The sequence below is a fragment of the Tamandua tetradactyla genome, chromosome 9 (genome assembly GCF_023851605.1).
Source record: "Tamandua tetradactyla isolate mTamTet1 chromosome 9, mTamTet1.pri, whole genome shotgun sequence".
In the NCBI taxonomy this organism is placed as follows: domain Eukaryota; kingdom Metazoa; phylum Chordata; class Mammalia; order Pilosa; family Myrmecophagidae; genus Tamandua; species Tamandua tetradactyla.
Genome location: NC_135335.1, coordinates 86,869,768 through 87,924,575, shown reverse-complemented (window position 1 = coordinate 87,924,575; position 1,054,808 = coordinate 86,869,768). Strand labels below are relative to the sequence as shown.

The following is a 1,054,808-nucleotide window of genomic DNA, read 5'->3' as shown; positions in this document are numbered from 1 at the left end:
CAATGTGACTGTGTGATTGTGAAAACCTTGCTCTGATGTTCCTTTTATCTATGGTGTGGACAGATGAATAAAAAATATGGATAATAAATAAATAAATAATAGGGGGAACAAAGGTTAAAATAAATTGAGTAGATTGAAATACTAGTGGTCAATGAAAGGGAGTGGTAAGGGGTATGGGCATGTATAGGTTTTTTCTTTCTTCTTTTTTTTACTGGGGAGATGCCAATGTTTAAAAAAAATGATAATGGTGATGAATCACAACTATGTGATGATATTGTGACCCACTGATTGTAACCATGCAAGAATGTTTCTATGTCAAAAATATTTGCATGTCAAGAATGTTGCTACATCTGTTCGTTGTTTATAATTAAAACATTCTTTAAAATATGGATTAAAAAATTAAAAAATTAAAAAATAAATGGTTGCCCCCCTGGACTAGGAATGGACATAGGGTAGGACTAACTGGTGTAGAAGAAAGCATATCTCATTTTGTCTTTCAGAAATATCTTTTTTTAAGTAGAACATTTTAAAATTTTATATTTTTAAGAAACAGTGAAATCTAAACATAACTCAAATTATGCAGGGAAAAGATTGAGAAGAGAAGAGTCTTAAGAACTCTGAAGAGCATCAACATTTAAAAGGAAAAAGAAGAGGAAGAGGAGCCTGCAAAGAATACTGAGGGAGCAAGGCCAGAGTAGAGGAGGAGAACCAGAAGAAAGTATTCTACAGAAACCAAGGAAGGAAGGATGAACTAAGTTCTTGTGTGCTGTTAAGTCAAATGGAACATTTTTTGCAGTAATATATATGCTTGTACTCACTTTTAATTATTCTTTACACAGGCAGGGCAAGACCTAAAGGTCATTTTGGAATTATTAAATATTGAGCAGCAGCTTTTTGTCACACCGTCAGAGTGGAAAGTACTATAGCTGGCCCTTGGAAAGCAGATAGAGTCAACAAAGTCTATCAGAAATTGCTCAACTGCCCCTTCCCTTTCCTGACTGCATGTCTCCCATCTGCCTTGCCTCCCCTGCCCTGTAGGCCCATGACCTTGGGTACTAGCTTCAAGGGTGGGATTCTGGGACTCTCCTTACCTGGCTCTCCATAGCTGCCATTCAGACATCCTGATGCCCTTCTTCCTGTGACTCTCTCCTTTGCCTCTCGAACTGGATCTGACGTTCTCTGGTGCCTAAGTGTCCTCCACCTTCTCCTGGATTTGGAAAGGCTCATTGCTCCCACCTTCTGCTGATACATGCCAGGAATAGCAGATGTGGCTTCCCTTTCCCTGAGATCATGCTAGGCCAATGCTTAGAAGGCTAGTCAATGAGCATTCCCCAGTTAAACTGCTTTTTAGCTAAATGATATGGCCATGGGTGTTTTTTTATAAATACATCAATGTCTAACCAGAAATAGAAAACATTAATTATTTAAGGAAAGAAGGAACACAGTGGGACAGGCAGACGATGACAGTACTTTCAGACTGAAGACTGAGTGAGTCAGAAAGAACGAAAGAACATTCAAGGAAATGCCGTCACGCAAGCACTTATGAAATGGACATACCAAAGACACATGTGAGTGATTCAGCCTGATACATGGAGAAGCAGACAGAACAGGGATACTCATTGATGATCAAAGGAAGTTGCTTAAATGTAGGCAAGTAGAGATATTATTAGTCATAGTGATATCTATTGAGTGCTTGCTATGCATTGGGCTGTAAACATTTTACCTATATCCGCTCACTCAATCCCCACAAAAACCCTGTGACGTCAGTAGTATTGCTGTTATTATTCTCATTTTACAGATGAGAAAACTGAGGTAAGGAGAGGATACATGCCTTGTACCAAAGTCCTATGTCTGGCAGAGCTGGGGTTTGGACCCAGGCATCTAGCCTCTGGAGACTGCATTCACAAGCTTAACCATAGTGTGAGGAACAGAGATCACTCGCTGGGGCAGTTTTCCAGGCTGGGAAGCAGTCCAGCCTTTATAAGGAATATATTATTAAAGCCCATTCAGAGGGAGGGGGTGGGAGTTGACCAAGTATGTGAACCCATACACAAATTCCAGCTCCTAGTGAAGGCGAAATCCTGACAGGAAATTCTGTAACCAGGCATACAGGTATAGACACGGCTACTGAGTAGACTTAATTCTTACCACAGCTTGTGAACACAGGATGAGTTCAGCAAACTTTTCTATACTTCTGCAGACATAATCTAGGCTTTCAGTACAGATAACCTGAAAGGTTACTTATCCTGACATTAGCTTTAAATTGGAAAAAAGTCCAGGGGTACAACAGAGAAAATTTGTGAAATACATTTCAACAAAATTGAGTCTTTCATTTAGGGGGTCTTGTTTCCATTTTTAAGGAAAATTCTTTACACAACAACTTAAATCTGGATATACACATCTATAGTTAAATTTTACTCCAAGGGCAAAGAACTTTTTAGAAGAAGCCAAATGTACCTTTAGATAATTCAAGAAGCATATGAAAAGAACTACGAGTTTTGATGAAAACGACTTCCGCCATTTTTTTTTTTAGTATCAACATGAGCAGTCTTATCTTGAATTGTTCCTAAAAACCTGATTTGTTTGAAAATCAACCCACATATCTCTGCACCAGTCCCTCTCCCTTCTAGTAAACTGTATAAAGCAATAAATTCACATCAGACATTATTCATTGAGAAACTTCAGAAGAAACCTGTGAAATTCACTAAACAATGACCATCCCAATGGAATCAACATTCCTGAAATATATTTTGATTGGGAGGGCCATTGAGATCTTTTTCCCCCTGGACATGACTCTCCCAGGAAGGGAACTAGGCATAGCTATGGAGTGAAATGCTTGTAGAGCTGAGACCTCTGCATTAAAAAGCCATGTGGCTTCAACCAGTTTCTAAATGTTCTTAGCTCAAGACCTGTAGTTAAGTCCAGATTTCCACACAACTGACTCCTGAAGGCACCAAGCTAGCTGCAAGCTTTTTATATTTAATTTATTTTTATTTTATTACATTTTTTATTTTATTTTTGCAAAAACTATATCATTATACAATCATCTTCAAGAAACATAGCTACCGGAACACAGCTCTACAGTTTCAGGCATTTCCCTCTAACCTCTCTAATACACCTTAAACTAAAAATGGGATATCTATATAATGCATAAGAATAACCTCCAGGATTACCTCTTGACTCTGTTTGACATCTCTCAGCCACTGACACTTTATTTTGTCTCATTTCTCTCTTTCCCCTTTCGATTGAGAAGGTTTTCTCAATCCTTGATGCTAAGTCCCAGCTCATTCTAGGATTTCTGTCACACATTGCCAGGGGAGTCATGTCCCACATAGAGAGGGGGAGGGCAGTGAGTTCACTTGCCATGTTGGCTGAGAGAGAGAGGCCACATCCGAGCCACAAAAGAGGTGACTCTTAGGCCTAATTTTAAGCAGGCTTAGCCTATCCTTTGAGGGGATAAGTTTCATATGACCAAACCCCAAGATTGAGGGCTTGGCCTATTGATTTGGTTGTCCCCACTGCTTGCTGCAAGCTTTTTTACAAGAGGCCCAAAGCAGTAAGCTGAAGGCTCTTTCTGTCCCAGCATCAGCCATTTGGGAACGCTGTTGACAGTGGTGCAGGAGCAGCTAAGGAGGCTTCTATGAGCATTCTGGAAAACATTATCCTACCCAAAGGGGATGAAAGTCTCTTTGAAAGCATTTCTCCTAACCTGATCAGAGATGAGGACAAAAACCATAACACATGGGAAGGACCAATATCCCACACACTGCTGATTGATAGTATCTGGTGCTCTGTTTTCAAAAACATTTTTTCATATAAAAGGAAAATATGTTCCCATTACCAGTTGTTCCTAAAGAGAGTCATCTGTCCTTTCTGGATTCAAGGTCCTCATCTGTAAAATGAGACATTGAGGTCCCATACCATCCAGTAGCAACCACCACCAAAAGTAGTTGAATATTAGAAATTGGCAATTTCACATGCTTTGATATATATAGACACACACACACACATACATACACACACTCTTTTTTAAAACACTTAGGCCCTCACTGTACATACACCCTCACAAACTTTCGTTCATTCATTCGGTCAGTCAGTAAATATTTGTTGTATGCTTTCTGTCTTCTAAGCCCTGAGGATATAGCATCAAACAAACCACCTGCAGTCCTGCACCAGAAGGAAAAAGAGGGGGATCAGGAACAATTTTAGAAGGGGAGGGGATGACTTTAGGTTGTTACCCCTTAAACACCTTTGCGGGGATTTTGAGGAAACAGGTTGTGAGAAGGCACGAGGCATTTCTATTATAAACAGCTGCCTCATTGTAACAAAAAGATCCAAGATCTGACATTAATTATTTCTAATATAAAGCAAATTTACTCTCAAATTCTAATGAGGAGGAGGGGAGCAGGACAGGGGAGGATGGAATTTCCAGTCCCACTCATTGCCTTCCAAGTCATTTTTTAAAGGAAGGAAAAATCCATTCTATTTTTTGCTGGTTTCAGAGCCCAATCTCCCTTTCTGAATTTGTCAGAGAATCCCTAAATAACTTGCAAATTTGGAGTGAGAAAAAAGTTTGCTCTAGACTTTTACCTGCTCCAGGAGAGAAATGTTTTCTCAGGTCAATGAATGAAGTTATGTTTGCATTAGTGAACTCTGTTGCCCAGTAAACAAAGTAAAGATTTTTAGGAAAAGCTTTATTTCCTCCTCCACACTAGAACAGGGTTTTGTTTTGTTTTTTTTTTAAATCTTTTCTGCATTTTAGAATCAGCTGGGGAACTTTCACGCTCAAGTCTGCTCTCTAAGATTCAGGTTCAGTTGGTCTGAGGTTAGATCTGGGTGCAGGCATTTTAAAAAAACTCCCCAGTTGACACTAATGTGCAATCAGGGTTTAGAACCACTTCACTAGAAATTTGAGTCATGAGCAGCTAATTATGATTAACCTGATTCCTTCGTGGTTATTGGAAGAGCACTCGTGTATATAGTGCAGCAACTCAGTGGACTGGGAAAAAGTCCAGTGCTAGGAATTGCTAAGTCCAGTGTCTACTTGCCATTTAATATGTCCTTGGATAAAAATCCTGAGGGGGTGGGTGGTGTGATGGTGGCTCAGTGGCAAAATTCTTGCCTGCCATGCTGGAGACCCAGGTTCGATATCCGGTGCCTGCCCATGCAAAAAAAAAACTTGAGAGGGTTATGACAGATGGTCTCGAGGCTCACTTATCCTCCTGATATTCCATGTCTGCTGATTTAGGGGACTTTTATCAGAGGAGTCTCACTTTGGCATCTGCTGCTAAAGCCACCTGTACAGCCCAAGGTGGTGTTTTCATAAGGTAGCAGACACAGCTGTTGTTACTTGCAATTCATCAAATGGCTCCTAAAACATCTTGATAAGGAAAACCAAGCCTGGGCCAAGTGAGGTACCCAAGTGAAGCATCTTGTCTAGGATATAGGGTCAAGTTGATACACGAGTCTAGCCTTTCTCAGTGCCCACACCTGAGTTTAGTTTCCTGGTTTTATTGCCTCAACATGATCCAAAAGAACTCATGGGAAGCACTCTTCAAAATCCTGGAATTTCACATGGCTCCAAACCAAACAATAATGCAATCAAAGGTTGATGAAAAATGCATTCTAAAATAAAATCAAATTAATATTTAAGTGATTTTTTGAATTATTAACAATAGGGGTCTTCTCCATGAATACTGACGATTAATGGTCAGTGCCCCCCCCCCACTCTCACAGTGTAAGTCTACATATTTTCCTTCCCTGCCCCAACCCCCATTCAGAACCATCTCTCCCACTTCCCTTCCATACACACATATGCACCCCAAATCCAGGTATCCAAAGAAGTAGAGAGAACATGACAGCAAACAAAACACCCATGATGTGCTTCTCAGGGAGAATGAATGGCAAGGGCTAGGAGCTCAATTCCAGGACAAAAATTCAGAAAATGACTGCCTCCAAGGAGTGTGAGGAGTCAAGTTTTTAGATAAAGTTTCACTAAAAAGCAGCACCCCAGTGAAGGGGGGCAGGGGTCGCCTACAGGATGTTCTGTCTGATGTACCTCAAGAGACATAGCCAGTAACGGAGCTAGAACTGACCCAGAGAAGCCAAGCTCAGCCTCCACTTATCACACTATAGACACTTCCGGCCCATCTCCCATTTCCAAGTGTCTCTCTGGGGGAAGCACGAAAGGAAGAAACACTGAACTGCCAGTGGCGACAGAGGCTTTTGATTAAGGAAAGTAGAATGGAAGCTTTGTCTTTTAAATCCCAAATACAGTTTTCCAAAATAAAAATGTAGATTGAAAAAAAGAAGAAGAGGAGAAGAAACATGTAGGGCTTCAGGCTGGGAGGCCATATGGGGAAAGCAAATGAATTCAATGCTTTCAACTAGAGAGCAGGCCAGTACTGCCAAACTAGGGAGGAGAGGGGATTCTCTGCCTCTCTTACCTCTCTTCTCACCCAAGAACACACGTTATGAATTTCATGGAAATATATGAGGAATGAATCAGTCGCATTCACCAGGTTATCCTTCTGCAAATATAATAGTTGGTTTAGCAAATCTGGGCTATTGCCTGTGCTGGTCCCTCTGATTTGTAAGCACCTTCTCATCGCTTAGAACACAATTGAAACATCACCTCCTCTGTGATATGTCTCCTTCTCCTGTGTTCCCAAGACCTTCATTCATACTCTCTGAGAACTGACAGTCATATTGTCATTTAGTTATGTGTCTGTTTTCCAAGTAAACTGGGAGCTCCTGGAGGGAAAGAACTAAATCTCATTGATTTTTTTCATCCCTAGTACCAAATACTCACTAAGAGAACAGATGAATGGGACAGACACAAGGACACCAGGAAAACTCAAAGGGACCACTGCTCTGAAAAGGTATCTTCGTCTACAGGAGATAGGAAAGCTGCCAGGCCATGAGACAGAATTTCCTATAGGCAAAGAGTCATCTTTTCTTTAAGTCTGAAGGGCTGTCAGTAAGGTCTCTGCCAGTCTCTTCTGTATCTCTCTCTATTTATATCCTGGGCCCAGTAGGAGACTGTCTGAATTCAAGGACAATGGTCGTCAATACCTTCTCTGCATTTATTCTTGGCAAGGATCAGCAGAGGTTAGGTTTCCTCTAGAAAGCAGCCACCAAAGAGAGAGGGAAATTCCAGATTTTTTTAAAATTCCCCTGCTATTTCCAGAGACAGAAAATTTAAATATTTGCTTGGTAGTCCTTAAGTCACCAAAATTCACTCTTAAGCAAAAAGACATATAGGCATTGCAAAAGCTGCTGACTCAAAAAAATTCAGGAGGTCACTGGAAATAGAGTGGGGAAAAAAATGAGTCAAACAGAAGTAGTAAGAGAGCAAGTATTCTCTGGCCCTTCCCTTGACTTGTTTTCTTGGGTAGAGGGGTGTAAAATCCTTGTAGGTGTTTTGCCTATCCGGTTATTTTAACCGTGCAATAGAGCAAGTTAAAAAGTTCAGTAAAATACTAGGGGGTCGAAATACAAAATATCCATAGCCATATCTCCAGTAAAGTATCTACCAACTTCATTTTGCCAAAACCTCTATCTGCTCCCTTTTGGGAAAAGCAAAGCCGCAGTGTTGAAGAGCACACGTTTAGATGTCAGACCTAAATGGCATCCCACGCCACAGCCTACAGCTGTGAGGCTTTGAGCAAGTAGCTCAACCTCCCTGAGCTTCAGTTTCTTTAGCTGTCAAATGGGATTCTTGTGAGACAAAAATGAGGTGCGGTGGGTCAAAGATCTCGGCTCAGTCCCAGGCACAGAGAGTGTTCAGAAAGTGACAAGTGGCAGTGACAGGACCAGACCTCTTCATAGTCATTATCCTCATCGCTATCCTCATCCCCCCAACAAACAAATGGATATCTGGAATTTAGGGAGAAATCCCAGTTGCCAGAAGAATCTACTGAACTTTCTTCTATAGCTTCATCACCTATCACATGCATAGATTTTTCCCTCTATAGAATCCTCAGTAATAAAAGAAAGATTCAGTTAAGGTCATGGAATTACCAAGAAGGGCATTAGCACATTTGATTAAGCTATTCAAATGCAATGGTTGAATCAAAAAGGGGTTCTCTTTTACCTATAGTAAACCAGAATGTTACCAGTAAAAACCTACACCCTGGGGTTCATCGGGGTTACATTGTTCATTGACTTCAGGACTCTCATATTCAGGGAACCCAGATTTCATTTTAAAAGTAACACCAGAGAGTTTCTACTTGTTATGTCCCCAACAGTCTAGAGGGATCAAACACTCATCCCAAGAGGAACCCATTTTTGACATAAAAAATGAAGCACTAGTGCCAATCACCAATCCAAAGTTCAGGGACTTTTAATAGAGTCCATCACCAAGGACAACGCTGTGTCATCAGAGGCTTGACAAGCAAGATCCTCCTCAATTCCATTATAGTTGTCCAAGGATTAATTATAGACATTTAAACACAAGTGCATGATGTGTGTTTGTGTGTTGCATATACATGTGCACATAACAAAAGGAGGTATAAGGACTACATGCCATGCCCCCATTTGGCTAGCTCTGTCATGTCAAGGATACTCCCAACTTGTGCAAGTCAGTTTATCCATGCTAGGAAGAAAAAAAAGGACTTGAAACCCAGCTGTGCCAGTTTGAGACTGCTGTGTACCCCAGAAAAATCATGTTCTTTAGTCCTCATTTAATATTGTTGGGTGGGACTTTTTGATCAAGCTGTTTCCATGGAGATGTGAACCACCTTTTGATTAGGTGATTTCCTTGGAAATATGTCTCCACCCATTCAAGGTAGATTGCTTACTGGAGCCCATTAGGAGGGAACCATTTTGGAAAAAGCTTCCAAGCCATCAGAGCTGAATCAGACATGAGACCTTTGGAGTTGCAGAAGGAAAACACTACCAGGGAAGGCTTTCGAAATGAGTAGCCAGGAGAGAAAGCTAGCAGATATGGCCATGTGCCTTCCCAACTAACAGAGAAATCCCTGAACATCATCATCCTTTTCTTGAGTCAGTGTATTTTTCCCTGAATACCTTAGTTTGGACAATTTTTTAAGGTCTTAGTACTGTAAGTTGCAATTTTTAAAATTGCATCTTATAAGCATGGGTACCAATAATCAAGAATATGCAAATAAACTCATATAGCATATTTCTCCAAACTGCATTTCTATGTGACCTTATAATAAATAATATGGGTTGGCCTTTGGGTTGGGATTTTCTTTGTTCCTTTCTCTTGAAGTTCTAGAATCCTTATCTTTTTTAAAAAATGGCAATTATAATAAAATTGCATACTGAATAAAAAGTGGGTAATGTACAAGAGGAGAATTGGGAATTGGATTATTGTATGCATGTCTACATATTACATGTGTATATGTGTGGACATATATATTGCAAATGAACTCCAATAATATAAATATGTAAGTATATACATACATATATATGTGAGTACACATTCACACATTTATGCAAATGTGGGGTTAATGTGTACATAGTTCTATGTACAAGGGTGTATAGTTATGCACATGTACATATGTAGACCTTGAACAACACGTGTGTGTGCAATATATGTGTTTGTTCTTGTGAAGCTTCATTCTCACAAAAGATTTAGTCTCATGAGCCCTGTCTTTAGTTGGCATAAAGCCTTGTTTTAGAAAACGTGTTTTCCATTTATATGGTTTATTATCTCCTGCTTGTTTCCTTCCTCTAGTAAAGAAATACTGAACTTATAGCTCCTTCCCTTCTCTTCGCCAGATCACCTGCCATTAACGGGAACACCAAGTCCTTCACACTCGTGCAGTACCGTGACTCATACCCTCCTAATCTGTGCCATCTATGGCACCCAAATCCCAGCCCTAGGTGATTGTCTCTGTCGATCCCAACTTCTTCCTCCAGGGGCCTTTCTCTGATAGAGGAGAGTGGAGATTTGGGTGGGAAGGCTCATGCATGTGGAACAAATGACATCTGGATTCAGTAATGTCCTGTAATAAAGTAACTCCTGAAACCAGGGATCGAGTCACATCACCTTTGATCTTAGTGAAAGTCATTTGTCTCTGCGTTTCAGAGCCTTCTAAGAGTGTACTGGATTCACACTCTGACTTTTATGTAAATATAAAAGTCCTTGGGGAAAATGTGGAAAATTCTTTATCTGGTGAAGGGGTTAAGTCCTCTCTCCTACTGGCTCTGGAGACCAGGTGCACATTTTGTCTTGCCTTGATTCTCCATCCCTTTTTAACCTGGAGGGTATATCCTGAGCACAGAGGGTGAAGTGTCTTCTCCTCACTTCAGATTCAAATTACCCCATTTCATCAGCTTCTTGAGAGACAAGGAAAGAATGAATTTTCTACTATGTGCTATGAAGAGACATCAGCTGGATAACCAGAAGTCACTTTCGTCATGCTCTAGGCAGTCCATTCTTAAAATGCCTCCAACATTCCATTCTGTACTCTCACATTTCTTCTAGGACCCTCCATCATACCCTTAATTATTCAGCCTCAGCACAGAGGCACTCCCTATTCCCAATGGAGCCCTACAATTCTGAATTCTCCTTAAACCTTCTCCTTTCCCATCAAAATCGTATCAGTTTCCTGAGCCTTATTTTCCTAAGGAGATTGGAGATGGCATGTTATTCAGTTAATTTAGTCATCACCTGATACATTAGCTAGCTATGGGGTTATCCCTTATCAAGAAGAAACTCTTTTAAAAATAAAGGTAGAAGTTGGGTTGGAAGGCTCCAATTTAGGCTGAAGAGGAGTCATTTGAGGGTGGGTGATATTTTGTCTCTCTTATACCATCCCATGTAAGAGGTCACCAACTCCCTTCCCAGGAAAGCTAGGATGAAGGAGAGATGGCCACAGGAAAGCATTTCTCCACAAGGACTAGGTTAAGTGTTCCCGATCCTTGCCCCAACCCCTGACCTCTCTCAGAGCCACACATGGAGACTCTCCTTGCTCCCACGTGGAGGGTGGGCTTCTTCACCCTGCGGTAGGGGAGTCCAGTAGACAAACAGCACTCTAGGGGCCAGGAAGCCTCAGTGTGCTTCCCCAAGGGCATCATTGAGCAGCAGAGTAGATGGAACTCAGAGGCCAAGCAATCAGAAACATTTTTGGCAGGAATACAAGGGCCATCAAGAAGCTAATTTAGATCCTGCATGGCTGACTCGGGTCTGGAAAGAACAAGAAAATTATGTAGTGAATTGTCAGAAGGCAGGAAAGACCCAAGGCCTTGGTCTTAATCACGTTCCATGTGAAGAAGTTCTGGCATGGTGCATACATGAAACCTGCCAAACCTTGAGTAATGGGAACAACAAGGGAGGAAAGAAGGAGGGCTGAGAGCGACTGGTGGGGAGAGGGAAATAAGGTCGTGTCTAGGTGGTGCCAAACATCTGGGTAAACCATGCAATGTTTAAACCAACAGCTGGCCATTTGTCTATAGAATAGCAAACATTTAATTTGAAAATGTCTAGGTCATATCATTGGGAATTTGCTTTGCTTTTCAGTCTTTGTGCAGATGTCTGCACAAAGTTCCTTAAGGGCATAAACAAGGTTTATTTATTTTCAGGTGTCTCTATCTTCTAGAAATTAGGCACATGTCTGGCACCTGTTAGCTACTCCACATATGTTAGGAAGGGAGGGAAGAAACCATGTAAATATTACTCTCAACATCTTAATGACAGGATAACAATAAAAATTTTTGTATGAACTGGAATAACTTTAAGAGCAAAAGGGGTTGCTAATACTAGCCCAGGCAAACCAGGCCATATGGTTGCCCTACTTGATGGCCAGTTATAGGCAAAAGGATGAGACATTAAAAAGGAACTGCCTTTGATATTATTTTCCAGGTACTATAAGTTAAACAAGCTTGGAGTGCGTAAGGAACCTTAGGAAGGTCATGATGGTGGCAACAGAAAGGCGGAGACACAGTGGGAAAACATAAGGCTGGAAGCGGGCAGGAATTGAACTTCCTTTCAGGTGGAGGAGGAGCCATTTGGAGGATTACCTGGGTAAGTGACAAGATCTGATTCATGTTTTTAAAGATCTGTTCAGCTGAAGTGTGGAAAAGGAAATGTAGGGTGCAAGGGCAGCAGCAGGCAATCATGGTTGTCCAAATGAGAGATGATGGTGGTTTGGGCTGGGGTGGTGGATGCAGAGGAGATGGGAATAAGGGGATAGTCTCAGGATAATTGCTTTAAGGAGAGTTGTCAGGCTTTGATGCAATGGACAAAGAAAGAAACAGGGAGGCTGATTCCTAGGTTTAGAGCATGAGCCACCACCTGGGTAGATGATCGTATCCTCTACTGTCCTGGGAAGCCAAAAAAAGGAGGTTGTTTGGAGAAGCCTATACTGAATTTCCTCTATAAAAGAGTCGCCCCACAACTTTCAGTCAATCCCTAGCTCTTCTCTGTTTACCTTTCTCACAGCTGTGGTCACCATCTGAAATTGCTCTATTTAAAGCTTTATTTAATAATGTCTGTCTCTCCCAGAAGATTTCTAGCCCCTTGAGGGGAGGAACTTTGGCTTATTCACTGTCATATGTAGCACAGCACCCAGCACCTAATACGTGTTTGATGAATATTTGCTAAAAGGAAAACAAGAATAAGTTACACTTACACACACAAGCATACACATGCATGCAGAACACTAAATGAGCTCTAGTATGTTCTGGGACCAGCAAGCCATGGTACTTTGAACAAGCCATTGGGGCTCTTTAGTTCTCAACTCTCTAGAGCACCATCACTGCAACAGATATTTGGATGAAATGCTGTCTACGTTCCTTCCAGCTCAAACATTCTGTGACAGAGATTATGTTCCTTGATGCTCTCAGGTGAGCAACAAAACCAGAAGAAAGTGGTGTACAAAGCCCTCTGAGCTCAAGAAACATTTTTGACCTAGTCTTTGAAAGGGAGGTTCTCCCTGGTGCCCAAGACTCATACCAGTTCATGAAGATGTATTGACATCATCAGGTAGAGCATGTGGAGCTTACTTCCACAGCTACCACATCATATCCACTTTAGCACCACGCATGTACCAGATGTCTATATTTTTCCAGGGCTATATGTTGGGATCCTACTAACTGATGAGTCATCTTCAATCCTCCTCTTTCTTTTTCTTCATGTCTATTCCCATTACTCAAGGTTGGCATGTGACTGACTTATCTGCAATAAGCCAGATCATCTTTACACTTGAACTGATTAATTCTGCTATCCTCTGACAATATAGTACACGATTTAAATTTTCTTTTCCTCTTTGCTTCTTCCAAACCCACGTACAAGAAGGAACTTTGGAGTGAGTTCTATGATGGCTGTTGCTCTGCCAACAGCTCTGTGATCTCTATGTCTCCTGATTCCACATTCAGCATTCTTGAGGCCAACAGCTACCCTGAACTTTCCTCTCTCCATGCTGACAGGAAAGAGAGAGTACAGAAAAAAGAAACCGACAGATAACCCAAAACCCCATGTTAGTCATTAGTTAAAACCTTGTGAGCTGCTAACAAGAACCAGATCTCCATTCTAGGAATGTTTCAAAACCTCTGAATTTAGGCTGGGTTGGGCTATAGTTGTAGTACTATTTACTACAACTCTGTAGAATCCTGCCTCCTGCTGTAAGTTAGCCCATGCCCAAAGGAAAGTTCCTAAGAACCAGAATGGTGACCAGAGCCTTAAGCTGAACTATCATAGCTCATATATACTGCTAGCGGCTCCACTCTGCCCATTTCTCCAAACCTTGAATCCTTAGTACCATACCAAGTCCAAATACCAGGTCTCCTTTTCTGTTCCATCTTCCTGACCGAATTTGACCTTGACCACTGGTCTTGACCACACTCTGTCTCTGCCTCTTGCCTGATAGGAACCTTCATCTACTGTGAGTACAGTAACATTAGTCTCTGATGGAATCAAAGAAACCAGATTCTCAGCCAAAATCAGTCTCCGTGAGTTTACTAGCTCTCCCATTTCTGCATTTTTCTCCACATTCCAAATTTACAGCTCATAACCTGCTTCAGGACCTCTCTTGACCTTTTGTGGATTGGTCCCAGTCTAGATTCTCCTCTCATGGAACTCTTGTTCAAGTTTCCCTTGGAGGCTTGATGTGCAGCAACACTGGTGACTTCTTTCTCTGACAGCCGTGTTCTCTTGTTCCTCTAGCTGTGTCTAAATTTGTTATTATACAGAGACATTGCTGAGACCTCCAAATTCTCTTTACTCTTCTCCAAATTTGAAGGAAAATAACACACTTGGTTGCAACTTCTAATGCAACTGCAGGATACATAGATGTGCCTTCCAGCCTGCTCTGAGCCAACATCACCTGTCACCTAGATACTTGTAAGAAGGCTTCGCTTTGTCTACCATAGCAGATAACTACCCTTACCTCCCTACAGTTATTATCCATAACTGTGATCCCGTACAGGTAGAAGTCTGATCATGTCATGCCTGTGCTCAAAATCATCCAAATTCCTTCTCATTCATCTCAGGGCAAAAACCAATGTCCTCACAATGGCCTAAAAGATCTTGCACAATCTGAGCCACACCCCCAGTTACCTCTTTGGCCTCATTTCCTACTGTTCTCCCCATTGCTTCCTTCTCTTCAGCCATAGTGGTTTCCTTGTGTTTCTCAAACACAACAGGCATGCTCCTACTTCCGGGCCTCAGCACTGTCTATTCCTCTGCCTGAGTAGTCTTCTCCCAGGTGACATATGGCTCATTCCCTCTAATACTCCTTCAAGTCTTTGCTCAGATGTCGAAATCACATTCTAAAATATGTGACTTACTTATCTAGCGTGTTATTCTTTATTTCTATCTCTACCATTGGATATTAAGTTTCACAAGAGAAAGAATTTTTTTTTCTATCTCATTCAATGATTAGAAGAGAACCTGGCATGTAATAGTAAATGGATCAACTAATTGATTAATAAGAACTTCATCAGTAGTTGAGAATCCAGTCTTCCTGCTGGGTTTGATTGTCAGCTTCATCTTTTACTAGTTGTGTGACGTCAAGCAAGTTTCCGAACCATAAAAATGGAAATAATAAATGTAACTACTTCACAGGATTGTGGAGGAGAAAACGCATGTAGTGCACTCAGCACAGTGACTGGAATACGGAATGTACTCTGTGGATGGTATCTATTATCTTCAACCTTGGTGGGTGAACTCAACTTTTGGAAATAATAAAAAAGCCACCTGGACCAAAGCCTAGTAAATAAAATGGATAATAGTGACTCTGCTCCAAAGCAAGATGGGAAGATAATGCAATATGAATGGTTCTCTTTTGTTCTTTTGTGATTCATAAACCAGCTCTACAAAACAATTCTGGGACACAAAAAAAGCAAAGAAGAAAGAAAAGAGTGAGTGGTAGCCATGTTTTAAGGAGCAGTTCTCCCAATGTGGCCTCTTTGAAGAGCAACACCCATTTGGCTGCAAAAGTCCTGACACATTTGTTAGTGCCACCGAGTCCCAGCAGCAGAACTAAAAGGCCCTCTGAGGGCTTCTGCTTTACCAAATCACTTTATGTTGCCTTTTGCCAAGGAGAGCTGGGTGTTCTCTGAGTATCTGTGTAAGAACCTCTGGGGAGAGGGTGCCGAAGAGGCTTTATGGAGAGGATGTCACAGAAAGTGATACCCTGAACCTGACTGAGCAGGAACCTGAGTGTCGTGAAAGTTTAGAAACCGAATCTGGGGAGTAGTAACCAGAGACAGGACAGCTCATTTGCAGAATAGACTTTCTGGGGCCCAGAGGAAAGGCAGGAGGGGGAAACTCACTCCCCAAATGATCTGGCCATCAGCAATCCCATAAGAGCTCTGCGGCCTTCCTCCTCTCTCCTCTCCTTTAGCAGCTTAGCGAGGATGAGGAGAAGATATAGGGGAGCCCCTGAGTGATCCACTCAACCCTGCCATCTGAGAAGATGCAAAGCACATGGCTCTTCCATTCCAGCTGTGCCCTCTGCCCTTCTCCAAGGCCAAGCACATTCTTCAAAATGTATCAGAGGCCCAAGGAGGGGCCACAGAAACTGTCCCACCTTGTTCCACAGAGGAAGGAGGCCCAGCAAGAAGAATATGGGCATGGGTGTGGCAGATGCAATTGGTGGCCACCCCATCCCCTCAGTCTACGCCAGAGACTCCCGCTGGCAGTTCTCCTAGCCACCAAGGACTTCCTGCATCTCTCTACCTGAGATTGTCCTCAGGAGCATGCTCTGCCCTCAGGCAGAAGAAGCCAGCTGTGCCAGAGTATTACCATGCCCAAAGTGACACTTAACAACCATGGGGGGATAATCTAAGGTGTCTTTCACCCAGCAGGATTGAGTTCCAGTTATCCATGTAGGTAAACCTGCTCTTCAGCATACCCTTCCTTAGACTCCTCCCATCCCTTTCCTACTGCCCTCCTCCATCAGGTGTATAGGTTGTCTGCTGCCTTGGTATGCTGTGTAATTCTGGGGTTCACTGGAGTCAGCTCATAAAAGCTCACAGAAGCCAAATGTTTCATTTTCAGGAATTTTGTGAGCTAGTTGTTAAACACAGGCATTATTAAAAATTAAATTACATACTTACAAATAAATTATGTTTAAAGCCAGGGTAATATGCAGAATTCATAATTTCCTATTTATTTTACAACATTTTACTGTTGCCTATGCTCTTGAAGCTATTTTATATTTATCGTGATGCATGTTGGAGATTCTGTATAATGAGTATTTATTCCCAGTTCCATGTTTAGCAACTTCACGTTTGGACGCTTGAAATCAGTCACAGTGGGAATATATACACCCTAAAAATCAGCAAATGCTACAAGTCAGAGCTTGATTTGTGGTACTTTTAGACTTATGAAAGTGGTAGAGAAAACGTTAAAATGGTCGGTTAGACTTTAAAGTGTTTTCAGCCATTACATCATGAATAACACAATGTAATAAATATTCTTCCAGTTTTTGAAAACTATTATCCAATTCTTCAAAGAAGCCATTTCATTGAAAAGTGAGTGAAGTTCTGATATACATCTTAATCATCTCACTCTCATCACACTTATTAACATAAATAAAAATGCTGAACATTCATGTCCAAACTGCACTTGTTCATCAATTGCTATGCATGCAGAGTTCAGCAAAAACCAACAAAAACGCTCTGTGAGACCCTTGGTTAGATGGAATTTAAAATAAAGAGTATTTTTCATTTTAATATTATGTGTAAATTGTGTGCTACACATCCTTTGTATCAATAAAATTCGTGGAACACTTATATACAAACTTTTATTCCTCTAAAGTGCCAGTTATTAAACATTTACCAGCACACCGTGAAACTAATGAATCACTATAAACTGTGGTGGCTTAAAGCAGCAATGATTTAGTATTTCTCACATCTCCATGGGTCAGCTAGGAGGTTCTGCTGATCTGGGCCTGGCTTAGCTGATCTCTGCTGGGCTTCACAGACCTGTATTAAGTGGATCATCTGGGAGCAAAAGGGTCCAGAACATTCTCAGCTGGGATGACTTGGCTTTCCTCCATGGACCTCTCACATCTACTAGGCTCTCCTATTCCTCCAACGGAAAGCCTAGATAAGTTCCAGGCTAGTCCAGACATATTCTCAGAGCAATTTTCAAGTAGCAGGAGAGGAATCAGAAACATACAAGTACTTTATCAAGCCTCTACTTGACTGCCATTTGTGAACATCTCATTGGCCAAAATAAGTCATGAGGCCAAGTCCAAAGTCAGAATGGGAGGGCATTACCAGAAGGCATAGATATAAGGATGCAGGAAAACCTGGGGTCATTAATGTTATCCACCCACCATCATATTTGCTGACACATTCTCCCCTGCAGGAATGCCTTCAACACCCAGCTTGAACTCTGTTACCCCACTCTGCGCTACCTCAGCTCCTCCTTCTCTGCTGCAGAACTGCCTTGCTCTCTTCTAATTTATGGCTTTAGGAGGGGAAGCGGATGTGGCAGCAGATATGGAAGATTGGTTATATACAGGGGCATTTATCAAGTCAATAAATATATTAAGGATAATGGAATCAAGTTTTCTCATTGTTATTTTCCAGCAATAACAGAAAGGAAATATAGTTATAATTACAGAAAGGAAAAAGTAGAATGAGCTTTGGTGTTGGATTAGAATTGGAAATGTGTGCATGAACTCAGGTTCCATAAATAAGATAAGATAAGACAGATACAGATTCTTAAAGTGTGTATGTCCATTGAGAGAGCTCAGCAACAGCAACACCTCAATAGCAGTGAGCACACCTAGTGATCAGATCATGGCTTCTAAATACCAATATCTCCTTAAAGAAAGGAGGGCTCCATAAGGAAATGGTTGATTCTAGGGCTGGAATACAGAAAGTATAGAAGAACCTAGAAAATCTTGTCCACTGGCCATACCATGGACAATTTCAGCATCAGAATAAATAATGATAATTAGAATTAAAATCCATTCAGTATAATAAGAAAGCATAAGATTATATAAATAAACAGATGAATAAATTGAATGTTTAATAAGGAATAAGATATTTAAAATACTTCCCCATGAAATAAATATGAATTACACAGGAAAAAAGGTTAATGTTACAGTGGGAAAGCCTAAAAGAAACCAATTTAATGAAGTGATCAAATTAATATCACTGATGATGTTATAAATATACATCATGTACCGCTTGGTAGGATGCAATGAAAAGAACATAACCTCACTTCTGTGATATTCTTGCCAAAAAGGCATTACCTGAATTTAATCATGAAAAAATATCAGGAAAATCTAAATTGAGATATTTACTATAAAATAATTGGCCTACAATCTTCATATTGTCAAGAGAATAAAAATCAAGAAATAGTCCAGACTGAAGGAGGCCTAAGAGACATGACAACTAAACACAGTACATGACTCTGAATTGAATCCTTCTGCTATAAAAGACATTATTGGGTCAAGTGGAAAAACTTTAATGGGATGTGAGGATTAGATAATAGCAAGGCACCAATGTTAATTTCCTGATTTTGGTGGCTGAATTATGGTTATGTAGGAAAATGACATTTTTGTAGGAAATACTCCCTAAAATATTCCAGGGTGATAGGATACAGATTGGCAATTTACTCACAAAACGTTCATGGAGGGAAAATTATTTGTACTATTCCTGCAATATTTTTTAAAGTTTGGGAGTCTTTCAAAATTGAAATGGGTAAATGCCTGGTTTTGTGACCTCTAGTCCATATATCATATTTAACCAATACATAAGGAGAAGCAAAACTGATTGAGGGAAGATTGAGGAGTAAGGATTTTTGTGAAGAAAGTTGTGTTGTGGCCTGGTATTTAGAGAATCCTATTCATCTGTTTTGGGAGACGGGGGAGACAGTCTCTATCCCCCCAAACCATGGGTTAAGGGGACTTCAAAAGAACCACTGATGGAATGGTTATACCCATCTGAAGGAGAGACCCACATTTTACTCTGCATCTTGATGCTTGCTAAGCTGCAATAACTCATACAGCCACCCAGCATTGCAAAGAGAGCATGAAAAGATTTCAGTACAGTCTACCCTCCCAGAGTTGGGTGTTCAGAAAATACCAAATATTTCCCATAGAGTAATGGGAAATTACCCATGGAGGGTAATTATATTTGATTACCTTGAAAGGACTCAATCCCAAAGGAATTTCTGGTGGGGCAAGGTGATCCCAGCAGCATGAGACTGGGAGTGAGGGTGGGATTGGGGAAATGTGTTATAAGCAAGGAATGGGGAATAGTAAGTTGTCAATGGGAAAGTGAAAATCCTGTCAGAGAATGGGGCACATTGCAGTACTTGACATCCCTTTAGGGGTAGGAACCTACAGAACCTTTCAAGAAACCTACAGAAGCAGGGTGCATGGGTGGTTCAGTGGTAGAATGCTCACCTTCCATGCAGGAGACCCAGGTTCAATTCTAGGACCACCCTCCATCCCCCCAAAAAAGAACCTGCAGAAGCAGCCCAAGAGAGAGAAAGTCAACATTTGAGTATGTCATGTCCACAGGGATGGACCCCCAAATAGCACTGCAATAACATCAGACTAGAACCACAAAGAGACAACAGCTATACAATGAGAGGCAGAAGTGGCACAAAAAAACAAAGAAGAGAAAGAGTTGAAGAACGAAGCACATTTGACCCTTCTCCACTGCAAGTTTCCAAGCCCAGATTCAGACCTGGAAGTTCTGAATTGGAAAAAAAAAAAAAAAAAGAAAGAAAGAAAGAAACATTGATTCAGGTTATAATTTTTTAAATGTTGGAAAGCAAAGCTAAAATACCTGTAAGTTATCAAAATTCTATGGAATATGCCAAGGACAGGAAAGGAAAAGCCAAAGGAATTTGTTTGAAAAGCAATGGTGAACAAGAATAACGTGGCTTTCTGCTTAGGTCGACGAAGTCTGGTACATCTGATTCCCTGGTTACACACGCGCTATCCTGTTTATTCCTCACAACACCCTAGAAGGTTGGACTTCCCTGTCAACCTGACTGAAAGAGATCTGAGCACACGCTCAACAGTCCCAGGTCATGGCACCCCATCTGGTGGCCTTCCGAAAGATCAGGACATTGCTCTCTGTCACAGCCACACACGAGGGTCATGAGTAAGCCAAGGTCCCCAGGAAAGCCATCAGGGGGGCAGCAGAAACTAAAAAAAGGGGAACAAAGCCCAGTTGCAGGGAGTTTGCTTTGCCTTTGGTGGCTTCCTGGGAAAACCTCAGCTATGGAGCGGATTAGCAGTCAGGGATGGTGTGGGTCTTCAGCGCAGAAACCTCAGCAGAGAACACACCATTCAAGCTAAAACCACAACCAAGAAAATACCCACAACAGGGATGGTCACAGACTGAGATTCTGTCTGTGCGTCCATTGCACTGGTTTCTCACTTCCGCTGCCCATGGCAGTCACCTGGGGAGTTTTTCAAAATCCTGACACCTGGATCCCAACACCAGAGGTTCTAAGCACGGGTTTGTTTGTTTTTTTAAATGACTTTGTTTATTAAACCCTTTTCGTCATGGGGTCTTATATATTTTTTAAGCTCCCCCAGGTCATTCTTATGCACACCCATGGTTAAAAAGCACAGTTCCATTGTGATGGATTTTACTGCTTGCCGATTTGAAAAGAAAAAAATGTTTTGTCTCAATTATAAATATCAACTCCAGAAAGACTTTGCCGAACCCTAGGCTCAACCCTTAAAAGTAAGTAGATTATCACCATGCATCCTACCCATGCTTAATCACCTGGTCCTCCTTGCAAAGAAAAGCACACATCTTCAGGGTAACTGTATGCTATAAGTATACAAATGGTTCCAGAAAAGAGAGAAGCCATTGGATGCACAGGGACTGAACTGGAGGCTTTTCTTCATGTAAACTGCTCTTGAGCCAGCTGAACCCCAGGTCATAGCATTTCCATTCACTTATTGACACCAGTGTTTCACCAGAAAACAGACAGGCAATTAGGCAAATATTCTTACTTTACAGGGAATTCTGCAGTATTTAAATACAATTCACTTTTAACTTTCATCCCCTTCTCAGATTATTATAATGTTTCCCTATTGCTTACATTTTTTTAAGTCCAGATTCCTCTGCTTGGAAGTCAAAGCCATTCAGAATCTGTTTCCAACCTAACTTTCTAAACTTATCCCTCTCTCCCTACCCCATTCAGGAACAAATTATTTTTTCATGGCTAGCAAGTACACTTACTGTCCCAAAACTTTCTAAAGCTACACCTACCTCCATGTACTTACTTTTTTTCTTTATTAAAAGGTATTCACTAAATAATCATGGCTAATTATTTTTTCCTACTGAGAACAATAATTAGTGCTTCATCTTAAGCTAAAGCAAGAACATATTTAAATAAATGTAGATACAAATAACTTTCTTTTCTACTAATAAAAAGACAATGCTAATCATAATGTCAACAAGCACTGTGACACACTATTGATCCACTAGTATGTAATCACTAACATGTTATTGCTAAGGTGGTTTCATTAATGACTCCGATTCTTCATCCTTCTTTAGATCTGTGGCCTTTGCAATGTGACTTGACAGCTCTACTTATCAAGAGGTGGAATATATTTTCCCACTCCTTCTTGTCAGTTTAGGACTGCTTTGACGGATGGGTAGACTTGACGCAAGCTGAGGCCTAGAAAAACACTCATGAGTTTCCACTTTTGCTATTGTTCTTCTGCAATTATTTCAAGAACATGCCCCAGCTAGCCTGCTGGAGGATGAGAAACACATACCCAGCTTACAGCCCATCAGCTGCCAGACTGATGATTGAGCCCAGTTGACACCAGAAGAACCTCCCAGCTGAGTGCATCCCTGATCAGTCAAAACTTGGCAACTATCAGACATGTCAGTGAGCCCAACCAAGAGTGGAAGGACTGCCCAAATAAGACCAGCCTAAACTGCCAACTTGCAGACACACAGGCTTGATAAACACTAACTGTTTACCAGCACTGCATTTTGGGTATTTTGTTACTCAGCATTACTGTGGCAATAGATAAATGGCATAAGTGCCAAAACTAACAATTGTACTGGATAGCAACAATTTGAGGTGAGAATGACAGGGAAAACACTAGACTGCAAGGTCCATGATGGCAGGGGCTTGGTTAGTGACCCACCACTGTATCCTCTCGGCACAGCATAGGGGCAATCACAGGTGCTCAGTGGTATGGGCTAGATGAAGGAAACATCAGGATGTAACAGTCCCTTAGCTGTAACAGTTTTCAGATTGGATCCTTAGCCAGTGGACATAAACTATGCAATAGAAAGAATTTCTGTAAAAGGATTTCCCAAACACTCACATGACTTTTTACCCCATCACTTAAAGCCATTTCTCTTCAGGTGCCAGGCTGCTTCTGCAAAAGCTAGAGTGTAGCCAGTTGCAGTGGCTGGCACAAAAGCTAATCTTAGAAAACATACTTCTCTGATCCCATAATTAAGACCAGAAATCTGCAACTGAGACACAGTCACAAAACTGGGGTTCCCAAGTACCATCTTTGCCTTTGAGTTCTTCAGAATGGGCAAGACTGAGGGAGGCCTGCCCGGAATAATCTGATGGGGAGAGGATAGGCTTCTGGATGGGCGAAGCCCAATGGGACCAGACCCAATTCAGTACTTTCCAAACTCTCCTCTCCTCCTAGGCTCAGGAGCCAGTCCAGCTTCCATTGCTCAAGTCTTCTCTGTTCCCTCTTTTATATTATTCAAGTGCCCAGGCTAACAGGCCTTAAGCAAATCCATAATGGAAGAGCAAACTTATATGGGCAAGGTCAGCAATTTGTCAGTTTTTTAGAGTTCTGTCTTTGTTAATGTCTCCAGCGCCTAGTTGCAATCTAGAAGGCTGTTAACTTCCCTTCGGTGTATTTTTATTTTACAAATTTTCTCTCTTACAGAAGCAGCTGGTTTCAACCATTTCCAGTCCTTTACCTTGGATTCAAGGCAGAGAGGATGATTAAACTTATTTCAACATTTCTTATTACCGAGCTCTGAATTATTAACAGGTCTATTGTTGCCCCCTCTTTGGACATAGCCAAAACAAGGCTAGGGAAGATGTAGCCTCTCTCCTTCCCAAAATGCAAACTTTACCCCAACTCTAGGCTGCTTTGCCATTTGTCTGGATAAAGAGCTGATTTTGGGAGATCATTCTTATATACACTTTAGGAGTCTGTCTCTTTGATAGAGCCAGGAGGGTAAAATTGCCATATCCACATCTGTCTTCAATTGCTAAGATATTCTTTTCCCACCACTTCTCACTGTGGAGACTTTTCTAATCCGTTTAATACTGGGGAGGAGTCAGCTTTCTATTTTGGGTTTAACTATGAAATATTTATCGAGCTCTCATTTACCAAGAGCCATTCGAAACCCTGCAGCCTTAAGAATTGGATCATTTTTATAAAAATGGACCCAGAGGGCGGACAATGTTGAGGCAGTGGCAGAGTTCTCACCTGCCATGCCGGAGACCCGGGTTCAGTTCCCAGCGCCTGCCCATGTGAAAAAAAAAAGAACCCAGAAATTGATTAGATAAGGGGAGAGGGGAGAGGAAAGGCTACACTGAATCGAAGGATTGTCAGACCAGGAGGGTTGGACTATAAGCACGAAGAAGACAAAAGGGCAACTTTTGTGTGTTTCATCACTTTTATAGCCATAGACTATGAGCACTGGAAGGTACCTTAGAGATGGTGTATTGCAAACTTAGCATTTTATATAGGAAACCAAACTCCAGAGAGTTTAAGTGGCCTATCCAAGGTTGCACAGCTACTCAGTAGAAGAATCAGGATCAATTTTTTTTAGTCTCTTTAAGATGCCAGCAAATGATCATGAGTAAATTCTCTAAAGACAGGACAATATCAGAGTTTGGTGGTGGTGTTACAAGTTAGATGAAAGAGAGTCTCAAATCTTCCTGCCTCCACTCTGGTCCCAAGCTCAGTTCACTCACATCAGAAACATTTCTCATTGTCCAATAGCTCTTGAATACTGAGAATCCATGATTTAGAGCAGGATTTCTCAATCTCAGCACTACTGATAATTCTTTGTGGGAGGGGAGAGTGTTGAGGTTGTCCTGTATATTGCAAAATGTTTTTGCAGCATCGCCTCTGCCCACTAGATGCAAGTAGCACTTCATTCAGTTATACAGACAGTCAAATGTACTCTGGGGAGTAAAATCGCCCCCAGTTTAGGACCACTGATTTAGAGCACAGTTAATATGACACAGGTTCAAGGCGCTACGTAATTGTTATTGAGCTGCATGACATATTTGTGCTAATGCTGAGGAAAGTGGAAAGACCTAGATATTTAAAAGACCTGACATCTGTAATACTTGCCATTGTATTCTCCAGTACCCCACACAATACCTGGTACCAAATATATATATATATATATATATATATATATATATATTTCATCTTCTAAGAATTAACATTGTTATTATTTATTATTAATAATAAATATTAATTTAAAAATCTTCTGAATACTTCAGGTTAACATTCAAATAAATTTTTATTTCCTTACTTCTAGTAAGGAATATTCTTTTCCTAGCGGTCATTGTAGTTCTTCTCTTAAAAAATCATCTCTTATAGAGTATACAAATTACACAAATGTAGAATAAAAGAAAAATCCTCCCCAATGAAAAAGGCCTCATTCACATTTGATACTTTACCAAATTAAAATTCATTCTGATCAATGATCGAACACCCTGAGGTGGCTTAGTTTGGATTAACACAATCAGATCACTTTCAAGCAACTTGCAGTAGGTAACGGGAGGAAGTGGTTAAATGGGGTAGAGAGGAGAAATAGACCCTCGGTATTTAACATTCCTGGTTTCAACTCATTTCAAACTCCTAGTTAGGGGTAACTCCCAAAGTGTAAGGAATGCAGCAATATATGATTTTGCTAAGGTACCAATTGAAGGTGGTGTGTCAGAAATTGGTGAAAAGAGCCAAGAGTCAATTTACCAGCATCCACTTCTGGACTCAGTTCCATTGTGCTCTACCCACTCTAGACACATAGTTATTCTGGCAAATGATTTTTTTAAAGCAAAAAATAGCCATCAAGTGAGTGATAAAACTTCAGGGAAAGTTGGAAAGGCACCATGCACCACGCCACCCGCGCCACCCCTGCCACCCCCCAAAAAAAAGAAAAAAAAAGAGAAAACCAAGAACTGTTACAAACATTCTCTTAGTTCTACTTTATTCTCAGATTTGGGGACTCAGAAGGGTCTGGACTGTAGCACTCTGGAATAGTCAGGGGTCTATTGTAAATTTTTGTTGCCCAGGAGCACTTCCAGGAGGGTCCATAGTGAGGGTCTTTGAGCAGCCTGAGGCCAGAGGTTCAGGGTGGAGCTAGTGCAGGAGGAAGTAGGTGGAAGCCAAAAAAAGGAAAGCTCATCTGGCAATCCTACTTTTCCAGAGCTGGTTTCCGGAGGAGTAGCTCTCATAGTAGTCCAGTGCGGGGAAGAGGAGCTCCTGCCACCCCAGGGTAAACAGCCTAGACTCAAGGTTGGACCTCAGCTTTTCTGCCTCCCAGACCCTCCAGGAGTGCAGGTTCTGGAAGGATGGCCACATCAGGAAAAGAGATCAAGCATGGAGAGCTCTAGGCAGTACCAGTCAAGGGGGGCTCGCGCAAAGGCTAAAAATGGCCTACTCTCCTGTCAACTCAGTAGCCAGGGGAATGGATGTGTTTTCCAGGCCTCACCAGGTTGTTCTGATCTTCTTCCCTGCTGGAGCCACCACTCAGGCCTGAAGGAGCCAGACCCAGCAATGACCTGGACTATGCGACTTCCTGCCATATACCCCTTCCCTCAAACCTAGACCAGAGGCACATCTTATCTCAAAGGGCTGGGGAGTAGATTGCCTCCTGGCTGCATTCCCAGCAGCTCTGTATCTCTGACTAACCATGGCTCCCACATGAGCCAGCAGGATGTTAATTACACCTGGCTCTACAATAGCTCACCAAGCTGGAGCGAACCCCAAAACTGCCCTTCTTCTGGGAGGAGCAAGGTAGAAAGATTCGCTATCTAATTAGGGGCCAGGTGCTTTACATGTTTTCATATTAATTCTTTCTAGCAGCCCTCCTTGTAACAATGTGGGAAAGTACAACATTTATAAATGAGGAAACTGGGCTAGAAGTTCAGTAATTTGCCCAAAGCCAGACAAAATGTAAGTGCTTTCCTGAGACAGAATCAAGTCTAAACTCGGTGCTCTTTCCCCATGCCAGTGAGTGATGTTCAAGACCCAAGAAAGATGCAATAGCTAGAATAAGTCCAAAGAAGAGGCTAAACCTTTCCTGCCTCAGTTGTCACTGGGTCAGACCTGTGAGGTTCCACCACGGCCACATCTCTCCATGCCATCCACTGTTGATGCCCAGGCTTTCTGTGGGCATATTGAGGATATCCTCACAAATGGCTACGGCATCTCTGCCCCCTGAATCTGGACTTCCCACGACACCTAACCCAGCCCTTCAGAGATTTCTTTTAACTCAGCCAGTCTCTCAAAGAAAGCCAACTCCACATTCCAACCCAAAACCTCAGGGACAGAGACTGAACTTCAACTTCTTGAATTTGGGAACAAATGGATATTCTGAGACTACAGATCTAATACCTGATGCATGAGTTTCCTAATGCTATTGTAACAAATGACCACAAATTTAGTGGCTTAAAACAACACAAATTTATTATCTTACAGTTCTAGATGTCAGAAATACAAAATGTGCCTCACTGGGCTAAAATCAAGGTATCAGTAGGGTTGTGTTCATCTCTGGAGGCTATGGCAGAAAATCTGTTTCTTTGCCTTTTTCTCGTTTCTAGAGGCTACCTAGAATCCTTGACTCTAGACTCCCTTCCTTCAACTCTAAAACCAAGAATAGCAGTGAGTCCTTCTCACATCACATCACTGACCTCTTCCAGAGTCACCTTGCCCTCTGACTCTCTCTCTTCTGTCTTGTCTTCCCCTATATGGACTCTTGTGATTACATTGGGCCCACCCAGATAATCTAGGATAATCTCCTGTCTCAAGGTCCTTAACAGATATGAAATCTCATCTGCGAAGTCCCTTTTGCTAATAAAGGTAACATATTCACAGGTTCCAGAGATTAGGATGTGGATGCCTTTGGGTGGGGAGCATGACTCCCTCACCTTAACACCCACCCTTAGCTGAGTGTGGGCTGCACTCACCTATCACAGTGTTCCTCAGCCTGCCAGTAGGTTCAATGCCACTTGTGGTGCCAAGTTAACAAACACCAAGATATTGTCATAGAAGAGCCTGCCTCTGCTTTCCCAACCTTGCCTCTCATGAGTTTAAATCAATGGATGAATTATCTGTGGACCACTGGGGTAAAACTCAGATGGCTCAAAGTACAAAATAACTCTGGAAAATGGTTTTGGTAAAGGGAGGTATACAAGTCCCTCAGCATCTGGTCCCTGCTACCCCTCCAGGATCCCCCTGCCCCTGCCCTAGCACTTCCCCAGCTTTCAGCCACCAGGACCAACCGTGCCACACACACCCCTACCAGATCTGACATAATGCCTTGGTGAGTTAGCCCCAGGCTTTGGATGAGTAAACCGAGACAGAGTAGTTAAGCACTTGCTCAAGGTCATATAGGTAGTATATGACCCAGTCTGTCTCAAACTGACATACTTTCTGCCTCATTATGCAGCCTCCCAGCATAGTGTAATGACAAGGGCCACTGTGCAGGCCTCAGGTAACCAGGAGAGACTGTTATACATAAGGCTGCCTGGGCCCAGAAATGGGACAGGGTCTCCAGCAGCCATTGATTTCATCCTTATCGTGAACTTTGTGACCAGCAACCCTGTGAGGGAAGCTGTCCTTTCTTTGTCTGCATTCCCTCAAGATTCGCATGCGCAATAGAAGGGATGTGAGTAGGACTATTGGAAATACTTGTCCAAACATTTAGGATTAGATTTAACCACTGGATTAGATTTCCCAAGAATAAAAAAATGAGGCACTGGAATAGGGTTATTGAGCTGTCTTTCCTTGGAATCTTTCACAATATAGTCCACAGATCCTGGGATTAATGCTGTGCATACATTTCTCCAGAAATTTAAAAAAAAAAAAAAAGATCTGTATTTTACGTATTATCTCTGTCATATAACTTGCTATTACAGTTTTCCAGGGCTGCAATAAGAAATATTGCACAATGGGTTGGCTTAAACAATGGGAAGTTATTGTTTCACACTTTTGGAAACTAGAAGACTTGCTTTCTCTCGGTCTGCTAGCATTCTAGTGCTGGCTTGCCAGCAATCCTTGGGGTTCCCTCACCTTTCCTGTCACATGGAGATGTCCTCTCCTTTCTCCCTGCTCTCTCTGGTTCCCATCAACCTCTGGCTACTCCCTGTGGCCTTCTCCTTATAAGGCCTCCAGTAATCTGGACTAAGACCCACCTGCTTCAGTTGGGCCACATCTTAAGGAAAAATAACATCTTCAAGAGGTCCTATTTACAACAGGTTCACACATTCTGGGATGCAGATTAAGATTAAGAGTGCATCTAAATTGGGATACGTGATTCAACCTACCACCCTCATCCTCTCAGGCCCATTCTCTCAGGTACCGGAATAGGTGGCTAGCCGCCACCATCTCTCAGAGAGAGCCAAATTCCAGAGTCTTCTCTGAACCAGTGGTTCTCAAACTTCAGTATGTATCAGAAAACACAGATCTGATCATCAGGCCCAGAGTTTCTGATTTAAGAATCTGAATTTCTAACAAAGTCCCAGGTGATGCTGGTGGGGCTAGTGAAGGGGCCATACTTTGGGAACCATTGGCCTAAGCCTCGTTGGCCTGGGGCCCCCTATCTGCTAGGATTTAGAATGGATCTGGGCTTCTCCCACCTGATGGCCTGTGGACTGCCCTGGGCTTTGCAGGACCACCAAGCACACCTTTTCCAACTTTCCTTAAAACACTCCCTCAAGATCTTCTTTATCAACCTTTCAGATAAGAGACGTTAAGTCTCTCTCCCCTGGCCACAGCCAAAAGAAAAAATATTTCTTTTCTCTGAAGAGACACTAATCTCGAGAGCTTGCCGAGGATGTGAATTGCCTGGTTACCGAGCTGACACTGGCATGGCACTGATGTTTGCTTAACCTTTGCTCAGCTGTAGACTCGTGAGGATTTTTTTGTCCTACCCTTGGCCAGGCTCATGTTTTTCAAGTTCAGTCCTGAGAAGCTTTCTTTCTACCCATTTGAGGAATTTTTATTTCCTTTCTACGTGTGTTCCTTCTGGATTCCCCACTGTGGGCTCTCTACCTCCATCCCACAGCAGCAGTGGACCGAGGGAGGGGGCGATCAGATCCCAGTAGGGAGGGGTATTTTATCAATGACATTGCGTACAATTGTTGGCACTTGATAATAATAAAAAGTGGTTTGCTTTAGTCTATTTTATTACTGTTTTTAAAATTTTCTACTGCAGACAGCTCTCACTCACTCCTTACCTTGGTACATCACAGCCACATGGAGTAGCTTCTCAAGGAGTTGCTATTCTAGGACCCTTAAGTTGAGCACCATTCCTAAAAGGGCCATTGCCACATGGTCCCCCGGGAGCAGAAGTGAGGGTCTAGAGACCTTTCTCCAGTCGTCTAAAGAGACTTCATCGCACAACCACCTCAACCCCAGACCACCAAGCCTCAGTGCCCTGGTATCACTCTAACTGGGTCTACTTATTTCCTTCTTTCTCCACCACATTACTCATCGAAATTTGCCCAGCCTCCTGCCTAAGGCGTGTGGCTAAATGATCTGTCAAACTCATGCTCCCTATGGTCTTCATGGAAAGGCACAACTTCTCCCAGGCCTGACCACACCTGAATAAGCAAGACTCCTGGAAAGAGTGGTATCTGTTTGCAAAAGATTGTATTGCTGATGGTGGCAATGAAGTGATTTGAGGCTTCAAGAAGGGCCAACAGGGAAAAGCTTGCCTCAGGCCAGGAGCCCTCAGATCTCCCTGTGTAGGTGAACCCTAAATGTCCTACAGTGCCGGGTTTCTTGGCTCTCCCTTTCTTTGAATATCAAAAACAAAATGGCCTGAGATCCCACCCCATGGGCATGCAATGCTCTCTTCAAGATTCCTAAGAGATGGCTGGGGTAGGGGGCTATGCCAGTTTGAAAATATTATGTACCCAAAAAAAGCCATGTTTTAATCCTGATTCAATCTTGTGGAGTCAACCGTTTCTTTTAATCCTGATTCAATACCGTAGGCTAGAAATTTTGATTAGCTTATCTCCATGGAGATGTGACACACCCAATTGTAGGTGTTAACTTTTGATTAGAGGGAGATATGACTCCACCCATTCCAGGTGGGTCTTGATGAGTTTTCTGGAATCCTTTAAAAGAGGAAACATTTTGGAGAGAGTCAGAAATGACAGAAGCCTCAGAGCCTACAGAGAGAACAGATGTAGACACTTGGAGAACACGTTCCAGAGAACAGAGACACGACTGCTTGAAGATGCTTGGAGCCCAGCAGATGTCACCATGAGAAGTTAAGCAAGCCAGAACCTGGAGTTTCTGGGAAGCCAAGAGATGAAAGCCAGCCCTCGAGAAGCAAAGTGAGGAATCCCCACAGGAACAGAGGCTGAAAGTAATGAAGCCCAGGAGCAAGAGACCAGTAGGTACCAGCCACGTGACTGCCCAGCTGATAGAGGTGCTCCTGACACATCATCCTTTCTTGAGTGAAGGTAACCTCTTGTTGGTGCCTTAATTTGGACACTTTCACTCTCTTAGAACTGTAAACTTGTAACTTCTTAAATTCCCCTTTTTAAAAGCCATTCCAGTTCTGGTAAATTACATTCTGGCAGCTTACAAACTAAATCAGGGACCTAATGTCTCCCAGTCCCCTCGCACTTAAATTTCCCCTTGATCTGTGCTCACCATCTTTTCTCCCCAGCTCTGGTCCTCTCTGGGCACCAGTTTGCACCCCATGAATGCTAACCACCCCCAACACACACATACAACATTCTCCAAGTGAATGGAGAATCACTTGAGCTAAGCCAAAAATTTTACTGAATTTTTGGAAATTAGTCTAACATTGGGTATTAGTCATCAGTGTTCTTATAGTTGTGGTCCCATCTCTACCACTCTCACCCTCTATATTTGTGTCTCTCCCTCTTTTCTCATCCCCTAGTTCTCTGGCCTCCAAATCCCTAATTCTTCCCTCCACCCTCAAGCTTCCAAGGGAAAATGGAAAATTTCCACTATTGTGTGGAAATATTTAAGTCTGAACTGTCTCCTTTCCAGAAGTTTTGGGGCCTTTTTTACTATCTGCTTAATAAGGTTTTCTTAACAAAGAACTACCTTCTCCTGGCATGAATTCCTCTGCTTCCCATGCATAGGGAAGCTACGACCATCATTTCTGTTTTTGAAATAACAATTTTTTATTCCCTGTTACATAGGCAATTTCCTCTCTCGCCCTCAGGCCTTGCTTTGATTCCTAAAACATAAGAAACTTCCCTTTTTGCCAATACATTTTTCTCAATTACTTGTGCACATATATATTTTTTTCATTATCGCAAAACCATTATACAAATTGTTGAAAAACAAAACACATAATCTCACCACTCTAATAAACATTTTCATTGTCAAATGTTCCACTCTAGCCTGTCTACCCACACATATATTTTAAGATATATTTGTTTTTCTCTTCTTCTTTTTTGAGTTTACATGATGTGACAATTTTCCATGTTTTCCTTATCATTGTTTTAAGAATAACATTCCATTGACTTTTTGCTCCATCTTTTAGATAGACATTTCTCCTCACAAAGGCAGGGATATTTCTCTGCTTTTTCATTGAAATCTTCCAAATACCTAGAATAGTGCCTGGCACATAGTAGGAGCTCAATACATATTTGTTGAATGAATGCATAAATGAGAATTTAAATTGTTTTAAATTGTTTCTAATTTCTTATTGCTAAAGAAAGCATGCAATAAACATCTTGATGTATATAATGTTTTTCTTTGGTTTAATTATCCCCTGATAAAGAGTCCCAGCTCTTATATTTTAAGGTATGTAAGGTATATGCATCATAAGATGCATATTCTTGGGTTTTGCTTTTGAGCTTTTATTCAGTCTGACAGCCTCTACCTTCCAATTGTAATATCCATTTCATTAACTTTCAATGTAATAATTGACTCATTTGAAACTAAGTATATTACCTTACTATTGCTTTTTCTCTTTTTTCCTTGTCCTCAAAAGACTGATTTTGTCTTTTTTTTAAATTCAATTTCCTCCTCTGATACCTTCATAGGTACATTCTTTTAGTCTTTCTCAGTGGTTCCAAGAAAAATATTTCTATTATAAAATTTCCTGATGCTCAATAAATACAACTATTGGCCGATATCTGCTGGACACTCATTAGCCAACCTAAACTAAACCATCTTCTAGAACCCTTTTATCCCAACATGGACTGTGGATCATAGACTCAGGCCCCCTGCAGGACAGCAGAATGTTCTATGCATAGTCAGTGCCAAGTTCTGGCTCTAAAATATTAAGCAGCTCCTGTTGTCCTCAAAGGAGCTCAATTCAGTACAAAGAAGCAGGTGAATCACTTGATACCCGTATTCAGATGGTCATCAGGGTAGGACACAACCCGAGCACAGGTTGATGGCAGAGATAACCTCAAACCCAGCCACCACTATCCCCTAAGCCCCTCTTGCCCTGTGCTGGCCTCACAAACCCTACAAAGACTCGTTCTGAGAAACAGAACCAACTCTTCCACCACCTGATCAAAAATGTAGTTCATACCATCAAACATGATATGGTAACCTTTTAAATATTCATTGGGATAGAGAGCACCCAAATAGCACTTATTCTTGGCTTTGGAAAATTATTTTATATTTACACTTGAGATGTTTTGAAAATTTTAAAAATAAAATGAAACCATGTTGGAAAACACTGGAGCAGAAAGGGCTTGAAAATGGCCTAAGATCTTCTTTGCCTTTCCTCGCTGTCTCCATCCTGCAATTAATATATCCAGAGTGTGGGGTGGGGCACCAACTGTTTAAAGCCTCAGGGTACCCCTGCATGTATTTCAACAGTAATGTACTCCAGGAACTGCTAAAAATCACCTCCCTAATGCCTCATTTGTGACCAAAGATACAAATAACGAGAATGGAAAACATCCTTGATTGGGGAAGTAAACAGTTCCTGTTTCTTAAGAGTATGACTTTAAATCCATTAGTAAAGCTTTGCTGTCTTGTCTGGAATCAAAGAGGTCAGTTTGAGGTTAAGCCTAAGTGAAAAGCCCACCATGGAATAAACACAGTACAACCCAAGGCTACAGGCAATACTGTTCTTTCACCTTCTTACTGGAAGTGCAGTGGTGGTACAAATGGAAAAAAGGGGGGGAGGGGGCAAAAACAATGTAACAGTGCAAAATAATGCCAATGGGGAAATCTATTTATTCGATGATTTAAGAGGAAAGCATACTTCATGCGTATGCCCATCTCTCCTCCCAACCACCTCACAGCCCCCGCCCCCCTTCCCTCAAAAAGAAAAATCTATGGTTTCCGTTTTATTGTCTTTCTTTCTGCAAGATTTTCTTATTTCCCAACCCCTTTCTATCTCCCTTTTTCTTTTATATGAACTCAGAAAGAAAGAACCACAGTATATTAGCGCTGAGTGGGAGAGTTGGAAAATCAGCAAACCAAGTGCTATTCCATTTTTTTAATTAAAAAATATTCTATCCTTGAACAAAACTTATTTGTAAGCTGTATTAGACAACTATGACTGCAAACAATGCTGCATAACAAACCACCCTAAAGTAGTTATCATAAGCATTTAGTCTCATGCTCACAGATCTGCAGGTTGGCTAGAAGCTGATCTAGGCTAGGCTCAGCTGGGGCATCTCTGTTTCACACTACAGGTTGAGTTTACATCTGTTCTATATCTCTCATCCTCTTTGGACCAGTGGCTACCAGGGACACATTCTCACAGCAAATGGAAGAGGACAAGAGGTAAGTTAAATCACACAAACACATTTAAAGCCTCCACTCATATCAGATCATCTCACATTCCATTGGCCAAAAGTCTCATGGCCAAGCCCAAAGTAGTGGGACAGGAAAGTGTGGTTCGCTCTAAGGAAGAGAGGAAAGGGAGTGATGTTTGCTGACCGAGAATCCAATCTATCAAAAAACCAAATGAAAGTTGAACAAGGAATAGGAGGAACTTAGACACCATTCTTTTCCCACCCTCAAATTCCCAGCGGGTTCCCTGGCAACCCCTAAGTCTTCAAAGAGCACAGCAGGAAATCCAAAGCAACCTTCGCATTTTATAGATAACCAAGATACAAATAATCATAATAAACTTACCTACAATCTAAGAAGTATCAGGCCACTAGTGAGAAAGAAAGCTTTCTACAAGTTTTCAAACCTGATGAGAACTGGTCATTTTCCAGATTCAAGCCACAGTTAAAGATTTGTGTAAATTGCTTGCAGCTGGAAAATGTTCACACACCCGGTAGCACAGTAAAATAAAGAGAAAAAAGAGAGAGAGAGTAAAGATTACAATTCTGACAACTAAATCTACTCATTTCACAGTACAAAATTCAGAAACAACTACTTCCATTCCTATCACCCAACCATGATTTGATGTTGGTTAGAGCAGGGACAAACACTATGGTAGAGAACATAGAGGAGCTAAATTCTAAATGAATCTAAAGGAATAAAAATAAGATCATGATTCTATTTGTTGGTAATGAAATAATTCAAAGCCAAAGTTTTAGAAAGAGCTCTCACAAGGGTGTAACTCACAAGCACTAGAGGCACAAGAAGGAATGTCCAAGTCTGAGGATGTTGACCACCAGAGATCCCAGCTAGGGGATTTAGTAGGACTAGATGTCAGAAAGAGAGAGGAGGGTCAGCACCAAAAAACATAACCATTTAAAGAGACACCGCAGTGAAGTTATAAGTACACCTGGATCCAAAAGTAGGTCAGGTGTTTCCAGTCTTACCCAGCCCACCATTCCAAAGTCAAGGCTTGGTATAAGAGACAGGCCCCTTCAGTGCTTGGGGTAGGGTACCAAGTCACTCCAACTTCTGGGGGTGAGATGAAACTGCTTGATCTGTGTGTGGAAAGGGCTCCCTTAACTAGTACTTTGGCATGCCCTCAGCTCAGCTATAGTTACCCTTGTCTCTAGCTGTAGTTACCCTTGTCTCTCAAAGCTTGAAATGTTAGAACTGAGTATAGGGCACAGTCCTCTCAAGGTACTGAAGCTTCTAATCACTTGACTTTACCTGAGACCTAGTGGTGTTCATGTTGTGTTACAAGAGCAGGAACTGCCTTTCCAAGAGTCCCCTCTGTGTAAGGTTCTGGATTAGGTTTGGGCACAGGAAACATTTGCACAAGATTTAGAAGGCAGAAGTAAAGTATCAGCCATTACATTCTAAAGGTTGCATTAGGGTGCGAGGTGCAGCTGCAGCTCACACCTATTGTCTCCCATCTGTTGACTCACCTTATTGATGTGGGTAGCTGGGCCTGCAAGATTTCCAGCTCCCACTGGATCTCCTAAAGCTACTCTGAGTCCTGGTCCAGATGCATGTGCATCTTCATGGTGATGGGCACCAGTTTCTCCCTCAGGTCATCCATGTTACCACTGTAGGAGGTCATGAGAATCAGATGCAGCCTCCAGTCTGACCTGGTGGGTTCCAGTTCTTCCTTTCCCCTGCTTCACATCCAGATTTTTGTCACATCTGCAGGCCCTGCTGGCCTGTAGAAAATTCAAGCCCAACACCAGATGCAGAGGCATAGACTTCTCCACTAGTTTTCATAATTGTATGAGGTCTAATCCTTATAATAGATCTCTTATTCCACGTCACTTGGACTAGCTCTGCTTTCCTGATGAAATGCTAACTGTTAAAACCAGCTATTCCCATTTGCCTTAGCAAATGAAAGAGACCCTTCTGTCTTTGCTTTCCTTTTGTTCCTCTGATCAGAGAATTGCTGACCTCCAAGCTTCTGCTTCCTTGACTGAACAGTTATCACCTCCATCACTATCCTTTCCATCACAGCTACCACCACCATCACCACCACTTCCATTACTATGCCACCAACTCCAGTAGCATCACCACTGCCATCACCCCTACTTTAGCTCTTCTAATTCTCACAGCAGTATTATCAGCCATGTAGTATTATTCCTATTTTGTAAATGAGAAACTAAGGCCCAGAGAGATTAAATAATGTATCAGCAGCCAAGGATAGATTTAAACCCAGGTCCAACTCCAAAACCCCTATTCTTTCACTACACCACACAGCCTCTGAAACTATATTGAACACAGGGAAAAAAGGGCAGTGGTCAACCATCAAAAAGGACAGAGAGAAACTAAACTGTGCTAATCAGAGAGGAGATGAATAAAAATGGCAGATGGAAGGTGTTAGGAAGGCAGAAAAGGGATGGACTTGGAAAAGATCCTTCAGAGCAATGCTGACCCAAAGCCTGCCTGAGGCTCATAGAGGAAGTGCCCTTGATCCTGCGGAGCCCCAAAGAAAACTGCTGAAGAATAGAAATCGGGGTTTTGATGAGTCTCAGAAGGGAGGGTGAGTGAGTTAAAAGAGACAAGGGCCAGAAATGACCATGAGAACTTTCGTGCCTACTGAGGACCTTAGCCCGAGTGGCTCTCTACCCTAGCTGCACATTAGAATCACCAGAGGAGCTTTAAAACTGACCAATGCTCAGGACCCACCCTCAAAACTTCTATGGTATTTTAATGCTTCCAGTTCATATGCAAGAAGGATTGAGAAACAATATCTTAAACCAATGTATCTCTGAGCTGATGATTTTCTTCCATTTGAGCATCTAAAATTCTCTTCCTCTAGGATGATACAGTAGGTCTCTCGAACTAAGTGACTCTGTGTACTAGATGGTGGTAGAGTGGATAAGTGAAAATACTTTCCAGGATGGAGAAAAAAATGAGGCTAATTTTAGATTCAGGAATCTATCTACTTTCTATTTGGGAGTAGAAAATTAACTTACAGGCTGGAGCAGTTAAGAAAAAGAATGCAAGCTGAAGGAGACCTCACAAACCGGATAAGAGGGCTGCTCTTTTCCAAGCCTGGAGGTGAAGTTGCCTTATTTTCTACAAAGATTTAATGGAATAAAAGATATTATATGCAACATGATTATTGTTAGCATTTGCTGAATACTTACTATGTGCCAGGTTCTATGCTGAGTTCTTTATATGAATTAACTCCTGTAATTCTCAACATCAACCTCCCTTGGAATTTCCAGACTGCCACCCTGCCCCTAAGATCTTAGATTTGTCTGCCCCACAATTATGTGAGCCAATTCCATAAAATAAATCTCTTTACACATATCCATGTCCTGCTAGTTCTGTTTCTCTGGAGAATTCTGACTGATACAGCTTTTAGTATGATACAGATGTGGTATGTGCTAACATTTTACCCATGATACAGATAAAGAAACTGAAACTCAGAAGGAATAAGGGACTTGCCTGAGTTCACACATGTATGTGGGTTGGGCTATTTATCCCAGGACGATGGCTCCAGAGTTCCACTTCTAACTCCACACCAGGTACCATCCCAACCCCCATGGGTACTGGATAGGTCTTACTGTCTCCATTTTACCCGTGGGGAGACTGATGCTAAGCAACTTTCTCAAGCAGATGCATCTTCTCAGCAGAGCAGCCTGGATTTGGAACCTCACAGTAGAATAGACCTCAGGGGCTTAGGAATCACTTGGACTATAGACAGAGAGATTTTTAAATGCCCAGCTCTTCTCCAACACCACCCCTTCCTTCACTCTCAGAGACTACACAGAAGTCACATGCAATGATTCTTTAGTATAAATGTATTTTAAAAATCTACTCAAGATCCAAACCAGCATTCACATGTGCACCGAGTCTGAACATGATACAAAAATAGAAGGAAAGGGTGAATCCCGCCATGCTCCAGGTTGAGCAAACAGCTCAAAGTATTTGTTTCAAACAATTTGCAATTGGCAAGACCCAAGCCACATTTTTCCAAGCATTCCCTTTCCCCACCCACCCCCTCGAACTGCCCCACTTTACACTGTAAGCCCATGTGTATTTCCCCCAAAATGTAATCCATATGTCTCTGATCCGTTTACACTTAACTCATCAAATTGTTGTGTGCTAAGAATTGTCTGCTGCCCATGAAGCCTTCCGAGACTGTCTGGGCTTTCTAAAGTCTCTTTTCTTAGAAACAGGAAGCCACGTTTAGCCAAGGGCAAATGAAATTGAAAATGTTGGCAGCGACAGGGAAGAGACTCCGAGGTCAGAAAGTTTATTCTTGTTGTCAACATGGCAGAAAAGCAAAGAGGGTCCCCCCAGAGGTGATAGTTCAAGGTCCTAGAGACTCTTTTTGACGGTACACCAAGCCCAGGATTGGGTTCGATTTTTTTTTTCAGCCACATTTGCCATCCAACTGTCTGCCACAGCCCCTGTGGTGGCTCAGGAATGTAATGGAGAGCAAGCAGTAATTCCCTGGCCTGGGACATTGGTGAGCCTGATGGTATCAACTGCCATGGTGGAACTAAATCCAGCATACTAGGTTTCTACCTCAGATCTTGCAAGTTCTGCTTTTTTATCTTCCTTAAAAAAAAAAAAGCACACATACAGACAACCAAGCAAACACTTCTCAAAGCTATTACATCTGAGATGGTTTAAGTCATCATGTTTCCTGGCTTTAGTAAAAGTTCTTACGTTTGTGTTTTTTTTAATTGCTTAAGGTCAGCTAACTTTAGGTCCCCTGGGAAAACGGATCTATGTAAATGGGATTTAACTAAATGGGTTTTAGCCATTCACATGTGTTTTACATTTTCTAATCATCCTAAATTCTGTACATGGTGAGCAGACTGAAAAATGATGGTGGTCTCATTTCAACATCAATTTTTATCCATTTTATCTTCCCAGAATGCAGAATGATGGCTGGAGAAAATCTCACTTCCTATTTCCAGACAATCAGAAGCTGGTATTTACGGAAACCCTGGAAGAGTGTAAAGTTGATTGCAGGGCTACATGACCCAAAGGAGCATAGCAACTCTGTAAGATGTCTACATTCTTAACATTGGCCAAAACCTTAGTAAAGTTACATTTAAAATATTCTATTTCCCGGATTAGATTAAATTCAATAGACAGTTAAGATGTGTCTACTGTTTTAGTTTTCTATTGTCGCATAACAAATTACAAATACCGCAAACGTGGTGGCTTAAAACAACACACATTAATTATGTCAGTTTCCATAGGTCGGGAGTCTCCATGGCTGAGCTGGTCCCTCTACTTGGGATTTCAAAGGGTTGCAATTAAGATATTCGTGGGGCCGCAAACCCCTGTAAGGATGTGACTGGGGAAGAATCCACTTCCAAGTTCATTCAGGTTGTTGGAAGAATTCCTTTCTTTGGGCTGTGTGACTGAGCTCCCCATTCTTTTTTTTTTTTTAATTTATTTATTAATTTAAAAAAATTTAACAAACATAATAAAACATTGACATAGATAATCAGTAATTCACAATATCATCACTTAGTTGCATATTCATCATTTCTTAGAACATTTGCATCCATTCAGAAAAAAGAAATAAAAAGACAATAGAAAAAGAAATAAAATGAAAACAGAAAAAAAAAAAAGATTATACCTACCATACCCCTTACCCCTCGCTTTCACTGATCACTAGCATTTCAAACTAAGTTTATTTTAACATTTGTTGCTCCCCATTCTTTTCTAGCTATTGGCTGGGAACAACTCTCAACTACTAGAGGCCACCCTCAGGTCCTTGCCAGGTGGCCCCTCCACAGGCCTTCTTACAGGATGGCACCTTAGTACTCCCAAGCCAGCAGGGGAGTCTCTTCCTTCAGGAAGGTTCTAGTCACTTTTTTAAGGACTGTCATCTAATTAAGACAGGCCCATTCAGTAAAAGCCCCTTCTGATTAACTCATAATTAATGAATTTTGGATCTTAATTGCATCTACAGAATCCTTTTAGCTTCGCAATACAGCATAACCTAATCAGGAGAACAACACACATCATATTCACAGGTCCTGTCTATACTCAAGGAGAGGGGTTTATAGAGTGTGTACACTGCAGGGGACAGGAATCTTGGGGTCATTTTAGAATTCTGCCTACCACACCTGCTATATGCAAGGGTCTGCTGATATATGTTATAAGCCTGCCTTTAAGAAATTTACAGCCAAATGGGGGCAGTGGACATGTAACTGTCTAAAGACAGAATTTCCGAATAAGATACCATAACTATGATTTGTAAGTTTTTAAAATGGGATTAGGGTCACCCCATATCCCTACAGCCACATAGTTAAAAGTAAATGAACCTGGCAGATCAAGACTACAATGAGATACCACCTCATGCCTATAAGTACGGTTCCTATTAAACAAACAGGAAACTACAAATGTTGGAGAGGATGTGGAGAAACTGGGACACTGATGCACTGCTGGTGGGAATGTATAATGGTGCAGCTGCTATGGAAGCCAGTCTGGTGACAAATATACTTCTATTTGGTACATACCCAGAAGAGCTAAAAGCAGTGACACAAACAGACATTTGCACACTGATGTTCATAGCAGCATCAGTCACAGTTGCCAAAAGATGGAAATAATTCAAGTGCACATCTGCAGACAAGTGGATAAACACAGTGTGGCATATATATACGATGGACTATTATGCAGCAGTAAAATGAAATGACATCCTGAAGCACATGACAAGATGGATGAACCTTGAGGACATAATGCTGAGTGAAATAAGGCAGACCCAAAAAGATAGATACTGTATGATTTCACTATTATGACCTTGGTAAAGGTAAACTCAGAGGCTTATAATATAGAATAGAGGGGACCTAGAGATACACGGAAGCTAGAGATGGGTGAACAGTTAGCTAATGAGGTTGAACTTTAAATATAAGGGGATGGATAGAAGTAAAGGCAGTTCATTAGTGGATTTATAAGTAATATTGCATACTGAAGGTGAACATGATGGAAAGGGGTTGTATAGAGCCATGTATCCCACCGATTAACACTACAAATATAAATAAGTTCTTGAATGAACTACTTTCATAGGTATGAATCTTGTACAAAATGTCAATAATACAGGGGTATCATGGGAAACTACTATTACATTCTTATGGTCTATATTTAACAGGAAGATATCAACAGTATCACAGCAATACCAGGGGTAAATCACTGGGGGAAGGGGGAATAACAAGAGTTAAGGGGAAGTTTGGATTTTCTGTCTGGTGAAAGTGTGTTTATCAGTTGTTTTTCTCTTTGGAGCAATGAAACTTGTCTAAAATTGAGTGTTGATGATTGTACAACGAAACGAAGATAATGGGAGGCATAGACTGTTGACTTAGGACATTGTACATGATGCCTGATAGATGGAGGTGGTTGAAAGATACATTGACTGAGAAGTAGAATGGTGAACTGTGGTGTATACATGTGTTAGTTAGATTCAGTTGTCAACTTGGCCAGGTGAGCATACCTAGTCTTGTTGCTGCGGACATAAGCCGACGGTATGTGAACTTCATCTGTTGCCAATTACATCTGCAGTCAGGTAGGAGGCATGTCTGCTGCAATGAGTGACGTTTGACTTAATTGGCTGGTGCTTAAATGAGAGAGTGCAATGTAGCACAGCCTAAGCAGCTCGGCATTCCTCATCTCAGCACTTGCAGCTCAGCCCAGGCCTTTGGGGATGCAGAAAGAAGTCACTCCGGGGAAAGTTGTTGGAACCCAGGGGCCTGGAGAGAAGACCAGCAGAGACCATCCTGTGCCTTCCACATAAGAAAGAACCTCAGTGGAAAGTTAGCTGCCCTTCCTCTGAAGAACTAACAAAATAAACCCCCTTTTATTAAAAGCAAATCCATCTCTGGTGTGTTGCATTCCAGCAGCTAGCAAACTAGAACAATACATATAACGGAATATTGGGAGGCTACTCTTACATAAGCTTCAGCTAGATATTGCTAATTATCATAGTTTGCCAAACTCCAACCCAAACCATTCCTGTTAGCTCTAAAGAACACCTAGGGCTCTATCTGAGATTCTACGAAAGTTTCTGCACTAAGATTACTTTGCAGTAACTGATAACCCCCAGACAGGTTTCAGGATTTATCTGATCAGACAAGTCCTGAAACCCAGAGAGGCCAGCCCTCCAGAACATCAAGTTGTCCCATCCCCCTACCCCACACTGTCAACACCCCTTCCAAGATGAAAAAGTTAGAACAGACATAGCCCAAATTATGGGAGAAGGATCCAAAGAGAAGGAGGAGTTATAACAGAGAAGATAGGGTTTAACAAATGAATATGACTACTGAATTATTAGAATATGTCTTTTAGTCTCCAGTGTCTTGGAGCAGCCAGAAGGAAAAAACTAAAATTGTGAAACTGTAACCCATACCAAACTCTGAAATCTGTTCTATAACTATTTGTTACAATGTACTTTGAGATTTATTGCTGTTTTCTATGTATATTTCATGATAAAAATGTAAACAAACAAACAAAATTAAATGAATGTTAAATTATAATTTTTAGAAGTCTAAATGTTAAAGATGCATAAAAATAGAAGGGAGTGGATTGCATCGTTGGGAAAAGGGGAATTAAGAATGATCTGTCAGTGTTTTTCCAGAACTCACCAAAAGAAATCTTAATGGCTGATGTCAGTTCTCAAGTGAGAAATGTCCCTAGAGTGAAGACTGACACATTAACAACTTCAATCTCTCCCTTGTTCTAACTCTATCCTAACTATGTCAGTTAGGATTGCTTTGGCTGCAAGTATCAGAAAAACCCAAAAGAGCAGTGGTTTAAACAAGATGAAAATTGATTTCTCAATGGCATGCTCTCCTCACTTTTCACATCTGCCTTGCAGAACCAGGAGGGATAATACAACAAAGACAAGCAGTTTTTGTTTTCTGAAGCAACAGTTAAGTGAGACTGTTCTTGAGACTCTGCTGTTTTCAGTGGTCAACACCATTCATCTCTTGGCACTTTGTATTGCTCTCTTAATATGTGCAACCTTGCAAGAGTGAGATGCTAAACTCTGCAAATCTCAGATTTTGGCCCAAGAGCGAGTACTATAGAACAAATTCTTTACTCTATTTTCTCCCTATTTTTTCCCCTAGTTCCTAGGGCTTATGAAGGTTAGTAGTACTGTTCCTTAGGACTCAAAGCTGTTGCTCCAGCCTTTTGCAGATTGAGAAAAAAAAAATCATTAGTCGCTGCACAGACAATTTCATCATTAAAATAATAATAATAAGTTTAGATAAATTAAAAACCCACCTCAAGAGTCACATCCTCCCTGACAGGTGCCCATGCATCTGTGGCCCAACCTCTTGACCCCTGCACCCAACTTCCTGCACTGCACACGTGCACAACCTTGCCCCACACCTGGCAGATACTCACGTGCGCATCTGTGCCACATAGCCCCTGCCCTCCACACACTTGTAGCTCTGCCAAAACCCCCACCCCGGCACCTGCACACCCATGCCAGGGCCCCTTCTCTAACCCATGAACTGCAATTCCCAGGACCTATGACCCACCCCTACACACTCGCACATCTTTATCCCGGACCCCCTGGACTGCCCCCTGCCCCCTGCCCCCACCCCACACAAGGACATACCTGCCCTGTGACCTCCAGGTGTCCAGACCTCTGTGCCACCTACCCCACACCCTGATACACATGACCTCCATGCTCCAGGCACCCACCCACATCTGCCTATACACCAGCCCGCAGGCATCCATACAGCCCCCCTCATCCGCCTCCCACTGCACCCTACCTCTGTGTCCTCCACACCACATCCTGCTCCTTTGCTCCAAGGCCTGCCAGAGGGGCTCCCATCCCCACAGCCACCAGATTGCACTGCATGCTCACAAGCGTTCGTATAGCCTCCCCAAACCATGCCTATACCTGCACTGCAACCCATCAGGGCATTGTTGTGCCCCACCCCATGGCCCGCATTCTGCTCCACATCCATCCTGCAAATACAAAGCTTTAGACTATTGAAGGGAATCAATTTCCAAAGTAACCCTATCAAGATATTTACTTGCCTCCAAGGCAACAGAAGATCACCAAGCATATCAAGATGAAGAGAGATATAGACCAGCCTAATAACCAAATTAAAACACCAGAGGAGACACAGACTTTGGAACTCTCTACTAAACAAAATCAATGTGATAGCTAACGACATAAAGGTGATCTAGAAAACAGCAGAAGAGCATGAAGAGGAATTTGAAAGAATAAATGGAAAAATAGCAGATATCACAGAGATTAAAGATGCTGTAGATCCAATAAAAAATAAATAGAGACATACACCAGCAGATTTGAAGAGGTAGAAGAAAGAATAAGTGAATTCGAGGACAGGACAACTGATCTCGAACACACAAAAGAACAATGGCAAAAAAGATGGAAAATCTTGAATTGGATCTCAGGGAAATGATGGACAAAACAAAGACGGAAATTTTTTAATTGGGTCTCAGGGAAATGATAGACAAAACAAAGCACACAGATATAAGAGTCATGAGTGTGCCAGAAAGCAAAGAGAAGAGTAAAGAGCTAGGAAGATTAATCGAGGATATAATGGGGGGAAACTTTCCAAGCCTTGTAAAGGACATAAATTTGCAAATCAAAGAAGCCCAATGAACTCCAAATAGAATAAATCCAAATAGGCCTTCCACAAGACACATACTAAGCAGTCTGTCAAATGTTGAAGAGAAGCAGAAAATCCTAAAAGTGGTAGGAGAAAAGCAATCTACTATATACAAAAGAAACCACAAAAGACTGAGTTCACACTACTCAACTGGCACTACGAAAGTGAGAAGGCAATAATATGATATATTTAAGATACTCAAAGAGAAGGACTTCCAGCCAAGAATTTTCCCTCAGCCAAACTGTCCTTCAAAACTGAGGGAAAAGTCAATTGTGATGTTAAAAAAAATACTTAAGCTCTCTAGCCTCCTATATTCTGGAGCAGCTAGAAGGAAAATATGAGAGGATCATATGGTAGCCCATGACAAACTCTGGGATCTGTCCTGTAACTACTTGTTGAAGAGTGCTTTGAAAACTGTTGCTTTTTTATTTCTTGGCTTTTATATATGTTATACTATACAATTAAAAAAGTTAAAGGAAAAAAGAAAACTGAGGGAGAGATTAAAATTTTCACAGACAAACAAATTCTGAAAGAATTTGCCAACAAGAGACTGACTCTACAAGAAATGCTAAAAGGAGTTCTGCTGGCTGAAAGAAAGAAAAAAAAAGATAGGAGAGGGAGGTCTGGAGGAGGGCACAGAATTGAAAAGTACCAGTAAGGGTATCTTAAAGGATAAAAAGAGAAAGAGGGGAAAGAATATACAGATGTGACAAATAAAATTCAAAGGAAAAGGTGGTGGATTCAAGAAACAGCTTTACAGTAATAATGTTGAATGCTAATGGGCTAAATTTATGAATTAACAGATACAACTTGGCAGAATGGGTTAAGAAATATAATCCAGCTATATGCTGCTTGCAAGAGATTCATCTTAAACACAAGGATACAAATAGATTGAAAGTGAAAAGATGGAAAAAGATGCTCCATGCAAGCTGAAATCAAAGGAAAGCAGGAATAGCTATACTAATGTCAGACAAAATAGATCTTAAATGTAAAGACATCATAAGAGACAATGAAAGACACTATATATTAATAAAAGGGGCAATTAACCAAGAAGAAATAACAATCATAAATGTTATGCTTCCAATCAAGGAGCTCCATATATATGAAACAGACATTGGCAAAACTGTAGGAAGCGATAGATGTTTCAACAATAATAGTAGGAGACTTCAATATACCACTCTCCTCTATAGACAGAACAACCAGACAGAGGATCAATAAAGAAGTAGAGAAGTTAAACAACTTGATCAATGAATTAGACCTAATAAACATATACAGGTCATTGTATCCCAAAACACCAAGAAATACATTCTTCTCTAGTGCTCAAGGAACATTCTCCAGGATAGACCATATGCTGGGGCACAAAATGGGTCTTTATAAATTTTTAAAATATTGAAATTATTCAGAGCACTTTCTCTGATCACGATGGAATGAAGCCAGATATCAATAACCACCAAAGAACAAAACTTCCACAACTATATGGAGATTAAATAACACACTCTTAAATAACCAGTGGGTCAATGAAGAAATTGCTAGAGAAATCAGTAGGTATCTGGAGACTGATGAAAATGAGATTACAACATATCAGAACTTATGGGATGTGGCAAAGGCTGTTCTGAGAGGTAAATTTATTGCCCTGAATACCTATATTAAAAAAGAAGAAAGAGCAAAAATTGAGGACATAATGGTTCACCTGGAAGAACCAGAGAAAGAACAGCAAACTAACCCCAAAAATAGAAGAGAAATAACAAAGATTAAAGTAGAGTTAAATGAATGGGAGAACAAAAGAACAATAGAAAGAATCAATAAAACCAAAAGTTGGTTCTTTGAGAAAATCAATAAAATCGATGGACCACTAGCAAGGCTGACAAAGAGAAAAAGAGACAGGATGGAAAATAAAACAAAATAAAAAATGAGAGGAGGGTGTTACCACAGACCTGCAGAAATGAAAAAAAAATCATAAGAGGATACTATGAACAACTATATGCCAACAAACTAGACAACCTAGATGAAATGGAGAAATTCCTGGAAACATATGAACAACCTACACTTATTCAAGAAGAAATGGAAGATCTCAACAAACTAATGACAAGTAGAGATTCAATCAGTCATCAAAAATCTTCCTACAAAGATAAGCCCAGAGTCAAATGCCTTCACAGGGGAATTTTATCAAACATTCCAAAAAGAACTTGCACCAATCCTGTTCAAATTTTTCCAAAAAAAACTGAGGGAAAAGGAACACTACCTAACTCATTTTATGACACTAACATCACCTTAATACCAAAACTGGTAAAAGATGCTATAAGAAAGGAAACTACAGGCCAATCTTCCTAATGAACATAGATGTAAATAGTCTCAACAAAATACCAGCAAATCAAATCCAAAACACATTAAGAGAATTATATACCACAACCAAGTGGGATTTATACCAAGAATGTAAGGATGGTTCAATACATGAAAATCAGTAAATATAATACAGCACATTAAGAAATCGAAAGGGGAAAACCACATGACCATCTCGATTGATGCTGAAAAAGCATTCAACAAAATTCAACATCCTTTTCTGATAACAACACTTCAAAAGGTAGGAATCAAAGGTAAAGGGCATACATAATAAACTGACAGCCAGCATCATACTCAATGTGGAAAAACTAAAAGCCTTCCCCTATAAGACTGGGAATGGGACAAGGATGCCCTCTATCACCACAATTATTCAACATTGTCCTAGAAGTTCTAGCTAGAGCGATCAGACAGGAAAAAGAAATAAAAGCATCCAAATTGGAAAGGAAGAAGTAAAACTTTCACTATTTACAGATGACATGATACTACACTTGGAAAATTCTGAGAAATCTACAACAAAGTTACCTGAGCTAATAAATTCAGCAAGGTGGTGGGATATAAAATTAATGTGCAAAACTCAGTAATGTGTCTATACACAAGCAATGACCTAATTGAGGGGTCAATTAAGGAAAAACTTCCATTCAAAATAGCAACTAAAAGAATAAAGTACTTAAGAATGAACTTAACTAGGGACATAAACGACTTGTACACGGAAAAATGCGTAACTGCTAAAAGAAATCAAAGATCTAAATAGGTGGAAAGACACTCCCTGCTGAAGGATAGGAAAGTTAAATATAGTTAAGATGTCACTTCTACCCAATTGATCTACAGATTTAACACAGTACCAATCAAAATTACAACAACCTATTTGGAAGACATGGAAAAGGTACTTACCAAATTCATCTGCAAGGGAAAGAGACCCCAAATAGCTAAAAGCACCCTTAAAAAGAAGAATGAAGTGGGAGGATTAATACTTCCTGACTTTAAAATTTATTGTAAACCCACAGTGGTCAAAATATCATAGTACTGGCACAAAGACAGACATACTGACCAATGGAATCTAATTGAGAGTGCAGAAATAGACCACCAATCTATGGTCAACTGATCTTCAACAAGGCCCCCAAATCCATTGAACTGGGACAAAATAGTCTTTTCAATAAATGGGCATGGGAGAACTGGATATCAATAGCCAAAAGAATGAAATAGGACCCTTATCTTACACCCCATACAAAAATTAACTCACAGTGGGTCAAAAATCTAAATATAAGAACTTGTACCATAAAGCCTCTAGAAGAAAATATAGGGAAACAGCTTCAAGACCTAGTAATAGGAGGTAGCTCCCTAAACTTTATATCCAAAGCAAAAGCAACAAAAGGAAAAATAGATGAATGGGAACTCCTTAAAATCAAATGCTTTTGTGTGTCAAAAGACTTTATTAAAAAGATGAAGAGGCAGCCAACTCAATGGGAGAAAATATTTGGAAATCATACATTGGATGAAGTTTGATATCCTGTATACATAAAGAAACCCTACAATGCACAACAAAAGAACAAACAACCCAATTATAAAATGGGCTAAAGATATGAATAGGCATTTTTCTGAAGAGCAAATACAAATGGCTCAAAAGCACATGAAGAGATGTTCATTTTCACTGGCTATAAGGGAAATGCAGATCAAGACTACAATGAGATGCCACCTCACGTCTATTAGAATGGCTGCTATTAAACAAACATGAAACTACAAATGTTGGACAGGATGTGGAGAAATTGGGACATTTATGCACTGCTGGTGGGAATGTATAATGGTGCAGCCGCTATGCAATATGGTTTGGTGATTCCTTAGGAAACTAAATATCAAGTTGTCCTATGACCTGGCAATACCACTACTTGGTATATACCCAGAAGAGCTGAAAGCAGTGACACAGACATTTGCACAACGGTGTTCATAGCAGCATTATTCACAATTGCTAAAAGATGGAAACAATCCAAGTGCCATCAACAGACAAGTGGATTAATAAAATGTGGTATATACATACGATGGAATATTATGCAGCAGTAAGACAAAATGATGTCCTGAAGCACATGACAAGATGGATGAGCCTTGAGGACATATGCTGAGCGAAATAAGCCAAACACAAAAGGATAGATACTGTATGATTCCACTTTTATGACCATAATAAAGGTAAAACCAGAGGCTTTTTAATACAGAATTTAGGGATCTAGAGATATATGGAAGCTAGAGATGGGTGATAAAGTTGAACTTAAATGTAAGGGAATAGGTAGAAGTGAAGGTGGTTCACTAGGGGGCCTATAAGTGATATTATCATATTGAAGGTGAACATGATTGAAAGAGATTGTATAGACCCATGTGTCCCATCGATTAACACTACAAATGTAAATATGTTCTTGCTTGAACTACTGCAATGGTATGAATCTGATACAAAGAGTACATAAGTTTGAAGTATAAGGGAAAAACTGCCATCGCATGCTATGGGCTGTATCAAACAGGAAAACATCAACAGTACCACAGCAACACCATGGGTAAATAATAGGTGGAGGGACAAGTTTCTATTTTGTGAGGTTATGTTTATTGGTTATCATTGTCTTGAGAGTAATTAAATTATTTAAAATTGAGAGTGTTGACAACTATTGACTTTTGGACATTATACACGATGCTTAATGAATGGAAGTGGCTGAAGGATGCACTGACTGAGAAGTAGATTGGCAAATGATGTGTACTATGATCGAATATTGTGTTGCTACAAAAAGGAACAAAGTTGTGAGGCATGCAACATTGTGAATGAACCTGAGGGACATTTGGTGAGGCAAAATAAGTCAGAAACAAAAGAGCAATTATTGTACGGTCTCATTTAGAAAATAGTTATAAAAAAACAGGGGCCTAGATTGTAAGCTCCTATAGCAGTCACATTTAGTGTGGAGAGGTAATTACTATTTCTGGATTTTGAGAGGATGTTTTGTATATGTATAACCTGGTATTTAGAAATAAGAATGAAGCCAAATAGGTTGGGTTTAAGGTAATTCAGAATGCAGGTATAGGGAAGACATTGTCTATATTTTAGAACCTCATCTACTCTTTGAGACCAAAGGAAGAAAGTTTTATTTTGTCCAGAAGCTAAATTTTCTGTAGCACATAATCTAACTTACCCTGTCTGGATAGATCATTTAAACAGTCCAAACACAGGAAGCCCAGAATAACAATGAGAGCCTTTAATCCTGTATAACTTAATGTAATGCCTGGATACATCCCCGAGTATATTAAGCAGATAATCAAAAAACACTGGCAAAGTCTTGAGGGATGAGAGAAAACATATGAAACTATTAAACTTTACCACTGGGGAAACACTTGATACTGTATCAAACATTAGGGGCACCCAAATAAAAAGGCCAATCCCTCAATCTTGAGGCTTGCTCTTGTGAAGCTTTTTTATGTAGCAGAGAAGCTTAGCTATAGCTATGCCTAAGAGTTACTTCCAGAGGACCTCTTTTGTGTCTCAGATGTGGCCTCAGTCTCTCTAAGCCCAACTCTGCAAATGAAATCATTGCCCTCATCCCTATGTTGGGCAAGTCTAATTGGCAGCGTGAGAGATGACTCCCAGGGATAAGTCTGGCCCTAGTACTGTGAGGTCAACAATGCTATCCTGACCAAAAAGGGGAAAAAAAGTGTAACAAATAAGGTATCAGTGGCTCAGAACATTCAAATAGTGCCAAAAGGCTACTCTGGAAGTCACTCTTATGCAAGCTTCAGTTAGACATTGCTACCTAACATAACTTACCAAACCCCAGCTAAAACCATTCCAGCCAATCCTAAAGAAACCTAAGGCTTTATAAAAGATTCTACAAAGGTTCCGTGCACTAGAGTAACTTTCCAGAAACCTACAACCTCCAGATGTAGGTTTCTGGAAACCAGGACCAGCTAAGTCCTGAAATGCAGGGGGCCAGCTTCTCCAGAACATCAACTAGTTCCATCCCCCTATCCCATATTATTGACAGGCCCTTCCAACATGAAAAAGTTAGAATGGGCATAGCCCAAATACCCCTAAAGAATTGGAGAAAGATCAAAGGTGATGGTGGAGTTATACAGAGAAGGTAGGGTCTAACAAAAGAGATTGATTGGTGATATTTCTTCTAGTCTCCAGTATCGTAGAGCAGCTAGAATTAAATACCTAAAATTGTGGAACTGTAACCTATACCAAACTCTGAAATCTGTTCTACGACTAATTGCTGCGATGTGCTTTGAAATTTATTGCTTTTTTGTATATATGTTATCTTTTACAAACACGAAAAAATATTTCTTTTAGCCTCCAGTGTTTTGGAGCATCTAGAAGGAAAAATCTGAAACAGTGGAATGATAACCTATAACAAACTCTGAAATATGTTCTGTAATTACTTGTTGAAGTGTACTTTGAAAATAATTGCTTTTTCTTTCTTCTCTTTTATGTATGTTATATTCATTAATAAAAAAAAAAACATTAAAAGGGTGGGCCAGGATGGCTCAGCAGGGAGAGTTCTCGCCTGCCATGCTGGAGACCCAGGTTTGATTCCCGGTGCCTGCCCACGCAAAAAAAAAAAAAAAAAAACATTTCAAGGAAAGGGAATTTTTCCATCTCCTTTGAGGCTTTTCTTTCTTTGGCTGTGTACCCTGCACATCACTGAGTATGAAGTATTGTGCAGGGTCACATCAAATGCTCCCCACAACTCAAAATATCTCCCTCTCCTTCCAGGCACTAGAGTAACTTTCCAGAAACCTACAACCTCCAGATGGGTCCCATGGTCCAGATAAGTCCTGACACCTAGCCCAGCCTCTCCAGAACATCAGATAGTTCCATATCTCTACCCTATATCAGTGACAGACCCTTCCAATATCAAAAATTTAGAATTGCCATAGCCCAAACAACCCCAATGAGAGATATGGAAAGATCAAAGGTGATAGTGGAATTATACATAGAAGATTGGACTTAACAATTGAATATGAATGCTGATTCATTAAACTGATATCTCTTTTAGTCTCCAGTATTTTAGAGCAGCTAGAAGCAAAAACCTAAAATTGTGAAATTGTAACCCATGTCAAAGTCTGAATATGTTCTACAACTAATTGTGGTGCTGTGCTTGGAAATTTATAGCTTTTTTTGTATGAATGTTACTGTTCACAAACAAAGAAGGGGAAAAATGCTGACTGTGATGATAAAAAAGTATTCAAGCCCTCTAGCCTCCTATATTCTGGAGCAGCTAGAAGGAAAAGTATGAGAGGATCATATGATAGCCCATGACAACCTCTGGGATCTATCCTGTAACCACTTTTTGACGAATGCTTTGAAAACTATTGCTTTTTCATTTCTTTGCTTTGTATATATGTTATACTATACAATAAAAAAAAGTTAAAAAAAAATACCTCCCTCTCTTACCCCATATTAATGCCTGACACCCTTGCATTATTGACATCTTGAGGCTCTAATGAAAATGAATTGTCATCTGGGAAAACAAAAGATAACTTTGATTGCCCCACATTGCCAAAAGGGCCTTGAAGGATGGATACATGGCGTATTTCTACGGAAGAAAATGGAGAGGGGCATGATGACTGTGGACCTGCCAGGGGTGTGGCAAAGGTCAATGTGAGAAGGAAGAGACACTGACAGTAAATTTGACCTTCAAAATTTTTCCAGAGCCAGTTCTTGCTATCTTAAGAAAATAATCTGGAGTAAAGTGAGGAATCATCTCATACAAAAATCATCAAATCTTAACTCTTTCTAAAAGTTAAAGCTCTTTCTAAAAGTAAAAAGTTTTAAAGCCCATGATTCAAAGCACTTTCATTTTTATTTAATCACCTAATGAAAGTGGGCTTCAGACATACTTTCTTCATTAAAGCCAATTTATTGGTGTTTGAAATGTATCAACTTACTGATATATGCTTGCCCTAATTATGTTGGAACCTCCAATGCCAAGGAATTCTCCTGATGAATATAATCCCTCAATATTTCCTTTTAGATTGGTTACTTCTGTGCAACAAAAACACATTTTAATATAAAGTAGGAAGGGCTTTCTTAGCTACTCTCACATCAATCTTGCCTTTTTAACTTTTCTCATGGAAAGTCCATTTCTTGTATAAATCCCTTCTTTAGGTCATTTTTTGAATGGTTTATGATATCTTACCAAAGAGAAGGCCCAGAGAAGATTCCGGAGAAAGGAGAGGGGAATCATTGACAATCATCAACATCTATTATTTAATGACAAGGGTCTGACCCTCCTCAACAGAACATTTGAATACATGACTCGCTCAAAGTTGATGGGAATAATTCTGTCTCTCATTACAGTGTGGTTTCAATAAGCAGCTATTTCCAAGGTGAGGAAGCTGGACAAGGAGATGTCAAAATATGTACATCAAAACCCAACACTGTAACGCCTACAAAACACTTATAGCTACAAGTTGGGCTCAGTCCCAATACCCAGGTATTTCACAGCATTTGCCATGTGATTTCTGGTCCTCTCCCAAGCACTGTCAACTACAGCTTGCTCTGTACCCTTAGCAAGTCACTTCTTGCCTCTGAGGCTCAGTCCTCTCCTGTTCATAATGATCTATCCAGTTCTTAAATCTAATGCATGGAATTGCCTTGATTCTCCCATGGTGCCATGCTTTGGTGCCCTCTTTCTTTATGACAGCACTTCCCTCCAAAACTCCTCAGAGAACTATTTTCTGATTGTTTAAAATATAGTCTTCAAAATGCCAAGAGAGAAGACCTCCAAGTACGTGTTTGGGGTGACTCATGGGAAGTGGTTGAAGGCCTACTATCTGTTAAACAGACCTTCTCAATGCAGTCATGTAGAATGACCCAGAGCAGGGGGTGGTTTTGGTCCTCAGGGAAATCTGCCAACGTTTGGAGACACTTTCAGTTGTGCCAGCTGGGAGGAGAGGTGGGGGTGCTATTGGCACCTCATTAGTAAAGGCCAGAGAGATTACTAAAAACCCTACAATGCACAGGATAGCTTTCCATATCCAGGAATTATCTGGCCCAAGATGTCAATCCTTCTGAGGTTGAGAAATCCTGTTCTGGACCCACAGAACCAGTGGTGTGGGGCTCCCATCGGCTCCCACCGACTCACTCGGGACAGTCATGTGCATCTCCTTCCAGTTCCACAGTGCTGAGGTCATTTTGGTAGCTTAAAAACAGTCACGGTGGGAGCATTTATACCGTGAAAATCAGCACATTTTACAAATATAGACCAGTTTATTTCTGAGGGGCGGTTGTTAAACATTTACCAGCACACCACTGCTCAGAATCAACACCTGAAACAACTGGTTCAAAATCCCAAAATGCTTTCAGCAAGAAGGCTGTACTGCAGGGAGACCAACGATGCTTTTACCCATGGCCAAGGAGTCTGATCTCATAGCATCAATCACCGTGACAACAATGACAAAGAGGAAGAGACCAACACAAAGGATAGCGTGGGTAGGTATTTGAAGACTCTCGTGCCCTGTTGGCTTGTTTACTCATAGATACCCTGCCTCCTTCCAAAGAGCATTCGAGGTGACAATTTAGGAAATAAACAACAGGCTTGTTTATTAAATGCCTCAAAGGAAAGGCATGATGGATTTAATGCATTTAATTTTGAAAACTTGACAGGCAAAAATAAATATCAACACACAACATGTGCAGAGTCTGGGGAGGAGGAAAGTCAGTGCTTCTGCAGCCAGCAGGACCAACAAGGAGAGGCATTTCCCAAAGGGTCCCAGAAGTCAGCAAAGTCCAATTGCACTAGACCCCCCACGAGGAACCATGTAGTCTCATCTTGCCTTCCAGAGCTTCATACAGAAGATGGATGCCCAATAGAAACTCAAGCCACATTGGAGAGAAATCCTTTCCAGCATTTGCTCTTTATTGCTGTCTTGATATTTGGCTCTGGTTGCTATGGCAAAATCTGTCATTGGAATTTTTCTGGGAACAAATAGGAAATAGTTGTGGGGGAAAGTTCAAGACCCTACACACATTTAAGTTTGGTTATAAACACTCAGAGTAAAATAAAGCATTGACTCATTAAACCCAAAACAACTCCCCCCCCCCAATTTTAATCCCCATTCAAACACTCTTTGTTCCCTAGGTGACCAGCTAGAAAGCTATTTGTTCTCGTAGACAGGGTCACCAGTGGAAAAAACTAGCTAGGTGGACTACTGACCAATTGGGGTACTGGTCATCCTGTGCTGAGACACACTCTGCTTTTAGCATATTCGATTTCTGGAGCTGGAAGCACTAGCCCCACACAGCCCAAATTTTCCATTTACAGGAGTTGATTATTTTGTCCAGCCTCACTGAAGAGAGCGCCAGGGCTGTAGCCATTCAAACTATGGCACCAATGACCGGAAAATCTTACAAAGGCATGCAAGCCTGTGACAAATTCGAACCCAGATGTTCTGGGTGTCTCTTTGTTTTTATCTATACCTTTAAGGCCCTTTTATCTGAAATTTTGTTCCTTAGTCCATTTTCACACGAGCTTAAATTAATCCCATAGTTCACATTTCACTGGCTTGTCTCCTAGAGTCAGTCTTATATGTAGGAAGACACAGTCACCACCCTTGTAGAGTGATTTGAAGAAATTGGGAAAGTTCTCTCCACCCTTTATGGGCTGGCCAGTCTGACTGGGTGTCCACAGCACAGAAGCTGCTGTCAAAATAAAAAGGCTTCCTGGAGATGTTTTGGAGAAGTACAATTTTAATCCCTTAAACAGCCACTGGCTCCAACATGTTTTTCCCATCTTACCCTCTAATGGTCCCCTCAAAACCTCCTCTGCTCCATTAGACTCGTACTTTCCTTGCACCCACCACAGCTGCCCAAAAAAATAATGGTAAAGATGTTTTACCAGATACAGTAATTTTTACTCATAAGAATTGCTTTCTGAGACAACATGAAATTTGTTTGGAAGAAGTTCTTTGATAAGCCACTTGGGAAGGAAAGGTAAGATCTCAAGGGTATGTTCAAATAGTAAGCAGGGGTCATTGGGCTACTACTATTCCTAAGGGAAGAAAGAAGGAAAATGGAACGATCTGGGTCTATGCGTAGGGAGTTAAAGAGGCAATTACAATAAGACTAAGTACCTACCTAGTGGTTAGTATCTGATACTGATGTTCTAAGCTCTTTATACATGCCACCTCATTTTTACTCTTCAACAACCTTTGGAAGCAAAGGCCCAGAGAGGTTCAGTAACTTGGCCAGGGTTGTTTGGCCCTTGAAATATTGGAGTAGTGATGGTCTGACTCTAGAATCTCTGCATTGAACCACTCTACTCAATAGCCTTAATGGGTAAGCCTTCAGTCACAACTGAGGAAGGACAATGAAGTAGAAGGCCCCCAGGAAGTCATCAAATCTAAGAAGTCCATCTATAATAATGGTTGAGATGCACCATTATTACATGTATCACTACAAAAGGAAAAACAGTGTCAATTATAACTGACACACAAACCCAGTAAGACACATCCTGATTTCAAAGATCTCAAAACTTTAAATACGAAAAGTGCACATCTCAGAAATGAAATAAGGTATTGAAGGGAGATTATGAACCTGTTTGTTATGGGGTATGCAATGACGCTTTCCTTACATCTCCCGTTTGAAATCTTCACCAAAGTCTACATTTCTCACTAATGATTTTGCACATGTAGATTCTTGGGGGAGATGGTGGCAAGGAAACATCCATAGAAATGCCAAATATGCATGAGTATCTATGTGTGTGTGCATGTTGAGAAACATACACACACACACAGGGCAAAAACAATTAAAACAAACTCAAAATTTACTTACCCTACACTTTGTACACAAAGAAGATGTATTTTTTTATTTTCTGTAACTGATCGAATCTTTCTCCTGAGGCGCTCAGCTTTCTAAGTAAAGAAGGAAAGTTAAATTTCTTACGATCCAATAATTTAAACAATCTCCTAGGTGTTTCAATCTTTCACCCCTTTCTCTGTTTGTCTCCAAGATGGCATCTGGGGAAATTACTTTACCTCATTATGGTAAGAAAGAGGAGGGGTATCCTTGATCCATATGATTCACATGAGCAAGCCCTGTACCATTCTCCAATTCCTCCAGTTTCCACTTTAGAGGGCCTTGAATGTGAAGCCTATAACTGATCAGTATTTGCCATATGCTTTCTTGGTTTGGCCAGGGCTTAATCATTCCCCCTGCAGACTCAGTTCCACTTAGGTCCTCATAGGAGCTATATATCCCTCCCTGAAGTCTGGCTGTATTCCTCACTTGATCTCCATCTGAGAGAGTTCCCATAGTGGAAACCCCTGGTAAGTTTATCAGCAAGTATACTCATAGCATTCTTGCCCAGTGAGCTGGGGTGTGCATCCCAACGTCCATCCCATCATAGGGCCTCCTCTAGTTAGTACACTTCAATGAAATTGGCATAGAAAATAAGCCACTCTCTATCCTGGATCTAAATACTGATTCCTGAGAGGCACCACCCATTGGCAGTTATTGCCTATTGGCAGATTATTGGTAACTGTCAATAATCACCTAAAGGGCAATACAAACAGACCTGCAATTAGTACTAACTGAATTAACAAAGGTGATAATGAATTATCATCTACTTAACAAACACATTAGCATGTGTTCTAGTCCTAGAGAATGCTCAATAAATTTCCAGATTAGTCCCTAATTTTAGACTGGTGCTCCATGATGAGAGGGACAGGTCTATTGTATTTAACATTATATCTGCATGCATAGGAGGCAATAAATAGTTCTTAGGTGTAAATTAAAGTTTAACAGGGGGGAAGAGTAAGCCATTTAAATTGAAGGATGATTTGGCTAAGGCAGTGGTTCTCAATCAGGGGCAATTTTGCCCCTCAAGGGACATATGGCAATATCTGGAAACATGTTTTGGCTGTAATAATTGGGGAAGGGTGCTCCTAGCATCTAGGAGGTAGAGACCAGAGATGCTGCCAAATATTCTATAATGCACAGGACAGCCACCACAATGAAGAATTGCCCTGCCTGAGATGCTGATAGCACTGAAGTTGAAACTTGATCCAGCCTATGGAAAATGAGAGCTAGGGACTGCTGTGTTGGTAAATGTTTAACACCTGGGTCTCCAGGGGAGGCAACCATCTATTTCAAATGGAGTAAAGGGGACATTTGAATTCCTGTAAACTAGGACAAAAGCTAAAAGTACAAACCCAGGATAAGAAGTAGGCTCTGCACAGGGTCAGATAAGATGAGCAGACCCTATATTTCACATTCACCTCAGGCTAATCTTCTTGATAGGAGGGCTAAACTCTAAAGGAGACAATCAGCCAAAGCAGAGCCAATCTGAAAAGACTATGAAAGGCACTTTTTGCTTTGGTTTGTTTGTTTTGTTAGCTACTGGCATGCAAGTAAGTCTCTTTCATAAAACCAGCTGGATACAAAATTAAGGAAAAGACAACTCAGGGACTAAATCCCAGAGTTAATATGTGATGTTTCAGTCCTGGTGTCAACTTGGCCAAATAACTATGCCCAGTTGTCTGGTCAGGCAAGCACTGGCCTGACTGTTGATAATCCAATCAGTTAAAGGCTTTTAATGGAAAAGAGAGACTCTTTCACTGTTTCTTTAGCCAGCAAGCCTCTCCTGTGGAGTTCATCCAGACCCTTCATTGGAGCCACCAGCTTCACAGCCTGCCCTACAAATTTTGGGCTCTTCCATTCCCACAGTTGCATGAAACACTTCCACACATTTCATATTTACAGATCTCTCCTATCGGTTCTGTTCTTCTAGAGAACCCTGACTAAAACATAATACTTTCAAATATTAAAATGTACAGTGTGCAACAAAAAATTATAAGACAAAGAAATAGAAAATGGTGGCAAACTCAAAGGAACAAGATAAAATTCCAGCAATCACTAATGAAGAGGACCAAACTTTGGACATAATGGACAAAGACTTTTTTTAAAAATGATCCTCAATATACTCAAGGAGATAAAGGAAAACATGGAGGAAGAACCAAAGGATATCAGGAAACAATGAAGAAACACTATGGGAATCTCAGTATAGAGATAGAAATTTTGAAAAGGAATAAAACAGAACTACTGTTGAAGACCAGAATAACTGAAATGAAATCCTTCTTAGAGAGATTCAACAATGATTGGAGTTAGCAGAAGAATCAATGATCTAAAACACAAGACCATTGAAATGATTAAAGCTGAGGAGCAGAAGAAAAGAATAAGAATAATGAACAGAGCCTAAGAGATCTGTGAGATACCATCAAAAATACCACTATACACATTAAGGGAGTCCCAGAAGGAGAAGAAACAGAGAAAGGGGCAGAAAAATATTCAAAGAAATAATGGCATAGACTATCCCAAATGTAATGAAGAAAATGAATGGATACATTCAAGAAGCCTAATGAACTCCAAAGAGAATAAACTCAACGAGAACCATGCCCAGACAACTAGTAATCAAACCATCCATTGTCAAAGACAAGAAGAGAGTTCTGAAGATTGCAAGAGAAATTAGGAAGTATCTTGAGGGGAATGAACAAAAACACAACATGCCAAAACGTATGGCATGCAGTAAAGCAGTGCTAAGAGGGAAATTTGTAGTTCTGATAAAAGAAGCAAGATCTCAGATCAGAGACCTGACCTCACACCAAGAGGAGTAAGAGAAAGAGAAGCAAACTCAACCCAAAGTGAGCAAAGGAAGGAAATAACAATGATTGGAGCAGAGATAGATGAAATGGAGAATTAAAAAAAAACTAAAGTAAACAAAAGAAAAAGATCAATAAAATGGCAAACTTTTAACTAGAAAGATAGAGGGGAAAAAAGGGAGGACACAAATAACTAAAATTAGATGTGTAAGGTGGAAGAAGTTACTACCAATTCCACAGAAATAAAAAAAGATTATAGGAGGATACTAAGAACAACTGTATGCCAATAAATCAGATATCCTAGATGAAATGGGCAAATTCCTAGAAACACATGAACTACTTATACTGACATAAGGAGAAATAAAAGATCTCAACAAGCCAATAACTAATAAAGAGATTGAATAAGTAATCAAAATCATCCCAAAAAAGAAAAGCCCAAAACTAGATGACTTCACAGGTCAATTTTACCAACCATTCCAAGGAGAATTAACATCAATATTTCTCATACTCTTCAAGGAAAATCTGAAGTGGAAGAAACGCTTCCTAACTCATAAGATGAGGCCAACATCATCCTAATTCCAAAGCCAGATAGAGATACATTAAGAAAAGAAAATAACAGGCCAATGCTATATAGATGCAAAAATATAGATGAATGAAAATGCAAAAATCCTGAACAAAATAACAGCAAACAGAGTAAAACAGCATATTGAAAAAATATATACCCCACGATTGGGAGCCATCTCAGGTATGCAAGGGTGGTTCAACATCAGAAAATCAATTAATGTAACGCACCACATTATAGGACAATGGAAGAAAAAAAACATGATCAAATCAATTGATGCTGAAAAGGTATTTGACAAAATCCAGCACTCCTTCTTGATAAAAACACTTAGAAAATTAGGAATAGAAGGAAACTTCCGCAATATGATAAAGTACATACATGAAAAATCCACTGCTAACATACTCAATGGTGAAACCCAGAAAGCTTTCCCCTCTAAGTTCAGGAACAAAACAAGAATGCCCACTGTTACCATTGTTATTCAACTCTCTACTAAAAGTTCTTACCAGAACAATTAGGCAAGAGAGAGAAATAAAAAGCATCCAAATAGGAAAAGAAGAAGTAAAACTTTCTCTATTTGCAGGTTACATGATTCTACATACAGAAAATTGTGAAAAATTCATAATAAAGCTACTATAGCTAGTAAACAAATTCAGCAAAATGGTGGGATACAAGATCAACATGCAAAAATCAGTAGTGTTTCTATACGCCACTGAACAACTCAAGAAAAATTCCATTTACAATGGCAACTACAAGAATCTAATATCTAAGGATAAATCTAATCAAGTATGTAAAGGGCTTATACACAGAAAACTACAAAACATTGCTAAAAGAAATAAAGACCTAAGTAAATGGAAGGGCATTCTGTGTATATGAATTGGAAGTCTAAACATTGTTAAGATATCAATTCTACCCAAAACAATCTAAAAATTCATCACCATCCCAATCAAAATTCCAAAATTCTTCTTTTTAGAAATGAAAACACCCATCATCAAATGTATATGGAAGTGTGAAAGTCCCCAAATAGCTAAAGCCATCTGGAAAAAGAATAATGAAGTTGGAGTACTAATATTTCCCAATCTTAAAATTTATTACAAAGATGCACATAATGAAAACAGCATGTTATTGGCACAAGGAAAGACCAACAAACAAATGGAATCCAATCAAGAGTTCAGAAATCAATCCTCACATTTATGGCCAACTGATTTTTGGCAGAGGTTCCAAGTGCACTCAATTGGGAAAGAACAGTTTCATCAACAAATGGTGTTGGGAAAAGTGGTTGTCCATATGGAAAAGAATGAAGGTATACCCCTACCTCATACAACATACAAAAATCAATTCAAAATGGATCAAAGACCTAAATATAAGAACCAGGACTATAAAACTCCTAGAAAAAAATACAGGGAAGCATCGTCAGGGCCTTATGTTAGACAATGGTTTCTTAGAGTTTATACTTAAAGCATAAGCAAAAAAGAAAAGTAGATAAATGGGACCTCATCAAAATGTTAAACTTTTGTGCATTAAAGGACCTTACCATGAAAGTATAAAAAGGCAATCTATACAACAGAAGAAAGCATTTGGAAACTAAGTATCCAATAAGGATTTAATATCCAGAATATATAAAGAAATCCTACAACTTGACAATGAAAAGACAAGCAACCCAATCAAAAAATGGGCAAAGAGACTTGGACATTTTCCAGATATATAAATGGTCAAAAAGCACCAGAACGTATGATCAACATTATTAGCCATTAAAGGAATGCAAATAAAAATCATAATGACATACCATTTCACAACCACTAGAGTAACTACTATTTATTTAACTTTTTTTTTTACTGTATAGTGTAACAAATATACAAAGCAAAGAAATAAAAAAGCAATAGTTGACCTTAGGGGACAAGATGGCGGCTTAGCAATGTGCGAGTTTTAGTTCGTCCTCCAGAACAACTACTAAATAACCAGAAACAGTACAGAACAGCTCCCAGAGCCATGATAGTGACCAGACACACAGTGTGCCCCAGTCTGGACCAGCTGGACCGGCTGCGAGTCTCCGGAACAGTGAGTTCCCCTAGCCGCCGCAGCCGGCGCCCAGCGCCCCTCCCCCACAGGCGGCTTCCCGGAGGGAAAGGAAAGAGACTCTAACAGTAGCAGGGACTGAGTCCAACCAAACACCAATTGTGGCATTAATAAACAAATTCTGACTACTAAAAATAGGCCCCCAGCTCAGGCGAAACTGGTCAAGGCGGAGGTCACATATTGGGCTAACCAAAAAAGAGGAAAGGGGACGAAATGGAGGCTTTTGTGGCTATTTCTATGGAGGTTTGGCTGCCTCTGGATTCAGCAGCAGGACTACACAGGCTGCAACTGCCCCAGGCATACGCAGAAATGGGCTGCTTTCAGGGCTGTCTCCTGCCTGAGCCTTCCCCAGGGGAGGGGTGAAACGCAACTCAGGTGGAATCCCTCTCTCAAGGAATTCAGACCCCAGGGCTTGGCAATTTGAAGCCATTAAAACCAGCTTACAACCTCTCCTCTGTCTCCACCATGCCCCCAGCAGGGAGAGTCTTCCAGAGTTAAAGGAGCCACAACATCTTTTGCTGGTGGGACCCACAGACAGACAAGCACCACATACTGGGCAGGATAAGAAAAACAGAGCCCAGAGACTTCACAGAAAAGTCTTTCAACCTGCTGGGTCTCACCCTCAGGGAAAACTGACGCAGGTGACTGCTTACCCCCAATAGGAAGCCAGTTTAGTCTGGGAATACCCAGCTGGAGTCTGTAATACCTATGTAGACTCTCCTAAGCATGGGGAGGGAAAAGGCACCTTACAAGCAGGAGAAGAAACAAGAAAACAAGAACTGAAAAATTACCCTCTGTTAAACAAAACTTAAGCTAGAGGCCCAGAAAAAGCTGAACTGAAGGTCAAAGAACAGATAGACAACAAACTCATCTAGCAAGAAAACCCTAGGTAAGAGAAGTGAAAGCAATTTCCAGAATAAACTAATTAAGGTAATTAAATGTCTAGACGCCAGCAAAAAATAACAAATCACACCAGGAAAATTGAAGATATGGCACAGTCAAAGGAACAAACCAATAGTTCAAATGAGTTACAGGAGCTGAAACAAATAATTCAGAATATATGAACAGAAATGGAAAACCTCATCAAAAACCAAATCAATGAATTTAGGGAGGACATGAAGAAGGCAAGGAATGAACAAAAAGAAGAAATGGGAAGTCTGAAAAAACAAATCACAGAACTTATGGGAATGAAAGATACAGTAGAAGAGATGAAAAAAACAATGGAAACCTACAATGATAGATTTCAAGAGACAAAGGTTAGAATTAGTGAACTGGAGGATGGAACATCTGAAATCCAAAAAGAAACAGAAACTATAGGGAAAAGAATGGGAAAATATGAGCAGGGCCTCAGGGAATTGAATGATAATATGAAGCGCACAAATATATGTGTTGTGGGTGTCCCAGAAGGAGAAGAGAAGGGAAAAGGAGGAGAAAAACTAATGGAAGAAATTATCACTGAAAATTTCCCAACTCTTATGAAAGACCTAAAATTACAGATCCAAGAAGTGCAGAGCACCCCAAAGAGAATAGATCCAAACAGACGTTCTCCAAGACACTTACTAGTCAGAATGTCAGAGGTCAAAGAGAAAGAGAGGATCTTGAAAGCAGCAAGAGAAAAGCAATCCATCACATACAAGGGAAACCCAATAAGACTATGTGTAGATTTCTCAGCAGAAACCATGGAGACAAGAAGACAGTGGGATGATATATTTAAAGTACTAAAAGAGAAAAACTGCCAACCAAGAATTCTATATCCAGCAAAATTGTCCTTCAGAAATGAGGGAGAAATTAAAACATTTTCAGACAAAAAGTCACTGAGAGAATTTGTGACCAAGAGACCAGCTCTGCAAGAAATACTAAAGGGAGCACTAGAGACAGATACGAAAAGACAGAAGAGAGCGGTGTGGAGAAGAGTGTAGAAAGAAGGAAAATTAGGTATGATATACAAAATACAAAAGGCAAAATGGTAGAGGAAAGTACTACCCAAACAGTAATAACACTAAATGTTAATGGACTGAACTCCCCCAATCAAAAGACATAGACTGGCAGAATGGATTAAAAAACAGGATCCTTCTATATGCTTTCTACAGGAAACACATCTTAGACCCAAGGATAAACATAGGTTGAAAGTGAAAGGTTGGGAAAAGATATTTCATGCAAATAACAATCAGAAAAGAGCGGGAGTAGCTATACTCATATCCAACAAATTAGACTTCAAATGTAAAACAGTTAAAAGAGACAAAGAAGGATACTATGTACTAATAAAAGGAAAAATTCAACAAGAAGACATAACAATCATAAATATTTATGCATCAAACCAGAATGCCCCAAAATACATGAGGCAAACACTGAAAATACTGAAAAAGGAAATAGACACATCTACCATAATAGTTGGAGACTTCAATTCACCACTCTCATCAATGGACAGAACATCTAGACAGAGGATCAATAAAGAAACAGAGAATTTGAATATTACAATAAATGAGCTAGACTTGACAGAATTTATAGGACATTACACCCCACAACAGAAGGATACACCTTTTTTTCAAGTGTTCATGGATCATTCTCAAAGATAGACCATATGCTGGGTCACAAAGCAAGTCTCAACAAATTTAAAAAGATTGAAATCATACACAACACTTTCTCAGATCATAAAGGAATGAAGTTGGAAATCAATAATAGGCAGAGTGCCAGAAAATTCACAAATATGTGGAGGCTCAACAACACACTCTTAAACAACCAGTGGGTCAAGGAAGAAATTACAAGAGAAATTAGTAAATATCTCGAGGTGAATGAAAATGAAAACACAACATATCAAAACTTATGGGACACAGCAAAGGCAGTGCTAAGAGGGAAATTTATTGCCCTAAATGCCTATATCAAAAAAGAAGAAAGGGCAAAAATACAGGAATTAACTGTCCACTTGGAAGAACTGGAGAAAGAACAGCAAACTAACCCCAAAGCAAGCAAAAGGAAAGAAATAACAAAGATTAGAGCAGAAATAAATGAAATTGAGAACATGAAAACAACAGAGAACATCAATAAGACCAGAAGTTGGTTCTATGAGAAAATCAATAAGATTGATGGGCCCTTACCAAGATTGACAAAAAGAAGAAGAGAGAGGATGCAAATAAATAAGATCAGAAATGGAAGAGGAGACATAACCACTGACCTCACAGAAATAAAGGAGGTAACAGGATACTATAAACAACTTTATGCTAATAAATACAACAATGTAGATGAAATAGACAAGTTCCTAGAAAGGCATGAACAACCAACTTTGACTCAAGAAGAAATAGATGACCTCAACAAACCAATCACGAGTAAAGAAATTGAATCAGTCATTAAAAAGCTTCCCAAAAAGAAAAGTCCAGGATCAGACGGCTTCACATGTGAATTCTACCAAATGTTCCAGAAAGAATTAGTACCAACCCTGCTCAAACTCTTCAAAAAAATTGAATGGAGAGAAAGCTACCTAATTCATTCTATGAAGCCAACATCACCCTCATACCAAAACCAGGCAAAGATATTACAAAAAAAGAAAACTACAGACCAATCTCTCTAATGAATATAGATGCAAAAATCCTCAACAAAATTTTAGCAAATCGAATCCAGCAACACATTAAAAGAATTATATGTCATGATCAAGGAGGATTCATCCCAGGTGTGCAAGGATGGTTCAACATAAGAAAATCAATTAATGTAATACACCATATCAACAAACCAAAGCAGAAAAATCACATGGTCCTCTCAATTGATGCAGAGAAGGCATTTGACAAGATTCAACATCCTTTCCTGTTGAAAACACTCCAAAGGATAGGAACACAAGGGAACTTCCTTAAAATTATAAAGGGAATATATGAAAAACTCACAGCTAATATCATCCTCAATGGGGAAAAATTGAAAACTTTCCCCCTAAGATCAGGAACAAGACAATGATGCCCACTATCACCACTGTTATTCAACATCGTGTTGGAAGTTCTAGCCAGAGCAATTCGGCAAGAAAAAGAAATACAAGGCATCAAAATTGGAAAGGAAGAAGTAAAATTATCACTGTTTGCAGATGATATGATACTATACATTGAAAACCCTGAAAAATCCACAGCAAAACTACCAGAGCTAATAAATGAGTACAGCAAAGTGGCAGGGTACAAGATCAACATTCAAAAATCTGTAGTGTTTCTATACACTAGCAATGAACAAGCTGAGGGGAAAATCAAGAAACGAATTCCATTTACAATTGCAAGTAAAAGAATAAAATACTTAGGAATAAATTTAACTAAAGAGACAAAAGACCTACTATACAAAGAAAACTACAAGAAACTGTTAAAAGAAATCACAGAAGACCTAAATAGATGGAAGGGTGTACCGCATTCATGGATTGGAAGACTAAATATAGTTAAGATGTCAATTCTACCTAAATTGATTTACAGATTCAACACAATACTAATCAAAATCCCAACAACTTACTTTTCAGAAATAGAAAAAACCAATAAGCAAATTTATCTGGAAGGGCAGGGTGCCCCGAATGGCTAAAAGTATCTTGACGAAAAAAAACGAAGCTGGAGGTCTCACGCTGCCTGACTTTAAGGCATATTATGAAGCCACAGTGGTCAAAACAGCATGGTACTGGCATAAAGATAGATATATCGACCAATGGAATCGAATAGAGTGCTCAGATATAGACCCTCTCATCTATGGATATTTGATCTTTGATAAGGCAGTCAAGCCAACTCACCTGGGACAGAACAGTCTCTTCAATAAATGGTGCCTAGAGAACTGGATATCCATATGCAAAAGAATGAAAGAAGACCTGTATCTCACACCCTATACAAAAGTTAACTCAAAATGGATCAAAGATCTAAACATTAGGTCTAAGACCATAAAACAGTTAGAGGAAAATGTAGGGAGATATCTTATGAATCTTATAATTGGTGGCGGTTTTATGGACCTTACACCTAAAGCAAGAGCACTGAAGAAAGAAAGAAAGAAATGGGAGCTCCTCAAAATTAAACACTTTTGCACATCAAAGAACTTCATCAATAAAGTAAAAAGACAGCCTACACAATAGGAGACAATATTTGGAAACGACATATCAGATAAAAGTCTAGTATCCAGAATTTATAAAGAGATTGTTCAACTCAACAACAAAAAGACAGCCAACCCAATTACAAAATGGGAAAAAGACTTGAACAGACACTTCTCAGAAGAGGAAATACAAATGGCCAAAAAGCACATGAAGAGATGCTCAATGTCCCTGGCCATTAGAGAAATGCAAATCAAAACCACAATGAGATATCACCTCACACCCACCAGAATGGCCATTATCAACAAAACAGAAAATGACAAGTGCTGGAGAGGATGCGGAGAAAGAGGCACACTTATCCACTGTTGGTGGGAATGTCAAAGGGTGCAACCACTGTGGAAGGCAGTTTGGCGGTTCCTTAAAAAGCTGAATATAGAATTGCCATATGACCCAGCAATACCATTGCTAGGTATCTACTCAGAGGACTTAAGGGCAAAGACACAAACAGACATTTGCACACCAATGTTTATAGCAGCATTATTTACAATTGCAAGGAGATGGAAACAGCCAAAATGTCCATCAACAGACGAGTGGCTAAACAAACTGTGGTATATACATAAGATGGAATATTATGCTGCTCTAAGACAGAATAAACTTATGAAGTATGTAACAACATGGATGGACCTAGAGAGCATTATGCTGAGTGAGACTAGCCAAAAATTAAAGGACAAATACTGTATGGTCTCACTGATATGAACCAACATTAGTGAATAAACTTGGAATATGTCGTTGGTAACAGAGACCATGAGGAGATAGAAATAGGGTAAGATAGTGGGTAATTGGAGCTGAAGGGATACAGACTGTGCAACAGGACTGGATACAAAAACTCAGAAATGAACAGCACAATACTACCTAACTGTAATGTAATTATGTTAAAACACTGAATGAAGCTGCATGTGAGAATGATAGAGGGAGGAGGGCTGGGGACACATTGAAATCAGAAAGAAAGATAGATGTTAAAGATTGAGATGGTATAATATAGGAATACCTAGAGGGTATAATAATAGTGAAATGTACAATGTGCAAATTTTAAAAATGTTTTGGCATGAGGAAGAACAAAGGAATGTCATTATTGCAGGATGCTGAAAATAGATGGTAATTAATACTTTAAAATGTCACCTTATGTGTGAGACTAAAGCAAAAAATGTTTATTTGTTACAAAATTTATATTTTGACTAGAGCATTTCCTAATATAACTCATGTAGATAGTTTGATTGAATGTCATAAGTACTTGGAATCTCAGGTAGCACATGAGATTTTGTTGGTTTGTCCAGAGTGATCCCCCGATGAATCCCAGAATGAATTGATCAGTGACTGGAAAAGTATTTGCAAGCCCCCTTTGGGGAATGGTGAGAGTGGGGAGAAATTCAACTTCCCCAAGTTGAATTCTTGATATTCTCACAAGCAGTGTGGACAACCAAAGCTATAGGCTGAGCCCCCAGTCTTGGGGTTTGTTCACATGAAACGTAACCCCACAAAGGATAGGTCAAGTCTACTTAAAATTTAGGCCTAAGAGTCACCCCCAAGAGATCCTCTTTTGTTGCTCAGATGTGGCCTCTCTCTCCAGCCAACATGACGAGCAGTCTCACCACCCTTCCCCTCTCTGCGTAGGACATGACTCCCAGGGGTGTGGACCTTCCTGGCAATGTGGGATAGAAATCCTGGAATGAGCTGAGACTCAGCATCAAGGGACTGAGAAAAACCCTAGAATGAGCTGAGAATAAACATCAAGGGATTGAGAGAACCTTCTTGACCAAAAGGGGGAAGAGTGAAATGAGACTGTGTCAATGGCTGAGAGATTCCAAACAGAGTCGAGAAGTTATCCTGGAGGTTATTCTTACGCATTAAGTAGATACCACCTTGTTAACCAAGATGTAATGGAGAGGCTGGAGGGAACTGCCTGAAAATGTAGAGCTGTGTTCCAGTAGCCATGTTTCTTGATGATGATTGAACAATGATATAGCTTTCACAATGAGACTCTGTGAATGTGAAAACCTTGTGTCTGATGCTCCTTTTAGCTACTATATCAACAGAAGAGTAGAACAGATGGAATAAAAATAAATAATAGGGGGAACAAATGTTAAAATAAATTTAGTTTGAAATGCTAGTGGTAAATGAAAGCGAGGGGTAAGGGGTATGGTATGTAGAATCTTTTTTTTCTCTATTATCATTTTAATTCTTTTTCTGTTGTCTTTTTATTTCTTTTTCTAAATTGATGCAAATATTCTAAGAAATGATGAATATGCAACTATGTGATGATATTAAGAATTACTGATTGTATATGTAAAATGGAATGATATCTAAATGTTTTGTTTGTTAATTTTTTTTAATTAATAAAAAAAGTTAAAAAAAAAAAAAAGCAATAGTTTTCAAAGCACTCTTCAATAAGTGGTTACAGGATAGATCCCAGAGTTTGTCATGGGCTACCATACGATCCTCTCATATTTTTCCTTCTAGCTGTTCCAGAATATAGGAGGCTAGAGGGCTTAAATACTTTTTTATCATCACAATCGACTTTTTTCCTTCTTTGTGAACAATAACATATATAAAAAAAAAACTATAAATTTCCAAGCACAACACCACAATTAGTTGTAGAACATACTTCAGACTTTGACATGGGTTACAGCTTCACAATTTTAGGTTTTTACTTCTAGCTGCTCTAAAATACTGGAGACTAAAAGAGATATCAATTTAATGATACAGCATTCATATTCATTTGTTAAGTCCTATCTTCTATGTATAATTCCACCATCATCTTTGATCTTTCCATACCTCTCTTTGTGGTTGTTTGGGCTATGGCCATTCTAAATTTTTGATATTGGAAGGGTGTGTCACTGATGTGCGGTAGGGAGATGGAACTATCTGATGTCCTGGAGAGGCTGGGCTAGGTTTTAGGGCTTCTTTGGACAATGGACCCATCTGGAGGTTGTAGGTTTCTGGAAAGTTACTCTAGTGCCTGGAACCCTTGTGGAATTTTATATATTGCCCAAGACTACAATTTTTTTTTTTAAAGGAAAGTAACAAGTGTTGGAGAAGATGTGGAGAAATAGGAAGACCATTCATCGTTGGGTGGGAATGTAAAATGGTGTGGCCACTTGGAAGACCATTTGGTGGTTTCTCAAAATGTTTAATATAAACTTTCCATATGATCTAGCAATCCCACTTCTATGTATATATCTGAGAAGGTGAAAGCAGGGACACAGATATTTTCACAGCAGTGTTCATAACGGCATTATTCACAATTGCCAACAAATGGAAGCAACTCAAGTGTCCATCAGCTAAAAAATGGACAAACAAAATTATATATATATATATATATGTATATGTATGTATATGTATATGTACACACACAATGCAATATTTTTCAACTATGAAAAGGAATGTCATTTGGATACATACGACAACATGAATGACAACACGGGCAAAGATAGAGAAGGGGGAGTTGATGCTTAAATCATACAGAGTTTCTATTTCAGAGTGATGGAAACATTTTATGGATGGTGATACTGGAAGCCTAACAGTTGTGAACATAATTAGCAGCACTGAATTATATATTTAAATGTGGCTATAAGAAGAAATTATAGGTTGAATACATGTTATAGGTTAAAATTTTTAAATCATATGACTGTACAGATTGAGGATAACGTGAGCCATGGACTATAGTTAACAGTACAATTATAATACTCTTTCATCAATTGTAGCAAATGTCTATACTAATGCAAGGTGTTAGTAATGCAGGGGGTGGTACATGGGAACTCCGTATTTACTGCATGATTTTTCTGCAATCCTACAACTTCTCTAACAAAAATGTAGTAATTCGAAGCCTGATTTTTTAAGCCTAATTTTGAAAAAATGTTTAGGCATATTAGCCTTCATCTTTACAATTGCCAGGGCCCCCCCAAATTAGGGGAGATCATGGGGAAGGGAAACTTTTTTAAAGGGGGGTGTGGGAGGACCAAAATTTTTCCTTTGCTATGAGGTGCTCAAAACACTGTCTGGTACATAGAACTATCCAATAGACATCTGTTGAAAGAAGAAGAAAGGAAGGAGGAAGAGTAGGAGGAATTTGGGTTAAACCTTTCACACTTTCAGGAGTTGTGTCATTGAGTCAAGAGAGGCCAGAATTCAAATCCTGACTCTACCACTCTGCCCGGGAGCCCTTGGGTAAGTGATTTGGCCTCTCGAATCCTCAGTTTCCTCATCTGGAAAATGGGGAAGCTATGCCTATCACACGGTGAGAACATATAATTATTAAATATATTATCATTACTATCTTCATTTTCATTATCTACTCCACCTCCTTAATCCTATTTAATTTATATGGCATATTATGAATGCCAACTAGTTTCAAAAAACATCTGGAAGGTTATTGCTAGTCATGTGCCAAATACAGAGAGAGAAATATTCCATGATGCTCATTTTAGCCCAACCAACATCATCAAATGCCCTTCATCCCCACAGCAGGTGCTGCAGCTTCCCTATCCATACCACCTGGTACCTACCACTTCAAAACTCAGCAACCTAAGGGACGGGCCAAGCCTACTTAAAATTAGGCTTAAGAATGACTCCCAGAGAACTACTTTTGTTACTCAGACGTGCCCTCTCTCTCTAAGCTGATATGGCAGGTGAGCTCCCTGCCCTCTCCACCCCTTACATGGGACATGACTCTCAGAAGTGTAAATCTCCTTTGCAATGTGGGACCTGACTTCTGGGGATGAGCCAGGGCCTGGCATCATGGGATTGAGAAAGCCTTCTTGACCAAAAGGGAACAGAGAAAAATGAAACAAAATAAAGGTTCAGTGGCTGAGAGATTTCAAACAGAGTCAAGAGGTTATCCTGGAGGTTATTCTTATGCATTATACAGATATCCATTTTTTGTTTATGGTGTATTAGAGTGGTTGGAGGGAAGTACCTGAAACTGTTGAGCTATGTTTCAGTAGCCCTGATTCTTGAAGACAATGGCATAATGATATAGCTTTTACAGCGTGACTGTGTGATTGTGAAAACCTTGTGTCTGATGCTTCTTATATCCAAGGTATGGATAGATGAGTAAAAAATATGGATAAAAAATAGAAAAATAATAGGGGGGACAAAGGTTAAAATAAATTGAATAGCTGGAAATACTGGTAGTCAATGACAGGGGCGTGTGGGAGGTATGTTATATATGAGTTTTTTTCTTTTTGTTTCTCTTTCTTTTTTTGGAGTAATGCAAGTGTTCTAAGAAATGATCATGGTGATGAATACACAACTATGTGATGATATTGTGAGTCACTGATTATACACTATGTATGTACTGTATGTGTGATAAGATTTATGAATAAAAATACTTTTTAAAAGAACAACTTGGTAGCCTGATATCCCACAGCCAGCACCACATTCCTTTGCATAAAGGCATTCCCAGACCTCTAGAGCCCACTTTGCTGCTGCGTGGTAGGAATTACCACCCAAAGGGCAGCCTTTGACCAATGAAGGCTGGGAAAGGGTCCTAGCGCACTCTTATCCCCAGGCGCATGTTATACTGAATCCCAGTGGGGTCACATCCCAGTGACCCTCAGTGACAATCGGCTTGGCGATGAACCCCCTGGCTGCTGCCTTTCTTTCCTTTTCCTTACACGTTCCTACAAGCCTACCCATGTTTCATGGGATCACCTCACAAATAAGCAACTTGCATTCATCACAGGCAGGGTCTGCTTCTGGAGAAGCATTAGACCAACTCTAGAATCTAAATCTAGGCTGAATATGTTCTAGAGATTTGCCCAGCCATGCTTACAGTTAGTATGGTTACCCCAGTTACCATAGCCAGTGTCCTTTCTAATTGCCCCGTGCACATGTCTTACTACTTGTTAAATATCTTGAAAATCGCCTCTTTGCATTTAACTATTATGTTAGTGCCACAATTGCTGCTGAGATGCATGGATATTCTAGAAACTAGATCCAACAGTAATTTCAACTAATAAACTAATAAATATCACATTTATTTTCCTTCTTCCTAAAATGTATGCATTAAAATTCAATGGTTAACGAGGGGGCGGGTGGAGAATAGACAATAAAAGATGATTCAATGACTCTGCCTACAGGCAAAAGCCAACAGACACCACAAATTTTTGTATTGGAAAATTTCCCATATGTTTAAGTGTGGTACCATAACCTCAAAGATTGCATCAAATAAAGCATATGCTCCTAAGTATTTTTGTGCTTGGCAGTGACCTCAAGACTTGACAAATACATTGTCTCCATGTTTTTATTTATTATTTCATAATTCCCTTGGATGGTGACACATTCTGAGATTCTAACAAATACAGTAAGATCCCAATCTGAATATAATACATAATGTAGCCAAAAATGATGACCCACCTCTAGGGTAGTTGAATGCCAACCCAAACAGTAGCTAAACAGGGCAGCTGTTCGCAATTAGGTCCAATTAACAAGTTTTAAACACAGCCTTAATGGGAACCCCTTTGGAGTATGTTGTTCCATGAAGGTTTTGCCTGAAAAGGAGTTCCCTCAGGGAACCCAGTCAAAATGCACAACCGAACATTTAATTTTCTATTTCAGTTTAAGTGCCATGTAGAGTTCACAATTTTAATTCATTTTCCCCAGCTATGTGTATAAATATTTGAAACGTAGTAAAATGTCTGGGAAGGCACCTTTGCTGAAAAGAACATTTGTAAAGCCAGGCATAAGGAAAGAAATTCCCTCTAGTAGGAGAATAAATTGTAAAATATAATTTACGTATTCAATAGAGCATTCCCTACTCTGAAATTAAAGCTCCATGAGGGCAAGAACTTTTCCTTCTCCATTGCCGTATCCCTAGTACCTGGGACAGTGAGCAGCACACAGTAGGCCCATTATTAAATGAATGAATAAATGCATGAATGAATTACTTATGTATACTTGCAAAGCACATGCTAAAGTCCCTGATCCACATGCGTGTGCACGCACGAAGACCCACTCAGAGAAAGGAAGACAACTGTTTTCATTCTTCTAATTATTTTTCTGTGGCTGCCTGCTCAGGGATAATTTGGAACTTAAATCTCAGTTTCATTTTTCACATCTGACAAAAAGATGGAGGATGCAAAGTTTGATAGAATGCACCCAGAATTGTACCTGGCACATGGTAAACCCTTAATGAATATTTGTGGACTATTGAATGAAAAAACTAAATAATGCTTATAATCCTTGATTACAAGAAGCCCTTGCTTCTTAGCTTTTCATTCTTTGTGCAAATATTTCCTAAGTCTTGCTTACTGACTTTCCTGCATGACCCTTTCATTAACAGATAATAGGAGCAAGCCACACAAGAGAGTTCTGAAAAAAGAGACAGGGATACAACTTCCTTCCCTCACCAGTCCTTGGTTCCAAGGCAGCAGTATCAGTGGCTGTGTTGCAGGTGGAGGTAAGAAAGTGATTTAGGAGCTGCAGCGAGAAGACCTGCTAGGAGGCAGGGGTTCTAAAACTAGGTTGCCTATTAAAGATGTAGACCTGGGCCGTGGTCCCAAAAGGCTTAGACTCAGTAAATCTGGGGCAGGGCCCAGGAATCTGTGTATTAATAACCACCTTGGTGATTCAGGTGCAGATGAAAACTACTAGACACATTAGACTAGAAGAAAACGTTCTGGAAGATGTTTCATCTCAGAGTGCTTCTAGCAAAGTGATGCGCGCTCCTGGTTAGTTGATGCCATCTGGGACATCTCTTCAGGGAAGTTCTCAAACATTCTCTAAACAAGACTTTAATCTGCTTTAATTTAAACAAGAAAAATATAACACATATTACATATTTTTTTGTGATGGAAGATGTCACACACACACACACACCAGCAGCCAAAATGTGCTAGCACCCAAAAGTCCAAAAACTCACTAGAAATAAGGGTCCTTTTTCCTAGAGGGAAAAATCCAAGATTTGAAAGCATCACAGAAACAAAGAGGAAGATAACCAGAATAGAGTAGTTGGAAATGCTGGTGCTAAAGAAAATCAAGAAGATGAGCAGAGGCTCTGACATCTGGAAGCAAAAGAGATTAAAATTGTCTATGTTACATTCTCAGGACAGAAAGGAGGCTGAAAGAGAGCTAGATTCCAGTAAAGTACCGGAATGACAAATTCCTGCAAACTGATAATTTAGGGCCACATAATGTTCACACAACAGCTAATTTCAGAATCAATGGTGTGCTTCTTGAAGACAACCTGGAAAGTCTAAGACAAATGGTCTGTTAGCATAAAGGATCTGAACAGTTTAAATCCTCGATATATCACACCTGCATGAAAAGCTGTAAACAGAGCAGCAGAACCACGCTGCCTTATATCAAAACCTTTCAGCTTGTTTAAAGGGGGCTCTATTTTCCACGGGGATGTGGTTTTTTCAGAACTTCACACTCATGCACACACACCTTGCCTGTCTTTGCACATGGCAGAAAACTCTTTTTGGCAGGTTCCTAAATAATAAAGGCCTAAGTCTTTTTATACCTCCACAGGAAGTTTAAAGTTACTGACTACACTTAAGCGTCTACAGTACTGACTGGTTAGACTTTCATACACTGGAATATTCTGTGGCCTTTAGACAAAATGGCTCAGGAGCCTGGCATGTTAATTCACTGGAATTATATTGCAATTAGGAATCACAATTATGAGGGTTTTTCCAGAAATATGTAAAAGACTATGTGAAATGATAGTAGGACAAAGTAAAACTCTAATTATATTCACATAAAAATTATATATGACATATATCAGATGTATTTTTAATTCAGAAGGAGTTAGGGCACATACATGATATTTCAGGGTTTGAGTTTTTCTGATGATTTCAAATTTGTGTTCAGATATTCTGTTTAACACCTGTTCAGTTGATGAGAGAAGATAAAATAAGGAGGAGGAGTAGAAAAGGGAGAGGAAGAACTAAAAAGGAGGGAGAGAAGAAGGATGAAGGGGACAGGGAAGAAGTAGAAAGGAGGCAGAGGGAGAGGAAGATTTAGAAAACTTACTGAATTTACTATGGGAATATCCCTGTGCTCCACCTCTGACAAAATCCTGAGCAGGCTCCCCTCTGGGAGACACAAGAGAACAATGTGAATTTAGTTCCTCAAAAAGGACAACCTTTTGCTGTTCGTTCAATACAAGGAAGGTGTAGAAAAGACTGTCAATATATCTATATTATAGACAGACACGTGTGCCACTTAGGAGAAGACAGCTTTGGCAACTAAGCAGTGGGACTGCCTGGGAAGCTCAAAAACTGCACAGGGAAGTGGCTGGTTGCTTCTGGGGTGGGTGGAAGTTTGGCCTATTCCCAGCTGGTAGTGCAAACAGGCAAGGCTGAGGCAAGTGTGGGTCTGGGCATAGCAAAGCATTGTGTGCTGTCATCCTAGAGCATGAAACAAAGGCCTGAGGAGCTAGAATAAGAAGTCTCCAAATAAGCAAGAAATGTTCTTCAACTCAATAAGCTGCCAACAATGAGATACCACCACGCACACACCCTCCAGGATGGCTAAAATGAAAACAACCATCAATATCCATATGGAGTGTTGGTGAGGCTGTGGAGGGAACAAATGGACGCTCTATTATTGTTAATGAGGGTATAAAATGGTCCAGCAGTTTTTAATGGAATTATACTACCGGGTATATACTTAGAAATAAAGGCATATGACCACAAAAAACTTGTACAGCTATGTTCATGATTGGCATTTGTCAGAACAGCTCAGGCCCGTTCCACATGTCACCTTTTACTCGGGCCAGCGGACTACCCAGGCAGGGATTTTCCCATGATGAAGTCCAGGAGCACAAGAGGGCAGAGGAAAGCTGCCAGCCCCATGGGAGCCTCTCACTTGAACTGGCACAGTCCCTCCTGTCCCCTCTCTACTGGCCAAAGCTAGACGTGTTTGTTAAGCATTTACTGGCATTTATTCTAGGCCTTACTCATAACACTGAAGTGAGTTGTGTACAATTATTACCCCTTTCATAGGGGAGGAAACTGAGGCTTAGAAGACGTAAGCAATTTTTCCAAGGTCCCCCAAGTACAGTAAATGGGGATTTGAGTGCAGGGTCTGATTCCAAAGCCGCTCGCGCTGAAGGAGTTAGAAGAGCCTAGCTCCTACTTTTATTCTACTTGTACAACCACTTGCAAAAATCCGTGGGGTGAGGTGGTACATATATTTCTTTTGTTCTTGTTTTTGTATTTTGAGTGCATGGGCCGGGAATAGAACCCAGGACTCCCGCATGGCAACCGAGATTCTACCACTGAATTACCCGGGCTCCCTGAGGCCTCAAATTCAGTGCATACATTTTTAAGTGGTTTGAACAAGTCACTTAACCTATCTGGCTTTCAATTTCTTCCTGTGGTAAATGAGAGTTATACTGGATCTGTAAGTTCATTTCCAGGTATAAATTGATGCCAAGATTCTGGGAACTCAGCGGAATGTTAACTATTAACCTGAAAACAGCTGCAAATGGAAAAGTTGCTCATCAGTAAAAAAAAGAGCCCCCAAATTACACCTGGATTTCCAAATGAGCAGCCGTGTGCCCGGAGGTCACAATGACATGATGAAATGTAATTACGCTGACCAGATATCAGTGAAATTCCCATCTTTTCATGTTGAATTTTTCTTTTTTGGTTGATCCTAAAAGCACTAGGAAAAAGTAATTCATCGTGAAATTAGAGAAATTCCTCTGTTAATGCAGGATTCTGCTTCAAGTGTTAACTGCAATTGGAGTTCCCATGGCAGCAGTGTTATGGGGCTGGCATGCGAGTCCTTTCTCTGTGCACGCTGCACCTTCCCCACGGGGCAAAAAAGCAGAGTGAGGTCGATACCCAGGAGAGCTGCCTTTGGATGCTCGCATAGACAAATCACAGTCCGATAACAGCAAGCACTGAAATTGCCTTGTATTTACTGCTACTTAAAATAACCTTAACATTTTCTGGAATTTTAAAAAATGCACTCCACTCACCTCCCCGAGTGGACTTGCAGACTTTTAGAAAACATAGACAATTTCTACTTTTTTGTATCTCCATGATCACTTGGTACGGTACTATTTTGTAAGATGGTATGAATGGATGGATGGAGGGAGGCAGGGATGGACAAAGGGGCAGAAAGACAGGCAAACCATCATGCTGTTCCTCTCTTAGCAATGCTCTTCCTATCCCGTGCTACCTCTTTCACCTAATTAATCCCTATGTACCCTTTAGTTCTTAGCTCAATCGAACATTTCTTCCTCAGAGAAGATTTCCCTGATCCCCAGTAAAGTCAGTTTCTTCACTATATCTTGTCATGTGCCAGATTCCTTTCTTGTGAACACTAATCTGTGTCTGCATGCATTCATCAGTCTGAAGCCTACTGTTCATTTCCCCATCTTGGCCATAATTTCCATGAGAGCAGGGACCATGTACGAGCTAAAAAAATGAACGAATAAATGAATGGGTAGGTGAACGTGTGAACAACTGGCTATAAGCTTGGAGCTTGGGTATGAAAGTGTTTCCCTATATATCTAAAATAATCAAAGACCTCCAATATTTAAGAAAAGAAAAGACCTTCCAAAGGATGGTGGTGATGGTAACATATTATTGAGTGCAATTAATAGCACAGAATTGTATCGGTAAATGTGGTTAAAAGAGGAAATTTTGGTTGTATATGTCACTAGAATAAAAATTAAAAGATGAAACATGGGACTGCATAATACAGGATAACCTATCATAGATGAAGGATTATGGTTAATACTACAAGTATAAGAATGTTCTTTCACGAATTATAACAAATGTATGGCACTAAAATAAGGTGTTAATAATAGGGTGGTAGATGGAAAAAGTATATACCTAATGTAAACTATAGATGAGAGTTAATAGTACTATTTTTAATAATTTTGCATCAATTGTAATAAAGGCTACTACTGTTTAAAAAATTAGTATAATTACAAAAAAGTCCTATCATCAACTGTAACAAATATTGAACACCAGTCAATGCAAGGTGTTGGTGGTGGGGTAGTGTTTGGGAGTCCTGCATTTTACACCTGATTGGTCTATAAACCTGCAACTTCTCTAACTGAAAAAAATCAAAAAAGAAGAAGAAGAAGAAGAAGAAAGCAAAGGACCTTCAAGGTCAAATGGTATTCATAGAATCAATTATCTTGTAGTTTTGAAGGACCTTTGGTTCAACCTACCACATAACCAAGGATTCTCTGCATTGACCTATATGAACAAAAAGCATACAATTTGTGTAAGACTTTCTGCTTGGCATAGGTGTTAAATTCCTTGGCAAATGCCATTTGTTGTGGTACTCTGAAACCCCGAGGTGCTTAATTTAGTTCACATTAGTGCACATTTTATTCTAAAAAATTATTTTACTCATGTCTTTTCAATTAAACAATTTATAGGCCTACCTAGCTAAATGCAATAAATAAATGTATGTATGTATATATATAAACTAATTATGTGAAAATATTTTCATCAATGAACTCTTTTAAAGTTCACTGAAGTAATTCACTATTTAAAGCAATTTCAAGGTAAACTCTTCTATGAAACGAAGAATCTTATAAACTTTAGAATATTTGACCCCTAATTGGAGTTTTGAGTCTAGATTGTTAAGCTGAGATTTCTTACAGAGAAACACACCTGGAAAGTTACATCCAGTCTTAGATTTCACAATGTAGAAGATTCTTCAGAAAAATGACTGTAGGGCATTTTATCTTCATATATAATAATATCTGGGGATTAAACTGACTCTCTCTAGCGTGCTTACAAAGCCATATAGAGACATCCTTCAGATTCCTTTCTTCTTCTGCTTCCTTCTCAAATTAGTGCAGCTTGATGTGGAGATTCCGTCCCGATGCTCTCTAAACTCAGAGCCTGACCTTGTGAGCTAGCTACAGGGGTCTGCATCTGTATGAGCCTATGAGGACAGCTTGTATGGCACCTGGAGAATTCATCCCTGAGCATTCTTGGACAATTAGTTCATCAGCTATTCTCCCTGCCTGACGCCAGCCACACAACTTGGAACAGGGAAGGAAAATAATACAGTGGACACTATGAGTTGCTCCTGGCTCTTCCTTGCTAGCAGAACCCTGACTGTCCAGCTAGCACTGTGCCCAGTTCCAGAAGCTGGCTCCTGGTTGGTCTACAACAGTCACAACAATTCTGTTCCCTTTCCCAATGATTGGCCTCAGAGGCACGGTGATAGGAAGTCTGTTGGAGGGCTGCTGAGAAAGATTTATCTCCCTGACAAAAAGAGAAATGGCTGAGAGGGGACTCCTTTTCTCTCCATCTCTCCCCTCTTTCTCTTTGGGTAAGGACATGATTCTTGGAGTGGTACTGTACATATTGCATCATGAAAGGCTGTATCACCCCCACTTGGAGACGAGCAGAATGGAAAGAGCAAACATGGCGTGTTGAGCCACTGCAGCATCTGGAGCCTTGTAGATCCAAGTAAGTGAATAATAATTGTCTCTATGGTTAAACCCCTGTTAATCCAGTTCTCAGCTACTTGTAACCAAACATATTTCCGATACAAATAATAACATAACTGATATATCAGCATGGCACTTTGCATTCTGCAAAAACCCTTCCTCACCCATTGTCTCGTTTAATCCTCCCAACAATCCTGGGAGGAAAGAGTATAAATACTTCTACCCCTCACTTTACAAAAATAAACACCAAGATTTAGAAAAACATTAGCCTTGCATAAAAAATAAAAAAGAACCAGGACTAGAACTGATTTAAGATTCTTTGCTTTGGTCTGGGGTTGGCAAACTACATTCCACAGGCCAAATGAATGGCTGGCAAGCTGGGAATATTTTTTTACATTATTAAACGGCTGAAAAAAAATCTAAAGAATAATAATACTTCATGACATGTGAAAAGTATGTGACAGTCAATTTTAGTGTCCATAAATAAAGTTTTACTGGAAAACAGTCACGCTCATTCATTTACAGCATTCTCTCTGGTTGCTTTAGGGCTACAGAGGCAGGTGAAGACCAACCATAGGGACCACGAAGTCGAAGATATTTATTCTCTGGCCCTTTACAGAAAACTGCTGTTCCAATTAAAACCAGGGACATAACGCCCATTCAAAGAAAAAAAAACTGCATGCTTCAGTAAAAACCATGTAGTGTGGTTCGGGCCCTTTATTTTACACCCTAGTAGAGTGATCTGAGCTTTGATTTGCTGTTTGTCATTTTTGTCACCATCTGAATATGACCTTCTGACAGTTTAATAATCCCCAGACTACCCAGATAAGGGCAGGGAAATGTCTTGACTGTCTGGTTTGAATCCTCCCCTCAGTAAACACCGGCATACATCTGTTTGAAACAATGTTTTGATGAAACAGTCTCTCAGTCAAAAAGAAAAAACTAACATCCCGTGCATGCCATGCTACAGTAGTATTTCTATTCCGAGCTTTACTACCTTATGAATGTAAATGAATCCTGCTAAGTAGGATGTAAACCCTACAAAAGACTTCTTCTATAGGGGGATTATGGACAACCATATTAGGCAAAGCCATGAGCATGCAAACCATAAAAAGTAGATATAAAACATATACGTCACTTTAGTTCTTAAATAAGTTTCCTTGTTTTGATCTTTGTAACATAACATTTAATGAACAATATATTTCACTGGGTGAGAAAATACACATAAAAATAAGTAATGCAATACCTAGTACATATTCTGTGCTCATTAAAAATTGCTTGAGGGCGGGCCACGGTGGCTCAGCAGGCAGAGTTGTTGCCTGCCATGCCAGAGACCCCGGTTAGTTTCCCGGTGCCTGCCCGTGCGAAAAAAAAAAAAAAATTACTTGAACCTGAAATTCCATGTATCATTAGGAAGACTATTTTTTAAACCACTTTAATTAATAAAGCAGGGGGAAAACATATGCATCTTTAGGATACAAATGCTAGGAGAAGGATTCATCCGAAAATACATTTTTTTCTCATTTTTTGTGGCTTTGGTTTATAAACAACATCCTAGAACCCCAAAAAACATGCCTTGAAATATACAATGCCGGCTCTATTCCAGAAAAAGCCAACATAGTTTTGCCACAGTTTATAAATCTTTTTTGCCAGTGTTGTAAAAACAGAAACATGCTGATCTGTAATGATCTCTTTAAGCGTATTACATTAAAATCGTACTCACTCCACTATCACCCTCAAATAGAGGCATGGGATCGCCATTATAAAGTTCTATTAGGGCTTCAGGATTCTTGGGTCCTTGTCACCCAGAGAACTCAGTGTTTTGAGTGTATCAGCTCCCTCTTCTGCCTGGCTCCGTGGTAATTACGGTTCCTGGAGCTGGGCTGACATTTCATGTGATAGAAGTACACAAGCAAAGAAATAAACACAAACAGCTGTGTTAATTCCAGCAGCATTCAAACCTTAAACAAGCTGGGGAAAAGTTGCTGAATCAAAAGGGAACAAGCTCGGGGGGGAGCAGCTCTCACAACATTCTAGCAAGCTCAGAGCCTCGAGGGTTGCATTCAATAGGTCCACCATGCAAATGAAAAAGAACTGTAAAACATGTTGACTTTTAAAAAATAGTAGTGAAAATGTCCTTTCTTTCCTAGACAAAAACTTTATTTTAATGATCGCACAGTCTCTGGAGGAATTGATGAGAAACTGGTCATTGCACTACATGGGAAGTGGGTGGCTAGAAAATGGCACGAGAGAGAGCTGCTTATCACTGAAAATACATGCACACCTTTTGAAAGGTGTAACACATCTATTCCTTGACATATCTATTGCCTGACTGCATAATCTGGTCAAGTAATTGCATTACTTAACAAAAGTTTTAAGATTATATCTTCCACACCAAACATATGCTGTGAGTAGAGTGTAATTACTAAAAACCACAATGCAAAGAAGAACTTCTCATGAGAGTCTTCATCATTTTGCACATTTAACAAATACTATTTATGTGTTATATATTAAGGATGCAAAGATAAAAGATGCCATTCCTGCCCTTACAGAATATTTGGTCTAATGGAGTCATGTATATGCACACAAGCAATTGCATACAGTGTATACAAAGTGCGGTCAGAACAGAGGAAGGACGCCCAATAAAAATATTGGGACACATATTTCCAAATGTATGTTATAGCCTCTTAATAGTCACCTGAAGACACAATTTACTTATTCCAAGAAAGTTATTACTATTCAACATTTGGAGTTCCTTTTTTGAAATCAGTTTGCAGGCTGTAACAGTTATCTATTGCCATAATAATGCTACGTAACCACCACCAAATCTCAGCAGCATGTGATAATAAGTGTTTATTGTTCCTGTATCTGAAGTGGTCAGTGAGGCAGTTCTTTACTGGGTTTGCTTACATCTCTGGGGGGTGGGGGAAGGGGTGAGCTGGCTCTCAGTTCATCTGGGCCAACCTTGGCTGCAGTGAATGGAGCAAAGTGACACTGCTCCATGTGTCTCCCATTCTCCAGCAGGCTAGCCCTGGCATGTTCTCATGGTAATAGCAGGGGTTTGAGAGAGCAAATGGAAACATGTAAGCCTCTTGCATCCTATGCTCAAAACTACCACACTCAAAAGTAGCACTGGCCACAGCAAGTCACAATGCCAGTTCAGATTCAAGGGAGAGGGAAATAGATGCTACCTCTTTAGCAAGAGGAACTGCAATGTCACATGGCAGAGGGCACGCATGCATAGATGGAAGGGTGAAGAATTGAGGCCATGTCACAATTTACCACCAACCCATACTAAAAGAGCAGTCCCTAAATCACTTTCTCTTGATTACCTACAACCTTCACAAGAATTGATTTCAGGTGGTTTGTTCTTTGCCTAAAATTAAACCAATCCTCAAAATCCAAGTAATTGCTACTACTGACTGACTACAGGGATGGCTATCATGCTTTTTTATGTCTCTTGATAACTCCTAACACAGGACTTCATGCAGGCAGATGCCTAAAGAATATCTGTTCGATGAATGAAAAACATGTTATAAAAGTGTTTTGAGTGACAGCAGCACGTTAGGATATGCTCAGGTGACCATTTTGAAAAGGATGCCACATTCTAATATGTCAGTGCTCTTCTGTTTAGTATAAGAAATCGGGCCCATTACATTTAGGTCATGCCTCCTACAATCTGACATTGTAAAGCAGATACTATATTACATTTACCCTACTTGTAGCTTTTGCTTTTTACCTAGATTTCTACAGTGAACTTCCTTATCATTCACCCACTATTTTTCAAATCACGAAGTCTTCCTAAAAATATGCTCTTCCCACACCTCCCATTGGGTATATCTTGGACTGAACTTCATTGGCTAAAGAATGACTCTAGAAAGGGTTAACAATGGCCTACCTTACAGGGTTGTTCTGGGGAAAGCTCATGATGATTCTTTGAAGAATGGTCTGCAAAAGCACTTTGTGTAATATTAATTTTTGACATTTCTAGAGCCCACTTTCTCAAAGAACTCCAACTTCACATATGGTAGGCCAGATCCTCCTGGAGTGTAAATTATGCCCCAGGAGTAAGTTAATTGCTTGGAGGGAGACATTAACTCTTTCAGGTCACTAGGGTTCCACTTAGTGCACTGCAGGAGTGCAGTAATTTACCAAATAGCACCCCAGTGGGCTCAAAGTATATATGCAATATAAATTATTCCCAGGGAGTTATTTATGAACTCAGAAAATCTGGTTTATTGTCTCATCTATTCACAAAATATCCCAGTGAGGGAAAGGAGCAAGAAAAGAAAAATAGGTTATATACATATAAAAAACTTTAAAAAAAGATGGGGGAAGCTAGAGGCTGGGGATGCTAGAAGTTTCCCAAACACCCAGAGCTTATCAGGAGCAGAGTTCCAACTCAAACTGCCTGGTCATCAGTGTGACGTCTTCCCAATTAGTGGCTTCAGGATTTGGAGCTCTGAACTTGAACTTCCAGCTAATAAGTGTAGGCAAAACTAGGCACCTCACCCACCTTCCCCTAGTCCTGGTCCTGAGGGATGTTTGAGCAAATTGTGTGAAACTACCACAAAGCCCATGCTTATATTTACTACTTACTTCTATTAAGCTCCCAATAAATATGAAGAGATGCTAAGTTTGATAAGGAAGTGATTAGTTGATTAATTAGATTCCCTCCATTGAGGAAAAACAGAAAAGGCAATGGCAGGGTGTTGGGCTGGGTATGGAGCTAAGAGTTGAGAAGAATATCACATTGTTCTGTTGCCATAGTTGAAAATGGTCAACTAGCTCATCCAGTTGGAGGTGGGAGAAAAGTCCACATTGAAGTCTGTTTATTAGGAATTAATCCATGGCAAAGAAGTCCTTTGGAACGTTTTGGCTTGAAGGTCCAAATATTAGGTCCCTGGCCCAGAGTTAACTCTCCATTGTCGCAGTACTCTTTTAACTATTGACCTATGTATTTCAGTTCTTTAGGAAGCCTCCAAAAACTCTGCTACAAGCAGAGGTGGTCTGCAAACATTCGTGATACAGGCATCCTGGTTTCCCACTCAAAACATATCTCTCTGTGTCTTTGCAATGAGATCCTGGGTATCTTTATCTAAAAGGCAATCATAGAACTACAACGTCTCCTTTTGCCTTGTGAGGAAAAAACCAAAAAGTCTATTTAGTGCTCTGCTCTGCAAGGGACCACTGCCATGTTCTAAAACACAGCAATCGACTTCCTTTCAAAGTTGTGCTCACATTCAGTCTGATATCAATCTCTGCCATCAACAAGGATTTCAACTGATTTCTCTGTATGTAGACCATCATTTCTTCCTTCACCACTGAAAAAATGACACAATGTATTTCCCACACACACACTTACCCCAGTGAAGAAATCTGTTTTCACGCTTACTTGGGTAGTGGGGGAGTGTCATTTACTCAGAGTGACCTTAGGCAAGTCACTTAACCACTCTGCATCAGTTTTTCTTTCACTAAATGAGGAGATTGGACTGAGGCCTGAGGTCCTTTCCAGTTCTAGAATTTCATAATTCTAGAGCTGACACATCTCTTCAAAGTTACAACACTAACTTAAGCTGTGGTCAGCAAACTACCCCCCAAGGGCCAAATCCTGCTCACTGGCTTTTGTATGACCCACGAGCTAGGAAGGGCATTCACAGTTTTAAATCGTTGGGAAAAAAACCAAAGGAATATTTCATGACATGAAAATTATATGAAATTCAAATTTCGATCTCCATAAATAAAGTTTTGTTGGAATGCAGCCAGCTCACTCACTTATATATTGAATGTGGCTGCTTTTGCTATACAAGAGTAGAGTTGAGTCATTGCAATAAAAATCGTATGGCCTGCCTGCAAAATCTAAAATATTTTTTTCTGGCCCTTTATGAAAAAGTTTGCTAACCCCAAATCTACACCACTGGACCATCTGCACAGTAACAAAGTAAGCTATGACCCTCTTATCTGACTGAAGTATAATTTTATCCCTGGAATATGAGTCTCAAAGTAATCTCAGGGACCAAAAACAAAACTAATGGATAATTAGACAGACTAGTCCTGCTGGAAATCAGTGATAAATCTACCTTGCCAACACCAGGATTGATTTCTCATGGAAAGCCATTTGCTCCGAAGAATTTGTCTCTTCCTACTACTTTGCATAGAAGCCATTTCAGTCTGGTTTTTCCATTCTTTTCTTTGTTTTCTTTTTCTTTTTTTTTTAAGTGGCCCGAAGGATCACAAATTTATCTTTTCTTTATGAGGAATAGTATCACTGGTGAAAACGACCCTTAAAGAGTGAGCAAGCGTGGAACAAATCCCTGCCCAATAAAGTGGTGACTTTGAAAAGGAAATTGCCCTGCCCAAGTGATGGATTCTGTTTCAGCCGTCATGACCCAAGTTATGAGGGAGTCCAGAGACCGGGGTCCTGGCCCTTCGAGGCAAAGCAGCTGCAAAGACCCACTGGGAGCCCGCCAAGGATTCTTTGTGAATGGCCAAAGGCTGACCCACCTGCCCCACAGCCGCTACAGGCTGCAGCCTGTGCAAGCCCACAGAGGCTGAGCATAAAAGCATCAGCGATTAGCATCGAGTCTCCAGAGACCCCTTTCACCTTGCCTGGAATGCCCTCCTCACCTACCCCGGAATGCCCTCCTCACCTACCCCCTCCTCTCTACTCTTCGACCTCAACCAAGCCCTAGTTTGAGTTCCAAATGTGCTAATACTTGAGGCCCATGGCCTCTGTATTATGTTTTTTTGGATCGCTTTATGTGTGTGTTTTCTTTTCCCAAGGACCGTGAGATCCTCAAGGGTAGAGAGCACGGATCATTTATACACCTTTCAGTTAAGATATCCACAATGAATTCTTATGAAGACGGTGACAAGAGGGAAAATGGGAAATCGGGAGCACTTTGGACCTTTTTTCTCTAAGAGGAGATGAGATGCTTGAACAATACTTGCTTCTCTCTTTCTGATCTCCAGCAGCGTTTTCCAGATAACAGGCTGCTAATATCTAAGGATGATGTGAGAATTCTTAGCAGTTTGTTGTTGCTACTTTACCAGGAGCTGTCTGTGGATGGAGAGCAAAAGTGGTGTCACAAATTGTTCTCTTCTGCCCCTTGCTGAGGAACAGCTTCAAGTCAAACATTTCTTTGTTTCCTGGAGAATGGAGATGATGGTGCCTCTGAACTCTGAGGTTCTCCACTTCCAGCTTTTTGGGGCTTTGAGACTGTAACATCAGGCCAAATGCTTGCTTCCTGGCTTACCTATTTGAGACATGAAAGGGACTGGTCGTTTTTCATTGTAAATCTGAGTGCATGGAATTTTGTCAATGTCAATTACAGTACATTTAAATGTTGGGTTTTGTAGTAGGGAATGTTGTAATTGTGCAAATAGATGCTCTTTCAAAATTAGAAATAGGCACTTTAATTTTAAGTTAAATTTTACATTTTCCTCTTTATCAATGTTTGAAGATAATTAGTAATGCTCAAGGCAAATTTCTCATAAAGAGTCTTAGTCCTAGAACTTATCAAACTATGCCTACTCTCATAGTTTTGTTTTTAAAAAGAATCATAAAATGATCACAACCATTTGCCGGGTGGGGGTGTGGGGAAGCTAACTGATAAGTCTAGCTGCATTTAGAAGGACCTGGAGGGAACATTATTAAAAACATCAATTCCTGGGCTACAACCCCCAGAGATTCTCATTTAATTGAGCTGGGCCAGAACCCGGGCATATGGATCTTTTCTGTAATCTCCCCAGGTGATTCTAATGTGCAGCCAGGGTTTCACTGGCTATGTGAAGGTCAAGCTCAAGAACAAGGCACCTCGATACATGTCTCTGTGTGAGCATTTATCACTCTGTGCCACTCTTACTGCTGTGCCCATCTCCCTCTGTCATAGGCGGTAGGTTACAGAGTACAGGGAGTTGTATCTTTTTCACGAGTGAGTCTTTTATCAGACAGAGATTCATTAAACTCCAAGTGCCCGCCGCTCCCATCCCCACTTCCGGAGGAACACCTTCTGTGGTGGGAAAGAGGAGAGGACCCCTAGAAAGCTTCTTAGGCAAAACTGACCAGGCTGTGTACCACGTAGCCCAGAACAACCTGGACACTGGTGACTGGCCCAGAGAGAGTCACCTGGCTCAACGGCCACTTACCTACAGGCGTCCAGCCGTCCCCAGGGAGGCCTGATACAAAAGCTCCATCCAGCTCCAGCCCCTGGTTACTGCCAGAGGGGCCAACCAGATTCTTTCACTGTAGGACTTAAAATGTGAGAGCAACAGAGAGCTGAAGAGTTGGTAATAAGAGCAGAAGCCAAAGGACACCTAGAGAAAAACAGCGAGAGGCAGGTGCCGAATCACCTTGGTGGTTAAGCCTGTGGGGAGACATCGGCAGGTGCCTGCTGCTTAGGGGGCAGCGAGATAACCCAGTCACGGAGCTGTATCCTGAATGACCTTCCAGTTCCTGAACGTCAATCCAGTGTTCGTGAGGCCTGGCTGGGTGGCCTTTCCGGAACGCTTTTCTGAGACACGTGGCGGAGCGGGAGAGATTCCGGTCTGCCTTCCTTCCCCAGTGAAATCTCATTACTTAGGGGAAGCTCAGGGGTATCTATTCTTGCAACCCCCCAGAAGCCCAATCAGCACAACTCCCAGGTTCCAGCACTTTGTCTGGCACATAACAAGTGCCAAATAATTGCAGATGTTTGAACGGCATGCCCATGCCCGTGAAAACCCTCCTGGGAATGAAGAAGTCGTTCTGAGGCAGAACACCGACAGACCAGGGTCATCTTCAAATTCCAAAAATGGTGCTAAACCAAGAGAAATATCCTAAGCACATTTTTCCCGCCTGTTTCCAAATTCATATATATTTCTATCATAAACCTATCAAAGAAGCCAACATAACGTTCTGCAGGACTGCAGAGAGCACCTCTGTTTTCACTTCCCTTAACCCCAACTCTCAGTAATGTTAGTAAGAATGATCTTCCTCCCACGCTAGCTTCACCGACAAACCTCCAAAGTAGCTGATCTTTGACTTTTCTAAGAAGTTGAATAATAGGTGATCTACCCTCCACACTGCCACACATATTCCCCTGTCTATTGTCTGTATCAGCTACTTGAAGAACACATTCTCCCCAACAACCGGATGAGTCATATAATAAGAGGTACATGGATGTCAACTGAGCCTGTTTACACTTTCTCTGGCCCCTGCTAATAAAAATAAAAGAGGCCCCACTGAATTCAGGTCCAGTGGCTTCCGGAAAGTAGGTTTCTGCTTAGCAAAGACATACCTTATTTAGTACATTATTTTAAAGTACAGCCATTTCCTGACCCATGTGAACAAAACCAATTTATGGTTATAGTTATGTCCAGGGAGTAGAAGCCCTTCCCTCCTCCTGTCCTCTACAAAAGAAGGCTCTGGCTTCTTCTGGCGGTGAGCTGCCCAACAAAAGGACTGCCTAAAAGGCCTCATCTCTCCTCTTCACAGAGCTTCGTGAGGAGGACTGAGTTCCTGCTAGCTGGAAACTCAGCACCCACACGGGTGCTTGCTTGGGTTTCCCATCTGCATTTTCAAAAATGTGGATAAAGGCAGGTTTAACTTTAACCTCCCCTGATCTGTCCCTGATAAAGTGATCTTTCACTTCTGGAATTGGGGTTTTGAATGTGTGTGCCTACCCCACGTCTGGCATTATATTACAACCGCATGAAATGGAGCCTAGGACTGAGCAGCCGGCCAGCCTCAGAAGCCTTCTTCATTGCCTGCCTTGTAATACATGATATGCAAAGCCTCTGACTTAAGCCAGCAGATATTTGGAGACCGTGTTGGCCCTAGCATGGGGACTAAACTAATGTGTGTTTAGGTCAGAAAGCGAATCAGAAAAGCCACTGGAGGGCACGTCACGGAGTAAGAGTCCTATAAATTCAGCCCCACTCGCAGCGTCCCCTGGCAAACACTTGGCTTCCCTCACTGAGCCGCTCCACAGTTCTCCTTCGTGGTGCTAGGAGACCTCCCCTCCTCGCCCTGTCTTTCCTTCTGCCCTACAGAAAAGCGAGAGGGCGAGACCGAGGAGGAAGGGAAGCTTCGACAGGCGCGAGGGAAGACCAGAAAGCCCTCCACCCCGCAGAGCGCCTCCCTCCGAGCTCGGGGCGCGGGAACTAAACCCCGCGCGGGCGCCTCGGTCAAGTTCAGATTGTCCACTTCAGTTGGCCTGCACTGAGCTCGGCACATTCCTCCGGATCTACCCCCACGAGGAGGTGGCGCGAACCCCGCGGCGTCTCCACGCGCTGAGCGCTCTCCCCGCACCCCGGGGAGGAGCACCTCGCGTCACCCACTCACATCCCGCGCCCCCGCCTCGGGAGCCCGGACGCCTCCTCGCCGTTCTCCTTTCTTTCCTCCACCGCCCGGCCCCCTGTCGCCTCCGGACCCCTCCCCTCGCGGGGCCCCGCATCTCCCCTCCCCCATCCCGGCCCCCCGGCCCGGGCTCTCCAGGACCAGCCTGCGCTCCTGGCGCCCTCATGTCTTCACGGGACTCCCCGCGCCGGTTGACGTGGTGTCTCGTTCGGATTTCCAGGCAAGACCTCAGCTCCGGCGGCAGCATCAGCCCGGCCCGTCTCCTGCTCCCAGGCGCTGCGCCCGGAGGAGGCGCAGAGCGCGACCGCCGCCGCTGAGCCGCCTGCTGCGCCCCGGGCCCGCGCAAGCCCCAGCCAAGAGCGCGGTGCGCGCAGCCGTGTCGCCCCCGACCCAAGGCAGCGGCGGCTGCTCGGACCTCTGCTTCAGGGGGTACCGGGGGCCGGCGGGAGAGCTGTCGGCAGCCCTCGCCCTCCTCGCAGCGGCAGGAGCATTGGCCGCCGCCTCCTGCGCGCCCTCGCTGCACCGCGCAGCCCCAGGATTGGGAACTCTTGCCCCCGACCTGTTGGGCGGGGCTCCGCGCTCTTGCCCTTGGCCCTCATGCGTCTTCTGGCTGGGACTCGGGGTTCCTGGAGTTAATGTCCAACTGGGGGTCTGCAGAGACCGGATCCGAGGTAAGCGGGCAACGGGCCGGGTGGAGGGGTCGGCTGGGGGCTCGGTCGCCAGCGGGCGCGGCGGGCTCCGGAGTGCCCAGGACTGAAGGGGCGCGCACTGCCAGGGCCTCTGAGGCAGGCGATGAAATTGGAAAGAGGAAAGACCAGAGGGAACCGAGATGCCAGGACAGAAGACAGAAACAGAGAGAGAGAGAGAGAGAGAAGTTGAACCTGAGAGAGGTTGGCCTTGCAGAGGGGCAGGTTGCTTTTCCGTGTGAACAAAGATCTGTGGACACCCCCCACCCCGATGTCTGCGCCCCCCGGAATGCCCGGGAGAGGCTGTTTCCCTCTCCTACTTCTGTCATATCCCCGCATGGTACAGGGCTGGGGTCATCTTCAAGCCCGCGGCGGCCTGTGGGGTCTCTCTGGACGTGCAGCTACAGAAATAGGATAATTTCTGAGAGTGTAACTTACTATGGAGTTTGCTTTGGTCTGTTCCAAGGGAAAATGCAAACCCCAGGAGGGACTGCTGTAAAGGTGCTGAAACCTAAAAATGCAGGGCTCACCTCCTCCGGCCGCGGTCTGGCAAAGCTACTTTCCTTGCCCTTATTGGAACCGGGTCGCTTGCGCTACCCTCCTGCCCTCAACCCCAAACCCCGTCGAGGTTAGGTGAGGGGCTCCCTTGGCAGTTCCGGACTCGGATCTTCGCCTCGAACAGACTCTTGGGACTCTTAGTGGAAGTCTCCGCTAGGCCATCCAGGTGATTATTTTAAAGACCTCTCTTCCCCTCTCCTCTGTGCGTCGTACCCACCGCTACCTTGTAACCACCTCGGGTCCTGATTCCGGGGGGCTTGATTTCCAGCCCCACTCGGTGAAAACGAACCCTCATCGTGGCAGGGAATGGACTTTCTCCGGCTCCTCAGGCTCTAAGCGCCTCCCTAATTTCGACTTTAGCAGATCCCGCCCGCGGAGCCCAGGCGTGCGCCCACGGCGGGCTGCCCAGCCCCCGACTCCGAAACGGTTTTGCTCATTGGTGGGGACAGGCACAACTCTTCCGGCCCCTGCCGCAAATGTTTCAGAGCGCACTCCACTCCTCCCCGGTGTTCTGAATGCATATATAAGTATTCCAAGGAAGAGATGCACGCAGCTCCCTTCCGCAAAACCCTCAAAGTGGGAGCCGCTTCAGCCAGGGCCTGTACCTGGTCTCCCCCTCACTGTTTCGCGGCGCCTGGGCTTTGGGTGGGTAGACGGCGGCGCCGCCTTTTGAACAAGTGTCAGGTGTCCGGTAGCACGTCCGCGGCCCACTCCCGCAAGGGGTTCGGGCGCCCCAGACCTGGGACCCCACCTCGAGCCCTGTAACAGACACCCGCTCTCCCCGCCCCCCGTCTCAGCCGGTCTGCGGGAAGCCTCCCGCATTCTTTTTCCTCTCTCTCTCTTGGGTTCAACAGTTACGGGAAGTGGAGGGAAAATAAGGCCTCCCAAAGGCAAGGACACGAGGCACAGTTAAGAAAAGCAAGCTCTTCCAGCAACCTCTCTTCCTATCCCAAAAGAAATCCCTCCGGAGTTTATAACCAACCTCCCTCCCCCGCCCCACCGCCTCCTTCTTCTCTCCCTGAGAGCTGGATCTTGAAGGCAAAGCCCAAACAAACCTCCCAACCTGCCAGGCACAAAAGGTGCGGGGGCACTAGCGGCGGGAACGCTCATCCGCGTTGAAGATGTCACGAAGACACCGGGAATGGGGACGGTGGGGGTGGGGGGGCAGGGAGAGGGAGACAGAGACAGAGGTTTCTAAAGGCAGGTTGCCAAGAAACCAGCTCAGGTGAGGTGGGGTAGAGGAGAAAAAGTGAGAAAGGATGGAAGGCTAGAACCCTGAAAAGCAGCGACGCTGATAAGGACATTCAGAAGTTCCAGGGCTATTTGGAGAGGATTGTAGGGGGGCTGTTTTTCTCCTCCCGTTTTATACTTCAAATGAAGACGCAGCCTCCCGGCCGCGTGGGCACCGCAAAACTCCGGCGGCTTCTGGTGCCCCCTGGTGCCCGGAACCCAAAAGCGCTCGGTAGCCAGCGGCGGCTTCTGCAAACACTCCTTCCCACTCTCCTGGGCGTCCTTTCCGTCCTGGACCTGGGGCTCAGGTGCCGGCCCTAGTGGGGCGCCCGTTTTGCTGCGCCGGAGCTCAATGGTCCCCCTTCGCGTCCGGAAGACAAGAATGGGTGTGGAGACAGCTGGCGGAGCCGCTTAAGGGAAGAAAGCTTGGTTCCCGCACGTAGCAGAGTGTTAAGCAGTTTGCGCGGGCAGAAAAAGCGGTTGCCTGCCGAGGTTGACACGTTGGGCAGATGTGCTTTGGAAAAGCGATGGAGACCAAAAGGGAGCCCGCGGTGGAGTGGGGAAGCGGGTTGGGAGGAGTGGATTAAGGTGGACTTTGAGAAACGCGTCCGGGTAGACGGCTGTGTGCCTAGTTCTCACCCCCATCCCCACCCCGCCCAGCAAATGCCGGGAACTAAAGAGCCGCTCCAACTGGAGTGGGCCCCCGCAGCGCTTGGGAGAGGAATGCGCCCACCCTGTCCGGGAGAGGTTCTTTTGGGGCCTGGGCCGTGTCCGGCGGAGGGCGGGAACGCGAACCGGGAGCCTCCTCTGGCGAGGCGGGGAGTTTTCCACTGTTTCCTTTTTTTTTTTTTTGACCAGTTTCGCCACACTTTTAATTGAGGATCTCCACGTCCAATTTAAAAAGCCTCCGTCGGCCAGGCAGGGAAAAACCCTCTTAATGTGGAAGGGAAATCTGGTGCCCGTGTCGCTTCCTGCTGGCGGGCACCGCGATTTGGAATGGCGCATTAACCCCGCGCCTCCCTGCTCCCCGGCACCGCCAGCCATTTCGCACGCACCCGGGAACTGGCACTAAAAGGACGGGAGGCCTTATGTTCACCCAATCCCTACTGCCAAAATGCCTCGCTGCGCTCATTTTGCACGGCCTGGGTGCAGTTGTGCCAAGACTGGTGCGCCGGGACCCAGAGCCGCTTTTTTTTTTACCCCCGGGATTTGCAAACCAGCCTGCACAGCAGGAGGAGGCCGGAGCTTCAGGTCGCTCCAAGTTGCTTGTCCCTGCAAACGCCCCAAGGCCAACAGCTGCGTAGCAAGCAAACAAACGCCCAAAGAATGGAAAATGCATTCTTCTCTGGAGCGGTGGGAGGTGGCAGCCGAATTAAACGCTTCCCCGGGTGGCCTGGACCGAGGCCGGAGCTCTGGAGGAGATGTGGACGGGGAGAGGCTGGAAGGGAGAGGTGGGCGCACCGGGGAACTAATGGTGAGGAGAGGTGCTGACGTTTGGGCTTGTACCAGGAAACTGCCTTCCCCCGCTCCCCGGAAAAAGTTCAAGGTGTTTTTCCTAAGAATTCGTTTTATTTGGAAAAGGGGACGGTGATCAACCTCATTAATCTCGAGTAGTTTCCGCTTGAGATTTCTCTCCTACATTCTTGGAGGAGACTGGAACATGCTGCCCGACCCACCCCCACCCCCGGCTGCATGACCCTCCTTTTTAGGGGTGTGAGAAGTGAGAAGCCGAACGGAGTCTACCTCCTCCCCCATCCTTCTAAGAGTAGCTGAGCCCACACCCCGCACCATTTCGCGGTCTAGGCCTTCCGGTCCCCGCGCACCTCGCAGGGTCCGGGACCCGGCGCATTGGCTAGTTCAGGCGTGACTACCACCGGGTCTGGGAACTTGCGACTCTCCTCGGAAGGAAGAGACTTCGAATCGGACAAAGTTGCAAAAATAAAGGTTTTTTTTTTCTGGTATACCACGGAGGAATAAAATTTCCAAGACAAATGCGATCCCTGCCTAACAACAACGGTAAAGCATTTATTGACAGCTTATTGTATGCCCCGCTAGTGCCTTTTCATGTATTATTTAACGTTCATAATCTTAAGCATTTGAAGGCCAGTCTATACTTGGGGAAGTTAAGTTAAACAATTATTTCCTTGTAGGCTTAAGATTTCCAAGTCCCTACTAATTTCTCGTTCCAGTGACAAAATGCTTATCCGGGTGGGGAGAACCAAGTGTGGCCAAGCCTGCCCTCGCCTCACCCAGCACGTGGAGCAGAGTCAGGACCCGCCGGCAGGGGGGTGCGCAGGATTTAATTTCTAAAATAAAAGGCCGGCCTCCTGCTTGGCTCCCAGGGCCCTTGGGGAGCTGTCGGGCGTGAAGGGGAGGTCTCTGGCTGGGGCGCGGGATGCAGAGTGAGGGCCGTCGCGTCACCCCCAGGGAAGGAGGGGGTGGGGTTCACACTGGTAGAGGGGACCAGCTTGGGATCTGGTGTCGGTTGTGTTGGGGATTTACCTGCCAGGACGCGGCCCTCCTTTAAAATGCGACCCCCGGCGGGGTGGAGGGCGGGGTGGTTGGAGAGGAGGGGAGCTGCGGCCGCGACTGAGAGGCCGAGCCACGCCCAGGGAGGGCGGGGGAGGGAGGGCGAGCCGAGGACGTGGGGTGGGGTAGGGTGGGGGATGCCGGGGTAACGGCTGGGCAGCAGACTGGACCGAGGGAGCGCGCTGACGAGGCTGGAGGGGAGCGCGCAGGGATGTCGCGCCCCGGCCTAAAGTGCAACTTTCGGGTTCTCTCTCCTGCGGCCCGCCGGCCCGCGCAGGTGCCGCCGCCGGACGGGACTCTAAGATGAAGTTATGGGATGTCGTGGCTGTCTGCCTGGTGCTGCTCCACACCGTGTCCGCCTTCCCGCTGCCCGCCGGTAAGATGCCTCCCGAGGCTCCCGCCGAAGACCGCTCCCTCGGCCGCCGCCGCGCGCCCTTCGCGCTGAGCAGTGACTGTAAGAACCGTTCCCTCCCCGCGGGCGGGCGGCCGGCTGGGCCCCTCGCACTCCCGCTCCCCCCCCCACCCGCTGCCGGCGCGCACCCCAAGCCAGTCCGGGCGGCAGTGTGGCCTCCCCGAATCAGTGGGCAAAGCGGCGTGGCGCGGAGGCCCAAAGGCTCCGGAACGCCCGGCTGTAAAATGACACATCGCAGGTTTGCCCAGCGCTGAGGGTATCGAAATTTTTTGTTACCGTAGGTAAACAGATAGGATTTCCACCACCACAGAGAAACACACAGTTGTCCCCTTTTCTCCACATCCCCATCATGTACACGCATGCTCGTTTTTCTTCCAAAGCCCGGTCATCTGTTTTGCTGTGCCTAATTGCTTAATTCTGAAAGCTATTGAACTTCCATCCTAAACTGTTCCTGCAAAGGGAGAGGCCAGAGATCTCACAAAAAAGAAAAAGAAAAGAAAAACCAAGACAGAGCAGAGGAAACACAGAAGGGATTCAATTTTCAAAACAAGCATCTGGGCAGCGTCAAATCTGTTCAGAAAAGTTCCTGTTCTAGAAAGACTTTACAGTAAATAGTGCTGGCTGGGCCTGTGAAGAGAAGGCTGTACTTAATTCCACACATGACAATGCTAACTCTGAAGAAGCAGCCTGATTATTCATATTAGAGAATAAATCTGTGAATTATCCCTCAAAAACTGACATGTTTTAAATAGCAAGTTCTTTTAGGATGTGAAAGCTATGATTTGATTTGATGTAATTTACCCCCCCCCCCCCATTCTTCAGAAGTTTAACTGTTGCATAAAGTGAGTTATAAGGCATTACAAGGTGGAGGGACTATTGATGAGGTGCATAGGTTAAAAATTTTAAAAAGGTAACAAAAGAAAATTTTACACACAACCCCCAAATAAAACAGTAGTGAGCTGTAGCCAGGGTCTAGCCCTCGCTAATCTTTTCTTTCTTTTTTAAACCCAGAACTGCCCCTCTAGCTAACTTGCACATGAAACATCCTGTGATCATAACCACAGGAGAAGCAGCCCAACATAATGCAGCCATGTGCTATGACACAGCCTATGAAATGTGATATGCTTACTATATGCCTAATTACAGAAACAAAAAGATCTTTTTCCAGAAGCCCTGAGAAAGAGAAAAGGTGCATTTTCTAAGGCAAGTTAAGACTTCAAGATTGACTTAGGATTAGAAAGAAAAAGTGATTGATCTCTTGAAATGAAAGTACCTGTTGTCAGAGTTTCTGCTAAAAATTTATTGTATAAAATTATTTTTAAAGGCTTGGGTTTCAGCCATGAATTTCCATCTTAGTGTATGCAAATGTTCCTTCAATAGAAACATAGATTTATTGCCCCTCAATGCTCATATCTTTAGGGCAGTACACAGGAGAGCTGAGTCACTGACTCTCTGTCCATTTGAACGAACAGCCTGGGCTGGAAGAGATGGGAACACAGTAGCAGATGACAGTACTCTGACCAGGATGTTCAGGAGAGAAAAATGACTGTATCTGATTATGAAGCTGATTAATTCATAAAGATTTAATTGGCATGTCAGCATCCCATCTACCTATACTTATTCAGTACTGGCTCCCAGTTCTGGTTCTATCTTCAACTAACTTTGTGGAAAAATTATTTACTTATTTTAGAACTCAATGGACAGTTTACACTGGTACAATAGAGGGAGGACTTTCCACTCAAAAATGCCGGTGGCTGCGAGATTTGCCCCATGGCCTTCCCGCTCCTGTCCTAATCTCCTTTGGGAAGAGACTCATAACACTGGAATCACTTGGGGAACTTTAAAAAAATACTTTTGCTGGGCCACACCCCTGAGGATTCTGATTTAATTGTTTTGGACTATGGCCTGGGCATCTGGGTTTTTAGATGTTCCTCTGCCGTGTCTAATGTGCAGCAAGAATTAAATCACTGTGACTTGATGATACCCTTGAAAAGTCACAAATCAGAATTCTATTAAATATTGAAAGTAGATCACAGGTTACTCGGGGCCAGGGTGGGGGAAGAGGTTATTGCTTAATGGATGCAGAGTTTCTGTTTCGGATGATGAAAAAGTTTGGTAATGAATGACGGTGATGGTAACACAACACTGTGAATGTAATTAATAACACTAAATTGTACACTCGAAAGTGGTTAAAATGGGAAACTTTGAGTAGATATGCTACTACAATAAAAAAATTAAAAAAAAATTGCTGGAGGTGGTGCAACGGTGGCTAAGTGGCAGAATTCTTGCCTCCCATTCCGGAGATCTGTGTTCGATTCCCGGAGCCTGCCCATGCCAAAAAAAGAAAAAAAATTGCTAGAGGTTTAAGTGGTCATATAAGGTACAGCCAGTCACAAAAGCAAGCCAGTCAGCATTAATGCTGGAGGTGGAGGTTTACTGCTCTTTTCCAAAACTGAACTAAATCAGCAGTGATCAATGGAAAGGATTCTGACTCTATTTGAACCAGCAGAACACACCCATTTCTGTTTTATCAATGGGAAGTCCCAATGGATCCTAGAGGAAACATGAATGAGAATCGTTTCCAGAGAGAAACTGGGCCGCTTTCTAAGCCAAATTGACTTCTTTCCAGGTATGTTCAACTCAGTAGCATGCTGTCAGTGTAGGCAAGGCAGAATAATGACAGAGTGCAGACTTTGAACCCTCAACCAGTGTCAGCATGCCCTGTCACAGTGCTGACATTTAGATCCTGCATTGCACACAGTACAACTGGTTAAGGCTTATGTAGGAAATCTAAGTCACTGGGTTGCATTTGAAAATGGAAAAGTACTATCAATTCTGGTCCCTCTAGCTCCCTTCATGTGGTTGTAACTTAATGATTGACAAAAGAATGGCTCTGTGCTATTCACAGGGGGACCGTACCCTGTCCACATGCTCACCCTTGAGGGTGGATGTGTTCTGCGATTACAATATTAATGAACCTGTCAGAATTCTATTCCTAGCAGTATCACTGGTTGAACTAATCAAATACAATTACAGATTGGCTAACTTGCTTGCCCAGAGGTTGACTGTCAAGTAAATGGGCCATGACTATTTACTGTAGCACCTTCTAACTTATCTAAGCTCAAGAGACTTACAGTTTTCCTTTGGGGACACCCAAGACATTTCCCTGTAATTATCTTTGTTCATTTATTTCACTTTTTACCAATATCTTCTCCAAGGGGTGATTGGAACAGGAGTGAGGTATCTAGAAGTTGAAACTCAGAAATGTCATAGCATTTTAGAGTTAAAAAGAAGTTCCTTCTAGTCCTAAGACCTAAAGAAGAAAAGCAACTTGTCCTAAGTGCCAGATTCTTGATGGTAGGAGACAGGTCTGCTGAAGCCAGGACCAGAAGTTCCCCAAACCTAACTGCAATGGAGTGTGTTCAGTTTTGCTCCCTGGGGGAAAAGATGATATATGGGAATAAAGTCTTCAACAAATACTAAAACATTGTTGCAGGATCATCTGAATTTATTGAAGTTTAGTAAAGTAGAGTCATCAATAGTATGTGACAGCTCTAAATGTGTTTCAAAAGTAAAAGCATAATGTGTATTTGGCTTAAAAATTTTGCAATCTAAAAGCATATATCCATTCAGCGAATATTTAATGAGCACCTCTATGTACTGGGCACTGTTCTAGGTGCTTAGTTCACATATTAAACAAATATCCCTGCTCTGATGGAATATCCTAGCAAATGTACACATGCATACACCTAAAAAACTAAATATGAAAGGCTGAAAAGGTAGGCTTAATTTTGAGTGTGACTAGAAGCCAAACGGAAGACACTGAAAATTGTTAAATTATAATTACAAGTAGTCACAAATTTATTGTAGTATAATGGGACTATATCCCACCAGTTTGGTAGCAGGCCACAAAACTTTCCATTGAAACAATCTTATAAGTCAAGCTATCAAGTTGCCAGGCTAGTCCACAAAATTATGTCTAAACCATGATATAATTCACAACATTATTGGTCAGAATTTGTGTCCAGGGTGCCAGGACCCATAATGTGCAGAAAGAAGGCACAGAATAAGAAATCAGGGTGATTTGCCAAGCAGGAACTTATGTGAATACATTCAGATCAGATTGTGGTTTGGAGCCCACTCTAACAACTTAACCAGCCAGTACTTAATATCTGTTTTGTTTTTGTTTTTGTTTTCTTTTTTTACATGGGCAGGCACTGGGAATCAAACCTGGGTCCCTCGCATGGCAGGTGAGAATTCTACCTGCTGAGCCACCATCACACCGCCCCTTAAAATCTCTTAAACCTCAATTTCCTTAGCTGTGAAATAGGGACAGTACAGCAGAAGTACCTACCTTGGGCTGATGTCAGGATTTAATGAGATAATGCTTTGCAAAGCCCAGGCCCCATAAATAGGTTGCTATTTGCCACCCTAATCCCAACAGCCCTTCTCTAGGGATCCAGTGCCCTTCTCCTGTCACAGCCTTTCACTTTAGCATCTCTGCTAGGACTGCTACTCCCAAATGGTGGCATTTCAGGCTGACCACCATAGCACCCAGGCCTTGTGGGGAAGCTATTTTGGGCCCCACCATTAGTTGGTTAGCACGTAGGCAGGACAGCTTTGCCTGGGACTCTGCCCTCAGATTAGCTACCCCGGGTTCTTCCCAAGTCTCACAGCTCCTTCCCTCCCCAACTTTATTCCATATTTCCTGTGGAATTTTTCCCACCAGGTTTCCATAGTCATGTCTAAGAGAGACCTTCTTCCCCCAAGGGGATAAGGAGGTCAGAGTAGAGTAAACTCCTTTTGGAAGTGATGCTGGTTGTTGGAGGATACCTATAGTGTGTTTCTGTTTTAAATGATCCCCGGTAAATATTTAATTTAAGATGTTTCATAAGCCTAGGAAAAAACGCTTAGGAATGAAAGGACCCTAGTTTTCAGCCCACCATTATAAAGATATGGAAACTTCTAGTTCAACAAGTTGGTTAAATGTTATGTGATATAAAATTCAGAATAAATAAGTATACATCGTTCATTAATTCCCATCACTTTAGGGAATTTATGAATGAGCAATACTGTAATAAAACAACTACACAACTACTTAGGCTAGGAAGAGGCTCACCCACTTGGGAAGGGACTCTTGGAATCCAGAAATCACTTAATTTGAACTGGCCAGTCATATGGCCTTAGGTTGATCTAAAACAGCTATCTGGCATTTTCGCCTGCTAACTTTCCTTTCATCTATAGTCTACAACACCTATATTTGATTACAATACTTATTCTTTAACTAATCACTTACGTTCAATCAAGAAGCAAATATTAAGAATCTTTTAGGTGCTAGGTCTTGTGTGCCATGAAAAAGGCAAAGTTGTGATCTTAAATAGCTTGTAGTCTAATTATAAACTATAGATGTACAAATGGGTAGATGGGTGGGTAGGTTGTCAGACAGACAGATAGATATGACTATCAAGTGGTGCACATTAGCCGTAGTCACAGAAGAAATTCCTAGCCAGAATTTGGGGATCATATCAGGAAAGGATTCAAGGTAGAGGGAAGATTTGAACTGGTACTTGAAAGATGGATATTAGGAAGAGAAGGGGAAGGGAAAAGGGAGTCATTCCAGATTAGAGAGCAGCATGGCCAAATTCATAACCGTGATATGGCAAAGGGCAGGTGGTGGGTGCAAGTAGGAAGCCAGACAGGTGTGCAAGTACTGGGAAGAGGTGCAGGAAGCGGTCTGAAAAAGGATTTCTTGGTGAGTGATACCCAGTTTATGAGGTGCTGTAAAAGCCAGGCAAAGAAGGTGTTTCCTTTCTTTCAGTGCCAGTGAGATGCCACTGGAACATCTGGAGCAGACAAGTAGCAGCAGGTAGAGCTGCCCTCTTGTAGCAGATGTTACTCAGACACCCAGGCTGCTCATGAGTGAGGTCTATATAGTAGGTGTATTTTTTATTTTGAAAGTATTCTTCCCTTATTTATTTTTTTTCTTGCCTGTATTTATTTATTTATTTATTTATTTATTTTTGGCATGGGCAGACACTGGGAATTGAACCCCGCTCTCCAGCATGGCAGGCAAGAAATCTACCACTGAGCTACCACAGCACCACCCTGCCCTTATTTTTTAAAAAAAAAGCTTTTAGGCATAGGCTCAGTGGATCAGCCTATTAATCCTCAAGTAAGTGTGAACAGCTACAGATAAAAACTTAATATTGAAGTTAGTATCATAGAACGTCTTAACTAGCCACATGGTTAACCCAGTTTGTAACAAAGGGGTTTTATATCTTTTCCTAAAATTAATTAAATTTGAGCTCTTGGGGACTTTTATCTCCATTTTACAGTTGTGGAAATGAATCCTGGATTGTCATTCAAGGTCACGAATATAGTAAGTGGCGAAGCCAGAATTTTAGTCCCAAAGCCAATTTTTTTTTGGCTTAACACAGACAGTGCTCCCATATTAGTAGATAAAGAAAACACAAACATTGGCTTGCTGAAAACACATTTACTAACACTGAAACATAGATTTCCGGGAAACTAAGCTACCCAGCTAATAAAAAAGAGAAGCAGGAACTATTACATTTCCTTTAGGTCCTTTTTTTAAATTTTCCATTTGGGCCACAGTGGGCCGAGGTCAGTATTATTAATGGCTACTTCAAAGCCCAGATGGTGGTATTTTGAAGAGATAAATGTGAATTCTCTAAGTATTCCTGTAATGCTGTAGCTTTCCCAAGGAGGGACGCCTCTTTGGGACTCTGCTGGAGTGCCTGATTTACAGAGGGCATCTGGGAGATGCCCTCCTGTGAGAAACCTGTTCTCAGGTCGCTTCCATTCCTCCTAGGAAATGAGGGTTATATGTGGGAACAAAGCAAGACTCCAGAGGGATTGCTACAGTGGCCATAGGAGTTGGTCTTGAGCTGCTCTGAGGCACGGTTTGGGTTTGCATAGGCAAAGTTTGGGTCACTGTTGGTAAACTGCTGTTTAGCTCAATAGAAACCCCCCCCCTTGTATGACTATTAAGATAAACGATGGTTTTAGAAGGGGTGGTTTTAGAAGCCTATAGTCTTGAAACATTTTTTGCTTGTGGACCTGCAAAAAGAAGGTTGACAAACAATTGCCTATTTTTAAGTTAACATCTTACATTTTTCGTCATAAGTTTACATAGTTGTGCCAGATGTCATTTCCAGCCCCATTCTGAAAGTGTTCATGTGCTTAAGCTATATTTTTGGCAAAACCTTAGGGCTGGAAATTTAGCTTATTCAATTCATGGAAAACTACCAAACAAATCAACCCAAATATAAGGAATTTTTAGTCAGAAGAGATCTGACTTCATTTTTCAATTTAAGTGCTCACTCATGATAACCACTGCATTTCTGTATTCTAATTATAAGATGGGTAATGAAAAGACAAGCAGATAAAGCTTCTGGCGTCCACGAGTAGCTAGCTGGCTAGAATGAAGTAAGAAATACTCCCCTATTTTTTAGTTGGTTCATGTGGAACTCTTCCTCATATCAGTGTCCTTAGCATAATGCACACCTGTACACCCTTCATCACGATTTACCTCAGTAGCATTTCGCCTGTTTTTTTTTCTGGAACCATCTGAGAGTTAGCTGTAAACGTCATTACACTAAGTACTTTAGCATGTTTCAAGAACAAGGACATTTGCTTATATTCAGTGACACTCTCAGGAAATTACCATTATGCAATGCTGTTATTCAATCTATAGTCCATATTCAATTTCCCCAGTTTCACAATAATGTCCTTCATAGTTTTTTTTTCTTCTTCAGTTTAGGAGCCAGTCAAGGTAATCTAGAATATTTCCCAAAACCTTTTTTTTAATTTAAGACTGGTATTTTGGAAGAGTCCAAGGCTATCTTACCTGCTTTGTGCAGACTGTCTTTCAATTTGGATCTGTCTGATTGTTTCCACATGGTTAGGTAGAGGTAAACATCCTCAGAATACTCAATGGGGATGACGTGTCCTCACGGTGGGACACCCATGATATCTGGTTGTCCCGAGGAGTAATGCATGTCCCGATGTGGCACTGGAAGATTTTCATACCATGTCCCCCAGTAAAATGAGTAAGATGGGTGAGAAGTACTGCGTCTCTCAGTCCACGGAGGGTGATTGTAAAAGAGAGTGTGAGCAAGGAGGCCTGGCAGCAGGCGTGTTCTGACGCAGGCCAGATTTAAGATGTAGCCCACGTTTAAGTGCAAGGTGAGAATATGGAAACTGATTCCCTTCAAACTCTCCACAGGGCCTGTGGAAAGTCCTCACATACCTTCAGAGGGACACATGCCCCCGTCTGAAGACACTGGTCTCAGCCATAGTGGGCACGTTCATTTCCCTCATGAGCTGCAGAATCACTGGATAGTTGTGTGGTTGATTATTAGTCATTTCAAGGCTCACAGAAGAGGCAGTACAGATTCCCAAGACAGACCTGCTCCTCCTGCCCACCAGAGCACAGGCTGCCACACCGTGAGCCCTCCACTGTATAGAGGTCCCTCCACTGTAGAAGATTCTGGACTAACAAAGGACCAATGTCCAGATTCCCTTGGGGTAATCTGGCTTTGTCTGGAGGCGTTAGAATTGCTCTTCCTGCTGCTGCCCCCTCTGAAAGCATGGCTGAAGAATTAACGCTGATATGAAAACCATATTCACTTCCTTTAGGTGCCGACTGTTAAATGCTTGCTATGGGCCAGGCACTGTGTGTGTGAACACGTCCATGCATTTATTTAATCCTTACCTGAAGGGTAGGTGTGACTGCATTTTAAAGAGGGGAAATTGGGGATCCCCAGGATTTAAGCAGTTTAGCCCAGATCTGAACCCAGGGTAGCCTGAGTCTCTCCTATCACCGTAAGACACTTGCATGCAACTCTGGCTGCATCAAAATGTCAGAAAAGAGAGAATCAATGAATCTAAATAAAGGGAACTTGGTGTTCTTTGTTCTGTTTTTAGTTTTGCTACTTCTTATAAATTTGAAATTATTTCCAAATAAAAGTGTCCCAAAAAAGTCAGTGAAGAGAAAAATAAGGCTTTGGGGTTCTGTAAATACAGCAGTTTTAGCATGATATCTATACCTGAAAAGTCTCTGAAATTCTAGTAAACTTATTCACTAGGGGCTAGAAACTCTAGCCTCCCGTATGATCACAGGAATCTATCAAAACAGGCCCAAATGACAAAAAAAAAAAAAGTAACACTTTTCTTTTGCCCCTTTCTTTTCCTGTCATCTACTTTTAGTCCCTCCTCATCCAAGTCCCTAGGGCCTTAACCTTCCTTTTAACTAGGGCTCCGCTGGTCTCCTGGAAGGGCTGAGGGAAGATTAGTGCAGAATCCCAGTGGAGATCTATGGCCCCTTAGGCTGCAGAAAGGGCTTTGTGGGGAAGGAAGAGACAAGCCTTTGCACCAGTTTCTTTGGGGTTTTCCCTGCAGCCACCTGCCTCTGATAATACCGCAAGGGATTATTTTTCCCAGTGGCTTTTTGTGCACTTAATTTTATGGGGTAACTTTCTCGCCCTTCCCCATTAAGATTTTTTATAAGGGCAGTTGCAGAGCTCATGGCGTGTGCTGATTGGCATGGGGTGTTTATTAATGACTGTGGAGTGCTTTTAGCTCACAGCAGGTGCTCGTGTATTAGCCAACAAGTGGGCACCCTGTTGGGTGTTTTCCTGACTTGGAAACAGGAGAATGGACACTTTTCCCCCCAGGGGAGTGATACTGTATTACTGTAAGAAAATTAGCATAGCTGTAATAAAAGTATTGACCACATACCACTTAGAAATCAGAGCAGAGATCTAAGAATCTGAGTAAAGAAACGAATATATGTCTCTTCCTGGTTGGGATGTTTTGGCTATTTGTATTCTCGGAGTAGTTTCCAGTACATTTATTGCAGGTTTTCTTCGTTGAGCTCTAGGATAACAGTTCAAGATATAGTATAACTAGTAGGTGCTCGCAGTGCTGGTCAAAGTAGGTGGAGATGGTGAATAAAATGGCATTTGGAGGTTTTTAAAAGTATTCCAGGGCTCCTTTTTCTGTATTCTTGAAGTAGCTGGCTTTATGGTTGGTCTTTTTCTCCTGCCTTGACAGAATCCAGAAATGCTTTTTTAAAACAACAAAACACTAGTGTTTTTATAGGGCAAATACTTTTCAAACAAACCCATGTCATGCCTTACTGTCAACAAACCAGTGGTCACGGAGAGAAGGCACTGGTAGTTCTGGAAAAGGTCCCAAAGTCTTAGTAAATTGCTTCAGATGGTAATTGTTCTTGGGAAAATAGATGCTATGGCCTCCTCTTGAAGTTAATCCGAGAATAGTCTATGACCAGGACAGGCTGTCTGATGCTGGATGAGTACTCTGTCCAAAACAGGGAAACAGATATGGTCATTTACATAATATGAAATGCATTTGCGTTCTGGTGCTTAGCGACCTTTTTTTCTTTTAATGAGTTCAAATAAGTGGCCAAATCAACTTTAAATAGTAGTCAATGACAAAACTTTACAGAATATTTCATAGAACTGGAACATTTTCATGGACTAACATTACACATTTCCAAGTCGCTGAAAGTCAAATAAGAGAAAGGGTTGACAGCTCAGAGATCAGCTTCAAAGACAAGTTGTGTGGCCCTCAGAATCCACTTTGTTCCAATTGCAGAGGGTGATTCTGGCCTTGGAACCTGAAGCTGGGTATGACTAACCATGCTTGAACCAGCAAAAGCAGAAATGGATAAACCATTAGATATTTTAAGAAAATGGCACATGCGTTCCTTGACTCTGTATGATGTAGACCAAAGGAATTACAGCCTGTTGTCCTAGTCTGTCCTCTCGGGTCATTGGGTTCATCTCTGCCTTTACACAGGAGGAAACCGAGGTTTAAGGATGCCTCACATTACAACCCACGTGCTTGAAAACTCCATCCAGATCCTCTCTATACCTCTTTTCACCTCTCTTAAAAGTAAGGCACAAGGAAGATGACTTGGTGATTTGAGAGAGGATTGATGGTGATTATTTCAAAATTAGCTGAGCTGCTGAGCCAAGAGGAGGTCTGAGGAGAACTGCTAGATCCTTACACACATCCTGTGGGGCTTCATGGGGCCCCCGATGGTAGGGGCTGAGCCAAGTGCTCTGGGAGAAGCAGCCAGAGGTGCTTTCTTCCTGATTGAGTGACCGAAAACTAATGGCTGGCAGCATTCTCTAACCAAGACTTAGAATATCCACACATCAGGGCTCTGGAGCTGGGGAGGGCTCCAGAGAGCACTAAGTTCACCTCAGAAGGGTTAAATGACTAGTTCAAGGTCACGCAACTGGTCAGGGGCTGACCTGGGACTGGAATCCAGGGCTCTGTCCTCTCCAACTCTGCAGTGAGAGCCTGTCATTTGGTGCCAGAGTGAGTTTGAGGAGCTTCCGGAGACAGGGCCTCTCTGTCTGAATCTGCCGCCGTTGGCTGCCGGTTTTCCGGCTTTTGCTGGGAAATTGCCAGATCTGTCTTAGAGTGATATGCAAGAACCGGGACATGGGAGAGGTGCCCCTGGAGGCATGGCTTTCCTCTTTTGCGAGACAATTTACTGTGTTCTCTGGCCCACAGCGGCCTGATTTTAGAATCTAAAAAGGTATCTAAAGTTTATACTGAATTTTCCAACAGAAAATATATTTCTCACTTTCAGGTTCGGAATTTGGTCAAAGCGTGCAGGTAAAACCTTGTGTCAAAGTAAATGACCTTGTGCAGTGAGTCTTGAAAAGCTGCATGGATTTTTTTTTTTTTCGCTTACAAATAGAAGGCAGCCTGGCATCCTAGAACAAATGTGAGCTTGGAAATCTCATGAATGGGTTCACGTTTATTAGCTCAGTGGTCGTGGGCATGTATTTGTTTTCCTGAGCCTCTATTTCTCATCTGTAAAGCAGAGATAATATGTGATCCCAACATTTGCCTTGCAGAGATATTGTCAGATTTAAAGTTAATTTTGTGTGAAAGAGCCTGACACCAGTAGGCATCTGTCCCACTTTCATCTTTGCTAATATTTTTAAGTGCATCAAGGAAGCTGTTATTTAAGGTATAGAATGATGAAATTTTGTAAACTGAGAAGTTTTTCCTTAAGTTGTTGGTTTCTTTTTTTAATTTGATAGATAATTTTCCTTAAAATAAGTAAGACTCAGCCATGTGGTTCTTATAGTAACATTTCAGTATTAGTGAAAGAAAATTATGTCTGCATCTTTTTGTTGTTGTTGGCATGGGCAGGCTCCAGGAATCGAAGCTGGGTCTCCGGCATCGCAGGCAAGAGCTCTGCCACTGAGCCACCATTGCCCACCCATGTCTGCATCTTTTTGAAATGTAAAAACTACTTATTCCCCCAAAATGACATTAGTTGTGATTTTTCCTGAAAGATTTTTTCAGTCTTAGGAGATATTTTCTATTCACACATATACATGTATATAGTGAATATAAATATACATATGTGTATATATATATGGTGGGGGGAGAGAGAGAAAGAGCAACCTCTTTTTTTCATATACCTTGAGAGCAATTTGTACTCCACCTGGGGTACAGGCAGGCAAAGAACACTGGCTTGCATGCCTCCCATCCGCATGGCCCTTCTGTCCCCCCCTCTATGTCTGGACAGCCTTCGCAGGGGCTCCACCTGTCAGGTCTGGCTGGCCAGCATGGCGGGCACCCGCATTCCAGGGCCTCACACCCCACATCTAGCCCCACTCCAGAACTGAGCACGACCTAGGAGGGAGGGCAACCTGCGAGTGCTGGTTTCAGACCTAAGCACGGTGACCCTTACTCCCAATGAACACAAAAGCTGGACCCTCTCCAGTGAAGTACTGAGTCTGGCCATCCCCAGAGCAAGGAACACCTGGGCCTTCTCTCTTGGGCCCCTGTATCCCCTGAAGGAGGCTCAGGCAGGACTCCAGATGGGCCTGGAAGGGGCCTCCTCCCGGAGAGGGGCACTGTGGGTGCCAGGCTCAGGCCTCCTCTTTCCTAGAATGCTCTGAGCCTCAGAGCATCTCCCTTCCATCCTTCAGAGCCCACTCCCACTCTGGCTAATGAATGATCTCCTCTTTAGTTTGTACATAACATTTTGCTGCCCCTCTCTGGAACCCACTGTTTGAAGACTTAGACGAAAGGCCAGCTTGGCTGGGGTAAGGTGGGATATAGCTCAGTACGGGCATAAAAATTACCGCTTTGATTAAAATACGCTTAACCTATATGATAAATGCTAGAAATATGTTGATGTAGATTGAGGGCATATGATAATTCCACAGTTAGTTGTAATTTAATGAGTCAAAATATTTTTAAGAGAACTCTAACATTTCAAGTACAATACTTTGTCTACCTTATAGGGTTTAGCCAAGATAACATTTTGGGTTATGCAATTTTTAGTTCAGCTGTTACAAAGAGTACTGGAGCCTTCACCATTGTTTCTGTAACTTTACAAAACAGTCGATATTCCAGCCTATGTTCCCAAGGTGACTTTACTATTTTTTCTCCTAATTGAGGGAGGCAAAGTCTCTGCAATGAATGATTTGTTCCCAGAGTCATGCCCCAGTACAAAGGTTTCATTTGTTTAAATAATACTGTTTATAAAAAGGATGCATCAAAGTTAAAATATTTTAAATAGAATAATGCCAAAATATTTGGTTACATGCTGAATGATGACTTAAACGCATTTGAGCATTTTGAGATTTCAAAAACGTTAGCTTTTAGGTTGGACATGTTTTCCAAGAAATATCTTCCAAGTGGTCTAGGAAATGAGCAAGTGTTTGACCTTGTTTTTTTTAAAAAAAAAAAGCAAACGAGGCTGCTCTTCTGTGGTTTGCAAGCATTTTGCTATCAGAGTTAGGCTGAAGAAGGACCCATGTGTGTAGCTGACGTTCTGCCAAGCTCTTGATGGGATGAAGAAGAAAGTGATACTCAATTTAGCATTTAATTTAGGGAACGAATCCAAACCCAAGCCCCCTTTTTACCCCTCAACTCAGTGAATTTCTGGACATTTGGTGCGGTTGTGGCTTCTCAGTCGATCTGTCATGGGGAGTTTCTTGCTAGGATTGGGCTCGAGGCCTCTGCAGAATTTTAAGCACAGGCCTGGTGAGGTTTCCCAGCACAGCGCTGCCCGGTATGTGGTTGCAGATGCCCCCCAAGACCGAACATTGATAAATGGAGGCTCTCTCTAGGAATTAACACAACTGCCATCGAAGGGTCTGGAATTTGGAACCTACTTGGAAAAGACAGGCCTGTTTACTCTGTGGTTTGAAAAATACGTTACCCTTTTCTGGTCTCTAAAATTCATGTCCACGTAAAATTTTCAGCATAAATATTTGTTTGTTCTATTTTTCAAGAGCGAGGGAGGGGAAAAAAAACTTTCAGCTCAATGAGTCACCTAGCCTGTATATGGTGCTTAAATAAACATTTTAACATTCGCAAGGTAGAAGGGAGATTTTCCTTTTAAAGGGAGAGGTTCTCATTAACTGCCCCTTCCAGTTTAACACATTGGACATTTATCAAGTGTTTCCCAGGTGCCAGCAGCCTTTTAATTCAGGGTTAATAATCTAGCCACCACATCAGCCAAAAATACAAATGGTTTGGGTATTCACATCGCTATACGTGTCTGCCTGAAAAGACCAAATAGAATTTAAAATAAGGACAGACAAATCTCATAAATGAAGTATACTCATAAATATGGCAATATTTTGGACATATACTAAAAAAGATATTTGCTATTTAACTGAAATTTAAATTTAACTGAGCATCCTGTATTTTATCTGTCAATCCTGTCCCTCCTATATTTCCAAACAAATTTTACAACAAAGCCATATATTCACAATGGCTTAGAAATGGGAAAAAAATGTTTTACGAGAATCTTGAAAGTATCAGGCATTAAATAAGAAGCCTCTAAGTGCTGATTCAAATCACCATTGTAACTCTAGAATTAAAATGTATGTGGTTTATCATAATACATAAATTAATGAGTCTCTAAAGCAGTGTGACCTGAACTTCAGTAACTTAATGTTTTCCCATTAGTTTATGTTAACATTTTAGTAATGTTTTATCTCATTTCTGAATAATCTTCACTTGAAAGTTATTCTTAATTGATTTTCACTTTCTATGTTCCCAGGTTCTTAAGTTAATGGTCTATTCAGAAATTCTTATAATAGAACCCAGGACCCCATAGTGTGAGTCCTTTTGTAAAAAAAAGGCTTTTTTTTTAATTAGAAGACTCTCTTGTGTTTTGATTAATCATCCCTAATATCAGTTTTAGAGGTTCAGATTTCTGTATGAGCATGGTTTTTTGAAACTGGGCACACTTGTATTTATTTCCTCTTTTATAGCTTGATTATTGAACAATCACAAGTAGCCAAAAATAGCTACTCATTTTTTAAAAAATAAGTCATTCATTTCTCTAAGTCAGTGATTTAAAGGCTTTAAAGAAAAAGAAAAAAAAAAACCTTCCGAAAAGTCCAATTAGAAAGTGGAAATGATGAACAAACTAAGAATGCTTTTACACCAGTCCAGTCTCTTGTTAGAAATTATTCCTGGGCAGTTGGAAGCCTTTTGGAAGACACCGGGTGAGGTGGGCTGGAGATCTAAGGTTTTGAAGGCTGCAGGAAGCTGACAGAGGGAAAGTCAGTTTGGAGATGGTTAGTTACCCCTCAGTAACCTCAGGTGGACCATGACTCTGCCTTTCAAGCCCTCACAGCTTTCTGTGTGCTTTAGGCTATTTATTTTGGAGCCTTTCATTTCTTAATAATGCAGTTCTCAGCTGGAGTCCAGGTCTCCCCTTGAAAACTAAGGATTCTTACTTTCATCCTCTTCAAGTGACCTAATTCATTCAACAAATATTTGTTGATGGGCTCCAGGGGCCCAAACCCTCTTCTAAGCTCTTGAGATCCATCAATGAACAAGCCAGCATTCTATCAGAAAAGACAGATCAATAGCAAATATAATAAATCGGTAAGTTATGTCATGTGTTAGAAGATAGTTACTAGGGGAAAAAGAGCAGGATGGGGGCTGTGGAATCGGGGTTGGGAAGGGATTGCATTTAAACAGGGAGGTCAGGGTGGCCTTGTTGTTGATGGTGACATTTGAGCAAAGATGCAAAGAAAATGTGGGAGGGAGCCATGGGTATTCTGGAGTTACAGTGTTCCAGGCAGAGGGAACAGCCAGTGCAAAGGCCCTGAGTCCCTGGCCGTGTCTGAGCTGTGGTTCTCAACCAGACACAATTATAGTCTGCCTCCCTTCCCCAACACGAGACATTTAGCAATGTCTGGATACTTTTTAAATTTTATGTTTGGAGAGAGATGTGTTGCTTCCAGCATTTAGTGGGTAGAGGCCAGGAGTGTTGCTAAACATCCTATAATATACAGGTAACCTCCCACAACAAAGAATGATTTGGCCCTAAATGTCACTAGTACCAAGGTTGAGCAACCCCATGTTTGAGGAACAGAAAGGAGGGCCGTGTAGGTAGAGTAAGGAGGGAGGAAGTAGGAGATAAAGTCAGAGGTAACAAAAATGGGAGGTGGGGTGGAGGTAGCCAGGTGAGGTAGGGTCTTTAGACCAAAATGGACTTGGGGAACCATTGAAGAATTTTGAGCAGTGCAGGAATATGATCAGACTTAACATTTTAAGATGAAATATTTCTCTGGCTGCTGGGTGGAAAACAGACTGAAAGGGGTAAGGGCGCAAGGCAGGAGACCCATTTGGGGGCTGTTGCAGTAAACCAAGCAAGAGTTGATGGGGGCTTAGACGAGAACAGAAGCAGCTTTGCGATTTCTGTGCAGACAAACCATCCAGTGCTAAATTAAAGATAGCAAGCAATTCAGATGTTCCAGGGATTCCATGCAATCCCCGCTCTTTGTATTATTATATATCATACTACTAGTTAGGTCCCCTTAACTGGAACACCTGATACCTGTTTTAACAATTAAGTAGGATAGGCTTATGACAAAACAAATTGATATGAGTCAGGCTTAGTGTAGTCCTTTTAAGTTTTAACACAGTTTTGTCCCCCCCCCCCCAAAAAAAAATTACTCTTGCTAAGAACTCTTTTAGAATAAAATTAGTTAAGGTATATATTTTTAAGCCACATATAATTGTAAACATGCCAAAAAATGGGTAAGGGAAACATAAAAAGGTTTACTTCCTATGATAGGAATTCAAACTGCTTCCTTCTTTTATAAATTTATTAAGTTGTTCAGATAGTTACTTTTCTCTCACTTGATCAGCCAAATACTGAAACCCTGCCCAAAACACTGAGGGATTGCTCATTCATACTTTTTATCCCAAAGTCTCTTAAAAGTTTCACCTCATCTTTCCTGGGTGTGATCTTGCTACAGACCACGTGTATCTCTTGTTCTGTTTGCCACCAAGAACGCTGAGATAGGATCCACCTGCATGAGAATTACTCAGGGACTGGTTAAAAATGCAGCCTCCCATCCCTCCCCCAGTGCCATTGCCCCGCGCTAGGAGTCCACTATTCTTTTGGCTTCCCAGGTTCCCAGGGTGTTCTCCTGCACACTGCACACTCGTGTTTGAGAGCCACTAGGTCACAGTACCGGCAAGAAAAAAATAAGAGCACTCACAACTCTGTAGGTTTCTTAAAAACCAGCAGATGCCATTCAAATGAAAAATGTGCTTCTAAGGGTTTGTTTTCTACCAGGAAGTGTGACTCCCACCATACTAGTCTCCTCTTTGAATGAAATAACCTTGCTTCTGCAAAGTTTTGGAGGGTGCATTTAACCTTTGTTCTTGGGGGAAGACAGAAGGTCCTTGGCTGAATCAACTGAGGGTATCACCGTGGGTCCAGTTTTGGCTGATTCCTAAGGTCGCTCATGTTGTCTCACGTGACGTTTTCTCTTTTCTTGTTGAACAGCCAATATGCCAGAGGATTATCCTGATCAGTTTGATGATGTCATGGATTTTATTCAAGCCACCATTAAAAGACTGAAACGGTCACCAGACAAACAAATGGTGGTGCTTCCTCGAAGAGAGCGGCATCGGCAGTCTGCAGCTGCCAACCCGGAAAGTTCCAGAGGGAAAGGCCGGAGAGGCCAGAGGGGCAAAAATCGGGGTTGTGTCTTAACTGCAATACATTTAAATGTCACCGACTTGGATTTGGGCTATGAAACCAAGGAGGAACTGATTTTTAGGTACTGCAGTGGCTCTTGTGATGCAGCCGAGACAATGTATGACAAAATATTAAAAAACTTATCCAAAAATAGAAGGCTGGTGAATGACAAAGTAGGGCAGGCATGTTGCAGACCCATCGCCTTCGACGACGACCTGTCCTTCTTAGATGATAACCTGGTTTACCATATTCTAAAGAAGCATTCCGCTAAAAGGTGTGGATGTATCTGACGCCAGCTCCAGAGACTGCTGTGTATTGCATTCCTGCTACAGTGCAAAGAAAGGGACCAAGGTTCCCAGGAAATGTTTGCCCAGAATGGAAGATGAGGACCAAGGAGGTGGAGGTGGAGGAGGAAGAGAAGGAAGAAGAGAAAGGCAGCCGTCATGGGAGCCTGGTAGAGGGAGATCCAGCTACAGAAAACTGGACAGGAGAGAGGAAGCAGCCATCTGGTCTCTCCAGGGTGGCAGCCGAATCATCAGAAGCTCAGGGCTGGTGTCCCTTTGGGTTCTGCCATCCTTTCATCTGATACAGTCCACTGTCAACCGGTCACAGGTGCGGTTGCGGATGCACTCAAAGAACCAAAGCAGCATGTCTCCTGAGGTTTGTTTCCATGTCTTTGAAGACCCCGGAGAAGCAGCAAGGTGGCACGAGGCCACTTGTCAGTACGTTTTACTGCTGAAAGCAAGAAAGATTTATTTTTCTGTCCTTCAGTTGAGACAGACCCCGAAAAGATGAAACCATTTTTTTTTAATTAAGAAAAATAAAGGAAAGACATGAGAGCTAATAACCTTTGAATTTGAAAGCTGAGGCCTGAGGTGCCTTAGAACCAGCAGTTTTGTGAACGGTTGGTGATTGATTTTGAACATGGTGTGTGGGGTGGGGAGAATTCGGATAGAACCATAAAGGCTGTCCTCATGACTAAAAACAAACCCGGAGGTATTTCCTTTAGACCCTTGGAAACAGGAAGCAAGTTGCGGTTTTCAGAAGCATTCTTTAGGAGAGCGAGTGGGGAAGGACCCCAGCTGCACCGGGGCAGGGAGACTTGCCAGGTGCCAGTCGGTTTACAGAGAGACAAATGTTACATACTCCCCAGCTCCGTTTATGCGTGGTCACCAGTGACCAGGAAGCTACTCGATGCAATGCATCTGTTTCAGATACAGAAATATAGAGAAGATATTTATTGAGATTTAAGTTATTGTTATTTATTACCGTTCACTAATGAATTTCTCTTTTCTCCCTTATTTATTAAAATTTCTTTTCAAAGGTGCCAAAGTATATGTGCTCGCAAAATGCAAAGAAAGGTGACAAAGAAAATTTTAATTGGGAACAAGAGTCCATGCTTTTCAAAGTATTAAAGTTTTGTTTTGTTTCGTTTGATAGCCAAAAATCACTTACTTTACCTTTTTAAGAAAAACCCTGGTCAGTTTCCCCCGATTTCAGCATCTTCCACATTTTTATTTAAAAAATATATATATGAACATGTCGGAAGGGGCATCTCTGCCTGGCCACCGTTTCGGGAGCAGTGTGCAGAGCCCTTGGCACTTGGCTTTAATTCTTCACTGCTCCGTCACTGAACAAATATGCTATAAACTCCATTTTCTGTGTATTGAAGCCTTTATTTCCCCCCAACATATTTCTGTCTATAATATATGCTTAACCATTTACGTAAAAGGCTAAATTCCTTTTCATAGGTAATCCTGGATTTCCTGTTCACCTAAAAAGAAGTAAAAGAAAACTCTCCCTCAGGTCGCCATCGTTTTGCCCTGACTGGTTGAGACCCTTCTCCACCCTTGCCCACCCTCCACCTTCCTGAGGAGTTCGACTGCTGGCCAGTGCAGGCCAAGGTGCTCACTGATGGCCTTCCACAAGCCGGGGCTGCCCGGTTCCCACAAAAGCTGCTTGGCTGTATCCCCACTTCCTGTGCAAGAAGGTGGCTGAGGAGGGTGGAAGGGAAGATGTGTCTGGCCCGGCCACAGTTTACACACACGCTTGTAGAGTGCGCATATGTGTGTGACCTTTACCATGAGAGGGTCCCCAGGGGAGGAAGCACAGGCTCGAGCAGCTACATCCTAAGTGCCCAAATTATGGCTTTTGTCTGGCAGCTGACACATACATGATGCATCGGGCCCTCTATCAGAGCTTATTAGAGATCTTATAAAAGGGATTTTTATCAAGGAGGTGATCTGTCACTACTTTGGTGGCTATTTAACCACACAAGTGTGACAGATTTAGCAATTAATTGACCCACCGGTCTCTGGCAAATAATCATGTTAATTTTACAAAGTAACCAAGAAGAAACACCAGAATCCCGCCCCCCTGATCCCCAAAGACCTAATTCTCTGCACCTCTGTGTCCCCAATTGCTCCCTTTGTATGATTCACAAATTTAGGAAGAGGGTCTCCCTCTCACCCTCTCCTGGGGCCAAAACAGCCTGCTACAAAGAGGGACGAAGTCAGCCATCTGGTCATTTGTGAAGCATGAAGCCCCAGGATCATCTGTCCGATTCAGATGACAGTGGCAGATTTGGTGGCGGATATTCCCAGGTTTCAGCCTCAGTCACCCAAGGAGAGTCCCTGCCCCCAGGGCTATAGGATCCCAGTGGGTGTTGGCAGCTTGTTCCCAGCATCACCAACACACCATGGGCAGATTTTAACATAAGCAAATTTATTGCTCCACCAAATCCACAAAAGGGTAAAGTTTGTGATTTTTCCTTATCATTGCCCTTACCATCTGATGTAGTAAGGAGTGCACTTCTTTGGAAGTTCTGACTTTTCTCTGATCTGTCTCGGTCGTTTGTGTTATACAACCAAAGTTCTCTACAGACTTTATTTTTGTACAATATCATTTTGTAACTTTTTACAAATAAAAACTCATTTCTATTGCTCCCTGTACTTCCGTGCTTCCTTGTGGGCCACGACTGAGCCAGGCGCCCATCCATAAACATTTCTTTTGAGGTGGCCCTGGGTTAAAAGGCTGCCCTCTTAACCACCACATAGCCAACTGGTTGGTCAGTTGCCTTGCCCATCACCTCCTCATAACCAATCACCACCACGGTGGGAAAAGGAAAACTTGTAAAGTTGTTCATTTATTCAACAAATGTTTTATGGTGTGCCTGCTTTGTGCCAGGCACTGTTTGAAGCACTTGGGCCCTAACAGTGGCCAGAACAAAAATCTCTGCCCTCATGGAGTTAATACTTTATTTGGGGAGGCAGAAGGTATTCAAAAAAGTAAAATATACAGTATACTAGGTGGTGATAAATGCTATAAAGAATACAAATAGTATACCATAACAGAAGATAACCCAGAGACCTGATTTAATGAGAAGTTGACATTTTATCTGAATTTAAGGAATAGTGGCAGCTGAAAAAGCAGCATCCCCAGTAGAGGACACAGCTTCTGCAAAGTCCCGAGGCAGCCAGAGCCAGCACAACCTTGGTGACACCCTATATGTTGCTTCTATGGACTAATGTGGAAGAATCTGGGACTCATGCAAGTGGTGCCAGAAAAATATGCTAAAGAGCAGAAATGTGCTTGCACTGGTGTGGAGGAGGATAGCCTGCTTCGTCCTCGGATGACACACACCCAGGGTTGTCACAGGCAGCCTCATGACTAACTCCCCAGTGTGTATTAAAGCCCAGAATGAAACTCTGGAGCTCCGATTACTCTGCATAGCCACCATCCTGGCTCTCTCGTGGGCAGTGAGTGCAGTGCTGAGTTTTGCCTGAAATGTCCTTCCCTCCCTGGCACATGCTATCCCTCATGTCGATACCCTACAAAACCACTGTCCCAACTTGTGGGCTCCTGGTAGTTCTGGTGCCAGGTCTGGCTGGAAGCAGCTCTGGGCAGATGTGAATCCAGCTACATTTTCTCTAAGCCAAAAAGTTGGTACCAGAAGTGACTCAGAGAAGGGATGCAAAGATTGTACAACAGTTAACATCAATCCCTCTTTGCAAGCCATTTTCCCAAGTGTGTTCCCAGGGTTACTAACCCAGTGAGATGCTCCTCAAAAAGAGAGAGAGAGAGAGAGAGAGAAAACTAAAGAAATAAAAGGAAAAAAAGAGAGAATGGTTTCTCTGATCAAATAAGTTTGAAAATCACTGAGTTAAATATCAGTTTTTTGTGTGTTTGTTTTTATTTAAAACTCTAGCTCTAGAATGTGTCAAAGCCTTATTAGACTAATGAACTTGGGGACCATACAAAAGGGACAAAGCATTCAGAATTCCCCGAATGGATTTGGCCATGAATCCTTTTATTGTTTCATTCTCATAATACCTGTTGACCTTCCCATGAAACTACTTTGGGAAATGCTGCCTGCTCCTGAAAGGAGGTTGCTGAGAGCTGCGTCAATAAAGGGGCAGCAACTCCTGGGCTTCTCCCCATGGGAAGGACACCTCACCGGCCGTTTGGACACTGTGGTTTCTTGCTCAGGATGAATGACAACATGATTAGCGTTCAACTTTGGAAATGCCATTCAAACAAGAAAGAGAAAGTGTTGAAAGTCGGGCAATTCTTGGCAGTAATAAAAAAGGGAACTTCTGCCTTGCTTACCGAAAATCCTTACCAGTCTCAAGTATTTAGAAAGGCTGGTATGTTACCTCATCCCAGGCTTGAGGCTTTTTTCTACTTCACAGAGACCCTCAGACGCCTCTGTGCCTGAATTCCTTGCTACGAAGAATGGTGTAGGAGCACTGAATTAGGGAGTCTGGACACTAGGCCCTGACGGTCTGATGTGGCCTCGTGCCCTGGTGTTGGCCTCAGGCTGGGTATCTACTTTGTTAAGGGAGGTGCCCTGGGCTGTGGTGAAGTGAAGTGTAAGTGAAGTAAAAGGAAAATGAGAATTTCCTGACCTATGTGTCAAAACAGAAAGGACCTCCCTCTTCCCACACGGTGTCCACAGGTGCAGCTTTGGCCATGGCTGATTTACTTTCCGACACCAGAATCATGGAGAGGAGGGAAACTGAATGCTCACACCGTCCACACCTGTTTCCAAGCACACAGGTCTCAAACATAAGCCTCTGGTACTTTTTCTCTCAGATAATGAAATGTTTGAGCCAAAGTATCTTCTTATGACACATCTTTGTTAACAGAAGTTTTACCATAATCCCATGCAATAGTTAAATCTTTAGTCTTGTCCACAAAACATCTTGAATGAAATTAAAACCAAATGCTGCTAAGTCATCCCTGAGAATTGACAGTTGGGGAAATAAGGAGAAAGCATGCATTTACTTATCTATGCCTTGCTCTCAGCCCTGTGGCAGGTGAGTGTAATGATGATTGGAATGCAGACAAGAAGTCAGCGATACCCTGTAAGGTGAGATGTGCTATGACAGAGATGTGCAGAGAGCTCTAGAACTTCTCAGAGGAGCAGCAGGTGGGAAGACAGGTTGAGAGGAAGGTGGGTCAGAGACAGCTACAGAGTAGGCTTGTCAGGTAAACTACAAGATGCACGGTTTAATTTGAATTTCAAGTAGGCAAAAATAATTTTTAGTACAAGTGTGACCTACGTGATATTCAAGATACACTAAAAAATCATGGTTTATCTGAAATTCAAATAAGCTAGGTGTCCTGAATTTTAATATGCTAAATCTGACAAGCCTATAAAAGTGATGTTTGTGCTGGACAGGAATCTGTTGGTGGATAGAGGTAGAGTGGAATAAGGGACAGACATTTCAGGTAGAAGGAACAGTGTGACTCAGGCAGTGGGGAGGGTGGTGGGCTCAGGGCCAACAGGAACAGGAAACAGCATCCATGGCCCAGGATACTTTTAAGGGCCCACAGAAATGTTTTAATTTTGATTTATTTTAAAGTCAGAAGAAAAATGAATATAATAATAATGAATCCAGCCTGAATTTCATTGGTCTTTACACCAACACAACCATACAATATAATTTTTCAAATGCTTTTTTATGGAGGAAGGGGCCCCCAAAGGCAAAAGTGTCAAGGACCATGGAAGTCGTGATTGTGTCTTTGGGTGGACCCTGACACAACGACAACAAAATCTTTTGTATTCTCTGCTTCCATTTTCTATTTCTCAATCCATCATTATAAAGCCAACCTGGTCCTAAAAATGATCTTCTTCCCACTTCAAGTTCGATTGTCTTCTCAAGCAGGGAGATGAACTGACTACCAACTTCAGGAAACATAAACCTAAGGGCAGGCCATTAATATTCCAAGACACTTTCACAATTTTTAATAAAGGGCAACATGAATCAGGTGTCCTGGAGCCAACCTGGCACTTGGGTCTATAATGAATAGAGTCGTCAAATGAATGGCAACCTGGAAAAGGCTCGGAGGACCAAACAGGTCAGACAGAAGGGGGACTGGAAGGATGTTGAAAGAGATACCAGCTCCAGGAATCAACGAGCTAGTGAAGCAAGGACGAGGTTTTTAACCATATGGAAGAGATTATTTTAATTTTGAAAAGTCTTTGAAGTGGTATATATAGGGGATTTTGACCCGCTTCCTACTCTGCCTGTGTCTCTTGGTTCCACTGATTATTTGACATCTGTCTCCTGCAGGTGAGGCTATAAAGATAAATTTGATAGTATGTGCCCTCAGTGGGCTCTAGAGTAGAGAGACAGAATATTCAAATGCAATGTATGGGGGCCTTGATAAAGATGCTGAGACTTGGGAGTGGCAGAAAGATACCAGCGACCACTTTGTGGAAGTGGCAGCATACATGGACTTCTAACGGAAGAGTAGGAGTTTCCCAGCCAGAAGTGGGGGGAGGAGAGAGCATTACGTAGAAGGGATTGCAAGAGCTAAGGCATGAAGACTAGAAGCAGCCTAGTATACCTCTGGTTTGGGAAGGTAGAGTTGGGAGGTGTAGCAGAGGCAATGAGGAAGCAGGGCCAGAACTCTGGGGTGCAGAACTAATGAGGAGAGGGATAAAGTTCTCCTCCTGGAGGGAAAAACAGCAGCAAGGCTGGGGGTGGTGAGGGGCTCTTGCTCTACCAGGTCAGGGTTGATCCCTGGAAATAGAATCACTTTTGATCTTCACACCTGCTCTCTCCCTTTCAGACTCTGCCTTCCCCAAAGCCAGAGGTATAATTGAGTCCCATTCTCACAAGGGCTTGTCCGTGCTGTTTCATTCCCCCACGAAGTGCCCCTCTTAGGGACATTTCCACAGAGGATTTAAAATGACTCAAAAGGCTTCTAGACCAGCATTCCCAAACTATCCAGTTGAATGTTCAGGAGGCATTAATGGAGGCACAAGTTCCTTAGCTTTAAAAATTTGGGAAGTGCTGCACACTTCAGTTCCTTGCAGAGACTGACAATACACATTAGCAGTTCTGTGAAGAAAAACCCTATTTAATTTTGTTTAACCCAGCATCTTACAATTTTATTTGGCCATGGAGCATATATGGACATCTAATAAGAGTGCTATGCAGATAACTTGTGAAATGCTATTCTAGAATCAAAGGAATGGATTTCTAATGGAAGAATTATAGACAGCAGGAGGTAAGTTATCTGGGCTAGGCTATTTCCCCAGACCCCTGAATGTACAATTCAGAGGTCACCACCTATTGTGAAGGCACCCTTGGCCTGAAGAACCTGACAAATAGCTAGCAAATTTTCTCATATGCATCATTTGGACTTGGCCAATGAACAGCCAAACTTGAGTCATGTTCTTATTTTTCCCTGAGCTTGAGCTGAGGTACCCAATCCTCTTCCCCTCTCCTCACTCTCCATCCACTCTTTACCCTGATGCCACCCTGGTTAATCCTTCCAGAATTCAGTTGCTGGGCTGGGAGAACCTCCAAGGGGTCTAATCCCAATAGAGAAGGAAACTGTTATCCTCTGTCCATGCTCACACAAAAATATCATCCATTGTGATAATCATTAGTGCTATATATACTAAATAATAACACATCCCAGGCACATGGTAGGACTGAACTTTGGGGTTTCCTTGTAATAGGTTGAGGCCAATGATTGGCTAAAGAACTATGAGCAGAAGAGATGCCTGTCACTTCTGAGTCTCATATTTAATTGCCATTTTGAGACACCCTAAGTCTTCTTTTCCTCTAGATTGGCAATCAGCAACATTTAAGATGATGGTGGCTGGTCAGTTAAGTTTGAGTGACTAAAGGAACAGAGCCACTCTGCCAAGTCATGGCATATATGGCATGATGGATGAGAAATAAACCTTGATGATTTTGAGCCCACTGAGATTTGGAGGCTGTTTGTCACTGAAGCATATCTTAGCTTATCCTGGCAGATACAAGCTTTTATTATGATGAGGCATATTATGACCCCAGTCAAGCAGATGTAGGTAGAATAACAAGTGTAAAGGCTCAAAGGGATGGGGAGTGGTGGTTAAGAAATAAAGCTTGAGATAACCAAGAGTCAGATCATGTAGAGTCTTTTAGGCCATGGTAGGGATTAGGGATTTCACTCAGAATCAGACAGGAAGCCATGAGAAGATTTTAAGAAGAGGGGTAACAGGATCTGAATTGTGTCTTTTGTGTGTGTGGTTTTTTTTTGGGGGGGTGCATGGTCAGGGAATAGAACCCAGGTCTCCCACGTGGAAGGTGGGCATTCTAACCACTGAACTACATGTGCACCCCTGAACTGTGTTTTTAAAGGATCATTTAGCCACTTTGTTGAGTATAGACTGTAGAAAGGCAAGCATAGAAGCAGGGAGACTAGCTAGGAGGCCATTGCAATAACTGTCCTGAGAGACGATGGTGGTTAGGGCTGAAGAGTAGCAACAGTGGCACTGACAAAAGGCCCTGTTCAAAGATTGGTTGTGAGGAGGGTGAGAGAGTTGGAGGAGTTAAGGTGTGACTGGAACAGCACCAAGTCCAAAGTCAAAGCAGTAGTGCCTTTAAGAAGTTGGGGCTGTACCCATCTCATGAGCGAGAAGACTGGAGTCTCATCTTCTGGACCTTCTGGTATGAGGATAGAAGCTCCCTCTCAACATCTTAACTCCGGACAAGGCAGGAGCCAGTCCAGGGGCAGGAATCTGGTGGAGTTTGCCAGGCCCCAAGGTCTGGAATGCCATTAAAAGAGAACATGCCAGGCGGGTTGGCTCATGCTCCTGGATGAATCTGCCACTGCTCCCTCTGACAATGTTTAGCATGAAATAACTCTATGGCTTTAAAATGATACCACAAGGAAGATTCTTGAGCAAATATGGCCAAAGCCTCTTTGCAGAATGTTCTCAGAGGCTGGATTCCATCTGCCTCTAGCCTCCTTTTTCCATCTGGTCCTTCCCAGAGCTGCACAAAGTTTCAACAGGACAATTACATTAGACTTCTAACTTACTTCCTGTCTCCTATCTCTTTTCCTCCACCTCTATTCACTTCTGCCAAATGAATTTGCCTCAATTCTTTCCTGCTCAAAAACCCTCCATACCTTCCTGTTGCCAATCAAATAACTCAAACTGCAGTTGAAGCTTCCACAAGTTATTCCAAACAAAGCATTCCTCTAGCTTATTTTTGCCCCTGGAGTCTTCCTTTCAATTTAAACCCTACCCTTCAGTCACTATGATGACCAAAAGAGCCTTAAAATATACCATGAACTTTTTCCACCATTGTATCCTTGCCCAAGCCATTCCCTCCTTGCCCAAGCCATCCCTCTGCAAGGAATTCTGCCCCTCACATCTTCAGTTCTCTAAATTCTCCTCAGCTACAAATTACCATTCACTTTTCTGCAATCCTACAGTCAAAGATCTTAGCATGTGGATCAGGCTGATGACATGGACATCTTTGATTATGATAGCTGCATAAATAAAAAATATTCAACATAGATGTTTAGCTGAAAATGCTTGTGCCAGTTTGAAAGTATTACATACCCTCGAAAAGCCATGATTTAATCCAATCTTGTGGGAGCAGTTGTTGCTTTTAATCCTGATTCAATATTATAATGTGAAACTTTTGATTAAATTATATCCATGGAGATGCAACACGCCCAATTGTGTATGTGACCTTTTGATTAGGTGGAGATGTGACTCCATCCATTCCAGGTGGGTCTTGATTAAGTTACTGGAATCCTTTAAAAGAGGAAACATTTTGGAGAGAGTCAGAAATGACAGAAGCCTCAGAACCAACAGAGAGAGCAGATATTATGCACACTTGCAGAATAGCTGCTTCAGAGAACAGAGACATAGATATTTGGAGATGCCTGGAGCCCAGCAGACATCACCATGAGATGTTAAGCAAGCCAAAACCTGGAGAGGAGGTAAAAGGAAGCCAAGAGTTAAAAGCCAGCCCTGGAGAAGCAAAGTAAGGAACAGGAACAGAGGCTGAAAGCAACAGAGCCCAGGAGAAAGGGACCAACAGATGCCAGGCATGTGACTACCCAGCTGACAGAGGTGTTCCTGAACCATCAGCCTTTTTTTAGTGAAGGTAACCTCTTGTTGGTGCCTTAGTCTGGACAATTTTATAAGTTTAGAACTATAAACTTGTAACTTATTAAATTCCTCTTTTAAAAAGCTGTTCTAGTTCTGGTATATTGGATTCTGGCAGCTTGCAGACTAACACAATGCTTAATATAGTTTTCAATAACAAAAAAATGGTTTAGTATAATTACTTTATTTAAGCAGCCTTGAATTATTTTAAACATAAAAAACCTTTGTTACAATAATTTGCTGTTTAATCTCAACAACAACAAACCTTATTCTTTGTTTCTAGAAAATTTCCCTTGCTCTGCTTGCAGGAATGAAACATTATATGAATTAGTATCAGCACCATTCTCTTTATAAAGAACAAGATTAAAGGCTTGAATGGTCAAGAAAAAAGAAATGGCTTATCAGATAACAGGATATGCTGACCAAACAAAATAAAGCAAGCTGCCATTATACACTTTTGAATTCTGTGACTTTTACTTATTTTTTTTTTTTTTCTGCTTTCTTCCGGACCTTTGCCATTTCTTTATCTGTTTGGGTTATAAATGCCCAAACCACACTTTTCACTCTGAATGTGTCTTGGAAAGTTTTTTCCTCCAGTTCCTTGATGATGCATCTTCCATAAACTCACCTTCTCACCAAGATAAAGAGACTTGTTTCTCTGATGCAGGTTCAGGTGGGCCTGACTATTTAGGACATGTTTTCTGATGGTATCAATTATAGATATTTGCACAATTGCCTTATGTTCTTTTCTAAGTTGGTGGCTGCTTGAAAATAGGATGCTGTCTGGCTCATCTTTGAATCCTAGAGTCCTGAGCATGTGCCTCACATAGAGAAAATGCTCCAAAAACATCTGTATTTGTCAGGACTTAAGTTGTAATAACAGAAACAACTACCTGAAACAACTGAAGTCAATTTTTTGATTTATGCAACTGAAAAGTGCTGGGGGTAGAAATAGATTCGGATAAAATTAGCTAATATGAGGTCACACTGAGTTTGGGTGGGCCTTAATCCAGTGATTGGTGTCTTTATCAGAACAGAAGCTAAGATGACGCACATAGCAAAGAAGGCCATGTGAAGATGAAGGCACAGATCGCCAAGGATTGCCAGGAGCTACCAGAAGCTTGGAAGAGGCATGGAAGGATCTTATCCTTGAGACTTCAGAGAGAACAAGGCTTTGCCTATGCCTTAATTTTGGACTTCTAGCCTCCAGAACTCTAAGAAAATACATTTTTGCTGTTTTAAGTCACTAGTATATTGTAATTTGTTTGGACAGTCCCAGGGCCAGAGGGGCTGACTATAGTGGGTGTCTCTCTTTGGTGATGTGTTCTCCTTGTTGGATGTGTTACATTTAAGAAGTCTATGGGACATGAAGGCAAAGACATAAATAGATGGTTGAGTCCCAAGCCCAGGAGAGAAGGATGATTAAACGTCACCAGCACCATATGATCACTGATCCAGGAGAGTAGATAAGAGCCCAGGTATGTGGGTAGAAAAAAAGGAGAGAAGAGGCTTGCAGACAGCCCTGAGACACATGGTGGCCCAGGGCACAGGTACCCTCCTAAACAGCCTATAACAAACCTGCTTTAGCCAAGGACAAAAGTCAAAGAAGTAAACAATCTCCTTGGAGTGGGGGGAAGAATGTAACCACAGATTTAAAGATGGCATTGATTCTATCTTAGTCTTAAACACTCATTTTAGTAAAACATCAGGTCTTGGGCCCGTTTAATGATTATATTAGATACCTGATCTCCTCATACTATATGGAATGTCTTTGTTCTAAAATCACATATTAGGCCCTCTGCACTCCTTTTCCTCGTGGAGCACTAAACCTCCAGAATGGTCACCACTGGAGAACCTGTCCTGTTCATAAGTCCCAATAAATCTATGTTTAATTCTGTGCCTGGCAGGTTTTTTGGTCTCAGTGTTGCACCAGCCCATGCTCTGCATGAACTTGGTCTGGGCCCAAATGGACACCCACATTCAATCATCCTGACTCGCCACTGTGCCTTCCACCATCCCTTAGATACTTACTCCTTGGATCTTCTTCCTCAATGACTTAGCTGACCAAAGTGAGTCAGAATTCAATTTTCTAGGTTAGAGACTATCTTCCTTTTCACCCCTCTCCCCCTGCCATGTAGTTGTACTATCACTTGTTTTCTTTTCCTTTATACATAGAAGATATTTCAGGGAATATGTAATTCACCAATCTCTTTGCCACACCAGAACATCTCACTCATTAACTTGAATTCATCATTTCAATCTTTGGGAATACATGAGGGGCATAACTTTGTGGAGCAAAAGCTTTGCCTTCTCCTTACAGGCTGGCTCTTTAAAAGCCTAAAGGCAAATACTATAGTGAGTATAGTGTGGGCCACATTTCAGTTTCCACTCACCCCCTCAACTGTTCATCCCTGGGGTATTCCCATGGAATACTAATGGAGAGTGGGTGGGGGAATATAAACAAAACAGTTCTTAAGGAACTGCAGGGCAAAATAGTGAAATTAAGAACCAATACTTGAGAAAATAGGATGGTGCAAGGGTAGCTCAGTGGCAGAATTCTCGTCTGCCATGCGGGAACCCAGGTTCGATTTCCAGACCATGCACCTCCCAAAAAAACAAAAACTAAAAAAGAAAGAACCAATACTACCTCTTCTCTTCTGCTACCATTTTAAACCCAGCTCTATACAATGCCCTGCTTTTGCTGCTACCAGGACTTGGTCTGTGCATGAGCACCCTCCTGCCAACAATTCCATCACCTTGGAGGACATGGACATGATACAGCAACATAGAAGAATTCGCAGTAGGATCCAACGTCAAGGCTAGCAAGAATCAGCAGGATGATGGTAAAATGTTTATTGGAGGCTTGAGTGGGATAGAAATAAGAAAAATCTGACCATTTGTCTTGATTTGGAGCGGTTGTAGACTACACAATTAAAACAGATCCAGTCACTGGCAGATCAAGAGGACTTGGATGTGCTTTTAAAAGATGCTGCTAGTGTTGATAAAGTTTTAGAACTGAAAGAACCCAAATGAATGGCAAATGATAGACCCCAAAGGGGCAAAGTCCTTAAAAGTTAAAGAAACCCCCCTCCCAAAGTTTTTGTGGGTGGATTGAGCCCAGATATATCTGAAGAGCAAATAAAACTATATTTTAGAGCATTTGGAGAGATCCAAAATATTGAACTTCTGATGGATACAAAAACAAATGAGGTGGTGCGATGGTGGCTCAGTGGCAGAATTCTGGCCTGCCATACAGTAGACCCAGATTTGATTCCCAGTGTCTGTCCATGTAAAAGGAAAAAGGAAAAAAACAAAACAAAACAAATGGAAGCGAATTTTGTTTTATCACATATATGGATGAAGAACCTGTAAAGAAATTATTAGAAAGCAGATATTATCAAATTGGTTCTGGGAAGTGTGAAATCCCAAAGGTTCACAACCCAAGAGGTACACAGGCAGCATCAGCAACAGAAAGGAGGAAGAGAGGCTGCAGCTGCTGGACCAGGTGGTACTAGGGGTCATGGACAAGGTCAGGGCCAAAACTGGAACCAAATATTTAATAACTGTTATGATCAAGGATATGGAAATTACATAGTGCCTATGATGGTGATCAAAACTACAGCAGCTATGGTGAATATAATTACACTGGGCATAACTAAGAGAACTATGGCTATGGACAGACATGCAGACTACTATGGCCAACAGAGCACATATGGCAAGGCATCTCAAGGGGGTGGCAATCACCAAAACAATTACAAGCTACACTAAAGGAGGACACTGGAGAAAAGAGATGATAAATAACCCATCTTGCAGGATGATGTTGAAAATTGGTCTTCTGATCTCAGATGATTATTTTGTTAAAGACTTTCAAGTGTACACCACACAACTGTCCAACTCTAAATAGCTGCCAATTAGTTTTCCTTGTTTTTACTTTGTCCTTTGCTGTCTGTGTTATGCCTTGTATGGATTTGTGTTTATACAAATTTGATTTGTTTGATTTCATGTTAATCTTCAACAACTTTTTTTTTCTTATGTGGAAAAAAAAAAAAGAGAACCAATACTAGGGCACAGCGGTCAGTGAGCTTTAAACTGAGGGGTCCTTAGAATTTGGACACTGGAAAAGTAAGCTCATCCTCAGAGAGTTGAACTTCAAAAATTACCAACCAAAGATTCCCAAGCAGACATTTGCTGGGTCAAGTTCATTCCAGGTCTGGCAAGTAAGTCCTGGCTGAAAGCATTTTTTATCCAATATATAATATATTGATTAGAAATAGGACTGTGTCTCCCAGAAAGGAGTTTGTTAGCAATGGGAATGGGGAAAGAGCTCTCAGAACATGGGTGTGGGCAATGTCCTTCAAGGGGAAAAACAGCCTGGGCTGGGGACTTCATGCCCTTGCACTCTGCTCCTCCCCCCCAACCCCCAGGACATTTGACTCCTCTGACTCTTCTCTGACTCCGACTTGCTTCCCAGTGTCTGCCTGCTGTGAAGAAAGAAAGAGCTTGCAGTGCCAATGTGGGATTCCGGACTTTGCCACGGTGATTTCTCACTGGAAATTAACTAATCCAGTTTCTGCTTTCATCTTAGTCTGGGGAGTTTGGGGAGGATGGGTCTGTCTCTGGATTTGCCCTTGATCTCTGGACAAAATGCAGTGAGAAAGCCTGTGGGCTGAGTTACAGCCTTTGGACCTCGTGAATTCCCCAGGGGCATGACTCTGCCTACCTGAGAGGCTGCTGGGAGGCAGAAAGTCTTTGGCGTTCATTTGCATTTCCCCTGGGGATGACCTAGGCACTTGTTTTTTTTTTAATGTGGGTCTCTCCATTTTGATCACCAGCTACCTCTTTCCATAATCCCTCCTCCTTGCCTTGAGTCTGCAATGAAATTTCCATTTAAATGTTTATCAGGAAAAGCCATTCTAAGTTGACATTTCCTAGTTTAAAATTTAGGGATGATGTTTATAGATGTTGACTTACAGACTGGGGTAAAAAAAAAAAAGGTATTCTTTTATAAAATTGCAGTGTTCACAGCTCAGTTGTGTCAGGTTCTTGAAGTACCATTTCTGGATATATTTTATAGAGTCACAGCTTAGAAAAACAAAAGCCCCAGAAGGCTTTAAGAATGAAACCATTTTCAAACTGGCAACCAGATTAATTTACAAACATTTGCTCATTTCTTTTCTTTTCAATTTTCCCCATCCAAATGCAGAGATGGAGAACATGATTTATTTGTGCAGAAATATGGAGAACATGATTTATTTGTGCAGAAATGTGTCGATGCTGCTGGGAGTGAGATGGAGCTACTGGAACATTGCCTGCCCCTGCTCCCACCCACTCCGTCAGCACACTCTGGGCATGACTCATCCATGAATTTAGAAAGTAGTCACTGAGACCTGCAGCCAAAGAACAATCCACATCAGACTGCAAACCTGCTCCCTTTTAGCCACACATCCAGGCTTCATTTTGTCCCAAAGACTCCCTGTACTTCTTCCACCCAACGAATGGCCTTTTCTGATATTTATCTTCTCAACTCCGTTGCTCAGACTGCCTTGGATCAGCAGGATAACTAGTTTATGGAATGCCTTCTGTTTTCTCCATATCTTATATGCACTGCTTCATTTACAGATGTGGCTCAGAGAGGTTCTGATTAATCTGGTGAGGACCACATAGTAGGCAAGTGGCAGAGTTGGCATTTAAAACCAGGTCTTTCCCTCCCCACCATCCCTCTCTGCCTTTATGCAGTGTTTTCACTTGGTCGGTTTTTTCATCCCATTTAACTGATGGAAAGGTGGGTTATAGAAATCACAGTTACGAAGTGAAAAGGGAGAGAACAGAGCAGAACTTTTCTTTACTCACAGCTGTGGCTCCCCACATAATGTATTTCTTACTACAAGTGTAGTTGCCCAAGAATTTATTTGTAAGAGGTCCTGAGATATAGAGTGGGAAGAATATTCAACCAAGAACCAGAAGCTCAGGGACTCAGGCAGGCTTTATTGCTTCTGGTTGTGTTGACTTTAATAAGTCACCTATATGTTGTGCTCTTGTTTCCTCCTCTGCAAAATAAGGCATAAACAATGCTTGCCCTACCTTCTTCTCAAGGCTGGACTGGGGATCAATGAAGCAAGAGAAGTGAAAAAAATTACAAAGTATTCTACAAAACATGTATGCCTGTGAAAAGACCACTTTAGAGACACTGAATCCATTCTTTGGCTACGCTCTCAGACCTAACATTCATCTCCTTTCAGCTTCCATCTTCACATCAGTAAAATGTGCCCATAGGGTTTGTTGACTCCTAAGCTTCTTTCTAGCTGTGACATTGATGTTCCTTTCTGACTCCTACCACCCTTTCCAACCAGGCCTGCGTGGATAAGAAAACTCAGAAATGGTGTCCCCTCCTAGAGATGGTGTCCCCTCCCAGAGAGCTCTCTCTCCTCTCAATCAAGAGGAAGCTAGAGATAAAATAGCAAAGGTGCCCCTTGAACATATTCAACTACAAAACAAACAAAGAAAAACAGCAGAATTAAATTCAGAGAGGAATAATAAACTTCATTCCCTCCATAATATTTACTTTATACTGATGAACTTTATGTCCCACACAGAATGTACAGGGAATAAGACTGGGTTCAAGAAACAGTCCAGAAGGGGAGACACTTAAACATTTACCTATCCAGGTAATTTTTTTATTGGCATTGTGACAAGTACTATGAAGGAGTAAGACTGTATCAGGAGATGATATAATGGGAGATCACAAGAGAATTCCCGAAGGAAGTGGCATTTCCAACTAGCTCTTGTAAGATGATCTGAAGTTAACAGAACAGATTGAGGAGGGAGTGGAGAGTGTCCCAGGTAGAAGGAAATTCCAGTGCAAAAGTCTTTTAAAGAGGAAAGTTCTTGATGGATTTGAACTACTGAAAAAAGGTGATTTGGCTGGAGTGCTGTAAGTGAAGGAGAGGGTGGCATGACATGTGCTTCAAGGTGTAGACAGGGCCAGACCATGTAAGGTCTTGCAGGCCAAGTTTAGGAATGTGGGCTTTATCTTGTGAGTTCAAAGATGCCACTGGATGGTTGGAAACTGGAGAACATATTTCAAATGATCATCCAAAAAGATTACTGTGAATTTAAGAGTGAGGACATGGAAACCAGTCAAGGCTAATGCAATGGTCTAAGGCAAGAGTGGACAGTCGTTGGGAGCAGGGTGTTGGCCATGGAAGGAGAGATAAATGGAAGGAGCTGAGAGATGCTTAAGAGGTGGAATACTCAGGATGTGGTCACTAATTCTGTGTGTGTGTGTGTGGGGGGTAATTTATGCATTCTATATTGTAATCCACTGCAGTTGCTTTTACCATGAGCCCCGATTTCCAAATGAGCAAATAAAGTCTCTGAAAGGCTGAATGACTTGTCTAGGTTGCACAGCTAGAAAGTGGAATTCCACAGAACTCCCAGCTCTTACACCATAATAATTTAAGATACATAAAGGATCTGGCCTCAAGTAATTCATCCTAGGTGCTATTATTACTTCACAGAAAACTCAACGAAGGTCTGATTTCACATGTATTGAATTCCAACCATTCTTCAGCTAAGTCCATATGATGAGAAGGGACTAGAGTGAGCAAGTGATATCATTAGCCAAACTGAGTCACCATTCAAATGTTCACTGTGGACTTCTTACACAATCACCTAATTATAGTTCCTGAGGAAGCACCATATAATAATATGGTGTACAGATACCAATGAATAACGGTCAATGTGCCAGATGGGCTTTTTAAATCTGAGTTGCTATTTGGAGGATGAGGCTTTCATGGTGGGGCTTTTTGTTTGAACAGGCCATAAATCTTTCACATCCAAAAAAAAGGCCTGTCCAGCTTATTAATTGAACAGGATCTTTCAAACTCTGGAACTAGCATAATGAAAATTATGCCTGACATTAGTGCTTTCTTCTTCCCACATTGCAAAGAAAGGACACAAAGAGGTCACAAAATTCACATAAATATGTGTGTATATGACATGCAACAAGACATTCATGTTCCACGGCTCCCATATCTAAACTAACCCAAAATGATTTGGCTGAATGTTGATTTTTTTCTCAATATCCTGGTTTCGACGACTGGAATTGAACAACTTGTCCAAAGTCCCATAATTAGAAGTGGCAGAGTTTGAAAACTGAGTTCTCTGAACATAGTGCTACACTGCCTCATAACCAGTCTAAGCCTCAAGTTCCTCCACTTGAAAAATGAAGATGGTCTCTGACTCACAGAGCTGCTATGAGGGTTAAAACATGTAAAGAATTCTGAATAGAGCTTGGCTTATGGTGAGAGCTCACCAAATGGTAGCTACTGATTACACAGAAGAGCAATAGAGTACATGAAAATTTCAAAATTAAATTTAAATGAATATCTGATTATATAAATAGTATACTACGATTTATTCAGAATGACTGAGTCTGAGATAACAAGAGTTACATGTATATTTCTAATATTGTTTAACATAAAGAAATAACCAATTTCCAAATTTTTAAACAGTTCATAGACTAAAATTTTACTGGTCATATTTGCTTCACTCTAGTCTCCCTTATTGACTCATTCTTTGACCATGCTTCTCCAAGTACTTCAAGGTGTTACTATTCTTTGAATCCGTGAAAGCAGTGTAGTTGTGAGAAATACAAGCAATGATGTCAGTGCTATCTCTAACCTATTTGAATTTTGTGTTCTTTGCTTGACAAACATTTATTGAACATGTTTCTGTTCCAGATATGGTACTAGATGCTGGTTTTACAAAAAGTGCAAGGTATGGTCATTCCCATCACATTGCTCACATTCTACTCAGGGAGACAGGCACGTAAACTCCAATTAGGATGTAATAAGAGCTATAAAGCAGTAAATGCCAAACCTGATGGGGGTGGGGGATGGCAGAGGGAGCTATTCTCTTTGCTTCAGAGGGAGGGGTTCTTGGAAAAGCACCAGGAGGGAGGTGACATTCAATTTGGCCTTTGAGAAGTGGGATAGTTTGCATGGTAGAAAAGGAAGGAAAAGAAGTTGCAGACAGAAGGCCTAGCATGCACAAAGGCAAAGAACCATGAGAATGTGCAGTGGTTTTGGGAAATGATGAAAAACCTGTGTGGAGATAGATGTAGGGCATTTTGGAAGAGAGGGGCTATTGGGAGATGCAACTGCAAAAGATGACTCTAAGGGCCTGGAATGTCATTTTAAAGAATTTAGATTTTATTCTTTGGGACTGGGGAGGCATCAATGGCTTTTAAGCCAGGGAGTGAGCAACCTGTTTGATTACTATTTATGAAGAAATCCCTGCTATCCATTGTTGTATTTATTTACCCATTGTGCATGAAATCAGTGTTTTCTGAATTAGGAACAGAAGACGGGAGTGCAAGGGTAGTTCAGTGGTAGAATTCTCGCCTGCCATGCAGGAGACCCAGGTTCATTTCCTGGCCCACACACTTCCCAAAAACAAACACACAAACAAAAGAAGGGAAAAAAAACAAAACAAAGAACAGAAGACAGCAACTTAATGACCCCACGAAGGACTACGTTCTGTACCTAATTCCTCTTTTCTATGTTCAGCACACTGGGTTTTATCTTTAGGCTGCCCCTCATGGTGTCACAAGATGGCTGCAGCCAATCCAAGAATCGTATCCTGACAAACAATACAAAGGCTAGAAGAGAGGAAGAAGGTGCATATTTTCCTCAAGCCTCTTTTTAAAAAGTAGGGAAAATTCCCCAGAAGCTGGCACTCCCACCTCACCCTCAGCAGAATTCCCCTCACAACGAACTGGCCAGAATTATATCATATGTTCATTCCTAAACCAATCACAATTCATCTTCTGACTTGCAGAGAAGCTCAGCTTCCTCTGAATCACACCATTGCTCAAGGGCCGAACAAAAATGGGTTTCTGTTAGCAGTAAAGGAGGGTGACAAAGGTTGATAGGTTAGCACCCAATGCATGGAAAGAAGGGAAAATCTAGGTTTAGATATCTTTTCTTCTTTGGATTCTGGAGAAAGAGTATCTTATTTCCACCATGGATCTCATATCTTCCTAACCTGGAGTAAAGGTATGATAGTATCAGTCTAGTGCTATACCTCCTTGCATGGTCTGGAAGTCTCATTTCAAATCCTGTGAGTTTCAAGTTCATGTTTAAAATAAACCAAGGTATTAAACACAGGCATGTATTACACACACACATAGAAAGAAAAAATTGGAAGAATATTCACAAAAATGTTATTACTGGTCATCTCCACGTTGTGAGAGTCCAAGTGTGATTTTTTTCTTTTTGTTTACTTATAATTTCTGAATTTGTTTACAATAGACATACATTACCGTGTGAGAGGGAAAACAACAAAAGTCATTATAAATAAAAATAATCACAGATTCATTCAGTGCTAGGATGTAGACTCAGAGTAGAAAGAGCAGGGAGTTTTAGGATTCATGTAGATTTGGGTCCAAACATTTTTCTGCTTCCTATTATCTCTGTCATCGGATAAACATCTTCTCTGAGCTTCAGTTCATCTGCAAAATAAATTTATTAAGACTTTTCCTATACAGTTCTTATGAAGAAGTTATGAAGAGCCAATACTTGGAAAGCCCTGCACAGCACGTAGCAAGGGTTTGATAATTCAAGAGTTCCATTCCTTCCTCACCCACTCAAACTCATCTCTTCCCCTCACCTTGGCACACTGCTATCTTTCTGGTCAATTTGCCTCCAACTGTTCAACTCTCAGAGATGAACATTTAGGAAGAGGCTGCCTCTCCCTCAATACCATTGTCTGAGGAAGATCCAAAGGGAAAGATCTTCCCTCAGTTGCAATAAGTTGGCCCGTTAACCTGTGTAGGCTCATACACATAAGCATGAGGAAAGAGTTACAGCCAATGAAAAAGAGCTCCAACTGAAACCCCAAAATAATTTAGCCTCATTTAGTTTCACCTCAGATAAATCCCAGGGAAAGGCCAAGCCAGCCTCCTCACCCCCCTCAACTCAGTGTACCACTTTCTTTACCCTATCCTTAGCTCCTGACACTCAGAAATTCTTCTCCAACTGAAGGACTGATCAGCTAATCAGCTCCCCTACAATGCATAACCAAATCTCTCACCCTGAAGATAATATAATGCACATCCTCCCTGGCCTCCACTCAGCTGCCCTGGTTTACAGTGCACTGCCAGCCAGTCAGTCAGCCCAGCACCCCACCGTTTTCTAATTAAAATGAAGAAAGTATTTCTTTAGACACGGAATGATTTTTTGAAGGAAAATCAACAGGTTCTTCTAAGGCTGGCCTTCAGGTTTCACATAGATGAGCTATTCTGTTTGTGAAGGAAAGACAAACAGGCCGGTTTTAGAAAGTACAAACAGATGCTGCTGCTGCTGCTGCTGCTGCTGCTGCTGAGTATGATGACAATTTTAGCTGTACTGCTACTTGATGCTGATGACAAAAAACACTTAAATATGCTTTCTGGAATGGTATTCAATAGATGAAAAAATACTATTTTAATGTATTAGAACTACAAAAAAAAAAAAAAATTCCCTGTCGCCCTTAGGTTATAAAAATTTGCCTAATCCTCTCCAGATTGATCACCATGCTATGGAAATAAAAACACTTCTGAAAATAAAACAGCTTTTATAATTAAGAGTTAAAAACAAAATGAAACAGAAAAATCCAAAGTCATCTGTGATTAAACACATTCCCTGACCCATGTCTTGTACTTCCCTGCTCCAGGAGACAGGAATGGTCCAGCCCAGAGGTCACATAACTTCTTTGCCTAAAGACAGGGATGATACTCAAAATATTTAACAACCATTTTGGCTCAGGGCCCAGACCAACTGGAAAATGAATGCCTGACTTAGCTCTGGAGAGGGGAGCTGGAGGCCCTGCCTTGCCAGACAGAACCTCTTTATAACCAGATTATAGGGATATGGGGGAGAAAAGTGGTGCTGGGGATAGCCTGGAGCACTGAGGGCACACAGGGGACTCAGGGAAGCTGTTTACCAATCAGAATAGCAATATTTCACTAATTGAAGAATTGGTACAACTTTACCAGTACATGACTACTAAATATTGGCTCTGCCCCCAAAAGGTCAGGCAGGAATGTAACCGAGGGAAACAAGTTGGCAGAGTGATCAATGCCCTAATTGGGCAGCCATGACATGGTTCCAGCCAATTGCTACCATATCTTAAGATTTTTTTATGTGAAACTAAAAGTCTGGGTTTCATTTTTGGCAAGTAATTCACATAAAAAAAAATAACACCACGTGAGCCAAATTAAACAGGTCTGCAGGTAACCATTTTATAACCTCTAATGGACAGTGCAAGACCAGCGATCAAGGGGGTCAGAGCTACCTGGATTCATGGCCTCCATATAAATATGAACCCATCGAGATTTTCCAAAAGCCAAAATATTTCGCCCTTTCCATAGTCCTTGCCCTCATTCAGGCCACCTAATGCCTTACCTGAATTACCAGTTTTGCCTCCACACTGGTGGTCCCACAGCATCATGGACATATTCCTCTTCTAAACTTACCACCCCCTATTGTAAAGACTTCTCTGTCTCTCCCAGAGGCCTTCCCTTGTTCTTTGCTACATTTGCAGGGCTTAGCATAGAGCTTGGCACCCAGTAGGCAACAAATACAAAGAAAGAAGTTTTGTTGAATTATTTTCATGCTAACAGCAGCACCTGACGGTGATATGTGGTACTGCAACCCAGCTTTATTTGCTGCAAATAATGCTCACTTGATTAATGAGGAAATAAAAAGGATGTATTATCTAAAGATTTCATATGAGAAGATAGAGCCTAAAAGTGAAAGATATAGCAAAAGCATTAGTAGTAACCATGGCCACCATGTTAATCCTTTCTTCAACACTTTTCAACTCAAACTCTTGAAGGATTTTTTTCTCATAAGAAAATAGCTCCAATTCTTTCATAATGTTTAGGAAATAGAATTTTAAAATTCAGAAAGCAGGTCTATAGGGTTTTTTTCTTAGAACACTTGATTACAGAAAATTCGTGTATTTTGGAGGTCTCAGGAGTTACTCAAAAAACATGGTCCTCAGCCACCCTCCTTCTCAGAGAGCCCTGTAGTGGGGAAATCTGACACTAATATAAGATAAAGAAGGTCAGAGAGGGAAATTGAGATGGGACCCACACCTCTGATCCTGAAATTCTATGGTCCAGTCTTGGGAAGAGCTGTGTTCAGGAGTACGTAGCTCCTTTCTTTCTAGTTTCTGCTAGGGATGTTTACTATGTAGTAGACATTGTTGTGTGCCTACTACTGAGGTGCAGAGGATTTCATTAAAGCACAATTTCTGCCCTTGAATTACTCTAAGTTCAGATTCCAGTGGAATGTACTTCCAATGTACTTGGGGTTAGAAGTGGAGTAGATGCCTGCTAAGGCCCACCCTTTCAGGATTACAGTCAGTAGAATGATGTTGGATGTCATATTGGTTCTAGAAAACATTTCATGTATCAGTTTATTCATGAGTGATTTGTTATATAATTTCTCCTGAGGTTATTGTGAAAATCAAAACAAGTAAGTAGATGTTATTAAATTATATATATATATATTTAAGGTAGCACATTTTTTATCATTACCTCCATTATCATACAGCCTTTCCTCTTAATAGCTCAGGATATGAGTTAATCCATTTTACAGGAGAAAAATAAAGGATTAAGAGGTTACACTGGGGTCAGTCAAGGTTGAAACACTCAGATCTTCAGATCGGGCAATCACTTTTCCAGCCCAGCCATATTACTATCAACGTCTTCAGCATACCTGAAATACCAAGCTTGCCAGTTTTATTGAAGTTCAGAAGCAAAAGGAACATGAATATTCTATATTTTCTTGAACAGTGCTTCTTTAACAATGGTCCATAATCTCTGGTTTCAGAGTCACCTGGGACACTTTCTGTTTCAGTTACCCAAGACACCTGTTACAAATTCAGATTCTTGAGCCTTGCCCCAGGAACTTACTGACTCTGAATGACTGGGGATGGGCCCAAGATCAGTGTTTCTAGTAATCGTCCTCAGATGATTATGATGCAGCCTAAAGTTTTAGAATCAGTTTCTTCTGGTATTGGATCACCCTTTTATGTTCAGACCATTTATCGGAGGTTTGAATCCACAGCATGATTTACCCAGAGAACCTCCCTCCAGGCAACATTCTTTCAGCAACTTGTAAGACACCACAAGCCATCAGAATGGGTTTGTATGGAAAAGGATATCACTGATGGCATTTTGTATTTCGGCAGGCAGCAGGGTCCAACTCCCATTTCCCAAAGAACGACTGCTGCAACAAAAGGCTGAGTGAGAGGTTAGTAATGTAGCAGTGACCACAATTATGTACTATCCAGACAGATGCTGTCCATGTGCATGACTTCCACCCCAGTCATGGATTTGACTTTTACAGGGTCTCTGGTCTGACATTCTTGTAAAGCCAATAACTTTCCCTGTATTTGAGGGATTATAAGATGTTCATGAACAATGTCCATAAAATGCCACATTGTGGAAAGAGAAAACTCTCGATCTCAGTGACAGCGCAGCCACATCTGGTAAGTCCAATTTACATCTCTGTGCCTCAATTTCTCTAAAAATGAAATGGAAACTCTTTTGCTTCCCTGCTTTAAGGGAAATGGCCAGGATAAAGAGGCAGGATTTGCAGAGACTGGAATGGCACAGAGGAGAAACCACAGCCCATTCAGAGTTGCCCCTGTGATGATTATACACTCTGGGATTTAAGTCTACCTGGTCTGAAAGCCAAAATAAATTTTTGTCTGTCACAAGGAATACTCCTGGGCCCTGCAAGGCAGCACTACCAGGGATTCAAAGGGAAGCCAGCTGCCCCTCCTAACCATACACAAGGACTTTCAGCACTCCAGCACTTGGCTTTTCACTGTTCCACTCATTCAGCACATTTGAATTTAACAGCCCCACTTTCCCATTCCATGTCTTTAGCCCTTGATGACCCACTGTTGATAGGGAGCGGCTGTGCAGCAAGGAATAAGGATGCAACTTCAACAATCTCTGTGGGAATGTAGCCATGTCTGTACGGAGCCACCAAGGCAACCAGCAGAAATGCACCTTCTTCCAGCCTTCTGCAATTCCCTCTCAGGTGGCCCTGGGATGTTTCCTCATTTCACCTTTCCTCCTTTCAAAGCAGCCAAGAAATTGTTGGTGGTTTGAAAACAGAACAAAGAGAAAGATCTGGAAGACCAGATTCAAGATGACCCATGCTCAAAGCACTCAAAATCTAAAGTATTCAGGAAGGCCTCTAAATGTTTGGATTCTCTGATGTCTATTCTTAAAAGAACCATATGAACTTTTAAGTAGAGGTTCAAGATTAATGAAAGGACTCCACTGAGAAGGGAATCAAGATAAAATATAGAAACTGATTTAAGTTGAATCTGAATGAGATTTGAAAGATGTGTGGGTAGACAATCTGGATCTACTTCCAAAAGCTATTCAAAGACCACAGAAGATAAACTGAACTGCGAGAAGATTGGGGGATTAGTCTAGAATTGCTAGCAAGTTCATTCTCATTAGGCCAAATTTATGGCATGCTAGAGAGATTTATGTGTACTTTGTGGTAAACTGGCCCTTTGAATAAACATAACTGTTGCTTACTGAGCATTTATTATGTGCTGATCATTGATGAAGCCTTTTACTTAGAGGAGTTATCTGATGATTTAATCTTGGTGACAACCCCATGAGTTAAGCAATAGTATCTCAGTTTTATAGATAAGAACATTAAGGCTCAGAGAAGTATCTTGCTCAAATTCACAAAAATATATGCAGAGCATGGTTTCCAGCCTACATCTGCCTTATTCCAATCAGTGATTATAGAACACTGACCTTCAAATATGGTAGGTCTGAAAGAACACTGGGCTAAGGTCAGAGATCCTTGTTGTGATCCCAGCTCTACCATTAACTATCTGTGTGCTTATGGCCTCTCAGGGCCCCAGTCTGCTCATCTGTAAAATAGGGGCTCCGAGGAGATGATCTCTTACCCTTTCCAGATCGAACAGTCTCTAAGTATAGCTTTGCTCTTTCACATTATTCTAGAGGCCTTCTGTTGCTTTCTTTGGGATTTTAGGACCTGTGGTGGGTCATAACTATGACTTCTGGGATTGTTGAGTCCTTGATCTCCTCAGCATCCCAATTATAACATTATCCTTACGGGTAAAATACCATGTGCAAAACAAATGTCTGCTTTGCCACAGCACATTATGATGCAGTTCTCAAGGGCACATTCAGGCAAAGTTGAGAGATTGCTTGTCAGACATCTCCAAAGATAAAAGCAACAGCATTTGCATTTTGTATGAGTCTCTTCATTATTTACAGTTCTGTTATGCGAAGTAATGGGGAAAAATTGACACCTGACTTCACACGAATTAAAAGAATAAATGTTGATTATTGTTGACTGTTTCTAATGACTAAGATCTTGGTAAGATGCAAGTGAGTCCAGCCTCAGCTAGCTTAGGACTCACATCTAGCCCTGAAGCCCAAACAAGTCTCACCTCCAAGCCATACTCACAGTCAGGCAAAATAGAGGGTCATCATCATGCATGACCCTCTTTTGGAGTTCAGCCAGCCTTGGACTGGATAAAATTTAAAAAATATGCCTACTGGGGCAGATCAAAAAAAGAAAGGCTCCGTGCTTGGGTCAAGTATAACCTCCACTGCCAGACAGGAGCCATAACAGTGTGGGTAGGTCCCAAGCAGACAGGGGTTGAATTTCAAAAGTAGGTTTGTAAATTTTTTAGATGAAATAGAACTGCAGCATGCTCTTTAGGACTTTCTTGTTTCAGACCAAATGCACATATACCATGATACATCATTTCCAAGAAATATGCTGATTCAGAATCTCTGAAAAGCCTGCCTACTGTGCCAGGGTACTTCTAAAAAGAGAAGCAGTAATAAGAACATTTGTATAGCACTGTATTGTTTGCAAAGTGTTTTCACACTTTGATTCTCATTGCAACTCTAAGAGTCACTAACTTGCCTAAACTGGGTTTTGAATCCAGGTCTCCTAACTCCAAAGTTTTTTCTCTACACTATGTATCTTACTGAATAATAAGATTTTTCTCCAAGGGAAAAATACTACCTACTTCTAAGAAAATAAGGGGAAGAAAAAAATCCTCTTACACTTTGGAGGCAAGATTGCTGCTGGCCATCTGTCATGATTAATTTGCTATTCTTCATAAACAAGAGGCGAAAGAGTCAAAAGGAAAGACCACATAGCACCCAAAGATTAGCACAATACTTTTTAATACTGGGGAGAACCCAAGGGCAAAAAAGAAAAAAAAAAAGCAGTATCAAAATAGCCTATGAAAATGCAAAAGATCACTTTTCCATTATTCTAAATTTGGAAAGACTTCAGATAATGTCACAGCCAGCACTATGAAAGCCATTGTGTTGGATATGACCAACAGTGAGGCCAACAGGATCCCAATTGGTCAGGGTCCCAACTGGCTCCAGAGAAGCTGAATCAACCAGGACCAGAGCCCACAGAAAGACAACCTTAGACAAATCTTGGATAATCCCCACACTGTATGGCAACCACTCAAATTTGCAGAATCAAATTTGCCCTGTCATTAGAGCTTCCAACCTGCCATGACATTGTTTCTTAATTATGCAGCTGATACAGACCTGGGCTTATTTTCTAAGAAATGCCCTTGGTGTATATTCACTGAGATGCTGATGATTAATAATCTTAAGAGCCAACTACTGTATACAGAATTTCATTGTTTGCAAAGCTCTTTCACACACAATCTCTCTCATTTGAACCATAAAATAAGTGGTTAATATTTTCCCCATTCTACAGATGAGGAAACTGAGGGTCACAGTTTATGTGACTTTCCTAAACTCACAAAATTACTTACTAAACAACAAAGGGGGAACATGAACCCCAAATTTCTGACTTTATGTTTATGCTACTTCTGAGATACAAGCTGTACCAGTAATTAAGACTCATTGATTAATGTAGTAAATATTATTCCATCATATGTTTATCCTTTGTCATGGCTGATGAACTTCAGATATCCGAGGAGCTGCACTAGACAGCTGGTCACATTAGCTTTGTTAGGTACATATGAGAAGAGAGTCTGGTTGTTCTCAACCACCCACACTCTCAAGTGACTTATAAACAGCAAAACCATTATTGGTTATTCAGCCTCAGATGTCCCAAAATAAAGAGGCGGTGAGTGCAACTGTTAAAAAAGCTGAAAAAGTGATCAGATTTTATCTAGATATATGAATGAAGCTGATCTGGATAGGACTAAAGTAAATCAGAATACAGAGTAAAGATGATATGGCCCATATTCTCAAACTTCAACCTCTGTGTGAGACCAAAGGGAGAGACATTTATGTGGTGCAAAGTTTATCTTTTGGGCAGCACATTATATAATCTAACTTGTACGATCAGTTTACTTGAACACCATAATTACATGGAATCTTGAATAGGATATGCGATCTTGTTAGTTTGTACAGGTTAGTGTGATGTCTTGATATATCCCCAGAGTAATTTAAGAGAGAATAAAAAAATATTTGCAAGTCCCCTTTGGGTATGGGGAGAAAGGAAGAAATATTAAACTTCCCCCATCTGGGAAATTCCTGATATTCTCACAAGGAATGGAGACAAGCAATTCAAGAGGCTGAGGCTTCAATCTTGGGGCTTGCCCCTATGAAACTTATTCCTACAAAGGAGAAGCTAAGCCTACTGATAATTATGCCTAAAAGTCACCCCCAGAATCTCTTTTGTTGCTCAGATGTGGCCTCTCTAAGCCAACTTAGTAGAAGAACTCACTGCCCTCTCAGCTATGTGGGACATGACTCCCCAGGGGTGTAAATCTCCCTGGTAACATGGGACCTGATTCCAGTGGATTAGCCGGGACCTGGCATCATGGGATTGAGAAGGCCTCCTTGACCAAAAGGGGTAAGAAAGAAATGAGATAAAATAAATCTCTCATCTAGGAATGCCTAGAGTGTATAATAATAGTGAAATGTACAATGTACAAATTTTAAAAATGTTTTTGCATGAGGAAGAACAAAGGAATGTCATTATTGCAGGGTGCTGAAAATAGATGATAATTAATACTTTAAAATGTCACCTTATGTGTGAGACTAAAGCAAAAAATGTTTATTTATTACAAAATTTAGATTTTGACTAGAGCATTTCCTAGTATAACTCATGTAGATAGTTTGATTGAATGTCATAAGTGCTTGGAATCTCAGGTAGCACATGAGATTTTGTTGGTTTGTCCAGAGTGATCCCCCGATGAATCCCAGAATGATTTGATCAGTGACTGGAAAAGTATTTGAAAGCCCCCTTCGGAGAATGGTGAGAACAGGGAGAAATTCAACTTCCCCAAGTTGAATTCTTGATATTCTCACAAGCAGTGTGGACAACCAAAGCTATAGGCTGAGCCCCCAGTCTTGGGGTTTGTTCACATGAAACTTAACCCCACAAAGGATAGGTCAAGTCTACTTAAAATTTAGCCCTAAGAGTCACCCCCAAGAGAGCCTCTCTTGTTGCTCAGATGTGGCCCCTCACTCCAGCCAACACGACGAGCAGTCTCACCACCCTCCCCCTCTCTACGTGGGACATGACTCCCAGGGGTGTGGACCTTCCTGGCAATGTGGGACAGAGATGAGCTGAGACTCAGCATCAAGGGACTGAGAAAAACCCTAGAATGAGCTGAGAATTAACATCAAGGGATTGAGAGAACCTTCTCGACCAAAAGGGGGAAAAGTAAAATGAGACAAAGTGTCAATGGCTGAGAGATTCCAAACAGAGTCGAGAGGTTATCCTGGAGGTTATTCTTACGCATTAAGTAGATATCATCTTGTTGTTCAAGATGTAGTGGAGAGGCTGGAGGGAATTGCCTGAAAATGTAGTGCTGTGTTCCAGTAGCCATGTTTCTTGATGACGACTGAACAATGATATAGCTTTCACAATGAGACTCTGTGAATGTGAAAACCTTATGTCTGATGCTCCTTTTAGCTACTATATCAACAGAAGAGTAGAACACATAGAATAAAAATAAATAATGGGGGGAACAAATGTTAAAATAAATTCAGTTTGAAATGCTAGTGGTAAATGAAAGCGAGGGGTAAGGGGTATGGTATGTATAGTCTTTTTTTTCTCTATTATCATTTTATTTCTTTTTCTGTTGTCTTTTTTTTTTTTTTTTTTTTTTTTTTTATAGAGAGAGAGAGGAAAGGAAGGAAAGACAGAGAGAAGGAAGGAAGGATGGAAGGGAAACATTTTTAAACATTTTCTTGTTTTATTATATTTTGTTTGTTTGTTTGTTTTTTTACATGGGCTAGGGCCGGGAATCGAACCAGGGTCCTCCGGCACGGCAGGCAAGCACTCTTGCCCGCTGAGCCACCGCGGCCCGCCTTCTGTTGTCTTTTTATTTCTTTTTCTAAATCGATGCAAATGTACTAAGAAATGATGAATATGCAACTATGTGATGATATTAAGAATTACTGATTGTATATGTAGAATGGAATGATATCTAAATGTTTTGTTAATTTTTTTAATTAATAAAAAAAGTTAAAAAAATATGTAACAAAACCTTTGAACAATATAAAAGCACTAAACTATTTGCCTTCCCTCATCCCTATTTATTTCGGTACATATCATATTTTATGTAAAATATCGTCAGAATATTTTTGTAAATATTTGCTCAGAAGTCACCAAAACATGCTTGCTTGCTTATTTATTTATATATATTTATGTATTTATTAATTTGTTTTTATTAGAAAAGTTGAAGTTTTAGAGAAAAATCATACACAAACTGCAGCTCTCCAATAAATTCCCAGTGTTAGTGTGGTAACAAAATTGTTCTATTAATTATATATCATGGTTTGCATTAGGATTCAATGCTTGTATTGTACAATAATTGTTTTTTGTTCTAATAATATGTATACAACCTAAAATTTCCCCTTTTACTTCATCTGAAATCCTTCTGTTCTGATGCCATGTCACATTTATATGCTGTAATTTCTTCATCAATTAATCATGAAGAAAATAGGACTGGAATATTGTAGGATAAATGGTGAACAATAGTTTTATTTGTAATGGTTGATTTTATATGATAATAATAAAAGGTAAATTTATTTAACTGAGAAAAAAAAATCTCTCATAGCTAAGAGATTTCAAACAGTCGAGAGATTATATGGAGGTTATTCTTATGCACTATACAGATATCCCTTTTTAGTTTATGGTGTATTGGAGTGGCTAGAGGGAAGTACCTGAAACTGTTAAAATATGTTCTCATAGCCTTGATTCTTGAAGAAGACTGTATAACTATATAATTTTTACAATGTGGCTGTGTGATTGTGAAAACCTTGCGTCTGATGCTCTTTTTATCCAGGGTATAGACAGACGAGCAGAAAAATAAGGATAAAAAATAAATAACTAATAGGGGGTGATAAAGGGTAACTATTGGGTAGATTGAAATACTGTGGATCAATGAGAAGGAGGGGTAAGGGGTATGGGATGTATGAGTTCTTTTTTCTTTTCTTTTTATTTCCTTTTCTGGAGTGATGCAAATGTTCTAAAAATGATCTTGGTGAAGAATACACAACTGTGTGATAATACTGTGAGTCATTGATTGTATAACGTAGTAGGACTGTGTATATTTCTCAATAAAAATGTTTTTTAAAAACTAAGGTAAATTAATAACAAGGTAAAGAATAATACCGTTTATAATTTAAAACTTTAATTTCTTGTACAAAATAAAAAGAAAAATGTTTATTTTGTCCAAAATTTAAGTTTTCTATAGCACACGATCTAATTTAATCTGTCTATTCAGTTAAATTAAAAAACTTAATTCAATTTTATTTGATACCTAACCTGGAATAAGGAATACAATTTTAATATTCTGTACAAGTTAATGTTATGCCATGATGCATTTCAGAGGATTTTAGGCAGGAAATGGGAAAAAAAAAGAGGCTGTGAGCAAGACTTACCCATAGGTTTACAACTGCATGGGTACTTTGGATTAGGAGGCTATAAGGCTGGATGTCTGTCCATCCTGAGGCTAGTGTGGAAGCCATAGCAACTCAAGAAACACTGCTAGTCAAGTCACTTGAAGGAAAACAGAGAAGTACCTTGTTGACTCAAAGGAACTGAGGGGAAAATACTGCAATTATTTTCTTTAGCTATAATCTCTGGGCTTGTCTCAAGTGGTTTAGTGCAATCTTCCAATCCTATAGAATAAAATCTGTCCCCTCATGTCCATCCCATCAAGAAAAGTAAAGTGACCTCACTGAAGTTTCCTAAAACAAAAATTATTAATGAGTCTACCCTCGGAAAATCAAATGGGAAGTCACTCTGGAAACTGAGGGCTAGAAACTCAAATTGTAGAATGAATTAGCCACATTAGAAATTGTACTAGTTACCTATTGCTCACCAACAAATTACCCCAAAACTTAGTGGCTTAAAACTTTTCTTTTTTCACAGTTTCTGTGGATCAGGAATTCAGATACAGCTTATCTGGATCTCTGGATCAGGGTCTCTCACATGTCTGCAACCAAGGTGTCTCTAGGACTATAGTCATCTCCAGGCTAGTGTGGGGAAGGATCTGCTTCCATGGACTTTCACATGTTTTTTGGCAGAATTTGTTCCTGGAAGGCTGCTAGAGTGAGGGCATTACTTCCTCACTGGCTGGTGAATGTCTGACATAAAGTAGCCTCACAAGATGGCAGCTTGTTTCATCACAGCAGCAAATGAAAAGAGCAAGCTAGCGATTCAGAGTAAGATTAATCATTTTTTATAACCAAATCTCAGAAGTGATATCCCATTACTTTCATCATATTTTATTCTTTAGAAGCAAGTCATTGAGTCCAGCCCATATACAAAGAGAGGATATTACACAAGGACCTCAATAGGAGGCAAGATCATTGGGAGTCATTTTAGAAGCTGCCTCCTACAGAGGGCAACTGCATAAAAGAGTGAGGAGGAGTGAGAAAGGATATGGAAAATAGAAGGGCTCAAAAGACATCCCACTTCAAACTTTGCTTAAAATTATAAGACATCATGACACAGTCAAAATTGCATCAGAGGGCAAAGATTGAAAGGCTCACACTAAAGTATTCCCTGCCCTAAGTAAAAAAATCTCTCTATAGTCATCCAATGTGAGAATCCCATTAAAGATTCTTTTAAAAGAAAATATTTCTGAAAGGGATAACTTATTTAATTAATTCACAGTGGGATGATATTGATATTTTTATGTCTACTTTTCTTTTAGAGGGAGAAAAACAGTCTAGCAAAGTTCTATGAAGGCACTAGGCTCCCAGCCTATGAGAAAAGGAGGGACCAGACAGGACTTGGGAAAGGCAAGAAACCTTAGACACTCATTGTACTTAACCTCCCCAGAGTGCCAGTGTAATGTAGTGGGGGGGGGGAGGGGGGAGTGCTAGCTTAATTTTTGGAATTTCAGTTTTTATTTAACTCGTGGCACATTTTGGTATCTTGGAAATAGGCAGTTCAATATTATAAACCTATTAAAAGAAATAATTTTTTTACCAGTCATATAATGCTCAACCTCTGTACAAAGGAAAATCATTCATAATCCAACTCTTACTCATCACCATAAAAGAATTCTAAACTTTGATGCTGGACTTTGATCTTGGGGACTTTTTTTGTGATTTTCTTTTCTCTACCTGAGCCCTTAGTGGGCTGTCATATAAAAGGTAAGTAGCCTTTTTGAAACCCCCACCTGGATCCAAGCACTCCTCATATCTTATTGCCAGGAATATTGTCCCAAGCCATCTTTGTCCTCTTCAATTGGGCAAAATAGGACAATATTACAATGATTTTATCTAGCAAATATGAGTCATTCTTTTTTGACCCCCATAATTACATTTTTTGCAATGAATTCTAAGAAAAGAATCCTACATATATAAAGAAATTTTAGGGATAGAGCTAATCAAAGAAGTACTATTTATAATAGCAAATTCTGAAAGTATAATCTATATTTCTAATAAGAGGAGAATAGTTATATATAGAAGATGGGTCCTTCTAACAGACTAATAAACAGCCACAAAAATTATACATGAAGATTGTCATCATGTACAAAATTTTACATCTTTATTTAACAGAAAAAGGACACTATATTGTTCATAAATATGAATATAATTAGGTTTTTTAAAAATGGGAAAATATATCCCTAAATGTATATAAAATTTAAACACTGGGAGGTAATTCGTCAAAATATTAGCACTGTTTGTATCTGAGTGGTTGTTTTTTTTTATTTTCTAAGTTGTTCTAGTTAAATATTTCTGCATAGTAAATAATCCCACAGCTTAGTGGCATAAAACAGCAATAATCATTTAATTTGCTCATTAATATGCAATTTGGGCAGGGTTTGGTAGAGCTGACTCATCTCTGCCTCACATGGCAATAGCTGATGTGACTCAACTAGGGTTAAAGGATCTGTTTTCCAAGATGACTCAATAACATTTTGGTGGTGGCTCTATTTCTATCTGAGCTCAGCTGGGGTTGTTGGACATATCCTTAATTCCTCTATAAGTGGTTGTTCTCCACTTGAGCTTCCTCATAAAATGGCAGCTGAGTTTCAAGAATAAATGTCCCAAGAGACAGGAAGTAGAAACCACAAATCTCTTAAGGTCAGGACCTGGTAAGTGGTACAGCATCACTTCTGCCATATTCTGCCAATATTCTGCCATATTCTGCCAATATTCTATTGGTCAAGCTATTATAGAGCCTGCTTAGATTTAAGGGCTAGGGATATAGACCCAATTCTTGATGGTAAGGGTGTCAAAGAATTTGTGGCCATTTTTAATCTACTGTTAGAAGTCAACCTATCCAAGTTTTTCTTAAAAGTATTTATTACAAATTGGAGCATGTTAGGTACCTTTAAAATGACTTCACACCCTATGCACAAGCAACAAAAGAAAAAATAGATAAATGGGACATCATCAAAATAAAAAAACTTTTGTGCCTCAAAGGACTTTATCATGAAAGTAAAAAGACAACCTACAAAAAGTTACAAAAAAAAAAAAAAAAGACAACCTAAAGAATGGGAGAAAATATTTACAAACCGCATACCTGATAAAGAACTAATAGCAAGAATATATAAAGAAATCCTTCAACTTGACAATAAAAAGACAAACAACCCAATTTAAAAAGGACAAAAGACGTGAATAGATATGTCTCCAAAGAAGATATACAAATGGCCAAAAAGCCAAAGGAAAGGTGCTTAACATCTTTCGCCATCAGGGAAATGCAAAGCAAAACCACGAGAAACCATCTCATACCCATTAGAATGGCTGCTATTTTAAAAAGTGGAAAATAACAAGTGTTGGAGAGGATACAGAGAAATAAGAATGCTCGTTCATTGCTGGTGGCAATGCAAAATGGTCCAGCTGCTGTGGAAGACAGTTTGGTGGTTTAAGTATAGATACGCCACATGACCTGGCAATTCCACTACTAGGTATATACCCCAAAGAATTGAAAGCATGGACTTGAACAGATATTTGCACAATAATGTTCATAGCAGCATTATTCACAACTGCCAAAAGATGGAAGCAACCCAACTGTCCATCAACCAATGAATGAATAAATAAAATGTACCATAATCATACAATAAAATATTATTCAACCACAAAAAAGGAATGAAGTCTTGACACATGGAATAACATGGAAGAACCTTGAAGACATCATGTTGAGTGAAATAAGCCAGACACAAAAGGACAAACATTGTAAGATCTCACTGATGTGAAACAATTATAATAAGCAAACTCTGAAAGAGTCAGAATCTAGAATAGGTCAGCAGGGGACAGGATGAGGATAAGGAATGGGAAGTTAAGGCTTAATATGTACAGTGTTCCTATTTACAATGATGGAAATGTTTTGATAATGGCTGGTGGTGATGGTTGCACAACATTGTGACTACAATTAACAGCACTGAAATATATACATCTGAATGTGATTAAAAGGAAAAATGTTAGATTGTATATATGGTAATAGAACAAAAATTTTGAAAAAAATCCATGGAACTACACTACACAAACAGTGAACCCTAAGTTAAATTATGGACATTAATTAATAGTACAATTATAAAAATGTACTATTGTCAATTGTTAGAAATGTTCCATACCAATATAAGGTGTTGGTGGAGGGGTGGTATGTGGGAATTCTGTATTTTATGCATGACTGTCCTGTAAATCCACAATTTCTCTAATAAAAAAAATGCTTTTATGTAAAATAATTTAAAATTTGAAGGCCCATATTATAAACTCTTTGATATTCAGGAAATTACCCAGAACAGCAAATATTCTCTACTCCTTGCCCTCAAAGCCCCATTTGCACCTACATTTCTATACATACACGCACATGCACACACACATACACACACATACACAAAATCTCCAGCCTGGTATTCCTCTTCTCCCCTGGCTTGGTCTTCCTCTCAGTTCCTTGGTGAGGGTGTTGACTAAAAATGAAATTATTGAACAAGGTAGTTTGTGGTATGTCCCTTCTAGACAAATACTTTTCAAAAGGCATCTGTTAACAACCTTCCTCTTTCTCCTGTCCTCACACACAAGAAGATTGAAAAAAGATTGAAGTATGTGAACTCTAATAGATAACTGACCCAGAGTATATGAATATATCTATGCAGGAATCTGATTTCCCTCACTTTCACCTACCACAACTGAATCTAGTGCATAGACAGTGAAGGGCTCACCGTTGACCTTGAGATAGTTATCATGATTCTTAAAAGCCTTTTTTTCAAATTGGCTCAAGTCACATAATATTTGCTTTTAGATCACATAAAGAAGTACTCATGCTTGAATACTGCCTTGACGTAATCATGAAACCAATCTCTTGTTTTTAATGAGATGGAAGGCTAGGAGTCCTTCAAAATATATAAAGGTTTGTCTACAAAGCAGTAAGATTTAATTATCTGAGATTAAATGGGGCAAGTGTGGCAGAGACTTTATTGTTTTGTTTGGTATTGCACGTGTGTTTGGGTGGGTGGGTGGGTGTGAATAAGTATGAAAGTCATGTCTTGGTTTTCAAGTCTGATTAGCCCAATTTTGTACTATCCTTGGGAGATGAAGGGCTGCTTTCATCACCTAAAACTTTAGAATTGGATCCTCTCTATAGAAAATGTACATGAGGGCGGGCCATGGTGGCTCAGCAGGCAAGAATGCTTGCCTGCCATGCCAGAGGACCCGGGTTCAATTCCCGGTGCCTGCCCATGTCAAAAAAAAAAAAGAAAATGTACATGACCAGAAGTAAAAGCAGGCTGCATTAAACTTGAGGGAGCTCACAAACAATCTGCCTAGGTTAGGAAACCTGATGCTAGAGATATCTCAGGATCTTTGGTGACACAAGGATCACATGGCCTTGATAGTAACCAATCTGACAAGACAGGCGGTGAGTGCCTGAAAATGTGGTGATAACTTAGCATTTGATGGGCCCCATAACGGACAGCATAGATACATATTCTTAACCCTGCTTCCTCAAGTCATTGCAAGGAATGGGACCTATAAATAAATCCCAACAGAGAAAAACGCAAGGATATAGACTAAGCTTCAATAATAACGATCCTCTTCTTTCATTTCTAAGGCAGAATTTCTCATGTTTCACTCTCTTCCTTGTATTCTCCTTCCCTTACTCCACCAAAGATTTAAGGAACACCTTTTTTACTTTCTCAGAGCTAGGGTTTAGGAATATAAATGTAATTAAAACATGGCTCCTTTTATTCATTCAACAAATTCACTGAATATTTCCTGAACCCAATGTTCTTTAGTTTTTACATTCCACGTTCTAATGGGGGACATACACACAGAGACACACAAGTCATATACATGCATAATCTCAGAATGCAGCATAGAGGAAGGCTACAATGGTGATGCATATAAACAGCTATGGGAACAGAAAGGGAGCAACAAATCAATTGTCTGCTTTGTGTGGGTCATGGAAGGCTGCTCAGGAAAGGTAAAATTGATCTCCATCTCAAAAAGAATAGGGGGGCGGGCCGCGGTGGCTCAGCGGGCAAAGTGCTTGCCTGCTATGCCGGAGGACCTCGGTTCGATTCCCGGCCCCAGCCCATGTAACAAAAAACGGAAAAACAAAATACAATAAAACAAGAAAATGTTTAAAGATGTTTCCCTTTCTTCCTTCCTTCCTTCCTTCTATCCTTCCTTCCTTCTCTCTGTCTTTCCTTTAAAAAAAAAAAAAAAAAGAATAGGACTATTCCAGGCAGAGAAAGGAGGGAGAAAGGCAAAGGTGTTAAGGGACAGCATGTGCAAAGGCCATCAGATGCCAAAGAACATGATACCCTTTGGGTTCAGTGTGCCTGGACCTCAGTAGCATGTGCAAGATCAGCAAGAGTAAAAGCAAGAAAAACAGGAGGAGGTAGAATCCTAGATATCCTTAAGAGTCACAAGATAAATGAGAAGTACTGCCATGGGCTTCTGAAAGGCTCTCCACAGAGGGATGGAATGATAGACTTTGGTTTTAGAATGCTAATTCTAGTGGCAGGATGAAGGTAGATTAGATGAAGATCAAATGAAAAATAGATTAGTTGGAAGGGAAGCTCATGTGGTGGTCCAAGTGAGGGATAAAAGAAGGTCTAAATTTTATCAGGATGTAGTGACAGAGAAGGGCAAATATGAGAAATTCAGAGTATAGCATGGGCAGAAATTGGTAACTGATTAAATGGGATAGGAGTGGGAATGAGAGTGGAGTCATGATTATTACAACTTCCAGGTTCCTTGTTTGAGGAACTAGAAATACAGTAGGCTAAGACAGGAACTACAAGATTGTATGGGGAAAGATAATGAGGCCTGAGGGGCATGGGGAGTTTGATGGCCTTTGGGATGGCCAACTGGAGATGTCCACCCTGGTGTTGGGACTATGGGTCAAAGGAGCACCTACTATTTGTCCAGTCCTTGCTTTCAGGTCCTCCCTCACCAAAACTGAGATAGAAATTCCTATGTATAACTATTTTACCAATTTTCTGTGGAAGAAAATTTCTTATAAAACTCTAGAGTCTGATCAATCATCTCAAATATGAAAAGGTCCACTTGTTTTGTGGGTAATAATAAGGAAATCATCTCCATGCTAAATTTGCCTTTCTCTCCCCTTACATCATAGTAGACTGTGCCAAGACCACTATAATCAAGTTGTTATACCCCCATTCCACCCTGCTCTCTCGTCACTGTAACTTTTAGCTGCAGAAGACAAATAATCATCATATGGTGCAATGTTTATGTTGAGATGGGGAAAACTGTGAGATATTTTAAGTAAATTTTGTCTAAGAAGCAATACATTTACAAATCCTAAGCAGATGGAACAAAATGCTGGTCTGTGATAAATTTTGGATAAAGTGTATCTCAATAGGAATAGGAAACCTGGGCAATTGATTTACTATTGATGTTTGAGAGATCTTGAGCATCTGTGGACAGCACTTCCTAGCTGTTACTTCAGATTACCTGACTTCTGAACCTCTTTTGCCTCAACTGTAAAATGGGTTTAGCAATTGTAGCAACTCAGAGATGCTTTTGTGAGGATTAAATAAGCTAATACAAAGGGTTAGAATAGTACCTGTCTTACGGTAGTCGAAAACGACGCCATGTCTATGTGAAATCAATCCACAGAATTTTATTCTATTGACTCATTATTACTCTAGACAAACTGCCAACTTTTGCTTTAGCTTTTTAGTCAGAAAACACCAGGACCTTTTAGGATGGTTTTTAAATGTCTTCTACTTACACAGCTCTGTATATTTAAAAGCATTTCTATACGTTTCTACTTTAATCTTGATAAAACAGTAGACACTATAGATATCATTAGATTTATTTAAATAAAAGTATTTAGTGTGTATTTCCTATGTGCCAGGGACTGTGCTAAATGTTCTACAAGGAGTTTCTCATTTAACCCTCTCAACAAACCTGCAAGGCATGTACTATTATCATCTGAAACTTGAAGAAAAGTTAAATAACTCACCCAAGGTGACTCAAACAGTAAAGCGCACAGCTGGGATTTGAACTCACATTGGTCTAAATTCAAAGCCTGCTTTTCCTAACCATTCTGTTCTGCTATTGAAAGATAATCAGATTCATGTTCTTTCTTTCCTAGTATGCCAATCTTTTAGTTTGAATTCAGTCTATTTTCAGTCATGTAAATAACTGTTGTGAAATTATACACAGATATTAAACTTTTTGATGTCTACTTCTATATTATACTCCCTAGAATTGCACAAACAGATGTACGTTTCAATGTGTGTCTTCCCACTCCCACCTAAAATTATGAGAATATGCCCAAGACCAACAATGCTTAAAGTTGCTGAAAACCTAAAATACTTGATCATAGGCTAAGTATCCATTTCTTGTATACTTGTACTATAGTTTAATAGTTGTCAGTAAGCAAATGTAAGCCCAACTGAATGGTTCAATAATACAAAGGACAAAATCTGTTGAAAAGTGTATTTTTAAATTTCATAAGCATTTCAAAAAAAAAAAAAAACCGTACCATTCCCTCCTCCTCATGCAAACAGCTCTCAAATGAGATTCTTCAAATTTTACGTTTTTTCCATTCTGGCTCGTTCTTTGCTTCCTCATCATCAGATTCAACTTGGGCAAACATGGTTTTGGGCTGAGTCCTAAACAAAAGTTTTAAAAAGAGAGGAAAATTTTAGTCAGCAAGTGACTCTGCTTCTTTCATCACAAAGAAACAAATTTGGGGACTCAATTATTGTATCTCAATTATTAAATATCAACGGTTAAGCTTTTGGCAAATAAAATAATAATGGAAATGTATGTACACAAAAGAGTCAAAGATTCTGTTAAAGGTTCTCCCCCTCTGACAGACTATGTATGTGTCCTTTCCTTTAATAAAATGAGAATGCATCAAATTCATTGGAACCTTACAGATCCATAACCTTTTCCCACCTTAAACTCAGGCTAACTGGGATTATTTGGAAGGCCAAATTATATTCATCAAGCAAGAATCCACATGATCTTAATCTATATCTACCTGGGTTGTTTTTTAGGCTTAAGTAATCCAGATATATGTGATTATACCGTAGACAAATAGGAGAATTTTAGTTCACAGTTTTCTTATCTGTGAGTTTTTTATATAATAGATAATTTATATATAGTAATTTGAGCAGTGCCAGGAAAAACAAAATAGACACACACAAAAAAACAACCAACCCTCTTTCCTCCAATACCTGGAAATACAACACATTTTAGGATACATTACTGAGTATCATTGCTGTAATACTGCCACACAGTACATCAAGCAATCTTTGTATGAGGACTTTTTGTGCTTTGTAAACATATCTAGCCCAATTCTTTTTCACACCATTCACTCAGAAAGTACTTCCAAGAAAATGTCAAATGGTTATAATTTATGTCCTTTTTTGTCATGCTACTGCTAATTTCCTCAGAAACAGCTCCACTGGATTATGAAGAAATATTAGAACATAGTCTTTGAAGATTAATTATTTTAGCTTATATCTTCATTTAGAATTCATTATATCATAATACTTCCAGAATGGTAAAATAATGACAACAACAATAATTCTGTTTATTTGATATGGAAAAAGAGGGCTAAAACTTTATAATATTTTTGTTGTTTCTTTATTATTCTGGGGAAGAAGAATAAACCATCCGTAATTCATGCTGATGTTGTTCCGACATGAATTATGTACCAGAATTCTTCCTGTGCAAATTAATTACAATTCCAGTCTCTCCAATTACCTTACACATCTACTTAGTGCCCAAGCTGTTTCCACACACAATCCAGTGGGTTAAACTTCTCATTGTCACTTTAAGACACTGTTATGACATCTACAAAAGGATCATAGTTCTAAAATTTCAAAAAAGCAGCTGCAGATTGTCATACGCCATGAGAGTTACTGAATTACTAGAAAGCGGGACCACTGGCTTTTTAATGTGCTACAACATGGCAATTGGTGCTTGTTATATACTTAACACACTGGCAAGGATGTTGAGTGACCACTCTGGTATGGACAAATGTGTACAGGGACAAACCTGTCTGGTTTAAAAATATCTTTGAATTAGGTATTAATTTCTAAGGGGGAAAAAAACCCTGGTCTTCCAAAGACAGCTGGCAATATTTCATAAAACTTCTGTTCATCAATGTTGGTTGCAATGAGATTTAAATACCAGGAAGTTGTGGGGTGTGAGCATAGTTCTGCCATTCAGGAGACCAGGGTTTGATCCCCGACCTATGCACTTCCCAAACAAACAAGCAGAACAAACGAAAAGCCAAAACAAAAATTCAACAAATGGTGCTGCAATAAGGGGAGACTCACATGGAAAAAGAATGAAATATGACCCCCACCATACAGAATACAAAGAAAAAAAATACTAGGAAGTTGCAATGCTGCTTTTTTGGATTAAAAAAAAACTGAATGAAAGATCACAGGAAGAAAATCTGGAGCTCAAAAAACTTTTTAAGTAGTTACCTTTTTATATATTCCACCTACTTCTAAAAGTATTCGTAGAAGGTGATGGCTATATTAAAGGGCACAAATCAACAGAACTATTTTTAAATGGGTAAAAAGGGAGTAATGATTGAAAAGGTTTATATCTGTCAAAATGCAAACTAGAAACACTTAAAATGGGTGCATTTTTGTTTTTATTGTATGTAAATTCATACCTCAATAAAGTTGCCTTATAAAGAAAATCAAAACAAAACAAACAGTAGAATGTCAAGAACTAGGGAATGAGGGGTTTATAAATAAGCATAAAAATTAGTAATGAATTTCCTAGCAGCCAAAACAAAAGATAAATATTAATTTTTCAAAAGTGATACTTTTTTTCCCCTAGCACTGAACTTGGCAAAATACACTGAGTAGATTTCTATAACAAGGTCATTTAGACTGTCACTTCTAATTACTTAGGCCATAACAGTTTCCTTTGTTCTTACCAGGTATTCAAATTTAGTGGATCTCAGTTTCTTAGGAGGTAGAACATCTGAACACCATGGTTCTCTTTGCAAACTTCCATTAAATTTATTTTAAATACTACTTTTTAAAATAACAATGTTGCCAGTAAAATGGCCAGATTATGTGAAAGCAATATTAAATTATTAGCTTTAGCTTTCAAGTAGCCATGCCCCTTTCCCCAAATTACCAAAATCAAGGCAGAAGTCAGTGTCCATTTGTTCTTTCATTTTGTTGCCTGTTATCATACGTAGTAGACAAGCAGTTATGAGGTAAATATTTTATGTTTTAAAAACATTTTGAGGTAGTAACATTTAAAATTGAGATAATTCTATCCATAAACTTAAGTTTTCTAATGATTGAAGAAGGACAGCCATATGCTTGGCCAGGTAGGGAATAATTGGCCATTAACCACTAGGCTTTCAGGCTTGGGAATATGGAAGAACACACTCCCTGCCTGGGAAAAAAAGAGAAGTAGCTTGGGAGAGAGTCTTAACCTAGGGCTGTGCAGAGCAGTATTTCTCAAACCATCTGGGACACAAGGCCTGTCTTCCATTTCTAACTTTCAATGCTACATGGACAGTTACATTACTAGAAAAATAAAATTAAAAAGACTACAGTGGGAGAGCGGAGTCAAGATGGCAGCTTAGCAATGTGCACGTTTTAGTTCGTCCTCCAGAACAACTACTAAATAACCAGAAACAGTACAGAACAGCTCCCGGAGCCACATCAGTGACCGAACACACAGCGTACCCCAGTCTGGACCTGCTGAACTGGCAGCAAGCCTCTCCAAAACCGTGAATTCCCCAAGCCATGGCACCTGGCGCCCATCCCCCACAGGCGACTTCCCAGAGGGAAAGGAAAGAGATTTTAAACCTGGTCAAGCGGAGTTCGCTCACTGGGCTCACAGAGAAAGAGGAAAGGGGGAGGAAACAGAGGTTTTAGTGGCTGTGTTTCTACAGAGACTTGGCAGCCTCTGGATTCAGCTGCGGGACTTCTCAGGCTGCAGCTGCCCCAGGCATAGGCAAAAACGGGTTGCTTTCAGGGCTGTCTCCCATCTATGCCTTCCCCAGGGGAGGGTAAAGCCCAACTCAGGTGGAATCCCTCTCTCGAGGAATTCAGACCCCAGGGCCTGGCAATTTGAAGCCATTAAAACCAGCCTACAACCTCTCCTCTGTCTCCACCATGCCCCCAGCAGGGAGAGTCTTCCAAAGTTAAAAGGGCCGCAACATCTTTGGCTGGTGCGACCCACAGGCAGATGCGCCACATACTGGGCAGGGTAAGAAAAACAGAGCCCAGAGACTTCACAGGAAAGTCTTTTAACCTGATGGGTCTCACCCTCAGGGAAAACTGATGCAGGTGACTCCTTGCCCTGATAGGAGCCAGTTTAGTCCGAAAAAACCCGGCTGGAGTCTATAATACCTACGTAGACCCTCCTAAGAGTGGGGAGGGAAAAGGTATCATACAAACAGGGCAAGAAACAAGAAAACAAGAACTAAAAAATTATCCTCTGTTAAACAAAACGGAAGCTAGAGGTCTGGAAAAAGCTGAACTGAAGGTCAAAGAACAGATAGACAACAAACTCATCTAGCAAGAAAACCCTAGGTAAGAGAAATGAAAGCAATCTCCAGAATAAACTAATTAAGGTAATTAAATGTTTAGACGCCAGCAAAAAATAACAAATCACACCAGGAAAATTGAAGATATGGCCCAGTCAAAGGAACAAACCAACACATTCAAATGAGATACAAGAGCTGAAACAACAAATTCAGAATGTACGAACAGACATGGAAAACCTCATCAAAAGCCAAATCAATGAATTGAGGGAGGATATGAAGAAGGCAAGAAAGGAACAAAAAGAAGAAATGGAAACTCTGAAAAAACAAATCACAGAACTTATGGGGATGAAATGTACAGTAGAAGAGATGAAAAAACGATGGAAACCTACAAGGGTAGATATCAAGAGACAGAGGTTAGGATTAGTGAACAGGAGGACGGAACATCTGAAATCCGACAAGATACAGAAAATATAGGGAAAAAAATGGAAAAATATGAGCAGGGACTCAGGGAACTGAATGATAATATGGAGTGCACAAATATATGTGTTGTGGGGGTCTGGGAAGGAGAGAAGAGAAGGGAAAAGGAGGAGAAAAACTAATAGAAGAAATTATCACTGAAAATTTCCCAACTTTTATGAAAGACCTAAAATTACAGATCCAAGAAGTGCAGCGTACCCCAAAGAGTATAGATCCAAATAGATATTCTCCAACACTTGCTAGTCAGAATGTCAGAGGTCAAAGAGAAAGAGACCTCTTGAAAGCAGCAAGAGAAAAGCAATCCATCACATACAAGGGAAACCCAATAAGAATATGTGTAGATTTCTCAGCAGAAATCATGGAGGCAAGAAGACAGTGGGATGATATATTTAAAGTACTAAAAGAGAAAAACTGCCAACCAAGAATTCTATACCCAGCAAAATTGTCGTTCAAAAATGAGGGAGAAATTAAAACATTTTCAGACAAAAAGTCACTGAGAGAATTTGTGATTAAGAGACCAGCTCTGCAAGAAATACTAAAGGGAGCACTAGAGACAGATATGAAAAGACAGAAGAGAGAGGTGTGGAGAAGAGTGTAGAAAGAAGGAAAATTAGATATGACATACAAAATACAAAAGGCAAAATGGTAGAGGAAAGTACTAGAAGGGTGTACCGTGTTCATGGATTGGAAGACTAAATATAATTAAGATGTCAATTCTACCTAAATTGATTTACAGATTCAACACAATACCAATCAAAATCCCAACAACTTACTTTTCAGAAATAGAAAAACCAATAAGCAAATTTATCTGGAAGGGCAGGGTGTCCCAAATTGCTAAAAACATCTTGAGGAAAAAAAACGAAGCTGGAGGTCTTGCACTGCCTGACTTTAAGGCATATCATGAAGCCACAGTGGTCAAAACAGCATGGTACTGGCATAAAGATAGATATATTGACCAATGGAATCAAATAGAGTGTTCAGATATAGACCCTCTCATCTATGGACATTTGATCTTTGATAAGGCAGTCAAGCCAACTCACCTGGGACAGAACAGTCTCTTCAATAAATGGTGCCTAGAGAACTGGATATCCATATGCAAAAGAATGAAAGAAGACCCGTATCTCACACCCTATACAAAAGTTAACTAAAAATGGATCAAAGATCTAAACATTAGGTCTAACACCATAAAACAGTTAGAGGAAAATGTAAGGAGATATCTTATGAATCTTACAATTGGAGGCGGTTTTATGGACCTTAAACCTAAAGCAAGAGCACTGAAGAAAGAAATAAATGAATGAGAGTTCCTCAAAATTAAACACTTTTGTGCATCAAAGAACTTCATCAAGAAAGTAGAAAGACAGCCTACACAATGGGAGACAATATTTGGAAATGACATATCAGATAAAGGTCTAGTATCCAGAATTTATAAAGAGATTGTTCAACTCAACAACGAAAAGACAGCCAATCCAATTACAAAATGGGAAAAAGACTTGAACAGACAACTCTCAGAAGAGGAAATACAAATGGCCAAAAGGCACACGAAGAGATGTTCAATGTCCCTGGTCATTAGAGAAATGCAAATCAAAACCACAATCAGGTATCATCTCACACCCACCAGAATGGCCATTATCAACAAAACAGAAAATGACAAGTGCTGGAGAGGATGTGGAGAAAGAGGCACACTTATTTACTGTTGGTGGGAATGTCAAATGGTGCAACCACTGTGGAAGGCAGTTTGGCGGTTCCTCAAAAAGCTGAATATAGAATTGCCATATGATCCAGCAATACCATTGCTAGGTATCTACTCAGAGGACATAAGGGCAAAGACACAGACAGACATTTGCACACCAATGTTTATAGCAGCATTATTTACAATTGCAAGGAGATGGAAACAGCCAAAATGTCCAGCAACAGACGAATGGCTAAACAGTGTGGTATATACATATGATGGAATATTATGCAGCTTTAAGACAGAATAAACTTATGAAGTATGTAACAACAGGGATGGACCTTGAGAACATTATGCTGAGTAAGACTAGCCAAAAACTAAAGGACAAATACTGTATGGTCTCATTGATATGAACTGACATTAGTGAATAAAATTGGAATATTTTGTTTGTAACAGAGACCATCAGGAGATAGAAATAGGGTAAGATATTGGGTAATTGGAGCTGAAGGGATACAGACTGTACAACAAGACTGGATACAAAAGCTCAGAAATGGAGAGCACAATACTACCTAACTGTAATATAATTATGTTAAAACAATGAATGAAGCTGCATGTGAGAATGATAGAGGGAGGAGGGCTGAGGACATAAATGAAATCAGAAAGAAAGATAGATGTTAAAGATTGAGATGGTATAATCTAGGAATGCCTACAACAAGACTAATTACAAAAACTCAGAAATGGACAGCACAATACTATGTAACTGTAATATAATTATGTTAAAACACTGAATGAAGCTGCATGTGAGAATGATAGAGGGAGGAAGGCTGAGGACATAAATGAAATCAGAAAGAAATATAGATGTTAAAGGTTGAGATGGTATAATCTAGGAATGCCTAGAGTGTATAATAATAGTGAAATGTATAAGGTACAATTTTAAAAATGTTTTTGCATGAGGAAGAACAAAGGAATATCATTATTGCAGGGTACTGAAAATAGATGGTAATTAATATTTTAAAATGTCACCTTCTGTGTGAGACTTAAGCAAAAAATGTTTATTTGTTTCAAAATTTATATTTTGACTAGTGCATTTCCTAATATAACTTATGTAGATAGTTTGACTGAATGCTATAAGTACTTGGAATCTCAGGTAGGAAATGAGATTTTGCTGGTTTGTCCAGCGTGACGCCCCAATGAATCCCAGAGTGGTCGATCAGTGAGTGGAAAAGTATCTGCAAAGCCCCATTCGGGGAGTGGTGAGAACGGGGAGAAATTCAACTTCCCCAAGTTGAATTCTTGATATTCTCACAAGCAGTGTGGACAACCAAAGCTATAGGCAGAGCCCTCAGTCTTGGGGTTTGTTCATACGAAACGCAACCCCACAAAGGATAGGTCAAGTCTACTTAAAATTTAGGCCTAAGAGTCACCCCCAAGAGAGCCTCTTTTGTTGCTCAGATGTGGCCCCTCACTCCAGCCAACACAATGAGCAGTCTCACTACCCTACCCCTCTCTACGTGGGACATGACTCCCAGGGGTGTGGACCTTCCTGGCAATGTGGGACAGAGATCTTGGAATGAACGGAGACTTAGCATCAAGGGATTGAGAAAAACCCTAGAATGAGCTGAGACTTAGCATCAAGGGATTGAGAAAACCTTCTCGACCAAAAGGGGGAAGAGGGAAATGAGACAAAGTGTCAATGGCCGAGAGATTCCAAGCAGAGTCAAGAGTTTATCCTGGAGGTTACTCTTGTGCATCAAGTAGATATCATCTTGTTATTCAAGATGTTATGGAGAGTGGGCGGGCCGCGGTGGCTCAGCGGGCAAAGTGCTTGCCTGCTATGCCGGAGGACCTCGGTTTGATTCCCGGCCCCAGCCCATGTAACAAAAAACGGAAAAACAAAATACAATAAAACAAGAAAATGTTTAAAGATGTTTCCCTTTCTTCCTTCCTTCCTTCCTTCTATCCTTCCTTCCTTCTCTCTGTCTTTCCTTAAAAAAAAAAAAAAAAAAAAAAAAAAAAAAAAAAAAGATGTTATGGAGAGGCTGGAGGGAACTGCCTGAGAATGTAGAGCTGTGTTCCAGTAGCCATGTTTCTTGAGGATGGTTGAATAATGATAAAACTTTCACAATGTGACTGTGTGATTGTGAAAACCTTGTGTCTGATGCTCCTTTTATCTACCTTGTCAACAAACGAGTAGAACATATGGAATAAAAATAAATAATAGGGGGAACAACTGCTAAAATAAATTTAGTTTAAATGCTAGTGATCAATGACAGCGAGGGGTAAGGGGTATGGTATGTATAACTTTTTTTTCTCTGCTATTGTTTTATTTCTTTTTCTATATCGATGCAAATGTTCTAAGAAATGATGAATATGCAACTAAGTGATGATATTGTGAATTACTGATTATGTATGTTGTTTTATTTTGTTTCTTTATTTTTTTAATTAATAAATAAATTTAAAAAAATAAAAGACTACAGTGGCAGAATTCTCACCTGCCATGCTGGAGACCCAGGTTCAATTCCCGGTGCCTGCCCATGCAAAAACAAACAAACAAACAAACAAAAACCCTACAAAGTAGAAACACAATTTTTAATTATTTGATTCAACAGATATATCAAGTTTTTATAAAATTTTTCAAGTGCTTATTCTCAATTTCTATCCTTATCTCGTCAGGTGGCTGGCCCCCACTATGAGTAGCACCTGTAGAGCGCACCATCCCTACCCTAGCTTGAATGAGAGAAAAAAAGCAGGGCTCTGAAACCAGGCTGTGTAGTAAGAACTTGTCTTAACATAAATTTTTCCAAGATGAAGTTCCTCCAATTACAGGAAAATATTTTTCCCTTTGTGGAGAAGTCAGCCCTGTAATATGCTAGTGAAGATGTGGTTAAGGAATGACATTTGGGGCACAGTCTCAAAGATCCACTCTTTAAAGAGCAGTCCTTAATCCTTGGGCGTTAGGGATAGGGACGTGAAGGGGAGGATAGCCAAAGAAGGAAATTTCCCTCATTCCAATCCATCCTGCCCCCAAAACTAAGATTCTTGAAGCATAGGTCAGAACCTTCAGTGAGAAATGTATGTTATTTGCTGAATTAAGGCCAAAAAGATTATTCAACTTCAGGACACCGAACATCTCAGTCTAGCCTAGGGAATGCCAATGTTTTGTAGGAGCACAGTGAGAGAACTACAGCTTTAAACCTGGCAGCTTTTCTTTTTTTTTTTTCTAGCAAGTTTTATCTTTGGATTTATTTCAAATAGGCATTCTTTTGAAAAATATGGAAATCCACATAAGAGAATGATTTATAAAAATCATTTAAAATGGATTTCTTTAGTCACCATTTTATCAAGACTATAAGAAAAGAGGTAATTTGGTGACCTCTTACAGAGGTAAGAATAGAACCAGGAGATTTCTTCCCTGAGGGTTGACCTAATTTGCCTTTGGCATAAAAAAATACTATAAAAATAAATCAACAATGCCAAGCAGGAGCAAAATGGCACATACAAAAGATAAAATGCAAAAGGAATTTGAAATCTTGTTATAAAGCCAATAGAAACTTTTCTAAGTCCTTATTAATATTGTCATTGGCCACAAAATGGATTCATTTCTGGGTTCCTTTTAAGAAATGGAATTTGCACACTAATTTTAACAGAGTCGGTTAGGTGCTTCCATAAGAAGGACTCAAATAAAGTCAAATAGACACTGAAGAGATGGCAGCAACTCAGAAAACCCATTAATAAATAAATAATATGCAAGAAATATCTTCCACTGCTTTAAGGAAGCATTTCCATTATTCACCCATTCCTAGTCTTCTATTTAATCAATTCCTCCAGAACTCTTTACCTCATTTCTCAAGAAACAGGAAGTTATCAACTCAAACTTACAACCTCATGGCAAATCTATCTTCCTTGTTCCCGCCACCCACCCTCCACTAACACAAAGCCTATAAAGGAAACTTCTTCAAGAAAAAAGAGGTCACAAGAACATTCCATTCAGTCAAATGTATAATCAACTGTGGGTGTTTGGCAGGTTAATGAGGATAAAAGTAAATATCACTGGAGAACCAGTAGAATTTATTGACATTAGTTTTAACCAGATTATTTCTTCCAATTACTCGTTTATGGCCCATGCATACCTAATTTTCTCAGTGTTAATTTAAAACCCAAACTTAAAGGGGGCTGATATGAAACTTGGGTTTTCTCTTTTGAATAACTGATTTGAGGAATAGTAAATGTTTTTTCACTTGTCAGCTTGCTTACCAGAGTTAGCAAGAAAAGGAGAATAGATTATACATCAACATAGTTATTGCTGCTAAGCATTGAATAAAGTAATCAGAGGAGGGCTGAGGGGTTTTTTGCTTTATTTAGTTCTAGCTTCAGTAAACTCTTCATTTGCTAATAGTTAATAGGATTTAATTCAGCAAACATAAAAGTTTAAACAAATGTCCATCTTAAATTTATAAATTCTGATTATCTAATACTTTATGATGATTAATTTTTTTCGTCAACATGTTTTAACTTGAGTTCTCAGGTTATTTGTACAAAACGAAACTTTTCCAGACTTTTGTGTGCACAAAAATGAAAGCAGCCCACCAGAAACTAAGTCCCACCTTCATTTTAATGTTTCCATCCATAAGAATTCTGTGTAGAAATCCAGTAATGAATAAAGTTTCCTCCAACAATCTTTTAAAAGAGAATTTTTGGGTACCCAGTGTGTGGAAGGGATTGATTGAAAGCAGTAGCTAGGACTGTTCTTTCTCTTCTGAAAGTTTTAACCTGTACCTTCTATACTCTTTTTCCTTTAGCACTCAGGCTAGAGTAAGGTCATCAAAATGTTTTCAGCTGCAATGACGAAATACACAGGTCAAATTCTTTTAAATTACAGATATTTTTATGATATGTTTCATCCAAAAAGCAAAAAGTCAGCTCCTGTGTCACGGAATGAATATGAGGGGAAATCACTTGCATTATTTTGTCATCAGTACGTGAGTATAAATCCTGCAAGCTTTTTTGGCTCAGGGCCCATTGTTTATCATGAAGGAAAACCTCAAAGCCAAAATCAATTATAGCCATGGCATGATAATCTGACACACTTGTTAACCCTGTTAGAATGAATAAGGCCCAGATGAACTCTGACACAGTCATCACAATTGCAGAATTATTAGGATTAAATAAAGGGCATGACCAAAAGATTCTGCTTGAAAATGGTCCGTTCTTTTTGGTGACAAGGTAATCAAAGGTAACTTTCTTTTAAGACAAGGGACACATAAGATGAGAAAAGATAACATGATGTTTCTAGATAAAGAATTTTCTATTTTATTCAGAAAATTAATTTATAATATTTTAGAAAATAGATAAACACATATCAGACTCATAAATCGGGTATACTAACTCATAATGCTATGTATGTGAGTTCAAACACTGGGTGAAGTTGGAAGAGAAGCTACATATGAGATATGAGTAACCTGTGAAAAAAAGAGGGGGGGGGGGAGGAGAAAAGGGAAAAAGAAAGCTGACAAAACTGTGATTAGTGACCTTATCACCAACTGGGTAAACAAGTTAGAATGGTAAAACTTTTGAAGAACACACAAGCCTATGATACAGCTCAGGTATCATCAATGTCCTTTCTAAGCTTACATATATAAAATACATAGCTACATGCCACAATTTCTGTTCAAAACATTTATAAAAGCTGGGAGTTAATATAGCTCTACGCCTTTACTTCATGGATGGGGAGACAGTCTTAGTGAACCTAAGTGATTCACTGGTCTACGGTAGAGCTAGACCTCAGGACAGAACTAGATTCTTAGTCTAGTGTTCCTTCTGCTATGTCATTCTGGCTCACAAAATAATCTTTCCGATCCACTATTACTGAACTTTTCTAATATAAGTATCAGTTGCTTTGTGATACTCTGTGAGAAGCAGTACACTGTTGTAGTTTGACTTTGTGGTTTGAGCACTGGTTTGACTCTGAAGCCAGACCACCGGCATTCAAATTCCAGCTCTGCCACTTGCTACTTGTGTGGCTTTGGTTTCATTATAAGCCTTGGTTTCCTCCTATGTAAAATGGGGACAATAATACTACTTACCTCATAGGATGTTGTGAGGGTTAAATAGATAATGTAAATAAACCTTTTAAATAAATCTGGCATAAAATATAATAAAAATATTATTATTTTTATATACCTTGCTTTGGATATCAGAAGTTACTTACTTCATATGTTAGCATATTTTCAAAAAGTATGTAGAATACAGTTGGCAAAATTTATATATTTGTATATTAAATACAACATAGGAGCTTGCTATTTAAAAAAAAAAATCCGGGGAGAAATGATTTTTCTTCAGTATGAATCTCTATAATCTAAATAACCTATTCTGCAAATCTGAATTTACTTAAGGGGGGAAATTAGTAGTGGTTTATTTTAAATAACTTCTTTTGTACTTATTACCAAACTACAAGTGAGCAAAATAACCACTTGGCACACATTTAAAATGTAGATTCCCAGCCTCAGTTCCACAGAGTCTGAGTTAGTCTGCAGTACAGTCTGGAAACCTGCATTTTTAAAATCAATCTCTCCTCATTCTGACACAGGGTGTTGATAAAACCACTCTGAGAAACATTGGTCTCTACATAGGAATATGGTGAACAGCGGTAATCAGTCACCTACATCTTACCTAGGAAAAAATTACAGTCTCTTTCTGACACAAAAAGTACATAAGCCTTCACTCACTCATAAGGTAACCTTTCAAAATTTGCCTATTAACCCAATGATATTTTACATCCACATATCTTATATTAGACAAGACAGAACACTGAAAATTAAATTGACTGAACTAGCAAAAATGGCAGTTTATCTGGCAAGAAAAGTGACCATGGTTGACACAGTTATCAGGCTGTTGGCCAAGGTCCAGGCTCCCACACACATCTATCCTTGGCTGATGTGTAAACTAACAGCATTCTGGATCTACATTCTGCCCACTTCCCAGCCAGCTCTTTTCCCTTCTTTTTTACAAGAAATTATAACTGAATCTGCCCATTTGTGGCTGAATGAGAATCATCTGTGATATTGTTCGGTTTTAAAACTTTCATCATTATAACATTGCTAGTTCCAGGGATAAAACTTAATTATCCACTCAATGAATGGAAAGGGCTCAAAGACTCTGTTATCATTGGAAAATGAAAGTTGAGTTTGTGTCAAGTGCAGGCGAGGAGATGTATGTAATGTCCAATTGTGCTTTTATATGATAAAGTGAAATACAGTAAATCTTCATTTCATCTCTGACAGAAGTTAACTGCAGTGAAGAAAAACAACCAGACACACATTCTCAATTACAGTGACCTTTATGAAAAGATCCTTTAAACACTAGCTTCCCTTCAAATACTTTCCCACTTGGCAGTAAACAGTATACTCCAGCAGGTGAACACAGGAGAAACAGCACTGCAATACTGGCTATCAAATTACATGCCACAGACAGTGCCATGAACTTGGTTAGTATGCAATAAACGTAAGGTAACTAAATTGGGTAGAAGGAAAGAGGTAGATGCAAAAGGCAACAACAGAACAGTGTATGATAAAAGACAGCACATTCCTCCCAAAAGCTCCTTAGATTAGGAATCAGGAAAACTGAAACCTAGTTCTAGTTTTAGTCACTGTTAGTTGCTGGTCTCTAAACTTTAGCGCCATCAAATATAAGGTGAGGATATGACAATACCTTTTCTACCTACCTGGAAAGACTGCTATTACACAAGCACAATATTTTGTTTCGAGTATAACTAAATCACCTACAATGCAGAAAAATATCTTCAGGTAATGGTAAACAAATGAACAAAAACACCTTCAGCTTCAACTAATTCTAGATAAAGAAAGTTGAATATCTGAATGAACAGTTTTTCAAGAAAATATTAGTTACTGAGTAGCTTCAGAAGAGTCGAAAATCAAAATAGACTATTATAAAGACATGGGAAAGAGAGAAAGCTATTAATGATTTATTATTCACCTCCATCCCACAAAAGCACAAGGCTTTGGCAGTTTCACAGGTGAACTGTATCAAATCTTTACAAAGTAGATAAATTTAATAGTACTCAAACAATTTGAGAGAATATAAAAGAGAAGAAAAGCATATGACATATTTTATGAAGCAAGTCCAACACCTGACAAAGTATACCACAGCCACTGAGTGTCATACCAAAAATGCAAGGATGGTTCAAGCATCAGGAAATCCAGTAATATAATTCATCATATTCATATATTAAAGTATAAAAATCATATGATTACTTCCATAGGGCTATGATAAAGGAATTCAACAATATTCAACATCAATTCCTGTTGAACATGCCTCTGGCCTTTGTATGGTGCTTTCTCTGCAACGAACACTCTTCCCCTGAATATCTACATGGCTTACACCCTTGTTTTCATTTGGGTCAAAGATCACTTTAGAAGAATGGATAAACAAAACATGGTATAAACATAGAATGGAGTATTATTCAACCACAAAAAGGAATGAAGTTCTGATACATGCTGTTCTAGTTTGCTAGCTGCCAGAATGCGATACCAGAAATGAATGGCTTTTAAAAAGGGGAATTTAATATGTTGCTAGTTTATAGTTCTAAGGATGAGAAAATATCCCAATTAAAGCAAATCTCTAGAAATGTCCAATTTAAGGCATCCAGGGAAAGATACCTTGGTTCAAGAGGCCAATGAAGTTCAGGGTTTCTCTCTCAAGTGAGAAGGCACATGGTGAACACAGTCAGGGTTTCTTTTTTATCTGGAAAGGCACATGGTGAACACGACATTATCTGCTAGCTTTCTCTTCTGGCTTCCTGTTTCAGGAAGTTCCCTGCAAGACATTTTCCTTCTTCTTCTCCAATGGCCGCTGGCTGGTGGACTCTGCTTCTCATGGCTACATCATTCTGCTCTCTCAGAATCTCCTCATTCTCTAAAATGTTTTCTCTTTTATAGGATTCCAGCAAACTAATAACAACCCACCTAAATGGGTGGAGACACATCTCCACCTAATCCAGCTTAACAGCCACTCTTGATTGAGCCACATCTCCATGAAGATTCCAACCTATAGTACTGAACAGGGATTAAGAAAAATGGTTGCTCCTACAAGATTGTTTAGGATTAAATCATTGCTTTTCTAGGGCACATAATTCTTTCAAACCAGCACACATGCTATAACATGGATAAACACTGAAGACATAATTTTCAGTGAAATGAGCCAGAAAGAAAAGACAAATATTATATGATCTCACTTACATGAAAACCTATAATAAGCAAATTTCATAGAATAAAAATATGGATTACCATGGGAGAAGGGTGGGGTAGGGTGGGGGAATAATTGCTTAATGGGTAGAGTTTCTGTGTGAGGTGATGTAAAAGTTGGGGTAAATGGATTTTAGTGATGGTACCACAATGTTGTGATTATAATTACCACCACTGAATTGTACACTTGAAAGTGGCTATAATGGGAAATGTTGAACTGTATATATGTTATTACAATAAAAAGTTTTAAAAAATGTATTAGTTTATCAGAGGGGTCTACCCCGACCACCATATCTAAAATAGTATCCTTTTCTTCCCCTGGAAACTCTATGTTTCCTTACCCATATTTTAGTTGCCATCTGGCATTTATGGATTTATTTATTGTCTGTACCTGCCAGTAGAATATATGATTCATATACCCACATCCTAGAATAATACTGACACACTGTAGATGTTCAGTAAATCTTTGTTGTATGAATAAATAAAAGAGAGCTGGAACTCTTCCTTAATATATTGTGTGCATGTTTTTGAAAGACAGCATGCTTAATAAAGGAAATACCAAAAGACTGAAGAATAAGAAATTGTTCATACTTGATTATTTTTGATCTACAAAAAGGGAAATTTCATATGGTTCAACCTAACAGACCTGTTACGATTCAAAAATAGAAAAGGATGTGCATGAATCACTGATATTGTTTTATGCTATTCTGGTGGTTCTAGTCAATGCATTTATATAAGAAAAAGAAATAAGTATAGAAATTGGAAAGGAGGAAGTAAATATCATTATTTGCAGAAGATATTTTATATCTGGAAAACCCAAGCAAATTGATTAAAAATAATTATAAATAATAGGTACAATAAATAGATGGATACAAAACATATAAATAAATGTAGCCTTATAGCATTCCTAATATATAAAGAGTTTTATTATATTCAGTATATAATATACAGTATAATATACAGCATTATATACAAAAGAGTTTAAAATTCAGTGAAGCTGGCAACTACCAGAAATCAGAATAAGCATGGAATGAGTTCTCCCCTAGAGGCCTCTAGGAAGTGTGACCTGGCTGACACCTTGATTTTGAACTTCTGGTTTCTAAAACTGTGAGAGAATAAATTTCCGTTGTTTTAGGCCACCACTTTTGTGGTCATTTGTACAGAAGCCCTAAGAGACTAATACATGTACCCTACTCCTTTCACTAAAATGGTTCCAGGTGAATCAAAGATTTAACTCTAAAAAATAAAACCCATGTAAGTATTAAATTGAAATATGGGAGAAGTTAACATAAAAAGGCAGGAAATAAAAAAAAATTCTAAACCCATTTTTTTTTTTTTTGGCATGGGGAAAATGACAAAGTAAAATGAAAAATGACTGGCTGGAAAAAATGTCTGCAATACGTGACACACAAAGGGTTAATCTTAATTGAAAGAACTTACAAATTATAAGAAAAGACCAATCTTTTGACCAAGACAAATGGGCAAAAGACTCAATAAAAAGAGGGTTTTAACATATGAAAAGATGCTCAATTTAAAAATGTGAAAACTACAATGAGTTACAAGTTTTCAACTATCAAAGATAAAAGAGTTACATATTCACTTAGCAAGGATGAAGGGAAAGAGATACTCAGACACAGGGTAAGTTGCGTAAAAAGTTTCTTCAGAGCAATTTGGTACTATCTATATAATGGGGTTTGTGTGTGTGTGTGTGTGTGTGGCACTAGGTTTTATTGAACTGTGCCTTAGTACAGGTACCCGGGCTTGCCCTTGGTGCTCTTGATATATAAAGTCTAAAGCCCAGACATGCTACCAATTCTTTTTTAGCAGTGAGACCAGGAAGTTGACAGCCAGGTGGATGCTGTACATAAGTTCATTGCCTGTCATTTTCACATGGCCAACAGCCACAGCTAGACACAACACCGTCTTCACCTGGAACTTGATTGTGGACTTCACCTCATCAACTTTCACCACTACATTCTCATTGCAGGTCAAAGGGAAGATAGAACTTGCCAGACTTATTCAAGCCTGGGCCCAGGATTTGTGGAATCTGCTTGATCAGGAACTCAGAGGCCAAAAAGGCATCATACTTCTTGGCCAATTTCTTCACCCGCTTCTTATTCTTGTTGAGTTTCTTCAGACCTTCGATGTCTATATGGAACTATCCACAGCCTTGGTCTCTCACAGTGCTGCTGGTCTCCCAGGAAAGACACAGAGAACTCGGGGCAGGGAAGAGACTTAAGCCTGATGGTGCCTGAGAAATGTGTGCCTGCCTGAGGGTCCAGTTCTTCAAGCTAATTACAGCTCCACCGTTTCCAAAAACTTCCAGCGCTTGTGCTGCTTCCCATGCAGGACTTCCTGCACCACCCTGTAGAGGATCTCACGAGACACTTTGCTGCTCATGGTCCTTAGCGCTGTGGTAACTAGAAAACAGCACTATCTATATAGTTTTTTTTTTTTTAACCTATATAGTTTTATAATGCAATTTTAAAACTCTATTGATAATTCTATTTCTAGTTTTGTACCAGTAGTTACGTAGGTCCAAATATATTTATTTCTGTGAAAGCAAAAGACTGGAAACAATGTAAATATCCTTTGATAGGATATTGTTTTAGAGAAGTATTTATATATCCATACAATGGAGTATATAAAGTATAAAGGATAAGACAGGTATATATGTATGGATAGATGTGGACTAATTCCCAACACGTATACTAAATTAAATTAAAAAATAACAACAACAACAAAATAAAAACCAAACAAACACCACCACACATATACATACATACACACACACAAACACACAGAGTCATGGCTTGTAAGCATGCTATATGCCTATATTTTTAAATAATCAGCTACAAACATATCTGCTCACTTCTATGTGACTCTCTTAGAGGAGACCCTGTCAATGGTGGATATTTCTGAGCTGTTGAACAAAGTAACTGGGGGTTAACTGAAAGGGAAGCTTCCTTATCATTGTTTACCTATTAATACAGCTGGACTGTTCTGTTTTGTTTGGTTGGGTTTGGTACTGTGTGTATGTATTACTTAAAAATTCATACAGGAAAATTACATATTAAATTGAAGTTCATCCCTAATCAAATTAATTGCAATTATTAGGTATCAGAACAATAACTAGGAAATTCTAAGGACAGGTTCCTAGCTAGAGTTTCAGCAATGACGTTGTTATCCAGGAGGTTCTAAGGTTATCTTCTCAATGTCTCATTTTCTTCACTGCTAAGTTAGGTCAATGACACATTTTAATATAAAGAAATTCTGTCAATTTCCTATGACATTTATTGTTAATATCAATTAATATTCAGCAAACAGTATTACTTCAATTTCTGTGGAGAAACAACAATGATTAACTTTGTGCATTTAGCAAACCTTAAACTGTAGTTGTGTTGACTCTTCTTTATCAGATAATTTTTAGTATGTTTCTAAACAAGTTTTTTGAAGTATAAAAAACAACCATAATAATAAAAAATAACATCATTATAAACAGAAGTGTCGGCATAGGCATAATCTATAAACTTATCTACTGTCCATTGTGTGTTGACATACATTAGCTTAAACACACACAAATTCTATACAAAGGCTAAATACACACTATTTAGCTGGTCAGTCTTGATATGACACTCTTAGCTTTGTAATATTGTCCAACTAATTATTCAGAGTTGTTCCATCTGTACTGTTTGGTTCTTAACACACATTGTGAATGATAATCATTGACATTACTTAGTAAAGTCTGTTCTGCTACAAAAAGTATAAGCAGAGGATGAAGTCCTCCCCCCATATCCCCTCAGACCTTTTTTTGTGTGTGGTATGCTTCTACTCAAAACAGCCATCACCTTTTGCTTTTTTTGTCAGAGGGCAGTGGGAAGGTTGCTGAAGCCCTGGAAAGCTGGAAGTGCCTGGGAATGTCACCTCCAATTCCATCTCCTGCCATTAACCAATCCTACAGAGATGGGCCTGACCCTGATCAGGACGACTCTGACCAGAGTCTCCAGGTTACCCTACAAGATGGAGCCAAAGTTATCCTTCCTGGGACATGACTGTTTGCTTGGCCTTCTTATACTTTGTTTCCCTTCTGGTTTCCTCTAAGAGTGCTTCCTAATAAATCACCTACACATGAATCTTTTTTTCAGGATCTGCTTCTAAGGAACCCAATCTAAGACAATATATTTTTCTTTAATGCATGGTAGCTTATAAAGATTAGTGGATATCAGGACTGGTATCAGGAGTACAGGTAAATTGAGTTGGTTCATAATGTTTTCCTTTTTTCCTGGCCTATTAATTAATGTTTTGAAAACTAATAAGGGACCAGCTTTCTTACAATTAAGAGAAAGCTTTAGCATTATATAAAGACATTAAGAAAACACAACACATATATACCATTCATGTTATTTATTCAATGAATCCACATGTTTATTCACTGCAGCAGTGTCTATATCTGCAAAATACTGGAAACAATCTAAATACCCATACATAGGAAAGTGCTTGAATAAACTATTGTACATCCATACAATGGAGGACTATGCTGCTATAAAAAAGAATAAGAACAATCTCTATGAACAGATTTAGAATGATCTCTTAGCATACTGTCAAGTGAAAAAAGCAAAGCCCAAAAGAATATTTATACTTTGCATGTAATAAAGAAAGTGACACAGGAAAATACTCAAGAAGGAGACTTCTAGGGAAGGCAGCAGCAGCCATTATTTCAACCCTACCCCAACAAAAGTGGCTGCAACCATTGTTTCAACCCACACTGGACAGGAGCAGAGGTGGTGGAGATGTAAAGAGGCAGCATGCCACAGGGCATGTTGGAGCTGGTCTACATCCCCTTTGTGGGTCCCTGGCCATGTTTTGCTTGGGAAAGACTAATTTGGGAAAGTGCTACCGGGGATGACCCTCCTATCAGAATTTGCCCTCCAGGCAAAAGTGGCATAAGACAATGAAAAGAGTATAAAAAACTGTAAAAGCTGATGGTCAGGGATAAAGGTCTTCCTGCCTCAGATACCCAGGAGATAGAGGTTTGGCCCCAGGGAAAAGGGACATCCAAACTCCTATAAACACAGTGTTATGGTCAGGCTCATGTGTCAACTTGGCCAAGTTGTGGTACCTGTTTCTCTGGTTGGGCAAGTGCTGGCCTGTCTGTTGTGATGAGGACTATTTCATAGAATTAGATCATGATCACGTCAGCTGCATCCACAGCTGATTCTATTTGTAATCAGCCAAAGGGGCATGTCTTCTGCAATGAGTGAAGCTTAATCTAATCATAGGAAGCCTTTTAAGGAGGATTCACAAGAGACAGGCTCTATTCCTGCTTTGGCTGGTGAATCTCTCCTGTGGAGTTCATCCAGACCCTCCACCGGAGTCATCGACTTCACAGCCTGCCCTGTGGATTGTGGACTCTGCATTCCCGCAGTCACGTGAGACACTTTTATAAATTTTATATTTGCAAGTGTTCCCTGTTGATTCTGTTTCTCTAGAGAACCCTAACTAATACACAGAAGAACTCCAAAAAAGTAAAAAGCAAAAGCCCAGGACAAGACAGAGGCCCAGTAAGACAAGGAAAATTCTGTATAGCTTCCTGACAGGAGGGCTAAAGCTCAAGAAAATCTGCCTTATCACTAGCTAGTTATAAAACCAGGAAACAGATATCCTAAGGAATAAATACCAAACTTAACATTTAAAAATATTAAAAAGTACAGTATGCAACAAAAGAATTCAAGCAAACAAACAAACAAAAAAAGGAAAACACCAACGAAGAAGATGAGAATGTGGACATACCAAAAATACCTTTAAAAAAGATCATTTTTTTAAGGAGATGAAGAAAAGTACAGAGAAAAAACTAAAGGATATAAGGAAAACAATGAATAAGCAATATGAGAGTCTAAGTAAAGAGACATAAATTTTAAAAAGGAACCAAACAGAACTATTGGAGTTAAAGACCACAACACTCAAATGAAAACTGCCCAGGAAGGTTTCAAGAGCACAATGGAGCTGGCAGAAAGAATCAATGAACTTGAAGACAAGACCCTGGAAATGAGTTAGGCTGAGGAGCAGGAAGAAAAAAAAATATTGAAAGCAAAAACAGTTTAAGCCAGCTATGGGACTCCATAAAATGCACAAATATGAGCATTATGGGAGACCCAGAAAGAGAGAAGGACCAAAAGCAATAGTCAATGAAATAATGATAAAGAACTTCCCAAACTTAGCAAAAGAAATGAATATGAATATCAAAGAAGCTCACAGAACATAAAACAGGAAAAACATGAAGAAAAATGCACCCTGTCATATATTATACATATTTACTTACCAGTGTTCATAGAACCATTTTTCAAAATTGCCAAAAGATGGAAGCAACCCAAGTATCCATCAACTGATGAATAAAATGTGCTATATATATATGTATGTATGTATAAAGAAATATTACTCAGCTGTAAAAAAGGAATGAAGTTCTGATACATGTGACAACATGGATGAACCTTCAAGACATCACATTGAGTGAAATGAGCCAGACACAAAAGGACAAATATTATATGATTATTATATGAGTTTTGAAACTCAAAGAGTCAAAAACTAGAATATAGGTTAAAAAAGGAAAAGGGTGGGGATAGGGAATGGGAAATTAAGGCTTAAGATGTACATGGTACATGGTTTCTGTATGGTTCAGTGGTTTTATGAACCACTACACATTCATCCATGCTAAGCTATCTGAAGGAATCTGAGCAGGTAGATCTACTCTGTACAGTAACTTACATATATAGCTCTATAAATAAAAATTAGTGCTTAGGAACATATCTATAAATTACTCCTCTTCATTTCCTTTTAATTTTCCTCAACTAAGATAATATATATAGTCAGTGACTTTTTATTATGATAGGTAGGATGGGCTTCACATAGTGGTTTACATTACACTGATGTAACAGGCCTGGTTTAAAAATTCACCATTTTAGAGTCACCATTTTAGAGTCTAAGATACAAGTAAAAGCCTAAGCTTCCAGTCTATGAGTACGTGAACTATTTTTCAAGCTCAAGAATGAAATAAGAAAGGAGAAAGTTAGAATTCCAAAACAGGCATTGTTATATTCTTCCCAACTCACTAAATACAATAATTTTCCTATATTAAAAGGTATCTACTTACTTGGAATATGCTGGAGAAACCCAATATGGGTTGTCTTCAGCTGCTTTGGCATGCCGCAAAATGGCTTCCCGGGGATTGCTGTCATCAGTCTTGTCCAAAGCAATGTTCTTCACAATGTACGAGGACAGAGTGCCCCCGTGGGTTCCAACCCGGCCGCCACGACCTGTTCCAAAGGAACAATCAGCCCAGATGCTGAATGAATTTAACAATATATAAGTATACCTTGCATACACTGTATTTATCTGTCAAAGTTGACAATCCCTCAGAGTTGGCTTGAAAAGTGGACTTTTAAATGGACATCTGAACTTACAGACTAGAGCTTGAAGTTTTCTTAATTTTTAATATTTCCTATGCAATATGTTTTACACATTCTGGAGCTTCTCCAAACATTAATTTGAAGCACACCAATCTCAGGAGTACTTGAGTATGGTCCTTTCGGCTTTCATTTATGATAATCACAACGAAAGTAAGAAATCAACAAACCGCAACTTCCCCATAACATTCCTAAATAGAAAGAAGCAGTTTTTAATTTATGTTTTAGTTGCTTAATTTATATAACAGTGGCAATGTAGGAGGAATTACAAATAGTTTTCATGTATATCCCTTAAAAAAAATTCCTTAGGCATGAACATTTTAAATTCAATTAATAAAGATAACAAACACTTGTTAAATGCTATTTTTTTTTTCTGGTATGGGCAGGCTCTGGAAATTGAACCTGGGTCTCTGGCTCGGCAGGCAAGAATTCTTGCCACTGAGCCACCGCTGCACCACCCGATGCTATTTTAATTTTAAACAAACATATTTTAGGACTTGTCATCTTTCAAGTACCTTTAGATAACTTCCTGAGTATTACGAACAAACAAGTAAGCTGAAAATACTGATTCACATTATTTTACTGTAATTGCCCTAGTAGACAGGAAATTCCTTAGGGACAAGGATTCGTGCCATCTACCTCCCCACCTCCCCCACTGCTGAATCCCTAGCAGCTATAGGAAATTCCTTAGGGATAGGGATTTTCCCCCCCATTGGCTCCCCAGCAGCTGGCACAATGGCCTGGTACTCAAAAATGTATAATGTTTTTAGGAAGATAAACACATGAAAGCCAAATAGCACTAAAAGATCAATTTTATAATCCAAGATAAGGAAAGATTAAATAAGGCAGAAGATAATTAATGACCAAATAATTTGTGCGGCCAGTACTTAAAGTACTTAGAGGAAGGAGAGAACATCTTAGGCTGAGGTGGTTGAGGCGATCTGTGGTGGTTTGAAGTTATGTATACTCCAGAAAAGGTCTTGTTATTTTAATCCATCACTGTGGGTGTAGATCTGTTGTGGGTAGGAATTTTTGATTAGGTTATTTCAATTGAGATATGACCTGCCTCATTCAAGGTGGATCTTAATACTCTTACTGGAGTCCTTTATAAGAGGATAAAACACAAGGAGATGAAACCAGGAGACGCACACAGAAAAAGTATCACGGAAAAGCTAAGAGAAGACCCACAGAAAACAGAGAGGAAGCCACTGAAGCCAGAAGCTGGAAGCCATGAAACCCAGGAGAAAAGGGCCAACAGATGTTGCCATGTGCCTTGCAATCTGCTACAGGAGCCCAAGCTTGCTAGTAGCCATCTTCAGGAAGGTATCATCCTACTGATGTCTTAATTTGGACATTTTCACAGCCTAAGAACTGTAAATTGTTAGTTAATAAATCCTCATTGTAAAAGCCAACCCATTTCTAGTATAGTGAATTCTGGCAGCTTTAGCAAAGCAAAAAAGGTCTTTATGGGAGAGATGGGTTTTGAACTGGATACAGTTCTGAAAAGTTCCACAGATAGAGAAGATTATTTTCAATGAGCAGAACCACTTAAGTATAAGCGTAGATTGGGGACAGGAGTGAACCAACAGTCACATCAGAAAATCAGAGTAAGAGAGAAGTGAAGTGTAAAGCTACAAGGGTGGGCTAGAGTCAGGCCATAGAGAACCTTGAATTTCTGCAAGGAGACAATAGGGAGCTTCCAAAGGTTTGGGGACAGAAGTGACATGAAAGGCAGAGGAGTAGGAGATAAAAGCTATGTGTAAGATGAATGGAATCAGTGGGGAAGAGAGGGAGGGACTTAAGGATGGGTGTCTAGTTAGAAAAGTTTTGCAAAAATCCAGGCAAGAATTATGTAGGAACTTTGATTAGTATGGTGATGGAGAAAATGAAAAAAAAAAATTGAGATAGATATGCAAGATATTTTCATAACTGATGAGGTAGGCCAAACAGATGCAAGTACAAAATTCAGGCTAAGGTGAATTAAAAGTCAAAAGTTGTAGACTTGGGAGCCTGGGACAAATGGAATCTAGACAGGTGAAAACAGAAAATGGAATCTAGTGAAGGTATGTGCTATATATAGCCAATGCTTCCTTGCTTTCTTTTAAAACCCTTTTTCTTAAAAGACTCTAAAGATTTTTATTTTCTACTGAAATGAGCAGCTGCATTTTATCAACACAGAACTAAATAATGGCCATTTCCTGCCTTATGTGAAATCTAATGTAGCCTGAATTCTGGTCAAAGTGCCCAACATTGCATATTAAGCCAACATTGAGAGCAGTGGCTTTAAAATTGGGTTCCAAGGAACCCTGGAGTTCCACTGGAGTCATTGAAAGGGCTCAAGTTGGAGGCTGAGCAAACAGGATTCCAGGTTTCCTCTCCACGTCAGCTTTGAAACCCCAGTTTTATCAGTTTTATACACTGAGATTCTGCATCAGATTTTTGTTTAAGCAAAAAGTTCTGCTGATAAAAAGAAAATGTTTGAAAACCACTTTCTAGAAAAATCTCTCTGAAGACAGCATCCAGGCTTGAAATATCTTCCCAATTCTATTGCAATTTCCCACCCTAACCTTCATGACCCTTTGTAGTTTACTAGGTAGACTGCAGTCACCTGGGCCTGCTACAGGAGGTTCGGGTTTGTGAGACTTCAGAGGATCCAGTCTATCCTTCTCCAGCTGTTTCCTTGTACTCCGCTGGCGGGGCTCACGGAACATAGGCAAGGCATGAGCTACAAAAAAGTCACAATTGAAATTTTTCATTATTATAATAGCCCTCTTGAAATTGTTCATTATTATAATAACCCTCCCATTTAAAAACATAGCTAAAGTATGACTAACTGAAAGATGAAATGAAACTCATAATGACAGTCTTCATCTAATAATAAAAGACAATCTTACTGTAACAAATAAAGTTTTTTGAGACCAGACTTATCGTTCACCTCTCCTGGTAGCTAAAAGCACTAAGGAAATATTGTCAAATACTGTCATAGAAACATTGATGAGGTTCCCTATTTCTCAAGCCCATGAGTAACAGTTAAAACTTAATTTCTACAGTTTTGAAAAGAAACACTTAATGGGATTGCCTCGTACTTTTTCTTACAGGACCCATATTTGAATAATGACAATAGTTATATGGCCAACACCTTGCCTGTCAGCCTGGAAGTTTCCTCAGATGGCTCATAAACACTGGAATCACTTCACGGTTTCTGAAATGTGACCATCTATCAGGAGGAGTATGACAACACTGAGAAACTGGAAGGGAGGAGCACTTATCCCACTGAAACTGGGACAAAGGTTACTTTGAATGCATGTGGGGGGTGGGGGGTGGGGTGCCTGAATCTCTTGGCACCATGACTTGATGAGGACCTACCCCTACTTCCATATGGTGGACAAAATAGGAGAATAAAAATCAAAGTAATATTTGTCTAATCACTGTTAGCTGTTTGTTCAGTGTTGTTCAGAATATAAAAGGGAAACAGAATGATATTCGGAGAAGGGAGTATTGGGGAAATATTCAATAACCATATTTTTTTGACTGAAGAAAGTACCAGAGTAATTTATTTCAATCATTACAGGCAGATAAAAACTTCCTTTAAAAAAGAAAACTTATTCCAGGACACTGGGAGAGGGAGGGTCAAGGGATAACAGGTTTTTTTTTTTTTTTTTTTTTTTTTTTTTTTTTTTCTCACATACTTTTTTTTTTTTTTTTATTAAAAAAAGAATTAACAAAACAATTAGAAATCATTCCAATCTACATGTACAATCAGTAATTCTTAATAACATCACATAGTTGCATATTCATCATTTCTTAGTACATTTGCATCGATTTAGAAAAAGAAATAAAGACAACAGAATAAGAATTAAAACAATAATAGAAAGAAAAAAAACAAAAAAAACAAAAACAAAAAACCTATACCTCACATGCAGCTTCATTCAGTGTTTTAACATAATTGCATTACAATTGGGTAGTACTGTGCTGTCCATTTCTGAGTTTTTATATCCAGTCCCGTTGTACAGTCTGTATCCCTTCATCTCCAATTATCCCTTCTCTTTTTTTTTTTTTTTAATTAACGGAAAAAAAGAAATTAACCCAACATTTAGAGATCATACCATTCTACACATGCAATCATTAATTCTTAACATCATCACATAGATGCATGATCATCATTTCTTAGTACATTTGCATTGGTTTAGAAGAACTAGCAACATAACCGAAAAAGATATAGAATGTTAATATAGAGAAAAAAATAAAAGTAATAATAGTAAAATCAAAACAAAACAAAACAAAACAAAACAAAAACCTATAGCTCAGATGCAGCTTCATTCAGTGTTTTAACATGATTACTTTACAATTAGGTATTATTGTGCTGTCCATTTTTGAGTTTTTGTATCTAGTCCTGTTGCACAGTCTGTATCCCTTCAGCTTCAATTACCCATTGTCTTACCCTGTTTCTAACTCCTGCTGAACTCTGTTACCAATGACATATTTCAAGTTTATTCTCGAATGTCCGTTCACATCAGTGGGACCATACCGTATTTGTCCTTTAGTTTTTGGCTGGATTCACTCAGCATAATATTCTCTAGGTCCATCCATGTTATTACATGGTTCATAAGTTTATCTTGTCTTAAAGCTGCATAATATTCCATCGTATGTATATACCACAGTTTGTTTAGCCACTCTTCTGTTGATGGAGATTTTGGCTGTTTCCATCTCTTTGCAATTGTAAATAATGCTGCTATAAACATTGGTGTGCAAATGTCCGTTTGTGTCTTTGCCCTTAAGTCCTTTGAGTAGATACCTAGCAATGGTATTGCTGGGTCGTATGGCAATTCTATATTCAGCTTTTTGAGGAACCGCCAAACTGCCTTCCACAGTGGTTGCACCCTTTGACATTCCCACCAACAGTGGATAAGTGTGCCTCTTTCTCCGCATCCTCTCCAGCACTTGTCATTTTCTGTTTTGTTGATAATGGCCATTCTGGTGGGTGTGAGATGATATCTCATTGTGGTTTTGATTTGCATTTCTCTAATGGCCAGGGACATTGAGCATCTCTTCATGTGCCTCTTGGCCATCCGTATTTCCTCTTCTGATAGGTGTCTGTTCAAGTCTTTTTCCCATTTTGTAATTGGGTTGGCTGTCTTTTTGTTGTTGAGATGAACAATCTCTTTATAAATTCTGGATACTAGACCTTTATCTGATATGTCATTTCCAAATATTGTCTCCCATTGTGAAGGCTGTCTTTCTACTTTCTTGATGAAGTTCTTTGATGCACAAAAGTGTTTAATTTTGAGGAGTTCCCATTTATTTATTTCCTTCTTCAGTGCTCTTGCTTTAGGTTTAAGGTCCATAAAACCGCCTCCAGTTGTAAGATCCATAAGATATCTCCCAACATTTTCCTCTAACTGTTTTATGGTCTTAGACCTAATGTTTAGATCTTTGATCCATTTTGAGTTAACTTTTGTATAGGGTGTGAGAGATGGGTCTTCTTTCATTCTTTTGCATATGGATATCCAGTTCTCTAGGCACCATTTATTGAAGAGACTGCTCTGTCCCAGGTGAGTTGGCTTGACTGCCTTATCAAAGATCAAATGTCCATAGATGAGAGGGTCTATATCTGAGCACTCTATTCGATTCCGTTGTTCGATATATCTATCTTTATGCCAATACCATGCTGTTTTGACCACTGTGGCTTCATAATATGCCTTAAAGTCAGGCAGCGCGAGACCTCCAGCTTCGTTTTTTTTCCTCAAGATGTTTTTAGCAATTCGGGGCACCCTGCCCTTCCAGATAAATTTGCTTATTGGTTTTTCTATTTCTGAAAAATAAGTTGTTGGGATTTTGATTGGTATTGCATTGAATCTGTAAATCAATTTAGGTAGGATTGACATCTTAACTATATTTAGTCTTCCAATCCATGAACACGGTATGCCCTTTCATCTATTTAGGTCTTCTGTGATTTCTTTTAGCAGTTTTTTGTAGTTTTCTTTATATAGGTTTTTTGTCTCTTTAGTTAAATTTATTCCTAGGTATTTTATTGTTTTAGTTGCAATTGTAAATGGGATTCGTTTCTTGATTTCCCCCTCAGCTTGTTCCTTACTAGTGTATAGAAATGCTACAGATTTTTGAATGTTGATCTTGTAACCTGCTACTTTGCTGTACTCATTTATTAGCTCTAGTAGTTTTGTTGTGGATTTTTCCGGGTTTTCGACGTATAGTATCGTATCGTCTGCAAACAGTGATAGTTTTACTTCTTCCTTTCCAATTTTGATGCCTTGTATTTCTTTTTCTTGTCTAATTGCTCTGGCTAGAACCTCCAACACAATGTTGAATAATAGTGGTGATAGTGGACATCCTTGTCTTGTTCCTGATCTTAGGGGGAAAGTTTTCAATTTTTCCCCATTGAGGATGATATTAGCTGTGGGTTTTTCATATATTCCCTCTATCATTTTAAGGAAGTTCCCTTGTATTCCTATCTTTTGAAGTGTTTTCAACAGGAAAGGATGTTGAATCTTGTCGAATGCCTTCTCTGCATCAATTGAGATGATCATGTGATTTTTCTGCTTTGATTTGTTGATCTGGTGTATTACATTAATTGATTTTCTTATGTTGAACCATCCTTGCATACCTGGGATGAATCCTACTTGGTCATGATGTATAATTCTTTTAATGTGTTGTTGGATACGATTTGCTAGAATTTTATTGAGAATTTTTGCATCTGTATTCATTAGAGAGATTGGTCTGTAGTTTTCTTTTTTTGTAATATCTTTGCCTGGTTTTGGTATGAGGGTGATGTTGGCTTCATAGAATGAATTAGGTAGTTTTCCCTCCACTTCGATTTTTTGGAAGAGTTTGAAGAGAATTGGTATTAATTCTTTCTGGAACGTTTGGTAGAATTCACATGTGAAGCCATCTGGTCCTGGACTTTTCTTTTTAGGAAGCTTTTGAATGACTAATTCAATTTCTTTACTTGTGATTGGTTTGTTGAGGTCATCTATGTCTTCTTGAGTCAAAGTTGGTTGTTCATGTCTTTCCAGGAACCCGTCCATTTCCTCTAAATTGTTGTATTTATTAGCGTAAAGTTGTTCATAGTATCCTGTTATTACCTCCTTTATTTCTGTGAGGTCAGTAGTTATGTCTCCTCTTCCATTTCTGATCTTATTTATTTGCATCCTCTCTCTTCTTCTTTTTGTCAATCTTGCTAAGGGCCCATCAATCTTATTGATTTTCTCATAGAACCAACTTCTGGCCTTATTGATTTTCTCTATTGTTTTCATGTTTTCAATTTCATTTATTTGTGCTCTAATCTTTGTTATTTCTTTCCTTTTGCTTGCTTTGGGGTTAGCTTGCTGTTCTTTCTCCAGTTCTTCCAAATGGATAGTTAATTCCTGAATTTTTGCCTTTTCTTCTTTTCTGATATAGGCATTTAGAGCAATAAATTTCCCTCTTAGCACTGCCTTTGCTGCGTCCCATAAGTTTTGATATGTTGTGTTTTCATTTTCATTCGCCTCGAGGTATTTGCTAATTTCTCTTGCAATTTCTTCTTTGACCCAGTCGTTGTTTAGGAGTGTGTTGTTGAGCCTCCACGTATTTGTGAATTTTCTGGCACTCTGCCTATTATTGATTTCCAACATCATTCCTTTATGATCCGAGAAAGTGTTGTGTAAGATTTCAATCTTTTTAAATTTGTTAAGACTTGCTTTGTGACCCAGCATATGGTCTATCTTTGAGAATGATCCATGAGCACTTGAGAAAAAGGTGTATCCTGCTGTTGTGGGATGTAATGTCCTATAAATGTCTATTAAGTCCAGTTCATTTATAGTAATATTCAGATTCTCTATTTCTTTGTTGATCCTCTGTCTAGATGTTCTGTCCCTTGATGAGAGTGGTGAGTTGAAGTCTCCAACTATTATGGTATATGAGTCTATTTCCCTTTTCAGTGTTTGCAGTATATTCCTCACGTATTTTGGGGCATTCTGATTCGGTGCGTAAATATTTATGATTGTTATGTCTTCTTGTTTAATTGTTCCTTTTATTAGTATATAGTGTCCTTCTTTGTCTCTTTTAACTGTTTTACATTTGAAGTCTAATTTGTTGGATATTAGTATAGCCACTCCTGCTCTTTTCTGGTTGTTATTTGCATGAAATATCTTTTCCCAACCTTTCACTTTCAACCTATGTTTATCTTTGGGTCTAAGATGTGTTTCCTGTAGACAGCATATAGAAGGATCCTGTTTTTTAATCCATTCTGCCAATCTATGTCTTTTGATTGGGGAATTCAGTCCATTGACATTTAGTGTTATTACTGTTTGGATAATATTTTCCTCTGCCATTTTGCCTTTTGTATTATATATATCATATCTGATTTTCCTTCTTTCTACACTCTTTTCCATATCTCTCTCTTCTGTCTTTTCGGTTCTGACTCTAGTGCTCCCTTTAGTATTTCTTGCAGAGCTGGTCTCTTGGTCACAAATTCTCTCAGTGACTTTTTGTCTGAGAATGTTTTAATTTCTCCCTCATTTTTGAAGGACAATTTTGCTGGATATAGGAGTCTTGGTTGGCAGTTTTTCTCTTTTAGTATTTTAAATATATCATCCCACTGTCTTCTAGCCTCCATGGTTTCTGCTGAGAAATCTACACATAGTCTTATTGTGTTTCCCTTGTATGTAATGGATTGTTTTTCTCTTGCTGCTTTCAAGATCTTCTCTTTCTCTTTGACCTCTGGCATTCTAACTAGTAAGTGTCTTGGAGAACGCCTATTTGGGTCTAATCTCTTTGGGGTGCGCTGCACTTCTTGGATCTGTAATTTTAGGTCTTTCGTAAGAGTTGGGAAATTTTCAGTGATAATTTCTTCCATTAGTTTTTCTCCTCCTTTTCCCTTCTCTTCTCCTTCTGGGACACCCACAACACGTATATTTGTGCGGTTCATATTGTCCTTGAGTTCCCTGATACCCTGTTCAAATTTTTCCATTCTTTTCCCTATAGTTTCTGTTTCTTTTTGGAATTCAGATGTTCCATCCTCCAAATCACTAATTCTATCTTCTGTCTCTTTAAATCTATCATTGTAGCTATCCATTATTTTTTCTATGTTTGCTACTTTATCCTTCACTTCCATAAGTTCTGTGATTTGTTTTTTCAGTTTTTCTATTTCTTCTTTATGTTCAGCCCATGTCCTCTTCATGTCCTCCCTCAATTTATCGATTTCATTTTTGAAGAGGTTTTCCATTTCTGTTCGTATATTCAGCATTAGTTGTCTCAGCTCTTGTGTCTCATTTGAGCTATTGGTTTGTTCCTTTGACTGAGCCATATTCTCAATCTTTTGAGTGTGGACAGTTATCTTCTGCTGCTGGCGTCTGGGCATTTATTCAGATTTCTCTTGGTGTTGGACCCAGCAAGGTTGTAATATTTTTTTGTGAAATCTCTGGGTTCTGTTTTTGTTATCCTGCCCAGTAGGTGGCGCTCGTGGCACACGTTTGTCTGCGGGTCCCACCAGTAAAAGGTGCTGTGGGACCTTAAACTTTGGAAAACTCTCGCCGTCCTGGGGGTTCACTAGCCGAAGCGGCTTGAGCTGGCCCGGGGTCCGAACGCAGGGAGGGTTGCTGGTCGCCGCAGCCAGGGAAAGAGCCCGTCCGAATTTCCTAGTCGGCCCTGGGCAACAAGCGTGGCGGGAGGGCACCAGCGGCAGCGGCCCGCCCGAGAGAGTGCACGTTCCCCGGGAGTCACGGGTTTGGAAGGGGCCTCCCCCGCCCGTCACTGTTCTCCGCGGCCTGGGGGTTTCCGATCCAGTTCTCTCAGTTGGTCCGGGGGCTGCGCGTGGTGTGGGCGCCAGTCACCTTGGTTTCAGGGGACCACCTCTCCAATTCTCCCAGCCGGCCCGGGAAGGGGGAGGGGAGTAACTCCGGCCGCTTGCCACCCCGCCCGGTAAGGCCCGCGCGCCTCGGCGATCTCACCCGAGCTGCTTCTCTCAGCCAGCCAGCCGTTCCAGGATGGGGTACGCTGTCTTTTTTATCTCTGTTGTGGCTTTGGGCGCTTTCTGTATCGTTTCTACTCCCCTAGTAGGTGTCCTGGAGAAGAAACTAAGATCCGCGCGTCTTACTAAGCTGCCATCTTCCAGGAAGTCCCTGGGGATAACAGGTTTTAAGGGAGTTTATGTAATATGAATGACAGAACCGTCTGTAACATGTCAAAAACTCTGCCAGTATCTCCCCCACACTGACCCCACCCTCTACCTCTTCTGTCAGTTGGGGCCAAGAGCACATCACTCACCAGTAAAACATGCCTGTCTTGAATCAGGGGAGCTGAGAAACACAGCTACCCATCACTTTGTTAGGCCATACAACCAAGTATTTTTAGGAGGGAGAAAAATAGCTTTTCACTTCAAACGACTGGAGGAATTTAAGTAGGCCGCATGTAATTACATGAGCTGGACTAGTTATGACACTTGACTTTAACACTTCTACTCTTGCAAAAAGTGTCATAGGATCTCCTTCTGATCATAAGCTCCTAGGGACTTGATCTTACATGAGACCCACCACCAGGGAGAAAACCAAGCAGTACAGCACTCTTTGGACTTTAGACTCAGACTGATAAAAGTCTGCAAGGGCATTTACTAGTGACAATGGCTATGGTATCCAAGATTTCCTCTTAGTTACTATCTGTTACAGGTCTGACACAGTGTGGCCTGGAGAAATCCAAGTCTGCCAGATTAATAAGGTTGTGTGACAAATCTGAGAGAAGCTGCTCTCATCTATTGTTTCATCTATCTTTCAATTGTTCAATGTCACACTGTCAGCCAGTGGTAGAATTGGACAAACCCAGGTCTCGTGATTACAAAACCAGCACTCTTTCTAGTTTATTCTTAGAATAGATTGTTATTCTTTAAAAGGCTGCTAGGGAGTAATGTGTTAGGCTCAAATAGTCTTTTCCCTCTTGGGTTGAAAGTTACATGAAATAACCCTGCCTCTATAATAAGTGACAGAAGCCAAAAGTGTTTGCTGTTACATGACTGGTAGTTCTGCCTGCATGAATGGGATATTTTGTAATATTTGTCTGAACTCCAGTGTTTTTTACTGTCTCTAAATCCATGCAATCAATACCATATGAGAGTAGAAGAGAAACACATGATTGAGAGGCCATGCTAACCACTTACGGGTGATGATATAGTCCTGGGTTAGAGTTTCGGCTTGTTTCGCCTTCCGCTGGGTTTTAACCACGCATAATTTTGCTCCCCTGTGGAGGGTAAAGCAAATTATTTTCTCTATTTGTTCTTAGTAACAGAAAGTCTATGCTAAAAGTATTATATATTGTTTGGAATATACTCCAAGCAAACCATCTTGCCAGGTTCTTGACTTTCTAAGAGATGGCAACAGATGGGGTCTCAGTGTTAAGGGATTAAATGTAAGGAAAAGCAAACCTGCCATTCAGTAGTTATTACCAAGTGGAAGGATTGGGGAGATAACACAGCAACAGAACTCAAGTCAAAAAAAAATGTCTATCTATATACTTAAAAAATTTAAGGTCTTAAAGAGACATTAATAAAATTAACCCACATTTTCAAAATTCTAGCTTATGTCCCAGATGAAAGCAAACTGGATGGGCTATATGCCAAGTGGCATTTGTCTACATCTCAAATATAAGAATACGAGTATCTGGACCTAGGTCTGTTTGGCAGTGTTTCCAAGGGGCTATAGTCCAAGAATGTATGGGACTGAGCAAAAGTGTGCCCAGAACATTTCTTCTCCTTTGCCATCTTGAGCTACCCCTTTCAGAAGCATATCTAAATAAGCAAATGTCTGAAAGATTCTAAAGACAGTACCTTCCTACTGGTTGCTCGGGTTTCATAATTTTCTCCAGTGAAACAGATTCCTTTTCATCCTAATTACATTAACTTTATTCAAAAAAAAAAACTATTTATTTCTATATACCATAATATATAACTTTACTTCATAGGCAAGGGCTTTAACCCTAGTCCAGAAAACGCTGGAGGAAGACAGGGCTCTCTGCTTCTATTCAGTCAAAATAAGGTCAAATATTCATTAGTAGAGGATGGCTTTCCTCTCTTTAGAAAGGCTGTGGGAGTTCAAGGTTTATGCAGGATCCCAGTGAATTTAGCATGCAAATCCTAATACTAACTAAGGTGTACTCTGTCCAAGTCATTGTACCAGAACAGAGAGAAAGGGAAAAAAATTTGGGAGGTGGTAGTGACACATTTTCACCACTGAGATATTGACTAGTGAAGTTTCTGGAGCTCTGAAACACAACTGTACGCTTAAGTTTGACATCTGGGATGGGCTTGGAGGGGTGGTGGTAGTGAGGGGGAAAGTATTTGTGTTGTTCCTTTCTGCTGGCAGAGAACAATCTTGCCAAACATCTAATAACTGATAAAAGCCAAAGAGAAAGGGAGTAAAATGGACAAGTTGTTTCCACTTTCTGTAAGTGGTTAGTTCCCTGCTTTGTTAATCCCATATATGCATCATAGCTAATGCCACTGTCCAGGGTGGTATGCAAAGAGGGCAAGAGTTTTTTTCCCTCTTGCACTCAACTTTCCACTAAAGAACTGCAAATCCCCAGGAAACTTTCACTCTTAATTCTGTATGGATCAAGGACGATATCCAAATCCTCTCTGAAGCACAATGCTGGGGGTTTGAGGATTTACTCTGTACCAGCTGTGTTTCCTAAAAGGGTAGATCCCCATCAAAGGGGGAAACAAAAGCAGAGGTGAATAAAAGCCACCCTCCCCCCTCCCCCCCAGCTGTTGCCATCCATCTATAACAGGCTATACTTATGAAATACCTCTGGCTCTTGTTGGGGTCGTAATATACTTTAGCCAATCCATTCCCTGTTCCAACCATGATCTGGTTTAGCTTTGGATGCCACAGGCAGCGGACAACACTCTGAAAAGGAAAGGCATAATAGTGGTTAATTAATACTTAAGAGGCCAAATAAAAGTGGAAAAAAATCCAGCTTGTACTCTGATGGTGAGGTCAACAAATCAATCATCATCATGATGGTAATCTGTAATTAAGGACATTTTCTTCTGAACCATAACTCTGTGTTCCTGAGGTTAAGTTCTATTTCATCACCTATACTCTGTGAGACATCCTATAGAAATAAAGATGTTCCCTTTGTGACATCAATACCCACTCTCTCCACCCTGCTTTTCCTGACAACCTTGAAACCACAAAATCAGGCTTTCCAGCTCCATTACCATGTGAGGCTGGCATTTTGGAATGTGGAACCCACACAGCTCAGTTATGCTACCACTGAAGCAGATTTAGATCTCAGTGTTTCATGCTTTTACACACACAATATGTCCCTCTGGACAGAAGATTAATGCCAGGTGGTTACGGTTTTTAGTTCACAGAAATCCAAATTTCATTAAGGCTTTTTCAGGAACAACACATATTTGCTAGCATATGATGACACCTCCCTACTACGAGATGAAACAGCAAGACAATAGCAGAAGTAAAACAGAGATACAGAATACCAAGACTTAACATTAACCTAAATGAAAAGTTGTTTAAGAGAAGTTTCCCTAGAAGTTATGTTCCTCTGAATTCATTACTAGTAAGGAAAATCAGTGATGTGAGAACTATAACTGTTTCTAACTTTTTGTCTGTAACAAGAGACTAGATGTGGGAAGGAGAGTAGGGATAGAATTAAGGAAAAAGAGATGAAGCTAAGGTTGGTGGGCAGAAATACCATATCCTAGGTTCTGCAGAACTCACTCTGATAGAATGAGAAATGAGTGGAAACATCAATTCAGTGTTTTTTGGGAATCTATCATGTGCCAAGCAATATGCTGGGCACGAAGACAAAAAATGGTACAATATGATATTGTCATTTCACAGTTCTAACAGTAAAATGCAAATAGAGGAACTTCTGTCTCCAAACTCCACCCTGGACTTAATTTCTTTGTTACTTCTTCCTAATCCCACTTTTTAAATTAAAACAGAATATCTAGAAATCTCTGAGATCCTTTTTGAAAAAAATTTTTATTTCCACCTGACAGGCAAGATGTATGCATATGCTAAATGGCTACAAATCCATCTCTGAGATTCCTAAGGATCTAGTGGGGAGGAAACTTAGTTGAGTCTGCAGGATTTCTCTAATTCATATCTGACAAATCTCTAGAACAGTAGTTCCTAAGCTACACACTGCTGAAGAGAACTAAGCTGTTCCATTGCTAAAATCAAGTGACAGTGATTATATTTTCCTAGACTGTAGGAGGAAAATGTAATTAAAGGGTAGGTTTTCACAATCTTAGGTTTTCTTTCCACTCTCCTTCTTAAATCTATGGTCCCTGCCACCCAATGTCTGGCCAGCAAGCTAAAAGTAGGCAATGCATTTATAATAGTAAGTGAATATTACTAGGAAAACTGGAATATAGTAAATCATATTTAGATTGACGGGATTTTCTGTGGTTGTTTGGCTTATGTTAATGGAAATTACTTTATAATGCATGTATATAAGAGCCACATTTTCTCCAAAGAAAACTGCTCCTGATTGGTATGATGGAGTCAAGCATGGCAATAATTTTCAACATGACCTGCAGGTGCCCCACCACTGAGATGAATTTAAGAACTGTGCCTAGACCACACTGGAAATTTCCAGATGGTCAGTCAGGTATATGGAAACATGAGAAGAATTGCAAACATAATGTGCTGGTTTGAAAGGAAGTATGCCCCCTAGAAAAGCCATGTTTTAATCAAAATATCATTCCATAAAGGTAGAATAATCTCTATTCAATACTGTATGTTTGAAACTGTAATCAGATCATCTCCCTGGATGACGTGATTTAGTCAAGAATGGTTGTTAAACTGGATTAGGGGACGACATGTCTCCACCCATTTGGGTGGGTCTAGATTGGTTTATTGGAGTCCTACAAAAGAGGAAATATTTTGGAGAACGAGAGATTCAGAGAGAGCAGAACAACATGGCCACGAGAAGCAGAGTCTACCAGCCAGCGACCTTTGGAGATGAAGAAGGAAAATGTCTCCCGGGGAGCTTCACGAAACAGGAAGCCAGGAGGGAAGACACTAGCAGATGATGCCATGTTCGCCATGTGCCCTTCCAGATGGGAAAGGAACCCTGATTGTGTTCACCATGTGCCTTTCCAGATGAGAGAGAAACCTTGAACTTCATTGGCCTTCTTGAACCAAGGTATCTTTCCCTGGATGCCTTAGATTGGACATTTCTATAGATTTGTTGTAATTGGGACATTTTCTCGACCTTAGAACTGTAAACTAGCAACTCATTAAATTCCCCCTTTTAAAAGCCATTCCATTTCTGGTATATTGCATTTCAGCAGCTAGCAAACTAGAACACACAATTTCATGAGATCTACCTAAAATAAATTAATCTGAGCCAAGACTCATCTCCTTCAAATCTTTGCTTAAATGTTATGTTCTCTATGAACTTTCCAGACCACCCTGCTTAGAAATACATTCCTTAACTTCCCTTACTCTGCTTTTTGCTTTTATTTTTTTCATGGCATGTATTACTTTTTTAACATAACATACAATTTATTTACTAATTATATTCATTGTCTGTTTCCCCCTTTCAAAGTATGGTCTAGATGGGCAGAGATCTTGATCTGCTTTGTTTGCTGATATATCCCAAGTACCTAGATTAGTGTCTGATATTCAGTAAATGCTTGCTGCAGGAGTGAATTAAAAATTACAGATCATAAGTGCCTAAATGGATTGCTTTTCCAGGTAGAATTGGAGATAATTTCCAGTTTAATATCATTACTATGCATAAAGAATACTTTGATTTCTCCATGTCATTATTATACTCAGGTATCCTACAAATGCGGAAGAATTAGTTCCCTCTAAATGTCCTCGAAAGTGATATGTATGAACCAGAAAACAAGAGATGACAGAAATATGAGGAATAGTGAGAGGGGTTTGCAAGAACCTTCAGAAATCTCAGCAACCCACAAATGGCCCCAGAACAATCTTCAGGACTTAGTATTAGAGTTATTTCTCTTCCTTAGTTCTCCAGAGGTCTGGCTAAGCTGTTTGAATTTACTAGTTCTCAAATATGTTTTCAAGTAAGCATAGTGCAGAATTGGAGAAGATCCACAATCTAGGCCTGATAAATTCCAAGACACCCAGCCAAAGAGGCAGTTTCCAGGAGTAGCAGGTTACTGTTTCTCTCTCTCTCCACTGAGGGTGTAAATGTTAGAGAGAAGCAACTACCCAGGCCAACAGACCAATGTCTGATTGCTTTCCAGGGCACTGGACCTCAATTCACACCCTTTCCTCTGCTGAGCTTTTAGACAATCATATAGCTGGTCAGCTTAAACTCTTATGGAAGCGCATTTAGCTTCCTTTACACACTGAATCAGGGAGAAGACAAATAAGATTCCTTGAAATAAAATAGTCATTCTGGACTGTGATGAGTCACCAAAGCAGCCAATGAGGAACCTGTGAACAGACAAATTTAGGTAAAGGAAACTTAAGGCTCAATTACCTTAAGACTGATTATTAATCAAATACCACAAGGATTCCAAAACATATGATTAAAAAACAACAATACAGAAGTCCAGGTCAAAGATGGGTGGGCCTTTTTTGTTTATTAATATTTATTGTGTGTGTTTAGGTAACCTTTGTAAACTTTGCAGCTAATGCAGTTCCACACTTTGTCCTGTCAAAGAAATGCATTTTATGGCAGAGAGCTGGCCACCTGCCAAGCCAAACAACCCCTGATACCGGCGGCAGAGCTGGGGAGCAAGCAGCGCTGCTATGCTGCTAACTTGTCAAACATACAAAGCGGGCTTTACTTAACAACAATAAGACACGTGCCTGCGAGAAGCCCACAGAACCATCAGAAGACAAATGAGCTATGAATTCTTAGAAAGTATGTATTCACTCAATCAGTCATCCACCTAAGACTTCCTCCATTCTCTGTTCTTGAGGACTGGCTTCTTTGGCTGGGGGCTTGATATGTTCAGACTGGCAGATTTACTTGAGCAATGCAGTAAACAAAAGGTAGCCAGCCTATCTGAATAAGAGGACATGTAATAAGAGAAAAAAGTCAAGACATGAGATTTGCAAGGACCAAAGAGAAAGCCCTCACATTATATCATGCGATTCAAATATCGGAAGACCACAGCAGTATAAAAAATTAGGTTCTGGGCGGGCCGCGGTGGCTCAGCGGGCAAAGTGCTTGCCTGCTATGCCGGAGGACCTCGGTTCGATTCCCGGCCCCAGCCCATGTAACAAAAACGGAAAAACAAAATACAATAAAGCAAGGAGATGTTTCCCTTTCTTCCTTCCTTCCTTCCTTCTATCCTTCCTTCCTTCTCTCTGTCTTTCCTTTAAAAAAAAAAAAAAATTAGGTTCTGAAATTACTCTGCATATTCTAAAATATTGATTTGCTTAATTAAATTGTTAAAGTATTTTATTCCTACACTAATCTATGTCATCTTAAAACATGTGGGTCCACTAATGGCTTCTTCTAGCCATCTAAATTGAACTCTATTTAGCATAAAATTAGATTTTAGTCTTTTTAATCAAAGCCTACTTCCATTTTAGGATTGTAATTTGGCAGTGCAGTGTAGCCACAAACTAGCCAAACTGTGCTTAGTTCTCACATCACTAAGAAATCATAACTAGGGTTCAAGATCATAGCAAGATGCTAGAAGGAGTTACAAGATCTTAATGTGATAAATGAATAAATAAATAAACAAATAAATAAATAAGAGGGGCTAGGCTGTGAGAGAATACAGCACTGTGTGCAACTTGCAGTGTAGTGTGTACAACCTGCAGTGTCAGGATTTAAAATAGGAATTATGGAATTACCCCTTAGAAAAAGGAAATACGTTACAAAAAATTCCAAATAATTTACCTTTGTGGTTCTGGTTTACTTCAAGTGAAACTATGGGAGCAAAGAAGGAGAGGAGGAAGAGTAGGCTAAAGAGAGAAATGAATTTATATTTTAAGGACCGTAGGAAGGGAAATTTAGGTATTTGAAATTCTATATTATTTAATGTAATCAAATTGTCACAACAATACTACAAAATTAGTAATCTCATCCACATTTCACAGATGAACAAAGTGAGGGTGAAGAAGGTTGGGCAACTTTCCCAAGGTCACTAAACTTGCACCTAGAAGGGCAGGTTTTTCAAACTCCAATGCTTGTGTCCTTATACCATTTAAACACGCAAAGCCCTATTTTGGAAGATGGAGGAGAAACAGAGGTGGGAGATTTTTAATCATTTCCAAACCCACCTAATTCAGAAGTAGAAATCTTAGCAAGGTTATATGAAAAAGCAGATGGCTTTACTAAAACCACAAAGGAAAAAGGCCATTAGCATCAAATCACAATACTATAGAAGAACTCTATTTCTGTGCAACATCTTGGGCGTCTATAACTCACATATTCTAACACCACCCTTATTTCACTTTACATATTAAAGGAAAAAAAGCCCAAATCCTTCATAATTTCATACCTTAAACATGATTTTGTTGAAACTCCATTTCCTGATTCTTCCCAGCTGCTGATCCACACTGTAAACCAAACTCCATCTGGTTTTTCATGTTTGGTTTTTGTCAGACAGTACAAGAATGAGTAAGCTAACCCCGATTCCTTGGGAGAATGAGCATTTTTTTCAGATTTTGCAAATAAAGAGCTTTACACCTGTTTGTGAAGGAGGCTGTCACACAATTTTGCAGAGTAGTATGGAGGCAGCCTTAGAGAATGGACATCCTCAGGACTACCCAATACATGTGAATGATACTGTGCATGCTGAACTCCATAGTTAGGGATACAGATCAAGATGTGAATCCAAAATAAATAAAAAGAAGGCAAACGAAAATGAGAAGCTACTGGGGAAAGAACTTTCCTCTGATTTTCACAAGTCAGAGTTTTATTTCACAGAGACAGAAAAATTGCTTTCCACGTTAAAATATTAGGCCACGGAGGTAGAGAAGATAATTATTTTTAACGTTTTCAGTCTATTTGTCCTATCCTTATTCTCTTCGCTGTCTCCTAAAGTCTTTTGTAGTATGCAAAGGGCCATGGAGCTTGGCCTCATTCTGCTAAAAGTTCAGGAGCCAGACCTGGGGAGTTAGTACCAGTTTCCAATAATTAAGACTCCTCTATATCCATCTGAACTCCGTGGGACAGCCCTTGAATGGAAAAGATGAAAGACAGACATTCTTTATGGTCTTTTCTCTAAGTGACCACATGCCTTTCCTTTTTTCCCTCCTCTACACTCTCCAATTCCATGGAAGTTCTAACCTGGAGCCAGATATATAGCAACTATTATTCTTTCTGGGGAATCTTCTTTATCTTCCCTCTTCATTTCCCCAGTGAATTCTCTTTCTGATAAACCAGACAGAAGCCCAATGAAGAAAAGAAAAACAACAATAATAAAGAATACCATGAGCACTTTCATAAGTGGAGGGGTTGCTGCAGAAAAACTAAACAAGAGAAAATGTTGCTCTGCACATGCCATAAATGTTTGGTACAGATGCAAGGATTAGGCTTTTTAAAAATTGGCATTTAATTATCAAATTAATTCCCATCAAACCTGTGGAAAATGCATTTATTAAAACAAATTCATTTACAGTCTATGCTGAGCAATTAAGGTGACCACTAAAGCAGCAAAAATCTGGAACCTTGTAGCTGTCCTTGGCATAAATGAATCACATCTGTATGTGATAATAAATTTGCCTAAAGAATTTCATCACAATAAAAAGTTCTCAGAGAAAATGGAAGGTCTCTAGGGTAAAAAAAATTACATGCAATTTTATTCATCTAATTCAAAACACTAAGTTTTGCTCCAATCCTGCTATTTGAAAGGAATTTACAAAGGCAAAAAAAAGCACAAATAATGACTGAAGAAAGTCTGGTAATTATTCTTACTAACTAAAGTCTGGAAGCAGGAAACAAAAGGAGGCTGAAAGCTGGAGTCGACAGGGTGAGTGACATTGGTGGTTGGTCCTGAAAGGCAAATATCCCAGAGGCCCCAAATGGTATGCCACTTAGAAGCAGCACTTAATGGAGACACACTCCCAAAATTCTAGTAAAGGCTCCCACTGATAGGCACAGAATGGGTGATAAATGTACCAATATATGGAGCACCCAGCCGTGTGGCCTGAGTGGGTCTCAGGACACTGGTGTATCACCAGGCTAGTTACTTCCAACAGAGGGTAGCAGTTTTATCTGTTTATGTCATGGTGCAATAAACACATTATCATTTATTATGTGAACAACATTGTGAAAAAGCTTAGGAGTACTACCTATGGCCATTTCTCTCAATCTAATTCTACATTCTTCTCCATTTATCATCAATCAGAAATGGATATAAAGATAATAACCATCAATCCTATGTTTATATGGACAAACAAATCATGAATGGAGAAAACTATTAAATCTCTAAATGCTATACAAGAAATTACCTGAATGAGCTGACCTTGGAAAACATCCAAGTATATAAAACCAAAGAATAGAGGGAAGCTAAATCTTTAAAGACAAGCTGTAAAGGACAGATAAAACATTCTTTATCTTAATATATTCCAGGTAAGGGTGTTTTAGAGATTAAGCTCTTTTCATTTAGTCCTTTGGGAGTCTCATAATTTCTCCTACAAGAAGGAGTATTACAGATCATTCTAAGAAAAGGAAAAAAAAAAAAAACCCTGTGATATGTGTGAACTACAGATCTATTTCTTCCCCACACTACATATAATTGTGAAAGTTTGCCAGAAGTTGTAATAGAGCAGCTGGAAAATGTGTTATCAAAGATCATTCACAGATTCAGGTTGCAAAAGGAAAAATGTCAGAGGAAATCCTGTTAGACATAAAATACTTCACTTGGCCTGTCAGTGGGATGCAATATTGTGTTGGGTTAGACAATAGAGCATTGGTCATTACTGTATTATATATTTACAGATTATATAAAGAATACCGTGTTGTTCTGAACGCTTTAAAAATTTACAAAATCAGGTAGGTTACCCCTTTTTTTGTATTTTATATAAGCATTAAGCATATTTCTCCTTTAGTATTACCTAGTGACTGATGGTTCATCCTATTTTGCCATTCATGGCAATCATGTCTATTAAAGGAAATATAGATAAGTTTAAATACCAATTAAATAAAACATAAAACTGTTGCATAGAGAGGTAAATAATTTCTATTTAATGAAAAGGGAAACACAGACGTTTTTACTGTTTCAAAGGCCTAGAAATGGAAGTAAAGGTAAACAGAAAACATCTTGAAATGGTTGATATGAGTAAGCAGTGGAGCTTTTTAATATACCTTGTTACATGGTCAAACAAGACTAGAAAATGAAGAAAACTACTAAACTGAAAAAGGCCTCCTTTTGGTCCTCATTTTTTGCCTTGGATGATTCATGGAGCCCTAGGAAGTATGCAGTTGTCCTTCATCATATCTCCTAATGGGATCACAGTCAAAAAGATAATCAGAAAAGACAATTCATTATAGGGTTTGAATCAGGAAGATCTGGCTGGATCCTTACAGAACCATTATTTCAAAGAAGAGAATGTTGACTACAGAATCTAAATAACTGAATCTGAATTAAGAATCTACTAGTTAAATTAAAAAAGATAAAGTTGTTCTTTAAAGAGAAAATGGAAATAAGAAAAGAAATGAAGTGGTAAGTATATCAGAATTTGTCTTCTACTCGAAGGAAGAATAATGATTAGACCTTCAATAAAATACAGTGTCAAATTACAACAAATAATTTTTACTTCAAAGCTGATAGTGTTTTGCAAAACATATCTAGGGAAGATATATTAATGAATTAGTATAATAACCTAAACAAATTAGGTTCATTAGTTTTAAATTACCAGTATTTTAAGTATCTACAGTAAATTTGTATTTCCCCCACTAAACTTTAAAACACAGCTATTTTTAGTAAGTCTGAAGTTTTAAAGAAGCAGATAATTAAAATGAAACATGCACTTCTTTCATCTATTCCAAAAGAAAACATACTTATGCTCGAAAATTTCAAAGTAATTAGAAAAAAAATTTACCAAACCAAAAAATAACAAAAAAAGATCTCTTTTCTTTCTGGGGCCAAGATGGCAGCTTAGTGAGGTGTGGGATTTAGTTTGTCCTCCAGAGTAGCTATAAAATAGCCAGGAATAGTACAGAACAACTGCTGGGGCCACGTGAGTGACCAGACACACAGCGTACCCCAGTCTGGACCAGCTGCAAGCCAATCCAGAATTATGAGTTCCTTAAGCCATGGGGGCCAGCACCCCTCCCCCCCAGGCTGCTTCCCAGAGGGGAAAGGAAAGAGACTTTAGTAGCGCTGGGGCTGAGCGCAACCAAGCTCCAACTGTGGAATTAATTAACAAAATCTGACTACTAAAAATAGGCCTCCAGCACAGCTGAACCTCAAGCAAAAGCTGAGGTTGCTGGGTTCTGCCCTGGTGCAGAGGAGGCAGGGCTGACAGGAAAAAAAAAGGAAAAGGAAAAAAAAAAACAATAGAGGTTTTTTTGATCAGTCAGCACATAATACTTGAAAGGTCTGGGCCCTGAAGGAAAGGAGGGGGCACATAGGGCCTGGAGATACAGAAAGCAACATAACAACTTAAGCTTTTGATTGGCAAACCGAGGAACCAGGATCCTGGTCTGAAAAGGATTTTTCTTTCTCTTTTTTGTGGTTCTGTTTCTACAGCTTGACTACTCTTTGGATACAGCTGCAAGATTTCTCAGGCTTCAACTGCCCCAGGCATAGGTGTAATTAAGCTTGGTTGAGTGTTTGTCTGGAGCCTGTGCCTTCCCCAGGAGAGGGTGCGGCCCAGCTCAGGTGGATTCCCTCCCTCAAAGAATTCAGACCCCAGGGTCTGGAAAACTGAAGTAATTAAAGCCAGCCTACAACCTCTCTGTTTAAACCATGCCCCTGGCAGGGAGAGTTGGCTGAACTCATGGGAACCGAGGTAGAAAAGCACCACATACTGGGCAGGATAGGAAAAAGAGAGTCCAGAGGCTTCATAGGAAAGCCTTTCAACCTGCTGGGTGGCACCCTCAGGGAAAACTGATGCAAGTGACTCTTTCCTCCTGAGATGGAGGCCAGTTTGGTCTGGGAAAATCTGGCTGAGGTCTATAACAACTAAGTAGACTCTTCTAAGAGGTGAAAAAAACGCATCATACAGGCAGGGCAGGAAACAGAAAAACAAGAATGGAAAGATTCTGATCTGTTAAACAAAACCTAAGCTAGAGGTCCAGAATAAGCTAAACTGAATGTCAAAGAACAGATAGACAACAAAGTCATCCAGCAAGAAAATCCTAGGTAAAAGAAGCAAAAACAATCTCCAAAATAAACTTATTAAGTTAATTAATGCCTAGACGCCAGCAGAAAATAATGAATCACACTAGGAAAATGGAAGATATGGCCCAGTCAAAGGAACAAACCAATAATTCAAATGAGATACAGGAAGTGAAACAATTAATTCAGAATGTTTGAACAGGCATGGAAAACCTCATAAAAAATCAAATCAATGAACTGAGGGAGGATACAAAGAAGGCAAGGAATGAACAAAAAGAAGAAATCGTAAGTCTGAAAAGACAAATCACAGAACTTATGGGAATGAAAAGCACAGTAGAAGAGATAAAAAAACAATAGAAACTTACAATGTTAGATTTGAAGAGGAAGAAGATAGGATTAGTGAATTGGAGGACAAGACTTCTGAAATCTGACAAGCAAAAGAAAATATAGGGAAAAGAATGGGAAAATATGAGCAGGGACTCAGGGAACTGAATGACAACATGAAGCGCACAAATATGTATGCTGTGAGTGTCCCACAAGGAGAAGAAAAGGGAAAAGGAGGAGAAAAACTAATGGAGGAAATCATCACTGAAAATTTCCCAACTCTTTTCAAAGACTTAAAATTACAGATCCAAGAAGTACAGTGTACCCCAAACAGAATAGATTCAGATAGACATACTCCAAGACACTTACTAATCAGAAACTCAGATGTTGAAGAGAAAGAGAGAATCTTGAAAACAGCAAGAAAAAAGCAATCCATCATATACCAGGGATGCCCAATAAGACTATGCATAGATTTCTTGGCAGAAACCATGGAGGCAAGAAGATAGTGGGATGATATATTTAAGGTACTAAAAGAGAAAAACTGCCAACCAAGAATTCTATATCCAGCAAAACTGTCCTTCAAAAATGAAGGGGAAATTAAAATATTTTCAGGCAAAAAATCACTGAGAGAATTTGTGACCAAGAGATCAGCTCTGCAAAGCATGCTAAAGCAAACACTAGAGACAGATAGGAAAAGACAGGAGACAGAGGTGTGGAGAAGAATGCAGAAATGAAGACTATCAGTAAAGGTAAAAAGAAGAAAACTTACATATGACATATAAAATCCAAAGGGCGAAATGGTAGAAGAAAGTACTGCCCGTACAGTAATAACACTAAATGTTAATGGATTAAACTCCCCAGTCAAGAGACAAAGACTGGAAGAATGGATTGAAAAAAGGGACCCATCAATATGCTGTCTACACGAAACACATCTTAGACCAAAGGATAAACATAGGTTGAAAGTGAAAGGTTGGGAAAAGATGTTTCATGCAAATAACAATCAGAAAAAAGCAGGAGTAGCTTTACTATTATCCAACAAATTAGACTTCAAATGTAAAACAGTTAAAAGAGACAAAGAAGGACACTATGTATTAATAACAGTAAGAATTCAACAAGAAGACATAACAATCATATATATTTATGCACCAAGTCAGAATGCTCCAAAATACATGTGGCAAACACTGAAAAGAGAAATAAACACATCTACCATAATAGTTGGAGACTTCAATTCCCCACTCTCATCAATGGACAGAATATATAGACAGAGGATCAATAAAGAAACAGAAAATTTGAATAATACAATAAATGAGCTAGACTTAACAGATATTTATGGAACACTACACCCCACAACAGCAGGATACACCTTTGTCTCAAGTGCTCATGGATCATTCTCAAGGACAGACCATATGCTGGGTCACAAAGCAAGTCTCAATAAATTTTAAAAGAATGAAATCATATAAAACACTTTCTCAGATCATCCAGGAATGAAATTGGAAATCAATAATAGGCAGAGTTCCAGAAATATCACAGATATATGGAGGCTCAATACACTCTTAAACAACCAGTGGGTCAAGGAAGAAATTACAAGAAAAATCAGTAAATATCTCGAGGCAAATGAAAATGAAAACACAACATATTAAAATCTATGGGTGCTAAGAGGGAAATGCATTGCTCTAAATGCCTATATCAAAAAAGAAGAAAGAGCAAAAATCGAGGAATTAACTGTTCACTTGGAAGAACTAGAGAAAGAACAACAAACTAACCCCAAAGCAAGCAAAAGGAAAGGAATAATGAAGATTAGAGCAGAAATAAATGAAATTGAGAACATGAAAACAAATGAGAAAATCAACAAAACCAGATATTGGTTCTATGAGAAAATCAGTAATATTGATGGACCCTTAGAGGGTGACAAAAAGAAGAAGAGAGAGGATGGAAATAAATACAATCAGAAATGGAAGAGGAGACACTGACCCTGCAGAAATAAAGAAGGTAATGAGAGGATACTATGAACAACTTAATGCTAATAAACTAGACAATGTAGATGAAATGGACAACTTCCTAGAAAGGCATGAACAACATAGACCTGAGAAGAAATACACGACCTCAACAAACCAATCACAAGTACAGAAAATGAATTTTGAAATTTGAAATTTCATTAAGAAGCTCCCAAAAAGAAAAGTCCAGGACCAGATGGCTTCACATGTGAATTCAACCAAATATTCAACAAAGAGTTAGTACCAATCCTGCACAAAGAATTTGAGAATTACAACATCACCCTCATACCAAAGCCAGACAAAGACACTACAAGAAAAGAAAATTATAGACCAAGCTCTCTAATGACTATAGATGCAAAAATCCTAAACAAAATTCTTGCAAATTGAATCCAGCACCACATTAAAAGAATTATACACCATGACCAAGTAGGATTCAGCTCAGATATGCAAGGATGGTTCAACATAAGAAAATCAATTAATGTAATACACCATATCAACAAATCAAAGCAAAAAACCACATGATCATCTCGATTGATGCAGAAAAGGCATTTGACAAAGGTCAACATCCTTTCTTGTTGAAAATAATTCAAAGGATAGGAAAAAAGAAGGGAACCTCCTCAACATGATAAAGGGATATATGAAAAACCCACAGCTAACATCATCCTCAATGGGGAAAAACTGAAAACTTTCCCCCTAAGATCAGGAACAAGACAAGGATGTCCACTATCACCATTGTTATTCCATATTGTGTTGGAAGTTCTAGCCAAAGCAATTAGACAAGAAAAAGAAATACAAGGCATCAAAATTGGAAAGGAAGAAGCAAAACTCTCACTATTTGCAGATGATATGATACTATATGTCAAAAACCCTGAGAAATCCACAGCAAAACTACTAGAGCTTATAAATGAGTACAGCAAAGTGGCAGGTTACAAGATCACTCTAAAATCTGTAGTGTTTCTATACACTAGTAATGGACAATCTGAGGGGGAAATCAAGAAAACAATTCCACTTACAACTGCAATCAAAAGAATAAAATACATAGGAATAAATTTAACTAAAGATAAAAAAGACCTCTACAAAGAAAACTATAATAAATTGCTAAAAGAAATCACAGAAGACCTAAATAAATGGAAGGGAATATTGTGTTCATGGATTGAAGACTAAATATAGTTAAGAGGTCAATTCTAGCTAAACTGATTTACAGACTCAATGCAATACCAATTAATATCCCAAAAACTTAGTTTTCAGAAATAGAAAAACCAATAATCAAATTTATCTGGAAGGATAAGGTGTCCCGAATAACTAAAAATATCCTGAGAAAGAAAATGAAGTTGGAGGTCTCATGCTACCTGACTTTAAGGCATATTATGAAGTTACAGAGGTCAAAAAAGCATGCTACTGGCATAAAGATAAATATACTGACTAAATTAATTGAACAGAGTGTTCAGATACAGACCCTCTCATCTATGGACAGTTGATCTTTGATAAGGCAGTCAAGCCAACTCACCTGGGACAGAACAGTCTCTTCAATACATGGTGCCTAGAGAACTGGATATCCACATGCAAAAGAAGGAAAGAGAATACACATCTCACACCCCATACAAAAATTAACTCAAAATGGATCAAAGACCTAAATATTAGATCTAAGGCCATAAACTTTTAGAAGAAAATATACAGAAATATCTTATAAATCTTATAATAATGGGACATGGTTTCCTAGACTTTACACCCAAAGCACAAGCATTGAAGGAAGAAAGAAATAAATGGGAACTCCTCAAAATTAAACACTTTTGTGCATCCTTTGTCAAGAAAGTAAAAAGACAGCCTACACAATGGGAGACAATATTTGGAAACAATATATCAGATAAACATCTAGTGACCAGAATATATAGATTGTTCAACTCAACAACAAAAAGACAGACAACCTAATTATAAAATGGGCAAAAGACATGAACAGACACTTCTCAGAAGAGGAAATACAAATGGCCAAAAGGTACAAGAAAAGATGCTCAACTTCCCTTGCTATTAGGGAAATGCAAATCAAAACCACAATGAGATATCATCTCACACCCACCAGAATGGCCATTATCAATAAAGCAGAAAACGACAAGTGCTGAAGAGGATGTGGAGAAACAGGAACACTTATCTACTGTTGGTGGGAATGTCAAATGGTAAAACTGTTGTGAAGGCAGTTTGGTGGTTCCTCAGGAAGCTAAGTATTGAATTGCCATATGACCCTGCAATACTATTGCTAGGTATCTACTCAGAGGACATGAGGGCAAGGACATAAATGGACATTTGCACACCAATATTTATAGCAGCATTATTTACAATTGTGAAGAGATGGAAACAGCTAAAATGTCCATCAACAGGAGTGACTAAACAAACTGTGGTAAATACATATGATGGAATATTATGCAGCTGTAAGACAGAATAAAGTTATGAAGTATGTAACAACATGCATGGACCTTGAGGACATTAGGTTGAGTAAGATTAGCCAGAAACAAAATGACAAATACTGTATGGTCTCACTGATATGAACCAACATTAGTGAATAAACTTGGAGAATTTCATTGGTAACAGAGACCATCAGGAGATAGAAATAGGGTAAGATATTGGGTAACTGGAGCTGAAGGGATACAAATTGTGCAACAGGACTGATTGTAAAAACTCAAAAATGGATAGCACAATACTACCTAACTGTAAGACAATTATGTTAAAACACTGAATGAAGCTGAATGTTAGAATGATAGGTGGAGGAGGACTGGGGGCACAAATGAAATCAGAAGGAAAGATAGATGATAAAGACTGAGATGGTATAATATAGGAATGCCTAGAGTGTATAATGATAGTAACTAAATATGCAAATTAAAAAATGTTTTTGCATGAGGAAGAATAAAGGAATGTCATTACTGCAGGGTGCTGGAAATAGATGGTAATTCATATTTTAAAACTTTAATTTATGTGCAAGACTAAAGGAAAAAAAATTTTTTGGTACAAAATCTGTATTTTGACTAGTGCATTTCCTAATATAACTTATGTGGACAGTTTAACTGAATACCATAAGTACATGGAACCTCGAGTAGGGCATGAGATTTTGTAGGTTTGTCCAGAATGATGCCCTTATAAATCCCAGAGTGATCTGAACAGTGAATAAAAAGTATTTACAAAGTTCCCTTGGGGGTATGTGAGAAAGTGGGTAATTGAATTTTCCCAAGTGGAGAATTCCTGACATCCTCACAAGCAGTGGGGACAACCAAGGCAATAGGCTGAGCCCACAATGTTGGAGTTTGCTCATATGAAACTTAACCCTGTAAAGGATAGGCTATGTCTACTTAAAATTAGGCCTAAGAGTCACCCCCAGAGAGCCTCTTTCGTTGCTCAGATGTGGCCTCTGTCTCAGCCAACAAGACAAGCAGAATCACTACCCTCCCCCTCTCTACATGGGACATAACTGCCAGGGGTGTGGACCCTCCTAGCAACGTGGGACAGAAATCCTAGAATGAGCTGGGATTCAGCATCAAGGGATTAAGAAAACCTTCTTAACCAAAAGGGCAAAGAGCAAAATGTGACAAAATAAAGTGTCAATGGCTGAGAGATTCCTAACAGAGTCGAGAGGTTATCCTGGAGGTTATTCTTACGCATTATATAGATATCATCTTTTTAGTTAATGTATAATGGAGAGACTGGAGGGAAGTGTCTGAAAATGTAAAACTGCTCCAGTAGCCATGTTTCTTGAAGATGATTGTATAATGATATAGCTTTCACAGTGTGACTGTGTGATTGTGAAAACCTTGTGCCTGATGCTTCTTTTATCAAACTTTATCAACAGACCAGTAAAACATATGGATTAAAAATAAATAAATAATAGGGGGAACAAATGTTAAAATAAATTTAGTAGATTGAAATGCTGGTGATCAGTGAGGAGGGGTAGGGGTATAGTATATACAAATTTTTTTCTTTTTTCTCTTTATTTCTTCTTCTGGATTGATGCAAATGTTCTGAGAGGTGATTGTGGTAATGAACATACAACTATGTGATGATAGTGTGATTTATTGTTTATATACCAAGAATGGAATGATCATATGGTAAGAATGTTAGTGTTTGTATGTTGTTATGTTTTAAAAAAATTTAAAAATAAAAAAAAAGAATAAAGGATAGTGGAGAATAGGCTATTTCAGTATGTCCCAATAAGATCATAAAATTAATAAAAGGTAAAGCAAAATTAATAAATATATGTTTAACAATACCAACTGTGTGCCATGCATTATGCTAAGTGTTAGGAATGTAATGGTAAACAAAGCTGTCATATAATGCCCTTACCACCTACTTAGCACCTTCAGCCTCAAGGAGATACTGATTCCAACTTGTTCACCAGAGAATTTAGAAATGGCTTCCAGTATCAAAGACAGTAGAAATGTTCAGAGAATATAAGCCACAAAGAAACATCAAAAACAAATAAAAGACTAAGTTTGGTTTACTTAGACAGGAGAAGACTGCACAGTAACTTTATAATCTTCAAGGAAATAGAAGAAGTTGACCAGCTGTTTCTCAACTCTATGAGGACTAGAGTAAAGGATGAGGGCTCAAAGATGAGAATGTGAGGTTAGGAGTAAGTATAAAAATGATCTGATGGTAAAGCATTCACACACAGGAATGAATTCTTTAGGGATGTTGTAAAATCTTCTGTTAAAGGATCTACTTCTGGAGGTTTTGTTCCATTCCACTGACATACACTGTCTTTGTTAACCGACCTCTATTGTAAAAATGGGTAGAGTGCAATATTAGAGATCAATAAGAGGAAGGGTGTGCCAGTTTGAAAAGATTTATGTACCCTACCTAGGAAAACCATGTTTTAATCCTAATCCTATTTTGTAAAGACAGCCGTTTCTTCTAATCCCTATTTAGTATTGTTTATCTGAAACTTTAATTATATCATCTCCCTGGAGAGGTGGCTCGATCAAGAGTGGTTGTTAAACTGGATTAGGTAGAGACTGAAATCCTACAAAAGAGGAAACATTTTGAAGAAAGCAGGAGATTCTGGGAGCAGAGAAGGATGACAGAATGCCACAGAACCATGAAGCAGAGAGTCTACCAGCCAGCGATCTTTGGAGATGGAGAAGGAAAGTGCCTCCTGGGGAGCTTCATGAAACAGGAAGCCAGGAGACAAAGCTAGCAGATAACGCTATTGTACTACCTTATTCAAAAACAAAATTGAGTTCGTAAACTCAAAATTCAAGTTATATTCTAGAATTCATCTTGGAAATGCAGCCAAGCACAAAACTCAAATCAAAGAATTAGATGATAAATGAGTAATGTGTGTATGTTTTTTTTTTAACTTCAGAAATATCTAAAAATCATTTTAGCAGAATTAAAAATGTCTGCAAACATCATACAGTAAAAATAGTAAATGCTAAAGAAACATTTGTCAGCTCCTAGTAAAAAGTTTACAGTCCTTACTGTACATACTCAACAGAGAAAGAAAAATTTTCAGAGCACATGACAATTTGGAGTATGGATTAAAACAAGTTTTGTTTTTTTTTTAAATTGTTTAAAAAATAAATATGGAAAATTCACTTATATTTTAAAGCTTTTTTTTACATGAAGAATGTAGGGCAGTTGTTAATTATTAGGAAATTAATTGCATAGTTTAACATCACCTTACTGAAAACAAATGTTTGACTCGATATACACTCTGCACTTGTCATCCCGGATTTTAACTATTCAGGGGGTTATTTTGTTTTAAAGAGGATGTGGAAAGGAAACAATCAGTCATAGCTTTTTGAAGTAAATGGACATATTTAGGAGGGCCCTAAAGTCACCATTGTTTGCATCTAGTCAAACAAATACATTACCAACTATTGATATGAAGAATATGAGATGCGGGCAGGCCACAGTGGCTCAACAGGCAAGAAAGCCTGCCTGCTATGCCAGAGGACCCAGGTTCGATTCCTGGTACCTGCCCGTGTAAAAAGAAAAAAAGAAGAATATGAGATGTTGCCTCTTATGTGAATTAAAATTCAACAGAGTAGTACCTTACTAAAGTACGTGTGGTATTTCCAAAATGATGACTATTCATTTGAAGAGAGGAATACAGTAAAATAAGAGAGATGGGTTTTTTTGGCCTTTCTAACAAATATCCACCCTTTATTCACCCCAAGGAATGCATTTGTTTACTTTCTTATATTCCAAGAGGACTTAAAACTTGAGACAATAGGCTAAAAGGACAATTAAGGTACCTTTAAGGTACCCTTTAAGGTACCATTCTACTATCTAAACAGAAAACAAAGCAGTTTGATGTGAAAAGAGAGGAAACCACTAAATCAATGATTTTAAAGGCTGCTTTAAAGTATTTTGTCCCTTTCAATGTTCTCTCTTTTAATTTATTCACCTATTAAAACAGATCTCAACGCCTGTTTTCTGACTTTTCAAAGATGACCAACACATGGTATACCCTATTTACTTAATGATCCTTCTCCTTAGTGTCTCTTTATTTGCGCATCCTTTAAATGCTGGTGCTTCTTAGGACTCATCTTTCTATCATTTATGTTCCTTTCCTTATTCAAACTCATTGGCAGTCAACATTTCTACTATGAATTATACTTATTTTTCCTAAAATTGTGTCTACCTTCTCCTAGGCACCAATCTCATTTACCCAATTGCCTACTGAGCATCTCTACCCAGAGGTCCTGAAATCACCTCAAGTTCACCAAATCAACAACAGAACTACCTTTCTTCCCTAGTATAGTCAGGGTTCTCTAGAGAAACAGAATGAACAAGATATAATGTGAGATATTATAAGAATTGTCTCATATGACTATAGGCATAGACAAGTTTAAATTCCACAGGGTAGGCCAAAAAATGGAACTCTGATGAAAGTTTTTGATGAATTCCCCAGCAGAAGCTGGCTGGCTGAAGCAGAGATGGAAATTCTCTCTTCTGTCTGCTGAAATCAAAATTTCTTTTCAAAACTTCAACTAATTGAACGAAACTGCTCTCATTATTGATGACTGATGCTAGATGTGATCAGCCATAGAAGTAATCAATTTAATGATGATTTAAGTCGATGAAATGTCCTCATAGTAGCAATCAGGCCAATGCTTGCCTGACCAAACAACTGAACCCATAACCTGGCCAACTGGACACATGAACTTAACTATCACACACACACCATACTTGCTTTATTTCCTGTATTTTTAATCTTGGGAAATATTCACCAGTCTCCCAAGACCTTCATATTCAAATGTTCACCAAATCTTGTAAATCTAGCCTTCATATTCGTAATAAAAAAGAACTGTTCTAAAACCTAAACATGTAAATATAATTCATTGCTTTAAAAAAAATGACCAAAAGATAAAGTTACCTTTTTATTACTCTATACAAGATCAGTTTACTTTCCACCTCTAGATATCTCTCTTCAGGCCTCCCACTCTAAGATACACCTATGTTCTACAATAGGTATTAGTTGGACTGCTCATGTATACTACTCACTCATTCAACAAATAATGATTAAGCACCATCTATGTACCATGTACTGTTGTAAGCACTGAGGATATCACAATGAACAAAACAGACAAAGTTTTTCACCTATTGAGGCTTACGTCCTAGTGGAAAAAGAAAGACAACAAACAAACAAATATATAACATATGAGGTAACAGTAAGTGCTATGGGGAAAATAAAGCAGAGAAGGTGAGGGATGGTAGGGGTAGGGAGTTTCTATTACAGAATATGGTCAAAAAAGATCACATAAGATGACATTTGTACAAACGATCGAAAGAAATGTGGGAGCAAACCATGTGGATATTTGAGTGAACAGTGTTCCTGGAAGAGGAAAAGTGCAAAAGCCCAAAAGTAGAAATACCTTGGATTTTTTTCCAATTATTTGGAAATAATCCAAAGAAACTTGGATTATTGGGTGAACACAAAAAGACAAGTGTGCTTCAAGTACAGTAAACAAGCAGGGAGAGTGGCAGGTAATGACATGTAGCAGGGAGCCACGTCATATAAGGCCTTTTAGGCCATGATAGGTAAGGAATTTGGCTTTATCTTGCATGAGATGGGAAATCAAGGGATGGTTCTGAGCAGAGAAGTGCCATGATTCTACATTTTTTAAAAAATGCTCACAGCTGCTGTTACAGAGAATAGAGTCTAAGAGGGCTAAAGATAGAAAGACATCTAGTTATTAGGCCATATAAGAGATGATGGTAGCTTGCACTTGATGGTGGTGGAAGTGGTGAGAAACATTTGAAGGGTAAAGTCAGAGGATTTGCTTATGGACTGAAGGTAGAATACGAAATAATCAGACACTAAAATTTCCGTGTCTTTCTTCATTACACCTGCAGGTTGGGTGTCTTGGGCAAGTGAACCCTGTCGCCCTCCCATGTCCCATTTTTGGAGCCTTGGCAAGGACTTCATTGTCCCTACCCTCAACAGCTTCCTAACTGATCTCCCTGCCTTTAGACAGGCTTCCCTCTAAAACTTTCTCCTAACTGCTATCAGGAGTATGCTTCCTAAATGAAAAGAAGATCTTGTCTATCCTGCCTTAACATCCTTCAGTGTTTCACCAGAGCCTTTGGGGAAAATCCAGACTCACTGTCACAGCACATAAGAACCTTCGGATTTGGTCGTGGTTTCTATCATCATCCTCCACTTCCACTTCTTTAATCTCTCATGAGCTAGCCCCTGCACATAACACCACACCCTGCATAAATGTCCACTTTCTCTTCTTAAAGACAAAGACAAAACAAGTTTCTCTCAAATCATGCAAAGGGGCAGAAAGATTCCATAATTGCTGAAATTACAGAAAGGAATCTTTTAATAATCTGATCAAACATCCCATTTGAATGTTTGGCTCTTTCTTGCAAGCTTCATTTTCAGGTCAGAATTATTTCTCTCTCTCTCTCTCTTTCTTCTTCTTCTTCCTTTTTTTTTTTTTTTTGTAGAAAATGATCTCAAATACAGTCATTATATTGGTAATTTATCAAAAGGAGAAAGAACATGGGCATTGCCTAGGTACTCTATATAATCTGACTCTGTAACTGCTACAGGTCCAATGTCTAACGATAATGAAGAGCTAAACAGAAACAAATATATATAACACTGTACTGAGATTTTTAAATTGTTTTATTTTTTACTTACTGTTCATTATATAGTTTTTTAGTTTCTTAAATACTAGACCATAAAATGGGTTGGCTTAACAAAAGGAATTTATTGGGGGCGGGCCGCGGTGGCTCAGCGGGCAAAGTGCTTGCCTGCTATGCCGGAGGACCTCGGTTCGGTTCCCGGCCCCAGCCCATGTAACAAAAACGGAGAAACAGAATACAATAAAACAAGAAAATGTTTAAAAATGTTTCCCTTTCTTCCTTCCTTCCTTCCTTCTATCCTTCCTTCCTTCTCTCTGTCTTTCCTTTAAAAAAAAAAGAAAAAAAAAAAAAAAAAAAAGGAATTTATTGGTTCATGGTTTTAGAGGCTAGAAGGTTTCATCTTGGGGTCAATATCTTCTGGCTAGCAGGCACTCTCTGGGGTTTCTTGGTGTAACAGTAGGTTCATGAATCAATTTGGCTAGGTAATGTTGCCTAGCTCTTTGGTCAAGCCAGCACTGACCTACCTGTTACTGTGAGGACATCGCATGGACTTAAATCATCATTAAGTTGACTGTATCTCTGGTTGATTACATCTACAATCAACTGAAGTAATTGGATGAAACATCTCTCATTGCTGAAGGTAATCAGTTGAAGGCTTTGAAAGGAAAAGGGATGATTTCAGCAGTCAGAAGAGAGAATGTTCATCTATACTTAAGCTGACCAGCTTCTAGGGAATTTGTTGAAAACCTTCAGCATTCCCAGCATCAGCATGCCCTACAGAATTTGGACTCATGCATTTCCACATTTGTGTGAGACACGTTTTATAAAATCTCATAATGTTTATAGATATCTCCCGTCAGTTCTGTTTCCACAGAGAACCCTGACTAATAAACTTGGCTTTTCTGTCACATGGCAGTGCACATGGCAACATCTTCTTCCATCTATTCTGGTTTCCTTGGACTTCTGGTTCTGGTTATTCCCCATGGTTTCTCTTTCCACATCCAGTTTCCTTTGTTTATAAGGACTTTAGCTATATTGGAAGTAGGCCCAACCACACGCAGTTTGGGCACACCTTAACAAATAACATCTTCAAACCAGAGGTTGGGACCTGAACATGTCATATGGGGGACATGATTCAATTCTTGACACACAGGGTATTAATATACCTGGTTTGTTAACTGTCCCTTTGTTTACAATCAGTACTCCCATGGTTTAAAAAAAAATGAAATCAGTTACACAGATATGCTTCAACAACATGTAAATTCTAAGTCTATCACCAGGATACATATTCATTTTCTACAAAAACATCTGGCATGCTACATATCACAAATATGATCAATATATGTACAGATGGTCACAGTGCAGATAACACAATGGATACATACTACTGAACATCCTCACCAATCCCCTTTGAATTCTGAAAAAGACTACTATACATCCCTGTGAAATAATTCTTAAATTTTGGTAGAAGCAGAGCCACAAAAAGCTTGGAGTGCATACAGAGAAACTGTGTCCCACTACCTTACAATAGTTTTAATCTTCACTGAATCTTCCTACCACTGGACAATGGACTAAAGGCACTTTAGTCCCTTATTAGCTTGGGTTAATAGACCTACTTCCCTTCTGCTGTGATCATCCTAAGACCAATACCAGTTTCTCGTTGACTAAGAATAAACAAATCATTTTCTGGTAAGGAAGCTACTTTGCTTGTATTGATTGCGAGCAGGTATAAGAGGGAACTAATTTTGAAAGGTGGAGTTAATTATTTAGCATTCTGGGTTTATCAACAGCACAAATAGTATAATTCTAGCAATATTATTACAAATACATATTTTAGCACAGCCTTCCCATGAAGAGAAAAATTCCAAAATGGAGGTACAAAGCAGAAGTGAAGGAAGGAGCACCAAGAGAAATGTGCATGAGGTACTCAGAAGAATCAGCAGCACTAAGTCACAGGTGAAGATTAGAGGCAAATGATGATTCTGGAATTCAGACATTAAGTTTTCTCAGTTACTTTATATTTAATGCTGAGCTCTGTTAGAATTTTCCAGTAAGTAGAAAGCATTAATTCTAAACACCCAAACCTGTTAGAAAAGATCTAGATAGAAAAGCAACACAGAGAACATAAGTTTATTACATTGTAAAACATGGATTTTTTCAGCAAACAGCATTTCTTCCTGTAAAAAAACAGAACCCCAGCATGTCTTCAAAGCACAATCATATTTCAATATCTTTTATTTACATTTCAACTTAAGTTACAATTTAAAAAATGTGACACCAAGAATAATACTGAAATGCACAGTCACTGAGAGGCATAGCAGAACACAGCTTACTTCTTCTGGAACAACCAATTATAGTCATTTCACTTTTTCACATTAAAGCTGATATAGTCAAGAATCAAACACTTTGATTCTAGTGTTTGAGCTGGCTGCTGGATGTACCAAAAAAGTATTATTAGAGTTGGCACATTTCAAATTATGTCATGAAATTAGCATGTATAAAACTTAACTATGCATCTAGAATTAGTGTCTTTGTTATTTCATTGTCTTTACAATACTCAAACTATACCATGGTTTCAAATTTAGTCTACAAATTAAGACTCCATAGTAATACTAGAGCTTTAAAAACAGGAGCTCTTTTTTACTGGTGATTTAAAAACAGCTGTTCAATTGTCTGAGTCACTTAAGTACATTTATAAAGAGCTGAAACAACTGGAGAAATCTACATAAAAGCACTGTATAAGCTACAGAATACTACTAAAGTGTTTGACAGTGAGCCAAAGGAAATTTATGCTGACATGAATTGGTCTGTTTCAGAAAATTACAATGATTTGCCTCATAGTCTAAATAATAATATATACATTAAAAGAATTCAAATTTTCCTCTGGGAATTTTCACTATTTCTAGATTACATGTGGCTCCAGTCTCAGGACATAAATGGACAAAAGAATGATAGAATGAACTAATGAATGAATGAATGAACGAACAACTGCTGGTGTTCTAGTGCTCGTATAAATCTGTAAAGAAAACTAAGATTTTTTTGTTTTTAAGATGTAAAAGTTAAATCTGAAATGTTTTAAATCTCCAAATAACTACCTAAAAATTAAACTTGGTGGAAGCTGAGTCTTACCTTAATTACTATAACTCAGACAAGCAGAATCATGTCAAAATATGCAGAGTTTAGGAAACAATGATAAATGCCATCATTTTCTGAGGGCATAATCTCTCACCTCTTTCCCAAAACCCCCAATCATCATAAACATGCATACTGTGGAAAGCTCCATTCTGTAATTCTGTATGATGACCAGCTCTGTCCTCTTCAAACTGGTAGGCAAAGAATGAAATTTTCACTACAGAGAGAGTTATAGCAAATATTAAGTCACGGAAAAGGGAGGGGTAGATCAACCAGTCTGAAACATACTGGTAATTCCTGTGTTGGACAAAAAAGTAACTACCATTGTGATGTGATGGCCAGGACTTAGGTTCTATTAAAACACAAAAAGAATACATAGCTAATACACCAAATTCACTTTATTCCCAAAGAGGGGAAGGAAAGAATATACATACTGCATCTGTGATGTCTATTTCATATACTCTTTGGAAAGTCTTGCGCTCAAAGAAAACAAGTTTGCCGCTGCCACATCCCCTTTGAACAGATGTACCGGTGACTAGGAGTTTGTCATCTGGACTAAAACAGCAATCAGTCCTAAGGACGAAATGAGTTTATAAGGTTATAACACTACAACAGTGCAGTAACAATATATGAGTTAAATAAAATACAAGCAACATCATCACAGTAAGAGCTAAGTGTTCTATAGGGCTTACAAATCAAGCACTTATATTAATGCCTTTAATCTGCACAATAATCTTATGAGTTAGATATTATTATCCCCATTTTATAGATGAGGAAACTGAGGCAGAGAGAAGTTAAATCTTGTCCAGATCACACAAATAAGTAGTTTAGCAGAGATTCAAATTTAGGCAATCTGATTCCAGAATCTATGCTTTTAAATTCTACATTATAATATTTTTAATATAAAGGGAGTGTGGCAAAAACTCAACCTCTTTGTAAAACTAATTTCCAACTAGTGATTATTTGGGTCATTTTTTGAAATTTTATTTTACTATCTCCTCCACTACCAGCGTCTACCCCTAGCTAATTTGAATTAGGTTCAGTCAAGTGCCATGAAGTTTGCGCCACCGGAACCTCTCATTATTAGAGTTTCAAATATCTTCATCATTTATAACACACGGTGAATAATCTAAGACATGACCCAAAGAAGTTATGTAACTTAGTATCACCTGTAGCAGGCATCACACCTTAAAAAATTCCCATGAGCTACAAATTCAAGTTTGTTTGCTTATACAGATAGATGCCATGGGTAGTGGATTGTGTTAGAGTTAGAGCATGATTAGTATATAACTTTATCCATTTGATGCTACCATTCCCTTCATCTTTCCTTGCTGGTCATTATTTACAAAGATGTGAAATTTTATTAGTACTAAAAGTCAAATTTGTCTATAGCACCAATGCAAGGCTCAGAGATCAATTTCCACCTCAGGTGCCTTCTTGTGAACAATCTCAGAAAAATTTTTTTAAGTTTCAGTTGTCAACTTGATAGAATGAAGATAACAGAGTTTAGCTACCCAGGGTAAATAGTCTGAATGACTGAAAGACCCTGAATTAGTGACTGGATTGATAATATAAAATTAAGAAAATTAGTTGTATTATAAATATAAATGTTCACTAGCAATTAACAATCACCTTGATGGCATGAGTGTTCAAATTTTAGAAGACTACAAATATGGAGGCCTATTCTGTAACTCATACATTATTAAAAGAATAACTAAATCTCAAAATAATTTTTGCTATCTCAAGACTTGTGTATGCATACAGTACATGCACACACATAAACACACACATCAGTTTTTTAACTTTTTTTTTTTAACACGGGCAGGCACCGGAAATCGAACCCGGGTCTCTGGCATGGCAGGCAAGAACTCTGCCAGGAGCCACCGTGGCCCGCCCCACATACATTTCAATTTCAAAAGAACTTTGTATAGTCTGAAGATTGAGCAAAATAAAAAGGAAAAATTAAAAGCATCTTTCAAAAAGCAGACTTTAATCATTCTTTCAAGTTCCTTTCATAGAAGATCTAAAAGATAAATGATATAAATTAACAGTAAGGTGAAGAAATTTCTTTCCATTCTCCTATGCTGATCACATATTAACATATGCTACTTACATTGGGAACATGGTGGGAAGACCAGAGGCTGAAAAAAGTGGCTTATTAAATTGTCGGATATCCCATAATTTTAAAGTATCATCACCTGATTAGTAACGAGAAAAAGAAAAAAAAGAAAAGTGAATTGTGCAAAAAGATCTCTTCCAATTTAGAGTTTGCTAAATTTAGTGTATAACTATTTAAAAAAAAGAAAATAAAAGAAAATGCACATAAATATGTTTTACCTTTTTAACTGTTCAGGGAACTTGAAATCAGTAGTTGCAAGAACAGTAGAAAGCTATCTGATAACGAATTGACCTTCTAGAAATTACTTTGCAGATTGCTAGAGCAATCTGTAGACTAAAAGAAACCCTGGAGAATCTACTCTAAAGTTGATTTTAGAGCAGATGGTAGTTCCCCAGTGGTATATTTGAGCATAAACTGACTCTCAAGAAGATCTTAATTTAATAACCATCACAACTGAAAACAGTTCAATTCACAAAAGAATTATTTTCATTCTAGTGTATGGGTAAAGCTGTCCATTAATATTAATGGATGTGAGTAACTCAGCCTGTGGCTATCATTCTTTACTTTGCCAGGGTACAGCTTTTCCCACCATTTAAAGATTAATAACTATTCTTTTAAGAATTACTTTTTAAATATTTCTATTAGGGCTACTAACTAATTCCGGAGTAGAACAATAGGCAAAACTCATATAAGTAATGTTTTTTTCTGTCTTTGCTCCCCAGTGTCCACAGCTCAGATCTGTCTCAACCCCTCGGCTCCAACAAGGAATCGGTATCAGGTGCAAGTGATGTGAGTGGAGAGACTTTAATAAAAATCCCCATTTTCTCCCCAATGACCCATCCTCTGAAACCCAATTTTTGGCAGACATGCTAATTTACAACTAGTTGGATTTACACATGCTTATACTGGGGACCTAAGATTCACCTCTGGAATGTTACCTATTGCCTTTTGCTTTTAGAAAGGTTACAAATTAGGCCATAATCCTCAAACAGTATGAAAATATTAATCTGCATTAAAAAGTTCAGCTAACCTGACAGGTTTTGGAGCAAACAGGAGTACCTTACTATAAAATATGGACTATTTGTTGAATAGACTTCTATCTGCCATGTTCTATACATCCAAGAAGGAAAATGATAGAATGCAGTATACATGTTGTACTGACCAATCAAACAACACAATAGCTATTATAGGATGGAAGGGGAGGTAAGAATTATCATCAAAATGGTTCTGATTCTGGATATGGAATTGGTACTGTAGTTCCATGGTAGTAGTTGCAACCAGGGGTAGGCTGGACTATTTTAGAATCCTTGGGAAAAATATTCAAATACACACCCCTCAACTCCATCTTCTCTCCCACTCCATCTCAAATCACCCAGATGCAAGGGTAAATGTGAGAATTTCTAAGTGGAGCATCTGTTATTTGAAAAACTTCCTGGAGTATTCAGATACACTCTTGGGTGAAAACCAATGATATTAAGTAAAGAATACATGTAGTTGTAATTAGAAGTCATTCCCAGGCTCAAGCAGCAGGTTATAATTAGTGAACCAAAATATTTTATAGATATCCACATTTGCTATGCATACCACAAATAGAAAATATATGTAATGTGCTTTGATTATTTTATTATGGAAGTGAGCATAGTTTAGATGCAGTAAGGAAGTCTTCTTTGGAGGAAAGAGAAGAGGAATGGAATTCACAAGGATAAAAAAACATAGACTACTAAACTGAGGTGAAAGCTGTGTCAAGTCTCTTCCTCTCTCCTCACTTCGACTACTTGATACACTATATTGTAAATTTTCAGGAAAAGGACCCCGTCTGTGAGGTTCATAATTTATACCTAGCACCTGGCATAATGCCTAACTCAGAGGAGGCACTCAATATACATAGCTGAGTGAGTGAATAAATGACTAAATACCATGTTGCTAGATTTATCTGCCTAAAGTATAGCTCTTTTTTGGCCTAAGGAATAATAAATAGATCTTTTATGTAATTATTTAAGGCTCTCTGTAACATGGCTCCAACTTACTTATCTTGCTATTTCTTTGGTATCCCCAGAAATGGGCCTACTGCAAGATCCTCAGGCATGTCTCATGCCCTCCCATAATGCTGTGCTCATAAGCTACCCTCACTTTTCTCCATCTCCTTCTGCAATATACAGCCCACCCATATGAGAAAGATTTAGCAAAAAAGTTAACCTGTATCTAACTACATGAATAAACTTACGAATCAAAAATAGGACAATATAACTATTAAAAAAATAACATCCAGTATATAACTTTTTTGAATTGAGTTTGCATTTGAACTGAAAAAAAAAAAATCAGTGGTCAACAACTAAAATACCAGACCCCAAATTATAAGACAGTATAGAAAGAATGTAGATAATAATCTACAAAATTCCTGAGACAAAAGGAAAGCTCATCCTTGGAGGATTCAAACTCCTATGGAATTTTAAACTGAAATAAAAACTTGGGCAAAAGGTACAAACTTCCTAAATTTTTTCTTGATAACTTCTAATAATATATGTTACCAAGTTGGAAATGCATTTAAATGAAAAAACTGAAATTGGTAAAGGCATATTAACAACAAATACACCTAGCTTTACTAAAGTGCTAGGAAGTTAGTGTTACCATTGCTAAATATGATCATTTATATACAGTAATATATCAAAGACAAAAATTTTAACATACCTCCACGAGAAGCAAGGACATTACCATCATAGGAAAAGGCCACACAAGAAGTGTCTGTGCCCGGTTCATGAGCCTGTTTGTAGTGGAATTTAGGATGAACCTGTTTGCAACAAGCAAACTGTTAACATCTCATCTGAATTCAGATAAGAACATTTTTGTGGCAAGAACACTTCACCTTATCATCCAGAAAATGATACACACATACAGTTAAAATACTAATTTAATCTGAATATAGTTTAATTTTCCTTCTGAAAAAAAATCAAACTGCTTTTAAAACTATCCAATGGGTTTCATAAGAGGAAAGAAGAATTAAAGTTAAGTTCTAGCAGGAGATAATTTTTCAGGCTGTGCTAGCAAGCTCTGAGCTGTATATTTAGTTCTTATTAAACAGTTACTGGAACTATTACCTGTATTTATCTGAAGAACAAATATAAATAAAAATTACAAATGAACACACTAGTAACTAAAAAAATTTTTTGTGTTCCTAGCACATGCAGTGCACATGGCTGTAAATTTGAAGTATCTTCAATCTGTAAGTCTTGAACTGTCTTTAATCTGCCTAAAGTTTATAATAATAACAACAACAACAATAGCAGCTAACCCTTACATAGTGCTTACTATATTCTAGGCACTATATCCCATATCCTTTGCTATCTTGCCTATTTAATCATCACAATTATCCTACAAATTAGTTGCACTATTATTCCCAGTTTAAAGGTGAAGAAACTGAAGCACAGAGATTTAACTACTTTATCCAAGATCATACAGCTAGTAAGTAGTAGAGCTGGGAATTTGGCCCCCAAAACCCATGCTTAACCACTGCACTATATCCCCTCTCTCGATAATGTAGGTTAATACTTTTTTAAACTTCTGTCGCTTCTGTATTTATGAAAGGGACTCTTGCAATGACTTGTAAAAGGAACTCTATTACATTGATCTTGTGACTCAGTTCTGATTCTGTGAACCAGCAGAGACCAAAGTGTTGGGAAATCAATTATCCCAAAAAGCATGGGCCTAGATGAATGAGATGATCTAATCCATTAAGAACCTTGTCCACTAAGTTGCTAAACAAACTGTGGTATATATATGATGGAATATTATGCACATGTAACTCAGAATAAAGTCATGAAGCATGTAACAACATGGATGAACCTTGAGGACATTATGTTGAGTGAAATTAAGCCAGAAAAAAAAGGGACAAACACTCTACGGTCTCACTAATATGAACTAACATTAATGAATGAACTTTGAGAGTTAAAGTTCAGAACACAGCCTTCAGGAGAGAGAAAGAGGGTAGAAACTGGGCATTTGGTGTGAAGGAATACAGATGGTGCAACAGGACGAATAGCAAGGATTCAGAAATCAATATCACAATACTATCTGATGGTAGCACAATAATATTAGTATATCAAATGAAGCTGAATGTGAGTATGGCTGAGGGAGAAGGACTGGGGACATGTATGAAAACAGAAGGAAAGAAAGAGGATAAAGACAGAGATGGTATAACTTAGGAAGGCCTAGAGTGGACAATGATGATGATTAAATGTACAAATATAAAAAGCTTTTGTCTAAGGGAGAACAAATGAATGTCTACATGGCAAGATGTTGAAAATGGATGGGATACAGGAAAAAGTACAATCAGTGTAAGCTAGGGTCTATAGTCAACAGTACACTGTAACACGCATCCACTGAATGTAACAAAGCTATATAGTTATACAATTGTCTTCAAAAATCAAGGTTACTGGAACCCAATTCAGCAGTTTCAGGTACTTCCCTCCAGCCACTTCAATATACCGTAAATTAAAAAGGGATATGTATATAATGTATAAGAATAACCTCCAAGATAACTCTGAAATCACTCAGCCACTGAGATTTATTTTGTCTCATTTTTCTCTTTCCCCTTTTGGTGAAGAAGTCTTTCTCAATCCCATGATGTCAGGTCCTGGATCATTCCAGGAGTCCTGTCCCACATTGCCAGGGAGATTTACACCCTTGGGAGTCATGTTCCATGTACCGGGGAGAGGGCAGTGAGTTCACCTGCTGTCATGGTCAGGTTCACGTGTCAACTTGGCCAAGTTCTGGCACCTGTTTGTCTGGTTGGGTAAGTGCTGGCCTGTCTGTTGCAATAAGGACATTTCATAGAATTAGATCATGATCACATCAGCTGCATCCATAGCTGATTCCATTTGTAATCAGCCAAAGGGGAGTGTCTTCTGCAATGAGTGATGCTTAATCCAATCACAGGAAGCCTTTTAAGGAGGATTCAGAAGAGACAGGTTCTCTTCCTGTCTCGGCTGGTGAGCCTCTCCTGTGGAGTTTGTCCAGACCCTCCATCGGAATCGTCGGCTTCAGAGCCTGATAACCTGCGGATTTTGGACTCTGCGTTTCCATGGTCACATGAGATACTTTTATAAATTTTATATTTGCAAGTGTTCCCTGTTGATTCTAAAGAACCCTAACTAATACATCTTGGTACCAGGAATGGTTCTTAAGAAACAGAATCTTAAAAATGGGTTTTTATGAATGGTTTTCTATTCTGACAGGACTCAAAGACACTAAGGACTCTGATTCCCATAATCAGAATGACACTCCCAATCCATGGAGTGAATTGGCAAAAGAGATAGTCAAAATACATAGTTTTGGAGAAACAAGAGGTATAGAGATGTTGGTTGGTTGTTGTTAGATACACTGGCTACATTAAGGAGTGAAAGGGGTGGGCTTAGGGCTTCAAACGAGAAGCTTAAGTGCCGTCTGACAGATGTAGATGTTTCTATGAGTATCCTGAAGGAAAATCTTATTTCCTGTAGTTGTAGACTTGAGATCTCTGAAAATCAGACTCAGAACCTTATTGTCAGAGTAGCAACTTTACAACGTAAACTGAAATCTCAATCTTGCATGGTGTCTGCTGTTAAAGTGAGGGCATTGATTAGAAAGGAGTGGGACCCTGAAAAATGGGATGGTGACATATGGATTGATAATGATGTCGGGGGTGAGGGTGAAACCTTAGGTCATGTTGAGTCTTCTCTAGACAACCCTGTAATAGTTCTCCCTGAGGACATAACTGCCCCACCTCCAGCCTACCTTGAGGAGTTGGCCACCCAACCTCCTTCTGAGGGGATTAGACCTAGAGTGATTAATCCTGTTTTACCAGATGAAACTGCAAATGAAGGCCCTGAAGCAAATGGCTTGGAAGATACTTCTAATTCTTTTCATGACCCACCACCACCACCCCTCATTTCTTCCAGAACTATAACTAAAGTCCCAACACGCCCCTAAAGGTGAGACACAAAGTATCACACATGAGGAGGTACATTATACTCCAAAAGAACTGTGTGAGTTTTCCAATTTATATAGACAGAAATCAGGGGAATACGTGTGGCAATGGATTTTAAGGGTGTGGGATAATGGTGGGAGGAATATAAGGCTGGATCAGGCTGAATTTATTGATATGGGCCCACTAAGCAGAGATTCTGCATTCAATGTTATAGCTCGAAGGGTTAGAAAAGGTATTAACAGTTTGTCTGGATGGTTAGTTGAAACATGGATCACAAGGTGGCCAACATTACGGGAGGATGAAATGCCAGAACTGCCCTGGAATAATGTAGATGAGGGGATCCAGAGGCTTAGAGAGATTGGAATGTTAGAGTGGATTTATCATGCAAAGCCTGCTCTTACACCTCAGGAATGTCCAGAGGATGCACCTTTCACCAGAATAATGAGAAATAAATTTGTGAGACTAGCACCAATATCCCTGAAGAGCTCTGTGGTTACACTTCTCTGTAGGTCAGATATTACTGTAGGAACTGCTGTCACTGAGCTGGAATCCTTAAACACAATGGGGATGACGGGATCCCGAGTTGGCAGAAGCCAGGTGGCAGCACTTAATCGCCAAAGACAGGGTGTACATGGCTATTATAATAGGTAGCAAACTCAAAGCAGGCGTCAAAATTATGACTCACAGAGATTTGTGGCATTGGCTAGTAAATCATGGGATACCTAGAAATACAATAGAAGGGCAGTCTACTAAATTCTTGTTTGAGTTGTATAAGCAAAAGAGTTCTAGGTGAAGTGAACAGAAGTCTAACCTGAATTACAAATACACAGAGTCACAGCCCCTTAATCAATTTCCAGATTTGAAACAGTTTACAGATCCAGAGCCCCTTGAATGAAGGGGAGGCCAGGTCCCTTTGGGGGAGAAACCTGTTACACTGCCACAAATTTATACTGTTAATCTTCCTCCAAGCCTTCCCCAAGGAGACTGACGGCCTTTTACCAGGGTAACTGCATCGGGGAAAAGGAAATGATCAAATATTTCGGGGATTATTAGACACTGGTTCAGAAGTGACATTAATTCCAGGGGACCCAAAACATCACTCTGGTCCACGAGTCAGAGTGGGGGCTTATGGAGGCCAGGTGATCAATGGAGTTTTAGCTCAGGTCCGTCTCACAGTGCGCCCAGTGGGCCCCCGGACCGAATCTGTAGTTATTTCCCCAGTTCCAGAATGTATAATTGGTATAGACATACTGAGCAACTGGCAGAATCCCCATACTGGTTCTCTAACTTGTGCAGTGAGGGCTATTATGGTGGGAAAGGCCAAGTGGAAGCCACTAGAACTGCCCCTACCAAGCAAAATAGTAAATCAGAAGCAATACTGGATTCCTGGAGGGATTGCAGAGATTATTGCCACTCTTAAGGACTTGAAGGATGCAGGGGTGGTGATTCCCACCACATCCCCATTCAACTCTCTACCTGGCCTGTGCAGAAAACAGATGGGTCTTGGAGGATGACAGTGGATTATCGTAAGCTCAACCAGGTGGTAACTTCAATTGCAGCAGCTGTTTCAGATGTGGTATCATTGCTTGAGCAAATCAATACATCTCCTGGTACCTGGTATGCAGCTATTGATCTGACAAATGCTTTTTTTCTCAACAGCTATTAGTAAGGACCATCAGAAACAGTTTGCTTTCAGCTGGCATGGTCAGCAACATACTTTCACTGTCCTACCTCAGGGGTATATCAACTCTCCAGCCCTATGTCATAATCTTCTCCGCAGAGAACTTGATCATTTCTCCCTCCCACAAGACGTCACACTAGTCCATTACACTGAAGATATCATGTTGATTGGACCTAGTGAGTAAGAAGTAGCAGACACTCTAGATTTTCTGGTAAGGCATTTGCGTGCTAAAGGATGGGAGATAAATCCAACAAAAATACAGGGGCCTTCCACCTCAGTGAAATTTCTAGGTGTCCAGTGGTATGGGGCATGTCGAGATATCCCTTTTACGGTAAAGGATAAGTTGCTGCATCTGGCCCCTCTTATGACCACAAAAGAGGCACAACGCCTAGTTGGTCTTTTTGGATTTTGGCGACAACGTATTCCTTATTTGGGTGTGCTACTCGGGCCCATTTATTGAGTGACCACAAAAGCTGCTAGTTTTGAGTGGGGGCCTAAACAAGAGGAGGCTCTGTGATAGGTCCAAGCTGCTGTACATGCTGCTCTGCCACTTGGGCTGTATGATCTAGCAGATCCAATGGTGCTGGAAGTGTCAGTGACAAATAGAAATGCTGTCTGGAGCCTTTGGCAGGACAAAGGATAGGAGAATCACCATGCAGACCCTTAGGATTTTGGAGCAAAGCCTTACCATCTGCTGCAGATAACTACTCTCCTTTTGAGAAACAGCTTTTGGCCTGCTACTGGGCCTTAGTAGAGACTGAACGCTTAACCATGGGCCACCAAGTTACCATGAGACCTGAGTTGCCTATCATGAGCTGGGTATTGCCTGACCCACTGAGCCATAGGGTTGGGCATGTGCAGCAACACTCTATTGTAAAATGGAAATGATATATACGAGATAGAGCCAGAGTATGTCCTGAAGGCACAAGTAAGTTACATGAAGAAGTGGCCCAAATGCCCATGGTCTCCACTCCTGCCACATTACCTACTCTTTCCCAGATCAGAGCTATGGCCTCTTGGGGAGTTCCTTACAGTGAATTGACTGAGGAAGAGAAAACTTGGGCCTAGTTTACAGATGGTTCAGCACAATATGCAGGTACCACGTGAAAGTGGACAGCTGCAGCACTACAACCCCTTTCTGGGGTGTCTTTGAAGGACAGTGGTGAGGGGAAATCCTCCCAGTGGGCAGAACTTCGAGCAGTGCACCTGGTTGTTCATTTTGCTTGGAAGGAAAACTGGCCAGAGGCGCATTTGTATACTGACTCATGGGCTGTTGTTAATGGTTTGGCTGGATGGTCAGGGACTTGGAAAGAGCATAATTGGAAAATTGGTGACAAAGAGGTCTGGGGAAGAAGTATGTGGATAGACCTATCTGAGGGGGCTGAAAACATGAACATATTTGTGTCCCATGTGAATGCACACCAGCAGGTGACTTCAGCAGAGGAAGGTTTTAATAATCAAGGGGATAAGATGACCCATTCTGTGGATACCAGTTAGCCTCTTTCCTCAGCAACTCCTGTCATTGCCCAAGGGGCTTATGAACAAAGTGGTCATGGTGGTAGGGATGGAGGTTATGCATGGACTCAGCAACATAGACTTCCACTCACCAAGGCTGACTTGGCTACAGCCACTGCTGACTGCCCAATCTGCCAGCAGCAGAGACCCACACTCAGCCCCCAATATGGCACCACTCCCTGAGGTGACCAGCCAACTACATGGTGGCAGGTTGATTACACTGGACCACTCCCTTCGTGGAAGGGACAGTGATTTGTTCTAACTGGAAGAGACACATACTCTGGATATGGGTACATGCATGCAATGCTTCTGCCAAAACTACCATCCGTGTGCTTACAGAATGCCTTATCCATCGTCATGATATTCCACATAGCATTGCTTCTGATCAAAGAACACACGTCACAGCAAATGAAGTGCAGGAATGGGCACATGCTCATGGAATTCTCTGGTCTTACCATGTTCCCTATCATCCAGATGCAGAGCTGGATTGATAGAATGGTGGAATGGCCTTTTGAAAACTCAATTATGGTGCCAACTAGGTGGCAATACCTTGAAAGGCTGGAGTAATGTTCTCCAGGAAGCTGTATATGCTCTGAATCAGTGTCCACTGTATGGTGCTGTTTTTCCCATAGCCAGGATGCATGGATCCAGAAACCAAGGGGTGGAAATGGGTGTGGTACCACTCACTATTACCCCTAGTGATTCGCTGGGAAAATTTCTGCTTCCTGTCCCTGCGACCCTGAGCTCTGCTGGTCTACAGGTTTTAGTTCCAAAATGGGGAGTGCTTCTTCCAGGAGAAACAACAATGATTCCACTGAACTGGAAATTAAGACTGCCCCCTGGTCACTTTGGGCTACTTATGCCACTGGATTAACAAGCCAAGAAGAGGATTACATTATTGTCTGGGGTGATTGACCCTGACTATCAGGAGGAAGTAGGACTGCAACTATATAATGGAGGTAAAAAAAGAGTTTTCTTGGAATATAGGAGATCCCCTAGGGTGTCTTTTAGTACTACCATGCCCTGTAATTAAAATCAATGGAAAACTGCAACAACCCAATCCACGCAGGACAACCAATGGCTCTGAAACTTCAGGAATGAAGGTTTGGGTCACCCCACCAGACAAAGAACCACAGCCAGCTGAAGTCTTTCTGAGGGTAAAGGGAACATGGAATGGGTAGTGGAAGCAGGTAGTGATAAATATGAACTTCAACCACGTGATCAGTTACAGAAACAAGGACTGTAATGCTGTTTTGTTCATGTTATACTATTTAAGTTGTAAGATATCAAGTTTAAGAATGAATGTTGCCCAAGGATTTGCGCTCTATTCTGGAGAGATTTAATGTGTTTCCAGTTATATGCAGGACAGTTGAGTATCATTAGGTAAAAAAGAAAAATGTGTGTTTTATTGTTTTTACTTGGAAATTGGGTATGGTTTAAGGTGATATATATAGCTGCCAAGTTGACAAGGGATGAACTGTCATGGTCAGGTTCATGTGTCAACTTGGCCAAGTGGTGGTACCTGTTTGTCTGGTTGGGCAAGTGCTGGCCTGTCTGTTGCAATGAGGACATTTCATAGAATTAGATCATGATCACGTCAGCTGCATCCACAGCTGATTCCATTTGTAATCAGCCAAAGGGGAGTGTCTTCTGCAATGAGTGATGCTTAATCCAATCACAGGAAGCCTTTAAGGAGGATTCAGAAGACACAGGTTCTCTTCCTGTCTCGGCTGGTGAGCCTCTCCTGTGGAGTTTGTCCAGAACCTCCATTGGAATCGTCGGCTTGAAAGCCTGCCCTGCGGATTTTGGGCTCTGTGTTTCCCCGGTCACGTGAGACACTTTTATAAGTTTTATATCTGTGAGTGTTTCCTGTTGATTCTGTTTCTCTGGAGAACCCTAACTAATACACCTGCCAAGTGGGTTAAGAGAGAGAGTGTGCATCTGGGCAACAAAAGAGGCTTTCCAGCAGTGAGTCTCAGGCATAATTATAGGTAGACTTAGGCTCTCCTTTGCAGGAATAAGTTTCATAGGGTCAAATGCAAAGTTCAAGGGCTCAGTCTATTAAATTGGTTGTCCTCACTGCTTGCAAGAGCAAATATTCATCTGCTATAACTGTTTGTGTCCTCATTTAGGCACTGCTTTAAAAGGTCATTATATTGGAAATACAGTGTTTTGAAACTTTACAATCCATTATTTATGATGCAGAAGGAGTATATATATATGCCATAAAACAAGCCCCCACCTTGTCCTTCTGACTTCCCGGATTTCCTATTGTTATATAGACTTATGTCTTACTGCAACATCCTTTTAAATTAACAAATTGCTGCATATGAATAAAATTTCAAGGGAGTGGGAGATTGTACTTAAATAATCTAATCAATTTCCTCTTTTAAAGATCTTAATAAAGAGGCAAAATGTTTTCACTTGAGATCAATGGCTCACAGATTCTATGCCAAAAAATGTTCTTCAGTTATTAACTTTATGCTAACCAATAACAAAGAACATAGATAGATGGAGGTGATCTTAAACTTGCATAAAGCATCAACACTTGGGCAGTCTAGGATGGCAAATACCCTTACACTCTAAACAAAGTCATCCCGAATAAAAAACACTCCTGGCATAAATGTGGGGAATCTAAAACTGCAACAAGTCCTTTGACTTCTTTTATAATCTTCCTACGCCAAGAACATTGTTGTTAAGGGAAATTGAGATTATTAATTCCCTTACATAGATTTCTTATTGTTAGGAGTGGCTTCCATTATAATTTTGGTAGTATCAAATCTCAAATATTCATGATGATAGAAAATGCAAGAACAAAAACCTACATACAAACTCCCAAGATAAAACTAATCACAGATTCATTATAGAATTCATTTTAGCAGAGCAGAATTCATCACAAGGAACATCATCCACTTCTGGGTGGCTCTACCTCACAACAATGTTCTTAAATTAGGTCCATGACTCCATCCTTCTAATGTCCTGTACTCAATGGTTCTAGTCCGGCTGTCTGTAGCTATTTAACAAACTTCAGCATTTCTTCCATGATACAATCTCCCGAATTCTCAAAAAGAAATAAAATGTCTTGCGCAAATTCTTAAATATACCACTTTCTGAATTCCTAAATAATCTATGGTGGTACCAGTGGTCAGTAAATTTACTTTTTTAGCTGCTGCCTAGATCCCAATATCTATAGCTCCACTATGTGTGTCTATCAATCAAGTGATTAGAACACCTCTTGTGGCAGGCAGACATAAGGAATAAATTATTTAAAATGAGAGAATTTAAATAATTTATTGAACTGAAAACAGAATAGGATTTAATGGAAAAAATACAGGTCCTACAGATTTATCATAAAATTTCACATCTGATTTTGGCTAAGCTGCTTAATCATTCTATTTCTCAGTTTACTAATCTGAAAAGTAGGAATATAATAACTGAAATTAAACTTATAAAGCATTTCACTAAGCCTCTGCTTCAAAGACAAAACTTGCCCTACATCTCTGCACCCCTGTCCTTCTCATCCAACTCCCAAAAAGACTGAGTTACATCTGACCTACTATCTCCTTATCTTATTTCAATACTGCTGCCTTGCAACAGCCACGGTTTGTAAGGGCTGCTCTCAGCCAGTGACTGAGCACAAAGGATGCAAGGATTTCCAATTACCTAAACGAAATTTTCTTAGAATTATGTTGTAGTCTAAGACTCTTTCTGCATAACCCTTCCTTTCTTTTAATATAAAAGTTTTATTGAGATATGTCACATAACATATAATATGCCCAAGTAAAGTATACAATCCAATGGTTTTGAGTACATTAAAAGAATTGTGCAACAATCAACACTGTGATGGTTAGTCTTAGAAGTCAATTTGGTTAGGCTATATATAGTACCCGCTCATTTAATCAAATACTAATCTAGGTGTTGCTGTAAAGGTGTTTTGTAGATATAGTTGATATCTACAATCAGTTGACTTTAAGTAACGGGGATTACTCTTGAAAATGTAGTTGGGCCTCACCCAGTCAGTTGAAAGGTCTTTAAAGCAAAAAGTAAAATTTTTTGGACAAGACACTCTTTTTCAAAACTTCACACATAAAGTCCTGTCTGAATTTCCTGCCTGCGAGTATGGCCTATATAATTTGGATTTGCCAGCCCCCATGCCACATGAGCTTGAAATAAATCTCTTTACTACATCCATAGTATTAGTTTTTTATTTCTCTAGTGAACCCTGACTGACACAACTACGATCAATTTTAGAACATTTTCCTCATCACAAAAAGAAACCCCCTGTTCATTAGCAGTTACTATTTTTCCCCAGTCCCTCAGCCCTGGGAAATCACAAATCTACTGTACATCTCTGTAGATTTGACTGTTCTGAACATTTCATATACATGAGGTCATACAATATATCATTTTTTGTGACTGGCTTCTTTCACTTAGCATAATGCTTTTGAGGTTCATCCATGCTGTATCATGAATAAATACTTTTTCTTTCTTTTGCCAAATAATATTGCATTGTATGAATGTATCATCTTTTATTTACCCATTCATCAGTTGGTAGACATTAAACCCTCCCCTCTTCCCTCCCTCCTTCATAGGGTTCACACCTACACCATGGAGATTCTCTCTAGCCTTCTCTGATTCCTTCCCCATCCCTGCCCCCCTCCCCAACCAAGCATTTCCCTAACAAACGCCTTGTCCATACACTCGTGCCTTTATGTCTGTTTCTCAATGGGCCCAGACTTACACCAATAGCCCCAGACGTGGTCTAGGAACTTAGGCAACAAGACGAAAATTTGGGACTGCCTGATGGGCAAAGAGGATGCCATGTTAAGTGGAATGTGGGACATAGAAGGTCCCTGGCATGTGGTCATGGCCAACTGCTATAGATTTCACTGGAGGAGACCTGGAAACCATTTTGGTAAAGGAGATTGTTCTTGTGGGTGCAATGTTTTAGGCTCTTAAAAGACATGGGAAGAAATAAGGCCTACAAAGACAGTAGTACTGTTAAGTTGTTCTGATGCCCTGCAGAGCAACAATGAGAAATGGAGGACCATTAACACTTCAAAGACTAATGGGCCAGCCAGAGGATCTCTTTGAAAGCTATCTCTTTGTAGCTTTCAAAGAGGCACTCATCTCCTACAGTGGAAGAGCAGACATAGTTGAGCAAACAGAAAATCTGATAGTCAGAGTTATAGAGCTCGAGACATTTAAATACTCATTCAAGGCAGGTCTGTTATTCTAAGGCCAGGGCTCTGGTTGGGAAAACCTAAAACACAGGGGAGGATATCTGGATGAATGCCCCATTGGATGCTGGCTCTGTAGCATCTCTTCTCCCTCCATGGTTGGAATATTGTTCCATGATGGTCTACTCTTGCCTAATAAGAGCTAGCACTTTCTTGGTGCTGGAGGATCCTGCAAATGCCCTTCCCACACAAGACAACAGGTGTGTCCTCTTAGAAGCTGTCTGCCAACTCCTCTCCTGACTAGCAGGCCAATGACTAGAGTTAAATCCCAGCACTACTCAGTTAGGGAAATGCTAGGCCTGATAAGGGGGGAAAGAGATTGTACACCAAAAGAGATACAAGAATTAGCTGGTAGCTACTAGCAGGAACCATGTAAGGAGCCTTGAGCTTGAAATCTGAGGGTATTTGTTCAAGGGAGCTGGCATACATGACCAAGATAAGTGAGATTCATTCATTTCAGGCACTTTTTTGGACAAAGGATTTAATACCCTGGCAAGGACCCCAAGGGATAGAGCAAACTTGGTACCAGAATGCTATGAGAGGCCTGGAAAAAAAAATGATCAATGGTAACTAAAATAAAAATGCTGCAGTTGCCTGAACAGATGATAAAGAACAGAATAAGGAGTCTAGGGGAGGTAGGCATGCTGGAATAGATATACTATGTCCAGCCAGAAAAAGTAGAATTTTATTTTTCATGAGAAGGCCCAGAGAAAATACCATTCACCAAGGTCATCAAAAATGTGCTGTTGAGAGAATACCAGTATCACCAAGAAGTTCAGTGATGCCTCTCCTCTGTAGAAACCCAGAACTGGATCATTAATACTCATGGGGATATAGGGCCATGAAGTAATAAAAGCCAGTTCAAGGTGCTTAAATGCCAGAAGCAAGAGTCTTGCAATTAGTGTAAGATCAAATTGCAAGACTGCCAAGATCAAAGAGGAAGCTAAACAGACTTGATGTGGAGGGAGTTGCAGACTGGTAGTTAGAGCATGGCATCCACAGGGGGAGAGGAAAGGGGCAGCCAACATGATGTTGCTTAACATCTACAATAAAAAAAGAGAAATCAAATCAAGCAGAAGGATGAGGAAGTCACTCCAATAAAAAGACACGATCCCTTGCTCTGTTCCCATACCTCAGCCAGTTTTCAGATCAAGAACCTACTATCAAGAAGGCCAAAAGATTTATGATAATTCTCCTAGTCCTTTCACAAATAATGTAGACTACCACAAGCTTAATCATGTAATAGCCCCAATTGAAGCTGCTGTGCCAAATGGGATACAATAGCTAGAACAGATTACTACAGCCTTTAGGCATAGCTTGCCCAGATATGTGCTGCAGTCTGAGATTCTTCCTATCCAAACTTTCCTTCCATTCTTCTTTCCTTCATAGCAGTCACACCTGCATCACCATCTGATGATTTTCCTAGATGAATTTCCCTATTCATTTTTCCCTCACAGGCATTTCTGCAATAAAGCAATTACACATCTAATCTTGCCTTAGCATCTGATTCTCAGAGAAAATGAAGTAACATACAGTATTAGCAAAGAAGACACAAACAGAGGATTTGTTAAGGGCATGCACACAGGAAGCATGTAAAATGTGAAAAGGCCTGGATATGCAAAGACATGTGCCCAGTCATGCCCATAGCCCAAGCTGACAACCAGCCAACTGCCAGATGTGCTACTGAGGCCATCCTGCATGATCCAGCCTCAGCTTAGCTGCTAGTTAACTGAAAATACAATAAAAAGTCCAATAAAAATCAGTCAAGCCAGTCCAGATCAGAAGTACTTCTCAAATGATCACAAAATCATGAGAAAAAATTAGTCACTAAGTATTGTAAGTTTCTAAGTTTCAGGGCAGTTTGTTATGCAGCAAAATCTAACTGATGCAACATATGCAGCATGTGAACACGGCACACAGGCCTGGAACACAGTTAACATTATATAAGTTTTTGTTATTATTATAAGTCAGGTGAGATTATGAGAATATTATTATCAACTTTTTAAGAAAGTTTATTTCTTTTCCTAACCTTTGAATTCTACCAAATAATATCATTATAAACTAGTACTGATACCCTATAATTCAAATTTATTTAAGTTTACCCTGTTTTTTGTGCTTGATAGAATCACACTCCCTTCTTGTCTTTTGGTACCTGCTTGTGAGTGCAAAAATTCTCTTTAGGGCGGGCCACGGTGGCTCAGCAGGTAAGAGTGCTTGCCTGCCATGCCCGAGGACCCGGGTTTGATTCCCAGTGCCTGCCCATGTTAAAAAAAAAAAAAAAAAAAAAAAATCTCCAGCAATGTTTCTTAATCCTTGTTGTGGTTGGCTTGGGAACACCATTTCCCTAGGTAGTTGTGGTCTGTTCCTAACCTGTTGCAGCCATTTATTTCTTTTATATATTCTCTGACAAAGAGTAAGACAATGATTCCAGCAGCTACCATTAAAATGAAGGAAGAGAATACTTGGAAATAAGCTCATTCTTGGAGGATACAGAAGGGAGGATGATTGTGTTTCAGTTGCTTTTCTTGTGCTGCTAGATGAAAGCTCTTTCCCCACATTCCTAAGTCTTTAGAGTAGGTCAGACTTAGATAATTTCTTTACTGGGCACACTATCTGAACTCTAGGAATCACAATGAGAGTCTCAGAGTACAGTAATAAAACATCACACATCACACATTATGGTGCTTGCAAGAGGAACAAATTTAATAAATGTAACAAATGAAACTCTGAACTTCTGAGAATGTTTCAACATAAGCTGGTAGTTTTCTAAGTTTCTATTTTTTTTTTTTTTTGCATGGGCAGGCTCCGGGAATCGAACCCAGGTCTCTGGCATGGCAGGTGAGAATTCCGCCACTGAGCCACTGCTGCATCGCCTTCTATTTTTTTTAAAAAAGGTAATTATGTTCCAGCTAAGACTTCTTCCCTTACTTACTTCCCTCTGCTATCTCATTCTTCCTCTGCCCCTTCCTCCCTTCTTTCCTTCCTTTTAAAGAAATAATTTACAGAAAAAAAGACAGTGAGATCTAAAAAAAAGTTTCTAAGAAGTCCATTTACCAGTCTCCATAAAATAAAAAGTAAGACACAAATTTTTAGCATCTACCTTTACACTGTCAATTATGCTTACATTATATATATAGTTGTATACCTATTATACACACATCACTGAAACAGATAAAATGAAGAGAAGACGTGGAGTTTACTTGAAATGATCTGCAAGTTGGGAAAAGGGAAAAACAGTTAAGACCTCTATTCTTTCATAAAGCATTTCCTGTACCCACCAGAAGCCATGTATTGCATCAGGTTTAGAAGGCACAAAAATGACTAAGAATGGGCTACTGTCATAATGAGGATGCTCACAGGTAAGAGGGAAATAAAGAGTACCATTTATAATCAATACTGAACTCAAAAAATCTAAGTCCAAGTTCCCTGTTGCAATTGCTGGGATTTCAGAAAACATTTATTTTTCATCTGTGTTTGGCAAAAATACAACTCAGCTTTCATTCATAACTGGACTATATTGCAATTATATGCCTGTTTTGTCATCTCAAACCAGGTGACTGTAGTGCGTGACTACCTATGGCTCTATCATATGACCAGCTGGAAGCTGCAGCTGTGGGAGAAAGCGCAGCCACTGAGATGAGTGAGTCACAGGTAGAACATGATGCCACAGCTCTTGCATCTTCTGGCTCCCCAGGTGCTAGCAACTTGAAATTTAAGGTGTTTACTTAAGTCTATAAAATAAACCCCTTATGGCTAGGGCACAAGTTACGTCACATTAATCTCTCTTCTTATAAATCCTAACCGAGATCAATTAGTATACCAGTTGTGTGCTCTAGATTTATGTTACAAAATCTGTATACAAAAAATTTTTAAAACCCTACAGAAGTCCCTTGAAGTTACGGAATTTCAAGAAGCATGAAATGAAACACCCTGTCTTTCTTGGACTTTAAGACTCCAGTGTCTGGTTAGATTATTTAAATATATATTATTGTTTTGACTTTATGCAAGCGTAATTTTTACTGGGATAATTACTGATAATAATCAGTAATGAGGTAACTGATTCAGAAATTTCATATGATCTTCAATAAATCTCCAAATAGAAAGATGATCTAAATCACCAAGAGGAACAATTTTAAGAAGAAAATTCTTTCAGACGGAGAACCAAACAGCAGGGTTTCTCAGAGGATGTTGTATAATGTCATCATATTAGGATTCTATAGCCTAGTAAGCCTGGGAAACTAGAGTTTATTTGCATACCATGGCTTCATCTTTAAGACTGCATATCAGTATATTAAAAGCAAGAGTCCTAGAATAAATCAACCTCTTCAACATTTCCAAAGCTTATTTTACTATGGAATTTTTTTTCAGATAGTACTTACTAACACAAATAGATCTAATATTCTCTGGACCTTAAAAGGGGAAACACATGTTTAGTGGAAGAGTTAGCAGACTTTTTATGGAAAGGGTCATATAGTAAATATTTTAGGCTTTGAGGACAACGTGGTCTCTGTCACAGCTATTCACTTTTACCACTGTAGAGCAAAAGCAGCTATATACAATACATAAACAAATGCATATGAGTGTATTCCCATAAACTTTATTTATAAAAAGAGGTGGCAGGCTGGATTTGGCCTACAGATCATAGTCTGTGACCCCTGGATCCAAAGAGAACAAAATTCTTAGGGAAAAAAAACAATCCATTTGCCAAATCATCATTTGGTAAATTAAATGTTTTCATATGGGGGGGGGGGGTGCAAGGATAGTTCCGTAATAGAATTCTTGCCTGCCATGTGGAGACCGGCCCACACACTTCCTAAAACAAAACAAGCAAAAAAACAAATGAAAAACCAAACAAACAAAACAAATCAACAAATGGTGCTGCAGTAAGGGGATACTCACATGGAAAAGAATGAAATGTAACCCCTGCCATACAGGATACAAAAAAAAAAAGTTTCCTTATGGTTCAATGATAATGATTTAAGCTCGTAACAATAAATGGTAGTGGTAATAATATTAATAAGATGACCACATTTATTATGTTGTTCCTTAGTGCAGTAAAACATACATTTTCTAATTTCATCCTTAAAACAAGCTTTCTGAAGTATATGTAATTATCATCTTCATTTTACAAACAGGGAAACTGAGGTCACGTGAAGTAACCTACCCAAAAACATAAGAATAGCCAGTTAAGTATCAAGCAAAATATAAACCTCTAACTCTAGAATATGCATTCTTCACTAAAATACTCCTTTACTTATAAGCTACCATATTTTACCAAGCTTCTTTTGGATGTTCATGGTAGACTCTTACAGTAATGTCCCTCAATGAATTGTATTTCCTTATAGGAAAAGGCAGTGAAAAGAGAGGGATGGATAATATGAAGTAACTTTTTTTCTCCCTCAAGTAACATTATATACTTCTTAGACTATTAGGGATTTACCAAAAATTTCTACTATATATTCAATCTAAGGCAGAAGCTTGCAGTCTTCTATTCATACAGAGGCAGTAAAAATTACAAACCAGTCATTTGTCACTTCTCTCAGTCAATGGGAGCTAGAACATAATACCATTAACTAACATTTATTGGATACTTATTATGAGCTAGGTACTATCCTAAATGCCCGGTATTAACTCCTTGAATCTTTTCAACAAACTTACAACGTAGGTACTACTATTGTCTTCACTTTCCATGAAGGTATGGGGGTACAGAAAAGTGCCAAGATCATGTAGTTAGTAAGTGGAAGAGCTAGGATTTCAACCCAGGCAGCCTGGCTCAAGGACCTGTGCTTTTACCACTGCCATGCATGGCACATACTCACGGCTCTTCTGACTCCTAGTTCCCTCTGCTCTGAACTCTATTTGTAATGAAGGTGGGCCTAGACTTTGTTTTTGCAGTGCCTTTCTTCTTCCCTAATAGGCCAATCCTTTGCTCAACCAGCAATGGAAGTGAAAGGTGAAAAGTTGGGAAAGCAGCAGAGTCAAGTGTGGGATAGTAGGTGAGCAGTCATCAGGTTCTAGAAATCAGTAAAACCATTATCCATGGCTTAATCCAATTTCAGGTCACTGGTTAAATTCAGTCCATAAGCCCAGGCTGATTAGCTTTTACCCAAGATCTCACCAAGAGTCCTTGAAGTAACATAAAATTTGGTATGGGCAAATGGTACAAGCTACAAACTGGCAATGAGGAAATCACACTTAACAACTGTGGACCTCCTTGGCTGTACTTTATGTGATGTTACCTTTTCTCCTTTATCTTTGCTCTTAAGTTTGGGGAAATAGGGAGTGGGATCTCCCACTGTCTAGATCACATAAGAAACACAAATGTGGCCACAAACACAACTCCCAATTTACTTCTTTAACTGAAGAACTTGAAAGCCACCATGCCAACACCGGAAGCATGGTGCTGTGGAATGACCTGCCTAGACAGGAGGGAAAGCCCGGCGGTTCCCCCTTTGAAGTCCAGCTGCCTGAGATTCACTGGCAGCCGACCTTCAAAGACAGCCGAAGCTTCCTTCCCTCAGCCTGGCCGCCAAGCTTCCCGGGCAGCTGGGCAGATTTAGCCACTCTCTGCCCAGCTGTCTGGGAACTCTGGCAACCAGTTCAAGTAATGGAGAGAGGTGGTGGAGAGGGAGGGCGAGAAAGAGAGAGTGGTAGGAGGAGGGAGGAGGAGGGTGACGGGCCCTGTGGCGCCAGAGCAAAGAGGATGCTGGTTTCCTTGGAGCCGACCTTATCAAAGTCAGTCAAAAGACCAAACTCCCAAGGGGAGCACAATCCTATTACACTATAAAGCAACTTTCAAGTGACCTTAGAGATTTCAAATACACTTTCCTTTAAATGTTGAGTGAATCTCTCTTCTAAAGATGGCCCAGTTGCTGCAGAAAACAGTCCAACCAAAGTCTACATAGGGATGTAGAGAACAAAGCTAAGGTCAAGTATCAAAAATGCACAGTCCTTTACTGATTTTGATTTTCCAGAGGCATGAGTTTATACTTGTTGGAGACTTTTGGGGGTTGTTTGCTGACTTTGTTGTGGCAACCCTTCTGTTCCCCTGGCAGCCAATAGCCAAAACAACTTTTCTGTTTCTGCGCCTGTATAGCAGATGCTAGGAGAAGACTGGCACATTTACCAAAAATATTATCAATGTGTTATGTTTATCCCATTGAACCATATGCTTGCTGGAATGAAGAATGAGTATTATCAGCTGCAGGTGCAAAAAGAGATGCAGTACAATTTTGTTTGTGATGAACTTTCAAAAGAAGTCTAACCGAGAACCAAATTTTAGATTTTGTAAAGTGGGAGCCTATTAAAAGTGACTAAAATATAAGAGAACAGGAAGGAAGAACTAAAGAGTCATGAGTAGAAGAGTTAAGTAATCAGATTTTCATTTTAGATGGAGTGCTCTGGCAATTATATGAAGATGTAGGAGGGGAAGATTAGAAGCCAGGAGAAAAATGAACATAAATTTCATGAAATTTTTTCTCTGTTTTGTACAATTTAACAAGAGAGAGAATGTGACAAGTTTCCATCATGTACCATTACAATATGAGGAAAAATCTTCCCTTCTCTTTAGATCTTTTTGAAACTAACACAGCAGCCAGCATTAAGTACAGTGACATTAAACATATATAATTCAAAATTCATTATCTAAATTTAAAAAATAGAATGCTAAACCTATGGAAGATACACAGATGTTTATTGAAATTAGTCCAACTGTTCATGCCACAAATATTTATGGAGCCATAGTATATAGGAGGTGTGATGTTAGGTGATGCAGATATCAATATAAACAAAATGGTTCATTATTCTCAATGTGCTTTGTCTGAAAAGAGAGGAAAACATAGAAATAAATATTTAAACTCTGTTGTGTAATAAATAATGACATTATCCATATGGTCAATTCTACCATAGTCATAAAATGGTGGGAGGATGGGAAGAGAGGAAGGAAAACCAGGTAAAGGCTGATGAGGGTGCTGGACTATAGTCTTTGAAGCTCAAGTAGGATATTGGTAGGAATACAAGGAAAAGCTACTTTTTTAGAATCTGAGAATATAAAAAACTCAGAAGTGTGAAATAAAAATAGCTCATTACTTTCAGAAATATAGGTGGGACTCAAGAGTAGATCAATAGCAGACAGAGAGCCAGAGATCAAGCCATTAGTGGCTTCATATACCCTTTTATGAAATTTGGGTTTTCATCCTTTGGGCAATGTTGAGCCTCTGAAGGGTTTTAAGGAGAGAGGTGTAATATAATCAGATCTGTACTCAGAAAGGTCACCATGCAGCTGTGAGAAACAGAACTTGGAAAAGGGAAGTCTGAAGACAGGGACATGAGTTAAGTAGCAACTGCAGCAGCTCAGGTGAGGACTTAATGCTGAACAATGAAGGAGCGTATATGAGAACAATTTAAGTTATAGTCAAGAGACTTTGGTATGGGCAGTTTCAGTGAATTTGTGAAGAAGTGGACACAATAAACATAGTCTACTTTGGGTAGAAACCTGGAAATGAAAGAAGGAAGAGTTGGAGAAGGCTTTTATTAAATGAAATAAATTAAAACTACAAATAAGAATACTTTCTAAGAGCCAATAGGGATGAAAGATAAAAATACAGGAGAGGGAATAGCTGATAGAATTAGGTCTCAGAGGAAGCAGGAAGGATGCGATCAAGTGCACAGGTGGAAGGATTAGTGAGGAACTAGAAGAGAAAGACTTCTTCCTTAGAGATTGCAGGGAAGGAGGCTGAGAAACCAAGGGGGTATGAGCACAGAGACACATTTACAGATATGAGGGTGGAAAGTCTGACAGAATTTCAGCTTATTGTACTTATTTTCCATATCTGAGTAAGGAGTTAGGGGTCATAAGGTGACCCAGAAGACCTGGGATAGCTTGGAAATATTCAGTGAGATAAATGACAGAGATAACTGGATAAGGAAAAAGAAAAGAATTACTGACGGCAGCAAGGGCCTATAAGAAAATGTAGAACATAAATCTGGAATGGTACCAACGTGCAAAACCGTGTTGCATATAGAACTGGAGCAAAGAAGCAAAGCAACCCATACTACTAGGATTGCAAGGTAGAAAACAGAAAATAAAATACACTTTAAAATCTAGTAAAATTTAAATTGCAGAAGTTCTTTCCCCAAGGACTATGTCTCAGAGTTAACTGGTTTAAACATGTATTTTTGCCCCCAAAGTCAAAGCTGAAGTCACAGGGGGATGCAATTTAACTATTACAAAAATAACTTTACCCACTTACAAGGAAAACAAACAAACAAACAAAAACAGTTAACTTTTATTTTTTTAGTTGCATATTTATCATCATGATCATTTCTTGGAACATTTGCATCTATTCAGAAAAAGAAATAAAATGAAAACAGAAAAAAATTTATACATACCATACCCCCTGCCCCTCCCTTTCATTGATCACTAACATTTCAAACTAAATTTATTTTAACATTTGTTCCCCCTATTATTTATTTTTATTCCATATGTTCTACTCGTCTGTTGACAAGGTAGATAAAATTTACCTACCTTGTGTGCATCAGACACAAGGTTTTCACAATCACACAGTCACACTGTGAAAGCTACATCATTATACAATCATCTTCAAGAAACATGGCTACTGGAACACAGGTCTACATTTTCAGACAGTTCCCTCCAGCTTCTCCATTGCATCTTGAATAACAAGGTAATATCTACTTAATGCATAAGAATAACCTCCAGGATAACCTTTCGACTCTTTTTGGAATCTCTCAGCCATTGACATTTTATCTCATTTCACTCTTCCCCCTTTTAGTCGAGAAGGTTTTCTCAATCCCTTGATGCTGAGTCTCAGCTCATTCTAGGATTTCTGTCCCACGTTGCCAGGAAGGTCCACATCCCTGGGAGTCATGTCCCACATAAACAGGGGGAGGGTGGTGAGTTTCCTTGTTGTGTTGGCTGGAGAGAGAGGCCACATCTGAGCAACAAAAGAGGCTCTCTTGGGGGTGACTCTTAGGCCTAGTTTTAAGTAGGCTTGACCTATCCTTTGTGAGGTTAAGTTTCATATGAACAAACCCCAAGGCTGGGGGCTCAGCCTATAGCTTTGGTTGTCCACACTGCTTGTGAGAATATCAAGAATTCAACTTGGGGGAGTTGAATTTTCCCCCTTTCTCACCATTCCCCAAAGGGGACTTTGCAAATACTTTTTTATTCACTGTTCAATCACTCTGGGATTTATCGGGGCATCACTCTGGACAAACCCACAAAATCTCAAGTCCTACTCAAGGTTCCATGTACTTATGGTGCTCAATTAAGCTGCCTACATAAGTTACATTAGGAAATGCAAAAAAACAGTTAACTAAGTCAGAGAAAACACCTTTGCAGCAACTAAAAATGATAGTTTTAGTATTCTGCTTATTCTAATCATAGCATTAACTTACTTAAATAAAGCAGGAATTCTAATTTGACTCACTTAAGAAGTTTATTTGAGACAGACATTTATTAGTTGTCTTCTAGGTTTCTGGCATTGTGCCTTGCTAATGGGAACAGATGCAAAATAACACATTCCCTGACTTCAAGAAGATTATACTCTCATCCAGATTCTAAGGGTCAACTTTTTTTTTCTTATTAAAAATATCTTACATTTGTTAATGATCTTGCCATCTCTTGGTGGCAAGCACAGGTGATGAACTTTGGCTATATAGCATATAGCTTCATTTATATTCTATAAATATTCTTAAGTGAAAGAGTTTCAATATAACATTTGAAATAATTCTAACTATAAGATCATGGTAAATTTCTATTGGACAAAACAAGTCAATTACCCTGTCTCTCTCCTCTGGCACAGAGGAAGCATAAAACCAAGCTTTATGCTATACTCCAGGAACTGTGCTGACCTTTATGGTTGTAAAGTTAGGATTTTGGTGTTTTTTTTTTTCTATTTCTCTGCTTTCCTCCATTATATCACTCTGTAAATTGTCTCAGCTCCTTTTGGGAAAAAAGGTCAAGACATACATTCAGTTATCTAATCATTCAAAAAATCAATCCTCATTTTGATCTAGCAATTACCAGATACTTTTCTAAGCATGATTCCCACCTTCTCAAACTAAACCAGTTCTGTGAAAGAATAAGATCAAAGTTACAACACAGCTAAATAAAACCTATCTATTATATAAGTGTTTAAAAGCAAGTAAGGAGCACTGGATTCTCCAAAATGACACCAAAATCATGACCAATAAAAAAATAGACAAATTGTACTTCATCAAAATTTAAAACTTTTGCGCATCAAAGGACATACGAAGATGAAAAGGCATCCTATAGAACAGGAGAAAATAGTTACAAATTATTACTGATAAAGGTTTAATACCTAGAATAAAGAACATCTACAAGTCAACAACAACAACAAAAAACAAACAACCCAATGAAAAAATGGACAAAGAGCTTGGAGACATTTCTCCAAGAAGATATACAAATGGCCAATAAGTGCCTTAAAAGATGCTCAACATCAGTAGCCATTAGGAAAATGCAAATCAAAACCACAATGAGATATCATTTCATACCTACTAGCATGGTTATAATTTAAACATGCAAAATAACAAGTGCTGGTGAGGATGTGGAAAAATTGGAACCCTTGTACATTGATGACAGAAATGTAAAATGGTGTAGTCGCTGTGGAAAACAGTTTAGTGGTTTATATTTCCACCTTTAAGTATAAACCCAAAAGAATTAAAAGCAGGAACTCAGATACTTGTACCCCAATTTTCATAGCAGCATTATTCACAATAGCTAAGATGAAAGCAATCCAAAGATCCATCAACAAATGAATGGATTAACAAAATATATTATATACATAACAAGGGAATATTATTTCATCAAAAAAAGTAATGAAGTTCTATTATATGCTACAACATGGATGAACGTTGAAAACATTATATGCTAAGTGAAATAAGCCAGACACAAAAGGAAAATGTTGTATTTCCACTTATATGAAATATCTAGAATAAGCAAATTCGTTGAGACAGAAAGTAGATTAGAAGTTATACAAGGGGCTGCGGACGGGACAAAAGGGGAGTTATTGCCTAATGGATAAAAATTTTGGTAAGGATGGTGGTGATGGTAGCACAACATTGTAAATATTGAACTGTATGGTTAAAATGGGGTGCATGGGTGGTTCAACTGTAGAATGTTTGCCTTCCATGCAGGAGACCTGGGTTCGATTCCTGGACCATGCACCCTCTCCCCCCTAAAAATAGTTAAAATGGCAAGTTTATGTTAAATATATTTTACCACACACACATCCAAAAGTAAATATGAGTTTCACTTACAATAAAGAAAGCCACAAAGAATGCTGCTTTCCTCGCTAAAAATGAAAAAGATTCTGGATAATCTATAAAATCTTTTTTTTTAAGACTATATGAGCTCTGAATTAATACAGAAATCAGGTGAGCTGAATTCCAAAGGAAAATAAGACTGTCCAAAGAGAGTAGGAACAACACAAAAACTGTTTTACCTTTGGCAGCACACAAGTGGATGAGAAGGGAGCCATAAAAATGAGCCGGAAGAAAACAATGGTCATTTTAGCAGACTTTCAAAGGCTGAGTGTGGTCTACCATGACAGATAACATTACCTGTCATGATGCAAACAGAGTCTGTAAGTACTTACCAACCTTTTTTCCACAGGGTTCCACTGCATGGCTTGAAAAACAATGGGAACAGGGCAAAAGATTGAAAGAATCCTTTAGTGTCATAGGCACAGATGGGCTGATAAGGTTTGGAGACTGAAGAGGAGGAATGCCTGGAGAGACTCATCCATGCTCGAAGCACCGGAGGAGTACAAAGGTGAGCTGCTGTAGGACAGGAGTAAACCGGTCCACACCAATGAGGGAGAGAAGTAAGGAACCCCCAATGCAGTGGGCCAGACCCTACTCTGACATGAAGCAAAAGTCATCTACTGCTGATGGAAGGGCAGGGAATTCTCCTGCCCCTGCTTCCTCCTTGTAGGCAAAGGTCAGCTGTCACAGAGAAAGGCAAAGGTCAGGGCACTTGTTCTTATGCAGGACACTCCAACGACACAAGGCAGAGCTTGGCTGCCATGAGGGCAAGGGTAGGTTACCTGGCTGTGTTCCAGACCTCTGTTGTTAAGCAGGGTAGCTACTTGCTCCATGTAGCTAACTGAGATCTTAAAATATGGCTACTATGGCTAAGGAAATGAATTTTAAATTTTACTTAATTATTAATTTAATTTTAAATAGCTACATATACTGGAGAGTTCAGGCCTAAATACTCCAATTAAAAGACTAAGATTGTTATATGGGATAAAAAAGCAAGACTCAACTATATACTATTTATAAGAAACTTACTTTACACAAGGTTAAAAGTAAAAGAATGGAAAAAGATACAGATCAAAAGAACATAGCGTAGCTGTATTCATATTAGATGAAGTACATGTTCTGAAGAACAAGAAATATTATTAATAAACAAACACATTGCATCACAATGAAGGCGCCAATTCAGCAAGAAAACATAATCCCAAACGTGTATGTACTCAATAATGGTATTTTAAAATACGTAAAGGAAAAAAAGAAAGACTGAAAGAATAAATAGACATATCCACAATTAAAGTGGGAGACTTCAGCATTACTCTCTCAGGAATTGATAAAATAAGTGGACAAATAATCAGTCCAGACAGACGTGATATGATCAACAGTCAGCCAACTAGACTTGACATTTATAGAACACACTAGTGTGAAAACACATTCTTTTCTAGTGAATATGGAATATTTATGGAAATAAGACTATACTCTGGAGCAGAGTGAAAATTACAATAAATTTAGAAGTATTAAAATCATGCAAATTATATTCTTAGACTACAATGGAATTAAAGCAGAAAATTAACAGAATGATATGTAGAAAACCAAATTATTTGGAAATCATATCACACAATTCCAAATATACCATGGCTCCTAAAAGAAATCATGATAGAAATTAGCAAATATTTTAAATTAAATGATAATACAAAGATTATCAAATTTGGCGGGAATACAACTAAAGCAGTGCTTAGAGAGGAATTTAAAGCATTTCCATGTATATATTAGAAAGAAGAAAGTCTAAAATCAATTTTCTAAACTTCTACATTAAGAAATTAGAAAAAGATGAGCAAATAAGATGAAAAAACTAAAAAGATAAGAGCAGGAATGACTAAAATAGAAAGCAGAAAAACAATAGTGAAAAGTCAATGGATAATTGAAAACTGACATAAAAATACTATTTACAATAGTATCAAAACATGAAAAGCAAGTAAAAATTTACATTAAACGGTGACTTCTGTGGTTAATAAAATGGAAAGATTAATCAAGATAAAAATGTCAGTGCTATTACTTGATTGCAGTATATCCTAACAGCTTAGGAGCACAGACAATCTACTTTCTGACTATAGAAGAAGCTACCTTAAAATCTCTATATACGCCATTCAGTAGTTAGAACATGTTTTTCCCCCCTCAAGAAACTATAATAGTAATAGTCTATTTAAATCATTTTCTAGGAACTGACTGAAGAAAAAATGATGGAACGAAATGTCCAGATCATTAAGAATCTACCTACAGGTAGAAAATACAGTTAGTATGAAAGAAAACTTTCTAGTATAGATATCAGGAGCTGATTAGTCCAAATGCAAACTGCCTAGGCAGTCTCTTTCCGGTATACAAATTGTCCTCCAGTCTCTTTCCGGTATACAAATTGTCCTCCAGCAGAACATGAGAAGATAAAACTGAAAATGAAACATCAAACATTTATTTTTGCCTTAAAAACAAAACAAAACAAACCAAGGCTGGCAAATGGGCTGGGGACAGAAGGGCTGCTAGGCTATCAGTCTTGTCAAAAATCTAGACTTTTCACTATATGTGGATTTAGTCATTCACTAATTCATTCATTTTTTAAATATTTATGAAACACCCAAGCCCTTCTGAAGCTGAATACCTATTCAGGGGAGTGCCCAGTGCAGTGCTCTCACAGGCAGACTCAATGATGTACTGGGAAGACAGAAAAGAAGAAGAGACTAATTCAGCCTTGTGAGGTTGGGGATGTCTTTACAGAGGTGATAACATTTAAGGCAGGTTTAGAAAGACAGACTAGAACCTCACCAGGGAAAAGTATATTCTAGGTAGACTAGGTACACTATTTTGTAAGATAAAGGGTGTGGAAGGACAATGCATGTTTAGCAATGACAAGCAGTTGTTTGGTAGCCTAATATTCATGCTGCTCCTTCTCTCTCTAGGACTAGAAAGTTGGTTATACTCGAATTTCCACTGTAAAAAAAAATCTCCTATAAATGAGTAAACCCTATTTAAGCAGTATATAAAATATTTGGTGGGAAAGTAAGAACATATGTACCTAAATATTTTCCACTTTCATTGCAAAATAAAAACCTAATTAATCAATTTTCAGAATTTTAGGGACTCTTACTTAAAAAACAATGACTCACACCTCAACAAGAAGTTAACAAGTTTGGGCTTCCTGTCATTTTTCCACATAATTTTTAGTTCTAATTATTTTTTGAAGTTATCATGTGGGTATAAACATATTAATTATGCAATTACAGTGTACAGTTTACATGTAACCTGATTAATATGTCAGGATATTTGTAAGAGGAATGGTGTCGGAGCACGAGTAGGCAATAATTTATAAAGTACATTTTAAAAAGTGTTAACCTTTTAAACTTGGATTTGAAGATGCTATGGCTTCAGTGTTAGATAGCCCAGACAGCTACTGTTGCTCCAGAACAATACTCAATTGGCTCCTCACATCATATCATCAAACATTTACTGAGTTTCTACTGTGGGTGGGGCACTAGGCTAGGCCCTCTAGGTACCAAAGTGGTTATGATGGGGTCCCTGACCCCCAATATCTCCCAATCTTGCAAAGGAGACAAACATATAAACTATGAATAAGACAGAATGACATGTCTTATTCATATAAGACATATGAATGACTTGAATTCATATGAACAAGACAGAATGAAACCAACATTATGATTACAAGATATATAATCATAAAAATTGCATTTATTAAGCACTTACCATGTGCCAGGCCCAAGCTAAGCACTTTATATTATCTTATTTTATCTTCATAAAAATACCCATTTTACAAATGAGGAAACTGAGATTATATGTAATAAGAGCCAGGATTTATACACATGCAGTTTAACTCCAGAGTTTGAACCTTTTATTTATACCTGATTCAAAATGGGGAAAACAGAGAAAAGGATAATTATTTCTCTCTTGGTAAACTGATTATGGTTTCACAGAGATACAATTTGGACTGGGTCTTTTTTTTTTCCAGGTCTCCCGCATGGAAGGCAAACATTCTACCACTGAACCACCCATGCACCCTTAACTGGGTCTTGAAGGGAGTGTGGTTTTCATAGCCAAAAGAAGGTAAAAAGGATTAGGAAACTGCCTAATCAAAGGCATAGAGGTAGGAAAATAGATGGCATGTTTTACTTGGACTTGCCTGGCTAGAGTAGGCAGAGAAGTCTTACTGGTATCAGATTATCAAGAGCCTTAATGGCAGGACACAATCTGTATAGTCCTACCAGCTTGTTCTGCTTAAATGCCAGACTAAGAGATTTAGACTCCAACAAAAGCCTTATACCCAGGGCCATATCAGCCAAATGGTTCTTAGCTAAGTTTAGTATCGGACTCTCCAAATCAGTACAAGAAATGAAGGAAGAGAGGGATATATCCAGAAATGAAAGACTCTTTCTGTTTCCCCTTTCAAAGCTAGTGGTGAGTAGCCAGTTAACTCCCTTAACACTTTGCCCCTAGAAAAATAAAGAACATTTTTGTTGATTGATGTTCTGAAAGCCCTCAAGGAAATTCTGTTGAAGGAAGTATTGCCGTTTCAAGGCAAGAAAAAAAAAAAAAAGAGTGGGTAGATGGACAGTAGGGGGAATTGTAAAGGACAGTTTCTTCTTTTCCTCCTCAAAGCAGGGAACAGAGCATATGAGGGAGAGTATAAGGGAGCAATCACAGGCACAGTTGGTTCTGCCCTCAGATGTCCGCTCTTCTCTCCACACCCACTGTCCTCAGAGCTCATGAATGCACAGGGCTTCAATTATCTATCATTCAAATGGATCTTCAAATTTAAATATACCTCTCTCTCAAGAAAAGCCTTTTATATCTAATGATATTGGACATCTCCACTTAGATGTACTATCTTCTCCTCCAACCAATATTCCTAGAACTAAAGTTGTAAGTTTTTATTCTTAAACCTGCTTTCAGTCCTGACTTCCTTTTTGCATCACTCTACCATACTTAGTCACTGAGAGTCATCTTCGACCCTTAACCAAATATTCCTTAACATCATTCATCTCTGAATCCAATACCTCCTTTCAGTAACCAGTACAACAGCCCATATCCCTGAGTTGTCAATAAATGTTGATACAGATGATAATATCAGCCTAAATGTGTGTTTCAATTTACAAAGCACTTTTTCTGTTCACAACACATTTCATGCTTACGATAATCCACAGAGATAATCAGGAGATATATTTTTTGGCATTCAATGTTAAGATGCAAAAATCATGAACAATCAAGAAGGTTAAGTGACTGACATAAAGATCACAAGTCACAATTCTCATAATGCTTCCTGGCTTCAACCCAATGGTTTATAATAAATAACCCAAGGTAAGGAACGATCTTGGACTTCTGCTCTCATCCCATCCATCTTGTATGCCCCCACCAAAATCTTCCTAAAATTCTTTGTTGATATTACTTCTATAAGCATAGAATGTCATGAATTGCCACTATAAGATAAAACTAGGCACAACAGTATTTGTGCTCCTCCATGGTCTAGTCCCAATCTAGCTTCCCAGTCTTACTTCCTGATTTCTGATGAGAACCCTTTGCTCTAATAAACTCAAAAAGTCACTGACTCTTGGAAAGACTTCCTTCTTCTACTTCAACACCTTTGTCTAAGCTATTCTTTACTTTGACAAGCCTTCTTTCATCTTCTCTGACTGCCCTGTAGTTATCCCATAGATCTAAGTTCAGATACCTTATCTTACCACTCTTTTAAAAAATACCTTTTTAAAAATTTGATAAAGTTAGGCACAAAAATATGTATTTGCGAACTTTATGAAAATTTATATTGTTTAGTCTTAAGTCATTTCTATTTCTTAAAGATCATTTCTAAGATCATTTTGAGTCTAGGCAATGTATTAATGAAAATAAATTAATGTCTTAAAAGTAACTAAGAAGCAAAACTCATCAGGATCAATACAATTCAGAAGAGATAAAAATAAAAATGACAGAAACTTCTTGCTCTAAATTACCATTTTTATATATGAAATGAAATCTTCATGTTTGAAAAATTAAATTACTTTTCATAAAATGAAGAAGACACACCTATTTTAACTGCAATTCAATATCCTATCAAGAACAATCTATGCAGATATGGGAAGTATACAATTTCAGTGTACAGTCCTAAGTATCTTTGTTGATATTTTATTTGTATAGTGCTTTCTGACAGTTTAGCTAACCATAGACCACACTGAAGGAACAGCTCTTTCTATGGAAAATACTATTCTAAAAAAAAATTTCTTAACTAGTTCAAGTCAATATCGGGGTTAATCATTGCAAGTTTTTAAGTTATGAAATCACTCTATATAGTGGAGTGGCTTCATAAATTTAGATGAAAACAGGAGAAAGATAGTCATGATAACAAGAAAGTCAACATGCCTGGAAGACATGGCATGTTATCTTTCAGGAACAGAAACCAATGGCTCTGGATACATTGTAAAAATTATTACCACCTGAGGCAAACAAGTAAAGGAAGAAAAGATACAGATGGAGAGTATTCACTAGGTAAGTTCTCTCAAAATCAACATTTTTCATTTAATCCTTCTATTAATTTACTAATGAGCTTTTATTTAGTTTTAGAAGCAGGGTTGTTCTTGGTACAGAAATAAATGGAAAATTAAACTTTTTCCAAGAAATAATTATTTTATATTTTTGAAACACCCTTGCTTTTACTCCTATTTCCAAAGCCTGGAATTAATGTTATTGAGTGCCTTCTGTGCAGTGCACTGTGCACAGAGCAAGGATTAGAACAGAAACAGTACAGGCAAGGTCTCTGTTCTTAAGGACCTCATAGCACAGCTCCAAATATTATGTCCTATAATTTGGAGGCAAAATAAATACATTAACCACCTGGCACAACCATGGCATTACTTGAATTAGATTTATCATAGGGAAAACAACTGAGCCCCACAACCCTGAAAGCCCCTTTACACTTCAGATAAAGGATATGGCTAAAGCAAATACCATGTGATACCTATATGATGATAAAGCAGAATCTTAAGTGATTATTTTAAAATCTTTCTCCCAACATTAATCAAATATGACCACATAACAGTTTTTAATTTACTTTTTAAAAATCCAGCTTGTTTTTTTCTTTCAAACATTTGACATACACTTATTCTAAATATTCAAATGATATTTGAGAAATTAAAAATCACCTGAATTTCACTACAAAGAGACATGCAAATTTAACATTCTGCTGGTTATCCCTTTCTGAAATCTTCCAATCATAAACACTCATACATGCATATTTTTATATAATTGAGATTATGTTATACACACATTTTATAATCCACTTTTTTATTCAATAGTATATTTCAAATATTTTTCCACATCAGTATTTGGATTGCTACCCTATTCATTTTAAGGCCCCAACTGTATGGATTTATTGAAACAAGTTTGGCCTGAACTCTACAGATTAGACTCTTTTCAAGTTCATGTTAATCACAACAATGTTGCTACGAACATTTTTAAGTGAAAATGTTAGTAAGCTTTGCTTCAAAATAAACTTAAAAAGTAGAAAACTGAGATGGCAGTGTAAGACGCTCCAGGGTTCTGTTTCCCCATAGAATCTTTGCAAAACTGGTAAAGACATCTTCCTCAGAGCTCTAGAAAATAGTTAGAGGGCTCCAAGTAGCAGGATGAGTACCCAATGAAGAAAACACAGCTTAAAAATGGTAGGAGAAGCTCTTGGCAACCTTGCTAGCCCTACTTCCATCCAACCCTGGCATGGTGTTGGCCTACATTCTCATTGTGGGTTGGTGGCCCTATTCCAGAGGGAGCACACTTAACCCCATGTGAATGCAGGAGTGCCTATATTTCCGTGCCAATCTATCAGGTAGCAGCATAAAAGAGTGAACCAGGAGACTCCACTCTGGCCCACTTTCTAGAACTTAACTTGCAGATCAAAGTAGCTTAAGGACATCCAAAGCAGTGTAAGAATCAAATTGAAGTATCCTGGGGAAAAGAATTATGGGCTTTCAAAATAGAACACCCCAAAGGGGAAGAAAGTCTATTTCAAAGGGAACAGAGGGCATTCCTACCCCTGTATACTGAGAAATTCCTAAGGCCAGAAGCTTATGACCACAGCAGGATAAATGCTCAGCAAAGATTGAGGAGGACCCCTTGCTTTCACCTTATGCTGATCTTCTTGGTATGAGGGCTAACCTCAGAGGGAGATTTGATTTGTACATTGCTTTAGTTGTCCCCAAGCTATTTCAGTCTGTAGGTTAACATCTGAAGGAGAGCATCAGACTACACAAAGAAATTTACAAAGACTATGAAAGGCATTGCCCGCCCCCACACTATGTTGTATGTTTTGTTAGATCCTGGTACTGAGGGAAATGTCTGTCTCACCACTAGCTGGACAAAAGCTTAAGAAACAGATAGCTCATGGATTAATTTCAGAGTTGATATATTAAATTTTAATATACAGTGTACAACAAAAATTTACAAGACAAAGAAACAGGAAATGATGGTTCATTCAAAGAAACAGGGCAAAAATTCACAAACCATCAACAAAGGATACCAGATTTTTTTTTTTTGGCATGGGCAGGCACTGGGAATCGAACCCAGGTCTCCAGCATGGCAGGCAAAAACTCTGCCTGCTGAACTACCATGGCCTGCCCAGAATACCAGTTTTTTTACATAACAGATAAAAAGACTTTAAAAATGATCTTCAATATCCTCAAAGAGGTAAAGGAAAACTCAGAAAAATAACTAAAACAAATCAGGAAAACAATAAATAAACAAAATGAGAAACTCAATAAAGAGAAATTACAACAAGAAACTAATAAAAAATACTGGAGTTGAGGACCACAATAACAGAAATAAAAACTTACTTAAGGAGTTTCAACAGCCAACTAGAGTTGGCAGAAGAATGAATCAGTACTCAAAGATAAGACAACTGGAATGATTTAGGCTAAGGAGCAGAAAGAACAAAGAATAACGAAAAGTAAACAGAACCTACGAGATGTGTAGGACACCATCAACCACACCAATATACTCATTATGGAAATCCCAGAGGGAAAAGAAAGAGAGAAAGGGACAGGAGGAAAATTCAAAGAAATAATGGTAGATAAGTTCCCAAATTTAACAAAAGACAGGAATATAGAATCAAGAAGCCTAATAAACCCCAACCAAGTTGAACTAAAAAAAGAACCATGCCCAAACACATTGTAGTCAAACTGTAAAGTGCCAAGGGCAAGGACAGAGTTCTGAAAGCTGTAAGAGATCAGTAACATATATACAAAAACACCTGAATAAAACTAAATGCTGATTTCTCACTAGAAACCAAGGAGGCAAGAAGGCAAATTTCAGACAAAATTAAGTGCTGTAAAAAACAACTGTCAGTCAAGAATTTTACATTAAGCGAGACTCTCTCTCAAAAATGAAGATGAGATTGAGATAACCAAGAGAAACAAAATCTGAGGGAATTTGTCACCAAACTATCCTATAAAAAATACTAAAGAGAATTCTTCCATCTGAAAGGAAAAGACACTGACAGTGAATTGATGTGGCATAGAAAGATAAAGACCTCCAGGAAAAGTAACCTTATGGATAATTATAAAAGCCAGTACTATTGCATTGTATTATTTGGTATATAACTCTACTTTTTAGTTTCTTACAAGTTCAAAACTACAAATACAAAAAGTAATGATAAATACATGGTTTCATACATAAAATGTATAAACATTTATTTTGTAACAAGTAAAACAAAAAGATGGGGTGGCAGAGTGGTATAGAAACAGTGTTTGAGTATGCTATTAAAATTGAGTTGGTATCCTATCCCATAATATTGACAGCCCCTTTCAACATAAAAAGTTAGAATGGGCATAGCCCAAATACCCCTAAAGAGTGGGAGAAAGATCAAAGGAGATGGTGGAGTTATACAGAGAAGGTAGGGTTTAACAAATGAGTGTGATTGCTGAATCATTATACTAATATTTCTTTTAGTCTCCAGTGTCTTGGAACAGTCAGTACTAAAATTCTACAATTGTGAAACTATAACCCACACCACCAAACTCTGACATCTGTTCTACAACTAATGGTTGTGGTGTGCTTTGAAATTTATTGCTTTTTTGTATATATGTTATTTTTCACAAAAAAGAAAAAAAAGTCGATTGTGATGATAAATGCACACTATATGATGATACTGTGAATCACTGTACACTTTGGATGATTACATGGTGTTCTAGTTTGCTAGCTGCCAGAATGCAATATACCAGGAACAGAATGGCTTTTTAAAAGGGGAATTTTATATGTTGCTAGTTTACAGTTCTAAAGCCAAGAAAATGTCCAATTAAAACAAGTCTAGAGAAATGTCCAATCTAAGGCATCCAGGGAAAGATACCTTGGTTCAAGAAGGCCAGTGAAGTTCAGTGTCTCGCTCCCTCTCAAGTGAGAAGGCACATGGCGAACACAGTCAGGGTTTATCTCTCAGCTGGAAGGGCATATGTTGAACATGGCGTCATCTGCTAGCTTTCTCTCCTGGCTTCCTATTTCATGAAGCTCTCCAGGAGGCGTTTTCCTTCTTCATCTTCAAAGGTCACTGGCTGGTGGACTCTGCTTTGTGGTGCTATAGCATTCTCTGCTCTCTCCGAATCTCTCTCATTCTCCAAAATATTTCCTCTTTTATATGACTCCAGAAACTAATGGGTGGAGACATGCCTCTACCTAATACAGTTTAATAACCACTCTTGATTAAATCACATCTCCAGGGAGAAGATCTGATTACTGTTTCAAACATATAATGCTGAATAGGGATTAGAAGAAATGGCTGCCTTTACAAAATGGGATTAGTATTAAAACATGGCTTTTCTAGGGTACATACATCATTTCAAACCAGCACACATGGCATGTGAATATATAACATATGTATCAATAAAATTGCATTAAAACAAACAAACAAACAACACATAAATAAAACTGAATTGGTATCAAATCAAATGTGATTGTTACAGATTTTGGATGATAAATTTATGTCACATGGTAACCCTAAAGAAAATATATGACAAGAAGAAACTCAAAATGGTACACTGCAAAAAAATTAAATGATATGAAAGTAGACTTTAGCAGAAGTATTGAGGAACAAAAAGGTATAAGATTACAAAGACCAAATTTTAAAATGGCATTAAAAAGTCAGGCCGTATCAGTAGTTAATTTAAATGTAATAGATTAAATTCTCCAGTCAAAAGACAGATATTAGCAGAATGGATTAAAGAAAAACATGACTCAATTACATGCTGTTTGGACTCCCCTTAAATTCAAAGACACAAGTAGAAAGTAAGTAAAAGGGTGGGAAAAACTACTATCCCATGCAAACGGAAAGCAAGAGAACTAGTATAATCATACTAGTATCAGATAAAATAGACTTTAAGTCCAAAACTGTTATGACAGCCAAAGAAGCTCACATGTACTGATAAAGGGGTCAATTCAACAAAGAAAATATATCAATTATAAGTTTATATGCACCTAATGTCAGAGCCCCAAAATACATAAAGTAAATACTGACAGACTAGAAGGGAGAAATCAACAGTTCTACATTAATTGTAAGAGTCTTTAACACATCACTCTTAATAATGAATAGAACATTTAGTCAGATGATCAGTAAACAAGTAGAGGACTTGAATGATACGTTAAAAAAAATAGACATAACAGACATATACAGAACACTGCATCTAAAAGAAACAGAATACAAATTCTTTTCAAGTGCATATATATCATTCTCCAGGACAGAACATTTATGGTAGGTCACAAAATAAGTCTCAGTAAATTAAAAAATATTGAAATCATGCATGTATCTTCTCCAACCACAATGGAGTGAAGCTACATGTCAGTAACAGAGGCAGAAAGGGAAAACTCACAAATACGTAGAAAATAAAATACATAAAATAAAAACTTTTAAACAGCAAAGGAGACATCAAGAGAAATTATGGATTATCTAGAGATGAATGAAAACAAAAACACAGCAAAACTTACAAGATGTAGCAAAGACAATGCTGAGATAAATTTATAGCTTTCTAAAAGCTCACATTAAAAAATAAGATCTCAAATCATAGGCATAGTTCCATATCTGGAGGAACTAGCAAAAGAAAAGCAAACTCAATACAAACTGAGCAGAAGGAAAAAAGTAACAAAGATTAAAAGGAGATAAATGAAAGAGAATTTTAAAAAATACAGAAGATCAACTAAACCTAATGTTGGTTCTTTGAAAAAAAATATCAGTAAAATTGGAAACCTTCAGCTAGTCTGACTGAAGAGAAAAAAAAGAGAGAAGACACAAAATACTTAATCAGAAATGAAGTATGATGTGGGGGTGAGAACAATACTACTGGCCTCACAGAAATGAAAAGGATTATATGAGGATACTATGAACAATTGTATACCATCGAGTTAGATAACCTTGATGAAATGAACAAATTTCAAGAAACATACAAATACCTACATTGACTCAAGAAGAAACAGATCTTAACAAACCAACAAATCAAACTAGTAAAGATTGAATTAGTAATCAAAAACCTCCCAACAAAGAAAGCCCATGACTAGATGGCTTCACTGGGAAATTTTACAAACATTCCAATTAACACCAGTTCTGCTCTTCCAAACTTTAAAAGAAAACTCTTCCACACTCATTATCATGTCAACCTCACCTACATAGCAAAACCAGATAAAGATACCACAAGAAAAGATAATTACAGACCAATAGCCCTTGTGAAAATAGATGCAAAAATTCTCAACAAAATATTAGCAAACTGAATCCATCAGCACATTAAAAAAAATTATATACCTTGATCAAGTGGTATTTAGACCAGAAATGCAAGGGTGGTTCACATAAGAAAACCATTTAATGTAATACACTGTAATAATAGAATAATGGCTAAAACCACATGGTGGTCATCTCAACTGATGCAGAACAGGCATTTGAAAAAAATCCAGCACCACTTCTTGATAAGAGCTTTTTTTTCCTTTTAAAAAAACTTAGAAAACTAGTAATAGAAGGAAATTTTCTCAAAAGGATAAAGGGCAAATGTGGAAAACGTGAAGCAAACATTGTACTCAATGGTGAAAGACTGAAACTTTGTCCTTTAAGATCAGGAACAAAACAAGGATACTCACTGCCACCACTATTATTCAACATTGTCCTGGAAGTTTTGCCAGTGGAATCAGGCAAGAAAAAGGAAGATAAGGCAATCAAATTAGCAAGGAAGTAATAACGCTTTTCTCATTTACAGATGACATGATCTTATATAAAGAAAAATCTAAAACAAAAAAATGAGTTAGTAAATGAATTCAGCAATGTAACAGGGTATAAGACTAATGCGCAAAAATCAGTGATGTTTCTATACACTAGCAATGAACAACACGAAGAGGAAGTCAAGAAAAAAACATTTACATTGGCAATTAAAATAATCAAGCATGTAGGAATTAATTTAACCAAGAATATAGATGGAAATATGTGCATGTTTTGAACATGGAAAACTACAATACATTGGTGAAATAAATGGAAGGACATTCCATGTTGATGAATTGGAAGGCTAAATATTAAGATACCAATTCTACCAAAAGCAATCTACAGATTCATCAAATCCCAACCAAAGCTCCAAATTCCAGATATAGAAAAACCAATCATACAATTTACATGGAAAGGTAAGGAGTTCAAATAGCTAAAACCATTTTGAAAAAGAAGAACAAAGTCAGAGGACTCACACTTTTCAATTTAAAAACTTATTACAAAGTTACAGTATTCAAAATAGCATGGTGCTGGCACAATGACAGACATATAGACCAATGGAATCAAATTGAGAGTTCACAAATAAATTCTCACATATGGCTAACTGATTTGTGAAATGGTACCAAGTTCACTCAATTGGGAAAAAACAGTTCAGTTCAACTGTTGCTGGGAAAACTGGATAATAATAGGCAAAAGATTGAAGGTGTATCCATACCTCATACCATGTGTAAAAGCTAACTCAAAATAGATCAAATACCTAAATATAAGAACTAAAACTATAAAACTCCTAGAGGAAAACCTAGGAACCTCTTCAGGATTTTGTTAGGCAGTAATTTCCTAGACTTTATGCCCCCCTCCAAAAAAAACATGAAAAACAAAAGAAAAAAAATGAATGAAGTTTCCTCAAAATCAAAAACTTTTATACATCAAAGTACAATATCAAGAACTTGAAAAAACAACCTACAGAAAGGGAGAAAATATTTGGAAACTATGTATTTGTTAAGGGTTTAATATCCAGAATATAAAAAATATTCCTGTAACTCAACAACAAGAAACATGATTTAAAAATAGGAAAAATACTTGAGCAGATATTTCTCCAAAGATATAAAGATGGCCAAAAAAGACATGAAAATATGCTCAACATCATTAGCCATTAGGGAACTGCTATTCAAAACCACAAGATACCATTCACACCCACAAGAATGTTCTTATTAAAAAAAACGGAAAGCAAGCGTTGGAATTGATATGTCAAACTCAAAATTACCTTTGCTATATTTCTGTGTAATATTCATATGTATCCACTTTAATATAACCATATTAATACTCATGCTAAACTACATTATTAATTTTTCATGTTAATGATGTTGCAGTTATGTTTGCAAATTAATTTCATTTTTACATTCTCTATGTTATAACTATAAAGTACTGATAACTTTATGTTTACACATATATAAGGAACATTATATTGTAAGTCATTCACATTCAAACGGGTTCTTGAGATTTTTTTTCTTCTTAAAGAGTTCTGTATAAAATTTAAAACTAAGAAACTCTGTTTTATAGTTTGGAAAATAAAAGCGTATCAGAAAAATACTTATTGAACAGATAAGTGAATGAATAACATTTGTTCTATTAAACAGGAAAAAAAAATAAGTTTTGGACAGAATAGATAGGAACTGAAATTCTTATTCATTGTTTATGGAAATGTAAAATGGTGCAGCCCCTGTGGAAAATGGTCTGGTGATTCCTCAGAAAGTTAAAGTATAGAATTACCATATAACCTGGCAATTCCACTTCTAGGTATATAGGCAAAGGAATTGAAAGCAAGGACTCAGATGCCTGCACACCAATATTCACAGCAGTATTATGCATAATTGCCAAAAGATGGAAGCAACCCAGGTATCCATCAACTGATGAATGGATAAATAAAATGTGATATATACATACAATGGAATAATACTTGCACATTAAAGGGAACTGAGTTCTGATGCCTGCTACAACATGGATGAATCCTGAAGAAATTATGTTGAGTGAAATAAGCCAAACATAAAATGTCATTTTATGAGCTCACTGATCTGAAATTATCTGAGTATGTAAATCCATAAACTCAGAAACAAAAATGTAGATTGCCAGGCCTGTCTGTGGGACATGCAATAGGGGAGTTAATGCTTAAATGGTACAGAGTTTTTGTTTGGGGTGATGGAAAAGTTTTAGTAATGGACAGTGGTGATAAAGGCACAACATTGTGAATGCAATGAACACCACTGAATTGTAAACTGAAAGTGGATATAATGGTAATTTTTTAGGTTGTATATATGTTACCAGAATAAAAATTTAGAAAACATATGAACTATATAACACAACAGTGAACACTAATGAAAACTATGGATTATAATTCATAGTATAATTATAATAATATTGCTTTATCAATTATAAGAATATTACTACACTATTGCAAATCATTAAAAGAGAAAACTGCATATATGAGAGGAGGTATAGGAACTCTACTTTCTTCTTGATTTTTTGTAACCTACAACTGCTCTAATTAAAAACAAATGCTTCAAAAAAGTAAGTTTCACACTAACTCAACAATATGCACATTAAAATATACTGATACCCAGCTGGATGTTAGACTTCAAGCAATCTCAGTAATCCATAACAAACCCAGTTTTAAGCAAAAAATGTGTGTGTACACTGAGAAAAAAATGTTATAATGAAGTGCATTATTCAGGTGAGGCAATAGTGTCACATTCAGACCAACAGCCCTCACATTATCCTAGACCTCATGAGGGTTGCTCTGCTCTTCACTGACCTAACACTTAGGGCATTAGAGCATTTGGCATTAGTACAGGCTGGTGTCATTAGGGTCATACTGAAACATCCAGTATTCGTCAGACCAAATTCCCAGTACTGTAAGAGAAGACAGGAAATTGTGTCTAATTAAAAAAAAATTCTATGAAAAAATAGACAATACAGTTGTGGTAGTTAGATTCAGGTGTCAATTGGCTAGGTGAAGGTGCTTAGTTCTATTGCTGTGGACATGAACTTCATCTGCTGTTCATTACATCTGCAGTTGGCTAAGAGGCATGTCTGCTGTTATGAATGATGTTTGATTTAATTGGTTGGTGTTTAAATGAGAGAGCTCAACGTAAAACAGCCCAAGCAGCATACCTCATCTAGACACACCTCATCTCAGCACTCACAGCTCAACCCAGGCCTTTGGAGATGCACAAAGGAATTACCCCAGGGAAAGATGTTGGAACCCAGAGGCCTGGAGAGAAGGCCAGCAGAGATCGCCTTGTGCCTTCCCGTGTAAGAAAGAACCTCAATTGAAAGTTAGCCGCCTCTTCTCTGAAGAACTAATGAAATAAATCTCCTTTAATTAAAAGCCAGTCCATCTCTGGTGTGTTGCATTCTGGCAGCTAGCAAACTAGAACAACAGTTTAGGGCTTAAAAGAAGTAAGATGCATTTGTCTAAAAATTCACTTAGAGGTTTAAATTTTTGATTTTTAGTTTAACAGCTATGCAATATTAGTCTACATATGTCAACACTAACAAATTATTGTTTTAAATAAAGATGTTTAAAGGAAATTTCAATTAACAGAATGCCTAATGATATGTACATGTACCTCTGCCAATACCAAAACAGCCAGGAATGCACTATTACTACTTACCAGACAATGAAATTCCAGCTATAGAATCTGAATACTTATAAAGATATTGAAGAAGTAAAATTTAGTCCAAATATTTCTAAATGTGCATTATATGGTATTGGGGCATAAGAGTAAATAAATTAAAAAGAGCATTTTTTTCTTTTTAAAAGAAAGCAAAAAAAAAAAAATGATAAAAACTGGAATTAAGGAATTCTCTAAGAAATAAATTCCTAGAAAACAAAGTAGAACCAAATTCCATGTACTCCTTGATAAAAACACTCAGGAAGTTCCCAAAACTTCTAGGAGAACACTCACAGCTAAAAATAACTTCTTTTCATGAAAAAAGTATTAATATTTACCTGTTCATGACATACAGTTAATACATGGATATGTGGAAAATATAGTTGATGTAGGACAGTATGAACTAGGAAAAAAGACCAGATAAGTTCAATAAATGGCACTGCAATAATGGATATTCAGATATGTGTATCCACATATACAATGAAATGTGACCCTGCCATACAGCATACAAAAAAAAGAGAGAGAGAGATCCAGATCTTAATGACAAATGTAAATACCGATATTAATAAGGAGAATATAATTATTATTTTCTAAACAAAGAGTTTAATTAGCTCTTATTTTCAGGAAACAAGGGATGGAGGAAGAAAGAAAGGAAAGAACTCTGCTAGCATCTGAGAGAAAGAAGAGAGTTAATATGGAGAGTACCAGGAGAACAGAAGAAGTAATACTTGGGGTAGGGAATGTGGTGGGTAACTGTAGATTAAGAGAACTACAGTGTGAAATAAACCATCACCAGTTAGTTGATCTTGAAATAAATACTTGTTAATTTTACATAATTGCAAGGATTTTGGACTAATAAAGGTATATTTAACTCTATGTAAATAGGTACCACACTTAAGCAACCACCTTTTCAAAAACTTGTATAGGTACATTTAAATCAAATATTATACTAAAAGTTATTGATGTAGGATAATCAAATGTAATCTTTTAGTACTTCTCCTTTCCCCAAACTTCTCCGGCCATAAGACTAAGCATTTTGAAAATAGCTGACAGCTAAAACAGTTTATGTTATTAAACAACAATAATAATCAGTTTGCAAAAAGAAATGTTTCAGTAATCAGTGTCTATAGCTAAGAAGTGAGTCTGATGTTTATAATTACTGGAACTATGCAGTTTAGAAAACAAGACTCTGGAGGAAAAATTCTAAGCATAAGAAATTGTACTAAGAATTAAGGAAATAAAAGAGTAAAGGCTGAAGGTCATGTTCTACAGTGGTTTGTGGTGGTGGTAGAACTGAGGAAAAATAGTTCAAAAGACTCAAAGCAATTTTCTTATAATGAATAGAGTACTGGGAAGCAAGTGAATTGTCAATTATACTAACTCAGTGAGGCAGATGGTGTTTAGAATATAGCCCACAAACAACTCTCTAACTCTACTGGCCTCTAGCTAATGAAAGATAGTTCCACAGAGAATGTTAAGGATGCTTAACCTATATCAGAATTTTATTTAAGTGAGCATATACTTCTGTGCTTTTTAACATCTCATATTTCTAGCTTCAATCACTGACAGAAGAAAATTCTGATTCTTCAAAGGGATAGAAAAGTGCCAAACTTGTTTCTTTAAATTTCTTCTTAAATGGGTGGTGATTTTTCATTTCGTATAACATTTCCGAATTTGGAATGATAGTTTAAAACTCATTGAAGTCAAGAGAAAGTGCTTCTTTAAGATCAAAAGGTAAACTAATACAGACAGCAAGTATCTGTTCAGAATTTAAACCCAAAGTATGACATACTTTATGGCTTTATAGCCTAGAGGAGAAAGTCTTTAGATCTAAATGTCAGCATGTTCTTTTAAAATTATTATTGTGATTATTTTTAACTCCATATTCTCTCAATGAAAAAACCCCACACAATATGCACTATTTATCAGAGACTAGTGAATACTACATCAGAAAGCTAAGACATATCTAAAGAATTATCATTATCATAAAAATACGAAATGTATCAGTGATGACAGCTACTGTCAGGAATGTTAGTTCCCACATTCAAAATAACATTAAAAATTAAAATAACACTTATTTCAATGTTAGATATACAAATAAGTATTTGAGAAGTTTTTAAAGAAATTTCCCCCTGATAAATAAAGTTAAATCAGTGAAATACTCCTGTTTTACCATGCTATGCTATTATCATCATAACTCTGTAAGAAAATATTTCCTAAATATGGATTTCAGAAACATAAAAGAATCAATAGCAATGCAAATGTCCAAGAGGAAAATCATGATACAGTAGTTAAAAGCAATGCTTTTGGAGTAAGACAAATCTGGGCTTCTTGGCTAGAATATTTCTAGTTGTACCACAAAAGGCAAATTATTTAACCTCTTAAACCTTAGTTTTCTCATCTGTAAAAAGATGATGATGATGAGGAGGAGGAGGAGGTGGAGGAGGAGAATGTTCAACAACATTTCCTAAGAAGTAAGGAAAACAATCAACGAATGACAATTTTATTTTGACATGACAAGGCAATTGGAAGTAGATGAATATTGAGAAATAGGTACCATATTACCAATTCTCAGAATATGCTAAAAAGAAGTCAAGAGTATATTTCAAATCACTTAGTTGCCATGATAACCATCAAAGACCATTAAAAGAGGGTCATTGCCATCAAGAGCTTATATGACAATAGCATCAACTAGCAAGCAAATTCTCATAGAGAACAGCACATTTGTACAACAAACTCACACCAGAAAAAGCTTAAAAGCCAAGAGAGCGAAGAAATTAAGACTTATAAATAATCATAAATAAGTTTCACAGATCAGAGCTCCTGGATATGTAAATGAGGCAGAAAAAGTATAGAGAAAGGTTATTTTGTAACTTCCTGTCTCCCCTGCATTCCCAGCGAGCTCTACAGCTTTTCTTCAGCTGACTACTGACTGACTACAATAAAACTTTAAGAAAAAACTTTTAAAGAACATTCAGAGATGGATAATGATATCCATGTTCACTAGGAAAGGATCACACAGTATTAGTATAATGATTAAAACCACTTAAGTGAATCTAATTCGTGATCAGAAGGTGTGAAATTATGGGGGGATATTTTAGTTTTTTTTTTAATCATACCGTTATATTAACTCTTTAAGGAAAACTTACATAATAGATAAATAGGGAAAGAACTTCAAAGTTTCAACACAATGATGCTGCTGTTCACTATTTATATGAGTACTCTCTCATGATTTGTTTTTATGTTCCTCATTTCTTCTGAATGTTCTAACTTATTCATCCCGCAGGTAGTCAGTGAACAGCCTAATTTTGTTCATCAGGCTCATAAAAAGCCATTTAATTATGCTATATTTTTTCTTTTTAAGTACAATGCATGTTAAATTATTCTAGAAACAGTTATAATTAATTGGGGCTAATATATTTAATCTTACCCATGAAAATACCAACTTCATTTACATCTAAACACTCTGGGTATCACTACTTTTTCTTATAAACAAATAAATTATAAATTTTGATTCTCTACAGATTCCCATAATTGTCAAGAACAGATCCGACTCAGTAATATTTCAACTCAGAAATCAGACCTCAGCACTGACACAAACTTTTTCCTGTAAGGCGCATACTATAGGAAAGATGCTTTGTCACAAAGGATGTTCAAGGATGTAACACATTAAAATCAATCAGATAAACTTCTAAGCTGATGTGAGAATCAAAATAATAACAATAGCTAACACCGTATAGAACTTACTACCTGCCAAATATGGTTTTAAGCACTTCAATATTTATATACTCGTTTGGTGTGCATAACAAGCCCTTCAGACAGGTACTATTATTACGCCCATTTTATAATTGGAGAAACTGTCATTCAGTTAATAAATAGCAAAGCCTGGATTTGAATCCAGGCAAATTTCCAGAGTGCACATTATTAACCATTACATTATAATGCTTCTTAAATTCAACCACTAACTCAAGGGAGCTAATATATATATATATATAATAGCACATTAAACTTGAGGTGCTTAAAAACATACATGCCTTAAAACAATTCTTTCAATATAAACTCATTTAACTGTGGTAATAGAGAAGGTTAATAAAGATGGGAGACAGTTTTAGAGTTGCAGATGGCTTTCTATTAATCACTGGAAAAAGTTACTCAATCCATTAAAATTTAACATTACAGTGTTCTAATTTCTAATATTTTGGCTAACATCTAAATATATGTGTAAACGCACACATATCAGCCAGAGTTCTCAATTGTAGGAAAAAATGAATTTACTGCAGAATTGCAAGGGAGGCTAGAGAACCAGAATCAGAAAATACAAGTGAGAACAAGGGAGACTTGGCACAGCCAGTACCCCAGCCAGATTACTCAGAATCAGCCTGGAGGATGCCACTGTCACTCCAGAATGACAGATGTGACACCACCAGTGGCACTGCTACCTCTGAAAATGGGGTGTGCTGGTTTGAAAGGATGTATGTACCCTAGAAAAGCCATGTTTAAATCCTAAACCACTTTGTAAAGGCAGCCGTTTCTTCTAATCCCTCTTCAGTACCGTATGTTTGAAACTGCAATTAAATCATCTCCCTGGAGATGTGACTCAATCAAGAGTGGTTGTTAAAATGGATTAGGTGATGACATGTCTCCACCCATTCGGGTGGGTCTTAATTAGTTTATGGGACTCCTATAAAGAGGAAACATTTTGGAGAAAGCTGGAGATTCCGAGAGAGCAGAGAATGCTGTAGCACCAGGAAGCAGAGTCTATTAGCCAGCGTTTTGGAGATGAAGAAGGAAAATGCCTCCCGGGGAGCTTCATGAAACAGGAAACCAGGAGAGAAAGCTAGCAGATGACGCCTCATTCCTCATGTGCCCTTCCAGCTGAGAGAAGCTCTGACTATGTTTGCCATGTGGGCCTTCTCACTTGAGAGAAAAACTTTGAACTTCATCGGCCTCCTTGAACCAAGGTATCTTTCTCTGGATGTCTTTGATTGGACATTTCTATAGACTCGCTTTAATTGGGACAATGTCACAGCCTTAGAACTGTAAACTAGCAACTTATTAAATTCCCCTTTTAAAAAAGCCATTCCATTTCTGGTATATTGCATTTCTGGCAGCTAGCAAACTAGAATATGTGGTGTTACCACTATTCCCACTGCTACTCCAGAAAGAATTCTTCCCTGTCATTAACCCTTGAATCAAAGCCCAGGGTAGGTGAATTTGATTGGCCAAGTCTAGATTGAATGCCTGCACTCTAGGAACAAAGCAGAACAGGAAAGTGAATGTTTGGACTTTTAGCTTTTGGAGTGGGAGCTGTGCCCTGCCTTTTATTAAGACTCTTGAGATCCATGACTCATTCAATAGCACTAAAAGACAAAATTGTTCTCCAGAAGGTTACCTGCAAAAGGTAAGACATTTATGTAAAAACATGTACTTCTTGAATATATTTTTATTTTAAGCTTTTAGTACTTCTTAGGGATATTAAAGACCAAGAGTTCATCTCTCCGCTTATTAAGGAGATCTTTCTGCTGTCCTAAAATTATCACTTTCAAAACTTTCATAAGGTGTCTATTAATTACAGCATTTTCAGATTTAGGGGTGTAGATGTAGTGGGTAGCTGTGAGTTGATTTGACCTTGCCATGTCAATATTAAGGATGTTTCAAAATCATTTTTTTATTAAAATACTAATTTTAACTCTTTATTTAAAAATAATTCTAGACTTACAGAAAAGTTATAAAACTATTACAGAGAGTTCCCATAAGTCCTCACCTAACTTGCTTGAATGTTAACATTTTCTATAACCTTCATACCACTATTGAAAAAGGAGGAAATTAATACTGATAGAATATTATTAACTATCCTACAGACCTTATTCCAATTTCCCACTAATGACCAGTTTTCCCACTAATGTCCTTTTCCTGGTCCAGATTGAATCCAGGATCTCATATTACATTAAGTTGTCATATTTTCTTAGTCTCATCTAAGCTGAGACAGTTCATGATTTTGACTCTCCTGAAGAATACTGGCCAGTTCCTTCAGTTTGTGTTCATATGATGCTTCCTTAACATTAGGTTGAGGTTATTTATTTTTGGTAAGAATAGAAGTGATCTTGTGCCACCTCATGCATCATATCAGGAGTTATATGATGTTGATATGTCTTATTATAACCACTTTCTTTTTTTTACTTCTGGGAACTCCATAATGTGTATATGGGTATGCTTGATGATATCCCAAAGGTCTCTGAGGTTCTGTTCACTTATTTATATTCTTTTTTCTTTCGGGGCACCAGAGTGAATAACTTCAATTGTCTTGTCTTTGAATTCACTGATTGTTTCTTCTGTCAATTCCTCTGTTGTTGAACCTCTACAGGGAATTTTTTTTACTTCGATTATTGTGGTCTTCAGCTCTAGTAGGTTCCTTTCTATGATTTCTAACTCTTCAATGAAATTCTAAGTTTGTTTACACATCATTTTCCTGATTTCCTTTATTTCCTTGTCCATGACTTCCTTTAGTTCTTTGAGAATATTTGAGGCTGCTTTTCTTTCTTTAAGCTGTTGTCTGGTACGTCCAAAGTCTGGGTTTCCTCATTGGTGGTTGCTGACATTTTATATTGTTCCTTTGAATGGCCCATCATTTCCTGCTTCTTTGTATGCTTTATAATTTTTGCTGCATACTGCATATTTTAACATTTAAAGTATTAATTCGGGAATTTAATCACAAAAATGTCTGTTCCTTTAGCTTGTAACCAGTTAGTGTCTTGACAGAGATTTCCATGGATGGATGGATGGAAGGATTGTTGAAAGGGAGGGAGGGAAGGAGGCAGGGAGGGAGGGAGGGAGGGAGGGAGGAAGGAAGGAAGGAAAGAAGGAAGGGAGGGATGGAGGGAGGGAGGGAGGGAGGGAGGAAGGAAGGAAGGAAGGAAGGAAGGAAGGAAGGAAGGAAGGAAGGAAGGAAGGAAGAGGAAAGAGAGAGAGAGAGAGAAGGGGGAGGAGGAGAGGGAGAGAGGGAAGGAAGGACAGAAAGAAATGGGAAGCGGGGAGGGAAACGAAAGTAAAGGAAAGACCCTTCCCAATCTTGGCAGATTTGCTCTACACAAGTCCCCTCCCTCAGAGTTTAGCCATCCTTACAGTGAGTTAAAAGAACAGCCTGAGCAAATGCATAGGAACCTCTATGTCTCTTGTCCTAGGCATACACATGAAATCCCCTATTTATACAGAAATTCCAGTTTCTTCTCTGGTCTGGTACCCCACTGTATGTCTTAGAGATGATAATCCTTTGTCCCAGGGAGCTCAGGTGCAGTGTGATTATTTTCTTACAGCACTTTAGCTGCAATGGTAGCCATTTCTATGTCCCCAGCAAGTTCTGAGTCAGAGATGAATGTCTTGGTTCACTTCTTCAGGTTGCCACCAGATATTCTGGTATAGATATACATTCACTTCAAAATGTAAGAATTGTTCTGTTCCCTCAGGAATTGGAATAGTGATATGCACTGGAAGCATGAGCTGATTATGCACTAAGCTAGGGAGGGGTTGGGGAAAGAGACAGCAAAGGTGTCATGCAGTTTTCCTAATATTTTTAAGCTGTCTTTTTTTGTGAGTCAGTGCTACCCATTTATTGCAACCCTTTAAGCTGTTTCTGGAGAGAAAGGTGTTCTGTCATCATTTTGCCAGTTATTCAAAAATTCTGTGGGAGGATGGAATCCTCAAGCATCTCACTCAGTCATTCCTTAGTCAGAATCCCATTTAAATTCTATAAAAAAGATTTATCTTTTTTTTTTAGTGCATTAGGGCCACATTTCCTTCTGTAGTTCAGTTCTTCTCCAAAGCCAAATATTACATAAGTCAATTTTGAAGAATTTTTACACCTAAAGGTAGAATTTAGAGGTCTTTTAGCCCAACCTATTCATTTCACAGGTGAGAAGACTGAAACATGGAAAGGTTAAACAATTTACCTTAATTAAATAACTAGCTTTGGGGCAGCAATGGCACAAGATTTCATCAGTTCTCTTCCCCTACACTACAGTATTGTGTCCTCTTGCTCTCCCTAACAAAATTAGTCCCCAGGCATACTGAGAAATACATCTACAATAAGACTCACTGTGCCATCTCTCTCAAAGTATATGCATCCAGAAGGCATTTTGATCCAAAGGTAAGTAAGGCAGGAAGGGAGCTGGTAAGGTTCATATTTAAACATGGATCAGAAGACCTATATAATGTGTTAATACAGGTACAGAAGGCAAATGTTCAAAGCACGGAAATTCAATCAGCAGAAACAAGGAAATTAGGCTAGTGAACCATGGAGAAAAAAAATCAGATCTCTGTGAGGAGACAAAATGTTTGAGCATATTGCAGTCAGGATCAAGGCAGAAAGAATATTAGGCAGAGACACAAGCACCAATAATTAGCTAATTTATATTGTTCACTTATTCAATTGAGTTGGATATGGACTTGAAGATTTTGTGACTCAAACCAACCAAAACTGAACTCATTACAGCCTTTCCTTCTTTCTTCACTCCCGCAGGCAATGTCCTTACCTTTGCAGGTGGCCTGGGTCTCCAGTCACTCACTCTAGTCAGCCACTTATTCTTTATTCCTTATATATTTAATTTACCTAAACATATGTGTCCTACATTCTAACAATCTTTCTAATCCATTCTCTGTTCTCCATTCTTACCCTGCATACTTGGTTGAGATCCTCATCATGTCTCACTTGGGACTGGACACAACCAGGACACCTTATTGATTCCCTGGCTCTTGCCTTAACTTATACAATCTATTACCTACAAAGACCACAAAACTATTCTTCAAAAACATATGTCCAACTTTGTATCTCTTTTGTTTTAAGTCATTTACTTAGAGGAAGAAAACAGGTTTCCCTCTCAACACTAGCACACTACAATGTCCACTACAATGCCAAATCACTGTGTGGTACAGGAACAGAGAGTAGCTTGAAAAAGAATATTCAATGTATACACTATTTTTGTACCATACACCATATGAAAGTAAAGCTTAACAGTCGTGGTAATTATTTGGAAAACAGAATATGCATTCGTTGTTGTTGTTGTTGCTGTTGTTGCTGTTTGGGGGGGGGTAGGTGTGAGGAATCAAACCTGGGTCTCCCGTATGAAAGGCGAGCATTCTACCACTGAACTGTATTCCTTTTTAAAGTATTGAAAAATACTTTCCTATAAGATAAAATAAAAACAACTGGCTGAAGTATATAATTGTAATCAGGCAATCACTATCAAATGCAAATCAAGTTATGTTACATAAACATAAACACACAGGCACACACACACACACAAATACTACCACAATAAAACCTAAATTAGTCCTAAATGGCACTTAGAAATGCCATTTCCTAAGAATGCAGATTTAGGGATAGAGAAGATAATTTTTTTTTAATTTATCATATCTTATCTGATCTAAGTATTCTTAATTTTTCTATATAAAAATAACTACTATCATGTGCTTTGCTATAACCTCAAACTAGTATTACAGTGAAATGTCCAAAATAGCTTTCTCTCTTTGAGATACACATTTGTGTGTGGGAAAACATTCAAGTCCCTTCTAAGCATCTTTCATACCTCCATATGTTTTAACTCACATATTTTGGAAAGCTTGCTGTGCTACTAAATAGGCAAATATTCCTAAGTTTAAAAACAAAAATAGCAAAATGTCATCACGCTACTAGATCTAGGAAATGAAAAAAGAACTTCATTTAAATTATGGCCATTTAAACATAGCAAACTGATTTAATTTTACACCATTTCTATAACCTTGATTCACTATCTCAGTAATAAAATATATAACACATAAACATCAATCAGTACAGAATGAACATCTCCTTTAATGTATATGGACTCCACACATTATTTTCACTAAGGATAATAGATCTGAAATTTAGAAGCACTCCTAATGCAGTCAATTTAGGCAAAAGCACATGGGAAAAACAGCTATGGGAAAAGACTAAGTTTGGCCTAATTATTTGAGCCTGCAGCTGATCTGTTTTCTTCAACCATTATTCCACTTTGATCTTCATTACTTGTGATAGAAGGACGTAGGATATTCCCCTTTGCATTATATCCCCTACTCTTTCCTTCTCTCTTGGTTCTACTTCCCACTCAACCAGCTTGGCTGCCCTTTCTGAGCTGACAGAAGTTGGATTTTTTATGTGAGCCAGATCTTCTTTCAGACAATTTTGCCCTTGATAGTATGTATTTCCTGGCTTTCAAACAATCTGTAGAAGATAATGAACCCTATAGAACCTCTCTCTTGCTGAAAGTTAGGGTGGATGAGTGGGAGCCCACTCTCTGAGAGGCCCTAGAGATCGTAACTAACAATGTGGAGTTTGGACTCAGACTGCCTGTGGTAAAATCACAGCTCTATTTCTTACTGTGTGTCCTTAGATAAGGTATTCAACTTGAGTAAGCATATCCTTAAAATGGGGATAAAAATACTAACCTCATAGATATAATGTGCAAATAAATTGAAAACATTTAGAAAAATTCTTGGCACATAACTTGTGTACAGTATTAAGTGTGAGGGTATTACTACTACTACTATTGCTATACCATCGCCATTACTATTCTTGAAGTAGGAAGGAGAAAGAAAGAGATGAATTTTCTGATCACATTCTATAGGTCCACATCAGAAAAAAGGTAACTCACTTCTTTGGACAAAGGGTCTTGCTGAAAAGCTCTAACATCTTAACAAAATTATATGTTATGACCCACTAATGAGTTAGAATTCAGACTTAAAAAAAAATAATACAGGGCAGGCCACAGTGGCTCAGCAGGCAGAGTTCTTGCCTGCCATGCTGGAGACCCAGGTTCAATTCGGGATGCCTGCCCATGCAAAGAAAATAATAATAGTAATAATAAAGAATTTACCAAGTATTATTTTGTCTTTACAAAATTCTTGTGAGTCAGGGAAGGCTAATATTAATTCTGTTAAAATGTAGCTGGGGCCTACATTTAGAAAATAGAAGCTCTGATTGAAGAATAACAGAAAGAAGAAATAGTTTGGGACATATGATAACCAGAAGTCATCATGAAGACAGCTAGAATAGCTGTTGACCTGATGATAGGAAGAATAGCTGCAGAGATTCAGAACAGGAGGCAGAAAGATACAGAAGAGAAGAAGTTTTGCCTAAGCCCGTGAAAACATCTGGTATGCCACCTGGGGTTTGAATGTACTAAATTGCTACTAAAATTAGGCTGCAAGGCTCTACTTATCACCTTCCTATAGTTCACCCCTGGCCATTCCATATATACTAATCTAGCCCAGTTTTAATAATTGTCTGTTTCCCAAATTTCATTCGTTTGAATACTACTCTCATAATTCTTGCAATATCTATACACCACCTTATTGTTCACTATTTTCAAACACTGAATTAAGATTTGATCCTTGTATCACTTTGTAGGATATAATTGAAGGCCACAAAAACATTGAGAAAGAAAAAAATCAGTAAATATTTTAAAATTTGGAATTGTTTAATTTTAGCAGAATCTTGTAAAGGCTCTTTAATTTCAATTTATTTTTATTTTTATTATTATTATTTTTTTTACATGGGCAGGCACCGGGAATCAAATCTGGGTCTCTGGCATGGCAACAGAGAACACTGCCACTGAGCCACCGTGGCCCGCCCTCTTTAATTTGATTTTAAAATATAAAAGTTTTTGAAAAGTTTCAAGAAATGCGGTGAATTACTAAAGCCTGGATAATTTGTAGAAAAATAGAGAAGATATGCTGTGTAACTAAAGGTTTTAGAGCCCAAATCATCACTGGTTGAATCACTTCTCCAGTTGTAATGAATCAAATAGTAAGTTAAAAGAATGCACACAGACAAAAGAACTGTTTCAAATTTCTGGCTCAGATTTTACTTTCTGTATATAAAATCCCTACTATTGGCTTTACTGAGTGAACATTTAACATTTACTATTTTGTTTATAATGGATAAAACTGTAATGTTTGGCCTCAACAGCTTACAAAATAAATCACAGCTGTCCTGAAGCCGAGAAACATGGCTCAGGAAATATTTCTACTAGAGAGAGGCATCCCTTATATAGGCTTTCTAGAGATTATAGTCATCCTGCAGAGAGTCTGACAGTTTTAGACAACATAACAGTCCTAATTAAATAATTAGAAATTAGATAACTGAAGAGATTTCACTCATGCTTTATAAGACACCAAAACCTACTACTCCCCCCCGCCCCCCCCAAGAATTAGGGATCACTTAACCCATGTGATGGTTAATTTCATGGGTCACCTTGACTAGGTTATAGTGTCCAGTTGTTGATCAAACAAACACTGGCCTGATTGGTACTGTGAAGGTATTTCATGGACCTAAATCTTTAGTCAGCTGATGGAACCTATGGCTAATGATATCTACAATAAACAAAGAAGAGAGTCTTCATCTATGAGAGAAGTCTCATTCAATAAGTTGGAAGCCTTAAAGGGAGAACTGAGGATTTCAGCATGAAAAAGAATTTCTCTACTTTAGCCAGCCAGCTTCTCCTGGGAAATTCATCATTATCTTCACTGGAGTACCTACCTTGTGGCCTGATCATTGGAATTTTGACTCTCCAATCCCCATGGTAATCTGAGCCAATTCCCATAATAAATCTCCTAATATTTACACACACACATACACACACACACACACACACAAAGCACATACCTCCATCCTATTCTGTTTCTCTGGAGAACTCTGACTACAACACTTCATATTGTCAACTGACATAAGATTATAATGAAAATAAAACCAATTGTTCAAAATTAGCTAAAATAACACTAAATCAAAGCATATAAACCTTATAACCTAAATTCCTAACTCCCAAGAGCCTCAATACCATTAGAAATTCAGATACCATGAAAGAGAATGATCAAATGTGTCTTATGCAACTGGACAATTTCTCATCACATAGATATCAATCTGTAACCAGTGAGAGTAATTGACTAAATTCAATGATTTTCTTAAATTCTCAATTTTGTAGCAGTGTATAACTCTTAAATGAGCTATAAGCCTTCATGAGCTTTACTTTAAACACCCATCCATCAACTTTACCTTCCAAAATTCTTCAAAATCCATACACCCAAGCAAGTATCATTTCCACCACTACAAACTCTAAACCAGGCAATTATTTGGATGCCTGTGATAGTCCCCAACCAGTCTCCCTGCTTCCACCTTTCTCACTATTTAGTTATTCTCCATGCAAATCATCCAGAGTGATTCTTTAAAGATGTAATTTGGATCATGTTATTCCTCTCCTAAAAACTCTCTAATGGCTTCCTATTGCCCTCAGAATAGTATCCAACTCCTTTATATAGTCTAGAAGGTCCCACTTGATTGGATACCCCATGCCAACCTTTTCCCACCTTCTTATTTACTCTTCTCTAGGGGAGAGGGAAAGCCTTATTAATCTGATTTGTGAATTGGGGAGAATTAACTGAGAATGCTTGGCTCAACTCTTATTTTTCCTTCTTGGGTGGAAGCTGCCCTTTGGGAGTAATTCTCTTCCCTTTTCCTCCATTCCCTAGGTCTGCCTGGAATAGGCCACAGCATTGGCTATGACTGGATGGGTGAGTCCATCTAATTCCAGGAGTTAATCAGCAGGCACTTCAGCATTAATCTTCCACTGCTCTCAGTAATAAAGATGGATTCTGGCCTTTATCTGTCATGTTTTAATCTTATTTTACAATTTGTTCAGGACCCAGGCAGGGAAGAGGGGTGTTAATTTAGGGCTACTAAAGACCCCAATACACTGAAACTTACACACATGCAAGGCACTCACGCCTTCTATTTGAGTACAGATAAAAATCTAGAAATGTTAAAAGTGCTTATCTCTGTCTGGGTGGTGTAGTTACAGATGACTTCTTTTCTTTATGTGCTTTTCCATTTTGGATCAACATTTAAAAAATAATACTTTTATACAAATATTATATTTATAATCAGAAAAAAGAGCCAATATTAACTTTCTGGGGGCAATTAATAAAGCAAAACTTGGATCACGTTTTCAGGGGAAATTACAGGTTTAACATTTTAAAGTGTCTATGTGACAACTAAGAGGTTTTGGGTAGTCAGCAGGATATAGATGCTTTACCTCTAATGTTACTTTCGATTTACTTGTGTTATGGCAGACACTTTCTTTGTTCGATATGTGCATTAATAGTTTTTCAATCTATTGGTTTGTATCTCCTGCTTTTTTTACTTGTTCTTATGAAATACAGGAAACTGGGGTTCATTAATGATTCTTTAAATTGATATCACATATTATTTAAAATTTTCTTTAAATATTAAATTTTTTAAGAGATGATTACTGAGAATCTACTAAGTTGAAGACAGAGTTAAAAATGATTATCTCTAATCATGACTGTAAGCAATGAAGATAAAAATGTTTATCTTGCTGATATTTCATGATTATTTTTCTTTTACTTTTATATTTTATCTAAATTCAAGTGATCAAATAATGACAAACAAATAATTCTCTTGAATCTACATGTCCCTTCAGCTTTTTTATTCAATATAACAAAAGGATAAGGAGATGGATTGTACCATAGAACCTCCAGAAAGGAACAAAGCCCACCCAGTGAGATTTCTAACCAAAAGAACTGTAAAACACTAAATCTGTGTTGCTTTAGGACACTAAGATTGTGGTAATTTCTTACAGTAGGCATAGAAAACTATTACAACCACCAAAACATGTAAAAAGCATTATCAGCTGGTGGGTTATATGAAAACAGATGTTGGGCTAGATTTGGGATGCAGGCAGTAATTTGCCAAACCCTAGTATAGGTTCTTGAATCAGACTACCTGGGGCTGAATTCCAATTCTGCCACTTAGTATCTATAATTGTGGGCAGGTAACTTAACTTCTTTATGTCTGGATTTCTTCACTGGTAAGTACTAATTTCATAGTAGTGTTGCTATAGGGATTACATGAAATGTTACCTGTAAAACATTGCTTAGTGGGGACAATGGCAGAGTAGGGAGCTCCAGGACTCTGACCCCCAATCAAAACAACTATTAAACAGGAAGGAACTGTCTGAAACAGGTATTTTGAAACATTAGAGTGAAGAAGAACAACACACAGCATCCAGGGGAGAGCAGGAAGAAGAGGCAGGTAAATTGTTCTCTCCACACACCAGCTATTAGAACCCATTCTCTATTCTCACAGCAGGTAGTCAGTGCAGTCCCTGGCTAGCTACTGCTGACAGAAAGGGACATAAAAATCCTCTTCCCCAGGAACAGGGGCAGTGGTCACTGCTAATCTCTAATCAAGGCTTTTGATCTGCAAATTTGGATTGTAGGGTCATGGTTCTAAGGAGTACTATTGTTTCAATCTGCACACATCGACCATTGTTCAACCCTGCCCTGACAAAGGCTGTGATAGCCACTGTGTCAACAGCAAGATTTAACAATTGTAAATATAGATGGACCTAACAGTAGATCCCACAAATACATGAAACAAATACTGACAGACTAGAGGGAAGAAATTCACAGTTCTACATCAACAGTAGGGTAGGTTAATATACTACTCTAATAATGGAAAGAACATCTAGTTAGAAGATCAAAAAAGAAGTAGAGAACTTGGATGATACACTAAACTAACTAAACCTGATGACATATGTAAAACACGGCATCCAGTGAAAACAGAATACACGTTCTTTTCAAGTGCACATTGATTGTTCTCAGGATAGACTATCATATATTGGGTCACAAAACAAACTGCAATACATTTAAAAATACTGAAATCATACAATGTGTATTCTCTGACAACAGAATGGTATTCTGTAAAATATCAATAACAGAGAGGGGAAAAATTCACAAATATGTGGAAATGAGACATTAATAAATACCTTGAGGCAAATGAAATTGAAAATACAACATACCAAAACTTATAGGAAGCCAGTGCTGAGATGGAAATTTATATGCTTGCATTAAAAAAAAGAAGATGATATCAGATAAATAACCTCAAAACTGAATGAACTAGAAAAAAAAAAGAAAACTAAACCCAAATTGAGAGAAAAAAGGAAATAACAAAGATTAGAAAGGAAGCAAATGAAATAGAAAACAAACCAAAAAACCCAATAGATTCAACAAAATCAAAGTCGTTTTTTGAAATGATAACCAAAATCAACAAATCTTTAGCTAGACTGACAAAGAATAAAACAGAGAGGATACAGTAACAAAAATCAGAAAGGAAAAGGGAGACGTTACAACAGATGTCACTGAAATTTTAAAAAAAGACTATAAGTGGATATAGTGAACAACTGTATGTCAATAAATCAGATAACCTAGATGAAATGGACAATCTCTAAGAAACACACAAAGCACTAACCTCGAGTCACGAAGAAATAGAAGACCTCAACAAACAAATTACTACTAGAGATTGAATCAGTCATTGAAAACCTCCAAATAAAGCAAAGCCAAGGATCAGATGGCTCACAAGGGAATTCTCCTAAACATTCTAAAAAGACTTAACTTCAATTCTTCTCAAATGCTTCCAAAAAACTGACGAGGACGGAACAAGCTCCTTAACTCATTCTACAAGACCAACATCAACCTCATACCACAACCAGATAAACATACTACAACCCAATATCTCTTATGAATATAAATGTAAAAATCCTCAAACACACTACTACCTGAGTCCAATAACATATTAAAACAATTATGTATCATGCTCAAGTGGGATTTATCCTTGGTACATAAGGCTGATTCAAAATAAGACAATCAATTAATGTAATATACCACATAAACGGAATGAAGGGAAAAAAACCACACAATCATCTCAATTGACACAGAAAGGCACTGGCAAAATACAGCACCCTTTCTTGATAAAAACACTTAGAATACTAAGAATAGAAGGAAGATTCCACACATGATATGTATGAAAAGCCCCCAGTTAACATCTTACTTAATGAAACATTAAAAGTTTTCCCTCTAACATCTGGAACAAGATAAGGATGTCTCTGTCACCACTGTTATACAACATTGTACTGGGAATTCTTGCTAAAGCAATTAGGCAAGAAAAAGAAATAAAAGGCATCCACATAGAAAGTAAGAAGTACAATTTTCTCTATTTTAAGGTGAAATGATTTAATATGTAGCCAATCCTGAAAAATCCACAACAAAGCATTAGAGTTAATAAATGAATTCAGCAAAATGGCACGGTATGAGATCAACACCCAAAGATCAGTACTGTTTCCAAACATGAATAAAGAACAACTGGAAGAATAAATCAAGAAAAAAAATTTATTCCCAATAGCAACTAAAAGAATGAAATATCTAGGCAAAAATCTAACTAAGGATGTGAAGATGGCAGACTGAGTGAAGTAAATTCACTCCTCGTCCATCAAACAAGACAGAAGACAGGGAGAAAATGTCCAGGACTGTAGGTCTTGGGATGTAAGTAGTCTAGGAGGGTCTTTAGGAAGTATTGAGGGGGAGGAGTATTGGCGGAAAGTGAGTGGGTTAGGTGCTGGGGATCCTCACTGGGCAGGCTGTGGTGCAATGGGGAGGTATAATAGGAGGGAATTCAGTGCCCTTGGCTCCAGCTTGCATAGCTGCCGGCTGGGGTGGATAGGAACTGCAGGGAGCCCGGATGCGGGCAATCATCCACTGTGGGATGGATCACGGGGGTGAAGGTTGGGGGGGTGGGGAGTGATCACCCGATTGGGTGCAGAAGTCAGCCTGCAGTTATGGTATACAGCAGGCCCACCAGTGTTACAGATCAACTAATCAGCTGATCCACCACACCCTGGTTGGCTCCCTGGTCCCCTGGCAGAGACCTGCCTGCTGGCCGCCCCTGGTAGAGTAGCCCCCCATTGAGTATGCAGACCTCAAATCACACTGGCCAGAAAGGGTGGGGCTGAGGGAGGAGGAGACTTGACTACTGGCCAGACATGGTAAGTGCAAGTTGGCTACACCAGACAGGTAGGGGAGAGCTTGAGGGAGGAGGAGCTTCACAGTCCCCACCTGCTGAGAAGGGGTAAGTGGAGGCAAGCTAACTCCCTGTGGTAGTTAGATTCAGTTGTCAACTTGGCCGGGTGAAGACACCTAGTTCTATTGCTGTGGACATAAGCCAATGGTACATGAACCTCATCTGTTGCTCATTACATCTGCAGTCGGCTAGGAGGTATACCTGCTGCAATGAATGATGTTTGACTTAATTGGCTGGTGCTTAAATGAGAGAGTACAATGTAGCACAGCCCAAGCAGCTCAGCATACCTCATCTCAGCACTCACAGCTCAGTCCAGGCCTTTGGAGATGCAGAAAGAAATCACCCTGGGGAGAGTTGCTGGAACACAGAGGCCTGGAGAGAAGGCCACCAGAGATCGCCCTGTGCCTTTCCATGTAAGAAAGAACTTCAGTGAACAGTTAGCTGCCTTTCCTCTGAAGAGCTAACAAAATAAATTCCCTTTTATTAAAAGCCAATCCACCTCTGGTGTGTTGCATTCCAGCAGAGCAAGCTAGAACACTCCCTATCTGCCTAGGTCCTTATTTTTATTTTACATTTTTATTTATTTTTTCTTCTCAATATTCCTTTTTATTTGCCCAATTTTAAAACATATTCTTGCCCAACCCACATTTCCTGCATCCCTCCTGAGCACTACCACCTGCTCCCTTTTCCCAGAAGGTTGCTGCCAGCGCATATGGGCTATGGGCAATAACCTCTAAACATTGGCTACCCTCACTCCCTGCCCATACTGTGGAACAGCCCTACTCCACTCCCCCTGAGCTCTGCACATCAGTTTATGGCACTCCTAGGCCCACGCATGTGCACAGGTCCCGAATCACATCATTCACCTCTGGGAATGCCACTTTATAGCAGTCCTAGAACTGTGCATGCAAATGGACCTCAGCTGCACTGCCCTACTCAGAAAAAGTGCTGGCCTGCGCAGCCAGGTCACACCTACCCCCAATCCATGAAGGCATAACTCCAACCTGACACCAAAACTACACATGTGCATAAAGGACATCATGCCTTACACCAGCGCATAGCAGGGCTAGCCCCACACACCAGTGCACCTGCACAGCTACATCCTCCCTTGCTGCTGGGTGCCCACGTTCACAAGCATCAGTGTAACATCCCCAGTCTGTGCATATACCTGCCCTGAAACAAATCACGCACTGGGTGTCCCACCCCGTACTGTACTCCCTGCTGTACAACTATTCCGCAAACACAAGACGTTCTGAAAGAAATCAACTCCCAAAGTAAATCAATCAAGATATTTACATGCCATGAAGACAGCAGATGATCACTAAGCATATCACAATGCAGACACATATAGCCCTACCCAATGAGCAAATTCAAAACCAGAGGAGACACAGACATTGGAACAACTAAGCAAAGATGTTCATATAACTCTACTTAATAAAATAAGTGGGATAGCAAATGAAATAAAGGAGATCGGGAAGACAGTAGAACAGCATAAAGAGGAATTTGAAAGAATAAATAGAAAAACAGTGGACATCACAGATTAAAGACTCTGTTGACCAAATAAAAAACATATTAGAGTCACACAACATCAGATTTGGAGAGACAGAATAAAGAATAAGTGATACAGAGGACAGGATAACTGACTTCGAAGATTCAAAACAGCAAATGGCAAAAAAGATAGAAAAAATTGAATTGGATCTCAGGGAAATGATAGACACAACAAAACACACAAATATAAGAATCATTGGTGTCCCAGAAGGAGAAGAGAGGAGTAAAGGGCTAGGAAGAGTGGTTGAGGATATAATGAAGGAAAACGTCTCAACTCTCATGAAGGACATAAATGTAGAATTCAAAGAAACCCAAAGAACTCCAAACAGCATAAATTCAAATAGGCCTTCCCCAAGGCACATACTAATCAGTCTGTCAAATGGTGAAGAAAAGCAGAAAATCCTGGAAGCAGCAAGAGAAAAACAATCTACTACATAAAAGGGAATCCAAATAAGACTGAGTTCAGACTACTCAACTAGCACTGTGCAGGCAAGAAGGCAGTGCTATGATATATTCAAGCTCCTGAAAAAGAAAGATTTCCAGCCAAGAATTCTATACCCAGCCACATTGTCCTTCAAAATTGAGGGACAGGTTAAAGTTTTCACAGGCAAAGAAGTCCTGAAATAATTTGTCAACAAGAGACCAGCCCTAGAAGAAATACTAGAGGGAGTTCTGCCGGCTGGAAAAAAAGACAAGAGAGGAAAGTCTGGAGGAGGGCACAGAATTGAAAATTACCACTAAGGGTAATTTAAAAACTACAAAGAGAAAGAGGGAGAAGAATATATACATCTGAAGAATAAAATAAAATAAAATAAGACAGTGGAATCAAGAATGGTGTTTTCATTAATAACTTTGAATGCTGGCGGACTAATTTACCAATTAAATGATACAGATTGGCAGAACAGATTAAGAAACATAATCCAGCTATATGCTGTTCACAAGAGACCATCTTAGACATAAGGATACAAATGGATTGAAAGTGAAAGGATGGAAAAAGATTTTCCACACAAGTTGTAACCAAAAGAAAGCAGGAGTAGTATATTAATACCGGACAAAATAGACTTAAAATGTAAAGACATGATAAGAAACAAAGAAGGACACTATATACTAATTAAAGGGTCAGTTCATCAAGAAAATAAAACAATCATGTTGTTTATACTCCCAATCAAGGAGCTCCAAAGTACATGAGACAGACATTGGCAAAACAGAAGGGAGCGATAGATGTTTCAACAATAAAAGTATGAGACTTCAATACACAACTCTCGTCTATAGACAGAATAACCAGACAGAAGATCAACAAGGAAATAGAGAAATTAGTAACTTGATAAAAGAATTAGACCTAACAGATACACATAGGTCATCCCAAAGCAGAAGGATAAACATTCTTCTCTAGTGCTCATGGAACATTCTACAGGATAGAACATATGCTGGGCACAAAACACATTGTAATAAATTTAAGAACACTGAAATTATTCAAACCACATTCTCTGATCATAATGGGATGAAGCTGGAGCTCAATAACCACCAAAGAATGAGAACATTCTCAAATATATGGAGATTAAATAACACACTCTTAAACAACCAGTGGATCAAAGAAGAAATCGCTAGAGAAATCAATAGCTATTTGGAAATTAATGAGAATGAGAATACAACTTATCAGAACTTATGGGATGTAGCAAAGGCTGTGCTGAGAGGGAAATTTATTGCCCTAAATGCCTATACTAAACAATAAGAAATAGCAAAAATTGAGGACAAACAGCACACCTGGAGCAACTTGAGAAAGAACAGCAAACTAACCCCAAGGCAATACAAGAAGAGAAACAACAAAAATTAAAGCAGAGATAAATAAATGGGAGAAAAGAACAATAGAAAGCATCAATAAAACCAAAAGTTGGTTCTTTGACAAAATCAATAAAATTGATGGGTTACACTAGCAAGACTGACAAAGAAAAAAAGAGAGAGGATGCAAATAAATAAAATCAGAAATGGGAAGTGGTGCATTACCACAGACCTTGAAGAAATAAAAGAAATCACAAGAGGATACTATGAAGAACTATTTTCCAACAAACTAGACAACTTAGGCAAAATGTACGAATTCCTGGAGACACACAAACAAGCTACAATGAGTCAGGAAGAAATACAAGATCTCAACAAACCAATCATACGTAAAGAGATTCAATCACTCATCAAAAATCTTCCCACAAAGAAAAGCCCAGGGCTAGATCGCCTGACAGGGGAATTTTATCAAACATTCCAAAAAGAACTAACACCAATTCCGCTCAAACTTTTCTAAACAAATGAGGAAAAAGGTACTCTACCTAGCTCATTTTATGAAGCTAAAAATCACTTTAATACCAAAACCAGGCAAAGATGCTATAAGAAAGGAAAACTACAGGCCAATCTCCCTAATGAACATAGACACAAAAATTCTCAATAAAATATTAGCAAATTGAAACCAACAACACGTTAAAAGAATTATATACCATGACCAAATGTGGTTTGTATCAGGAATGCAAGGATTGTTCAACTCAAGAAAATCAATTAATGTAATACAGCATATTAACAAATCAAAAGGGAAAAATCACCTGATCATCATGACTGATGCTGAACAGACATTTGGCAAAATTCAGCATCCTTTTCTGATAAAAACACTCCAAAAGATACAAATCAAAGGTAACCACCTCAATATGATAAAGGGAATATATGAAAAACCCTAGCCAGCATCATATTCAATGGAGAGACTGAAAGATTTCCCCCTAAAATCAGGAACAAGACAAGAAAGCCCACTATCACCACTATTATTCAACATTGTGCTAGAAGTTCTAGCTAGAGCAATCAGGCAGGAAAAAAAAAATAAAAGGCATTCAAATTGAAAAGGAAGAAGTAAAACTCATTATTTGTAGATGATACAATACTAGGAAGATCCTGAAAATCAATAGCAAAGTTACTTGAGCTAATCAATTCAGCACGGTGGTGGGATACAAAATTACTGTGCAACTCAGTAATGTTTCTATACACAATGGTCTAGTGGAGGAATCAGTTAAGGAAAAAAATTCCATTCAAAAAAAGCAACTAAACAACAACAACAACAAAAAGCAACTAAAAGAATCAAGTACTTCTCTGATGGAGAAGTAGAATGGCGAACAACGGTATATACTTATGAATGAAGGCTGTGCTGCTACAAAAAGGAACAATGTCATGAGGTATGCAACGATGTGAATGAACATGGGGAACATTTGGTGAGAAAAAATAAGTCAGAAACAAAAGAACAACAATGGTATGGTGACCTTGAGGAAATGCTTCTAAGAAAAAAAGGGCCTAGATTGTAAGCTTTTAGAGAGACACCTTGATCTGGAGTGGTGTTTATTATTTCTGGATTTTGAGAAGCTGTATAAACAACCTGATATTTTAGAGGTAAGAACAAAGCTGAACACACTGGGGTTAAAGTAATTCAGAACATAGGGGTAAAGAAGAGAGTGTCTGTATTTTAGAACGACAATACTCTTCGAGACCAATGGACGAAAGGTTTATTTGATCTGGAACTGAAATGTTCTGTAGTGCATAATCTAATTCAACCTATCTGTATAGCTCATTTGAACAACTGAAACACAGGAAGCAAAGAATGAGAAAGAGGTCCTTTAATCCTATATATATTATTGTAAGGCTCGGAAACATCCTAGAGTGTGTTGACCAGATAATCAAAAAGTATTGGCAAAGTACCCTGAGGGAGGGGAGGAAGACTATGGAACAATTAAACCTTACCATGAGGGAATACCTGATACTGAGTCAAACTTTGGGGACATCCAAGTCAATAGGTCATGTCCTCGATCATGAGGCTTACTCTTGTGAAGCTTATGTAGGTAGCATAGAAGCTTAGATTACCTATAGGCATGTCTAAGAGTTATTTCTGGAGGACCTCTGTTGTTGCTCAGATGTGGCCTCAGTCTCTCTAAGCCCAAATGTGCAAGTGAAATCATTGCCTTCTCCGCTATGTGGGACATGACATCCATGGGTGAAAGTCTCCCTGGCAATGTGGGAGAGGACTCCCAGGGATGTATCCAGACCTGGCACCATGGGATCCTGACCAAATTGGGGAAAAGAAGTGTAATTAATAAAGTATCAGTGGCAGAGAGAGTTCAGAGTCAAGAGGCTACTCTGGAGGTTGCTCTTACGCAAGCTTCAGGCAGACCTTGCTCCCTACATAACCAGCCAACCCCCAACCAGGACCATTCCAGCCAATCCTACAGAACACTTAGGGCAATTTATAAGATTCCACAAGGGTTCCAGGCACTAGAGTTAGAGTAACTTGCCAGAAGCCTACAATCTCCAGATGGGTCCCTGGTTAAGATAAGTCCTGAAACCTAGCCCAGCCTCTCCAGAACATCAGATAGTTCCATCTTCCTACCCCATATTAGTGACAGACCCTTCCAATAGCAAAAATTTAGAATTGCCATAGCCCAAACAACCCCAATGAGAGGTACGGAAAGATCAAGGGTGATGGTGGAATTATACATAGAAGATAGGACTTAACAAATGAATATGAATGCTGAATCATTAAATTGATATCTCTTTTATCTGCTTGAAGTAAAAACCTAAAATTGTGAAATTGTAACCCATGTCAAAGTTTGAAATATTTTCTACAACTAATTGTGGTGTTGTGCTTGGAAATTTATAGCTTTTTTGTATATATGTTATTGATCACAAAAAAGAAGGAAAAAAGTCAATTGTGATGATAAAAAATATTTAAGCCCTCTAGCTTCTTATATTCTGGAACAGCTAAAAGAAAAATATGAGAGGATAGTATGGTAGCCCATGACAAACTCTGGGATCTATCTTGTAACCAGTTTTTAAAGAGTGCTTTGAAAACTATTGCTTTTTTATTTCTCTGCTTTGTATATATGTTAGACTATGCAATAAAATAAGTTTAAAAAAAAAAGGGGGGTATCATGCAACCAGTTCCAGTTCCATCGCCCATCCCCATATTTTCAAGATGAAAAAGTTAGAATGGGCATAGTTCAAATACCCCTAAAGAGTGGGAGAGAGATCAAAAGGGATGGTGGGATTATACAGAGAAGGTAAGGTTTAACAAATGAGTATGACTGCTGAATCATTATACAGATATTTCTTTTAGTCTCCAGTATCTTAGAGCAGCTAGAAGTATAAACCTAAAACTATGGAACTGTAACCCATAGCAAACTCTGAAACCTTTCTACAACTAATTGTGATGTGCTTCAAAATTTATTGCTTTTTTGTATATATGTTATTTTTCACAAAAAGAAAAAAAGTCAATCATGTTGATAAATGCAAAGCTATATGCACAGATATATGACGATATTGTGAACCACTGACTACATGTTAAATGATAATGTGAATATATAATATATTTCAATTTTTTAAAAAGGCATCATGGTCCCTTTAGCCAGGTAATGGTATGTGAATATATAACGGTACATGAATATATATTTCAATTTTTAAAAAACGCATCATGGTCCCTTTAGCCAGATAATGGACAAATGAGTAAAAAAAAATAAGGCAAAAATAATGAAATAATGGGGGGAATAAGGGGTATGAAAATTTGGGTAGATTGCAATACTAGTGGTCAATGAGAGGGAGGGATAAGGGGTATGAGATGTATATGTTTTTTCCTTTATTTCTTTTTCTGGAGTGATGCAGATGTTCTAAAAATGATCATGGTGGTGAATACACAACTATGTGATTATAAAAAAAATTGAATGTGGTGGTGAACTATGTGATGATACGGTGAGCCTTTGGCTAGATATTTTGGATGTACTGTACATATATCTCAATAAAATTGCATTAAAATATGCATCAGTTACTTAGGAATGAACTTAACTAGGGACGTAAAGGACATGTACATGGAAAGCTACATAACATTGCTAAAAGAAATCAAAAGGATATATAAATAGGTGGAAAGACATTCCCTGTTCATGAATAGGAAGGCTAAACATAGTTAAGATGTCAATTCTCCCCCAGTTCATGTACAGATTCAACACAGTACCAAAGCTAGCAACAAAATTCATCTGGAAGGGAAAGAGACCCCAAATAGCTAAAAGCATCCTAAAAAAAGAAGAACAAAGTGGGAGGGTTAACACTCCTTGACTTTAAAACCTATTATAAAGCCACAGTGGTTAAAACAGCATGGTACTGAAACAAAGATAGAAGCATTGACCAATGGAATCAAATCAAGAGTGCAGAAATAGACCACCAAATCTATGGTCAACTGATTTTTGACAAGGACCCCAAATCCTCTGAACTGGGACAAAAAGAGTCTTTACAATAATTGGGCATGGAAGAACTGTACTTCAATAGCCAAAAGAATGAAAGAGGACTCCTATCTTATACCCTACAAAAATTAACTCAAAGTGGATCAAATACCTAAATATAAGAACTAGCACCATAAAGCTTCTAGAAGAAAATGTAGGGAAATATCTTCAAGACCTAGTAATAGGAGGCAACTTCCTAAACTTTATACTCAAAGCACAAGCAAGAAAAGAAAAAACAGATAAATGAGAAATCCTCAAATCAAATGCTTCTGCACCTCAAAAGACTTTGTCAAAAAGGTGAAGGGCAGTCAACTCAATGGGAGAAAACATTTGGAAATCACATATCGGACAAAGGTATGATTTCCTGGATATACAAACAAATCATACAACTCAACAACAAAACAACAAACAACCCATTTATAAAATGGGCTAAATATATGAATAGGCATTTTTCTGAACAGCAAATACAGATGGCTCAAAAGCACGTGAAGAGATGCTCATTTTCACTGGCTATAAGGGAAATGAGGATCAAGACTACAATGAGATACCACCTCAAACCTGTAAGATTGGCTGCTATTAAACAAGCAGGAAACTATAAATGTTGGAGAGGATTTGAAGAAACTGTGACACGCTGGTGGGAATGTATAATGGTGCAGCCACTATGGAAGACTGTGTGGCAGTTCCTTAGGAAACTAAATATCGAGTTGCCCTATGACCCAGCAATAGCACTATTTGGTATATACCCAGAAGAGCTGAAAACAATGACACAAACAGACATTTGCACACCGATGTTCATAGCAGCATTATTCACAATCGCCAAAACATGGAAGCAAACCAAATACCCATCAACAGACGAGTGGATCAACAAAATGTGGTATATACATACAATGGAATATTATGCAGCAGTAAGATAAAATGATGTCCTAAAGCACATGACAAGATGGATGAGCCTTAAGGACATAATGCTGAGTGAAATTAGCCAGACATAAAAGGATAGATACCGTATGATATCACTTTTATGACCAGCATAAAGATATAATCAGAGGCTTATAATAGAGAATTTAGGGGACTTAGAGATACATAGAAGCTAGGGATGGGTGAATGTTTAGCTAATGAGATTGAACTCTAATGTAAGGAAATAGATAGGAGTGAAGGTGGTTCTCTAGTGTGTCTATAAGTAAATTTTCTGTAGTGCATAATCTAATTCAACCTATCTGTACAGCTCATTCGAACAACTGAAACACAAGAGCACAGAATAAGAAAGAGGTCCTTTAATCCTGTATAGATTAGTGCAATATCTGGATACATCCTAGAGTATATAAAGCAGATAATCAAAAAGTATTGGCAAAAAATCTAGGGCAATATATAAGATTCCACAAGGGTTTCATGCACTAGAGCAACTTTCCAGAAACCTACAACCTCCAGAAGTGTCCCTGGACCAGATAAATCCTGTAATCTAGAGGGCCCAGCCTCTCCAGGATATCAGATAGTTTCATTTGCCTACCCCATCTTAGTGACAGACCCTTCCAACATGAAAAAGTTAGAATGGTCATAGCTCAAACACCCCTAAAGACAGGGATGGAAAGATCAAAGGTGATGGTGGAGTTATACAGGGAAGGTAGGATTTAACAAATGAGTATGAATTTGTTTCAGATCAAATAAACCTTCTTCCATTGGTCTTAAAGAGTATGTATTCTAAAATATAAACGCTGTCTTCCTTACCTCTATGTTCTGAATTACTTTAACCCCAACCTGTTCAGCTTCGTTCTTATCTCTAAATATCAGGTTATATATATAAAACAGCCTCTCAAAATCCAGAAATAATAATCACCGCTCTGGACTTAATGTGTCTGCTCTAAAAGCTTACAATCGAGGCCCCTGTTTTCTTATAAGCATTTTCTAAAGGTGACCATACCATTGTTGTTTTTTTGTTTCTGGATTATTTTGTCTCACCAAATGTCCCACATGCTCATTCACATCGCTGAATGTCTCATGACATTGTTCCTTTTTGTAGCTGCACAGCCTTCATTCATAAGTATACACCAACGTTCACCTACATCTCCGTCAGTGCATCCTTCAGCCACCTGCATTCATTGGGCATTATGTAGAGGGCCCAATGTCCACAGCCCATCAACATTCTCAATTTTAGATAATTTCACTGTTCACAAGAGAAAGAAAACCAATAAACACACTCTCACCAAATAGGAAATTTAAACTTTCTCTTAACTCTTGCCCCTCCCCCCATTATTTACCTCTGCTGTTGCTGTGGTAGTGCTGATGGTTTCCTTTTTAACATAGTTCATAGCATGCAACAGCAATTTTCCCCCTGTACCCTGTGTCATGGTTAGGTTCATGTCTCAACTTGGCCAAGTTGTGGTACCTGTTTGTCTGGTTGGGCAAGTGCTGGCCTGTCTATTGCAATGAAGACATTTCATAGAATTAAATCATGATCGTGTCAGCTACATCCATAGCTGATTACATTTGTAAACAGCCAAAGGGGAGTGTCTTCTGCAATGAGTAATGCTTAATCTGATCACTGGAAACCTGTTAAGGAGGATTCAGAAGAGACAGGCCTCTCCTGTGGAGTTCGTCAAGACCCTTCGATAGAATTGTTGGCTTCACAGCCTGCCCTGCAGATTTTGGACTCTGCGTTCCCACGGTCACTTTTATAAATTTTATATTTGCAAGGGTTCCCGGTTGATTCTGTTTCTCTAGAGAACCCTAACTAATACACCCTGGGCTTAAACACTCTTTGTACAGGAATCATATCTTTGAAGTAATTTTTTGCGAGAACCAATGAATATTTCTAGTGTTAATGTTGGATCATTAAATTGATTATCTTTTTTAGTCTCTAGTATGTTAGCGTAGCTACAAGTTAAAACCTAAAATTGTGGAACTGTAACCCATGTCAAAGTCTGAAATATGTTCTACAACTAATTGTGGTGCTGTGCTTTGAAATTTATAGCTTTTTTGTATGTATGTCATTTTTCACACAAAGAAAACAAGGACAAAGAGTTGACTGTGATGATAAAAAAATATTATGACCCTTGTCAAAGTCTGAAATATGTTCTACAACTAATTGTGGTGCTGTGCTTGGAAATTTATAGCATTTTTTGTAGATAAGTTATTGTTCACAAAAAAAAAAGAAGGAAAAAAAAGTTGATTGTGATGATAGAAAAATATTTAAGCCCTCTAGCCTCCTATATTCTGGAGCAGCTAGAAGGGAAAATATGAGAGGATAATATGGTAGCACATGACAAACTCTGGGATCTGTCCTGTGTCTACCTGGTGTAAGCTATTGCTTTTTTATTTTTTTGCTTTGTATATATGTTATACTATACAATAAAAAAAGTTAAAAAGCAAAAAAAAAACAAACATATTCTTTGTATACATTGTTATTAGTAATATAACTGTCCTTTTCATTATTTTTTTAATTTGTTCAGATATTTTATATCATTATATTTTACTCATTCTGTTTTTTAACTCACATAATGTTTCCTAATATTCCACTTCATTTATTTTTATTATTACTATTATTATTTTTCTCTTAAATTTTTTCTCCCCCTAGTGGGTACCAGCCTAACTTCACTCCCAATATGTCCTGGGGTGTCTCCTTTTGATTTTAGTGCCTACTGCTGTCAAGATGTAGTTTGTTGTGGTTCTTATATTTACATTTCATATTTTTGTTATATTATTATTTTACTTTTTTAGTAGTAGTAGTAGTCGTAGTAGTAGTAGTATTTTTGTGTGTGCAAAAGGCTAGGAGTTCAGGTTGGGTCTCCTGAGTGGTAGTCAGCCATTCTGCTACTGGAGTTCCTGTGCACTCCAGCCTACCTCATAATAGACCCTTAAATTGAATTGTACCCTCTACATGAGATGCGGACCTTGAGTGGGCAGAGAATAACCGAAAAAGTGTGAAAGTAAACATTCAGCAAAAACTAAGTAAATGTAAAACTTTTGAAGAGTGAAGGAAACCAACTTGCATAATAACCATATCAGGATAAACAAATGCCCAGAAAACAACATAAAATCACAAAGCACACAAAGATCCAAGCAGAAATGGCCCAGTCAAACAACCAAATCAAAATTTCAGAGGGGACACAGAGTTTTGAACAACTACTCAAGGACATTTATAAAGAAATAAAGGATATCAGAAAGACCCAGAAGAGCATAAAGAAGAATTCAGGAAGTTGAATAGCAAAATGGCAGATCTCACAGAAATGAAAGATATGGTAGACCAAATGAAAAACATACTGGAGACACATGATGGCAGATTTGAAGAAGCAGAAGGAAGAGTAAGTGAGCTAAAAGGTAGAACAATAGAACTAGACTGCACAAAAAAACAAATGGCCAGACAGAAAAAATGCAACTGGATCTTAGGGAAATGAGGGACATCAAGATGCATTAAAAATACAAGAATTATCAGTGTCCCAAAAAGAGAAGAGAAGAGCAAAGGTCCAGAGAGTTAGATGAAGATATAATTGGAGTAAACTTCCCAACCCTTATAAAAGACACAAATATGCCCATCAAAGAGGTCCAGCAAATTCCAAATAGAATAAATCCGAACAAGCCTACTCCAAGATACATACTAATCAGATTGTCAGGTGTTGAGGAGAAACAGAAAGTCCTGAAAGTAGTATGAGAAAAGCAATCTACTACATACAAGGGAAAACATGTAAAACTGACTTCAGACTACTCAACAGGCATCATGGACACAAGAAGGCAATGGTATGATATTTTTAAGATCCTGAATGAGTAAGGCTTTCAACCAAGAATTCATTATCCAGCCAAGCTATCCTTCAAAATTGAGGGAGAGATTAAAATCTTCAAAGATAAAAAAAGATTGAAAGAACTAGTTAACAAGTGACCAGCCCTAAAAGAAATGCTAAAGGGAGCTGATAAAAAAAGACAGGAGAGGGAGATCTGGAGAAGGGCACAGAATTGAAGAATGTGAAAAAAGGTAATTTAAAAGAAAATAATATACAGATATGACAAATAAAAACTAGAGGACAAGATGGTAGAATCAAGAACTGCTTTTACAGCAATCACCTTGAATGTTAATGGACTAAATTCACCAATTAAAAGATACAGACTGACAGAATGGATCAAAAAACATAATCCATCTGTATGCTGTTTACAAGAGACACGTCTTAGACTCAAGGACACAGATAGATTCAAAGTGAAAGGATATAAAAAGATCTTCTATGCAAGCTGTAACCAAAAGAAAGCAGGTGTAGCTATATTAATATCAGACAAAATAGACCTTAAGTGTAAAGACATCATAAGAGACAAAGAAGGACACTACATATTAATAAAAGGGACAATTCACCATTTAGAAATAACAATGATAAATGTGTATGCTCCCAATCAAGGTGCTCCAAAGTACATGAGGCACATACTGGAAAAACTGAAGGGCGCTATAGACATATCAACAGTAATAGTGGGATACTTCAATTCACCACTCTCCACTATAGACAAAATAACCTCACAGAGGATCAACAAGAAAATAGAGAACCTAAACAATAAGATAAATGGATTAGATCTAATAGACACGAAAAGATCATTACATCCCAAAATACCAGGATACACATTATTCTCTACTGCACAAGGAACATTCTCCCAGTATATATAGATCATATACTGGGACATAAACTGAGTCTCTACAAATTTAACCACATTGAAATTATTCAAAGCACTTTCTCTGATCACAAGGAATAAAGTTGGCAATTAATAATCACCAAAGAACCAGAGCCTGCACAAATATGTTGAGATTAAACAAGTGGGTCAACAAAGAAACTAATAGAGAAATCAGTAAATAACTGGAGACAAATGATAATGAGAGCACAACATATCAAAACTTACGGGATGTGACAAAGGCAGTGATGAGAGGGAAATTTACTGCCTTAAATGCCTATATTAAAAAAAAAGAACAAGCAAAACTTGAGGATTTAACTGCTTACCTGGAGGATTTAGAGAAAGAACAGCAAATTAACCCCAAAGCAAATAAAATAAGAGAAATAATAAAAACTAAAGCAGAAATAAACAAACTGGAGATCAATAAAACAATAGAAAGAATCAACAAAATTAAAAGTTGATTCTTTGAGAAAATTAATGAAATTGATGGTCACCTAGCTAGACTAACAAAGAAAAAAAAAGAGAGGACACAAATAAATAAAATCAGAAATGAGAGGGGGGGCTATTATCACAGATTATGAAGAAATTTCAAAAATCATAAGAGAATATTATAAACAACTATATGCCAACAAACTAGGTAACTTAGATGAAATGGACAAACTCCTATAAACATATGAATTACCTATACTGACTCAAGAAGAAATAGAAGATCTCAACACCAATCACAAGTAAAGAGATCTAATCAGTCATCAAAACTTTTTTCTTTCCCACGCAGACACAAAAAAGCCCAGGACCTAAGGGCTTCACAGGAGAATTTTATCAAACTTTTAAAAAAGAACTGACATCAATCCTGCTCAAACTCTTCCAAATACTGAAGAAAAAGGAATGCTACCTATACATTCTATGACGCTAACATCACTCCAATACCAAAATCAGATAAGGACGATACAGGAAAAGAAATCTACAGACCAATCTCCCTAATGAACATAGATGCAAAAATTCTTAACAAAATACCAGCAAATCATATCCAATGCCACATTAAAAGAATTATACACCATGATCAAGTGGGATTCATACAGAAATGCAAGGGTGGTTCAACATAAGAAAATCAATCAATGTAATACAGCACATTAACAAATTGAAAGGGAAAAAAATCAAATGATCATATCAATTGAGGCTGAAAAAGCATATGACAAAATCCAGCACCCTTTCCTGATAAAACACTTCAAAAGTTAAGAATCGAAGGAAACTTTCTCAATATCATAAACGGCATATATGAAAAGCCCATAGCCAGCATCAAAAACTTAATGGTGAGAAACTGAAAACATTCCCCTTGAGACTGGACATGAGACAAGGATGCCCATCATCACTATTATTATTCAACATTGTATGAGAAGTACTACCTGGAGCAATTAGAAGAAGAAATAAAATTTTCATTATTTTCGATGACATGATCCTATATTTAAAAAACCTTAAGAAATCTACATTAAAACTACTTGAGCTAATAAACAAATTCAGCAAAGTGGCAGGATGCAAGATTAATATATAAAAAATCAGTAATATTTCTACACATAAGCAATGACTTATCTGAGGTGACAAACTAAGGAAAAAATTCCATTTAGAACTACAACCAGGAGAATTAGGTATCTAGAAATAAGCCTAACCAGAGATGTCAAGGACTTATACACAGAAAATTACAGAAAAATGCTAAAAGAAATTTTAAAATGCCTAAATAGATGGAAAGATATTCCATGTTCATAGACAGGAAGGTTGAATATCATCAAGATGTCAATTCTACCCAAACTGATCTACAGATTCAATGCAATACTATTAAAAATCCCAACAATCTACCTAGAAGATTGGAAAAACTGGTTACAAATTTATATGGTTGGGAAAGAGACCTTGAATAGCTAAAGATATCCTAAAACAGAAGAGTGGACTGGGAGGTCTATCACTCCTGACTTAAAAGCTTATTATAAAGCACCAAGGTACCAGCACAAAGACAGAAGGACTGACCAGTGGAATAGAATCAAGAGTTGCAGAGACTGACCACCAAATTTATGGACATTTGATCTTCAATAAGACCCCCAAATCCACTGAATTGGGACAGAATGGTCTTTTCAATAAATAGGCCTTGGATGGTTGGGTTTCAATAGCCAAAAGAATGAAAGAGGACCCCTACCTTACACCCTATACAAAAATTAATTCAAAACGGATGAAAGACCTAAATGTAAGAGCAATACTGTCATGGTTAGGGACAGGTGTCAACTTGGCCAAGTTGTGGTACTTGTTCATCTGATTGGGCAAGCGCTGGCCTGTCTGTTGCAATGAGGACATTTCATAGGATTAGGTCATGATCACGTCAGCTACATCCACAGCTGATTCCATTTGTAATCAGCCAAAGGGGAGTGTCTTCTGCAATTAGTTATGCTAAATCCAATCATGGGAAGCCTTTTAAGGAGGACTCAGAGGAGACAGGTTGCATTCCTGCTTTGGCTGGTGAGCCTCTCCTGTGGAGTTCGTCCAGGCCATCCATTGAAGTCATCGGCTTCGCAGCCTGCCCTGTGGATTTTGGACTCTGCATTCCTACGGTCACGTGAGACACTTTCATAAATTTTATATTTGCAAGTGTTCCCTGTTGGTTCTGTTTCTCTAGAGAACCCTAACTAATACAAATACCATAAAACTTCTTGAAAAAAAATGTAGGGAAACATCTTCAAGATCTAGTAATAGGAGGCAGCTTCTTAAACTTTACACCTAAAGCACAAGTTGTGAAAGAAAAAATAGACAAATGGAAGTTCCTTAAGATCAAGAGCTTCTGTGCCTCAAAGGGCTCTGTTAAAAAGGTGAAGGGGCAGCCAACTCAATAGGAGAAAATATTTGGAAACCACACATCAGATAAAGAATTGATATCCTGCGTACATAAAGAAATTATACAGCTCACCAACAAAAGAACAAACAACCCAATTACAAAATGGGCAGAAGAAATGAACAGGCACTTTTCTAAAGAGCAAATACAGATGGCTAAAAAGCACATGAAGCCAATCATCATCATTGGCTATAAGAGAAATGCAAATTAAGACAACAATGAGATATCACCTCACACCTCTGAGAATGGCTACTATCAAACAAACAGGAAAATATAAACATTGGAGAGGATGTGGAGAAATTGGAACACTTATTCACTGTTGGTGGGAATGTAAAATGATTCAGCTGCTGTGGAAATCAGTTTGGCAATTCCTCAGAAAACCAAATATTGAGTGGACCTATGACCCAGCAATACCAATACTCAGTATATACCAAGAACAGTTGAGGACAATGACACAAACAGACATTTGCACACCAATGTTCATAGCGGCACTATTCACAATTGCCAAGAGATGGAAACAATCCAGGTGCCCATCAAGAGATGAGGGGATAAACAAAATGCGGTATAAACATATGATGGAATATTTTGCACCATTTAGAAAAAATGATGTCCGAAAACATACGACAATGTGGATGAACCTTGAGGACATAATGCTGAGTGAAATAAGGTAGACGCAAAAGGACAGATAGTGTATGATTCCATTATTATGACTCTGATAAAGCTGCCAGTGTTTTAGAGCAGGTAGAAAGAAAAATCTGAGTTGAGGACATGATAGCCCATGACAAACTCTGGGAACTGTTCTGTAGCTGCTTTTTGAAGTCTGCTTTGAAAATTATTGTTCTTTTTTCTTTCTTTTCTGTGTATATATGTATTTTACAATGAAAAAATGGTTAAAAAAACACTATAGACAATTATAGTAATATTAGATAAAATAAATTCCTGAAATCAAAAATTTGAAAATATTCAGTAACATGGCTCACTACTATAGCAAAATTGACATTTGTAGTAACTTTTTACTTGATATTTTGAGAAAGAACACAGTTTTGATAGTTATCAAATAGTACTTAAAATACTAGTTAATATTTAGAATTGTAGTAACTCTGATATTCTATTTATAGATTTTTTCTTCCTTGCTGTAGTTTTAAATTGGTTTATGAAACATATTGTACAAACAGGCTTTACAATGATTACTTAGTTGGTTTTTTTTTTACTTGCCTATGGATATGCTAACTAAGATATCCATTTTTCAGTGGTTAAGATTTATATGTTAATTGTTAAATTATTTGCATCTTCATATTTTCCTGAAATAAGGAAAATACTAAGTAACATAGGTCATTACTATAGTAATGCTGATATTTGTAAGAACTTTCTACTTGATATTTTGAGAGTATTCAGTTTTGATAGCTGATCATATGGTATCTAAATTAATGTTTAATACTTAGAATTTAAGGACATTGATATCTGAACATGTAATTTTTTTCTTTGTTGCCTCAATTTTAAATTGGTTTATGAATCACTGCAGAAACACAGGTTTTAGAATGATTACAATGGATACATTATTTAAATATGCCTAAGATTAAGATAACTAAGATATCCATTTTTTGGTGTTCTAAGTGTATTGTCTGTTTCCTTAAATTAAAAAAAATTATTTTAAAATCTAACCAAGGATATAAAGGACTTGTTCACAAAAAACTACAAAACACTGCCATAAGAAATAAAAGAAGACCTAAATACAGGGAAAGATAGTCTATGTTCATGGATTGGAAAACTAAATATCATTAAAATATCAGTACTACCCAAAGCAATTTAATAGATTCAATGCAATCACAATAAAAATTCCAACAACCTTTTTTATAGAAATGGAATCACCAATAATCAAATTTATATGGAAGGGTAGGGCCCGGAATAGCTAAAACCATCTTGAAAATGAAGAATGAAGTTGGAGAACTCAAAGTACCCAATCTTAAAGCTTACTATAAAGCCTCAGCAATAAAAACAGCAACATACTGATATAAGTACAGACTTACAGACCAATGGAGTAGAACTGATAGCTCAGAAATCAACTTTCATACTTATGGCCAATGGATTTTTAACAAGGTGGCCAAGACCACTCAATTGGGAAAGACTGGTTTCTTCAAGAAATAGTGTTGAGAAAACTGGATTTCCATTTGCAAAAAAAATAGGAAGAGAACCCAGAATCCCTACAACACACCATTCAGAAATATCAACTGAAATGGATCAAAGACCTAAATATGAGACTATCAAATTCCCAGATGAAAACGTGGGGAAACATCTAAGAACCACATGTTAGATAATGGTTTCTTAGCCTTTACACCCAAAGCACAAGCAATAAAAGATAAAATAGACAAATGGGATCTCATCAAAATAAAAAAAAAAATTGGTTTCTCAAAAGACTTTATAATCAAAGTGAAAAGACAACCCTCACAATGGGAGATAATATTTAGAAACCATCTATCTGATAAAGGACTAATATCTTCCAACTTAACAAAAAGGCAAACAACCCAATTAAAAAATGGGTAAAAGATTTGAAGAGACATTTCTCCAAAGAAGATAGACATAGAGTCGGAAAGCACATGAAAAGATGTTCAACATCATTAGCCATCAGGGAAGTGCAAATCAAAACCATAAAGAGATACTATTTCATACCTATTAAAATGGCTACTATTTTAAAAAGTGGAAAATAGTAAATGTTGGAGATGATGCAGAGAAATAGGAATACTCATTCATTGCTGGTCACAATGTAAAATGGTGCAGCTGCTGTGGAAGAAGGTTGGCTTTTCCTAGGAAAGCTAAGAATGGAACTATCAAATGAGCCAGCAATTCCACTATTTGGTATATACCCCAAAGCACTGAAAGCAGGACTCAAACAGATGTTTGTGTACTGATTATCTAGAGACATTATTCACAATTACCAAAAAATGGAAGCAACTCAAGTGTCCATCAACTGATGAGTGGATAAATAAAATATGCTACATACATATAATGGAATATTATCAGCTGTAAACATGAATAAAATCCTGATACATGTGACAACATGGATGAACCTTGTAAATATCATGTTGAATGAAATAAGCCAGACACAAAAGGATAAATAGGGTATGATTTCACTGTTTTGAAACAAATAGAATAAGTAAAGTTATACATTAGAAACTAGAATATAGGTTATCATGGGATGGGATGGTGATAAAGAATGGAAAGTTAAGGCTTAAAATGACCAGGGTTCCTATTTGGAATGATGGAAATGTTTTGGTAGTGGATGGTGGTATTAGTTACACAACATCATGAATACAATTAACAGCACTGAAATATATATCTGAATATGATTAAAAGGGGAAATGTAATTTGTATATATGATAGCAGAAGAAAAAATCATTTTCCATAGCACCTTCACTTGTCTTCTCCGATGTGAATCAAGACAGCCAAAGCTAAGGGGGGAGAAATTTTTCAAAATCCTTGGAACTAAATTACGCAACAGTGAACCTAAGTTAAACCATGAACTTTAATTAGTAGTACAATTATAAAAAATATGCCCTCATCAATTGTAACATATATTCTATATCATTATAAGACGTTGGCAGTGGGGTGATAAATGGGAATTCTGTATTTTATGCATGACGGTTCTGTAAACCTACAACTTCCCTAATTAAAAAAAAAATGCCATAAAAAACATTACTTCGCTTACAGTAAATGACCACTAAATGCTATTATTACTTTAATAATGGGGAGGGGGCAGGGAAGAAGCACATTTCTATATGAAGGTTTTCACTTTATCTTAGTTTTCCCTAGAAAGTTGTCTCTCTAACAGAGCTCCTATAAAAAATAATTCTCTAGTGTTCTGTGGGTGTGAGGGAAGAGCAGTTGTATGGCTGCATGAGGTACAGGAGGGAACTACAGGATATCAGCTCATTTCTTAAAGGCCTCTCCCACTGTGGCTAAGATTTCAGCTTTCTCCATTTGGCTAAGTTAGTTATCATTCAGACATTTGGTTTCCACCTTCTAAAAGTATTCTGACATCTCTTTTCTGCTGTCATCTCCTCTAATTCTCTTCATCTGTGTAGGTTTATGTTTTTTTAAAATGTCTTCCTGTCATTTTAGTGCTGTTTCAGCAGGGAACAGAGATGAATTACAGTGCCTTACAGGATGTTTTTAAGTGGCGGTCTTAATTTCAATTATTATATTATTCCTGGCCTCAAAAAACAAGAATATTAATCCACCTATGTTTAAAAGAAAACCTTTTAACCCAACTTTTTCAAAAGCCAGTATTTTCTCATTTAATAAATATTGCTTCCAAAAGTATGTGACACCTTGTAAAAGCATTCGTATTCAAACTTAAAAGCTTTCATTTAAATAACTGACAAATTAGATTTTGACTTTAGGACCTATAAGTAATTTCGCACAGTTCAGACTATTATTTGTTATTCTGAATCAATGGTGCATGCTTTATTGAAAAGTAACCTGTTAAAAATATCCATGTTGAAAACAATACAAATTTCAAAATAAACAGTTTTTTTAAAAAAAGAACAATTTATATGTGTCAGATGATTTGTCTTGAATTTTTGTAAAATATATATAATTCATGCATATCTACTCAGACACAACTAAAAATTCGGTTATAGCATTCTAATTTATTGATATTAGTTGTATATTCATGCAGTGAATGACTGGCTACAGAAAGGGACCACATTCTTTATCTGTCTAATCCATGCCTTAGACACTAAGGAATTCATCAAACTCTGCCCCATGCCCATCCCCCAAATATGAAACCTTAGATGACTGAAGGAAATCAACTTCCAAACTAACCCTATCAAGATAATCGAATGCCTTGAAGGCAACAGAAAATCACAAAGTAAACTGGACATGCCAATATAGTCCAGTTTAATCACCACATTTATACACCGGGTGAAACACGGACTTTAGAACAACTAATCAAAGATGATCATACAACTCTACTAAATAATTTCATTGGGTTGGTAAATGACATAAAGGAGATCAAGAAGACACTAGAAGAGCATACAGAACAATCTGAAAGAATAAACAGAAAAACAGCAGATATCACAGAGATGAAAGATACTACAGACCAAATAAAAAATATACTAGAGACACATAACACTAGATTTGAAGACGTAGACGAAAGAATAAATGAATGAGAGAATAGGACAATTGATTTCAAACACACAAAAGAACAAATGGTAAAAAAGATGAAAAAATTTGAATAGGAACTCAGGGAAATGATGGGCAACATGAAGCACACAAATATAAGAATCAGTGGTATCCCAGAAGGGGTAAAGAAGAGTAAAGGGATAGGAAGATTAGTTGAGGAGATAATGCGGGAAACTTTTCAACGCTTATAAAAAGGCATAAATATGCAAATCAAAGAAGCCCAATGAATCCCAAATAGAATAAATCCAAATTGGCCTACTTTAAGACATATACTAATCAGTCTGGTGAACAGAAGCAGAAAATCTTGAAAACAAGAGAAAAGTGATCTACTACATAGAAGGGAAACCATGTAAGACTGAGTTCATACTGCCCAAAGGCACTATGGAAGCGAGAAGGTAGTGGTATGATATATCTAATATACTGAAAAACAAAAACTTCCAGCCAAGAATTCTGTACCCAGCCAAACTGTCCTTCAAAAGTAAGGGAGAGATTAAAGTTTTCACAGACAGACAAAAGTTGAGAGAATTTGTCAACAGGAGACTGGCTCTATAAGAAATACTAAAAGGAGTTTTGTCAGATGGTAAAAAAAGACAGGAGACAGAGGTCTGGAGGAGGGCACAGAATTGAAGAGTACCAGTAAGAGTAATCTAAAGGATAAAAAGAGAAAGAGGGAAAAGAACATATAAATCTGACAAAGTATAAAATGGTAGATTCAAGAAATGCCTTTACACTAATAACTTTGAATGTTAACAGACTAAACTCATAAATTAAAAGAAACAGATTGGTAGACTGGATTAAGAAATATACTCCATCTATATGCTGCCTAGAGGAGACTCATTTTAGACATAAGGACACAAATAGACTGAAAATGAAATGATGGAAAAAGATGTCCCATACAAGCTGTAACCAAAAGAGTGCAGTAGTACTTATACTAACATCAAAATAGACTTTAAATGTAAAGAAGTCATAAGAAACCAAGGACACTACATATTAATAAAAGGGACAATTCATTAAGAAGAAATAACAATCATGAAAGTTTATGATCCCAATCAAGGAGCTCCAAAGTACATGAGGCAAACATTTACAAAACTGAAGGGAGTGACAGATGTTGCAACAATAATAGTAGGAGACTTCAATACAACTCTCTTCTCTATAGACAGAACAACCAGACAAAGGATCAAAAAGGAAATGCAGAATTTAAACAATTTTATGAATGAATTAGACCAAGAGAAACATAGATCATTACACCCCAAAACACGAGGATATACATTCTTCTCTAGTGTTCATGGAACGTTCTCCAGGATATATCATATGCTAGGGTACAAAACAGGACTTTACAAAATTAAAAACACTGAAATTATTCAAAGCACTTTCTGTGATCACAATGGAATGAAGCTGGAAACCAATAACCATCAAAGAACCAGAACTTTTACAAATATGTGGAGATTAATTAATATATTCCTAAACAACCAGTGGGTCAAAAAAGAAATTGCTAGAGAAGATGGCGGCTTAGTAAGGTACGTGCGTCTTAATTCCTCCTCCTCCAAAGCAACTACTAGGTGAACTGAAACAGTGCAGAACAGCTCCCGAGGCTACGGCAGGGAATGGACACACAGCGTACCCAGTCTGGACTGGCTAGTCTGACTGTGAGACTCGGCTGCGGTTAGATCCCCGAGCGGCGCGCGATTTCCTGAGCAGCGGCAGCTGTGGCGGCCGGAACTACTCCCTCCCTCCTTCCCGGGCCAGCTGAGAGTCTCGGAGAGGCAAGTTTCCCAAGCCGAGGTGGCCGGCGCCCCTCTTTTGCAGGCGGCTTCATCTCGGCTTCGAGTTCGCGGCTACGAGTCTCGGATCAGAGGGCTATTCAAGCCGAGGTGGCGCCCCGCGGGCGACTTCCTGGTCCGGTAGGGAATTCCATCGGCCGCGGCGGCCGGTGACCGACGCCCCTCCCCCGCGGGCGACTTGCTGGTCCGGTGGCAAATTCCCCGGACCCGCTGTGGCCGACGACCAGCCACAGGGTCCCCTCAAGCCGCAGCGGCTGACGCCCCCACCACGTGCGGCCCCTGAACCAACGGAGAGAATTGGATCAGAAATCCCCAGGCCGTGGAGATCGGTGACCGGGGGGTGGGGATCCATTCCAAACACGTGAGACAAACATGTGCCACGAGCACCACCTACTGGGCATGATGAGAAAAACAGAACCCAGAGATTTCATAGAAAAATCTTACAACCTTGTTGGGGCCGACACCCAGGGAAATCTGACTAAATGCCCAGATGCCAGCAGCAGAAGATAACGGTCCATGCTCAGAAGATGGAGAATATGGCCCAATCAAAGGAACAAACCAATAGTTCAAATGAGATACAAGAGCTGAGACAACTAATGCTGAATATACGAACAGAAATGGAAAACCTCTTCAAAAATGAAATCGATAAATTGAGGGAGGACATGAAGAGGACATGGGCTGAACATAAAGAAGAAATAGAAAACTGAAAAAACAAATCACAGAACTTATGGAAGTGAAGGATAAAGTAGAAAAGATGGAAAAAGCAATGGATACCTACAATGATAGATTTAAAGAGACAGAAGATAGAATTAGTGATTTGGAGGATGGAACATCTGAATTCCAAAAAGAAACAGAAACTATCAGGAAAAGAATGGAAAAATTCGAACAGGGTATCAGGGAACTCAAGGACAATATGAACCGCACAAATATACATGTTGTGGGTGTCCCAGAAGGAGAAGAGAAGAGAAAAGGAGGAGAAAAACTAATGGAAGAAATTATCACTGAAAATTTCCCAACTCTTATGAAAGACATAAAATTACAGATCCAAGAAGTGCAGTGCACCCCAAAGAGATTAGACCCAAATAGGCGTTCCCCAAGACACTTACTAGTTAGAATGTCAGAGGTCAAAGAGAAAGAGAGGATTTTGAAAGCAGCAAGAGAAAAACAATCCATCACATACAAGGGAAACCCAATAAGACTATGTGTAGATTTCTCAGCAGAAACCATGGAAGCTAGAAGACAGTGGGATGATATATTTAAATTACTAAAAGAGAAAAACTGCCAACCAAGACAACTATATCCAGCAAAATTGTCCTTCAAAAATGAGGGAGACATTAAAACATTCTCAGACAAAAAGTCACTGAGAGAATTTGTGACCAAGAGACCAGCTCTGCAAGAAATACTAAAGGGAGCACTAGAGTCAGATACAAAAAGACAGAAGAGAGAGGTATGGAGAAGAGTGTAGAAAGAAGGAAAATCAGATATGATATATATAATACAAAAGGCAAAATGTTAGAGGAAAATATTATCCAAACAGTAATAACACTCAATGTCAATGGACTGAATTCCCCAATCAAAAGATATAGATTGGCAGAATGGATTAAAAAACAGGATCCTTCTATATGCTGTCTACAGGAAACACATCTTAGACCCAAAGATAAACATAGGTTGAAAGTGAAAGGTTGGGAAAAGATATTTCTTGCAAATAACAACCAGAAAAGAGCAGGATTGGCTATACTAATATCCAACAAATTAGACTTCAAATGTAAAACAGTTAAAAGAGACAAAGAAGGACACTATATACTAATAAAAGGAACAATTAAACAAGAAGACATAACAATCATAAATATTTACGCACCAAACCAGAATGCCCCAAAATACGTGAGGAATACACTGCAAACACTGAAAAGGGAAATAGACTCATATACGATAATAGTTGGAGACTTCAATTCACCACTCTCATCAATGGACAGAACATCTAGACAGAGGATCAATAAAGAAATAGAGAATCTGAAAATTACTATAAATGAGCTAGACTTAACAGACATTTATAGGACATTACATCCCACAACAGCAGGATACACCTTTTTCTCAAGTGCTCATGGATCATTCTCAAAGATAGACCATATGCTGGGTCACAAAGCAAGTCTTAACAAATTTAAAAAGATTGAAATCATACACAACACTTTCTCGGATCATAAAGGAATGAAGTTGGAAATCAATAATAGGCGGAGTGCCAGAAAATTCACAAATACGTGGAGGCTCAACAACACACTCCTAAACAATGAGTGGGTCAAAGAAGAAATTGCTAGAGAAATTAGCAAATAACTCAAGGTGAATGAAAATGAAAACACAACATATCAAAACTTATGGGACACAGCAAAGGCAGTGCTAAGAGGGAAATTTATTGCCCTAAATGCCTATATCAGAAAAGAAGAAAAGGCAAAAATCCAGGAATTAACTGTCCACTTGGAAGAACTGGAGAAAGAACAGCAAACTAACACCAAAGCATGCAAAAGGAAAGAAATAACAAAGATTAGAGCAGAAATAAATGAAATTGAAAACATGAAAACAATAGAGAAAATCAGTAAGGCCAGAAGTTGGTTCTAGGAGAAAATCAATAAGATTGATGGGCCCTTAGCAAGATTGACAAGAAGAAGAAGAGAGAGGATGCAAATAAATAAGATCAGAAATGGAAGAGGAGACATAACTACTAACCTCACAGAAATAAAGGAGGTAATAACAGGATACTATGAACAACTTTACGCTAATAAATACAACAATTTAGATGAAATGGACAGGTTCCTGGAAAGACATGAACAACCAACTTTGACTCAAGAAGACATAGATGACCTCAACAAACCAATCACAAGTAAAGAAATTGAAGCAGTCATTCAAAAGCTTCCTAAAAAGAAAAGTCCAGGACCACAGGGCTTCACATCTGAATTCTACCAAACATTCCAGAAAGAATTAGTACCAACTCTCCTCAAACTCTTCAAAAAAATCGAAGCGGAGGGAAAACTACCTAATTCATTCTATGAAGCCAACATCACCCTCATACCAAAACCAGGCAAAGATATTACAAAAAAAGAAAACTACAGATCAAAATCTCTCTAATGAACATAGATGCAAAAATCCTCAATAAAATTCTAGCAAATCGTATCCAACAACACATTAAAAGAATTATACATCATGACCAAGTAGGATTCATCCCAGGTATGCAAGGATGGTTCAACATAAGAAAATCAATTAATGTAATACACCACATCAACAAATCAAAGCAGAAAAATCACATGATCATCTCAATTGATGCAGAGAAGGCATTTGACAAGATCCAACATCCTTTCCTGTTGAAAACACTTCAAAGGATAGGAATACAAGGGAACTTCCTTAAAATGATAGAGGGAATATATGAAAAACCCACAGCTAATATCATCCTCAATGGGGAAAAATTGAAAACTTTCCCCCTAAGGTCAGGAACAAGACAAGGATGTCCACTATCACCACTATTATTCAACATTGTGTTGGAGGTTCTAGCCAGAGAAATTAGACAAGAAAAAGAAATACAAGGCATCAAAATTGGAAAGGAAGAAGTAAAACTATCACTGTTTGCAGACGATATGATACTATACGTCGAAAACCCGGAAAAATCCACAACAAAACTAATAGAGCTAATAAATGAGTACAGCAAAGTAGCAGGTTACAAGATCAACATAAAAAATCTGTAGCATTTCTATACACTAGCAATGAACAAGCGGAGGGGGAATCAAGAAACGAATCCCATTTACAATTGCAACTAAAAGAATAAAATACCTAGGAATAAATTTAACTAAAGAGACAAAAAACCTATATAAAGAAAACTACAAAAAACTGCTAAAAGAAATCACAGAAGACCTAAATAGATGGAAGGGCATACCGTGTTCATGGACTGGAAGACTAAATATAGTTAAGATGTCAATCCTACCTAAATTGATTTACAGATTCAATGCAATACCAATCAAAATCCCAACAACTTATTTTTCAGAAATAGAAAAACCAATAAGCAAATTTATCTGGAAGGGCAGGGTGCCCCGAATTGCTAAAAGCTAAAAACATCTTGAGGAAAAAAAACGAAGCTGGAGGTCTTGCGCTGCCTGACTTTAAGGCATATTATGAAGCCACAGTGGTCAAAACAGCATGGTATTGGCATAAAGATAGATATATCGACCAATGGAATCGAATAGAGTGCTCAGATATAGACCCTCTCATCTATGGACATGTGATCTTTGATAAGGCAGTCAAGCCAACTCACCTGGGACAAAACAGTCTCTTCAATAAATGGTGCCTAGAGAACTGGATATCCATATGCAAAAGAATGAAAGAAGACCCATATCTCACACCCTACACAAAAGTTAACTCAAAATGGATCAAAGATCTAAACATTAGGTCTAAGACCATAAAACAGTTAGAGGAAAATGTAGGGAGATATCTTATGAATCTTACAATTGGAGGCAGTTTTATGGACCTTAAACCTAAAGCAAGAGCACTGAAGAAGGAAATAAATAAATGGGAACTCCTCAAAATTAAACACTTTTGTGCATCAAAGAACTTCATCAAGAAAGTAGAAAGACAGCCTACACAATGGGAATCAATATTTGGAAACGACATATCAGATAAAGGTCTAGTATCCAGAATTTATAAAGAGATTGTTCAACTCAACAACAAAAAGACAGCCAACCCAATTACAAAATGGGAAAAAGACTTGAACAGACACCTATCAGAGGAGGAAATACAAATGGCCAAAAGGCACATGAAGAGATGCTCAATGTCCCTGGCCATTAGAGAAATGCAAATCAAAACCACAATGAGATATCATCTCATACCCACCAGAATGGCCATTATCAACAAAACAGAAAATGACAAGTGCTGGAGAGGATGCGGTGAAAGAGGCACACTTATCCACTGTTGGTGGGAATGTCAAATGGTGCAACCACTGTGGAAGGCAGTTTGGCGGTTCCTCAAAAAGCTGAATATAGAATTGCCATACGACCCAGCAATACCATTGCTGGGAATCTACTCAAAGGAATTAAGGGCAAAAACTCAAACGGACATTTGCACACCAATGTTTATAGCAGCGTTATTTACAATTGCAAAGAGATGGAAACAGCCAAAATGTCCATCAACAGACGAGTGGCTAAACAAACTGTGGTATATACATACGATGGAATATTATGCAGCTTTAAGGCAGGATAAACTTATGAAGCATGTAATAACATGGATGGACCTAGAGAACATTATGCTGAGTGAGTCTAGCCAAAAACTAAAAGAGAAATACTGTATGGTCCCAATGATGTGAATCGACACTCGAGAATAAACTTGGAATATGTCATTGGTAACAGAGTTCAGCAGGAGTTAGAAACAGGGTAAGATAATGGGTAATTGGAGCTGATGGGATACAGACTGTGCAATAGGACTAGATACAAAAACTCAAAAATGGACAGCACAATAATACCTAATTGTAAAGTAATCATGTTAAAACACTGAATGAAGCTGCATCCGAGCTATAGGTTTTTGTTTTGTTTTGTTCTTACTATTATTACTTTTATTTTTTTTCTCTATATTAACATTCTATATCTTTTTCGGTTGTATTGCTAGTTCTTCTAAACCGATGCAAATGTACTAAGAAATGATGATCATGCATCTATGTGATGATGTTAAGAATTACTGATTGCCTATGTAGAATGGTATGATTTCTAAAAAAAAAAAAAAAGGACAGCACAATACTACCTAATTGTAATGTAATTATGTTAAAACACTGAATGAAGCTGCATCTGAGCTATAGTTTTTTTTTGTTTTTTTTTCCTTATATATTTTTGTATTTTTTATTTTTATTTTTTCTCTATATTATCATTTTATTTCTTTTTCTGTTGTCTTGCTATTTCTTTTTCTAAATCAATGCATATGTACTAAGAAATGATGATCATACATCTATGTGATGATATTAAGAATTACTGATTGCATATGTAGAATGGAATGATTTCTAAATGTTGTGTTAGCTAATTTTTTTTTAATTAATAAAAAAAAAGAAATTGCTAGAGAAGTTGGTAACTGTCGGGAGATGAATAAAAATGAGAATACAACATATCAGAACTTACGGGATGCATCCAAGGCATTGCTGAAAGGGAAATTCATTGCCTTAAATGCTTATATTAAAAAAGAAGAGCAAAAATTGAGGACTTAACTGCTCATCTCGAGGAACTAGAAAAAGAACAGCAAACAAAACCCAAAGCAAATAGAAGAAAAGAAGTAACAAAGATTAAAGCAGGATTAAATGAATTGGAGAACAAAGGAACAAGAGAAAGGATCAATAAAACCAAAAGTTGGTCCTTTGAGAAAATCAATAAAATCAATGGACCCCTAGCTAGGCTGACAAAGAAAAAAAAGAGAAAGGATGCAAATAAACAAAATTAGAAGTGAGGGCAGTCATGACCAGGGACCCAGAAGAAATTTTTAAAACCATAAGAGAATAGCATGAAGAAGTATATGCCAACAAACCAGAAAAATCACATAAAATGGACAGATTCCTAGAAACACATGAAACAAGCTACACTGACTGGAGAAGAAATAGAAGATCTCAACAAATTAATCACAAGTAAAGGGATTCAATTAGTCCTCAAAAATTTCCAACAAGGAAAAGCCCAGAGTCAGATGGTTTCACAGGTGAATTTGATCACACACTCCAAAAAGAACACTAATCCTGCTCAAACTCTTCCAAAAACCTGTCAGAAAAAGGGAATATTGCCTAACTGATTTTATGAAGCTAAAACACTCTAATATCCAAACCAGGTAAAGATGTTATAGGAAAGGCCAATCTCCCTAATGAATATATATGCAAAAATTCTCAACAAATACTAGAAAATCGAATCCAACAACACATTGAAAGAATTACACATCATAACCAAGTGTGGTTTATACGAGGAATGCAAGGGTGGATCAATGCAACTAAATAATGTAATATATCACATTAACAAATTGAAAGAGAAAAATCACATGATCATCTTGACTGATGCTGAAAATACATCTGATAAAATTCAACATCTTTTTCTGATAAAAACAGCTCAAAAGGTGGGATTAATTCCTGGTGCCTGACCATATTAAAAACAAAAGAAAAAAAAAGGTGGGATTCAAAGGAAACTTTCTCAATAGGATGATGGGCATATATGAAAAATCCATAACCAGGACCGTACTCAATGGTGAGAGACCGAAAGCCTTTGCCCTAAAGTCGGAAATGAGATGAGGATGCCTTCTACCACCACATTATAGAACATTCGTTCTAGCTAAAGCAATCAGGCAGGAAAAAGAAACAAAAGGCATCCAAATTAGAAAGGAAGAAGTAAAACTTTCACTCTTTCGAGATGATGTGACAGTATATTTGGAAAATCCTGAAAAATCTACAACAAAGTTTCTTGAGCTAATAAATTCAACAAAGTGTTGGGATATGAGATTAACATACAAAAATCAGTAATGTGCCAGTTTGAAAGTATTATGTACCCCAGAAAAGCCATGTTTTAATCCTGATTCCATCTTGTAGGGGCACCCGTTTCTTTTAATCCTGATTCAATACTGTAGGTAGAAACTTTTGATTAGATTATATCCATGGAGATGTGACACAACCAACTGTGGGTGTGACCTGCTACGTAGATGGAGATGTGACCTCACCCATTCCAGGTGGGTCTTGATTAGTTTACTAAAACCCTTTAAATAAGGAAATATTTTGGAGAGCGAGTAGAGCTGACACAGATCCTGACATTTGGAGAACAGAGACACAGATGTTTGGAGATACTCGGAGCCCAGCAAATATTGCCATGAGATGTTAAGCAGGTCAGAACCTGGAGAGAGCCAAGGGAAGCCAAGAGATAAAACCCAGCCCCAGAGAAGCAAAGTGGAATCCCCACAGGAACAGAGGATGAAGGGTTCGGAGCCCAGGAGCAAGGGACCAGCAGATGCCAGTCACATGACTGTCCTGTTGATAGAGATGTTTCCAACCTATCAGCCTTTCTTGAATTAAGGTATCTTTACCTGGATGCCTTAGTTTTGACATCTTTATAGGCTTAGAATGGTAAACTTGTCATTTATTAAATTCCCTTTATAAAAGCTGCTCCTATTCTGATATACTGCTTTCCAGCAGCTTACAAACTAAAACAGGCTATGTTTAACAGGAAGACAGCAGCAGTACTACAGCAATAATAGGGGTAAATAATTGGAAATTGGGGAGAAGGACAAGAATTAATGGGGGGTTTGGATTTTCTATTCAGTCAGGATGTGTTTATTGGCTACTTTTCTCTTGGGAGCAATGAAAATTGTCTAAAACTGAGAGTGTTGATGATTATACAACTAAGTGAGGATAATGTGAGACATGACCATTGATTTTGGACATTATACATGATGCCCAATGGATGGAGGTGGCTGAAGGTTACAGGGACTGAGAAGTAGAATGGTTAACTATGGTGTATACATATGATGGAACATTGTGCTGCTACAGAAAGGAACAAAGTCACAAGGCATGCAACAATGTGAGTGAACCTGGGGAACGTTATGTGATGTAAAATAAGCCAGAAAGAAAAGAACAAATATTGTATGGTTGCATTTAGAAAATACTAATAGGAAAACTGGGGCCTAGATTGTAAACTCTTATAGCTGTCACATGTAGCCGAGAGCTGTAATTGTTATTTCTAGATTTTGAGAGGCTGTGCTCTATATGTATAACCTGGTATTTCCCTAGAACTTTGGGTATCTATGTGAGGCAGTAATAGTTCTGCAGGTATGAAAGGCAGCGTTACCACATATAACAACTGCTGAAGAGATTGAAAAAGAGATCAGGCTTCAATTAGAGATAAGAATGAAGCTAACTGGGTTAGGACTAAAGTAAATCAGAATACAGGGGTAAGGATGACTTTAGAACTTCACCTACTCTATGAGACCAAAAGAAGAGAGGTTTATTTTGTCTGAAACCTAAATTTTCAGTAGCACATAATCTAACTCAATCTGTATGGATAGATCATTTAAATAACTCAAACACATAGAGCCTAAAATGGGAATAAGCGCTTGTAAATTTGTATAGATTAATGTAATGCCCGGATACATCCCACAGGATGTTGAGCAGATGATCAAAATGTATCAGCAAAGTCCCTTGAGGGATGGGAGTAAAAATATGACACTATTTAACTTTCCCACCAGGGAAACCCCTGATACTGTCACAAACATTAGGGACTCCCAAGTCAACAGGCCAAGTCCTTGACCTTGAATCTTTATGTAGCACAGAAGCTAAGTGTATCTACAATTATGCCTAAGAGTTACATCCAGTGGACCTCTTTTGTTGCTCAGATGTGACTTCTTTCTAAGCCCGACTCTGCAAGTGAAATCATTACCCTTCCCACTATGTGGGACATGACATCCTAGAGTGAAAGTCTCCTTGGCAACATGGGATATAACTCCGAGAGATCAGACTGGCCCTGGCACTGTGGGATCGATAATGCCTTCCTAACCAAAAGGGAGAAAAGAATAGTTACAAAATAAGGTATCTGTGGCTGTGAGAGTTCAAATAGGGTCAAGAGGCTATTCAGGGGACTACTCTTATGCAAGCTTCAGCTAGATATTGCTATTTACCATGGTTTGCCAACTCCCAACCAAAACCATTCCTGCCAACCCTAAAAAACACCTACGGCTCTATATGAGATTCTACAAAGGTTCCATGCACTGATTGCTTTCTAGAAACCTACAGCCTCCAGATGGGCTCCTAGACCAGATAAGTCCTGAAACCCAGAGGGTCCACCCTCTCCAGAATATCTACTAGATCCATCCCCCTATGCCATATTACTGACAGCACTTTCCAACATGAAAAATTCAGAACGTGCATACTCTAAGTACCCCTAAACAAGGGAAGAAAGAATAATGACGATGGAGCTATAACTGAGAAGATAGAATTTAACAAATGTATATGACTACTGAATCATTATATTGATATTTCTTTTGTCTCCAGTGTCTTAGAGCAGCTAGAAGGAAAAACCAAAATTTGTGGGAATGTAACCCATACTGAACTGTGAAATCTGTTCTATAACTGTTGCAGTATGCTTTGAAATTTATTGCTTTTTTGTATAAATGCTATTTTTCACAATTAACAAAAAATTTTTTAATTAAAAAAAAAAGAAGGCTGGAGTAGTTATATTAATTTCAGACAAAGCAGATTTCCAAACCTGGAAAATTATCAGGGATAAAAAAGAACTTGCAGAATGATAAAGGCGTCAAGTTTTCCAAAGAGACATAACAATCCTCAATGTGTATGTACCTAAAAAGAAAGTGTCAAAATACATAAGGTAAAAAAAAAACTAATAGAGCTGAAGAGAGAAACAGACAAATCCTCTATTATAATTGGAAACTTCAACGTTCCTCTATTTGGCAGATACAGGCAGAAAGCCAGTAAGAATATAGCTAAATTGAACAGCACCATCAACCAACTAGATCTAACTGATAATTATAGAATACTTTATCTAACAACAGTGGAATACACCTTCTTCTCAAGCTCATGCAGAAGATTCACTAAGATAGACCACATCATGGCTATTCTGGTAGTTATGTTCAGGTGTCAACTCGGCACAGGTGAAGGTGCCTAGCTCTACTGCTGTGGACATGAGCCAATGGCATGTGAACCTCATCTGTTGCTGATTACATCTGCAGTCGGCTAGGAGGCGTGCCTGCTGCAATGAATGATGTTTGATTTAATTCGCCAGAGGCTTAAATGAGAGAGCTCAAAGTAGCACAGCCCAAGCAGCTTAGCATAACTCATTTCAGCACTCACAGCTCAGCCCAGACCTTTGGTGATGCGGAAAGGAATCACCCCAAAGAAAGTCGTTGGAATCCAGAGGCCTGGAAAGAAGGCCAGCAGAGATCACCCTGTGAATTCCCGTGTAAGAAAGAACCTCAGTTGAAAGTTAGCTACCTTTCCTCTGAAGAACTAAACATTTTTAACTAAATAAATTCCCTTTTATTAAAAGCCAGTCCGTCTCTGGTGTGTTGCATTCTGGGAGCTAGCAAACAAGAACAGCCAAGAAACACAACTCATATAAAAGAACAAAAATCATACAAAGTATGGTCTCAGCCAACAATGGAATTAAGCCAGAACTCATTAAAAGAAAAGTTCCTAGAAAACACAAACTATTTGGAGATTAAACAACACACTTCAAAATCACATCGGTCAAAAGAGAAGTCTCAAGAGAAATTAATATTTTGAACCAAATGAAAATAAAACAACAAAATCTGTGGGATGCAGAAAAATCAGTGCTCAGAGGCAAATGTATAGCACTGAATATTAGAAGAGTCCGCCTTCATAAAATTTTTCCTTCTTACTAACAGTCTCTCTCAGTATACATATTTATATACGTAAGTCTGAAACTGCATGACAGTATATATTGCTTTCATTTTCAGTGATTATGACAGCTTCATAGGGACATCCAAAGAACAGCAAAAAGTACTATCCATAAAATCTATTCAAAAATTAGTTTACAAATAGTATGAGACAATGGCTTAAATTAGTTTACTTGAAGTGTTAGGAAAGACTGTTAGGAAAGCCACACTATGAAAATTTAACAGAAAACAACACTTCTAAAAGCGTATTTTTAATCTAGAAAATGAATGTTTGACATATGATAAACTGCAGCAGTGTCCAATAATGAGTGATTTCTGTAAGACTTCAGCAACTTGAGGGTACCCAAGTATCCAAGGACCACCTCTCCCACAAAGCATTCTCTCTCTTTTTGCTTTTTCTTTGTAATATTTGTCATTCTCTGAAATTAGCTTAATGGTGATTCTGAAAAAGAAGATTCAAAACTGTTTTGAGAGGCAAAAGCGTCGAAAGAGCCTTTCATTGTGACTTGTTTGATGCAGAAAATTCTCGCTGGGTTTTGCTTTGTATAATAAAACATCAACATCATTACTCTGCAATCTCAACTGATCCTATTGCTTACCCATATTCTATACCTCCCAGAGGCCCTTACAATTATTACTTAACCTGTGATCTGCCTTTACAAGCTTTTCCATATTCTAAGCACTGCACAAAACTACATTTGGTCACAAATTACCTTACAGATTATTTGGCAACTTTTTTTAAAACTGTTTATAGGTTTAAATTTCTTTATCTCACTCTCACAGAGGTGGTAGGTGTTCAAAATTACCAGATAAAATGTTCCTGTTTTAGAAAGATAGAGATAAAGAGACATGGAGAAAAGTACCAAAGGCTACATACCAGGTTATTTACAAACATAATGGGTAGAGATATGACAATGAGGATAGTAATACTAATAATAATACAACAAAACAATAAAAACTACAATTTTAAAAATCACCCATAATTTCATTTTTTTGTAAAATTATATAAGATCCCATTTAAAATAAAGAAATTCTGAAAAAATAAAAAAATTAGAGCTATATCTATTCACTAATAGGGTTGTGTATGTTATGCTTTCAAATTGCAAATTCTAAATATAAAAAAGACAAAAAGAAACCTTTTAATTTCTAAAACTGTATATATATGTATGAAATAGGGAAAAAGTGTGAATAGACATAAATCAAACTTTTAACATGGGTTAAAAGGCTGGCAATTAAGAGACCTTTAAAGATATATGGGTATTGGACATAAATTATTACTAATGCCCCTCCTTCCTTTATTCTCTCTCTCATACCTGTTCTTTTATTCAAAAGGGATTTCAATTGCCCAGAAACTTATTTCTTGATGTAATTACGAGTCCCTGTCCAAGCTATTCTCTGACTGATACTAACATACTCTTGAATGACTGAAAGACTGGACTGAAGAAATATCCTTGTAGAATCTAGTAGGTTAGGAATTGCCTGGTAAAAGGTTGTGGAGGTGTGGTCATTTCCCCAAACAGAGACAGGCCCAGAATCTGGGCAGGGGTTGCAGACCAAAGGAAAAGTAGGAGGCAGTCAGATGAAGAGTGGATCAAGTTGCTGGTAATGCACAATTTCCAAATCAAATTACTTTAAATATTATTCCTGTGCCAGTTTGAAAGGATATATGTACCCTAGAAAAGCCATGTTTTAATTCTAATCCCATTTTGTAAAGGCAGCCATTTTGTCTAATCCCTATTCAGTACTGTATGTTTGAAACTGCAATAGGATCAACTCCCTGGAGATGTGACTCAATCAAGAGTGATTGTTAAACCATTCTGGTGGGTCTTAATTAGTTTACTAGACTCCTATAAAAGAGAACAACAAGAGAGAAAGCCAGGAGATTCTGAGAGAGCAGAGAATGACACAGCCACAAGAAACAGAGAGTCCATTAGCCAGCAACATTTGGAGATGAAAAAGGAAAACACCTCCCGGGGGGCTTCATGAAACAGAAAGCCAGGAGAGGAAGCTAGCAGATGATGCTCTGTTCATCACATGCCTTTCCAGATGAGAGAGAAACCCTAATCATGTTCACTATGTGCCTTTCCACTTAAGAGAGAAACCCTGAACTTCATTGGCCTTCTTAAACCAAGGTATCTGTCCCTGGATGCCTTAGATTGGACATTTCTATAGACTTGCTTTAATTGGGACATTTTCTCAACCTTACAACTGTAAACTTGCAATTTATTATATTACCCTTCTTAAAAGACAGTCCATTTCTGGTATATTACGTTCTGGCTGCTAGCAGACTAGAACAATTCCCTCCTCTTACCTGTTTCTAGAGAAGGCAAAACTCTGTGAATATGATGGATCCCTATTTTCCTGCCAAAAACTCAGTCTATAAAGAGTAACTGTGATACAAGTAAATACAGTATGTTCTTCTGGTAAACAATCCAATATATTATAGATTCTTGATAAGTATTAAAGAGCAACCACATTGCTTTGAGCAAAATAACTCCAAAGAATTTTGTGGTTCTCTTAATACAAACAGAACAGATCATTAGGTATTCATAAGTATATACAAATTAAGTTATTTTAATAGCCAGAAATTATACTTGAGAGACATAGAGATAGTTTTTTAAATCTACCTGTTGTAAGCTAATCCAAAACCAGTACTAAATATAGATTGTGTAATTACATATATGTGTATATATGAAATATATCCATGTATCAAGAATATGCCAAAAACGTGTTTCTTATTATCTACATACCTATTAGCTCAATGTTTATTTGACTGTTGTTCTATCTCATGCTTTCACATAACTGGAATTTTTTTAATACTACTATTTTTTAATGTTCTCTTAGAAGCAAAATAATAATCTTATTTTCCTTTTCAGAATACATTCATTCAGCAAAATAGTTATTGAGGATCTGCTATACAATTGGCACTGCTTCTCATTCTGCAAATACAGGAAGGAGTAAGACAGACAACAATTCTTTTACTCAGGGAGTCAATACACTACTAGAGAAAAATAGCAAATAAACAAATACATGAAATACATAGAATGTCAGATGGTGATCAGAACTATAGAAGAAAATAGGAGGGACAGAGAGGGCCATAATAGTGAGAAGGTTGGAAGTTAAACAAAGTGGGGGCAGGCACAGCCTTGCTGACAAGGGGAAATTCAAGCAAAGAAGTGAAGGAGGTGAGAGAGTCATATGAGTATTTGGGAGAAAAGAGAATTTCAGGTGGAGGAGTTCAACATGTGCAAAGGTTCTGAGTCAGGGAGCATGCTGATGTCACCTCTGTGTCTCTCTGATGCCATCTCACACTATTCTGTCCCTTCCTCACTTTACTGCAATCAGGCACTAGCCTCATTGCTATTGCTCAAATACATGCTGCTAAATGGAAATGGGAGGCCAGAGAAGCAGTACAAATCTATAGAAGCTCCACCTGCTCAAACAGACCATTATCATATGCTGAAAGGGACCTTTTGCAACAACCATTCCTCTTAGCAGAACTCCTTGTAGGAGTCTGCAAGGAGTTCTACATTGGAGTTCCTGCTCCATTGTAGGAAGTCCGATAAAACTTGTAGGAGTCTGCAAGGAGTTCTACATTGGAGTTCCTGCTCCATTGTAGGAAGTCCGATAAAACTTCCTACAATGATGGAAATGTTCTATATCTGCATAAAGTGACCACTAGCCACATGTGGCTATTGAGCACCTGAATTATGGCTAGTAAGATTGAGGAATTGAGATTTTAATTGTATTTTACTTTTAATTAATTTACATTGAAAGAATAAAATATGACTAGTGTCTACTGTTCTAACTAGCATAGCTCTAAAGTAAAGGTAAGTCTTGAAAACACAGTAATTTATCATTAATAGAGAGAAAACTTACTTCCCCAAAGCATTTAATCTGTTAAAGTTCAAGTTAGTCTAGTATGAATTTTATGATTAAATGTGGTAATTATGATAGTTTCATTTAACAATCACAAAAAATAAGTATTAGCTATTAGCTACGATGTAATTCTTTGGCTACTGCATGGAACAACTATTGCTATTAGGCTTTCTTAATTCAGCTTTAGTGTTTCTCTGTGGGAGATTTATTAATTCTGAAGTAATTAGTTAAGAGATTTTTTTTTTTTAAATCAAGCTGGGCTTCCTATTAGCAAGTTTTTTCTTCCCTATTTGTCTTCATCTAATAAACATTTGCATACAAATGTAAAAATATGAATAAAATGTAACAAATGGGATAGAGTATAATAAGCCATACATTCACATATTACTAAATTCTAACAAAATAAAAGAAAAAAACTATGATTAGCAGAATGGCTCAAGAGTTTTTTTTTGGAACTGGTATCCAAATGGTTTTGTTTTAAAAAATTAAGAATAGGGGATACTAATTATCCAAGAGATATGCAAAGCAATTTTAAAAACCTATGATTTCTAAAGGAAAGAACAAATATATCTGTCATATAAACCATACTACCATTAAAGCTACACAAGAAACTTTCATGTTTTAGAGTTTCTATCTTTAAATGAACAATACCTAGAGATGATGAGAGCCAGTTACTAAAAAATTTATTGCTTGGTTAAAACTCAGTTTACAATTTTGAGGGGTTTTAAAAATCTCTGTGCCGTTATAAAGCTTTATGGAGTTTATAATGTAGATGACAACAGAAATAAAAAGATCTGACAAAGAAAAAATAGCAAAGATATTTCCAACATAACCAACATGGATTTTTTTTTGCCAGCATTTCTTTTTACCTTATTCTTAAGACAACTGGTTTTAACTCACCTGCCTAAAAAAACAACAACTAACTTTCCTACGGTCCCTTTCAAAATGTAATTGATGGGCAAAGCTGAACTGAATATTATTTTTATAATTTATCTAAAAACCAGAATGCAAACTCCATGATGTTATGAATTTTGGTTAGTTCTAGTATTCCTAGTACCTAAAATACTGCCGGTGCCTGACACATAGTAGAAACTCAAAAAACACTTGTTCAATGAATAAATGACCAGGGATTTTTACTAAAATAAAGTTATCCAGATTGCAATTGGCACGTTAGTGTAGATTTTCATCATAACGATAGTAATCCAAAATCATTCTACCTATCAAATATTCATACAACAAAGACTTTTAAAAATTTTCTTGAATTAGCCAATGGTTGTCATATTCATTACTTCTATGGTTATAGAATTCTGTAATCCCTTCCAGTTATAAAAATTATTTATTCTAATAATGACCTAGACCTAAAACTTTAAAGGAAAAACCTAAAAATTTTTCAAATGGAATGTGAGAACACAATATAATTTAAATTACTACAGAAATAATTGTGAAGCACCTAGTGCATTGACCTGGTCATTTCATCGTTTTCTTAAGCATTTCAAAGGGTATTTCAAGTTATCTCCTTAGTCTTGTTTTGTATTACATAAAATCTCTCACTTTCGAAACCAAGGAAAATGAGATATCATATAGTAAACTTCACCGTGCTTTTTAAATTTTAAACCATATCTAACTTATTTATCTTTTTGAAATGTAACACGCAATGAAAAAACTGAGCTGGAATGTTTGTTGAAATGCTGTTTACTGCAAAGTCCCAATGTTTGATCAACTAACACTGAAGTTTAAATTAGGTCTAAACTCAGGAAACTGTCCTTCATAATATTTTAACAAGATGTTTGTCTTTATTAAGGTGGTAGTCTTGTAAGGGAAGAAGACTCAAATGTTCTTGACTTACTGTCAAATTTCGATCCCAGATCTGTATGCTTCCATTTTGGCAGGCAGCTGCTATGAGGCTTCCATCTCTATTATATGTGCATGTGGTGGGAATCACTTTTTTACCCTGTATCGTCCGTGGTTTAAACACACTTCTTTGCTTCTTTGGATTGTCAACTTCCCAAGTCCTCACAGTCCTAAAAAGATTTAGGAGATTTTCAGAAAAGAGTTTAAATTAGGGAGAAGTCTATAATAAAGACTACCTCACCTTTTAAGCATATGAATCTAATAATTATTTTCAAATTTTAAAAAATGGGCAGTATAAACCATTCTCCATTCAGAAATGCAGCTATTCACTGAAATAACTATATAAAGCAAACCATCTAAATCATGTTTTCATTAAACAGCAAGTGGCATATTTTACTTTAATTCTGTTAAAGTTATTAGTTCTGATGCTTTAAACCCAAGGCCACCAAATTCTTCCAACTATATAGCCTAAACAGTAAAACTGTTGAATTTACACTCCCCATATACAAACATTATTTTGTATATTACTTATGTGTATTAATACATTATAAAATATATATCAGAAAATACACTGAAAAATTAAGTTTAAAACAATGATGTCACATCTCCAGGGCCAAGGCAAAGATCTCACACCTCTCGGAAAGAAGCAGAAATATTATCTGCCTCTGAGTTTTTTACCTGAGTAAAAACAATAGTCAATGAGTGGGAAAGTGGCAGAACACCCTCCTACTTACAGTGTAGAAAAAGGGGCACAGCAACTGAGGAGGGGTAGGACAAAAGCCATAAAACCCAGAGAAGGTAATAACATAATAAAAATATACAACACAAAATAAAGATAAAAAAACATAAATAAAGATGAGAAATTCAAATACTTCTTTAGCAGAAACTATGCAAGCAAAAATACTGGATACCACATTTTTAACGTTTTAAAAGGAAAACAAAATGTCAAACCAATATTCTATAGTGTGCTAGTTTGAAAGGATGTATGGACCCTAGAAAAGCCATGTTTTAATCAAAATCCCATTTCATAAAGGTAGAACAATCTCTATTCAATCCTGCCTGTTTGAAATTGTAATTAGATCATCTTCCCAGAGGTGTGATTTAATCAAGAGTGGTTGTTAAGCTGGATTAGGTGACAACAAGTCACCTAATGAGAGTTCATCAGCCAGGGCTTTGGAGATGAAGAAAGAAAACGCCTCGAGGGGAGCTTCATGAAACAGGAAGCCAGAAGAGTAAGCTAGCAGATGATGCTGTGTTCGCCATGCACCCTTCGAGCAGAGGGAGAAACCATGACTGTGTTCACCATGTGCCTTCTCGGATGAGAGGGAGACCCTGAACTTCATCAATCTTCTTGAACCAAGGAATCTTTCCCTGGATGCCTTTGACTGGACATTTCTATAGACTTGTTTTAACTGGGACATTTTCTCGGTCTTACAACTGTAAACTAGCAACTTAAATTCCCCTTTTTAAAAGCCATTCTGTTTCTGGTATATTGCATTCTGGCAGCTAGCAAACTAGGACATATAGCTGGCAAGAAAATGTATATATTTTTCAAAAATAAGGTGAAATAAAGACATTCTTGAATAAACAAAAAGCTGAGACAACTGATTTCCATCAGACATGTACTATAACAAATGTTGCAGGGAAACTCTTTGGGCTGAATATAACACAAAACAGAAACCTAGAGCTATACAAACAACTGAAGAGTGTTTGTTTATGATAAAAATAAGGGTCAAAGTACAAGACAATTTAAAAATGTTAAAATAACTTTAAAAGGTAAATTACTATAAAGCCAAACTAGTTACAATGCATCATGAGATTTATAACATATATTCAACTAAAATATATGAAAACCAACAGAACAAAAATTGGGATAGAGGAATGAAAATATAGAGTTACATAACATACTGGAAATTATATAATATTATTTGACAAGATACTCTGATACATTAAGATGTACATTACAAATTCTAGAGCATTCCTAAAACAATTTTTTAAAAGAATCTTTTAAAAATAATGAATAAGGGGCGGACCACACTGGCTCAGCAGGCAGAGTTCTTGCTTGTCATGCCAGACTCCCAGGTTTGATTCCCGGCACCTCCCCATGAAAGAAAAAAAAGAAAAAAAAGAGCACGTAACAATGCAGATAAAATTTAAATGAAAGTAATTAGTCCTATCAAAAACAGGAAATGAGATGAGACAAACATAAAATAAATAGCTCTATGGAAGATTTAAATTTAGCCTCATCAGTAATTCCATTAATTTGAAAACAGCCTAAAAATTCTAAATAAAAAGCAGAGATAGTCAGAATGAAGTTTTTAAAAAAGAAAAACCCAGACAAATTCTAACACACACACACAAACACACACACTATGAATATAAATGCTTGGATAGGTTAAGAGTAAAAGGAAACAATCACAAGAAAGCTAGAGTAACTATATCAATATCAAGCAAAGTACATTTCAGAACAAGGAATATAATCAAAAACAAAGAGGAAAATTTCATGACAGTCATTTAATCAAGAAGACATAAACAATCCTAAATGTATATACCCCCAATACTAGAGCTTCAAAATAAGTATAGTAAAATTAATAGAAGAGTAGAAATAACATATCTATACTTATATTTCTTTAACACTTCAACACTCCTCCCTCAATAACTGATAGAACAAGTAGATCTTCCCCACCCCACATACACAAACAAATTGAATACTGAAATATGCGTCACCAACATCTGTACGTTCTTTCAGGTGCACATTGAACATTCATCAAGACAGACCATATTCTAGGCCATAAAACAACTCTAAACACATTAAAAAGGGCTGAAATCATACAAAATGTGTTCCGGGTCAACAAATGAAATTAAATTAGGAAATAATAACAGAGACATATCTGGAAATAACAAAAGAAATATATCTTTCCCCTAAATATTAAGAAATTAAGAAATATTTACTTCTAACTTATCCATGGGACAGAGAATAAAATCACAAGGGATATTAGAAATATTTTGAATCTAACAACTGTGAAAACACAGCATGTCAAGTTCCATGAGATACAGGTAATGCAGAGGTTGGAGAGAAAATCTAGCGTTAAATCTGTATATTCAGGAGTAATATTTAAGAAACTAGGAGGGAGAGAGGGAAGGAGAGGGAAAGAGAGAGAGAGAGAGAAAATTAAGTTTGAAGTAAACAGAAGGAAGGAAATAATAAAAATAAGAGTCCAAATGGATAATATAAAAATTTAAAAAACAGTAAAGAAATCAAAATCTTTGAGAAGATGAATATAATTAATAAACCTCTAGCTGGATTGATTAATTTTTAAAAACAAGGAAATTGGAGACAATACCAAATACCAATATCCTGAATGACAGAGGAGTTAAAGACATTAAAAGGATGATATGGGAATATTATGAACAAATTCATATAAATAAACTTGATAATTTAGATGAAATGGACATATTTCCTTGCAAGATACAAGCTACTAAAGCTCACTCATGCAGAAAGTGATAAAATAAATATTCCTATATATATTTTAAAAGTTGAATACACAGTTTAAAAGCCTACATGCTGGGGTGTACGGGTAGTTCTGTGGTTAGAACGCACACCTTCCATGCGGGAGACCCGGGTTCAATTCTCGGACCATGTACCAAAAAAAACAAAAAACAAAAAAATAAACCTACCTGCTAAGAAAATGCTAGATGGTTTCTCTGTTGAAATTACCAAACTTTTAAGAAATAAATTATGCCAATTCCAGATAAATTATTCCAGAAAACAAAAAACACTTCCCAACTCATTCTATAAGGCCACCATTACCCTGATGCCAAAAACAATACTACAAGAAATACTACAATACTACAAGACTACAAGAAAATTCTGTAATCCCCAGTTGGGGATTTTCAATATCCCCAATAAACACAAGCACAAAAGTTCTTAACAAAACATTAGCAAATAGGAACTAGCAGTATATAAAATGGACAATATCGCATGACCAAGTGGTATTTATACCAAAACAGCAATGGAAATCTAATGTTTGAAAAAGAAACAATATAAGCACCATATCAAAAGATTAAAAATGCAAAAAGATGAATGATCATCTCAATGTAGAATATTTGAAAAAAATCCAACATCAATTCATGATAAAAACTCTCAGCAAACTAGGAATAGAATGGAACTCCCTCAAACTGATGTAAACACGTATAGGCTGAATGCTTTCTCCTTATTCTTGAGAAAAAAGAATAATGTTAACTGTCACCATATCTGTAGTTACTGTATATTGTAGTTACTGGCCAGTGTAATAAGGCAAACAAACAAACAAAAGCTTAAATATTGGAAAGAGAAAACAAAACTCTCTTTATTAAAAGACAACATGACCACCTCTTTATAAAATCCCCAAGAATCTACAATAAAGTTACGAGAACTAAAAAATGAGCTGACTCAGGTCACAGTTTACAAGGTCAATAATCATAAATCAATCGTATTTCTGTAGACTAGCAACAAACATCTAGATTTGAAATTAGGAAGATTAATACCATTTACAACAGCATGAATAAACACGAAATACCCAGGGGTAAATCTGAAAACCATATGCAATATTTTTACACTGAAAACCACAAAACATTTCTGAGAGCAATGAAAGAACATTTACATGTATTCAAGGACAGGAAGGCTAAACTTTGTGAAGATTTCAATTCACCCCAAACTGATCCACAGATTCAATCCAATTTCAATAAAAAATCTAACAGGTTTTTGTTTTGTTTCTGTAGGAACTGGATAAGCAGATTCTACAGTTTACATGGAAATGCAAACAATTTTGGGTAGCAAAAACAATTTGAAAAAGAATGAAACTAGATAATTCAGTCTACCCAGTTTCTCATACTATCTTCTACACTTTCATCTTAACACCAATTATAGAAGTTCTAATTATATATTAACATCTATTCCTTCTTCAAGAATAGTTCCTTGAGCTCTTTTTTTTTTTAAATCTTTGTATGCCCAAGGCTGTACCATCTCTTAAACATAGAAGAAGATAACATTTACTAACTTCTCAATAAATGCTTGAGGAATGAATGAAATATCATCACTGCCTATAAAAGCATTTTAAAAATCAAATTTACTGAGGAATGGTTTACAAACAATAAAGCCAAAACAGTAGCATATGGTATTTGTGGTAGCAGCTCAGGCAAACTAAGACATATAATGTAGGTATTTATACATTTTATATATATATATATATATATATATATATATTTAAGCCAATGTATTAGGGTATAACATACTTAGAATAAAACTCTTCTTTTAAATGCACAGTTCTGTGAGTTTTGCTAAGCGTTGTATCACTACCACCAGCAGACTTCTCTTGTGCTGCTCCTTTGTAAAAAACTCCTCCCCCACCCACCTGTAACCTTTGAGAACTGTTGGTCTATTTTCTGTTCCTATAGTCTTTCTATGACGTCAAAACTGAAATTATACAGTTAGCAGCTTTTTGAGTCTGGCTTCTTTAACTTAGCATAATGTATTAGAGAATAATTCACATTGTCATGTTTATCAGCTCATTCCTTTTTTTTTTACTGAATAATATTTCACTGTATAGATATACAGCAATTTATTTATCTATTCACCAGATGAAAGACATTCAGGTTGTTTCCAGTTTGGGACAATTATGAACAAAGCTACTATAAACATTCATGTATAGGTTTTTCATAAAAATAAGTTTCCATTTCTCTTGGATAAATACCTAGGGAGAGAGGACAGTTGGTTGTATGGGAAATGGATATTTAACTTCATAAGAAACAGTCAAACTCTTCCAAAGTAGCCATTCTATTTTGCATTCCCATCAATAATATATGTGAGTTCTAACTGCTCCATTTCTTGTCAACAATTAATAATGTCAGTTGTTGGTTTTTTTAAAGTCATTCGATTCATAGGTGTTTAATGGTATCTCACCATGATTTTAATTAAAATTTCCTAAATGACTAGTAATGTTGAGCATTTTTTCCATATACTTGCTTGCTATCAATTTATCTTCCTTGGGGAAGTGTCTGTTCAATTTTTTTGTCAGTTTTAAAAATTGCTTTTTTTATTTTTGAATTTTGAGAGTTCTTTATCAGAGATATGTTTGGTAAATAAATACTCAACGTCTGTAGCATGTCTTTGCATTTTTAAACAATCTTTTAAGCAGCAGAAGTTTGAAATTTTAATAAAGTCCAATTCATCAATGCTTTCTTTTATGGATGGTACTCCGATATCATATTATGAAATCTTTGCTCACTCTCTCTCTAAGCCAACTTGGCAGGTGAACTCAATGCCATCCCCTCTACTGAGGACACAACACCCAGGGATATAAATCTCCCTGACAATGTGAGATAGGACTCCTGGAAATGAGTTGGACCCAGAATCATGGGATTGAGAAAGCCATCTTAACCAAAAGGGGAAAGAGAGAAATGAGTCAAAATAAAGTTTCAGTGGCTGAGAGATCTCAAACAGAGTCCAGAGGTTATCCTGGAGGTTATTCTTATGCATTATATAGATTTTCCTTTTTAGTTTATGGTATATTGGAGTGGTAGAGGGAAGTACCTGAAACTGCTGAACTGCGTTCTAGTAGCCTTGATTTTTGAAGATGACTATGTAACTGTATAGCTTTGACAATGTAACCATGTGATTGTGAAAACCTTGCTTCTGATGCTGCTTCTATCCAGGGTAAGGACAGATGAGTAAATAAAAATAAAGATAAAAATTAAATAAATAAATAATAGGGAGGATAAAGAATGTAAAAAAATGGGTGGATTGAAATACTGGTGGTCAATGAGAAGGAGGGGTAAGGGGTTTGGTATATATAAGTTTTTTCTTTTTATTTCTTTTTCTGGAGTGATGCAAATGTTCTAAAAATGACCATGGTGATGAATCCACTGTGTGATAATACTGTGAGCCACTGACTGTATAATATGGCTGGACTGTATGTGTGTGAAGATTTCTTAATAAAAATATTTTTAAAAAGAAATCTTCACTTAACTCAATATTACAAAGAAATTTTCCTAGGTTTTCTTCTAGAAATTTTATAGTTTTAGGCTTTACTATTAGGTCTATGATTCTTTGAATTAGTTTTCAGTAGGGAAAATGTTCTTCTGTATATGAAATATGGATCAAGGCTTATTGTTGTACATCTGGATATCTAATTGTTATAGCTCCATTTATATCTGAGCATTATACAATTTCCCCCCTACTGAATGTATCCTATATTGCATACTGGTCTCTTATCTCCATTCCCTGAGCTTCCTGATGTTAATAAGCACAGAAAGCTGAGGAATCCTGCATATGGGTTTTTTTCCTACCTTCAGCTCTGCCATTATGGGGATAAATTATGATTCTCAGTTTCTCTTTTATAACTGAATATCTCTCAATGTCAAATGATACTTTAGAATTATAATATGAAAAACCCCACTAAAATTATCACTATATATATTATCTGGTTTGTTTAAACTTCTTCATCTCTAAAACTGGGATAATAATACCAGCAATGAAAGGTTTTGAGGACTAAACGAGATTAAGCATGTAGATGTGTCTAGGGCAGTATTTGGAACACAAAGGAGCTCAGTAAATATTAGTTTCTTTCTGCTATTCTTTTTAGACCATAAATAAAATATCAATGCTAATAAACCCAAAATCTAAGTACATTCCATTTATTTCATTGGTATATTAACAGGTTGAACTAGCTAGCAAAACAATGCAAAGTGAAAAAAACCCAGCTTATCTTCCTTGAATGACACGTATGAAATATAAATTTATGTAGCATCTGATGGTAAATAATTATACTATGATTTCATGGCTCTGAATCTCTGAACCTATTCCTAAAAAAAAAGGAAGCTAAAGTGCTGGGCCATTAGGTACCTGTCAAAACATCATTTGCTGAAGAACACATATTCTAAAACTTGGAGTGAGATCTGGTCTTGTTAAATTCAAACTTTCATTAAAAAAAGATTTAAAAATAGAAGAAGGATCTGCATAGCCCTTTCTGAACACAATGAGAGCACCCAGAGGACAAGAAAAAGGCACAGGTGGGGTCATTACATTGCCCCAGGCATAAATGCTTTCTGTTTTAAAATGTTGAATTCTTCCCAGATACAAGTTCTAAACTTCCTGGCATCTGCTGCATAAATGCATCTCAGCATTTGACAGAAGTCAAGGGAAGCATTAATTTTCCATGAAAATCACTTAAGAGATCGTGGTTTAATTTTTCTCGAAAGACTACACAACTTCAGTGATGTAAGTGTCTGAAATTTGCTGGCTATTTTGGCAGAACAAATTCAACAACAAAGACCTTCTTTTTAAAAATCCCCAACTATTAAAGTATTGAAATTCCACAGAAGTGGGGAAAATGTTCTAGTCCTTATATAAACTCATGGTAATTTTTATAAATAGACACTCTACACACAAATTCACTTAAACAGTAAGAAATAAGGAAACATAAATTTGATCTAATAGTTTAAGCTTTCATTTACTATAGTTGTGTAGTTCTGGAATGAACTCGTAGAATATTCTTTCAATCAAAGGGTTTGAAAACATAAAAAGGCTTTATGGAACCTAGAATTAGCGTAAGAAATGAAATCTACATTAAATAACCACTCATACCCTTACACTTATGCTCAACTGATGTTCAACAAATGTGCCAAAACAATTCATGTTAAAAGAACACTCTTTTAACAAATGATGCTGGGACAACTAAACACCCACATGCAAAATTAGGAATTTGGACCCTCACTTCCTACCATGCAAAAATAAATTCAAAATGGATCACAAAACTAAATGTAAAACTCTTAGAAGAAAGCACAGGAATAAATCTCTGTGATCTTGCAGTAGGCAATGATTACTTAGATAGAACACCAAAAGCACAAGCAATAAAAGAGATAAAAAGATAAATAGGACTTTGTCAAAATTCTATTTATGTGCTTCAAAAGCACCATTAGAAATGTGAACAGGGGCGGGCCGCGGTGGCTTAGCGGGCAAAGTGCTTGCCTGCCATGCCGGAGGACCTCGGTTCGATTCCCGGCCCCAGCCCATGTAAAAAACAAACAAACAAACAAAATACAATAAAACAAGAAAATGTTTAAAGATGTTTCCCTTTCTTCCTCCCTTCCTTCCTTCCATCCTTCCTTCCTTCTCTCTGTCTTTCCTTCCCTTCCTCCCTCTCTCTTTAAAAAAAAAAAAAAAAAAAAAAGAAATGTGAACAGACAAATCACAGATTGTAGATAGTATCTGCAAATCATACGTCTGATAAAGAGAAATTCCTCAAATCGTGTATCTCAGCTGATATGCAGAAGATTTAAAGAACTTTTACAACCCAATAATAAGACTAATAACCCAATCTTTAAGTTAACAAAAGATTTTAATAGACATTTCATTAAAGATATAAAAATGGCCAAATAAGCACATGAAATATTCTTGACATCATTAGTATTTGGGAAAATGCAAATCAAACTAATATGAGATAGCACTTCATATCCACTAGAATAGCTATAATAAAAAATACAGATAGTAATAGGCCTTGGTGAGGAAGGTGAGAAACTAGAACCCTCATATACTGCTAACAGGAACATACAATGGGGCAAATCACTTGGAAAATAGTTTGGCAGTCCTGTAAAATGTTAAAAACAGATTTACTGCATCGTCAAATAATTCTATTCCTAGGTATCTATCCACCCAAAATAACTGAAAACATGACCACATAAATTCTTGTACACAGATGTTCCAACAAACATCATTCATAATAGACAAAAACTGGAAACAACCGAAATGTCCATCAACTGGTTAATGGATAAACAAAAATGTGATATTCACACAATGGAATATTATTTGGCAATAAAAAGGAACAAAGTACTAATACGTGATCATGTTAGTTTCCTGAGGCGGCCATAAGAAATTACCACAAACTGTATGATTTACAACAACAGAAATATATTCTCACACACTCTGGAAGCCAAAAGCATGAAACCAAGGAGGCTATAGGACTACTCCCTCTATAGGCTCTAGGGAAGAATCCCTCCTTGATTATTGGCTGTCGACATTCCTTGGCTTCTAGCCACATCACTCCAATCTCTGTCTCCATCTTCACATGGGCTTCTTCTTTGTGTGTCTTCTCTGTTTTCTCTTATTAAGACACTTGTCATTGGATTTAGGGCCCACCTCCATAACTCAGGATGATCTCATCTTGAAATTCTTTACTTCATTGCATCTGTAAAGATCTTTTTTTCCAAATAAGGTCACATTGATAGGTTCTAGGATTTAGAACATGGACATACCTTTTGGGGAATTAGTGCTTGTCATGGTCAGGTTCATGTGCCAACTTGGCCAGATGGTGGTGCCTGGTCATCTGGTTGGGCAAGCACCGTCTATTGCTATGAGCACACTTAATGGACTTAAGTCATGATTATGTTGACTGCATCCACAGCTGATTGCATTTGTAATCAGCCAAGGGGAGTGTCTTCTGCAATGGGGAAATACTTAATCTAATCACCAGAAGGCTTTTAAGGAGGATTCAGAAAAGAGAGTCTCTCCTGTGGAGTTGGGCCAGACTTTTCATCAGAATCGTCAGCTTCACAGCCTGCCCTATGGATTTTGGACTCTTCCATTCATACAGTTGCCCAGCCAGCCTTCCTGAGAGTTCCTTGTAGAACTTCATCAGAGTTATCAGTTTGCAGCCTACCCTACAGACCTTGGACTCTACACTCCCATGGTTACACAAGACAATTTTATAAATTTTATATCTCAAGATACTTCCTGCTCATTCTGCTTCTCTTAGAGAACCCCAGCTAATACCGGTAGGTATTGGGAGTGGTTCTTAAGAAACAGAATTTTAAAAATGGGTTTTTACGATTGGTTTTCTACTCTGACTGGACTCAAAGGCACTAAGGACTCTGTTTTCCATAATCAAAATGGCACTATCAATCCATGGGGTGAGTTGGCAAAAGAGATAGTCAAAATATCACCATTGGATTCTTCTAATGCTTCACTTGTTCGAATTCAGGCTCTGGGGAATATTTTTGACACTTTATACAATTTTGTGGAAATAGGAAGTATAGAGATGTTGGCTGATTGTTGTTAGATACACTGGATACATTAATGAGGGAAAGGAATGGGTCAAAGGCTTTAAATAAGAAGCTTAAAGCAGTATGACAGATGTAAACATTTCTATGAGTGCCCTGAAGAAAATCTTACTCCTGGTAGCCGCAGACTTGAGATTTCCAAAAATCAGACTCAGAATCTTATTGTTAGAATAGCAACTTTAAAATGTAAACTGAAATCTCAATCTTGCATGGTGTCTGCCATTAAAGTGAGGGCATTGATTGGAAAGGAGTGGGACCCTGAAAAATAAGTTGGTGACAAATGGATTAATAATGATGTCGGTGGAGAGGTGGAAACCCTAGGTCATGCTGAGTCTCTTCTAAATAATCCTGTAATAGTCTGCCCTAAGGACATAGCCACCCTACCTCCAGCCTGCTCTGAGGAGTTGGCCACCCAACCTCCACCTGAAGGGATTAGCCCTAGAGTGATTAATCATGTTTCACCAGATGAAACTGCAAATGAATGCCCTGAAGCAAATGGCTTGGAAGATACTTCTAATAATTTTAATGACCCACCCCCTAAACCCCTCATTTCTTCCAGACCTATAACTAGACTGAAGTTCCAACAGGCCCCAAAGGTAAAGTCCAAAGTGTCATCCATGGGGAGGTACATTATACTCCAAAAGCACTGCATGAGTTTTCCAATTTATAGGGATAGAAATCAGGGGAATATGTGTAGCAATGGATTTTAAGGGTGTGGGATATTGGTGGGAGGAATATAAAGCTGGATCAGGCTGAATTTACTGATATGGGCCCACTAAGCAGAGATTCTGCACTCAGTGTTATAGTTTGAGGGGTTAGAAAAGGCATTAACAGTTTGTTTGGATGGTTGGCTGAAATATGGATCAAAAGACCGCTGACTTTACCTGAGGTGATGTTACACTTCCACAAATTCATAAATGTTCCTCCAAGCTTTCCCCAAGGAAACCAAAGGCCTTTTACCAGGGTTACTGTGCTTTGGGGAAAAGGAAATGATCAGGTATTTTGTGGATTATTAGACACAGGTTCAGAAGTGATATTAATTCCAGATGACCCAAAACATCACTCTGGTCTACCAGTCAGAGTAGGGACTTTGGAGGTCAGGTGACTGATGGAGATTTAGCTCAGGTTTGTCTCACTGTGGTCCAGTGGGCTCCCAGTCCCATTCTGTAGTTATTTCCCCAGCTCCAGAATGCATAATTGGAATACACATACTGAGAACTGGAAGAATCCACACATCGGCTCTCTAACTCTTGGAGTGAGGGCCACTATGGTAAGAGAGGCCAAGTGGAAGCCACTGGAACTGCCCATACCTAGCAAAATAGTAAATCAGAAACAATACCAAATTCCTGGAGGGAATGCAGAGATTATTGTCACTCTTAAGGACTTGAAGTATGCAGGGGAGGTAATTCCCATCACATCCCCAACTCTCCTATATGGCCTATGCAGAAAACAGATGGGTCTTGGAGAATCACAGTGGTTTACTGTAGGCTCAAACCAGGTGGTAACTCCAATTGCAGCTGCTACTCCAGATGTGGTATCCTTGCTTGAGCAAATCAATACATTCCCTGGTACATGGTAAGCAGCTATTGATCTGGCAAACACTTTTTTTCTCAATAGCTGTTGGTAAGGCCACCAGAAACAGTTTGCTTTCAGTTGGCAGAGTCAGCAATATACTTTCACTGTCCTATTTCAGGGGTATATCAACTCTCCAGCCCTATATCATAATCTTGTCCACAGGGACCTTGACCGTTTCTCTCTCCCACAAGACATCACAATGGTCCATTACACTAGTGATATCAGTTGATTGGACCTGTTGAGCAAGAAATAACAACTACTCTAGACTTATTGGTAAGGCATTTGTGTGTCAGACAATGGGAGATAAAAAAAATTCAACAAAAATAAAGGGGACTTTGAGCTCAGTGGAATTTCTAGGTGTCCAGTGGTTTGGGGCATGTCAAGATATCTCATCTAAGGTGAAGGATCAGTTGCTGCATCTGGCCCCTCCTATGACCAAAAAAGAGGCACAACACCTAGTTGGTCTCTGGGTTTTGGCAACAACATATTCCTCATTTGGGTGTGCTACTCTGGCCCATTTATTGAGTGGCCAGAAAAGCAGCTAATTTTGAGTGGGGACCTGAACAAGAAGAGGCTCTGCAACAGGTTCAGGGTGCTGTACAAGCTGCTTTGCCACTTGGACCATATGATCCAGCAGATCCAGTGGTACTGGAAGTGTCAGTGGCAAATAGAGATGCTATCTGGAAACTCTGGCAGGCCCTTATAGGAGAATCACAACACAGACCCTTAGGATTTTGGAGCAAAGCCTTACCAACTGCTGCATATAACTACTCTCCTTTTGAGAAATAGTTTTTGGTCTGCTACTGGCCCTTAGTAGAGACTGAACACTTAACCATAGGCCACCAAGTTACCATGAGACCTCAGTTGCCTATCATGAGCTGGGTGTTATCTGACCCACCAAGCCATAAAGTTGGGCATGCACAGCAGCACTCCATCAAAAAATGGAAATGATATATAAGAGATAGGGCCAGAGCAGGTCCTGAAGGCACAAGTCAGTTACATGAGGAAGTGGCTCAAATACCCATGGTCTGCACTCCTGCCACATTACTTCTCTTTCCCAGACCAGAGCTATGGCTTCTTGGGCAGTTCCTTACAGTGAACTGACTGAGGAATTCAATTCAAGCACTCACCAAGGCTGACTCCAAGCAGTGTACCTGGTTGTTCATTTTGCTTGGAAGGAGAACTGGCCAATTGTAAACTTGGGCTTGGTTTACAGATAGTTCTGCACAATATACAGGTACCACCTGAAAGTGGACAGATGTAGCACTACAACTCCTTTCTGGGATGTTCCTAAAGGACATTGGTAAGCAGAAAGTCTGCCAGTAGGCAGAACTTCAAGCAGTGCACCTGGTTGTTCATTTTGCTTGGGAGGAGAACTGCCAGAAGTGCATTTGTACACTGACTCATGGGCTGTTGTTAATGGTTTGGCTGGATGGTCAGGGATTTGAAAAGACCAGGATTGGAAAACTGTGACAAAGAGGTCTGGGGAAGAGGTATGTGAATAGACCTTTCTGAGTGGGCTAGAAACATGAAGACATTTGCATCCAATGTGACTGCACAGCAAAGGGTTTAGAGTAAGGTCATTATCAATATGAATTATAACCATATGATCAGTTACAGAAATGAGGACTACAATGCTATTTTGTTCATGTGATTCATGAACAAAGTTGTAAGATATCAAGTTTAAGAATGAATATTACCCAAGGATTTACACAAGTTTAAGAGTGAATATTATCCAAGAACTTGCACCCTATTCTGGGGAGATTTAATGCGTTTTCCATTGTACACGGGACAGTTGAGTATTGTTAGGTGAGGAAAAAATGTGCCTGTTATTGTGTTTTATTTAGAGATTAAGTATGGTTTAAGGTGATATGTGTAGCTGCCAAGTTGACAAGAAGCAGACTGTCATGGTCAAGTTCATGTGTCAACTTGGCCAGACGATGGTGCTTGGGCAAGCGCTAGCTTACCTGTTGCTATGAGGACATTTCATGGATATATATCATGATTACATTAACTGCATTGTAGTCAGCTAAGGGGAGTGTCTTCTGCAGTGAGTGGTACTTAATCTGATTACTGGAAGGCTTTTAAGGAGGATTCAGAAGAGACGGTCTCTCTTTTTGCTTCAGCTGGTGAGCCTCTCCTGTGGAGTTCATCCAGGTCCTTCATCGAAGTTGTCAGCTTCACAGCCTGCCCTACAGATTTTGGACTCTTCCATTCCTATGGTTGTCCAGTCAGCCTCTCCTGAGAGTTCGTTGTGGACCTTCATCAGAGTTACCAACTTGCAGCCTGCCCTACAGACCTTGGACTCTATGTTCATGAGACACTTTTATAAATTTTATAACTGTGGATATCTTCTGCTGATTCTGTTTCTCTAGAGAACCATAGCTAATACAGTGCTCAATCACTATATGCAACAACATGGATAAGCCTCAGTAAACATTATGCTAAAAGAAAGAAGCCAGACACAGAAGATCATATATTGTATGATTCCATTTATATGAAATATCCATAAAGAACAGATCTGTGGTGCCTAGGGCTAGAGGTAGACATGGGGAATAACTAAAGATGGTTTTCTAAATTAGATTATCATGATATTTGTGCAACTCAGTAAATATACTAAAAATCATTGAATTCCCTATCATCTAATAGTTTCAGCTGAAATTTAGTATAACTGAAAGCCCTATTAAACATTTCCAATTGTAATTAAACATTTCTGAGGGATACTTTATAAAATTTCAGATGGAGGAAGTTGATCAAATGGAATTGGAAGTGATTTCTAACAAACTATATATCAATATATCAGACAAAAATTACTTGCTGCTCTTGTAAATCAAATAAACCTAAAGCTCTTTTCAAAGCACTTTGTAAATATTTTATTTCATTAAATCATACAAGAGAGACCAGGATCTGATATAGCTTATATATACACTAATGAGTGAAAGAGCCTACACTACCTAGAAAGTTTAAGTTGGCATGTCCTATTGTGCCACTACAAATGAAGACGTTTTCAACACCTTCTATCAATGTTAAATTAAATACTATATCAATTGTTCGACTGCTTAAAGGTTTGTACACAGAATGAGAAATATATAAGTACATTATATATTGATATAGAATCTTTATCTCAAGTTACCTTAAATTTAGGAAAGAAGGGAGGTAGAGATGGAAGGAGAGAGGGAGGAAGGGTGGGAGGGAAGAGTTTGTACTCAGATATACATATATATAAATAGTAGAAGTGTACGTTTCTTTTTCCCTCTAAATTCTTTTACTTTAACCTATCACAAAACTTGTGAGAAATGCAATACAGTGTGTAAGGAGAACACCCACAGGTATATGCTAAGAACTGTTTTAAACAGGATTATGACAGAAATATCTCACAAGTATTTCAAAAGAATGCACAGAGACCTTTATACACCTTCCAAAACGCCATATTAAAATCTTCCAAGCAGACTTTGACTTTGAAGACAAAGAAGTTTTGACGTCTTTATTTTCTTAATATTAAGCATAGTTTTGTGCACATAATAGGAATTCAATAAAATGAAAATACTACATCACTTGTATATAATTAAATACATAAAATTAAATACACACACATACACATATATATATATATGTAATCAGTTCTGCTCTACTCTTAAGTTCTCCTAAAATGTCCTTCAAAATAATTTACTTCAATAAACTTTTATTGAGGCATGATCTGAGCCTGCTCCTGGCCCTGAGAAAAACAGGATGACTAGGAAAGGGCCTCTCTGTCTTTGTGGAAATCACAATATGGTTGATAAAATAGACTTCCAGGTCATAGGGGCTCAATTCAACAAATATATATTAAATACTTTCTATAGACTACCTTGGTGGACACATGGGATTCAAAGATGTCTGTGCTCCAAGAACTCATATCTAACAGGGGAAGGAAACTGGAAAAAAAAGTCATCACATTATGAGGCAGCAACCAGCAGAAGAGATGGAGTTGCCTCATTGAGAAAGGTCTGGGAACAGTTCCACAAAGGTGTGACTTTTGAGAAGGGCTGAGATTATGTGAGTGAAATTCATAGATGGCAAGGGTAGGCAATGAATCCCAGAAATTTGTGTAGAATGCAAAGGAATGACAAGTAGTTTGGTTTGACAAGAGGAGGAAGTGCACAATAGGCATAATTGTACCAACTGTTGGCAAGGGCCAGATTGTAAAGGGTTTTTGCGATATATTGGGATTGTGGACTTTATAAGATTGTTAAGCCACCATTGTAGAGGAGTGACTTAAGTTACATAACCAGACTTTAATTTCAGAAAATCATTTGGGTGGCAGAGGGAAAGGCTACCTGAAGGGGGACAGGTTGGATAATACAAGTGAGAGATGCAGTGGAAGAGGGTTGTACGTGACAGAAAAAAAACTTTGAGGTGGGCTAGGAGGGTGCTTGCCATTCGAGGAAGCAGAGTCGTATAAGACAAAAAAAATAATGATTTGGGTAGAGTAGGTAATGGCAGATTAAGGTTCAGATACTTGTATGACATATAGGTAGAGATTCTTGTTGTACGGGATCTGGGCGAAAGGGATAAAATTGGGAGTCATCAGAATGTGGACAAAGACAAAATCACAGGAACAGCCAAATGCAGGCATCAAAAAGGAAAAGGAGCCTAAAAAGGAGATATACTAGAAAACAAAATTAAAATAATTATGCACCCAGGCCGTTTAATAGTATACATTTCTGACCAATGGGAAATGAAAATGTGGTCACTGATGGAACCTGACTCTTCTGTAGCAGACAATGAGAACAGACAAAGAAATTCTGTAATTCTCCTACTGTTTTTCTAAGTATTTGGTTGGGAAATGGGAAATGCACAATGAATCCATCTAGACCATAAAGCAAATCATTCAATGCTTTCTCACTAAATAACTCTTACAACCTAGATCAAGATAAGAAGTCATGATTTACAGATTCAATGCAATACCAATCAAAATCCCAACAACTTATTTTTCAGAAATAGAAAAACCAATAAGCAAATTTATCTGGAAGGGCAGGGTGCCCCGAATTGCTAAAAACATCTTGAGGAAAAAAAACGAAGCTGGAGGTCTCGCGCTGCCTGACTTTAAGGCATATTATGAAGCCACAGTGGTCAAAACAGCATGGTATTGGCATAAAGATAGATATATCGACCAATGGAATCGAATAGAGTGCTCAGATATAGACCCTCTCATCTATGGACATTTGATCTTTGATAAGGCAGTCAAGCCAACTCACCTGGGACAGAACAGTCTCTTCAATAAATGGTGCCTAGAGAACTGGATATCCATATGCAAAAGAATGAAAGAGGACCCGTATCTCACACCCTATACAAAAGTTAACTCAAAATGGATCAAAGATCTAAACATCAGGTCTAAGACCATAAAACAGTTAGAGGAAAATGTAGGGAGATATCTTATGAAACTTACAATTGGAGGCGGTTTTATGAACCTTAAACCTAAAGCAAGAGCACTGAAGAAGGAAATAAATAAATGGGAGCTCCTCAAAATTAAACACTTCTGTGCATCAAAGAACTTCATCAAGAAAGTAGAAAGACAGCCTACACAATGGGAGACAATATTTGGAAATGACATATCAGATAAAGGTCTAGTATCCAGAATTTATAAAGAGATTGTTCAACTCAACAACAAAAAGACAGCCAACCCAATTACAAAATGGGAAAAAGACTTGAACAGACACCTATCAGAAGAGGAAATACAAATGGCCAAAAGGCACATGAAGAGATGCTCAATGTCCCTGGCCATTAGAGAAATGCAAATCAAAACCACAATGAGATATCATCTCACACCCACCAGAATGGCCATTATCAACAAAACAGAAAATGACAAGTGCTGGAGAGGATGCGGAGAAAGAGGCACACTTATCCACTGTTGGTGGGAATGTCAAATGGTGCAACCACTGTGGAAGGCAGTTTGGCGGTTCCTCAAAAAGCTGAATATAGAATTGCCATACGACCCAGCAATACCATTGCTGGGTATCTACTCAAAGGACTTAAGGGCAAAGACACAAATGGACATTTGCACACCAATGTTTATAGCAGCGTTATTTACAATTGCAAAGAGATGGAAACAGCCAAAATGTCCATCAACAGACGAGTGGCTAAACAAACTGTGGTATATACATACGATGGAATATTATGCAGCTTTAAGACAGGATAAACTTATGAAGCATGTAATAACATGGATGGACCTAGAGAACATTATGCTGAGTGAGTCTAGCCAAAAACTAAAGGACAAATCTGTATGGTCCCACTGATATGAACCGACATTCGAGAATAAACTTGGAATATGTCAATGGTAACAGAGTCCAGCAGGAGTTAGAAACAGGGTAAGATAATGGGTAATTGGAGCTGAAGGGATACAGACTGTGCAACAGGACTAGATAGAAAAACTCAAAAATGGACAGCACAATAATACCTAATTGTAAAGTAATCATGTTAAAACACTGAATGAAGGTGCAACTGAGCTATAGGTTCTTTTTTTTTTTTTTTACTATTATTATTACTTTTATTTTTTTTCTCTATATTAACATTCTATATCTTCTTCTGTTGTGTTGCTAGTTCTTCTAAACCGATGCAAATGTACTAAGAAACGATGATCATGCATCTATGTGATGATGTTAAGAATTACTGATTGCATATGTAGAATGGTATGATTTCTAAATGTTGGGTTAATTTCTTTTTTTCCGTTAATTAATAAAAAAAAAAACAGAAAAAAAAAAAGATAAGAAGTCATATGTGGATTTGGCCGTCAAATGCAGAGAAGGATGCAGTGTGTCTATAAGTAGGGATGGCCACTTAGTTTATGTTAAGAAGTAATACATATTACTACCTCCCAATATGATTAAGATTGAGCATAGTAGACTGAAGTGGGGTGGGGTAGAGGGGATAGGGAAATAGGAAAAAGAAATGGTGGCCAGCACAGGATAAAGAAAAGAAATCAAGGTAAGGCCTCTTTGCCTTCCACCCCACCCCTTTACCCAGACTGATACCAGAGTTCACTAGTACTTAGATTATTTTTCCCTGGATATTAGCAGGTGCCGACAGACTTTCCAACAAGCCCCTGATGCTTAACATAATTACAGCAATTTATTCTTTATTTTTAAAATGCCCCTGTAATTTAACACATATACAAAATTCTCAATAAAGAATTGAGACTCTTAAAGCAGTATGGTCTACATCTGCAAAACAGATTCTAAAGATAAAATTTTGTGTGCCACAGAATGATTCAGGACAAACCTGAAAACGAGCTAAAAATTCTTATTGTGAAAGGGAATGGGTGGCTTTTCCTGACTGAAAGTTAAACAATGCTTAACCAACTTAGAGAGTTAAGTAGTGAAGTCAATGTTACTTTAGAAGTTCATACTATAAATAGTGAACATTTTCAATAGTTCTAACTATTAGAACTAAAAATAGTTCTAATTTTTGTACTTGGAAGATTATTCCCAGAAATCATGAAATGTCAAAATGTATTTGATAATGAATTGAGAACACTGGACAAATAATCTCAATAAGAGCTAAAATCTGGAATAATAATCATGATAATAAGAGCTAACATTCAAGTGCTTACAATGAAACAGGCACTGTTCAAAGTATCTTATCATGTAATGTCACAGCTCTATGAAGAAGATGCTATCATTACCTCTATTTTATAGAGGAAACTAAGGCACAAAAGGATTAGGTAATAATTAATACCAAAATTCACTGAAGTGGAGCAATCAGTATACCTACTGTCTAAGCACTTCTATGTACTCCATGTTTCATAATTCTGTCTATTTTGGACCCACAAAAACAGGTAAGGTCATAACATTTTTGGGTTCATAAGCTATCAATATTGATGGTTCAAATAATTCTTTTGTCTGAAAAAGAAATTTTTATACCTACAAAACTAACTTTACACCTATAATAATAAAGCTAAATGATAATTTATATGTTGCATATTTTAGGAATAAGGATTTACTTTAAAACCAGCTACTGCAAAGTAATTATGTTACAGAAAGGTAGTCCTTACTAGTTAACATCAAAACCAATGTTTCTTCTTCCAATGAGATAATCAATGAGAAACACTTTCAAAAGGTCACAAGTGTAAGAGATACAGTTCTACCCACTATAATTGCCTATCTCTGGCTCCTAGCCCTCACACTTTCCCCACCCCCTCAGCTGTGGCACATTTGTTCATAAACTAGGAATTTTCTCCCTGAATGAGTTCTGTTCTAAGAGGGAGATCATTTTTTTCTTTAGGGAATGAGGAACAGAAGAGAGGAGAAGAATCAGCAGCAGTTGGTACACAGAGTTCAAATGGGGAAATAAGCAAGGTGGATCAAGGAAAAGTTTTAAAACTGATCACAGCATGGTTTAAAATCTTGCACAGAGGCTATGAATTACGAGACTCACTGGAGCAAATGGAACCACCTACGTAGCATTTTGCCACCAGAAATAGGTTGGCTGAAAAAGGAGACCATGATAAAGATATGCTACACATAAAGACAGCCCAGGCTGAACACAAAGTTTGAAACCAGCACACTTTTTCAAATGCTTTCAGGTAATGTACTGCCTTTATGGTTACCCCGACAAACAAAGAGAAATATTTATTGTTTGAAGCATTACCATCAGGTATGACAATATTGATAAAAGGAAATTAAGTCTGCATTATACCTACACTATACTAAGAGGTTTATCTCATTTTAAGCTCAACAGTATGAGGTAGGTACCTTTATTATCTATTATTATAAAGACGGTGTGTGAGAGCTCTTGATCTTGGGGTTCACCCCTATGAAACTTATTCCTGCAAAGGATAAGCTAAGTCGATTTAAAATTAGGCTAAAGAGTCACCCCCAAAGAACCTATTTTGCTGCTCAGATGTGGCCTCTCTCTCTCTAAGCCAACTTGGCAGGTGAACTCACTGTCCACACTCCCTAACATGAGCTATGACTCCCAGGGTATAAATCTCCCTGGCAACATGGGACAGAACTCCCAGGATAAGCAGGAACCCGGCATCAAGGGATTGTGAAAGGCTTCTTCACCAAAGAGAGGAAGAGAGAAATGAGACAAAGTTTCAGTGGCTGAGAGATTTTTAAACAGAGTCAAGAGATTATCCTGGAGGTTATTCTTACGCATTATATAGATATCCCTTTTTAGTTTTCAGTATATTGGAGTGGCTGGAGGGAAGTACCTGAAAGTGTTGAGCTATGTTACAGTAGCCTTGATTTCTTTTTTTTCTTTTTTTTTTATTAATTAAAAAATTAACTAACACAACATTTAGAAATCATTCCATTCTACATACACAATCAGTGATTTCTTGAAGACAATTGTTCAAATGTATAACTTTTACAATGCGGCTATGTGATTGTGAAAACCTGTGTCTAATGCTCCTTTTATCCAGAGTATGGACAGATGAGTAGAAAAATATGGATAAAAAATAAATAATAGGGGGGATAAGGGGTAAAATAAATTGGGTAGATGAAAATACTAGTATTCAATGAGAGGGAGGGGTAAGGGGTATGGTATGTATGAGTTTTTTCTTTTTATTTTTTTTTCTGGAGTGATACAAATATTCTAAAAAATGATCATTGTGATGACTACACAACTATGTGATGATATTGTGAGCCAATGATTGTATACCATGTATGGAATGTATGTGTGTGAAGATTGGTCAATTAAAAACAAAAAGTAGGAGGCATGAAACACATTTGTCTATGGTCACAAAGTAAGTGGGAGAATTAGGATTTTAATTCAGGTCAACCTGGAGCACTTATTCCCACCTTAATACCTAAACAGTATTTGTGTGTAGACCCTGATTATATAATCATTGTTTAATATTGGACCAGACACTACAGCAAGCAGAGTATTCACGGTTTATACTGCTAGATGTATGCTACAGGAACTCTGAGTATTATTTACAATACTGTTAGACCAGTTTCTAGGGACTTTAATTTACTATGTCTCTCAAGAACATCAAAAGGTTTGATTACGTTGTTTGGCTTTCACATATCCCCACAATGAATTTGACTGAATAAAGTAGACAGCACAACACAAATTTATTCCAGAAAAACGAGTACTAGAGTATAAGTAGCTAAAACTAACCCATCCTATAACTCTTCATTTGGAGGTCAAATATCCTAGTAAAACTGCTTCCGTAGATTTAAAACACAAAAAGTTTCCATACCTCCCCTACTGCCTCGGGACATGGCCAAAGTACTGCAAAATCTAGGTTCTGGAATCCAGTATCTCCTGGCTATACCAGAAGAAGGGACATGCCACCTAACATTCAATTGTCAATTAAAGCATAAGGATCTGTCCCCATTCGACACAATACATATTCAAGAGGTTCTTATCAGAGCCTTAGGCTCTCTGCTGTTCTTTTCCTCTACTAAAGCTATGAATAGTTATTTGCTTTGCTTTGTTTTATTTTGTTTGGGGGTGGTCCTGTGAATTGCCTAAAATAGTATGTATGCGTACTTCTTAGAGAGGTCTGTAGCCTCTCCTAGATCATCAGAGAGCTCCAACAAAGATGAAGAACACAACACTGCATAATCTAAATTCTACCCCAGGGTCAAGCTATACCTTCAGATACAAATACACGTGGATATGTATTTAGACTGTATTGCTTTGACCTCTTTTCAAAATATTTTTTCTTGAATTACATTTTGGAATCTTTCCTTCATTTGTATTTAAGAGTGCAATAAAAATATATTCAGCAATCTGAATATAGTATACAAAAATGATTGAGGAGAAGGTTGAGGAGAATAAAGTCAGATTGCTCATTTTTAAATCCTTTCTCTCCACTTACTGTGTGATCTTAGACAAGTCATTTAACCTCTCAGAATTTCAGTTTCCTAATCTGAAAATACTTATTTCACAAAGTTGTTTTAAGAAACTGAATGGGAAAAAAATACACATAAAGCACTTGACAAAGTGTCTTGCCCAAATTTAATTTAAGAATATTGTCTACAACAACCAGTGTTTCCTATCTGAAAGTCTCTGGGAAAAGTCATTCTCTCAAACCTTATTGATAGGAAAAGTTCTACATTTTTATCTTGGGGTTCCTGGGATTCTTTTAACTAATCACTTTTGTTCTGGTCACTGACAAGTTTAGAACCAAACATGCAACTCAGCTTTAACCACTGAGTGGCAAGGCCTTCTCCTAAAAAATTTTGTGAAATTTATTCAATTACCTTTACTTTTCCATGGCCCTGGACACTTTATTTTCAATAATAATGTATAACATGCATTATTTTGAGCTTTTTCAAATTCATTTTTGGAATTAAGATGCACGTGCTCGCTTGAAACTGTTACATACCCCAGAAAAGCCATGCTCTTCTCTTTTAACCCAGTCTTGTGGGGGCAGACTTATTATGGGTGGGACCTTTGAATAAGTTGTTTCCATGGAAATGTGATCCCATCTATTCAAGGTGTGTCTTAATCCTTTCCTGGAGCCCTTTATAAGACAGAACTCAGAGCCCACACAAGGGTTGAGATGAAACCAAGAGACACTGACATTTGAAGATGCTAGCCTAAGATATGAAACCCAGAGTTTGCCCTAAGTGAGAACCCATAGATGCTTAGAGAAATCCACTGGAATCAGAAGCTGAAAGCAATGAACTGGGAGCTAGGACCAGTAGACGCCAGCCACATGCCTTCTAAGCTGACAGAGGTGTTCCACACACTAGCAATCTTTCTTCAAAGCCAAAGTACTTTTCTCTGGATTCCTTAATTTGGGCATTTTCACAGCCTTAGAACTTTAAATTTATAACCCAATTAATCCCTTTTGTAAAAGTCAATTCATTTCTGGTATATTGTATTCCAGCAATTTTAGCAAACTGAAACAATGCATTAAAAACAAATATAAAAATATTTGTTCTGAAATGCAGAGGGGCCAATCTTTCCAAGACATCAACTAGTTTCATCCCCCTATCCTACATTATCGACAGACCCTTCCAACATGAAAAAGTTAGAGCAGCCATAGCCCAAACACCCCTAAAGTGTGAGAGAAAGATCAAAGGTGATACAGAGAAGGTCAGATTTAACAAATGAGTATGAGTGCTGAATCTGTATGTTGATATTTCTTTTAGTCTCCAGTACCTTAAAACAACTAAAAATAAAAACCTAAAATTGTGGAATTGTAACCCATACCATCTAAGAAATCTGTTCTATAACTAGTTGTTGCGATGTACTTTAAAATTTATTGGGGTTTTTTTGTATATATGTTATTGTTCACAAAAGAAAAGAAAAAAGAGAGAAGGAAGAGTACAATAGAGAAAATAGGATTTAACAAATGAATACGACAGCTGAATCAATATATTGATATTTCTGTTGGTCTCCAGTATCTTAGAGCACCTAGAAGTAAAAATGAAAAATCGTAGACCTGTAACCCATACCAAACTTAAAATCTATTGTATAACTAATTGTTAAAATGTACATGTAAATTTATTGCTTTTTTGTATAGATGCTATTTTTCACAATAAAAAAAAGTTAAAAATAAATAAATATTGCTGTTTTTGAATTGATGATGATTGAAAGTGGGGAAGAGATATTCATGAGTATACTGACTATGGAGTCAGGAGAAAAACTTAATTCTGTAAAAGCAAGATCATCCCTCTACCAGTTTAGATTCTCAAAGGAACACTGAATCAAGGTCATCTGTTAAAAAGCAAGACCAATCCCTGGTGTGATATGAGATCTTAACATGAAGAGTGATGAAGTAATGGGGAAATGTAGCGATATATTTACTATTCCTTTTAAGTAAATGCTTGTACGTTCTAAAAGTTAAGTACAGGCATTATTGGGAAATATTGTAGGGTCAGTTCCAGACCATTGCTATAAAGTGAATATCAAAACTAAGTGAGTCACAAGAATCTTTTGGTTTCCCAGTGTTTACAAAAGTTATGTTTACATTATACTGTAGTCTACTGTGTGCAGTAACATTATATCTAAAAAAACAATGTACAGACTTTAATTAAGATGTGACACAGAGACACAAAGTAAGCACATTGCTGTTGGAAAAATGGCAATGACAGACTTGCCCATCACTGGGTTGCCACAAACCTTAAATTTTTAAAAACAAAAAACCCCCAAAAAACCTACACACACACAAATTACAGTATCTGTGAGTACAATAAAGTGAAGCACAATAAAAGGAGGTATGCCTGTAACTTCCAGAATTCAATAAGGACCATTTCAAAAAGAAACATCAAATTCATAGTAATGGGCTTAATTACATCACTTTCTAGGAAAAAAAACAAAAAGAGAAACAAAAAAATAGGTTCCTGTTTTAATTGCATTGGACCTATGGCTGTGGCAGGTAACAACCAACCTGACTTTAAAAGCTTCTTTATTTTCTGACCCAGATGAATGGAAATGTGCCATAACTGTCATGTGCTTAGCAGATGGGAGACCAAAGGAGTTGAGCTGTTGGCCAAAGAGAAAGGGAAAAAAACTCAAAACATAAGCCAGAGAAGCTTTCCATAGCCACTTGGCAATAGAGCTTCTAAATAAACTATCTTAATTTAATTCACTTGTGGAAAGTGGAAAATTAAAAACAAAGCAGTGAAAAGAAATTAACTGAACTGATTAAACAAATTAAATTATAATTCACTACCACATACACTGATATCAGGGATACCTGCATTTATATATGCACACTCTAATTCCATACTTACAAGAAGTTGTGTATTGTCTTAGGCATACAACAGATCAGATACTAATTTTTAGAAACAAATGTTTTTTCAAAAAGAAAAGTGTGACGTCAACAGGGTCTATATGATAAAATTAAATCCACCAATTCTTAAGTACATTGTCAGAAAATCCTAAGACAGCAAAAATAATATGGAATGCTAAGGAAATACATAAGGGGAAGAATTATGAAGGCAAAGAGGAGACAAACTAAAGAAAAACATACTATAAAATGCTTTGGAGAATTCATATGTTTAAAAGCTGTATGTACATCACAAAACTTCCATTTGGGTACCCAATCAACTTAAAGCTATAACAAAGAAACTGATTCCATGCTAAATTATTCACAATAATAAAACATAGGTAAAAATTAAATACACTGAAATTCAAATTCCTTTCAGACTATACTCAAGATATTCTAACTATTTAATTTTCTAAAATTCCTCATTGTCAGAGTTGTTTTGTGTCCTTTTCCTTTCCTTTGCTCTTCCGGAGGTGATTATACTAAAAATGTCTTTCTTTCTATCCTCCCTCTATCCCTCTTCTTTCCATTTAGTCAATAAATCTAAGCTGAGTAAGAACTGTTCCAGGTACTGAAGATTCAACATTGAACAAAATAGACACCTCATCTCCCCCACCCCTCTTGCTCCTTGTGAAGCTATTGTTATAGGGACAAGCCCTGGCTCATTTATTTGTTCCTGCATTATAATTATAATATCCAATATTGTATGCCTCCAAGGAGTACAAAACTTAAAGAAAAATTTATACCAGGGACTAGAGAAACAAAATTTAACAGCAGCTTCAGAGTTAAAATTATTCAGGAAAATTAAAATAAACTGTTTAGAAGAGCCACGGGTCATTGTGAAAGAGGCATGATCAGGTTCAGATCAATTCTTGCCTGGGGAATCATCATGCCTCACTTTCCCAGGCTAAATTCCTCCATGTTTATTTATGCTGAATTTTTCTCTCCCTCATTAGACTATGAACTCCTTAAAGACAGAGTCCAGTCCCGTACATTTTTGTATTCCACGCACCAAGAGTTGCACCTTTCAAATGAGCTCAAATAAGTTTACTGAATTGATAGCATTTAACTATAAGAAAGATTTATCCCAAATGTTATGTCTTAATTCTAAAATTTAAAAAGCACAAACTTGTTTTGATCTTCAATAAAATTAAGAACCATTAGGTACACAGCCAAGTACAGTAAGTGTATGCTATACACATTTCTTAAATAGGGGACAAGTTCAGCTGAATGGTTAATTTTGACAACAATGTCTGTTTCTATATGTTGATTACATTGCTACTCCTCAACTTGCTGACATTCATACGGTTTCTAGCAATGATGGGTTTGTTACACTTAGAACCATCAAATGGCATGACAATGCCCAGGTACAATGCCCAAACAAAGGCAAAAAACAAAATCCTAAAATGTTGGCATAATTATAATTATATAATTATATATATATAATATATAATCATCACTCACTCTCTTTACATCTATATACCATCCTTAATGCTATAATGCTATTTCCCTCAACTCCACTTCTCATGACTCTCATGCACACCAACACCTCTTTCATATTTTCCATATAACATTATTTTGTCTATACCACTTCACTGAAACTAACTTCCGAGAGGTCAGCAATGCCTCTTTGCGTACCAAATATCACAAATTTATATGAGTCCCTAATCTGTCTTTTCCTTGAAGTATTTTCCTTCTCTACCCTTGAGTTTTCCAGTCTCTTCTGGAACCACATCTGTCCTGTGCCTTAAAAAACCTGGTATTCCTCAGCATTCCGAGGTGATTATACAAATCACATTGGTTTAAACCACCATCGATATAATGACTCTTGTGATTAATTTAACTAGCCCATACCTATCTATTGCTTGGGCTGCAACTCTACATTTCCAACTATCAACCACATGTGGTTTTCTTGTAGGCATCTAAAACTGAGCATGTCCAAAATAGAATGCAGTATCTTCCTCCTCAAAACCTGCTTCTCTTCACTGCCTGATCTGACAAACCTTCCCTGTCTCACTTGAACGAAATGGCATTAATACAGCTGCTCAAGAAAGTGTTCTTAATTCTGGACTCCTTCCTCTTCTTCCCCATACTCATATGCACATATTGCTTCTGTCTGGAATATCAGTTTCCCACATAGTCGTTTCTCATTCTACTCTCAGCTAAAACATCACCTCCTTAGGAAAATCTTCCCTGACCTCTAAGTATAACCCCTCATGTTATGGACTGAATCACATCCTCCACAACAGATATGTTCAAGAGGACAACCAGGAAGATGGTCAAATAGAGCAGGTCGAGATTAGCCCTGCTCCAAGGAAAAGTTAGAGAAGTGACAGGAGGGTGACTGAGGTGGCGATTCAGGAATGTAGCTGGCCTGGGAGAGCCTTCTGCGCCTCATAGGACACCCTGGTTGCAGAAGCCAAGGAAATGAGAGGCAGAAAGCTGAAGCCTGGTGCAGAGGCAGTGAGCCCACGGGAGTGCACAGACCAGAGCTAGGGAGTAGGAAGTAAGCCAAACCACATTCCTTGAGGGCAATACCTCACCAGTGCAGACCCATGACAAGTGACTCACCCCACACCTCACGCACCCGAACCTAGTAACCCGCTGCCATTCCCTGTGCTCCAAGAGTTCCCACACCACCAGTGCATGTATGTGCACCACAACAAAGTGCAGCCCAACCACTCTCTCCTGCACCCCTCCCGAGCACTACCTCTCCCTCCTTGTTCCCTGCAGGCTGTTGCCAGCACATGAAGGTTACGGGCACTAACCTCCATACTCAGGTTACCCTTGCCCCCCTGACAACAGTGTCACACAGCCTCACCCCATCCCTCCTGAGCTCTTGAGCTCTGCACATGAGTTTATGGCATTACTAGGCCCACGCATGCACACAGGCCCCGGATCAAGCCATTCAGCTCTAGGAAGCACACTTTACACCAGACCTAGAACAGCGCATGGACATAGCCCTCAGACACACTTCCAAACTCTGAGAAAGTGCTGATCTGCACAGCCAGGTCACATCTGCCCCCAATCCATGAAGGCATAACACCAACCTGCTGTCACAGCTCTACACATGTATGCAAAGGGCCTTGTGCCTTAGACCAGCACACAACAGGGTTACATCCCTCAAACATGTGGACTTGCACAGCTACATCCTCCCTGGCCATGGGGAGCCCACATTGACAAGCATCAGCATAACATCCTCAACCTGCGCCTATACCTGCCCTGAAACAAATCACCACACTTAGTGCCCCACTGCATACTCTGCTCCCTGCTGTACAACCATCCCACAAACACAAGGCCTTAGACTACTGAAAGAAATCAACTCCCAAAGTAAATCAATCAAGATATTTACATGCCACGAAGACAGCAGATCACTAAGCATATCACAATGCAGACAGATATAGCTCTGCCTAATGACCAAATTAAAACACCAGAGGAGATGTGCAGACGTTTTACAACTAATCAAAGATGCTCATACAACTCTACTTAATAAAATAAGTGGGATAGCAAATGACATAAAGAGTTCAAGAAGACAGCAGAAGACCATAAAGAGGAGTCTGAAAGAATAAATAGAAAAATAGCAGAAATCACACCGATTAAAGACTCTGTTGACCAAATAAAGAATATACTAGAGGTACACAATACCAGAAACCATAATTAGGAATTCATTATTGTCTTTCTTCCCTACTAGATTGGGAGCTGTCTTGTTTGCAAGCATCCCAGGCACCTAGCCTAGGGCGTGACACAGAGGAGGTGCTAATAACGTATGCCTGAATGAATAGCCAATCAGATAAGTTCTGACATATCTCATTCTGAAACATGCCTCTACATCTGTCCCCTCTTTTCCACCAAGTTCTACCATTATCTGTTGTCTAGGTAAATTTGCTGTTACTCTCCTGAGTAAAAACTTCTGATGGGTTTGGAAGGTTTCAGGGAGAAGCGTTCCAAATACTTACTACATAGCCCAGGAGTGATAATAATCTAATCTCAACTTTCTAGGCTCTGATCCAGAGCCCTTACTTTGGCTCATTTATTTTAGATAACTGGAAGGTAAGAACAGATTGTTTGATAAATAAAGCTGTAAGGAAGAGCTGGCTAATAATTGTTGTTTATAAATAGGAACACCTAGTTGTTCTAATGCCCTAGATCAAAACAAATTTTAGACTAAATAGCTAGAAGGATTAAGTGCATAAAGAAATAAAATACAATTATGTGCTAGATTTGGGGAAAGAGGTGCTAAATTATACACAACAGCCAGGGAAAGTATCTCTGAGTTTATGACATTCTGGAGTTGAGACCTGAATGCTAGGGAACTATACCTTGGTTTAGAGAATATCAGGAAAAGTGTTCAACTAGAGAAAGGTCTTGATGTGAGAAAGAGTTGGGTGTGAGAAATGGAGAGAAGAATGGTATGGCTAGAGCATAATGTGATATGAAATAAGATCAGTGAAGTAAACAGGAGTTATATACATGTAGAGTCTTGAGTCTGGATTTTATTCTAAATTGGCAAACCAATGGAGAGTTTTAAGTAAAGAAGGCAAATAATGTAATTTAAGTCATAAATTCCAAGTGGAGAACTGATTCTTCCATTCACTCATTCTTTAACTCCTTCATTCAACAAATAATTAATTAAGAGTCCACTATGGGAAGTATCAAAGGTTGCGGTTCTAGGGTTGGTTTCTGGAGCTTTGACAGCAAACACACATTATATGAGGATTTAAGGACAATGGCTGCCTTGGATCTACCAAATATCAAGGAAGAGCTGACTTGTTCTAATTGTTCACACTATTTGACCAAACCAGTTGCAATGGAATGTGGACACAAATTTTGTTATGAATGCCTCTTAAGAAGTTGGAAGGACACCTGGGGTGGAGGCATCTGCCTTATATGCAAGAATATTTACAAGTTGAGAGATCCAAGGTATAATCTGCAGCTGGGAATGATGGCTATGATAGCAAAGCATCTGAAACCTCACTTAATAGACTTCAAACATTACTACTGTAAGAAACATGAAGAAAACGTGAAGAGGTTCTGTGTGGTAGAGCAGATGCCCCTTTGTGAGATATGTATTCTATCTAAGGAACACGAGTCTCATATAATATTCACCATTGAGAAGACAAAAGAAATTGTCAAGGAGGAGGTCAAGGAAATTCTGAATTTTCTACACAAAGCATTAGCATCTCACAAGAGAGGACTTCCCTTGGAGAAAAATGAACAGGTACCAAGCTGTAGTTCACTAAAGTACCACTCCAAGAGAACTAACTTTCCCAAGGTAGTTTTGAGAGAGCTGAGCATGCAGCAAGGATGGTTAGAATGGATGAGGACATTTTCAGTGGATATAACTCTGGATGAGGAGACATCAAGTCCTTATCTCATTGTGTCCCTGGATTTGAAGAGTGTGGCTAACACAGGAGTCAAGCAGGATCTTGACTACAGAGAAAGATTTGATTATCCTGCCATTATGGGAACCCAGGTCTTTACATCTGGAATACATTATTGGGAAGTGATTGTGGGAGAGAAAAATGAGTGGGAAATAGGGATCTGTAAAGCATCCTTGGTTAGAAAGAATGCCACTTTCTCCAATAAGTATCTATATTTGTTGAAGTGTGCTTGGCATGGACAAAACTATGTCTTCTGTAACCCCAATTCTTATGTATTAGTTCCTCTTGCAGAGGCTACTACAAATGAAGTGGGGGTTTTACTAGATTATGACTTGGGGACTATCTTATTTTATGATGTTCCAAGAGACTGTCCCCTTCTTTGTTTGCCAGTTTTGTCATTAGGACCACTGCGTCCTATCTTTTTTCCTGGTTCTCCCAATATACACGGGAAGCCTATGCCATTAACTATCAGCCCAGTATGCAAACCTTAATAAGTAAAAACATCCCTTTAACTCTTATAAGAAAAAAAACAAATCTGGATTAAATTTAGGGAGAATTGGAACAAGCTGGTAGATAACATGTAAACATGGTTGCTACCCCAAAGAGTTTATAATTAGAATTGTAATACACATTGACATAGTTTATCAGGTTAAAAACTGAATTAATTGGCTGAAAAAAAATACTATCTAATTTCAAAATTGTAATGACTGGAATTTTTAACTGATCCCTGGATTCTCTATGACTTCTAATAAAGCATTGAAAAACTCCAAAAAAAAAAAAAAAAGAGTCCACTATGTACCAGACACTATTCTGGGCACTGTGGATACAGCAGTGAACAAAACAGGTAAAGGCCTACTCACAGAACTTTCATGCTAGAGAATTCTGGGAAGCCCCTTTGCTCCCCAAAACACCTAAAAAAAAAAAAAAGGAGTACAATTAAGTGACTACTGTAGAGGCCACATAAGAAATGATAGTTTGAACAAGATTGGTTATAGTAGAGAAAGAAATGGACAAATATGGGTTATACTGTGGAGTACCATGAATAGATAGGACTATATTAGGGATTCAGTGAGAAAGAATAAAAGAAAAAGAAGTTGAGAATGACTTATATTTCTGACCCAGATAACTGCACTTACAGCTAGACTGTTATTTATTGAAATGGGGAAGAATAGGAAGAGCGCAGGTATAAGGAAGAAAAATTAAGAATTCTATTTTGACTATATTAGGGGTTTGGTACCTACTAGACTTCCTAAGAGGCATTATTTAATAGACTGGAAGATTTATGAGGTCATTGGAGAAATCAGAACTAAAAATGTGGAGCTAGGTATTGGGCATGGAGATGGTATACAATGCCACAGGACTTAAGGATAAAGTATATATGAGAAGATAGTCCAGGACCAAACCCTGGCACTTTCTAATTTTATGCTGTTGGGCAGAGAAGAAGGAAGCAAAAAAAAAAAAAAAATACATAGCAAGTAGTTAGAAAGGTAGGTGGAAAAGAAATGTGAAGTGTCCTGTGGCAAGCCATGGAGGTGTGCTAGGGTCTCCAAGAAACAACTTGCCATTCAGCTGTAAGGAATGCAGTTAACTGACAACCTTCAGCCTTTAACAGCCTCAGGATCTGCTCAGCTTTGGAGCCAAGGCCATGCTCTTCCTTTGTAGGCCTAGTCAATAACTGAACACAGTGTGAGTAGCAGGATCTGGCTATTTCTACCTAATGTTGCTCTCCTCAAAAGGGCAACCATTACTCCAGAGCTCCCAGTGAGTTGGTCAAGACTTTGTTAGATCTGTGTCATGGTCTAAGGTCTTCCCTGCCTGACCCTACTTCCTTTCCCTCTTATCTTTCACAGGCAAACTCTATCCCTAAGTAAACCTTGTATACTCCTATTTCCATCTCAGCACCTCCATCCTGGAGGACCAAATAACAGCTGCAAAAGCCAAGAGTGTTTCAAGGAGGGAATGGTCTACTGTGTTGAGATTTGCTGAGAAATATGGAAAGGAAAGAGATCTAAGTACTGGATCTGGCAAAATAGAGATCACTGAGAATCCTGAAGAAGGTATTTCCAGTAGAGTGATTAGATGGGTGGTGGAATAAACAACAGATGGAAAAGGAGACAGAGAAATACAGATAGCTAACTCATTTTGGAACTTTTGCTGTGAGAGACACGCACAAAATTAGGCAGTAACTGAAGGACAATGTGGGGTGAAAAGTGGTCTTTTTCCATTTTTCATGGAAGATACTGAAGGATATAATATGCTGATTGAAATGACCCAGTAAAGAAGGATGATGAACTTGAAAAAAGGAGAAAATTGATGGAGTAAAGTCCTTACAACAGCAAGAGGGTATAAGATCTTGAGCTTTCACAGCAGCAGAAAAAAAAATCACAGAAGAAAAGATTCACAATTAGTTTATATAATTCCCAGCTGTAACAAGTGTTCTGCAAGAACAGTACAAGGATCTCTAAAACTATAAAGGGGGAACCTAATTTAGATTGGATACTTTTGAGGAAGTAAAGGTTTCCCAGGAGAAGAGTAGAAATAAGAGCATTTCAGGAAGAGGGAACAGCAGGATCTAAAGATAAGGAGTAGAACAGAGTTTGAGATATTGAAGGACCAGAAAAACTGTTGGGTGTGGGCAAGCTTCTGTCCAGATTCTGCAAAGTAATTTGGAAAGTGATAAGTATTTGGGATATTAACCAAAAGCCTAGAGGTTTTATTTTGTAGAGTTACAAGATGTGATTTGTGATTTTTAGAAAATATCAATGGCAAAAAACATAAGTGAAAGATCTTGGTACAAGATAATGGTGGTTTGAACTTGGGCAGCTATATTCGTTCATTCACACAATATTTAATAAATGGGAAAAGTAAATGGAATCAATGAATAATTTTAGAGGTAGAATCAACAGGCCTGGTGAAGGTGGGGAAAAAGAAGGAGCTTATCAAGGATAATTCCTAGGACTTTGGGTCAATCACCTTTGAGAAACTGTTTACGATGTTGAACAGAGGTGTATCAACTTTTCACAGGCCCCATAAACAATATATTTGTAGAAGCTCCTTTTTCTGTGTGGTATACCAAGTCCTTCTGAGTCCCATCCAACAATAGTAACATCAAATTAACACAATACAGGCTTACACAGCATATTTCTCCTACAATGTTCAACTTTCTTATTATATGCCTAAGGGAATGGATTGCCTACTAGAGTTGCAATCTGGTCTTACATATTAATGCTGTTCTCTTGACCTTTACATGTAATTTTACAAATATTTCAGCAAAGGCCATAATCCCTTAGCCCTGAAATTTATTTATGGGCAGTTTCTGAAGCTGTTATCAATGACTTCTCCTTTTGACTTTTCATGGGAATTAGAAAGATATCTTGGTTCAAGAAGGCCAATGATGCTCAGGATTTCTCTCTCAGCTAGAAAGGCACATGGCAATGTCTGCTAGCTTGCTCTGCAGGCATCTTTAATAGCTTCCCCAGTGGTCTGTTAGCTTTGTCAGCTCTGGTGGCTTGCATGGTTCTGGTGGCTCTGAAGCTTTCTCCAAAATGGTTCCCTCTTAAAAGGCTCCAGTAAGCAACTCCACCTTGAATGGGTAGAGATAAGTTTCCATGGCAACCATCTTATCAAAAGTTACCACCCACCATTGGGTAGGTCATATCTCCAAGAAACAATAGAAGATTCCACCCAGTAATACTGAATGAGGATTAAAGGTCATGGCTTTTCTGGGGTACATGATAGCTTCAAATTGGCACAACAATCATCAGACAATAGGACTTTCCACAATTTTTTTCTAGATAACTTCATTTCCAGTTCTGGCTTGTCCTGTAACAGGTGATTGGTTTCATGTTTGGTTAAATCCTCATGTGGGGCAATAGCCTCTGGGGCTCTGTTTTCTTTGTATCCAAAAGTTCAAATCTCAACTTTTTTCTTTCCTGTCATATTTTGCTATAAGTTACAAGGAGCAACCAGGCTCCATTTTCCACATTTAGTTTGGAAATTCCTTAGCTAAGTATCCCAGGGACCTAGATTATAAGCTTTTATATAACAGACACATTAAGTATGGAGTGGTAATTTTTTCTGGATTTCAAGAGGCTGTTTCATACATATATGGAGAGAGAGAGAGATAAGAATGAAGCTGATCAGGATGGGGTTAAATAATTCAGAACACAGGGGTAAGGAAGATATTATCTATATTTTATAACCACAGATATTCCTTGAGACCAAAGGAAGAAAGGTTTATCTGGTCTGGAACTGAAATTTCCTGTAGCACATAATCTAACTCAACCTACCTATCTGGATAGCTCATTTGAACAACTGAAATGCAGGGAGCACAGAATAAGAAAGAGATATTTTAATCCTGTATAGGTTATTGTAATGTCTGGATACAACCTACAGTATATTAAGCAGATAATCAAAAAGTAATTGGTGAAGCTTCCTGAGGGTGGGAGAAAGAATATGGAACCATTAAACCTTACCATCAGGGAATTCCCTGATACTGTGTCAAACTTTAGAGACACCCAAATCAACAGGCCATGCCCTTGATCCTGAGGCTTACTCTTCTGAAGCTTATGTAGATAGTAGAGAACTGACCACCTATAGGTATGCCTAAGAGTTACTTCTGGAGGACCTCTTTTGTTGCTCAAATGTGGTCTCACTCTCTCTAAGCCCAACTCTGTGAATAAAACCATTGCCCTACGTGGGACACAACATTCAGGGGTAAAAGTCTTCATGGCAACGTGGGAGATGACTCCCAGGGATGAATCTGGCCCTGGCACTGTGGGATCAACAATTCTATATTGACCAAAAGGGGGAAAAGAAGTATAACTAATAAAATATTAGTGGCAGAGAGAGTTCAAATAGAGTTGAGAGGATATTCAGGAGGTTGCTCTTACATAAGCTTCAGTTAGATCTTGCTACCTATCATAACCTGCCAACCCCCAAGCAGGACCACTCCAGCCAATCCTACAGAACACCTAGGGCAATATATAAGATTCCATAAGGGTTTCATGCACTAGAGTAACTTTCAAGAAACCTACAAGCTCCAAAAAGGTCCCCAGACCAGATAAATCCTGTAACCTAGAGGGCCTAGCTTCTCCAGAATATCAGATAGTTTCATTTGCCTACCCCATATTAGTGACAGACACTTCCAACATGAAAAAGTTAAAATGGCCATAGCCCAAACACCCCTAAAGAGAGGGATAGAAAGATCAAAGGTGATGGTGGAGTTATACAGAGAAGATAGGATTTAACAAATTAATATGAATGTTGAATCATTAAATTGATATCTCTTTTAGTCTCCAGAATCTCAGCGAAGCTAGAATTAAAAACCTAAAATTGTGAAACTGTAACCTATGTCAAACTCTGAAATATGCCATACATCTAATTGTTGTGTCGTGCTTTGAAATTTATTGCTTTTTTGAATATATTTTATTTTTCACAAAAAAAGAAAGTTGATTGTGATGATAAAAAATATTTAAGACTACTAACCTCCTATATTCTGGAGCAACTAGAAGGAAAAATATGAGAGGATAGTATGGTAGCCCATAACAAACTCTGGGATCTGTCCCCCGTATCTACCTGTTGAAGAGTGCTTTGAAAACTATTGCTTTCTTATTTCTTTGCTATGTATATACGTTATATTTTACAATTTAAAAAGTTAAAAAAAAATTCTAACTTCCATCCATCAGCAGTACACAATTTGGTCAAATCTCTGCCACTTTAAAACACAGGTCACCTTTCTTCCAGTTTGCAATAATGCATGCATTATTTCTGTCTAAAGCCTCTTCAGAAGGATCTTTAGAGTCCTTATTTCTACCAACAGACTCTTCAAAGCATTCTAGAGCTTCTCTATCCAACTCCTGACAATTCTTCCAGAATCTTCCCCTTATCCATGTTCCAACATGTTTGGTATTGGCAAATCACAGCAGCACCCCACCTCTCTAGTACCCAAATCTGTTTGGTTTCCTAAAACAGATTTAGAATGTGATGGGTCCAGAATACCTCTGTCAGTAGGGAAGGCAGGTGGTTGGCATCTGTGGGTCCTTTGGCTTCTGGTTTCAAACAGCTTCCCTAGGTTCATTTTTTCTCCCTGCATTTTTAAACACCTGTTTCTCGTGTTGCCTATCAGCTCTGAACTCTATCCAAAATGTTTTCCCTTTTAAAGAACTCCAGTCAACTAATCAAGACACACCTTAAGCGGGAAGGGCCATAGCTCCATCTAATCAAAAGGTCACAGCCACAAGTGAGTGGATTATATCTCCATGGAAACAATCTAATCAAGGGGTCCTACCCTACAATACTGAATCAGAATTAGAAGAACAAAGCTTTTCTGGGGTACATAATTTCAAACCAGCATAGAGTGTATGATAAAGTTCATCCAACTGGCAGCAATATTTAAAAATTTTGGTTTTGAAGTGACTCTAAAGAGGGAATTTTAAATGTTGTATGCTATTCAAAATCAAGAATTCAAATACACACACATTTATGAAACACCACCTCTTTGCCAGGCACTGTGGGGAGGTATTAAAAATAATAAAATGGATAACATTAGAATCTAGTCCTAAAGGAACTTAATACAAACTTGCTGAATCCAGGAATTTACTCTATTGCCCAAACTCAGCTGTTGGAATCTGATATATGCTACTTTAGCTGTGAAGCTAGGGTAAGGAAAAAATTTTGCTGGGAGACAGCTTCTCAGAAAAGGTGACATTTGAGAAATATCTTAATAGAGGACAAGGAAAATCGGTAAATACAAAATGGAGTAACAAACTTTCTATGTGTGGGGAAAATTTGTGCTTCAAAATAGAGTTTCTAAAACCCAACATTCCTAAAACCAAAAGGCATTTCTTCAGCCTTCACTTGACCTCACAGCAGCTTTTGATTTTACTGAGCATTCTCAGATCCCCGACACACTGTCTTAGTTCTATGATACTATATGCTTCTACTTTTGCTCCTATCTCTCTGGTTGATCCTATTTACTACTCTTTGAAGACTGCTCTTTTTACTTAAATATTGGCATTTCCTGAGGGCTCAGTCCCGGATTCTTTTTCAAAAGTGAAAAATCTCCTCCCCTGGTGGATCTCACCTTCCTCCTAAGGTTTCAATTATCATATACTCATGACTCTTCAGGCTAGATCTATCGAACCAATAGTTTCTGAGGTTAAGAGCCAAATAACTAGCTGTCTTCTGGAAATTTTTTCTTTTAAGTTTCTAATATATTTCAAACTTCACATTTGAAAAAATTAAATTCATCGTCTTCCTCCCAAATCCCTTTCCCTCCTGTGACGCACCTCCACCTCAGTGAACCATTCTGCCAGCTGTCTACATGGAAAATCTGGACATCATCCTTGACCCTTTTCTCTCCATTACATTCACCCTTCAATTAATCACTATAAATTGTCAATTTTTACTTTCACTTGAACTCATCTACTTCTCTTTATCCCACCAGCCATTTTCCTCATGTAGTGCCCCTTTATCATGCATGAATTATTGCAATGCCATCCTTCTCATCAGCCTCCCTGCCTCTAGTCTTTTATTCCCTCCAATCTATCCTAAAGCATGGTAATATGTCTCACAGCAACATAGTTCCTACTTACCCTATGAACTCATCTCTTGCCACTGGTTCCTACATAGTCTCTATTTCCAGTCAAATTCAACCTTCTCTCTCACCTTTATGTCTTTCTATATGCATTTCCCATCTATAAAATGCTATTGCTGTTCCCTTTTCACAGCTAATTCTCAATCATCCTTTAGATATCAAATTATGTTAGTGACTCAGGGGAGCCTCTGATCTCTCTCCCATGGGTTCCTATCAGAGGAGCTCCTAGTATACCGTATTTCATAATCCTTTCCACATTATATTTTAACACTGTCTCCTAGTCAGTATTTTCCTAGATTGTAAGTCTTGGCACAGTGCCTATGTATACTATTAGTGCTCAAAAACTATTTTTTGTAGTATAATCAAAGGAATGGTGAAGAAATCCTTCATTGAAAAACTGAGCACACATTAGAGAAAAATGGATATCGGTTGACACGGGACTTCCTGTGGCTTTCCTTCTAATAGAGTGAAGGGAACAGATAATAAATGAAGTACTATTGTTAAGGAACAACAGTAACAATGAAATGATTATATGTAAAAGGGCAATTCAATTCAATAAACATTTAAGGTGAGCCAACAACAAACTTCCTTTTGTATTTTACTAACTTTGCAGAAATATCATTCAAGACAATTTTCTGAGAAAGCAACAAATGATCAAAAGGTACGCTGATATCAGAAGTTTCTTTTGCCCAAAGAAACATGTCCTAAGACCAACTATTGTGTCAAAGAAATTGGATACTGTTATATAACAAAGTACTCCAAAATCAGTGGCTTAAACATTTATTGCTCGTATGTCTACACATCAGAGAGTGTTCTAGTTTGCTAGCTGCTGGAATGCAACACACCAGAGATGGATTGGCTTTTAATAAAAGGGGATTTATTTCATTAAAAACATGCAGTTCTTCAGAGGAAAGGCAGCTAACTTTCAACTGAGGTTCTTTCTAACACGGGAAGGCATAGGGTGATCTCTGCTGGCTTTCTCTCCAAGTCTCTGGGTTCCAACAACTTTCCCTGGGGTGATTTCTTTCTGCATCTCCAGAGGCCTGTGGTGAGTTGCGAGTGCTGAGATGAGGAACGCTGAGCTGCTTGGGCTATGCTACTTTGAGTTCTCTCATTTAAGCTTCCAGCCAATTAAATCAAACATCATTCATTGCAGCAGGTGCGCCTCTTTGTAGACTGCAGATGTAATCAGCAACAGATGAGGTTCATGTACCATTCTCATGTCCACAGCAATAGAACTAGGCACCTTCACCTGGCCAAGTTGACACTTGAACCTAACTACCACAAAGAGGTAACCCCATGGTGGCTGGATATTCTCTCAATTCTGTAGTAGTCTGACAGTTTGGCTAAGTGGTTTGTCTACCATGATCTCCCTCAAATGCCTTGTGGTTAGCTAGCTGTCAGATGGAGTGAAGGGTTGATGGGGTCACCTCTAGAAATTTAGCCCAAGCTTATTTTCTAGGGCTGCTAAACAGTGTCCCATAAGTAGAAATGTGTGAGGCATCTTGAGGCTTAACTCTGTAATTGACACACTATAATGTCTGCAATATCTATTAGCCAAAGCACGTTAGAAAGCCAGCCCAGATTCAAGGAGTGAGAAATTAGATTCTATCCCTACAAAGTCACATTACTACAGGGACTGATATAGAGAGGGAATAATCAAGTCGATTTTTTGCAATCAATCTCCCAATTACTGCATGTATCAATTGGTATTTAGCCTTACACATTCATCTGCTTGTGAGCAATACAGTTGAGTATATGATGTCATAATGATGATTCTGATTCAGTTAAGGGTTTAATAACAATTAGCATATTGTTTAAGAAGGCAGAGAAGTATATTATTGAAAGGTTTCCATGATCAGAACTAAGATTAAAAGATTTGCACTAGATAACTTACTTCACTGTGATGTCATTCCCCACTCATTTCGGAGAACCATGCTTTTACAGCAGTGTATCCTGCCTATTCACTATGACTGCAAACAAGACTTGTGAAAGTTATAGGTCAGCTCACTATGCCTGTTGGAAAGGATTCAATTAAAGTAAACAGGGGCTAAACCAAAGTTAGACTTTAATAATGAACAGAAAAACTTATATTTATATAATTCAGAAAACAGACCAGGACACAGACTTACTTCCCAATCTCTTGCTACATAGAGATACAATCATTCATGGAATCACTCACTACACTCTAAATCACTTGAAGGAACAAGGTGAGTGAGTGGGTTGGGCTAAATAGGCACTTTATGGCAAATACACAGCAACCTGGCAATCTACTGGAAAGAAAATTAGATGAAAATGGAAAACTGTTTTTATATGTGCAAACTGATACCAGTAAGGATTTTTCAGCAACCACAAAAACTGTGTTGGGCTTGACGAGGTAAATAGAAACCAGACCAAATTACAGATAAGCTTAAAAGCATGCAGATCTTCAAATCCAAGTGATATTACAGAGTGTACCTGATCCTTGGACTATGTGGCCTAGTTTTGCTGGAAGTCCCTCTAATTTCTGAAAAGTGCTACAGGATCCTCCTGACAATGACCTCTCCTAACTCCAGCTTGGGAACTCTTAGCATTTCCGACGTGGATTTTAGAGACAAAGATAGAACACTGAGAACTGCCAAGCTGAAAAGGGTATCACTTTCAAAGGTTAAAAAAATCCCCCCACCCCCTTTTTTTCTGATGACTACCAAATTACACAAGCCAGCATGATAACTGGGAGCAGGGAAAAGAAGCCTTTTCCTGTGAGAATGGACAAAACTGTTTGCTCAAACTCAGTGGAAAAAGTGCATAAGACAGCAATATAATGCTTCCTTTGGGGGCTGCATATGTAGTTGTAGCTAATCTGCCATAGAAAAAAGTTTTCAACATACAGAACCTAATTATATCGCTAGAATTTCTTACCAAACCCTATTCTGTGATTTTTTAAACAGTACAGCTTTAAAACTTTATATTTTTTTAAATTTTACATAAGAGCACCAAATTATACAAGAGATTTATTCTTAAAATTCTGTAGGCAGAGCAAAGTTTTGTAAAGTGAGACCCATTCTTCCTCTGAGAGCTATTATAAAATCCAACATGTGTTTCTATATATAAGCATGCTCTTGAGACCATAGATTTATGTTATAATTTTGAGAACCAAAACAAAGTTTTAGCATGATTCTACACATTTTCCACCTGAGCACATGATGTAGGTTCCAAACACTTCTTGTCAACAACCAGTCAATGTTTTAATTCTCTTGTTTATTCACAATTCAAAACTAATGTTTTGATTTTTATATCCAAAGGAGAAGCTGAAGCATGAATTCAGGAACAGGAGTACCAATTCAATTTGTCAGTTCTTCTAGAATTTTCGTTGTTGGAAGGTTATTGCCATTGTTGATCACTGCAGAGACCGTGAAAAACAACTTCTACAAGAATAGTCTCAACAACTACAAATATCAACTTTTTGAGACCCCAGAATCTGTGATCACTCCCAAGAAGAGTGAAAGAAGCCTTACAGTGATGTTCCTGAAACATGCCTTTCCCCCAGGATTCTTATATAATCAACTTCACAACATCCTCTTCACTCTATATACATACTGGAGTTTTATATAATAACAGTCCTAGGATTATTCTGACAGTCCTGAGCTGATTTAAATCCCAAGTGAACTATAAAGAAAATTATACAAGAATCCTCAGTGCAAGTGCAATAACCAACTTCAAAAAAAATTATCTCTAACTTTCAACCCTTTTATTAAATCAAGCAAAACTAGATTAACCTTGTAAAATAAAAACACATTTCTGATTATTAATCTACTGATCAATCAAATGGTCAAAGTCATACTGCTAGCTAAGATCTTAAGAGTTTCCTCGACTGAATACATAATGATCATCTGTAAAAACTGCCAGTTGTTTACGTGCAGAAAAGAGGTGGTTCTAAGACTGGGAAAATTTGCAAAGCTTATTTTAAAGTATTTTAAAAAGATACTCCTATTATAGCTACTATCTCAATATTTATTTACATCATGAAGGAAAGGTATTTAAGCAAAGATAAATATAATTTGTTAAATTTATTCTGATTTGGGCATTGAAGCAAAGTAACATTTCAAATTTTTAAAAACAAAAAAAGAAGTAGATTCAACAAGATTTTACTAAATAATAATAAGTAATTAACAATAAGATACTATGCCTAATTAAAGTATATGATGATGATAAACTATTGTTGACAAGAGGAGGAAAAACAAACCTAATTGCTATAAATATTTAATGCATATACCAATTTCATTATACAATTTGATCAGCATAAAGGTTCATTTGGTGATACTAAATGGTTATTTAGTCTACCTTTCAAGGCATCATTCTAAAATTAGTATCTGCCGGGGGCTGAGGAAAGAGGAAATTGGGGAATGACTACTAATGGGTTTGGGTTTCCTTCTAGGCAATGAAAATGTCTGAAAATTAGAATGATGGTTGCACAACTCTGAATATACTAAAAACCACAGAATTGTACACTTTAATAAAAGGGCTAATTTTATGGTATGTGAATTCTATCACAATAAGACTTATAAAAATCAAGCAATGCTAAAATAAATATTTTTATTAATTATCTGAATTCCTAAAAAGAAAAAAAAATTAAATTAAAATCCTCTCTCTCTAAATTACCTTTATTATTTTGTAGAAAATTATCCTCCTAAAGACCTAAATATCTATAGGTTTTTAACAGCTATTCAAAGCATAAAAATGACATTAAATAATGAAGACTTTTTGACATCTTAACAGACCCATTTAAAAAAGGTTAATTTCCAATGAGCTACATAATATAGACACCTGTTTTCCTGGGAATTAACAGCTGTAAATACAGACAACATAAGTAATTTCACACATCAAGTTGATATATAATAAAATAAATCTACTCAAGGTTCTTCTTTCATCAAGGTAACAGCCTCTAACAATAAAGGACTACAGCTCATCTTGTTAAGATCAAAAGGGTATGACTTTTGCAGCAAAATATGCCTACCAGCTAAAGTATTTCACCAGCTCAGTAACTAAAGACACAAAAGCAGTCTTGCATGAAGCAGCAAAAAGGAGAGAGAAAAGATACCGAGAACAGATTCTTAAAAGACCTGATTGGTCAATGTTATATATGGTTTTCTAACTTTATTTAGACTTCAGGGTTTTATGTATCCAGCTGAATATCTCTGACTTCTGCTGAAAAACCACAGCAAATTTCTCCTTAACTGTAAGCTATATGCAGATATTTCAAACATACCAAAACGAAAGCTACTTTTAGTTTTAGATCCTTTTATTTTTAGAGCCTTTTTATTGATACCCATAACATAATGTCAAAGTCAACTGGGCATAATTGGGACAGCAAGCAAGAGCAAGAGCTGTAAGATCATCATCCCGTGCTGTCATAAAATGGTTCTTCTTTATGGTGATAGTATTTCTAAAGGGTTATAGATTAAACAGCTTATTTTGTATTTACATTTTAATTACATACATTATCTCAAATGTGAATGCATGAAATTATGAACTGTGCTTAAGTTGACTTTGAAAGAAAACTAACACAAGAAAAATGTTAATTAATGTCAATAGAAACAAATATTTTCTAAGACTATAATTCAGAAACACTTTAAAGAAAAAGGTAAAGAGCTATTACTGAAAACTTTTACTAACAATACAAACAGATAACCTTGATCTGTTCTATATCATAACTTTTATCAAATTCCACACAGTTAACATACCAATTGGAGTCTTACAATTTCATCTTCAGAAATGAAGGGTTTTTTTCTATTTCCAGTTTGAAGAAGCCAAGCTTCCTCCAAAGCTACCTAACTTGCCCACATTTAAGGAAATTGAGCCCCAAAGGCATTATGTAACTTGTAAGCTTCAAACTTAAGCTTCTGATTTTTCTAGAATGTCAATTAAAAGAACAAAGAAAAAGTTCCATTTACATAAAGTTTGAATATACCTTTGGTGTCATCAGCTATTCACATGTGGACCTTACATGTGACAAAAGTGCAATTGGGGTGACTGCATAAGGGTTACCTGGAACACTTGCTTTATCCCTTTCCCTTCAAATACCTTTTTCTTGCTACTGTCTCCTCCAGTCTTAATTCCCTAAATCTACATTGCCTTCCTTCCTTTTCCACACTAACACATGAAACAATTTTTATATATGTAAAGAGCAAATGTGCTTACAACTTCAGATGGTGTCTTTATGTTAAATCAACAGAGAAAACTTTTCTCATCCACTACTAAAAAACAGTGTATCATAACATGAACTATAATAAAAGGGTCTCTATCCTCCAAGGATTAAACTCTGCCAGTACAATGAGACTTCTTTTATAAAAATAACCCCCATAATGATATGGCCTGTTGCCGGGACCCTCCTATAGCAGATCATGTCCTTGTTGGGGAAAACAAGCCTTAGAACCATGCCAACGTAACAGCTGGCAAAAATGAATTCTTGCTGATTTTTGAGACTCTTTAGTCCATTTCCCCACCAATGTAGCTAATGTTATCTGTTGTTAACATGTGCTCTGACCACGTATTTTAATTAAATATTTTATATAATTTTAAGTGAAGAGTTGTTTTAAAACAACGTGTATCATCTCTGTGATATCAATCAGTGAGGAAGACATTATAACAGAATTCAAAAGTATGAACTTATACGTTAACCAAAATAATCTTATTCCGCAGTTTTCCATATTAGTTTTCTATATTTTATATTAGTTTCTCTATATTCTATATATTAATTTTCTATATTTTTCTAGAACTTTAAGAGAGGCTACAAAGGAGGCACAAAATAGTCTTGTCTTCATGACACATAAAATATTACTTAAGGAGATAAAATTAACACAAATAAAAATAATTAGAAAACATTTAAGTGAATGGGACAATAGACTAATGATCTTTCACCAGGAATACCCTGGATGGGACACATGGCAAGTTTGTAAACATCAGTAACAGCCACCCTTTTTAGTAGCTCTTCTACAATAGTATGCATGATAGGCCACTTGTTTCATGGAATTAAAGCAAGAATGCAGTTGATGTATTAATAGTGAACATAAACATGAGTTTGCCAGCCCTAAGTGTACCACACAGTTGGTTTAACCAAAGCAAATGCCTGACTAGATGAACTGCTTTAACTTGTGTCTTTTCTAAAGATTGGTTTTCTAAGTCTCATTCATGTAATGAAAAAATAATGAGTCACTGTTGGTATGTCCTGGGAAGACCCAGGGGTGCCAATAATCACAAATCTTATAACAAACAGACCTAGTTCCTGCTTTTTGTTTTGCATATAATTAACTATTGAAGTACAAAGGACAGGTTCTTTTTTATTTGAGACAAGCAGCTGCCTAGTTTAAATAAATTACTGTAAAAATCAGCAATAACTAAGAAATATAAATTCATGGTTAGCAAACAAAGGTCCTATGTTTTAAAGATTTGAAACAGCATCAAAAATAATGAGGAGAGGTGTGATGGTGGCTCAGTGGCAGAATTCTCATCTGCCAAGCCAGAGACCCGGATTCGATTCCCGGTGCCTGTCCATGCAAAAAAAGAAAGAAAAATAATGAGGAGAGTTGCCAATCTGTGTAGACAGACAGGTTAGCTCATATTGGCTTAACAGACTCTTTCAACTTTAACAGGGAGTTCTAGGGAGTTGAGTAGACTGTACCTTATAAACTGCTCATGGTAACAGAAAGAACTGAACTAGATGATCTGGCTCATAATAAAACTGTACACCTTTAACTAAGGTAAAACAATGAGCACAACAGGTCAGAGTGATGTCTTTTGATAAAATAGAAAGAAAAGAATTCATTGAAAGGCAGGTGTTCTAGCTTACTAGCTGCCGGAATGCAACACACCAGAGACGGATTGGCTTTTAATAAAAGGGAATTTATTTTGCTAGTTCTTCAGAGGAAAGGCAGCTAACTATCCACTGAGGTTCTTTCTAACGTGGGAAGGCACAGGATGGTCTCTGCTGGCCTTCTCTCCAGGCCTTTGGGTTCCAATCAACTTTCCCCGGGGTGATTCCTTTCTGCATCTCCAAAAGCCTGGGCTGAGCTGCGAGTGCTGAGATGAGAAATGCCAAGCTGCTTGGGCTGTGCTATGTTGCACTCTCTTATTTAAGCACCAGCCAATTAAGTCAAACGTCATTCACTGCAGCAGGCGCACCTCCTAACCGGCTGCAGATGTAAATCAGCAACAGATGAGGTTGACGTACCATTGGCTCATATCCACAGCAACAGAATTAGGTGCCTTCACCTAGCCCAGTAGACAACTGAATCTACCACAACATGGCTTTTCTATAATGATTAAGAAGAATATCTAACTTTGACCTAGTCCCCTAAACCACTAAAATATGAGCACTTTATATTTGCATCAAATGTAAATGTGGTGTCTGTGATACTCTCTTTTGATTTATATAATTCAAAGCTACTTTGAGAATACTCAGCTATTTAAGAGTACACCTTGATTTAAAATCTTTCCTATAAGTTACCACTTTTGCTTAAGTTGGCTAATTAGAATATCAAGTTTGTTCTACTATCAATAAGAAATATAAGAAAAAGCTATGAGAGATATCTTCTAAAAGTTATGAATATAACCAATAAATACAGTGAAACTGAGTTTATTAGTCAAATCAAAACAATACACATAAGCAAAAGAAGTGCAACTTTTAAATGAAAGAAAAATAGAAATTAGTGTTAGTAAGGTATAATAAGAATATAATCAATCCGTAACTCCCCAAGACTTTCAAAAAAAAAATTTTATATTTCTTCAAACACATTTCTGGTAATCAAATAAGATAAATAAATCAATATTTCTCTACAAGATTTTAGAAGTACACTGTGAATTAATATTTGGTGTGAGAAACAAAGGAGGAGGATATGTGAAGGAGAAAGGAGACAAAACAGAAAGAGGAAGAAGAGGAGGACGAGGAAGGGAGGACAAAGGGGGAAAGGGATGTGGCGCTCTGGAACTGTATGTACTCTAGAAAATCATTTTCTTAAAGCTAATCCATTCCTATGATTGTGAAGTCATTGTAAATAAGATCTTTTGTTATGGCTACTTCAGTTAAAGGTGTATACCTCAGGACGGGTCTTAATTCTCTTACTGGAGTCCTTTATAAACAGAATGAATACAGAGACAGAAAGATAAAGCCATGGAAGTAAGAAGCTGAAATCAAGGAAACCTGTAGGAGAAGGGAGAGACCAGCAGATGAAGCCATATGTCTTGCCATGTGGTAGAGGAGCCAAGGATCTCTGGCAGCTATCCTCAGGAAGAAGGCATTGCGTTGATGACACCTTGATTTAGACATTTTTACAGCCTAAACTAAACTAATAAATTTCCATTGATTAAGCCAATGCATTTCATGGTATCTGCTTTAAGTAGCTATATTAGTTTGCTAAAACTGCCAGAATGCAATATACTAGAAATGGAATGGCTTTTATAAAGGGAATTTATTATGTTACAAGTTTACAGTCCAAAGGCCACAAAAATGTCTAAACTAAGGCATCCAGGGAAAAATACCTCGGCTCAAGAAAAGCCAATGTCTGTCACATGGGAAGGCACATGGCTGGGGTCTGCTGGTCCTTGTTCCCATATCCATTGCATCCAGCTTCTCATGCCAGTGGTTTCCTCTCTAAACGTCTGTGGATCTTCACTTAGCTCCTTTGGGACGCAACTATGGGTTCTGGCTTACTTAGCATCTCATGGGAAGGCACACAGCAACATCTGCTGGGCTCTGCCTGAGTCTAGGCATCTGCTTTGCCTGTGAGCACTCCAAGCATCTCCAAGCACCTATGTCTGTGTCAATTCTGAAGCAACTGTTCTCCAAGAGTCAGTATCTGAGTTTTCTCTAAAATGTTTCCCTTTTTAAGGGCTTTAGTAAACTAATCAAGACCTACCTTGAATGGGTGGAGTCACATTTCTATCTAATCAAAAGGCCATACCTATAATTGGGCATATCACAGCTCTGTGGAGATAATTTCATCTGAAGTTTCCACCCTACAATACTGAATCAGGATTAAAAGAAATGGCTGTCCCTACAAGATTGGAGCAGGATTAAAACATGGCTTTTCTAGGGTACGTACAGTTTCAAACCAGCACAGTAGCCTAAGAAACTAAAACAAGGGCAAAGGAGGGTGTAGAGATTTGGAACTGTATGTAGCCTGGAAAAACATGTTCTTAAAGTTAACCTATCCCTGTGGGTGTGAACTCATTGTAAGTAGGACCAACTGAAGGGTACTTCAGTTAAGGTATAGCCCATCCCAATCAGGAGAGGTCTTAATCCTATTACTGGAGTCCCTTATAAGAAAATGAAATTCAGACAAAGAGTGTAAAAGCCAAGGAAACACAAGGTTGAAACAGAACCCAGAAGAGAAGGAAGAAACCAGGAAATGAGGGCATGTGCCTTGCCATGTGAAACAGGAACCAAAGATCACCAGCAGCCAGCCCCAGAATGCTGGTCTTTGGGAACAAGCCTTAGCCTCAATGATGCCTTGATTTGGACTTTTTCCCAGACTCAAACCACAAGTGAATAAATCCCCATTGTTTAACCTGACCCACTTCATGGTATGTGTTTTAGCAGCCCAGGAAATCAAAATAGGAGAGAAAGAAGGAAAAAAATGAGAAGTGCTAAATGATGACTGGTAAAAAAAAAAGAGAAAAATTCAGTATGTCTTGCTTAAAAAAGAGAGAAAGACATGGTAAGAATACATACAATTACGAGGATAAATATAAAGGGAAGATAAATTGTTAACATTCTAGCTAAGGTGTGGGGGAGGTGTAAGTTAGAAAAATGTAACAAAACTAGGCCTACTAGCCTAAAAATGCGATCACCATGGAGCCCTTTTCTTTTCTGTATAGAGGAATTAAAACACTCTACAAATATATAGTTGGCTAGCAGATAATGTAGAAAAGGAAAATAAACTTTCATCAAGAACAGGATATTTATGAGTCAAAGAAAAATGTTAATATGCTCAATCGAAGTAAAAATTTTAGGGCCAACCTGTATTAATATGGCAACTAAATGAAATCCAGCAACTTTGAAAAGTAAACAATAAAATACATCAGAAAATTTAGGTAGATTACATTAAGTAGTCGTAAACAAATGTGGTATATTTTAGATGTTAACACAATGCAAAATCTAAAACAATTCTTTTTTTTATAGTCAACTCAAAATCATCTGACAGAGTAGATTAACACATGGATTACAATGGAAAATACAATATTTTTTAATAAGATACTTCAAATTATCATGAGCCTAAATTAAATGTTCTTATTAAAAGATGTCTAACATTTGAAACTATATAGTTACGAATGATCATGGACTCTACCACAACTTTGAAACTTTCCTCTCATCACTAAACCTATAGCACCTCCCAGCCTTTGTCAACAGTGTATCCCTTAAAAAATGATTTCAGATTTCTATACAAAAAACTGCTAAAGAAGAGAAAAGGAAGTTTCTCAGCAATTACCAACCCATTTTATGAGAGTATTATACAGACATACTTTGTTTTATTGGGCTTCACTTTACTGAGTTTTGCAGATATTGTATATTTTACAAATTGAAGGTTTGTGACAATCCTGAGTCCACTGGAGCGATTTTCCCAACATCATGTGCTTACTTCATGTTTCTGTCACATTTTGTTAATCTTCGTAATATTTCTAATTTTTCCATTACTATTATATCTGTTATGGTGATCTGGGATCTGGCTTCTTGGATGTTACTACTGTAATAGTTTGGGGATACCATGCCCATATAAGATGGCAAAATTAATCTATAAATGTTGTATGTGTTCTGACCATTCCATTGACCAGCCATTCTCTGTCACTCTCCCTCTTTTCAGACTTTCCTATTCCCCAAGACACAGCAATATTGAAATTAGGCCAATTAATAACCCTACAATGGCGTCAAAGTAAAAGAAGAGTCCCACAACTCTCACTTTTAAAAGCTAGAAGTGATTAAGCTTAGTGAGGAAGGCATGTCTCTGAGTGTGTTGGTTTGAAAGGAAGTATGTCCCCTAGAAAAGCCATGTTTTAATCAAAATATCATTTCATAAAGGTAGAATTATCTCTATTCAATACTGTATGTTTGAAACTGTGATCAGATCATCTCCCTGGATGATGTGATTTAGTCAAGAGTGGTTGTTAAACTGGATTAAGGGACGACATGTCTCCACCCATTTGGGTGGGTCTTGATTGGTTTATTGGAGTCCTATAAAAGAGGAAATATTTTGGAGAATGAGAGATTCAGAGAGAGCAACACTACGAAGCAGAGAGTCCACCATCCAGTGACCTTTAGAGATGAAGAAGGAAAATGCCTCCCAGGGAGCTTCATGAAACTGGAAGTCAGGAGAGAAAGCTTGCAGATGACGCTGTGCCCACCATGTGCCTTCTCACTTGAGAGAGAAACCCTGAACTTCATTGGCTTTCTCAAACCAAGGTATCTTTCCCTGGATGCCTTTGATTGGACATTTCTATAGACTTGTTTTAATTGGGACATTTTCTCGGCCTTAGAACTGTAAACCAGCAACTTATTAAATTCCCCTTGTTAAAAGCCGTTCCATTTCTGGTATATTGCATTCCGGCAGCTAGCAAACTAGAACGCTGAGATAGGCCAAAAGCCTAGCCAAAAAAATTTGCCAAGTTGTAAAAACAAAGGAAAAGTTCTTGTAGGACTAAAAATTCTATTCCAGTGAACACACAAATGATAAGAAAGTGAACCAGCCTTACTGCGGAGACAGGGAAAATTTTAGTGATTTGGAAAGATTTAACAGTCGTAACATTCCCTTAAGCCAATATCTAATCCAGAGCAAGGCCTCAAGTCTCTTCAATTCTAGGAAGGCTGTGAGAGGTAAGGAAGCTACAGAAGAAAAGTTTGAAGATAGCAGAGGTTTAAGGAAAGAAGCTGTCTCCATAGCATCGTGCAAGGTAAAGCAGTAATTTCTGATGTGGAAGCTGCAGCAAGTTATCCAGATCTAGCTAAGATCACTGATGAGGGTAGCTATGCTGGGCAACAGATTTTCAATGCAGACAAATAGCATTCTATTGGAAGAAGCTGTCATCAAAGACTTTCACAGCTAGAGACGAGAAGTCAATGCCTGGTTTCAAAGCTTCAAAGGACAGGCTTGACTCTCTTGTTAGAGGCTAATGCAGTTTTTGATTTTAGATTGAAACCAATGCTCACTTACCATTCCAAAAACCCTGAGCCTTAAGAATTATGCTCAATCAACTCTACTGCACTCTATAAAAAGGAAAACTGAGCCTGGATAATAGCACATCTGTTTACAAAATGGTTTAATGACTATTTTAGGCCCACCATTAAGACCTACTGTTCAGAAAAAAAGATAGCTTTCAAAATATTACTGCTCCTTGATAATGTACCTGGTCATCCAAGGATACTAATGGAGATGTACAAAAAGATTAATGCTATTTTCGTGCCTGCTAACACAAAATCCATTCTACTGCCCATGGATCAAGGAGTAATTTCTACTTTCAAGTCTTATTATTTAAGAAATACATTTTGTAAGGCTATAAAGCTGCCACAGATAGTGATTCCTCTGATGAATTTGGGGCAATGACAACTGGAAACCTTCTGGAAAGGATTCCCCATTCTAGATGCCATTAAGAACATTCATGACTCATGGGAGGAAGTCAAAATGTCAACATTAACAGGTGTTCAAAGAAGTTGATTCTAACCTTCATGGATGGCTCTGTGTTCAAGACTTCCATAGAGTAAGTAACTGCAGGTGTGGTAGAAATAGCAAGAGGACTAGAATTAGAAATGAACCTGAAGATGTGACTGAATTGCTGCAATCTTATGATAAAACATGAATGGATGAGTACCTGTTTCTCATAAATGAGCAAAGAAGGTAGTTTCTTGAGAAGGATTATACTCTCAAGCTACTGAGAGTAGCTACTGTGAAGCTACTGTGAACATCGCTGAAATGATAGCAAAGGGTTTAGAATATTGCACAAACTTGGTTGATAAAAAAGGCAGCAGGATTTGAGAGGATTGAGTCTAATTTGGAAAGAAGTTCTACTGTGTGTAACATGCTATTAAACAGCATCCTATTCTACAGATAGAAATCTTTTGTGAAAGGAAGAATCAATTGATGCAACAAACTTCATTGTTGTCTTATTTTAAGAAGCTGCCACAGTCATTACAACTTGGAGAAACCACCACATTGATCAGTCAGCAGTCATCAACACTAAGGTAAGACCCTCAACCAGTAAAAAGATTACAACTTGATGAAGGCTCCGATGATAGTTAGCATCTTTTAGAAATAAACCATTTTTAATGAAGGTATGTACATTTTTTAACATAATGCTATCGTATACTTAAGAAGACTACAAGTATAGTATAAACATAATGTTTATATGCAATGGGAAACAAAAAAATTTGTGTGACTCATTTTATTACCATACTTGCTTTATTGCGGTGGTCTAGAGTCAAACCCACAATATCTCTGAGGTATGTCTGTAAACAAAAGGATATTTCATCAATAATCATAATGAAATACAGTTTACTGTTCACTATAAAGAAATATGCACAAATAATTCTCTAACATATAGTTAAACCACACATTTAACCTTTGTGTTTTTTTTTTTCTACTACGTTCTTATAAAAGTCTACGACTGGTATCGTAAAAAATGATAATCTAAAGGTTCTGGTGTCCACTGCTTCTACTTATTTATTATTGCCTAGATGCTTAAAATGACCATTTAAGACTTCCGAGCTTCGGAGCTTGATATGAAATCCTACCAGTGTCTTGAATTATTTTACTTTTGCTACTCTCCTGGAATCTTGAGGTTTCATCTTTAACCCCTAATTCAAATGTTATTTCTACTACACAACCATCTGTCAAGACTCCCCTAATCATTCAAACAACATTTTACTCAAACCTCACAGGGCTTGAATCAGAGAGACCTAGGGCATGATGATTATTAAGACTTCTATAACACAGTGGACCAGGACATACACATATATTTTATAAGTGGACAATGCCGGTCAAACTATGAGCCATCAAACTATAAAAATAGCCAGTTCTTGAGAGGCTGAGACCTGGTACAATCAACCTCACCATTTTCTACAATAAGTCTTAAAGCAGATACATGATGTAGTAGCTATCTTTGGCAAAGTCGGTCAAGCAGGAACAACTTTGTATGTAATGGGAGTATTGCATGTAAAGGGAGTATTGCACTAAACCAATGAGAAAGCTAGCATTCTTATAGCAAATGAAAAGTGTGCAACAAATTAACCAAATGAATCAACTGCTACCATTGTGGAAAGGAATTGTTAAAGCAATACGTCCATGTTCCTTTGACAAAAATATGAATCTAATAACAATAACAACAATCATAATAGTTACTAAGTTTTATTGTTCTAAGTTTATTGTTTAGGGCTTCTAAGTAACAGATACTATTCTAAGCACTTTAGGCACATAAACTCACTTAATGCTCACACAACTCCACTTTACAGAAGACAAAACAAAAGTAGCAACATTAACAACTTGGCAACGGACACAGAGATTGTAAGTGGCAGAGCCCAGATTCAAATCTTAGATAGTTTGGTTCCACAGTCTATGCTCAGAACTACTACATTATACTGCCTTCTAACTGAGAGAAATATGGCTTGTATCTTATGGAGATAAAATACAATGCTGAAATTTTTGACATCTTATACTCAAAAATTAGAGTGACTTTAATATATTAGAATATAAATTTTACCATGGATACACACATACAACTAAAACAAAACTTTCAGGAAACAGTACTTACCCTTACTAATTGTGACATCATCTGGTAATTCCTACTCTATTTTATTTTATTAAAAAATGCTGATCATGACCCAGAAAAGAGTCTCAATGCAAGTTAGAAAACACTACTATCCTAAGATTAGCTTTACTACACAACTGTCTATTCTGAAGGAACAGTTGAGGGATGTAGTCAACAGGATACAGATGGTTGTGGGCTTAAGATAATAAAGCCAGGGAGAAGGAAATGTAATGTAGCATAGCCAGTCAAGAGCTCCAATCCCTATTCCACCCCTAAACAGCTGTGTGACCTAGTAAATCCATTCCTTCTCTGAGTTAATGTTGTGAAGATTAAGTAACAGGGACATATAGAAAGCTTGCATATAAAAAAGGGCTACTTCCTTACCCCAAAACCAACTTTCCAATTTTATCCTGTTTCTTTGAAGTATCTAAAAGTAGAGGTTGGGGTTATTTTGAAATAGGAAAAGAACCAGGAATTGATGCTATGACTTACTGATGACTCAAGCACCATACTGTTTTGAAGGAACTTTTTCTTTCCCTGGTGATTCTGAGCCTAAGAAAAACTGCTAACTCCTAGGCTTAAAAGTACATACAGGAGTGGGCCATGGTGACTTAGCAGGTAGAGTTCTTGCCTGGTATGCCAGAGACCCGGGTTCAATTCCCAGTGCCTCCCCATGGGAAAAAAAAAAAAAACCTATGAGGTGATATTGTCCATATTTTGGGGTGCACAAGTAGTTTAATGGTTAGAATGTCTGGTGCCTTTCATGCAGGAGACCCAGGTTCAATTCCTGGACCATGCCCCACACACACACACATACAAAAAGTACATACAGGAAAATTCTGCTCTTATTTTATGGGATACATGTCTTGAGAGACAGGGCTTCACTTTCCTCCAGAATAAGCCACCCTTACCTCTTTGCTATAAAAATTATGGGTGCCCAAATATCCCAGGAGACTGGGAAGCATCCTAGAGAGTAAGGGGCATACTATATTCCTATATTCATCAAATGTAGGGCCTAACCCACAACAAGAGATATAACATACGTATTTTTTGAACTTAACCGAAAAAAATTTTTCAGCTCTGGTCAATAGAGAAAAGCTCTCCAAACATAATTTTGTATCATCCTGTTCCATTTCTGCAGACCTCCTTTTATGCCTCTTCTTCCTGCATGTCCACAGTAGGTAGTTCTCTTTGGTAGTTCACAATTATACAACCCATTGCTCTCATTCTTCCTTCCTAGTCAGTCTATTTTATTTAGCACAGACTTGCTTCTTGGTAGTTTTTGAGTTGTTCTTGACAAAGTTAACTAGCATTTCTTGAAACTCTAGAATATATTAACTACAGTATCAGCAAACTTGGTCTTTTATATTTTAAAAGCATTTGGTTGGAGGAAAAAATGAATGGAAGTAAACAGGTACCTATGTGAAAAGGACTCTGGAATCTTACTTGCTCTATCTGCCACAGACTATCTGTGACCTTGAGTAGGTTACTTATCTCAGCATCAGTTTACTATCAGTAAAACTAGGTAAGAGTTGGACTATCTTAATACTTCTCAATTCAGATGGGGAGCAGCACATGGATGGAGCTGAGATTCGTGGCAAACAATGAACACTGTTACTGATGAGAGTGTTTTTCATATGTAAAAAGTCCAAAGGCAGAAAAAAAACTGGCCTAATGATATCAAAGAAATTCATTATAAAAGTCTTGAATATGATTACAAAGTCTACTTTACCCCTCAATTTCTTCTCTATACAGAAGCTAAAGTAACTTTTTAAAGTATAAATCTGACGGTGTCACTCCCCTACTTAAAATACTTTACACTCTTTTAGTTGTCCTTTGAATAAAATCCAATTGTGTTCAACATGGTCTATAAAGCCCCTCCATGATCTGACTGACCCATGTCTTTTTCAGCAAATTCATCTCATGCTGCTCTCCATTTTTTCCTCTAAGTTTTAGTAATGTTGGATTTCTCTCAGTTCCCAAAACAAGTGTCTATATGTGCTATTTCTTCTCTCTGGGATGGAATCCTCCTTTCTCTGCCTACCAATAACTACTAATCTTTCACATCTCAGATTAAATATCACTTTCTCAGAGGAACTTTTACTGACTCTTTCAGGTTTTCCTCATATACTGCTTCTTCACAGCAGTTACACAAATAATTATTTACTTAATTATTCATGCATATTTTTAAAGTTCTGTCCTCTTTACTACATTATAAATTCCATGAGAGCAAAAGACATTTCACTTTTTACTCAGGCTAGGCACACAGCAGGTTGTAAATAAATACTCACTAATTGACAGACAAGATGGATTTATAACATGAACATGATGGAATTAAGAATGTTCAAAGTTGGGTATCTGGAAGAGCTATATCTTTCTGTGAAAAATAAGAAATTACATAATGGCTTATGGAAAAGAATTATAACCTTCAGCCTATTTAGAGCATATAAGTAAAACTGGTAGAGTAAGATTAAAAAGTATAACCACTACATAGTTGTCTGGTACAACAAGAAGTTGACCTATCTATCTCTTCAGTAATTCTATGTAGATAAAAACCTTTTTATGTACGTAGGCAATTTTTTACTGGAAAGAATATCATCACTGAGCCTTGTTTCCTCCATGGAGACACAGGTGTTCAACGATATTCTAGGACTTAAAAGACACACAAGGTGTCTAAACAAGTCTGTGCTAGAGGTGTTTGTTGCTGGATTAATACAGCTTTCGAAAAATATCACTTATACTATTTTAGTAATAGAATCCTGCCCATTTAGAAAGCATATATCAGAGCAAGCTTGCAATCAATAATTTATGAGCTCTCTCTATTTATAGTGTACTTGATTTTATTACTAATACAGTAACAGAAAAGTGTTATCAAGGGAAAAGTAAACTATTTTCACTTGGAGGACATTTTAAAAAAACAGTAACAAAAGCTGACAGTTTCATCAAGACAAATCTTAGGAGTATTAACAAAAGGAAGGACAGTTTATAAGACAGAAATAGTTTTACTAAGTCATGTAAACTTACAAGACTTAGAAACAGGCAATGTAAAAGGACAACTGATTTTTCATACTTCTTTGCAAAGTGCCTGTTAACTTGCTACCCTAACTTCATCATCATTGTCAACATGAAACTGAAAAGATGAAGTGACAACTTTTTGAAAGTTGGGAATGGACTGAACAGGCTGACAAGGTACAATAGAAAAAAGCAATTCAGAAATTGTATAAATACAAAATTGTTGTGTAGTTGCAAAATTTACTCAATAAAGAAATGGAAAAGATAATTTAAAAAGAAAAATCACTTATTATATCCAAGTCTTTAGGAAAAAAAAAAGAGTGAAAACAAAGGAATATTTTAATTTTAATTACAAATTTGACTAATTGCAAAATCCACAGTATGGAAATAGCTTTTATTTCCTTCCCTACACTAAGTTCAATTCATGCATATTCACAGGAATAACACTTCTTCATATACTACTATTCCATAAATGGCCAACAGGGTCAACACACACCACAAGAATACTGGAGTATTAGTCACACAATACAGATTCATTAAGTCATGCAGGAGTGGACTGTGTTTACCGATGCTACCTTGCCTGACCTAGAAATCTCCAGAAGAAATTCATACCACCCTCGATTAAAACCTCTGCTAACTTAGGGATGCCAGTAAACAAATGTACTCTCTAACTTTTTGGAGACTTCCACATTCTTCTTTTAAAATAAATATATAAGTGAATAAACAGATATTTTAAAAATCAAATTGATGTAACACTTGGAGGCATATTACAATGACACTGATGGTTTTTATATGGCTTTCAGGATAAATGAAGAAAACAATGACTGAATAAACTTCCCCATAGTTTATAATTCCTCCACAGGATTTACTGTTCAGTCTATAGCCAAAATGAATCACTCATCCCTTCCAACATGAAAAAGTTAGAATGGCCATAGCCCAAAAACCCCTAAAGAGTGGGAGAAAGATTAAAGGTGATAGTGGAGTTATAGAGAGAAGGTCGTGTTTAACAAATGAGTATGCGTGCTGAATCATTATGCTGATATTTCTTTTAGCCTCTTGTACCTTAGAGCAGCTAGAAATAAAAGTCTAAAATTGTGGAATTGTAACCCATACCAAATTAGGAAATCTGTTCAACAACTAATTGTAGCAATATACTTGGAAATTTATTGGGTTTTTTGTATATACATTATTTTTCACCAAAAAAGAGAGAGAGAGAGAGAGAAGAAAGAGTACAATAGAGAAGATAGGCTCTAAGAAATGAATATAACTGCTGAATCAATATAATGATATATATATCATTCTTTTGGTCTCCAGTGTCTTGGAGCAGCTAGAAGAAAAAAAATGCAAAAATTGTGGAAATATAACCCATACCAAACTTAAAATTCTGTAACTTCTTTAAAATGTATTTGGAAATTTATTGCTTTTTTGTATATATGTTTTTCACAATAAAAAAGGTAAAAAAAATTATATAAAGATTAATTAGGAGGTTTTAAATAATTCCTAGAGATTTTCTGCAGTTTGCATTATTAACATGATAAAGATACATAAAATTAGTTGAAATTACTGGGACGATTATGAATTAAACAAAAACCATTCAAGCAGAATGCAACTACATACATAACATTAACATGCTTAAATATAAACACCTCTTGCCTGCTGAGTAAATTATACTCCTCCACTAATATCTGGTTAGCTTATTTTGAGTTACAGAATCTAAATGACAGTAATAATTCTGCATGCATTTATTTAATAACATTGCAAAATCATGTTTTTAAGATCATCATGATGATGAATGTGCAACTATGTGATGATATTGTGAATTACTGATTATATATGTAGAACGGAATGATCATATGCTAAGAATGTTTGTGTTTTTTTGTCATTTTTTTTTAATTAATTAAAAAAAATTTTTTTTAAGTATTTTGTGTAAGGTTTTAGGAGCCAAATTATATTACCAGTAAACTCAGATATACAACTGATCTCTAAACTCACACATGAAAATCATCTTCTTGTCTTTAGTGCTTTTACTACTATAGACCAGCTACTTTAAAGTGCAAAAAGCTACAACATAATTAATGAATCTTCAAGCTATTTTTTGATGTGTTCTTTTAAAATCATTTCAAAATGACTGATTAAATATAGCCCTATTTTATGCTTTTACCAATCTCTGAGGGAAAACTAATTCTAGAGTTCTAAATACTGTACTATCCTCAAAAGCTTTCCATTTTATTTTCCAATTAAAATGTTACCTTCAGGATTTTAAATCCTATAGTAATATGTTTCATAATAAATAATGGGAATGTTGACATTTTCCCATTTAAAATAAAAGATTATAAACAAGCACAAAATCCAGTTTCAGTCTTCTATGTGACAAATTAACCCACATAGAATTAACAAATACAAACTCTTCTATATTTAATCAAACACTACAATTCAGTCAGTAACTTAGAGATTCTCTGAATTAAAGGCACCGACTTAAAATTATGATGCTGACACATTAACCTGAATGGTGATATTCACAGGAAAACCATAACTATAGACACTAATTAATTAAAATTTCTCAACCTGATCTTTTAAAGAATTTGTCCTGGTAGCTCTGCAATGGGTTATTATCTTTATAATCTTACAGACTTTTCACCTAGAGTATGAATCCAAATATAACTGCAATAAAATAAAGACCTTAATAAAAGCAAATCATTTTGACAGGAATGAACTTGCATACCTAATGAGTTTATGATAAAATTAAAAGAAGATCTGAATCTTTCTTATATTCAAGTCTATAAAAAAGATAGTTTTAAGCTAAAAAAAAAACCAAATGAACACATCTCAATTAACAGCAGTAATTTGGGAATATATTTTCATTACTGTCAGAATTGATGAAGTAATATACCTTTAAAAAGTGTCAGAGCAAATTTTGTCTTCTTATAAACATATTTCACCACAACGAGGAAGTACGAATGGGAAATTTTTCAAGATTAAAAGATGCTACTACCTCTTTAATTCTTGAAATTCATTGGGATTAATTAATAAACCCCAATTAATCCTAATTAATTTTCCCCAAAGACAGATTTTTTGTGTGAAACTTCTATTAATAAATGCTTTTAAAATGTATAGATTCATTTTTAATTTTATATACAATGAAAATAAAATCAAAGCTATTAATTTTTTAAGTTCTGGTAGCTATTTAAACAGATAGTAATAAGAAGCATCTTTATGGTTTCAAAATGAAAAACTATAGAAGATTATGATTTCCTAAATAATTAAATTTGATAAAAGCTATATCAGATATTACAGAAACATGATTCAAACAGCATATTTTCTGATTCTATGATGGTATCACTGAAAAAAGAACCATTATGAATATAATACCAACTCACATATTTGGCAACAGAGAGAGTACAAAACTCTGCCCAGAATGAGGAAGTAAACAAAAAAAAGCTTTCTTAGCAGCCAAAGAGGATGGTGAAAATCCATGCATTAAAAAAATCATACACATTGAGGAAGATGGCGGCTTAGTAAGACGCGCGGATCTTAGTTTCTTCTCCAGGACACCTACTAGGGGAGTAGAAACGATACAGAAAGCGCCCAAAGCCACAACAGAGATAAAAAAAAGACAGCGTACCCCATCCTGGAACGGCTGGCTGGCTGAGAGAAGCAGCTCGGGTGAGATCGCCGAGGCGCGCGGGCCTTACCGGGCGGGGTGGCAAGCGGCCGGAGTTACTCCCTTCCCCCTTCCCGGGCCGGCTGGGAGAATTGGAGAGGCGGTCCCCTGAAACAAAGACGGCTGGCGCCCACACCACGCGCAGCCCCCGGACCAACTGAGAGAATTGGATCGGAAACCCCCAGGCCGCGGAGAACGGTGACGGGTGGGGGAGGCCCCTTCCAAACCCGTGACTCCCGGGGAACGTGCACTCTCTCGGGCGGGCCGCTGCCGCTGGCGCCCTCCCGCCACGCTTGTTGCCCAGGGCCGACTAGGAAATTCCGACGGGCTCTTTCCCTGGCTGCGGCGACCAGCAACCCTCCCTGCGTTCGGACCCCGGGCCGGCTCAAGCCGTTTCGGCTAGCGAACCCCCCGGACGGCGAGAGTTTTCCAAAGTTTAAGGTCCCACAGCACCTTTTACTGGTGGGACCCGCAGACAAACGTGTGCCACGAGCGCCACCTACTGGGCAGGATAAGAAAAACAGAACCCAGAGATTTCACAGAAAAATATTACAACCTTGCTGGGTCCAACACCAAGAGAAATCTGAATAAATGCCCAGACGCCAGCAGCAGAAGATAACTGTCCACGCTCAAAAGATTGAGAATATGGCCCAGTCAAAGGAACAAACCAATAGCTCAAATGAGACACAAGAGCTGAGACAACTAATCCTGAATATACGAACAGAAATGGAAAACCTCTTCAAAAATGAAATCGATAAATTGAGGGAGGACATGAAGAGGACATGGGCTGAACATAAAGAAGAAATAGAAAAACTGAAAAAACAAATCGCAGAACTTATGGAAGTGAAGGATAAAGTAGCAAACATAGAAAAAATAATGGATAGCTACAATGATAGATTTAAAGAGACAGAAGATAGAATTAGTGATCTGGAGGATGGAACATCTGAATCCCAAAAAGAAACAGAAACTATCGGGAAAAGAATGGAAAAATTTGAACAGGGTATCAGGGAACTCAAGGACAATATGAACCGCACAAATATACGTGTTGTGGGTGTCCCAGAAGGAGAAGAGAAGGGAAAAGGAGGAGAAAAACTAATGGAAGAAATTATCACTGAAAATTTCCCAACTCTTATGAAAGACCTAAAATTACAGATCCAAGAAGTGCAGCGCACCCCAAAGAGATTAGACCCAAATAGGCGTTCTCCAAGACACTTACTAGTTAGAATGTCAGAGGTCAAAGAGAAAGAGAAGATCTTGAAAGCAGCAAGAGAAAAACAATCCATTACATACAAGGGAAACCCAATAAGACTTTGTGTAGATTTCTCAGCAGAAACCATGGAAGCTAGAAGACAGTGGGATGATATATTTAAAATACTAAAAGAGAAAAACTGCCAACCAAGACTCCTATATCCAGCAAAATTATCCTTCAAAAATGAGGGAGAAATTAAAACATTCTCAGACAAAAAGTCACTGAAAGAATTTGTGACCAAGAGACCAGCTCTGCAAGAAATACTAAAGGGAGCACTAGAGTCAGATACAAAAAGACAGAAGAGAGAGATATGGAAAAGAGTGTAGAAAGAAGGAAAATCAGATATGATATATATAATACAAAAGGCAAAATGTTAGAGGAAAATATTATCCAAACAGTAATAACACTAAATGTCAATGGACTGAATTCCCCAATCAAAAGACATAGATTGGCAGAATGGATTAAAAAACAGGATCCTTCTATATGCTGTCTACAGGAAACACATCTTAGACCCAAAGATAAACATAGGTTGAAAGTGAAAGGTTGGGAAAAGATATTTCATGCAAATAACAACCAGAAAAGAGCAGGAGTGGCTATACTAATATCCAACAAATTAGACTTCAAATGTAAAACAGTTAAAAGAGACAAAGAAGGACACTATATACTAATAAAAGGAACAATTAAACAAGAAGACATAACAATCATAAATATTTACGCACCGAATCAGAATGCCCCAAAATACGTGAGGAATATACTGCAAACACTGAAAAGGGAAATAGACTCATATACCATAATAGTTGGAGACTTCAACTCACCACTCTCATCAAGGGACAGAACATCTAGACAGAGGATCAATAAAGAAATAGAGAATCTGAATATTACTATAAATGAACTAGACTTAATAGACATTTATAGGACATTACATCCCACAACAGCAGGATACACCTTTTTTTCAAGTGCTCATGGATCATTCTCAAAGATAGACCATATGCTGGGTCACAAAGCAAGTCTTAACAAATTTAAAAAGATTGAAATCTTACACAACACTTTCTCAGACCATAAAGGAATGATGTTGGAAATCAATAATAGGCAGAGTGCCAGAAAATTCACAAATACGTGGAGGCTCAACAACACACTCCTAAACAACGACTGGGTCAAAGAAGATATTGCAAGAGAAATTAGCAAATACCTCGAGGCGAATGAAAATGAAAACACAACATATCAAAACTTATGGGACGCAGCAAAGGCAGTGCTAAGAGGGAAATTTATTGCTCTAAATGCCTATATCAGAAAAGAAGAAAAGGCAAAAATTCAGGAATTAACTATCCATTTGGAAGAACTGGAGAAAGAACAGCAAGCTAACCCCAAAGCAAGCAAAAGGAAAGAAATAACAAAGATTAGAGCACAAATAAATGAAATTGAAAACATGAAAACAATAGAGAAAATCAATAAGGCCAGAAGTTGGTTCTATGAGAAAATCAATAAGATTGATGGGCCCTTAGCAAGATTGACAAAAAGAAGAAGAGAGAGGATGCAAATAAATAAGATCAGAAATGGAAGAGGAGACATAACTACTGACCTCACAGAAATAAAGGAGGTAATAACAGGATACTATGAACAACTTTACGCTAATAAATACAACAATTTAGAGGAAATGGACGGGTTCCTGGAAAGACATGAACAACCAACTTTGACTCAAGAAGACATAGATGACCTCAACAAACCAATCACAAGTAAAGAAATTGAATTAGTCATTCAAAAGCTTCCTAAAAAGAAAAGTCCAGGACCAGATGGCTTCACATGTGAATTCTACCAAACGTTCCAGAAAGAATTAGTACCAATTCTCTTCAAACTCTTCAAAAAAATCGAAGTGGAGGGAAAACTACCTAATTCATTCTATGAAGCCAACATCACCCTCATACCAAAACCAGGCAAAGATATTACAAAAAAAGAAAACTACAGACCAATCTCTCTAATGAATACAGATGCAAAAATCCTCAATAAAATTCTAGCAAATCGTATCCAACAACACATTAAAAGAATTATACATCATGACCAAGTAGGATTCATCCCAGGTATGCAAGGATGGTTCAACATAAGAAAATCAATTAATGTAATACACCACATCAACAAATCAAAGCAGAAAAATCACATGATCATCTCAATTGATGCAGAGAAGGCATTCGACAAGATTCAACATCCTTTCCTGTTGAAAACACTTCAAAAAATAGGAATACAAGGGAACTTCCTTAAAATGATAGAGGGAATATATGAAAAACCCACAGCTAATATCATCCTCAATGGGGAAAAATTGAAAACTTTCCCCCTAAGATCAGGAACAAGACAAGGATGTCCACTATCACCACTATTATTCAACATTGTGTTGGAAGTTCTAGCCAGAGCAATTAGACAAGAAAAAGAAATACAAGGCATCAAAATTGGAAAGGAAGAAGTAAAACTATCACTGTTTGCAGACGATATGATACTATACGTCGAAAACCCGGAAAAATCCACAACAAAACTACTAGAGCTAATAAATGAGTACAGCAAAGTAGCAGGTTACAAGATCAACATTCAAAAATCTGTAGCATTTCTATACACTAGTAATGAACAAGCTGAGGGGGAAATCAAGAAACGAATCCCATTTACAATTGCAACTAAAAGAATAAAATACCTAGGAATAAATTTAACTAAAGAGACAAAAAACCTATATAAAGAAAACTACAAAAAACTGCTAAAAGAAATCACAGAAGACCTAAATAGATGGAAGGGCATACCGTGTTCATGGATTGGAAGACTAAATATAGTTAAGATGTCAATCCTACCTAAATTGATTTACAGATTCAATGCAATACCAATCAAAATCCCAACAACTTATTTTTCAGAAATAGAAAAACCAATAAGCAAATTTATCTGGAAGGGCAGGGTGCCCCGAATTGCTAAAAACATCTTGAGGAAAAAAAACGAAGCTGGAGGTCTCGCGCTGCCTGACTTTAAGGCATATTATGAAGCCACAGTGGTCAAAACAGCATGGTATTGGCACAAAGATAGATATATCGACCAATGGAATCGAATAGAGTGCTCAGATATAGACCCTCTCATCTATGGACATTTGATCTTTGATAAGGCAGTCAAGCCAACTCACCTGGGACAAAACAGTCTCTTCAATAAATGGTGCCTAGAGAACTGGATATCCATATGCAAAAGAATGAAAGAAGACCCATCTCTCACACCCTATACAAAAGTTAACTCAAAATGGATCAAAGATCTAAACATTAGGTCTAAGACCATAAAACAGTTAGAGGAAAATGTAGGGAGATATCTTATGGATCTTACAACTGGAGGCGGTTTTATGGACCTTAAACCTAAAGCAAGAGCACTGAAGAAGGAAATAAATAAATGGGAACTCCTCAAAATTAAACACTTTTGTGCATCAAAGAACTTCATCAAGAAAGTAGAAAGACAGCCTTCACAATGGGAGACAATATTTGGAAATGATATATCAGATAAAGGTCTAGTATCCAGAATTTATAAAGAGATTGTTCATCTCAACAACAAAAAGACAGCCAACCCAATTACAAAATGGGAAAAAGACTTGAACAGACACCTCTCAGAAGAGGAAATACGGATGGCCAAGAGGCACATGAAGAGATGCTCAATGTCCCTGGCCATTAGAGAAATGCAAATCAAAACCACAATGAGATATCATCTCACACCCACCAGAATGGCCATTATCAACAAAACAGAAAATGACAAGTGCTGGAGAGGATGCGGAGAAAGAGGCACACTTATCCACTGTTGGTGGGAATGTCAAAGGGTGCAACCACTGTGGAAGGCAGTTTGGCGGTTCCTCAAAAAGCTGAATATAGAATTGCCATACGACCCAGCAATACCATTGCTAGGTATCTACTCAAAGGACTTAAGGGCAAAGACACAAACGGACATTTGCACACCAATGTTTATAGCAGCATTATTTACAATTGCAAAGAGATGGAAACAGCCAAAATCTCCATCAACAGAAGAGTGGCTAAACAAACTGTGGTATATACATACGATGGAATATTATGCAGCTTTAAGACAAGATAAACTTATGAACCATGTAATAACATGGATGGACCTAGAGAACATTATGCTGAGTGAGTCCAGCCAAAAACTAAAGGACAAATACTGTATGGTCCCACTGATGTGAACGGACATTCGAGAACAAACTTGAAATATGTCATTGGTAACAGAGTTCAGCAGGAGTTAGAAACAGGGTAAGACAATGGGTAATTGAAGCTGAAGGGATACAGACTGTGCAACAGGACTAGATACAAAAACTCAAAAATGGACAGCACAATAATACCTAATTGTAAAGTAATCATGTTAAAACACTGAATGAAGCTGCATCTGAGCTATAGGTTTTTGTTTTGTTTTGTGTTGTTTTGTTTTGATTTTACTATTATTACTTTTATTTTTTTCTCTATATTAATTTTATTCTCTATATCTTTTTCGGTTATGTTGCTAGTTCTTCTAAACCAATGCAAATGTACTAAGAAATGATGATCATGCAGCTATGTGATGATGTTAAGAATTAATGATTGCATGTGTAGAATGGTATGATCTCTAAATGTTGGGTTAATTTCTTTTTTTCTGTTAATTAAAAAAAAAAAAAAGAGAAGGGATAATTGGAGATGAAGGGATACAGACTGTACAACGGGACTGGATATAAAAACTCAGAAATGGACAGCACAATACTACCCAATTGTAATGCAATTATGTTAAAACACTGAATGAAGCTGCATGTGAGGTATAGGTTTTTTGTTTTTGTTTTTTTTGTTTTTTTTTCTTTCTATTATTGTTTTAATTCTTATTCTGTTGTCTTTTTATCTCTTTTTCTAAATCGATGCAAATGTACTAAGAAATGATGAATATGCAACTATGTGATGTTATTAAGAATTACTGATTGTACATGTACATTGAAATGATTTCTAATTGTTTTGTTAATTCTTTTTTTAATTAATAAAAAAAAATATGAAAAAAAAAAAATCATACACTATGCTAAAGGCTTATCCCTTCCACATCCATTCTAAAAAGCTTGGCTCTTATTCATCCACCCCAGCTCACAGCTTATTAGAAACTGAAAAATGAAGGCAAGAGACTGAATTACTTCTTTAGACTACCATCACACCAACAACAGCACTGAGAAGTAACAATTAACAGAAAGGGGAAACCCAAAGATAAAACCAGCAGTCAAGAACTCAAAAAGCTGTAAATAAGCTTAAATGTGCCAAGACATTTCTGGGGTAAAATAAACCACAATGTAGTAATTTATAAATTACAAAGATGCTAAATTTTATTCAAAACACTTAGGAATAATGTAGGAAACCAGCATATTTCCCCTACCCACTCACTCCCAGATACTTAAAATAGAACATAAAAACCTTCAGTTACAGAAAAGTTTACTTTTCTGTGATCCATTTATGTGAATCAACATTCCACAGAGAATTTTATAATTATATTTACATATACTATGATCACAAAAATCAGATGGAATCTTCTTAGCAGACTTTCAGCAAAGTATATGAGATACAACATGCCCTACACATTCTCCAAAATAGGAGATGCTTGTCATGATGTGAGAGAAACTCTAAACTGAAGCCTGAAAACTATATGCAGCCTTTAATCCAGTCTACAATAAATCAGCAAATTGTATGCATGAACACCAACTATGTGCAAGGCCTTACACATTTAATTAGGTTTACAATTCTGTGAATCAAGTATTATCCCATTTTGTTGGAATCAAACTCAGTGGTAAATTCTTGCTCAAATTCATGGCTAGTGTACTAGAGTATGGATTCAAATCCATGTTCCTCTGTTTTATACTATAAAGTACATGTATTTTCCATTATGCAATGCCACACTTTTTAACTGCATCATTCTTCATCTTTTCAAGGTGCAACCAAAAAAAAAGAAGAAAAGCATTTATAATTTACTGAGTTCCACCCATCAAAGTATTTACATTGGCAATCTTCATTTCCTAAAGTGTATTCTTGGGAATAATATACCCAGGGTATAACAAGAGTTATTGGCTGTGGGGGAAAGGGAGTTAATGGATTTGCCCAGGGAATGTTGGTTTCTTTAATAGATTTTCAAGCATCTGTTTGTACTTACTCTTCTGTACTGCATACCCTCCAAGAGGAGGACCATGGAACTCTTTCTCAACAAGAAATCCTAAAGGTACTAGCTCTGCAAGTGTGTATACATACTGAGGAAATCCTGATGGTATAATCCAGTGCAGACAGTACTTGACTTCAAGAATCTCACAATCGATGGAGGTATTGACATGGAGAAACTTAAATTATACTAAAAACATATCCAAGAAAAAAACTTGATTAAATGGAAAAAATGGACGATTTTTTCTGTTTAATGATCAACTTTTAAAGAAAGAAAAGTAGGGACGGAGCAATGACATCCCCAAAAACCACAATTTAGAAAATCCTTCAATGTTTTATTTTGTAAAACTTCAAGGAAGTTAAAAGAATAAAGCAATAATTGCTTATATACCCTTTAGCTTGATCACAAACTAATATTTTGCCATAGCTACATTCTAGCACTCTCATCCTCCCTCCATATCTATATATACACACACCCACACACACACTTTATTTTTGCCATACCACTTGAAAGTTACATACCACAGGATAATTCACACCTAAATTCTGACGGGATCTCCTACAGATAAAGATATTCTTTTACATAACACAATTCAATAATATCATCTGTATCAGTTAACAAATGATACATAACAAAGCATCCCCCAAAGTTCAATGGCATAAAACAACAGACAAATTATTGCTTATGAGTCTACAGGTCAGCTGGGTGGTTCTGTCCTGGCTGAGCTAACTCATGTGTCTATGATAAGGGTTCTTTCACAAATTTGGAAGTTGGATGGCTATAGGTTGGTCTGGAATCCCTTAGTTGGGACAACTAGCTCTCCTCCACCTACTTCAGCAGGTCAGCCAGGACTTAATCAGATGGAGATGGCAGGAATCCCAAAGAGATCAGAACATGCAAATCCTTAAGAAGTGTAAGCTCAGAAGTAGCATACCATCATTTATGCCACATTCTATTGGCCAGCCCAGATTCACTGAGTGGGAAACAGCTCCATATCTTAATGGGAGGAATTGCAAAGTCACATCCTAAAAGGCCCGGATTCAAGGAAGGATGAAAGAATTTTGACAATTTTTGCAAACAATCTGCCCCACAACCTAATATTCAAATTTCTTCAATTGCTGCCAAAATTTCTCTTTATAGTTGTTGTTGGGTTATTCCTTTCTCTCATTTTTTTTGGAGGTGGGGGGGATAAGATCAACTCAACATTCACAAATCAAATTACACTTGGTTGCCATGAATCTTTAGGCTCCTTTAACCTAGGGCAGCTCCCTATGTTTTCTCTCTTCCATGATACTGACATTTCATGACATTCAGTTGTTTTTCCAAAAGAAAAGCAAACTGACTATATTTTAATGTCTCCGAATACTCATCTCATAGTCTATAAAATAAACTCTAAATACGAAATGTCTTTTTCATGTAGATAATAACATCAGCTAATGAGGGTTTACTCTATAGTTTGCATATTCCAGATGGCAATATATTTGAGGGTTCAAATTAGGATTTCCCTTTACTCTTCTATAAATCTATTCCCCCCCCATCAACACTTCCCTCCTTTTCTACAAAATGACCCCCCTTTTCTACAAAATGAATTTACATCACACATGTATTTCAAACTCTTGTGTAAAGCTTACACTGATTCTCCCAAGCAAGAAGTGTAGGCCCTTTCTTAAATGCTCTATCTGTTGCCATTGCTGGTAAATGTTTTTAAGATTCCATATGCAGTCTGACTTTCCCCAAATTATTGCAGGCTGAAGTAAAAATTGGTCTCACTTTGATTAAAAATAGCTGTTATTTCAGTTACTATTATAGGACTCTAGCCCTCAGAGACTCACCCAGTACTTAGGGGTCATTTTTCACAACTGATCATAATAAATGAGTCCTGTTGTTATTTTGTGATATCCACTAGTTTTCCTGCACCTAGACTTGCTTTCTCTGTGCCTACCTTTTTTGTTTGTTTGTTTGTTACCAAGGGCCCTGCTGGTGCCCACATATCTCTCCATAGTTTCCCTCTCCGAAGTAGGGAAGGAGATACTATTTTTCTGCTCTTTCCTTCTCCTTAAAGCCTATGAAATGTGCAGACATTGTTTTTATAAACACATAATTTTTTTTTATCATCACAATCAACTTTTTTTGTGAAAAATAACAAATATACCCAAAAGCAATAAATTTCAAAGCACATCACAACAATTAGTTGTAGAACAAATTTCAGAGTTTGGTAATGGTTACAATTCCAGAATTTTAGGTTTTTACTTCTAGCTGCTCTAAGACACTGGAGACTAAAAAAAATATCAATATAATGATTCAGCAATCATACTCACTCATTAAACTGTATAACTCTACCATCACCTTTGATCTTTCTCCACTCTTTAGGGGTATGTGGGCTATGCCCATTCTAGCTTTTTCATGTTGGAAGGGGCTGTCAATAATACAGGATAGGGAGATGGAGTTCTAGAGAGGCTGGCCCCTCTGCATGAAACGTGCAGACGTTTTCACAGTGGGTTACTACAGAAAAACAGACAGGGTCATTCTATAATAACAAATACTGGGGAGATGATGAAAATTCACAAAACTAAAAAATAAGCACACACACACACAAAAGTTATTCAAGATCTTTTCTGAAACGTAAATAGTTGGAGGCTTTTGTCATGTATCCTCCCCCCACCAAAAAACACAATTCCCTACCACTGAACTTTTTACTGATTAATCATTCATTAGTAGAAAAAAAAATCATTCACAAGTTCTTAATGGTAAAGGACTGCCTTTCCATTCATTTCCAAAGCAATCAGTTCTTTAGTTAGGACACTCAAAAGCAGGTAGAGGGCGGGCCACAGTGGCTCAGCAGGCAAGAATGCTTGCCTGCCATGCCAGAAGACCCGGGTTTGATTCCTGGTGCCTGCCCATGTTAAAAAAAAAAAAAGGAGGTAGACCACTGAAATGGGAAGCACAATGAATAGGAGTTAACCTGGTCAGAGTGAAGGAACTACTCTGCCACAAATAAGATAAACAAGCATAGGAAACTAAGTTTCTCTTTTGGAAAGTAAGGCAATGGCTGAGTGGTAGTTAGATCCTTTTCATTTCCAATATTCTATGATTCCTACTTGCACAAAGGAAAGTCTTTAATAATAATCTCTAGGAATTATGACTATTACCAAACAAACTGGTAGAGAAAATATTTGGGCTGGGTTACATACACTTTAAGCAACATTTGGTGCATAAAAAATTCTTAATAAATTATTAAGTAAATTTCTAAAAAAGAAAATAGCAACACATACAACATATATACTCATAAAGAGCAAGAAAATATCGGTATATCTGAAATTGAGAAGTTAGGATTTAACAAATGATTATGATTACTGAATCATTATATAAATATTTCTTCTTTATGTTCTAGTATAGAATAGCCAGGAGGAAATATTTGAAATTACTGAACTGTAAACAGGCTGCCTTGATCTCTGATAATGACTGTTTCACTATACAGCCTTTATCTTGAGATGGTGAAAACCTTGTGACTGATCCCTACTTTTACCTTCTACTTCTGGTTTTCAACTTTAAAGTCTTATGATCACTAGAACAGCCCCTAATGTCTATTAATGAAGGCCATGAGTCAGCCCAGAACAAACCCATCCCAAATGCAAAGCTATCTTGCTAGATACAGCTATCCAAAATTGGCCCACCTGACATGGACAGTAGCATGAACTTAAACCTATGAGTGACCTATACCTCATTATAATACTAAAAGCCATACCTATCATCATATTAAGGCCATCATTTTCTTACATATGTTCTGTGGCTAAGCATGTAATCAATCTGCACATGCTCAAAAATTAAATCACCTCTAACTTTGTCATCTCTAATCATTGTACTCATTCTCCTAAAACCTGCCCATCTTTTGATACTATAAAACTCCCAGAGATACTGCAGTTTGGGGACAACAGATTTTTAGGGCAATAGGCCATCTGATCTCCTGCTTCATGCTTAGCAATAAACTCTCTTTCTATATTTGAACCTCTAATTCAAAGAAATTCTTAGAAATTCTTCATTTGACTACATCAGACAGACAATCTGCTTTTGATCGTTATCATATCATCTTCATTACAAAAGATATCATGTAGCACTTTTTCATCCTAAGTTCTAGTTAGGAACTATTTCTGAAAACATCTCAAATTTATGTAAAAGGATATGTGAAAAATCCTGTAAAATGATGGTCAAACCTATTTATTTTTGGTTAGGTTATAAAGAATAATTATTATAGAAAAAGAATGATTTATCAACTGTAGGATAAGTTCAGAACTTGAGATTTAAGACGAAGCTGACATTTTTAATTATGAGAGGAATGAACATTCAAAGATTTAGGGCCACACACACAAGCATTCTTTCAGTAACTCAAATATATTTGTTCTGGGTCAGTAACTCAAGTATATTTCTTCTGGGCCCTGAGTCTTTAAATATTTTACTGTTTTATCTTGAGGATATAGATTATAATCAGCTGTCAATTCTTTGCCATTTATAAATCTTAGCAATACTCCATGTAGGCTTTTGTTTAATCTTTAAATAGCAAAAAGAAAACAAAATCATTTTAAACTTTTGTTACCTATACCAAGATATACTTTTTGGCTCCTAGACCACATTCTTGTGCTCCTTTGCCTTTCCTTCCCACTTCCTATGTTTAAACGTCCAGGTTTACTCACCTTTCCCTTTTTGGGAGAACTCAACCAAGATGCAATATGAATATATTTAACCTTATATCACAGATATTTTCCAGTAAAAAGCTGTTACATAAAAGCACTTCCTACTAAATTGCTACTGCTTACTTCTAAAATGTCTTAATTTAATAAATACACTTTTTCAGAAAAAAATCTGAGCAACTGTAGTCAAAAAACAAAACAAACCTGATAATTTCTATATAACAACCCTGGGTTTGGATTTTAATTCAAAATGTTGGATGACCTTGGAGGTCCAATGAGGACTGACTTTACAGACAAGGTTATAAAATCTATCTTCTGCAGAAACAGGGAATTTGAACGCAGGTGACAACTAATAGAAGAAGACAGAAACCTGCTTTAATTTAAGAGGATAATATGATCTTGGTTCCAAAACCCAATAAAAACAAAGCAAAAAGGAAAAAAAAAAGTCCCCTTTCACTTGTCAATATAAAATTAAAATCCTATATAAAATAAATTTCCCTGAATAAAGTAATACATTTTTGTTAAATTACAAGGTGATCAAATAGGGTTCCTTAAAGGAATGAAAGAATGGTTTATTATCAGAGAAATGTATCAACATACTTCACCATATTAATAGATTGAAAGGAAAAATGATTACATCAAAATATTCAGTAAAAGCGTTTGATGAAGTTCAACATCTATGACAAAATTGGAAATGAAATTTATTCATTTTAATAAAGTTATTTTCCATAATACTTAAATGGAAAAAAAATTATTCTCTTTAAAAATCCCAAGATGTCTGTTAACCGCCCTGACAGCTCAACATAGTAATGGGGACTTGGCCAACATATAAGAAAAAATATTTAAAAATAAGAGGATGTAGAAGGGTTGGAAGGAAAGTGAGAAAGTGCTTTTATTTAAGAAGCATCTCATTATCAACAACAAAAACACCAGAGAATCAACACATAAACTATTGGAACCAAAAAGAGAATTCAGCATGATTATCAAATATAAGATCAACTTATAAAATGTATTCCTCTCCAACAGTAAATAATTGAGAACATTTTAAAATTATACTATAAAGAACATTGTAGGAAGATGAATAAATACAGGGATATGCCATGTTCATAGATAAAGAAGAAATTCTTATCATTAAAAAAATGTCAATTCTCCCCAATCTGATCTGTAAACTCATTGTACTGTCTGTCAATCAAAACATCAAAAAATTTTTCTTTGAGAAATTTGACCAACTTATTCAAAACTTGGAATAATAAAGGTGCAAAAACACGTAAGTCAATGTTGATAAAGAATAACAATAAGCAGAGGTTTTTTCTACCAGACTTTAACACATACTAAAAACTACTAATAAAAGAGATATATAGTACCAGGGCAGAAACCTCCAAGCAGATAAACAGAATAAAGAAATCAGAAACAAGTATACAGATATGTGAGAACTTGTTATATGTAAAGTGGAAATACTGGGGAGAGGAGCTGTTGTTTGGAAGTGATATAGGGGAAACTGGCTTACATGAAGAAAAGTTAAGTCAAATACCTATTTAAAGCAAAATACAAAGCATGGATCAATTAAATACCTAAATCAAAGACAAAACTAAAATGCCAATGGAAGAATATATCTGGGACCTTCAGATAGGGAAGGACTTCTTAAATGTAAGAGAAAAAATGGTCAAGATTAAAAATTAAGCATAGGGCATTGGAATTATCATACATTGCTGGGAAAAATGCAAAATAATAGAATCACTATGGGGAACAGTTTAGCAGTTTCAAATACATTCAACATACATTTAGCACTTGGCCCAGCAATCTTACTTCTGGGTATTTACCCAAATGAAATGAAAATCTATATTCATACTCAAAATGAAATGAAAATCTATATTCATACTCAAAAAAATCTGTATGCAGATGTTTCTAACAGCTGTGTTAGTAATCACTAAAAACTGGAAACACCCAAACTGTCCCTCAAATGGAAACAGAGAAACAAAACTGTGGTACATCTATACTCTGTAAAATAGATACATCCCATGGCACTAGTTTCAAAATATCAATAAAGAGGAGAACCTAAAAGCTCCACAGAGATAAACATATTGGGAAAAAAACTGTAAAGACATTAGACTTCTTAACAAAAACCTTAACTGCTCAAAGACAATGGAACAATGCTATGCAATTCTGAAAGAAAATGATTTCCAAACTAAAATTTGTTACCAAATCAAATTATCAATGAAATTTGAAAGTAAAATGAAGAGATTTTCAGATATGCAGAAGTCTAAAAAATTTCTCACATTCATCTTTCCTTAAAAAATTTCTAGAGTATATGCTCTACCAAAATTAAGGAGTAAACCAAAAAATACTGAAGATCCTCTGGTAGGCTGAATTATGTAGCCCAAAGAAAGATGTTCTTAATCTTAATTTGCATTCTTGTGGATGTAAAACCACTATCAATAGGACCTTTCAAAGATGTATTATTTAAGGCATAACTCAACAAAATCAGGATTGGTCTTAATCCATATTACTAGAGTCCTTCATAAGCAGAAGAAATTCAGAAACAATGAGTCAGAGAAAGCCAAGGGAGGACCTAGAAGCCAAAAAAGTCAGCGGAAATGAGAACAGCACATGAGAAAGAAATCACCATGTGATGGGAAGCAGAGATGCAAGCCAAGAAACTCCAAGGACTGTAGCAAGCCAGCACTAGAATGCTACAGACGCTGGGGGAAGAAACATGTCCTGGCTGACGCCTTGATTATGGACTTCTAGTCTTCCAAAAGGTGAGCCAATAAATTCCTGTTGTTAAGCCAATCCATTGTGTGGTATCTGCCATGCAGTCTGGCAAACTAAGATGGATCCAGAAAAGAGGGGCTGCAAGGCAGAAGGCAAGTGAAGGGAATTCCCAGGATAGTGATAAAAGAAACCCCTAGGACATCTGGGCAGCTAGCCTATTCAGCAACCAGTCCAAAATGGAACAGGAAGACACAGGGCTCTAAGACAGATCTAAAATAGACCATGCCACACATTATATGGCTGCCAGAAGGGTGGGAAAAATTAAGAACAAAAAAATTTTTTAAGTGGGAGGAGAGCAATTTTTAGCTCCAATAAATAAAACAAATTGTATAAGACTGGAAAGACTTTAGTATCTTACCTGTTACAATATAAAATAACATTTATACAATAATAAAAGGGAAGTGGCAAGTAGCTAAATCTTCAAAGAAATTGCCCAAAATCTAAAAATCAAGAAATACCAGAAGGTTATTATTTAGAAATACGGAGCTAAATATGTTGACAGCATTTGACTCTAAGGAGTGTCCAAACAAAGAAGTAAATAATGGGAGGCATAAAGAACACTGGACTATTTCTTAAGATAGCTCTTTTAGGATGGTGGCACCAGAGCTAAGTTTAGTTAAAGTATTCTAAAGGGAATGGTAAAGGGGACAGTTATACAACAATGAACAATGAGCTCTCTCCTGATTTGACTTAATCAAAAGATAGATTTAAAGCATCTAGAAGAATGAATGCACTATACAACCTTCAAGCAATTTTCCCAAATAACATTTCTCAACCAAGCACTAGTAGTAGCTATTGAAAAGCAATAAGATCAAGATTGTAGTCCCTAAAATTTCCAGGAGTGCAATATTTCTTGCCAATTAAATGCAAGTCCAAATGTCCTAAAGAGAAGTCAAGCTTATGACCATTAAAAAAAATCTCAATTCAAAGTACAGATAGACTGCTTAGCTTTAGGTAATACTGCTTCCTGTCATATATGTGAAATTGCCTCCTTGTATAATATACTCCAAAGTAACTAAGCAAGATGATATCCCCCTGTCCACACCCAGAAGAATAGTATCACTAAAACAGATATATATGGGGGGATATCTATTGAAAATAGAAACATTCATCTTAGAAGAGCTGATCTGTGACTCACACAATTTTTAAAGGCACCTCTGGATCTGATTTACCAAACTACACTGAAGATATGCAGAAGCAGGCTTGTGTTTTAAGCGACAGTGGAACAAAACAGACCTGAGTTAAAACCCTAGCCAACTACAAGACCTATAAGAAGTCACTTGACATCTCAGAGCTTTAGTTTGCCAGTCTATAAAACAAGGATAATAAGATCCTGTGGGATGTTATAAGGATTAAAGAAAGTAAATATAAAATAATTTGTCTTATCTATAGTAGATACTAAATAAATCATAACTGTTTTCAATATAATCTGCCCCCTTACACAGAAGGGGGACATACATCTAGCATGTAAAAGAAATACCAGATTTCTAAGCAACTATGGGAACACGTAAAACCCAGACCTACTTATGTTGATCAGATCTTAGAGATGCCTGATACTGATCTTCGATTTAATCCAGAACAGGTTTTCTTGTTTAGTTTTTGCTTATGAATGTGCGGGGTACCCACATCAACTTTCAAGTTGATAAAAGAGACCGAGGAAACAGTCTCAGGGCTCAATCTACTTTATCCTTGGCTGCATCAGGTCACTCCTCTTGCAGATCCAGAAAGGCTCCAAGCTTTTCAATTAGAGCTAGTCCAGAGGTATAAAGGCAAACCCCTAAAAGCAGAGCACCTGTCATGACCCTCACCACAATCAGACAGTGCAGTAGCATCATCACTGGGGTGCCCTCCTTGCTAGCTTTCTTAGGGGCTTCAAGGCCAGGGGAATACGTCTCTTCAACGGAGAGAATACTGAAGAGTGTTCTTTATGAGGCGAGTTTCTGTATTATTTTCTTTCACAAAAGGGATTTGTAACCCGTGTATGTATCTATTAATGGATCACCATCACCTTTGTGACAAATACAAAGTACCTGACAACAGAAAAAAAAAAAAAAAAGAAAGAAAGAAAAGGTCACTTTCTCAGAGGCTTTCCCTGAATACTGTACGTGCAGCAAATCCTTCTCTCCTAGTCTCTGTTTTCAGCTTTATTTTAACACCTATTACTACATAAAACTATAAAATTTCTATGCCTTGTGTGTCTCCTAGCACCCACCTCCACTGGAAAGTAAGCCCTATGTGGGCAGAGAGGTAGATTGAACAGTGAGCATGCTATATTTGTTGAGTGAAACGGGTTGTTCTCCCACAGCTTAGCCTGTAACTAATTACTATCCAGAATCAGAGGCCAAGAAAAGGTCAAATATTTACTGGGGATTCTAAGCTTTGCAACATAACATTCAAAGTTTCTTAAATTTCTATGACCATGGAATGTCTTTCATCAAACTACATCTGATTTACATAACCTGGAAATCAATATGGGAAAGCTGCCATAGAGCTCATAAAAGTTATTGTGTTAGCAAGTATTAGAACCCATCATTCAGACTCATTCTTAAATATTTCTGAAAACAAAAATTTTTTTCCAACTGCTTTATTCAGTTAAATCTTTTAACTAGAGCAGCCTGGATTCCCTGTGCTTTAATAGTGTGTTTGTTCTTCTCTTACAACATTGATATCAATTATCCATTTTCTTATCTTATTGCATTGTATAAAGTCTCTAAACCTATGCTGCATCACAGTTGTAGAAATCTCTGTTTTGTTTCCTATTTAGATTCAGGTAGCTTCAATTCTCCAATTTTTAATATATGGTTTACTTCCAATTTTGGCAGATACTTTTTTTTATCAGATTTAAGTAGTTTCTTCCTATTCATAATAGAACATTTATTGGAAAAGACTACTAAATTTTATCAAATGTTACTTTTATTATATGTTAAAGCCATATGATCTTTCATCATTCATTGTTCAATTACTTAATGGTAATATTTCCTAGTGGTAAAATATCCTTGCATTCCTAGAATATACCTTACTTGTTTGTGGCATTCTATTAATTTAATCAGCTCTTAAATTTTATTTCCTAATGCTGAAGGAGTGTAACTTTAAGTATCTGTAAAGATAATTATGCTACTAATAGGACTAAGATGAAAAAAAAAAAAAGAATTAACAGTATAATTCTCTTTACCAGAAATTTTAATCAAACATATTCTTGTTTTCAGTCACATTCCCATTTGTAGATCACCACATTTCAGTTCCTTTTAAATCAGGTTAATTTTTTAATTGCACTATGGAAGTGAAATTATGTCTTTCATTTCATTCTAAAAATTAATTTCAGAAAATATAAAATATCCAAGAATATAAACGGCAATTCTGAAGGCCCATGATGCATTTATAAACATTGGAGAGCTAAAAGATGAAAGACAAAATAATCTGAGAACAAAAAGGTTATAAAAAATAGTATTTACATAAATAACACCATCTATGTTTTTTAATTTATAAGGCTTTGCATGTTAATTTTCTCAGTAATATTATAAATAGTATATTCTTATGAACTATGCTTAATATCTAAAATGAATCATACAATAACAAGGCAGGAAAAAAGCTGTTCAGCTATTCTCTGTGATATTCTTGAGTCTTAGACCAACACAATTTAATAACAATTTAAATCTATCTTGGCGTTATTCCGTTCAAAAAATAATCACTTGGGCGGGCCACGGTGGCTCAGCAGGCAAGAATGCTTGCCTGCCATGCCCAAGGACCCGGGTTCGATTTCCGGTGCCTGCTCATGTAAAAAAAATAAAATAAAATAAAATAATAATAATAATAATCATTTAACTTACATTAGCTTACATTAGTAATTAGACTTAGATGGAAATCAGTCTTTACTTTATACATACCATAAAAAATTAACAGATTAGTCACAATTTTATAGCTATTTGAATCTACTTAGTAGCATCAATCTGATCAACATGTTCCCTGATAAACTCTACTGAAATTTATCCCAACTCCCATTTTCATATTTACTTAATTAAACCTTACATTATCAGCTAAATCAAAGTTAAGAACAAGAATATACAAACATGAGGATTCCGAATAACTCTATTTCCTACTTTACTGGCAAGCATTTTTATTTTTTTGTTTTTTTCACACAGGCAGGCATGGGGAAACGAACCCAGGTCTCTGGCACGGCAGGCGAGAACTCTTCCAGTGAGCCACTGTGGCCCACCCACTGCCAAGCATTTTAAAACACAAAAGTTAAAATAATATTTAAAGATATGAATGTATTAGATGAATTATCAGCCATACTCACGCATCATTTGAGCAAGTCATAAATTCTCCCTTTATTTTGGGGTGCCATGAACCAGTATGAAGCATTGCTGTGTGACCCTTGAAAAATGAAGATAAAAAAAATTTTTTTAGAAATATAAAACAAACTGAGCAGAAACTGACATTTTAAACATTAAACATGTTAGTCACCCAAATGCACACTTAGTTTACTTACAAATTGACCTTATTTTATCCTCATTTTATCTCATAAGTTTCTACTCCACTTTAATTTCACCAGTAGACTCAGAGATCCTTAGAAACAAGGGCTGTTTTCCTATTTTTTACTCCCTATGCTCCATTTTCTCTTTCATGCCAAGTTTGTTCCTATCTTGGAGCCTTTGTACCTGTTACTCTCTATGCCAGAATTCTGCTCCCAGATCTTTATCTGTCTGGCTCCTTACAAATCATGTTTCAGATCTAATAAAGAGAGGCCTTCGCTAACATATTTTCAGTAGCTCCTCCCATCGCTATCTCATTACTCTTTTTCACTACCTCCACAGATTCGTCACTCTTTTAGTCATCTTGTTCATATATGTATTAAAATTTTTAAATTGTTTCCTCCATTCTAAAATGTAAACTCCACAAGAGAGGGAACAGTTGAATGTGTTCTTCACTACTCTATTCTTAATACATAGGGAATTGTGACTGAGGCATATTAGACATTCACTAAATGTTGGTTGAATGAATGCATCTTTATATATCCTAGAGAACTCAGGACACAGACCCATACTTACAGGTGCTTACGAAATATCTGTCAAATATAATTAACACACAGAGGGGCTTATTATCTTATGAAAATGAAAAGTAGTATTCAATACTACATTTTTTATTTAAACCAAACTTTTCTCATCAAAATCATAACTTCAACTATAATATCATCATCTATAAAACATAAGGCCTGCCTGTATTAAAAAGCTAGCCCAGTGAAAGAAAAAGCAAAAAGCCCGAACTTTATAAACTTCCGACAAAGCATTTTTTAGGAGTCCTTTATTACTTATTTTCTAGTTAAAAACCCTATCTTAAAAACAAATCAATAAACAACGAGCTTTCTGAAATACAAACTGGATCATATTATACCTCTACTAAGACATCTTGAATGATGTCTTCACTACTTCCTTTAAAACAAAAATCCCAACTCTACTTCAGTTACCCTTTAGAGTTCATAATCTGGTGCTTGCCTAATAGCTTCATCTCCCATTATGAAAACCACATATGCATGTCCTCCACACTCTAGGCATATGAACTACCATAGATTCTGGACAGCTGCAAGGAACATTCAAATCCCCAAATTCACAAGTATTACTAAGCACTATATAGAAAAGTAGAAGAATAAGACAAACACGGGCTCATTTCCAACAACCTTGAGTATACTACAAATGATTAATTCCTTCCATCTTTGTATGTGTAGTTTTCTCTATCTTGTTCACGTGGAAAAGACAAACTCTACCTTCAAGACTTATTGTAAACATCACTTCTTCCCTGAAGATCTCTCTGAAGTAAACCCAATAACAATGAGGTCTTACAGTGTGTTTCCATTCAATTGAAGTAATGACTATATTGTTATATAATTTTTGAACACTTGTACATTAGAAGTTCTCTAAAAGGGGACTTCAATGGTTAACTTACTTTTGTATCTCCCCTCAATTAACATAGAGCTTATATATAATAGATGCTTAATAAATATGGAGAGAAAAATGGCATTCTCTCTTTAGGAAAGAAATAAAAAGCAAAACTGTAGTAAGAAAGATAGGCTTTCCTTAAGAATCATGAGTCTTTTCTTTAATGGAAAACAATTTAGAAGAATGGAAAGCATATACAAAGAGTTGAGGGGAAAAAAAAACCCTATTTCCTAAAAATGCATCAAGAATCCTGACTCCATAATACATCTGTAAGAACAAATATGAAAGGGAAAAAAATGATCTAGGAAAACTACCCTACTAAGTATAGAGCACTATATAAAATACAGTTAAAACTATATGATATTCAACTGAGGAATGGAAAGGAGAACTATGGTATATACATACAACAGACTAATGAGTGGGTGTAAGAAAAATGAAGTTGTAAGGCATGCAACTAGGAGAATGAACCTTGAGGACAGTATGAAATGTCAAAAACAAAAAGACAAATATTATCACGCCTCACTGATATGGACTAACTATAATATACAAACTCAGAGAACTGAAGTCAACAGCCTGGGATATCAGGTTGAGGCCTATTGTAAAGGTTCCTAGATTATAAACTCTTAAAGCAGTCACATCTATTCCAGAATTGTAACAATTTTTCCTAAATGCTGAAATGTTGAGCTAGTTCTGTATAAGTTGGTCATTCCCTGAAACTGTGGGTGTCTGTATGACACCTGACACTCAAAGTTAGAATGTGGAAGCTATGAAAGTCAGCATTACCTCATACAGCAACTGTTAAGAAAGTTGAAAAAGTGATTAGAATTTGACTAGAAATTTGAATGAACCTGATCTGAATAGGACTAAGGTAAATTAGAATACAGTGTAAAGGATGATATTGACTATTTTAAAACTTCAAGTTCTGTGCGAGACCAAAGGAAGGGATGTTTATTTCATTCAAAATTAACATTTTGTGTAGCACATTATCTAATTTAACTTGTTATGGTCGGTTTATCTGAACACCAAAATTACATGGAATCTTGAATAGGGAGTGAGATCTTGTTGGTTTGTACAAGTTAGGGTGATGCCCCAGTACATCCAGAGTAATTTGGGCAGAGAATAAAAAAGTTTTTGCAAAGTCCCTGTGCTGGTTTGAAAGGATTTATGCACTCTAGAAAAGCCATTTTTTAATCCTAATCAATCTCGTCGTAGGAGCAACTGTTTCTTCTAATCCCTATTCAGTACTGTTTGTTGGGAACTTGACTGGATTGTCTCCACCGTAATGCAACTCACCCAATTGTGGGTGTTAACTTTTGAACAGAGGGAGATGTGACTCCACCCATTCCACATGGGTCTTGATTAACTGGAATCCTTTAAAAGAGGAAGCATTTTGGAGAGTCCTTTTTAAGAATGACGAGAGCCAGAGCCCATGTAACCACAGACCTTTGGAGATAAAGAAGGAATACGTCCCCAAGAGAGCTTCATGTAGCAAGACGCCTGGAGAGAAAGCTATAGGACTCGTCTTATTGAAAGAGGAACCCTAATCTTCATAGGTCTTCTTGAACAAGATATCTTTACCTGATGCCTTAGATTGGACATTTTTATAGCCTTGATTTAATTGGGACATTTTCTCAGCCTTAGAACTCTAAAATAGCAACTTATTAAATTCCCCTTTTCTAAAAGCCATTCTTTTTCTGGTATATTGCATTCCAGCAGCTAGAAAACTAGAACAAACCCCTTGGGGGACTGGGTGAAAGGACAAAATATTAAACTTCCCCATCTGGGGAATTCCTGATATTTTCACAAGCAGTGGAGACAACCAATTCAATAGGCTGAGCTCTCGATCTTGGGGCTTGTCCCTATAAAACTTATTCCTGCAAAGAAGCAGCTAAATCTATTTATGATTATGCCTAGGAGTCACACCCAGAGAATCTCTTTTGTTACTCAGATGTGGCCTCTCTCTCTAAGCCAATTTGGCAGGTGAACTCACTGTCCTCCCCTGCTACATGGAACAGGACTCCCAGGAGTGTAAATTTCCCTGGCAACATGGGACGTGATTCCCCGGGATGAGCCAAGACCCAGTATCATGAGATTGAGAAAGCCTTCTTGACCAAAATGGGGGAAAGAAAAATAAAACAAAATAAAGTTTAGTGGCTGAGAAATTTCAGAGTCGAGAGGTCATCCTGGAGGTTATTCTTATGTGTTATATAGATATCCCTTTTTAGCTTATAGTGTATTGGAGTGGCTAAAGGGAAGTACCTGAAGCTGCTGAACTGTATCCCAGTAACCTTGATTCTTGAAGACAACTATATACCATATAACATTTACAATTTGATCATGTGATTGTAAAAACCTTGTGTCTGATGTCCCCTTTATATAGGGTATGGACAGATGAGTAAAAAAAGTAAATAAAAGAAAAAAAATTGGGTAGATTGCAATACCAATCATCAGTGAGAGGTAGGGAAAAGTGTATGGGATATATGGCGTTTTTCTTTTGTCCTTTTTTTTTGTATGGGTAGGCACCAGGAATCGAACCCAGGTTTCCTTCATGGCAGGCAAGAACTCTGCCTGCTGAGCCATTGTTGCCCACCCTCTTTTGTTTTTTTATTTCTTTTTATAGAATAATGCAAATGTTTTCAAAATGATCATGATGAGTACACAACTAAGTAATGATATTGTAAGCCCCTGAATGTATACTTTGGATAGACGGTATAGTGAAGACATATCAATAAAACTTTTTTTTAAACAAAACTTTTTGATGTTGCTGTAAAAACTGACATACAGACCAAATCAACCAGAGAGTACATGACAAACACATAGAAACATACATACTCCTCCAAAGTAGGAAAAGTTAGAGCGCTATCAAACAATAAATCAGGTTCAATGAGGCAGGAAAGAGCCTAAAACTGGCAGGATCTATTTTTCTGAAAGGGTCCAAAATAAAGATACGGTAAAAGGAGAAATAGCCAATAAAAATTGTTGAGGCTTTCTTTAGCAACATGTGCAAGAATAAATAACTTAGAAGGAAAGTAACTGTAACCCTCTGGAGAGAATGAATTGGAACTGGACTGCCCACCACACATGGACCTAGAGACCATCTCTGGTCCAAGTAGCCTACAATGTATCAAATACTATCTGGCCAAGTCCTAAAATTTTGTTCATGTTTATGGGATACAAATAGGGACTAAGCAGGTGAAAATTCTTACTGTTGTAGAGAGGAATGGAGTGAAGTAATGCTGGAAGAATTAGAGGAGAAGCACAGGTTCCCACTTTCTATTCCTAAGCTTAAGATTTGCATATCCAGCAATCTACTTGTCATTCCATTTGCATATATGGGCATCTCAAACATAACAAGTCCAATAGGGAAATCTTGATTCTTACTGTCCACTTCATCTTTCAATCTATTTCCTAGTTGCACAAGCTAAAGTTTTGGCAGTCACCCTTAATTCCTCCCCTAACCATAACCCCAAGACCCTCTCTTTACCTGCTCAGATTCAATCTACCAGCTAGTCCTGTCAGCGCTATCCAAAATCATCTCAAATCTAGCCAATTTTTCTTTATTCACCACTTATTCACCACCATCCTTGTATAAGCCAACATTATTTCATGTCGCTACATAAATTATTATTATAAAAGGTTTATTACTAGTCTCTCTGCTATCACTCTTACTCACACTCTTGCTCACATAGCTATCATTAAAATTCTTTAAAATACAACTCCAAATAAACTGTGTTTTATAACCCTCCACTGTCTTTCCAATTTTGTTACAACAATCTATGACAACCTACATATTCTGGATCTTGCTTTCCTTACAAGTTCACTTAATTTTGTACTCCCTCTTCCCCAAATATAGGAGTTCACTGGTATCCTTGAAGTTCTTCAATACACTCAGTTCTTTTTCCACGTAAGGACCTTCTCATATGCTTTTTCATTTGCTGGACAGCACTTTCCTTTCACTCTTAATATGACTGGCTCCTCCTCAATCTTTCAATCTCATATGACTTGCACAAAGTATTCACTGGCTTTCTATCCCCCAGTGTTGTTCTCTACTGTAGGACATGTTCACTTCCTTCACAGTATCATCATAATTTGTAATCCTATATCTACTAACTTTTTATTTGATGTTTGGAACTGTATTAATGTTTTACAGTCTCAAAAACAAACAAATATGGTAGAAATGTAAAACAGAAGGCAAACGGGAAACGAATCCCACTGTATTTCAAAAAAGTAACAAATACAACAAAAGGATAACAGTAGGTAATAATCCAACTGACTATATACCCTGTAGTGAGGTGAATGGTGGACTCCAAAAGACATGAGCATGTCATAACCCCTAGAAGCTTTGAATGTGACCTTATTTAGAAAAAGGGTATGCCAGTTTGAAACTATTATGCACCCTAGAAAAGCCATGTTTTAATCCTAATCAAATCTTGTGGGACTCGACTTATTGTTTAGGGTGGGATCCTTTGATAAGATTGTTTCCATGGAGATGACCCACTCAGTTGTGGCTGTTGCCTTTTGATTACATGGAGATGTGATTCCACTTATTCAAAGTGGTTCTTGATTAGTTTACCGGAGTCCTTTAAAATGTTTAAAAGAGGAAACATTTTGGAGAACAGCTGCTTCAGAGCTGACAGAGACATGGATGCTTGGATTAAAAGGAGAAAAATTTCAGAGAAATTTCAGATGCAGACACTTGGAGAACAGTCGCTTCAGAGATGAACAGACTCAGATGTTTGGAATTGCGAAGTCCACCAGATGTCACCATGTGTCTTCCCATGAGACCTAAGCAAGCCAAAACCTGGAGAGAGCGAACAGAGGCCAAGAGATGAAACACAGTCAAGTGAGGATCCCCCACAGGAAACAGAGACTGAAAGCAATGGAGCACAGGAGTAAGGAACCAGCAGATGCCAACCATGTGCCTTCCCAGCTGACAGAGGTGTTCCAGATGGCATCAGCTTTCATGAGTGAAGGTAACCTCTTGTTGGTGCCTTAAATTTGGACGTTTCCACAGACTTAGAACTGTAAACTTTTAGCTTAATAAATTCCCTTTACAGAAGCCATTCCATTCCTGATATACTGCATTCTGGCAACTTTAGTAAACCAAAACAGAGGGTCTTTGTAGATGTAATTAAGATCTCATGTTGAGACCATCCTGGATTATCTGGGTGGGTCTTAAATCCAATGATAACTGTTCTTATAGGAAAAGACACAGATGAGCAGGCAAATGCCATGTGAAAAGAGGGACAAATATTGGAGTGCTTTGGCACCATGCGAGGAAGCCAGAGAATGCTGGCAGTCACCAGAAGCTGGAAGAATCAAGAAGGAATTATCCCCTTGAACCTCCAGAGGAAGTACAGTCCTATTGACAACTTGATTATAGACTTCTGCCTTCCGGAACTGAGAGAATAAATTGTTGTTGTTTTAGCCACTACATTTATGGTAATATACATGGCAGCCCTAGGAAACGAATGCATACCCTCAGTGTAAAGACCAAAAGAACTGTAAACAAACAATGAATTTGCATTAGTACATTTGTCTCTTTTGAAGTGGTATGCATTAACAATTCTGAAACTGTTTTCAATATAATGAAGAATTAAGCAAATGAGAAAATATGTTGAGAATAATGACAGGTTTCCTGCTGCTGGAAAAGGAAGTCACAAGAGTGGAAAGGGAAAGACGAGAACAATCTCTGTGATGTTTGGTTGGAACTGGGGTATCAATATGAATTTATGATTTTTAATAGGTAAGTATAAAATATAGGTACGTGTGTGGGGTGGATAGTGTATGTCACTTTCTAGGTTTATCTGTGGAGAATGCTAGAAACAAGAACACCCCAGAAAAACTTGTGCAGAGATTCTGGTTTTGAAATATCATTCCCAACTAAAAGTAACTAGGGTACTTTGTAGGAATGATTGATTCTAGGGCTAGGGTAAAGAATATACAAAATGAGCATAGAACATTTTGTTGTGCCAGAAAATGCTGTGCAGTGCTCCATAAATGTGAAAAAAGGTGCTACAGAAATGATGGGACACAAATATATCTAAAGGTTGGAAGAAGGATCAAACAAGAAAGAGGTGTTATAACAGAGAAAATAGGATTTAACAAATGAGTATGACTACTGAATCATTACAATGGCACTTCGTTTTAGTCTGCAGTGTTCTAGAGCAACTAGAAGGAAAAACCTGACATTGTAGAGATGTAACCCATACCATACACTGAAATTTGTTCTATACCTACTGATTAAAATGTACTTTGAAATGTATTGCTTTTTTGTATCTACGTTATATTTCACAATAGAAAACGTTAAAAAAAAAAAAAAAAGAAAGAAAAAATAATGATAGGTACATGTCAAAAAGATAAGGCCCAGGTTGAAAGGGCTCCCATTGGCCAAATCTAGGACAATTAGGAGATGAAAATAAATAATAATGGTAATGGTTATAAACCAATAACAAAAATAGTCACCCTTAAGTCCATACCAATATAATAAGTAAAAAAGGAAAAGTTCTTCAATAAAGAATACTAAACAATAAATATAAAACAAATGACGGAATTAGAAAAGTTGTATTTTGCAACCATCACTGCAATAGCTAATTCATACAGGAATCATTGGTGGATGCTAAAGCAAGTAGGGGAAAGTAATACAATGAGCTATTTACATGGTCTTGAGGTCTTTCCTTGCATATTACTTGATAATTACAAAGGAAAAATAGTAACTTTATAGGTAAGAAATCTGGTAGACACCACCTAAAAAATTATTAATATTAATATCAATATTGGGACAAACTGAAATCATGTATTTACTGATATGATGAACTAAGGAGAACAAAGCATCATTTCTGTGATATTTCTTCCACAAATGTATAATCTTACTCAAATTATATGAAAATCACACAAAACCAAATACTACATTTTACAAAATAAGTGTCCTACAGTCTTCAAAAATGCCAAGTGAAAAAAATAATAAAGAAGACTCATAACCAAGTAATGGAAACAGAAACACAGGACAACTAGAGGAAACACACGGTTATCATTCAAGCCTGAATCTGGGAGCAAATTAGCTAAAAGGAAGATTATTGAGACAACTGATGATACCGAAATATGGACCAGGGATTAGATAACAGTATTTTATTAATGTTAAATTTAATGATTTTCGTAACTGCATCGTGGTTATGCAAGACAATGCAATGTTATTAAGAAAAATGAACCTAAGGATTTAGGAGAAAAATGGGCATGATGTTTGCAACTTACTGAAAAAAACAGGCAAACAAGCATATATATGTATTTTATATGTACGTATGCATATACGTATATGTTTACACACACATGCACATACACAGATACATATATAGTGAATTGTCCATATTCGTGGATTCCATATTTGCAAATGTGCGTACTCACTGAAACCTATTTGGGGTTCAGATCTCCCGCAGTGTCCTTTTTGTCATATATTTAGTGCCATGATTTTCACATTTTTGTGCTTCTTTTGCTGGCTTTACTGTTAAAATGCCCCTTAGTGTTATGCTGAAGTGCAGTCGGGTGTTCCAAAACACTAGAAGTGATGTGCTTTATGAAGAAAATATGTGTTAGATAAGCTCCAATTCAAGCATGAGTTATGCTGCTACTGACCATGGATCTACAATATATATTAAATAAGGTGTCCTTTAAGAGAAACTCATATAAAACCCGGTTATATTTTGAGCGGTTAATAAAAATGTGACCAGAGGCTAAATTGCAAATTTCCCCCGAAGAAAAATAGTTCAGTTTTTGCTAATTCAGTGCTCATGGCAACTTTATAGGAAATATCTCCATAAATAATGAGAAAAGACTATATGCACATTACACACACTCAGAGAGAGAGAGAGAGAGAGAATTGAGGAAGATAGGGAGGAAAATGGCAGAAGGAGTGAAGGGAAGATAAGCAAAGAGTGAGACTGCCAGAAATTGGTTTATCTGGAAAAAGGGTATGAAGATTTCTACTACTGCTACAACTTCTCTTTAAGTTTGAAAGCATGCCAAAATAAATACTTAGAACAAAATATTCTGCCTGCTTTGTGAAAAGATGGAGAGAAAACAAAAGACAAAAGAAGAAGCGACTGGGAGATACTGATATTGGTGGATCATGTGAAAGATGACAGTGGGTTGGACTAGGGAGGAACAGTGAAGTGTTGAGAAGTGAGTGCATTTGAGATATATATTGAAGACAGAGACATCAGGATTCACTAAGGAATTGTAGCTGGGCTGTAATCACTCATGGCTTCTGAATTGAGCAACTACATGAATGGAGTGACTATAGCAAATATACGTTATTTATTCATTCTGGCAGATAAGTTCACCCCATTTTGTGTTTGGGGAGCTCCCCAGAAAACGACTCTTAATAGAATGAAAAGTAATTACAGTAATCAAATAATCAAGACAGTGTGGTACTATCATAAGGTTAGACACAGAGATAAACAGAACAGAAATGATAGTTCAGAAATAAACCAAACATTAAGATGAATTCATTTTTTACAATGGGACTAAGACAATTCAATGGGGAAAGAATAATCTTCCTAACAAAGGATGCTGGCACAACTGAATATCCACTTGCAAAAGAATGAAATTGGAACCGTCTACCTCACACTGATAGAAAAATGAACTCAAAATGGAATTCAAACCTAAACATAAAAGCCAAAACTATAAAGCTCTTAGAAGAAAATATTTTCATATTCTTGGCTTGAAAATCATTTCTTTAAGATGATACAAAAAGCACAGACAACAAAAGAAAAAAATAAATTGGACTACATTAAAATTTAAAATCTTTGTGCTTCAAAAGACACCATTAAGAAACAAAAAAGGCAACCCAATCACTGAGGGAAAATTTTGCAAATCATATGTTTGATAAGGGACCTGTATTCAGAATACATAAAGAAGCTTCATAACTGAATATCAAAAAGACAAATAACACAATTAAAAAGTGGGCAAGTGATAAAAGGAGAAATGTCATAAACACTGGCAACATAAGGCATCCACTGGAAAACTCTCCAACCAGAAATAACTGATAAAACAACAAATTCCACTGGAACCCTGAAGGATAAGAGAGACTGGAGAAGGGTTCCACAAACACTGGATTGAAGAAAAAGAAAAGAAAGAAACAAAACAAAACACATCAGGTAGGAGATTTATGCCCAGAAACTGCTATTCTGGACCCATCCCCCCTCAACTGGTCCGATGCAACTTATGAGTGGCCTTAAGAGACAGCAGGGACCAGCACCCTCTTGCCACAGATGCAGACCATATCCCCACTCACAGTAGGAAGATATAACCCAATGTATATTCAGGCACAGGATTCTATTCCACATAAATCCAGAGCTGAACATAACTGGCTAAGGAATGCCACATACAAAAGGGCCCCCAAGTAATTAAATGATAGCACAAGCACACAAACATATGAATCATGGGTGCCCCAGAAGAAGAAGAGAAGGGAAAAGGAGTACAAAGAACATCTGAGAATATAATAGCCAAAAACTTCCCAATGCTCATGAAAGATATCAATTTACAGGTCCAAGAAGTGCGAGGCATCCTAAACAGAAGAGACCTAAATAGAGCTACTCTGAAACACTTACTAATCCACCTGTCAAATGCCAAAGACAAAGAGAGAATTCTGAAAGCAATGAGAAAAGTGATCTATCACATATAAGCTCAAAAGGACTAAGTGTGAATTTCTCAGTAGAAACCATGGAGGTGAGAAGTCAATAGAATGACATATTTAAGAAACTGAAAGAGAAAAATTACTAGCCAAGAATTCTTTAACTGACAAAACTGGTCCTTCAAAAATAAGAAAGAGTTTTAAAAATTCGCAGATAAAAACAGTAATTGAGAAAGTTCATGAACAAGAGACCCGCTATACAAGAAAAACTAAAGGGACTGCTACAGGCTAGTAAGAAAAGAGAGGAGAGAGAAGATTGGAGTGGAGTGTAGAAGTGAAGGATATCAATAAGGATAGCTAAAAAGGAAAAATGAGAAAAAAATAAGATGTGATATATAAAATCCAAAGAATAAAATGATTAAAGTACTACCTTTACAATAGCAAAATGAATTTTAATGGATTTAATTCATCAATCAAAAGAAACAGACTGGCAGAATAGGGAGAAAAAAACCCATAATATATTTACATGCTGTCTACAAGAGATTCACTTTAGACCAAAGGAAACAAACAGGTTGAAAGCAAAAGGCTGGAAAAAGACATTCCATGCAAATAGCAACCAGAAGAGCCGGGGTAGCTACAACAATATTTAACAAAATTTACTTTAAATGTAAAACTCAACGTATCTTTTAACACAAAGAAACACACTATATATTAATAAATGGGATAACCTATCAAGAAGAAATAACAATCATAAATATTTCTGTACCTAATCACTATACCTTAAAATACATGAGGGAGGGTAGGCCACAGTGGGTCAGTAGGCAGAGTTCTCGCCTGCCATGCCAGAGACCTGGGTTCGATTCCTAGTGCCTACCCATGTTAAAAAAAAAAGGAAAAAAATACATGAGGCAAACACTGGCAATACTGAAGAAACAGATGGGTCCCTGGACCTGATAAGTCCTGAAACACAGAGGGCGCAGCCTCTTTAGAACATCAGACAGCTCCATCTTCCTACCGCATATTAGAGGCAGCCCCTTCCAACAGGAAAGAGTGAGAAAGCCCAAACACCCCTAAAGAGAGGGATGGAAAGATCAAAACTGATGGTGGCCTTATATAGAGAAGATAGGATTTAACAAATGAATATGAATGTTGAATCATTAAATTGATATCTTTTAGTTTCCAGTATCTTCGAGCAGCTAGAATTAAAACCCTAAAATTGTGAAATTGTAACCCATGCCAAATTCTGAAATGTGTTCTACAACTAATTGTGGTGCTGTGCTTTGAAATTTATAGTTTTTTCGTATATATGTTATTTTTCATTAAAAAAGCAGGAAAAAACATTGATTGTGATGATAAAAAAAATATCTAAGCCCTCTAGCCTCCTATATTTGGGAGCAGCTAGGAGGAAAAATCTGAGGATTGTATGGTAGCCCATGATAAACTCTGGGATCTTTCCTATAACTATTGGCTGAAGAATGCTTTGAAAACTATTGATTTTTTATTTCTTTGCTTTGCATATATGTTACACTATACAATAAAAAAGTTTAAAAAAAAGTTGGGAGAATATGGGTGAAAGGGATTAGGCCAGTTCTTTGAATTGTACTTGTAACTTTTTTGCAAATTTGTAATTATTTCAAAATAAACTATTTTTAAAAAGCAGAATGTAAAAAAAAAAAAAAGAAACGGGAGGGGGGACATTACTACTGACCCACAGGAATAAAGATTGCAAGAGGATACTATGACAACTGCATACCAACACATTAGACAACTTAGATGTAATGGACAACTTCCTAGTAATATATGAACAACCTATGCTGTCTATAGAAGAAACTGAAGACCTCAACAAACCAATCACAAGTAAAGACATTGAATCAGTCATCAAAAACCTCCCAATAAATAAAAACCTAGGACACATGCCTTCATAGGTGAAGCATATCAAGCAATCCAAGAATACTTATACCAATCCTGCTCAAACTCTATCAAACAATTGAAAAGGGGGGAATACCACCTAACTCATTCTATGAAGACACCATCATCTTATACCAAAGCCGGATAAGAAACAACATGAAAAAAAAATTGGAGACCAGTTTCTCTCATGAACGTAGACGCCAAAATCATAAAATAATAAAAATAATAACAATAGTTGCAAATAGAATCAGACAGCACATTAAAAGAATTATACACTATGATCAAGTGGGTTTTATCCCAGATGTACAAGGGTGGTTCAACACAAGAAAATTAATGCAACAGATCACATTAATGAATCGAATTAATGGTCATCATAATTGATGCAGACAAGGTATGTGACAAAATCCCAAATCAATTCTTGATAAAACTACTTCAAAGGATAAGACTGGAAGGAAACATCTTCAATATGATAAAGGGCATATATGAAAAACCCACAGCTAACATCATACTCAATGGGGAAAGACGGAAAGCTCTCCCTCAAAGATCAGGAACAAGGCAAAGATGGCTACTCTCACCATTATTATTCAGAATTGTGCTGAAAGTTGCAGTTAGAGCAATTAGGAAAGAAAAAGAAATAAGAGGGTCCAAGATGGCAGCTTAGTGAGGTGTGAGATTTAATTTGTCCTCCAGATCAGATAGTAAATAGCCAGGAACAGTACAGAACAACTGCTGGGCCACATCAGTGACCAGAAACACATATAACAGTCTGGACAAGCAGAACCAGCTATGAGCCCACCCAGAACTGTGAGTACCCCAAGCTGCAGAGGCCAGTGCCCCTCCCACACAGGTTGCTTCGCAGAAGGGAAAGGAAAAGAGACTTTACTAACAGCAAAGGCCTGGGCTCAACCAAGCCCCAATTGTGGAATTAATTAACAAATTCTGATTACTAAAAATAGCTGCCCCAACCTGCCCTCAGCTGAACCAGGAGTAAAAGTTGACCTTGCTAGTTTTTGCCCCGCCACAGAGGGAGCAGGGCTGACAGAAAAAGATAAAGAAAAAAAAAAAGAAGCTTTTTGGACCGGACAGCGTAAAATACTCAAAGGAGTCTAGGCACAGAAAGAAAGGAGGGGGCACATAGGACCTGGAGACACACAGAGCAACATTCCAACTTAAGCTCTTGATTGGCAAATCCAAGGAAAAGGAGGTCCTGCTCTGAAAAGGATTTTTTTTTCTTTTCTTTTTTGTGGCTGTGTTTCTACAGCTTGAATGCTCTATGGATACAACTGTAAGGCTTCTCAGGTTCCAACTGCCCCAGGCAAGGGCGGAATTAAGTTGTCTGAGAGCTTCTCTGGAGGCTGTGCCTTCTCCAGGAGAGTGGCGGGGCACAGCTCAGGTGGAAACCCTCCCTGAAAAAATTCAGACCCCAGAGTCTGGAAAACTGAAGCAATTAAAGCCAGCCTACAACTTCTCCTCTGTCTCAACCACACCACCAGCAGGGAGAGTCTGCTGAAGTTAAATATACCGTGCTACATTATGCTAGTGGGGCCCGCAGACAGATAAGCACCACATATTGGGCAGGATAAGAAAAACACAGAGTCCAGAGGCTTCATAGGAAAGTCTTTCAAGCTATTGGGTCTCACCCTCAGGGAAAACTGATGTAGGTGACTCCTCCTGAGAGAAGGCCAGTATAATCTGAGAAAATCTGACTGTGGTCTATAATGCCTAAGAAGACCTTCCTAAAGGGTAAAATAAAGGGCCATGATACAGGCAGGACAAGAAACAAGAAAACAAGAACTGAAAGACTCTGATTTGTTAAACAAAACCTAAGCTAGAGGTCTAGAATAAGTGGAACTGAATGTCAAAGAACAGGTAGCCAAAAAAGTCATCAGCTAGAAAATCCTAGGTAAAAAAAAAGTGAAAACCATCTCCAGAATAAATTAATTAAGGAAATTAAATGTCGAGATGCCAGGAAAAAATAATGAATCATATTAGGAAAATTGAAGATATGGCTCAGTCGAAGGAACAAACCAACAACTCCAATGAGATACAGGAATTGAAACAATTAATTCAGGATGTTCTAACAGACGTGGAAAACCTCATCAAAAATCAGATCAATGAATTAAGGGTGGATAAGAACAAGGCAAGCAACAACAAAAAGAAATTGAAAAAATCGAAAGTATGAAAAAACAAATCACAGAACTTATGGAAATGAAAGGCACAATAGTAGAAATGAAAAAATAATGGAAACCTACATTGTTACAAGAGGCAGGAGACAGAATTAGGCAGTAGACATCTGAAATTCAAGAAGCAAAAGAAAATATAGGGAAAAGAATGGAAGAGTATGAGCAGGGACACAGGGAACTGAATGACAATATGAAGCACACGAATATACATATTGTGGGTGTCGAAGAAGAAGAGAAGGGAAAAGGAGGAGAAAAACAAATGTAGGAAATTATCACTAGAAATTTCCCAAATCTTATGAAAGACTTAAAATAACAGATCCAAAAAGTATAGCATAAACCAAACAGAAAAGATCCAAAGAGAAGTACTTCGAGATACTTACTAATCAGAATGTCAGATGCCAAAGAGATAGAGAGCATTTTGAAAGCAGCAAGAGAAAAGCAATCCATCACATAAAAGAGAAGCCCAATAAGACTATACATAGATTTCTCAGAAGAAACCATGAAGGCAAGAAGACAGTGGTATGATATATTTAAGATACTAAAAGAAGGCCTTCAGAAACCAAAGGGGGAAAGGAAGTGTAACATAATAAGGCATCAGTGGCCAAGAGAAAACAAATGGAGTGAAGAGGATCCTCGCATGTAAGCTTCAGTTAGATAGCGCTAATTGCCATGGTTTGCTAAACGCCAATCAATATTCGTTCTGTTGACTCTTAACAACACCGAGGGTGAGAGGCTGGGCCAAGATGGCGGCTTAGTAAGGTACGTGCATATTAGTTCCTCCTCCAAAGCAACTACTAGGTGAACTGAAACAGTGCAGAACAGCTCCCGGGGCTACGGCAGGGAATGAACACACAGCGTACCCCAGTCTGGACTGGCTAGTCTGACTGCGAGACTCGGCTGTGGTGAGATCCCTGAGTGGCGCGCGATTTCCCGAGCAGCGGCAGCTGCGGCGGCCGGAGCTACTAACTCCCTCCTTCCTGGGCCGGCTGAGAGTCGCGGAGAGGCAAGTTCCCCAAGCCGAGGCGGCCGGCGCCCCTCTTTTGCAGGCGGCTTCGAGTCTCGGCTTCGAGTCCGCGGCTACGAGTCTCGGATCAGAGGGCTATCCAAGCCGCGGTGGCCCTCCCCCGCAGGCGGATTCCTGGTCTGGTGGCGAATTCCCCAGGCCCGCTGCGGCCGGCGACCAGCCACAGGGTTCCCTCAAGCCACGGCGGCTGACGCCCCCACCACGCGCGGCCCCCTGAACCAACGGAGAGAATTGGATCGGAAATCCCCAGGCCACAGAGATCAGTGACTGGGGGGGGATCCATTCCAAACACGTGAGACAAACGTGTGCCACGAGCACCACCTACTGGGCAGGATAAGAAAAACAGAACCCTGAGATTTCACAGAAAAATCTTACAACCTTGTTGGGTCTGACGCCCAGGGAAATCTGACTAAATGCCCAGACGTCAGCAGCAGAAGATAACGGTCCACGCTCAGAAGATTAAGAACATGGCCCAGTCAAAGGAACAAACCAATAGTTCAAATGAGATACAAGAGCTGAGACAATTAATGCTGAATATACGAACAGAAATGGAAAACCTCTTCAAAAATGAAATCGATAAATTCAGGGAGGACATGAAGAGGACATGGGCTGAACATAAAGAAGAAATAGAAAAACTGAAAAAACAAATCACAGAACTTATGGAAATGAAGGATAAAGTAGAAAAGATGGAAAAAACAATAGATACCTACAATGATAGATTTAAAGAGACAGAAGATAGAATTAGTGATTTGGAGGATGGAACATCTGAATTCCAAAAAGAAACAGAAACTATCGGGAAAAGAATGGAAAAATTCGAACAGGGTATCAGGGAACTCAAGGACAATATGATCCGCACAAATATACGTGTTGTGGGTGTCCCAGAAGGAGAAGAGAAGGGAAAAGGAGGAGAAAAACTAATGGAAGAAATTATCACTGAAAATTTCCCAACTCTTATGAAAGACATAAAATTACAGATCCAAGAAATGCAGCACACCACAAAGAGATTAGACTCAAATAGGCGTTCTCCAAGACACTTATTAGTCAGAATGTCAGAGGTCAAAGAAAAGAGAGGATCTTGAAAGCAGCAAGAGAAAAACAATCCATCACATACAAGGGAAACCCAATAAGACTATGTGTAGATTTCTCAGCAGAAACCATGGAAGCTAGAAGACAGTGGGATGATATATTTAAATTACTAAAAGAGAAAAACTGCCAACCAAGACAACTATATCCAGCAAAATTGTCCTTCAGAAATGAGGGAGAAATTAAAACATTCTCAGACAAAAAGTCACTGAGAGAATTTGTGACCAAGAGACCAGCTCTGCAAGAAATACTAAAGGGAGCACTAGAGTCAGATACAAAAAGACAGAAGAGAGAGGTATGGAGAAGAGTGTAGAAAGAAGGAAAGTCAGATATGATATATATAATACAAAAGGCAAAATGGTAGAGGAAAATATTATCCAAACAATAATAACACTAAATGTCAATGGACTGAATTCCCCAATCAAAAGACATAGATTGGCAGAATGGATTAAAAAACAGGATCCTTCTATATGCTGTCTACAGGAAACACATCTTAGACCCAAAGATAAACATAGGTTGAAAGTGAAAGGTTGGGAAAAGATATTTCATGCAAATAACAACCAGAAAAGAGCGGGATTGGCTATACTAATATCCAACAAATTAGACTTCAAATGTAAAACAGTTAAAAGAGACAAAGAAGGACACTATATACTAATAAAAGGAACAATTAAACAAGAAGACATAACAATCATAAATATTTACGCACCAAACCAGAATGCCCCAAAATATGTGAGGAATACACTGCAAACACTGAAAAGGGAAATAGACTCATATACGATAATAGTTGGAGACTTCAATTCACCACTCTCATCAATGGACAGAACATCTAGACAGAGGATCAATAAAGAAATAGAGAATCTGAAAATTACTATAAATGAGCTAGACTTAACAGACATTTATAGGACACTACATCCCACAACAGCAGGATACACCTTTTTCTCAAGTGCTCATGGATCATTCTCAAAGATAGACCATATGCTGGGTCACAAAGCAAGTCTTAACAAATTTAAAAAGATTGAAATCATACACAACACTTCCTCGGATCATAAAGGAATGAAGTTGGAAATCAATAATAGGCGGAGTGCCAGAAAATTAACAAATACGTGGAGGCTCAACAACACACTCCTAAACAACGAGTGGGTCAAAGAAGAAATTGCTAGAGAAATTAGCAAATACCTCGAGGCAAATGAAAATGAAAACACAACATATCAAAACTTATGGGACGCAGCAAAGGCAGTGCTAAGAGGGAAATTTATTGCCCTAAATGTCTATATCAGAAAAGAAGAAAAGGCAAAAATCCAGGAATTAACTGTCCACTTGGAAGAACTGGAGAAAGAACAGCAAACTAATCCCAAAGCAAGCAAAAGGAAAGAAATAACAAAAATTAGAGCAGAAATAAATGAAATTGAAAACATGAAAAAAATAGAGAAAATCAGTAAGGCCAGAAGTTGGTTCTATGAGAAAATCAATAAGATTGATGGGCCCTTAGCAAGATTGACAAGAAGAAGAAGAGAGAGGATGCAAATAAAAAAGATCAGAAATGGAAGAGGAGACATAACTACTGACCTCACAGAAATAAAGGAGGTAATAACAGGATACTATGAACAACTTTACGCTAATAAATACAACAATTTAGAGGAAATGGACGGGTTCCTCGAAAGACATGAACAACCAACTTTGACTCAAGAAGACATAGATGACCTCAATAAACCAATCACAAGTAAAGAAATTGAATCAGTCATTCAAAAACTTCCTAAAAAGAAAAGTCCAGGACCACACGGCTTCACATCTGAATTCTACCAAACATTCCAGAAAGAATTAGTACCAACGCTCCTCAAACTCTTCAAAAAAATCGAAGTGGAGGGAAAACTACCTAATTCATTCTATGAAGCCAACATCACCCTCATACCAAAACCAGGCAAAGATATTACAAAAAAAGAAAACTACAGATCAAAATCTCTCTAATGAACATAGATGCAAAAATCCTCAATAAAATTCTAGCAAATCGTATCCAACAACACATTAAAAGAATTATACATCATGACCAAGTAGGATTCATCCCAGGTATGCAAGGATGGTTCAACATAAGAAAATCAATTAATGTAATACACCACATTAACAAATCAAAGCAGAAAAATCACATGATCATCTCAATTGATGCAGAGAAGGCATTTGACAAGATCCAACATCCTTTCCTGTTGAAAACACTTCAAAGGATAGGAATACAAGGGAACTTCCTTAAAATGATAGAGGGAATATATGAAAAACCCACAGCTAATATCATCCTCAATGGGGAAAAATTGAAAACTTTCCCCCTAAGATCAGGAACAAGACAAGGATGTCCACTATCACCACTATTATTCAACATTGTGTTGGAGGTTCTAGCCAGAGAAATTAGACAAGAAAAAGAAATACAAGGCATCAAAATTGGAAAGGAAGAAGTAAAACTATCACTGTTTGCAGACGATATGATACTATACGTCGAAAACCCGGAAAAATCCACAACAAAACTAATAGAGCTAATAAATGAGTACAGCAAAGTAGCAGGTTACAAGATCAACATTCAAAAATCTGTAGCATTTCTATACCCTAGTAATGAACAAGATGAGGGGGAAATCAAGAAACGAATCCCATTACCAATTGCAACTAAAAGACTAAAATACTTAGGAATAAATTTAACTAAAGAGACAAAAAACCTATATAAAGAAAACTACAAAAAACTGTTAAAAGAAATCACAGAAGACCTAAATAGATGGAAGGGCATACCGTGTTCATGGATTGGAAGACTAAATATAGTTAAGATGTCAATCCTACCTAAATTGATTTACAGATTCAATGCAATACCAATCAAAATCCCAACAACTTATTTTTCAGAAATAGAAAAACCAATAAGCAAATTTATCTGGAAGGGCAGGGTGCCCCGAATTGCTAAATACATCTTGAGGAAAAAAAACGAAGCTGGAGGTCTCGCGCTGCCTGACTTTAAGGCATATTATGAAGCCACAGTGGTCAAAACAGCATGGTATTGGCATAAAGATAGATATATCGACCAATGGAATCGAATAGAGTGCTCAGATATAGACCCTCTCATCTATGGACAGAAAGTCCCAACAAATCTATATCAAAATATGAGAACTAATAAACAGATTCAGTAAAGTGGCAGGGTACAAGATAAACACACGACAATCAGTAGTGTTTCTATACACTAGTAATGAGCAATCTGAGGAAGTGAATCAAGAAAAAGAATCCATTTACAATGGCAACAAAAAGAATCAAATATCTAGCAACAAATTTAACCAAAAATGTAAAGGACTTATGCATGGAAAACTATAAAACATTGTTAAAAGAAATCAAAGAAGATGTAAACAAATGGAAGGACATTCTATGCTTCTGGACTGGAAGACCACATATTGTTAAGATGTTAATTCTACCCAAAACAATGTACAGATTCACCACCATCCTAATCAAAATTCCAACAGCTTAAGTTTGCAAAAATGGAAAACCCAATCACCAAATCTATTTTTTGATTTTTGGTTAGATGCCCCAAATAACCAATACCATCTTGAAAAAGTATAATGAAGTCAGAGGACTCATATTTCCTGACTTTAAAACTTCATGCACACCTATGTGATGATACTGGGAACCAGTGATTGTATATTTCAGATTGTTTGTATAGCATGTGAAATATACATGCTGAAAAAAATTACGAAGTTACAGTACTTATTACAAACAGCATGGTTTGGGCACAATTATAGATACAAAGACCAATGGAATTAAATTGAGAGTTCAGAAATAGACCCTATATCCATGGCCAACTCATTTTCTACAATACTGCCAAATCCACTGAATCGGGAAAGAAGTCTTTTCAATATTGCATTGGAGAACTGGACAGCCATATCCAAAAGAATGAAGGGGGAGCCATATCTCACACCTTATACCAAAATTAACTCAAAATGAATCAAAAGCAATGTGTTCATAGATTTTATACCCAAAGCACAAGCACCAAAAGAAAAAAATAGATGAATGGGACATCATCAGAATTAAAAACTTTAATTGAAGGACTTTATCATGGAAGTGAAAAGACAAGATACTTAATATAAGAAAATATGTGGAAAATACACATACAAAAAGGATTTAATACCCAGAATATAAAAAGAAATCCTACAACTTAACAATAAAAAGACAACCTAAGTAAAAAAAAAAAAAAAAAAAAAAAAATAGGCAATAGATTTGAATAGACATTTCTCCAAAGAAGATATGTAAATGACCAAGAAGCACTTTAAAGATGTTGCACACCATTAGCAATCAGGAAAATGTAAATGAAAACCACAATGAGATACTATGTCATACCCAACAGAGTGGTTACTATTTAAAAAACAGAAAATTACAAGTATCAGAGAGGATGTAGAGAAATAAGAACGGTCATTCATTGCTGTAGGGGATGTGAATGGTGCAACAACTGTGGAAGACCATTTGGTAACCTCCACAGATAGCTATATATAGAATTACTATATGACCTAGCAATCCCACTTCTAGATATATACCCAAAAAAACTAAAATCACAAGCTTGAATAATATTGCACACAGATGTTCACGGCGTCTTTATTCACAATTGCCAAAAGAGAGAAACAATCCAAGTGTCCATCAATCAATGAATGACACATAAAATGTGGTATGTGTATATATACAATGTAATATTAATCAACAATAAAAAGGAACGGAGTGATGGTTCATCATACAACCTGGAGGAACCTTAAACCTAACTGTATAGAATGAAAATAAGCCAGACAAATAAGGACAAACATTGTATGATCCCACTGATATGAAACAACTAGCAAAAGCAAACTCATAGAGTCAGAATCTAGAATATAGTTTGCCAGGGGTTGGCCCAGTGCTAGGTACTGGGGAGTTAATGCTTAAATTGTACAAAGTTTCTATTCATGTTGATTGTAAAATTTTGTTAATGGATGGTGGAATAGTAGTACAATATTGTGAAAGTAACTACAGCACTCAATTATATATATGATTGTGGTTAAAACAGGAAATTTTAGGTTGTATAAATGTTACTATAATAAAATTTTTTAAACATGTGACTGTAAAACATTGTGAACCGTATTGTAAATTATGGACTATAGTTAATAGTACAATTAAAAAATGTTCTTTAATGAATCATGACAAATGTACCACACTAATGCAGGTGTATTAATAGTAGGGTGGTATAGGGGGAAGATGTATTTTACGTATTTTATCCATGATTTTTCTGTAAACCTGTAAATTCTCTAACAAAAAGAATTTGGCAAAGGATCTAAATTGACATTTCTCCAAGATATATAAATGGCAAATAAGCACATGGACATTTCTTTAATATAATTAATGTAAAGCAAATGATAACTGCAATGAGATACCACTTCACAACAAGAGGATGGTTACAATGAAAAAAGTGGACAATAACAAATGTTGATGAGGATGTTGAGAAGTTGGAACCCTCATACAGTGCTGGTGGGAATGTAAAACAGTCTGTTTTTCAAATGAAGCTAACCACATGATCCAGAAATTCTACTCCTAGGTATATACCCCAGAGAAATGGAAACATATGTCCTCATATAAATATATACACAAATATTCATAGCAGCATTATTCATAATATCAAAAAGAAAACACAAATTTCTATCAACGGATGAATGGATAAATAAAATGTGGTACAGGATACAATTGAATACTATTTGCCAATAAAAATTATGAAACACTGATAAATGCTACAATATGACTGAAAACATTCTAAGTGAAAAAAGCTAGTCACAAAAATCCATATATTCTATAATTTCATTTACATGAAATATCCTCAATAGGCAATTGAAAAGAAAGTAGATTAGTGGTTGAAGAGGTATGGGAAGGATGGGAGGGTTGGGGAATGATGATGGCTGGGCAGGATAGGGCTTCTTTTTAGGTTGATGCCAATATTCTAAAATTGTTAGTGGTGATGGTTAAGCAACTCTGTGAATATAACAAAAGTCAATGAATTACACACTACATGGTGAATTGTATGTTGTATTAAATATATCTCACAACACTTAAAAATTAAATAGGAAGTGCTAAAGGAACTTCTTCAAGTAAAAGTAAAATATTAAATGAAATCCTGGAATACCAGCAATGATGAGTCAACAACAGAAAAGCAAAATTTGAGTAACTAAAATAGTATTTTTCACCTTTAATTTTTATTGAAAACAAAAATCAAAACACGTTCTGATGGGATTTTCAATGTATATGGATGCAATATATTAGACAATTAGATCATAAGTGGGTGATAAAGGGACCTATATATCATATACTTTCCTTTTACCCAAAATTGCAAATTATTAATTCTAAGTAGATAGTGTAAAATTTGGTGTGTGTTTATGTGTCTGTGTATGTATAGCTATCACATAAAAGAAACATAACCCAGAAACATAACAAAAATCAATAGGTAAATTAAAACAGAATTCTGAAAATATGTCAATAATTCTAAAAAAGACATGAAAGGGGAAACAAGTGATAAAGAACAGAAAGGACAAACAAAACTAATAATAAAATGGTAGAAATAAATTTAGTCATATCAATAATTACATTAAACTTAAATGCTCTATATATAATAATAAAATAAAATGACTGTCAGAATGGATATAAAAATGGAACAATAGGCTTCTTTCAAGAAATTCACTTGAAACATATGATCTAGATAGGTTAAAAGCAAAGGATGGAGGGCGGGCCATGATGGTTCGGCAGGCAGAGTTCTTGCCTGCCATCATGCTGGAGACTCAGGTTCGATTCCCGGTGACTGCCCATGTAAAATTTAAAAATTTAAAAAAAAAAGTAAAGTATGGAAAAAAGGCATGCCAAGCAAAACATAATTTTTAAAAAGTTAGAGTGGCTATATTATCACATAAAGCAAACTTCAAAACAAGGAAAACCATCAGATAAGGAGGGACATTACAGAATGATAAAAGGGTCAACTCACCAGAAGTCATAACAATTGTAAATGTGTTTGTACCTAACAACAGTTTCATATAAAGAAAAATCTGATAGAACAGAAAACAAATAATAAGAATCAAAGCAGAAATCAATAAATCAAAAACAAAGAAATAGAGAAAATTAATGAGATCAAAAATTGATTATATTAAAAAAAAAGTGAATAAACTTGATAAACCTGTAGCCAAAGCAAGCAAGAAAAAAGAGCTAAGACACATCAGGAAAAAAGAGGGATACCACTATCGATTCCAGAGAAATATTACTAACAATTCTATGCACGTGTTTGATATCCAGGAGGAAATGGACCAATTTCATGAAAGTCACAAACTACCAGAACTCAACCAAAAACAAAGGGCTAACTTGAATAGCCCCAGATTCATCAGAGAAACTGAACTCACAGTTAAAAGAAGAAGGAAAGAAAGAGGGAGGGAGGGACAGAGGGAAGGAGTAGAAACTCCAGGCCCATATATTGCCACACACTGGCTAATTCTACCAAAGATTTAAGAAAGAGCTCCACTTTTTCACAATATCTTCTAAAAAAAGTGAAGAGGAGAATATGCAATGAACTCAGAATGGATCATAGCTTGAATATAGAGCATCAAACAGTGAAACTCCAAGAAACAGTATTGTAGAACATTTTTTGTTACTTTATATTTGGCAAAAGATTCTTAGATAACACACCAAAAGCCAATTCATCAAAGAAAAAAACTGATAAATTGGACTTCATTAAAATTAAAAATCTTTTGCTTTGGGAAGAACACAGTTAAGAGAATGCAAACAAAAACACACATTTGACAAAGAACTTATATCCAGAATACATAAAATACTCTTGAAAACAAACATCCATCAATATGGGCAAAAAATTTTGAAGCTATAAGGAAGATAAAACTAAAAAAGATGTTCAACATCATTGGTAATTGGAAAAATACAAATTAAAACAATAATAAGATTTCACTACACACCTATTCGAATGACTAAAATTTAAAAAAACTGACAATACCAATAGCTGGCAAAAGGAACTCAGTCCCCTTCTCAAACTCAGTGATTCTATGATGGCTGCTGCTCAATCCAGAACTTCACTTCCTGCCCTCTGCCTTAACAGGAGCCTGGCAACTCATCCAGCAGGTGCCAAAAAACAGGCCTTTTACTGATGTTTGCTGATTTGAGTTAAAACAGCATCTTAGAACAGAAAGCATATTATTAGGAGGACTAAAAGAAAATTATTCCTATTATAAAGGACATTAAGATAAAATGACATGTTATCACCTTAGCTGTTTAGTACCAAAAGTAAGAACAGGAATAGTAAGTTAAACTGAATAGATCTAAAAGACTGTGAATGTTGTTTCTTGTTTGTAAAGACAGGAATGTGACAAAGGCAATGGGAATGTTAAGTGTCCTTAGTCATAACAAAAATGAAGTTCAACCAAGGATTCTTAAATGGATCTAAACAGACTCAGCACCATGACTAACAGTAGGGAGGGGGCGGGACGAATTTAAGTGACACCTAGTAAAGAACAATTAGTGACTAAGCCACATTTTCATCAAATAAACTAGTTTTTCTTTTTCTTCTTTATCAACATGGGCACTTCTGAAAGATTCCCTTCCTTTATATAACAGTCTTCACTGAAAAAGAGTCTAGAGGAAAGAATTAAGCAAGTATTTGTTTCTCATAACATGCTGTACTTTGCAGAGAGAGAGGACATTACTAACTATAACTAGTATTGATTTCCCTTACACACATGCACACACACACACACACACACACAGATGTGAGATGATCTGTACACTAATATGCCAACATTCTTGTGGCTGCCCATATGATAAAACATGTAAAACAGCTGTCCTACAGAGGTGCTGTTTATAGTCACTGAATGAGATGAGGCCCTGTGACCCACAAAATGAAAATACTCATGTCTTTGGCAAAGTGACCTAACAGAGTCAATTCCTATGAAGAGACGACATGTTGCAGGAAATATACAAGAACTCTGATCCCAAAGTTCTTAACCAGAGTCCATCTACAGGCTTTCAGCAATCACCAAACCTCCTAAAATTAACAGTAAAATTTACATGAGTACATTTTGCTGGAGAGAATATTAATAGTTTTAATTTAGGAGTTGGTATTTTCTACAAAGGACAATAAAATAAATATTTTAAACTTTGGGGGCCACATGGATTTTTGTTGAACTCTGCCATTGTAATGCAAAAGCAGCCATAATGTTGGGTATGGTTATGTTCCAATAAAACATTTTACTTATAAAAATAAGCAGCAGGATGGATCTGCCTCACCAGACATAGTTTGCCAAATCCTTCTGCAATACATCACTCTTAGTCACTTCCTTCTATGAATCAAGGATTCAAAAGTCTATTTGAAAATACCAAGGAACACCAAAAATTCATTCTTCCTTGACCTACTCAACACGAGTGAACTCTTCCAATACATTTCAGCAGCTCCAACAATGGCTAACCCTGCCATTACCCCCAAACGGTTCCTCTTTTGAAATCATAAACTTCCAATATTTATTGATTTAAAAAATATTTATCACCTAATATGTTCTAAGCTCTAAATATTCCATGCGCTAGCCGAACAACTTCCTATCTTTCAGTTCTCTGTAAACTTCAACCACTCTCAGCACAACAACCCCTAGTGTCCTCTCCAGGGCTCTTTAAAAATGGACTGTGCTCCCATTGTGGGTGGTTGGCTCAGTTTGGGCTGAAAAATACTGACTTGGGACAGTTATCTCCAGTGTGAATTTCATCCAAAAATTTTCCCACCAGACAAAAACAGCTAGAGGAGAGTAAAAAAGGATAGAGGCCAAACAAAAACTAACAGAAAGGATAAAAATTCTCAGAGAAGAAATAGAGCAAAGGAAGCTTTCCCTAAGGCTAAGATAACAGTACAAATTGTACAACATATATCCAGGACAAGAATCAGATGAAGACCTGAAAAAATCTGATAAGTTAAAAACCAGAAATTCTAAAAGTCTACAATAAGTTGAAGAATATGTCAAAAAAAAAGAACCTTAACACAAAGCCAATCAACAGTAAAACCTTAGACAAGAAAGAGAAATTCACCTCCAGAGTAAACTGATTAAGATAATCAGATGCCCAGACATCACCAAAAAATTACAAGTCATACAAAGAAACAGGATGATATGGCCAGTAAAGAAAGCAAATTAAAACTTCAAAGAAATCACCTAAATCAATTCAAGAAGATGAAGAAAATATGGCTAAAGAGATAAAGATATTAGGAAGATACTATATGAGCAAAACGAGGAATTTGAAAGTATAAGTAGAAAAATAAAAGAAATTATAAGGATGAAAGACAAAATAGAACAGATTAAAAATATACTAGAAGCTCTTCCATCTGGGCCCAGAAGGATGCTGTGGCTGTGACTTTGCCGGCCTCACTATGTTTGCCATTTTCAATTTTCAGAGGCTGTTGACTTTAATCCTGTTGCTTTTATGTAGGTGCTTATAATCCAATTTTTGGCACCCACCCTCCTGGACAGAAATAAAACTGGACTGTTAGGCATATTTTGGAAATGTACTAAAGTGGTAAATGAAAGAGTCCTTATTTTGTAGTATGCTATATAGTGATGGCCTTGTATATTCCTATACATGAATAGCTTGGAACAATGTCAAAATTTAATTGGAATCAAATTTCAAAATAAAAAAGGATTTACATGTAGAAAATAACAAAAAGATTGGTTAACCTTTTCATCTCTGAACAATGACTGAGACAAATTTCTAGCTGCTGTTTTTATATTATGTTTATATTATTGGATGACTATTCTATATAAATAATTAAGATGAAAACAAACTCAGAGAGTTTAATATGTCTGTAACAATCGATCTGAGTACTGTCACTACAATATTACATTCTGCAAATGTCTTCTTGTGTCAGTACCAGTTGTTAGTAAGGTATCTCTAAGACACATAGAAGAAAACAAAATTGGTAAATTACTCAAGTTTCCTTTACTGTGATTTGGAAATGATAACTCTTTATAGAATGAGGAAAAAGAAGAAAAAGACGAACTAAAGGCATAAAACAGCAGATATGAACAGTAAGAAGAAAGAATCAGTAAATTAGAAGTATGACAATCAAAGTACCACAGACAGAAAAACAGAGAAAAAGAATGGAAAAAGTGGAACAGGGCCTCAGGGGATTGAACGACAGCATGAAGTACACAAACATACACTTCATGAGTGTCCCAAAAGGAGAATAAAAATAAAAAGGGCAGAAAGAATATTTCATGAAATAATGGCAAAAATGTCTCAAACTGTTATGAAAGATATAAATACACAGAATTAAGAAAGGTAACATACTCCAAACAATAAATTCTAACAGACCTACTCCAAGACACATATTAATCAGAAAGTCAAATGCCAAAGATGAAGAGAGAATTCTGAAAGCAGTAAGAGAAAAGCAATTCGTTATACACAAGGGATCTTCACTAAGACTAAGTGTCAATTTCTCATCAGAAACCATGGAGGTGAGGAGATAGTTATATGACATATATAAGGGACTGAAAAAGAAAACCTGCAAGCCAAAAATTCTTTATCCAGCAAAACTATCCTTCAAAACTGAGGGAGAGTTTAAAATATTCACAGACAAAAAAGAACTGAGAGACCTCATCAGAAAGAGACCAGACCTACAAGAAATACTAAAGGGAGTTCTGCAGGCTGAAAAGAATGGATGAAAGAAAGGAGTAGAGTATAGAAATGAAGATTATCAGAAAGGGTACATGAAAGGGTAAAAGAAAGATAAAAATAAGATGTGACATATAAAAACCAAAGGACAAAATGGCTGAAGTATTTACTGCTTTTACAGTAATAATACTGAATGTTAATGGATTAAACTCCCCCATCAAATGGCACAGATTGGCAGATTGTCTAAAAAAAAAAAGTATGATAAAAGCGAAAGTACTTAAACTCTGTCTACAAGAGACTCACTTTAGACCCAAAACACTAATAGCCTGAAAGGGAAACACTGGAAAAAGACATTCCACGTACACAGCAAACAAGAAAGAGCTGGGGTGTTCATACTAATATTGGACAAAATAGACTTTAAATGCAAAACTGTCGTAAGAAACAAAAGAGGACAATATATTAATAAAAGGTGCAATGAACCAAGAATAAATAACAAACATAAATATTTATACACCTAATCAGGGTACCTCAATGTAAGGCAATCACTGGCAAAACCGAAGGGAGAAACAGGCGACTCTACGGTAACAGATGGAGACTTCAATACAACACTGATATCAATAGATAGACCATCTAGACAGAGGATCAACAAGGAACCAATTGTTTGGTAATATGACAAATGAACTAGACTTAACAAATATATACAGAAAATTTCACCTGAAAAGAGTAGGACATACACTCTTCACAAGTGCCCAAGGATCATTTTCAAAAACAGACCACATGTTGGGTCACAAAATAAGTTTCAAATTTTAAAAGATTGAATTATTATATCATATAATATATATAATATATAATTATTATATTCAGAGCACTTTCTCTGACTATAATAGAATGAAGCTGGAACTCAGTAACAGGCAGAGGACTAGAAAATTAACAAATCTATGGCTAAAGAAAGACAGTCTTAAACAATCAGTGGATCAAAGAAGAAACTGGAAGAGAAATCAGCAAAAATCTGGAGGCAAATGAAAATGAGAACACAACATTTCAAAATTTATGGGATGCAGTGAAGGCAGTGCTGAAAAGAAAATTTATGGACCTAAATGCCTACATTAAATAATAAAAAGAGCTACAATAAAAGACTTAATGGCACACCTGAAGGGACTAGAAAAGGAAATGCAAGCTAATCCCAAAGAAAGCAGAAAGAAAGACAGAAAGAACAAAGATTAGAGCAGAAATAAAATTGAGAAAAAAAAAATGAACAAAACCAAAGTTGTTTTTTTTTTGAAAAAAATCAGTAAAACTGACAAACCCTTACCTACACTTAAAAAAAAAAAAAGAATATGCAAATAAATAAAATAAGAAATGAGAGGGTGAACATTACTACTGAACACAAAATTTAAAAAGGTAATAAATGGATACCATGAACAATTATATGCTATACAATCATCTTCAAGAATCAAAGCTAAGGGGACACAGTTAAACAGTTTCAGGTACATCCCTCCAGCCACTCCAAAGCACCATAAACTAAAAAGCAATATCTATATAATGCATAAGAATAACCACCAGGATAACCTCTTGACTTTCTTTGAAATCTCTCAGCCACTGAAATTTTACTTGTCTCATTTCTCTCTTTTCCCTTTTGGTTAAAAAGCTTTCTCAATCCCATGATGCCATGTCCCGCCTCATCCCAGGAGTCCTGTCCCATACTGCCAGGGAAATTTACACCTCTGGCAGTCATGTCCCCAACAGGACAGAAAGAGACTGAGTTCACCAGCCGAACTGGCTTAGAGAGAGAGAGGCCACATCTGAGCAACAAAAGATCTTCTCTGGGGGTGACAGGCATTATTATAAATAGACTTACCTTCTCCTTTGCAGGAAAATGTTTCACACAGGTAACCCCAAGATCAAGGGCCCAGTCTATTGAATTCATTATTCATACTTTCTGAGATAATATCAGGAACTTCCCAGAGGGAGAAGTTCAATATTTCCTCCTTTCTCCCCAGTCCCAAAGGGGACGCTGCAAATGCTTTTTATTCTTTGCCCAAATTATTCTGGGATATATTGGGGTATCACACTAACCTGTACAAACGAGCAAAAGCTCAAGTCCTATTCAAGATTACATGTAATTATGGTGTTCAAATAAACTGACCATACAAGTTAAATTAGAGAATGTGCTACTCAAATAAAAATTTTGCATGAAATAAACATCCCTTTCTTTGACTTCACACAGAACTTGAACTTTTAACATATGGACAATACCATCCTTTACCCTGTATTCTGATTTACCTTAGTACTATCCAAATCAGGTTCATTCATATCTCTATTTGAAGACTGATCACTTCAACTTTTTTAACGGTTGCTGTATGAGGTAATGCTGACTTTCATAGTTTCAGTGCTCTAACTCAGGGGTCTCATACGTGCCCAAAGTTTCAGGGAACAAGCAGGTTATACACAAATAGCTCAGTATCTCAGAATTTAGAAATAACAGAACTCCTGAATGTATGTGACTACTGTAAGAGCTTACAATTCAGGACCTCTCATAATAGGCCCCAACCAGATAGCCCATGGTCTCAACTTCAGTTCTCTGAGTTTGTATATTATAGTTATTCCATATGAGCGAGGCATGATATTTGTCTTTTTGTTTCCATTTCATTCAACACACTGTCTTTAAAGTTCATTCACCAAGTTGTATGCCTCACAACTTCATTCATTCTAGCAGCCACTCATAGCCCACTGTATGTATACACCACAGTTCTCCTTTGCTTCCCCCTGTTACTGTACTCTTAGGCTGCCTCCATCCATTGCGAATCACGATCAATGCCACTATAAACACCAGCGTGCAAATATCCATTTGTATCCCATTCTCAGTTCCTCCAGGTATATATCTACAACGGGGTTTTAGGATCGTATGGCAACCAATCCCTATCCTCCTGTGGTACCGCCATGCTGCCCATCAAAGGGGCTGTACCTTTCAGCTTCCCTACCAACAGTGAATAGGTACATCTCTTTCTCCACATTTTATCCAGCACTTATTTCTCTCTGTTCATTTTTGAACAGTTTTATTCACACATCATACAACCCAACCTAAGTAAATAGACCTGCCTTTGCCATAATATTACAATCTTACGGCTGACTAGACCCTAGTTTGCATTGATTGTATACTTTCCTGTATACCATCAATTTGCCACACCATGCAATACTGACATTCATTTGTTCTGCCTCATGCGAAAACACTTCTATATTTGTACCTTTAATCATCATCATTGTCCACTCTAGGCATTCCTAAATTATATTGTCTCAGTCTTTATCCTCTATCTTTCTTTCTGGTTTCATATGTGCCCCCAGCCCTTCTCCCTCAACCATACTCACATTCAGCTTCATTCAGTATACCTATATTATTGTGTTATTGTCAGATAGTATTGTGCCATCCACTTCTGAAATTTTACAATCAGCCCTGCTGCACAATCTGTATTGCTGTGTTCTTAGCTTTAACTTTCCAAGTCTACTCATTAATATTAGTTCATAATTGTAGACCATACAGTTTTTGTCCTTTTGTTTCTGGCTAATTTCACTTAGCATAATGTCTTCAAGGTTCATCCATGTTGCTACCTGCTTCGTGACTTTATACTGTCTTACAGCTGTGTAATATTCCATCATATGTGATATCACAGCTTGTTTAACCACTTATCTTTTGATGGACATTTGGACTGTTTCCATCTCTTAGCACTGTAAATAATGCTATAAACATCAGTGTGCAAATGTCCATTTTCGTGTCTTTTACCCATTTGTATTTCTTCTGAGAAGTGTCAGTTCATGTCTTTTGCCCATTTTTAAACTGGGTTGTTTGTCTTTATCTGTTCAGTTGAAGAATCTCTTTATATATGCTGGATACTAAACCCTTATCTAATATGTGGTTTCAAATATTGTCTCCCATTGAATAGGCTGACCTCTCACTTTTCTGAAAAATTTCTTTGATGAACAAAAGTGTTTAATTTTGAAGCGATCCTATTTATTAATTTCTTCTTTCAATGCTTATGCTTTGGGTGTAAGGTCTAGGAAGCACCTCCTTCTAAAAATATTATGGTCTGGGCTCTAATGTTTAGGTCTTTGATTTATTTTGCATTCATTTTTATATAAGTTTTGAGATACAGATCTTTCATTCTTTCACATATGGAAATCCAGTTCTCCAAACACCATTTATTTAAGATGCCACTATATCTTATCAAACTTCAATTCTCCACAGATGAGAGGGTCTGTTTCTCAACATTCAAATAGATTCCACTGGTTAGTATACCTATCTTTATGCCAGTTTCATGCTGTTTTGGACACTGTACCTTTGTAATATGCTTTAAAGTCAGGTAGTGTTGAGACCTCCCACTTCATTTTGCTTTCTAAAGATATTTTTAACTATTTGTGGCACACTACCCTTTCAAATAAATTTGGTTATTCATTTTTCTATTTCTACAAAGTAAGCTATTGGGTTTTAATTGGTATTGCATTAAATTTATAAATCAATTTGGGTAGAATTGACATCTTAACTATATTTAGTCTTCCAATCCATGAGCACAGTATGCTCTTTCATTTATTGAGGTATTTGTGATTTCTTTCAGCAATTTCTTGTAGTATTCTGTGTATCCTTCCTTTGTATCCTTAGTTAAATTTACTCCTAAGTATTTATTCTTTAGTTGCTATTGCAAATGGAATTGTTTTCTTAATTTCCTCCAAAAGCTTGCTCATCACTAGCATATAGAAACAGTACTGATTTTCAAGTATTCATCTTGTAGCCTGCCACTTTGCTATTTTCATTTATTAGCTCTAGTAGCTTTGCTGTATAGATTTTTTGAGAATTTCAACATATAGTATCATGCCATCTGCAAACGGTGAAAGTTTTACTTCTTTCTTGCCAATCTGGATGCTTTTACTTCTTTTTCTTGTCTAATTGCTCTGGCTATAACTTCCAGCACAATGTTGAGTAACAATGGTGAAAGTGGGCATCTTTGTCTTCTTCCTGATCTTAAAGGGAAAACTTTCAGTCTTTCCCCATTGAGGATGATGTTAACTATGGGGTTTGCATATTTTTCCTTGATCATATGGTTCCTTGATCTTATATCCCTTAAAGTGACCATGTTGAGGAAGTTCCCTTCCATTAATATCCTTTTAAGTGTTTTCACCAAAAAAGGATACTGAATTTTGTCAAATGCCTTTTGTGCATCATTCAAGATGATCATGTGATTTTTTCTGCTTTGACTTATTTAGGTGGTATATTACACTAATTGATTTTCTTGTGTTGAACCAGCCTTGCATTCTGGGAATAAAACTCAATTGGTCAAGGTGTATAATTGTTTTAACGTGTCACTGGATCCAACTTGTACATGTTTTGTTGAGAATTTTTGCATCTTTATTCATTAAAGAGATTGGTCTATAATTTTATTTTATTTTAATATCTATCTCATTTTGCTATTAGAGTGATGTTGGCTTCATAGAATGAGTCAGGTAGCTTTCTTTTGTCTTCTATTCTTTTGAAGAGTTTGAGCAGGATTGCTACTAATTCTTTTTTGAATGCTTGGTAGAATTCACATGTGAAACCATCTAGTCCTGGACTTTTCTTTTCTGGGAGTTTCTTGATGACTGATTCAATCTCTTTACTTGTAATTGGTTTGTTGAGGTCATTTATTTCTTTGTGTTCATGCCTTTCTAGGAAGTTGTCCATTTCATGTACACTGTCTAGTTTATTGGCTGATAGCTGCTCATATCCTCACATTACCTCCTTTATTTCTGCGAGGTTGGTGGTTACATTCCCTCTTCCATTTCTGATTTTATTTATTTGCATCCTTTTTTTTTTTTTTTTTTTTTTTTTTGTCAGCCTAACTAAAGATCCATCAATGTTACTGATTTTCTCAAAGAGCCAACTTCTGGTTTTGTTGATTCACCCCACTGTTTTCATATTGTCAATTTCATTTATTTCTGCTCTAATCTTGTTTCTTTACTTTTGTTTACTTTGGAGTTAGTCTGTTGTTCTTTCTCTAGTTCTTCCAAGTGAACATCTCATTCCTTGAGTTTTGCTTTGTTCTTTTTTTAATATAGTCATTGAAGGCAATAAGTTTCCCTCTCAGCACTGCCTTTGCACCATCCCATAAAATTTGATATGCTGTATTTTCATTTTCATTTGCCTACAGATATTTACTGATTTTTCTTGTAATTTCTTTCTTGACCCACTTGTTGTTTAAGGGTGTATTATTTAGCCTCCATATATTTGTGAATTTTCTTGCTCTCTGCCTGTTATTGACTTCCAACATCATTCCATTATAATCCGAGAAAGTGTTGTGTATAATTTCAAACTTTTAAAATTTATTGTGACTTGTGATCCAGCAAATAGTCTATTCTTGAGAATGATGTATGGGCACCTGAGAAAAATGTGTATCCTACTGTTTGGGGTGCAATGTTCTGTAAATGTCTGTTAAATATAGTTCATTTATCATACAATGCAGAATCTCTTTCCTTATTGATCCTCTGTCTAGATGTTCTATGCATTGATGAGATCAGGGAATTGAAGTCTGCAACAATTATGGCAGAGGTATCTACTTCTCCCTTCAGAGTTGTCAGTATTTGCTTCATGTATTTTGGAGTACTCTGGCTGTCTCTGTGCATAAATATCTATGATTATGTCTTCTTATTGAACTGTTCCTTTTATTAATATATAGTGTCCTTCTTTGTCTCTTCGGTTTTACATTTGAAAACTAATTTTTCAGATACAAACATAGTTAACACTGCTCTTTTCCAGTTGCTGTTTGCATGAAATAACTTTTCCCAACCTTTCACTTCCAACCTATTTCTGTCCTTGGGTCTAAAGTGAGTCTCCTTTAGACAGCATACAGATTGGTCCAGTTTTTAAATCCATTCTGCCAATCTATATTTTTTGATTGGGGAATTCAATCCATTAAAATTTAATGCTATTACTATAAAGGCAGTACTTTCTTCCACAATTTTGTCTTTTAGATTTTATATGTCATATCTAATTTTTTTCTCTTTTTACCTTTACTCCAGACCTCTTTCTCTCCTGTCTTTTCCTATCTGCCTGTAGTGTTCCCTTTAGTATTTCTTGTACAGCCAGACTCTTAATCACAGAGTCTCTCTGGATATATTTTAATCTCTCCCTCAGTTTTGAAGGATAGTTTTGCTGGAAATAGAATTTTGGGTGGCAGTTTTTCTCTTTCAGAGTCTTAAATATATATACCAATACCTTTTGCCTCCATAATTTCTGCTGAGAAATCCACATATAGTGTAATCAAGCTTCCCTTGTATGTGATGGACTGCTTTTCTACTGCTGCTTTTAAAATTATCTCTTTGTCTTTCATATCTGACAATCTCATGAGTAAGTGCATTGGAGTATGTCTATTTAGATCTATCCTATTTGGATATGCTGCACTTCTTAGATCAGAAATTTCATGTCTTTCAAAAGAGATGGGAAATATTCAGTGATTATTTCCTTCATTAGTCTTTCTGCCCCTTTTCCCTTTTCTTCTCCTCTTGGGACACCCATAGCATGTGTATTGTGCATTTCATGTTGTCGTCAATTCCCTGAGACCCTGTTCATATTTCTCCATTCTTTTCCCTATATTTTCTTTTGTGTGTCAGATTTCAGATGTCCTATCTTCTAGTTTACTAGTCCTTTCTTCTGCTCTTCAAATTTATTATTGTAGGCTGCTATTGCTTTTTTTTTCATCTTTTCTATTGTGCCTTTCTTCCCAAAAGTCCCATGATTTGTTTTTTCAAAACTTTTGAGTTCTTCCTTATGTTCACCAGTATCTTCTTTATATCCTCCTTCAACTCATTGATTTGATTTTTGATGAGAGTTTCCATGTCTGTTCGAACTTCCTGAATTAGTTGTTTCAGCTCCTGTATCTCATTTGAAGTGCTGGTTGTTCCTTTGACTGGGTCATATCTTCGATTTTCCTAGTACGACTCATTATTTCTTGCTGGGTCTAGACCTCTGATTTCCTTAATTAATTCCTTAAACAATCTGGAGGCTGTTTTTACTTTACCTAGGGTTTTCTTGCTGGATGATTTTGTTCACTATCTGTTGTTTGACATTCAGTTCAACTTATTCTAGGGTTCTGGCATAGGTTCTATTTAAATGATCATAATTTTACATTTCTTATTTTTCTATTTCTTTCCATCCATATATGGAGCTTTTTAATCAAGAAGGGTCTCCTGTTTTATTGACCCCAGTCAGATTTTCCCAGACCAGACAGGCCCACGTCTCAGGAGGAGAGAGTAGCCAGCATCATTTTTCCCTGAGGGTGAGGCCCATCACATTGCCAAACTTTCTTATGAAGTCTCTAGACCCTGTGCTTTTCCAATCCTGCTCAGCATGTGCCACTTGTCAGTCCACAGCTCCCCACCAGCAAAAAGTGACAGGGTGGCTTTAATTTCAGCAGACTCTCCCTGTCAGTGGCATGGTTGAGAAAGAGGATGAGATAGCAGATGGGCTTTGACTGCCTCTGTTTCCCAGCTCCTATGACCTGAATTCCCTGAAGGAGGGCCTCCACTTGAGCTGAGTCACACACTGCTTTTTTTGGAAGCTATGCTTGTTAGGAATTAACTCCTTTCACCTGATTAGTTATCTTGCCTCACAGACATGCCTTAGTTCTACCTCTATCTGGGACAGTGCTGGAACCTGAGAGTGCTTGCAGTTCCATATAATTCACTGTTAAGAAGTAAAAAAAAAAAAAGCCAAAAGCCTTTTCAGAGTTGGACCTTGCTTCTTGGTTTTGCCAATCAAGAGTCTGACTTGGTAGATAGCTCTGTTTACCTCCAGGCTCCATGTGCTCCCCTCTCTTGGGGTCCAATCCCTCCACTCTACCAGCACTCCATGCTATCCAACTAAAAAAGAAACCAGTTTTCCATCCCATTTTTCCTCTGCCAGTCCTGCCCCTTCCCCACTTGGGCAAAAAAAAAAAAAAAAAAAAAAAAAAAAACCCTTTCTTTAGTGCTCACTCCCAGTTCATGTGTGTTTGGGGCCTGTTCCCAGCTGTCAGAAGCTGTCAATCTATTCCAGCAACTGGAGTCAGGTTGAGCCAAGACCTTGCCACTAGCAAAGTCTATCTCCTTTCTCCCTGGGAACAAGTGCACCATGCCTGTGAGGTGGGGTATTGGCCTCCATGGCTTGGGAGACCCACAGTTCTGTGTGGAATCTTAGCCACTCCACCCGCCCCAGACTGGTACACACCATTTGTCTGGTAACTGATGTCCCCCAGCAGTTGTTCCATACAGTTCCTGGCTATTTACTAGCTGCTCTGGAGGACGAAGGACATTCCATACCTCATTATGCCACCATCTTGCCCCACCTCTACTATACATTAATTTTAAGTCATTATGCAATTAGAACCTTTCATAGAAAAAGGTTCATGAGACCATCTTTTCTTCTTGTTTAAAGTCCACACAGTAAGTATAGGTTAGATAGTGTTTCCATATATGGCTGCAACAATATCCACCATCCCACATCTTCTTTATGATATGACCTTGCCACTCACCCATGAAATGGCAGAGTCTTCCTCTCCAGATAGAGATAGACTTTATCAGGCTGATACCATGACACTATATAAGATTTGAGGCCAGACCTTAAGAAATATGCAGTTTCCATGTTTTGCCCTGTAGTAGGTAGATTAGATTATATACCCCAACAAAGATATATTCTTAATCTTAATCTACATTGCTGCAAATGTGAAGTCATTTATAAATAGGACCTTTGGAAGATGTTACTTGTAGTTAAGATATGGCCAAAGTGAACCAAGGTGGACTTTAATCCCTATCACTGGAGTCCTTTATAAGCAGAAGAAATCTGGACATGATGACTCAAAAGGCCACAGAGAGAAGATGGAAGTCAGCAAAACCTGGAAAAGCAGATACAAGGAGAGAGAAAGATATCACCTTGTGAGGGGACATAAAGATGCAAGCCAAAGAACTCCAAGGATTGCAGCAAGCTAGCAAGAGAACGCTACAGGCTTCAGGAGAAAGCATGGTTTCTTTGATTTATAACTTCTAGTTTCTGAAATCATGAGATGATAAATTTCTGTTATTAAGCAGCCAACTGTGAAGCTTTTGTCACAGAAGCCTGGCAAAGTAATATATCACTCATGGAACCTAGCCAGTAAGAAAGTCAAACACCACTGAGAACACCACACCATGAGAAAGCTCAAATTAGATATGTGATCAGAGATAAAGGGATATAAGCTATTGTGTAGAGCACCAGCTGTACACCATATGATGGGGGCAATCTAGGCTCTTACAGTCATACTAGTGCTCCAGCTGATACAGCAGGCAAATCACAAGTGACTGCCAGACAATCTGCACAACTGTGAAGAAATTTTCGTTTAAGACACTAATTTTGGTAGTGCATTATTACATAGCAACAGACAACTGAAACAAGCTGTTAACAAATGTGCTGAATTAAATTCATTAAAATATTCTGCTTAATGCTTACCTTGGTGTTCGCCATGTCCACAATATACTGGTCTCCCTTAATACATTCCATTACTTCAAAACCATCTCTATCAATCACTTTGGCCTGAGAGCTTCCAGATACAACAAGAATCATGTCTCCTGTGTTACTATACTGTAGTGACTTGATCTGGTGGCTATTGGAAAAAGAAAAAAAAAAGAAAGTACCCTGGTGAGATATTAACTTTCAGTTACATTTAGCACTGCCAGGGCAAAACAAAAAGGTCACAACTGCAGAAGTTAATTCAACAAATCAGAAACCTCATCCTTAAGTAGGCCCTAAACACCTAGTAGTTATCCTGTTAGCTCTCTTCTCTCACTCACCACAACAATCTCTTATAATCTTCTGTATTCAAATTAAATCTCCAATCCAATCAAACCTCCCTTTATCTATGATTAACTCTGTCTACCCTTTCTCCTAAGAAACTCATAAGAACAATTTCAACTTCCTCCCATTAATGCTATAAACTTAGCTGTACCTGAACTTCTCTTTTCTATTACAATGATAGAGGTGAAGCTCCTCCCAGCCATGGCAAATCTTACCATCCATATTATAAATCTCACCCATAACAGTCTCCTAGGAACTTTTATTGAAGATCATTTCTCTCTTCCCCTTCACAGCTAAGCAGTTTGAAAAAATTTTCAACCCTCCTCATTTCTCCCTTCATTATTCTACTACTATAGACTCCTTTCAATCCTCAACACTTCACTAAATCTGATCTTGCCATAATGACTAGTGAATGTGATATACGCCCCCCAGATCTCCCACCTTCAGGACTGAGGAACTCATTCCTCCAGCTTCCAGGATTTTACCTGCTGATGACTAACAGCTCAACTCTCAATAATTTATCTGAGTTATAGAGAGATGGCCCACCCAAAAGCATCTTACTCTAATTACTTTGGATTGGGGGTTGTAGGGTAAAATGATCCAGCATAGTGCCTCAATCTGGGCCATTTCTAATGGGCTATTTTGGCTTCAGAGCTCCCAGTGTGAGAAACTACATGGCAACTCAATTTTTCCACCTTCATAGTGCTTTTTCCCATGTACCCTTATCACAGGGGTTGATATCAGAAGTATGCTCCAATAAATCTACATGCAAATCTTAAAGTTTCAAAGTGTGACTTCTGGGAATCTGAACTGAGACAATTAGTATAAAAAGTGGTCCTATGCCATTTCTCAGAAAGTAAAATACAGAATCTTCCATATGATCCAGCAATCCCACTTCTAGGTAAACACTCAAAAGAATTGAAAGCATAGATACAAGCACATATTTGCACACCAATGTTCATTCTAGCATTATTCACAAAACCTAGAAGATGGAAGCAACCCAAGTGTTCATATGAAATTATTAGAATAAGTAAATCAATAGAGTCAGAAACTAGAATACTAGTTACTAGTGTCTGGGTTGGATTTAGGGAATAGGGAGTTAATGCTTAATCGGTACAGAGTTTCTGTTTAGGATGATGGAAAAGCTTTGGTAATGGATGTTGGTTGAGTGCAGCACAACAAAGCGAATGTAATTAACAATACTGATATACCTGACCGTGCTTAAAACGAGAAATTTGAGGGTGTGTATACGTTACTAGAATAAAAATTTAAAAAACATAAGTACAATACAGTACTAATGTAAACTATGAACTATAGGTAATATTATAATAATAATAGTATTGTTTCATTAAAAGTAACAAAGGTACCACACTAATGCAAAGTGTTAATAATAGGAAAAACTGTGGAGGGGGAGAGGGGTATATGGGAACTATGTATTTTTTGCACAATTTTTCTATAAAACTACAATTTACATAATACAAAAAAAGTTAAAAAAAATTAAAGTGTTCTTAGGAAGCTGGCTCCAAAATGGAATTTCAGACCTGCATCAAACTGGCCCTGTAGCAATGAGAACTCCATAACTGATTATAGAAAGCCACTGACATACTGTTTCAGTACAACTGCCACTGGCAAATGCAACATTTCAGGCATTTGAGAATTACAGGAGAGGTGGTAATTATAAGGACTATGGATAGTTGTTAGGGGCAATCAATGCAATGGAGAAAGACAATGGAAGCTGAAGGTGATTAATCACCAATTAAAGACCACAGTGTAAAAGTCAAAGGACTTCTCTATCAATACCTAAAGATAAGGTACCCAGTGTAGTCATTAACCTGGTAAGGGATCCTTTTCTACCCCTATTAGGAAGGAAGACCAATAGCAGTTCATATTCATATGGGACTGATAGCAGGATACACTTAAGTGTTTGAACCACTGCTATGTTAACTTTCCTGCCCTATATATTACAAAAAAAGTACCAAGGGAACTGGACCACCTGAAACATACAAAGAATATCACATTATCTTGATGGTAACATGTAATTCAATCAGGTGAGCAAGAAGTGGCAAATGCACTGGTGAGACACATTTTCTCCATAATGTGAGAGACTGAGCCCAGAAAAGACCAAGGATCTGAAACAAGGAGATGTGGGGAAAACAGACGTACATGGACAAATATACAAAAGGGGACACCAAGCTCTTTGTTTAACATGTTAATGCACCAAGAAATCAACTAAAAAAGAGGCACTGAAACATTACATTGTCTAACTTCTGTTATCATCCACCCAATACTAATGTGAGAGGCTTGCGAATGAAATAGCTGTGCTGGGGGACAGCTGAGAAGATGGTGGAACAGACTAGGTCAAGTTCACCCCTGCTCCAAAGAACAGGTCAAGTTCACCCTGCTCCACAGAATAGCTAGAGAAGGGACAGAAAAAAGACTGAAGAGAGATTCCAGGGTGTAAGTGACCTGCAAGGGTCTTCTACCCCACAGAGGGAGGCCCTGGTTGGAAAAGCAGAAAAACTGAAGCACAGAGAATTGGAGACCAGATAGCTAGTGAAAAGAACCTAGCACGTCTGTTTCCAGACGGAGACCAGGAGACATCAGGAATGCAAGGACAGGGAGACAGGGACAAAGAAATATTTACATGCCCGAAGACAACAGAAGATCAATAACCTATGAAGATACAGGCAGATACCGTCCAGTCCAATCACCAAATTAAAACACTGAAGGAGACACAGACATTGGAACAATTAATCAAAGATGTTCATATAACTTAACTAAATAAAATCAGTGGCACAGCTAATGACACAAAGGAGATCACGAAGACACTAGAAGAGCATAAAGAAGAATGTGAAAGAATAAATAGAAAAACAGCAGATATTACACAGATTAAAGATGCTGTAGACCAAATAAAAAATACATTAAAGACTCACAACAGCAGATTTGAAGAAGCAGGAGAAAGAATAAGTGAACAAGAGTACAGGACAACTGATTTTGAACATACAAAAGATCAAATGACAAAAAAGATGGAAAATTTGAGTTGGATCTCAGGAAAAAGATGGACAAAACAAAGTGCAAAAATATAAGAATCAATGGTGTGTCCAGTGTGATGCCCCGATAATGTGAACAGTGAATAAAGAAGTATTTGCAAAATCCCCTTAGTAGAATGGCAAGAAAAGGGGATAATTCAACTTCCCCATTTGGGGAATTCCTGATATTCTCACAAGCAGTGAGAACAACCAAATCAAAAGGCCAAGTGCTCAAACTTCGGATTTTTCACATGAAACTTATCTTTGCAAAGGAAAGGCTAAGCCAACTTAAAATTAAGCCTAAAAGTCACCCCCAGAAAACTTCTTTTGTTGTTCAGATGTAGCCTATCTCTCTGAGCCAACACAGTAAGCAAATTCACAGCCCTCCTCATCTCTACATGGGACATAACTCCTGGGGGTGTAAAACTCCCTGCCAACGTGGAACAAAAATCCTAAAATGACCTGGGACTCAGCGTCAAGGGACTGAGAAAATCTTCTCAACTGAAAGGGGAGAAAAAGAGAAATAACACAAAATAAAGTGTCAGTGCCTCAACAAACCAATCACAAGTAAAGAAATTGAATTAGTCATCCAAAAGCTTCCTAAAAAGAAAAGTCCAGGACCAGACGGCTTCACATGTGAATTCTATCAAACATTCCAGAAAGAATTAGTACCAACTCTCCTCAAACTCTTCAAAAAAATTGAAGTGGAGGGAAAACTACCTAATTCATTCTATGAAGCCAACATCACCCTCATACCAAAACCAGGCAAAGATATTACAAAAAAAGAAAACTACAGACCAATCTCTCTAATGAATATAGATGCAAAAATCCTCAATAAAATTCTAGCAAATCGTATCCAACAACACATTAAAAGAATTATACATCATGACCAAGTAGGATTCATCCCAGGTATGCAAGGATGGTTCAACATAAGAAAATCAATTAATGTAATACACCACATCAACAAATCAAAGCAGAAAAATCACATGATCATCTCAATTGATGCAGAGAAGGCATTCGACAAGATTCAACATCCTTTCCTGTTGAAAACTCTTCAAAAGATAGGAATACAAGGGAACTTCCTTAAAATGATAGAGGGAATATATGAAAAACCCACAGCTAATATCATCCTCAATGGGGAAAAATTGAAAACTTTCCCCCTAAGGTCAGGAACAAGACAAGGATGTCCACTATCACCACTATTATTCAACATTGTGTTGGAGGTTCTAGCCAGAGAAATTAGACAAGAAAAAGAAATACAAGGCATCAAAATTGGAAAGGAAGAAGTAAAACTATCACTGTTTGCAGACGATATGATACTATACGTCGAAAACCCGGAAAAATCCACAACAAAACTAATAGAGCTAATAAATGAGTACAGCAAAGTAGCAGGTTACAAGATCAACATTCAAAAATCTGTAGCATTTCTATACACTAGTAATGAACAAGCTGAGGGGGAAATCAAGAAACGAATCCCATTTACAATTGCAACTAAAAGAATAAAATACCTAGGAATAAATTTAACTAAAGAGACAAAAAACCTATATAAAGAAAACTACAAAAAACTGTTAAAAGAAATCACAGAAGACCTAAATAGATGGAAGGGCATACCGTGTTCATGGATTGGAAGACTAAATATAGTTAAGATGTCAATCCTACCTAAATTGATTTACAGATTCAATGCAATACCAATCAAAATCCCAACAACTTATTTTTCAGAAATAGAAAAACCAATAAGCAAATTTATCTGGAAGGGCAGGGTGCCCCGAATTGCTAAAAACATCTTGAGGAAAAAAAACGAAGCTGGAGGTCTTGCGTTGCCTGACTTTAAGGCATATTATGAAGCCACAGTGGTCAAAACAGCATGGTGTTGGCATAGATATCTCGACCAATGGAATCGAATAGAGTGCTCAGATATAGACCCTCTCATCTATGGACATTTGATCTTTGATAAGGCAGTCAAGCCAACTCACCTGGGACAGAACAGTCTCTTCAATAAATGGTGCCTAGAGAACTGGATATCCATATGCAAAAGAATGAAAGAGGACCCATATCGCACACCCTACACAAAAGTTAACTCAAAATGGATCAAAGATCTAAACATTAGGTCTAAGACCATAAAACAGTTAGAGGAAAATGTAGGGAGATATCTTATGAAACTTACAATTGGAGGCGGTTTTATGAACCTTAAACCTAAAGCAAGAGCACTGAAGAAGGAAATAAATAAATGGGAGCTCCTCAAAATTAAACACTTCTGTGCATCAAAGAACTTCATCAAGAAAGTAGAAAGACAGCCTACACAATGGGAGACAATATTTGGAAATGACATATCAGATAAAGGTCTAGTATCCAGAATTTATAAAGAGATTGTTCAACTCAACAACAAAAAGACAGCCAACCCAATTACAAAATGGGAAAAAGACTTGAACAGACACCTCTCAGAAGAGGAAATACAAATGGCCAAAAGGCACATGAAGAGATGCTCAATGTCCCTGGCCATTAGAGAAATGCAAATCAAAACCACAATGAGATATCATCTCACACCCACCAGAATGGACATTATCAACAAAACAGAAAATGACAAGTGCTGGAGAGGATGCGGAGAAAGAGGCACACTTATCCACTGTTGGTGGGAATGTCAAATGGTGCAACCACTGTGGAAGGCAGTTTGGCGGTTCCTCAAAAAGCTGAATATAGAATTGCCATGCGACCCAGCAATACCATTGCTGAGAATCTACTCAAAGGACTTAAGGGCAAAGACATAAACGGACATTTGCACACCAATGTTTATAGCAGCGTTATTTACAATTGCAAAGAAATGGAAACAGCAAAAATGTCCATCAACAGACGAGTGGCTAAACAAACTGTGGTATATACATACGATGGAATATTATGCAGCTTTAAGACAGGATAAACTTATGAAGCATGTAATAACATGGATGGACCTAGAGAACATTATGCTGAGTGAGTCTAGCCAAAAACTAAAAGACAAATACTGTATGGTCCCACTGATGTGAACCGACATTCGAGAATAAACTTGGAATATGTCAGTGGTAACAGAGTCCAGCAGGAGTTAGAAACAGGGTAAGATAATGGGTAATTGGAGCTGAAAGGATACAGACTGTGCAGCAGGACTAGATACAAAAACTCTTAAATGGACAACACAATAATACCTAATTGTAAGGTAATCATGTTAAAACACTGAATGAAGCTGCATCTGAGCTATAAAAAAATAAAAAAATAAAGTGTCAGTGGCTCAGAGATTTCAAACAGAGTTGAGGGGTTATCCTGGAGGTTACTCTTACACATTATATTGATATCCTCCCCCCCCTTTCTTTTTTCTTTTTTCAAAATATGGAACACTTCACGAATTTTTCATCCTTGTGCAGGGGCCATGCTAATCTGCTCTGTATCATTACAATTTCAGTATATGTGCTGCCGAAGCGAGCACTAGATAACCCCTTTTTATTCTAAGGTGTATTAGTGAGGCTAGGAAGTACCTACAATTATAGAGTTGTGTTCCAGTAGCCATGTTCCTTGAAGATGACTGTATAATGATACAGCTTTCACAATGTGACTGTGTGATTGTGAAAACCATGTGTCTGATGCTCCTTTTATGCACAGTATCGACAGATGAGCAAAACATATGGATTAAAAATAAATAAATAATAAGGGAAAAATGTTAAAACAAATAATAGATGTACACATGGAGAAAATGTACCTATTGAAAACTATGGACTATGGTTAACAGTAATATTTTAATATTCTTTCATTAACAGTTAATAAATGTACTACACTAATACTATTGGTTAATGGGTGGGGGATAAATAAGGGGTATGGGAGGACTTGGGTTTTATTTTCTATTTTTATTTGCTTTCCGGAGTAATGATAATGTTCCAAAATTGATCATGGGGATGTACGCACAACTAAGTGATGATACTATGAGCAAGTGACTGTATACTTCAGATGATCTGTATGGTACATGAGTATATCTCAATAAAACAGTACTTAAAAAAAAAAAAAACTGGAACTATCAAGCTACTAGAAGAAAACATAGGGAAGTTTTTCAGGACCTTGAGTTAGGCAACGGTTTCTTAGACTTCACAAGTAATAAAAGATAAAATAAACAGCACATCATCAAAGTTAAAAACTTTTGTGCCTCTAAAGACTTTATCATGAAAGCATAACAATGATCTAAACATGGGAGAATATATTTGGAAACCACATATCCAATAAAGATTTCATATTCAGAATATACTTTTTAAAAATCCTTCAACTTAACAACAAAAAGAGAAACAACACAATTTTAAAAATGGGCAAAAGACCTGAGCAGATATCTCTCCAAAGAAGATACACAAATAGCCAGAAGGCACCTGAAAAGATGCTCACATCATTAGTCATCAGGAAAATGCAAGTCAAAACCACAGTGAAATACCACTTCATACCCACTAGAATGGCTATTATTTTAAAAACTGCCTCCAACACTTAAATAACAAGTGTGCCCTTTACATGGCAATGTAAAATGGTGCAGCCCTTGTGGAAAACAGCTTGGCAGTTTCTCAGAAAGCTAAGAATAGAACTACCAAATGACCTGACAATCTCACTACTGGATACATTTCCAAAGAAATGTGTCTTACATATACAATGGACTATTAATGCATTATTAATATTAATTAGTCATAAAAAAGAACAAAGTCCTGATACACAAAACAACATGGATGAACCTTGAAGGTATCAGGTTGAGTGATATAAGCTACACACAAAAGGACAAATATTTTATCTCTCACTGATGTGAAACAATTACAATGAGCAATCATAGACTGAGAATCTAGAATATAGGATACCAGGGGTGGGATAGGGATGGGGAATTGGAAGTTAAGCCTTAAAATGTATGGGGTTCCTACCCTATTTGGAATGATGGAAATGTCTTAGTAACGGATAGAGGTGATGGTAATACAACATTGCAAACATAATTAACACACTGAAACATATATCTGAATATTATTAAAAGAGACGATGTTAGAGTGTGTGTATGGTAACAGAATATAAATTTATAAATAAACACATGGAACTATAATACACTGTGAACCCCAAGTCAAACCATGGACTGTACAATTATTAAAATGTGCTTTCATCAACTGTAACAAATGTTCCACATCAACACAAGGTATTGGTAGTGGTGTAGTGTATGGGAATCCTGTATTTAATGTATGATTGTTCTATAAACCCACAAGTTCTTTAATAAAGACAAATTTTTTAATTCAAAAAAGAATTATCATGCATCTATGTGATGATGTTAAGAATTACTGATTGCATATGTAGAATGGTATGATCTCTAAATGTTGGGTTAATTTCTTTTTTCCTTTAATTAAAAAAAAAAAAAAAAGAGAACGGGTAATTGGAGCTGAAGGGATACAGACTGTACAACGGGACTGGATATAAAAACTCAGAAATGGACAGCACAATACTACCCAATTGTAATGCAATTATGTTAAAACACTGAATGAAGCTGCATGTGAGGTATAAGTTTTTTGGTTTTTTTTTGTTTTTTCTTTCTATTATTGTTTTAATTCTTATTCTGTTGTCTTTTTATTTCTTTTTCTAAATCAATGCAAATATACTAAGAAATGATGAATATGCAACTATGTGATGTTATTAAGAATTACTGATTGTACATGTAGATTGGAATGATTTCTAATTGTTTTGTTAATTCTTTTTTTAATTAATAAAAAATAATAATAATAATAAAAAAAAGAATTATTGGTGTCACAGAAGGAAAAGAGAAAAGTAAAGGGCTAGGAATATTAGTGGAGGATATAATGGAAGAAAACTTCCCAACCATTATAAAAGACTAAGTATGCAAATCAAAGAAGCCCAATGAACATTCAGCCTACCAAAGAGGCTTATCACAAGACAACATACTAATCAGCCTATCAAATGTTGAAGAAAAGCAAAAAATCCTGAAAGCAGCAAGAGGAAAACAATGTACCACATACAGGAGAAACCACATAAGACTGAGTTCAGACTACTCAGCTGGTACTATGGAGGTGAGAAGGCAGTGGAGGATACATTTAGGATCCTGAAAGATAACGACTTCCAGCCAAGAATTCTGTAGCCAGAAACACTGTCATTCAAAACTGAGGGAGAGATTAAAATTTTCACAGATAAACAAAGGCTGGGAGAATAAACAAGAAGTCTGCCCTATAAGAAATACTAAAGGGAGCTCTGCCAGTTGAAAAAAAAGTCAGGAGAGGAAGGTTTGGAGGAGAGTACAAAACTGAAGAGTACCAGTAAGAGTAACTTCAAGTATAAAAAGAGAAAGAGGGAAAAGAATATATAGATCTGAGAAATTAAATCCAAAAGATAAGATGGTGGATTCAAGAAATGCCTTTTCTGTAATAATTTTGAATGTCAACAGACTACACCTGCCAATTAAAAAAAACAGATTTTCAGAGTGGAGTAAGAAATATAATCCAGCTCTATGCTGCTTACAAAAGACTCATCTTTGGCACAAGGATACAAATAGATCGAAAGTGAAAGGATGGAAAAAGGTGTACCACATAAGCTTTAACTAAAAGAAAGCATGAGAGCTATACTATCAGACAAAATAGACTTTGAATGAAAACACATCATAAGAGAAAAAGAAGGATGCCATATATAAGTAAAAGGGACAATTAATCAAGAAGAAACAATAATCACAAATGTCTATGCTCCCAATCAAGGAGCTCCAAAGTACATGAGATGAACATGGGCAAAACTGAAGGGAGCAATAAAGGTTTCAACAATAATAGCTGGAGACTTCAATAAACCCCTCTACAGACAGAAAAATCAGACAGAGGATCAACAATGAAATAGAGAACTTAAAACAATATGATAAACGAAGCAGACATTACACCACAAAACACCAGGATATACATTCTTCTCTAGTGCTCATGGAAAATCCTCCTGGATAGATCATATGTTGGGGCACAAAACAAGTCTCCATAAATTTAAAAACATGGAAATTATTCAACACATACCCTAATCACAATGGAGTGAAGCCAGAAATCAATAACCACTAAAGAATGAGAACTTTCACAAACACATGGAGATTAAATTACACACTCTTAAACAACCAGTGAGTCAAAGAAGAAATTGCTAAAGAAATCAGTAGCTATCTGGAGATGAACGAAAACGAAAATATAACATATCAGAACTTATGGGATACTACAAAGGCTGTGCTCAGAGGGAAATTTATTCCACAAAACGCACATATTTAAAAAAAGAAAGTGCAAAATTGAGGATTTACTGCTCACCAGGAGATACTTGTGAAAGAACAGCAAACTAACCCAAAAGCGAATAGAAGAAGAGAAATAACAAAGATTAAAGCAGAGTCAAATGAAGGGGAGAACAAAAGAAGAATAGAGAGAATAATTAAAACCAAAAGTTGGTTCTTTGAGAAAATCAATAAAACCGAAGGCTCACTAGCAAGGCTGATAAAAAAAGAGACAGGATGCAAATAAACAAAATCAGAAGTGAGAGGTGGGTTGTTATCACAGACCCCAAAAAACAAAACAAAACAAAAATCATAAGAAGATATTATGAACAACTATAGGTCAAGAAACTAGACAAATTAGATGAGATGTACAATTTCAGAAACACACAAACGAGCTAAATTGACTTAAGAAGAAACAGTAGACCTCAACAAACCAATCACAGTGAAACAGGTTCAAACAGTCACCAAAAATTTTTCTACAAAGAAAAGCCCAGGGTCAAATGCCTTCACAGGGGAATTTTATCAAACTTTCCAAAAAGAACTAATAGCAATCCTAAAAAGGAACACCACCTAATTCATCTTAAGAAGCTAACATCACTTTAATACCAAAACTGGGTAGAGATGCTACAAGAAAGGAAAACTACAGACCAATCATCCTAATGAACATAGCTGCAAAAATTTTCACCAAAATATTAGCAAATTGAATCCAATAGTATAATAATGACCAAGTGGGGTTTATAGCAGGAATGCAAGAATGGTTCAAAACAAGAAAATCAGTTAATGTAACACAGCACATTAACAAATAGAAACAGAAAATACATATGATCATCTTGATTGATGCTGAAAAAACAGTCAACAAAATTCAACACCCTTTTCTGATAAAAACACTACAAAAAGTAGGAATCAAAGGTAACTTCCTCAACATTGTAAAAGGTATACATGAAAAACCCATAGACAGCATCATACTCAAACATGAGAGGCTGAAAAATTTTTCTCTAAGATCAGAAACTAGACAATAATGCCCTCTGTCACCACTATTATTCAACATTGTACTAAAAGTTCCAGCTAGAGCAACCAGGCAGGAAAAAGAAATAACAGCCATCCAAATTGGAAAGGAAGAAGTAAAACTTCACAATTTGTGGAAGACACGATACTATACTTGGAAAATCCTGAGAAATCTACAACAGAGTCACTTGAGCTAATAAATTCGGCAAGGGGTGGGTTATAAAATTAATGTGCAAAAATTAGTAATGTTTCTATACACAAGCAATGACCTAACTGAGGAATCAATTAAGGGAAAAAATCCATTGAAAATAGCAAATAAAAGAATCAAGTAAGTATCTAGGAATGAACTTAACTAGGGATGTAAAGGACTTATACACAGAGAACTACATAACATTGTTAAAAGAAATCAAATGAGATCTAAATAAGTGGAAAGACAGTCTACGCTCATGGAAAGGAAGGTTAAGTATAGTTAAGATGTCAATTCTATCAAAATTGATCTAGAAATTCAACGCAGTATCAATCAAAAACCTACTTTGAAGATTTGGAAAAGCTAGCGTTCTAGTCTGCTAGCTGCCAGAATGCAATATACTGGAAACGGAATGGCTTCTAAAAAGGGGAATTTAATGAGTTGCTAGTTTACAGTTCTAAGGTCGAGAAAACGTCCCAATTAAAACAAGTCTATAGAAATGTCCATTCAAAGGCATCCAGGGAAAGATACCTTTGTTCAAGAAGGCCAATGAAGTTCAGGGTTTCTCTCTTAAGTGAGAAGGCCACATAGTGAGCACAGTCAGAGTTTCTCTCTCATCTGAAAAGGCACATGGTGAACACGGTCAGTGTTCCTCTGTCATCTGAAAGGACATATGGCAAACAAAGCGTCATCTGCTAGCTTGTTCTTCCCTGGCTTCTGGTTTCATGAAGTTCCCTGGGAGGCATTTTCCTTCTTCATCTCCAAAGGTCGCTGGCTTGTGGACTCTCTGCTTCATGGTGCTGCAGTATTCTCTGCTCTCTCCGAATCTCCTTTTTCCAAAATGTTTCCTCTTTTATAGGACTCCCGGAAACCAATTAAAACCCACCCAAATGGGTGGAGACATGTCTTCACCTAATCCAGTTTAACAACCACTCTTGACTAAATCACATCATCCAGGGAGATGATCTGTTTACAGTTTCAAACATACAGTATTGAATAGGGATTATTCTACCTTTATGAAAAGGGATTTTGATTAAAACATGGCTTTTCTAGGGGACATACATCCTTTCAAATCAGCACATCTAGTTACCAAATTCATCTGGAAGGGAAGGAAATACTGAATAGCTAAAAGCATCCTAAAAAGAAGAAGTAAGTGGGAAGATTAACACTCCCCGATTTTAAAACTTATTATAAAGCCACAGTGGTCAGAACAACATGCTATGGGCACAAAGATAGAAGTATGGACCAATGGAATTGAATCAAGAGCACAGAAAAAGACCACCAAATCAATGGTCAACAGATCTTTAATAAGGCTGCCAAATCCACTGAACCAGGATAAATAGTCTTTTCAATAAATGGGCATGGGAGAACTGGATATCAATAGATAGAAGAATGAAAGAGAACCCTTACTTTACACCCTATACAAAAATTAACTCAAACTGGATCAAACATCAACATATAAGAACCAGCACCATTAAGCAACTAGAAGAAAATGTTGAGAAACATATTCAAGACCTAGTAATAGGAGTTAGTTCCCTAAACTTTACACCCAAAGCACAAGCAATGAAAGAAAAAATAGATAAATGGGAACTCCTCAAAATCAAATGCTTCTGCCCCTCAAAAGACTTTGTCAAAAAGGTGAAGAGGCAGTCAACTCAAAGGGAGAAAATATTTGGAAATTTCACATCAGATAAAGGTTTGATAGCCTGAATACATAAAGAAACCATACAACTCAACAACCAAAGAACAAGCAACCCAATCGTAAAGTGGGCTAAAGATATGAATATACATTTTTCTGAAGAGCAAATACAGATGGCTAAAAAGCATGAGAAGAGATGCTCATTCTCATTAGTTATAAAGGAAATGCAGATCAAGACAACAATTAGATACCACCTCACTCCTATAAGAATGGCTGCTATTAAACAAACAGGAAATCACAAATGTTGGAGAGGATGTGGAGAAATTGGGGCATTTACGCACTGCTGGTGGGAATATATGATGGTACAGCCACTGTGGAAGACAGTTTGGCAGTTCCTTAGGAAATTAAATATCTAATATCGAGTTGCCCTATATCCCAGCATAACCACTACTCGGTATATAGCCAGAAGAGCTGAAAACAGTGAAACAGACATTTTCATACCGATGTACATAGCAGCATTATTTACAATTGCCAAAACATGGAAACAATTCAAGTGCCCATCAATATGAGTGGGTTAAGAAAATATGGTATATACATATGATAGAATATTACACAGCAGTAAGATGAAATGACATGCTGAACCACATGACAAGATGGATGAGTCTTGAAGACATAATGCTGAGTGAAATAACCCAGACACAAAAGGATAGATACTATATGATTCCACTTTTATGACCATGGTAAAGGTAAAATGAGAGACTTATAATACAAAATATAGAGAACCTAGAGATACACAGAAGCTTGAGATGGGTGAACAGTTAGCTAATGTGGTTGAAAATTGTAAGTGAATAGATAGAAGTGAAGGAGGTCCAACACTGGGTTTATAAGCAACATTATCATATCCAAGGTGAAAATGATTGAAAGGGGTTGCAAAGACTCATATGTCCCACTGGTTAACACAAATATAAATAAATTCTTACATGAACTACTGCAAAGGTATGAATGTTGTACAAAGAGTGTATGATTTCGAGGTATAAAAACGATATTGCATGCTATGGGCTACATTTAACAGGAAAACATCAACAGTACCACAGCAATACCAGGGATACATAATGGGAGGAAGGACAAGAGTTGGGGAAAGGTTTGGATTTTCTAGCTGGTAAGCATTTGTTTCTTGCCTATCTCTCTTTCAGGAACAATGAAATTATTTAAAAATGATGGATTGGTGACTTTGGACATTATACATGAGGCCCAGCAGATGGAGGTGGCTGAAAGACACACTGACTGAAAATTAGACTGGTGAACGATAGTGTACACATAAGATCAAACATTGTGCTGCTACAAAAACGAAAGAAATTGTGAGGCATGCAAGGATGTGAATGAACATGTGGGATATTTGGTGAGGCAATATAAGCCAGAAACCAAAGAGCAAATACTGTATGATCTCATTTAGAAAATACTTATAAGAAAACTGGGGCCTTGACTATAAGCTCTTCTAGCAGTCATGTTTCGTCTGGAGTGATAACTGTTATATCTGCATTTTGAGGGGCTGTTTTGTATATGTATAACCTGATATTTAGAGATAAGAACAAAGCCGATCAGGTCAGGATTAAGGTAATTCAGAATACAGGGCTAAGGAAGACATTGCCTATATTTCAGAACTTCATCTACTCTTTGAGACCAACAGAAGAAAGTTTTCTTACGTCCAGAACCTAAATTTTCTGTAGCACATAATCTAACTCAATCTATCTGGATAGATCATTTAAACAACCCAAACACAGCGAGCTCAGAATAAGAATGAAGGCCTTTAACTCTGTAGAACTTAATGTCATGCCTGGATACATCCCAGGGTATATCAAGCAGATAATCAAAAAGTAGTGGCAAAGTTCCTTGGCGGGTGGGAAAAACAATATGGAATTTTTAAACTTTACCAGTGGAGAAACCCCGGATACTGTGTCAAATATTAGGGACATCCAAATCAATAGGCCAAGCCCTTGATCTTTAGGCTTGCTCTTGTGAAGCCTATGTATAAAGCAGAGATGCTTAGCCTCCCTACAAGTGTACCCAAGAGTCACCTCCAGAGGACTTTTTTTGTTGCTCAGATGCAGTCTCTCTCTAAGTCCAACTCTGCAAGTGAAACCATTGCTCTCTCCACTACACGCTACATGACATCAAGGGATGCAAGTCTCCCTAGCAACATGGGAGTTGACCCCAAGGGGTGAGTCTGGCCCTGGCACCACGGGATCAACAATGCCATCCTGACCAAAAGGAAGAAAAGAAGTGTAACAAATAAGGTACCAGTGGCTGGTACCTTCAGGCTACCCTGAAGGTCACTCTTATGCAAGCTTCAGTTAAACATTGCTACTATCACAACTTGTCAAACCCCAACTAAAACCATTCCTGCCAATTCTAAAGAATACCTTGGGCATTATATAAGATTCTACAAAGGTTCCAAGCAGTAGGATAACTTTCTAGAAACCTACAACCTCCAGATGGGTCCCTGGACTAGATAAGGTATGAAACGCAGATGAGCCAGCCTTTCCAGGAAAATCAATTAGTTCTATCCCCCTCATCCATATTATTGACAGCCACTTCCAACATGAAAAAGTTAGAATGGCCATAGCCCAAATACCCCTAAAGAGTGAGAGAAAGATCAAAGGTCACATTGAAATTATACAGAGAGGGTAGGGTTTAACTAATGAGTATTAGCGCTAAACCAGTAAATTGATATTTCTTTTAGCCTCTAGTATCTAAGAGCAGTTAGAAATAAAAACCTAAAATTGTGGAATTATAACTCACACCAAACTCTGAAATCTGTTCTACAACTAACTGTTGCAATGTACTTTAAATTTACTACTTTTTTGTTGTTCTTCACAAAAAATTTTTTAAAAAAGAGAAGGAAGAGTATAATAGAGAAAATAGGATTTAACAAATGAATATGACTGCTGAATCAATATACTGGTATTTCTTTTGGTCTCCAGTGTCTCGAAGCAGCAAGAAGAAAAAAATGAGATATCATGGACCTGTAACCTATACCAAACTTTAAAATCTGTTGTATAACTACTCGTTAAAAGTACTTGGAAACTTCCTGCTTTTTTGTATATACTTTATTTTTCGCAATTAAAAAAAAGTAGTAAGACCTCTGGCAAACGGGAAGGCACCTCCCCCCACTGCTTACTGTTTCTGTGAGGAGTCAACCACGCTCCCAGTGACATCCTCTGTCCTAGTTTCACAAGGAGCAGAGTTACCTTTGTGTACATACCGGGAGCATGTGTCTAGCCCACTATGTCTTTTGGTGGCCTGAGGAACTCACTGTACCAGAACTTTCCTGACTCAACAGGTAGCTTGAACTCTTCTACAGGACAACGTGGGAAGGTAATCAAGTGACTACCTTAGGCAAGAGAATGCTGATGGTAGGACTTACAATGCAGTTCCCAGGACTATGAGGAAACTGTTTCCTAGCAGAAGGGGGAAATTCATATCTGTATAAACAGGAGAATTGCTAGGTCTAAACATGCATGGCCAAGACAAAACACTTACACAGAAGAGTCAGGGAGGACCCCACATTTTGGCCTGAAGCTATTCTCTGAACTTATTTTATGGCTAAGCCCTGAAGTAGAGCACTTGCACAAGTCAATCTCCAAAGACTGGGAAAAGTGGTGTTTTTTTTTTCCTTTATCTTCCTTTTATTATTTGTTGTTCTTGTTGTTAGCTCCTTGCATTCAAGGTGTGGTAGTTAGATTCAGGTGTCAACTTGGCTAGGTGAAGGTGCTTAGTTCTATTGCTGTGGACATGAGTCAATGGCATGTGAACCTCATCTGTTGTTGATTACATTTGCAGTTGGCTACTGTTATGAATGATGTTTGATTTAATTGGCTGGTGCTTAAATGAGAGACTCAACATAGCACAGCCTAAGAAGCTCAGCATACTTCATCTCAGCACTCACAGCTCAGCCCAGGCCTTTGGAAATGCAGAAAGGAATCACCCTGGGGAAAGTTGCTGGAACCCAGAGGCCCTGAGAGAAGGCCAGCAGAGATCGTCCTGTGCCTTCCCACGTAAGAAAGAACCTCAGATGAAAGTTAGCTGCTTTTCCTCTGAAGAACTAATGAAATAAATCCCCTTTTATTAAAAGCCAATTCATCTCTGGTGTGTTGCATCCCAGCAGCTAGTAAACTAGAACACAAGGAAACTCAATCATAACACTAGTTGGATACAAGCTTAAGGAATAGATGACTGAAAGTACAAATTCCAGCAATAACATATTAGGATATCAAAATGTCCAGGTTTCAACCAACAATTGTAATACATACAAAGAAACAGAAAGCAATGGCCTAAGCAAAGGAGTAGATTAAAGCATTAGTGTGCTAGTTTGAAAGGATGTATGGACCCTAGAAAAGCCATGTTTTAATCAAAATCCCATTTCATAAAGGCAGAATAATCCCTATTACTGTGTGTAATTAGATCATCTCCCTGGAAATATAACCCAATCAAGAGTGGTTGTTAAACTGGATTAGGGGAGATGTGTCTCCACTTATTTCCTCATAGTCCTGGTTTACTGGAGTCTATAAAAGAGGAAACATTTTGGAGAATGAGAGATTCAGAGACAGCAGAGAAGAACAACATAGCCACGAGAAGCAGCGAGTCTACAAGTGACCTTTGGAGATGAAGAAGGAAAATGCTTCCCGGGAGCTTCATGAAACCAGAAGCCAGGAGAGAAAGCTCGCAGATGACACTGTGTTCGCCATGTGCCCTTCCAGCTGAGAGAGAAGCCCTGACTATGTTCTCATGTGCCTTCTCACTTGAGAGAGAGAGAAACCCTGAACTTCACAGGCCTTCTTTTTTTTTTTTTTTTTTAAGTATTGAAAAGTTTTTTTTTTTTTACTTTTTTTTTTATTAATTAAAAAAAGAATTAACAAAACAATTAGAAATCATTCCAATCTACATGTACAATCAGTAATTCTTAATAACATCACATAGTTGCATATTCATCATTTCTTAGTACATTTGCATCGATTTAGAAAAAGAAATAAAAAGACAACAGAATAAGAATTAAAACAATAATAGAAAGAAAAAAAACAAAAAAAACAAAAACAAAAAACCTATACCTCACATGCAGCTTCATTCAGTGTTTTAACATAATTGCATTACAATTGGGTAGTATTGTGCTGTCCATTTCTGAGTTTTTATATCCAGTCCCGTTGTACAGTCTCACAGGCCTTCTTGAACCAAGGAATCTTTCCCTGGATGCCTTAGATCGAACATTTCTATAGACTTATTTTAACTGGGACATTTTCTCGGCCTTAAAACTATAAATTAGCAACTTATTAAATTCCCCTTTTTAAAAGCAATTTTGTTTCTGGTATATTGCATTCCGGCAGCTGGAAAACCAGAACAATTAGAAACCATCAACAAGGAGGATCAGACCTGGGACATACCAGAGAAAAACCTTAAGAAAAAAATGGTCCCAAATATGCACAAAGAGCTAAAGGTAACATGGACAAAGAATTAAAGGAAATCAGGAAAACAACAGATGAACACAAAGAAAATAGAAGGAAATTACGAAAAGGAACCAAACAAAGCTGAAGATCACAGTAACCGATACGAAAAATTCTCTAGAAGTGTTCAACAGCAGATGAAGCAAGCAGAAGAAAGAATAAGAGAAGCTGGAGAAAAAACAATTGAAAGAAAGAATGAAAAACAAAACTGAACAGAGCCTGGGGGACCTGTGAGACATCACGTATACCAATATACACATTTTGGAAGTCCCAAAAGGGGAAGAAACAAAAAGAAGCAGAGAAAATATTCAAGGCAGTCATAGCTGACAACTTCTCAAATTTAACAAAAGACACATACATATACATGTATAGACATGTATACACATCCAAGATGTTCAACAAACTCCTAATAGGATAAACTCAAATAGACCCAAATGCACCATGGTATAGTCAAGCTATAGAATGCCAAAGATAGAGAAGATTCTGAAAGCCACACAAGAGACACAAAGTATCACATATAAGGGAGCTTCAGTAAGATTACATGCTGGTTTCTCAACAGAAATCATGGAGGCAGGAGGGCAGTGGTAACAGTATTTAAAGTGTTGAAAGGAAATAACTGCCAAACAAGAATATTATATTCAGTAAGGCTGTCTTTCAAAAGTCAGAAAGAAGAAAACATTCCTAGACAAACAAAAGCTAAGAGTTCACCACTACACCACCCCTATAAGAAATACTAAAGGAAGCTGTAAGGATAACAGACAATAGACTGAAGCCACATGAATAAATAAATATCTCTGGTAACAATAATATGGGTAAATATAAATACCAACACTACTGTATTTTTTGTTTGTAACTCCACTTTCTATTTCCTACAAGATCTAAAAGGCAAATGCATAAAATGTAATGATAAATCAATGGTTTGGGGCTCATAATGTATAACTGCATAATGTTTGCTATTGAAGTTAAGTTGGCATCAAAGCAAAAAAGACTGTTATAGATTTAGGATGTTAAATTTAAACCCCTTGGTAACCATCAGAGAATATATAAGCTCATAGAGACAGAAAGTAGAGTAGATTGCCAGGGCGAGGTGGCAGGGGTTATGGGGTGTTCATGCAAAAGAAGTGTAGGGGTTTTGTTTGGCATAAAGGGGAATTTCTAATAACGGATGGTGGTGAGGGCACTGAAATATTGGGAATGTTATTATTCCCATTGGATGATGAGGTTGGGACAGATTTATATTGTCTATATACTTTAATAATTTTTTTAAAAAAGGAAGAAAAACTAAAGAATGATGACATTCAAATGCAATACTGATCCTGGATGGGATCTAACAAGGGAGAAGAGGCTCAATAGGATATAAGAAAAACTGAAATACAAACAGTAAGTTTTATATCAATGTTAAATTTCTTGAGCTAGAAAACTGCAATTAAGGTGATTACATAATGAATAACCTTGTTCATAGCAAATATTATATGTTTAAGGAGTATGATGTATACAGTGTGCTCTCAAATGCTCAGATTTCTGTTGGGAGAGAGGCAGGGAGACAGGGAGGGAGAAGCCTAGAAAAGCAAAGATTGGGTTATTGACCAAGACCTGCCCCACAAAGAAAATCTCCTCCTGCCTGATGGCATCATTCCTAAAATATTGGGAAGGAATCAGGTCCTTAGCAAAATTCTGGCCAGGGTTCCAAATTTAAATGTAATTCCATAAGGAGACACTAATAATAGTCAGATATAAAATTGTGTTGACCCCACCCCCAAAAAAATTGAGTGTTGAACCAAATATGTCAGTAGTCCATTTACTGTCTCTCAAATCCAAATTCACCCTTCACTACCTGTTCTGCAAACACTGAGTTGGGCTCTTTAAATATCTTTCCTCCGCCAACTGATGTGATATTAAATTTTGTCAGTAGAAGGCACTAGAAAGACATTGCAGGAAAGAGAGGTTTTCTTTCCTGGTTCTGTTATACAGCTTCTAGCAGGCCCCTGCCCCAAGTAGCACCGACTCTTACAGCACACATTGCTTTTCCAGTGTCCATGTCTTGCAACATTCGTGGCTTCTCTACAGTCTGGCTTCCTGAAGTACACGGTGGTCAACAGACACCAACAGTCTCTCCCTCAACATGTCCCTTGGGCAGTTTGGTAGCAGACTGCCTCCAGTGAGACACTTCCCTGTGAAAAGCTTCCTCTGGGACCCTGGAGGATGGATTTCCAGTAAGTCCTGGAGTACACAACCACAACAACTTCTCTGTCATTCAGTGAGTTCATGCTTCTGACAAGGTCTGGCGCTCAGTTCTGGAGATCTCTTTCTTGTATGCTCTACTCCAGTTCCCAGGTAGTGGCTGCTCCTTATATCTACTATTTCTGTACATTTTGGAGTTCTCTTTACTTTTTATTAGCCAAATTTCATCACTCCAATTCCTGTTATAGTTAGTTTTTTTTTAATTAAACTTTTTCTGTTTAAATTAACATGTGATTTCTCTCACCTAATAGGACACTAATTAATACACTAAATTTCAGGCAATCAATCAGGACTGAGAACATTATAGGCTTAATTCCATTTTACGTAAGTATATACATACACATATTTATACATACACTACCAAACTGCTCTATTTACATGTGGAAGGAAATACAGCATCTCAGCTATTCCACATTTATTCTCACTTTGCTTTTTTACCCATATAAGAAACACTTGAGCAATTTTCCTCATCTCCCTGTTTTCCTTGTCTTCTCCAAAGTCTCATTTGCCAGCATTAAAACGAAATGTCCAGCAACAAGCTCCTTGTTCCTGTTCCACTTCACTCTTTGTTCTGCTAGCCACAGAGTTAAAAGGGCAGGATTAAGAGTCATTAAACACAGTGCTAAGGAGAATTCAAGGGGTATAAATCTGCTCGCTCCTCAAATTTCTGTCTAAACAACGAAGATTTCAATCAAAGGGAAGGGAGAGAAAGTCAATCTAACAGTACATTGGAGTCATGAGGAAGTAAATGTTCTCTTGGGGAGTAATTCTGACACCAGAGGAAGGCTTAATGACATTGCACAATTTTTTCCGTGAAGTTATTCATGGGGCAAGTAGGAGTATATGAACGTAAGTGGAGGGGAGTGGAAAGGTGAAGATTGAGGACCCTTTTAAGTAGTTTTTGCTCAACTAGCAAAACAAGCTGGGACATGCAAGACAGATAAACACAGCTGTTGGAAATGTCACTTGGGGCTTAAGAGCCAAGGTGTCCTGATGTAGTGAAAAGCACACTGGAATGCAAGTCAGGACTCCAGGGATCTAAGACCTCACTCTGCCACTTACTAGCTATGTAATGACGAGCAAACCCTTCAGCTACACTAGACTCAGTGTCCTTAATATTTGGAAAACTAGTGGATGTAGCAAACACAGAGGCACTCCTGAGACACAGAGTTCCTATAGCAGCTTTATAACTTTGCATAGCCCTAGTTTCCTAGTTTGGATATGTGTGTGATGGTGGGGGTAGAGGGGGTAGGGATAGGAGAAATAATATGATGATTAAAAATAAAAAATATATAGGCACCTTGCAGCAAGTAGTTACTATTATTTTTTTATTTCCAAGGTCTCTCTAAGATTATTTCAGGGTTTTAAAATCTTGGTAGCCGAATGCAATGAGATTTCAAATTCACTACAAGTTAAATTAGCATACACGGAGCACATGTTGCCATCACTACTAACCAAAATACTTAAGAAAAATGCTTTTACATCTTATCTGATTTTCTGCACCCACCCCCAAAAATTAAGGATTGTGTAAAATAAACTACTACCTTCTCAGAAATGAAAGGCTATAATGATTACACAAAATACAATTTCAGATTTGCATGCCATCTTCCTGTGGTAGTTTATGAAATTGTCTCTTCCTTCTAGGTTGCAATACATATTATCTAGTGTTGGGAAGTAGCCAAGAAAGCAAGAGACATGAATTAGAACGATTAACATTTTCTGTATGAGAGTAGAGGAAAATATGTACCTAATTTATTCCATGCCAAAATAAATCTTCAGCTGCTTCAATTTATTAGCGTTTAAATCTGAGAATAGCTTTTGAATGCAAATTTAATTAACAACATATCACTTACTGGTTTAATACACTAAAGGTTAGCAAGCTAGTAGTACCAAATTCATAAATTAATATTTCTGTCAAACAAAACTAAAGGCACAGATATTTTCCCAAAATCATTACTTCTAGAAAAATTTTTCAGAGAGATTTTTATTCCAGGGTTATATATAATTTTCTTAAAAGCCAATCCATAACCCTTCTCTTCCATGCACATTCTTGTTTAGAAAGGTAGAGATTAGTAAACCCAGTATGATTTCACAGTTAAATTTTATGCTAGATTACAATAATAGGTCCACAAAGCAAAGGACCCCACCCCCACCCCAGATACCTGCAGAGAGCTGAATCGTGCCCCTCCTCCCAAACAGAGATGTCTGAGTCATAACCCCCGATACCAGTGACTATAACCTCATTCAGAAATAAGGGCCTTTACAGATATAATTAAGGTAAGGATTTCAAGATGCAATCATCCTGGATTAATATAGGCCCTAAATCCAATGATGGGTTCCTTACAAATGACAGAAAGCCAAAAGACAGAAGAGATAAAAGGGGGAAGGCCATGTGAAGATGGAGGTAGACTGTAGTGATGCACCTACTACAGCCAAGGTATACTGCCAACATTCACCAGAAGCCAGGAGAGAGGGGTGTAACAGATTCTCCCTCAAAGCCTCCAAAAGGAACTAACTTATTAACACCTTGATTTGGGGCTTCTGGACTCCAGACCTGCGAAAGAATAAATTTCTGTTGTTTTAAGCCACTGAATTTGTGGTACTTTGTTATGACAGCCCTAGAAAATAATACAATACCTAAACAATATGTTTTAATGTCTTCTATGGATTAGAGAAATACAGTCAAGAATAGCCATCAATTAGGATGATGAATGAAAACAAAGTCCTTTTTTCTAATTATTTTCTATAGTTTCCTTTATGATAATATTGATGTTTGGAATAACTCTTTTGTCCTAATTCTAGTAGCAAAGCAACAGAAGCTCACCATTTAACAATGACTAAAAGAAAATATCAAGGGTGCAAATAATAGAAAGGATCTTATTTTAGAATGCTTCTCTGGGGAACTAACACTTATGTGGCGACTTAAGGATGAAGGAGTTAATCACATTTGTGTGGGCAAGGAGGAGAGGAATGTAGGAGGAGTTATAGAATTGCATTCTATATAAAAATGATAATGTGCAAAACAAGATAAAAAGGTAATGTGCAAAAATCTTTAGGCCATTGTGCTACTATGGCATTATAAGAAAAGGGAAGAAATTGACAGGGTCCAGATCATAAAGGACTGTATAAGCCATGACAAGACATTTGGGTTTTATACAAAGTGTATCAAAGAGAAAATAAGGAATTTAGCATGGAATAGTGGGGGAAAACAATAAGGAAACTGCTCCAGTACTCTAAGTGAGATTTAACCAAAGAAGACCCTTGAGTTAAACAATGGAGTGGTTTTTAAGAGTTTGGAGAGGCAAAAGGACAGTGGTATGAACAAATGCATAGAGAAAAGGCCCACATAATGGGGGATGAGGAGAGTGGAGATGCTGACTTGACTGCAATGAAGCTTTCGTGTTGCGAAGTAAGAAGTTAGAGAGAAAGATGAAGATGACTATAAACGTTCTGTCAAGTTCAGCAGAAGAAGAATATAAACTTAAAACTTTAGAAATTAAGGAATTATTAAAGGTCATCCAGGAACTTAAAAAAATGTTTTGTGAATGGAGGGGAGATTCTGCAGATAGTACACAAATAATATATATATGAGGTACTTAAGAACTTAAAAGACAGCAAATATAATAGAAGACTACTAAGGAAAAAACAGCTTCTTGAGGGACACAGAAGGGTTCCCCATTCCAAATGCCAAAAGACATAACCAAGAAAAAATGTAAAAAATAGGGACCCTGGGTTCCAGGAAGATAGAGGAATGGATAGGGGGAGTTCACTCCTGCTCCAAGGAACAGCTATAGAAGTGACAGAAAAATGACTGGAACAGTGATTCCAGGGTATAAGTGACCTGGGAGGGTCTTCTACACCACATAAGGAAGTTTGGGTTGCAAAAGCTACAGAACTGAGATGCAGAGAACTGGACACCATGCAGCTAGTGCAAACAGCCTAATGTGCCCCTTTCCAAATGAAGCCCCTCAGGGGTGCCCAGGCATGGAGACAGGGACTAGGAAGTAAGCCAAGCTGCATTCTTCAAACATGCTACACCAATGCACCTCCCCCACCCCACAACTCCCCCTACACCTGAACCCTGAACCAGCCCTCCAACCACACTCTAAGCACCCCCACTCCAATACCCTTCCCATGCATCCCCCCACACACCTGCCCCAGCCTGACCCACCTCTCCAGCACAAACGCAGTCTTACCCTACCCTGTTCTAGTTTGCTAGCTGCTGGAATGCAACACACCAGAGACGGACTGGCTTTTAATAAAAGGGGATTTATTTCGACAGTTCTTCAGAGGAAGGGCAGCTAACTTTCGACTGAGGTTCTCTCTTATGTGGGAAGGCACAGGGTGATCTCTGCTGGCCTTCTCTCCAGGCCTCTGGGTTCCAAAAACCTTCCCTGGGGTGATTTCTTTCTGCATCTCCAAAGGCCTGGGCTGAGCTGTGAGTGATGAGATGAGGTATGCTGAGCTGCTTGGGCAGTGCTGCGTTAACCGCTCTCATTTAAGCACCAGCCAATTAAATCAAACATCATTCATTGCAACAGGCATGCCTCTTAGCTGACCGCAGATGTAATGAGCAACAGATGAGGTTCACATATCATTGTCTCATGTCCACAGCAAATATAATTAGGCACCTTCACCTGGCCAAGTTGACAACTGAATCTAACTACCATATGTCCACCCCTTGTCAACTTGGCAACTACACGCATTACCTTAAACAATATTAAGGTGCAAAAACTTCTCTTCTAGCTGTGAAACTATGAATCTCAAAACAAGTTATCTGGTGCCAATATGCAAAGGAGGACAGTCACAGGATCCATTGCGAGAAACTAGAAGGAAAACCTGCAGGGCAAACACCATTGGATTTCAAAGTCTGAAAGTCATTTATCCTTCGGCTTTAGAAAGTGGCAGCCCCACCCTTTCCAAGGGCCTATGCAGTGGCCCACCTCTTTACAATCTACCTCGGGGAACATTGAGGAGACCACCTTTTCCTCAGCTCCACTCTCTCCAGGCATCAGGGCCACCCCTGGGCTCTCTGCCATTTCCGGGGCACATGCTCAACCCCTCCATGTTGTGGCAGCCAGGCTCTCCCCAGTTCCCCAAGGAGTGTGCTGTACGTTCTCCAAGGCCTGAGGCTGTACGACTCTTCCACTGCAATGAAGTGGGAAATTCACCCTCTCCATGTACATGGGTGAGTCCACTCTCCTGGGCGAGGTTTCTTGGCTTCAGACCCGAGCTTCCATGGTTCTCACTCTGCAAACCAATTTTTCCCTTTTGTGCCCACCTTTGTCCAGATTGGCAGTGGTTTTGTTTACACCAACAGTCTCTTCAAGTACTCCAGGACTCCTCCATCATTTTCGTCACAGTTCCTCCAAAAATCTTCCCCTTAGCCATCCAAAAAACCGTTCCAAGATATCTGGTATTTGCAAACCACAGCAGCACCCCACTCTCCGGTACCAAAATCTGTTCTAGTTAGCTAGCTGCCGGAATGCAACACACCAGAGACGGATTGGCTTTTAATAAAAGAGGATTTATTTCGTGAGTTCTTTAGAGGAAAGGCAGGTAACTTTCGACTGAGGTTCTCTCTTACGTGGGAAGGCACAAAGTGATCTCTGCTAGCCTTCTCTCCAGGCTTCTGGGTTCCAACAACCTTCCCTGGGGTGATTTCTTTCTGCATCTCCAAAGGTCTGGACTGAGCTGCAAGTGCTGAGATGAGGAATGCTGAATTGCTTGAGCTGTGCTACGTTGACCACTTCCACTTAAGCACTAGCCAATTAAATCAAACATCATCCATTGCAACAGGCATGCCTCCTAGCTGACCGCAGATGTAATGAGCAACAGGTGAGGTTCACGTATCATTGGCTCATGGCCCCAGCAACACAACTAGGCACCTTCACCTGGCCAAGTTGACAACTGAATCTAACTACCACATCCAGAGTCCGCTCACTGGTGCCCAACCCTTCAACTCATGCCTCCCCCTCCTTGTCACTGCAGGCAGTCACCTGCATATCTGGGCTGCAGGGGCTCACCTTCACTCCCAGGCCATACCCACCAACAGCCCATACAGTCATGCAACCCTGTCCTGCACCCTCTGAGCTCTCCATAAATGTACACCAGCATCCGGTCCACCCCAGACCCATACACGTGCATGCACATATCCCCATACCTCCACTACACACCTCCAGCTCTAGGCGAGTGCTGACCTATGCATCTGGGCCACACCTGGCCTGGTGCCCCTAAGCTCTGAGCATGTACTCACAAGGGCCCCACCCTCCAGACCCATGCATACATACAGCTACATCCTCGCCACTAGGCACCCACGCACTGACCTCTTGAATGTCCCACACACATGAATATCCTTGTCCCACCTTCTGGCACAAGCACCCTGCTCCCACACCTGGCAGGTACTCATGGACACATCTGTGCCACATAGCACCCCCATGCACATTTGTACAGCCCTGCGCCACCCATGCCCACACCTGCACACCAGTGCCAGGGACCCACCCAACCTGACATCACCCAGCCCTGACTCACATCCCACTACCCCCATAACTTGTGCCCTGCCCCGTACACTCGCACATCCACATCCCGGCCCCCCTGGACTTCTTCCCCCTGAGCAAGGACACCCACACCCTGCCCTCCCTGTACCCCAACCTCTATGCCTTATATTCCACACCCTGATAATCATGACCCTCACACTCCATGCGCCGACCCACCTCCTGCCCAGCTCCAGCCCCCATACATCCACACAGCCCCCACATCTGCCTCATATCACATCCTACCTCTGTGTATCCCCCATGCGGCACCCTGCTCCTGTGCTCCAAGTCGTGCTCAGGCTGCACCCCACCCCACAGCCCCCACACCCCTCACTTATAGCACCAGTGTAGTATCCCCAATCCATGCCTATACCTACACCTCAACCTGTCACTGCACTATTGTGCCCTGCCCATGCCCATCCTGCAAATACAAAGATTTAGACTACTGAAGGAAATCAACTTCCAAAGTAACCCTATCAAGATATTTACATGCCTCGAAGGCAACAGAAGATCACTAAACATATGAAGATGCAGACAGATATAGCTCAGCCTAATAACCAAATTAAAACACCAGAGGAGACCCAGACTTTGGAACAACTAATCAAAGATGCTCATAATGCTATACTAAATAAAATCAGTGAGTTGACTAATGAGATAAAGGAGATCCAGAAGACACTAGAAGAGAGTAAAGAGGAACTTGAAAGAATAAGTAGAAAAATAGCAGATATCACAGAGATTAAAGATGCTGCAGACCAAATACAAAATATACTAGAGACACACAGTAGCAAACTTGAAGAGGCAGAAGAAAGAATAAGCAAACTAGAGGACAGGACAATTGATTTCAAACACACAAAAAAGCAAATGGCACAAAAGATGGAAAAGCTGGAATTGGATGTCTGGGAAATGATGGACAAAACAAAGTGCAAAAGTGTAAGAACCACTGGTATCCCCAGGGGAATAAAAAACTAAAGAGCTAGGGAGATTAGTGGAGGATATAATAGGGGTGGTCTAGTTTGCTAACTGCTGGAATACAATATACAGAAACAGAATGACTTTCAAAAGGGGGAATTCAGTAAATTGCAAATTCACAGCTCTAAAGCTGTGAAAATGTCCCAATTAAAGCAAGTCTATAAAAATGCCCAAATTAAGGCACCAACAAGAACTTACCTTCACTCAAGAAGGCCAATGAAGTTCAGGGTTTCTCTCTCAATTGGAAAGGCACGTGGTGATTATAGTGACATCTGCTAGCTTTCTTTCCAGGCTTCTTGTTTCATGAAGCTCCCCTCGGGATGTATTTCTTCTTCATCTCCAAAGGTCTCCAGCTGTGTGGGGCTGTGATCCTCATGGCTCTCAAGCTTTCTCCAAAATGCTTCCTTGGTTAAAGGATTCCAGTAAGATAATCAAGGCCCTCTTGAAATGGGTGAAGTCACATCTTCCTCTAATCAAAATTTAATACCCACAATTGAGCGTGTTACATCTCCCTGGAGATAATATAATCAAATTTCCAAATTTCTACAGGTTGAATAAAGATTAAAAGAAAGGGCTGCCTCCAAAAGATGGATCAGGATTAAAACACGGCTTTTCTAGGGTACATAATCCTTTCAAACTGGCTCAGGGGGAAACTTTCCAACCCTAATAAAAAATATAAATATGCAAATCAAAGAAGCCCAACAAACACCAAATAGAATAAACCAAAATAAGCCTACCCCAAGACATATACTAATCAATCTGTCAGATGTTGAGAAGAACAATCTACTACATACAAGGGAAACCACATAAGGCTGAGTTTGGGCTACTCAACTGGCACTATGGAGGAGAGAAGGCAATGATATGATATATTTAAGAACCTGAAGGAGAAAGACTTCCAGCCAAGAATTCTATATCCAACCAAACTGCCCTTCAAAAATGAGGAAGAGATGAACATTTTACAGAAAACCAAATCCTGAAAAAATCTGTCAACAAGAAACCAGCCCTACTAGAAATACTAAAGGAAGTTCAGCCAGCTGAAATAAAAAAGAGGAGCAGGAAGTCTGGAGGAGAGCACAGAATTGAAAAGCACCAGTAAGGGTAGAAAGAGAAAGAGGGAAAATAATATATAGATCTGACAAAAATAGAGAAAGACATAACAATGGGAAATTGAAAGAACTATTAAAATGTGAAATTTTGAAAAAATTTCTATTAGAAAAGCACTAGAGTGATTAGAAAAAACACCATACAGAAAGAAATGTGAAAATAACCCAGAAACCATGAGTTCTAGAGGAGCACTTCCTTAAAGTGGCAGGGCTATCTTTATGGAAATGATTATCACAAACCATCTTTTCAGGTGGCAACTCAAAAGGATATTCAAGAGATAATATGGGGGTTAACAAAACAAACATGTGCCAACCAGTCAGACAACTGAACTGTTTGGGACCCATGATCCCTGTTTTCCTTCCAATTTCTTTCTTTCAGAATGGGAATATTTATCCTATGCCTAGCAAACCTTTATACATTAGAAGCAGATAATGTGTTCTCTATGTCTCACAGGTCCACAGATAGAGGGGAATTGTGCACCAAGACAAATCACATTCATAACCAATTCTGATGAGACTTTGTACTTAGTATTGTTACTAAAATGACTTAAGGCTTTGGGGATATTGTGATGGAATGAATGTATTCTGCATATAGAAAGAACATTTCCTTTGGAGGTCCAGAGGATACAGTGTGGTCAGCTGAAGCTTTATGTCTCCCAAATCTAATCCTTTCCTGTGGGTGTGAACTAATTGTTAAGTAAGACTTTCTGATTATGCTACTTCAGGTAAGGTGCCATCAACCTCATTCAGGATGGGACTTGATCCTATTACTAGAGTCCTTTATAAGAGAATGAAACTCTCTTTCTCTCTCATACACACACACACACACACACAAAACACACAGAAAACCAGGGAAGCAAGAAGCTGAAACAACACAACCAGGAAGAAAAGGAAGTGGCCCAACAGACCTTACCATGTGCCTTGTTGTTTAGCAGAGAAGCCAAGGATCATTGACAGCCAGTCTTCAGTAAGACAGCATCACCTTGAAAATGCCTTGATTTGGACATTTCTCAGCCTCAAACTATAAGCTCAAAAACTCCCATTGTTTAAGCCAACCCATTTCATGGTATTTGCTTTGAGCAATCTAGGAAACTTAAACAAGGGTTCATCAACAGATTGGAACTGGCAGAATTAGAGAACCTGAAGATAAGATCATTGAAATCACTGTCTGAAAAACAGAGAAAAGAGTGAATTAAAAAAAGTAAACAGAGCCTGAGGAACTCATGGGACACTATCAAGTAAACCTTTAAACACATTGTGGGAGCCTAAGAAGGAGAACAGAGAAAGCAGCAGAGAGAATATTCAGGGAATAACTGCTGAAAACTTTCCAAATTTAATTAAAAAAAACATGAATATACACACGGAAGATGCTCAATGAACTCTAAATAGTGTAAGCCCAGGAACACCCACAGTGCAGCATATTATAATCAAATTGTTGAATGCCAATGATAAAGAGAGAATTCTTAAAGCCACAAGAGAGGTTATTGTATATTGTACAGTACTGTTGTATATTTGTAACTCCATTTTTTACTTCAAGTGTTCAGAAAACGTATTGATAAATAGATACGGAGATACAATGATATGGTGAATGTAGCAAAATGCTGAAATTGGTGGATCTGAGTACTTGGGTAGGGAAGGGCTATGTGAGAATTCCCTGTATGAGGTGTGTTATTTTATAACTGTATCATAAGTTTGAAATTATTTCATAATAAAAAGGTTTTAATAATGAGTAATGACTTCAATTGACTGGAATACAATGAAAATATAAAATCCATAGATACTGATATTCAAAAACAAGAAAGCCAAAAATGAAAAACTTAGAAACAAAACCACTATCACCATCATCAACTCATTCATAACTACCCTTATATGCTGGTTTAAAAGGAATCATGCCCCCTAAGAAAAGCCATGTTTTAATGTAAATCCCATTTCATAAAGGTAGAATAATCTCTATTCAATGCTGTATGTTTGAAACTGTAATGAGATCATCTCCCTGGATGATGTAATTTAGTCAAGAGTGGTTGTTAAACTGGATTAAGGGATGACATGTCTCCACCCATTTGGGTGGGTCTTGATTGGTTTATTGGAGTCCTATAAAAGAGGAAATATTTTGGAGAATGAGAGACTCAGAGAGAGTAAGAGAATGCTGCAACATTACGACGAAGCAGAGAGTCCAAGGCCAGCACCTCCCGGGGAGCTTCATGAAACCGGAAGCCAGGAGAGAAAGCTAGCAGATGACGCCGTATTCGCCATGCGCCCTTCCAGCTGAGAGAGAAGCCCTGACTGTGTTCGCCATGTGCCTTCTCACCTGAGAGAGAAACCCTGAACTTCATCGGCCTTCTTGAACCAAGGTATCTTTCCCCTGGTGCCTCTGACTGGACATTAAAAGACTTGTTTTAATTGGGACATTTTCTCGGCCTTAGAACTATAAACTAGCAACTCATTAAATTACCCCTTTTAAAAGCCATTCCGTTTTGGTGTATTGCATTCTGGCAGCTAGCCAACTAGAACACCTTATAATGAAAAGGGTAATTAAAACAAAATTCTTGAGCATTTATCCTGCTTTTCTAGTGGGAACTGTATTTCAGAGTAACCAAATAATGTTGGATAACGAATAAAGACAACAAATAAGTGTAGATTCAGATAACAGAATTAGAAGATTACTAATTTGAAAAACCCAGTGAAATATCTAATTCTAGTATGAATCATCAACAAATGCTAAATTTGCTAGGTTAGAAGACGATGAATATCTAGAGATTTACATGATAAGAAATTATCTCCTCACAAATTTCTTAACGTTCTCTAATATAAAATATTAACTTTACAATGGAGCAATAAAATGTGACCAACATTAAGACAGGGATCAATTTTAATCACTATTCACTAACAGTGGAACAATGTGACAGTTTATGCTACCTAATGTGATACAGTATGAAGTATACACAGCATCACCTATGAAGTATGATCAATCCTTTGGATCTTCTATAAGAAATACTGGAGATAAAAGAAAAGTTACATGACACCATAAGAAGGCAACTGAGAAAGGAGAATCGTATACAGGACAACTGGACGGGTTTAACAAAGTCATGGGGAAGAAAAGGTGAAGAGGGAATTGTTTCAGAGTAAAAGATATGTAAGAGAAGTAATAATCAAATGCAATGTGTGGTACTTGATTGGATCCATGTTGAAACAAAGCAGCATAAAACACATTCTGGGGACAAATGGGGAAATATGGGTATAGAAACTACCTAAGGAATTCATAATAATTTTGTTAGCAGTAATAATGGAACCATGTTTATAAAAGAAAATGTCTATATATTTTTAAGATACATATTAAATCTATAGAGGGAAAAAAATTATGACTGTCTATGATTTACTTTTAAATTCTTCAGTAAGTAAAAAAACTATATTGAAATGTTTATAAATTTTAAATCTAGATAAAGGATATATGGCTATTATTATAATAATCTTCCTACTTTAATCTATGTTTGAAAATGTTCACAATAAAAGGTGAATTACATGCAAATATACAGATATAGGTATAGGTATACAACATGGCTACTTAGGTAGCTAACTAGATATATATAGAGAGAGATATAAAATACATACTGAGCCAAAAAAATTCATTGTCATAAAACATAGTCACATTATTTGGAGATTAAGGGCTAATAATGGCTGAAGCTAAAATAGTTCTCGTTATATAGAGAGAGACCAAGATAGAAACAGAGGGTGAAATGGATTACAGATAGAATTATACAACTAAGGTGGCAAAATGTTAAAACCGGTGGATCTGGGTATCATAGGTATATGATGAGTTCTTTATATGGGGTTTGTATTGTTTTTGTAACTGTCCTGTAAGTTTAAAATTATTACCCAAAAAAAGAGTTTAATAAATAGTTCTCATGATTTAAATATTAACATTCATATTCAATTTTTCAGTATAAGAATTTATATTTATTTTTATATAGTTTGTCAAAAATTTTGATTAATTCTAATCTACTCTTTGACAGCTCACTAAAACACACAGGAGGCAACAATTTATGGAAGAAAATTAAGCATATTATTTTAGACTTTTTACATTTTTCAATTACAACAGTTTAACAAATGATAGCCTTAGTTACAGAAAGAACAGTGGCTTGAGAATCCTGAGACATATATCTAAGTGACAGCTCTTCATTAACTGAACACTGAATAATCCTGAACAAGTCAGTTTATAGTTGCAAAGGTGAAAGGAGAGCACAACCGCTATGAGTCAAGAAACAATCATGTGGAAAAGGGAATATAATCACATATTTTAAGCACTTTTTTACAGGTTATCATACTAATTCATGACATGTTATCATTTTATATCATGAAAACGATTTTAAACATAACCATAGGTTTTAAAATTTTGCCCCTCTCTAATTAATTAGATATCTGCTATATTATTTTAGGGATTACTCAAAATCTTTTACAAAGATGGCTTAAGAGTTTTGACTTTCAAATTTATAAATCGATAAGCTTTCTGTGACAAACTGACCTAAACCGCTATAGTTATATATAACTTTTAGGTTTTTTGCTAGATTACTGTAGCTGCAAGATTAATTTGAGGTCTCAAACCCAATTCAGATCCACATACAAATATTTATTAACTAAACACTTACTATTAGACAGCAAAAAAAAGTCATATGACAGGTACTGCAAGCTTGAGAAAAATCCTTGCTCTCTAGTTTTTTCGGTGCTCAAATCAACACTTGGACTGGAAGCAAACACCCAATGGTGCAGAAGAAAGAAATTCTCCAGAAAATCAACAAAATGCAGAGTTTACAATTCGGTTTAACACTCCTTACTGACTTAACACAAGTCACATACACATACATAATATCACAACATTTACTGGAGAGTTTAAAAATAAATAAGACAAGGCAATAATTTCTAAATTAAAATATTAAAGAAAACAACAAAACATAAAAACTGTCTTTAAAACACAGGTTAATGAAACCAACAGAAATTCAAGGCTCATTTTACTTCCATTTGAATAATGAAGGTGTATATAGTCAGGCAAACGTATTTTACTTTGCTACAAATTGTTAGGGACAGAATTCAAATGACAAAAGTATTCTGTCTTCAAATATGAAGATATTAAGTCACTAAATACATACCATTCACAGGGCTGAAGAGAACGAAATGCCTTAAAAGAAGCATCCATTCCAGCAAAATCCCAAAATTTAACATCATAATCATACCCTCCAGTCACCAAACGGGCACCTGAGGGATCCAGACCCAAAGCAGAAACCTGGTTTAAAAGAAAAAAAAAAGTGAAGAAAAATAATTAATTGGAGAAAAGTTATTATAGCCCATTATAATCCTATTTCCTTTCTCTAAACATGTTTTCCATCTTATAGGCACCGGAAGTATAAACCACCAATGACTGTCGCTTCTGAAAAGTGGTTTGGAGAGTAATTATTTGACTTGTTATTATAAGCATGATTTCCTTTGAAATAAAGAAGTGAAAAATTTGTTAATTTCCAGCATTTCCCAATGTATCAACCATGTCCTAAGATTAGCAACCATTGCAATTTGATTACATAAACTAAGTTAATTTAGTATTTAAATAGAAATTGCACAAATAATTCAGATTTCCCAATAAACAATCTCAAGGAAACCTTTTAAAATACATTACCTCTGAATGAAGATTACATGAACTTAAAAAGACCAAAATAAAGAACACTGAAGAGAGCTTTAAGAAATCTATTTAAGAATCTAAGATGGGGGCTTAAACTGCCCAGAGTACCATCCCCTCACAGAATCTTTGCACAAGCAGCAATAACTAGCAGAGCTATCTACACAAAAAACTGTAAAAACAATTAAAGGGTTGCAAGAACTGGGCAAATGATAAGTCAATAAAACACAGCTTTGCTTTAAAAATAGTAGGTTAAGCTCACAGCACCCACCCCAATGTGATGAGAATGTAGCCTCTATATTCATTGGGGGTCCACAGTGCTATATGGAGGAACACACTAACAACTAGGTGCATACTGGGCTGCCTACTAGTCCCTGCCAATCTGTCAAGCAGAAGCCTCAAACCGAAACAGGACACTTATCTCTGGGGCTCCCTTTCCAGAAGTCATGCGCAGACAGAAGCAGCTTGCAAACAATTAAAGTGTAAAAAAACATTAAATCAAAGGATCTGGGACAAAGGATTTCTTGCATTAAGTCACTCAATAGAGCACCCAGGAAGGGAAGAAAAGTCTATTTCACAGTCTTAGTACAGGGGTCATTTGAATTTCTAAAGCCAAAAGGAAGCACAACCCAGGATAAGGATCAGGTTCCACCCAACCTCAAAGTAGAGTGACTTGTAGGAGCTAACAACAACAAAAAAAAAAAAACTAAGGAAAGCACCACTCACAGACTTTTCAAAATGACTCTGCTTTGGCTGGTAGTCTTCAGAAGACTCCTATCAAGAAGATCAACCCAAGGTAAATGGAAACTACAACGATGAATTGAAGAAAAAATAAAAACAAACAGCAAAATCAGATAGAAGATTTACATCCAAGACCTGCCAATCAAGACCTCTCCCCTGACTTGGTTCCATGCAGCTGGAGTCACACAGAAGCAGCACAGCCTGGTTCCCTCTTACCACAGATGCAGATCATAGAGCCATTTACAGCAGCAAGTTTGAGCACCCTGTGCATATGCAGGCACAAGGACCCACCCAAGTCCACAGAAGCACAGGGTAGAACACAAGTAGCTGAGGACTGCACGTAAAAAAGTCCCTCAGGGAAAAAAGAAACTGCCACAGAACTGCTGGCAAGTGCACATGCTCAATCAACTCTGTTTGTTGAACCACCTAAACACAAAATACACATTTCTGAATTGACCCTATCTAGCTCCCAAGGGCAGGATACCCTAATGGGGGAGAATACAAAGCAGAAACGCCTCAAAGTAAAAAAAAAAAGGGGGGGGGGTAAGGGTTGAAGGGAAAGTGAAAGAGAACAGAGGAGGAGAATGCATGAAAAGAAGAAATGGATAGACTTTAACAGATCAAGGCAAGCTTTATTAGAGAGCTTGAGAGGAACAGCCTGAGGAGCAGTCAAGCTGACTGAACTAAGAGCCATGCTAAGGAGAGGGAGAGTGGCATAATTACAGAGCAGGGTTTATTGAAACCAAGAAAAATAAAAAACAAAAGAACAATGTCTTTTGTGACCCCTCTTCTCTAGTTAAACATTTGGTATGCTTCAGAGATTGTTAGGAATGGGTAGGTGGGGCTCTCCAGTTTGCCAGGGTGGGTGAAGTTCAATCAGCCACGACAGGTTAGGTCAGTTTGTCAGTTCCATCATTCCAGACTCTAGAGGAGTATAAGAAAGGAGTTGGGGTAACGTTGCGTATCTGGCTGCTTACTGCTGACCAGGGGGCGTTATGGGGAGAGGTCTTTGGCGAGCCTGGAGGAGGAACATTGCCTTCACATGATCTTGAGTTGCAGCTCAGGAGATGGCAGTGATTCATCTGGCAAAAAACTTTTGTAGGAGATTAACAAAGCCTGGAAGGAAAGAGAAAATTAATAAAAGATATATGAGGGGAGTTATAAGCAGTATGAGCCAAGAGGGGAGATTACCTAGGACCCGTAAGGAGTTAGGCCACGTTTGATCCAATGATTCTAGTAGGTAGGTCTTTAAGGCGTTGGGCTCCATCTCAGACTAAGTTGAGATTGGTTAGTATAAAAACAGCATTGTTCTTGAAGTAAAGCACAGATGCCTTCATGTGCAGTTGTTAAGAGGGTGAGCCCACACCTGTTTTGTAAGACTACTGCAGCTAAGGAGTCTACTTGGTCCTGTAGAGCTATAAGCTGTTTTGATATTTCCTGGAGGCTTGAAGCCAGTTGTTGTGACAGGATGGTAAAGTTGTGTAACGACACACCTAGTGCTGCTGTTTCCATCCTTACTCCAGAGAGGACACCAAGCATGGCTAGTAGAGGGATTAACTGGATGGCTCCTATGATTTGGAGGGGGGGGGGGATTGGCCCAGGTTTGTGGGAATAGGGGTGTCAGGGGGAATTAGGTTTATTTGGGGTGATAGAAAGGCCAGTGTGCATGTTCCCATCCAGTTGGTGGGGAAACACAGGAAGGCATTTAAGCCGCATACCCAGAAGAGTCCAGACATGTAGGCCAGGCAGGGGAGCAAATTAACACTGCAAACTGGGAGGAATTTACCTATTTCTTGGTGTTTTATGTTTTCTGGTGTGATAGAAGGAGATGGAGTGTCCAAGGGCCATGGCTGTAAGGGGCTGTAACTTTGTTAGGGCCATAAGGTTTGGAGTGGGGGTTTCTGATTACAAATTGATGTTCTGGAGCTTAATAAGGATGGAGGAATGATGAGAAGAAATTTGAGGATGGTCTGTGACCCAAATGGCAGGATTGATATGGGGGTCAGGCAGGTTGAGGAGCTTCATGGGGTCTGCCTGGGATTGTTGTCCCGGTTCTGCTGTTCAGAGTAAAAAGATGGCAGTTTAGCATAGGGGTGGGATATGAAAGGAGGCTCGAAGCTTATGGAGGATATCTCTTCCTAAAAGGACTGGGCATGTGGGGATGATAATGAATAAGTGAGTGAATGTGAGGGCCCCAAAGGAGCAGAGGAGGGAAGCAGTTTTGTGGGAATAGGTAACAGTTTCTGGTACTCCTTTTATTGTGGGTCCCTTCCACGTACTCAGGAGAGAGGGAGTTGCCCCAGTGTCAACCCTGAAGGAAATGATATGGCCAGCCACCATCCCTACTACCCTGGCCTGCCCGGGATTGTCACGCTCAGTGGCAAGGGCAGTGGAATCCAGGCTCCCTCATTCCAGTAACTGCGAAAAGGAGCTTTTTGGTTCTTTAAGTGGGAGACCCTAGGGTCAGGGTGTCCGCTCCTGAGGACACTCCACTTTCCAGTCTTCCCCTTGTACACAACTGGGTCACGGCTCAGAGGGAAGTTTAGGGTTTGGGCAGCTTTTGCTTGGTTGCCACAGCAGAAGCAGACCCCAGGTGGGCCTGTGTTTTTTTATTCTGGGGAGATGGGAAGCCTGGGTGTGGGGCCATGTTGAGGACTGTGTTGGGCCATGGCTAAGAGCTGGTATTGGTCCTGATCTTTCCCTCCTTGCCTCCTCGTTCTGGTTGTTCAACACCCAGAAGGCCACATTGGGAAGTTCCTGTTGTGGAGTCTGTGGGCCTTGTTCAGGCTTCTGAAGCTTTCTTCAGATGTTGGGGGCAGTTTGGCTGATAAATTGTACATGTAAGAATAGGGGGGCTTCTGGTATGCTGAGGTCCAGATCAGTGTATTTTGTTAAAGCCTCGGTTAGTCTGGCCATAAAGAGGGAAGGGCTTTTTTCAGGTTTTTGGGTAATTTCCTGGATTTTTTCATAATTTACTTGGGTATGGGTGTTCTTGAGCATCCTTCAAATAAGCAGGCTATCATGTGGTCCTTATTTTGAATTCTGGGGTCCCCGGGTTGGCATGTCCAATCTGGGTCACTGGTGGGGAGTGCCAGATCTGCAACTGTGTTAAGGTCTCTATTTTCTCCATGAAGGTGGTCTGCGTATTCTTGGGTGGACTGTAAAATATGGCTCCGTTCATCCGGGGTTAAGGTGGATGTGAGGATGTAATAAAGATCTGACCATGTAAGGAGGTAAGCCTGAGTAAGGTGGACAAATTCTTCACGATATTTGGTAGGATTCTCAGAGAAGGAGCCTAATTTTTCCTCAATTTGAGACATATCTACCACTGAGAGGGGGAAATGAACCCAAACTGGCCCCTCCACTCCCGCCACCTCTCAGAGGGGAAATATGTGGTAAGTTGGTTTTGGCCTGAAGCACATCTGGAGCATGTGTAAGGAGGGGAGGGCATGGCTGCCTGGGGTGATGAAGCTGGTGGTTCAATGGGGGTATCCAGTGGGGGTATAGGAAGGGGCGGGTTAGGGTTTTGGGGTGGGGGTCAGTATGGAGAGGGGTCATCAGCAGGGTCTGGGTTGATGAAGGCAGGGGTAGGGTTGAGGGAGTATTTTCCTGGTGTGGCAGCAAGGGTATCAGCCAGGAATAGTTGGAGAGGAGAGCATGATTTACATAGGGACGGAGATAGAAAAAGGCCTGGAGATAAGGCCTGGAGATACGGTACCTCAGATCACTTGCCATTTCGATGGAGGAAGGTGTCTAGTTTGTTTAGAATGACAGGGTTAAAAGTTCCAAATTCTGGCCATCGATGTTGATTGTCTAAATTGTACAATGGTCAGGTCTGGGTACAGTCAGAGAGTTACGTGGGCTTTAAATCAGGCGTTAAACCTAATGTTCTTAGATTTCTTATGATACAGACTAGAGGTGAGTCTGCTTGGATGGCGGTCCCGGTCCCCATTTTGAGGGAGAGTTAGGAAAGAAAGCTAACTCTGAGAGGCCAAAAGGCTGGGGCCTTCAACACCAGGCAGGACATCCTGTATCTGGTGAGAGGCTGGAATGGAATCCTCATTGGGTGGGGAGGGCGTCCCCTACTCCGGCCAGCCGAGGTGACCCCCGGGGTCCATGTTGGGACAGAGAGAGAGAGAAGAGCCCATAGGGTGCCTCTGTGGGGAGAGAGTAAAGGGGGGAGACTCACCCACCAGCAATGTCTGAGGGGGCGATTTTAATCAGTTGATGGTGGAATGAAATGGCAAGGGTCCCCTGATTCAGAGGTTTTAATGCAAGATCAGAGGGATAAAGATTGCTCTTGGGGTTTGCCAAGAGAGCCAATAAAGAACCACTGGGGTCCTTGCACTGCTCATGTGTCAATGGGACTGCAAAAGCCGTGCTCTCCTAAGAGAGGGTAAACTTTCTGGCAGCCATTGAGCTCCGAGGGTCACTCAGGTCCTGTGGAGCCAGGTATGAAAATGAAAGAAAAGGAAGGAAGGGTTAGAATGGAGAGGGAAGGAGTCAGGGGCTGGGGGTCCCTGCCTTAGCCTCCTCCTGGGTTTTAGCACCAATATGAAAGGAAAGTGAAGGAGAGTAGAGGAGAATGCATGAAAAGAAGAAATGGACAAACCTCAATGGATCAAGGCAAGCTTTATTAGAGAGCTTGAGAGGAACAGCCTGAGGGGCAGTCAAGCTGAATGAAACCAAGAAAAATAAAAAACAAAAGAACAATGTGTTTTGTGGTTATACTTCTGTAGTTAAACATTTGGTATGCTTCGGAGACTGTTAGGAATAGGCAGGTGGGGCTCTCCAATTCGCCAGGGTGGGTGAAGTTTAATCAACCATGACAGATTAGGTCAGTTTGTTAGTTACATAATGGATGGGGAAGGGAACTGAACTGATTTAAGACAAGATGGGTCCCAGAACTGAAAAAATGAAATAAAAAGGGGGCACAATGTGAGGGAGAGAATTTAAGCAAATCATAGGAGCTGAGAGGAAAATTCTGCATTCAAACAAACAGAACTAATCAAGACTTCAAGAGGAGGAAAAGAAAGTGAAAAGACAACGACTCAATGATAGAAAATGTTTGGAAATCATCCATCAAATAAGGGTTTAACATCCAGAATATATAAAGAAATCCTACAACTCAACAATAAAAAGAAAAATAACCTAATTTTAAAATGGGCAAAATACTTGAATAGACATTTCTCTCAACAGGATATACAAATGGCTAAAAAGCACATGAAAAGATACTCAAGATCACTAGCTACTAGGGAAGTGCAAAATCAAAATCATGAGATACCACTTCGCACCCACTAGAAAGGCCAAAATTAAAAAAAAAAAACAGAAAACTACAAGTGTTGGAGAGAATGCAGAAAAATAGGAACATGATTAAATGCTGGCAAGACTATAAGAAAGATGGTGCAACCACTGAGGAAAACAGGAGGGCAGTTCCTCAATAGACTAAGTATACAACCCAGCAATCCCTCTACTAAGTATGTATCCGAAGAATTGAACGCATGGACTCCAAGAGATATTTGGATAGTGATGTTCACAGCAACACTATTCACAACCATCAAAAGATGGAAGCATCCCAAATGTCCATCAACTGATGAATGGATAAATAAAATGTGGTTTAAGTATATAATGAATTACTCAGCAGTAAAAAGAATGAAGTTTTGGTTCATGCAACAACATATATGAACCTTCAAGACATCATGCAGAGTGAAATAACTAGAAACAAAAGGACAAATATTTTATGATCTTACTGATATAATTACAATAAGCAAAGTCATAGACTCAGAAATTAGAATATAGGTTACCAGGGATGGGTTGGTGGTAGGGAATGGGGAGTTAATGTTTAAACTGTACAGTTTCCATTTGGATTGACTGTAAATGGATGGTAGTGATATTAATAGAAATCTTGTGAATGTAATTAACAGAACTGAATTATCCATTTGAATGTGGTTAAAAGAGGAAATTTTAGGTTGAACATATGCTGTTAGAATAAAAAGCTTAAAAAAGGACTGTATAACACAGTAAACCCTACTGTAAATGATGGACTACAGTTAACAGTACAATTATAATATGTTCTTTCAAGTATTATAACAAATACACACACTAATGCAACGTGTTAATTTATGGGAACTTCCGCATTTTATGTATTTTATGCATGATATTTTTGTAAACTTACAACTTCTCTAACAAATTTTTTTTAATGAGGGGAAGATTAAGGCATTCCCAGATAACAAAAGTTGTAGGAGTTCATCAAGACAAGCCTGCTCTACAAGCAGTGCTAAAGATAGTTCTTCAGACTGAAAAGAAAGGACACTATACAGTGGACTGTAGCAGCATACAGAAATACAGGTCTCTGGTAAAGGTAACCACACGGGTAATCATAAATACCAGTACTACTATATTGTATTTTTTGGTACGCAATTCCACTTTTCACTTCTAACAGTATCAAAATGCAGATGCAGAAAAAGTAATGATAACTCTGATTTGGGGAGGCATATAATGTATAAAGATATAATTTGTAATAAATACATCAAAAATATGGCAGAATAGAGAGGTATAGGAACAGTGCATATTAATGCCATTGAAGTTAAAATAAAGTGAAACATAATTATTAAAAATTTAGGGGGATAAATTTTCACCCCCTGGTAACACAAAGAAATTAAACAAAAAATACTTATGGAAAGAAATGGTACAATGCAAAAAAAAACAAATAAATATGAAAATAGGAATTAATGGAAGAATTGAGGACAAAAATGCTACAACACTTACAAAGACCACATACTTAAATGGCAGAAGAAAGTGATACATTATCAGTAATTGATTTAAATGTAAATGGATTAAATTCTCTAGCCAAAAGGAACAGGCTGAAAGAATGGATAAAAAAGCACGACCCTACTATAGACTAGTTACAAAGACTCACCTCTTAAATTCAAAGACACAAATAGGCTGAAAGTGAAAGAATTGGGGGGGGGGAACATACTATTCAAATCCAAAAGAGTGCTGGGGTAGTTATTCTAATAACGGATAAAATATACCTTAACTCAAAAATAGATAAAAAGACAAAATAGTTCACTATATATTGGCAAAGGAGTCAACTCAACAAGAAGATATAACAATTATAAGTATATATGACCTTAAAAGGAGAGACCAAAAATGTATGAAGGAAATACTGCCAGAGTTTATGGGAGAAAGAGATAGTTCTACAGTAATAAAGACTTCAATACACCACTTTCAATAATGGATAGAACATCCAGACAGAAGCTCAATAACAAAATAGAAGACTTGAACAACACTCGAAACCAACCAGATCTAACAGACATATATAGAACACTTTTCCAATAACAACAGAATATACATTCTATTCAAGTACATGCAAATCATTCTCCAGGTGTAATGGGGTCAATTTGGCCAAATGATGATGCCTAGTTATCTGGTCAGGCAAGCACTGGCCTGACCATTGCTGCAAGGATATTTTGTGGCTGACTGATAAACTGGAAGGCTGGCATGTTAAATCATCAGACTGCAACTGTGACTGGTTACATCTGGGATCAACTAAAGCATGTCTCCAACCAATGACATACACCAATCAGTTGAAGACTTTTAAGGGAGAAAAGAGATTTTTTGACTGCATCTTCAGCCAGTGAGTCTCTCTTGGGAGTTCATTCATCCAGACCCTTCCCTGGAGCTGCCAGCCTCACAGCCTACCTTATGGATATTGGACTCTTCCATTTCCATGGTTGCATGAGACAAATCTCATATTTGCAGATATTTCCTGTTGGTTCAGTTTCTCTTGAGAATCCTGACTAAAACAACAGAAGAGACCCTACATTAAAATTTTTAAAAAGTCTCAATAAATTAAAAAAAAAAATGAAACCAAACAATTTAACTTCTCAGACCACAATGGAAAGAAGCTAGAAATCAATAACAGAGAAAGAACCAGAAAATTCACTATATGGGAAGATTTAAACAACTTATGTAAACAACCAATGGTTAAAATAAGAAATAAGAAGGGAAATTAGGAAAAACTGTGAGGCGAATGAAAACAAGAGCAGCTTATCAAAAAATAAGGGATGCAGCATAGGCACCTCTAGGAGGGAAATTTATTGCTCTCAATGCACTCAGTAAAAAAGAAAAAAACGACTAGGAGATTCGGACGGGCTCTCTCCCGGGATGCGGCGGCCGGCAACCCTCCCCGTGTTCGGACCCCGGGCTGGCTGGCACTCTTCCAAGCCGTTTTGGCTGGTGAACCTCCCCCAGGTTGAGAGTTTCCAAAGTTAAAGGACCTACAGCACCTTTTACTGGTGGGACCCGCAGACAAACGTGTGCCACGAGCGCCACCTACTGGGAAGGATAAGAAAAACAGAACCCAGAGATTTCACAGAAAAATCTTACAACCTGTTGGGTCCAACACCCAGGGAACTCTGACTAAATGCCCAGACGCCAGCAGAAGATAATGGATCACGCTCAGAAAATTGAAAATATGGCCCAGTCAAAAGAACAAACCAATAGTTCAAATGAGATACAGGAGCTGAGACAACTAATGCTGAATATACGAACAGAAATGGAAAACCTCTTGAAAAACGAAATCGATAAATTGAGGGAGGACATGAAGAAGACATGGGATCAACAAAAAGAAGAAATACAAAAACTGAAAAAACAAACACAGAACTTATGGAAGTGAAGGATAAAGTAGAAAAGATGGAAAAAACAATGGATACATACAATGATAGATTAAAGAGACAGAAGATAGAATAAGTGATTTGGAGGATGGAACAGCTGAATTTCAAAAAGAAACAGAAACTATCGGTAAAAGAATGGAAAAATTTGAACAGGGGATCAGGGAACTGAAGGACAATTTGAACCGCACAAATATACGTGTTCTGGGTGTCCCAGAAGGAGAAGAGAAGGGAAAAGGAGGAGAAAAACTAATGGAAGAAATGATCACTGAAAATTTCCCAACTCTTATGAAAGACATAAAATTACAGATCCAAGAAGTGCTGTGCACCCCAAAGAGAATAGACCCAAATAGGCATTCTCCAAGACACTTACTAGTTAGAATGTCAGAGGTCAAAGAGAAAGAGAGGATCTTGAAAGCAGCAAGAGAAAAACAATCCATCACATACAAGGGAAACCCAATAAGACTATGTGTAGATTTCTCAGCAGAAACCATGGAAGCTAGAAGACAGTGGGATGATATATTTAAATTACTAAAAGAGAAAAACTGCCAACCAAGACACCTATATCCAGCAAAATTGTCCTTCAGAAATGAGGGGGAAATTAAAACATTCTCAGACAAAAAGTCACTGAGAGAATTTGTGACCAAGAGACCAGCTCTGCAAGAAATACTAAAGGGAGCACTAGAGTCAGATACAAAAAGACAGAAGAGAGAGGTATGGAGAAGAGTGTAGAAAGAAGGAAAGTCAGATATGATATATATAATACAAAAGGCAAAATGGTAGAGGAAAATATTATCCAAACAGTAATAACACTAAATGTCAATGGACTGAATTCCCCAATCAAAAGATATAGATTGGCAGAATGGATTAAAAAACAGGATCCTTCTATATGCTGTCTACAGGAAACACATCTTAGACCCAAAGATAAACATAGGTTGAAAGTGAAAGGTTGGGAAAAGATATTTCATGCAAATAACAACCAGAAAAGAGCAGGATTGGCTATACTAATATCCAACAAATTAGACTTCAAATGTAAAACAGTTAAAAGAGACAAAGAAGGACACTATATAATAATAAAAGGAACAATTAAACAAGAAGACATAACAATCATAAATATTTACGCACCAAACCAGAATGCCCCAAAATACGTGAGGAATACACTGCAAACACTGAAAAGGGAAATAGACTCATATACCATAATAGTTGGAGACTTCAATTCACCACTCTCATCAATGGACAGAACATCTAGACAGAGGATCAATAAAGAAATAGAGAATCTGAATATTACTATAAATGAGCTACACTTAACACACATTTATAGGACATTACATCCCACAACAGCAGGATACACCATTTTCTCAAGTGCTCATGGATCATTCTCAAAGATAGACCATATGCTGGGTCACAAAGCAAGTCTTAACAAATTTAAAAAGAGAGAAATCATACACAACACTTTCTCGGATCATAAAGGAATGAAGTTGGAAATCAATAATAGGCGGAGTGCCAGAAAATTAACAAATACGTGGAGGCTCAACAACACACTCCTAAACAACGAGTGGGTCAAAGAAGAAATTGCTAGAGAAATTAGCAAATACCTCGAGGCAAATGAAAATGAAAACACAACATATCAAAACTTATGGGACGCAGCAAAGGCAGTGCTAAGAGGGAAATTTATTGCCCTAAATGCCTATATCAGAAAAGAAGAAAAGGCAAAAATCCAGGAATTAACTGTCCACTTGGAAGAACTGGAGAAAGAACAGCAAACTAATCCCAAAGCAAACAAAAGGAAAGAAATAACAAAGATTAGAGCAGAAATAAATGAAATTGAAAACATGAAAACAATAGAGAAAATCAGTATGGCCAGAAGTTGGTTCTATGAGAAAATCAATAAGATTGATGGGCCCTTAGCAAGATTGACAAAAAGAAGAAGAGAGAGGATGCAAATAAATAAGATTAGAAATAGAAGAGGAGACAGAACTACTGACCTCACAGAAATAAAGGAGGTAATAACAGGATACTAGGAACAACTTTACGCTAATAAATACAACAATTTAGAGGAAATGGACGGGTTCCTGGAAAGACATGATAAACCAACTTTGACTCAAGAAGAAACAGATGACCTCAACAAACCAATCACAAGTAAAGAGATTGAGTTAGTCATTCAAAAGCTCCCTAAAAAGAAAAGACCAGGACCAGATGGCTTCACATTTGAATTCTATCAAACATTCCAGAAGGAATTAGTACCAACTCTCCTCAAAATCTTCAAAATAATCGAAGTAGAGGGAAAACTACCTAATTCATTCTATGAAGCCAACATCATCCTCATACCAAAACCAGGCAAAGATATTACAAAAAAAGAAAACTACAGATCAAAATCTCTCTAATGAACATAGATGCAAAAATCCTCAATAAAATTCTAGCAAATCGTATCCAACAACACATTAAAAGAATTATACATCATGACCAAGTAGGATTCATCCCAGGTATGCAAGGATGGTTCAACATAAGAAAATCAATTAATTAATACACCACATCAACAAATCAAAGCAGAAAAATCACATGATCATCTCAATTGATGCAGAGAAGGCATTCGACAAGATTCAACATCCTTTCCTGTTGAAAACTCTTCAAAAGATAGGAATACAAGGGAACTTCCTTAAAATGATAGAGGGAATATATAAAAAACCCACAGCTAATATCATCCTCAATGGGGAAAAATTGAAAACTTTCCCCCTAAGGTCAGGAACAAGACAAGGATGTCCACTATCACCACTGTTATTCAACATCATGTTGGAAGTTCTAGCCAGAGCAATTAGACAAGAAAAAGAAATACAAGGCATCAAAATTGGAAAGGAAGAAGTAAAACTATCACTGTTTGCAGACGATATGATAGTATACGTCGAAAATCCGGAAAAATCCACAACAAAACTAATAGAGCTAATAAATGAGTACAGCAAAGTAGCATGTTACAAGATCAACATTCAAAGATCTGAAGCTTTTCTATATACTAGTAATGAACAAGCTGAGGGGGAAATCAAGAAACGAATCCCACTTACAATCACAACTAAAGGATTAAATACCTAGGAATAAATTTAACCAAAGAGACAAAAAACCTATATAAAGAAAACTACAAAAAACTGTTAAAAGAAATCACAGAAGACCTAAACAGATGGAAGGGCATACCGTGTTCATGGATTGGAAGACTCAATATAATTAAGATGTCAATCCTACCTAAACTGGTCTACAGATTCAATGCAATACCAATTAAAATCCCAACAACTTATTTTTCAGAAATAGAAAAACCAATAAGCAAATTTATCTGGAAGGGCAGGGTGCCCCGAATTGCTAAAAACATCTTGAGGGAAAAAAACAAAGCTGGAGGTCTCGCGATGCCGGACTTTAAGGCATATTATGAAGCCACAGTGGTCAAAACAGCATGGTATTGGCATGAAGATAGATATATCGACCAATGGAATCGAATAGAGTGCTCAGATATAGACCCTCTCATCTATGGACATGTGATCTTCGATAAGGCAGTCAAGCCAACTCACCTGGGACAGAACAGTCTCTTCAATAAATGGTGCCTAGAGAACTGGATATCCATATGTAAAAGAATGAAAGAAGACCTGCATCTCACACCTTATACAAAAGTTAACTCAAAATGGATAAAAGATCTAAACATTAGGTCTAAGACCATAAAACAGTTAGAGGAAAATGTAGGGAGATATCTTATGAATCTTACAACTGGAGGTGGTTTTATGGACCTTAAACCTAAAGCAAGAGCACTGAAGAAAGAAAAAAATAAATGGGAGCTCCTCAAAATTAAACACTTTTGTGCATCAAAAAACTTCATCAAGAAAGTAGAAAGACAGCCTACACAATGGGAGATAATATTTGGAAATGACATATCAGATAAAGGTCTAGTATCCAGAATTTATAAAGAGATTGTTCAACTCAACAACAAAAAGACAGCCAACCCAATTACAAAATGGGAAAAAGACTTGAACAGACACCTACCAGAAGAGGAAATACGGATGGCCAAGAGGCACATGAAGAAATGCTCAATGCCCCTGGCCATTAGAGAAATGCAAATCAAAACCACAATGAGATATCATCTCACACCCACCAGAATGGCCATTATCAACAAAACAGAAAATGACAAGGGCTGGAGAGCATGCGGAGAAAGAGGCACACTTATCCACTGTTGGTGGGAATGTCAAATGGTGCAACCACTGTGGATGGCAGTTTGGCAGTTCCTCAAAAAGCTGAATATAGAATTGCCATATGACCCAGCAATATCATTGCTAGGTATCTACTCAAAGGACTTAAGGGCAAAGACACAAACGGACATTTGCACACCAATGTTTATAGCAGCATTATTTACAATTGCAAAGAGATGGAAACAGCCAAAATGTCCATCAAAGAAGAATGGCTAAATAAACTGTGATATATACATACGATGGAATATTATGCAGCTTTAAGACAAGATAAACTTATGAAGCATGTAATAACATGGATCGACCTAGAGAATATTATGCTGAGTGAGTCCAGCCAAAAACTAAAGGACAAATACTGTATGGTCCCACTGATGTGAATGGACATTCGAGAATAAACCTGAAATATGTCACTGGTAACAGAGTCCAGCAGGAGTTAGAAACAGGGTAAGATAATGGGTAATTGGAGCGGAAGGGATACAGACTGTGCAACAGAACTTGATACAAAAACTCAAAAATGGACAGCACAATAATACCTAATTGTAAAGTAATCATGTTAAAACACTGAATGAAGCTGCATCTGAGCTATAGGGTTTTTTGTTGTTGTTGTTTTTTACTATTATTACTACTTTTATTTCTTTTCTCTATATTAACATTCTATATCTTTTTCTGTTGTGTTGCTAGTTCCTCTAAACCGATGCAAATGTACTAAGAAACGATGATCATGCATCTATGTGATGATGTTAAGAATTACTGAGTGCATATGTAGAATGGTATGATTTCTAAATGTTGTGTTAATTTCTTTTTTTTCTTTCTTTCCGTTAATAAAAAAAAAAAAAAATGCAAGCATGGCCATTAAAGGCTTTGCAATTAAAACAAAAGAAAACAAAACGCCAGGGTGGATGTTGGTGGAGCAGCTCCGGAGGGTCCTGTGACACGAGGCAGACCCCAGTGGGGTCACTAGGGGAAATACATGCCTCTGGAGCAGAAATAAGGCTCCTGGGTAGGCACACCGATGGCGTATGGGGGACCCAAAGGGCAGCTGTAGGATTCTTGCGGCAGACAAAGCTTTCATCTGTGCCATTTTCAAACTCGGAGGAGCAAAGTGGAAAAAAAAAATCGGTGAATTCATTTTTAAAAGGAAAACAAAGAAAATCAAACTAACCAGATGATCTGCCATCGCAAACCATGGCCTCATTACCGAAATAGAAAGGAAAAGAGGAGTGAAGCAGCCATGTTTGTACACAGAAAACGGGGTTTGGGCGAACGTGCTGCGAGAGTGTGTGACCACAAGCAGCGAAAGCTTGGAGAACTCAGATGCAGTAATGGCCCCTTGGCCTCGGAGAAGGCAGTTGCCCAGCAGTCAGGGGTGCATAGTGCCCTGTGCTGGGACTTAGAGTTGTCCCATCACATTGTCACGAGGATTTAGTGGTGATGGCAATGATGCTGCTGCTTGGCCAGGTGAGAGAGGCTGAGCAAGGTGAGATAATTATCTCGAGGTCACAGGGACACACCCTGTAAATAAATGTGTCTCTGGGCACGTGATGTATTATGGAAAAAAAAAAAAAAAGAAGACATAGATGACCTCAACAAACCAATCACAAGTAAAGAAATTGAATCAGTCATTCAAAAGCTTCCTAAAAAGAAAAGTCCAGGACCAGACGGCTTCACATGTGAATTCTATCAAACATTCCAGAAAGAATTAGTACCAACTCTCCTCAAACTCTTCAAAAAAATCGAAGTGGAGGGAAAACTACCTAATTCATTCTATGAAGCCAACATCACTCTCATACCAAAACCAGGCAAAGATATTACAAAAAAAGAAAACTACAGATCAAAATCTCTCTAATGAACATAGATGCAAAAATCCTCAATAAAATTCTAGCAAATCGTATCCAACAACACATTAAAAGAATTATACATCATGACCAAGTAGGATTCATCCCAGGTATGCAAGGATGGTTCAACATAAGAAAATCAATTAATGTAATACACCACATCAACAAATCAAAGCAGAAAAATCACATGATCATCTCAATTGATGCAGAGAAGGCATTCGACAAGATTCAACATCCTTTCCTGTTGAAAACTCTTCAAAAGATAGGAATACAAGGGAACTTCCTTAAAATGATAGAGGGAATATATGAAAAACCCACAGCTAATATCATCCTCAATGGGGAAAAATTGAAAACTTTCCCCCTAAGGTCAGGAACAAGACAAGGATGTCCACTATCACCACTATTATTCAACATTGTGTTGGAGGTTCTAGCCAGAGCAATTAGACAAGAAAAAGAAATACAAGGCATCAAAATTGGAAAGGAAGAAGTAAAACTGTCACTGTTTGCAGACGATATGATACTATACGTCGAAAACCCGGAAAAATCCACAACAAAACTACTAGAGCTAATAAATGAGTACAGCAAAGTAGCAGGTTACAAGATCAACATTCAAAGATCTGTAGCATTTCTATACCCTAGTAATGAACAAGATGAGGGGGAAATCAAGAAACGAATCCCATTACCAATTGCAACTAAAAGACTAAAATACCTAGGAATAAATTTAACTAAAGAGACAAAAAACCTATATAAAGAAAACTACAAAAAACTGTTAAAAGAAATCACAGAAGACCTAAATAGATGGAAGGGCATACCGTGTTCATGGATTGGAAGACTAAATATAGTTAAGATGTCAATCCTACCTAAATTGATTTACAGATTCAATGCAATACCAATCAAAATCCCAACAACTTATTTTTCAGAAATAGAAAAACCAATAAGCAAATTTATCTGGAAGGGCAGGGTGCCCCGAATTGCTAAATACATCTTGAGGAAAAAAAACGAAGCTGGAGATCTCGCGCTGCCTGACTTTAAGGCATATTATGAAGCCACAGTGGTCAAAACAGCATGGTATTGGCATAAAGATAGATATATCGATCAATGGAATCGAATAGAGTGCTCAGATATAGACCCTCTCATCTATGGACATTTGATCTTTGATAAGGCAGTCAAGCCAACTCACCTGGGACAGAACAGTCTCTTCAATAAATGGTGCCTAGAGAACTGGATATCCATATGCAAAAGAATGAAAGAGGACCCGTATCTCACACCCTATACAAAAGTTAACTCAAAATGGATCAAAGATCTAAACATTAGGTCTAAGACCATAAAACAGTTAGAGGAAAATGTAGGGAGATATCTTATGAAACTTACAATTGGAGGCGGTTTTATGAACCTTAAACCTAAAGCAAGAGCACTGAAGAAGGAAATAAATAAATGGGAGCTCCTCAAAATTAAACACTTCTGTGCATCAAAGAACTTCATCAAGAAAGTAGAAAGACAGCCTACACAATGGGAGACAATATTTGGAAATGACATATCAGATAAAGGTCTAGTATCCAGAATTTATAAAGAGATTGTTCAACTCAACAACAAAAAGACAGCCAACCCAATTACAAAATGGGAAAAAGACTTGAACAGACACCTATCAGAAGAGGAAATACAAATGGCCAAAAGGCACATGAAGAGATGCTCAATGTCCCTGGCCATTAGAGAAATGCAAATCAAAACCACAATGAGATATCATCTCACACCCACCAGAATGGCCATTATCAACAAAACAGAAAATGACAAGTGCTGGAGAGGATGCGGAGAAAGAGGCACACTTATCCACTGTTGGTGGGAATGTCAAATGGTGCAACCACTATGGAAGGCAGTTTGGTGGTTCCTCAAAAAGCTGAATATAGAATTGCCATACGACCCAGCAATACCATTGCTGGGTATCTACTCAAAGGACTTAAGGGCAAAGACACAAACGGACATTCGCACACCAATGTTTATAGCAGCATTATTTACAATTGCAAAGAGATGGAAACAGCCAAAATGTCCATCAACAGACGAGTGGCTTAACAAACTGTGGTATATACATACGATGGAATATTATGCAGCTTTAAGACAGGATAAACTTATGAAGCATGTAATAACATGGATGGACCTAGGGAACATTATGCTGAGTGAGTCTAGCCAAAAACTAAAGGACAAATACTGTATGGTCCCACTGATGTGAACCGACATTCGAGAATAAACTTGGAATATGCCATTCGTAACAGAGTCCAGCAGGAGTTAGAAACAGGGTAAGATAATGGGTGATTGGAGCTGAAGGGATACAGACTGTGCAACAGGACTAGATACAAAAACTCAAAAATGGACAGCACAATAATACCTAATTGCAAAGTAATCATGTTAAAACACTGAATGAAGCTGCATCTGAGGTATAGGTGTTTTTTTTGTCTGTCTGTTTGTTTGTCTTTTTTTTTTTACTATTATTTTTTTTGTCTCTATATTAACATTCTATATCTTTTTCTGTTGTTTTGCGAGTTCTTCTTCTAAATCGATGCAAATGTACTAAGAAATGATGATCATGCATGTATGTGATGATATTAGGAATTACTGATTGCGTATGTAGAATGGAATGATTTCTAAATGTTGGGTTAATTTCTTTTTTTTCTTTAATTAATAAAAAAAGAAGAAAAAACTTTCAAAAAAACTTTCAAATACCTCCAGGTATGAGACCTCTACTCATACCTGGAGGAACTAGAAAAAGAAAAACAAACAAAAAGCAAACATAAAGAAGGAAATAACAAATATTATGGCATAGGTAAATGAAATAAAGAATCAAAAAATAATAGAGAGGACCAAGAAGACCAAAAGTTGGTTTTTTAAAAAGAACAATAAAGTCAACAAGCCTTTAGCTAAAATGACAAAAACAGAAAGGATGCTAATAACTAAATCAAAAACAAAGGGGCATCCAACCAAGACTATTCCAGCCAATCCTAAAGAACACCTACTGTAATATATATAAGATTCCACAAGGGTTCCAGGCACTAGAGTAACTTGCCATAAACCTACAACCTTCAGAAGGGTCCCTGGTCCAGATAAGTCCTGAAACCTAGCCCAGCCTCTCTTGAACATCAGATAGTTCAGTTCTATCTCCCTACACCATATTAGTGACAGGCCCTTCCAATAGCAAAAACTTAGAATTGCCATAGCCCAAATAACCTCAAAGAGAGGTATAGAAAAATCAAAGTTAATGGTGGAATTATACATAGAAGATAGGACTTAACAAATGAATATGAATGCTAAATCATTAAACTGATATCTCTTTCAGTCTCCAGTATTGCAGAGCAGCTACAAGTAAAAACCTAAAATTGTGAAATGGTAACCCATATCAAAGTCTGAAATATGTTCTACAACTAACTGTGGTGCTGTGCTTTGAAATTTATAGCTTTTTTGTATATATGTTATTGTTCACCAAAAAAAAAAGGAACGAGTCGATTGTGATGATAAAAAAGTATTTAAGCCCTCTAGCCTCCTATATTCTGGAGCAGCTAGAAGGACAAATATGAGAGGATTGTATGGTAGTAAATGACAAACTCTGGGATCTATCCTGTAACCACTTGTTGAAGAGTGCTTTCAAAACTACAGCTTTTTTTATTTCTCTGCTTTGTATATATGTCATATTATACAATAAAAAAAGTTTAAAATTTTTCAAAAAACAAAACAAAACGAGCATCAATCTTCCTCAGGGTCCAAACCGGGGCACCACCTAGATGTCGGTTTACCACTCTTCTCTCATGGACCCTGATGCCAGACTCATTGGAAACATGGCACTGTTACCTATCAGAAGTCAGTTCAAAGGACCCACCCCTAGAAAGACAAAAGATCCAGATATTGTGGGTGAGGTCATGTATTATTTCAAAGCCAATGTTTTCTTCAAAAACTATGAAATTAAGGATAAAGCCAGAAGACCTTGAAATATATAATGCTCTACATGTCTAAATGTCTAAGGAAACTCCAAAAGTGTAATTCCAAAAGCCAAGGAGAGAAAAAAATATATACACTGGGAATCACTAATTTTCCCATTCCTGGAGAGCCTCGTTTTCCACTTAATGCAATTTACGCTAAACCACAAACAAACAGGAAGATGAAGTGATGAGGGACTACCGAGACAAGACTGAAGCTTTGTGAGAAGTTTCTGACCCTCAGAATGATAAACCTAGCAAGTGGTGGACTTGTTTTGTGAAGACTGTTGTTCATGAACAAGAGTCTTTCAGGACCCAAACAGTAAAGGAAGACTGGGGAGTGACGCCATCACAGCCACAGGCAGTGTTTCACAACAAGATGTGCACAGTTCTTTGCCTTTATTTCATAAAGTTTTATACGGAAAAGAGAAGAGAGCACATCTTTACTTGAAAATTTCTTTACCAAGAATTTGGTACCATTTGGAAATGGTAGTAGATTGTGGAAGGGCGATTTGAATTTTTTTTTTCAAATTAAGCTGGTGCTTAATAAGTATTAATAAAGAAATTTCTAACATTAAAAAAAAAAACAAGGGGGCAACATTACTACAAAACACAGAAATAAAAAAAGAATTTAAGTAGATACTTTGGACAATTCTCTACCAAAAAATAAAACAAGTTAGATGAAATCAGCAAATTTCTACAAACATACAAATTACTACACTGACTCAAGAGAAAAATGAAAGATGTCAACAGACCAATAACAAGTAAAGAGATTGAGTCAATAATTAAAACTCTTTAAAGAACTAGATGGCTTCACTAATGAATTTTACCAAACATTCCAAGAATTAACATCAGTCCTGTTGAAGCTCTTCCAAAAAACTGAAAAGGAGGGAAAACTCCTTCATTTACTATATAAAGCCAATATCATGCTCACACCAAAGCCGGATACAGAAAACCATAAGAAAAGAAAACTACAGACTAATATCCCTCTGAATGTAAATATCAAAACCCACATAATACTTGCAAACCAAACCCAACAGCATATTAAAAGAATTATACCCCATGATCAAGTGTGATTTACCCCCAAGTGTGCAAAGGTGGTTCAACATAAGAAAATCAATTAACATAATATATAACATTAAAACAATGAAGGGGAAAAAACATAGTCATCTCAATTGAAGTGGAAAAATTTGACAAAGTTCAACACCTCATCTTGTTTTAAAAAATTAATAAAAACATAAAACAGGTAATAGAAGAAAACTTCCTCCATGTGATAAAGGACATATATGAAATACTGAAAATTGGCATCATACTCAACAGTGGGAAACTGAAAGCTTTCCCTCTAAGATCAGGAAGAAGACAAGAATGCCCAGGCACCACTATTATTCAACATTGTACTGGATGATTTATCCAGAGCAATTAGGGAAGAAAAAGAAATAAAAGCCATCCAAATTGGAAAGGAAGAAATAAAACTTTCCCTATTTGCAGATTACACGATTCTATTTATAGAAAATCCTGAAAAGCCCACAACAAAGCTACAAGAGCTTATAAATGATTTAGGCAAAGTGGGTGCATATAAGATCAACATACAAACATCAGTTGTTTCTATAAACTAATAACAAGCAATCTGAAGAGAAAATCAAGGAAAAAAACTCCATTTACAACAGCAATTAAAAGAATTAAATATAGAGGAACTAACTTAAAGAGGTAAAGGACTTATACATGGAAAACTATAAAACATTGTTGAAAGAAATTTTAAAAAAGACCTAAATAAATGAAAGGACATCCTAAACACTGTTAAAATGTCAATTCTACCCAAAGCAATTTATAGGGTCAATGCAATCCCAATCCCAACAACCTTCTTTGCAGAAATGGAAAAGCCAATCATTCAATGTATATGGAAGGGTAGGGCCCCAAAAAGCCAAAGACATCTTGAAAAATAAAAACAAAGTTGGAGGACTCATATTTCCCAATACTGAAACTTGTTACAAAACCACAATAATCAAAACAGCACTGTACTGGCAAAAGGACAGAGATATAGAGCAACGGAATTGAATTCAGTGTTGAGAATTCAACAGTCACATTTATGACCAACTGATTTGACAAGGGGGCAAAGACCACTCAATTAGAAAAGAATAGTCTCTTCAACAAATGGTGCTGGGAAACTGCATCTGCATTTGTATAGAATGAAGGGTGACCGCTACCTCACATCTTATATAAAATGGATCTAAGATCTAAATACATATCCTTTAGTGTGGATATCCCTTCTCAACATTGAAAAGTCAGAATGGGAATTTCCCAAAGATCCCCATAAACTGGGAAACGTATTAAAGTAGAAGGAGGAGGTATAACAGAGAAAACGGAATTTAACAAATGAATATGACTCTTAAATCACTATATTAATATTTCTTTTAGTCTACAGTGTTTTGAAGCAGCTAAAAGAAAAATATGAGATAGTAGCCCATGACAAACTCTGGGATCTGTTCCACAACTACTTGTTGAAGTATGTTTTGAAAATTATTGCTTTTTTTTATTTCTTTGCTTTGTATATATGTTATATTTTACAATTTAAAAAACATTTTCTTAAAAAGAAAAAGAACCAGGACTAAAAGTACTAGAAGAAAATGTAGGGAAAACTCTTCAAAATCTTAGTGTTTTTTTTTTTTTTACTTTATATCCACAGTTCAAGTGATAAAATAAAATTTAAAAAAAATAGATAAATGGGACCTCAACAAAATTTCAAAGTGTCATGCATCAAAGAGTTCATCATGAAAGTAAAAGAACCTATACACAGTGGGAAAAAAATATCTGGAAACCATATATCTGGTATGGGTTTAATATCCAGTATATATATTAAAAAATGCTTTAAGTCAATAACAAAAAGAACCCAACTTAATAATGGCAAATGACCTGAATAGACACTTCTCCAAGGAAGATATACAAATAACCATAAAGCACATGAAAAGATGCTCAACATCATTTGCCATTAGGGAAATGCAAATCAAAACCACAATGAGATACCATTTCACACTCCTAGAATGGCTACTATTAAAAACACATAAAATAGGGAGGTGCAAGGGTAGTTCAGTGGTAGAATTCACCCCTGCCACGTGGGAAAGCCAGGTTCAATTCCTGGTCCATGCACTCCCCACCCCACCCTGACAAAAAAACAAGCAAAAAAAACCCTAACAAAACAAACAAACAAAATTCAACAAATGGCGTTGCAATAATGGGACACTCATATGGAAAAAGAATGAACTGTGACCCCCCCCATACAGCACAATAAATAAATAATTAATTTAAAAATAAGTGTTGGAGAGGATGTGAAGAAATATGAACACTAGATCATTGCTGGTGGGAATGCAAAACGGTGAAACCCTTGTGAAAGACAGTTTGGTTGGTTCCACAGAATGTTAAATATGGAATTATCATATGACCTGGCAATCCCACTTCTTGGTATAAATTCAAGAAAATTAAAAGCTGGGACTCAAACAGACAATTGGACACCAATGTTCATAGGGGCACTATTCACAACCGCCAAGAGATGGAAGCAACCCAAACGTCCATCAACAGATGAATGGATAAACAAAATGCTATGTACTAAATTAAATGCATTATTAGTCAGCTGAGAAAAAGGAATGCTGCTCTAATACATTTGGCATGGATAACCTGAAGACATCCTGTTGAGTAAAATAAGCCAGACACAAAAAAACAAATATTCTATGATCTCACTGACAAAATAATTAGAATAAGCAAGTTCACAAAGTCAGAAACTAACAGATTGCCAGGGCTAGGTTGGGGAGAGGATGGGAAATAAATATTTATTTGGCCCAGAATTTCTGTTTGCCATAAAGGAAAAGTTTTGGTAATAGATGTTGGTCATGGTATCACAACATTGTGAATGTAATTAACATCACTAAATTATATATTTGAATGTGGCTAAAGAGGAAAATTTTAGGTTTATATATATTTTACTAGAATAAAAATTTTTTAAAAACTTAGTAGGACTGTGTTCTAGTTTGCTAGTTGCCAAAATGCAATACACCAGAAATGGAATGGCTTTTAAAAAGGGGATTTTAATAAGTTGTAAGTTAATAGTTTTTAGGGCATGAAAATGTTCCAATTAAAGTAAGTCTATGGAAATGTCCAATTCAAGGCATCCAGGGAAAGATACCTTGACTCAAGAAGGCCAATGAAGTTCAGGGTTTCTCACTTAAGTGGAAAGCCACATGGAGAACACGGTCAAGGTTTCTCAGCTGGAAGGGTACATGGCAAACACAGTGTCATCTGCTAGCTTCCTCTCCAGCTTCCCAGGAGGCATCTTCCTTTTCTATTTCCAAAAGTCACTGGTTGTTGGACTCTGCTTCATGGTTCTGCAGCATTCACTGTTGTGGCTTTCTCGTGGCTATGTCATTCTCTATTCTCTCTGAATCTCCAGCTTTCTCCAAAATGTTTCTTCTTTTATAGGATTCCAGTAAAGTAACCAAGACCCACCTGGAATGGGTAGAGACATGTCTCCACCTAACCCAACTTAACAACCATTCGCCTCCAGGGAGATGATCTAATTAAAGTTTCAAACATGCAGTGCTGAATAGGGATTAGAAGAAATGGCTGCTTTTACAAAATAGGATTAGGATTAAAACATGGCTTTTCCAGGGTACATATGTCCTTTTGAACTGGCACAGACTGTACAACACCAACAGTAAGTACTAATGTAAACTATGGAATATAGTTAACAGTACAATGATAATAATATTCTTTCATCAACTGTAGCAAAGATACCACACTGTCATGGTCAGGTTCATGTGTCAACTAGGCCAAGTGGTAGTACCTGTTTGTCTGGTTGGGCAAGTCCTGGCCTGTCTGTTGCAATGAGGACATTTCATAGAATTAGATCATGATCATGTCAGCTGTATCCACAGTTGATTACACTTGTAATTAGCCAAGGGGAGTGTCTTCTTCAATGAGTGATGCTCAGTCTAATTGGAAGCCTTTTAAGGAGGATTCAGAAGAGAGAGGCTCTTCCATCCTCCTTCGGCTGGCAAACCTCTCCTGTGGAGTTCATCCAGCCCCTCCATTGGAATCGTCAGCTTCACAGCCTGCCCTGCCCCGTGGATTTTGGACTCCGCATTCCCATGGTCATGTGAGACACTTCTATAAATTTTATATTTGCGAGTGTTCCCTGTTAATTCTGTTTCTCTAAAGAACCCTAACTAATACACACACTAATGCAAAGTGTTACTAACTTAAGGAGGGTAGTATATGAAAACTTTGCATTTTCTGCATGATTTTAATATAAAGTATAACTTCTCTAATACAAAAAGTTTTAAATACAAAAACAATTCTATTTAACAAAGTACATCAAGGAAATATGTTTTGCATACTGCCAAATGACTCAGTACAGTCACCTTAATCATTTTAAGGACTGCTTTATAAATGGCTAACCACATTATAACAGCATTTATATTGGTTCCATAAATTATTTTCTTTCCCTGTGAACTTTCCTTACTCCAATTCACATGTGAATACCCAATCTATAACTCACTGTTCTTGAGCTTAACATTTAACATTCTGTCAAAACAGGAAGTCCCTACATCTACTACCCTCTTAGAAGAAAAGAAGTACATTAAAAATATTTTATGTATTGCCATATATATGAGACAGTAAAAGGATCAAAATTTTATATAAAGGAAAGTACTCTCTCTCTCTCTCTCTCTATATATATATATATGTGTATGTATTTTATATATATATCAGTTCTCTTAATAAATGGACTTGAAATGTAATTAAATGCAATATAATTAATGTAATTAAGATGAGATACTGCCAAAATAATTTATACTCATTTCAATTACTACCTGTAAATACTAATATTATGCACAAATAAAATTAGCCACCTATATACTTATTGTTTCTATGATACTCTTTTTTTCATCCCTCTTGTTACAATTCAAGAGGTGTCCCTCCTCCCCAATATGCATCTCACTACCATAAAATTTGAAACTACATATTCATTGGTGGTTCGGCTGGTCCCCGTCTCTCCTCCTGCTCCAGAGTGCAAACTCGTTATGGTCAAAGACCATGCCTGTGCCTACCAGAGTGCCTAACACAAAATAGGCACTCTAATAAATATGTTTCAAAGAAGGAAGGAACACTAAAATCTAAAATCTTATGCAACACAGGCAAAAAAAGCAGTCCAACAGATGAAAGATAAATTTATCTCTATAAAGAAAGACCAACAGATAAACTGCAAAATTGACTATTTACCTAGGAACAGGCAGAAGATAGCAAATTTTATAGCAAAGTGCTAAAATAAGGTTCCAACACACTAGCATGCAGTGCTAGGCTCTCTGCTGCTGCTTGTTTATATCATTTATCAGCCACCAAAAGGATATGAAAAGTAATGAGTAATACAGAAAAGAAAGGTATGAAGTAGCAAATACTCTCTCACAGTTAGAGAACACATGTCCTTTGACAGAATTTGCTAAACAAATTCTCAATTTCTGTTTCTGAAAGAACTGAGCAATGCAAAAAAGCTAATTAATTATCAGGTACATTTTAATTATGGGAATAAAAATCACATATAAATGCTGGTAAAATATCAGCCTTTGTTTTTTAAGTGAAAGAATAATTATTTTAACTTACTTAAAAATCCTAATAAAATTGGTACCAGCTATGCTAAATGATGATCTAGGCTTTCTTTGATCAAGAAATAAAATACTTTAAACTTTTTGGTTTCACGTTTATTATATGAAATGTCAGATCATACAAAAACAATAACCTTGTCCAACTTGAGAAAGGGTACATGAATTTAAGTTTTTATCTTTATAAACTAGGGAATTAATTTCTATCTCCTTCTAGAAGCTTAAAACTTTGGTCTAAGAGGAAATTTGATTTACGAATTTAATTGATCTCATAGTACATCATCTGTATAAATGCTTGGTTAGTACAGTTTTTCCTCTGATGATAAACTGTTTAGCAAAATTTTTAAAAGAAATATTTTAAACAGTTTCAAAACCATGGCCTACCCTCCAGCTTTGCTTACACAGGGAATTAGTTAAGAATTATTTTCAACTCACTATAAACCATTGGTCTTCCAAAGTTCTTTTAAAAAATACTCTGCATAATTCCCATTTATTAATTTTCAGTCTTTTTTGTGAGATTCCCAGAATGACCCATTTTTGTTACTGGCCAAAATAAATTCAAGTAATATATAAAAATAGACATGATTTGGGGGGGAAATTTATGACTGTGAACACCTATATTATAAATGAGAAACAATCTCAAGTTGATAAACTAACCTTTCACCTTAAAAAGTACAAAAGGAAGAATAAACTGAACTCAAAGCAAGTAGAAGGAGGGAAATAATAAACCTTAGAGCAGAAATCCATGAAAAAAGATTTGAAAAAGAAAAATGAACAAAACAAAAAATTTGCTCTTTGAAAATTCCAACAAAACTGATAAATTTTAACTAAATTGAACAAGCAAAAAAGAGAAAAGACTCAAATTAATAACCCAGGAATGAAAGAGGACTCACTACTGATTGACCTTAAAAAAAAAAAAATCGAAGGAATTTTTGTGAAAAACTGTATGTCCAGTACGTTAACATAGATGAACTGGACAAAACCCTATGAAGACACAAATTAATTACCAAAACTTACTCAAGAAAGAAAAAGAAGTCTGAATAGAACTACAACAAGAACTTCAATTAGTAATCTAAATCTTCCCACAAAGAAAAGTCCAGATCTGTTATGTCCTCACTGATGAATTCTACCAAACATATAAATAAGAATATCAGTCCCTTCTTCCAAAAAACAGAGGAGTAAGAAACTCTTGCCTTCTCATTCTACAAGGCTAGTGTTACCCTAATACCAAAGCCATACAAAGATATCTCAGGAAAAGAAAGATACAGACTAATGTCCCTACAGACTAATATCCCTTATGAATATAAATATAAAATCCACAACAAACACTAGCAATATATAAACTGAATCCAGCAATATATAAAAAGTATTACACACCATGACCAAATGAGATATATTCCAGGAATGCAAGACTGGCTTAACATCTGAAAATCAATTACTGTAATCTATAATATTAATAAAATAAAAAAACACAAACCACAAGGCCATCCCAATAGACACAGAAAAGCATGTGGCAAAATCGAACACCTATTAATGACTTAAAACAACAAAAACAAACAAGGAATAGAGGGAAACTTCCTCCATCTGATAAAGAGAATTCATGAAAAACTAAAACCTAACAACATACTTGAACAATTGAATGAAAGCATTTCCACTAATATCAGAAACAAGACAAGGATGTATATATTTGCCATTTCTATTTAATGCTGTATTTAATATTCTAGCCAATTCAAGAAAAAGAAAGAAAAGGAAGAAGCAAAATTATGTGGATTTACAAACAAGATCTTTTATATACGAAATCCCAAGGGATCCACTAAAAACCTATAAGACCCAATAAATAAGTTCAAAATGAAGGGCAATATAATAACACCAGTTGTATTTCTAAATACTACCAATAAATAATCAAAATATGAAATCACGAAAACTCTATTCACAGTAACATCAAAAGGAGTTTAACATAGGAATAAATTTGACAAAAAGTACAAGACTCGTACACTGAAAATTACAAAACACTGTTTAAATAAATGGAAAGATTCTAAGTCCATAGATCATAAGCATGAATACCACTAAGATGGTAATAATCCACAAATTGACCTATAGATTCAAAGCAATCCCTATCGAAAGCACAGCTTGCCTTTCTGAAGAAATTAAAAAGGTTATCCTAAAGTTCATATGGAAATGTAAAGGACCCAGAAAAGACAAATCAATCTTGGCAATGAAGAAAAAGGTTAGAGGTCTTTCACCTTGTAATTTCAAAACTTAATATAAACCTGTAATAATAAATACCACGTGGTATTGGTATAAGGATAGACATAGGATAGACAATGCAACAGAATAAAGAATCTACAAATGAAACCTTATATTTTTGGTCAATTGATTTTTGCCAAAATTACTAATAACAACATATTTCCTAAGTTCATTTTATAATATACTCAATATTCTCTTTGCATTGTACCATGTTAACCAAAATTCATGCATACCGGAACCATACAATGTTAGGACATGGTTCCAATATGTATGGTTCCTGTTACCAAGGAACTATAAATTTCGGTTGCCTGTATATAGTTATTACACACGTAATAAGTACTATGAGACTACCTTGATAACCATACAAATTAAAAATTGATAGATGAGATGACAATAGCATTTTCTTATAAGCCTAGTACTCAATATAGATCTTGGTGCTATAGATTTGGTCCACAATACTGAGAAAATGATGATGTACACAAATATTTTTAAACAATAAGAGTTTGCTGTTTTTTTTTTAAAGGCGACTTTCCAATCTTATACTGTTCAATTAAACTAATCCATAACGCTAAAAGGAGAAAACTACTGCTAACAATTGTTCCCATTTCATGTGATAAATTATGAAAGTCTATAAAATCAAACTATAATATATTATCATGTTCACTTAGAACTTTTCATTTGACTATCATTCCGTAAGTATAGATAGTCACCAAACATATTTATTTTTCAATAGTAAGAAAAAAAAAGAGCAGAACTGTTGTACACTAATAGACATAAACAAATACAATGCTGACTGTCTTAAGAGGGAGTCAGACATAGTTTACTGATTTGAATAAATTGATGATGAAAAGATGTATGGGAAAGTGGGAAAAAATTGAATAGGATATAACATGATATTAAATAATTACTGAAAAAAAATTTACCTGTAGTGATGTTCTGATTACGTGAAAGACAGTGAGAGCCCATGAGAAAAAGTATCATCATCGCCTAGAGAGTCATACTGAAATATTTACAGATGAAATATTATGATGTCTGGAATTTGCTTTTAAATGGTTCCACAGGGCAGGGGTGAGGGGAGGACTAGAAACGTAAAGTATTTATGAAATAAGATTCACCTATGTAGTCAATTGTTAAAAATCAGACGTAAATATATGAGGGTTCTTCTCATTGTCTATACTTCTGTGAATGTTTACTTTTACCATAACAAAAAAAAAAGACCAGAATAGAAGAATCACCTCCCTAATTACTGACATATTTATAAGAAGTTGAAATTAATACATGGCAAAGGCTGGACTGCAAGAAAATGAGTTAACCTAACAATACAATTAGAAGTTCTAGTTGATTTTCAATGTATTTTTAAAATTATGCTTATAAGATAAAGTTTGATTTAAAAGAAATATTTAAATCAAATATGAGTGAAATCCATGAATTATTTCTCCGTTTGTAAAATCTATAAACTAAATGGTAGGAAAGCTTCAGTTTATAAGTCCCTTCTCTCTTACTTTAGAAATATGGAAATTAGTTGAATTCTATCACAATTTCAAAATAAAAATATCAAAGTCTGACAATAAAAAAAGATATAATATCATAAAAATTAGATGAAAATTTTTCTCTTAAGACAGCATTTCTCAAATACTTTGGTTTCAGTATCCTTTATACTATTAAAAAATCAACTGAGGACTCCAAAGAACTTGTTTATGTGAGTTATGTTTATCACCATTTACCATACCAGATACTAAAACTAATACATTTTAAAATATTTACTTATCATTTCACTTAAAATAATAAAGCCATTACTTTATAACAAATATTTTTATTAAAAACTATATTTTCATTTAAAACTTTTTTTTTTTTAGAGAGAGGGAGGAAGGGAAGGAAAGAAAGACAGAGAAGGAAGGAAGGATGGAAGAAAGGGAAACATCTTTAAACATTTTCTTATTTTATTTGTTTGTTTGTTTTTTACATGGGCTGGGGCCGGGAATCGAACCGGGGTCCTCCGGCATGGCAGGCAAGCACTCTTGCCCGCTGAGCCACCGCGGCCCGCCCTCATTTAAAACTTTTTTAAGGCCAAATGAAATATTCTTAGAAATGAATTTTCTATAATACTTTGATTCAATAAATTTTCTAATTCAAATTGAGTTTCCAGAAGAGAATGTGCTAACCTATAAACCAAAGAGTCAAATATAAAGCCAATTTATTCCCAATCTCTAGATATTAAGTGTATACCCCATCATCGTTTGATTCTATAACTTTCCCTTCCATAATACATCATATAACACATATTTACTCTCTAAATTCAAATGAATTGATTTTCGGTGAAACTGATTGTAAGGTTTGAAACTGTTATGCACCCATGTTCTTTACCCTAATGCATGTTCTTTATCCTAATGCAATATTCTTTACCTTAATGCAATCTTGGAGGGGCAGACCTATTTTTTGGGTGGGATATATTGGGTATTTCCATGGAGATACGACCTACCCAATTGTCAGTGGGACTTTTTGATTAAGTATCCATAAAGCTGTGTCTCTGCCCATTCAAGGTGGATCTTAATCTACTTACTGGAGTCTTTTAAGAGGGAACTGTTTAAGAAAAAGCTCAGAGATCTTTGGAGATACAGAAAAAAAATGCCCCTGGAAAAGCCATTTGAAATCAGAAGCTGCAAGAGGAAGCCAGCAGTGCATTCCTGTATGACAGAGAAACATAAGACACCTTCGGCCTTTTATTCAGATTCAAGTTATTTTTCTCTGGATGTCTTAATTTGGACATTGAAACTTGTAATTTACCAAATCCCCTTTATAAAAGCCAGTCCATTTCTGATACATTGCATTCTGGCAGTTTTACCAAACTAAAACAGTGATAAAATAAAAAATATTGTTCTAACCCACTTGAGTAGGGTTAGCAACCATTAAACCTCCTCTAAATACAAGAGGAAACAACACATATGGAAAGTCTACAAAGATATATTTTATATCGGTTCTTAATTTCATATATAAAAACAGGAAAAGAATAGTCCCCAAATAATAAATTCACAGCTCACCCATAAATAACTTCAACATCTATTATGTCTTATCTGATCAATGAATCCATTATTTCCTCTAATTCCCAACATCGTTCTCATAGGAATACACTACATTGACAATGTGATCAAATGTTTTCTTTTTGTCTGTGATACTTTATAATTACATAAATACATGAATACATTCTCATTGTAACAAGTTTTAACAATAAATAAATGAAAGTCTAAAAGTCATCTTCATCACCAAATCCACTCCTACTCCTATCCCAGACATAACCAATATTATCAGTTTGGTTTATATCCTTCTAGAGTGTTTTAAAATATGATTTTAGGACAGAGAGAGTGCTAAAATGTTGGCTTAGCAAGGTGTGGGATTTAGTTCGTCCTCCAGAACAGCCACTAAATAGCCAGGAACAGTAGAGAATAATTGTGGGGCCATGTCAGTGACACACAGTGTATCCCAGTCTGGATCAGCTGGACTGGCTATGAGCCCCCCCAGAACTGAGTGCCCCAAGCTGCAGCAGCCAGCACCCCTCCCCCACAGGCTGCTTCCCAGAGGGGAAAGGAAAGGGACTTTAGTAGCAGGAGGGGCTGAGCGCAACTAAGCTCCAATTGTGGAATTAATTCACAAACTCTGACTGCTAAGAATAGGCCCCTGGCTCAGCTGAACCTTGTCAAAGCAGAGGATGCTGATTTTTGCCCCAGTGCCAAGGGGGCAGGGCTGACGGAAAAAGAAAAAAGAAAAAAAGAAACAGAAGTTTTTTGGAATTGGATAGCACATAATACTTGAAAGAGTCTGGGCCCTGAAGGAAAGGAAGGGGCACATAGTATCTGAAGGTACACAAAGCAACATACCAACTTATGCTCTTGATCAGCAAACCCGAGGAACAGGGTCTTGCTCTAAGAAGGATTTTTCTCTTTCTTTTTTGTGGCTGTGTTTCTACAAAGGCTGGACTGCCTTTGGATACAGTGGCAGGGCTTCTTAGGCTGCAAATGCCCCAGGCATGGACAGAAACAAGCTTACTTGAGAGCGTGTCTGCAGCCTGTGTCTTCCCCAGGAGAGGGGTGGGGCCCAGTTCAGATGGATTCCCTCCCTCAAGGAATTCAGACCCTAGGGTTTGGAAAATGGAAACAATTAAAGCCAGCCTACAACCTCTCCTCTGCCCCCACCATGCCCCCAGCAGGGAGAGTCTGCTGAAGTGAAAGGTATCACATCACCTTATGTTGGTGGGTCCTGCAGGCAGACAAGCACCACATATTGGGCAGGATAGGAAAAACAGAGTCCAGAGACTTCATAGAAAAGTCTTTCAATCTGCTGGGTCTCACCCTCAGAGAAAACTGACGCAGGTGACTCTTTCCTCCTGACAGGAAGCCAGTTTGGTCTGGGAAAATCTGGTTGTGGTCTGTAATACCTAAGTAGACCTCCTAAGGTTGGTGGCAGGGGCGGGGGTGGGGGGAAGGCACCATACAGGCAGGGCAAGAAACAAGAAAACAAGAACTGAAAAATTCTGCTTTGTTAAGCAAAATCTAAGCTAGTGCTCCAGAATAAGCTGACTGAATGTCAAAGAACGGATAGACAGCAGTCATCCAGTGCCGCTGATAGCTTCAGCCGGGTCGTGCGACCGGAGCACTGGGTGAGTTAGGGGGTGAGCTCGCGGGGAACAAACCTGGGTAAGCAGGACCTAGCCGTCTCAGCTAGGGGACTAAAGGACTTGAGCCAGAGGCCAATTAATCAGCACAAAGCTTCTTTATTGTTACATCGCAAGAGCTTAGGTACCGAAGCGGCTCAAGTACGCTAAAGACCCCGAGGTTAGGAGAGCTCTGGTTAAGTATTGGTTAGGAGGGGGAGGGAGCAGGGGCGTGGGCAAGAGGGGTAGGGGGCCAATTACACAAGCTTAGAGACAGTTGCTAGACTGAGGGCTAAGGTTAGGTATAGAGAAGTGAAGTAAATAACAGGGAGGCTTACGGTTTAGTGGTGAGCTATGGAAATGGGCGGTTTACGACAAGAGGGGGAAGGGGGAACAATGAGCTAGGTTACAGACATGAGAGACAGGGAGAGAATACAGAAATGATTAAAAAGATTTTTTAAGTATGGCTAGGCTCCCATCCCTGAGAAATATGCCACAATCCAGCAAGAAAATCCTAGGTAAAAGAAGCAAAAACAATCTCCAGAATAAACTTATTAAGGTAATTAATGCCTAGATGCCAGCAAAAAATAACGAATCACACTAGGAAAATAGAAGATATGACCCAGTCAAAGGAACAAACCAACAATTCAAATGAGATACAGGAGTTGAAACAATTAATTCAGAATGTTTGAAGAGACAATGGAAAGCCTCATCAAAAATCAAACCAATGAATTGAGGGAGGATATAAAGAAGGCAAGGAAAGAAGAATTTGAAAGTCTGAAAAAATAAATCACAGAACTTACGGGAATGAAACAAACAGCAGAAGAGATGAAAAAACAAAGGAAACCTACAATGTCAGATTTCAAGAGACAGAAGATAAGATTAGTGAACTGGAGGAGAGAACATCTAAAATCCAACAAGCAAAAGAAAATATAGGGAAAAGAATGGAAAAATATGAGCAGGGATTCAGGGAACTGAATGACATGAAGCACAAGAATATACATGCTGCAGGTGTCCCAGAAGGAAAAAGGAGTAGGAAAACTAATGGAGGAAATTATCACCAAAAATTTCCCAACTTTTATGAAAGACTTATAATTACAGATTCAAGAAATGCAGCATACCCCAAACAGAATATATCCAAATAGACATACTCCAACACACTTACTAATCAGAATGTCAACTATCAAAGTGAAAGAGAGAATCTTGAAAGCAGCAAGAGAAAAGCAATCCATCGCATACAAGGGAAACCCAATAAGGCCATGTGTAGATTTCTCAGCAGAAATCATGGAGGCAAGAAGACAATGGGATGATATATTTAAATTACTAAAGGAGAAAAACTGCCAACAAATAATTCTATATCCAGCAAAATTTTCCTTCAAAAATGAGGGAGAAATTAAAATATGATTTTATAGACTTGATCATGTCTTAATGTCATTTTATCCCATTTTTAATGTAGATTGTTTAAGTACTACTACATAGTTTGCTTTTTAATATAATATTTTATAGACAGGACATACACTTTATGTATGTCACTGCAGAATATTCCATAATATTCCTCAATTCTATACTTTAGTCAACTGGATTTCAATTTTTACTGTAAGAACAATGTTGAAACAAATACCTCTAAACATCCCTCTTCCTACATTTGTGCATATTTCAAAAACTTCTAAGAACTGTCATGACTGAGTTGATGGGAATGTGCATTATAATTTTTAATAGATATTGCCAAAATGCCCTCCCAAAAGACTACCAATTACTAAGTTATTTTCCATCAACAGTGTGTGAAACCATCCCTTTGGGCACATCTGATATAATTAATTTTTAAATTCTAATTTAATGGGTAAATTTTATCTTGCTATTTTTAAATCATATTTCCCTGATGACTATCAGGATAGATATCTTAAGTTTATTGGCAATTTGTATTTGTTTTTCCATGAATTGCTTATTCATATTATTTTATATTCTTCTGTTGGTTATATGTCTTTTCTTATTGATTTTAAGAGTTCTTTAAATAGTCAGCATTATTAATCCGGAATTTTTGTCATAAATATTTCCTCCTAGTCTGTCATTTGTCTTATAACTTTGTTTTGAGATAACAGAGATATTTTTATTTTGATATAGGCAAATATATTATCATTTTTATGGATCTACTTTCTCTTTACTGTATAAGAAGGATGCACCAACTATGAAGTTATGAACATAATTCTCCTATACTTTTACTTGTACAAAAACACTAAAGGAATCAATGCTGTGAAAACCACATGAGACTTTGTGGATCAGAATCAGCCTACAGGCTGCCTGAGAAACCTGCTATCAAGTTTTTTTTTTTTTTTTTTTTTTTTTATTAATTAAAAAAAGAATTAACAAAACAATTAGAAATCATTCCAATCTACATGTACAATCAGTAATTCTTAATAACATCACATAGTTGCATATTCATCATTTCTTAGTACATTTGCATCGATTTAGAAAAAGAAATAAAAAGACAACAGAATAAGAATTAAAACAATAATAGAAAGAAAAAAAAACAAAAACAAAAAACCTATACCTCACATGCAGCTTCATTCAGTGTTTTAACATAATTGCATTACAATTGGGTAGTATTGTGCTGTCCATTTCTGAGTTTTTATATCCAGTCCCGTTGTACAGTCTGTATCCCTTCATCTTGCTATCAAGTTTTATTAACTTGCTGCCCTTTTATGTTGATTCATCTCTTTCTTGCGTTTGGATCCTCTCCTTCAATTTTTTTGAAATTTTCATTTTCCTCAATTGTGAACTGATTCTAACCTTTGTGCTTATCTTTAAGAAACTTTTTCAACAAGTCTGTAAATTCCTTATTTGTTTCTGTAAATTACCTTCTCTAGTGTCATATGGGAGAGTTAATAAATCCTAGTCTTTTGGAAAATGGGGGCATCTGGAGCCAACATCAAAAAGTTTTTGGTTTGTTGCAACTGCACGACATAATCCATGGTGAGAAGAGCCAACCCATTCCCATGCCTCTTCTTGAAGCTTACAGCCATTGTCTCAAAGCTTGTAATACCACTGAATCCCCTTCCATCTTTTACAATAGTCCTCAACAGTGACTACTTACTGTTCACTTCTACAGTGACTACTTACTGTTCACTTCTTATCTCAACATTCACCTGAAAAATGAACAAACTAAGGCCTTTCATTGCTGTAGAAATAAAGAAAAGGGTAGAAAGAAATTTTCCCACAACATAAAAACAAAACTGCACTTGACTTTCAAATCTTTCTTCCATTTATAATGTTTCTATATCAAAGAAAAAGAGGTTTTAAAGCCAACAATAACAATAGCAAGTATTCCTATTTAAATGAGAGGCAATGGCTATTTGGACTAGACAGAAAAAGTAATTTTTCTATTTCTATTATTTTAATGTCTATAGCTTTTATAACATCAGTTGATTTTATAATTACCCTTAAAACAAATGTGGCTTATTAGCTCAGTTTTCCATGAATGCTCTGTTATTAGGAGAAAATCAAAATTTAAAAACTTACTGTTTTATTGCCATGCTTCAGTGTTATCTCATGAGAGTCAGGAATCTTTTGGACAGGATTCTGGAATAAGGAAATTCAGTAACATCAATGAGTAAAATAGTTTATTTGAGGAGTAACTCTATACCACATTAACAGGAAATACATTTTTTTTTTATTGCATTAGTGGTTTTTTCACATAAAACTTAAAAAAATTACCAAAAAAAGTATGAAGGCATCTTGCCATTTCTGCAGTTCTAGACAAACTATAATTGGTCACTTTGACATAATGATAAATTTATTTTACATCTCTAAAATGAGTGAAAGTTTAGAAAAAGATGTTCTATGTAGGCATAATCAAAAGAAAGCAGAAGTAGCTATACTGATATCAGACATAATAGACTTTAAATGTACAGACATATTAAGAGACAAAGGACACTACATATTAATAAAAGGAGCAATTCACCAAGAAGAAATAACAATCATAAATATTTACGCTCCCAATCAAGGAGCTCGAAAGTACACTGGCAAAAAGGGATCGGTAGATGTTTCAACAATAATAGGAGGAGATTTCAATACACCACTTTCCTCTATAAGATAGAACAACGAGACAGAACATCAACAAGGAAACAGAGAAGTTAAACAACCTGATAAATGAATTAGACCTAACAGACATATATAGGTCATTATACCCCAAAACACCAGGATTTTTCTCTAATGCCCATGGAACATTCTCTAGGACAGATCATATGCTGGTGCACAAAACAGGTCTTTATAAATTTAAAAGAATTGAAATTATTCAAAGCACTTTTTCTGATCACAATGGAATGAAGCTGGACATCAATAACTACCAAAGTACAAGAACTTTCACAAATATGTGGAGACTAAATAACATACTCTTACACAACCAGTGGGTCAAAGAGGAAATTGCTAGAGAAATCAGCAGCTATCTGGAGACTAATGAAAATGAAAATACAACATATCAGAACTTATGGGATGCAGCAAAGGCTGTGCTGAGGGGGAAATTTATTGCTCTCAATGTCTATATTAAAAAACAAAAAAGAGTAAAATTGAGGACTTAAGTGCTCTCCTGGAAGAACTTAAGAAAGAACAGCAAACTAACCCCAAAGTAAATAGAGGAAGAGAAATAACAAAGATTAAAGCTGAGTTAAATGAATGGGACAATAAAAGAGCAATAGAAACAGTCAATAAAACCAAAAGTTGGTTCTTTAAGAAAATCAATAAAATTGATGGGTCACTAGCAAAACTGACAAAGAAAAAAAGAAGATGCAAACAAACAAAATCAGAAATGAGAAGAGGCGCGTCATGAGGCATGTAACAATGTGAATGAACCTGTGGGACATTTGTTGAGACAGAATAAGCCAGAAATGTAAGAACAATTATTATATGATCTCCATTAGAAAATGTTCATAAGAAAACAGGGGCCTAGATTGTAAGCTCTTATAGCAGACACATTTAGTCTGGAATGGTAATTATTATTTCTGGATTTTGAGAGGATATCTCAAATATCTTTGAGAGGATATTTTATATATCTATAACCTGGTATTTAGAGTAAAAACAAAGTTGATCAGGTCAGGATTAAGGTAATTCAGACACAGGGGTAAGGGAAGACATTGGCTATATTTTAGAACCGCATCTACTCTTTGAGACCAAAGGAAGAAAGGTTTATTTTGTCTGGAACCTAAATTTACTGTAGCATATACTCTAACTCAACTTGTTTGGTTATTTCATATGAACAAATGAAACAAAGGGAGCCCAGTATAAGAATAAGGGCCTTTAATCCTGTATAGCTTAAGGCAATGCCTGGATATATCCTAGAATATAGTAAGCAGATAATCAAAAAGTATTGACAAAGTCCCTTGAGGAATGGGAAAAAAAATGTGGAACTATTAAACTTTACCAGCAGAGAATCCCCGATACTATGTCAAACATTAGGGACACCCAAATCAATAGATCAATCCCTTTATTTTGAGGCTTACTCTTGTGAAGCTTATGTATTTAGTGGTGAAGCTTAGCCTATTTAAAGATATGCCTAAGAGTTACTTCTAGAGGACCTCTTTTGTTGCTCCGATGTGGCCTCATTCTCTATAAGCCCAACTCTGCAAGAGAAATCATTGCCCTTCACCCACATGAGCCATGTGAAAGTCTCCCTGGCAGTGTGGAAGATGACTACCAGAGTTGAGTCTGGCCCTGGCACCATGGGATCAACAATTCCATCCTGACTGAAAGGGGAAAAGAAATATAACTAATAAAGTATCAGTGGCAAAGAGAGTTCAAATGACGTCGAGAGGCTACTCTGGAGGTCACTCTTTGGCAAGCTTCAGTTAAACATTGTTACCTATCATAACTTGCCAAACCCCATAACTTGCCAACCTAAACCATTCCAGCCAATCATAAAGAACACCTATGGCAATATATAAGATTGTACAAAAGTTCCATGTATGAAGGTAACTTTCCAGAAACTTACAAATGTGCAGAAGGGTCCCTGGAAACAGATAAGTTCTGAAACCTAGAGGGCCCAGCCTTTCTAGAACATCAGCTAGTTCCATCTACCTACCCCATATTATTGGCAGCCCCTTCCAACATGAAAAATTTAGAATGGCCATAGCCCAAATACCCCTAAAGAGTAGGACAGAAAAATCTAAGGTGATGGTGGAGTTATACAGAGAAGTAGGGTTTAACAAACAAATAAGATTGCTGAAGCATTGAATTGATACTTCTTTTAGTTTCCAGTATCTTAGAGCAGCTAGAAGTAAAAACCTAAAATGGTGGAATTATAACCCATGACAAAATCTGAAATCTGTTCTACAACTAATTGTTGGGCTGTGCTTTGAAATCTATTGCTTTTTTGTATATATGTTATTTTTCACAAAAAAATTAAAAAAAAGTCTATTGTGACAACAGTATTATTCCTTCTAGCCTTCTGTGTTCTGGATTTTTCTGAAGGAAAAATCTGAGATGATGATACGGTAGCCCATGACAAACTCTGGGATCTGTCCTGTAACTACTTGAAGAGTGCTTTGAAAACTATTGGTTTTTTCTTTCTTTGTTTTGTATATATGTTATAGTATATCATAAAAATTCAAAAAACAAAGAAAAAAGAAAAAAAAAAAACTAAACCATAAAAAAAAGAACTCAGTTAACTATCTAACCTAAAGGACAGTCAGTGTACTCCAACTATCCACCAACCCGAAACAACATGTCTAATCTTTTCCTTTAAAAACCTTTGTGTAGTAAGGCCACGATGCGATGCTATTTGGACTGTTACCCAAATTGCAATTCAGGGATCCCAAATAAATGCCTTCATTCTGCCTTGCAAAAAATAAATAAATAAATAAAAACAGAATAACTGCACTTAAGGTAGATCCATAATTGGACTTCCTTGTTCTTAACACATGTACATGGTAGTGATATGGGCTCCAAAAGCATGAGTGTATACAATCTACGTTCAAGTGTTCAGAGAATGTACTGAGAGACAGACAGACATACAGATATATAGATACACAGATAAATGGATGGGTGGATGGATGATGGATAGACAGCAAGACAGAGAGATAGAGAGATAGATATTGTCATGGTTAGGGACACGTGTCAATTTGGCCAAGTTGTGGTGGCTGTTTATCTGATTGGGCAAGTACTGGCCTGTCTGTTGCAATGAGGACATTTCATAGGATTAGGTCATGATCATGTCAGCTGCATCCACAGCTGATTCCATTTGTAATCAGCCAAAGGGGAGTGTCTTCTACAATTAGTGATGCGAAATCTAATCACGGGAAGCCTTTTAAGGAGGACTCAGAGGAGACAGGCCCCATTCCTGCTTCGGCTGGTGAGCCTCTCCTGCGGAGTTCATCCAGACCCTCCATCGGAGTCATTGGCTTCATAGCCTACCCTGTGGATTTTGGACTCTGCGTTCCTGCGGTCACGTGAGACACTTTTATAAATTTTATATTTGCAAGTGTTCCCTGTTGATTCTGTTTCTCTAGAGAGCCCTAACTAATACAGATATAGAGGCAGAGAGAGAGAGATGAATTGATAAACAATCGAATGTTACACTGATACGGCAAATGTGGAAAAATGTTAGAACTGGTGGATCTGGTATTTGAGGGAATAAGATTATACTGAAGCTCTCTACATAGGGTTCATATTATTTTTATAACATAATTTTAGTTATATTTTATATAAATAAAAAGTTAAAAGACAATTCATGTATAATTGCTAAGTAGTCTTGAAAGAACCAGAACATTTTAAATGTTTCACTTAGAAAAGTCTATTATAATCTATGCCACATTTCATTCCTAATAACTATTTCATCACTCAGCAAGTAGAAACACTGTCACCAAAAAGCTGAGACAAAAATTATTTTGTTTAATTCAATGTAGAATGTGCCTATATATAGAAAATTTCTGACATTTAAAGAAAAATTTGCAAGAACACAGAACTTAGTATTTATTTTAGGAGTGAATTAAATGTTTAAATAAATGTTTACACTTAAAATCAACATTTTACTAGAAATCATGTAGTGCATAACTCATAAAAAGCCCATATAATTGGCACTGCTAAATAATCTAAAATAGTAGCAATCTATCTTTTGGAACATATCAGTTGATGTGACTGTTCTGGTTCCAGAACTTTAACTGATGAGTTTTTGAAATATGGCTTTGTGTGAAATTTGCTTCAACAGTAAAATATTTTCAAGATTTTCTTGCCAGGGGACATCATAAACTGCAAGACTTCAATGAATTCATGTATTGCCAAAATTCATAACAAGAGCTACAGACTTAATGGAAGGGGAAAAAAAGATACCAATTTTTGTTTTGGTTTTGTTTTAAATAACAACTGAAGCATTACTTCCGAGGCTATCCGATGTATCCCCAGTAACAATGATGATGGGACATACAGCTAAAATAACGTGAGCAATTCCATCTGATTTACATCTTTAAAATGTCTCAAAAAGATTTGCAAATTAGAAACAAATCTTTCTGTGTTAAAGTAGTCATGAGTTGAAAAACATGTGTAAGTATGGTACAATAAACCATAAAAGATAGTCTACTCAGTAACAAAAACCTGTCATAACGTGGCAGTGGGGACTGCCAACCAGAAGTTGGTAAATTAGTGCTTTCTCCCAGAAACTGGTTGGGTTACAGTTTAGCAGTGCAGGACCCCACAACTGGACAACAATTGGAATTAAACATTTATTCTTATGTAACTCTATAAATCCAATAAGGCTGACAACATTAATTCATTTATTCATTCATTTACTCATACATTCCCTTAACAAACATTTATTATGAGTATTTAAGTACATACCAGGTACTACATAAGAAAAATAATAAAAACTGCTTTCAAGGAACTGTCATTCCAGCAAGGCAAAAGAGGCAGATAAACAAATAGGCAAATTAAAATGTTTCACATTTGATGACAGAAGTATATACAGGGTTCTGTGTTCAATTTTCTTGTGCCTGGAGAGTGGGTATGCTTAGAAAAGGATTCAGAAAAAATATAGTTGAGATACCTTCTAAAAAACTAATAAAGCTTCCCTAGGTGAATGTTTAGGGAAAATGTGAGAGAATAGCATGAATCTTGACACTTTCTGAACTACAAATATTTTTGCCTGGTTGGAATTTAAATTTGTCAGGTAGAAAAAGGCAAGTGTATATGACCTGTGTGTGTATGTGTGCTGTATAAGCATGTGTGTTTGGGTTTTTAAAAGTATTAAACCAGAGAAGGAGTTAAGAATCAGAATGCATACAATGCTAAGAATTTAAAATTTAAGCGGTGAGCCATGGAGAATAATTTGATAATAATTTGATAAAGTTTAAGATTTTTAAAATCACCACGATTGTACTGTGGAGTCTGGACCAGTCTAAGGTAAACAGCAGTCTAAAGACAGGGAGGCCTATTAAAATATTCTTGAAATTGACCAAAGGGGAGTTGAATTGATACAATATAGTGGGAACGGGGGATGGTGTTATATATGTAATCTGAAAAACTCAGATGTGGATATGTCTTTTGTAGTTAATTATTTCATTAGTATTAATTCAGTACTGACTATGCCTAGTATTGTAAAAGGCAATGAGGTCATTCTGGTTACCAAGATAGAAAGCTCCTGCCTTCATGGAGCCTGCAACTCAGTAGCAGACAGAATATTTAAAATCTGTAAACATGGACTGACATCATCAATGTGGTAACATAAACAACTACTGAAAACCCCTCTACAGAGATTCAGTAGGAAAAAAAAACAATTCTCACTTGTTCAGAACTCTGGTGGAGGGTATAGACAGGAGAAGGATCACACAAATGCTGAATCAAAGAAAAAGAAAAATATTAGGTAGAAAACTTCTTTCCCAGACAGGCCAGTGCTTTCCCTTCCCCTTCACTCAGTACCACATAGCTTAGGAAGTGCACAGAAGCAGCAGCCGGGACCTCTCCCGCCTCCCACAAGGGACACAGACAATAAAACTTCTCACGACATTGAGACAGATCCCCACCTATATCCACAAACAGAGATCCAAGCCCACAGGGACCCATGGCAGGATTAAAGCCACTCAGGAGGGCGAAATAAAAAAGAGCAGCAAGGAGGAATTTCCAAAAAGGAGGATATGGGAGGGAACAACAAATCTTCCCTAAAAACAGCAAATAGCTAAGCAGAAAATGCCCAAATCGTCTCTTTAGGGACCTGTGGGGCATGGGAGGACATTTCAAAGCACAGGTCAATAAGGGATGAAGAGTCTGAAAAAACATGGATAGAGACCACATTTCTAGACCGGGGTCCTGGTGGCCATTCACCGCTTCAGGAACAGCAGCAGGAGGTCTGATCCTCATCTGAGTGACAACTGGGGAACGGGGCAGCTGGGAAGCTGTATAGTTAAAACAGATTTTGGCCTGTGGAATGAGTGCACAGAAATCACAGTTTCAGCCCCGTCAGTAAGACGGTGCCTGGGCTCCAGGAGAAAACAGCTCCTGAGGATGATTAAGTCACCAAACAGTGACATCTGCTGGGCAGGCAAGAAAGTGCAGGGGAACAGCAGAGCTTTTCAGTGACCCTCCAGATCCTATCCCAAAACCACTAAAGCTGGAATAAGCCCCCTGTACAGGAACCCAGCAAAGGAACTCGGCCCTGTTTGGCTGAGAAATGAGAATGACCCAACTCTAAAATGCCCGCCACCCAGCAAAAAGCAGAGCACTCCCCAGCTGCTGGCTGGGGAAGTTGAATCTCTTAGTACCTCAGCCCAAGGTCTTTCCACACAGAAGCCTGGAAATCACCAGACACATCTGCCCACAGGCAGGGTTGCTGGACCTGGGGAGAGGCCAGACTGTGGAGAAGAGAGGATCCAAGAAAGTCATCTACTGAGAAGACAGAAAAAGTGCAGCCTGGTAAACTGCTTTACTGCCTAACCCCTAACCGACGTCCACGAAGAGCTATACTTCCTGTGTGAGGCCCTGGCACTGGCTTGGCTGAGCATAACTGACAAATCAGGTAGAAAAGGAGACATTCATTGCAAACCAAAGCAACTACAAAGTCTTAGACAAATGAAGACAACTTTCCAAATAACCTTATCAAGATAATCAAATGCCAAGAAACCAACAAAAAATCACAAAACACATGAAAGAAGCAAGAAGATATGGCCAAATCAAAAAGCCAAATTAAAAAGCCAGAGGAGACAAAACGTGGAACAACTAACCAAAGATGCTCATATACATCTCCTAAATAACTTCAATGATCATTAAAGAGATAAGGAGATCAAAAAGACACTGTAAGAGCACAAAAAAGAAATTGAAAGAACAAATAGAAAAATAGCAGATATTACAGAAATGAGAAATGCTGAACAACAAATTAAAAATATACTAGAGGGGGTCAAGATGGCAGTTTAACAATGTGCGCATTTTACTTCGTCCTCCAGAACAACTACTAAATAACCAGAAACAGTACAGAACAGCTCTTGGGGCCACGTCAGTGACCGGGCACACAGCGTACCCCAGTCTGGACCAACTGGACCAGCTGCGAGCCCCCCCCCAGAACTGTGTCTTCCCAAAGCTGCGGCAGCTGGTGCCCCTACCCCATAGGCTGCCTCCCAGAGGGGAAAGGAAAGAGACTTTACCAGCACCAGGGGCTGAGCCCAACTAAACACCAATCGTGGAATTAATTAACAAATTCTGACTACTAAAAATAGGCCCCCAGCTTAGGTGAACCTGGTCAAAGCGGAGGTTGCTCATATTTGCCCTGGTGCCAAGGGGGCAGGGCTGATGGAAAAAGGGGGGAAAAAAAAAAGGAAACAGAGGTTTTTTTTTTTTTTTTTTTTTTTTGCAGCTTCATTCAGTGTTTTAACATAATTACATTACAATTAGGTAGTATTGTGCTGTCCATTTTTGAGTTTTTGTATCTAGTCCTGTTGCACAGTCTGTATCCCTTCAGGGAAACAGAGGTTTTTGTGGCTGTGTTTCTACAAAGGCTTGACTGCCTTTGGATATAGCAGCAGGACTTCTCAGGGTGCAACTCGCCCAGGCATAGGCAGAAGCAAGCTCGTTTGGGGGCTTGTCTGGAACCTGTGCCTTCCCCAGGGGAGGGGTGAAGGCCAACTCAGGTGGAATCCCTCCCTCAAAGAATTCAGAACCCAGGGCTTGGTGATTGGAAGCCATTAAAGCCAGCCTACAACCTCTCCTGTGTCTCCACCACATCCCAGCAAGGAGAGCTGCCCAAGTTAAAGGTGCCACATCATCTTATGCTGGTGGGACCTGCAGGCAGACAAGCACCACATACTGGGCAGGATAAGAAAAACAGAGCCCAGAGACTTCACAGGAAAGTCTGTCAACCTGCTGGGTCTCACTCTCAGGGAAAACTGATGCAGGTGACTCTTTCCTCCAGATAGGAGGCCAGTTTGGTCTGGGAAAATTTGGCTGCAGTCTATAATACCTAAGTAGACCCTCCTAAGGGTGGGGGGGGGGGAAAGGCACCATACAAGCAGGGCAAGAAACAAACACTGAAAAATTCTGCTCTGTTAAACAAAACTTAAGCTAGAAGTCCAGATAAAGCTGAACTGAATGTCAAAGAACAGATAGACAATGAATTCATCCAGCAAGAAAACCCTAGGTAAGAAGTGAAAGCAATCTCCAGAATAAACTAAGTAAGTAAGGTAATTAAATGCCTAGACGCCAGCAAAAAATAACAAATCACACTAGGAAAATTGAGGATATGGCCCAGTTTCTTTGTTTGTTGTTTGTTGTTCCTTTGTTTTCTAAAGGAACAAACCAGCAATTCAAATGACATACAGGAGCTGAAACAATTAATTCAGAATGTACGAACAGACATGGAAAACCTCATCAAAAACCAAATCAGTGAATTGAGGGAGGATATAAAGAAGGCAAGGAATGAAGAAAAAGAAGAAATCAAAAGTCTGAAAAAAACAAATCACAGAACTTATGGAAATCAGAGGCAAGGTAGAAGAGATGAAAAAACAATGGAAACCTACAATGGTAGATTTCGAGAGACAGAACATAGGATTGGTGAACTGGAGGACGGAACATCTGAAATCCAGCAAGAGAAAGAAAATATAAGGAAACAAATGAAAAAATATGAGTAGGGATTCAAGGAATTGAAAGAAAATATGAAGCGCATGAACATACATGTTGTGGGTATCCCAGAAGGAGAAGAGAAGGGAAAGGAGGAGAAAAACTAATGGAGGAAATTATCACTGAAAATTTCCCAACTCTTATGAAAGACTTAAAATTAACAGATCCAAGAAGTGCAGTGTACCCCAAAGAGAATAGATCCAAGTAGACATACCCCAAGACATTTACTAATCAGAATGTCAGACAGAGGTCAAAGAAAAAGAGAGAATCTTGAAAGCAACAAGAGAAAAGCAATCCATCACATACAAGGGAAGCCCAATAAAGCTATGTGTAGATTTCTCAGCAGAAACCATGTAGGCAAGAAGACAGTGGGATGATACATTTAAATTACTACAAGAGAAAAACTGCCAACCAAGAATTCTACATCCAGCAAAATTTTTCTTCAAAAATAAGGGAGAAATTAAAACATTTTCAAACCAACAATCTCTGAGAGAATTTGCGACCAAGAGACCAGCTCTGCAAGAAATACTAAAGGGAGCACTTCAGACAGATACGAAGACAGAAGAGAGAGGTATGGAGAAGAAGGTAGTAAGGAAGACTATGAGTAAAGGTAATAAGAAGGAAAATTAGATATGACATATAAAATCCAGAAGGCAAAATAGTAGAAGAAAGTACTACCCATGCAGTAATGCATTGGGTAGTTAATGGATTAAACTCACCAATCAAAAGACATGGACTGGCAGAATGGATTACAAAACAGGACCCATCTATATGCTGTTTCTACTCAAAGGACATGAGGGCAAGGACACAAATGGACATTTGCACACCAATGTTTATAGCAGCATTATTTACAATTACCAAGAGATGGAAACAGCCAAAATGTCCATCAACAGATGGTTGGCTAAATAAACCGTGGCATATACATAAGATGGAATATAATGCAGCTATAAGACAGAATAAAGTTATGAAGTATGTAACAACATGAATGGACCTTAAGGACATTATGCTGAGTGTGAATAGCCAGGAACAAAAGGAAAAATACTGTATGGTCTCACTGATATGAACTGACATTAGTGAATAAACTTGGAAAATTTCATTGGTAACAGAGACTATCAGGACATAGAAAAAGGGTAAGATATTGGGTAATTGGAGTTGAAGGGATACAGATTGTGCAACAGGACTGAATATAAAAACTCAGAAATGGACAGCACAATATTACCCAACTGTAATACAATTATGTTAAAACACTGAATGAAGCTACATGTGAGAATGATAGAGAGAGGAGGGCTGGTATAATCTAGGAATGCCTAGAGTGTATATGATAGTGACTAAATGTACAAATTTTAAAAATATTTTTGCATGAGGAAAAACAAAAGAATGTCATTACTGCAGTGTGCTGAAAATAGATGGTAATTAGTATTTTAAAATTTCAACTTATGTGTGAGACTAAAGCAAAAAAGGTTTATTTGGTACAAATTTATATTTTGACTGAATAATATAACTTATGCAGATAGTTGGTTGAACACCTTAAGTACATGGAACTTTGGGTAGGACATGAGATTTTGTTGGTTTGTCCTGATGAATCCCAGAGTGATATGATCACTGAGTAGAAAAGTATTTGCAAAATCCCCTTCAGGGAATGGTGAGAACAGGGGAAAACTCAACTTCCCCAAGTTGAATTCTTGATATTCTCACAAGCAGTGTGGACAACCAAAGCTACAGGCTGAGCCCCCAGTCTTGGGGTTTGTTCATATGAAACTTAACCCCACAGGGGATAGGTCAAGCCTACTTAAAATTAGGCCTAAGAGTCACCCCCAAGAGAACCTCTTTTGTTGCTCAGATGTGGCCTCTCTCTCCAGCCAACACAGCAAGCAAACTCACCACCCTCCCCCTGTCTACGTGGGACATGACTCCCAGGGATGTGGACCTTCCTGGCAACGTGGGACAGAAATCCCAGAATGAGCTGAGATTTGGCATTAAGGGATTGAGAAAAGCTCTAGAATGAGCTAAGACCCAGCATCAAGGGATTGAGAAAACCTTCTCGACCAAAAGGGGAAAGAGTAAAATGAGACAAAGTATGAATGGCAGAGAAATTCCAAACAGAATCGAGAGGTTATCCTGGAGGTTATTCTCATGCATTAAGTAGATATCACCTTGTTATTCAAGATGTAATGGAGAGGCTGGAGGGAACTGTCTGAAAATGTAGAGCTGTGTTCCAGTAGCCATGCTTCTTGATGATGATTGTAATTATATAGCTTTCACAATTTGACTGTGTAATTGTGAAAACCTTGTGTCTGATGCTCCTTTTATCTACCTTGTCAACAGATGAGTAGAATATATGGAATAAAAATAAATAATAGGGGGAACAAATGTTAAAATAAATTTAGTTTGAAATGCTAGTGATCAATGAAAGGGAGGGGTAAGGGGTATGATATGTAAATTTTTTTCTGTTTTTGTTTTATTTTTCTGTTGTCTTTTACTTCTTTTTCTGAATTGATGCAAATGTTTTGGGAAATGATCATGATGATGAATATGCAACTATGTGATGATATTGTGAATTGCTGAGTGTATGTGTTGGGAATGTTTGTGTTTCTTTTTTGTAATTTTTTTTAATTAATAAAAAATTTTAAAATATATATATATATATACTAGAGGGTCACAGTGGCTTAGCAGGCACAGTTCATACCTACTATGACAGAGACCTGGGTTCAATTCCCGGTGCCTGCTCATGCCCCTCAAAAAAAAAAAAAAAAATACACACACACACACATATACTAAAGATGCACAAAAGCAGATTTGAAAAGGCCACAGAAAAACTAAGTAAATACAGGTCACAGCAACTGAATTCCAATTCACAAAAGAAAAAAATGGTGAAAAGGTGGAAAATTTAAATTGGATCTCAGGGAAATGACTGACAATACAAAGCACACAAATATAAGAATCATAGGTGTCCCAGAAGGATATAGGGCTGGGAAGATTATTTCAAGAGATAATTGGGGAAGACCTACAAACTTTATGAAAGGCCTAAATAGGCAAATCAAAGAAGCCCAATAAACTAGAAAGAGAATAAATCCAAATAAACCCACTCCAAGACACAGGCTGTAAAATGCCGGCAAGAAGAAGACGGTCCTGAAAGCAAGAGAAAATCGAATCACCACATACAAGAAAGCCATAAAAGACAAAGCATTGAATGCTCATCAGGCACATGCAGGCAAGAAGGCAGTCATATGATATATTTAGATTCTGAAAGAGAAAAATTGCCAGCCAAGATTTCTTTATCCAGCAAAACTGTCCTTCAAAAGTGAACAGTTTAAAATATTCACAGATAAACAAATGCTGAGAGAATCTGTTAGGAGACTTACCCTAAAAGAAATACTACAGGGAGTTCTGTCAGGTAAAAAAAAAAAAAAAGACATGAGAGAGAGGCCTGGAGGAGGGCACAGAATAGAAGGGTATTTAGTAAAGGTAACTTAAAGAATTAAAAAAGAGACAAATAAAAAGGTTGAGTCCAGAACATCCTTTACAGCAATAACTTTGAATACTAATGGATTAAACTCCCCAACTGAAAAACGCAGACTGGCAGAATGGATTTAAAAACATGATCCATCAATATGTTGTTTATAAAAGACTCCTCTTAGACACAAAGGTACAAATGCGTTAAAAGTTAGAGGATGGACAATTAAACATACAGATTGGCAGAATGGATTAAGAAACATAATCCACATATATGCTGCTTACAAGAGACTCATCTTAGACACAAGCATACAAATAGACTGGAAGTGAAAGGATGGAAAAAGTTTTCCCACACAAGTTGTAACCAACAGAATGCAGGAGTAGTTATACTAATCATGGACAAAATAGACTTTAAATGTAAAGACATCATAAACAAAGAAGGAAACTATGTACTAATTAAAGGGTCAATTCACGAAGAAGAGATAATCATAAATGTTTATGCTCCCAATCAAGGAGCTTCAAAGTATATGAGACAGACATTGGCAAAACTGAAGGGAGCAATAGATGTTTCAACAATAATATTAGGAGACTTCAATACACCACTCTTCCCTGCAGATAGAACAACCAGACAGAAAATCAACAAGGAAATAGAGAAGATAACTTGATACATGAATTAGACCTAAGAGATATATACAGGTCATTGCATCCCAAAGCACAAGGATGTACATTCTTCTCTAGTGCTCATGGAACATTCTCCAGGATAGATTAGATGAAAAAATTTGAGCAGGATTGGTGTTAGTTCTTTCTGGAACGTTTGATAAAATTCCCCTGTAAAGCCATCTGGCCTTGGGCTTTTCACTGTAGGAAGATTTTTTGATGACTCATTGAATCTTTTTACTTGTGAATGGTTTGTTGAGACCTTCTGTTTCTTCCTGAGTAAGCATAGCTTGTTTGCGTGTCTCCAGGAATTTGTCGATTTCATCTGAGTTGTCTAGTTTGTTTGAGTATAATTGTTCATAGTATCCTCTTATGATTTCTCTTATTCCTTCCGGGTCTGTGGCTATGCATCCCTTCCCATTTCTGATTTTATTTATTTGCATCCTCTCTCATTTTTTCTTTGTCAGTCTTGCTTGTGGCCCATCAGTTTTATTGTTGTTCTCAAAGAACCAACTTTCGGTGTTACTGATTCTTTCTATTATTTTGTTTTCCCATTCATCTCCCTCTGCTTTAATCTTTGTTATTTATCTTCTCCTGTTTGGTTTAGGGTTAGTTTGTTGTTCTTTCTGAAGTTCCTCCAGGTTTGCTGTTAAGTCCTAGAATTTTGCTCTTTCTTGTTTTTAATATAGGTATTTAAGGCAATAAATTTCCCTCTCAGCACAGCCTTTGCCACATCCCATAAGTTCTGAAAAGTTATATTCTTATTTTCATTCATCTCCAGATAGTTACTGATTTCTCTAGCAATTTCTTCTTTGACCCACTGGTTATTTAAGAGTGTTATTTAATCTCCATATATTTGTGAATGTTCTCGTTCTTTGGTGGTTATTGAGATCCAGCTTCATTCCATTGTGATCAGAGAAAGTGCTTTGAATAATTTCAGTGTTTTTAAACTTCTGAAGACCTGTTTTGTGCCCCAGCATCTGATCTATCCTGCAGAACGTTCCATGAGCACTAGAGAAGAATATACATCCTTGTGCTTTGGGGTGCAATGACCTATATATATCTGTTAGGTCTAATTCATGTATCAAGTTATCTTTTCTATTTCCTTGTTGATTTTCTGTGTAGTTGTTCTATCTGTAGGGAAGAGTGGTGTATTGAAGTCTCCTAATATTATTGTTGAAACATCTATTGCTCTCTTCAGTTTTGCCAATGTCTGTCTCATGTACTTTGAAGCTCCTTGATTGGGAGCATAAACTTTTCCAAAAAAAAAGGAAAAAGGAACTCTACCTAACTCACTTTATGAAGCTAATATCATTTTAATACCAAAACCAGGTAAAGGTGCTATAAGAAAGGAAAACTTCAGGCCAATCTCCCTAATATACATAGAAGCAAAAATTCTCAATAAAATATTAGCAATTAAGTCCAACTGTACATTAAAAGAATTATACACCATGACCAAGTGGAGTTTATACCAGAAATGCAAGGATGGTTCAACTTGAGAAAATTAATTAATGTAATACAGAGCATTAACTAATTAAAAGGGAAAAATCACGTGATCATCTCGATTGATGCTGAAAAAGCATTCGACAAAATTCAGCATCCTTTTCTGATTTAAAAAAAACTCCAAAAGATAGGAATCAAAGGTACCTACCTCGATATGATAAAGGGAATATATGAAAAAGTGATAGCCAGCATTGTACTCAATGGAGAGAAACTGAAAGTATTCACCCTAAGATCAAGTATAAGTCAAGGATGCCTACTGTCACCACTATTATTCAACATTGTGCTAGAAGTTCTAGTTAGGGCAATCAGGCAGGACAAAGAAATAAAAGGCATCCAAATTGGAAAGGAAGAAGTAAAACTCTCATTATTTGCAGATGATATGATATCATACTTGGAACATCCTGAGAAATCTACATCAAAGTTACTTGAGCTAATAAACAAATTCAGCAAGGTGCTTGGATATAAATTTAATGTGCAAAAATCAGTAACATTTTTATACACAAGCAATGACCTAGCTGAGGAGTCAGTTAAGGAAAAAATTCCATTCAAAATAGCACAAAAAGAATCAAATACTTAGGAATGAACTTAACCAGGGATGTAAAGGACTTGTACACAGAAAACTACATAACATTGCTAAAAGAAATCAAAGGAAATCTAAATAGGTGGAAAGACATTCCCTGCTCATGGATAGGAAGGCTAAATATAGTTAAGATGTCAATTCTCCCCAAACTGATCTACAGATTCAACACAGTACCAATCAAAATTTGAGCAACCTACTTTGAATATCTGGAAAAGGTAACAACCAAATTCAATCTGGAAGGGAAATAGACCCCGAATAGTTAAAAGCATCCTAAAAAAGATAAACAAGGTGGGAGGATCTCCTGGTTTGAAGGGATGTATGTACCCTAGAAAAACCATGTTTTAATCCTAATCCCATTTTGTAAAGGCAGCCATTTCTTCTAATCCCTATTCAGTACCATACGCTGAACTGTAATTAGATCATGTCCCTGGAGATGTGACTCAACCAAGAGGGGTTGTTAAACTGGATTAAGTGGAGATCTGTCTCCACCCATTCGGGTGGGTATTGACTAGTTTATTGAAATCCTATAAAAGAGGAAGCATTTTTGAAGAAAGTGAGAGATTCTGAGAGAACAAAGAATGACATAGCCACAAGAAGCAGAGAGTCCGTCCACCAGCCAGCAACCTTGGAGATAAAGAAAGAAAATGCCTCCTGAGGAACTTCATGAAACAGGAAGTCAGAGAGAAAACTAGCAGATGACGCCGTGTTCACCACATACCTTTCCAGATGAGAGAGAAACCCTGACCGTGCTCACCATGTGCCTTCTCATTTGAAAGAGAAACCCTGAACTTCATCTGCCTTCTTGAACCAAGGTATCTTTCCCTGGATGCCTTAGATTGGACATTTCTATAGACTTGTTTAATGGGGACACTTTCTCAAACTTAGAACTGCAAATTAGCAACTTATTAAATTCTCCATTTTAAAAGCCATTCCATTTCTGGTATATTGCATTCTGGCAGCTGGTAAACTAGAACAGAGGATTAACACTCCCTGACTTTAAAACCTATTATAAAGCCACAGTGGTCAGAACAGCACAGTACTGGCACAAAGACAGAAGCATTGACCAATGGAATTGAACTAAGAATGCAGAAATAGACCACCAAATCTATGGTCAACTGATTTTTTACAAGGCCCCCAAATCCTCTGAATTGGGACAAAATAGTCTTTTCAATAATTGGACATAGAAGAACTGGATATTAATAGCCAAGAGAATGAAAGAGGGTCCCTGTCTTACACCCTATACAAAAATTAACTCAAAGTGGATCAAACACCTAAATATAAGAACTGGCACCATAAAGCTTCTAGGAGAAAATATAGGGAAACACCTTCAAGACCCAGTAACAGGAGGCAGCTTCCTAAACTTTACACCCAAAGCACAAGCAATGAAAGAAAATATAGATAAATGGGAAATCCTCAAAATCAAATGCTCCTACATCTCAACAGACTTTGTCAAAAAGGTGAAGAGGCAGCCAACTCAATGGGAGAAAATATTTGGAAATCACATGTCGGACAGAGATTTGATTTCCTGTATATGCAAAGAAATCATACAACTCAACAACAAAAGTACAAACAATCCAATTATAAAATGGGCTAAAGATATGAATAGGAATTTTTCTGAAATGCAAATACAGATTGCTGAAAAGCACATGAAGAGATGCTCATTTCATTGGCTATAAGGGAAATGTGGATCAAGACTACAAGGGGATACCATCTCACACCCATAAAAATGGCGGCTATTAAACAAACAGGAAACTATAAATGTTGGAGAGGATATGGAGAAACTAGGATACTTACGGACTGCTGGTGGGAATGTATAATGGTGCAGCCACTGTGGAAGACTGTTTGGCGGTTCCTTAGGAAATTATCAAGTTGCCCTATGACCCAGGAATAGCACTACTTGGTATATACCCAGAAGAGCTGAAAGCAATGACACAACAAGACATTTTCACACTGATGTTCATAGGAGCATTATTCACAGTTGCCAAAAATGGAAACAAAGCAAATGCCCATCAAAAGACAAATGAATCAACAAAACATGGTATATACATACGATGGAATATTATGCAGCAATAAGACAAAATGATGTCCCGAAGCACATGACAAGATGGATGAGGCTTGACGACATAATGTTGAGTGAAATTAGCCAGACAAAAAATGATAGACACTGTATGATTCCACTTTTATGGCTAGCATAAACGTATAATCAGATGCTTATTATAATAAGGAAAAAAGAGAGACCTCAACAAACCAATCAGAAGTAAAGAGAGTCAATCAGTCATCCAAAACCTCCCTACAAAGAAAACCCAGGGGCCAGATGGTTTAACAGGGGAATTTTATCAAACATTCCAAGAATTGTTAATACCATCTCTGCTCAAACTCTTCCAAAAAATTAAGGAAAATGGAACACTACCTAACTCATTCTTTGAAGCTACTATCACTTTAATACCAAACTCTAATGAACATACAAGAAAGCTAAATTACAGGCCAATCTCCCTAATAAATGTGATGTAAAAAAAGTCTCAACAAAATATTCCAAATCGAATCCAATGACACATTAAAAAAGTTACACACCACAACCAAGTGGAGGTTATACCAGGCACACAAGGGCGGTTCAAAACAAGAAAATCAATCAATGTAATACAATACATTAACAAACTGAAAGGGAAAAAAAAAATCACATGATTATCTCAATTGATGCTGAAAAGGCATCTGAAAAAATTTAGCACCTTTTCTGATAAAAACATTTCAAAAGGAAGGAATCGAAGGATACTTCTTCAATATTATAAAGGGCATATATGAAAAACCCATAGCCAGCATCATACTCAATAGTGAGAGACCGAAAGTCTTTCCCCTAAGATCAGGAATGACACAAGGATGCTCACTGTCACCACTGTTATTCAACATTGTACTAGAAGTTCTAACTAGAGCAATTGGGCAAGAAAAAGTAATAAAACGCATCCAAATCAGAAATAATGAAGAAAAACTCTCATTATTTACAAATAACATGATCATATATTTGAAAAATCCCTAGAAATCTATGACAAACCCAAATGATAATAAACAAATTTAGTAAAGTGGCAAGATACAAGGTCAATGCACAAAAGTCAGTAGTATTGGCGGGCCTCCACATTAGAAATCTTTGTGTCTCCTTCATGTCCTGAGGTGCAGGTCTATTCCTACATTAAAGTAACGTTTCAATCAGTTTCAGGTAAAAGATGAGTTCTATGGACCACTTCTTTTGGAAGTTGAGATATTTTCCTCTTAAGCTGGGAACAACTTAGGTCAAAAACACTTTGTGGAAGGATCCTGCAAGAGGTAGCCACGCCTCAGGTCTGGGTGAGAGGACCCAGTGGGAGGCCCCTGTCGAGCAAAGATTGGATCCAGAATTGAATGTGATACTCTGTTTCCTGCTATTACACACCCCTGGAATGTGGATGATGGAGTGCATTGATATGAGTACATGTGGATTATTGTGAATGTCCAAGATAGATCAGGAGAAATTTTCAAGGAAGCTTTAAGAGCAAATCCAGAAACATCTGCAATGCTAGATCACATTCCTTTACTGACTTAGCTGAGCATGAAGGTGGGAACGAGTAAAGGAAAGGCTTCTGAAGCCAGTAGCTGCCTCAACCATGAGAAGAAACTGGGATACCCACCAGAGTGTGCTCACTGGGCACAGCAAGCAGCCCTGATCCTCTCTAGGAGAACAACTGCTAACATTTCAGTAAAGCCTCAAAATTGGGTATGTGATCCATGTTGGAGGATATATGTAAGAGCGTGACCCAGTGAGGAAAGTGCAGATATATCCCCCATTCTAGTTTTCTAGCTGCGGAATGCAACACACAAGAGATGGATTGGCTTTTAATAAAAGGGGATTTATTTCATTAGTTCTTCAGAGGAAAGGCAGCTAACTTTCAACTGAGGTTCTTTCTTACGTGGGAAGGCACAGGGTGATCTCTGCTAGCCTTGTCTCCAGGTCTCTGGGTTCCAACAACTTTCCCCAGGGTGATTGCTTTCCGCATCTCCAAAGGCCTGGGCTGAGCTGCTTGGGCTGTGCTATGTTGGCGCTCTCCATTTAAGCACCAGCCAATTAAGTCAAACATCATTCACTGCAGTAGGCATACCTCCTAGCCGACTGCAGATGTAATCAGCAATAGATGAGGTTCATGTACCATTGGCTCATGTCCACAGAAACAGAACTAGGTGCCTTCACCTGGCCAAGCTGACAACTGAATCTAACTACCACACCCTCCGGGACCTGAATGCAGCAATCTGGGCTCACCCAGCTCTGCACACCTCTTATATCAAGGTTACTCAGGCGAGCCTTGGTGTCATACTGAAGGCTGGCTTTTTTCCTCATTCCACTGTCTGTTCTCCAAGACCCAGCACAGGATTGATAAAAGCTCAAGAGTCTACATTCTTTTGGGGGAGATATTTGTGCCTTTCCTATTGACCTCTCTGTTAGGGGCTTATGTCTTCTCTCCTGCTAGTGGCCCTCACTGCTGGTGGTCCTAGATTCTGGGATCCAGGATATTCACCTTTCTGACTTGTATTTTCCCCCCAGCCCTGGAGGTGGAACCAGCTACCAGTTGGTGACAGCATCTGTGTTACTTTAATATTCCCTGAGGAAAAGACCCCACTGGACCTTGACTGACAGAAATGCACTTAAAACGTGTTTTGTACAGAATAGTATCTCGAATTTAGTGAACTTTAATATATAAAAATTCTGTTCAGAAGGGTCTGTTTACTTTCACTGTATATGAGTATGTTTATGTGAAGCTGTATGTTTCCCAGGAAATACGTTCATAAATTTAATCCATCCCTGTGGATATAAACCCATTATAAACAGGATATTCTGATGAGGCTACTTCAGTTACAGTGTGAACCACCTCATTCAGGATCTTAATCCTATTACTGGAATTCTTAAGATAACGAAATGCTGAAAGAGGGAGCGAGCCACAGAAACAAGCTGAAATGAACAAAACCCAGAAGAGAACCAAAAAGCCAGAAGACTCCACCATGTGCCTTGCCGCATGGCAGAGTAGCCAAGAATAAATGGCCACTAGTGTTTGGGAAGAAAACATTGCCTCAATGATGTCTTCATGTGAACAATTTCCCCCACCTCAACCATATGAGAATAAGTTTCCATTGTTTAATCTAATCCATTTCATGGTATTGCTTTGAGCAGCCTGTAAAGCTAAAACATAGAGGGTGACTATTCTATTTCTATACTTTTTATTCCATTGGGTATTCTTATAATTATATAACATGTCTTATATAAGTATGGTCTTTTTAGGTATAATTTACCTAAAGTAAAATTCACACTTTTTTAGGAGAAAACTTGCACAAATTTGATCAGTGCACAGAGTCATGCAACTACCACCACAAACTCCTGAGCAAGCACTGATATGTTTTCTGTCTCTATGTTGTTATAGTTTTCATAATGTCATATAAATGGCATCAAACAGTACCTAACTTTTTGAAATTGACTTCAGCATACCTAATGTCTTTGATATTGTGAATAACAACAGTTTGTTCCTTTTAACTGCAGAGTGGCATTCCATTACATGGATGAATAGCAGTTTGTTTATTCATTCTAATTTGGGTCATTTTAAATTTGGGATTATGATATAATGACATAAACGTTTGATACATGTACTTTTTAATAATGTAGAAGTTTTAACTTTAAGAGTAAATGCTTAAAATATAGTGGAAATTGGATCACTTGCAAGTGTTTACTTTTTAAATTAATTTTTTCAGACCTGAAATGAAATCACAGCATTTAACAAAAGTGTTTAGAAGTTACAAAAACAAAACCTTCGAGGTTCACTGATATATCACGAACGTCATACACTCTTATGAGAGAAAGTTGCTGCTTTCAACATTTTCCAAGATCAGAGAATAGTGACACTATGAATTCCATAAAAAAATGGCTGAATCCTTTGTCTGATCTCACTCTGATGCACCGATTCTGGCAAGCACAGAAATCTTGGACTAATGAGAAGAAAATGAATAAGAAAATTTCCTTTATTACTTAGCCACTATGAGAACGCAGCGATGGGTGGGGAGTAATGCAAACATATGACGCAGGCATATTAATTACTACTTGCATTGCCTATGAAAGAATTAAAAATACAAGGAAATTTATAAGCACCTCCGTAATGTTTTAGTTAACTTGGCCAGGTGACGGTGCACAACTGTCTTGATAGGCAAACAGTGGCCTAGCCATTACTGCACGGATATATCATGGCTGGTTAATAAATCAGAAGACTAGCTTATAAAATCACCAGTAAGTTGATTGCATCTGTGGCTGATTACATCAATGATCAACTAAGGGCAAGTCAAGACCCTTCATTGGAGTGGCTAGTCTTGCAGTCTGCCCTTGATTTTGGACTTTTGTATTCTCACAGTTGCATGAGACACTTCTAATAATCATATATTTACAAAAAATCAGCAGTATTTCTATACACTAGGAACGAGCTAACCAAGGAGGAAATTAAGAGAAAAATTACATTCCCAATGGCAACTAAAAGAATCAAGTATCTAGGATAAATGTAACCAAGAATGTAAAGGACTTGTACACAGAAAGGTAGAAAACACTACTGAAGGAAATCAGAGACGACCTAAATAAATAGGAGGACAGTCCGTGTTCATGGATAGGAAGGCTAAATGTCATTAAGATGTCAATTCTACCCAAATTGATACACTGATTCAATACAGTATCAATCAAAATTCCAACAATTTGCAGATTTGGAAAAGTTAATTATTTTATTTGGAAGGGAAAGGGGCCTCAAAAAGCCAAAAGCATCCTTAAAAAGAAGAACAAAGTGGGCGGACTTATACTTCCTGACTTTAAAGCTTATTAAAAAGCCATGGTGGTCAAAATAGCATGGTACTGGCACAAAGATAGACATTTTGATCAATGGAATTGAACTAAGAATTCAGAAATAGACCCTCTTACTATGGTCATTTGATTGTTGACAAGGCCCCCAAATCCACTGAACTAAAACAGAATATTCTCTTCAACAAATGGGCATGGGAGAACTGGATATCTATATTCAAAGGAGTGAAAGAAGACCCCTCACACCCTATACAAAATCAACTCAAAGTAGATAAAAGACCTAAATATAAGAAACAGTACCATAAAACACCTAGAAGAAAATATCAAAAAACATCTTCAAGATGGAGTGCTAGAACTAGTTTCTAAGCCCCTACACCCAAGGCACAAGCAACAAAAGAAAAAATAGAAAAATGGGAAATCCTCAAGACTACACACTTCTGTGCTTCAAAGGACGTCATCAAAAAAGTGAAGAGGCAGCCAACCCAATGGGAGAGAATATTTGGTAACCACACATCTGATAAGGATTTGATATCCAGTATATATGAAGAAATCAAACAACTCAACCATAAAAGGACAAACAACTCAGTTATAAAATCTGCAAAAACATTTCTCCAAAGAGAACATATAAATGGCTAAAAAGCACATGAAAACATGTTAATCCTCATTAGCTATGAGGGAAATGCAAATCAAACCCTGAGATATCATCTTACACCTGTAAGAATGGCCACTATTAAACAAACAGGAAACTATGAATGTTGGAGAGGATGTGGAGAAATAGGACCACTTACTCATTGCTGGCAGGAATGGAAAATGGTATAGTCACCATGGAAGACAGTGTGATGGTTCCTCAGGAAATTAAGTATTGAGTTGCTCTAGAACCCAGCAATTCTGCTATTTGGTATATACCCAGAAGATCTGAAAGCAAGGACACTAACAGACATTTGCAAACTGATGTTCATAGAGGCATTATTCATAATTCCAAAAGATGGAAACAGTTGATCAGTCCATCAACAGATGAGTGGATAAACAAAATATGGTATGTATTTTGGAATATTATGCAGCAATAAGAAGGAATGAGGTCCTGACGCATGCCACAAAAGAACAGATACTGCAAGCTTTCATTAATATGAACTAACTAGATTATGTAAATTCAGAGTCTTAAAACGTAGAATATAGGGTATCTAGAGATAAAAAGAAACTAGAGAAGGGGGAGCAGTTACCTAATACATACTGAATTGTTAAAGATGTTAACTTATATTTTGGGGAATGGATCAGGTGATGTTAGCTCATTATTGGGATTATAAGTAATAGTGATGTGATGCAGGTAAATTTGATTGAAACGGTTGTTTAAAGTCATGTATGTAAATAAGTTCTTCCATGAATTACTACAAATGTAAAATCAAAAACAATAGAGGGGTATATGAGAAAAAATACAGCTATTGTAAGTTATGGGCAATAGTTAACAGTAATATTTTAATATTCTTTAATCAACAGTAACAAATTTATTATACCAATACTAGGGGTCAACAATAGAGGAGGATTAGGGGTATGGGAGGATTGGGGTTTTATTTTTTATTCTTATTTCTGTTCTAGAGTAATGAAAATGTCCTAAATTGATCATGGGAATGTATGTGCAATTATGTGAGCCAGCGATTGTATACTTTGCATTATTTCTGTACTGTATGGATATATCTCAATAAAATTGAAAAAAAGTCTATTTAAAAAAACAAAGTAACAAGAAACATTAATAAAGCAAAGAAAAATCTCTATACAAAGCTTTAATTAATTATAACAGTAGGAAGCAAATTAGTACAGGGTAATTTTAAATCAATATGGGAAACCTATTAAAAACCTTGGTCTTGAATTTTCCTTCTCATTCTTCAGCCTTGCACTCTCATGTACAATTCTGAAATCCAACACCCAGAACTGCTCTGTCTCTAAAATTATAAACAAGAAATCCAAATTTCTGACTAAAACAGCCTCCTCTCCAAGTCTCATGCAATTATATCATTTTTTATAATTCATTAGAAGATGACCATCCTGTTTTCATCTTATCAAACACTTCCTTTAACTTTACATCCAGAAAAAATGATATTTTATAAAAGTATATTTGAACTAGATTTACCTCTAAGGGATATATTAGATAGAAATAATTGGAAAGCAGGCAAATGCAACTTTACAACAGTATTAAAAATATTAAATACTTAGAGATAAATCTGCACAATATACACAAGACCTTTCACTTAACACTATAAAACATTACTGAGAAAAATGTACAAGAAAGTAAATAAAGGGAGAGATATATAATGTTCATCAATTGGAGAACTTAATATTGTTAGAAATGCAATTCTCTCAATGCTGATCTAGACAGTCAATGTACCCAATCAAAATTTCAGAAGGATTTCTGCAGAAATTCACAGGCTGATCATAAAATTTAGACTAGCCGAAACCATTTCAAAAACAAACAACAAAGTCATGGAACTTACACTACTGGATTTCAAGGTTTATTATAAAGCTACAGTAATCAAGAGACTGTGGTGTTGATATACGAAAGGCCAAACAGGTCAATGGAATAAAAAAGGGAAATCAGAAATAGACCTTCATAAATATGGTGAATTGATTTTTGACAAAGGTGCCAAGATAATTCAAATAGGGAAATCTTATAAACAAAAGGTACTCGAAAAACAGGATAACCACTTGGAAAAATGAAAAAGGAACCCCAATCCTTTTCTCACAACACACTCAAAAATTAAGCTGAAACAAGCCATATAATTAAATATAAAAACAAAGTATAAATCTATAAGGAAAAAATCTTTGTGCTGCTAAGTAGGCAAGAAATTCTCAGACGGGAAACAAGAATCACCAACCTTAAGGGAAAATATTTGACAAACTGAATTTTATCAAAATTAAAATTTCTGCTTCTCAAAAAATACCACAAGGAAAATAAAAAAAGATAAGACTCTGACTGGAAACAAATATATACAATATATGTATCTAACAGAGCACTTTTATTCAGAATAAAAAAAATAACCCAATTAAAAAATGGGCAAAAGACATGAACAGACACTTCCCAGAAGAGGAAATACAAATGGCTAAAAAGCACATGAAAAGATGCTGACCTTCACTGGCTATTAGGGAAATGCAATTCAAAACCACAATGAAATATCATCTGACACCACCAGAATGGCCATTATCAAAAAAAAAACAGAAAACAGCAAGTACTAGAGAGGATGTGGAGAAAGAGGCACACATCCATTCTGGGTGGGAATGCAAAATGGTACAAGCACTCTGGAAGGCAGTGGAGTGGCTCCTCAGGAAGCTAAGTATAGAATTGCCAAATGATCCAGCAATCCCATTACTAGGTATATATCCAGAGGAACTGAAGGCAAGGACACAAATGGACATTTGCACACCAATGTTTATAGAAGCATTATTTACAATTGCCAAGAGATGGAAACAACCCAATGTTCATCAAAAGATGAGTAGATAAATAAGCTGTGGTATATATATACATGATGCAATACTACACAACCATAAGACAGAATAAAATCATGAAGCATATAATAACATGAGTGAACCTTGAGAACATTACACTGAGTGAAATCAGCCAGAAACAAAAGGACAAATACTGTATGGTCTCACTAATATGAACTAATATTAATGAGTGAACTCTGAGAGTTAAAGTTAAGAACACAGGTCATCAGAAGATAGAAGGAGGGTTGTGATTGGGCATTTGGCGCAGAAGGAATACAGACTGTGCAACAGGACTGATTGTAAAAATTCAGAAATGGATAGCACAATACTACTTGATGGTAGCACAATAATATAAGTACACTGAATGAAGCAGACTGTAAGTATGGTTGAGAGAGAACGGCTGGGGGCACGCATAAAACCAGAAGGAAAGATAGAGGACAAAGACTAAGATGGTATAACTTAGGAATGTCTGGAGTGAACAATGATGGTGAGTAAATGTACAAATATAAAAACGTTTTGCATGAAGCAGAACAAAGGAATGTCAACACTACAAGGTGTTGAAAATGGACAGTATACAAGAAAATGTAGGATCAATGCAAGCTAGGGTCTGTTGACAACAGTAACATTGTAATATGTTTCCACTGAATGTAACAAAAGCATAATGCAAAAACTAAGTGTCAATAAGTGGGGGTGGAGGGGTGGGGAGGTAGGGGAGCCTTGGGTGTGGTATATGGATTCTATGCAAAAGCAAAGGAAATGTCTTCATATACATTATATTGGTGAAGGCATGCCTATTTACTTAGGTTGGAAGGTATGATGTGCAGATAAAACTGTTTAAAAATGAACAGAGAGAAACAAGTGCTAGAGAAAATGTGGAGAAAGAGATGTACCTATTCACTGTTGGTAGAGACGCTGAGAGGTGCAGACTCTAGAGAACAATGTGGGGGTTCCACAGGAGTTTAGGGGTGGGGTAGCCATGGGATGTTGCAACCCTGTTGCTGAGAGGAACTGAGAATGGGGATAAGAATGGATATTTACATACTGATGTTTATGGCAGAGGTGGTGGCAATTCACAATAGATGGAAGTAGCCTAGGGTACAACAACTAAGGAATAGAAAGGGGAACTATGGTATTTCTGCACAATGCACTACCAAGTGGCTGCAAGAAGGAATGAAATTTCAAGGCATCAACTAGGTGAATGAACCTTAAGGACGGTATGTTCAATAAAATGTCAGAAACAAGAAGACAAATATTATCATGCTTCACTCACATGGGTTAAATATAATATACAAACTCAGAAAATTGAAGTAGAGAGCATAGGTTATCAGGTGAGGGCCTATTGTAAAGAGTACAAGATTGCAAACTCTTATACCAGTCACATATATTTAGTTACTGATATTTCTAAATTCTGAGATACTGAGTTATTTGTATATAATCTGGTCGTTCCCTGAAACCTTGGGTATTTATATCACACCTGAGACTCAGAGTTAAAGCACTGAAGCTATGAACAGCAGCATTACCCCATTAAGCAACTGTTAAAAACAGCTGAAAAAGTGATCAGACTTCAACTAGAGATTAAATGAAGCTGATCTGGATAGGACTAAGGGAAATCAGAATAGAGGGTAAAGGATAGGGCCCATATTTTCAAATCTCAACTTCTGTGCAAGACTGAAGGAAGAGAGGTTTATATGGATCAATATTTATATTTTAGGTAGCACATTATCTAATTTAACTTGTATGGTTAGTTTACTTGAACACCATAATTACATGGAATCTTGCATAGGGCGTGAGCTCATGTTCATTTGAACAGGTTAGTGTGGTGCCTGAGATATCCCAGAATACTTTGGTCAGAAAATAAAAAAGTATTTGCAGCTCTTCTTCTTTCTCAGCCGGCGGCGCTCCCACCGCCATCTAGCCCTCCTCTTCCAACTTCGCCGGCGCTCCCACCGCCATCTAGCCCTCCTCTTCCAACTTCGCCGGCGCTCCCGCCGCCATCTAGCCCTCCTCTTCCCCCTTCTTCGCCGGCACTCCCTATGCCATCTAGCCCTCCTCTTCCGCTTTCTCCGCCGGCGGTGCTCCCACCGCCATCTACCCTCCTCTTCCCCCTTCTCCACCGGCGCTCCCACCATCATCTAGCCCTCCTCTTCCTCTTTCTCCGCCGGCAGCGCTCCCGCCGCCATCTAGCCCTCCTCTTCTCCCTTCTCCACCAGCGCTCCCGCCGCCATCTAGCCCTCCTCTTCCCCTTTCTCCGCCGGTGGCACTCCCGCCACCATCTAGCCTTCCTCTTCCCCCTTCTCCACCGGCGCTCCGGCCGCCATCTAGCCCTCCTCTTCCCCCTTCCCCGCCGGCGCTCCCGCTGCCATCTAGCCCTCCTCTTCCTCTTTCTCTGCCAGCGCTCCCGCCGCCATCTAGCCCTCCTCTTCCTCTTTCTCCGCTGGCACTCCCGCCGCCATCTAGCCCTCCCCTTCCCCTTTCTCGGCCGGAGGCGCTCCCGCCGCCATCTTGCCCTTCTCTTTCCCCTTCTGCTCCGGCGGCGCTCCATCCACCATCTTATCCTTCCCTTTCTCCTCCTACTCCAGCGACTCCCCAACCACCACCATACCCTCATCCGCCTTCACCGGCTCCTCCGCCACCGTCCTCGACAGCCTTGCCATCCTCACCTTTCCTCCTCCAGTACAGCTACTAGGGGAGTAGAAACGATACAGAACAGCTCCTGGAGCCACGACAAAGATCAAAAAGACAGCGTACCCCATCCTGGAATGGCTGACTGACTGGGAGAACCTGCTCCGGTGAGATCGCCGAGGGGCGCGGGCTTCCCCGGGTGGGGCGGCAAGTGGCCGGAGTCCCTCCCCTCCTCCTTCCCGGGACAGCTGACAGAATTGGGCAGGCGGTGCCCTCAAGCCGCGGCAGCTGGCACCCCCACCACGTGCAGCCCCCTGGACCAACTGAGAGAATTGGATCGGAAATCCCCAGACCACGGAAAACGGTGACCAGGGGAGTCCCTTCCAAACACGTGACTCCCCGGTCCGGCTGGTAATGGTGCACTCTGCTGGGCCGCGGCGGCTGGCGCCCTTCCACCATGCTTGGCACCCAGGGCCGACTAGGAAATTCGGACGGACGCTCTCCCGGGATGCGGCGGCCGGCGACCCTCCCTGCGTTCGGACCCCCGGGCCGGCTGGCACTCTTCCAAGCCGCTTAGGCTGGCGAACCTCCCCCACGGCGAGAGTTTTCCAAAGTTAAAGGACCCTCAGCACCTTTTACTGTGGGGCCCGCAGACAAACGTGTGCCACGAGCGCCACCTACTGGGAAGGATAAGAAAAACAGAACCCAGAGATTTCAGAGAAAAATCTTTCAACCTGTTGGGTCCAACACCCAGGGAAATCTGACTAAATGCCCAGATGCCAGCAGAAGATAATGGATCATGCTCAGAAAATTGAAAATATGGCCCAGTCAAAGGAACAAACCAATAGTTCAAATGAGATACAGGAGCTGAGACAACTAATGCTGAATATACGAACAGAAATGGAAAACCTCTTCAAAAACAAAATCAATAAATTGAGGGAGGACATGAAGAAGACATGGGCTGAACAAAAGGAAGAAATAGAAAAACTGAAAAAACAAATCACAGAACTTATGGAAGTGAAGGATAAAGTAGAAAAGATGGAAAAAAACAATAGATACATACAATGATACATTTAAAGAGACAGAAGATAGAATTAGTGATTTGGAGGATGGAACATCTGAATTCCAAAAAGAAACAGAAACTATCGGGAAAAGAATGGAAAAATTTGAACAGGGGATCAGGGAACTCAAGGACAATATGAACCGCACAAATATACATGTTGTGGGTGTCCCAGAAGGAGAAGAGAAGGGAAAAGGAGGAGAAAAACTAATGGAAGAAATTATCACTGAAAATTTCCCAACTCTTATGAAAGACCTAAAATTACAGATCCAAGAAGTGCGGCGCACCCCAAAGAGATTAGACCCAAACAGGCGTTCTCCAAGACACTTACTAGTTAGAATGTCAGAGGTCAAAGAGAAAGAGAGGATCTTGAAAGCAGCAAGAGAAAAACAATCCATCACATACAAGGGAAACCCAATAAGACTATGTGTAGATTTCTCAGAAGAAACCATGGAAGCTAGAAGACAGTGGGATGATATATTTAAATTACTAAAAGAGAAAAACTGCCAACCAAGACTCCTATATCCAGCAAAATTGTCCTTCAAAAATGAGGGAGACATTAAAGCATTCTCAGACAAAAAGTCACTGAGAGAATTTGTGACCAAGAGACCAGCTCTGCAAGAAATACTAAAGGGAGCACTAGAGTCAGAACCGAAAAGACAGAAGAGAGAGGTATGGAGAAGAGTGTAGAAAGAAGGAAAGTCAGATATGATATATATAATACAAAAGGCAATATGGTAGAGGAAAATATTATCCAAACAGTAATAACACTAAATGTTAATGGACTGAATTCCCCAATCAAAAGACATAGACTGGCAAAATGGATTAAAAAACAGGATCCTTCTATATGCTGTCTACAGGAAACACATCTTAGACCCAAAGATAAACATAGGTTGAAAGTGAAAGGTTGGGAAAAGATATTTCATGCAAATAACAACCAGAAAAGAGCAGGATTGGCTATACTAATATCCAACAAATTAGACTTCAAATGTAAAACAGTTAAAAGAGACAAAGAAGGACGCTAAATACTAATAAAAGGAACAATTAAACAAGAAGACATAACAATCATATATATTTATGCACCAAACCAGAATGCCCCAAAATATGTGAGGAATACACTGCAAACACTGAAAAGGGAAATAGACACATATACCAAAATAGTTGGAGACTTCAATTCACCACTCTCATCAAGGGACAGAACATCTAGACAGAGGATCAATAAAGAAATAGAGAATCTGAATATTACTATAAAGGAGCTAGACTTAACAGACATTTATAGGACATTACATCCCACAACAGCAGGATACACCTTTTTCTCAAGTGCTCATGGATCATTCTCAAAGATAGACCATATGCTGGGTCACAAAGCAAGTCTTAACAAATTTTAAAAGATTGAAATCATACACAACACTTTCTCAGATCATAAAGGAATGAAGTTGGAAATCAATAATAGACAGAGTGCCAGAAAATTCACAAATATGTGGAGGCTCAACAACACACTCTTAAACAACAAGTGGGTCAAAGAAGAAATTGCTAGAGAAATTAGCAAATACCTCGAGGCGAATGAAAATGAAAACACAACATATCAAAACTTATGGGATGCAGCAAAGGCAGTGCTAAGAGGGAAATTTATTGCCCTAAATGCCTATATCAGAAAAGAAGAAAAGGCAAAAATTCAGGAATTAACTGTCCACTTGGAAGAACTGGAGAAAGAACAGCAAACTAATCCCAAAGCAAGCAAAAGGAAAGAAACAACAAAGATTAGAGCAGAAATAAATGAAATTGAAAACATGAAAACAATAGAGAAAATCAGTAAGGCCAGAAGTTGGTTCTATGAGAAAATCAATAAGATTGATGGGCCCTTAGCAAGATTGACAAAAAGAAGAAGAGAGAGGATGCAAATAAATAAGATCAGAAATGGAAGAGGAGACATAACTACTGACCTCACAGAAATAAAGGAGGTAATAACAGGATACTATGAACAACTTTACACTAATAAATACAACAATTTAGATGAAATGGACGGGTTCCTGGAAAGACATGAACAACCAACTTTGACTCAAGAAGAAATAGATGACCTCAACAAACCAATCACAAGTAAAGAAATTGAATCAGTCATTCAAAAGCTTCCTAAAAAGAAAAGTCCAGGACCAGACGGCTTCACATGTGAATTCTATCAAACATTCCAGAAAGAATTAGTACCAACTCTCCTCAAACTCTTCAAAAAAATCGAAGTGGAGGGAAAACTACCTAATTCATTCTATGAAGCCAACATCACCCTCATACCAAAACCAGGCAAAGATATTACAAAAAAAGAAAACTACAGATCAAAATCTCTCTAATGAACATAGATGCAAAAATCCTCAATAAAATTCTAGCAAATCGTATCCAACAACACATTAAAAGAATTATACATCATGACCAAGTAGGATTCATCCCAGGTACGCAAGGATGGTTCAACATAAGAAAATCAATTAATGTAATACACCATATCAACAAATCAAAGCAGAAAAATCACATGATCATCTCAATTGATGCAGAGAAGGCATTCGACAAGATTCAACATCCTTTCCTGTTGAAAACACTTCAAAAGATAGGAATACAAGGGAACTTCCTTAAAATGATAGAGGGAATATATGAAAAACCCACAGCTAATATCATCCTCAATGGGGAAAAACTGAAAACTTTCCCCCTAAGATCAGGAACAAGACAAGGATGTCCACTATCACCACTATTATTCAACATTGTGTTGGAGGTTCTAGCCAGAGCAATTAGACAAGAAAAAGAAATACAAGGCATCAAAATTGGAAAGGAAGAAGTAAAACTATCACTGTTTGCAGACGATATGATACTATACGTCGAAAACCCGGAAAAATCCACAACAAAACTACTAGAGCTAATAAATGAGTACAGCAAAGTAGCAGGTTACAAGATCAACATTCAAAAATCTGTAGCATTTCTATACACTAGTAATGAACAAGCTGAGGGGGAAATCAAGAAACGAATCCCATTTACAATTGCAATTAAAAGAATAAAATACCTAGGAATAAATTTAACTAAAGAGACAAAAAACCTATATAAAGAAAACCACAAAAAACTGCTAAAAGAAATCACAGAAGACCTAAATAGATGGAAGGGCATACCGTGTTCATGGATTGGAAGACTAAATATAATTAAGATGTCAATCCTACCTAAATTGATTTACAGATTCAATGCAATACCAATCAAAATCCCAACAACTTATTTTTCAGAAATAGAAAAACCAATAAGCAAATTTATCTGGAAGGGCAGGGTGCCCCGAATTGCTAAAAACATCTTGAGAAAAAAAAACGAAGCTGGAGGTCTCGCGCTGCCTGACTTTAAGGCATATTATGAAACCACAGTGGTCAAAACAGCATGGTATTGGCATAAAGATAGATATATCGACCAATGGAATCGAATAGAGTGCTCAGATATAGACCCTCTCATCTATGGACATTTGATCTTTGATAAGGCAGTCAAGCCAACTCACCTGGGACAGAACAGTCTCTTCAATAAATGGTGCCTAGAGAACTGGATATCCATATGCAAAAGAATGAAAGAAGACCCATATCTTACACCCTATACAAAAGTTAACTCAAAATTGATCAAAGATCTAAACATCAGGTCTAAGACCATAAAACAGTTAGAGGAAAATGTAGGGAGATATCTTATGAATCTTACAATTGGAGGCAGTTTTATGGACCTTAAACCTAAAGCAAGAGCACTGAAGAAGGAAATAAATAAATGGGAGCTCCTCAAAATTAAACACTTTTGTGCATCAAAGAACTTCATCAAGAAAGTAGAAAGACAGCCTACACAATGGGAGACAATATTTGGAAATGACATATCAGATAAAGGTCTAGTATCCAGAATTTATAAAGAGATTGTTCAACTCAACAACAAAAAGACAGCCAACCCAATTACAAAATGGGAAAAAGACTTGAACAGACACCTATCAGAAGAGGAAATACAAATGGCCAAAAGGCGCATGAAGAGATGCTCAATGTCCCTGGCCATTAGAGAAATGCAAATCAAAACCACAATGAGATATCATCTCACACCCACCAGAATGGCCATTGTCAACAAAACAGAAAATGACAAGTGCTGGAGAGGATGCGGAGAAAGAGGCACACTTATCCACTGTTGGTGGGAATGTCAAATGGTGCAACCACTGTGGAAGGCAGTTTGGCGGTTCCTCAAAAAGCTGAATATAGAATTGCCATACGACCCAGCAATACTATTGCTAGGTATCTATTCAGAGGACTTAAGGGCAAAGACACAAACGGACATTCGCACACCAATGTTTATAGCAGCATTATTTACAATTGCAAAGAGATGGAAACAGCCAAAATGTCCAACAACAGATGAGTGGCTAAACAAACTGGTATATACATACGATGGAGTATTATGCAGCTTTAAGATAGGATAAACTTATGAAGCATGTAATAACATGGATGGACCTAGAGAACATTATGCTGAGTGAGTCTAGCCAAAAACTAAAGGAAAAATACTGTATGGTCCCACTGATGTGAACCGACATTCGAGAATAAACTTGGAATATGCCATTGGCAACAGAGTCCAGCAGGAGTTAGAAACAGGGTAAGATAATGGGTAACTCGAGCTGAAGGGATACAGACTGTGCCACAGGACTAGATAACAAAACTCAAAAATGGACAGCACAATAATACCTAATTGTAAAGTAATCATGTTAAAACACTGAATGAAGCTGCAACTGAGCTATAGGTCCTTTTTTTTACTATTATTATTACTTTTATTTTTTTCTCTATATTAACATTCTATATCTTTTTCTGTTGTGTTGCTAGTTCTTCTAAACCGATGCAAATGTACTAAGAAACGATGATCATGCATCTATGTAATGATGTTAAGAATTACTGATTGCATATGTAGAATGGTATGATTTCTAAATGTTGGGTTAAGTTCTTTTTTTCCGTTAATTAATAAAAAAAAAAAGTATTTGCAAACTCCCCTTGGGGGACTGAGGAGAAAGTAGGAAATATTCAACTTCCCTATCAGGTATATTCTTGATATTCTTACAAGCTGCAGGGACAACCAATTCAACAGGCCCAGCCTACCATCCTGGGGCTCACCCCTGTAAATTTTATTTCTGCAAAGGAGAAGTTAAGTCTACTAATAATTATGCCTAGGAATCACCCACAGAGAACCTCTTTTATTGCTCAGATATGGCCTCTCTCTCTAAGCCAACTTGGCAGGTAAACTCATCTACTTGGAATATGACTCCCAAGAGTGTAAATTTCCCTGACAATGTGGGACAGAACTCCTGGGATGAGCCAGGACCTGCATCATGGGAATGAGAAAGGTTTCTTGACCAAAATTGGGAAGAGAGAAATGAGACAAAATAATGTCTCAGTGGCTGTGAGATTTCAAACAAAGTTGAGAGGTTAGCCTGGAGGTTATTCTTATGTATTATATAGATATCCCTTTTTAGTTTATGGTGTACTGCAGTGGCTGGAGGGAAGTACCTAAAATTATTGAACTGTGTTTGAGTAGCACTGAAGAAGGCATTATAACTATAAAGCTTTTATAGTGTGACTGTGTGATGATGAAAACCTTGTGTCTGGATGCTCCTTTTATCCAGGGTATGGACATAGGAGTCCATAGACTTCCTACTTGGCAAGGGTGTGTTTATTGGTTTTCTGTCTCTTGGGAACAATGACATTATCTAAAATTGAGACTGTTGATGGACTGTGGACTTTAGGAACTACATATGATGCCCAATGAATGCAGGTGGCTGAAGGATGCACTGACAAAGAAGTAGACTGGCGAATGATGGTATATACTTATGAACGAAGGTTGCTGCTACAAAAAGGAACAAAGTTGTGAAGCATGCAACGATGTGAATGAACATGTGGGACATTTGGTGAGGCAAAATAAGCCAGACACAAAAGAACAAGAATGATATGGACACCTTTAGAAAATGCTTATAAGAAAACAGGGGCCTAGATTGTAAGGTTTTAGAGCAGACACATTAAGTCTGGAGTAGTGATCACTATTTATGGATTCTGAGAGGTTGTTTTATACATACATAAAACTTGATATTAAGAGATAAGAATGAAGTTGATCAGGTTGGGGTTAATGTAATTCAGAACATAGGGGTAAGGAAGACAGTGTCTATATTTTAGAATTGTACATGCTCTTTGAAACCAAAGGAAGAAAGGTTTATTTGGTCTGGAACTGAAATTTTCTGTAGTACATAATCTAACTCAATCTATCTATATAGCTCAGTTGAACAACTGAAACACAGGAAACACAGAAGAAAGAGGTCCTCTAATGCTGTATAAATTATCGTAATGCCTACATACATCTTTCAGTATATTAAGCAGATAATCAGAAAGTATTGGCAAAGTCCCCTGAGGGATGGGAGAAAGAACATAGAGCTATTTAACTTTACTATCAGGGAATTCCTGATACTGTGTCAAACTTTAGGGGCATCCAAAACAATAAACCATCCCCGATCCTGAGGCTTACTCTTGAGAAGCTCATGTAGGTAGGAGAGAGGCTTAGACTACGTACAGGCATGCCTAAGAGTTATTTCTGAAGGACCTCTATTATTGCTCAGATATGGCCTCACTCTCTCTAACCCCAACTCTGCAAGTGAAATCATTGTCCTTCCCCCTACGTGGGACCTGACATCCAGGGCTGAAAGACTCCCTGGTGATGTGGGAGATGACTCCCAGGAATGAATCTGGCCCTGACACATTGGATCAACAATTACATCCAGACCAAAAGGGGGAAAAGAAGTATAACTAATAATGTATGAGTGGCAGAGAGAGTTCAAACAGAGTCAAGAGGCTACTCGGAGGGTTGCTCTTACACAAGCTTCAGTTAGACCTTGATACCTATCATAACCTGCCAAAAACCAACCAGAACAATTTCAGCCAATCCTAAAGAACACACAGGGTGATATATAAGATTCCACAAGAGTTCCATGCACTAGAGTAACTTTCCAGAAACCTACCACCTCCAGATGCCAGAACATCAGATAGCTCCATCTGCCTATCCCATATTAGTGACAGACCCTTCCAACATGAAAAATTTAGAATGGCCATAGCTCAAACACCCCTAAAGAGAGGGATGGAAAGATCAAAGGTGATGATGGAGTTACATAGTGAAGATAGGATTTAACAAATGAATATGAATGCTGAATCATTAAACTGATATCTCTTTCATCTCCTGTATCTTAGAGCAGCTAGAAATAAAAACCTAAAATTCTAGAATTCCAATCCATGTCAAATTCTGAAATATGTTCTACCACTCCCCCCAAAAAGGGTATAAATAAGCAAATAAATAATAGGGAAAGATAAAGGGTAAAAAAATTGTGTACCTTGAAATACTGTGGGTCAATAATAGGGAGGGGTAGAGTATGGGATATATGAGTTCTTTTTTCTTCTTTTTGGTTTTTTTGGATTGATTCAATGTTCTAAAAATGATCATGGTGAAGAATACACAATGTGATGATATTGTGAGCTACTGATTGTACAATATTGTGGACTGTGTGTGGATATTTCTCAATAAAATTTTTTTTTAAAACTGTATCAAAGAGGGTGTGCAAGGGTAGTTCAGTGGTAGAATTCTTGCCTGCCATGAAGGAAACCCAGGTTCGATTTCTGGCCCATGCACTTCCCAAACAAACAAGCAAAAACAAACGAACGAAAATAAAAAATTCAACAAATGGTGGCGCAATAAGGGGACACTCACATGGAAAAAGAATGAAATGTGACCCCCGCCATGCAGCATACACACACACACACACACAAAAACTGTATCAAACAAGTTTAGCATTAGTTCAGGAATAAATAAATAAAACAGAATAGTAGGAGCAGAAACAAATACCGATACATGAAAATTTATTCTCTGACAAAAGTGTAATTTTGAATCAGTGGGGGAAAGATTAATTATTCAACAAATGGTAATGGAACAAACAGATAGCCATCTGGGAACAAATTTATATTTTCTGGAAACAATTTTGCTATACCTCTTACTGAAAAACACAATCTACAATTTTAATATAATAGTAATAAAACTGGAACAGCATTAGAAAGAAACATCTGTAAGTTTTATCCTCAGGTGGAAAAAGTCTGTCTAAGTAAGATGTAAAATGCAAATTTCATAAAGGATACAAGTGATAAATCTGATTACATGAAAACAAAAATAAGTAAGAATGTATCTTTAGCACCTGGTAGTTTATTAAGTTCTTTAAATGAATTTTCTTGTTTAATCCTCAAGAATTGTCTCCTATGAAATAGATTCTATTGTTACATAGCTAATCTATAAAACTTCTTGAAAACCTATGATCTATAAGACACTATACCAAGTGCTACGGGGAGAAAAAGATAAAATGAACATGAAGGTAAACATTGTGATTAATTCATTCTGCTCACTCAAAGTTTCAACAAAAGTATGTTTGGGCTGTTTTCTTCCATAAAGGCTGACACATGTGAGATGAAAAAGATTAAAAATATGTAAAATAGTAAGGCTGAAAGTATATTTCTAAAAGCTGTAATAAACTTTAATCAAGCAGGAAAACAAATCATTCTTCAAATGTTTAAAATCTTACTCGAAAAATAAAAAGTTACACATTCTAAAATATTGCAGGAAGGAAAAATAATTTCCTATTTAAATCTCACAGCTGGTTCCAATCCTTCGATTAGTAGTTTTCCCAAGTCACCTCTAAACTATCTTCAAACCATTCATGCCCTTTTGCAAGCTTTAACCTTGAAGCACATTTCCCATAACATGATGTGAGAGTACATAATTAAATAACTTTTATTATACTGTGTGAAGTCTGAGAAACTCAAAAAGGATACCTCATAACTTTTTAATGATTTTTTTAAATGTGTATTGTGGTCACATATATATTTATAATAAAATTTACCATTTTTAAATACACAATTTAGTGTCACTGATTACATTTACAATGTGCTAATATCACCACCTTTCTTTATCAAAACTTTTTCATTTGCCAAAGTAGAAACTTTTTATCCGTTAAGCATCATCCCCCTTCTTCCCAGCCCCTAGAAACCTCTAATCTACCTTCTGTCTCTATGAATTTGTTTATTCTAGATATTTCATATAAGTGGACTGCTAATACCATATTTGCCCTTTTCTGTTTGGCTTATTTCATTTGGCATATTTTCAAGGCTCATCCTGTTGTAGCATATATCAGTGGCTCATTCCTTTTTATAGCTGAATAGCATTTCATTGGATAAATATACCACATTTTATCTACTCTTCTGTTAATGGGCATTTGAGTTGCTCCCACCTTATGGCTATTGTGAATAATGCTGTTTCAAAAAAATGTAAATGTAAGATAGTTCTCATTCTTATAATTTAGCAGATGTTTTATATATATATATAAAATATATATATAATATATATATAAAATATATATATATAATATATATAATATATATAAAATATATATATAATATATATATAAAATATATATAATATATATATATATATTTTGCATTGGAAGGCTCTGGGAATCAAACCCGGGTCTCAAGCATGGCAGGCAAGAATTTTGCCACTGGGCCACCGTTGTACCGCACAGACGTTATATTCTTTTAAAAATAACTATATGGCATTATCATAAACACAAGATGACTATTTCCTATGTTTATTTATCATATAACAATGGCCGGTAATAAGTCAGCCAAATTTAAAGCAAACAAAACATTTATTTTCAAATGCTAACATTTCAAAATAAATATGCCTTATTATTTCTTGATACTCTATAATTTTATGAATATTTCAGCTATCGTGCTCATTTCTACTTTAAGTCAGAAGGACTGAAATATAGACAGCATTCTGCAATTAACTCCACTGTAAACTGCAGTAAGTCATTTACCTGGGTAGAACTTCAGCTTTTTCATTTATAAAAGTGAAAGAGTTAGACTAGGTCATTTGTGACATTCTATGATGACATGATTTACCTTAAACTTAAATCATATTTCAAACTGTGAACACAGTGCTATATGGCTGAGAAGGGCATGTCCAGGCTATGTCCCGGACTTAAATTCTTCCACTTCTGTTTACAATGTTCACTATCACAAGATTATTATTCTTCCTAGGTTATTTTCATTGAAAATCTTAATGGCTCTCTACTGCCTTTACTAGCAATAAAAAACTTTTCACAGCATTCGTGAGTTTTTATTTTAGAAAATTTTCTAAAACACTTCAGTAAAATACTGCTCCATGTTAAAAAATAATTAAGAAATTTCATACGTAATTAAAACAGATCATTTTTCCGATTAATATACTAATCCCTAATATTCCCATCATATGCAGTATTATTTATTTTTCATTTATTACTTATTAACTTAAATATTAAGGGTCCACCCTCACCCACTTTTCAGACAATAATGGGAAAACAGACGCCTATCCTTGGCAATTAAGAAGTACGAAAGTGGCTTTCTGGGACCCCTGTAATGAAACTCCTCTCCTTCCCTCCCTCCCTCTACAGAGAAGCTTTCTTTTACTACCTTAAAAGGTTGAGGATTTCATTCTCCTCAGATTGGGTCCCAGATTTTCACCCTTTATTGTCTCCCTGAAAAAAGGCCTACTTTCATTGTAACCATGACAACTGCATACTCCATTCTTACAACTTCAAAACTTGAACGAATTACCCCCTCAAAGCTTGAAGTACACAGCCTTCTATCTACATAAAATAAGTATTTGTTGATTTATTCATAGGGGAAATAAAGCATCTCTTTACAATGGAGTAAAGATTAATATAAGCCTCAACCGGATAGCTCCCACAGTTTTCATCAAAGCTAAAAACGTTCTCTAATTCCTAGTTACTAAGTGTTATCTACAAGAGAAGCAGCCTGGACATCATTTGGGAGCTTGTTAGAAAGGCAGAATCTCAGGCCCCACTACAGACTTGCTAAACAAGAATATGCTTTTTATTTTTTTTAACTTTTTTATTGTATAGTATAACATATATACAAAGCAAAGAAATAAAGAAAGCAATTGTTTTCAAAGCACTCTTCACAAGCAGTTAGAGGACAGATCCAGGTGTTTAGCATGGGCTACAATACAATCCTCTCATTTTCCTTCTAACTGCTACAGAATATAGGAGGCTAAAGTACTTAAATATTTTTTTATCACAATCGACCTTTTTCCTTCTTTTTTTTATGAAAAGTAACATATATACAAAAAAGCTATAAATTTCAAAGCACAGAACCACAGTTAGTTGTAGAACATACTTCAAGAGTTTGACATGATTACAATTTCAAATTTTTAGGTTTTCACTTCTAGCTGCTCTAAAATACTTGAGACTAAAAGAGATATCAATTTAATGATTCAGCATTCATATTCATTTGTTAAATCCTATCTTCTCTGTATAACTCCACCATCACCTTTGATCTTTCCATCCCTCTCTTTAGGAGTGTTTGGGCTATGGCCATTCTAACATTTATGTTAGAAGGCGTTGTCATTAATATGAGCTAGGCACATGGAAATCTGATGTTCTGGAGAGGCTGGGCTAGGTTTCAGGACTTATCTGGACCAGGGACAAATATGTAGGTTGTAGGTTTCTGGAAAGTTACTCAAGTGCATAGAACCCCTGTGGAATCTTAAATATTGCCCTAGGTGTTCTTTAGGATTGGCTGGAATGGTGCTGGTTGGGGTTTGGCAGGCTATGATAGGTAACAAGTTCTAACTGAAGTTTGCGTAAGAACAACCTCAGAGTACCCTCTTGAACTCTCTCTGACACTGATACTGTATTAGTTATACTTCTTTTCCCTGTGTTGGTCAGGATGGAATTGATTCGATGGTGTCAGGGCCAGATTCATCCCTGGGAGTCCTCTCCCATGTCACCAGGGAGACTTTCACCCCTGGATGTCATGTCCCATGTAGGGGGGAGGGCAATGATTTCACTTAAAGAGTTGGGCTTAGAGAGACTGAGGCCACATCTGAGCAAAAAAAGAAGTCCTCCAGAAGTAACTCTAAGGCATGCCTATAGTAGTCCAAGCTTCTCCGCTACCTACATGAGCTTCACCAAAGTAAGCCACAGGATCGAGGGTATGGTTTATTGCTTTGGGTGTCCCTCAAGTTTGACACAGTATCAGGGAATTCCGTGATGGTAAAGTTAAATAGTTCTATGTTCTTTCTCCAATCCCTCGGGGGACTTTGCCAATACTTTTTGATTATCTGCTTAATATACTGTTAAGTATATTAATATACTTATTATTATACTAAGTATATTAATATACTTACTATATTGTAATATCCAGGCATTATAATAATCTATACAGGATTAAAGGAACTCTTTCTTTTCTGTGTTTCAACTGTTTAAATGAGGTAGGCAGATAGGTTGAATTAGATTATGCATTACAAAAAATTTCCGTTCCAGACCAAATACACCTTTCTTCCTTTGTTCTCAAAGAAGCTCTGTGGCTCTAAAATATAGACACTGTCTTCCTTACTCCTATGTTCTGAATTAGCTTTAACCCCAACCTGTTTGGCTTCATTTTTATCTCTAAATATCAGGCTATATATATATAAAACAGTATTTCAAAATCCAGAAATAATAATCACCACTCCGGAATTATTGTGTCTGCTCTAAAAGCTTGCAATCTAGGTCCGTGTTTTCTTACAAGCATTTTCAAAAGATGGCCATACCATTCTTGTTCTTTTGTTTCTGCTTACTTTGTCTCACCAAATATCCCACATGTTCATTCACATCATTGCATGTCTCACAACTTTGTTCCTTTTTGTAGCAGCAAAACCTTCATTCTTAAGTATACACCATCGTTTGCCAATCTACTTTTCCGTCAGTGCATCCTTCAGCCACGTGCATTCATCGGGCATCATGTAGAGGACCCAAAGTCCACAGACCATCAAATTCTCAGTTTTAGATAATTTCATTGTTCCCAAGAGAAAGAAAACCAATAAACAGGCCGTCGCCAAATAGGAAATCTAAACCTCCTCTTAACTCTTGTCCTTCCCCCATTATTCACCTCTGCTATTGCTGTGGTAGTGCTGATAGTTTCCTTTTTTTTTTTTTTGAGTGCTTACTCTTGTACCACAGGTCTCTGCAACTTTATTTTTCTTATTTCTCATCTTTATGAAATCTCTGATCTTCAGAGAGAAAAAATTCAATTTATCTATTTTCAACTACATTTACTGTTTGTTCTACAATTCCAATCTGATGCTAAATCCATCCAGTAGTGAAGTTTGTATTTCATTGTATTACTTTTCTCTCTCCTCCCTCTCTCTCTTGGTGTATATATATATATATATATATATGTGTGTGTGTGTGTGTGTGTGTGTGTGTGTGTGTGTGTGTATTTCATGAGTGAGATTCTTCATCTGTTTATTTATTACACATGTATTTTTCTTTATATCCTTGAACATGTTTCACATTTATCATAGTTGCTTTTAAGTCCTTAGTACTCATGATAGCATCTGGACCATTTCTGGGTCATTTTCCCTTGTTGATTTGTTTTCTCTTTATTATCAGTGATGTTTTCTTGCTTTGTCACATATATTTATTTTTGACTGTATATTGGATATTAGAAGTGACAATGCTGTAGAAGCTTTCCTTCTCTGTAGATAGTTTCCTTTTGAACATAGCTCATAGCAGGCAATAGCAGTTTTCCCCCTGTACCGTGGACTTAAACACTCTTTGTACAAGAACCATATCTTTGAAGTATTTCTTGTGAGAATTAATGCATATTTCCAGTGTTAATCAGTGGGATACGTAGGTCTATACAACCCTTTCAATCTTGTGCATCTTCAATATGGTATTACTTATAGACCCAGTAGAGAACTACCTTCACTCCTATGTATTCCCTTACTTGAAGTTCAACCTCATTAGCTAATGGTTCACCCATCTCTACCTTTATATATCTCTAAGACCTCTATATTTCTGCATTATAAACCTCTGATTATACCTTTATGCTTGTCATGAAAGTGAAATCTTCCAGTATTTGTCCTTTTGTATTGGGCTAATTTCACTCAGCATTATGTCCACAAGGCTCATCCATCTTGTCATGTGCTTCAAGACATCACTTTGTCTTACTACTGCATAATATTCCAGTGTTATGTATACACCACATTTTGTTGATCCACTTGTCTTTTATGGGCATTTGGTTAGTTTCTATCTTTTGGTGATTGTGAATAATGCTGCTATGAACATTGGTGTGCAAATGTCTGTGTCGTTGCTTTCAGCTCTTCTGGGTATATACCAAGTAGTGCTATTGCTGGGTCATAAGGCACCCTGATATTTAGCTTCCTAAGAATCTGCCACACAGTCTTCCACGGTGGCTGCACCATTATACATTCCAACCAGCAGTGCTAAGTGTCCCAGTTTCTCCACATCCTCTCCAACATTTATAGTTTCCTGTTTGTTTAATAGCAGCCAATCTTATAAGTGTAAGGTGGCATCTCATTGTACTCTTGATCTGCATTTCCCTTACAGTGAGCGAAAACAAGCATCTCTTCAAGTGCTTTTGAGCTATCTGTATTTGCTTTTCAGGAAAATGTCTATTCATATCTTCAACCCATTTTATAACTGAGCTGTTTGTTCTTTTGTTGTTGAGTTGTATGATTTCTTTGCATATACAGGAAATCAAACCTCTGTCTGACGTGTGATTTCCAAATATTTTCTCCTATTGAGTTGGTTGCCTCTTCACCTTTCTGAAAAAGTCTGTTGAGGTGCAGAAGCATTTGATTTTGAGGATTTCCCATTTATCTAGTTTTCTTTTTGTTGCTTGTGCTTTAGGTGCAAAGTTTAGGAAGCTACCTCCTATTATTAGGTTTTGAAGACATTTCCCTATATTTTCTCCTAGAAGCTTTATGGTGCTAGTTCTTATATTTAGGTGTTTGATCCTCTTTGAGTTCATTTTTTGTATAGGGTGTAAGATAGGAGTCCTCTTTCATTCTTTTGGCTACTGATATCCAGGTCTTCCAAGCCCAAGTATTGAAAAGACTATTTTGTCCCAGTTCAGAGGATTTGGTGTCCTTGTAAAAAATCTGTTGACCATAGATTTGGTGGTCTATTTCTGCACTCTTGATTTGATTCCATTGGTCAATGCTTCTGTCTTTGTACCAGTACCATGTTATTTCAACCACTGTGTATAATAGATTTTAAAGTCAGGGAGTATTAATCCTCCCACTTCATTCTTCTTTTTTAAGATGCTTTTCGCTATTCTGGCTCTCTTTCCCTTCCAGATGAATTTGGTTGTTAGCTTTTCCAAATCTTCAAAGTAGGTTGTTCAAATTTTGATTGGTACTGTGTTGAATCTGTAGATCAGTTTGGGGAGAACTGACATCTTAACTATATTTAGCCTTCCAATCCATGAACAGGGAATGTCTTTCCACCTATTTAGGTCTCCTTTGATTTCTTTTAGCAATGTTATGTAGTTTTCTGTGTACAAGACCTTTACATCCTAGTTAAGTTCACTCCTAAATACTTGATTCTTTTAGTTGCTATTTTGAATGGATTTTTTTCCTTAACTGACTCCTCAGCTAGATCATTACTTGTGTATAGAAATGCTACTGATTTTTGCACATTAACTTTACAACCCGCCACCTTGCTGAATTTGTTTATTAGCTCAAGTAACTTTGATGTAGATTTCTCAGGATGTTCCAAGTATAGTATCATATCATCTGCAAATAATGAGAGTTTTACTTCTTCCTTTCCAATTTGGATGCCTTTTATTTCTTCATCCTCCTGATTGCTCTAGCTGGAACTTCTAGCACAACGGTGAATAATAGTGGTGACAGTGGTTATCCTTGTCTTGTACCTGATCTTAGGGGGAAGGCTTTCAGTCTCTCTCCATCGAGTACAATGCTGGGTATCGGTTTTTCACATATTCTCTTTATCATATTGAGGTAATTACCTTTGATTCTTATATTTTGGAGTGTTTATATCAGAAAACGGTGCTGAATTTTGTCAAATGCTTTTTTCAGCATCAGTCGAAATCAGCATGTGATTTTTCTCTTTTAATTTGTTAATGTGCTGTATTACATTAATTGATTTTCTTGATTTGAACCAAACTTGAATTTCTGGTATAAACCCCACTTGGTCATGGTGAATAATTCTTTTAATGTGCAGTTGAATTCGATTTGCTAATATTTTATTGAGAATTTCTGCACCTATGTACATTAGAGAGATTGGCCTGCAGTTTTCCTTTCTTATAGCATCTTTACCTGGTTTTGATATTAAAATGATATTAGTTTCATAAAATGTGTTAGAGTTCCTTTTTCCTCAATTTTTTGGAAAAGTTTGACCGGGATTGGTGTTAGTTCTTTCTGGAATGTTTGATAAAATTCCCCTGTGAAGCTACATGGCCCTGGGCTTTTCTTTTTTGTAGGAAGATTTTTGGTGACTGATTGAATCTCTGTACTTATGATTGGTTTATTGAGATCTATTTCTTCCTTAGTAAGTGTAGCTTGTTTGTGTGTCTCCAAGAATTTGTCAATTTCATCTGAGTTGTCTAGTTTGTTGGCATACCGTTGTTCATAGTATTCTCTTGTGATTTCTTTTATTTCTTCAGGGTCTGTGGTAACACACCCATTCTCATTTCTAATTTTGTTTATTTGCATCCTCTCTCATTTTTCTTTGTCAGTCTTGCTAGTGGCCCATCAATTTCATTGATTTTCTCAATGAACCAACTTCTAGTTTTATTGATTCTATTATTCTTTTGTTCTCCCATTCATTTATCTCTGCTTTAATCCTTGTTATTTCTCTTCTTTACTTGCTTTGCAGTTAGTTTCCTGTTCTTTTTTGAGTTCCTCCAGGTGTGTTGTTAAAGCCTCAATTTTTGCTCTTTCTTGTTTTTTTAATAAAGGCATTTACAGAAATAAATTTCCCTCTCAGCACAGCCTTTGCCATATCCCATAAGTTCTGAAAAGTTGTATTCCCATTTTCATTTATCTCCAGATGGCTACTGATTTCTCTAGCGATTTCTTCTTTGACCCACTGTTTTTTTAACAATGTGTTATTTAATCTCCATATATTTATTAATGTTCTTGTTCTTTGTGGTTATTGAGATGCAGCTTCATCCCAGTGTGATTGGAGAAATTCTGGACAATGTTCCATGAGCACTAGAGAAGAATGTATATCCTTGTGCTTTGGGGTCCAATGCCTATATATGTCTGTTAGATCTAGTTCATTTATCAAGTTATTTAACTTCTCTATTTCCTTGTTGATTTTCTGTCTGGTGCTCCATCTACATAGGGGAGTGGTATATTGAAGTCTCCTAATATTATTGTTGAAACATCTATCGCTCCCTTCCGTTTTGCCAATGTCTGTCTCATGTACTTTGGAACTCCTTGATCGGGAGCATAAACATTTATGATAGTTATATTTTCTTGGTGAACTGACCCTTTAATTAGTATATAGAGTCCTTCTTTGTCTCTTATGTCTTTACATTTAACAATTTTGTCCAGTACTAGTATAGCTAATCCTGCTTTCTTTTGGTTACAATTTGCATGGAAAATCTTTTTCCATCTTTTCACTTTCAATCTTTTGCACCCTTGTGTCTAAGATGAGTCTCCTATAAGCAGAATATGTTTCATAATCCATTCTGCCAATCGGTATCTTTTAACTGGTAAGTTTAGCCCATTAATATTCAAAGTTATTACTGAAAAGGTGTTTCTTGAATCCACCATCTTATCTTTTTTCCCTTGTATGTAGTAGAAAATTTTTCTCCTGCCGCTTTCAGGAATTTCTGCTTCTTTTCAACATTTGACAGAGTGATTAGTATGTGTCTTGGGGAGGGCCTATTTGGATTTATTGTGTTTGAAGTTCGTTGGGCTTCTTTGACTTGTATATTTATGTCCTTTATGAGGGTTGGGAAGTTTTCCCCCATTAAATCCTCACCTACTCTCCCTAGCCCTTTACTCCTCTCTTCTCCATCTCGGACATCAATAATTCTTGTATTTGTGCACTTTGTTCTGTCTATCATTTCCCTGAGAACCACTTCAATTTTTTCCATCTTTTTTGTCATTTGCTGTTTTGAGCCTTCAAAGTCAGATATCCTGTCTTCTATATCATTTATTCTTTCTTCTGTCTCATCAAATCTGGTGTTGTGTGCCTCTAGTATGTTCTTCATTTGGTCAATAGAGTCTTTAATCCCTGTGATATCTACTATTTTTCTATTTATTCTCGCAAATTTCTCTTTATGCTCTTCTACTTACTCTCTTCTTGATCTTCTTTATGTTATTTGCTATCCCACTTATTTTATTTAGTAGAGTTGCAAGACCATCTTTGATTAGTTGTTCCAACATGTCTCCTCTAGTGTCTTAATTTGGTCATTAGGCAGAGCTATTTCTGTCTGCATTGTGATAAGCTTAGTGATCTTCTGCTGTCTTCATGGCATACAAATATCTTGATTGATTTACTTTGGGAGTTGATTTCTTTCAGTAGTCTAAGACCTTGTGTCTGCAGGATGGTTGTACAGTAGGAAGCAGGGCACTGGCTGGGGCACTCAGTGAGGTGATTTGTTTCAGGGCAGGTACAGGCACAGGTTGGGGATGTTACACTGATGCTTGTGAATATGGGCGTTCAGTGGTCAGGGAGGATGTAGGTGCACCAGTCTGGGGGGGGGGGGGGGCGCGTAACCCTGGTGTGCACTGGTCTAAGGCACAGGGCCCTTGGTGTGCATGCATAGAGCTGTGGCAGCAGATCAGCATTATGACTTCGTGGACTGGGGGCAGATGTGATCCGGCTTTGCAGGTCAGCACTTTCTCAGAGCTGTGAAGTGTGGCTGACGGCCAGTTCTAGGACTGCTGTAAAATGCAGTTCCCACAACTGAAATCACACGATTGGGGGCCTGTGCACATGCATGGGCCTAGGAGTCCCATAAACTGATGCACAGAGTTCAGGGAGACAGGGGCATGAGGCAATGTGCAGGGGACAGGAGTAGCCTGAGTATAGAGGTTAGTGCCCACAGCCTTTATGCACTGGCAACAGCCTGCAGGGAACAGGGAGGGGGAGGTAGTGCTCAGGAGGTGTGCAGAAGAGGTGGGGTTGGGCTGCACTTAGGGTGGCGGAGTGGGGCAGGTATGTGCACTGAGGGCTCGTGGGATGGGGGTGCCTGGAGTGTGGGGAATGGGAGTGGGTGACCGGGTTTGGGTGTGCGGGGTGTGGGGTGAGTCACCGGTCACAGGGCTATACTGGTGAGGATACCGAGCCCAAGGAACGTGGCCTGGCTTACTTCCTATTCCCCGGCCCCCATCCGTGCACTCCCAAGGGCTCTACATCTCTGCACTATGCTCCAGCTTTCTGTCTCTCAGTTCCTCAGCCTCTACAACCAGGGTGCCCTGTGAGGTGAAGAAGGCTCTCCCAGGTCAGCTGCACTCCCTAATCACCACCTCAGTCACCTTCCTGTCCACTTCTCTCACTTTTTTGTGGAGCAGGGCTAATCTCAAGCTACTCTTATTCAGCCATCTTCCCAGAAGTCCCCAAGAATATACTTTTTAACAAGGTTCCCAGAAGATCTGTATGTAAATTAAAGTGAGAAAAGCAAAGGTTTCCGGAGATTGCTGCTTAATGTGACGCAAGTTAACCAGTACTATTATAAGAGCTTGGTAGTGTACTGTCTGAGCTACATTTTACACCTTGAGGAAATTTCCAACATCTCAGAAAGATATTCTACCGGAAAATCTTGGAAGTCAATTTTATGTAGCAGAACGTTTACTCCACAATTCAAATTTCCAACACTAACAGGTAACCTGGGATTCTTTTTTTCTCAATTCTTGCAACCATTCATTCAACAGCCACTTAATAAAAATTCATACACTGTTAAAAGTCAAGGGAAAAAAATAGGACAAGAACTAAATTCTGTTACTTACTAGTGTTAAGAATGAATAACCCTCTTTTCTCAGACCCTCTATTTCCTCATCTATTGACTAGAAACAAATAACAGCAGTAGTATCTAGCACATATGGTACATACTATGTGCCAGGAACTGCTCTAAGCACCACATATAAAGTAAATTAATCCTCAGAACAACCCTCTAGTAGGTATTATTATCACCCCATTTTTAAAGATGAGGAAACTAAAGCAAAAGGAGGTTAAGATCACATAACTTTTGTGTCAGAGTTAGAATCTGAACTTAGAAGTCTGGCACCAAAGGCTGCATTATTAATCATAATACTATAATGTCTCCTCAATAGTAATACCTGCTCTGTTATCTTCACAGTGTTGCTGTGATGATCAAATAAGTTAATATGAGAAAATACTTCATAATTATCAACCATTAAAAGTAAGTTGTTATAAGTCTATAACTACAAAGATTTTATCCAGAAAGTACGTATTTTTAAAAAGTATTTGAGATGTTGAAAAAACGTATATTTGAGCTCAGATATAAAATGATTTCAAAGTTTCACCAAGTTTCAGAATCTTAAACATGCCGTGTAAAATTAGTGTAAGCATGAATTATATACTGTAGTATTCTAAATTAAAATTTCATAGCCATTTTAAATAAAAGGAGATGGTTATCACTTCAGCAGTCATTTTATATTTAGCTAAAGATCCACAAACTCTACAAGAGGTGACAAGGTATCAGTCAAATTCAATGAAAATATAGTACGTAGCCTAATAGGACAGTAAATGTGGTTTAAAAGTGAATTTCTGGTATGTTAGAGCATCTCTTTTCATGACAGTAAAACCAAGACTATACCACAAACTTCTTTGTTTAGTCATTAAAAAAAAAAAATTAATCCCCATTTACAGTGAGCAAAGCATTGCGGGATACAAAAATGAATAAAGACTCCCCATCTCCAATCCAGATCACTAGTGGAAAGGCAAAATTACCATCCAACAGCTGCCTGGGAGGCTGTCTGAATCAACTTGGTGGTCTTGGTCTCATTTCAAATTCACGATTAGCTGTACTTCTAGCACTCAGCACAAATACTATGAACAAAATGTCTTTCCAAATAAGGATCAAGGTCTACAGAAGAACAAAAAAAGTCAACTGTGTTGTGTCTGCTCTTGCAGGTACTTGTCGGCTATTCTACCAATTTGGCACTTAAAAATATAAAATGTATTCAAATGCAAACATAATTATGATAAGTGGAAACACTTAATTCTATTAAAAGACAAATTTATATCAATGTTGGTAAATTTTCATGCATTTGTCAAAATTCTTTAAAAGTACTTTTTTAAAAATTTTAAGACTAAAGCATTAAGAAATCTTTTTTCAATATTGACACATGCAATTTTTCCCCATGTAAAACTTACCCACATAAATAGAAGGGGTGAAAGATCAAGGGAGTTGTTTTACTTTCAAATACTATATTTATACCTATTCAACTGAAATACTGATGTTTCTGTTTCTATGGCTGTCCTCATTAACAGTGAGAAAATTTAAGTCTGTTTTTGAATGCCTGCATATACAGTACTACATTTGGAGTGATGTATAAAATGATTACATGAACCTTACTCTTAAGAATACTTTCCAGATGGGAAGGATGACAACAAAATGATATCAATAAATTAAGCAGCCCAAAGTGAATTCCTAAAAAATAATGGAGAATAAGAAATGGGGAAAGTGTTTATTACACTGAATTCAGTAGGGAAAAAAAGCTATAAGGAAAAATGAGACATAAGTGAAGCAGAGACAAGAGATGAGTCATATTTAATAAGAAGTAAGGAACTGCAATAAGAAAAGAGAAATGAAAGCAAAGATAAAAAAGAAGAGGATTCCATTACTTTATAGGAAATAGTAATAGTAGAAAACATCCTTGTCAAAGGCAAAGTTTTGAGAAAGTAGAAATATGAAGGGATTTCTGGAGACAGGACAAGGGGAATTCTGTGAATCTAGAAGACAAGGAATACGGTTATGAGAAGTGATAAAGGAGAACAGACCATTATTGCATATTACAAAGGAAGCTGTCAATTAGAAAGGAGTATCAAACTTTCATGTAAAAGGGAGAGTGAGAAAAATCTTTGATTAAAATATCTTGAAATTAAATTTAAATTTTTAGATACAAGTTTATTTTATGTTTAACAAAATTTAAGTTATAACTGTAACAAATATCAGAATACTAAATTTAGAATTCAAAAGATGAATTGGGTAATTTGGGAAAGCAATTTTCCCAACTGAAATTTGTGAAAGCATAAGATGGCATTCTGGGTTATTATTAACAGGGCTGTTATTACAAAAAATATCAATTTTCTCAAAGGGTCTTAAACCTATGATATTCAAATCATTTATCATCGTCAATTTTCTCTTTTTCAATTAGGACCTGGTCTAACTCAACCAGATACCCATATGACAAGGTCTTTGGGGAGAAATGGAAGACTTCTTTAACATCACTTCCACAGACTTAATGAAATTCTGCATCTGATTCAGCAAGGTTTGCAACTAGCTGAGTATACATTGTATTGACAGATGTTTATAAAAGCTTAATGTTGAGTACTTTTATGTTAAAACAACTTGTAACTGAAGAACTAACAATCAAAAACTTACATAAATTGTAAAACCTTGTGTCTGTTGCTTCTTTTATCCAGGATATGGACAGATGAGTAAAAATGTAGGGATAAAGAATAAATAAATAAATAAATAAATAAATAATAGGGGGAACAAAGGGTAAAATAAAGTTGGTAGATGGAAATACCAGTGGTCAATGAGAGAGAGGGGTAAAGGGTAAGGTATATATGAGATTTTTCCTCCTTTTTTATTTCTTTTTCTGGAGTAAGGCAAAGTTCTAAAAAATGATCATGGTGATGAACACTCAACTATGCGATACTGTGCGCCATGGATTGTACACCACATATGCAATGTATGTGTGTGAAGATTTATCAACAAAAGTATTAAAAAATAAAATTAAAACTTAGATTAAAAGTATTCACTGTTGGTAGGGAAGCACAGTGGTGCAGTCCTTCTAGGGGGCAATGTGGTGGCTCCACAAAAGGCTAAGAGTGGGGCTGCTATATTATCTAGCAACTCCATAATTAGGTGAATACTTGGAGGAACAGAGAACAAGGACACAAATGGACACTTGCACACCGGCATCTGTGGTGGCAGTAATTCACAAATTGCAATGAATGGAGGTGGCCTAAGGATATGCCAACTGAAGACTGAAAGGAGGAACTGTGACATATACATACAATGGACTATTAAGCAGCTGCAAAGTTGTGAGGCATGCATCAGAATAAACCATGAGGACAGTAAGTTGGGTGAAATAAGACAGAAATGAAAAGACAAATATTATAACGCCTCACTAATATGATCTAACTATAATGTGCAAACTCTGAGAATTGAATTAGAGAGCACAGGCTATCAGGTGAAGGCCTATTGTAAAGGTTCCTAGATTGTCAACCCTTAAAGCAGTCACATCTACTCCAGAGTTCTGTTATTTCTAAATTCTGAGATGCTGAGCTCTTTGTGCATAACCTGGTCAGTCCATGGAACTTTGGGCATTTGTGCGATATCTGAGACTTAGACCTAGAGTTCTGCAGCCCTGACAGTCAGCATTACCCCATACAGAAACTGCTAAAAACATCAAAAAAGTGATCAGACTTCAATTAGAGACATAAATGAAGCTGATCTGGATAGGACTAAAGTAAATTAGACTAAAGGGTAAAGGATAATATTGACTATATTTTAAAACTGCAACTTCTGTGTAATACAAAAGAAAGGGATGCGTATTTGATGCAAAATTTATACTTTTGGTAGCACATTCTGTAATTTAACTTGTATGGTCAGTTTATTTGAAAACCATAATTACATGGAACCAACAGGAATGAGAACTTATTGGTTTGTACAGGTCGGTATAATGTCCCAATATACCTCAGAGTAAGCTGGGCAGAAGATTAAAAAGTATTTGCAAAGTTTCCTTGAGAGACTGGGGGAAAAAGGGAAATATTAAAATTTCCCACCTGGTGAAGACCTGATATTCTCACAAGCATTGGGGACTGCCAATTTGATGCAACAGGCCTCAATTTTGAGGTCTGCCCTTATGAAACTTATTCATACAAAGAAGAAGCTAAGCCTACTTGTGATAATGCCTAAGAGTCACTCCCAGAGAATGTCTTTTGTTGATCAGATGTAGCCTCTCTCTCTCTCTAAGCCAACTCCACAGGCGAATTCATGGCCCTTCTCCCTACACTGGACATGACTCCCAGGGATGTAAATCTCCCTGGCAACATAGGACATGACTCCCAGGGATGAGCTTGGCCCTGGCATCATGGGAGTGAGAAAGTCTTCTTAACCAAAAAAGGGAAGAGAAATGAAACAAAATAAAATTTTTCAGTGGCTGAGAGATTTCAAATAGAGCCAAGACATCTTTCTGGGTATTTTCATACAGTATATAGATATCACTTCAATTTTTGGTGTATTAGAATAGCTAGAGGGAAATACCTGAAACTGTTGAACTGTAATCCAATAGCCTTGATTCCTGAAGATGATGGAATAACTATCGAGCTTTTAAGGTGTGAACATGTGAGTGTGAAAACCTTGTGACTGACACTCCCTTTATCCAGCATACAGACAGATGAAAAAGAAAAAATAAATAAATAAACAATGGGGGGAATGGGGTACTTTTGTGTTTTCTTTTTATTTTTATTCTTAATTTCATTGGTTTTGGAGTAATGAAAATGTTCAGAAATCAACTGTAATGAATGCACAGTTTTATGATGATACTGTGAACTGACTGCACACTTTGGATGATTATATCTCAATAAAAAAATCATTGAAGAAAAAAAAAAACACCCACAAAAAAATTTAGATAAAAATCACCCTTACTAAAAGGAGGAAAAGAAGTGCAAATAACAAAGTATCAGTGGCAGAGAGTGTTCAAACAGAGTTGAGAAGCTATTCTGGAGATTGCTCTTACGCAAGCTTCAGTTAGACCTTGGTTCCTATCATAACCTGCCAAACCCCAACCGAAACCATTCCAGACAATCCTAAAGAACACCTAGGGCAATATATAAGATTCCTTAAGGGTTCCATGCACTAAAGTAACTTTCCAGAAACCTACAACCTCCAGATGGGTCCCTGGACCAGATAAGTCCTGACACCTAGAGGGCCCAGTCTTTCCAGAACATCAGATAGCTCCATCTCCCTACCCCATATTAGTGACAGACCCTTCCAACATGAAAAAGTTAGAATGGCCATAGCCCAAACATCCCTAAAGAGAGGGACAGAAAGATCAAAGGTGATGGTGAAGTTATACAGAAAAGAAAGGATTTAATAAATGAACATGACTGCTGAAGCATTAAATTGGTACCTCTTTTGGTCTCTAGTATCTTAGAGCAGCTAGAAGCAAAAACCTAAAATTGTGGAATTATAACCCATGTCAAACTCTGAAATACGTTCTACAACTAATTGTGGTGCTGTGCTTTGAAATTTATTGTTTTCTTGTATATATGCTATTTTTCACACATACAAAAAAAAGTTGGATGTGATGATAAAAAATATTTATTCTTCTAGCCCCCTATATTCTGGAGCAGCTAAAAGGAGAAATCTGAGAGGATCATACGATAGTCCATGACAAACTCTGGGATCTGTCCTGTAACTACTTGTTGAAGAATACTTTGAAAACTATTGGTTTCTTCTTTCTTTGCTTTTGTATATATGTTATATTATACAATAAAAACGTTATCTTAAAAATTTAGATAAAAAGTATCCCCTTGCTTTCCTCATAATATTTAAATTATGCTTTGTATTATCTGCATAAACTAGTCCATCTTTCCCCTTATGCCCTAATTACTGAGAATAAAGATAATGGTCTGTACTAGCAGTGTCACACAGCAGATGCACAAAATATTTGAACCTAACAAAAACCACAGCTCAGAGGCACAAAGGATCCATCCTGACAACTACTTGAGAGGATTAAAAAACCCACCTGGCAATGGGTGCTTAAAAAGGACTCCAGCCTTTTGACAAGGGAACTGGATCAAGACTAGCCTGGAAACATCAGAGTGGAATATTGACTCATGAATTCCTACAAGATAACTGTGGGTAGATAAGAAGCTATCTTAGAGTAAATTAAAATGGTTAAGAGGAAGACAATAACCATGACCATGACCTAGGATGTTCATTCGTTCATTCATTCAGTTAATAAATATCCTTGAGTACCTACTATATGCCAGGACAAGCCACTGGGTTACAGTGATAGAAGTGAAGGTGTCTGCTCTCTTGGAACTTAAATTCTTGTGACAAGAAAGACAATGACCCAATAAACAAACAGGGTGGCTAATGATAAGTACCATAAAGTAGTGACAGATAAAGCAGTGGGATAAGGAGGGGAACAATCATATAAGGTAATCAAGCTTGAGCAAGGATTTTTTTTAATTAAACGAAAATTGAACTAATGGCCATATGACGCTCTTTATTCCATTAAGAGTAAATAGAAGGGTTCGATTGGGAACACAGCTAGTCAAGAAAAGCAGAAAGGTTAGTGTAGCTAGAGAGGACAAGACAGGAATGGGAAGAGGATCTAGTTAGAGAGGTTTACAGAGACCAAGTGAAGCAGAGCCTAACTGACTAAGGCAAAGAGCTTGGATTTCTTAACCCTGTGATAGGAAGAAATTGAAGGGTTTTCAAGCAAGGAAGTGATAAGAACTGATAAACATTTTTGAAAGTTTGGACTACTCTGATGATGACAGAAATAACCTATATAGCCTTCCTTTTTGAATGTGTTGACTTAAATCTAAAATTATAAAAAGCCTATCCTTAAAACCTCTCCTATTAAGATCATCAAAATCTGATATTAATCCATAAAGCTACAAGATAAGAGATTTTAGATATATTTACGTGACAATCTGTCAAACAAAAAAACAGAATTTTTTCACATTACTCTTCAAAAAAAAGCTATTATTTTAGCATTAATATCAATCTGCACAAATCTCACTTGTTCCAATTTGTAGAAGACTTTATTTATAAAAGAATTTTTTCCCTTCCACTCTAGACTGGAAACAGTTGGATAAACTGGATTCTTGTCAAAATGCCTTCATTGCCCCCTAGTGCCCAGTTTAAAGAATGAAGACTTTCACACAGCATCTTGGAAACTACTCCAAGTTTGAATTTTAGAATAGAGCTTCTAGCATCCCCTGCTGACAGAATCTTTCAAATGCAAGTATATCGTTCAGTTTTAAAGAATACTTATTTTCCTTTAAAAGTTAAATATTGTTAAACTTCCTCACCATTGCTTTTTAAAAACCTGTCTTCCCAGGCACCTTCAACTTAATCAAAAGTGGCCATCAATCAAAGATTGGTAATGATGATGATAACTTTGAGTGCTTAGTCATTGCCAATCTCTATGTTAAGTGTGTACAAGAATCATTCTTACACCAACTTCTAAGAACTAAAAGAGTGCTTCTTTTTCACTTTTAATTCTTCAACCTTTCTCTATGCATTAGGGAAAGAGAGTGATTGATACAGATGGTTGGCAATGATCAAGGCCAAGGGGATAAGAAGCCTCAGACCAACAAACAGAGAAGCACAGTGGCAGCCCAAACTTGGACTCTCCATTACAGAACGTGCCAGTCAAGGAGTCAGACAAAGTTCACAGAAAACAGGTGCTCACAACTTTAGAGTCACTGTCACATCTAGCCTTTAGTTACAGTCATAAAAATTCAACTTTCAATTTTCTCAACTACTGGGAAACAGGACAGCAAGAATATTAAAAATCCTCAACAATCACAAAGTTTCCATTTAATTATGAGTTACAGCTTCATTACCAGGAAAAATCTGAAAAGTACAAGTAATAGAAATCTTTGGGAAAAACTGACTTTTCACCTCTTTTCTCTAACCCTATCGACCTGCATTTTTGCCTAATGATGTAGTTCAAAGACAAGAAAAATATAATAGTGAAACTTCAAATATTCACTAAATACTTCTGAACATTTAAGAGTTTCTATAGAAATTGACCAAGTTCTGTAATCATTTTCATAATATCATTTACATTTTATAGGAAAGAACAATTTTATTAATATAATAAAATGGAATAAAGTGAAAATGAGTGATAATCACTTTTGTAATTATAAGAAGTTATAAAACACAACATTAACATTTTCAATCCAGTGACTTCGGCAGTAACATAAAACCCAAAAGGTAATCTAGCCAACTGAAGTAAATTGCATATTTTGAAAAAAAAACAAAAGTCACAATGAGGCAGTTTAGACCATCATGTACCCACTAATACATACTCTTATAATTTTCCTTCCACCACTAGGGCTATCAAAAACTCATTGTTAATAAGTTTTGTGACTCAAAGGGGGTACAAGGAACTATCTGGGTGATGGAAATGTATTATATTTGGATGGTAGTAATACAGTGTTGCAATTCTCAAAACTTATCAAAGTAAATACTTAAGGTCTATGCACACTATTATATAAAAATCATAACTCTAAAAACAACCACTTTTTTAAAAGTTTTGTGAGACTGTTTGAGAAGGGAAAACTACAACTTTACTGCCTCGTTTTCCAGACAGGTTCATAAGCAGTTATAGTCTATACAATTAAATTAAGTTATTAACCTCATTCTATCTGGGGACAGCTCTTACAGTTATAAAATTACTGTGTAACTAAATTATAAACTGAGGACAAGGCACACAAAATTGTTCTTATATAAATAGGTGTTCATTTGCCTTTCAAAACTCACATTTCCACTGTTCACTATAGACCTATTTCATCAATCTTCTATCCCTGCTTTCATTTTCCATGTAATAATTTGGGGTTGATGTGTCATGAAGGAAAAAACACTCTCAGAAGTCATAAAATGAACCTTTCAATTACTAAAACAAGATACACTCAATTCCATTTAAAAAACATTTACTCTGTACATAATATGTAAGAAGGCACTGAACTAGAAGCTGTAGGAGTTTTACAAATTTACTGTTCCTTTTACAGCAAGTTTTTGTACTTCACATGCTTACATATGATTATAAAGGGGAGGTACAGGAGTTAAGACAAGACAAGAAATAATGATTTAACAAGTTTGCCACAGAAGGCAGAAGCCAAACCTAGTAGAGTGAAGAAGCAGTAGAACAATATATTAGTTGTGGAAAATAATAAGGGCTAAGGGAGATAAAATGCCTTGAAAAAGATCTGACTGGGGTCAATAATATCTAAAGAGACTCCCTCAAAAAAAAAAATAAAGATTCCATATGGGCAGGGCAAGAAATAGAAGAACAAGAACTAAAAATTCTGATCAGTTAAACAGAACCTATGCTAGAGATCTGCAATAAGTTGAACTAAATGTCAAAGAACAGAGAACAAAATGATCCTGCAGGAAAACCTATAGTAAAATCAACCTCCAGAATAAAGTAATGAACGAAATCAAATGCCTAGACACCAGCAAAAAATAATAACTCATACTAGGAAAATCAAAGCTATGGCCCGCTCAAACAAAAAAAGCAACACTCCAAATGACATACAGGAGTTGAAATGACTAATTCAGGATGTTCGAACAGACATGAAAAATCTCATCAAAAATTAAATCAACGAGTTAAGAGAGAATATAAAAAGGACACTGGGTGAACATAAAGAAGAACTCAAAAGGATGAAAAAACAAATGGCAGAACTTATGGGAAAGAAATGCACAATAGAGGAGATGAAAATAAAACAATGGCAATCTAAAACAACAGATCTGAAGAGCAGAAGAAAGGATTAGAGAACCAGGGGACTGAATATCTAAAATCCAACACATAAAAGAAAACATGGATAATGAACCAAGGATAGTTCCATGATAGAATTCCTGCCTGCAACACGGGAGACCCGGGTTCAATTTCCTAAGCAAACAAGCAAAAACAAAAAAATGAAAAACCAAATCAAACAATTCAACAACGGTGCCGCAATAAGGGGATATTTACATGGAAAAAGAATGAAATGTGCCCCCACCATACAGCATAAAAAAATGAAAAAATAAAGAAAATATGGATAAAAAAAATGGGAAAATATGAGCAGGGGCTGAGGGAAATGAATGACACGAAGAAGCACAAGAAGATACATGCTGTCAATATCCCAGAAGGAAAAGAAAAGGGAAAAGGTCCAGAAAGACAAATGGAAGAAATAATCAATGAAATTTCCCACCACTTACGAGAGACATAAAATTAGAGATCCAAGACGTGCAGTTTAACCCAAACAGAATACATTCAAATATACAAACTTCAAGACATTTACTATCAGACTGTCAAAGGTCAAAGACAAAAAGAGAATTATAACACAACAAGAGAAGAGCAATCCACCACATAACACAGAAGCTTGATAAAACTATGTGGGGATTTCTCAGCAGAAATCATAGAGGCAGGTAGTCAGTGGTACAATATATTTAAGATTCTGAAGGAGAAAAATTTGCAACCAAGATTCTATATCCAGCAAAACTGTCCTTCAAAAACATACCCCATCTCAACTGGACCATCTCCTGTTGGCATTCTTTTTAGGTTGAAATTTCATCTGTGGACATTCTCTGTCACTACATTATCAGCTGTCATTTTCCATAAGGAATCCACTTATGTAATTGTTATCTTAGAAAGGGGATTGGGAGAGTATAGAAGAGTGAAATGTACTTGTAGAGAAAGTATAAGAAAATGATATGTTTCCAGGACCCATGTCTTTTTTTACCGTGAAAAATAGCATATATACAAAAAAGCAATAAATTTCAAAACATACCTCAAAAAAAAAAAAACAAGTAGGACAGTTCCAGGAAGATGGCGGAATATGACAGATCGAGTTCAACCCTGCTCAAGGAACAGCTAGAGAAGGGACAAGAGGGTGACTGAGACGGTGATTCCAGGGTGTAAGTCACCCGGAAGAGTCTCCTGCACCACATACAGCAGCCCTGGTTGCAAAAGCTGAGGAACTGAGAAGCAGAGAACCAGAGACCATCCAGCTGGTGGAAAAAGCCTAACACGGAAGCCCGGAGCCCTCAGGAGTGCATGGATGGGGAGACAAGGACTAGGAAGAAAGTCAAGCCGTTCCTTGAACATGCTACCCTCACCAGCACAGCCCTGAGACCCATGAATCAACCCACACCCCAGGCACCTGAACTCCATCACCCTCCCCCACTCCTGCACGCCAAGCATGCCCGCCCTGACAAACCCTCGCCCACCTTTCCTGATCAAGCAGTCTCATCCTGCACCTCAGGAACCTACCTCACAGTCCCTGACCCCTGTAAGGAGTTGCCAGCACACAGAGGCTGTGGGCGTTTATCTCTATACCTAAGCTATATCACCACCAGACCATACATTCACGCAGCCCACCCCCAGTTCTGTGTGTGAATACATCAGTTTACAGCACTACCAGATCTGCACATGTGCACAGCCCCCAGGTCTGGGAAAGAGCTGACCTGTGCAGTTGGGCCACATGAGCCCCCAGTCCATGCAGGTGCAACACCAACCAACTGCCCTAAATCTGTGCATGCACACAAAGGGCCCCAAGCCCTAGATCAGCACCCACTAGGGCCCCACCCCTCAGACTGGTGCACCTGCACAGCCACATCCTCCACTGCCACTGGGCGCCCATGCTCACAGACATGAGCATAGCATCCCTACCCTGCATCTTTATGTGTATGGCAATGCATCACCACCCTGTTGTGCCCCACCCAGTACCCTGCATCCTGTTCTACATTCATCAAAAAAATACAAGGCTTTAGACTACTGAAGGAAATCAATTTCTAAAGTAAAAGAAACAAGATATGTTTGGTTAGACAGCAGAAGATCACTAAACATTTCATGATGCAGACAGGTATAGTGCAGCCAGCCTAATGACCAAATTTAAAAAACAGAGGAGACACAGACACTGGAACAACAAAGAAAAGATGTTCATATAACTCAACTAAATAAAATAAATGGGATGGCTAATGACATAAAAGAGACCAATCAAAAAGACATTAGAAGAGCACAAAGAGGAATTTGAAAGAATAAATAGAAAAATAGCAGATATCACACAGATTAAAGATGCTGTAGACCAAATAAAAATCATACTAGAGACAACAGCATATTTGAAGAGGCAAAAGAAAGAATAAGCAAGCTGGAGGACAGGAAAATTGATTTTGAACCCTCAAAACAGCAAATGGCAAAAAAAAAAAAAAAAAAAAAAAGGGAAAAAACTTTAATTCAATCTCAGGAAAATGATGGAAAAAATGAAGTGCACAAACATAAGAATCATTGGTGTCCCAGAAGGAGAACAGAAAAGTAAAGGTGTAGGAAGATTAGCTGGCATTACAATGACGGAAAACTTTCTAACCCTTACAAAGGACATAAATATACAAGTCAAAGAAGTTCAACAAACTCCAAACAGAATAAATTCAAACAGGCCTTCCCCAAGACACATATTAATCAGTCTGTCAAATGTTGAAGAGAAGTAGAAAATCCTGAAAACAGCAAGAGAAAAACAATCTACTACATAGAAGGGAAACACGTAAGACTGAGTTTGGACTACTCAACTGGCACTATGGATGCAAGAAAGCAGTGGTATGATACATTTAAGATCTGGAAAGAAAAAGAATTCCAGCCAAGAATTCTATACTCAGCCAAATTATCCATCAAAACTGAGGGAGAGACTAAACTTTTCACAGACAAACAAATCTTAAAAGAAACTGTCAACGACAGATTGATCCTACAAGAAATACTAAAAGGAGTTCTGACAGTTGGAAAAAAAAAAAAAACAGGAGAGGAGGTCTGGAGGAGGGGACAGAACTGAAGAGCAACAGGAAGAAAAATGAAAGGACAAAAAGAGAAAGAGGGAAAGGAATATATAGATCTGTCAAATAAAATCCAAAAGATAAGATACTGGATTCAAGAAACACTTTTCAGTAATAACTCTGAATATTAACAGACTAAACTCACCAATTAAAAGATACAGATTGGGGGTGGGCCACGGTGTCTCAGCAGGCAGAGTTCTCACCTGCCATGCCAGACACCTGGGTTCGATTTCTGGCGCCTGCCCATGAAAAAAAAAAAAAAGATACAGATTGGCAGAATGGATTATGAAATATATTCCACATATACAATGCTTAAAGACACTCATCTTAAACACAAAGATACAAATAGATTGAAAGTGAAAGGATGGAAAAAGATGTTTCATGCAAGCTGTAACAAAAAGAAACCAGGTATACTACACTAATATCAGACAAAATAGACTTTAAATGTAGAGACATCACAAGAGACAAAAAAGGACACTATATATTAATAAAAGGGATAATTAACCAAGAAGAGATAACAGTCATAAATATTTATGCTCCCAATCAAGGAGCTTCAAAGTACATGAGACAGACATTGGCAAAACCGAAGGGAGCAATAGATGTTTCAACAATAATATGTAGGAGACTTCAACACACCACTCTCCTCTATAGATAGAACAACCAGACAGAAGATCAAAAAGGAAATAGAGAAGTTAAATAATTTGATAAATGAATTAGACCTAACAGACATATATAGATCATTACACTCTAAAACACCAGGATATACATTTTTCTCTAGTGCTCACGGAACATTTCCAGGATAGAGGATATGCTGGGTCACAAAATAGGTTTTCATTAATTTAAAAACACAGAAATTATTCAAAGCACTTTCTCAGATCACAATGGAATAAAGCTGGATTTCAATAACCACGAAAGAACGAGAACTTTCAGAAATATATGGAGATTGAATAACACGATCTTAAACCACCAAAGAAGAAGAAATTGCTAGAGAAATCAAAGAAGAAATTGCTAGAGAAATCAAAGAAGAAATTGCTAGAGAAATCAGTAGTTAAGCGGAGACAAATGAAAACCAGAATACAACATATCAGAATTTATGGGATGCAGCAAAGGTTGTGCTGAGAGTGAAATGTATCACCCTAACTGCCGATATGAAAAAACGAGAAACAGTAAAACTTGAGGGCTTTGGAACTCACCTGGAGGAACTTAAAGAAAAACAGCAAACTAACCCCAAGGCAAGTAGAACAAGAGAAACAACAATGATTAAAGGGGTGTTAAATGAATGGGAAAACAAAGAATAATAGAAAGAATCAATAAAACCAAAACTTGGCTCTATGAGAAAATCATTAAAATCAATGGGCCACTAGTAAGATTGACAAAGAAAAAAAAGAGAGAGGTGCAAATAAAGAAAATCAGAAATGAGAGAGGGTGTATTACCACAGACTCTAAAGAAATAAAAGAAATCATAAGAGGATACTATGAACAACTGTATGTCATTACACTAGACAACTTAGATGAAATCAACAAATTCCTGCAGAAACACAAACAAGCTATACTGACTCAAGAAGAAATAGAAGATTTCAACAAACCAATCACAAGGAAAGAAACTCAACCAGTGATCAACAGTCTTCCTACAAAAAAAATCCAGGGCCAGATGGCTTCACAGGGTAATTTTATCAAACATTCCAAACAGAACTAACACCAATTATGCTCAACCTTCTTCAAAAAAATTGAAGAAAAAGAAAAGGTATTATGAAGCCAACATCAATTAGATATCAAAAACAGGGTAAAGATGCTATAAGAAAGGAAAACTACAAGGCAATCTCCCCAAAGAGCACAGATGTAAATATTTTCAACAAAATACTAGCAAATTGAATCCAACAACACATTAAAAGAATTACACACCACGACCAAGTGGGGTTTATACCATCAATGCAAGGAAGATTCAATGCAAGAAATTCAATTAATATATTACAGCACTAACAAATCAAAAGGGAAATATCACATGATCATCTTGATTGATGCTGAAAAAGCATTCAGCAAAATTCAACATCCTTTTCTGACAAAAACATTTAAAAAGGTAGGAATCTAAGGTAACTTCACTATATTTAAGGGCATATATGAAAAACTGATAGCCAGCATCATACTCAAACTGAGAGCTACTGAAAGCTTTCCCCCTAAGATCAGGAACCAGACAAGGATGCCCACTGTGACCATTATTATTATTCAACATTGGACAGTTCTAGCTAGAGCAATCAGGCAGGACAAACAAATAAAAGGTATCCAAAATAGAAAGGAAGAGAGAAAACTTTCATATTTGTGGATGATATGATATATACTTGGAAAATCCTGAGAAATCTACAACAAGGCTATTTGAGTCAATAAATTCAACGAGGTGGCAGGATATAAAATTATTGGGCAAAAATCAGTAACACTTCTATACACAAGTAATGACCTAACCGCGGAGTCAGTTAAGAAAAAAATTCCATTCAAAATAACACCTAAAAGAATCAAGTACTTGGGAATGAACTTAACTAGGGATATAAAGAACGAGTACACAGAAAACTACATAGCATTGCTAAAAGAAATCTAAGAAGATCTACATAGGTGGAAAGACATTCCCTGTTGGATAGGGAAAGTTAAATATACATAACATGTCAATTCTACCTAAATTGATCTATAGATTCAACACAGTACCAATCAAAATTCCAATAACCTACATTTAACACTTGGAAAAGCTATTTGCCAAATCCATCTGGAAGGGAAAGATACCCAAATACCTAAAAGCATCCTAAAAAAAGAGGAATGAACTAGGAGTAACACTTCCTGACTTTAAAACTTATTAAGCCACAATGGACAAAACAGCATAATACTGTCACAAACACAGAAGTATTGACCACTGGAATCGAATACAGGGTACAGAAATAGACCACCAAATCTATAGTCAACTGATTTTTAACAAGGACCAAAAACCCCCTGAAATGGGATTTTGTTTATTGAAACTGGGTTTCAATAAACAGACACAGGAAAACTGGATATCAATAGCCAAAATAATGAAAGAGGACCCCTATCTTACACCCTATACAAAAATGAACTCAAAGTAGATCAAACAAATATAAGAAAATCAATTAATGTAATACAACATACCCACAAATCAAAGCAAAAAAAACACATGATCATCTCAATTGATGCAGAAATGCATTTGACAAAATTCAACATCCTTTCCTGTTGAAAACACTTCAAAGGACAGGAATAGAAGGGAATTTCCTCAAAATGATATGGGGAATATGTGAAAACCAACAGCTAACATCATCCTCAATGGGGAAAAACTGAAAACTTTCTCCCTAAGATCAGGAACAAGACAAGTATGTCCATTATCACCACTGTTACTCTACATTGTGTTGGAAGTTCTACCAGAGCAATTAGACAAGAAAAAGAAATACAAGGCATCAAAATTGGAAACAAAGAAGTAAAAGTCTCACTGTTTGCAGATGATATTATATATTGAAAACCCCGAAAAATCCACAGCAAAACTACTAGAGCTAATAAATTAGTACAGCAAAGTGGTTGGTTACAAGATCAACACTCAAAAATCTGTAGTATTGCTATACACGAGTAATGAACAATCTGAGAGGGAAATCAAGAAAATAATTCCACTTACAATTGCAACCAAAAGAATAAAATATTTAGGAATGAATTTAACTAATTAGAGAAAACACCTATACAAAGAAAACTACAAGAAATTGTTAAATACAGAAGACCTAAATAAATGGAAGGGCATACTGTGTTCATGGATTGGAAGACTAAATATAGTTAAGATGACAATTCCACCTAAACTGATTTACAGATTCAATGCAATTCCAATTAAAATCCCAAAAACGTACTTTTCAGAATTAGAAAAACCAATAACCAAATTTATATGGAAGGACAGGGTACCCCAAATAGCTAGAAGTATCCTGAGAAAGAAAAATGAAATCAGAGGATTCACGCTACCTGATTTGTAGACATATTATGAAGCTAAAGTGGTCAAAACAGCATGGTACTGGCATAAAGATAGATACACTGACCAGTGGAATCAAATAGAACGTTCTGACATAGACCCTTTTATCTATGGACAATTGATCTTTGATGAGGCAGTCAAGCCAACTCACCTGGGACAGAACTCTCTTCAATAAATGGTGCATAGAGAACTGGATCTCCACATGCAAAAGAATGAAGAAGGATCCATATCTCACACACTATACAAAAATCAACTCAAAATGGATCAAAGATGTGAACATTAATCTAAGATCATAAAACTGTTAGAAGAAAATGTAGGGAAATACCTTATAAATCTTATCATAGGACATGGTTTCCTAGACCTTACACACAAAGCATGAGCATTTAAAAAAGAAATAAACAAATGGGAACTCCTCAAAATTAAACACTTTTGTGCATCACAGAACTTCATCAAGAAAATAAAAAGACAGCCTACACAATGGGAGACAATATTTGCAAATGATATATCAGAAAAAGGTCTAATATTCAGAATATATAAAGAGATTGTTAAACTCAACAACAAAAAGACAGAAAACCCAATTACAAAATGGGCAAAAGATTTGAACAGACACCTCTTAGAAGAGGAAATACAAATGGCCAAAAGGCACATGAAAAGATGTTCAACTTCCCTGGCTATTAGGGAAATGCAAATGAAAACCAAAATGAGATATCATCTCACATCCACGAGAATAGCCATTATCAATAAAATAGAAAATGACAAGTGCTGGAGAGGATGTAGAGAAAGAGGCACACTTATCCACTGTTGGTGGGAATGTCAAATGGTACAACCGTTGTGCAAGGAACTTTGGTGGTTCCTCAGGAAGCTAAATATAGAATTGCCATATGACCTGGCAATACCATTGCTAGGTATCTACTCAGAGGACATGAGGGCAAGGACACAAATGGACATTTGCACACCAATGTTTATGGCAGCATTATTTACAATTGCCAAGAGATGGAAACAGCCAAAATGTACATTAACAGACGAGTGGCTAAACAAACTGTGATATATACATACGATGGAATATTATGCAGCTATAAGACAGAATAAAGTTATGAAGTACGTAACAACATGGATGGACCTTAAGGACATTATGCTGAGTGAGATTAGCCAAAAGCAAAAGGACAAATACTGTATGGTCTCACTGATATGAACCGACATTAGTGAATGAACTTGGAGAATTTCATTGGTAACAGTGATCATCAGGAGATAGAAATAGGGTAAGATACTGGGTAACTGGAGCTGAAGGGATACAAATTGTGCAATAGGACTGATTGTAAAAACTCAAAAATGGATAGCACAATACTACCTAACTATAAGACAATTATGTTAAAACACTGAATGAAGCTGAATGTTAGAATGATAGGTGGAGGAAGGCTGAGGCACAAATGAAATCAGAAAGAAAGACGATAAAGACTGAGATGGTATAATCTTGGAATGCCTAGAATGTGTAATGATAGTGACTAAATGTACAAATTTAAAAAATGCTTTTGCATGAGGAAGAACAAAGGAATGTCATTAGTGCAGGGTGTTGAAAATAGATGGTAATTCATATTTTAAAACTTTAATTTACATATAAGACCAAAGTAAAAAATGTTCATTTCGTTCAAAATTTGTATTTTAACTAGTGCATTATCTAATATAACTTATGTGGAGAGTAAAACTGAACACTGTAAGTACATCGAACTTGAATAGGGCATGAGATTTTGTTGGTTTGTCCAGAGTGATGCCGTGATAAATCCCAGAGTGAGCTGAGCAGTGAATAAAAACGTATTTGCAAAGTCCCCTTTGGGGAGTGGTGAGAAAGGGGGAAAATTCAACTTCCCCAAGTTGAATTCTTGATATTCTCACAAGCAGTGGGGACAACCAAAGCAATAGGCTGAGCCCCCAATCTTGGGGTTTGTTCATATGAAACTTAATCCCACAAAGGATAGGTCAAGCCTACTTAAAATTAGGCCTAAGAGTCACCCCCAAGAGAACCTCTTTTGTTGCTCAGATGTGGCCTCTCTCTCCAGCCAACACAACAAGCAAACTCACTGCCCTCCCCCTGGCTACGTGGGACATGACTCCCAGGGGTGTGGACCTCCCTGGCAACATGGGACAGAAATCCTAGAATGAACTGAGACTCAGCATCAAAGAATTGAGAAAACCTTCTCGACCAAAAGGGGGAAGAATGAAATGAGACAAAATAAAGCATCAATGGCTGAGAGATTCCAGAGTCGAGAAGTTATCCTGGAGGTTATACTTATGCACTGAATAGATATCACCTTGTTAGTCAAGATGTAAAGGAGAGGCTGGAGGGAACTGCCTGAAAATGTAGAGCTGTGTTCCAGTAGCCATGTTTCTTGAAGATGACTATATAATGATATAGCTTTCATATTGTGACTGTGTGATTGTGAAAACCTTGTGTCTGATGCTCCTTTTTTATCTTCCTTAACAGATGAGCAAAATATAAGGAATAAAAATAAATAATAGGGGGAACAAATGTTAAAATAAATTTAGATTGAAATGCTAGTGATCAATGAAAGGGAGGGGTAAGGGAAATGGTATGTATGAATTTTTTCTGTTGTCTTTTTATTTCTTTTTCTGAATTAATGCAAATGTTCTAAGAAATGATCATGATGATGAATATGCAAGTATGTGACAATATTGTGATATAATTACTGATGATATATGTAGAATGGAATGTTCATAAGTTAAGAATGTGTTTGTTGTTATATATATATTTTTAATTTTTAATTAATTAAAAAAAGAAAAAAAGAAAGGATGGTGGAATCAAGAAACACCTTTTCAGTAAGAACTTTGAATGTTAACGGACTAAAGTTACTAGTTAAAAGACTCAGATTGGCAGAATGGATTAAGGAACATAATCCAGCTATAGGCTGCTTGCAAGAGGCTCATCTTAGACACAAGGATACAAATAGATTGAAAGTGAAAGTATGGAAAAAGGTGTTCCATGCAAGTTTTAACCAAAAGAAAGCAGGAGTAGCTATACTAATATCAGACAAAATAGACTTTAAATGTAAAGACATCATAAGAGACAAAGAAGGACACTATATATTAATAAAAAGGACAATACTCAAAGAAGATATAACAATCACAAATGTTTATGCTCCAAATGAAGTACATGAGACAGACACTGGCAAAACTGAAGGGAGCAAAGATGTTTCAGCAATAATAGTAGGCAACTTCAATATACCACTCTCCTCAGACAACCAGACAGAAGATCAACAAGGAAAAAGAGAACTTAAATAACTTAATAAATGAATTAGACCTAATGGATATATATAGGTCATTGAATCCCAAAGCACAAGGATATACATTCTTCTTTAGTGCTCATGAAACATTCTCCAGGATAGATCATATGCTAGGGCAAAAAACACTTCTTTATAATTTAAAAACATTGAAGTTATTCAAAGCACTTTCTCTGATCACAATAGGATGAAGCTGATCTCAATAAACACCACAGAACAAGAACATTCACAAACATATGTAGATTAAATAACACACTCAAACAGCCAGTGGGTCAAAGAAGAAATTGCTAGAGAAATCAGTAGCTATCTGGAGATGAATGATGAGAATACAACTTATCAGAACCTATGAGATGTGACAAAGGCTGTGTTGAGAGGGAAATTTATTGCCCTAAATGCATATATTAAGAAACAAGGAGAGAGAGTGACATTACGAAGCAGAGAGTCCACCAGCCAGCGACCTTTGGAGATGAAGAAGGAAGATGCCTCCCGGGGAGCTTCATGAAACAGGAAGCCAAGAGACAAAGCCAGCAGATGACGCCTTGCTTGCCATGTGCCCTTCCAGCCGAGAGAGAAACTGTGACTGTGTTCGCCATGCGCCTTTCCAGATGAGAGAGAAACCCTGAATTTCATCGGCCTTCTTGAACCAAGACACTAACATTGCCTTGAGGAAGTATCAGGAATGGACTTGCCTTACCGCATGAAGATAAAAAAACCAGCTATGAGTTGATTCATGGGATTTCAGGTGTTCCTTGTATGTTCCAATGATTCTTCACTGGTCTCCTGAGCCTCAGAACCACTGCTTTGGATAGTTTCCGCATATTCTCTAGATTCTGTTGGTGAAAGAACTGAGAAATCTCCATGAACATCTGGATGCATTGTTCTATGATCTACAGCCTGGGGACTGGATTTATGTCAAAGTCCATCAAGGAAAAACATCAGCTGAACTGTGGTGAGAGGTGACATCCCAAGACCCTCTATTACAATACTCAGTTGAGTGTGAAAACATCAGACTAGCACCATGTTTATTTGTCAGAAGATGTGTCTCACATACTTAGTAAATTCCTACACATGATTTTGTTACTTTCTCAGACAGACATTGATGATACACATTTTCCTTGTCAGACTACTTGTCCAGCCTAAATGCTGACTCCTTTAACCTCAAGTTCAAGGGACCAAGTGCTATTTTTTTAACCTTAACTATAATCTGTTGTTGATTGGTAGACCCAATACATGACTGATTTAAGGGACTATTCCTTATCTCTCTAGGTGGTACATTTATAAAACTTTTGAGTGCCCCTGGAAGGAAATTTTTATACTGTGACTTCAACTGGTATAATCATTTTCCCTTCCAAAAGGTCTAGCTTTGGACATATTTGAACAGGTTCAGAACTTACAGACTTCTAAGTGAGAGACCCAATAGTCCTTCTTCAGCCATATTAACATATCTTCTTTCTCACTGGAAATTAATTGTTTCATTTTTTGCCTATCCTGCATTATAAGGTGGTTGCTATATGGCTATTGATTCTTCCTCTGTTAAAGAAGAAGCCTCCTTAATAAAATCTATTGTGGTGTTCCTTGCATAAAAAAAAAAAAAAAAAGAAAGAAACAAGGAAGATTGGGCCATGGTGGCTCAGTAGGCAGAGTTCTTGCCTGGCATGCCTGAGACCTGGGTTCAATTCCTGGGGCCTGCCCATGCAAAAAAAAAAAAACAAGGAAAAGCAAAAATCAAGGACTTAACAGCACACTTGGAGGAACTTGAGAAAGAACAAACTAATCCCAAAGCAAATAAAAGAAGAGAAACAACAAAGATTAAAGCAGACACAAACGAATGGGAGTATAAAAAAAAAAATAGAATGAATCAATAAAACCAAAAGTTGGTTCTTTGAGAAAATTAATAAAATTGAAGAGCCACTAGCAAGACTGACAAAGAAGAAAAGAGAGAGAGATGCAAATAAAATCAGAAATGAGGAGGGGTGCATTACCACAGATCCTGAGGAAATAAATTATAAGAGGATACTATGAACAACTATACTGAAACAAAGATAGAAGCATTGACCAATGCAAAGGAATCGAGAGTACAGAAATAGATTACCAAATCTATGGTCAACTGATATTTGACAAGGCCCCCAAATCCTCTGAACTGGGACAAAATAGTCTTTTCAATAATTGGGCATAGAAGAACTGGATATCAATAGCCAAGAGAATTAAAAAGAACCTCTATCTAACACCCTACACAAAAGTTAACTCAAATTGGATCAAACACCTAAATATAAGAACTAGCACCATAAAGCTTCTAGGAGAAAGTGTACGGAAATGAAATCCTCAAGAACTAGTAATAGGAGGTAGCTTCCTAAACTTTACACCCAAAGCACAAGCATCAAAAGAAAAAAATAGATAAATGGGAACTCTTCAAACTCAAATGCTTCTGCACCTCAAGAGATTTTTTCAGAAAGGTGAAGAGGCAGCCAACTCAATGGGAGAAAATATTTGGAAATTACGTATTGGACAAAGGTGTGATTTCCTGTATATACAAAGAAATCACACAACTCAACAACATAAAGACAAACAACCCAATTATAAAGTGGGTTAAAGATATGAATAGACATTTTTCTGAAGAGCAAATACCGATGTCTCAAAAGCACATACAGAGATGATCATTTTCATTGGCTATAAGGGAAATGCAGATCAAAAGTACAATGAGATACCACCTCACGCCTATAAGAATGGCTGCTATTAAACAAACAGGAAACTATAAATGTAGGAGAGGATGTGGAGAAACTGGGGCACTTATGCACTGCTGGTGGGAATGTATAATGGTGCAGCCACTATGGAAGACTGTGTGGCAGTTCCTTAGGAAGCTAAATACTGAGTTGCCCTATGACCCACCAATAGCACTATTTGGTATATACCGAAAAGAGCTGAAAGCAAGACACATACAGACATTTGCACACCAATGTTCATAGCAGCATTATTCACAATCGCCGAAAGATGGAAACAAACCAAATGTCCATCAACAGACGAGTGGATCAACAAAATGTGGTATGTACATATAATGGAATATTATGCAGTAACAAGACAAAATAATGGCTTAAGCACATGACAAGATGGATAAGCCTTGAGGATAATGCTGAGTGAAATTGGTCAGACATAAAAGAATAGATACTCCATGATTCCACTTTTAGGACCACATAAAGGTGTAATCAGAGGTTTATAATACAGAATATAGGGGATTTAAAGATACATAGATGCTACAGATGGGTGAACTATTAGTTAATGAGGTTCAACTCCAATGTACAGGAACAGACAGGAGTCAAGGTGGCTCTCTAGTATGTATATAAGTAATATTACCATATTGAAGAGGAACAAGAATAAAAGGGGTTGTATAGACCTATGCGTCCCACTGATTAACACTAGAAATATGCATTACTTCTCAAAGAATATTTCAAAGATAAGATTCTTGTACAAAGAGCGTTTAAGTCCAGGTTACAAGGGGAAAACTGCTATTGCATGCTATGATCTAGGTTCAAAAGAAACTATCAGTACTACCACAGCAACAGCAGAAGTAAATAATGGAGGAAGGGACAGAGTTAAGAGGAGGTTTAGATTTCCTATTTGGTGAGGGTATGTTTATTGATTTTCTGTATCTCGGGAACAATGAAATTATCGAAAATTGAGAATGTTGATGGTCTGTGGACTTTAGGTCCTCTACATGATACCCAATGAATGCAGGTGGCTGAAGGATACACTGACAGAGAAGTAGATTGGAAAATGATGATGCATACTTATGAATGAAGGTTGTGCTGCTACAAAAAGGAACAAAGTCATGAGGCACGCAACTATGTGAATGAATACGTGGGACAGTTGGTGAGACAAAATAAGCCAGAGACAAAAGAACAACAACCATATGGTCACTTTCAGAAAATGCTTATAAGAAAACAGGGGCCTAGATTGTAAGGTTTCAGAGCAGACACATTAAGTCTGGACGGTGATTATTATTCTGGATTTTGAGAGGCTGTTTTATATATATAACCTGATTTAGAGATAAAAATGAAGCTGAAAAAGTTGGGGTTAAAGTAATTCAGAGCATAGGGGTAGGGAAGACAGTGTCTATATTTTAGAACCACACATACTCTTTGAGACCATTGGAAGAAAGGTTTATTTGGTCTGGAACTAAAATTTTCTGTAGTGCATAATCTAATTCAACCTATCTGTATAGCTCATTTGAACAACTGAAACACAGGGAGCACAGAATAAGAAAGAGGTCCTTTAACCTGTATAGATTATTGTAATGCCTGGTGACTTCCTAGAGCATATTAAACAGATAATCAAAAAGTACTGGCAAAGTCCCCTGAGGGGTGGGAGAAAGAATATGGGACTATTAAACCTTACCATCAGGCAATCCCCTGATACTGTGTCAAACGTTAGGGACATTCAAATCAATCGGCCATGCACTCGATCACGAGGCTTACTTTTGTGAAGCTATGTACATAGCAGAGAAGCTTAGACTACCCATAGGCATGCCTAAGAGTTACTTCTGCTCAGATGTGGCCTCAGTCTCTCTAAGTCCAATTCTGTAAGTGAAATCATTGCCTTCACCCCTATGTGGGACATGACATCCGTGAAAGTCTCCCTGGCTATGTGGGAGCTGACTGCCAGGGATGAATCCAGACCTGACAACGTGGGTTCAACAATTCCATCCTGACCAAAAGGGGGAAAAGAAACATAATTAATAAAGTATCAGTGGGAGAGAGAGTTCACATCGAGTGGTGAGGCTACTCTGGAGGTAGCTCTTTGACAAGCTTCAATTAGACCATGCTATCTAACATACCCTGCCAACCCCCAACCATGACCATTCCAGCCAATCCTAAAAAACACGTAGGGCAATATATAAGATTCTACAAGGGTTCCATGCACTAGAGTAACTTTCCAGAAATCTACAACCTCCAGATGGGTTCCTAGCCCAGATAAGTCCTGAAACCTAGCCCAGCCTCTCCAGAATATCAGATAGTTCCATCTCCCTACTCCATATTAAGGACATGAAAAGCTTCAAATTGCCATAGCCCAAACACCCCTAAACAGAGGAATGAGAAGATCAAAGGCAATGGTGGAGTTATACAGAGATGATAGGATTTAACAAATGAATATGAATGCTGAATCACTAAACTGATATTCCTTTTTGTCTCCAGTATTTTAGAGCAGCTAGAAGTAAAAACCTAATTTGTGAAATTGTAACCCATGTCAAACTCTGAAATACATTCTAATTGTGGTGCTGTGCTTTGAAATTTGTAGCTTTTTTGTATATATGTTATTTTGCACAAACAAAAAAGGAAAAAAAAGCCAATTTTGATGATAAAAAAATATTTAAGCGCTCTAGCGTCCTATATTCTGGAGATGCTAGAAGGAAAAATATGAGCGGATCATATGGCAGTCTATGACAGACTCTGGGATCTGTCCTGTAATTATTTGTTGAAGAGTGCTTTGAAAACTATTGCTTTTTTACTTATTTGCTTGTATATATGTTATACTATACAATAAAAAAAGTTTAAAAAAAATTTTTTTAAACGTTTATGGATTAAACTCTCCGATCAAAAGCCACAGATTGGCAGAATGGATTAAAGAACAGGATCCATCTATATGCTGTCTACAGGAGACTCACTTTAGACCCAAGGACACAAACACGTTGAAAGTGAAAGACTGGGAAAATAAATTTCCTGCAGACAACAACCAGAAAAAAGTAGGTGTAGCTGTACTAATATCCAACAAGTTATACTTTAAATATAAAATAATTAAAAGAGACAAAGAAGGTCACTATGTATTAATAGCAGGAACAATTCAACAAGAAAACATAACAATCATAAATATTTATGCACCGAACATGAGTGTCCCAAAATATATGAGGCAAACACTAAAAACACAGAAGGAAGAATTAGGAATCTGTACCATAATAGTCAGAGCCTTCAATTCCCCACACTCATCAATGGATAGAATATCTAGAGAAAGGATGAATAAGGAAACAGAGATTTTGAATGATACAATAAATGAACTACACTTAACATACATTTAGAGAACATTATACCCCACAAGCAGGATACACATTTTTCTCAAGTGCTTGTGGAACATTCTCAAGGATAGACCACATACTGCATCAAAAGCAAGCCCCAATAAATTTAAAGATTTAAACTATATAAAATACTTTCTCGGATCATGTTGAAATCAGTAACAGAACAGGGCCAGAAAATTCAGAAGTATATGGAGGCTAACAACACACTCTTAAAACAACCAATGGATCAAGGAAGTAATTACAAAAGAATCTGTAAATATCTCCATGCAAATGAAAACAAAAACATAACATATTAAAATTTATGGGATGCAGCAAAGGCAGTACTGAGAGGGAAATTTATTGCCTTAAAAAAAGAGAGAGAGTAAAAATCGTGGAATTAACTGTTCAATTGGAAGTACCAGAGGACAAATAGCAAACTAACCCCAAAGCAAACAAAAGGAAAGAAATAATGAAGATTAGAGCAGAAATAAATGAAATTGAGAATATGAAAACAGTAGAGAAAATCAACAAAACCAGAATTGGTTCTTTGAGAAAACCAATAAAATAAACGGACCCTAAGTCAGCCTAGCTGACTACTTCACAGATTTGGAAGAGTAAATTTAACTAGGATACAAAAGAAGGATATGCAGAAAACTAATAAATTGCTAAAAGAAGTCATAGAACACTAAATAAACAGAAGGGTATACAGTGTTCACAGATTTGGAAGGCTAAATACAATGAAGATGTCAATTCTACCCACAGTGATTTATAGATTCAATGCAATACCAATCTAAATCCCAACAACTTACTTTTAAGAAATTGAAAAATCAATAACCAAACTTATTTGGAAGGGCAGGGTGCCCCAAATAGCTAAAATATCTTGAAAAAGAAAAATGAAGTGGGAGGTCTCACACTACCTGAACTTTAAAGCACATTACAAAGCTACAACAGTCAAAATAGAATGGTACTGGCATAAAGATTAATATACTGACCAATGGAATCGAACTGAGTGTTCAGAAATAGGCCATCTCATCAACAGACAGTTGATCTTTCATAAGGCAATGAACCCAACTCACTGCAACAGAGCAGCCTCTTAAATAAATGGTGTTTGGAGAACTGGATATTCATATGCCAAAGTATGATAGAGGGCTGATATCTCATACCCTATAAAGAAATTAACTCAAAATGGATCAGAGACCTAAATATTACAGTTAAAACCATAAAACTTTTAGAAGAAAATATAGGAGAATATTTTATATATTAAAAGGTGGTTTCCTAGACCTTACACCCAAAGCACAAGTAAGGAAAAAAAGAAATAGGTAAACAGGATCTCCTCAAAATTAACACTTTTCTGTATCGAAGAACTTTGTCAGAAAAGTAAAAAGGTAGCCTACACAATGGGAGACAATATTCAGAAACCATATATCAAATAAGGGTTTAGTATCCAGAATATATAAGGAAATTCTTCAACTCAACAGCAAAAAGACAAACAACCCAATTTAAAAATGGGCAAAAGACATGAACAGACACTTTTCAGAAGAGGAAATACAAATAGCTAAATAGCACATGAAAAGATGTTCAACTTCACTGACAATTAGGGAAACGCAAATCAAAACCACAATGAGATATCATCTCACACCCACCAGAATGGCCATTATCAAAAAAACACAGAAAACAACAAATGCTGGAAAGGATGTAGAGAAGGAGGCACATTATCCATTGTTAGTAGTAATATAAATGATACAACCACTCTGTAGGGCAGTGTGGCGGTGCCTCAGCAAGCTATAGAATTGCCATAAGACTCAGTAATCCCATTATTAGGTATATATTCAGAGGAACTGAAGGCAAGGACACAAATGGACATTTGCACACAGATGTTTATAGCAGCATTATTTACAATTGCCAAGAGATGGAATCAACTCAAATTTCCATCAATGGACAAGTGGCTAAATAAGCTATGGTATATACATATGATGAACTATTACACAGCTGTAACAAAATAAAGTCATGAAGTATGTAACAACATGGTAGAACCTTGATAATCAACCTTGAAGACATTATGCTGAGTGAAATTGGCCAAAACCAAAAGGGCAAATACTGTATGGTCTCACCAATATCAAATACATTAATGACTGAACTTTGAGGGTTGAAGCTAAGAACACAGGTTATCAGGGATAGAAATAGGATAGACATTGGGCATTTGGTGCTGAAGGAATACAAATTAGGCAATAGGACTGATTGTAAAAATTCAGAAATAGAACAATACTACGTGATTGTAGCAAAATAATATAAGTACACTGAATGAAACTGAATATGAGTATGGTTGAGGGAGAAGGGCTGGGGGCACGTATGAAACCAGAAGGAAGGATAGAGGATAAAGACTGAGACGGTATAATTTAGGAATGCCTAGTGAGGGCAGTAATAGTGACTAAGTGTACAAATAAACGTTTTTGCATGTGATAGAACAAATGAATGTCAACATTACAAGGTATTGAAAATGGATGGTACAAGGAAAAAGCACAATTGATGCAAGTTAGGGACTACAGTCAACAGAACGTTGTAATATGCTTCCACTGCATGTCACAAAGGCATAATGCTAAACTAAATGTCAACAAGCAGAGGGGTATGGGGAAGGACTATGGATTATATATGGAAGAAAAAGAAATCTCTTCATATAGATAATGGTGGCAAAGGCATGTCTATTTACTTAGGTTGGATTGTATGATATGCAAATAAAACTTTTAAAAAGGAACAGAGAAATAAGTGCTAGAGAAAATGCAGAGAAAGAGGTGTACCTATTCACTGTTGGTGGGGAAGCTGAGAGGTGCAGCCCCACTGGATAGCAGTATGGGGGTTCCACAGAAGGCTAAGTATGAGGTTGCCATAGGATCATGCAACTCCATTGCTAGGTATACACCTGGAGGAACTGAGTGTGGGGACACCTATGGACATTTGCACAGTGGTGTTTATGGTAGCACTGTTCATGATTCACACTGGATGGAGCTAACATAAGGGTACAACAACTAAGGGAAGGAAGGGGGAACTGTGTCATATACACATAATTGACTTCTGAGCAGAAGCAAGAAGGAATGAAGTTTTAAGGCATGCAACTAAGTGAATGAATCTTAAAGACTGTACATTGAATGAAATGTCAGAAAAAAGACAACTACTATCATGCCGCCCTCATACAGACTAACAATAATGTACGAACTCAGTGAATTAAAGTCAAAAGCATGGGTTATCAGGTTGGGGCCTACCATAAAGGGTCCTAGATGGTTCAGCAGTCACATATTTTCAGGTGTTGTAACTGTTATTTCTAAATTCTGAGATACTGAGCTGTTTGTATATAACCTGGGCATTCGCAGAAACTTTGGGTATTTATGTGACACCTGAGACTCAGAGTTAGTGCTCTAAAACTATGAAAGTCAGCATTACCCTATATAGGAACTGTTTTTGAAAAAGTGATCAAACTTCAACTAGAGATTTGAATGAAGCTGATCTGAACAGGACTAATAAAATCAGAAAACAGGATAAAGGATGACTTCTGTGTAAGATCAAAGGGAGAGATGGTTAGTTGGTGTAAAATTTATGTATTGGGTAGCACACTACCTAATTTAACTTGTATGGCCACTTTAGTTGAACACTATAAATATATGGAATCTCAAATAAGGGGTGAGCTCCTGTTGGTTTGTACAGGTTAGTGTGATGCCCTGATAAATCCCAGAGAAATTTGGGCAGAGAATAAAAAAGTATTTGTAAAGTCCATTTGGGGTACTGGGGAGAAAGGAGGACATATTCAACTTCCCTATTTGGGGAATTCCTGATAACTCTCGCAAGCAGTGTGGACAACCAGATCAATAGGCTGAGCCTTCGATCTTGTGAGTTTGCCCCTATGAAACTGATTCCTACAAAAGAAAAGCTCCATATACTGATAATTATGCCTAAGAGTCACACCCAGAAAACCTCTTTTGTTTCTCAGATGTGACCTCTGTCTTTAAGCCAACTCAGTAGGTAAACTCCCTGCCTTTCGCCCCTACGTTGGGAATGACTTCAGGGGTATAAATTTCCCTGGCTATCTGGTATAGAACTCCTGGGTAAGCAAGGACCAAACATCAAGGGATTGAGAAAGCCTTCTTGACCAAAAGGGGGAAGAGAGAAACGAGACAAAATAAAGTTTCAGTGGCTGAGAGATTTTAAACAGAGTTGATGCATTAGCCTGGAGGTTGTTTTTACGCATTACATAGGTATCCCTTTTTAGTTTATCATGTATTGGAGTAGCTGGAGGGAAACAGCTGAAACTGTTGAGCTGTGTTCCAGTAGCCTTGATTCTTGAAGACAATTGTATAATGATATACATTTTACAATGTGACTGTGTGATTTTGAAAACCTTCTGTTGGGTTTTCGGTTTTCTGACACTCCTTTTATCCAGAGTATGGACAGATGAGCAAAAATAAATAAATAAATAATGGGGGATAGAATAAAGAGTTAAAAAATTGAGTAGATTGAAATACTGGTGGTCAATGAGAGGGTATGGGATGCATTTTTTTTTCTTTTTTTCTTTTTTATCTCTTTTTCTGGAGTGATGCAAATATTCTAAAAATGATCATGGTGATGAATACACAACTATTTGATAATATCGTGAGCCACTGATTGTACATCAGTATGTATTGTGTATGAAGATTTCTCAATAAAAATATTTTATGAACCTTGTGTCTAATGCTCCCTTTATCTAGGGTATGGACAGATGAGTAAAAAATATAGAAAAAAAAATACCAGAGAGAACAAAGGTTAAAATAAATTGAGGCTACTGAAATACTAGTGGTCACTGAGAGGGGGAGGGAAGGGGTATGATACATACGAGTTTTCTCTTTTTCCTTTTTAATTTCTTTTGCTGGAGAGACATAAATGTTCAAAGAAATGATCATGGTGATGAATACACAAATATGTGATGATACTGTGAGCCAATGATTATACACTACGTATAGAATGTTTGTATGTCAAGAATGTTTGTATGTTTGTCAAGGTTTTACAATAAAAATATTAATATATATATATATTTAACTCAATTAAGGAGAATTTATTGTGTTTACAGCTATAATTTGTTTCACTAACACATTTCCTAAAATATAGCATTTAAAATGTACTTTCTCTGTTAAGAATTCTTAAGTAGAAATTTTTTGTAAAGTAAAAAAAACAAATCAGTTTTTTTACCTCTATTTACTTTTTGAGTATTTTAATGATTCTCTATATAGATGAACTTAAAAGATAATATAGTTGAGCTTGGTCAAAATCTTAGTCAGTTTAGTTTTATGGAATCTTTTATGATCAAAATGTACCAAAAGACTACATCTCAATTCTGAAGAAATAAAACAAGTAGAATGACTAAAGAGCATTACCAAATATACACAAAGGAGTTCAAAAGAACTTCATACATGCTGACATAGCAACCATATGCTAAAATCAATGGCTCACAGTATCATCACATAGTCGTGTATTCATCACCATGATCACTTCTTTGAACATTTGCAAATAACCACAGCGTGTATATATATATATATGCATATCATACAATATTAAAACACTATTCACACTGCTAAAAAGACTCAAAAAGTCCAACATACCCTGCCATTACTATAACTATATACTCAATTTATACACTGAGTATAAATTTATGCTCATTACAAAGTGCTAATTACCCTTATTATCAATTGTCATCTTTTTTCCTTTATAATCAAAACAGGGAATTTTAGCTAGAACTCTGGCTACCTAAAATAACATATTTCTTATGTGAAAGAGAGCTATGAAATTCAAGATAAGTAGTTTTCTTTCTCCCTTTTGTCTACCTGGTGACCAAAGCATTAAAATGATGGCTAGTAGAGTTTCCGGGTCAAGATGGTGGCTTAACAACGTGCTCGTTTTAGTTCGTCCTCCAGAACAACTACTAAATAACCAGAAACAGTACAGAACAGCTCCTGGGGCCACGTCAGTGACCAAACACACAGCGTAACCAGGTCTGGACCACCTGGACTGGCTGCGAGCACCCTCCAGAACCATGAGTTTCCAAAGCTGCGGTGGCCAGCGCCGTTCCCCCACAGGCCGCTTCCCAGAGGGGAAAGGAAAGAACTTTACCAGCAGCAGGGACTGGGCACAATCAAACGCCAATGGTAGAACTAATTAACAAATTCTGACTACTAAAAATAGGCCCCCAGCTTAGGTGAACCTTATCAAAGCAGAGGTTGCTCATTTTTGCCCCGGCGCCAAGGAGGCAAGACTGACAGAAAAAGGGGGGGTGGGGAGAAGGAAACAGAGGTTTTTGTGGCTGTGTGTCTACAAAGGCTTGACTGCCTCTGGATACAGTGGCAGGACTTTTCAGGCTACAACTGCCCCAGGCATAGGCAGAAGTGAGCTCTTTTGGGGACTTCTCTGGAGCTGGTGCCTTCCCCAGGGGAGGGGTGAAGCCCAACTCAGGTGGAATCCTTCCATCAAGGAATCCAGATACCAGGGCTTGGTAATTTGAAGCCATTAAAACCAGCCTACAACCTCTCCTCTGTCTCCACCATGCCCCCAGCAGGGAGAGTCTGCCAAAGTTAAAGGTACCACATCACCTTATGCTAGTGGGACCTGCAGGCAGACAAGCATCACATACTGGGCAGGATAAGAAAAACAGAGTCCAGAGACTTCACAGGAAAGTCTTTCAACCTGCTGGGTCTCACCCTCAGGGAAAACCGATGCAGGTGACTCTTTCCTCCTGATAGAAGGCCAGTTTGGTCTGGGAAAATCTGGCTGGGGTCTATAATATCTAAGTAGACCCTCCTAAGTGTGGGGGTGGGAGGCACCACACAAGCAGGGCAAGAAACAAGAAAACAAGAACTGAAAAATTCTCCTCTGTTAAACAAAACTTAAGCTAAAGGTCCAGATAAAGCTGAACGGAATGTCAAAGAACAGATAGAAAACAAATTCATCCAGCAAGAAAACCCTAGATAAAAGAAGTGAAAGCAATCTCCAGAATAAACTGATTAAGGTAATTAAATGCCTAGATGCCAGCAAAAAATAACAAATCACACTAGGAAAATTGAAGATATGGCCCAGCCAAAGGAACAAACCAACAATTCAAATAACATACAGGAGCTGAAACAATTAATTCAGAATGTACGAACAGACATGGAAAACCTCATCAAAAACCAAATCAATGAACTGAGGGAGGATATAAAGAAAGCACGGAAAGAACAAAAAGAAGAAACTGAAAGTCTGAAAAAACAAATCATAGAACTTATGGGAATGAAAGACACAGTAGAAGAGATGAAAAAAACAATGGAAACCTACAATGGTAGATTTCGAGAGACAGAACATAGGATTTCTGAACTGGAGGATGGAACATCTGAAATCCTACAAGAAACAGAAACTATAGGGGAAAAAAATGGAAAAATATGAGCAGGGACTCAGGGATTTGAAAGACAATATGAAGCGCACGAATATACGTGTTGTGGGTGTCCCAGAAGGAGAAGAGAAGGGAAAAGGAGGAGAAAAACTAATGGAGGAAATTATCATTGAAAATTTCCCAACTCTTATGAAAGACTTAAAATTACAGATCCAAGAAGTGCAGCGTACCCCAAAGAGGACAGATCCAAATAGACATACTCCAAGACATTTAATAATCAGAATGTCCAAGGTCAAAGAGAAAGAGAGGATCTTGAAAGCAGCAAGAGAAAAGCAATCCATCACATACAAGGGAACCCAATAAGACTATGCGCAGATCTCTCAGCAGAAACCATGGAGGCGAGAAGACAGTGGGATAATATATTTAAATTATTAAAAGAGAAAAACTGCCAACCAAGAATTCTATATCCAGCAAAGCTGTCCTTCAAAAATGAGAGAGAAATTAAAACATTTTCAGACAGAAAATCACTGAGAGAATTTGTGACCAAGAGACCAGCTCTGCAAGAAATACTAAAGGGAACACTAGAGACAGACAGGAAGACAGAAGAGAGAGGTGTGGAGAAGAGGGTAGAAAGGAAGACTATGAATAAAGGTAAAAAGAAGGAAAATTAGATATGACATATAAAATCCAGAAGGCAAAATAGTAGAAGAAAGTACTACCCATGCAGTAATAACACTGAATGTTAATGGATTAAACTCTCCAATCAAAAGACATAGTCTGTCAGAACGGATTAAAAAACAGGACCCATCTATATGCTGTCTCTACTCAAAGGACACGAGGCCAAGGACTCAAATGGACATTTACACACCAATGTTTATAGCAGCATTATTAACAATTACCAAGAGATGGAAACAGCCAAAATATCCATCAACAGACAGTTGGCTAAACAAACTGTGACATTTACATAAGATGGAATATTATGCAGCTCTAAGACAGAATAAAGTTATAAAGTATATAACAACATGAATGGACCTTAAGGACATTATGCTGAGTGTGATTAGCCAGAAACAAAAGGACAAATACTGTATGGTCTCACTGATATGAACTGACATTAGTGAATAAACTTGGAATATTTCCTTGGTAACAGAGACCATCAGGAGATAGAAATAGGGTAAGATATTGGGTAATTGGAGCTGAAGGGATACAGACTGCACAACAGGACTGGATACAAAAATTCAGAAATGGACAGCACAATACTACCTAACTGTAATGTAATTATGTTAGAACATTGAATGAAGCTGCATGTGAGAATGATAGAGGGAGGAGGGCTGGGGACATAAATGAAATCAGAAAGAAAGATAGATGGTAAAGATCGAGATGGTATAATCTAGGAATGCCTAGAGTGTATAATAATAGTGAAATGTACAATGTACAAATTTTTAAAATGTTTTGGCATGAGGAAGAACAAAGGAATGTCATTATTGCAGGGTGCTGAAAATAGATGATAATTAATACTTCAAAATGTCACCTTATGTGTGAGACTAAAGCAAAAAATGTTTGTTACAAAATTTATATTTTGACTAGAGCATTTCCTAATATAACTCATATACATAGTTTGACTGAATGCCATAAGTACTTGGAATCTCAGGTAGGACCTGAGATTTTGTTGGTTTGTCCAGAATGATGCCTCAATGAATCCCAGAGTGATTTGATCAGTGACTGGAAAAGTATTTGCAAGCCCCCTTTGGGGAATGGTGAGAGTGGGGAGAAATTCAACTTCCCCAAGTTGAATTCTTGACATTCTCACAAGCAGTGTGGACAACCAAAGCTATAGGCTGAGCCCCCAGTCTTGGGGTTTGTTCATATGAAACTTAACCCCACAAAGGATAGGTCACATCTACGTAAAATTTAGGCCTAAGAGTCACCCCCAGGAGAGCCTCTTTTGTTGCTCAGATGTGGCCTCTCTCTCCAGCCAACATGAGGAGCAGTCTCACCACCCTCCCCCTCTCTGCGTGGGACATGAATCCCAGGGGTGTGGACCTTCCTGGCAACGTGGGACAGAGATCCTGGAATGAGCTGAGACTCAGCATCAAGGGACTGAGAAAAACCCTAGAATGAGCTGAGAATTAACATCAAGGGATTGAGAGAACCTTCTCGACCAAAGAGGGAAGAGTGAAATGAGACTAAGTGTCAATGGCTGAGAGATTCCAAACAGAGTTGAGAGGTTATCCTGGAGGTTATTCTTATGCATTAAGTAGATATCACCTTGTTGTTCAAGATGTAGTGGAGAGGCTGGAGGGAACTGCCTGAAAATGTAGTGCTGTGTTCCAGTAGCCATGTTTCTTGATGATGTTTGAACAATGATATAGCTTTCACAGTGAGACTCTGTGAATGTGAAAACCTTATGTGTGATGCTCCTTTTAGCTACTATGTCAACAGAAGAGTAGAACATATGGAATAAAAATAAATAATAGGGGGAACAAATGTTAAAATAAATTTAGTTTGAAATGCTAGTGGTAAATGAAAGCGAGGAGTAAGGGGTATGGTATGTACAATCTTTTTTTTTTCTCTGTTATCACTTTATTTCTTTTTCTACTGTCTTTTTATTTCTTTTTCTAAATCGATACAAATGTTCTAAGAAATGATGAATATGCAACTATGTGATGATATTAAGAATTACTGATTGAACATGTAGAATGGAATGATATCTTAATGTTTTGTATGTTAATTTTTTTTAATTAATAAAAAAAGTTAAAAAAAAAAATGATGGCTAGTGTTTGAACATACATCTTAAAGCCCATGTATTGAGAATGGCAAAACAAAAGGATGGAAGCAGCCTAGGTCTGTGAATCCTGGACCTGCAAACCAGCTCCTGATTTCATTTATGTGAGAGGAAAAAAATATTTCTACCTTTTTTAATCCACTGTTGATTTCCATTTTGTCACTGGCAGCCACATTAATAATGTACCAACTGATAGGCGGGTGATCACTTAAAATGGGCTCAAGGCTCAACTGCACAGGCTTCCCATCCCACCACAACAGTATTATGAAAATCACATTATATGGAGTACTGTGATATCTTTGTGCATCAAAATTTTTCCAAATTTTTATTATTTCTTAGATTCCCAGAAATGATATTGTTGAGTTAAAGGAAATGAACATTTTTAAAGCTCCTGATACTTAGTAATTATGTTTCAATAAAATGAAAAACATTAACTGTCAGAGTTACGAAGTTTAGCTTAGGCACCTATATCTGTTCCTAACTCTTCACAGAGTATGAAGGTATAATTCATACTCTGGCCAGTAATTAGCCAGTAATTAAAAGGATACTGACTGAAAGTCAATAGCCAGGAGTTTTCTTCCATGTAATCTTCAGAAGCAAGTATATATTAATATTTCTAGAAACATCAATCTTCATATACTATGGAAGAAATATTTTTTCATGAAATAATGATCAAAATAAATATTAACTCTGAATTATTTGGGAGAAAATAATACTCTTATCAGTTTTATACAAAAACTTTAAAGGGGCTTCAAAACTCATAAAGAAAAAGGCAGTGTTTTTACATCCTTCTTTTTAAGAAACATTACTTTCTAAGCAATATCTCATGTCTTTAAATATCTGTGAAGCATGATACAGATCATACGGCTATAACCTAATATACTTAACCTATGACCCCAACACAGACTACTCAGGTAAACAGCCACAACTGGACTGGGGTAACACGCATCAGAATTACCTGTGGAACCTTTTGTTACTACACACATCATAGAAATTGTGGCATTGTCGGCCCCAGTCCTGAATTCATCACCAGATTTTAGAGTACCAAACATACATATTTTTTAATTGCATCAAAGGTGATTCTTACATGCAGACTAAGAATCACTGGATTAAAGAAAATTTAGTTTTGAAAACAGTATTCCAATAATTTCAAAGGTACCTGCTGAAATATTTTGCCTCTCAAGTATGTGAACTTGGCTACCTTCCTATTAAGTAGAATAACTCTCTGAAAAACACGGTGCTTTGCAAGTTTCTGAGTAACAGAAAAAATCAAACTACATTCAGGAATTCCAAAATGGAGTCCTACCTGCTGTGATGGTTTGTTTTCCTATTAAGGAAATGAATAACATTATTTGCAATGTGAATTGTGTTATGGATAGTTTTATCTTATACCAGTGGTGAAAAGCGATTGAAATGAAAGATCCTACAGACAAAGAGATCAGCAAAGTTATAACAAAAGTTCAAGTGGGAGAAAATAAGAACCTAGGTTTCATCTCAGATGTGTTGAATTTTAAATATTGTTGGGGCTTAAATATGGACATGTTTCATGAGTGGTTATGACGTTGGATCTCAAGTGAAAGAGATGGGGCAATCTCTTCAACTGCTCTGAGTGAATAAGAGTCATGAGAAAGGAAGATATATGAAACTCTACCAAGAACAAATATGAATTGGTAAGGTAGGCATTCCTTAGGGAATGCTTGATTGAGGAAATGTGAGGAAACATAAATCAGGAAAAAAGACTTGAGAGAAACATAACACCGTAAGAGCAGTGTTTTTTTTGGTAAGGGATTTTTTGGTCTGCTTTATTCACTGATGTAACCCTAGCACCTAGAACAGTGCCTGACCCATAACAGGTGTCATGGTCAGGTTCATGTGTCAACTTGGCCAAGTTGTGGTACCTGTTTGTCTGGTTGGGCAAGTGCTGGCCTGTCTTGCAATGAGGACATTTCATAGAATTAGATCATGATCACATCAGCTGATTCCATTTGTAATCAGCCAAAGGGGAGTGTCTTCTGCAATGAGTGGTGCTTAATCTAATCAGAGGAAGTCTTTTAAGGAGGATTTAGAAGAGACAGGTTCTATCCCTGCTTCGGCTGGCGACCCTCTCCCGTGGAGTTCGTCCAGACCCTTCATCGGAGTCATCGGCTTCACAGCCTGCCCTGAGGATTTCGGACTCTGCATTCCCGTGGTCACATGAGACACTTTTATAAATTTTATATTTGTGAGCGTTCCCTGTTGATTCTGTCTCTCTAGAGAACCCTAACTAATACAACATGTGTTTAATAACTATTTGTGAATAAACAGTCAAAGAGATAGGCAGCAGATCAAGTAAGTATATTAAGAAATGGCAAAGGAAGAATTTCAAGGAAGGATAAAAGTCAACAGTGTCAAATATTGCAGAGGTTACAGAATGAGAACTAAGAAAGGACCTTTCAATTTAGATAAGTGGACTTGGTCATTGGGGATCTCTGTGAGAACAGTTGAAGAGGAACGGTGACAGCAGAGGTGTAAACGAGGATTTAAGAAGAAAATGTACAGTAATGAAGTAGAGGTGCCAAATACAGATACTGCTTTCAGGACATTTGGTAATGAAAAGAAAGAAAGAAGTCAGATAGTAGCTTGGAGGGAAAACCAAATTAAAAGAAAATTTTAGTGTGTTTGAAAGTTTAGAGCTTAGAGCTAGTAGAAAGGAAAAGGTTGAAAGGAGAAGAAGAAACAAAAGACACAAAAGGTTGCTAGTGATTAACCCAAAAATGAGAGGAAAAAAGGAAAGGGAATCAACGGCACCTATACTTACATTTAAACCTTGAAAAGAAGACGGGACAGTACTGATATATATCAAACTGTAGAATATGTTTATATTCTGACATATATTACAATCTCTTGTAATTTTGCTTAACCTTACTTCAAACTGATTTCCTAAAGGAACTAAATCCAGTTTCTGAATCAACAAGTAAAGATTTACCAGACACTAAGTTCAACCAATCACAAAAACAAAATTCCTTCAAAAGCCAGAAACATTTCTGTTCAAAGTAAAAGCACAGGCCAAACACTGCTGTACAAATTACATGAAATGAATCATGCCAACTTATCTGTCTAGATCCCACAATAACACTCAAACATTCAAGACCATTTATTAGAAGGCCTCCTTTGCCTTTTATCCTTGCATTTATTATTGCTTGATCTAGAAGGCTGCCAATATCCCACACACCAGAGTCAGTATAAGAATATAACAAAGAAAAGTTTTTCTGATCCAGAATCTGAAAAGCAGCCTGGAGGTGCCACCCATTTAGTATCAAACCATAAGGCCTAAAAATTAAAAGCCTCCACTTTAAGGAAAATATATTGGAATCTAGGAAGGCCACTACAAACCCACATTGACATTTCCAAGCTCTCTGCTTCACCCACCATCTCTGCCCTAACGTTGGAAAAACTGGTGGTATTGTGTGGTAGTTAGATTCAGTTGTCAACTTGGCCAGGTGAAGGCATCTAGTTCTGTTGCTGTGGGCATAAGCCAATGATATGTGAACCTCAACTGCTGCTGATTACATCTGCAGTCGGCTAGGAGACGTGGCTGCTGTAATGAATGATGACTGACTTAATTGGCTGGTGCTTAAATGAGAGAGCGCAACACAGTACAGCCCAAGTAGCTCAGCATACCTCATCTCAGCAATTGCAGCTCAGCCCAGGCCTCTGGAGATGCAGAAAGAAATCACCCCAGGGAAAGTTGTTGGAACCCAGATGAAAGTTAGCTGCCTTTTCTCTGAAGAATTAATGAAATAAATCCCCTTTTATTAAAAGCCAATCCATCTCTAGTGTGTTGCATTCCAGCAGCTAGCAAACTAGAACAGATTTGGTACCAGGAGTGGGGTGTTGCTGCAGTTTGCAAATACCAGATATTTTGGAAAGGCTTTTTGGATGGCTAAGGGGAAGATTTTGGAGGAATTGTGAAGAGAATGATGGAGAAGTCCTGGAGTGCTTGAAGAGACTGTTGGTGTAAACAGAACCACTGCCAACCTGGACAAAGGTGGACACAAAAGGGAGAGATTGGAGTTTGCAGAGTGAGAACCATGGAAGCTCAGGTCTGAAGCCAAGAAACCTCAGCCAGGAGAGTGGACCCACCCATATACATAAAGAGGGTGAGTTTACCCTGTAGGGCAAGGATGCGTTTCCCACTTCATTGCAATGGAAATGTCATGCAGCTTCAGGCCTTGGAGAAGGTACTGCACGATTCTTGGGGGACTGGGGAGAGCCTGGCTATCACCACATGGAGGGGTTAAGCATGTGCCCCAGAAATGGCTGAGAGCCCAGGAGTGGTCCTGATGCCTGGAGAGAGTGGAGCCAAAAAAAAGGTGGTCTCCTCAATGTTCCCTGAGGTTGATTTGGAAAGAGGAATAGGCCCTGGGAAAGGGTGAGACTGCCACTTTCTAAAGCTGACGGATAAATGACTTTCAGACTCTGAAATCCAATGGTGTTTGCCCTGCAGGTTTTCCTTCCAGTTTCTCCCTACGGATCCTGTGACTGTCCTCCTTTGCATATCGGCATCAGATAACTTGTTTTGAGATTCACAGGTCCACAGCCAGAAGAGAATTTTTTGTACCTTAGTATTTTTAAGGTGATGCATATAATTGCCAAGTTGACAAGGGGTAGACATGTAGTAGTTAGATTCAGTTGTCAACTTGGCCAGGTGAAGGCACCTAGTTCTGTTGCTGTGGGCATGAGCCAATGGTATGTGAACCTCATCTGTTGTTGATTACATCTGCAGTCGGCTAGGAGGCATGCCTGCTGTAATGAATGATGTTTGACCTAATTGGCTGGTGCTTAAATGAGAGAGCACAATGTAGCACAGCCCAAGCAGCTCAGCATACCTCATCTCAGCAATCGCAGCTCAGCCCAAGCCTTTGGAGATGCAGAAAGAAATCACTCCGGGAAAAGTTGCTGGAACCCAGAGGCCTAGAGAGTAGGCCAGCAGAGATTGTTCTGTGCCTTCCACGTAAGAAAGAACCTCAGATGAAAGTTAGCTGCCTTTTCTCTGAAGAACTAATGAAAGAAATCTCCTTTTATTAAAAGCCAATCCATCTCTGGTGTGTTGCATTCCAGCAGCTAGCAAACCAGAACTTACTGTAAGTTAAAAAGAGCAATAGAAGGAAAATTGGAGAAGAAATAAAGAAGCCCCCACTCCTGTCTGGTCTCCCTTTTAAAGTTTTCAGAGTTAACCCACCAATAATGCCAACTAACTTTACATTATCAATCAGTGCAGACTTCAAAATTGAGACTCTTGACACACATCACCAAAAGCCTTACCTTGACTTACATATTAGATTAGTGGCAAAATTTTTAAACCATATTTACAAAAGAAAATATATAATAATAAAAAGACTTAAAGATTTGTTTCCAAAAGAACCAATGCATATAATTTTAAAAAAACATAAAGTTATTATATTTAGTCTCCTGATATAACTGTAATTACAGCTGTGAAAGCCTAAAGCTTATAAATGAGCCTCTGACCCAGCCATGTTTTACTTCTCCGCATTCTGGGTTTACTCATAGATCAGTTCCAAGCTTGGTGTTCTTCACAAAGTGTCTGTTCTAGTTAAGCTTATTTTCCCACTATCCTGAATGTAATCTTGTACCCAATACCTTTATTCCTGCCACTCAGTTTTCCCAAAAAGGATGATTCCTACCCCCATAAAAATGTAAAACTCTACAATGCTCACTGTACCTCTGCCAGAAAGTATTCCTTCATGCCTTTGGATTTGATCTCATCAGTCTCATCTTTCCACTTTCCTCTAGTAAGACAGCTCAGCCATACACTAATCACATACCATTTCACTACATCATATACTCATATACATTTGGGCCTTTACTACAGCAATTTTTCTTGCAACACCCCTCCTTCTTCTCCCTGATACCCACCCCCAGCTTGCAAATACATCCTCACATTTCATAGTTCAACCTAAATATTACCTTTTCTGAACTACCCAGAATAGTTACCCACATCTTCTTCATGTTTTCATAAAGGTTAAAGTTTCCATAGCATTTGGGGGGCCTAAATGTATGTTTATTGTTTTTTAGTTGTCCACGTGTACTTGAAAAGAAAATGTCAAGTAAAAATTCTGTATCTGTTCAAGAGATCAAACTTGTTAATTTGTATGCTCAAATCAATATTCTAATTGTCTTAATTCCTGAATCTCTCATTTTGACAAATGGATCTGGCCATTTCTTCTTATAATTGTCAACTTTCGCTTTGAGTATATTATATTAAATGCATGGAGGTTAAATACTGCCAAATTTTTCTAGAGAATAAACTGGCTCATTGACTATTAAGTAATGACACTCTTATTGCTAATTAGGATTATCACTTATAGAATATCAGCCTGATATAAATTTTTAACAATAGCCAAAAATGATCAGCTAAAGATCAATCTGTGTTATATTACCACCAATGTATTAGCAATGCTAAACAATGTCAGTGATAAAATATTCCTCTATAAAAAAGTTTTGTTGGTTTTTGCTATAGTTACTATTTCATTTTATTAATATATATGTAAGCTTCAATTAGAACTTATTAATTACTTATCCTTTAATAAAACATTGTATTTCGCACATAGGTAAAATTTGGAGAAGTCTCAGTTATACGGCTTGCAAAACACACACATATATACATACATACTCAGCTACATACATTTTCAGATAATATTTTTAATGGTTCAGAATAACTCAAGCATACTTCATATAGTTTCATATTTCCAACCCATCAAACTACACATTTCTGCACTTAAACAGCAGATTCAAAACAAACCATGATTATAAAGACAAACAAATAAAACTTCAATTCTGTCATTCTGTGAATGCTAGGAGAAACAGCAAAAGATGCTGGACTCAATTGCCAGAAGAACTAAAAAGGGCAATGACTGAATGCCTCAAATGTTTTCCAAAAGGGGAAGTCAGTTCTAAAGCAATGGATTATTTAACAATGTTTGCTATTACCAGCTATTTTCTCTAATTTTTAAAGAAGAAAACCTTAGAAATTTTTACTAAATATTATAGAAAATGATTAATTTTCTGATGAGGAGATGTTAATGGAAATATTTCAACTACAGAGATATTTAAGAGCCAAAAGAATTTATCTTAAAGGGATAAAAAGATATGGTCAACAACACAATTTCTACAATTTTTTGTGAGAAAATATTTTTAATGAAACTCTACCAAATTTCCTTAATTTTTATATACACATGCATGTGTACAGGGTATATATATTATAATGAATTGGTTCATGTGAAAAAAGTTTGCAAAATCAAGCTTTCTTTGATCAGTTATGAAGAAAAATTGACAAATCTGGTACACTATATACTGAATATGAACATGCTAAGATCCATTTTGACAAAGTCATTACCAGATCTGCAAAAGCTATTTGTTTTCTAACCATTATTACTATTTCTTTCATTTCATAATTAATATTGAAAATAATTGCCATATAGAGAAGGGTGGCATTAAAAAATGATCCACTCAGTTTATTGCTTACAATAAAATTTGATTTCATATAGGCAACGTTTGGAAACTTTCTATTATATAGCTGTTTACATACTTGTAAGTCTATCATTTAAAGATATGTACTGAAACAAATACTGTATTTATTTCGTAGGTATCTCCCTATACTCTATTATAACGTTGAAATTAAATATAGAGAATGCTTTAACAGTTTTTAACTCAAAATCTGTCAATCATTTTTAATAACACGTTTTTAAAAGTACTTTCTTTATAAAAAGAAAAAGGAATTTCAGGGCACGCAGAAGTCGTTTTTAAAATTTATTCACAAAACAACTGCACAGTTGCTGTTAGCTGTCTGTTCTAAAATGATAGCCTTTTTATTGAAACACAATAAACTTTTCTGTAATATTTTATGGAATATAAAGAGACTTCAATTGTTTGATTTGTTTAACTTGGCACCATTAGCTTTTATTAATAAAACGTGCATGGGCATTAAAAAATAAAAATGGTCAACTCCAGGTATCATATACACAAAGTACATCATTAGGTTTTGTTATTTACAGGTTTTTTCCTTTTACTGTTTTGGAGGTTATATATTTTATTTCTATTCTTTGGGAAGTTATTCTTAAAACTTAATTTGCATACTTGACTTAAACTAAAATTTATTACAATCTCTGGCCTCCTCCCCAAAAATAAAAGGACCTCAAAAAGAATGCACACGGATTCTATTCTCCCATGTTTCACATTACTGTTGATCATAATTTTGGATACGCTTTTTTAATCCCCCTAAAATTATTCATCATTTTTTACACTCAATGCATACATACACAGGCTAAACAAAATGTTTATTAACATCCTTTTTGACACTTTACATCCTGAACTCCATTTACTATTTATGAGTTCTTTCCTTCTTCCTGAACCACATCCTTTATAGACCTTTCAGCCAGAGCTGTCAGTAGTAAACACATTCAGATTATATTTGTTTTGTTAGTGGTTTTAATTTGCTCTCACTCATGTATGATAGTTTATCAGGGAAGTGATCATTATACTACTCTAAAGTTACTACTCCAGTGAATTCTGAAATTATCACTAAAATACTTACTTCCTCCTCTTCCATATCATCTTCTTCCTCTTCCTCTTCTTCTTCTTCATAAAGAGGTGGGGGTAAAGGACCTAGAATGTCTTCCTCAAGATTAAATGGTTCTTCCGTCATTTTGAGGGGTAAGGGAGGACCAATTAATTCCTCATCAGAAGAATCAGAACTCTGTTCACTTTCACTGCTGCTTTCATTCCTGAATACAAAAAAAAAAAAAAGTTCTTTGCCTCTGCTACAACAAATAACAAACCCTAGAGATAGTATTAATTTTTCAGAAAACTCTACCTCTCCATTTAATAACAACTCAGTTTTTAAGCATATTTTTTTATTTTAAGCATGTTTTGAAGCATAAATGCATATTTAATGCTTCTGTAGTTAATTACCTTATCTAAACCAAAATTAAAATCAAAGTTAAAAGGACACAGCAACTATACAAGGTTGGTTAGATCATTACCATTCATGAACCACAAGCAGAAAAACTGGAATGTGGAAGAAAAACTAAAAAATATTACATCCATAGAAATAAAGCCAGTGAGATAACAAATGCCTCTATTAACTATATTTGAATCCAATCACTTTTTTGCCACAAGAACAAATAAAGCCAGTAATGGAAGGAAGTAAATACTATTCCCAAAATATCTCAACATATTTTTGAAGTTCAATTTTTTTCAAACTGCTGATCCAAGTTTGCTGAGTTGATAAAGCATTAAATGTAGCATTCCTGGACTCTATAAATACCTAACTATGGACATATCATAGCGATTCTCAACTGTTTTTCCATCTAACACAACTGAGAGCTATTATACACTCCCGTTAATGTGTTATCAAATCCCTCAAGGCATTCTGAAAGTCACAGTTATCACCATCCCTCCACTCCCCACCACCACCCTGCCCAAAAGGGTTGAGAACTACATTTCTAATTGTATCAAATAATTTAGCAAATATTTTGTAGGATTTAAAGTGTGGCTGCCTTCTAATGAAGTATCTTTGATATGTGAAATTTATGTGATTTGTTCATTGCTGTGTCCCTAGCACCTAAACTATGCCTGAAACATAGTAGGCATTCAGTATCTGTTGAAGGAAAAAAATGGATTTTTTTTTTGTTTTCAACTAGTTTCAATACCGAAAGGATTATATTCTCACATACAGCTTATACAAAGGTAGGAGCTATCAGTCCTTAAAATAGATTTGAGTTTCTGTTTCTTTTCCAGTTTCTAGTTCACTATGTTCCAGTTCCACAGGACTTCTTAACAATTGAATAGGCCAATCCTGGTTCAGCATGAGCCAGTGCACTTGTAGTTCACTCTCTTGCATCACTTTTCTCATGGATCATTATGTGGTCTCTTGGTCATCATTCAGGTTAGATCAAATGTGACCTCCTCCTAAAAAGACTTCAGGGCCAACTCTTTCTAAACTTTCACCCCACACCACATAAGTCATTATTATCTTAATTACCTTACTTTGTTTTATCTTTATTATATACACCATTGTAGAGATTGAATCACGTTCCCCACAAAGACACATTCAAGTTCTAACCACTGGTCCTGTGAGTGTGAACTCACTTGTAAATAGGACCCTCAAAGACACCAGTTGGAAGAGCCCAAACTGAATCAGGGTGGGTCTTAATCCAACATGACTGAAGTCCTTATAAGCGGAGAAAAATTGATGAAATCAATTAAAAGATGCCAGAGAACAAAAACGATGGACAAATAACAGACGTAGAGATGCATCTACAAGCCAAAAAATGTCAAGGAATGCTGGCAAGTCATAACCAAAAGGCTATAGACTCCAAGAGAAAGGAAGACCTGGCGATACTTTGATTTTAAATTTCTACCCTCCAAAACTGTGAGACAATGAATTCCTGTTGTTTAAGCCAATCAGTTTGTGGTGTTTGTCACGGAGCCCTAACAAACTAAGAGAATCATTGAGCTACACTACTTTGCTTGATTAGTTATTTACTTGTTTATAATCTGTTATGCACTCTCTAAAATATCCCCACTACAATATGAGTTCATTGAGAACCCAGATCTCCTCTGACTTCTGATATTGTATACCCAGTACTTAAAACAGTGCTAACCCACAGCAGATGCTCAATAAATCCTAGTTGAATAAATTTTTATTAAGCTCAAATTTTATCCTATGTGATTAAAGCACAAATTCCTAGCTGTATGGGTTTATACATCACAGACTTTTTCTTTGTAATGCAAAAATTATTCAGGCCATAGAAAGCTAAAAACTAAATGATAATCCTTAGCACCCAAGCTTTAAATTAGTAAAGAAAGTAGTTCAGAAGGTAGGCACTGAACTGAAAACTAAATGGATCCATGTTGATTTCATGGCTGATTAGTAAGGCCTAAACCCATATGAATCTGGGAGGAATACATCCGTTTCTACGGAGCTTCTAATTTCATTTTTGACTTTTTGCTTCAAAAGTGCACAGCCAAAAAATAATGAATTTTTAACATATTTTCAACATCCTGAAAAACAATGCCCATGCAATTATGTTAAAAAATGCCCTTGAGAGAAACAGAATACATTCCATGTTTAAAGCATGCTTCAATTCAATGTGGTGCCAAAACACAAATCAGAGCCTGAGAAACAATATTTATTGAGTAAGAAAAGTTAAGGATCAAACCCTAACTTTTCTCAAAGCCAGCTGATTTTTTCAGAGATTTTATTTTAGCTAATCATCAAATAAGGTGTACAGCTGCACAATTTCAGTCTAGGAGCTAAATTCATAAGCAAAATTCGCTGTTCCAGAATTAATGACATAAAAGGAAATGTAAATACCTAAATGATTCCTACATTAAAAATTTGTAGTAGATTAATATTTCTGTCCCACCCTGCAGCTATATTTTATAAGATAAATGACATACTTTTTACCTGTATTTGATTTTTGAATGTAAACTTAAGTCATATAATTTTTGTTTAAAACCAATAAATGTGGTAATATTAGGTCCTTCTCTAAACCAAACCCAACAACATAGATTATTTGTATGTTTTGTAAGGAAAAAAATAAACAAGTTATTTAAAATGTATAGTGCTGAATGAAATACAACCAAAGGAACAGAAGAGCAATTCCAGAAAAGAATTCAAATTACTATAAAAACAATTTATATAATGAGCACACATTTAAAAATTAAGAAAGTACTAGACATCCATAAAATAAAATAGAAAACTACGTTGATTTCAAACCATACATTACACATCAGAATCACAAATGGACCAAAGAACTAAACCACAAAAAAGTAAACAACTAGGCTTCCAGTTAAACATAGCAAATTGAACAAACATATTTAGATCACTATACTCTTACAACTTTATACAAGATGATAGCAGAGATTTTTGAAAAGGCCTAATCTGAGTTCTACTTACAGTAATGGTCAAGAAGTTGTATAGGAAAAAAGCCCTCCCACAGATAACACTTAAAAATTCTAGACAAAATATAAAACCAAAAGCAGACAGATACTGAAATATGATACAGGTAACAAAAGAATGAATGACACTGGGTAAATGTCCCCTTTTAATGGTTTTTCTCTTGGAGCAGGCCCCAATTGTGCTTGGTGGCTAAAACCTGAATCAGAGCTCAGGATGGAAAATGAGAAGGAAATCCCTAAAAGGAGGAAACGACAAAGGAAAGAGGAGGAAATCTTTGCATAAAATTCTACCCTAATCTCTAGCTCATTTCTGAAAAACACATGAATAGGGTAGACTCCACACATCCTGGTAAGTCTAAAATAACTGAACAGAGATTTCAATTTCAGCTGCTGCTTAGCCAAATTAATTGCCTGTTTGTTGAAAGAAAAAAATCATATCCTTAAAGGGAACACAGAGTTTCTGTAATATATCAACCACAATGTCTATGATATGATCTAAAATTATTAGATACAGAATGAAATAGAAAAATGTGACCCATGTTCAATTTTAAAAACCATTAATGAATACTGTTTAAGTTTGGTAAAGCTGCCAGAATGTAATATACCAGAAATGGAATGGCTTTAATAAAGGGGATTTATTAAGTTACAAGTTTAGGTTCAATGGCCATAAAAATGTCTAAATTAAGGCATCCAGATAAAAATACACTGACTCCAAAAAAAAGGCCGATTTTTCACATGGGAAGGCACATGGCTGGTGTCTGCTAGTCCTTGTTCCTGGCTCCATTGCTTCCAGCTCCTGATTTCAGTGGCTTCTTCTCCAAGTATCTATGAGACTTCACTTAGCTTCTCCAGAGCAAAATTCTAGGTTCTGGCTTGCTTAGCATCTCACAGGAAGGTACACGGCAACACTTGTTGGGCTCTGTACCTGCAAACATCCATGTCTAGGCATCTGCTCTCTGTCGGCACTCCAAACATGTCCAAATGTCTACAGCTATGAAGGCCCTAATTCCTACAGATCTAGCTTCTGTCCGATCTCTTGGCTCCTGATGTCTCCTGGGGCTTCTGCATTTCCAAATGTCTGCCTATGTCTGCATCTGAGGTTTCTCAAAAATGTGTCCCCTTTTAAAAGATTCCAGTAAACTTATCAAGACCCACCTTGAATTGGCAGAATGACGCCTCCATCTAATAAAAAGGTCACATCCACAATTGTCAGTAGCTGAGAACGTTCAAATAGAGTTAGAGGTTATTCTGGAAGTCAGTCATATGCAAGCTTCCATTAGACATTGCTACCTAACATAACTTGCCAAACCCCAACCAAAACCATTCCTGTCAATCCTAAAGAACATCTAAGGTATTTATTAAGATTCTACAAAGGCTCCATGCACTTCGTAACCTTCCAGAAACCTACAGCCTCCAGATGGGTCCTTGGACCAGATAAGTCCTGAAATGCAGAGGGGCCACCCTCTCCAGAATATCAACTAGTTCTATTCCCTTATTCCATATTTTCGATAGCCCCTTCTAACACGAAGAAGTTATTTTAGACTTACTATTTGGGCGTAGCCCAAATATCCCTAAAGAGTAGAAAAAAGATCAAAGTTGATGGTGGAGTTATACAGAGAAAGTAGGGTTTAACAAATGAGTATGATTACTGAATCATTATGTTGATATTTCTTTTAGTCTCCAGTATCATACAGCAGCTAGAAGTAAAAACCTAAAATTGTGGAACTGTAACCCACACCAAACTCTGAAATCTGTCCTACAACTAATTGTTGCAATGTGCTTTGAAATATATTATTTTTGTGTGTATATGTTATTATTCACAAAAAAAGGGAAAAAAATCAAGTGTGATGATACATGCATGGCTATATGATGATATTAAGAACCAGTGAATGTATACTTTGGATGATTACCTGGTATGTGTAGATATATACGTATAAATAAAAAATAAATAATTTTCAAAAACCCATGTGAATATGAAATTATCACATTAAAAAATTTTTTCCACTTTTTTATTCCTACAAATAAATGTTTTAGCAAACAAAAAAAGTTAATAGAAAAGGCTTTTTGGGACACATTCGGTTTGCTTGGCTACTATTATAATAAAATATATTTCACATACCACATATTAAATAATGCTACTATAGATATGTTTTACATGCAGAAAAAAATTATACTTGTGTAGGATTTCAACATAATTCTTTATGGGTAAATTAAAAAAATACTTAGATAATGCTTTACCAAAGCCCATAGTATTTATCCACATCACATGCGACATTTATCAGTGTCACAGAATTAATGTCTCTGAAAGGAGTAAGTTTTAAGGGTTTAGAGATCATCATTATATTGTGGGTTGTGTTCTCCATTTTAATTAAGGTACTTTCATACTCCTAATTAGTTTTAATTTAGATGGTTGATCTTTAAATCCATGTACTAACAAATTATTGTTTTCACAATCTTGGTGGTAGTCCAAAGGTATTCCTCTCTAGAGTTAAAATTCAGTTCATAGGATAAAACAAAAAAAGGTCATATCCCTGAGGAAGGACTCTAATCAAGAGTTCCACCTTAAACCATAGGTTTGGCCCCAAAAAACTGGATCAGGATTGAAACTACATGGCTTTTATGGGGTATGTAACAGTTTCAAACAAGTACAGAATCCAATCCTGAGAAAGCCAACATATTAAAATGAACAAACAAGGTTTTAAAAGTTACTGTACTCAGGAGGGGCCAAGATGGCAGCTTAGCAATGTGTGCGTTTTAGTTCGTCCTCCAGAACAACTACTAAATAACCAGAAACAGTACAGAACAGCTCCCGGAGCCACGACAGTGACCAAACACACAGTGTACCCCAGTCTGGACCAGCTGGACTGGCTGTGAGTCTCCGGAACCATGAGTTCCCCAAGCCATGGCGGCCGGTGCCTGGCGCCCCTCCCCGACAGGCGGCTTACCAGAGGGGAATAAAAGACACTCTAACAGTAGCAGGGACTGAGTCCAACCAAACACCAATTGTGGCATTAATAAACAAATTCTGACTACTAAAAATAAGCCCCCAGCTCAGGCGAAACTGGTCAAGGCGGAGGTCGCTTATTGGGTTAAACGAAAAAGAGGAAAGGGGACGAAACGGAAGTCTTTGTAGCTGTTTCTACGGAGGCTTGGCTGTCTCTGGATTCAGCTGTGGAATTACTTGGGCTGCAACTGCCCCAGACATAGGTAGAAACAGACTGCTTTCAGGGCTGTCTCCCGCCTGGACCCCAGGGGAGGGGTGAACCCCAACTCAGGTGGAATACCTTTCTCAAGGAATTGAGACCCCAGGGCTTGGCAATTTGAAGCCATTAAAAACAGCCTACAACCTCTCCTCTGTCTCCACCACGCCCCCAGGAGGGAGAGTCTTCCAAAGTTAAAGGAGCCACAACATCTTTTGCTGGTGGGACCCACAGACAGACAAGCACCACATACTGGGAAGGATAAGAAAAACAGAGCCTGGAGACTTCACAGGAAAGTCTTTCAACATGCTGGGTCTCACCCTCAGGGAAAACTAATGCAGGTGACTCCTTCCCCCTGATAGGAGGCCAGTTTAGTCAGGGAAAACCTGGCTGGAGTCTGTGATACCTATGTAGACTCTATTAAGGGTGGGGAGGAAAAAGGCATATTACAAGCAGGACAAGAAACAAGAAAACAAGAACTGAAAAATAATCCTCTGTTAAACAAAACTTAAGCTAGAGGCCCAGAAAAAGCTGAACTGAAGGTCAAAGAACAAATAGACAACAAACTCATCTAGCAAGAAAACCCTAGGTAAGAGAAGTGAAAGCAATATCCAGAATAAACTAATTAAGGTAATTAAATGTCTAGATGCCAGCAAAAAATAACAAATCACACCAGGAAAATTGAAGATATGGCCCAGTCAACAGAAGAAACCAATAGTTCAAATGAGATACAGGAGTTGAAACAACTAATTCAGAATATACGAAGAGAAATGGAAAACCTTATCAAAAACCAAATCAATGAATTGAGGGGGATATGAAGAAGGCAAGGAATGAACAAAAAGAAGAAATGGAAAGTCTGAAAAGACAAATCACAGAACTTATGGGAATGAAAGATACAGTAGAAGAGATGAAAAAAACAATGGAAACCTACAATGGTAGATTTCAAGAGACAGAGGTTAGGATTAGTAAACTGGAGGATGGAACATCTGAAATCCAAAAAGAAACAGAAACTATAGGGAAAAGAATGGAAAAATATGAGCAGGGACTCAGGGAATTGAATGGTAATATGAAGTGCACAAATATACGTGCTGTGGGTGTCCCGGAAGGAGAAGAGAAGGGAAAAGGAGGAGAAAAACTAATGGAAGAAAATATCACTGAAAATTTCCCAACTCTTATGAAAGACCTAAAATTACAGATCCAAGAAGTGCAGCGCATTCCAAAGAGAATAGATCCAAATAAACATTCGCCAAGACACTTACTAGTCAGAATGTCAGAGGTCAAAGAGAAAGAGAGGATAGTGAAGCAGCAAGAGAAAAGCAATCCATCACATACAAGGGAAACCCAATAAGACTATGCGTAGATTTCTCAGCAGAAACCATGGAGGCAAGAAGACAGTGGGATAATATATTTAAATTACTAAAAGAGAAAAACTGCCAAACAAGAATTTTATATACAGCAAAACTGTCCTTCAAAAATGAGGGAGAAATTAAAACATTTTCAGACAAAAAGTCACTGAGAGAATTTGTGACCAAGAGACCAGCTCTGCAAGAAATACTAAAGGGAGCACTAGAGATAGATACGAAAATAAAACATTTTCAGACAAAAAGTCAATGAGAGAATTTGTGACCAAGAGACCAGCTCTGCAAGAAATACTAAAGGGAGCACTAGAGTCAGATACAAAAAGAAAAGAGAGGTGTGGAGAAGAGGGTAGAAAGAAGGAAAATATACATAACATATAAAATACAAAAGGCAAAATGGTAGAGGAAAGTACTACCCTAACAGTAATAACACTAAATGTTAATGCATTGAACTCCAAAATCAAAAGACATAGACTGGCAGAATGGATTAAAAAACAGGACCCTTCTACATGCTGTCTACAGGAAACACATTTTAGACCCAAAGGTAAACATAGGTTGAAAGTGAAAGGTTGGGAAAAGATATTTCACACGAATAACAACCAGAAAAGAGCAGGAGTAGCTATACTAATATCCAACAAAGTAGACTTCAAATGTAAAACAGTTAAAAGAGACAAAGAATGGGGCGGGCCGCGGTGGCTCAGCGGGCAAAGTGCTTGCCTGCTATGCCGGAGGACCTCGGTTCGATTCCCGGCCCCAGCCCATGTAACAAAAAACGGAGAAACAAAATACAATAAAACAAGAAAATGTTTAAAAGATGTTTCCCTTTCTTCCTCCCTTCCTTCCTTCTATCCTTCCTTCCTTCTCTCTGTCTTTCCTTTAAAAAAAAAAAAAAAAAAAAAAAAAAAAACAAAAGAGACAAAGAAGGACACTATCTACTAATAAAGGGAACACTTCAACAAGAAGACGTAAAAATCATAAATATTTATACACTGAACCAGAATTCCCCAAAATACGTGAGGCAAACACTGAAAATACTGAAAAGGGAAATAGACACATCTACCATAATGGTTGGAGACTTCAATTCCCCATTCTCATCAATGGACAGAACATCTAGACAGAGGATCAATAAAGAAACAGAGAATTTGAATACTACAATAAATGAGCTAGACTTAACAGACATTTATAGGATATTACACCCCACAACAGCAGGATACACCTTTTTCTCAAGTGCTCATGGATCATTCTCAACGATAGACCATACGCTGGGTCACAAAGCAAGTCTCAACAAATTTAAAAAGATTGAAATCATACACAACACTTTCTCGGATCATAAAGGAATGAAGTTGGAAATCAATAATAGGCAGAGTGCCAGAAAACTCACAAATACGTGGAGGCTCAACAACACACTCTTAAACAACCAGTGGGTCAAGGAAGAAATTACAAGAGAAATCAGTAAATAGCTCGAGGTGAATGAAAATGAAAACACAACATATCAAAATTTATGGGACACAGCAAAGGCAGTGCTAAGAGGAAAATTTATTGCCCTAAATGCCTATACCAAAAAAGAAGAAAGGGCAAAAATTCGGGAATTAACTGTCCACTTGGAAGAACTGGAGAAAGAGCAGCAAACTAACCCCAAAGCAAGCAAAAGTAAAGAAATAACAAAGATTAGAGCAGAAATAAATGAAATTGAAAACATGAAAACAATAGAGAAAATCAATAAGACCAGAAGTTGGTTCTTTGAGAAAATCAATAAGATGATGGGCCCTTAGCAAGATTGACAAAAAGAAGAAGAGAGAGGACGCAAATAAATAAGATCGGAAATGGAAAAGGAGACATAACCACTGACCTCACAGAAATAAAGGAGGCAATAACAGGATACTATGAACAACTTTATGCTAATAAATACAACAATGTAGATGAAATGGACAAGTTCCTAGAAAGGCATGAACAACCAACTTTAACTCAAGAAGAAATAGATGACCTCAACAAACCAATCACAAGTAAAGAAATTGAATCAGTCATTTTAATTTCTTCCCAAAAAAGAAAAGTCTAGGACCAGACGGCTTCACATGTGAATTCTATCAAACATTCCAGAAAGAATTAGTACCACCCTGCTCAAACTCTTCAAAAAAACTGAAGTGGAGGGAAAGCTACCTAATTCATTCTATGAAGCCAACATCACCCTCATACCAAAACAAGGCAAAGATATTACAAAAAAAGAAAACTACAGACCAATCTCTCTAATGAATATAGATGCAAAATCCTCAACAAAATCCTAGCAAATCGAACCCAGCAACACATTAAAAGAATTATACATCATGACGAAGTAGGATTCATCTCAGGTATGCAAGGATGGTTCAACATAAGAAAATCAATTAATGTAATACACCATATCAACAAATCAAAGCAGAAAAATCACATGATCATCTCAATTGTTGCAGAGAAGGCATTTGACAAGATTCAACATCCTTTCCTGTTGAAAACACTTCAAAGGATACGAATACAAGGGAACATCCTTAAAATGATAAAGGGAATATATGAAATACCAACAGCTAATATCATCCTCAATGGGGAAAAACTGAAAACTTTCCCCCTAAGATCAGGAACAAGACAAGGATGTCCACTATTACCACTGTTATTCAACATCGTGTTGGAAGTTCTAGCCAGAGCAATTAGGCAAGAAAAAGAAATACAAGGCATCAAAATTGGAAAGGAAGAAGTAAAACTTACACTGTTTGCAGATGATATGATACTATACGTTGAAAACCCTGAAAAATCCACAGCAAAACTACTAGAGCTAATAAATGAGTACAGCAAAGTGGCAGGTTACAAGATCAACATTCAAAAATCTGTAGTGTTTCTATACACTAGTAATGAACAAGCTGAGGGGGAAATCAAGAAATGAATTCCATTTACAATTGCAAGTAAAAGAATAAAATGCTTAGCGATAAATTTAACTAAAGACACAAAAGACCTATACAAAGAAAACTACAAGAAACTGTTAAAAGAAATCACAGAAGACCTAAATAGATGGAAGGGTGTACCGCATTCATGGATTAGAAGACTAAATATAGTTAAGATGTCAATTTTACCTAAATTGATTTACAGATTCAATGCAATACCAATCAAAATCCCAACAACTTACTTTTCAGAAACAGAAAAATAAATAAGCAAATTTATCTGGAAGAGCAGGGTGCCCCGAATTGCTAAAAACATCTTGAGGAAAAAAAACGAAGCTGGAGGTCTCACACTGCCGGACTTTAAAGCATATTATGAAGCCACAGTGGTCAAAACAGCATGGTACTGGCATAAAGACATATATATATTGATCAACTGAATCGAATAGAGAGCTCAGATATAGACCCTCTCATCTATGGACATTTGATCTTTGATAAGGCAGTCAAGCCAACTCATTTGGGACAGAACAGTCTCTTCAATAAATGGTGCCTAGAGAACTGGATATCTATATGCAAAAGAATGAAAGAGGACCCGTATCTCACACCCTATACAAAAGTTAACTGAAAATGGATCAAAACCTACACATTAGGTCTAAGATCATAAAACAGTTAGAGGAAAATGTAGGGAGATAGCTTATGAATCTTACAATTGGAGGCGGTTTTATGGACCTTACATCTAAAGCAAGAGCACTGAAGAAGGAAATAAATAAATGGGAGCTCCTCAAAATTGAACACTTTTGTGCATCAAAGAACTTCATCAAGAAAGTAAAAAGACAGCCTACACAATGGGAGACAATATTTGGAAATGACATATCAGATAAAGGTCTAGTATCCAGAATTTATAAAGAGATTGTTCAACTCAACAACAAAAAGACAGCCAATCCAATGACAAAATGGGAAAAAGACTTGAACAGACACTTCTCAGAAGAGGAAATAGAAATGCCCAAAAGGCACATGAAGAGATGTTAAATGTCCCTGGCCATTAGAGGAACGCAAATCAAAACCACAATGAGATATCATCTCACACCCAACAGAATGGCCATTATCAACAAAACAGAAAATGACAAGTGCTGGAGAGGATGTGGAGAAAGAGGCACACTTATTCACTGTTGGTGGGAATGTCAAATGGTGGAACCACTGTGGAAGGCAGTTTGGCGGTTCCTCAAAAAGCTGAATATAGAATTGCCATATGATCCAGCAATACTATTGCTAGGTATCTACTCAGAGGACTTAAGGGCAAAGACACAAATGGACATTTGCACACCAATGTTTATAGCAGCATTATTAACAATTGCAAGGAGATGGAAACAGCCAAAATGTCCATCAACAGACGAATGGCTAAACAAACTGCGGTATATACATAGGGTGGAATATTATGCAGCTCTAAGACAGAATAAACTTATGAAGTATGTAACAACATGGATGGACCTTGAGAACATTATGCTGAGTGAGACTAGCCAAAAACTAAAGGACAAATACTGTATGTTCTCACTGATATGAAATGACATTAATGAATAAACTTGGAATATGTCGTTGGTAACAGAGACCATCAGGAGATAGAAATAGGGTAAGATAGTGGGTAATTGGAGCTGAAGGGATACAGACTGCGCAACAGGACTGGATACAAAAATTCAGAAATGGACAGCACAATACTACCTAACTGTAATGTAATTATGTTAAAACACTGAATGAAGCTGCATGTGAGAATGATAGAGGGAGGAGGGCTGGGGACATAAATGAAATCAGAAAGAAAGATAGATGGTAAAGATCGAGATGGTATAATCTAGGAATGCCTAGAGTGTATAATAATAGTGAAATGTACAATGTACAAATTTTTAAAATGTTTTGGCATGAGGAAGAACAAAGGAATGTCATTATTGCAGAGTGCTGAAAATAGATGATAATTAATACTTCAAAATGTCACCTTATGTGTGAGACTAAAGCAAAAAATGTTTATTTTTAACAAAATTTAGATTTTGACTAGAGCATTTCCTAATATAACTCATGTAGATAGTTTGATTGAATGTCATAAGTACTTGGAATCTCAGGTAGCATGAGATTTTGTTGGTTTGTCCAGAGTGATCCCCCGATGAATCCCAGAATGATTTGATCAGTGACTGGAAAAGTATTTGCAAGCCCACTTCGGGGAATGGTGAAAGTGGGGAGAAATTCAACTTCCCCAAGTTGAATTCTTGATATTCTCACAAGCAGGGTGGACAACCAAAGCTATAGGCTGAGCCCCCAGTCTTGGGGGTTGTTCACATGAAACTTAACCCCACAAAGGATAGGTCAAGTCTACTTAAAATTTAGGCCTAAGAGTCACCCCGAAGAGAGCCTCTTTTGTTGCTCAGATGTGGCCCCTCTCTCTAGCCAACACGACGAGCAGTCTCACCACCCTCCCCCTCTCTGCGTGGGACATGACTCCCAGGGGTGTGGACCTTCCTGGCAATGTGGGACAGAGATCCTGGAATGAGCTGAGACTCAGCATCAAGGGACTGAGAAAAACCCTAGAATGAGCTGAGAATTAAAATCAAAGGATTGAGAGAAACTTCTCGACCAAAATGGGGAAGAGTAAAATGAGACAAAGTGTCAATGGCTGAGAGATTCCAAACAGAGTCGAGAGCTTATTCTGGAGGTTATTCTTATGCATTAAGTAGATATCACCTTGTTTTTCAAGATGTAGTGGAGAGGCTGGAGGGAACTGCCTGAAAATGTAGTGCTGTGTTCCAGTAGCCATGTTTCTTGATGATGCTTGAACAATGATATAACTTTCACAATGATACTCTGTGAATGTGAAAACCTTATGTCTGATGCTCCTTTTAGCTACTATATCAACAGAAGAGTAGAACATATGGAATAAAAATAAATAATAGGGGGAACAAATGTTAAAATAAATTCAGTTTGAAATAGTGGTAAATGAAAGCGAGGGGTAAGGGGTATGGATGTATAGTCTTTTTTTTCTCTATTATCATTTTATTTCTTTTTCTATTGTCTTTTTATTTCTTTTTCTATATCGATGCAAATGTACTAAGAAATGATGAATAGGCAACTATGCGATGATATTAAGAATTACTGATTGTATATGTAGACTGGAATGATATGTAAATGTTTTGTATGTTAATTTTTTTTAATTAATAAAAAAAGTTTTAAAAAAAGTTACTGTACTCAAAGGCATAAAGAAAATATACTCATAATGAAAGAACAGAAAAGATATCTTAGGAGAGAAAAATAAGCTATAAAACTTAACTAAAAATATCTTATTTCAAAAAAATTAAATGAATGGGCTTAACAACACTCCTGAAATGGTAGATTAAACCACAAAATAGGTCAACAGAAATAACTCAATCTAAAAAACAAAGAAAAAGACTTAACAAAAATAACAGTGCCACTGTGACTTGAGACAACTTTAAAAGGTCTAAAATATGTGTATCAGGACCAAGAATGAAAGAGAGTTTGAAGAAATTTCCCTAAATTTGGTGAAGGACATAAATTTACAGACTCAAAAAGCTCAGTGAACCCCAAGCACTATACACATAAAGAAAACTATACCTCAGCACTTCATCGTTTTCATAGAAAAAATCTTGAAAACATTCAAAGAAAAGTCACATATTACACCTACAAATGATGTCCAATTTTTCCTCCTAAACAAAGAAAGACAAGAACACAGTGGAACCTTTATAAAGTGCAAAAAATAAATGGATTATTGACTCAGAATTCTATTTTCAGTGATATAATCTTTCAAGGATAAAGAGAAAATAAAGTTATTTTCAGAAAATGAAACCAAAAAGAATTTCTTGCCAAGAAATCTGCACTAAAAGAATGACTAAAAAATTTTAGGTTAGAGTAAAATTTTACCCTAAAATTTTAGGTTAGATTAAAATCATAGCAAAATGGAAACTTGTTTAGGAAAGAATAAAGTACAAGGGAAATAGTAAACATAAAATACATAACCCACAAAAACAAAGAAGAAGGAAAGTAGAGGGCAAACCACACAAGCAACATCAAAATTTTGGAAGCTGAAAAAGAATAAATGAGAGCATTTAAACAGATCTTTTTTAGTTCCTTACTCTTAAATATAAACAAACAACCAAAAATTATTTAGGAGGATTCCAATATGAAAAACAGTAAATGAAACCAACAGAAAAACAGATGAAGGAAATAGAGGTTAGGAGGCACATGTGGACATCGCATGTGGAAAAGTACAGATGTATACAGAATCAACAGATAAAGCATAAAAGTGAAAAATCAAGACAGTAATTAAGTGATAAAATTTAGAAATATGAAAATAAATAAAGAAGAAAAAAGGTGAAAGAACATGGAGAAATTGAACTTTTTAGTGTTTAACTTTGCACTGTGTGTGTGTATTACTTTGATAAAAAATGAAAAATAAAAGGGTTTGGGGATTATACACCATGAACAAATGGGATTTATCCCAGGAATGCAAAAGTAGATAAACATAGGAAAACCAGTCTATGTGGTTTTCCGACATAGTAGTGGAATGAATTGTACACCACAGTTTGGACGTGTTCTTGGTATCTGCCTGCATTCCAGAGTGTATGGACCTACTGTAAATTAGATCTCTAAAAGAAGTTACTCAGTTAAAGTACAGCCCAAATGAATGAATTAAGCTTTAATCTGTATTATTCAAGTGCTTTATAAACAGAATGAAATTCAGACATGTGCAAAAACATGGGAAGCAGTCAGAAAACAACAGAACCCAGAGAAGAAAGGAGAAAATATCATCATGTGCACTGTCATGTGGCAAGAAGCCAAGGACCAAGGATTGCTGGCTGCCAGCCCGAGAATGCCATGGTCTTGAGGGAGAAAACAACTCTTGCTGACATCTCAATTTTGGCCTTCTCCCAGCCAAAAACCAACAAATTCCCATTGTTTAAGTCAACCCACTGTATGGGATTGTTATACCAGTAGGAAACTAAGATATCACATTAACAAAATACAGGGGAGGGCGGGCCGCGGTGGCTCAGCGGGCAAAGTGCTTGCCTGCTATGCCGGAGGACCTCGGTTCGATTCCCGGCCCCAGCCCATGTAACGAAAACGGAGAAACAAAATACAATAAAACAAGAAAATGTTTAAAAGATGTTTCCCTTTCTTCCTCTCTTCCTTCCTTCTATCCTTCCTTCCTTCTCTCTGTCTTTCCTTTAAAAAAAAAAAAAAAAAAAAAAAAAAAAAAAATACAGGGGAAAAAAACACATCATCTGAATTGATACAGAAAAGGCATCTGACAAAATCTAAACCTTTTCATGATAAAATCACCCAGAAAACTAAGAATATGGGGAACTTTCTCAACATGATAAAAGGCAATTTTGGAAAACCTACAGCTAAAAGACTGAAAGCCTTCCCCTTTAGATCAGGAACAAGACAAGATGCTCACTTTGCCACTTCTATTCACATTGTACTGGAAGTTTTAGCCAGAACAATTAAGTAAGAAACACAAATAAAAGGCAACCAGATAAAAGTAAAACTTTCTCTATTCACAGATGACATGAGCTTATACATGGAAACACTAAAGAATCCAAAAAAAAATCTACTGAAGCTTATAAATGAATGCAGCAAACTTGTAGAATGAAAGATCAAAATACAAAGCTCAAAATACAAAAATCATTTCTATTTTCATACAATAAAAATGAACAATCTAGAAAAGGAAAAAAATTAAAACCAAAATGAAAAAAATGAACAATCTGAGCAGAAAACTAAGAAAACATCTCCATTTACAATCACATCCAAAAGAATAAAATATCCAGGAATAAATTTAACCAAAGAAATACAAGACTTGTACAATGAAAACTACAAAATACTGCTGAAAGAAATTAAAGACCTAAATAAATGGAAGGATATTTCATGCCCATATATTTGGAAAATTAAGATGGCAATACTATCAAAACAAATCTACAAGATTCACTGCAATTACTACTGAAATTCCAATAGTCTTTTTTGCAGAAATGGAAAAACTGATCCTCAAACTCTTAAGCTGGTAGGGCAAGATGGCTGTGTCGTGAAGACTGAATTTGGTCTGTCCCCTAATGCAGCTGTTGAATGGCCAGGAACTGTGTGGAGCAACTGTGTGGGGGACTTCAGTGACTGGATGCACATCATGTATCAGTCGCAAAGAGTGGAATGGCCGAGTTCGTGTTCAGAAATATGATTCTACCAAGGCACAGTGGAGAAACTGTTGTATGCCCCAGAAAGGCCATGTTTTTAATCTGATTCAATATTGTTGGGTGGGATCTTTTTGATTAAGTTGTTTTCATGGAGATATGATTCACCCAATTGTGGGTGGGCCCTTTCGATCATGTGGTTGCCATTGAGATGTGTCTCCACCCATTCAAGGTGAGTTACTTACTGGAGTTCTTTAAGAGGGAATCATTTTGGAAAAACCTTCAGAGCTGACACAGAGAGAGCTATTTGGAGAAGTAGAAAGAAAACACCCTTGGGGAAGCCATTTGAAAGGAGAAGCCAGGAAAGAAAGCTAGCACACATTGCCATGTATCTTCCCAGCTGAAGGCAAATACAATCTTTCAAATAAATGGGTATATTCAGCAAACTTGTAGAATACAAGATCAAAATACAAAAATCAGTTCTATTTTCATACAATAAAAATGAACAATCTAGAAGAGGGAAAAAAACAAAAATGAAAAATCTGAACAGAAAATTAAGAAAATAACTCCATTTAAAATCACATCCATTTACAATCACATACAATACAGCAGGCTGGTTCCCTGAGGGAATGAGAAGCCCCTCTTGGCCTGTCAGGACCAGTTGTCCAGAAATAGCTAGTGCTCCCCTAACCCCCATGTTGCTCAGCAGGCCACCACAGTTTGGGAAAGGGGGGACTGAAGGAAGAGGTGACTCAAGATTGCCATCTGTTGAGAAGACTGAAGTAAAACTGCATCCCCTCCAGGATATCTGGAGCTTGGTTCAGCAAGTAATTACTGATAAGCCAAGTAATTACTGAAAATCAATGTAAACCCAAGTGTTTTAGTTTGTTAATACTGCCAGAAATGCAATATTATCAGAAATGAGTTGGCTTTGTATGAAGGGAATTTATTAAGTTACAAGTTTATAGTTCTAAGGCCATAAAAATGTCTAAACTAAGGCATCCAGGGAAAGATACCTGGACTCAGCAAAGGGCCAATGATATTTAGCATTTCTTTATCAGCTGGGAAGGCACATGGCAATGCCTGCCAGCTTTCTCTCCTGGCTTCTCCTTTCAAATGGCTTCCCCAAGGGTGTTTTCTTTCTGCATCTCCAAACATCTCTCTCTGTGTCAGTTTTGAAGTTTCTTCCAAAATGATTCCCTTCTAAAGGATTCCAGCAAGCAACCCACCTTGAATGGGTGGAGACACATTTCAATGGCAACCACATAATCAAAAGGTCCCACCCACAACTGGGTGAATCACATCTCCATGGAAACAACTTAATCAAAAAGATTCCACCCAACAATACTGAATCAGATTAAAGAGCATGGCCTTTCTGGGGTATACAACAGTTTCAAACCGGCACACCAAATACAAAACCATTGAAGAATCAAGGAAATCAACCTACAAAGTAACCTCATCAAGATAAATACAAGCCCCAAACACAACAAAAATCATTAAACACATGAAGATTCAGGCAGATACAGCCCAGCTAAATGATCAAATTAAAACACTGGAGGGACATGGAACTTGGAACAACTAATCCAGGATGTTCATAATGACATAAAGGAATATCAAAAAGATACTTAAAGAGCATAAAGAAGAATTTGAAAGAACAAATAAAAAAACAGTGGCTCTCACAGAGATGACAGATACTGTAGACCAAATTAAAAATATACTAGAGACACACAACAGTAGATTTCAAGAGGCAAAAGAAAGAATAAGTGAGCTAGAAGAATGACTGAACTAGAATGCATAAAAGAACAAACCAGCAAGAAAAAAGATGGGGAAAATAGGACAGGATTTCAGGGAAATGATGGACAACAAAAAGAGCGCAAATACAAGAATCACTGGTGTCCCAGAAAAAGAGAAGAGTAAAGGACTAGGAAGGTTAGTAGAAGAGATATTGGGGTGAACTTTCCAACTATTATAAAAGACACAAATACGCAAATCAAAGATATCCGATGAACCCTAAACAGAATAAATCCAAATAGACCTACTCCAAGACACATACTAATCAGACTGTCAAATGTTGAAGAGAAGCCGAAAATACTGAAAACACCAAGAGAAAAACGATTCATTACATAGAAGGAAAACGATATAACACTGATTTTGGACTACTCAGCAGTCACAATGGAGGGGAGAAGACAGTGGTATGATATATTTAAGATCCTGAAAGAGAAAGACTTCAAGACAAGAATCCTTTATTCAGCCAAATGGTCCTTCAAAATTGAGGGAGAAATTAAAGTCTTCTCAAACAAGCAAAGGCTGAGAGAATTTGCCATTAAAAAATCTACCCTACAAGAAATACTAATGGAAGTTCTAATGGCTGGAAAAGAAAAAAGAAAAAAAAAAGATAGGAGAGGAAGGTCTGAAGGAAGGCAAAAAACTGAAGAGTATCAGTAAGGGCAACTTAAAGGATAAAAAGGGAGAGAGGAAAAAGAAAATACAGATCAGACATAAAAAAAAAAAAAAAAAAAAAAAAAAAACCTAAAAGGATAAGATGGTGGATGCAAGAATTGCTTTTACAGTAATAACTTTGAACGTAAATGGATTAAACTCACCAATTAAAAGATACCAAATGGCAGAATGGCTTTAAAAATATGATTCATGTATATGCTGGTTACAAAAGTCTCATATTAGACCCAAGGACACAGATTGAAGGTGAGAGAATGGAAAAACATGTTCTATGCAAGCTGTAACCAAAAGAAAGCAGGAGTAGCTTTATTAATATAAGATAAAATACACTCTAAATGTAAAGATGTCATAAGAGACAAGGAAGGACACTACATATTAATACAAAGGGCAATTCACCAAGAAAAAATAACAACCATAAATGTTTATGCCCTCAATCAAGGAGCTCCAAATAACCTGAGGCAAACATTGTTAAACTGAAGGGAGCAATAGATATTTCAACAATAATAGTGAAAGACTTCGATACACTACTCTCCTATACAGAAGGAGCAACCAGACAGAGGATCAAAAAGGAAATAGAAAACCTGAACAATGTGATAAATGAATTGGACAGACATACAATGATCACTACACCCAAAACACCAGGATATACATTCCTCTCTAGAGCTCATGGAATGTTCTCCAAAATAGACCATATATTGGGACACAAAACAGGTCTTTATCAATTTAATATGACTGAAATAAGTCAAAGCATGTTCTCTGACCACAACAGAATGAAACTGAAAATTAATAACCACCAAAGAACCAGAACTTTTCACAAATACATGGATATTAAAAACCACACTCTTAAACAATCAGTGGGACAAAGAAGAAATTGCTAGAGAGATCGGGAAATATCTGGAGACAAATAAAAATGAGAACACAACATATCAGAAATTATCAGATGTGGCATAGGTAGGGCTGAGAGGGAAATTTATTGCCCTAAATGCCTAGGTTAAAAAAAAAAGAACAAGCAAAAATTAAGGACTTAACCACTCACCTAGGGGAACTAGAGAAAGGACAGCAAACTAACCCCAAAGCAAACAGAGAAATAGTGAAACAACAAAGATTAAAGCAGAAATAAATGAACTGGAGGACAACAAAAATCAACAGAAAGAATTAACAAAACCAAAAGTTGATTATTTGAGAAAATCAATCAAATTGATTGACCCTTAGCTACACTGACAAAGGTAAAAAACAGAGAGGATGCAAATAAACAAAATCAGTAATGAGAGGGGAGTCATTACCATGGATCCTAAAGTAATTTAAAAAATCATAAGAGGATTTTATGAACAAATAACTATACGCCAACAAACAAGACAACTGAGATAAAATGGACAAATTCCTAGAAATACACAAGCTGCCTACACTGACTCAAGAGGAAATAGAAGATCTCAAGAAACCAATGACATATAAGGAGATTAAAACTGTCATTAAAAATCTTCCTACAAAATAAAATGCCCAGGATCAGACAGCTTCTCAGGGGAATTTTATTAAATACTTCAAAAACAAATAACACCAATCCTGCTCACATTATTTCAAAAAACTGAGGAAAAGCAAGAGTACCTAACTAATTTTATGACACTAACATCACTCCAACACCAAAACCAGATAAAGACACTACAAGAAAGGAAAGCTACAGACTAACATACCTAATAAACACAGACACAAACATTCTCTAAAAAAATACTAGCAAATCAAATCCAACGACACAGTGAAAGAATTATACATCATGACCAAATGGAGTTTATACTATGAATGCTATAAGGGTGGTTCAGCATAAGAAAAACAATCAATGTAATATAGCACATCAACAATTCGAAAGGGAAATATCACATGATCATATCAATTGATGCTGAAAAAGCATTCAACAAAATTCAGCATTCTTTCCTGATAAAAAAACTTGAAAAGGTAGGAATCAAAGGAAACTTTCTCAATATTATAAAGGGCATATATGAATGAAAATCCCATAGCCACATCATACTCAATGGGGAGAGACTGAAAGCATTGTCCCTAAGATTGGAAATGAGACAAAGATGCCCACTGTCACCATTATTATTTAACACGGTACTAGAAGTTCTAGCTAGAGCAATCAGGCAGAACAAAGGAATAAAAGGCATCAAAATAGGAAGGGAAGAAGTAAAACTTTCTTTTATGCAGACGACATGACCTATACTTGGAAAACCCTGAGGAATCTACAATAAAGCTATTTGAGAAAAGTGGCAGGAAAAAAGAGCAATGTACAAAAATCAGTAATGTTTCTATACACAAGTAATGACCTAACTAAGGAGACAATTAAGGACAAAATTCCATTCAAAATAGCAAGCAAAAGAATTAAATATCTAGGAATAAGCTTAACCAGAAATGTCAGGGACTTGTACACAGACAACTATAAAACATGGCTAAAAGAAATCACAAAAGGCCTAAATCGATGAAAAGACATTCTGTGCTCACAGATAAGAAGGTTGAACGTCATCAAGATGTTAATTCTACACAACTGAATCTACAGATTCAATGAAACACCAATCAAAATACCAACAAACTATTTATTTTGAGGACTTGGAAAAATTTGTCATTAAATTTACTTGGAAGGGAAAGGGACCTCAAATCGCTAAAGATATATCCTAAAAAGGAAACAAAGCAGGAGAACTAACACTTCCAAACTTTAAAGCTTACTATAAAATCACAGTGGTCAAAACAGCATGGTATTGGCACAAAGATAGAAGTACTGACAATGGAACCAAATCGAGAGCATGGAGATTGACAATCAAATCTATGGTCAATAATTTTCAACAAGGCCCCCAAATCCACCGAATTGGGGCAGAGTAGTCTTTTCAAAACTGGCTTGGGAGAACTGGAAATCAATAGCCAAAGAATGAAAGAGGACTGCTACTTTACACCCTATACAAAGATTAATTCAACGCTGAGTTCTCACCTGCCATGCCAGAGACCCAGGTTCATTTCCTGGTGCCTGCCCATGCAAAAAAATAATAATAATAATAATTCAAAATGGATCAAAGACCTACATATAAGACCCAGTACCATGAAACTCCTAAAAGAAAATAAAGGGAAATAACTCCAAGACCTAGTAATAGGAGGTAGCTTCTGGAACTTTACACCCACCCAAAGCACCAAAAACAACAGAAAAAAATAGATAAATGAGAACTCTTCAAAATCAAAAGCTTCTGTACCTCAAAAAAATTTGTCAAAAAGGTAAAGAGCCAGTCAAATCAATGGGAGGAAATATTTGGAAACCACATGTCAGATAAAGGTTGGATATCCTCTGCACATAAAGAAATTATACAAATCAACAACAGAAGAACAAACAACCCAGTGATAAAATGGGCAAAGGATATGAATAGACATTTCTCCAAAGAGGAAATACAAATGGCTAAAAAGCACATGAAGAGATGCTCTTCTTCATTAGCTATGAGGGAAATGAAAATCAAGACTACAATGGCATATCACCTCACACAGCAAATGGCTGCTGTTAAACAGAAAACTATAAATATTGTAGGGATGTGGAGAAATTTAAACACTTATTCACTGTTGATGGGAATGTATAATGGTGTGGCCACTGTAGAAAACAGTTTGGCGAATCCTCAGAAACAGCCCTATGACCTGGCACTACCAATACTTGGTACACACACAGAAGGTCTCAAAGCAGTGACATGAACAGACATTTGCACATCAAATGTTCACAGCAATACTATTTAAAATTGCCAGAATATGGAAATAATCCAAGTGTACATCAACAGGCAAGTGGATAAACAAAATGTGATACATACACACGATGAAATATCATGCAGCAGTAAGACAAAATGAGGTCCTGAAGCAAAGGACAACATGGATGAACCTTGAGGACATAATGCTGAGTGAAATAAGCCAGACACAGAAGTATAACATTGTATGATTTTCTACTATGACTCTGGTAAACTCCAAGGCTCACAATGTAGTTTATAGCAGACATAGAGGTACACCTATGCTAGAGATGGGTGAATGGTTACTCAATGAGGTAGAATTTAAATATAAGGGAACAGATAGAAGAGATAGTAGGTCATTGGGGGGAATTATAAGCAATACTGCCATAATGAAAGTGAACACCTTCAACATACCATTGATTGAAAGGTGTTCTGTGGTATATAAAATCGATGGAATATTGTGCAGCTACAGAAAGAAACAAAGTTGTGAGTCATGCAATGATAGTGAATGAACAAGGGACTTATGTTGTGTAAAATGTGCACGGAAACAAAAGAACAAATACTGCGTTCCGGGCCAAGATGGGGGCTTAGCAGTGTGTGAGATTTAGATCGTCCTCCAGAACAGCTACTAAATAACCAGAAACGTACAGAACAGCTCCTGGGGCCATGTCAGTGACCAGACACATAGCGTACCCCAGTCTGGACCAGTGAGTTCCCAAAGCCGCGGTAGTCGGTGCCCCTCCCTCACAGGCTGCTGCCCAAAGGGGAAAGGAAAGAGACTTTATAAGCAGCAGGGGCTGAGCTCAACCAAAGTCAATTGTGGAATTAATTAACAAATTCTGACAACTAAAAATAGGCCCCCAGCTCAGGTGAAGCTTGTCAAAGCAGAGGTCACTCATTTTTGCCATCACACCAAGGGAGCAGGACTGACAGAAAAAGAAAACAAAAAAAGAAACAGAGGATTTTGTGGCTTTGTTTCTACAAAGGCTTGACTGCCTTTGGATACATCAGCAGGGCTTCTCAGGCTGCAACTGCCCCAGGCATAGGCAAAAACAAGCTCCTTTGAGGGCTTCTCTGGAGCCTGTGGCTTCCCTAGGGGAGAGGTGAAGCCCAACTCAGGTAGAATCCCTCCATCAAGGAATTCAGACACCAGGGCTTGGTAATTTGAAGCCATTAAAACCAGCCTACAACCTTCCCTCTGTCTCCGCCATGCCCCCAGCAGGGAGAGTCTGCCAAATTTAAAGGTAGCACATCATCTTATGCTGGTGGGAACTGCAGGCAGACAAGCACCACATACTGGGCAGGATAAGAATAACAGAGTCCAGAGACTTCACAGGAAAGTCTTTCAACCTGCTGTGTCTCATCCTCAGGGAAAACTGATGCAGGTGACTCTTTCCTCCTGATAGGAAGCCAGTTCGGTCCAAAAAATCCGGCTGGGGTATATATAATATAAAAGTAGACCCGCCTAACGGTGGGGGAGAAAGACACCACACAGGCCTGGCAAGAAAGAAGAACTGAAAAATTCTCCTCTATTAAACAAAACCTAAGCTAGAGGTCCAGAAAAAGCTGAACTGAATGTCAAAGGACAGATAGACAACAAATCCATCCAGCAAGAAAATCCTAGGTAAAAGAAGTGAAAGCAATCTCCAGAATAAACTAATCAAAGTAATTAAATGCCTAGACGCCAGCAAAAATAACAAATCACATTAGGAAAATTGAAGATATGGCCCAGTCAAAGGAACAAACCAACAATTCAAATGAGATACAGGAGTTGAAACAATTAATTCATAATGTACGAACAGACATGGAAAATCTCATCAAAAACTAAATCAATGAATTGAGGGAGGATATAAAGAAGGCAAGGAATGAACAAAAAGAAGAAATCGAAAGTCTGAAAAAAACAAGTCACAGAACTTATGGGAATGAGAGGCAAGGTGGAAGAGATAAAAAAAAAAAATGTAAACCTGCAATGGTAGATTTCGAGAGGCAGAAGATAGGAACAGTGAACTGGAGGACGGAACACGTGAAATCCAACAAGTAAAAGAAAATATAGGGAAAAACATGGAAAAATATGAGCAAGAACTCAGGGAACTGTTGACAATATGAAACACACGAATATATGTGTTGTGGGTGTCCCAGAATGAGAAGAGAGGGAAAAGGAGGAGAAAAACTAATGGAGGAAATTATCACTGAAAATTTCCCAACTCTTATGAAAGACCTAAAATTACAGATCCAAGAAGTGCAGTGTACCCCAAAGAGAATAGATCCAAATAGATGTACTCCAAGACATTTACTAATCAAAATGTCAGATGTCAAAGAAAAAGAGAGAATCTTGAAAGCAGCAAGAGAAAAGCAATCCATCACATACAAGGGAAACCCAATAAAACTGCGTATATTTCTCAGCAGAAGCCATGGAGGCAAGAAGACATTGGGATGGTATATTTAAATTACAAAAAGAAAAAAACTGCCAACCAAGAATTCTATATCCAACAAAACTGTCCTTCAAAAATGAGGGGGGGCGGGCCGCGGTGGCTCAGCGGGCAAAGTGCTTGCCTGCTATGCCGGAGGACCTCGGTTCGATTCCCGGCCCCAGCCCATGTAACAAAAACGGAGAAACAAAATACAATAAAACAAGAAAATGTTTAAAAGATGTTTCCCTTTCTTCCTCCCTTCCTTCCTTCTATCCTTCCTTCCTTCTCTCTGTCTTTCCTTTAAAAAAAAAAATGAGGGGGAAATTAAAACATTTTCAGACAAAAAAATCACTGAGAGAATTTGTGATCAAGAGACCAGCTCTGCAAGAAATGCTAAAAGGAACACTAGTGACAGATAGGAAAAGACAGAAAATGGAAGTTTGGAGAGAGCGTAGAAAGGAAGACTACGAGTAAAGGTAAAAAGAAGGAAAATTAGATATGACATATAAAATCCAAAAGGCAGAATGGTAGAAGAAAGTACTACCATACAGTAATAACATACAGTAATAACACTAAATATTAATGGATTAAACTCCCCAATCAAAAGATATAGACTGGCAGAATGGATTCAAAAACAGAACCCATCGATGAGCTGTCGACAGGAAACACATATTAGACCCAAGGATAAACATAGAATGAAAGTGAAAGGCTGGAAAGAGATATTTCATGCAAATAACAATCAGAAAAGAGCAGAAGTAGCTATACTAATATCCGACAAATTACACTTCAAATGTAAAACAGTTAAAAGAGACAAAGAAGGATATTATATATTCATAAAAGGAACAATTAAGCACAAAGACATAACAATCATAAATATTTATGCACCGAACAAGAATGCTCCAAAATACATGCAGCAAACACTAAAAACACTGAAAAGAGAACTAGACACATCTACCATAATAGTGGGAGACTTCAATTCACCATTCTCATCAATGGACAGTACATCTAGACAGAGGATCAATAAATAAACAGAGAATTTGAATAATACAATAAATGACCTAGACTTAACAGACAATCATAGAACATTAAACCCCACAACTGCAGGATATACCTTTTTCTCAAGTCCTCATGGATCATTCTCAAGGATAGACCATATGCTGGGTCACAAAGCAAGTCTCAATAAATTTAAAAATATTTAAATCATACAAAACACTTTTTCAGATCATAAAGAAATGAAGTTGGAAATCAATAATAGGCAGAGTGCCAGAAAACTCACAAATATGTAGCGACTTAACAACACACTCTTAAACAACCAGCAGGTCAAGGAAGAAATTACAAGAGAAATCAGTAAATATCTTGAGGCAAATGAAAATGAATACACTACATATCAAAACTTATGGGATGTAGCAAAGGCAATGCTAAGAGGGAAATGCATTGCCCTAAATGCCTATATCAAAAAAGAAAGGGCAAAAATCGAGGAACTAACTGTCCACTTGGAAGAACTAGAGAAAGAACAGGAAACGAACCTGAAAGCAAGCAAAAGCAAAGAAATAATGGAGACTAGAGCAGAAATAAATGAAATTGAGAACATGAAAACAATTGAGAAAATCAACAAAACCAGGAGCTGGTTCTATGAGAAAATCAATATGATTGATGGACCCTTAGCAAGACTGACAAAAAGATGAAGAGAGTGGATGCAAATAAATAAGATCAGAAATGGAAGAGGAGACTTAACCACTGACCCCACAGAAATAAAGGAAGTAATGACAGGATACTCTGAACAACTTTATATTAATAAATACAACAATGTAGATGAAATGGACAATTTCCTACAAAGGCATGAACAACTAACTGACTCGAGACGAAATAAACCACCTCAACAACCAATCATAAGTAAAGAAGTTAAATCAGTCATTAAGAAGCTCCCCAGACTTCCGGAGAAGATGGCGGCTTAGTAAGACGCGCGGGTCTTAGTTCCTCCTCCAGAAAAGCAACTAAAGAAACAGAAACAATACGAAACAGCTCCCAGAGTCACGACAGAGACCAAAAAGACAGCGTACCCCATTCTGGAACGGCTGAACGGGCAGAAAGAATCCGCTGCGGTGAGATACCCGAGGAGCGCGCGTTTTCCTGGCCGGGGCAGCTGGCGACTGGGGTCCCTTCCACACACGTGCCTTCCCGGTCTGACTGGGAACGTTGGATAGCGGGGCCCTCCCGTCACGCTTGGCGTCTCGGGCCAGCTGGGCAATTTGGACCGGCACTCCCCCAAGCCACAGCGGCCAGCGACCCCCGCCTCCACGCGCGGTTTCCCAGGCCGACTGCCACGCAGACAGACAAGCGCCACCTACTGGGCAGGAAAAGAAAAACAGCCCAGAGATTTCACAGAAAAACCTTTCAACCAGCCGAGTCCCACACCCAGGGAAATCTGATCAAATGCCCAGACACCAGCAGAAAATAATGGATGACGCTCGGAAAATTGAAGATATGGCCCAGTCAAAGGAACAAACCAATAGTTCAAATGAGATACAGGAGCTGAGACAACTAATGCTGAATATACGAACAGAAATGGAAAAACTCTTCAAAAACCAAATCAATAAATTGAGGGAGGACATGAAGAAGACATGGGCTGAACAAAAAGAAGAAATAGAAAATCTGAAAAAACAAACCACAGAACTTATGGGAGTGAAGGACAAAGAAGAAAAAATGGAAAAAACAATGGATACCTACAATGGTAGATCTAAAGAGACAGAAGCTACAATTAGTGAACTGGAGGATGGAACATCTGAATTCCAAAAAGAAACAGAAACTATAGGGAAAAGAATGGAAAAATTTGAACAAGGTATCAGGGAACTCAAGGACAATGTGAACCGTACAAATATACGTGTAGTGGGTATCCCAGAAGGAGAAGAGAAGGGAAAAGGAGGAGAAAAACTAATGGAAGAAATTATCACTGAAAATTTCCCAACTCTTATGAAAGACCTAAATTTACAGATCCAAGAAGTGCAGCGCACCCCAAAGAGAATAGACCCAAATAGGCGTTCTCCAAGACACTTACTAGTTAGAATGTCAGAGGTCAAAGAGAAAGAGAGGATCTTGAAAGCAGCAAGAGAAAAACAATCTGTCACATACAAGGGAAACCCAATAAGACTATGTGTAGATTTCTCAGCAGAAACCATGGAAGCTAGAAGACAGTGGGATGATATATTTAAATTACTAAAAGAGAAAAACTGCCAACCAAGACTTCTATATCCAGCAAAATTGTCCTTCAAAAATGAAGGAGAAATTAAAACATTTATAGACAAAAAGTCACTGAGAGAATTTGTGACCAAGAGACCAGCTCTGCAAGAAATACTAAAGGGAGCACTAGAGTCAGATACGAAAAGACAGAAGAGAGAGGTATGGAGTAAAGTGTAGAAAGAAGGAAAATCAGATACGATATATATAATACAAAAGCCAAAATGGTATAGGAAAATATTACCCAAACAGTAATAACACTAAAAGTTAATGGACTGAATTTCCCAATCAAAAGACATAGAATGGCAGAATGGATTATGAACCAGCAATACCACTGCTAGGTATCTACTCAAAGGGCTTAAGGGCAAAGACACAGACGGACATTTGAACACCAGTGCTTATAGCAGCATTATCTACAATTGCAAAGAGATGGAAACAGCCAAAATGTCCATCAACAGACGAGTGGCTAAACAAACTGTGGCGTATACCTACGATAGAATATTATGCAGCTTTAAGACAGGATAAACTTATGAAGCATGTAATAACATGGATGGACCTAGAGAACATTATGCTGAGTGAGTCTAGCCCAAAATTAAAGGACAAATACTGTATGGTCCCACTGATGTGAACCGACATTCGAGAATCAGCTTGGAATATACCATTGGTAACAGAGACCAGCAGGAGTTAGAAACAGGGTAAGATAATGGGTAATTGGAGCTGAAGGGATACAGACTGTGCAACAGGACTAGATACAAAAACTCAAAAATGGACAGCACAATAATACCCAAGTGTAATGTAACTAGGTTGGAACACTGAATGAAGCTGCACCTGAAATATGGTTTTTTGTTTGTTTGTTGGTGTGTTTGTATCTTCTGTTTTTGTTTTTTTCTTTTTCCTTTTTATATATATATTTTTTATTAGTATTATTATTTTAATTCTCTTCTCTATATTAACATTCTATATCTTTTTCTGCTGTTTTGCTAGTTCTTTTCCTAAATCGATGCAAATGTACTAAGAAATGATGATCATACATCTATGTGATGATACTAAGAATTACTGAGTGCATGTGTAGAATGGAATGATTTCTAAATGTTGTGTTAATTTCTTTTCTTTTTTTTGATTAATAAAAAAAATTTTTAAAAAAAAGGTAAAAAAAAAAAAATGTTACAATAAAAAAAAAAGAAGCTCCCCAAAAAGAAAAGTCCAGGACCAGACGGGTTCACAAGTGAATTCTACCAAACATCCCAGAAAGAATTAGTACCAATCCTACTCAAACTCTTCAAAAAAATTGAAAGGAGGGAAAGCTACCTAACTCATTCTACAAATCTAACATCACCCTCATACCAAAGCCAGACAAAGATATTACAAAAAAAAGAAAACTACAGATCAATCTCTCTAATGAATATAGATGCAAAACTCAACAAAATTCTAGCAAATCGAATCCAACAACACATTAAAAGAATTACACATCATGATCAAGTAGGATTCATCCCAGATATGCAAGGATGTTCAACATAAGAAAATCAATTAATGTAATACACTATATCAACAAATCAAAGCAGAAAAACCATATGATCATCTCGATTGATACAGAAATGGCATTTGACAAAATTCAACATCCTTTCCTGTTGAAAACACTTCAAAGGACAGGAATACGAGGGAACATCCTTAAAATGATAAAGGGAATATATGAAAAACCCACAGCTAATATCGTCTTCAATGGGGAAAAACTGAAAACTTCCCCCTAAGATCAAGAACAAGACAAGGATGTCCACTATCACTACTGTTATTCAACATTGTGTTGGAAGTTCTAGCCAGAGCAATTAGACAAGAAAAAGAAATACAAGGCATCAAAATTGGAAACAATGAAGTAAAACTATCACTGTTTGTGGATGAAATGATACTATATATCAAAAACTCTAAAAAATCCACAGCAAAACTGCTAGAGCTAATAGATGAGTACAGCAAAGTGGCAGGTTATAAGATCAACACTCAAAAATCTGTAGTGTTTCTATACATGAGTAATGAACAATCTCAGGGGGAAATCAAGAATTCCATTTACAATTGCAACCAAAAGAATAAATATTTAGAATAAATTTAAATAAAGAGAAAAAAGACCTACTCAAAAAAAACTACAAGAAATTGTTAAAAGAAATCACAGGACTTCCGGAGAAGATGGCGGCTTAGAAAGACGCGCGGGTCTTAGTTCCTCCTCCAGAAAAGCAACTAAAGAAACAGAAACAATACGAAACAGCTCCTGGAGTCACGACAGAGACCAAAAAGACAGCGTACCCCATTCTGGAACGGCTGAACGGGCAGGGAGAATCCACTGCGGTGAGACACCCGAGGGGCGCGCGTTTTCCCAGCCGGGGCGGTTGGCGACTGGGGTCCCCTCCACGCACGTGGCTCCCAGGTCTGACTGGGAACGTTGGATAGCGGGGCCCTCCCGTCACGCTTGGCGTCTCGGGCCAGCTGGGCAATTTGGACCGGCACTCCCCCAAGCCGCGGCGGCCGGCGACCCCCGCCTCCACGCGCGGTTTCCCGGGCCGACTGCACCGCAGACGAGCGCCACAAGCGCCACCTACTGGGCAGGAAAAGAAAAACAGAGCCCAGAGATTTCACAGAAAAACCTTTCAACCAGCCGAGTCCCACACCCAGGGAAATCTGATCAAATGCCCAGACACCAGCAGAAAATAATGGATGACGCTCGGAAAATTGAAGATATGGCCCAGTCAAAGGAACAAACCAATAGTTCAAATGAGATACAGGAGCTGAGACAACTAATGCTGAATATACGAACAGAAATGGAAAAACTCTTCAAAAACCAAATCAATAAATTGAGGGAGGACATGAAGAAGACATGGGCTGAACAAAAAGAAGAAATAGAAAATCTGAAAAAACAAACCACAGAACTTATGGGAGTGAAGGACAAAGAAGAAAAAATGGAAAAAACAATGGATACCTACAATGGTAGATCTAAAGAGACAGAAGCTACAATTAGTGAACTGGAGGATGGAACATCTGAATTCCAAAAAGAAACAGAAACTATAGGGAAAAGAATGGAAAAATTTGAACAAGGTATCAGGGAACTCAAGGACAATGTGAACCGTACAAATATACGTGTAGTGGGTATCCCAGAAGGAGAAGAGAAGGGAAAAGGAGGAGAAAAACTAATGGAAGAAATTATCACTGAAAATTTCCCAACTCTTATGAAAGACCTAAATTTACAGATCCAAGAAGTGCAGCGCACCCCAAAGAGAATAGACCCAAATAGGCGTTCTCCAAGACACTTACTAGTTAGAATGTCAGAGGTCAAAGAGAAAGAGAGGATCTTGAAAGCAGCAAGAGAAAAACAATCTGTCACATACAAGGGAAACCCAATAAGACTATGTGTAGATTTCTCAGCAGAAACCATGGAAGCTAGAAGACAGTGGGATGATATATTTAAATTACTAAAAGAGAAAAACTGCCAACCAAGACTTCTATATCCAGCAAAATTGTCCTTCAAAAATGAAGGAGAAATTAAAACATTTATAGACAAAAAGTCACTGAGAGAATTTGTGACCAAGAGACCAGCTCTGCAAGAAATACTAAAGGGAGCACTAGAGTCAGATACGAAAAGACAGAAGAGAGAGGTATGGAGTAAAGTGTAGAAAGAAGGAAAATCAGATACGATATATATAATACAAAAGCCAAAATGGTATAGGAAAATATTACCCAAACAGTAATAACACTAAAAGTTAATGGACTGAATTTCCCAATCAAAAGACATAGAATGGCAGAATGGATTATGAACCAGCAATACCACTGCTAGGTATCTACTCAAAGGGCTTAAGGGCAAAGACACAGACGGACATTTGAACACCAGTGCTTATAGCAGCATTATCTACAATTGCAAAGAGATGGAAACAGCCAAAATGTCCATCAACAGACGAGTGGCTAAACAAACTGTGGCGTATACCTACGATAGAATATTATGCAGCTTTAAGACAGGATAAACTTATGAAGCATGTAATAACATGGATGGACCTAGAGAACATTATGCTGAGTGAGTCTAGCCCAAAATTAAAGGACAAATACTGTATGGTCCCACTGATGTGAACCGACATTCGAGAATCAGCTTGGAATATACCATTGGTAACAGAGACCAGCAGGAGTTAGAAACAGGGTAAGATAATGGGTAATTGGAGCTGAAGGGATACAGACTGTGCAACAGGACTAGATACAAAAACTCAAAAATGGACAGCACAATAATACCCAAGTGTAATGTAACTAGGTTGGAACACTGAATGAAGCTGCACCTGAAATATGGTTTTTTGTTTGTTTGTTGGTGTGTTTGTATCTTCTGTTTTTGTTTTTTTTCTTTTTCCTTTTTATATATATATTTTTTATTAGTATTATTATTTTAATTCTCTTCTCTATATTAACATTCTATATCTTTTTCTGCTGTTTTGCTAGTTCTTTTCCTAAATCGATGCAAATGTACTAAGAAATGATGATCATACATCTATGTGATGATACTAAGAATTACTGAGTGCATGTGTAGAATGGAATGATTTCTAAATGTTGTGTTAATTTCTTTTCTTTTTTTTGATTAATAAAAAAAATTTTTAAAAAAAAGGTAAAAAAAAAAAAATGTTACAATAAAAAAAAAAGAAGCTCCCCAAAAAGAAAAGTCCAGGACCAGACGGGTTCACAAGTGAATTCTACCAAACATCCCAGAAAGAATTAGTACCAATCCTACTCAAACTCTTCAAAAAAATTGAAAGGAGGGAAAGCTACCTAACTCATTCTACAAATCTAACATCACCCTCATACCAAAGCCAGACAAAGATATTACAAAAAAAAGAAAACTACAGATCAATCTCTCTAATGAATATAGATGCAAAACTCAACAAAATTCTAGCAAATCGAATCCAACAACACATTAAAAGAATTACACATCATGATCAAGTAGGATTCATCCCAGATATGCAAGGATGTTCAACATAAGAAAATCAATTAATGTAATACACTATATCAACAAATCAAAGCAGAAAAACCATATGATCATCTCGATTGATACAGAAATGGCATTTGACAAAATTCAACATCCTTTCCTGTTGAAAACACTTCAAAGGACAGGAATACGAGGGAACATCCTTAAAATGATAAAGGGAATATATGAAAAACCCACAGCTAATATCGTCTTCAATGGGGAAAAACTGAAAACTTCCCCCTAAGATCAAGAACAAGACAAGGATGTCCACTATCACTACTGTTATTCAACATTGTGTTGGAAGTTCTAGCCAGAGCAATTAGACAAGAAAAAGAAATACAAGGCATCAAAATTGGAAACAATGAAGTAAAACTATCACTGTTTGTGGATGAAATGATACTATATATCAAAAACTCTAAAAAATCCACAGCAAAACTGCTAGAGCTAATAGATGAGTACAGCAAAGTGGCAGGTTATAAGATCAACACTCAAAAATCTGTAGTGTTTCTATACATGAGTAATGAACAATCTCAGGGGGAAATCAAGAATTCCATTTACAATTGCAACCAAAAGAATAAATATTTAGAATAAATTTAAATAAAGAGAAAAAAGACCTACTCAAAAAAAACTACAAGAAATTGTTAAAAGAAATCACAGGACTTCCGGAGAAGATGGCGGCTTAGAAAGACGCGCGGGTCTTAGTTCCTCCTCCAGAAAAGCAACTAAAGAAACAGAAACAATACGAAACAGCTCCTGGAGTCACGACAGAGACCAAAAAGACAGCGTACCCCATTCTGGAACGGCTGAACGGGCAGGGAGAATCCACTGCGGTGAGACACCCGAGGGGCGCGCGTTTTCCCAGCCGGGGCGGTTGGCGACTGGGGTCCCCTCCACGCACGTGGCTCCCAGGTCTGACTGGGAACGTTGGATAGCGGGGCCCTCCCGTCACGCTTGGCGTCTCGGGCCAGCTGGGCAATTTGGACCGGCACTCCCCCAAGCCGCGGCGGCCGGCGACCCCCGCCTCCACGCGCGGTTTCCCGGGCCGACTGCACCGCAGACGAGCGCCACAAGCGCCACCTACTGGGCAGGAAAAGAAAAACAGAGCCCAGAGATTTCACAGAAAAACCTTTCAACCAGCCGAGTCCCACACCCAGGGAAATCTGATCAAATGCCCAGACACCAGCAGAAAATAATGGATGACGCTCGGAAAATTGAAGATATGGCCCAGTCAAAGGAACAAACCAATAGTTCAAATGAGATACAGGAGCTGAGACAACTAATGCTGAATATACGAACAGAAATGGAAAAACTCTTCAAAAACCAAATCAATAAATTGAGGGAGGACATGAAGAAGACATGGGCTGAACAAAAAGAAGAAATAGAAAATCTGAAAAAACAAACCACAGAACTTATGGGAGTGAAGGACAAAGAAGAAAAAATGGAAAAAACAATGGATACCTACAATGGTAGATCTAAAGAGACAGAAGCTACAATTAGTGAACTGGAGGATGGAACATCTGAATTCCAAAAAGAAACAGAAACTATAGGGAAAAGAATGGAAAAATTTGAACAAGGTATCAGGGAACTCAAGGACAATGTGAACCGTACAAATATACGTGTAGTGGGTATCCCAGAAGGAGAAGAGAAGGGAAAAGGAGGAGAAAAACTAATGGAAGAAATTATCACTGAAAATTTCCCAACTCTTATGAAAGACCTAAATTTACAGATCCAAGAAGTGCAGCGCACCCCAAAGAGAATAGACCCAAATAGGCGTTCTCCAAGACACTTACTAGTTAGAATGTCAGAGGTCAAAGAGAAAGAGAGGATCTTGAAAGCAGCAAGAGAAAAACAATCTGTCACATACAAGGGAAACCCAATAAGACTATGTGTAGATTTCTCAGCAGAAACCATGGAAGCTAGAAGACAGTGGGATGATATATTTAAATTACTAAAAGAGAAAAACTGCCAACCAAGACTTCTATATCCAGCAAAATTGTCCTTCAAAAATGAAGGAGAAATTAAAACATTTATAGACAAAAAGTCACTGAGAGAATTTGTGACCAAGAGACCAGCTCTGCAAGAAATACTAAAGGGAGCACTAGAGTCAGATACGAAAAGACAGAAGAGAGAGGTATGGAGTAAAGTGTAGAAAGAAGGAAAATCAGATATGATATATATAATACAAAAGCCAAAATGGTAGAGGAAAATATTATCCAAACAGTAATAACGCTAAAAGTTAATGGACTGAATTTCCCAATCAAAAGACATAGAATGGCAGAATGGATTACGACCCAGCAATACCACTGCTAGGTATCTACTCAAAGGGCTTAAGGGCAAAGACACAGACGGACATTTGCACACCAGTGCTTATAGCAGCATTATCTACAATTGCAAAGAGATGGAAACAGCCAAAATGTCCATCAACAGACGAGTGGCTAAACAAACTGTGGCGTATACCTACGATGGAATATTATGCAGCTTTAAGACAGACTAAACTTATGAAGCATGTAATAACATGGATGGACCTAGAGAACATTATGCTGAGTGAGTCTAGCCAAAAACTAAAGGACAAATACTGTATGGTCCCACTGATGTGAACCGACATTCGAGAATCAGCTTGGAATATACCATTGGTAACAGAGACCAGCAGGAGTTAGAAACAGGGTAAGATAATGGGTAATTGGAGCTGAAGGGATACAGACTGTGCAACAGGACTAGATACAAAAACTCAAAAATGGACAGCACAATAATACCTAAGTGTAATGTAACTAGGTTGGAACACTGAATGAAGCTGCACCTGAAATATAGTTTTTTGTTTGTTTGTTTGTTTGTATCTTTTGTTTTTGTTTTTTTTCTTTTTCCTTTTTATATATATATATATATTATTAGTATTATTATTTTAATTCTCTTCTCTATATTAACATTCTATATCTTTTTCTGCTGTTTTGTTAGTTCTTTTCCTAAATCGATGCAAATGTACTAAGAAATGATGATCATACATCTATGTGATGATACTAAGAATTACTGAGTGCATGTGTAGAATGGAATGATTTCTAAATGTTGTGTTAATTTCTTTTCTTTTTTTATTAATAAAAAAAATTTAAAAAAACAAAGAAATGTTCCTGCAAACTCTTGACTGTACAAGATGCTTCCTCCATATTAAGAAGCATTTTATCCTTAAAGGGGTGCAAAGAGATCAAGCTCCCAAAACGTAACTTTTTTTTTTTTTTTTTTTGCCAAAGGGTTTTAAAACAATATTTCTAAATTGGAACTATTTCACAGGGAAAAGAAAAACGTCCTAGCTATTCAGATAGCCTGAATGAAGTGTCTACACCATCAGGAGAAATAAATTCATATGGAACTGCAAGGGGCTCCAAAGAGCCAAAATAATCAGACAAAAAAATAAGTTGGAAGACTCATTTCCCAATTCCAAAACTTAATATAAAGCTTTTGTAATCAAACTGTGTAGTACAGGCATAAGGACAGACATATAGACCAATGGAAAAGAATTTAGAGTCTAGAAATAAACCCTCTTATATACAGGCAGTTGATTTTTGACAAGAGTGACAAGTCCATTCAATGGAGAAAGAACAGTCTCTTCAACAAATGGTGCTGGGACAACTAGATATTTACAGACAAGCAAATGAAGTTCGACCCTCAAACTATATATAAAAATTAAATATCTGGTTCAAGTCCTGGACCATGTACCAAAAAATTTAAATAAATAAATAAAATAAAGATCTGGACCAAAGACCTAAATACAAGAACTAAAACTTTCAGAAGAAACCGTAGAGAAATATCTTCAGGATACTGTATTAGACAATGTTTTCTTAGATATGACACTAAGACACAAACAGTGCAAGAAAAATGAGTGAATTAGACTTTATCAAATTCAAAACTTTGATGCATCAAAGAACCTTTATCAAAAAAGTAAAAAACACAATCATTTGTGATTTTTATGGGAAAAAATATTTGCAAAATCATATCTCCAATAAGGTGTAGTATCTAGAATCTATAAAGAACCCTTACAACTCAACCATAAAAATACAAACAACCCAATTTAAAAATGGGCAAAGGTCTTGAATAAATATTTCTCCAAAGAAAATATACAAATGGCCAACAAGCACATGAAAAGATATTCAGCATTATTAGTCATCAGGGAAATTCAAATCAAAACTACAATGAGATACCACTTCAGACCCACCACGATGGCAATAACCAAAAAAATGGAAAGTATTGGTGAGAATATGGAGAAACTGGAACCCTCATACATTAGTCGTGGAAATGTAAAATGATGCAGCTGCTGTGGTTCCTCAAAAGTTAAAACGCAGAATTACCATTTGACCCAGAAGTTCTACTCCTAGTTATATATTCCCAAAGAACTCAAGGTCTCAAACAAATACCTGTACATGAATGTTCACAATACCATTTCACAATAGCAAAAAGAGGGAACCCAAACGTCCACCAAAGGATAAATGGACAAACAAAATAAGGTACAAACCTGCAATGGAATACATTTGGCCACAAAAAGGAATGAAATACTGATATATATACTACAATGTGGATGAACCTCAAAAACAAAAGAAGCCAGACTCAAAAGGTCACATATTTTATGATTCAATTTATATAAAATATCCCAAATATTTTTTTCATAGGTAAATTCATAGAGACAGAAAGCAAAACTCTTGGTTGCCGAGAGGCTGCAGAGAAAAGAAAATGAGGAATGACTGCTTAATAGGTATGATATTTTCTTCCAGGGTGATGAAAATGTTTTAGGACTTGACAGAGGTGTGAGTTATAGAACATTGTAAATGTACTAAATGCCACTAAATTGTACACTTTAATGGTTAATTTTATGTCAAATAGGGTGGGGAATGGCTAGGAAAATTGATTATCCATAAAAAGGAAAAATCAAATAGGTACAAATGCCACATTATCCATAAAATTGAATTCTATATTGACTTAAAAATTAAATAAGAAAAGCAAAACTTAAAACTCTGGGAAAAAATATAGGAGGCTACTTTTATGTCCTCAGGGTAAAGCCTCGTTTCTTTAGTAGGTCACAAAAAGCATACATCAAAAGGAAAAGATTAGTAATTTAGAACATACTCAAAGACCTAGGAAGTCCACTACAAGGTATACACACTAAAGAAACCTTTCCTGAGATCAATAAAGGATGGATAAAAGAAACTCATTAAGAGCATTTTTTATAATAGCATTAAAAAATAGCAACCTAAATTGACTAGACAACAGATAAATTTTGGTATATTTTTAAATAATGGAAAACTAAACTGCACTGAAAATAAATGGACTATAGCATCTCTTATCAACATAAGTGAATCTCAAAAGTATCTTAAGCTAATAAAAGCAAATTGAAAAAAATACAAACAGCATTAATAGTTTTTATATAAAATTTAAAAATCATACAAAACATATTATTTAGGAATACATTTTTATATACTTAAACTATTAAATAAGGGGAGGATAAACACAGGGTAAATTTCTCTTCTGAAGGAAAGAGAAAAGTTTGAGTAGGGAGAAGGTTTCAAAGGTATAGGTAAAGCTCTGTGCTATCTCCCAAGCTGAGTGTTTGCTTAAATGCTCTCCTTACCTTAAATATAAGGTAAAGTATTTGGTGCATGATATATCTCATAACAAAAATTTTGTTTACTTAAGAAGGAGGAAAAAAAACTGGCCTATGGAGTTCACAATCTTATGAAGAAACACAAAACAGCAACTTTGTATGATAGTTAATAATACAATAAGCTAGTGCAAGAAAAATGAGTGAATTAGACTTTATCAAATTCAAAACTTTGAATTTGGTATGATACTAGCCTTGTGAAAAAACACGCAAAATAGTATTCTGTGTATTTAATATTATGATAATCAGATTTGAAAATATCAAAATCACAAAAAAGGGTAGCCTTATAGACAACTGATGTTATCCAAAAATTACCTAAGTTTAAGGTAGCTAAAATAAAGAAAAAGTATTTCAATTTAAATATTTAAATATTTCAGCTTAACTTTCCTTTACTAAATGAGAGAATTATTTTTAAACTATCTTAAGCATTAAAAAGCTATTGGTGTGCAAGCAACAGTGGCTCTGTGGCAGAATTCTCACCTGCCAAGCCAGAAACCCAAGTTCAATTCATGGAGCCTGCACATGCTTAAAAAAAAAAAAAAATCTATTGGCATAAGGACTTTTACAAATCCTTAGGTAATGTGTATTTTCCTATTTTTAAATTTTAAAATGTGTGTTGTTCACAAAATTTCAAGAGAATTTCCTTTAATACCACACTTTTTCCCCAAGAAACAAGATCATCACATCCCCTTTCTAAGTACCAGTAAAGACTACTTCTCCCAGTACTGTGCCAATGCAGAGTAGTTTGGGTATTTGCCTTATACAGTATCTCTGGGAAAACCACAATGTAATAGTATTTACTTGATATCTCTAGCTAGAATTGAGGGTCTTGAAAGGAAATAAGCCTTTTCTGGGACAACAATCACTACCTTTACTTATTTTTTGTCACTAACTACCCCAGTTTCATTATCTAATGCAAAATCAAACATCTAAATGGGAATAAAAAAGTGATCTAATGATAGCAATATAAAGAATTCCTAGTATGTTATATTCTTATAAGAACCCCATCTTAATTGTTTTTGTTTCTTCAGAAAGTAGAACAGTGCCTAGTCTGTAGGCAATACTTCATAAATACTTCAGAAATAATAATAAAAAAAGAAAGAAAGAAACAATCCCTGGGCCAAAAAAAAAAAAAACCCAGCAACATTTTGTTTGACTTCATTACAAGTTCTGCCATTCACATCTATGGCTGCATAAAAATTACTTGATTTCTTGACATTTCCACATGTTTCCTTAATACGGAAAATATTAAGAGAGTTGATAATACTTTGAACAGTGGAAGAAAAGTCTCAATAAACATCAGGGAACTAAACACTCAACTGGGGTCATGTGTTTCCAACAATTATCAGAATACCCTCTGATTCCTAGCTCAAAGTCATCATTCAAGTTGTTCCCTAAACTGAAGTCCTGGATTCAGATAATCATAAAATAGCACTGAATTGAGTTCCAAGTTTCCTAAGGTGCCATGTCAAAAGGGTGTTCTATGTGTCTTTAAAAAGGATATATTTAGGGCAATGCACTAATGGCCCAGTGGCAGAATTCTCACCTGTTGTGCCAGAGACCCGGGTTCGATTCCCGGAGCTTGTCCATGCAAAAAAAACAAAAAGTAAAAATAAAAAGGATGTATTTAGAGAAGGGGAGTTTTTTATACTGGTGCTAAATTCTAGAAATAATTTATAATATGCATCCTAATGTAGTAGAAAACATACTGAATTGTATTTTGCAGTAAATACAGACATTCTTGAAATGGCTTTCATTAAATAGACATCAAACAAAGTTTTAACTAAATTGAGCCACAGCAAAGTTATTTTATAGTAACAGGATTCAGTGCATAGAATCAGCTTAGAGAATCCAGTAACAGATATAGAAAATATACATTAAATATCTCCCAGATATTAATATATTTCCAACTGACCTTTTGATAGGTCTATCCATCCGCCATGGATTATTCCTGAGACCCTCTGAGATATCAGTAAATTAACCTCCATTCTTTGATCAATGAAAATGCAATAATAAAGTTGTATTATGTCTTTTTTGGCAATCATTTCCATCTTTGTATTTTATAATTTTGCACGACATCAAAAGTAGTTCTGAAATTGTAATCACTAATGATAAAAGTAATATTTGGCTTTTGTCAAAGCAGTAAAATTTTTTCCAAATACTACAAGTACATGTTCTTTATCTTAGTATTTTAAAGTTAAGTATTGCAGCAAAATACAGAATCAACAAAACTATCGAAACTTTCATAATTTTCAATTACCGGAATCAAACATTTGTTTGTCAAACCATAGCAATAAATGAAACCCTAAAAACACTACAGACGTTTTTATAATACATAACACACACTTAAACACACGCACATATATCAATCAGCGTTCTCCTATTGTTTCTGTTTCTCCGGAAAACTGACTGACACATTGGTCCTTTACAGAAAAAGTTTGCTGCACCCTCTTTTTACTTACGTATACAAAAATACCCATATAATTTAGAGATTAAACAGACAGACATTAGAATTGCATTGTAATGAAAAGAGAGAACCAGTATTATTGTCCTATGTAGGTATTCACACTTGCTACAAAGAGAAGATGTAAAAAAAAGACCAAGAGCAGGCCACGGTGGCTCAGCAGCAAGAACGCTTGCCTGCCATGCCAGAGGACCTGGGTTCGATTCCCGGTGCTTGCCCATGTAAAAAATTTTAAAAATTTAAAAAAAAAAGACCAAGATTATCACAAAGCAAGATTCTGCTCAAGAGCATGTACAAGCTCTCGACTGAGACACCAAAGTTCTACACCAGGGAACAGATGACCAAAAAATGAAACTACACAGTGTAAGTGATAGTTTGTGTATTTATGATTTTATTTTTCTCTACCAAAAATGGAAGAAATGTCAATCAAATAGATTTTCCCCAGGAAATGTGTATTTCATGGAATTAATTTCACAATTAAAAATATACTTAAGTAATAATAAATTCCTTTTATTATCCAATTCAGACTTGAAATCTATATACCTGTTTATATTTTTGAAAATTCTTATTAATGAATTAAGTTACAGAGTACTAAGTTTCAAATTCAGGGTAATTTTAATGATGGATCTCCTACAACTCAATAAACCTGATAATATACCACTACTTGTATTTTTCCTCTTCTTCATTTCCACAAAGGATCTGACCAAAAAATGTTATCACAAATGCAGAATCAAGATGTAAATGCCGGCCCTCCTTCTCCCCTCTCTTTCTTCGCCGGCCCGCCGCGCGGCGCCCACGCCCCGCAGCAGCCGACCCGCCCCCCCTCCTTCTCCCCTCTCTTTCTCCGCCGGCCCGCCGCGCGGCGCCCACGCCCCGCAGCAGCCGACCCGCGCGCCCTCCTTCTCCCCCCTCCTCCCCCTCCTGCTCCGGCTGCTCTCCAACCACCACGGTGCCCTCTTCCCCCACCTTCACCGGCTCCTCAACCACCAGCCTCTACAGCCTTGCCGCCCTCACCTTTCCTCCTCCAGAACAGCTACTGGGGGAGTGGAGATAATACAGAGCAGCTCCCGGAGCCACGAGGGAGAGCAAAGGGACGGCGTACCCCATCCTGGAACGGCTGACTATCTGGGAGAACCAGCTCCGGTGAGATCACCAAGGGGCACGGGCTTTCCTGGGTGGGACGGCATGCGACCGGAGTCCCTCCCTTCCACCTTCCCAGGCTAGCTGGTAGAATTGGACAGGCGGTCCCCTTAGGCCACGGCGGCTGGTGCCCCCACCACATGACGCCCCCCCGGAACAACTGAGATAGGTGGGTCGGAAATCCCCAGACTGCGGAGAACAGTGACCGGGGGATCCCTTCCAAACACGTGACTCCCCCGTCGGCTGGGAATAGTGCACTCTCCCGGGCTGCGACAGCTGGCGCCCTCCCGCCACGCTTGGTGCCACAGGCCGACTAGCTAATTCGGCCGGACGCTCTCCCGTGCTGCGGCGGCCGGCAACCCTCCCCGCATTCGGAACCCCAGGCCGGCTGGCATTCTTCCAAGACGCTTCGGCTGCCGAACCTCCCCTACGGTGAGAATTTTCCAGAGTTAAAGGACCCACAGCAACTTTCACTGGTGGAACCCGTAGACAAACGTGTGCCACGAGCGCCACCTACTGGGCAGGATAAGAAAAACAGAACCCAGAGATTGCACAGAAAAATCTTTCAACCTGTGGGGTCGAACACCCAGGGAAATCTGACTAAATGCCCAGACACCAGCAGAAGATAATGGATCACGCTCAGAAAACTGAACATATGGCCCAGTCAAACGAAGAAACCAATAGTTCAAATGAGATACAGGAGCTGAAACAACTAATGCTGAATATACGAACAGAAATGGAAAACCTCTTCAAAAACGAAATCGATAAATTGAGGGAGGACATGAAGAAGACATGGGCTGAACATAAAGAAGAAATAGAAAAACTGAAAAAACAAATCACAGAACTTATGGAAGTGAAAGATAAAGTAGAAAAGATGGAAAAAACAATGGATACCTACAACGACAGATTTAAAGAAACAGAAGATAGAATTAGTGATTTGGAGGATGAAACATCTGAATTCCAAAAAGAAACAGAAACTATAGGGAAAAGAATGGAAAAATTTGAACAAGGTATCAGGGAACTCAAGGACAATGTGAACCGTACAAATATACGTGTAGTGGGTATCCCAGAAGGAGAAGAGAAGGGAAAAGGAGGAGAAAAACTAATGGAAGAAATTATCACTGAAAATTTCCCAACTCTTATGAAAGACCTAAAATTACAGATCCAAAAAGTGCAGCGCACCCCAAAGAGATTAGACACAAATAGGCATTCCCCAAGACACTTACTAGTTAGAATGTCAGAGGTCAAAGAGAAAGAGAGGATCTTGAAAGCAGCGAGAGAAAAACAATCCGTCACATACAAGGGAAACCCAATAAGACTATGTGTAGATTTCTCAGCAGAAACCATGGAAGCTAGAAGACAGTGGGATGATATATTTAAGTTACTAAAAGAGAAAAACTGCCAGCCAAGACTCCTATATCCAGCAAAATTGTCCTTCAAAAAATGAGGGAGAAATTAAAACATTCTCAGACAAAAAGTCACTAAGAGAATTTGTGACCAAGAGACCAGCTCTGCAAGAAATACTAAAGGGAGCACTAGAGTCAGAACCGAAAAGACAGAAGAGAGAGACATGGAGAAAAGTGTAGAAAGAAGGAAAGTCAGATATGATATATATAATACAAAAGGCAAAATGGTAGAGGAAAATATTATCCAAACAGTAATAACTCTAAATGTCAATGGACTGAATTCCCCAATTAAAAGACATAGACTGGCAGAATGGATTAAAAAACAGGATCCTTCTATATGCTGTCTACAGGAAACACATCTTAGACCCAAAGATAAATATAGGTTGAAAGTGAAAGGTTGGGAAAAGATATTTCATGCAAAGATGTAAATGCCAAGATAAATAAACATGGCAAAAATTACAAACTAGTCAACATTTTCCAACTTTATGTAATTATGTTCTGAAGCCAAAAGTGACAGACTTTTAAAACTATACATAGAACACATTAGAAAAACTAAATCGCCTCATAATGTGAAAAAGGACTTTTTTGTGGCCCTTGGACATCTATAAGTGCCTAAAATGGGAAAATTATGCAAGCTTTTAATATTAGGTTCTGTGCTTAAAACTGTGTTTGAACATCTAGCAAACGATAGTTTAATAGAATTCTTTTGAGAAAATCAAGCACCTGGACGATGATTTCACGCAATCTCTGACTACATTTGAACCTGAAGGTACTGGTTCAATATCTTCATTTTGCCTTCTTAATTCTTTCTCTCTGTTCATTTCTTCCTCTTTTTCTCTTGCTTCTGAAAATAGATTAAAAGTTTTTCCAACAATTATACCTCAAAATCTGTCAGCAGTGAAAAGCTGAATATTAACACAAAGATACACAAATGAGCATAAGATGTTCGTTATATCAATCTAATAGGTATTACATTAAATCTGTAGGTCAGTCTGGGAAGTATTGCCATCTTAACAAAGTCCTTCCAATCCATGAACACAGTATGGTTTTTCATGCCCAACATTAAAAAAATAATTGAAAAAGATTAGTGTATGTCAACATATATTTTATATTATGATAAAAATGCATATATGTGGAAAATATAACAGATATGCTAAGCAAAAATAGCAAAGTAAAGCAACAGTAAACCATGACTGTACTGTGAAAAAGATGTAGAAGGTGATATGTAAAAGAGAAAGTATCTGAAGATAAAATTTGGGGTAATTTCACTTTATTTTTTCATGTTTTTAACCATAAATTTAGCACTTCATTCTCTTCCAAATTTCAACATTGGATTTCTGGAGAGAAAACATTTACCAAGATTATGAGAAAATTTTGACTACTTTAAATTTTGGGGATCTGAAGACCTTGAAAGACAAAAAAAGTTATCCAAGAAAATTCCATTATTTTCCTCTGTTAATCTTATGCTACAATTGGGGGCCCATAGGCAGGGAAAGAATTACCCCAACAGTCTAGTTTTCAATCATCACCATACTCAATAACCCGAGATAATCTTTAAGATTCTTTCCTTTATTAATACTGAAAAATAATATACCTAAAGTTAAGTAGTAACAAAGGGCAATTATTAATTGGAAAGGTGTACTCTTTGGGGTCTTTTGTTGCTGGAATATGGAAGATACAGAAGCAGGATATAACCAGCAAGTATCAACAAGGAAGTAGATAGTCTTTCATTTCAAATTTAAGAAATAAAACTCTCCAGGCAGGGAGGTGCAATGGTGGCTTAGTGGCAGAATTCTCACCTGCCATGCTGGAGACCGGGGTTCAATTCTCGGTGCCTGTTCATGCAAAAAAAAAACCTCTCCAGGTAGAAAGAAGGCAAATGTTATTGAGCCAGCTCCCTATCTTCATTTTGTCCTCTCCACTGAACTGAGATAGGTTGCGAGTCAACAACTCTGGACTCTGATGCCAGAAGAGATTGGAAGAAATAAAGAAAAAAAGAGAGAAGCATAGAATCCAAATTTAAGAGTGAGCTCCTACCCACACTCTGCTTCTCCAGTCAATCTTTCCATACACTCTAGTAGGGGCATTTGGACATTCGACTCAGCTAATGAGGAAATAATATTGAGGCAGACATTAGTACTGCCTACCCAACAACCATTTCCTCCTTTTTTCCTTACTAAGAAAACCACAGTTTTCTCTATGTATCTAGGGGCATGTTGCTTCAGTTTATGTCCTCCCTGCCCAGAGAGGGGTAAGCTGGATTCCAAATCAAACACAATGCCCTGCCAATAGATGTTCTGGAAGTGATGTGCCATACAATACTGGACAAAAAGATGTGAGAGGAACTCTGCTGCAGGTACATATGAGAAAGATTTTTTTACTCCAAAAAAGAAATATACAAGACATATATTTCCTTTTCTGGCTGTGGAATTTGTCATCTGCAAAACTGTAATGACAACATGAAATCATAAGGACAGTCATCCTTGAAGAACAAGCCAACCCTCTAAAGTCGGCAAAGCAGAAAAATGAAAAACATGAGTCCATCTTGTCAGGACTCAGGAAATGGAGGAACTCCATTACAGAGTTCTTATTACGTGAGATACTACATTCTCCTATTAGTCCCTTTTTTTTTTTAGCTCTGCTGTTACTTCTGTTGCCAAAGCAAAAGCATCTTAATATCAATCCTAATTTAACAAAAATTATAGCAACTAATACTTAGATAGAATCTACGAATTATTGACAGAGCAGAGAAGGGAGGTCTGGCTCCACAACTGGATCCTGCCTTGATGCAACCAGACATCCTACAGACAAAAATATTACCCAACAACCACAATCTACCTTATATAATATTAAGCCTGCCTGTTCCTTCAAGTCTTTAAAGTATAGTCCTTTACTGTCACCAGACTGTCTAGAAATTGTGACCCACCCATCTCATTATCCCTAGAGGTTAAATACTCTAAATTACTTGCCCCAACCCTAGCAAAGTATCCAATTTTCAAATTCAAAACTTTTTTTTTTAATACGAGCAAGGATGCAACATTTTATATTCAGGGAGATTCTTGCTGTCACCTGCTGCTTCCTTAAAGCAACAGGGAAAAAAAAAGGGGAGGACACTTTAGAGAAATAAACACTTTTCCTCATGTGAACTGAGGATGAAAACCGAAACAAATTCAATAAACTCTAAGTTCCCTGACAGAAGTGACTGTCTCATGCATTTTAATACAATATGGAACCAAGCACAGAGTTCTGCATTTGGTAAACACAGCCCTTAACAAAATTAATTAACCTACTCCACACAAGGTCTCCCCCATTCTTCCAAGCACTTCATGCAAAGTTCAATTATATTTATTTTATTGTTATCATAGTAGTTTCCCCATTCTACTTTCAAATAATTACCAATTCTAGATAGCCTTTTCTACAAAAAGCACCTCATATGTATGCTCCTTTTGTCTAATTTAATAACAAACTATCTAGAGCTACCCATGGTGGATTGAAGCGGTAAGTACCCCAGAAAAACATGTTCTTTAATCTGTTCCTGTGGGTGTAAAACCATTGGAATCACCACAGACAGGTCCAGAACACCAGTCTTCAGAGAAAAAGCATTGCCTTGATGATTCCTTGATTTGCATAATTTCCTGGCCTCAAAACCATGAGCAAATAAATTCCCACAGTCTAAGCTTAACAATTTTATGCCATTTGCTTTGAGGAGTCTAAGAAACTACAACAGATTTTGGTACCAGGTTATTGCATGTACAAAAACAGGTAGAAATGACTTTGGAATTCGGTAATGGCTAGAGGCTGGAAAAATCGTTAGGTGTTTGATAGAAAAATGCTAGACTGCTTTCAGGAGACTGTTTGTAGAAATATGGACATTAAAGTATTTCCAATGATGTCATCCAATGATGACAAATGTGTTATTGGAAACTGGAGGAAAGATTATCTTTGTTTTAAGAGGGCAGAGAACTTGGTGAAATTCAGTTCTGATATAAGATAGAAGGCAGAACTTGAAAATGATGAAATTGGATATTTAGCTAAGAAGATTTCCAGGCTAAATGTGGAAAGTACAGCCTTATTTCTCTTTGCCATTTATAGTAAAATGTACGAGGAAGGGGATAAGCCAAGAACTGAATTCCTGGGCCCAAAAAACAAAAATTGATGGTTTGGAAAATTTTGAGTTTCTGGAAAAAGTCCTAAGAGTACAATGCTCCCTGTGAGAGGGTTTAACTGAACATGGAACCAATAAGCAATTTCTATGAAAGTCAGGATTGGTGGTACAATTGTTCAGGAAGGATCTGCGAAAAATTCTACTATCCGATGGACTGGACCCCTGTATACTACATGTAAAACAGATAAGGTTTTTTGCAAGATCTGTATGAATGAAGCCCCTGCCAGCCTGGACTAAAAGGGATAGAGAAGGGAGAGACTAAAGAAAAAAAATCACTTCAAGGGCAGGACCATGGAAGCTGAGATTTGGATCAAAGACATCTTCTCAGATCAAGAGAGCAGATCCATACAAGAGGAGTGGGGGCAGCAGGTGGCCAGGGAATTAAGGAGGCCACCATTTCCCTGGGCCTGCCTGGGCAGTTGCCTCCATGATACTGCTGCTCATCAAAGGGCAATGAGTGTAGCTACTGCAGTCCATCCAGGACCTCGTACAAGCCCACACACCTCTGGAAGAAAGAGCCAGACTTCTCACAGGCTCCATTTCCATTCTGGGTTCTGAGAATGCCACCACTTATCACACTGTGGTTCTAAGGCACACAGCTAGTGGGGCTATCTGCTTGACACAATGTGATGGAATAAACACCAAAGCTAAGGTCCCCTTGATTATCAACTCCATAAAATCCTTTTCCAAGCACACTCAATGTGGAAAGCTGGAAGCACACCTTGTGGGAGGCTCAGTGACAAAAGGCAGTTGACACAAAAACTTACTCATCAACCTCTTAGTGAATTTGATAGACAAGAAGATGGCATTAACTTGGTGACATTACACGTGACAGAATAAATGCCCAAGAAGAAAATGAAAACAATTTATGGCACTGCTGTCAACATTAAAAGTACAGACACTTACAGAGTCTCCTTTCAAGATCAAGAGGAGGAGCTACGTGTTGCACAAGCTCTAACAGGAGGACCTATGATTAGCATATATGATAAAAATATAGAACTTTGCATAGGACCATATTACCAGATGTCATTTCCACATATATGATAAAAATATAGAACTTTGTATAGGACCATATTACCAGATGTCATTTCCACATGTGGATTTCTTGTTGCAGCAAAATGATAAGCAAATACTACAGAACCTTTCCATATTGTTTCTGGCTGAGCCCGCCCACTATGTTGAACATATCAGATCTACCTTGATGTTTTAAAAAAAGAAATACCCATCTCCAACTAATACCATTTCCAGAAATAAAGCTCTACTCAACAGAAAAAAAAGAAGAAGAAGATGGCTTATGGGGAAAAAAAATCTCCAGGAAGTTAAAAGAAGAAATTATCAGAGAAAGCAACTTTTGGACAATGACCATTGGTGAGGCTGAATTTGTAATCTATAGCAGCTGAGTCTTAAGCTTCCTTACTCAGTGTCTTTCAAATGACTTCCAAAATAAAATCTTATTTTAGCAAAGGCAAAAAAGAGAAAGAGAGAGAGCAGATTCACAAATATGTACGGAAAGGAAGAATCTGCCCCAGTACTTGGAGAGGGCAGGGCTTTTGACCCATTGTTCAGGAAGAGTGCTGCCACCCAATGCTCAGAGAGGGTGGAGCCTGTGCCTCAACATTTGTGGACAGCTTTGCCACTATCCCAAGCTTGGAAAAGATGGAGCCTTCACTCCAGTGTTCAAGGAGAGCATGGCCGCAGGGAAAGCACTTGGAAGGGGTAGGGCTGCCACTTCTTCAGAACAAAATATCCTTCTACAGATGACTCTCTTACCTTAAAATCTAATGGAGCTTGCCCTGCTGGATTTCAGAATTGTTTGCGATTCATGACCCCTGTTTTCCTTCAGAATTAAAATGAAACTGTTTACCCTATGCCTACCCTCCACTGTACACCTGAATTAGAAAACTTGTTCTCTAGGTTTCACAGGTCTGTGGACAGTATGGAACTGTGCCCCAGAACGAACCACACATAACCAATTTTGATGAGACTTTGTACCAAGCATTATTTCTGAAATGACTTAAGGCTTTGGAGATATTGTGATAGAGAGGATGTATTTTGCATATAGAAAGAACATGTATTTGGGAAATAAAATCACTAGAAACATAGCTTATGTTTTATAATCATGGTATGCTTTTAATCCATAGATCTTAAATTTTGCTAAAATGTTTCATTTGTTATTCTTACTTTTTTGATTCTCTAGCCTTGAAAAAGTGTCAATTTCATGAAAATTTACATATAACCTGTTCATTTTATATCAAAATGCCAAGAAGTATAAATATTACATGAGAGTACCTTAACTACATTAGCTACTTTACTTCATTAAATATTTAGGAATACAATTACTATAACAAAGCTCTGTGTTAGGCATTTACATATAAAAAATGAAGGTCAAGATTCATAAAAAATTTATAATATTTTTAATGTATTATGGAAAAACAGGCAAGGAATGATTATTATGTTTAAAGAACCTTTGAAATAATTCCTAGAAAAGGTAAACTATGAACCAGGCCTTGAAGATGAAGTACGATTTAACTAGGAAAGGAGAAGTTTCAAGTAAAATTTTAAAAAAAAATTAAAACTTTTCTAATTTCTAACAATTTCCCTTCTCAGGATCATTAAATCACTGTTAAAATCATACTCAAACCCTACCTTAAATCATTTTTTGCAAAATCATGACACAGAGAAGGGTCACCATTACACCAGCATTTGAATAAAACAAAATTTTTCTTCCTCATGTATCCTCTATATCATAGTCTTCTGATGCTCTAAAAATCATATATTTTGGGAACATAAGAAACCTTTTTTTTAATTGTAATATTATTTACTAGCATTTTACACAAAGCATATTTTATTGAGGTTTTACAGTAATCCATTCTTCCAACAGAGTATTTAGCAACTAGAACAACTCATATATATTGTTCATACAGACAATGAAACTTGCTATTAAAAAGATCAAAATTTCTTACAGTCCCCAAGTCTGTCAATGCCCAAGAAAGATTGTAATAGATAAATCATGCCTATATCAGAATTTTTCTATTTTTTTTTAAAGAAAGGTAAGCAAATCGCATATCATCTTTAAATTTCATAATCTAAAGTAATTTTATTGCCAAGTTTGGGAGAAGACAAAAAAAATTTCCTACAACGAACAGCTTCCCATAAATAAATACTACTATATTCTTCCCATTAATATCCCAATATTGTTTTTCACTATTACCTAAATAAATCATTTTGGATTCCTATGTTAGGGTGGGACAGAAACCCAGTTCAAGTCCAACCATGTAATACTAAATCATGAATGATGAACATGTTTAATTCATTCACAAACATCAGTGGAGAACATGGTCTTGAGAAATGGTTCTAGGGACTGTAAAACTTACATAGCTGAACAAGATAATGCATGTTCAAAACATTTTGTATCACATGCATAAAGGTTTAAAAGTACAACATTCACTGAAATGTTTATAAATTGTTTAAAACATACAAATAAGCTCTTTAGATGTGATATTTTGGTTACTTCTTTCTGTTTTTTTGCATGGGCAGGCACCAGGAAACGAATCTAGGTCTCCAGCATGGCAGGCGAGAAGTCTGTCAGCTGAGCCACCGTGGCCCACCCTGGTTACATTTTTAAAAAGAATCCTTATCTCTTAAACACACATACAAACATATTTATGGATCAAATTATAATTTAGGATTTATTTTTAAATAATCAAAAGAGGAGACATATATGGAAAGATAAGTCAAGTCATAACTGAATAATAGGTACATGGGAGCCATTACTGTATTTCTGTATATGTTGAAATTTCCCATAAGAACAAAGGCTTAAAAAAAAAGTATACATGGATAACTATCTTTTCACCACACACACACACACAAGCAATTTTTCTTCTGAAGATAAAAAATATTTCGTGTAAATCTCACTATCTAAATATCTGATACAACTGCTATGAGTGTGAACGGAAGATTTCATAGTTGAAGTAAAAATTGACCACTAGATGGCAGTAACACACAAGCTATTTATTTGTGGACTGCTGCATTGACAGGTGCAGGTGAGGTGACCTGTTACTCACAGCCAGAAACCTTCCAGAGGTCATCAATCAGGGAGCCAGTAAATAGGAAGCAGGGCAAGGGAAAAACCCCAAACTCCTGAAGGAGAGAGAAAGGGAGGAAAGGGAGCTTACATGTCCAAGTAGACACAGAGTCAGCATGGTAGGGGGCCTCTAGGATTCAAAGAGCTCCCAGGCGCTAAAACAGCATAGGACCTTACAAGTGCAGAGTCTTACCTAATCAAAGCAGGTTATCTCCAAGAGGCAATAATAATAATAATAATAATAAGCCTATCTGGGATATTTTTTAAACAACTGGATATGTAAGAATTTCTTAAGGAATACAAGGTGTTGTAAAGAAGTAAACAACACAGGGTCTTTGTAGTGACATCTCTGGTTAATTTATGTAACACTGCTATACAACTTATCATTTTTTAAATCAATAATAACAAGTAGCATAACAACATTAATTTATATTTTCTGGAAGTACTGTCTGTCTCCAATTCCTAGACCTTTCTGCTCTATCAGTCTACATCTATCCATCCTTTAGTATATGAATGATCTGAATTAGATTCAAAGAAAACAGAAGAGTCAGTCTCCTCTGAAAAACCCTGAAGTGGTAACTAAAATTGTCACTTATCTGGAATCAAACCAGACAGTCCGAAAATTCAGACCTTCATTAAGTTTCTTACACAACTCATTAAAGCAGGGATTCAACAGCAGCATCCACATTTTCTATGTCTCAACTTTCTACACTGTCTGTGTCAACAATCAGTGGTATTGACAACTCTGGTCCAGAATTCCAAATACTGTAAGCAGGAAAGAAAAATATGACATGAGACTCAGACAAAGGTGGGAGAAGAGGTAAGAAAGAAACCGTATTCTGATTCCTATAGATTTACTTAGAATCCTTTTTTGTCTAAAGGACACACTTTTAAAGTATTTGTATTATACCTTATTAACCTATTTACATGTAAGTTTTACCTTTGAAGGAAAAAAAAAAAAGAATGTCCTCAAATCCTACTTCTAAAAGAACTAGCATGCATGTACTTTTCAACAACACTGAAAATTGTTTCCAGTCCTATAACAACTTCAACATACTTGGGTATAGTACATATATTATTTTAACCAATAAAAGAGCAGATATCTCAACTTCTTACCCAGTGTTTTCCGACTTCTTTCCACAGCTGTTCTCCGAGTTTGTTCAAACATTGCTTCCAAGTCAAATGTACGGGCTTTTTTTCCTAAAACAGGAACAAGTAGTAGACTGTGAATGTTGTGCACTAAGTTGGCCAAACTTTAGGTACTCAATAATTACTAGTTGATTAACAACCACTTAGTCTGTCTAGTTTATAGCATAGCTCCAAATAACCAGAAAATACCAAGGAAGTTTCTTTCACAGTGAGTTTTTAACAATCTCAAAACTAAGTACCATTAACAACCAATTTTCCCATTCTCCTTTAATTCATCTAAGGCCCTGCCCCTTAAAATTATAATTGGTATGCTAGGTAGAATGCTCATACCCTAATCTCTGGTACCTGTGAATATCTTACATCACATGGCAAAAGGGACTGCAGATGTAATTAAGGTTATGGACTTAAAATAGGGAGATCACCCTGGTGGGCCCAATCTAATCATATGGGCCTTAAGAGCAAAAGAGACAGAAGAAATAGAGCAGAAATCAGAGAGAATCAGAAGGGCAAAAAAGACTCATTAGAAGTCAAAGAGACTTACAGGATGAGAAGGACTGGACACACGGTTGATTTGAAGATGGAGGGGGCAACATGATGAGGAATTTAGCAAGTGGCCTGAAGAAGCCAGGAGACTCCCACCTGACAGCCAGCAAGAGAGCAGGGACTTTAGTCCTATAGCCATAAGGAATTAAATTCTGCCAAAAACCTGAATGAGCTTGGAAGCAAACTCTCCCCTTCAAAGTCTCCAGATAGACACTATGTATTAATTTCAGCCTTGAAAGATCTGGAGCAGAAAAAACGACCAACACCAGTGGACTTCCACCATACCTAACTGTGAGATAATAAATTTACATTGTTTTAAGTTACTAAATTTGAAGTAATTTGTTACAACAGAAATAGAAAACTAATATAAATTGTAACTTTTTCTGTAGAAATTTATCTTAAATGCAATATTGAAACTCCCAAAGAACCAAAAACTAAATGTAGGAAGTGAAACAGAACTGGAACTGTCTCTCTTTCTCAGCTGACATAGCAAGCGAACTCACTGCCCTTCCCCTCTACGTGGTACATGATTCCCAAGGGTATAAACCTCCCTGGCAACATGAGACAGAAATCCTAGAATGAGTTGGGACTTGGCATCAAGATATTGAGAAAAGCTTGTTGACCTAAGGGGGAAGAGAGAAATGAGACAAAATAAAGTGTCAGTGGCTGGGAGATTTCAAACAGAGTGGAGGGGTTAACCTGGAGGTTATTCTTACACATTATTCCCTTTTTAGTGTATGGTCTACTACACTAGTGGCTAGAGGGAAGCACCTGAAACTGTAGAGCTGTGTTCCAGTAGCCACGTTTCTTGAAGATGACTGTATAATGATATAGCTTTTCTAATGTGACTGTGATTGTGAAAACCTTGTGTCTGACACCCCTTTTATCTACTATATGGACAAATGAGTAAAAAAAATAGAGATAAGAAGCAAAGAAATAACATGGGGAACAAAGGTTAAAATAAATCAAGTAGACTGAAATACTAGGGATCAACGAGAGGGAGGAGTAAGGGGTATGGTACGTACGGGTTTTCTTTTTTCTCTTATTTCTTTTGCTGGAGAGATACAAATGTTCAAAAAAATAATCATAGTGATGAATACACAACTATGCAATGATACTTTGAGCCACTGATTGTAACCACGTCCAGAATGTATGTCAAGAATGTTTGTAGGTTTGTTTGTTGTTTAGAATAAAAATACATTAAAAAAAAAAAAAACTGGGTCTGGTCCCCAGTAACTTTGTCAAAACTGTTCAAAGGAAATGAGTTACTAGAATGAAGGATTTAAAGACTATAAACCTAACTATATGTGAACACAACCCAAGGCTAAAAGATTTTAGGCCTCACACATGTAACAGCAATGTTTAATTACTGCCAGTAGTTAATACATAATCAAAATAGTACATCAAGACCCTAGAAAAAGATCATGGAAATTTAGGAAAAATCACAATGGTTGAATGAATATCACTAACAATTTTTAAACACAAAATAAAAAGAAAGCATTTTTCATGGATCAGGTTGGCAGAATTTTGTTATAATTGCTTTAAAAAAAAATAGCTACTCACAATGGAGTATCAAGCAGTTGTAAGACAGAATAAAATCACAAAGCATGTAACAACATTATACTGAGTGAAATTAGCCAGAAACAAAAGGACAAATACTGCAAAGTCTCCCTAATATGAACTAACATTAGTGAGTGAACTTGTAGAATTGAAGTTAAGAACATAGGTTATCAGGAGACAGAAATAGAGTAGAGATTGGACAATTGGTGCTGAAGGAAAACAGATTATGCAACAGGACTGAACATATTAGGTTACCACTTCCTCTTCTCTAACATCTGTCTATTTCTAGGTATCCTATACTCTACATGTTAAGACTCTGAGTCAACATATTCTAATTAGTTCATATTGGTGAAATCTTACAGAATTTATTCTTTTGTGTCTGACTTATTTCACTCAAGCATAATACCCTTCGAGATTCATCCATGTTGTTGCATTCTTCAGGACTTCATTTCTTCTTACTGCTGCATAATATTCTACCGACAATATCCATTTATCTGTTAATGGGCATTTGGATTGTTTCCATCTTTTGGCAACTGTGAACAATGACACTTTATGAACATCAGTATGCAAATGTCAGTTCATGTCCCTGCTTTAAGATCTTCTAGACTTGAATTGCTGGCACATCTGGTAACTCAGTATTTAGTTTTCTAATACTGGAACAGCCAAACTGCCTTCTACAGAGGCTATACCATTTTACACTCCCACCAGCAGGGAATAAGTGTTCCTGTTCTCTACATACTCTCCAACACTTGTAGTTTCCTGTTTGTTTAACAGAGGTGATTCTTATAAATGTGAGGTAACCCACTGTGTATTTTTTTAGACGTTTAATGTTTTATTGTTATTAAAGGATTTCTTCTTTTGGTACAAAGACATTGCTTCACTGTACGAAAACAGCACTAGCAAATGTGGTATATATTCCTCACCCGATAGTGTACAACTAACAAATTTATTTCCACTTCCAGGTATTTCCAATGAAAATGGAATAGCATTCTGACCTAAATCCAGGGACTGTTGTAAGCAAGTTACAAAATCATCTAAGGCTTAAGATAATGTTATCTGTAAATTAAATAATTTTTACAAGTAGTTTTTACCTCAGATAATTTCATGAATCTTGAACCTAATAACTAGATCTTAGTCTAAATAACTGGGTGGTGTGAAAAACATGCAAGTTCTGTTGCTCTGCTCTCATTAGAAAGTTAAGGAGTATTTTCTTTCAATAGCATTGTCGGAACAAGTAGTCTCTCCTTTTCCACTGGCATTGCTAAAAGGTGCTATTATAATTCAGACTAGTTTATTTCAGGGTTCCATTCTCACTCTTCAACAGATTTTTTGTATTTCTCATATGCTTCTTCACTTACTAGTTCATCAAGTTCTAAAGGATTACTCAGTGTCATCTTGATCAGCCAACCATCTTTGTAACAAGATTTGTTAACAACTCCTGGATTTTCTATAAGAACTTCCTTAATTTGTTACTTCTTCTGATAGAGGAAAATAAAGTCCACTAGCAACTTCCACACCTTCCAAAGCACCAACCTCCTGTTTGTTCAATTTTGTCCCAATCTCGGGAAGACTACACAGTAAACATCTCCGAAAGCTTCCAGTGCAAAGTGCTGATCCCCACTGTTCCAGTACCATTTTCTTGTTGTTATCCATTCATGTTTGTCTGTGAACTTCCACACAGACAGCAGAGCAGGGCCAGTGCACAACCCAGCCCCCAGGGCCACTGCAGGCAAGATGTGGCAGGAGCCAAGTCCATGTGCAGGCAGCAGACAATTATCCTCATGCTCTAGGCCACCCACAGAGCCATGCTGAGTGTAGCGACTCAGACACCCAGCTGGCAGAGACAGAGCAGGGATGGCCCGGAACTGGAGCAAACTCACTGTGGTTTTGATTTGTATTTCTCTAACAGCTAGTGAAGATGACCATATTTTCATGTGCTTTTTAGCCATGTCTATTTCTTCTCTAGAGAAATGTCTATTCATATCTTTTGCCCATTTTATAATTGGGTTGTTTGTTCTTTTATTGTTCGGTTGTAGGATGTCTTTACTCGATATCAAACCCTTATCAGACATATGGTTACCAAAAAATTTCTCTCATTGAATTAGCTGCCCTTTCACCCTTTTGGCAAAGTCCTTTGAAGCACAGATGTCTCTAATCTTGAAAATTTCTGATTTATCTAATTTTTCTTTTACTGCTTGTGCTTTGGGTAAAAGGTCTAAGAAGATACTTCCTATCATTAAGTCTTGAAGATGTTTTCCTATATTTTCCTTTAGGAGTTTTATGGTACAGTCTCTTTTATTTAGGTCCTTGATGCACTTTGCATTTACTTTTGCATAAGGTGTGAGGTAGGAGTCCTCTTTCATTCCTTTCGATATGAATATCCAGCTCTCCCAGCACTATTTATTGAAGAGATTATTCTGTCCCAATTCAGTGGATTTGGGGACCTTTTCAAAAATCAAATGACCATAGATCTGAGTATCTATTTCTGAACTCTTAATTCCATTGATCAATATGTCTATTTTTGTGCCAGTATCATGCTGTTTTAACCACTGTGGGTTTTTATTAAGCTTTAAAGTCAGAAAGTGTAAGACCTCCCACTTCATTCTTCTTTTTCAGGATATTTTTGGCTATTCGAGACCCCTTTCCCTTCCAAATAAATGTGATAAATAACTTTTGGAATTCTGCAAAGTAGGTTGTTGGAATTTTACTGGTATTACATCGAATCTGTCGATCAATCTGGGCAGGACTGACATCTTAATGACATTTAGCCTCCTATCCATGACACAGAATGTGTTTCCACTTATTCAGGTCTTCTTTGATTTCTTTAAGCAATGTTTGGTAGTTTTCTGAGTACAGGTCCTTTACATCCTTAAGTTTATTCCTATGTACTTGATTCTTTTAGTTGCTATTGTGAATGTAATTTTTTTTCTTAATTGCCTCCTCAGTTAGCTCATTCCCAGTGTATAGGAACAGTATGATTTTTGTGGTTTGACAAACAAATTTGCTGAATTTGTTTATTAGCTCAAGTAGCTTTGTTGCAGATTTCTCAAGATTTTCCAAATATAGGATCATTTTGTCTGCAAATAATGATTTACCTCTTCTTTTCCAATTTGGATGCCTTTATTTCTTTTTCTTGTCTACTTGTTCTCACTACAACCTCAAGCACAAATGCTGAATAACAGTGGTGACAGTGGGCATCTGTTCTAGTTTGCTAGCTGCCAGAATGCAGCATACCAGAAATGAATGGCTTTTAAAAGGGGAATTTAATAAGTTGCTAGTTTACAGTTCTAAGCCAAGAAATTGTCCCAATTAAAACAAGTCTATAGAAATGTCCAATCTAAGGCATCCATCCAGGGAAAGATACCTTGGTTCAAGAAGGTCGATGAAGTTCAGGGTTTCTCTCACAAGTGAGAAGGCACATAGCAAACATAGTCAGGGTTTTCTCTTTCAGCTGGAAGGGAACATGGCAAACACGGTGTCATCTGCTAGCATTCTCTCCTGGCTTCCGGTTTCATGAAGCTCCCCAGGAGGCGTTTTCCTTCTTCATCTCCAAAGGTTGCTGGCTGGTGGACTCTCTGCTCCGTGGTGTTGCAGCATTCTCTGCTCTCTCCAAATCTCCCATTCTCCAAAATGTTTCCTCTTTTATAGGACTCAAGAAACTTATCCAGACCCACCCAAATGGGTGGAGACATGTTGTCACTTAATCCAACTTAACAACCACTCGACTAAATCACATCATCCAGGGAGATGATCTGATTACAGTTTCAAACATAAAGTATTGAATAGGGAATGGGATTTTGATTAAAACATGGCTTTTCTAGGGGACATATATGCAATCAAACTAGCACAGCATCCTTGTCTTGTTCCTGATCTCAAAGGAAGAGCTTTCAGTCTCTCCCCATTGAATATGATATTGGTTGTAGGTTTTTAAAATATGCGCCTTTTATCACACTGAGGAAGTTTCCTTCGATTCCTACCTTTTGAATGTTAAAAACCACTTCAGAATAGTCTCTTCAATAAATGGTGCTGGGAGAATTGGATATCCATATCCAAAGGAATGCTGAATTTTGTCAAATGACTTTTCAGCATTGAGATTCTCATGTGATTTTTCCCTTTCAATTCGTTAACATGGTATATTACATTAATTGATTTTCTTCGGCTGAACCACTCTTGCATGCCTGGAATGCATCCCACTCGGTCATGCTGTATAGTTATTTTATTGTGTTGTTGGATTCAATTTGCAAATATATTTTGTTGAGAATTTTTGCATCTATGTTCATTACAGATTCTGGCCTGTAGTTTAGTTTTCTTGCAGTATCTTTATTAGGATAAACTTTCATCTAAACTGTATAGTTCGTTGGTATTAAAGTGACATTAGCCTCTCAGAGTGAGTTAGGTAATATTTCCTTTTCTTTTTTTTTTTTTTTTTTTTTGGAAGAGTTTGAGTGAAATGGTTTTAATAATTCTTGGGATGTTTGATAAAATTCTCCTGCAAAGCCATCTGGTCCTAGGCTTTTCTTTGTAGAGAGGTTTTTGATGACTGATTGCATCTCCTTACTCATAATTGGTTTGCTGAGGTCTCCTATTTCTTCTCAAGTCAGTATAGAATGTTCATGTGTTTCTAGGAAATTGTCCATTTCATCTAAGTTGTACAGTTTCTTGACACAATTGTACAGAATATCCTCTTAAGATCTTTTTTATTTCTTCAAGATCTGTGGTCATGATCTCCCGCTCCTTTCTGATTTTATTTGCATCCTCTATCTTTTTTACTTTGTTGGTCTAGCTAAGGGTTTGTCAATTTTGTTGATCTCGTCGGTCTAGCTAAGGGTTTGTCAATCTTGTTGATCTCAAAGGACCAATTCTGGGTTTTATTGATTCTCTCTATTGTTTTTTTATTCTCTAATACATTTATTTCCACTTTAATCTTTGTTATTTATTTTCTTCTACTTGCTTTAAGATTAGCTTGCTGCTCTTTCTCTAGTTTCTTCAGTTCATCAGTTAGGCCTTTGGTTTTAGCGCTTTCTTTTTTTTTAATGTAGGTGTTTAAAGCTATAAATGTTCCTCCCAACACTACCTTCACTGCATACCGTAAGTTTTGATATGCTGTAGCCTCGTTCTCATTTACCTACAGATACTTACTGATTTCTCTTGCCATTTCTTCTTTGATCCACTTTGTTCAGAGTGTGTTGTTTAACCACCATATGTTTGTGAAAGTTCCAATTCTTCTCTGGTTATTGATTTCCAATTTCATTCTGTCGTGATCCAACGAGTTTGAATAATTTTAACTTTTTTTTAAGTTATTAAGATCTGTTTTGTGCCCCCAGCATATGACCTATCCTGGAGCATGTTCTATGAGCACTTGAGAAGACTGTATATCCTGCTGTTTTGCAATACAATGATCTATATATGTCTGCTAGGTCTAATTCATTTATCATATTATTTAGGTTCTGTATTTCCTTGTTGCCTCTATCTAGTTGCTCTTTCTATTGAAGAGAGTGGTGTGCTGAAGTCTCCCACTATTAATGCAGAAATAGCTATTGCTCCCTTCAGTTTTACCAGTGTTTGCCTCATGCACTTTGAAGCACATTGACTGGGTGCATAATCATTTAAGATCATTGTTATTTCTTCTTAGTGAATTATCCTTTTTATTAATATATAGTATCCTTCCTTGTCTTTTATAACATATTTGCAGTTAAAGTCTATTTTATCTGATATTAGTATAGCTATTCCCACTTTTTTTTGGTTATTGCTTGTGTAGAATATCTTTTCTCATCCATTCACTTTCAATCTATTTGTATATTTGGATCTAAAGTGAGTCTCTTGTAAACAGCATATATATGGATCACACTTCTTCATCCATTCTGCCAATCTTTGTTCTTTTATTGGGAAGTTTAAGCCATTAACATTCAATGTTAATCGGGGAAGTTGGACCCGAGTGTCATCTCCCTCACAAGCCAATTGTCAGACTGCCTCTGCTCTGGAGCCCTATCTCCTCCTGAGGGGAGGGCTTCCCAAGATCCCCAAAGTCCAGGAACATGCGGCAGCCTGCCTCAGGGATGGGGAGTAGATACTGGGCACCGCAACAGGGTCTCTGCATGTTGCTAAAATAAATCTATTGGTACCCAGATTCCCACATGAGAATGCTACTTTGCGAGCCTGAAAGGATTGCTTCCCCCACCTTTCCGAAGCAGGGGGTGCCACTTTTCAACTGCCTGATCTGGCCGATGCTTGACAGTCAACCTCAGGGATAGTCACTATTGAGTACACTCATCCCAACTTCTCAGTCAAGGTTTCTCCACTTTTCCATCCAGGTCTTCCTTATATAATCAAGAGGTCCTTCTGTTCATCCAGACTCTGGAACTGCTGCTTTGATAATTTTCTCCTGTTCTCTAGTTGTTTTTCCGTGGAGGATGAGTTCTGCCTATCCTATTCCATCATATTCCCAGAAGTCCCCAAGTTGCTATTATTTTTTATAAATATTTCCACCTATCCTATGGAAATATAGTCAGTTTTCATTATTTGTTCTATAAAGTAGCCAGGGACACTGAATTAAGCAAATACTTATTATTCCTGCTAGGCAGAATACAAGGCTATGTTCTTGATCAATACATAACTTTGTTTTATGTGTGTTTATGTATGCTTAAAGACATCATATATCTTTTGCTTTCTCCTTAAATTTACATACAATGATTCCCTAGGAAACTCTGAATTTCACCACCTTTTGAGAGACTGTTCCCATGTATCCCATCCAGAAACAGTAACACTTCCTTCAGAACATTTTAGAGCACATTTAAACAAAGCCTCTGAATATAAATCTAAGGAAGTTTAATCATAAATCACATTGGGAAGCACGTAATTTAAGCTCATTAAATAAGGTGTTGATTTGTTAACATCGAACTCATTGAGCCTAACTGAAGCTTATCTAATATATATTTTCCATAAGGCACATCAGTCTTCTTTTGCCTAGGAAATTAGACAGTATTTCAACAGTATGCCTGGGGGCAATTTTAAACAATTAAACTACCACAAAAAGTGTAAAAAAAAAAAAGAAAATTGGTACTAAATATACCACAAAAAGGACACTTTTTTAAAATGTTAGAAAGAATACAAGAAAGCAGAGCATCACCTTCTTCAACCTCAGCTAGAGAACATGTGCATCAGCTACTTATTTCTCTCCTCTGCAATGCTCAGAAATAACCATGAAAGCATTGCCAGTATTGATTTTGAAGTAAAATATAAATGTTAATGAGTAGGTGAATATACAAATACAGAATACGCTATTAATGACTATATACAGAAAATAATCTAATAAAAAAGGAGATAGTTACAAAATTATCCATTCTAGTATTATTTATCTCACTGATTTTTTTTTTTTTTTTTTTTTTGCATGGGCAGGCACCGGGAATCAAACCAGGGTCTCCGGCATGGGGCATGGCAGGCAACAACTCTGCCTGCTGAGCCACCACGGCCCACCCAGGAACTAGCATTATTTGTAAAAGTTAAAATTAGAAATTACGTAAGGGGAAGTTATAAATAATACAAATTATGGCTCTTCTATAAGATGCGCTAATATTCAGCCATTAAAAACCATATTTTGGAAGAACATTTTATAATACAGGAAAATCCTCACAATATTAAATTTAAAAATAAAATGAATATATACATGATTTAATTTTCTTAAATGCACAGAGAGAAAAGAATGGAAAAAAATTTTAAGTCTTGATTTCTGGATCATGGGATTATAAATCATTTTGCTTTCTTCCTTTTAACTTATCGTGTTCTCTAGATTTTCTGCTATTAGTTAACTGCTACTTTTGAAATTAAGGGGAAAAGCTACTTAAACAACTGAAACAAAATTAAGTACTACAAAGAATGAGATTACACTTTTGTAGACATATTTCTACATTTTTCTAGAAAATTTAGATTTTCTAGAAAATATTAAATGAATGGCTCAAGAGACAAGCTTAATACTCGAATGAATGAATGAACAAAAAACCTCGAGATATTAGCCTGACACGTGGTCTCTCCAGCCCAATAGAAGTGGGGAAACAATTTACATTTGTTTTTTACTGACAGAAGTAGAAATGTTTTTGGCAGGTGACTACATTTCCATTTGCGTTATTTTTCTTAATCTCACATAACATCTTAGGTCTAAAGTCTACAGTGACACTGACGTGTCGATTCTGGAGAAAGACTTCAATCTCAAAAGACTGAATAACTACTATAACATCATTTAATGGTCTTTTAGTTGCTAAAATGACCAACTTTAAGGACTACTGTTAGATCTTTGTTCTCTGGGTCTCAGGGCAGAAAGGAACTACTCCCTTCACCAAGAAACACCTTTCTCCTATTGGATTAAAAGCAATCTTTCTCTCAAGGCTCCCCTGAAGTGTCACCTGAGCTAGTCTCAACATATAAGCAGGAATTCGAGGACAGATGGAAAAGAGGATGTTAACTGAAAGGTGCAAACACGAGATAAAGTAATCCGGTGGTTGGTGGAGAGAAAGGCATGGGGCAGGAGTGACAGTTCGGCTTCTCCAAACTACGGCTCCTAAAACCTCTGTTAAAGGAGCCGGGACTCTGCCTGGAGCAGTTACTCACCGAAACCGGTAAAACCCATGGTGATCGCCAGCTGCGGGTCGGGTCCCGACGTGTCTGAGCCTGTCAAGGGGACAGGAGGAAAGGAGAGAGGAGGACTAATTAGTGCAGCGCCCTGGTACCCAGGCCCGGCTCACCCCGCCCGGACTCGGTACGCAGAACCCACCTTCGATGGGCCCGGAGCGATCCATTGTTAGCGTCTAGCGGCAGAGCGATATCCCCAGCCCGGGCAACAGAAGACTTGCGGCAAACCCGGGAGGAAGTATCTCCTCAGAGCATCAGCATCGCCTCCGGCGCCAAGAGCGGCGCCTCCCGCAGATGGGCGTCAGCCCGGAAGCAGCGCCGCCCTAGCGATCCGGCGGGGAAAAAGCGCCGCTGAGGCTGCTTCCCAACTCAGTACTTCACCCTTAACTTTTTTAAGAGGCAAAGATGAGTTCATCCTCACAGAATTCTATAGAAAAGTTAACAGCCTCTCTCTCTCTGATTTTACCCTTCCATATGAAGAAATTCTCCAGATTTCCACCCTTTGAGTATATTTTAAGGAAAAAACAAGAAAAGTCTATTGCATGATTCAAAAGCACCCGCAAAATAAGATCTGTATAATTAAAAAATTGGCAGAAAAAATGCTCTAAAGCTCATGCTGTTAGTCCCAAGCTTCCACTGAGCATTAGCCAAGCATGGTTATAAAGCTACCCAACCCACAGCAAGGGTTCCCAAAGCTCTTTGTTCACAATTCTATTTGCCACTCCATATTGGTTTTCATATCTTTACAACTTGAATCCTCTATGCTGTGAAGTAATGCCACATTATGTATCTTTATACCCCTAATGTCTAAAAAAACCATTCATAGCACAAATAAATGTTGCTGAGTGAAATTTTTTTCATAAAATTACTCAGTAGACCCTCAGTTAACCTTAGCCTATCTCAATGTTTACTTTATCTGAACACCCTAAACGACCATGCTCAAGTCTAACAGTTTCAATTACTCTTAGAATAAAATTCAAAATAATTAACGTAATTCCAAAGACTTTCCTTCCCTTCCCTCTTCATCCTCTATTTTCCACCACACCAGCCTTCTTTCATTTCTACAAGCAGCCTCAGAACACAATGTCCTGGAATCTCTGACTTTTCACCAATGCATGTCCATGTACTTTATTTTGCCTCAGTCATCCTTCAGGTCTAAATTTAAACTTCACTTGCTCTTGTCAGCATTTACAGACCATTATAGACCTTCTCCAACTAAGGTAAACCCTCTACCATGTACTCTAGCACCTCCTTCCTAGCACAATGCTTGTTGAGAGTTTGATGGCATGTAAAATTTTAAACCATGAAATAAGGAGGAAAAAAAGAAAGAAAAATTATGGATATCAACCAGTTGAAGCAGATAATCATGATCAATAAAGAAAAAAATTCAGGGAAAATGCACTTACTTTTTGTTTTTTTTGTTTGTTTTTTTTGTTTGTTTTTTTTGTTTGTTTTTTTTTTTTGCTTTGTGGGGAGGGGTGCATGGGTTGGGAATCAAACCCATGCCTCCCTCATGCACGGTGAGCATTCTACCACTGAACCACTCATGCAACCTTTTTGTTTGGGTACATGGGCACAGGAATGTTTTTGCTCTTGATAAAGGATAGCACTAGTGGTAACTCTATATTAAATACTTATTTTGTTTGGGTTAGCGTGAAACAGCTTCATAATCATAATTGTTAAGTGTACCAAGGAAATTCCTGGAATAAAGTGAATTTATTCATTAAACAAATAAATTTGGGAGGCAGTATAGCACAGTGCAAGCAAATTAATTTCAGAGCCAGAATATCTGGGTTCAGAACCTGTCTGTGACAGCGTAATGTTGACTTATTTAGTCTCTATTTGTGTTTGCTCATCTAGTAGGTGGATATGATTGTTATAGGCTATAAAGGCCAGAAAAACCTATTACATCATAAGTTTTTCTGGTGATTGAATGACTTAACTCTCATATAGCAATTAGAATAATTGAAACCCAATGAATATTAGTGAGTGCCAGATGATGATGAGAGTGGTAAAGACATGAAACAGTCCCTGACCTCAAGGAATTTCTATCCTAATGAAGACATTTAAAAAACCCTAAATACCTATGGTGTCTTGATAGTTGAATTGTCAGAAACACGGGAAGCTATTTGAGCAGTGGTTCTGATCAAAGTTTGGTCTGCAGACCCCTTTCAGAGGGCCCATGAGATCAAAACTATTTTCATAATAATACTAAGACATAATTTGCTGTTTTCACTCTGTTGATATTTGTACTGATGATGCAAAAGCAATGGTGGGTAAATCTGCTGGTACCTCAGTACAAAAGAAGGCAGTGGCAAGCAAACTGTTGTTGTAGTCACTATGTTGTTCACTACCACACATCTCCTGTAAATGAAACCAGCTTCCCTTAAAAATATGCTTGATAAAACCATAAACTTTAATTTTACTAAACCTTGACCCTTGAGGACATGTCCTTTTAATACTCTGTGACAAAATGAAAAGTACATGTAAAGCATTTCACTGCTGTATTAGTTTCCTAGGGCTACCACAACAAAGTACCACAGACTGGGTGGCTTAAACAGAAATTTCTTCTCTCACAATTCTGGAAACTAGAACACTGAAATCAAGGTGTTGGCTGGGCCATGCTCTCTCTGAAAGCTCTCCAGAAGAGTCATTTTTTCTTCTTCCTAGCTTATGGTGGCTCGTCATTCTTAGCATTCCCTGGTTTGGAGCTACACCACTCCAATCACTCCCTCTGTCCTCACATGGCCGTCTTCCCTTTGAGTGTGTATCTGTGTTGCTTTTGTGTCCATTCCTCTTTGTGTGTATGCTGTATGGTGGCAGTCACATTTCATTCTTTTTCCATGTGAGTATCCCATTATTAGAGCACCATTTGTTGAATTTCTTTTCTTTTTTTGGGGGGGGACGGGGGGTGCATGGGCCAGGAATCAAACCCAGGTCTCCAGCATGGCAGGCGAGAATTCTACCACTTAACTACCCTTGCACTTCTGTCCTCTGTCCTCTCCTCTTATAAGAACATCTGTTACTGGAGTTAGGGTCCACTTTAATACAGTATGATCTTACCTTAACTAATTACATTTGCAGAAACCCTACTCCAAATAAGGTGACGTTACCAGGTTTAGGGTGGGCATAAATTTTAGGAGGACTCTATGTGACCCACCTCAAATGTATATCAAAGTTCAGTAGTTGTCTCAAAGAAAACCACATGCACAACTGAGGTGTGTGAATTAAACACTTTATCAGGGGACATCATCTTTGCTTGAAGGAAAAAAATAAGTTTAGTTATTTTATTCAGACAAGTATTTGGCAGACTTTTTTTTTTTTTTTTTTTTTGAGAGGGAGGAAGGGAAGGAAAGACAGAGAAGGAAGGAAGGATGGAAGGAAGAAAGGGAAACATCTTTAAACATTTTCTTGTTTTATTATATTTTGTTTGTTTGTTTGTTTTTTACATGGGCTGGGGCCGGGAATCGAACCGAGGTCCTCCGGCACGGCAGGCAAGCACTCTTGCCCGCTGAGCCACCGCGGCCCGCCCTGGCAGACTTTTTTTTCACAGAAATTAATGAAATTATCTTGTCACTTCAAGGAAAATAACTGACAGTACAAGTTAGTTGCCAATGATAAGCTTAAGAGCATTCAAGAAAAATTAAAATCTTAATAAACTTGTATCCAGCCATAAAATTTGACAACTTCCAGATACTTAAGACTTTTCTGATTAGATTGTTGGTGATATTAACAAATGCGATTTTCTTCCTATTGTTTAATGAAATATGTCAAGATTTGAAAGCTCTGCATAACTTAGTCAACGAATGTGGTAGTTAGATTCAGTTGACAACTTGGCCAGGTGAAGGTACCTAGTTCTGTTGCTGTGGACATGAACCAATGGTATGTGAACCTCATCTGTTGCTCATTACATCTGCAGTCGGCTAGGAGGCGTGCCTGCTGCAATGAATGACGTCTGACTTGATTGGCTGGTGCTTAAATGAGAGAGCTCAATGTAGTGCAGCCCATGCAGCTCAGCATACCTCATCTCAGCACTTGCAGCTCAGCCCAGGCCTTTCAAGATGCAGAAAGAAATCACCCCAGGGAAAGTTGTTGGAACCCAGAGGCCTGGAGAGAAAGCCAGCAGAGACCATCCTGTGCCTTCCACGTCAGAAAGAACTTCAGTGGAAAGCTGTCTGCCTTTCCTCTGAAGAACTAACAAAATAAATTTCCTTTTATTAAAAGCCAATCTATCTCTGATGTGTTGCATTCCGGCAGCTAGCAAACTAGAACAATGAATATTTTCCAAATAGCCAACAAATAATGTTACAGTATCACACATGAATAAAAGCTCTAGTTACAAGATAGACCAGTAGATTTTTAATTTAACAAAGTACAAAAATGTCCACTGATGGTTTCAGATTCCACATCACAACTGAGTTTCAAAAAACTACCACTTGTCAAGTTTTGTTATAGCATCAAGGAAGACTATTTACCAATATCTGAAAAAGCTATTAAAATATTTCTTCCTTCACCAATCAATTCTCTGAGGTAGCATTCTTTATGCAGCTCAACCAAAACAACATATCATATTGACAGCAGAAGCAGATATGAGAATCCAGCTATCTCTATTAAGCCAGATATTAAAAAGATTTACACAATTGCAAAGCAATGCCATTCTTCTCATTAATTATTAGTTTGGAAACTATAGTGATTTTTAATATAATAAATGCTATTTACATTAACATGTAATGGGTTTATTATTTTTTAATAAATTCATTTATTTTTTAATACTCATTTTTATTTTTCAATACAACAAATATTAAAAGGCATAACCTATTCAAACAAAAACTCTTTGGGATCTCAATAATTTTTAAGGGTATCAAGGTATCCTGAGACCAAAAAGTTAGAAAGTTGCTTTTCTAAAGAAGGAGCCAGCAAACTATTACTATAAAGGAACAAATATTAAGTATCTTAGGCTTTGCTGCCAAGTGGTCTGTGCAGCAGCTATTCAACTTGGGGTATGGAGTACAAAAGCGGCCATAAACATGCTTAAAGGAATGGGAGTTGTTGGATCTAGATCCCTGGGAACATTGTTGCTATGCAGGAATATTAGACCAGAATTGCTAGATCATCCAATGGTTCAAGTTGACAACTCATCATTTATTTTCTCTGTGAGGCCATCAGTTTTCAATCTGTGATCCAGCAAACAGTAAATTAACAAGTGGAGATCTATTTGCCTATTCATACAGCAAAAATAGCTAACCTAATTTTTCCTGTTGTATTTGCCATGAGGTCTTAAGTTATGAATATAAATCCATGATCTTTGAATACTCAGAAATTAAGCCAACCCTTATCTAAGGGGGTAAAATTGGCAAAAGACGATTGAGTAACTATAAATAAGATAATTAAGGAAGCTTACTTGTGTGACATTTTAAATAAGGACAGTATGTGGAACAAAAAAGGCCTTGATTTATCCACTTCAGTTGCCTTCTGTAGGAAATGAAGCCTGTTTAGCCTCCCCTTACTATTTCTCCTATCCTTCTATACATACCTATTAGGGAAATTATGGTGATGCACTCTAATGCTCAGCTTTATCTATCTCTGCACAAAACACCTTGAGGAAAGGGGATGTTTTCTCAGTTTGGTAGCCCCAGCACCAAGCTCACCGTCTTTACAAGAACTAGCTATTCAGGTCAGTATTTGTTGAAGGATTAGATGATTTACTGTGTGTCTACTTTATACCACTCCCTGTACTATGCTTGGAGTGAAAAGATGGATTAGAATCCCTCTCTGCAATTGCAACTGAGAAGTTAAGATTTAAGGGATGATTATAATTACTAAATCATTATATAGATATTCCCTTTCACCTTGTCATTTCAGAGTGAACAGGGAAATAAAGCATGGCAGCAGTGCCTGGACATACAGCGAATGCCTCCTGAGAAAAAACTAATTCTTCACATTAATGGGACATGAAACCAAACGGTATCGATACACAAATGGAAAAATCTTACGAAACCTGTGGAGGAGGAAAGTAGTGAAGTTTTGTTTCATAGATAATCTATTTCTGACAACAGTTACCAACTTCTAACCCCTCCCACAAGATAAATTATTTGGCGCACCAAGGAGAATGAGGCGCGCGCTTCTAAACGCAGTTGCAGGATTCGGCTCATGAAACTCGAGGCCCAAGATCCAGCTCGCGCTTACACCGGCCTAACCCAGAGCAGACTCCGCCGCCCTGGGACTTACTCGGCGTCCACCGACCCTAGCCCAAGCTCCCAGCTCCCTGCTCCCTCCTTCTTTCCCATCCCACCCCTTCCCGTCCCTCTCCCTCCACAGTCCCTTCCCTTTCCCCTATTCCTCCTCCTCCATTTTCTCTCTCCTCCACCCCCGCTCCTACTCCACCCCCACCCCCACCCACAAACATTCTGCCGGCTCCCTTTTCTGCCAGTAACATCAAGCCTCCTCAACCGTTTCCCTTCTCCAGCATCAACACCGCATCTTCCCACTCTCAAACACATGAACCGGAAATGCGTCATTTCCAGGCGCCAGAACACTCGTTTGGCGCGCGGGTCCTAAGCGGCGGATCTGAGCTTGGGGCTTGGGGCTTGTCTTATTTCTCCTCTTTTTTTGACCTTTTCCGGAAATTGGTGTCGCGAACAGCTTCTGCTGTGTCTCGGGTTTTCGAGATGCCGTCTTTTGTTCTGGGCCCAGCGACACCGACCCCCACGCCGGCCGCGGCCGCTGCCTTGCAAGAAGCTCTGGAAAATGCTGGGCGGCTCATCGACCGTCAGTTGCTTGAAGACCGCATGTACCCAGACCTTTCCGAGCTGCTCATGGTATCCGCCCCAAGTGAGTGATCGGTACCTATCTGGTGTCCCTGCTTTCTCAGCCGAAAAAACTCCTGCCTATTCCCTAATTTAGTCCTTATCCTCAGTGCTGCTTCCGGCGAAGACGTTCTGAGATTCTGGGTGTTGTTTCCTGCATTTCTGAAGAGCGGGAAAGAACCAGTGTGCAATTTTTTCTGTCCTCACTTTACACGTAAGGGGATAAAAGTGAAGAGCAAGCTCCCAGTTGAAGTAGAAAGACGCTAGGACTCCAAACTCACTACTCCCAATTGTTTATCTCTAAGGCCAGATGAATAGCGTTTGAATCCTTAATTTTTCTGATCCAAGACCTATCCTTGTTCACTCGTTTTAATGTTTAAATAAGACGGAAGGGCAAATGAAGTTAAGTTAGGAATTTACCATGTTCACTCAAAGAAATGCTTTATTGTGTGTAGACATTGTAATTAGAAGTGCTGAAAGAATTCGGGTTTTATTTTTTTTTAATTTTTATTTCCTTTCTGGAGTAATGCAAATGTTCCAAAATTGATCATGGGGATGTATGCACAATTACAGATGATACTGTGAGCCAATGATTGTATACTTCAGGTGGTTTGTATGGTGTGTGAGTGTATCTGAATAAAACTGTATTAAAAATAATTTTTAAAAAAGTGCTGGAAGAATAAAGGAAGAGGACAGGGGACTCAGCAGTGCTGCTGGGCAGGAACAGTGAAGCATAATATGTGCCAAGGAAAGAGAGGTGACTAGAAAGTAATTCATTTAATGGTCTTAAACTGTGACCAGGCCCCTCATGGCTTCTCTTGTTACTTAAATTAGCAAGAAAAAAAATAACCCCTTTTTGAGTGAGATGGAAATAGGAGAAAAGAAAAGAGCCATAAGTAAGATAGAGGTGAGATTTTTGGTACAAAGATCCGATATAAGATAACCAGTAAGTTACTGGCAGTTTATAAAATTCACTAATTTTGTAGACTTATAAATCAAAGAGAAGAAAGAAACTAAATGAAGATAGTGTTTGTTGCTGGTGGTTGGTTACCAGTGAGCTTGTCCTGTAAGGAGTGCGTGGCATATCAGCAACTATCATTTTGAACAGAATTACTCACTTGGGCTTAAGTTTGAAAACAAGGTCCTCCTCCTCCTATCTGACCCTATTCTCCATACCCACCTTTACACACACCTGCCTCTTCAACGTTATATTTTCCTTATCCTCTTCATCTTCTCATCCGCCTTGCTCCAGTCACACTAAACTTCACATTTTCCATTAAAAAATCATTCTTTACATGGTCTTTACTGTTTCTGAAATTTTCTTTCTTATGTCTTTGCCTGGTAAATTATTCCAGAGCCCCTTAAATATCACTTTCTTTGTAAAGTCTTTCTTAACCATTCCAATCCTCACCAAAGTTGTCAATTTCATCTTTTTTGCTTCCCACTGGCTTTTAGCACATTCAGTATTCTATTAAAATTATATTTCAGGATTAACTGGGATGTCTAGGATTTGCTTCAAAATAATCTATGGACAAGGTCTGGATAGATACTAATAAAACATGGTTGGGCATGTATAGGTAATTGATCAGACTAGGTAATCAGTACATAGGGATTGATTATTTTTCTCTACTTGTAAATATATATATTATAATATATATATAAATATCCAAAAGAAATTGTTAAGTTGTTTTATATGGAGAACCCCTGCCCCCAACACTTTGTACTCTGAAGAACCTGAACAAATACTTGGGATAAATAGGTCATCAGTCAAGTATACTGAATACTTTGTTCAGCACCAGACAGGACAGACTGAGTAGCCAGCCCTCTCCTGCCTTTAGAGACCTGGGTCTTAGAGCAAGAGAAAGGATGCCTAAAAGAAAACACTTTATAGACCAGTGTGTGGTTTGTTCCTCAATGAAAGATTGCTTATGCATTATTATCTATTTAAAGAAAATTGGCTGGTAAAATTAGAGTAATGATGTGGGGAAGAATTCTAATGGGGAAAAGGCATAGATTGTTTTACTCTATAACTGTTTAAAATGGGGGGGTCGAGGGGAATAAGTTAATTGTTAGTTTTGTCTCCCCAGTCAGAATTTTGTTTTATAATTATTTTATCTGAAAGTCCAAAGTGGTTTTATTTTCTGTTTAAGATTAGTAAAATAGAAAAACTGAATTATTGAACTAAGCATTTTCTTTGTTATGGAGTAAGTCTTTGTGAAAGATAACCTGCCATTTGGGGCTGGAATCAGTAACTGTTGTACCCTAACATGGAATTTTTCAGGTCTCTGTTATGTCAGGCAAAAACTATTTTATTCTCTCTGTAGCTTTAGAACTATCAGACACACACTCTTTTATAGATTGTAATGTGTCTGAATGCTCAGTTGATAAGAAATACTTTGTTTTAAATAAATGTTTTATTTTATTGTTTTGTAGATAATCCCACTGTTTCTGGCATGTCAGATATGGATTATCCTTTACAAGGAGCTGGTTTGCTGTCAGTGCCCAACCTTCCAGAGATTAGTTCCATCCGAAGAGTTCCTCTCCCACCTGAACTTGTTGAACAATTTGGACGTATCCTATTACTTTGTATTTAATTGTTTAGAAAATGTTAAAATTGGTATTTTCATTATTATAATTGTTTTGTAATTAGAAATTTATACACATTTAAGGGTTTTATTCAAAATAGATTTAAGTTCATGGGTTATTTGAAGTATACTGAGGAAATTTTGTTTAACATTAAATTTTGGAAATTGAATCACATTTTAATTCCTTGGGGACATCTAGAAGAGTAAATTGTTGAGACTTGGAATTGATGAAGTTTATAAGTAATTTCATTCCTAAGGACAACAATAAGAATTTGTATCTAAAAGTATAAGGAAGTAGAATACTAATGGTACCTTCCTAGACTGAACAGCTAACAAGTGGGGCATGCCTAATAAAAGCACCAAGCCTGTAGATATTTTGCTGAAAAGCATTTATATTAATCTGTAGCTCTTATAAAGAGATCAAAATATTAAGCAAAAATTGTAATCTGAGACTTGAAAAATATATATAAGTATTTAAAGAGTAAAGCAGTATCATATTTCAATAGAGTAATTTAGGAAAAGAAAACAAATGGAAAATTCCAACATGCTTATGCAATAAGTTGGAAAATTAGCAAAATCTGATGATTATTTTCCCTAAAGCTTTGTGTTTTTCTGAGCCTTTCTAAAATATATTAGCAGATATATAGTGAACTTTATCCCATGCTCTACTCTACTCTTTCTTGTCTTCTAACTATACTCCACTCCTCTGTTAATACTGTGGAAGAGACATTTCCTTTAATTAGGAAATGATTATATTTTCATGATTGTTTCATTCTCTTATAATTACATAACATGGTTCTTTGTCTCTTATTCAGTTGCACTATTTATAAGAGGCCTGCAGATTGTCACCCAGCTATGACTCTAACAGGCCTGGTGCTTTTTGTTACTCTTGCACCTATATGTTATAGAAAATGGTTCAACAGGTAGTTTTTGTTTTTTTAAGATAAGTGTTTTAATCTCAGATACACTTTTGTTATTAATAGATATTTTATTTATCTTATATTAAAGAGTGAACAAGTTATGATTTTTAATCATGCATTTTAATTCATAAGCTTTTGAAACAATCTCATCTTCTGTAAAGATGGAAGATTGAAATCTTTCTACCTTACATCCACACTACCGTAGATATGCAGTGTAACTGCATGATGGGCGTATTCCCTCCAATCAGCAGAGCATGGCTCACAATTGATAGTGACATATTCATGTGGAACTATGAAGATGGGTATGTATTAAGGCTGGTTTGCGTTAACATGTTTAGAATTTAGGTGATCTTTATTTTATACGTTTAGTGTGCTACTCATTACAAACTACCTAGTTTATCTTTCATTCATCTAACATATTGGTCAGTGCTTCTTAGTTAACATACAAACCAACACCTGGAAATCCTGATAAAGTATGGATTCTATTTCAGTAGTTTTGAGTGAGGCCCAGGATTCTGCATTTTTATCACATTCCAATGCAATACTGCTAATTTGGGTACCACTCTGAGTAGCAAGGGTCTAGATCCCAAACTTTAATCCTGTAGTAAAGATCGTATATCAGTAACTCTTTGACAGATGTTTTGACATTTCTGTGATGTGGTAGTCTCACAATTCATTGAAGTGACTTTACAGTTTAGTTGTCATTTTGTGGACTTGAACTTATGTGCTAATTCAAGATTTTTAACAGAATCTGAGTGAAGGCCCAAAGCACTGTTCCTTAAATAAAGCGTATTGATTTGGTAATTTCCCTCTTGGCTATTAGGAGATAAATTTTGTTTATTTTCCTTAGGTGAGATGTAGGCTAACAATAGAAAGGCTCATAGAGTTAAAGATGTTACTTTTGCCTCTGAATAGTTGATACAATTCTTAGGAACACACCAACAAAAATTGTGTCATTACTGAATGTGAACTTATACTTGTGGCTTATGAAATTTTTTTTGTGTTGTGATTTTTTTTGCTAGGAATTCCCATAGGCTATTTTTATTTTTGAAATGTTTTAGTTATCTTGCAGTCATAATAGCAGTGATGCGTGTTTGTGATTGTTCTTTATATACCTGAACTTTAATCACATTGCCCAGTTAGTTTTGCTATAACATACTCATTTTTATACTAAAGAGTAAAATGTTATTTAAGCTTGTACCTCTTAAAGAAAATCCAATGGAAAAAAAACCCACAAACTTGCTAAATAAATATGAGAATTTTTAAAGATATTTTACTTTTTTTTGCATTTCCATTACCATCTAGCTTATTTATTCATTTAACAAATTTATTGAGCTGTTTTGTGTCAGACATTTCCTTGTGCCAGGAACAGTGGTATATAAGAAAACCATAGTCCCTATCCACATGAAGCGTTATAGTCTAACTTTATAGTGCATTCAAACCAGAACTTACTTAAAGGAAAATTATTTGAAGAATATGTTTACTGAAAAAAATCAAAAACACATATACAAGATATAAATTCACAAATTCAATTCTGTAGAAACTAACTAGGCTTAGCTTCAATTATATAGTTTTCTATTTTAAGCCCTAATGCCATCTGGATGGCTAAAACATAATCTTGTCCAACTCATTGTTCTCCAACCCCTATCATTTTTGGGTCTTAGTTAGGGTGGCTGTGCAAGCCATCAAAGTGATTTATGTAATATTGAGGCATAGGAGAATGAGGCAGCTTGGCCCACATAAGTTGCCATTTAGGTGCTTTCTTCCTATTTGCATGGTCCTTTTAGAACAACCAAAAGCTTTCTTCAAAGTCTAGATCACATTTTTCCCTCCTTGATATTTCTCTTCCTTGGTGTTCTGTGAACTTCTTGCATCTCTAGTTTGATGTCTTTCATAGTTTTTGGAAATTTTTTTCAACTGTTTTCAAATATTTGGTCTGCCCCATTCTCTCTCTCTACTTGGATTTCAATTACACTTCTGATAGATGTTGATATTGTCCAACAGATTTTGGGTGTTCTGTTTTGTTTTGTTTTTTTCTCTCTCTTTGTGTTTCAATTTGGGCAATTTCTATTTACCTAACTTTAGGTTTACTGATTCTTTTCTCAGCTATGTCAATTCTACTGATAAATCCTTTTCAGACTTTATCTCTGTTAATGTGTTTTTATTCCTAAAATTTCCATAGAATTATTATTTCCTTCTCTCTGCTGAAATTCCTCACCTGTTCATATGTTTTGTCCATGTTTTCTATTAAAGCCTTTACTATATTGATCATAGTTATTTTAAATTCACTGTCTAATTGTTCAAGCATGTAGACTATAGCTGATTCTGGTTGTTGAGTACTTTGTTTCTTGACAGTGGGTTTTTTTTTTTCTTTGCTTGTGTCCTGTAATTTTTGGTTGAAAGCCAGCCACCAAGTGTAGGGCAGAGAGTTTACAGTAAGTAATAAATATTCCTGGAAATGAGTACTTGCCTCTTCTTCTGCTAGGGCTAGCAAGTAGGCCTTTATTGGGAGGTGGGAGGAGGTGGTAATCTTTCCAAATCAGAAATTGAGTTGGGTTTGGGATTTGTTGCTGTGGTTACCCTCACTACTCCACAGGCTTCAAATTCCCTTAGAATGACCTTGCCCTTATGGGAATTGGTTGGGTTGTTAGAGATTTTTTTCTTCATGTTCTTGTTACACCCCAATCCTAGGCTTTCCTTGTGAATCTGTGCTTCAAAGAAGGCCTTCTCCATGCCCTTTCCCCACCCCAGTAATAGATTACTGGTACTCGATACTTGCAGTCTGGTGGGAGGATGTTTCAAATGGGGAGCAGCATTTCCTGCTGCTTTTGGCTTTGTTCATGCTTAGCTTTAGGCAAACTTTGTGTTTGTGGATCTTAGTATTGAAACTGCTTACTGGTTTTTTGTTATATATTTAGTAAAGGGTATTATAAGGTAAAACCTCAGTTTTTAAATATGTACAACATGTTTTTCTTCAACTATTGACAGCGGAGACCTTGCCTATTTTGATGGACTTAGTGAAACTATTCTGGCTGTGGGGCTTGTGAAACCAAAAGCTGGTAAGCAATGAAAATATAAGAATGAGATTATATTTGTTTATACAGAGACTCCAGATGTTTTAGGACTACACATAACACATTTTAAGTAGCTGAATTTCCCATTGAAATTTGTTCTGAATATCTCCTAATTAGAATAATATAAAATAATGAGAAATATTTAACATAATTTACTCACTTTAATTAAAAAAGTGAGTCTGCATTTTAAAATAACTGTAATTTTTATATTTTATCTGGCTTGCTTTTTTGCTATTTCTTGATTTATTTAAAGCTTTTTGCAGGATAGATTTTTTTTCATCAGTTACTAAATGTAATATAAAAAAATGTTTTTGTCTGCATTTTTTAAGTCTTTCTAGCCTATGAAAATAGAGATACAGTATAAAATAAATCTTGGATAGGCCAAAAGCTTTATTTCAAATTTATTATGCAAATCTTTCATTAGAGCTTCTGACAAGGAGAATTAACTGATTTAAATTTAAAATGCATCCAATGAATGTATCAAGAACAAATAATAGAAAATATTCTGAAATTTCTTGCAAAGATTAAATAAAATTATTTTTAGATCACAGCCCCCTTACAATTCCTATCAGTACAAACATACAATTTTACATACTATTTATTTGAATACACTAGAACACATTTCCCTTACATAGAATCTAAAATAGACTTTATTATGATGTATCTTTGTCTTGCTTCTTCATTTAAAAGTTTATTCACATAAGAGTCAGTGGCTATTCTTGTCCCCCATTGTAATAATTACAAATTGTCCATCTAAAATAAGTAATAAAATCTCATTCTACTCAAGTATAAATTTCAATGTAAAATTGAAATCTTGTCATAGTCTTTAATATGAGAGTGGAGATGTCATCTTTGATAACTAAACAATAATGACATTTGTTTCCAACAAGTACTGAAATTTCTGACTTTCAAAAATACTTTATATTTAATAAAGTCTATGGCATACTTTATCCTGTACAAAGGAATGTTATTAGTCCGCTTGAATTCATCTTTTTTCCAAGTCATTGAAGCTTTTTTGCAGGAGTCTGCTTTATTAATGCTTTTTATGTAAGCAAGAAGATTATGAATCCCCTATTTCAGTATTATGATTGGAAAAAATACAAAAATTCATTGGTGTATTCTAGCATTTGCAGGTTTTTGCCAGAAGAATTGACAAGGTTTAATCATACTTTTCCAGCTCCTTAAGAAGCATTTCACATAGTTATCCATCTCCAGTCTCATCTTGCAGAGAGGTAATTTAGTCAAAAGAACATGTCATTTTTTGGAAAGTATCATTATAGTGATTATATCCTCCTGAATCAAAAGATTTACCTCATCTGTATAACCCAATAGTGCTGTCACCTAAGTCAAAACTTCCTCCTTCCTGTTAGTTATTCTTAGAATGGTCTTTCCTTGTCTCTTCAGAAAAATAAACCTCCTTCTTAATGTTAAGTCAGCTACTTCTAGAAATCCTGTGAAATTCTTCGTAGAAGAAAGAAACTTCCTATTTTCCAATTTCTTCACAAAACCCCTTGAAAAGGCACCAATTCATTGACCTTTTTAAAAAATATTTTTATTGAGATATCTTCATTCACCATGCACTCCGTCCAAAGTATACAGTTAGTGACTCATAATAGCCTCACATAGTTGTGTATTCATCACCATGATCATTTTTAGGACATTTGCATCACTCCAGAAAAAAAGAGAAAAAAGGTATATCCCATTCCCTTCACCCCTCCCTTTCATTGACCACTACTATTGCAATCTCCACAATTATATTTTTTACCCTTATATGTCCATACCCTGGATAAAGGGAGCATCTGCCACAAGGTTTTCACAATCACATGATCACATTATGTAAGCTATATACTTACACAATCATCAAGAATCAAGGGTACTGGAATATAGTTCAGCAGTTTCAGATACTTCCCTCTAGCCACTCAAATACACCTCAAACTAAAAAGGGATATCTATATAATGCTTAAGAATAACCTCCAGGATAACCTCTCAATTCTCTTTGAAATCTCTCAGCCACTGAAACTTTATTTTGTCTCAATTCTCTGTTACCCGTTTTGGTCCAGAAGGCTTTCTCAGTTCCATGATGCTGGGTCCCTACTCATCCCTGGGAGTCAGTTCCCACAGTGTGAGGGAGATTTACGCTGTGGAAATCATTAACTTCTTTTTGAATTAAAGATGTTATTGGCTAAGTTTTTGTTGCCAGAGCATGCTTTTGTAAAAAGCAAAAAATTAGTGGTTGTGTTGAGTTTCTTCATTAAAGTAGTATAAACAGATGTGTTACAAAACACACATGTTCATATTTATACGGAAGTACTAAACTTTCTTTTTGAAATTTTATTCACCAGTGAAACTTTTTATCATTTCAAAGACCTGCACAACAGCAGAAGTTTTCAAAAGGTGATTATAAAATGTACACTTTATCAATGAGGGAAATTGACTAAACTGAAAAATGTCATCATTAAGGGAATTGGTTTCCAATTTTACCCTCTCCTATTTCAAAATATTTGAATGAGTTATGAGAGATTTTTAAAAAGTTGACATCATTTGATAGAGGCATTCTTTACTTTTATTTCTTTAAGCCATAAACCAGCTCCACTGTTAATAAAATTGTAACCCACTAAGATTTCTTTAATCAAAGGGGACTTCTTTGGGTGTAGTATTATGATCAAGTGCTTTAAGATAAGACCTTAAATTCAAGCTTCTTAAATCAAGTTACCCTGAGAAATTGTATGTATTTTAAGGTTATTAAGGTAAAGGGTATGTGTTCAGCTTTATATACCAAACTATGGCTTTTGGGCCACTTAATTTACACATCAGTGAAAATAAAACCAAATGATAATATAAGCTTCGTTGTATTTTTGATGATATTTAATAGCCTTAAGTAGGCCAAATGTAATCCCTCATCATAATTATAATGCTAAAGTATATTTCCCCTTTTTTTCCTAACAGTTGAGTCACATGACAGTGATAATTGCATATAGCATCTCGTACCATTCTGTACTTTTTAAAGTTAAACAGTAGAATAGCATTAAATAGCATAAAGAAGTTTTTTTAAAGAATATTCATATTAACAGGAAAAAATAATTGTACTTGGTTTAATGTCCCATCTGAAACTCTATAGTTACCTGATTGTTCTAGTTTGCTAGCTGCCAGAATGCAATATACCAGAAACGGAATGGCTTTTGAAAAGGGGAATTTAATGTTGCAAGTGTATAGTTCTAAGGCCAAGAAATTATCCCAATCAAAACAAGTCTATAGAAATGTCCAGTCAAAGGCATCCATCCAGGGAAAGATACCTTAGCTTAAGAAGATCGATAAAGTTCACGGTTTCTCTCTCAAGTGAGAACGCACATGGCAGACACAGTCAGGGCTTTTCTCTCAGCTGCAAGGGCATATGGTGAGCACGGCGTCATCTGCTAGCTTTCTCTCCTGGCTTCCGGTTTCATGAAGCTCCCCAGCAAGCGTTTTCCTTCTTCATCTCCAAAGGTCGCTGGCTCGGGGACTCTCTGTTCTGTGGTATTGCAGTATTCTTTTCTCTCTCCAAATCTCCCATTCTCCAAAATGTTTCCTCTTTTATAGGACTCAAGAAACTTATCCAGACCCACCCGAATGGGTGGAGACACATATCCCCTAACACAGCCTAACAACCGTTCTTGATTGGATTACATTTCAGAGAGATGATCTAATTACAGATTCAAATATACAGTGTTGAATAAGGATTATTCTGCCTTTATAAATGGAATTTAGATTAAAACATGGCTTTTCTAGGAGATGTGCATCCTTTCAAACCAGCACACCTTATTTAGATATATAAATTCATTTGGGGGAAGAATCCGTTGTTTTCTAAAAGGTGAGCATGAATGTATAAATGTCCCTCTAGATTTTATCAGTGCTAACATTTCCCGAGGAGATGATTATAGGTGTAAATTTTGTATTCTGTCACCCATTTTCAAAATGAAATCTTTATATTTTAAGAAACTATTTTGTAATGTAACACTGATTTTAAATACCAAAATGATTGTCTCTTAAGTGGGTTTTCCACTAACATTATGTAAATGATCACAGGTAGTAATTTTTTAACATATATTTTTAAATTTCTATCAAAATTAGCTAAACTGGATTGGGATTTTTCATATGCCAGTAACTCATTTTTTTTTTTAAATACCAAAAAAACACCAAATAAACGCAAACATTCCTATTTTGATCATTCCATTCTACATATATAGTCACTAATTCACAATATCATCACTAGTTGCATATTCATCAACATGATCATTTCTTAGAACATTTGCTTCTATTCAGAAAAAGAAATAAAACAAAAACAGAAAATTATACATATCATACCCCTTATCCCTCCCTTTCATTGATCACTAGCATTTCAAACTAAATTTATTTTAACATTTGTTCCCCTTATTTATTTTTATTCCATATGTTCTGCTCATCTGTTGACAAGGTAGATAAAAGGAGCATCAGACACAAGGTTTTCACAGTCACACACTCACATTGTGAAAGCTGTATCATTATTCAGTCATCCTCAAGAAACATGGTTACTGGAACACAGCTCTACATTTTCAAGCAGTTCCTTCCAGCCTCTCCATTTCATCTTGGATAACAAGGTGATATCTACTTAATGCGTAAGAATAACCTCCAGGATAACCTCTCGACTGTTTGGAATCTCTCAGCCATTGACACTTTGTCTCATTTCACTCTTCCCTCTTTTGATCGAGGTTTTCCAATCCCTTGATGCTGATTCTCAGCTCATTCTAGGTTTTTTCTCAATCCCTTGATGCTGAGTCTCAGCTGATTCCGGGATTTCTGTCCCATGTTTCCAGGAAGGTCCACACCCCCTGGGAGTCATGTCCCACGTAGACAGGGGGAGGCTGGTGAGTTTGCTTGTTTTGTTGGCTGGAGAGAGAGGCTACATCTGAGCAACAAAAGAGGTTCTCTTGGGGGTGACTCTTAGGCCTAATTTTAAGTAGGCTTGACCTATCCTTTGTGGGGTTAAGTTTCATCTGAACAAACCCCAAGACTGGGGGCTCAGCCTATAGCTTTGGTGTTGTCCACATTGCTTGTGAGAATATCAAGTATTCAACTTGGGGAGGTTGAATTCCCCACCACCCCCACCCCCACCCCCACCCCCCGTTCTCACCATTCCCCGAGGGGGACTTTGCAAATACTTTTCCACTCACTGATCAAATCACTCAGGGATTCATCAGGGCATCACTCTGGACAAACCAACAAAATCTCATGTCCTACCCAAGGTTCCATGTTCTTATGTTTTTCAGCCAACTATCTACATAAGTTATATTAGGAGATGCACTAGTCAAAATATAAATTTTGTACCAAATAAACCTTTTTTGCTTTAGTCTCACACATAAGTTGAGATTTTAAAGTATTAATTACCATCTGTTTTCAGCACCCTGCACTAATGACATTCCTTTGTTCTTCCTCATGCAAAAACATTTTTAAAATTTGTACATTTATAAATATAAGTAGATTGTTTAGTTTAGTACTCTGTGTATTTTCCCAATGTAATTCCATTATACTGTGACTTCAAGTTTGTATTTTCCCTTCTAGTCTTGCTTACACTTTTTCTCAATTTACTTGCTCAAACATGTCATTATAAATCCATCCTGAATTAAGTCTTCAGCCTGTTTTACTCAGTCTATCTCTTTTGCAAAATAAAATGTGTGCTGTAAAATTTTTTAAAAACTTTTTTTACATTTAGTCACTATCATTACATACTCGAGGCATTCCTAGATTATACCGTCTCAATCTTTATCGTCTCTCTGATTTTTTGTACCCCGAGCCCTCCTCTCTCTATTATTCTCACATTCAGCTTCATTCAGTGTTTTAACATAATTGTATTACAGCTAGGTAGTATTGTTCTGTCCATTTATGAGTTTTTACATTCAGTCCCGGCCAGTAACTCATTTTAATGGTAAATCTACATACTATTAATGCTTAAGTGCTGTTTATTTTTCTGATAATAATTCTTATCCCACATCTACTTATCTTAGGCATTTTTCAACCTCATGTACGACACCTCCTGGTTTTGGCAACCCCTGTGGATATAGTGATTCTTGGACTTAGCTATACTAATTTACAGACAGGTATGGTAGCTCTCATGTTGTCGTTTTTCTAAATAAAAATATGTCACCCAATTTAATATTGTAATTGAAACCTAGTATGTTTCACTAAGTTAAACTTTCTAGGCTATTCCCTCTGAAGAATATTTCCCTATGGAAATAGTTGCTTTATCAAAAATTATTTTAGATCTAGTTGCCATGTTAATTTGTAGCTCTTAAACGTCCAAAATACATGGAAGTTACTCTTTGTAAATAAAGAGAAATAACTGAACACTAGTGAGCTTTTAAATAATGCCACCAGTTTCTTTGACTCTAGCTTTTTAATGGCCATTTTAACACATGGACACTGATTTATAATGCATTATCTATTCTTTCCCTTAAAGTAAGAAGTCTTCAGTTTATTACAGGCAGACTCAATGGTTTCTTTTGTTTTCTGGCAATCTATTTTAGATAAAATAATGTTGAATTTAGTGATTCAGTGTAATGATTATTTCGTATCCTCAGGCCATTTTTCACAATTTAATAACTGGGGTTAGCTTCTTGTTTGTTTGATGTTTTACTGTACAGTACATCTATGTAGCTTTATAGTTCTGTTTAACTTGAATCATCAAATAGATTGTATCTCAGACTTTTTATAGTAATGGAGTTTATCAGTAAGAATTTAGTAAGAAAATCAGTTCTGTAGATAGTGCCAGAGTTGTTTTAAACTTTAAAAGGCTAATAAACTGATACCTGTATTCTTTCTTTAAAAATTAAAAAATAGGTTCTGGAGTTCTTAATGACAGTATGTCTGGTGGAATGCAGTTGCTTCCAGATCCTTTATATTCTCTTCCCACTGATAATACTTACCTTTTAACAATAACCTCCACTGATAATGGCCGAATTTTCTTGGCTGGAAAAGATGGCTGTTTATATGAAGTAGCATACCAAGTAAGTCTGGCATTAATAAACATTCTGTCTTCTCTCAGTAGAGTATGGATACAGAGGATTTGGTTTTTTTTTTTCTAAGTATAAAAGCACATTAATATATTCTTGGGGAATAATATTCAAACATACAGTTAAAGCTGTAGTCCTCCATGAACTCACCATCCCTACAAAACCCAATCTTCTTTCCAGAGGTAAAAGCTATTATCAGTTCTGTGTAGGTCCCTATAGAACATGATATATACATTGATGTATGTATGTATGTATGTATATAGTATAATTTTTTTACTTGTATCATTGCTTATACAAGTATATGTTTTTACTTGTATCATTGCTTATACAAGTATATGTTTTTACTTGTATCATTGCTTATACTTTGTTTTACAACTTGCTTTTCACTTATTAGTTTGTCTTGAAAGTCTTTCCCTGTCAGTATCTAATACTTACATGCTAGGTTTATGGTTGCTGTGTAGTAAACCGTATTATGGATATACATGATGATTTTTTTATTTTATATTATTTTTTCCTTTTATTTTTTTTATATACATGATGATTTAACAGTTCCTCTCTTGATAGACTTCTAGGTTGTTTTAAATTTTTTCCTTTTACAAATAATGCTATAAGTATATATATTCTCTTGCAAGCCTGCTTGTGCACATGCATATATACATATTCTATATAAAGACCTGGAATTCTACTTGCTATATTATGGAGTATATGTATTTAAAATTATATTTAATGCATTCATATTGACCTTTAAGAGTTTTAGTTGCTTGATACCCATCTATGAATCTACCACATATCCCACCTCACTCTCACTAAAATTGATATTGTCAAACTTAATATATTTTGACCAGTGAAGCAGAGGGAAATTTTTTTTCTTTGACTGCTATTAAGTTGCGCTACTTTCCACATATTTATTGTTCATTTGTATTTTGTCTGCTGTGAATTGCCTGTTGGTATCCTTTGCCTGTTTTTCTCCCATTTCATTATTTACCTTTTTCATAAGTAAAAATTAGGAAATCAAAATTCGCTAAGTAATATCTTCTTAGTCACACTGCTAATTAGTGGCAGGACTAAGTTAGAACTCTAGTTGGTCTTGCTTTTTTTTTTTTAACCTTTTATTTCCTCATTTTTTTTTTATTAGAAAAGGTGTAAATTTACAGGAAAAAAACATGCAGAAATGCATGTTTTACTAATGCAGTACTTCTGATGTTGCTGGAATAGACATCTCTATTCATATAGACATAGCTGATTTCAGTGAGCATTGATTAGATTATATCGGAATGCTTATCTGTTTTTGATTACAGGACTGAACTTGGTATTTTTGAATGGTATATCTTACTTTATTTATAATCATTGGTATTTCATGAAAATTTGGGGATTCTTATAAACATGATATAAAGGATTTGCTGTGAGGGAGTAATGTCTTCTTTTTTTTTTTTTTTCTCTAAAGGCAGAAGCAGGCTGGTTTAGCCAAAGATGCAGGAAAATAAATCACTCAAAGAGCTCACTTTCTTTCCTTGTTCCTTCCTTGCTGCAGTTCACATTCTCAGAAGATGGTGAGTAGAAAATAAATTTGGTAAACAGAACAAATTTTTCACATATCCTTGACTTAACATTTTCTCCGAATTTCTCATTAATTGAAATAGTCATATTAAATAGTATTTGTTACATATTCATGAGGTCTCTTAAAGTAATAAGGCATTATATAACAGAGAGCTGTATTTTATCCTCAGGTTATTTCCTATGAATATATCATCATAGAACATGCATCCAAAATAGCTAAAACATACTTAAACCAAAATATGTGTATTTGTGGAAGAGAGAGTTGAAACTGAGACGTCTAAAACATATTTTGTCTGGTCTATTACAGAGTCCTAGTATAAAATGAATATATCTAAATTTTGAATGCACTGAGAGATTTAGGTGGGAGAAATAACTTTTAAATGCTTTGGCAAGTTAAGATACATACCTAAAAAAAAATGTTAATATAACTGATTTTTATTACTATTTCCCGTTATACAATGACTCAGTAAACTAAACTGAAAGCCTCTTGAAAGAATGGACTGCTTATAATTCATCTGTGTGTTCCTAGCACATAGTAAACAATTCAGTAAATGTTTGTTGAATGAGGATTAAGCTTGAACTTACTTTGTTGTGGTTTAAAATTCATGTAGGGGCTAAATAACTTATTTGTGATGCTCCTCTTGCCCAAATATAGTATTCAACATTTTTTTAAAATTTATTATAAGTGACACCTGTGTTTGATTTGTTCATCTTTCTTGTTATGTTCTTTGTTGTTTTGTTTTTGCCTTTTATTTGTTTATTTTTGCCTTCCTTTTAGATCCTATTGTTCAAATTGCAGTTGATGATTCCAGGAATATTTTATATACACGATCAGAGAAAGGTGTAATACAGGTGAGTATTAATATTATGTTCATTTAAGGGGGGGAGCAAATTCTTGTTATTCAGGAATACTTTCAGACTTCTCTTGTGCTTTTTAAAAGTATCCCCAAACCACTTCTTGGGGTCACTTTTTATGAGATTTCTAGTCTCTGCATGTTTCTGTGCCTGATTGACGTATCAAAATTAAACAATCCCTAAAAAGGAAAAGTTATTTAATAAGATTATACAATATATAATTTTGTTTGTGTACCATTTCTTACTCACAGGTATATGATTTGGGCCAAGATGGACAAGGAATGAGCAGAGTTGCCTCTGTTTCACAGAATTCTATTGTTTCTGCTGCTGGAAACATTGCTAGGTAATATGTAATTTATTGTCAGACATTTCATTTGTAGGTATTATATTATTTATATGCAGTATACTAATACTGGTCCCTCAAAATATTTCTGAGAGGTCAGGTATGTTGAAACAAACCATTTCATAGGTTGTAGTTATATTTGATGCACAGAGCTGCTAAAGACTTTTCATTTTATCTAGTCAATAATCTTATCTTCGATGGTTTGAAGCATAACGCATACATATTTTGTACAGTAAAATACAATGTGACGTGTTTTTCCTTGGAAATTTAAACTTAGTTGCAACTATTACAGGTGTTGTGGCTAGGAAGCTAAACATTTCAGTGCTCCTGTGCTTGTAACCACCCCTCCCTTTTAACAGACATCTGTTAAACAAGTTTAGTTAATTATAATTGATGTAAGTGCCACTTGAGAATACAAAACTTTGCCGTTGTAGTTTCTTCACTTTATGCATGAGGAAAGTCACACTGAGTAACATGAAGATTTGCCTGAGTTCTATCTCCAAATACGTGCTAGAACACAGCCTTAAAACCAAGTCTTTAGACACTGTACAATGCTATTTGCATATATCGCTACTGACTTAGCTCCAGAAATTCTCTTCATATGACAAGACTCAAAATTTCAGCTTTTATTATCTGTTCCTAAATCAGATATACTAGTGAAAAGCAGCATGTTTTACATTGACTTTCAAAGACAAAAAGAAGTCTCAAGGCAGACAATCTAAAACAAATGGCTTCTTTTTTCTCCCCCCAACTTTTTATTTGAAATTTTTTCATATCTAGAAGAAAAAAAAAGAATATTATGGTAAAAACTGATGTACTCTTTATCTAAATTCACCTTTTGTGAGCATTTTGCCTTATTTGCTCACTTACTTTTTGCAAGTCATTTGAAAGTTATTGACAGACATCACACCCTTAATTCTTCATCTTTTGTCTCGTAAGTCTGGAACATAACAGCAAGATATTTAACACCTAAGAAAACTAAGAATGATTCTGTAATGTTATCTGATATTTCCATAGACCATTGTAAAATTGCTCAGTAGTCCCAGCAGTCTATGGCTGTTTTCTTTCCATTTTTCTTTAGGATTGCAGGGCTCATGGAATTACATTGGTCATTAGTCTCTTGTAATGTAGATCAGCCTTCCCACTTTTTTTCTTTTTTGTAATGTTTACATTTGGGAGGAAGGAAAAGGCAGGAGAGTTATTTATAGATTTTCCAAATTTCTATATTTGTCTTCTTTCTGTATGATTAGATTCAGGATATCATTTTTCAGCCAGTATTGCATAGATGATGAAAACTTCTTTCTGCTTTATATCAGGAGCCAAATAATATCAGTTTGTCCCACTGTTGGGCTCTTGGTAAAGTTGATATTCACTAACTCTCCCCATTAGAAAGGTTCATTTTTTGCTGTTTTAATTGTGGTAATATTTGTAGTGATATTTTAGTGTTACGAGACTGTCTCATTCCCCATCAAGTAGTTACCCAGTAGTTTTAGCCTCCTTTAGTGATCTTTTTGAAAAAAGGGTTACTCTTAACAATATAATGTAAACAACAGTGCGTTTAAGAGTTCTTCCCAATTCTTGCTGCTGTTTTATTACTTTGCTAAAAAGCTAGTTTTAGGTTGTTGTAGTTTATTTAGACATGTAAAAATGCTGATGGAAAATATTCCTTATAAATTAATAGAAACTTTTTAAATACACTTTAATTTTTCTCCCTACTTTTAGGACCATAGATCGTTCTGTTTTTAAGCCAATTGTTCAGATAGCAGTGATTGAAAATTGTGAATCACTGGACTGTCAGTTACTGGCTGTTACACATGCAGGTATGGTATTGTATTTATATGTATCAGACATTTCGGTTATGAATTTTTACTATCCTTTGATTTGGAAATATATTCTTAGGAATCTGGTTTTACTTCAGTATCAATTATCAAGCCAGAGTAATAATTTATAAACTTAAGAATTTAGAAAATTTTAAAGTTTCTCTAGTTCTGTCTCCTTATTTTATAGATGCAAAACTAGGCCTGAAAAGTAAAGCTACTATGAGGTGATAGCCTGACTTGGAACACAGGCTTCCTTGGCTTATACTTGCAAGTTGTTTCTACTGAAATGTATTGATTCATCTCTCAATCCTGAGCATTATTTTGTGAGAAATCTATTTCAGCTAGTCATCTGTGTGGTGATTTAAGACCAGCCAGGAAACTGATGTATGGCTTTCATAAAGTTCTGTGTTTCTATATGGAATTGTGTCAATAAAAGATATATCTCTGGTCCTTTGTTTTCCATGACCAGTATATAATTTTACCCCTTCTTCAGGTATAAGGTTATATTTCAGTACTTGCCCATTCAGACAGCCATTAGCACGGCCTAATACACTGACACTGGTTCATGTCCGCTTACCTCCTGGATTCTCAGCGTCTTCAACTGTGGAAAAACCTTCAAAAGTACATAAAGCTCTTTATAGTAAAGGTAAGTTCTAAAATACTGTTAGATTTAAGATTTATTTCTTTGAACTGTTAGAAGGCAGTTTAAAGCATTCTGAGGCATTTGAAAATGACGTCAAAAAGTTTTTCAACAAAAATTAGAATGTTTTGTTTTATATCCCAATACTCTGGTTTTTAAAATGTTTTTTATGTTGAAATTTATTATATTTCAAGCATTTTCATTTGGCATATATATAAAAACTGTAATATTGTTAATATTACAATATCAAATATCAAAGTACAGTTTTGTTTTAATTTCAGCATGGTATAAGCCTTGTATGTGAACTCATTTGGCAATTTTCGGTGTAATTTCTGTTGTAATGGAATCTGAACTTTTTTCCTTCACAATGTTTAGGAAAACAGAGTGACTGCTAGCATATGCCTGCTGTTGCACTGCCTGTATGGTTCGTTATGGAGAGTTTGTGCTCAGCGATATACAGTTTTCATGGCAAACTCTTTTGGATTCAAATTAAATTGAAGTAAAAAAAAAAGGTTAAATTATAATTAAACATCAAAACCTAAAAAATCGGAACCTATATATGCTTTTTCCCATTGTGGGAAACATTTCCAAATCATTTATTTTGAGTTTCTAATTATCCTAAAGCCATTTCTGTGCTTATTCTAATATCTTTTCTAGTGTTTTTCATTCAATACCCAAATGAAAATTTTCTTTACAAGTAGAATTTTTTCAAATGCTAAGTATCATGCACCCTTACAGCATTTTAAAAATAGACTCATTGATACGTAGTTCACATAACATAAATTTCACCCCTTTAAAGTATATAATTTGGAGGTTTTTGGTATATTCAGAGTTGTGCAACCATCACCAGTATATAATTCCAGAACATTTTCATCACACCAGAAAGAAACCCTGTACCCATTAGTAGTCATTCCCCATTTTCCACTTCTCTCAGCCCCAGGAAATCACTAACCTTCTCGTCTCTATGGATTTGCCTGTTCTGGACATTTTCATATAAATGGGATCATGCAATCTGTGGACTTAAACTCAGCATAATATTTTCAGACTCCATTCATCCATATTGTAGGGTATATCAGCACTTCATTCCTTTTTTATGCTGAAATAATATTCCTTTGGATATGCTGCATATTGTTTATCCATTCATAAGTTGATAGACATGAGTTGTTTGCACTTTGTTGCTATTTTGAATAATGCTGCTGTTAACATTCATGTGTAATTATGTTTGTGAGCAAAAGTCTTTAATTATCTTGGTATATACCTAGGAGTGGAATAGCTAGATCATATGGTAACTGTATATTTAACCTTTTAAGGAACTACCACATTATTTTCCAAAGTACCTGCACCATTTTACATTCTCATCAGCAGTGTATGAGAGTTCCAATTTCTCCACATCCTTGTCAACACTTGTTTTCTGTCTTGTTATCTGTCTGATTATATCCATCCTAGTGAGTGTAAGGTGGATACCTCATTATGGATTTGATTTTCATTTCCCTGGTGGCTAATGATGTTGAGCATCTTTTCATGTATAGATGAAGGAATGACTCCAGCTCCATTGCCCTGTTTTTTAATTGGGTTATTTGCTTTTTTTTTAAAATTCATTTTTTAATTTTTTAAAAAAATATAACCACACAAACACAAACATTCTTAATTTGTGATTATTCCATTCTACATATATAATCAGTAATTCACGATATCATCACATAATTGCATATTCATCATCATGATCATTTCTTAGAACATTTGCATCAATTCAGAAAAAGAAATAAAAAGACAACAGAAAAAAAATTCATGCATACCATACCCCGTACCCCTCCCTTTCATTGATCACTAGCATTTCAGTCTAAATTTGTTTTTACATTTATTCCCCCTATTATTTATTTTTATTCCATATGTTTTACTCATCTGTTGATAAGGTAGATAAAAGGAGCATCAGACACAGGTTTTCACAATCACACAGTCACATTGTGAAAGCTGTATCCTTATACAGTCATCTTCAAGAAGCATGGCTACTGGAATACAGCTCTACATTTTCAGGCAGTTCCCTCCAGCTTCTCCATTACATCTTGACTAATGAGGTGATATCTATTTACTGCATAAGAATAACCTCCAGGATAACCTCTCGACTCTGTTTGGAATCTCTCAGCCACTGACACTTTATTTTGTCTCATTTCACTCTTCCCCCTTTTGGTCAAGAAGGTTTTCTTAATCCCTTGTTGCTGAGTCATAGCTTATTCTAGGATTTCTGTCCCATGTTGCCAGGAAGGTCCACACCCCCAGGAGTCATGTCCCACATAGACTGATTTTTTTAATGATTAAAAAAGAGTTCTTTGTATATTCTAGACACAAATCTCTTACCAGCTGTATGATTTGAAAATATTTCTTCCCATTTTATGGCTTGCCTTTTCATTTTCTAATGAAGTCCTTTGAAGAACAAAAATTCTTTACTTTTTCTTTTATTGCTCTGGTTTTGGTTTTGTATTAAGGAGGCATTGCCTAACCTGAGGCCCTGTAGATTAACTCCAGTGTTTTGCTCTGAGTTTCATAGTTTTCACCCTTACATTTAGTTCTTTAATCCATTTTGAGTTAATTTGTATATATTGTGAGGTGAGGCTTTTATTTTTTCTCTTGTGTGTGCATATCCAGTTAATCAAGCACCGTTTGGTGAAAAGAATATTCTTTCCCCCACTGAATTGTTTTGGCACCATTGTATAAAATTATTTACCCATAAATGTATGAGTTTATTTCTGGATCCCCAGTACCTTCTATTTATATGTCTGTCCTCATACCAAATAACACACAGTCTTGATTACTGTAATTTTGTAGTAAATTTTGAAATTAGGAGGTGTGACTCCTCCAGCTTTGCTCTTTTTTTTTTAAACAAAAACAGGCACGAGGAAATGAACCTGTGTCTCCAACAGGAAAGGAGAGATCTCTGCCTGCTGAGCCACTGTGGCTGCCCTTTGCTCACTTTTATTTTCACAACTGTTTAACTGTTCTGAATACCTTGCATTTCCTTATGAATTTTAGGATTAGCTTGTCAGTCTCTGGCCAAAAAAGCAGCTGAGATTTTTCGATAAGTAAATCTGTAATTCAATTTGGAGTAGATTTCCATCTTAACAATATTAAGTCTTTGAATCTGTGAACAGTGATGTCTTTCCATTTATTTACTCCCTCTTTAAAATTTCTTTCAACAATGTTTATAGTTTTAATGTCCAAGTCTTTCACTTCTTTTGTTTGTTTGTTTCGCTTGTTTGTTCGTTTTGGGGAAGCACATGGACCAGCCATCGCACCTGAGTCGCCCACATGGCAGGCGAGAATTCTACCACTGAACTACCCTTGCACCCCTCTTTTGTTAAATGTATTCCTAAATTTTATTATGTTTATTTCTAAGTATTTTATTCTTTTTTAAATTAAGTTATAAAGCTAGAAAGTCATCGAGAAAAAATTATCTATGGTTTTAATTAGCACAATTCAATCAAATTACTGGTTTCCAAATTTCCATATGCTAAAACTTAAGAAACATTTTTTGCAACCTTGATATATGTATATAACCTACTCTTAGTTATTCACAAGCCATTTATATAGTTTGTGAATTATCATCCCATCAGCTAAAACCATCTAATGGGTCCAAGACTGATACCAATAAAGTCAATAGAAAGGAGATAAGAGAAGAAGCTGGAATTGAGCACAGGATAGTATATTTCAAAATCAAATAGTAATAGCACCTTGTTTTGCTGAGATACTGCTTTTATAGTACATTTATCTCTGCCATTCCACTAGTACCTACATCATTTTTATTCATGGTATGTTTGAATTAACCAGTATATAAATTCTATTTCATTGAAAATTAGATGTTATTGATTGTAAGTTGCAACATTATTTTATGTACTAATGATTTTTTTTGAAGTTCTTAATTGATTTGGTAGATCTGTTAATTTATATGAAGTTAAGACATTAATTTCAGAAATGTTAAAATGTGGAAAAATAAATGTTTAGCTGAAATACATACAGTATAAGATCTGGAACATTTTATGTCCGTTTAGGGGAAATCTTTTTTGCTTATTTGGTAAGTTGCTTTTTGTATGTGTCTGTGTATTAATACTTAATCTTAATAAGGTTATTAGTGTTGTATACTATTTGAAAAGGTGTAATAAGATTTTGTATGTTGAACTTTTAGGTATTCTATTGATGACAGCCTCAGAAAATGAAGATAATGACATTTTGTGGTGTATCAACCATGATACATTTCCTTTCCAAAAGCCAATGATGGAAACCCAAGTAAGTTATCCTGAGAATAGTGGAGATGATTTTGCATTTAATTTTAAGTGAAGAGTCATATATTAAGGAACTTCTGATTATTAACTACTTCTGATGATCTTTATAAGACTAGAAATCATATGGAAAAGAAGTATATATTGTTACTCCTTTTTTTTTCCTCTGGTTGGAAATCTTTGTGGTAATCACTAAAAACGTCTTTTTTCAAAAAAAAATTTTTTATTGAGATATCCTCATGTATAATCTGTGAAGATATCTCAATATCTTCCATCCAAAGTATGCACTCAGTGGCTCCAGTATTGTCACATACTTTTATATTCATCATCGTGAAATTTTTAGAACATTTGCATCACTCCAGAAAAATTAAAAAAAAAAAAGAAAGAACTCATATATCCCGTACCCCTTACTCTTCCCTCTCATTGACCACTAGAATTGCAATGTATCTAATTGGTGTTTTTGTTTGTTTGTTTGTTTTTTACCCCTTATCCCACCTGTTATTTAGTTTTTGGGCCTTATTTTTTTTATTCATCTATCCATACTCTGAATAAATGGAGTGTCAGCCACAAGGTTTTTAATAATCACAGGGTCACATTGTAACAGCTATGTAGTTAATACAGTCATCTTCAAGAATCAAGGCTTTTGGAATACAGTTCAGCGGTTTCAGATACTTCCCTCTAACCACTCCAATACACCACAGACTAAAAAGAGATAGCTGTATAATGCATAAGAATAACCTCCAGGATAACCTCTTGACTCTATTTGAAATCTCTCAGCCACTGAAACTTTGTCTCATTTCTCTCTTCCCTCTTTTGGTCAAGAAGGCTTTCTCAATCCCATAATGCTGGGACCCAGCTGTTCCCCAGGAGTCATAAAACATCTTTTGGGGATTTTGTTTATTTGTTTGTTTGTGTGTGCATGGTCCAGGAATCAAACCCGTGTTTCCTGCGTGGAAGACGGGCATTCTAAGCACTGAACTACAGGTGCACCCCAGGATGTTTTTATAATGTATCTGGAAATGCATGTATCTATTCTCAAATGATCTTGGTCTCTTTTAAATGCATTGTATTTTTAGTGATTTAATTATGAGGCCATCTGTTATAGTTATGGCTTAGGATAGTATTGTAAATATCTCTGTAATTTGTAGTTTTGCCTACATTTTTAAGTTTTTATTTGTAAATCACAGAAATTTTCAAACATACATGAGAATAGAAGAAATAGTAAATTGAACCCATTATTTAAGAATCGCTGTCATTTTTCCTGTCTTATTTCATTTCTCTTTCCTATATATGTATATGCAAACATAAAAGCATACACATACAGTTATATTTTTAAAGCAGATACCAGACATCACATCATTTTGTTTGTAAAAAATTCTTGAGTTGTACCTTAAAAGATGAGGATTTCTTTAAAAAACATAACCACTAAATATGATGCGTGAACTTTGATCAAATCCTAGTTTTCAAAAAAAATAACAGCTGTTAAGACTTTTAGACAATAGGGAAATTTTTTATTATCTAGGCATTATGTTTTATTAGGGGATTATTGTTAATATTCTTTAAGTTATAGTAAAATGTTTATGTAAGATGATTTCTTATTTTTACATCATTTAATCAGAAGGGTTTTTTTGTGGTTTTGTTTTGGTTCTTTGGATTCTAGTTTATTTTGCCTCACCAAATGTCCCACTATGCAGGAGTATTTAATGATGACGTAGCATGATGTCTGTAACCTCCAAATAGTTCAGTAAAGAATGTAGAAAGAGAAAACACCTGTGGCAAAATGCTGACAATTGTTGAATCTAGGTATTGAGTATATATGCATATTTACTGTTCTTTTCAACATTTCTGAATGCTTGAAATTTTTTCAGTAAAATATTTTATAATACTAAAACACTTTTAAAAAACCAAATGTAACCTCTGAAGAAAAGAAAATCTCCATCAGCAAATTATAGGCACTAAAAGTATGACCACTGAACCTGCCCGTGTAGATTAACCTGTTTTGGGAAGATAGTAGAATGTAGCCAGTATTTAGATATGGAGATAATTGCAATTGTAATAAAGAATATTTATAATTTATCTTGAGGAAAATTTGCCTTTGTCCTCTAATGTGAAAAGATTATTAGTAAAGGAGATGATTAAAATGGTGGAAGATCAGAAAATTAAATGCTGGCTTTTGACATTATTTCAGATTAATGTATTTATTTAATAAATTAATAATGCATAATTTATAATACATAATAATATACAATAATTTAATAAATTAGTTCTACATTCATTTGGAGTTTAGGGCTGTGTTTTTTTTTTTTCTTCCTGGAGCATTTTGCTGTATATAACTCCAAAAAGCTATACACAAAATTTATTTCTTTTATATAGATGACGACCCGTGTTGATGGTCATTCCTGGGCTCTTTCTGCAATAGATGAATTAAAAGTGGATAAGATAATTACACCATTAAACAAGGACCATATTCCAATAACTGATTCACCAGTTGTTGTGCAGCAGCACATGTTGCCACCAAAGAAATTTGTTCTCCTCTCAGCACAGGTATGTTTGCATACTTTGTTATAGTGGAGGCAGAAAGACTAGAATGAATCATTAATGTTTTTATCAAGTACTCTGCAGCAGTCATTTCATAGAGCCATATACTTAAATATTTATGAATATTTACCCTTACTACATTCTTAAGGAATAGTTATAAATACCAAAAATGGTACAAAAAGAACTAACTTTTTAAAAGTATTACACTGTTTCTGAAGTAGAATTTGTCACTATTGTTCAGCAACATAAAATTTACCATAAGCTAAGTTTTATTTCTAAGAAAACCAAATAAAACATTTCTTAAAAAAATATGTATTTCTTATAGTTCTCATTTACCTTGTTAAAACATTTTCTTTTATTTTTAAAAAGTAATGCATTAACAAAATTCAAGTGGTGTAATAGATATTATAATATAATGTATATTATAACAGAAAAAGTTCCCTTCCAGTCTGAATGTCCTCCCTATAGACAGCCATGTAAACAGCATTTTGTGTGTACTTCCAGTGATGTGTTGTTACGAATACATAAACAATACAAATATGTTTTAAACAAATGGTAGCATACAATATACCCTGTTCTATACGTTGCTTTTTATACTTGAATAATATACTTTATAGATCTTTTCATATCAGCATATAAAGTACTTTCTCGTTTTTTGTTTAGAGTGAAAAGTTTCCCTTTGTATATGTTTTCTGTATTCAACTAGACCCTTATTAATGGATCATCTTCTGCTCTTGAAAATAAAGCTATAGCCTTGTGTATATATCATTTTACTGTGTGTGAGTAAAGCTGTAGAAATGCCTCTTGTAGGTAAAAGGGTAGTTTCATTTATAATTTTGAAAGATACTGCCAGATTTCCCTCTCTATATTCACTTAGATGCTTATTTCTTCACACACTCTCCAGGATAGTATGCTATTTATTGGGCATGAGATTTTCAGAAATGTTTTTCTGTGAACTATCTGCTCCTATTCTATACAGACTTTTTTTTGAGTTGTGTATTTCCTTACAACTTACAGAAGTTTTTATGTATTAGGTAAACTAACTTTTTGTGATTTTAGTTGAAAATATTTCTTCCTTTGATTTTTATTAAGATTTTTTTCCCATATAAACCATTTTATTATTCATTATTATGTCTTTTAGGATTTACATGATATTTAAAAACCTTCCCCATTCTGAGATTTATAAAACAATCTATCCAGTTTCTTCAAGTACTTTTATGGTTTTATTTTGTTTAATCTTTTCTCTGTTTGGCCTTTTTCCAGGAATAAGGGATGTGTATGGCTAGCTTCATATTTTTCCAAATGGCAATATGTTTTGTCAACATGATTAGTGAATAATCTAGTTTTAACCCTTTGGTTTGAAGGGTGGCTTTTATCATATGCTAAATTCCAATATTTATTTAAGCATATTATCAGAACTTTCTATTTTGTTCCCCTTAGCCAATTCTGGTCATGTGCTATTATCATGTATGGTATGAAGGTTTATAATATGCTTCATGTCTGATAGTATGCTCCTTTTTTTACTTTTGTTTAGTATGCTTTCTTATTTTTACTTTTTTTATGGAGAGGTCAGTGTTTTCTTATTAAATATTTAATATTCTTATTAAATATTCTCTGGCTATGTAGATCTAGTGTAGGCTGTGAGATTAAATGTAGATAATCTTTTTCGCTGGCTTACTTTGTGTTTTTGAATTTCCTTTTAATTTCTTAGATTTGGTTAAATAAGGAAACAATGTCAGTTCCCGTCAGTTCCAACTTGGTCAATCTATTATTCATGTTTTTTCTTTCTTTTTTATGTCTTAGGGGAGTCTTATGTTTCACAAACTTAGACCTGTAGATCAGTTGAGGCATCTACTTGTGAGTAATGTGGGTGGAGATGGAGAAGAGATTGAAAGATTCTTTAAATTACATCAGGTAATTACTTATACTTTTTTTTATATGAGGATATTTTTAACAAGGAAACACTGGGAATAGACCATTGCATTTTATGTGAATTAGGACCATAATACTACAATAAAGTGTACTGTTAATCTCTTACCAATTTTCTTTTAAGACTAAATATGAATTACATAAAATATACGTTATAATAGTTTGTGGTGTGAGGATTAGTTAATGTTAAATTCTTAAAATAGTGTCTGATAAGTATTCATTTAAATAGTAGCTTTTATTTTTATGTTCTAAAAGGTAGGAAAAAACTGAGAATAAAATTGGAGTGATAAACTGGAAACTAGATTAGCTTCTGATTATAAAAAGAAAAGAGACTGTCCTTTAATAACTATGCCCATGTGACAAAATTTAAAACTAGGACTACTCACTTTTTTTTAGTACCAACTGATTTCATTTAGTCAGCAAATATTTATTGAGTATCAACTCTGTGCTAGGCACAGATCTGAACACCAGATATAGCAGTAAACAAATATATTTTTTTAATGTTTGTGTTAATATAAGAGAATATAATCTGTTTTTTTACAGGAAGACCAGGCTTGTGCAACTTGTCTTATCCTTGCTTGCTCCACTGCTGCCTGTGATAGAGAAATATCTGCTTGGGCTACTCGGGCTTTCTTTAGGTGTGTCAATTTTCTTCTGTACTGAACCACAGTTGGCATTGGTCAATTTGATAACTAAGACTTGACTAACAGTTGAGTGACTACATAGAAAGTTTCTAAAATTAATTTGCAAACAGTGAAATCTGAAGAACATATAGGTAAGCGTAATTCCTGATGGTAGCTTATGCATTATTATACTTTCTATGGATTCTGTTCTCTAACTTCTGCTGTCTGTCCTTCTTTCCACACTTCTTTCTACCTGAGTTACCATCCTATCGTTTTTACTTCCTCAAACACTACACCAGTTCTCCTTTCTGTTTATCATTGGTATTGAGGAATTCTGAATCACTTTAAAGAAATGTGGTTTCAAAAAGTTATTTTCATTTGAGAAATATTTAGCTGAGACTAAGTATTTGAATATGATTTTGTAAAAAAAAAAAAAAAAAAAGAACATTTAAGATCTGTCTAACCATTAATCATTAAGTAAATTCTATACATTGCCAATCTGCCAATTTTTAGAAATTACCAGTCTGTTCAAATTCTTTCTGATAGTAGTTTCAAGTCAACATTTACTGAGTAAGGGTTTATTGTGTATTCTCTGCATATATTTCACTGTCAAAAAGATATATTAAGTCTCTGATGCTTAAAGTATTTACTTTGAAGCTAAGCAGGATTTGGAACAATTTCAGCTCTTATGATGGATAGTTTTAATGATTAAACACAGTTTTTGTTCTCACAAAAATAGGTATGGTGGTGAAGCTCAGATGAGATTCCCAGCCACTCTTCCCCCTCCGAGTAATGTTGGTCCTATCTTGGGGTCTCCTATCTATTCTAGTAAGTATAAAAAACATTGAAATGAAAACTGTTTCTTCTACAGCTTGATTTGTAAAAATTTTTTAGCATATTTTAATGGCTAAACTTTATATTATGTTTTATTTACTGCTACTGTATGATTTTTCTTTACTAGAGAAGTTGTTGCTATATTTTTGGTGAATACTTCTATAGATAGCTTACTCTTGAAAGTGATCATCTGTTAATATTGTCCTCACGTATACTAAGGAGCAAAATAAGATGCAATGGATAGTATTTACAGAACTCAGTTTTCAAACTTAATAACAAGTAAACTCCCACATCAGTATTTTCCAAAGTGCAGATTGTTAGAAAGTTCCTGGGAAATTGAGATGAATCCCTGATTCTTGAATATATTATCGGTAGTGCCACTCCTCACTCTTTATGCTTAGAAACAGCTTCTAGGTCTAATTTTTAACTGGTTCTAAAGAATGGTAGGTTATTATATAAATTTTTATATGCTTTCCTTTTTAGGTTCTCCTGTTCCTAGTGGTAGTCCATATCCAAATCCAGCCTTTTTGGGAACGCCATCTCAAGGTACCTATTTTCTTTGTTTTAGATTGCCCCTGCTGTTTTTTTTGACATGTATTCACATATCATGTACTCATCCAAAGTGTACAATCAGTATTTCACAGTATCATCATATAGCCGTGCATTTATCATCAAAATAGACTTTTTTTTCTTTTTTGTGAAAAATGACACGTATACAAAAAAGCAAAAGTTTTCAAAGCACATAACAGTTAGTTATAGAACAGCTTTCAGAGTTTGGTATGGGTTATAAGTTCACAGTTTTAGGTTTTTACTTCTAGCTGCTCTAAGATACTGGAGACTCAAAGAAATGTCAGTATTCTCTTGCTGTTCTTTTTGAAGAGATGACAGTGTGAGTTATTATTCTTTGTGCTTAGTGTGAAACATTAACTTGACCTCTTCCCTTGAAAATAATGGTATTTAACAGAAGTGACATCCAAACAAGTATTGTCATTTGACCAGGAGCCAAGAAATCCCTTATTTGCATACAAAGCTTCTAATTGGGCTCTGAAATCACTCTGATTAGTAGGAATGATGATTGTAAGCTTTCTTTCCTTTTCATATCATTGCAGACACTTGAAAGTCCACTGGTAAGCACATGTACAAATCTAAGTCTCTCTTCTCATCAAGAAAAGCCAAATTAAATTCTATTTATTCCAGTATTTTTGTAAATATTCTTAAATATGGGTCCTGATGCAAGAAATTTCAGTTATTGAGAATTCTGAATTTTGTTTTTCTTATATATATACAAGGTTTACAGCCTTCTGCCATGTCAACACCAGTGTATGCTGCAGGAAACCTGGCTGCTCAGGCCACAAGTATGAGTTGTATGGCTGGACCAGAGATTGTGTACTCGGGAAAGCATAATGGTATTTGTATTTACTTTTCTCGAATCATGGGGTAAGTTTTTCATGGAACAATTAACTGATCTTTGTCTTGTCCTGTTTTGAGCAACTGAATATTTTTAACTCTAAATTTGGGACGTTTATTCCTCTTAAATTTTACTTTTAGTTTTAGTTTACTTGTCCATTGATGAGATTGTTTTCTCTCATTCAGCCTTTTATTATCTAATCATCTATATCCATTGTTGTGTTACATATATATTGCTTCAAAATATATCTCTCTCTATATATTAATTTATGGCATAACAGACTACCACTATGTCAGTGAAATCTGTCTGTAAGTCAGCCAAGCAGTTCTTCTGGTTGTAGCTGTGCTCACTCCTATGTATTATTTAGCTATAAAAGGTGAGAGAGCTCTCCTTTTTTTAGCTGGACTCACACACGTTCATGTTTGTAGGCAGGCTTAGAGTAGCCTCAGCTGGGACCACTGGGCTGTTCCACATGGTCTTCTCATCCAACAGGCTAGCCAGGTCTTAATCTTTTTGGTGAAGGCAGGTTTCAGTGAGAGAGGATAAATACGCCAAGCTTCTTGATATCTAAGCTCAGAACGGACAAACTACCATTTTCATCTCATTCACCTGGCCAAAGGAAATTCTCAAGGCCTACCTAGATTCAGAACGTAGAGAAATAGACTCCACCTCTTTAAGTAAAAGATGTCAAAGCCCCATTGCAAAGTAGGTAAGTTTAGAGAGTACAGAGAGGAGTAAAGAATTGCACCCTTTTTGCTATCACTCTATCTTACTGTCACTCCTCCTATGTATTTTTCTTATATTACAAATGTATATTTCCATTTGACTTATTTGCTTAAAACTATTAAAAAGTTCAAAGCTTCTTTATAACATACCTATTTCCTTTATAGGCTCCCTTATTTACAATTCATTACCCAGAGCCTTTTTCAGCACTGATTTGTTATCTGAAATAGCTTAGTTATATCAGGTTTGGAAATTTTCCTATTTTCCAGCCTGCTAGACAACTTATTATAATGTTAAATGAAACAATTGCTGAATTCTAAAAGCTGAATAAACACACACTAAGTTCTTATAGAAAGAAATTTACTATGTATTGTAATTGTTTTCTTCATTTACAGCACAATTATTAAAACATTTTTTGTTCCAGAAACATTTGGGATGCTAGTTTAGTTGTAGAGAGAGTATTCAAGAGTGGTAACAGAGAGATCACTGCAGTAAGTATATATTATTTCACCATTTGTATATAACTTCTTTATGGTATTAATGAATAATTAGATAGCTTTGCATTTCTTGATGTTATAAATAAGATGCAGTGATTATTCTTCTATGTATATGTTTGTGCATTGTCTAAAAAACTTTTACCCTCTGGGTTAATGAACATTGTCACTTATTAACAGTGTGATTGTGAATAAATTTCTTAACATTTTACAGCCTGCTACCTAACTATAAAATGGAAATAATAATATATCTCCCTCATAAGTTTGTTGTGTGGGTAGAACAGACCCAGTCCTAATAGTTAATACATCTCAAAGTTGTTATTTATTCCTTTGGCTTATATGTATCAACAATCTGGATGCCATACTAATTTTCATGCATTAGCAGATTTTCCAGACTGCTTTTAAAAAGCATGTCTTGTAGAATTTTGTTTTTTATTATTGCAAATTCAGATGTAAGATTTTTTTAGATTAAGAATGTGAATGCAATATATTTTAACCTTATTTCTTAAAATTAAAAAAGTACCAATATCTGACAAATTTCAACATCATTTCCTGTTGAAAACAGGTCAAAGGATAGGAATAGAAGGGAACTTCCTCAAAACGATAAAGGGAATATATGAAAAACTCACAAGTAACATCATCCTCAATGGAGAAAAACTGAAAACTTTCCCCCCAAGATCAGGAACAAGACAAGGATGTCCACTGTCACCACTGTTATTCAACATTGTGTTGGAAGTTCTAACCAGAGCAATTAGACAAGAAAAAGAAATACAAGGCATCAGAATTGGAAAGGAAGAAATAAAATTCTCACTGTTTGCAGATGATATGATACTGTATGCTGAAAAATCCACAGCAAAACTGCTAGAGCTGATAAATCAGTACAGCTAAATCACAGGTTACAAGATCAACACTCAAAAATCTGTAGTGTTTCTATACATTAGTAATGAATAATCTGAGGGGGGAATCAAGAAAATAATTCCATTTACAATTGCAACCAAAAGAATAAAATATTTAGGGATAACTTTAACTAAAGAGACAAAAGACCTATACAAAGAAAACTACAAGAAATTGTTAAAAGAAATCACGGAACATCTAAATAGATGGAAGAGCATACTGTGTTCATGGATTAGAAGACTAAATATAATTAAGACATCAATTCTACCTAGATTGATTTACAGATTCGATGCAGTACCAATTAAAATCCCAAAAACTTTTTAGAATTAGAAAAACCAATAACCAGATTTATCTGGAAGGGCAAGGTGTCCCAAATAGCTAAAAATATCTTGAGAGAAAAATATGAAGTCAGAGGTCTCACACTACTTGACTTTAAGAAATATTATGAAGCTACAGTGGTCAAAACAGCATGGTACTGGCATACAGATTGATATATTGACCAATGAAATCAAATAGAGTGTTCAGATATAGACCCTCTCATCTGTGGACAGTTAATCTTTGATAAGGCAGTCAAGCCAGCTCACCTGGGACAGAACAGTCTCTTCAAAAAATGGCACCTAGAGAACTGGATATCCGTATGCAAAAGAATGAAAGAGAACCCATACCTCACACCCTATACAAAAGTTAACTCAAAATGGATCAAAGACCTACACATTAGATCTAAGACCATAAAACTGTTAGAAGGAAATGTAGGAAAATATAAATCTTATACTAGGAGGCAGTTTTCTAAACCTTACACTCAAAGCAAGAGCATTGAAGAAAGAATTAAATAAGTGGAAACTCCACAAAATTAAACACTTCTGTGCATCAAAGAACTTTGCCAAGAAAGTAAAAAGACAGCCTATACAATGAGAGACAATATTTGTAAATAGCATATCAGATAAAGGTCTAGTGTCCGGAATTTATAAAGAGATTATTCAACTCAACAAAAAGACAGCCAACCCAATTACAAAATGGGAAAAAGACATGAACAGACACTTCTCAGAAGAGGAAATACAAATGGCCAAAAGGCACAAGAAGAGATGCTCAACTTCCCTGGCTATTAGAGAAGTGCAAGTCAACACCACAATGAGATATCATCTCACACCCACCAGAATGGCCATTATTGATAAAACAGAAAATGACAAGTACTGGAGAGGATGTGGAGAAAGAGGCACACTTATCCACTCTTGGTGGGAATGTCAAATGGTACAACCACTGTGCAAGGCAGTTTGGTCGTTCCTCAAAAAGCTGAATATAAAATTGCCATATAACCCAGCAATACCATTGCTAGGTACTCAGAGGACATGAGGTCAAGGATACAAACAGACGTTTGCACACCAATGTTTATAGTAGCATTATTTGCAGTTGTGAAGAGTCGGAAACAGGCAAACTGTCCATTAACAGACGAGTGGCTAAGCAAACTGGTATATACATAGAATGGAATATTATACAGCCGTAAGACAGAATAAAGTTATGAAGTATGTAACAACATGGACGGATCTTAAGGACATTATACTGTGTGAGATTAGCCAGAAACAAAAGCATAAATACTGTATGGTCTCACTGATATGATCTGACATTAGTGAATGAACTTGGAGAATTTCATTGGTAACAGAGACATCCAGAGATAGAAATAGGGTAAGATATTGGGTAATTGGAACTGAAGGGATACAGATTGTGCAGCAGGACTGAATGTAAAAACTCAGAAATGGACAGCACAGTACTACCTAACTGTAATACAATTATATTAAAACACTGAGTGAAGTTGAATGTGAGAATACTAGAGGGAGGAGGGCTGGGGTCACAGATGAAATCAGAAAGAAAGATAGGTGATAAAGACTGAGCTGGTATAATCTAGGAATGATTGAATGTATAATGATAGTGACTAAATATACAAATTTAAAAAATGTTTTTGCATGAGGAAGAACAAAAGAATGTCATTACTGCAGGGTGCTGAAAATAGATGGTAATTAATATTTTAAAATCTCAACTTATGTGTGAGACTAAAGCAAAAAAATGTTTATTTGGTACAAAATTTATATTTTTACTAGTGCATTTCCTAATATAATTTATGTAGACAGCTTAATTGAACACCGTAAGTACATGGAACCTTGAGTAGGACATGAGATTTTGTTGTTTTGTCCAGAGTGATGTCTTGATAAATGCCAGAGTGATTTGAACAGTGAATAAAAAAGTACTTGCAAAGTCCCCTTCAGGGAATGGTAAGAAAGAGGAAAAATTCAGCTTCCCCAAGTTGAATTCTTGATACTCTCATAAGCAGTGTGGACAACCAAAGCTATAGGCTGAAGTCCCAGTCTTGGGGTTTGTTCACATGAATCTGAACTCCACAAAGGAGGTCAGTAGGTCAAGCCTACTTAAAATTAGGCCTAAGAGTCACCCCCAAGAGAGCCTCTTTTGTTGCTCAGATGTGGCCTCTCTCCAGCCAACACAACAAGCAAACTTGCCACCCTCCCCCTGTCTACATAGGACATGACTCCCAGGGGTTGGACCTTCCTGGCAGCGTGGGACAGAAATCTTAGAATGAGCTGAGAATCAGCATCAAGGGATTGAGAAAAGCTTCTCGACCAAAGGGGAAAGAGTGATTGAGAAAAAATAAAAATGTCAATGGCTGAGAGATTCCAAACAGAGTCAAGAGGTTATCTTGGAGGTTATTCTTACGCATTAAACAGATACCACCTAGTTAGTCAAGATGTAATGGAGAGACTGGAGGGAACTGCCTGAAAATGTGGAGCTGTGTTCCAATATCCATGTTTCTTGAAGATGATTGTATAATGATATAGCTTTCATAATGTGACTGTGTGATTGTGAAAACCTTGTGTCTGAATCTGCTTTTATCTACCTTGTCAACAGATGAGTAGAAATATGAAATAAAAATAAATAATAGGGGGAACAAATGTTAAATTTAGATTGAAATGCTAGTGATCAATGAAAGAGAAGCATAAGGGGTATGGTTTGTATGAATTTTTTTCCGTTGTCTTTTTATTTCTTTTTCTGAATAGATGCAAATGTTCTAAGAAATGATCATGATGATGAATATGCAACTATGTGATGATATTGTGAATTACTGATTTATATATGTAGATTGGAATGATCAAAAGTTAAGAATATTTGCATTTGGTGTTTTTTGATATTTTAAAAAAGCTAATAAAAAATCCTAATATCTTTTTAACTCTTCTCTTTTAAAGTTCACATTTCTAAGATTAAGAGTGTATTAATCTAACATAGTATACTGTGTTAGATTATCATATATATCATATATATCATAGTATATCATCATATACTATGATCCCATTTATATGAAGTTCAAGAACAGGCAAAACTAAGCTAAAATAGTGACATCAGAGGTTAGATGACTTGACTAGAAATGGAGACTTAAGGAATTTTCTCAGGTCTTGGAAATCTAAAATGTTGTCACCGTGGTGGTGGCTGTGTACATATGTGAAAAAGTTAAGTGTTCACTTGAGATCTGTATTTTACTCTGTAAATTATACCTTTATCAGAGGGGAGAGTTGTAGCTATCTAACCTTTTTTTCTGGTTACAGTATGAATTGATAGAATAAAGAAATAAATTTTACTCTTTATGAAGTTAGGGTGCCTCTGAATAAAAACTGTATCAAACTACAGATTGGCAGAGTACATGTTTTTATATATGTATATGCTTTTCAGTGTTTTTAAATCTTTCAAAATTCTTCCTTTTTTACAGATTGAAAGTAGTGTTCCCTCTCAGCTGCTGGAGTCAGTGCTTCAAGAGCTAAAAGGTTTGCAAGAATTTCTAGACAGAAACACCCAGTTTTCAGGAGGACCACTAGGAAATCCAAAGTAAGAATACATAGGATTTGTTTACTCATTTTTTTCTTAACATTGTATCCGTTTTTTACATACAAGAAGTTCACTTTTTTTTTTTAAACAAGTTTAATCATAAATCACATGGGGGACAGGTATTATACCTCATAAAATGAGTTGCTGATTCATAAACATTGGACTCATAGGCAAAAGCGCTATAAGTCATGCCTGCAGAATGTTTATATCATATGATTTTTTTTTTTTTTAACATGGTTAGGCACCAGGAATCAAACCTGGGTCTCTGGCATGGCATGTGAGAACTCTGCTTGCTGAGCCACTGTGGTCCCTGCACATGTTTATAGGACACACAGACACACAAAGGCACTTTGGAGACTAGAAAGCACTTTAGTGTGATACTTGAGGGTCCTTTTGTCACCCAACAACCATTTTATTTTCTGTATTTTTTTACCCATATGTTTTGGACGATTAGTTTTTTTTAATTGCTTTAGTTTGAATAGTTTTAGGTTTTCAGCAAAATCATGTAAAAAACAATTTCCTTTTCCCCACTCCCCCATTATTAACATTAGTATGTAGTTTGAACTTTGATGCTGTTCATGGAAGAATATTATAATAGAACTGTTCAACTGTAATCCATTGTTTACAATGGGTTCACTGTGTTATACAGTCTTTTTTAATTTTTATACTTATAATAGGTAATCCAACCTAAAAATTTTCCCCTTTTAAACACATTCGCATATATAATTCAGTTCTCTTAGTTATACTCACTATTTTGTGCTAACATACCACCATCCTTTTCCAGAAGTTTACAATCAAGCCAAAAAGAAATTCTGTAAAAATTATTAACTCTCCATTCCCTTCCCCCATCCAAGCCCTTGGTAACCTGTATTCTAAATTCTAACTCACAGTTTGCTCATTCTAATTATTTCAGTTCCGTGAAATCACCTTGTCCTTTTGTGTCTGGCTAATTTCACTCAACATAATGTGTTTGAGGTTCAACTATGTTGTCCCATGAACCAATACTTCATTCCTTTTTACTGCTGAATAATGTTCCATTCTTTGTATATACCACATTTTATTTATCCATTCATGTGTTGATGGACACTTGGGATGCCTTCCTCTTTTGGCAATTTTGAATAATGCTGCTACGAACATCACTGAAAATACCTATTCAGGTCCCTGCTTTCACTTCTGTTGTGTGTATATATACATATATGCATACCCAGTAGAGGGTTTCCTGGATGTGTGTGTACACACACACACACACACACACACAGTAGAGGGTTTCATATGGTAATTCTATACTTAGCTTTCCGAAGAACTGCCAGACTCTTCCATAGCAGATACACCAGTTTACATTCCCACTAACGGTGAATGAGTGTGTTCTCCACATCCTCTCTGACAACTTGAAGTTTACAGCTTTTTTAATAGTAACTATTCTAATGGGTGTGAAATGGTATCTCATGGTTTTCATTTGTATTTCCTAATAGCTACTGATGTTGAATATTATTTTCTATCCTTTTAAGCCATTTGTATATCCTCTTGGGATAAATGCTTATTCAGGTCTTTTGCCCATTTATATATATTTTTTCTGCCCACAGAACTCCTTTTACTATTTCTTGTAGGATTGGTCCCTTGTTGACAAATTCTTTCAGGACTTCTTTGTCTGTGAAACCTTTCATCTCTCCCTCATTTTTTTTTTGTTCCCCCTATTATTTATTTTTATTCCATATGTTCTACTTGTCTGTTGACAAGGTAGATAAAAGGAGCAGCAGACACAAGGTTTTCACAGTCACACACTCACATTGTGAAAGCTGTATCATTATTCAGTCATCCTCAAGAAACATGGTTACTGGAACACAGCTCTACATTTTCAAGTAGTTCCTTCCAGCCTCTCCATTTCATCTTGGATAACAAGGTGATATCTACTTAATGCGTAAGAATAACCTCCAGGATAACCTCTCAACTCTGGAATCTCACAGCCATTGATACTTGGTCTCATTTCACTCTTCCCCCTTTTGGTCGAGAAGGTTTTCTCAGTCCCTTGATGCTGAGTCTCAGCTCATTTTAGGATTTCTGTCCCACATTGCCAATCTCCCTCAGTTTTGAAGAACAGTTTGGCTGCATACAGAATTCTTGGTTGGAAGTCTTTCTCTTTCAGGATCTTGAATATGTCATACCACTGCCTTCTCGCCTCCAGGGTGCTAGATGTGTAGTATGAACTCAGTATTATTTGATTTCTCTTATATGTAGTAGAATGTTTTTCTCTTGCTTCTTTCAGGATTTTCTGCTTCTCTTCAACGTTTGACAGACTGATTAGTATGTGCCTTAGGGAAGGCCTATTTAGATTTATTCTGTTTAGAGTTTGTTGGGCTTCTTTGACTTTGCATATTTATGTCCTTTCTGAAGGTTGGGAAGTTTTCTCCCATTATATCCTCAACTACTCTTCCTAGCCCTTTACTCCTCTCTTCTCTTTGTGGGACACCAATGATTCTTATATTTATGTGCTTTGTTTTGTCTTTCATTTCCCTGAGATCCAATTCAATTTTTTCCATCTTTTTTGCCATTTTCTATTTTGAGTCTTCAAAGTCAATTATCCTGTTCTCTATATAACTTATTCTTTCTTCTGTCTCTTCATAGCTGGTGTTGTGTGACTATAATCTGTTTTTTATTTGGTGAGTACTCTTTGATCTCTGTGATTTCCAATATTTTTTATTAATTCTTTCAGATTCCTCTGTGCTCGTCTCCTGTCTTCTTGATCTCATTTTATGTCATTTGCTTTCCCACTTATTTTATTAAGTAGAGTTGTATGAACATCTTTGATTTGTTGTTATAATGTCTGTGTCTCCTCAGATATTTTAATTTGGTTATTAGGCCGGACTGTATCTGTCTTCATTGTGATATCTTAGTGATCTTCTGTCTTCGTGGCATGTAAATATCTTGACTGATTTACTCAAGTAAATCAGTAAACTGAAAGTTGATTTCTTTCAGTAGTCTAAGGCCTTGTGTTTACGGGTTGGTTGTACAATAGGGAACAGAGTATGGGGTGGCGCCCTCAGTGCACTGATTTGTTTCAGGGCAGGTATAAGCGCAAGTTGGAATGTTACACTGATGCTTGTGCACGTGAGCACCCAGCAGCCATAGAGGATGTAGCTGTGCGGGTGCACCAGTCTTAGGGGTGTAACCCTGGTGTGCACTGGTCTAAGGCATGGGACCCTTTGTGGGCATTCTAGAGCTGTGGCAGCAGGTTGGCGTTATGCCTTTCTGGATTGGGGGCAGATGTGAGCCGGCTGTGCAGGTCAGCACTTTCTCAGAGATGGGAAGTGTAGCTGAGTGCCATGCACATGCATGACTCTAGGACTGCTGTAAAGTGCAGTTCCCAGAGCTGAATGACGTGATTGGGTGCCCATGCGCATGCATGGGCCTAGGAATGCCATAAACTGATGCGTAGAACTCAGGTGGTGGGTGGGGTGAGCCTGTGTGACACTATGGGCACCGGGGCAGGGTAGCCTAGGTGTATGGAGGTTAGTGCCCACGGCCTTTATGTGCTGGCAACAGTCTGCAGGGAACAGGGAGTGGGATGTAGTGCTCGAGAGGTGTGCAGGATAGGTGGGTTGGGCTGCACTTGGGGTGGGGGTGTGGGGCAGATATGTACGCTGGGGCTGGTGGGGTGGGGGTGCCTGGATTAGGGAAAATGGGAGTGGGTGACAGGGTTCAGGTGCATGGGGTGTTGGTTGAGTCATAGGTCAAGGGTCTGCGCTGGTGACTTAAGCATGCCCAAGGAATGTGACCTGGCTTCCTAGTCCCCGGCTCCTGTCCGTGCACTCCCGCAGGCTCAGTGCCAGGCTCCAGCTTTCTGCCTCTCAATTCATCAGCCTCCACAACCAGGGTTGCCCCATGTGGTTCAGAAGGCTCTCCCAAGTCAGCTGCACTCCTGAATCGCCGCTTCAGTTGCCCTCCTGTCCCTTCTGTAAGTTTTCCCTGGAGTAGGGCTAATCTCGAGCTACTCTATTTGGCTGTCTTCCCAAAAGTCCCCCCATTTATTTTTTAATTGGGCTATTTTTCTTTTTATTTTTAAGTTGTAGCATTTCATTATATATTCTGAATATCAAATCCTTAAGAGATATGTGCTTTCCAAATATTTTATCCCATTGAGTAGGTTGTTTTCTCACTTTCTTGACAGAGTCCTTTGATTCACAAAAACTTTTAATTTTGAGGAGGTCCCACATATCTATTTTTTCTTTTGTTACTTGTGCTTTAAGTCTAAAGCGTAATAAACCATTGCTTAATACAAGATCATGAAGATGGTTCCCAACATTTCTTCTAGGAGTTTTATAGTCCTTGCATCTATATTTAGAATCCTCTTTATTCTTTTTCTTTTTAAGCAGTTTTATCGCGATATATTCACACACCAGACAGTCCATCCAAAGTATTCAATCTGTGGCTTGCAGTATATTCAGAGTTTTGTATTCATCACCATACTCAATCTTAGAACATTTCATTACTCCAAAAGAAAAATATCTCACTCCTTACAGCTCCTTGTTATTGACACTTAGCAGTGGTGAGGTAACTTTGTTACAGCCACAGTCATCATCCACAACAAGGTTTACTATGTTAGTTAATCCTCTGACTTTCTTTCTAGTGACATACACGACTCTAAACTTCTCCTTTCAGCCTTATTCACATGCATAATTCATGTGACAGTGCTGTAACTAACAGCACTGTTAGTTACACTCACAGTAATGTGCTCCCTCTACTCATCTCCAAACATTTACAATCAATCCCATTAAAATTCTGTACAAATTAAGCATCAACTCCCCATTCTCTGCTTGTTATTATAATTTGATCAGTTGGCGAGGTCGTTTATATCTGGCTTATTTCACTCAACACAAGGTCCTCAAGGTTCACCCATGTTGTCTCAAGTGTCAGAACTTCATTCCTTCTTATTGTCGAATAATATTCCATCATATGAATATTCCACAATTTGCTTATGCATTCATCAGTTGATAGACATTTGGTTGATTCTATTTTTTGGCAGTTGTGAATAGTATCACCTTAGGATTGTGGGGAACAGTTGGCTAAAGAACACCATCTGTTGATCATGCCAGGAAAGCGGATTCTGGGAGCCATCAAGGAGAAATTTGGCATCCTCCAAGTTTCTCCTCTCCAGGGCATTTTGGAACTAATTGATGCCCCTTTTGAGGGGTCTTAGCCCTGTTTTGACTGAGAAGTACTGACTTAGAAAGTCCTCACCAAGCTATCCTCCTCCCTGAATTTACACTCCAGGCAGACACAGCTAGAGAAAATGAAAGGAAGGTTCAAAAACTGTAGAGACAAATCTCAAACAAATTAAAAAGATCAACATTCCCAGGGAAAGAATAAGGAAGAGGAGACTTTCTCCTGGGGTGAAACATCTGCACAAATTTTACTGAAACTAAGGCAAGAATCATGATCATGTTGCTGCATCCACAGCTGATTGGAAATGCAATCAGGAAGTGTCCCCTGCAATGAGTGATACTTAATCTGATCACCAGAAGATTTTTAAGGAGGATTCAGAAGAAACAGTCACTCTTCCTGCTTTAGCTAGCCAGCCTCTCCTGAGAGTTTATTGAGGGCCTTCATGGGAGCTGCCAGCTAATGGCCTTGGACTCTTCTTCTCCATGGCTATGTGAGATACTTTTATAAATTTTTTATATACACATATCTCCTGCTTATTCTGTTTCTAGGGAACTCTAGCTAATACAGGGTGCAGAAAGAATGTTTGAGAAAATAATGGCTAATATTTCCCAGCTCTTAAGAAGCACATAATATAAATGTACAACATGCAACGTACTCCAAACAGTATAAATCTTAATAGACCGTCCCCAAGACACAAACTAATCAGAATATTAAATGCCAAAAATAAAGAAAGAATCCTGAAAGCAGCAAGAGAAAGGAAATTCATCACATGCAAGGGTAACACATTAAGACTAAGTTCTGAATTCTCATCAGAAATCCATGGCAGGCTTCTCCTTCTTTGGAGAAAACCCAAGCTTTCCTCTTCAAGTGTGTGCTTCCACTACACATTAAAACTTTATGCACTGACTAGTCCTTTGATTGCTTAGCTCTACATCCTGATTAGTCACCAAGTTCCTTCCTGTGTCTGAGTCAAGAACCTTCACGGGGTCAGTTCCTGGTTGAGGTCTCAACTTCCCGAAGAACTCTTAGGACTCTCCGGCATCATTGGTCATGAACACAGCCTGTCTCTGTTGCCCTGAGGGACGTTGAAGAAAGCCCTTTCCTGTTGATACCCATGTCTGCCCCAGTCTCACCTTCCATTAGGTATGCGAGGTGCTTGGGAAAGCCAAAGGTACATTGGCTGGGGTCCACTTCTACGAAGTCATCATGTCCATCCACACCAAGCTTCTAAAAAAGGAGCATGTGATTGAGGTGCTAAGCAGTGCCAAGTTCAAATTCCCTGTGCAGCTAGAAGATTATATGGAAATGGGCTTACCAAGTCTAATGCTGATGAATCTGTAGACTTGGTGCCTGGAAAGCACCTCATCCAGGATGGTTGTGGGGTCCAATATGTCCCCAGTCATGGCCCCTTGGACATGGTGGGCCCTCCACTCACGAGAGCTCTGCCAGTACTGCCCTCATCTGGGTTATACCCACCTATAAACTGCTTCCTGGCCAGTCAAAAATTAAGTTAATGCAAAACAAAAAACAAAACCATGGTAGCAAGAAGGCAGTAATATGACATATTTAAGATACTGAAAGAAAAACTACCTGTCAAGAATTCCTTATATGGTGCAGAGGCAAAAGGAAAAAAAAAAAAAAAAATTCCTATATGGCAAAACTACCCTTCAAATTAAGGAGAGTTTAAAATATTCACAAAGAACTGAAAAAAAATGCATCAAGAGACTTACCCTGTAAGAAATGTCAAAGGGAGTTCTACAGGCTGAAAGGAAAAGATAGGGGAGAGAGATTTGGAGAAGAGTATAGGAAAGAAATGTAGCAGTAAGGGTATCTTGAAAGCGTAAAAGGATAGACAAAAATAAGGCATGTAAAAACCAAAGGATAAAATGGTTGAAATAAGTATTACCTATGTAGTAATATTGAATGTTAATGTATTGAACTATCCAATCCAAAGTCACAGATTGCCAAAATGGGTAAAAAAAAAAAAAAAACAAAGTATGATCCATCTATATGCTGTGTACAAGAGACTCACCATAAACCCAAGGACACAAATAGGTTGAAAGTAAAAGGATAGAAAAAGATTCCTGTGAAGAGTAGCCAAAAATGAGCTGGGGTAGTTACACTAATGTCAGACAAAATAGACTTGAAATGCAAAACTGTTATAAAAGACAAAGCAGGACTCTCTCTATATTTTTTTCCCTATCAAAAAACATAGCAACATACAGACACGGGCATTCTTTTTTTTTTTTTTTTTTTCACTTTGATTACTTTTTATTATTTTATGAGATATATACACACAGCATAATATATGTATATGAAAAATATACAATCAGTGGTCTGCAGAACCATCATATTGTTGTTCATTCATCACCATGATCACTTTTAGGACATTTTCATTATTCCAGAAAAAAAAGAAAAAAGAAACACCAAAGATCCCATTCCTCTTAACCCTACTCCCATATTGACCACTAGTATTGCACTCTACCAAATTTGAAGACTTACAATAAAGGTAAGTTAACTAACAAAGTGAAGTATTTTAGAGATAGATAAATAGATCAGTTGAACAGAACAAACTGTCCAGAAGTAGATCCATACAAACAGGGGCAACTGATTTTTTTGTTTTGTTTCATGCTATATCATTGCACAGTCATCGCAAAGATCCATGCTATATCACATTACAGTTCAGCAACTTTGGATATTATCTTCTGGCTCTTCTAAAACAGCAGGCACTAAAAGTAAGAATCTATATAAAGAGTCAATAGTCACAGTCATTTGTTAAATCATAATTTCTCAGTTGCACCTCCTCCCTATCATTTAAATATTCAGGGATATTTGGAAAATGATCATATTAACTGGTTCATGTGGCAAAGGGTGTTGACCTTATGTAGTAGAATAATGAAACTGTTTGATTCTCTGGGAGCGGTTGGTCTCTAGGTTTAAGGGCTTATCTAGCATAGGAAAAATTGGAGACCTTAATTTTCTGAAAAAAAAGTTTACCATGAAAACCTTTTATAGAGAATTAGATAGAGCCCAGGATACCATTTAGAATTTTCAGGAATGCTCTTGCTTGAGGCTTGGCATATTGTTGTTGTTTGCAATATCTTGCTAAAGCATGCATAAGAATAACCTCCAGAATGTCTCCTTAGCTCTATTTGTTGAAATTTTTTTTATTAATTAAAAAAAATTACAAGAAACAAACATTCCCAACACATACACTCAGCAGTTCACAATATCATCACATAGTTACATATTCATCATCATGATCATTTCCCAGAACATTAGTATCATTTCAGAAAAAGAAAAAGACAACAGAAAAATATAACAAACAGAAAAAAAAAATTTTACATCCCATACCCCTCACTGATCCCCTTCTTCATCACCAGCACTTCAAACTAAATCTATTTTAACATTTGCTCCCCCCACAATTCACCTTCATTCCATATGTTCCCCTCATCTGCCGACAAGGTAGACAAAAGGAGCATCAGACACAAGGTTTTCACAATCACAGTCACATTGTGAAAGCTATATCATTATACAATGATCATCAAGAAACATGGCTACTGAAACACAGTGCTACATTTTCAGGCAGTTCCCTCCAGCCTCTCCATTACACCTTGGATAACAAGGTGATATCTACTTAATGCATAAGAATAACCTCCAGGATAACCTCTCGGCTCTGTTTGGAATCTGTCAGCCATTGACACTTTGTCTCGTTTCTCTCTTCCCCCTTTTGGTCGAGAAGGTTTTCTCAATCCCTTGATGCTGGGTCTCAGCTCATTCTAGAGTTTTTCTCAATCCCTTCATGCGGAGTCTCAGCTCATTCTGGGATTTCTGTCCCACGCTGCCAGGAAGATCCACACCCCTGGTAGTCGTGTCCCATGTAGACAGGGGGAGGGTGGTGAGTCTGCTTGCTGTGTTGGCTGGAGAGAGAGGCCACATCTGAGCAACAAAAGAGGTTCTCTTGGGGGTGACTCTTAGGCTTAATTTTAAGTAGGCTTGACCTATCCCCTGTGGGGTTAAGTTTCATATGAACAAACCCCAAGACTGGGGTCTCAGCCTGTAGCTTTGGTTGTCCACACTGCTTATGAGAATTTCAAGAATTCAACTTGGGGAAGTTGAGTTGTCCCCTGTTCTCACCATTCCCCAAAGGGGATTTTGCAAATACTTTTCCACTCACTGATCATATCACTCTGGGATTCATCAGGGCATCACCTGGGCAAACCAACAAAATCTCATGTCCTATACAAAGTTCCATGTACTCAAAGTGTTCAGTCAACTATCTACATAAGTTATATTAGGAGATGCACTAGTCTAGGTGTAGATTTGGACCAAATAAACATTTTTTGCTTTAGTCTCACACATTGGTTGAGATTTTAAAATATTAAGTACCATCTATTTTCAGCACATTGCAGTAATGACATGCTTTTGTTCTTCCTCATGCAAAAACATTTTTTAAATTTGTACATTTAGTCATTATCATTATATACTGTAGGCATTCCTAGATTATACTATCTCAGTCTTTATCGTCTATCTTTCTTTGTGATTTCATTTATGCCCTAGCCCTCCTCCCTCTATCATTCTCATATGCAGCTTCATTCAGTGTTTTAACATAATTGTATTACACTTAAGTAATATTGTACTGTCCATTTCTGAGTTTTTATATTCAGTCCTGTTGCACAATCTGTATCCCTTCACCTCCAGTTACCCAATATCTTACCCTATTTCTATCTCCTGATGGTCTCTGTTAGCAAGGAAATATTCCAAGTTTATTCACTAATGTCAGTTCATATCAGTGAGACCATACAGTATTTGCCCTTTTGTTTCCGGCTAATCACACTCAGCATAATGTCCTTAAGGTCCATTCATGTTGTTACATACTTCATAACTTTATTCTGTCTTACAGCTGCATAATATTCCATCTCATGTAAATGTCATAGTTTGTTTAGCCAACTGTCTGCTGATGGACATTTTGGCTGTTTCCATCTCTTGGTAATTGTTAATAATGCTGCTATAAACATTGGTGTGCAAATGTCCATTTGTGTCCTTGGCCTCATGTCCTTTGAGTAGAGACAGCATATAGATGGGTCCTGTTTTTTAATCCATTCTGACAGACTATGTCTTTTGATTGGAGAGTTTAATCCATTAGCATTCAGTGTTATTACTGCATGGGTAGTACTTTCTTCTACTATTTTGCCTTCTGGATTTTATATGTCATATCTAATTTTCCTTCTTTTTACCTTTACTCATAGTCTTCCTTTCTACACTCTTCTCCACACCTCTTTCTTCTGTCCTCGTATCTGTCTCTAGTGTTCCCTTTAGTATTTCTTGCAGAGCTGGTCTCTTGGTCACAAATTCTGGCAGTGATTTTTTGTCTGAAAGTGTTTTAATTTCTCCCTCATTTTTGAAGGACAATTTTGCTGGATATAGAATTCTTGGTTGGTAGTTTTTCTCTTTTAATAATTTAAATATATTATCCCACTGTCTTCTCGCCTCCATGGTTTCTGCTGAGAGATCTGTGCATAGTCTTATTGGGCTTCCCTTATATGTGATGGATTGCTTTTCTCTTGCTGCTTTCAGGATCCTCTCTTTCTCTTTGACCTCTGACATTCTGATTATTAAATCAGAGTCTTGGAGTATGTCTATTTGGATCTATTCTCTTTGGGGTACGCTGTACTACTTGGATATGTAATTTTAAGTCTTTCATAAGAGTTGGGAAATTTTCAGTGATAATGTCCTCCTTTAGTTTTTCTCCTCCTTTTCCCTTCTCTTCTCCTTCTCGGACACCCACAACACGTATATTCATGTGCATCATATTGTCTTTCAATTACCTGAGTCCCTGCTCATATTTTTTCCATTTTTTCCCTATAGTTTCTGTTCCTTGTCGAATTTTAGATGTTCCATCCTCCAGTTCAGAAATCCTATGTTCTGTCTCTCGAAATCTACCACTGTAGGTTTCCATTGTTTTTTTCATCTCTTCTACTGTGTCTTTCATTCCCATAAGTTCTGTGATTTGTTTTCTCAGACTTTCAGTTTCTTCTTTTTGTTCTTTCCTTGCCTTCTTTATATCCTCCCTCAATTCATTGATTTGGTTTTTGATGAGGTTTTCCATGTCTGTTCGTACATTCTGAATTAATTGTTTCAGCTCTTGTATGTCATTTGAATTGTTGGTTTGTTCCTTTGACTGGGCCATATCTTCAATTTTCCTAGTGTGATTTGTTATGTTTTGCTGGTGTCTAGGCATTTAATTACCTTAATTAGTTTATTCTAGAGATTGCTTTCACTTCTTCTATCTAGGGTTTTCTTGCTGGATGAATTTGTTGTCTCTCTGTTCTTTGACATTCCGTTCAGCTTTATCTGGACCTTTAGCTTAAGTTTTGTTTAATAGAGGAGAATTTTTCAGTTCTTGTTTTCTTGTTTCTTGCCCTGCTTGTGTGGTGCCTTTCCCCCACACACACTTAGGAGGGTCTACTTAGATTTTCCCAGCCAGATTTTCCCAGACCAAACTGGCCTCCTATCAGGAAGAAAGAGTCACCTGTGTTGGTTTTCCCTGAGGGTGAGACCCAGCAGATTGAAAGACTTTCCTGTGAAGTCTCTGACTCTGTTTTTCTTATCCTGCCCAGTATGTGGCGCTTGTCTGCCTGCAGGTCCCACCAGCATAAGATGATGCGGTACCTTTAACTTTGGTAGACTCTCCCTGCTGGTGGGCGTGTTGGAGACAGAGGAAAGGTTGTAGGCTGGTTTTGTTTTGTTTTGTTTTGTTTTTTTTAACTTTTTTTATTAATTAAAAAAGAATTAACAAACAAAACACTAAGTTATCATTTCATTCTACATATACAATCAGTAATTCTTAATATCATCACATAGTTGCATATTCATCATTTCTTAGTACATTTGCATCAATTTAGAAAAAGAAATAAAAAGACAACAGAAAAAGAAATAAAATGATAATAGAGAAAAAAAAGATTATACATACCATACTTCTTACCCCTTGCTTTCATTTACCACTAGCATTTCAAACTGAATTTATTTTAACATTTGTTCCCCCATTATTTATTTTTATTCCATATGTTCTACTCTTCTGTTGATATAGTAGCTAAAAGGAGCATCAGACACAAGGTTTTCACATTCACAGAGTCTCACTGTGAAAGCTATATCATTGTTAAATCGTCATCAAGAAACATGGCTACTGGAACACAGCTCTACATTTTCAGGCAGTTCCCTCCAGCTGTAGGCTGTTTTTAATGGCTTCAAATTACCAAGCCCTGGTGCCTGAATTCCTTGTTGGAGGGATTCTACTTGGGTGGGGCTTCACCCCTCCCCTGGGGAAAGCACAAGCTCCAGATAAGCCCCCAAAAGAGCTCACTTCTGCCTGTGCCTGGGGCAGTTGCAGCCTTAAAAGTCCTGCCGCTGTATCCAGAGGCAGTCAAGCCTTTCTAGATACACAGCCACAAAAACCTCTGTTTCCTTCTTTTTTTTTTCCCCCTTTTTCTGTCAGTCCTGTCCCCTTGGCACCGGGGCAAAAATCAGCAACCTACACTTTGATCAGGTTCACCTAAGCTGGAGGCCTATTTTTAGTAGTCTGAATTTGTTGATTAGTTCCACAATTGGTGTTTGATTGTGCCCAGTCCCTGCTGCTGGTAAAGTCCTTTCCTTTCCCCTCTGGAAAGTGGCCTGTGGGGGAGTGGCGCTGGCCGCCGCAGCTTTGGGAACTCACGGTTCTGGGGGGGGGGGGAGTGATGGGGCTCGCAGCCGGTCCAGCTGGTCCAGACTGGAGTACACTGTGTGTCTCGTCACTATCATGGCTCCGGGAGCTGTTCTGTATTGTTTCTCGTTATTTAGTAGTTGTTCTGGAGGACGAACTAAAATGCGCACATTGTTAAGCCGCCATCTTGATCTGGAAGTTCTCAACACGGTCATTCTTAACATATGAGCTATTCCATTCTTGGTTATAATCAATGAAGGCAGTAGTGTGACATGTTTTTATTATAAATTTTATTGTGTATTACTACAAGGGGCAATCCATCAAGAAGAAATAACAGTCATATATTTATGCACCTAACAAGGGGGGCATCAAAATGCATGAGCAAACACTGGTGAAACTGAAGGGAGAATTAGACATCTGAACAATAATAGTTGGAGATACACCATTCTCATCAGTACATAGAACATCTAGACAGAGGTTTAGTAAGGAAACAGAGAACTTGAATAATGATAAATGAACTACATCTAACAAATATATATAGAACATTGCATCCCCATACAGCAGGGTATACATTCTTCTCAAGCTCACGTGGTTCATTCTCCAGGATAGACCACACATTGTTATCAGTATATTTTAAAGATTGAAATTATACAAAGCACTCCCTCTTTCATTCTTATGAAAATAGATACCCAATTCTCCTAACACCGTTTGTTCAAGAGACTGTTCTTTCCCAGTTGAGTTGACTTAGGCATCCTTGTCAAAAATCAGGTGCCCATATATGTGAGGGTCTATTTCTAAACTCTGAATTTGATTCCATTAGTTTGTATGACTATCCTTCTGCCAGGACCATGCTGTTTTAACCTCTGTAGCTTTGTAATAAGCTTTAAAAGCAAGGAACTGTGAGTTCTTCCAAATTTGTTCTTTCTTTTCAAGTTTGTTTTGGCTATTTCGGACAACTTAATTTTCCAAATAAATTTGATCGTTGGCTTTTCCATTTCTGTAAATAAGCTGTTGGAATTTTATCTGTGATTGCATTGAATCTAGAAATCATTTTGGATAGATTGACATCTTTCAATCCTTGAGTTTGGAATGGCCTTCCATTTGTTTATATCTTTCATATCTTTTAAGAAAGTTTTGTCTGAGTCCTTTATGTACTTGGTTAAATTTATTCCTAGATATTTAATTCTTATTGTTGCTATTGTGAATAGAGCTCTCTTCATGATTTTCCCATTAGATTGATCATTATAATGTATAGAAACCTTACTGATTTTTGCATGTTGATCTTGTTTCCCCAACTACCCCCTACTTACTTCTAGTAGCTTTGTTGTAGATTTCTTTGGGACTTTCATAGTATCATGTCATCTGCAATTTGTAAAATTTACTTCTTCCTTTCTAATTCGAATACCTTTTATTTCTCTTTCTTTCCTAGTTGCTCTTACTAGAACTTCCAAGACAGTTGAATTACAGTGGTCAGAGTGGGCATCTTTGTCTTGTCCCAAATCTTAGAGGGGGAGTTTTCAGTCTTTCACCATTGAGTATCATCTTAGCTCTGAGTTTTTCATATATGCCCTTTATCATGTTGAAAAACTTTCCTTTTATTCCTAGTGTCTTATTTTTATCAAGAAAGGATGTTGATTTTGTCAAAAGGCCTTTTCTGTGTCAGTTGAGATGATCATGCATTCCACCCCCCCACTTCGTTTCATTAAGGCAGTGTATTTCATTAATAGAGTTTCTTTGTTAAACCATCCTTGCATACCCAGGATAAAACCCATAGCTTGACTACGGTATATAATTTTTTTAATGTGGTATTGGATTCTGTTTGCAATTATTTTATTAAGGATTTTTGCATCTATGTTCATAAGAAATTGACCTGTAATTTTTTTCTTGTACTTTATCTGGCTTTGATCTTAGGGTGATTAGCCTCATAGAATGAGTCATGTAGTATTCCCTCCTCTTCAGTTCTTTGGAAGACTTGGAACATGTCTGATATTAATTCTTTGAATGTTTGTTAGAATTCACCTGTGAAGCCATCTGGTCCTGGGCTTTGTTTTTTTGGGAGGGCTTTGATGAGTGATCCAATCTCTTACTTGTAATTGGTCTGTCAAGATCATCTATTTCTTGTAGAGTCTGTGTAAATCATTCATATGTTTCTAGGAATCTGTCTCTTTCATCTAGGATGTCTAACATTTTGAAATACATTTGTTCATAGTATCCTGTTATTATCCTTTTTATTTCTATGGAGTCATTAGCAATGTCCTCTCCCTCCTTTATTCTGATTTTATTTATTTGCATCCTCTTTCTTTCTTAATTTTGTCAGTCTAGCTAAGGGTTTATCCATTTTATTGATCTTTTAAAAAAACTTGCTTTTGGTTTTATTAATGCTCTCTATTGTTTTTTTTATTCCTTATTTCATATATTTCTCTCTAATCTTTTTTATTTCTTTCCTTTGGCTAGCTTTGAGTTTAGTTTGGTGTTCTTTTTCTGGTCCATCAAGGTGTGCAGTGAGGTCTTCTTTTTTTAATTTAGGTGTTTAGGGCTATACATTTCCCTTGTAGCACTGCCTCTTCTACATCCCATAAGTTTTAGGTATAAGTTCTTTGACCCACTGATTGTTTAAAAATATGTTATTTAACTTCCATATATTTGTGGATTTTCCAGTTCTCTACCCATTATTGATTTCTGGCTTCATTCCATTAAGGTTTGTATAATTTCAGTCTTTTCAAATTTGTTGAGACTTTTTTGTGACCCAGCATTGGACTATCTTGGAGAATGAACCATGTGCACTTGAGAAGAACATAGATTCTGTTTGGGGTGCAATGGTCTATACATGTCTGTTGTTTCTAGTTTATTTATCATATTAATCCAATCTTGTTTTCTTGTTGATCTTTTAGCGTGGATGCTGTATCCATTTATGAAAGTGTTATATTGAAGTCTCTAACTATTGTTTTTCCTTCAGTTTTGCCAGTATTTGCTTCATGTTTGGGCACAGTGGTTAGGTTCATGAATATTTGTGATTGTTTTGTCTTCTTGGTAGATTGACCCTTTTATTAATACGTAGTTTTCTTCTTGTCTCTTGTAACAGCTTTTAATCAAAGTCTGTTTTGCCTCATAGTAGTATGATTACCCCAGCTCTTTGTTGGTTATTGTTTCCATGGATTATCTTTTTCCATCCATTCACTCTCAACCTATTTGTGTCTTTGTGTCTAAGGTGGGTCTCTTGAAAACAACATATTTTGATCTTGCTTTTCTATCCATTTTGACAATCTCAGTCTTTTGTTTGGAAAGTTTAATCCATTAGTATTCAATGTTATTACTGTAAAGGCAATACTTCAGCCCTTTTGTCCTTTGTTTTTTCTATGTCATATCTTTTTTGTCTCATTTTTCCTTTATTGAAGTTTCCTTTTGTATAATTGGATTTATTGTTATCTAACTTATGACGCCTTTCTCAATTCCATTTCTAAATCCTTTTAAATACCTTCTTTGTGGTTTCCCTGTGGTTTATAGTATACAACCTAAGACTATAACCTACTAATTTGAGAAGATACCAACTTTAGCTCCATTGAAAAATATGGAACTCTTTACTTATTTGCGTGTCATCCTTGCTCAGGGGCCATCTAATCTTCTCTGTAATGTTCCAATTTTATGTGCTGCCAAAGTGAGTACATTAGTTATCTACTTAAAAAAAAAGTTTTTAATTGTTAAATATAACACATATGTTCTGGTTTGCTAGCTGCTAGAATGCAGTGTACCAGAAATGGAATGGCTTTTTAAAAAGGAGAATTTAATAAGCTGCTAGTTTACAGTTCTAAGGCCGAGACAGTGTCCCAATTAAAGCAAGTCTATAGAAATGTCCAATCAAAGGCATCCATCCAGGGAAAGATACCTTGGTTCAAGAAGGCTGATGAAGTTCAAGGTTTCTCTCTCAAGTGGGAAGGCACATGGCAAACATAGTCAGGGCTTCTCTCTCAGCTGGATGGGCACATGGTGAACATGGCATCATCTGCTAGCTTTCTCTCCTGGCTTCCGGTTTCATGAAGCTCCCTGGGAGGCGGTTTCCTTCTTTGTCTCCAGAGGTCGCTGACTTGTGAACTCTCTGCTTGATGGTGCTACAGCATTCTCTGCTCTCTCCGAATCTCCAGCTTTCTCCAAAATATTTCCTCTTTTATAGGAGTCACATAAACTAATCAAGACCCACCCAAAATGGTGGAGACTTGTAGTCGCCTAGTCCACCTTAAGAACCACTCTTGATTAAATCACATCTCCATGGAGATGATCTGGTTACAGTTTCAAACATACAGTATTGAATAGGGATATTCTACCTTTGTGAAATGGGATTTTGATTAAAACATGGCTTTTGTAGGGTACATATATCCTTTCAAACCAGCACAACCATACAAAGAGAAGAAAGAAAAGCAATGATTTTCAGGCGGGCCACGGTGGCTCAGCAGGCAAGAATGCTTGCCTGCCATGCCAGAGGACCCGGGTTTGATTCCCAGTTCCTGCCCGTGTGAAAAAAAAAAAAGCAATGATTTTCAAAGTGTATTTGAACAAGTAAATACAGAACGGATTTCAGAGTTCGTTATGGGTTACCATTCCACTATTTCAGATTTTTCCTTCTAGCTGCTCCAAAACACTGGAGGCTAGAAGACTTTTTTTTTCCTTTTTTGTGTGCAAAAAACATATATGCAAAAAAGCAATAAATTTCAAAGGACATCACAATAATTAGTTGTAGAATAGATTTCAGAGTTTGGTATAGGTTACAATTACACCATTTTAGGTTTTACTTCTAGCTGCTCTAAGAATTATATACTTTTGAAGTTGTAATTTTTAATTTATATTTCACTAAATGTCAGTTACCAAACAAAATTTTTAAATAAAATTTTATCATTTCTTTCCCATCATTCTTGAACTTGCATTTAACCACTATAAGAATCAAATTTTCTACCACGTACTTTAATTTGCTCATTTCTCTCAATGGCCAGTATTTTTCCTTTTAACTTCTGTCCCGAAGTTTCCTCATCTGTAAAATGGGATTATTAATAAAACTTAACATATAGAATTGTTGTGAGTATTACTTGAGGTTAATACCTTACTGTTATAGGCAAAAAAGCAATTGCTCAATAAAAGGAAAATACTGTTATTACCTGTTTATTCTTACTGAAACTTGAAACATCTGAGAGATGAAAATGCTTCAGATTTTAAATTGTTATCATTGATATGTCAGTGATCATTTCACAAGTCTAAAGAAAAAAATATAGTATTCTGATACATTTATCTGTTATGTCTATATTAGGCAAATTTATAGACAATTGATTAGTGATTGCTTAAGGTAGGGATGATAAATGAGAAAAACAGATTGACTGCTAATTGGTAGGGGAAATGAAAATATTCTAAACTTAGATTATGATTATGGTTGTACTATCCTGTGAATATATATATTTTTTATTTTCTTTATTGAAGTTGTAGGTTTACAGAAAAATCACGCACAAAATACAGAATTCCCATATACCACCCTGTTCTGTGAATTTATTTTTAAACATTGAATTGTGTATTTTCACTGCTTGAATTGCATGGGTGTAAATTAAATATCACTAAAGAAAAAGTGTGTTAAAGAAAAAAATGTTTCTGGAATTTCTGTTTCAGAACCACTGCCAAAGTGCAGCAGAGGCTGATAGGCTTCATGCGTCCTGAAAATGGTAATAGCCAGCAAGTGCAACAGGAGCTACAGAGGAAGTTTCATGGTAAATTATTGCTTCTGATCAGTTAAATGTACATGACTCCAGTATAGAATTTTTATTAGTTGAATAGAAAATATTGGGCTTCTCAGTAGAATTTAGTTGGTTTGATTACATAGGCATTTTTTATTAAAATACTGTCAGTGTGATTGGGAAATAGGACATAGGAGTATTTGGAAACTACGTTTTCCAAATGATGATCTAGTCTTGTACTTTTTCATGTATTTTGAAAATTCTTTAATGCATAAATTTTTTGTCCCTTCTCACACCAGAAAATACAGTACACACCTGTTTATAAGAGTTAAAAATGTGAAATATTTGGTGTGGTTTTTTTGTCTATTGTAAGTAGTAATAACTAAGGAAAGAAATTAGGAAAGCTGAAAAGTTTTCATAATCTTTAGTTATTCAGGTATGAATTTTATTAATAGTACATTGTTGGATAAATTTCGTCTGCTATTCCATTTTTCTAGGTTGTTTTATATTGTTTGAACTAAGTATTTTGGCTGATAGAAATTTTCTAATTAAGACTCAGCTATTTATTTTTTTTCTCAGTCTTCTTTCTTCCCTTCCTGCTGGCCCTTGTATTTTCAAAGTAGCTATACTTTAGTCTTAAATCTGATGGCGCACCATATGGAGAAATGATAATGATTTGCGCAAACATGAGCATTCAAATTGCTGCTGATAGTACATACTGAAACTACTACTTTCAAAAGTGATTTGATAAGAGCTAATAAAAGTTAAAAAGTTAATATATACTTTTTTTTAATAATATATACACTTAAAGCCAGCAGTTTCATTCTAAGTATACATCTTAGAATTTTCTTTCTCAGACTTCTCTTCCTCCGTAAGAAATACATTTTACATTATGACCCAGATATATAAAAGTAACCCACACAGCTGAAACAAAGTTTCATGAAATAACTCTACATGTTTTACACTAAATATTTCTTCTTTTTATTTCCTATTTTTTTGAAAAAGGAAAAAATGCTATATTGGGTTTTTATGCAAGCTTTGCAAAACTGTCATAGAGAAACTTGACCATGTTTTCCAGTAGTCCTTATTTAAGAATATTTATCCCAACATTGTTTATAGTAGTGGGACATTGGAAATAATCTGTCCCTCAGTTGGATATTGAACAAATTAAATTTGGATATATTTACGTGATAGAACAAGCAACAATTAAAATAAATATACTAGATTTATATTTATCAGAATGGGTAACCTGCAAAAACATACCTGAGTGGAAAAAGCAATTTGCAGATAGGTACAAATTGTTGGAAGCACATAGCAATTTTTTTTAAATTGTGTGTACATACACTCAAACACAAAAACATATATAAGTAGTAAAAAGATAAAAAACATGAATACAATTCATGCTTATAACTGCCGATGGTGAGAGTAGGGAGAAGGAGGAACAATGGACCTTCTACTTATCTGTAATGTTTTGTTTGACTTGTAATAAAGAAATCAATTGTGTCATTTTATAAAACTTCATTAGTTGTGTCTGGTTATTAGAGGCTCAGCTGAGTGAAAAAGTTTCACTTCAAGCAATCCAGCAGTTGGTTCGAAAATCATACCAAGCTCTGGCTTTATGGAAACTTCTTTGTGAACATCAATTCACTGTCATAGTAGGAGAACTTCAGAAGGTAGGAATTCTGTTTTTTTTGAGAAAAAAATGTTAATACTATGCCTAGTGGTAATCTCTTTTTTTAAAAACATTTCTTTATTATGTTACAGAGCATATATAAAAAAGCAATAAATTTCAAAGCACACTTTAACAGATAGTTATAGAACAGATTTCAAAGTCTGGTATGTGTTACAGTTCCACAATTTCAGGTTTTTCCTTCTGGCTGCTTTGAGAAACTGGAGACTAAACAGAAATATCAGTATAATGATTCAGTAGTCACGTTCATTTGTTAAATTCTAACTTCTCTATTAGAACTCTTCCTTCTCTTTTGATCCTTCTCCCAATCTTTAGGGATATTTGGTTTATGCTCATTCTATCTTTTTCGTGTTGAAAAAGGGTATCAACAATACGTGATAGGGATTGGAGCTGATTGGAGAGACTGGCACCTCTAGGTTTCATGATTTATCTGGCTTAGGAACCATCTAAAGGTTTTAGGTTTCTGAAAAGTAAACCTAGTGCATGCAACTTCTGCAGAATCTCAGTTAGAGCCCTGTTAACAGGAATGATACTGGTTGGGATTTGGCAGACAGTGGCATTAGCAATATCTAGCTAAAGCTCACATAAGACTAGCCCCCAGAATAGCCTTTTAACTCTATTTGAACTCCTTTAGTGACTGATCCTTTTTTTTTTTTTTTTTTTTACAATTCTTTGCCCCATTTCAGTTAGGAAGTCATTGTCAATCCCACAGTGCCAGGGCCATGCTCATCCTTGGGAGTCATTTTTCACATTGCTAGGGAGACTCACACCCCTGGAATCGTGTCCCACGTAGGGGGAGAGCAATGATTTCACTTGCAAAGTTGGGCTTAGAAGAAAGAGGCCACATTTGAGAACAAAAGAGGTTATCTGTAAGTAACTCTTAGGCATAATTATAGGTCAGCTTAGCTTCTTTGTTACAGAAATAAGTTCCATAAGTACAAGGGGGGCCTATCTAATCTACAAATAAGGCTTCTTGCTTACTTTTGTGAACCTTATGTAGGTAGTGGAGAAGCTTAGGCTACCTATAGGTATGCCTAAGAATTACTTCTGGAGGACCTCTTTTGTTGCTCAGATATGGCCTCTCTCTCTCTCTCTCTAAGCCCAACTCTGCAAATGAAATCATTGCCCTCCCCATCCATGGAACATGACATCCAGGGGTGAAATTCTCCTGGTGGCATGAGAGGGAACTCCCAGGATGAGTCTGCCCTTACACCTTGGGATCAAAAATTGCATCCTGACCAAAAGGGGGAAAAGAAATATAACTAATTATGTATCAGTGGCTGAGAGAATTCAAATAGAGTTGAGAGTCTACTCTGCAGGTCACTCTTTTGCAAGCTTCAGTTAGACATTGCTACCTATCATAACTTACCAAATGCCAAGCAAAACCATCCCAGTCAATCATAAAGAACACTTAGGTAGGGCAATATATAAAATTCTACAAAGGTTCCATGCACTAGGGTAACTTTCCAGAAATCTACAACCTCCAGATGGGTCCCTAGACCAGATAAGTCCTGAAACCTAGAGGGCTCAGCCTCTCCAGAACATCAGCTAGTTCCACCTCCCTACTCCAAGTTATTGACAGCCCCTACCAGCATACAAAATTTAGAATGGCCATAGCCCAAATAACCCTAAAGAGTGAAATAGAAAGATCAAAGGTAATGGTGAAGTTATACAAAGAAGGTAGGGTTTAACAAACGAATATGATTGCTGAATCATTAAATTGGTACCTCTTTCAGTCCTCACTATCTTAGAGCAGTTAGAAGTAAAAATCTAAAATGGTGGAATTGCAACCCATGTCAAACCCTGAAATATGTTCTACAACTAATTGATGTGCTGTGCTTTGAAGTTTATGTCTTTTGTGTATATGTTATTTTTTACAAAAAACAAGTCGATTGTGATGATAAAAAAAATTTATTCCCTCTATCCTCCTATATTCCGGAGCAGGTAGAAGGAAAAATCTGAGATGATAGTATGGTAGCCCATGACAGACTCTGAGATTTGTCCTGTAACTACTTGTTGAAGAGTGCTTTCAAAACTGTTGCTTTTTTTTTTCTTTGCTTTGTATATATGTCATATAATAAAAAAGGTTAAAAAAAAAAAGAGCATCAAGGGTTTCTCCTTCCTATGTGGGACATGACTCCCAGGAATGTCAATCTCTCTGACAGTATGGGACATGATTTCCAGGAATGAGCTAGGACCCATCATCCTGGGATTGAAAAAACCTTGACCAAAGGGAGAAAAAGAGAAATGAGACAAAGTAAAGTTTAGTGTCAAGAGTTTATTCTGGAGGTTATTCTTATGTTTTATATAGATAGCCCTTTTTAGTTTTTAATGTATCAGGATAGCTAGAAGGAAATACCTGAAACAGTTGAACTGTATTCCAGTAACCTTGATTCTTGAAGACAACTGTATAACTGATAGCCTTTACAGTATGACTGTGTGATTGTGAAAACCTTGTGGCTGATGTTCCCATTATTCAGGGTATGGACAGGTGAGTAAAAAAAAATAAGGACAAAATAAATAAATAGATAATAGGGAGTATAAGAGTTAAATTGCAGTACAAGTGGTCAATGAGAGGGAGGGGTAAAGGGCATGAGATGTATGGGGTTTTTCTTTTTTCTTTTTATGTCTTTATTTGGAATAATGCAAATGTTCTGAAAATGATCATGATGATGAATATACAACTATGTGATGATATTGTGAACCATTGATTATATACTTTGGATAGACTGTATGGTTAGTGAAGATATTTCAATTTAAAAAAATTTAAAAAAAATCAGGAACTTGGCCTATTGACTTGGGAGTCTGTAGTGTTTGAGAGATTATCTGGGGTTTTCCGGGTGGAAAAGTTTAATAGTTCCATATTTTTCTCCATTCCCTCAAGGGATCTTGCCAATACTTGTTAATTATCTGCCAAACATACTCTAGGAAGTATCCAGGTATTACATTAAGCTATACAGAATTCCAAGCCCTCATTCCCATTCTGGGTTCTGTGTGTTTGGGTTGTTTCAATGAACTGTTCAGACTGGTTGAGTTAGATTGTATTCTACAGAAAATTTAGGTTTTGGGAAAAATAAGGCTCTCTGTAAGTGAAATAGGTGAAATTCTAAGATACAGACACTGGTCATCCTTTACCCTGTATTCTGATTTACCTTAGTCCCAACCAGAGCAGCTTCGTTTTTATTAGTAATCGTCTTTTGAATGAGTGTTAATTTTAACACTTGGATTGATGGGGGGGGGGCATTATTTTGGGAGACATTTAGGTTGTGATAATAAAGTTGGTGTGTTACAGGAAAATTGCACAAAAGTGGGGTGGTAATTTCAGGGAACCATTTTGTCAAAGCCACAACTTTCTACAGTATATGAGAGCTTCATAGTGGCATGTGAATGAAATCTTCATTTTACCAAAAATATTTTTTACGATGGTTATTTATTTGGACTACAGATTCTTTTGGGAATCTACCAAAAGCAGTGTACATTCATACTTTTTTTAAAAAAAAGGTGCATACAGATACATATATTCAAAATTTTTACGTGTAATTTCAAGAAGTCCAGCAACCAGAAAACACTCCTGCTTTAAAGAAAGATGTTTATGATTATTGGAAATGAATGGTTCATATTTCTTTTCTGCAGTATCTTCCTTTGAATCCTGTTTTAGTTTACTAAATACTTCTGGAATGCAGTGTACCAAAAATGGTATGGCCTTTTAAAAAGGAGTTCATTAAGTTATAAGTTTACAATTCTAAGGCCCTAAAAATGTTTAAACCAAGGCATCTAGAGAAAGATGCCTTGACTCAAGAAAGGCTGATGTCTGTCACATGGGAAGGCACGTGGCTGACATCCCATGGTCCTTGTTCCTGGTTCCATTCCTTCTAGCTTCTGATGCCAGTGGTTTCCTCTCTGAGTGCCTGTGGGCCTTCACTTAGCTCCTCTGGGACACAATTTTGGGTCCTGGCTTGCTTACCATCTCATGTAAAGGCACATTGCAATGTCTCTTGGGCTCTGCATGTCCAAATGTACATGTCTAGGTGTCAGTACCCCAAGCATCTCCCAGTATCTGCATCTATGTCGACTCTGAGCTTTCTCCAAAATATTCCCTCTTTTAAAGAGCTCTTGTAAGCTAATCAAGACCTACCTTGAATGGGCAGAGTCATATCTCCATCTAATCAAAAGGTCACACCCACAATTGGGTGTGTCACATCTCCATGGAAACAGTCCAGTCAAAGTTTCTACCCCACAATAATTAATTAGGATTAAAGGAAACATGGCTGTCCCCATAGGATTGGATCAGGAAAAAGGACATGGCTTTTCTCGGGTACGTAACAGCTTCAACCCAGCACAAATCCTTTCTAAGGATAATGGTAATAGGTATTCATTTAAATGTTAGCCATGATATTTAGGTGGAATATATTCCTACCTTTTATTTAGTTGTGAATATCTTCAGACATACACAAAGTAGAGCAAATACTACAATTAGCCCTCATATACACTTTACTCATATTCAGCATTTTCAGTATTTTGCCAAATTTACTTAAGCTTTTTTCTTTTTTGCTGAATTATTTCAGAGTAGACTCCAGACATGTAAATTCTACTCTTGCATACTTTAGTATGTATTTCCGAGGAAAAATAAAGAGTTTCTTGAGTAATGATATCATTATCACACTTAGCAGAATTAACAATAATTTTTTGGTAGGATCTAAAATCTTACTGGTAATGACTTTTGTGTGATTTTTTGCAAAATGTCTTTTAACATTGCTTTATTCAAACCAGGATCTAAGTGGTTAGTTCACTCATTTAATTTAGTTGTTTCTCTTTTAATCTAGAACAATTTTCCCTTTCTCTTTTATCCCCTCTTTGTATTTGCCTTGTAGAAATTGGCCATTGCTCTATTGATGTTCCACATTTGGAGGTTGTCTTCTGCCTCACTTATAATATCATTGAACTTATTCCTTTATTTTCTATATTCCCTGTAAAAAGTAAAGTCATTAAAGCTACATTAGGTTCACATCCATTTCTTTGAGGAAGAATAAATACTTCATAGGTAGTGAGTAGATTTGTGTTAAGAACTCTGTGTTCACATGGGAAGTACAGTCCTTCCATTATCAGATTTCTCTACCAGACTTTTATCCAGTCTTTATAATCCACTGACAATGATTGCCTGAACCAGTTACTTCTTTGGGATTACAGAATGATTCTGCTTATTCTTTCCATGTTTGTTAGCTGCAATCCTGTAACAGAAAGTTTCCCTGTATAATTTAGGACCTTTTGATTACCCTGAAATTCTTAATTCTTTACTTTTAAGTAGCATTTTCAAAAATAGAAGTTGATCCCCTGGTTCTTTCCAGTAGTGTCCAATGTGGCATTTTGTTGTTTTGCTGATCATTTTGTTTTATATAAAATTCAAACTAATATGTTTAATTATGATAATTGTTTTCCATGCCTGTAAAAAAATGATTCTCAGTTTTATTGAGCAAGGTAGGTTTTTAACCCAGACATTTTTTGTGACCTACCATCTAAGTTTCCTTCCCTGTATCAGTAATCATTGTGTTCAAAGAATATAAACTAAATATTAGCCCCAGAATTTGCACACTAATTGGATATTACTGAAACTTAGAAAAATGAAATAGCAGTCACATCACTAAACAGAGTATTTCACTCTAGTATAAATTACCTCAGTGCTTTGGAGCTCCATTTTAACAAGCAGATTTGTTCAAAATGTAAAACAGTGTTAGAAAGCCTTAAATAATAAGTAATTGTTAGTCCCAGCTTATAACAAAAGAAATCTGCTTGCGCTTTACTTTCCTCATTTATAAAGTAATAGATTAGAACCAGATTTTCTGTGCATTCTTTTCCAAGTTTCTATGATTTGCAAAAATTTGTTAGTGTATCTTAATATATTTCTTTTGAATTCTAGTCTAAATTCTAGTAAGTAATTTAGTAATTACTTACTAAAGAACTTCATTCTTGTGGAATGTGATATTGCTATATTTTTGATAGAGTATTTTCTCTTATACTCTCAGGAATTTCAAGAACAATTGAAGATCACCACCTTTAAAGATCTGGTAATCAGGGACAAAGAACTGACCGGGGCATTAATTTCTTCTCTTATCAACTGCTATATCAGAGATAATGCTGCTGTTGATGGTATAAGCTTACACTTACAGGATATATGCCCACTTCTGTATAGCACTGATGATGCAGTTTGTTCAAAGGTATGATGCTTTTTTATCTATTTCTGTGATTCTTACAGGAGATATCATTATAAGATAAAAAGAACTGTAGAATAGGACTCAAGAACCTACTTTTACTTACGGTCTGACCTTCAGTAGGTCTCTTAATGTCTCCCAACCTCAGACTCCTCATCTATATAGAAAGGGGGTTTGAATTCATGCTCTTTTAAAATCCACATATATTCAAATTTTTTGTAATTGTATATTAGGCTCACGAATCTTTGATAGTGTTCTAGGCTAGATTAAGAAAAGACAAGGGTTAAATATGCCTCTCTCTTTAGAAATTAAGGAAAAATTACTAGAACTTTAAATAAATCTAATATGAATTAGAGTTAATGGCGCAATTTTTATTGATCCTTTTACAGGTGAAAAAAGTAAATAAATCAGTGTCACATGGACTGTCTGCTGACCAATAATGTATTGACTAGGCAAGAGATTTGCCAGACAAAAACTATGTTGCTTAACATATTTGTGAAAGGAATTAAGAATAGCTAGGATTTTTTTGGTCAGAAGCTTTTCTGCCTAAAATTAAGAATAAGTAAGTTTGTAGAGTTGTTTTTATTTTTTACAGTAATAAAAACTTAGACATAGACTAAAAATTGTGCTGTAAGAATCATGTCTCTGCTTGACTTTGTATCTTTTTAAAATTCTTGTCATCTCTGCTAGGCAAATGAGCTGCTTCAGCGTTCCCGACAAGTTCAAAATAAGACAGAAAAGGAAAGAATGTTAAGGGAGTCATTAAAGGAGTATCAAAAAATCAGCAGTCAAGTAGACCTTTCCAGTGTTTGTGCCCAGTATAGACAAGGTATGAAACAAAGTGTTCTTCATATCTTCTAAACTCGGTTAATAAGTGATGGATAGCATCTTCTCAGAGGTTAGTCATCCTTCTACTTCACTGGCCCAACTGATATGACATAGGAACTTCATTCTTCGTGTTTCATTATTTGAAAACTATAGTAGTCTCTGTAAAATATAATGCTTTTTTTTTATATTTTGAAATGCTTTACTTTTTAACACTGGAGTTTTAGTCTAATTAAGCTACTTTAGCTATCAAATTGCTTTCTAGGTTACATTTATTTCTAAGATTCTTAAATTTTTTTTTGCTAATTTTTTTTCTTTTTTTTAAATGTATAAAAGCAGTTTATTCCATTATAAGCATTTACACAGTCATGGAAAGTAACAGGCCTGCTGGTGAAGCAGGTCATCCAAAAGGGAGATGGTATCATACCAGTGGTCAGGGACTGTTCTAGTTTGCTGGCTGCTGGAATGCAACACACCAGAGATGGATTGGCTTTTAATAAAAGGGGATTTATTTTGTTGATTATTCAGAGGAAAGGCAGCTAACTTTCCACTGAGGTTCTTATGTGGAAGGCACAGGATGGTCTCTGCTGGTCTTCTCTCCAGGCCCCTGGGTTCCAACAACTTTCCCCGGGGTGACTTCTTTCTGCATCTCCAAAGACCTGGGCTGAGCTGCGAGTGCTGAGATGAGGAATGCCCAGCAGACACGCCTCCTAACCCACTACAGATGTAATTAGCAACAGATGAGGTTCACGTACCATTGGCTTATGTCCGCAGCAACAAGATTAGGTATGCTCACCTGGCCAAGTTGACAACTGAATCTAACTAACACAGGGACTAACGCCTATAAAAAAAGTATGAATGCTTATCCAGGATTAATTTTAATTAATATTAAAAACAAATATCAGCTATTGAGTCATTCTTCTCAACTTAACTGGATAGTCTCCCTGTGTTATAACTGTCAGGCAAAAACATACATCTTTACAACTTGGTGGCCCCAAGTTTAAAAAAAAAAAACCGTTCACAGAAAGGTAAGAAATTATATGAAACAGCTAAAGAAATACACTAATGAGCAAAAATATATGGGGAAAGAGAAACATGTAAAATAAAGTTTTACTTACCTGAAGAAACTGAGAGAAGTCTGGTCTACATAGGAAAATGTGCATCCTGCAAAGTCAGGTATCAGCATTTTAGAGTAGGAATCTATATGACTTGAATCTCTCCCCTATTTCCTGAATAAACACATCTTGAGGTACTATACTTCATGAATCAGATGCCCACCCATTGTGGCTCTGTTCCTTATCCACTCTAACCTTAAGTGAGTCTGAAAAACTTGGGAATATAGCATAAAAAGAAAAATGACCACATATGTATATTCCCTTTTCTATGCCTACTTCACACCTGGATTTGATTCTAGGAAATTCCTGAAGAAAATTTAAATATAAGTTTGTGGCTTTGCTGAATCAAGTCCCCCTTTTAATATTTTGAAAATACCCAATGTCTGGGCTAATAGCATTGTTGATGATAAACAGTAGAGGGATAGCCAAACAAAGTCTTTGTCTCAAAACCAGTGTTAAATCAATCTCAGGGTTGAGAGGCAAAAAGGGGAGTTTAAACACAAGTGCAGACTTAACTCGGATCCTTGTCCTTCAGGATCCACACTTCCTTCAGGGTCCTCATCATTAGAAATGTTCTCTGCTGTCTCCCACACTTGCATAATACTGTCTTCGCATACAACAAATTACCCAAGGTTCATTGGGATTCCAGGAGAAATCAGATATGTTGACGGTTTGACCACCATGAATACACAACAACTCTGGTGGCCCATCTTCTGCTCTTTTGGAGATTATTCCTCTCCAGTTTTACTTAAATCCCAGACATTCAGTCGATGATCAGTACCACTGGAAGCCAAAATAGTTTCATTGTGGATGACCACTGAATCTGGAATATCTCATCCTTACATGATTCAAATGAATACAACTTGAGTTTCAGATCCCACAAAGCAACAGTCTTGTCATCTGATCTTGTGGCAAGAATGAACCCACTCTAAGGATTGAAAAGAGAGGCAGTTCACTTCAGCAATGTGAGCATCTGGGTGGCTTGGTTTGGAAGTATCTTTTGAACAAGTATTTGGGTTTGAAAGGATTTATGTACCCTAGAAAAGCCATGTTTTAATCCTAATCCCATTTTGTAAAGGCAGTTCTTCTAATCCCTATCCAGCACTATAGGTTGGAAGCTTAATTAGGTTATCTCCACGGAGATGTGACTCAATCAAGTGTGGGTATTAAATTTGATTAGATGGAGATGTGTCTCCACCCATTCCAGGTGGATCTTGATCACTTTACTGGAATCCTTTAAAAAGTAAGCATTTTGGAAAAGGTTTGAGATCTGAGAGAGCTACCAAAATGACGAGGGAACCACAGAGTCCACCAGCCTGTGACCTTCGGAGATGAAGAAGGAGAACGCTCCCAGAGAGCTTCATGAAGCAAGAGGCCTGGAGAGGAAGCTAGTAGACATCGCAATGTTCACCACGTTGCCTTTTCAGTTAAGGGAGAAATCCTGAACTTCAGTGGCCTTTCTTGAGTGATGGTAACCTCTTGTTGGTGCCTTGATTTGTATATTTTTATAGACGTGCTTTAATTGGGACATTTTCTTGGCCTTAGACTGTAAATTAGCAACTTATTAAATTCTCCTTTTTAAAAGCCATTCCATTTCTGGTATATTGCATTCCAGTAGCTAGCAAACTAAAGCAACAAGTATCCCAGATCATAAGTTTCTGATCATCAGCAGCTGACTCAAACAGCTGCTGAAGCAGATGCCAGGAAACATCTTCTACAACTATGTGCCCAGTAAAGATGATCTTCACATTCACCACTTTTCCTTCCTTTGAATGACACTGATATCCTATAAGCAAACAGTATGGTCATCTGAAACAATAAATAAATGCCCACTGAGATTTGGGTTCCAAGAAAGCCCATACATAGCCTTATTTCTGATGTCCACAAAGATGCAAGTGTGGGTTACTGGTTTAGAAGGGTGTTTCATGTATTCAGAAAAAAGAACATCATTGGATGGAGTCTTTGTTACAATAATGCAAGGGTTCTGGGGCATATAATGGACCCTGTTCACTTCTCCTTCATGGTTGATCTTGATTTCTATTTCAGTTTTTACACTAACTGAGCCAAAACCTCCAAATTCCCCTTTCTCGCTGTCATAGTGTGATGCATCAAACTGAGTATCATCATTACAGAGCTGCACACTGGTTGTTACAAAATGGTTCTGTTCATCCAATATGTATATCCCCAGGACAAGTCAATGAATGTTGAAATCTTTTCCTTCTGGTCTGGTTACATCTGGAAGCCACTGTGCAGGGAGGCTGGGTTGCCTCAGAGCATTGGTCAGGACCAAATCATAAAGAAAAGGAGTGTTCTTTTTCCATAATTTTGGTAGGGTTCACGGAGTTGAGCATTGTGGGAGGGCTTTACAACTTTTTAAAATAATACATGACTGATTTATTAAAAATTATGTTAAATCAAATCTAACAGTATATAGGCAGTAAACATTAGAACAGGTATTTTTAATTCAAAGGTTCCCCCCCAATAAGGAACAAGAACGCTCCCTTTTGTTGTTTTAAAATAGGAAGAAAAAAAATTTCCCAGTGAAGAAAACATTTAATAGTAGCTACCTTTTGTGCATATTAAAAGTATTCTTTGGTGGACTCATCAGAAATATTTCATATGATAATTTCACCAGGGTGACTCGCATAGAGTAGAGACACAATGACCTTGGTCAGTATTTGTATATACCAGGTAGGGAAGTGAGTATTCAGCTTAGTAATGAGCCTTAATTCTTCTTCCTTTTTCCTTCGAATTAGTGCGCTTTTATGAGGGTGTGGTGGAGCTCTCTCTCACTGCTGCAGAGAAAAAAGATCCTCAGGGTCTTGGACTTCATTTCTATAAGCATGGAGAGCCAGAAGAGGATATAGTAGGACTTCAGGCTTTCCAAGAAAGGCAAGTTATGTTACCCTAGAAGATTGTCAGCTTTATGAATACATACTTTTTCCTTTCATGGACAGGCACCGGGAATCAAACCCAAGTCTCCAGCATGGCAGGCGAGAACTTTGCCTGCTCAGCCACCATGGCCTGCCCTGAATTCAGACTTTGCTTTGTGTAAAGTTTTGATTGGTAATTAAGGAAATATTTCACATATAATCCTTATAAAGTGAAATTATGTTTTCACTTAAAAATAACTTCTCATATTATCAGAGGCTATCAGGATTCTAATTCTAAGCCTAAAGATAAAAATACTAAAAAAAGATTGGTGGAGTGAGATATTCTTAAGGACTCAAAAATGTTTTTGAACCTGCCTCTGGCTTTTCTGAAACTTTTTGAACATTGTTTTTAAATGGAATCACAAAATCGAATTTTTTTTTCCATTTCTAGTTCTGGGTGACAGTATTTTATTCTAAAGGATAATTTTTAGACGTTCACAAAGTAGAGGAGGCTAATAAAGAAGGAAAAATGTGTGTTCAGAAAAGAAATATCCTAAGATAATTTTTTAACTCATTTTTTATAGTTTTGCCTATTGTTTAATGAAACTCTTTTGAAAATCTCTTGGTCTGAAAAGTTATGTGATTTGTATTATTTTTAATACCAACTATATACATGTATTCTCCAACTAGCCTCAGCATTCTTGTTTGTATTTAAATAAGATAAACTAATTGCTGTCTAATTAAATAATGTAATTGTTCCTTTTTCATTTTTTTTTTTTCAGATTAAACAGTTACAAGTGCATAACAGACACACTTCAAGAACTGGTAAATCAAAGTAAGGCTGCACCTCAGTCTCCCAGTGTACCCAAAAAGCCTGGTCCTCCAGTGTTGTCATCTGATCCCAATATGTTGAGTAATGAAGAAGCAGGACATCATGTAAGGAGCATAACATATTTTTCATTCTAAAATACATTGTGTTCAGAAGTTCTGTGTTGTAGTGATGGTATAATCATCTTGGGAAAGGTAGTACTACTCTTAGAAGGCACCATTTAAGATTCTTGATTTCTGACCAGGGATTTGTAAGGCTAAGAGATCATGACACCCAACAACAGGGCTTTATTTTTTTGCTGTGCTGTATGGTGGGGGGTCACATTTCATTCTTTTTTCCATGTGACTATTATTATTTCAGCACCATTTGTTGAATTTGGGGAGGGGGGGGTTGGTGGGTGGGTGGAGGTAGTACACTGACCGGGAATTGAACCTAGGTCTCCCACATGGCAGACAGTAATTCTACCACTGAACTACCCCTGCACCCTCCAACAACTGAGCTTTTAACCATGCTAATTTGTATTGTTTTCTTTATTTCAGTTTGAAAAAATGCTTAAATTGGCTCAGCGATCCAAAGATGAGCTCTTTAGTATTGCCCTTTATAATTGGCTAATTCAAGCTGACCTTGCAGATAAACTGCTACAGGTGAGAATGATTTTGAAATATAAGTAATATAATTCAATGGGTTAAGCACATATGTAGAGTCTAGAAAATTCAGTAGAAATTGGTGTAAAGCCTGTTAATTTGGTTTCTTTTCCTGGTGGACAAAATAGACTATTGCTATAATTTTCTTACTATTCAGAAACTGATTGGCACATCTTAGATGGTGGGTTAAGAATCACTGGATTATGGAGTAGGAGACCTGAACTTTGTCTTTAGTTCTGCCACTAATTCACTGTGTGGCCTCAAACATATCTTTTCAGTACCCTGAATCTCTGTATTCCTTAGTCTATAAAAGTAGTACATAGCATTTGATAATTTCAAGGAAGCTTTTTGAGCTCAGAGTCTAGGAATCAATAAGCTTGTTCTTACTGTTTATTAAAAAATTTGTTACTGGTTTATAATAAATGATTTTTATCACTGTAATAGACTGTCATAGGAAAAAAATCATTTATAATGAGAAAAATTGCCCTCTTTTTTATCCACTAATCTTAGTTTATAATTTACTTGTTGTTTCATAAAGTTAGGTACACATGTATTTGTTTTAAAATGTGTTTAGTACATAAAAGCAAGTAGGTGGTCAGAAACTGAATAAGTGTACAATTTCCAGGTCGCTTCTCCGTTTCTGGAGCCACATCTTGTCCGAATGGCCAAAGTTGATCAAAACAAAGTCCATTATATGGATTTACTTTGGAGGTATTATGAGAAGAACAGAAGTTTTAGTAATGCAGCTCGTGTTCTGTCCAAATTGGCTGACATGCATAGGTATGGAAAACCATGATACTCTTATTGTGACGAATGATCAATAACTTAGTTACATCCAGAGTTCAGAGATTAAATAAAATCTTCCTCAATTTATATATATGTGGAATTTGTTAGTTATTTACTTGAATTTACCTGAAGTACAGTTTTCTTTTTCCTTTGTGTTTGTTTTATTTTTTAATAATGTATGGAGATATTAAAGAATATTCATTAGATTCTTCCTATTCAAACTGTCTTCTAAATCCTTTTCTTTAAAGTATGTGTTTAAATTCTTTCCTAATAACAGCAATTAATTAGTTCTTAATTAGCAAGACAGAAACTACTTCTCAAAGGATATATAATTTAAAATGTTTTCCTCATTTCAAACTAATTATATCTATTCCCACACTGGCTTAAATTACTAAAAACTTCTTAGAGTACATTTATGGAAGGATTACTAGAGTCCTGATATAAACAATGACATTTCTAATTAGATTATTTTATCAAAATATAAGTTAATAAAGTCCTAGATCATTAATTTATCCTTTCTTTTCATATGGAATTTTCTTTGCCATAATAATCCGGGTGCTATTTCTAAAAACTGGGAATTGGTCATAGGAAGAGAAGGTTTCTGAGGCAGAACACTAATCAAACCAAGATGATCAGAATTGTTGCTTAAAGAGATCAGATATGAATAATAGGGGTGTGTGTGTGATATATGTGATGTGTGTGCATGCTTGTGTGGGTGTGTTGATTGTTTTGTTTTTTTGTTTTGGTCTTCTTGGGCCTCCCTCCACTCCCACCTCCACTTTGGTCATAATAATCACTTGAACTCTAAAGCAAGTTTCCTTCACATGCAAATGTTCCATATGTATGTTACATTAATTTCTGCCTTTGGTTAACAAAAGGAAATTAATCTGTTAAAGGCCTTAAAGGTAGTTTCTACTAAAAGCTTTGTTTAATTCATAGTTTACATAATTAAGAATTTATGACTTTATTAAATGTTTAATTCATTGTAGGTCTGTCTTAAGGTTAAGTAATTCATTTTTTTTATCAAGTGTTTGAATGTCTATCATATACTGCACTCTGCTAAGTGTACATATGGATTGTGCCCTGATTCAGGTCTTCATCCCATTCCTGGATTACTCTTATCATTCTCCCCCTATTTAATCATATATACCATTATCATACAAATTGTTATAATCCTTTTATCATGCTGTTTTTGCTGAAAAACTTAAAAGTGGCTACTAATTGCCCATATTGTTTCAAATATAAACCCCTTCCTTTAATATTTGTGTACCTTTTATTCTTGTTGTAAGAAATTATTATATTCTTATAGTAAAACATTTAGAAAGTCTCTTTAAAGAGCTTCCATTACCTGAATCTACTTCACACACACACACACACACAACCTAATTTCTTCATTCTGTTTACTTCTCATGCTAGATACCCTATCTAGCCAATGTTAACTCTCAGCTACAATTTTTCTGTAATAAATTTCTTTTCAGCTGTTGCATTGCACATTGCTCTTTCTCATTACACTCTCTTTGCATATATAGGTTGCACATTGGCAGCCATAGAATGTTATATTTTAGTAACTTGGAAATGTAACTGAATTTTAAGACTTTTGGTTCAAGTAGGGATTTTTCAATTTCAGAAGTAAAAAAAAAGGAAAGTCCTTATAGAACCAGGGCTCCTAAATGTACAGAGTACACTTTTATGTGTAAATTTAATAGCTGGTTAGTCCTAATTAGCTGTCACATATATCTCTACTTATAAAGGCCAAACAGGAGAAGTAAGAAGTTAATTCTTTTTTTCCTGGCCTGGGGTAGAAAAATAAAGGAGCCGTAGCTGTAGAGAAGGGCAGTTTATGTAAGGTTTCTCTGAAAGTAGAAGAAAGCCAAATTTTTCCTGATGCAGGTTGAAATTAATTGATGAATCAAAAGGTAATTTTAATACTGGTTGATCTGAGAGGTTGCCAACAGGTAAATGAATTTGTTTGTTTCCATTGCCAAGTTACTTTATAAGATCAAAGACTCATGTCTGATAGAGTGAGGAGATTAGAAACTACTGCACCATGGACATAGATTTGTAGCTGGGTTTTTATCACACCTGTCAGTCAATAAGCCAGCAAGTTTGTTTTGAGCTTCTGTTACATTCAAAGCATGAGGGAATCAGAAGTGAGCAAGATAGACAGCATCTCTGCTCCCAAGAGGCTCACATTCTAGTGGAATAAGAGCAAAATTAAACACATGGTCAAATGAGTACAGGGTCTATGAATATATTCAAGATAGGTTAATATAGTAGAAATTGCCTTGGAGTAGTTTCTTTAGTTAGGATTGATTGGAAATAGCCTCAGAAATAAGTGTTATTTGTATTAAGACTTGAATGAAAAGTAGGCCACTATGTAAAGCACTGGAGGAAAAGTGTTCCAAACACAAGGAACAGTCTATGCAGGGGCACATATCAGGTACAAGTTTATCACATATGAGGTACAAAAAGAAAGTCAGTGGCACTACAAATCATGAGCAGGTGAACAAGTGGAGAAAGATGAGGTTAAAGGAGTAGGTTAAGCCTATTGGAGGATTCTGAAAAAGCATGTGATATAATCTGAGTTTTGCTTTTAAAGTTATTAGTTACCATGTTGAAGATGCAATTTAGTATTAGACATAGTAAGGTAGAGAAGTAGAGAATGTGATGTGTAATAAAGAATGTTTTTCTTAACTTAATTTTAGAAGAATACAGGTCTTTATAAACTGAATAGTTTACCTCACCATTTTATAATAGGAAGTTGTTTTTTCACATGAACATAAGCATCTCTGTTTGTTGTGGATCTCTTACTAGATCACTCTAAGAGATTGTGGATCTCTTTTATTAGAAATCTTCTAATTTATTTATGCTACTCTTTTAGTAGGAGATTGAAAAAATATGGATAAATGTATTATGTTAGGTATCTACCTTTTTATAGGAATGCTTTCCTGACCACTGTCCACCTGAGAATAGCTTCCTAAATTGTAAATAGTGAACCATTTACAAACTGCTTATGTAAGTGTCATATTTGAGATTGGGCCCATGTCTTAAACAGCGTCCTTCTTAACATCTTAAAAGTATAGTGCTAGATATAAAGTAATAGTGCTTGATATAAAGTAGTGAATACCAAGAGGGAACATAATAAATTTGAATTTATTCAAGTTGTAAATGCCATTTTATGTTCATATGGTATAAAATACTGCATCCTAATTGACATATTTGTATCTTGGATCCTTAAGAATTCCTATAACTAAAAATAAGGATTTTTCCCCCACTAGCACAGAAATTTCACTTCAGCAGCGCCTTGAGTACATTGCTCGAGCCATTCTTAGTGCCAAAAGTTCCACTGCCATTTCATCAATAGCTGCAGATGGTGAATTCCTTCATGAATTAGAAGAAAAAATGGAAGTAAGTGCTAATGACATATACTGTGTCCACATTGAATGTATCCACATAGATATTCCATATTCCCTTACTCTCCTGATAAATAATGGGTCTGTAGCAGTCATTATTATTAATTCTAGTCTAGTCTTTATTTATTTTCATGTGTAATTTTATATATTTTTTTAAGGATTCTAGCACTTGGATCATAAAAACATAGCTGTAATTTAAAAAATTTTTTCCATTGCATTTCTAGAGGTTTTTTCCACTATTCAACACCAAGCTGACTACATCACATTTACCCTTTATTCTAGAAGCTAATAAGTAGATATTAATTAGAATAGACTTAACTAAGCAGTCCCAAAATGTATAGTCCACATGCAAAACCTTATTTCTCCACATAAATCCAGAATGGGTATTTCTGATTAGCAAATAGCTTTTCTTCATTTGGTTGATTTAGAATCTTAAGTTTTTCTACTTTCTTGCTTTATCATTTCCTAGGGCCTTTATCTTCATGTAGAAAGAAGAAAGGGATAAAAGAGTGTATAAAAGTGCATTCAGGTTGGTGCAACATTGGCTCAGTGGCAGAATTCTCACCTGCCATGCCAGAGACCTGGGTTCAGTTCTTGGTGTCTGCCCATATATATATATATATATATAAAAAAAAGTGCATTTACTCTCTTAAACTTCCCCCCTGAAGTTTTATACTTTACTTCCACTCACATTTCTTTGGAGAAACTTCATCATGAGGCCATTCCTTCTTGCACCATTAGGTGGGAAATACAGCTAGCCGTTTGGCTGCAATCATGGAGTGAATGTGTATTGGTGAGCAGAAAGGGCAGTCTGCCACAATATACTTCTATGAAATCTTTTATTTTGTGATGAAAAGTTGCTAGTCAATTATTATAAAGATCATTATTTTTTACATTGTTTTTGTTTTAGCATGCTCAAGTTGAATATTAGAAGTCATACTAGTACTTATTCGTCCATCATAAAGAAATTAAGTCTTCATTTATTTCTATCCAAACTAGGTTGCCAGGATCCAACTTCAGATACAAGAGACACTACAAAGGCAGTATTCCCATCATTCTTCTGTGCAGGATGCAATTTCTCAGCTGGATTCTGAGCTAATGGACATAACTAAGGTAATAAAAAGCAAAATTCCTATAATGGTCAACTAATATGTGGAAATACCCTGTCTCTTTCATACTTTGCCTTTTGCTTCATCAAAAAGATTAACCTATCTCTACAAAATTTAGATAAACCATCCTTGGTAGCATGTCACTAGGCTAGCAAATTACCAGTTTTTCTTAGTCCCAGAAAAGAGAAGCTGCTCTCTCCAGGCCAGCAGCTAACAGGAAGCTATCAGCCAACGTGGAGGTTATGTGAGAACCTCTGCCAGCTAATTTATGGGTCTTGCTTTTTATCTTGAAAAAAGTCACTGTCCTGTGCTTTACCCTTTCTGAGCAATTCCTTCCTCTTCATTTATACTTATAGCAAATCCATGTACCCCAAAGCACCCTAAGATTTATCAATATTTCCATAATTCTTCAAACACCAGTTTAGATGATAAAAGAAATTTCATTGCAGCAATTTTTTCCCACCAAAAAAAAAAGGGAAAGACTAAAACCCATTTGAATGTATACACTTTTTTCTTTAGCTTTTTTTATTATATAGTATAACATATATACGAAGCAAAGGTAAAACAGCAATAGGTTTCAAAGCACCCTTCCTTCAACAAGTAGTTACAGGACAGATCCCAGAGTTTCTCATGGGTTACCATACAATCCTCTCTTATTTTTAGTTCTAGCTGCTCCAGAAGACAGAAGGCTAGAGGGCTTAAGTACTTTTTTATCATCATAACTGACTTTTTTTCCTTTTTTTTTTTTTTTTGTAAACAATAACATATACAAAAAAGCTATAAATTTCAAAGCACAGCACCACATTTAGTTGTAGAACGTATTTCAGAGTTTCACATGGGTTACAGTTCACAATTTTAGGTTTTTACTTCTGGGTGTTCTAAAATACTGGAGACTAAGGAGATATCAGTTTAATGATTCAGCATTCATATTCATTTGTTAAGTCCTATCTTCCGTATGTATTTCCACCATCACTTTTGATCTATCCATACCTCTCTTTGGGGTTGTTTGAGCTATGGCAGTTCTAAATTTTTGATATTGAAAGGGTCTGTCACTAATACGCGGTAGGGAGATGGAACTATCTGATGTTCTGGAGCACTTGGGCTAGGTTTCAGGACTTATCTGGACCAGAGACCCATCTGGAAGTTGTAGGTTTCTTGAAATATAGTCTAGTGCCTGGAACACTTGTGGAATCTTATATATTACCCTAGGTGTTCTTGAGGATTGGCTGGAATGGTCCTGGTTGTGGGTTGGCAAGCTATGATAGGTAGCAAGTTCTACCTGAAGCTTGCTTAAGAGCAACCTCCAGAGTAGCCTCTCGACTGTATTTGAACTCTCTCTGCCACTGATACTTTATTAATTACACTTCTCTTCCCCCTTTTGGTCAGGATGTAATTGTTGATCCCACGGTGCCAGGTCTGGATTCACCACTGGGAGTCATCTCCCACGTCACCAGGGAGACATTCACCCCCGGATGTCATGTCGTGGAGAGGGGAGGGCAGTGATTTCACTTGCAGAGTTGGACTTAGAGAGACTGAGGCCACATCTGAGCAACAACGGATGTCCTCCAGAAGTAACTCTTAGATATGCCTATAGGTAGTCTAAACTTCTCCACACGTTACATAAGCTTCACAAGAGTAAGCCTCATGATCGAGGGCATGGCCTATTGACTTGGGTATCCCTGAAGTTTGACACAGTAGTAGGGGATTCCCTGATGGTAAGGTTTAATAGTTCCATATTCTTTCTCCCCTCCTTCAGGGGACTTTGCCAATACTTTTTGATTATATGGTTAGTATACTTTAGGATGTTTCCAGGCATTAAATAATCTACCCAGGATTAAAAGACCTCTTTCTTATTCTCTTCTTCCTGTGTTTCAGTTGTTCAAAGGAGCTACACAGATAGGTTGAAATAGATTATGCACTACAGAAAATTTCAGTTCCAGATTGAATAAACCTTTCTTCCATTGGTCTTAAAGAGTATATGTATGGTTCTAAAATATAGACACTGTCCTCCTTACCCCTATGTTCTGAATTACTTTAACCCCAACCTGTTCGGCTTCGTTCTTATCTCTAAAATATCAGGTTATATGTATATATGAAACAGCTTCTCAAAATCCAGAAATACTAATTACCACTCTGGACTTAATGTGTCTGCTCTAAAAGCTTACAATCTAGGCCTCTGTTTTCTTATAAGCATTTTCTAAAGGTGACCATACCATTGTTGTTTTTTGTTTCCGGCTTATTTTGTCTCACCAAATGTCCTACATGTTCATACACATTGTTGCATGCCTCACACCATTGTTCCATTTTATAGCAGCACAACCTTCGTTCATAAGTATACATCATCGTTCACCAATCTACTTCTCCTTCAGTCCATCCTTCAGCCACCTGCATTCATCGGGCATCATGTATAGGGCCAAAAGTCCACAGTCCATCATCTTTCTCAATTTTAGATAATTCTATTGTTACCCAGAGACAGAAAACCAATAAATAAACACCCTCACCAAATAGGAAATCTAAATCTCCTCTTACACTTTTCCCTCACTCCATTATTTACCTCTGCTGTTTGCTTTGGTAGTGCTGATGGTTTCCTTTTGAACGTAGCTCATAACATGCAATAGCAGTTTTCTCTCTGTACCTTGGACTTAAACACTCTGTACAAGAATCATATCTTTGAAGTAATTCTTACGAGAACCTATTCATATTTCTAGTGTGAGTCAGATGTAGGTCTATACAACCCCTTTCAATCTTGTTCATCTTCAATATGGTAATATTACTTCTAGTCCCACTAGAGAATCACCTTTACTCCTATCTATTCCCTTACATTGGAGTTCAACCTCATGAGCTAGTGGTTCACCCATCTCTAGCTTCTATGTATCTCTAAGTCCCCTGTCTTCTGTATTATAAGCCTCTGATTTTGCCTTTATGCTGGTGATAAAAGTACAGTCATACAGTATCTGTCCTTTTGTGTCTGACTAACTTCACTGAGAATTATGTCCTCAAGGTTCATCCATCTTGTCATGTGCTTCAGGACGTAATTTTGTCTTACTTCTGGATAATATTCCATCGTATGTATATACCACATTTTGTTGATCCACTCATCTTTTGATGGGCATTTGATTTGTTTCCATCTTTTGGCAATTGTGAATGATACTGCTGTGAACATCAGTGTGCAGATGTCTGTTGGTGTCATTGCTTTCAGCTGTTCTAGGTATACACCAAGCACCAAGTAGTGCTATTGTTGGATCATAGGGCAACTCGGTATCTGTTTTCCTAAGGAACTGCCAGTCTTCCACAGTGGCTGCACCATTATACATTCCCACCAAAATTGCATAAGTGTCCCAGTTTCTCCACATCCTCTCCAACAATTATTGTTTCCTGTGTGTTTAATAGCAGCCATTCTTATAGGTGTGAGGTGGTATCCCCTTGTAGTCTTGATCAGCATTTCCCTTATAACCAGTGAAAATGACCATCTCTTCATGTGCTTTTGAACCATCTGTATTTGTTCTTCAAAAAAAATGCCTATTCCTCTCCTTAGTCCATTTTATAATTGGATTGTTTGTTCTTTTGTTGTTGAGATGTATGATTTCTTTGTATATACAGGAAATCAAACCTTTGTCTGATATGTAATTTCCAAATATTTTCTCCCATTGAGTTGACTGCCTCTTCACCTTTTTGACAGTCTTTAGAAGTGCAGAAACATTTGATTTTGAGGAGTTCCCATTTACTTATTTTTTCTTTTGTTGCTTGTGCTTTGGGTATAAAGTTTAGGAAGCTACCTCTTATTTTTAGGTCTTGAAGATGTTTCCCTACATTTTATTCTAGAAGCTTTATGGTGCTAGTTCTTATATTTAGGTGTTTGATCCACTTTGAGTTAATTTTTGTGTAGGGTGTAAGATAGGGATCCTCTTTCATTCTGTTGGCTATTGATATCCAGTTCTTCCATTCCTGATTATTGAAAAGACTATTTTGTCCCGGTTCAGAGGATTTCAGGGGCCTTGTCAAAAATCAGTTGACCATAGATTTGGTGGTCTATTTCTACACTTTCAATTCGATTCCGTTGGTTAATGCTTCTGTCTTTGTGCCAGTACCATGCTGTTTTGACCACTGTGGCTTTATAATAGGTTTTAAAGTCAGGGAATGTTCGTCCTCCCACTTCGTTCTTCTTTTTTAGGATGCTTTTTAGCTATTCAAGCTCTCTTTCCCTTCCAAATGAATTTGGTGGTTAGCTTTTCCAAATATTCAAAGTAGGTTGTTGAAATTTTGATTGGTACTGTGTTGAATCTACATATGATTGGGGAGGATTGACATCTTAACTATATTTAGTCTTCCTATCCATAGAATGTCTTTCCATCTATTTCAATCTCCTTTGATTTCTTTTAGCAATGTTATGTAGTTTTCTGTGTACAAGTCCTTTACGTCCCTTGTTAAGTTCATTCGTAAGTATTCTTTTCGTTGCTATTTTGAATGGAATTTTTTCCTTAACTGACTCCTCAGCTAGCTCATTGGCAGAACTCCTTTTATTGTATTTTGTAGGGCCGGTGTCTTGTTGACAAATTCTTTCAGGACTTCTTCATGTGGGGAACTTTAATCTCTCCCTCAGTTTTCAAGGACAATTTGGCTGGGTACAGAATTCTTGGCTGGAAGTCTTTCTCTTTCAGGATCTTCAATATATCATACCACTGCCTTCTTGCCTCCAGGGTGCTAGTTGAATAGTCTGAACTCAATTTTATTTGATTTCCCTTGTGTGTAGAAGATTGTTTTTCTCTTACCACTTTCAGGATTTTCTGCTTCTCTTCAAGATTTAACAGACTGATTATAGGTGCCTTCGGGAAGTCCTATTTGGATTTATATCCTTTATGTGGATTTTGAAGTTTTCACCCATTGGGTCCTCAACTATTCTTCCTATCCCTTTACTCCTTTCTTCTCCTTCTGGGACACCAATGATTTTATATTTGTGCTCTTTGCTTTGTCTATCATTCCCTGAGTTCCCTTTCAGTTTTTTCCATCTTTTTTGCCATTTGCTCTTTTGAGTCGTCAAAGTCAATTATCCTGTCCTCTATATCACTTATTCTTTCTTCTGACTCTTCAAATCTGGTGTTTTGTGCCTCTAGTATGTTTTTCATTTGGTCAATAGAGCATTAAATCTCTGTGATTTCTGCTATTTTTCTGTTTATTCTTTCAGATTCCTCTTTATGCTCTTCTACTGTCTTCCTGATCTCCTTTATGTCATTTGCTGTCCCGCTTATTTTATTATGTAGAGTTGTATGAACATCTTTGATTAGGTGATCTAACATCTGTTTCTCCTCATGTATTTTAATTTGGTCATTAGGCAGGGCTATATCTGTCTGCCTTGTGATACTTAGTAATCTGTTGTCTTCATGGCATGTAAAGATCTTGGTTTATTTACTTTGGGAGTTGATTTCTTTCAGTAGTCTAAGTTCTTGTGTTTGCGAGATGGTTGTATAGCAGGGAGCAGGGCACGGTGTGGAGCACTTGGTACAGTGATTTGTTTCAGGGCAGGTATGGGCGCAGGTTGGGGATGTTAAACTGGTGCTTGTGAACATGGGCTCCCAGCAGCCGGGAAGATGTAGCGGTGCGGGTGCACCAGTCTGAGGGACATAACCTTGGTGTGCACTAGTCTAAGGCATCGGACCCTTTGTGCGCATGCTTAGAGCTGTGGTAGCAAGTTGACATTACGCCTTCATGGACTGGGGGCAAATGTAACCCGGCTGCACAGGTCAGCACTTTCTCAGAGCTGGGAAATGAGTCTGAGGGCTGTGTGCATGTGCGGTTCTAGGATTGCTATGAAGTTCAGTTCTAAGAGCTGAATGACGTGATTAGGGGCCCATGCACAAGCATCGGCCTGGGAGTGTGGTAAAGGGATGCGCTGAGCTCAAGGAGGGTGGGGTGAAGCTGTGCAACACTATGGGCAGAGAGCAGGACTAACCTAGGTATGGAGGTTAGTGCCTGCAACCTTTATGTGCTGGCGACAGCCTGTAGGGAATAGGGATGGGGAGGTAGTGCTCAGGTGTGTACAGGAGAGGTGGGTTGGGCTGCACTTGGAGTGGGGGTGTGGGGCAGATGCATGCACTGGGGACTTGTGTGGGGTCGCCTGAAGCACAGGGAATGGGAGAGGGTGATGGGGTTCAGGTACATGGGGTGTGGGGTGAGTCGCTGATCACGGGGTTGTGCTGGTGATGGTAGCGCACCCAAGGAAGGCAGCCTGGCTTACTTCCTAGTCCTGCTCCCACACACTTGGTGTCTCTGCGCCAGGCTCCAGCCTTCTGCCTCTCAGTTCCTGGGCCTCCGCAACCATAGCTGCTACATGTGGTGCAGAAGGTTCTCCCAGGTCAGCTGCACTCCTGAATTGCCACTTCATTTGCCCTCCTGTCCCCTCTCCCATTTCCGTGGAGCAGGGCTAATCTTGAGCCACTCCAGTCGGCCATCTTCCCTGAAGTCCAGTATTTACTATTTTTACAATTAAGAGTTATGACCAACTACATACCATCCCAACTTTATCATATTTTAGAAACTTTAGATAAAAACTTTTGTTATATTTAACTTTCAAGGCTGCTTCAATATTAACCTCTGAATACTGACCTCTGGGTGGATGTTTAATTTTTGAATTTTCTTCCACAGCTTTATGGGGAATTTGCTGACCCATTTAAACTTGCAGAGTGTAAACTTGCAATAATTCATTGTGCTGGCTATTCAGACCCTATATTGGTACAGACACTTTGGCAAGATATCATAGAGAAAGGTATGTATTTTGTTATAGGTATATTAGCAAAAGTTCTTTAATGACTTGGTGGAGGCATGGAAGCTGCCAGTGGCTCATATAACTAGGTTTCATGAAAATTGCATATATCTAGGTAGAGCGTAAGTGGAAGATACTAGGATATGGTGCAGGGTGATATTGTGAAGGACTCATTAAAAATAACTTGGATTTTTAATGATACATCTCTTTCAGAATTGAATGATAGTGTGACAATGAGCTCTTCAGATAGAATGCATGCTCTTAGTCTAAAGATTGTGCTTCTCGGCAAAATCTATGCTGGCACACCTCGCTTCTTTCCTTTAGGTAAGTCGTAACCTTAGATGCTATCATGGTTTTTTTTCTCTGTTTGGATAGTTTTCTTCATTGACAAGGAAAAGTAATGCCTTTTATAGTGAAATAAAGACTTTGTTTTTGCTAGTTAGCTTAGAAATTTACTTGTACCTTTCCAGAAAGCACTACCACCAAAGAATAGAATTATTTCTGATGAATGTTGACAGTGAAACATATTCTGACAAGTCTTTCAGGTTTATATATTTCTCTTGGGGCAGTGCTTAGGAACAGATCTTGTAACCTTATACAGTTTTGTGAAGGAAAAAAAGTTCTGAATATTCTGTATTTGGGTAGTCTGTGATAGATTCAGTTTCTCTGTTTTATTGAGGGTATAATTTTCTTTGAAATAGCAAATAATTGTGTTAAGAAATATAATTATTTGAATTCCTTTCTTAAAACCAAAAATACTGGTTGTTATTTGTATTAGATTACTGATTCTTGAAATATGAACCATTTGCCAACCTACAATGTTTTCTTCAGTAAAATAAATAGAAGCAACATAAATATATTCACATAGTGGAATGTTAAGTACTATTTTGATATTGAAAAACATGGAAATATTTACAATATAACATTCAATTTCTGAGAAGCTACTAAATTGATGATCAAGTTTATCAAAATATTAAAATATCAAGGGTTTTTCTCCAGTAATGGGATTTTGAGTGTAGTTTCTTATTGTACTACCCTGTATTTTCCAAATTGTCTAAAATATATGTCATACTTGTTTCTTTAATAATTTTATCAAGATGTAATTCATATATTATACAATTCACTCATTTAAATTATATTATTCAGCAGTTTTACCAATTATTCAGCAGTTTTACCATATCCACAGAGTTTTGCAGCCATCATCAAAATCTAATTTTAGAACTTTTTATCACCCCAAAAAGAAACCTCATTCCATTAGTAGTCATTCCCTTTTCTTCCCTACCCTCCAGCCCTAAACAACTACTAATCTACTTTCTCTCCCTATAGAGTTGCCTATTCTGATGAATATTTTTTTCTTAAAAAAAAAAAATTAGTTATCAAAAGATTTCTGTCTGTATGGTACTCAATTATGAATATGCCCTGCCTTTTAGTACCAAGAGTAAAAATCCTAATTTCCAATCTTTTTCCTTCCCCAGATTTTATTGTTCAGTTCTTAGAGCAGCAAGTTTGTACTTTGAACTGGGATGTGGGCTTTGTAATACAGACAATGAATGAAATTGGAGTGCCGCTACCTCGACTACTAGAAGTTTATGATCAGTTGTTCAAATCACGGGTAAGGAAAATATTAAATTAAATAAAATTATTTTATTTAGTTAAAGTTAACTTCGTCTAGGGTGAAGAGCAGAATATTTCGACTGCATGCTTATAAGTATCTCATCACTTATTCTAATACAATTGCAGCAGAGATCTCTTTTATTTGTTGAGTGTGTTTTCAGAAATGATCATGTATCAATTAAAAATTGAAGAGATTTGCTTTGATTTATTAGCATGATGAAATAGTATCCTTTTTAAATACTAATAAATATAATTATATGTGCTTTTATTCTTAGTGGAATAGGCTAAACCAAAACAAAGGCTAACCACATTACATTAAGAATCATCATTTACTTAGAAGAACAAAATGGCATTCTATCTATTTGATTTAAAAATTCTCAATGCTTAAAGACCTTTCTCACCATACTGAAACTTAGAAGAACTTATTTTGTCATTTTTGTCCTTGGGATAAAACATCCAAATAAAATCTTGTTGAACTTGACTGCATTTTTTGTAATAACTTGATCAAACATTCATATAATGCTTTACAAGGCATTTTTATATCTCTGCCTCATTTCAGCTGCACAATAAACCTATAATGGAAATGAGCAAATTGTAGTATCCTCATTTCATACTAGTTAGTATAAGGCAAAGATGTTAAATAACTTGGCTTAAGTCACATGGCTGGTAACTGGTGATTCTTTGACTGCTCATTTTGTCTCTTTACCATATCAGACTAATTCTGCATAAGTTCAAAGTACAAGTAGTGTCACAGCCCATAAAAGAGATGTATTTTTCTCTTTTCTCTAGTGTCACATCCAAATTCTTAAGAGATAGTTTATATGCTATACAAAGTTGATTAATATATCAAATATTCTTCTTAAATAATATCCATTACTATTTCTGTCATTCAGATATTTACCATAACCAGATATATAATTCAGTAACTACATGATATTTAATACTTTTAATAGCAGTAAATTTCATCTTGGACTCTGATACTGCTTTTAGATTAACATAAACTATTGAAAAATCAATTGGTTCAATTTGCCTTATAATTTGTGATGTATATATTCTTTATAGGATCCATTCTGGAACAGAATGAAGAAGCCACTGCACCTTCTGGATTGTATACATGTATTATTGACAAGATATGTTGAGAATCCTAGTCAAGTTGTAAATTGTGAAAGGTAACTATAAATTAGAGTAATAGCAAAAGCTTTTGAATGCTTCTAGGTTACAAATTTGGAGAAAATGGAGACAGATACAGAGATTATAAAGAAATATAGGATATTTAATCTCTTGTGAACATTAGCAATAACTATCTGAATGATATATATTAGATATATGAAAAGTTTTTCTATTTGCATCACATGTCCCAAATCCTTTCTACAAGCAAAAATATAATTTATTAATTAGTTACAAATTCTTGCTTTGAATCAGTGACCTTAAACCAAGTCAGTTCTAATTACAGTTCTGTCAGTATCAGCCATTTTAAGATATATTCTTTTGAAAAAGTCAAAATAATTTAATATTAATGGGAATCATTCCTCACTGTTTCCTTCTCATTTTAATAATCTTCAAATAGAAAGCGATGGTTATGTGGTAATACACATACCCACTAAATTTCTTTCTTTGTTTTCCTTAATTTGCCGTTTATTAAATCACCGACTGTAAATAAGGTTAACAGGGGCTGGAAAGAAGCCTATAGGAAATGTTTCTAAAAATATGAATAGTTAATTAGTTATCTTTTCCTTTTCAGAAGAAGATTTACAAATCTCTGCCTGGATGCCGTTTGTGGTTATCTGGTTGAGCTCCAGTCAATGAGCTCTTCAGTAGCAGTACAAGCCATCACAGGGAATTTTAAATGTCTTCAAGCAAAATTAGAACGGCTTCATTAGTTGTTATAATGTATTTTCATCCATGCATTTTGATCTGTTAAATAAAAGCTCAGCTGGGTCCACATAGAAGGTGCCCTTAATCTGAGAACTTAACTATTTTAACAGAAATGTGTTTTTAATAACCAGCTAGTATCTTCAAACAGTATATTTGCCAAATGAATTTTTTTGTATTACTGCTATTTTGTTTTTAATAATCAGGTTAGAAAACCACTGAAATAAGATTATAGTCTTAATCATGCCTAGGATAAAAAATATTGAAAGCTGTCATTTTTAATAGTTTACTGCAGGCAGAAATGAAAACCATATATATAAGCCATTTTTAAATTTATCTAATTCATTTTCAAGTGAGTCCAAGGACATTGGTATCAAAATGTATAGGTTAGCTTAGCTGAACGGGTCCATTCCCATAATGGGTTCTACATTAGTCCTTGAATAAGTTAATAAACACTGTCTCTTTAAAAAAAAAAACAAACAGCGGGTGGGTGGTTCATCTTAGGAAAAAAATTTCCTCCAGTTACTAATTTTATCAAAGTTACAATCCTTCAAGATTTACCTGGTATTTCAGTTTGCTAAAGCTACAGAATGCAATGTACCAGAAATGGATTGGCTTTTATAAAGGGAATTTATTAAGTTACAAGTTACAATTCTAAGGCCATGAAAATGTCCAAATTAAGGCATGAACAAGAGAATACCTTCTCAGAGGAAAGGTGGCATCCAGGTTCCCTGTCATGTGAGAAGGCACATGGTGATGTCTGCTGCCCTCCTTGATTGGTTTCAAAATGTCTCTTTGAGCTCCTGTGGATCCTTCTGGCTTCTGCCGGGGGGGCTTTCCTTCTTCATCTCCAAATATCTCTCTGTGCATGTGCTCTCTCTATCGGCTCTGAGCTCTTTCTCTCTCTATGAGCTCCTTTAAGGATGCCAGTACGCTAAGGGAATGAGCAGTCCCGCCCACTATTAAATGGGTTGCATCTCCATGGAAACAACCTAATTAAAAGTTCCTACCCAAACAATAAGTCTATCTCTAAAGATTGAATTAGGATTAAAAGACATAGCTTTTCTGCAGTATGTGATAGTTTCAAATTAGCACACCTGGGTTTGAACATATGATAAACTTATAATTAACATTCTGGGTCCTGAAAACCTCACAGGGAGGTACTATTTAGTGTTCGTTGTTCTGTGGCCTTCTGACTACTGATTTTCATTAGAAGTAGTGATTCTCAAAGTATGTGTGTCAAGTACCTGCATCATCATTATCATCACTTGAAAATTTGTTTGAAAAATAACTTCTTGGGCTCATGCCACACCTACTGAATCAAAAGCTTGGAGGATCAGTCCCAGCAATCTTTGTTTTTGGTTTTGTTTTTTACTTGTAAAAACTTACTTTTTATTATGAAGATATAAGATGGAGCATAAAATTAAACTCAGAAGATGTTCTTTTGGAGCAAGAATATGTAAGGGAACAAAAAGGAAAGGAAAACAATTTTGTGCGTTTGGGATCTTTTAATCTTCATTAATTCTCCCACATTTTTCTCCCAACATAAAATTTTACTTCTTACATAGCCCCAAATCTGCTATCCTTGCCAGTTCTTGAAATTTTTCATGTATTTACAATCTGATTTTTCTCTGAGTTTGAAATTGTGACTATCTTTGGTTAATGATAAAGTTTTTATAAACTAGCTATGAGATACCAAGAAAAGCAGTAGACCTTGACTATAAGCCCCTGTCTTATCATTGGTCACATGCTATTTGATCACATAAATCTTGGGTAAAATCACTAAATTTTCTAAACCTCAGCTTATCCATCTAAACAGTGAACATGACTATCTCTTGCCTTCCCTACAGAGTTTTTTAAAAGCCATCTAAGGAATTCTGATGCATGTCAAGTTTTAGAACGCCACTGTATTAGAGGACACTTCCTTACATAGTTTATGGATTGAGCTCTCTTCTCTGATTCCTCCTCCTTCCCCCCAGCAATAACCATAACACTTGAGTTTTAAACAAGACTGAAAATATACAAAGCAAAATTATTAATAATGTAGTTTTAATTGGGTCTTTAACAAAATTGGAGAAACTACAGTAAATCCCACAAAAGCACGGCAACAATGAGGGAGAAGAAAAGTCTGGAATGACCAGAGCTAACAAAGAAAAACATAGACTCTATCTTTTTAAGCTAGGAGAGTAATTGCTTTCTGTCTATTGTCTCTATCTATTTTAGTCTATCAAGAATAATTACTTTGTATCTGTTGTCACTATTGTCTAATACGTTTAAAAATATGTTTAGAAAGTACTTTTCCTACCAGTTTTATCTTTTCCTAAGACCACAGGATTGCCTTCTCCGCATTTATTCTCTTAGAGCTTAGCTACATTTCATCTATAATCTTTCCATGTATAGTAAGTATTTAATAGTCAAAATATCACTCACTAGGTACCACTACCTCTCATATTTTTCAGTTTTCCATTCCTTAAAGTTAGCTTTTTTGACTATGTGAAGTGAATGTATGTCACATATTGTCAACTCTGTGAGTTTAAAATTCTGACGTGTCTACTTAAAATGAAGGTCTTGCTTAAATGCTATCATATGCATCTAGTTCCAATTCTGCTAGATATATATATATATTCATTTTTGTTTCAAGCACATTAATTCACAAGCATATTAATATGTGAAATATACTCCTACCTTGCAATGCTGAAGTTACTTCTTTAAAAAGACTATAGGCTAGCATTGTGGAACCAGAAATCTGAACACTGTCCTTTTATTCACATAGCATCTTTTTTTCCCCCATCCCTCAAGGGACTTGGCTAATATTTTTTAATTGTGAACTATATATACAAAGAAAAGAAAGAAAAAGGAATAATTTTTCAAAGTATGTTTCAACAAGTAGTTACAGATTTCAGACTTTATAACCAGTTACCACTCCAGTATTTCAGATTTTTCCTTCTTGCTGCTCCAAAACACAGGAGGCTAAAAGAAATATCAATATAGTGATTCAGCAGTCATGCTTTTTGGTTCAATCCTGTTTTCTCTGTTATAACTCCTCCTCCTCCTCCTTTGATCCTTCTCCCAATCTATAGGGATATTTGGGCAATGCCCATTCTGACTTTTTCATGTTGAAAAGGGATGCCAACACAAAAGGATAGGGGGATGTACTTAGTTGATAATCTTGGAGAGGCTGGTCACTCTGGCTTTCAGGATTTATCTGGCCTCAGGAAGTTATAAGTTCCAGGAAAGTAAACTTTGTGCTTGAAACTTTTATAGATTCAGTTCAAGACCTAAGTGTTTTGTTTTATTTTTATTACATTTTTTTTTAACGTGTGTGAAATATATATACAAAAAAGCAAATTTCCAAGTACATTTTTAACAAGTAGTTCTAGGACAGATTTTAAAGTTTCGTATGGGTTACCAAACCAAGCTTTTTTTCTAGCTGCTCCAAGTCACTGGAGACCAACAGAAATATCAATATAATGATTCAGCAGTCACACTCATTTGTTAAAGCCTATCTTCTCTGCCATACTCCTCCTCTCCAAACAACACATATACATAAAAGCAATAAATTTCAAAGTACATTGCAACAATTAGTTGTAGGACAGATTTCAGAGTTTGGTATGCATTACAATTCCAAAATTTTAGGTTATTTTCAGCTGCTCTCAGGAGGTCAAAAGAAATATTAGTATGATTCAGCACTCATACTTATTTGTTAAACCCGACCCTTTGTGTATATATCCAACATCAACTTTCATCTTTCTCCCAGTTTTTAGGGGTATATGGGCTATTCCCATTCTAACATTTTCATGTTGGAAGGGGCTGTCTATAATATAGGATAGGGGGATGGAACTAGTTGATATTCTAGAAGGCTGGCCCCTCTGCATTTTGGGATTTACCTGGTCCAAGGACCCATCTAGAGGTTGTAGGTTTTGGGAAGTTACCCTAGTGCATGGAACCTTTGTAGAATCTTATAATACCCTAGGTATTTTTTAGGATTGGCAGGAAAAGTTTTGGTTCTCTTTTTTGTAATCTTTTGCATTTTCCTCCATAACTCCTGAGAGAGTTCAGGTGTTATCAAGTTACATCATCCTGTTAGCTCTAACCTAGAGGTGTGGTCAACAAAAAAGCCCTAGGAGAGGCTCTTATTGACCCTGACTCATGGACTGACTCCTGAGGCGTAGCAGTACAAGATCAATAAAAATATTTTTTAAAAAAGAAGTGGTTCACAGAACAATTATGCATAAAATATAAGATTCCCGTACACCACTCCACCAAAGCTTGCATTGGTGTGGAACATTTGTTAAATAGTTGATGATAACACTTTTAAAAAAATTCTATTGTTTAACAGTAGTTACATTTGTTACAAGTGATGAAAGATTATTAAAGTAGTGCTATAACTATTGTCCATAGTTTGCATAGGGGTATTTTTCCCCATATCCCCAACCTATTATTTTTTTTCACACTGTTTCTATTTTATTACTCATCTATCCATATGCTGGATAAAGGGAGTATCTGTCACAAGTCTTTTACAATCACATGGTCACACAATAAAAGCTGTATATATACAATCATTATCAACGATCGAGGCTACTTCTCTCACCAGCCAACACAACAAGCAAACTCACCACCCTCCCCCTGTCTACGTGGGACATGATTTCCAGGGGTGTGGACCTTCCTGGCAACATCGGACAGAAATCCTAGAATGAGCCGAGACTCAGCATCAAGGGATTGAGAATACCTTGACCAAAAGGGGAAAGAGAGAAATGAGACAAAATAAAGTGTCAATGGCTGAGAGATTCCAGAGTCGAGAGGTTATCCTGGAGGTTATTCTTACGCATTAAATAGATGTCACCTTATTAGTCAAGATGTAATGGAAAGGCTGGAGGGAACTGCCTGAAAATGTAGAGCTGTGTTCCAGTGGCCATGTTTCTTGAAGATGATTGTATAATGATAAAGATTTCACAGTGTGGGGTGGGCCACGGTGGCTCAGCAGGCAAGAACACTTGCCTGGAATGCCAGAGGACCCAGGTTTGATTCCTGGTGCCTGCCCATGTATTAAAAAAAAAAAGATTTCACAGTGTGACTGTGTGATTGTGAAAACCTTGTGTCTGATGCTCCTTTTATCTACCTTATCAACAGATGAGTAAAACATGGAATAAAAATAAATAATAGAGGGAACAAGTGTTAAAATAAATTTAGATTGATATATTAGTGATCAATGAAATGGAGGGGTAAGGGGTATGGTATGTATGAATTTTTTTCTGTTGTCTTTTTTCTTTTTCTGAACAGATGCAAATGTTCCAAGAAGGATCATGATGATGAATATGCAACTATGTGATGATATTGTGAATTACTGATTATATATGTAGAACAGAATGATCAAAAGTTAAGAATATTTGCGTTTGGTGTTTTTTGGTATTTAAGAAAATTTTTAATTAATTAAAAAAAAAAAAGATCGAGGCTACTGAATTACCATTCAACAATTTCAGGTATTCCGCTCTTGCTATTCCAATACTCTAGAAACTATAAAGAAACATCCTTATAATGATTCAAAAGTCATAATCACTTTCTAAATCCTAATTTCTCAGTTACTCCTCCTCCCTCTCATTTGATCCATCTCTCAAACCTCAGGGATATCAGAGCAATAACCATTTTATCTTCTTTGTGCTGGAAAGGGGTGTTGACCTTATGGGGTAGAGGAATGAAACTGGTTGATGTTCTTGGAGAGACTGTTACCTCTGGTTACAGGGCTTATCTGACATAGAAACAATCTGGAGAACATAAGTTTCTGAAAAAATTAACTTACTAAGTAAAACTTTCATAGTCTTAGATAGAACCCAGGGTATTCTTCAGGGTTTTCAGGAACATTTTGGTAGGGGCTTGACATACCATGTTATTCTGCAACATCTGGCTGAAACTTGCAGCTTTAGGATATACTCTACATTCTAGAGTAACTTCCACAATGGCCTCTCAATTCTATTTGAAACCTCTTAGCCACTGAAGCTTTATTTTATTTCCTTTCTTTTCCCCATTTTGGTCAAGAAGACATTCTCAATCCCACAATGTCAGGGCCAGGTTCATCCGTGAGAATCATGTCCCACATTGCCAGGCAGACTTATACCTCTGGGAGTCATGTCCCATGTAGCATGGAACGTAGTGAGTTTATTTGCAGAGTTTGACTTAGGCTACATCTGAGCAACAAAAGAGGTTCTCTGGGGGTGACTCTTAGTCATAATTATAAGTAGACTTAGCATGGCCATTACATTTAAAATGCTTTTTTTTAATCTGCAGGTTTTATTGAGATATATTAATATACCATATATTCTATCTATATTTCACTCAGCATTATATCCTCGAGGATCATCGATATTGTCACATGCTTCAGGACCTCATTCCTTTGTGTTCCATCATATATATATATATATATATACACCACATTTTGTTTATCCACTCATTTCTTAATGGACATTTGAATTGTTTTCATCTTTTGACAATTGTGAATAATACTGCTATGAACATCAGTGTGCAAATGACTTTGTGTCACTGCTTTCAGATCTTCTGGGTATACAATGAATGGCAAAATTTCCAGGTAGTAGGACAATTCAACAGGAACTACCAAATTGCTCCACAGTAGCTGCACCATTTTACATTCCCATCAGCTGTGAATAAGTGCTCCTATTTCTTCACATCCTCTCCAACACGTGTAGTCTCCTGTTTGTTTAATAGTGGCCATTCATATAGATGTGAGATGACATTTCATTATGGTTTTGATTTACATTTCCCTAATAGCTAATGAAGTTGAACATCTTCTCATGTGTTTTTAGCCATTTGTCTAAGATTAATTTTAACAAAATATAAGACCTGTTGTGGTAGTTAGATTCAGTTGTCTTCTTGGCCAGGTGAAGGTGCCTAGTTACGTTGCTGTGAACATGAGCCAATGATATATGAACCTCATCTGATGTTCATTACATCTGCGGTCAGCTAGGAGGCATGCCTGCTGCAATGAATGATGTTTGACTTAATTGGCTGGTGCTTCAATGGGAGACTCAAGGTAGCACAGCCCAAGTAGCTCAGCATACCTCATCTCAGCACTCGCAGCTCAGCCCAGGCCTTTGGAGATGCAGAAAGGAATCACTCTGGGGAAAGTTGTTGGAACCCAGAGGCCTGGAGAGAAGGCCAGCAGAGATCATCCTGTGCCTTCCCACGTAAGAAAGAACCTCAGTTGAAAGTTAGCTGCCTTTCCTCTGAAGAACCGATGAAATAAATCCCCTTTTATTAAAAGCCAATCTGTCTCTGGTGTGTTACATTCCAGCAGCTAGCAAATTACAACACCTGTATACTGAAAACTACAAACGATACTAGAAAAAGATTAAAGTAGCCTGAAGTGAGAAATATACAATGTCCATGGATTAGAAGACTGAATATTAACATTATTATTGATTAATAATATCAATGACATTTTATTTATTAATAATTATCATTAAAATATTAATCAATTATTGCCATATTGATTAATAGATTCAGTGTAATCCTACTTAAATTCCCAATACTTTTGTAGAAATTGACGAGCTCGTTCTAATATTTATATGAAAATAAGAGGTCCTAGAATAACCAAAAGAAGTTTGTAAAGGAGAATAAAAATTGGAGAAAATATACTACTGATTTCAAGATACAAAGTACAGTAATCAAAACGTATTTGGATAAGGAGAGACATTGATCAACGGAACAGAAATAGACCCACACATGTATGGACAATTGAGTTCCAACAAAGGTGCCAAGGTACCTCAGTGGAGGAAAGAATAGGGTTTTTTGCTTTCTTTTGTAGAAAGAGGGTAGGTCAGGAAGTTCCAGTAATCAGTCCCTCCATCAGAACAACTATTAAACAGGCAGGAAGTATCTGAATTAACTATTTTTGAAATTCTAGAATCTAGTAGATCACAATGCAGCATCCAGGGAAGAGCAGGAGGAAGATACTGTTAAGTTGTAGTAAATACCAGTGAATTTCACTCTCCATGTAGAACTACCATTCCCCCATCCCACAGCCTCATGGCAGACAGCAATAAGATACTCAACCCCAGCTCCTGGGGCAGCTTGCTGGTGCCAGGGTGTGATATAAAGACCTAGTTCCCCAAGATTTAGGGGTGTGAAGTCTGATCACTGATCACTGCTTTTAATCAGCTACTTCAGGTTGTTGGGGCTCAGCTCACAAGCGGGCCATTATTCCAACCCACTTCAAGACAAATAGTAGAGGAGTTTCAAAGACAATACCTTTCCTCAAAACTTCAGAAAACAGTCAAAAGGCAGCATTTACTGGACAAGTGCCAAATCAACAGAATGCAGCTTCAAAGGACTATATGAGAAGCTTCTGGACCCCTTGCTACCCACTTCCACACTCCCTCCCCAGGGTATTGTGGAGCCAGCTACATTTCTTTTTGAGTTCCTGAACTTCTTCCAGCTGGGAAATAATGACACAGGGAACTCTTCTTCAGTTTACAACCCCCTCCTTCAACCTCCCAGAATTTGCTCTTCAAACAAAAGCAGCTTGGGACAGCTAAAGCTATGTAAGAAACAATTGAGCTAGGCTTCTGGGGCAAAGGCGTATCTGCTTTAAGTCCTCTGGAAGAGGGAGAAGGTGGGTTTCTTAGAGAGTAGAGGGGACATTCCAATTTCAATAAACAGGGGAATTCCTAAGGCCACTGACAAGACAGAGGATCAGAAAAGACAAAGAAGACCCTGCACTTTGCATCCACCTTGGGCTGATCTTCATAGAAGGATTGAACTCTAAAGGAGAGCACCAGCCAATGCAAAGCTAATTTGCAAAACTGTGAAAGATGGTTTTTTTGCAATGGTTTGTTTGGTTTTCTTAGCTTCTGGCACTCAAGAAAATTTATGTCATCACTAGCTGGATACAAACTCAAGAAACAGCTCAGGGACTAAATCCTAGAGTTAACACCTTAAAATATTAAAATGTACAGTACGCAAAAAGTGATTACAGGTAAAAAAAAAAAAAAACTGGAAATGGTGGCTCAACCAAAAGAAGAGGATTAAAAATCCAAAAAATATCAGTGAAGAAAAACAGAATGTGGACATTCTTGACAAAGAACTTTACAATATGATATTCAATATATTCAAGGAGATGAAGAGAAAGAACTAAATGATATCAGAGTGTTTTGGTTTGCTAATGCTGCCAGAATGCAATATACCAGAAATGGACTGATTTTTACAAGGGGGATTCATTAGATTATAAATTTACAGTTCTAAGGTCATGAAAATGTCCAAATAAAGGCATCTACAAGAGGATACCTTCATTCAGAAAGACTGATCACTTTTGGGAATTCTCTGCCACATGGGAAGGCACACGATGTCTGCTGGCTCTTCTCTCAGCTCCTATGAATCCTTCTGGGTGCTGCTGGGGCATTTTCTTTCTCTCTGTGTCCTTCGCTTGGTTCCACCTCTCTACTCTCCCTGTCAGCTTTGAGCTCTCTCTCTCTGTTTTCGGCCTTTTAATCTCTTCATAGAGGATTCCTTTAAATGGATTAAGGCCCACCTTGAATTGATTGGGTGAGTAACATCTCCATGGACACAACAAAAGGTCACATTCACAACAAATCTGTCCCCACAAGATTGGATTAGAAGAACATGGTTTTTCTGGGGTACATAACAGTTTCAACCCAGCACACAGAGACACAATGAATAAACAATAAAAGAATCTCAATAAAGAGACAAGAATTTTAAAAAGAACTACTGGAGTTGAAGACCACAATAACTGTAATTAAAAAATCCCAGGTGGATTTCAACTTCAGATCACAGTTGGCAGAATAAAGAATCAGTGAACTCAAAGACAACACAATTGCAGAAAGTTAGACTAAGGAAGAGAAAGGAAAAAAAAAAAAAAAGAAAGCCCAAGAGACTTGTGGAACACCATCAAGTGTACCAAATTATACATTAAAGAAGTCCCAGAGAAGAAGAAATAGAGAAAGGAGCAGAAGGAATATTCCAAGAAATAATGATATAATCTTTCTACTTGCAGTAAGTAGTGAATGAGCTGTAGATCTGTCAGATTCCACAGCCCCCATCACAGCTTTGGCTTCCATCTTACATGCTGAATTATAAGGTTTTTTCACTCTCAGTTCTTCATCATCACCAAAGCTCTGTTTTCTAAGAGGACTGAGAATTGTGTGTGTCTTTCCCTTCTCTTTGTTCATTACACTCCCAAATCATTCCTTGTACAATATAATTCTTGAATTCTCTGAGAAGACTGGCTGTATCACTTGGAGAATTAAATATTTCTTCACAGGTCATTTTTCTCATGATATTTAGTATCCTTTTGCAAATGTATTGTGCCTTCTTGTTTTACTACCTCTCAGTGGCAGAAATAATAAGAGGTGGGGAACATATTATTAACTTCTGTTTTAAAAGTTCTATGCCAGGCGATGTGGAAGAGGACGCCCAGGGATGAATCCAGACCTGGTACCATGGGATCAACAAAACCATCCTGACCAAATGGGGGTAAAGAAGTGTAATTAATGAAGTATTGAGAAGGAGAAGCTATAGGAGGAGGAACCAAGATGGCAGTTTAGCAAGGTGTTGGATTTAGTTCATCCTCTGGAACAGCTACTAAATAACCAGGAACAGTACAGAACAGCTCCTGGCAACACATCAGTGAACGGACACACAGTGAACCCCAGTCTGGACCAGCTGAGCCAGCTGCGAGCCCCGCAGAACCGTGAGTTCCCCAAGCCAGAGCAGTCAGCACCCCTCCCCCACAGCCTGCTTCACAGAGAGGAAAGGAAAGGGACTTTACTAGCAGCAGGGGCTGAGTGCACTTAAGCTTCAAGTGTGGAATTAATTCACAAATTCTGACTACTAAAAATAGGGCCCAAGCTCAGGTGAAACTAGTCAAAGCGGAGGTTGCTGATTTTTGACCCAATGCTAAGGGCGCAGAGTTGACAGAAAAAGAAACAGGGTTTTTGTGGCTGTGTTTCTATGGAGGCTTGGCTGCCTCTGGATACAGTGGTAGTGCTTCTCAGGCTGCAACTGCCCAAGGCATAGGCAGAAACAAGCTTCTTTGAGAGCTTGTCTGGAGCTGATTCTTTCCCCAGGGGAGGGGTGAGGCTCAACTAAGGTGGAATCCCTCAATGAAGGAATTCAGACCCCAGGACTTGGTAATTTGAAGCCATTAAAACCAGCCTACAACCTCTCCTCTGTCTCCACCACACCTCAGCAGGGAGAGTCTTCCAAAGTTAAAGGTACAACATCATCTTATGCTGGTGGGACATACGGGCAGACAAGCACCACATACTGGGCAAGATAAAAACAAAGTCCAGAGAATTCACAGGAAAGTCTTTCAACCTGCTGGGTCTCACCTTCAGGGAAAACCAATGCAGGTGACTCTTTCCTCCTGAGGAGACCAGTTTGGTCTGGCAAAATCCGGCTGGGGTCTATAATATCTAAGTAGACCCTCTTAAGTGTGTGGGGGGGAAAGGCACCACACAAGCAGGGCAAGAAACAAGAAAACAAGAACTGAAAAATTCTCCTCTATTAAACAAAACTTAAGCTAAAGGTCCAGATAAAGCTGAATGGAATGTCAAAGAACGGAGAGACAACAAATTCATCCAGCAAGAAAACACTGGATAGAAGAAGTGAAAGCAATCTCCAGAATAAACTAATTAAGGTAATTAAATGCCTAGACACCAGCAAAACATAACAAATCACAGTAGAAAAATTGAAGATTAGGCCTAGTCAAAGGAACAAACCAACAATTCAAATGACATACAGGAGCTGAAATAATTAATTCAGAATATACGAACAGATATGGAAAACCTCATCAAAAACCAAATCAATGAATTGAGGGAGGATATAAAGAAGGCAAGGAAAGAACAAAAAGAAGAAACTGAAAGTCTGAAAAAAGAAATCACAGAACTTATGGGAATGAAAGACACAGTAGAAGAGATGAAAAAAAAACAATGGAAACCTATAATGGTAGATTTCAAGAGACAGAACATAGGATTTCTGAACTGGAGGATGGAACATCTAAAATCCGACAAGAAACAGAAACTATAGGGAAAAAATGGAAAAATATGAGCAGGGACTCAGGGAATTGAAAGACAACATGATGCGAATGAATATACGTGTTCTGGGTATCCCAGGAGAAGAGAAGGGAAAAGGAGGAGAAAACTAATGGAGGAAATTATCACTGAAAATTTCCCAACTCTTATGAAAGACTTAAAATTACAGATCCAAGAGTACAGCGTAACCCAAAGAGAATAGATCCAAATAGACATACTCCAAGACTCTGATTTAATAATCAGAATGTCAGAGGTCAAAGAGAAAGAGAGGATCTTGAAAACAGCAAGAGAAAAGCAATCCATCACATACAAGGGAAGCTCAATAAGACTATGCACAGATCTCTCAGCAGAAACCATGGAGGCGAGAAGACAGTGGGATAATATATTTAAATTATTAAAAGAGAAAAACTGCCAACCAAGAATTCTATATCCAGCAAAACTGTCCCTCACAAATGAGGGAGAAATTAAAACACTTTCAGACAAAAAATCACTGCCAGAATTTGTGACCAACAGACCAGCTCTGCAAGAAATACTAAAAGGAACATTAGAGACAGATAGGAAGACAGAAGAGAGAGGTGTGGAGAAGAGTGTAGAAAGGAAGACTATGAGTAAGGTAAAAAGAAGGAAAATTAGATATGACATATAAAATCCAGAAGGCAAAATAGTAGAAGAAAGTACTACCCATGCAGTAATAACACTGAATGTTAATGGATTAAACTCTCCAATCAAAAGACATAGTCTGTCAGAATGGATTAAAAAACAGGACCCATCTATATGCTGTCTCTACTCAAAGGACACGAGGCCAAGGACACAAATGGACATTTGCACACCAATGTTTATAGCAGCATTATTAACAATTACCAAGAGATGGAAACAGCCAAAATGTCCATCAGCAGACAGGTGGCTAAACAAACTGTGATATTTACATAAGATGGAATATTATGCAGCTGTAAGACAGAATAAAGTTATGAAGTATGTAACAACATGTGATTAGCCAGAAAAAAAAGGGCAAATACTGTATGGTCTCACTGATATGAACTGACACTAGTGAATAAAGTTGGAATATTTCCTTGGTAACAGATACCATCAGGAGATAGAAATAGGGTAAGCTATTGGGTAATTGGAGCTGAAGCGATACAGATTGTGCAACAGGACTGAATATAAAACCTCAGAAATGGACAGCACAATATTACCTAACTGTAATACAATTATGTTAAAACACTGAATGAAGCTGCATATGAGAATGATAGAGGGAGGAGGGCTGGGGCATAAATGAAATCACAAAGAAAGAGGTGTTAAAGATCGAGATGGTATAATCTAGGAATGCCTAGAGTGTATAATAATAGTGAAACGTACAATGTACAAATTTTAAAAATGTTTTTGCATGAGGAAGAACAGAGGAATGTCATTATTTCAGGGTGCTGAAAATAGATGATAATTAATACTTCAAAATGTCACCTTATGTGTGAGACTTAAGCAAAAAATGTTTATTTGTTACAAAATTTATATTTTGACTAGAGCATTTCCTAATATAACTCATGTAGATAGTTTGATTGAATGTCATAAGTACTTGGAATCTCAGGTAGCACATGAGATTTTGTTGGTTTGTCCAGAGTGATGCCCAGATGAATCCCAGAATGATTTGATCAGTGACTGGAATAGTATTCGCAAGCCCTCTTCAGGTAATGGTGAGAGCAGGGAGAAATTCAACTTCCCCAAGTTGAATTCTTGATATTCTCACAAGCAGTGTGGACAGTCAAAGCTATAGGCTGAGCCCCCAGTCTTGGGGTTTGTTCATATGAAACTTAACCCCACAGGGGATAGGTCAAGTCTACTTAAAATTTAGGACTAAGAGTCACCCCCAAGAGAGCCTCTTTTGTTGCTCAAATCTTCCTGGAAGTGTGGGACAGAAATCCCAGAATGAGCTGAGACTCCACATCATGGGATTGAGAAAAACTCTAGAATGAGCTGAGACCCAGCATCAAGGGATTGAGAAAACCTTCTCGACCAAAAGGGGGAAGAGTGAAACGAGACAAAGTGTCAATGGCTGAGAGATTCCAAACAGAGTCGAGAAGTTATCCTGGAGGTTTTTCTTATGCATTACATCTTGTTATCCAAGATGTAATGGAGAGGCTGGAGGGAACTGCCTGAAAATGTAGCGCTGTGTTCCAGTAGCCATGTTTCTTGATGATGATTGTATAATGATATAGCTTTCACAATGTGACTGTGTGATTGTGAAAATCTTGTGTCTGATGCTCCTTTTGTCTACCTTGTTGGCAGATGAGGGGAACATATGGCATGAAGGTGAATAGTGGGGGGAGCAAATGTTAAAATAGATTTAGTTTGAAGTGCTGGTGATGAATGAGGGGGATCAGTGAGGGGTATGGCCTGTGAATTTTTTTTCTGTTTGTTATATTTTTCTGTTGTCTTTTTCTTTTTCTGAATTGATGCTAATGTGTTCTGGGAAATGATCATGATGATGAATATGTAACTATGTGATGATATTGTGAATTGCTGAGTGTATGTGTTGGGAATGTTTGTTTCTTGTAATTTTTTTAAATTCATAAAATATTAAAAAAAAAACCCCAAAAGACAGCCAAACCAATTACAATATGGGCAAAAGACTTGATCAGACATTTCTCAGAAGAGGAAATACAAATGGCCAAAAGGCACATGAAGAGATGCTCAACTTCCCTGGCTATTAGAGAAGTGCAAATCAATACCACAATGTGATATCATCTCACACCCACCAGAATGGCCATTATCAATAAAACAGAAAATGACAAGTGCTGGAGAGGATGTGGAGAAAGAGGCACACCTATCCACTGTTGGTGGGAATGTCAAATGGTACAAACCGCTAGAAAGGCAGTCTGGCGGTTCCTCAAAAAGCTAAATATAGAATTACAATATGGCCGGTGATACCATTGCTAGGTATCTACTCAGAGGATATGAGGGCAAAGACACAAACAGACATTTGCGCACCAGTGTTTGTAGCAGCATTATTTACAATTGCAAAAAGATGGAAACAGCCAAAATGTCCATCAACAGATGAGTGGTTAAACAAACTGTGGTATATACATACAATGCAATACTATGCAGCTGTAAGACAGAATAAAGTTATGAAATATGTAATAACATGGATGGGCCTTAAGGACATTATGCGGTGTGAGATTAGCCAAAAACCAAAGGACAAATACTGTATGGTGTCACTGATATGGACTGACATTAGTGAATAAACTTGGAGAATTTCATTGGTAACAGAGACCATCAGGAGATAGAAATAGGGTAAGATATTGGGTAATTGGAGCTGAAGGGATACAGATTGTGCAACAGGACTGAACGTAAAAACTCAGAAATGGACAGCACAATACTACCTAACTGTAATACAATTATGTTAAAACACTGAATGAAGCTGAATGTGAGAATGATAGAGGAAGGAGGGCTGGGGGCACAAATGAAATCAGAAAGAAAGATAGATGATAAAGACTGAGCTGGGGGCAGGCCACTGTGGCTCAGCAGGCAAGAATGCTTGCCTGCCATGCCAGAGGACCAGGGTTCAATTCCCGGTGTCTTCCCATGTAAAAAGAAAAACAAACAAACAAAAAAACAAACAAACAAACAAAAAAGACTGAGCTGGTATTATCTAGGGATGCATAGAGTGTATAATGATAGTGACTGCCATGGACATGTTCATATGTCAACTTGGCCAAGTTGCGGCACCTGTTTGTCTGGTTGGGCAAGTGCTGGCCTGTCTGTTGCAATGATGACATTTCATAGAATTAGATCATGATCACCCCATTGCATCCCCAGCTGATTCCATTTGTAATCAGCCAAAGGGGAGTGTCTTCTGCAACCTTAATCTAATCACCAGAAGCCTTTTAAGGAGGATTCAGAAGAGAAAGGCTCTATTCCTGCTTTGGGTGGCGAGCCTCTCCTGTGGAGTTCATCCAGACCTTCCATTGGAGCCATCAGCTTCATAGCCTGCGTTGCAGATTTTGGACTCTGCATTCCCACGGTCACGTAAGAGAATTTTATAATTTTTATATTTGCGAGTGTTCCCTGTTGATTCTGTTTCTCTAGAGAACCCTAACTAATACAGTGACTAAATATACAAATTTAAAAAATGTTTTTGCAGCAGGAAGAACAAAGGAATGTCATTACTGCAGGGTGCTGAAAATAGATGTTAATTAATATTTTAAAATCTCAACTTATGTGTGAGACTAAAGCAAAACATTTCCTTATATAACTTATGTAGACAGCTTAACTGAACACCGTAAGTACATGGAACCTTGAGTAGGACATGAGATTTTGTTGGTTTGTCCAGAGTGATGCCCCAATAAATCCCAGAGTGATTTGAACAGTGAATAAAAATGTATTTGCAAAGTCCCTTTTGGGAAATGGTTCTCACCAGAGGACTGCAACTGCACAATAAAGGTAAAGAAAAATTTTCCTGGAATAGAGGACATCCCCTAAAGCATCTCTTAGTACTACAATGCCTTCTGATTAAAGTCAATGGAAAACTGCAACAACCCAATCCAAGCAGGACTACCAATAGCCCAGAAACTTCAGGAATGAAGGTTTGGTTTCCCCACCAGGCAAAAAACAATGGCCAGCTGAGGTGGTTGCTGAGAGTAAAGAGAACAAGGAACGGGTAGTGGAAGAAGGTACTTGTACCTTATTTTTGGAGAGATTTACTATGTTTAGTGCATTTCTGGTTGAGTATTGTTAGATGAACCATATGTCTGTTGTTGTGTTCTATTTAGAAATTAAGCATGTTTTAAGGTGATGTGTATGGCCATCAAATTGACAAGTGGTGGACTGTGATGGTTAGGTTCTGGTGTCAACTTTGCCAAGTGATGTTGCCCAGTTGTCTATTCAGGCAAGTACTGGCCTAACATTAATACAATGACATTTTGTGGCTGGTTAATAAACCAGAAGGCAGGATTATTAAACCATCAGTCAGGTGATTGCAGCTGTGGCTAATTATATCTACTATCAACTACAGGTGTGTCTCCCACAAATGAGATAAACTAATCAAATGGATTTGTTCCAATCATTGAAGACATTTAAGGGAGATGATAGAATTTTCTTTCTTCTTCAGCCAGTAAGCCTGTCCTGTGGAGTTCATTGAGACCCTTCATGGGAGTTACCAACTTCACAGCCTGCACTATGGGTTTTGGACTCTTGAATTCCCATGGTTATGTGAGATACTCTTAGAAATCTCAAATTTATAGATATCTCCTATTAGTTCTATTTCTCTAGAGAACCTAATACAGCAACTAAAATAATCAAATATTTAGGAACAAATCTAATCACATATGTAAAGGTCTTGTACACAAAAAACTAGAAAACATTGCCAAAATATTTAAAGAAGGCCTAAATAAATGGAAAGACATACCATGTTCATGGGTAAGAAGATTAAATATCATTAGGATATCAATACTACCAAAAGTAATTTACAGATTCAATGCAATCCCAATCTAATTTCAACCTATCATCTTGCAGAAATGGAAAATCCAATCATTGAAGTTATATAGGAGGTGTGGTAGTTAGGTTCAGGTGTTAATTTAGCCAGGTGAAGGTGCCTAGTTCTATTGCTGTGGACATGAGCCAATGATACATGAACCTCATCTGTTACTGATTACATTCACAGTTGGCTAGGAGGTATGCCTGTTGCAATGAATGATGTTTGATTTAATTGACCGGAAGCTTAAATGAGAGAGGTAAATGTAGCACAGCCCAAGCAGCTCAGCATACTTCATCTCAGCACTTGCAGCTCAGCCCAGGCCTTTGGAGATGCAGAAAGGAATCACTCTGGGGAAAGTTGTTGGAACCCAGAGGCCTGGAGAGAAGGCCAGCAGAGATCGCCCTGTGCCTTCCCAGGTAAGAAAGAACCTCGGTTGAAAATTAGCTGCCTTTCCTCTGAAGAACTATATATTTTGAACTAAATAAATCCCCTTTTATTAAAAGCCAATCCATCTCTGGTGTGTTACATTCTGGCAGCTTTGGTAGACTAGAACAGGAGGGAAAGGGGTCCTGAATAGCTAGCCATCTTGGGAAAAAAATGAAGTGGATGATTTATGCTTTCAGATCTTAACACTTATTATGAAGCCACAAAAATCAAAACACCATGGAAGTGGCACAAGAACAGGTATATAGAATAACGGAATAGAACTGAGAGTTCAGAAATGAAACCTCACATTTATGGCAAACTGAATTTTTTAAAAATATATTTTTATTGGGAAATCTTCACACACATACATACGTGGTGTATAATCAATGGCTCAGAATATCATCATATAGTTTTATATTCATCACCATGATATTTTTAGAACATTTGCATCACTCCAGAAAAATAAAAAGAAAAAACTCATACATCTCATACCCCTCATCCCTCCTTCTCATTGATCACTATTTCAATCTACCAAATTTTTTATGCTTTATCCTCCCCTATTATTTATTTATTTATTATCTTTATTTATTTATTTTTTACTCATCTGTCCATGCCCTGGATAAAAGAAGCATAAGACATAAGGTTTACACAATCATATGGTAACATTGTAAAAGCTATATAGTTATACAATCACTTTCAAGAATCAAGGCTACTGGAACTCAGTTTGATAGTTGCAGGTACTTCTCTCCAGCCACACCATTACACCATAAACTAAAAAGGGCTAACCACATAATGCACAAGAATAAACTCCAGAATAACCTCTCAACTTTGTTTAAAATCTCTCAGCCACTGAAACTTTATTTTGTCTCATTTCTCTCTTCCCCCTTTTGGTCAAGAAGGCTTTCTCATTCCCATGATGCCAGGTTCCAGCTCATGCCGGGAGTTCTGTCCCATGTTGCCAGGGAGATTTATACTCCTGGGAGTCATGTCCCACGTAGGGGTAGAGGGCAGTGAGTTCATCTGCCAAATTGGCTTAGAGAGGACACATGTGAGCAACAAAAGAGGTTCTCTGGGGGTGACTCTTAAGCATAATTATAAGTAGGCTTAGCTTATCCTTTGTAGGAATAAGTTTCATAGGGTCAAAGCCAAGATTGAGGGCTAAGCCTATTGATTTTGTTGTTCCCTCTGCTTGTGAAAATATCAGGAATTCTCCAAATGGAGAAGTTGAATTTATCCTTCTTTCTCCCCAGTCCCCCAGGGTGACTTTGCAAATGCTCTTTTATTCACTGCCCAAACTTCTCTGGGATATATTGGGGCATCACACTAACCTGGACATATCAACAAGATTTCATACCCTATTCAAGATTCCATGTACTTATGATGTTCATGTACACTGACCATACAAATTAAATTAGATAATATGCTACCCAAAATAAAAATTTTGCACCACATCAACATCCCCGTCTTTGGTCTCATGCAGAAGTTGAAATTTGAACATATGAATCATATCATCTTTGCCCTATATTCTGATTTACCTTAATCCTACACAAATTAGCTTCATTTATATCTCTAGTTGAAATCTAATAACTTTTTCAACTTTTGAACAGTTGCTATTTGTGGTATAGCACTGATGCTGACTTTCACAGCTTCAGTGCTCTAACTCAAAGCCTCAGGCGTCACATACTTACACAAAGTTTCAGGGAATGACCAGGCTATACACAAATAGCTCATAATATCAGAATTTAGAAATAACAGTTACAATTCCTGAATATGAGTGCTCTTAGAGCTTACAGTCTAGGACCCTTTGCAATATACCCCAACCTGATAACCCATGTTCTCAACTTCAGTTCTCTGAATTTGTATATTATAGTTAGTCCATTTGAGTGAGGCATGAGAATATTTGTCTTTTTGTTCTGACATTTCATTCAACACTTTGTCCTAAGATTCATTCACGTAGTTACATGCCTCACACCCTCAACCCTTTATGCCCATGATATGTATACACTAGAGTTCCCCCTCCCTTCCTTCAGTATTTGTACCCTTAGGCCAACTCCATCCATTGCAAATCACAAACACTGCCACCATAAACACCAGTGTGCAAATGTCCATTCTGTCCCCTCTTAGTTCCTCCTTGTATATATCTAACAACAGGACCCTGCAACAATAGGGTGCAGGATCTTATGGCAACCCCATGCTTAGTCTCTTGTGGAACCACCACACTGCCTTGCAGAGGGGCTTCTCCTCTCAGCTTCCCTAATAATAGTGAATAGGTACCTCACTGTCTCCAAATTTTTTCTAGCACTTTTTCTCTCTGTTTATTTTTTACCATTTTTTTTTTTGTGAAAAATAACATATACAAAAAAGGCAATAAATTTCCAAGTACATTTTAAGAAGTAGTTATAAAACAGACTTTAAAGTTTGGTATGGGTTACAGGTCCACAATTTTTCATTCTTTCTTCTAGCTCCTTCAAGACACCGGGAACCAAAAGAAATATCAATATATTCACATTCATTCGTAAATCCTATCTTCTCTATTACACTCTTTCTTCTCTTTTTTTGCAAAAAATAATATATATACAAAAAAGCCAAAAATTCCAAAATACATTGCAACAATTAGTTGTACAACAAATTTCAGAGTTTGTTATGAGTTACAACTCCACAATTTTAGGCTTTTATTTCTAGCTGCTGTAAGGTACTGGAGACTAAAAGAAATATCAGTATACTGATTGAGCAATCATACTTATATGTTAAACTCAAACTTCTCTGTATAACTCCACCATCATCTTTGATGTTTCACTCTTTAAGGGTGGTTGGGCTATGGCCATTCTAACTCTTTCATGCTGGAAGGGGCTGTTGATAATATGGAATAGGAGGATGGAACTAGTTGCTGTTCTGGGAAGGCTGGCCCCTCTGCATTTAAGAATTTATCTGGTCCAAGGACCCATCTGGAAGTTGTACGTTTCTTAAAAGTTACCTAGTGTCATGGAACCTTTGTAGTATCTTATATAATGCCCTAGGTATCCTTGGACTGGCAGGAATGGTTTTGATTAGGGTGTTTATTTTTAGACAGTTTTATTCACAAAAAATACAATCCAACCTAAGTAAATAGACATGTTTTCACCATTATAATCTATATGATGACATTTCCTTTTCTTTTGCAAAGCACCCATACTTCCCTTCCTCACCCCCAGCTTGTTGACATTCAGTTTTGGCATAAAGCCTTTATCACATTCAGTGGAAGCATATTAACAATGTTACTGTTGACTATAGACCCTGGCTTGCATTGATTGTGCTTTTTCCTGTATACCATCCATTTGCAACACCTTGCAATGTTGACATTCATTAGCTCTTCCCCATGCAAAAATGTTAATTTATTCATACATTTAATCACCATCATTGTCCACTCTAGGCATTCCTAAATTATCCCATCTCAGTCTTTATCCTCTGTCTTTCCTTCTGATTTCATAAGTGCCCGCAACCCTTCTCCCTCAAACAGACTCACATTCAGCTTCATTCTGCATATTTATATTATTGTGCTACCATCAGGTGGTATTGGGCTATCCATTTCTGAATATTTACAATCAGTCCTGTTACACGATCTGTATTCCTTCAACACCAATTGCCAAATCTCTACCCTATTTCTATCTCCTAATAACCTGTGTTCTTAACTTCAACTCTCAAAGTTCACTTATTAACATTAGTTAATATTAGAGAAACCATACAGTAGTGGTCCTTTAGCTTCTGGCTAATTTCACTCAGCATAATATCCTCAAGGTTCATCCATGTTGTTACGTGCTTCATGACTTTATTCTGTCTTACAACTGCATAATATTCCATTGTTCGCCTATACTACAGCTTGTTTTGCCAGTAGTCCATTCATGGATATTTGGACTGCTTCCATCTCTTGGCAATTGTAAATAATGCTGCTATAAACATTGATGTGCAACTGTCCATTTTTATCCTTGCCTTCAGTTCCTCTGAATATATACCAAATAATAGTGTATTCTGTATCATATGGCAATTCTATACTTAGCTTCCTGAGGAACCGCCAAACTGCCATCGGGAGTGGTTGTACCATTTTACATTCACATCAACAATGGATAAGTATGCCTCTTTCTTTATATTTTCTCCAGCACTTTTCCTTTTCTGTTTTTGGCCATTATAAAAAACAAATGATATCTCATTGTTGTTTCGATTTGCATTTCCCTATTAACCAGTGAAACTGAGTATCTATTCATGTGCCTTTTAAACATTTGCATTTCCTCTTCTGAAAAGTATCTATTCATGTCTTTTGTTCATTTTTTTTGTTTTTTCTTTTTGTGGAAAAGAACATATATACAAAAAAGCAATAAATTTTAAAGCACACCACAACAATTTTTTATAAAATAGATTTCAGAGTTCTGTATTGGTTACAGTTCCACAATTTTAGGTTTTCCTTCTGGCTGCTCCAAGACATTAGAGACTAAATGAAATATCAATATAATGATTCAGGAGTCATATACATTTGTTAAATACTATCTTCTCTTTGATAACTCCACATTTTCCTTGGATTTTAAAAATTATTTATGTTTTTATTGATATATATTATATATTCACATACCATGTAATCATCCAAATTGCACAATCACAATATCATCCATATAGCGGTGCGTTTATCATCACAATCAACTTTTTTTCTTGCGTGTTCAGAAAAGCTGTGATGTATTTTGCCAAGCTGAGAAAGAAGCAGTGATGACATTATAAAAATTTATCAACTTCCATAAAGAACAGGAAATTACATAGTTGACAGGAAACACGTTAAAAATGAAAGATGAAAAAGCTCTAGTAGCAGTTTGTATTTTCAAAATGACTGTTTTGCCACATTTATTGAATATTTGACAAATCTTTATGAATACACAATTTTATTGAAAGCAAAAAATATGTTCTAAAGTAATGTGAGTATACAAAGCACAAATATTCTTGAATACTGCTTTTAGAAGTATGTGAATAGCAAGGCAATGTTTTATAGTATATAATTATTAGTTCATTTTTTAGAAATAAATTTTTAAAGAATATATAAGGCGCACATATAACTCAGGATAGTCCATATCTTTCCTATGTCAAAGGAAAAATTATAAAATAAAATTTTTTAGAGAAAGAATCTCTTAGACATGAACAAGGAAAAAATTTATATGAACAACTAAATTTATATGAACAACTCTTTGTTTGTGAAGTACAGAAACTAAAATCCTGTACTAGAACACAAGAAAGAACATAAATAATGTGGTTGCTCTTGAAGTTCTGAGTCATCTAATTGGGAATGAATGTTCTGATAAAAAGAACAGACGTCATTGCATAATGTATATACTACTATTCAAATATTAGACAAAACTATATATAAGCCTTTTTTTTAATTTAAGAAAACAAACAATACACTTAGAACCACCAAGAATGGAAATCTTAGTTAGCTTAACCATAGGCATATTTAAATAAAGTATCCATATAATCATTGTAAAGCCTGTGTTTGCACAGTAAGTTTTAAAACCAATTTAAAATTAAGGCAACAAGGAAAAAAATCTACAAATTCAAATAGCTAAGTTCTTAAATTCCAAGTATTAAACACTAGCTTTGATACTTATATAAGCCCACTTTTGTTATAAATTCTTAATACTGAGCTTAATGATTTTGGATGTGAACATCATAGGAAAACAACACAGTTTTAACTTCAATTAAACAGGCATTCTGAATAAAGAAAGAATATCATTAAAAAAAAGTCTTCCTACAAAGGAAAGTCCAGGGACAGATGGCATCACAGGGGAGTTTTATCAAACATTCCAAAAAGAACTAACACCAATCCTGCTCAAATTCCTCCAAAAAAATTGAGGAAAAGGGAACACTACCTAACTCATTTTATGAAGCTAACATCACTTTAATACCAAAACTGGGTAAAGATTCTATAAGAAAGGAAAACTACAGGCCAATCTCCCTCATGAACATAGATGCCAAAATTCTCAACAAAATACTAACAAATCAAATCCAACAAAACATTAAAAGAATTATACACCATGACTAAGTGTGATTTGTACCAGGAATGCAAGGGTGGTTCAACACAAGAAAATCAATTAATGTAATATAGCACTGTATTAGCTAGGATTCTCTAGAGAAACAGAACCAACAGGAGATATCTGTAAGGAAGAGATTTATAAAAGTATCTCATGCAACCATGGGGATGTAAAAGTCCAAGATTTGTAGGGCAGGCCACAAGCTGGCAGCTCTAATGAAGGTTCTCAATGAACTCTCAGGAGAGGCAGGTTGGATAAAGGAGAAAAGAGAAACTGTCTCTTCTGAATTCTCATCAAAAGTCTTTCAGTGATTAGATTAAGCATCACTCACTGCAGAAGATACTCCCCTTCATTGATTGCAGATGTTATCAGCCATGGATACAGCCAACATGCTCATGATTTAAGTTCATGAAATATCCTCACAACAATAGATAGCCCAGTGCTTGTTTGACCAGACACCTGGGCACAACCACCTGGCTAAGTTGATACATGAACCTGACTGACCATCACAGTCCACCCCTTGTTAACTTGACAGCTATACACATCACCTTAAATCATACTTAATCTCTAAATAGAAAACAATAACAAACACATTTTTTCCTTGGCTAACAGTACTTAACTGTCCTGAGTACAACCAGAAATGCATTAAATCTCTCCAGAATAGGGTGCAAATACTTGGGTAATATTCACTCTTAAATTTGATACCCTACAACTTAAATACTATAACATGAACAAAACAGCTTATGTCATATGATAAAGGAGGTTAAAAAAAAGGAAAACAAAGATATTTGATTTATGTATGAATACATAGATATTAATTACAAAGCAAGGAAGAAATATTCATACCATTACAGTCCTCATTTCTGTAACTGATCACGTCGTCATAGTTCATATTTATCACTACCTTCTTCTACTACCCATTCCATATTCCCTTTACCTTCAGCATGTAGCTCAGTGGCCATGATTCTTTGTCTAGTGGGGTGAACCTTCATTCCTGAAGTTTCTGAGCCATTCATAGTCCTGCCTGGATCGAGTAGTTGCTGTTTTCCATTGACTTTAATCAAAGGGCATGGCAGTACTAAGAGATACCCTAGGCAATCTCCAATATTCCAGGAAAACACTTCTTTATCTCCATTTTATAATTGCAGTCCTATTTCCCCCAGTCGTCAGAGCCAATCACCCCAGCCAGTAAAGTGACCCTTCTTGGCTTGTTGATCCAGGGGCATTAGTAGCCCAAAGTGACCAGGTGGCAGGCTTAGATTCCAGTTCAATGGAATCATTGATTCTTTGTCTAGTGGGGTGAACCTTCATTCCTGAAGTTTCTGAGCCATTCATAGTCCTGCCTGGATCGAGTAGTTGCTGTTTTCCATTGACTTTAATCAAAGGGCATGGCAGTACTAAGAGATACCCTAGGCAATCTCCAATATTCCAGGAAAACACTTCTTTATCTCCATTTTATAATTGCAGTCCTATTTCCCCCAATCGTCAGAGCCAATCACCCCAGCCAGTAAAGTGACCCTTCTTGGCTTGTTGATCCAGGGGCATTAGTAGCCCAAAGTGACCAGGTGGCAGGCTTAGATTCCAGTTCAATGGAATCATTGTTGTTTTGCCTGGTAGAAAGACTCCCTCTTCTGGAACTAAAACCTATAAACCAACAGAGCTCAAAGTTTCAGGAACAGGAAGCAAAAATTTTTTATGGATCATTAGGGATATTTGTAAGTGGTGCCACTCCCATTTCTACCCCATGATTCCTGGACCCATGAATCCTGATTATGGGAGAAACAGCACCACAGATTGGATGCTGATTCAGAGCATACACAGCCTCCTGGAGAACACTGCCCCAGCCCTGTAAGGTATTGCCACTCAGTTGGTACTGTAAATGAGTTTTCAAAAGGCCAGTCCACTGTTCTATCAATACAGCAGCCTCTGGATTGATGGGAAACATGTTAACACCAGAGAATTCCATAAGCATGTGCCCATTCCCACATTTCATTTGCTGTTAAGTGGGTTCCCTGATCAGAAGCAATGCTGTGTGGAAAACCACAATGGTGGATAAGGCATTCTGTTACTCAACAGATGGTAGTTTTGGCAGAAGCACTGTGTGTAGGGAAACAAACCCATATCCAGAGTAAGTGTCTCTTCCAGTTAGCACAAATCACTGCACCTTCCATGATAGAAGTGGTCCAATGTAATCAACGTGCTAACATGTAGCTGGCTGATCACCTTGGAGAATGCTGCCATATCAGGGGTTGAGTATAGGTCCCTGCTCCTGGCAGACTGGGCACTCAGCAGTGGCTGTAGACAGGTAATTCTTGGTGAGTGGAAGTCTCTGTTGCTGAACTCATGCATAACCTCCATCCCTACCACCATAACCACATTGTTCATGAGCCCACTGGGCAATGACAGTAGTTGCAGGGGGAAGAGACTAACTGGTATCCACAGAACAGGTCATCTTCTCCACTTGATTATTAAAACCTTCCCCTGCTGAAGTCCTCTGGTACACATTCACATGGGGCACAAATATCTTTGTTTTTTGCCCACTCATGAAGACCTATTCACATACCTCTTCCCCAGACCTCTCTGTCACCAATCTTCCAATCATGCTCCTTCCCAGTCCCTGACCATTCAGCCAAACCATTAGCAACAGCCCACAAGTCAGGATACAAAGGCACCTCTGGCCAGTTCTCCTTCCAAGCAAAATAAGCAACCAGTTGCACTGCTTGAAGTTCCACCCACTGGGAGGATTTCCCCTTACCACTGTCCTTCAGGGACATCCCAGAAAGGGACTGCAGTGCTGCAGCTTGTCCACTTTTGGGTGGTATCTGCATACTGTTCAGAACCATCTCCAAACCAGGCCCAAGCTTTCTCTTTCTCAGTCAATTGACTGTAAGGAATTTACCAAGAAGCCATAGCTCTGGGCTGGAAAAGAGAAGGTAATGTGGCAGAAGTGCAAACCATGGGCATTTAGGCCTCTTCATCATATAACTTACTTGGGCCTTCAGGACCTGCTTGCCCTATCTCATATATACCATTTCCATTTTATGATGAAGTGCTGCTGTGCACGCCCAACTTTATGGCTTGGTGGATCAGACAACACCCAGCTTATGATAGGCAACTGTGGTCTCATGGTAACTTCGTGGCCCATGGTTAAATGTTTAGTCTCTACGAAGGCTGATTAGCAGACCAAAAGCTGTTTTCAAAAGGAGAGTAGTTATCTGCAGTGGATGGTAAGGCTTTGCTCCGAAATCCTAAGGGTCTGCATTGTGATTCTCCTATAGGGGCCTGCAAAAGGCTGCAGACAGAATCTCTATTTGCCACTGACACTTCCAGCATCACTGGATCTGCTGGATTATATGGAGCAAGTGGCAGAGCAGCTTGTACGGCAGCCTGGACCTGTTGCAGAGGCTCCTCATGTTCAGGTCCCCACTTAAAACTAGCTGCTTTCCTTGGTAACTGGGCTAGAACAGCACACCCAAATGAGAAATATGTTGTCACCAAAATCCAAAGAGGCCAAGTAGGCATTGTGCCTCTTTTTTGGTCATAGGAGTGGCCAGATGCAACAGCTTATCCTTCACCTTAGAAGGGATATCTCAACATGCCCCCCACTACTAGACACCTAGAAATTTCAGTGAGGTGGAAGGCCTGTATTTTTATTGGTTTTATCTCCCATCCTGTGACACACAAATGCCTTGTCAATAAGTCAAAAGTAGTTGCTACTTCTTGCTCACTAGGTCAAATCAACATGATATCATCAATACAATGGACCAGTTTGATGTCTTGTGGGAAGAAGAAATGATCAAGTTCCCTACAGACAAGATTATAACATAGGGCTGGAAAGTTGATATACCTCTGGGGTAGCACAGTGAAAGTATATTGCTGACCTTGCCAGTTGAAAGTAAACTGTTTCTGGGGGTCCTTACTGATAGATAGTGAAAAAAAAAAAACATTTTTCCGGGTCAATAGCTGCATACCAGGTACCATGGGATGTGTTGATATGCTCAAGCAATGAGACCACAGCCAGAACAGCAGCTGCAATTGGAGTCACCATCTGATTGAGTTTATGATAATCCATTGTCATCTTCCAAGACCCATCTGTTTCCTCACAGACCAAAATAGGAGAGTTGAATGGAGATGTGGTGGGAATCACTACCCTTGCATCATTCAAGTCTTTAAGAGTGGCACTAATTTCTGCAATATACCTGCAATACCAGGTGGTATTGCTTCTGATTTACTACTTTGCTACATAGAAGCAGTTCTAGTGGCTTCTGCTTGTCCTTTGTACCACAACAGCTTTGACTCCATGAGTCACAGAGCAAATGTGGGAATTCTACCAGTTTCTCAAACTGTCTATTCCAATTATACATTCTGGAATTGGGGAAATAACCACAGAATGGGTCTGGGGACCCACTGGACCAACTGTGAGATGGAGTTGAGCTAAAACTCCATCAATCAGGGTGGTGTACCAGTGGCTCAGTGGTAGAATCCTTTTTTTTAATTTTATTTTATTAATTAAACATGCCAACATACAAACATAAACATTCTTATCATATGATCATGCCATTCTACATATCTAATCAGTAATTCGCAGTATCATCACATAGTTGTACATTCATCATCGTGGTCATTTCTTAGAACATTTGCATCAATTCAGAAAAAGAAATAAAAAGAAAACAAAAAAAAATTTCATACATACCATACCCCTCCCTCTCATTTATCACTAGCATTTCAATCTACTAAATTTATTTTAACATTTGTTTCCCAAATGCAAACATTCTTAACTTATGATTGTTCCAGTCTACATATATTATCAGTAATTCACAATACCATCACATAGTTGCATAGTCATCATCATGATCATTTCTACCTCCCATTCCAAGGGAGGTAGTTATGTGCCTCACAGGCACCAAAGGGTTAATCTGTTCAGCTGGAGGTTGGAGGGCAGACTACTATGGGCAGCCTGTAGGCAGGGAAGCTGTTTTCTCCAGGCATTCTGGAGGTTGGGAAGCTCTTTCCTCAGAGCAGTCCATTACAGTTCTATCTAGCAAAGGCTCATCAGATTCAGGGATTCCATTTCCCCATGGCCATAATTATCAAGCCATATGTCCACATCCCAAGATTTAGGAGCCCATTCTTTTCCAATCAAAGCCCTTTAACAGCAGACACCCTACAAGGTTGAGATTATTGTTTCCATTGTAAATCTGCTACTCCCACAATAAGGCTTTGTGTCTGGTTTTCAGAGCTCTCAAGTCTGCAACCACCAGAAATAAAATTTTCTTTCAGGACACACATGGAAACATTTATATCTTTCATACAGTGCTTAAATTGCAAGTTTGAAGACTTCAGCTCATCCCTTTCCCTCATCACTGTATCCAGCCTATCTAAAAACAACCAGCCAACATCATTAGACCACTTAATTCTACAAAACTCCATAAAGTTGTCAAAAAACTCTGTCACTGAAAGCCTTGGCTGGTATAAGCATACAATTAGCAGAATCAATGGTGATATTTTGCATATCTCTCTTGCCAATTCACCCCATGGACTGTTAATAACGTCCTGATTACTGAATACAGAGTCATTACTACCTTTTAGTCTAATCAGAGTAGAAGACCCGTTGTAAACACCCATTTTTGAGATTCTGTTTCTCAAGAACTACTCCTGGTACCAAGCTTTATTACTCAGGGTTCTCAAGAGAAACCAAACCAACAGGAGATATCTATAAATATGACATTTTAAAGGTTCCTCAGGTGATTGTGGGAATGTAAGTGTCCAAACCATGTAAGTAGGTGAATTAAACTTGAGGAAAGTATGAGGAGTGAAATAAATGAGGAACAAAACAATAGATATTATAATACCTCACTAATACTGACTAATGTCAATGTGCAAAGTCTGAGAATTTAATTCAAGATCACAGTTTATTATGGAAAAGCATTTTTGTAAAATTTCCTAGATTATAATCTCTTATAGCAGTCACATCTATTCCTGACTTTAACTGATATTTCTAAATTTTGAGATGCTGACATCTTTGTGTAAAACCTGGTCATTCCCTGAAACTTTGGGTATCCAGGTGACATCTGGAAATCAAAGCTAGAGTTCTGTAGGTATGAAAGTCAGCATTACCACGTACAGCAACCATTTAAAATGCTGAAAAAGAGATTAGACTTTGATTAGAGATATAAATGAAGCTGATTTGGTCAAGACTAAAGTAAATCAGACTAAAGGGTAAAGGATGATACTGACTGTGCTTTAAAACTTCAACTTTTGTGTGAAACCAAAGGAAGAGATGTTTACTTGGTACAAAATGTATATTTTATTTAGCACATTATCTAATTTAACTTGAATGTTCAGTTATTCAAACACCATAATTGTACGGAAGCTTGAATAGGGAATGAGATTTTCTTGGTTTGTACATGTCAGTGTGATGCCCTCATACATCCCAGAGCAAGCTGGGCAGAAGATAAAAAAGTTTTTGCAAAGTCCCCTTGAATGACTGGGGAAAATGGAGAAATACTAAACTTCCCCACTTGGGGAAGACCTGATATTCTCATAAGCATTGGGGACTACCAATTTAATAGGCCAAGCCCTCAATCATGGGGTTTTCACTTATGAAACCTATTCCTGCAAAGGATAAGCTAAGCCTACTTACAATTATGCCTAAAAAGTACCCCCAGAGAACCTCTTTTGTTACCCAGATGTGGCATCTCTCTCTAAGGTAACTCTGCAGGTAAACTCACTGCCCATCCCGTTACACGGGACATGATGCTCAGGGGTGTAAACCTCCCTGGCAATGTGGGGCATGACTCGTGGGGATGAGCCTGGCTTATCTGCTCTAAGATACTGGAGTTTAAAAGAAATATCAATATAATGATTCAGCAATCATACTTGTTCGTTAAACCCTACCTTCTCTGTATAACTCCACCCTCAACTTTTATCTTTCTCCCACTCTTTATGGGTATTTGAGCTATGCCCATTCTAACTTCTTCATGTTGGAAGAGGCTGTTGATAATATCTAATGGGGGATGTAACTAGTTGATGTTCTGGAGAGGATGGGCCCACTGCATTTCAGGACTTACCTGGTCCAGGGGCCCATCTGGAGGTTGTAGTTTCTGGAAAGTTACACTAGTAGATGGAACCTTTGTAGAATCTTATATATTGACCTAGGTGTTCTTTAGGATTGGCAGGATGGGTTATGTTTGGGGTTTGTCAAGTTATGGTAAGTAACAATGTCTAACTGAAGTTAGCATAAGAGTGACCTCCAGAATAGCCTCTCAACTCTATTTGAACTCTCTCAGCCACTGAAACCTTATTTGCTACAGTTCTTTCCCCTCTTTTGGACAGGTAGAATTTTTGATCCCACAGTGCCAGAGCCAGACTCATTCCTGAGAGTCAGCTCCCATGCTGCCGGGGAGACTTTCACCCCTGGATGTCATGCCCCATGTAGGAGGGAGAGGACAATGATTTCTCTTGCAAAATTGGGGTTAGAGATAAAGAGACCACATCTGAGCAACAAAAGTGGTCCTTTGGAGGTAATTCTTAGGATACCTATAGGTAGGCTAAGCTTTTCTGCATAAGCTTTACAAGAGCAAGCCTCAAAATCAAAGGCTTGGTCTACTGATTGGGTATTCCTAATGTTTGGCACAGTTTTAGGGATTCCCCTGGTGTTAAAGTTTAATAGCTCCAGATTTTTCTCCCACCCCTCAAGGTACTTTGCCAATACTTTTTATTTGCTTCTAGGATGTATCCAGGCATTACATTAAGCTATATAGCTTAAAAGGTCCTCATTTTTATTCTGAGCTTCCATGTTTGGATTGTTTAAATGAGAACATCAGCTCTTGATTGTCAATCCAGGGGTCTAGGGACTGCTCTGAAAAAGGATTTTTTTTTTTTTAAGTATTCTTAGTAGCCCATTAAAGAATGTCTCAGGTATTTTCACTTGTCAGCACTGACCCAGGCAAGTACGGACATAAAGAGGGAGACAAAGTAAGTACTCAGGTGAAGGAGATAATTCCCTAAAGGACATATCTTCCCCAAGGAAAGCCCCACCTCCAATGTTAGGGCCCAGAACTCATTCAGATAATTCAGACCCCAGGGGCTGGTAAATAGAAGCAGCATAAAACTGCAGTACTGGTTTGAAACTGTTATGTACCCCAGAAAAGCCATGTTATTTTAATCCTAATTCAATCTTGTGGGGCAGACCTATTGTTTAGAGTTGGCTCTTTTAATTAAGTTGTTTCCATGATCCACCCAGTTGTGGTTATGACCTTTAATTAGATGGAGATGTGACTCCACCCATTCAAGTGGGTCTTAATTAGTTTACTGGAGCCCTTAAGAGAACTCACAGGCAGAGACAGAGCTCAAATCCAACACAGAGAGAGATGTTTGGAGTTGCAGAAGATGCCAGAAGCCCCAGGAGATGCCAGAAGCTGAGAGTGCTGTTTGAATCCAGAGGCCAGAAGGGAAGTAATCTTGATTGTTGGAGATGATTGCATAAGTATAAAGCTTTTATGGTGTGTGTGATTGTGAAAACCTTGTGTGACATTCCCTTTATCCAGTATGTGGGCAGATGAATAAGAAAATGAAGACAAACAAATAAATAACTGGGGGGGGGGGAGGCGGAAGGAGTATGGAATGTCTTGGGCATCTATTTTATAATTATTATTATTATTTTTGGAGTAATGAAAATGTTCTAAAATTGATTGTGGTGATGGAGATACAATTCTATGATTGTACTGTAAACCACTGATTGTACACTTTGAATGATTAAATGGTTTTTGAATATTATTATCTCAATACAATTGCATTAAAAAAAACATAGGCTCCACCTAGCTACCCCTATGTTCTACACACATGCACACGAGGGTCCCACACCCACACCCCCAGATCCATACACACCATACCTGTGTCCTACCCGCCCTGACACTCATGCATCTGTACCCAGACCCCTGGACTGCTGCACCGGGCCTCCCCACACGCTGTCCATGTGTAGTTCTCCTCCCAAACACACAGCTCTTCGTAGGCGCTCACCCACACATCCTGTCCCCACCTGCCCCCAGTCTACGCAAGTGCTCAACCAGGCTCTAACCTCCCTGAGCTTTGCCCATGCGCACACCATGGCCCTGACCACAGATCGGGGCACTATGCATACCAACGACCTGCCTGTACCAGAACCCACATATCCATGTATTGACCCTTCCACCCCTGCAGCCTGTCACTCCCAACCTACACACATGTGCAACCCCCTCCGCCTCCCCCACCCATGCACAAGCACATCATTTTCCCCCTGCAGCACAAGACCTATACGCCCCGCCCCCGCCGCAGGTGCTCATGTGCCCATCTGTGCCATACAGTCCCCACCCTGCGCATGCATGCACTCCTTCCCTGGCCCACCCCATGCATCACACACGTGCATATGTGCCCTGCTCCATGACACATGCCCTGCTGCCCCGGCACCCTGCACTCTGGCCTTTGCTCGGGTGCATCTGCATCCTGGTCCTCCTCAACACCCTCACCCCGCCTGCCAAAAAGGTAAAAGACTTTGCTGAAAGGTAAAGAGGCAGCAGACTCAATTGGAGAAAACATTTGGAAATTACACATCAGAAGAAGGTTTGAGATCCTGTATACATAAAGAAATCATAAACTCAACAACAAAAGAACAAGCAACCCAATTATAAAATGTGCTAAAGTTATGAATAGGCATTTTTCCAAAGAGCAAATAGAGAAGGTTAAAAAGTACATGAAAAGATGCTCATTTTCAATAGCTATAAGAGAAATGCAGCTCAAGACTACAATAAGATACCACCTCACACATATAAGCATGGCTGCTATTAAACAAAGAGAAAACTACAAATGTTAGAGAGGATGTGAAGAAATTGGGACTCTTATGTACTGTTGGCAGGAATATATAATGGTACAGCCACTATGTAAGACAGTGTGGTGGTTCCTAGGAAAAGTAAATATTGATTTGCCCTATGACCAGGCAATACCATTACTACCCATAAACCAAGAAGAGCTGAAAGCAGTGGCAAAACAGATATTTGCAGACCAATGTTCAGAGCAGCATTATTGAAAATTGTGAAAAGATGGAAACAATCCAAATGCCCATCAACAGACAAACGGAATAACAAAATGTGGTATATACATATGATAGAATAATATGCAGCAGTAAGATGAAATGATGTCCTGAAGCACAGAAGATGGATGAACATTGAGAACACTATGCTGAGTGGAATACGCCAGACACAAAAGGATAGACACTGTGTGATTTCAGTTTTATAGCCATGGTAAAGGTAAAGTCAGAGGCTTATCATACAGAATATAGGAGACCTAGAGATACACAGATGTTCGAGTTTTGTGAATGGTTAGCTAATGCAGTTAAACTTAAATGTAAGGGAATAGATAAAAGTGAAGGCAGTTCATTAGTGGATTTATAAGTAATATTGCCACATTAAAGGCGAACATAATTGAAAGGGGTTGTATAGACCCATGGTTCCCACTGAATAACACTACAAATATAAATACGTTCTTTTTCTTTTATTAATTTAAAAATTTTTTAAAAACCAAAAAACACCAAACAAACGCAATCTTAAATTTTGATCATTCTGTTCTACATATATAATGAATAATTCACAATATCATCACATACTTGCATATTCATCATCATGATCATTTCCTGGAACATTTGGATCTATTCAGAAAAAGAAATAAAAAGAAAACAACAAAAAAATTGTACATACCATACCACTTATCCCTCCCTTTCATTGATCACTAGCATTTCAAATAAATTTATTTTAACACTTGTTCCCCCTATTATTCATCTTTATTCCAAATGTTTTACTCATCTGTTGATAAGGTAGATAAAAGGAGCATAAGACACAAGGTTTACACAATCACACAGTCACATTGTGAAAACTATATCATTATACAATCATCTACAATAAACATGGTTACTGGAACACAGCTCTACATTTTTGGGCAGTTCCCTCCAGCCTCTCCATTACATCTTGACTAACAAGGTGATATCTATATAAGATGTAAGGATAACCTCCAGAATAACCTCTCGACTCTGTTTGGAATCTCTCAACCATTGACACTTTATTTTGTCTCATTTCACTCTTCCTTGTTTTGGTTGAAAAGGTATTCTCAATCCCTTGATGCTGAGTCTCAGCTCATTCTAGGGGTTTTCTTAATCCCCTGATGCTGAGTCTCAGCTCATTCTAGGATTTCAGTCCCACATTGCCAGGAAGGTCCACACCCCTGGGAGTCATGTCCCACGTAGACAGGGGGAGGGTGGTGAGTTTGCTTGTTGTGTTGGCTGGAGAGAGAGGCAACATCTGAGTAACAAAAGAGGTTCTTCTGGGGGTGACTCTTAGGCCTAATTTTAAGTAGACTTGACCTATCCTTTGTGGGGTTAAGTTTCACATGAACAAACCCCAAGATTGGAGGCTCAGTCTATAGCTTTGGCTGTCCACACTGCTTGTGAGAATATCAAAAATTCAACTTGGGGAAGTTGAATTTTCCCCCTTTCTCACCATTCTGTGAAAGGGACTTTGCAAATATTTTTTTATTCACTGTTCAAATCACTCTGGAATTTATTGGAGCATCGCTCTGAACAAACCAACAAAATCTCATGTCCTACTCAAGGTTCCATGTACTTATGGTGTTCAACTAAGCTGTCTACATAAGTTATATTAGGAAATGCACTAGTCAAAATATAAACTTTGCACCAAATAAATATTTTTTGCTTTAGTCTCAAACATAAGTTAAAATTTTAAAATATTAAGTACCGTCTATTTTCAGCACCCTGCAGTAATGACATTCCTTTGTTCTTCCTCATGCAAAAACATTTTTAAAATTTGCACACTTAATCACTATCATTATACACTCTAGGCATTCCTAGATTATACCATCTCAATCTTAATAGTCTATCTCCTTTCTGACTTCATTTGTGCCCCCCAGTCCTCCTCCCTCCATCATTCTCATGTTCAGCTTCTTTCAGTGTTTTAACATAATTGTATTACAGTTAGGTAGTATTGTGCTATCCATTTCTGAATTTTTACATTCAGTCTTGTTGCACAATCTGTATCCCTTCAGCTCCAATTACCCAATATCTTACCCTATTTCTATCTCCTGATGGTCCCTGTTACCAATGAAATTCTCCAAGTTTCTTCACTAACGTCAGTTCATATCAGTGAGACCCTACAGTATTTGTCCTTTGGTTTCTGGCTAATCTCACACTGCATAATGTACTTAAGGCCCATCTATGTTGTTACATACTTCATAACTTTATTCTGTCTTACAGCTGCATAATATTCCATTGTATGTATATACCACAGTTTGTTTAGCCACTAGTCCATTGATGGACATTTTGGTTGTTTCCATCTCTTAGCATGTCTAAATAATGCTGCTATAAACATTGGTGTGCAAATGTCCGTTTGTGCCCTTGCTCTTGTGTCCTCTGAGTAGATACCTAGCAATGGTATCACCAGGTCATATGGCAATTCTAATTTAGCTTTTTGAGGAACCACCAAACTGCCTTCCACAGCGGTTGTACCATTTGACATTCCCACCAACAGTGAATAAGTGTGCCTCTTTCATCACATTCTCGCCAGCACTTGTCATTTTCTGTTTTATTGATAATGGCCTTTCTGGTGGGTGTGAGATGATATCTCATTGTTGTTTTGATTTGCATTTCTCTAATGCCCAGGGAAGTTGAGCATCTCTTCATGTGCCTTTTAACCATTTGTATTTCCTCTTCTGAGAAGTGTGTGTTCAAGTCTTTTACCCATTTTGTAATTGGGTTGGCCATCTTTTTGTTGTTGAGTTGAACAATCTCTTTATAAACTCTGGATACTAGACCTTTATCTGATATATCGTTTCCAAATATTGTTTCCCATTGTGTAGACTGTATTTTTACTTTCTTGACAAAGTTCTTTGATGCGCAAAAGTGTGTAAGTTTGAGGAGTTCCCATTTATTTATTTATTTCTTCAATGCTCTTGCTTTGGGTGTAAGGTCTAGAAAACTGCCTCCTAGCATAAGATTTATAAGACATTTCCCTACATTTTATTCTAAAAGTTTTATGGTCTTAGATCTAATGTTTAAGTCTTTGATCCATTTTGAGTTAATTTTTGTATAGGGTGTGAGATATGAGTCCTCTTTCATTCTTTTGCATATGGATATCCAGTTCTCTAGGTACCATTTATTGGAGAGATTGTTCTGTCCCAGGTGGTTGGCTTGACTGCCTTATCAAAGATCAAATGTCCATAGATGAGAGGGCCTATATCTGAACACTCTGTTCAATTCCATTGGTCAGTATATCTATCTATATGCCAGTACCATGCTGTTTTGACCACTGTAGCTTCATAATATGCCTTAAAGTCAGGTAGCATGAGACCTCAAACTTCATTTTTTTTCTCAGGATACTTCTAGCTCTTCGGGGCACCCTGCCCTTCCAGATAAATTTGGTTATTGGTTTTTCTATTTCTGAAAACTAAGTTTTGGGGATTTTAATTGGTATTGCATTGAATCTGTAAATCAATTTAGGTAGAACTGACATCTTAATTATATTTAGTCTTCCAATCCATGAACATGGTATGCCCTTCCATCAATTTAGGTCTTCTGTGATTTCTTTTAACAGTTTCTTGTAGTTTTCTTTGTACAGGTCTTTTGTCTCTTTAGTTAAATTTATTCCTAAATATTTTATTCTTTTGGTTGTAATTGTAAATGGAATTCTTTTCTTGATTTCCCCCTCAGAGCGTTCATTACTAGTGTATAGAGACACTACAGATTTTTGAGTGTTGATCTTGTAACCTGCCACTTTGCTGTACTCATTTATTAGCTCTAGTAGTTTTGCTGTGGATTTTTGGGGGCTTTCGACATGTAGTATATCATCTGCAAACAGTGAGAGTTGTACTTCTTCCTTTCCAATTTTGATGCCTTATATTTCTTTTTCTTGTCCTATTGCTCTGGCTAGAACTTCCAGCACAATGTTGAATAGCAGCGGTGTCTTGTTCTGATCTTAGGGGGAAATTTTTCAGTTTTTCCCCATTGAGGATAATGTTAGCTGTGCGTTTTTCATATATTCCCTTTATCATTCTGAGGAAGTTCCCTTCTATTCCTATCCTTTCAAATGTTTTCAACAAGAAAGGATGTTGAATTTTGTCAAATGCCTTTTCTGCATCAATTGAGATGATTGTGTGGTTTTTTCTGCTTTGATTTGTTGATATGGTGTATTACATTAATTGATTTTCTTATGTTGCATCATTCTTGCATACCTGGGATGAATCCTACTTGATCATGATGTGTAATTCTTTTAATGTGTTGCTGGATTCGATTTGCTAGATTTTTGTTGAGGATTTCTGCATCTATATTCATTAGAGAGATTGGTCTGTAGTTTTCTATTTTTGTAATATCGTTATCTGGCTTTGATATGAGGGTGATGTTGGCTTTGTAGAATGAGTTAGGTAGCTTTCCCTCCTATTCAATTTTTTTGAAGAGTTTGAGCAGGATTCATACTAATTCTTTCTGGAATGTTTGGTAGAATTCACATGTGAAGCCATCTGGTCCTGGACTTTTCTTTTTGGGGAGCTTCTTAATGACTGATTCAATTTCTTTACTTGTGATTGGTTTGTTGAGGTCATCTATTTCTATTTAAGTCAAAGTTGGGTGCTCATGCCTTTCTAGAAAGTTGTCCATTTCATCTACATCAACGTATTTATTAGCATAAAGTTGTTCATAGCATCCTCTCATTACTTCCTTTATTTCTGTGGGGTCAGTGGTTATGTCTCCTCTTCCTTTCTGATCTTATTTATTTGCATCCTCTCTCTTCTTTTTGTCAGTCTTGCTAAGGGTCCATCAATCATATTGATTTTCTCATAGAACCAGCTCCTGGTTTTGTTGATTTTCTCAATTGTTTTCATGTTCTCAATTCCATTTATTTCTGCTCTAGTCTCCATTATTTCTTTGCTTTTGCTTGCTTTCAGGTTCGTTTCCTGTTCTTTCTCTAGTTCTTCCAAGTGGACAGTTAATTCCTCGATTTTTGCCCTTTCTTCTTTTCTGATATAGGCATTTAGGGCAATAAATTTCCCTTTTAACACTGCCTTTGCTGCATCCTGTAAGTTTTGATATGTAGTGTTTTCATCTTCATTTGCCTCAAGATATTTACTGATTTCTGTTGTAATTTCTTCCTTGACCCAGTGGTTGTTTAAGAGTGTGTTGCTGAGCCTCCACATATTTGTGAATTTTCTGGCACTCTGCCTATTATTGATTTCCAACTTCATTCCTTTATGATCTGAGAAAGTGTTTTGTATGATTTCAATCTTTTTAAATTTATTGAGACTTGCTTTGTGACCCAGAATATGGTCTATCCTTGAGAATGATCCATGAGCACTTGAGAAAAAGGTGTATCCTGCTGTTGTGGGGTGTAATGTTCTGTAAATATCTGTTAAGTCTAGTTCATTTATTGTATTATTCAAATTCTCTGTTTCTTTATTGATCCTCTGTCTAGATGTTCTGTCCATTGATGAAAGTGGGGAATTGAAGTCTCCAACTATTATGGTAGATGTGTCTATTTCTCTCTTAGGGTTTGCCTCGTGTATTTTGGAGCATTCTGGTTTGGTGCATAAATATTTATGATTGTTATGTCTTCTTGTTGAATTGTTCCTTTTATTAATACACAGTGTCCTTCTTTGTCTCTTTTAACTGTTTTACATGTTAAGTCTAATTTGTTGGATATTAGTATAGCTACTCCTGCTCTTTTCTGATATTTGCATGAAATATCTTTTCCCAACCTTTCACCTTCACCCTATGTTTATCCTTGGGTCTAATATGTGTTTCCTATATACAGTATATAGATGGGTCCTGTTTTTTCATCCATTCTGCCAGTCTATGTCTTTTGAATGGCGAGTTTAATGCATTAACATTTAGTGTTATTACTGTACTATAGGGCCAGGGTTAATGGAAAACCTGCGGAATTTATTGGGAGCAACTGGCTTCAGAGTGGCATCAGTGTTATCTGCTTAATTGGAGGACAGTCTGAAAGGGAGAGAAAGTTTGTTTTTTCTTAAACCCCAAGGTCTTCTTAGCTATCTCTTGTATGTAGGGAGTAATATACTGAAAAGTAGGCACTCTGTTTTTGAGGAAACGTACGCATGCTTTTAGTCATGTAAACCCTGAAGTATATAAGCAGGAAGTAGTTAAGAATAAAGTTGTCTGTACCCTGCAGTATATAAGCAGGAAGTAGTTAAGAATAAAGTTGTCTGTTGTCTGTTATGGCTGAGCTTTCCCTGAACCTGTCTCTCTCTCTCTCTCTCTCTCTCTCTCTCTCTCTCTCTCTCTCTCTCTCTCTCTCTCTCTCCCCCTCCCTCCCTCCCTCCCTTCTTTCTCATCATTCCTTAATATTGTTTGAGCTCTGTTTCATAGGAAGTAACATCTGGGGCCCAATGTGGGGCTCGAAGAAGAAAAAGAAGACTCCAAGACAATATTAAGGAACCAAGGAAAAGTCTCATTAGAGGCATGTGTGTCCAGCCGATAGAAGAGGACTCAAGTCATATTGGTAAAGTAAGCATTTTCCTTGGAGCATCAGGGTAACGGGTAATCACAATAGGCGGCTGGAGGAGTATGTGTGTGAGTATTGAAAACATTGTTAGAAGCTACTGGGGTGCCTGTTAAAACATCTGAATTATTAAGCTTATTTGATCTCATTCAAAAGCATTGTTATTGGTTTCAGCCTTACAGCCATAATGTTTTAAATCTTAAGTAATGGAAATTGGTTATGAAGGCTTTGTAGCGAGCATAACAAAATGGGGAAGATATTCCTTTTTCTATTTGGTCATTGTGTTTGGTCAGGCAATGAACCACCCAGCCCTCACTTTCTCTTAAACTCTGAGTTGTGTTTTTTCTCAATCTCCCACTGACCCTTCTGACCCTGTTTGGACAGTTGCTTGAGCTGGACTCGGCAGTTGGTGCCCAGACAGGGATCTGATAGGGGAACTCTTAAAGCATAAAGTGAGGAGGCGCTCCAGGGACATCCACTACCAATACTACGAATACATCCACTACCAATACTACGAATGAGCCTTTGTGGGTTGAGCAGTGGCCCTTATCTATAGAAAAGTTAGAGGCTCTAACTCAGTTAGTTCAAGAACAGTTTAAAGCAGGAAATATAGAAGAATCTCATAGTCCCTGGAATTCTTCAGTATTTATTATAAAAAAGAAATCAGGAAAATGGAGAATGTTAACTGATTTGGTAAAAGTTAATGCTGTAATTCAACCTATAGAGTCATTACAGCCTGGCTTGCCCACACCAGTTATAATTCCTAAAAACTGCTTTATTATTATAATAGATTTAAAAAATTGTGTCTTTATCATACCTTTAGCAAAGCAAGATAAAGAAAAATTAATTTCTGAGCTTGTTCTTAATGAGCTGCCTTTATATAAAAATTCATATACACCTGAATCAGAAAATATTCAATAAGAACAATGCCATACCAAACAAAAGTCAGTACTCATTAATGGTTCCTATTGAATTGTAACAGATTGGTCCCCTAAAAGGTATGCAATTCAGGATTGTAGTTCTGACTCAAAATGTTCTGTTAAGTTACCTTGGTTTAATCTAAATAATTATTCTACTGAAATTTATATCAATGCTACAAATAAAATCTTGTGACAAAAAATGGGAATGGCAGCCCCATCTCCTTTTGTTAACTTAGATCTTCGACAAACAGCAATTTGGAAACTGGCCATGAGTTTAGCTCCTATTAATATTTGAAAAAGAAATTTATTTTCAGAACTTTAAAACTGAAAATTCTTATTAAAAACTATATATTGATGTTTCAAATATGCATTAACAAAATATTTTAAGCATTTAACATTATTTTAACAAATTTAATTTTGATGATAATTATACATAGTAAAATATTTGTTTAAAATAATGATTTAAGTATGAAAAATATAAAAGATGTATTTTTATTAATAGGAAAAACAAAATAGTTTTATCCTAAGATGAAATGAATAACTGTTACTAAATGAGAAAAATATAGGACAAAGCCTAATATAATAATTGCTAAGAGTTTGTAAAAATGGAAAATATGGTCAAAATCAAAAAGATTTAATGAGTCTAAAATGACAACGTTTTCTTGGACTCTTAGCCTGTTCTAATGAAAATATATAAAAAATTTTTCTAAATAATCAGTGTAAAAAGCAAAGAGTCTGTGTTTTATCAAAATAGCTTAGGTTAACTTTTATCATGTCATTTTCTGTATTAAAAATACTGATTTTCTCCTAAGTATCATTATACTGGCAAAAAAACTGTTTCTTTTCTTGCCCTAAACCAGGTGGCTTAATCTATTAATCTAAGTAATATTGCTGTAAATGAATCTAATTCTGGCTAAATAGTATTTAAATCATATAAATACCTAAATTCCTTTAAGCCAAAATATCTTAATGCTTTGTCCAGTGTTTATATAAACTACATATGTATAAACTAATTTTATCCCAAAATAACCATGACTTATGTTGGGAGCAGATCAAATTTGAGGGCTGAATGCAAGGAAAAAATATACCTGTGGAGTCTGTTCTGTTCACCTGATGTTACCATTACATGCAACTAATGTTGCTATCACATGACCTTGGTAAGAAACAATTAAAATGTGCACACTAGCTGAGAAGACTGGCTATCCTCCTGGAAGGAGATGTACTTTAATAAAAATATCTAGGTCCCAGGAAGCTCCTCTTGGTCCCTAGCCAGTTCCCAGAGGACCCAGCTGGGCCCGGGCATGTAAGCAAATTGGAATTTGGCCACTATTATGGGAAAATATCATAAAAGTTGCATGCAATAAATTTAAAATTACCAAAAATGCACAGCCAAATATAAAAAAATCCTCATTCCTGCATTCTTTTTCAATCAATCCAATGAATCCATTTTACAAAATCTAGTCATTTACTATAGGTACGTGTCACTATTGACACTTTGCTTTCACTTTTGCTACCTGCCACTTTAGGGATTCTAAATTATATGTTACAGAACCTGTTTGATATTTTACACAGAAATTCTGATTTATTAAGCAAAAAGCAGTTAAAAGCTATGGCCGAACAAGAATTACAATTAATTGAACAACACATCCAGAAAGGACAGCTTGTTCAAATAGATCTAGAAAAGCCTGCTGATTTTATTATTTTCTTTACCTTGCAATCTCCCACAGGCCTATTTTGGCAAAATAATGTTTTAAAATAGATTTTTTTTACCAAATAATTGACAAAAACATTCAAATACATATCTGCAAAAAATCATTTCTTTAATAGCCAAAGATTGCCAAAGATGTCATCAATTAAGAGGTCACAATCCTAATCGCATAGTGTGTAATCTCACAAAGGAAGAGGTTCAAAATCTATTTATCTTCAATACCGCTTGGCAAACAGCATTAAGTAATTTTAAGGAAAAATTAATAATCATTTGCCTATGTCAAAACTTTTACAATTTCTTAATCATGTTGATGAATATGCAACTATGTGATGATATTATGAATTATTAATAACGATGATATGTTAGGAATGTTTTTGTTTGTTTGTTGTTAATTTTTTTAAAATAAATAAATAAACAAACTTTTACAATTTCTAAAAAGAACACAATGGATTTTGCCTAAAATAGATCGGGCTTCCCTGCTAAAAAGAGCCATTACGGTCTTTACTAATAGTATAACAATGGGCAGGCTGCATATGTCACCCCAGGGAAAAACAAAAGTTAGAAAACACCTTATACCTCAGTCCAATGTACTGAATTAGCAGCTGTAATTCAGGTATTGCAAAATTTTCCACAATCTCTTAATATTGTTTCTAATTCTAAATATGTCTGCCAAACAGTTACTCACATTGAAAAAGCTTCTTTAGTTGAAGGAAATGAATTGTCCCGAATGTTTTTACATTTACAAACATTAGTAAAAAGTCGAATTACTCCTCTTTTTATCATGCATATAAGAGCTCATACTAATCTCAAAGGTCTTTATCATTACAAAATCAGCAAGCAGATACTCTTGTTGGGTAATTCAAGATCCCAGGACATTTGACAGACATATTAATAGCAAAGGGCTTGAAAGAAATTTCTGTCTTTATCTAAACAGCAAGCTCAGGACATTGTTAGGACTTGTCCAACAAGTGGACCTTTAAATGCACTCCCATTTGTATCAGGGATTAATCCTTGAGGTCAAAAAGCAAATAAATTATGACAAATGGATGTTACTCATATTTCATATTTTGGTAAAATGCAATATGTACATGTTATCATAGCACCTGTTCTCATTTCATCTGGGCTACTGCACAATCTGGAGAATGTTTCTGTCATGTTCGATCACATTTATTTAATGCTTTTGCTGTTATGGGATGCCCTCAATCTATTAAAACGGACAATGATCCTGCTTATACAGGGAAGCAGTTTCGTAAATTTTATACTACTTTTCACATTACTCATATCAGGAATTCTACATAATCCCTCTGGGCAAGGACTTATTGAATGAACAAACCGGACACTAAAGTCTATGCTCAGGAAACCAAAAGGGGGAGATGATGATCAGGAGGATGATGTTGTGAAAATAAGTATATCTAAAGATCAATTAGCAAAAGCATTGTTTACTTTAATTTTTTAAAACATTTATGATAATTCATCACAGACTCCTGCAGAACAACATTTTAGTAATTTGGAAAAGAAAAGTAATACAACCCAAACAGAACTGCAGCTGCAGCCAATCTATTGGAAAGATGTTAAGGATGAGTTATGAAAACCAGGCATGATAAAGGTGTGGGGTAGGAAATTTGCTCTTATCATTACAGATGATGGAAACTGGGTTTGGATTCCCTCGAAAATAATAAAACCCAGACATGACGACCCTGATGAAAATAACTAAATAGGTAATGTACATTATAGGACACATAACTTTAATTGCTGAAGGACAGGGACATAATTATACTTATTGGGCTTATATTCCTAACCCACCTCTGCTGCAGGCCTTAACATGGGCAGATCCAACTTTACCAATATATCTGAATACTAGTTTAGGATTCCCAGGTCCAGTAGATTCTAGGCTTCCAAAACTACTTAAGGAAAAAGGAAAAATGGTGTCAAATTTAAGTCTTCCATTTTTAGAAAGACCCATATGCATAGGTAATGAATTACCATGTATGATGATAAGTAATCAAACTACATGGTTTAAGACTCAGAATGATTCTCATAATTACTTATATGTATATCCCTCTTTTAAATCTATGGAATCAAATAATACTTGCCTGTTAGATGGGAAAGAAAGAAAGTTGGAATGGATGGCAATTATGTCATATGGATCAAGCAGTTATCATAATTAATGATTCATATGGAATTATAAGAGATGCGGCCTCTGTGGGGTCTCCCATCTCTAACTCGAAGATAACTGAGACTATATGGACAGGCAAGCTAAATCAGAGTTTAATACATAGAAGACAATTTGTGCCAAATCCATGGGACGATAAATATAACATTAGTCAGAGAAATTTATGGAAAATTTTCCTAGGACTGGGATCAATTTTTATAGCAAATTCTAGTAACTATAACTTCTCTTTAAATAGCAGCCATAAACATTGTATGCATATATGTACTAGAGATCCATATGTATTTGTTAAAAGTCATATGCATATAAGAAATCAAACTTTTAATTGTGAGAATTGTTCTCTATTCACGTGTCTCCAAGCATTTATGTTGCAGGAAAATGAGATGATTATAGCAACAAGGAGAAGAAGAGGTATTTGGGGCCGGTGCAGATTTCAAGATCTTGGCAATCCTCTCCAGAAACACAAATTCTGATCCATTTGGCAAAAGAATATCTGAAAAGGACTAAGAGACTAATTGGACTCATTATTGTAGCTGTCATTGGAATCACTGGAATTATCACTGCAGCTGTGTAATTCTACATAGTTTAATGTAATGCCTGAGTATGTCCCATAGTATGATAAGCAGATAATAAAAAACTACTGGCAAAGTCCCATGAGGGATTGGAGAAAAAAACTATGGAACAATTAAACTTTACCACTGTGTAAACTCCGATACTATGTCAAACATTAGGGACTCCCAAGTTAGTAGACAAATGCCTTGATCTTGAGGCTTCCTCTTGTGAAATTTATTTATGTAGCAGAGAAGCTTAGCCTCTGAGTTATGCCTAAGAGTTATTTATGGAGGACCTCTTTTGTTGCTCAGATGTGGCCTCTCTCTCTCTCTAAGCCCAACTCTGCAAGTGAAGTCATTACCCTCCTCCCTACATGGGACATGACATTCAGGGGTGAAAGTCTCCCCGGCAACATGGGATTGACAATGCCTTCCTGACCAAAATGGGGACAGGAAGTATAACAAATCAGGTACCAGTGACTGAGAGAGTTCAAATAAGGGTCAAAAGGCTTCTCTGGAAGTTACTTACACAAGCTTCAGCTAGACATTGCTACCTATCATAGTTTGCTAAATTCCAACCAAAACCATTCCTGCCAACCCTAAAGAACACCTGGGGCTTCATATAGACTCTACAAATGTTCCATGCACCAGGATTACTTCCCAGTAAACCTACAACTTCCAGATGGGTTTCCAGGCCAGACAAGTCTGAAATGCAGAGGGGCCAGCCTCTCCAGAACATCAACTAGTTCCATCCCCGTATCCCATATTATCAACAGCCCCTTCCACCATGAAAAAGATAAAATGGGCAGAGCCCAGATAACACTAAAGAGTGGAAGAAAGATCAAAGTTAATGGTGGAGTTATACAGAGAAGTCAGTGTTTAACAAATGAGTATGAATGCTGAATCATTATACTGAAATTTCTTTTAGTCTCCAGTGTCTTGGAAGAACTCGTAGTAAAACCTAAAATTGTGGAATTGTAACCCATACCAAACTCTGAAATCTGTTCTACAACTAATTATTGCTGTGCCTTTTGAAATTCATTGCTTTTTTGTATGTATGTTATTTTTTACAAAAAAGAAAAAAATGTCAATTGTGATGATGTACGCACAGCTATTTGATGGTACTGTGAACTACTGATTGCACACTTTGGATGATTACATGGTATGTGAATACGTATCAATAAAATTGCATTTAAAAAGTATAGGGCATGGTGAAGGGAAAATTGATAGTCAGGTTACGTACTCTACGTCTACAGCCCTTCTGTTGGCTTTCTGAACTACATATCTAATTGTTCAGTAGACATTTCTGCCTGGATGTCCACAGGCACCACAAAGTGGATGAGCATTCAAAACATAGTTTATATGTTTCTGACCTACATATCTCCCAGATGGAAAATGTACATGGTATCATGGTATTTATCACTCCCTTAGTTTAGGTTTCTGTGAATTTCTTTCAAGTAGGGATCACAGCATCTTTCCGTCTTTATACCTAGCATTATGTTTGACACATAACAGGTGTTCAGTAATTTTTATTTTAGTGAATTGTAGTCACTCTGAAATTTTTAAAAGAATAAATAAATGACGGGAACAGTAAGCTCCAGAATTACACCAATACTTCTAATTCTGATGACCACAAAACAAAACAGGCCAGTGTTTTCCTATTATTAGCACATTTTAAGACCTAGAAATGGGAACACTGAACATTATGGGAATAGCTGAGGATTTCTTAATTCCTGAATTTTTCTGCCTGAGACTTTTTGTGCTAAGTCTACGAGATTCGTGACTTTAGGTGAATTCAAGCCACTTCAGTCTATAATCTTTGGGATAAATGGCGTTGAGCTTCCACTCAGAATCAGAAACATTGAAAAACAGGGATAGTGGTGGTTATGGATGCTGAGTGGAAATCCTCTTTGCCCTGTATCCTTCGTTTGCTAAAATAAACCAACCCAATAGCTCTCCGATTGAGATGGTCATTTACTAGGCAGAACACGACTAACAAGGGTCACAAGCCAAAAAGACTCCCAAACTAGGAGAATCACATAAACGTATGGAGAGAGGGCACGTAGAGAAACGGAGAGCATGCCACCTAAATTTGTAAGGCATTCAAATTTAAGCTACAGAAAAATACTTTTCCAGGCTAAACATGGTCTTGGTTTGTCAGTGCGTGACCCTCTTACCAAATCAGTGAGCTGGACTAAGACAAAGCGAAGGAAGCGAAAACAGTGCAGTAAATAAACAAGTCAATAGGATAGCAACTACAGAAAACACGTTCGTTAGTGTTGTAAGATGCCTGCCTGCTCCGTGGAGACAGCGTATCAATTCTTTATTTTCGGATCTGTAAAGGTCTCTACTCGGTAGAATGCTACTCATGAATTTCATATTGGTCGTTTAGTAAACAATTCGCTTGAAAAGTCCCAGCGTCTTATTCAAAAGACTTGAGTCCGAGGGACGCGATGGTGGAGGGAGTGAGCATAGAACGCCTGGCCATACCTGAGCAGCAGACGAGCAGGGCGAGGGTGGGGCGAACCGAGAGGAGGGAGCCTGGAGCCCCAGGAGGGCCGTCGGCCCAGGGTCTGAGCAGGAGAGAACCGTGGAAGAGGAGGAGGGCGGGTACTTCTGGGCCTGGGAGCCTCCCGCCAGCTCCCAGCCAGCTCGGAGCAGGCGCCTTGGCGCCGCCCGCCCCCACCCCGCCCTCGGCGGTCGCCAGGTCGCGGGCTCGCGTCTGGGCCGGCTGAGGGCTGCCGTCGCCAGGTCGCGGGCTCGCGTCTGGGCCGGCTGAGGGCTGCCGCCGCCAACGCTGCCAGCCGCCACCGTCTCTCACCTCACCAAAGCGCTCCCGCTTCGCCTTCGAACTCGCCGCGCCTTGCCCGCCGCGACAGGCCTGGCCCTAGCGGAGGTAAAAGCCCGTAGAATCCTTCCCGCGCCCACCCCCAGCCTCCCGCCCGACCTCCGGCCCGGTGGCCTTAAGACGCTTCGCTCCCCCTACATCCTCGGATCTTGCTAGCCGCGTCCCCTCTCAGCCGTTGCTTCCGCCGCTGCACCCAGCCCCCTTCGCCATTCCGACTGCCTCCGTCCTCCTCGCTTCTGGGCTCTCTACAGGCCCCCAGGCGTCCCCCACTCGCCGCCGCATCCTCAGCGTTGGCGGCAGTGGGACGCGGTCAGGTTCGGCCGGATCCCTGGCCAGGCCGCGGCCCTGCAGCTCCGCCGGCCCCAGAGCCGTGGCGGGCGCCTCACTGGGTCGGGACCGGCGCTCCCGCTTAGCGGGCGCGCAGGATCCGGTTGAACACGCCATCGGGGTCCCAAGGCATGACTGGGCCGCAGTGGTTGACGCTAGTCGGTGATACAATTCGGCACCGAGGAGTCGACGCGATTTCTTAGATTTCTCAGTCGGGGAAACCACAGAAGGATTTCTCTTAAAATTGCATTCGTCAATTCGTTTTAAGTCAAGGTACTTTTTACATGTTTTCCTAACATATTTTACGAGCTTAACTGATTTTATTTCTCTTTCTTTCGGTAATGAATTTTACTTGTTTCGTAATGTTTATTATTACCCATTGTTAGCATTGGTGTTTTTAAGGCCAGTTCAGTGTGTGCCAGAAATAACCTTTTGCTATATGTTCTAGTTTGCTAGCTGCTGGAATGCAATATACCAGAAACGGAATGGCTTTAAAAAAGGGGAATTTAATGAGTTGCTAGTTTACAGTTCTAAGGCCGAGAAAATGTCCCAATTAAAACAAGTTTAAAGAAACGTCCGATCAAAGGCATCTATGGAAAGATACCTTGGTTCAAGAAGGCTGATGAAGTTCAGGGTCTCTCTCAAGTGAGAAGGTACATGGCGAACACAGTCAGGGCTTCTCTCAGCTGGAAAGGCACATGGCAAACACGGTGTCTTCTGCTGGCTTTCTCTCCTGGCTTCCTGTTTCATGAAGCTCCCCGGGAGGCATCTTCCTTCTTTATCTCCAAAGGTTGCTGGCTGGTGGACTCTGCTTTGTAGTATTGCTCTCTCTGAATCTCTCATTCTCCAAAATGTTTCCTCTTTTATAGGACTTCAGAAACTAATCAAGACCCACTCAAATGGGTGGAGACATGTCATCCCCTAATCCAGTTTAACAACCATTCTTAACTAAATCACATCAACCAGGGAGATGATCTCATTACAGTTTCAAATATACAGTATTGAATAGGGATTATTCTACCTTTAAGAAATGGGATTTATATTAAAACATGGCTTTTCTTAGGGGGCATACTTCCTTTCAAACCAGCATACTATATAACAGAAAGTTTTTGAAATTCTAAAAGAAGGAAGGTTATCCATCAGCAAATTTTGTAGGGCTTGCAAGTCTTTATTTTTTACATTTTAATGGCAAAAATTATATATAAGTATACATTGTGGAGTATTTTAAAACAAATACCTGGAATCTTATTTCATCTGCAAATACTTAAGTATATATTTGTCATGTAAAGACTTTTTTTCCTTAAGTATAACATGATTGGATTACTACGTAACACCAAAATTAATATTAATTCCTCAATATCTAATACCCAGTCATGTTAAATTTTTCTTGACTATCTTTTTAAATTTTTGAAACCATTTCAAATATACAGAAAAGATGCAAGAATAACATAAAGAACTCCTATACCCTTTACTTAGGTTGATCAGTTGTTTATATTTTGGCCAATTTGTTTTATCCCTCATTACACATACACGTACACGTTTTTCCTGTACAGTTTGAGAATAGGCTACATATATTATGTCCCTTTACTTCTTAATGCTCTGTATAATATTGCCAGTTGCTCCAAAAGTACCCCATAAGGCAAATTTTCTTTTCTGATACAGGATGTGGTTCAGGATATTGTATTGCATTTGGTTATGTCTCATTAATCTTTTTTTTTTTTTAATTCCATGCTTCTAATTACACTCACAGTAATGTGCTACCATCACTGATTTCCAAAAACTCACAGTTAACATAAATAAAAATTCTGTACAAATTAAAACATTAGCTCCCCATTCTCTATCCCCAGTGTATCCCCTGGAAACCTATATTCTAGATTCTAACTCTAGGTGTGCTTATTGTAAGTAGATCATATCAATGAGATCCTACAATGTTCGTCCTTTTGTGTCTGGCTTATTTCTTTAAACATAAGGTCTTCGAGGTTCATACATGTTGTTGCATCTATGAGGACTTCTTTCTTTTTATGGCTGAATAATATTGCATATATATACCACACTTTGTTTATCCATTTATCAGCTGATAGACACTTGGGTTGCTTCCATCTTTTGGAAGTTGTGAGTAATGGTGCTGTGAGTTCATTAATCTTTAATTTGAAACAACTCCTGAGCATTTGTTTCTCATGACATTGGCATTTTTAAGGAGAAGTGGCCTATTATTTTGTAGAAGATGCCTCAATTTGTATTTGTTTTTTCATGAATAGATTAGGTTGCATTTTTTTAAAGCTGGAATACTATACTGGCATACCTTAGAGATATTGTTGTCCAGTTCTAGACCACTCCGAGAAAGAGAATGTTACAATAAAGTGAGTCACATGGATTTTTTGGTTTCCCAGTGCATATAAAAGTTATGTTTACACTGTATTGTAGACTATTAAATGTGCAATAATAGCATTATATCTATAAAAAACAATGTATATAACTTAATTTAAAATGCTATATTGCTAAAAAATGCTAACCATCATATGATCCTTAAGTAAATCATAATCTTTTTGCTGGTGGAGGATCTTGTCTTGATGTTGATGGCTGCTGACTGATCAGGGTGGTGCTTACTGAAGGTTAGGTAGCTGTGGCAGTTCCTTAAAATAAGACAGCAGTGAAGCTTCCCACATCAATTAACTCTTCCTTTCAAGAAAAACTTCTCTGTAGCATTCAATGCTGTTTGATGCATTTTACCCACAGTAGAACTTCTTTCTAAATTGGAGTCAGTCCTCTGAAACCCTACTGCTGCTTTATTAACTATACTTATGTAAGATTCTATATCCTGTGTTGTCATTTCAACAATGTTCACAGCATCTTCACCAGGAGTAGATTCTGTCTCGAGAAACCACTTTCTTTGCTCATCCATAAGAAACAACTACCTACTTGTTCAAGTTTTATCATGAGACTGCAGCAATTCAAACACATCTTCAAGCTCACTTCTAATTCTGGGTCTCTTGTTGTTTCCAGCACATCTGCAGTTACTTACTTCATGAAGTCTTGAATCCCTCAAAGCCATACATGATGGTTGGAATCATCTTCTTCCAAACTCTTGTTAATGTTGATATTTTGACTTCCTCCCATGAATTGTGAATATTCTTATGGCATCTAGAATGTCGAATCATTTTCAGAAGGTCTTAAGTTGATTTTGCTCTGCTCCAATGGAGGAATCACTAGATGTGGCAACTATAACCTTATAACTTGTATTTCTTAAATAATAAGACTTGAAAGTCTAAATGACTCCTGATCCACGGACTACATAATGGATGTTGTGTTAGCAGGCAAGAAAACAACATTTATCTCAGTCTACATCTCCATCAGCTCTCTTGGGTAACCAGAGCAGTAATATTTTGAATGGAATCTTTTTTCCTGAACAGTAGGTTTCAACTATGGGCCCAAAATATTCAGTAAACCATGTTTGTAGTTCCACTGAGAGAGTAAATTTATCATAATTCATAAGAGCCCTAGGATGTTTGGGATGGTAATTGAGCATTAGCTTCAACTTCAAGTCTCCAGGTGCATTAACCCCTAATAAGAGAGTCAGCCTGTCCTTTTTTTAAAAAAATGCAATTTTATTGAGATATATTCTCACAGTATACAATCCATCCAAAGTATACAATCAGTAGCTCACAGTATCATCACATAGTTGTGCATACATCACCACAGTCAATTTTAGAACATTTCACTATGCGGGGGTGGATAGAACAAGAGAAAAAAGAAAAAAGAAAACCCAAAACATCTGATACCTCTTTCCTCTACCCATGCCTCCCCCCCATCACGGATCCTTGGCAGTGGTGTGGTACATTTATTACTGTTGTTGAAAGAATATTAAGATATTACTGTTAACTGTAGTCCATAATTTCCATATACCACCCTTTTATTAGCTTCTTGTAATAGTGTTCTAGTTTGCTAGCTACCAGAATGCAATATACCAGAAACAGAATGGCTTTTAAAAAGGGGAATTTAATGAGTTGCTAGTTTATAGTTCTAAGGCCAAGAAAATGTCCCAATTAAACAAGTCTTTAGAAATGTCCAATCACAGGCATCCAGGGAAAGATACTTTGATTCAAGAAGGCTTTCAAGGTTCAAGGTTTCGCTCTCAAGTGAGAAGGCACATGGTGAACACGGTCAGGGTTCCTCTCTCATCTGGAAGGTCACATGGCGAACATGGCATCATCTGCTAGTTTTTTCTCCTGGCTTCCTGTTTCATGAAGCTCTCCGGGAGACATTTTCCTTCTTCATCTCCAGAGATCGCTGGCTGGTGGACTCTGCTTCTCGTGGGCTATGTCATTCTGCTCTGCTCTTTGAATCTCTCATCCTCCAAAATGTTTCCTCTTTTATAGGACGTCATAAACTAATCAGGACCCACCCAAATGGATGTAGACATGTCATCACCTAATCCAGTTTAACAACCACTCTTGATTGGGTTACATCTCCAGGGAAAAGATCTAATTACAGATTCAAACATATAGTTTTGAATAGGGATTATTCTGCCTTTACAAAGTGGGATTTAGATTAAAACATGGCTTTTCTAGGGGACATATATCCTTTCAAACCAGCACACATGCAATGCTGTTTGATAGCATTTTACCAACAGTAAAATTTTTACCCATTTACTCATTTAAATTCAATCTAATTCAAAATTCTGTGCATCTTAAGCAACAACTCCCTATTCTCTAGCCTTATTCTATCTTCTGATAACCAATAAACTAGATTCTATGTCTATGTTTGCATGTTACAATTAGCTCATATTAGTGCGATCTTACAATATTTGTCCTCTTGTGTGTGACTTGTTTCATTCAACATAATGTCCTTAAGGTTCATCCATGTTGTCATATGCTTCAGGACTTCATTTCTTTTTATTGTTGAATAATATTCCATCATATGTGTATTCCATATACATATATATATTTTTCATACATTTGCAGTAGTGCATGCAAGTGTTTATATTTGTAGTGTTAATCAGTGGTACAGATGAGTTTATATGACCACTTTCAGTCATGTTCACCTGCAATATGTTAATATTGCTTCTAGATCCACTAGTGACCGCTTTCCCTTCTCCCTCTTCCCTTAAGTTCAATCTCATTAGCTAGCTGTTCACCCATCTCAAGCTTCCGTGTATCACTAGGTCACCTATATTCTGTATTATAAGCTACTGATTTTACCTTTACCATGGTCATAAAAGCAGAGCCATACAGTATCTATCCTTTTGTGTCTGGTTTTATATCACTGAGCATTATGTCCTCAAGGCTTATCCATCTTGTGATGTACTTCAGCACATCATTTCATCTCACTGCTGCATAGTATTCTATCGTATGTACCATATTTTGTTAACCCATTTGCCTGTTGATGGACACTTGGATTGTTTCCATCTTTTGGTGATTGTTAATAATGCTGCTATGGATATCAGTGTGCAAATCTCTATTTGTGTCATTGCCTTCAGCTCTTCCATAGTGGCTGTACCATTATACAGTCCCAGCAGCAGTGCATAAATGTCCCGATTTTTCCACTTTCTCTCCACCATCTGTAGTTTCCAGTCTGTTTAAGAATTGCCATTCTTTTTTTGTTTGTTTGCATGGGCAGGCACTGGGAATCGAACCCGAGTCTCCGGCATGGCAGGCATGAACTCTGCCACTGAGCCATTGTGGCCCAAGGGTAGCCATTCTTATAGGTGTGAGGTGGTGTCTCAGTGTAGTCTTGATCTGTATTTCCCTTATAACTAATGAGAATGAATGAGGGTGTGTTCATGTGATTTTTAGCCACCTGTATTTGCACTTCAGAAAAATGTCAATTCATATCTTTAGCACGTTTTATAATTGAGTTGTTTGTTCTTTTTTTTTTTTTTTTTGCATGGGCAGTCACTGGGAATCGAACCTGGTCTCTGGCATGGCAGGCGAGAACTCTGCCTCCTGAGCCACTGTGGCCTGCCGTTAACTTTTCTTATTGTATAGTATATCCAATTGTGTAGTATATTGTACATTGTGTACTATTGTGTACTATTGTATTGTATACATTGTATATTGTACGTTATATAGTATATTGTATAGTATATTGTACAATAACAATTGTATAGTATAACAAAGCAAAGAAATAAAAAACCAATAGTTTTCAAAGCACTCTTGAACAAGTAGTTACAGGACAGGTTCCAGAGTTTGTCATGGGCTATGATACATTTCTCTCATGTTTTTCCTTCTAGCTGCTCCAGAATATAGGAGGCTAGAGGGCTTAAATATTTTTTTACCATCACAATTGACTTTTCTTTCCCTTCTTTTTTGGGAAAAAATAACATACATACATACATACAAAGTACATACATACAAAATAACATACATACAAAAAAGCTATGAATTTCAAAGCACAGCACCACAATTAGTTGTAGAACATATTTCAAAGTTTGACATGGGTTACAACTTCACAATTTTAGGTTTTACTTCTAGCTGCTCAAAAATACTGGAGACTAAAAGAGATATCAATTTAATGATTCAGCATTCATGTTCATTTGTTACGTCCTATCTTCTGTGTATAATTCCACCATCACCTTTGCTCTTTCCATACCTCTCTTTGGGGTTGTTTGGGCTATGGCAGTTCTAAATTTTTTATATTGGAAGGGTCTGTCATTCATATGGGGTAGGAAGATGGGACTACCTGATGTTGTTGAGAGGCTGGGCTAGGTTTCAGGACTTATCTGGACCAAGGACCCATCTGGAGGTTGTAGGTTTCTGGCAAGTTACTCTGGTGTCTGGAACCCTTGTGGAATGTTATAAATTACCTTAGGTGTTCTTTAGGATTGGCTGGAATGGTCCTGGCTGGGGACTGGCAGGTTATGATAGGTGCAAGGTCAAACTGAAGCTTGCGTAAGAGCAACCTCCGGAGTAGCCTCTTTTTTTTTTTATTATTAATTAAAAAAAGAATTAACAAAACAATTAGAAATCATTCCATTCTACATGTACAATCAGTAATTCTTAATAACATCACATAGTTGCATATTCATCATTTCTTAGTACATTTGCATCGATTTAGAAAAAGAAATAAAAAGACAACAGAATAAGAATTAAAACATTAATAGAAAGAAAAAAAAAAACAAAAAACCTATACCTCACATGCAGCTTCATTCAGTGTTTTAACATAATTGCATTACAATTGGGTAGTATTGTGCTGTCCATTTCTGAGTTTTTATATCCAGTCCCGTTGTACAGTCTGTATCCCTTCAGCTCCAATTACCCCTTCTCTCTTTTTTTTTTTAATTAACGGAAAAAAAGAAATTAACCCAACATTTAGAAATCATACCATTCTACATATGCAATCAGTAATTCTTAACATCATCACATAGATGCATGGTCATCATTTCTTAGTACATTTGCATCGGTTTAGAAAAACTAGCAACATAACCGAAAAAGATATAGAATGTTAATATAGAGACAAAAATAAAAGTAATAATAGTAAAGTCAAAACAAAACAAAACAAAAACCTATAGCTCAGATGCAGCTTCATTCAGTGTTTTAACAAGATTACTTTACGATTAGGTATTATTGTGTTGTCCATTTTTGAGTTTTTGTATCTAGTCCTGTTGCACAGTCTTTATCCCTTCAACTCCAATTGGCCATTATCTTACCCTGTTTCTAACTCCTGCTGGACTCTGTTACCAATGACATATTCCAAATTTATTCTCGAATGTCTGTTCACATCAGTGGGACCATACAGTATTTGTCCTTTAGTTTTTGGCTAGACTCACTCAGCATAATGTTCTCTAGGTCCATCCATGTTATTACATGCTTCATAAGTTTATCCTGTCTTAAAGCTGCATAGTATTCCATCGTATGTATATACCACAGTTTGTTTAGCCACTCTTCTGTTGATGGAGATTTCGGCTGTTTCCATCTCTTTGCAATTGTAAATAACGCTCTATAAACATTGGTGTGCAAATGTCCGTTTGTGTCTTTGCCCTTAAGTCCTTTGAGTAGATTCCCAGCAATGGTATTGCTGGGTCGTATGGCAATTCTATATTCAGCTTTTTGAGGAACTGCCAAACTGCCTTCCACAGTGGTTGCACCATTTGACATTCCCACCAACAGTGGATAAGTGTGCCTCTTTCTCCGCATCCTCTCCAGCACTTGTCATTTTCTGTTTTGTTGATAATGGCCATTCTGGTGGGTGTGAGATGATATCTCATTGTGGTTTTGATTTGCATTTCTCTAATGGCCGGGGACATTGAGCATCTCTTCATGTGCCTTTTGGCCATTTGTATTTCCTCTTCTGATAGGTGTCTGTTCAAGTCTTTTTCCCATTTTGTAATTGGGTTGGCTGTCTTTTTGTTGTTGAGATGAACAATCTCTTTATAAATTCTGGATACTAGACCTTTATCTGATATGTCATTTCCAAATATTGTCTCCCATTGTGTAGGCTGTCTTTCTACTTTCTTGATGAAGTTCTTTGATGCACAAAAGTGTTTAATTTTGAGGAGTTTCCATTTATTTATTTCCTTCTTCAGTGTTCTTGCTTTAGGTTTAAGGTCCATAAAGCCGCCTCCAGTTGTAAGATCCATAAGATATCTCCCAACATTTTCCTCTAACTGTTTTATGGTCTTAGACCTAATGTTTAGATCTTTGATCCATTTTGAGTTAACTTTTGTATAGGGTGTGAGAGATGGGTCTTCTTTCATTCTTTTGCATATGGATATCCAGTTCTCTAGGCACCATTTATTGAAGAGACTGTTCTGTCCCAGGTGAGTTGGCTTGACTGCCTTATCAAAGATCAAATGTCCATAGATGAGAGGGTCTATATCTGAGCACTCTATTCGATTCCATTGGTCGATATATCTATCTTTATGCCAATACCATGCTGTTTTGACCACTGTGGCTTCATAATATGCCTTAAAGTCCGGCATCGCTAGACCTCCAGCTTCGTTTTTTATCCTCAAGATGTTTTTAGCAATTCGGGGCACCCTGCTCTTCCAGATAAATTTGCTTATTGGTTTTTCTATTTCTGAAAAATAAGTTGTAGGGATTTTGATTGGTATTGCATTGAATCTGTAAATCAATTTGGGTAGGATTGACATCTTAACTATATTTAGTCTTCCAATCCATGAACACGGTATGCCTTTCCATCTATTTAGATCTTCTGTGATTTCTTTTAACAGTTTTTTGTAGTTTTCTTTATATAGGTTTTTTGTCTCTTTAGTTAAATTTATTCCTAGGTATTTTATTCTTTTAGTTGCAATTGTAAATGGGATTCGTTTCTTGATTTCCCCCTCAGCTTGTTCATTACTAGTGTATAGAAATGCTACAGATTTTTGAATGTTGATCTTGTAACCTGCTACTTTGCTGTACTCATTTATTAGCTCTAGTAGTTTTGTTGTGGATTTTTCCGGGTTTTCGACGTATAGTATCATATCGTCTGCAAACAGTGATAGTTTTACTTCTTCCTTTCCAATTTTGATGCCTTGTATTTCTTTTTCTTGTCTAATTGCTCTGGCTAGAACCTCCAACACAATGTTGAATAATAGTGGTGATAGTGGACATCCTTGTCTTGTTCCTGATCTTAGGGGGAAAGTTTTCAATTTTTCCCCATTGAGGATGATATTAGCTGTGGGTTTTTCATATATTCCCTCTATCATTTTAAGGAAGTTCCCTTGTATTCCTATCTTTTGAAGTGTTTTCAACAGGAAAGGATGTTGAATCTTGTCAAATGCCTTCTCTGCATCAATTGAGATGATCATGTGATTTTTCTGCTTTGATTTGTTGATATGGTGTATTACATTAATTGATTTTCTTATGTTGAACCATCCTTGCATACCTGGGATGAATCCTACTTGGTCATGATGTATAATTCTTTTAATGTGTTGTTGGATACGATTTGCTAGAATTTTATTGAGGATTTTTGCATCTATGTTCATTAGAGAGATTGGTCTGTAGTTTTCTTTTTTTGTAATATCTTTGCCTGGTTTTGGTATGAGGGTGATGTTGGTTTCATAGAATGAATTAGATAGGTTTCCCTCCACTTCGATTTTTTTGAAGAGTTTGAGGAGAGTTGGTACTAATTCTTTCTGGAATGTTTGGTAGAATTCACATGTGAAGCCATCTGGTCCTGGACTTTTCTTTTTAGGAAGCTTTTGAATGACTAATTCAATTTCTTTACTTGTGATTGTTTTGTTGAGGTCATCTATGTCTTCTTGAGTCAAAGTTGGTTGTTCATGCTTTTCAAGGAACCTGTCCATTTCATCTACATTGTTGTATTTATTAGCATAAAGTTGTCCATAGTATCCTGTTATTACCTCCTTTATTTCTGTGAGGTCAGTAGTTATGTCTCCTCTTCCATTTCTGATCTTATTTATTTGCATCCTCTCTCTTCTTCTTTTTGTCAATCTTGATAAGGGCCCATCAATCTTATTGATTTTCTCATAGAACCAACTTCTGGTCTTACTGATTTTCTCTATTGTTTTCAATTTCATTTATTTCTGCTCTGATCTTTGTTATTTCTTTCCTTTTGCTTGCTTTGGGAGTAGTTTGCTGTTCTTTCTCCAGTTCTTCCAAGTGAACAGTTAATTCCTGCATTTTTGCCTTTTCTTCTTTTCTGATATAGGCATTTAGGGCAATAAATTTCCCTCTTAGCACTGCCTTTGCTGCATCCCATAAGTTTTGATATGTTGTGTTTTCATTTTCATTTGCCTCGAGGTATTTACTAATTTCTCTTGCAATTTCTTCTTTGACCCACTCGTTGTTTAAGAGTGTGTTGTTGAACCTCCACGTATTTGTGAATTTTCTGGCATTCCGCCTATTACTGATTTCCAACTTCATTCCTTTATGATCCGAGAAAGTGTTGTGTATGATTTCAGTCTTTTTAAATTTGTTAAGACTTGCTTTGTGACCCAGCATATGGTCTATCTTTGAGAATGATCCATGAGCACTTGAGAAAAAGGTGTATCCTGCTGTTGTAGGATTTAATGTCCTATAAATGTCTGTTAAGTCTAGCTCCTTTATAGTAATATTCAGATTCTCTATTTCTTTATTGATCTTCTGTCTAGATGTTCTGTCCATTGATGAGAGTGGGGAATTGAAGTCTCCAACTATTATGGTATTTGTGTCTATTTCCTTTTTCAGTGTTTGCAGTGTATTCCTCACGTATTTTGGGGCATTCTGGTTCGGTGCGTAAATATTTATGATTGTTATGTCTTCTTGTTTAATTGTTCCTTTTATTAGTATATAGTGTCCTTCTTTGTCTCTTTTAACTGTTTGACATTTGAAGTCTAACTTGTTGGATATTAGTATAACCACTCCTGCTCTTTTCTGGTTGTTATTTGCATGAAATATCTTTTCCCAACCTTTCACTTTCAACCTATATTTATCTTTGGGTCTAAGATGTGTTTCCTGTAGACAGCATATAGAAGGATCCTGTTTTTTAATCCATTCTGCCAGTCTATGTCTTTTAATTGGGGAATTCAGTCCATTGACATTTAGAGTTATTACTGTTTGGATAATATTTTCCTCTACCATTTTGCCTTTTGTATTATATATATCATATCTGACTTTCCTTCTTTCTACACTCTTCTCCATACCTCTCTCTTCTGTCTTTTCGGTTCTGACTCTAGTGCTCCCTTTAGTATTTCTTGCAGAGCTGGTCTCTTGGTCACAAATTCTCTCAGTGACTTTTTGTCTGAGAATGTTTTAATTTCTCCCTCATTTTTGAAGGACAATTTTGCTGGATATAGGAGTCTTGGTTGGCAGTTTTTCTCTTTTAGTAATTTAAATATATCATCCCACTGTCTTCTAGCCTCCATGGTTTCTGCTGAGAAATCTACACATAGTCTTATTGGGTTTCCCTTGTATGTGATGGATTGTTTTTCTCTTGCTGCTTTCAAGATCCTCTCTTTCTCTTTGACCTCTGACATTCTAACTAGTAAGTGTCTTGGAGAGCGCCTATTTGGGTCTAATCTCTTTGGGGTGTGCTGCACTTCTTGGATCTGTAATTTTAGGTCTTTCATAAGAGTTTTTCTCCTCCTTTTCCCTTCTCTTCTCCTTCTGGGACACCCACAACACGTATATTTGTGCGGTTCATATTGTCCTTGAGTTCCCTGATACCCTGTTCAAATTTTTCCATTCTTTTCCCGATAGTTTCTGTTTGTTTTTGGAATTCAGCTGTTCCATCCTCCAAATCACTAATTCTGTCTTCTGTCTCTTTGAATCTATCATTGTAGGTATCCATTGTTTTTTCTATCTTTTCTACTTTGTCCTTCACTCCCATAAGTTCTGTGATTTGTTTTTTCAGTTTTTCTATTTCTTCTTTATGTTCAGCCCATGTCTTCTTCATGTCCTCCCTCAATTTATCAATTTCGTTTTTGAAGAGGTTTTCCATTTCTGTTCGTATATTCAGCATTAGTTGTCTCAGCTCCTGTATCTCATTTGAACTATTGGTTTGTTCCTTTGACTGGGCCATATTTTCAATTATTTGAGCGTGATCCGTTATCTTCTGTTGGCATCGGCGCATTTAGACAGATTTCCCTGGGTATTGGATCCAAAAGTTTGGAAGATTTTTCTGTGAAATCTCTGGGTTCTGTTTTTCTTCTCCTGCCCAGTAGGTGGCGCTCGTGGCACACGTTTGTCTGCGAGTCCCACCAGTAAAAGGTGCTGTGGGACCTTTAACTTTGGAAAACTCTCGCCGTCCGGGAGGTTCGCTAGCCGAAGCGGCTTGGAAGGGTTCGAGCTGGCCCGGGGTCCGAATGCGGGTAGGGTCGCTGGCCGCCGCAGCCCGGTAAAGCGCCCGTCCAAATTTCCTAGTCGCCCGGGCGACAAGCATGTCGGGAGGACGCCAGCGGCAGCGGCCCGCCTGGGAGAGTGCACGTTCCCAGGGAGTCATGGGTTTGGAAGGGGCCTCCCCCACCCGTCACCGTTTTCCGCGGCCTGGGGATTTCCGATCCAATTCTCTCAGTTGGTCCGGGGGGGCGCGCGTGGTGTGGGCGCCAGCCGCCGCGGTTTCAGGGGACCGCCTCTCCAATTCTCCCAGCCGTCCCGGGAAGGGGGAAGGGAGTGACTCCAGCCGCTTGCCGCCCTGCCCGGTGATGCCCGCGCGCCTCGGCGATCTCACCCGAGCGGCTTCTCTCAGCCAGCCAGCCGTTCCAGGATGGGGTACGCTGTCTTTTTTATCTCAGTTGTGGCTTTGGGCGCTGTTCTGTATCGTTTCTACTCCCCTAGTAGCTGTCCTGGAGAAGAAACTAAGATCCGCACGTCTTACTAAGCCGCCATCTTCTCCGGAAGTCCCGGAGTAGCCTCTTGACTCTATTTGAACTCTCTCTGCCACTGATACTTTATTAATTACACTCCTTTTCCCCTATTTGGTTAGGATGGAATTGTTGATCCCATGGTTCCAGGTGTATATTCATCCCTGCGAGTCCTCTCCCACGTTGCCAGGGAGGTTTTTACCCCTGAATATCATATCATGAAGGGGGGAGGGCAATGATTTCACTTGCGGAGTTGGGCTTAGAGAGACTGAGGCCACATCTGAGCAACAACAGAGGTCTTCCAGAAGTAACTCTTAAGCATGCCTGTAGGAAGTCTAAGCTTCTCCACTACATTACATAAGCTTCACAAGATCCAGGGCATGGCATATTGATTTGGGTGTCCCTAAAGTTTAACACAGTATCAGGGGATTCCCTGATGGTGAATTTAATAGTTCCATATTTTTTCTCCCCTCCTTCAGGGAATTTGCCAATACTTTTTCATTATCTGGTTAATATACTCTAGGATGTTTCCAGGCATTACGATAATCTATACCAGATTAAAGGACCTCTTTCTCATTCTGTGCTCTCTTTGTTTCAGTTGTTCAAATGAGCTATACGGATAGGTTGAATTAGATTATTCCCTACAGAAAATTTCAGTTCCAGATCAAATAAATGTTTCTTCCAATGGTCTCAAAGAGTATGTTTGTTTTTAAAATATAGACACTGTCTTCCTTACCCCTATGTTCTGAATTACTTTAACCCCAACCTGTTCAGCTTCATTTTTATCTCTAAATAATCAGGTTATATATGTAAAACAGCCTCTCAAAATCCAGAAATAATAATCACCACTCTGGAATTATTGTTTCTGCTCTAAAAGCTTATAATTTAGGCCCCGGTTTTCTTATAAGCATGTTCTAACAGTGACCTGTGCTGGTTTGAAAGGATGTGTGTACCCTGGAAAAGCCATGTTTTAATCCTAATCCCATTTTGTAAAGGCAGCCATTTCTTCTAATCCCTGTTCAATTCTGTATGCTTGAAACTTTAATCAAATCATCTCCCAGGAGATGTGATTTAATCAAGAGTGGATATTAAACTTGATTAGGTATGATGTGACTCCACCCATTCGGGTGGATCTTGATTAGTTTACTGGAATCCTATAAAAGAGGAAATATTTTGGAGAATGAAAGAGATTTCTGAGAGAGCAGAAGCAGAGAGTCTAACAACCAGTGACCTTTGGAGATGAAAAAGAAAAACACCTCCCAGGGAGCTTATTGAAACAGGAAGCCAGGTGAGAAAGCTAGCAGTTGACCCTGTGTTTGCCACATGCCTTTCCAGATGAGAGACAAACGCTGACTGTTTTTGCCATGTGTCCTTCCAGCTAACAGAGAAGCCCCGACTATGTTCGTCATGTGCCTTCTCACTTGAGAGAGCAACTCTGAACTTCCTTGCCTTCTTGAACCAGGGTATCTATCTATCTCTGGATACCTTTGATTGGATATTTCTATAGACTTGTTTTGATTGGGACATTTTCTCGGTCTTAGAACTGTAAACTAGCAACTTATTAAATTTCCCTTTTAAAAAGCCATTCCATTCCTGGTATATTGCATTCCAGCAGCTAGCAAACTAGAACATGACCATACCATTATTGTTTTTTCTTTCTGGCTTATTTTGTCTCACCAAATATCCCACATATTCATTCACATTGTTGTATACCTCAGGACAATGTTCCTTTTTGTAGCAGCACAGCCTTCATTCATAAGTATACACCATCATTCGCCATTCTGCTTCTCTATCAGTGCATCCTTCACCCACCTGCATTCATTCGGCATCATGTGTAGTGCCCAAGGTCCACAGTGCATCATCTTTCTCAATTTTAGATAATTCCATTGTGCTCCAGAGACAGAAAACCAATAAACAGACCTTCACCAAGTAGGAGATCTAACCCTCCTCTTAACTCTTATTCCTCACCCCATTATTTACCTCTGCTATTGCTGTGTTAGTGCTGATGGTTTCATTTTGAACGTAGCTCATAGCGTACAATAGCAGTTTTCCCCCGTACCCTGGACTTAAACACTCTTTATACAAGAATCATATCTTTGCAGTAATTCTTACAAGAACTCATATTCATATTTCCAGTGTGATTCAGTGGGACACATAGGTCTATACAACCCCTTTCAATCTTGTTCATCTTTAGTATGGTAATATTACTTCTAGACTGAGTAGAGAATCACTTTCTGTCTTATCTATTCCCTTACATTGGAGTTCAATGTCGTTAGCTAATGGTTCACGCATCTCTAGCTTCTATGTATCGCTAAGTTCCCTGTATTCAATATTATAAGTCTCTAATTATACCTTTATGCTGGTCATAAATGCTTTATGCTATGTCCTCAGGGCTCATCCATCTTGTCATGTGCTTCAGGACGTCATTTTGTCTTACTTTTGGATAATATTCCATCGTATGTGTATACTATATTTTGTTCATCCACTCATCTGTTGATGGGCATTTGGTTTGTTTTCATCTTTTGGCGATTGTGAAAATGTTGCTGTGACCATTGGTGTGCAAATGTCTATCTGTGTTGTTGCTTTCCGCTCTTCTGGGTATATACCAAATAGTGCTATTAGTGGGTCATAGGGCAGCTTGATATTTAGTTTCTATGGAACTGCCAGACAGTCTTCCATAGTGGTTGCACCATTGTACATTCCTGCCAGCAGTGCATAAGTGTCCCAGTTTCTCCACATCCTCTCCAACATTTATAGTTTCCTGATTGTTTAATAGCAGCCATTCTTATAGGTATGAGTTGGTATCTCATTGTATTCTTGATCTGCATTTCCCTTATAGCCAGTGAAAATGGGCATTTCTTCATGTTCTTTTCAACCATCTGTATTTGCTCTTCAGAAAAATGCCTGTTCCTCTCTTTAACTCATTTTATAATTGGATTGTTTGTTCTTTTATTGTTGAGTTATATGATTTCTTTGTATATACAGGAAATGAAACCTTTGTCCGATATGTGATTTCCAAATATTTTCTCCCATTGAGTTGGCTGCCTCTTCTTTTGACAAAGTCTTTAGAAGTGCAGAAGCATTTGATTTTGAGGAGTTCCCATTGTTTGTTTTATCTTTTGTTGCTTGTGCTTTGGGTGTAAAGTTTAGGAAGCTACCTCTTATTTTTAGGTCTTGAAGATGTTTCCCTACATTTTATTCTAGAAGCATTATGGTGCTAGTTCTTATATTTAGTTGTTTGATCCACTTTGAGTTAATTTTTGTGTAGGGTGTAAGATAGGGATCCTCTTTCATTCTCTCGGCTATTGATATCCAGTTCTTCCATGCCCAATTATTGAAAAGACTAGTTTGTCCCAGTTCAAAGGATTTGGGGGGCCTTGTCAAAAGTCAGTTGACCATAGATTTGGTGGTCTATTTCTGCACTCTCGATTCAATTCCATTGGTCAGTGTTTCTATCTTTGTGCCAGTACCATGCTGTTTTAACCACTATGGCTTTATAATAGGTTTTAAAGTCAAGGAGTGTTAATCCTCCCATTTCGTTCTTTTTTAGAATGCTTTTAGCTATTTGGGGTCTCTTTCCCTTCCAGATGAATTTGGTAGTTAGCTTTTCCAAATCCTCAAAATAGGTTGTTGGAATTTTGGTTGGCACTGTGTTGAATCTGTAGCTCAGTTTGGGTAGAATTGACCTCTTAACTATATATATATATTTTTTTTTTTTTTTGAAAATGAACCATCACTTTTTTTAACTTTTATTTTGAAAAATTTAAAACTTACAGGAAGTTGCAAATATAAAACAAAAACATTATACAGAACTCCAAGATACCTCCACTCACTACTTTCAGCATTTTGCCATGTTTATTATATTACTTTACATCTGTCTCCCATCCATCCATCCATCCATCCATCCATCCATCCATCCATCATCCATCCATCCATCCATCATTCATCCATCCATCCGTCCATCCATCATCCATCCATCCATCCATCCATCCACCCATCATCCATCCATCCATCCATCCATCTCTTATCATCCATCTATCATTCAATCATCTAACTATGATCTCTATCATCTATCTGGACTGTGTATTTTCTAAACGTTTGTGAGGAGCTTGCATGCATCATGCTCTAACACTTAACACTTCCCTATGCATTTCCTAAGAACAAGAACACTCACTTATGTAACCACTTTTAGGTACAGCAATCAAATTCAAGAAATTTGACAATGATATAAAGAGTGTATATTCCAATTTTTCCAGTTGCCCCAATATTTTCCTTTCCTCCTCCATTATTAATTCCCCCAGTCCAGGACCATGCGTTGCATTTAATTATCTCTTTAGAGAGTATGTTTTTGGAGAGAATAGCTCACTCTTATATGTGCTTCCTTTGTGCCATTCACTGCTGTGTTTTACATATAGTAAGTAGTTCTCTTTTTTTTTTATTTTCCTGAAAGTATCTTTATTTTGTCTTTGTTCCTGCAGGTTAACTATATTTAGTCTTCCTGTCCATGAGCAGGGAATGTCTTTCCATCTATTTCGATCTCCTTTGATTTCTTTTAGCATTGTTAAGTACTTTTCTGTGTACAAGTTCTTTATGTTCCTAGTTAAGTTCATTCCTAAGTATTTGATTCTTTTTGTTGCTATTTTGAATGGAATTTTTTCCTTAACTGACTTCTCAGCTAGCTCATTGCTTGTGTATAGAAATGGTACTGATTTTTACGCATTAATTTTATATCCCACTACCTTGCTGAATTTGTTTATTAGCTCCATTAACTTTGCTGTAGATTTCTCAGAATCTTCCAAGTATAGTATCATATCGTTTGCAAATAATGAGAGTTTTACTTCTTCCTTTCCAATTTGGATGCCTTTTATTTCTTTGTCCTGCCTGATTGCTCTAGCTAGAACTTCTAGCACCATATTGAATAATAGTGGTGACTCTGGGCATCCTTGTCTTGTACTTGATCTTAGGATGATGGCTTACAGTCTCTCTCCATTGAGTACAATTCTGGCTATTGGTTTTTCATATATTCGCTTTATCATATTGAGGTAGTTACCTTTGATTCCTGTCTTTTAGAGTGTTTTCATCAGAAAAGTATGCTGAATTTTGTCAAATGCTTTTTCAGCATCAGTCGAGATGATGTGATTTTTCCCTTTCAATTTGTTAATGTGCTGTATTACACTAATTGATTTTCTTGTGTTGAACCAGCCTTGCATTTCTGGTATAAACCCCACATGGTCATGGTGTATAATTCTTTTAATGTACAGTTGGATTTGATTTGCTAATATTTTATTGAGAATTTTTGCATCTATGTTCATTAGGAAAATTGGCGTGTCATTTTCCTTTCTTATAGCATCTTTACCTGGTTTTGGTATTAAAATGATATTAACTTCATAAAGTGAGTTAGGTAGAGTTTCTTTTTCCTCAATTTTTTGGAGAAGTTTGAGCAGGATTGATGTTAGTTCTTTCTGGAATGTTTGATAAAATTCCCCTGTGAAACCACCTGGCCCAGGGCTTTTCTTTGTAGGAAGACTTTTGATGACTGATTGAATCTCTTTAATTGTGATTGGTTTTGTTGAGATCTTCTCTTTCTTCCTGAGTCAGTGAAGCTTGTTTGTGTGTCTCCAGGAATTTGTCCATTTCATCTAAGTTGTCTAGTTTGTTGACATTTGTTGTTCATAGTATCCTCTTACGATTTCTTTTATTTCTTCAGGGTCTGTGGTAACACACCCCTTCTCATTTCTGACTTTATTTGCATCCTGTCTTTTTTTTTTTCTTTGTCAGTCTTGCTAGTGGCCCATCAATTTTATTGATTTTTTTCAAAGAACCAATTTTTGGTTTTATTGATTCTTTCTTTTGTTCTTTTGTTCTCCCATTCATTTATCTCTGCTTTAATCTTTGTTATTTCTCTTCTCCTATTTGCTTTGTTGTTAGTTTGCTGTTCTTTTTCAAGTTCCTCCAGGTTTGCTGTTAAGTCCTTGATTTTTGCTCTTTCTGGTTTTTTAATATAGGCATTTAAGGCAATAGATTTCCGTCTCAGCACAGCCTTTGCTGCGTCCTATAAGTTCTGATAAGTTGTATTCTTATTTTCATTAATCTCCAGATAGCTGCTGATTTCTGTAGCAATTTCTTCTTTGACCCATGTTTGTTTAAGAGTATGTTATTTAATCGCCATTTATTTATTAATGTTCTCGTTCTTTGGTGGTTATTGATATCCAGCTTCATCCCATTGTGATCAGAGAAAGTGCTTTGAATAATTTCTAAATTTTAAAATTTATAAAGACTTTTTGTGTCCCAGCATGTGCTCTATCCTGGAGAATATTCCATGAACACTAGAGAAGAATGTATAACCTTGTGCTTTGGTGTGCAATGACCCTATATATATCTGTTAATCCTAATTCATTTATCAAGTTATTTAACTTCTCTATTTGCTTGTTATTTTTCTGTCTGGTTGTTCTGTCTATAGAGAAGAGTGGTGTATTGAAGTCTCCTACTGTTATCGTTGAAACATCTGTTGCTTCCTTCAGTTTTACAAATGTCTGTCTCATGTACTTTGGAGCTCCTTTATTGGGAGCATAAACATTAATGATTGTTATATCTTCTTCGTGAATTGACCCTTCAATTAGTATATAGTGTCCTTCTTTGTCTCTTATGATGTCTTTACTTTTAAAGTCCATTTTGTCCAATATTAGTATAGCTACTCCTGCTCTCAATTAGTATATAGTGTCCTTCTTTGTCTCTTGTGATGTCTTTACATTTGAAGTCCATTTTTTCGGATATTAGTATAGCTACTCCTGCTTTCTTTTGGTTAAAATTGAATGTGAGATCTTTTTCCATCCTTTCACTTTCGATCTATTTGTATCCTTGTGTCTAAGATGAGTCTCTTATAAGCAGCATACAGCTGGATTAAGTTTCTTAATCCATTCTGCCAGTCTGTATCTTTTAATTGGTAAGTTTAGTCCGTTAGCAGAGTTATTACTGAAAAGGCATTTCTTGCTTCCACCATCTTATCTTTTTTATTTTATTTGTCAGATCTATATATTCTTTTCCCTCTTTCTCTTTGTATTCTTTAAATTACCTTTAGTGGTACTCTTCAATCCTGTTCCCTCCCCCAGACTTCCCTCTCCTATCTTTTTTTTTCAGTTCGCAGAACTCCTTTTGGTATTTTTTGTAGGGTCGGTGTCTTGTTGACAAATTCTTTCATGGCTTCTTTGTCTGTGAAAACTTTAATCTCTCCCTCAACTTTAAAGGGCAAATTGGCTGGGTAAAGAATTCTTGGCTGGAAGTCTTTCTCTTTCAGGATCTTGAATATATCATACCACTGCCTTCTCATCTCCAGGGTGCTATGCTAGTTTAGTAGTCTGAACTGAGTCGTTTAATTTCCCTTGTATGTAGTACATTGTTTTTCTCTTACCGCTTTGAGGATTTTCTGCGTCTCTTCTGTTTGGAGTTTGTTGGGCTTCTTTGACTTGTGTATTTATGTCCTTTATGAGGGTTGGGAAGTTTTCCCCCATTATATCCTCAACTACTCTTCCTATCCCTTTACTCCTCTCTTCTCCTTCTGGGACACCAGTGATTTTATATTTGTGCTCTTTGTTTTGTCTGTCATTTCCCTGAGTTCCCATTCAGTTTTTTCCATCTTTTTTTGCCATTTGCTGTTTTGAGTCTTCAAAATCAATTATCCTGTCCTCTATATCACTTATTCTTTCTTCTGTCTCTTCAGATCTGGTGTTGTGTATCTCTAGTATGTTTTTTATTTGGTCAGCAGAGTTTTTAATCTGTGATTTCCTCTATTTTTCTATTTATTCTTTCAAATTTCTCTTTGTGCCCTTCTACTATTTTCCTGATTTCCTTTATGTCATTTGTTATCCCACTTATTTTTTTAAGTAGAGTTGTATGAACATCTTTGATTAGTTGTTCCAACATCTGTTTCTCCTCAGGTGTTTTAATTTGGTCATTAGGCAAGGCTATATGTGTCTGCATTGTGATATGCTTAGTGATCTTCTATTTTCTTCATCACATGTAGATATCTTGATTGATTTAGTTTGGGAGTTGATTTCTTTCAGTAGGCTTTGTGTTTGTGGCTTTCTAAGGCTTTGTGATAACGGGATGGTTTTATAGCAGGGAGTAGGGCTTGAGGTGGAACACTTAGTATAGTGATTTGTTTCAGGGCAGGTATGGACACAACTTGGGGATGTTACGCTGGTGCTTGTGCATATGAGTGCCCAGCAGCCAGGGAGGATATAGCTGTGCGGGTGCACCAGTCTGGGGGACATAACCCTGGTGTGCCCTGGTCTAAGGCACTGGGCCCTTTGTGTGCATGCATAGTGCTGTGGCCACGGGTCGGCATTGTGCCTTCGTGGATTGGGGTCAGCTGTTACCCGGCTGTGCACATCAGCACTTTCTCAGAGCTGGGAGGTGAGGCTGATGGCTTTGCTCATACATGACTCTAGGAGTGCTCTAATGTGCAGCTCCCAGAACTGAATGACATGATTGGGGGCCCGTGTGCATGCATTGACCTGGGAGTGCTGTAGAAGGATGCACTGAGCTCAGGGAGGGCGGGTGTGGATGTGCAGCACTGTGGGCGGTGGGGGGAGGAGTAGCCTAGGTATGAAGGTTCATGTCCGCAACCTTTATGAGTTGGTAACAACCTTCAGGTAACAGGAATGGGGAGGCAGTGCTCAGGAAGGGTGTAGTAGACATGGGTTGTGCTGCACTTGAGGTGGAGGTGTGGGGCAGGTACGTACACTGGGGCCTGGTGGGGTGAGGGCGATTGGAGCACAGGGAATAGGAATGGGTGTGGGGGTTCAGGTACGTAGGGTGTGGGGTGAGACATAGGTCATGGGCTATGCCAGTGACAATAACGTGCCTAAAGAACGCAGCCTGTCTTACTTCCTAGTCCCATGTACCTGTGCGTGCACTCCCGCAGGCTCCACTGCTCCGTGCCTCCAAGCTAGGCTCCAGCCCTCTGCCTCTCAGTTCCTTGGCCTATGCAACCACAGCTGCCACATGTGGTGCAGAAGGCTCTCCCAGGTTGGCCCCACTCCTGAATTGCTGCCTTAGTCGCCCTCCTGTCCCTTCTCTAACTTTTCCGTGGAGCAGGGCTAATCTCAAACTGCTCTTGTCGGCCATCTTCCTGGAAGTAGTCTAATACATTAAGATTTAATGTTATTATTGTAAAGCCAGTACTTTCTTTTACCATTTTGTCTTTTGGATTTTATGTATCATATCTAATTTTGTTTTCTCTCTCTCTCTTTTTTTTTTTTTTTACATGGGCAGGCATTAGGAATCAAATCGGCCCTCTGGCACGGCAGGCGAGAGCTCTGACTGCTGAGCCACTGTGGCCCACCCTGTTTTCTTTTTTTACCTTTACAATAGTCTTCATTTCTAAACTCTTCTCCAGACCTCCCTCTCCTGTCTTTTCTCATCCACCTGTAGTTCTCCCTTCAGTGTTTCTCTTAGTGACCTTTAGTCTGAAAAATTTTTCCCTTCCTGTTCCTTTTTTTTTTTTTTGGGCATGGACAGCCACTGGGAATCGAACCCAGGTCTCCGGCATGGCAGGTAAGAATTCTGCCTGCTGAGCCACCATTGCACCTCCTTCCCCTTCATCTTTGAAGGGCAGTTTTTGTGCATGTAGAATTCTTAGTTGGCAGTTGTTCTCTTTCGTAATCTTAAACTTTTCATGCCACTATGTTCTCACCTCCATGGTTTCTGCTGAGAAATCCACACGTGGTCTTATTGAGCCCCCATTTATGTGATGGATTGCTTTTCTCTTGCTGCTTTCATGATTTTCTCTTTGTGTTTGACATTTGCCAATCTGAATGGTAAATGTTTGTGAGTATGTCTATTTGGGTCTGTTCTGTTTGGGGTACACTACACTTCTTGGATCTGTAATTTTATTTCTTTCATAAGAGATGAAAAAAATTTCAGTGATTCCTTTCTCTATCAGTTTTTCTGTTCCCTTTCCTTTCTCTTCTCCTTCTGGAACACCCATAACACATACATTCCTGTGCGTCATGTTGTCATTCAGTTCCCTGATACCCTACTTTTATTTTTCCATCCTTTTCCCTTTCTTTTCTTTTGTGTTTTGGACTTCAGCTGTCCTATCCTCTAGTTTACTAATCCTTTCTTCTGCTTCTTCAAATCTATCATTGTAAGTCTCCATTGTTTTTTCATCTCTTGTATTGTACCTTTCATTTCCATAGTTCTGTGATTTTTTCTCCAACTTTCGAATTCTTTATTGTTTCCCAATTTCTTTTTTTTATTTTTTTATTTTTTATTGTATTTTTTTGTATTTTTTTATTAATTAACGGAAAAAAGAAAAAAAAGAAATTAACCCAACATTTAGAAATCATACCATTCTACATATGCAATCAGTAATTCTTAACATCATCACATAGATGCATGATCATCGTTTCTTGGTACATTTGCATCGGTTTAGAAGAACTAGCAACACAACAGAAAAAGATATAGAATGTTAATATAGAGAAAAAAAATAAAAGTAATAATAATAGTAAAAACAAACAACAAAAAAAACAAAAAAAAAACAACCAGACAAAAACAAACAAAAAACAAAACAACAACAACAACAAAAACCTATAGCTCAGATGCAGCTTCATTCAGTGTTTTAACATGATTACTTTACAATTAGGTATTATTGTGCTGTCCATTTTAGAGTTTTTGTATCTAGTCCTGCTGCACAGTCTGTATCCCTTCAGCTCCAATTACCCATTATCTTACCCTGTTTCTAACTCCTGCTGGACTCTGTTACCAATGACATATTCCAAGTTTTATTCTCGAATGTCTGTTCACATCAGTGGGACCATACAGTATTTGTCTTTTAGTTTTTGTCTAGACTCACTCAGCATAATGTTCTCTAGGTCCATCCATGTTATTACATGCTTCATAAGTTTATCCTGTCTTAAAGCTGCATAATATTCCATCGTATGTATATACCACAGTTTGTTTAGCCACTCGTCTGTTGATGGACATTTTGGCTGTTTCCATCTCTTTGCAATTGTAAATAACGCTGCTATAAACATTGGTGTGCAAATGTCCGTTTGTGTCTTTGCCCTTAAGTCCTTTGAGTAGATTCCCAGCAATGGTATTGCTGGGTCGTATGGCAATTCTATATTCAGCTTTTTGAGGAACCGCCAAACTGCCTTCCACAGTGGTTGCACCATTTGACATTCCCACCAACAGTGGATAAGTGTGCCTCTTTCTCCGCATCCTCTCCAGCACTTGTCATTTTCTGTTTTGTTGATAATGGCCATTCTGGTGGGTGTGAGATGATATCTCATTGTGGTTTTGATTTGCATTTCTCTAATGGCCAGGGACATTGAGCATCTCTTCATGTGCCTTTTGGCCATTTGTATTTCCTCTTCTGAGAGGTGTCTGTTCAAGTCTTTTTCCCATTTTGTAATTGGGTTGGCTGTCTTTTTGTTGTTGAGTTGAACAATCTCTTTATAAATTCTGGATACTAGACCTTTATCTGATATGTCATTTCCAAATATTGTCTCCCATTGTGTAGGCTGTCTTTCTACTTTCTTGATGAAGTTCTTTGATGCACAAAAGTGTTTAATTTTGAGGAGCTCCCATTTATTTATTTCCTTCTTCAGTGCTCTTGCTTTAGGTTTAAGGTCCATAAAACCGCCTCCAATTGTAAGTTTCATAAGATATCTCCCAACATTTTCCTCTAACTGTTTTATGGTCTTAGACCTAATGTTTAGATCTTTAATCCATTTTGAGTTAACTTTTGTATAGGGTGTGAGATATGGGTCCTCTTTCATTCTTTTGCATATGGATATCCAGTTCTCTAGGCACCATTTATTGAAGTGAAGAGACTGTTCTGTCCCAGGTGAGTTGGCTTGACTGCCTTATCAAAGATCAAATGTCCATAGTTGAGAGGGTCTATATCTGAGCACTCTATTCCAATTTCTTTTTTATATCCTCCCTCAGTATATCCAAACTTATTAATTTGATTCTTGTTGAGATTTTGCTTGTCTGTTCAAATATACTGAATTAATTGTTTCAACTCCTGTATCTCATTTGAAGTGTTGGTTTGTTCCTTTGGGCTTTATCTTCAGTTTTCCTAGTATGACTCTTTTTTTTCTGCTGGTGTCTAAGCATTTGATTTCCTCAATTACTTAATTCTGGAGGTTGTTTTCACTCTTTTACTAAGGGTTTTCTTCTTGGATGCCTTTGTTCTCTATCTTTTTCTTGGCATTCATTTCAACTTGTTCTAGACTTCTAGCCCAGATTCTGTTTAACTGATCAGAATTTTTCAGTTTTTGTTTCTGTTTTTTGCCCTACCTATATAGAGCCCTTTTTTTTTTAAGGAAGGTCTCCTCAGACATTACTGACCCCAGTCAGATTTTTTGAGACTAGACAGGCCCGCATCTCAGGAGGAGAGAGTAGCCAGTGTCAAGTTTCCTTGAGGGTGATACCCAGCAGGTTCAGACTTTCCTGTGAAACCTCTAGACTGCTTTTCTCTCTTGAGAGAGAAACCCTGAACTTCATCAGCCTTCTTGAACCAAAGTATCTTTCCCTGGATGGATATCTTTGATTGGACATTTCTATAGACTCGTTTTAATTGGGACATTTTCTTGGCCTTAGAACTGTAAAGTAGCAACTTACTAAATTCCCCTTTTTAAAAGCCATTCCATTTCTGGTATATTGCATTCCAGCAGCTGGCAAACTAGAACAGTCATTGTGTGCTCAATCTGAGTGTTTTTGTTTAAAGTTTATTGTTACTATTTGAAAAAATTCAGCTGTTTTTTGGTGAAAGGTGGTATTAATCATACCAAAGAAATATAGAAACTTTGTATTTCGTAGACTAAGTGGAATTAATAAGATAGAACTTTTTAAAAAAAGGCAGACAAAATAAGGTATGATTAAATATAGCCTGGCGAGTGACAAAATCAACACTTCTTGCATTTTTTACATACTTTACAAAGAAAATGAACTTGAAACAGTCACAAATTTTCTGTAAGGTTACAAGTAAAGTACAAAGAACTTTTTCTCATGAACAGTTTGAGAATGAGTTGAGAAACTGATGCTCCCTTACTGGTGAATATTGTTTTAGTATTTATATTCTATGAACAAGCGCATTCTTCTGCAAGTCAACTATTGTCATGGTTAGGGACACGTGTCAACTTGGCCAAGTTGTGGTAGCTGTTTATCTGATTGGGCAAGTACTGGCCTGTCTGTTGCAATGAGGACATTTCATAGGATTAGGTCATGATCATGTCAGCTGCATCCACAGCTGATTCCATTTGTAATCAGCCAAAGGGGAGTGTCTTCTACAATTAGTGATGCGAAATCTAATCACGGGAAGCCTTTTAAGGAGGACTCAGAGGAGACAGGCCCCATTCCTGCTTCGGCTGGTGAGCCTCTCCTGCGGAGTTCATCCAGACCCTCCATCTGAGTCATTGGCTTCACAGCTTGCCCTGTGGATTTTGGACTCTGTGTTCCTGCGGTCACGTGAGACACTTTTATAAATTTTATATTTGCAAGTGTTCCCTGTTGATTCTGTTTCTCTAGAGAACCCTAACTAATACAACTATCAAAATCATAAAATAAGCATTAGTATCTTGCAGCCATCATCTTCAATTTTTTCTTCTACTCATATTTTACCATTTGTCCAGTGTTCTCCTTTATGGCAAAAAGGTGAAGTTTACAATCAATCATTTGTTTAGTTGACCTTTAGTGTGGATCCACTCTTTTCCTGACTCTTGATCTTGGCATTTTTGAAGGTTGCCAGTCAATGATTTGGTGGAATGTCCCTCCATCTGGGTTTGTCTGGTTTTTCCTTGTAATTAAATTCAGGTTATGTATCTTTCACGTATTTATCACAGTAATGTTGCTGTGTTCTAATTTCACCTATCAGGTGGCACATGGTTTCCATTTGCACATTTCTGGTGATGACCATCTTAATCACTTGATTAAAATGGAATCTGCTTGGATTCATTACTTTAAAGTTATTCTTAGGGAGATACTTTGAACTATGTATATATCCCAATTCTTATCAAACATTCACTTTATTCACTTATTTGTTTATCATTGTATGGATTAGTAGTTTTCTGTTTTATTCCATGGATTATAATACAGCAGTGTAATTATCTTTGATGTTCAAATTATCCTCAGTTGGCCAGTTGGGAGATCTTTTAGTATGGCTTCTGCTTCCTCACCTTGCCTGGGCTCCTTTACACTCAATAGCAGACTGTCTGACTTCATAAACATCCTCCTTACTCTCCTTGAACTGTGACCTCCCCCATTGGGTGATTCCTCACAGGTTATGCTCTCTTCTTCCTGCCGAGATTTGACTCCCCTTGCTGGAGTGTGGCCATTCTTGTGACATCCTTTTTACACTCCTTGGGCCCTGACATACTGTTCCTGGCCTCTGCTACAATTGTCCCCACACCCAGCGTAGGGGCTTGCCAGGCATCTCTCACTTCCTGTTGTCTGAGTAGTTTTTCCTAACTTTTTACTGTATTAGCAGATAAACAATTCAGAATTTCACATTTTAACCATTTTCAAATGTTACAGTTCAGTGTTATTAATTACATTCTCATTATTCTACCATCACTAGCATTCATTACTCAAAATTTTTATCACCTCAAATAGAAACTGTGTACCCATTAAGTAATAATCCTCTAGTCTCCTGCCCAGCCTCCAGTAATATGTAATATAGTTTCTGTCTTTAGGAATTTACTTACTCTAGGAATTTCATATGTGAGATCATACAATATTTGTCCTTGATTTATTATTTACAGTTTCTTGTGGCTTTTTTACTAATTAGTGAATGATAATCTTGAAACCATGGAGATAAAATTAGAAGTTTTGACATCAACAAGTATTGGGCAGAAAAAACCCTGGCCACGAGTCTCCTGGTTGGGACAGGTAGGTTTTTCTTTATTATAGAATACCAATTTTAATCTGTATTAAATATGTGTTTTGCGTCTAAGATTTAGAATGTTATATGGCTTTAAAGAAAGAATACATTATCTTTTGAGGGGTCACTTGCCCACTGAACAGGGTTTTGTGTGCATGTGTGTTTTGTTTTTGTTATAATTTGTTATAATTAGTGTTATAATTAGTTTTGTTATAATTTTGTTATAATTAGTTATTTTTTCTAGATAGTTTAGTGATCTGTCTAAGAGAAAGTTTTTATTAAAAAATTTGTTTTCATATTATGTTTAAGTAGGTTGTAATGGCATATATCAAAAAGGCATATTTAGTTCTAAAGATAATCATGGTGATGAATACACAACTGTGTGATGATATTGCAAGCCATTGATTGCATAGTTTGGATGGACGTGTGTGTGAGGATATCTCAATAAAGATATTTTTTTTAACAAAGGAGTTTCTTACTCTCTAGAATGTCTCCCTGTCAGAGCTGTCAGTGACGAGTTTCCTCCCATAGTAGTTTCCATGAATGTACTATAAAATAGTGTCCCTTAGAACTACAGTAGCAGAAATGGGCCACAATACACTAACAATATAGAAATGCCATTCACAATGTATTCAATTGATAGCCTTACCTTAGGGAAAGTGGAAAACCTATAAAACCCTTTTTGCATTTACAATTATTAAAAGTAAAAAAAAAAAATATCAAATTTCATGTGAGAAATTATACCATTAATTTACTTCTAGAACAGTACTGGTTTCCACTTTCGAAATTTGTGATTCATAGTGTCTGTAGTTGAATTGGAAAATTTGCATGCTTAACAGGTTCAGATATATTGCTGATGCTGGTAGTTCCATGACTGAATTTTGAAAATCACTGTCCTAGAATATATGAGAACAGATTAATTTAAAGCAGCATCTGTTTTTGGATAATAAAAAATAATCAGAGTCAGAAATATATTAATTTCAGAAAACATTTAATTCTAATCTAATTATATAATTTAAAAATGTGCCTACACTGCTGATAAAATTAAAAAGTGGGAGGAAAGCAAGATGGTGGCTTAGCAAGGTATGGGATTTAGTTCGTCCTCCACAGCAGCTAGTAAATAGCCAGGAACTTTCAGAACAACTGCTGGGGCCACATCAGTGAACAGACACACAGCGTACCCCAGTCTGGACCAGCTGTACCTGCTGCGAGCGCCCCCAGAACCGTGAGTTTCCCAAGCCGCAGCAGCTGGTGCCCCTCCCCCACATGCTGCTTCCCAGAGGGGAAATGAAAGGAACTTTACTAGCAGCAGGGGCTGAGCAACAAAACTCCAAATGTGGAATTAATTAACAAATTCTTACTATTAAAAATAGGCCCCCAGCCAGCTGAACCTCGAGTAAAATCAGAGGTTGTTGGTTATTACCCCAGCAGAGAGGGGGCAGGGATGACAGAAAAAGACCCATCTATATGCTGTCTGCAGGAAATGCATCGTAGACGCAAGGATAAACATAGGTTGAAAGTGAAAGGTTGGAAAAAGATATTTCATGCAAATAACAACCAGAAAAGAGCAGGAGTAGTTATACGAATATCCAGCAAATTAGACTTCAAATGTAAAACAGTTAAAGGAGACAAAGAAGGACACTATTTATTAATAAACGTAACAATCCAACAAGAAGACATAACAGTCATAAATATTTATGCACCGAGCCAGAATGCTGCTCCAAAATACATGAGGCAAACACTGAAAACACTTAATCTACCATAAGAGTTGGGGACTTCAATTCACCACTCTCATCAATGGACAGAACATCTAGACAGAGGATCAATAAAGAAACAGAGAATTTGAATAATACAATAAATGACCTAGACTTAACAGACATATATAGAACATTACACTCCTTAACAACAGGATACGCCTTTTTCTCAAGTGCTCATGGATCATTCTCAAGGATAGACCATATGCTGGGTCACAAAGTAAGTCTCAATAAATTTGAAATCATAACAAAACACTTTCTCAGATCATAAAAGAATGAAGCTGGAAATCAATAATAGGCCAAGTGCCAGAAAATTCACAAATGTGCGGCGGCTCAACAACACACTCTTAAACAACCAAATTTTGAGGAGGAAATTACAAGAGATATCAGTAAATATCTCGAGCAAATGAAAATGAAAACAGAACATATCAAAACTTATGGGATGCAGCAATGGCAGTGCTAAGAGGGAAATTCATTGCCCTAAATACCTATATCCAAAATGAAGAAACACCAAAAATCGAGGAATTAACTGCCCACCTGGAAGAACCAGAGAAAGAACAGCAAACTAACCCCAAGGAAAGCAAAAGGAAAGAAATAATAAAGATTAAAGCAGAAATAAATGAAGCTGAGAACATGAAAACAGTTGAGAAAATCAGCAAAACCAGATGTTGGTTCTATGAGAAAATCAATAAGACTGATGGCCCCTTATCAAGGTTGAGAAAAAGAAGAAGAGAGAGGATGCAAATAAATAAAATAAAAAATGGAAGAGGAGATGTAAGCACTGATCTCACAGAAATAAACAAAGTAATGAGAGGATGCTATGAACAACTTTATACTAATAAACTAGACAATGTAGATGAAATGGACAACTTCCTAGAAAGGCATGAACAACCAACATTGATTCGAGAAGAAATAGACAACCCAGCAAACCAATCACAAGTAAAGAAATTGAATCAGTCATTAAGAAGCTCCCCAAAAAGAAAAGTCCAGATGGCTATACATGTGAATTGTACCAAACATTCCAAAAGAATTAGTACCAATCTTGCTCAAACTCTTCAAAAAAATTGAAGAGGAAGGAAAGCTACCTAACTCATTCTACAAAGCCAACATCACCCTCATGCCAAAGCCAGACAAAGATATTACAAAAAAAGAAAACTACAGACCAATCTCTCTAATGAATATAGATGCAGAAATCCTCAACAAAATTCTAGTAATTCGAATCCAGCAACACATTAAAAGAATTACAGATCATGACCAAGTAGGATTCATGCCAGGTATGCTAGGATGGTTCAACATAAGAAAATCAATTAATGTAATACACCATATCAACAAATCAAAGCAGAAAAACCACATGATCATCTCAATTGATGCAGAAAAGGCATTTGACAAAATTCAACATCCTTTCTTGTTGAAAACACTTGAAAGGATAGGAATAGAAGGGAACTTCCTCAACATGATAAAGGGAATATATGAAAAACCCACAGCTAACTTCATCTCAATGAGGAAAAACTGAAAACTTTCCCCCTAAGATCAGGAACAAGACAAGATGTCCACTATCATCATTGTTATTCAACATTGTGTTGGAAGTTCTAGCCAGAGCAATTACAGAAGAAAAAGAAATACAAGGCATCAGAATTGGAAAGGAAGAAGTAAAACTTTCACTGTTTGCAGATGATATGATACTATATTTCAAAAACCCTGAAAAATTCACAGCAAAAGTACTAGAGCTAATAAATGAGTACAGCAAGGTGGCAGGTTACAAGATCAACACTAAAAAGTCTATAATGTTTCTATACACTAGTAATGAACAATCTGAGGGGGAAATCAAGAAAAAAATTCCATTTATAATTGCAATCAAAAGAATAAAGCATTTAGGAATAAAGTTAACTAAAGATATAAAAGACCTACACAAGAAATTGTTAAGAGAAATCACAGAAGACCTAAATAGATGGAAGGGCATACCATGTTCATGGATTGGAAGACAAAATATAGTTAAGATGTCAATTCTACCTAAATTGATTTACAGATTCATTGCGATACCAATTAAAATTCCAAAAACGTACTTTTCAGAAATAGAAAAACCAATAACCAAATTTATCTGGAGGATCAGGTCACCCCGAATAGCTAAAAATATCCTTAGAAATATAAATGAAGTTGGAGTCCTCATACTACTTGATTTTAAAGTGTATTATGAAGCTACAGTGGTCAAAACAGCATGGTACTGGCATATAGATGATATACTGACCAGTGGAATAGAATAGAGTGTTCAGATATAGACGCTCTCATCTGTGTATGGACAGTTGATCTTTGATAAGGCAGTGAAGCCAACTCACCTGGGACAGAACAGTCTCTAATAAATGGTGCCTAGAGAACTGGATATCCATATGCAAAAGAATGAAAGAGGATCCATATTTCACACCCTATACAAAAATTAACTCAAAATGGATCAAATACCTAAGCATTAGATTTAAGACCATAAAACTGTTGGAAGAAAATGCAGGGAAATATCTTATAAATCTTATACTAGGAGGCGGTTTCCTAGACCTTACACCCAAAGCATGAGCATTGAAGAAAGAAGGAAATAAATGGGAACTCCTCAAAATTAAACACTTTTGTGCATCAGAGAACTTCATCAAGAAAGTAAAAAGACAGCCAACAACAATGGGAGTCAGTATTTCGAAATGATACATCAGATAAAGGTCTAGTATCCAGAATTCATAAAGAGATTTTTCAAGTCAACAACAAAAAGACAGACAACCCAATTACAAAATAGGCAAAAGACATGAACAGACATTTATCAGAAGAGGAAGTACAAATGGACTAAAAGGCACATGAAGAGATGCTCAACATCCCTGGCTATTAGAGAAATGCAAATCAAAACCACAATGAGATATCATCTCACACCCACCAGAATGCCCATTATCAATAAAACAAAACGACAAGTGCTGGAAAGGATGTGGAGAAAGAGGCACAGTTACCCACTCTTGGTGGGGATGTCAAATGGTGTGACTGCTGTGGAAGGCAGTGTGGCTGTTCCTCAGGAAACTAATTATAGAATTGCCATATGACTCTGCAATACCATTGCTAGGTATCTACTCAGAGGACATGACGACAAGAACACAAACAGACATTTGCACTCCAGTGTTTATGGCAGCATTATTTACAATTGCGAGGAGATGGAAACAGCCAAAATCTCCATCAACAGATGAGTGGCTAAGCAAGCTGTGGTATATACATATGATGAAATATTATGCAGCTGTAAGACAGAATAAAGTCATGAAATATGTAACAATATGGATTGGCCTTAAGGACATTATACTGTGTGAGATTAGCCAGAAACAAAAGGGCAAATATTGTATGGTCTCACTGATATGAACTGACATTAGCAAATGAACTTGGAGAATTTCATTGGTATCAGAGACCATGAGGAGATAGAAATAGGGTAGATATTGGGTAATTGGAGCTGAAAGGATACAGATTGTGCAACAGGACTGACTGTGAAAATTCAGAAATGGATAGCACAATACTACCTAACTGTAATACAGTAATGTTAGAACACTGAATGAAGCTGAGTGTGAGAATGATAGAGGGAAGAGGCCTGGGGGCACAAATGAAATCAGAAGGAAAGATAGGCAATAAAGAGTGAGATGACATAATCTAGGAATTCCTACAGTGTATACCAATAGTGACTAAATGTGGAAATTTAAAAATGTTTCTGCATGAGGAAGAACAAAGGAATGTTAATAATGCAGTTTGTTGAAAATAGATGGTAATTAATATTTTAAAACTTTAATGTATGTGTGAGACATACAAAAAATGTTTATTTGGTACAAAATTTATATTTTGACTAGTGCATTTCCTGATATAACTTAAGTGGACAGCTTAATCGAACACCGTAGTACTTGGAACCTTGTGTAGGGCATTAGGTTTAGTAGGTTTGTCCAGAGTGATGCCCAGAGAAATGCCAGAGTGATTTGAACAGTGAATGTGAAAGTATTTGCAGAGTCCTCTAGGGGGAATGGTGAGGAAGGCGGAAAATTCCACTTTCCCAAGTGGAGAATTCTTGATATTCTCACTGGCAGTGGGGACAGCCAAAGCAATAGACTGAGCCTCCAATTGTGGGTTTGTTCATATGAAGCTTAATCCCACAAAGAATAGGCTAAGCCCCCTTAAAATTAGACCTAAGAGTCACCCCCCAAGAGAACCTCTTCTGTTGCTCAGATGTGGCATCTCTCTCTTGGCCGACACAGCAAGCAAACTCACTGCCCTCCCCCTCTATATCTGGGACATGACTTCCAGAGTTGTGGGCCTTCCTGGCAACATGGAACAGAAATCCTTGAATGAGCTGGAACTCAGCATCAAGGGATGGAGAAAATCTTCTTGATCAAAAGGGGGATGCGCGAAATGAGACAAAATAAAGTGTCAGTGGCTGAGAGATTCCAAAGGGAGTTGAGCAGTTGTCTTGGGGAGGTCATTCTTGCATATTAAATAGATATCACCTGTTTAGTTAAGGTGTCATGGAGAGGCTGGAGGGAACTGCCTGAAAATGTGGAGCTAGTGCTCCAGTGGCCATGTTTCTTGAAGATAATTGTATGATGATATGGCTGTCGCAGTGTGACTGTGGTTGTGAGAGCCTTGTGTCTGGTGCTCCTTTCGTCTACCTTATCGATGGACAAGTAAAACATATGGATTAAAAATAAATGAATAATAGAGGGAACAAATGTTAAAATAAATTTAGTAGATTGAAATGCTGGTGATCAGTGAAAGGGAGGGGTAAGGGTTATGGTTATGTATGAATTTTTTATGTTTTCTTTTTATTGCTTTTTCTCAATTGATGCAAATGTTCTAAGAAACGATCATGGTGATGAATATACAGCTATGTGATGATAGTGTGAGTTATTGATCATATATCAAGACCGGAATGACCATATGATAAGAATGTTTGTGTTTGTGTGTGGTTATGTATCATAAATAAAAAATAAATAAATTTTAAAAAATTAATAAGACGTCTAACAGCTGACAACTCAGTTTTGGCTAGCGGAAATGGAAGGCAGTTCTATAATTTTAAATTTCAAAGAAGTTTAATTCAAGTATTGGATCATCTTACTTAATACTAAGAACAGGTTTTTTTTTTTTTTTTTAACTTTTTTATTGTATAGTATGACATATATAGAAAGAAAAGAAATGGAAAAGCAGTCGTTTTCGAAGTACTCTTTAACAAGTAGTTACAGGACAGATCCCAGAGTTTGTCATCCTCTCAGATACTTCCTTCTAGCTGCTCCAGAATATAGGAGGCAGCTATATTCTGGCAATAAAAAAAAGAATATTTTTTTATCGCCAGAATCAACTTCTTTTCTTTCTTTTTTGTGAAAAATAACATATATACAAAAAAGTAATAATTTCAAACCACAACACCATGATTAGTTGTAGAACATATTTCAGAGTTTGACATGGGTTGCAATTCCACACTTTTAGGTTTTTACTTCTTAGTTTTTCCAAGATACTGGAGACTAAAAGAGATTAGAAGCTAATGATTCAGCGATCATATTCATTTGTTAAATCCTATTTTGTCTCTATAACTCCACCATTACCTTTGATTTTTCTATCCTTCTCTTTAGGGGTGTTTGGGCTGTGGCCATTCTAACTTTTTCACGTTGCAACGGTCTGTCACTAATATGGGGTAGGAAGATGGAATTATCTGATATTCTGGAGAGGCTGGGTCCTCTAGGATTCAAGAATTATCTGGTCTGGGGACCCATCTGGAGATTTTAGGTTTCTGAAAAGTTACACTAGTGCATGGAACCCTTGTAGAATCTTATATATTGCCCTACGTGTTCTTCAGGATTGGCTGGAATGATCCTGGTTGGGGGTTGGCAGGCTATGATAAGTTGCAATGTCTAACTGAAGCTTGGGTAAGAGCAATCTCCAGAGTGGCCTCTCGACTGTATTTGAACTCTCTCTACCCCTGATATTTTATTAGTTACACTTCTTTTCCTCTTGTTGGTCAGGATGGAATTGTTGATCCCATGGTGCCAGGGCCGGATTCATCCCTGAGAGTCCTCTCTCCTGTTGCCAGGGAGGCTTTCATCCCTGGATGTCATGCCCCACATAGTTGGGAGGGCAATGATTTCACTGCAGAGGTGGGCTTAGAGAGAGAAAGGCCACATCTGAGCAGTAAAAGAGGTCCTCCAGAAGTAACTCTTATACATACCTATAGGTAGGCTGAGGTTCTCCGCTACCTACATAAACTTCACAAGAGTAAACCTCGAGATGAAGGACACCACCTATTGATTTGGATATCCCTAAAGTTTGACACAGTATCAGGGGATTTGTTGATAGTTAACTTTAATAATTCCATATTTTTTCTCCCATCCCTCAAGGGATTTTGCCAGTAGTTTTTATTATCTGCTTAATATTCTCTAGGATGTATCCAGGCATTATATTAGGCTATACAGGATTAAAGGACTTCTTTCTTATTCTGGGCCCCCTGTGTTTCAATTGAAAACAGTTTAAAATAGAAGGAAAAATCTTACGTTTCTTTATGGTAATAGCCTTAATGTTCATTTTATGATTTGTGATATAGATCTATAATCTTTTAAAATGTTGCCACTTCATATTTTCTGAGATTATTTACTTAGACAAGAGGTTGAATTGATTTCTGGTACTTCTTAAGTCATTCACATCTTTCTTCCTTTAGGAAAATGAATCTGTTTTTCTTTTGGATGATAAATTCATAAATGAAATTAATTTGCTATCAGGAAGGACAAAGAAGAAAATTCCCTGTCTACAGCCTCTGTTGAAGGATGTTATTATCCTAACAACCTCCAATAATGGTTAAGTAGTATTGATATTTCAAATGGGTATATTAACTGTAACTTTTAATAATTGGGGTATAGGTTAAGAGAAGTAGTAAATTGTAAAGATTACATTTCTTTTTTGGAAGCAGATGTCTGGCTGACTGGGGTTCTCACTACTGGGGAGATTTTTCTTTGGAACAAAGATCATGATTGCTTGAAAACCATACAAGCAACTGAAGAGGCTAAAGAAATGATTAAAGTTGCAGTAGGTGGGAGTTTTTTTTTAATAATTAAAAATTTTTATTTACAAATTTTCAAAATTTATAAACACTCTGTACCCATCAAGCAACAAATCCCCCTCCCACAGTCCTCTCATCTCTCAGCATCCTATAATCTACTTTATAGTTCTACATATTTGCTATTTTTAAATATTTCATGTCATTCAATATTTGTCCTTATGTTCTTTGAGTAGGTAGGAACTTTTTAATTTGTTTAAATTGGTTTTACTTGATAAATATGAGGAAAAGATGATGAAGCATTTTCCTATTATTTGAAAAATGTATCTTTATGTAAATATATATGTGAATATATAGATGTATACATGTATGCACATATATACTTTTTTTTTTTTTTTTTGGTGGTGGTGGTATTTATCTGTGATAGCCTAGATTCATCATGTAGAAGAAAAGACTGGGATAAGTTTAATGATGGATTCCTAATATTGCATAATGAAGACTTTATAAATGTTTCTATTTTTGTGCTTTTAATTTATTGTTAGTGCCTTAGTTTTAATATCCCTATTGTTTCTTATTGTCTGAACAGATGCATTATATGCTTTCCAGGGAGATTTCAGAGGTTTAATTACTTTTATTTTTTAGCAAGCTCTTTGAGACTGTATTTGTACGTATCAGGAGATGGAAAAAGAGTTCTGCTCATATCTCGTTCTGGATGCATATTTCTTTGGGAGTGTTTGGAATACAAGAATATCATATCTTCTAAAAGCTCTTCATTGAGGGGTCAGTGGTCCCACATCATACCTGAAGAAGCAGCTCTTTTGCCTTCTACTGAAGATAAAGAAGCTACAGTACATGCTGTTTTTATAAAAAATGAGGTAACATCTAAATCAACCAACGTGTTATAAGAGTTGTGATGTCACACTGAAAGAGCAGCATTATCTATGAAGTTATTTTGCAGAATGTATAAGAAATAGCTTTGTATTTCAGGTCATCATTAATTGTCACAGAAACTGAAATTATTGAATGGGAAAGATATTTTTGTATTTCTTGGTTACATTTTACATTTTTTTGACTGTGTCCTTTCTCTTTACTTGGTTTTAAAATATTACTTGTTTTGAAACTTAAGCTAGAATTGGTGATACTAAGTAAGCTATTTGACTGCTGGGAAATAACTCATCAGTAATTTAAAAACATCTTAAATGGCTGCTTTGTGTTCTATGTATGGATGGACCAAGATTTTATTTCCTAACCCACTATTGTTAGAAATTGTATTTTGAAATTTTATTGTTTCCCCTCCTTTCCCGTAAGAGTAGTGCTCCAAATAATATATAGTTTTAAAAGAAAATAAAAATACATATTTAAGAATACTTCCAGTTACATCGACAATGAATAGCAATGTTTTGTTATGGAAGTAAAATACAACCCAATTTCCGATCTGGAACATACTTGTGGCTGATAATATAAATATTTAGTCTTTAATGTTATGAGTAAAATGACAAACAGGATCACAATATTTTTCATTTATGATGAGAAGGATATTTATTTGTTTCATGATCTTGATTTATTTTCTGATTAATTATATTAATGTACTAAAGCATGTTAAATTTATCTACAGTTATTTGGAGACTGCTGCTTGTGTTCATTTACTTTTTATTCTGGGGAGTGCCTGAAGTTAACATTTCTGGCAATTCGGTGGCAAGAGAATGTACTTAACCCTGTAAGGTAAGATGAATGTTCTTTCCTTCTTTCCTTTTATTCCTTTTGAAAGTGCTATTATTATTTGGTTCAGATGACTTGTGTTAATATGAATTCAGTCTTTGAGGCTTTATAAATCTTTTCTTCCCATATTTATTGCTCTATTTCTTCAGCTTTTATTTCTAAATGTTTAATCTAGAAAGCCTTCTTTTTTTTTGTTTCTCTTCTTGGATATGAGGGCATAGAAAATACAAGGCAGGCTGAAGTCTTTCTTGTCATAAGTCTAAGAAAGTAACTATTTTGAAAAATAATGCAGTTGAAATTTAAAAAGAGTATAATTTATTTGAGCTTAATCATCATTGTACCTTTTATATGCTCAGTTGCTGCTTGTTATTAAAAATAGCTATTTATTTTTAAAAGCCCAATAAATTAGAAAAAATTCATTAAAAGCATATAATGCTTTAGGGTAATTTAATAAATATGGCTGTTTTATGTTTTCTTTTCTTTTATGCTGATAATATTTTATTGAATTGTAATTTACATGAATCAAAATGAACAAATCTTTTTTTTTTAACTTTTTAAATTGTATGGTATAATATATATACAAAGCAAAGAAATAAAATAGTTTTCAAAGTACTCTTCAACAAGTAGTTACAGGACAAATCCCAGAGTTTGTCATGTGCTACCACCGTACAATCCTCTCAAATTTTTCCTTCTAGCTGCTCCAGAATATAGGAGGCAAGAAGGCTTAAATATTTTTTTATCATCACAATCAACTTTGTTTTCCTTCTTTTTTGTGAAAAATAACATATATACAAAAAAGCTATCACAATCAACTTTGTTTTCCTTATTTTTTGTGAAAAATAACAAATATACAAAAAAGCTATAAATTTCCAAGCACAGCACCACAATTAGTTGTAGAACATATTTCAGAGTTTGGCATGGGTCGCAACTCCAGAATTTTAGGTTTTTACTTCTAGCTGCTCTAAAATACTGGAGACTAAAAGAGGTATCACTTTAATGATTCAGCATTCAAATTCATTTGTTAAATCCTATCTTCTCCATATAACTCCATCATCACCTTTGTTCCTTCCATCCCTCTCTTTAGGAGTATTTAGGCTATGGCCATTCTAAATTTTTCATATTGGAAGAGTCTGTCACTAATATGGGGTAGGGAGATGGAACTATCTGATGTTCTTTAGAGGCTGGGCTAGGTTTCAGGACTTACCTGGACCAGGGACCTATATGGAGGTTGTAGATTTCTGGAAAGTTACACTAAGGCATGCAACCTCTGTGGAATCTTATATATTGCCCTAGGTGTTCTTTGGGATTGGCTGAAATGGTCCTGCTTGGGGGTTGACAGGTTATGATAGGTAGCAAGATCTACCTGAAGCTTATATTAGAGCACCCTCCAGAGTAGCCTCTCAACTATATTTGAACTCTCTCTGCCATTGATACTTCATTAGGTACACTTCCTATCCCCCTTTTGGTGAGATGAAATTGTTGATTGCACGATGCCAGGGCTGGATTCATCCCTGGGAGTCATCTGCCAAGTTGCCAGGGAGACTTTCACCCCCTGGATGTCATGCCCCACAAAGGGAGAGGGCAGTGATTTCACTTGCAGAGTTGGGCTTAGAGAGAGTGAGGCCACATCTGAGCAACTCCAGAAGTAACTCTTAGGCATGTGTGGTAGTTAGATTTAGTTGTCAGCTTGACCAGGTGAAGGCATCTAGTTCTGTTGCTGTGGACATGGGCCAATAGTACGTGAACCTCATCTGTTGCTTATTATATCTGCGTCGGCTAGGAGGTGTGCCTGCTGCAATGAATAATGTGTGATTTAATTGGCTGGTGCTTAAATGAGAGAGTGCAACGTAGCACAGCCCAAGCAGCTCAGCATACCTCATCTCGGCACTCACAGCTCAGCCCAGACCTTTGGAGGTGCAGAAAGAAGTCTCCCTAGGGAAAGTTGTTGGAACCCAGAGGCCTTGAGAGAAGGCCAGCAGAGATCACCCTGTGCTTTCCCATGTAAGAAAGAACCTTAGTTGAAAGTTAGCTGCCTTTCCTCTGAAGAACTAACAAAATAAATCCCCTTTTATTAAAAGCCAATCCATCTCTGGTGTGTTGTATTCCAGTAGCTAGCAAACTGGAACAGCATACCTATAGGTAGTCTAAGCTTCTCTGCTACCTATACTAGGACTATCCAGTACCAGGACAAGGAGTCTACATTGGGAGAGTGGGCTTTCAAGGTGCTGGGCCTATTAGGGTAGGGAAGGGGCAAGTAAGGGTGCCATGAAATCCTACCTCTCTTAAATAACCGTTTTCTTGATACGGTGTTCACCCTAGTACTGCAGTCTTTTCACTGTTTTCTGGAGCTTTGAGATGTTTCTGTCAGTTCTGATTATTTAAAGCTTCTCTGGGGGACACTGTTGAAGTATTCACACTGCCATCTTAATCCCTTTCTTTCTTTTTTTTTACATTTTCCACCTTTTGTTTTTATTGTCATCTTAAAAGAATAAGAAGAAAAGATTGCCGAATGTCCAAACTGGATTGATGTCCAAACTTTATGGAAATGGCTATTAAAAGAGTTGAATTATTTCAGTCTCTTGATGGCAACAATATGGCAATTGGTCCTCAGTCCTAAGTAGCTTCCTATGACATAGAAGGGCATTAAGAACCTCTGCAGTACATCTGGCATTTGCTTCATTCAGCAGTTGTTTGCTGCCAGCTGTGTCCTAAGTGCTGAAACTGATTTTCATTTAATATAAGGCTACAGAAGAATGCAGGGTGCAATGAGAATGGTTATTTGTGTCTTTAAAAGCTCAGAGTATCTTTAGAATAGACTCTCTGTAATATCTGTAGATATTCCAAAAACCTCCACAAAAAAACCTAGAGAAAAAATATCTAAATGTCTTATAGGTATTGTAGCATGAATTTAATATGACAGCTTAGAGTCTTAAAATGTTATTTAAAATAGTTACTTTGGTTTACATAAGACTATACTATTTAATACAGATTTTTTATTGTTGTTAGGAGGAATTTTGAATACATATCAATCCTGAATTGCAAGTATGTATTTTACTATAACTAAGAGCATAAAAAACTGTGAAGTTTCATGCTAAAGAAATTTGTCACAGTTTGATATCGCCACTGTAACCACATTATTATGCCCACAAAGCAACTGGAATGGTTGAAGATTTAATGGACAATTTTAGCAACAGGATGGTGAAGGTGATGCATGAAAACATGGGGCTTACAAATCAGAGATCACATAATGGGAAAAATGAAAAGAATCAACAGCTGGGCTCAGGAGGGTAGGAAAGCTGGGCAAAAAGAAGAGACAGCTGAGGGAATGTTTTCTCTCTTGATTACCCTTCTGGAGACCTTCCACAGTGACCACCCTCTTCTCAACAGCCCCCAACTCTAACTCCTTCCCATTTGTGGTGAAAAGAGGGAGGGCAGAGTTAAGAATGCAGAATTGGAAGCAGAAGAGGACTTGGTAAGAGTTAGACCAAACGAAGTTCTTTCCCCAAGACCATCCGTTAATGACTAGGACCTCTCTCTTCAAATAAACTCTTCTCTTTACTTGATATGCCTCTATTTCCTGCCTGTCTCTGCTATGTCCAAGTAGGAATCACTATTGTAGCAAAATCAGATAAAACATAGAAGAAAAGAAACACCTGCATCAGACTTTTCATAGTAACAGGATTTATAATCAGAAACTTAGTACTTATTTCTCTTCATTATTTAGTTTTTCTTTGTTGCTGATTTATATTTTCTACATAGGATAAATACTCTGTAGTAATAATTTCTTCATCTTCCAGAGTTGAGTCAAGATAATCTTCTTTGTGTTCTATAATATCTTCTAATATTTCATTGACTGCCTCTTTCTACATACCTTCTGCTGTTGAGGCACTAGAAGTACCTGCAGAACCTGAAGGAGAGGTGGATGATGATGAGGAATCTTCCACTGAGAGCTGTAGGTCAGGAGGAAGACTTCCTCTATTGTGAGTTAAGGTATGAGCTGCCAGCTGATGTTCCTCCTGGGCACTCTCAGCATAGCTTCAGCAGCTATAGTGTCAAAACCCATGTAGACCAGTTGGTCAGTGTTTTCCTGGGAAGAACTTTCTTGATGGTTGTTGGTTTCAGGATCTGAATCATTTAACCACCATATCTGAGGATTACTGAAAAGAAGTTTCAGGGCTTCATCCAGGTTTTCACTTGCCTGATGGGAGGGCCTGTTTGGCTGCTTGAGTGGAGTAGCCCATTCCTTTCAGAGTTGATAGTCTCCAGGTGGCATCTTTTCTTCTTTTTCCCCTTCCCTTATTCCAGCTAATTCCTCTCTGTGGTTGGTAATATGAGTGGCTGCATGATCCACATTTCCATCACATGCTCATAGGCCAAGCCCAACTTCCTGGGCAGTAAAGCCCAACTGCAACAAATTGTGAACTTTTGATGGGTCAGTATATAGCTCTTTAAAGAGTTGACTCATTCCTTGTTGAGGTACTCACAAGCCTCTACACCGTTTTCACTGTGATAGTTTTGAATAACCTTGAAGTAAGTATAGTCTTCAGAACAATACCTTCTCTTTCCCACAATTTCCTTTTATGTGAATCAGTCTCTGTTTATTTTCTCCATAGCAATTTTTTTTAATGTATTTTTTCTTTTATTTTTGTTTGTTTCTTTGTTGTTTTATATCTTCCCATAGGAATTTTTAAGGCATTTCTGGGTTAAGTTTAATTTTTTTCTGCATTGTCAAGGCATTCCAGTCATTCCAAGCAGAAGTAACACTATACTATATTGAGCTGGAGCACTGCATAGTTTTCTACTGTATCCAGTAGTGCTCTGCAACACTCACAGAAATAATTGTCAGCATCCAGCAGACATGGCAATGCTATTCCATATTCTTTTCTTTTCAGGAAATGGGATTCTCATGATATCCCATAGCTAACATAAGGGCTTTTCTTTCTGATGGGGGAATTCTGATTGATCTGCATATTTGGTTAGCTTTGTCTAAGTATGGTGTAGTTTCTGGATCCACCACCATCTTAGCTCTCTCTGCCACTATCTCCAGTCTTCTCTTAATTGTCTGTATTTTTTTTTTTCTTTTCTTGCATGGATAGGCTCCAGGAATCGAACCCACGTCTCCAGCATGGCAGATGAGAATTGTACCACTGAGCCACCACCGTTGCACCGCCCTCTTTTTTCTTTTAATTTGGCTTTGTTTTGCTTTTCTTCTACCTGAAAGATTTTTTTCACATCCTCTTTAGACTGTTTTAGTTAGAGTACCATCGCTTTCATACTGTGTATCACTCCTTGTTTTTCAAATATTTTGCTACTTGAAGATGTTTCTTATTTATAACAATTTTGATATAATTTTATTGAAATCGAAAGGTATTTTAGACCTCAGTTTCCTGCCAGTAATGTACAATCGGGTCTCCAACAAATTTTTCCTATTTTTTTTCTTAGTCTTGGAGGTACAAATACTTTAACTATATAGCACTTCCTGTGGTTTTATAGTTTTCATTTCCTATTCCACATTCAGTTGCTTTGCGGCATATTTCTTCTATAATTTTTTCAATTTTGTTTTTACAATGTTCCAGTTCGGCAGAATATTTCTTAGCAACGTCCTTCAATGCCAAGCCGACTTCTTCATTTTCATCTGTATATGAAAGTTTTGAAAGTTGAATCCTGTTTTCCCTTAAAAACTTAGTCAGTTTCGTTTGAAGATCTTTCTTCTGTGCCATCCTGCGCCACCAGCTATGACCTGCCAATTGCCCTGATGTGGTGGCGATCACCCTTCCTTTACATTCTGGGTGAAATTGGATGCCACCACCCCCTTTCCGCTACCTTCATGCTCTCAAGAAGGACAGGTGGAGGTAGGGTGGGGGCTGGAGTGGAGTAGGAGCAGGAGTGGGGGCAGGTCTATGACTCTTGGGCTCACTGGAAAGCCTAAAAGGAGCCTTTCTTTTTTTTTTGAAACATAATTTTATTAATTGAAGGGCATGTATTACTAGATAGACTAGTCTCCAGACTTTCTTTTTTTTTTAACATGCGGAGGCACTTGGAATCAAACCCGGGTCTCCAGCATGGCAGGCAAGAACTCTGCCTGCTGAGCCACCATGCCCTGCCCTCATTTGTTTTTAATGAACTATTTATTAACTTAAAAGATACTATACTTCCTATTATCATTTGTTTCATTACTTTCTTAGATCATTGCCATACCGTGTTCATTGGACACAAGAAGATTGTTTTCTGTGCAGTCTAATTCCTAAATGTGAATCAGTTAAATCAAGAGGAGCTCTAATTTCAGCCTTTTCAAGAGATGGCCTTACCTTGGCAGTAACTCTTAATCAGAAAGACCCAAAGGTCAGTAAATATAGTCTCTGTTGGAAAGTGGTTTATGACAAAGCATATAGTTCAGTTTTGAGATTTTTTTTTCCCTTAAGTTAGTTTTTGGCTTTTAATTCTGTTTTATGTTCTCTAAATTGGTATTTTCTAATCTTACTTAATATTGTAAATTGATAAATTTATTTAAATTAGCTGGTATAATTTTCAAAACTTGGCCCTTAGGAGTTATGGGAAGATAAATGGATAGGAGGAAAGAAGAGCGGGATTGTAACTGATGATTTTAAGAAGCAACACAAAAAGGGCAAAAGCTACCATGTCAGTTTTGCCTTGCCAGTTGGGAAAGACCAGCTAGATAGTTTATTGCTATAATAACAGATGTCCAAGTGTCCAGAATTATAAGTAATGATTAAAGTAAGATAATTTTAATAGACTGTATTTTTTTCTTTTCTTTCTAGGCAACTCAGGTATTATTTGTAAACACAATGAATTTTGTTACCTTCTGTGGTAGCCTTAAAGGATGTAGTAATAAGAATCCTGTGGTTCCAGCTACACTAATCAGGTAAGAACTCTTGTATTTCTGAATAGTTTTGCTTTTTTCTTTTCCAGTTAATTTAGGAAGTTTAAGGCTGAGATATTGCAATAGGTGTCATTTAAATAGATAATGCAGCTTACCTTCAGCATTTGTGCTAAATAGATTCTAAAAATTGTTTTGTATAAGGAAAACCTAAAATATTTTTTTTTCTCCTAAAGAAAGGGTTTATTACTAGGTGCATAGTAAGAGAGCAGTTGGCCTTGCAGACCAAAATTTGTCTCCCCAAGTTTTGGGGGTTCAAGGTTTTGAAGGATTTTAGCAAGGGAAGTTGAGGTCATTTCGAATACCGCATTCAAAGCAGAAAATGAGCAGATGTTATCATTGTTATTTCAGTAGGAGAACATAAGCTGAATAGAGTGGAGGCAGACCTATCACTTGAATGCTAAAGGTGTAAGCCCAAAGAAAAGGAGAAAAACTATTCTTTCTTTTTTATTTTTTTCCTCATGTGAAAACATTTTTTAATTTGTACATTTAGTCACTCATTGTATACTCTAGGCATTCCTAGAATATACCATCTCAGTCTTTATCTTCTGTCTTTCCTTCTGGTTTCATATATGCCCCCAGCACTCCTCCCTCTATCATTCTCACATTCAGCTTCATTCAGTGTACTTACATTATTGTGCTGCAATCAGGTAGTATTGTGCCATCCATTTCTGAATTTTTACAAGCAGTCATATTGCATAATCTATATCCCTTCAGCTCCAATTACCCAATTTCTATCTCCTAAAAACCTCTGTTCTCAACTGAAATTCTCCAAGTTTACTCATTAATGTTAGTTCATATCAGTGAGACCATACAGTATTTGTCCTTTTATTTCGGGCTATTCTCAACTCAGCATAATGTTCTCAGGGTCCATCCACGTTGTTACATGCTTCATGACTTTATCCTGCCTTACACCTGTGTAATATTCCATCATATGTATACACCACAGCTTGTTTAGCCACACATCTGTTGATGGACATTTGGGATGTTTCCATCTCTTGGCAATTGTAGATAATTTTAGATAATGCTACTATAAACATTTATATGCAAATGTCCATTTGTGTCCTTACCCTCATGTCCTCTGAATAGATACTTAGCAGTGGTATTGCTGGATCATATGGCAATTCTATACTTAGCTTCCTGAGGAACCACCAACCTGCCTTCCACAGCAGTTGTACCATATTACATTCCCACCAACAGTGTATTAGTGTACCTCTTTCTCCACATCCTGTCTAGCACTTGTCACTTTCTGTTTTTTTTACAATGTTCATTCTGGTGGGAGTGAGATTATATCTCATCGTGGTTTTGATTTGCATTTCCCTAATAGCCAGGTAAGTTGAGCATCTTTTCATGTGCCCTTTGGCCATTTGTATTTCGTCTTCTGAGAAGTGTCTGATCATGTCTTTTGCCCATTTTTGTTTTTTTCTTTCTTTTTCTTTTTCTTTTTAAAGATAACTCCCTGTTGTTTTATTTTGTTTTGCATGGGTAGGGCACTGAAACTTGAACCCAGGTTTCCAACATGGCAGGCAAGAAATCTGCCACTGAGCCACTATCGCACCGCCCCCATTTTTTTAATTGGGTTGTTTGTCTTTTTGCTGTTGAGTTAAACAGTCTCTTTATATATTTAAGCCTTATTGGGCTCCCCTTGTATGATGGATTGGTTGAAAGTGAAAGGTTAGGAAAAGATATTTCATCTTTTAGGGTCTAAAATGCATTTAGGGTCTAAAGTTCATCTCCTGTAGACAACATCTAGATGGATCCTGTTTTTTAATCCATTCTGCCAGTCTGTGTCTTTTGACTGGGGAGTTTAAGCCATTAATATTTAGTGTTATTACTGTAAGGACAGTACTTTCTTCTAACAATTTGTCTTTTGGATTTTATATGTCATATCTAAGTTTTTCCTCTGTTTCCCTTTTCTGATAGTCTTCACTTCTACACTCTTCTCCACACCTGTCTCTCCTGTCTTTTCCTGTCTGCCTGTTGTGCTCCCTTTCATATATCTTGCAGAACCTGTGTCTTGGTCAGAAATTCTCTTAGTGATTTTTTTAATATGAAAATGTTTTAATTTTCATTTTTGAAGGACGGTTTTGCTTGATATGGAATTTTCGGTTGGCAGTTTTTCTCTTTCACAATTTTAAATGTATTATACCACCGTCTTCTCAACTCAATGGTTTCTGCTCGGAAATCTACACATAGCCTTATTGGGCTCCTCTTGTATGATGTATTGGTTTTCTTTTGCTACTTTGAAAATTCTCTCTATCTCTGACGTCTGATGTTCTGATTAGTAAGTGTCTTGGGGTATGTCTGTTTGGATCTGTTTTGTATAGGGTATGCTGCACTTCTTGGATCTGTAATTTTAAGTGTTTCATAAGAGTTGGGAAATTTTCAGTGATAATTTCCTCTATTAGTCTCTCTCTCCTTCTTTTCCTTTCTCTTCTCCTTCTGGGACACTCATAGCACATGTGTTCATGTGTTTCATGTTTTTATTCAATTCCCTGAATTCTTGCTCATATTTCCCATTTTTTCCCCTATATTTTCTTTTGCTTGTCGGATTTTAGATGTCCCATCCTCCAGTTTACTAATCCTTTCTTCTGACTCTTGAAATCTAACGTTGTAGGTTTCCATTATTCTTTTCACCTCTTCTAATGTGCTTTTCATTCCCAAAGTTCTCATATTGTTTTTTTTCAGACTTTCAGTTTATTCGTTTTGTTCACCCATTGCTTTCTTCATATCCTCCCTCAGCTCGTTGATTTGATTTTTGATGAGATTTTCCATGTCTGAACATCCTGAATTAGTTGTTTCAACTCCTGTAGCTCATTTGAATTGTTGGTTTGTTCCTTTGACTGGGACATATCTTCAGTTTTCCTAGTATGACTCGGTTTTTTTTGCTGGCATCTAGGCATTCAATTTCCTCAATTAGTTTATTCTGGAGATTATTTTCACTTTTACCTAGGATTTTCTTGCTGGATGTCTTTGTTTTCTGTCTGTTCTTTGACCTTCAGGTCAGCTCATTTTAGACCTTTAACATAGGTTTTGTTTAGCAGATCAGAATTTTTCCATTCTTGTTTTCTTGTTCCTTGTCTTGCCTATATAGAGCTTTTTTTTTTTCCTTAGGAGCATCTGCTCAGATGTTATATACCCCAGTCAGATTTTCACAGACCACGCTGGCCTCCTCTCAGTAGGAAAGAGACATCAGTATCAGTTTTTCCTGAGGGTAAGCCCCAGCTGGTTGAAGGACTTTCCTATTAAGCCTCTAGACTGTACTTTTCCCATCCTACCCAGTATGTGACATGTGTCTGCCTGCGTCTGACTCCCATCAGTATAGAGTGATGTAGTGCCTTTAACTTCAGCAGGTTTTCCGTGTTGAGGCCATGGTTGAGACAGAGAAGACTGTAGGCTGGCTTTAATTGCTTCAGTTTTCCAGTCCCTGGGGTCTGAATTCCTTGAAGGAGGGATTCTACCTGAGTTAGACCCCACCCCTCTCCTGGGGAAGGCACAGCCTTCTGGAAATTAATTCCTTTCACCAGACCAGCTCCTGGTATCTCAGACAAACTTAATTCTACCCTTGCCTGGTGCAGTTGGAGCCTGAGAAGACTTGCAGTTTTATCTAATGAGCAGTTAAGCAGTAGAAACAGAGTAAGAAAAAAAATCGTTTTCTGAACAAGATCTCTGTTCCTCCGGTTAGTGAAGAGCTTAAGTTGGTACATTGCTCTACGTATGTCCAGGTTCATATGTGCCCCGTTTTTATTTTTGTTTTTTTTTTTAGGTTCCAGCCCTTTTCAATTATTTTGTGCTTTCTGATCTAAAAAACCTCTTTTTAATTTTTTTTCTGTCAACCCTGTCACCTTTGTGCGAGGGCAAAAACTCCTAGTACCTTTAGCACTTGTTCAGGTTTATATCAGCTGGGGGCCGATTTTCAGTAGTTGGGATTTGTTAATTAAATCCAGAATTGGAGCTTGGTTACTAGCAGACCCTGCTGCTAGTAAGTCTCTTTCCTTTCCCATCCCGGAACCAGCCTGTGGGGAATGAGTGCCGGCCTCAGCAGCTTGGGGGATTTAACAGTTCTGAGTGGGATTGCATCTGGTCCAGCTTGTCCAGACTGGTGTACACTGTGTATCTGGTCACTGATGTGGCCCCAGCAGTTGTTCTGTACTGTTCCTGGGTATTAACTAGCTGCTCTTGAGGACGAACTAAATTCCACACCTCATGAAGCCACCATCTTGGAACAGAGGTCTGTTGTGTTTCCATTATGTTTCAGTAGCAGAGGCTAGCCAATACAATTTACCAATGTCAGGGGCTCAAACTAGTTAATGGCTGACTTCAAATTCTTCATTAGTGTTGGGGTTTTTGCCCTACAAGAAAATGACCACTTAAAGGGAGTAACAGCTCTTATCAGTCACAAAGGCACAAGATGAGAGCTTTTTACAATCATTTCAGATTTGAGGGTAGCTAAATTACAGTTTAGGGATTTGGGGTATTCTCCAATATTCCAGAAAGCAAAAAGGAATATGATTCAGTAATCAAAATCATCCCTTAAATCCTAATTTCTCAGTTACAATTCCTCTCTTTCATTTAATAATTATCTTTCAACCTTGGAGGATATCTGGGTGATGACTCTCTGTCTGCTTCAAAGCTGAAAAATGGCATTGTCATTAAGGGTCAGAGGAATGAAATGAAGAAGCCAGTTGTGTTCTTGGAGAGTCCAGTATTTCTGGGCTTAAGAACATCTCTTGCATTGGAGCAATCTGGAGGTTTTAAGTTTCTGAAAAACAAACTTAATAGTAAAACCTTATAGAGTCCAGGATATTTGTCAGAGTTTCCAGGAATACTGTTGTTTGGGGTTTGCCATACTGTGGTGAGGAGAACTTTAAATACTTTTTAAGGAGGGTCTGGTCAGATGGAAGGTACATGAGCAGATGTTTCTTTCTCTTTAATTATTTTCTATGTTTTCTCAAGAGAAATGGAATCAGATTGGGTAGAAAAATATTTGCCTTACTTGGAGAGGCTGAAATGGAAACACCTGAATTGGGAAGGCCAATTTCTCAGGAAGGCTGGGTGTTAAAAGTCTTCTTTTTTTTTAAGGTTTTAAATTCTTTATTCTTAAATGCTGTGCGTGATTACATTAATTTTTTTCATCATATAGCTTTGGATTTATCATAAAAATAGACTTTTTCTTTTCTGTGAAAAATAGCATATATACAATAAAGCAATACATTTCAAAGCACACTGCAACAATTAGTTGTAGAACAGATTTCAGAGTTTGGTACAGGCTACAGTTCCACAATTGTAGGTTTTTACCTCTAGGTGCTCTAAGGTACTGCTGACTAAAAGAAACATCAATACAATGAATCAACAATCATGTTCATATTTACCTTTTATCTTTCTCCCACTGTTTAAGGGTATTTGGGCTGTGCCTGTTCTAGTTTTTTTATGCTGGAATGGGCTGTCAATAATATGGGATAGGGAGATGTAACTAGTTGATGTTTTGGAGAGGGTGGCCCCTCTGCATTTCATGACTTATATCTTGAGGGACCTATCTGGAGGTTTTAGGTTTCTGGACTGTTACCCTAGTGCATGGAACCTTTGTAGAACACCTAATGCCCTAGATGTTCTTTGGGATTGGCAGGAGTGGTTTTGGTTAGATTTTGGCAAATTTAGATAAGTAGCAATGTCTTAACTGAAGCTTGTGTAAGAGTGGACTCCAGAGTAGCCTCTGGACTTTATTTGAACTTTCTTGACCACAGATACCTTATTTGTTACACTTTTATTCCCTGTTTTGGTCAGGATGGCATTGTTGATCCCATGGTACCAGGGTTAGGCTCATCCCTTGGTGTCATCTTCCATGCAGCCAGGGATACTTTCACCCTTGAATGTCATATTCCATGGGAGTGGGGTGAGATAGAGGCAATGGTTTCATTTGCAGAGTTGGGCTTAGAGAGAGAGGCCACATCTGAGTAACAAAAGATGTCATCCGGAGGTAACTCTTAGTCATACCTATAGGTAGGCTAAGCTTCTCTGCTACATACATAAGGTTCATAAGAGCAGTCTCAAGATCAGAGTCTTAGCCTATTGATTTAGATGTCCTTAATGTTTGACACAGTATCAGGGGTTTCATCGGTGGTAAAGTTTAATAGTTCCATATTTTTCTCCCATCCCTCAAGGGACTTTCCCAATACTTTTTGATTATCTGCTCTATATGCTCAGGGATGTATCCAGACATTACATTAAGCTATACAGCATTAAAGGTCTTCATTCTTATTCTGGGCCCTCTGTGTTTGAATTGTTTAAATGAACTATCCAGACAGGTTGAATTAGATTATATGCTACAGAAAATTTAGATTCAGGAAAAAATAAGCCTTTCCTCCTTTGGTCTCAAAGAGTAGATAAGGTTCTAAAATATAGACAATGTCTTCCTCACTCCTGTATTCTGAATTATCTTTTTCCTGACCTGATTGACTTTATTCTTATCTCTGAATACTAGGTTATACAAAACAGCCTCTCAAAATCAAGAAATAATATTTACCTCTCTGGACTAAATGTGACTGCTATAAGAGCTTGCAGTCTAGTCCCCTGTGTTTTTAGAATTTTTTTCTAAATGAGACAATACAGTATTTGCTCAAAGAACCAAGTTTTGGTTTTTATTGATTCTTTCTGTTCTTTTGTTCTCCTGTTCATATAACTCTGCTTTAGTTTTTGTTATTTCTCTTCTTCTGTTTGCTTTGGGGTTAGTTTGCTGTTCTTTAGTTCCTCCAGGTGAACTGTTACACCTAGATTTTTGCTATTCTTCTTTTTAAATATGGGCATTTATGGCAATAAAGTTCCCTCTCAGCACAGCCTTTGCCATGTCCCGTAAGTTCTGATATACAGTATTCTCCTTTTCATTTGTCTCCAGATAGCTACCGATTTCTCTAGCAATTTCTTCTTTGACCTACTGGCTGTTAAAGAGAGTATTATTTAACCTCCATATATTTGTGAAAGTTCTTATTCTTTGGTGATTATTGATTTCCAGCTTCATTCCATCATGATCAGAGAAAGTGTTTTGAATATTTTCATTGTGTGCCCCAGCATGTGGTCTATCCTGGAGAATGTTCCATGAACACTAGAGAAGAATATATGTCCTGGTGTTTTGGGGTGTAATGAGCTATGTATATCTGTTAGGTCTAATTCATTTATGATGTTGTTTAAGTTCTCTATTTTCTTGTTGATCCTCTGTGTGGTTGTTCTATGTATACAGGAAAGTGGTGTATACTGAAATCTCCTACTATTATTATTGAAACATCTGTCACTTCCTTCAGTTTTGCCCATAGTTGTCTCTTGTACTTTGAAGCGCCTTGATTGGGAGCATAAACATTTATGATTGCTATTTCCTCTTGGTGAATTGTACCTTTTATTTATATATATGTCCTTCATTGTCTTTTATGACGTCTTCATATTTAATGTCTATTTTGTCTGATACTAGTTGAGTTACTTCTGCTTTCTTTTGGTTATAGCTTGTGTGGAACCTTTTTACCATCCTTTTACTTTCAATCTCTCTGTATCCTTCTGTCTAAAATGAGTCTCTTGCAAGTAGTGTGTAGCTTGATTATATTTCCTTTTTTTAAATTAATTTTTAATTTTTTTAAATGCCAAAAAACACCACACAAACATAAACAATCATAACTTTTGATCATTCCGTTCCACATATATAATCAGTAATTCACAATATCATCACATAGTTGCATATTCATCATCATGATCATTTCTTGGAACACTTGCATCTATTCAGAAAAAGAAATAAAAAGAAAACAGAAAAAAATTCATACATACCATACTCCCCACCCCTCCCCCTCACCGATCACCAGCATTTCACTCTAAATTTGTGTTAACATTTGTTCCTCCTATTATTCATCTTCATTCCATATGTTTTACTCGTCTTTTGATAAGGTAGATAAAAGGAGCATCAGACACAAGGTTTTCACAATCGCACAGTCACATTGTGAAAACTTTATCATTATACAATCATCTTCAGGAAACATGGCTACTGGAACACAGCTCCACTTTTTCAGGCACTTCCCTCCAGCCTCTCCACTACATCTTGACTAGCAAGGTGATATCTATTTAATGCGTAAGAATAACCTCCAGGATAACCTCTCAACTCTGTTTGGAATCTCTCAACCATTGACACTTTATTTTGTCTCATTTCACTCTTCCCCCTTTTGTTAGAGGTTTTCTCAATCCCCTGATGCTGAGTCTCAGCTCATTCCAGGATTTCAGTCCCACATTGCCAGGAAGGTCCACACCCCTGGGAGTCATGTCCCATGTAGACAGGGGTTGGGTGGTGAGTTTGCTTGTTGTGTTGGTTGGAGAGAGAGGTCACATCTGAGTAACAAAAGAGGTTCTCTTGAGGGGTGACTCTCGGGCCTAATTTTAAGTAGGCTTGGCGTATCCTTTGTGGGGTTAAGTTTCATATGAACAAACCCCAAGCCTGGGGGCTCTGCCTGTAGCTTTGATTGTCTGCACTGCTCATGAGAATATCAAGAATTCAACTTGGGGAGGTTGAATTTTCCCCCTTTCTCGCCATTCCCTGAAAAGGGACTTTGCAAATACTTTTTTATTCACTGTTCAAATCACTCTGGGATTTATCGGGGCATCACTCTGAAAAACTAAGAAAATCTCATGTCCTACTCAAAGTTCCATGTACTTATGGTATTCAATTAAGCTATCTATATAAGTTATATTAGGAAATGCACTAGTCAAAATATAAAGTTTGTACCAAATAAACATTTTTTTGCTTTAGTCTCAAACAGAAGTTAAAATTTTAAAATATTAATTACCATCTATTTTCAGCACCCTACAGTAATGACATTCCTTTGTTCTTCTTCATGGAAAAAACATTTTTTTAATTTGTACATTTAGTCACTACCATTATACACTCTAGGCATTCCTAGATTATACCATCTCAGTCTTTATCATCTGTCTCTCTTTCTGATTTCATTTGTGCCCCCAACCCTCCTTCCACTATCATTCTCATTCAGCCTCATTCAGTGTTTTAACATAATTGTATTACAGTTAGGTAGTATTGTGCTGTACATTTCTGAGTTTTACATTCAGTCCTGTTGCACAATCTGTATCCCCTTAGCTCAATTACCCAATATCTTACCCTATTACTACCTCCACATGGTCTCTGTTACCAATGAAATTCTCCAAGTTTGTTCACTAATATCAGTTCATATCAGTATTTGTCCTTTTGTTTCTGGCTAACCTCATTCAGCATAATGTCCTCAAGGTTCATCCATGTTGTTACATACTTCCTAAATTTATTCACTTTATGGCTGCATAATATTCCATCATATGTATATGCCACAGTTTGTTTAGCCACTCATCTGTTGATGGACGTTTTGGCTGTTTCCATCTCTTCACAATTGTAAATAATGCTGCCATAAACATTGGTGTGCAAATATCTGTTTATGTCCTTGCCCTCATGTCGTCTGAGTAGATACCTAACAATGGTATTACTGGGTCATATGGCAATTCTATATTTACCTTCTTGAGGAACCGCCAAACTGCCTTCCAAGTGGTTGTACAATTTGAAATTTATACAATTAAAAGAATTGTATAATTCTTTTAATGTGTTGCTGGATTCGATTTGCTAGAAATTTGTTGAAGATTTTTGCAGAACTATTATTGTTCTGTAGTTTTCTTTTTTTGTAATATCTTTTTCTGGGTTTGGTATGAGGGTGATATTGGCTTCATAGAGTAGTTAGGTAGCTTTCCCTCCTCAATTTTTTTGAAGAGTTTGAGCAGGATTGGTACTAATTCTTTCTGGAATGTTTGGTAGAATTCACCTGTGAAGCCGTCTGTTCCTGGACTCTTCTTTTTGGGGAGCTTCTTAATGACTGATTTAATTTCTTTACTTGTGATTGGGTTGTTGAGGTCATCTATTTCTTCTCAAGTCAAAGTTGGGTGCTCATGCCTTTCTAGAAAGTTGTCCATTTCATCTACGTTGTCGTGTTTATTAGCATAAAGTTGTTCATAGTATCCTGTCATTACTTCCTTTATTTCTGTGGAGTCAGTGATTATGTCTCCATTTCTAATCTTATTTATTTGCAACCTCTCCCTTCTTTTTGTCAATCTTGCTAAGGGTCCATCAGTCTTATTGATTTTCTCATAGAACCAGCTCCTGGTTTTGTTGATTTTAATTGTTTTCATGTTATCAATTTCATTTATATCATCTCTAGTCTTCATTATTTCTTTCCTTTTGCTTGCTTTCAGGTTCGTTTGCTGTTCTTTCCCTACTTCTTCCAAGTGGACTGTTAATTTCTCCATTTTGCACTTTCTTGTTTTTTGATATAGGCATTTTGGGCAATAAATTTCCCTCTTACCACTGTGTTTGCTGTATCCCATAAGTTTTGATATGTTGTGTTTTCATTTTCATTTGCCTTGAGATATGTACTGATATCTCTTGTAATTTCTTCATTGACCCACTGGTTGTTTAAGAATATGTTGTTGAGCCTCCACATATTTGTGAATTTTAAGGCACTCTGCCTATTATTGATTTCCTACTTCATCCCTTTATGATATGAGGAAATGTTTTGTATAATTTCAATTTTTTAAAATTTATTTAGACTTGCTTTGTGACCCAGCATATGGTCTATCCTTGAGAACGATCTGCAGTTGTGTGGTGTAATGTTCTATAAATGCCTGTTAAGTCTAGCTCATTTATTGTATTATTCAAATTCTCTCTTACTTTATTGATCCTCTGTCTAAATGTTCTGTCCATTGATGAGAGTGGTAAATTGGAGTCTCCAACTATTATGGTGCATGTGTCTGTTTCTCTCTTCAGTGTTTGCCTCATATTTTGTAGCATTTGTTTTGGTGCATAAATATTTATGATTTTTATGTCTTCTTGTTGAATTGTTCCTTTTATTAATACATAGTGTCCTTCTTTGTCTCTTTTAACTGTTTTACGGTTGAAGTTTAATTTGTTGGATATTAGTATAGCTACTCCTGCTCTTTTTTGATTGTTATTTGCATGAAATATCTTTTTCCAACCTTTCACTTTCAACCTATGTTTACCTTTGGGTTTAAGATGTGTTTCTTGCAGACAGCATGTAGATGTGTCCTGTTTGTTTTTTAAATTTTTTATTAATTAAAAAAAATTACAAGAAACCAAACATTCCCAGTACATACACTCAGCAATTCACAGTATCATCACATAGTTGCATATTCATCTTCATGATCATTTCCCAGAACATTAGCATCAATTCAGAAAAAGAAATAAAAAGACAACAGAATAATATAACAAACAGAAAAAAAAAATTTTTACAGGCCAGACCCCTTACTGGTCCCTTTCATTGATCATTAGCATTTCAAACTAAATCTATTTTAACATTTGTTCCCCCTGTTATTTATTTTTATTTTATTTGGTAGAGTTATAAGAACATCTTTGCTTAGTTTGTTCAAAGTCTGTGTCTCTTCCAGTGTTTTAATGTGGACATTAGGTTAGGCTTTATTTGTCTGCATCTTCATATGGTTAGTGATCTTCTGTTATCTTCACGGCATTTAAATATCTTCATAGTGTTACTGTGGAAGTTGATTTCCTTCAGTAGTCTAAAGCTTTGTATTTGCAGGATGGGTGTGGAGTAGGATGTGGGGCATGAGAATGGTCACAATAGTGTGGTACCATTTTAGGCTTGGGTGGGGGATGCTATGCTGGTGCCTGTGAGTGTGGGGTGTGGGTCGCATGTTGTGGAGGTATGGTATGGGGGCCTTGGTGGTGGGTTGCAGCTTAGGCAGGCCTTGGAGTATAGGAGTAGGGTGTGGTGTGAATATTACAGAGGTAGGGTGTGATAGAAGGCAGATGGAGAGGGCTGTTCAGATGCTTGGGGATGGTGCACAGGCAGGATGTGGGTGTGTGCATGGAGTGTGGCTGTCATGGGTATCAGGGTGTGGGGTGCAGGGTACAGAGGTCATGACACAGGGAGTACAGGGCCCAGGTGTGTCTTTGCACAAGGGGTGTGTCCAGGAGGGCCAGGATGCAGATGTGTGAGTGTGTAGGGTCAGGGCACACGTTACAGTGCTTGTGGGATGTGAGTTAGGGGCAGGTGATTTTGGGTGGGCAGGGCCCTGATGTAGGTGCATAAGTGTGGGCGGGGTGGGGCAGGGGTGCACACTTGTCCAGTGCCAGGGCAATGTAGCACATATGTGCACGTAATCACCTTCCAGTTGTGGGCCAAGGGTATACACGTGGGCGGGACCGGATGTTAGGGTGCAGCAGTCAAGAGGTCAGTGTACAGATGCATAGGCTCTCTGCAGGAGTGTGTGCCTGCGCATGTTTGGGGTCTGGGGCCCTGGAATGCACAGGTTTGTGGTGCAGGCCCTAGTGTGCACATGCCTGGAGCTCAGGGGAAGTGGGTTGGCTTGCAACTGGGGTATGGCCCGAATGCATAGGTCAGCACTTGCCCCCAGCTGGGGGGTATGGCAAGAGTACACACATGAACATGGGCGTATCTTTGGGGGCTGGACACTGATGTACATATGGACCTGTCTGGAGGACTGTTCTTTTAATTTCCAAAGTTCTCAAGTCTATTCAGCCCTGCCTATTCATTTTCTTTTCCTTCATTCCCAAAAGTTTACTTTGAAAAGTTTTACTGTTCCTTGTTCATTCATCTATTTAATGTTGGGAGTCTGTTATTTTCATGAGGAACAGTTCTTTTTGTACTTATGAAATGTTAAAATTACTGGATTGTTAAGGAATTATAGTAATAATGACAACTTTCGAAAATGGAAGTTTGCTGCCGGTAGAACTCAAGCAAGCTGCAGAGAGGCCAAGTATGGCATTAGCCTAGAAATCTGTCAGTGTATCTTCTTTTTTTCTTACAAAAACAAATGAAAAAATATATTTAAGAAAACATTAAGGAATATCGAACAAGCAGTATAGATTCAGTCTAGTGTTTGGAAATCCTATATCTATTTTAACTAGATCATGGGCTTTTTTAACCAAAGTGGACTTGAGGGTCTAACCTTTTGATTTTGCAGACACGTCCAGTGAGTGAGAGGCTGAGAGGTTAAGTACATTGGAGTTGGCTGCCTCTTAGTGGCATTCCTGTGACTTGACTGCAGACTTTTTTGACTTTGAATGGGCATTTTCACTACTATGCTCATATTCTTGCATAGAATTGCCCTCTCCGTAGGCCTTCGTACATTCCTTCCCATGCCAGCCTTTCTGATACCTTTTTAGTTTCTGCAGGGACCCAGCAGACCCTTTGTTATTGCTGTGATACTGTGTTGTCAGCTCTGTAAACAAATCACCATTTGCTGCTTTCTGGAAGTAAGCCTTTTTACCTTGTGTCAATAAATATTGACTATGAACTCCAGTAGGATTAAAATTCATTCCAGTTAAAATGTAAATGACTAAATAGTTCAACTTTTTACAGCATATTTTCATTTTATGAATTGCTTATTAATCCAAATAAATTTCTAATTGGTATATTGTATGGAATAATGTTTATGAGTAAACTTTCTTACTTTTTTTCTAGGAAGCAAAATACATTAAATGTGTATGATAATTGCCTACCAGCCACTCTTTTTTCCTGATTCCTGCTTTGCATAGCGCATTATAATTGTCAAAGACATTATAGAGAGGCCTTTCTAAAATGTTGTCTTTTGCTTTTTCTAGGTCCTACTGGATAGGTGATATCAGCTGGACATATGATAGTCTTCTTCTGGGTTGCATATTAAAACGTGGCTCCCTCGTTCTATTGACCTGTCAGGGTGAATTGCTAAAATTAATTACATTTGGTTGCTCTATAGAATTTGGACCAGCAGAATTTATTCCTCTTCATCCACTAATAACATATAGGTGAGACATTTGAATCATTTTAATTGGTTTACCGAATTTTCTCTCTTTTGCTTGTTACTTTTGCTGTTTTTCTTTTTTTTTTAAAGTAATTTCATCTTTCAGATTGTCATATTCTTTCTTTGAGTCTGTCATCTCAATATCTGTTTCTTATTTATAGTTTTCTTCTATTTCTTTTTGTGGCTTAATCCTGCTGAAAATTTGGCATTGTGACTATGTAAGTATAAGTTATTTAAATATCCAGTAGCACTAGAAAATTTATCTAGTTTCATATAAAAATTAAAAGTATATGACATTTACTGTTAGAATAGCCTGAGATAAATTAATAATTCAGAATTAACATGGCACATGGATTTATCCCCTTTTTTTCTCCAAAGGGAAAAAATTGTTGGAATGGGTAAAATACTTTAGAATGTTGCCATATTTTAACTTTTAATTGTGAGATGAGATAACGTTTTGTTGTTGGAGTCAGACAGACTAAAATTCAAATCTTGATTCTTCTATGTATTAGTTGTGTGACTTTGGGTAAGTTATTTTTTTAAGCCTCTATCTCTTTTACTATGAAATGAGTAAAATATTAATTGTGTATGACTCTTACGATTGAGGGAATAAAATAAGGTAATTCACATATATTAAGCATTTAACACAGTTCTTGCATTAAGTAGGTACTCAGGTATTTCAAATACTTATTGTTGTGATTCATTTCTATGTCTCGGCTGTCTTATTAAGAAAAAAATGAAATCACGAACAGGTTTTTTTTTTCAAAACCCTAGCAGTTTTATTGTTATGTATTCACATGTCATTTGATCCATCCATAGTGTACAGTGGTTCACAGTATCATCACATAGTTGTGCATTTCTCACCACAATTAATTTTAGAACATTTCATTACTCAAAGACAAAAAAAAAACCCAACACTTCCCATACCCTTTATCACCCCCTATTATTGACCTTTAGCATTGATGTGGTGAATTTGTTATTGTTGATGAAAAATATAAAAACATTCCTGTTAACTAAAGTCCATAGTTAACAGGAGGTGTTTACTGCGTAGTATGCATTAGGTACATTTTTTTACCAATATGCCACTTTATTATGCCACTTTATTATTAACTCCTTGTAATAGTGACAGACATTTGTTCTAGTTCATGAAAGAATATTTTTATATTTGTACTATTAATCACAGTCATTGTCCATCACAGGATTCACTGTTCTACAGCCCCGTTTTATCCACTAGCTCTCCTTCTAGTGACATACTCTACTCTATACCTCCCTTTCAACCATAATCACACATGTAATTCAGTGCTGTTAATGACACTCACCATATTGTGCTATGAACTGATGCTTTTTTTAAAGTTCTAATGCAAATTATACAAGTCCCAATAAAAATATAGGAGCCACTTAGTTATTACAGTAAATTTATACCTTTGTGTCCTTGCTTATGTTTACCAATAAGTAATGCTTATATTTTTAGCAACAGAAAATGCTAATAAATTTTTTTTCACTCTCTTAGGTGGAAGTATTTTCCCCCTACTGCTTATGGTCCAATTCATAATTGACTTGAATTTCCTCACATTCTCTTTTAGAATTAATATTTGGAGCCTTTCAAACTTGATTGCTTTTTTCTGATCACAGAAGTAGTATATATTCATTATTTTTAAAAAACATAACAACCAAATGCTACAAATCTGAATAATGTAGAGTGAAAGATGCCTATATTCTTATTCCTTATGGATAACAATTTTTAGTGTTTTAGTTATCCTTGAAGTTTAAAATGTATTATTATAGTGTTTATAATTTAAAAAAATCTTTTATTCTTTAAACCAAATGAATTATAGATACTCTTTAATATTCTGCTTTTTAGATTTTAACTGTCTTAACATATCTTCCCATGTCAGTCATTATTTTTTACAGTTCTGTAGTGTGTACAGTCTATAATTAACCAACCTCATGTTGTAGCCCTTTGACTAATAAAGTCTGTATTTGAATAGTTTCCTAAGCAGAAAAAAATGATGGATTTTTATGATTTATTTACCTTATTTTGAAGCTCTTGAATTAATAAATAGTGATATTGAGAAGTCAGAAGCAGGTATACTATAATAACAGTAAATAATATATAAATATATAAATGTATAGAAATTCAGTGCTCTGGTTTGGATGATAAATTATATGATTACCCTACATATGTCACCTTATCTATTTCCCTCTGCTTTTCTTTTTGTCCAAAGAAGCCAGTATACCCTTTTCTTACTTCATTTGTCTTTTTCAATACTAATTTTAAGAAATACGTTGTGTACTTAGATTTAGAGATTCTGATAGAAAAACATCTAATACCTGTGATTATAGTCTTACTGTAGAAATTTGGGGTTAAAAAATAACTGTTTGGCAATGATTAGAAGATCTATAAGAACAAATAAGTGTAATTACTCAATTAAAAAATTCAATCTAAAGCTGATAAAATTTTACTTACCAGTATCTTCAAATGTCTTCAGTTTCTGTTCTTTCTCCTTCTTATTAATAAGTATATTCATAGCTCATAACTATATTATTATTGTTTGGATTTTTAAATATATAGTCAGAAGGAAAGTTAGCCATTTAACTAACCATTTAATAATAAAAATGAACCTCTTCAATTCTTTTCTGAAAGTTTGTATGTAAATTAAAATAAGTGAATACCACAATTCAAGAAGTTCAAAAATATGTAAACCTATAGATTATCTAATTGGTTGTATATATTTTCCTGACAGATATATACACATTTAATTTTTCCTTCATGTTTCATTAGTTTGGTTTGTCATCACTGTCACATTTAGTTATATTCCTTTTTCTATGAAATAATGTTTGTTTCCTTTTAGTTTTTTCTCTTACTGATTATTCAATTCTGATATTTGTTTGCTAGACCACAGCAGTTTACATTTCACGACTCAGATAATTCTGTCAATTCATCAGCTTCTGATAATGACCCTACGAGACAGAGATTTTCTATAAAAGCACACTCACGGTTACCTTACCTCATTATTTCTGATGGATACATGGTCACAACCCTTCGATTTCTTGATAACCCATCTCCATCAGTGCTCATGAGATCACTTCTACTTGATTCAACCCAGAGGCTTGAAAAAGCATACCAAAGTGTGCTATTGTCTAAGGTATAATGCTTTTTGGTATCATTGGTAAATAACTTTTTAAAGTTGGCTTCTTATTCTTTTTAAATTTAAAACTTTGGTGACTGATAATACCTTTGGATTGTATACAGTTGTCTGTAGAATTTTTAATTCCTTGAAATGGAATTGCTGATAAAATTTTGCTCTTGGAAATCTTTCATTTTCTCCCCTTCAGCCCAAAGGCAAAGATCTGAATTTGCAGTCACTGGATACCCTGAGGTCTCGTTTGTTAAAGCATGGTGGAAATGAAAATTCAACTGAGTCACCTATCCCCAAATTCTTGCAGGAGTTCATTGGAAAAACAGCATATTTGCAGGTACTTGGTAGCAGTGTTTTTGTTAAAGAAAAGAGAAATTTAAGAACACCAAAGTGATTCTACATAAAATGCATTAAATATTCTTACATATACTTTTTTTCCCTCATGTTTTAGGATTTTGAAGCAGAAGAAACAGTTGAAGGCAAATGCATTCCACATAACTCATTCTTTTTTTGGAACCAAAAAACTGATCCCTTGTTTAGTAGTCTGAAGGAGGGAAGATTAGAATTTGCATCTATGTTTGATACAATACATGCAAAGGATGATACCAAGAAGACAGATAAAACCATTTTAGAACTGCATTCTATCCAAAAAAATCTCCTTGCGGCATGGAATATAGCAATTTCAAAAAATGTGACAGAAAAAAATTTAATGTTAAATTACACAGTAGTTTGTATCACTCATTTTTTCTACATTCTTCAATTTGTAAAATGTCCTTTGCCCAAACTTGATCTATTTTTAAGCAAGAACCCAAGACATAATGCATGGCTGCTTTGTATCTTTCACCTTTTTCATCAGTTTTTATCAATTCAGTACTGGGATATGAGATACAAACAAGATGTGGGACATTTGGTAAAGCTGACTTCAAGTACTATAAAGCTTTTTCTGACTCAGGAGCAGCAGGGTCAGTTATTTTCAGACAAACTTCTAGCCTGTTTTTATTTACTTAAGATGGTAGGTGATAGTTTAAATGACATATATAATCTTCAGCCTGAAGTTATTTCTGTATCAGCTGATGGAAGTAGAACAGCAGGTCAAGACTCACTGGTGGTACCTATATTTCAAATATTACAAGTCAGTAGTTCTCAGGAAAAGTGGTCTTGGAATTCCTCTTTCAAGATGCATCCTGAAGAAGTAAATCTTGTTCAACAGCCAGGCCACAGGTATAATTACTTACTCTAATATTATGATACTATCAGCATCATAGATGAAGTATTTTAGGATTCATGCTAAATGTTGTATATTTATTAGTCTTAGTCTAAAATGTTATATATTTATTAGTTAGCCTATATGATGTTTTAAAAATATTTTGGTTTAGGTATATACTATAGAAAAATGACTACAAGTACATTTATGAAGAATTTTGTATACATTATGCATTTTTTTCCTCATTGGACTTTGCGCCTTATTTAAAACTGATTGATTTGTATGTATTTTACTTCGTTAGTGAAGAGTACATGCTAAAAAATAAGCAAAGAAGGGACTACAGTCTTTCTTATCCTTAGTCTGAAATTTGCTTTTGATAATTACCTAATTTTGTGTGCAGATTGATTATTCTCTGGAGATTATTATACAAAAAAACTCTGTGGTATCAAACACAATTAAGTCGAAGAGTTCCTAAGAGTGACACACAGTTAGGTGAAAAGATTACACAAGAAATATCTATTGTCAAGTCCCTGTTATGCCATATACAAGCTAATTTACAGACTGTTGGAGATCGCTTGAACCAAGTCTTAGAACTTAAATCTGTAAATGGTAAGTATCTTATAAACTATTTCTAACTCTGTGAATAAGCAATATAATCAATTGGGCTTTGATTTTATTAATTGGTTATAATTATTTTTCAAATTAATTTCTGCAGAGAAGTATAAACTGAATTTTAAAACAGTAAGTTTTAATCAAGTAATATAAATAATTATGACTAATAATTAGTTAAAAACTTTTTAGGTGAAGAGTTTTTTCTGTTAGGATCATATGAAAAATCTGTTCATCTGTGGAAGAAAGCTTTACAAGAAACCCAAGAGAAAGGTAAGGTAATGTTAAAAAATAATACTTGCCATAATGTTGATAGAAACATCTTATAGCTTGCAGCAGACATTAAGAATAATTTCAGATTTCAGAATGTTCACAGTTTTCATATATTCAGACTATATATTGTAGGTTTGACTATAGACTATCATGACTATCAGAAGTAGTTGTTTAAAATTATTCTTAGTCTTGGAAGCTGACCAAGTTAACTATAGATGAGTGTCTGTCTTTCCTCTTTTGGTTAGTGAAGGAACCTGTAGTTGATCGTTGATGGGGAAAAAATGAGGAAATTTACATCATAAATAAAATACTGTTCTTTCATTTAGGAGGGACTGTGAATACATAAATGGGAAGCTCAAGATCAAATATTTACTACCTTCTAGAGATTTAGAGAATCATGGAGTTGCGTAGGCTAAGATGGCTGCTATAGCACCAACTGTTACATCCATATTCCAGGTAGCAGAAAGGAGTAAGAAGGGAAGGACAAGATAGTTAACATCACCCAGCTGTTAACCTCTCTTTAAGCAGCTTTTCTGGAAGTTCTACACAATATTATCTTTTAGTGCAGAAATTAGTTGCATTTGTAAATGTTCACATCTAGCAGGAAATTGTGATCTTTGTGATCTGGTTGCCTTGTAATCCCAAATAAAATCAGAGTTCTCTAACTTGGGAAGAATTGCTACAGTGCCGGCTCTCAGATTCAATGATTTTTGTCTTAAATACGATTCAGATATTTGAAGTGAGCTGTCAGGAGATAAGCTCCTATCTTACTGGATAGTTATTTCTTCTCCTTCAGGAGAATATAGGGTGACATATAAATATATGGTTCCTTGAGGGTTTTGTGGCATATTGCCTTCTGTTTCATACTGTGTACACTTGAGATAGAAGTCATTAGTGGACCTTAGTTCTAAGGTCTTTAGTGCAAGATGATGAGGATTTGTAGTTCTCTTTGGATCAAATCTTAGTCGTTCTTAGGGTCTGATAAAAGAAAATAAAATTGTTCAGAACTTGAAAAAAGGAAAGGTATTGCTGATTAAAAAAAATCTTTTATTGACATATAAAACAATCATAAAAGTTCACATATTATGGGTATATAGCTTGAGGAATTTTCATAAATTGAACATGTCCATTTTACTAGCACTCCAATCAAGAACATTACCTTGCTAACATGTTTTTAATGTACACTTAATTATTTCCTGTTTAAGGAGGAAGAAGGACATGTTTTCTTCAGATACGCTATTATCTTTCTCTCTTATACTGCCACCTCTATAACTATAATTTGAATGATGCTCAAGGATTGTGTGATTATCTAGTGAGAGAAATACTGAGATGGTTCCACTTACCTGTAAAACAAAATGAAGACTGTCCAGGTATGCTTTTTAAAAATCTGTATATTTAATCTCGTTAATTTGTATGTATAGGTTTAGACATGAAATTGCTTATACATAAACGTTGATGGCTCTATTTCTGTGGTGACTAAGTTACATTATGTTGAAAATTGAACTCTGAGCTTCTCAAGAGCAAGGACCATATCTTTTTATCTCTGGATCTCCAGCATGTAGCAACAATTGCCTGCTAAACTGATATAATTATTTTCTTATAGTCATTATTTGTTAAACATTGTTCTAGTTTGCTAGCTACCTGAATGCAACACACCAGAGATGGATTAGCTTTCAATAAAAGGGGATTTATTTAGTTAATGTATAGTTCTTCAGAGGAAAGGCAGCTAACTTTCAACTGAGGTTCTTTCCTATGTGGGAAGGCATAGGATGGTCTCCGCTGACCTTCTCTCCAGGCTTCTGGGTTCCAACAATGTTCCACAGGGTGATTCCTTTCTGGATCTTCAAAGGCCTGGGCTGAGCTGCAAGTGCTGAAATGAAGTATGCTGAGCTGCTTGGGCTGTGCATTGTTGAGCTCTCTCATCTAAGCACCAGCCAATTAAATCAAACATCATTCATTGCAACAGGCATGCCTCCTAGCCAACTGCAGATGTAATCAGCAACAGATGAGGTTCATGTATCATTGGCTCATGTCCACAGCAATAGAACTAGGCACCTTCACCTAGCCAAGTTGGCACCTGAATCCAACTACTACAAACATACTCAGGTACCCAAGATTATACCTTAATATAATTTGTCTTTTATTTAACTGTAACATACTTTAGCAAAGTGATAAAATTCACTTTCTGAGATATTCTTAGAATTCTTATATGTTTAAGAGGCTGCAAATACAGTATTGCAGTATTTGGATTCCCCTCTTTTTCTAGTTTGCTAGCGGCCGGAATGTAACCCGCCAGAGACGGATTGGCTTTTAATAAAAGGGGATTTATTTTTGTTGGTTCTTCAGAGGAAAGGCAGCTAACTTTCCACTGAGGTTCTTTCTTACGTGGAAGGCACAAGATGGTCTCTGCTGGTCTTCTCTCCAGGCCCCTGGGTTCCAACAGCTTTCCCCGGGGTGACTTCTTTCTGCATCTCCAAAGGCCTGGGCTGAGCTGCAAGTGCTGAGATGAGGAATGCTGAGCTGCTTAGCAGTGCTACGTTGCAATCTCTCATTTAAGCACCAGCCAATTAAGTCAAATGTCACTCATTGCAGCAGATACGCCTCCTAGCTGACTGCAGATGTAATTGGCAACAGATGAGGTTCACGTACCCTTGGCTTATATCTGCAGCAACAAGACTAGGTATGCTCACCTGGCCAAGTTGACAACTGAATCTAACTAACACACCTCTTTAAGAAATAATGTTGCTTTTTTTTTCTCCGCCGGCCCGCCGCGCGGCGCCCACGCCCCGCAGCAGCCGACCCGCCCGCCCTCCTGCTCCCCTCTCTCCTTCTCCCCTCTCTTCCCCCTCCTGCTCCGGCCGCTCTCCAACCACCACGGTGCCCTCTTCCCCCGCCTTCACCGGCTCCTCCACCACCAGCCTCTACAGCCTTGCCGCCCTCACCTTTCCTCCTCCAGAACAGCTACTGGGGGAGTGGAGATAATACAGAGCAGCTCCCGGAGCCACGAGGGAGATCAAAGGGATGGCGTACCCCATCCTGGAACGGCTGACTATCTGGGAGAACCAGCTCCGGTGAGATCACCAAGGGGCACGGGCTTTCCTGGGTGGGACGGCAAGCGACCGGAGTCCCTCCCTTCCACCTTCCCAGGCCAGCTGGTAGAATTGGACAGGCGGTCCCCTTAGGCCGCGGTGGCTGGTGCCCCCACCACACGAGGCCCCCCGGAACAACAGAGATAGTTGGGTCGGAAATCCCCAGACTGTGGAGAACAGTGACCGGGGGATCCCTTCCAAACACGTGACTCCCCCGTCGGCTGGGAATAGTGCACTCTCCCGGGCTGCGACAGCTGGCCAACATCACCCTCATACCAAAACCAGGCAAAGATATTACAAAAAAAGAAAACTACAGACCAATCTCTCTAATGAACATAGATGCAAAAATCCTCAATAAAATTCTAGCAAATCATATCCAACAACACATTAAAAGAATTATACATCATGACCAAGTAGGATTCATCCCAGGTATGCAAGGATGGTTCAACATAAGAAAATCAATTAATGTAATACACCATATCAACAAATCAAAGCAGAAAAATCACATGATCATCTCAATTGATGCAGAGAAGGCATTTGACAAGATTCAACATCCTTTCCTGCTGAAAACACTTCAAAAGATAGGAATACAAGGGAACTTCCTTAAAATGATAGAGGGAATATATGAAAAACCCACAGCTAATATCATGATCAAAACAGCATGGTATTGGCATAAAGATAGATATATCGACCAATGGAATCGAATAGAGTGCTCAGATATAGACCCTCTCATCTATGGACATTTGATCTTTGATAAGGCAGTCAAGCCATCTCACCTGGGACAGAACAGTCTCTTCAATAAATGGTGCCTAGAGAACTGGATATCCATATGCAAAAGAATGAAAGAAGACCCATCTCTCACACCCTATACAAAAGTTAACTCAAAATGGATCAAAGATCTAAACATTAGGTCTAAGACCATAAAACAGTTAGAGGAAAATGTTGGGAGATATCTTATGGATCTTACAACTGGAGGTGGTTTTATGGACCTTAAACCTAAAGCAAGAGCACTGAAGAAGGAAATAAATAAATGGGAGCTCCTCAAAATTAAACACTTTTGTGCATCAAAGAACTTCATCGAGAAAGTAGAAAGACAGCCTACACAATGGGAGACAATATTTGGAAACGACATATCAGATAAAGGTCTAGTATCCAGAATTTATAAAGAGATTGTTCAACTCAACAACAAAAAGACAGCCAACCCAATTACAAAATGGGAAAAAGACTTAAACAGACACCTACCAGAAGAAGAAATACGGATGGCCAAGAGGCACATGAAGAGATGCTCAATGTCCCTGGCCATTAGAGAAATGCAAATCAAAACCACAATGAGATATCATCTCACACCCACCAGAATGGCCATTATCAACCAAACAGAAAATGACAAGTGCTGGAGAGGATGCGGAGAAAGAGGCACACTTATCCACTGTTGGTGGGAATGTCAAAGGGTGCAACCACTGTGGAAGGCAGTTTGGCGGTTCCTTAAAAAGCTGAATATAGAATTGCCATACGACCCAGCAATACCATTGCTGGGTATCTACTCAAAGGACTTAAGGACAAAGACACAAACGGACATTTGCACACCAATGTTTATAGCAGCGTTATTTACAATTGCAAAGAGATGGAAACAGCCAAAATCTCCATCAACAGAAGAGTGGCTAAACAAACTGTGGTATATACATACGATGGAATATTATGCAGCTTTAAGACAAGATAAACTTATGAACCATGTAATAACATGGATGGACCTAGAGAATATTATCCTGAGTGAATCCAGCCAAAAACTAAAGGACAAATACTGTATGGTCCCACTGATGTGAACGGACATTCGAGAATAAACTTGAAATATGTCATTGGTAACAGAGTTCAGCAGGAGTGAGAAACAGGGTAAGACAATGGGTAATTGAAGCTGAAGGGATGCAGACTGTGCAACAGGACTAGATACAAAAACTCAAAAATGGACAGCACAATAATACCTAATTGTAAAGTAATCATGTTAAAATACTGAATGAAGCTGCATCTGAGCTATATGGTTTTTTTTGTTTTTGTTTGCTTGTTGGTTGGTTTGTTGTTGTTGTTTTTTACTATTATTACTACTTTTATTTCTTTTCTTTATATTAACATTTTATATCTTTTTCTGTTGTGTTGCTAGTTCCTCTAAACCGATACAAATGTACTAAGAAACAATGATCATGCCTCTATGTGATGATGTTAAGAATTACTGAGTGCATATGTAGAATGGTATGATTTCTAAATGTTGTGTTAATTTCTTTTTTTTTTCTTTCCGTTAATAAAAAATAAAAAAATAAAAAAATAAAAAAAAAAGAAATAATGTTAACATTAAGCAGTAACTAGAGGGAAGCAAATATGGCTTTCTTGTAGATTTTGGGGGATTTTTCTGTAGATATTATCATGTCATCTGCAAACAGTGAAAATTTTACTTCTCCTTTTCCCATTTGGATGCCTTTTATTTCTTTTTCTTGCTTAACTGCTCTGGCTAGAACTTCTAGCACAATACTGAATATCCGTGGTGATGGTGGGCATCCTTGTCTTTTTCCAGATCTTAGCAGGAGAGCTTTCAATATTTTGCTATTGAGTATGATGTTGGTGGTGGGTGTTCATATATTCCATTTTTCATGTTGAAGAATTTTCCGTCTATTTCTAGTGTTCTAAGTGTTTTATCAAGAAAGGATGCTGGGTTTTGTCTTATACCTTTTTGCTTCAATTGAGATGATCTTGTGGTTTTTCTCTTTCGTTTTGTTAATGTGGTGTATTACATTCATTGATTTCCTTATGTTGAACCATTCTTGCATACCTGAGATAATACCCGCTTTATCCTTGTGTATAATTTTTCTCATGTGCTATTAGATTCGATTTGTAAGTATTTTGTTGATGTTTGCATCTATATTCATAAAATAAATTATTCTGAAGTTTTCTTTTAATATCTTTATTTGGCTTTGGCAGTAAGGTGATGTTGACCTCATAGAATGAATTAGGTATTGTTCCCTCCTCTTCAGTTCTTTGGAAGAGTTTGAGCAGGAATTATATTCATTCTTCTTGGAATCCTTGGTAGAATTCAAATGTGAAGTCATCTGGTCCTGGGATTTCTTTCTTGGGAGGTTTTTGATGACTCATTCAATCTCTTTACATGTAATGGTCTCTTGAAGTCCTCCATTATCTCTCGAGTCAGTGTAGGTCGTTCGTATGTGTCTAAGTTTTATTTCCTTTAATTTGTTTGCATATCATTGTTCATAGTAAGCTTCTGTGATCTTTTATAGGGTCAGTAGTAATGCCTTCTTCTCATTTCAGATTTCATTTATTTGCATTTTCTCTTTTTTTTTTGTTATTCTAGGTAAGAGTTTTTCAATTTTATTTATCTTTTCAAAGAACCAACATTTGATTTTGTCAATTCCCTATTGTTTTTTTATTCTCATTATCATTTATTTATGCTCAAATCTTTATTTCTTTACTTTTGCTTGCTTTGAAATCACTTTCCTGTTTTTTTTCCTAATTCCTTCAGATGTGAAGTTAGGTCTTTGTTTTTAGCTCTTTCTTCTTTTTTAATGTAAGCATTTAGGATTGAAAATTTCCCTTGCAGTACTGCCCTGCATACCATAGGCTTTAGATATGTTGTGTTCACATTTTTATTTGTCTGTGTATATTTACTAATTTCCCTTGCAATTTCTTAATTGACCCACTGATTGTTTAAGAGTCTGTTATTTAATTTCCACATATTTGTGAATTTTCTAATTCTCTGCTTGTTACTGATTTCCAGCTTCATTCCATTATGGTCAGAGAAGATGCTTTGTATAATTTCAGTCTTTTGAAATTTATTGAGACTTAACTTTGTAACCCAACATGTGGTTGATCCAGAAGAATAATCCATACACAATTGAGAAGAATGTATATCCTGCTGTTTTGGGGTATAGTGTTCTGTATATATTTGTTATGTTTAGTTCAGTTATCATATTTCTCAAGTTCTCTGTTTCCTCATTGATCCTGTTTAGATGTTCTGTCTGTTGATGAGAGTATTGTATTGAAGTCTCCAACTACTCTTTTTGAGACATCTTCTTCTCCCTTAAGTTTTGCCTGTTTCCCTTACGTATTTTGGGGCAACCTGGTTAGGTGCATACATATTTATCATTGTTATTTCTTCTTGGGGGATTCCCACTTTTATTAGTATTGTGTGTCCCTCTTTGTTTCATCTAACAGTCTTACATTTAAAGTCTATTTTATCCAATATTTGTATAGCTATCCCAGCTCTTTTTTCATTACTATTTACATAGAATATGTTTTTCCAATCTTTCACTTTCAACCTGTTTTTGTCCTTGGGTCAAAATAAGTCTCTTGTAAACAAAATATGGTTGGATCATACTTTTTAAACCATTCTGCCAATCTGTGTTTTTTTGATTGGGGAATTTAATCCATTAACATTGTTTTATTACTGTAAAGGTAGTCCTTATTTCAGCCATATACTTGTTTCTTAAATGGAATATCTTATTTTTGTCTCTTATTTATACTTTTACTTGCCCTTCTTTTAGGATTGGCTGGAATGGTTTTGGTTGGTGGTTGGCAATTTATGATCGGTAGTAACATCTAACTGAAGGTTGTGTAGCAGTGACCTCCAGAGTATCCTCTCGACTCTATTTGAACTCTCTCAGCCATTGATACTTTATTAGTTACTCTTCTTCTCCCCCTTTTGGTCGGGATGGAATTGTTGATCTCGTGGTTCCAGGGATGGACTTATCCCTGGGAGTCATCTCCCATGCTGCCAGGGAGACTTTCACGCCTGGATGTCATGTCCCACGTAGAGGGGAGGGCAGTGATTTCACATACAGAGTTGCACTTAGAGAGAGTAAGGTCGACATGTGAACAAGAAAAGAGGTCCTCCAGAAGTAACTCTTAGTTATACCTATAGGTAGACTAAGCTTCTCCGCTATCTATATAAGCTTCGTAAGGGTAAGCCTCAAGATCAAGGGCTTAACATATTGATTTGGGTGCTCCTAATGTTTGACACAATATCAGAGGATTCCGTGGTGGTAAAGTTTAATAGTCCCATATTTTTTCTCCCATCCCTCGAGGGACTTTGCCAATACCTTTTGACTATCTGCTTAATATATTCTAGGATGTATCCAGACATTACATTAAGATATACAGGATTAAAGGCCCTCATTCTTATTCTGAGCTCCCTGTATTTCAGTTGTTCAAATGAGCTATCCAGGCAGATTGAGTTAGATTATATGCTACAGAAAATTTAGGTTCTGGACAAAATAAACCTTTCTTCCTTTGGTCTCAAAAAGGAGGTACGGTTCTAAAATAAAGACAATGTTTTCCTTCTTCCTGTGTTCTGAATTACCTTAATCCCGACCTGATTGGCTCCATTCTTTTTTTATAACTTTTTTATTGTATAGTGTAACATGTATACAAAGCAAAGAAATAAAAAAAGCGATAGTTTTCAAAGCACTCTTCAACAAGTGGTTACAGGACAGATCCCAGGTTTGTCATGGGCTACCATACGATCATCTCATATTTTTCCTTCTAGCTGCTCCAGGATATAGGCGGCTAGAGGGCTTAAATACTTTTTTATCATCATAGTTGACTTTTTTTTCCTTCTTTTTTTTGTGAACAATAACATATATACAAAAAAGCTATAATTTTCAAAGCACAGCACCTCAGTTAGTTGTAGAACATATTTTGGCTTCATTTCTATCTCTAAATACCAGATTTTAGATATATAAAACATCCTCTCAAAATCCAGAAATAATAATTACCAGTCTGGACTAAATATATTTGCTATAGGAGCTTAGAATCTAGGCCCCTGTTTTCTTATAAGCTTTCTAAAGGAGACCATGCAATAATTGTTTTTTGTTTCTGGCTTATTTTGCCTTACCAGATGTCCCACAGGTTCAGTCACACCATTGCATGCCTCACAACTTCGTTCCTTTTTGTAGCAGCACAATATTCAATCATATGTGTACACCATCATTCACCAATTTTATTCTCAGTTGTTGCGCTCTTCACCCACTTGCATTTATTAGGCATCATGTATAATACCCAAAGTCCACATTCCATCAACACTCTCAATTTTAGATAATTTCATTGTTCCCAAGAGAAATATAACTAATAAACACACCCTCACTAAATAGGAAATCTAAACCTCCCCTTAACTCTTGACCCTACTCCCATTATTTACCCTGGCTGTTGTTATGGTATTGCTGATGTTTTCCTGTTAAATATAGCCCATAGCATGCAATAGCAGTTTTCCCCTTGTACCCTGGACTTAAACATTGTTTGTACATGAATCATACCTTTTAAATAGTTCTTGCAAGAACTTATTTAATTTCTGTTGTTAATCCCTGAGCCACATAGGTCTATACAACACCTCTCAATCATGTTCACCTTCAATATTCTTATAGACCCACATTCTCTTCTATTACCTTACTTTTGAGTTCAACCTCATTAGGTAACTACTCATCCATCTCTAGCTTCTATGTATCTCTAAGTCTCCTTTATTCTATATTATCCACCTCTGATTTTACCTTTACCATGGTTATAAAAGTGGAGTTATACAGTATCTGTCCTTTTGTGTCTGGCTTATTTCACTCAGCATTATGTCCTTAAGTCTCATTCATCTTGTCATGTGCTTCAAGACGTCGTTTTGTCTCACTGCTGCGTAATATTCTATCGTGTGTGTATATACCATCTTTTGTTAATCCACTCATCTGTTGATTGGCATTTGGATTGTTTCCATTTTTTGGTTATTGTAGATAATGCTGCTATGAACTTCAGTGTGCAAATGTCTTTTTATATCACTGCTTTCAGCTCTTCTGGGTATATAACAAGTAGTGCTATTACTTTGTGAAAACTTTAATCTCTCCTTCAGTTTTGAAGGACAGTTTGGCTGGGTAAAGAATTCTTGGCTGGAAGTCTTTCTCTTTCAGAATCTTAAATATGTCATACCACTGCCTTCTCACCTGCATGGTGTCAGTCAAGTAATCTGAACTCAGTGTTTGGTGGTTTCCCTTGTGTGTAGCAGATTGTTTTTCTCTTGCCACTTTCAGAATTTTCTGCTTGTCTTTTAACATTTGACAGACTTCAAATTCAAATCAACAATATTTAATTAGTATGTGTCTTGGGGAAGGCCAGTTTGGAGTTTGTTGAGCTTCTTGGACTTACACATTTTTGTCCTTTATAAGAGTTGGAAAATTTCCCTCCATTATAACCTCAACTAATCTTCCTGACCTTTACTCTTCTCTTCTTCTGGGACACCAGTGATTCTTATATTTGTGCAGTTTGTTTTGTCCATCATTTCCCTGATATCCAGTTCAAATTTTTCCTTCTTTTTTGCCATTTGCTGTTTTGACTGTTCGAAATCAGTTGTCCTGTCCTCTAGTCCCTTATTCTTTCTTCTGCCTCTTCAAATCTGCTGTTGTTTGTCTCTAATATGTGTTTTATTGGGGCTGCAACATCTTTAATATCTGTCATATCAGCTGTTTTTCCGTTTATTCTTTCAGATTCCTCCTTATGCTCTTTTAGTTTCTTCTTCATCTTCTTTATGTCATTAGCCATCCCATTTATTTTATTTTGTAGTTATGTGAACATCTTTGATTAGTTGGTCCAATGTCTGTATCTCTGGTATTTTAATTTGGTCATTAGGCTGGTCTATATCTGTATGCATTGTGATATATTTAGTGATCTTCTGTTGTCTTCACGGCATGTATATACCTTGATTCGTTTACTTTGGAAGTTGATTTCCTTCAGTGGTCTAAAGCCTTGTATTTGTGAGGTGGACGTGGAGCAGGATGCCGGGTGGGGCAGAATAGTGTAGTGATGCATTGTAGTACAGGTATAGGTGCAGGTTGGTGATGCTACCCTGGTGCCTCTGAGCGTGGGCACCCAGCGGTGGAGAGGATGTGGCTGTGTGGGTACATGGGTCTGGGGGCTGGGACCCTCGTGTGCATTGGTCTAGGGTACGGAGCCCTTTTTGTGCATGCTCAGAGCCCAGGGTAGCAGGTTGGTGTTGTACCTGTGTGGACTGGGGGCAGATGTGGGCGGGGTGCACAGGTCACTGGTTGTTCAGATGTGGGGAGTGTGACTCAGGACCTTATGCATGTGCAGGTGTGGGAGGACCATAAACTGATGTACACCTGTGCAGAACTGGGTGGTGTTGGGGGTGGGGTTGTATGGGCTGGGAGTGGGTGTATCCTTTATGTGCTGCCACCTGCCTGCAGGTGGCAGGTAGGGGGAGGTAGGGCCTTGGGAGGGGTGGGGTGAGACTACTCTTTTGCAGCAGAGGTCAGTTGGGCTGGGGCAGGCTCTTGGAGTGGGGATTGCAAGCCCATACGGGTGCGGGAGGTTAGCGCAGGAAGGGCAGGTGGGTGACTGGGATCAGGTACATGGGGTGTGGGGTAGGTCGTGGGTTATAGGGCTACGCTGGTGATGGTAGCATGTTCAAGGATTGCGTGCGGCTTGGCTTGCTTCCTAGTCCCTGTCTCCCCATCTGTGTACTCCTGAGGGCTTTGGGCTTCCATGTTAGGCTGTTTGCACCAGCTGGATGGCCTTCGTTTCTCTACTTCTCAGTTCGTCAGTTTTTGCAACCAGGGCCTCCCTATGTGGTACCGAAGACCCTGGAGCAGGGGTGAACTCAGTCTATCCTCTTCGGCCATCTTGTTGGAAGTGAGATCTGGTGAAGTTTTGAGATTGCGCTTCTGTGCAATCGTTTCAGTTCCAGAAGATAGCTGTCTTTCCTGTGTTACTTCTCTGGGAATCTTGATACGTCCTGTTTATTTTTGTGCAGGATTTTCTCCCCAGCTCCTATGATTCTTTCAAATTCTTTCTCTTACTCAGTGCCCCATTACCCTTTCACCTTTTAGTTTTGGGAACCTCCTGTCTTGCAGTAGTTCAGTTTTTTTTGTTTGTTTGTTTGTTTTTTGGTATGAAGAGGCACCGGAATTGATCCTGGGTCTCTGGCATGACCAGCTAGAATTCTGCCTGCCAAGCCACAGTAGTTCAATTTTACTTGCCCCCTTTTGTTTTCTTCTCCCTAAGGCTTTTCTGCCTCCAGTTTCTTCCCCATTATGATATTCTGCCCTATATAGCTGGAAAAGGTGAATCCAGAAAGCTGGGTCACGCCTCATAACATCCTTTTTATTTTTATATGGTCTAGCCAACAGAAATGGATTGGGAGGGTGAATTTGCCACTTTCTAGCCATGACCTCGTTTTTTTTTTTCCCTTTTTCTCCTGAGAGCCACTATGGCTATAGTACTCCCAAGTATCTTCTGCCCTATTCCGGGTTTCTACTGACGTGGGACCTGGTGCCTCAGTATGCATGGGGTTCTGGCATGTTCCTGAGAATGGGTCTAAAGTCTTTGACAACAGTGAAATGGAAGGATTCCGGCCTCTTTGTCTTGAGGAATTCCGAAGGTGTATGGGACTGAAGGAGGGGAGAGAGTGGGACTGGTGTCCCACAATAACCAGTTTCCTACCTAATATATATATATATATATATATTTTTTGCATCTGTGTTTGTGGAGTTCTTCAGTCTATACTATCCTCCAGAGTTTTAAGCAAGTGGGTTTTGTTCTTTTCTTCGCTGAATCTCTGTAGAATTTTTTTCAGGGATGTCTTATGTTGCCATGTTGATTATATCACTTCAGGGATTGTTTATTTTTTTTAAAACAAGCCATGACTTTGAGACTGAGAACTAGATGAGGATGTTCCACTTCCATTCAGCCTTGGTAGTGAAGTTCCACAGAAAGCTAGGGTCAGATAAACACGTGGAAATTTCCATAAACCATATGCATTCTATATCTTGCCAAGGAACCTCTAGAAGTCAGCTTTCAGAACTGGGAGTTTCAATGTACTTGGCAATATCTCATATGTAATGGCTACTCCCTTCTGCTCTGTATTTCCCTTTCGCTCTTCTGAAACTACACTATGACTTATATGGGGATATTTCAGCTCAAAAATTGTAGTTTCAGAGGCTAGAAGGCATGCTTTGCTTCCCATTGGTATCTTCTGGCTGGCTGGTAATCTTTGCACTTCTTTGGTTTTTCTGTCACATGGCAATATACTTGGTGATACCATCTTTCTTTTCCAGGTTCCTTTTCTATATGACTCTTTAAATGACTGGTTATTTTTCATTTTTTTCCCAGCGGTATTGTTACTGCCTGGTTTAGCTTCCAAAATAAGTTTAACTTTTAGTGGTGTATTTGTTTTAACTTTTAGTGACAAATGTTTAAAATATATTAAGTATATCACTACTGTACTGAGAATCCCTGAGACTACCCTCAGGTTTGATAATTTGAGAACTCTTAAGCCTCCATGTATAGCTGTACTCATGGCTATGATGTATTATGATGAGAAGATATAGGGCAAAATCAGCAAAAAGAAGAGGCACATGAGGTGTAGTCTGGGTGAAGCCAGGCACAGTCTTCCACAGTCCTCTTCCATTAGAGACATATAAGAACTGCTTAGGGACTTTCAGAGAAGATGGCGGCTTAGTAAGACGCGCGGGTCGTAGTTCCTCCTCCACAACAGTTACTAGGGGAGTAGAAACGATACAGAACAGCTACCGGAGCCACGACAGAGATCAAGAAGACAGCGTACCCCATTCTGGAACGGCTGACTGGCTGGGAGAACCCGCTCCAGTGAGATCGCCGAGGGGCACGGGCTTTCCCGGGCCGGGGCGGCAAGCGGCCGGAGTCCCTTCCTTCCTCCTTCCCGGGCCAGCTGGGAGAATTGGACAGGTGGTCCCCTCAAGCCGCGGCAGCTGGCGCCCCCCCCATGCGCGGCCCCCCACACCAACTGGGAGAATTGGATCAGAGATCCCCAGGCCGCGGAGAACGGTGACCGGGGTCCCTTCCAAACACGTGGCTTCCCGGTCCGGCTGGGAACGGTGCAGTCTCCTGGGCCGCGGTGGCTGGCGCCCTTCCGCCACGCTTGGCGCCGCGGGCCGGCTAGGAGATTCGGACGGGCGCTCTCCCGGGCTGCGGAGGCTGGCAACCCTCCCCGCGTTCGGATCCCCAGGCCGGCTGGCACTCTTCCAAGCTGCTTCGGCTGGCGAACCTCCCCCACGGCGGGAGTTTTCCAAAGTTAAAGGACCCACAGCACCTTTTACTGGTGGGACCCGCAGACAAACGAGTGCCACGAGCGCCACCTACTGGGCAGGATAAGAAAAACAGAACCCAGAGATTTCACAGAAAAATCTTTCAACCTGTTGGGTCCGACACCCAGGGAAATCTGACTAAATGCCCAGACGCCAGGAGAAGATAACGGATCACGCTCAGAAAATTGAAAATATGGCCTAGTCAAAGGAACAAACCAATAGTTCAAATGAGATACAGGAGCTGAGACAACTAATGCTGAATATACGAACAGAAATGGAAAACCTCTTCAAAAACGAAATCAATAAATTGAGGGAGGACATGAAGAAGACATGGGCTGAACAAAAGGAAGAAATAGAAAAACTGAAAAACAAATCACAAAACTTATGGAAGTGAAGGATAAAGTACAAAAGAGGGAAAAAACAATGGATACCTACAATGATAGATGTAAAGAGACAGAAGATAGAATTAGTGATTTGGAGGATGGAACATCTGAATTCCAAAAAGAAACAGAAACTATCGGGAAAAGAATGGAAAAATTTGAACAGGGGATCAGGGAACTGAAGGACAATATGAACTGCACAAATATACGTGTTGTGGGTGTCCCAAAAGGAGAAGAGAAGGGAAAAGGAGGAGAAAAACTAATGGAAGAAATTATCACTGAAAATTTCCCAACTCTTATGAAAGAGCTAAAATTACAGATCCAAGAAGTGCAGCGCACCCCAAAGAGATTAGACCCAAATAGGCGTTCTCCAAGACACTTACTAGTTAGAATGTCAGAGGTCAAAGAGAAAGAGAGGATCTTGAAAGCAGCAAGAGAAAAACAATCCATCACATACAAGGGAAACCCAATAAGACTATGTGTAGATTTCTCAGCAGAAACCATGGAAGCTAGAAGACAGTGGGATGATATATTTAAATTATTAAAGAGAAAAACTGCCAACCAAAACTTCTATATCCAGCAAAATTGTCCTTCAAAAATGAGGGAGAAATTAAAACATTCTCAGACAAAAAGTCACTGAGAGAATTTGTGACCAAGAGACCAGCTCTGCAAGAAATACTAAAGGGAGCACTAGAGTCAGATGCGAAAAGACAGAAGAGAGAGGTATGGAGAAGAGTGTAGAAAGAAGGAAAATCATATATGATGTACATAATACAAAAGACAAAATGGTAGAGGAAATTATTATCCAAACAGTAGTAACACTAAATGTTAATGGACTGAATTCCCCAATCAAAAGACATAGACTGGCAGACTGGATTAAAAAACAGGATCGTTCTATATGCTGTCTACAGGAAACACATCTTAGACCCAAAGATAAACATAGGTTGAAAGTGAAAGGTTGGGAAAAGATATTTCATGCAAATAACAACCAGAAAAGAGCAGGAGTAGCTATACTAATATCCAACAAAGTAGACTTCAAATGTAAAACAGTTAGAAGAGACAAAGAAGGACACTATCTACTAATAAAAGGAACAATTAAGCAAGAAGACATAGCAATCATAAATATTTATGCACCGAACCTGAATGCCCCTAAATACGTGAGGAATACACTGCAAACACTGAAAAGGGAAATAGACACAAATACCATAATAGTTGTAGACTTCAATTCACCACTCTCATCAATGGACAGAACATCTAGACAGAGGATCAATAAAGGAATAGAGAATCTGAATATTACTATAAATGAGCTAGACTTAACAGACATTTATAGGACATTACATCCCACAACAGCAGGATACACCTTTATCTCAAGTGCTCATGGATCATTCTCAAAGATAGACCATATGCTGGGTCACAAAGCAAGTCTTAACAAATTTAAAAATATTGAAATCATACACAACACTTTCTCAGATCATAAAGGAATGAAGTTGGAAATCAATAATAGGCGGAGTGCCAGAAAATTCACAAATACGTGGAGGCTCAACAACACACTCTTAAACAACCAGTGGGTCAAAGAAGAAATTGCAAGAGAAATTAGCAAATACCTCTTTGCTAATGAAAGAGGCGAATGAAAACGAAAACACAACATATCAAAACTTATGGGATGCAGCAAAGGCAGTGCTAAGAGGGAAATTTATTGCCCTAAATGCCTATATCAGAAAAGAAGAAAAGGCAAAAATGCAGGAATTAACTGTCCACTTGGAAGAATTGGAGAAAGAACAGCAAACTAATCCCAAAGCAAGCAAAAGGAAAGAAATAACAAAGATTAGAGCAGAAATAAATGAAATTGAAAACATGAAAACAATAGAGAAAATCAATAAGGCCAGAAGTTGGTTCTATGAGAAAATCAATAAGATTGATGGGCCCTTCGCAAGATTGACAAAAAGAAGAATAGAGAGGATGCAAATAAATAAGATCAGAAATGGAAGAGGAGACATAACTACTGACCTCACAGAAATAAAGGAGGTAATAACAGGATACTATGAACAACTTTACACTAATAAATACAACAATTTAGAGGAAATGGACGGGTTCCTGGAAAGACCTGAACAACCAACTTTGACTCAAAAAGAAGTAAATGACCTCAACAAACCAATCACAAGTAAAGTAATTGAATTAGTCATTCAGAAACTTCCTAAAAGGAAAAGTCCAGGACCAGATGGCTTCACATGTGAATTCTATCAAACATTCCAGAAAGAATTAGTACCAACTCTCCTCAAACTCTTCAAAAAAATCGAAGTGGAGGGAAACCTATCTAATTCATTCTATGAAACCAACATCACCCTCATACCAAAACCAGGCAAAGATATTACAAAAAAAGAAAACTACAGACCAATCTCTCTAATGAACATAGATGCAAAAATCCTCAATGAAATTCTAGCAAATCGTATCCAACAACACATTAAAAGAATTATACATCATGACCAAGTAGGATTCATCCCAGGTATGCAAGGATGGTTCAACATAAGAAAATCAATTAATGTAATACACCATATCAACAAATCAAAGCAGAAAAATCACATGATCATCTCAATTGATGCAGAGAGGGTATTTGACAAGATTCAACATCCTTTCCTGTTGAAAACACTTCAAAAGATAGGAATACAAGGGAACTTCCTTAAAATGATAGAGGGAATATATGAAAAACCCACAGCTAATATCATCCTCAATGGGGAAAAATTGAAAACTTTCCCCCTAAGATCAGAAACAAGACAAGGATGTCCATTATCACCACTGTTATTCAACATTGTGTTGGAGGTTCTAGCCAGAGCAATTAGACAAGAAAAAGAAATATAAGGCATCAAAATTGGAAAGGAAGAAGTAAAACTATCACTGTTTGCAGACGATATGATACTATACGTCGAAAACCCGGAAAAGTCCACAACAAAACTACTAGAGCTAATAAACAAGTACAGCAAAGTAGCAGGTTACAAGATCAACATTCAAAAATCTGTAGCATTTCTATACACTAGTAATGAACAAGCTGAGGGGGAAATCAAGAAACGAATCCCATTTACAATTGCAACTAAAAGAATAAAATACCTAGGAATAAATTTAACTAAAGAGACAAAAAACCTATATAAAGAAAACTACAAAAAACTGTTAAAAGAAATCACAGAAGACCTAAATAGATGGAAGGGCATACCGTGTTCATGGATTGGAAGACTAAATATAGTTAAGATATCAATCCTACCTAAATTGATTTACAGATTCAATGCAATACCAATCAAAATCCCAACAACTTGTTTTTCAGAAATAGAAAAACCAATAAGCAAATTTATCTGGAAGGGCAGGGTGCCCCGAATTGCTAAAAACATCTTGAGGAAAAAAAACGAAGCTGGAGGTCTCGCGCTGCCTGACTTTAAGGCATTATGAAGCCACAGTTGTCAAAACAGCATGGTACTGGCATAAAGATAGATATATCGACCAATGGAATCTAATAGAGTGCTCAGATATAGACCCTCTCATCTCTCATCTATGGACATTTGATCTTTGATAAGGCAGTCAAGCCAACTCACCTGGGACAGAACAGTCTCTTCAACAAATGGTGCCAAGAGAACTGGATATCCATATGCAAAAGAATGGAAGAAGACCCGTATCTCACACCCTATACAAAAGTTAACTCAAAATGGATTAAAGATCTAAACATTAGGTCTAAGACCATAAAACAGTTAGAGGAAAATGTAGGGAGATATCTTATGAATCTTACAATTGGAGGCAGTTTTATGGACCTTAAACGTAAAGCAAGAGCACTGAAGAAGGAAATAAATAAATGGGAACTCCTCAAAATTAAACACTTTTGTGCATCAAAGAACTTCATCAAGAAAGTAGAAAGACAGCCTACACAATGGGAGACAATATTTGGAAATGACATATCAGATAAAGGTCTAGTATTCAGAATTCATAAAGAGATTGTCCAACTCAACAACAAAAAGACAGCCAGCCCAATTACAAAATGGGAAAAAGACTTGAACAGACACCTCTCAGAAGAGGAAATACAAATGGCCAAAAGGCACATGAAGAGATGCTCAATGTCCCTGGCCATTAGAGAAATGCAAATCAAAACCACAATGAGATATCATCTCACACCCACTAGAATGGCCATTATCAACCAAACAGAAAATGACAAGTGCTGGAGAGGATGCGGAGAAAGAGGCACACTTATCCACTGTTGGTGGGAATGTCAAATGGTGCAACCACCGTGGAAGGCAGTTTGGCGGTTCCTCAAAAAGCTGAATATAGAATTGCCATATGACCCCGCAATACCATTGCTAGGTATCTACTCAGAAGACATGAGGTCAAGGATACAAACAGACGTTTGCACACCAATGTTTATAGCAGCATTATTTACAATTGCAAAGAGATGAAAACAGCCAAAATGTCCATCAACAGACGAGTGGCTAAACAAACTGTGGTATATACATACGATGGAATATTATGCAGCTTTAAGACAGGATAAACTTATAAAGCATGTAATAACATGGATGGACCTAGAGAACATTATGGTGAGTGAGTGTAGCCAAAAACTAAAGGACAAATACTGTATGGTCCCACTGATGTGAACCGACATTCGAGAATAAACTTGGAATATGTCATTGGTAACAGAGTCCAGCAGGAGTTAGAAACAGGGTAAGATAATGGGTAATTGGAGCTGAAGGGATGCAGACTGTGCCACAGGACTAGATACCAAAACTCAAAAATGGACAGCACAGTAATACCTAATTGTAAAGTAATCATGTTAAAACACTGAATGAAGCTGCATCTGAGCTATAGGTTTTTTTTTTGTCTGTTTGTTTGTCTTTTGTTTTCTTTTTCCTTTTCTTTTTTATTACTATGATTATTATTTTTATTTTTTTCTCTATATTAGCATTCTATATCTTTTTCTGTTGTTTTGCTAGTTCTTTTTCTAAACCGATGCAAATGTACTAAGAAACGATGATCATGTATCTATGTGATGATGTTAAGAATTACTGACTGCATGTGTAGAATGGAATGATTTCTAAATGTTGGGTTAATTTCTTTTTTTTTCTTTAGTTAATAATAAAAAAAAAAGAACTGCTTAATTCCCCCAGCAGTGAATTGTATTAACACATATAAATGTTGTCCTATCAAGGAAGCCCTTTAGAGTTTTAGTACCCACGGTTTTATTGTGTTTTTATTTATTTATTTCTGCTCTACTCTTTGTAATTTCTTTCCTTTTGTTTGCCTTAGCATTAGTTTGCTGTTCTTCCTCTAGTTCTTTCAAGTGAACACTTAATTCCTCGATTTTTGCTTTTTCTTATTTTTAATATAGGCATTTAAGGCAATAAATTTCCCTCTCTGTACCTCCTTTGCTGCATCCCATTATTTGTGATATGTTGTGTTTTCATTTCCTTTTGTCTCATGATATTTACTGATTTCTCTTGTCATTTCTTCTTTGACCCACTGATAGTTTAGGAGTGTGTTCCTTAGCTTCCATATATTTGTGAATTTTCTAGCCCTCTGCCTCTTGTTGATTTCCATTTTCGTTCCATTATGATCTGAAACGTGTTTTGTATGATTTCAATGTTTTTAAATTAATGAGATTTGCTTTGTGACGCAGCATATGTTATATCCTTGGGGATGATCCATGAGAAAATGTGTATTCTGCTGTTGTGGGGTATAATATTTTGTAAATGTCTGTTAAGTCTAGTTTACTTATCATATTTTTCAAAAATTTTGTTTCCTGATTGGCCTCCTTATGCATCAGTTTTACTTTTTTTTAATTAAAGAAGTTTTTTTTTTTTGCATGGGCAAGCACTGGGAATTGAACCCGGGTCTTCGGCACGGCACATGAGAACTCTGCCACTGAGCCACTGTTGGCACTGCCCTTTTATTCATATTATTTATAACTTTAATTTTAAGAAATGGTAGCATTTTCTTCAACTTCGTAGTGACGAAATGAAGACTTTGGCCTGAAATCTAATAAAATTTCTCAAAGTTATTTTTAACAAATACTGGTTTGAAATAGCTGCAATATGAGAGGAATAGTGCTGGGTGATAGGAAATAACAGTGAGGAAGATAGAAATGATGCATGCTCGGATAGAATTTAGTTTTAGGGAAAATGTGTGACTTCTGGGAAAAATAAGGCTTTGCTTTTGTGGTTATTTCAGACTGTTAATATTAAATTAGTATTTTATCTATATTTAGTAGTTTTCAGTCAGTTTATTTTCAGTTTTCTAGTTTCAAGTTTTAATTATTATAGTTTTGATTATCCAACAGGGATGATTCATATCCTCTTCTTTTGTAGGGGTATATTAGAATCACTTCAGAAATTCTGTTATGAATTTCCCCATTCAGTTTTCTCTTTTCATCCCACACAGTTCTTTTGCCATATACTACCTTCCAAAAGAATTTTATGGTAGTGAGTGTTATCAATGGGAGTATATTTCTGAGATCTAATGATACAGAAAAAAACATTAAGAATCACTGTTCTAGCATTTTTAAAATTATCTTTGTAGTCAACCTTGCCTTTTTTTGTAATTGATAAAACAAAATACAAACATGAACATTCTTAAATACATCCCCCACATGGTGTATAATCGGTGGCTCACAACATCATCATATAATTGTGTATTCATTACCTTGATCATTTTTTAGAATATTTGCATCACTCCAGAAAAAGAAATAAAAAGAAAAAAAAGAACAAGTTCATATATACCATATCCCTTACCCCTCCCTCTCATTGACTGCTAGTATTTCCATTTACCCAATATATTTTAACATTTGTTCCCAATATTATTTTTTTATCCATATTTTTCACTCATCTGTCCATACCCTAGATAAAGGGACCATCAGACACAAGGTTTTCAAAGTCACACAGTCACATTGTAGATGTTATATTTTCATACAGTCCTCTTTAAGAAACAATGCTACTGGAACTCAGCTCTACCATTTCTGATACTTTCCTTTGGCCACTCAAAAACACCATAAACTGAAAAGGGATGTCTATATAATTCGTAAGAATAACCTCCAGGATAAACTCTTGACTCTGTTTGAGATCTCTCAGCCACTGACACATTATTTTGTCTCATTTGTCTCTTCCCCCTTTTGGTCAAGAAAGTTTTCTCAGTTCCTTGATGCCAAGTACTGTCTCATCCCAGAATTTCTGTCTCATGTTGCCAGGGAGATTTACACCCCTGGGAGTCATGTCTCACGTAGGGGGAGTCATGTCCCATTAGGGCAGTGGGTTCACTTGCTGTGTCAACTTAGAGGGAGAGGCCACATTCAACTTTGCCTTTTGTCCAAAAAGAAAATTTGCTAAAGAAAGTAACAGGGGAAAATAAATAGTGAAATGGTAAGCATGCAAGCCCGTTATGGCTTTATTGTTTCATATGGATCCTCCACATTTTTAAATAAAACTGTTAAAATCATTAACTATTTCTGTGTGTGTATTCCCAATTATGAACTAATTATTTTTGTTTTTATTATCTTTAAAAAGTATAGATAACAGTTACAAATTGGCTTATACAGGCTAGAGGTGTTCATCTCAGGAAAATTTACAATTTTCTTCTTGTATATTATTGAGACCTAAGTATTATTACTTTCTGATAGTTTAATCAGACTCTTCTTTAGTCATTTACTTTATATCCCCTTTATATCCCTTAGTTCCTGAGAAGCCTTATTGTGAGTTTGGAGTTTCTGGAAATGTTCATCCAGAAGCGGCAGTAAGGGTTATCCAGTCCATGGCACGTTTCATGGCTGCCTATTTCACCAATCAGCCGCTCTGCATTCTGCCACCTCATAGTGTGAATGTTCTTCCTCCGCTTCATATCACGACAGGTAATATAGTAAACAAATAATTTTTTCATCTTTGTTTTTATGTGTAATATTTAAAATCATATTATATAGTGAGTTATTATTTTATGAAAATAATACTGTTCTAGAATGTCTGAACAGTGAATGAAGAGTCTGAACAGTTAATGCCTGTTCAGTGAATGAAGAGGCTCTGAGAAAGTTAATTGCTCAGATTTGTTTTTAGTGAATATCATTTTTTTGTTACAAATTTTAGGCAAATTGATATTTATAGTTCTCGTTTTTAAAATGAAGGGGTGCTACTTTATTATATACAGAAATATGAAAATTTACAAATTTTCTATATCCATTAAATTTAGAGTTTAGTTTTATTTGGACCATTTAATTTTATAATTTCATGTGGACCATTTACTTTGCTCTGGGCTTGCTTTAGGAGGGTGAGCGTAGCACCTAATCCATTCCAGATAACTTCCCTGTCCTCAAGAAGAACGGGACAGAAACATGCCTGTAAATTTCTATGATGCTCATTCTTTTAACTCTTATTGAGTGCTTGCTATGTGCTAAGCAGTTTTCTAGGTACTGGGAGCATATTAGGTTGTATCATTTGAAATTGGCAGTATAAAAATATTTGTAGTTTTTTTCTTAACATATGAAACAGATTTATCTGAACTGCTGTCAACAAAACAGATTAAGTCTCTGTTCTTTCTGTTCTTGTATGGAGTTTACGTTCCAATCAGTCAAGACAGGAAATTTAATAAATGTATATACAAACAAAAATATCAGATGGCTGTTATGCAGTGTATTAGCATAGAGTAATGCAATAGTGACTGTGTGCCTATTTTGGATTGAGAATTCAGAGCTCTCTGAGGATGTGACTTTTAAGCTGGACTCTTAATAACAATAAGGAGTCAACATGGACACTTCAAGGCTTAGAGCGTTGTAACCAGAGCCTGTTTAAGAGGTCCAAGGCAAGTAAAAGTTTAGTATTCTTGAAAACTGAAATACTTGTATGGCTGTAGCATAAAAAATAAGGTAGAGAGTATTATGAGATAGGGTCAGAGATAGGCAGGGGCCAGAGGATGTAAACCAGTGTAAGGAATCTGAATGCATTCATGGTAGATGGGAAGTTATTGGAGGGTTTTCAGCAGGATATAACATGAACTGATAAATACGTACAAGGAATATATAGGTTTGAGCAGTATAAGATATAACATAGAAGTATAATAGGTTTAGCAACAAGTGGTCAGCAAATTTAATTATTTATAGAACTATAGATTTTGAATCATGTGTTGAGAGACTCTTGTGATATTTTCTCAGGATGTGGGTTGGGATGAATGACTTTCCTTATCTGCTTGGGCCACTTCCATAGTAGTGTTCTCTAGGGGTTCTTCAGGAGGCTCTAGGTCTCCTGAAAGGCCTGTGTGGGACCTGGAATCAGAAGGGAAATGCTCTTGTGATTCCTTTTCTGATCATAGCTTCCTTTGGGAAATGGTGAGACCAGAGAAACAGGTACTTCAATTTCTTACAGGATCTAGACCTCTCTCCCATCCTACTATATTCTACCCTCTTCTGCCTGGCCAGACCTCAGATTCTTTGTCTCCCCAAGAACAGCATGTGCTACTTTCTCTGACCTATAACTAAGACTCTCATGTTTATTACCTATTTCATTGAGGAATGATACTGTTTATTGTTTAGTGGTTTATGCTCAAGCTCTCTTTTTTACCATAACCTGAGCATATTTTCTGTTTTTAGTAAATTATATCATGATTCCACATTATTTTATCAAAGCAGAGAGGTAGCATTCTATATGGTCTTCAGGAAGATCTTGAAAAATAAGTAATATCCTGGTACTTGGAAAAATTTCATCTTACCATTTTTTGTTTTTCTATCCTCTGACATTTACAGGAATTTTTTCTGCCTTTGCTTATGATTTTTATCTTTACAGGTTACTTTATGTACTAATAGAAGACTGATATTTATTACATTCTAAGAAGAGAGGTGATAGAATTACTGAATTGTTTTTGGACAGATTCAAACACTCTCGTAAAATCACAGAGACACTCCTTTTTAATCCCCATATAAATATCTTCACAGTGAGAGGAGATAGGGTAAAGAGGGTTTTACGCCCTGTCTTCCCATGTCTTCTTTGCATGTGAATCCTTTTAATCTCGGCTAGTGGTGGAATGTATTGGGGATTTTAGTTGCTTATTTGACATGTTGTTTGCTATGAGAAAATAGTAAAATTTTCAGAAAATTAAATCTTTGAAGTCCTTTTATTTGTGCCTTGCTAATAATGAATACAAGAATAAAAAAATATAGCCAGTCTTCTGGCTCTTTTGCTTAGGCGTAATCAGCATCCAAGTGATCAGCTGAACTTTTTGTTTTTGTTCAGACATGTTTGTCAGAGCTAAAATGTTAGTACTTGCTGTGGGCACATCCAGTGTAGGTTAGGTGAGGAACTAATCATTTCATGTAAAGGCACAGAGACTCTTTAACCACTTACATTTAGTTATTGAAGGAGTGAGTAAAAATCCTAGCAATATGTATTCTTTTATAAGGCTTATGTCCTATTTTCAAGTTGCTTTGTGAAGGGTACTTTAATTAGGGAAAGATACAGAAGTATTGAGAGAAAGATGTTACTCCTTTGTATTAAATTCCAGGCCTGCCGAGAATCTTGTCGTTGGGTCAGAATTATTGAAAATCACTTTTCTACTTCTAATGAACACCAATATATTGAACACTTAATATACTTGAGTATTATTTTAAATTGATTTTTATTAAGTGACACTGTGGGAAGTACAAAGTCAGCTAAAATGTTGTCTCTGTCCTCCACATTTTCATAGTCTGGTATGAGAAGTAAACATGTATCTCTGGGCAGTCCATAGTAATAAATTGTACATTGTTACCCAGTACATATGAATGTGTGTATATAGGTAAGTCACAAAGTTTCGTTAAACAATATTTATCTTTATTTTATGTAATGCGCTGTGAAATTCCTGCTCTTTCGATCATTCTTCATGTTAAAATAAAACTATTCTAAGACTATGTTAAGAATTATTTAAAAAGTGCACATCCTTCCTGTTATAGTTTTGTGTAGAAAATACTAAGTAGTCAGTTGAAGAGATTCTCATTAACAAGGCACTCTAGTAACTCTCCAAATTTTGAGTTTTGGTATATGTAAATGTAATACTCATTTTCTCTAATTTACTCACAGCGCAGTCCCTTCGACTTATTCCTCTGGAACACTCTAAGGTGGCCAGTATTGTTAGAGATCAGAATCTCTCTAATGTGTGGACAGTTGAATATGCACTTGAATTATTATTTATTGGTGGCCTGATTCCAGAGGCAGTGTGGTTGGCATATAAACTTGGAGACTGGAAGACCTCTGTTTCAATTGGTGTGGGCTTCCAGATGTTATGTAAAAATGATAACAATTTCATAAGGTATGTATTTTTAGGTAGGTTTAAGTTAACTAGTATAATGATAATATCTGAATGGTAAATATGTTCTGCACTTGTTTTGTTGCTGGTATTTACATATCATTGGAATCCTTATTTCAGTACTGTCCAATACAACTTTCTTCAGTAAGAGAAATGTTCGGTGTCTATGCTATCCAGTATGGTAACCACTAGCCACTTTTCATGTGCTCAGTAGTGAAATGTGGCTAGTGTGACCAAGGAACCGAATTTTTAGTTTTCTTAAATTAAATTTAAATAGGCTCTTACAGCGGGTGGTTACAATGTTGGATACCTCCGCAGCTTACTTATTCATGTTAAGACGTTATTTAGAAAGCTTATGTTTCTGGTAATGTGTTCAAAGGGCTTATAGTCTGTAATGGAAGAGTTTGTCTGTCTTACATAGTTTTTCAGTTTTAGACTATTCAAACTATATATTATGAGATTGCTCTATTATGTATATTTTACGGTTTGATAATTCAGTAGGTATTTACTGAATACCAAACTCTATGCCAGTTATTTAATAAGTATTAAATGGTACACAATTTTTGTGCTTAAGACACTTATCATTCAATAGAGAAAATGGGGAAAAAATATATAATTAATAGTGTGGTAAGAAAGGTGCCAGTGATATAATGAGCAGGGTGATAATTATCAAATGATTATTTAGAGAGAAAGACAGGAATTACTTTAAGTAAGAGATGTCCTTTAAGCTGGACATGGAAGGGTAGATAGCATCTTGACAGAATGGTTAGCTTTGAGGAGAAAGAACTTTTCAAATGTGAGTAAAGGCTTGGGTGTAAAAACACAAGTTTTGATTCAGCTTGGATAGAGTATGTAAGCGGCAGTGGTGTTGGTTAGAGTAAGTATTTAGAGCAGCAATGGGAAGTAAGAATGGGGAGATAGATTTACATCTTAATTGTAGGAGTCTTAATCCCAAACTTTCATTGAGCTTTTTCTTTTAAATGTGAGATGAATGGAGTAAATTCCATTGTTTCTTAAAAGTTCTTCATTAGTTCTTGATGTGTGAATTGTTCTTTTTTTTTTAATTTGGATTCATTTCCCTTGATTTGTTGTGATTTCAGGTCCAAGAAAAATGATCTGATACTCCCATTACAAATGACTCCAGCACAGATTTTCCAGAAAAAGCTGCAGTGTTTTTTAGGCCAGCCAGCCTCTTTGGAAGCAAAAAATGAAATGGGCTCAAAATACAAACAATTTACAGGTGTGTTACCTACATATATGCTGACACCTGTGCTAGGTTAATTAATATAAATTAGTTTATTAACATAAATAATAGTTAATATAACTTTTATTGTCTTTTTAAATGCTTGTAGATATCTACAAAGGTATTAACACTTTGAATAAACTCATCAAAATAAGTTATTTATTCTTAATCTTGGAAGCATGCAAAACTGATGCTGGCTGAAAACAAAAGGACAATAATTGTGAATGATTTTCCGTACTTATCTTTAGATAAATATATGCTTTTCTACACTTGAATCACTTTCTTTTCAGTAATAGAATCATAGACTAAAAGACACAGAAGGTGTAGTTAATAGTAATTTAGTCCAGCTCTCACCTAGTGCATAAAATGTATTTTTTTTAATTTGAGAAGTTTTCTTTTAGAATGAAAAGTTATTACAAAATATATAAATATATAATATTTACATGTATTACATAGATTTACCCAGGAGCTCTGTAAAATTTGTCTGTTTTGCAGATGGAAAAATTGAGTCAAAAAGTAAGGAAGTAAATTATTTAAAGTAATGGTGAAACCAGAACTACTGTGAGTACACTTGATAGTTTTTTAGTATTTTCCTGTTAAGGAATGAGTCTTCGAACTCTGGATCCCTGGAAATTTTTAATCCTACTGAAAATCTAAATCAAAGATGTTAAATCAACTGTTTTAAGTATTTTCATTGAGCTAAAGAAAACTGTGAAGAAAGAATTAAATAGTGAAGATGCTATCTGTACAAAATAGATGCAAATTATAAGAAAGAACCAAACAAATTCTGGAACTGAAAAGTACAATAATTGAAATGAAAAACTCACTAGAGTGTTTCTTCAGCAGATTTGAACAACAGAAGAAAGGATTAGCAATTTGGAGTCAAGACAATTGAAATTAACCAGTGTGGGGATCTGAAAGAAAAAAGAACAAAGGAAATTGTACAGAGGCTAAGGTACCTGTGGACACCATCAGGTATACCAGTATATACATCATGGAAGTTAAACAGAAGGATGCACAGAGAGAAAGGGACAGAAAAAATATATGAGAAATAATGATTGAAGTTTCCTAAGAAATATATGAATATACACATCCAAGAGTCTCAACGAACTCCAAGTGGGATAAACTCAAAGGCATCTACATCAAAATATATTGTGAAACTCAAATCTTATCACATACGACGGATCCACTATTCATTTTAACAGGTGATTTCTCATTAGAAATCATGGAGGCCAGAAGGCAGTGGGATGCAATTTTTAAAGCCCTTAAAGAAAAAACTGGCAACCAAGAATTCTGTCTCTGGCAAAATTATCTCTCAGGAATGAAGGAGAAATTAAGACACTTATAGATAAACAGAAGCTAAATGAGTCCATTACCAAAAGGCCTACCCCAGAAGAAATGCTAAAGGGAGTTCGTTAGGTTGAAATAAAAACACAACACTGGGCAGTAATTTGAAACCATAAGAAGAAGTAAAGAACATTGTTAAAGATAACTATATAGTTAAGTATAAAGTCCCATATTATTCTACTTTTGGTTTATAGCTACTTACCCCACCCTTTATTTTATTTGCCACTTTAAAGGCAATTGTGTAAAATAATAATTAAAATCTTTGTTAATTGTAATGCAATGCATAAAGATATAACATGAGACAATGGCATTACAAAGAGGAGTGACAGAGATATATAGGAGTAGAGCATTTGTATACTACTGAAACTTGTAGGTTGGTATTATACAAATTAGATGTTGTTATCTTAAGATGTTAGTTGTAATCACAAAGGGTAGCCTCTAAGAAAATAATTAGAATATATGGAAAGAAGGAAATTAAAATGATACACTACAAGAAAATCAACAGTACTTTTTTAAAAAGTAAATAATGTATTTATTGAGGAACAAAACAAAACAAAAAAATAGCTAAATTGCAGAGCTAAATCCTTGCTTATCAATAATAGCTTAAATGTAAATGGATTAAGCTGTCCTATTAAAAGGTAGAGATAGGCAGATTGGATCAAAAAACATGATCCTTCTGCATGCTGTCTATAAGATAAAAGCCACAGATGTTGAGAGTAAAGAATGGAAACAGACCTGCCATGCAAACAGTAACCTGAAAAGAGCAAGAGTGGCTATGTTATTGTCAAGCAAAATAGATTTTAACTCAAAAGAGTTTAAAGAGAGAAAGGAGGACATTATATTCATAACAGTTCGGTACATCAAGAAGTTAGAACAACTATAAACATATTCACTTCACAAAAGAGCCCCAAAATTTATGAAACAAAATTGACAGAATTGAAGTGAGAAGTAGTTTTATAGTCATAGTTTGAAACTTAAATGCTACACTTTCAAAAATGGTTGAAATAAGGAATTACGTGATTCTAGAAGCAGAGAATTTAAATTAAGACCCATGGAAATGTGTAGGAAGCTGTGCAACCTTAAAATAAAAGGATGTGACAAAGGGCACAGGTACATCATAAAAAAGGGAGGCTGCTAAACTTTTTAGAAAAAAGTTTTTTACTCATTCAACAAACTCATGGCCCAAACCATAAGGAAACAAGTCAACTTCAGGAATTTTGGATTGACTTGAAAGCAATATAATGAATAAGGGAGAACATGAAGAGATTAATGATAGGATGTGGGAGCATATATTTAAAGAGTAATCATTATCAGTCAGGTGAGAAAAACAAAACTTACAGGAAAGGCATTCTCCAAATACCAAGCAATATAAAGGTTTGTGGAATTTTAACCATGATGAGACTATGAGAAAGTGACCCCTGTTTCATTATTCCTATGGGCCAATGTTTGTTTCAAGAACAATGTCAAGACCTGGAACCAGAGCAAAGGGAATGCAGTCATGGCACAAAGCTCGACTGTTCAAAGAATCACATGTAAATAATCATAATAATGAGATCAGTTAAGTTAATTATTCAGCCATCCGAGACTCACATTTCGGAACAGACAGGATCACCCGTATTAACATATCTGGGTGGAAGACAGAAGGCAAATGGCAGAGAGACACGTGCAATGTGTTACAAGTGGAAGATGTGAACTGCATTAATTTAGACTGGATTAATGGTTCTCTGGAATGCATCAATGCTATAAACAATCACTGTGTTGTTGGTGCTGAGGTGGCTTATTTTATTGATGTTCTCGTGACAAAATTCGGATACTCCCATCTAAAGTGCACTTGATTGGCCACAGCTTGGGAGCATATCTGACTGGGGAAGCTCAGTCTAGGACACCAAGCTTTGGAAGAATAACTGGGTTGGACCCAGCTGGGCCGTACTTCCACAATAGTCCAAATGAAGTCAGGCTCGACCCCTCAGATGCCAACTTTGTAGATGTTATCCACACACATGCAACTCGCTTTCTGTTTGAGTTTGGTGCTGTAACAATTAATGCCTGTAGCCACCTCAATTTTTACCCAAATGGAGGGACACACATACCAGGTGTTATGACTTCATTGCACCTTTATTTAAATTTGGTTTCCATGTTTATAAAAAAGAAGCAGCTGCCTTCTTTGAATGTAATCATGCCTGAAGTCATCACTTTTATGCTGAAAGCATTCTCGATCCTGATGCATTTATTTCTTATCCTTGTGGATCCTATGAATCTTTTAAAGCTATGCTGCTTTGAAGGGCAAAGAAAGTGTGGCATTTTCTAAACTGAAGCCAGTGGAAGCAGGCCCTTGAAGTCATTTATTCAGAGATAATGGTGTTCAATGTGCTAGACTGAAAAATCCTTAAAAGTTGGCTTATATACCACATGGATGCTAATTTTGGTTAAAAATGAGAGGAGATTGGGTGGTGCAACAGTGGTTCAGCACTGCCTGCTCTGTCAGAGACCCAGGTTCAATTCCCAGAGCCTGCCCATGCCAACAAACAAACAAACAAACAAACAAAAAACGAGATAACATTGAGTCTCTTCTAGTTTGTTAGCTGCCGGAATGCGATATACCAGAAATGAATGGCTTGTAAGAAAGGGAATGTAATAAGTTGCTAGTTTACAGTTCTAAGGCTGATAAAATGTCCCAGTTGAAACAAGTCTATAGAAATGTCCAATCAAAGGCATTCAGGGAAAGATACCTTGGTTCAAGAAGGCCAATGACATTCAGGGTTTCTCTGTCAAATGAGAAGGCACATGGCAAACATAGGCTTTCGCTGTCAGCTGGAAGGGCACATGGTGAACACGGTGTCATCTGCTAGCTTTCTCTCCTGGCTTCCAGTTTTATAAAGCTCCCCAGGTGGCGTTTTCCTTCTTCACCTCCAAAAATCGCTGGCTCGAGGACTCTGCTTTGTAGTGCTGCAACGTTCTCTGCTCTCTCTGAATCTCTCTTTCTCCAAAATGTTTCTTTTATGGGATTCTAGTAAACTAATCAAGACCCACCCAAATGGGTGGAGACACGCCTCCGCCTAATCCAGTTTAACGGCCACTCTTGATTAAATCACATCTCTAAGGAGATGATCTAATTACAGATTCAAATAATCTGCATTTAATTTCTGCTTCGGCGAAATGGATTTTGAGTAAAACATGGCTTTTCTAGGGTACATACATACTTTTAAACCAGCACAGAGTCAATTTCCTCAATGTTTTTTATTGTACTTTTACCCAAAGAGCCTAAACACAAACAAACAAAACAACAGGTTTTCTACTGTCAGATTGGAGGATTAAATGAATTAAATGTAAAGAAAGTGCTTACAACAGAGCCTGGCACATTATAAGCACTCAGTAAATTTGAACCTTTATAAACATTATTATTATTCTCCATAAAAAAATGGAGTTCTAAGTGGGGTGTATTATACATAGTCCTAGCCTACTTGGCAATGGTGTATAAATTTAAAAATTCAAAATCTGAAATAGCAAGTAATCAAGGACCTTCCATTCAGAGAATTTTAAAATTAATATCTTGTTAATATGCCTTAGATTAAAAATCATACAGATAAAATTAAAGAAATGAAGTCTTTTGTTTTCCCTTCCCTCAAGGCAGAATTTGAATTGAATTATATTTATCAAATAAATAGTATATTGTTAAAGAAAAAAGAAAAGGTTGAAATACCTGGACAGATGCTTAGTAAGGAACTATAGGACTTTAACATTATAAACCATTTAAACCTAGTGGACATATATATAGATCTCTTCACCCAACAACAATGGAATCACCTTCTTCTCAAGTGTACATGTATCATTCGCTAGGATAGACAATTATTTTAGGCCACAAATAAAATCTTAATAAATATAGAAAGATTGAATTCGTACAGTGTATCTTCTCTGACTAAAATGGAATGAAGTTAGAAATCAATGACAGAAGGAAAACTGGAAAATTTGCAAATATGTGGAAATTAAACAGTATGCACTTAACCAGTGGGTCAGAGAAGAAATCACAAGGGAGATTAGAAAATATGTAGAGATGAATGAAACAAAAAACACAGTAAACCAAAACTATGTGACACAGCGAAGACATTTCTTAGAAGAAATTTGTTGTTGGAAATGCCAATCTTAAAAAAAGGAGAAAGATCACAGAACAATAACCTAACTTCACACCTAAAGAAACAGGAAAAAGAAGAATAAAATAAGCCCAAAGTTAGCAGGGGGAAGGAAATAGTAAAAATTAGAGCAGAGAGAAATGAAGTACAGAATAGGAAAACATCAGAGAGAATCAGTGAAGCTGAAAGTTGGTTCTTTGAAAGATTAATAAAATCGAGAACCTTTAGCCACACTTAGAAAGAAAAAGAAGAGAGAAGACACATCTATAATCAGTACCAGTCTTACAAAAATAAAGGGATTATAAGAGAATACCAGGAATAATTGTACACCACTGAATTAGAAAACCTAGATGAAATGAACAAATTCCTAAAAAGCAAAAATTACCTAATCAGATAAATTGAAAATCTCTGGAGACCTACAAGTACAGATTGAATCAGTAATCAAAACCAATAAAGAAAAGTTCAGAACCAAATTGTTTCACTGCTGAATTCTATGAAGCATTCAAAGAATTCTACCAATCCTTCTCAAACACTACCCACCCCCCCAAAATTAGAATGAACACTTCCTAACTTATTTATGAGGCCAGCATCACCCTGATTTCAAAGCCAGATAAAGAGCACAAGAAAAGAAAATTGCAGACCAATATGTCTTATGAATATAAGTGCAAAAATATTCATGGATGCAAAATGCTGACAAACCAAATCCAACAGAATATTTAAAAGATTATACATCATGACCAAGTGGGATTTATTCTAGGAATACAAAGGTGGCCCAGCACGAGAAAAACAATGACTGTATACACCACATTAATAGAGGGAAGAAAAAAATTCACAAGTTGATGTCGGAAAAGGTATTCAACAAAATCCAATATCTTTTAATTATAAAAACACTCATGGAACCAGAAATAAAAGTCATCTTGATCAACATAATAAAGGGCATTTATGAAAAACCCATAGCAAGCATACTTAGTGGTGAAAGACTGTTTCCTCCTAAGATCAGGAACAAGACAAGATGACCACTGTCATCACTGTTATTCAGCAAGAATAACAAGCAATCAGACGAGAAAAAGAATAAAAGGGCACCCAAATTGACAAGGGAGAAGGAAAACTGTCCCTATTGAATCTGTGTAGAAAAAACACCAAACAATCCATAAGTAAGGTACTAGAACTAATTAACGAATTTAGCATGGTTGCAGGGTACAGTTGTTTTGTTTTCAGGGAACAGTTTTTTCAAAAAAATATTTTTAGTTGACAAATCATCACACATATATAGTCCGTACATGGTGTACAATCAGTGGCTCACAATAGCATCATATAGTTCTGTATTTATTACCGTTGTCACTTTTAGAACATGTGCAGCACTGTGGAAAAAGAAACAAAAAGAGAAAAGAAAAAACTCACATCCCATACCCCTTTTCCCTTATTCTCATTGACGACTCGTATTTCAATCTACCCAATTTATTTTATCCCTTATCCCTCCATTAACTATTTATTTTTATCCATATTTTTTTACTCATATGTCCATACCCTGTATAAAAGGAGCATCAGACACTAGTTTTTTTTTTATTGACAAATCTTCACACATATACAATCCGTATAATGTATACAATCAGTGGCTCACAGTATCATAACATACTGTGTATTCATCACCATGATCATTTTTTAGAACATTTACATCACTCCAGAAAAAGATTAAAAGAAAAACCTCATATATTCCATACCCCTTACTCTTCTCCTTGACCACAAGTATTTCCATCTACCCAGTTTATTTTATACTGTATCTCCCCAATATTGATTTTTTATCCGTTTTTTTTTTTTTTGCTGAAAGGAGCATCAGACACAAGATTTTCACAGTTGCACAATCACATTGTCAAAGCTATATCATTATACAGTCATCTTCAAGAATCAGGGCTCCTGGACCACAGCTCAATAGTTGCAGGTTTTTCCCTTCAGCCACTCCAATGCACCATAAACTAAAAAGGGGTATCTATATAATGCATAAGAATAACCTCCAGGATAACCTCTCAATTCTGTTTGTAATCTCTCAGCTACTGAAGCTCTATTTTGTCTCATTTCTCTTTATCATTTTTGGTCAAGAATGCATTCTAAATTCCCTTATGCTGGGGCCCAGCTCATGGCAGGGGTTCTGACCCATGTTGCCAGGGAGATTTACACCCCTAGGAGTCATGTCCTATGTAGGCGAGAAGGGCACTTAGTTCACCTGCCGGGTTGGCTTAGAGAAAGAGGCCACATCTGAGCAACTGAAGAAGTTCTCTGTGGGTGGCTCTTAGGCCTAATTTTAAGTAGGCTTAGTCTGTCCTCTGCAGGAATAAATTTCATAGAGGCGAACCTCAAGATTGAGGGCTTGGCCTACTGATTTGATTGTCCCCACTGCTCATGAGAATATCAGGAATTCTCCGAAAGGAAAAGTTGAATATTTCTTCCTTTCTTGCCATTCCCCCCAGGGGCACTTTGCAAATTTCTTTTTCACTGCCCAAATTGCTCTGGAGTATTTTGGGGCATCACACTAACCTGAACAAACCAACAGATCTCACGCTCTATTCAAGATTCCATGTATTTATGGCGTTCAGCTGAATTGACCAAGTTATTAAGTAATGCACTGTCTGAAATACAAATTTTGCACCAACTGAACATCTCTCCCTTTGGTCTCACACAGAAGTTGAAGTTTTAAAATATGGACGATATTATCCTTTACCCTGTATTCTGATTTACCCCAGTCCTATCCAGATCAGCTTCATTCATATGTCTCGTTGAAGTCTCATCTCTTTTTCAGCTTTTTAAGCAGTTCCAGTATGGCATACTGCTGACTTTCATAGCTTCAGAGCTCTGACCCTGAGTCTCAAATGTCACATAAATATCTGAAGTTTCTGGGAACAACTAGGTTATATACAAACAGCTAACTATCTCAGAATTTAGAAGTAACAGTTACAACTCCTGAATATGTGTGACTGCTGTAAAAGCTTGCAATCTAGGACCCTTCACAATAGCCTCAACCCTGATAACTCATGCTCTCAATTTCAGTTCACTGAGTTTTAATATTATAGTTAGTCCTTATGTTTGAGGCATGATAATACTTGTCTTTTTGTTTCTGACATTTTATTCGAACCACAGTCCTTAATGTTCATTCACCTAGTTGCATGTCTCACAACTTTATTCCTTCTTAGAGCCACCCAGTAGTTCATTGTATGTATATACCATAGTAGCCCCTTCCATTCCTTGGTTGTTGTACCCTTAGGCCACCTCCATCCACTATGAATCATGAACACTGCTGCCATAAACACTAGTGTACAAATGTCTGTTCGTGTCCCAGCACTCAGTTCTTCCAGGTATATGCTGAGCAGCAGGATTGGGGATCATATGGCAACCCCATCCCCAGCCTCCTGTGGAACCACCACGCTGCCCTCCAAGGGGCTGCACCTCTTAGTTTCCCTATCAGCAGTGAATAGGTATATCTCTCTCCACATTTTCTCTGGCACTTGTTTCTCTCTCAGTTTTAAACAGTTTATTTGAACATCATACAATCCAGCCTAAGTAAATAGACATGCCTCTGCCTCCATAATCTATATGAAGACATTTCTTTTATCTCCACAAAGAATCTATACCCCTCTCCAAGCCCCCTGCCCATTGACATTTAGTTTCTGCATAATGCCTTTTGTTATATTCAGTGGAAGCATGTTACACAGTTATTGTTGATTATAGTCCCTAGCTTGCATTGATTGTACTTTTTCCTGTATACCCCATTTTCAACACCTTACAATGTCAAAGTTCATTTATTCTCCCTCATGCAGAAATGTCTTTTTATTTGCACATTTAATCACCATCAGAGTCCACTGTAGGCATTCCTATGTTATACTGTCTCAGTCTTTATCCTCTATCTTTCCTTCTGGTTTCATACATGCCCTCAGCCCTTCTCCTTCAACAATACTCACATTCAGCTTCATTCAGTGTACTTACTTATATGATTGTGCTACAATCAGTTAGTATTTGCTATCCGTTTCTGAACTTTTTTTTTTTTTTTTTTTTTTTTTGATGCATGGTCCGGGAATTGAATCTGGGTCTCCTACATAAAAGGCAGGCATTCTAACCACTGAACTACCCATGCACCCTTCCATTTCTGAACTTTTACAATCAGTCCTGTTGCACAATCTGTAGTCCTCTAGCACCAAATGCCCAATCTCTACACTATTTCTATCTCCTGATAACCTGTGTCCTTGACTTTTGCAGTGTTTTCTGCTCTCCAACTCAAACAACTCTGTTTGTTTTTATCTTCCGTCAGCCCCAATCCCTCTCTGCCAGGGCAGAAACTCCTAGTTCCCTTAGTGCTTATTCCAGGTTTATATGTGCTGGGGGCCTGCTTGCAGTAGTCAGAATTTATTAATTTATTGAGCAGTTGGAGCTTGGTTGAGCTAAGCCCTTGCTCCTAGTAAAGTCTGTTTCCTTTATTCTCTGAAACCAGCATGCTGTGCTTTTCAGGGAGGGGTGGCAGCCTCCATGGCTTGAGGGACTTAACAGTTCTGTATAGGATCTCAGCCATTCCACATGGTCCAGACTGGTATGTGATTGTGTGTTCGGTCACTGATATTCCCCTGGCAGTTGTTCTGTACTGTTCCTGGCTATTTACTAGCCATCTGGAGGACAAACTAAATTCCACACCTCTGTATGCCAATACCATACCTTGCCTCTAGCAGGGTGCAATTATAACACAAAAATCAGTTGTGTTTCTATATGCCAGTAATACGCAATCTGAAAAGGAAATTAAGAAAACAATTCCATTTATGATAGTTATCTAAAAGAATAAAATACTAGGAGTAAATTTAACTAAGGAGTTGAAGCACTTGTACACTGAAAATTGCAAAACATTGCAGAAAGAAATTATGGAAGGCCTAAATAAATGACAGATGTCCATGTTCATGGATTCGAAAATTGTTAAGAGGCCAATAGTACTTAAAGCTATCTACAGATCAATGGAATCTGTATCAAAATCAGGAACCCTTTTGCAGTAATTGAAAAGACAATTATCAAATTCACATGAAATTGTAAGCAGTCCTAGATAGCCAGACCAATCTTAAAAAAAGAAGACCAAACTTGGATGACTCACACTTCCCCATTTCAAAACTTACTACTAAGCTAAAATAGTTAAGCAGTGTGATACTGATGTAAGGATAGACATATGGATAAATGGAACAGAATTGAGAGTCCTGAAATAACTCTCTGATCTCTGGCCAGTTGATTTTTTTTTTTCCAGAGGAAAGATGTTTTATTGCCTTGACATAGAGAGGTGGATTCTCCTTGAGACCCTTGCCAGCTTATCTGAACTGGAGTGAGAGCATGGTATTGCTTTCTGTAGCCTGTGGGTGCTGGGCTTGGTGAGTGGGGAAGAGCTTAGCTGGAGCTGAGTGCTGCCATTGAGATTTGTGGCTGGGTTTTTATTCTGGTGTCCTATTAAATGTCTTGCCTAGCGCTCCCTCCACCCAGCTAGGGATGTGTCCCACTTCCATGAACTCCCACGAGCTTCATTTGGTCTCACAACTCATGTTCTCAAATGTTTTTTCTAGTCTTCCTTGCAGTTCAGACTTGGTAAGATGATCTAGCTTCTCCCTCAGTGATTGTACTTTTCATTTCCAGGATTTTGGATTATATTATATCTCTGTGTTTTTTTTATTAAACATAACCACATACAAACACAAACTTTCTCACCATGTGATCATTCCATTCTTCTATACAGTCAGTAACTCACAGTATCATCACATAGTTATATATTCATCATCATGATCATTTTTTAGAACATTTGCATCAATCCAGAAAAAGAAACAAAAAGAAAACAAAAAAATTCATACATACCATAACTCCCCCCTCCCTCCCCACTGATCACCAACATTTCAATCCACCAAATTTATTTTAACATCTGTTCCCCCCACCATTCATTTATTTTTAACCCACGTCTTACTCGTCTTTCGATAAGGTAGATGAACATCAGGCACAAGTTTCTCACAATTATGCAGTCACATTGCGAAAGCTTTATCATTATACAATTATCTTCAAGAAACGTGGCTACTGGAACACAGCTCTACATTTTCAGACACTTCCCTCCAGCCTCTCCATTATACCTTAACTAAAAAGGTGATTTCTATTTAATGCATAAGGATAACCTCTCGACTCAATTTGAAATCTCTCAGCCATTGACACTTTATTTTGTCCCATTTCTCTCTTTCTTCTTTTGGTTGAAAAGGTTTTCTCAGTCCCTTGATGCTGAGTCCCAGCTTATTCTAGGATTTCTGTCCCACGTTGCCAGGAAGGTTTATACCCCTGAGAATCATGTCCCATGTAGAGACGGGGAGGGCATTAAGCCTGCTTGAAATGTTGGCTGAGAGAAAGAGATGGCCAGTTGATTTTTGACAAGGGTGCCAATTCTATTCAAATGGGGAAAGACTAATCTCTTTGACAAATGGTGCTGGGCCAAATGGAAATTGCATGCAAAATAGTGAAGTTGGACCCCTGTTTCATAATATATTAAAGAATCAATTCACAAGGAATCAAGGGCCTAATTATAAGAGTTGTTATGAATTCTTCAGAGGAAAATATAGGGAACTATCTTGAGCACCTTGTATTAGGTAATGGATTCTCAGATTTTACATCAGTAGTATAAGGGAAAAAAAGGAAAAATAAATTGGAGTTCATCAAAATTAAAAACCTCTGTGCATCAAAAGATATTATCAAGAAAGCAAAAAGAAAACCTTAAGAATGGGAGGAAATATTTGGAAATCATAATATCCAGAATATATAAATAACTCTAATGCTCGACTGAAAGACAAACAATCCAATTTAAAGATGGGCAAAGAATTTGAAAGACATTTCTATAAAGAAGATAAAAATGGCCAATGAGCCCAGTAGTAGATATGCACAATATCATTCGCTATTAGGGGAATGCAAATCAAAATGACAATGAAATACCACTTCACAGCACTAGATAGCTATTTTTATTAAAAGCAGAAAATAATTGTCTGCAAGGATTCAGAGCAATAGGAACCCTTGTACATTGTTCATGGGAATGTAAAATGGTACAGCTGTTGTGGAAATAATTTTGGTGGTTCCTCAAAAAATTAATATCACCATATTTCCAATTATATGAACCAGTAATTATACTTCTGGGTAACTGTCTGAAAGAAATGAAAGCAGAGACTCGAACAGATATTTGTACATTAAGTTCATAGAAGGAGCATTATTCAAATAGCCAAAAGGTAGAATCACACCAAGTGTTCATCAACAGATGAAAGCATAAACAAAATATGATAAATACATGCAATAGAATATTATTCAGCCTTAGTAAACAATGATGTTCTCATGCATACTATAGCATGGATGAACTTTGAGGACATCATGTTCACTAAAGTTGAGTGAAATCAGCTAAGTGCAATAGGACAAGTATATTTTCTTTTATATGAAATACTAAGAATAAGCAGATTTATAAAGATGGAAAGTAGAGTATTGATTACTAAGGGCTAGGCACAAGGGGGAATGGGGAAATAGCTTTATAAGTATGAATTTCTGTTTGGGGTGATGAAAATGTTCTGGAAATAGTGACAGTTGTACAACATTGTCAGTGAAGCTAAATGCCACAGAACTGTGCACTTAGGAATAGTTAGAATGATATTTATGTTATGCACATTTTACCACAATAAAAAAATGGAAAAATACATAAATAAGATGTGTTTCTAGATGAAATACTTAAAAAATCCTCTTAAAGGTTGACATTTTAAAAAGTAAGGGGAATCATTAGAGGTCAGAAATGAAGAGGAAATAAAAACTTGGTGGATTCTACTGAGGGATATGAAAACATGTCCACATAATGATCTTTACATGAATGGTCAGAGCAATTTTTTTATGCTAGCCCAAAACTGGAAACAACCCAAGTGTCCTTCAACTGATAAATGCAAATTGTAATATATTTGTATAAGGGGATAATACATAATAAAGAGCAGCAAACTTCTGTTAACATGCCACAACGTAAATAAATTGCAGAACTTTTATGCTAAGTGAAAGAAGCCACAAAGATTAGAGACTGTATGATGCCATTTATGTCACATTTTATGAAAAGCAAATCTATAAGTATAGGAAACAGGTCAGTGGTTGCCTGGGGGGAAATGGAGTTGGGAAAAAGCAATTGAGCTTTTTGGGTCAATAGAAATGTTCTTATTGGGGCCATATAGATTTGTCATCGTATATACACTTGAAAAGGATGAGTTTTATTGTGTAAGTTGTACCTCAATAAACCTGACTTCAAATCTCAGCATATGGTTAAAATGTATTAGCATGGTTTAAGAAAGTAAGTGAACTGCAAGATGGATCTGAGGAAATTATACAAAATATAAGTAGAAATAAAGATTTGATAAATATAAAAGAGAAGTTAAACTTCATAGAAGATAGAACCGGAAAAGACAACCTATGTCTAATAAGAATTCCAATATATTTGTACCAAATTCTAGGTAGTGGCTACATCTAGGGAGAGAGGGAGTGTAATATTCTTAGTATATCAAATATTTCAGCTATTTCTGTAATATTTTTACAAACCTAAATTGCATGTAGCAAGATATTAATATTTGACAAAGGATGTTTTTATTTGCTAATGCTGAAGGAATGCAATATGCAAGAAATAGGTTGGCTTTTATAAAGGGAATTTATTAAGTTACAAGTTTACACTGCTAAGAACAGAAAAATGTCCAAACTAAGGCATCCAGAGAAAGATACATTGAATTAAGAGAGGCTGATGGCATCCTAAACACCTCTGTCAGCTGGGAAGGCAAATGGCTGGCATCTGCTGGTCCTTTGGCTTCTCATTTCAAACAGCTTCCCCAGGGGCATTTTCTTTTTGCATTTCCAAACATCTCTGTCTGTGTTGTCTCTGAGCTTTTTCTGAAATGGTTCTCTCATAAAGGACTCCAGTAAGTACATGAAGACCCATCTTGAATGGGCAGAGATAAATCGCCATGGAAAGCCACCTAATCAAAAGTTCCTCCCAGAATCAATTGGGTGGGTCACACCTCCATGGAAACAACTTAATAAAAAAGATCCCACCCAACAATAGGTCTACTCCCACAAGATGGGATTAGGATAAGAACATGGCTTTTCTGGGGTACATAACATTTTCAAAACAACACAGATGAGAAGTGAGTGCTTGAGTTTGTCGTGTTATTATTTTATACTTTACTGTATGCTTAAAATATGTCATAATAGGAATGAAGAACCCCTGCCTCTAATTCTACCATCTACATCTCTTCATTTTGCCTTCTAGTATATGTCCATATATATAGATATAGATAGATAGATTAGTTTCATTCATGCTTTAGTACTGTTTTGCATTTTTCTGTTTCCTTACCTTCAAAAATAAGTAATTTTTATTGACTTTTATTATAATAAAGGTACTATTATGCACTGTTAAGAAAGGGAAAATAGATTACTCTTCCTATTGTTTTCACATAATTTTGTGAGTTATTTTGGTGTCTTTCTTGATATTCTGTTTTCCCATTGACATTTTTTTCAATTTAGTCAGGATTACATTCCAAGGATATTTTATTATGTAGTTGTTATTAAAATATCTTGGTAATTTTGGAAAAAGTCTCATGCTCTGATAATCACCAATCTGTAATCTAATCTTTTTTTAAAACTTTTTAAATTGTATAATATAATATATATACAAAGTAAAGAAAGAAAAAAGCAATAGTTTTCAAAGTACTCTTCAACAAGTAGTTACAGGACAGATCCCAGAGTTGGTTGTAGGCTACTATACCATCCTCTTGGATTTTTCCTTCTAGCTGCTCCAGAATATAGGAAGCTAGAAGGAATAAATATTTTTTTATCATCACAATCGACTTTTTTTTCCTTTTTTATAAAGTTACATATATTAAAAACAGCAATAAATTTCAAAGCACAGCATGAAATTTGGCATGGGTTGCAATTCTACAATTTTAGGTTTTTACTTCTAGCTGCTCTAAGATATTGGAGACTAAAAGAGATATCAATTTAAAGATTGAGCAATCATATTCATTTCCTAAATCCTATCTTCTCTGTATAATTCCACCATCACCTTTGATCTTTCTGTCCCTCTCTTTAGGGGTGTTTGGGCTATGGCCATTCTAACTTTTTCATGTTGAATGGGTCTGTCACTAATATGGGGTAGGGACATGGAAATATTTGATGTTCTGGAGAGGCTGGGCCCACTAGATTTCTGGACTTACCTGGTCCAGGGACCCTTCTGGAGGTTGTAGGTTTCTGGAAAGTATAATCTAATCTTAAGGTAGAAGAATAGTTCATAAATTTCTGTCTAAAACTTTGAGTGTTTTGCATGCCAACAAGTATGTTCATTCTAGATGAACATCTTTTTCTAACATGGAATTTTATCCTACAATACGGAATGAGAATTATAATGTAAATTTTAACTATTTCCCTTATTTTGTATTTGATAGATCCTATAGAAGAGGAGGATGCAAATCTGCTTTTTGTTTCAGTACAAGAAGTTTTGAAAGCAGCAGTTATGGCTGATGCAGATATTCTTTCAGAGACATTTCAGCTTCTGATAGACTCTGCCAAGGACTTCAGTAAGAGACTGTGGGGCTTAGTGCCCATAGGCTTGTATCTTCCAGCTCCTCCATTATATTGTCCTCAGCCAGCTATTCTTAGTGAGGTAAGTTTAGCATATTAAAGTTTTAATTAATTAAAAGTTGATTTCATCTCAAGTGTTTAAATAATCAACTTAAAAATGCAAGCTCTAAAGACAAATGATGGTTCCCTGCCAGCTGTGCCCTTTACTGACTGCATAATTTTGGCAATATACTAAATTACTCAGCTGAATTTACTTTATCTGTAAAATGCAGGTGATGATAATACCCATCTCAGCATTATTGTGAAGATTGAGATATCCTGTAAAAGCATTTATCTCAGCATCTGGATCACATAATGAGAATTCAATAAATGCTAGAGTTATTATAAAGATTCAACAAAATTAACAGATATTTTTCAATATCTAGATTTTTTTCAAAAGGCATTTCTTTGGATAAGAAATATATGACAAATGTCAAAATTTAGACTCATCCGTTATTTCAGTCTTTTGTTCATTTCATTCCTTTTGCTCTTTTGAATGACTTATTTTGATTTTCTTTTATTTGAATGGTCATTTTCCTGTCCTGCACTTCATCAATTGATAGTTCTGTATTAGAAATTACAGTTAAGAATTTTCCTCTGACTTATTGTAAATCGACATTATTGACATAAATGATTTAAATTGTTAGTGTAATTATTTACATTTAGTTGATTCAATATTTGAATAATACCAGTTGTTCTGATATTGGTTTGTTACTTTCTATTTTTGAAATATTTGCAACTTCTCTCTGCATTTAGTTTTTTCTTTACTCTCATTTGTTATATTTAGAGCTGTTTTGATTGGTAAAAATATTTCATTTATTGATATTACGTGTGGAATATATAATAAATTGAAGAATGAATAGTTCATTCACTTGTCAATAAGTCATCTTTTCTCTCCCATCTGAAGTCTCTAATACATTGGTTTAGAAGTTATAAATAGCATTTAAGGTATTTTTGGATATCCTGTGCTGATATTAGAGTGGTTACTATCCTTAACAGTGCTTCTTTTATTATTATTTATTTTATATCTTCCTTCAGTATAGAATTTCTCCCAAATGCAAATGCTATTGTATATTAATTAAAACCCCTTGTGTTGCAAGTAATAGAAAACTTGGTCAAAATGGCTCAAACAGTAACGAAATTTATTGTCTCACAGAATTGAGAAGCCCACTGGTAGGACAGGTTTCTGACTCCATTTTAATTGTTACCAGACTTGTGTTCTTTTTCTCTCTCTAGGCTGTTTTCTAAGGTCTCATCTTCAGCTTAAAGCTGGCTCCCTGTGTAGGAGCAGAATAGCCCCCATTAGCTTCTAGGGATAACTTATCCATGTCCAGAGGGAGAGGGAAAAACAGCAAAAAGTATTCATCCGGCATCTGACTAAGATTAACGAAGTGATCACATGCCTATCCCTGAATCAATCATTTTTGCTGGGATAATGCAAGTTACTGATTGGCAATCAATTAGGAACTTGCCTGGAAGTAGGGGATGTGGGATCAGCATTCCCTGCATCATATGGACTGTTAGGGGAGGGGCTGATACTCAAATAAAAATTGAGTACTGTTAATAAAAAGGGAGAAGAATGTTGGGGAAGAAATTGCCTACAGCACTCACATTGTCTCATTCTCTAGAGAAATAATCTTTAGCCACTGGTTTGAATAACCTTTATTCAACAAACATTTATTGGGGTACTACATGATAGATTATTTTATGCAGTACGAAATGCATAAAGATGAAGGATAAGGTCCTTGCTCTTGGGAATTTCAGTACAGAAATTTTTTTTGTATAGAAAATACTGTAGAACAAAACAGAAAATAGTATATAAATAAGATACCTTGATTTATGTAGAATAAATGGTAAAAACTGTAATTGAGGTATGAGAGAGTTATAGCACAGAGAGGGAGGGCTTCACAGAAGAGGTAACATTGAAGTATAGTAAAATCTCTCAGGCAAAAGAAGAAAAAGGGCATTCTCCATAGAAGGAGCTTTCTCTATAACATTCCACCAGTGGAATCAGTAGTGATGGGCTTGAACTGTTCTAGGAGGCAGATTTGGGATTAGGGTCAATTTAGCTTTCTACATTAGTTTACAGAAAGAGAAATATGCTTATTTGGCTCTAGAAACAGCTGTAGTTGAAATCTTAGACACCATGCATTCCTCAATTTCACTTAGAATTCTCCAGGAACATTCTAATCTGACAAGTATTTCGTATCATTAGCCTGAAAATAGTATCTTTATTTTCACTTTACGTTTTGAACTTCCATATTACTGGCTACTAAAAATTACTGTTTTTCCTCAGGAAGATGGTAATGATCTTCTTTTAAAAGCTGAAAAAGAGTATCGCCAAAAGGTGTCTGGAATCCTCCAGCGTATTCTTTTGCTTTTCCGAGCAGCTCGGTGTTCTTTTCCTGTAGCACAATGGTACATCTTGCAGTTGAGGTGGGCAAGAAAAGTCATGCAGAAGGTATGGAAGTGTCTTAGTCACTTATGTGTTGTATTGAACAACTTAAATATACTAATATTTATTAACACAGTAGTTATAATTATGACATTTTTCCAAGGAGTCCTGCCATGTAAGTCCATAAATTTCCAGTCTATTTGGAATAAGCAACGTAGACAGACCAGATGGTTCTTGGAAAAGGATAGGACTCTGTTAGCCCCATTCTATTGGCAATGTATAGTGAAATCTATGGCTGATTTCAGTTATTTTTTTTTCCCCACACACAATTATTGATTATTTAAACTCAGTCATTTGAAAGCTTTCTCCCACTTCTCCCTGAGGTGTTAACTGCATTCTGTGGGGCTTATGTGGGGTGCACAGCATGAAAGATTAGTGTTAATTTTTTGCTGTGTTTCCTTTCAGTAGTTTCACTAGTCAGGATCTCCCATTATCTATCATCTGAGATGTGCACTTCTGTTTGATTCAGGGGCTGTCATCCTGTTTTATACTGGGTTTAGCTGAGCTAAAATAGCATTCTTATCTGATCTACAGCCAGAGGGGACATTTGCTGGTGTGTCCCTTATCTAGCTGCAAGCACTCTGCAGGCCTGCTGTCTGACTCACTGAAAGGTGGAAATAATATCAGCTGTTTCAAGTATCTTCCATTTGGCTACGATGAAAATTAAGGTTAAAATTAGAAGCCACAACTTTTTTAGTAGGAGTCTTTAGAAAAATCTGGGGAGCTATGTAACAAATATTTTTGATAGCTAAGCTTTTTTTAGATAGAAAAGGTCATAAAATTTGTGAACAGCTACTATATAAATACATGTCAAAACTGATACTCATTCTGTTTCTTGTCATCACAATGTTGTGTTTAAGTATATTAACTAAGAATTGTAAAGAACTTTCCTGTGTTATTGAAAAATTGATTTTTGTAGTTTGAAGATATATTGATTTATACAACCTAATCACTGAATGTTTGTTATAGGAAACTTTGTTTCAAAATATTTATGAAGTATACGAGTAGTTCAGTGGTAAAATGCTTGCATTCATGTGGCAGACCCAGATTTCAATTCCTGGACCATGCACCAAAAAAAAAATTTTTTTTTTGAACCCAACACACATATAAAGACTATGTGTGGATTCTCTTAAAATTAAAACACAGCTGAAGACACTCCTCCTTGTAAAAATTTTAAGTTCTGCCATTCTATAGCAATCCCTCTTTTTCTAAAGTCTTGATTTGTTAGAGAAATTGGGCATTTACTCCTGTGCCATGTTCTGAATTTGCTTGAATATATCCTCATTTAGTGTCATTTAATTTTCCTTTTTTTTTCCCTGTAATTAATCTATACTTATTGAGATTCTATTGTTTGATAGATTGAGGTTCAAATTTTCTTAGACACAATTCCTTTATAAATGTTATATTAATCATGTGGCACATGTCTGTTTATCTCACTTTTAGTGATGGTATGATTGATCAGTGACTTTGGGTCATTTTAGCCTGATCCCACTATTAGTAAGTTCCCCATCAACCCATAACCTGTTACCTAATTTAGCATTTATAGATGATCCTTGCTTAGAGCTGTTATTTTATTGCAGGTTGCCAAATGATGACTTTCTAGTTCTTTCATTTATAGGTTAATTTTTTTTTAAGTTTTGTATGTAGATGAATGTGGGGATATTTTTGTATTTGTTTTTACATATTACACATAGTTTTATTTTGGATGAGAATTTTCATGCTTGTGGAGAAAGTCATAGCAAATAGCATTAATTTCTTATATATAGGCAAAATTAAATGATAATAGATGGTCAAGAATTTGGTTGGAATCTTTTTTTCTATTTTTTCATATATTATCTAGTGAATTTCTTGAATTAAATTTGTGAGCTAAGTTTCTGGAAGTACAGGTAATTTCATGGGTATTTTCTTGCATAGTATACAAACCATACTGTATTTTCTATCTGTTTGTTTATCTTACATACCTTGTTACTTGCTCTATAGTTTCCTTAAAAATTGATTTCTAGTATTGATAATTAAACATATTCTATCATTCTTCACTTTCAGATTCGAATAAAAGGTTCCCTTCCTTCATTGAGCCCTTTCCCTCAGTCATTACTTAATTACTGTAAAGGAGGTATAGCATTCTTTAGACCTGGAGCAACTGGAGACCACAAGCTTGATGAAGTTTCCAGTAAAGCAATAGGTTTGTACCAAAGTGACCTGAAGGCTAAGGAATTAGGCCTAAATTTAAATAATGATATATTTTACATTTAATATAGGATACTTTTGTAAACATTGTTACTATAACATGTTGTATGATATTTTACTGTGTTTTTAAGAAAATAATGTATAAACGTATATGTTATGTGTTATAATGAAGTAGGAATTTATTATTTAAAATAAATCTTGACAACTATGACATTATTGTCATTGCTTTATTATTTAAATACAAATTTTAACCCTCAAGAATGCCTTTCTTTGGTAATTTTCCTGCCCTTAGGATAAGTTGTCAGCCCCTTCAAGGAGTCACACCTAAGCCTTTCAGTGTTGACTTACCAATTTTGTCCCCTGCTTCTCTAAGTTTTTTCCATTTTGTAAACTTTAATATCAGTTATGTTTAGTGGCTTTTATTAGTGTACATAGTATAAATTACTTTGTACATTTAAGTTGCCTCTGGCATATCTATTTTTTAAATTTTAAAACATTTATTAAAATAGATGCTCAGAAACGGAATTGCTGGGTCAATGTACACCTTTTTTAAAATCTCTTGAAATAGCATGTCAGATTTTATAGTTCTTTCAGATTAATTTTTTTGGTAGAAACAATGATAATTTTATTTTAAGGTGCCTTTCCTTTGACTTCTGGCTTCATTGAACATTTTAGTTTTCTGTTTACATTTCTTCTTTTAAATTGTCTGTTCATGGTTTGTATCTAGTTTTCTACGTACCAATATTAAGAAGAAGTAAAACTTTAGGTATTATTCTACTCTTTTCTCCTTAATTCTTATTAGTCACAATAATATTATATTAATATTAGTCACATTAATATATCTCTATGCTTTGATGAAAATGTACATTTCTTTCTCATCAACCTTAGTACTAATGTAAAATAATATGAGTCCTCAGGCTTCTTTAAACAGGCTATTTTCAAGCTGTGTTGGCAGTAAAATGCTTTTCAGTTGCTTCTCTCAGCTGTCATGAGCTTAGTTTCATAAATTTTCTTTTCTTTCTAAGAAAAGAAAGAGCCAGGAAGGTGTCACCTGGAAATATATATACAATACTGGTTTGTTTATTGAAAATCTAAATCTATTAAATTTATAATCCCAGTTGAGAATTCTTTGCTAATAAATAAAACATAGTCCTTTGAAATGATTTTTAAAAGAATTTGAACATATATTTACATTTTTATCCTAAGATCCTCTGTTTCATTACTATTTTACTCAGTTTTGTGTTTTGATTGTTGAGATGTGATTTGGCTAAATTTTAAAAGGTTTTCTTTCCAAGATTATCATCTAAAATCATACCTTTCAAAAATTTATTATAGAAAATTTTAGTAGATGTTACGAGTATATAATGAATTCTCAAGTACCTACCACTCAGTTGTAACGTATATCAACTATTGAAAAAAAACAAAACATCCTATCATTTCACCCATCAGTACTTCAATATATATATAGTTAACAGATAAAGACTTTTTAAATATCTACAATTCTGTTATCATGCCTAACAAAACTAAGGAAAGTCCTTAATATCATGTATTATTCATTTTGTTTAAATTTCCTTGATTGAACTGGAGGGTAACTGAAATGGTGATTCCAGAGTGTAAGTGACCTGGAAGAATCTTCTACACCACATAGTGAGGCCCTGGTTGCATAATCTGAGGAACTGAGAAGCAGAGAACTGGAGACTATCCGGCTGGTGCAAACAGCCTAATGTGGAAGCCCGGAGCCCTAAGGAGTGCAGGGACAGGGAGGTGGGATCTAGGAAGTAAGCCAAGTGTATTCCTTGAATACACTATCTTCACCGGCACAACCCCACAACCTACCCCACACACTACTCACCTGAACCCCATACCTGCTTCCCAACTCCCCACACGCTTTCAAGCACCCCCACCCCGCCAAACCCCTGTATGTGTACACGTTCCACACATGCACACCCCCCACAAGTGCATGCATGTATGCCCCAGTCCAACACACATCTTCCACAAAAGTGCAGTCTGGGCCCACCCCTTCCGAGCACTACCTCCCCCTCCCTGCCCCCTGCAGGCAGTCGCCAGTGCATGAAGGCTGCGGGCATTCACCTCCATACCCACTCTACAGCTGCCACCAACCCGTACAGTCCTGCAACCCCATCCTGCCCCCCTGAGCTCTGTGCAGGTATACATCAGTTTACAGCCCTCCCAGATCTGCGCATGCACATGGCCCTTAGTCATGTCCCCCAGCTCTGGGAAAATGCTGACCTGTGCAGCCAGATCAAATCTGCCCCTTGTCCACACAGGCGCAACACCAACTCACTGCCTTGAGCTCTGTGCATGCACACAAAGGGACTTGTGTCCCTTTGACCAGTGCACACCAGGGACCCGCCCCCCCAAGCCCGTGCACCTACATAGCCGCATCCTCCCCACTTCTGGCTGATCACACTCACAGGCACCAGTGTAGCATCCCCACCCTGCGCCTATACCTGTGCTGCAATGCCCCACTGTTGTGCCCCGCCCTGCACACTGCTCCATATCAATCCCACAAATATGAGGCTTTAGATGGTAGAAGGAAATCAACTTCCACAGTAAATCAATCAAGATATTTACATGCTGGAAAGACCCCAGAAGATCACTAAGCATACCATGATACAGACAGATATACCCAGCCTAATTACCAAATTAAAACACCAGAGGATACACAAATGTTACAAAAACTAATCAAAGATGTTCATATAACTCTCCTAAATAAAATAAATGGGATGGTTAATGACATAAAGGAGATCAAGGAGACTAGAAGAGCATAAGGAGAAATTTGAGTAAATAGAAAAATAGCTGATATCACAGAGATTAAAGATGTTGTAGGTCAAATAAAATACATGCTAGAGACACACAACGGCAGATTTGAAGAGGCAGAAGAAAGAGTTAAGTGAACTAGAGGACAGGACAACTGATTTTGAACCCTCAAAACAGCAAATGACAAAAAAGATGGAAAAATTTCAATTGGATATCAGGGAAATGATGGAAAAAACAGAGAACACAAATATAAGAATCACTGGTGTCTCAGAAGGAGAAGAGAAGAGTAGAGGACTAGGCAGATTAGTTGAGAATATGATGGGAGAAAACTTCCCAGCTGTTCTAAAGGACATAAATATGCAAGTCAAAGATGCTCAACGAACTCCAAATAGAAAAAATCCAAAAAGGCCTTCCCAAAGACATCTACTAGTCAGTCTGTCAAATGTTAAAGAGAATCAGAAAATCCTGAAAATGGCAAGAGAAAAACAATCTACTACAGAGAAGGGAATTCTATGTAAGACAGAATTCAGACTACTCAATTACTATGACTTACAGTAAAGTGCAGATTTTACATCAAGACTTAGTCATATAAACACCCTAATAAAACTGAAATGAGAGGGGGTGAAGATGGCGGCTTAGTAAGGTGCGCGCGTTTTAGTTCCTCCTCCAGAGCAACTACTAAATAACCAGAAACAGTACAGAACAGCTCCTGAAGCCACGACAGAGACCAGACACACAGCGTACCCCAGTCTGGACCAGCTGGACCAGCTGCGAGACTCCTCAACAGTGAGTTTCCTGGACCAGCGCACTTCCCCAAGCCGTGGCGGCCGGCGCCCCTTCCTCACAGGCGGCTTCCCGGACCGGCTGCGAGTCTTGGACCAGCAATTCCCCAAGCCACGGCGGCAGGGGACCGGCGCCCCTCCCCCACAGGTGGCTTCCCGGACTGGCTGCGAGTCTCGGACTGGTGAGTTCCTAAAGCCGTGGCGGCCGGCGACCAGTGCCCCTCCCTCACGGGCGGCTTCCCGGAGGGAAAGGAAAGAGTCTCCAACAGTGGCAGGGACTGGGTCCAACCAAACACCAGTAGTGGCATTAACAAACAAATTCTGACTGCTAGAAGTGGGCCCCCAGCTCAGGCGAAACTGATGAAGGCGGAAGTCGCCTATTGTTCTGACTGAAAGGGAGGAAAGGGGACGAAGCGGAGCCTTCTGCGGCTGTTTCTGCAGAGGCTTGGTTGCATCTGGACTCGGTGCTGGGATTGCACAGGCTACAACTGCCCCGGGCGCGGAAACAGTCTGTTTTCAGGGCTGCTACCACCTAAAACTTCCCCACGGGAGGGGTGAAATGCAGCTCAGGTGGAATCCCTCTCTCAAGGAATTCAGATCCCAGGGCTTCGCAATTTGAAGCCATTAAAACCAGCCTACAACCTTTCCTCTGTCTCCACCACGCCCCCAGCAGGGAGAGCCTTCCAAAGTTAAAGGAGCCACAACATATTTTGCTGGTGGGACCCGCAGACAGACAAGCGCCATATACTGGGCAGGATAAGAAAGCAATCTCCAGAATAAACTAATTAAGGTAATTAAATGTTCAGACGCCAGCAAAAAATAACAAATCACACCAGGAAAATTGAAGATATGGCCCAGTCAAAGGAACAAACCAATAGTTCAAATGAGATACAGGAGCTGAGACAACTAATTCGGAATATACGAACAGAAATGGAAAACCTCTTCAAAAACCAAATCAATAAATTGAGGGAGGATATGAAGAAGGCAAGGAATGAACAAAAAGAAGAAATAGAAAGTCTGAAAAAACAAGTCACAGAACTTATGGAAATGAAAGATACAGTAGAAGAGATGAAAAAACAATGGAAACCTACAATGGTAGATTTCAAGAGACAAAGCTTAGAATTAGTGAACTGGAGGATGGAACATCTGAAATCCAAAAAGAAACAAACTATAGGGAAAAGAATGGAAAAATTTGAGCAGGGGCTCAGGGAATTGAATGATAATATGAAGCGCACAAATATACGTGCTGTGGGTGTCCCAGAAGGAGAAGAGAAGGGAAAAGGAGGAGAAAAACTAATGGAAGAAATTATCACTGAAAATTTCCCAACTCTTATGAAAAACCTAAAATTACAGATCCAAGAAGTGCAGCACACCCCAAAGAGAATAGATCCAAATAGGCGTTCTCCAAGACACTTACTAGTTAGAATGTCAGAGGTCAAGGAGAAAGAGAGGATCTTGTGAGCAGCAAGAGAAAAACAATCCATCACATACAAGGGAAACCCAATAAGACTATGTGTAGATTTCTCAGCAGAAACCATGGAGGCAAGAAGACAGAGGGGTGATATATTTAAATTACTAAAAGAGAAAAACTGCCAACCAAGAATTCTATATCCAGCAAAATTGTCCTTCAAAAATGAGGGAGAAATTAAAATATTCTCAGACAAAAAGTTACTGAAAGAATTTGTGACCAAGAGACCAGCTCTGCAAGAAAACAAAAGGGAGCACTAGAGTCAGATACGAAAAGACAGAAGAGAGAGGTGTGGAGAAGAGTGTAGAAAGAAGGAAAATTGATATGATATATATAATACAAAAGGCAAAATGGTAGAGGAAAGTATTACCCAAACAGTAATAACACTAAATGTTAATGGACTGAATTCCCCAATCAAAAGACATACACTGGCAGAAAGGATTAAAAAACAGGATCCTTCTATATGCTGTCTACAGGAAACACATCTTAGACCCAAAGATAAACATAGGTTGAAAGTGAAAGGTTGGGAAAAGATATTTCATGCAAATAACAACCAGAAAAGAGCAAGAGTAGCTGTACTAATATCCCACAAAGTAGACTTCAAATGTAGAACAGTTAAAAGAGACAATGAAGGATACTATCTACTAATAAAAGGAACAATTAAACAAGAAGACATAACAATCATAAGTATTTACGCACCGAATCAGAATGCCCCAAAATACGTGAGGCAAACACTGAAAATACTGAAAAGGGAAATAGACACATATACCATAATAGTTGGAGACTTCAATTCCCCACTCTCATCAATGGACAGAACATCTAGACAGAGGATCGATAAAGAAACAGAGAATTTGAATATTACAATAAATGAGCTAGACTTAACAGACATTTATAGGACATTACACCCCACAACAGCAGGAAACACCTTTTTTCTCAAGTGCTCATGGATCATTCTCAAAAATAGACCATATGCTGGGTCACAAAGCAAGTCTCAACAAATTTAAAAAGATTGAAATCATACACAACACTTTCTCGGATCATAAAGGAATGAAGTTGGAAATCCATAATAGGCAGAGTGCCAGAAAATTCACAAATATGTGGAGGCTCAACAACACACTCTTAAACAACCAGTGGGTCAAGGAAGAAATTACAAGAGAAATTAGTAAATATCTCGAGGCAAATGAAAATGAAAACACAACATATCAAAACTTATGGGATGCAGCAAAGGCAGTGCTAAGAGGGAAATTTGTTGCCTTAAATGCCTATATGAAAAAAGAAGAAAGGGCAAAAATTCGGGAATTAACTGTCCACTTGGAAGAACTGGAGAAAGAACAGCAAACTAACCCCAAAGCAAGCAAAAGAAAAGAAATAACAAAGATTAGAGCAGAAATAAATGAAATTGAGAACATGAAAGCAATAGAGAAAATCAATAAGACCAGAAGTTGGTTTTATGAGAAAATCAACAAGATTGATGGGCCCTTAGCAAGATTGACAAAAAGAAGAAGAGAGAGGACGCAAATAAATAAGATCAGAAATGGAAGAGGAGACATAACCACTGACCTCACAGAAATAAAGGAGGTAATAACAGGATACTATGGACAACTTTATGCTAATAAATACAACAATGTAGATGAAATGGACAGGTTCCTTGAAAAGCATGAACAACCAACTTTGACTCAAGAAGAAATAATGACCTCAACAAACCAATCACAAGTAAAGAAATGAAATCAATCATTCAAAAGCTTCCCAAAAAGAAAAGTCCAGGACCAGACGGCTTCACATGTGAATTCTACCAAACATTCCAGAAAGAATTAGTACCAACCCTGCTCAAACTCTTCAAAAAATTGAAGTGGAGGGAAAGCTACCTAATTCATTCTATGAAGCCAACATCACCCTCATACCAAAACCAGGCAAAGATATTACAAAAAAAGAAAACTACAGACCAATCTCTCTAATGAATATAGATGCACAAACCCTCAACAAAATTCTAGCAAATCAAATCCAGCAACATATTAAAAGAATTATACATCATGACCAAGTAGGATTCATCCCAGGTATGCAAGGATGGTTCAACATAAGAAAATCAATTAATGTAATACACCATATCAACAAATCAAAGCAGAAAAAGCACATGATCATCTCAGTGGATGCAGAGAAGGCATTTGACAAAATTCAACATCCTTTCCTCTTGAAAACACTTCAAAGGATAGGAAAAGAAGGGAACTTCCTGAATATGATAAAGGGAATATATGAAAAACCCACAGCTAACATCATCCTCAATGGGGAAAAACTGAAAACATTCCCCCTAAGATCAACAACAAGACAAAGATGTCCACTGTCACCACTGTTATTCAACATTGTGTTGGACATTCTAGCCAGAGCAATTAGACAAGAAAAAGAAATACAAAGCATCAAAATTGGAAACAAAGAAGTAAAACTCTCACTGTTTGCAGATGATATGATCCTATATGTCTAAAACCCCGAAAAATCCACAGCAAAACTACTAGAGCTAATAAATGAGTACAGCAAAGTGGCAGGTTACCAGATCAACATTCAAAAATCTGTAGTGTTTCTATACACAAGTGATAAACAATCTGAGGTGGAAATCAAGCAAAGAATTCCATTTACGATTGCAACCAAAAGAATAAAATATTTAGGAATAAATTTAACTAAAGAGACAAAAGACCTATACAAAGAAAACTACAAGAAAGTATTAAAAGAAATCACAGAAGACCTAAGTAGATGGAAGGGCATACCATGTTCATGGATTGGAAGACTAAATACAGTTAAGATATCGATTCTCTCATCTGTGGACATTTGATCTTTGATAAGGCAGTCAAGCCAACTCACCTGGGACAGAACAGTCTCTTCAACAAATGGTGCCTAGAGAACTGGATATCCATATGCAAAAGAATGAAAGAGGACCCGTATCTCACACCCTATACAAAAGTTAACTCAAAATGGATCAAAGATCTAAACATCAGGTCTAAGACCATAAAACAGTTAGAGGAAGATGTAGGGAAATATCTTACAAATCTTATAATTGGAGGTGGTTTTATAGAACTTACAGCTAAAGCAGAACACTGAAGAAAGAAAGAAAGAAAGAAATGGGAGCTTCTCAAAATTAAACACTCTTATGCATCAAAGAACTTCATCAAGAAAGTAAGAAGAGGGCGGGCCATGGTGGCTCAGCAGGCAAGGATGCTTGCCTGCCATGCCAGAGGGCCCGGGCTCGATTCCCGGTGCCTTCCCATGTTAAAAAAAAAAAAAAAGAAAGTAAAAAGACAGCCTACACAATGGGAGACAATATTTGGAAATGACATATCAGATAAAGGTCTAGTATACAGAATTTATAAAGAGATAGTTCAACTCAACAACAAAAAGACAGCTAATCCAATTACAAAATGGGAAAAAGACTTGAACAGACCTCTCAGAAGAGGAAATACAAATGGCCAAAAGGCACATGAAGAGATGCTCAATGTCCCTGGCCATTAAAGAAATGCAAATCAAAACCACAATGAGATATCATCTCACACCCACCAGAATGGCCATTATCAACAAAACAGAAAATGACAAGTGCTGGAGAGGATGTGGAGAAAGATGCACACTTATCCATTGTTGGTGGGAATGTCAAATGGTGCAACCACTGTGGAAAGGAGTTTGGCGGTTCCTCAAAAAGCTGAATATAGAATTGCCATATGACCCCGCAATACCATTGCTAGGTATCTACTCAGAAGACATGAGGTCAAGGATACAAACAGACGTTTGCACACCAATGTTTATAGCAGCGTTATTTACAATTGCAAGGGGATGGAAACAGCCAAAATGTCCATCAACAGATGAGTGGCTAAACAAACTGTGGTATATACATACGATGGAATATTATGCAGCTCTAAGACAGAATAAGCTTATGAACTATGTAACAACATGGATGGACCTTGAGAACATTATGCTGAGTGAGACTAGCCAAAAACTAAAGGACAAATACTGTATGGTCTCACTGATATGAACTGACATTAGTGAATAAACTTGGAATATGTCATTGGTAACAGAGACCATCAGGAGATAGAAATAGGGTAAGATATTGGGTAATTGGAGCTGAAGGGATACAGACTGTGCAACAGGACTGGATACAAAAACTCAGTAATGGACAGCACAATACTGCCTAACTGTAATATAATTATGTTAAAACACTGAATGAAGCTGCATGTGAGAATGATAGAGGGAGGAGGGCTGGTGACATAAATGAAATCAGAAAGAAAGATAGATGGTAAAGATTAAGTTGGTATAATCTAGGAATGCCTGGAGTGTATAATAATACTGAAATGTACAAGGTATAATTTTAAAAATGTTTTTGCATGAGGAAGAACAAAGGAATGTCATTATTGCATGGTACTGAAAATAGATGGTAATTAATATTTTAAAATGTCACTTCTGTGTGAGACTAAAGCAAAAAATGTTTATTAATTACAAAATTTATATTTTGACTAGTGCATTTCCTAATATAACTTATGTAGATAGTTTGATTGAACGCCATAAATACTTGGAATCTCAGATAGGACATGAGATTTTGCTGGTTTGTCCAGAGGGATGCCCCGATGAATCCCTGAGTGAGTCGATCAGTGAATGGAATAGTATCTGCAAAGCCCCCTTCAGGGAACGGTGAGAACGGGGAGAAATTCAACTTCCCCAAGTTGAATTCTTGATATTCTCACAAGCAGTGTGTACAACCAAAGCTATAGGCAGAGCCCCCAGTCTTGGGGTTTGTTCATCTGAAACTTAACCCCGCAAAGGATAGGTCAAGTCTACTTAAAATTTAGGCCTAAGAGTCACCCCCAAGAGAGCTCATTTATTGCTCAGATGTGGCCCCTCTCTCCAGCCAACACAATGAGCAGTCTCACCACCCTACCCCTCTCTATGTGGGACATGACTCCCAGGGGTGTGGACCTTCCCGGCAACGTGGGACAGAGATCTTGGAATGAACGGAGACTCAGCATCAAGGGATTGAGAAAAACCCTAGAATGAGCTGAGCCTCAGCATCAAGAAATTGAGAAAACCTTCTCAACCAAAAGGGGGAAGAGTGAAATGAGACAAAGTGTCAACGGCTGAGAGATTCCAAACGGAGTCAAGAGGTTATCCTGGAGGTTATTCTTACGCATTAAGTAGATATCACCTTGTTAGTCAAGATGTAAAGGAGAGGCTGGAGGGAACTGCCTGAAAATGTAGAGCTGTGTTCCAGTAGCCATGTTTCTTGAAGATGACTATATAATGATATAGCTTTCACAATGTGACTGTGTGATTGTGAAAACCTTGTGTCTGATGCTCCTTTTATCTACCTTTTCAACAAACGAGTTGACCATGTGGAATAAAAATAAATAATAAGGGAACAAATGTTAAAATAAATTTAGTTTGAAATGCTAGTGATCAATGAAAGGGAGGGGTAAGAGGTATGGTATGTATAAAATTTTTTTTCTGTTTTTGTTTTATTTTTTTTCTGAATAGAGGCAAATGTTCCAAGAAGTGATCCTGATGATGAATATGCAATTATGTGATGCTGATGTGAATTACTGATTACATATGTAGAACAGAATGATCAAAATAGGAATGTCTGCGTTTGCTTGGTGTTTTTTGGTATTTAAAAAAATAAAATAAAATATATACAGAGCAAAGAAAGAAAAAAGCAATAGTTTTCAAAGTACTCTTCAACAAGTAGTTATAGGACTGATCCTAGAGTTTGTCATATACTGCCATAAGATCCTCTCAAATTTTTCCTTGTAGTTGCTCCAGAATTTAGGAGGCTAGAAGGAATAAATATTATTTTTATCACCACAAATGACTTTTTTTCTTTTTTCTGTGAAAAATAACATATATTTAAAAAGCAATAAATTTCAAAGCATATCACAACAGTTGTAGAGTATATTTCAGAGTTTGACATGGGTTATAATTCCATAATTTTTGGTTTTTTACTCCTAGCTGTTCTAAGATACTGGAAACTAAAAGAGATATTAATTCAGTGATCCAGCAATCATATTCATTTGTTAAATACTGTCTTCTCTGTATGACTCCACCATCATCTTTGATGTCTCTATCCCTCTCTTTAAGGGGTGTTTGGGCAATGGCCATTCTAACGTTTTCATGTTGGAAGGGTCTGTCAATAATATGGGATTCTGTCAATAATTTGGGGTAGGGAGATGGAACTATCTGTTGTTCTGGAGAGTCTGACTGTCTAGATTTCAGGACTTGCAGATAATTGTTTTTAATGTTAAAAAGTTTAAAACTTAAGTGCTTATCAGAATGTGTTACCTAATAAATTAACTTACAATAGAACAATATAAATTAGAACTCTATGTATTGATTTTGTAAAATAACCAAAAGATAATGTTAAGTTATACAACAAATGTAACTCATAAGTGAGTAGAGTAAGTTTATCAATGTATATAGAATTCTGGAAGAATCTATATGACTTTAATAAGATGTTTACAATAAACATGTGGTTTCTTTTATAATCAAATAAAGATACTTATTTTTGAAAAAGTAATCAGTTGAGGTAGGTATATTATCATACACAGTCATACAGTTTTATTTCATATTTGTATTCCTCATTCAGGTTGTTTCAGAGAACTTTGTGCTTTGTGTTGGATGCTGCATATCCGTGAAAAGTTATCCTATAGTTGCAGGCAATATCAAAAAGCAAGAGAAAATGTTGGGGAAAAAAAGGTATTTACCTGCGCAAGAATAAGAAAAATGAAAAACTTTAATTTGGAAATTTTTGCTTAAGTGGAAATTTTACTCTTTGTAGCAGATTTTGTCTTTTATCTCATTCTGGCCTGTCAATCTAAACTGAAAAGGAAATAAATTTTTCAATGTCCATTTAGGACTTTGAAGTGGAGTTTGAGTCTTGTATGGTTGAACACTGCCTCAATGCAGTGGAATGGGCTTATAGAATGCTTCCTTTCTGTCGATTTTTGAATACTGAAGAACTTATTCAAGATATAATTTTGAGCCTCATTGGAGAGTTGCCACCGAATAACAAGGTAATGTTATTACATATGAAAATAAACTAAATCGAAATAAGAGATTGTATTTTTATGTTATGCTACTCATAAAATTTATTTTTTAATTTTTCTGAAGGTAGCAGAAATTTTCATTAAAGCATTTCCGAATCCTGAGGACATAAGGGTTTCTTTAAGAGAAAAATATTACTCTCTTCAACAGAGACTCAGACACTGTGTTGTGAAAGGTATTGTCATTTTTTAGATATCAAATATATAAATTACTGAAGATTCTCATTTTTTATAGTTGCTGTTTGCATGATATATGTTTTTCTATTTGTTGATTTTCAGTCTGCTTTTTTGAATCTAAAATGTATCTTCATTAGATAGCAAATAGTTGGATTTTGTTTTTTTGTAATCTAATATAGCTATCTCTGCCTTTTGATTGGATTGTTTAATTCCCATTTAATGTTATTGTGGATATAACTAGATTTATGTCTGCCATTTTATTTTGTCTCATGTTTCATTTCTTTTTGATATCCCTTACTGCTTTCTTTTGTATTACGTGAATGTTTTCTAATGTAGCACTTTAATTTCTTTAATGATTTTTTCATTTTTAAATTATTTTTTGTTGTTATTTCCTTAATGGTTCCTCCAGGATCTACCATATACACCTTAACTTATCAGAAGCAGCTTCAAATTTATACGAACTTAATTCCCCTGATATATAGATATGTTACACCTGTATAGCTCTATTTCCTTCTGTTCCTTTTTTGGTGGCATTGTAATACATATTACATCTATAAATATTATAAACTTAATACGTTGTTGTAATTCTTACTTTATATAAATTTTGCATCTTTTTTTTTTTTTTTAATTTTTTTTACATGGGCAGGCACCAGGAATCAAACCCAGGTCCTCTGGAATCGCAGGCAAGCATTCTTGCCTGCTGAGCCACCGTGGCCCACAAATTTTGCATCTTTTAATGAAGCTGAGAAAAGGAGATTAAATATATATTTATAGTTTTGTAATATTTTATCTCTTCTGGTTCTTTTTCTTTGTTCTTATGGATTCAAATTCCCTTCCAGGTTTGTTTCCTTAGCCCAGTACAGCTTTGCTCCCACCCATCTGCTTTGTGCTGTAGTAGCAAATATATTACATTTCTACATATGTATTTCTATTGTACTGAACAATAAAATATATATATATAGTTTTATGCAATTGCTCTTCAAATTAATTAGAGAAGAAAATATGAAAAATATGCATTTATTTTGTCTTATAATTATATACTTACCTTCACTGATGACCTTTTTTTTTTCCATGTGGATTTGAATTACCTTTGGGGACATTTGCTTTAAGCCTAAAGAACATCCTTTGTATTTCTTGTATGACAAGTCTACTAGCAACAAATTATCTTAGTTATTTTTTTTATCTAACAGTATCTTTATTTCACCTTCATTTTTGTTGTTGGATGTTGGTTTCTTGGTTGATAGTATTTTTTTTGAGTACTTTGAATATATTGTCCCATTGTCTCTGGCCTCCATGTTTTCTGCTGAGAAATTAACTGATAATGTTTCTGGTTTCTTTTTTAAGTGATGACTCATTTTTCTCTTGCAGCTTTCAAGCTTTTCTTCTTTTTGACTTTCAGCATTTTTTCTATGATGTGTCTTTTTGTGAATCTCTTTACATTTCTTACTTGGTGTTCTAGTTTGCTAGCTGCTGGAATGCAGTGTACCAGAAATGGAATGGCTTTTAAAAAGGGGAATTCAATAAGTTGCTAGTTTACAGTTCTAAGGCCAAGATAATGTCCCAATTAAAGCAAGTCCATAGAAATGTCCAATCAAAGGCATCCAGAGAAAGATACCTTGGTTCAAGAAGGCTGATAACTTTCAGGGTTTCTCTCTCAAGTGAGAAGGCATATGGCGAACATAGTCAGGGTTTCTCTCTCAGCTGGAAGGGCACATGGCGAACGTGGTGTCATCTGCTAGCTTTCTCTCCTGGCTTTCTGTTTCATGAAGCTCCCTGGGAGATATTTTCCTTCTTCATCTACAAAGTTTGCTGGCTGGTAGACTCTGCTTCTCATGGCTATGTCATTCTCTGCTCTCTCAGAGATCTCTCATTCTCCAAAATGTTTCCTCTTTTATAGGACTCCAGTAAACCAGTCAACACCCACCCAACTGGGTGAAGACATGCCTCCCCTAATCCAGTTTAACAACCATTCTTGATTGGGTTACATCTCCAGGGAGATGATCAAATTACATGCAGTGTTGAATAGGGATTCTTCTGCCTTTACAAAATGGGACTTTGATTAAAACGTGAGTTTTCAAGGGTACATACATCCTTTCAGACCAGCGCACTTGGAGTTAGCTGAGCTTCCTGCATGTATAGATTACTGTTTCGTGAATGAATTTGAGACTTTTCAGCCTTTATTTAGTCATTTGTTTTATTTCTTCTCTCTTCTGATAATCCCATTATATATATATGTTGATGTGCTTAATAATGTTTCATGTTTCTCTAATGCTCTGTTCATTTTTTTCTCTTTTCTTGAAATTGCTTAATTTCTGTCAGTCTAGCTTCATGTTTCCTAATTCTTTCTTCTGACAGTTCATCTCTTCTATTGAATCTCTGTAGTGAATTTTCCATTTCAGTTGTTTTACTTTTCAATTCCAGAATTAGTATTTGATTCTTTTTAAACAATTACTATCTCTGTATTGGTGCTCTCTATTTTTCACAGCATTATCATCATACCTTCCTTTACTTTTTTAATCATGGTTTTCTGTAGTTATTTGAACATATCTATTACCACTACTTTGAAGACTTTGTCTGTTAAAACTGAGAACTGGCTGCTGTCACAAGCAACTTCTGTTGCTTACATTTTTCCAGTGTATGGATCATGCTGCTCTGTTTCTTTGTATATCATGTGACCTTTTGTTGAAACTTATATATTGTAGATAATATAGCAATTCTGGAAACTGGTTCCTACCCTCTTCCCATTGTTTATTACTGCTATTTTCTTGTTTACTTATTTAATGACTGGTTAGATTATTTTAGTGGAGTCTGTGCCTCCTTTCCTCCTTCAATGTCAAGTGTCTGATGTTTTCCCTCTGTGGGTACAGCCTTGGGTATGCTGATAGTCAGTCACCCTGGAGTGACTGTGGTTTTTGTAGGACCCTTTCCCTGATTTGTACCCTGTTATTAAACTCCAGTAAATACTGACTGATTGCTCTGTATTGTGTTGTACATAAACAGCGTTCACTATTTTATACAGTTTCATATTTTATCTTCTAACTTTCATTCTAGTAATATACACAACCCACACTTCCCCTTTCATCTGCATTCACATATATAATAAAGCAGTGTTACTTATAGTCACAGTAATGTGACCACCAACCATTTCCAAACCTTTCAAGTCAAGCTACATAGAAATTCTATACACATTAAGCATCAGTTCCCATTTCTCTACCCCAGTCTGTCCTCTGGTAACATATATTCTATATTCTAACTGCATGTTTGGAGTATGTTGTACTTCTTGGACATGGAGATCAATGCCTTTGATTTAGAGTTGGGATATTCTCAGGCATTATATTCTCAAATATTCCTTCTGCCCCTTTTCACTTCTCTTCTCCCTCTGAGACACCCATGATGCAATTGTTTGTATGCTTCATGTTGTCAGTCATTTCCCAGGGACCCTGCTCAATATTTACCATTCTTTTTGCTATCCATTCTTTTGTCTGTTTAATTCATATGCTGTGTGTTCCAGCTCACCGAGTATCCTTTCTTCTGCCTGTTCAAATGCTGTTGTATGCATCTAATGTATTTTTGTGTGTGTGTGTGTGTGGTGAAATGCAGATTCAGGTTAATTCTTTTTTTTTTTTTAAACATAAGAACATACAAACACAAACATTCTTAATATATAAGCATTCCATTCTTGGCATATAATCAGTGACTCACAATATCATCACATAGTTGTATACTCATCACCATGATCATTTCCTAGAACATTTGCATCACTCCAGAAAAAGAAATGAAAAGAAAAAAAACATACATACCATACCCCTTGCCCCTCCATCTCATTGACTGCTGTTATTTCCATCTATCCAATGTATTTTAGTCTTTGTTTCCCCTGTTGTTTTCTATATCCCTTACCACTCCCTTTCATTGATCACTAGCATTTCAATCTACTAAAATTATTTTAACATTTGTTCCCCATATTATTTATTTATTTTCAATCCATATGTTTTACTCATCTGTCCATGCCGTAGATAAAAGGACCATCAGACACAAGGTTTTCACAATCACACAGTCACATTGTGAAAGCTATCATATACAATCATCTTCAAGAAATCATGGCTACTGGAACAAAGCCCTACATTTACAGGCACTTCCCTCTAGACTCTCTAATATGCCTTAAACTAATAAGGTGATATCTATATAATGCATAAGAATAACCTCCAGGATAACCTCTCGACTCTGAAATATCTCAACCATTGACACTTTATTTTGTCTCATTTCTCTCTTTCCTCTTTTGGTTGAGAAGATTTTCTCAGTCCCTTGATGTTGAGTCCCAGCTCTTTCTAGGATTTCTCTCCCACACTGCCAGGAAGGTTTACACCCCTGGGAGTCATGTCCCACGTAGAGAAGGGGAGACATCTAATGTATTTCAACTTCAGTTCTTATGCCTTTCATTTCCATAAGTTCTGTTTTTTTTCTTTGCATACTTTCCAATTCTTTTTTATACTCACCCAGTGTCTTCATAATTTACTTCATCTCTTCAGGCACCTTTTTAAATTGATTTTGGACATTTGTTTGAATATCTTTTAGTAGTTTTTCCAATTTTTTATCTCCTTCAGCATTTTTGTTTGTTTCTTTGACTGGACCATATCTCCCTGTTTCTTAATATGGCTTATTATTTTTTGCTGATGTCTGGCATTGAATTTTAATGGTAAATGGTAAACTGGTCCATTTACTCTGAAAGTCAGATTCTCTATCTTGTCAAAACTTTTGTTGTTGATTGTGTTGGATTAATGCTCTTTTTAAACACTTGGTTCATCAGTATTACCCAGTCAGTGCTGGGCCTGGGACCCATGGAGGACACCTATTCAACATTACCTTGGGGAGGAAGTTAGGTAAAGATGCCAAAAAGCCTTTAATTCTGCTCCCCAAGGGTGCACTTTTCTGCTCTGCTCAGCATATGGCCAAGGATATTAACACTGATATTATTCTGATGTAAGATCTTTGTTTTGTAGACAGAGTACTCAGCTGATTAAGAAAAACTTTTTTTAAAAGCTTCACATTAAGAGCAAAGTAACAATCCACATTTTTTTTTTTTAACATGGGCAGGCATAGGAATTGAACCCTGGTCTCCGGCATGGCAGGCAGGAACTCTGCCTGCTGAGCCACCGTGTCTGCCCAATCCACGTTATTTTAATAGGAAGAAAACTAAACTTTAGTTTTCTGTGAATACCCAGCTTTCATATCTTCTGGGCATATACCAAGTAATGGATTGCCAGATCGGGAGGCAACTCTGTACTTAGCTTTCTCATCTACCACCCTATTATTAACACCTTGTAGTATTGAGGTACATTTGTTCTCATTTTCTTATATTTATATAATTTATATAATTAATCACCATCACTGTTCACTCTGTGTTTGGCTAAATTACACAGTCCCAGTTTTTATCTTCTAGCTTTACTTCTGGTGACATATCCAACTCTAGCTTTCCTCTTTCAACCATATTCATACTCAACTTTGTTAATTACAGTTATAGTTATTGTGCTACCATCACACAATATTATGCTAGCCATTTCAGATCCTTTAGAATCAACCTTATTGAACATACTCTACTCATTAAACATTGATTGCCCAATCCCTGCCTTTTTTCTATCTCCTGATAACCTATGCTTCCCACTGTAATTCTCAGAATTTGCTCATTATAGTTAGTTCATATTGGTGATACTGTTCGGTATTTATCCTTTTGTTTCTGGCTTATGTTGTTCAACATAGTATCTTCAAGATTCATTCATATTGTGCCTCATGAATTCATTCCTTTCTGCAGCCACACAGTATCATGTATACACCACAGTTTGACCTTCCACTCATGAGTCTTTAGTTTCTCCAGTTGTTCAGTTAGGGCTTTGGTTTTAGCCTTTTCTTCTTTTAAATGTAGGGCTATTAATTTCCCTTTCAGCACTTGTTTGCTGCATTTCACAAAATTTTGGTATTTTTTTGTTCTCATTTTCATTCATCTTGAGATATTTTGTCTTTTCTCTTACACTTTCTTCTTTGACCCAGTGATTATTCAGGAGCATGTTGTTAAAGCTCCATATATGCATGAAATTTCTGGTTCTCCAGTTGTTATTGATTTCCAACTTCATTTCATTAAGATCAGAGGAAGTGCTATATATAATTTCAGTCTTTTTAAATGTTTTGAGACCTGCTTTGTTTTCTGCCATGAAATCTATCCTGGGTAATATTCCATGAGCATTTGAGAATATAATAGGATATACATTCTTCTATTAGGATTTATCCTGTTTGGAGTTTGTTGCTCTTCTTGGACATGTAGATTTGTATCTGTTTTAAGATTTGGGGTAATTTTGGACATTAATTCCTCAGATAATTTTTCTGCCACTTTCCCCTTTTCCTGTCCTTCTCAGTTTCCCATGATGAGTGTGTTGGTATACTTCATGTTGTCCCCCAGGTCCCTTAGGCTCTGCTTATTATTTTTTTTTTCTTCATTCCTTTCTTTATGTGCTCTTCTGACTGTATGGTTTCAATTGTCCTGTCTTCTAGTCACTTATTCTTTCTTCCGTCTGTTTGAATCAATTTTTAAACACCTTTAGTGCATTTTTATCATTGTTATTTTGTTTTTTGTTATTATGGATTCTGCTATCTTCCTTTTTAAACTTTCTATTTATTTTTATCCATAGTTTCCTTTAGCTCTTTGAATTATTTAGGAGATTTGACTACCATCTTTGATTAGTTGTTCCATTGTCTTTGCTTCCTCTGAAGTTTTAATTTTTTTCCCTTGAATGAGTTATTTCCTAACTTTTGTGTGTGTGTGTGTGTCTTTGTGTGTGGTTGTGATCTTTTGTTGATATCTGGGCATTTAACTGTTTGATGTGCTAACTCTGAAGTCAGTTTCTCCCTCTGGCTTAGGGTTTTGGTGTAGATAGGCTCTGTTTTAAGGGTCTTCAATGCTTGATCCACTATATATATTGAACCTTTGGAGCAAGCCATGTTTAACAGTTCAGATTTTCTCTGGTCTTCCTTCAAGGGCTTCTTGCCCAGGGCATGCATGGTAATTTTTTTTTTTTTTTTTAATTAACGGAAAAAAAGAAATTAACCCAACATTTAGAAATCATACCATTCTACATATGCAATCAGTAATTCTTAACATCATCACATAGATGCATGATCATCGTTTCTTAGTACATTTGCATCGGTTTAGAAGAACTAGCAACACAACAGAAAAAGATATAGAATGTTAATATAGAGAAAAAAAAATAAAAGTAATAATAATAGTAAAAAAAAAAAAAAAGACAAACAAACAACCAGACAGACAAAAACAAAAAAAAAACCAAAAACCTATAGCTCAGATGCAGCTTCATTCAGTGTTTTAACATGATTACTTTACAATTAGGTATTATTGTGCTGTCCATTTTTGAGTTTTTGTATCTAGTCCTGTTGCACAGTCTGTATCCCTTCAGCTCCAATTACCCATTATCTTACCCTGTTTCTAACTCCTGCTGGACTCTGTTACCAATGACATATTCCAAGTTTATTCTCAAATGTCGGTTCACATCAGTGGGACCATACAGTATTTGTCCTTTAGTTTTTGGCTAGACTCACTCAGCATAATGTTCTCTAGGTCCATCCATGTTATTACATGCTTCATAAGTTTATCCTGTCTTAAAGCTGCATAATATTCCATCGTATGTATATACCACAGTTTGTTTAGCCACTCGTCTGTTGATGGACATTTTGGCTGTTTCCATCTCCTTGCAATTGTAAATAACGCTGCTATAAACATTGGTGTGCAAATGTCCGTTTGTGTCTTTGCCCTTAAGTCCTTTGAGTAGATACCCAGCAATGGTATTGCTGGGTCGTATGGCAATTCTATATTCAGCTTTTTGAGGAACCGCCAAACTGCCTTCCACAGTGGTTGCACCATTTGACATTCCCACCAACAGTGGATAAGTGTACCTCTTTCTCCGCATCCTCTCCAGCACTTGTCATTTTCTGTTTTGTTGATAATGGCCATTCTGGTGGGTGTGAGATGATATCTCATTGTGGTTTTGATTTGCATTTCTCTAATGGCCAGGGACATTGAGCATCTCTTCATGTGCCTTTTGGCCATTTGTATTTCCTCCTCTGATAGGTGTCTGTTCAAGTCTTTTTCCCATTTTGTAATTGGGTTGGCTGTCTTTTTGTTGTTGAGATGAACAATCTCTTTATAAATTCTGGATACTAGACCTTTATCTGATATGTCATTTCCAAATATTGTCTCCCATTGTGTAGGCTGTCTTTCTACTTTCTTGATGAAGTTCTTTGATGCACAGAAGTGTTTAATTTTGAGGAGTTCCCATTTATTTATTTCCTCCTTCAGTGCTCTTGCTTTAGGTTTAAGGTCCATAAAACTGCCTCCAATTGTAAGATTCATAAGATATCTCCCTACATTTTCCTCTAACTGTTTTATGGTCTTAGACCTAATGTTTAGATCTTTAATCCATTTTGAGTTAACTTTTGTATAAGGTGTGAGATATGGGTCTTCTTTCATTCTTTTGCATATGGATATCCAGTTCTCTAGGCACCATTTATTGAAGAGACTGTTCTGTCCCAGGTGAGATGGCTTGACTGCCTTATCAAAGATCAAATGTCCATAGATGAGAGGGTCTATATCTGAGCACTCTATTCGATTCCATTGGTCGATATATCTATCTTTATGCCAATACCATGCTGTTTTGACCACTGTGGCTTCATAATATGCCTTAAAGTCAGGCAGCGCGAGACCTCCAGCTTTGTTTTTTTTCCTCAAGATGTTTTTAGCAATTCGGGGCACCCTGCCCTTCCAGATAAATTTGCTTATTGGTTTTTCTACTTCTGAAAAATAAGTTGTTGGGATTTTGATTGGTATTGCATTGAATCTGTAAATCAATTTAGGTAGGATTGACATCTTAACTATATTTAGTCTTCCAATCCATGAACACGGTATGCCCTTCCATCTATTTAGGTCTTCTGTGATTTCTTTTAGCAGTTTTTTGTAGTTTTCTTTATATAGGTTTTTTTGTCTCTTTAGTTAAATTTATTCCTAGGTATTTTATTCTTTTAGTTGCAATTGTAAATGGGATTCGTTTCTTGATTTCCCCCTCAGCTTGTTCATTACTAGTGTATAGAAATGCTACAGATTTTTGAATGTTGATCTTGTAAGCATGGTAATTTTTAAGATTGTTATGTGTAAGTGTTTCCCCTCCAGGAGAGGATTCACTTTCCTGATTTCCTCCTCCTGGGATCCTGAGTAGTTCTCTTTGTTATTATACAAATTTTCCTCCCTAGTGTCTGTGATTTTCTCAAGTCTCCCATGCTGTGAACCACCTTTTCACTTCAGCTTTCAGCCGTGGGTCTATCCTGCCTTACACAAATTCAACTCTCTTTTTATGAGGCTTTTCTGCTTCTAGTATCATCTGCATTAAGGAATCTTGACCCATGAATCCAGATATTTAAATATAGTTAGTGTTTAAATATACCCAATCCTTTGTTTAGGTGCACCTGCAATTAGAGTCTGGGCTTGAATGTGCACAGATTACAGTAATTCTGCTGCAGGTTACTCTGTTTCTGGGGGACCACTTTGTATGCTGACTGTTAACATACCTTCATGGTTCTAGAGCATTGCCACTGTGTTTCTTAAGCTGTATAGGATTGAGTGTGTGGAGGGGTCTGGACTGACAAGTTTGCATTGTTCTCCTACCTCTTTTTTGCATGTGTGGGGATTTTTTTTTTTCACTCAGTTCAGCCTTTCTACAACCTCTGTCGTCCTCCAGAATTGTGAGTTGAATCTGCCCTTTTAAGGGGAAACATTCCTGGTGGTGTCTTATACCATAGTCTTGATGATTGCCCTCCCTGTTATTATTCTTTACTAGATCCACTCTAGCTTTTTAAGTTCTCCCTTAAAATATAAACCATAGCTTCCTAATAAAGCTGAAGAAGCCATGATTGGCAAGAATGCTGGAATCAGCCTCAGCCTCAATCATCAGTAAAGTTTCGTGTCACCAGGAGGGACCAGGATTGGATTCTCTTTTGTCTGAGGTTTAAACATTTTAATGAATTATAAGACTTGTCATTCTGGTTTTTTTTAGGTCCCCAAACTGAGGAAGTGATGTCGGTTATCATGCATTCTATCCGTAAAGTGAGAGTGAAAGCCCTGAAGCGTGTGTGGAGAAATATAGGTCCTTTTGAGATGAATATATGGGAACCAATTGAAGAAGAAAAACCAGATGATGCTCCAGGTTTTGATAGGTTTTCCCTGGGAACTAGTTTCAGCAGGAGTACACTCACAGAACTGAGGAATTCTTTGGTTCACAGTGAAGCAGATACAGCAGATACTTTTTCTGAAGATTTATCAGTTGAAGAAAAAAGTAGGATACGTTTCTGTCAAAGGTACAATTGAGATTTCTTTGTAGCTAGGATTCCCTTCCTTGGGGGGAAAAATGTTTTAAAAATTTTCATGCAATTGATGAGCTGTTTTCTATTACCAGCAGCACTTATCATTTTACTATTAATATGGATAATCACCAACTTCTCTATTCATAAGAACATTAGGAGTATAAACTGAGACTGTATATTTGTAAATCCCTTTTAAATATTGTTGAAATGGGAAATAACTTGCCATATGAAATTATAAAATCAAATGAGTAGATAAAATTGTTGAGGCCACTGGAGGACTTTCAGTTCTTTTAGTAGTCTTTAGACCTAAATAGTTTGGGATTATAGGGTTGGCCATGTTATCTTTAAGGATTTCCAAGGAAGGAAATTGCACCTTAATCTTTGAAACTTGTCTGTAAATTGTTGGGAAGTTCTTGCTCATTTAGATAATAAGTTACTGTGATTTAAGTCTATTTCTTTCTTTATAATTCCATTATCTCCAATGGAATTTATTCTTCTCATGACTGAAAGATTATATGATCAACCATAATTTTTTTTACATGGCATAATCCAACTATTTCAAGTATCTACTTAAATCATATCTAATAGCATTATCAATGTTCTTGTTTCATAAAACTAGAAATCCCAACTAAGGTATGTATTGTTGGCTTGCATTTTCATTGATTTTGTATTTTTCATTTTGGATCCATTAAAGGACCTTCTTTTCAAAAAGAAGGTGTTTTATAGTGAAATTTCTATGAACATATTTTATTCTTTTTTTTAAATTTTATTCTCTTTTAACAAATATTCCTGTTTGATATTAATGTGTTCATAGTTCTGGGGAATCATAGAATGTTCAGCTCTTAAAAACCCTTAACTGTCATTTAATAGAGTCTAATTTAAAAGATAGTAATGAAGGCACAAAAAAATTATTGGAGATAATTTTTATTGTCAGTTCTACAATTAATTTTAAAGATTAAATGATTTTAATTTTTTTGTTTTTTTCAATTTCTTTTCTGCTACAGAAATGCTCCAGATCCCATGGAAGTTAAATTGATTGTCAAACCGAATCACAAAAAGAAAATACACAATCAGAAAGAAAATTCTGAAAGAAAGACAGATCATGAGAAGTCATCACAAAATGCAGTTCCTGTAATAGGTGTTTGGGAATTTGAACGTGATGATGATGAATATATTAAATTCCTTGATCTCTTCTTGAGTTATGTTCTTGAAAGAGACCTCCTTAGTTCTAGTGATCCTGGTATTCCATTTCTAACCAGTTTTTCTGCACATCTTAGAGAACATGAACTTAATTCTTTACTTTTTGACATACATACAACATTAAAAAGACGTCACGTAAAAACCAAAAGCCAGAATGTGTTTAGAGCTGGCTCTTGCTTTGTTGTTGCTCCTGAGTCATATGAATCTGAAAACTCATCCTCTTTAAACAATGAATGTGCCATAAGTTTAGAAAACCTGGTACTTCCAGCTTCAGTAATGATTAATCAAGGCATCAGACCTTTTGTAAAGAACTCTTTGAATGAAGATAATAAAAATGAAGGAAAGGGTGGATTGTTTGGTTTGAAACAAAAGTCAATTTACAGAATCCAAGATGATAGTCGAGAGAAATCACTAAGCCACAGATTGCCGAACCACAATTTTTGGACTCCTAAGCCTATTAAAACAAAAAAATGTATTTTCAAAGCAATTCAAAGCAGTGATATTAACCCTCAAGAAGATCTTCCTCAAGTACTAAATAACACATATGGCAATATAGGAAGACTGCTGGAATGGATGATAAGATGGTCTGATAGAAGACTACTCTGTGATTCTAGTATCACTGAGTCATCCTGTGAGTACAGTCCAGTAATTCGTGTAAAGACCTCTACAGCTGCCATTCTTACATCCTTATGGCTTTTGGAACAACCCTATTTTGCTGCACATAAAGCAAAACGTGCCATTATTAATGTAGGTATATGAGTTGTTTTTTGCATAGAAGTGTGTATTGTCTTAAATTAAAACCATATATGTATTTCACTTTTTATTAGAGAATTAGTAACTGGAAGTTAATTACAATATTGGTTATAATCTTTATTACTTCATATTTGTTTTGTTAGGTGCTTCCTTTAATTTTTGTTAAACCTTAATTAAGGTATAGGGTTTTTTAATTTTTGAAATTTATTTTGTACGCTGTGTGTGTGTGTGGGGGGGGTCATATTTCATTCTTTTTACACGTGAATATCCCATTGTTGTAGCACCATTTGTTGAATTTTTATTTTTGAAGTGCGTGGGCCGGGAATTGAACCGAGGTTTCCCACAGCTTCTTTTAATTCTTAAAAAAATAATCTCTGAGAGTGACGGTACTTTCAGAGAGGCTGTGAGGTTTTGGGGTTTTATGTGTGTTTATAAGGAAGACAAAGGGAAAAAGATAATTCTAAGTGAGTTTTAAAGTAGTATTACATTTATATTACTTGTGTTGAGTTTTAGGTTTTGGTTCACATGAAGAACTAGGCACCTATTCAGTTTTCATCAGTGGTGTCAGCAGAGGACCATCTTTCACATGTTCTCTGTCGAGAAGAGTTTGGAGAACCAAACTTATAAAGGTAGAAGGGTGTTAGAAGAGGAGTTCATGCTTATTAGTTATTCTTTCTTTTCTCTGATCAATGACAAGTAGCAGACTTTCTTTTAATTTAACTGTTTGAGAGAGCAACTATTTTTTTGCTGTTGTAACTCAAAACAAAACAAAAGATAGAGATGACTTGTTTTAGTTTGTTAAAGCTGCCAGAGTGCAGTGTAGCAGAAATGGAATGGCTTTTATAAAGGGAATTTATTAATTCCCTTTACAGTTCTAAGGCCATGAAAATGTCCAAATTAAGGCACCCAGAAAAAGATACCTTAACTCCAAAAAAAGCACCTATGATGTTTGGCTTACTCTCAGCTAGGAGGGCACATGGGAACTTCTGCTGGCTTTTTTCCTCCTTGCTTCTTGTTTCATGAAGCTTTTCCAGGGAGGCATTTTCCTTCTTCATCTCCAAAGGTCTCTGGCTGTGTGGACTCTGTTGGCTCTGAAGCTTTCTCTAAAATGGTTCCCTCTTAAAGGACTCCAGTAAGCAACACCACCTTAAATGGATAGAAACCCAGCTCCATGGGAACCATCTAATCCAAAGTTACAACCCACAGTTGGATGTGCCACTTCTCCATGGAAACAATAAAAAAGATCCCACCCAGCAATATTGAATGAGGATTAAAGAACATGGCTTTTCTGGGGTATATGACAGTTTCAAAGCAAACGAGCAAGTGGTTTCTGTTGTAACTGAAAAAACAAAACAAAAGATGGGGATGATTTTCTTGGACGAATATCTTTATTTTCTTCCACCAGATTATAGTAAAATAGTTGGGGCAGGGACTTTCATCATATTTGGAGTATTTCAGTATTTTTCTACTTTAAAATGTCATTCTGTGGTAGTTTGTTCTAGGTTGAAGTATGTAGTGTGTGTGTATGATTTTGTTTTATTGTGGGTTTTAACATTTTTTATTGTATAGTATAACCTACATACAAAGCAAAGTAATAAAAAAGCAATAGTTTTCAAAGCACTCTTCAACAAGTGGTTACAGGACACATCCCAGAGTTTGTCATGGGCTACCATATGATCCTCTCATATTTTTGTTCTAGCTACACCAGAATATAGGATGTTAGCAAGCTTTAATACTTTTTTATCATCACAATCAACTTTTTTTACTTCTTTTTTTGTGAAAAATAATATATACATACAAAAAAGCTATAAATTTCAAAGCATAGCACCACAATTAGTTGTAGAACATATTTCAAACTTTGACATGGGTTACAATTTCACAATTTTATGTTTTACTTCTATCTGCTCTAAAATACTGGAGACTAAAAGAGGTACCAGTTTATTGATTCAGCATTTATATTCATTTGTTAAATCCTATCTTCTCTGTATAATTCCACCATCACCTTTGATCTTTCCATACCTCTCTTTGGGGCTGTTTGGGCTATGGCAATTCTAAATTTTTGAATTTGGAAGGGGCCTGTCTCTCATATGGGGTAGGGAGGTAGAACTATCTGATGTTCTAGAGAGGCTGGGCTAGGTTTTCAGAACTTATCTGGACCACAGGGACCCATCTGGAGGTAGGTTTCTGGCAAGCTATTCTAGTACCTGGAACTCTTGTGGAGTCTTATAAATTGCCCTAGGTGTTCTTTAGGATTGGCTGGAATGGTTCTGGTTGGGGGTTGGCAGGTTATGATAGGTAGCAAGGTCTACCTAAAGCTTGCGTAAGGGCAACCTCCAGAGTAGTCTGTCGGTTCTATTTGAACTCTCTCTGCCACTGATACTTATTAATTACACTTCTTTTCCCCCATTTGGTCAGGATGGAATTGTTGATCCCACTGTGCCAGGTCTGGATTCATCCCTGGTAGTCCTCTCCCATGTCACCAGGGAGACTTTCACTCCTGAATGTCATGTCCCACATAGTGGGGAGGGAAATAATTTCATTTGCAGAGTTGGGCCTAGAGAGACTGAGGCCACATCTGAGCAACAACACATGTCCTCCAGAAGTAACTCTTAGGCATTAGCTTAGGTAGTCTAAGCTTCTCTGCTACTTACATAAGCTTCACAAGAGTAAGCCTCATCATTGATGGCATGGTCTATTGATTTGTTTGTTCCTAAAGTTTGACACAATACCAGGGGATTCCCTGATGGTAAGGTTTAATAGTTCCATGTTCTTTCTCCCCTCCCTCAGGGTGCTTTGCCAGTACTTTATCTGCTTAATATACTCTAGGATGTTTCTAGGCATTACAATAACCTATACAGGATTAAAGCACCTCTTTCTCATTCTGTGCTCCTTGTGTTTCATTTGTTCAAATAAGCTATACAGATAGGTTAAATTAGATTGTGCACTACAGAAAATTTCAGTTCCAGATCAAATAAACCTTTCTTCCATTGGTCTCAAAGAGGATGTGTGGTTCTAAAATAAAGACACTGTCTTCCTTACCCCTATGTTCTGAATTACTTTAACCCCAACCTGTTCAGCTTTGTTCTTATCTCTAAATATCAGGTTATATATATAAAACAGCCTCTCAAAATCCAGAAATAATAATCACTACTCTGGACTTAATATATCTGCTCTAAAATCTTGCAATCAGGCCCCTGTTTTCTTATAAACATTTTCTAAAGGTGACCATACCATTGATGTTCTTTTCTTTCTTATTTTGTCTCACCAAATGTCCCACATGTTCATTCACATCATTGCGTGCCTCACGCCATTGTTCCATTTTGTAGCAGCACAACCTTTGTTCATAAGTATACACCATTGTTCGCCAATCTACTTCTCTGTCAGTACTTCTTTCAGCCGCCTGCATTCATTAGGCATCGTGTAGAAGGCCCAGAGTTGTGCGGTTTTTTTAATCCAGTTTCTGTAATTCTAAGGTAATCTGTTACTCTGATATTTTTATCATTAAAATTTGTTAGTATGTCTAGGTAATTTTACCTAAATTTCTAAAGATAGAAACTAAAGAGAGCTATCCCTTGTATTTTTAGCTGGAAGTATTTTTTGCCAGCATTTTGAAATAATGACTTTTTATAACAGCAAAAAATATTGAAGTAATATTACATTTCTATTGCCACTGTTTTGTGGTCTGAAAATAATGACAATATACCTTGAAACTTTTCAAGACTGATTTCTTTTGATTATTATTTAGGTGGTCAGATTTTATTTTTTCTAGGTGAAATAAAGGTTTGCTTCATCAACAAATATTGAGTTGTAGAAAGGCAGTAAATAGTTGATAAATGAATAAGAGAATGAATCAGAAATTTTATGAAAGTTATGCATACTTTAATTTTACCTTATTTGTGAGACTAAAGCAAAAAATGTTTATTTGGCACAAAATTTATATTTTGACTAGTGCATTTCCTAATATAGCTTATGTAGACAGCTTAATTGAACACTGTAAGTACATGGAACCTTGAATAGTACATGAGATTTTGTGGGTTTGTCTAGAGTGATGCCCCAATAAGTCCCAGAGTAATTTGAACCGTGAATAAAAAAGTATTTGCAAAGTCCCCTTTGGGAATGGTGAGAAAGGGGGAAAATTCAACTTCCCCAAGTTGAATTCTTGATATTCTCACAAGTAGTGTGGACAACCAAAGCTGTAGGCTGAGCCCCCAGTCTTGGGGTTTGTTCATATGAAACTTAACCCCACAAAGGATAGGTCAATCCTACTTAAAATTAGGCCTAAGAGTCACCCCCAAGAGAACCTCTTTTGTTGCTCAGATGTGGCCTCGCTCTCCAGCCAACACAATAAGCAAACTCTCCACACTCCCTGTCTACATGGGACATAACTCCCAGGGGTGTGGACCTTCCTGGCAATGGGGGACAGAAATCCTAGAATGAGATGAGACTCAGCATCAAGGGATTGAGAAAAACCCTAGAATGAGCTGAGTCTCAGCATCAAGGAATTGAGAAAACCTTCTCAACCAAAAGGGGGAAGAGTGAAATGAAACAAAATAAAGTGTCAAAGGCTGAGATGTTCCAAACAGAGCCGAGAGGTTATCCTGGAGGTTATTCTTATGCATTAAATAGATATCACCTTGTTAGTCAAGATATAGTGGAGAGGCTGGAGGGAAGAGCCTGAAAATGTAGAGCTGTGTTCCAGTAGCCATGTTTCTTGAAGATGATTGTATAATGATATAGCTTTCGCAATGTGACTGTGTGATTGTGAAAAGCTTGTGTCTGATGCTCCTTTTATCTACCTTATCAACAGATGAGTAAAACATATGGAATAAAGATGAATAATAGGGGGCACAAATGTTAAAATAAATTTAGAGTGAAATGCTGGTGATTGGTGAGGGGAAGGGGTGGGTGGTATGGTATGTATGAATTTTTTTTCTGTTTTCTTTTTATTTCTTTTTCTGAATAGATGCAAATGTTCCAAGAAGTGATCATAATGATGAATATGCAACTATGTGATGATATTTTGAATTACTGATTATATATGTAGAACAAAATGATGAGAAGTTACGAATGTTTGCGTTTTTTTTTTGTATTTAAAAAAATTTTAAAAATTAATTAAAAAATTATGCATAATTTTAAAATATAATGTAAAATAATGGGTTCAATAATGAATACTAAGTGCTATAAATTGCTCTTTTATAGGTTCTAGAGAAGCATTACACTGGCTGTCAGACTGGACCCAGTATGGAGAATGAGAGCAAAACTGTTACTGGTTGTTTAGTTACATTATCAACTCAAGGTTGTACTGAAGAAAGAAATGATGAAAATGAATCTTGTCAAACTATTTTGAAGTAAGTTGTTGATTAAACTCTCCCTTTCAATAGTATATACGGGGTTTGATGATTGGTCCTAGAGGGAAGAATTGAACCCTTTAAAGTTAAAGGAATGAACATTTCTTTGAAATAGGGAAGCAGACAGTGAGTACTTTCTGAAGTTCTTTAACAAGTCCTTGCAAATTATGATTCTTCCTGAAGTTCTAGCTTAAATCTACCCAGAGAAGAGCTAATTTACCTTGAGAGCTCCTTTTATTTGTTTATATTAATTTATTATTTCCAATGTCAGAGGAAGCTGAAGAGATAATTTCATCAATGTTATGTATGAAGCAATACTATGAGTCTTTAGATACCGAATATCTTTACATCTTTAAATACCAAGGGCAGAGTCCTTGTAGCAGGACGATTCCTTTGTGAAACAGGTAAATAATTTAGATATATTGGAATTATTCCTATCTTTTGTTAAATAAAAGTTAGGACGTTTGGTCTTACATTGGGCAACTTTTATTGAGCGTCTATGATGATAAAAAAAAAAAAACATAGTTTAGAAAACCTTTCTGTTTTTGTAAGTATGAAAATTTAATTTATTCTTTGTTTTTGAAAAACTGAAATCAAATATAAGCAAACTCTGTCTCCAAGAATGAGTTATAATTTTAACTTTTTTATTTTTGTCAATAGAATGCCAAATGAGGCAAAAGAACCTGAAATTAAAGAAATCAATAATGAAATTATTTCTGTCACTCATGATACTGAAAAAGAATTTGCAAATATTGAGGAGGACCTGTTAGAAGTAGCAGAAACATTCTTACAGGAAGAAATGGATTTGCACATATCAAAATGTGAAGGTCAGTTCATTGAGATCATTTTTCTTTGGCTTTATTAATTTGAGAATCATGAGTATTGATTACCTAGAATAACTTATTTAAAGTCTTATATTCTAGGTTAGTATGTTTACAATAGCCTAAAATAAAAAATTAAGAGAGAATATAATATTTATGAAATGTTGAACTTATTAATTTGAAATGTTTACAGTAAAACCAAGAACATTGTGGGTTGCAAGGGTAGTTCAGTGGTAGAATTCTCGTCTACCATATGGGAGTCCTGGGTTCAGTTCCTGGCCCATACACTTTTGAAAAAAGCAAACAAACAAAATCTACAAATGGTGCTGCAATAATGAGATACTCAGAAGGAAAAAGAATGAAGTGTAACCCCAAGAACATCATAGGTAATTTTATGTTTTCAGCTCTTTTAAAATTACTGAACCTGTTACCTTATGTAATTATCTCTTCATTTCTGTGAACCAATTCCATGAATCTCACTGGCAGTCTTTTTTAAAACAGAAATAGTTAGGGCTTTATATGGAGTTATTCACACTGATATGAGGTCTCCCAAAGCTCATCTGGAATTACATAATGAAGAGAGGATAATCTAACAGATGTTTTTAGAAATATTTTTGTTAGAAGAATGGAAAATGTTTCTGCTATTAGTTTTACATCTTGTGATTTTCCCTGAACCTTCTAAAAAGTCTATAGATTATTTTTTGAATAGTCAGTTTTCTCTTCCTCTGCTTTTTTTCCACTATAGAAAACGCCAAAGAACCTATTGGAAGTCTCAAAAGTCCCATTTACAAGCAGATTTTATCACACCACTCAGAAGAAGTAAGTCACTATTTAAATTATGCTTAAGCTGTTTTATTCATTATTACTCAATATATCAATCTAAGGGTGTCATCTCCTAAAAGTATGTTGTTGATTGTAGAATATAGATACACTATGCAACATTTTTCTACCACTAAAATTCTATTATTATCTAATTATTTAATAATGTAGGACAGTAAAATTTTTAGTTAATAAATTGCTTTAGGAAGTTAATTTAGTCAAGAGTGGTGAAAGTATCTTTTATTCAAAAAGTATAATTTACCTTGTAGAATGTAGTTTTGTGCATTTATGTACTTTTATGTATTATTTGCTTCTCAGTATTTTAACTATGCTCCGAATTTCCAAGTGGAATGCAGACCTTTCTAATTATTGAAAGAATTCTTTTAAAATATGTTAGTTTTTTCCCTATTTTTTTTAGTTTTTTTCACAGAGTAATTAATAATCATCTGGTAATGATTATATATAATAATGTATTAGTCTACTGACAACATGTTATCTTTGTACTTTTGTATTCTCACTAGCTCATGGTGATGTACTGACAGTCTCAGTATTTTGTCAGAGCAGGAACTAGGAGTACTTTCTAATGTTTGGTTGCCCACTTGCTTTAAGACATTTTAAGTGGATAATGTGAAAATTCAAAATATCCCAGACAATAATATCTATTTGTTTCACCTTTTTCATTTTTGGATACTATTAATTTTAACAGCATTCCGCAAGAGAAATTCAGAGTCCAAGGCAAGACCCGTTGGAGACATATATGGAGGAAAAATCGACCGAACAGAAAGTGTAAGGGAAAAAAATATGGAAATGATTATAATTGGCTTGTTTGCTCCGTAAATCTTTCAGCTTTTGTCCTCATTTATAGTACATATTTTATGGTGCTATTGTGCTTAAATGAAATTGTTGTAACTTCATTTTATAGCATTGGTAAAGAGTGATTTTCAGTAAATGTTACACTAAGTCTTGACAGAGTAAAATAAATGAAACCTACGATGACTTTTGTTCTCCCATCACATTCACCCTTATCAAAATAAAATACGGCTGTAAATAGACAAAAGTTTATTTAGCTACTAAGTAGGGATTTACTTTCCACACCAGTTCCATTTTGATTTCATTAAATAAAGAACAATTATGAATCATAAATGGAAATCTTTCATTTATACCACTATTGTATGATTTTTGCACACTGTCTGTTGGGCTATTATGGAAACATACTCTGCCAGCTCGCTTATTATTTCTTTAAGGGAGCTGAAGGCAGTTTTCATTTGTTGAAATTTGAACATGATTTCTTAAATTTTACAATTTTAGAACTTTTAGAATATTAGATTTACCTTGGGTAAGAGAAGCAACATAATTGGATTCTTTTTCTCCTCTGTTCACAAATATTGTTCAGTTCTTCTGTGAATAATTAACAAAAAGAATATATTTAATGTTATTTGCCTTTACATGTAATTTAGATGTTTCTTTTAGTAAAAACTTATCTGCACTTTCAAATGTGACAATAGATTCTTTAATGTCCCTGAGAAAGCATCTACCTCATCCATAGGTAAAATTTGATGTCCCTGCTAACCTCATATGCCCCCCTTTTAGATTTTGTTGTTTTTTCTTGCTGGGCACTCAACATTGTTCAAGTAGTATGTTAAGTCATGCAAACATAGTCTTTGCTTTTGTTTGAATCTGTTACTAATTGCTATGGAGACAGGTGTAAACAGATTATAATTATGAGCTAAGCATTACAGAGATATAAAGGATGTTAGGCTCAGAATTAGATGAAACCTTAAATAATGCGAAGAATATCTTCCTAATTACTTATTAATTTTATTTATAGTATGATCGAAGCCTTTTCAAGTCCTGAACACCCCAGTCCTCATTCAGTCTCTGTAGATACAAGTTCAGAAGTTTCTAGGTAAGAATGTTTGCCTGCTGTACCATTTGAAATAATTACGTCTTTATAAATAAGAGAATGAAATGTCTACTAAAATTTTGTAATAATTATTAGATGTTTTTACACTAAAAGCTAAGAGAATGAAATAAAAGCGACATAAAGCATTGAAAGAACAACGTAGGTACACATTTCTGATACTGTTAAGTTAAATTGAAAGATTTTCCTGTAACACTTGTGTTACTAGAAAAGACAAAGGAAAGATAGAAAGGAACTATTTTAGAACAATCTTATCTGAAGAAAAAGAAGTAATATATGTTTTGTTGAAAAATATAGTTGTTGCATATTTAGGTCTGTCAGATATCTAATAGTGTTTGAAATGCTTTGAATTCTCTCACAGCAGATTCATCTGGTTTAGTCTTTTGAGTTTCTTTTACCAAAGCTTAACAGAGGTAACACAGTCTAAATGTTAGTATTTAGAGGTCTTGCTGGTATAGGAGGATTATACAGCATACAGTTAGAATTAATTAATACAGTATACAGTTAGAATTAATCTTCTTTCATCTTATTGAAAGCAAAGTCCGATAAAGTTACTTTAAAATAGGCAGAGCAGTTGTAGTGCTTGTTTTTTGGTATTTGTGAAATAAAGTTTCATTATTGAACTCAAAATGTTTTTCTTGGTGGGGTTTGTTATAAAAGTAAACTCTGTGGTGTGTTTGAAAATGAAATATTCACAATAACTGTTATTTCACATTTAATGATAATCAGTAGTAGTTCTTCCCATCCTCCATTCTGGGTCATGATTTTTAATAACAAAAATTGTTTCCAAGCCAAAGCACATAGTCTATACAGTTTCAGAATGATTGCACAGGTCTCAAACTCATGGACCAAGCAAGTAAAATAAAAATGTGAGCTGTTCTGAGGGTAACATCCCAGGGAGGGGGTCATGAATGAAGAGACAGTGCAGGCCCCTTAGTAAAGACATTTAAATGAAAATCTTTGCTGACTCACAAATCTATCTGGCCTACTTACTAGTGAATTCAGTTCTAGGGTTTAAATCTCCTGAAAAATACAAGAGTAACCTTTAAATTAGAAGAAAAAAGTGTGATCAAAATACTGAGATCATATATATTTAATTTGTTTTGTTGTTGCTTAATGTGTGTTTTTTATTTATATACTTCTACATAGTTCACAGATTTCTGCATTTAAAGATAAATTTTTCTCAGTTCCACCTTTGGTATCAAATGAAGTCAGTGTTGCTTCACAAGCATCGGTTTCAACACCTCGGAAGACCCAGAAAAATGAACCCAGGACTCAATTACCAGACTCTTCAGATTCTGTTAGGCAGATGATCCAAGATGAAATGTTTAAATTAGTTCAGGTGAGCATATTGCTACATAAAAAAGTAAATCTATACATGATATATGTAGGGTTTTAAAATAAAAAGAAACTTTCAGAAATGGACAAGTTGAAATTAAATTGCAGATATTGCTCTTCTTTGGCAGTCTTCATTTGTCATACAAAAGTTCATAACTCCAAGGCCTGGAGTCTAGACTGAGCTACCTGCTTCTCACAATGGCTTCTTTTTACTGAGCACTTTGGGATCCAGAGCTGCTTGCAAAAGGGGTTGGGGTGTGGGAGTGGGGGATGGTAATCAAACCATATTTCTGCTTTAAAAGTATCCAGGTTGTCATGCCATGTTCCTTATTTTCAAATCATATTTTGAATTTGGTTTGAAACTGTCAGCTGCATTTCAAAATACTGTTCACTTTGAATTCCATCATATTGTCCTTGCCTCGTTAGTCTTTACTCTGTCAATCAGGAATTCTTTTTCTCTTAAATGTTTTATTTTGAAATAATTTGAAATTCAGAGAGAAGTTGCCTGGGTGTTACAAAGAATTCCTTTATACCTACTGCCCAAATTCACCAATATTTAACATTTACACAATATTACTTTTTCTCTGACCCATTTAAGAGTGACTGGCATATATCATGTCCCTTTAACTCTTTTTTTAATAGCTATGTTACAAATTACTCAGTTACACAAGATAATAGCTACAACAACAATAAATCCTCTGTAGTCAGCGATTACAATCCCCCTTTATTTTTGTTTATTCCTTGGTTTTGAGGGGTTTGGGATGATGATCCCTCTGGCTGCTTGAGGCTGAGGATGGGCATAGATATTGTGGGGAAGAGGAACAATTTTTTTTTTTCAGTTTAAGATAATCCTTACTTTTAGGATGGGGCTGTTCCATCATCATCATTTTGTTAATTGTCCATGGCAGTCCCGAAGAACTGGAGTTGACTGCATATCTGCTGGGTTTCAGGGCTCAAATGGTGTAGGAACAGTCTAGAGGCTTTCAGCCTCCGAGAAATGAACTCAACAAATAAATTGAAAATTGCAAGTTCAAATATAAGAAGTAGAAGACTCATGATTATGGGATTTATAAGTGAATATAACTATGTTATATTGGGGAAATAGCTTTTCAAAGATTCCCAGATAGAGCCCACCAAAAGGGTGTTGATTTCCTATAGCCATGTGGCTTGCCTATGGTATCTGGACATCCCTAGGGCCTTCAGGGGCACTTTTGTGGCAATTCTTACTTCCCTTTCTTTTTTATCCTTTAAACAATAATTTCCTCAAGTCTGATCCTCTACCAGTTTGCTATACTTTTGGCACTAATTTTCTCTCTGAACTTCTGGGCCCTGATGAGAACACTTCCTCAGCATGTCCCATTGTCTCACATAAAATTTATTAAGACTAATTATATTCTTATTCTCCTTAGTTCCTTGTTTCTCTTTCCTGTTTAGTAGTACCACCTGTTCTACCAGCCTAAAGTTTTAAAAGCATTTCCCAAAGTGTAATCTGTGGATTACCTGGGGACTTGTTAAATGCAGCTTCCTGTGTATTTAACAAGTTCTTCATGTAATTCTAATGCACATGAATGATTAAGAATCACTGGCTTAGTGAATCATCTTTACCTTTTCATTACTGGTATCCTGTGTTTTACTATGTGCTATTGATTCTTTTGCTTACACTATATTAACATAACCTTCTATTTCTAAAGCTAAAGCCAACCTTAGATACTTAGCACTTCATACTTCCTTTGTCTTGCTCCAAAATTTGTTATATATACATTTTCTATGGTATTCCTCAAATGTTTTTTTGAATATTTTTATGAGGATATCTTCACACACCAAACAGTCCATCCAAAGTGTACAATGAATTGTTCACAATATCATCACATAGTTTGTGTATTCTTCATCATAATCATTTTTAGAAGATTTGGATCACTCCAGAAAAAGAAATAAAAAGACAAAAGAAAAAACCCATACATTCCATACCCCTTACCCTCCCTTTCATTGACCACTAGTATTGCAATCTACCCAATGTTTTAATCCCTTATCCTCCCTATTATTTATTTATTGTCCTTATTTTTTTACATAACAGTCCAAACCCTGGATAAAGGGAGCATCAAACACAAGGTTTTCATAATCACACAGTCAAGATAATGTTTTAATACTATCATTTTCCTATTTAAAAATCCTCACTAAATATTTAGGTACATATTTGATATTATATGGTATCATTCGGTTCTAAAAATAGAAAGAGGGTGAAAGGAAATAGACCAAAATGTCAATACTGGTTGTAGTAATAAGATTATCAATTATTTTTATTTTCTTTTTCAACACTTCTGTTTTTTTCTATAATAAGCATATAATTATTTTATAATTGAATCTTTTTTTTAAACCTGCAGCATTTCCCTATTGGGTTGTTTTATCAGGTACATATTCTTCTGTTGGCCTTGAATACTTCATGACCTGCTTTTACCTTTTTCACTCTTCCCATGCTCTTACAAGTCCAGTGGTTCTTCAAGTGTGGTTCCTGGGCCAGTAGCGTCAGCATCTCTTAGATGTAAGATATATAAATTCTCAGATACCTCCTCAGAGCTGCTGACTCAGACACTCTGGTAATGGGGCTCAGCAAACAGTGGTTTAACAAATCCTCCACGTGATTCTGATGCCTGCTAAAGTTTGAGAACTTCTGCCTGCTAAAGTTTGAGAACTTCTGCAGTAATCTGAGTTCTGGTTATCCTTGCTATACATTTCCTGTTCCAGTGTGTATGCTGGTGGTTTGCAAGGTTTTCTGCACATTGAAATCACTTGGACATCTCTTAGAAATACCCATCTTGACTCACATTTCCAGATGTTCTGATTTTATTGTATGGGGTGTTACCTGACCATTAAGATTTCTAAAAGCTCCTCAGGTGATTCAAATGGCAACAAAGTTTGAGAACCACTGTTGGAAACCTTTGCCTGTTATTTAGTCAGTACTTCGGGAAAATCTTTATTCTTTACCTGTCATCTACTCTAGGTTCTTTTCTTTCCTGAAAACCTTTTCAAAGATACCCATGTGAAGAATCCTTGGTTATCTTCACCCTCAGATCACTCCTTTGTGTTCCCTGGGTTATTTAGGTAAACTGTAAAAGTCCCAAGTCTTATTGATGAGGAAGTGTTCATATTCCAGAGGGAGGCACTTGAAAGCAGGAAACCATTCTATTCTTTTTTTTTCTTTTTCTTTTACATCTCTGTGCCTACTGCTCACCATTCATAAGTCTGACAGATGTAGAGACAGAGGCGTTACTAGTTTGGAATACTCAGATAGTTGTTGTAGGTTTCTTAGATTATTTTCATTATATTTTAAGATTTTTTTTGAAATTTTGTTTTATTCTAGCTGCAACAGATCAACTTCATGAGCCTGATGCAGATCGTAGGTTCATCCTTTGCTAACCTCCCTAATATACATCAACATGTACAGCAATCTCAATCTGTGCGTTTGGTGGGAAGCCAAATATCAAGAGGGAGTGGTGATGTTGAAAATACCAATGGAAATCTTAAGGACAGATTTTTCATTAAATCTCAATCCAGAGAAGAGTACATGAGAGAGTCTGGCAAGAATGACCCACACTGCCATAAAGGAATTTTTCAATCTGATCAAAACAGTAATGGAAATATAGAGGTAATGTATATAAAAATACCTTTAAAGTTGTCCTACTAGTTTAACATTCATTGTTACTTGAGTACATGACACTTTTAGCAGTTACAACTTTCCACTCCCTTCAAGACACAATAGTGAAAATCATTTACAAAATAAGAAATTTGTAATATAGTCTGAACTTATATACTATCTCTTTTTCCTCTTGCAGAATGGGAATACTTCTTTATGTCAATTAGAAGGCCAACCCCAAGAGAGAGGACTCACATCAACATCTCAAAGATTATCACCTACTTTGTTGTCTCCAGCCCCTACTACAAATACTCACCTTCACCTTTTATCGTCTTCTGCTATTCAGAAGACACCTAAACTTATCCCAACTGCAAAAACTTTTAGTCCTGGTGATGGTTTTCCTTTGCTTCAATTTCAGCCTCAGAATGAATTCAAGCCCCTTTCCTTACCTATGGGAAGAGTCCCACAAGTTCCTCTAAGGCCTCTGTCACAACCTAGAGTGGTTTGGGGATTATCTGATTCCTTCCAACCACCTTTGCCAAAGAGACCAGTTCATGCTACTTCAATATCTCATTTGAATTTGAGCCAGTGTAATACTGAGGCTGCAAAAAAGGCAGTTGAGCAGACAAAATGGGCAGAAACTGCAATTCCAGAAATCCCTAAACATCTGAGCTTGGATCAGTATGTTGTACAAGAAAACTTGACACATCAGAAGGACTCTTCGATATTTATAAAACCAGAAAAACTCTTCAATATTATACCAGGACTCCTTGAGTTATCGCCTCAGAATTCCTTTGGGCTTCCACTATTGCACCTGCAATTTAAATCTCCTTACATGTTTTCATCTCCCTCAAGAGCATCAATACCCTCAGTACCTATCAGAACTGTTACAGAAGAAAAAAAGTACCCAAGACTTGCATTACTCCATTCATGTCTATCTCCAGAAAACATGGTAATGATTTTTTGTAGAGTGAGGCAAAAGCAGAGTTCTACATTTTTCATATCATAAATACTGTTTGTTCAGTGAAAAGCTCTTACACATTTACTTTTTAAAATAATGCTTCTGGTATAGGAAATAGTGTGTAAATTCAGTTTTTATAAAATAATTGTTGGATATTTAAAGACCAAATTGTACATAAAGACCAAATTTACTAGACTTTTTCATGGATGTACTACCTCTCAGAGAATAAATAAGAAGTTAATTAAATTACCTGGTAGTCTTATTACATATGTATACATATATGCATCACACGTGTGTGTATTTGTGAAGAGTGCGTTTTAGGTTTCTAGCAATTATGATTGTTTTCAAATCTGTTAAAGATTACACTTGTTAAATAGACACAGACCTTTAAGTAGTTATGTGTGCAATAAAATAGTAGCTTTTAAAAATACTTTAAAACACAAGATTGAATCTTTATAATGCTACCAAGTCCTCTTTAAAGGTATAATCTGAGATTGATAAAATTCAAATTGCTTACTTTCCGATTTTGTAGGTGAGTTTATGCTGTTTTAGGGAAGTAGTTTAGTAATTCTTTTCTCTAGTATAAGAAAAAGAAATGGCCATTCCTTTAAAAAGATATTTACCCTACCTACTTTTCTAACAAACATAATATGCATGGAAGAAAAAAGGATTAAAGGAGCATGAAAGTAGATATTCTGAGAAAGATTTTTTAGTTTTTCATTAGAGGGAATAGTATAATGAACTCCCAAATTTCCATGACCCAGTTTCAGGAATTATCAATATTTTGCTAGTCTGTTCCATCCTTAGTCCCACCTCTCTGTATCTTCTCATCTCAGATCATTTTAAATCAAAGACTAGACATTATATTATTTCTTTTATAGTTGTAGAAAGGAAGATTTTTAATATGGTGAAGAAATTAAGATGATGAAGGCTTCTGACTTAATTTCTGAAATAGGATGATCCAATTGTAATTTACAGCACTCTAAATTCATTTATTCTTAAAGATTGAGGTGCTCAAATTACCAATCCAAATTAATTTATCATTGATATATTCTATCTCTTATACATTTTAGTTTTACTGAATGTTTAAAATTGTTTAATTAAACAAATGCTTTTCTCAATTTGTTGTTAATACACTACATAATTCAGGCTTGTAATTTTCAATTAATCTGCATTTTTTTCTTACAGTGCAAAAAACCACAACTTATCCCACTTGAAAACCTCAGTGCATTTAAACAAAGCCAATGGGGACTAATGCATAATTTATTTGAACAAGGCGATCCAGGACAAATGCAGCTTTTAAAGGTTAAAATAGAACCATCTGAAGTAAGACAAGGAAAGTACAGTAAAAAAAGGTAAGTATGTTAAATGAAATTTTATTTGAGAATATCACATACCAGCAAGTTCTCTTTTAATCAGTAAATCGTTAAGATGGAAGATGTTTGATTCACCCTATCAGCCTATACGCAATTGCATATCCAATTTCCTTGTCAATTGTCCTTTTTTTTTTTTTTAACTTTTTTTATTGTATCATATAACATATATACAAAGCAAAGAAATAAAGCAGTAGTTTTCAAGGCCCTCTTCAACAAGTGGTTACAGGATGGATCACAGAGTTTGTCTTGGGCTACCATACGTTTCTCTCATATTTTTCCTTCTAGCTGCCAGAATATAGGAGACTAGAGGGCTTAAATGTTTTTTATCACCACAATCGACTTTTTTTCCTTCTTTTTCGTGAAAAGTAACATATAAACAAAAAAGCTATAAATTTCAAAGCACAGCACAACTTTAGTTGTAGAACATATTTCAAACTTTGACATGGGTTACAATTCCACAGTTTTAGGTTTTTACTTCTAGCTGCTCTAAAATAATGGAGACTAAAAGAAATATCAGTTTAATGATTCAGCATTCATATTCATTTGTTAAATTCTGTATTCTCCATATAACTCCACCATCACATTTCATCTTTCCATACCTCTCTTTAGATTTGTTTGGGCTGTGGCAATTCTAAATTTTTGATATCGGGAGGGTCTGTCACTAATATGGACTAGGGAGATGAAACTGTCTGATGTTCTGGAAAGACTGGGCTAGGTTTCAGTACTTATCTGGACCAGGAACCCATCTGGAGGTTGTAGGTCTGTAGCAAGTTATTCTAGTGCCTGGAACCCTTTTGGAATCTTATATATTGCCCTTGGTGTTCTTTAGGATTGGCTGGAATGGTCCTGGTTGGGGGTTGGCAAGTGTCCTGTTTTTAAACACATCTTGTATTGTGGAAAATTTTTATGTTGTGACACAAATATTATTATTTTTACCATTCTTTTAAGGAATTCTTTCTCACCATTCATAGGCTAAAGGATTCTTTTACATTTTCTCTCATATTTCTCATATGTATATTATATATGTATATATATTGCATGAGCAAGTACTGGGAATCGAGCATATTTCTCATATTTTTGCAGCAGAAATATTTGATATCTCATGTAATATTCCACATGCTGTTCAGTGCATTGAGCTAATAATTAATCATTATCATTCACTTTACCTTATCCTCCAGACTTTTATAAGCAGAAGGTAGATGATGTAAATTATCCCAGGGCACAAAGAAATATGCATGTAAAAAAACAAGTCACTGACTTTTAATGAAGAGCCTTGATTGTGATGGTTTACTCATAATGAATGTCCAACAACATGCATTGACTGGTAGATTATTACTGAGTCTAGAAAATGCTTTAAAAATTTCTCATTTATCAAACCCTAAAATTTTTTAGCAGTGCTCTTTCCAGTAATGGTTCCTTCCTTCACCTTCTTCATTTATTTCCCCCTCAACATAAGTTTTCCCCTAACTTTTTAGGGCCTCTTTTCCACCTTGCTCTGAGATATGGCTGAGATACCCAAGTATGCTTAATTTCTTCAGATAGGCAGATGGAGGTATCTGATCAGATTTCTGGGAGTAGCCTTAGAATCTGCCAAAGAGCTTTTGAAAATCACCTAAATATATAGCCCTGATCTGAGAGTCCAGTGACTAACAAGAATAGTCAGTTCAGTAGTAGAGGAGCTAGAAATAAATTTCATACTTCCTTAACTTTTCACTTATATTTGCTTATATTATAAAGAAATATCTTTAGTTAAATTATATTGAAAATAATTTATTAACATAATTTTGATGTATCTCCCTAATAGATGTTACTGAAGCAATAAAAATATGTTTTGTACTATTTTTATAGGCAAAAAAGAAGAGCCAAGAAAGAGCTGCAAGAAAAAAATTTAGAGAAACTGAGGAGAAAACCAAGAGTCTCTTTCCAACCAAAGGATTCCATCATAAATGATAATGATTCAGAAATAGCTATGAAACCCAAGGTATAGAAAAATTCCTAAAGGTTCTTCCCTGATTTGCATGTTTAAAGAGTTTGGTAGGTATTTGGGAATTATCTAGTCTTCTGATTGCTTGAATCTTCTGAATGTGATCAGGAAAACCTTTTACATCATTAAATCTATGTTCTTGCTACTTCCTTCCATGGATGAGTAGACATATCGTGAATGTGAGTAGCAGCTTGATGGCAGTTCAACAACTGCAAATTTAGAGAGTCCCCTTTGTGACTTTTTTGTATGTGAAATCATTCTTTTTTCTTTCTATAACATCTTTTTAATCTTTAAATATTTTTATTGAGAAATCTTCACTCACATACATTCCCTACATAGTGTCAATCACTGGCTCACAGTATCATCACATAGTTGTGTATTCATCACCATAATCATTTTTTCAAACATTTACATCACTCTAGAGACAGAAAGAAAAAGAAGAAAGAAAAACTTATACATACCATACTTCTTACTGTTCCCTCTCATTTTGACTACTAGTATTTCCATATACCCAGTTTATTTTACACTTTGCCCTCCACTATTGTTTATTTATTTATTTATCTATATTTTTTTACACATCTGTCCATACCCCGGATAAAATGAGCATCAGACACAAGATTTTCACAATTGCACAGCTGCATTGTAAAAGTTATAACTTTATACAATTGTCTTCAAGAATCAAGGCTACTCATTATTTAAACTCTATCCAGCAGTCAAAGAAAATGACAGTATATAGGGAATTGAAAGATCAGTGAAACAGACCTAAGTCTATAAACAGGTTGGACCTCAGCACAGTATGATTTTGAGCAGATGATCTCAAGGGCTTTACCAGCAAGCGTGACACGTAGTCACCACGGTACAGACACCCATGATGGCTCCAGTGCTACCAACTCTCCTCTGTGCCACCTATAAAGAAAAAAGAAAAAGCGGAGGGAGCACTATTTCAAGTTAAAATTGAGAATGTGTGGTACATGGGTGGTTCAGTGGTTGAATGCTCGCCTTCCATACAGGAGACCCGGGTTTGGTTCCCCAACCATGCACCCACCCACCCCCAAAAAATTGAGAATCTGTATTTCCTGGGAAGCACAACGGGGAGGGTTGGGGACTGAACAGTGTTTATGAAACACAACTTGAAGACCACCTAACAAAAGATTTCTGTTCAGTTTACTCTGTGAAGTAAATTAAGATTTTTAAAAATTCCATTTCCTATTATATAATGGCAAGTTTATCTTGATTTTACTTTCCAAATCATAATTAAAAAGAAAATTCCAACTAGTATAAAACATCCAAAAGCTTTGGAGGAAGGGCAGATCAAGTAAGGAGACCCTACCTCCATCATCACTAACCTATCAACATACACCAGACCTCCAGGAGCAAATCTGTAGCCAGTGATGTCAGTCTGAATGTAGATGTGGGTTGGGTAAACAAGCCGCTCTTATTCATCTTTCAGCATCTGCTTTACTCCAGCTGCAAATGCCCCCAGTTGTTCAGCTAATAAAAACAAGGTGCAATCACCCATTCCTTTCAAATTTGAAAATACTTTATTTTAAACAAGCAAAAATGTTACTAAATTTGTTCAGAAATAATTTGAACCACTTTTGCTTCAGAGACTGTGGTTCTAATTCTATTTTAGTAGGGCTCAATGACTTTAGAAAAAGTCATCTAGCAAATGTCTTTCAATTTCTTCATTTTTAAAACTGAAAAATAAATTTGCTCGTATACCTCCTGGTGGAACTCTCTGGAATTACTTTTGTTGCTAATATGAATTATAAAATCTCTATTTTAAGAGTGAAAAAAAATAAATTAAGGCTACTGGAACACAGCTCAGCAGTTCCTCTAGCCATTCCAATATACCATACACTAAAAAGGGATATCTATATAATGCATCAGAATAACCTCCAGGATAACCTCTCAACTCTGTTTGAAATCTCTCAGCCCTGAAACTTTGTCTCATTTCTCTCTTCCCCCTTTTGTCAAGAAGGCTTTCTCAATCCCTTGATGCCAGGTCTCAGCTCATCCTGGGATTTCTGTCCCACATTGCCAGGGAGATTTACACCCCTGGGAGTCTTGTTGTACATAGGAGGGAGGCAGTGACTTCACCTGCCAAGTTGGTCTAGAGTAAAAGGCCACATCTGAGCAACAAAAGAGGTTCTCTGGGGGTGACTCGTAGGCCTAATTTTAAGAAGGCTTAGCCTATCATTTCAGGAATAACTTTCATAGGGGCAAACCCCAAGATTGAGGTCTTGGCCTATTGATTCGGCTGTCCCTGCTGCTTGTGAGAATATTTCTTATAACATCTTGAAGCCTATGATATGTTATTTGGATTCTCCAGTTAAAGTTTGATCTATCCATCTGAGCTGTCTCTAGGATTTCCCAAAGTAAATTTTGTTTGCAATAAACCTATATTTTAATTTAGATATTTTCAAATATTCCTTTTAAATTTGGTGACCATCATTCTAGCTGTTTTTACAGCAACAGATTAAATAAACAGAAAGTAATTTTGTTTAGATGGACTCTTTTTTTTTTTTTTTGCATGGGCACACACCGGTAATCAAACCCAGGTCTCCAGCATAGCAGGTGAGAACTCTACCTGTTGAGCCACCGTGGCCCACCCTGGATAGACTTTTAAAATGCATAATATTTTACTTTGTCCTCAAGACCATGTCTGTAGGCACTTTGTAAGTATGTTTGTTGAATCAATTAAAGAGTTTGATATGATGGGAGTACTAATTGAGTATCAAAGCTATTCTTCATGAGAGAACACATAGTAATTTAGTAACTACATTAAACTGGTAGTGCTCTTTTTTATTATTTGACTTATGAATTTAGTAAACTCTTTTGTTGAATTACTTGGGATAAATAAATAAATAAGTTTAAGTCTTAATTCTAGAATTATAGAAATTGAACTTATGCCTAAGAATATTTTTTCCAAAAAAAGTGTCTTTGAGTTAATCTTAGATTGATTATTTGGGGATTCATTTAGGATCGACCGGAACATCGTGATTCCCAGCCTTTGGATGGCTTTGATATTCCTTTTGGTATGTATATGTTTGATTCATGTAATGTCTAAGTTCAGCATTTATGATATTTTCTAGAGATGTATACAATAGAAAAATGAGACAATTCTTTTCTTGTTATCTTTGGCAAGATGGTATGTGTGTGTTTTGTTAGGTTATCCAGTAGATCAGTGGTTGGCAAACCCAGCCAGATTGTACCCATACCTGTTTTGTAAATCACATTTTACTGAAATATAGCCATACCATTTGTTTATGCATGGTCCATGGCTGCTTTCTCATGCAGCAGAACTGAGTAGTTGCTGCAGAAACCATATGGCCCAGAAAACCTAAAATATTTATATCTGGCCTTTTACAGAAAAAGTTTGCCAACCCTTGCAGAAAAGCATTGCAATCAATTATAATCTCAAGATATTGATATGTATGGTCTAAAAGGAAATTATGGAAGCACACGCTTGGGGTCAAATTCATCATAGAAATTACATGCACATTAAAAATAGAGGAATCAAGAATTCATTGGTGGTTCAGTGATAGAATCCTTGCCTCCCATGCGGGAGACCTGGGTCTGATTCCCAGGCCATGTACCAAAAAATAAAATAGAGGAATCAGTTCAAAAAAATAACTTGTTTACAGTTAGAAAATTATTTCTTTCTTGAGTTGTTGAGTTTATTTATTACCCCTTGAATATATGCATTCCTCAAGTCTTTCCCCTGAGAAATTGCCACACATCACATATATGCACACACATACACACTCTCTTGTAGTTGTAGAACCATTCACTCTCATGATGTCAGCTCTTAGATTGTTTTGATGACACTCAAATATGCATGTACTGTCCTGTGTTCTATCATCTTTTTGCTCTACTTTCACTGTAAATTCAACATGTCTAAATTTTAAATTGGCATTTTCCTGTTATCATTATTCTCCTAATTGGCCAAATTTTTACTTCGAAAGTCATCTTTGTTTTGCCCCTGAATTCCATTTTCCTTTTCTTTCACTTAGTCTTTGACCTGATCCTCCCTTCCTTTCTCACTGCCAGTGCCCTACATCAGGCCTCTGCATGCCTAATCCAACCAGATATCTCTGCTTAGCTTCAGTCTCTCAATCTCTTAACCCAACTTGCATTTTTTCTTTCCTACCTGATTGTCTTAAAACCACTTTTTCTTTCTGTTTTTTTTTTGTTGTATGCTGTATGGTGGGGGTCACATTTTCTTCTTTTTCCATGTGATTATCCTGCTATTGTAGCACCATTTGTTGAATTTTTTGTTGTTGTTGCGAGGGGAAGTGCATGGGCTGGGAATCAAACCCATGCCTCCTGCTTGGCAGGCGAGAATTCTCTCACTGAACTACCCACTTTTTCATTTTTAATAACATTTCTGCTCTTTGTAAAGATAATACATATTTATTGGAAAAAATTTAGAAAGTTCAAATATGAAAAAAGAAGAAAACTGAAATCTCCTATACTACTACAGTCTAGAGATAACCACTGCTAATATTCCTGCAGGCTTTATTTTATGAATATCCCTGTGTGTGAGTATAATGCGTGTGTGTTTGTGTGTATATGCAAATACATATACAGATATAACTATGTTGGGATATTCGTAAAATAAAAAGGATAACTCCTATACTTTGTTTATAACTTACTTATATTTACATACCAGTATTAAAGTAGGTATCTTCCCATATTACCAAGTAGTCTTCTATAGTGTAATTTTTAATGGTTGCTTAGTATTTCAATGGATGTGCCCTAATCACTACTCTCTTATTTTACTTACTCTTCCTGGTGGTCTCTCAGGAAAATTCACATATAAATCCAAGCTCCCATAATAGGCTTTGGGCTTTTGATTCTGCTTCCTACTAAACTTATCCACTTAGGTAGAAATTACCTCAAGCACAACACGTTCAGTGTGAACTCATGATTTCCCCCACACCCATATCCATAAAAAACTGGTTTGTCCTCCTATGTTCTCTGTCTTCAGTCTAACCAATCTAACCCCAAAATAGGAGTTATTTTGAATTGTGCCCTTCCCCTCTCATCTAGTCAATAAATAACCACTTTGTTTTTGACAATTTTATTATGGACAATCAGCTGCAACAAGGAGGAGAGACATAGGAGATAACTGAAAGAAGGTTTGTTATACTCACAGATCCTAGAGATAGTCACAGCCCAACTCATCACTCATCAGGCCACATGAAGGAATATGCCAGTAGCATGAGGCTCAGCCAGGCCTCATGTGAACCTGGGGACTATGCCTTTTATAGCATTATAGGGTTGGGGCTTGAGGGGTTGATCAGTCAAGTATATGATTGGGGAGCATTTATTTGAATTTGGTGTCCCATGAAATTGTACAGGGTTCTAGGCTAGTGGGGCATAGTGTCTTGGGGTGCTTTATCTGATGGAACAGCTTGTGGATTCACTGTCCAGAAAGGACATGAGTACCCCATGGGTGTATGCAGAAGAGATCTGGGATGAATACAGGACATCATTGACCAAGCTAGGGGTATTTAGTGTTCTTTCTCTTATTACACACTTATTGTCTGTTTTATGACTTTTCGTAATTTTAGAATTTACCCTCTGTCTTCTATCCTTCACCCTTGTTAGATCCTAATTTGAACTGGTAAAGCAACCCCATATAACCGATTGTCTTATTTCAATTTTATCCATTTAACTATCTTATCCATACACTGATTGTGGTGATTTTTAGAACATCATTCTAACCATATATATATACTTCCCTGCTTGACAATTTCTAATAGATAGTCATCAGCCAGAACGACATCTAGGTTTCTAGGCTGGGCATAAAGTCCTCCACAATTCTGATTTTGATTCTGCTGAACTACCTTTGAAATTCAATGTGAACACTACCTCCTTCAAGAAAGTCCATATTGATAATACCCTAATACCCTATACTTCACCTCTCTGGAGTTAGATACTCTGGTTTTTGGGTTCCAGTATTATGTTGGCTTCTCGATGATCACTTACAATGTTTTGATATTATGTTTAAGAAATACTACAAGATGACGTTACTTCTTCAGCTGGATTGCATTTCATGGCCTCTGTAAGAAAGAAAGCTGTAGAAAGTCAGGATGCAAGTACAAATACAGACCCAGGTAAAAATGCTGTTTTTCTTTAAAATGATACTTAAGATATTTAGACTTTTTTTAATAAGTCAGTGATTTAAAGGGAATTTTAGCTTTTCCGATATTAGTCACTCATCCTATGTTCATATCCTCAATCCTGGTATATACTTTTGAAACTTTACATTTAAAATTAAACCATGACTTTAATTAATAGTACAAATGTAAACAGTGTACTGTCATGAGTTGTAACAGATGTTCCGCACCAAGACAAGGTGTTGGTTGTGGGCTGGTGTAGAGGAATACTATATTTTATGTATGATTGTTCTGTAAACCCATGACTTCTCTAATAAAGAAAAAATTGAAAAATTTAAATTTTATGAGAAGTAAAACATGATAATTTTTGTTCAGAAATGCCCTGGAATACATCTAAGCCAAATAGAAATACATTTTCAATTTGAATTCTCTGTGCCGTTGTCATGTTCTCTTGAATTGACAGCCCAGGTTGAGAGGCCTGGGGCTGTGGCTAATGAAGTTGAGTTAGGAAGAGGACTAGGTTTGGTTTAGTGTGGGAAGGGTGCATGTAAATGTGTTCAAGAGTAGAAGAGATAAATCTTGGAGAATTTATTTAGAATCTTGTCTCCTAAACCTCCTCATTAATGTAATTCATCATTATGAACATTAAGCAGCATCTCAAATAGTCCTTTCCCCATCATGCTTTAATAGCACTTTTTTATGGCATGGAGTAAAAAGTCTCTCTTAAATGTAAGAAAACACCTTATATGTGCTTTTTGAAACCTCTCTAATTTTATCTTAAATAGGATTTATTGATATGATATTTAAAGTGGTATAGCTTTTTTCTTTCTTTGCTTTGTGTATATGTTATATTATACAATAAAAAAAATATAAAAAATTGTATAGGATCATCATAGAGCATTTGGATAATATAGCAAAATATGAAGACGATGAAAATTAACCATATACACACAACTTAGAAATAACACTTCAATTTTTCTGTCTTCTTTTTGCTTTTTGCATAGTTAAATACAATACATAGCACAGCTGTCCCTCACTACCTCAACATACAGTCCATGTATTACTGCTAACTTCCCTAGCTTTTTCCTGAAAGTTTAACCCTTCATGAGTCCCAATCTCTGTTTTTTTTTCTCAAATTAGATTGTATCATTAACATATTATTTCATTATTACTTACATTATGGTATAAGTTTGCTATAGTGTTGAAAATATTTCAGATCTGATAAATTCAGTATTGTCACTTATTTCTCACAAACCAATGAGGTAAGTGAATGTTACTTAAGAAGTGATGTTAAAATACCCTGTGTTATTTTGTAATCCTTGGTACATTGCTATTTAGGTGTTCAAGAGTAGTTTAATGATATTTAGGAAAATCAGATGGGCTAGAATACCTTTTATTTCCACTAAAAATAGTGAAGTCTCTTGGTGTCTGAAAATTCACTAACATATTTTCAAGAATGTTTAGATTTCAATTATGAGGATACCTGCAGTGCATATGCTTTGCTCTTCACTTTTGTGTCTATTCATGCTAAACATTTGCCTGTGCCATCAAAACGTAATTTGTAAGCATATTCCTTCTTCCAGCCATGCAATAAAATATTTAATCCCTTATTGCTGAACATAGTAGATAGGTTCTCATTTTTCCTGTAATACTTCAATGAGTATCTTCTTGCATAAGAGACATTACTTATCCTCAGTATGTTCAACTAACTTTTTTATCTTTGCCAATCTGATAGAATAAATAAAGGCATCTCATTGTATTTTCATTAGCATTTCTTCTTCAGTGAGTTTGTGCATGTATAAGATTATTTTGGTTTAATTGACGAATGTGCATTTGAGAAACATTGTTAAATGGTCTTCATCTGAGCAAGGCCTTCAGAAGGCCTCTAGATGTCCTTTGGTTTTGCTCTTTGTAGTAAAAAGGCATTCTCTTTTCAGGGAGTCTGTTATTCATCCAAGAATCATAAAAGTAATAATAAAATATGAAATTATCATAGTATTTAAAAATTAAGTTGTTAAGCTGTTCTACTTTTCTACAACCTTTTATGCAAATATCTTATTATCTGCATCAATTTTTTTCTTGTATGTGTAAAATTCTTTTCATTTTTCTCTTTCTCCTTTTGCCTTACTTCTAATTTACTACAAGATAAGGAAGCTGCTTCTCAAGAAGTTGTATTTGACTGTGGTAAAAATCAAGAAATTATTTCTTCTACATCAGGTATGAGTTTTTTCTTTTCTGAGAACCACATGACTTATTAAAGATTATGTCTGCATATGCCAAAACCCCCCATAAAAACAGTTAAACCATTTAGCTGGTTTAATCGAGACAGATGATGATTTAATTATTTTCACTTTTTTAATTAACATATGATTTAAATTCAGGCTTGTACCAAATCTCCAGTACTCAACATGACAATGAGTTATATTTTACTTGTGAAATTGAAAGTATTAAAAATAAAATGCTAAAAAATAAAATTAGAATCCTAGGACTAAAGACTAAAGGCTGTCTACTGACCTCCTATAACAGGCTTCTTTATTTTACTTTTGAATAAGAAGGAAATGACTTCTATAAAATTTAGATTTTTAAACCATTTTAAGTGGTAGAAGTTGGCCATGGACTTTGTGAATATGTAAAAACCACTGAATTGGACCCTTTTAAGGAGTGTAGATTATATTTCAATAAAACTTAATTAAAAATGTATAAAACAAATATAAGTGTTGAAAGTGAAGCAGTTTAGTTATGGGTTAACTTCCAAATATTTGGCTTTATTAAGGTTCTCCTAAATAAAGTAAGCAACATGAATTAATATGTTTTAAACAGAAACAGGAAGTTACAGCATTATACTATAATTTAGATAATTTATTGTTCTTGTGACTCATTAATATGGGAAAAGCAGATCTTATTCAGTCTGCATTCAGTTTTTAATTACTCTAGAATAGAGTGCCCTTAGAATAGAATGGTTTTCTTTCATTTATTTATACCCATAAAACTTCTGCTTAGATTTTCAACAAATACATTTTGTTGGTAATTTGTCCTCATAAAGTTTATAACTTAGGGCTGTTTACAGACAAGTTTTGTATCTTTGATTTTTCTTTTCTCAACTTTCAGAACATGAACCTATGAATGCTTCTCAGCTGTTGGCTTCAGATGTATATCTAAACCTCAGTTTTCCCACTGAAATATCAGAGAAATTTTTTACCTCTTCTCCATCTCATATTTTACCAAATTTGGTTTGTATTTTATTTAGAAGTTTTAATAATGCATTTATGATAAAATTTTTATGGTCATCCAGATTTTACACAATTTTATAGATGAAATGAGGCTAAGTAAGACTCTAATGTATAGCTTGGTTAGAAAGGTAAAAAAATTAAAGTATTATACTCCAAAATTTCATAAATTAAGATTGTATAACACATAGTTCCTGTAGCTTTCTCTAAGTTTAGCATATAGAAGCTCTTCTTGCCTTGTTATTGATAAGAATTAACCTTTTAGTATTCGTTAAAGAATGTAACCCTCTTTGATTTTATCTTTTGGCTAAGGTTGGACATACTTACATAAATGTGACTGACATTGAAGCTCTACAGCAAATACCTGTCAGAGAAGAGTCATCAGATAATATTACCAAGAAGCAAAGTGACCATCTAAAAGTCCCATCTTCTACAGAATTACATTATATGGCAGGTTCAATTACTAATGCCATTTCCCCATCTAATTTTAAGAGTCAAGGTAATAATTTTTTCCTAATTCTTAAGTATATTAATACATTTAGAAAAATTCTTTAATATAGCATTTTTATCCCTAATCGTATGTCTTAGCTGTCCTCCTACAGCCCCCCTGTTTTTATATATTTACCTATTAAAATGTTCTGTTAATTTCCTGATTACTTTGTTTAGATATTTACAATCAATCTCTATATTCCTTTCATATTCTTGGTAAATCTTCCAATTTTGCTGTGGACTTATTTTTTAAACCTGCAAAAGTGTCTCCATCCTGTTTGGATAGAAAAAGCTGGAAAGCAGGTATTATAGAAGTGAAAGATCTTGGTATCACCTCACCTACACCATCAGGAATACATCAGGACAAAGGTCATTGTCCAAGATGTATAGCAACCCCACTCTCCTTAATTATGAATTACTGTTATATTAGAAGTAAGCAGTAAAACTGGATAGTTAAAAAACAAAACTAAAAATTGATAGTTGCAAGAGAAACCATAAAAAGGCTTTTTCCTTGTTAAGGAGAGTAGAGGCAGGTAGGTAAATGAGATAAAATCACTGTGTCCAAAACTAGGACCCATGCTTACTTTGTAAGGAGATTACAGATCTGTTTTTGCAAATGTCTTTTCTCAGGTAATGGAGGCTAAAAATAAATATCCTATGGTAGTTCATGAGTTTTTTAATTTTCAAGAGAAATTCTCATATAAATGGGACATTCTGGAGGAGCACATAAAAAATGCAGACATATTTAGTAATAAAGTTCATAACAGTACTTTGTTACTACAATATTAAGTTTTATAGTCATAAATCAGGCAGTCTTATTGTAAAATATTTGCAAGATTTACAAGATTATTTATTCAACACCTTATTATATCCTGTCGATGATTAGATTAATCCATTATGCAAGTAGACTTACTGCGACAGAGACCTAATGTTTATTCTGGTTTCCATAGTTATTGCAAAAAGTGGGCTCCAGCCATATTATTGTCAGATGCTTGGGTATTGAGTACATTAGTACCTGTTCACTGTATGTTGATAATGGGCACGCAGGAGATATGAAGTACAAGGAAGGGGTGGGTGAGAGGGAGGGTCCACCATAGGGTACCTGAGGACATGTATTGCAGCTGTGTATACAAGTAAATGTTTACATTTCGGATTTTGAAACCTTTGCCCTCTCTGTCCTATCATAGGGCTGCTAGGGTTCAGGGTAATAGAGGGTGGGTATATGAACCTGACAGTTTTTCAGCTGGGGAGGTTTGTGGGGAAATAAAAAGAAGCATTTGCATCAAAATAGAATTGACCTGAGTTTAAATCCCAGCTCTGTAACATAGTTGCTTTGATAATTTTTGCAAGTAAATGAACTTTATCTGATCCTCACTTATGTCTTCTGTGGAGTTCAGGATAGTGGTGAGGGTTGCATCTAACCAAGTGTCTTTGGCTACTTAGGTACCTTGTTGGTTTCCCTTCATTTTTCACACCAATCTACTTCTGAAATTCTGGCAGACTGGAACCGGGCTATCTCCCTGAGACACCTGAGTATTTTAAATCAGCATTTCACATGCCTATAGCTACAGGCTAATTTCTGCAATCAGTAAGATCAGGTTTATAATAAAAATTTGGGGGGATCCTTCTCTGAAGAGACTGCCTAGTTGAGAAAATATGTCAGTGGACTGTTCTACTCTTATGAAAGAAGAGAACTTAAAAGTGCCAATTTAAAAGGAAAAGTTTCATATTTTTGAAATGAATTTCTGTCATGATATTTTCTTAATGTACTTTAAAAACTCAAAATACAGTCAAGTATTAGCCTTAAGTGAGATCTGTATGTAGGACAAGACTGAGAGGAAGGAGGGACTGGGTCTTAAATATTTAAAACAAAAAAAAATGAGCAGGAAAAATTACTGTTTTAGTTGGACCTCACTATTTTTTTTCTCTCTTTTTTACATGGGCAGGCACCGGGAATCAAACTCTGGTCTCTGGCATGGCAGGTGAGAACTCTGCCTGCTGAGCCACCGTGGCCCACCCAGACTTCACTCTTTTGAATGAAAGTAGTTTCCTATTCTAGAAACCATCTCCCAGTAGGAAGACCATCAGTAATACCAAGCACAGCTTCCCTGGGCCTACAAAAAGCACCTCAGGGTGAATGGAACTCAGTATTTAGCCCTCCTAGGTGATTTTTCTCTGTTAGTAAGTGTGACTGGGGCAGATTCTCTAAGAAAGGGGAGTTAGTTTTTTTATGTGTCTTGGCTGTTCTGGAGTTTGACCTTATCTATCTCATTTGCTATATTTTCTGCTTGAAATTTATGTGTACCAAATTCTCCTTCTTTCATGAGAATAATTAAAGGAGACTTTTTAGGCTGCTAAGAAGCAAGCAGAATAGATAGTAAAGTACTGTGTGGTTCAGGCTAAAAATGGTAGGTAGGGCCAAATACAGATAGGGACAGATTATATAGCTGCCATTTCTAACATTGAAAATTGCTATTGTCTTCTCGTAGAAAAGTTTACCTCATCTCAAATTGGGGCTGAGCTATAATATGCACTACTTACATTTGATTAACTGTTCACCATTTTCAAAGCACTTTGTCATATAATTTGATCTTCATAAAACCTCTATTAGCTAAGTAGGGCAGGTACAATAATTTGCATTTGACTGGCTCTTCATACAGTGAACACTAAATTAGGGACCAGATACTGGACTGAAGAAGAGATTGATACCAGGTTCTGCTTATGACATGCTTATGGGGGATGGGAAGGAGGAAAACAGAGGTGATTGTGATACTGCATGGTGAGTGCTTTGATAGCAGTATGGATGAGATTATTGGGTTCTGCAGGGAGACTGTCTAATCCGTCTCAGGCAGTACTGGGGCCCTTTAGGGGAGGAATAACTAAATAGAATCTTAAAGGAAAGTAAGATTTAGCCAGAGAAAGGGCATTCAGACTGAGAGACTATATTGTATAAAGATTAAGAACTTTGATGGAACCTGCTAAATTTGTGAAAATTGAATTTCATTATGCTTGGAACCCATGGGTTTTTTGTTTTGTTTCGTTTTTTAAGAAATAGCTGGAGATGAAACTGTAAAGGTAGGGAGAACAAAGATTATATACATCATTGTCATAATGAGGTGTTGGATTTTTAAATGAAGGCACTGGAGAAACCCTAAAGGATTTCAGAGATGAAAGGAACAAGATCAGATTTGTGTTTTTAGAAGATCTCTTTAAAGGTCTGTGTGGAAAATGTACTAGATAGAAGTGAAATTAATTTGAGGTAAAGATACCATTGACTTCTATCCATTGTGAAGTTTTTAGCTAAGTAGTTGTAGTAGAAATGAAGGAGATATTTAGGAGGTAGCACCATCAATATTTTGCTTCACTTTGAATATGAAGGAAAGAGAGGAACCTTGGGAAACTGGGAAAATGATAGTACTGTTCATTCAGATGGGGAATAAGGAAGAGGGAGCAAGTTGGAGGAGGCAGAAGAGATGGGTCAGTTTGATAGGTTTATAGGCAAACTAAATGGGATGTTCAGGATACACAGATGGATATAAGGCACTGGAGCTCAAAAAAGAATGCTGTATAGATTTGGGAGTCATTTGTGAATCAGTGGCATAACCCAGGCAAAATAAGTAGAGTGAGACAAGGAGTGAGTGAGACTGGCATTCTGAGAAATACTGGTGGGTAAGAAGAGCGGATGGAGGAATAAGAGGCCAGGAAAACTAAGAAGGAGGCACCATACAAGAAGGAGGTGACCCAGAAGCCAAAAGGAGATGAGAATCAACTGAGTGAAGGAAAAGTTTTGGTAATGGATGGTGCTGAGGGTAGCACAACATTGGATTGCAGTTAACCTCACTGAATACATGTAAGTGATTAAAACAGGAGACTGAGATTAAGGGTAGGGAGAGTCACTGGCTTTGATGTTGGTGACAGAATTTGTCTTGGGATATTTAATGTTTACCTGAGATCCCATATAAAGGCAGTAATAGCCAGCAAAGTAATTGCTTTTACTGAGAGACATTGTTGGTTTTTAAGTAATTTTAAAACATAAAAATGTTAAGGTTGCTTTTTGATGAAGTATGTTTTTTGTAGTATGTGGGAAAACTGCCTTGTATTTGGAGCTATATGGCAATAACGTTGTTATGTACTCTTATCTTACAACAAAGACAATTCTCAGAAGTCAAGAGGCTAAAATGGAATTTCCAAGTTTATTAAATTAAAACCAATTTCTAAAAATTGGTTACCTTAAAATTGGTTACCTAGCTGCATGTTACCTTAAAATGAAATCATTAGAAAAATGAGTTCATCAGTCTCTATCTCTTTTTCAGTTATTACCATTCAAATTTTGCTATTTTTAATAACATTTAGATCTGCCAAAGCCAGAAGCCCGATTCAAAGAACAGAACTCAAAACCAGAATCTGCAGAAGATTATCTGTCGTGGAAACTACTGCAGGATGTCACTGCTGCATCTCCTGCACCAAGCCCTGGAGCTTGCCGACTAGAGCATCTTACCTCTAAGCTTCAGAAAATTGATGAACAGCTGTTAGCAATACAGAACATCGCTGAAAACATTGAGCAGGATTTCCCCAGGCATGAAATGGTAAGCCTGCATTGTCCTCATTTTCTAACCCTTTTAAAAGGTTAAATCAGTAAATACATACTAATAAGTAAAAATTTCTTCCCATTTTATTAATCCCTCATGTTTAGCTCACGTTGGATTTAATTCCATTCTTTCTTTAATTTGTTTAGTTATTATAAATGTTTAAAATTTACATAAAATTGTTCACAGTATTTTGAAAATATCAGAGTATAAAATTTATAAAAGTTGTTTTTTTGTGTGTGATTTTTCAACAGCTTAAACCATTGGATCACATTGAATTGTTTCCTGGCCCTGAATTTGATAAAACATTGGCTTCAAAAACCATTAGCATTTCTGAAGAAGGTTTGTGGGGGTCAATAAGGGAGCATATTGAAGCCTTGCTTTGATTGACCTGGAAGAATAAGCATCATCACCTTTTGGAGTATCAGAACTAGGAATAGCTTTCATATGTGAGCTGTAATCATTAGCCCCAACTTTTTAGATTAGGATTATTTTTGTGATAATCCATGTGGCTGGTTCCCATCTTAAGGCCATTTTTTTCCTGAGAAGCAAGCTCTGACTTTTATACTAGAATAGGACATTGTGGCCTGGATCTTAATTTCAATGGTCCTGAGCCACTGGTCATACTGCTAAGAATTTCACAAGCTTTGTGCTGAGGTTGCTGAGCAGATTCATGGTTATCAGATGGGCCAGAATATGCAATTCTGGTTAAATGGCCAGGCAGTATTAAAGTATTAAATTCTTCGTATCTTTTTGAAAATAGGATAGTTACGTTTTTAATTTCTATGGTTCCTACAGTTTATGTCTGCATTCTCTCACTCATTCAGTCTTGCCAGCAACTTAAATATTCTTTTTCAAAAAACTTGCTTTGCTAATGGGTGTTAGGGAGATGGGAAAGGAGATGGGAAGGTTTTAGTAATGGAAGGTGGTGATGGTTTTGCAACATCTCACTGAATAGTATGCTTGGGAATGTTTGAGATATATGTTCTCACAATTAAAAAAAAGAAAGAAGAAGTACCTAAAGAGGCAATGACAATTAAATGTAATACATGATCCTTGATGAAATCTAATAAGAGAGGAGAAAAGGCCGAAAAGGACATTATTAGGACATACAAAAAAATTGGAGTATAGATTGTAAACTTTATAGAACTAGATAACTGCACTTAAGGTGGTTACATAAGTGAACATCCTTGTTCATAGGAAATGTACACAGCAATATTAAGTGTTCAAGGAGTAGTATGTATGCAGCCTACACTCAAGTGTTAAGAAAATGGATAGATAAAACGATATGGTAAATGTGGTAAAATGTTAAAATTGATGAATCTGGGTATATGGGAGTGAGGGAGTTAGGGAAATGCTGGAGTTCTCCCTATGGAGTTTATATTATTTCTGTAACTGTTCTGTAAGTTTGAAAGCATTTCAAAAAAATTTTTTTCACAAATGAAAAAAGAAGTAGTAGTAGTAAAAAGGATATTTGGAAATTATTGAGTGCAATGTCTTGACACTCAGAGATAATTCCATACTACCTTCTCCAAGAAATGAATCAAGACAAACAGAATGATATGCTTTATGAACTTCCTGGGTCATGGACCAAGAAGGATGAGACTCCAAGGGGGTTGGCAGTAGTTAGGAATGGTAGAGGCCAGGCAGGGAATGGTGGAGGAGAGTCTGTGGGGTAGGGCCACAGGTTCCCATCCTCTATAACCACTCCTTTGTAATTTCCAACTCTATCTCTCAATGATGTACTCAGAGTGATTTCCTCAGATCTTTCACTTTAGTAATTATCTCTTTTGCAATGTCTTCCTTGCTGTTTCACTTATTCATTAGGATTTTAATTTTGGTGACTACATTTTTAATTTCTAAAAGTTCTATTTATTTATTTTGCAAATCTTTATGTTCTTTGTATATACTATCCTGTTCTTTTGTTATGGTTTCTCTTCTTTTATCTATTTAGTAATTTTAGTCACATTTTAGACCTTTTCAAATTTCATTGTCCTCATAATTCTCAGTGTTGATTCTGCAAACTGACTTTCTTTTGTGGGGTTTCTTGTTTTGTGTTTTTGCAATGTTTTTCATGGGCTTAGCTTTAGTGTGAGTTCTGCTGCGTTGTGTGTATTTGTCTTTGGAGTGGTTTTCATTTACTTCTTGCTGTCATTGAAGTGGAGAAAAAAAGATTTTGGACAGGCTTTTATATGTATTTCTTGCCCTAGCACTGTTGTAGTTTAGATAGCATAAATTCAGTCCCCATACCTCCTCAAGGCAAGACTGGGGTTTTGATTTCTCAGAGTTGGCTTAAGAACTTAGCATCCACTGTCCAGGGAGATGAAAATTTCTTTGCTCTTTCTCCAGGGCAGAGTTTTTCTTGTCCCCATTTTATGGCCAGAGTTATCCTTTAAAGCTCTGGGGTGTATGCCATTAGCTTAATTCCCTTCACTGCAGTCTGCAAAAATCACATCTCTTGCTCCTCTGTGAGCTCTCTCAACATCATTGTCCAATTATTGCTCTAGCTTTGAGTTTCTTTTTCTTTTCCACCACCAGAGTAGTTCTCTATTTAGAAGGCTTGGTTGTATATTAAACTTTTTAAAATTTAGCATTTTCGTGATTTTATAGCAGAATGTGAGCCTGTGTTCTTTAGCTCAATCCACAATAAATTTGTTTTTTTTTTTTACATGGGCAGGCACTGGGAATCGAACCCAGGTCCTCTGGCATCGCAGGCAAGCATTCCTGCCTGCTGAGCCACCGTGGCCCACCCAATAAACTTGTTTTTAATATAGGAGAGTTTAAGTTTTAAATTTCTTAATAAAATAATTCATTATACAGCAGAAAGCTATCAAAGTATATTGCAAACTTCAAATATATCCATATTACCATGTGGAACTGTTAGCTAATTGACATATCTAACCACATGATTTTTTTCTCAACAATTTTATTTTAATTGTAATATATACTCTGGATCAGTGCATTACCTGACTCATGTGGATAAAGAAGATCAAAGTGTCAAAGAAGAGACTTCAGAAGCTGAATTTTCCGTAACAGACAATCATCCTTGTCAGAAGGCCTGTGTGTTTCCTTCTGCTGATTTGGTTATCAGCCCTTCCAGTGACCAGAATACTACTTCCCTTGGTACTGTTCTTCATTTATATTTGTATTTTCTATTATAATGTTACTAAAAGGCATTTACTGGGAATATGGTTATGAATTTTTTGTGAAGCCTTTTTGCAATGTTTATTAATTTCAGGAGAAACGAGTTTAGAAATTGTGCAATTCACACAGAGAGCTGTGTCATCTGTTTTTTTCCTAAGATGTAGTATAACTATGCATCATATTTGTCTATAACATGAAATGTTAAATATACAGAAACTGAAATTGCTGTAATAGTTGGTTTTTACTAGAATTGAAAAACCCAAATTTTATACCATTTTGTGAAATTTGAGCTTTAATTTAATTATATTTAACACAATAATATCTGTCATTTATTGAGCCTCTCCCATGTGCCAGGCATTACAGTGTTTTCCACATATTAATCCTTGTTTAAGACTGTGACCTGAGAGCTAGCTGCCATTATCTTCATTTTACATTTGAAGCAGTTTCACTTAAGTTTAGTGCCACTAAAGATTCCTTTTCGTTTAGTGCTAGTAAATCATTAGTCCCAATGAATATATTTTGTTATATGAATACTTTTTTATTCATATTACTTTTTATTCATATTATTCAAATATAAATATGAATACTTTATTAGGATATAATAAAAAACATTTGAACCACTGAAAGTGGCTTGGAAATATTTTTTGTTCCTCAGATATTTATGGTCAATAATAGTGATTTTCCTTAGTGTTTTATTATTATTATTAAAGAAATATGAGCAGCAAAAAATGCTGTTTTTTAAACTTTTATTTATTGTATACTATAACATATATACAAAGACAGAATGAAAAAAAGCAATAGTTTTCAAAGCTCTCTTCAACAAGTACTTACAGGACAGATCCCAGAGTTTGTCATGGGCCACCATACCATCATCTCAGATTTTTCTTTCTAGCTGCTCCAGAACATTGAAGGCTAGAAGGAGTAATATATTTTTATCATCAATTTTTTTTGTGTGAAAAATAACATATATACAAAAAAGCAATGAATTTCAAAGCACAGTGCAACAATGAGTTATAGAACAGATTTCAGAGTTTGGTGTGGGTTACAATTCCACAATTTTATGTTTTTACTTCTAGCTGCTCTAAGGTACTGAAAACTAAAAAATGATCAATATAATGATCAGGAATCATACTCATTTGTTAAACCCTACCTTCTGTGTATAACTCCACCATCACCTTTAATCTTTCTTCCACTCTATAGGGGTAGGAAAAAATGCTATTTTTAAATAGCATTTACTTAAATAAAAGCTTTAAGACGCTGGCTTTAAAATCTTGTATTTTTTTTCTACATTCTTCATAGATTCTGTTTGAATTTTAGTCATCAGCGTATGAGGATAATAATTTCCACTTCACAGAGTTGTTTGCTATGATATTTGGCTAGCATATATAAAGGTTCTATCTGAAAACCTGTTAGATTCCTGTAGATTTTTGGTCGTTAGGAGCTTTCTTCTCTCCTATGGGGGAAAATTGGCAAATGAAGTTAAGCAGGACTCATTGGGCTAGGTTGTGGAGGGTTTTAATTGCAGCTAAGAAGTTTATACTCTGTTTTACACTTGGGGACCCCTGGAGAATTCTGGGGAGAGAAGTAAAATGAGATTTTGAGGAAGACTAGAATGAAAGCATGGAGCAATAATTAAGTTATTAAATTAGTTTCACTTATGAAAAATGAGGTCCTGGGAGTTGTTGTAAGAAAGGAAAAGGGCAGATGGATACAAGAGACTTTCTGAATAAATAACTCACAGTACTCAATTACTAAATAGATAAAAGAGGGAGAATAGAATGACTTTTTAGCATTGCCAAACTCTGGGAGCTAGGCCTGTGGCTAGGTCTGATGTTAAATTCTAGAGCACTTTGAGATCAAATTTAACAGGTTACAATGATGCTAGCATACATGAGTGACCATAACCAGCACAGATATTTAAACATGGAAATGGAGCTTGAATACTAGATGTAGGCTTGAAAAACAAATGTAAGAGCTTTTCATTGAATTACACAGTTAAGTCTGTTACCTGCAAGTAAAAAATGAAGAAGAGGGACAAGCCAAGGACCAACCTTGTAAAATGTCACTGCCTAGAATGAACCAAATTGGAAAGGTTGAAGACATAGTTTTCTACATAAGACTGCCCCCTCTTCTTCAAATTTTTTAAACAATTTTTATGGTTGTGACATATGTATACCACCACCCTGACTTCTGACACAAACTGCGATTTTGCAGAGTTTCCAAAACCACCCTCAACTCTAATAATTTGCTAGAAGGACTCATAGAACTCAGGTATCTGTTATACTCAAGGTCACAGTTTATTAAAATAAAATAAGCCAAAGAAAGAAAAGTGAAGCTTCTGTTGTACTCTTCTGTGAAATCAGGTCACATTATTCTCCCACCATCAATGTATGACAAAACACATGGAGTATTGGAAGCCAGGGAAACATGCCTGAGCTTTGGTGTCCAGAGTTTTTAATGGGCTTTCATTATGTAGGCATGATTGATTGATTGATTTGCCCATATGGTTGAACTCATAACCCAAAGCCCACAACCTAAATTATATGCTTGTCTTTCTAGAGTGTCCAGTCCCTTACCCTAAGACTATCATGGCAGGCCCCACCCTAAATTCCCATGCCTCCTCCCCCCAAACAAATATACTCCTATCAGGTTTGATATCGATTACCTCCTGGAAGCTGAGGGCAAAAGCCAGGCCTCTGATGGGCAGGGCCAAATTCTTTATTACACTATCATTCAGAGAGCAAGGGGACCTTCCCCTGTGAGGGAAACAAGTAAGCAGAATCTAGAGAAGAAATCTGCAACAAGAAGGAAGTGGCTGATAGTTCCATGTACCACCAGAAAGTCAGGTATGAAGACTGAATTCCAAGGATTTGAGGATACTTTTAGTGTAGCTGCAAGAGTAGAGAAATCAGGCTGGGGACAAAGGCATACTCGAGAAGCTATAAGTATAGACTACGTAATCAGGGTTTCTGAAGTAAAGGAAAGGAGGGAAATGAGATAATAGAAAGGAAATGAAAGCAAAGATTATTTTGTGATGGGGAGCTGTACCAATTCTTCAGTGTTTAAAGGCAGAAGGAAAGAGGAAGATAGTGGAAAAAGGCATTGAAAGAATCAGTTAGGGAGGTGGTTCATTCAGTATTATAATTAGGATGCAAACAAATAGAAGGAGAAATGTTAATAAAAGATACAGCACATATAAAGGTGGATAAAATGTTTTTGTCTAGTAATCAATGTATAAGTTAGAGAAACTGAATTACTTTTTAACAAAGCACAGAGTATAGATGCACTAGTGGACTTTTTTTTCTCCACATTGGCATTTTGGGAAGCTGAATGCTCATTCTCTTCTAATGCTCCAAATTAGTTTACCTTCTGTCTTTCAAAATTGACTTCTATTTCTTAGCACATTTTCTCACTATTTTTATAGAGTCAAGTATTTATCCATAGAGGAGGGATTTAATTTTGATAACAGCCAGAATTCAGAGGCAGTTCTGAAAAATGAAATGGATGATCAGGCCAAGGGTCACTGTTTGAATTAAAAATAAGGAATTGTGGTTATCAAGTGAAGAGGCTGATCTACCTGTATTTAGTAAATTAACTATGACGAGAAACCCAAAGGAAGAGTTCCAAAAATGGCTTTAAAATGGAGTAAGGATAGAATCTATTTAACTACTTTAAAGATATTTATTAGGATGTAAATATTCCTCTTTTAAGGAATAAGTTTTACTTCTTAGTAGTAAGACCTTTTATATCTGATTAATAAATACTTAACCACTATCATTATTTTATTTCAGTAGTTGAGGCTTTTCTTTGTAATAAACTGAATTGAGAATGGTCTTTGTCAGGAATCAAAGGCATTAAATTCTGTCATGTGAGAGAGTTTATCTCTAAACATGAAACTGTTTAGGAAGGAAGTTAATAAATTGATTTGTTATCAAAGTGGTCTGGAGTTCTTTAAACAAAGCAAAACTCTTTTAGCCATAATGATTGGGAAGTATTATTATTTGCCCAAGTTTGTGGGTGTAATGGTCATGGTCAAACCATACTAACTGCAGAAGAAAGGGCAACTTCATCTATGTTTGATGACTGGCAATATAGCCTTTAATGTAAGAGATCATTACATTTGACAAATCTCACCTACTTCCTTCCTATTTTGCAGTTTGGGTAAGTCTTGCTTTCTTAGAAATAAGCCAGTAGGGGCCACTCAAGCTCTGATTGGAAGTGTCTCTTTAATGTACTCTCTTTTCCAAGTAGTTTTCTTTACCTCATGAACCAAAGGCTATTAAGAGGTAGTATAGTTACAACAGTATAATACTAATCTTTAGATTTATATAAAGTATTTCCTCTTTTAGTTAAATTTAGTTAATTGCTGTTAAGAACTCCCAAATACCAGACTGAGAACAAAGATAATGTAAAATCATAGATTTGGGGATAAATAAAAGAAAAACCTACTTAAGAGAACAAATTTATTCAATGTTAAACAAATGTTAATGTGTAAATCTTAGAGGCAGGTTTGTCTTATCTTAGCCTAAAAGATCTTAACAAGGAAATTTTTTTCAAGAGGACGTGTCAGAGTACTTTTCCCTGTATTAACTCAATTTTCTTGAGAGTTAGACATTCAGAAAATTGAATACAGTGCTTTGCTTTAAAAACATATATTTAATAGACAAAACTTAATTATTTTTTGTGTCAACTTCTTCCAAGTAAATGATTCTTGGATTGAAATGAGGTATTTTCCCAATCTATTACTTTCAAATCACCAGAGGCTTTTTTTTACTCATATTTTGTTTGTTCTTGTAGAAGTCATCTAAACTGTGAACTAAGCAAAGAATGGTTGTACCTCCTAATGTTCATTATCCAGAGTGCTTTAGGGTAATGTTAAAATGTGTACAGTATTCACTACCAAATAGCATTTTCAAGAGAAGGATAAGTATGGTATTCATACGTATTTTAAAGCCAATTTGGAGGGCGAGCCATGGTAGCTCACCAGGCAGAGTTCTTGACTGCCATGCCAGAGGCCAGGTTTGATTTCCGGTACCTGCCCATGTTAAAAAAACAAAAATAAAATAATTTGTAGGGGCGGGCCACAGTGGCTCAGCAGGCAAGAATGCTTGCCTGCCATGCCAGAGGACCCGGGTTCGATTGCCAGTGCCTGCCCATGTAAAAAAATAAATAAATAAAACAATGTAGGCTTAAAAATTTTCAGTTTCTGGTTATATAATTTCTAAATCAGGTTAATTGAAAATAATAGTTAAAACTATTCTGAAACTTTTATTAATACTAATATTTCTTTTTTAAAAGGTATGACTAACAGTGATGGATTATTTGAGAGGTAAATATCTTTACTTCATAATTTTACTTAAAGTTGGATATAAATTATGTGTTATAGAAATTTTCATATGTTCATGAACTTCTTTTAGTGGTTTAAAGGAATATAATAAATTCTGTTGGAAATGTAGTGTTCTAAGAAACCGAGGATTGTTGAGACCCTTACTATTTTGATACAGGTTATTAAAATACAATGGCCTACATTTATTACATTTGCTTTTACTAAATATGTATTAAATTTCCATAGGCAGTGTGGGTGCACAGGTAGTTCAGTGGTAGAACTTTCACCTGCCATGTGGAAAACTTGGTTTTGGGTCCTAGATTATGCACCCACTCCCCCATCCTCCCCCAAATCCTTTTTTTCCCATAGGCAAACACAGTAGAGGTTTTCACCTGCAGCCCTTTGTTTGCTTTCTTTAGCGCAATACCAAGTCATTAGTCATTGATGGTTAGGCTTTTCCACTGAGAGATGCTAGAATTACAGAAATAGAAGGAACAGTAGATATGTTTATCTCTTTGTGTTAATTTATGCTCCTAGTCGGAGTATGCGTTTTCCTCATGTAATTACGTTGTAGATGCTGACTTACATTTCTCCAATTGCATTTGCAAATGAAGTGTTTCAGTAGATCCACTCCAGATGACTGGATTGACTGATGTTGCAGATATTATTGATGATCTTATAACAAAAGGTGGAGTTTCTAGTGAAGAGCTTGGATTAACTGAACAACAAGCTAAGATTTTCTCCAGGTAATCATTGAATACTTGGTTTTTAATCCATTTTAATGTTTGTGGTTTGAGAATGTTCAAAACTGGCCATATTTTAATGTGATTTCTGTGAAACAAATTCAAAGCTCAGAACAGATTTTTTTCTTCATAAATACATTTTATCATGTTTATGTGTCATTCCTTCCCCTCCCCCAACAGTATATAGGCTGGTTCATTTGAATAATACAGCATTCCTATGAGTTTTCCCAAGGTCTCATCACTCTAAGTACAACATAAAATTAATTTTAATACTTCTTATACATAATTAATGATTTAAATTCATAGTATTATACCTTAAATATTAGTCCCTTAGAATAAATTTAAAATAGCTTTTCCTTGCAACATTAGGTTAAAATGTTTTTCTTTGCTTTCCTTCCTTGACCAGCAACTGGTTCCTCATAGAATGAAGGCTGACTCTTCTACCAATACTTCCCTGAAATACATATACATCTTGGCTAGCTTATATAAAATAATCAGACCTATGAATAGTCAGATATGCTTCTTTATTTCCTAGTTCAATTCTATTTATCACCTCAGTGAAAATGTAGTATATATAATTGAACTTGCAAGGCTGCTACCTGGAATAAAAGACATTTTCTATTTAAAAGAATAAAAGACAATTTCTATTTAATTAGTGGAATTATCTTTTGTATTATGACCTTAAATCAAGACCATATAGACCCTGTCTACCTTGTAAAACACATTTGATTGCCTTCAATCACATATTAAGTTTATGATCATTTTATGAATATTTCATCAATATTCTATTAAATGTTGAGAATTGGAATAAAAATAATGTATGGTTTCATTTCTCAAATGGTGATGGAACTATAAATTCATAGCATGACATAAGACCAAGTATATGCTACAGAAGCTCAGGGAAAGAGAACCAGGCAAAGTAGGCAACTTCATCAGCAATTGTATTTGAACTATATCTCAAAGGATCCATAGAAATTCCTGTGGCTAGTAACTGAAGGAAAGGATATTCTAGGCAGAGGAAATATAATATGCAAAGATATGGTAGACCATGAAGAGCAAATAGTTAAATGGGTTGCAGAGGGAGAGAGGGGCTAATTGGGAATGTTGACTGAGAATTAGGGACCAAAGACACTCACTGGGTTCACCTTATTGGCAAGCCGAGGAGGGAGTCAACAAAGGGTTCAAAGACTAGAAGCGGAGCTAGGTACTTTAGAGAATAGGTGGATTGGAATGGAGAGTGTAGGGTAACAGGACTGAGTAAACATGGGAAACTGTCAAGAAGAGGTGAATAATAGCTTTCCAACTTGGATGACGGAGTTGATGATAATATCTTTTCCAAGATAGAGAATGCAGTTTTAGATATGCTGTAAGGTGCCAGAAGAACATTTGGTTAGTAATGTTCTTTGGTAGGTTAGTTTTAGGTCCTTCAGGAAGAAGTTCTCAAGATAGTATTCGGAAGCATAAGGGATTTATTTGGAGAAATGCCAGTGAGGGAAAAAGGGGAGGGAGCCAGGGGAGGTGGAGACAGACACCAGACTGCAGTGCCAGTGTGGATCTGACCCAGTGTCAGAGGGCCCTGGGACTCAGCATAGATTAGTATTCATGGCTATAATTTATTATGATAAAACAGTTCAAAGCAAAATCAGCAAAGAAAAAGAGACATGATGTAAAAGTCTGTGGAAGAAGCTTCTTGCAGTGAAGCCACACAAGACACACTTAATTCTTCCTGCAGTGAGTTATGACAACACATATGAAATGCTTTCTACGAGGGAAGCTGATTAGACTACTCAGTGCCAGGGTTTTTATTGGCGGCTGGTCAAGTAAGCACCCTCTGCTTAGCATGTACCAAGATTTCAGATTCCTGAAAAGAAACCAGATGTTCAGCATAAGCCATATTGTTTGTATAACACTTTAAGCCCAGTGAGCCACTCCTAAAAGTTTTGGGAATGGTGGGAACCCTCCTGAAATCAAAGTTTCCAAATGCGAGCCCAGGGGCTAGCCTTGCAAGCAGGCCTTTTTAAGGATAGCAGTCGCAGGCCTGCTATTTTATTTTCTCCACACATCCCTATGAAGGAGAGAGAAGAGAAAGGAGGGTTGGGTAGAGTCTCAGTTTACAGAGCAATTCTAAGTTTCAGTCAAGCTGATGGGAAAGTCCTCAAGCCATAATTGCCAGAGGAGTCCTGCATCTCAGGAATGGGCCAGTGTTATATCCCTGCTGTGTTCAGCTATTGGTTGGGAGCAGCCCATGGGAAGCATAGTCTTGGAGCAGAAGCAGGGATGGCTCCAGAAAGGCAGCAGCTGGGGCCTTTGGTGAGTTATGCTCCCTGCAGCAGATCAGAATGGCGTCTTTTCATGACTGCCACACTCTATCCCTTATACCGTACAGATGAGTAACTGTTCCATGATTCCTATGGCCTCTCTTCCTAAGAGAAAATTTAGAAGAGATTGTTTAGTAAGAGGAACTGTAGCTCTGGTCACTATGGTTGATCGCAGACCTGCAGCTAGTACTTATGATCTACCTTCTCCACTATCCATTCTAAATTCCCTTCACCATCAGCTATCATCTTGGTAGGTCTTGGTCTGATTTACTGTGAGGACTGAACTCTTGATTATAACATCTTTCTCATTCTCTGCTGCAGATGACATGGCCTTTTTTCCGAATCCCACAAGGTCTTGCCGTATGCTCTATAATGCATTTTTCTCACTTCTGGCATGTCTGATGCCACAGAGTCTTCCAGAACATATGACCCAGGTGACAAAGTTGCTGGCACCACAGCCTGAACCTTCTGCAGAATGTGTTCCTGCTCTGGGCCCTACTCAGAATTAGTCTTTTGTGACATCTGTTATATGGTCTGGAGCAGATTCCTAGATATAAAATATATTGCTTCCAGAATCCAAAGAGGCCTACCACGTGCTGTGCTTCCTTTCTTTTGGTAAGGGTTGCAAAATGGAGCAGTTCATTTTTTATTATGGAGGAATATTTGGCATTTACCTGACCGCTGAACATCTAAAAACTTTACTGAAGTACCGGATCCCTGAATCATCATGGGGTTACCTCCTCCTGCGTAGCAGTTATTTCTTGTTTGTTCTCTAGTAACATCATCAATGGAATGGATCAATAGGAGGTTCTGTCCAGATTTCTTCATATTGTTATGATAGTTAACATAGCCCTGAGGAAAAACTGTAAATAGATATTGTTGACTGTCCCACATGAATACAGACTATTTTTGACCCTCTTTTTGAATCAAAATGGCAAAGATCACATTGACCAATCAGTGATCACATACCAGATATGTGAGGCCTTATTAATCTGCTCTAGGAACAGTATGACATCCAGCACAGCAGCTGCAAACCAGACTACCCCTTGGATGCTCCTGCATCCATCTGGTTTTTTGTGCAGGAGCCAAACTGGAAAATTAAATGGGGAAAATTAAAGACCCTGATATCACTTAGGCCCTAGACCCAAAAGTCCTCAAAATTTCTGGTAGTCCCATTTTTATAGTCTACAGTTATCTGAGTACTGTAGACCCCCGGTGAGAAGTACTAAGAGAATCATAACATTATATTCTTGCAAAAATATTGCAGTCTTTTTTCTGGGGACTGGCCACTTCTGTGGTCAGTGGAATCCAGGTCTGAAAATTTGCTCAGGTAGGGAAAGGGAGCAAGAGATTGCGACTTTATTATTGCAGTGACCACTCTAAACCTTCTGCTCCTCTGTTCTTCTCTAGTTTTGATTGTAGATGTTAAGCAGCATGCTTGTTGGCTGCACATTTATTCTGTCACTGGGGATACTATGTTCTCTCCCTCTCTTTATTTAAAGCTATTTTATTGAGATATATCATGCAGTCCATACAAAGTGCACAATCAGTGGCTTTTAGTGTAATCACAGAGTTATGAATTTATCACCACAATATTAGAACATTTTCATTACTCCAAAAAGAAAAAACCCATACCTCTTTGCAGTTACTGTCAATCCCTCTATCCTTCCTTCCCCAGCCTACATAACTGCTAATCTATTTCTGTCTGTCTCTCTCTCTCTCTCTCTCTCTATATATATATATATATATATATATATATGTATTTTTCTTTTTTTGGTGTGTGGTCTGGGAATCAAACCCGGGTCTCCCACATGACAGGTGAGCATTCTACAACTGAACCACCCATGCACCCCCAGTTCTGTCTCTATAGATTTATTTATATTTATGTTTTATACAACTGGAACCATACCATATGTAGTAGTTTGTGTCTGGCATCTTTTTTCTTTTTTATTTTTTTATCTTTTATTAATTAAAAAAATTACAAGAAACACAAACATTCCCAACACATACACTCAGCAATTCACAATGTCATCACATAGTTGCATATTCATCATCATGATCATTTCCCAGAACATTAGCATCAATTCAGAAAAAGAAATAAAAAGACAACAGAAAAATATAACAAACAGAAAAAAAAAAAATTTTACAGGCCAAACCCCTTACTGATCCCTTTCATTGATCACTAGCATTTCAAACTAAATTCATTTTAACATTTGTTTCCCCTATTATTTATTTTTATAACATATGTTCCTCTCATCTGTTGATAAAGTAGATAAAAGGAGCATCAGACACAAGGTTTTCACAATCACACAGTCACAATATGAAAGCTATATCATTATACAATCATCATCAAGAAACATGGCTACCGGAACACAGCTCTACATTTTCAGGCAGTTCCCTCCAGCCTCTCCGTTACATCTTGGATAACAAGGTGATATCTACTTAATGCATAAGAATAACCTCCAGGATAACCTCTCGACTCTCTTTGGAATCTCTCAGCCATTGACACTTTGTCTCGTTTCACTCTACCCCCTTTTGGTCGAGAAGGTTTTCTCAATCCCTTGATGCTGGGTCTCAGCTCATTCTAGAGTTTTTCTCAATCCCTTGATGCTGAATCTCAGCTCATTCTGGGATTTCTGTCCCACGCTGCCAGGAAGATCCACACTCCTGGTAGTTGTGTCCCACGTAGACAGGGGGAGGGTAGTGAGTCTGCTTGCTGTGTTGGCTGGAGAGAGAGGCCACATCTGAGCAACAAAAGAGGTTCTCTTGGGGGTGACTCTTAGGCTTAATTTTAAGTAGACTTGACCTATCCCCTGTGTGGTTAAGTTTCATATGAACAAACCCCAAGACTGGGGGCTCAGCCTATAGCTTTCGTTGTCCACACTGCTTGTGAGAATATCAAGAATTCAACTTGGGGAAGTTGAGTTTTCCCCTGTTCTCACCATTCCCCAAAAGGGACTTTGCAAATACTTTTCCACTCACTGATCAAATCACTCTGGGATTCATCAGGGCATCACCTGGACAAACCAACAAAATCTCATGTCCTGTACAAAGTTCCATGTACTTAAGGTGTTCAATCAACTATTTGCATAAGTTATATTAGGAGATGCACTAGTCAAAGTGTAGATTTGTACCAAAAAACATTTTTTGCTTTAGTCTCATACATTAGTTGAAATTTAAAAATATTAAGTACCATCTATTTTCAGCACACTGCAGTAATGACATTCTTTTGTTCTTCCTCATGCAAAAACATTTTTTAAATTTGTACATTTTGTCACTGTCATTATACACTCCAGGCATTCCTAGATTACACCATCTCAATCTTTATCGTCTATCTTTCTTTGTGATTTCATTTATGCCCCAGCCCTCCTCCCTCTATCATTCTCATATGCAGCTTCATTCAGTGTTTTAACATAATTGTATTACAGTTAGGTAATATTGTGCTGTCCATTTCTGAGTTTTTATATTCAGTCCTGTTGCACAATCTGTATCCCTTCAGCTCCAATTACCCAATAGCTTACCCTATTTCTATCTCCTGATGGTCTCTGTTACCAAAGAAATATTCCAAGTTTATTCACTCATGTCAGTTCATATCAGTGAGACCATACAGTATTTGTCCTTTTGTTTCTGGCTAATCACACTCAGCATAATGTCTTAAGGTCCATTCATGTTGTTACATACTTCATAACTTTATTCTGCCTTACAGCTGCATAATATTCCATCTTATGTAAATGCCACAGTTTGTTTAGCCACCCATCTGTTGATGGACATTTTGGCTGTTTCCATCTCTGGGTAATCGTTAATAATGCTGCTATAAACATTGGTGTGTAAATGTCCATTTGAGTCCTTGGCCTCGTGTCCTTTGAGTAGAGACAGCATATAGATGGGTCCTGTTTTTTAATCCATTCTGCCAGACTATGTCTTTTGATTGGAGAGTTTAATCCATTAACATTCAGTGTTATTACTGCATGGTTAGTACTTTCTTCTACTATTTTGACTTCTGGATTTTAATTGTCATATCTAATTTTCCTTGTTTTTACCTTTACTCATAGTCTTCCTTTCTACACTCTTCTCCACACCTCTCTCTTCTGTCTTCCTATCTGTCTCTAGTGGTCCCTTTAGTATTTCTTGCAGAGCTGGTCTCTTGGTCACAAATTCTCTCAGTGATTTTTTGTCAGAAAACGTTTTAATTTCTCCCTCATTTTGAAGGACAATTTTGCTGGATATAGAATTCTTGGTTGGCGGTTTTTCTCTTTTAATAATTTAGATATATTATCCCACTGTCTTCTCGCCTCCATGGTTTCTGCTGAGAGATCTGCACATAGTCTTATTGGGCTTCCCTTGTATGTGATGGGTTGCTTTTCTCTTGCTGCTTTCAAGATCCTCTCTTTCTCTTTGACCTCTGACATTCTGATTATTAAATGTCTTGGAGTATGTCTATTTGGATCTATTCTCTTTGGGGTATGCTGCCCTTCTTGGATCTGTAATTTTAGGTCTTTCATAAGAGTTGGGAAATTTTCAGTGATAATTTCTTCCATTAGTTTTTCTCCTCCTTTTCCCTTCTCTTCTCCTTCCGGGACCCCCACAACACATATGTTTATGCGCTTTATATTATCATTCAGTTCCCTAAGTCCCTGCTCATATTTTTCCATTTTTTTCCCTATAGTTTCTGTATCTGGTTGGATTTCAGATGTTCCATCCTCCAGTTCACTAATCTTACGTTCTGTCTCTCGAAATCTACCATTGTAGGTTTTCATTGTTTTTTTCATCTCTTCTACTGTGTCTTTCATCCCCATAAGTTCCGTGATTTGTTTTTTCAGACTTTCCATTTCTTCTTTTTGTTCGTTCCTTGCCTTCTTCATATCCTCCCTCAATTCATTGATTTGGTTTTTGATGACGTTTTTCATGTTTGTTCGTATATTCTGAAATAGTTGTTTCAGCTCTTCTATCTCATTTGAACTATTGGTTTGTTCCTTTGACTGGGATGGCCCAGTCTTCAATTTTCCTAGTGTGAGTTGTTATTTTTTGCTGGCATCTAGGCATTTAATTATCTTAAGTAGTTTATTCTGGAGATTGCTTTCACTTCTTTTGTCTAGGGTTTTCTTGCTGGATGAATTTGTTGTCTATCTGTTCTTTTACATTCCATTCAGCTTTATCTGGACCTTTATCTTAAGTTTTAACAGAGTAGAATTTTTCAGTTCTTGTTTTCTTGTTTCTTGCCCTGCTTGTGTGGTGCCTTCCCCCCACACACACACACTTAGGAGGGTTTACTTAGGTATTATAGACCCCAGCCAGATTTTCCCAGACCAAACTGGCCTCCTATCGGGAGGAAAGAGTCACCTGCGTTGGTTTTCCCTGAGGGTGAGACCCAGCAGGTTGAATGACTTTCCTGTGAAGTCTCTGTACTCTGTTTTTCTTATCCTGCTCAGTATGTGGCGCTTGTCTGGATGCAGGTCCCACCAGCATAAGATGATGCGGTACCTTTAACTTGGCAGACTCTCCCTGCTGGGGGCATGGTGGAGACAGAGGAGAGGTTGTAGGCTGGTTTTAATGGCTTCAAATTACCACGCCCTGGTGTCTGAATTCCTTGATGGAGGGATTCCACCTGGGTGGGGCTTCACCCCTCCCCTGGGGAAGGCACAGGCTCCAGATAAGCCCCCAAAAGAGCTCACTTCTGACTATGCCTGGGGCAGTTGCAGCCTGAAAAGTCCTGCCACTGTATCCAGAGGCAGTCAAGCCTTTGTAGATACAGAGCCACAAAAACCTCTGTTTCCTTCTCTTTTTTTCCCCCTTTTTCTGTCAGTCCTGCCCCCTTGGCGCCAGGGCAAAAATGAGCAACCTCCGCTTTTATCAGGTTCACCTAGGCTGGGGGCCTATTTTTAGTAGTCAGAATTTGTTAATTAGTTCCACAATTGGCGTTTGATTGTGCCCGGTCCCTGCTGCTGGTAAAGTCCTTTCCTTTCCCCTCTGGGAAGCGGCCTGTGGGGGAGGGGTGCTGGCCGCCGCAGCTTTGGGATCTCACGGTTCTGGGGGGTGCTCTCAGCCGGTCCAGTTGGTCCAGACTGGGGTACGCTGTGTGTCCGGTCACTATCGTGTCTCCGGGAGCTGTTCTGTACTGTTTCTGGTTATTTAGTAGTTGTTCTGGAGAACGAACTAAAATGCGCACGTTAAGCCGCCATCTTGACCCGGAAGTCCCTTTTTTTTTTTAACATGCTTTTCTAAAATGATATAGTATATACAGTATATATAGAGATGTGATGGTATTATTCCTGAACTCAATTCAGTTGGTAGTTTTATCTGTCTTTATGCCTGGACCATGCTGCTATACCTTTGTGGTATGCTTTAAACTCAGGAAATGTGAGTCCTCCAATGTTCCTTTTCATGATGTTTTTGATATTCAGTATTCAGAGTTCTTTACCCTTCCAAATAAATGTGATAATTGGCTTTTTAAATTTTACTGCAATTTTATTGATATATATTCACATAACGTGTATGTTCTAGTTTGCTAAGCTGCTGGAATGCAACACACCAGAGACAGATTGGCTTTTAATAAAAGGGGATTTATTTCATTAGTTCTTCAGAGGAAAGGCAGCTGACTTTCCACTGAGGGTCTTTGTTACATGGGAAGGCACAGAGTGATCTCTGCTGGCCTTCTCTCCATGTCTCTGGGTTCCAACAACTTTTCCTGGGGTGATTTCTTTCTGCATCTCTGAAGGCTTGGGCTGAGCTGAGAGTGCTGAGATGAGATATACTGAGCTACTTGGGCTGTGCTACATTGAGCTCTTTCATTTAAGCACCAGCCAATTAAATCAAACATCATTCATTACAGCAGGCATACCTCTTAGCCAACTGCAGAAATTAATGAGCAACCGATGAGGTTCACAGCAACAGAACTAGGTACCTTCACCTGTTCAAGTTGACAACTGAATCTAACTACCACAGTGTGTAATCCTCCAAAGTGTACAATCAGTGGTTCACAGTAACGTCATATAGCAGTGTTCACCATCACAATTAAGTTTTTTGTGAAAAATAACATATATACAAAAAAGGAATAAATTTCAAAGCACACTGCAACAATGAGTTGTAAAACAGATTTCAGAGTTTGGTATGGGTTACAATTCCACAATTTTAGGATTTTACTACTAGCTGCTGAAAGGCACTGGAGCCTAAAAGAAATATCAGTGTAATGATTTAGTAATCATTTGTTAAACCTTATCTTCTCTGTATAATTATGCCATCTTCTTTGATCTTTCTCCCACTCATTAGGGGTATGTGGGCTGTGCGCATTCAAACATTTTCATCTTGGAAGGGGCTGTGGATAATATAGGATAGGGGGATGAAACTGGTTGATGTTCTAGAGAGGCTGACTCCTCTGCGTATCAGGACTTAACTGGCCTAAGAACCCATATGGAGGTTGTAGGTTTCTGGAAAGTAATCCTAGTGCATGGAATCTTTGCAGAATCTCAGATAAAGCCCTAGGTGTTCTTTAGGATTGGCAGGAAGGGTTTTGGTTGGGGTTTGGCAATAGGTAGCAATGTCTAATTGAAGCTTGCATAAGAGTAGACTCTATTTGAACTCTCAGAGTAGCGTCTTGACTCTATTTGAACTCTCTCAGCCACCAGTACCTTATTTGTTATATTTCTTTTCCCCTTTTTGATCAGGATGGCATTGTTGATCCCATGATACCAGGACAGGCTCATCCCTGGGAGTGATATCCCACATTGCCAGGGAGACTTTCAATCCTGGGTGTCATGTCTCATGTAGAGTGAAGAGTAATGATTTCACTTGCAGAATTTGGTTTGGAGAGAGAGAGGCCACATCTGAGAAACAAGAGAGGTCCTCTGGAAGTAACTCTTGGGCGTAACTATAGTAGATTAAGCTGTTGTGCTACATAAATAAGCCTCACAAGAGCAAGCCTCAAGAATAAGGGCTTGGCCTATTGACTTAGGTGTCCCTAATGTTTGACCCAGTATCAGAGGATTCCCCAATGGTAAAGTTTAATAGTTCCATATTTTTTCTCCTATCCCTCAAGGGACTTTGTCAAGACTTTTTTTTTTTTTTTAATTTTTTTATATTGTATAGTATAACATATATACAAAGCAAAGAAATAAAAAAGCAATAGTTTTCAAGGCACTCTTCAACAAGTCGTTACAGGACAGATCCCAGAGTTTGTCATGGGCTACCAAACAATCCTCTCTTAGTTTTCCTTCTAGCTGCTCCAGAAAATAGGAGGCTAGATGACTTAAATATTTTTTTATCATCAAAATTGACTTTTTTTTGTGAAAAATAACATATGTACAAAAAAGCTATAAATTTCAAAGCACTGCCCACTAGTAGTGGTAGAGCTTATTTCAGAGTTTGACATGGGTTGCAATTCCACAATTTTAGGATTTTACTTGTAGCTGCTCTAAAATACTGGAGACTACAAGAGATTATCGGTTTAATGATTCAACATTCACATTCATTTATTAGCTTCTGTCTTCTCTGTATAACTCCACCATCACCTTTGATCTTTCCATCCCTCTCTTTAGGGGTATTAGGGCTATGTTTGCCAACACTTTTTGATTATCTGGCTTAATATACTCTGGCATATATCCAGTCATTACATTAAGCTCTACAGGAGTATAGACCTTCTTTCCCATCTGGGCCTTCTGTGTTTGGGTTGCTTAAATGATCTATCCAGACAGGTTGAGTTAGATTATATGCTACAGAAAATTTAGGTTCTAGACAAAACAAATCTTTCTTCTTTGGTCTCATAGAGTAGGTAAAGTTTTAGAACACAGGCAATGGCTTCTTTAACCCTGTATTCTGAATTACCTTAATCCCAACCTGATTGGCTTCATTCTTATCTCTAAATGCTAGGTTATACGTGTATAGCACAGCCTTTCAGAATCTAGAAAGAACAGTTACTGCTCCAAACTAAATGTGACTGCTATATAAGAGCCTACAATCTGGGCCTCAATTTTCTTGTAAGTATTATCTAAATGAAACCATATAATATATTTTGTTTTTGGGTTATTTTGCCTCACATAATGTCCCACAGGGTCATTCACAACATTGCATGCCTCATAACTTTGTTCCTTTCTGTAGCAGCACAATATTAGATCATATATATATACCACTGTTTGCCGTTCTACTTCTCAGTCAGTGTATCCTTCAGCCACCTCCATCCATTCGGCATCATGTATAATGTCCGGTCAGCAGTCCATTAACACTCAATTTTAGACATTTTCATTGTTCTTAAGGGGAAAATAGTTGAAAAACACAACCTCACCAAATAAAAAATCCAAACCTCCCCTTAACTCTTGACCCTCCACCCCCACCCCCATCATTATTTACTCTCTGTGTTGCTGTGGTACTGTTGATGTTTTCCTGTTAAACATAGCCCATGGCATGCAATTGCAGTTTTTCCCCTATACTCTGAAATTACATACTCTCTGTACAAGATTCATACCTTGAAGTGGTTCATGTAAGAACCTATTTATATTTGTACTGTTAATCAGTGGGACACATGGGTCTATACAACCCCTTTCCCACTAACAAACTGCATTCACTTCTATGTATTCCCTTACATTTAAGTTGAACCTCATTAGCTAACCATTCACCCATCTATAGCTTCCATGTATCTCCCAGTCCCCTATATTCTGTATTGTAAGCCTCTGACTTTACCTTTAACAGGGTCATAAAAGTGAAATCATGCAGTATTTATCCTTTTATGTCTAGCTTATTTTACTCAGCATTATGTCCTCAGGGTTTATCCATCGTGTCATGTGCTTCAGGACATCATTTCGTCATACTGCTGCATAGGTCTCCATCGTACGTATACACCGCAATTTGTTAATCCAATCATCTGCTAATGGGTGCTTGGATTGTTTCCATCTTTTGGCAACTGTGCAAAATGCTGCAGTGAACCTTGGTATGCAAATGTCTGTTTTGCCACTGCTTTCAGCTCTTCGGGATATATAACAAGTAGTGCTATTGCCGGATCATAGGAAAACTTGATAATTTATTTTTCTGAGGAACTGCCAGAGTATCTTTTATAGCTTCTGGATCATTTTACATTCCCACCAGCAGTGCATAAGTGTCTCAATTTCCCCACTTCCTCTCCATTATCTGTAGTTTCCTGTTTGTTAATAGAAGCCATTCTTTTGGTTTGAGGTAGTATCTCATTGTATTTCTCTTACAGCTAATGAAAAAGAGCATCTCTTCATGTGCTTTTTACCATTCTGTATTTGCTCTTTGGAAAAATACCTATTCATATCTTTAGCCCATTTTATAATTGGGTTGTTTGGTCTTTTGTTGTTGTTGCGTGATTTTTTTATGTGTACAGGGTATCAGACCTTTATCCAGTATGTGATTTCCAAATATTTTCTCCCATTGAGTTAACTGATTCTTCACCTTTATGACAGTCTTTTTAGGGGTGAAAGCATTTAATTTGAGGTGTTCCCATTCATCTGTTTTTTCTTTTGTTGCTTGTACTTTGGATATAAAATTTAGAAGCTACCTCCTATTCCATTATATGTCAGCACTGCTTTCAATGCCTCCCATAAGTTCTGATACATGTTTTCTTGTTTTCATTCATCTCAAAATATTTACTGATTTCCCTTGCAATTTCTTCTTTGAACCCTGATTGTTTAAGGGTATGTTGTTCAGTCTCCAAATATGTGTGCATTTTCCAGTTCTCTACCTGTTGTTGATTTCTAGCTTCATTCCATATGGTCAGAGAGAGTTCATTAGATAAATTTCTATCTTGTTAAATTTATTGAGACATGTTTTGTGCCCCAACATGTGGTCTATTCAGTGTAAATTGTAAGTTGAGAATGATCCATGAGCATTTGAGAAAAATGTATATTCTGCTGTTATAGGTGACAGTGTTCTGTATATGTCTGTTAGGTCTAGTACATCTAATGAAAGGTCACACCCACAATTAGACATATCACATCTGTGGGGATCATTTAATCAAAGTTTCTGCCCTATGATATTGAGCTGGGATTAAAAGAAAGGCTACTCCCACAAGATTGGATCATAATTAAAACATGGCTTTTCTGGGGTACATAATACTTTCAGACTGGCACCGTACATAAATATTTATCACTGTCATTTCTTCCAGGTAGATTGCCTCTTTTATTAATGTATCATGTCCTTCTTCGTCTCTTCTACCAGTTTTGCATTTGAAGTCTAGTTTGTCCAATAATAGTATAGCTATCCCAGCTCTTTTTTGGTTACTGTTTCCATGGGATATCTTTTTCCAGCTTTTCGCTTTCAACCTATTTCTGTCCTTGGTTCTATGGAGAGTCTCTTGTAGAGATTATAGTTGAATCGTAGTTTCTTTATCCATTCTGCCCATCTGCATCTTTTGATTGTGGTGTTTAATCTGTTAACAGTCAGTGTCATTACTGTAACAGCAGTACTTCATCCATTTTATCCTTTTGTTTTTATATGTCATGTCTTATTTTTGTCTCTCTTTTTTATTACTGTTTTAGTTACCCTTACTGATAATCTTCATTTTTACACTGTCCTCCAAACCTCTCTCTCTAGGCTTTTCCTTTCAGCCTACACAGCTCCCCTTTAGTGTTTCTTATAGGGCAGTTCTCTTGTTGATGATCTCTCTCAGTTTCTCTTATCTGTGACTATGTTAAACTCGCCCTTGTTTTTGAAGGACAATTTCACCAGATAAAGATTCTTTGCTAGCAATTTTTCTCTTTCAATACCTTAAGTTTATCATACCACTGCCTTCTTGCCTTCATGATTTCTGTTGAGAAATCAACACTTAATCTTGTTGTAGTTCCCTTGTATGTGTTGAATCGCTTTTCTCTTGCTCCTTTCAGGGTTCTTTATCATTGGCAAATGACATTCTGATTAGATTACGTCTCAGAGCGGGTCTATTAGGACTTATTCTGTTTGGAGTTTATTGCACTTCTTGGACATGTATATTTATATCTTTCATAAGAATTGGAACATTTTCTGCATTGTTTCATTAAATATTCTGCCTCTATTTTCCCTTCTTAGACACCCACGATGTGTATGTTTGTGTGCTTCATGCTGTCATTCAGTTCCCTGAAACATGCTCATATTTTCCCAATCTTTTCTTTATCATTTCTTCTGTCTGTAAGATTTTGATTGTCTTTTATCTTCTAGTGCATTCATTCTTTCTTCTGTCTTTTCAAATCTGCTATTGTATGTCTCTCGTGTTTTTTTTTTATCTCTTTTATTTCATCTTCCATTCTCATTTCTCTTAATGTTTCTTTTTATGTTTTCAAATTCTTCTTTGTACTCCACAGTGTCTTTTTCATATCCTTTCTCTCTTTAGCCATATATGCCTTCATCTCCTTGAATTGATTTAGGAGATTTATTTGAGCACCTTTGATTAGTTTTTCCAAATTCTGTATCACCTTTGCAGTTTAATTTGTTCCTTTGACTGCATCCTGTCTTCCTGTTTTTAGTATGACTTGTAATTTTTTCCTATTATATGTAGGCATCTGGTTTTCTTGAAGAATTTAATCTGAAGGTCAGTTTTTCTCTCTTGCCCAAAATAGTCTCTTTATTGTTGATTATCTTGTGTTAAGGCTTTTCTTTAGCACTTGGTTCAACTGATTCTAGACCTACAGAATTGCCTGTGTTTAACTGATTGGATTTTTACAGCTTTTCTTCATCTGATTCTTGCCCTGTATATGCAGTATAGTTCTTAAAATGACGCTATTTGTGCAGTTGCTTCACCCTCAGGAGAAAACTTCCTATCCTCTTTTCCTTCAGAATCTTGATCTGTTCTGTTTATTTTTGTTTTACCTCTGTAGTTTCGTCTTTTTGTTTTTTTATTTTTAATTTTACTTTCATTGCCTCTAGCTGCTTTTGCCAGGAGGGCCAGTTCTTTGAGAATGGTCACCCTAGAGAGGACTTTGCCATGTCAGTATTCCCGAGGCAAGACAAGGCCAGGGGGTGGGCCACGGTGGCTCAGCAGACAGAGTTCTCACCTGCCATGCCGGAAACCCGGGTTCGATTCCTGGTGCTTGCCCATGCAAAAAGAAAAGAAAAACACAAAGCCAGGGGCCTGAAGAGAGTGCAGACCAGTTCCAAAGATCTGTGGGGAGTGGGTCAGAAAAGGCACTGAAAAGCCTTTTTAATAGCTCCCCGAAGCTGCACTTTCCTGGCCTGCCCAGCAGATAGTACTCTTCAGCAAAGTGTTCCCCACAGCCTAAGGACGCCCTATGTCTTTGAACCTGTACCACCTTCACCCTCTTGGGGATGAGATTGAAACAGTGGCTGCTATGGTCCCTGTTTGGGGCAGGCTAAGATAGCAATTCAGAGGCGAGACCCAGCAATCAAATTTTCTGATCAAAAGATGTGATCAGTACTTGGCCATGCACACCTTGTTCTTGGGGAAGAGGGTGTCCACATCACTCTCCATCCATAGCAACATGACAGACACTAGACCTGAGGAGGCTCGCCTCTTGTGTTGGGGATGGGTGCTAGCAGCAGCTGCAGAGCAAGTTGTTCACAGCTCTCTACCACAGTTTCTTCGTGTCTTGATGCTTCTCTTCCCTGGATGCTATACAGTAGTCCCCTGGCTTCCAGAGCCCCAGAACAGTTGTTTCAGATGGTTTCTGCCTGTCCGTTAGCAGTTTTTGGAGGAGGAGTGAGTCTTGGTATTCCCTACTCTGCCATATTTCCTGAAAGTTCCCTGCTATGTTCTCTTTTTTGCTTTTCACACTATGATAGTTAATTTTATTTGTTCAAGGGCTCCTATAGCAAGCATTATACCAAGCATTTGCTTTGATTCTGTGGGCCCAGAGTCACATATTTAGGAAGATAAAAGCAAACTGTGATTCATGTACATGGATGATAACTAATGGCTCAAGGTTGATCACATTGCAGTTTTTCAATTTCTATAGCATAGAACTCAAACATCACAGATCCTTCAGGTCCTTCTGGATGTCTCAGAGGGTATCTACACTCTTCTTGAGTTTAGCAACTTCATCATCCTTCAGCTTCTGGTGATAACACTGGTTAATCCTCGAGCATTCAGGACACATGGAAGGCTTAAGAAGACTTCGTTCTCACTGCCATACATCCCCTTCACCATTCTTGACACTGGATGAATCCTGGATAGATTTTTGAACATGGATTCAATCAGATCAGCCACACTTAATCCAATAGCCCATTTTGTATATCCTTTTAGCTTGATGACTTCATAGGCACTTTCTACAACCATCTTATGCACTTCCTTCCAATTTTCACTGTCATTATCTGTTCCCATTTCTGGATTCAGCCCCTGGAGTTGAACTCCTGCCACATTTACTCCACTCCACACAGCCGCACTTGAGTCTCCATGTTCTCCCAAAATCCATCCATGGCAACTGCTGGTATGAATGCCAAGTTTTTCAGCCATAAGATAACAAAATCTAGCAGAATCCAGATTGTACCCACTTCCAATCACACGGTGCTTGGGTAATCCACTTAGTTTCCAGATAACATATGTTAGAATATCCAGTGGGTTGGAAACCACAATTATAATGCAATCAGGACTGTACTTGACGATCTGAGGAATAATGAATTTGAAGACATTTACATTTCTCTGAACCAAGTTGAGGCAACTCTCCCCCTCTTGCTCACAGACTCCTGCAGTTAACACCACAATCTTAGAATTAGCTGTTACAGAGTAATCTTTATCTGTCACAATTTTAGGTGTCTGAAGAAACAAGCTTCCATGCTGCAGATCCATCATTTCCCCTTTGAGTTTATCTTCCAAAACATCCGCAAGGGCAAGTTCATCAGCCAAAGACTTTCCAAGAATGCTGATGGCACATGCCATTCCAACTTGTGTAACACCCACTACAGTGATCTTATTGTTTGGGACTATTCCCTCTTCTTCTGCAACTGGTGCAATCAGTTTTTCCTTAAGAGTGGCCATTGTGCACAGGAGGTGGAGGGGCCTCTCAGGACAGCTACACAAGCTGGGTGGCGAAGACCCCTGCTATGTTCTCTTAACCATCAACACCCCCTCTGACCTTATAGGTCATCATGGTAATGGCAGCCTCCATTATCCTCATGGGTGTTAAAGACTCATCTCTGTGATTGCCTAGCCTACCATCAGCCCTGGCCTGCAGAGGAGGCCACCTCTGACCTTCCTGGTGATGTTCAAGCCCTCCTACTAGCACATTCTTAATGGCTTTAGTGAATGGTGTGATCTCTGTACCCTTCCTTAGACCTAATCTTCTTTTGGATCCTCATGTAACATAGCCACTTCAGAATGCCTGCTGGACAGGACAACTCAGCATTTCCACTTTACTCAGTGTTAGCCATCTATTTTTCCAAGCTTCTAAGAGTTATCCTAGCAATTTGTTGGCCCTATCCCTGGGGTCCTTGCCTAGGGTTTTTAATCCTGTGTCTTCAGAAAGTGCCTCCAAGTCAATGAACTCTTTTTTTTATCCTGTCTTATATCTCAGTCCCCTTGATCTGTCCAATCCTAGGGTACTTCCTTGGCTCCTAGTGGTATGTGCTAGCTAATTCTTGAAACACTTTGGTATATAGTGTCTCTTCTCTCTTATCAAGTCCAGCACATCCCCAGTTGGGTTATACTGGGATCTCACCTTAGTTATTGGACCTGAATTCAGGAGATAGTTTGGAACAGTTCCTTATAGCTATCTGTTGCCCTGTAAAGGAAGGCCTCTGGAGCATCCTCCGGCATTACAAATGTGCTAGCTCTTACTAGGGAAGGAAAGGGCATTTCTGCAAGTTCTGAACATTCAGGAGGATATGTGGAGCTAACATGCACAAGAGCATCTCCAGAGATCGTCTTCCTGTATAGGATTCCAGATTTTCCCTGCCAGTCCTCTGACCTTAGCAAGCAGACCTTCTTGGTTAGCATTCAGGCTTTTCTAGAGCTCATCAACTCTATCATGTCTTCACTACTGCTTTTCCAATGCAGAGGAAAAGGGTCTTATTGTAACTTTCACAGCGGCCTTCTGGATTCTCACACTCAGCCTTTAACTGCTTGTTAATGGCTCTCAGTTTCTCTTTCTCTCTCTGTTGGTTTCAATAAAACTTAGCAGTATCCATCATCTCCTGCATTTTTGTAGGCATTGCAAGCCCCAAACTCCCAATATCTTTCAGATATCTGGAATATCACATGCTGTGGCATTCTCTTCCATCTAAATGTTTTCTGAGATCATCAGTGAGATCTTTTTTTTTTAATTTTTAAATTTTTTTTTAAGCATAACAACATACAAGCACAAACATTCTTACTGTATGATCATTCCATTCTTGGTATATAATCAATAACTCACAATATCATCACATAGTTGTATATACATCACCATGATCATTTCTTAGAACATTTGCATCAATTCAGAAAAAGAAATAAAAAGAAAAAAGAAAAAAACTCATACATACTATACCCCTTATCCTTCCCTCTTATTGACTGCTAGTATTTCCATCTACCCAATATATTTTAGCCTTTGTTTCCCCTATTTTTTTTCTGTACCCATTACCACTCCCTTCCATTGATCACCAGCGAGATCTTTAATAATTGGGCTGCCACGTATTGCCAGGGACTGTCCTTGCCTCATCTGCAGTTTAGGGTGATGTCCTCTTTGCCCACTGGGTGACAAGTGAATCTGTATCAGATCTCTTTCTAAGACTGCCTATTTTCTCAAACTCCACTTAGTACATATTTCATTAGTTGGGATCTCCTGAGTAGCAGAACCCAAGAAGGAATTAGATATACAAGAAATTTACTGAGGGAAATAAAAAAAAAAAGAAGTAGGGAGAGATGTCAGATCACAATGCAGGTCTGGTTCCTCCCTGTGAAGGAGATAGGGAAAGAAGCAAGGTTGAATAGGTAGAGTCTCAGAGTGCAGTACAGTTCTAAGGATGTTTCAGACAGATCAGGGGTGAGACCTTTAGCCAAGGAGTTTCATGTCATGCATGAATGGCCCTGCCAAGGCAAGTGTGTTGTGGGGGTAAACCCAAAAAGGCAATGTTTGGAGGTCATCTCTGTATTCCAAGTTTTGGAAGTGATTGAGGTAATCCAGGAAATAGATTATAGATAAATCTAAAATAGAACTTTGAAAGAATTAATATTGAAGTGGTGAGCAGAGAAGAAAGGAGACAGTGTTTTAAAGAGGAAAAGATGCAGGTAAGAGAGAGTTTAAAGGTGAAGGAAAAGCTGATTGTGTCAGATGTTATAGAGAAGTCCAGTGGAATGACCGAAGATACCATTTGGGAATTTTTCTGAGATAATTTTCAGTGAATTTCAGGAGGACAGGTTGAAGTGCATTGAAGTCAATGAAGTGCATTGACTGTAGGCCATAAATGTTTACTACTTTTCAATCTTTCTAAATAAACAGTATTTAGATACTTCTTATCTTAACAAATTAAAAAATAAGTGATGCCCTGCCTATGAAATTTCACAGGATTCAGCATAATTCTGGCAGATGTCCACAGAGAACTGAGAAGGAGAGAAGAGAGATTCAAGTTTGGATGAAAAGAAAACGAAAAGAAAGAATGGCAGAGTATTTGAAACAACTGGCAGAAAAGAGAGGGCGAGAACATGATCCTTTCTGCCCCAGGAACAATCTAGTAAGTGAATTACAAGGGTAATAGGATTATCATGGAATTATGTGTAGCTTTTTCCTGGCTAATATTAAAAAAAAAAAAAAAGTTGTAACATAATTTGGATGTATTTTTAATTTGGCATATAAAAAAAGCCAACATTTTACTTAAGTCAGGAAAAGTTAAGAAGTGACCTTAATCACATGTAGCAACGTATTCTGCAAAGTATATTTTATTGAATTTTCTTAAATGTTTTTTCTCACCCAAGCTGATTATAGCTCTAGCATTAATCAAGTGAGGAGGCTGAGTGATTGGTTGACCAATTAGAGTTGTTCCTTTAATTTTCAGTATGACATAATGGCAATTGGTAACTAACCTTGTGCATATTAAAATAATTTCCTACCATTTTGAGAAATCTCTTTTCTATCCCTAAATTATCTATAAAGAATTCAAAAAACTTATGGTTCAGTTATCCACTAGCAGAATGATGATGCTTCTGGGTATGTGATTTTTTTTTTTCCCCAAATGCCTTTTAAGCTGTCAGCATTAATTTATAAGCCCTGGTTATAGCCATCACCCTGACTAGGTTAGGAGTACTTTTCTTCAAAAGATGAAACAAAGCAATGTTACTTTGATAATCAACATTACTATGAAAATCACATACACTTAGATTATACTCCATTTTTTATTGTTATCTGAAATAAAATTTAACTCTTCATTTTTTCACATGATTAGGAGACTAAGTTTTATAAGATAAGTAAATTTTTGAGTTAAGGTTGTCCTATGTAAGCACCAAGTGCTGCAAAAGTGTATAATTTACCAACCTGTCTCGGGAGAGCGTATTGGTGGTAATTTAACCTTTTCTTTTTTTTTTTTTTATGGTCCATTGATTTTTTTTCACATGATTTTATTGAGATACATTCACACATAATACAGTTCATCTGTTTTGGTTTGTTAAAGCTGTGGGAAAGGAATATACCAGAAATGGAATGACTTTTAAAGGGGGAATTTATTAAGTTGCAAGTTTACAGTTCTAAGGCCATGAAAATGTCCAAATTTAGACATCCACAAGACCTCAGCTTCACTCAAGAAAGGCTGATGCCCTCCCGAACACGTCTGTCAGTTGGGAAAGCATATGTCTAGCATCTGCTAGGGTTTTTGGCTTCTGGACACCTCTCTCAGCTGGGAAGGCATATGGCGATGTCTACTGGCTTTCTCTCCTGGCTTTTCATTTCATAACACTTCCCAGAGGGCGTTTTCCTTCTGCATCTGCAAAGGTCTTTGGCTGTATGGGCCCTGATGCTTTTTCCAAAATGTTTCTCTCTTATAGAAGTCTAGTAAGTGATATACCTTAAATGGGTGGAGATACATCTCCATGAAAACCACCTAGTCAAAAAGTCCCACCCACAATTGGGTGGGTCACATCTCCATGGAAACAACTTAGTCATAAAGATCCATCAAACAATATTGAATCAGAATTAAAGAACATGGCTTTCCTGAGGTACACAACAGTTTTAAACCTGCACACCATCCAAAGTATACAGTCAGTGGTTCACAGTATCATCATCACATAACTGTGAATTCATCACCATGATCATTTTTAGAACATTTGCATTACCCCAGAAAAAGAAATGAAAACCCCAAACATCCCATACCCCTTGCCCCCCTCCTATTGATCTCTAATAATGCACTGTATCCAATTTTAAGACTTACAATAGAGGTAGGTTAATTAGGACAGTGTAGTGTCATCAGATATATATCAGTAGAACAGAACAAAACAAAAGTAGATCCATACAAACATGGGTAGTATGGTTATACAGTCATTATCAAAGATCAGGGCTACTGGATTACAGTTCAGCAACTATTCCTTCTGGCTATTCTAAAACAACTAGACACTGAATCAGTAGTCCCAGTCATTTGTTAAATCTTAATTTCTCAGTTACTGATCCTCCCTCTTGTTTGATCTTTCTCTCAATCTTCAAAGATATCTGGGCAATGAGTATTTTACCTTCTTCATGCTGGAAATGGGTGTTGACCTTATGGGATAGAGGAATGAGACTCAGTGTTCTTGGAGAGACCGATATCTCTGAGTTTCAGGGCTTATCTGGTATAGGATCAATCTGGAGGCCTTAAGCTTCTGAAAAAAAGAGTTTACTAAGAAGACCTTTTATAGCGTCTTAGATAGAGCCCAGGATGCTCTCTAAGGTTTTCAGGAAGACTTTTGGTTGACGCATGGCATGCTGTGGAAGTCTGCAGCATCTGACTAAAGCTTGTGTAAGAGTAACCTCCAGAATGACAATATTTGAAATTTCTTAGCCACTGAAACTTTACTTTGTTCCATTTCTTTCCCCCTTTTTGGTCATGAAGGCATTCTCACTCCCAGAATGCCAGGGCAACCTCATCCCTGGGAGTCATGTCCCACATTGCCAGGGAAAATTACATCCTTGGGAGTCGAGTCCCATGCAGTTGGGAGGTAGTGAGTTTTTTTGGTAGAGTTGGCTTAAAGAGAGAAGCCACATCTGAGCAACCAAAGAGGCTTTCTGGGGGGTGACTTTTTGGCATAATTACATGCAGGCCTGGCTTTGCCATTGCAGAAATAAGTTTCATAAGGGCAAGCCTCAAGATCAAGGGCTTGGCTTATTAAGTTGGGAGTCCCAAATGTCAGAGAGAATAGTAGGAATTCCTCAGGTGGAGAAGTTTAATAGTTTCACATTTTTCTCCTACTTGTTCAATGGGACTTCTCAAATATTATTTTTTGCCCCAAATAATCTGGAATGTATGCCTCAAATACTCTGAAATGTATCCAGGTACTGCAATAACCTGTACAGAATAATAAGATCTCATTCCCTATTCTAGGTTCCATGTAATTAAGTTGTTTAAATAAACTGACCAGACAAGTTAAGTTAGAAAGTGTGTGTGCCAGTTTGAAAAGGTTTTTGTACCCTAGAAAAGCCACGTTTTAATCCTAATCAACCTTGTGGGAGCAACAGTTTCTTCTAATCCCTATTCAGTGCTGTATGTTGGAAAATTTAATTAGCTTATCTCCATGGAGATGTGACTTAATCAAGTGTGGGTATTAAACTTGATTAGGCGGAGAGTGTCTCCACCCATTCCAGGTGGGTCTTGATCAGTCTACTGCAATCCTTTAAAAGAAGAAGCACTTTGGAAAAAGCTAGAGAACAACAAGAGAGAAAGCCACGAGATTCTAAGAGAGCAGAGAATGACATAGCCACGAGAAGCAGGGTCCACCAGCCAGCAACCTTTGGAGATGAAGAAGGAAAATGCTTCTCGGGGAGCTTCATGAAGCAAGAGGCCTGGAGAGAAAGCCAGCAGATGCCACTGTGTTTGCCATGTGCCTTTCCAGGTGAGAGAGAAACCCTGACCTTCATCAGCCTTCTTGAATCAAGTTATCTTTCCCTGGATGCCTTAGATTGGACAACTTCTATAGAGTTGTTTTAGTTGGAACATTTTCTTGGCCTTAGAACTATAAACTAGCAACTTATTAAATTCCCCTTTTTAAAAGTATTCCATTTCTGATATAATGCATTCTGGCAGCTAGCAAGTTAGAACAGTGTGCTACAGAAAATTAAAATTTTAGACCAAATAAACATCTCTTTCTTTGGTCTCACACAGAAGTTGAAGTTTTAAAATACAGGCAATATAATCCTTTACCCTGTATTCTGATTTGCCTAAGTCCTAACCAGGCTCATTTCATTAATATCTCTAATGAGAGTCTGAGCTTGCTGTATGGAGTAATATTGACTTTCAGTGCTGCAGAACTCTAATTCTGAATCTTAGGTGGTCATACAGACACCCAGAAAACTATCAGGTTATACACAAAGAACACAGCATCTCAGAATTTAGAAATAACGTTTAAGACTCAGGAATAGATGTGATTGCTGTAAGAGCTTATAATCTAAGAACCTTTACAATAAGCCTTATTTGAACATTCTGTACTCCTTAATCATTGATTGCTCAATTTCTGTCCACTTTCCAACCCCTGATAACCTATGTACTCAAATTCCATTCTTGGAGTTTGCTCATTATATTTAGTTTGTGTTAGTGAGACCATACCTTATTTGTCCATTATTTGTTGTATAAGAACATTAACATTTCTTCCTCAAAGAAAGAAAAAAAAAGAAAAAGAGATATAACAACCTCACCAAGCATCCTATACCCCTCTCTCCTCCCCCTCTTACTGATATTTAGCTTTGGTATATTGCCTTTGTTACAATTAATGAAAGAACACTACAATGTTACTGTTAATCACAGACCCTAGTTTTCATTAATTATATTTTTTCCATATCATCCCATTTTTAATATCTTGGAATGGTAACATTGAATTGTACTCCTTCAAGTAAAAACTTTCTTATATTTGTACATTTAATCACCATCATTGTCTACTCTAGGTTTTGCTGTGTTATACAGTCCTAGTTTCTTTTTTACTTTGATTTCCTCAGTTTTATTTATTTCTTTTTTAACTTATTTATTGTATAATATAACAAAAATCAAAGCAAAGAAATAAAAGACAATAGTTTTCAAAGCACTCTTCAAATAGTTACAGGACAGATCCCAGAGTTTGTCATGGGCTACCATATAATCTTCTCAGCTATTTCCTTCTAGCTGCTCCAGAATATAGGAGGCTAGAAGGCTTAAATATTTTTTTATCATCACAGTTGACTTTCTTATTTTGTGTGTGAAAAATAACATATATACAAAAAAGCAATAAATTTCAAAGCACAGCACCACAATTAGTTGGAGAACATATTTCAGAGTTTGGCATGGGTTACAATTCCACAATTTTAGGTTTCTACTTTGGAATCAGTTTTCCTACCTTCTAGTTCACTTATTCTTTCTTCTGCTTCTTCAGACCTGCTGTTGTTTGTCTCTAGTGTGTGTGTGTGTGTGTGTGTGTGTGTGTGTATATATATATATATATAATTTTTTTTTTTTACATGAGCAGATACTGGGAATCGAACCTGGGTCTCTGGCATGGCAGCAAGAATTCTGACTGCCATGGCCCACCTTCTAGTATATTTTTTATTTGGTCTATGGTATCTTTAATTTATGTGATATCTACTATTTTTCTATTTATTCTTTCAAATTCCTTTTTATGGTCTTCTAGTGTCTTGCTCTCCTTTATGTCATTAGCCATCTGATGTGTTTTATTTAGTAAAGTGATATGAACATGTTTGATTGGTTGTTCCAAAGTCTGTGTCTCCTCCTATGTTTTAATTTGGTCATTAGGCTGGGCTATATCTGTCTGCATCATGATATGCTTAGTGATCTTCTGTTGTCTTTGCAGCATACAAATGCCATGATTGGTTTACTTTGGAAGTTGATTTCCTTCAGTAGTCTAAAGCTTTATATTTACAGCATGGATGTGAATTAGATGGTGGGGCAGGGAACAACAGTGCAGTGATGTGTTGAGGTCAAGAATTCAGTGCATGAATGCTTGGGCTCCTCATGGCATGGAGGATGTGGCTGTGCGGATGTGCAGGTCTGGTGGGCGGGGCCCTGGTGTGCACTGGTCTAGGGTCCTTGGGTGTGCATTCACAGAGCTCAAGAGCAACAGGCCTAGGTTGTGCCTGCATGGGCTGCAGGTCGGTGTGGTTCTACTGTGTGGGTCAACACTTGCCCAGAGCTGAGGGGCGTGACTGACTGGCAGTTGGGCATGTGCAGGGATCTAAGAGGGCTGTAAACTGATATACACATGTGCAGAGCTCAAGAGGGGCTAGGTGCGGTTTCACAACTGTGTGGGCTGGGGGTGGGTATAGTTTCTCTTCTTTGGTCTTAAATGAGCCTTTTATAGACAACATGTACATTGATCCTGTTTTTTGTTGTTCTTGTTGTTCCCCTATTATTTATTTATTTTTAATCCATGTGTTTTACTCATCTATCCATAAGTGTTCTAGTTTGCTAGCTGCCAAAATGCAATATACCAGAGACAGGATGGCCTTTAAAAAGGGGGAATTTAATAAGTTGCTAGGTTGCAGTTCTAAGGCCGAGAAAATGTCCCAATGAAAACAAGTCTATAGAAATGTCCAATCAAAGGCATCCAGGGAAAGATACCTTGGTTCAAGAAGACCAGTGAAGTTCATGGTTTCTTTCTCAAGTGAGAAGGCACATGATGAACACAGTCAGGGCTTCTCTCTCAGCTGGAAGGGCTCCTGGTGAACACGACATCATCTGCTAACTTTCTCTCCTGGCTTCTGGTTTCATGAAGCTCCCCAGGAGGCGTTTTCCTTCTCCTTCTCCAAAGGTCACTGGCTCATGCGTATTTCTTCTTCATCTCCAAAGGTCACTGGCTTGTGGACTCTCTACTTTCTGGTGCTGCTCTTTCTGGATCTCCCATTCACCAAAACGTTTCCTCTTTTATAGGACTCCAATAAACCAATCAAGACCCACCCAAATGGATGGAGACATGTCATCACCTAATCCAATTTAACAACCACTCTTGACTAAATCACGTCATCCAGGGAGATGATCTGATTACAGTTTCAAACATGCAGTATTGAATAGGGATTATTCTACCTTTATGAAATGGGATTTTGATTAAAACATGGCTTTTCTAGGGGGCATACATCCTTTTAAACCAGCACAATAAGGTAGATAAAAGAAGCATTAGACACAAGGTTTTCACAATCACACAGTCACATTGCAGAAGCTATATCATTATACAGTCATTTTCAAGAAACATAGTTACTGGAACACAGCTTTGCATTTTCAGGCAGTTCCTTTCAGCCTCTCTGTTAGACCTTAACTAAAAAGATGATATCTATTTAATGTGTAAGAATAACCTCTGGATAACCTCTCTGCTGTTTGGAATCTCTCAGCCATTGACACTTTATTTTGCCTCATTTCTCTCTTCCCCCTTTCAGTCAAGAAGGTTTTCTCAATCCCTTGGTGCTGAGTCCCAGCTCATTCTAGGATTTCTGTCCCACGTTGCTAGGAAGGTCCACACCCCTGGGATTCAAGTCCCACATAGAGAGGAGGAGGGCAGTGAGTTTGCTTGTTGTGTTGGCTGAGAGAGAGGCCACATCTGAGCAACAAAAGGGGTTCTCTTGGGGGTTACTCTTAGGCCTAATTTTAAGTAGGCTTAGCCTATCCTTTGCGGGGTTAAGTTTCCTATGAACAAACCCCAAGACTGGGAGCTCAGGCTATTGCTTTGGTTGTCCTGACTGCTTGTGAGAATATCAAGAACTCTTCACTTGGGGAAGTTACATTTTTCCCTTCTCACCATTCCCCAAAGGGAACTTCGCAAATATTTTTTTATTCATTGTTCAAATCAGTCTGGGATTTATCGAGGCATCACTCTGGACAAACCTACAAAATCTCTGCCTTACTTAAGGTTCCATTTACTTATGGTGTTCAATTAAGCTGTCCACATAAGTTATATTAGGAAATGCACTAGTCAAAATATAAATTTTGTACCAAATATTTTTTGCTTTAGTCTCACACATAAGTTAAAATTTTAAAATATTACCATCTGTTTTCAACACTCTGCATTATTGACATTCCTTTTTTCTTCCTCATGCAAAACATTTTTAAATTTGTACATTTAGTCACTATCATTATACACTCTAGGCATTCCTAGCTTATACCATCTCAGTCTTTATCATATTATCTTTCCTTCTGATTTCATTTGTGCCCCCAGCCTCCTCCCTCTATCATTCTCACATTCAGCTTTATTCAGTGTTCTAGCATTATTTTATTACTGTTAGGTAGTATTGTGCTATCCATTTATGAATTTTTGCAGTTAGTCTTGTTGCACAATCTGTATCCCTTCAGTTCCAGTTACCCAATATCTACCCTATTTCTATTTCCTGATGACCTCTGTTCTTAACTGAAATTATCCAAGTTCATTCATTAATGTAGTTCATATCAGTGAGACCATACAGTATTTGTCCTTTTGTTTCTGGCTAATCTCACTCAACATAATGTCCTTCAGGTCCATCCATGTTGTTATATACTTCATAAATTCATTCTGTCTTACAGCTGTATAATATTCCATTGTATTTATATACCTAACAGCCAGGGAAGTTGAGCATCTTTTCATGTGCCTTTTGGCCATTTGTATTTCCTCTTCTGAGAAGTATCTGTTCGAGTCTTTTGCCCATTTTGCAGTTGGGTTGGCTGTCTTGTTGTTGTTGAGTTGAACAATCTTTTTATATATTCTGGATACCAGATCTTTATGTGATACATAGTTTACAAATATTGTCTCCCATTGTGTAGGCTATCTTTTTACTTTCTTGGTGAAGTCCTTTGATGCACAAAAGTGTTTAATTTTGAGGAGTTCCCATTTATTTCTTTCTTTCTTCAATGCTCATGCTTTGGGTATAAGGTCTAAGAAACTGCCTCCTATTATAATATAAGATATTTCCCTACATTTTCTTTTAAAAGTTTTATGGTCTTAGATATAATGTTTAGGTCTTTGGTCCATACTGAGTTTATTTTTGTGTAGGGTGTGAGATATGGATCCTCTTTCATTCTTTTGCATCTGTCCTAGGTGAGTTGGTTTGACTGCCTTATCAAAGATCAATTGTCCATAGATGAGAGGGTCTATATCTGAACACTCTATTTGATTCCATTGGTCAATGTATCTATCTTTATGCCAGTACCATGCTGTTTTGACCACAGTAGATTTGTAATATGCCTTAAAGTCAGGTAGCATGAGACCTCCGACTTCAATTTTCTTTCCCAAGATACTTTTCGCTGTTTGGGGCACCTGTTCTTCCAGTTAAATTTTGTTATTGGTTTTTCTATTTCTGAAAAGTAAGTTTTTGTGATTTTAATTGGTATTGCATTGAATCTGTAAATTAACTTAGATAGAATTGACATCTTAACTGTATTTAATCTTTCAATCCATGAACACAGTATACCCTTCCATTTATTTAGGTCTTCTGTGATGTCTTTTAACAATTTCTTATAGTTTTCTCTGTATAGATCTTTTGTCTCTTTAGTTAAATTTATTTCTAAATGTTTTATTCTTTTGGTTGCAATTGTAAATGGAATTTTTTTCATGATTTCCCCCTCAGATTGTTCATGACTAGTTGTATTAGTTAGGGTTCTCTAGAGAAACAGAATCAGCAGGAAATACTTGCAAATATAAAATTTATAAAAGTGTTTCACGTAACCATGGGAATGCAGAGTTCAAAATTCACAGGGCAGGCTGTGAAGCTGATGATTCTGATGGAAGGTCAGGGCAAACTCCAGAGGAGAGGCTTGCCGGCCGAAGCAGGAAGAGACCCTGGCTCTTCTGAATCCTTCTTCATAGGCTTCCAGTAATTAGATTAAGCATAACTCATTGCAGAAGATACTCCCCTTGGCTGATTACAAATGGGATCAAGCTGTGGATGCAGCTGACGTGATCATGATCTAATTCTATGAAATGTCCTCATTGTAACAGACAGGCCAGCACTTGCCCAACCAGACAAATGGGTGCCACCACTGGGCCAAGTTGACACATGAACCTGACCATGACAGTCCACCCCTTGTCAACTTGGCAGCTATACATTACATATCACCTTAAACCATACCTAATTTATAAATAAAAAAACAATAAAATGCACATTTTTTTCTTTCACCTAACAGTACTCAATTGTCCTGCATATAACTGGAAACACATTAAATCTCTCCAAATTTGGGTGCAAATCCTTGAGTAATTTTCATTCTTAAACATGATATCTTACAACTTAAATAGCATAACATGAACAAAACTGCACTACAGTCCTTGTTTCTGTAACTGATCACATGGTCGTAGTTCATATTTATCACTACCTTCTTCCGCTACCCATTCCATGTTCCTTTTACCCTCAGCAAGCACTTCAGCTGGCTGTGGTTCTTTGCCTGGTGGGTTGACCCAAACCTTCATTTCTGAAGTTTTAGAGCTATTGGTAGTCCTGCCTGGATTGGGTTTTTGTAGTTTTCCATTGATTTTAACCGTAGGGCTTGGTAGTACTAAAAAACGCCCAAGGGGATCTCCTATATTCCAGGAAAACTTTTCTTTACCTCCATTGTGTAGTTGCAGTCCTACTTCCCCCTCATAGTCAGGGTCAATCACCCCAGCCAATACTATAATCCCCTTTTTGGCTTGTTGACCCAGGGGCATGAGTAGCCCGAAGTGGCCAGATGGCAGTCTTAGGTTCCAATTCAATGGGATCATTGTTATTTCTCCTGGTGGAAGCACTCCCCCTTTTGGAACTAAAAACCTGTAGACCAGCAGAGCTCAGGGTCACAGGGACAGGAAACAAAAATTTTCCTAGTAAATCACTAGGGGTAATAGTGAGTGGTACCATTCCCATTTCCACCCCCTTGGTTCCTGGACCCATGGATCCTGGCTATGGGAGAAACAGCACCATACAGCGGACACTGAATCAGAGCCTGTATAGCTTTCTGGAGAACATTACCCCAGCCCTTCTAGGTATTGCCACCTAGTTGGCACCATAATTCAGTTTTCAAATGGCCATTCCACCGTTCTATCAATCCAGTTGCTTCTGGATGATGGAGAACATGGTAAGACCAGAGAATTCCATGAGCATGTATCCATTCCTGCACTTCATTTGCTGTGGAGTGTGTTCCTTGATCAGAAACAGTACTGTGTGGAATACCATGACGATGGATAAGACATTCTGTAAGCCCACGAATGGTAGTTTTAGCAGAAGCATTGCATGCAGGGAAAGCAAACCCTTATCCAGAGTATGTGTCTATTGCAATTAGAACAAATCACTGCCCTTTCCATGAAGAGAGTGGTCCAGTGTAATCAACGTGCCAGCATGTAGCTGGCTGGTCACCTTGGGAAATGGTGCCATATTGGGTGTCTCTACTGCTGGCAGATTTGGCACTCAGCAGTGGCCGTAGCCAAGTCAGCCTTGGTGAGAGGAAGTCCATGTTGCTGAGCCCATGCATAACCTCCATCCCTACCATCATGACCACTTTGTTCATGAGCCCATTGGGCAATGACAGGAGTTGCTGGGGAAGGAGGCTGACCGGTATCCACAGAACGGGTCATCTTATCCACTTAATTATTAAAACCTTCCTCTGCTGAAGTCACCCTCTGGTGTACATTCACATGGGACACAAATATCTTCATGTTTTTAGGCCACTTAGAAAGATCTATCCACATACTTCTTCCCCAGACCTCTTTGTCACCAATTTTCCAATTATGGTCTTTTCAAGTCCCCAACCATCCAGCCAAACCATTAGCAACAGCCTATAAGTCAGTATACAGACGCACCTCTGGCCAGTTCTCCTTCCGAGGAAGATGAACAACTAGTTGTATTGCTCGAAGTTCTGCCCACTGGGAGGATTTCCCCTCACCACTGCCCTTCAAAGATACCCCAGAAAGGGGTTGTGGTGCTGCAGCTGCCCACTTTCTCAAACCATGCCCAAGTCTTCTCTTCCTCAGTCAGTTCACTGTAAGGAACTCCCCAAGAGGCCATAGCTCTGGTCTAGGAAAGAGAATGTGGCAGGAGCAGAGACCATGACATTTGGGCCACTTCTTCATGTAACTTACTTGTGTCTTCAGGACCTTCTCTGGCTCTATCTGGTATATACCATTTCCATTTTACAACAGAGTGCATTGTGCACACCCAGCTTCATGGCTTGGTGGGTCAGACAACACCCAGCTCATGATAGGCAACTCAGGTCTCATGGTAACTTGGTGGTTCATGGTTAAGCGTTCAGTTTCTACTAAGGCCCTGTAGCAGGCCAAAAGCTGTTTCTCAAAAGGAGAATAGTTATCTGCAGCAGATGGTAAGGGTTTGCTCCAAAATCCTAAGGGTCTGCATTGTGATTCTCCTATACAGGCCTGCCAAAGTTTCCCAACAGTATCTGTATTTGCCACTGACACTTCCAGCACCATTGGATCTGCTGGATCATATGGCCCAAGTAGCAGACAGCTTGTACAGCAGCCTGGACCTGTCACAGAGCCTCCTCTTGTTCAGGTTCCCACTTGAGATTAGCAGCTTTTCTGGTCACTCGATAAGTGGGCCAGAGTAGCACACCCAAATGAGGAATATATTGTCACCTAAATTCAAAGAAACCAACTAGGCATTGTGCCTCTTTTTTGGTCATAGGAGGGGCCAGATTCAACAACTTATCCTTCACCTTAGAAGGGATGTCTTGACATGCCCCACACCACTGTACACCTAGAAATTTCACTGAGGTGGAAGGCCCTTGTACTTTTTTTGGATTTATCTCTCATCCTGTGACATGCAAATGCCTTACCTGTAAGTCCAGAGTAGTTGCTACTTCTTGCTCACTAGGTCCAATCAACATGATATCATCAATATAATGCACCAGTGTGCTGTCTTGTGGGAGGGAGAAACTATCAAGGTCCCCGCAGACAAGATTATGACATAGGGCTGGAGAGTTGATATACTCCTGAGGTAGGACAGTGAAAGTATATTGCTCACCTTGCCAGCTGAAGGCAAACTGTTTTTGGTGGTCCTTACTAACAGCTATTAAGAAAAAACCCTTTGCCAGATCAATAGCTGCATACCAGGTACCAGGGGATGTATTGATTTGCTCAAGCAATGATACCACATCTGGAACAGCAGCTGAAATTGGAGTTACCACCTGGTTGAGCTTACAATATTCCACTGAGATACTCCAAGACCCACCTGTTTTCTGCACAGGCAATATAAGAGAGTTGAATGGGGATGTGGTGGGAATCACCACCCCTGCATCCTTCAAGTCCTTAAGAATAGCAGTAATCTCTGCAATCCCTCCAGCAATTCGGTATTGCTTCTGATTTACTATTTTGCTAGGTAGGAGCAGTTCTAGTGGCTTCCACTTGACATTCCCACTGTAATAGCCCTCACTGCACGAGTTAGAGAGCCAATGTGTAGATTCTGCCAGTTGCTCAGTATGTCTGTACCAGTTATACATTCTGGAACTGGGGAAATAACTACAGAATGGGTCCAGGGCCCACTGGGCCCACTGTGAGACGGACCTGAGCTAAAACTCCATTGATCACTTGGCCTCCATAAACCCCCACTCTGACTGGTGGTCCAGAGTGACATTTTGGGTCCCCTGGAATTAATGTCGCTTCTGAACCAGTGTCTAATAATCCCCGAAATATCTGACCATTTCCTTTTCCCCAGTGCACAGTTACCCTGGTAAGAGACCATCGGTCTCCTTGGGGAATGCTTAGAGGAAGATTAAAAGTATAAATTAGGGGCAGTGTAACAGGGTCCTTCCCCAAAGGGACCTGGCCTCCCCTTCATTCAAGGGTCTCTGGGTCTGTAAACTGTTTCATGTCTGGAAATTGATTAAGGGGCCGGGACTCTATGTTTTTGCAATTCAAGTTAGACTTCTGTTCACTTGACCTAGAACTCTTTTGTTTATACAGCTTGAAAAAGAATTTAGTAGACTGCCTATCTATTGTATTTCTAGGTATCCCATGATTTACTAGGCAATGCCACAAATCTCAGTGAGTCATATAATTTTGACTCCTGCTTTGAGTTTGCTGTCTATTATAATAGCCACGTCTACCCTGTCTTTGGCAATTAAGTGCTGTCACCTGGTTTCTGCCAACTTGGGATCTGGTCATCCCCATTGTGTTTAAGGATTCCCACTCATTGACAGCAGTTCCTACAGTAATATCTGACCTACAGAGAAGTACAACTACAGAGCTCTTCAGGGATGATGGCACCAGTCTCACAAATTTATTTCTCATTGTTCTGGTAAAAGGTACATTCTCCGGACATTCCTGGGGCGTAAGAGCAGTCTTTGCATGATAAATCCACTGTAACATTCCAATCTCTCTAAGCCTCTGGATCCCCTCATCTACATTTTATCAGGGCACTTCTGGCATTTCAACCTCAGGTAATGTTGGCTACCTTTTGATCCATTTTTCAACCAACCATCCAAAGAAACTGTTAATACCTTTTCTAACCCTTTGAGCTATAACATTGGTTGTAGAATCTCTGCTTAGTGAGCCCATATCAATAAATTCAGCCTGATCCAACCTTATATTCCTCCCACCATTATCCCACACCCTTAAAATCCATTGCCACACATATTCTCCTGATTTCTGTCTATATAAATTGGAAAACTCATACAGTTGGTTTGGAGTATAACATACTTCCTCATATGTGATACCTTGTACCTCACCTTTAGAGGCCTGTTGGGACTTTAGTTATAGGTCTGGAAGAAATGAGAGGTGGTGGGGTGGGTCATGAAAAGAATTAGAAATATCTTCCAAGCCATTTGCTTTAGGGAATTCATTTGCAGTTTCATCTGGTGAAACAGGATTAATCACTCTAGGGCTAATCCCTTCGGGAGGAGGTTGGGTAGCCAACTCCTCAAGGCAGGCTGGAGGTGGGGTGGCTGTGCCCTCAGGGCAGACTATTGCAGTGTTATCTAGAGAAGACTCAGTATGACCTAGCATTTCAGCCTCACCCCCGACATCATTATCAATCCATATGTCACCATCCTATTTTTCAGGGTCCCACTCCTTTCCAATCAATGCCCTCATTTTAAAGGCAGACACCATGCAACATTGAGATTTCAGTTTATGTTGTAAAGTTGCTACTCTAAGAATAAAATTATGAGTCTGATTTTCAGACATCTTGCCGCGGTCCAGCCACAGCAGAGGGAACGGGGTTGAAGGTGTGGAGGGTCGTCGGCGCGAGAAGAACACCAAGAGACAGCTTAGAGAATTCTTTTCTGAGAAGAGTTGCTTAGATTTATTTTTGCTTAACTGATTTTATACCCTTATTCTTGGCAAGAAAACAGGTATCACAGGATCATGGTTGTGTCATGGCTTACATTTTAGGTAAAGTTACAGGTTCAGGGAAGCAAAGCGAAAGTACACGTTCTGATTTTCTTAGGAACACTTACACAAGATTTCAATAGCAGCAAGATATTGGCTTAAACCACAGACATTGTGTTTGCAGTTTTCTGAGTTTAGACTTTCTGTTTCTATTATTCTACAAGTGAGGCTATATGTCAAGACCTATTTTAATCTGGTTAAAGGTTAGCTTGTTTTGATTAAAAGGTTACATTGTTTATTTAGATTTTTTATTGTTTCATAGCAATGGACCGGTGCCGTGGTGGGGGAGATTGGGTGGTGATAGGTATCAGTTTTTCTAATTCTTTTATTTCCTCTTGAAGTTTTTGGACAGGTTCCCTGAACCAGGGGCAGCATGTTAAATTCCATTTTAACTGTGATTTTACTAACTGTTGTAAAAGATCTCATTTTGTTTTAGGCCCCAAAAAGACACCAAGGGGGGCTTGCTCTTCTAAGTTTTTCTATAAATGATAAAGAGTTAAATCTAACGTGCCTACCGTTGACATTTACAATTCTATGGCTATCTTCATTGTAAACTCCTGTGTATGGTAATGGAGGGTCAGGGAATCTTTTCCCATTGACATTAGCTCCTTTAGGGGGTTCTCACCATTTGCCTCCAATTTTATATTTCACATTAGGTGGTCCTTGCGCGGTGGGAAGTAAATTTCTAGGATGACTCAATGCAGGGTTTTAAAATTGTAATTGTTTACTCTCTATGGGGCACTTTTCTGTGACTTGTTCTAAAAGCACTTCTGCCTGCTGCATCTGCAGCATGACTTGCTTAATGGGGGTATCCCAACCTAATTTTTCCCAAACAGTCATTAATAAAGTTTTGCAATTTGTACAATTTGTATCATTTTTTCCAATTCTTTTGCTTTCTGATTCGTTTTGATATAATGCTTGGAGCACAACCAGCAACAAGAAACACACAATTAGTGTCGTTAATCCCAGTATTTTTCTATTACACCATTTTATGCCTCATCCTCTTTTGGGGCGTTGAAGGCCTTGCCACCGCCCTTCCTTCCAGGGAACCTTGTCAAACCGGGGAGGAAAAAGAGGACGCGGCAACATCTCAAGTCTACGGCTACAGGAAATAAGATTTTCCTCCAGGATACTCGTAAACTTCTACATCTGTCAAATGGCACTTAAGCTTCTTGTTTGAAACTTTAAGCCCATCCCTTTTACTCTTTAATGTATCCAGTGTATCTAACGACAACCAGCCAACATCTCTATACCTCTTATTTCCACAAAACTCCATAAAGAGGTAAAAAAAACATTATCTTCCAGAACCTGTCTTTGTACAAGCAAAGCATTAGAAGAATTGAGTGGGGATATTTTGACCATCTCTTTTGCCAACACACTGCATGAATTGGGAGTGTCATTCTGATTATGGGAATCAGAGTCCTTAGTGCCTTTGAGTCCACTCCATGGATTGGGAGTATAATTCTGATTATGGGATCACAGTCCTTAGTGCCTTTGAGTCCAGTCAGAGTAGAAAACCATTCATAAAAACCCATTTTTAAGATTCTGTTTTTTAAAAACCACTCCTGGTACCAAGTTGTATTAGTTAGGGTTCTCTTAAGAAACAGAATCAACAGGGAACACTCGCAAATATAAAATTCATAAAAGTATCTCATGTAAACATGGGAACACAGAGTCCAAAATCCACAGGGCAGGCTGTCACGCCGATGATTCCAATGGAGGGTCTGGACCAATCCACAGGAGAGTCTCACTAGCCAAAGCAGGAAGAGAGCCTGTCTCTTCTGAATCCTCCTTCAGAGTCTTCCAGTGATTAGATTAAGCATCTCATTGCAGAAGACACTCCCCTTAGCTGATTACAAATGGAATCAGACATAGATGCAGCTGATGTGATCATGATTTAATTCTATGAATTTTCCTCATTGCAACAGACAGACCAGCACTTTCCCGACCAGACAAACAGGTACCACTACTTGGCCAAATTGACAGATAAACCTGACCATGACACTAGTGTATAGAAACACTACAGATTTTTGAGTTTTGATCTTGTAACCTGCGACTTTGCTGTAGTCATTTATTAGCTCTAGTAGTGTTGCTGTGGATTTTTCAGGGTTTTCAACATACAGTGTCATATCATCTGCAAACAGTGAGAATTTTACTTCTTCCTTTCCAATTTTGATGCCTTGTATTTCTTTTTCTTGTCTAATTGCTCTGGCTAGAACTTCCAACATAATGTTGAATAACAATATAGATAGTAGACATCCTTGTCTTGTTCTTGGATGTTAGGTGAAAAGTTTTCAGTTTTTCTCCATTGAGCTTGATGTTAACTGTGGGTTTTTCATATATTCCCTTTATCATGTTGAGGAAGTTCCCTTCTATTCCTATTATTTGAAGTGTTTTCAACAAGAAAGGATGTTGAATTTTGTCAAATGCCTTTTCTGCATCAATCGAGATGATTATGTGGTTCTTCTGCTTGGATTTGCTGATGTGGTATATTACATTAATTGATTTTCTTATGTTGAACCATCCTTGCATACCTGGGGTTAATCCTACTTGGTCATGGTGTATAATTCTTTTAATATGCTGCTGGATTCGATTTGCAAGAATTTTGTTGAGGATTTTTGCATCTATATTCATAAGAGATTGGTCTTTAGTTTTCTTTTTTTTTTGTAATATCTTTGTCTGGGTTTGGTTTGAGTGTGATGTTGGCTTTGTAGAGTGAGTTAGGTAGCTTTCCCTCCTCTTCAGTTTTTTTGAAGAGTTTGAGCAGTATTGGTACTAATTCTTTCTTGAATGTTTGGTAGAATTCACATGTGAAACTGTTCTAGTTTGCTAGCTGCCAGAATGCAACACACCAGAAATGGATTGGCTTTTAATAAAAGGGTTATTTATTTTGTTAGTTCTTCAGAGGAAAGGCAGCTAACTTTCCACTGAGGTTCTTTCTTACATGGGAAGGCACAGATGGTCTCTGCTGGCCTTCTCTCCAGGCCCCTGGGTTCCAACAACTTTCCCCGGGGTGACTTCTTTCTACATCTCCAAAGGCCTGGGCTGAGCTGTGGGTGCTGAGATGAGGAATGCCGAGCTGCTTAGGCTGTGCTACGTTGTGCTCTCTCATTTAAGCACCAGCCAATTAAATCAAACGTCATTTATTGCAGCAGGCCCGCCTCCTAGCCGACTGCAGGTGTAATTAGCAACAGATGAGGTTCACGTACCATTGGCTCAAGTCCACAGCACCAGAACTAGATGCCTTCACCTGGCCAAGTTGACAACTGAATCTAACTACCACAGAAGCCTCTGGTCCTGGACTTTTCTTTTTGGGGAGCTTCTTAATGACTAATTCAGTTTCTTTACTTCCTTTATTTCTGTGGGGTCAGTGGTTATGTCTCCTCTTCCATTTCTGATTTTATTTATTTGCATCCTTTCTGTTCTTCTTTTTGTCAACCTCTCTAAGCGTCCATGAATCTTACTGATTTTCTCATAGAACCAACATCTGCTGTTGATTTTCTCGATTGTTTTCGTGTTCTCAATTTCATTAATTTCTGCTCTAATCTTCATTATTTCTTTCCTTTTGCTTGCTTTGGGGTTAGTTTGCTGTTCTTTCTCTAGTTCTTCCAAGTGGACAGTTAATTCCTCAATTTTTGCCCTTTTTTTATATAGGCATTTAGGGCAATAAATTTCCCTCTTAGCACTGCCTTTGGTGCATCCCATAAATTTTGATTTGTCGTGTTTTCATTTTCATTTGCCTCAGGATATTTACCGATTTCCCTTGTAACATCTTCCTTGCCCCACTGGTTGTTTAAGAGTGTGTTGTTGAGCCTCCATATATTTGTGAATTTTCTGTCAGTCTGCCTGTTAACTGATTTCCAACTTTTTTTCCTTTATGATCTGAGAAAGTGTTTTGCAGGATTTCAATCTTTTTAAATTTATTGAGTTGCTTTGTGACCCAGCATATGGTTTATCCTTGAGAATGATCCATGAGCACTTGAGAAAATGGTATATCCTGCTGTTTTGGGGTGTAATGTTTTATAAATGTCTCTTACATCTAGCTCATTTATTGTATTATTTAATTTCCAATAAATTGAGAATTGAGAAGTCTAGATCACTTATTGTATTATTCAAATTCTTAATAAATAAAGAAACATCTTTATTGATCCTCTGCTAGATGTTCTGTCCATTGATGAGAGTGGTGAATTGAAGTCTCCAACTATTATGGTAGATGTGTCTATTTCTCTTTTCAGTGTTTGCCACATGTATTTTGGAGCATTCTGGCTCAGTGCATAAATATATATGATTGTTATATCTTCTTGCTGAATTGTTCCTTTTATTAATGCATGGTATCCTTCTTTGTCTCTTTTTAACTGTTTTACATTTGAAGTCTAATTTGTTGGATATTCGTATAGCTACTCCTGCTCTTTTCTGATTGTTCTTGCATGGAATATCTTTTCCCAACCTTTCACTTTCAACCTTTGTTTATCCTTGGGTCTAAGATGTATTTCCTGTAGATAGCATATAGATGGGTCCTGTTTTTTAATCCATTCTGCCAGTCTATGTCTTTTGATTGGGGAGTTTAATCCATTGACATTTAGTGTTATTACTGTACAAGTAGTACTTTTTTCTACCATTTTGCTTTTTGGATTTTTTATGTCATATCTAATTTTCCTTCTTTTTACCTCTGCTCATAGTCTTCATTTCTGCACTCTTCTCCATACCTCTCTCTCTGTCTTTTTGCATCTGCCTCTAGTCTTCCCTTTAGTATTTCTTGCAGAGCTGGTCTCTTGGTCACAAATTCTCTCAGTAATTTTTTTGCCTGAAAATGTTTTAATTTCCCCTCATTTTTGAAGGACAGTTTTGCTTCATATACACTTCGTGGTTGGCAGTTTTTCTCTTTTAGTAATTTAAATATATCATCCCATTGTCTTCTCGTCTCCATGGTTTCTGCTGAGAAATCTACACATAGTCTTATTGGGTTTCCCTTGTAGGTGATGGATTGCTTTTCTCTTGCTGCTTCCAAGAGTCCTTCTTTCTCTTTGACATCTGACATTCTGATTAGTAAGTGTCTTGGAGTACGTCTATTTGGATCAATTCCGTTTGGGGTATTCTGCAGTTCTGGATCTGTAATTTTAAATCTCTTATAAGAGTTGGGAAATTTTAAGTGACAAGTTCCTCTATTAGTTTTTCTCCTCCTTTTTTGTTCTTTTCTCCTGGGACAACCACAACACGTATATTCGTGCGCTTCATGTTGTCATTCAGTTCCCTGAATCCCTGCTCATATTTTTCCATTCTTTTCCCTGTATTTTCTTTTGCTTGTCGGATTTCAGATGTCCCATCCTCCAGTTCACTTATCCTGTCTTCTGCCTCTTGAAATCTGATATGGTAGGTTTCCATTGTTTTTTTCATCTCTTCTACTCTGCCTTTCATTCCCATAAATTCCGTGATTGTTTTTTCAGACTTTTGATTTCTTCTTTTTGTTCATTCCTTGCCTTCTATATATCCTCCCTCAATTCACTGATTTGATTTTTGATGAGATTGTCCATGTCTGTTTGAACATTCTGAATTAATTGTTTCGACTCCTGTATCTCATTTGAATTGTTGGTTTGTTCCTTTACCTGGGCCATATGTTCGTTTTCCTAGTATGACTCGTTATTTTTTGCTGGTGTCTAGGCATTTAATTACTTTGATTAGTTTGTTCGGGAGATATTTTCACTTTTTTTAAACTAGGATTTTCTTGCTGTTTGACTTTGTTGCCTATCTGTTCTTTGACAGTCAGTTCAGCTTATTCTGGTCCTCTAGCTTAGGTTTTGTTTAACCCAGCAGAATTTTTTAGTTCTTCTTTTCATGTTTCTTGCCCTACCTGTATGGTGCTTATTTTTCCCCCCTTAGCAGAGTCTATGCAATATTATAGACCCCTACCAGACTTTCCCAGTCCAAACTGGCCTCCTGTCAGAAGGAAAGAGTCTCCTGCATCAGTTTTCCCTTAGGGTGAGACCCAGCAGATTGAAAGGCTTTCCTATGAAGCTTCTGGGCTCTCCGTTTTTCCTATCCTGCCTGGTATGGGCACTTTTCTGCCTGCAGGTCCCACCTGCATAAGGTAATGCAGTACATTTAACTTCAGAGACACTCCCTGCTGGGGGCGTGGTGGAGATAGAGGAGAGGTATTAGTCTGGTTTTATTTGCTTCACTTTTCCAGATCCTGGGGTCTGAACTACTTGAGGGAGGGATTCCCCTGATCTGAGCTCCACATCTCTCTTGGGGAAGGGGCAGGCTCCAGACAAACACTCAAACAAGCTTAATTCTGCCTATGCCTGGGGCAGTGTAGCTTGAGAAGCCTTGCAGTTGTATCCAAAGAGCAGTCAATCTGTAGAAACACAGCCACCAAAATGAAAGAGAAAAATCCTTTTCAAAGCAGGACCCCCATTCCTTGGGTTTGCCAATCATGACCTTAAGTTGGTATGTTGCTCTCTGTATCTCCAGGTCCTATGTGCCCCCTCCTTTCCTTCATGGCCCAGACCTTTTCAAATACAAAAATCTGTGGGTTTTTTTTGTTTTTGTTTTTGTTTGTTTTATTTTTCCGTCAGCCCTGCCACCTCTGCGCTGGGGCAAAACCCAGTGACCTCTTCTTTTACTTAGGTTCAGCTGAGTTGGGGGCCTATTTTTAGTAGTCAGAATCTGTTAATTAATTCCACAATTGCAGTTTTCTTACACTCAGCCCCTGTGGTGGTAAACTCTATTTCCTTTCCCCTCTGGGAAGCAGCCTGTGGGGGAGGGGTGTCAGTCACTGCAGCTTGGGAAACTCACCATTCTGGGTGGGCTGGCAGCCAGTCCAGCTGGTCCATACTGGGGTACACTGTGTGTTCTGTCACTGACATGGCCCCAGCAATTGTTCTGTATTGTGCCTGGCTATTTATTAGCTGCTCTGGAGGACGAACTAAAGTCCACGCTTCACTAAGCCGCCATCTTGGCCAAGACCCCTTGATCCTGTTTTTAATCCACTCTGCTGATCTATGTCTTTTTATTGGGGAGTTTATCCATTAACTTTTAATGTTATCACTGTAAACTTTGGACTTTCTTCAGCCTTTCTTCTTTTGAATTGTATTTGTCCTAGCTTATTTTCTCCCTCTTTTCTTACCCTCTTAGTTACTCTTACTGCTAATCTTCATTTCTACACTCTCCTCCAAACTTCCTTCTTCTGTCTTTTCCTGTCTACCTCTACCACTCACTTTAGTATTTCTTATAGAGCAGGTCTCTTCTTTACAAACCCTCACAATGTCTGTTCATTGGTAAATATTTTAAACTCTCCCTCAGGTTTGCTAGATAGTTTTGCTGGATATAGAATTCTTGGTTGGCAGTTTTCCACTTTCTATATCTTAAATATACCATTCCACTGCTTTCTTGCCTCTGTGGTCTCTGCTGAGATATCACTACTTAGTCTCTTTGAGTTTCCCTTCTATGTGATGAATTGCTTTTTTTGTTGTTGCTTTCAGAGTTGTCTTTGACATTTAATAATCTGATTTAGTAAGTATCTTGGAGTAGGTCTGTTTGGTTCTATTTTGTTTAGGATACACTATGCTTCTTCTACCTGTAATTTTATGTTTTTCATAAGAATTGGGAAATTTTGAGTGATAATTTCCTCCATTATTCTTTCTGCCCCTTTTCCTTTCTCCTCTCCTTCTGGAGATACATATCATGTGTATTCATGTACTTCATGTTGTCATTCTGTTCCCTGAGACCTTGCTCAAACTTTTCCATTCTTTTTCCTACCTGTTGTTTTGTGTGTAGGATTTCAGGTGTCCTGTCTTCTAGTTCACTAATCCTTTCTTATGCCTCTTCAAATCTGCTGTATTTTTCCCTTTTTTTTTTTTCATCTCTTCTGTTGGGCCTTTCAGTCCCGTAATTTCTTCCATTTATTTTTCAGGCTTTTGAATTCTCCTATATGGACACCCAGTGTCTTCTTTATATCCTTCATCTCTTTTGCTATTTCCTTCAACTCAAATTGATTTGATTGAGAAGATTTGTTTGAACATTTTTAATTAGTTGGTTCAACTCCTGTATCTCAATTGAGATGTTGGTTCCTTTGATTGGGCCCTATCTTCATGCTTCCTGGTATGAGTTATGACTTTTTGCTGATGTCTAGACATTTGATTTTCTTACTTAGTTTATTCAGGAGAAAATTTTCTCTGTTGTGCGTAGAGTTCTCTCATTGGTTGGCTTTTTTCTCTTATCTCTTCCTTTCTCTTTCCAGCCAGTTGTCAGATTGCCTTTGTCCCTTAGACACCCATAGCCACCTTTCTCAGAGAGGGATAAGCACTGGGTACCACAAGTCGGTTTCTGTTTGTGGGTAAAACAACTGCTGGCTCCCAGTGGTGCCCTTTTCTTAACCAGCCTGAAAGATCTGCATTTGTTTTTCAGGGTACTGCTTTAACAGTTGGTTGTCCTTATTTTTCAGCCAAAACAGGGGCATGTTTCCATGCGGGGGGTCTAAACCAGTTCCTATGTGCCTGTATTATGGTCTGGAGAATCTCTGAAAAGCACTTGCACTTTCCCATCTGCCTAGCATATGGTGCTGTTCAGTAACTTAATTGTCCTCATAAGCTGTTTGCCTTGGAGCCCAGGCTGCATCTGCCTGAGTGGGGCTGAAACTCAGGATTCCTTTGCTCTCACTTTGTCAGCCCAAATCTGGTTCAGTGTAGGCCTGTGCCCCCACTTTATTTGTGACAGAGAACTCCTCAAGTTCTCCCAGTTTTCAGTCATCTCCTAGGCAAAGATCAGGGCGCCTGTTGCTATTTCCCTTGGGTGAGAGAAGAATTGTCTGTTTCAGTACTGGAAAACCATTTCTGTCTATGTTTTCTCAGACTCTCTGTCCTCACTGACCTGGGCCTTGAAATGCCCTCCTCTGCCCCCTGGGTCTGTCTCACTGCTGTGGGAGAATTTATCTTTTGTTTCCCTGGTGGGAAGGATCCTGGCTGCTGTTTCTGTGCCCTTCCCGTGCTGTGTAAGATAGAATGAGGGGGAGGGGAGAGTATTGGCCTGTCTAGGACGGAAGTTTGCTACTGGAAATTTTTTCTTCTTCAATTCAGCATTTGTGAGGTTCTTCTCCAATCTAAATCTTCCTCCTGAGTTAGAAGAAATTCAGAGTTGTCCTTTTTTCCCCATTGAATTGCTTTAAAAATATGCAAATGGTGATATCAGCCAAAATATTGGAGTATTAATCTCCTGGGATTCATCCATGGATGCATCCCAAGTTGTCTACGGCTGTGGGCTTCTTTGAGAATATAACCTTTTCTTAAGAGCTCTGGAGACATGGTGGAGATCTTCAAGACAAGTAAAGTACATGACCAGAATCCTAAAGTTTTTGTGTGTATATGTGAGTGTCTGTAGTTCTTCCATCCCATGATGGGGTCAGTGATTCTGATATTATCTTCCTGTTCAGTGAGGCAGATACTCAAGGTGGTTAGAATTTTGTGTCCAAATTTAGAATGAATTAACTCTGAAAGCATAGGGAATGTTTCATTCATAGACCTCGTGGTATCTGCTTCAAGTACAGCTTCTATTTGAGTGAATGGATGGGATTAGTGAGGTATTAAAGCAATTAAATTTTTTATTTTAATTTCTATCAGAAGTCAATAAGACCTTAATCCTGTTACAGAGTACTTCTCTATAGGACCTTGAGAAAGTGAATTCACTTCTAAGTGCCTGTTTTTATATATGCAATTGTCTCTATTATAAAGACTTAACCTCATTAGTATCTCTTAATTGTAACACTCAAAATTTTGAAATGGTAAGGTGTACATGTTTAACATTTGTCAGTTTGTCTTATGGAACAATTTTGCCGAGTTCACAAGTCAATCACTACAGTCGGTTTTTGTTAAACTTTACAAAACATCAAATGATAATTTTAATCATGACATATTTCTGTTTTATCAGCTAAGCTCTTTGTGAGGTTATTCACAAAACTGAGTGCTGGATATAGGTGTGTCCATCCCTAAAATGTTCATATTTTCCATTTTTAATACAGCTGATAAGGTTCTTTTCTTTTTAGGAAAGTATATTACTTTCACTAGTAAAACAGATTTTACATTCCATTTATTAAATTGGATTTTGCTTTAATTACATAATGCTTCAATTTAACATTTCCATGTTTTGTGCTAGGGTAGGAAGCTTTATCAGTTATGACAATGTTTTGTGCTCTTTTCTAAATAGCAAAATTATGTTTGAACCTCCTGTTATAATTGGTTAGTAGAATTTCATGTCTTTCATCGATCATATTGGCTTGATTATTTAAGTTGAACAATAATGAAATCACTGGATTTTCTTGTGCAGTTTTGCATGACTTCAAGGGAAATCAGGCTAAGACAGAAGATGAAGAATGAAAAAGATCGGTGAGTGTGGTAGTTCTGCCTTGAGCTTGTTCACCCTAGGTGTAGATAATGATTTTGGAATTCCATTTTTCATGATTGTTCCCTTCTGTTTGTTGATAAACAGAAAATTATGGGAAAAATCACTGCAAAGAAAAAGATTAAATTCATTAGCCTTTTTAGGAATTTGTTTTCAAATAATTATTTGTTCCATTCAATTTTTATGACTTTTATTTCTGCTGTTCCCTTCCCTTTCTAAACCTATCAGGCTAAGATTTGTGCATGCATTGGGGAAATGTCAAATACCCCAAAAGCCATAACTGCAAGTACTTTAATAATCCTGCCTAATGATTTTTAGATCTGATCAATAGAAGCATTTAAAGAGCATTGAAGAAAACAAATCCTAGATAGTCTCCAAACACCATGTTCCCTCTAGAAATATAAATTGAAAGTGACTCTTAGTAAATGATATTTTACCCTTTGCTTTAAGATTGGTACTCTCTGATCACTATAGTCGTCGAATCTCACAAGCATATAATCTCATGAATGAGCTGTTATCTGAATCAGTGCAGCCACCTGCAACTGCACAGAAACATTTGCCTAACAAACCCAGATCTGCTCAAGTTTCCACCTGGCAATGCTTCCTTTCTCCAAGAGGGTAAGAACAAATTTGGCCAAATATTTTCAGGTCTAATTAGAAGAAATGAAGTGCTTTTGGGATGGAACTTCACTGTATCTCCATCTACCATGCTCAGTTATGATGATGAAATAAGGAATAACAGTAGCCCCATAGTAACGAAGATTTTATAAATTTCTAGACTTACCAAGGGAAAAAACAAAATGGTATTTATTATATCGCTACCTAAGATATAATAAAGCACTTCAGTATACCTAATATCATTTTGATATCTGTTCAGTACTGTTCTCTTTGTTTCTGTAGTTTTCATTAATACATGCATCTGTAATTTGTCTCTTAACTGTTTTCCCTGTTTCTCTACTTATCTCTACTCTTGCAGAAATAGCCAGTCCCGTCAGCTCACAGCTTTTGTCTCTGTTATCTCTCTCCAACCCACCCAGTTAGGCTGTTTAGATTATAGATTATATTATAATATAATAGATTAGATTATAATATAAATTTATAAATTAAAATTATAAATTAGTTTATCAATTTATAAACTATATAAAATTATATAGTTTAATTTTAAATCCAAACTACTTTTACCTTTACAGTAATGAACTGCAGTGGGTTTGCACGTAAATCCATTAGGTAGGAGTTAATTAAATATAGAGTGTTTAAGAAGAGTATCCAAGTATAAAGATTCTGGTATATGGTAAACAAAGATGCAAAGTTATATCCATTGTTGACCCATAAGGTGAACATAAATTGGCACTACACTACTGATAAAAATTACAACTTCTGACAAATTAAATTATTAGAATTATTAACATAATCACATAATGTGAGAGTCTAGAGAAAATGCTACCAGAAACCCAGATATAATCAGATCACTTGTATGCATAGTTTGGGGGTTACTCTAAATACCAGAGACTCTTCTTAAATCCTTTCTAGAATAAAGCAGCATCTAAATGCATAAATAAAAGACTGCTATCAAAGACATGGAAAACTTGAAATGGGTAGAGATATCCAGAAGAACTTTTATTTTTTAGGAATAAAAATAAAGAATAATTTGTTGATGATTATTCTATATTAAGTATATCATAAAGTACAGATTTTAAGCAACATCAAGTAAATGTATTAATCTAAGCTGTAATTTGGGCTTTTGAATATTAAAGGTTATCGCTAATAATGAGATCCTTGGAATATAATTAATTATATTTCTGCTTCAGAGAGAATCAACATGGACACAATTTTCCAATAAATCAACCTGGAAAAGTCAGATGTATTTGCACATCAAGTTATACATCCCAAAAAGGGAAACCTTTTGGGCAACCTCCAGGTTCACCTTGGCCAGGTGGTAAGACTTCATGCTTTTTTATATTATGTGATTTATACCTATTCTTTCTTGTCCCTAAAGTTGAGTTTCATTATATTTCAGTATTTTCTAGTAAAAAGCAATTCTCATTCTAGCAACATATAAAGTTCTGATAGAAACCAAGCTGTTCTTGGATCTTGTTCTACTGCTTTGAAATAAGATGATCAAGGAACCTTTTTAAAATAAGGGTTTTTTTGGTAATAAAATTCTTTTGTCTATCTAAAGATGTTCACATTTTTACAAAGAAGTTCTAGTGCTTTTACTCTTTAAACATCCTTTTCCACCTTTAAAAGTATACGCATTTCTTTAATTTTGCCATATTTGTGTTTTGGTTACTAAAGTAAATTATGCTTATATATAAAATGATTTCACATTAAAATATATATAGTAGAGACTAACATATTACGTTTAAGTGTATATAGCAAAAATGTATATTAAAAGCTAACTTATGTCACAGATTCTGTTTATGTTCTTTAATTACAACTCTGTGAGAAAGGTACTGTTATGCTCCCATTTTTTTTAACATTTTTTATTGTGAAATATATATACCAAAAAGCAATAAATTTCAAAGTACATTTTAATGAATAGTTATAGAATATGTTTCAAAGTTTGGTATGAGTTACAGTTCCTCAATTTCAGGTTTTTCCTCCTATCTACTCTAAGACACTGGAGACTAAAAAGAGATATCCATATGGTGATTCAGTAGTCATACTCATTTATTAAATTCCAACTTCTCTGTTATAACTCCTCCTTCTCCTTTGATCCTTCTCCCAATCTGTAGAGATATTTGGATTATGCCCATTCTAACTTTTTCACATTGAAAAGGAGTGTTGACAATATGGGATAGAGGGATGGAACTGGTTGGTATTCTTGGAGAGACCAGCACGTCTGGGTTTCAAGACTTATCTGGCCTAGGGACCATCCGAAAGTTTTAGGTTTCTGAAAAGTAAATTTAGTGCGTGCAGCTTTTGTGAGATCTCAGAGCCCTGGATGTTCTTTAGGATTAACAGAAATAATGTTGGTTGGGGTTTGGCAAACCATGGCAATTAGCAGTATCCAAGTGAAGAGTACTAAGAGTAGCCTCCAGAATAGCCTCTCAACTTTATTTGAACTCTTTTATATGCTCCCATTTTAAAATGAAGAAACCAAGGCAGAGAAGTTTAATAACCTACCCAAGATGAGATAGCAAGGAATTGGTAGAGCCAGGAATTAAACCCAGCCTGGGTCTAGAGCCAGATCTTATAACCTGTACTGCAATATGCCTCAGTTTAGAGAACTGAACTGAAATTCCCATAAATTCCATTTCCTTTAGATAAAACCTTTAATAGTTGGGTTAATTTTGCCTCTGATTGACAAGTTACAATAAGAAAATACTGTTCTTTTTTAAATAAAATTTCAAACGGTGAATTATGGTTTCCTTTTTTTAAATTAGAGCAAATATAGGTTTACAGAAAAGTCATGCAAAAAGTACAGAATTTGCATATACCACAACCACACAGTTTCCTCTCTAATATTTGCATTTGTGTGGTGGTACCTTTGTTACAATTGATAAACCAGTATTATTATAATTATTCTATTAACTATAGTCCATAGTTTACATTAGGTTTCACTTTGTGTGTTGTACATTCTATGCTTGTTTTTAAATTTTTATTTGATAACATATATATTACAAATTTTCCCATTTTAACTCCTTTCAAATATACAGTTCAGTGCTATTAATTACATTTGCAATATTGAGCTAATATCACCACAGCCTGCACTAAAACTTTTCTGTCACCTCAGACAGCAACTCTGTACCAATTAAACATTAACTCCCTTCTCCATCCCTAGCTTTTCCCCTGGTAACATGTATTCTAATTTCTGACTGAATTTGTATATGCTAATTATTTCATATAAGTGAGATCTGCCTTATTTCACTCGACATGATGTCTTCAAGGTTCATTTGTATTGTTGCATGTATCAGAATTTCATTTATTTTTATGGATGAATAACATTCCAGTATATGAATGTATATACCACATTTTGTTTACCCTTTCACCCATTGATGGAAACTTGCTTCTACATTTTGGCAGCTGTGAATAACGCTGCTAAAAATATCAGTGTGCAAATGTCTGTTCATGTCCCTGCTCTTTCAGTTCTTTTGGTATATACCTAGAAGTGAGATTGCCAGATCATCTGGTAAATGCTATTCTTAACTATCTGAGAAACCACCGCACTACTTTCTACAGCATCTGAACTTATAGTTTATGTTTCCAGCAAAAATGTACAATAGTTGCTATTTCTCCATATCCTCGCCAACACTTTATTTTCCTTTTTTTTAAGTAATAGCCATGAGTGTGAAATGGTATCTCATTGTTGTTTTGTGTTTCTTAATGACTAGTGATGTTGAGCATCTTTTCATGTGCTTATTGGCCATTCGTATGTCTTCTTTTGGAAAAATGTCCATTGAAGTCCTTTGTCTATTTTTTAATTGGGTTATTTGTCTTTTTTTTTTGTTATGTATTAGTACTTTATATATAGATAGATAGATAGAATTAAACCTTATTAGATATATAGTTTCCAAATATTTCCTTCCATTCTGTAGATTGTCTTTTCACTTTCTTGATAATGTCCTTTGATGTACAAAATGTTTTAAATTTTGATGAAGTCCCATTCATCTATTTTTTTCTTTATTGCTCATACTTTTGATATCTAGTCTAAGAATCCGTTGCTTAATACAAAGACTAGACGTGTCCTACTATGTTTTCTTCTAGGAGTTTTATAGTTTTGGTTTTTATATTTACAACTTTGGCGCATTTTTGATTAATTTTTGTGTATGGTCTAAGGTAGGAGTCAACTTTCATTGTTTTGCATGTGGATATCCAGTTTTCCCAGCAAAATTTGTTGAAGAGACCATTCTTTCTCCCTTGAAAGGGTTTGATGCTCTTGTCAACAATCCATTGACCTTGGATCTGATGGTTTATTTCTGACATCTTAATTCAGTTCCATTGGTCTGATTGTCTATCCTTATGTCAGTTTTTCCATGTTGAGATTCCCCTCCTTTTTGTGAGCTGCAGAGATTCTGGGCAAGTTCCTCTCCATTTTCTGGCCACATAGAGTTCTGGGAACAACTGATGCACAGACCTGATAGAAGTTGGAACAACAATAAGGATCCCAGGGACATAACAGATGATGCCAAAACACAGCTGCAGGGAGGGCACGCAAGTGCAAGGACAAGTATCATGCAGTTTTTTTTCTTTCAATCTATTAAAGTGCTGTATGATATTAATTGATTTTCTTTTTTTGAACCACCTTTCATTACTGGGATACCCATTTGATTGTAGTGTATAATCTTTTAAATATACTATTGGATTCCATTTCCTTGTGTTTTGTTGTGGAATTATACATCTGTATTCATAAGGGATATTGTTTCTTAACTTTCTTTTCTTCTGATATCTTTATATCTTTCATATTAGGGTGATGCCTACCTCAAAGAATGAGACAGGAATGTTCCATCTTTAAGTTTTTGGAGGAGTTTGAGCAGAATTGGTGTTAATTCTTCCTTGACTATTTTATAAAATTCACCAGCAAAGCCATCTGGTTCTGGCCTTTTCTATATTGGGAGATTTTTGCTTACAGATTCAATCTCTATTTGTTATTGGTCTATTGAGGTCTTGTATTTCTTTTTAAGTTAGTTTGGCCAATTTGTACGAATTTGTCCATTTCATCTAGGTAATCTAATTTGTTGATACACAGTTGTTCATGGTATCATGCAATCCTTTTTATTTCTGTGTTGCCAATAGTAATGTCCCTCCTTTCATTTCTGGTTTTAGTTATTTCTGTTCTTTTTTTCTTTGTCAACATAGGTAAATGTTTTTCAATTTTATTGACCTTTTGGTTTCAATCAGCTTTTGGGTTCATTGATTCTCTCTGTTTATTTTTCCCTCCTATTTTCATTTATCTCCACTGTTGCCTGTATTATTCCTTCCTTCTGTTCACATTGAGTCTATTTTCTCTTTTTTCTGTTTCCATAAGGTGTGAGATTAGAGATTTGAGATCTTTTTTTGGGGGGGAGGTGTCCTTTAAAAAGGAGAATTTAATAAGTTGTAAATTTACAATTCTAAGGCTGTGAAATTGTTCAAATTACAGCAAGCCTATAGAAATGTCCAAATTGAGGCACCAACAGGTGGTTGGTTACTTCACTGAAGAAAGGTCGATGTAGTTCAGGGTTTCTCTCTCAACTGGAAAGGCACATGGCAAACATGGAAACATCTGCTAGCTTTCTCTCCAGGCTTCTTGTTTCATGAAGCTCTCCTGGGAGCGTTTTCTTTCTTCATCTCCAAAGATCTCTGGCTGGTAGACTCTCAGCCTTGTGGCTTTTGGTTCTGCAGCTTTCTCCTCATTCTCAGGCTTTCTTCAAAATGTTTCTTCTTTTAAAGGATTCCAGTAAACTAATCAAGACCCACATGGAATGGAGGTGTCAAGTCTTTATCTATTCAAAAGTTAATACCCACAATTGGGCAAGTCACACATCTATTGAGATAATCTTTTTGTTTGTTTATTTATTTATTAACTTTTTAAATTGTAGTATAATATGTATGTAAACCAAAGAAATAAAAAAGCAAAAGTTTCAAAGCACTCTTCAACAAGCAGTTACAGGACAGATCCCAGAGTTTGTCATGGGCTAACAAATGATCCTCTCATATTTTTCCTTCTAGCTACTCCAAAATATAGGGGGCTAGAGGGCTTAAATATTTTTTTTTATCAACACAATTGACTGTTTTTTGAAAAAAACATATATACAAAAAAGCTATAAATTTCAAAGCATAGCACCACAATTAGCTGTAGAACATATTTCAGAGTTTGACATGGGTTACAATTTCATAATTTTAGGTTTTTATTTCTAGCTACTCTAAAATACTGGAGACTAAAAGAGATATCAATTTAATGATTCAGCATGCGTATTCATTTGTTAAATCCTTTCTTCTCTGTATAACTCCGCCATCGCCTTTGATCTTTCCATCCCTCTCTTTAGGGGTGTTTGGGCTATGGTGATTCTTAATTTTTCATGTTGAATAATAGTGGTGACAGTGGGCATCCTTGTCTTGTACCTGATCTTAGGGGGAAAGCTTTCAGTCTCTCTCCATTGAGTATGATGCTGGCTATCAGTTTTTCATATATTCCCTTTATTATATTGAGGTAGTTACCTTTGATTCTATCTTTTGGAGTGCTTTTATCAGAAAAGGATGCTGAATTTTGTCAAATGCTTTTTCAGCATCAATCGAGATGATTATGTGATTTTTCCCTTTCGATTTGTTAATGTGCTGTATATGTTCTGTTCTTTTCTTCTTGAAAGGCTTTGATGCTCCATGCCGTAGCCCACAGCATACAAGAAAACATGCAAGTGCTGGACTTGTGCCTCAAACCAAGCAGGTGTGTATAGAGTATGAGAGCGAGGAGACTGGTGAATCTTTGGATGTTACCTACAGAAATCTGTAAGATTCTTCAAGAGAGTCACAATTCCCTTCTGCATATAATCATTGTTCCAGACTGAAGTTTCCTAGTGATTCCTTTTTGTTCTTCAGTTTTATGTATTTGTGTGTTGGCAGAAAGAGGGAAGATGTAAGATTATTAGGGAAGTTTGAACTAGTGATTCAAGGCATATCTACTTCTGGCTTAGTACTCCAGAGTTTTTCTTTATGAATTCTTCTTGACTTTGTATTTTCTTTTTAACTAAAAAACAACAAAAGCATAAGAGCAGTTCATTGTAGTGTAAGTTTCCATTCTGTCCCTTTCTTCAGATCTCGATGCCAAGCATCTAGTTGAGTCAAATGATGTTTAGCTCATTGACAATCCTGATGTGCTGGAGAATCACATCCCAGGTTTCCCTCACATTTTCTTTAGCCATTTGATAAATGAACAACCCTAGAACCTTTGAAACTTAATTCAGATTCCAAGTATTTCTCTCATGGGTTAGGACCACAACTTATTATCTTTCTTAATTTGATAGAACTCATCATCAACTGAAGAGGAAGAGGCAGAGCCTCTTTATGGGTTGAGTGGCGTGGACAGCATTTCTGAGAGCACTGGCAGCATCCTCAGCAAGCTTGACTGGAATGCCATTGACATCATGGTGGCTGACATGGAGGACAAGAGTTTGTCTGTTCATTAGGCCTTGGGCCTAAAAAACCTGGATATTGAAAAGGCCAGCACCTCAGTGATATGGTTATGAAAGATTTGTGGCTTTAAGGGAAAGGAGCAATGAAGAAAGTAATATGAATTTGTCACCTGCAACCATGATAATATCTGGATTAACCTTTTCAAGAGGGGAAATAAACATACCTTAATAACTTTGCTACCATGAAGAAAGATTGTTTAAATATAGGTGTATTATATGGTTTTGCATTTAACTCATTTTTTGCTAATAAAGAAATGATAAATACTTTTCTAGACAAGTGTTTGAGTTTGCTAGCTGCCGGAATGCAATATACCAGAAATGGAATGGCTTTTAAAAAGAAGATTTTAATAAGTTACAAATTTAAAGTTCTAAGGTCATGAAAATGTCCCAGTTATAGCAAGTTTATACAAATGTCCTATCTAAGGAATCCAGGGAAAGATACCTTGATTTAAGAAAGTTGAGGATGTTCAGTGTTTCTCTCACAAGTGGAAGGGCACATGCCAAACATGGTGTCATCTGCTAGCTTCCTCTCCAGGCTTCCTGTTTCATGAAATTCCCAAAAAGCTTTCTCCTTCTTCATCTCCAAAAATCACTGGCTGGTGGACTCTCTGCTTTGTGGTTCTACAGCATTCTAAAGCTTTCTCCAAAAGATTCCTCTTTTATAGGATTCTGGTAAACTAATCAAGAACCACATAGAATGGGTGGAGGCACGTCTCTACCTAATCAAGTTTAATACCCACACTTGACTGAGTCATATCTCCACACTTAGTTGAGATTGAAATAATCTCATTAACGTTTCCAACATATATAGGGATTAGAAGAAATGGCTGTCTTTACAAAATGGGATTAGAAATAAAACATATCTTTTCTAGAGTACATAAGTCCTTTCAAAGCAGCACAACAAGTTTTATAATATTTAAACTACTTTTATTAAAAAATCTTACTTCTTGCCTCCTCCTCTACTACTCCTCAGTTTTGAGGAACACCCTTATATTTGTGAAAGTGATGGCAACATTGTGTCTTTTCATTGAGGGAATAAAGTCAAAGTGATGGCAACGTTCTCTTTTATAGAGGGAAAAATGTCAAAATCTCACCTGAGAGACTTAATGAACACTATTTTAAATCATATAATAAAATCCACCTTTGAATGGCTTCCCCTAGAAGTGAAAAGGAACAAGCCACCTTCCACCAATTCTGAATTTCTAAATAAACCGAGGGTTAGATGGGCCAGGAGATCATCTGTCCTCTGCACTGTAGCCTAATAGCCATCGAGAAAGAAACCAGCCTGGATATTTTGGGGGGGAAAGAAAGACGGTGACTCCTAACTCTGGAAGATTTTACTTGACTTTGTAAAAACCATGGTGCAGAAACCCATGTAATTTTAGGTTCTGCACCCAAACAAATCTCATAATTTAGTAGATAATTTTTATGAAGAAAGACTAATGAGCAGGATCCTTCAACCACTTGCTAAAGTTTTGGTGTTATGGAAAGAATACTATCTAAAAAGGCTTTAACCAAAATAGCATATTGTAACCAGTTGAAAGCAGAAGAAGGTATAAAAATTCAGCTGACTTCTATTAAGCCAGACATTAGAGAGATTTACAAAAATGCTAAAATAATGCAGTTCTTGTCACTGAATTTTGCTTTGTAAAATAGCTACTTTTTATAAAAAATGTTAACTTCAAAAGGGTTTATTCTCATTTTAAATAAGTTAACATTTAAAAATTTTCTATTTTAATTTCTAACATGATAAATTTTGATAGATACACCTACATGAACAAAATCTCTTTGTGGGTCCTCAGTTTTCAGTTTGAGAACTGCTAACAATATGGGTAATTACAGGTCCCTAATTTATCAGTCTGCTTTAAGGTCAGTATTATGCAACTTTACACATTTTATACTTCTTCACATTTTACACTCCCTTCATCACAGTAAAACTAATTTTACAATAGGAAATAATTACTTTTTTATGTGCCCACTCCTGTTTTGCTTTAAACATTCAGTTGTCTTTTAAGAAAAGAAAAAACATATTCATTTATCATTACCAAATTATTTTTCATTTTTTCTTTAGATTCAAATTTCTGTCTAGTATTTCCTTTTGACCTGAAGAGCATTAGCATTCTTCTAGTGCAGATCTCTGACACTTAATTCTCTCAGATTTCATTTATTCAACTATATATTTAACCCTTGTTTTTGAAGGACATTTTAATTGGTTGCAGGGTTTGGTATTGACAGTTTTTTGCTTTTTGTTTTTACCTCAAGCATGAAAGATGCTTTTCTATTCTAATGAGAAGTCAGCCATCATTTCTATCATTTCCTATGTGTAATATGTCATTAAAATTTTTTTTTAAACAAATAGCATACAAACACGAACATTCTTACCATATGATCATTCCATTCTTGGTATATAATCAATAATTCACAATATCTACACATGTTGTATATTCTTCACCATGATCATTTCTTAAAACATTTGCATCAATTCAGAAAAAGAAATAAAAAGAAAAAAGAAAAGACCTCATACATACCATACCCCTTTCCCCCTCTCTCATTGATTGCTAATATTTACATCTACCCAATATAGTTTAGCCTTTGTTTCCACTATTTTTTTCTATACCCCTTATCTCTCCCTTTCACTGATCACAAGCATTTCAATCTACTAAATTTATTTTAACATTTGTTTCCCCTATTATTTATTTATTTATTTATTTTTTTTATTTATTTTTTTTTTTTAAAGAGGGAGGAAGGGAAGGAAAGACAGAGAAAGAAGGAAGGATGGAAGGAAGGAAGTGAGGAAGAAAGGGAAACATTTTTAAACATTTTCTTGTTTTATTATATTTTGTTTGTTTGTGTGTTTTTTACATGGGCTGGGGCCGGGAATCGAACCGGGGTCCTCCGGCACGGCAGGCAAGCACTCTTGCCCGCTGAGCCACCGCGGCCCGCCCCATATTTATTTATTTTTAATCCATGTGTTTTACATATCTGTCCACGCCATAGTTAAAAGGAGCATCAGACACAAGGTTGTTCCAATCACACAGTCACGTTGCAAAAGCTATGTCATTATATGGTCATCTTCAAGAAACATGGCTACTGGAACACAACTCTACATTTTCAGGCACTTCTCTCCAGCCTCTCCAATATATCTTAACTAAAAAGGTTATATCTATATAATGCTTAAGAATAGCTTCCAAGATAATCTCTCAATTCTGTTTGAAATCTCTCAACCATTGAAATTTTATTTTGTCTTATTTCTCTCTCCCCCTTTTTGGTCTAGAAGGTTTTCTCAATCCCTTGAGGCTGAGTCCCAGCTCATTCTAGGATTTCTGTCCCATGTTGCCAGGAAGGTTTACACCCTTGGGAGTCATGTCCCATGTAGAGAGGGAAAGGGCAGTGAGTTTGCTTGTTGTGTTGGCTTAGAAAGAGAGGCCACTATCTGAGCAACAAAAGAGATTCTCTGGGGGTGACTCTTAGGCCTAATTTTAAGTAGGATTACCTTATCCTTTATGGGGATAAGTTTCATATGAAGAAACCCCAAGATTGAGGGCTCTGCCTGTTGTTTTGGTTGTCCCCATTGCTTGTGGGAATATCAAGAATTCTCCACCTGTGAAAGTTGAATTTTCCCCCTTGTCATTCCCCCAGGGGGACTTTGCAAATGCTTTTTTAAATTCACTGTTCAAATCACTCTGGGATTTATCAGGGCATCACTCTAGACAAACCTAAAAACTCTCATGCCCTACTCATGGTTCCATGTACTTATGGTGTTCAATTAAACTGTCCACATAAGTTATATTAGGAAATGCACTAGTCAAATTATAAATTTTGTGCCAAATAAACATTTTTTGTTTTAGTCTTACACATAAGCTAAAGTTTTAAAATATGAATTGCCATCTACTTTCAACACCCTCCAATATTGACATTCCTTTGTTCTTCCTCACGCAAAGCATTTTTTAATTTGTACATTTAGTCACTATTATTGTACATTCTCAGCATTCCTAGATTATACCATCTCAGTCTTTATCATCCATCTTTCCTTCTAATTTCATTTGTGCCCCCCAGCTCTCCTCCGTCTATCATTCTCACATTCAGCTTCATTCAGTATACTAACATTATTGTATTACAGTTAGGCAGTATTGTGCTATCCATTTCCGCATTTTTACTGTCAGTCTTGTTGCACAACCTGTATCCCTTCAGCTCTAATTACCCAAAGTCTACCCTATCTCTATCTCCTAATGGTCTGTGTTCTTACCTGAAATTCTCCAAGTTCATTCACTAATGTTAATTCATATCAGTGAGACCATACAGTATTGTCCTTTTGTTTCAGGCTAACCTCACTTAGCATAATGTCTTCAAGGTCCATCCATGTTGTTATATACTTCATAACTTTATTCTGTTTTACAGCTGCATGATATTCCATCGTGTGTTTAGCTTGTATACCACAGCTTGTTTAGCCACTCATCAGTTGATGGACATTGGGCTGTTTCTATCTCTTGGCAATTGTAAATAATGCTGCTATAAACATTGGTGTGCAAATGTCCATTTGTGTCCTTGCTCTCATGTCCTCTAAGTAGATAGCTAGCAATGGTATTGTTGGGTCATATGGAAATTCTATACTTAGCTTCCTGAGGAACCACCAAACTGCCTTCCACAGAAGTTGTAACATTTTACATCCCTACCAACAGTGGGTATGTGTGCCTCTTTCTCCACATCCGCTCCAGCGCTTGTTTTCTGTTTTATTGATAGTGGCCATTCTGGTGGGTGTGAGATGATATCTCGTTGTGGTTTTGATTTGCATTTCCCTAATAGCCAGGGAAGTTGAGCATCTTTTCATGTGCCTTTTGGCCATTTGTATTTCCTCTTCTGAGAAGTGTCTGTTCATATCTTTTGCCTATTTTGTAATTGGGTTGTTTTCTTTTTGTTGTTGAGTCTCTTTATATATTTTGCATACTAAACCTTCATCTCATATATCATTTCCAAATATTGTCTCCCATTGTGTAGGCTGTCTTTACTTTCTTGACAAAGTTCTTTGATGCACAAAAGTGTTTAATTTTAAGGAGTTCCCATTTCTTTCTTTCTTCAGTGCTTGTGCTTTGGGTGTAAGAGCTAGGAAACTGTATCCTATTATAAGGTTTATAAGATACTTCCCTACATTTTCTTCTAAATATTTTATCGTCTTAGATCTATTTTGAGTTACTTTTTGAATAGGGTGTGAGATATGGATCCTCTTTCCTTCTTCTGCATGTGAATATCCAGTTCTCTAGGCACCATTTATTGAAGAAACTGTTCTGTTCCAGGTGAGGTAGCTTGAGTGCCTTATCAAATATCAATTGTACATAGATGTGAGGGTCTACATCTGAACAAATTATTTGATTCCATTGGTCAGTATATCTATCTTTATGGCAGTACCATGCTGTTTTGACCTCCGGCTTCATTTTTCTTTCTCAGAATACTTTTAGCTATTTGAGGCACCCTGCCCTTCCAGATAAATTTGGTTATTGGTTTTTGGGATTTTAATTGGTATTGCATTGAATCTGTAAATCAATTTAGATAGTATTGACATCTTAACTGTATTTAATCTTCCAATCCATGAACACAGTATGCCCTTCCATTTATTTAGGTTTTCTGTGATTTCTTTTAGCAATTTCTCGTAGTTTTCTTTGTAGAGTTCTTTTGTATCCTTAGTTAAATTTATTCCTAAATATTTTATTCTTTTTGCTGCAATTGTAAATGGAATTTTTTCCTTGATTTCCCCCTCAGATTGTATATTACTAGTATAGAAACAGTGCAGATTTTTGAGTGCTAATATTGTAACCTGCCACTTTGCTGTACTCATGTATTAGCTCTAGTTTTTTTTATTTATTAGTTTTGCTGTGGATTTTTCAGGGTTTTCGACATATAGTATCATATCATTTGCAAACAGTGAGAGTTTTACTTCTTCCTTTCCAGTTTTGATGCCTTTTATTTCTTTTTCTTGTCTAATTGCTCTGGCCAGAACTTCCAACACAATGTTGAGTAACAATGATGATAGTGGACATTCTTGTCTTGTTCCTGATCTTAGGGGGAAAGTTTTCAGTTTTTCCCCATTGAGGGTGATGTTAGCTGTGGGTTTTTCATATATTCCCTTTATCATGTTGAGGAAGTTCCCTTCTATTCTTATCCTCTGAAGTGTTTTCAACAAGAAAGGATGTTGAATTTTGTAAAATGCCCTTTCTGCATCAATCGAGATGATCATGTGGTTTTTCTGCTTTGATTTGTTGATATGGTGTATTACATTAATTGATTTTCTTATATTGAACCATCCTTGCATACCTGGGATGAATCCTACTTGGTCACGGTGTATAATTCTTTTAATGTGTTGGTGGATTCGATTGGCAAGAATTTTGTTGAGGATTTTTGCGCCTACATTCATTAGAGAGATTGGTCTGTAGTTTTCTTTTCTTGTAATATCTTTGTCTGGTTTTATTATAAGGGTGATATTGACTTCATAGAATGAGTTAGGTAGCTTTCCCTCTTCTTCAGTTTTTTTGAAGAGTTTGAGCAGGATTGGTACTAATTCTTTCTTGAATGTTTGGTAGAATTCCCATATGAAGCCATCTGGTCCTGTACTTTTCTTTTGTGGGAGCTTCTTAATGACTAATTCAATTTTTTTATGTGATTGGTTTGTTGAGGTCATCTGTTTCTTCTTGAATCAGTGTTGGTTGTTCATGCCTTCATAGGAAGTTCTCCATTTCATCTACATTGTCTAGTTTATTAGCATAAAGTTATTCATGGTAACTTCTCATTACCTCCTTTATTCCTGTAGGGTCAGTGCTTATCTCTCCTCTTCCATTTCTGATTTTATTTATTTGCATCTTCTGTCTTCTTTTTGTCAACCTCTCTAAGGCTCCATCAGTCTTATTGATTTTCTCATAGGACCAACATCTGCTATTGTTGATTTTCTCGATTGTTTTCATGTTCTCAATTTCATTTATTTCTGCTCTAATCTTCATTATTTCTTTCTTTTGCTTGTTTTGGGGTTAGTTTGCTGTTCTTACTCTAGTTCTTCCCAGTGGACAGTTAATTCCTCGATTTTTGCTCTTTCTTCTTTTTTGATATAGGCATTTAGGGCAATAAATTTCCCTCTTAGCACTGCCTTTGCTGCATCCCATAAATTTTGATATGTTGTGTTTTCATTTTCATTTGCCTCAAGATATTTACTGATTTCTGTTGTAATTTCTTCTTTGACCCACTGGTTGTTTAAGAGTGTGTTGTTGAGCCTCCATATATTGTGAGTTTTCTGGCACTCTGCCTATTATTGATTTCCAACTTCATTCCTTTATGATCTAGAAAATGTTTTGTATGATTTCAATCTTTTAAACTTTATTGAGACTTGCTTTGTGACCCAGAATCTGGTCTATCCTTGAGAATGATCCATGAGCACTTGAGAAAAAGGTGTATCCTGCTGTTGTGGGGTGTAATGTTCTATAAATGTCTGTTAAGTCTCGCTCATTTATTGTATTATTCAAATTCTTGTTTTATTTATTGATCCTCTGTCTAGATGCTCTGTCCATCAATGAGAGTGGGGAATTGAAGTCTCCAACTATTATTGTAGATGTGTCCATTTCTCTTTTCAGTGTTTGCCTAATGTATTTTGGAGCACTCTGGCTCAGTGCACAAATAATTATGATTGTTATGTCTTCTTGTTGAATTGTTCCTTTTATTAATACATAGTGTCCTTCTTTGTCTCTTTTAATTGTTTTACACTTGAAGTCTAATTTGTTGGATATTAGTATAGCTACTCCTACTCTTTTCTGATTGTTGTTTGCATGAAATATCTTTTACCAGTCTTTCACTTTCAACCTATGTTTACCCTTGGGTCTAAGATGCAGCTCCTGTAGACAGCATATAGATGGGTCCTCTTTTTTTAATCCATTCTGCCAGTCTATGTCTTTTGATTGGAGAGTTTAATCCATTAACATTTAGTGTTATTACTTACAGGTAGTACTTTCTTCTACCATTTTGCCTTTGGGATTTTATAAGTCATATCTACTTTTTCTTCTTTTTACCTTTACTGATAGTCTTCATTTCTACACTCTTCTCCACACCTCCCTCTCCTGTCTTTTTGTATCTCTCTCTAGAGCTCCCATTAGTATTTCTTGCAGAGCTGGTCTCTTAGTCACAAATTCTCTTTGTGATTTTTTGACTGAAAATGCTTTAATTTCCCCCTCATTTTTGGAGGACAGTTTTGCTGGATATAGAATTCTTGGTTGGATGTTTTTCTCTTTTAGTATCTTAAATATATCATACCACTGTCTTCTCGCCTCCATGGTTTCTGCTGAGAAATCTATGCATAGTCTTATTGGGCTTCCCTTGTATGTGATGGATTGCTTTTCCCTTGCTGCTTTGAAGATTCTTTCTATTTGACATCTGACATTCTGATTAGTAAGGATCTTGATGTATTTCTATTTGGATCTATTCTCTTTGGGGTACGCTGCACTTCTTGGATCTATAAGTCTTTCATAAGCGTTGGGAAATTTTCAGTAATAATTTCCTCCATTATTTTTTGTTCTCCTTTTCCTTTCTCTTCTCCTTCTGGGACACCCACAACATGTATATTCATGCTCTTCATGTTGTCATTCAATTCCCTGAGTCCCTGCTCATATTTTTCCTTTCTTTTCCCTATATTTTCTTTTCTTGTCAGACTTCAGATGTCCTGTCCTTCAATTCACTAATCCTGTCTTCTGCCTCTTGATATCTAACATTGTAGGTTTCCGTTGTTTTGTTAATCTCTTCTCTGCCTTTCATTTCCATAAGTTCTGTGATTTGTTTTTTCAGACTTTTGATTCTTCTTTTTATTGGTTCCTTTCCTTCTTTATAACCTCCCTCAATTCATTGTTTTGATTTTTGATGAGGTTTTCCGTGTCTTTTTGAACATTCTGAATTAATTGTTTCAACTCCTGTATCTTATTTGAATTGTTGTTTCCTTTGACTGAGCCATATCTTCAACTTTCCTAGTATGATTTATTATTTTTTGCTGGCATATAGGCATTTAATTTCCTTAATTAGTTTATTCTAGGAGATTGGATCCACTTTTTTACCTAGAATTTTCTTGCTGGATGACTTTGTTGTCTCTCTGTTCTTTGACACTCAGTTCAGCTTATTCTAAACCTCTAGCTTAGGTTTCATTTAATGGGTCAGAGCTTTTCCATTCTCATTTTCTTGTTTCTTGACCTGCCTGTATGGTGCCTTTTTTTTCTCTCTCTCTGTAAGATGGTCTACTTAGGTATTATAGACCCCAGTCAGATTTTCCCAGACAAAACTAGCCTCCTCTCTGGAGGAAGAGCCACCTGTGTCAGTTTTCCTTGAGGGTGAGACTCAGCAGGTTGAAGGACTTTCCTATGAAGCCTCTATACTCAGTGGTTTTCTTATCCTGCCTGTATGTGGTGCTTGTCTGCCTGCAGATCCCACCAGTATAAGGTGATGTGGTACCTTTAAGTTCAGCAGACTCTCCCTGCTGGATGCATGGTTGAGACAGAGGAACAGTTGTAGGTGGGCTTTAATCACTTCAGTTTTTCAGACCCTGGGGTCTGAATTCCTTCAGGGAAAGATTCCACCTGAGTTGGCCCCATCCCTCTCCTGGGGAAGGCACAGCCTCCAGGCAAACACTCAAACAAACTTAATTCTGCCCATGCGTGGGCTAGTTATAGCCTGAGAAGCCGTGCAGCTGTATCCAAAGAGCACAAGCCATAGAAACACAGCCAGAAAAAAAGTAAAGAAATCCTTTTCAGAGCATGACCCCCATTTCTCGTGTTTGCTAATCAAGAGTTTAAGTTGGTACATTGTTCTATGTATCTCCAGGTCCTATCTGCCCCCTCCTTTCCTTCAGGGCCCAAACCAAGTATCTCTATGCTGTCTGATCCAAGGACCTCTGTTTTTTTGTTTTTTCTTTTTCTTTTTCCATCA

General features: G+C 37.4%; 5 protein-coding genes, 1 long non-coding RNA gene, 1 other non-coding gene and 7 pseudogenes across 25 annotated transcripts; 7 read left to right on the top strand and 7 right to left on the bottom strand.

The window, feature by feature from the left end:
* The first annotated feature begins 91,906 nt into the window (after positions 1 to 91,906).
* Positions 91,907 to 117,889, top strand: GDNF (glial cell derived neurotrophic factor). 2 transcript variants are annotated; one of them, XM_077117010.1, is made up of 3 exons: positions 91,907 to 92,128; positions 96,738 to 96,836; positions 114,727 to 117,889. In XM_077117010.1, the coding sequence occupies exons 2-3, from the start codon at positions 96,764 to 96,766 to the stop codon at positions 115,209 to 115,211; spliced, it is 558 nt and encodes a 185-aa protein (XP_076973125.1). In that variant the 5' UTR covers positions 91,907 to 92,128; positions 96,738 to 96,763; the 3' UTR covers positions 115,212 to 117,889. The 2 variants fall into 2 exon arrangements, with proteins under 2 accessions (XP_076973125.1, XP_076973124.1); XM_077117009.1 differs by having other exon boundaries at positions 96,738 to 96,914.
* Positions 117,890 to 155,782: 37,893 nt separating this feature from the next.
* Positions 155,783 to 672,474, bottom strand: WDR70 (WD repeat domain 70). 5 transcript variants are annotated; one of them, XM_077117003.1, is made up of 18 exons: positions 672,341 to 672,474; positions 672,178 to 672,237; positions 661,441 to 661,524; positions 652,799 to 652,919; positions 607,603 to 607,792; positions 513,097 to 513,156; positions 476,097 to 476,230; positions 441,155 to 441,308; positions 401,558 to 401,634; positions 320,595 to 320,769; positions 221,287 to 221,386; positions 218,593 to 218,677; positions 216,914 to 217,052; positions 191,493 to 191,593; positions 189,850 to 189,929; positions 181,315 to 181,431; positions 178,394 to 178,556; positions 155,784 to 155,968 (listed from the first exon to the last, which is right to left on the bottom strand). In XM_077117003.1, exons 1-18 carry the CDS (start codon positions 672,363 to 672,365, stop codon positions 155,881 to 155,883), a joined length of 1,953 nt encoding a protein of 650 aa, XP_076973118.1. In that variant the 5' UTR covers positions 672,366 to 672,474; the 3' UTR covers positions 155,784 to 155,880. The 5 variants fall into 5 exon arrangements, with proteins under 5 accessions (XP_076973120.1, XP_076973121.1, XP_076973123.1 ...); XM_077117005.1 differs by lacking the exons at positions 672,178 to 672,237; positions 672,341 to 672,474 and adding an exon at positions 662,113 to 662,224 and having other exon boundaries at positions 155,783 to 155,968; XM_077117006.1 differs by lacking the exons at positions 672,178 to 672,237; positions 672,341 to 672,474 and adding an exon at positions 662,015 to 662,125 and having other exon boundaries at positions 155,783 to 155,968.
* LOC143646197 (large ribosomal subunit protein uL1 pseudogene) lies at positions 172,243 to 177,475 on the bottom strand (annotated as a pseudogene).
* On the top strand, positions 361,750 to 363,742 carry LOC143647240 (uncharacterized). The gene is made up of 2 exons (XR_013157935.1): positions 361,750 to 362,167; positions 363,242 to 363,742. It is a non-coding gene; the product is annotated as an uncharacterized LOC143647240 (long non-coding RNA).
* LOC143647438 (U6 spliceosomal RNA) lies at positions 447,877 to 447,979 on the bottom strand. The gene has a single exon (XR_013158064.1). It is a non-coding gene; the product is annotated as a U6 spliceosomal RNA (small nuclear RNA).
* Positions 495,853 to 496,370, top strand: LOC143646196 (actin-related protein 2/3 complex subunit 3 pseudogene; annotated as a pseudogene).
* On the top strand, positions 656,668 to 657,284 carry LOC143646364 (protein N-terminal asparagine amidohydrolase pseudogene; annotated as a pseudogene).
* A 5,911-nt stretch (positions 672,475 to 678,385) lies between the features above and the next one.
* NUP155 (nucleoporin 155) lies at positions 678,386 to 763,820 on the top strand. 4 transcript variants are annotated; one of them, XM_077117000.1, is made up of 35 exons: positions 678,387 to 679,029; positions 681,438 to 681,575; positions 682,715 to 682,811; positions 685,498 to 685,568; positions 691,601 to 691,693; positions 692,433 to 692,599; positions 694,050 to 694,155; positions 694,941 to 695,014; positions 695,269 to 695,360; positions 697,083 to 697,180; positions 697,674 to 697,826; positions 701,998 to 702,098; positions 704,465 to 704,635; positions 706,433 to 706,543; positions 707,102 to 707,196; positions 707,921 to 708,009; positions 708,499 to 708,561; positions 709,305 to 709,452; positions 710,571 to 710,637; positions 715,301 to 715,416; positions 733,922 to 734,019; positions 735,529 to 735,659; positions 741,697 to 741,888; positions 742,573 to 742,711; positions 746,579 to 746,714; positions 747,478 to 747,631; positions 748,064 to 748,168; positions 748,794 to 748,948; positions 752,233 to 752,362; positions 753,367 to 753,480; positions 760,116 to 760,236; positions 760,447 to 760,557; positions 761,709 to 761,845; positions 762,910 to 763,016; positions 763,592 to 763,820. In XM_077117000.1, the coding sequence occupies exons 1-35, from the start codon at positions 678,708 to 678,710 to the stop codon at positions 763,725 to 763,727; spliced, it is 4,338 nt and encodes a 1,445-aa protein (XP_076973115.1). In that variant the 5' UTR covers positions 678,387 to 678,707; the 3' UTR covers positions 763,728 to 763,820. The 4 variants fall into 4 exon arrangements, with proteins under 4 accessions (XP_076973117.1, XP_076973115.1, XP_076973114.1 ...); XM_077116999.1 differs by having other exon boundaries at positions 763,589 to 763,820; XM_077117001.1 differs by lacking the exon at positions 678,387 to 679,029 and having other exon boundaries at positions 681,486 to 681,575; positions 682,642 to 682,811; positions 763,589 to 763,820.
* Positions 731,841 to 731,941, bottom strand: LOC143647464 (U6 spliceosomal RNA; annotated as a pseudogene).
* On the bottom strand, positions 744,278 to 746,154 carry LOC143646363 (histone-binding protein RBBP4 pseudogene; annotated as a pseudogene).
* Positions 763,821 to 812,762: 48,942 nt separating the features above from the next.
* CPLANE1 (ciliogenesis and planar polarity effector complex subunit 1) lies at positions 812,763 to 1,045,153 on the top strand. Of its 11 annotated transcripts, none has more exons than XM_077116982.1 (54): positions 812,769 to 813,056; positions 840,795 to 840,921; positions 849,365 to 849,500; positions 849,614 to 849,733; positions 850,343 to 850,575; positions 851,316 to 851,422; positions 857,605 to 857,761; positions 858,199 to 858,302; positions 871,975 to 872,157; positions 875,050 to 875,299; positions 875,490 to 875,630; positions 875,745 to 876,514; positions 876,898 to 877,106; positions 877,299 to 877,379; positions 878,585 to 878,749; positions 899,644 to 899,817; positions 903,005 to 903,233; positions 904,331 to 904,470; positions 920,429 to 920,646; positions 922,900 to 923,064; positions 925,102 to 925,240; positions 936,884 to 936,993; positions 937,152 to 937,310; positions 937,408 to 937,516; positions 947,621 to 947,921; positions 948,932 to 949,874; positions 955,080 to 955,228; positions 955,889 to 956,055; positions 956,795 to 956,868; positions 957,575 to 957,654; positions 958,697 to 958,774; positions 959,939 to 960,131; positions 963,486 to 963,770; positions 963,958 to 964,710; positions 965,908 to 966,074; positions 967,944 to 968,076; positions 971,063 to 971,117; positions 974,100 to 974,204; positions 976,353 to 976,424; positions 977,316 to 977,437; positions 977,747 to 977,933; positions 979,870 to 979,905; positions 982,277 to 982,509; positions 982,764 to 982,851; positions 985,468 to 985,632; positions 985,748 to 985,813; positions 990,952 to 990,982; positions 991,594 to 991,725; positions 1,011,452 to 1,011,617; positions 1,036,684 to 1,036,742; positions 1,037,209 to 1,037,376; positions 1,038,567 to 1,038,691; positions 1,044,048 to 1,044,124; positions 1,044,702 to 1,045,152. In XM_077116982.1, the coding sequence occupies exons 2-54, from the start codon at positions 840,841 to 840,843 to the stop codon at positions 1,044,861 to 1,044,863; spliced, it is 9,552 nt and encodes a 3,183-aa protein (XP_076973097.1). In that variant the 5' UTR covers positions 812,769 to 813,056; positions 840,795 to 840,840; the 3' UTR covers positions 1,044,864 to 1,045,152. The 11 variants fall into 11 exon arrangements, 10 of the variants coding, with proteins under 10 accessions (XP_076973104.1, XP_076973097.1, XP_076973101.1 ...); XM_077116981.1 differs by having other exon boundaries at positions 812,770 to 813,056; positions 840,821 to 840,921; positions 1,038,567 to 1,038,694; XM_077116980.1 differs by having other exon boundaries at positions 812,770 to 813,056; positions 1,038,567 to 1,038,694.
* On the bottom strand, positions 855,140 to 857,139 carry LOC143647236 (NEDD8 ultimate buster 1-like; annotated as a pseudogene).
* LOC143646362 (pancreatic lipase-related protein 3 pseudogene) lies at positions 907,281 to 911,439 on the top strand (annotated as a pseudogene).
* LOC143646195 (L-lactate dehydrogenase B chain-like) lies at positions 1,008,022 to 1,008,948 on the bottom strand. The gene has a single exon (XM_077115154.1). The coding sequence runs from the start codon at positions 1,008,946 to 1,008,948 to the stop codon at positions 1,008,022 to 1,008,024; it is 927 nt and encodes a 308-aa protein (XP_076971269.1).
* Positions 1,045,154 to 1,054,808: the final 9,655 nt, after the last annotated feature.

Bases quoted from the DNA above. Each gene is read 5' to 3' on its own strand.
- GDNF (XM_077117009.1), top strand. From the start codon at position 96,764: ATGAAGTTATGGGATGTCGTGGCTGTCTGCCTGGTGCTGCTCCACACC. The intron at 96,915-114,726 runs GTAAGAACCGTT...CTTGTTGAACAG, and splicing joins CTTCGCGCTGAGCAGTGACT to CCAATATGCCAGAGGATTAT.
- WDR70 (XM_077117003.1), bottom strand. From the start codon at position 672,365: ATGGATCGCTCCGGGCCCATCGAAG. The intron at 320,770-401,557 runs GTGAGTATGGCT...AAATCTTTTTAG, and splicing joins ATGACTTGCTCAAATGATGC to GACTGTGAGGACTTGGGAAG. The intron at 189,930-191,492 runs GTATTTCATAAG...TACCCTCCACAG, and splicing joins GACCCCAACAAGAGCCAGAG to GGGAGCAAAATTATGCGTGG.
- NUP155 (XM_077116999.1), top strand. From the start codon at position 678,708: ATGCGTCATTTCCAGGCGCCAGAACACTCGTTTGGCGCGCGGGTCCTA. The intron at 682,812-685,497 runs GTATGTATTAAG...AACTATTGACAG, and splicing joins ATGTGGAACTATGAAGATGG to CGGAGACCTTGCCTATTTTG. The intron at 715,417-733,921 runs GTAAGAATACAT...TTTCTGTTTCAG, and splicing joins GGACCACTAGGAAATCCAAA to AACCACTGCCAAAGTGCAGC.
- CPLANE1 (XM_077116981.1), top strand. From the start codon at position 840,841: ATGGAGATAAAATTAGAAGTTTTGACATCAACAAGTATTGGGCAGAAA. The intron at 875,300-875,489 runs GTATAATGCTTT...TCTCCCCTTCAG, and splicing joins AAAGTGTGCTATTGTCTAAG to CCCAAAGGCAAAGATCTGAA. The intron at 991,726-1,011,451 runs GTAATCATTGAA...GAAATTTCACAG, and splicing joins CAAGCTAAGATTTTCTCCAG to GATTCAGCATAATTCTGGCA.
- LOC143646195 (XM_077115154.1), bottom strand. From the start codon at position 1,008,948: ATGGCCACTCTTAAGGAAAAACTGATTGCACCAGTTGCAGAAGAAGAG.